Here is a 905,000-nt window from a genome sequence, read left to right on the forward strand (position 1 = left end):
TTTGAAGGTGGCGGACACAAAGAGCTGAACCCTGCCCTGAACAAAGCCCTGGGAGACCCTGCTTCACCCATAGACGTCTTTCATGGAGAGAATCACAGAGATAAATGATCTTCTTCCTTGTGACAGTGTGTATACAGCGTGTGTGTGATTGTGTCTATGTGTATTTGCAGCTGCTTTAAGGGATGGGTTGCTTGTCATCATAGAAACCACAGGATGTATTATGTCAAAATAGTTTAACACCTACTCTTTGGAAGATGAAAAGCTCTCCGCCTGGGGACACATTCAGAAGAAGGCAACAAAACTGGAGTTCCTATGTAATAATATTTCATATGTCATTTCCCAGAGTAATGATGCTGGGTGATAACACCATCAGATTTTTTTTCAGCCAATGATGACTCTACAGTATTTTAATCAATTTTCTTTCGAAAGCAGATAAACAAACACTAATATAATTATCATTTGGAGGAAGCTACATTATATTATTATCATATTTAAACGATAGGTTCATGCCCAAATGAACATTGAAACATGTTTTTCTTGCTGTAATAATTCCACCTGTTCATCGCTTACATAGTAATTTACTTTCAGTGATGCAGGATGAAACGATTGAGACATGTTATCCAGTTCGTAATGCATTTTCAATCATTTTTTACATACCATTCTTGGTTTCTTCATAGTAGAGAGAATTTACACCAACAAAGTATTGATAACTTTGTGTCACTGTGCAAAGACTATTCTGATAGTCTGGTAAAAAGTCATAAATATATAGTAAACAGTTGACAATGTGACGTAAATGCAGATATAATGTGTAAAATGCAATACAAGTTATTCTTATAAATGTTACTTTTGTGAAATTTGCTGTTGAATGATGAATTCATGGACAGACTGTTGAGTGGTTACAGTTGAAGGTTTGAGCCTGGCACAACTTCTAATATCTGATTAATGTCTATCAGTCACCCTCTCAGCTCAGCTGATAAGGTCAGTTTTAGCTGATTGTCCCTAGGTGTTGGCTACAGCATCTAAACTAAAGAGTAAATGAACCAAGAGCTCATTTATCGCTACTGTAATTAGATTGCCTGATTTGCACATTGCAGCTTCTTGTGCCTGTACTTTGTTTTTTGCACTGATGACCAACTTCCTGTGCCAAGATGCTGACTTCTTGTGTCACCTACATCTGTCTGTTGTGTCCACATGCTTCAAGTTTTCTACAGTCGCTGTGTTTTTATGATCTTGATTTTGACTTTCCCATCCGTGTTTTATTGTCTTTATATTTTTTTTAAGTTTTACTATATTGTACATCATTTGATTACTGCAAAACACAGAAATATATAAGGCATAATGATTTTACAAGCCATATATTAAGTTGAATATTTGTCCAAAATATTTCCAAGAAATACATTTTAACACAGTTTCCTTCTCTGATATAATATGGTTCCTGCTCTCTAAGTAATTTCTCAGCAACACTATCGCACAGACGATAACTGCTGATATAAATGTTAGAATTTCTCTATCTGTATCCACTGGCACTACCAAAGAAACTCATTAACAATTAATAGCATCAATGAGTTGGAGCATGCAATGCAACAGGTGCTCGTTGCACCACAGCTGCATTGTGTGTGTTTGTGTGTGATCACTCTAGGTTACGCTACAGTACATGATAATAAAGGGCTGCAGTTGCTAATAAGAGGTGACGGCTTTAGGGTGATGTATGGAAGATTAAACAAGGGGGTAGTAACTACAGTTAGCCTGTGGGGAAATTTACAGTTGGTTAAATTCAACTGAACCGCACTGATCACAGAAAAATAAAGAAAAACACTATTTATCTGTCTATCTATCTCTTGCCCTGTAACTACCCATCATATCTTCTGTTGCTGTTTTTCCTTTCTGTTTTTCCTTCCCTGTTAGCTGTTGCCTTTTATTATATCACATTTGAGGCTTTTGATTCATTTCTTGCACTGCACTGGAGCTTTTATTCTCATAATGCATGTCTTATTCTAGCTTCTAACTCTAGCCTTAACCCTAATCCTAACTCTTAATTGTATTTTAATGTCCTTCTTATAATGTGTTTCTTTTGCACTTTGTACTTTTTGTGTTTCATGGAAAGCACATTGAATTGTCTTGTTGTTGAAATGTGCTTTATAAACTTGCCTTGCCCTCTCACTTATTATTCTGTCTCTATCTGCCCATGGTGTCTTCACTCGCCACCCTCTCCCTCTCCCTCTCTCTCTCTGGGACAGCAGATGGAGACTATGGCCCAGTTCTGCCTTTTGTTCTGGGTCCCCAGAGAGAGACCCGTGGCTTTTTGGACAGCACACATCTCAGCTCCCCATATCTCATACAAAATGCAGACGCCTTTCTTTTTATTAAAAAAGGGAAGCTGTGGAATGCACATATTCTGAATATATATATTGAAATGAGCATGACTGCAGAGACTTAAAGCATGTGAGACACCAAATACTCACTCACTTCACTGAAACTTTTTTCCATGCAAAACATTTACTTTTATGCTTGACAATATATATATATATATATATATATATAAACATATATATATATAACACACACACACACACACACACACACACACACACACACACACACACACACACACACACACACAGATAGATAGATAGATAGATAGATAGATAGATAGATAGATAGATAGATAGATAGATAGATAGATGTAAAATGTAATAATATACTATGCTTGCCTTTATAAGACTGTTAACTAGAAGAAGGCAAAGCAACAAGTGGAAAATACAGGTATAGATACTCTTCTACTATAGATACTACCGATCTATTCAAGAAAAAAAAGACTGTTAACAGACAGTAGGGACACGTGACAGTAACAATAACGAGGAAAGGTTAATTTAAGAAACTAAGCAGACAGCAAAGAAGCTAAAAAAGTGGGCAGGTTAAGCCCTATATGATGAAGGATGTTTTCCCTTTTGCTCTTCTTATTTTACTCACTACAGCATCGACACACGACAGCGCGTCTCAGGTTCTCCCTAACTCCACCACTGTTGTTATTTCTCATAACGTCCGTGCATAAATAATTAATGTCCATGAAACAGTGAAACCTCAACCTGCCCGGCATCCCACCTGTTGAAGTGAGCTGTTTTTCCCTCACATTTTCTATAGGCACTCGCCACTGGTTAAAATCCCTTCTATTGTTCATATTTATATTACAATTGTTTATACCAAATGTGTTCTATCTTTCTTTTAAACTTCACTTAGCCTTTTGAAATGCAAAGTGCAATAAATATAACCTTTGTTTAGAAGTTGACCCTTTGGTTTTTGCGATGAACCATGAATTTAACGCAAATGTTATGCAAACTTATCTGACATCCCATGCAGTCAAAGTTGTGGATTTCCCGGTTCCACACACTGGAGTTTCTCTTATTTGCATAACACAATTGAATGCTTGATTTAAAAGAAAAACATTAGGTTTCAATCTAAAACGCTCATGAAAGTGCTGTCTCCTTTCTTTTCCAGAATACATGCAGACAGCTCATCCGTTATTTAATGTGATCTCGTATCAAGGACAAATATGGAAAATGTCAAAGCTTGTTTGGACAGGATTAGTAAAGATAATATATTTCAGTATTTATTGTGACTAAACTTTTAAACCTGTTTTGGCATCGTGATGACTTCTTGATTATTCTCCTAATAAGAGTAGGCTAATTTTGATGTGTGAAGTGTCCTTTTATAATGTTTACGGAAATCTGATCTCTGTTCACCGCAACACGAACTCGCTGCAGGTGGCTGTCTGATCATAACCAGATACAGCTCTACCTGCATAAATTCTGTTAATAATTTAATACAGCATCCTCATTATATTCCCCTTTATTCCCTGCCTTCAAGAGACGAGCAAAGGGGTGTGGATTGTGATTGGCTAAAAGCTGTGGGTGGGTGACAGGTAGCAAACAGGTAGTTTCATAAATAATTTCGAAGTATTTTTCTGTACCACACCCTTTTTTCCGCCGGGGTTTTGATACATTGTAGGCTTGCAAATAGGCAGTGGAAAGAGAAAGAAAAACCCAAACACACACACCAAAAAAAACACACACATACACACACAAAACAGCTCAGCCTGAGTCACGCAGCAGGTGGACAGGTTGTCAGAGCCAGTGTGAGCATGGTGCGCGTGTTTGTTTGAGTTGATGGAGGGAGAGAAGAAGAAAGAAAAAGAAAGGGGGAGGTATATCGTGTGTGTGTGTGTGTGTGTGTGTGTGTGTGTGTCTTTCTTTGGTTGAGAAAGTGTGTTCCCTCTCGAGTCAGGTCCTCGGGGACACTGTGGGGACCCGCGAGCGCTCACCAGCTGACAGCGCGTGCTTCATTGAGGCCATCCAACACCTCGGCCCACGAGCCTGCCAACAATAGCCTGAAATTAATGCACACTCCCCATTACAAAATCTGATATTCACGAAATAGACGACATGGCGACAGTTCAGGGGAAAAAAACATTTTGCACTTCCCCGAAAAGTTTGTTCTAAGAGAACAACACAGGGCTATAAATGAATGTAGCGGTTTCAAGACAAACTTGTCGAAGTCGCAGCAGTTCACTACACTCAATCACAGGGCTGCAGGCCAGGGGGCGCGTGCACCTGCAGCATATGGCGAGCGAGCGCGTGCTGGACACTTTTTACACCGCCGTTAGTTTACTCTAAATTACATAAGAGGAGATCAGATGTTGAACGTTTCTGTAATTGAATGGAAAGAAGCCTGCTGATGCGGTTTGAAGTGCAGATATTTTCCCATATCAACTTTTAGTTATTTGCAGACGGCAGGCCTACATAATTAGGCCTTATATTCATTTCTCCACGTTTTTTTTTAATATTCATGCAACTGTAGATTATGCAGCTCCTAAAATTAGGTTCACACATTCTACTATATATTTATCACCTGTATGTTTGTATGTGTAATACTACTAATAATAATGATGATAATGATGATGATGATGATGATGATGATAATAATAATAATAATAATAATAATAACAATAAATGTATTGTTATGTTCAATATAATATAGCTTAGTACCCTGGTTAGTTAATAAGATTCAGTCCTACCGACTTTATTTACTCACATAATTTAAAAAACGGTTTATGACTATTATCATTATCATTATTATTATTAGAAAGAGAAGATTAGTATAACGGTATACGAACGAATTATATTTTAAATAATGAGATAAGTAGTAAAGGTAGGCAACATGGAAACAAAGAAATGTTCGTTTGCTTTTTTATTTGCAAAATCAAATTAACATAACAATGAATGGCAAAATCATAGCCCTTTTCAGCAAATTTAACTATGAAGTTATAAAAAGCGAAACAATGAAACGGATCAGCAATAAATAGGCTACATGTCAATTAATCTCATCCAGTGAAAGCAAAAGACACACAAGTTCATCTCAAGATACAAAACAAAATACAAAAGAAGGCAGCAATGATGGCTACGTTAAATAGGCTATTTGTATGAAATTGGCAGCACTACACTAACAAACAAAGCAAAACAGTATTGTTTTATGGTTTGAAAATAAAACGCATTTCTCAAGCCTCTGGCCTGTATATTTTAAAGTGCACATTATGAACTTTTGAAGTTGCAAAGCAAAATACATTATAAAAACAAATAAAAACATTTAAATCACAACAAAAATTAAGAGAATTTTAATAACAAAAGAACAATGTATATTATTGTTAAAGGTGTGATTTTGTGGAAGACTTTTTGGTCGGAACAACGTGGGAGATACCCATGGCAGTGCTGCGCGCGACATGGCAGGGGGGGTCTTCCAACCACGTCTCCATGGAAACTGGAAAATTATAGGCTATAACCTATAATTGTATTGGCAGAATCGAATTAGGCCTATCTCACATAAAAATCTTTAGATTATGTAACAAGTTGACAAAATAGAATTATTGATAAAAACCGAAAATGACTTTGAAGAAGTGAACATTTCTGTCCTCTTAAAAATGCATTTTATCATCAACAGATGCTGCAGGTGATTGACACGGTTTACTAACAAGATATGGTTGTAGGCTAACCTGAACTTTACAATAGTCTATTTCATATTTACTTTTAATAATTTAGAAAGAAACCGTGTGGTGGTGGTGGTGGTGGTGGCTGGGTAGCTTTAGTTCTGTAAGGTCATCTTCTTCACTTGAGTGGAGCTCCATCACTATTTCATCCGAGTCACTGAAGTGTGAGTGCGGGGAAAACTCTCCGTCACTCCGGGGAGACGCTTTCCTTCCTCCTCCGATCACTGTGAGTGAATTGCCTGCCTGTGCGGACGAAGAAGGAGAGGACGAACACATGGCTTTTTCGACCATGGCGGAAAACGAACCGTCGTCAAAGGAAGAGCGGAAAGGCATCCCGCCGAGGTGAACAGGTAAGTTACCACCTGAGGCGGGCACCGACACGGCTGTCCTACAAGTTGCAGGGGACGGGGAAGCCCTGTCCTTTGATCCGTCAAAACCAACAGCGGTTGAAAGCATAACGTCAGACTTTGGCGAGTTGTTATTTTTGGGGTTGTCGTTGTTGCTGTTGTTGGAGGAGGAGACCGGACCTTGGAGCAGATCAGCCAGGGCGTTGATGTATATCTGTGCCATCTGTAAGGTTTCATATTTGGAGAGCTTCTTGTCGTTGTCAAACGCCGGGATGACGCTGCGCAGCTCGTCAAACGCGTGGTTGAGCCCGTGCATCCGCCTCCTCTCGCGCGCGTTGGCGGCCACGCGCCTCTGCTTCTGGACCCCGTTGGCCGGTTTGCTGGACGGGGCTCTCTGTCTCGTGGATGAGTCTTCCTCTGGTCCGGTGAGCGTGCCTTTCAGACGGCAGAGCTCCCTGACTTTGAGCGAAGAAGAGGAGAGACTCTTGGCAGTTTTTCTGTAGCTGGGAGGACTGGGATGGCCCGAGGACCCCGGGGAGTCACTCTCTGGAAAATGAAAACAGAACATTTATTCAACTGATCTGGATTGTCAATAAATAATCACATTATATACTCTTTTGACTGTTGATTGAACCTTAATAATCAACTGCAGGACAATGTAGCTATTGATTGTCTATAATATCTATAGGCACTGTAAACAACATTTAGAGGGCTGCATGCAGACTTATCTCTGTAAACTCAAGCTACCTGTTGCATGTGATGTTCTAAAAAGTTGTCCTAAAAGAGTTTGAAAAGCAGGCTTTCTCACCATGGTAGGAGCCAATGCTCGGGCAAGGCGAGTGCTGCAGGTAGTCGGGTGAAGTGGCGTGTGCCGTGCAGGTGCCAGAAGGCTGCACCGGAGCCAGCCAGGCGCGTGGGTCACTGCCGCTGTCCACGAGCGTCAGTCCAGGTTCGTAGCAGGACTCCTCGAGGTGCTGCTCCCCTCCACTCCCCTCCATCACTCTCGGACTGTGCTGTCGTGAGTCGAGGACCGCCACTTCTCGTGCGCCTTTGGCCCAATTTTCCACACTTAGGACATCCATGTTTCCAAAAAAACCCAACAGGTTGTTCAAGTCGAACTGAGTATCAATATTAGAAAAAAGATCTTGGAGGCACGCACTGCTAGCACTGTGTGAATATCACTACTGTCGCGTGCAGGACTCCTTCTCTGGTGTCTCAAGGCGCAGCGTCGGTTTAAAAAGCGGCACGCGTCTAGGAGCCCCCCTCCTCGCGCTGGTCGCGTGTTGACGTCCAATGAGAAGTCTCGGTAAAGCCCGAGAGAGGTGATTACTGCCCCCAGAAGCCGCACTGTTTATGATAACATTACGATTTAAGGAGTGTTTAACGCAAGGGAGGTAAGGGGAACCTCCCACTGGACGCACGTGCTTGGGGAGGTAAGGAGCGTGGACAGCGCGAGACTTGTGCAGATGGGACAAAATTGTTACCTGTCCCATGTTTGTTACATTTTAGCATGGCACAGGGAGAGAGGGAGAAGGGGGGGTGAAAAGGGTTAATGTGCCCCTTTGAAACTGTTATCCCCGGTGTTCGAGGCTTTGTTTAAGTTTATATCCCACTTAAACAAGATTAGTTCAATGTTCTTTAGCAGACCTCCCCCCAAATTTCAAGTCAACACAGACAGACCGGTGCATCACACATGTGTGTCACTATTAGGCAAATATGATTTAATAAAATGTTTCCCCCCGACAGGACTCCGTCTTAAAAAAAGCACAACTGTTTTTTCTTTTAATTTAGGAAATAATCCATCCCTTAACAGCGACACAAAAAGCAAGGATTGTGTTATAGATAGCAAAGTTAAAGGAGAAAAACTTCTCTCACACACACACACACACATACACACACAGAGTTGGGGCATATAATGCTTGACCAAAAGTCAGGTGAACAAAAAGATGCCAAAAAATGTGCAGCTCCTGTGGCTCGCGCGCTCATTGTCAATTCATTCATTCTAAGATCATCTCCAGTTTCCATTTTTCTTTTGTGGCGGGTCTAAAACCTTTTGATCCAACTCTCGGAACGCCCTGTCGGTAAAAAGGGCTTCACAGGGAACGGAAACATGAGCAGAGGTCTGGAGCTCAACACTGTTTCTGTACAGACACGAGCTGTGCTGTATGTGGTGCGCAGATACTGAAGGGTAGTAACACACACACACACACACACACACACACAGAGAGAGAGAGAGAGAGAGAGAGAGAGAGAGAGAGAGAGAGAGAGAGAGAGAGAGAGAGAGAGAAAGAAAGAGAGAGAGAGAGAGAACATTATGTAGGCTACTTACATTAAAAGTGTGCATCTCGTAAGTATATTGCTTTGATTAGTAGATTGCAGGTGGTTTACTAAACATCAATAATTTGTCCAAAGTTCTTTTTTCTGCCTTCATGCACTTTTCTTTCAGTTTATCGACACAGCGCCTATGAAATATCTGTATTGAAAAGTAAGGTTAACCTGACAAATGAACAATGGACTAATTATTCACCCAATTATGGTAAGAAGCCTGCAGCTATGTTCAATACAGTAGCCCAATGTAGCCTATATCAGGCACAGTGATCAAGAGGGAAAAGATAGACCAGGCCCACCTGTTCAGTTTGCCAAGTCCCAGCCTTTGCCGGAAACAATATATAGCACAATTCACATTAAGACCCAACCAAAACGTCATTATCGACAGTAGGCTATACCAATCCATGAAACGTCACAACTCTGACATAGCTAACTAAGAATTGGTAGAAATATGTGTTCCATAGTCTGAAAAGACGAAAAGTCAAGTATCATGAACACTTCGAAACTTGGAAAACATAATTATGAGGCAGAAATCCCATAATTTCAGAGATAAACCGACATAAATCTTTTCTGTTTTTTTATTCATGTATTCATCATGAGGACGTCTTGTGGGCTAGAGGTCTGGCGCCGAGCGTTCGCCCCCTCTTCCCACCTACAAGTGCCCCATCCAACGGGCCGGGCCGGGCTCCTGAAGCTACCGACGGGTTGGATATTGTAGCTGGCGATTATTAAAGTGTCGCAGCCACAATAGAGTGTCTATGTTCCATTGGTCACGCCTGGGGGGCTCCTCCGGGGAGAGGAGGGGGCTCCCATTCCAATGCGCGAAAGGAGTCTGCGTGCTGCCGCTTCTCATTCTCATCTCCCGGGAGACCGGGACGCGACAGGCACGAGACTGGAGCGAAGGGAGTAGGTCAGGGGTATCAAAACTTTACTACAGCTTTTCCGAAATTCACTAAATCCAGACCTGATATTGTTTTTGCTGAAATGCTCATGAAATATAAATGTATCAGAAAACTAAAATTAGTAACACTTCATGTGTCCAAACTTTCAGTTTCCCATGCAAACCTGGATAAATCATGATCATATAACTTGAATGAGTGTACTTTAGACATTGGTGGAAAGTAACTAAGTACACTTGAGAGGGAAAATATTATAAATACAAATTAATAGGTCTACTCTTTTACTCATCTGTATTGATTTGACAACTTTAGTTACAACATACAAGTAATTGAAAATGTCACATAGGCTATAAAATCAATTTAAAAAGTATGATGGATTGTAATAAATACATATGTCAAGAATAAGATCCCCTTTAAAAGGCCTTTTGCATGTTGATGCACAAGTAAACCAATTGCTTTTTTTGATACGTTAATGTAGATTTTGTCCCCAATATTGATGCACTTCTTCTACTAAAGTAAAGTAAAATTGTGGTTGCAGTACTTTTACTGGGGGATTTCTTGTTGTGTTGTTAGTTTTACTTATGTTTTAAAATATGTTTTAAAATATATGAAAATATGCTTGTTTTTCCCACAAACAATTCAGTGAACTAGTTAAAACATCTGAAGATTACATCGTCTCCTTCTCCCTCATTAAAATCATCATTAATTTATGAATATGTTAGTTTTACAAGTAAAATACTAGACACAAGATGTTTCCTATTTAACAGAAAAGTCCATTCAGTGTTTGTGCACTGGAGGCTTCAAGTTTCCACATCACACTTGTATAAGTTACATACTGAACTCTGACTGACTCCAAACTATGTCACAGATCATGCTTGTAGGTAAATTCAGATTTTTCACACACAAACTTTACCCCCTTCAGCAGATTAATGTGAAATCAGCCTTCTAGTTTTAAAGTCTGCACATACATCTATCTGCACAGTGAAGCTCAAACATCCAACTGAAGAAACAATAAGTGAACATACATTTCTGAGCGGAGAGGGACTTTAAATGAAGATCTAGATAGTTGCTCCACTAGTTAAAGTTGTCTTAGTGTCAACCTAGACTTGCTGCTGGTCCCTTGATACAAAACATTTGAAATGCCCTCCAATAAAAAAGGAGGGTAAAATGACTTTAGACATGCAGTACTCGTCAAAAGGTTGGCCACACCTTCCCATTCACCTGAGTAAGAATAATAACTGGAGGAAAAATGTGGGTAATCATGAGGCTGCATGAAGGTGGGTGATGTTGGGTTTTCTTTAACTTGGGCAGTACAATCGTAAGATTATATAGTTTCATGTCAAGTAGGCTCCTTCTCATTTGTATCCTAAGCAATTAATGCACCATGAACTTTTGACATTTTCTTGCATTATTTTACATTATTTGGTTCATGTCAACCAGTCATTCATCTTGTCATAAAGCACACAATTACTTGAAAAGCGAAGGAGGAAGGTCTAAACAGTGCCACTTGCTGGCTAAAAGAGAAACTGCAATGTATTGCTCCACTGAACTTGACATCAGAAAGTCTCAGCTATCCAGCTGTTAACAGCAGTACACAGGCCTTTGAAGTAAAGACACAAAAGCTTAGCTCCTGCTTGAACTTAAAACCTATTCTGAGCAGAAAATCAATTCAAGTCATCAACATCCTTTTGAAGAATATTGAGGAAAATATTGAGGTTGTCATTTGTATTTTCCCCTCTTCAGTTCCAGTACATTCAATAATTTGCGGTTACAAGTACGTTCACCCATAATTAAAAAGGCACCCTGCTGGCATCAACCAATTTTATTTCTGTTCTGGGCTGACTAGCGCTTTTAAATATAAAAGGTCAGAATTACATGGTGAGGTTAGTTACTGAAATATTCTTAAGAAAGGTTTTCCTTTTGAACGATCATTTTGGATTCTTCTGACATCAAATAATTAAATAATAATAGCCCTAGCCAAAGAAAAGAGACAAGAAAAGCAAAGAGAGAGTCCACATAAAAGCCCCTGAAAACTTGGTTTCAAAATCTAAAGTTTGATAAAAACAAACAACTTACCTATTAAAAGTTTAACTGTCAAAACTCACCTGTTCTTCATCAGGGCAGGGTGGGTGTGGTTGGATCAGATTTGATTGACAGTGGCCTGGCAACATAAGCAAACTACCTCACAACTGTCATCACATTTTGATATGATTCTTGCTAAACTCAGATTGATACATTGGAGTACTTTAAAACAGTAAGAAGAACACATGAAAAAAAACATGCAATAACCAAAACTATTGTAACTTTGACAAAATATAATATATATTCTTGTAAGTGGTAAGGTTGAGTAAATGTATCACATTTGTTTGTAAGATACAAGAACATTGGGCACCTTGCTTGTAAAAGGCAGATGATAAGTCTTCTGGAGCTTTATAGTCTTCTATAATCTGTTGAAGCACCTCACTAATTTTACACATAAATGTATAATCGTAGAATGACTCCTGTGGTTCTGGAAGCTTTAACCCTGAGAAGTAATCAAGGTTATCTCAGTTTAGATTTGGAGACTTCAAAAACAGAAAGCCTGAGTTACAGCCTTGGGAGAGTCGTTCTTGAAAGATGTGGGTGGGCCAGGTATCAAAGTTTTCACAAAGAAATGCTATCATGTTGCATTATGGGAAGTGTAGGATCCAGTGGTTTTGAAGATTGACCTATTGTAGGGACCAAAGAAAAGGACATCTCAGCCTCTACTGCATCAATTATGACTATTCTTGATGATAGATTTCTGTAATATTACCAAAATTCAAACTTTAAGGGGTCAAATGACTGTAATTTCATAATAAATCTGAATGAAGAAATATGTTGAAATACATCTGTAAAGTTAATTTGAACACCTTTAAAATGTAATCTTCTAGATTAGCAAAAACAACAAATACCATCCCACTGTAGAAAACCTGTTTATTAGACAAATTATACACAGAAAGCTTTGCCACTTGTAACAGAGGCCCCAGTTTGTTCAATTTTGAATAATATGCAACACATACAACAAAATAGGCCTATATTAAATACTGTACATCATAAATTTTTGAAAATTATCAAGTAAATCCTGTAGTTCTATGTATGAAATTAAAAATGTTAACAGATAGCGCAACAGCAAGTTTGTGCATGCTTTCTTTTTAATCAACTTGCCATTTTTTGTTATTTAGCCAGCAAATAATAAAATGAACTCAGGATGACATGAGAAAAGCAAAAAGTTTGTGTTCATGTGTTTATGTTGATCATGGGCAGGACAAGGGAAACCCCAAATGCAGTAATGTGACTGCTAAACTCAACACTAAAGCTCATCATGATATACTCTTTTCTTTTTGTTAAACAAAAATAGCATCAACATGTAAAATATACATTTTTTATAACGTCTCTTTCATTTATACTAAATAAAACTTTTTAAATGTCTGTGTCCTATTTGTCATTCATTAGCCATACTGTAGTCTAATATAAGAAAAGAACACCTAAGAATGCTTGCTTCAAAACACTCTGGCTCAACTTGAGTTCTCTACGCACAACATTTTGCGGATTTAGTTCTTAAAGATAACAAACTGAAAACTTGTTCTAAACAACTAACATTATCAATTATTAATACAGTGTTAGTGAAAAAAGGTTTGGTTCCATTTTACCACCCTATCCCCTAATCCACAAAATATCCCTTTAATGCTTCTTGATGTACCGTTTCCCTTCCCCACCCCAAAATGCACCTTAATGGTCTCATTTTAATTAATTGGCACTTCAAAAAAAACAAGTAATATAAACAGTACCCTTAACATTATAGATATGAAACAAATATATTTCAGACTCATCTCATAAAAGGCAGCCATTGGGTTCTCATGGCCGTTGACTCTTCATGACATTCCCATGACTCTAAAGCACAACCATTGATTTGCTGCTCTTAAATATTTCCAGTGCACTGGGACATTTTGGGTTTGACTAGAAATCGTGAGGGTACAGCTAGCTAGTTGACATATAAGGCCTGTTCTGCTGTTGCAATGGCTTCTCCTCAACACAAAGTCAGCTCCACTTGAACCTGATAAGACGTGACTAATGAACTCGAACATGACGTGACCTTACAGAATGAGCTTTTATCTTTTAAACATCTGGGCCATGGGAGCTCTGAAATTAAGCAAAACAAAGAAAAAATCCAAAGTAAAAGTTTGAATGATGAAATGATGCAAAAACAGAGACTACAGCACTCATTTTAGCAGTTTTTCAAAGTTTGCTGAGAGAAAAAAACAAGTAGACAGCTCAGAACAATGTTATTTTTTGTACTTCCTGACCAAAACACATTCCACGCAATAAAACTTTTTTTTTTCAGAAACAAAATTCAATAAAAGACATATAATAAGCTTTGAAGTCTTTCAGTTTGTCTTTTATATTTTTTTCTTTAGGTTGTTTTTTGTATCATCCCTTTTTAACTATCCCTCTGAGAGTCTGATTAGAGGATCTCACCTTGACTTGAAAAGCAGATAGCACAGTACAGGTGAGAAAAGAAATGTCAGATCTACATACAATCACTTACAGGTCTGTGGGCACTGGTGCAGTGCAGTGGGATTGACAAAGAGTCTTTAGTGTGCATCAAAGAATGGTGAAAACAGTTTCAGGCTGATGCACCAAAATGGCAGAAGTAGTTTAAGATTGACGCACCAGATGGTCGGTTCTACAGTGTCATATTGTTGCACTGTCATGGCATTTCAATTGTTTTCAGACCGATGCACCAGGAAGGTGTCATTTGTTCAGCTGCAAAGTCTTAGGTCTAGTCAGGCCACAGTGTGGACACCATCTTCGAGATGACTACACATTTAGAACCCCAGGTATTGGTGAATAAACACCAGAGAAGAGAAAACTGAATATGGACTCCGGACATAGTGAAAAGGCAGAGTAAAACTGGTGAAGTAGAGGAATCTTCCTATAATCTCTGAGATGGTGCCTTTTCAAAACTACAAGGGGCTGCTGTATGTAGGGCTACAGAGAAAACTATGTTGTATATCCCTTCATAAAATAACTGCCCCATAATTGCTTATTAGTTTAAGCCCCTTGGAGTTGTTTCATGGCTAAAGCACCACTAGTCGTCCACCAAAGGCAGCCCGGCAGCTCACGAGAAAATACAAGTGTTTCCTGTTGTCGGAGCACAGTAAAATAAACCCTCATAAGTGGGCTTTAGACAGTAACAGGAGTCAGGCCATCTCAGAACATCTCCATTACATGAGGCAGTCCTCACATCATAAAACAGAAACAATAAAAAAGATCCCATTTCACACATATCCCGAAAAATAATCCCCTAAATCCCCTAAACAATCACAAGAACAACAACAATAAAGCAAAGATTCAAGCCCCCCCCCCTTCCCTTTTTGCACCTCATCAGCATGGTTTGCAGGAGGATAAAGAATGCCCCAACAGACCTCCACCTCCTTCGTCTTCTCGACATACAAAATGGATACCTCTGGAAACACCCAAGCAGAAACTGAAAACGTAAAGATTCCTATGTACATAGATGTCTATCTTCTGACTTTTTAGCTTAGACATAATGTATTTGTTTTACCACCCCACCCTCCTTTTTCTTCTCCTCCTCTTCCTCCTAAACCAACCATATCCTTAGCAGCCCCTCATATGGAGGTGCCCCTGTCTGGGTCATTGCCATATCCAAAGTTGGGTCCAGGACCTGTGGGCTGGTAGGGGATAGAGGACATTGTTTTAATGGGGCTGCGGAAGAAGCCACCATTGGGGGCCCTCTGCCTGAAAGGGCCCACCCCGCCAGTCCGGTGGTCCTGGAGGCCGCCCCCGCCACTGCTACCGAAACCAGCGGAAAATCCAGCAGCGGCTTTGGCAGAGAGGCTGCGGCTGAGGGTCTGGATCTGCTCGGGGATGAAGGTGGTGGTGGTAATGTGGGTGTTGCGGAAATCGCTGATCTGCTCGAGTGCCTGGCGTGCGGCAGGCAGCGCATCCATGTCAAGGGGTGTTAAATCGACGGAAGAGGTGGAGAATTGCTTGTGGGGGCTTTCATCCTCGGTGCACAAGCTGTTAACCCTGCGGTGTAGGTGCTCCAGGTCGATCTCCTTATCGTCCTGCAGGTGGGGAGGGGCAAGGAAGGAGGACGGAGAACAGGAAGTGGTGATGATAAATGGTCGAAAGGAATAGAGATTAAGACAAGAAAAGAACAAACAAGTTGGAAAGAAAGAAAGGATGGGATAAGAGAAAGATTCAGGGAGAATATTTAAGGATAGGAGAAGGTGTAGAGGGAAATGAAGGAGGGAAAAGAAGGTTAAGATGTGAGGAATGAGAAAGTGGAAAGAGGGTGATGATGAAGAGGAAGATGAAAGGGGTGAAACAAGGAAAGTTGGATGAGGGAAGGAAGGGAGAGGAAGGAGGTAAAGGAAAAGGAGTGAGGGTAGTGCAAATAGAGGAGTATGCAAATGGATAGAACAGTAAAGGAAACAGCAGAGTATGTGCAGAGAATATATATTTTGAAAAGGAAGACATGGAAAAAGGAAGACAGAGATGGGGGTGTGTTTGTATTCAGCAACAGGGATGCCATCCATCCGACCAGTATATATGAATAGTAAGAACAATAGTGAGAGCAAAGAGCGTGTTAAACAATGCAGGTGAGAAAAGGACGAGGGCAATACAGCACGCATGTGACCAAACAAAAGTTTTGGCAAGTGAGATTCAAGATGAAGTAATTACAATAGTTAAGCATAAGAATGAAAGTGAGTGTGACACAAAATAACAATAATGGATATTTGGTGGCCACATGGGTGTGACAGGAATGGGGAGAGAGCAAGAAAGAGGAGGGGAGAGATGGAGGGAAGGATAGAGAAGTACACTCTGAGTTGTGGTCAGGATATTGAAAGAGAGGAACATACAAACACTTCTACACGGTCTCTATGGGAGTGCAAATAATTTGGAATACACACAGAAAACACACTGCCATCATGCTGTGTGCTTTGTGATTCCAGTGCTAGATATATTTTCAAGCAAGTGTTACCATACATATATATATATATACATATATATACTGTATATTATTACATTAATATATATTTTTTTACAATTAACTTAATCTGAGAACATTATCCTCTGGTCATGTGGCTATCATGCCAAAAATTCACATTGAGATTGACATCTCATTTTCAAGTGATTTTTTTACAGGCCACAAACAAAACTATCATTATAGCTATTATGGTTTATTTATCATTTGCATCATATAATATATATGCCATAACTTCAATCAAGCATTGTTTATTACATTAATAACAATTCCATCTAAAGACAAAGCACATACATTAACTTAAGCTCTACCTTAACTTACAATATAAGTTAAATGAAACTTACAAAGCATACTTTATGTTTCTACATTCACATATAAAAACCTTATCCACAAGTCTTAAGAATGGTAACACTGTGAGAGGTGTTACATGCTTTTACTGGATAGGGCAGGGTGAACAGTGGTGGAGGGTAGCTCGGGTAGCTCAGTTTGCAATGAATGAGGTGAGGATATAGAGAGGAGAGGGCTCAGGTGAACACATGCTTGAAGGTTGCTGCAAAGAAATGTTTTCATTTGTTCAGTGTCCATACATACACACACATGTGTCAGTGTGCGTCTCTGCCTGTTGTTTTTTTAAAGGTAAGTAAAGGTTTTCTGAAGTGTCTTGGAGGAACAGTAAGTGGTGGGTAAGTGTGGGGTGTCACATACTTTTAGGTGTCTCATGTTGATATTCATGGAAATACTGTTTGGCTAAAGACGAACAGGTTTTTGAGGAGGGGGGGTGGGGGGGTCACATTACTGGGGGTAAATACAGATTTACTGACCGTGTCCTTTGAGTCTGGGGTATCTGGAGGGGGCTCTGGCCCTACCGTATGTAGCTCATGGAGAGGGGACCAACAGTGCTGCCCCCTGGTTGCCATCTAAGGAAGGGACAGCAGCAGGAGGGAGAGGAGGGGGGCACTAACGTTTGTTGTGACACTATCATACAGACACTAAATGTTTAAAGGAGGGTATACTGAAGGGGTGTACAGAGTTGGTATCAAACGAAATGAAAGGAAGTGAAAGAGAATCACAAATGGTCAGTCTGCTGTCTGTGAAAGGAGAGTCACGGGTAACTATAAGGGGTGAGGGAAAAAGACTGAGGCAAGGAAAAGTGGAAGGTTTTTGTGGAAAGAGTGAAATGACCTGACTGCATTTGATTTAATACTTCTGTCATCATTATGCCCACAGTAACATTACAGAAAATAATCTAGTAAATAGAAAATAGTCTAATAGTTACTCTAAACTTCAGCCTAATTTTTGGCTTCATTTGTAATCTAGAAATCTCTATGATACATAAAATAAATGTTTTAATGCAAGAATTAACCTGCATGTATATCTCTAAAGAGCATGTACCTTTGACAGTCTGGTCAAAGATGATGCTCCATTTTACTTTATATAGAGAGGCAGCACCCTCTAATGGCAGGAAGGCATCAGTGCATACACATATTCAACTGGCAGCATGCCAGATATAAATTATTTTAAAAAGAGGTACATGTACTCCCAGTATTGTTATACTGTAAAAACACCAAGATTTGACCCTCTCATTGATATTCATCATCACTCTTGTTACATTATTGTTGATAAATCAATATATTTCAAATAGCCTCTATCTTCAAGCATTACTAACCAATGATATATTATCTTCTATTGTATGTATAACCTTGGGGTGGGAGGTGAGGTAGTGAAGGTGCTCATTCTCATTTTGGGGGTGAGCTCGGAGGGGTTGGTGGGTTCGTAGGAGTGCTGCACGATCAGGGCACAGGGAATGTCGCAGCATGCTGGGGGCTGGTAATGGGTAGCTGTGGGGGCAGTGGTGTTGGCAGTGTTGGGGGTCTGGTTCTGGGTCTGACCACCCAGGGCAAGAGGATGTTCGTTGGGGCTGTGAGGGCACGGATCAGCAGCTTGCCTGGCAGATGGGCCATCTGCCTGCTTCTGGTGTGAGCATGTGACATGTGTGTGGATGTGTGTGAGCAAAAGGAGGACAGTGACAGAGAAAGGGAAAACGAGTGTCGTGGAATAAACAAAAGTTTCATATAAATGTGTTTGTGTGTTTGTATGCATGCATGTTGAGTGGGAAGATTCAAACAAGCCCCCCAAAAAAGTCAAATAGACACATAGGCAGACAAACGGCAGACGGGCAAAAACAGAGAAAGGATGAGTGACAGACATGTTCAGGCAGATGGAAGGAACGTAGGGTGGAGGAGAGAGAGAAATCATTTGGAGAGACAGACGGGTGGGGGGTGAGCGAGAAGAAAGACACGGCAGTCAGTCAGCACACACAGTTAAGCAGGTCGTTCTGTGTCGTGTCCTCAGAGAGACATTCACACAGTCGTTATATACCTGGAAAGGGGAGATGTTTAAATGCCATTTTGTATTGCTCTCTCCCTCTCTCTCTCCCCCTCGCCCGCTACACCCCTCAACACAGAGTACTTATCTACAAAAACAAAACAAAAAGGCAATGTGAGAGCTTTGAGCCACAGTGACACAGATCATTCCCTAGAGTTAGGACGAGGAGATCGGCAGTTCCAATTCAAACCACAAACTTTAAAAATAAGAGGTTAAATGTTTTAGGTGTACCAAAGAACCTGATACACAAGGAAGTGCCTGCTCTTCTCATGCTAAATCGACATGGATTATATGAATATATCAGACATGGTCAAAGCCACAGATGTTATCACTATGGAAGAGTTCTGACAATGATTATATATATATATTCACTTTTTATTTAAGCAGTTTATCTCAGTTTTGAACTTTTGGAGATGAAATTGATTCCAGTGACAGAACTCTTTCATACAAACCTCTGGTTGAACATTTAAAGACCAAAAAGATAAAGCAATATAGCCACCGAATGAAATGGGCCTCAGACACTCAGTTAGAAATTGTTTATCTGAGAATAAAGATGCCAAAATTTACACTAGCATCCAGACCATTTTAAGGGGGGAAACTTGACATATACAGAATTGTCATTACAAACATCCAGACATGACCCACCGAAGCACCAACCCATGAGTTCAAATACTTCTGAGCACAGGAGGAGCAAAGGAGTTGGGAAACTGAGAATGCCTAAAAATGTAGGTGAAATGCATCATCACTTGTTACAAAATAAAAATATATTCAGGACCTCACAACACACTGTAGTGTACTGTAGTCATAATTCATTTCATTGTGTTCAACAGTATCAAAGATCCCAAAATGGGAAGGAAGACTTGCAAGGAGATTGTTAATACACAGTTACACAATCCCGCCTTGTTTTGTGTACATTTCCTTGTTAAATGTGCTCAATCAAAGATACAGTTCTCATTATTGGTGACCCACATTAGTCAACTCTGGAAGCGTGTGCATTTGTATTTATGAGTGTATAAGCCCAAAATTGTTTACACCAAGAAGCAGCCTCATACTGTAGATAACAATGTCAGCCATTCCACAACACAAAACACAGAACCATAGCACACAAACACTGACACATAGCCCACATTTAAAAGCAGTTAACACAGCATACAGTATGAATGTAAAGGCATATACAGACATGTACAATATGTGGTTATGCATGTTTTAGAATGAATAAGAATCATAGAGAGACAAACAGTTTAGTCGTAAGTTTGATAAGTCAATTTTGGGTTTCATGTATGCAGGAAGCAAGTATGTGGCAAGTCGAGGTGATGTTGGCCATACACTTAGATGGCTGAATATAGTCATGGATGATGCCAGTATTTAAGGATTTTATGTGATTCATATTAATAAGTTGTGTATGTGCCATTGAGAGTAAGATAACCTGATTCTTGGTAGCTACTGGTGAGAGAGGGAACAAACACAAACTGAAAACCACGGGGGCTTATGAAGCATGTTTAAAACAAACTGAACACATGTACATATTGCATTAATGGGTTTCATGATATGACATATCTGACACAAAGTGTGAGCATTCATTTTACTAAGACATCTGACATTATGAGGGGTTAAATGTGAGGCAGTGATAGTGTGTATGCATGCATGTGTGTGGGTGCAAGCTGTGTTGTGTGTGCTACTGTGTAAGCAGCCATTTTGAGGTAGCTGTTTGACATCTTCAAGGAGGGATCTTTTGACTTTCTGATTAGACATGATGAGCACTGTCAGTTTAGTTTCGAATACACATTGTTTGACAATTGTGTTATATGTAAATTTAGTAGATTAAAAATGTAGAGCAAGACATTTAAAAACATGGTTCTTGTGATATCCACAACCACTATGATATTTCATATAGAATAATCAGTAATGGTGGTGAAAACCATTTAAGTCAATATGACACTGGTATAAGCTGTAATCCAATATATAAATCAGTCTATATATGTTTTAGTGGGTACATTAACTCACTGTGTTGGAGGAAGCAGAATCCTCATGCCAAGTCTGCACTCCCAGTTTGTACTCTTGATCCCAGTGTATCTCACTAAGCCAAGTTTTTAAACCTATGCATAAAGGCTGGGTCACCAGGTTTTCCAATTTAATGTGAAGCTTGCAAAAATGCATAGGAAACCAGATGCTCTTGGCCCAGCATGATGGTCTCAAGTGGTGCTAACATTCACTCTGATGGCAAGACAGAGGCCAATGAGTTCCTCATTTAAACGGACAGAGAGCAAGGCGTCTAGTGTAGTTAATTACAAGCTTTATGGTTTGCTTCACTTTATTAATTTAACTTTAGGAAGTTGGATGACATTAAACACACTAGACTTACTCCACCGGCCATGACTAAGGCCAAATTGCATGCAGAGTTTTCCCAAGTCGAGAAAATGCAACATATGCAATTTATCTAATTTGTCGCTTTGAAGTTGATTTAAATTTGTCTTCTTTCCTCCACTGCGTCAAGACATGCTGCAGTGGTCCCAGCATGACTCTCTTCTGTTCTGTTCTCACTAACCATCTTTGTAGCTGGTTGTCTGTTTGAAAACATCCTGCAAATGATGATTTCCAAGTATGATTATTTATTAGGGGGAAATAGGAAATAATACCTCAGCCAACTACGAATGCCTGATTTAAGTACTAAATCTCATTTTTTAGTTGACAGTGGGCACGATAGGCAAGTGGTCAGGCTAAGGATCAGTATTTACTAATAAATACCTTGAGCTAATCAAATGGCAATCAATAGGTCAATGTTCCAGGAGGGTGAAGGCTATATGTCAAGGGTCAACTATCAAAAACAATCATGGCTGACTGGGCCAACTTCATCTTCACCATGGCAGCACTAACGGGGCCATTCTAACAATTCACTTTAATGTTAGTTTGTTCTTACATGGCACATCCCATGAAAAAGCTTTGTTTTGTTACATCTTAAATGTATGGCCAAGATGCTTTGTTTTAGGTATTCAAATAGGATCTTAACCACTCATCTTAGTGTAAAAACAAAATTAAAAAAATCCTCATATCTATATCATCTTTTTTTGTAAGCATGACATGCTGGAGTCAAGGACTTTTACATGTAAATGAACATCTGCTACATTCAAGCCCTTGCCAAACAAGTTCACATAACCCTGATTAAACCTATCATCACCATATAAATCTCTCTGTATGTCAGAGTATACAGAGTTATTAAATCTGGTGTCTTGTATGACATTCCTGCACTGCTGCACCAATAGTGATGCGTTTAAGATCAACCAGTATTGACTGGTTTCCCTTAAGAACTACTGGAGAAATTACATCATGTTTAGCATCCTGACTCATCCTGATGTCTCATCCTGTGCTCTGCCCTTAGGTAATCGTTGGACTGCAAGGCAATGTAGGACTATAAATATGTCACTGCTTGAAGTTATAATAGTTTTTCAGGCAAGAAAGTAACCATTTAGATTCTCTAATATATGATCAGTTTATCTCAATTACGCTTATTTATAAATTTGCTTCATGTTTTTGGAGCTGTGAGGAGCTGCTGGCTAGGTGGGAGCAACTGGACGACATACACCATAACAGCGTGTTGAAAGTGTTTTTATAATTACTCTCACTGCCCGAAGGGGGAGACAAAAGTTCAACACAGCAGGTTTAAGCTTGCATTTCTATACATTACTACTTGAAGTATACAGTGCACCCTATCATCCATATCTGACCTCTAAATCAATAACAGTAATTTTCGTATTTAAGTGATTGCCTTGATATGCAAAACCTTGAATAAGATCCACAAGGAGAATCAAAGACTATCACCGTTTAATATCCTGCTGTCCCTCCTGTTCACTGTTGCAACTCCACTACTGCGCTCAGTCGGGGGCTGATTCCACCGGCTGCTCTTAGGGGCTAATGAAGCCAGCGGGGGTGTGTATGTGGGTGTGTTTGTATGTGCGGCAGTTGAACCATGCTGTGCTTAACATGAGTTTGTGTTCAACCAAAGATTTGGTCTCTTTGAGGCTGCTCAGTGGTGGACATGACTACTGGTCTGAATGACAGATTAAAGCTGGTAACTGAGCAGGGGGCTGAAGGTAGGGAGGGTAAATGGTATGTGTCGGTGTACGTTGTCAAGTAAAAAATACTGTTGTTTGATCAAAAATAAGACAACATTCATAGTCAGTAGGGTGCCAATGTTGCATTTGAAACATAATATACATTATATCTAGGACCCCACATTATTGAAATTATTTCAAAAAATGAATAAATCATTGTTCAAAATGTTTCACAAAGCTACGTCTGGTAGTGGTGGGAGTAGCAATGTGATTTCTTACATCACATGGTTTTTCTTTTAGAGCAAAATGATTAAGCATTGAATCAACTGGAAGAGGTCTGATATCTGTTTCAGACATGTATGATCTCTATGTGATGGGCACATCTTGCTCTATTCTCACTGAAGCTTGTAGTCAGTTTAGCGGGACTTCATGCCATATGGCATAACATAGACTGAGCTTGGGAGGACTCTGCATGGATCTTCATAGCTCCTACTTGTGTATTCACAGAAGTGCATTCATTGTTGCATAACGCTAGAATGTCTCATCTTCAAATGATTCATTTTCTAAAGAGGAAAGAAGAATCTACATCGTGTGCAAGTAAAACTGAACAATCAATGAACAGCCCAAAGAACATGTGATAATTACAACTAATCATTTGACACTGGTGATCTGTTGCAAGCAGTTGCAGGTGATGTATTGGACTGAAAACTTGAAGTAGTTTGTCAAACAATCCTGTGTATACTGCAGTGATTATAGCTGATGAGGGACATAATTCAAGCCACAAACCACTGATTTGTAATTTGCAATAAAACACAAATTACTTGACACCAATTATTTTTTTTGTAGTATATGTTTGTATCAAGGCACATCACCACATTCACATCATTTCTATCTGTGAAAACAGTTAGATGACTACTTATAAGAGTATATAAGCAACCTTCTCCAAAAGCTAGAAATTGTAAAAATATAGTAATCAAGTAAGTTGTGATTGACTAGGAACTGCTACCTTGATTATTTGGAAGCAGTAATTCAAGAGTTTTTTTGACATTAACTTAACCTCTTAACCTTAACCTATTAACTAACCTCTAAATTAGTTTCTAGATGATTGGTGTTATTTATATATTTATATTTATTCATGAAAAGTAACCTGATCTGACACTAAATCATACTGGGTATATATTTCCATACCCACATTTTTGTATTTTTTTCTAATTTACTTATTAGCATGGCACAAGGATTAAGTAGATAAACAGGCTGCTCTGACTTGTTTCTGGTAGCAGGAGTCATGCAGAGAAGTTCTTAGGCAGTCCTAATTAGTGCTATGGTCATTTCCCCCTGTTAAAGCTCATTTTGGTAACCCTGCTTAAATATGTGTGATATTACGGCAGGCCATTATTAACACTTCTTTTCTGATTGACGTTAAGATTTGTCCATATTTCTAAGGCCTGCAAGGTGAATCATAGGTTAGGATACATTTTAACATGAATTCTCTAAAGCCATTATCCACAAGTTAACCTTAACCTGTCATTATCAAACTGCTTCCTCACAGGGGAAAAAGCAATTGTTTGAAGTTGAAGTAATTTACCTGATGGCAAAACATTTTCTGCTAAAATTAATCTGAGCTGCTTCATGCCTCAGTCTAATTTATTACCAACACATAAATAATTAACTCTAAACCAAAAGTGAAAATATTATTTCACACATAATTACATTTCTTTCAGGTCATCAGTGGCACGTTTTGCATACACACATTTGTTACACTGTGCTGCAATTTCACAGTTTTGATTCAAGTTATTTACTTTAACACTTCCTCCCTCTGTGTTTTGGCAAATTTAACATGGGAGGTGATGTGGTTGGTTGTGTATGGAGGCTGAATTGGGAGCTGGCTCAGATTTTTGCCAAATCCCATCTAATGGGATATGTGGCATGCAACAATGGCTAGTGATTATATTCTGGTTAATAAAAGGGCCTGAGCTTGTGTAATTATAATTCATCATTGGAAAACCAACTAAACATGCTCTCATATGGGCTTTTCTTTGAGGATGCTACCTTGCCTGTCCATGATGAAGTGGACAAAGCGACCACATCATGACAGACTGCAGGATTTCTATCCATGGGAAGATGTTGCCAGAGTCACTTTGATTGCCTCGAATGATATGCCTCCTGAGGTGATCAAAGCACATAGTCTGATTGCATATTTCACAGGGTGCTGCTGCTAATTTAAAAGGTGTAGTAGTTCTACTGTTTTGGGGAGAATGCTGGTATAAATATCCATGTTTGATATTGTGAGTCAGTGTTTTTGACTCGGCTCTGGTCAAGGCACACTACAGCGTTACAACAGGCCCTCAGGCTGTTTTTGTATTTCTGTTTTTTAACATTGCCAGGGTCTACTTTTCTCCAAAACATTAACATTTCAGCAAAATAAGTGGTTGATTACCCTGCTGACACTTTTGCATTTGCCTAGTTTTAAATTAGTCAACATTATCAAAATAGTATTAGTATCACATTTAAAAAATGAGATGAGATCAAGCAGGACACCAGCACTAGCAGAATATTGAATACACTGCCAGACAGGTAAATAATTAATTGTTTTTAAACAGTTGTATTGAACTGCATTGAGGATCATTACTGTAGTTGTGCATCATCAGAGTATAAAGACATAAAGGGATTTTGCGAATACCGTGTAAATATGGTCTTAGGGGACTGAATATATTACATTGAAGACATCAACTCATTCCAGGGTGTATACAGGTATAAACAAGTTAAATTTAAGACTTTTTAAGACCTTTTAATACCACTTCTAAATGAAATTTAAGACCAAACGTACGATGGAAATACAGTAATATTTCCAAGTAAACACACTGACAGTATGGTAAAATGACAAATGACGGTTGAGTTTAAGAACATCGGCTAAATGTGTGTCATGCAAAAAGATCACAAAAATGTCATTACTGTCCTAAATTAAATTACTGCGGCTGTACTAAGTGGTGGTGGTGTGACTCCTCATGTATGTTAATGGAGTGGACAAAATATTAGGAACACCTTTCAATATAATGCACCCTAATCTCTCAATAATGAACATAAAGCTGAATTTTCACCTTCTTGTCAAAAAATGTATAAACTTCATAAATGTAGAATTTATAGCAGAGCTGCTGTATTGGATTAAATTAGATTGGAAGCCAGTGAGTCTATTTTATAGTTAACTTATTCTCTGAACTATATTACAAGTTATCTAGTATTATACAGTTAAAGTAGTTATATTCAGCTTCAGTAGCGTCATGTTTTTTGTTGAATGCCTCACTCTCTCTCTTAAGGTCTGTTGAATGAGAAACCTCTGAGTGACTTAAAATTGATGTTGTGTAACATCAGCTGATAAAACGCGCAGCACCACAGCATAGTGTATAGTAACGTCACAGTTACCTGTCTGAAGATTAACGTTGTTAATGGTGACATCACATGGAGCTGTTTTCATTAGTTTTGCGGGCTCCGCTGTTTTTTTCTGAGCAGGTTCTTCCTCAGATGATGTAGATTTATTTTTTAACCAGCGGTCTGTGTTTGTTCCTTAAACTTAATATCACTGTTAGCTTGTCTGTGTTATGCTAGCGGGAGGTGCAGAGAGCTACAGGTGTGTTCAGGGTCGCAGTCAGACAGTCGGACACAGCGGTTCCGGCCCGCTGCAGACGTTGGTTGAACATTAATACATCGCTGTAAATGTGTGCGGGAATTTCCCGCATTATAAGTGTTGGATTTGCGGGAATCAATTAAATTGTGCGCAATACCCGCAATCCCGCGCTGAAATTCAGCTGCTTCATACACACTGCCAGGCACCGATCGTAACCAAGAGTATTCATTCCTGTCTAGCCATTTGTGATTGAACTTGCATTTCCCCATGTTTAAGTCGAATGGCTATCAGTGCTGAATTAGGCCCACCTGTAGATGCTTTACCCTACGCCATCAAGAGCTGCGCAATACGAGCTGCGCAGTAGACTACGCTCTGACCTAACCATAGACAACGCAGCACAACGCAGCACCGGAGAAAAAATATTCGACCTAACAAAACAGATTGCCCGCATTTTCGCGGCGACGAGACTCACATATTTAAGACCTAAGCAATCTGAATTTAAGACAATTTAATACTTTTTAAGGCCTTATTTTCATGAAAATTGATTTACGACTTTTTAAGACTTTTTAAGGACCCGCGGCCACCCTGTCATTCATACTATGTAAACTCTCCTTGTGTGTGTAAAATGTGAGGAGTATGTGTATGTTATATCATATTTAATATGTTATATGTTGTATCTGGCATCAGTATGAATTGGCAGTACGTTAGATCAAGTAATGAAGGCAGTGAAGGAATAATACCCTCTTTAATTAAGTTAAGTTAAATTTGCTGCTTAATTCAGTTTACACTCAGACTCAATCTGCTTTTGGCATAGAATATTTCTTTGGTTAATCATTTTGATAATTTGATGGTAACCTTAATTATGAAAACTATTAGAATTAATAATATGACAGCATGCTTTATAATAGTCCTATTAAAATCATCTGTGGGCGAGAAGAGAAAATGAGTACAATGTTCTTGGAGATTCTGAACACATTCAAGTCCTGTTTGACCTTTCTTTTCCTTCCCGCATTCCCAGAGTTTTATGTACACTTATATCACTGGATATCTAATATAGCACCTCCATGTTTCTTTTTGACAGAAAATCCTAGTAACAAATACAGTCCCAGGGTAGTACTGCTGATCTAGCTTGTGTGTAAATCTAGTTCATAAGAAGTGACATTGTGAGCATGGGAAGTTTTCAAAAGTTCCAGATACTGTCAGTGTCATAACTACTGTCTTGCATGTTGACTTTGAGGATTATTTTTCAACTTAGTGTCTCCAGCCACAAAGCCAAGACTTTGTAACAAGTAACTCTACATTCTTATCACCTTAGCTCTTACATGATTTATCCCATCATTAGCTGTCCATTACTCTCACTTCTCACCATTTTTCTTACTTTGGCCCCTCCCTTCCTTTTTTCTCTACCCATTCTTAAACTGCTCTAATCTAGGCCCTACATCTCTCTCTGTATCATCTCTCCTCCTTTAGGCCACCCATCCATTCCCGTACCTCCTTGGAAGGGACTCTGGATCCCTTTCTCCGTGACCACCAGCTTTCCACCATGGCAATGAGACAGGAGAGCACCACGCCGGCTGCCAGGACACAGAAGACGCCAGCAAAGCTGTGGATATCCAGGGCGTTGCCACGCTGTCGTGACTGGACTGAGCTGAAAAGGTCACAGGGGCTGTCCTTTGGCCACCACTTGAGTTTTAGTATATCCATGTCACCATTCTGCTGAAGCTCCAAGATTCTACAATGTAAACAGACAAAATGAAGAAGTATGTAAGCATATAGTCATGTATGTTCATATACTTTACACACAAGGTTTTTCCAGGATTCTGGCAAAAGGAAGTGGATATATCAACACATATTGTAATGAGAATAAGTACTGTGAATTCATATGTAGATGCATGAATGAACAATAAGCTAAAAGCAACCATCAGGAGGGTAAGATACCACTTTATAGTACAGGCACTGTCAGCGTTAAATATTATTATTAAATATTAAATACATCTTTTAGGAATGATAATTGATTTTGTCTGAGGGCCATTTTAATTATTAAGAAGTCAAAGCCATTCATACAAAACAATCATGAGTAATGAAAAATATTCATACAACACTGCAGCTTTTTCTGCAGTTGCCATAGTGCTTCTCTTCCATTTGAGGGCAGTGTTGGCCAGTTAAATCCCTCCCTGATCCCTGACAAGCATATTGGGCTGTCAAACTCATTATGCCTAACATTAATATGTTTTGCAGCACAGCGCGAGTACACTGCCACAATGTCATTATGCAGCCTAGCTTTAGTCCCGCGATTGATGGCTTCAGAGAGGATACAGCTCAGAGGTTGATAGGGTCCCTCTGTTAGCCTTCAGCTTATTATTTAACTAGGTCGTTCGTTTTGGTTTGGAGGAGAGCTGCAGACACACACAGACATGCATTCAGAGGTTCTGTTAGCGTTCGGCTGGATATTTAACAGAGGCGATCTGGCATGGAGGCGAGAGGAGCACAGGGAGAAGGAAAGACAAAAAGTAAAAAGGCAAACCAGCAGTGTATGTGTGTTTATGCATATAGCTCCTTCATAGAAACAAATACGGAAAACAAATAGATGGAAATAATCCCACATACATACTCACACAGTCACAAACTGCTTGCATGTCCAAGCAAATTTAAACAGGATTCATACATACATGTGTACATAGAGACAGATGTTTGCAATTATCTGCAGAACTTGCTGGGGGCAAATGCCTCCTGCAATTTCAATGACAGCATGCTGACATCAATGACAGTGCCCATCTCTCATCTTCATTTTTCCCTCAAATGGAATACACAAAACAGACTGAAATCAATCAAGAAATGCAAATGAGCCCTGCAGACAGTTTATATAATTAATTTCATCCACAATAGCCAGAAAACATGGCTCATTTCAATGTAAATCAGCTAAACAGGCTCAGCATGTTGCTTTATAGCCACGTCACTCTCATTTAGGGACATTCTCTTATCATTTCCTGGGCTCTACTGAGCTAGTGGGACTGAGAAACAGGGGAACTACAATGTCAAAATGCAAGTTGTGGTTGTAATTGATGGAGATAGAATAAGAAGAGAAGAGAAGAGAAGAGAAGAGAAGAGAAGAGAAGAGAAGAGAAGAGAAGAGAAGAGAAAAGAAAAGAAGACTTGAGAATTGCCTAGACAGACAGTAAGAGAATAAAAAAACTCATTAGAAGAGCAAATCCACCAACAGTCATTCTAATAACAGATCATGTGCACCAACTGCTGACTTAAGTGTGGAATTGTCTGGCTGAGATCAGTGCAGATTAGCGGCAAGATTAGATACGATTTTGTGTAGATGATATTGACTGAAAACAAATTAAATCAAACTGATCTGCACTGATTATCAGAGGCTTAATATATAGCTTGTGCTTTCAGCAGTAGTTTTACAGTATAACGGCAGCACTCGCCTTGAAGAAGAGGTGGTCAGTGTAGAAATCCCCATACCGCATATTAATCCTGCATGTGTTTGTTTTTAGTAGTGCAGTGGACCTTGCTGCTTTTTCTTTCAAACATGTTATTACATTTCTTTTGGACTGTGATATTTAATAACGCAGGACTTGTGTTTCTGACATTGCACTCCTTGCACCTTCCGAGTCCTTGTTTGCTGACTACTGGAGGAGCAATATTGTAACAGTACTTTACTTTTGCATGCAGGGCACACTGTTGGTATTTTCAAGTTGACATGGCTAAGATTAGATTTTTGAACTTCACCTGTATTTAATCAACATTTAAAGCATCCTTACTAGTTTTTTGAGAAGCTGCTGGCAGTATCACAGAAGAATCACTGTTAAAACAAGCTTTTTCTCCTTAGATAAGTGTTGTGCCTTTCATACAGTGCTGACCTTTTTAATCTGTCACATTGACAACAGATGCCTGTCACACACACACACACACACACACACACACACACACACACACACACACACACACACACACACACACACACACACACACACACACACACACACACACACACACACACACACACACACACAGGCTTACATCCTGACAGACAGCTTCAGAGAAAGATGGATTACACAGGCTAATGAGATGGAATAAGAGCGATTCCACCTATCAAATAAGCCAGGCGATGTTTTGTCAAAATATTTCATCATTTCTCGCTTGGAAATCAGCCAACTTCTAAAGATTTCTTGTCTGAGTTGATGTCTTTTCATGTCTGTCAAAAAGAGAGGCGTGCTTTATGTTTGGCGTTTCTGTCTGTTGTCTTTGCTCATGAGTTGACTGTTCTATGTGTCACAAGTGTCATGTCACACGTGTTTTTGTGTGGCACTTGAGGAGCGGCAATAAGGAACAGCTTTTTCTTGTTCCATCTCTGTTAACATCTGTGAATGGAATTACTATAGACAGATGTAAATGCCTTTTTTTTTTACAAAATGTTACAGAAGTGTTGACCTTTGAGGGAAAACAAATTAACATTTCTCTCCTTGCCAAATATCAGTGGATTGTAAATGAAATTGTCAAATATTTTACAGGAAACCCTGCATAATTTTACATATAATTTTGCTGTGTTGGTAACTGGCTGCATCTGTAAGGTAAAGATTAATGTTCAATTTGATTTTTAAAGATTAATGCAAATATCCAGATTATGCCGGCCTATTTTTATTCTAGGTAATCACACAGACGCCAAACAAAACAACGAGAATAAGTAAAAGGCTCCCTTCTGAACTTGATCAAACATCCAGCAGATCAAAACAACAACAGCAACAACAGTATATCAAAGAGAGACTTTCATCAGAGGAAATATTAGGATGTGACTAAATTGTATGTAACTTTGAGGGAGGACAGAGAAGAACAGACTTGAGATTCAGGACAGAGTGCTTTTCTCTCTCCCCATTACGACCCTGTCTGCCCATAGAGCTCATCATCTATCATTTTGCACTAATTGGCCTATCAGAGTTATGCAAAGACTGCTTCTGCGATAGGTCCTTGAATCCTATTACACTGACATGCACTCATAAGAACACACACACACACACACGCATATAATGGCTACATTTATACATAAAGTAATGTGGCTTTTGGTCCTGCTCTGGTATTGAAGTTAAAATGCCTTTACCCTGCCCATAGACTGAGATAAAGAAGGAAGAACATTTGGCAATTCTGAAAGTAATCTGAATTTGTATTTGGATTGCAAGTGGAAATAACAATGACTAACATGCTGTACCACACGCTCTCTAATACCCTTTTAATGTGACAGCAACGCAAACATGAGTGGCATATGAGCTTGCTTGGGTAATTCTAGTTCTAATGTAGTATTATGTTACTATTGATATCTTTGTTAAATTGTGTCAGTTATAGGTAAGGGATACTTAAGTTTTGAAAGAAAAAAGTGAACATGGCTCATTTTTAAACACACAAAAGCGGCTACCACTGTTCTTCATTTATCTCTATCCCATGGTTGACAGCCAGGATGAAAGGCCACCGTGAGTTGCCTGACAAAAACAAGGGTTGAGTCAAAGGTTTCCTGCAGTACACCATCTGTCTAGATTTCTAATTTGGCTGTCGCTCTCTCACCACAAGAACTACATCTTCCCTTGAAAAACACACAGGCACACACATTGGCATACAAACACACACCAATACAGATAGAAATGTGAAAACACAGTAAACTTCTATACAAACACACACAGCAATATTGGTGTGCACAGTATGTTCAGAAATAACTGACATGAAGAGAGCTGGGAGTAGCTAATGAAAGTTCATGTGTGCATGTGTCTATGTGTGTGCATTGAGGCCTTCGTGTCCTCATGAAAGATCCACTACATTATGCTGAGTTTGATGGAGTTCATGATAAAGCACAGGAGAAGAAATCTGACAACTAATTAATTTTCCCCACAGCAGTCTGCTTGTACCCCTGCACAGATATCCAACACACTTTTTGTTTTTCCAGTCATAATATTGAACTGAAGGAGTGTACAGTTAGATGTGTTTCTTTGCTTCTTTTCCTTCCTTCAGGGGCTGTTAGTATTTTTTGCTCAAGGCGTCATCAGTCAGCGCACTACTGCCTGAGGTATCAGGAAATAGATCATTTTAAGCACTAAGAATAGCTTCTACTATACATCATTGCAGTCTGAGGACGTACAGTATGGGTATTAGGGCCATGGCCTGATTTATATTAATGTCAAATGCTTGCTAACATCTTATTAAAAGTATCATTGTCGATTGCAGTTTAATGTATGTTAGCTTTCAATGTCAATGTCAGCGGCATGCATGAGGGGAGTAAAGGGTGTGTGATGGGTGAAATGTAATTACAGAACAAGTGTAAGTTGTGTTTCTATATGGCTTCTATGGCCTTTTGTGTGTGAAACAGCTGGCCTGTGATTGCACGTACAGTATGACTATATGCATAGTTCTCCTTGTAATGTAATGGTGTGTTACTAAGTATACAGTATGTGTGTGGGCATGGTGCGTGCATGGGTCTACTTGTGTTTGTGAGTGTGTGTATGAAACAGCTGGTGTTCTGTGAGACACATTAACGCTGTGTGTGTGTAATGAGTTATCACCTAGCTTTAAGATCGTTGACTTTGACTAGGGAGATCTATAATGACTTTAACACTCCCACTGGCTGTTAAAGCAAATGAGTAAGGGTTGCCCGTGTGGTGGGGGGCAACTTTTGTATGCTTGTGTGTGTGTGTGTGTGTGTGTATGGGTGTGTGTGTTTCTGCCTCCCCATTCTCTCTGCAGTGGCTGTTACTGCATGGACTAGATGTTGCCATGGCAACTCTATGGCAGCAGCCTTGATGGCAGGATGATCACACATTATTAGCTGACTCAAGTTGAAAAAAAAAGAACACCACAGTGATATGGATGAAGGAGAAAGGGACAGAAGACTTGAGGAAAGGAAGATAGGGTGGAAAGGAAAGGTGACAAAAGAGAGAGGGAGAGAGAGAGGGAGAGAGAGAGAGAGAGAGCGAGAGAGAGAGAGAGAGAGAGAGCGAGAGAGAGAGAGAGAGAGAGAGAGAGAGAGAGAGAGAGAGAGAGAGAGAGAGAGAGAGAGAGAGAGAGAGAGAGAGAGAGAGAGAGAGGGAGGGAGAGAGAGAGAGAGAGAGAGAGAGACTGATTGTTACAAGAAAAATGTCAGAGGTGCACATATGCAGCACCTATTTAATGCCTTTCCACGTTATGGGAAGCCAGGAAGACAGGAAGGACACAAGCATGAATAAACAGTGCTCTTTTTTTTAAACTCTCACTTTCTTTCGGAGAGACAAGTGTGCTCTTGTACACCAATCATTGTGAAGACCAATTTGAGATTTAGACTAGAATTAAGATAATCGTGGGGCTGTTTTAGGGTTAAGGTTGTTTTTAGACTGAAGAATATAATCAAGTTTATGTTAGCGTTCAGGATAATGGTTGGGGTTCAGCACAGCCAGACACACATTCAGACAGTAGATTCCTGAATTCAAAGTTAAAAGAGGATAATGACCAGATGCATTCTTTGGTTTATAAATCTTTGAATCATCCGACTGAAAGGTTTAATATTTAAATATCTTAAAAAGGAGCATATGTTCCCTCTTTAACCTAAACTATATTTCCCAGAAATGTGTATTTGTAACAATTTTGATCAGCAGCCCCCAAAGCTATAAATGATATCCCTACTGGAGTGAAATGGACTGTTAAGAGATTTCACAGTGTGTTGCTGTACCACTGCTGCGGTATGGGAAGTGTCTTTCTATTTAAATGGATGGCGGGGCTGTTCCAAACAGAGAGACTGCAGGCTACAAAGTGAGCTTTTAAAAAGCCTGTTATCTCAGCACCTGGCAAACTGATCGTTGAGTCATTGGTATTGATCAACTTGGCTATCAACCCCCCTCTAGATATATTATGGCCAATTTCTGCTATGGGACAATGGACTGTAACTTAATATATTGTGTTGATTCTGCAGTCTTCCCAAAGCCCATTCATAAGACCCCAATAAACACAGGTTATGTCCCATGTTGCTCTTTTCCGAGTACCAGATTTTACTGCAGCTATAGCCCGTTAAAATGCAGAGTGGTATGGGTTAGATGATCAAGCATTATGGGACACAGTTCAATGATTTTCAGAACCGGCTAGAAAGACCTCTTAACTGTTTCTGTGAGAGGTGTCATAGTGTGTCATTGTAAAGCCTACTACTGTCTGAGAACAGTACGATATGTCTGCAGCAACTACAACAGCCTTATTCTTTTATACACATTTTCTTATCCTGTCACCTCTGTAGCAAATACAATTTTAAGTTGGAGACAGCAAAAAGTGGAAGTTGCTGTGAGGTACGAGGTGGAGAGAGAATATGAAGGCAGAGGGAGAGGAGATGTGAGTCAGAGAATAAGGTAGGATGGAGAACTGAGTGAGACAATGAGAGGGGAGCAAAAAAAAAAAATCTGGCAGTGTGTTCAGTCTGGATGGATGGCTGACAAAAAAATCATACAATGAATGGAAGGAGTGTGCAGGTGACAAAGTAGGGAAACGGGGTAGGAGAAGAGAGCTGAGAAGGAGTAAAGAGAGGAGAAAAGACAATGGATTAGATGAGTGAAAAGAAGAAGAATGTGAAATGAAATGAGCGCAGAGGTGGTAGCGGGAGGGGGTAGGGGATGGGAGACAGAGGTGTTATGCTAAAATGAGTTTGCTGCTCTGAGACGACCGTTGGCTGTCAGCTCCTTAAATGAGAACAACACTGGGTTGACAGCTCAGTTACAAGCTTAACACAAAGCTGGCAAAAATCAGCAGACTCTGGCTGCCGCAATGGTGTTAGACTCACTGGAAAACATGATGGAGAATAATGTTCGTATAATGAAGTCAAAAAGTAGTTTCAACATAGTTCTGATGACTGCAGAATAGATTTTGCTGTCTCAGTAGAACCTGTCGTAGAAAAAAATATGAGATTTGTTCATGAAAGTATCTGGAAAGTGCACAAAAACAAGTTGAGTTAGACAGTCATACAGCAGGTCTCTCAAGGTTATGTGGCTGCCGGTATTTCAATTACTCTGGGAAGGTGAGAGTGACACAGTGATTAGGGAAGCCAGCCTTCAACTGAGCTGAGCTCAAGCACCCATGTCAGCAAACATCCCCCTGAAGTAACCTTAAATGCTGAATCACCACTAGGTCCAGGTTCCCTGAAGCTGATTTTGACCTGACTGTGGAGATGAGAAGTTAAATTGAAAATATTCCTAAACAAAACATCAAATTATTATCATGTTGAGTTTTGCTATGTTACCTGCTTCAATGAACAAGACTGACTTGTCAAAAATATAGAGACAAAGAAGCACAAGAACTGTTCTGGCCTGTGCTAAAGTCACTTTGTGTATTCGTCTGAATCAGTTCACTACTTTTGCTAGCAGGACAATGAATGACTATTGATCATGAGCAGAGGGACTCAACAGCATCGACCCAGTTAGCGAAGTGCACCTGCACCTGATTATTCTCCCCCTGTGTTTTAGTAAAAAAAGGCGAGAGGAGAGAGAAGCTGAGACTGAAGCACACATCAATACCCCGACGTCTGGAAAGACTGTTTATTCAACGACAGACTGCTGGAGTCTTCTCAGACAAAAATATTATTCCATATTATATTTTATACAAGCTCTGGTGGTGCATATTTGAATTTGGTTTGCTTTTGACCAGGGTTTATTTTGGTTGGAAGATGTGAAAAGAATTAATCAAAAAAGTCTCTCCACTGACCTTCCTAGTTGTAGACCGAGCATTTTCATTCTGGCCTCTATTGCAGTTACACTGTGTTCGACCTGCTCAGATATCGATGAAATATATCACACTTCCTGATAATCAAACATGTTGATTTTCGCAGCACAGGCTCTGCAATACTCTTGTAGCATAAGTATAACTGAAGGTAAATGCAAAAATATCAATGGGTGAAAGCTTAAATGGTACTGAGAGATATGGGCTATTTCCACAGACCCACATGTGTCTAAAGTGACATGTTGAAGAAACATCTCAACAGATGACCACATCTTCTGATGATGAGAGCACAGCATTGACCACATATTCCACCATGTCACTTTTCTCAGGTGTGTGAATACATGAATACAAACATGCAAAACTTAAATTTGTCTTGTTTAATAGCCACCTCATTTGTACAACTGTAGCCCTCATTATCTACACACTCCATACATTTGTCTCAACTGTTTGATTTAGGTAAATTCTTTATAAAAAATGGCATACATGTATTTAATTATCTTAAGACCTGTGTTCATGAGGCTGGTGTGGACATGAGGGGAAAGTAAGTGCAGGAAGTGTATTATCTGCCCTGCAGAAGCACCAGATACAGTCTCCACTGCCAGCCTTTGAAGCTGCACACACCTGCAGCTGCTGAGAGAGATGAGCCACTTTCAGCTGATCCTGCTGACTGGCCTTTACATATGATGGACTTACAGACATGCGACAAATAAAAGGACAAAAAAACACATGTAGATGCTTTCATATAGATTAATTTGTATGTGTATGAAAAAGATGCGAATCATGATTCACATCTCAATACAACTGAACAGCCACTGGATATTTTAACAGTGTGTTAGATAACACTTTCTACCACCATCATCAAAACAACCAACATAAGGGAATATCTTTTGGAAGAATAGTGTTCAACCCTCCAGTAACGTTCAGAGATTGGAGAATATGATAGGAATAATTCAAGCTCTTTTGCTTCTCGAGGTGGAAAAACACTTTACTGTACTAACACATTGGGTATTTCCTTTCATTTGTCACTCAACTGTATATACTAAAATATATAATAATTGTAATTAGATTTAAGTGAATAAATATTACAATAAACAAACGGCATGTTTGTGTCTTTAAAAGCTTTGCTGCACATTAGGAACAGTGACTCCACAGAAAAAAGCATGCCCAGGGTTCAAACACACTGTCCTACAGTGAGGCATCAGTGGTAATCACAGAGCCACTGTGTCACACTTTCAATTAACAGTGTGTCACTATTTGAAGTCCAAGGAATGGGGTAAGAGGGGTTATTTACCCCAGAGTCTTTGGTTCCTCAAGTAAACTTTGCTAAGCTTAATTTTTCCAATTAGCGTTCTAAGGGTTCAATGTCATACACTTTGTCAACAAAGTTTTCCATTAAGCATCATTAAGCCACACTGTGTGTGTGAACTGGAACAGATTATCAAGCTGAACTAGGAAAAACAACACAGAGAAGGCAAACGGTCATTAACCATCATTAACACATCACGAGAGTGAGAGAGAGACAGAGAATGACAGAGAGAGTCACATCCCCATCATTAATTGTGATTAATAAAGATTTAATGAATGTACTAAATGTGTGGGCTGAGTTTGACTGTGATAGATTGGTAGATGAGTGGCAGCTTTAGAGAGAGAAAGCTTAGACCAAGATGGAGCGAGAGTCAGGGAGATTAGATTGGACACTTGACATTAAATCAATTTTTTGTCACCTGGTACAATGTCATTGTAGTAAAAACATGTATACGTACACAACATACACACACACGTATTCACTCATACAGTCTCACTCTATTTCTTTGCTGGCCATCCCTTGAAAAAATGCATTGTTTTCCCCATATGGATTTGGAAACTGAAGGTTTCAGAGCCTCCGGCTAACTCAGCTCATTATGTGAATGTGTGCATGTGTGTGATAGACAGAAAGAGACAGTGAATCAGATAACTTGCTGTTTAGCTTTTGGCAACGTTAACAAGTGCCTTGATCAACCCTTCAATGTACTCCATAGACCTTTAAAAGTGGATGCAGACTTTTAACAATACATTTAGTGTTTTAAATCTAAGAACTGATTTTGATCTTTGTGTTGAATTTGTTGCTAACTTTGCTGTTAATGTGGCCTTTTCTTCTTTTCCCATGGGACAAACATTGGAAATACAGTTAATAATATTAAACAGAAAGAGAGTGTCAGAGACAAAGAAAGAGACAAAAAAAAAATCTGGCAATATACCAATCAATATGTCTGTCCCCTGCTCCATGGGGGAAGAAGAACAGCAAAGGTTGAGCTACCTTGAGTTTTGTAGGACCCTACCAAGTTCTTTTTAGTAGACTTTTTTCAGTCTTAAATTATCCTATATACTTTAGTTGTAGTATAATAAACTAATATGCAAGCAAGTTGGCATAACTCATTGCAGGAACATTCAGAAGTCTGTTATACAAATTGGGCTATTAAAGGTTGATTCAGTTATTCTGGAAAATGATTGTTCCATACACTTTTTGTCAAATTCAGCAAATAGCTCCTCTCTGCTAGCTGTCTGTTTCTATGTGTGTGCTGAAAAAAAGCTGGTGTTCATATACAGTGCTGGCTCTGTAAATGGCAATACATACACATATTGGCGATTTGTTCTCGTGGAGACCTACATGCAAACTATTTTGGTTCAGTAAATCTCTACTGTCAGTCAGCCTGGTGAAGGCAGTTTGTCTGGCTGCTGACCTCCCAGCTCCTTAGCAGCTGCAGCTAACAGACGGCTGCTGCTGAATGTAGGTTGAGTGTGAAGTGGGGCGGCTGCAAAGAGGTGGAGAGTGTGGATGGACTGTTGTGTTCACGTGAGACAGTTTTTTTTCTACTCATGATGAAGTGAGAGGAGCAGTGACTCTACATTTGATGCACCACTCTGGATTCTGCCATTTTTCTCTTTTGCTTGTTGCCTTGGCAATGGGCATCCATTAATTTGGGGGGCAGAGCTTCTGAAGGGGATGGGGTGTAGTTGTTCTGTTGTTTAGTTCAAATATCAATGATCGTTCTCCACATGGCTGACTCAATCTTTAAGCTTCACTCTATCCTGGGCAGTGAGTACTGCTCTGTTATCATTGGTTGAAGATTAGCCACCACCTCATATACCCACTACTGGTTATTACATATTATACACTTATTCACATATTGTACATTGTGCCCTTGTTGCAGAGCGTGTTTACAACCCCTCTCCTGGAACAAAAGTATAACATTTACATGGGCAAAGGCAAAGTCATTTATATGTGTTCTTCAATAATACATATACACTTATGTAGAGAAATTCTGCTATATGAATCATTTCACTTCAAGGTTTGCAATACGTTTTGCTGACAATTTTATTATTATGAGTGCTGCTGATACAAAAGCTTGCCAGAATACTGGAAGCATCACAAACAAACTGTTTAGCTTACTTTATTCACTGGGACCCACAGCATATTGATGTTGTTTTAAAAACAACTTTAAGTCAAAGACATACTTTCATATTAGTGACACATCACTGTGTTTGAATTTCAATTTACTGTCTACATAGGACATGAAATAAATGCATGAAGGAGCAGAAACTGTAGAGGGAACATAGAAGAAAGCATGCATGGATTGCCAGATTTAAGTACCCAAGATATTAAGGGAGATGGAAAGAGAAAATAATTGGTAAATAGAGTTTGTTTTGAACATATGACAATATGAAAACAAATAGATAATGTGAAACACATAAGCTGGGTTCAGGAGTGACTGTGTGTGGCTCTTAACAAAGCAAAATTGAACTTTAAGTTCTCTGTGAATTATTTTCTTGTTACTAAATGCTTCTGTTTTTGTAAAAATACCATATATTCTATGTAGAAGAATATTTGGGTTCTTAGATCAATTAGAAGAAATTGAGCCATCTAAAAGTTTGAATCCCCTTGCTATTGTCCTAAAGCCAAGCCCATTTGTCAAGCAAATCAAAGCTTATGGGTGATATTTTGAATGTGGTTTCTTTTATATGGGCCAGATCAGGAAATGACAAGCCACACTATAACAGGATAATGTCATTTCTACAGAATGAAGTCAGCCTCTGGTGCATGCTCACCACAGCAATCTAACCAATGCCCTGAAAGGTGTGCTATGTCTGTGATTGCTGCAGTGATTTGTCACTGTTATGCCATTTGGCCCCTTAGGCGTACTGTACAGCATGCAGTGACATGGTCCCCACAGAAATACATGCCATGGCTCTATATTTGACTATCAGCCCTTAGGCCATTGATGAACACTTGCCTGCAGCCAAGTAATATAACAATATAAATGTATCTTTGCTCTTAAATTCAATGTAACAAGTGATGTGACTATAATCAAATTCAAATGGTAGATGTGGGCTCTGTTTGCTCACCATATGTGTACATAAATAGAAAAATAGGTTTTCTATGAAAACAAGTATTTCATATGACTCTGACATCATACTAATAAGCATATACAGTAATTATGTTTCTTAATATTCCTACTGACATTTGCATATCATTATTTTTCTTTATATTTCTACTGACATTTATCATTTACTTTCATTAAATTTGCTGTAGTGACTACACTCAACAGACAAGATTTAAATTGTGCAGTCCTAATCATAATTAAACACAAACGCACCTCATCTATCTTGCAATCGAAATGTAACCATGTTCAATATGCACAATAAAATGTCTGGCCTGCAGCTTATCTTCATAGACTGCAGCACCCTCAAGATGTCCATCTGCTATGGATTAAATCTTCTATTTTAAATCTTCATATTAATGCCCACAGACACACACACAATATATGCCTGTGAGAGAGGGTTTATTTTTTCACAATCGTTCCCCTTCAGCACTTCAAAACAACTTGTCAGTAGCTGTCAGTTTAAATTAGTGGACTAGCCCTTAACACTACTTTTTTCTGACTCTGGTAAATCTGCAGGCTGTCTCCATCAATCACAGAACAGCAGCAACCCCCACTCACACTCAAGCACATACACACATTATTTGTTCTACAGTGCCACCAAATACACCCAGGTCCACACACACCAACACAGAAACACAGAAATGAAGTGTTGCTGCACTTGAACACTGGCAATGGCTTCTTCATAACAAACAAAGTGGTTGAAAACGATGAAGTTGTAGCAGTCTGTCTATTTCTACACTGCCCTTCCCTCCTTCTCTCCGAAGTGTCAAAGCAAATAAATTCTTTTTCATCTCTCATTTTACCTCAAGGGACCTGTAGATAGTAAACACTCTTCAAGTATGCAGAGCACACATTCACTGATACACAATCACTGGCGATTTGGATCTCTATCAATTGCTGCTATATTTGTTTATCCTCTCCCATCTCTGTGTTGACTGAGTATCTTATTTTCTCTTTTATTTCATTTTTCATTACTGAGATTGATTAATTTAGGACACTTCTTTGAGATCAAAATCTCTTTTGCAAAAGACATTGATTAAAACAATCTCAATTTCTTAAAAATATATACAATTAAGTAATAAGACACACCTTTAATGCAATACTTTTTCATTTAAAAGTGGAGTGCATCTTATACACCGGTGTGTCCTACTCACCAGTAAAATACAGAGAGGTTGGATCTGGATAAGATCATAGGTATGTAAAGGGTGTGTCGACAGCTAATGAAAATAGACCCGTTAATGCTGTATGTTGTGTGGGAAAATGATTGTGTGTTGATCAGAAGTATTTCAGGACACTAGTAGTTGTGATGTTTCAGTATTTACAGACCAAACTGATGTTGATGCGCGATGTGCAAAAGCGTGACTCGGGTGTAGCAGTCTATTTCCACACAGTGACAGCTCTGATGAAGAGTTTTTGGGACTCAGTAAGCACACAGGTAGACATTGTATTGAATATGTAAAGTTACTGTGTTCTTTTAAAAGGTTTAATTGAAACTCAGCCTAACCCGAACCCAGTCAAAGTTGATATACAGGTCCAGGTCCAGTTCAGTTCAGCAAATCATTACCGCACCATTAACCATTAACCTGGCACACTGTTTCATGTGTAATATTTGTGTTTTAATTGTGTTTCTAATAAAAGTAAATTGAGAAAGTTTTGTATAATAAAGATATGTGTTTATAAATGAACAGTTACGGCTGCATTCAAATAAAACAGTCTTTAATATAAAAATGTTTTTCCCAGCATAAGACCCCCCAAAATAGACTGCGTCTTATACACCGGTATGACTTGTACACTGTTTTTTTACGGTAAATCTGCAGGTCACTGAGAGGAATGTCTCTAACTTTAAGCTGTGTCGGCAGTGAGGTGCACAGTATCCATACATTATAAATAATATAAGACTGTATTTTTTTTTTAAAGGAAACACAGGGCTCTATTCCAGAAAAGAGTGTCATTTGATCTTTTAGTTTATGAGCTATACGTTCTATTGACTTCTATGACTATTTTAGCACAATCTGATAGCTACTCAAATTCCTATGTATTTACAGTACTGTACTTTATCAATTAGATCACTACTGAGGCTATTGATAGAAGTGGAAGGATCAACAGTTTGACCTCTTATGAAATGTGTATGTGTTGCCGCTTATTAGACCAATCGCACTCCCACCCCACCCAGACCAGCACTGATCGCAACCCCCCCAACCCCGGACCAACACCAAGTGTAACAGGAACCCCACCACCAGAACGGACCTCCCTGAAATGACTTTTGCAGGTTGGGATGTCTGGTATTATTTGAATATCTTAGTATTGAATGCACAATAACAAGGTACATTATTACATGGCACTATAGGACCCGTTTAATATAAAACACAATTTTATACAATATATATAAGAAGGGGGTCCCCGCTCCATCTCTCCAACAGTTTGGGGGTCCTTGGCCTGGAAAACGTTGAAGACCCTTGCTCTAGGGGTTTTCAGCTGGCTTTTGCCCCGTCCACCCTGCACTCTGCATTACTCCTTCAAAAATTCCCCATTAGTAAATGAGATTCATAAAGCAATCTACTGATGAGAACAAAATCCTGCCCATCTTATTTCTGTAGATTATTTCTGCAGTCTGTGTCATTGGGGAGCCTTAATAACACATAGGCCTGTATACTAGTTCCACAACATTTCCCCTTACAGCATGCTGGGCTTATTGCTGCTCACTGAAATTGCAATTGAGTGCTTGATAAATCAATGCCCCCAACTTTTTTGCTACTATCAAAGTAAGAGTTCAAAGTAAAATGTATCTCTGCTACGGGCATGTATAAGCAAGAGAAGTGGAAAGTGTTGCAGAAAAAACCTTAAGTTTGGGCCAGTTGAAACTTCGGGTTCTTCTCAACATGTATTTTCAATTAAAACCAATCAATTAAAAAAAAGAAATTCACAAGTAAAAGAGACACTGAGTTTGATGCAATATTAGATTTACTGTGTAAGTAAATCGGAATGACAACCTGCAACTTGTATTCTTTTATACCCATCTGGGGTGGAGTGTATTTGCCCTGACCGTTCTCTCACACATGACATCAACTATGGCCTTGAGTCTTGGAAGTTTTACTAGAGCTCTAATACATCCATGGCTTGAGTGTGCTTCCAAAAGATTAAGTGTTATTTGTCATGATGACCTTGACCATGCTGCAAAAAGTTAACTGTAACCTGCCATGTTAGCCTCACAGCAATGCCATTCTGTGACACCATCATTTTGTATGGTTGGGTATTTTTAATATAATAGTGAAATAATGATTATGAAGGTACCTGGTTTATTCCCATAGTGAATGGTTATATTACTTGATCAATACTATATTGATAATATCTGAACAGATGGAAAATTGCTATTTATTTAAGTTGAATGTGTTCTGCTTATAATAATAGTTTTTTGGAGTCATTGCCCCTTGTCTTCTTATCTCATCTATCTGACCTGGTCATGGAATATTTTATAGAGGCCTGTATCCAGCCTCTCCTGAAGAAATCTGGTCTAGATCCAATAATCCCCCATAACTACTCTATTCTATATCCTATAACCTATATTCAAATTACCTTTGATTTAAAAACTGTTGAAAAGGTGGTTGCTATGCAACTTTTAGGAATAACAACATAAGTGTTCATAAAACATAAAAGTTCCAATGTGGCTTTAGAAATAACCACAGTACAAAAACAGCCCTACTCAGAGTAACAAATGACATCCTATTGAGTGCAGACTCTGTATTCTCATTTTGCTAGACTTGATTGCAGCCTTCAATGCAGTTGATTACACAATTTTGCTCAACAGGAACTGAGTTGGCCTAGGTGGAACTGCTCTTGACTGGTTTTCATCTTCAAACAGAATATTCAAAGTCACTGTTGACAACTTAAGTACTTCAACTGCTTTCGGGTCATGTAGAGTTCCACAGGGCTCAGTCTTTGGCCCTATATTGTTCAGTTTGTATCTATTACCCTTTGACCATGTTACTCATCATTTCACCCCTGTGTCCTACCCTTATTACACAGATAACTCCCAGTTGTCTGTCATAACAACACAAAATTTTAACTATCTTGATTCTCGGCACTGCTGCCCTGCTGTCATTAAGTACCAGATGGCTTCTGACTTCCTGCAACTAAATACAGATACGACTCAAGTACTGGTTACTGTTCCTGATCATATTTCTTACAGGGTCACCTCCGCCTGACCCCAGTCCTGCTATCTAGAAATATATATATGTATATATTGCCAAGGGTAAACCAATGCTCCTCAGAAACATAGTTAAACAACTTATGTACACCATATTATTTCCTCCTACAATTCATAATATACTTGCCTAAACGATGCAGCAGTTGCCTGTTTACAGTTGAGGCAAAATGCAGCAGTGAGGCGTCTCACAAATCCTCAACGTAGGGAACACATCCCTCCAGTCTTGGCTGAACTACACTGGCTCCCCATCTGTTACAGAATTCAATTTAAGATTCTATTGATTACCTTTAAAACCCTACATGGTCTGGCCTCACTTTACATTTCAGAACTCTTGACCCCTTATTCGGCACAGATACCCCTCAGATCAGAAAATCAAATATTGTTGGCTTAAAACAAGAGGTGATCATGCTTTTACTGTTTTTGCTCTAAAGCTGGGGAACAAACTCCCCCTCAGTCTCAGATCAGCTGAGTCAGTGACTCAGTTAAAAAAGCTTTAAAAAACGCACCTGAACAGACTGGCATTTATATAATATATTTACAATGTCTTTTCAAATGTTTTAATTCTGTTTCTTTTTGTATTTATGTTTGTTATTGTATTTTCTTTGTATGATGTTCTTTAATTTATTTTGTGTGTGTTTGTTATTTCTCTCTGTTTTCTCATATTTTATGGTATTGTTTCTCTGTGCTTTGTGCTTTCTTGTAACGCTGGTTTTGAAAGGTATATTGAAATAAATGTTATTATCATTACTTAAAGGAAAAGTTGTATCTAATCCACTAAACAGCTGTTTCAATTTTAACAAATGGAGAGCTAACAGTCAACAAAAATCCAACTGAAGGATGCATCAATAAGTATCCAGACTTGTTATGACCAGAGCACCAACAATATTGAAACCTCAGATCACTGCTTATATAAATCCTGTTTAACATCCTCTCTGTGCTTCATTTATTTGTGTAATACAGAATCTGCAAAGAAAAATGAAACTTTTCCTCCTGATAATTTCTCTGTCTGTTGTTTGAACCATGGGGACCAGTGTTAGTAAACTGTTAGAAACTGTCTTCCCAAGAGTGTGACATTGCCCTCAAAATAATAGAAGGGAATTGAAAACATGGTCTGTCAATTAATTGCTTGTTTATTTTAATAACAGCCATGATAGGCAATATTCAGGAGCGCAACGCTTCACCAGATACAGAGCTATAAACAGACAGGCTTAGTCACTCACACTCTGAAAAGCTCATACAATTTGGCCCATGCACATAAAACATGCTTCCTTTTCTAAGCACACACACACCCACACATAAAACAACACTGACAGACTATTTTACATTGATAAATTGCGACATCTTAACGAATGTGTTAGACATTTATATTTTTCCCTCCTCTTGAAATCCATGCTCAATCACAAATAAAGCCATCATGGTTCTCTACTGGGATGTGCCTCTCACAGTAACACTTCACCTCATATGACTGAACCTGCAGTCTGAAGATGTGGTTTACATTGCAGCATAGCATTAAAAATTCATGCAGACAAACATTCAGCGTAAACGCACAGCACAGACAACAGATCAGCAGCTGAGAGGAGATGAGTCTGTGACCTTTTACAGCGTCTGCAGAAATCGACATGATTTCTAATGGCCACATCAGAAGCCATATATAGGGAATGTATGAATTAATTAATAAATAAGAATGCTGCTTTCTTTATCCATGAGATACTTTGAACAACTAAACTCCTACAGTGTTCTCCACAATAAACATTAACATGGTGAACTGCTGGAATCAGGTTGAATACATTTAGTTCTTCTGTTGACTTTGCATGAATCAATGGTTCATGCAAAGATTAAGCAACCTAGCTTCACACAAGTTGTGAAAGTGCCATTTGCCTCTTTCTCTGGAAGATAGATGTACAGTTCAATCTGCTATTTACTTGGTGTCTGACCTACAAAGCAGACTTTAAAGCACTGCAGACGGGCAAACTTTATGAGTGTGGCCATTTTTTATTTTGCTGAAATTAATTTGGAGCGGTAGTAAAATCCTACATGACCTCTCCTGAAGTAGAGAATATATGCATGAAAATGTTTGGTCCATCAATGTGCGTGTGAAACATGTGCTCTAAATAACAAATAAAATGCAATCAAGGATGGTGCTGATTGTTGTTTACTGTCATGGCTCCTACCTTTGAGAGAAAATGTCCCTGTAAGGGCTGCCGTGCTGCATGGCGATACCATAACCACGGTCTGGTGCATTGTTGCTGACAGTGTAGAAGGAGCAATCCTCATCATTATTAGCAACATACTCCAGGACCGCTGCATCCCACACAAAGCCAAACCGACCATACTTCACCTGAAATAAAACAAGACATTTACACACAGTTAACAATGTACATGGTGCATCTTTACCTCAGGCCATACAGGGGACATCCAACAACATTTTGTGACTGCATTATTGAGATTAACAGTGTGTTCAGACAGAATGCAAAGTCAAATATGGAGTTGGCGTGATAGCATATGACAAAATGTGATTCAAAGCAAATTCGCCCAAGGTTGTAAGAAGTGATATGATTGGGAAAATGAAAATGATTCAACCTTGAATGGAACAAAAAGGCTTGTAATCACTGGCATAATGGACATACTGTAATTCATAAACATAGAGATGAGTAGAAAGTAAAGATTTGAGGAATATACCAGAAAAAAAGTCATATTTCTGGTGAGTTCTGAGATCAGTCAGAGACTAAGCACACAGTTCTTAAGAGAAGAAGAAGGGCTCCTGTGCTGCCCAACAGGAAACACTTACATTCCACAAACATAACATAGCCGAGACAAATATGAACCCATTTAACTCCCACATTTGAAGTACAGTTCTGTACCTTATCCCCTGTATTTTTATTATGCTGACCTCAGCAAATAACATAAAATTATGTTATATCTCCATCATTATGGGGCATGGAGCATGTCTGGTGTGGAACTCTCCTGCCCCCTTCTTGTAATATTAATTGAAACCACTCAGTCAATCACCAGTTGACTGTTTTTAAATATGGATATCATGACAACTCCCCATCAGTGAAGCCAAAAAACATTGATCACCCCCTGGAGGTTGGCTGCAGTACAGATTTAAATCCCCCCTACATGTTAGTACAGTAGATGGAACATAAGCCAAACTAAAAAAAGATTAAAGTACGCATCAAATAAATCATTTTCAAAGTTGAATTCTGTCAATTATATAACACAAACAAGATGGCAGCTCCCAGAAAGGAGATATTTTGGTTTCATTTTAGCAGTAGATGTGTTGCCCATATTTATATACAGTTGATGGTTCCTGTTGTTTTTCCTGCTCTCAGACAGAGATTTGGTGCTGTTATTTTCGTTATTTATTGTCAATTTCCCTCCTGACATTTAGCTTGGAGGTTTGTTTGTCAGTGTGGGTTTGCCTCGTTTGGAGAACTTTGTGTCATCTGAAGGGATTTTCTTGGAGTAGTGACAGCCGGGGGTTTAAGTGCCAGAATAATCAATATGATCAATTAAAAAACCTGTCCTGTGTGAGGAGTACTGACATGGAAGTAGCCCCAACCAAACCCCTCCACACCTGTCAGAAAGAAAGCCACTTCCACTTCACATATTACCTCACAGTGGTCCTCAAGGACTAATTCACTTCAGCATGCCAATATCTTATTTATTATATATTTTTTGCCACAATAGTATTCTCTTCTTCTAAGATGGAAAACTTAATTGGCACAGCAAATTCAATATTCACCAGTCACCTTTTACTGTAGATGTACTAGTGTCCTTGGCTTGTTGGCTCATTTTCATTGCATCCAGTGAGAGACTATATATTGGATAGTTATACATGTGCATGCTGTATGTGTGACCAAATATGTGTGAGTAAGTGTAGGTGTTTGCACAGTATGTACTTGCAGCTTGCTCTTGAGAAGAACCAGTAACACAGCAACTGAAGATGAGAACTAAAGCTTGTTTCATACTCAAATTACAATACCTGTTGTTAACACGCTTCTCGTTAACGTTTAATAAATCTATATTTCACAGGAAAATTAAACGTGGAGAATAAACACCCCCTCTGACAATTCAATCAAATAGCCTAGGGTGAAAAGGACAACAAACACACACACAGAAGCATACACACTTTTTTCCTACATTTTTTTTTGACTTGGTATGTCATTAATTTTAATGGAGCCTTATGAAGTTTTTGAACCCCTTTGTCTTCACTGTGTGTGTGTGTGTGTGTGTGTGTGTGTGTATCACCTTAGTTAGCCTACGTGTGATGACTAATGTCTGAAAACCGACAAGGCCCTCTGATTGGGTAATTTCACAGTCTGTAGTCCTCTGAAGTGTGCGCGCGCGTGTTCATATATGTGTATGTATGTGTGTGCGTGTGTGTGTGTAATAATTCACTGCAGGGCATCAGAACAGTTCATTCTGCTCTTTACAACCTCAAAAAGAGTGGAAAGAGCACTTTATTACTTTGAAGAATAATTTTATGGCTTTTCATTATTGCTTTTGAATTGGAAAGATTATGGGCTTTGTACTGAGGAAATTAGTAAAAAAAAATCTGTTTCAACAGCCTAGAGTGAAAATTAGAAACACATTTCTCTTGCTAAATTTAAGTGAAAAGAGCTGAAAAGAATTATTGTACACAATATGTATGCAGTGACCTTTGCGGTCAGCCACACTAGGAACACAACTAAAGCTGTGCTAATCTCATGAACGCATACCATAATCCTTCAGCTTGTGAAGTGTTTGAATTTTAAGTGTAAAAATTCCTACAATGGAACAAAAAGTGACCCTAACATGTGCACTACTGTAACAGCTGTAAAGTTTGCTTTCCAATGGTTTGCTGTTACACCCCTTCACTTACCCCCATATTTTGCTATGTTACAGCCTTATTCCAAAATGCATTAAATTCATTTTTTTCCTCATCAATCTACACACAATACCCCATAATGACAAAGGGTTAGGGTTAAGGTTTTTTAGAATTTTTTGCAAATGTATTAAAAATAAAAAACTGAAATATTGCATGTACAAGTATCAGAATGATACTAATGTGTTTACTTCGACTCATAAGCCACTTTATAGGAAGCAGAATGAAAAGTGCAGGAACTTTTTAGATAGTATACCTTTCATCAAATAATGTGGAAAAACTACTAACCACAAAAAGGCTAAATCATGCATTGTCCATAAAAAGTGAACATGAGAGAATGAGAGACAATGAGGAGAGCACTACACAGTCTAATGAACAGAATTGACCTTAAAGTTTGACAGTAAAGGAGAATATGGGGGAGAAAAGGTTGATCTTGTTTGGTAAAGTCTTAATTTTTAAAGAAATAGTTTTCACTGGTTTCACCTTGACAAACAAAAAAGGCAAATCATGAGCTTCTTTATGCATATTTCAATGCATCTTTTCAGCCATGTGTTTGTGTAAAATGTACCAGTTTTTAAATCACCACAAGGCATCTTCAAATACAGTATCTTCTTACAGTTGAAATTCAAATAAACTCAACTCAATAAAATAATAATTACAATAATTCTAACATCATATACAGCCACATAAAAAGGAATTATCCATACACTAAAAATGATGCTGGTGCCTGCGAAAGCGCTTGCCTGCAGCTGCAGCTGCAGCTGTGTTTGTTAAACTGAGACAGTAATGTGTGAATAGGGAGCACTTGATGTGATCCAACAGAAGAAGTAATCTACATGCAAAGCATCAGTTTAACATTGCTGTTGCTGGAACTGAGCTGCAATCAGGCAGAAACCATACGTACAAAAGTGGTGAGCAGAAGGCCAGCTTGCCCCTGTTGCTACACTACCTGTGTATTTTTATAATTAATGTGATTAATTAAACAGCTCACATGGAAATCTTCACAACTTTTTAACTGCTCTGAACTTTGGATCTTAAAACACTTGAGAAAGTTAATAAAAGGCTGAACTATTCTTTTCATCTTCCCTCAACTTAGAACATGTTAAATGTACCAGTGACTTGTTTTTCCTTTCTTTTTTGGAACTGATACTTCTTCTTTTCCAACTTATCAACAACAACTACTTCTACTGCTGCTGCCTTTCAGTGTCTAGCACTTGGGAGTAGCTGATTTCCCTGAAGTGTGCCTGGGTCTGAATGATGGAAAAGGAAGACAGCAGTGGGAAGAAACTTCAAATCTACCTTCCAGCTGTCTCTATACAGAATGTAAGGTCAGTGGCATACAAAAAGGATGAGCGCTCCACTTTGGTAAAGACCCAGTGGGATTATCTCTGCAAGGCAGCTTTATATGTTTCACAAGCTGCATTTGCATGCACGGAGTAACCTGGCAATGGGCCATACTCCAATTAAGGTGTTATTCAGGTTAAACTGTGTACATGCACCTTTGATACCCTGCAACTGAATCTCCACGTTGCCACAGATAGATCACTTAAAAGAATATCCCTGTCCACCTGTGTTGTCCTGCACACAGATAAAACAGTGTGTCTGTCAAAAAAAAGAAGGAAAAATGAAATATGAAAAGATGCTGCCACCAGCTGCTTCCTGTCTCTTTGACGAAGGCTACTTAAAATACAAAGGAAAGAATCCATGATCCCAATAGCAATAATATATGCTGCTTGTTGGCATGTTTTTGTTGACAACCGAAATGCTTATTTTGACTTTGTTTCACATTGGAGTCATGGAGGCAAGACCTTATTTTTATAGCAGCTGAGTAACATCACTATGTAACAAAGAGAGACAATGAGATAAATACATTATTGGGAAATGTGCTAATGGGACACGCTATTATTAAGAAGTACAATTAGTGACACTTATATTACTGATATCACTTACTTTAGTTCAAACTAGTTTTTAGAAAGTTTCCAGATGACAGTAAAACTCAAGAGTGAAAGGAATGAGTTGTTTACAGGTCACAATAACTATTTTAATATTGGAGTACAGCATGTCCTAAATATTGTACATGTTATTTAAAGAGAGCTGAAATGTTTATGCATCAATATACATCAATACTTCATCAGGTTATTTGAGTCACAGAGTTAAGGATGGAATATCCTGAACATGTAAAAATGGTGACAGAGACTCAGCTACAGGGGAAACGACCAGACTCAGTAATCACTCCAGGGAGTTTTCTGCTAGTGCAGAATCCATAGAGGTAAACACAGCTTTAAGAGCAGAGGAGGAGGTTGAGATATTTTTGCATTTTTAAAAATTGGCAACAACAGATTACACATATGAATAGGCGTATATCTTTAGCTCAGATAATGAATAAGTGATTTTCAACTTAAAGGTCATATTTAGCTGCATTAAGAGTTGTCATTGTTTTTGCTAAAGAAAGACAACCGAATGGAGTGGAACAAGCTGACAGGTCTAGCATGAAACCATCACAGATAATTATACAGTAGTCTAATCTTGGTACAATATATGACATTTACTCGTCATTACTTGTCTTACATCTTTGCATATATGACTTAATATATATCTCATATAATATGCAGTATGTATTATTTATTGCCTCTGTTTTTTTCTTATGGGGATATAACTTTTAACACTTTTTCCCCTAAAGTGCAAGTTATTTATCTTCATGAGGCTGTTGTTTACACTTTTCATACATATTTCACTCATATAATAGAATTATTATTATTGTTTTAATTTTTATATATTATATTGCAAAATGTTCTTCTCTGTGCTATAGAAACTATTTCAATGGTTCTGGCCTGAAGTCAGAAAATGGCTCAAAGGCAGAACCTTGATCAAATCTAAAAATGGTAATTCATTCTTGGAGGAGGGGATGTTTAACAATAAAGCCTGTCTCTCACTGGAACATTGTGCTTAACCCACAAACAAAAGCCTCAATCAACAAATCCAAAAACAGTCCACATGAAAATAATGCTCCAGTGTGATGAACTCATTAAGTTTTTTTTGTAATATTTTATAATTTCAATTATTTATTTTCAATAATTGGAACCAAGAGATAAGCTATTCAACTCACTCATTATCCTTTGATAGCATCCAGAGAGCTTTTAAGCACTTTCATTTGAAGGTGGGTTTGAGTATTGCTTTTTCATTGCAAGTCATTCATTCAAATCCTGCACATATTAATATCTGTGGTTGTATTTGTTGACCTTTTCTTCCATAAACTCTTGATTAAATGTTTTCAGTGTAAGGTCTCGATTTGCTTGACAGTGTCTGTACTGTGAGATTAGGTTCACAACAGTATGTATAGAAGTAGCATTCAGTTCACTCGCACTCACTGCTGCATTTCCCTCGGATACCACACATGAAGGCACACACACACACACACACACACACACACACACACACACAGACTTTTACTTCTGTTCCATGTCCAGGGTTGTGACTCTAGTTGTGCCAAGGTAATTATCAAAAGCTCTTTTCCTCAGAAACACTGACACGGACTTTGGCAACTATCACACTTTCTCACACAGATACACGCAAACATGCGCAGTAGAGACTGAAGCATGCTTCCTTAGAGATGACAATCACACACACACACAACCAAACATCCACCTATGAATCCTAATCATTGCATTGTACCTTGTTTTTCTCTCTAATGAATTTAACATGGACAACCCAGTGAGAACCACAATCACAAAATTAAAGTCATCTCAACGTCTCTCGTCGCTTTCCTTCCTCTTTCTTCCTTTACTCGAGCAACGTTTTAATTTCCATCCCCTCCTTCACGGGGGTAATTCTGTTGCTTTTCATTGCTTATATTCTATGTGTCTTGTTTATCAGTTTTAAAACGTTTTTTTGTGATGGTGGAGCTCTAATGAAGCAATAACAACACTGAACCATGAGCCTGAGCTATTTTTGCTGCAACTGTGATTCATGTTTTTGATGGCACATGGACAGGAAATAGGAAACATGGAATAGTTAAATTAAAACTAATTATTCACCCTATTATCCACTAAAACTCTGGGCTAATATTAACAAACAGGTGGTATATCATTTGAGCTAACTGTGGTGTAACACAGATGATGTGATTAACAAAAAATGTACCACTGCAATTACACAGCAGAGAAAAGAACAGTCTTAAAATACATGAACAATTCTGATATGAGGGATATATATGGTAAGGCATGTTAAATGAACATAAAATAATTACACACAGGCAGATTTATTAGCCTGGGCTTAGTGGTCTGATCTTTTAGCCCTGGAGGAAGACATTTTGGCAACCTTCACTTTTCAGTCTAAACATTGGAACATCTAAATGGATTTTAGCCAATGCAAAAATCTATGACAAAGCTCAGTAATTAGATCAGGCCAACAGAAATTGATCCGGTCTCATATTAATTAAGGTAATTAAAGAATTTATAAATGCTAACATCTGGGAGTGAACGTGGCTGGCAATTGTTTATTACAATGCAAGGCGTCAATAACCGTGGTAAAAATGTGTGAGGTTAGGGTAAAAAGTGCATCACTTCAGCATGGGATTTGTAACCTATATCTACTCCTACTATAATAAAATGCTGAATCAAGATCTGACCTGGAGGGAAACAAAGTCCATTGTAATTTTTGATATGTGGGTAGATAGGTATGTTATGTTTTTGCTCCATTCCCAGACACAACTAATCAATGAGCAGAGTGAACATTCTCATTGGCTTTTAGTAATGCGTTTTGATTAAGGTCTTGACCTGCTCTATGTGAAAAGTGCCTTGAGATGAATTTTGTTGTGATTTGGTGTTATATATTCAGGCCAGAGAATTATAGTTGGAAAAGGCCCTCAGTTGCCTCACTTTAACTATGCTCTACTTATCATGACCTCAATGTTTCCCTGAAATAGCTAAAATTAAGATGACATTTCCCCGACATATATTATACATATTAGCCAATGTAAAGTAATAGTACAGTGTATGAACCTAATATGTAGATGTGGTTGGACCAAGATGGGCAAAGGAAACTATTTAATCCTTTCAAAAACTAAAAGGATGTGACCTCATTCATTAGCTGTAGATTAAATACCAATAAATAATTGTACCTAGAGAGTGATAAGAAGAGCTCTGGTAGTGAGAAAAAAGAACATTCAGTAGGCTAGTGTTCTCATTTAAAAAAGGTTACACAGATATCCAAGTATCCCTTCACAATTTATCACAGCAGTAAGTTCAGATCAGTGGGGTTGTTCACCAAGTCTGAATCTACCAACTGAAAAACATTTCCAAAATGAGGTCAGTCCCCCTCTCTCTTGATCAGCCAGATGAAGCAAAGTCTGTGAATAAACTAAAAGGTGAAAGTCGAAACTTTGAGGACTGTTCAACAGAAAGAAAGTTGCCTCCGCATGCCAGGTGCACCTCAGAAAGAGCTCATGCACATTCTGATTTATAAAACTGTTCCTGGACGATACTTTGAAATTATACTGCAGAACCAACTCAATGAGTGTCTAGGCAGGTTTCAAGAGGTCCTTCTAGTTTATCCGTGGTTCAAACAGTTTGGCTTCAGAGTCTAGAGATACTGAAACTTCAAAACGGCTCCACTACTCCAGGGTCCACTCCCTCTCTCTCTATCTCTCCCTCTTTCTCTCTCTCTGTCTGTCTGTCATTTTCTCTCTCCTCCACTCTCTCAGAAAGATCCCTTCAAGGGCACCCAAAATGCAAAAGGAATAGTAGATTCTTCAACTTGCTCTAAGTTTGAACTCAAATATATAAAAAACTGTCTTTTTTTACTCATCCATAAATTACATCTTAAATTACAAACACTTTCAAAGTAGCATATAATAAATCTTCCCCTAGTGTGGAGTCAGTTTCTTAAATGTTCAGTATTTAGCCTTTAAGCAATGGATGTGAAATATTTTACAAATGGGAGGTTCTATGCTTTGTTCTTTCCAGCGGGAATACACTGATGAAGTAGCTGCAAAACAGTAAAAACTTAAGATGAAAATTTATGGCCGTAATAGAAAAGGACAATTTTGAGCATTATGTCATTCATATGAATTAGTGGTGGCTTCACATCAAGTCATGAACTAAAACTGCTGGGTTAAATACAGGAACGGTTTGTGGTCATGGTAGAAACAAATTTTGACATTTTTTATACCCAACCATCAAACTCCAGTGGAATTGAGTTCAACTTTAGTGAATGTGGACAGACAGAGAGCCTATATGAAAGTAAGAAAACCTCATTAAAATCAATTGGCATTTTTATTTACATAATTAAAATACAGGTTTACTCAACAATATGTTGTATGGCACAGTGTTTGTTTAGATACGTATGGTAATCAGTAATTTTGTTCTAATATCTAATATTGTTATTTAGTACATATGCTAGTGACCCTGCTAAGTTAGCAAGCTCATTCACTTGGAGAACAGAATGACAGGAGGGAGTAATGAACACAATACAGAGACATTAGAAAGACATTCAGGGGGCTATTGTGACTGACTAGCTAGCTAGCCTATAATCCAGCAAGCAAGCATATTGGCAATTACCTTTCCAGCAACAGCAGTTACCAACTAATCCTATTGAGTAGTAACTACGTCACCAAGCTTCTAGAAACAAATAATTTGTGAAAATGCACAGATCATTTTTGCTGTGCCATTGTTCTGGTGACCAGGCCTTAAGATATTTATTTTGGTGGCAGAATGATGATATCATGATACTTCCTCCTTCTGATAGACAGTTATTTGCATATTTACATAAGGTCTTCATCAGAAAAACCTAAACATATGAAGTTCATATCTTTGACCAAAACACTATATATTTTTTGGGGGAAGACAGTCTCAACACTGTCTGCTTGTTGAATCACCCCCGCCCATGACTTTATTTCACACAATAGAAATTAATGTGGGGATTTAAATTAAATATGGAGACTTAAAGCTGTGACTCCAGTGTGGCATTTTTACTGCAGCTAAAAGATAGTTTGAATTCAAGAATTGCATCATTAACCTACGTTTTTTACTGTCAAATCTCTCTCATCTCTGCCTCTGTGCACACATAATTGCTACCAGCTCTTAACTGTCTCCCTACAGCCCACACTCACTGGATACGTCTGCATTTGTTGTCTTGCATCACTCTTCTTTGGCTTTGATTTGTTTGATTTTGAGAAATAAGAGAGAGGTTGGTGTGAGACAGACACAAAGAGAAAAAAGCCAATGCCCAAAGACAAACTCAAATATACTTCTAATATCTTGACATCTCAGGCCACAAGCGCCAAATAACTAGAGTTTCTCCCAATTTACAAACATTATACACACATACTCTCTCTTCGGACTGCACATAAACACACACTCAAACTAGACTCTCACAGATGTACCAATACTTTTGTCTATCCTTAAGTCACCTAGCTCTGTGTCTTGACTTGTTCCCTCTATCTTTTTTACTTGCATCCCATGTGCTGCCTCATTTGACAAATCAGAGAGCATTACAATGAGAGGCTGCTTCCCAGCCAAATATTCCCCCTGGTCTGCGCTAGCTGGCTTCCTCCAGATATGTGAAGATTTGAATATAGATAAGATTAGGTGCAAGCAAATCAATCAGTGCACAGAAGAGAGGGACAGCACCTCCTCTTCTATGCATCATACTGCATCAATACACGTATGAGAGGTTGTTTCAAAAGAGTTTCTTTTGAAATACACCAAAGCAATGTAAAGCAGGAGTGCTGTGATATGTTTTTTGTTTTTGTAATGATAAATCATAAAGTATGGGAGTAACAATCATATTGTTACATGTAGCTATTTTGTGAGGATACAATAAATCAGCTATTTTGTCACCACTCTAAATTTGCATTTTTTTATTAACAATATTAAATGTGGAATTCTAGCATTATTTAATGAAGTTTAAAAAGAGCACTATCTTCTGACTCAAAAGTTAAAAATCATGTTACTTGTCACTCTATCTAGATTGATAAATAATCATTTCCCACTACCAAGAAGCAAAAAAAGACTCTTGGCTAAATCTCACATGATGAAAGCACCCCATGCAGGTGGCATCAATTCCTCTTGAGGCTTTATGTCCAACTGCTTGCTCTAGTGGCAACAGTCGCCTCATTCTCCTGAGACACAACATGACAACTTCTTCACTCCCTCTCCTCTTTTTGTTTTCTCTGTTGTTTAATTACCCTCAGCTGTCATTAGTCCCCTTTGTTTCTTCAGGAAGGAGGAAAAAAATAATTAATCGCCTATTGCCACGCTATATGCAAATCTTTGCTCAGACCCCGTTAAGCCGATGAGAGATGTGATAGTGAAGGAGAGGAGTAATTGGAGACAGATGTTATAGAGACGGATCATCCGAGACGGATCAGTGAGCCAAAACTAAGATGCCACCCTTAATAGGATCTGGCAGAAAAATTATTATTTCTCTGTTTCCTTTTTATCTTCCCTTTGTTCAACTGTATTTTTCATAATGAAGTGTTACATTTGTTTTCCTCTTCAAAGTATGAATAATTTCTTTTTTTACACATTCTTGTGCACTTGTTTTCTCAATCAGCTCTCCCTCTCCCTCTCTCTCACACACACACACACACACACACACACACACACACACACACACACACACACACACACACACACACACACACACACACACACACACACACACACACACACACACACACACACGCGCACACACACACACACACGCGCACACACACACACACAGTGCATTCCACCATGGTTCATCCACTTCCGGATATCATGTCTGCCCTGTTGCCCAGTACCACAGCACCAACAGTTGGGCCTAAACAGTCTACAACAAAGACGTCAAGCAACTCAATACTTATTGCAAGTATTATGTATATTGTAATGCTTTACATAACCTGAAATACAATATTACCACAACAGCAATTAAGTAATATGAGTGGTAGGCAAAATCACATGAGCCATATTTAAATAGGTCTGCCAGGACTCAGCTCAGAGCAGGCCCTCCTGTTTTAACATATGAAATGACTGCAACCTCAGGAGGTCACTGCTTTGATTTGCAAGCTGGTGAAACGGGGTATAAATTAACGCTTAAAAGAAGCAGGTTCAATTTATCTCCAATTAGGTTTTCTAATTAACAACTAAAATCATGTAGCAGCCTCCCCTGTATTACAACTGTGTCATTTACTTTTTGAAGCTTTTTAATTGTCTTGGAAAAATCTAATTCATCTGGTATTTGATGAGATGAGGTGTTTTTATGATGTTATTTTTTAATAAAGTATTTTTATTTGTGCTTTTATTGAAAGCCTTTTTTGTGAACCAAAGTCCAGCCACAAGAAAATAATATATGAGCTGGATTTGTTCTCTGTAAAGCAGCTTATCTGATGTACACTGTTGCTGTACCCAAGGCGCATAATAAAAAGGGCATTTCAATAAAGATGGACATAATTTACTCCTTTTCTGGTTGAAAGGCTAAAAATACCCAGCTACAACTAATGACTATAAGAGTCTTGGAAGCAAATCACAGCTGGATTGAAGTTATTCAGCTGTGTGATGTGTAACCAGCATTTATTGTTCAGAGGAGGACAACTGAAGCAGAAAAGCCAGGTGGATGTCGCACTGTGAGGTTTTCCAAGACGAATGCGTTTCCAACCCGGATGCTAACAGACTGCACTGAATCAATCACACATCAAAGGGGGCTAGAGGGTCATGAACAATGTTCATGATAGTGTTTATTATACATAAAATGGAGAGAAAACAATTTAAGAATGAGTTTCTTGGCCGTTTCCAGAAGAGGTGTTGAGACATAATGCATCATTAAATGGCATACTGCTGGCACATGGGGTACAAGGGGAGGTGTTACTGTATGACTCCATAATTCAACAATTCACTTCACTGTCCTTGAAGGTGGAATGAAATCTGACACACAAAGATAAAGTCTGTCCTTTTCTTGATTTAGTGAAGAAGGGACATATAATTAACACATAAAAGTTAGGACTTTTACATTTTTCTTTTTGTCTGGAAACGAAGAGAGGAAGACGATTGAGACAGACAGCCAAATAGACACAGTCTATCTGAGAAGTGACAGGTAGTCTGAGACCTCACATTTGTTTTCAATCCAGTTCCTGTTCGTAGGTAATACAAACCAACAGAGGAACAAAACAAGAGCAAAAGTTTTTAAATACCAAGGCTAGCAAACACATGCAAAATCTATTCTGCACCTCTAAAAAACAGAAAAACAAAAGAATCAACAACATCATCTGCACAGCAGGGTGGTTGAACAGAAGAAGGCTACGGGAAACAGAAACAGACTGAAAGAGAGAGAAAGAAAAATAAGCAAAGTCTTTCCGTGATGAACACAGATGGCAACAGAGAAAGACGTGACAGTGAGTTAAATGTGAGGATAATACAAAGCATATTAAGATGAGACGAGAAAGGGACAGAGAATAGGAAGTTGGGTGCCTCTACAAAGCTTCTTTTCAGAGTCATCAATATGTCAACATACTCATTACTAACAGCTAGACAAGTCTACATTGTAACTGTAAAACATGAAACAAAAGGCTAAAGTGCTCACAGTCTCCATATAGATACTGCTACATGACTGAAGTACAGACATGAAAGTTGTCCAGAGATCTTTCCATCTCCCTCTCTCTCTGCAGTGATGATTCATTTGTGACTAAGCTTTGTTGAGCCTTTTCTCTTGTCTTCTCTGTGTTGAAAAGAGTTACTGATAGCCAACTCAAGATACTGTCAGCCACCATATTCACTCTTCACAACCATCCCTTGTATGTGAAAACCACAATTTCTCTATTTTAATGCAGTTGCAGAGGTGGAATGTTCCTATTCTAACAAAACAGTGTTAAAAATCCAGATTAATGAGTGAATTCAGAATGCCTGTCCGTCTATCAGCTTGTCAATTAATAGGTCCTATTCAAGTGGGTCTGCCTGGTATCTCCACCCACTCAATCATGCCCACTGGACAGACCAAATGTGTGAACCTTGTCTGTCACCTTGCTACTCTCAACACTGACTTCAAGGTCGTCCTGGATTACTGAGCTCCTCACCCTGTCAAAGTGAATGAGACCAGACATTCTGTGGACGAACCTCATTTGGCAGCTCTCTGGTCACTCTCAAAATGTCCTGACCATGGGTAAGTGTCAGAAATAATAATAAATAAACCACTAAATTAAAAATCTTTCCTTTGTGGCCATTTTAATTGCCACAATCAAACACATCTCAGCACCCACTGAACTTCACTTAAACCTTTTATTTCCTTGTGGAACGTAGGCCATCTTCAGTGGTAGCCACAGCACTACAAGAGAGTCAAATTTCAGAACACATCATTGCTAATGAGAAACAACAGCAAAGATACATGGAATGATTCACTTGAAGGAACAACTCAGCCCTGATTTAGAGGGTACATTTTACAAAGATGAATCGCAGCTTTAGAAGTGCTGACATTCATCCCAACTGCATCACAAACAGCAGCAAACCACTCCAGAGAACCTCAGAGATCATAGTCCAAAAAAGCTAAAAGCACAGCGCATCACTGTAGCACCACAGTGGATACTCTGCAGCACCACAGTGGATACTCTGCAGCTTTAGATTTCAGACAGGATCCTGAAAGTCTAGCTGCCAATTTAACATCTTAGCTGCCAAAGCAGTTTTGAAAAAAATAAAAGGCTGATCAAATGCAGGCTGCAGAATTCGACCCACTACTGAGATTTTGCCTGCCCTTCTATATTAATCATTACGATCATCATCAGTTTTTGTTGCCAAATGGTATAAGTACAGTGTCAGAGACCCTCCACACTACCAAGAAATAATTGCTAGGGAAAACAGTGTCACATTGTAGACGAATTGTGTGTGCATACCCCAAGGGCGCCTTTTTAAAATGAATTTCTATTGAAGCTTCAAGTTATCATATCACTGGCATACAAAAAAAGCCTTGCATATGTTAATATGGAAGCCATGTAGACTGATTTTGAGCAGTTTTAATTGGAACTGTGGGAAAAAATAGTTAGAAAGGCATACAAAAAAATGATGACTGGTGCACTATGATGCTTTTCCAGCAGCAGATTTAGGTGCTCTCACACCATCAGTCCCTGTAGCTCCATCTACTCCCAAGGGTAATTAAATAGAGTCACTTAAAAAAAAGAAAATGGTTGCTATTTAATCTAAAATAATTTGAAATTCAGCAGAAATTGTAATGATAGGTCCTGGAAATACCATGCAGCAGAACCTAACTCATGTGCCAATATTTCACAACAGTTTGGTGAATTTCAGAGATTTTGGTTTGGTTTGTTAACAACAATTTTAGTTTAAGTCCTGAACTTCCCATGTGTGTAAACTATCCACTGACTTTTATCAGAGACAAGCATTCATTAACTGACATTAAAATGTGTTAGAAAACAGAAAAGTCAGTCATGTGAGTAGACACTTTGTAAAATCTTTTCAAAAAAGTAAAAAGACACTTAAAGTCCATGTAAAGTAAGAATAAATATGTGTTCTGAGTTTGACATACCACAGAAAGGTGTGTTGTTAACCACCCTGCCAAATTTGAATGATTAAAAAAATCGCCAAATATATGAAATTAGGCTTCAAAGTTGTGTAAAACTCAGCCTTTTTCTCTGCTACCAAACGCTGTGGGAGTACCCGCCGAGTCCGCTGAAATCCTGCCCCCTACCAAGTGTCACCTGTCAATCAAAGTCATCACCTCTACCCGAAACACGGATGCTACGTTTGAGAGCTTTCTGCTGCCTTTAGAGAGGCTCAGCTCCTAATGAGAATTTCACATTCAATGCCAGTGTTTCCCACACAATTTTTAGAGACTATGGTGGGTTTATTATTTATTTTTAGGGGTGCTGAGATCAACTTTAAACCCCCGTTAAAAAAGTAACAGGGGGAGCTGCATTTTTACTTTTACTTGAGTATATTTTTAGACCTGTACTTTTACTTGTACAGTAAAATTTCATCAAAGTAGTGGTACTTTTGCCTGAGTAGAATATTTCAGTACTCTTTCGACCTCTGCTCAGCTATTAGCTCGGCGGCTAACTCGGCTGCTAGCTCGGCGGCTAACTCAACAGCTAACTGGCTAACTGTAGACTGTAGTAGTAGTAGTGTGCGCTGAATGTATTTATACCTCTACAGCAGCAGGGGCGGGATTCAGACCCGCCCACTAAATCCTGAACACAGAAATTTTGAAACACTGTGTGAAGCCTAGCTCCACAATTCAAATCTAAATGGTTGAAATGCTTTTTACACCTTTTTTAGAAATACATTTATGACTTATTTAATGTGTTTAGAAGAAAATGTCTGAATTCACTTGACACGGTCTTTAAGGACATCATGTCATAAAAAAACATATAGTTTGAGGTGTAAATATCAATGAATTAAGGTCAAATTAAAAACACATTAACACTTTTCCTTGATTGAAGAAGGTAACTTACTCTGTTCTGTGGCATGAAAGGAATCCTTAACTGTCTTAAAAAAATCCATCTAGAAAGAATAAAGTATGCTACACCGGACTGGTGTTATGACTTGTCTTCCCCCACCTTCTTAAAATGCTTGTAAAAGTAGCTGGAAGCACGTCCATGTAACATCTTATAAACAAGATTCAATTGGATATGACTTGTTCGGTCCTCCACGGAGACCACTGAAGCTGTAAGAACTGACACCTGCCAACATGACTCCTTGGATCAAGCCTGAGGATGAATCTAATCAGTTTGTTTTGGTGCTACCCCGAGTTACTGTTTGAACGCTCTTGTAAGGGGCCAGTACCATGAACTAACAGCATGGTCAAAATAACATTTGATGAGGAAGACATACAAATTCAGCCAGTTTACAGACATAGACACATATGATCCTATTGGTCCTTATGAATTTGCCCAAATTTTGAGGACTGGTGTAGTGCTGCTTGATCCCATGTAGGCTACCAGTCGACCCAGCAATGCCACCCAATTTACATGAACCTCTCACAGGCAACCAGTCACTCTTCAGCATACAAATATGTAAACAGAAACAGTGGGAATATTTTGTTTCTTACTCATTCAGTCAACACAAACACCTGTCTGGAGGAAGGGGAGGATCAGACACTAGATTACCCAGAAATCATTTAGTTGTGAGTATGGTTCACAGAAACTTGCCCTGGAGTTTAACCCGAGCTGAATGTTAACATGCTCACTGAAAATTACAGTTTCTGCCCTCTCAGGCAGACACTTAGAGATGCATGTCTTGCAGTTTGATGGACTCTGCTTTGAGACTGGGGATGAGTTTGCCATTGAAAGTCTGCACTCGTTCATTACAGATGCATTCCTACTGTATGTCCACCTGACTATAAGCAGTCTATGAGAAGAGAGAGTAGAGTGTGGAAATGATCTCTGCTGTAACTACTAGGCATGTCCTTGTCCTGTATGTGTGTGTGGTCTTTATTTCCAGGTCATGACATATGCATGTGTGACTGTGTGTGCACACTTGTATCCTTTTGATTTTCCACAAATTGAGATTTGACCTAGACACTTGAGATTATTCCACCTGCTAATCCTAAAGGGAAAACTGACAGTCTATATGGATCCTGTCTTTGTCCTTATGGAAATCAACTTTTCAAAGTAGTCTCGGTAAGAGAGAAAAAATATTTAAAAAAAACAAACAAACAAAAAAAGGAGTATATCTTTATAGCTTTGACATGCACTAGATATCATGATGTTGGATGATTAGTTAAGACAAAACAACAGAAAAAGCATACCTTTGCATATTGGAACTGCAGATGCAGAGACCATTACAGTTACAAAACTTTAAAAAACAGATTTCTCTGTCCTCTATGGATAGATAGATTTCATGTTACTGGGAATTTATGTCTGGCGGGCTTATATTTGTGCTGCCTAGGGCTGTCGCGGTGAATTAATTTCCCCTGCGGTGATGGTGGCTCAATAGCACAGTATACAGTCTATGCAGTATTAGCGTTTTTTTGCGTGGGGGGTGGGGTTGTAAAATCACAGTATGTTAGTCTGATTATGTGTTGTCTGAATGAAGCAGCAGTAGTACATGACAAACAGAAAACACTTTAAATTGTGTTGTGGCAGTCAACAACATTGGTACAGCTGAGCCCCCTTAAACCTGGAATTTATTTTACTGGGATAGTTTAACCATTTAACCATAGCACCATAGCTTGTCTACAACAAACACCATAGCTTGTCTATACCATGGCATTGCAATATTGCACTTATTGCAACTGCAACCAAGTGCTGCCACAATAGAAAGCTTTTGTGATGTGGTACAGTGTGACCTAGGCCTCGACTGAATCGTTTCACTTGACAATTTGTTTTTTTCATCAAGGCTACCCAAACAGATTTTTGTCTTGGGCACATTAACTCCAAATATTTGATTTCAGAGTGAGTTTTAAATTAATACTCACCAATATCATCATATCCCCATACATCTCTAACATATTTTAATGAGTTGCTTTCAAGTTTTTGTAAAGTAGCAGAGTTGCTACAGATACTGTATGTGGAATGTTTTTGTCACATTTTACTATGTGTATTGATAACATATAGAGTTAATCATTTTAGCTTGAGAAGGACTCAAAGATGCAGGTTCTCCATCACCTCTCATCAACCTGAGCCTGACAGGCATGTTTGATTTGAAGCACATAATTTACATACTCAGCTCTGATTGGACACTGATTTGCCTGTTGCCACTATACTGGTGCATAATGAAGTAGTTAATATCCCTAGTGTTGTTTCCACCAAAGTTATAACAGAATTGAAGCATTTCCTTAATTTAGTTTGAAGCAGTTTTTCTTCTAGTTGGAGTAGAATGTGATTGTTTTTCTTCAGGTTGTCGCTTTCTCAACCTCTTCATGTCGCACCACTGGGCAACTTTTGAGTCTTGAATTGCAGTACATGGCCCCAAGATATGATGGGAGGTTCAATGAACGACTGTCTGTTATGCCTCTAATGGCTGAATTTGTATTTCTGAACAGGGAGTAAAAAATATCCACTACAAACTTTTAGTTTTAACATTTAAAATGAGATAACTTTGCCAATAAATGTTCTGGTTAACATGAAAGAATACTTACACTGAATAAGATAGTGTTACTGAGCTTCCTCTCAGTTTACATGACAATGCTAAAGCTGGCTGACGAGGCAGAGTGGGTAAATTATGGGAAGAACTGTGCAGTGTTACATTTTCAAAGTAGTGAGAATGGGTTACAGATCTAATTATTGATTACGGCTCTCACAGGCATCAGTGCTTATTCTCCCACTCCTTCTTGTCCTTGTGTTGCTTTACAAGAACCTATGACTATGACTTTTTCTTTTACTACCACTCTTTCCCTTGTACATCTTCCTCTATCTCTCTCTGACACGAGCAACTCTTCAGCCTGATTCCAAATTATTCCTCCTTTCTCTCCATAGTTCTCCAGACTGTAATGCATGGTTGTCTGTGTTTTCCAAAAGTCCATTAGTTGCAGGCACTGGACCGCCTCCTCTCCCACAGGCAGAGATAAAGATACAGAGCATTGCTACCCAGTGAGCCGCATGAAAATGAGAGGACAGTGGAGAGAGAGAGGATGGAAGTTGACGAAGGGGAGGATGGATGTGAAAACACCTTCATATTGGCTTGGGGCCCAACAGTGAAGGGGTAGAGAAGAGGAGAAAAGAGAAGGAATAAGAAATGGGGAAGATGATGAAAACAAAGGAGGAGAAACAAAAGGGAGAACGAGTAGGACAAAAAACATTAAGAATACAAAGGAACAGAAAAAATGGACTGAAAAAGAAGGAAATGGAGGATAAAAGAGGGGAGTTAAAGAGAGATGAGAGCAAAGACTGAGAAGTAGAGGCTTTTGGTTTAGAAAGAGGGAAATGAAGACAAAGACAAAGGAAAAATATAGCAGAAGGATGGCAAGGAGGAGGGGGGAGGAAAGGATGAAAAATAGAATGGGTTCAGGGTAAGATGAGGATAAGAAAGAGGGGTCAGTTGTAACCAGATATCTCAGCACCAAAACCATTTATATCGTATTCTTTTTTCTTTGTTGAAATCCTTCCACCCCTTACTTTGTCCCTCTAATTTATCTACAATCCTATAATTGAACTAGCGGCTTCCATCCTCAAAACAAAACGCAGGGGAGTTACAGTGATTCATCCTCCATTTTTCTTTTTCATCCTCTTTTTATCATAGAAATTAAGATCTAGCCTTAGGTCATAGAGCTGGCTAAACATGATGCAGACGAGACAGATGAAAAATGTTTTTAAAACATGCTTTCTTGTTTCAGTGAGGGCATTTGGCCCTTTGATTAATACTGTTGTCCAACTTCAGCAACTTTGCTCTTTGTGTTACTATTGGTCTAATTGCTTTTGTGCTCTCTCCCATATTTCTCTAAGCCAGTCTCTGAGTGCACTTTAATCTCCTACAGGCCTATAAATGTACTAATGATGACTATCTTTGTATCTTGTATTCTTCAGTCATGGATAAAAAAAGGAATCCAAGAGAGAGAAAAAAAATACTTTAATTCTATTGCCTTAAAAAGATAACTGAAACACTTTAATTACATGACCAGCAGCTGGTCTGGAACTGAAGTGTACTTCCCAATTTATAGACTTGTCTATATCGTAAAATGTGAAACCCTGTGGTCTTTTTCAGGTGATGTGATTGCTTTAAGGTTTCTCTCTGCTTATTGTCTCTGAAGTAAGTATGTTCCTGTTTGTGTGATTATTTTCTAGCAAAAAATGAACTTTGAGCAATAAATCTCTACTAGTACTACTACCTTCTCTGGCTCATTAAGGTGAGTTGGCTTGTTATCATTATGGACCATAAATTAAAGTTCTGTGCAGCATTGGATCAAGTGAAGAATGTGAACTAGATTGGAAAGTTGACACATTTTGTCTTGTAAAGTTTTAAGCATCGCTCCACTAAACACAAGCATAATTAAATTGCAAACTGCACAATTATAGGTTCAATAATGCTGCAACCAGCTCCAGAAAGAACACTGAAATAGTCCCGACAGTCTTTCAAGCCTACTCTGATTTAGCTGACATATGATGCTCACCACTTACAGCAAGCTTTGTCGCCAGGCAAAATGAAATGAAACGGTATCAGGGCATATTGGGAACTAAGGATTATATTTGGTGAAGGCCAGTTTTCCGGAGGTAGCAATCACAATTTCGGGGGGGGGCCGGATCCAAGCATTTTAATATTAGACATATATATATATATATATATATATATATATATATCTGTTGACACCGTGTCTGATACTTTACTGGAATGAGACAGCTTCCCTGTGCACAAGTTACAACATGAAAATTAGAAAACTTGTGCCAAAGATGCTCATTATACACACTGCAGTAAAAAAAAGATATAAACATAGCAGCAGGAGATATGAAATGTTTTAATATTAATAAATAACTAAACAACTAACAGGTATAGCATACTAAATTTGGCACACCTTATTTCTCAATACTTAATTAAAATACTGAAAGTCCAGGCTGCACTAATTTCTACCAATTTTCACTCACATATGCAACAAAATTCAGGCAACACAGAGCCTGGCTGTTGTAAAAGAGTGCAGTGCTGATGTATAAAACAAAGTAGAGTGCAGTGCTGGTGTATAAAACAAAGTAGAGTGCAGTGCTGGTGTATAAAACAAAGTAGAGTACAGTGAAGAAAAGATGTGCATTTGATTGGGTTTACTTACACCAATACCAACGTATTAGTATGCCCGATATCAGTCTATAGGTTTGCTAAGGGACATCTGTAGACATTTTACATCTCCACATTTAAATCAATAGAATAATCATTAAAGTGATGCAAAATCCTCCAGACATCAAGTGTAAGTGAGGGATCAGTATCTACAGGCACTCATTATTAAATTAAGCTTGTACAGCAGAGTACAGAGGCGTACAGCAAGGTTTGGTCAAGAGCCAGTTTTTCAAGCACTGACAGTGAAGGCACCATCCTATATGTATTCTCTAAATCCCTGAACAGGTAGCTTGACAAATGTGTGTGGCTGCATTTGAATACATTTGTTCAAACCGCTTGAAACAATTTTATAAGTGGAATATATTTACTGACACATGTTTCAAAGTTCTGATCTAGCTCAGTAAGTGAACATTTCTGATTTTGACAGGGGGCAATATTTTGTTGATGGGCCAGATTCAGCTCCCAGGTCTCTCCTTGACAACTTGAATTCAAGGGCTAGGCATTGTTATTGAGAATTGATGAAATGAATACCACATATAACAGAATACTGAAGTCATATTCTAGAAATTTCTTAAGACTCTTGGTACTTTTTTAGAATAGTTATACACACTATTCATTTATATTCTTGCTAGATTCTCTTTTTGCTTGCATCTTGCTTCCTTTCTTTGAGTCTGTCTGAATAGCCATGGACCCATTTCTATAATAAATCATTAGAGCAAGTGTGACAGATACAGTAAGTCCCAGTAGTAATATTCCATCCCCCATTTTTTCCCCCGGTTTATCTCAGCGAGGCTACAGGCTAATGATAAGCAAATCCTCTACTGAGAATAACAGAATCAAAACAGAGAAAAAGTTTCTGCTGTCAGATAGGTATGCAAGCATCCCTAAGACAGACGGGCCCTCACACATTGTACAACAGGATATAAAAACGCTCTTTCAAATATAAACATACGCATATATATACACACCCTGGAGAACACACAAACACCTACACAATCATAACGAGAGCGCATTAATTGCGGTCTTCATCCTTTGACTCTCATTGATTTGCTTGTTAGCTGCTGTAATTACAACAAACACAGGATGTATAGCATACCACAAAAGGGATCTAGAGAAAAACAGACAGTGAGAGAGGCAGGAAGAGAAAGCAAGAGAGAAAAGAGAAAAAGGGAGCGGGAATGAAAGATTGTGTGGGTGCCAGATGAATTCTTGACTCTTGGCTGGCAGACGAATGAGAAACAGATAAGAAGGCAATTAGGCTTTATTATTAGATATGGGAAGAAAAGAAAGTACAGACAGAAGGAAATAGATAATAGATTTATTTCTTATGTCCTTCTTTCTCTTATTGAAGCAAACACTTATAATTCAGCTCCTTAAACTCTCTTTTTTATTTCCCTCTTCTCTCTCAGCTCCCTTGACTCTAGCCCCATTTGTCACACCTCTAGCAAACATGCCAGTTTTTAATCAATCACCACCGTTGGCAAAGGGTGATTTCTATCTATCTCTCTCTCTCTATCTCTCCATTTTCCTATCCAGCATCTATCATTCTCCTATGTCAAATGTCTCTTTCAATACTTAGCTCCCTTTTTTTAATATTGAGAGTAAATTCTCTCCTGTTTCTTCCTACTGTTTTTCTCTTTTCATCTGCTCTCCCTGAATCTGAGTCACAACACAGAAACACTGTCATCACACAGGCAAAGGATTGTAACAGCAGGAAAATATGTTTGCTGTTTGGGCTTGTTGTGTTGAATCCTAATGAGCTATCAGACTCTGCGGGAAAAGAGCTTTCCCTTTTTCCTGTCAGGGTGATTTGCACTACTAGAAAATAGAAAATGAGAGAGCCCAGCAGCCAAAAAAGACATTTTCTGGTCTTAGCAGAAGCTGGGTTATTACAGAGGATATTGCGGCAGTCATACTCAGACGCAGTGACAGATATATATCAAGCCTGTTCATGCTTCTGCAGAGATTTCCTTCAAATCCAATAAAATACATGACAAACACATAAGTATGACATTAATTTTTAAAAATCTAATGAAACTGGTCATGCCCCAACCCTTCTGTAGCTGCACCATGTCATCATACTGGAGCAGACACAAAATACCACAAGCATCACTCCTGACATTGAATGCAAAAACAACATCAGCAGAAAACAGAACCAAGAAATGAAAGGAAACTAATTAAAGGAAATGAAAAGGGGAAGCACCAGAAGGACTATGTACTTTAATGGACATGTAAGCGATACAATTCGCATAGCTTCAGGCAACCTTGAGACCTGAAAGCTTTGTTCAAGAAGAGTCAACTTCTCTCCCTCAAACAGAGACAGAGAGAGAGGAATCAGGAATACAGAGATCTGTCACCCGAACACAGCTGGGCCACCCTGCTCCGTAACCTTGGCAACTCCCTGACCAATGGCTGGCTGGCGGGAGGTCCTTAAAGAACTGTGACACTGACACAAACACCCTTGCAGTGAGACAAACAGACACACGTCCACATACACTCAGAGCACACCGCTGCCTACAGATCTCTTGTTGACTGTTATTTGAGAGGGTAAACAGGTGTTAGAGAGGCCTTTCTGAGTTGACAGCACACATGAACACACACACACACACACACACACACACACACACACACACACACACACACAGGGACTGTATGCTCTGTTTAAACATCTTTCCCCATCCACTTTGCTTCACATTGCTTAAAGACTTAAGAAGATTGCTTAAATAGGTCATAAATGTATTTCTAAAAACTGTAAAAAGCATTTCAACCATTTAGATTTGAATTGTGGAGCTAGGCTTCACAAACTGTGTTTCAAGATTTCTGTGTTCAGGATTTAGTGGGCGGGTCTGAAAATTAGCATAAACCCGCCCCTGCTGCTGTAGAGGTATAAACACATTCAGCACACACTACTACTACTACTACAGTCGGCGAGTTAGCTGAGTTAGCCGCTGAGCTAGCCGCCGAGTTTTCAGCTGAGCTAGCCGCCGAGCTAGTAGCCGAGCTAGCACCTGCATTAGCAGCAGAAAGCTCTCAGATGTAGCGTCCATGTTTCTGGCTATGGTTTCTAGTAGAGGTGGTCACTTTGATTGACAGGTGACACTTGGTACGGGGCAGGGTTTCAGCGGACTCGGCGGGCACTCCCACAGCGTTTGACAGCAGAGAAAGTGGCTGCTTTTTACACAATTTTGAAGCCTAATTTCATATATTTGGCGATTTTTTGAATCATTCAAATTTGGGAGTGCAGTGTTGAAGACACTTCTGCATGTTTTTATGTGCATGATATTCTTCATTAAGGGATGAGGACAGTGGCTAGACAACATCTGGAGGACAGAGAGAGATGGGGAAGAATGCTTTCTTCCCAAAGCTAGTCTCTCTCTCTGTTCTGTTTACCTCCTCACACCACTCCATCCATTAATGTCTCTCTCTCCACACTGAAGCCATAGCTCTCACCAGCATTTCCTATTTCTCTTCCTTCTCTGACTTGTTCCTCTATCTGCCTCCCTTTATCACCCTTACCACTTTCTGCATTAATCATTCTCCTCCTCCCAATTTCTTCTATCCATCCCCTTTTTAGCCCCCTCTTTATTTTTTCTTCTTTGTCTCTCAGTGATCCTGCCTCTCATGTTAATAAAATAATATAAGCTGCAAGTAATGAGGTTTTACAGTGAGGAAAGAGATGACCCGAGCCACTTAACGCATCATTGTCACTGAAGGAGACGCCTCATTTGTAGTCAGACAAATTCTGCCTCTCTCTCTGTCTGTCTCGCTAAATCTGCCGTAATGTTTGATAGGGTGTTTTTTTATTTGATGGTTTTAGCCCCACTGATTAATGCACCCAAGAGTCCATTAAGGGAATAGGAAAATAAAGAATTGATGCATTAGTAAAACACGGTGTTAAAATTCACCCATATTTTCTGTCTCTGTTCTTTCTCCTCAATCTGCTCTCTTCCATCTCAAATCTTCCACATTCTCATTTCCTCCATCTTCCTCTCCTACATTTCACACTCATCTAGGTCCCTGATCACCAATTCTTTCTCTATTTCTCCATCTATCCCTTCATCCTTGCCTCACCTCATTCTCCTGTCTTGCCCTCTCTCACCCATCTACAGCAGCTCCCGCAGTCTCTAGCTCTCTTTCGGTCACTCTCTCCTCCCTTATCACTCTCTTTCCACCTCCCTAAATCTCCCAATTTCCCCTTTCCTACTCCCTGAGCACCCATTCACCATCCCTATCTTCTTCCCCTCCTCCCCTCATCTCTCTTCTGTTTTGTCTCAATTGTCCTCTGGAGTGCCGTGATGGCCTCACCCAGGGCTGAAGGATCTAAACAGGTCTTGGTTGATTTACCATCAGTTCTATCTGGCAGAGGAATCAGATAATCTTTATCATTATCACAAAAGTCATTATGGTAAATTGGTGAAAGCTTATAGGCTTACATTATACAGCTCCTTACTTCCAGTCTCGAAATATATGCAGCAGAGGTGAAGAAATGATGGTAATTTTTATAATAATTTCTTGAGTCATTATGCTAAATGGGCAGATGGTGATAGGGAGACATTAAGTAATGGGAAATGGCCTTGTTACAGAATGGAGTTAAACATATGTAGGACAAGTGAGGCAATTTCCCATCATCAATAATATTATATAACATGTAAAACAGACATGGGTGTGTACAAATGCCTGCATTTTGAAGAATATGAGTGAAAAGCTGCCCAGAAAAGTTCAATCTATGTGATAAAAGTGTCATAAAATGACATTTTTGACAGTACACAAACACATCAAACACATGCCGAAGGATAAATCAGATGAATATAAGTAATAATACAACATGAATGAACTGTGTGTGCCTCTGTTGATTGGTTTGACCTCATCATATGAAAGGGTCAGATACATTTACGTATGATAAGACAAAAATTACCATGCTCCAGAAAAAAATCTAAATTCATATCGAAGAAATGTACATGACACCAGAAATGCAAAAGTGTTCTGGCTGAGGTAAAACGTCCTCCAAACTGAACATGTAGGAAGCATTTAACTTTACATTCACTGCTTCCAACACAACATCTTGCCCTCCTTTTCTTCACTTATTTCACAGCCTGACTGTTAGTTGCATGCATAGGTCAAATTCAGAATCATACATAAACTGCCAAAAGCTTAATTTCCCTGTTCAAAGCAGTTTTGTACATGGTTCAGTTGGTAAAATAGTGAATTCAGTGTTACTGTTAAAGTGTTGTGTGTCTTTGTTGAAGAACAGCCTTTAACATACTTTCTTTACCCTTTGCCTTGATTTAAGTTAATGTTACTATAACTGCTTCAATAGAAATCTCTTCTTTTTTTTAGAAGCTGCCATCAATTTGAGACCGGGGAGTAATGGTAATATGTAAAGCATATTTTCTAAAGTGGGACCTTTGCATGGTGCAGCAGAACGTCATACAGACAGAAAATCACTCAAACTGGCAATCCACTCAACTCTAAAATCACTCAGCAGTCATCAGAGATTCTTGAGACCTGACAGAGAGTAGCTGTCATATATTCACACAGGGACTCTTAGGTCTACTGAGTCAGGTGTGTATGTGTATGTGTCGAAATGTATGCGAGTAACATGCAAATGTGAATGTCTTAGAAGTGTGTGTGCTCAAGCTAAAGCCGCATATGCATATATATGTGTGCATGTGCTACACTTTCAAGATTTAAAAGCCACTCAGTGAGACACATTTCCATTTTCCATTCCTTCATATGTTTTGGTCTCTTGTGACATGAGCTGAAATTAAATGTGACAAGAAAAAAGTCATCCTATAAACACTGATTTAATATTACAAAGCACTTTAAGCTATTGAGACATAAAATGAAAATAGTATCCATTTGAACATACATACTGTACAATGCACAAAACAAACAAACAAACAAACAAAACTCATAGTACTAGATGTTGGTTGATTCTGTTTTATAGCTATGAACAGAGGGAGTTCCCATCACTGTTACTATGACCTTCCACTTTTATGACAAATATATGTTGCCTCATATTAGTAGCACATCACATTATGGTCTGTGTCAGTACTTTACAAGCTGCAGTGGAGAGGGTGCAGAGGTTAAGTAATTAAGAGAGTAAGTAATTGATAGTTAATTTCAGTTATCACATTTACAAGTCAGCTCAACAGTCAAATGCCATGCTGTCAGGAATTCAGCTAAAAAGGTATCCTGCCTAACATCGCACTGAGGCAAAAAACACACATAGTGGGGAAAAAAAGTATAAATGGAGATAGCCGCAACTGAGTAAGGCAGTGCTTTAAATAGAGACATTGTGTCAAACAGTGACATACAACACACTAGTCTTTGATATTATATGTGACATCAAGTTAATGAGATATCAAGTCTCAGTTTTAACACCTCTTAGTTTATTGAACGCGTCCATCATTGACTGAAATGGGAATGACACGTATATTACCCTGTGACAGGCTTTACCCTGGAGCGCTTGCCTGCCTTTGTGTGTGCCTGTGTGTATCCATGCATCCGTGGTGTGCATGCAAGCTTACAAATGTCTGCTTTGTAGACATGTGGAGAAAAAAAGTGTTTGTATGTGCTCTTTACACATGTACCTGCATCGCTCTCTCTCTCTCTGCATGTGTGTGTATGTGATGCTAGGGACACCGCAGACACTTACCCGCTCTGACATATAATATTATTCTGCTGCAGGGGATCGAAACTGAAAAGGGAGAAAATCCATAGTGCACAGAAGACAACGGTGACAGAGAGGAGTAAGAGGTTTATTGTCAAAGAAAAAAGGCCTGAGAGAAAGCGAGCGAGAGAGAGAGAGAGAGTGAGAGAGACAGACAGAGAGAGAAAGTTGCATCAGGAAAGAGGAGGGGGAGAAGAGGAAGACAGAGAGCATGACACTGAGGGGGGGACATATATCAAGTTCTTAACATCATAGGAATCAAATATAGCAAAGGGACTGAGCTGAAGAAGACAAACACATCCAAATATATCAAATGGAGGCAGGGAGCAAAAGATGTCCGAGTCTGGCTGACTCACGGGGTCTCTTAATAACATTACAGCCTTCTAAATACCCTCCAGCTTGAAAGTACTATTTCAGGTATTATTCACTAATTTGAGAAGAAATCACATCAGGCAGAAAGTCTCCACTTTGAAAGATTTTCTTAGGTTACTGCCTCACTTTATAAGCCATGAGGTATTTCACTTAGTTTCTCTTTTTGGAAGACCTTGTGAAAAGCAGCTGAGATCAAAAGATCGTTTAGCTTTTGACATCTCTTTTGTTCTCTGTGTGACAAGCTCCAAGGGATAATTATTATTATTATTTTTTTCTGAAAGGAAGATTAATTGCAGAGATATTAATTCACAGAGAGACCTAAATGTGAAGGAGGAGATCAATAATATTTGACTGACCAAAGTGAAGTTGAAATTACATTTAAAGTCCTTTGTTTTAGAATTATCAAATAATAGACATTTTCATTATAGAAGTTTAAAAATATACTGAGAATGGCAATCATGTCACTACAGCAGGAAAAAAAATGCTGCAAGAGGGACAAGCATTAATGTACCACTAGAGTGCACCCTGTAGCCTTTAACACAATGTAGATGAATATGAGACTGGAAGAGAGACAGCGGGAGGTACAGAAGAGAATACATTAAGAGAGTAGAGGGAAGAAAAAAAGAAAGGAAAAAAGGGAAGAAACAGAGAAGGATATGGTTAGGTTTGGGAAAATAGAGTAGTGAAATAAAATAGAAAGACAGCAAAACAGACCATTGCAATGAAGTGGTGCTGCATAGAGACAGAGCGCAATTAAATCCAGCCCATCCTAGAGGGGAAAACAATTAATCTCTCTCCTTTGACTATGTACTGAATGAAGGTTACCTCCTTGCCACTTCTGCCTGCTAGCAAACAACAGACAAATGCCTAAAAGCTTCTGTGTGGTGGAATGCACAACCAACAGGTTAAAGAACCCAGCACTTAGTTTTTATAAGCTGCCAAACCGAAAAACAGAGCCTTTAAAAAGACAAAAGTAGATAATATTACAGGGCTGTGTGCTGTGTGGTGTAAGAGACACACTCAACCTATGCTGCACAGACAGCCTACAGCTTAATAATGACATAACTGGACATGCTGCTAGTCACGGAGAGCAAGCATGGAAGTAAAAACAGAACAACTGTTGAAATGAAAGGTATGGTGTGTTTTTAATAGCTGAAATGTTAACTATAAAAAGAGCCTGGACAGAAATTATTGCAGGTAAGTGTGTTATTTTCCTGCCTATGTTTATAATCTGTATCAACTCTATCAGCTATGAATCGCAAGTCAGCTTGTGCTGTAGTTGAGTTTGCTTTACGATTGTGCCATCTCTACTGTAGATGTGATTTCAGGCCTTTGCATTCATGTATTGCATCTCAGTGTAACAGGTTTTAGCGTATGCTAAAAACTACTCTTTCCTCTATGGTAAACATAGGGTTTTTTGACATGCCCACTACAGGCATTTTGTTAGTGTTTCAGCCCTTTATTGCATTTTATGGAGCTGACTGTTTCCCCTATCGCCAGTGTGGTTTTAAGTATATGATGCATTGCACTCTGTTTCTATTGAAGAAAAGGCGGGAATGAATGAAAGAAAGAAAACATCAAATCAGGCGAGAGATAGAGACCACCAACCAGCAAGTTCACAAACAGAAGGAGCTCTTGAAATACCTTCAACTTCAAAATGAAAAATGAAACAGAGGAGATCAATAACCTACGAATAGCACAACATAAGGGTACAGAGTTTGAGAAGGAAGACAAACAGCAACAAAAGTATCTATTATACCACCAAAAAAGAGAAGATGAAGAGAAGATGGGACCAAACAACAGCAGCAACAGCAGAGAGGTAAAATACCCTGCTAACTGTAGTAGAGCTGGAGCCAGGAAAAAGAATAAAGAACCAATGCTCTTGACAAATGCAGATATGCAATAACAAAATATCAAAAAACTGCTATAACTACACATGCAAGCCTTAACTCTTCCCCAAGATGAAGGCATAAGCTGAGCAAGATCAATCAAGTAACAACAGCAGTGCTGCAGGAGGAGACACAGCATCAGGACAAGATGAGGAGGGCGAGGGCTCTAGAGGTCACAAAGCCAGACCTGAGCTAACAACCAGTCCTTCCAGCTCTGCCCCTCCAACACCTCCCAAGCTCCGCCAACAACTAATAGAGAGACTGTCCCTCTTGGAGCTGGACTTCATTAAGTTCAGCTCGCTTTGGCCAGGCTAGGTTTTTTGCAAGTTGTTCGCAAGTCACCGTAGGTCACTGTAGGTTCTCCTACACACTTGGAATGGGAGGGGGAGGAGAGGGGTTCAGTTTGATGCAGTCTGCAACCTCACCACTAGATGCCACTAAATCCTACACCATGGTCCTTTAAATAACAAAAGATATTGATATTTTCATTTTGTTAGAAACATGGTGCTGACCTGATGCCATTACTCACAGTGCCCTCAGTTAAGCTGCGCATAATGAACCATGGTGGAGACTTAAGAGGAACCCAACAAACACATGGCAATCAGAAAAAAACAAAGCAAAAACCACATTTGGCTGAAAATGAATAAACACATGTTTAAACAGGTTCAGAACCTGACATATTTTTGAACTGTCACTTCTGGCCTCTCACCCACAGCCATGAGGGACCAGTGGTGTACTGGCAATCGGGCACACCGGGACAAATCACAGTGGACCGCTACATCTGTGTTTTTACCACCCCATCCCCCCTTGGGCCGGTCCCGGTGGATACATCCAGCTGAATTTCTTTCCCAGTACACCCTTATGAGGAACAACCCTGACAAAATGATGAACAGAAATAGGAAGGAGTTATTGAATCTCTATAAAGCTTCAAGCCTGTAAATGTTAAATGGGGGGAACACAGAGAGTTTGGGGATGTTTCACCTACTGCTCAGTTCTTGGGGCATGGACTTCTCCTCGTTTAGTGCTTCCATTCACACAAACTCCCCTTTCAGACCACAGCAACTGTCAGCAAGATTCATATTTATTTGATAAAACACACCAGAGATGCTATTAAGAAACATCCCATAAGCTGTACAATCTAAACCAGTCACACAGGTAAGCTCCAAACAGTGTTGAACAGTTTGTACAAATTCTGAATTTGAATGAAATAAAACATGAAACCAACACATTCAACAATTCACACTACCAAAATAAGCCTGAATGCATTATAAATTGACAAAAGACATTAATGATATCTTCCAAAAAGGTGTGCTAAATACAAAGCTTGGAAAAACAAAGAAACTCCACCATTAAAATGATAAACAAAAATACTTGCAAAAAATGGTTTGACAATGAATGTAAAGAAATAAGAAAACACTTAAGACAGCTTTCAAGAGCTCAAACACAGACACCAACATGACCAAATGCTACTAGAGAAATACTTTGAAACTCTAAAATAGCATAAATAGACATTAGACAAAATTAATTCCACTATATCGACAAAATACTTGGTCATTTCTGGGAACTGAATAGTTTAGAAATTGCAAAGCCACAACAATTTGTAATGCAAGATGTAGACATTTGGGAAAATGATCTCGATAAAAGTGTCCCACCTGAAGATCTGAATCTAAATCAAACTGAAATTAAAACATTAGGGAACCTTGAATCAGTCATCAGGAATGAGCAAAAATCCAATCCATTAGATTATCCAATTACATAAAAAGAGCTAACAAACATATTGAAGACTCTTGATTAAAAGAAAGTGTAACATGGATTGCATCAAAAATGAAATACTGAAGAACAGTACCCCCGAGCTGTGAGATGCAGTCATTAAACTGTTCAACATAGTGCTGACTGCTGGCTGTTTTCCTTATGTCCCAATCTATAAAAATGGAAATAAATTAGACCTTAATAACTACAGAGCTGTCTGTGTCAGCAGCAACCTTGGAAAAATATTCTAGTATCCAGAATTCCAGGTTACTAGCCTTTATTCAGTAGATTTAGTAAATGTCAAATTACACACTTTGATAAACATGTCCACCAAAAGAAGGGAGGGAATATATTTGCTTGTTTTATTGAGTAAAAAAAAACTTAATTTTGCATGAAGGACTTTTCTTATGAATCCTAGTAAGTTATATCAAATGTATAAGCACAGCCAGTTAGCTTTGAAAATGAACAATTAAAGAACAGAGTTCATTACTCGAGGTTGCTATGTGAAACAAGGATGCTGTTTAAGTCCTACATTATTCACCATGTATGTAAGTGAACTTACAGACCAGTGGGACCATTCAACAGCTCCAGGCCTCACAGAGACTATATAACTGCTTTAATGCAGATGACCTTTGTAGGAGCTATTTCTATGTGAATGTGTGTCAAGGTACTAAATTGGGCCAGTAGGTGTTGGGTGTACATTTCTGTATAGGTGGGAACTTTCTGTCAGGTGTCAGGTGTTGCTAGACGGATGAGCACACAGTTTTTTGACCACTCCGGGCTCCGTCACGTTTGTTTGTTTGTTGTATATGACAATGGATACTGGCATGTTATTGAAGATCACTGAAACGGTGAGAAATAAAGATCGCATCAAATGAAGAAGCAAATCCGGAAGCTGTTGTTTCACTAGACACAAGTTATAGTCGTGCAGTAGCCAGCGCGTCAATTAGTTTTAGCCTGTCTATGCAGCCCCTCAGTGGCTTGGAGTTTTAGGCTTAGCCGCTACAACCTTATTTTGTTATCCCCAACCAGAGAGTCCAACCACCAGTCTTCAACATAATCTGACCACCCTGGAACAATATTGCCACTGGATGTAAATTTTAAAAGAAACCAAAAAATATTTTTAACAATGCCCTAATTGAACATTCATTATACTTACCTTTGTCAGAACATATCTAAACACAGAACACAATTCTATCAATATGGCAACAAATGCACTTAAAGAAGAAGCAGGAAGGGCAATGTACACATTAAAAATCAACTTATTTAACATTAACATTCTAATTAGATTCTGGACAAAAATATTTAATAACGCCATTTTTCCAATAGCTTTATATGAAAGTGAGGTCTGGTTCCCACTCAGCAGAGAAGACCTCCACACTGAAATCTGTCGAACTCTAAATGTGGAAAGGAAAACACAGAATAACACCTGCCGAGTAGAACTGGGACATTTCCCACTACTGTTAAAAATACATGAACAGACAATAACATTTTGACCACATCTTAATTCAAGTCCAAAAGACACACTTCAAAGCACTAAAATCCCAAGAGCTGAACCATGAAAACAGCCCCCTCAGTCAGCTGATGGTGAATCTAACCAACAAGCTCTCAACAGCACTGATTCAAACCAACACAACAGAATAAAACTAATTATGAGTCAGTCAAAAGATCTATATTGAGAATATTGAAGAGATGAAACAAAAAAACAGAAGGAGACTAAATTGTTATTTGATCCTAAACAGGGAATATAAATTGTCTCCATTCCGTCAGAGATCCTCTGACAGTTAAACATGTTTCTGCCTGCCACAGCCTAAGGGACTCACAATCACAATGAGACCCCCAAATTATTAGGGATTAGTATGGTATGAAGTAATTGTATAAAATTGTAATGTACTATAATAATAAACTTGGTTTGTACAGCACCTACAGAGTAAAAACAACAAACAACATAAACTGTGAAATAATAAACACAATAGCACCATCATTGAAAATTGAAAATTAAATAAAGCAATAAAACAGACAGCAGAAAACAAAACGACAAAACTTTTAAAACAATAAAACAAATGGTGTGGGAAAGTTAAGATAGAAGGATCACAGCAAGGCTAGATTACAAAATTGAAAAGATAGAAATGAAGAGATAGATTTTGCCCTCCTAATCTCCTCTGGAAGGTTATTCCAAAGTCTGGGGCCCCTGATGGCAAATGCTCTGTCACCTTTGTTTTTTAGTCTGGATTTAGGAAACACCAGGAGAGCAGCATTTAAGGACCTCAGGGCCCACGATGGCACATGGGGAGTTAAAAGGTCAGGACTATAATAGCTTGGGGCCAAACTGTTCCAGAATTTAGATGTGATACATGAAAAAAATCAACTTTAAAGTAAAAGTAAAATATCAACTCTATAACTAACAGGCAGCCAGCACAGAGATGAAAGGATAAGTGTAATGTGCTCTCGTCTTCTGGTATCTGTTAAAATCCTGGCGGCTGCATTTTGGATTCATTGTAGAGAAGAGAGAGATTTTTGCTGCAGATGGAGAAAAGTGAGCTGAAATAATCAAGATGCAATTAAATAAAAGTGTGTTTCCCCCATAGGACTTTGAGAGACTGTGTTGAATGCTGATGACACAGCAAACTATTAAAACTATTTTCTGACATTATTTTGTGTTAACTACTTATTTCTGCTAAAACAGTACAAAAATTAGAGCTGCAATGATTAATTGATTAGTCAATTGACAGAAAATCAATCAGAAAATATTTAGATGAATATTTTTTAAGGCAAAATGCCAAAGCTGTATTTTTTGCAGCTTCTCAAAAAGCTAGTTTTGCTCTTGCAGACATTGCTTTGTGTTAACTTGGTGTTGGCTAGTTTAGTATGCCTATAGGCAGTAGCAGCTGCTACTAGCTAAAGCTATCCGTATTTAAGCTGCATGTACTCCATGCAATAGTACTCCACTTCATCTCAAGTGAGTGGAAACACACCTGAGATGGCAGATGGGATTTATTATTATTATCATTAATAATTGTATTATTAAAGGTGAACCATGCAACTTTATGTTATTCAGGAAGTTTGTATCAAACAAGTTGCCCTTTGTATAACTCAGTATCGTTTAAGTAGCTCTCAGTTTCAAAAAGGTTGGTGACCCCTGCTCTAGACCATAACTGTGTACATAAGAGAAGCTAAAACAAGGAGGTAAAACCAAATCAAATCTGTACAGTAGTGATCAGAAATACAAGGATCAGAGCAAGCCAGATAACATAAGGCTATACAACTAGATCAAGAGTATGACCCTAACAATGAGTGTGCCCAGTTGGTGAGAGAGAGATAAATTAAATAATTAAGCACTTCGAGTGTTAGAGATGCAGCAAACATGAATATTCAAATCACCTAAAAAACCTGTCATTTCTGGGTTGATTCTGAGAATTAATTTAAAAAGCCAAAAGAAGATTTGGGAGTTCTTTAAACTAGAAGCACAGATACTGGGTAGACATTGGGGTGTTGGCTTTGCCAACATATTTTTGTTCGTGCCAGTAAAGGTATTGGGCAGTCAGAGGGGAAAGTCTGCCTCCCTCTCACTTTCTCTCTCATTGCTGCTGAGCATTGCTTGCTGTCACTCTGGAGGTGTCACCTCTGTCATGTAGGATTTATCCAAGAGAACCATGTCTTTTCTTTTCTCCATCCTGTTTATGACTGGCACTTTGTCCAGTTCTGTCTTCTGTCAGTCCTGCCTGCTCACACTCTATCTATCTATCTATCTATCTATCTATCTATCTATCTATCTATCTATCTATCTATCTATCTATCTATCTATCTATCTATCTATCTAAGCAATGCAGCCTAGCTTGCACCAAGCAGCAGTCCAAACTCTGACACTCCAACTCTTCAACCACAGGCAGTTTGAATGCATTTTCTGTTTAGATTATCTTCTATTTACTGTAGTGCACTAGCATGCAGTAGACAGGTACTTAAAATGTTCTCAACAGCCTACTGTCTTCTCAATGTCTCCAGCCATCAACTCATTGTAAGCAGCAAGCAGACTCACTCTGAATAGCCAGCTTCACAGCTCACAGGTGAATCTATTCACCCCTAGGTAAGATTGTTGTGTTGCAGTCACTTTTTAGCTGATCTTTGGTGGCTGGGATATAGCACTGATAAGGAAGGGTGAAACTAGATTATCCCATAACTCACTGTAGTCACTCAGTGGAAAACAACATAGAGTTTGACTTTGGTCGTGTTGGCTTTAGCGATAAGTTCCACAGTCAAATGATCATGCCCTTTTGTTTTGCTCTCCACAAATGTCCTCCAAAGATAGTAGATACCATATGAAACCACACAGCTTTCTTATCTGTTGTTATGATTTTGTATCATGGTTTCGGAGTGGACAGCCTATCCAAAAATGTCAACAAAATAACTTGTGAGGTAATGATCCTTCTGTACCACACTAGTTCATCGTAATGCACAAATAGTAAAACAAGACTGAAATTATTTTTCTATTCATCAATATTGAGCAGTCTTGCAGCAGCAATGGTGAAGCTTTTGATCTTTTTTAAAACGATATTACAAATATCCAGTGTAATCTTTAGTGGTGCTGTTACTCATGCAGCATATATGCCAAGAGATCAAAATGTCAGCATGTAACTACATATCGTCTAACATATTATAACACAGTTGGAATTTTTAAGCTACTTACTCAAGTGAATTTTATTTAAATATGTTAAATACAAAGAAAAAGGTATGAGGATCAGGACTGATGATAGCATGAAACTACTACTGTGATATGCACTACAATAATTTTACATTCCAAATCAAACTCAATCAGATATGAAGATTTATGCTTTTTACATCAAGCTGTTCATGTCAAGTCATTAATCAAGATAAAATTATACCTCTTGCTTTTACATTCACATAACTCAGATTAGCAATAAAATGCTGACTTATTCATTATTCTGAACACACTTCTAATTAGGTATACTGTACATGCTCAATAAACACTTCTGCCAAAAAACGACGCATGTGTGTTAATAGTTGTGTGCTCATACAGTATGTTGTTATGTGCCGCACTTATCTCATCATTCTAAAACCACCACCCGCCATTTTAATCACTCCTCCCAACACTTCCCATGTTGGCGCCAGTTCAAGGCTAATATATTCTAGAGGGAGGAGGGATAAAGTGAGACCCTCACTGGGAGAGAGAAGGGCGATGCAAACAGAAAGTGGGATGCGTACAAATGAGATGCAGTAGTCAGGTATTTATGATGCCGAGTAATCACCGAGGGAATTAAGTATTTAACCATGCGAACATTATCTGTGTATCATTAACATCAATCTGTAGCAGGAGCTTTATGCCAAACTGGGACTGGGGCTGAGTTGTTTACATGAAGGCTGTACTGTATGCTATATATACAGTTTGATATTCAATTCCCTATATGTATTATATATCTTATAAATTGGAGGTGGAGGTTTACAAGCAAGTGCAAAATTGTCGCAAAATGCAGAATGACAAGATGTTGACAGCATTTACTGTGCTGATGGAGTTCTATCTTACTTTTTGGGATCTAAGGACACAAATGAACAAATGTACTGAAGGCTTCTATTGAAAGAGAAGATTTTACTCTTATCCCGACAGTTATCATTACATCACAAATAATGCTTGATTCACCCCTATGTGCAAACCAACCTAACTCTTTTTACCAGCTGCCCATGTTATTCAGTATTAACAGTACACAGAGTGTGCTTTTTCTTTGTCAAATAAATTGGTTTACGATTGGTTCAGCATAATACTAGGCAGCAAGGAGCTCAAGTGAAATTGTTCTTTGGAAGAGCAAGGATGCAGGACAAAGGACATATCTAACAGTTTGATCACACCTTGAGGCTCATCTGGTTTTAAGGGCTGATGTTGCACCATGCCATGTTGTGTGTCTTATTAACAGTAAATGTAAGTAAGAATATATAATAATTCAAATTAAACTGAAACTGAAACACTACCATTGGCAAAATCAAAATAAGTCTATAAAGAAAGGATAGCCAAATAGCATAAAATTATATGCATGTTTAACAATAGTTTAAAAACAAAAACATGTGACATCTATGTTTTATAATAATTGTCATCCATGCTGACTGAAAACGGAAATCATTTGCTGCATTTGACAATCTCAGAGAGTAATGTTATGCTGTCTTTCAAGGTGGTTTTACAATAAAATCAAATTACGCTGAGGTTCCCATGCTGGAAATCTATGACCTGAATTGAATTGCTTTTGTATAAGAAATCATTGCTTTGGTGTGCCACCACAGTACTCCTTTGACTCCAATGTTTGCTTTACTATGCAGAGTAATTTTACATATGTCAAAGTACCTTTGTTTAGAAACTGAAAACGTACTGTAATTAACAATTAAAATATAAAAACCTACCTTTCGAATTCCTTCCTTTGACTCCTCAACATTGTTATCAGCACCTCCAGTGCGGTTAATCATCCGCCACATCTGGGAGTACATAGGATCTCTCTCGAAGGGGTTCATAGCCTTGGCGCGCACCTGATCATATACTGCAGAGTCCAGCACCGTACCGTAAGGCAACTCTGTCTGCTTGGACAAGTCCTGAAGAGACCTAGAGAGAGACAATGCAGGAGTAAGTTAAGACTCCCCTTAGTAGAGGCCATGGCAGTTTGGGAAAGTGATGAAATTCAACTAATTGCTGTCAGGATCTGTCCGTGCATGTCTTGTCAGCAAGGAGGTCAGAGTGTGTGTAAACGTAAGGGCCAGGGTATGCTTGAAAAGAACTAGTTTGTTCAATGTCAACAACACAATGGTTTTAGCCTCCTACTCACTTACACTATTAGATCATACTGCAAAACTCATCCACTGACAACCATTAGGAGCTTTGACAATCAAATACAGCCTGAGACAAAAATCTGACAACACCAGAAATTCAAGACCAAATTCTAAAATTTGACTGCTGCGACCCACATCAACAAACAGTTGACGATCAGAATATGACATGAAATTACAGAATACATTGGTTGGCATGACAATTCATAAGAACAGTTTTTTGATTGAGTTTTAAGTGAAAACACACATATTCTTTTTAAGACACATATGGTACACAAAAACCAAAAGGATGGAGACAAAATGAAAATCAAGTTTGTGTAACTTTGCTGCATTGTCAAAACATATGAGTGACACAGGTGGATGACACGAGCTGATGATGTGCCTCTGCTTTCACATACTTTTACAGATGTCAAGTTTGCACACGTTTTTTACACATGCAAACCTTTAGTAAATCAGGCCCTTTGAGTAGGAAACCATCATGATATAGACACTATAGTTAGGTACATACAGTCATACAAAAATATTCTCAGTGACCCAAACAATTAGTGTCAAAATAGTTTAATAATCCACTTAGTCTGATGTGTGGAACAATAATCCTAGAGCACGAGTTCAACCTGTAAGGCTTTGGCAGTGCACCACTTAGACTTAACATGCTAATAGTTGTGTGCTAGCCTATATGGAGAGCACTTTCATTCAAAACCCCACCCAAACTGCATGTTATGTATCCATCTACTAGACACCACCAACCCAGTCGACACTGCAAAGTAACCAAGCTGGACATCATGCATGGACTCAGCCAAAACCAACAAAGAAAATTAGAAATTTAAAATGACCTCAATTCAGCACTCACTCAATTCAGAGTGTTGAACAAGGTGTCCCAAGAATTAAAACTACTGTACAACTGCACTAAAAAAAGAAATATGAACAAAGAAGACAAAATAAAAAAAACAAAACAAGTCAGTCTGTTTTGCACTACTTCTTACTTCTCTCTTTCTCTCTTTCTCTCTCTCTCTCTCTCTCTCTCTCTCTCTCTCTCTCTCTCCTCTTTCTCTCTTTCTCTCTCTCTCTCTCTCTCTCTCTCTTATTATGCCTTTCTCTCTCACTGTACCCCTTACCCATAAATTGCCACCTCTGGGGGAATATACAAGCTATTGTTAATTATAATGCAACAGTGCTTGCATTGCCTCTCAAACAGTTTGGCCGCTGAGAAATGTAATGGAGAACCATTACAGGAACTAATTACTGTTTGTTTGTTAAATGGCTGCTACATACCACCCATTGATTTGAGAGACACACATTTGAGAAACAAAACATGCATGAAAAAAAAAACTCAACATGTCCTGCTTAATGAAGAACAACAAGTGTATAGTATCTCACATCATTAATCAATTTTCAATACACCTACAAAGCAGATTTAACAGTGTGCAAGAATGTAAGTTTAAGATGTAAGTTTAAGACCCCACATTGCTACCTGGTCTGTCCTCAACAAAACAGCATTAAAGTTGGCATCATGTATCTTTTTATATTCCTGATGCTTAGTGCAACCCTGGAATGAATGAACTAAATGAGCAGGGAGAGTAAATTTATCTTGTTATACTCCAGACAACTCTCAACTTCTCCAACAAGAATTCTTAAATTATATCATCAATCAGTCCACTGCACCAATGAAGATTTACCACTCAAGTGCAAGTCAACTAAATCCTTCAGCAATTATATGCTGTTAAATTACTGTTTTATTACCTCAGAGGACTCTTTCTCAAAGTTTGTAGATAATGACGGCCCTGATAAATAATTTTGTGTCAAACTAAAATTGCAATGTATAGTTATACTTTTATTGATGTTGTCTGCGCAATATATACCCACTCCCTCAGATTTCAAAAGTAGATTACGACTTGGTCTTACATGACATTTAAATGTTAGAAGACTTGTCCTTAAAACAGACATGATCAAGAATTGGGCAAATACTACACATGCTGACATGTGGTTCTATCCAAAATGTGGCTTAAATGGGTAACTGATGACTTATTATTTAATTGATGGTTATAAAGTCTGTAAAACTGAAAAGGAAGCAGAGTTGCCATGTATGTTAAATCCAAGTTCATTAGCTCTGTAACTTAACTTGAATTTAAGGTTTTGGCCATCAAAGTGCATGTATCAAAGGACTCATATCTCTGTGGTTAGCTGCTACAGATCCCCAGTCTGCTTTCAAATCAATTTCAAATATATTTGACATGAATTAAATGATTAAATGTTGAAGCCAAATCCTATAGCACAAAATGAGTCTAAAAAAATCTTGCTTGACTTAATTATAAACACTGGCATAATTTGCAATGATGTCATGTATACAAAAATCCCAAAGGTAAAACTTGGTTTCCTTTTTAAAAGCTATTTTAATAGCTTTGGAGAAAATACTTTCCTGCATGATATTTATTACAGTGATCTCAGCACTCACTCACTCAGAGCACTCAAATTCCGGATGTTAAACTGGCATTTGAATATTTTTCACTAAATGCTTCTGTCTATCTCTAATGAAACGTGTTCCCATTAAGGGGTCAGCTGTAGGGACAATCCCAGGTTTTCAGACAGTCTTCGGAGCTAATTTGTTAAAGAAATAAATCTTGGGCAAAAGCTAAATTTTCATACTCCTCTGCTGACTAGACTACATTTAGAGCCCTAAGGAACAAGTGCACCTTAATAAGGAATTCCAAATCAGAGCTTTATCTAAAGTCAGTTACAGAGAACCTAAATAACCCCTCAAAATTATGGAAATGAATTAAATCCTTGTCAGTTACTTATGTTACTTCAAGCCTCCCTGAACACATTAGAGTATTGGCTTCGATGAAATAAAAAGAAAAAAGCTGCCATGGTAAGTTAATTTAACATGCACTTTATCTGTGCTGTTTCTGTATTTGACAACTTAAATATATCTGTCTTTTGTTCTGTCACTACTGCAACTGATGGAAATCTATATTTGTTTGATTTTAAACTTAGTTTGGTTACTTGAGTCTGTAAATCTCTGAAAGACATTGAAAAGTAAGCAGGCCAAGATCTAGACCCTTAACTCTCAAAGCTGGTGGCGGGTATTATTGCTGAGCCCACTGCTCATATTTTTAATTTGAGCCTTTTGGCCAACTCAGTACCTAAAATCTGGGAAGCTGCTTATGTTCTCCCCTTACTTAAATGTGGAGACACCCTTAAAGTTGATTAACTACCGTCTCAAACTCAGTCCTGGCTAGAATCCTTGAATCCTGATTGATTAATGGTGGAGGCATATAGTTGTTTGAGTCCACTGTGTTCGAATAGCTTCTGTTCTGTTTTATTGTGAATTTTTACACATCATGTTGTATATGTTTCAGTTTAATATATTGTTATTTTGTATGGCTACTACCTTGGCAAAGTCTCTCTTGTAAAATAGATTTTTGATCTCAATGGGACATCCTGGTAAAGTAAAAGACAAATTAAATAAATAAATAAATAGATAAATAAGGAGATATTGTTTGTATTATTACAAGGATTCTCACTCCCAAAGCCATAAAACACATGCTAACACATGTACATGTTTTATGGAAGGTCACAGCTCTTGCGGTTCCTCTCTCTCTCATGCCCTCCTCAACTAACTCTCAGACCCGCTTTAAAAAACTGCTTTGAAAAATTTAATGAACTTTGGTGTTAACATGAATATTTTATTACCATCAATTAATCTTTGGCCTCGATAATCTGCCCTGCCACCCCCAACTCCCACAAGAATATGTAGTCCTGTCAGCACACTCTTTGACCAGAATTCCCCTGTGTGAACTGGTTCCACTGCAACTCTAAGCTTGTTATTTTATGGTATGTGAATGTGTGCAAGAGAGAGAAATATGGCATGTCTGGGGAATCCTTAAATTTGAGATTAGATTTCACTGACACACACAAAAAATACAGATTCAAAAGGATCTACACATTGATTATTCATTAAGCTGATGAGTAAAGAAGTTGGTTAATGATGAAACAACATACATGTCTGCTATATCCACAGTGACTGAACCTATACCATAGTTTCTGTTCAAATAAGTTTGATTTGCGTGTGTTTTAGGTAAGTCAGCTTGAAGCTCAACCTAAATATATGCTCCTAAATTTGCCAATAAAAGCAAAATCAAAAACTGAAAACATTGGGGAGTAATTACATGGTGTGTGTGTTTAATATCTCTAAAATAGGGCATTCTGCAAATGAGTTGTGCACTACTGTAGTATAATTCCTTTGTTCAAACTACTATATTTCTATGAAACTACAAAGGGATTATTTTTATTTTATTTTACAGTTTAGAAGAAGGAGAAGTGGACCGAAAGGAAGAAAGTAGACGAGGTGGATGAGACATTTTAATTTCAGTGAAAACATGGCCATATGAGATGAGACATTTATAGAGGTCCATAACTCTGATTGATTGCTTGGTGTGTGTGTTCTCTCATGGAGATAAGCATATATGAACTATAGGCTTAATTGTCTTTTTGTAAATGTTCTGTACACATTGGTGTGTGCACACACACACTCTGTCCTGTGTGTATGCTAGCTCTTTTTGCAACCAATTATATTCCCCCTAAGCAGCTCAATGGGCAAGTAAATGGATTAAACGGAAGCTGAATGTGTCCTATGACAAATAGTACATTTAAGTGTGTGTGTGTGTGTGTGTGTGTGTGAGTGGGTAAGATTTATGTGACTTTTAGGGACAAAAATCAGACTCAAGACCAGTTGATTGGAGGCAGAATGAGCAATTCAGGAGAGAAGCCATGTTCCCTACTGGTAAAACGCTGATTTTTAAGTCAATTTTTAAACAAATAAAAAATTGCCTGGTTGCTAGTTGCCTTTTCTTAAACTTACTATTATACTATAACCAGTGTTACCTGAGAGTTGGGATGTCCACCCCTCTTAGCTGACTGCTAGGATGCAACAGACATGCATTCACACATACAAAAGTGTCACCAACTGCTATGAGGCTAACACACATATGCACAAACATACACGCACATACAAACATCTGGTTGACTTCTTTGGCAATCTTTAGCAACCATAAAATATGGCATCTGCTATGTGAGATTGGGCCAAGAAGTTTTTATCCTTAAACATTCCATCCATCTTTCCATCCTCCAATCCTAACCAATTCTTCTGCTTCACCTCTTTTCTATCTTAACAGGTGCCGCCTCTTTTCACACTTTTTACCCCTCAAAAAGCCATTACTAATTCTGACTCACCGTCACGACCTAAATCCTTCCCCTCTGTCAGTTTCTCCATGCTTCTTTCACTCTCATCATCTCAGTTCCCTTCTCTAGCTCCTAACCTCTCCCTCTCTCCTCCCCTTTTTCCTCTTAATCTGCCTCATCTACTCTTCCATGTACACCCTTCTCTTTATTTCCACGTTATAATCCTCATACCGTTTTGTCTGTGTCTGTTTTCCTCTAGCTCCTTCTCTTTGCCACTATCCAATGCCATCGCTCGCTGTTCTCCTAAAGGATTCACACTAAAATTGAGGGAAAACATCCAAGCGTGAAATAGTCCAGAGAGGGTTCTGAACGCTCACTTGTTATTTCATTTCCAGGATGAAACAAGGACATTAATACTTAAAAACCCTGTCTGTCCTGATGGTTCACTGAGACACTAAGAAGAGCAGTGCCTCCATTCTTCCCCAGCCTCCTCTTCCTTTCATGCCGGTGCATTCACTTGCTTGCTTTTTTCCATACTTAACTAATTCTCTCAATCACTCACTCACAAATAGGCCACAAGGTGAACCACGAAAAGTCTTTTAGAATAGGAATTCCACCCCGCAGCCATGCATCTACACAATCTTTATTTCATAAAAAAGAGCGAGTCATGCTAAGCTACCAAAAAAAAATTCCAGTCGATTATCCTAGCATCTATGTTTTATGCAAACCTAGTTCCTTCAGAGCATAATAAGATTTTGGTCGTGAGTGGTGCTACGGTTCGACACGTGATTGTGCTACACCAATAAGGTAGCTGCTTTTTGTCAACAGAATTGCTACATGGCGGCCACCATGGTTAGATTCAATGTTACCGATACTAACTAAAATGCATTCACTGTCATTCAGTCTGTGTAATATATTAATCAAGTATTTATCAGATGAAAGTGCACACTAATCACAACATCACAGTCCCCTTTTTTCTCTGTTTTCTTTGGGTAAGTTTCCTCTCACCACTCACCCCAACACCCACCTTTGGAGGCCCAAGGCCATGTGGGTGTTGCTTTTTAGGTGGTAATTATGCCACTAATGACCTCAGAAGAGTCAACAAATTAAAGATAATGCATTAAAATTTATGGAAATCCTTAATTAGCTCAATGGATGCGGAATGAGGCGGCAAAGTAATGACAGCAAATTGAAGCCAAAAATAAATAAATAAATGAAAGAAAATGGGAGGATAGACAAAAGGAAATGAGAGAAGTAACTAACTACACATTTTCCAAGGGACTGGACAAAAGTACTTGGAATATCTAAAACATAATAAAAAAAGATGGTGTGAAGAAGAGAGGGGAGGAAAGAGTAGAGACAGAATTAAATGAAAGACAAAAGGAGGGAGGTTTGCCATAGAGAGAAAGCAGAGAAAAAAAAGAGAAAAGTAAACTGACAGAAACAAATTAAGAGACAGCTAGTGATGAGATCTTGAGAAATAAATGCTGTTTATTCCAAAGCCAAGCACAATTAACTGTGGCACTGCCGGGCATAGCGGATGCTTCGGCATGCTGATTAGTCCAGTGAGAGATGAGCGTTTCCTATTGCCACCAGGAGAGTAGCAGCAAACATATTACCACAAAGATAGATACAGAGGGCAGGGAGCTTAGGGTAGTAATGTGTGTTTGTGTGAATAAGTGTGCGTGTGTATGTGGGAAAGTAAAATGAGAGGAGAGGACTTTGCCAGTTGCCATAAGACATTCTCTGCCCCTAACCTGACAGGAACATGCAAAAACGCCTTCTCTTCTTCTCATATTCAGCCTCACTTTGCCTCATTGTATCTCTGCATTTCTCATTACCTCCTCTATCTTTATCAGTGGACACACACACATACATGCACGGCACGCACACACACATGCAAGCACGCACACACACACATACACACACACACACACACATGCAAAATGATAGATCCAAACTTGAGGCTGACATGAAATTACTATCCTGATGAGGTGAAGAAAGACGAAGGAACAAAGGATTAAGAGGAAGGAAAGGATAGTGTGTAATGAGTGTGTGTGTGTTGCCCTCTTCATTTCACCTGCCTGATTGAATGGATTTCCACAATGGGAAACAATCAAGCACAATAAAGAAGACTGCAGTGGGTCTCTGTGTGTTTGAAACAATCTGTCATGTCCGCATAACTATACAAACACTGTTTGGTGATTTATGTGAGCTACCGTGTGTGCCTTTGTGTGCATAATTGCATGCACACCTTTGTGTCATGGGACTTGCTGTGTAGATGTGGAGCACAACTTAACACTATAACTACATATCATAAAAATGGTGATACAGTATGTCGTAGTTTGAGGATTTCAAGTCTTGTATCCAAACATAAATGTCTATGTTTAGAGTAGGGATGGGCATGGTTAATCAATGATCGATAATTGATCGTTAAAAATGTTGTTGATCACATGAAATTTTTATCGATCAAATGCTGGTTTCAAATAGAAGTTGTGTCGAGTACTGTGAGTCTTGAAGCAATGCAATGAATTTCACTATGTGGCAACAATGAGACATCTTACCAACGGGGGGCGATATATCAAACGTAAACATAAAGAGGTCAAGGCGAAGTTTGCCGTGGGACCTTTTCACACGAAAATGACGGAGTTCATTGTAAACCTGTTCCTTGGCCAGGCTCCCCAGGATAGCACGACAATGACTCTGCATCCCGGCTACTCCATTGATTGATATGTGAAGAAGTTTGGCTCAGATCTTTGGGCTCAGCTGCTTTTACAAGCGTCCCGTATCATGGCATTTTTAAGATAAAAGATAATGATTAATCAATAATAGATCGATAATTTTCCCGATGATCATTCAAGAAAATGTATTCAAATGCCCATCCCTAGTTTGGAGAGTTAACCATGACCATGAGTGTCCCATTAACTTAACTATATGGTTATTATAATAGGCATCAGGACACGTCCACTAACCTTAACAAAATGCTTGCGTTAGCTTAAACTATGATCTTTTCTTAAACATAAATTGTGATATTTCAACTACACAACTAGACAACTACACCCCTCCCATTGTGCTCCTTCAGAAGCTCTGCCCCCTGGTTTTGCATTGCACAAGGCAATGAGCAAAAGAGATGTATGGCAGAATCCAGCATCAGCTGTAGAGTCAATTCTGATCCTCTGACACCTTGTCACCAGCGGGGGACAAAAAGTTATCTAGTGAACACAATTGTCCATTCACACTCTCTGTCTCTATGCAGCATTCCAACTTCTCATTCAATCTATATTCAGTGTTTCTGTCCACAGAAGCAGCCGTTTGTCAACTGCAGCTATTGCAAAGCTGACTGCAGCCTTCACTAGGCTGACTGGCAGCAAAAATTTACTGAGCCAAGATAGTTTGCATGTCAGCTCACAGGAAGAAATCAACAGTGACTGAGTTTATTGAGTCACTGATACAGCTAATTAATTAGTTAAATGCTGCACTGTGTTGTTCTAGAGTACCTGGATTAACAATGTATTTTGATGTTTAATTCAGAAACATTTTGAGAAAATAAAAAAAATAAAAGATTAAAATGTACTGGATACTTACTGTATAGAGTTCTCTATGCGTGTGATGGTAAGAAAGGCTGCTAGATTGGCAGTATATGAGGAGATGACAATAAGAGCAAACATCCACCAAACACCCATCATCATCCTTGTTGCCAGAGTGGTGTAGGGCACCTCTCCACCTAGAAAGAAAGAGAGAAATAAGTTTAACAATTATGCAGTAACACCAAAAAGATTAAAAGATGTTCACATCAACACGTACAAGCAACTCTTTGCTGAAAGAGAAAACGCTGTTGAAACCTCAAAGCACATCCTGAAAGATTATGGTTGGATTAACAGATAGGGCACAGAACTGAGAAACTGCAGAGAATTGAATTTGTGCTGTTTTAGAAAGACATTAAAAATCTTTGCTACATGACTGAGACAGTATTTTCTATGTTGAGGTAAATGTGCCATGTGCAGACTCTGTTTTTATCTCGATGTAAAATCACTCTCATAATACTTGCATGCATAACTATAGGAACACAAGTTAAAAAACATAACCTGCTATTGCGATATATTACATTGAATAATGCCTTTAAGCCTGATCAATCTGAACAAAATGTGGAAGCACTTTTCGGCCTGTATAAGAATTTAATAATGCCTGGAGGACATTACAGTGAAAAGGAGCTTGTCCACCTTCAAACATAAAACCTCTATAGCCCTGTTTTGTGTTATAAACAGCTTTTGTGGCCTTGTCCTCTAGAATCTGGTGCTATAGTAAAAGCCATATGTTTCGGCTTTCTGTTAGTTTCAGAAATGGTTGTCACCATAACTCTGGCCCTCACAAAGAGAATCTATATGTGCATTAACAAAGATGGAAAATAGCACACATTTATTTTTGGTAAAGTGAGGGCCAGCCTCACACACACACACACACACACACACACACACACACACACACACACACACACACACACACACACACACACACACACACACACACACACACACACACACACACACACACACACACACACACACACACACACACACACACACACACACACACGCATACTAGCAGTTGCACATTTACACACATCTAGGTGTGCATATCTTATATAAACATACACATACAAATGAGAAACATAGAGATGATTGATTTGCAGCCTGCAAGCTCTTCCTCATTGCCCTCATTGTATCTGTTAGAAATTAACTTCATTCACTCTTGTAGCAGGGACTCACTGCTGTTGACTCAGACCAACAGATGCTCTCCTCGCTTCCACTTCCCCCAGCCGAGACTCAAAAATACATGTGACACCCATGTAATCCTGTGTTACCTTTATCTCAATCCCCTTCTCTTTCTCCATGGTATCCTTGCTTTTCCTGTCTTCCTTTCAGGCATTTTCTGCATTGCTTAGAACATTTGATTTAATTCAAATCTGTTATCGCTGTCCCTCTCTCTCTCTCTCTCTCTCTCTCTCTGGGTTTACTGTATCTTTTTCAGGCAATACAATTGCTGTAGACATCAGGTTTTACTGCAAGCCTGAAGGTGCAATAATGTGTATGACTGTACTCTACACTCAGTTTAAATAATCCCTATGCATGTTCGTTTGCACACCTCTAGGGAGCTTTTATGTATATGCCATGTTTAGTTTTGTTATGTTATTAAACTTGTTTATTGAGTGTTTTTTCTCCACAGTTGCATGAACAGTCATAAAGAAATCTATTTCACAACCACAATCATCAGTTATTTTAGCAGTTACTCCAAAAACTGAGATCTACATCTCTCACGAAAACAGATCAGAAAATGTTGCCTAAACTGCAACCTGATCAGTAGTGTTTTAATTAAAGATTAGTTAAATATGTTCTTGAAAACTGTTTTCTTGTATTTAGTCTTTCTGAAAGCTTTATAAATACAAACAAAGTAATGAGTAATAATTCCAAATATCTTTTTTTTCTGTGAATGAAACAAATAGAACAAAGCCATATCAATTAAAATATACATATGTGTCATATCATATGTAAATAAGGTTTTTGATAAAGTTTGTGTATCAACAATACATGAGAAATTACTCTGGAATTGCCAGTGGGAAGATTAACTGAATATTTTCCAAGGATGAATGCAACCAGCAGGCACAGATGATTTTTTGTCACAATGTGGGCTGTCAAAAATGTCCAAATATATGCCAAACCGTGATTGCAGTGCCTAGGACTTCACTACCTTCTAAAACATGACTTTTGTAAATCATTCCACCCATGGAGGGTATTTTGGGATTGAGGATTTCATACTGGCAATATTCATGGAAGACCGAGTAAGTTTCCAGAGAAAACCTATTGTTGAGTCTCAGAACAATTTTCATGTTGATTTCTGGCTGCATAAGTAACTTTATAAAATATGTAATACAGCTACGAAAATGACTCTGCTAGTTCTGACATCTGAATGTCCTAAAATTTGTTTTATTTTATAGTCTTTTCTGTCCCTGGACAATGTTTAAATCAATTTTGTCTTCTGTTTGTACGTTTGTATGTGTGTGAAAGAGACAAAGTGGTGACATCCTTTTAAGATAGTTTAGCAACTGGTGGTGGGGGCAGTTGGTCTGGCTGGAGTTGATGCACTGACAGTGATTGGGTGATAAGCATCTGTCGGCAAGCTGCGGGTTTCATTCTGGGCTTTGTCTGGCACACTGCATGAAGCTCGTTAAACATACCAATCATGAGAGTAAATTGAGTTTAGTTGCATGTGGATAAGTTCTGTGTGTGATAGCAGTGGCATGCTGACTGGGACTGCAGATGTTCCTGCTCCATTCCCAGTGTCTGGGAGGTGTCTTGCCTTGGTGTAGTGGGGGGCTGATAATGGGCCGCCTTTTCCAAGAGCTTGTTTAGTGTTTGTGTATGAAGGTAGTTGGGGAAAATCAGGGGATCTGCTGTTCAGCTGCTAGTGCCGCTGCCTTGGCGTTTTATTTTTTATTTTGGTTTTGATTTTATTGTCTCCTTTTCAGTTTGTGTGATAACTTGGTCAGCACAATGGAGCACACTGCCCAGTGTATAGATTGTGAGCTTGTCTTGCAGTAGTTTATGTGCTGTTTTTCCCTGTTAATCTGATGTGGTTGTTGTAAGATAGTGTGCATGTGACTCTTCATGTATTACTTTCAGCCAATTTGCTATTTTGTGTGTAATTTTATTTTACACTTTCATAAAATAAATATTATTATTTTCAGATATATCATTGTTCCCTATACATCAGGTCAGTGAGAATAACTCAACATTGAGAAGAGGAGTGAAAAGGCCCTTAATATGGATGGATGATGTCATTTCCGAACCTCTCTACCACAGCCCGGTTTATCATTGAGTCCAGTGTTGTGATACGGACGTTTATTGACACATCCAGACGCGTATCTCCTGGCCTCACATGCCACCACGGGCTCGGAGGGGAATAGCACTAACGTATCATAACAAAATATTGGTGAAATGAACTAGTTTCGTGGTAGATAATGCGTTATATAGAGGCTGCGCTTCGGTGCCCCGTGTACTCGCATTATACGGATATACGCGGCGCTCCACTGGAGCTAATTTTGTCCGAACGACTCCAAATGACACCAAAGTTGTCTGGGTGAGTAAATGGTCGTATTTTATGCTAGAAATAAGGTCAAGGTTGTAAAAAACGGTAATTATCCTTTAAAGCATTAATATGCATTGCTTATATTTATGTTTCTACCTTGCGGACGACTTATTCACTATTGCTAGCACATTTGTTAGCACCTGTATCTATAGAACAGTGTGAAATCAACAGTAGGACTATGTATCGCATCACTAACAAGCATGCATGCATGTCCTTGTGTGTATACTCAAGACAAAATGGAAACCTGCCCATTAAAAAATGACTCTGTAGGATTACTACAAACCAGACACTCCACAGGGCACCTATAATGAACAAGGTGCGAATAATGTCAATCACATTCAGGTTAAACTGTTACATTGATGTGATATACTACAGCATTTTATAATATCTTTCCATTAAGAATGTATGATTCATAAGTGTGTAACTTGCTTTGAAATGAAAAGATCATCTAACAGCAGGAAAATGCAACAATTAAAAATATATTCCTTTTATGTAAATTACATCACTGCACACATCACTACTCTGTCAAAACCAATGTATAAACAGGGTTCTTTCAAACAATGTGTTTCATGCTGTGTGCTATCAAAACCATCGCTCATACAGTGAAATGCGCCCAGATGGATGACACTACAGAAGAACACCCAATACCAGTCAGCAAACCATTCAAGTCACTATAGTGATTGAGTCATGTATCATGCACGATTGTAAAGGATGTATGTATACGTATTAGCATTTCTTTTCAAAAGACATACTTTTTCAATACAAACTACAAAAGCACCATGAGAATGAATGGCAGCAAAGGAAAATAAGTTGTTGATGAACATGCATGTTAATTATTAGAGGTCTATGACTAAGCAGCCAAACAACCTCAATAAAGTCTGGCTGCCAGTGAGTAACATTGCCATCTTTAAAAGAACATGCGCTGACGGACATCATGCCATTGAGTAGACAGTTTAAGTGTCAACTAAATTCATCAGGTTGAATATCTCAAAACAGATAAAGCTGACTTCCTGTGAGTTGTTAATTCATTGGCCAACAGACTTAACTAAGTCTTAACTTAGCTTAACCTAACTGAATACACTATAACATAAGATACTTGTGCTTTTGTTGGGGTACAGCCAGGACAACCAAAGCTAATTATTCAGCAATTCCTCTCTGCGGGACTTCAAGTAAAGGGTCTTCTCTTTATGGCGCTTTTCAAGGCATCTTTCAAGTTCTCCAGTAGTGCCAATACTGAAAACACCTAAACATTTGAGGAGTGTGTCTGAATTTGTGTGGCATTTTCACAGTATGAACTGCCCACATGTAGCACACAACAGTTGACTGTCCGTATCAGATGTATACTCTGTTTGGTTTAGACGACGAGTGCAGGAGGCAGGGTATGATGCAAAAAGTACACTGCAACTGTCATACAGTGTTTTAAAGATTTTCAGAGATTAAAAAACCCCCAAAACTTTTATTTTATGAAAAACCACATGAAGTTCTCTCTCCAATTAGTAACAGGTTCACAGCAGAGCCTTCAAGCCCAGAAAAAAACAATGCTGCATTTATCCAGAGCCAGCAGCATGTGTAAAAAAATCAGCTATGAATTAGCAGGGGGTCGACTGCTGGAAGTCAAACACGTCATATTTAAGTTTATGTTCTGCTTGTTCCACAATTGTTTGATGAATTTCTTGTCCTGTCTCCCTTACAGCCAGATTATTTTGCACTTACTGCATCACGCAGTTATAGCCCCATCACTCTGTGATTTCTCCAGAGAACTCACTGCTTTACTCATACATGGGCTCAGACATCAGACAGTATATGGGCTTTGTACTAGGGAGCTGGCAGGGTAAAGTCTGTTTAATGTCCAGTCCAACTGATTTGGACATTTGTGTTCATACATACAGCTCCTCCGGGTAATGTCTGGAAAATGTCTGAAAAAAGTTGCATTGCATGTGTGAAAGGGGCTTGAATCTCCATTTGCATTTGTACATGTGTATGGATTTTAGAGGAGGCATATCTAGCATGAAGAGGCTTTTGTGGATGCCATTTCAACAGCTTCAAAGGCACCCCATTGTGTCCCTGAATATAGCTTTCCATTCTTACCACCTAGTCTCTCCTGCATCCTCTCTTCTTCTGTGCTGTGTTCCCTTTAGCTGAGGGCAAATGGCATTTCTCCATTTCTTCCAGCCGCACTCAAAATGGAGGATACATTTTTCTCTACTTTACAGCTTGACTTTTGATAAAAGGTGTGTATCTATCTAGCACTTTTATCTAGAGTGCCTTACAATTTTGCCTCCCATTCCCCCCATTCACAGTAACTCACACACCAACGGTGACATCTACCACACAAGGCGCTGTCAGTCTGGGAACTATGAAGCAATCAGTGCCTTGCCCAAGGACAATTCGATATGTGGCCAGGTGGAGTCAGGGTTCGAGCCGCCAACCCTGTGTTTAGTGGAAACCCACTCCTGAGCCACAGCTGCCATTTTTGCATTCATGTTGCCAGAGGTAGAAAGTAACGAATTACATTTACTCGCGTTACTGTGATTGAGTAGTTTTTTTATGTACTTGTACTTTTTAAAGTAGTTTTTAAAATCTGTACTTTTGCTTTTACTTAAATCTGTTTTGTGTTAAGTATTGTACTTCGCCACATTTTAAATCACATCCGTTACTGAGTAAAAAATGTTGGCCAATTTTTTTTTTTTTAAGCAAAGGGGATCGTACAGCATCATTAACCAGCATGAAGCAATAACGTAACATTCATAAATTATTCCAGCCTGTGACAACCTGTTATATTTCAGACTCTTTCCACCTCTGCATGTTGCTATGTTTGAAATGTTTGATATATTGTTACTAATCTTCAAGTCAACATAGCCTAATTTGCTGGCCTAATTCCTGACATCTGCCTTTTGTGACTGACTGGACTACTAGATGTCTTCCTATCTGATTGATTAGATAGATAGCTGGCTGCCTGATCCCTTTTCTGTGTGACTGCCTGACTGATTAACTTGCTACATAATTGGACTCTGAGCTGGTTGACAGACTCCTGTTTTCATTTTGTGACACATAGCGTTAATGTCTCAACTCTACCAATTTCATGGTAAGATTTGCTGATCGACTGTATAAATGGACAGTTGGCTATATACATGCAGTCTTATATTATTGGAATTTTCATGATTTCTTTTCTTTTTTCTTTGACTTAATTTTCATGTGTCCTGTTATACAATTTAGTAGTCATTAGAAGATCTGTACATGTGTATTTCTTATTCATGCAGGGAAGGGTTTTGCTTAGCCTCTATCATCTTTTTTTCAGTAAAGCTGTATCATTAATACAGTTACATAAAATCGGAGAGCTCCCAAGTACTGCAACACCACTACACAAGCTGCAGTCTCCCACTACCGGCTGCTAAGCAGCTCAGCTCAAGTAATTAGTCCTTGAACCTCTTTCTAATCCTCCCAGTTTTTATTTAAAAATTCTCTTAGACACTTCCTCTATCTCTGATTTTGTTCTCATCTATCATCCTGCCTTTTGGCTCATGTGGCTAAATTAACACAAATACAGCTGAGTGTCTCAATGTTTCATTGGCATTGTATGCCCCAAGGAAAGAAGGAAAAAGAGGGAGAGTAAAAGCTGAGTGAAAGATAATTAGGAATATGTTGAACAGATGACTAATGGACTGAAATAAAAACATGATTAGTGTACCTTCAGCTTGAATAGAATCATGTAGTGTACATGATCTGCAAGATTATGTTAAGGTTCAACATGAGTTAACTTGTTTCATATTATAAAATCCTTGTGACTGTCATTGGGCGGCTGAGGCTCAGGAGGAAGAGCAGGTCTGTCATTAATCAGAAGATCAGTGGTTCGATCCAGTCCACATGTTGAAGTGTCCTCGGGCAAGATAATGAAACCCAAATTGCTCATGAAGGCAGTGCGATTGGTGTGTGTGAATGTACATTAATTTAGATTCTGATAAGCAGGTTGGCACCTTGCATGGCAGCCTCTGCAATCATGTATGAGCCCGCAAATGTGTGGATGCTGACATGCATTGTAAAGCAGTGTGTGGTTGGAAGCCTAGAAAGCCTCCATATAAATGCAGTCCATTTGCTATTCACCACTGACTCCATAATGTTGAAATTCTGGCTGGTATAATGTTTAAAAAAGGGAGAAAGACGGAGCAGCACTTGGTTCACAGACACATCTGCTCACTTAGGATGCTGCCCAAATATCTGGCAAGGACATCAAGTGCTCAGATACATGAGAGTACAGTCCTCATCCCTCAGTTCTTAGACAAACTAATCATAGAGAAACATGATGGTGCAAAAAGCCCTTCCCACACTGTGTGTGTGTGTGTGTGTGTGTGTATGCAGCTGATCTGTTGGGGTAACTATGAGATCAAAACCTTTTATAGAGAAAGAGGTGCAAAGTGAGGTACAGGTGAAGAGGGGCAACTTCAAAGAGAATGTCCTATCAACTATTTATTATAGAATCTTCTCTTAACAAGAGAAATTAGTAGATATAACATAAATCATAAACATTATTTTGTGGTTGCTTGCTTCTATTGGAAGCATAATTCACCTTTGGATCCCTAAAAATAATTTGCTGCTGCCACCCTTCAAACATCTCTCACTTCAGGTATCACCCTGTGCTGAGCTGTGTATAAGAGTTTTTGTTAAACCTTTGTATGTCAGCAATGCATTGAGGAGCAGGAGGAAGGAGTACAGTAGTATGATGAAGAGGTACGTTTCCTGTATCAGGAAAACATCCACAATTCAGTGTCAATGAGGAGTTGGGGGTCAACTGCTAGAATGGCTGGACAAAGTGGTTTTTAAGGACTAGCTCTGTTATTGTGCATGGCCTATAGATAATGGTCTCCTGTAGGATCTCAATGTAAACAAGCACCTTTAGTCACTAGTTTATTTTGCTGAAGTGTTGACGAGAGGTGCTTGAGGCATTCACTTTCAGAATTTCATCCCACAACTGCATCAGCAACACATTTCAATTATCAATCTTGCGTTCATCCTACTATCCTTTTCACAACTTCAGACAGTGAGGAGGGTTCACAGTGTCTGTCCACAGTTCTGAACATCCACTTCTATCAAATGCACCATAATTTTTTAAAATCTACATTCCCCCTGCCAACCTTTCTGAAGCTTCTCTTCAAAGTTACAGCATCACACTCCAGTTATTCTTGGATGAAAGACGACTAGAGCAGTTCATTAGGGCTTTTAAAATGAGGAGAGAGTTGGAATATGTTCAGCTGATGTCAGCTCCCAGTTGGAATCCCTGCAATCTTGCCACAAAATGATGTAAGGTTTTTACTACACTTTGGGTATTTCATTCTTTCACAGGCACACAAATGTCTAGCTGAAGGACAAACAAGCAGGCGTGTGAAAACCAATTGCAGGTTGGTCTCTGCAAACATTAGGCAACACTGTTGGGATGTTGCACATCAAGTTAAAATGAACAGATTTGAAAGTTTTAAATGACAAAAAGAATAAATTGATTATTTCTCACAATAAAGACTCAATTTTAAAGGGTGACTCACAAAATTGTTCAAATGGATAGTCTATCAACTGTATGGTGTGCTACAGTGGGATGAAGTTGAATAGAAATTAAATTTAGAGTTATCATTACCCTCAGTGACATTCATCGTCCTATATATTTTTATCAGCTGTGTTAATCACAGTGACACTGAATAAAAACGACTCAGGACAAGAACAAGAGACCGTACTGGCTTCTCTGAGTATGAAAATGATATTGTGTTCCTAAGAGATTCAGATGGGATACAGAAATATACAGCATTAGAGATATACTGTCTCATGTGCATAATGACACTTTTCATTTTAAATGTACATTTCTTGAGATATTCAATCTCTATTTATGTTATTGAAACCTATATATTTACACATGAACATGTCATATCTCTGAAAACGTATTTATTCCAATAATTATCTCAGATCATAAGATACTATATTTGCTAATATGGACAGAGATGGAAAAGACAGCCTTCTTGTGTTCTGCCCCAGCCACTGGGAATAGTCTGCAGAGGGAAATTAAGTTTAACATTTGCCTAAATTTCCTCAACTGTGGCTGAATTCAAGGATATGACAAATTGTAATGGCTCCTTAATTGTCTATGTTTTTAACCTTCTTAGACTTTTTATTTTTTATTCTAATTTTCTATCTTATTGGCTTATTTTAGCTTTCATAACATTGTTATCAGGTTTTAGTATTGTTTTATTTGTGTGCCTGGTGTTTTACTGTCCTTTTGGAAACACTTTATGGGGCTGGCCAGGCCAAGTCAATCCAACCTCAATGGGATTTATTTGATTTTAAAGATATTGAAAATATGAAAAATAAAAATAATATGATGATAAAATGAAAATAAAATAATACAGCACATTTCAATTTTCTAACTCAATGATCCACACAAAAGCTGTTACTGATGGCCACAGAGTTTAGAGGCTAATAAAAGCAGAACAATTAAAGTATCAACAAGAAATGCCTGGAGTGGTGCAGTCCTGCTAAAAGCAGTGGTGGATAACAGATACTTGTATTGCTCTGTATTCAAAGTGTGACTCAGAAATGGCTGGGACAGTTAGGCTCTTCCAACTAGAGCATTTGAAGCAGCTGTGACAGCTACTCACGTAACTGACATTGCCAACATGGAGCGTTTTTTAATACGCAAACCTGGTGCTAACCCTCTCTTGGGCTGCCCTGTGCCTACAGAAGCCACCAAAGCTGTCATATTTTAAACCATAAAGTACCAAACGTAACAAACAGACAAAGAGGAATGTTGTTGAGATGTTGAACTGTGCATGTTGTTACCTAACATTGTGTTTATTGCTTATATTTTTGAAAAATACTCACAGTTATAATCTGTAACAGGGATTAAAACTATATGCATTATAAATTCAGCTACTCCTCTCACTTTTGGTTTGTCAAACAACCCTAACCCGCATCATTTGATAAATTGGCAGTGAAAATTATCCAAAATGCCACTGAAAATGATTTCATGAGGTCAATAAAAAAAAGCTGTTGTAAAGAAAAGTTACACAGCATCCCATATGTCTTGAATGAATCTGAAAAACCTTGCTATAAGAGAATCTCAAATTCTTATGAAAAATTTCAAAAGTTCAATTGCTGTTAATCTCACACAAAAAAACATTTTATACTTCTTCATATTTTTTCGACTAAAACACTGTAGAAATCTTTTCATGTCACAGAATTCTATAAAGATGTTTTTGCAAAGCATTAATACAGAATGATGATGTCTGTAGTCAAACTCTCATAAAGAAAAGCCAACTCTGTCTGGAATAAATTACATTTATACTTACAAACAATAACTACTACCTGCATTATGTTTTCTGACAACATAATGAGAAAGCAACAGCGTCTCATTAAAGAAATTTGATTATTACATGAAGCAGGGTATTTCATCGAAAGTCACAATGAATCATGATTGCTCACACTGTGTGATCACATGTTGTACTACTTTGTGTGGAAGGAGCAGAGAGAAAACAGAACAAATAATTAAGATGTTTGTCATATAAGTAATGAACATTTAACATGTTGAAGCACAGTTGAGGAGTGAAAATCATGTTTTCCTTTCAAATCTGGACGAAAATAGTTCATTATTTAATTATTATTTAAGTAAATATAATAATCTTCAATATCTGCAATTATAAATCATGTAATTAACAATATCCAGCATCTGCGGGCTACATAACATGCTTGAATAGGATCACGTGTTTGAGCATGGCATTATACAGATAACCAGGTTTCTGAAGACATTTGAGTTCAGGTTCCAACAAAAATAAATAGATATATATAATTATAGCTAGAGTGTTACAACATTAATATGACTTAAATACTGTATAGGGCTTGTTTTTAGAAGAATCTCAACGAGCCCTTATCATAATTGTAGGCACTACTAAAACATTTTGGGAGTATAGTCTAAATGATCTGATAATGAAAGAACTTGGGTCAGTCATAATAAGCTGTATTTTAGTTGTTACTGATTTCTTTTTGTTTGAGTCAACTAATTCAGAAGCTTCCTAAGGCAAACCTAATCAAAGGCAAACACATACACACACACACACACCCCAAAAAGCCAAATGAACATATGTTGACACACTGTAATTAATTTGTTCTGAGTGAAATAAACAGTGACAGTCAGGAACAGGGGTGAAAATTTTGTCAGATACAGGAGGTGATGCTTCCTGCAGGTTTGGCGAACAAAATTATTCCATAAGCCAACTCATCTGCATCAAACTCATTCAGTGTGTGTCTCTGCCTGCTTGCCTACCTCCCTCACTCACTCACTCACTTACTTCTTCTCCCTGCCTCTCTGCACCCCTCACCTCTCCTCTTCTCTCATCCTCTCCTCTTTCCATATCCTTGTTGACATGCTGCAGTTAAAGGTACTGTAGCTCCAGATGAGAGCAGCTTTGAAGCCAGTCGAGCGTTGGGCACATCCAGGAGGGTTTTATATATATGTGGCTTTCTTGTAAAGCTTCAAATCTCACCACTGAGCAAGCACCTTCACTGCCTCAGATTATACCCCTCTACTGGCTGATGACTTGCAGAAATCGTTATTCTTTTTTTCTTTTTCTCCTCTAGCACCTCAATCGTTCTGGACTGACGGTGTCTCAGTGATTATAAACAACTTAGGAAAGACATATTATGGTGTTGAGGCCAGGGTGACGAGGGAAAATGTGAGAGAACAGAAAAAAAGGCAGAAGGAGTATGACAGAGTGCAAGCATTCCTACTCCACCACCTATCTTGCCTTCTTCTCTTCTCTTGTCTATGTGTCCGCTCTAATACCCTTTACTATCAGAAGGAGTTTCTATGTGTCTACCAATTTTTTCAAACCATCAAGTGCCGCCATTATAAGAATACGGCATGCCAGTAATAATGTGGATTTGAGCTAAGATGCACAAGTTCAGGATTCTTATATGCACCTAATCTCCTTTCTGAGTATGTTCTCTGATTAAGAAACCGTAGACCACCATCATGATGGAATGAAATGCATCTGAAAGGCTTTCAAGGGGGGTGGTGTAAAGGCAAAATGGAGTTATTAAAACGGGACAGGAAAAGCAATGCCGCTGAGTCACGCACGCTAAGAATACATTAACACTCTAATAAACACACCAAACATCTAAGAACACAGGGAATAATCAAGATGACCTAATTATAATGCTTTTGGCTAATGTGTTCAAATTAGCTCATTTATTTATTTATTTATTTTCTCAATATTTAATAGATAAGAGTGATGAATATATTCAGCCAACCTAGAAAGACAGACTTGATTCTGTCATGAACATCCTAAACATAACACACTTGTCCAAGTATTGATTAAAGATAAAATATTATGCAGATGTAAAAGCGAGTCTTGAGCTCATGTAATTTCTGGCTAATTTCATTTATCCTTCCAACAGCATGAGGACTTTTAATAAAGTGATATTTGAATGTAATCCAAAGTTTTGATTGAGACTGGAGAAATGATTACACTTAACATAATAAATACAAATTGCAATCAGTAATTTGGCAACCAAATTTACATCACATTTCCTCAGGAAACATTTTTTTTTCTTTTTTTAATCTTAAGAGTGAATTCAATTTCATCTAGGCAACATTTTAATTTGTTGTGTGTGCACTTGTGGCTTATGTAACAAGAATAAATATATTTTAATGTCATATCATTTTGTAATTTGACAAAGACAACGCGCAATATATACAGTGCATTGCACCAGATACACTGTTGCTAAAAGCTCATTCTTCTGTGTGGGTTAGGGTTATGATGCAATGCTCAGAGGCGAGCACTTTAATTTCTCTGTGTGCTCATAAAAATCACATAAAGGGAATAAATCCATATTATTTAGTGTATAATTCATTTCCCTTTAATACTAAGTGTAACGTGCTGGAAGAGTGTTGGTATTATGGTAATTGCTTCAATAAAGTAATTAATATTCATGAATGAGATATTAATATTTCATATTGGCAATGAGTCACCTCTGATGTTGACAAATAGTCCTGGACCCTGTTGGTACTGACATATGCACTACATACAGACACCCAAACAACACACTAACACACAAAACACACATGTACACACAGACTTGTATTTGCATACTTCTAAGCAAGAGACATGTACATTCACACATACTGTATACCGACAGACTTGTGCATGAACACTTAACGACTCCTTCAAAGATGTACATCATGTGGGAGAGAAAACATTGTGTTCAATTACATGAAATAGTAAGGTTCAATATCATTGCATGTAAAATATATTCAGAATTGAAAACACATGGGAGAGTACGGAAGAGGATTAGGGCCACTGTGGGAAAAAAGTGAGCTCAGAACTAACATTAAAGTCAGAATTCTTAGAAAAAAAGTCAAAATTCTGAGAAAAAAGTCAGAACTCACTTTTTTTCCCCCACAGTGGCCCTAATCCTCTTCCGTAGGAGAGGAGGAGGGTCAGAGAGAAGTGAGGAGGCCAATTCAAAGATCATGAAAATGAATTAAATAAGGCCTGTGTGTGTTATATAAGTGCTTGATCTAGTTGTATGACGGGTAAACATGCAGCAACACTACTGCAGGACACAGATGTTATACTTTTCAAAGAACATTGGTTCAATCTGTCAGTCACCTGCTCCCTTGCCCTACTTCCAAAAAAGTAATCATCAAATATAACACACTGAATACAAACTGAACGTCTTTGCTCACTCAGGCACACACACCAACAGCATGTGCCTGCAAACTGCAACAAATCTCCATCTTTACAAGTAATTCAATCTTTCATAAGTCTTAAACGTTGCTTTTTTTTCTTTGTTAAACAAGTCTAAAAGCTGCTATGGTGAGGTGATGTCACTGATTTTAGATATACAATACTGTACAAACGCTTTAGGCATTTTAGATGTTTAGATTTTTAGCCATTATGCAGTACCATAAGGGAGGCATCTGACGGGTCCCAGATTTATAATGCAGCATGTCAATAACCCCAAACATATAGACAGAACAGAGTTGGACACTGGACTTTTTGCCATGGTCTCCCCAAGCCTGCCTCTTGCTGGGGTCAGGGGAAAAGTTAAACTGGCTGTATCATGTGTCTGCACTCTACATCTGTAGATTCATCATAGGAACCAGACATACAAAAATATTCTTTGGGGCAGTTTTGGCAAGGTGGCGAGAAAGTTAGTTTTGAGCCATTACTGTTATGCACCCTCCTATAAGTTTAACATTTGCCTAAATTTCTTCAGTCATCATCGTCTTTTCTAAATGTTTATACATTTCTCCCATCCTCACTGGCCCGGGGAAAAGTTAAACCTTCTACTGATCAATTAGATAATTAGTTATTTTATCTGTGGAGTTCCAGGCTGATCTATTTGTTTTACTGTGCCAGCGCTAGATGTAACATCACCGAGGAGAAAACCACTGTTGAGCCATAGCAGCTGAAGTATCTTTAAAAACTGTGTGCATGTATACTGAGGAAACTGATGCTGTTTTTGAGGCAGGGCATGCTCACACCAAATATTGATTTGATTTGGGTTTCTGCTGTTTACTGAACTTTGTATGAAGTTTATACATAAATAAAACTTTTTTTTAAAATCAATATCCAGATATCACTGTATTCACTGCATGGTATAAACATAAAAAACACCAAGTTAAAGATGACTTAATTGCATTCAAAAGATTTTGGACAAATATAAAGGTATGCCAATTTCTTCACTGTAGAATTTTCAGGTTTGCCCAAGCCATGCCGTTACAATAAAATATTTACTTGGTTCATTTCTAATGCATTTTGACAAAGAACTCAACTTTTTATTGCAAGAAGGTGAAAAACAGAATGTGTTGTTTTCAGATGCTCCTGTTTCTTTTCCATGTTAACCACTTCAGCACACTTTGAAAGATTCAAAGGAGGCCACAACAGACCAAGCTGTTTTTATTTTTATGATGCAGTGGCAAGGAAAATAAAGTGCTGCAGTCAATTCTGAGGAGCTTGTATCTCTATGTTGGGAATTTCAGCTCCTTGTCACACCGCAGCACAGACCAGCGCAATGTGTCTTTAACTCTGTATCTTTGCAGAGTCGACATGTTCAGAACATGACTAAAGTTGAAAACCCACAAAATTTCAATGTGTAATAGGAATATGATGTGAATTCAATGTGAGCTCAAATGGGGAAAAAAAAGATATTCAAATTGCTCAGATTCACCCTAAGGGTGGGCGTTGAAATGGGGATCTGTACTCTCTGTGGTAAGCTCGTGGAAGTCGGCTCTATTTCACAAAAAGGGAGCAAATTAAAAGATTGAAATGCAAATTATTCCCCCACTTAGCTGTGCTTCGAAGCATGCTCATCATGCAGATATCAGCTGTGTCTGCATGTGTGTGAGAGAGATACAGTTTGTGTAAGATAAGAGTGTACGCCTACATACTGTATATGTGTGCCTGTATTTAAGAGGCAAGGATAACACTACACAATATTTCAAGTCACCCTCATTGTCACTATGGATGACAAAGGAGAGCAAACAGTGTTTTGATGGTCCTATACAAACAATTGAAATTGATAGGAAAAGGCAACTTGGAAAATCAATTTTTCCTGCAGTCTGCTTTGGGTCTCTTTGTCTCTGTGTTACTTTTGTTCTTTGCCTTCTATTGCTTGCTTGTAATTAAGTTGTTTTTGGAAGGGAGATCCAAATGAAGGTCACTGGCACGAAGACAGTAACATACGGTACCTAGTCAGCCAGACTCTCATCCTCTCAGCACAACAAAGACACACACATCTTACCAGTATTTAGAGCCATGAAATAACTGATTGGCTTCATTGAAAAACACAGATTTTAGAATCCAATGTCTGACGTCACAGAAATACATCTGGTTACCTAACAAGGTGGACTATTAAAAATTCAACAGCTTTACTTGGTATGCATTTAGTCCATCTATAATCTGTGAGGGCAGCCACTAAAAAGTGTTGCATTGATTAGAGTTGTGTTTTTTACAAAAGCATTGGGTTTTGAGTTGAGTTTGTGCTTTTGGATTGTGTACAGCTTCCGGGTTTAGTTATTTTCAGTAGTTTATTAAGGAGTTGTACTCTCTTTCTCTGTCTGTACCAGTGGTCTGCATTACATGTTTACTCGGCCAGTAATAAAAATAAATAAAAGGCCACGCCTTGTCATTTTCTCATCATATAGTGTCTTGTTCTGGTAGCTGGCAGCCATTTGTGTGGTGTTCAGGCTAACGTGACATACAAATGGCTTAATGGCTCATTAGGCTAAATACATGCTATGACAAACTAGAATGTTATGCTGGTTTGTCATATACCATAAAACATGCTGTAAAGTCGCACCAGTGTATAAGAGGCAGCCTATTTTCGGGGGTCTCATGCTAGGAAAATTTTTTTTATAATACATGTTTATACCCACAAACCCATGAGATCTCCCGAATTCACGGATAATTGCGCGATATAGTGGGATGTACTTTCTATATAGATAACCACAAAACCAACACATCCATTCGGAGGAGTAGTAGGGGTGCTGACCTGTTAATCTGCCTTGTCGTTTTCAAGGTATAGTGCTGGGAAATATGATCCGCCGTGAACATGGTGTATTTTATTTTGAAAACCGGACGTTTTTATTTTGTATTTGTGCTTGACTTCCTATCCCCTACGATCCACTCGGTGCTGAATTGCTGCGCCTTGATCTGGCATCCGGCAAAAATAGAAGCTCTGCGTGTGTCCTCCAGAGGCCTCCGGACTGCCATAGCCGTGCCGCAGGTATGACGGAGCCGTTCCGCAGCCGGTGGAAGTACACACATTGACTAGAATGGCTAAGAATCAGATCTGCCGCCATGCCGGAGCGGAGACGTACCGCAGACACATCTGGTGGAATTTAGGGGTTAGGCTATGAGTTTCATTGAACCTTTTAAAAGAACGCAGTAACTTTACATAATTAATACAGTGTGTACCTGTGTGCTTACTCAAGTCCCAAAAACTCTTCATCAGAGCTGTCGCTGTGCGCAAAGATTGCACACGAGTCGCTGTAAGGATCACCAAGCATACTGTCCCCAGACTCTGTGTCAGTCCCAGAATCAAACGCAAAAAGCATCATCCTCCCTTCCATCCAGTGGAAAAACAATAAAAGACACAGCACAATAAAAGCTGGTGATCTGTGCACTTTTACACATTTCACTTCAACATCTACTGCTGTTGGTTGGGTCACTTTGGTCTGTAAATACTGTAACTGCAACTACTGTCTAAAACACAGCAACTAATGTCTGAAATACTACAACACACTGAATCACCACCTGCCGGTGAACCCGCCTGTTTTTTTTCTTCGTTCAACAACAGGTCATTAGTAGCCTATTGTCATTAGCTGCCGAAACTGCTGGAACATGCAGCACATGCTTGAGACCACTGTTTATAGGACATTATAGTTCATAAATGTGAATCCTAACAACGTTATTTTTATACTTATAGTTATTGTTCTTACCATGCGGCCTTTTCATACCTATAATCATATCCAGATACAACCTCTCTCTGTATTTTACTGGTGTAAAGGACACATTGATGTAAGACACATCCCACTTTTAGATGAAAAACAACTGCGATAAAAGTGAGTCTTTTGTACGGCCTATCATGGCCATTCCTAAATGATGTTTTATTTGTGAACGCTTTTAGGGGTGTCTGAAACAAGCATATCTTTCTCTATGAAGAAGGAACAGAAAAAATAGAAACAAATTTTGGCATGAAGACAGACTCTGGTCAGGTCTTCAGAACATGTATGTGCGTACAGGACAGGTTTAAGTCTCAGTTTCATGCCAATGCATGTATGTTGAGATTCAGGTGATAAGAACTTAAATGTGTAGACATGTGTGAACAGCCTTTATTAAAACTATACTGAAATAAAAAACAAATACAAAAATAAACAAACAAAAAAACTTGTATGTCATAGCCCTCCCTCTACCAATGTTTCCTATCTCTCTGCGCTTTCAACTATAAAATAAAGGAAAAAAAGGTTATTGTACAAAAAACAATATAGGTCAAGCTCTTCTGCAGGTTCTGAGTTTTGGGTTCAAGTCCCTTTGATTTGTGCCTTTTGGATTCCAGGTTGGACCACACTGCCTTCCAAAATATCCTGTGAAAAAAAGCATTATAAACAGTTTCACTCAATTTTCGGTCAAAGTGACTAAATATATCCTTTTGAAAAATCATCCTAAACTTCACCACATACACCCACATACACACAAGTTACTTGGGTGTGAATGCATTTGTGTGCCTGCCCTTCAGAGACACTCTGAGCGACTTGCTGCATCATTGCTTGTAAACATTCATTAAAACTGGCTGCTTTTTGGCCTTGGAGAGCTTCTTCCTATTCCCTGCAATGAATGAAGGTAGACCAGGCAGTGAAGTTCCAGACTGCATCAGGCCAAGTGTGGAGACTAGCGATAAACCCCTGGCCTTTTTCTGTGTGTTTGTGTGTGTATGTGCCAGGATATGCATGTGTGTATGGCTTAGTGTGGTAACTTCTTAAAGCCCTTCCTAAATGCTGGAGTACAAGTCACCCATTGAATGTGTGTACGAGAGTGCATGTGTGTACCATATGCAGAAAGTGCTTGACATTCGACTCATTACGGAAACACTCAATTCTCCTCTTCTCTCCTCCTTTCTTCAAGCCTCATCAGCACTTTTGCCTCCTTTCCACTTTCCACAGTTGAAAGGAACATAAATATGATGGAGTCAGCAGAAATTACTTTGAGCTTATTTACAGGCTGTGTTTCCCTGCTTGCCTCCTATATACAGATCAATACAATCTGTGTATAATGTAAGGGTTACAACAGACAACGGAGAGTCAAGGCTGTGTGTGTATGACAGTGTTTGTGTGCACGTGCATGTGTATGTGGCATTTTTGTGTATCCATCCACTTATTTCTAAAGGGCAAAAAGTAAGGCCTTGCCTTGCCGAATGAGATAAAATTTCACACACCAGTGTACAGCCAATCCATAATATCTAGAGGCTGTTTAAAAACTGGTGATAAATTGAGCTATTTATTAATATCTCACCCTAGTCTTTGGGGAATAATAGGAAACATTAGTAACAGAAGACTTTAAGGTGCATTTTCAGTTATTGCCCAATCTGTAAGGCATTTGTTCCCAAATATACTTTTTTGCCTTAAACTGGTGCTGAATTTCAAAGCATGTTTTGAAAGAATGAAGAATAAAAATACATAAAAACTGTTGTGGGTGTTTGGAGCGTACAGCAACTATGACACTTCCTGATAAAAAATCAAGCAAACAAAGAAAACAAAAAATCAACCTCAGATATTCTGCTCTAAACAAACAAAAAATAAAATACAAAGCCAGTCAGATTAGATGCAGAGCTCTCTGATCTCTCTCACCAAAAAATCACACAGTGGCACATACATATGCATCCACGCACAATCACACACACATATTTTATTCAGCTGGCAGCTACAGTGGGCTCATTATAGGTGACTGCATGCAGACTGTGTCTTATTCTATTGAACCAATAAGACTATGGTCGGGTCTGAGCGCAACTTCTGACAGATGGCTCTCTCAGCAATTTTCCCTTGACTGGGGCAATCTGTGTGTGTCTGTGTTCCTTCCTATGCACATATACAGTATACAAATATATCAGTATTTTGTGTGTATTTTTCAGCCCGTTGACTTGACAGTGATAGTGTCGCTCATATTCAGTTTTAACAATGTCATTCTCAATATTTCACAACTTGCCACCCATAGCTGCCTCTCTGTCACTCGTCTCCAAAATCCCGTCTTTCTATTCCTTCCTTTTTTCTCAAGGGCACAGTGTCCACACTCACACTGGCAATTTATAGATTTGACAGATCAGCAATGTCTGACTTTTTCTCCTTCAATTAACCATTAAGTGACACATACCATACATGGCTGATTTTGTGTATCTGCCTTGTTAGTCTCCTTGTTTTTATTTCTTTCCACAAGATGAGAAAATCTTTCTAAACGACACTTGGAGGACAGAGTCTTCCAACCTGTTTCTCCACCCTCTGCTTATGAGTTCATTTTTACTGTCTTCACAGAGGCTTTCTGTATCTCACATTCTTTTTTGCTCTTGTTGATACCTGTCTCTCCATCCTAACTTTGCTATTCCCTCAGCCATTTTGTTTCCGTTTGGCTGCCATAACACTGAGTAGTTTTGTCAGAATATGAATTATGAGCAGAGTCAAATTGGCAATTGGCTAAAAGTGAGCCTGTTTTCTTTTCTTTCTTTTTAAGTTTGAGTACATAACTGGATGGTGCTACATTTGATTAGACAGTGAATAAGGCATCATGTCTGGAGAACAGAAAAGTAATGTGAGAAAGTAATGAGTAAAGCTAGGCAACACCTCAGAGATTAGTGCTGTCTCTATCGCTCTCTCTCTTCTAGTAGTAAGAAAAAATCCTAACTGTATACTTGTAAACACTATTTTCCTCCTTCTGTTTCTCTGTTTATTCTCTCCTGGACCAATAACATGCTATTTGACTTACTTTCACCCTCTCTTTTCCTCCCCCTATTGTCATCAATAGGATATAACATCTGCAGAGCTCACATGTTCAATGAAAACAAATGCTTTTTCCACAGCCAAAGGTGAACATACAGCTGGTGAGTGCAGACCCACAAACAGCTGCAGCCATATATACACAACACAAAACTACATACACCTACACACAACTTATGTGTTTCCACTGCAGTCAAACTAAGGTTACTGGCCTTTTAATCCAATTTCATGAGCAAATGAATTAAATAAATATTAATTACATTCAAACCTTTCCCTTCAATTTCAAAGCTTTTATCTACAACAAATGATCACTGCTGCAATAAAAGAAAGAAATAATAAAGCAAATACAATTCAAAAAGTAGTATTAAATGCTGAAAAATATTTTTCAGTGCTTTTAAATTTTAAGAAGTCACATAGGAGTGACTAATGTTATTAAGATCACATTCATCTGGGATTACACACAACTCACAAAGTCATGTTCTGAGGAAAAATGTCCTTGGATTTTGAACAGATTACTATGCTGTTAATGGACTTTACACTTGCAGTGAGTAAAAAAGACAAAAAGAGTGAACTCTAATATTATTAAAACATCTACACATTGTTGTCATGTCAGCTACACAAAGTTTACATAAGGCAGCTAACTTTAAGATATAGGAGAAAAAAAAACTTTCCTCTAAGAACCAAGGCTGCATTACTGCTGCTTATGTATAATATTGTATTTACAGTAAAGAGGTAAAATTAAATGATTCATATTTCCAGTGTAAGTGTTTTTATTTTCATTTTTATAAAACATTTAGAGTTTTAATTATCCTCAAGTGGAAATATTAGTCCCACAATAATGTAGCGTACTAGTTCAGTTCAGTGACTGGCTAATGTATGAAATAATAATTGAACAAATAGAGGAACACAATAGAGATAATTCACCCAGTCCAGTGAAAATGTAATCAAATGTAGTAGTGTTACAATCTGCTGCAAAGAATAAACATACTGAAAGTCACAGCAGTAAAAAAGACAGAAACCTCTGGTTATTTTCTCAGACTTCAGTGTTTGAAGTGTGTTCCCCTGGGAACAAACAAAATATGACAGTGGCGATGTAGCTAAAATATGAGCCAGATGCTAAACTTCAGTGCACAAAGTGACAATGATAAACTATCTTAGACTAACAGATGTGTGCAATAAATACATTTCCCTGCTTCTAATTTCTTATATTACAATAATGAAACCAGCAGGTGATAACACGGGGATACATATGATGCACTGGATTCTTGATAAAACGAATATAGTCCAATCAGTCTACCAGAATATAGACACTTAATTCATCTCACTCAAGACTAAATACCAACAACTGTCCAGAGAATAGAAATCACACATTTAGAAACCCACATGTTAAACTATGTAATCACATGCAGTACCAGTCAAAATCTTGGACATGTTTTCTCATTCAAGTGAATGGGAAGGTGTGACTAGACTTTTGAGTAGCACTGTAGTTTACAAATTCATAGATTTGTAAGTAAGGAGTCAAGAAATGTGAACCCTTGTTAGCATTTAGAATACACATTGTGCTTTTAAACATCAAGCACTATGGGTGCCAAACCAAGACTGAAGTAATAAGTAGAGCAGTATGTTATCATATGTTTTCCACCTTGCAGTGCATTTATTTCCATTTAAAACACCAGCTTTCATGTTTGTTTGACCACTGTGAAAACCTATTCTGTCTTGCTTTCCAAAACTCTAGTCCAGCCTCAGCAGACACCATAATGACTAACTGAGCACTAACAAGATGCTTAACAAGGTGTGCAGTACTCAGCTCTCCCACTGTTTTATCTCTTTTGACTGGCTTATCTCCTGTTCCTCTGTTTTCTCTTTCTTCTTCCGTCTGGTTGAGGGGTTTTGGAGTTTTGTGGGCAGTGGAGAGGGGGATGCCGTGTTACCATAAATGATCATATAAATCTTGCAATTATCTGGCTTCACTGAGGGTTACTGAGAGAAACCAGATCTCCATCAGTTGCCATGGCTTTTGTTGATGAACAATAGCCACCAATGAATCTATTCTTTGTCTCTATTGTGTTTCTGACAACTGCTACTCGAAGGTTGCATCATTCTGAATGTCGTATTGACATTACAAAGAGTCTTATCCAACAAATTGAGCTACTGTGTTTTCTTATTTTCTTTTTTTAAAATAGTTTAATAGATTCATAACATAAACTAATTAAAATAATAAAAAAACAACATCAAGCAGCAATTAAATCCATTATTTGTTCCAGTTGCATTCTGCTCAAAGCCTGGCCTTTACAACACATTCACTGGAAAATAAATTGAGTTCACCATCTCTGTCAGTTAACAACAGAGCCCAAAATAAATATGCCTGTGTTACAATTAAGCTATCCTCCTCATTGCTGTCCCTGTTAGATGCAGCTTCTCTGACATCCTTGTCAAAGAATCTGGCTAGAAGACAAGACTATCTAATTTCAGTGTGCTTTGAATTTGCTTTGATATACAAAGGATCTATTGACATTACAGTCTGCACAGAAAAACACAAGTGAGGATACTTATCATACTGTAATTTTATTATAAGATCAGTTAACTCTGCAAATGTTAGTCATATATATATATTTTTTTTGTTTAATTAAATATTTAAGATGGAGAAAGAAAAAGAGAGAGAAAGTGAGAAAGGCGTTAACAGCATGTGAGAGTCAACACATACATTACACCCTGACACGTGTAACACAAGCATGCTGAGTAATATGCGACAGATATCTTAGCTGTTGGCTGCAGCCCACGTCTCTACCAGCAGGAGAGAAGCAGGATAATTAATTTTGAAGGCCAAATCTGTTGCTCTATGATGACAATTAAAACACAGACAGGAGGCACATTTCCATGTTTCAATTGCTTAGCAGGCCTCTTAGTACAAGGACTGAAACTGTTGAATATTACTTTGTTGTAGCATTTGAAATTGTAAAATGTCATATTCGCGATTATTTTAGCAAGGTATGGACACATATTTAAACACCTAGAATTTATCCTTACCCTTTATAATAATAATAGCAATAATAATAATACCCTTTGTAGACTTTGTACAAATATTTAGCCACCTAATCCACATCCACATTATGAAAGATTATTGTAACTGTACTGGACTGTGGTATAGGAAGTATTCAATAATCACTTGACTATTGTGTGAAAAGAATAACAAATAGTGATGGTGATAATGTCACCTGACTGTGCACTTCCCTCAGCTCTATGGAGATTTATAGAATCCTTTTATTCATTATTTTGTTTTTTCAGCCTGGTTATGCTTTTCCAGTTTTAAGTGAAAAAAGCTTTAGAAACCCACTGTACTCTACTTGCTTAGTGCCAAACACGAGATAGCTAAAGTTAGCAGCTAGCTGGTGTGCAAAGTGGAGCATTTAGCAGCTAATAGCTAAATGTTCTCTGAGAAGTTGGTGGAGAGCAGACCAGAGAAAAGTAGAGTGAATATTAAACTTATATTCATCAGGTGGATACAAACTTCAAATAAATGCTTATTTATGATTGAATTTACAAGCAGCCATTTGCTAACAAGTTCACCATATCAATTTGAACAGTCCTAATAAATCTTTGTTGTGTTTATAGCTGGTTTTGGCTGCCACCAAGCCCCCCCCCCTCCCCACCCAGCGCAATAAAATACAAATAACATTAAGTTTTGATAACTACCATAAATGTTGTTAATTGTCCCAGATCAGACCATCAAACTTTGAAGCTGATGTTGCACCAGAACAGTTTCTCTTCACTGATCTGTCTGTTTTCTGCTGGGGAAGAGGTGTATAATTCAGGAAACTCACCTACCTATATCATTTCCCAGTGCATTTACCTCACTGTGGTTTCCATGGCTGCTATGGTCACATATCAAGCTGCACGTTTAAAAAGTTGAGCCATCAAAAACTGCCCCCTCCCCCCCATCCAACTGCCCACTGTCTAAAAGCACCCTAAGGGCATGTTGGATATATGTTACAGTAAGAGGAGTATGCCATGTGAATCAGCTGGTGTCTCGAGTTGGGCTGCCTGAGCCAGCTCATGTGCTTTGTCACATTTGTGGCAGGTAGAAATGGCAATAATATAGTATAAAAGCACACTATCACAACTCAAAGCTCAGCATTAAGATGAAAAGAGAAAGAAGCAAAGGTAAAATACTTATCATGCAGAATGACTCCTGTCAGAATATAATATTATTATAAGCTATATTGTTGAGTTATTATTACAGATGCACTAACATGTAAGCAGTGTTTTAGTATTGTAGTTAAGTTTAACAACTGGACACAAAGTGTAGGCTGTATGGAGAGCAGAATATGAAAGCAAGTATGAAAGCTACATGGTGGAAAAACTGATAGCCAGACCTCATCCCATGTGAGCAGTAAGAAAGAAGTGGACAGAGGGAGGGCAACAGAGATCCCTGAGAATGGAGAGAAAGAGGAGGAAGGAATGGAAGCAACTATGACAGAAACAAGAGAGCAGAGAGTGGAAGAAAAAAAGCAGAGGATAGATGGATTTAATGGAACAGCTGAGATACGGTTTCTTTTCGCAGTGGCACGTCTCTGTAGTCAGAAAGAGACTGTGACAGGGACAGGAAGAAGAAAAGAGGGAGGATAGATGGAGAGATAGAGGGGCACAGTCAGGAGGCATGGGCTTCCTAAAGTTGGGTCCACTTCACAGCAGCACAACAGGGTCGTTAGAGTGGGATAATGGATTAGAGGAAGTCATAAAGACAGGAAAAGAGGGAGGAAAAGAGAAGGAGAGAGCAGGAAAATGATGATAACATTGCTTTCCCAGCAGTATGGCACAGCAGAAACAGAGATAATGATGGAGCGAAAGAGACACAGAGAGGGAGCAAGACAGGGAGAGGGGAGTGCTGAATGTGAACACTATTCACATGGCAAAAACTCAGCAGTAAGTATAGAGAGAGTTGGAGAATGAGTGAAGGAGGGATGAAATACAAAAGGATGGAGGAAGGAAACAGACACAATAGTTTTTAGTTTTTTTTTCTATATCGCTTTTCAACAAGACTAGGAAAAGAATACACACTGTTCCTCATCTCTCTTTCTCACTCTCTCTCTCTCTCTCTCTCACGCACACTGACAGATGCACAGCAGGGGACAGTGGGAAAAAAAGGAGGTGCAGACTTTGTGAAATAAAAAAAAGAGGGAACAGAGAGAGAAATGTTTGGAGCAGCAGATGGAAAGATGAAAGTGTTCATTATGGCCTATGGCCCTGACTCTGTGTGTGTGTGTGTGTGTGTGTTTGTGTGCTTTCATACAGTGAAAACAAATAATTCTAATGCATGTGTGACTGTGTATATATTTCCCACAAAGTTCACCCTAATTGAGATACAGCAACAGTCACACTGACAGTGCTGATGCATGCAAAGATGACACACTGTATACTTATACTCACCCCCCCCCCTCCCCTTTGTCTCTTGTGACAAAGAGAATGACCAGGAAAGACTTCTGAGAAGACAAATATTGAACGTGAAACTAAGGTTTTGCTTTTGACTGTTCTACTTTCCCTAAAACACTGCTGGCAAAACTTCGAAGTCATGACAGGGCAAGTGGAAGTGGGAAAATGGTGAGAGAGATAAAGGGATACAAGAGGGCATTGAAACAGGAGATGGGATGGAGGAACAGGGCTGTATGTCTCTCTTTGCTGAAAATGTTCTCTCTGCTAGTCTGGCTTGCATAACAGTGCCTCCCTCCTACACAGGTTATTCGTCAGCAGAGATGACTCCTTTGACTGTCAACTTCCGTTGCTTGTTTGTGCATTTCAATTACAACAGAGTTCACAGTCCATTTGGCCACTTGAGCTTTCTTCTCTCTCTCACTCTCTGAGAGTACTACTGAGCACCAAAAAAGACTCTAAAAAGACAAGTATCGCAGTTGTTGGAGTTTGAAAATGTAATCTGTTTCACATGCTTACCAGCTGTGAAACACACTGCCCAAGCACACCTGAGGGCACCACATACCCTGAGCTTACTGTTAAAACAAGCCCAGAAACATCATCCATACTGTAGCAAGAAGATGTCTATCCACTCCTTTCACTGCTATACTTTGGCTTCCTGGTGTTTTGTCCTCTTTTCTTTCTTCTTAGAATTATGTTTTTCACTTTGAGGTTTTCTTTCTTTTGATCAAGGTCCTTTCACTAATGTGTTGAGGACAAAGATGAACATATACATATTCATAAAGTAATAAAAACTTTTTTCCCCCTTTTTCCTTCCTCTACAATATATGTCAATCTCACAAAAGCTATTTTGCTTTAAGAACATTCTTCTGTTCGTGCTGGTTTACAGTTATCTGCAACATTGAGTGAAGTAGGTACAGTCTTATGAACACTTCTTCATAAGACTGTATGAATTTCAAACTAGGGACGCTGCCATTTTGCGGCATTTTCTCTAACTACTCGACCATCAGGGCACTCCAAGGTACTGCAACTTTTGTTCTGACCACACTCCCTACACCTCATTCAAGCTGCTGCAGGCTTCCTGAAATAAATGTGAACTAACATATATATAACTAGCAGCAGTTATAATTACACCATGTCTTAATAGAGACTAAACTCTATGACAAGGCCTATCAATTTCACCGTCCATTCTATGCCCATTATCACGAAGAGTGCATTTTTATTACTTTTTTTGCTCATCCAATCATGCCTTTTAAAAGAATGAATCATACCTGCATTATTAGGGATCCCATTTATTTTTTGGCAATGTGCCTCTGACTGGCTAGTACTTGTTGCCTTTGTTGCTTGGGTTGGTTAGCTATAGGTATGAAGGGTGAATCAATCAGAGGCAGAGTAGGGCAGGTGTTTCCAAGAAAAGCAGTGGGATCCATAATAACAAGTCATACCTAACCATGGGGTCAATCACAATACCTCACTAAGGTACAGTGTTTCTGTCCCTTCCTTGCTCGGAGTTGCTCAGAGAATTTTTGGAATAATGTATGAATCATTTATTCTCATAATGTTTGTGAATATGGTCCCTGGTGTACAAGAGAGAGAATGAGTGCAAATGCCCGACATTTAAGGCCATGGCCTGCTCAACCTCTATATACCAGCTAGTCAATACCCTGCACTCTGCTAATGTTGTCTGCTTGACTCTTCTGATAATGGGACGTGGTAATAACTCATCTGGGCCTTGACTCTCCTCTTTCCTGGCTCCACCTTAGCCACGGCCAGCACTGACCCAGCTGAAGCTCAACATTAATCTCTTTGGGAAACACATACTCTTCAAATCATATCCTCTCTCCCACATCTACCCCCCTCTACACAGATAACCTTCATACATTCTCCAGTTCTTATTTCACGTTTCTGTGATCATCCACAAACGCTTGCTTTTAGCAGAAGACAGGTGGGTGCCAAAAGATGGATATTGCTGCACTCACTGTTTTTGAGTTGAAGTAAGGTTTCACAGTTGGTATTCAACACACAGAAAGCGGCTACCTATGTGCTGCTTGTAAATGCAAAATTGTATTTTATCTTAATGATGTTTTGTACCAAGAACTATACTTGAGCTTTGCAATTCCCTCACTCAGAATGGTACAATATGGCTTTTTAATGTGCTGTCCGACCTTGTTCTGATTGAGTGTGCTATATTTACACCTCTTATATCCTGTACCTGATGGATGCTTGTAAAGTTAGTGCTGAATACTTTTATATCCAGTCATTTCAAAGACTGGAGGTTAACAGTCACAGCCTACTGCCAATATTTATGTAGACTCGCAATTAAGATAACTAATCTGAGGTTGTTATGTATGCAGATGGGATTAGTAGGCTTCATATTTATTTTTTTCTGTATTCTTGCTGTGCATCTTAAAGCTATTTTTGTGGACAGTTGTTAACTATTTTGTTCTTTTACCATTGAATAATAAAACCAAATCCCAAGATTTCTACTAGGCCTTTGATGTAGCGGTTAACAAAGTTAGTTTCAAAATAGCAGATTTTGTCAAATAAAGTCCTTCTACTTGTGTCTCTACTACTTCTTCTCTGCTTTCTCTTTCCTTCTGTCTATCTCTCTCACTCTCCTTGAGACCAATTAGACAGTTTATTGAGTATAGACATTTTTCCCACCACTGCCTCTGTTGGCCTTAGTGTGCACACGCTCTCTCTTACACACACACACACACACACACACACACACACACACACACACACACACACACACACACACACACACACACACACACACACACACACACACACACACACACACACACACACACACACACACACACACAGGTAGCTTAGTAGTTCTAATTAGCATGAGGGAAGGAGCAAAGGTGTGAGGAAAAAAGGAAGGATGACAGAGAGAAGAGGGAATGGGAGGGGTGTAAAGAAAGGGAAACATGGGGAGAAGAAAGAAGGATGAACAGAGACAAGAAGAAAAGTTGTTCGAGTAAAGGGACCAAAGGACAAAAAAGATGAAACGGAGAAAATTGAAATATAAGACAGAACAGTGGAAAGAAAGTAAAGGACAGAGGAAGAAATTACATAGTCAGAGAGTGAAGGGAGGAGGAGAAGAAAAGAGAAAGGTGGAGAGAAATCAGTGTAATCCCTCTACACCTCCCCGTTTCTCTCCAGCAGTCATAATGACACAGCCAAAAGCAAAATTATGGTGTCATGTTTGACTTTTTACTCTCATCACTCAACTTCAGCTCTCCCTGCTGTGAGTGTGTGAGTGTCTTTGCATCTGAATCAATTTTCCCTGAGGGTAAAATTTCAGGGTAAAGCACAAAGGTCTGGGACATAATAAAGGTGCTGTGAGCGTAAGAGAACAGTTGTATGAAATAGCTAGTGTGATGTATATGCTGGACATTTTTTCCACTTACTTTATAAACCTTTTGTGAACCTATATTTCAAATTATTCATCATTTGTCAATTAAAGTATAGTTGAATTTTATAATTTAATTTAATTGAATTTCTGGGTGCCTGTGGAGATGTCTTCTTTACAAAATGATTGCTGACATAAAAAGTAAATCCACATTGCAGGTGACTTTTAAAGCTAGTGAAGGTCAGCCCACTTAGCCTTGCAGCTAGACCATTCAGGCTCAGTTAATTTTGTGAGAGATATTTCTGGCAAGCCAAATCAGAAACGAATTACCCGTGACTAAAACATAGCTCCTCTCACATGAACAGGAAGAACCTGATGCAACACTCAAACATACACTTACACACACTATATATACCCAGCACAAACCATACACACCAATATATTCACACAAAAAAGGAGGACCCACTCTTGAAAAATTAGATTCTTTCTCTCTCAGTTTTTTCCCCTCTAATGATGCCATGACTAAAATGTTAATTACAGCTAAAAAGAGAAACGATTGCGAATATCAAACAGCAATTAGCATGTATCATCATCATCATTACCACCATTAGCTGCAGCACAAGATGGAGGATTATTTACCAAACAGTAGAATACTCATCAGTTGCTTATTCAGGGCCTGAAATGTTTTACAGGCAATGTTTTTAAAGAAAATCATTCCTCCCAAAATTTGCATAATTCATGTAGTTTACAAAATGAACTATTGCGAGTTCCAGAGCATGATAAGAGGAGTACACCGTACTCACTGGAAAATAGCAGTTATTTATTTATAGTACTGCAAACCACTGAATCACACACATGAGAATGCGCCTACAAGCAAATGTTCAAGTCATGTTCATGGTCTCTTTTTATTCATACTACACTTAATATATGCATGGCTACTCAAGGAACCACTCAAAAAGAACACAAGCATAATACACATACTCATTCATGTCATCTTATTTTTTCTCCTGTTTCCCTTGCCCTTTCCTTTCCCTGTCACAGTTCTATTCCTGCACTGATGAAATTTACTGTAAATCCTTCCCTAGGTGTCAATTGTCTAATCTCCACACCTGAGGACGGCCCAATGAATTGTGGAAAATCTTGGGGTAGATAACCACAATGAGGTCATTATCCTCAACACAATCCATGTGGAGCAGAACGTCTCCTCCCTTTTGTTCTCATTTGACTATTGTGCTCAAACACAAAAGCTCAATCCACACTTATGACACCCAGAGGACAGCTATTATTACATTTTTTTGACATTATATTGCTTTTGCAATCATATTTTTTATTTCAATTCCTCCCCAGCCATTATCCATCCATCTTTTATCTGTGTGAGGGACCCTGCAAGTGTAGCGTGATATATTACAAGTCCAAATCCCTAAAATGTTATTCAACAACTCTAAATATGCATCTTATGATCGCCAGTTGAGGTATAAATCATAAACTTTAAAAAGGAACAAATAATTCAGGAATCCTGGTAATTTGACTAACTGTATTAAAAGGCTGCAACAGAGAAAACAACATGTCTGCATCATCAGATTGACTCACGCCGATGTATGTGTAGACATATAGCGAATCATGTGACAATATAATATGACGATAATATACAGAATTATACTCATATGCCACCAGTTGGTTTGGCTGATACATTTTGGAAAGAACATTATTGTTGGGTGGATGTTCCTTGCCAACATTTATTTTAGTATACTAGAAGCAATGTTTCTGTAATGCACTATGAAATGCATACAGTCAGGGTGAATGGTTGGCATACAAGGTGCAGAACACCAAAGATGTGGATTCACATTATATGGCCTGGGTGTGGTTAGGTTCAGTCTGCCAGAACTTCGATTAAGGTGAGATAAGGGAATCATCATGGTTTTGGTTAAATGTATAAAATATTTGTTGATTGGGGAAGCATTTAATTTATTTCAGCATGAATATGTTGAGACAAATAATGAGTATAATTTTTACGTTTATCATGTGACACCAAAATGTTCTTGTTCACTGTCTACATGTAATGTTGCAATTCACAATTGCATATTTGTTTTTAAATCAAATACCAATTTTGAACATATCGCATGCACATTATCTACATGATGCCTTTTTTACTTACCTTGTTGTACAAAGGAGCCATACACAAACCACATGGAATTGTACAGTGTTGTCGAGGACACTGATCCCATAGGTAGCCTGGGTGGGTTGAGCCAGTTGAGCAGGTACACCAGAATGCCAACAAGGAGCACGGTGCCAGCAATGCACGCCCACAGTGACAGGTCGAAGGGCGCCAGACAGGCAAACATGTCCACAGTGCGTTCAGCCTTACGCAGCAGAACACCCACAGAATAATCCATGTAGCGTGTGGTGAAGTCCACAACGCTCTCCCGCTCAGGTGTGATGGTCAGGGCAGAAAGTCCCACATCGGCTCGCTGGAAGAGGCGGAGGGGAAGAGAAGAGTTTGAAGTATCAACACTGTGAAAATGTGTAGGTGTGCAACATGGTGGAAAAATGTGGACTTTTGAACCCAGAGATAGGTAATTGGTTTAGGTCCTGCCTCTCTTTCTTCCTACCATCTATGTGTATCTAAATGTATCATAAAAATACTAAATACAAAGACACTTAAATATTATCTGGAAACATCTGTTGTGTCGGTAGATGAAAAAAATGTTCTGAGAATATTAACAATATGTTTGTTTTTTTCTAAAGTAAATGCAAAAATATAAGCAGTGAGATCATTTTTTATCAACCTCTAGATATATGTTGTAATTGTTTATTCATGATCTTCCCAGTTCCAGTCACTTACATTTGGGTATTGATGGAAAATGATGTGAAAGCTTTACCAATGACCATACCAAGCTGGTTTTAACACCATGTGTCAAACAAGGGAGTATGAATTCACCTATATAGTTTCCACTTTCAATGAATGATTTGTCAATGTAAATGAAGTAAGGAGATATTGGGTCAGACTTTTTGATTTTAAGAATAGTACTATTATATATTCAGACAATATATTTCTTCTTGCAGAGGCTGACAGGGATATTCAGGCTATGTTATATATTTTGTGTTGTGATGGAGTAACAAATGGAGACTGAAGATTTAATCATCTGTAAACTGATACCAATCTCGTATGTGTTAAATGCAAGTCAATCTACATAAACATATACATACAGCTGTTAAAATCTGCTTTTGTGTCAGCATTCCTCCACAAGCATTTAATACCTTTATCATCACTTTGAATTCTTGGAGTTTAAGAGACCACAAATGCTGTAATTATATACATGTGAAGAATTTAACTTGGGGAAAAAAAGGTGTCAGTGAGCATGGCTGCCAAGAAAAATAGGCTGAGTTTCACTTAAACGTAGAAGCAGTGATAGCTAATTAAAATGTTTTCAGTCCCCAGTGCTTGGCTAGCAGCTGTAGACATCTGCTTGTACCATAACAAGGATTTAAGATGCTCTAGTGTGCGTGTGCCTGTGTGTTTGAAATCTATACAAGTGCGAGAGAGGACACATAATATGAACTGGTTCGATAATGAGATTTTCTTTGTTGCAAGAAACAAGTGACTGGAACAAGTTAGGTGATTTTCTAGGCGACCACTAAGCCCTAGAGCCACTGTACACACACACACACACATGGATTACACACTCACAAACACACACTTGCATGCTTATGCGCCACACACCACATCTGCACACACACACACACACACACAGACACACAAAAACAAAAAATGATAATCCACTGTAGGCAAATAAAATCTGCTAATTTCACAGTCGGGTGAGGAAACAAAATGCTTAAATGTGCAGAAATTGTCACTTACACTGCATAAGAAGAATATTAGGAGACACCCTGCAGGATGCCCGTTGGTTGAGACAACACAACGATATGCATGCAAGTGTGTGTGTGTGTGTGTGTGTGTGTGTGAGTAGAGATGAACTGCCCTGCTGACTGTTGTGGTCAGTCAACATGGAAACTTCCAGAGAGCACTCTGGGTCATAATTATGTGGTATAATTGGGTTTTTGGAGAGATAAACCTTGTTGCTGACTGATGGGGAAAACAGAATTATTTGCATGTTCAATTTATTTACAGCCTATGCTTGTCTGTGTCCACATAAATATGCATTGTGCTCAAAGCATTTCTCTACCATTTTGTGAGCTGTTTCATTGGGGGGAATACAAATGCTGAACACACACACAAGTATTCAAGGTCAAGGGAAGGAGAGCCCAGTCTTGGGGCTGACACACAGTTCAAGCCTGACACACAGCCAAAAGAAAATAATGAAGTGAATGCATTAAAAACTTCTGAGAAAACACTGCTGATGATAAAAAAGAAAAGAAAAGCATCCTTGATCTTTGGAGAATGAACAAAATGTGCAGAAGCTTAGTAAAAGTCCAGGAGGACATCAAAGGGTGCACACACACTTATAGATAGAAACTTACACTTACACAAACACACTCACACACACATAAACAGTGGGATATGCTAATTAAAGACCATCTTAGTCTTTACTATATAAAACTGTATGATAATGGCTGAACTGCTGTAAATGAGAATCAACCTCTGTTGGTCTTGGGGTTTTTTTTCCATGTAATTAATTAATGTACCCTATACTGTTTAATTAAGGGGATATTTTGTATCAACAAAATGTAGCACTGACCTCTATCAATTATATGTTACAACTCTGACTGCATGACTGACCACACTTAATATTAGAGTTCCCAAAATGCCATACTAAATACCATTTTGAAATGAGTTTAAAATAAATCGTATGTGTTCACAAGAGAAAAATGACTGGATTGATATTTCAATGAGGTGTTCATGGACACTATCCATTAGTCTCAAAGGTAACACAATGGAAGTTGGTTTCAGGGTACATGATATGTTGTCCTCCGCTATGCTGGCATAGTTAGTATATACAATTACAAAGAATACTTTACACGCTGAGGTGATTTTAGAAGCTATCATGAATTATTACTATGCTTAAAAATCTCACAGTAAATGGTGACAATGTTATATCTAATATCTTTTCTCTCCTTAGTTCTGGTGTTAAAAGGAATTTTGTGATTACTTTGAGCACATTTTATTTCAGCCTTTTTTAGGAGTCTATAAATCATTTGGGGAATAAAACAATGATGTGATTGCAAGGGACTAAGGGGAGCTCAAAGCCTACTGCTGGTGGGCCTCAACATGACAACACTCAATGTGAATGTTTTAGGGAACCAAGGCCCCAGAAAATAAAAGGTATAAGAAACAATGATAAATGCAGTAAATGTAGATGCTTTGCTTCCATGGGTTTGCTTGGTTTTATTTCTCTAACAAATACAATGTGTTGTGATCTTTCACTCTTTATGTCTTCCTCTGTTTCTTTCTGCCGTCAGCAGTCAAAGATGGATACTTGTCTTATATAACCAAAACAAAACATTTTTAAATCTTAAGTATCTTTTGATAGTAGCTACTGAAAAAGTTACACATAGGTGCATGTCATGCTATTGGACTACAGAGGTGGGGCAAACTTTAACTTGTTGGCTACGGCACCTGTTACAGTAGTTATCATACAACTGTGCAAATGTATTGCCCACATCTACCATTTTTGTCGAATCCACATTCACAACTTCACACTCTCTTGAGAAACACCATCTCTACTTTTCCACTATCACAGACGTGTCTGCCAGTACTTATGCATCAAATACTTGAAGATACTTGAAGCTAGTCAAATTAATTGAAAGATGCTGTGTTTTTTCCACTATGCAATATCACATCTACTCATCTTTGAGGTCAGTCCCTCTTTGGTCCACTTCAGAATACATTTTGCTACAGTTAAGAAATGAGAGTGTAAATCTCTACCTAATTGAAATAAGTTGAACTCAGGCCAGAGATAGCCCAATTTAAATATTTATTTCTCTCACTTCTCGCGACTGTGTACATACTGTACTTAAGCTGAAAGAGGCTAAAGTCCTACTTAGCGTAAGTGATGTCGATGGCATGTGATGACTTACATGCATGTTTCTCCTCCTTGTGTATTGGTTTAGTGTGTTGGCCTAAATAAAGTTGTTTTTTGTATTTGTTTGTATAGCATGGGTGTGTTTCTGTGTGTGCATGTGTGTAAATGTTTTTCTGCTTACCTTAAAGACTAATTCACCCATCAATCCATTCCACTGACCGTCAGGCTGCAGGCTGCCATATTTGTGGTCTGGAGCGACATAGATCTCATACTTGAAGCCCAAGTAGTTGGACAGAGCATCCAGGACATCAATGGAAAAGCCCTGGTACTTCTTCGGTTTTCCTAGAACATTCTCAGACACCATTACAAATGGCTCCTCCTAGAAGGCAAAAATCAATTAGAGTGTCAGTAAGTCAGTCAATCAGCCAATCAATACACTAGTCATTCAAGCATTAAATCTTCCAATTACTCAAGTGGCCATTATACCACCACAAACCATCATCTTAAGGGTTGAAAGCCTACAGTACACATACAAAAACAGTTATTTTCCATTTTCAACACATTGTTATTCACACTGCTGATATAATTGTAAGTTATGTGGTTATGTGTGCTGTCATGTGGAGTTTAAATTGTAAAAAAACCCATCTTGGACAGATGTCTGAATCCCCTGTAAAGCCTCTTCATGTTTTAAGAGCTAAATGTTTTACATGGGTTTGCAGTGCTTGCTAGTCATTCTCCACTTCACTAGCACATCCCTGCCTTTAAAAGCTACCTTACCACCCTTACCTCCCACTATGTATTGCTGTTCTCTGCAGTAGGGAGCAATTTAATATGTCGTTCCTCTGACATGTGAATGTCACAGCTTGGGTGAAATTGCATCCCTGTGGGTGAAATGTGCCACAGTACATGTACTCATTAAAGCATTGTTCTACAGTACTTGTAATGGACAGCAACTCCATAGACTACCCAACATGAGCAGTTACTTCACACATCAATAATGTGAAAACTGCAGGAAACTAAATGCCATAGGAGACACCAGTATGATAGAAATACAATGCTCTGACCGGAAATATTTCTGCCTTCTGTTGTTTTCGTTGTGAAGACAAACCGCACGCTGATAAATATACCAAAACAGATGCAACAACAAGCTGTACTTAAAATCTGCCCACCTGTTTATATTCATAGCTAAGCACTTTTTTTGACTGTGCATTTGGGATTCTGAGAGAACAAAAACAAGATGTACTCCTTCAATTTTTTCAATTTTGTTTTGGCAGAGCTCTTGAAGTTCCCTTTCCTTTCTTTCTTTTCCTTTTCTAGCTTTCTTCTTATTCACATAGGGGAACCATGTTCAGTCATTTAAAAAAAAACAACAACTGTATAATCAATTCATCATTTTCAAGTGCATTAAATGTTTGAAATCAATAATCACACCATGCAATTCACTAGATTTGTTTTTTATTGGTTGATATTTAAATACACTTGGGACAGTTGAACCTCTTGTTTATCAATATCTCCATGGCAGCTAAAGGGCAGCTTCCTGTTGTGGTTAAATGACATCCAGCAATTCTGACATTTCAAACGATTAAGTGAACACAGCACAAGGAAAAGCAAGATACTTTTTATCAAAGAGAGCAGCAAGCTAGTGTTGAATTTATCTTAGAGAAGAAATACAAAATGTATGTTTATATACTGTACTTGAATTGAGTGTTTCATTGAGGATTTTTTTTTGCTCATTTCTTTCACACACACCCTTTCTCCCTCACTCTTCTTTAATAAATCCCTATTGATTAGAGAAATGTTTTAGGCCAATATGTCTTGTAGATTTATGAGGGCCTGTGTGTGTTATTGACTGGATACTGGTTGCACATTAAGCACACACATACACACATATGCAGGCTATGCTACGCATTAACTTGGCGCTTTCTAATCCTTGCTAGCTGCTGCCGTTCAATAAGCTATTAGGCGGTGAATGGACATGCATGCCAAGTCCCTCTCTAACCACAAGCACCCATCAATCAAGGCCAGAACACCCACTATCACATACAGCCATACACACATACCCTCCATTCTGAATGCCCCCAAGTGCCACTGATTTCATCCCTATGCAGACATGTTATAAACAAACATGGTGCTGAAAATGTTAGCACATATAGTAGTTCAGGGGAACAATAACCCAGGCCCAGACCCTTATACTTCCAAATACATTTCTAAGGTGAATGTTCACATTGGAAGCTCATTTCTGAGGTAAATCATGCATTACATTGACATTTTTAGAAGATAATTGGTGAATGTAAACACATAGAAAATGCTTTTGCCAGCACACACAGTATATGTTACATAAAATATTATTTTAGTTCAAAGTTGTGTGGGTGTATTCAGGATTTTTTCCCTTGCAATTTCTTAATTGAATGGTATGGCAACAGGAGTGTTGTAGAATCTAATACATTATATACCTGTCAATCAAACTAGATGGTTGGTATATTCTTAGCAAGCAATAAAAGGGGACAATGATTGAAAACAAATCAGCAATAGAGGTTGGTTTGATAGTCTTGAAAAGAATGATGACTTTTATGAAGTAAAACCAAGTTTGGTTTAACTTAGCAGTATATTGATTCAAATTATAATGTAACAAATTATGGTGTTGAAAATTAAATTGAAAAACAAATTAAAAAACATGTTGAATTTATCCATCATTAGTTTTCTTCTCTCTCTCTCTCTCCATGTTTTCCCAATAATAATTCTAGTTCAATATGCCCTGTTTGCTTTTCAAGTAGGCTCTGTTAACACATTGAACAAACACACACACACACACACAAGCATGCATGCACACTCATACTGTAAACATGGATGTACTGCAGATGCATACACACATGCCCACCCACACAAGTTTCCAAGCTAACCATCTAATATACAACAAAAAGCTGCAGAAAATCAATACAAGGCAAAACACTGTGCATGTGCAACTCTGTGTAGGTGTTTGTATGTGGGGGTGGGAGTGTTTGAAAGTGCTGAAAGCATGTTTGGTATTTTATCTGATTATGGTGTACTCTAGGTAAAGGACTAAGGGAGCAGAATATATAAAAGCAGCTCATGTCTCTCTAGTATCAACCCACGATTTTAGCTTTGCTCATTATTCTGCAGCAAGGGCACAGGTTGTTTGAGACAGGTGTCATTTCGAGTTGGCTGTACAATGCATGACAGTTTCCTCCTTCACTTACAGTAGACATCAACATGAACTGTTCCTGGATGACCGGTGCACATACTGTACTGTTACTGGTCTTATATTATTTTTTAAGCCTGTAAAACATGCTGGCTGTTGGATAAAATTGCTCTGAAACTATCAAGGAAAAATAAGATTCTCAAGCAATCTGAATTCAAATAAAAAGTCCATGTATTTGTAGCAACATGCTCAATCTATAACATCTGGTTTATAGAGTTTTTCAGAGTTTTGACTTTTGAGAAGCAACGAGTCATGAAAGCATCTAAACGCTTTTACTGATTGGTATGACTTTAAGCTGCTGGGCTCAATCAATACTGAGTCGATGGTTTCCAGACTAAAATCTTGTAACGAAAAAATTACCTTGGGAGATTCTGGCTTTGTGACGCTAATCTGTATCTCTCCTCTCCCTTTTCTTTCTGTTGTTATTCTGCCATCTCTTCCTTTTCCCTGCCACTCATCACCAGCTGTGATATACACCATTTGGTATCTTTCCACACCACAATGTCTCCCTCTTTCCCTCAACATATGTCTAGGACTCTTCGTCTCTTTCCATCCATTCATCCATCGAGGCTACCATACTTCCATCTCATCATCCTTGCAATATTATCTCACATCCCTCTACATCCACCAATGCTACTCTTCCATCTCCTCTTTGTCTTTTTTCCAATATTGCCTCCATCTCTCATTCCCATCATCCCTCGTCCTCCTGTCTTTCCTCAACACTAATTCCTTTGGCACAAGTTCTTCCCCTGTGTCCTCTTGACTGGAAGTACCACATGTTGTCTCAGTGCTGTTCGGGTGTTTTTGGAGACATGATTGGGACAAGAAACAGTAATTTTCCACAAAGACTATGTAATGGCATCGGAGGAGCCGTCTGAGGGAATGCTGGGAATGACAAAGTTGTGTGGTGATCTGGAGCACAGTGAGCATTTTCAAAACACTGTGGATTTGTCTGTAAAATGTATTTTGAAAAGCCCTGCCAGTCTCTGTAGAAGATTAGATTTCATATTGTTACAAAAATGAATTTCCCCTCAGTCTCAGTTTGATAAAGATGGGGGATAGGCAGTATCACAAAACAACAGATAAGGATAAATCCTGAACTTATGATTTATGTATACTTGCCCTACAGATTTTCTCTTCACCCTTTTTCCAACATTTCCAAAAGATACACCATTTTTTTCAGCTGGAACACACTTAACCTTATCATACTGTAAGTCATAAGTCTGTGCTGTTTCCTGTGCTTCTGTTGATCAAATGGTACTTTTCCTTACACCAACAATGGCTTGAAACAAAATGGATCCAGCCAGGGACCGCTATTGCATTGCTCTTCTTTGTTTACTATCATGTCTTGATTATTGCCATATAATAAAATCATTAAATTGTATTTTTGTCAGGTCTGTACAGCTCAGCTTGAATTTCAATTGTTATTGAGAGTAAAGCCATAGTTCAGTAATCATCAAGCAGTGCAGTGCAATAACGGAGACTGTTCTCCCAAGAAATACGAGGGCAAATGCCCCAATAAAACCAAAACATGAGTTGACATTCAAGTGACAAAGCCCTCTTGCTGCCGTAGGAATTATAGCTCTTATCCGCCTAGAGCACATGAAACAGTGTGACGTTATTCTAGAGTGACAAAGTCCGCAGTACATTCTTTAACACGGGAAATTGCAGTTTGTTTCCTGTTTCCTACTGAGAGTCAACAGTGCTTCCTTTAAATCCTGACTACTATTGTTCCCTAACCATATCCATGCTCATTGTAACCATGAAAACAATGGCTCTCTAATATTAAAAAAGTGGCATGTTTAACCCAATCCACAAGGTTTCCCCAAACCTAAATTTGCTCAATATTTGTGATGCCTCACAATGCATTTTAAACACAGCCATTTTGTATTGGTGCATTTATAATTGCAAATCAATGGGTTAGAAAGCACAGTTAGTGATATCCTGAGAATGTACTGGATGTACCAGACATTTGAAAGGTCTTAAGAGAATTTTTCTTAGCTTCTCTCTGTGTTCTTCATAAACTGACACAAGACAGTCTTCTCTCTCAGTTTCATCCAAAACAGCTTTTTACCAGGAGGGAAAACTTCAAGTGTCATGTTTTTTTCTTTCTACAGGGATTTCCAAAATCAGTGTGGTGCAATGTATTTTTAATTAGAAAAGAGTTTGCTAAGAACGATATTATGTGAATAATTTTGGTTAACTTTCCACAATTACAAAAAATAAGCCCTATAAATGATTATTATTGAAAGTCATTAGTATCTTAGTATCTTTCTGAGTGTCTACAACAGCAGTTGAATGGAACCTTATCAATCACCCCCTTAAATCATTACCAATCATCACAGCATTTTTAATTGTAGTACATGTGGTTACTGTGTAGATTACTGTGTAGCTTCATCCAAAGCAAAACTTGCAAGTTCATTTAGGGAAAACACTGTGAGTGTTTTCTCAAGATCTCAAAAAATGTGAACTCAACTCTAAAAAAAGACATTCTCTGCCTTTGGCTGCATATGTGGGCTGTAGGGGCTGTATTCGCAGCTTGCTAATCATGAATGTTGAGTAAAATGTGCCCTCAAAAGAGTCTTCTGAAGAAAATCTAATTCCTGTCTAGAATATACAATAGCAATGTTTGTCTGTTTAAGGCTTCAATTCACAGCTGCAAAATATAACTTTTGGTCACAGTCATTACAGTAATGAGTACTGTAGAGAGCCATAAACACATAATTATAGTGATGTACCCACTCCTTGTTAACATCCATTTAATAATCAATACAGTGCCTGCTAATCAATAGCATTGATTTAGAGTTATTGGCCCTAATAGTGGTATGATCTCATCGCTAATTAACTAATCAATAACTATTCAGCAGTGTGGCTGATTATATAGAATGAACATATCCTTTCACAGGTCAATGTTTGTGTTTGTGTGTGTGTGTGTGTGTGTGTGTGTGTGTGTGTGTGTGTGTGTGTGCGCACATAGGAAGCAGTGTGTGCATGATGTGAAGGCTTCTAAAGGGACCTTTTGAACAGATTGCTCTGTGTTGCCTTGGGCCTTTTTTGCTCCGATATAACTATTTTCTGTCTGTAAGGTGCAATGGTCTTGTAGAGTACCATGCACAGTGTCTCTTTCCCTGTAACAAACAGAATCGAGAACACACACATGCACAGACAAATAGACAGACACAGACACACACACACACAAACACACACACATGGATGTGCCCTCTAACCATTCCCAGGACATTTCACATGATTTCTATCTATTTCTGTCCTTGTGCGGCATCAGTCATGTCAGGTAACAGACACACAGACAGACACACACACACAGCCAGAGGTATATAAATGTGCAGCCTATAGGACCCAGCCTACTGAACATGGGAATAAGAAGATATTCAAAAACCCAATCCATACAGTATTCTCTCCCTTTAAGGGTGATGAAAATAGGACTGAAAAAGAAAAAAAATTAAAGATAGAAAAAAGGGATAGCCACAAAGATATCTAGCATTATCTCTTTCTCCTCTGCTTCTCACTTCAAAGACTGGATATGAAGAATTTACAGCAGTGAATCTTTAAAGCATTCATGGGATGTACTCAAATCGATGCTGCAGGCGAGACAGGCAGAGATGGAGTCTCACTATCATCAAGACTCCAGTGGTCTATCATCTGACTGTCAAATGTCAGCAACCAAGCTAATGAAATGATGAAAGCTCGGTCCATTTGTAAGCTCACCTTTTCACCATTTTCTTTTTGTTTTGCCTTCTCTGACTGCTACCTACTGCTAAGCACTTTGTCTCAAAAATGTTTGTCTGCTATTTCAGCTCCTTCACACAAGCTCTCAGTGTGTCCCTCTATGCATGTCAGCAGAGATAGAGCTGAATGATGGGCACAAAACTAGACAACTAGACATATTTATAATAGAGCAAAAGGCTAAAGTCTAACATGCAGCACTAGTAAACAGGTCTTTTTTATGTATGTATGTTTGGAAATCACAAGATAATAAATAAAAAACATAGGCATTCACACTGGTCAGCTATACTCACCAAAACAGTGACGACTCGTAGCACCACTCCTCTCATGTTGTTTTCCAATTTCCTATCTGTCAGCGTGCCGTTCAACCCATGAACTGGGTCCCACGTTGCCAGCTGCAATACACACGCACACACACACATACACACACCAGTTAGATTAACAGACACTGTAGACATTAGGTTGGGTTTACCAAGTGATAAAAACTGTAAAAAAAAAAAAGAAAAAAAAAGAGGAGCAAATGCACTCTGTGAACTTGCACAAGATTAAACATACACTTCACTTTTTCAGGTATTGTAACCATAAAAGAAATGCCGAAAAATGCAGGGAACATTAAAGGAAAAGTTGGAATAACATAAAACAGCAACTTAACGATCTAAAAAGCACAAATATATACCCCACTGAATATTTTATCTTCCAATGTCCCATTTTCTATTATGACAACTTCCCAATGTACAGTTACATCTGATTGCTTATCAAAATATGAAATTATTGCATTTTTGTACCATCTTGTACCTGTTAAAATTGTGGTGGTTTTCTATCATTTAAATGTTCTTTGTCAATCTGACACAGACTTCAATGTCTATCAAATTGCATCATAAAGTTCCAGTCTTTTTCCCTGCACCACATTATTTAAGTCCCTAACCATATTTTCTTCATCTATGTGCAGCTTTCTGCTTTCAATAAAATATTGTTTTTAGCTTCAAAGATCAAACTAGCTTGGTTTCCCTGTAGAGAGAGAGAGGCAGTTGGAAAAAAGAGAAGTGATTTAGCTATCTGAACACAAACACAAACACACGTGCGCACACTGTGATACACACAAAGTTGCATGGCGTGATTTATGCTTAGAAGAAAACACAATCACACCAGAGAAGCAGAGGGCATGCTGCAGAGGGAAATATGGGATAATCTATTTTCTAAAGCCTGAAGTTACTGTTGAATGTGAAATTCTTTGCTAATTCTGATCAATTCTCTTATGGGACCAATACTTACAGCAAAGCTTAGCTAAAGTGTTTTCTTTTCTATGCCCTGCCATCTAATTAACATTTCATATCATGCTTGAGGTATTGTTGACCAAATAAATACAATAATTTAATTTACACCCCTGGTAGATTAACTTTCTTTAAATAGGTCAAGAGCAGGTCTTTACCTTTAAATCATGTTCACTACCACAATATGATGACATGGTTGTGGTTGACCAATAGTGGACTGAGATAGTGAAGAAGAAAACAGTCAGTGTATGCATGAGCATGAACAGACTGCTTGATTTACATCTCTCTGACCCCCCTTTTAAGTTTTGTTGAACCTATTAGGTGGGATATATTACATCTTTATAATCCTCATTAGTACAAAGAATCCAGTGACCTCACATAATTCCCAGCACAGCTTCACCCACCTTAAACATGAGCAGAGGTCTCATTCGCTAGCATCAATACACCTGTGAGGGTGTGCAGGGAGTTTAAATATAATGTACAATATTATTCTAATTACCAGCATTGCTCTAAATTCAATGACATGCTGCTTTTCTGTTTGTATTTATGTAAGTCAAACAGACCGCCAGGTAGATTGTACTGTATGTTATCCTTGTTTCAGCCTGGAGGGGGGGATGTGGAGCTAAACTGTGAATATGATTCCTCTCCCACACACAAAACCTGTGGCCCCTATTTTTGTTCTTTCTCTATTTTTAACATGCAGAAAACAGAGGCATTTGTAATCTTCTGGTTCTCTGAGGATGAGCCAACTAACCTTTATTTTATAACACAGAATAACTACTGCTGTGTTCTTATCACTACAATCCCACTGTCAATACGGCCCTTGATCATAGTGTGTGAATGTGTGTATGTACACCCGACTCTATACGCACACACTGCCTGTAACCCATCCTTGTTATCACAGATATGTGTGAATGTGTGTGTGTGCCTACAGTAGGTGAACAAACATGGGAAAGGGGGTGGAGGTGAAGCGGAAAATATAGAAAGGACTCACAAACAAGAGACAGACAGGACACACATGAGAAGGCAAAAGATAACATGAAAAAGGTAGACAGACACCAAGGGCAAGAGAAACAGAGACAGGGAGAGATGAGGAGCAGACAGCAGACAAACAAGATACCGATACGCAGTGAGAGGAGATGATGAGAGACATTGTTAAAGGTGAATTTACAGCACAGCAGCTGTTCTAAGTGCTTGTAAAAATGTGAGCGTGTATAATCAATAAAACATTAGCGGTGCAGCCAAACACCACCAAGAGAGGTTTCCACTTTACATTCTTACCATTCATAATGCCAGCAGGAGACACAAAGTCATATGCACTCATACCATATAAACACTTGACGCAGGCACATGTATCAAATAAGCCAGGAGAAGAAAAACATAAAATAGTATGTACACGCGAGAACAGTGCATAGTTCAAAAGGACAAATACAGCAGTATGTTTTAGACTGGTTAAAAATAAACTATATTTAAAAAAGGAAACATACAAACAAACACAGACAACAAATGATGTTTTGTAATTCACTTTTACAACAACTATAATCAGTAGCATCACCTGTCTTCACATGGAAATGACAAGTTAAATTACATTACATAACTGTGATTGATGTGGATGTGTTTCACAATTACAGTATCACATATATAAGCTCTCCAGGAAGCATTTACATGTAAGAGTAAATGCATATAAGCAACAATTATGACAAACATATAAATTGTGAGCACAAAATAAACAAGCCACATGGATATAAGACACACTCATATGCCTGTGTCTTGTCTGTCCTTCGGTAACATGCAAGGGATAAACATGATGGAAACTATGGTTGGCACACCCCTAGCACCAATAGAGTTCAATAAAACAAACTAAACATAAATAAATAAATAAACAAACAAACATCAATCTAATGCAATCTATTGTAAGTTCTATGACAGCAACGTTTAGTTTGGAGTTAGAGAAACAGTATACTCCATCACCAGAGTTTTTGAGTGGGAACAGGGGAATTATTTCGATTGAAAAGTGAAAAGAGGGAAGGATAAATAAAACATGACAAATGCAAATTGAAGTGGGTGTTGCAGTGCAGTTCGTGTTGTTCCCCTATCTGCCTACTGAGTTGTTTACTTCCTGAAATCTTGACCCTGTCTTTTGATAGTATGGCTTATTTATGGCACAGCCCTGGGGAAAAAGTAATGAATAGCCACATGTAAGTAAGTGAACTAGGCATGCACACCTGCCACAGCACGCTGTATTCTAAGCCGGTGTTGAGCAGTCCAGCTGTATGGCACTTAGCCTGACTCTTATACTTTAAGCACGTGTGAATGGATATGGATAAAATTGACATATAATGACATAGTTACAAAATCAAATTGCTGCAGTTTCCTTTTTAATAGATTCTGCAGTACCTCTTTAAGACACAAATTGTCAGTTTACCCTCAAGCAAGGCACTTACTTTTGACTCCTTTGCACTGCATAAATAAAACAAGAGCTCTAAAGGAATACCTGAAAACTATATTGGTCTCTATGAAACCAGCTATCAGTCAGTAAGAAAACATCTGTTTTAATTTTAGATGAAGTGATAAATCCCTACCATCAGTCAATGAGAAAACATCTGTTTTAGTTTTAGATGAGGTGATAAATCCCTTAGCTACACTGAGCAAAGTTAAGACAGCAGTTTGCAGATCTGAAAACCGAATATCAAAGAAAATTCAGCAATGAAAATCCAGGAATGGCTCATAATGAAGGTAGTTTGTGCTGTGTTTCCCAGTGTTATATGTCTATAAGATGAGGAAAAACACATCAATCAGCATCACTGAGCACTTCTGTAATCACAGGGGCCATCCATCAGGGCCAGGTTGGCTTTTTAGCAGCCATTAGGTAAACGCATGTGACTTCACTCAATGATTCACACACAGCAATGCACACTAATACACACATATTCTGCAGTAGAGACACGTCTAATTTCATTTCCTCACTCTCGCCATGGATTGGCATAATACCTTGTGAATTTTCAGTGGGATGGTTCAATGACTTAATGACTCATTGCCAGACACAGAGATAAAAGCCCAATTTCTGGAGCTGGAAATTATGGTGAATTTTGAAATGAATATGAGAAATATTACCCAAATTGCTTGCCCGTTGTAAGCATGTACTGTATTGAAGGGCATTGATGCTGTGTCACCAGCCATATTACTAGAAATATTATTCAGCATTATTACAGGCCTACATAATGCATGTTTGTAATCCATGCTTAGAAACATAATATATTCCCCTTAGAAAATAATATTTGTATCCATTATATTTCTATCCACTATAGACTCTTATAAGTTGTGCATAGAAATGGCAACATTGCTGCAATTTCTTGGTCACCTATAGTAGTTACTAAAAGCCATAGCAAACACATAATGTCCTCCTTGAACATAGGGTATCTGAATTTCCATTTTACAGACCAACTTACAAGCATGAGAGGATTTATTTTAATCATTACTATGGATGAAGAATGAAAGAGGAATGAGAGGAAAGACAGCAAAAGAGAGAGAGAGAGAAGAGATAGTAAGTCAAAATGAAATGAAATAACCTCTCTGCAATATTACAACAAAATTGGCTGTGCTACATTATCTGAATATCAATATTTCCACTCTATATTTATATTGTTTTGACTTCCATATAATAGGGAAGTGTGAAGGCAGCCTTGCAAGTGCATGTGGACATGCACATGAGTCAGGAGCTAAAATGGCAGCCTGGCTAGCAGAGTGGCCCACTGCTTCTGCTTATCTCCACAGCTCCAGATAAGGGCTCATTTCCCCCCGACAGTATGAAATAAATGTGCATTTGTGGGTGTGTGTGCGTGTGTGTGTGTGTGTGTGCATGTTAAGTGGATGACCCACTGTGTCTAGACCATTTCCATGTAGACAGAGGCTTCAAAACACTACTATTAGCTTCCCACTATGCCCTTATTCCTATGCATCTCCTTTTCCTTTCTTTATTTCCCTATGTCGTTCATTTAGTGCTCTCTGAACAGTCTTTCTGGCTTTCTTTTCTGTCTTACTGTTAACCCAACTGTGTTTTTTCTGTCTGTGTCTGAAATTCCATCCGCTCTCTAATCTTACCACTGTTTTCTCTGCAACAGTATTAGTTAATTTATTCACCTTGATCAGATTCACCCACATTTTCTTGTGTGCATGCATCCAGCGCAAATACTGTATGGATTGTACTGTACTGTATTTATACAGTAAGACTTCAATATCATCACAAATTACACAGATCACTTTTATGCTAATGTTATATTAAAATTGATTAGCAAATTAAGCTAATGCTACAGTAGTTCCAAATGCCACAACAATTGAATTATCTGCTGACAGCCTACATTTAGTTTAACTATACATAATTTAGATAAATGCCCCACACAGGTCACACCAAGTACACATAGTCTACACATTCATGGGTGATGATATAACTGAAGCAAAACCAATGCAACACAGGCCTCATTCATACTCAACTAACAGATTACAAAGAAAACAGGAACCAAAACGGCAATGGGTTGTAAACAGTCTCCTGCTAAGCTAACCCAGCTAGCATTACCTTTACAGGGAGCCTCTAGTGCTAGCTTCTTTGCCTATCAAGAAATGTCCATCAGTTACTGTATTAAAAAAGAAAACAACTCTGACTCACAGGCATTTTAATGATGGATAAAATTAAAAGAAAAAAAAACAACTCATTCAATTTTGATGTTTGTAAAGCCATTATGAAATACATGTGGGTATTAAAATGTTTTTACAGTCATCATTTGTGCTCCTTTTTGCAGTCATTAAAATCCTCACGTCTATTGTGATGGCAATAAACAGAAAAACAATCCAGCACGTTGCATTGTTAAATTGTTGCTTTAATGTTTTAGGCTATGTGGTTCTCAGGAGGAATCACTGTTGCATCTGTAAGAGTAAACAGCTATTCACGCAAACAATGTGATATAAATAAGTGTTGATTTATGCATATCATTCTCACAAGCTGCAGATGTCATTTTGCAGAAGTGATAAGTGAGATTTTGTAAGTCTCACAGCGGGGTATTATGTTTTCATCACGACTTGATGTTAGTTCACGTTGTTCATTGTCATTTGTTTTCATTAACTTTTTCTTTCCTTTTTTTGTGCAAACTTTGCAACTAATTTCCATGTTTTTTTTTCCTTTAGGGAACCAAAGGGAATGATGGTTTGTACCAGTAGATTCATTTGTCCACCTGTGTTTTGTCAACATAATACAACTTTTTTTAACTAGAATTTGTAATTAAGCAATATAGTCAATATATTTATATTTTAGTAAATAGGAGGAAAAAATTAGATCAAAACACATCACAGACACTAAAAATGTATTCATTGTCACAGTATTATTGTTCTGACTTGACAAACCGCCTACATTTTTATCACACTGAAAAAAGAGTATGTACATCAGTCATCTTCCCACCTACCCCCTGCAATGTGGCCAACTGACACTAAAAAAAAAGATAGAAAAAAGAAGCTTTATTGTCATTGCACACAAGATACAATGACATTTCGTTTGGCATCAATCCTTGTAGCAGCTACAATCAGTATAAATATAAATAAATATGTATTCAAATAAATAACAACGTATCTAAAAATATGTATAAAAATCAAGTAATAACAAGAACAAGAACAAGAACAAGTTAAAGTGCAGGTAAAATTGCAGTATGTTCATGGTTCCTGTAGCAGTCTCTTCACCACCATGGGGAAGAAGTTGTGTTTGAGTCTGTTTGTACAGGCTTGTATTATTCTGAGCCTGCCAGACGGGAGTCTGGTGAACAGAGAATGACCTGGGTGAGTGGGATCATTCTGTATCTTTTTGGCCCGTCGGAGGAGACGTCTCGAGTAGATCTCATCTAGGCGTGGGAGTGGGGAGCCAACGATCCACTGAGCTGTCTTGATGACTTTATTCAGCCGTCTCCTCTCTGCTGCAGTGCAGCTGGCGTACCACACCAGGCATCCGAAAGTAAAGACACTGTCCATTGTGCAGTGGTAGAAGTTCCTCAGCAAAGGTGGAGGGAGTTTGCTCCTCCTCAGCGTTCTTAGAAAGAAGAGACGCTGCTGGAATTTTTTGATGATGTGGGTGGTGTTCACAGTCCAGCCTAGGTCCTTCGAGATGTGCAGGCCGAGGAACTTGAAATCCGTGACACACTCCACCTCCTCCCTGTTGATGCTCAGGCCAGAGTGCAGTGTGGTCCTTGACTTCTGGAAATCAGTGATAATTTCTTCAGTCTTCCTGGTGTTGAGGTTGAGGTGGTTATCACTGCACCAGGCAACCAGCGTCTGGACCTCCTCTCTGTATGGTGCCTCATCATTGTTGCTGATCAGTCCTACAACGGTTGTGTCGTCGACATATTAGATAAGGGTGTTGGAGCCATGGATGGCGACACCGTCGTGGGTGTACAGCGTGAACAGGACTGGACTCAAGACGCAGCCCTGAGGAACACCAGTGTTGAGGACGATGGTGGAGGACGATGGTAGAGGATGTAGAGTGTTGGGGATGTGACTTGCTGGGGTCTCCTCTCTGCTCTGACTGCAGCTATGGGACTGCTGCGCAAGGCTACTGTGAACCTGACCGCCTGTGAGTGCTTTGGGACAGGGGAGGGGCTCACGACAGCACCCGCTGCTCGTTGAGGACAGTAACTGAAGTGTGATAGGTGCTTTCATGTCCAAAGCCTCCAAAACATCAGAAAACTCTCCCATAACACCAGAAAAGGTGGCTAGATTTGCCGCTAGTCGCTTTTGAGAAAAAAAGTTGCTAAAATTTTGAACCAACCTGTGACGCTGTCTGTTTTAATCGGTAGACTTGAAAAGAAACTGTGTGGTTGATTTGTTTGTGTGTTATAATAGTCCAACCGCTTTCATTTCGACATGGGGGGAATCTGCAGCATCATTCTCTGTCAGTGAATCCTTGATCTTTCGTGATTTTTTTCACCCTCTCGTCTTGTGCTTGCGCCCCCCGGGAGCTACAGTATAGCCTAAAAGGCACCTCACAATCACTAAAAGGTGCCCCAGAGGCCTCATGCATCTCTCACTTTCTGTCCTTGTGGTAAACATCAAGGCAAATTTTGCAACAAACTGTGACTTTTGACCTAAATATTATATGACTTATAGAAACCCAAAACACAATCAATATCAGGTGACATTTTGGAGCAAAGGAGCTGGGAACAGTGCTTGCAACACTGGCAGAGATTAGCAGCTGTGATAAAAATCAATACACACTGAAAATTGTAAAGAGTAAAACTATCAAAAACTATGAATAAATGTCAACAATATGTATCATATATCTACATTTCTGTTCTACACTGCCTAAAATTCCTGCTTGTAGACAAAAAAGCAACTCCTCGTGAAACAGGACCTAGGCAATTGCCTTATTAGCTGCCACACTTCCCCTCACACAACACCATCAGCTCCACCAGCGGGGGGAGAGATTCGATTTTGGGCTTTATGCAGTGCAATATTGTAGGCTACACTTACCTCCTACTGTACTGTATTTATTTTATCTCCACAAACAGCTTGGAAAATAAAAAATGATTTTCCACCCCTCAATTCATAAACTATTTCTTTTTTTTACTGTGCTAACCTTGTTTCATCTGTCAAACCCTGGTGTGTCCCTTCCATCCTCTGTAACACTCCCTCTGTCATCTCTGCCAAATGCTCATATGTCTACCATTGCAGTAAAGAGACAGTAGCCAGGCATGAACATAGACAAGCTGCTGAGCAGTTTCACTACCCCGGTTTCCCACTCCCTCCTCTGATGCCCCCCCCCCACTCACACAAACACACACACACACACACACACACACACACACACACACTCTCTCTCTTTCTCCCTTGCTGATGAGCAACATGTGTGAAAGTGCAGGCTCCAAACAGCTTGCAAACTGAGCCTTCCTTCTGTCCTCTCCCCTCTCTTCCTTTACTCCAATCCCTCTTCTAATTCTTTTTAGCCCACAGACCCTTTCTACATCCCTCCCTCTGTGTCACCATCATTTAACACAGAGGGGACAGCTTGTTGCAGCAAGCAGTCCAGGCTGCACAACTATAAGCGCTCTGCATCACCGGCTGCCTAATCTCCACCGTATGGTCTGTGTGCCCATCCACCCTGCTACTCCATGAAAAGTAGTTCCCTTCAAAGTGTTTAGCTTCTATTCTGTTCTATTCTGCGGACTGGTTTTAGAGAAACAAATTAACACAATATATATTTGAATGCATGTCTATCCTGTATCCATTTCTGTCTGTCTCACTTAATTTCACACACTATTTGCTTAATTCATGCACTTTTGACACACTCGCTTTAATAGTTTTGTTCTAACTTATTGGTATGATGAAATTATAAAGGATAAAAAAATAAGTATGCCCTATTATAATTGTGTTTTTATAATAAGACTACTACCTGGAAAGCAATTATATTTGAAAAAGTCACTCAGGTAAAGTTCTGCCCAACTGCCTGCTTTCCTAATAGAATTGGATTTCAGGAAAACAATTAGAACAGCAAAAGCAATATTGCTTGCAAATTGCTGATAAACTGTATAATATGCAAGCTATTAATATAAAAGGAAACATGGTCCAACCAGAAAGGGTTGCTGTTTTTTCTCCACCAGTGTCGCATTATCTCTTCAATACACAGAAAAAAAGCTGTACAATTTTAAAATGATTCAAAACTCCACAGAGCAACTATAAATGAATGACATTATTTCCCTTTCTCACAAAACTATACACCAAGAGGGAAAATGAGTGTACACAAATTGAGCGGATGACTGAAACCTTTAGTTCACCCATAATATAATACATAACCTAATGATAATTAGACATTCACAAAATAATGATTAAATAAAATGAAATGCAAATCTTTAGCTCCTCCATGATCTGAAGATAGATAGGAATTTGACTACAGCTTTGGGTATGAGTTAATTTTCATTCTGAACGGATTTTGCCTCCAGAAAGTCACCTCAGGTACTGTTACTGTCATTCAATCATTTAACTGCCTTTTGAGGAACTCCACAAGGTAACATCAAATGGAATAATAAATTACACTTTGATCTCAAAGAGCCTTACTTTAGACTGATCCTCACCAATTCTGACTGGATTTGCCTATGAGAAAGTGATTAAAGGTCTGATTTATACTTTTTCTTTTAAATACTTTTTTCCCCTATTGGCTAACTAGAAATCCTGTGTAGCTGACACAGCATCTGTTGCCAGCACAAATCTGTAAATAATGCTTGCAAGACAAATTCACACACTAAATCTTACCAACAAATCTCTGGTATTGTACTTGTGCCCTGTAATATTTTATGGTACCCATTTCACTGATTGGCTCTTCGTGACTGGCTGGAGATGATCTAATCAGTGAATATAGAATGAATGAAAGGAAATGCAGAATTTTGGTTCATCACCAGGTCGACAAAGCTTTAGAAAATTGCATATGACCTGCATATGAGGGATGTGGTGACAGCCTGCACATAAAACACAGTCTAGCTACTCTCTCACTCTAGGTAAGATTTTGTGGACTTAATTTCTGATTTTCAATTCCAAGTAAAACTGTCAGTTTAAAACTAAGAGGCATGTCATCACTGACAAGAAGGAATGGAAGAACAAATTCAGCAACCTTTCCAAAGCAGCATTTCAGAAATGTATTTGATTGTACATAAAAGTCATTGCAGTTCCGGATAATAAAAACAACTTATTTTATAATCAATTGTTATTTGGCGTTATCAGTCAATTAGTACATCCATTCAAAATATAGATCTCTTTTTTTATACCGGGAAATTCCTGCAGTCCTACCCAGAGCAGTGTTTTGGGTGAGTAAGGGAACAGGCATACAAATAAATTTAAGTCAGTGTTTGGATTTGGCACAGGTGCAAAACATTACTAAGTTAAAGGTTTGAATGAGGCCTTGCGTGAATATGAAAGTAGCATTTCCCTCCATGCCTTGCCTTGGTGTGCATATGTGAGCATGTAAGAGATGACCAAAAGGAGGGGGAGAATAAAACAAATACATAAGAACAGAGTGAGAGCAGGGATGTCTTAATGGAAGATGATCTGTTCAGGACCTGAATTATGAGACTGTGCAGTCAGTTGTGCTGGAGCACTCATACTGTTTCCTTCTCTCTCCCGCACACACACAAACTCACAGCAGTCTGTACTCATCATTACAATAGTGACAACAACAAGCTTGTTCTGATTTCCCACATGAGCTGCAAGTTGTTTTATTGCTCGTGTGAATTATTGGAAATATGAGTGTGTGTATGTGTATGTGTTGGGGCAGGCTTGATGATCTTTTTATCTCTATATACACACAATTTAAACTTACTTCTTTGATTCAATTTTAAATACCAAACTTCTAATGAGTAAATAACTAAATAATTAAATACTCTGTTATCATTTAATTTAATGTCTCATTTTTTAATTGAATAACAAGGAAATAATTTATCAGTCACTGCCTTACCAAATAAAAATCATGACTGCAATGGAATTTCCAGAACATCTCTTTCAAATCAATTAACCCTTGTGTTTCAATTAATCATAGGAACTGGTAAGACTCACACACACACACACACACACACACACACACACACACACACACACATGTATATATATATATATATACATACATACAAACATTAGGTATTCATATTTTTTACCAACAATACAACATTTGGAATCCCAGGAAATCAACGTTTTTTTAAAAGGCAACATTAGCTGAGCCCTAGTCATTTCAAGCAACACTGAATGCAACAATGATACATTATGCTTATATTATGCATATATAGGTTCCCAATCTGACCTTTTTTGTGTTATTATTATTATCATTATTATTATTATTAAGGCAAGAGAACACAATTTATGTCCATCAACATTATAATGAATAGGATGTAGGCTTAAGATTAGTTTGTGTCCAGCATGCTGCGTGGACTTCATTACATCTGTTGCACCGCTACAGTTATGAAATGCCAAGTTTATTGCCTGTGACTGTGATCCTCATAAGAGTGATATTTTACAAATTTTCATTACATAAGCTAACGAAATTTGTTAAAGTAAGTCATTTGGCGATTTCGAAGTCATTCAGTTTAATTAAGTCTATTCCACGGCTTTGAGCGTGACTTATCACTCAAAATCAACATAACATCTTTAATAGGGCAGGTTAGGCATATTTCTCTTGTTTTATAACAGATACTGTAGACATGATTTTGAAAGCTATTACTGTACCATACCACCAGAGGTGGGAAGTATTTGTACTTCGTTACTGTAGCTACTTAAGTAGATTTTTCAGGTATCTGTACTAGTATTTATTTTCCTGATGACTTTTTATTTTTCTTCCCTACATTTGAACACAAATATGTGGACTTTCTACTCCTTACATTGTTAAAACAGGCTCATTACTTGTTAAATGTATAGGCATCTTACTGGAAACAAAATGTGATATACAAATTAATGTCAAAATGTTTATATAATTTGTGTGTTTGTTTGTCCTGTGTGTGCTTATTACTTGTGCCTTTTCTGCTCTTTGACAGAAGAGGAGAAAGAGGCAGACAGAAAACAAGTGATAATTGGAGAGTAGACCCACTGAAAAGTAAGAGAAACACTTGAGGGGGAAAACAAGAAAGAATGTTCTCTGTCACTTCTTTCACTCTCCACATAGGAAAATGAGGTGAGCGATGTCAGACAGTGCAGTATAATGATGAGCAGATTGATGGAAGGCTGCTGAAGGGTTGACGATCCAGTGGGGAGTACAAGTTTGACCTGATACACGTTACCTGCAAAGTTCTTCTCTTCTGTACTATTAATGAGAAAAAAAGTTCTCAACTTTTTTTTCTCCTGTTGTCTCTTCACTATTCTCCTCAACCATTTCCTACATCATTTCTCCATTACCCCTTTCACACCAAAGCAGTTCCAGTGCTGGTTTGGGGCCAGTGCTTAATTTGGAACCGGTTTTTCCTGTTCACACAGACAAAGAACTGGATCTGGGCTAGAAAAACTGGTTCCAGAGTGGCACCAGTTCTTTGCTGGACTAGAAGAAAGAACTGCTTACATTAGGGGGCAGGGGGCGGGCTTATTGAGGCCAACCACAACAAATAGATAAGGAGTGAATTATCCCTGGAACATTTGACTGATGGCGAAATTCATGCGCTGTGAGTTAGCTGTGCTCTGCCGGCTAACAACCATCTCAATCCTGTTGAGCAGCACAAATACATTGTATGTGCTGTGTTTGGATGTGAGCCAGGGGCAACAGCTGTACAAACGCTAGTCTGCCATTGTTGTTGTTGTTGTTGTTGTTGTTGTTGTTGTTGCTTCGGAGTTGGCGCAAGTCTTTATGGGAAAGCAGCGAACATAACTGGCGTATGCAGTGACGTCATTACGTGGCCCCGCAAGAACCTTGAGCAGTGGGAAAGCACCAGTCCAGCACCAGCGCAAGAACTGCTTTGGTGTGAAAGGGGTACATGTATGCATGGTGTTTGGGACAGGTACAGGCAGGTGAGGCATATGGCTTTATTGAGATATTTAGGTCACTTTGAGTGCCATTTCTCTCCTGTTTCATCTGTTTTAGAAAGTATTCAAACAGATGCATTGAAGAAACAGAGATAACATGCTGTGGCGGATTTCAATATGGGTGGCATGGGCATGTGCACAGATCGCAAGCACAAAATAAAAAAAAAAAGACAATCAAACAAATGCAAGCACACAAAAAAAGCTGACATAATGATGCATGTACAGATGAAGAAGCAAATCCATAGGGACTGTTAAGTGATGTTAAGCACAGCAGGAATAATTTAAAGTAATTGAATACCACTGGGTTATAAATAATACATGCGCATACATGTGGAGTCATTATACATGCACATATATGGTAGATATCATAAAGGAATTGAATGTACATTGAGTCTTGGGTTTTAAACCATCAGAGAAACATGTTCAACATAATTGTACTCTTATCTTAATCACCCTTTTCAATCAATTTTGTGACGGGTATCTAAAAAAGTAAGCCACTAGCATGGACACGCTTTTCTTCAGAAAAAATTAGAGCATCCATCTGGATCACCACTAAAACGTTGTGAATCGCTGTCTTAGAGAAGCAGAGAGCCATAATCCTTCCAAAAGCTTTTTACAAGTTCTACATAAAGCTCACTGACAAACCTTAAGGTAGATGGATCTCTATTTTTTAAGGAGGCTGCACCAGGCTAGCTTTGCTGTGTTAATGTCTTAGCTTTCATTCTTATCTTCTTTTTTGCCTCTTTTCCCCATTGCCACTGCATCAGTTGATTGTACATTGGGAGAAAGCATGCCATAGATGGTCAAATTTACGAATACAACTACTATTAGTAACGGGCACAGTGGAATACAATTACTATTGAATGTTTAATAATTTGCTTGATCGACTATGATTTACTTGTTCAACTGTAAGACAATATTGTCTCCCACATGTTGAACAATCAATTACGCTAGATCATCAAATGCAGTACATAGAACATCAAATTGTGGTGGATTTGTTTGCGCATGTATGAACAATTGCGCTGTTTTTCAATTCAATCCTGTAGTTTTGCTAAGGCAATGGGAAATGACACCTAGCAAGCCAGTTTAAACAAGCATAGCAGCCCTATGATAGTCAGTGTGTCAGTCAGTCTGACAGGCAGTCAGTTTGCTCAGTGCAGTGGGCAACTAGTCAGCTGGCCAGTGAGCTGGTCATTCAGGCAGTAAGTGTGACGTTGTTAAAACCTTGACAGGTCTGGTAGACAGCTGACTGCTGGACGTCATGTACTGTACCTCTGAAGAACGGAACACAGCCATTCTGTGTGTGTGTGTGTGGGTGTTGTCACACACGTGGACAGTTAGAGGCTGTTTTGCAGCCACTCTGACCAAACACTTGGCACCCGTCACTTCTCAGCTGTCCAACCCTCTCTCTCTCTCTCTCTCTCTCTCTCTCTCTCTCTCTCTCTCTCTCTCTCTCTCTCTCTCTCTCTCTCTCTCTCTCTCTCTCTCTCTCTCTCTCTCTCTCTCTCTCTCTCTCTCCCCCTCTCCCCCTCTCTCTCTCTCTCTCTCTCTCTCACACACACACACACACACACACACACAGTCCTGTCACCCGTCACTCTGATTCCTGCTGTTCACTGAGGGCCTGTCTCTGAGCAGGGTTTGTTCAAAGGCAGTCGTTCTGTTGCATTAACACATCTCTTGACCTCTCTTGTAAACTGACACTGTCTAGCAGGAAAAAAACCCAAGATTGAAAGGAAGGGAGAGCGGTGGATAGACAAATGACCAGGAAAAATAAATAAATATATTCTTTTTTTACAGCAGTAAAAGTAAGATAAATGCACGTTCTGCAAGGAGTGGGGTAAGATCAGCGGACAGTCAACAAAAAAACAGGTTATAGCCACCTGCAACAGCAGCCTTAACATCATATAGAAGCTAAGAGAAGATAAAGTTGGACTAATGTGGTATAAAGAAGTAGATTCACCTTGAAGCATTATGAATTAAATTCAAGGCTCTTCTCTTTGTTCTCTTCTATTCCCTGCCTACGGCTTTCCTGCCCTGAAAAAACTAATATATTTTTACAGGTGCACTGCCCTGGGAAGGGCAACTTTTACCCATTCAGAATATCAAATGTTGAAGCAGTAAATGTTTGGGAAACATTCTCTGTGACACTGAGGGATCTTTTAAATATGAATTCAGTGTCGTCATCTATCAAAATATACAATGTAAAATAACTACTCAGTAGTAATAGTCAGAGTGATCTAACACTTTTGACCGGTAGTGTATATGATGGCCATTCCCCTGCTCAATTGTTACTAGTTGAAAATGAAAAAAACAATGGTCAAAAACCCCTCTCCAAAATGCCACAATAAGACACCAAGATCTTGATGAACACTATAGAAAAATGCATGCCATGATTTGATATAAAAACCTTTTACATTTGGAGATTTCTGTAGGAATTGCATTTTTTGGTGATTGAACAGCAATCACTTTTGTTCTGGAAATTGCTCAGAAACCCCCTTAATATCAAATACCTAAGGAAACATACATGCATTGAATGCCTGAGGTCTCTGTTTTTTGATCGTTCAGATTCATGAGACTGTGATTATCCAAGAGGACACAATGCTTTATTTTATGCAGCGAGGTTGAAGTTTCAAAAAATGGTCTCACTACAATGAAATGGCTACTGTGAGGACTAATATCATCACATATGAATACAATTGGACCCATTTAATCCACAGTCTCAGCTCTTCAGTCATACATAATTCATGCAATTGCAAGACTGTTTAGGGACCCCAGTATGCATAAATATTCAAATACATCATCTAGAATAGGTGGACATTTATACTACATGCAAAAAAATAAATAAATAACCAAATGGATGGCTTTGCCCCAGACTGCATGGTTGTTAGCATAAAGTGGGCTTGTTTAAGAAAAGGAGACTTGTGGATATACTGGGTCCATTTTAAATTCAGAAATCTTGAGGTGAGAGATCAATGGACCCCTTTGAAAATTGCCATGCCGGTTTTTCCCTCACCAGAATTCAGCCTAACTTGGATGTCTTAAGTCATCTAGTTTCATATGATTCCAGAGCTGGCTACAGCTTCTGAAAGACAGTAATGCCAGGTTAACCAAGACCACAATCTTTCTTAAAACTTAACCAAGTTATTTGAGTTCCCTAAAGAAAATACTATACAATACATAAACTAAAAAAAAAAAAAAACACTATCAAGCTTTAGCTCCTACGACCAAATATTGTATTTCAAAAGCAGATACAGTATAGGGAAAAATGAAATAGGTTGTCAGCTATGGAAAACATCAGTCAATGTTGTGAGAATGTTAATAAATGTGGAATCTTTATGGGTGTCTTTTATAACCTGTAAAGTGGAGGAAGGTAGCCAGCAAGAAAGTAAAGTAGATGGAGGGCAGTTAACAGTAGCAGTAATCAGTAGAGAAGTTAGGTAAACACACAAGAAGAGAGGGGAGCTAATCCTCTGGCGAGTTAGATGTGGTATAGCCACATGGGGCGGAAAGAACAAGTTAAGGAACTTGAGATGGAGTAGAACGGTGTCTATGTTTGTGCACAGTAATCGTGTGTGTTTATGTGTAGTGAATGTGTACTCGTACTGTTTGTGTACACAGTGTGTATGTCTGTGTGCTATGTACATAAATGTATTTTCTGTCTGTAAGGTTTATGTGAGTCCAACGCTATGTAAATATCTTGAATGTGTATGTGTAAGTTGCGTGTGGGTGGGTGTGTATTCACACACTTGTGTATTTGTGAACCACAGAGGCATGCAGTGCAAGGCAGACTCTCGCTGCTGTAATCCGAGGTTTACACGCTGTAATGCTGCTGAAAGCCTGCAGGCGTAGCTGGCAGAGAGAAAGAGATGGAGAGCAAAAAAGAGAGAGAGAGAGAGAAGGAGGGACATTATAGAGTAGACAAGAAAGATGCTATGGGAAGGGCAGTCATCAGAGAATTTGACTGATAAATGGAGGGAGATAATTCAAGTTGTCGACAGGGAAGAGGTAGGGACAGGAAGGGAGCAAGTACTGTAAGTGCTAATGGTGAAAGAGAAAGGTTGGAGATAGAAAAATACGGTTTATATCAATTTTATCAAAATGGCAAAGAATGACTAAAAACATGATTAAGAAAGAAGAAGAAAAAAAGAAACGTGAATCAGTGTCTGAAGACTCTCCCACCCAAACCATTCAAATTGTGACCATTTTCATTTTTTGATGATTAGATAAGATCTTTGTTTTGGTTTGATTTTTGTTTTGTTTGTTTTTGTTAGGTTTCAAGAGCTATTTAGTGTGCAGTCTAAACTTTTATGCCCAAACTCCAACTGGCTAAGACTGTGTTTGAACTGAAAGACTATTTTTACAAATACTGCTTGAAACCTCTGTTCTGTCAACACTGTGTTTTTTCTACATTGTAAGATACCAAACAAAATGTGTTAAAAAAGTAATGTACTCCATATTTGAGGAGTGGTACTTTCTTGGCTAAAGTGCTATTGCATGGTTATCTATAAGATATATGATGTAAGTGATCAGAGAAAGATTTGGAGGCACCAGGCAGTTGGTTTCTTAACATTACTGCTAAGCTGAAGTACTGAGTTGCGGAATTTGTCCACTTACTGAGAGAGCTTTGAAAAGCTGAATTTCAGGGATGGAAAACACTCTTGACTGAAAACAGAGAAGAGGAAGTGTTTACAAATTTATCAGCACTAGTGTGGACATAGTCTGAGGCTGGAAAATGAATACACTGACTGACAGAGCAGGCGAAGAGCATGGATAGTCACACGCAAATATAATTCAGTGAGTTTTTATCCTAAGTCAGAGAAGCCTGAACGAGAGCACAAGAGAGAGTGTGAGGGAGACACAGAATGAGATGACAGAAAAAGAGATGAGAGGTGAGGAAATGAAATGGGGGTGGGGCTGACAATAGGTGGAGGAAGAGGGAGGGATAGATGGATGGCATATCAAACTAATGCAAATCTGTTCTCCCTACTGTAATCACTTTAGTATGTGTAATCACACATACACGTGCACATACACACTGCAAATCCTTATTGCCAATTCAGATTAAGCCTATGGGAAAAATCGACTGTAGGCATGCAGTGATTCACTCAGATTATTCCATGATATGATTGTTTGGTATTCAGTGCCCTGGTACACTGAGATTGAGTGGAGGTATAACATGAACTCATGGGGTGGCATATAAATAGTACACCACTTTTAAGGACATTTTGTGCATTATGTCTACACATATTAAGCTTTTCATGTGTATTTAATACAGTTAATTAGGTTCAGGCAGACAAACCATTTGCTTAGAGTTAGGGAAAGATCATGTTTTGGGTTTAAATGATCAGTAAAATGTGGGATAAAAACGTCTGGGTTATTGGCAGCAAAACCAGTGATATGACGCTAAAATGTCTGATTCCTGGTTTCCACCACCTTATAAAAAGAGGTAAAATGATCAGAAAGGGGTTAAAATGATCAATAGAATGCAGTAAAAAAAAGCCTGACATAACGGTGAAATGGTCCAGTTAAAATTTCAGGTTCTCCAACACCACAAGAAAAGATCACAGGGGCCACAAATAAAAACACGACCAAAATAAAGACAGATTAATGCTCTTATTTTCAGAATTTAGATTAAAAAAAAAACAAATACTCATTAATGGCTTTCATTCAAAAAGGTCAGGCTTGAGGTGTCATTTCAAGGACAAGATGTTGCCGAAACTGACCGAACAAACAACACATTTTGATTAGCAAATAGCTTGCTTTCAATTCATTTACATTTCTTTATCCTTTTAAGGGCCATAGGAAGTGCAACCTTTCCCAATATACGCTGTGCTAGGAAACAAATGAGGGACAATTTCCCAGTATTTGCAGCTAATGCTCAGGGACACAATGTACCCACATCCCCTTGTGTAAGGACAGACAGGCTGCAGCTATAATGAAGATTAGATTCATGATGAGAGGTGATGATACCCTGTCCTATATTTTGAGTCATACCATTATGGAAGGTGTGAACAAAATGCTGCTTCCTTATTGAGATTTTCTTACTGAAGTGGCTCTTAGAGGGTTAACTACTGCCTGGGGAACTCTTACTATGGTAAGTGTGTATCTATGATGAAAAAACTTCATACCAAAAATGAGTTCTTAGTAATTAAAGGGGAATAATTGGCTGCTGTTCTTAATAGCTTTGGGCCAATATTTACTGATTATTCAGTGGAAGAGTGAAGAGTCCATGATTGGCCTCTAGAGGCAGGATTACACCTACTGAACTCATGCAGCTACTCTACACTCTCTTTGGTGCACTTGAGCGTCTCCAAATTCCTGTTTACTTTAAAAAACATTTTGAATTTATTACTAAATTTACAATTTTAGCATCATTAAAATATTATTTGATAAGAGTATGTGTGCCCATGGGGATAATAAAGAGGACAAGTCAGCATTTTGGGCTTAGCACCAAAAAGCTGTTAATAAATTCCGCCCTGTCTGGAAATCACAAAATATTTTGAAATTGCACTACCTATTGTGAGTGGCTGCCTTTCATGTAGAGAGAATACATGGTTTCACCAGTGAATTTGAGACTGGATCCACAGTCATACAGGATGGCGGCTGGTGACAAAAATGTTTTGGGGGGCGCAGTTTGATGGTTGGTGGTCCTCGGGTTAGTGTCAAACAAACCGTAGCACCACTTCATACCGCAGCAAAAAAATAAAAATAAGAAAGGAAAACCAATCTATAAATGACACAACACACTATAATGTCCCCTGGTTTGTCCCAGTATAGTATCTCAGGCCCACAGAGTGAGGAATAAAAAAATATAATTATTAACTATAAATTAACTAACCCTAACCCTAACCCTAACCCATTTCACTCACATCACCTAAAGATACCAACATTTGGAATCAATTTATAATGAATGCTGACAGGTGCTGAGAGACTAACAGGCACATTGTACAAGCAAATACTTAATTAATACGTAAAATGCGCCCTAACCCTTTATTTCATCATTATTTAGCATTATCTAATCAATTTATATTCAATATGTTTAAGTAGACTTTCTCTAGATATTTGGCGCCTGGGAAAAACCAGCCGCCACTGCAGGAGGCTCTTTTTTAGACAGAAGGATTATGTTCCTGGTAATATAACTGAGTTAAGGACAGGATGTCAAAGCCAGGACAGTGTGAGACAGATGCACTGATGGGTCCCATCAATTCACACAACTCTTTCATCAGTTCCATCATTGCAGCAGCCTGTGCCTCTGCTGGTGCCAGCAGAAATATTTGTCACAGAGCCAGCACAGATTTAGTTTAAGAAGATGTGGAAACTTTATGGGAAATTTGCCAATTTCATGGTTAAGTGAGGTAAAGTCAGGTAATGATATTTACTCAGAAGAGAATATATATATATGTAAATATATATAGGGCAAGGCATATACAGTACATTTATATGCCTTGTTATTTATTTTCACTGTTGCTGATCGTAATAGTGATCATTACAGTGATATGTATATGGGGAAGCTGTGGCTCAGGATGTAGAGTGGGTCATTCACTATCGGTGGTCCCTGCTCCCAGTCTGCATGTCAGGGTGTCCTTGGGAAAGGGTTAATGGTGTGTGTGTGTGTGTGTGTGTGTGTGTGTGTGTGCGCGTGTGCATGTGTGTTTGTGAATGTGTATTAGATTAGATCCTTATGAGCAGGTTGGGTGAATGTTGACATGTAGTCTAGAGCGCTTTGGGTAGTCAGACGACTAGAAAGGAGCTATAAGTGCAGTCCATTTACCATTTATGTTTAAGTCTTTGTTCGTCTTCTTGTCCTTGTGTATGTTTTTCAAGACTGTTGTGCATAGGTACATTGAGAGCCACTAGAAACTGGCACTAAATCCCTTGCAGCATAAACATACTTAGCCAAAAGGGGGATTCTGACCTTTGGAATATTAACAACTTTAAAATTACAAAGCTATGTCGGCCCATCAAAAGCGGCACTGAGATCTTCTTGTACCATTGTTGTAATTTGACCTTGGCAGCCATAATGCTTACATTTCTAATTTTTTCAGGTGGATGTGGAACACTGCCTTAAAACTGGGGTTTGGGTTGCCATCCTACATCTCCATAGGTTTTGTTTTTTGTGCCCATGTCTGTCTGTATACCAACATCATTTAAGTGCGTGTCAGCCTCTTTTGTATTCTTCAGTTGGAGTACAATTTAAATTTTGCTAGCTGGGCAAGTTTGCCCCAGACTGAGCTTTGGCCTGGTAGTGTCCTCACCTATAGAGAAACAAGATTTCATCCTTGACAAACACACTCATGATTCACCTTACTTCAGCTCTTTTTTCCCTTTTTTTCTGGCTAGATTATATTAATACACTGTGTCTCGTCCTTCTTCTATGACACATTTGTCTCTCTAGACGCTAACAATTCTGTCCTCTACCACTTTTTTTATTCACCTCACCTAATCTCTTTCTTGTTCTGTAATCCTCAATCAATCTCTCTGCAAAATCAAAGTTTCAGTTGAGGTCCCCTCTCCTCTTCTCTCTCCAGGCCAGTCATCTACCCCTGTTCACAAAGCCATGGTATGTTTAACATGAGGACACAACCTTGGTGTCAGATACCACTACTCTCTCACTTTCATTTCTTTTCCACTGATCCCTCCCTCATTTCTCTGCTACTGCCTTAGTAGTGCTATGTTTACTACCAGGTCACAAGCAATTAAGCCTCCCCCCATATCTCTCCTTCACATCCCTGCTCTTGTCAATCCGTTCATCCATCCATCAATCCATCCAGCCATCCGCTACGTAACCAAGATTAACTCAAGGACCAACAACCCATCTCATCTCCTTATTACTATTTTTACCCCCACCCTCCCACCCCCATCTCCCCACACCTCCTCTGTACTCATCTGTCCATACATCTCTCTGACCTGTCCTAAATAAAAACATTATCTTGAGGGCTCAAACATAACTGCCTCTTAATTGTTCTTCTCCTCCCTCCTTCTCAATCACTTCACACAGCACTCAGACAAGACTCTCATCTCTCTGAAACTTAAATTTTCCATTTTTTTGTATCTCTCTCTACCATAAGTATTGTTGTGCTAATAACATGACATCCAAGAGACAGAGAGACCAGGCAGTGATTTCCTTTCTTTGCTTCATCAATGTTCATACAGCGCCATCTAACTTGGTCTGAAAGTTAAAAAAAAATGAGTAGCCACTTTCAGAGAAAACACTGAATAGGTCCATAAATGCTGGAAAATTCATAAGCAAACTGTGGAATGCATGTCTGTTTTCTATCTAAAATATGCTTTCAGTAATAAAGTTTAAAAAGGGACTAGTTTCAGTGAAATGCAGACAAGGAAACCTCATATCTCATTGCAGCAGAGTGGTAAAGGTTAGTGAGAGGGGGCTGGCATCAGAGATTATAATGCTGACTTCCTCAGCACTTTTCTGTATGTTTTTTTTGTTTGTTTGTTTTTTTCAGGGTTATACAGACAATATGCTCAGTTTTCCAGAAATAGGTAAGGAGCAGAATGAGAACTTTATGCACACACACACACACACACACACACACACACACACACACACACACACACACACACACACACACACACACACACACACACACACACACACACACACACACACACACACACACACACACACACACACACACACACTAGCACTGCTATACCTTCATCCTTTTTTTCTTCATCTTTCTTTCTCTCTGAGAATCTGGGAGCTACATCAAATCCTGTTTTTTTATGATAATGTGCAGCAGTATTTTATTATTAGCATCTCTCTATACAGTAGCAGAAATTCTTAAAAATCATACTGTTGAAGCTTGTCTATGCTCACTTTCTTTATGTCACTGCATAGTATGTGTCTTGGCTGAGACTGAGAAAGGATTGACAGTGGAGCATCTGGGGAATAAAACTTCTCCTAGCTTGTCTCAACAAACAGAGAAGCAGATGAGTGGCTGGTGGGCTAGTGTTTGGTGTTACCCATACTGTTTACACAACGGGTGTTTTTGTTTGGCCCCACAATGAATTTCCCAATGGGGATTGTGTGACAGCAGGTAATAGTTAAAAATGCTCACTCCCACTCTTCTGCTTTTTCGTATTTGTTTGTTTCACTTATTTACAAGCCCTTATTTCTCCTCAACTCCCCTCTTCTTTGTGTCTGTCTTGATGTTTTTTGATATCTCTCTTCTGTCTCACACATGCAGAGACACACCGCTAACATTCACATGAGCCACTACACTTACGCTGATCCAAGGACACCAGAGGCACTTTGTCAGCTTTAATTATTGTCCAATATCCACTGTGCTGTGGTCACCCGGAATATAACTTGCTGGTCAGTGCATGTGTCTTCACTCATGATTGACACGACCTTCCAGCTAAAACAAATCGCTGGCATCAATCAAGCCACAGAAGAAGCCTGCATATACTCAAGTATTCATGAGTTCACAAGGCTAAAAGCTGTTATCACAAAGGCTGGAAACATAGCTATTTAGTACTCCTGCCCTAGACACACTTCAGAGGAGGACAGGATGAAAGATAAGACTGAGAACTGAAGGCCTGAGGGAATACTTCAGTATTCTGGGAAATATGCTTGTTTGCTGTCTTAATAGGAGTGAGATCAATATCAACTTAAATCTCTGGTCCAAGACAAAGCAGTGGGAAACAGCTAACCTTAGTTAAAAGAAAACCAATATTCTTTCAAACATGTGTTATTTACATGTTGCATCTTGCTACTGTAGCTTGCCATCTGCCAATACATCCAAGAACCACCTGCATTATATGACTTTGCACTTCAAATGTTTGCGCTAAGCTACTGTAGCCTAAGCATGTTAACACTTAATTTCTGAATGTTGATAGATTTAATTAATATTAAATCTTTTTATCTAAGTCACAAAATGTCAGGGTACTTAAAGAAGACAATTATGTAAAACAGGCTCAATCACCACATATCAAACCTTCACTGCTACCTTATCTTTATACTGGAAATTACTTTCAAAATTTTTACTCAGTTGATGAAGAGCTGGTGTTAGATAGTGTTGATAATGAAATAACACAGCGTCTCAAAAAAAAGAAGCATTCACCACAATGAAGTGGCTTCTAAGCTACATGCTGGCTCCAAAAACCCTGCTTATATTGAATTGAATGAGAAACCCTCACTATTTCCTATTAGTGGTACAAAAGCCATGTTTCCGTTCAAGCTTTATGGCCTGATTACGTAGGGTCACCTCTTCTAACAGTGGCACTAGGATCATGTTAACCTTGATCCTAGTTGAGCTGTTTTTTCCTCACCCCACTCAGACTCTACCTCGAATTTAGATTTTCTGGCTCACAACAGGATGCTGTTGAGTAACCCTAACCCTATAATCTAAGTTTTGAAGTCAAATTTTAAAAATAAGTATGTTGAGAATGACTTTTCTTTTTTTAAAATATGTGAGCAGTTAATTATTTTGATGGTGGAAAAGTTGGTAGGTCTTTCAAACTTAAGCTTATGTTGGAAATGTGTTATAATGTGTCTGTACCCGGTCTCTGTCATTTTATACCAGATCATGGCATCAGGCTAAACCTCACAAAGAAGTGAAAGAATAATGGAGAAATGGAGAAAAGTTGAAAATGTTAAATGGGGGATAGAAGGAGAAGGACACAGGGACTCTCAGAATGATATATTTGAACCAGTAGGCTAAGTGTCCCTGTGAAATGAGGTTGTGATTTGCTTTGTCTTCCTTTGGATGGCCCCCAGATTTTTAGCAACTTTTTAAACATTTGGAACTCATGAAAACACACACACACACACACACACACACACACACACACACACAGAGAGAGGGGGGTGGGTGGGGGGGGGGCTATCAGTTAAGATGACTGAGAAGAAGAGGAGTGGATAGGAGAGAATCTCTGAAGCAGAACAAATTGATGACTTTTACTCTTCCCTCACTCTCTTCTCCTCACTTGTTCCCTCCTGTTTCTTTTCCCTCTACCACCTTCCTTTTACTTCTACATGTTTTACTGCATCTCCACTTCTTCCTCTGCCCACCCCCTCCTCCACCCTTTTTGCAATTTCCCACCTGGCCTGGAGGTGCAGGGGACATGCTGAATAAAGATACATGCAAATCTACCTAATAGGACGGAAAATTGTGGGGAATTAGGGATCTTTCCCCTTGGAGATATTTTTTTCTCTGTCACTGTCTTTCCGCCCCTTCACTCTTTGCATGTACTCACCCAGATTTGCTTTCTCTCACTCTCTCTCGTTCTCTCACTCAATCTCCTATTTATTTTATTTTATTTCCTCTTTAACTTACCATCTGTGTCTCATTTTTCTGACTCACAGAATGCCCATTTTTCTTTCTGCCTTTGTTCTGCGTGATTCCCTCGGCACCTCCTCTTTAGCCTCCCTCTCATTCCTAATCATCCCGTCTATCTCTCTCTTTAAAAAATATATAATTGTAATAATCAGTTCCAGTGGTATCGCCCCTCATCTAACCTCCCTTAAAACAGCGCTGGCTAACTTGCCCTTTAGAGCTGCATCCTTGCTATTTTGTTCTATATTCAAAACGTGTTTGAAAGGCTGCTAAACACTTTCTGCACACTGTGCGTAAAAAATTGGAATTCATGTAATACTTAATTATGACTGTTGTTAGCAACCACAGCATATTTGATATGGGAAAATCTTGATCTAGCCTTTAATTTAAGTCCTATCTGGTACTTTAGGCTTAATTATTCCTCCTTTGGAACATACATGACACATACAGACTTTTTCTCTAAACGGTATCTATCTGTATATGCTTTATTAATAAAATCACTTCAACTGTACTATCACAAATTTGTTTTTATATTTTGTGTATTTGTGTTTGGTTCATATCACAGCTGAATTTTAGCCATGCCAGCTGCATGGTACAATGTCAGTTGGTTTGTCGGTCCACCACTTAAATTCAGAAAGAATATCCCAACAACTAATGGATAGATTGCCATAATACCTTGTACAGATATCCCAGAGGATGAATTCCCTTTTCTTCCAGCATGGGTGAGCATTTTAACCCACACCGTGATATTTCCCTAAATCTAATCAAGTGTTTTTTTGTGCCTAAACCTATCCACACCTTCACCACAGTGTTGTCACAGCATCATCTTTTGATAGTGATTTGTAACAGTTTTGGAAAGCCATAAATTAACATTACTCTCCTATACTCTCTTATGGGTCAATCTGAAACACTGTCTGTCCGATAGAAGGCTCTTAAAACACTCACATATGTCATTTTGAGAGTCATTCGAAATAGACCTACTGTATTCTATGTTTTTGTTATAAGGACATGTTGGTAAATTCAATATAGCTGGAACAATTTAAATGAAAGATTTAGTAGTCACAATACAAAGAAGTTTGATTCAGCTTGTGCATCCCAATCCATAGGTTAACATATGTGTTTGCAGAGAGTATCTGTTCTCTGTTATATTTTATGAAAAAGCAACAGCTTGTTGTGTCACTATAGCTTAGCCTACTGGAAGAGACTGTCAACAGTAATAAACACAGTTTGCAACTCGGTTGAAATGCCTATGTTTGATAGAAAATCTCCTCTGCGTCCATGTGTATGTGCTCAATTGAATGTAATGGAAACCCAATGTTTTGTGTATGCTATGTACTGACAATCATGCAGACTAACATCAATTGTCCTGCAAAGCCAACAGGGTTAGCTTAGCATTTCCAAACATGCCAGAAGAAAATGCAAATGAGTGTGTGTAGGTGGGTCTGCGTGTGTTCCTTAGTGAACTGTAGCTATTATCTGTGTTTCAGTTTGTGGGCACATAAGCCATCACATAAAAAAAAAAAAAAATCTTCCAATCCTTCAAAACATGTAATGGGAGGAAATGTTTCTCGTAAGATGACATGACTGTGAGGCAGCTTCCAAGGTCTCGTGACTCTATGATGTCACTTAGCGTAATTTATTACATATGTCAGAGGAGACTGGAGACGGTAATTTAAGGTGACCCCAATTTAAGAACACTGCAGTTTGCAGGCAATCGATTTTTTTTAAGGAGGCGAATATTTTTTCTGTCTCTCCTCCAAATGATGAAGAGTATGTGCTTGTGTCAGAGATAAAGAGAGCTTGAGCATGTGTGAGAGAAAGAGTGTAATGGTTGTGACTCTATTATGACCTATACTGGATCTGTCAGGAATTGATCATCTATCCGAGTTTTTGGTGTCTCTCCAACCCTGTTTCATTTTACCTTTCTCTTCATCACAGCTACCCCTCTCCTTAATTTAGCAACACATTAGGCTCTCTCCATTCACTCATAATTTCTTGTCTTATCCCCGCTTTCCCCCTGCTTAGCCACAACCCTTTTTTATTGCTCTGGTTCTCAAGTATAAATCTAATGCCATTTTTCCACTCTGAAGTCATTTCAGATGTCACAGATAGCTAATGAAGCAATTACACATGGCAGACTTGTCACCTCTATATAAGAGAGCAGTGGAGCCTGGCATGCCTGCAGATGTATAGAGGTACAGATATAGGTTCCTGTGTATAGGCCACTGAAGGTAATGGAGCAGAAAGCCAATTGTACCACAGTGTAGTGGTAATAATTATGACCAATCACAGGTGTCCACTGTTATCATTATCACTAGACAACTGTATGCATATGTGTGAAGTATGATAGGGATACACTGCATGACAAGGGGTTGAGGATTGAAAGAGGTAGAAGATGATTGGAATGAGTTGGAAGATGAAGGAAGAGAAAGAAGAAGAAAAGATTAAGAGAGAAGGGAGTTGCGGATAAATAGAGAGGCCCTCATAAGAATAACTTAATTAAGGCAAGATAGGAAAACAAAAAAAGTAGGATTGTGTGCTTGTGATTAGTGAGACTCTCAACAGGGATTAAAAAGAGGACTGAAAGAAAAGACAGAAGAGTGAGGGACAAAGAAAACAAAGCTCAGGTTAAGTGGTATTGTCAAAAGAATGTCACAATAATATCACCATTAGGGGATTGTATGTATACAGTGCTTTGTATATTTAGTTTTACCAGGCAGGAACACACAAACACTTTATATCACAGTGGTTGCAGTGGTAGAGTTGAGTTCTTGCCTGTTTTCCACAATTCAGATATATTTAATGCATATACTGGATGGCTTGCCTATATAAAGTACATGATGATGCTCCCATTATCCACATTTTTCATAGGACGCATTAATGTCATGTGAGCAGTTGGGAACAAGAAAAATACATTTCACTTCATATGGTATGAGAGCTATGCACATGGGGTAGGGATGAGGTAGGATAGCGAGAAAGAGAGAAAGAGAGAGAGAGAGAGAGAGAGAGAGAGAGAGAGAGAGAGAGAGAGAGAGAGAGAGAGAGAGAGATTATCTATAATTTATTTAGAAAAAACAACCAATGTTAATTTAATTTGGTTCAAGAGTTAGACACGTTTCTTCCAGGAAAGGTCACTGTCAAGTGAAACCTTAGTGCCCGCAACTGTTAAGGCACAAAATAACCACAGAGTAAAGGCTAAATAATAGAGCAAGGATTGCTGTAAGGAAGGTCTGCAAATGCTAAGGATAAAATATTTAGCAGATACCATATTTCCTCAAGACAGTAGTCACTTAAAAGCCAGACTCTGATAATGGCCTAAGACATGGTCAAATAAAGGCTGGCCCCAAAAACAGGGGGCGGGGAACAGGGTGGATAAACACCTGGTGCATGTTATATACTGCACATGCATAGTAGTTAGCAGGATGTAAGTCCAGTTCTATAAGTGCATGGGTAGCCCTCTAGTTGACTGCTTCAAAAAGGGGAGGGGGCCAGAGGAGACACAATATTGTTTAAATATGGGGATAATGGCGCATATTTTAATAATAATGATGGCAGCGACACTAAATGAACATAACCAGGGTAACTTGGCAAAGACGATGAGTATACATCCATGAGCATGCTCATTTAAGTGGTAGGCTACAATGCTAAAATGCTCCAGGTGGAACTCTAGTGCTAGTATAATTGTTCCACATGTCAGAGTAAGTGGAAAATTAACAGAGCAGACACAACCAGATCAGAAAACAAAGTAGCTTTGGACTAAAATATATTTATCAAACAGAGGGAATTAGAAATAAAGCTCTCTTTCTAAGCCTGCCTTCAATAAAGACCTGATACCCTCTGCAATTGAGGTAAATAAAAACCCTGGCCACTATTTGAGGAATAAGCCTTCTATCATGTTACTGTAGTGAAAGGAAAATACACACTAATAATAAGAAATTTTCTACAAAGTAAATGTATGACAAGACAAATAGAGTAGCTACCAAAACAGCTCTCCCTCCACTGTGTTTGATTGAAATGCAACAGTTCCCTCAAGAGGAATGTTGTCTTCAATCTGTAAAAAGGAAATTAAACTGTTCTTTCATTTGAAAGTTGTTTTTTGATCTGCCATTACTAACATTTCAAAAATATCCAACTGCAGTAAGAAATGTATTTGGATCTGAGAGTTCCTCTGACCAGTGAGTGGCATTAAACATATCCACTGCACTTCACCTAAGCATTTACATCATATTTTACTACACTATTGCTGCTGGTGGTTGCTTATTAATAATGATAGTATATTGATTCATCATATCACCATAATACTATTTATATAATACACCAAGATTTTTATACATATTTCATAATCTAGTTAGTATGTTGTCAGATAAGTATGAGTAACACTGAATAAGAAGTCTACACTGGTCCTACTGGGATTTTGGTTTTTGTGTTTCCTGATTTCAAAAAAAACAAAACAAACATACAAAAGAAAAAAAACAGCTACTTTGAAGATTATGAGTATACTCGATAACATTTGGGAGTTGAGCTGTCATTTTAGTCACTGAATAGATACAAATATACCATGTCCCTGGTTACTTTAAAGTTAATGTAGCAAGAAAAAAGCATTCCAATCATATTGGACTACAATATTTGGATGCATTATTGTGCCATCGCCACTGCACAGCGGTAATATGTACAATATAAACCACAGAATTTAGTATTGTTCATCATTACATAAGAAAAGATGTAAATCTGGGGTGAAGAGACATGGCAATACTTTTTTTTTTAGATTTACATCAAAGTCTTCAATGACCTTCAATCTTTCTTTTTATCTTTTCAGTCCATTAAAGACAATAAATCATGCTTCTTTGTTTCTCTCTCTCCCCTATCTCTCACTCTCCCATTGCCGATGGCCACCTACCTAGAGCCTTGTTCTTTCTGAGCTTTCTTCCCATTAAAGGGGAATTTTTCCTTGTGTGTTTGCTCATGGGGGAATGTCTGGTCTCTGTAAATTAAAAAGTATGGTCTAGACCTGCCCGATTCTGTTGAAATTTGGCGCTAATGATTTGATTTAAAAAAATAAGTCTACATATTAATCAGTTCTTCCAATCCAATCCAACTGTATTTGTTAAGCACTTTAACGCAACCAAAGTTGACCAAAGTGCTGTACAGAAGAATAAATAATGAGTCCCAAAATTACATATAAAATACAAAAATAAATTAAAAGACATAAAACATGAGTAAAAATAATAATAGCCGCACAATAAAAAACAAAGAAAATTACAACAAGGAAATAAAGTCAACATCTTACTAGGTGTCAAAGGCCAAGGAGAAGAGATGGGATTTAAGAAGTGATTTAAAAACAGACAGAGAAGAGGCCTGGTTAACATGCTGAGGCAGATCATTCCATAATTTAGGAGCCGACACAGCAAAGGCACGGTCCCCTCTTAGCTTCCGCTTAGTTGTAGGCACACTCAGGAGCAGCTGATCAGTTGACTAACCCCCACATACAGTGCATTACAGTAATCTAGCCGAGTGGTAACAAAGGCGTGGATTACCGTCTCAAAGTGCTGCCTTGACAGAATTGGCTTTATTTTGGCCAGTTCTTGTCCTTGTCCATCACAATGAAAAGGTATGACTTTGTGTTTGATACTTAAAGCCAACATTTTCTTTAACATCTTTACAGTTCCACATGCATGCATGGGAATGCAGGTAATGGAATATGAGAGCAATACGAGAGGCCAATGTATTTGCTACTGTTTCCCTAGGGCTTTAATATCCTTTTTACTTTTCACACACAGGTTCATGTTTCTCATGCTTTTCCTCTCAGTGGAGGAGTGGTCAGAATCTGGTTATTTTCACTAACCATTTCCCCAGCCTGGAATATAACTGACCTGCATTTATTGCAGGTTACATGCAGTGTATGAAAACCATTTCAGAGGGCTCCACATTAATTGAAAAGGCTTGATTCAGATACAAAAGAAAGTTAATATCCAAAAAGTCTGAGAGGAATATCAACCTCTCTTTAGTCATTTGATTCCATATATAAATGTAATTGAATCCCAACGACAGTCCAACAAATGTTCAGATTATTAAGGGAGACTGTGGCAGGGATACTGTATAACAAGTACCTTAATTCCCTCAGAAGTAATTAGGCTCTCTGATTAGGGGATTGTGCCTTAATGTAATTATGCTGTGCTTTAAATATTAATTTTGTCTGTGATGGCATGCTGCGTTATGTTGGTGCCTCACCACATTATCCATAATCACAGCTCACTATCTCAACTCTTATCTGTAAAGAGATCCTTCTGGTAAGGAGGACAGACACGGTGTGATTGTGTGTGTGTGTGTGTGTGTGTGTGTGTGTGTAATTTTTGTTCCTGCTTCTCTATGTGTACAACTGTGTGTACATTCTACACCTGTTCACACAGATGTGTCCCTGTCCAAAGTGCTTCATGAAGGATTATGTATTGCAAGTCTGGGTCTCATATATAGATTTACTCTTTTCACGCTTATATGCCACAATTCACCTAAACCAAGTAGTCAGTAACAACAGGGAAGGCTTCAGAGTTCCCAGTCCATCCAGAACATGTACAAAGTCACGAGTAAAAAGAACAATAGGTTAATAAATTGTTGGTAAGTATCCACACATGAATTTGCACAAATAGTGTAGACACACACATGCCTGTGACTACACTTTTACACGGCCATTAAAACAAACACACGTGCACACATACACACGATCAATACACAATTTCATGAATATGCGTGAGCATGCATGTGAGGGGTAAGGATGTCTTTCATGAGGCCTGTTAACATTCATTATGTATGTATCATTACCAAATACCACTTGAAAATGCTTCTAATTAATCAAATTAACACCAAGCTCTATTAAAGCGGACGTGAGCTGGGCTAATTATATATCCTACTAGTACACAGAAAAAAGAAAAAAAAAGCTTCTAAACATTGGGTAAACAAAGACAGAGACTAACTGTGAACTAAACAGATAAAATTATTTTTTTTTAAAGCTTCAACTGCCTCTGTGCATTTGTTGCCTCAAATATAGATGGTTTGGAAAAATGTAATCCTGTATAGCACAATCCAAAAGTGAAAACATAAAGGTAGCAGGGCTGTACTCTGCTACATAGGGGTGACAGCCACAAGTGAAGAAATACGTGAATAAATATGAGATGAAAATAATGTTGAGAGCAGGTGCAGTGAAATTTCACGGTAAATCCAGGAATTATGTAAATCCACTTTGCCTGTAAGAGCAGAAATTATTCCCCCTTCACTCACAGCAGCTCAGCACACAGGGGTCCTGTTTTAACTACTTACCCTACTGACTCCTCGTCCCCTGTCTTCTCCATAATTTGTTCCCAGGATTTCAAAGAAGATGTTGGGGTTAGTGCCGTTGTCTGTGAACTCCAGGAAACTGGTGAGGCCGCTCACTCCGAACTGCAGGCACAGGACAGGACAGGAGAAATGTTTTTATTTGATTACTGATTTATTTTAACATGACTGTTGTTTGGTAATATTGATCATTACATTGTGACCCACATAGCTCTTGCTGTTATGATTCTCAAGCTAAATATCAGATATGATTAATCTTGCAAGCTGTTCACAGTGAAACTTAAGACATGAATCATCTGCTTGTCCCTTGTGAATTGAATACTGGTGCTGAATAACAAACTTGCATTTGTTGTAATACACAGAAATATCTGTGACTTTGGGCCCAATTTTAACAATCTATAGCGCATGGTGTGTAGCGCGTGGCGCAAGTGCCTTTGGTGAGGGTCCAAATCCACTTTTTCTATTTTAACGGCGGAATAATGGTCACTGCACCAGGCGCATTGTCTAAAAGGGATGGTCTTAAGTCCCCTCATTAATCATAGGCGTGTTTTAGGCGTAACGTGCGGTAAACCAATAAGAGTGTCATCTCCCATTCCCTTTAATATCCAGGAGCTCTGTCACTTTGGTGGATTGCTATTATAACAGCACATTTACCCAGAAATGCGTTTCAATAATAAAACATGAGTTACTTTTGCTGAAAAGAAAGTTGGCTGATGAGCTGCTAACCTCACATTTAATTCATATAAAGGAAGAATATGGACATATAACCAACCAGTCTGATGAGTGTAGAGGTGTGCAGCAGCCTGGTGTCATCAGCTGATTTAATCAACAGTGAGTGGCTGTGCGTAATGGCACTGTGCTCTGTGCAGCATCAGAGGCTACAGACCTTCATAGGTTGTTAGGACTGTCCGTAGCTGCACTCTCCATTTTTTACAAGTAATTAAATCTGATAAATATTATGGTCCTTTTATTTGTAATGTTTTGCATGTTTGTGTGCTGCTGCGCGACTGTGTGTGTAACAAGCACAGTGTCTGCGGCTATATACCCGCCTATATAGAAGCATATTGGACTCTTGATGATGCACCCCCTTAAATAACAGTGAAATATGTGCCAGTGACTTAGCGCAAACGCTTTCCTCTGCCTCAAAATAGCAACGCGCCACCAATGCACCTGACCACACCTCATTTTGAGACCAACACGTCCATAGGCGCACAGGGTGAGAAAATGACAACTGTGCCGGGGGAAACTAACAAAGACACATGCGCCACGCGCGCCATCCACTCTCTGCCGACCGCAAGATGGGGTCCTTTGTGTTAGCACACGTGAGCATGCTTGCATGTTTGCATCTTTCTGTGTCCAAGATAAGAAAAGTTTGGGGAATATGTTTTGCCTTTAGTAAGAAACAACAATTCAGAATAGTTTCAGTGTTGTTGAAAATGGAGCAGTCAACAGTACGCAGAGATCTATGGAAGTACCGAGCTGATGAAAACAAAAGTGTGTCTTTGGCGCTATTGGGCATTTTTTGCAGTAAAAGTGTACACTGCTGTATGTGGAGAGGTACATTATCTCACAAGAACACACAAACACACAGTCCCAATGTTTGCCCTGCCTCCCGGTAGTGTGACCAGTGTAAGTGACACTGTGAGTCAGTGAAAGTGACACTGTGCCTGCTTCAGGGAAGGAGAGGTGTTATACTCCTTAATGTGACTCATTCTATGTGTTTGTTTGTGCATGTGTGTACTTGCCTGTGTGTGTAAGTTCTCACTTATGTGTGTTCGAAACAGGATTTGAGCCATTATTGAGTACACATTAGACAGTATGTCATCTTTTTCCAACCTCATGGTTTATGATTGGTCACGTTTCTTTTTAAGCATGGATTGTAAGTAAAGATGAAAGTAGTGAGGTGTGAAGTAATGCTTTGGTTTGCATTGGAACCAGTTTGAAGCCCAGAGTCTTTCTCCAACATGCACATGTATGTGCATAAATGTATATGTGTGCATATGTCTTACATATACTGTATGTATGTTATGTATACAAATAAGGGGGAGAAAATTATTGCCTGTATAAACCATCTATGATGCAGTTTAAGTGTGTACAGATGTTAATGTATTATTTAGTTTCTCAATGAATACATTTTTAGTTCCCACTCGGATACTGTTAATTGCCTTTCGAGATCATTCAGGTAATTAATGTTGGCAGCTCAGTATTGGTACAATACATTCACAACTATTATCTTTCGTTTAATTGCACTCTGTATGGTTTTGATGTTGGTGAATCCTTACAAACAGGATGAAAGCCAGCAGTATTGAGATGTAAAGCATGATGGAGAAAAGAGCTACAAAATACTTCTACAAATCTCACAAATATGGAGCAGGCAGGTGGACAACATAAACAGCCTCACAGGTGCAGTAGATTCCAGCAGCAGAGGTGATACCCAACCTGAGCCCCCTCTCCCTGACACACTACACTGCTTTCCCACCTGGCACATATACCTACCCTAAGGTACCAGCAAAACTTTATAGTCTAGGGCATATAGACACAATAAATTCAAAATATATATTTACAGTTTAACCTTACTAATCTCCCCACAAAGCACAAATAACTAATCCCTAATACAGATGAAATAACATGGATAATGAACTGAAGAAATATCTAACAAACAAACAAACAAAACCCTTTAAGCATCCTCCTTCTCTTCCTTGACTCCTTGGTTCAGCCTAACAGGTCATTGACATGTGCTGGAGTCCTATGGCTGCATTCTCACATGGGCACTCCATGGACACACCTCAAAGAGAGAGTGATTAACATGGCAAAAATTAGCTTCCTGTATAAGTCTGCTTTGTTGAACACAGTCAGTGTGCATGGGTGTGTTTTTTCCCCTTAGTGAGGGGAATGCCTTTCAGCTCCCAAGCACACCTGATGTAAAGAATATATCACTGGGCCCGAGAGCATGAGTGAAAGGCCGAGAAATGAGAAAGACCAAAGACATGACGGTGAACTGGGTTTGGATGTTTGAAAGCTTCTGGAAAGTAAGCTGAAAGGGAATGAGTCTGTTTTCACAACAACAGCACAAATAACTAGATTTAAGCTTGGACTTTGAGACTGCCTCATGGGCCCTGCCTAAGGATCTTGGGCTGCATTGCAGGACTTACTGTGCCTTAAAAATTATCAATACAAGTTTAAAAAGAATCCTTAACCTAACTGCTTGAGCCATCAAGTCTAAAGGGTGGATATATAGCAGTTTGTGGCAGGGAAGTGCAACATATGCAGTTCTCCAGCAGCAGAAGACACTTCAGACCTATGGATCAGTGAAACAGCAGTTGGTTTTTATCCCCCACTCTGAATTTGTCAACAAACACCAACAACATCAGTGGAGCTCCTCATTAACAGCTGCAAATTAGTATTTATCATTATCATAATGGCCCCACATACCAAAATGCTGATTAAACACACAGGCACACACAGTAAGTAAAGCACGCTGCTGACACACTGTAAACTGGAACGGAAGCCAGGCTGTTGAACTAAACTCTATTACTGCTTACGGCTCTTTAACGCAGCTCTGTTGAGACAGCCATCAGGGTTGGTTTAACAGCCGGGGATGGCTGATGAAAGTGTTGCCAAACCCCAGCCTGATCTCAAGGTGAAATGCAGAGATAGATATGAAAGCCATTGCGTTGCATTTATTATTGTCTGACGCTAATCCTAAATTAGCATTTCACTTGGCTTGCAAGTGCCATCCCTGGAGTATTTTTTTTACATTTTTTTTATTGATATCAAAACAGGGGGCATTGATCCAATTGGATTTAACAGTGATGAAAGAGTTGCCAAACCCAATTTAAACTCAAGGTGAATTGCAGAGATTCATAAAATCACAGCTGCAGGATGAAACCATCTATCTCCCAGAAGTCAACCATTCAGGAACTGAGGAAAACTTGACGACTGATGCATGCGTTCTTTTTAGATATGAAATCTTTTGAATTCTTGAGCACTCGGTTACTGAAGTCTAGTAAGTGCAGACAGGAACTTGGAAACTTTCAGTTGAAGTAATGAACAAAAATTGGATCTCTTTGTGATTAAAATAAAACAAAAATGTATACCTATTTAGAGCTTCCCCTGTGTCATTCTTCATCCCTGGAGGAGATTTAAGTTATACCAAGAGATGGCATTGTATAAGTGAATTTAGCAGTGACTGCATCTTAACGTTTAAACCAGAGTATCTCAGCAAAGAAACAATAGTGTTTAGTCTCTGAAAATGTGTGTAATGAGCACAATGTCTTGAAATGCAAATACATACTCCCTAAATAAAAAGTGAGAACATGTGTTTTCCTACCACTGAAAGATGAGAGAGACATAAAAATAGGAAGACATCTGAGATTGTACTTGTACACTGTATTTTGGCTAGGGGTTAGGTACATAGTTCATTTTGACAGATATATTAAGAATACATATAGAAAAAACATCATTCTTGATAGAAAAAAAAAAGATGCTTTCAAACTGGCACACACACACTTGCACACATCACAGCAGTAAGCCTCTGCAGGAGGCTCATGAAACAGATGGATGGTACACAAACTGAGATTAGAGTCAGGTGACTTTAGGTCATCATTTCAAATATAAATGGTTTGAGCTTCTTAAAACCACACAAAATGTTTACAGTACTCTATACACAATATGTGCCCAACATTGATCAAAGGACAGTTTACACTGTTATCTATTTGTATAGCTGTCCATGAATAATCTGGATCATTTTGGTGAATAATTCTCAGAACATCCCTTTCACATCAGCCTATATGTCTCAGGCATTTGGTCTGTGCTCATGTGTATTTGCCAGAGCATCCAAGTTTGTGTGTTTGCATATTTAGCTGGAACAGGGTGTGTGTGTGTGTGTGTGTGTGTGTGTGTGTGCGTGTGCGTGTGCGTGTGCGTGTGCGTGCGTTTTATTTTGCATTGTCATACCTTTTTTACAGTATCCAGCATGCTCTTGCCTCCCTGCCACGGTTTGGAGTTTTTCCTGATGCAGCTCAGGCTAGCCATGCTGTGCCACTTTCTGTCCTCCAATTTTCTGTGGAACGTATTGGCCAGCAGTAAAACAGTATCATAAATGTAGCGGTTTGTGATCTACAGAGAAACAAAGAAAGAAGCAAAAAATAAATCAATAAAAATAGACACATAGACATTCATATACACACATTTTGCTTTGGCTGAAAAGTCCTTGTTTTCTCCTGGTTATAAAGCTGTGCAAGATTGACTGGTAAAGACCTCCAGACACAAGGGAGACATAAGCTAAATATTTTCTTGCTAGAATGCTATGAATGAATGTTAAATAGTTAACTTGTAGACATATCCATCAGTACCTTGATTAAAAAATAAAAAATGTACGTCTTACTTTACTTTGCAGCTTGTTTCTGTCCCTTCTATATCTGCCTGTCTCTATCTGTTAATATGTGATATGTTCCCTAACCCTGTGGTGCAATACATAAGTAATTTCATCTCAAATATGCCACTGTTTTTTGCTAAAACTGTGCAAAGTTTCACATATATCTACAGATACTCACTCACTCACACACAAGAAAAACATTCACAGATGACATTCATTACAATGTATTGATGGGTATTTGGCACCACATAATAAGATAGTGAGGAGGGAGAGAGAGAAAGAGAGGAGTTTATTCAGTGTATGCTCGATCGTTTTATGATTTATAGAACCTCTTGTTTAAATGTTAATGATAATATATTAAATAGATTGACTACAGCAGACATATTTCAAACAGACGTGATGTATATTCTCACATTAACACACATAAGAACACAATCATGACCCTGTAAATATATTTTTAAACAGACAATAACACACCACAGGCAGTATATAAATAATCTCAGCATTTCTACCAATATATACAGTTTGAACTAGATTGGCGAACTAGATCATTTATAAATATAATTATTTTTTTCCACAGAACTGCAGCTTCATTTTACTTGAATGTGAAGGTTGAATAAGGTGTATCCTCTGCAGCCCCCAGTATCAACATGACTGCACTTGTAAACAGTTTAAAAGGACCATTAAGGAGATCATTGTCAACATGCAAAGCTGGGGAATGTCACATGATCATATCATATTTCAGGTGTTACTGATCACAATGTATCCTGCAGTGTAAACCCAGACATGATTTGGCACATTGTCTGTGGTCAACAGTCAGTTTTGTTCTTAACTGCATTAATCTCCACAATGTTCCCTTTTCCTAAGCAATCAACATAAACAAATGCCTACACATTTTTCTTCTTCTGGTGCATCTAAGGCCATGATCTGAGAAAGGGTAATCCTGCTGACAAACCTTGAAGACACTTCAGTGATTGATTTGGGCTTTTTTCATATTGTGCAGGTTACCAATCAGTCAACCCAGATACAAATGTTATACAGTACTTACAAAGCTAAAAACAAATGGTAGACTGATCAAATAAATAAATATTAACCGGCTTATTAGCAGAATCATAATATTTCACACCATGTAACCATTCTAATTAAGATATTGTCCTTTGCAAATTACTCCCAGTAAGCATGGAACAAAAGTTTAGTCTGTGATTTGGTTCATTTGGAAAATTTCCTTCCACAAAATAATTCAGGAGGAAAAAACTTTTGCACATATTTTAAAGCAAGAAAGAGTCTTTTGCCGTACATTCAACTATGCCTGAGCAATGTGGAGCTTGTTCAATCTGTCATTCTTCTTCCAACACGTTATTTTAGAATGTAAGCAACCCAAGCGGGAATATGGCTATGTCAAGGTTTTCCGCTGTATTGAAAAAATAAATAAATTAGTTATAAGACAGCAAAAAAAATGGTATGTTCGTTGTTACTTGTCAAATAGTTGAATGACAGGCAGACAGGACAAAAGACAAACTATAGTGTCAACTTTATCTGACATCTAACTTTTTCTCTCACTTCACAGTCTTGTCTTCCATTGCTATTGTTGTCCATCCACCATTCTGTCGCTCTGCCTTCGTGCCGACTGCTTTTTCTTCAAAAATTAAAGTGAAGATCTATTGCTCTATGGGGAGCTCGAATGATCAGTGGGTTCTGCACTCAAAGCAAGCATTATATGTGTGTATGTGTGTGTGTGATTGTGTGGTCAGCCTGAGTTGATGTGCTTCAGTGCAGTGTGAAATTGGGCTTCTGGGCCACTCTCTGACCGCTGAGCTCTCAGATTCAACCGCTCACCCACACACACACACACATGACATCAAATTCAACATGTACAGTGTGCTTCAACTGTGCACACTGGTGTGTCACTCTCTCTCTTTGTCAGATAAAGAAACACATTGTCTTTAAGCACATATATGTAAATAGACGTAAACAGTCAGCCCTCTACAGTAGAATCAACACAACTGGACTCTGGCCAATGTATTGTAGGGGCAGGCCCCTGTGTGTTTTCTATGATTTGGACAGTACAACTCTCAAACAACAGGACCAGCTCTCTTCACAACCCCTGGGAATGCTAGCCAACAAACCATCAGTGACATTTACAACATCCTGCAAACAGCAATGATCTAGATAAGAAGACCAATTTTTCCCCTCAACATGGCCACTGACCTAAACCATCTTTGACCCCTCAAGATCTCTGAAAGCCAACAAGATGGAAAAAAAACAAAACATGGATAAATGGACAGGAGGGGGACTGACTCTGCTCCCCCAGAAATCTGCACTGTGATTAACCAGGATGCATCTTTAGAGTGAAACTTTAAAATAATCTCTTCTCTGAGAAACAGTTTTTTGTGTTTTTATCGTTTATCTTTGTCTTCTTGTCTTTTACCATGTTGGTGGAATGTTTTTTTTCTTTTCTGGTTTGAAAATGCTATTCAGAACAATCTGGAGTCATGAGTTAAGACAAGATCAAAACTAAAAGATTTGAAAACAGGAGCTCTCTTCCCATGGCAACTTTTAAAAGCCGGACTGGCCAACTGACTCATCATTACAAAATCCAGACTCTACTGTAGTTTCTCACCCAAGCACATCAGACTCCATTCTATGTGACAGGCCACCCCAGGGAGCAAGCACATATTTCTACAAAACCTTTTTCAACTTGTTTAAACCCTGGTGCTTTCATAATTTATAACTTTAACTGGCAATTCAGCACTAAACTGTTGAACCACTGATTTGACTAGCTGCTTCTCAGGTAACAGACATCTAATGTGCTTATCAGGTCTCTCATACCAACCAGACAATAGATAACTCAAGGGTATCATTCAGTTCAGTCATTCAATGGCTTTATGTACTAGTTTCCCCTTTTACTCTTGTGTCTTGATTGTAAAATGTTGTAAATGAGTGGTTAGTATGTATAGCTGTAGTATAACCAATACATCAAATACAAAATTGAACATGTTGGTTTCTGCCTTAGGCCTTATACTCTCACAAAACCATAATTAAGATTAATAATCATAATTACAATTGACCTCTCTTGTGTGGTTCACAAAGATGACTATTTCCTTATTATTATACTAGTATGGGTTATATCGACAGATGGATAATTTCACATTTGAGTTTATGTACAAAAATAACTCATAATAATTAGCCATTAAAATCACTATTTGAGCGCACTAATTCCTTCAGAACTATGAACACACTGAAGGGGCGTGATTCAGGATATTTGCTTCTTACACCTGATAAGCACTCTATTCATCTAGCAACACATATCGTCTTATTTTATTCACTGACAACAGTAGTGCAAAAAGAAAGGCAACTGTCTTGAGACTGGAAAGGGAGACATCCACATAAACATTAAGATCACTTTTCTGTTTTCAGCATATTTCCAACTTTCATCAAATATGTTCCTCCAGGGTCCTATGCATCCATATAAATCAACAGCACATTAATTCAATTTAATATTCTTGTCTTGACACATAAATAAGAGTGTGTTCCGTTTTCTCCGCTCTATTTGATGGCAGCTTGATGATTCACATACACACAAGAAGTGATAATAATTGCATACATATTGCCACCGTAGGGGACATATTAAGGAGAAAAAAAGACACCATAAGTAAAGAAAACATGAAAGGGGAGAAAAAAACTGTTTCCATGATGGTACCAAAAGAGTAATTGTGTGGTGTATATAAACACACATAAGGTTGTGAGCCAACTTTTGCCCAAATGATTAATGATCCAGGTAAAAAGCCTCATAGCCACAAGCTGTGACAATATCAAATCAGAAAGCCTGGTGTAATAGGAACATTTTGGATCCAGAGGCATGTTGAAATGTCAAACTAAAACACTGGGTGCAGTTTTAAAAGACAGAAATGGAACATCGGAGCAGCTTTTAAATACATAAGTAGTTTGCTACTTTAAAACCCAGACGGCAGTGTTTCAATAAAATTCAATTGGAATTTGAGTGCTGTTTTCTTTTTATTGGAGGAACTGCTGCCAAACAATGCAGTTGGCTGTCGACACAGTCCATATTCCCACTCGATATCACACTTTGCTTCAAGTGGAAGCAATGACTGACCCTAATGTCATGATGTCATGTGCTCCTGTTTAGTTTATTTTCTTTTTTTGATCATCCTCAGTTAATTAAACAGTAAAGGGACACAATATCAAACAGCAGGCCAACAACAGCAACTCCCCAAAGTAGCTAAGGCGATTTCGTTAGCACTGATGTTATTCACTGAATCTTTTTGACAAAATATTTAGCAGCTTTTCAGCTCCCTCTAAGTGCACTGCAGCAGAAACGTTCTTATTATGTCTTTTGAGACAATCAAGGTGAATGGTAAAATACGTATATTTTTATCTGCCTACTGAGTGACCTACTTAGATCCCTCAGCATTCTCCAACCTTACTCCTGCTGTGGTACACATTTAAGGTCAAAATTATTTAATGTGCATACCACTATCCTATTAGCCACTACATACACAGATAATACACACATGCTCCATTACTTTCAGTGTGACACTTATACAGGTTTTGAACGTAAAACTAATATCCTGAGTGGATTTCTTGAAAATAACTGAGCAGCTTTAGGGACAAATCATCAAACCAGCTCACCTCTAGCTGCTGAGCCTTGGGGTTCTTAGGGTCACAGAGGGATGTGTTAATCCTGTGGTTGTGTTTGACACAGCGCTGAGAGGTATTCTGGGGCATAGGGAATGTCTGGCGCACCAACGTCAGCCGACCAATTGACTTCATGACCAACTCCTGCAGGTCATAGTCTGAGATCTCCTGTGGGGGTGGAAAGAGAATATTGGGAGGAGGTAGAATGAGTGAGGGAAAGATGGGGATTCAGAAAAGGAGAGTGTGGGGAATAGACAAAAAGAAAGGAGAAAATCAGTATAACCAACTCTGTTTTGTCACATTTAATTGTTGAATAACTACAATCAACACTCTTGACAAGAAAAATACAAATAACTATAACCACAAAAAAAAAACCTCCATAAAATTCCTTTAAAAAATGGAATCATTCATATTCATACGACATATTTAAAGTGGTTTAGGCTTTGTTTTATATTCTTTACTTTCTCCATTTTTGTCACATCAACAGTGAAAATCTGCTGTCATTATCTGTAAAAATAGTTATTAAATATAAGAGTTGCATGTCAGCAGATAGAAAGAGGGAGAGACGAGAGTAAATGTGTATGTGTTTGTGTGTACTTGTTGTGTGCATACATGTGTGTTTGCACGTACTCTCCATGTCCTTGCAAAACCTTGGGGGAGGAATCATTGCTAATTTTAGCCCTAGGACACAATCTCTCTCTCCCTCTCTCCATCCACGGAGCTCCATCCATCCATTGCAAGTGCAGAGGGTCATGTGGTGATGAGATGGGAACTGACGTTTATCGTCCCTGGTGGAGGTAACACTGCCACCAACCCAGACAGCCTTTGCTTTCTTTGTATATGTGTGCAGTGATTGTCTGTGTTTGTGTGTGTTTGACTGAGCCATGTGTGTGCATGCCAGATTACATGTAAATCAATGTGTGTTTGTGTGCATATGTTTCTATAAGATTGTTTTTAAGACTTCCAATCACGCAGAATCCCTTTGATTCTGTTTTACTGGAACATGACAGCCTGCTCGACAGGATGGATGGGGCTCTGCCTGCAGACCATGCACATGAATAAACAAGCCATCACTAACACTTCATATTAGTGAGGAGTAATATTATAGGTACTACTGGTTCATTGCCTAATCTCAAAGGGTTTTAATTGAATGTAATTAAGGTTCATTAAGACCTGAGTCCTCACAGGGTGTGATCATTGGTGATTAGAGGTAGAGTATGCATATTATTTTTAAATTAAATGTATGTTTAGAACATTTTTAATAAAGGATATCAGTTTTGATATTTGAAACAAATGGACATTCATAGTTTATTTCATATATTTTAACTTCCTCTGCTGTCAATTTGGATTTTCTAAAAAATATGGAAAATCAACTGAGAGTTCATGATCAACAATTGACATTAATTATTAAAAAAGACATAAAAACAGAATAAATGGATATTTACGCCTCAGAGAAGGGTTGAAATAATTTAACAGGTTTAACCTTGCATGAATGATGCCTGGTGCTCTGAAGTATCTAGTTTCTAAACAGAACTGTATTTGCTGGCTTTTGGGGGTAAAACGTGGCAAAAATCGCAAACAGTTGCCTACATAAAAAAACCCTGAAGGGGACTGAATAACAAAGCTAACAAAAAGATGTCAGACAAAGAGAAAATGCTGAAAATTGCTAAAAAAGCAGATCTGTGGGCCAAAAGAGAATTAAGATTCACAGCGGGCAGTCAAGGACGTGTAAAGAAACATTGGCAGGCAAGAATTATCCAGAGTGCCCCACTCAAAGGATCAAACTCACCAATGCATCAGCGTGCAAACACACACACAAACAGACACACTAAAACTTTAAGGGAAACATTATTTTAAGATTTTATATAGGCGTTTGTCCATCTTTCTTCATTTGTCCTTCTCTGTTTACCTCTTCATCTCTGTCTCTCTAAGGACAAACTGAGCAGACTTTACCCAGTATGACTTTCAGGGGTGGCGTGCTCTAAAAGCTGTTAGCCTTTTAACAGCTGAGACTAAATGAATGTGACACTTACATAGGCACATACACACACAGGGGGGGGGTCCTGGGAGGAAGAAGTTACTGGTGCAGGGGTGACATTCATCTCATATTATCAAAGTGCTCTTTGGTCACAAGTTTTACTTCAATAATTTCCCTTACTTAGTGTCAACCTATCATGGGCTTCTTCAATCAAACCATTATAATATAACCACATTTAATATCCTGTGCACTCTCATATAAAATCTAAACCAAATCATTGTATTCCATCTTTAAAACAATCATGAAATTGTTTGCTTGAGAACATCTATCATCACATTTTTCAAAGTGTCAAGTCTACGTAGTGTCCTGTGACTTTCACAGTCAGTCACTCTTAATTGAATTTTTCACAAAGGTAGCATGTTGCCATTGTTAATCCATTATTATCAATCCAAACTGCCTTTCAAGTTAAACAATAAATTACAAAATCTTTCATTTTTGAGGATGGTGGAGTGAGCCCCATGTGCACCAAATCCAAATATGTGGAGCCAGGAGGTGTGGGCAAGTTGTAACCCCCAGAACACCCTGCAGCTCAAGTGAATCATGAGTTGTTTACTGCATGAGCTTGAAGTTTTGGTCCCCATCAACCTCAACCCATAACCTCTTTTTCCATCCCTCTATACCCCAAGAGCACCAAATCCTAATCTTTAGAGATTTATTTGAATATGAAAGCAAAAACACATCCTTCACCCTTGATGCTTTTTGGCACCTTTTCCATAACCCTTTTAACTTTGTCCTATGCTCTTTCTCCCCCCAGCCTCTCCCACCTCTCCCTTAGAGACACCAAATCCCCTTTTCTCTAGAGGGGATACCACTGTTCTTATTTATTCTTTGACCCTTTCTGCTCTTTGACTTTCTTTGATTTGATCTGTAATTTGCTGTCTCTCATTTCTGGGTATTTTTCACATAGTGAACGGGACACAAGGAAGAGAGAGGGGAGGATCATGGGAGTTGAACAGTATGGACAACTGCAGGAGAGATGCAATCAAAGAACCTGGCTATGGTATGAGTTGTAAATGTGGTCAAAGGTGCCTTAAATTCGATATTATAACAGATGGAGAGTGTTTGATAGTGGTTGAAGAGAGATAGTAGTGAAAGAGTGTGGTAAAATGAAACTAAGTGCACTAAGTGCATGGAATGTTAAATACAAGTCAATCAAGGAGACTCTGACATGCAGTGAAACAGTATATTATGATGGAAATGGATTAGAAAGTGAGGAGAACAGGCGAAATTAAGCTCTGACTCTGATTCAGATCCAAAGACCACGCAGTAAAATCTGGATAGAAGTGTCATAGTTGCCTTAAACAAGGCAAAAAATATCCAACAGCTACAGGGGAGCCACTTAGCAACAACAGTAGACTTAGATGGCTGCAGTCATATTGGGCAACGTCAAGCTGTGCACAGACTGTGTGCAACTGTTCACTCGCTCTCCCTCTGCAAGTACTGTTGTTGCTGTTTAGTAAAAAAATGTTCTTTAAGATAACTTACCTAAGACTGCAGCCTAAAAACATGTCACAGCATTACTTTGTCAATGACTGCCATACAATTTTGAGCTTTGTAAAATAGGTTTTCAAAGGGTTTCATTAACCCACGGTTTGCAGAATGTCCATGTCCATATCCTTCAGTTATATTCAAAGCATGAAAATCCTCAAAATTTGAGTTACATAGTTTTCACGGGATATCACACTGTGATATACAGTGTTTAAGAGCCAAAATGATGATAAAGCCTAATCTCGTCTCATCTCATTACCATGCAATTGTTCTATTGCAAGACAATGAGGCAGAAATGAACTGTGAGGAAGATCAAGAATGATAGCATGAGAAGAAATAAAAGAACAAGAAGGGGGTTATGGAGTTATCCTCCAAACTTAAGAGAAAGAAAGAGAAGCCATGAGTCTCCCTCTATTATTTCTCCTCCTCCTCATCCTCATCCACTCATCCCGAGCAGAACGAAGGAGATGGGTAAAGGAAGGATGATCAATTATGAACTGTGAACTCTCCCTCAGCAGGGCTGTCTGACTGCTGGCTGTAGATAAAGCAGAGTTATGACAACCATACAGTACCCCCTCATCCATAATAAACCACAGGGAGGGAGAGCACTTCCACACATAGGAATATTAATTCTCCAAAGAACCAGTACTAGAAGACATTACTGTGACAAAATATTGTAGCCATTCATCTATTTTAAACATTCTGCTAGAGGACTACAGCTTCACTTAACCCATGGTGGGGATGCTATGTCTACATCAGAATAGTCGATGACTAAATTATGACATTGTATTTGATCTTTACATTTTTTGACATTGTCAATTTTTAGTACCGTTAAGAGTGAAAAAGATGTGAGAAGGATAGAGTGAGTGGTGTTACAGTAGCAGAAGATTCCCAAGTGCTTCCTTGTGTTTCCGCTTCCCTTTGATCTCAGTGCTTCTCTTTCCAATTCTCTCTGTGGTTATGTATTGTTTGTGCGTGTGTTGGCGTGGCGTGATTCGCCTTCCCCGTCCTCCTGGCTTCAGGCTCTGCTCATCCTGCACACGTGTCTGAAATCAGCTCATCGCCTCTCCCAGTCTGTTCACCTGCCTCTCATCAGGTCATCAGCTTGCAGTATAGCTACCCCCGGCTCTTCGCCAGATTGTTGTTTCAACCACAGTGGTAGCTAAAATTCAAGGACAACTCATTTCATATGCCTCGTGATTCAGTATCCTCATGTCTCACATGCTGACTTGTTTCTCTTGTGTCCCAGGATCATTACTCGCATGCCTGTCCTCCTGTTTGTCAACAACTTCCAGGCCTCCAAGATATCCCTGCCTGCAGCGTTGTCCCTCATACTCTTCCGCTCATGCCAGCCACACTCCTCCATTACCTTCCTTCAACCCTGTTGTCACCGGATCTCCATTCCCTGCCATCAGCTTTTCATCCAGATCCTCCCCACAATAAAAAACGTTTTTCTTTTTTTTAACCACACATCCCTCTCTGCGTCCTGCATTTAAATCCCTCCTGTGTGTTCATAAGCAATGGAACATCATCAAGTATGGCTTTCTCAGGAAAGTCTTCATTGGTAAACATATGGGGCCTGATTTACTGAGATCCCAAAAAGTGGGTACTACATTGCGTGAATCTGAACTGCTTCACTGTGTGTCTGCAGGTTTATCCCATACCATATTAATATAGTTAGGCTGCTGTATGCTGTGTATTTTATACGTGCACTACACAGCTGTCCTATGTCTGTGATTAGGTTGACATATGATGACTGGTTTTACTCTTTTCTTTTTACTTATGTACTTACTCTTACTACTGCACTACACCAAATTTCAACCAACCTTTTGAAATGGAAATAAAGTACTGAATTGTATTGAAATCAGATGCTGAACATATTAATTCAATAATGCTCTGTTCATTACCATTTTGAAAAAAAGAGAGTTAATGGAATAGTATTCTTTGAACAGTGGTCAAATAAACAGGTACATTGAGACCATCTTATTTGATCTTATTCCTGATATGCATGTTTCGTTCTTTTTTCATCATTCACATCTGCTTTTCTTATTGTCTCTTCTCCCTATAAGTGTTTCAAAGAATATAATGTTTGTATGCCTTATTATATGTATAAACATTAGCAAGAGAAGATAGAGAAAAGAACATAGTATTTCCAGTGTGCCTATGACCCAGTTTGGTCTCATCCTATCATCCTCACTTTGCTTGACTGAGTAGTGGTGTGTTTTAAATGTTGATTTAAACAGTGGCGTGAGATTAGTTTAAAGAGCAAGAGAACATTAGACATGAGACATGAACAGCTGAATTAAGTGTGAGAATGTTGGAACTGTCACGGTTATGCACGCAAGTGGACCCAAATGCAGAGACAACAGGCTGGAGATAGGAACTGAAGAAGTGATTAATTATATACCACACACTGGTAGCAGCCAAAGACAAAAACAGAAGTGGCTGACATGAGAAGCAAAAAGTAACAGCTGCAAATACCAGGATATATTGACCACAAACCGACAAAGAACAGACAGGTATACGCAACTAGACCCAGACCGATATGGGATTTTTAAAACCGACACCGCTTTTAGGGTTTCACTGATACCCAATGATTTTTTTTAAACTGGAATGATAGACCTCTATGTGGATTGTTCAGATTTTGACTGATACAAGGCTGCCTTATTAAACATGTAACAGATTATAAGGTATATTTAACAGTAAGCATTAGGGGTGTGACGAAAACGCGACGATATTTCTTGTTTAAGTGAATTTTGTCTCGCGAAGCTATAATTAAGGGCCGCACCAAAAAAAGAAAAAAAAAGAAAAGACGATCGGTTTTCTATCGCTCATTATCACGTCATGTCTTCTTTTTATAATAGCCTATCACGTGTGGATCATTAACGTTGTTGCAGCTTCTACCTGCTGAGAAGATCAGAAGTATGAGATGAGGAGAGGAGCAGTAGTAAGTTGACCTCAGGTCTCTACACTGAGAGCTTCAAGAAGGAGGAGCGGAGGAATCTAGCGCAACTATGGAAGCCTAATGATACAAAAAGTAAAATGAGTCACACTACCAAATTATAACACAATTTATATTTTGTTCTACTTGTGTATTTTGTGATACAGGATTTGTGCAATTTACTGTTATTTCTGTGTTTTTTATTAGCAATATATTATATTTTTTGATAATTGGATTCTTTATTTAATTTATATTTATATTAGAATTGTTTCTACTCTTTAGTTTACTTTTTGGTATTTGTGATTGTATCTAACCTTTGTATTTATGGTTGTTATTTCCATAAATACCAAAATGATCCATCTATAAAATATCTATATGGAGAAAGTGCTGCATACTGCATATGATAATTATATATTTAGAAAGTAGAACTAAAGTGATTCATTATAAGATGATTAGTTAAAACATTTCAATTCAATTTCCATTTTGTGAATTTCAAATAAAAGAACAGTCATTTATTTCCTCCATTGAAGTTTTCTTAAAAATATAGTTAAAATCTCGTCTCGTCTCGATCTCGTGAACCCAATATCGTGTCTCGTCTCGTCTCGTGAGTGGAGTGTATCGTTACACCCCTAGTAAGCATTTCTAGAAATTAACATTTACAAGGGTTAAACATCAGTACTGTACCAGTCAATCATTATTTAAATTGACTGAACTCCAAACACAAAATGCTTTTTTTCTTGTTAATCAATAAATGTCATTATCAATCATGGATGTATAACTTTAACTCACAAACAGCAGAGTGAAGAGATAAAGAGCCGAAACTTTCTACAGTGGGAAAACACACGTTGAAAGTTTAATTTTTGTAAATGTAATAAGACTGTAATTGTTCAATTGGAGACAAACTGAACTGTAAGTCCTGAACAAAACCGTTTGGTGAGAATACATGTTCACACATTAGCTTCTACTTAGCTGACAAGATATGAAAGTAGCTATGTGGTAAACTGGATAGCTAATGTGGCTAACGGCTAATGTCACGCATCAATTTCTGCATTATATGTTATGTAAAAAAAAGTTTTCATATCTGCGCATATTGGAAAACGTATTGCGATGCTGCTTTATTTGCGATAACATCGGGCAGGCACTGGAAAAGGAGGGAAACATAAGGATTGGTTAACAATGAAGACAATGACGGTGTGGCAGGCAGAAAACAAGACAAGGTTAATGAGGTTAAACACTGAGCAGGTGTGCACTGGAAACAGCTTGAACAGGACAGCAACACATGAGAAACACAAACTGTCAAGAATAAAATCAAAGCAAGGCAGAGATAAAATTCAAGAAAACAAGAGCCATGGAGTCAAAGGAAAAACTATACCAAACTCAAACATTAAAAAAAATTACGCAGAAAAACAAAAATAATTACCTCATAAAACAGACCAAAAAATAAATTACTCAGAAAAAAATGTTTTTTTTAAATTTTATTCAAGTGAATGCAATACGCTTCCGTAGTAATCTTAATACTTTGCTTAGGAAACTAATAAAACCATAAAGGATTTTCAAAGTCTCTTTTTGCGCATGTGATGTCTTAAAAGCCTTATATGATTTTTTTTATATATATATATATATGAAAGGTTTTAATGAAAAAAAAAAACTTCAGTTGTATATATTTAAAACAGGGGAGTTTGTGTTTGACAGAGTGTATTTCATCATTGACTCTTCATACGCAGCGGGTACAAAGTGATACCTGCTACATGCTGCTAGACATAAACGTGGGCTGCAGAATGACATGTTGAGCCTGCCAGGAAGCAAAGCAAATGGCAGGCCACTGCCAGGAAGCTTGAAAAGTGTTAGACAATACCAGATGCCTGACAGGATGCAAAGCAATATGAAGGCATACTATGAGACAGATAGATGTGAATTTGGCCTACTAGGCAGTCAAGTAATGATTACTAAGACTACTCAGTAGGCTGCTCGACATTGCCATCTGCCAAACAAAGTGGACAATGACAGTCTCTTAGGAAAGTGACGGACCACAGACCACTTCTTTTTTATTGGAGTGGCAAAGTCTCCAGTGTTACATTATGAAATGCACATTATAGTATGCCATCTATTTCAGTTAGCAGAGGAGACACGTTTAAGTGGCATAACAGTCTATCTAGCAACTAATAAAGAGTGATTGTTTTCAGCAGATTTATCACCATTTTTACCTCTGCTAAGTAAGCTATCTCCAGTAAAGTGCAAGAGCGATGCTCATTCTTTTCCCTCGCTCCTGATGTATTAGCATATGAATAAATGCAAAAACAATACTGAGAGGTTGTCTAAGGGTACTTTCAGGGATTGCGACCATGTTACTACAGCCTCTCATCCATATCAAATATGAAAGAAAAACTTACTAAGATTCTTAAAGTGAACATCAGAAAATAATTATTGGCCATCCCTGCAGCATTAATATATGGCATGGATATTAACATTTTTCTCCGACAAAAATGCATTCTCTGCATTACTGAGCAAGTAATAGGACGGCTGAGCCTTATAGCATTTAGCAGCATTTTTATGGACTATGGCTTGAAAATGGAATGAGGGAGAAAGTGAGAGAGAGAGAGAGAGAAAGAGAGACTACAGTCAACGAAAAAGATTGGAGTATCTTCTTTTGTTATACTAAATTAGGTTTTCCATTGTTCCTACAATAAATTGCTCTTTGTTCAGTACTTCCCAACTTTTGAGTGTGTATGGTTGCAGTACATGTGTGAGAAACTATGGCAGCATGCACCTCCTGCTGTGTCCTGTCAGTTCACTGTAATGCCCAAGGCGACCAACGCCCACACAGACACACACAGTCACACAGACGAACGCACGCACACACACACACACACACGTACACACACACACACACACACACACACAAGTGCACACACACACACACACAATGCAGCTGATGATCCCGCTTTTCTAAAAGGCACTTCTTATGAAGCAAGATCAAAGGCATTTACAGCTAATATTAAAGTTTAATTATGTTTTTTTTTTCTGACCAGTAGTAACTCTGATCAGTAAACATGGATGAGTAATCCAAAAAGCTCTTAATATTTAAGTAGTGATGCTGATTTTGAACTGAGAGAATACATTTTCATCTAAAGGAATTCTACCAAGGTCACTTTTGATTGTTTGTAGCTATATCTTACATAAATGGTGAGCATATCAAGTATAAAATCTTTACTGTATTGTTTCTGCCTGTTCACAACAGTGGATGCTCATTAAATAAACTAAATGGTCCTTGGTCATCAAGTTTTGTGTGCTACTGGGAGAAGTGAAGTAAAACAAAATGAGTCAACTACTTTTTAAAATCCCCTCTCTCCTTCAAAACACCCAAGACAATGAAAGTAAAGTTACACCCAGTATAGGATCAATAAATCATTTCCATGGCACCCACCTCATTGATCAGGATCCAGTGACAATCAAAGGCCACCAAGTTGGTCTCCACCACCTGCAACACAACAAAATACACCATCACATTTAGTGGAGAAAAAAATAACAGAAAGGTGTCACTGATAGAAAATAAGAAAGAAAATGAAATGGTCAAAAGAAGGGAGAAAGTATGCAAATACTCAAATAGTCTTAACATATTATAGGAAAAAAGAAGAAGAATAGTCTGAAACCCATTGTGAATCTTGGTATGAGTCATATTAGAAAACCTTCATGGAAAACATTTTCCATGAATTGTTAATGATGCAACTTAAATATTCATATGTGTCAACTTTTAACCAGTAACAAATGTTAAACATTGCAGCAAGGACACTTGGGAATGGTGCTGCCTGTACAATAGACAGAGCAAATGGACACACAAGACAATTGTCTCTGCGATGTCAGAGAGTACATTTGCACACATATTTCTGTTATAAGGTCATCCATTTCCATTTATATAAAAGCATAAGATTTTTTTTACCTCGTTCTCTATTCATTACTTTCTTGTTTATGTGGCCTTTTGCCCCATGTTGTCAGTGAACTCATCAGTGTTGATAACCGTCTCAACCATTTTCTCTCAAAAGCATAAGGAGGGCATCTCTCTACAGATGTCACTCCCAACATGAATACAGTTAATAACATACTATGAGAACAGCTACATCTTGATCTGCAGACACTCTGATCCTTCTCACAGCAGAAAAGTGGCAAAGAATGTAAAACTGAACACAAGCCATATTGATGAAATAGGACATCTCTTAAGGATTGAAAAATGATACCTTTCTAAAGAATGAATGACACAGTGCCATATTAAACTTGTAAAGAGTAAGTATACAGTAGCACAGCAGATGTTTTAGTGCCTCTTTCTTTGACTAACTCAACCAAACAGTACTGCCATTTATTATCAACTCTTTCTAACCCTAACCCTTCAGTGTCTTCATCTTGCTTCTGACTTTTCTTCTCTTTGAAACACTTGTTTCTGTCTTTTACCTCTTCTCTCTCCTTTTCTCCCTTCCAATGCCACTCAACCTTTTAATTTGGTTCTCTTATCATTGCTCCCGCCTCACCTCTCATCCCATCATCTCTGCTCTCCTTTAACTGCTCACTTCTTACTCCCTCTTCTCCTTCCCTGTTTCTCCACCCCCCCTCCGCCCTTCACTCCTGGTGTAAAAGTACAGTGCCACTCGTATATCATTAGCTATAATTGTCTAGGTGACTATAGCACCGTGTGTCATAAAACACTTTTTAGCCGTAAACAAAAGGCAACAGCTGGAGAGGGTGACGGAGCGTGGCTAATAGTGGTTTAATCTCCCACAGAGTCTCCATAAAACTTCATCATTTTAACACCGATGGCTGCCGTAAAACATTCTGTCGACTGGAAACATGGTTGCGACACAGACAAGGAGTAAGGCAGGAAGGAGAGTGATGGAGAGACTCAAAACAAGATCTTTGGCTTCATTTTTCTTTTCTGTCAGCCTCAGCAATATGTTCCTCCCTACCTCTACTACTCACTCTGATTTTACTTTATATAGGAATGCAGAAAGATTTAAAAACAAGATTTATTTAAATAGAGCTATGGTTACTGCATTACTGCGGTAACGTAATCACGCCACACCCACCACAGCCTCAAGTTGATCACTGCATTCGTTTATTTTAGGCCTTCCAATTTTTGCATTAAAAGTTCTGAAATAAATGCAATGTACATTCAGATCCTCTTGCATGGTGGCATGATAACCAATACAAATACCACTGCTTGCAATGGTTGCCAGAAAGTACATCACAATACGCACCACCCGCAATGCATCAAGCAGGTGTTCAGTGCAGCGGGGAATACTGCACTCCACTGAGGGCATCTCTCAAACCTGACAGAGTTAATATGTTGGTTTTCTTTTGAGGAAAGCTAAGTATCAATAGGAGGAGTAACTGTAAAGGCTTTCAGACAGTACAGGGGAGAGAATAAAATAAACTAAAGCAGAAACATGGCCTTTAATTTATTAGTCCTTTTTTTTTTTATCCAAGCAATTGCCGCAACAAACATGTGCTTTCAAAGTTGTATTTATTTATTAATGTTGCAATGCAAAAAAGTATCCTTACATTAATTTAAAAGCTCTGTTCATGGCATATGGTCTTGCCAAACAACATGCCTGCTGAATGCAGTCCAATACTCCTGCAAGTCAGCTTCTTAATGGTAACACTGGAGATAGACATTTAGATTACAGAGGCAACAAAGCATAGACTATTACAGGAATAAATGCATTCGATGAGTTCATTTAGGAACCAATTATTTTATAACATCTGAGGTTTAAATGATTTTTGATGGCAGTTACCGTGACTGTTTGAATGGCTTTGCAAATTTGTGTGGTAAGGAAATAGATCAATACTGCAGCAGTTCTACACTACAATACTGGAGATTATTCATCATTTTTTGTCTTTCTTGCAGTTTCTGTCTCGATTTATTGAATCATTGAATATAATTAACACATAGGGGGAAGGAGAAAGACCAAAGAGAGAGGACAGAGGTTTGGCAAGCTGTTCTTCTGCTCTCCATTTTTCTGCTTATTTGTTGTCTAACTGTCCTGACAATATTCTTTTGGGATTATAGCTAAAATGTTTTAAACATGGAAATGCAAAAATGAATGGGTGACTTGGTTTGTGATGTACTTGTGTATTTTACAGTATGTAAAATAATGCAAATCTATATGTGCTGTCGTTTGTTTGTGTGCTGGTGGGGATGAGTGTTTCTTGTTCTTCCATTATGACCTCCCTGTGGCAGCCGCCTGGACAGATGTTTCAAGCTAATTAGTGAAAGGGCAGACTCCTAACACTAGACACGACTCCTCAGAGGTTGGAGCTGTTCAATACACACATTCTCTCACACATAAAAATGCACACATCAAAACATACGCACTCATACACGAAACAAACACGGCTACAAACAACTACAGCTGCACGTGTGTAGTTCTCCACATGCACCAAAGTCTTGTTAACAACTCAGTGCCAACATGGCAGGTAGGAGTCACCCAAGCATTATTCCCTTAATGCAACCACAGAAATCCTTCTGACCTCTCTGACCAGCTCTATAAAAGCTTCATTTCTGTTTGGTTCTGTTTCTCTGAAGTCAGAAGATCACACAAACACCAGCTCTGCGGCCTGGAACAAATCCAATTACTCAGTGTCAATAAAAGTAAGCCTTTTCTCATAGTCTGAAAGCAGACAGAGAGAACTAAGACTGATAGACTGATCTGCAACATCATAACACTGTGCACCCCAGTCCTATATGTGTTTTATTGAGTGGCCATGATACAGCCAAATGCCATTTTGATCCTGTAATGACCTCCATTCACCTGTCACTCCTGAAGGAGTCCAACAAAGAGAAAAATCATTGAGTCTGTAAAAGACTGCTGCTGGCTGACATGCAGAGGCAAGGCTTGCTGCTCATGCCAAGGCCTGCCTTGATAAAACAGGTTAGATTAAACAATATTTTACACATACATTCATGAATACACACACACACACACACACACACACACACACACACACACACACACACACACACACACACACACACACACACACACACACACACACACACACACACACACACACACACACACAGATAAAATGCAATTTCTGAGACAATTCATGTGATTTTTTTCTACTGTAAACATTGTATGTGTTTTAGAGTATACAGTATATTCATGTATATCATTATTGGTGTTTCTGCGTATGAGAGGGTAAGAAATATGCAAAAGCAGATATTGCCTAAGTACATTGTGGGGGAAGCTTGAAGAGGGAAAGTGGGCGTTGCTATTGAATAAAGTGCTCTAAATTGAAAATTAGTTGTGTAATTTAATTTCATGCACTATTTGTGATTAAATCAAGCAAATAGCCCACAGCCCACCCTGCAAACTAGGCATATCCAAGCTTCACATTTAAACATGCAAGCACAAGCAGTGAAAGTATACAGACATACATAAAAAAGAGAAGTTACACAGAGAGAAACATCTAAAATACAAGCATGCACACTTGCATGGACCCATTTCTACCACTGCATTCCTATGGTTCAGTGAGTCAAGAAGTCATATGTAATAAAATTACAGTATATTTGTTACAAGATGCCATACAGTGAACGTCACTACTTCCACAATGAAAATGTACAAGCAAGGTTTCTTCTTTACTTAATTACTATAACAGAAATAAGAACCAGGATTCAAAAAGCAGAATATGCATTAGAATTCATTTGAAAGCTTTCCAATCCATTTATCAGCAGAGACAGTAGCGTCTTCACCTAGTCTCTGCTTTCTTTTAATTGCCACCAAGCAGACTTGTGCTACTGTCAATATATCTCTGCCCCTTTCAAGGCTCTTGACAACTTCATACAACACATTTTTCTTACTCAAGTACTCCCTTTAATCCATTAGTGAGCTATGTAACCGCTTTGCACCTTCCTTTTCCATTCCCTCTTTCTCCAATGATTTTCTAATCATCTAATCATGCACTTGTTTGCCCATGTCTAACTTGCGTGTCTCTACTTTGTTAGAAAATGCATCAAAACATCACCACCCCTTTACACAGTGTAAGAAGAGTAGTTTAACCTGCCATCCCCTCACTTCATTTTTAATCCACACATCTCTTCCATTCATTTTCCCTATTTCTCACTATCCTTGTTTATGAATTGATCATTTAATGCATGCTGACCAAGGCATTTTCTACCATATATATCATAACTGTGGTATGTCATCTCTGCCATTTAGGTTTAATGTCACACTCCTCACTTATGCTACCCGCACAGTGTGCTTTATGCATGTTTGATTGTGTGTCTTGATGTCAAGTGTGTGTCTGTATACTTGTGTGTTAAAACGAGACGATGTCAAGCAGGGGGCGGTGCATTATGACACTGCTTTGCTCTATGGATTTACATACTTGGCGGTGGAGCACTGAGCTCAGACTGAAGGCATGGCAACAGGCAAAACAAACTTACACACGCACATGCATAAATAAGCACTCCATTGGCATGCATTCTGTTAGCAAAGTAGCTGCTAAGCCTGCTAATCTGAAGCCTTTTTTGTTTGTCTGCGTCATATTATGAATATACAAACACAAAAATGCACCCCCATCACACACACATCATCATGAAAAATATGATGTGAGGACATAAACATGTATGTACATACATATCTGGAATATGGCAGCTATGATTGAAGCAGTGAATTGTCATGTTAGATAGTATCTTGGGAAAATGATATTCCCTTATGTGAATTGTTACTAAAGTATGTGTTTTGTGTGCATGATATGCACACACGTAGCAAGTTTTGATATTGACAGGTTTTACACAAGCAATAGAGAGGACATGCTGCCTAGCATATAGCAAAAGCACTCAGTCAAGAATAAACAATACATATTTTGTTTATTCTTCAAGACATCTGTATGTCTGTCAACAGTCTAAGTGCTTTAAATTCTAAAATTATGTTCTCAGAATAATTTTTGTCATAAAAGTCACACTGGACCTCTTATCTTGAAAAACATTCCAAATAAAAGAAAATTATAATGTTTCAGGAAACTTAAAGTGTAAATGTTATGATATACCATAGGGGCCACTCAGTGGATAAAAGGTTTGCACTTATGTTCGTGTTGAGTAATGGCATATATTTTGATGAAAGTGTTCAGCAATTGAGTTGGACAAAATGGCATATGATTAATAAATCCATTAAAACATGTTTTTAGCCCATATTAATGTAACCGTAGCCTGTGTAGTTTTTGAACACTTTTCTACCAACTGCTGAGAGTTTTATTTTTTAGCCTATAATCTTATCTTTGAGACTCATAGTATTTCACACAATGAAATGAAAATCCCACTGATTGCCACACAGTGAAAAAAGGGCAGTGATAAAATGCTCCTGCACTGACCTGAAGTTGATATGCACCTGACTGTGCTTTCTGCTACTATTTCCAATTGATTGGTATGGAGGTGTTGGTTTGACCTCATTCTGCAGTGCAACTGAGGGCAGCAGAGAAGCTTAAGTTGGAGAGGAAGACAGTAAGGGTGGGATTGTTTTTAACTGAACTAGTATAACTTTCTTAGTACAAGTGGCCACAAGTACGTATTTATTTTAGTTTGAAAAAATGTACCCTGAAACGTTCCAACTAGAATTGTCTCAAATCATGCAACTCAAGTAGGGCTACAGAAAAAGACCTCAAACTGATGCATAAATACATGTCAACTACTACATTTAAATAGAAGTTTATGGATGTTTTATGAGGTCTGCTACACAGTAAACAGTTAGTTATGTGATTTGATAAGAAACATTGCACATGAAAAAAAAGGTTTGTTTCCAGCACCCCAGGGTGCATTTAAGCTCTAAGCAAAGTCAAAGTGTAGAAAAAAACAAACGTGACTTTTATACATAGTGTCAGGGTATAGAAAGAAAAATACCTTCAGGAAAAAGAAGGGATATGTAATAAAGTTTTGGCCTTGGACGCACTGAACCCTACTATGACACGAGTCAGCAGGGTGTCAAAGGCCTGTGTGATTCTTCCCAACAACTAACGACTCTAAATCACTACTATTACTGTCTGTTTAATTAGTCCAGGCACGGTCACATGCCAGTGATCAAGGTCTATAAAAGGTTGTGTATGTACTGTATACTCAAGAGAAAGAGTCAGAGAGGAAGAGACAGAGACACTAAATAATGCAGATTGTGTGTAAGTGTGAGAGCTTAAGCGTTAATTTCTGTGTGTAAGATTGTTTTTTCCAGTGATTTCTCAAGAGCATTGTCTCTTTGCAAACCTCATTTGACAGGGTGTATTACACCATATCTCTCTCTTTCTCTCTCTCACACACACACCAACATATAGAAAGCTGTCACACTCAACAAAAGCCACCAAACCTCATCTTGACAAGGTCTTGCCCTGCTCACCAACCCACCACACACACACACACACACACACACACACACACACACACACACACACACACACACACACACAGACCACTATTGACCATTATTGATCAATCACTCACTTTCTGAGTCATTCACTTTTTTGTCCTTTCAGCAGACATTTCTCAGGAGCTATTCGTTTCTCTCGCCCTCTCTCTACTGCTCTGCCTGTCTCTTCTACTTTGCTTTCTGTCCAACATATAATATAATGCTAGGACAGCGAAAGTCTTTGATAGTATATGTTGCAGTGGCAAAGGGTAACAGGGCCAACATGCAAGACATCTATCATCCTTGAACTCTGTGTGTGTGTTGGATTCTGCATGTGTCTATGTGGCACACAAGACTTTGAGGGCATTTGTGTGCCTGTCGGCCTTTGAGTTTATTGATTAGTCCACAGATCCAAGCACTGCCAAATCCATAGAGAGAATGCGTAACACACACACACACACACAAGCATGTACATACAATTCCACACATACATCACAGCCAGCCCTACCAAATATGACAATATGCAACCTGACATTTAGATATAACAGATCAATGTCTGGAACAAATATAATAAGCTTTCTTGATAGGTCTAAGTTAAACAGCTGTGTGTATTATTGTGTACTTGTGTGTATGTTTGTGCTACTTCTTAATGTATTTGCTACCTGCTTTTTCCAATAGTAAAGGAGGATGGACACTTTTTTCATCTTACACATTTAGTGTACATATCCATTAATACAAATTAAATATCCATTTCACAGTGGGCTTATTACAAACATGCATTCTGCATATTTCTTACCACTTACACAGTGTGTCTTTTTATAATCTGTTTAAATATAGTTGCAATAATGGGATTTGACTGTATATCAAATAAAGGCATGTTACACTGCCAGGACAAAAATCATTGTAATGATTAATTGTCAAACTAAAACTAAACTCTAACATGATTACTACCAAGCACCTCACTAAAAAACAGATTTACTGTAAACATCAATGACCACATCAATGCTAGGCTTGTACTTTGAGACATTAATGATTAATGATTCAATTTCTGCTAGGTGAGAAAACCTTGTCACATACTTGTTGTGTTGCAATAAGGTCTTGGAGGATATTTCCATCATTAATGCACATTCTGTGATTTCACACATAGTTGTGCAGTTAAACATGATGATGAGAAGGAGGACTTGTTTGTATACAGGGCAATTTAGTTGACAAATGGAAGTGCTGAATACATATAGAAACTGTAAACTCTAATAAGTCCAATTTAACCAAAAGGAATGATCACTGACAATAATTATTCTTAAATATACAGTGTAATTCATTGCCATCTAACACTACACACAACCCTTCCATGAGAACACTATTTGTTCAACATTATGTACTCTGACTTAACAAAAGGTCACTGGGGTTAAAATAGTAAAAATTGAATGAGATTTCACACTTAAGATGTGTTACACATCTGAGCACAGGCCTGTAATCCCAATGCTGTTTACTCATTTCAATGTATTATCAGTATAACCTTTCATTTAGAATATGAGCCACAGATCATCTTTGCATTACAGGCTTTTATTGGCCTCTGTAAAACATCTTTACAACAACTGCAGCAAAAACAAAAAAACAAACCAAATAAAAAAAACATTAGCTTGGTAGCCCAGTTGATGGGAGGTCATGTCAGTGCAGGAAGAGAAAACAGTGTAGTGAAGAGCAGAATACAGGTGAATTTAAAGATTAACCTGTGCACTAAATGTCAGAAAATATACCAACTGAAATTGCCTATGACAAGGTCAGATGAAAAGTTCTAGAAGGTTGGCTGTGTGTGTGTGTGTGTGTTTGTATGAGAACGTGAGAGAGTTAGATGAAGAGAAAGACAGCTTGTGTACATTTGTGTGTGCCCCTGTGTGTCTTTGAAAGAGAGGAAGAATCTGTGTCTATGTGCCTGCGTGTGTTTGTCTTTTGACCAGTGTGCTGAAGTGAGCCAGCTCTGCTTCTTCCAGATTGACTAATCTTTGACCCAATATAAAATGATTCCTCTACCCCTTTTCATCTGTCTGCAGTCAGTCCAATGGTCCATCTGTCACTGTGCCCCTCTCCCAGACTGCACTATATGAGAAGTACAACACAGGCCATTTGTTCATGACACCAGATATAGCTTTATCTTCACAAGTGTCAGTCATTCACACAAACGCACACATACATACAGACAGAGAGACAGCATCTACACAAACCACTGTATGTATGTATATATTGTACAATTGTACGTTTATAATAGATTCATAAACAAGGGCTCAATCAAGCACAAAATAGACTCAGAACAACTTGCAATATATGAATATACACTATATTGCCAAAAGTATTCACTCACCCATCCAAATATTTGAAATCAAGTGTTCCAATCACTTCCATGGTTACAGGTGTATAAAATCAAGCACCATGGCATGCAGACTGTTTTTACAAACATTTGTGAAAAAATGGGTCACTCTCAGGAGCTCAGTGAATTCCAGTGTGGTACTGTGATAGGATGCCACCTGTGCAACAAGTCCAGTCGTGAAATTTCCTCGCTCCTATATATTCCACAGTCAACTGTCTTATAACAAAGTGGAAGCGATTGGAACAACAGCAACTCAGCCACAAAGTGGTAGGCCACGTAAAATGACGGAGCGGGGTCAGCAGATGCTGAGGCACATAGTGCGCAAAGGTCGCCAACTTTCTGCAGAGTCAATCACTACAGACCTCCAAACTTCATGTGGCCTTCAGATTAGCTCAAGAACAGTGCGTAGAGAGCTTCATGGAGTGGGTTTCCATGGCCGAGCAGCTGCATCCAAGCCATACATCACCAAGTGCAATGCAAAGCGTCAGATGCACTCACTATTTGGGATCTTAGTAAATCAGACCCTAAGTGTATTAACACACATAATTCTAGTTTTAAAGTCAGTGTAAGTTGTACTCTTACATAAAATGAATAAGTAAGCAGTGCTGGAGTAACAATATGAGATTAAGCAGTTACCACTGGAGAGAGCGAGAGGTCAATTTAGTGTCACAGGATGAAGGGTTGGCATATAAGTGAGTGAAGGGAATAACCAGCTGTACATGGCGAAGAGCAGCAGCTGTTATGGTCCTCAATTACACATCTGATCTGGCCTCCAGAGGTTGAAGCATATGCTTAAGTTGTCAGTTAGAGGAACTGACCCCACTTCACACTCATGTTTTACAGGTAACTCTGGAAGCTGAAGGAAGCTTGAAATCATTCAGGTTATTATAAATCCATTTAATTAAGTTTTTTTTCTTCTTAGAATGAAATGAGGAAAATGCTTTAGCATTATAAAAGCATTTAAACTGCCATCAGAAATATTGTAAGAGAATGCATCCAACTGTGAAATGTGGTTACTAATTACATATTTAAATTAATTAAACAAAACATGATTGACCACTATATATTGCTCTTTTGTTAAGATGGTTTTGATACTGTATTTCTGTGGAAATTGTGCCTTTATAGCATTACCTGCTGTAAAAGCTTTACCTGGGTGGTCGTTTTCATTGAACTATTCAAAAAGAAGAAAATCTTAACCTCATAAGCCAATTTTTAGTTTAAATGAGTGCATACTGTGTAAACTCCAGCACTGACATAGAATAAGGAAAACACAGCCAAGTACTGCACGTTAAGACACATTTGAGTTTATTTCATGCTTTATCTAAAAAACTGGATGGACACCACACCAAAATGCCAACAACAAATATATACTGCATAAGGTCATTGCTACATAAGTATTACAATGAAGATCTTTCTCCAAGATTATAATATGATTTAAAGATTTCACTTTGCTTTCCTGTCCAGAACCACCTATCAAATCATTTGATAGACACGTAGCATATTCTAGGAGCCTGGGACGTCTATAAATGTTGAGCATTTGATTTTAAATAACATACTTCTTCAAAGACAGTGGCAATGTTTCTACATACATGTGTATAAGTTCCTTACCATACACCCAATAATGCTAAGTGAAATATATAACATACCTACTGAGACAAATTAAATGATGCTATCAGAAATTTCAATTACACTCATTCACAAAGGAAAACTTGCTCTCCTCGCTGACAGCATGTGGGATGCTTCATAAATAAGTTATTAAACACATCTTTGACACAATAAGAACTCCGATAAAACAAACCCTGCCCTAAAATTAGAGCAAAGTTCAGATAATAGATCAACTGACCCTTAAGAAAGATAACATCTTCGACCCTCTCAATTATCATATAATTTTATTCCTCTATTTCCTGCTGGGCCCTGTGGGAGGGAGCCTATTTGACCCTGAGTCTCAACCCTTTCACAGAGATGAGAGAGCAAAATGGAGATAACATAATCTGCAACTAGGCAATCATGTGTTCAAGTGCTGTTATTTGTATGTTTGTGAACCTGAGAGCAAGAAAGAGAGACAGGGATAGAAAAAAATCCAGTGTTATCAACATGGGATAAAACAGTAAATGATGGGAACAATAAAGAGAAAATAAAACCACAGTGGAAGTGAATGAGGAGAATAGAGAATGGACTAGAATAAGTAAGGTGAGAAAAAAAGAATCCCCAAGGCAGCAGGAAATGAGCTGCCTGTCGATGAATTACAACCTCCCTTCCAGGCCAATCAGTAACAAATATGGCACCAGCTTTTGGTTTGGAATTGCAGCACTCCTAGAGTACCAATCAATGCAGTTTTGAAAAACTTGAAATAGTATGGTGAATATAACTGTTCAGCAAGTTAGGTCAAAACCCAGTCCAAACTGTCTCAGATACAGTGGCGTGCACAGATATTTTGGGGGGCAGGTACTCAGTGAAAAATAACAGCACTTTGCGCAGCATGTGGAAGCATGCCTTATTATAGCAGTGTGAGATTTATCTCCCACATCTTCCATGCTAGTAGATGGCCTATTGCAAGACAGCATAGAGCTGCTTCCCTGCTGTAGCTGCCTAGAATAGAATAATAATAGTTTTAATAATAGTCTATTTTTTAAGTTTTAATAATAGCCTATTGAGGTAAATACAAGATTACTGCAAGTCTTGTAACATAGAAATAACTTATGGTTGATACAAAATAATATAATTAGCTAATACAGCTTCATGCCTGATTTCGTACCGCCAAACCACTTTGTGTAGTTAAAATAAAATGTGGACAGCTTTTAAGATATTTCAATAGAATTAGAGGTACAGTTCAACTTTAAAATCTGAGCTTTAAAAGGCCCTAAACAGTTAACATGACTCTGGTCTTGACCCTGATGTTTCATCTTCATCTTCCTCCTTGGTGCTGGTGGATGCTTTTATCCAGGAGAGCAGAGAGCTGCTTCCCTGGGCTGCCTGCAGTTGCTTTCTTTGTTTCCTTTCTTACCCTCTCCTTTCAAGGCATTATGCTGCAATTAGTAAATAAAAAGAGACCAAAAGCCCTCACAGAAAATAAATACATATACCTATGCATGCACCTGTGTGTGTGTGTGTGTGTGTGCCTGTGTGCATGTTTGCCACTTTTAGTAGAAAGATCGCCTTCATAGTTACAAATAAACCAAACCCTGGTGGTATAGAACTAACACTTGGGCCGCTCAACTATGTCCTGTAGCGCGACCTCATCCCCAAATAAAATGAAAAAAACAAAAACAAAAACAGAATGCATTAACAGTGTAGATATAATATTATCCTCTTAAAGCTACTACTGTGGTTGTGCCCATTCGGCCATGTACAGTTAGTGGCTTTTGGAAAAGGAAGCCTTCTATTTTATTGTCAACTATGAGCAAAGTGCTGTACTTACTGCAACTCTGTGGCTTCTATTGAAATACCTCATGATTTTATGTGCATCCGTCATCCTGAGTTTGATGATCTCCCCATGTTTTGCCCTTCACTGCATTCCGTCTCCTTTTGCCTTCATTTTTTTTTATATATCTTCATATTCATCATATCTTCTTATGTATCTTTCAGCAAAGACAATTCCAATTTCACAACTAATAAATCTTCAATAGCATCAATCCCATTAAGAAATGAGTACAGGAATTACTAGAGGATGTAATAGCCCACAACATAATCGAAACAGGGGAAGCAGGAAGGAAAGAAAGGATGGATAGAGGGCACTTCATTATTATTTTGTTTCTCTAAAGACCACACTCCCACCATGAAGAACGTGTAGTGTTGTTATATAAGTGAGAGCATGTAAGGATTTCATATAATGATCAGTGACCTGTAAGTTTGCTCTTTTATAAGAACCATAAAGAGCAAACAAGTGGAGTGAAAACCATTTTCTGCATGTGAAGGAAAAGGCAGATAAATTGATAAAGGCAAGACGATATGATAGAGATGGAAACATGATGGTGGGAGAGGGAGCAAAAGGGTGCTTGTAAGTCGTAGAGTGCATGAGTAATGTATAAGCAAGGCAAAGTGTGTGTATTTGAATATGTGTTGAGGAAACAGCAGAAGAGAAAGAGCAAGAGGGACCGTACAAGCCATAATTCATTCTGGCCCTCTCACACACATACATTCTCCTTTCACATACATATATTTTCACTCTGACACACATACATTCTCCTTTCACATACACATAGCTACTTCTCACATAAACTTTACACCTAACTGGGTCCATGAACCCCCTAAGTTCATGAATGTGCATTTTCACGGTAACAGACGTAACCACTGCGCAAGCTGACCAACATGGCGGAGTCTGAAGCATCTGCTGCGGTAAGTTAGCTTCAGTTTGGGAAGCAGCATTTATTGCTCTGATGGTACAGTAGTGTGTGTGTTATTAACAAGTGTGATAATAAGCCTGGCAGTATTTAACAAGGTGTTGAGACCAAATACTTATTAAAGCCAAAGTCAAAGCAGAGGAGTAATTTAGTCTATGTATAAATTATGGTAGCATCGTTGCTATCGTTACTAGCTTCACAGTAACTAATCTCTATTCTTTCATCTGTGATAGATGTCATGTTAGCAGTTTATTGAGAATATTAAAATATCTAGGAAGAAAGCTTCATACAGCAGCCTACTCTGACATTATTTAGATTATTAATATCAGTTAGTTTCATCCTGTTATGATGTAAGAAGACAAAGGAGCAGATAGTTAGTTATTTAGAGGGAAATAACGTGATCAATATGAGTGAAAATATATGAATGTGTGAGTGAAAATGTATAAATATGAGAGTGAAAATATATGTATGTGTAAGGAGAATGTACGTGAGTGAAAGGGCCAGAATGAATTATAGCTTGTACGGTCCCTCATAGCTAAGCCCATTGGCTTATTTTTTGTGATGACAAACTCACATACAGACATACACACACTCACACATGCGCACACACACGTTTCCGTATCATCTCTAAAGTACTTACTGGCATCCCCATTAGTGGCTGTACTAGTGGCAGTCAATAGCTCTAACCTTTAGTGCGCGCACACACACACACACACACACACACACACACACACACACACACACACACACACACACACACACCATAATGATCTATTATCATTGTGCTTCCAGCTCCATGTGCACAGATAAAACCTTAATGTCATCACACATCACACACACAGACACACACACAAACACATAGACCCTGTTTGTTGAGATAAGAGCATAATGCCATCTCTGCCTGGTGATAAAGTTCAAGGAGAGAACTAGAGCCAAGCCCTTGAAGTGCCCTTGTAACTGTGCTGGAAAGTGAAAGGCAAATAATACTATCTGTCTCTCTGTGTCTGTTTTGTGTCAATACATTTATTCGTATACATTTCATGTGTTATGTTAACCTAATTAGGCTTGTTTTGTCATGAAAATGACCTGACCAATCAACCAATGACCATCGCGAATGAAAATCAATGTCTGGCCAGATATTCTTTTGACGTCATGACAAAAAGACAAGCATGTCAGGGCTTTTGTGCATTTTATCCTCTCGTTTGACAACTTTTACCATATGTTCTGTGATGTTGACCCTTTGGAGCACAGAGTGCTCAACTGCGCACAACTGTGAACACACTGAAGCCAAAGAGAAATGATGTTGTGTGAAAAACGCAGACAAGCCTAGTGACAATTAACTCTTTCAGCTAGGGATGCTCGATATTGACTTTTCTGCCGATATCCAATATTCCGATATTGTCCAACTCTTAATTTCCGATAACAATATCACCTGACACCGATCTATGCAGGCTTTTTACACCGAAACTGTAACAACATAACATATCTCCTATTGTGGAATTAACTTATTATGCCTAATTTTATTGTGATGCCCCACTGGATGCATACATAAATGCAACATGGCTTTCCAAATGTAAACACTGTCTGTGCAAAATAAGAGAACAACTTATGACAAGTTACTTACAACAAGTTATGGAAAAAAGTGCCAGTATGGCACTGCCATATTTATTACACTGCTTTGCAGTCATTGCAAATTGCAAATTTGCTATCCGTAGAACACACTTGGAAATAGTTCCAAACCACAGACATAAGCCCTGTTTCTGTAGGCGGGACCTTTACAGGAACGTCCTCTCACTCGGTCCTCTCAGCTGTTGTGTCTCCATAGCAGAGTAGGACCCAGATAGGACCCTCCGGACTCTGACAGTGATGTCACAGAGGCGACTCAACTAAAACATAACAGAGAAAATGACAACAAGGAGGTAAACCTTGTTTCTGGTTTGTGTGTTTGTGTACATGGCGGTGGACGCTATGAACTTTTTAGCCACGGTTAGCCCAGGCGGGGAGTTCCCGTCCTCTGAAATGAAGCCAATGCGGAAGTAACTTAGAACTGCATTCTAGCAAAAGGCCACCAGGGGGCGACCATTTTGGTGTCAAAAGGACTTCCGTCTCTGTCAATGGAGAATTCACCAACTTTTCACTTGATTTCTAACCTCAGTAAACGTTTTCAAAATGTGTTTATGGTCTCAATCGCTAGTTTAAAGCCTTCTTCAATGCAGTATGATGTTCATTTGTGACATTTTGCCCTCCCTGATTTCATATTTGACAATAAAGCAGGGTATGCATTAGGGCGTGGCTACGTCGTGATTGACAGGTTGATTGCACAATGTCCTCGAGATCCAGCCTTCACAACCATAGCAACCTCCCCTGCTTTGCCCATGGCCCCGCCTCATGCCCATATAAGTAAAATCTGTGTTTTTATTTTCCCCAGCATGCACCTGAAATTTTCAAGATGGCGCTGCCCAAACTATTGGCTTCCGAGCAGCAGTCCACAAACCACTGGGTGGCTTCACGGAAGTTACGTCCATTTCGTCTATACAGTCTATGGGTTAGCGACCCACGAGTCTAGCGTGTTGTTGTTGTTAAACGTCATCAAGCGTGCGCCGGTAAACGTCCCATGCTGCATTCATGCAGGCTCAGTAATGCTGAAGCCTACAGAACAAACATCGGTTATAAAAACCTCATACCAATACTTCCCGATATTACATTTTAGTAAATATTAGCAGATAATATCGGAGGGCCAATATTATCGGACATCCCTACTTTCAGCTGCACTTTTCAATCATAAAACCATTCGTTGTTGGTGCTGTTGGTTGAACTTTTAAGTCAGTCAGACATTCCTGAAACTCAATACGGTGTAATTAGTTGAAGTTCGAGGGTAGTCTCAAAATGCACTTATATTAAGACGAATAAAAGTTTTCACCTGCTGTCAAGCCAGCATTAATGTTAGTTTGGCATGGATTTGTTCAACATGAATGTGTGAGCATGCTTTCAATGAGTGATACATATTTAAGCTATTGATTGGTGTGTGTATGTTTGATGTCACAATCTAAATGCCACTTTACAGAAGGTAGAGCCTCTTAAATATCAAGATGCAGCACTTCACCTTGGAGGACATACTTGTTTGTGTGTGCTCATCCTGTTTCATCGATTTATGTTTTCATTTTTTGTACTCTGTGCTTCCTCTAGTCAAAAGTATTCATCTGCTTCCTTCCCACCATGTCTATTTACCTTCCCTGTTCATTCTCTTAACATTTTCAACCTTAAAAGTCTACATCATCCACTTATGTTTCGTTATCTATCCCTCTTTTCTGCTGTGCCCCTTGAAATCATTTTTCAGCTGCCCTCTATGACGGAACGAATATCAAAGTCAGAAAGGTCTGTGCCATGCATGTGAGCATTAATTGGAGATAAACTCAAAACCCGAGAGCAATCTGTATCGTAGCTGATAGGAAGTCCATTACTTTTTATTTATTTATTTATTTTTTAGAAATTTTGTAAAATAAAGAAAAGAGTCACAGCATTTATCATTTTAAATTTATCTGAAGACAATCTAATCTTCGTTAATCCCTTTCCCCTCTTTGCTTCCCACCTCATCCTGCCATTTTACTTACTTGAACTCAGGGGTGGACTGGGACAATAATTCAGGCAGGGATTTTGAAGCCATTCCAAGCCACCCTTTTCATGCAGACTTCTAATTTTGTATTCTAACCCTATTTGTTGATATACATTTGGGAGTGACCAATAAGTTTCCTATTTGAATACAGGATTTTCATTGAAAATCCTGTATTCAAATGTTATAGCAATGGGTGAACCCTAAAAACAAATCCACTGGCATATGTAGGCCTACTTTGAAATAAATTAAACAGATCTATATGCAGGCCTATTTCAGTCCTCCCTGTATATGTGGAAAATGAATAAAATGAAAAGTAAAGACTATTAATGACAGCGAACTGCAGCAGAGGCCAACGTTAGCTGTTCCTCTCCTCTCTCTCAGCGGGGGCAGAGTTGAGACCTTAATGTACAGCTGAGACACAGACAGGCAGTGGTGGAGAGTTGTCAACAACATAACTCAGTAATTTAACAACACAATCCATTTGAAAGAAGACTCCAAATGATGGCAAATACTGCCGTAAAGGATGTGATTGAATGATATAAATAAAAGCTAAAACCTTCTTGACTGACCTGGCTTCCTGTTGAACATGTCAATTATTTTACAATATTTAGCTGCATCAGTGGCAAGGGCTTTGCATGTTCTGTCCCTCTCTGCTCCACCTTTCCTTTTCTTCTGTCCCTCCATTTCTCACGACTTGAATAACAGGGCAGATTTAAGACAGCAGTGCATCACCGAGTGGCATGATTACGTAGGCCAGATAAGTGGATTTGGTTGGTCCGGGCATCTGGCAACTCATTCTTGCTTGCTATATTGTTGTGTTTGAACTGATCCCTAACCCTCTTTTTCACATCACTTTTTCCATCATATCTTTTGTTATCAGTATCCTTCTTTATCCATCCACCTTATTCCTATGTCGCTCCATCATACGCTCTCTCCCTTTCCAACATCCTTTAATTACAGCTGTCATTTGCTCATCATGCTCCATTGCTAAAGCAAATATGCCAAAGAAATGACATACAATCTATGTAATGCCAAGATAAACAAAAAATCAGTAAATCGAGGAATTTTATGAAATTACCTGCAAATCATCATACTAATAACCGTAATTTTCTACCCTTCAAATCATTGTGAGAATACCTACTCAGCCCACTGTATCTATGGCTGAGTGGTTAATGCGGTTTCATTATGCAAAAGAAAAAGAGGAACCGCAAGGGAAAACAAGAAAAGAGAGAAGACTGAATTAAACAAAACTTAACCATCATGTATTTTTCCTTGCTGGAGTTTTTCCAACTTATGTCCATTTTGAAAGACATTGACGTTTAATTAAATAGTCCTGAGATACACTGATTCTCTAAGAGTACTCAGCATAATTAACAATTATCAGTGAACCAGTTAAATCTACACAAAGTTATTAAGTTAAGATACAAAAGGTATGAAGTAAGGGGTTATCTTTTATATTGCTGACTGCAAGTTAACTTGTCTTTTTTTGTTCTTTATAATATAATATAATATAATATAAAATAATATAATATAATATAATATAATATAATATAATTCTCTTTTTTGACTGTAACTGACAGCCCACATTGCCTCCCAAAGGCATATATTTCATGGCCCTTGGGAACAAAATGAATAAGAGGCAATTCATTATAAATTGTGGAAAATTCATGCACAGAGTGTTGATGAGAAAATACATATTCATCAATGGCAGTGGAGCAGGGTAGAATCAGAACATCTGATTTAAAGCTCCATTAGCAGCAGAAGCCTGCTAATCCTGACCTCTCCGGGATGATTGCAGAGGATGAATTAAAATGTATTTTAAAAGGTGATCAGATCTGCACCAAAATTGCCTATGACCAAGGAAATTGCTCAGCATAAGGCAGATTTCACACATAAGAGAGGATATCTTTTGAATGTTGCTTCCTCACAATACCTGTAGACATGTTTGATGTTAAATTGAAGATAATACTGTCTTCTGTATAATAAGTGCATGAGCAATTTTTTAAAATGTCAAAAATGATCTGTTTCCCTATCTCCTATGTGTTGCCTTCATTGAAATAAATTGCAGGGAACAACCGCTTTTTGGCATTTGAGCAGAAATTGGCTGAACTGACAAAGAATGAATTGTACATGGAGCACAAATCTGAGACATGTAAGCAGAAATATCCTCTTATGTCTCAATGTCTCCCCATTTGGTAGCCATTAATTGATTGACTCATTCAAGGCCAACTATGAAATCTGAGTTGCTTCTTTTATCAAAGGCTTCTTGTTTGATAAAGCTCTAACAGCAAAATGTATATGTACTGTATATATGTGTATACAGTACAGCGTGTACATCAAAGAAAGGGGCGAATCAATCACAGCACAGCTACACAGCCATCCAGAATGCCAATTTCTGATATAACTCCTATCATAAACACTGCACAGATGATGGGTTAGTGGAGCTTTCTGTTTGTTTGCATATAACGTGTTAGAAGTATGAGATGTCATTCTCATCTCATCAAATAATAGAGAATATAGAACAGTGGAGGTACCTGCATATGTTTTCTGCAGGTAGTAACCCATCACCAGTGCACTATAGTTAAATATGACTTTTATTACATTAGTATTTAATATCAACTTTATTTGTATAGTATATAGTGTTTGATTATATTTTTATTCAGCATCAACTCAACATATATTTATATATATTTTGCCTAATTTTATAGAAAAAACAAACACAGAAGACAAATTAAGAAAATGGACATCATGCAGATGTAGTTTAAGTGGAATTTGTTAAGGGGTCCCTTGGTGACCCTCAGGTGTTTAACACAGAGACAAAGTCAAACCAACTCCCTGATTCTGCACAAGAAAAGGGAAAACTTCTCAGCCTTGGAACAGAACTTTTCTCAACCATGTGTCATGTGGCTCATCTCCTATGTTTAATGGATAGGATGAGAGTATTGTTGTTAATGTTTTTTTATGTCTTTAATAAACATTGTTTTCCATAAGTCCAAAGTCATCCAAAACATGTAACTTTGTCAAAATAACAAAGGTTTAAATGTCTGATAACAGCTGCTACTGGATGCCGAGCAGTAAGTCCCAGGGACATGCTTCATCTTTTTAGAAAGACAGATGAAAGAAAAGCTAAATGAGATATTGCACTGAGTTACAGAAGCTGGTGGAACAGAGACTAAGCTGACATGATGTCATGACTTCAGCTCTCTATAGCCACAAAGTTTGTTTAAAACTATTCACTTTTTTTTCTGTCCCTTAAATCTGTCCCTTTGGAGCAAATAAATAAAATACTAACTAAGGCTCACCATGTGGTCAACAATAAATGTGGTCTTTCATGAAGGCCATGTAATCACACACACACACACGCGCGCACACACACACACGCACACACAACAAATTATAAAAAGAAGTAAGGCTGCATCTTCATCTGAAATGGATCAATGAAGCATGTTTACTCATTTAAAAAACATTCTCTGGTTGTATTTGTGCAAAATCTGTTGTTTGCCAACCGTTTCTCAAATGAGCAGCTATGAGTTGAGATAATTAGCGACATAACAAAACCCCCCCCTCCCAAAAAACAAACAACTATCCCAGCCAAAGCTGCCATAAATTAAATAAATAAATCATAGACCATCATATTTGATACACAAACTTACTGTATCGCTGTGAATATCATAATGCATTGAGGAAATACAGTGCTACAAACTGTATTTCCTCAATGTATTATGATATTCACACTTTGTTTTTTTCATGTCGACGAATCCCAACCCACTGTCAAATTCAGGATCAATCAGACCTTGTGTTATGATATTACATGCCTTCAGGTGTATCATCTCCCATTCAGCCTGACTTTATTTTGCACGTCTTTTATTTCTGGGTTGTGCAACAATATCTGTCAATTTAACCACTTTTGCAGTAAAATATTTTCATACAAAAACCTATTTCATATGTGGTAGACCTGAGAATATGAAAAACATTGTTGTACCTCTCCAGTATAGGGATATCTCAAGATTTTGGATGCCCTCCTACTAGGCTAATGAGTATGAAGAATTGTTAAGGCAATTAAAATCATACAGTAATACGCATTGGAGATATGACCCACCCTACAAAAGTAGCCACATAATTTTAAATTATTACTATCAGAGCTCACATTCATTGTATTCCATCAGATATTAAGTAGTGAAGAGTTTAGATTTTGGTCAATGTCAGATTCCTGGATTCCACATAATGACAAAAATCTATTTAACAAAATTAATATAACTACAAACATCTCTGACACAAAATTATTTCTGTATATAACAGCATGCGGCATATTAAGGGTTACTGAAGTTAAGTAATCAAGTAATTATCTTACATGTTCTCCAACAATCACATTACTATTAGCAACTGAGTCATTTGTCCTTTCTGTGGAGTTTCATCCTCTGCCAGTTTTTGTGGCATCCACTTTTAACCAATGCACCTGCTATTCTGGCTCAAATATTTGTTCTCTTTGATACGGCTGTTTGTGACCTTTGTCAAAGGCAAGACATACTGCAGCTGGTGTTAAATTGTAAGTAGCTCTGATACTCTTACTTTTTTTCACTTTTTTCTAATTTTTTTCATTTGGTATTTTTGTTGCTTTGTGGGAACCTCTGTAAGGTTTAGGCAGACAGGCAAAGCTTATACCTGGTGAACACTGCAATATAAGTGAAATGGTGCGATATGGTTTGAAATAAGCTAGAGTTGGTGGGGTAAGAGGCAGAGCGAAATGAGCAGGAGAGAGAAAAAGTAGAAAAAGTACAATCCTGAAGCTTTGACAACAGCTTTTTAAAAACATAGCTCCCAGCACAGTCACCCACCCTGACTGTGACAACAAAATCCCACTAACCAAGTGAAAAAAAACACTTTTCTATTCCAGATAGAGGAGAGGAGCATAGATCACAAGGCCTTTATATACCATTTCTGTGACTTTGGGGAACTGTCAGCAAAAGAAGAACGAAACAGACCTTGAATATGATAGAGACATAAATAAAAGGAAAACAATTCATGAAGTAACTAAGTTACAACCAGAAAACAGACAGTCCAAGGTGTATTTAAATGTATATGCTGGTGATTTGACATTATGTATAATGTCTAACATACAGTACAAATAGACTATGTATACTGTTGTCTTTCCTGCATGCTATACTTTATATTATTTTTGTCCGTGTCAAACATTAATACCATCATTTGAAGGTTCTCTTCTTTTTGTCAGGAAAGACAGTGAACGGTGCAGGCTTTACTTTGGTAAAAACTTCAGCATTAGATACAGCAGTATTCTTTGAATACATTATTCAACATGTCTTACACAAAATAATTTCCTTCATGTTACATTTGCGACATATGTCATCTCTGGAATAATATTCCAACTCGTTTGATGGTAAGTAAGTCAGTTAAAGAGGAAATAGTCCCAAAATGGCATCATTTTAAAACTTTAACACATTGAGATCAAATGGCAAAATTCATATTTTCCACTTCTTCGCATATGTGTGTGTGTATGCGTTTGTGTGTGTGAGAGAGAAATACATAAATGGAGGACTAATTCTGGCTAAGTAAATTCTGCCTCATGGCAATATTGTCTAATTCCCAAGTAATATTACTTTTGTCTGTATAACACTGATTCACTCATTATTTCATACTACTTATGCCAAGAAAATGTATGATGAGTGGACAGAAAAATGGCTGCTTACTATAATTCATATTATTTTCAATTTCTAGTCTTTGTGTACTATAAGATTCATTGGTAATACTCTCCTCAAATGCTATTAGGCATTGACAGTGCAGAAATTTAGAAATGCTATTCATTGTCCTTTCCAGTACTGTACATCACTCTCATTGTCCAAACAATATATCACCTCCGCAACAGCAAGATCATAGTAACCATGTATAGGTTTAATGCATAATTCATGGTAAGAGTATGAATATGTATGACTTCATACCAATGCCACATGATTACTGTACATACTCTTTTGTATGCTTCGTGTTCCAGTAACTGAGTATCCCAACCATAAGAAAATCTCACAGCAGTAATTGAAATTATTTTCATTTTCTTAAACTCATCATGTTATTGGTCCTTTACAAGCTGAATAGGTCCAAGGGAGCCATTCATAACTCATGACAAGTAATATTTTTAATAAGACAATGATCCCAAGGTAAGAAACCCACTTTGGTCCCCTGTCTACATGAAGTGGGTGGAATAGGGAGATGTATGTACCCTTGTTGGCAGTGGCTGGTACACTCACCCACATGTACTAGACTGAAAAATAGGCATCAGAGCAAGAATGTGTTAAATAATGCAGGGAAGTTAATGAGCATGTTGGTTCTGAGTGTATATCCATGTGCTTGTGAAATACATGGATGTGCATGGCATAAGACATTGTGCTGACAATCGTATATTCCTGCTGGGCTCACATAAAAACAGGGACATAAAACCCACAAATCACAGAAAAGCAGGAACAGAGACTCACAATAAAGTCACAAAAAGGGAGAGATGAGCCAACATGCTCAGGATAACTCTTATTTGTCGTCAGGGTATGGCTTAAAACCATTCTTTCTTACATTTATAGTGTTCCTTGTGCTTTCTTTTATAGATGCAGCCATGAACTAACGTGAGTAACTCTGTTAGTCAATCTGCCAATCGAACAGGATATGACCCTTAAAAGACCAGTGTGCAGGACTGAGAGGCATTTAGTGGTGACGTTGCATATTGCAACCAACTGAATACCCCTCCCCTTCTTCCAAAAGTTTAGGAGAACCTACAGTGGACAAACAACTCACAAAATATGTGAAAGGCCCTCTGTAGAACTAGTGTTTGGTTTGCTTAGTAGAAACATGGCAGTGCAACATAGCAGGCTCTGTGAAAGATCTTGTGGATAATATATTCCATTTCTGCCAATATCTCTACCAAAAGATCCCCCAAATATTACACACCAGTCCTTTAAATTCAGCAAGCACGCCCTTGTGTGGCTATCCAAAACTGCGGGTTTAGGTCTCTCTTTTTCTCTTTTCTCCCTCCATGACTAGTAAATTTGGAACAGATTTCAGTTCACATCCAACATCAGGGCCGTGCATCTGGATGGGAGGTGCTCTCTTTGACAAATGACCTCACAAATAACTGATAGAGAAATCTCACTCTGTGTGTGTGTGTGTGTGTGTGTGTGTGTGTGTGTGTGTGTGTGTGTGTGTGTGTGTGTGTGTGAGCGTGTGCGTGTGCGTGTGTGTCTGCATATCTCTTTCCCTGCTTCCTCACCATCTTTCCAAGGAAAGAGAGAGAGATACGTGATCATCAGTCTTATCCACCAATCTTTAACATCTCCTGACACTTCATCTCAGAAATCCCTCTCCACTTGATGTCTGACTAAATTACATTAAATGACTGCTTTGTCAACCTTCCCAAGAGAGACAGAAACTCTAGAAAACTAATTTGGGTTCCAGTCACACACTAAAATGGAGGCAGACACTCAACAATTATATAATACCCAAAACAATTTTCTACATTGTTGTACAGTAGATCAGATCTCAAAGAACAAATGCATGTGTGAGGATACATTCGATAGACAATTTCTGAATGTGAGTTCTTTTTCCAGTATTTTTTCATTTCGCCAGACACCTTATTAATTTCTGTTTAAAACCAGCGGCTACTGTTTTGGGGTGGTCAGTCAGATAAATCTTGTTTAAAGGGACAAAGATAATGACCATGATATGTCTTAATTGTGCTCTGTCCATAAATTCTGATTTAAAAAAAACAACAACAAACTTTAATTATGCTTTCAAATCTGCAGTCTAAATTGAAAATCAAAGCTATTATTTTTTGCATCTGATACAGAACAGGCTTCAAGCGCAAATTATACCTGTTGAACTTGTCATACAATTAATACAAATACAAAAGATGAACTGGTGTAAATGCCAATGATGAAAACAATGCACCTGCAGGGAATTATGGATCAAGTATGATCCATGCATACTGGTGCTTATTTCTGTACTCTAATAGCTGTGCGGCTTTATCAGTTATTATAGTATTTTACTGACTTCACTAATAATGTATGGGGATGCTACAATATTGTTAAAAAGGAATCCAATAGGGCAAGTACACAAGCGGTCTGATAATCACACAGCACCCACATAACATTTATTTGAGGGAGAAAAGAGAACCAAAGCTCCTATACACTCTGTGCATTATCTCTAAACAAATACTGACTTAACTCGACAGAGAGACACAGGGAGAGCAATTTCTTTATCTTCAATGTACATTTTTATGAGTGCCTGCACTTATATCCTACTGGACTTGAACTTGGCTTTATGGCACTTGCTCACGTTGCTCCTGACTAGATCCTTGCCTGTGTTAAATTAATTCCCATGTATAAGAAGCTCTTGATAAAAGCATCAAAGCCCTAAATTAAATTTTAACATTGTAAATGCCAAGATTAAAATAATTTCTCAATCCATACTTCTTAAATGTCGATTTGATTGTGTTGACTGATTTTTTGGTTCAACTTTGACCTTTCGTACCTACTATAATGTTTAGTAGAGTGAGTTTGTTTTGGAGTCTTTCTGCTCCCTAGTGGTCAAAAATCAATTAAAAGCAGCTTTGAAAATTTTCATCGTACGTTCAAAGCATGTGAGACCTTGAAACAAATTGTCACAGTCTTGTGGCCAGCACTTCAGTGTGTTTAGTGCTATACTTCCAAGGCTAGGACTTCACATGTGCGTGCACACACACACACACACACACACACACACACACTCATACCCATAGAAGTGCAATACAAAACAAATACTGACACTGACACACTCGCAGACACACAATAACACCCCATCTTTCACCCCCTCTCTGTCACGCCTCCAACCAAATTAGATTGTGATTGCTCTTTCCGAGGTCACTTTTAATTAAACTGAGATGAGAACATGACACATGGGATTAAGCCCCATCCTACCACTTCAAATTATGAATTCATAACTAATGCTAGAGCCTATTGCTTTCAACCATGACCTCCATATCATTTATGTATAAGAGCAAGAGGAACTCCCCTAATTGTCTTCTTCCGAGATAAAGAGCAAGACTGTAGGGGGTGATGAAATGTGTGAGTATATGTGTGCTTGAGTACTTGTGTGTAAGTGTGGGCAGGGGGTAGTTGAAACTCATCACATTATATACATATCTTGTGCTCATGCCATGTTTCTCATGAATCTTGTGTGTGACTGTGCACCCTAAACAAATACTGACTTAACTCGACAGAGAGACACAGGGAGAGCAATTTCCTTATCTTCAATGTAAAATTTGCCATGCCATGTTCAAGACATCATGAATAATACTACACTGGACTTGAAAGGAACTACTGCTGCAATTTAGCTGATTTGGTTAACTGGAGGATTACTTAAGTCAGCAAAAACATCCATGAGTCTGATGGCATGATTAATACAAGTGTAGCCATTTGAGATGAAATCCCTATAAAACACACATAATAGTCTAAAATACACAACTGTCAAGTAAAACAGAGACTTTTGTGTTCTACACACTGTATCGGTAGTAAACTGAGTTCTGACAAGTGTTATATAATGCCTACATTAAAAAGGCTTTGTGTTTTTTGTAGGATTTCATATAGTTCAAATCACAGAGTGATGCATCCACAGAGTCTATCTGATGATTTAGTTTTCTTTTAACCACATATTAGTGTCTCTGGAAGAGAAGTTGCTGTGCTGATATATTATGTTAGATGATCAAGAAATCAAGCCCTATATCTTGTATATCAGTGTATTTAGTTACATAAGACATGCTATTCTCTCAACAAGAAAAAAATGTTACTGTATCTTATTTAAAGTTTAAGATTTCTGACTTGATGAAAAGCTCGCACTCCTGTGGTTTTTAAACGTAATAAATGGAAAATGTAGGACCAAAAAGCACATTCCCTACCTCAGTGATAAATGCCTTGGCAGTAGCTGGGCTCATGAACAGTACTGCTCTGCGTAGTGTATCCCTGTAGCGATGCAGTTCCTCCACTCGCATAGTTCTGAACAGACTAGTGATCATCATGTTGATGTTAGATTCCACCTTCTGAAGGGACACATCCATTCCCTGCTGAGATGTCCGATCCAGGAAATCCTCAATACCACGAATATCTAGAGTAATAGAAATGGAGGAAGAAAGGTCACAACATAGTTAACTTTAAAAGGGCCATACTGTATGTATTTCTCTGCAAGAATGATGCAGAAAAAATACTAGACACTATAGATGGTTGACAAGCAACAGACATACACTTGCACATACACACATTTTTAGAACAAATCTTAAGACCATCACTGATCATTGTACACCATAATCTATAGTTGACTGGTTATCTCCCATTCTGCATGACTAGGCTCAGTACATATTTTATTTCACGGGCCCTTACTGGCAGTGATTCCTTGCTATCAGTGCTTTTGTATTACTCAGATTTGATCCTTCTTTGTATTAATATGAGCTAAGGCTCTTTTTGTGAGTACAATCCATCTGTCAGAGCTGAATACACTTCTTTCTAGAAACTTGCATGAACAAGCCAAAAACGCAGACATGAAAACAAAAGGATGTGGTAGTGACTCACTGAAAGTGGGAGGCATGTGTTTTTGGCAGAAAAGGTCTGTTGATGCACTGTATGTGTGTGTGTGTTAACACTGAGTTCTTCTGTAAGTAGTATCCGCTGTGGGTTCCTCAAAGATCTGTCCTAGGCCCATTCCTCTCTTCCAACACATGCTTCATCTTGGTAAAAATCTTTGTCAATCTAAATATACAAGGTTTCAACATTATGCTCATGATGCTCTAATTTATCAGATATTTGTGATGTTTCAATGTTTCAGTCTGAACACTAGGTGGTAGTAACTTGAGTAGGCAAGGGATTTCCAGCATAGAAGAAGAATATGCTTGTGACCTGCAGCTACCTTGTGGCGCTATGCCGTTTGTGACTTGGAAAATAAAGTGAAGTTAAGTACCTACAAAGTGTCTTATTCAGCGACACAGCACTGCTAGACAAAAATAAAAAGGGAAAACTATAGAAACTTCATGGCCTCTAACTTCTCCATTAATAATAATAATCATAACAATAATAATGATAATAATAATAATCATAATGATGATTTGGACTGCACATTTTCTGTCTTATATGATTGCTTTATTAGGAGTTTTTTGACTCAAAATTGACTTTAGTTGGCTTTTGTTTACTTTACCTTTTTTAACTTTGAATAAACAAATGGGGGAGAGATTATTTTGTGCAATAGAAATGAAAAAGTGTCCCACTTTAGCTGAATCCACTATATATTCCTTCCGGGACAGTGAAAGAACAAATATCTCATGATATTATTAAGAGTTTTCCATTGAAGCAACAGACCACTGTAATTATCTACAGTATATTATAAATTATTCTTGCATGATAATAACACCAGGATGCTGTGGTCAGTGTTTTCACTGCTTGGACTCTTTCATTGTTAATGAGGTACATTGCAGGTCAAGGTAATCCTAATTAAGGCACTTTGGTTGAGACCACTGCTAATGATCTAAGTGTATGTTTGTGTGTGTGTGTGTGTGTGTGTGTGTGTGTGTGTGTGTGTGTGTGTGTGTGTGTGTGTGTCTGTGTGTCTGTGTAGTTATGTAAAACAAGTACCTAATGATATATTTGATGTGACACTACCGTCATTGCTAGTGTCATGGAGGAGCAGTTAACTGGATTGATGAGACTTGTTAAGGGCCAGAGGGCGATGGTGTGATTGCATTAACGCCACATTTTTGAGGTTTAACAATGTATTAAGAGGAGAGTCACCATAAAACCCCATTGATTATGAAAGAAAAAAAGACAAACAAACCAAATCCAGTACACTCAAACACTTCACTAAGAATATCATATAGATTTTAAGCTCACAAGGTCAAACTAGGGCAGCGGCAGAGATTTTGGACAGCACGTTTGTGTGTCCCCGATACAGTAAATTCTATTCCCAATACTGAGGAAATTGACAGGATATGTCTCAGCAACAGCAATATTACAGTAAAGTAACAGTTTGTGGCAGGAAGTTAAATTAGTTCTCTCTCAATTTATTTGCTTCTGCACTGTATTTGTCCTACCTATGTAAACAGTGACCCAGGCATACATTACATATGCAGTCTGCAGGATAAAAGCACTGCAGACAGTCTGTTTACAACAGAGTTAAAGCAGCAACAGACCTGTGCGTATATATAAACTAATAGGCACCTAAACATCAAATATATTCTTTCAATAGACATGTGTCACCTCTCAATTTACCTACTAACAGTGATATTGTTGTTGTGTCTTTGCATCTACAATAGGTGTTTGTATGGGATGATGATGAAGTTAGATTGGCAAACAGTGATGGAATCCTTAATGACCAAACAAAATTTCTTTAATCTTTACAGCAGCACAAAGTTATCAAGCCAGTCAAATCTAATTACTATAATTAATTAGCAGTAAGATCAATTAGTAGTAATAGTAGTAATTAGTCAATGATAACATAGTAATGACTTTGTTATCACTGACAACACAATCATTATCACCAGTGCTGTGTTTCCTAACGAGCTACATAACTCATAAATCAACAGTAATAAAACAGAGAAAGTGAGAGGCTCACATATCACTACATACATACTGTGCTGTCAGAGAAGCTAATCCAAAATGATGACAATGTGTGGTATGGGGCATATAGTTTATATAAGTCCTCATTTACCTAAAGATTGTAGGAAGAAAAATCATCACATGGCTGAAATGAAGCTCAGTTATTTAACAGAGCTTCATTTCAAACATGCTTTTTGTTCCCACAAGAAAATAAAATGCCTGTGTTTACAATGGCTCTGTCTTTCAACATAATAAAGGCAAAATCCTGTCCTCATCCATAAACACCAGAGTAAGCACAGTCAGAAAGATGCACACACACACACACACACACACACACACACACACACACAAAGAGTGCACTATAATTGTACCAGTCTAAGCAAATGCAAGCATACTTCTTAAATCTCTATATTTATCACAGCAAAGCCACTGCTGTTTATAATCAATGAACATTTAACATTGTCTGATTTATGGTCTCTCTGGTAAGAGAGCTTTGTAAATCAACAGAATCAAAGCTTTTGTCACCAGAGCAAGAAGCAATTTAATCATGTAGAGAACCCAAAGAGCACATCATTCGGTTGCATATTCCTTTTCTTGCATGTTATGCTTGATCCTGTCTTTGTTTTACATAGCAAATTAATTTGTGCCAGTCAATTTTTCACCAACACGCGCTTACCAATATGCCTGTTTGTCTGTGCTTCATGTCATGTCTACATGTATTACTGTAAAGCCCTATTTGTCACCTTGCAGCTACCTTCTTGTTATATCTGCTTGCCTGTTGATTGACTAAAGGGTTAGTCTGGCTTTATTTGCAGTCATCAATTGTTTCCCCCCCATGGCTTATACAGCAGGTTGTGTGTCATTTACCTTACTCCACTCAATAATGAGCTTAAAAAGCTGTCTCACTCTGTTTAACCTATTCAAACAGATGTAAAATATTCATATACACACATATACATACATATATGTGTATATATATATATATATATGTGTGTATATATATAGGCTGTAATCATTAAATTTTTAATTACTTTGCCAAGGAGCTCTGAAGGTAACACTTGAAGAAAGGCAAAAGCCTGAAATTCATAATCTCAATACCTCAAAATTACATTCATATTAAAAGTCACAAAATAGTAATTAATTAATTACAATAAACAACAATAGTCCTTAGAGATCTTCAGAAATGTAGATGGGTATTTAGAGGATATATGGTGATTATGGAGTGACAATGTGTGAGGAATGTTTAATGACCATCACTTCAAAAAAAACACCTTCATTGACTTTCAAATGTGAATATATCCTGGTCCAATTTTACACATTAATAGTCAAAAGTATCCTCTTTCCCTCCATCAATGTTCGGCTGAGTTCCTGCCTCCTGCTGTTCAAAGGACAAGGCTTGAGCATGTGTTCCCCACTGCTGAGCGGATCATTGACTGTCAGCTGCCTTCCATCAAGGAGCGTCAGGACACCATAGCGGATAAAAAAGTCGAGTAAAATTGCCACCGACCTTGCCTACCCAGGCAACCATCTGTTTGAGAAACATTCTTCTGGGAGACAGTACCGGTCCATTAACACCATGATCAGCCATCATCTCAACAGCTTTTTCCCCAAGTGCTGTCACCTTACTCAGCCACTCCTCCTGAGTCTGCCATGCAAAGACATACTGTGCATCCCCACAGTCCCAGGCCTCTTCATCCTCATCTAATAGAGATGACTGTATTACTGCTGCCATGCTATTCCCTGTCACCTAAGTGGTTTTTGCAACCTTTATAAAAACTTTTATAGTGTCTAAATGACCACTTCAGGTTTTGTATACTGTGTCATTTCCCATTCCTTCTTTTAGTTTACATGCTCAATGGTATATTAGGTCAAAACACAAGACACTGGGTTTTCTTCAGCTGCATTCATACTGTGTACTACTGTGTTTATTGAAAAATAAATTGTTGCAGCATTCCACTGTTACATCTGCCTTTCATGATAACAAGCATAAAAGGGAACTGAAAGATATAAGAGCCATACCTCTACGAGGATGAATAGATATTCACATTATGCATATTGATGGTCTTCTTAGAACTATCTCTCTTACCTTGTGATACACCACTGCAGACTATTGCTTTTCAAGTGTTATAGCCTACATGTGGAACTGAAAAGGTATTTTACAAAGAGAACCCAATCAGCTGGAATGGTTCCCATAATTCTTTAGAAAACAAGGTAGAGGTTTGTGCAGTTTACAGTGTGTCCTTTTTCCCCCATTAGTCAGGCTTCCTTTCTTTCTCCTCTGTCCTCCAAGTCCTTGGCTCAAAGTGAAAGCTAGAATTAATGTAGTGTAACAGCTAAAAGCATGCAGGGATTTCACCTGCATGTACCGACCAGCTCAGTGGTACTCTGTTCAGAAACTTCCATTCCTGTCTCCCTTACTTGTTTCCCCCTAACCCTCACTCTTTCCTTGGCTTTTCATCTGAAACCTCCATCAGTTTCCCATTTGTTTTCTTGTTCTCTTGGGCTGACTCTCATTGTAGGAGTGTGTAAAGTTGAAGTTGTAATGTCAGTTTGACACTAGAGACAGATCAACAGTAAATGTTGGTTCCTTTTCATGCTGAAAAGGGGGCTGGGGCACGCGCCTCATCTTCAGTTCGTATGATATCGTACGAAAAGTAGTGCACTGCCACCTGGCAATTTGACCTGTGCAGCGTGCACATCCGGGCCCACCTGCTACTCTCAGCCGTGGACATCGTCTGTGAAAAGTATGTACACGTATACTTAAAACATATTTCATGTATTTTAACACTTTTTAACATATCTGTTTCATTTATGTGATGGTGGTGAAACGACTAACATTGGTATTGACAAATCAAATTCTGACTGCTAAAGTTATATGCATGCACAAAGCTAATTTTACCTTAAACGTTAGCTGTGCAGCAATACATCAAACACATTCATACATGTAGTTCTCAGCAAGAGTCAGTATTCATAAGCATTTTTCTAAACAAAGTTTTAGTATTTCACTGATTCTTGAGAGTCGGGACAAAACATGTCCCACATAGAAAAGTCTTATTTATATCAAAAATAAAGAAAATAATAATGATTGACATGCTCACAAAGTTAGATCTAAAGGAATTATGAATACTGATGTTATGTTTTAGCATAGATAATTACTTTTTGGGGGGATATTTGATTAAATGTATGACCAGTGGTTAGACGGCCCATGTTATTTCTCTTGTCCTCAGCAAGAGGTCACAATATTCACCAGCCTACAAAAACTTTAAAAACCTCTACAATTGTGAAAACATTTATATCAAATCAAAGATAAGGGTTATAAATGTATAAAACAATGCATGCCATCAACATCTAAAAATATTTTCCATAGAAATCTGCCTATCAAAGTTGTGTCCTCTGTTTCCGTCAACTCCGTCAGATTTTTTCATAAACCTCATTAAATCAGGCAATAGCATGATCAGCTATATCCCTGATGATCCCTTTTCATTCTCCTGGCTGTGGTGAATGTATATATAGCACACATGCTCTGGTAAGTTTGACATTATTTGATATTTTAGATGAACAATGTCAATTTTCCTATGGTCACAGCTGGAGCATGTCAACACCGTATCTCCGTTATGATACTTTTTTTTAAGCCATAGTGGATTCAATGAAAGTATTTTATTGAGATTATGGAGACAGCTAGCAATAGCCAAAAAATTAGCTAGCTAGCTGCATTGGGGTTTTTTTGGAGGGAAAAAATATGCCATTTCGTCAACTCCGTCAGAGTCAACTCCGTCAGGTTTTATGTCTGACGGAGTTGACAAATCCACCAATAACCACTTAATGTGCTAATATTACACTATTATCAAACATAGTAAAGGAATAGAATGTTATTTTATGGTTTTATCTGCACATTAATGTACATATATAGCATGCAATTACATTATTTTATTAATATACTTATGATTTGTAGAGCATGGGCAGGCTGTGGTCTGCTTATTGAATAATTTTCTTTAAAAAATGTTTTTTAACCTCCAGCCTGCACCTTTACATGATTAAATAGCACATATCTTTATCTACATGAATATATAACTCTAATCAATATAGTGTAAATTTTCAAAAAAAGTTTTTCAGAAGGTGTTTTGTCCCGACTCTCAAGAATCAGTGATTTATAAGCATTGTTATATTAGGCAATGTTATATTATGGCATCAATCAGCCTCATTGCCATAGGCCAATATTAGCATCCCCACTGTCGTTTAACTATACTTATGTGACTCACACTCATTATTTGCAGTCTGCTAAGTGTTTAATTTAGGCCTAGAAGTAATTTGTAGTGATTTTTTTGTTGGTGCCATGTACAGTGTCAAACATAAATGTTATCATTTAAACATACATTTAGTTATATTTAGACTCAGACATTATTAATCAAGCCAATGTGTGATTCTTTATAGTACAATTGTTATCTTAGCAGCTGCTAACTCAGCTGTTTTTGCATATGTGTACACAACTGTTTCATATGCATATACATTTGTACTTCAACATCTACTGTTGAGAGAGATTCTAATGATATACGAGTTAAAACATAGGGTACCTAATGCTGATGTTTGTGGAAGACCCATTGTGCACTTCATGTTAATAGTGAGTGCACAATATCAACCTTGTTTTTGCTTATTTTTCCCTCAGATATATAACTCTACACTTTGCCAGTCAGAAGGTACCATAATTCCAACTGTGCTCAATGAGCCAATGTGTAACAAATAGAAAGAGTAACCTCAATAATTATTATAATGAAAGACTTTTTTTTGTCAAGATATTTTGTCCTCTTTTGATGCAAGCTAATGCTTTATTCTTTTTTCTCTTTCAGCCACAGAATGCCGGGAACAACAATGAAAGTTTGCATGTCTTGCATGCAGCATATACGTGTTGCATGCAAGACCTGCAAACTTTGTGGGGCAAAACAAGAAATGAAAAAACGACTCCAAAAAGTCAAAGAAAAGTCAAATAAGGAATGGGGGGAAAAAATGATAAAAGGGGGTAATAAGTCCAAACTGGTAGATGCGGCTAGGATTCTGGTAAGCTGTTGTTCTTTTCTATCTGAAAACCTGCCAATCTGCACATGTTTCACACTACATATCACAGCCGGTCAAATTGATATAGATAGAGATATAGAGATGCACTTAAGACCTCTCTGGTGACTGTGTATCACACAATTACATTTTTTGTATTAATTAATACAAAAGTGATTAATTCATCACTTGTTTCCCTGTCTTTCCAAGGCTGTTAAGTGTCTGCCAAATAGGGACCACATTAAAATGTCTGATTCTGATAGTTTGTAGGTTAAATTGAAAGTCCACCACATCCAATGGAATTATTGAAAAAGGCATTATATACAAGAAGTACTTTATGACTGCAGTAGTAGCAAGGAGGTATGACAATTTCACAGTAATTTTGATTCATTGTGGCACTATTTTTAAGAAATACATACTTCTGGAAAACACATAATTTCCTATTCCTCCTACGCCATTCAATGAACTGTATGTTTATCATTACCACTAATAATATCCTTAATTTGTTTGCAGTTACACAAGTTCAAGATGGCGGGTTTACACCCGCTATTTGTGTTTGGCCATAGGAAAAGAAACACAGTCTCCTGTGAAATCCTCAGTGGCATGGAGGCAGTCACAGACAAGGAAAAAGCAAGTGTACAAGTCATACACAGTCTTTATGAGAGCCTCTTGAAAGGTTAGTCCACAGAATGTACTATTTTTGCTTGTTTCTTCTTTATTATTATTATTATTATTATTTTGGTTAATTTTATAATTTAAGATCTTGCAACACCAACTGCAGGTCAGTACACCCAGTTATCGTGTCAAGGGGCCAATCTAGTATATGTATTGGATACCATTATTTCATTAATAACAATTCACTTAAGTAATATCAATGTATTTATTAATACTGTTTAAGTCAAACCTAATTTTTCCTTTGACATATGTGTGTGTGTCAATAGTGTTTCCAGTCACTTCCACACAGTAAAACATACAATTCATTAATTAATAACTGGTATTAGAATCAGAATAACACAACATTTACTTTTCAAACAGTGATAGTTGAAAGAGAGAAAAAAGCGCAACCATTCACTGTGGTCGACCCGGAGGGACAGAGGGACCCTGCAGAACCCTCTCTGAACCCGGAGGCCATGGAGGACAATGGGACATTCAGTCTTTTGTTAACACCTTGTGGTAAGAAAGACTACATTAAAAATTCTTAACCACATGACATGTTTTGCCCACCTGAGGACTAAAGCAGGATGCTCAGACTTAATGCAAAATATTAGAGGAATAAGATCAGTTAGACCTTTCCTGCTTGTGTTTATCTCTGAACTTTGGCAGTGTACCAGAATATAGATTTCATAGAAATGTAAATAGATAATTTTTTAGCACTTGCCCACCAGCACCAGGTTTGTTTCTTGGGGAGCTTTTGTACAATTGCATTTTCTATGGATGTACAGCCATCCTTCCATCCATTTATTCTCCCAAGAGAGCTGGAGTCAATCTCAGCTGACATTGGGTGGGATGGAGAGTACACCCTTCTCAGGTTACCAGTCAATCACGAGGTTAAGGGATTTGACAATAATGGGCAATGGCATGTTTTAATTAAACACCTTTTAATGTTCCGAAAAGGAAATGGAGGAATGTATAAATATACGTCACAAATAATTATAGTTCAATGAAGTAATTTTGTTTTTTTTTTTTAAAGTCATCAATACTTTTTAAAAGTATTGTATCTGATAGACATATCATACATTTGATTGTAAGGGATTATTTCATCTGAGTCAGCCTAAATAAATGAGTCTCCACAGTCTGTGGAGATTCTTAAGTCTCCAAAATGTATGATTATGATAGAATGTTAATGCAAACTCGCCACGTAGGTACTCCCTTGATAAGTACTGGCAAGTCGAGGTAACCATTTAATGATCCCACATTATTAAAAAACACTTTTTCTTTGAATTTCTGCTTCATTAAATTTCAACTGTCCTGTAATACAGTAAAGTAGCTATTTTCTTCATTGTTTATTCTATTTGCTTTTCTTTTATTATCTTCAATTCCAAATGAAAAGGTTTATTATTATTAAAAAGTGTCAGCCTTAAGCTAAAGTCTCGTATTTAACTTGTAATTGTTTGGTAGACCATGTAAACATACATCTTTTCCATATTTGGCTGTACATTAGATACTGTTCCTGCACCTCCTGCCATGGCTACCAAACCAGCTTCACCTCATGGACCAACTTCCATGCCTTCTACATCATCTCCCCCACAGTCCACTACCAAGCTGTGGTGTAAACCAAAGCTTGCGGGTAAGAGACAAATGTGTCCCACATTTGAACTTACTGTGTGGATAGTGCATCCTGACAATAGTATCTGACAATGGTACTTAACATTATCCATTTTCAATGTTTTCTTTTTACCGTTTTAAATAATGTTTTGTCATTCTTTCATAATAGCATACATTTATGAACAATTTTCTTAATTCTGTATTGCCTTTTGCCCAACTTTACACCAGACCCTGCAACTACACCTCCTGCCATGGCTACCAAACCAGCTTCACCTCATGGACCAACTTCCATGCCTTCTACATCATCTCCCCCACAGTCCACTACCAAGCTGTGGTGTAAACCAAAGCTTGCGGGTAAGAGACAAATGTGTCCCACATTTGAACTTACTGTGTGGATAGTGCATCCTGACAATAGTATCTGACAATGGTACTTAACATTATCCATTTTCAATGTTTTCTTTTTACCGTTTTAAATAATGTTTTGTCATTCTTTCATAATAGCATACATTTATGAACAATTTTCTTAATTCTGTATTGCCTTTTGCCCAACTTTACACCAGACCCTGCAACTACACCTCCTGCCATGGCTACCAAACCAGCTTCACCTCATGGACCAACTTCCATGCCTTCTACATCATCTCCCCCACAGTCCACTACCAAGCTGTGGTGTAAACCAAAGCTTGCGGGTAAGAGACAAATGTGTCCCACATTTGAACTTACTGTGTGGATAGTGCATCCTGACAATAGTATCTGACAATGGTACTTAACATTATCCATTTTCAATGTTTTCTTTTTACCGTTTTAAATAATGTTTTGTCATTCTTTCATAATAGCATACATTTATGAACAATTTTCTTAATTCTGTATTGCCTTTTGCCCAACTTTACACCAGACCCTGCAACTACACCTCCTGCCATGGCTACCAAACCAGCTTCACCTCATGGACCAACTACCACGCCTTCTACATCACCTCCCCCACAGTCCACCACCAAGCCAACCAAGCATAAAGGTAACACTAAATGAATTACATCTGCAAGAGACAAACAACTTTGCTGGTGATTTGTCTAAGACCACTGAAAGACAAAGGGACATGTGAGGGAAGTAATCCATGCATTCAAGTTGCAATCTATTCAACATTTGCATTGTAAGAACAACTCCCCACCTTTAGACAAATACACTGCGCTTTTTCCAAGGATGCGCTTGCATGTGTGGTCACCAAATTACCCAATGTTGGACACACCCATGTACACCAGTGCTCCAAGCTTCCGCCTGTGTGTGCGTATCTATTTTTACAAAAATAGGCCCCTGACTTGTTTCTGCGTCTTATCACTGAATTTTCAAAGCACTAACATTCTTGATGTTTATAATAATTTAAATTCATATTTAAGTATGTCAAGAATAACTACCATGCCTTGTTGCTCAGCTTGTTGTGCTGTAAAGTAATTCTTCATTAGCTTATAGCAATGTCAATTTTTAAAACAAAATAAGATTTGTCACTAGCCAAGGGAAATATAAAGTGAACAACAGCTGAAAAAATATTTCTTATTATAATGTGAGACATTTTAAAGGAAATTTATATCTACCTTTTTATGTTATGTCTCAACCATTTCTTCATTTTCCCTCATCTCCCCAGGTGGCTTCAAAAGTGGCAAATCACTCAGCCAAACAGGTAAAATTTAATCAGTATTCCATTGAATGTTTGATGATATCTTTAGGGTTAGGGTAAATTAATATGTCTGTCCCACTGACCAGTCATTGTTATGCAAGGTTACTTTGCCAAACCATTGTGGCATTAATACAGAGAGCAATTGACCTGACAGGTCTTATTATAGTTGTAAAGGCCACTTATGAAACAAGGAGCTTCTCAAGGGAGTTTGCTTTATATGGTTCCACTTCTTCAATTGGTCTGAAATTGTATGAGATCAATATTGAGCTCTTCTTTTTCATAAACAAAAATGCAATCATACTAATAATGGATGCAAGACCTAATGGTGCTAAAAGGACAAAAAATAGAATTTCTCACAAATATTTCACTCATTTTAATATTTTCTCTTTTTTGCTTAACTGAATTGGATTTATTCTTTTTTTCAGAATGTGAATTCCACAAGAATATGGCTAGCTTCCCTTACTCCAAAATTGTGTCACGAAGGACTCGAAATGTAAGCTGTTGTAGTGTTTCACTTTTTAAGTTGAATTTTGTACTTGTTGTTTAGCAGCATAACAAGACCTTTTACGTAGATTTGAGTATACACATTACAGAAAATTTGGTCAAATGGTGATTTTGCACATTTGCCAGACACATTTGTAAATACTAGGCTACTAGGTAATAATAGGTAGTTGTGAGTGATTATCTTTATCCTATGATGAAACAATTATATCGTTATGGGAGTGGTCTCTTCCACCCATACAGCACAAGGGACCACTGAGTGGTTTGATAGGGATGAAAATGATGTGACTCACATTTCAACAGAACTTTGCTTTCCACCACCATCAAAACACTCAATGAGAGAATATCTTTAGGAGGAATGGTGTTCATCCCTCCAGTACAGTTCAAACATGGTAGAATCAATAACAAGGATTTCTAACGCTTTTTCGGGCAGCATGTATAGCCCACCTTACTAAGACACTTTTATGTAGCCTTTTTTTTAAATGTGTCCCCAACCTACTATCTACTTCTTTGGCATACAATGGAATTATGAATTTTGTTCATAGTATGTCAGTGTAATGGTTTCTGTCAGTAGTCAGATCTCAGCTGGTAGTGTGCCATTTTATAAGGATTTCCGCTGACATTTCTCATCCTTTTGTTGATGCATTAAACATACACATTCAACATGAAATGAATGTATAGCTTCTCTAAGTATTTTCTATAAACTCCTTTTCACACATTTTCTGATTCTTTTTACAAATGTGTATGTGTTTTGACTATTGTATGCTTTTCAGGGGAAAAGAGAGGTGAAGGTTAGATGGGTGCCATGCCCACAATGGTATGTATGTAATGTCATCATACATGCAATATCACAATTTCTGTTCCTAAATTTTCCATAAAGAGTAGCCCTATTATAGGATGTTGGACTCTATTATAACAAATATAGAAATATAAGATAAATATGCTAAATTAATCCATGGAATTGTTGTTTATGAGTCTTTGATACTCAAGAGACACTAAGAAAAACATCTCTATTTTCCATCTTTTCTTTCTTTTAGCCACATGAGATGGGGAGATTCGTGGGTGCCACAAGATGACCTGAAATGAAAAGTGTGCAGATTGTGTTCAATACTTATATTTTGCATCTGCTGTTGAAGTAGTATTCATTGTTTTTGTTTATGTTGTTGTAATGCTTATATTTTCTTTAATAAATAATAAAAAAAAATGTTATATTGTTATGTCATTAGAGTTTGTAATATATGAATGTTGTTATTGGTGCTGTGACTTCTGCATGCAAAGGGCCACTGATTTCATCCAGAACAGTGGTTGGTGCACTGTATTGAGCTTTCAAATGTCTGAACTACATACAAGTATCAGCACTGATAATGCACTGTGGAAATTGTGCATACATAAGTATAGATGAAATACACAGTACATTTGAAACATTAATGTCCTCAAGAGATTAATCCACTTTCTAGTATCTGTTACATTAACAACATGCTAAACAGTAGCCTCCACTTCATTTGACTCTTTCCGTCATAATGCATAAAAAAGGTTGCCTTCAGACTGTAATATTTCAGAAATTGGGTGACTTAATGAGCACCATCATGTTTTGTTGGGAAGGAGTGGAAGAAACTACACAACAGTAGCATGATGGACTGTTCACTGGCTAGAGAAGGGTCAGCAAAGCCTTCAACAGTGATCCAGCTGCACCAACACAACCATAGCAACATTGACAAGAAAAGAAGAAGACCTCTGGACAAGAAAGCCTCATCCAAATACAACAATAATAACTCCAAACATGGAGAAAATATAAAACCGAATATAATATAAGATGAGTATCATATATTATTCAATACTGGCTACATATGTTATAGGCCTATTGTAAAATATAGTAAGAGGAAGCAGTTGTTCCATCCATTATTCACACTAGACATTGGATAATAATATTGGAACTATTTGCAATTGTTAATGGTTTTATATTTGTTTTGGCAACTTCGCTGTGGGACAATTTGCGTCATCCCTAAACATTTAATATTTTATTTTACTTTTAATTAATGTATTTTAATTTTGTAATTCCGGTGACAGACCGGAAGATCCACCGCCAAAATGTTGGTTATCGTCTTCCGTGCCATTTCTCCTTTTAATGACATCTTTAACATTTCCCAACACAAAAACATGAAATAGTTTTTAATAAATCAACAATACCGTAGGTTAATGTCAAGGCCATTAGTTAATTATATAGCTGTTTCTTTGTAGGGTTTTGATAGCGAGGGAGGAGCAGTGAGTTGTGGGCACGTTCGACTACTGTTTAGTTGTCTGATGGCTGCATTCCATTTCAACTGTCGACTGACGGCCGATCATACTCTAGTCTAAACAGCATATCTCTGATGTTTCATAGCCTCTGACTGTAAACTGTGAGGTTGCTCATTTAAATGTATATGTCAACGACAATGTGGCAGAGGATATTTAATATGAATATAATAAAAATAATATTTCATTAAAAGTGTTCTTAAATAATGTTGAATCACGCACTCAGGCTGTGGGTCCAATGTAGGCCTACATCAAAATCTTCTGCCGCGGAGGAGCAGCGCAACCCTAACCCTAACCCTAGGGTTTTACAACCCTAATGTATGCTTTCTAATATACACTAAGTTTAAGGTTTAAAGGTCAATATTGTAGAGCAACCCTAACCCTAACCCTAACCCATGTAGAGTTCTTACTGACATATGTTACTCTCCAGGCACACACATTCAGAGATTACAATACTGCTGACAATTTATAGCACCATAAGGGTAAGGGTAACCCTAACCCTAACCCTAGCCCTAACAAAGGGCTAATAAGGGTAAGGGTAACCCTAACCCTAACCCTAACCCTAGGGTTAGGGTAAGGGTAACCCTAACCCTAGGGTTAGGGCTAGGGTTAGGGCTAGGGTTAGGGTTACCCTTACCCTAACCCTAGCCCTAACAAAGGGCTAATAAGGGTAAGGGTAACCCTAACCCTAGCCCTAACCCTAGGGTTTGCTTGTGCGCTTGTACCCACGATTTTGTTCTTTCGGTCACTACCCAAAGCTCATGTACTGTCCTTATATGACTTATTTGAGGATTTTACATTTTCTAATCTGTTATCCCCTGGCAGGTTATATACACACACATAGCCTAAAACAGGACAAGAATACATAACACAATAGTATAACAAGCATTGTGCGTGATGATGTAAGGTGTGTAAGTTCATATGAACCTACAGATTTTCTACATACCTACATCTACTATATTCATACAGTGCAAATCACAGAAAGCATCTACTGACACACTAACAGGAACACATCAGTGTTGTTTTCTGGAGTCACTGGGTGTTTCGGGTCTTACAACAGACACCCTAGTTCAGGCGACCAGACCAAGGTTGATCAGACCCCGGCCTGTGTCCCAGTATTCTGCTGTCCCCACTGTTACCCCCTCTTCAGCCAGAGCCACCTGGGAGCTTTTTCTGCAGCCTCCACGTTGGGTCTCAAGTCAGACTGGGTGATGTCTGGTGGTATTCTCAGCTGCTTTTCCAGGTTGACTGACATAGTCTACATTTAACCACCAGAGTTATCTGTTGTCCCCTTGCAGGTCTCTCTCACACACACAGCCCCCAACAGACCAAAAAAAATGCAGCCTGTGAAGTAATGGGTTGCCCTTGAAGCCTAACCCTAACCCTAAATCAGGCCTTGGTACTGCTATAAATTGTCAGCAGTATTGTAATCTCTGAATGTGTGTGCCTGGAGAGTAACATATGTCAGTAAGAACTCTACATGGCTCCTGCTCTACAATATTGACCTTTAAACCTTAAACTTAGTGTATATTAGAAAGCATACATTAGGGTTGTAAAATGATATTTCCAATGAATATATAAAATATCTGGCAGAGCCAAAGTAGTAATCATACTATATATTTGATCTATGTTAATAAAAAGTATAAACGTTGCTTTATTTGTTATATTCTCTAATATCCTAGAAATGGCTTTTTTGGGATGGTAGTTTTTTGTCTTACACTGGGTTTGTAAAATAGGGTTATGTATAAGTACAGTCCAACTAGTAACTGCTCTGTATCTAGATGACCTGTTTGATTTCTAGAAATTAAATAATACTAATAATTCTAGAAATAATATTAAACATGAATTGGGCCTAAATCTTTCCAAATATAAAAATGAATGTATGAGGCAGACATCAATGTCTTTATTACACTTGGTATCTAAGAGACACAACACTAATGAAAATGGTTGAATGGTTTATATGAATTTACTGAGTTACAACAAGCCAATGAAATAATCAGACAATTATAATGTGTGCACATCTTTTCTGTTACATAGGCAGAAGGAGTCAATCAAATTCAAAATAAATAACTCAAAAACAGAATGGAAACAAGAAAAAGTATGCATGGCTTTTGGAGGATAAAATAAGAGAAAGCTGGGTGCCTATTCAGAAAACAGTAATGGAAGAAAAAGCAATGTATTGTGATATACACCATAATTAAACACAAATCATCACTGCTGTAGGCCCTGTTATACAACACACACATAGAACATATATACAGATTTAGATTTTTTTTTTAACAAAACATATAAAACCATAGAAATAACATAAAACTATATACACCATTTATTTTTACTTATTATTTTATAAGTATAAATATACCCATGTATATATGTATTCCTCCACCAAAGAATCCTAAAGTAATATTCACAGGTCACATTTCCTTATTCAAAGGGCAGATACGTTTCAGCTCTTAATGCAAAGTCAACAGTTTTTATTTTCAAAACATTTCCTTGAGTTAGGCTTCCAATGGGCTGGCTGGCTCTTTGCATGTTAACAGTTTGTGTGTGTGTTGTGTGTGTGTGAATGCATGAATGAGGCATAGGTTTGTGTTGTGCTTTTAAGTTAATTTGCATTTACATGTCAGGAATTAAAGACTTCCTTTTATGAATGCTCTTCAACTCCGGTCACCTATATGTGCAAATAAGAGAAACAGAAGATCATTAGGAATTAGTTGAATTTCTACAATACACATATATAACATTTTTATAGAATAATACAACAATGGCCTTATTTACCAGCATGTCCATGTCCTCCTCATCTGAGCTGCTCTCAAAATCGTTTTCTACAGCTTGCTCCTCAAGCTGCTCTTCTCCCTCATCCAGGTCCATTGTAGTACCATCAAGTCCTGCCCTTATCAATTGCAGGTACTTTTCCTTGACTGTGACAAGGTGAGACTGCAGCTGAGACCTTCTTTGGCTGAGCTCTGCCTGAAAACCTTGAAGGCCTTCTTCCGAGAGGCTACTGTGGCTACCTTCAGAGTCAGAAAGACTTCATGAATAAGTTGTCATTAATAAAAATAATGCTGAATATAAAAAAAACAATCTAATAGCTTACCATCAGTGCAGATGGACAGATTGCTCAAGGTCTGCTCCTTATTCTTGAGGAAGTCCCAGTGTTGCCTTACTTCAGTTGCAAGGATCAACACCTCCTCCTCTAGTCGCCTTATATGCATGACCTTGTCAAAAAATTTCTTTTTTGACAGGAAATCCACACCATCTGAAAAAACATTTATAATAATGGCTCAGAGAGGTTGAATTAAAACATAAATACACAAAAAGATTTCATCTTGTTTACCATTTCCTAAAGTCTTTCACAAAAAGTTAATGATATTAAGTTAACATGTGATCCAAGCAAACTACCAGACAAAGAATTTATTTTATACTTAGTCCATCCATCTATCCATTTTCCGGCAGCCTTCCCCACCACCTGATCCAACTCGCCACCAGTTCTGCTCCTCTCTTCACCCGAGTGTCCAGCCGCAGGTCAGATGATACCACTACAAAGCTGATTGTTGACCTTTGGCCTAAGGTGCTCTGGTACAACGTACACTTATGAACACACATATGCTCGAACATGGTGTTTGTTATGGCTATATGTTATCCATGACTAGCACTAGCCCTGGTTTCTCTTTTCCGGGAGAGGTTCCTATAGCCCTGTGTTTCTGCTTCATCTGGGATTCTTTGAATCGTTCTTTGTCTGGACCCTTACCTGGGATCAATTTGCCATGGGAGACCCTACCAGGGGCTAATGCCCCCGACAACATAGCTCCCAGGGTCATTGGGACACGCAAACCCCTCCACCACGATAAGGTGACGATTCACGGGGGGTACTTAGTGTCATTAGAAAAGCAAGTGTTAGATGTGTACAACAGACAACAGCAGCACTAATTATGCTGTGTAAATGTTTTTCTATTGGGGATACAGAAGGATATCAATAAAAAATTGGAGTTTTAGCCTGGAGAAAAGACTGCACTAACTGTGTGTGGTCTTCAATTTTGTTACTGTGTTCTTCTTTTTCCCTTTTGTTTATGTACCAACAGTCAATTTTTAACACCTTTTCCATCACTGAGCCTCAACCTGGGGTATAGTGATCTAAATCAGAAGTTTTGATAGATAACAAATAATGAAATATGGAACATACCACTGGGAGGTAACTGCCAAGGCAATATATAGCCAGCCTGAGTAGTGTTGCTGGCAGATCCAATTTGTTGGTGAATTTCGACCATCCTGTCGTGTTGAGCCACGAACATCTCCAGCTGATTTTTTTCTCTCCAAATGCGGCTACGTAACACGCTGCGGCCAGAGTTGCTGTCTGGATGACATTATAAAAGGCCCATTCCAATACATGAAAATGAAAATAATTACATGCAAAAAAGCTTTACTAAAACACCTGGTCTTTCACAAATATTGTACCTGATTGGCCATAAAGGCGTGCTCTGCGCTGTCTTAAGCCCAACGATGTCTCCTCAATTTTTCTCCTCAATTCCAGCAGAGAACCATTACTGGCTTCATGGGGTTCTTTACAATACAAAGCATCATTTGGTTTTGCAAGAACACTGTGCATCTGTAGTGCTTGGTTGTCAAGCCTGTTGTAAATGTAAAAGTGGACGTGACGATTATTACAGACACCTACCATGTTCAGCCCAGTCCTGGACATCTCTGACCCACTGCTGCACAGTGGCATCATCAGCAGACATCTCTCCTTTTAAGGATTCTAGGCTCTCCCTCTCCTTTTGAAGTGTCTGCTTTGTCTTTTGGAGAAAGAAATCTTTTGTACTTTGCCCATTTCATGCTCAAATTACAATGGGGCCCTATTAAAAAAAAAAAATGTTACCTTGTGAAATCTTGTGCACAAGGTGTTGCACATGTTGTCAATTTTTCGCCTATTCCAGTCCATGACTTGGACAGTCAGCATGTCTGTGCGAGCTGTTAAGAACAAAGGAGAAAAAAGAGAAAAATAATGCAGTCAAAAAAGAGAGAGAGAGATTTTTTGAGAGATTATTGTGTTGTATGATTATGTGCAATATGTACAATGTTTATGTCATTGCCTACAACCAACCTCCTTTGCCCATAAATTTAGTATTTATGGCTGTCCTGGAGAGGAAGGAATTTACCATTTCAACCTCCTCTCCCAAGGTTGAACCAGCTCCATCCTGATTTCCTCCTCCCCATTTTATCTGTTATTTTATAAATATACATAGAAATCCATAAGTCTAACAAGTACATAAATCACAGCTGGCAGTATTTGGCTACAAATGATTTGAAAGCAAACATTAAAGATGACTACTGCATGTATTTGTATATTAACTTTGTGCAGCTATGTATTTAGGGCTAATGTAAACATCCTCACATTAAAGCGGCACTTGAATGTCACAGTCATTGTTGCATTAAAAAGAAATGTCCTTTAGTACAGAGGCAAAATAACATAAACGGATTCTGTCTTGAATACAGGAGTGTATCATATGAAATATTAAAAGTATGTTTGAAACAAGTGATAGATAAACTTACCTCACACTTGATGCCATGTGCTTTTGCATGGAGCACAGACAAAAATGGCTTCATGGCAGTGAGGTCCTTGTACTCAGGACACACTCCCCCAATCCGGTTGACATATGGCCAGTATTTGCATATAACATCCATGCAGAAGAAGGTTGGAGCACTGACGGCTGCAACCTCCTTCTGCAGGAACATAGGATATGCAAATATCTCACCCCTGTAGGATTGCATAACAGAATTGCAGTAATTGGTGAACTGATGCCAACAATGCATAAACAATTATACAAAAGAAGAAGAAAACAAAAAAAAAACTTTAGCTAAACGTAACTTGAATATAATAATGAGTTTATCATGCCAGTAAGCTTATGTGCAGAAACAGTGAAAACTGTGGGTTGTATGGCTACATAAAGACCATTAGGGAGAGGTATATAAACCAGCATACTGCCACCTGATGTTCATAGAAATGTGTCACATTATGAGTATTTGAAATAAATAGGGCTGTATAGAAATTATAAAGAGTGTTATTAAACTTGCCTGTACATATTCAGGGCACGTAGAATAATGCCGTGACGGCATACAGCAACTTCTAGACCCTATGGAACAATTAAAAATTAAATTAAACATGATTCTGCCTTTTGCTGAAATGTCTTTCTGCATAATACAAATGTTGTCACTTGTGATAAGCTATTTGATAACTTCTACACAAGAACGGAAATTGCTAAACATATGTATATGCCTACCACCTTGTCCAAATTAGTAACAAATTGGGGGCACAATGGCACAATAGTAAGCACTTCTGCCTCCCAGCAAGAAGGTATGGGTTTAAATTATGTTTACATTACTTGTGTTTACAAAATATACTTGACAAATCAATCATTTCTTTTTTCCTACTAAAATTCCTCACAGGGGTTAGAATGCAAGCAGAGGTTGAAATGCAATGCACTAACACTAAATGTGATATCATTACAAGGGAAGGCTCTAAACCCCATACCTGCTCATCAAGGCCAGATGAGCTCTTTTGGCTGGTCTGTTTAGCAGCACTAAACTGCGACCTGCCACAAACCCCCTTTCCTGGGACCTACAAAAAAGGACAAAATAAGCTTATTGTCAGTAATATTATATTTAACTATTAACATTTGTGGATGTCAATTTTAATGCACAATACTTTTACATGCATCAAACTGGTTAATAATGGCCAATGGAACTTCTACCCTGAAAATGATATTGGACTTGATGCATAGGAAGTATAATTAGAATATACTGGATTAAAAATACACAAAAAGTCTTACATGCTTGGCTCTTCTGGCGACTTCCTCCACAAATGCGGCAACATCTGAATCTTTGCATAGAAGCACACCGTCAAAATAACCTGGATCTTCTGAGCTGCAGAATATACATGGTATATGAATTGTGAGTACAAATGCAATCATTTGAAATATCTGTTTGAATCGCTTAACAATGAACAATAGCATTGTGGTAAACAGACCGTCCTTCCTTTTTGAAGCGGTAGTGCTTCCGGTTCCCATCAACTGATGCTGCCAACATTTGTGGAGAGCAGGCTGGGCAGGTGAATGGCTGCTCTTTACAGAGTAGATCCACCTCGAAAGAGCATATGGTCCATTCCATGTAGCTCCTTCCAAATGTGTCTGAACACACTTTACCAGTCTATTGAACAATTAATCAATGGTAAAATTTTGAATTATGCAGAATTAGAAAGAGGTCATTGTAAATATTGTGTACATATATTGTAAGACAACCCACTCTGCCATGAAATTTAGTTTGGGCATCTAACATCCTCAAAAACGCCAAACGCGAGATGCCCGGAGCAGCCAACTTCATCTCCCTGAAGTTTTGTAAAACAGTGGTGTCAAACACTGTGGAAAACTGGACTGTGGCAGGCCAGTAGCCACTAAGTTGAAGATGCAAGAGGTCTGCAGTCCAATTTGAAGAGCAGCCTTCACACCTAAGTGCTGGTAGTGCCAGATCATACCGGCCTGGGAGGAAAAAAAGCATTAAAGCATATTATGTTGGCAGGTAAACCATTGAGATGATGTGTTTGTGTAGATCAAAAAAATGGAATATTCAAAAATATGGTATTAATTTTATGCTATGGAGTTACCTTTCATGTTTATTAGAACAATAGGCCTCCCTGGAATGACCACAAGTTTATGTTCAGGGCAGTGGCAAATACGGTCCGGAAGTTCCATCGGCAACATTTTCACTACAGAAAAGGCAAAGGCTTTAGTGTAATAGAGATATTTTATATGTAAAATTTCCGCACTGCAAGTTTAAAGAATCTTTAAAAATAAAATATATATGCTACCACATGATTGGTGTGAAAATCTCCCCTGGCCTTCATCCTTAATTATTACGGTTGGCGCCAGAGGCAAGTAGTAGCCATTTATGTTAGACAGGCGGTTGTGTAGGGCAAGGGTCTGATGCCTTTCTGCATCACAGTCACAGCAGTAGTGTTGCATTGGCATGCAGTCAGGACACTTCACTACTGCTGTTTTTCTGCATGTTTGCTGCTGGCATTCCTGTTCCTTAGGATAGGTTGCTCGAAGCATGTTATCCACAATATGCTTTCGAGCTTCCTTCCATTTCTCAGCAGACAGCTCATTGCGCATATTCCAGCCAGTTGCTGCTGCTGACTTGTGCACATTTGAAGTTAGCGCAAACTGGTCGCTATGCATGTGCAAAACGCTGCTGAGGTCTTTCAGAGCAGCATCTGTTTCAGGAGATAGAAAAGTTGTTGATAAATGGGTTATGAGCAAGTCATAGAAATTTGAGTAAAAACAGAATATAGCCCAGTAAAATATCCAAAAAACAGGATGTTATATTATTTGCTCAAGCCAAAATGTGTGACTCTGTGTCATTCATTTATCACAAAGCAGTTACAGCCAAGGAGCTAAATAAGAGTTGATCACTAGTTAGCCAATAATCTTTCAGACTTTTATAAGAATATAAACAAGTTTGTGCAACATTAAATTTGAATGTAGTCCCATTTGTCAATAGGTTTCAGCATCTACAAGGCAGAACAGGTAAATCACATTTCTTAATCTAGTCTTTAACCCTTTGACACTACAATATTATCTGTGTTGTTCATGCACCCAAATGAGACAAACCAGTAAAGACTAACCCAAACATGGAAAATCAGTCATTGAGTGTGCTTGTGTTTAATCTTACGTGCCAAAACTCTGTTAAAAACAAAACAAAAAACATTAATGATCACTTACCAAGACTTGCCTCCTGCTCATCTGGCATCTCAACTGATGTGTCAGGAACACTTGGAGTGGTTGATTTGGCCCGTCCAGCTGAAAAGAGAAATGTCAACATGGAGAACGCATACAGAATGTCAGTGTAGTGTCAGTGTGTATGGAAGGTTTATTCATACTGTGAGTTCCCCACTGGGTGTGAAAACCAATGGGCTCCAATAACTCAATCAATAACAATAAAAACGCTTTTTGTTCTGCTGGTACTGCCCTTGTTTGGGGATCTCTCTTACATTTAAAATTTCTCCTTCTATATAAAACTTAAAGGGCAATAAGTCTCTACACTAAACATCATTTGGAAATAGTAAATTTGGGTTAGGGTTCAAATTCACTGGCCCTTAAATATTTCACACCAAGGCAAAGTTCTGTTTGCGTCTTGGTTTTTGGATCATGGTTCTCAACAAAATGAAACATGATGTTGTAAATGTCCCTTTATAATCAGGACATTATAAACATAGTTTTATCTACATTATATTTAAACAATCCGTTGATGATTACAACAACACAAAATACTTTGTACACTATGCAAGGTTGGATATGATAAACTAACCACGTGAGTTTGATGAGGGAGACTTGATGGTTTTGGCAATAATATTGCCGTCTTCATCACGTCTTCTCCACGTTACTTGGAGAGTGTGGGAGTGGCGCTGTTTTCTTTTTTTTTTCTTCTAAGAGAGAGAGAGTGTGAGATAAAAAGCGGTTCAGTAATAACAACAGTAGTAGCAACACATGTATGATTACTGATAATAGTATATGATAACAATTATTGCAGAATGCATCAGTGTCAATTACGCATCAAATAGCATGATGTTAATGTGAGTGCTAGGCTACATACTGTAGACTACCCAGCAGCCGAGCCACTCACAATATCCTAATGCTGCCACAACATAATGTACACTACAGCTAATGTTCTCTTTTGAAGATCGCAGATATCAATTGTCTGCTAAGTTTCCCAATCCATGACACTATCCCATATTGTGATTTTGTAGATACACTAAACAGAATGTTGATATGCACAATTATGTCTGGTTTCCAAGTATAGAACAGGATTTTAAATTAATACATTACCAATGTTGAGTTCAGATACTCTGACAATTGTTGAGCTTTTAAGAGATTTTGCTCCAGATCTCGCTCTATTTCAGAGTCTCCTGATGCCATAGTACCTAAACAACAAAAATAGATGTTGAAACCCTAACCTCTGGGAAAGGGTAATAAGTCATAAGCATAAGTATTGTCATAAGTATTTTAGATGATATAACTGTGCATCTCATAATTAAATCACTATATGACAATTATATAATACTATAGCCAGTGACAATTGAATTATGATCAAACTTGATCATTAACATTACTTTTGAACATATCTGGCATGCTATACATAATGTAAACTTACCAGAAATTCCCTGACAGATAAACAAACAGATAAACAAATAGACAGATAAACAAACAGATAAACAGATAGACAGATAAACAGATAAACAAACAGATAAACATATAGATAAACAGACAGGCTGAAAGGTTGGCTCTTAAAAGAGCCGTTGGTTTATATTAAATGGGTGCTTGGGTTGAGGGGTTTGAAGGGGAACTGGTTATCTGTAAAACAGTAATAAAGGTTCAGTAAAAGCATAGTCAAGCAAGACTACTCTAGTAAGGTTAGCATAAACACGAGCCTTGCTATGTTAAAAACCCATAAAACCATACAGAAACTTAGTCAATAACGTTAAGTACTATGCAAAACGTTGCTCCATCAGTCTTATTGTTGTTAACTAGATCGATCGGTTTCATGTCAAAATAGTTATTACAATTTACAATTATAACACAATTTGGTAGTCTTACCTGGGACGAAGGAAGGCGGGGAAATGGGTTCTGAGCGGCAGGGATTGCGCATGCGTACTGACGGCGTTCATGACACTCACCATAGCAACGATAAACACTGATAACATTTCGTAATAAATAAAAACTACAGTTGGTTTATAGTTACTGAATGACATTTTTGACAGTAAATTGTACATTTATTGACATACATGTCATCAACAGGCATTGTAAAGACACAAAATGTTGCATTTTCCACATAGGAGCCATTCGGTTTCAGGGTCTAGTTTCAGGGGTTTGCGCAGGCGCAATGATCGCCCGTGTGTCTTTCTAATATCTACTACAGCTGAATTAATAAATCATTGCATATAGATGATCTGTGTTAAGAAAAAGTAACGATATTGCTTATTCCAGATATTACAGCCAAAAGAGGAGACGCAAGTTACCGGCCATAACCACCGGGTTGAGTCCTTAGCAACCACCATAGCAACGTAGTGAGACGTGAAAAAAATCAGTAGGGAATAGTTATGATATCATACCCGCTCCATGCTGTGTATAATGAATATGAGAATACTTTTTCGTGACTATCTCATTGCCTGCTGTGACCTTTTCTCAATGAAATATGAAAAAGTGGGAGGGGGCGGACGACCGGGGTTCCCTTCTGGGAGCGCATGACGTCACTGGTGATGCCCCCTGATGTAAATGCTTGTTTCACAGCCGTATTATTATCATCATAGTGTGGTATCTGAGGTGTAGAGGCTGTAGACCATATACATATATACACTGTAGACTATAAGCAGAAGATTTGAGACATGAACGTTTATTTCTCTTTTTATTCTTCACAACAAATTACGTTCGCTGAGGATCATGGGTAGGCTAAAGTAGCCACTTCCGCTAATGTCCAAAGCGGCAGAAACAAAACGTATTTCTCACAATCGAAGGTGAAATAATTGAAACCGATGGTCATAACATTCACTCAAAATTTCGCTGAGTTATCCAGGACACTTGCTTGTTTTTATGTCAAGAAATGTGGAGGATATAAATACAATCGTCAGTGAATTAGCCGGTCTTTCCAGGACGTATAAAGACACAAAAGGGGTCAAATCTCCTGGTTAAATGTTTAATAGTATAGCGTTTATATTGTTTAAGCAATATAAAATATTCGTGGATTACTTGATTTTAATCAATACATTAAATTTCGGGGCTATTTTAAGAACAGCCGTGAGACTTGGTTGCGCAGGCGCACTGATCACTTGTGTGGGTCACTGCGTGTATTCAGATTCGTATGATATCGTACGAAAAGTAGTGCACTACTTTTCGTACGATATCATACGAACTGAATATGAGGATAAGTTGAACCCAGACACTAAATTGTAATGGCTATTAAAGGGAACACCACTGTTTCTTTATACACATACATAACCAAAATATGCTGTAAAAAATATATACATTATTGTCCAAGACAATGTAAACAATTTTAAAGGAATTCCATAACATACCTTTAAGTATAGAAATAATTATGGGTAACCTAAACAAAGTACTTGTTGCTCCAGGAACACTCCTTTCGAGGGAGGAGAATACATTGATTAAAATGGACCAACAGCCCAGGAGGTGGTTTTAACACATTGAGTATTAGATGGGATTCCCCTGAGTGTGGAATACGGGAAAACATCAAACATCTGCAAATGAGATTCTGTCTATGTAGCTCTGTGGTTGTCTGTCAGAGCCTCCCTGTTCTAACTTTCACACCACCTCTGCTTGACTTGCAAATCTGCCCCATCTTCAAATAGTAGAGAAAATACTAAAGTTTGGGATTGTATACTTTCACTTGCCATCTGACTTCACAGGTTCTGGCCTTTCTCCTTCCCAACCCTCTGCTCTGTTTCAATCTTGCCCTCCCTGCCTGAAGTATTTAACATGTAACTTCACCACCATTTCTGAGCCTAACTCCAACCACTGCATAATTAAATAAAAGTGGACAAGGGGCAAGGGGACTGATGAGGTGTTATGATGGATCCCAGTGCTTTTCTTGGCAAAACTCATTCCTGACAGGGAACGCCTCTGATGGCTACTTCTTCTTGCCTTTGTTTCTTGGATTAGTTAGTTTTAGGCATGAGGAATACAGTTGGTTAGGATTAGGGTAAGAATATGAGGGTAACCCTGTCAGAGGCAGAGTAGGGTTGGTCTTGCCATGAAATGCACTGGGATCCACAATAACATGATGCAGTTTGCAAGTTATATAGATAGATAGATCTGTATTGTCATTGTTAAAACACAATGAAAGTCAGGCTGTAGCTCTTCACCAAAAATACATAAATATATACTTTTTAAAGATTTTGTTGGCATAGAAACCTTTATTTAGCAGTACACTGACAGGACACATGGGGGAGAGAGAGAGGGGGGTATGACATGCAGCAAAGGACCTCCGACCAGGATTCAAACCAAATAAATAAATAAATTCATCAATAAATAAATTGAGTCATGGGTTAGGGTTAGCAGTAGGTCACCTAACCCATGACTCCGTGCCATGGTGGCACAGTAAAAGTCTGTCAGAGGTTGTTGTGGGAGGTGGGCATGTTTCATATTCCTGAGGAAGTTAAGTCTTTGCTAGGCCTTCTTCACCTGTTGAGAGATGTGTGTGGACCACGTAAGATTTGCAGAGATGTAGACTCCTAGGAACTTGAAACACTCTACCCTTTCTACCTCCGCCCTTCTATTCAGAGGGCAGAGTGCTCCGTGTGCTGTGATTTTCTGAAGTCTACCATCATCTCTTTTGTTTTTTTAAGTGTTAAGGTCCAGGTTGTTGTGAAAGTACCACTTTGCTAGATGTTGAACCTCCTCCCTGTCTCACTGTTGTGGGTTATAAGTTCTACTATGGTGGTGTCATCAGCAAATTTGGTGATGGTTTTTGAGGAGTGAATGAAGGAGCAGTTATGTGTGAAGAGGGAGTAGAGGAGAGGACTGAGGGTTGATAAAGTACGGTGTTCCATTCTGACATGTTGGAGTCTGTTGCTAAGAAAGTCCAGTATCCATTACCACAGTGAACCATTCAAGCCAAGTTTGTGTGGGATTATGGTATTGAATGCAGAACTAAAATAAACAAACAGCATCCTTTGGTATGTGTTCTGATGATCCAGATGTGTAAGGGCTGTGTACAGGGCTGTTATAACTGCATCAACAGTTGATCTGTTTTCTGTGGTGTTTACTCTGAATACAAAAACTTGAGATGCAAAATATTGCTTGTTTATTTTATTTGCTTATTGATTACTTTTGCACTGTGTCTTAATGGTGTTATATTACAAGCCTAACAGTTCTAGTTTCATACTGCTAGTGTGATTAACAATTTTATTGGTGCATAAGGAGATAATATATAAGTGAGAGCACTTACATTTTACTTCTATTATAAAAGCACGAGTGTACAAAATTAATACTGTATTTTCAAATTATTGAAATGGTTAAAATGTGTCATAATTCAGGACTAGTGCTAAAAATAGGAGGAACACAGTTCATAAAGTTATGATGATGATGACGATGTTATCAATACAGCTAAGGTCCTTACGTTAAAATAAATTTTCTATTAGTAAAAAGTAGCATTTGGTCTCATTTATATGCATATAAATAGGAATGAAGCTTGACTGTACATTGTTCATATGATAATGAGTGTTTTGCTCCCATAGAATCTAAGTTGACATAAATTAATTTTGCTCAAGTTGCAAGGCAAGCTGGAGCAAGAGTAGAGTAGGGTATGACCTTGCATCGCTTTTCTTCCATTTAATGTGTGAGTGATTTACCTGACAATTCAGGTCGAGGCCACAGAAAATTTCATTTCAATAAATGGCAGAACAAGTACAAATATTTTATAACAGTATTTTGTTTTTTTCACTTGTAAAGGGAACTGTTTTAGAAACATGATCTAGACTTGAATTATTACTGTAGTTCATTTAATGACCAAAATACAGCATGTAAACTTCAAAAACTGCTACTGTAATGAATAGTGAATGAACAGTCCTTTTTTCATAAAGTGAGGCAGTCTCAATAGCTATTCTCTCACTTTAGTCTGATATATTAAATATTAATCATTCAATTAAATTAAAATACAACAATTGCCACATACAAAGCCATTTGGAATTCATGTTATATTATTTTAAAACACTGAATAGACATTGAACAATAGAATAAAAAGCATTTATTTTGAAAGCATTTTATTTGTAACTAAACACCATTGTCAGGTTGGTACTTTTGAGGAGGAAAATCATACAACAGAAATGTATTGGTGCATAGCTTAGTAAAGTTGATAACTGTGTTTTTCTGTGCAATTGTCTCTCATGTAATCTCCACCCAGTTTTCTTCTGTTGTTAGACCAACACCCTTATCTCTTTGTTTTCTTTTTTCCCCTTGGCCTGTTCCTCTGGCTATCCTTATCCCTGCCCCAGGCATTTCACTGTTTTATGGCTCAAAGGCAATGGTTCTTAACATATGGACTGAGCGTCAAAATTGAATGCAGGCCTATTTCCCTTAAGCCTAGGACAAGATAATGAATTTCTCAGTTGAAGTCATGGCATCTGTAAATGTTCAGGTACCCAGCCCTGGGGATCTGAACCTGAACTTTGAAAGTTTACCTCCATATTGGAAATAAAATGCTTCTTCCTGACTGCCTATCACTCTCTAAATTGTCTATTCTTCCAGAGCTAAGTCCCTATTTCCATCCACTTGCTTTATTTCCCTTATTCTCTTCCTTTCTTTCATTCTTTATTTCTCAAAGCCCCAGGCTTCACATTCCCAGAGTCTCTGCAGAGAGCTTAACCATCACTTATAAAAAAAAACCCTCCATACACACTCCATAAAAGGCTTGGCACCTTTTAGGTGTGCATCACTTTACCCATCTCTGCAAATCTTCTGTGGCTTTTAATCCCCCACACCCCACACAAATTCTCTTCACTGCCTTTCATGGATCATGGATCTTCATGGATGTCTAAACTTTGCTTTACTTACCTGGATCATTTCTTTCTTTCATTGTTTTTTTCTTTGATTAATCTATTTGATGATCAGTAGTCAGTTGGACTGAAACATTTGAGGAACAAGCAAATTCTTCTCCAAAACAAGTACTCTGGTTTCTAATTGTTAATGACCACTGGATGTGGCTGCATCATGTTTAGGCTCTGCTGGGGCTGTTGGACAAGATGCATTATTATTAGGGACCAAGCCGAAAGGCAAGAGGGCAAGGACCCTATTTTATTTGTGTTTTTTATTATTCTACCGCCTCTTTGAGCCTCAATTTGACCCCCTAAACATACATAAAAACTCACCAAATTTGACAGGCACATCAGGTCTGGGGAAAAATTCGATAAAATGGAACAACATCAAACTCTATAGTGCCACCTAGAAACACTAAAATGGCCACTACGCCTGATAGGAATGTCGTAAAAAGATCAAACCAAAACTAAATTTTATCAAGACCTACAAATCACGCGCTGACACTCCTGACTTAAATCCAACAGGAAGTGCACAATTTGCTGTTACATGTGGGATTTTCGACGATTTTTGGCCTCCTACAAACATTATCTTGTCCGAGGGCGTTCATCGTGGCAGCCTCAAACTTAAATAGCTGACTTAGCACACCCTGCTGCACAAAAGTTCTGAACAACTTTTTCATTACTCCTCCGGTTTGGATTTTAGAAGCCCTCAAAGGTCAAATGCCCAAAAACCCTCGCCAAAACGCTCCCATAGACAATGAATGGGAGGAGAGTCTAATGCCACTTTGACCCTGAATTTGACCACCTAAACATGCTTCAGAACAGACCAAATTCACCAAGCACATCAGGTCTGGCCATAAATTTGATAAAATGGAAAAATGAATACACCTGATTCTAATTATTAACTCGTTATCGCCCCCTTGACAAGTTTCAGCTGCATGATAATGAGTTAATTATTAGAATCAGGTGTGTTAGAGATATCTAAAACATGCAGGGCAGTAGCTCTCCAGGAGCAGGGTTGGAGACCGCTGCTGTAGACATTCCACCGCCAATGTCCTCTAAGGATGCAAAGGATGCAAACTTCTACTCTGGGGTTGCACATTTTGTAAAAATGTTTTACACTCTTTTAGTTGTTTTTCTATATATCTGCTTGCCTGACTGTGTCTGATCTGCCCAACCAAATCTGCTATGCCTTCAGATCTCTGTCACTATGTCCCCTCTGCTTTACTGTTTTGTTTTTTCCTTTTATATTTGCAATTTCTTTTATCTCCTTTTCTCTTTTGCTCTCTGAACAGTTTTACTCTGGAGAAGAAATAAGACATGACCTCCCTGTATAAAACTGTATCTTTGGTGTTTGGCTTATGAGGTACCTGTTTACCTCCATTCCTCTGAATCTGCCTTTATCATCAACTGTCCTATGTCTCTCTTGGCATTACTTTTATGCATTCCTGTTTTCAGTGCCTATTCCTTTGTCATTTTCATTTTTTTTCTTTCTTTTCTTCTTTCTATTGTTATTACCCTTTGCTCATTAAATGCTGCACCCCTATCTGCCCTGTCAAGTATTTTTTCTTTGTCCACCTCTACAAAGGGGCAGGCGCAACAAGGTGAGGTGACACTTTTCACTGTAACATCAGCAGACACAATGGGGTACACACTTATTCTTTGTATGAAGATTAATGGGTGACATTTTCACACCTTTCAGTGTGTGATGTGAATAAAATAGAAGGTATGACTTGATAATGAGCAAATTGTTAGCAGGAAGATTTAAGATAGGAGGGAGGGAGATTTTGTTTTAAACCATTAACCTGCTTCATTAGACAGCACACAGTGTTCAGTGCACTTTATGCAAGGTGAGAGAGTTGTTTAATGACTATGGAGATGGGTTATAACCTGAACTCCAACTCACAACACCTTTAGCACACAGCACAGAACCAGGATACTGCAGCATCTATGGAGTACATAATGACCAACAGGACCTGGTATGAGTGGTGCTGTATTCCGAGGTGACCACCAGTTTGCTTGAATTTGATTTCATATCAAATTCATAAAGATCCGCTAAAATATGTATAAGTACAGATAGCACAAAATATACACTCATCATGCAAGTAACAACAACAGGTAGATATTTTAGGGGGTTTGGTCCATTGACCACCTTAGACGATATGTGACATTATGTCATCACTGCAAGGTGAATAGTTGTATGCTTCAAAAAATGTTCAAAAAAGCCTACAGTATCTAAATAGATGAGCTGTTTTTCTCACATAATTATCATTCCATATGTCAACTTAAAGTGAAATATATACCTCTGGTTTGGTTTAAAGTCTGTGTAAAGTAAGAATAAATACGTGTTCTGAGTTTAACATACCACAGAAAAGTGTGTTGTTAACCACCATTTGAATGATTGAAAAAAATCGCCAAATATATGAAATTAGGCTTCAAAGTTGGGTTAAAATCTGCATCTTTCTCTGCTCCCAAACACTGTGGGAGTGCCCACCGAGTCTGCTGAAACCCTGCCCCCTACCAAGTGTCACCTGTCAATCAAAGTCACCACCTCTACCAGAAACATGGACATTATGTCTGAGAGCTTTCTGCTGCTCACTCAGCTGCTAGCTCGGCGGCTAACTCAGCTAACTGACTAACTGTAGACTGTAGTAGTAGTAGTGTGTGCTGAATGTATTTATACCTCGACAGCAGCAGGGGCGGGTTATGCCAATCACCGGCGGTGATTTTCAGACCCGCCCACTAAATCCTGAACACAGAAATCTTGAAACACAGTTTGTGAAGCCTAGCTCCACAATTCAAATCTAAATGGTTGAAATGATTTTTACACCTTTTTTGAAATACATTTATGACCTATTTCATTAGTTTAGAAGAAAATGTCTGAATTCATTATCACTAACTTTCAATTCTATTAAACAAAGTGCATTTGTCTGAATTATAAGTGTTGTTTGTATGAAAGACTGGCAATCCAACAGGCATTACACTTTCAGAACAGCTCTTTCGTTCAGCTATAGCTTTTACTTTTGTACCTCAGGCCCCTCTTGTCATTGGCTAATGGCTCGGTGTGGCGGAGCGCTCTGAAAAATGACGCTGTGTGCAGTGCTTTTCTCTAGTCGGCCACATATGCTCTCTCCTCATCGGGAAAACTTTAAAGGCAAAAAAAAAAAAACGCTACATGGACACTCACCCTAAGAGGAGAGAGGGAGATAATAGAGAGAAAACATGTGTTCTCGGTGTCCGGAACGCACCAGTAGAGCTGAAAATAGGGATTGGGACAGTTGCACCGGAGCTTCATTTGAGAGGACACACTCGACTGTCTGTTCTCTAAAGAACTCTCCTTGTTCAGAGGGGAGGCCTTTTGGGAACATTGCTATCATCTTAAAAGGCCATCTCTGTCTCTTTCTCCCTCACTACCTCTCTCTTTCTCTCTCTTTCTCTTGCACTCTTGCTTTCTCCCTTCTCTCCTTGAACAAGGGGTGAGACCATTGGGAACAATGGTGATATCTTTAAAGGGCCTTCTGTGGCTGAGAGAACAGCACTGCCAAAACCCAGAGGATCCATGTGCTGAATCAGTGGTCACAGAGCACAGAGGGGATAGGGGGATTTAAGTAGGGTACATACATGTGTGTGTCAGTGTGCATGTGTCTGTGGGGGTATTGTGTAGATAATGTGCATGAACTTTACCACAAAAAGTGGGGACAAAATTTTGATTCACACCAGTTGATTGAAGATTGTCTAGCTGGGTGCAAAAGGCATTCGCACTTTGGTTTCAGGCTTGATTGGGGTCAGGTTAAAGTTGGAGTAAGAGCCTTTCCGCTTGAGGCATGAATATATATATTGATAATTTGCATGAAATACACTGATTTCATGGTGTCTAATGGAAGCCTCCCGAATAAAAGAAAAAATTGGTGCAGAGGAAAAATAAATCATAGTCAACTGTTTCAGATTTTGGTTTGAGGAAAAACGTCTTCAACCAACATAATCCTTCAAATACATGTAAGCTTCAGATTCAGTCGCTCTCTGAGATTAAGGAGAGATGCTGTAAAACCCAGATTAAGCATGGTGCCTTGTTCTGACACAAATAAATGTCTTGCATGACAAGATTCCTTAGTACATTTTTAAATAAATTGATACTTGTTTGATATCCATTGTTGGTGGGGGCTTCATAGTTCAGACTGACAGTGGTGTTGTTATGACATCAATACAACAGACATACATAATAAGCTTAAAGCACTTTAAGCTCGCTTTAAATGTGTTACTGTTGTCTACCTACTGTTTAAGTGGAAATTATCATTCCAATTGTTGCTCAGGGTTGATTTAATCATGGTATTTACTGCTCTGACTTCAGAGGTGTGGGACTAGCATTTCCAGTGGGGTCACATTAACCACTACTCTATATTCATTCAAAATAAACTGGTCGGTAGAGCTCACTAGTTAGAACACACATGCATATGACATACTTAATACATTGATAAATTGCTTTAAAGTCTTGGGAGATTGAGTTTCAGCCTGGGCAAGCTTGCAAAACAATTCCATTACAGAGATCCCATTGGAGATCAATGCATACAACAATTGTGTTAATTGGCTGTAATGAGTGAAATGGAGCCCAATTATGGCTATAGGGAAAAAATCAACGACAAACCACCGAAGGCAAACAACTATTATGTGCTCTCTATGGACTGGAACTTTTAGGAGTGTGTTCATTTTGTCCAACCATCAATAAGTCATGTCACAAACAATGTTTTCCATCAGCTAGAAATGCCAAAATACCTGTTTTGACTAATTAGGGTGTAATCAGAAATGTAACATACTTTTGAGTTTCAGGCCATTGGGAGCATTGCACCAGAGCCTGTCTCCCTGTATGATTCAGGGGTAAAGTACCTTTACAAATAAAAGTGCCAGGACAAAGATGGTGGAAGCAGGACCATGAGTGCAAAATGAAGGAAAGACATTATATTATATTATATAATATAAGCTTTTCATAGTATGATGGCATGACATTACAAAGCATGTTTTTATGTGAGTTTAATCAGTTGTGCGACTCTAAGAGAGGGACAGCTGCATAAATTGCTGTAGCCAGGCATTCAGAAAGGACTCATAAACACAACATGTATAACAAAGACAAAACACATGCACACCTCCTGCATACATGTACGCATACACCTGTTAATATGTGGGTATGTACGGTCTATGCATAAGAAACAGCAAACCAATATCTCTGCAGAAGGAAGCCACAAGACTGGACAAAAAGAGTGGCACTTTATAAAATGGACATAGATGTTTCCAGTCTAATGTTAGAGTTAATGGACTGGAAAGAGAAAAGGTGAAGAAATTGCAATGGAAGGGAAAATGAGACAGCATACACACAGACAGACTGACGCGTCACTGGCACAAAGATGTATGCATATGCATGTGTGTGTCTGTTTCTAGGTCTCTGCGTAGATGCATGTCCATGTCTGCCTGTGTGTGTCTGTGTTTGTTTGAAAGAGAAAGAAAGGGAGGTAGGGAGAGCGAGAGAGCAGTTTTGAACTTAACCGTACATCCATTAGCTCTCTAATGTCCTATCATGCTGAGAAACCATTGATACTGCCACATCATATGAATTCAAAATTCACACAACACTAGTTTCATACATTAGATCTTATATAGATGTCAGCTCAAGTGAATCAGCTTCCTTACCTACTGTTGAGTTTCATTTCCTTCTATCAATGACTGAAGCAAAGGAAATAACTAAATACATCAAAGTAACACTCTCAAATTAATCTGTCCACTTAATGAAATGTTAAAACAAAAATATTTTTAAATGAATAATGCTATCACTAATAGCTTTGATGAATTGTTCCTTACCAAAATCTGAATCATAGAAGAGGATGAACTTTTGCCAGCTGTACTCAGACACCACTTGCATGATGACCTCATTGAGATAGACAGGTGGGCGGACCATTAGGGTGTAGTCATCTGTTCCAGGGATGCGACTGGTGGGCGGGCAGGCTGAACGAGGTGATCCCGCTGGGGAACGCTGGATAAAGAGATGGGGGATGTGCATGGCATCGGACAGAGTCTGAAGGCTGCCTGCCGACATGCAGCCAATTGAACTGACCAGAGCCAGAATACCACGATTCATCAGCTCACATGCTGGATGGAGGGGGAAGGAGTTCACAGAGAAAGATGGAGGAGAAAGGAGGAAAACAGAGGAGGAACATATTATTTTTCAAAGCATATGAAGGGATTTAGTGGTCAAAATATGTGTTCAAAGTTTGAGCAATGCCATTTCATGTATTTGTGGTAAGAGTACACCAAGGCAAATAATTATTATTCTACAAGTCACCACACTGCAGCACCCACTACATGATATGTGGACATTTTTAGCGAACTGCTTCTGCTTATTTCCACATACATTGCCTAAAAGTTGTTCATTTGATGACCAAAGTTGTTACAGTCATACACAACCTGCTCAGTGGTAAATAGAAACAGAGGGGCGTGCAAACAGAGAGAACTGGACGCATATTTATACATACACAGGAAAAAGGCACAGAATATGAGCATATTATGTGCTACATGTAAAAACCTAATTCCTCTTTAATTTGAAAGAGTTTTGTTTCTGCACTACACCCTTGTGAATAAATACAGGTAAACCCTGTAAGAGCATCATAATACTCTTATTCAAAGCTGTTACACCCTCCATCACCAATTTTCCATTCTGACAAAAGCTGACATCAAGTACAATTCTATTGAATCAAAGTTAAGGCCGTTGTGTTTTTGTTTATGTCGTTGTATTTTCCTTTTTGCCGTTGTGTGTTGTTTAATGTCTTTGTGTTTTCCTTTTTGTCGTTGTTGTTTGCCCTTCAGGGCCACCGTAGAAGGTGTATGAATGGCTTGGTGAGCATAAAATCGGTGTGAATTATATACTATGGCCTTCAAAGTCACCAGATCTCATCCCAATTGAACACCTATGGGAGATTTTGGACCAATATGTACCATCTCCATTGGCACATGGTAGCCAAACACCTTATTGAGACACTTTATATTAGTTTTTCTGTTAATTTGTCACCTAGCTGTATGTAGTAGAGACCTGCATGACATTGTTTTCTTAATCCTGCTCCCGTGCACTCCCACTGGATTTCTGACCATTACTACCTGCAGTGTGTGTGTTATACTCCTGCTTGCTTCCACGACATGTGTGTCCCACAACATACACCCGCAAACAATCTGATAATACACCACATTCTAGAGCATAATTACATTCATATGAGTGCATTCATTTGCAATTACAACTAACCTCTTTTGCACATGTGTCACATCTAACAAGGTCTATTTTGCTTCCTTCTTTGTTAGTAACAACTTAGAAATGTGTCCAAATCCACTTGTCTTGCTTTTGTAATGCAATTCTTCAACACTTTTACAGATACAAGCTTCAGGAAGACAATGATAGCTAAATCTTGAGACCAACAGTTTGTTTTTTGACCAAAAAAACAAACAAAGTGGGTGGGAGTGGGCAGTCAAACCACCTGCTCCTGCAACATTTATATTGGCTTACAAAGGACGGGCAGGATCTCAATGACAATGCAGTTCTCTACTATTTAGTATAAAAGACTATTAAATTAAGTGTATTCAAATTTATGCATGTTGTAAAACATGCCCCTCTTGCCAGAGAGAATATCCACAATCCCCCAGTTGTTTGTGCTCTCCTGCCTAAATGCTCCCCAATTGTAAACACTATCTGTGCTTATTTCACCTCCTTTTCCTACCTTCTACTTTTCATCCTTCCTAGGCCTCTAGTGCTGTCAGAAACACCTCTACCTCCCACAGTACCCTCTCAACCCACTTCCCTGTTATCTCCCTTGTTGTCCAAAACAGCCCCTTTGAGTGCTTACCTTTCAGCCCCAATCATTTCAAAGCTGCAGTCTTGCAGTGATTTTCATTTTAGTTGCCTCACAGCATCACTGAATGTTCTACACTGTCCTCAATTTGCAGTCAAATGCCTTGCTCGTCTACCTTCTTTCTAACATCCCTTCTTCAGCACGTTTCCCATTTCACCCACCAATCTTTTTCACCATCTTTACTCACAAGCCATTTTCTCCCTCATCTCTTGTTTACCCTTATGGCAACACAAACAGTCACCTCTCCTCTTCACTCACTTTGATTCATCACCTCTTTATTCATTTATTTTTTGCACATTTCATTGCCTCCTTCAGTCCTCTCTTCCATTCCCTTCACTCACACAGCGACCCAAATACTTTCCCTTATATGCCCTTGCCCCCATTCCATCCTTCATCCATCCTGATCTTTATTTCATCCCTCACTTCTGTGCCAATGCTGCTCTTCCCTGTGTCATTCATTGTGTGCTAAGCACCAAACCCAGTTTATTTCACTTCTAGGTGATGAAAATCCTGTTATTGAGTCACTGGGTACAAGAAAAGTGAAAAAAAGGTTTAAAGACTGTACAGTGAACACACACACAAAAAATCTACACAGATACACACATACAATTGGTGCACTAGCAATGTACAATGACAAGAAAGCACAATCTAAAACAGACACGGTCAGACCATATAATGCTGCACCATCTAATCTGTTGACCCTGCAAAAATGAATCCGGAGAAAGATAGAGAGAAGAAAAAGGTCTCCAATAAAGAGAAAAGCTTGAGGAGACAGTTTCATCATTCTGAGAAAGGCAGAATACAACATTCTGTGTGTGCATGTGTGTGTGAAATTGAGCTATACAATATGACATGTCAACCAGTTTGCACAAAAACAAATGAATTGAATTTCAAAGTGGTTGAACTCTCATATCATGACAATCCAACATGTGTGATTGTCTGTTAATGATAAAAAACATTGTGTCTGTTTGATTTTGTATGCTGTTCAATTATTACATAGTTCAATGATTACTGATTTAATTTAGATATCAAACTTCTGAGATTCTGCAAAGTCACACTTAAAGTAAATTCGTGCCAGTTTAATTGTTTTGAACATTCTGCATTTGTAAGGGAAAAAAGCTTAATGTACAACACACTATGGAGCTGTTCTACTCAACAAAGTCAACGTTTACATAGTAGATTGGTTACAGTCATCATTCAAGTCTTTAGCAGTAAAGTGACGAATCTCATTCAGAGGCAATAGCTAAAAATATATAAACACAAAACCCATTTCGTGATTAACTGGCAATGTATTGTTTGGGTCAGTTTTCCGTTTTAGCAATAGCTTAAGGGTTATTTCAGACAAGCAGTTCCTCATGCTTTGATGTAGATGATTAATGAGTGAAAGCTAAAGCAGTTTCAATCTCACTGCCCATTGTGCAAGTCCACATTTTGAGGAATTAATTAAAGTGTAACAATATGTAATTAAACTTCACTAAGTCTCAGCATACTGTTTAGTCATGGCCATTACTCGTAAAACCAATGAGCCTGGGATACTTCCTTACTATTACCTTAGTGTTTGAGCATATGCCTATGGGTTTGTGTGGGAAGATACACCTGTGGATTTATTTATGCATACATTAAGTGTGCCTGTGTATGCGTATGTATTTCTCTAACTTCAAGGCTGGCTTAATATTTGAGCTGAATAAGCCAATCTTGTATAAGCTATATTATCCAGACTCTTTTATAGCGGTCATGCTAACTAACACTTTAGCCGCATGCTGTAGTCTAGCTATAGCGCATTAGCTTAGCATCATCAAGGCTTTGGCTAATGGAAGGCTTTGCTAATCCTCTACTCATTAAGGCACTTTGGAGAATTAGTGCCCTCATCCCCTCTACATCACACACTCTTAAGTCTGCAGGGGGGTTCTAAGCACTAGGCTCATTAATGCGCTTTGCTAATGACTTAAAGGGCCCGTTGCGTTAACCCAGCCCAATGTTACATCACTCTGAAATAGGCAACAGTTAAGGAGAGTGAAAATGAGAGCTAGTAGTGCTGGCTCAGCAAAATATTTCTATAGCCACAGTTTGACAACATCTAACAGAAATGCATTTTGCCTATATTGAGAAAGGTTCAGTATGACTAAGCATGAGTTGAATGTTAAGCTGCATACATGGATATTTTGTATTCATATTTTGCCAACACTTTAACCATTGTGTATAATAAATGTACTCATGCACAAAACAGATTTGGAAAAGAGGCATGCAGGAGTGCAGGAAAAAAAAGTAGCCATTTTTTCACCTACAGTATCATTCTGAACCATAACCACCCACTAACCCAAACTTAAACATCACTACCATCATCACCAACTCACACACACCTACACCCTCCCTGTATACGAGCAGTATACTCATCCATGATAAATCAGTGAGGGATCAGTTTTGCTGACACATCTAAAACTTGTCAACCTGTCCTGCAGAGGTGTTTATTTGAGGGATGTACATGTCAGTCATACAGACAAGAATGTGCACATCCAAAATTTCAGATTATTAGCCTTCGGTATTACTGCATGACTCATCTACTTTGATAATTCATCTGCTCTCTGTTTATTTACTTTGCTGATAGGTCAGTAAGTTTCAAATTCCATCAGAATGTGTACATGATTTCTGATTTCCGAAGTGAAATGGTTGATTGATCCTACACAATCTAAAACCTCTTCCTTCTCAACAACCTCCATATTAAAATAAAATCTCATTATATAAAATTTCTCATTATGTTTCATATATTCAAAGTATACTAGATAACTAACCCAGACAGATCTTGTTTATGCGCAAACCTTTCAGATGCATATTCTGTATATCAGTGTGAACATGTGTAGTGTACATGTGTAGTGTACATCTGTTATCTGCAACAGAGCATGTTATTGAGCTCTCTCTCTAGCTTGTCGGTCTGTCAGAATAAACTGACTGCAAGCACTTCACCTGCATCCAGGTGTGACCAATTCTTCTCTCTATCTGTGCCTTTTCAAGCAGCTCTACACACACACACACACACACACACACACACACACACACACACTTTATCACTCTGATACTCAGGTTTCTGTGGCCCAGTGACTGAGAGAGGGCTACGAAGCAGAGAAATCAATACCTGAAGAAAACCAATAAAAGAGTGTCTGTATGCCTGTAGCTGTGTAACATTTCTTGAGTAAGTTAGACGCAATTAGACTTCAACAGTAATGCAGTGTTACAGTAAATAGAATAAGACAGTCTTTAGTGAAAATATAAATGCTAATGTACAGTAGTGAAGTAGTTTGTATTTTAGGCCCTAATGAGCCTATAATGTCCTTTTAGGTATTGCTGATACATTTAATGAGTTCCAAGTTCAAAAGACTGAAGTGTATGTCATTTAATAAAATAATGCAGAAACACATACATTACATATGAAGGTATCATTGAGAGCATCAGGAGTTGAAATGAGTAGAAATAGTAGTATTGAACTCACATTGAACACACAGTTTGTTAGACTTTAAAATTCCTATCTAATACAACCTTAAAATAGAGGCCAAAGATCATATAACTAGGTTTTAATAAGGATGGGTCTCCAAAGCACTAAACTAAAAAACTAAAGAGCAATTAGTGTTTGAATACATATTTTTCAGGCATCTGGTATCAGTAGGATCACACATCCTACTGAGAAGCAATCACATTGCAATAACTTCGAAAGTCGCTAAGAGGGGAAGCGAGAGAGCAAGTTTTATCCAGTACCCACAGATCTGTCATAGCCAAGGGTATTTTCATGTCTAGTACTTTGTGCATGTGTGTGTTTTGTGTGGATGACCTACTTTTGTCTCTGTGTTGTTTTTGTGTATTGTTCCAGATGTACAGTTCCAAACTGCTGCTGTGCCTTGTGCCATTCACGGCTAAGCAGTGAGTGGCAGAGAGAGATGCTTACTCACACCGCTGGCAGGCGGAAAATGTGCACTGCTCTATATATGCTTTTGTGTGTCTGTGTCTGTGTGTGTGTGGGTGTGTGTGCATGTGTGAGAACTGCTGGTTTGCTGATATACACTCCTTGAGGGAATTAGCACTTGAATTAATGTGGTGGGGAGGTAGAATGAGCAAAAGATAACATGCCCTTTTCGACTTTGTTTCTCTCAAAATGTATTACTGTAAGTTCTCTGACTCCTGGCACTTCCTGTTGCTGAAAATACCAGACCAATGATTTCTCGCAAACCCAATCTGTGCTTATTCCTGCCCCCAGTATGAATCCCCACCCTCTACCCTGTTCCCATTAACATTTAATGGACCCCCTTTGGTCCCTTCATCTTGTCACATTTAACATCATCTATTCCTAGCCAGCTCTAGTCTTTGTGCCCTGGAGATGTATACATCCTCTTTCATCCAGCCTCTTTTTTGTCTTCTCTGTCTCTGCCTCCTCTTCTCATTCCCTTCAACTGCCCCTAAATTCAGTACCCTTTACCATTACATTTATCCAGTTACTGCATTCACCGTTATCACACTGGCCAGCTGAATGCCCCCACTCTTTTTTCCAATCCCCATCTCTTCTTCTCTGTCTCTCTCTTTCTCTGTCTCTTCTTTCTTACTTTCACTCCACAACTGTTCCTACTTCCCTTCTTCTCTTTCCTCTTTTAAAAATAAGCTCCCCTTACCCCACTCATCTGTCTACCTTGTCCTCTTTTGTATCCCACACTCCCCTGCATCTATTCAACAGTATCATTTTCCTTGTTTTCAGCTCCTGTTGTTGTTGAGAATGACAGATAAAGGCTGCTTTTCCAAACCCTGCTCTTCTGCTTCTTGTCTCTTCACCACCCATCACTGATCTCTCCTTCCTTCACCTTTTGCCACCCATCCAATACATTGCTCCATTATCTGAGATTGGTACATGAACAGTAGATCATTCAGGACTAGTTCATTTTTTATCCCCCTATCCTCTTTAGCACCATCCATTTATCCATTTGTTCTTCCATCCATCAACTAAATTGTTTAAATCCGGTTAAAATCTACCTTGTGCACTTTAATTTCAATGCATATGTTTTTTTTCTCTGCAGTGACCTTTCCATCATCTATATCTCCACTCCCTTCTTCTCCTATCTTTTGCTTTAGCATTACTCCCTCCAGCTAGTCTACAAGCAAAACTCATGACAATTAGTATATAATATGTTTGTTTTGCTACTCCCCTCCCCTTATTTTTTATACAAAGGTATTTGATCAATAACCATTAAAAACACACTAAAGAGAACAATGTACTTGCCACAATGTTTGACTGGCAATTACTTCTTTATACACAATTCAAACTGAACATCCTATATATGTTCCATGTAATCTATTGTTCTCATCTCTTGAACTTCCCTTGAATATTTGCTCCACATTTTAGACCTTGACATAAGTCTAAAATATAATCTGACAGAAATAAGGGAGCAGTTTTATGTGCACATTTTACACCAATCCTGGTGGGAATTCTTAAAGAAAGAATCTGTTGCAGAAAAAAAAAAGTGAAACGTCTGAACATAGGTGACCTCCTCCTGTACACTATGAATTGGAAGAGAAACTCCATGGTCTTCATATAATTGTATTCTGTTTTTCCTCTCCTGCTGCCTACCCACCTTTTCTTTCATATAGCATTCTTTTTCTCCTGATACTGATAAGGCACACACCCACTCTCCATATTATCCAGGTTGTCAGCAGTTTTCTGCCATGCGTTTTTTTCTCAACTCTGTACCTGCTATCCTCTTTGTCATACTAAAGTTAAAGCTGTTTGTGACTATACCAGCTATGAATAAAGATTGTTTTTATTGGTCAAGCTGATTTTTATTAAGCACAAAGGAGGTACAATAAAAATATTATAATGCACAATGATTAGACTTGGCGTGAAAGGCCTCTCTGGTTGCCTTTAGTGCAACAGTTTATACTCATTTCTTGTTTGCTTGTCTTCTACAGTTATTCCTCTATCCATCCACCCTTAAACCCATTCAAGAGGGGCCTGATGTTATATATATCTCTTTGTGTCCAAGCTTTATCCATTGTCAAGTCAAGAAAATGAACGCGTCCCCTGGGAAAATCCACAGCTCTTCTGTTTACAGCCCAGGGGCTTTTAGTGCCATTACTTCACAGATGTTTGCCCTTCTCTTTCTCTCCTCCTTCACTTCTCTCACTCTGGTGGAAATGGATTAGTGGACTTAGATTAGTGGACAGGTTCTCATGTAAACAATTAAAAGCCATTTTCCAAAAAAAGCAAACACACACATGTAGCATTTTATTCTGCATTTTTACAAACCTTACTGTTGTCTACCCCCAGTCTCTCTCTCTCTATCTTTTTCATATTATCTTTGTCAGCTAGGGTAATGACCCATTTGTCAATGCTTTAATCATATTTAGAAAATGGATTGGTTGTTGTTCACTGCTAATAGCTCGTGTGTCTTTGTTTTCAGTGCTTATATACACAGCAGATGTCATATTTTCCCACTTGGTATCTCAATTGAACACAGGTGCGTGTGTGATATTGTATGTTTAATTCTGTTTTTCAACATGATTGCATGCCTTTGTATAAGTGTTACTGTCAAAAAGCGAGTGATTTAAAGATAGTTTATGGCAGTGAGCTGATTTATCGAAATTCATGAATGTTATGCGTACAATTTAACTGTTCAGCTGTTGACATTTCCCACACAGACAGGCTGGCTGATTGTCCTCCATAACGAAATTGGGAAATGACTATGGGGTAATCATTTTGTTATTCATCTCTCCATCACACATAACATTTGGTCACATTTTGACAAAACATTTGGGGGTGTTGCACCTCAATAACTCCAATCTGCCATTGTAAACACAGCAGTGATTGGTCTGAGGTGCAGGCACAGGCACATGTTTGTGTACTTATAACTGATTGATGCAATGAAGGACAGCACTATTCATGTGGAACAACACTTGCTGATTTCTGAGTGGACTGATATGGTGTTGTTGATAGAACATATCAGTGTCATATATTAAACATATTTAGAAGTGTTTACACCATTAACCAGCAAAAGATATCCCTCACTTCTATGGTGTACTGCCCTGCATCTGAGATAGAAGCATGTCGAGTGATACAACAACTTCATTAGCTACAGCTGTAAACAGATTTGAATGTAAGAGGAAAGGGATAGATCGAATGAGAAATTATGAGGAATAAGATGAGGAAAAGAGACCTTTTTTGGTCTGTAGAGAGCAAGTTGAACATTTCATTTCAAAAAGATGTGTATTGCAGTGAAGTACTCTGGAAAATGAAGGGAGGATAAAGGCCTGTAGAGACAGATGCAGACAAATGCAAATTATCGTGCAGGATAGGGAGAGGGTGAAGGCAATGAAAGGAAGGAGGGAACGAGAGATGGATGAATTATGGAGAGACTGTAGGGAACTCTATAATGATACATGACTCTATCAGAGTTACTTCAATGAGAAAGAGAATGTCTGCTCCCTTGATGACAGAGGTGGGAACAGAGTGAGAAACAATAGAGAGCAGTTGACATGCATGTAATTGAAGGTTAGAGTGATTAACCAAAATTAATTAATTGAATAATTTAAGCAGAAAAATACATTGCATTGAGATGTTGGAGAAAGAGATCACAGTTGAATTCCTCTTAATGACAGTAAACAACAGGCTTTATGTTTCATGCATTAAATAGAACCACTAGCTAATTGAAGTTGTGTTTTAACTAATTTATGGAGAACCCACATTTGAGTAACACATGATTACCTAGGTCTCAAATTATTTTGTTTTGAGCTCATTTTGGAAACATCTTTTTTAAATGTTCTAAGTTCCCTTACTCCTCAAAGTCATTAATTTAATATTGGTATAAAAAATATGCTGTCTCATTATCCAAAGTCTTGATGGCTATGACTAAATCAAAGATATGGATAAATCATCAAAGTTTGCAAACACACGCACATGCACTCATCAGGTATTCCACCCTGGGCACAAGTTGCCGCAGGACGTTCATATATGCTGCTGTTTTTAATTGAAAACGAAGGAATATAACTCTTCAGCATTCATAAGCAATGAGATGAGTCAGTCGTGATATGCACACACACACGCACACACACACACACGCACAGACAGTTCTAATGTATGCATCCAGTTGCCCATGGCTGCTTGTATCAAATTCCAAATCCTGGTCCTGGCACACAAGACTGTGAAGGGATCTGTATCCCCTTCCCTCCAGGCAACAATCCAGCACAACATGCCAGCCAGTGTCTTGTGTTCTGCCACTACAGACCTTTTTGCTCTCCTTTTCCTCTCTGTATGGTATTAACTATTCTCTCTCCTGGGTTTCTAAAGGTGCAGTGACCTTCCAAACAAGTCAGAATAGCAGGTAGTCACCATCTTCCCCATGGCAGGTGTAGTTGTCCAAATAATTGATGTTCTCGTTCCTCTACTCACTCTAATTGTTGTTAAATTATACTCCTGAGATCTTCTCTCTTTCCTACAATTTTACTCTGATTGTTATAGGCAAAACACACCTGAGCCTCTCCTGTCCTATAAATTGAATCTCAATAGGCTGTTGCATTTACTTTAGGTGTATGACCTAAATGCATAAAATGCTAAAATATAAATGTTCACAAAACATATGGGAGTAAAAAAAAAAGAAAAAAAAGAAAAATTGCAATCTAGCTGCCATACGTTTCTCTTGGAAAACATTTTGAATGGGTAAAAAAAAGTCACACTCAAAATCTAAGGGACAAGAAGAGGAGAGTGAATATTGCTTAATGCTTGCCTTGCCCCACTATCAAAGTATCATAATTTGTAACATTACAGAAGTAATTTTTAGTTCATATAGTTTATAGTTCTTCAATACATTAACATTGGTTCACTAACGTAAAGTTAAATCTCTGGCAACTTGACTCTTGCCACCAACATCAGCCTTTTCAAAACCTGTGTTTATTTTATTAGCAACTTTGGTGATCTTACTGAGCAATGCTAACATTAGCTTAGCTCAGCTAACATTAGTATGCTAACATTTGTGCGAGAGAAGTCCTAAAAGGGAACATAATGTTAACCCACATGAAAGGAACAAAATATTAATGGTTCACATATTAGCTAGTCTTATAAACATGGGCATGATTTAAGTTTTGTGACTGCAAAAATTCCACCTGATGGTTTAAAAAATGGTGGTTTGACTGGGAAACTGATTTCCTTATTTATAATGGTGTACGTAATTTAGTCTGTATGTGTGTGAGTGAGAGTTAAAGAGAGAAAAAAGAGAGTAGAAGTGGCCCACAACACTTGGTGTAATTCAGAGTCTCACATGCCAATTACTATCCAAATGATAAGCTGAACATAAGTGTGTGTGTACCAAGCTTACAGTAAGTGAAGGTGACATCATTACCAGCCACTTAGTTTGATGAGGCACAGAGATAATGTAAAGTACCATAATAACACGCCATTAATTGATTGTGACATTTATAAGGATAATTATCAGTGTTCGCAGTGTTAAGACTGCTACCAACAAAGCATTTTAATCTCATATTTCATATTGACAGGTGAAATTCTTTATTTTATAATTAAACTGTGGGAACATGGGGCTGAGGGAACATAGAAATGCTATGCTATTAATCAGTCTGTAATTTTTCACGCAAAAATACCAAACATTTACTATATTTACTGTTGCCAGCATCCCAAATAAGATAATAATAATAATAATAACGATAATAATAACGATAATAATAATAATAATTATAGGTGAGATTTATATAGCACCGTTCACAAACCCAAGGATGCTATACAAAGGATAAAACAAACAAACAAACAAACAAAACAATTTGAAGTTTTTTTCTCCCCATTATGATAGCAAACTGAGTATCTTTTGGTTTGGGATATTTTAATAAAGCACACACACACACACACACACACACACACACACACACACACACACACACACACACACACACACACACACACACACACACACACACACACACACACACACACAGACACACACACAAAGTTAAAATATAAGATATACAGTATTGGACACATTGTCTAAATTAAACTGATAGGTAAGGGTAAGGTGAGCTTGAGTTTTTGGTTTAATCTTCAGGCCCCTTTCTCACACACATTTACATGTTTGTGTGAATATGGAGTATGGAGATGTTATTATGTGTCCAAGTGGAATCAAACCTTCTTGAAACAGGCGGTATGAGTGCACTTGGAGCCACACACTGTATACTCAAGCAGTGTATATGGTATGTTCACTGTGGCACTTGAGATAAAAGCCTCCCCATTTGGCATCTTTGAAAGATCAGACAGAGAGACAAGGGCATTGCGGTGAAAAGGTTATTTGGGGTTATGACACTACTCAACCTGCACATGATGAAAGGAGAGGGGGAAATGAGAGGGCTTTGAAGTGCTAGTGCCTAGCCAAAGGCTACATTCACCTTTTATTTTACAGAACAGCCAGATGGAAAGAGAGCACAGAGGGGAAGGAAAGAAAACAGACAGAGGAGTGTGTGAGAGTGAAACATTGAGATCAGTAGAGTCTGACACATATAAAGTTAAAGGATTGCAGGATTTTATCTAAAAAAAAACAAACATGGTAAATACTCAAAAGCAATCAATCTCAATGATCACTGTTGACCCATTAGAAGTGTGTGGCAGTGTATTTATCTGCCTTCTGTATGTCATTTATTATTTTTCTCATTATTTTGCTGTGTTCGGGACACTTCGGGGCTGCAGCCTTTGGGCAGTGGGTGTGTAGCCTCCAGCCAATAACAGCATGCAGCATGTGAGGTCGAGACTCGTGGTGTATCGACCAGGTTACATTGCTGTGTTTTTATTTGATACATTGCTTCCCCTGCTTCTCGGTCTTCCTCCTCTGCTGTGTGCTGCTTCTCTGGTGTTGGTGTGTCTGACTGACACAGACACATATACACGCATACACACACAAACACACAAACACACACACACACACACACACACACATGCATAAAGTAGGCGTGTTTATTTGTGTTGTAGATTGTAACTGCTGTGAAACTATCAGAAAATAATGTTTTATTACTGTCATTCATGGCTTTGTTCTTGCCAGCAATCGCTCGCTTTCTTCATTCACTCTCTACCTCACTTGACCACATATCTCTCTCCTCCTTTCTTAATCTCTTGCTCGTTGGTTTGGGAAGGAGGGGCCAAATTTGAATGCTGTGTGTTTACAAACAATCCCTGCGTAGTATACCTTTAAGGCAGAAAGAGAGATGAACACAAAGATACGAGATACAAAGAGATTGAGAATAAAGAAGATGGGAACAGAGACAGCGGAAGAGACAACAGGGAGAAAAAAATATTAAAGAGAATCAGAGTAATGGCCGACAGGGAGAGAAAGAAAGAGATCTTTTATCTGATGCATTCCAATTGTATTTGCACTCTTTTGCAAGATTTTGGATATGACATTCATGCCAAGAAAGCATACTGAACTATACTGAACCGGCCCCACTCTGGAAGACATGTAACACTGCACCTCTCCCGGCTAATCATTGGCAGTGCTGATCCACTGCTATGAATGTGTTGTTCAAGACAGATTATGCAGATATACTGTACACATGTATGTTTGTGACTACATTATGACTACATAGGTATATGTCTGTGCCTGTGTTTGAACCATGTATTCCTGTGTGTGTTTTTCTCCGTTAAGTTCTCTAGCGACAGTGCATCAAAGCAGAAGAGAGATACTAGCAGCTCACAGGTCTTCTTCAGTGTGCCACAGTGACATTCCAAACAATAGCTGAACTGGATATCTATGGTAATACAGACACAGAAACTAGTACGCAGAGTACACACACTTTAAACACACCCAATGTCCCAGAAAACTAAATTGAGAAAAATATACAAGAGCACTGCAGCCAAACCCATGGCATCACTTTCATACTCTCTCTCCCTCTCTATTTCTCTCTCTTTCTCTCTCTCTCTACCCTGACAGTGTGCTTGAAAAACTTTTATGTTGCTGTAACAAGAATGAATGAGCTCAATGAGGAAAAAATATGTGTGTGCTTGTGTATGTTTGCACATTTCTGCTGTGCCAGTGTGTTTTCAACTGTGTGCTTGTTCCCATATCTTCCGTTTTTGTTTGTGTGTTTCACTGTTCATATACTGTATACGCTGTGTGCATGGTGTGTGACTCTGCATGTGTGCACCACATGACAGATGGCGGGCCCCCTCTGAAGACCTAGAGAGGAGAGAGGAGCAAGGGACTGATGTGTTTCAAGTTGAAAAGAGACAGCAAAATCTGTTCAAAGTACTCAGTAAAGCCCCTCTGCTGTCACTCTGTTGATCCATAATTGAATGAGCAAATGTTTATAGCCAATCACACAGCATGAAAACATTTACAAACAGACATGCTTTGTGTTTTTTGGGTCCTTCACTGAAGTTGTGTCTGATAAATATCCATTTCCATGTGTCTGATAAATATCCATTTTCATTAAAGTAGCTGTCAGCTTTGGCTTTAATGATCCCAATGTAAATCCATGATGATCCCTGTGATAGCTGTTAGCGTGTTGAAAAGCTTACACACACTCTAGTCTGTCAAGGTCTTTATCCTAGTCTGTTTCCTTCCCACTCTTTCGTCTCTGTTTCTGAGTACTGAATTGTGAATTGTTCAATGGCACACGTCATTCATTCCCACAGCAACAACTGACCCTGAACTTCAGAGGCTAATAACTGATGTGATGTGTGCATGTCTGTTTATGTGCCAGTATAAAGCAGATTGTGACTGCTGAACATAGGCAGTAATGCAATTATTTCTGTGTACAATGTGTACAACAGTGTTTTGTTTTTTTTTAAAGTTTGAGATTATGAGAATATTGTTGGAGACATATATGAATAAATGTGGTCTGTTAATGTGATTGTTACTTAGGAAAAACCTCATATCAAAAATACATTATATAACTTTTAAAACTTGTTACAGCACAGTATAACAAACTAAGATCAGTGTATTGAACATAAGTGTTCGGAAATGTACATTTGTATACAGTGTTTTCCCTAGGTTGACTACTGTGGGGTGGCATAGGGTGGGGGAAGTGTCTGAGCAAAACTGAACAGTCTGTTCTCTGTTTAAGAGCACTAAATATATATAGACACTAAAATTAGAAGAGCTGGTACATTGTAAAGGTCAGTCCAACTTAAGTGGGTATGGTCAGGTTAGGCTAACCCATTGTTGCTAATTTTTTGAGCACTTCACTTTCACTTTTTGAGCACTTCAAGAAACAATAGATGAGACTTTTCTTTGTCTTGACAAGCTGCAGCATTTATTAACTGACAGACTGTAGCCTGTACTGCACATTTGCTGCCAGTATGACAACTTACTGCTATCCTTTTCCTCTGCTCCGCTCACATGCACTGTCACTTTTCTTCCACTCACTCAACCACATAGTTGCTATGCACACACATTACACACTAAAAAACTTCCTTAAAAAGGAACTATGCTACTCATATAACAGTATCTTTCACATACTGTAGATGTTCGCTGAAGTACAAGGAGAAGCACAGTAACTTAAGTGTTGAATTGCTCACACATGAAAATCTTAGTAACCCATTGATATTAATGATCATGTGGAAATTCAGTAGCATGCTCATAATTCTGGTGGTGTGCAACTAGATGCAACTAGAATGACTATAGTGGAAACGCTATGTGTACGTGCTTGTCAGTGGCTGTGTCTGAGTGGGTTTGTGTATGTTTATGCCATGACAGCCTGTGCACAGTTAAAGAGAACATGCTAATTGCATTGAGTGAGTTTGTTTTTTGTATGAGAGAGAGTGACAGAGCAAGAAGAGCAAGAAAAGAGAGACTCATAGTCCACTGAATATATCCCCAAATACTAAATGAACTGTATTTATATAGCATGTTTACCCAAAGGGACCATGCAAGCCACTGGCCTAATTATTGGGAGCAATTTAAGATTCAGTGTCATGCTCAAGGACACGTGGACAGGAGGAGCTGAGGATCAAACTGCAAACCCTGTGATTAATTTGTCAAACTACAGATTCAGTACTAGCAATATTCAGGGATGCAAACAGGTAAGGGCTGAGTAAGGTGAGTACATGACGTGTGCGGGGTACTCACATACATACATACATACATACATATATATGTTTTTAAGTAAAATGCATAATTTTGGTGCACTCTGAGAGCAACATTAAGAGGTTATATCTATTTTTTATTAAAGTGTACGTTAGTAATATAACTACTGGTTGTATGTATGAATGATGATGACACACCCACAAAGCATAGGAAATATATTTTATCAGTTAATAAGTGTTCCAAACAAACCATAAAAAAACTAAAGTCCATATTTTAGTAATTAGTGACAGACATTGCAATTACATATCTTGAGGATAGCAAAGCTTCATTAAAAATAAAATTAATTTACCATAGTGTGTACTGAAAGACAATAACAAATGTTTTTTGTTTTGTTTTGTTTTTTTGTGGTGCTTCGTTTCTTAAAAATTAATTTGATGTGTTTACCAAAACACTGATTGCTTTAATGAGTGGCGTATTGTTGAGTGGTTGTTTGTGTGACCCTCTGACAGAAACTAATTGACTTTGAGGCTAAAACTTTGATTGGAAATGTTGTCTTGATGGAACATCCCTCTGGCAGAACTGAATTGAGAAGTTAGATTTTGGTAAGTTTACCACTGTGTCTATGTACTGTAAAACTTTTGTTGTTGTTTTCCATGAAGTGCTGGAGCAAACTGCTGTGTGGGAAAAAAAGACAATTGCTTGGGGAAAATATGAGAGGGAAATTACTTATTTTTTATCTTACTTTATTATGAATCTGTGACTAACACAAAATAATTAACAAAACCAATCACACACACATAATTGCGAAATATTGTGGCTATAAATAGTTTTAAACACTGTAAATAACTTCCTTGCCTAATTCACTCATGACTTTCTGGACAAAGGGACATTATTCAGTGGTTACTGTGTTGTTCATTGAATCAGTTTAGATTGACAATAAAGTTAAAGGACTGAAATGGACAACAGATGTGTTGTCAAACAAAGAAATAGAATATAACTATGAAAAATAACCAAGAGGACAACCAAGCTAGTCAAAAATAAATTATAAGATATAAAGGAACCTGGCTTTTAATTCAGATCAACACTAATTTAAAATGTATTTATCAATGATCTATACATTTTATTTAGTCCAACTTGCTCTGTAAATTCACTGGTATATAAGTATACATATCTAATTAAAACCCATCAAGTAGTTTGGGCATAATCCCTACCATTCTCTTAGGAAGACTTCTATCGCTGAGTCTCACTGAGTCAGTGTCTCATAGTTCTTCTGCATGCACATTTTTGTGTTTTTTGTTTGTATTTAATATTGAGTGCCTATTAATTAAAAGTCAAGTCTATTGTTTCTTCTTCCATCAGTGTTAATAACCTCATAATGTTGCAGGATGTGTTGCATCCCGCTAGATCAATGAGTGTGATTACTACATCCTCGACAACAAATAAAAGAAAGACTTTCTTAGGAGTCTTGTTTTGTGAGCACAGAAGGCTAGAGTTCAGTGAAGGACAGAGATGAAGAGCGAATGAGAAAGGCCATACGGAAAAATTGGAAAAGTACAGGTAGGAGAAAAACAGAATGACAACACTGTGACATTATAGTGAGACACATAGTGAGATGTGACAGGAGCTGAACAATACAATACTGAGAGAACAAAAAAAATATGACATAGAAACAGGCGGGGAGTTACGGTCCTCTGCAATGAGGCCAACGCGGAAGTAACTTAAGACTGCATTCTATCAAAAGGCCACCAGGGGGGAACTGTTTTGGTGTCAAAAGGACTTCCGTCTCTATACAAGTCAATGGAGAATTCACCAACTTCTCATATGATTTCTAACCTTTTATGGTCTCAATCGCTAGTTTAAAGCCTTCTTCAATGCAGTATGATGTTCATTTGTGAAATTTTGGCCTCCCTGATTTTATATTTGATGATAAAGCAGGGTATGCATTAGGGCATGGCTATGTTGTGATTGACATGTTGATTCATTCACAGGTTCAGGAGGGCGGACAGATAGACTGTATGGACACATTGACAGTTTTCTCCGGAGTTTTGTGGTTATAGTTAGTCGTAACAGCCAACTTGGTAAGCATCACCAGGTTGCTTTGGGGGCAGGGGAGGGGCTTGCGGCAGCACCCGCTGCTCGTTGAGGACAGAGTGATATGTGCTTTCATGTCAGAGTCTCTAAAACATCAGAAAACTCTCCAATAACACCAGAAAAAGCCGCTAGATTTGTCGATAGTCGCTTTTGAGAAAAAAAAGTCGCTAAGAAGAGTTGGAAAGTCGCCAGATTTAGCGAGAAAGTCAAGCCACATTGGCAAAACTACACTCAGAAGAGTCATCCTTCCCAAAGCTCAACAGCTCTGCCTGACTGTTTAGTTGGTTGTTGAGCTGTCTATAAAGGGCTTTGAGCCCTCCAAACATTTCCTCCAATCATCATACAGCAGCAGAGCGTCCGACCCGCCCTCTGCTCCATTGACCTCCAGAGATGCTCAGGGACGAGTTTGTCACATTATCCAATGAACGTCCTGGCTTTTCCCGCCCTGGCCCAAAACAGCTGTTGGGAGAAGCCTCATTGAACACCATTGAAGCTCTCAGTCTGCGGCAGACTGCCAGTGTGTGATAGGGAAATCATGTCGGAAAATAACAGCATTGGCAATAAACAGCTGGTTACAGGATGAAAGAGTTGTAAAATCGAACGCATTCAAGTGCAGATTTGATATGATGTAAATTATAATTTTAGTGTGAATTTAATATGACAGTTGTGACAATTTATTTGATGAAAGTTTAGAGGAAGGTGAGCTTCCCTTGTTGTCTCAGAGCAATCGCCCCTGGGACAGACGGATGGACAACCCAAAAACATAATGCCTCCTGCCACAGCTGTCACCAGTGCAGAGACATAAAAAGTCAAAGTCAAAGGATACCAGTGAAAAGGAATGGAAGTACAAATAAAACAGACTCAATCAAGAATAGATTACAAACTGAATAATGAATCAATTTTCTTCTAAAAAAAGAAGATTTTGAGAAAGTCTAGCCCAGCTTCTGTTTATAGAATGTTGCTTCATTCAAGATTGTCTGTTAATCTTGTATGTGTGTGCATGGTAGTGTGTGAGTACCAGCTCAGTACCGGCTGGTCAATGCGGGGCGCTGGGGTGCTGCCCCCTCCAAATATCTAGAGAAAGTCTACTTAAACATATTGAGTACTATATGAGCGATGGAGGGATGTGGAGCAGACAATAAAGACATTAACTGTGCTTCTTAGGAGACATCCTAATTTGTCACACCAATATCTTCTGCATGCAGACTATACACTTGTCTCCATAACTTAAGTCAATACAGTGCTTAAATAGTGACATATTATGGGTTTTTACAAACATAAATGAACAGAACAACATAAATGTAGCCAGGTGAACAGGGGTCACAGTGTTTTCAGCGTATCTGCTGTGATTTTTGTTAAGAATACAGTTACTTTGAGAATAGCTTGGTGGCAAATATCACAAGATCACGGAAATCCTGTGTGACGTGATGCACCAGCGAGCTGCAGTGCTGTGAAGCTAGTGACTGCTTAGGTGTGTGATTTTCACCTGTGCGTGGATAAAAACATTCTGATAAATTGTCAAACACAGAGAGAATAATTCCATAGATGATAATCTAACCGAGCTAACAGGCTAATGTTGATGACCAATGATTTTGCATTTTTGTTGATGACTGCAGATTGGTTAAGTGTGCATATTTTGCTTATGAGTTTATATTTCAGTTAATTCATGTTATATACTGCAATATAATTGTATAAACTATATGGCTGGATAAGTCCATTTATTTGTGTTTATTTTATTTTTCATATATAGGAAAGCAGCCACTGCTACTGAAGATTGAAGTTCACAAAGAGAGAGGGAAAACAGTATTTTATACTCATTTTTATTTGCCTGTGATTGTTATAACCCTCAAAATCATAAAATTAGAACTGTCTTCATTTGAGTACAGTCAGGGAATAAAAGAACCCACTAAAAAAATAATATTTCTCTATGTCCTGTCCTATCTTTTATGATCAGGCCACATATAGATTCACATTATATACCAAGAATAGAAAACGCATACAAGCAGCTACACTGCATATACACTGATACCCACACAGAAAACACAACACTATCCTTGCAGAGTTTTGGCCAAATCCACAAAGTATGGATTGCAATAGCACTGTGAAATCTGCCCCATTCACAAAAGATTTTTAATGAAATGCTGGTGTGCTGGTGCAAACACGCCCATAAAGTTTTGCAGAGTGCAATTTTCCCTTGTATTGCAAGCAAGTGGTTTGCGAGCAAGTGGTTTCCAGTGTTTGAGGTTTTTATCCACCTTTCACCACACAGATTGGCCCATAATGACAACAGCACAGAGCACAAAAGCCTCAAATTGTGTGTCTTTAATTACCAGACATGTGCACACGCAGAGTTCTCCACAATCACAAACCAACTTCAAGTATTTTGCTTTTCTAATTCTCTAGTATTTTGTATCTGCAGCATAATCTACTGAAATATCCAAATACAGCCATTAATATAATTCACCCTAACCCTGTAACATGTTCACATCAGCTGAAATGATAGGTGCTTCTCCTAACAGAGGAAAAGGCTGTGCACATATACACATGGCAAAGCAGCAATTACTTCATTAACACCAGACCGGTCAGGATCTAATGGTTATTAATATTCTAAGTTCACTCAGATTCAGGTTGATACCATGGAATTGTTGTAATAGAGCAGCCCTCATGGATTAATCCTGAGCTCCGTCAGAACTGTCAAGACATCTTTATTTTGCAGCTGAAAGTCAGAGATAAGCCAACCACCCCATTTCCACTTGATTTTGCCCTTGATATCATTCAATATCAATCCAATATCATTCAAGCCTCACACGCTTGAAGATTTGAAGACAGAGAGAGAGAGTGAGAGAGAGAGTGAAGAGTGAGTGTGCACGCATTTCACACCAACTATCCAATGTTAATAGATGTTAATAACTCCACCCCAATTGCGTGTGGCAATTAGCACTTTTTTTGCAACAAGGCTTATTTGCATAGAAAGGGGCCATTTCTGTACCGGATATATGTATATTACCTAATTTACATACACGCAAATGCGACAGGCACACCATAACACTATTTGCTTGGCTGTGCAGTTTGCAGTGGCATTTCAGCCTGTGTGGGTGCTTTGTGAATTACATGCTATCTTTATGTCTCTTTGTACAGATTTGAACCGGGGCAATACTTTTGAGGATTTGGCACCTTATGTATACAGCAACCAAGTCAAGTTAGTTTTATTTATATAGTGCCAAATCACAACAGGAGTTATCTCAGGGCAGTTTTCACATAGAGCAGGTCTAAACTGTACTCTTTAAATTACAGAGACCCAACATTCCCCCATGAGCAAGCACTTGGCAACAGCAGCAATGAAGTTCCATGACAAAATGTTCAGTGCCTGCCTGAAACTCTTACTGAGTGTGTACCAACAAATTTCCAACGGTATCACTCAGTCTCAAGGCCATACAAATAGTTTGATTTTTAAACATCAAACATTGGCAGGGTACCTAATATACATTATCAGTCGAAGTAACATCCAAATGGACTTTGTGACAATGAACAAAAGCATAACCCAATATATAATCTGAATGTATAATATATGTAAATATCATGCCTGGGAAATGAATAGGCACATTTCGGAGAATGATATTGGTTTGTTTATTCTTACGGGGAAATGGACTGACCTCACATTTTACAACACTGATTTACATTCATTCAGCTGCATTCAGGTCTCTAATGGAGCCAGTGATCATCTCGATTGGAGCAAATTTGGAAGCTATTTTTTAGAGCATATGGTAATTCTGTACATAGTTTACACATATTCCTGAAGCAAAGAATATAATTTATTCCAAGTTACTTTTTCCCCTCTTTCTCCCTTCAAGTGCTTTCAGACAGCAAGCAGTTGTCGCCGCCTTCATCGTTTTCAGCGTAAAGATGTTGGCAGCTGAGCGGCAGCAGCAAGAGAGAGGGAGGGGAGCTGCCACTCTCATGGATGTGCATAGCTATTTACCTCTGCCGTCTGAGCTGATGGTTCAGCTTTTTCCTAGCTGCCACTATGGATCATAGTATGGCCATGGTAACCATAGAAACCACAGTGAGGAAAATGTTACAGGAGTTAATTTTATTTTACTTACACTTCCAGTCAAGTGTTTGGACACACTCAACGCATTCAAGAGGAGTCACCAACCTTTTGACTGGTGCTATGTATATACTTTATTTTAGATAGTTTACTTCAAAGTTTAATTATTAGGTCTGGGTCAATAAACAATATTTGTGATATTACAGTAGTTAACAATACTTAATTATATAAATCATGTCATGTTCCCCTCCATCTCCTCTATTTTATATAACAACATTTTAGCTCTGTGGTTAGAATAGCTGAAAAGTGGCAGGCTGTGGTATATGGTAAAGGCTATTACTTGTTAGTATAAAATTGGAAGTACAGTAGCTGCTGCTGTCGATACAAAATGCAGAACATCAACGTCTCTAGGCAGCACAGAGCCTTTAGGCGAATATTTTTTAACTGCTAAGACTGCTTAATTTCAGTCTATTAAATACACTGCTGGGAACCTAACATGTGTGGGCAAGACAAAAGAATACAGCAACATATAAAGTAAATCCATCCAAGTATAACTGGAGGCAAATTTCATTACATTTTAATTAAGTTTTGTTTGAGATTTAAATTATTAGGATATAAGTAGCATTTTAAATTGTTCACTCCATGGTACTTCAGTTCTACAAAAGTACATTTAAAATGCATGACATGAACTATTGACTTTTTAAGACAGTTTTATAGAAAATTAAGAGGGGGCCTAGGGGATACAAATTAACATAATGCTTTAGATACGTATGGTTATGTATTTATAGCAGTGCTATTATTTTTTATAATTGTTGAAGCTTGAAATGTAAAAACAATAACATTGTCCTGTACATGTCATGCATATTATTCACAATATGATAGATGGATGATTTATCATTTTGTTATTGCCTCCAGCACTTTAACTTGAGAAATCAAAACAAACTACTTACTACTTATAAACTATTAATGTTCTAAATAGTATATAGTGAGTGTGTGTACTGTACTTAATTGCATATTTTTGTATATATATCAGGAGACATTATGATTGTATAGTAGATATCTTAGAATATAATAGAAAACCTTATTATTTTCACCCTTTTTTGACCTTTGTTTCTCTCTCTGTTCTTCTATCCCTACTCAATCCTTCCCTCTATCCCCCACCTACCCCTACTCAACTGTTGTACCTTTTGCTGTCTTCTCACTCCTTACCACCTGTCTGTCCCCTAACCTAAAATCTCTCTATAATCTCTCTCCCACTAACTCCCCTCTTCTGCCCCACTCTGTGCAAAAACCAGACAGATGCTACGGTTTAATGCTTTAATTTGGCTGGCTGTCAGTTCTTCAATCTCTTTGATACTTGTACACCTAGTCCCATTGAAGACACTGTGATCCAATTTTGGCATGCTGGCATCCTCTCAGACAAACAGGGATTTGTGAGACGGCACAGGTTTTTTTTTTTTTTCCTCTGTGCTGTTTGAGTGTGTTGGCATGTTTGTAAGGGAGCATGTCTTTATTTATTTCACCGCATGTATGTGTAGTTGCGTTGGAGGGCAGTCAGAGACACAGAGAGAAAAAGAGAGATTTGTCATTTGGCAGCACAAATTTCATGTAATTAATGCTGCCAGTTTAAGAAGTGCAGTGTTTGAAATGTTTACTAGAGAAGCCAGCACAACCCTGGAGCAGTACATAGCACAGTGTAATCTGGAGAAAGGGTTGGAAGAGAGTGAATATGCCTATTGTTAGTAGGAGGAATACCTTATTAGCAGGTGGACTTGGGATGTGTTCCAACACTGGCCAATCAATCAAATTGGTTCCTCAAAGTTGAAGACTCCCCACCATGATGTACTGACAGTTTATCGACCAAGAGGAGAATCCAGGCCAACTTCAAAGAGGAAGTTGATGTTTTTTTGTGGAAGAGTTTTTTTGTTCCCACAGTTCCAAGATGCTAATTTACCAATAATTTATATACAGCAACCCACATATTAATAGAAAGCAGCCCAAATATGCTCCTAATGCCCATTTTAAAGATGAATACAAAATCAGGGGACAATTAAATCACAGCCACTGAGTTTCTGATGCATGTGTGAAAGTTATTTTAGAAAAAAAAAAGATACATGTGTATTTTGATGTTCATTAAAAACAAGGACTAGGATTTGTTTTTAATATAGTAGGCCTAAATTAAATAAAAATGAGTTTATGTAATTTCAAATCAGTGAGTGCTGAGTGAGCAGTGATAATAACTCCAAGAATGCTGGTCAGCAAGTACAGGTTTAGTTTCACTCCAAAGCTGCACATGTGCACATCAATGTTCACACACAGGAATAGGCAAACAAAAATTTAAATGTAACAGTTTTTCTTGTTATTTTAAATGTTATTTTGATCTGCATTGTGCCTGATAGAATTGGCAAGAAAATGGAGCAGAGAAAAACAGAGGGGGGCTGTGTTTATGTATTTATGTCCTTTTCCTCAGGCATCACTGAAAGCTAACTTTTTATGTTCCAAACCATTTTACTTCACCAAAGTTTTCCTTTTCTTCCCATAAAAGGTGTTTTCTAAACTGACCAAAATAAGGAATTTTTAAACTTATGATTCTTTTTTTTATGTTTCTGTTCCCTGTCTGAATAAAGTTTTAAGCTTGTAGTTGCTGAGATACATTTAAGTGTTTGTGTTGTTTTTCTGAATATGACAGCAGAAAAACAAGTTTTCTCTTTTAGTTGTGGACATCAAGGCGGAAAGCTCAAGTTAATAAGACAGTCCTTGTTCAAAACATCGCAGGCAGAAGAAATGCTCCCAGCACAATAACATAAGCATGAGCTTAGTTAGACTATGTGGCATTAACTAAATTGTTAAATTATTATCCACTGACAAAGTTTCTCAATGTTTGTAACAGGGTAGGTGAAATCATGCCAAGTCCACATGTCAATGATAGACAAGCCAAACAGCAGGCAGAGAGAAAGGGAACATAAAAAGAAAAAGCATAGCTCAAACGCTTCCAAAGCAGTTTCTTTAAACTGTTCCTGAAACCCATGTGCAATGTCTTGTTGTCATAGCTGCATACTTCATTTCACCTCTCTGTAATCCACAACCCTGCAATCATCATCAATCATCAATTTGTGATGAAGGAAGACACCCAGGTACACAAAAAGAAGATGATAACATTTCCAAAACCTACTGCATGTTTTGAGTCACACTGCATATCACAAACATGACCTGCAAACAAGCTATTAAAAAGAAAAAAAAGAAAAGTAATGAACAAATGAAGTGATAACTGTGAGGTAGCTCAGGCCCCATACATTGCATACAGACATTGCAATATAGTAAGCAGACTGAAATGCAATTTAACCAGTAAATCAAATAAGTGTATTGTGCATTGTTGTTTATTTCATGTAATGTTATTGTATTATTTATAGGACTAAATTTAACTCCTGCACCAACCATAGAAAATTAAGCATTTTTGAAAACAGTGGAAAGGGCCACACTTCTCAAAATAAGGTACTAGCAACAACAATGTGGATTACAACTGCACTTAAGTGCATAAGAATATCCAGACAAATGGCTGATTCTGGGAGGCACGTGGCTGTGTGTGTGTATTTGTGTGTTTGTGTATGTTTCATCCACTCTTTTTTCCCCTGATGTCTTCTTAAAATAAAAGCTTTTAAGCCATGTAAGAAAGTAATGGTTTTCACTTGTTTTACCTTGTTTTTGCTTTTTTTTAATTGCAGAAAGATTACTCAAGTTGTAAAGGGCCTACAGTACATGAAAATGCTGTTGTGTGTCACAATACGTTAGAGTCAGAAAGAAAGACTGTAGGCTCAGAGGAGCAACCCTTGTTGAAAACAAACATCAGGCAGAAATCCATTAGGGAAATAACTAACTAAATAAATGAATATATAAATTAAAATCACATGGATGATTTCACTTTTGAGGACTGATACTGCAAAGAGCTTGCCTTTCAGGTTCATTTGCACCTCTGCAGCATGACTAACGTGTGCAAATGATATAAAGTCACATGACGTCCTTATATGAGGATATGAAAAGAGAGATAGAGATAGAAGAAGTGTAAAAAAAGAGGGAAAGAGTGAGAGCTCTGGGTTTCCATGGCAATGCCATTTTGGTTGTATGGCCTATAACAAGTGCAGTTGGAAACAAAGAACGTGAAAGTGAACTACAAAAGTAAAAAGTAAAGATATATAAAGAATAGAATGAATAGAGAAAGTAAGATGCATATAGATTAAAATAAGCAAAATAATCCAAAGCATACCATTAACTCTGTTAAAAAGTCTTCAGTGAAACAATGAAATAATCTAAATACTGGCAAAAGAATTGTGCAAAAACCCAGCTTGAACATAAAAGGAAAATGGCATAGCAGAAATTCCAATATGACACTTGCACCTTCAAAATAGTTATTTTTGAAACCTTGACACTCCATGCATTTTTATGAGGTTCAAACATGGAAAAGGTTTTCCACCATGGAAGAAGTGCCAGACAAAAAGGAAATGGCTTTTCAATGTTGAAAATTATCCCGAAGTACCATGAGGCTACAAAGCTATTCACACTGTAGTGCCAATATCTATCCATCTTCTGCTCTGTACTTCAATTCTCCTTTTCTCACTTGTCTGAGTTTGTCACTCTCAGGAATTTGAACTTGTCATCCAGGTCGATTAGTTGTATCCCCTTGTGTAGCTGAGCACAAATCAGAACCATCATTACACACTTTCGTAATTGCTCTTTGCGAAACACATTTTCTCATTTACTCTAATTGGGAGCAGTGTTTAATTCAATTAATTTTTATTTTTTTTCCCGAATAATCAATCAGCTTGTGTCAATCAATGTGTTCAAGTTCATTGCATGTATTCGCCTGTGCCCATGTTGGTGTGTCAGTGTGTCGGTGTCCATGGTGATGCTTTTACAGAGTGTGGTTGTGCTGTGTGTGCGGGAGGCATGTGGAAATGCACAAATGGGTCCATCTCTGTATCTGGGTTGAGGCCAACGAGAGTAATTACCTATTACAACAGTACCACACTGAAATTGTACCACAACCAAAAATGATAATTTGCTGTTGATTGTCAGACTCTCAGGCTTTTAATGTAGAATAAACCTTTATTCTGTAGCGGCTGTCTTTCATACCCCTGCAGCATTATCTAGTATTTACATCTAACATAGTGTGTGACTACATATTATGCATGTGTGTCCAAGAAGCACTCTTTCTCTGACAAAAGAAAGCAGGTCATACTGTAGGAATTCAACTTTTGTGTTATGATATTAGTTTTAAATGTATATTAGTACACGACTGTTATTCTTGATTTGGGTGCTGTCATGATTTTTGTAAATTAATAAGAAAATATATTATAAAGATAGATAAAAAAATAATTCACCTATGACCACCATAACAGGCAGAAGATGACAAGAACAGATGTTCTGTTTTGCCCCTTGCTTGTCCTGTCAGCCTACAGGGAAGGCTTCAAATTTCCCTGTCTGTCTTTTTCAGTAATATTTGCCTTTTCCCTCAACTTCTCAACCTTTTTTTAAATACTAATAACCTCCCCAACTCCCAAAAAACCCCGTATTTCGTCCTTTGTCTCTTTTCTGAATGCTGTAATGTGATTCTTCTTTCACTCAGAAATAGACATTTGTAAACCACACTCTGTGCTATACTTTTCTGCCTCCCTAACCCTAATCCTAACCCTAACAAGCAACAGATAATGCAGACTTCTTTTTCTTTTCCTGCTGTGAAGGAAGAAGAGAGCAAAAGCTAAGCACAGAGGAGAGGAGAGGAGAGGAGAGGAGAGGAGAGGAGAGGAGAGGAGAGGAGAGGAGAGGAGAGGAGAGGAGAGAGACAACATCTGGCAGCAAGAATATTAAGCACGGCTGGTGTGAATGGAGAGGTACAAGCTTTCATTTCTCCTCTCTAAAAATGAACGACTTTGGTGTCAGATAACCGCTGAACAGGTGTATAAAATGCTGTGTGTTTGTGAGCATGCATGCAATTGTTCATGTGCGTGTTCCCTTCTGACCTTTTCATGCCGGTGTGTAATAGGTCAATGAGACCTTTAAACCAACCGCATCTAAGAGAGCAGTCTCTTTAGCAGTCCAAGTATACACACACACACACACACACACACACACAGACACACACACACACACTCCTGCCACCCAAACATGAACAGGGAAACACGTACATCCTGAGCAGTATGTTACCCAGATGCTGCAGTGATGTTTTGAATCACACTCAGTAATGGGTGAATGGGCTTTAGAAGGCCACTGCAATTGCTCTCATTTAGTCTTTAATATCAGAGAGACGTCTAATGGTCAACATTTAACTTCCAGGACACACTGCAATTGCCACTTGCCTGATTAGACAAGAGCAGGTACTAAAAGATAGATGGCTGCAGGATGGACAGAAGTGAAAGTGCTATAAAAGGGAAGAAGCAGGAAAATTCACAGTGAGCAGAAAAAGATGATATCAACACATTATTCATGTTAGTCAAATTCAGATTCAGTAGATTTAATTTTTTGTTTTGCCTTTTCAAGCCCATGACACATTTTTTTTATGAGATCCTGTATCATATTTTAAATTCCTAAATACTTGGCTTTGGTGTTCCCTTCCCTTGTATTCTCTTGTGTCCACCACGATCAACCTCTCCTTCCACTCCATATGTTCCTTCATCCGCTTTCTTCACTATTCATGCTGAGTACATGAGCTGAATCTTAACAATGTGGAAACTATTCAATTGATGGGGCGTCTTATCAGTGAAAACACAAGAGCTATAATTAAAAACAAAAACTCATCACACATTACTGCACAGAGATGGGCAAGAAGATTGGATATAACCATATGTGTGTATGCTTGCATGTGCATATATATTTTATATGAATATGAATAATATATATAATATATAAAATATATTTACTTGTGTGTGTGCGTATGTATGTGTGTGCTGTTTACTAGTGTTTGGATGAATCCATGCATTACTTTCATCAGTAGCATTTTAATTATGATAACACTTAATTATAATTACTTTCATATCGCTATGAGCATCATTATAACTCTGTAAGTTGTCATGCATGCATTCTTCTCATCACAGCTTCCAAGCATGCAAGGTGTGTCTGTGTGTGTGTGTGTGTGTGTGTGTGTGTGTGTGTGTGTGTGTGTGTGTGTGTGTGTTTGCATGTGTGTATCTTAAAAAATGATTTTGATTTCACACACATTAGACTTGGCAATGATTCAATAATGATCTTGCTCCCTTTTCTTAAAATTCTCCACGGAGTATTCTCAAGGTGTGATTAACATGATTAAGAGGATATCATGTTTTTTTATGCATAATGGTTTTGATTTCGTTAGATCCAAACCAGTACAGATCACAGAGGAGAGGTGAGGGGATAGGGAATAATTAAGAAGAAGAGGCAGTAAAGAATGAAGGAACGACAAGGCCAAGCAGAGAAAGAAGATATTGCCCAACAGAGCTGTCTCCTTAATGAATTTAGCTTCCGTCAAAATCATCTGAACAAACAAAAACACTGTGTGCATCTAATTCTTCCTGGTACCTTTCATTTCCTTTTACTCCTTTTATTTCCTTGCATTTTATTAAGTGTATCCATCTTGCTGTCCATCTTCATTGATGCTTTAAATAGTATAGAGGAAGTATTTTTCTCTGCAAAAAGAAGCTGAGCTAAAAAAGCAGGTAATGAGTACCTGAGTACTATCTACCATGAACAGCTGCAGGGAGTCATTTAATGGAGAGACGTGAAAACAGGGATGTGATCTCTCTCTCTATTATTTTTTTTTTCTAGCTCTGACATTACGATTTATACCTTTTTTAGTGTGAATTGCAACAACCTGGTTGCTGTAAAAGCCTACATTTATGTGCAGATAATATGGACTGAGGTACAGGGAGAGAACATAATGACAGATTCCATGGTTCATGTGCAGGTGGACTCAGGTATGCTTCAAAAGGTGCATGGAGAATAGGAAATGTCTGGAGAGGTCGAAAGTCCAGCAACACTTAAAGTACATAGGGTACACAAAGAACAACTTTATTGTTGGACCAAAGCATTTTGGCTTGCTGCCTTTCTCCAGGGTCATACAACACATTATAATGGACATTTAAATGAGTTGAGTGGAGTTTTGACCTCTTCAGTCAGCAAAATAGCAGTTTCCTCAACTAAAAAAATATGTCCTAAAAAAACATACCTAAACAATACACAAACTGATTGCTACTGGCCCCCATTGAAGGTAGCTTAAATGAGTCCCAGACATACAGTATCTCTGTCTTTACAGGCCCTACTCAATTGTCATGTATATTTAGTTGACTGTTGTCAGTTCAATATTCTGGAGGAATCTAATCAAAGAAAAGCACAAAAATATGTTTTCTTACACAATTGTGCAATTAAAAATAATAATGCTGATTAGTACAAATTAGTACATGTTTAACTATGTTTTCATGCATGCTTGGCTTTTTAAGTAATGCTTTCCCCAGTTTTTACTAGTCATCAGAACATTTTGCTGGTTCAACTGGACTCTATTCACCAGGGATTCATATTAGCTGAGTCCTAATGCATAATTTCTTGGTGATTAGCAATTATTCAGTGGTTTGGGTCTGTTATACTGCACACTACTATAGTATTTAACTCATTTGTACATGAAATTCACAAACATTCCAAAACATTATTTTTCAAGTGCAACAGAGGCAGAGTACACAACAGTATGATATTAGTTGTTCATGTTAACAATACTGACGAGAGGAACACTTTAATTTTTGAAACGGGTGGAGCTTGCTTTTTTCTCTGTTGACAAAGTAGCCTCATTTTATTGCATGTTTTTGTGTTGTTTACAAGTCCTTGGGACAATTAGTCAGCTACATAGACATGAAAGTAGTCAACACATTAACAGTGTGAACATCTCAAGGACTGGCAAGTTTCATCAGAGACTTTACGTGTCTAAACAACTACCCACAATGGCACATACTGACATGCACACAGCTATATGTACAACAAGCACGTCACACACATGAATATGTAAACAAATGAGTCTTTCACATATACTTTATGTTCAACAAACATTATAATTTGAGGAATATTTCTTTATTAATGGTGGACAAGCGAAGTGCCAAAGTAATTACATTGATTTTTAAGAAAAAATGCATAATTTGTAATGCTTGCCCTGGAGAGTTTTGGTGCCAGAGGTGCAAATACATAGACAGTTTGACTCTGCCTCCTTTCCCTCCCACTTGTACCACATTGACTGCTGTGCTGTCTCTTCCTCTCACCTTGTTTCCTTCTCTAGTTCACTGAGCTCTGCTCCTTTCTCCACTTATTCTGTATCCCCCTCTCCTGCCTGTCTTTACCTCTCTTTGGCTTCCCCTAACTCCCTCTAGGCATACACACACTAGCAGCTCTTTCTCCCTACTCTCTCACTCTGATCTCACAAGGGAGCACTCCTGTCCTGCTACTATTCCTCCTCACAGTTTATTTTGCTTCAGGCCTTTCCGTCTCTCCAGCTCAGCTACCACACTTCTTCCCTCCCTTCTTTACTTCCTTCTCTTACCACTATTTCAGGAAATGCTGTCTCTCTTCGAAATCTAGTCGTTCTCCAATATGTTCCTCTTCCTGATCCATCTTTTCATAACAGCAGAAGTAACCATGACAGAGAACCTGAGATGTCTTCCTTATTGAAGTTGAAAGGTGGAATTGGTGCTGCCATTACAAATCCTTTCCCCTCTCTTTTGACTTACTCTTCTTTTTAATCTGTTTGAATCCAGACTCTTTCATTGCTTCCACCTTTTTACCCTTGTGTCTCTTAGAGTCTCTTTACAAACAAACAATTTATTTTAACTTGTTCACACTGAGAAGCCTCCATCACTATTGTTTTCAACCAGCATGTGAATTGAAGTTAGTCACTCACATCTCAGCAGCAATGGGATGGCATCTCCTCCTCTCTGACTCTCTAAAACCAGATATGGTTGATCAGCCCATGTTCTTTCTCCCTGGGTTTCATCCTGCCTTCTGTCAATTCCATTGCCCCTACATTGCTCCCTTTTTGCTCATTACAGACAGAAAACTGTCATTCCTCTCATCACTTTCACACTGAGCTATTCATGCTCCCTACTCTCCCACCTAGCTCTAAAATCTCAAATACAACAAAAGAAAGGTTGTCTTTGTCTCAGCTCAACATGCATTCTTGTCCTGTCTATCGCATCTCCTTTCTTCTCCATACTTCATTTGTCTCCAAAATAATCTTACCACTTCTCTCCAGCAATTTTCTATATCCTCTCGTGCCTCGAGGCTCATTCACACTGGGTGTGAGTTCAGCTGACTTTCTGTTTGTGCTTAGCATGAGCCACCGCTTTTTCTACCACCCTCCCTTGTCCTTTGTTCATGTTCACACTCAGCTGGTCTCTTCTCCTCCACTAGTTCCCACTTGCTGTGTCCTCTTCTGCACCTCCTGGTTATCACTCCTGCTTTACCGCCTCACCTCCTTACTTCCCTCTTTGGCTTCTTACACTCTTCCTTCACCCCCCCCCTTCCCTTCACCAGTGAGCCTAACACCTCACACTGAGCTGTTTTCTGCCCTGCATCATACTTTCCATCCTTCATTTCTTACTTTTGTCCCTCCTTCAGAGAACAGAATTACACTTCAAACAGTGCATGATAGGGGTCAGAAAAGTAGCTAAAATGCACTATTGTCCTGCTTCTGAAAAATATTTTCACTCATTCTGTCTATCTATCTATCTATCTATCTATCTATCTATCTATCTATCTATCTACTCACAAACACATCTTTCCATATCAGACCCTACATTTTCCTCCCCAGTCTTTACCTACACACACATAAACACACACACACAGACTATCAGGGGCATTTTATGCCAGCGTAGCAAACACTGCCTTAACCGCATCACCTACGCCTGGATAAAGAGTAATAACTACGCTTGCGTACAGGCATGTGCTAGGCGAGAATAGCAAATAATGAAGGGTGACGAGTGATATGTGTCATGCCACGTGCGAACACAGCGGACGCCTGTGTGCACGCTCATCTCAATGCACAAATAATTTTTTATTATGATGACAAATTTTTTGTTTAATAGTTGCTACGCTTCACAATTCAAGCAGTGCATGCATTCCCAGGATTAAATGATGAGACTGTTTAGGCTATTTCAGTCTACACGCTAACACGTTAAGGCGTCTGAAGCGTTTGCTTTAGTACAATAGTGACACACGCGTTAACGCCTATAATACAAAACTATAACAATTCTGCAGATTCCATGGTTGTTGAATATATGTTCACATTTATTAGAATTTTAATTTTGTCTCATATTTATTATTAACCTTCTAACATTATATATCCATTTCTTCTTGAATTCATTCATCCAGGGTAGGGTTCGTTGCACTGACGCCTGCAGGAGAAGACGCCATTCGTCCAAAACTCAGCAACAGAGCCTAGTAAAGTTCAAAAGTTTATATTTATTGAAAATAAACATTGATGTAATCATTTCCTAAATGAACAAAATTATCTAATTCAATCCATATTTGTTGGTGTTTAGCCTTTCTAAAACAACTTTTTCAATTCGTCATAAAAATTTTTCCTCCCACTTGCCACACACAGTAACTGTTTGTACATTGAGACGAGCGTACACACAGGCATCCGCTGCGTTCACGTGGCACGGCACGAATAACCCCTTGCTACTTAATTTCCACAAACATTACACAACGTGTGTCTGTACGCTCATGTAGAATTGTACTCAACAGTCACGGATCGTATTGATGTCACGTATTTGAGGCCCTATTCAACTGTCACGCACCCGTATGTGCACCAACGCGTGCACAGCGTCTGCGTGACGGCTACGTGACGCTCGTCTGTCCATTGAAAGTGAATGGAATGTAGATGCGCACCGCACGTTAGAGGTGTCATGTCATCATGTAGGCGCTGTGCACACAACTTAGTATAGTGTGCTGGCATACAATGCCCCTGATAAAACACACACACACACACAGACACAGACACACACACACACACTCCAACTCCAATCTCATATTCACCATCTCTCTCTCTCTCACATTCCCTCCATCTCTATCTCTGGCTCACTCCTAGCCCCATCTCAGTGGTGTGGACTGCTTGGATTATCTGTTCCATTACAACCATAACAGTGCCTCCATCTCTATCTTTCCTCCCTTCCTCTTTTTATGTCATTACACAACTTTATGTTCCATTTTTAAGAAACAAGCTGTGGCCACCTTCCCAGCATCCCTGTGCTGCTAATGGTTATATGGGGTAGCCTCCAGGTGACTGTGCATGTATGTGTGTCTGTGTGCTAGTCTTTATTTGTCCTGTTATTTGTAGTAATTAGAGTCTGTGTGTGTGTTTCCCATCCTCAAGGAACCATATATACATTTTTGTTGAGTTTTAATCAAAACAATTCCTTGTTGCTGTATATTGTTTTGTTCTTCTTTTGGGATGAAATAATTTATGAAGCTGTGATGAAAATTACAATATAAACCCTGATAGCATTTTTGGTAAAAATTCAAGAAGCTCACCATTATTACCCATTCAGAAAATTAAATCAGTTGTCTGACCTAATTGCAGACATCTATTGGCTAATATGCGACATGAAATCTACACATTAGGCAAAATTCCTAAATTACATGAACCCCTGCAGGTAATTTTGGTCCAGTGCGGATATGACTAATGTCTGTAAAGCAACTGCTATGACAGGACATCTGTAATGTTAATGACCAGTTTTAATGGGATCAGAGTTCTCTGGAATCTGTCCCCCAGTTTACAGAGAAAGGAGTGCCAGCTGTATTTATGAGCTGTTACAGGAAAAGGCTGCACATTTCACATGTAGCACCATTCCCATAACAAACAGTAATAGGAATAAAATGTTGATAGGCTAAACATGTATGTACTGCACCTTAAACTGACATAATTGCTGACCCTCAGTGCATCTATGGCTGCTATGATTGGCTTGTATCTTCTTATGCCCACATTATGGTGAAGTAAGCCCAATTACAATAATAAAATAATATCCTACAATAAACATATAATGCTCACAGAAGATTACTCATAATCCACCTCACCTTACTGTATCTCATGCAAATAGTGCATAAGCCATCCTGGTTTTGGTAAATACCTTTCAGTCACTCTCATCATAGATCAAACCACTTATTTCAACAAACTGAAATACAGTTTTACTTGGCGTTGAAGGCTTCACTCTAAGATGCTCCCTGGATTAACCAGCAGCATACTGAGCTAGAACAGGGAGTGCAATGCAAAACTCCCTATACAGAGTGGGCCAAAAGCAAGGCATGAATTGCAGATTGTCCCTTGAGCCATGATGGGACCTCAACCAGAAAAGTGGAGGCTGGGTTGATAGAGGCAAGATTTGCCAGAAGAAGCAGCATGAGCAACAGTGTTGCTGTAGGAAGAACAGTGTAGGTGGGAGTCATATTTAAATGGACCGCCTTGTTGTGAGAATGGCTGTGATTGGTGTGTGACTGATAAGGTATGTTGATTCAATCAATGGCTGTCAGCTGATTACAGCTGGGGCGTAGGACTTCTGTGTCCTGCATGAACTAATGCAATGCTTAATTTAACATAATAACATTATTTGTAAGCCTGCAGAAGACATAAAAACAAATTATTGGTTAAATCATTCAGCATCAGGTCTTGCAGTGACCAAGTGCTCTATAAGACGACACAAGTAAGTAAAATTTAACAAAGCGACTTTCACAAGGTCACAACATTCTTCCCAAGAGTAAAATTGTTAAAAACAAAGTACAGGCCTTCAGGGCAAAAATTATTCATACTAAGAGGGCTGTAGGTGATTTACTAAAGCATGTGTGCTGCTTTGTGTGCCGGCATGAGAGAAAGCATGCAGGTCTGCTTCTCTCTAAGTGTGACTGTCCAACAGAGATGCTTCATTGGTACCCTTGGACATAAAGTGAGCTGTAGCGGACCATTCACCTCATTCATAATTCACCCAACTGGCAGAAGGAAAACATGCTAACACAAGAAATATTAATTTGAACTGCACAAGTGAACAAGTGATATTTACGAGTGTCTTTGTGTCCGCATGTGTGAGGAGAATGCATATGTACAATACGCTGCCCTGTTGCCTAGCGCTGGAGTCAGTCATTGTAACCGTATTGATGGTTGAATGAGACAGAAGTCAATTTTCTCTCTAAAGAACAAGTGAGAGGAAACAAGTTTGATGGCCTGTGCAGTATTTCTCTGCCCTCATCCTTGAGGGATCATCTCTCCCAATCCCTGCTTTGGCTCTCTGGGGTCTACTCTTGCAGATTATTATTGCGGATCCATCTCTTTTTCTCCTTCCCTCCTTCTCTCTGCTTCAATCCACTGGGAACTCACACAGAAAATAATCCCTTCTCCCACAAGCAGTGACAAGAATAAAATAGTTTAACAAAGCTAATTAAAAAGTGAAGATTGATGTATATATGTAAGACTGAGTAAAGGATTGAGGTAGCAGAAAAAGAAGAGGTTGATTTGTGAGAAGACATTGTCTGAATCATAACTTCCCTGCTAGCATACACAAAAAACACACAACTGCACTAACATAACAGGAAAACAGTGTACAATGCTGTGTGTCCATACTGGTTCACACACACACACACACACACACACACACACACACACACACACACACACACACACACACACACACACACACACACACACACACACACACACACACACACACACACACACACACACACACACACACACACACACACACACACACACAGCATAAATGATGATATATCATGTAATGAAAGGGAAGGCACATGAGAGGCAACAGTGCCATCACTGCAACCATGAATGCTTTATGGCTATTTAAACAAGTCAATTTCATGCTAATGTGACCACTGCTTACCATGCCAGAAAATTATAAACAACCTTCTGGTGTGGGAGGAGGACTGTGAGCAGAAGGGTTCAAGGGGAGGAAAAGAAAGTAGATAGTGACACAGAACAAAAAAAAGACAGAATGCTCTCATTTTCCTGGTGTGTGTGTCTATATCTGTGTATGTGCACACAGTTGAAAGATAACAATCATCATGAACCACACAAACTGACTGATTAGCTCTCCCAAACACCATTTTCAAAACTGTCTCTCTCTGTATATATTTTAGTTCCACTTCAAATATGTGATCATTGATCATAAAGACACTTGGGAGAAGAAGTGCTGCCGGGTATTTGTGGTAATGGTGTACAGGTGCTCTTTGGATACTTCAGATGCACTGTGTTTCTTCAATCTTGTGAAGGGCTAATTACATGGGTAGAATGTGGTCTCAATCAAAATAAAAATAAGTGCAAAATCCAAGACACACTGCATGGTGTGTCTGTGTGTAAAAACACCTTTATTTCACATGCCAAAGTTTTAAAATGACCAACATGTTGCAACCCACACATGTCTTCATCAGGGTCATTGTGAGCACTAGTTCACACGCATACACTGTGTTGCACTAATGATGTGAGTGGGAGGATTGTTCTCTGTACAATTGCTCTCTGTAGGTGTGCAGCTCTATTGGTCAGAAATGAGGAAGTGGTGCTCAATAATATATCTTGTAGAAACACTTATAATCCACCAATAATACACCTTTTACACCAAAGCAGTTCCAGTGCTGGTGCTGGTTCGCAGTCGGTTCAACTGTGAACCAGCTGAGAACCAGTTTGCTTTCCCACTGCTCAAGGTTCTTGCGGGGCTACGTAATGTTGTGGCATCCAATCACAGCAGAGGCTACATATTGCTTCAGTCTTGTTTGCTGTGGTTGTGCTCAATAACCCCACCCCCCGTCCCTTAATGTATCCGGTTCCTTCTTCTAATCCAGCAAAGAACTGGTGCCACACTGGAACCAGTTTTTCTGGCCCGGGGCCAGTTCTTTGTCTGTGTGAACAGGAAAACTGTTTCCAAATTAAGCACTGGCCCCAAACCAACACTGGAATTGCTTTGGTGTGAAAGGGGTATAAGAGAGTACAAGATATACACCAAAGATCTATACTGTTCTGGCGATTTTCACTTCCTTTTATCATTCTCCCTCTTTCTCTCATCTAAACACACTTCACCAAAGCAATTCCTTAATTACACTCATAGAATGCTACATGCATACATGTTACTTGGACCTTCCCTTACCATTGCAGGAAAAAATTCAGCCACTGAATCAGAGAAGTAAGTGTGTGACTCGGGGGGGAGGGGGATAACATAAAAACAGCTACGGTTTCCTCAAATCATTACACAGAAGCCATTCCAGTTGGACATTTCATGAAAGCACAGAGATGGAAGAGAAGACATAGAAAAGGGGCAGAATTGAAAGAAGCATGAGAAAGATATTCCCGAGTACAGTTATGCAGATGTAAGATGTGAAACAATCAGGGATCGTTCTATTCTAGAGTGAATATTAGCAAGACAAATCAACCATAATATGCCTATCAAATCCCATTTGCTGATATTGTACTGCGTAACATAGCTCTGTGAGTAGAATACCATAAGGATTACAGGAGTTCTTCTTGTTCTTCCTCTTATTTCTCTCTCTACCTCTCCCGCTTTCACTCTCTCTCAGTCCTCTGGAGCCCTAACATTATACAGCGTAATGGAATATCGACAGAGTCGCTCCATTGTGCTTTGGACACACACAATTCAGCCAACAGATGAGCCCATATTCTATTCTAAAATGGGAACCAATGTACTTATAATGTGGAGGGCTACAAAGAGTATGGCGTGGAGAGTACTGTATCTGATGGATCGAATATTGCAATCTAAACCTTATCATTGTGAGGCACAGGGCTGAATCCTTGATGATCATAGCACACTCACTAAACACTGATTTGCTTCGTCTCTTTCATTCAGTCTCTGTATCAATGCTGAGCTCCCTCACAGACATCTTGTCACTGTTTTTCTATCTTGCCTTTTCAGTCTATTTATCCCATTTCAGTCTGTCAGTCTCTTTCTCTTGATATACGCATCTCTTTTTTGTCACTCTTCTTTCTCTCCCTGCATATCGCCATGGTAACAGGTGATGGAGGCTCAGGTTGAGACCAGAGGTCCTTTGCCAGAACTAGTATAGGGTGCTCTTAATTGGTCATTTATTCCAGAATCTGGCAATCTGATGCATGAAAGTACCATATTTGTCTTTAACTTTACTTTATTATCTTTTATGAGTTAACCTTTTAATTTTCATTGACTTTGAAGCATTAACCTGAAATATAAGAGCCAGATATAATGTATTTTGTTATACATTTCAGTTACTTGCAAAAATTCAGTGATGCAAATGTTGTGAAAGTCCATTAAAATATAATCATTTGGAACACCAAGGTTGACTTCTAAATATGGTGCATCTAAATATGGTGTACATTCCCTCTTCTTTGTCTTCTATTGTGTATTTGTATACACAGGGCAATCATTAGTATTGACAAAACTCATGCATCTAATAACTTCATTCAATATTTTTCTACAAAATTGTAATGGGATTTAAGGGTAACTGGTAATCAGAAAAAGCCAATATACATCAACAGAAAGAAACATATGTCTGAAAAGATGGCTTGAGCAAAGGAAAGAAGGGAAACATCCTATTATTACAATGATGTGTCAAACTGAGGGTAAGTTGATATGACCCTTTATATACAGGATAACTGATCCATTGTGTCTTGGTTCTCTTAGCAATTTCACAACTCACTCGGCCACAATATGATGGGCAAATTTGTGGAAGCGAGGCAGTCGATTTATATAATTGTGCTAGCTAAGTAAAGAAAGGCTAATGATGATTGGGTCAAATGGACCAGAATGGAGTGAAAAAATATTTGTAGGTTTATATGGGTCAGTCACCCTCTCCCAGATAAAAGAAATAATGAGAATAATGACTGTGGGTCGGTCACTCTATAACAGCTAAAATAGAGAAGAAATAAAACAAAAGATTAAAAAACCGAATTAGAATTGCAGTAAGTACAACAAAAAGCATCATAGTGGTAATGAACAATGCATCAAGTGCCCAGCTTTAAGTTAGAACTGGCTGGAGAGGTTTCTCAGTAATTGCATTACCCAAAATGCAGAAAAAGAGAAGAAAACAAGACCACAAGAAACAAATATATCTGTGGAAACACGAGAGGCCTAATTACATTTAACCAAGATTTGTACATGCATCCATTCCTTCATATACTCATCAATATATCAAAAATGTAATTCTCATCTGAGTTTTCATCTTTAAACTCTATTTCTACATGCTGTGCATTCATTAAATACTCACTCCATCCTTCCTCTACTCCATTACTCCTCAAGTCATTCCTCAAACTGTTTTTTTCATTCCATCTGAAGCTACGTACAGCTGTAATGACTTGTGAATCCCAAATATCCAAACCATCCATTCATTTATCTCTTCACTCATCTCTTCATCTACTTGTCTGTCTATCTATCCCCCATTTGCACATTAATCTATCCATCCATCCATCTCTTTGCCACTTTTTTCATTTACTTCTCCCTCTGACCAAGCTGACGGATGAACTGTAGGACTGGGAAATCATAAATGTGGGTGACCATGAAGGATTCATGGTCACCCACATTTATGATTTCCCTTTAACGTCACTGCCCCACCCATCCCTCCATCTGTCTGTTCGCTGTTCTCAGCTTCCTTCCATTGTCATGTTGCCACAACCTCTTCAATCATTCATTTTCATATCCTTCAGCATGTGCATGTAAGTGTCATTATGTGTGAGGGGGGGAAAAATAGAGAGGACAGCGTTGTCATAGGGATGAGAGGAGGCATAAGAGGACAAGCTGAATGATTTGGTATAAGGTGGAACATAAGGATGATTTATGGGACCTTTTTATGTGCTCTAATCAAGCGGGTAGCTCCTGGCCTGAAAACTGAAGCCAATGCAGAAGTGACCATCAGGGGGCGACTCTACTGGTTGCAAAAAGTCTGATTGTATGGAAGTCAATGAAAAAATCAACCTAATTTCCACTTGATTTATTACCCTAGTAAACAGTATCCTATTGTGTTTATTGTCTCAATCACTAGTCTCAAGTCTTCTTCAGTACAACATGGTGTTCACTTTGTAAATTGTGGTCCCATGTAGAGTAAAATAGCCAATAAAACAACATCTGCTTTAGGGTGTGGTTGCTTGCTACCATGGCAACCATGTTGAGTAGGTCACATAACCATGGTGTAACCCCAGATTCACAGAGTGTAGGTGTGACTGCTGCTATTACACACTGTGTTTTCTCAGCTCATTAAACTTAACTAACGTTTTGGTCACCTCTTGTTCAGCATTTGGTTGTGATAAAACAGTCAAGTTGTTACACTCAAAGCTTTAAAAAGGCAGTCCACAAACCAGTGGGTGATGTCATAGTGACTGTGACTATGTGTTTGGGTTCACTTTTGGGGAGCTGTCTTGATATTCATCTTTATATGCAGTCAATGGTTACAATCTTTTTTTCTTTTCTTTTTTTGGGTGCATTTTCTTGAAGTTTCTCAGTTAGTTCCTATATGCATTTTATTGAATGTACTTATACTGAAATGACTTTGCTTTGTTTGTTTTTTTCAGATGTTTTGATTTTTTCATGGCTTCGAACACAGAGGCATGAACACATACATCTTTAAAAGCAAAAAGATGACCAGCGCACCACATGTCACTCTCACGGGTGTGTATGGGTAAGTACTTTATAGAACAGTACTTTATAGAAAACAAGTTATGTTAGCTCAATTTAATGCTTGACTACTCCATAATCTTCAGTATGTCAGGGTGAGTGCAAGGGAAGTGACAGTTATTATCTGTGTGTGAGAGGCCGTAACAGTGGCTATTCAATACCAGCAGCCAAGTAGGTTAGGACCAAATATCTGTGATATGTCATCATTTCTGAACATATCTTCCACAATTGTTTGATGAAGTGTCATCTGAGCATACCAAAAATGCATGGTTATCACCAGCATTTTCAAAAATGATTATAGACGATGCTAGATTACAGTAATAATTATATAACATTATATAACATAGATACATAAAATGAGGTCATATGATGGGTCAAAGAATACAAGCGTATGTTTTGCTAGTTACATCATTAAATATTTCATGGCATATTTGATTGTGACATGAGTCTAAGTAAGCATGTACTGTATATGCAAAAACATGGTTTCATTTCAAGTTCCTCTTGGGTTACCATGTAGAATTTCCTTTTTAACCCTTTTTTCATTATTGCATTATTTATTGTTTCGCTACAATGTACTGATTACAAGTAGGGGGCAGCTATCAGTATTTTTTTCTTTGTTTCAATACATTCATGTTATATGTTCACAGTTGGTCTGTGCTCCATTCTTGTTTATCAGTTTTCTTCTTTAACATTCTTTGCAATTTAGCTTGTCACTGCAAGTTTGTAGCCTGTGTGGATAACTGATTTTCAGTTACAATAAACAACTATTGTCCTCAGTATAGTCTCGCTTGAACACATAAAAGAGGCTATGGGCACTGCCGTGGGTTGATGATGTGCTACCGTGGAAAGTGAGTTGCAACCATCAGTAAGTTTGCTGTTGTAATCACCTGTTCTGTCTGCAAAATGAAGTTTTCCACAAAATGCTCTAGGTTATGCTTCCCTGCTCACTCATTGTTGATGCATAATTTAAGCATACCACTCAATCTCTCTTGCCCCCACTGTGCATTTTGAGCTGAATCACCACTGCAACAGGGATTGTCTAGATCAGCAGACAGACTATGCACACCTGCATGATGATAAAAGTTCTAAGGTCTAAGTTCCCATATTTAGCCAAACCCAACATACACCTGCATGGTTGACTTAGCTTATTGGGTGGTTTATTAAATCAGTAATTAATCAAGGTAGATGCACCCTTTTTTAAATATGGTAAGGTACAATAATGCTGTACTTAACCGTAACCCTATATGCCATTTTTGTACTCTTCACAAACTGTTAGATCCAGGTCAGTTCTTGCTGCACCCCATTCATCCTCCAGAGCTCTGCCAGTAAATGTATACATTTAGAAAATGTGTCTTTTACAGAATGTCAGCTGACTGCCAGGTCGCTCCTTGATGGAGATTGAGCTCTGTCCTCCTTTGGCTGGCTTCCTCTCTGGCAAAGCTGATTGTTTGGCACATTTTGTTTGTTCGACTTTCATATGTTTATCATTACTTTTTCATGTGACTTGCTCTGACAACTGAATACTTGAAAAAGAATAACTGATCTTTATGAAATGAAAAAAGTACAAGTATAAAAAAAAAATAGTGAATGTAATTTGTCCTATACCCACCCCTGTTTTTCATAAAAGGACATATCATAATTTTGCTCTTCAGGTAGGGTATTCTTTCTTTATAAAGTTCTTGAGTCATACTTGCATTTTTTGAATTATGAAATTTAATTTGTTTATTACCTTCCCCCCGTGGCATTGTGATATAACTGCTCGTCAGAAATTCAATAATTAGTGTAATACTTCTTATCTAATTATTCATAAATTGCATTCTCATTCCACCATATCCCCCCATACTACTGCACCTGCCAGGTTTTACTTCTCTTCAGCTTTTTTCCTTGAACATAGTTTGAGAACTGTTATGCCAGCCTACCTATCCAAACAAAGCACACATTGCAAGGCAAAATCACTTGGACTGCTCACACCAAAGCTATGGCACCAGCCTATCAGACCGGTGGTGAGTTGTACATGTATATAATCTATATGTGTCTGTTTCTCTGGGCAACAAGCCTTCTGAGATTATTTATGTATCTGTCTCTGTCAGAGTCTCCAGGATCTTGCTGGAGGTAGAGAATAAGAGATCACAAAAGATTGAGAAAAAATACATTTTGTTTAATCACAAAATGTGTGCTTTTTCATTTTCTTAAATCTTAACTGTCTCCCTAGAGGAGAAGAGCAAATCTGTGAGACAAAAGAAGATTAATCTTAAAACTAAGTTCTCCTCTTCCTTATATCTCTGTCAAACAACCTATTGAGAAATAAGAGCATTTTTTTCTCAAACTGTATAACAACTTTGAAGTGATTTGACTGTTAGCTGGCTTTGCTTGATTCATCAGTATTACTTTCTAAGTTGTACTGTCAAGGGTTGCCTTTTCTATTGTTTGCAACTATCATAATCGGACCACTTCAAGGACAACTCACATGGAGACACACTGTCAGGCACAAGGACAATATCCAAATCCCTTTGTGTTCCGCTTCTCAAAAACTCTGCTATCCCTTGCATAGGGATTCTAAATCGGCTCTAATAGTCTTATGTTTGCTCCCAAAGGATGCTGATGTGCTATTTAAGTATCTAAAGCACCCTGCCTGGTGCTATGTTAGTACCTAAGCTTTTGAAAAACCATGGGAAAAGCCTGGTGATAAACAATATGACCTAGCCCTGGCTTCTACAGGCTTCTCCTGGCTCAGTTGTGGAAAATAAGTGTTGATGTGCTATTGAGACACCTCATACCCTTAGACACACTCAAACATGCATACACCACTTGATTCTGAAACACAGAAGTGGCTAGTGCTAGACATTTAGGCCAAGCATTTTTATTGGAGATGATCCACATTTACTGCTCATATTGATAAATTAAGGAAACAGATACTGCTTTCACAGCATTGTGACAGATTTGTGTATAAGACAGTGAGAGAGAGAGAGCCTGCAGACAACATGGTAAAGAGGAGGAAGGGAAAGGGAAAACAAGGACAACAAGGCCCACAAGCAACATGTTGCAAATGTGCTCACATACATCGGCACAGCTTTGCACACATATGTGGATCCATGCCCACGAAGCTCAATCATATTCCCTGAAGAAACATTTACACTCTCTCTTCAACACCATACATAATATACTACAGTCTATTTAGCTGTATCTTGGATCCAGTAAGCAGACAAATTTAAATAAATGACTATTTTAGTATTTACTCCCACTCCTCCTCTTGATTCCTCCTCCTCCTTTCCACTCCTCCAAACCTAAGTGAGTGGAGAGCATCTTTTACTGCAGATTAAAACACTGCAAGATTTTTTTCAAATTCTCATTTGATTTTGCAGTCTGTTTGCCAAGACAGCTTTGGTGAGGCGGCTGCCAGATTTATGATCACAGTTGCCAGGTGTTTGGATTACGTGCATTGTCTGCTGAGAAAAAGTGGATCAGTATGGGGCAAGAGACAAAGAGAATATAGTTCAGTACAACAGAGTTTCTCTTGACTTACAGTATAGGCAAGTTTTATAGAGAATCAACAATACAGGTAAACCCCTGTAAGGAGAAGATGAAGTTGAAAACAGACTAAATACATCTGCCTGGCATTCAAACAGTATTGTAAGTGCATTAGTTAGGGTTCCTGATTTAGATTGTTCAGATTTCACACACTGAACACCCATATTAACTCCATACAATTTTAAACAAAATCTGTGTGGTGTGGACACTAATGGCCTCACTAGATGTCCATGACCAGTGTCCCTAAACACATTATCCAGTAAACACACGGAAAGCTTTACTTTCAGTAAAATAAAATATAACACATGCAGAAACAGAGTTGGGCTTACTTATGTAGTCCAGTTAATTTTGAGGATATAATATCTATACATATTTGACCACTCATGGCTCTTGTGTAAAAACTTGAGTAGAATCAAACAGTTGATCTAAAATACATTCATCATTATCACCTCTTTGTAAACAAAATTCACAATGTCAATCAATATTGATATTCTCATCTTATAAACTGTAGAAAAAAGAAGCAAAGGACAATCTTAGAAAAGTCTATACATTTTAAATGATGGTATACATTTAGGTGCTCAGACTTCAGGACCCTAGTTACTCTGCATGTTGGCTTATGGTAACACTTAAAAAGAAGAGGGCCATTGTAAGTGCTTTAAGTTACATCTGTGTTTTTCCTGTAATGATCATTCTGATTGGAATTGGAAAATGCTATTATAAACATCCAGCAGGTGTCATTAATTACCAAACTAACTACAGTTCAGAACACAAACTCTTTGATGCACATTGCATATGTTGTTTTAATCTGTGAACACTTAGGTATCCCTGCTTGAATAAAAATACAAGAAATGAATATGGTTCAATATGTATGCAACAGTATGAGGGTATTTCTTCTTGAACAAAAATCAAGGATTTGTATATTGCTTGTACCACACAGACCCATCTTTATGCGGACAGATTTATGAAGAAAGGACAAAAACATAGCATCTCAGTGCTAATTTGAGAAATTGATATTTGACAATGAAACATTTGTACGTTCTCACAGCAAAAAGCTGCAGGGTGAAATCAGTGATTTGAATAGAGCTTTTCACTTTGACAGGGATTAACACTTAATAACCAATTACAGTGTTTATATCCCAGTCAAACATTGTGCATTTGATTGATGAAAAAATATATAATTGGTCACAATTATATATTGTAGAAAAAACACACTGCTACTTAGTAGGCTACATACCAATATGACAGCAATTACTTTCTAAATGCACAAAGAGTCTGCAGCTGAGAAGATGGGTGAACATGGAAATCTGTATAAGATGGGATCAAATTAAATGAGTCCTTATGCAATAAAATGAGTAAACAAGTATAACAGATTGCATTTGTTTATATTTTGCTTCATGACACCACATTAAGATGTCAATGAAAATCATCCAAACGGTAAATAAACTCTCTGTTGCTTCCACACTGATGTCACTTCAAAGCGTATGTGCTGTACATGTGCACATACATATTTATGTGAGCAACCATGTTAATGTTGCCATGCCTGTATGGCTGTGAATGGCAAAAAACAGTAAGCTAAAACCTTTTCCCAGATAAAAGGCTCAGTATTTTCATGAGTAAACATTGTCCTTTTCACTATCTTATATTACAGATTACATACAGGCAGATGGATGGCTAAGGAAGATTTTGAGCGATTTAAGTTCCTCACATAGTCTGTGAGTCTTCAAATATGCTACTCACACATGCACATACTCTCCTACTCATGGACACAGACACAACACAGTGTCAGCAGTGTTAAAAACCAAATGTGGCTCAAATCCTACCCATATGCTGTTTGGTAGTATTTGATTTTTCTGATTTCATGAGGTAATCTGTTCATATACCATCTGAAATTAGCTTTGTTTTCATAGGACTGCAGTAGCTGAAATATTTTCAACTGTACACCCATGTAATTTATCCTCTTAGAAAATGCTGTTCCACCCACGGGACGGGTCAGGGGTGGGAGGTAGCGACATGTTCTTCTGAATGTTTTAAACATCAGTCCTTAAACATACATATCCATGCCGTACATTGTTAGAAAGCTTAGATTGCCCTGATTCATTCAAGACCACTCATAAATTATATGGTTCCTCACAGCCGTAATAGTATTAGCGATTGGCTCGGCTAGCCACTCAGCTAAAGTAAGAACAGCTCTGTACATGGAATCGCTGACAGGTGCTCCAATGTTACATGTATCAGATAAAATAAAATAAAATAAGAATAAAATAAATTAAAGTAAGGAGGTAAACAAATAAATAAAATGAAAATGAAAAATAAAATCTCTCATATATATCTGTAGATGCGGTGCTGTGGTTGGTGTCAATTAGTGCAAGTGATTTCATGTATTCTTTAAACTCATGTAAGAGACTTCTAAAGTTGGGTGAAATCTTTGAGTATTTGCATTTGTGTATGTGAAATTTGCCATACAGGATAAATAGATTTGTAATGTGATTAATGTCATGTCACACCAGCCAATCAGTGCTTAGGATGAAGCAGCACATGCCTCCAAAGCCAATGAGGACATGTAACCAACGACAATGTGGGTTTGATTGACAGCTGTTCCAGCCAATGGACATTTTCAGTGAAATGAAGTTGATAACCTTTTAGCCAATAGTCTGAGGTTTCCAACAGTGTGTGACACTACGCTATCAAGTTTGGTTGTCCATAAACAAATGCCATTATTCCCTGCTTTCTGTGCGTCTGCCCCGCACACACAGGAGCGTCGACTTTTTTCAGTGGAGCAAACTTTTTTTTCATGGACTGTTGAAAAATAACTCATTTTTTGGTCTTTTGACTCCACATTTGGACTGCATGAAGCCAAGACCTGTGGCTGTGGCCTAATTGTGTCTATATCCTGCTTAGAGGTCCCTGAATGTCTGTACACATGTTATTGTATAGGCACATCTATGGGCAAGGAAACAACCCCATTATTCTGACCTCTGCCACTCTTTGTCAGTAAGTCACAGAATCACACTTTTACAAGTATACTGAGAGTGTTACCTTTCCAATGATACCAGACACATCTCTGAGTCTCAAACTATGTGGGATCTGTGCTGCTCACAACTTGGGCATGTCGTTAAGGCAAAAAACATAAAAATAGGTGCGTGTTTGTTCCTTAGCAAATAGAGTTTTGTGCCTACTGTCACTGCTATTTCATCAACAGTGAAACAAGCTCATTTCCACCAACGAATTTGACGATTCCAGCTCTAGTGTGGATATTATCCAGACTTCATTTTACTGGTGCAGGTTTTTACTGTTGTGAGGCAGAAATCTTACTTATCTAGTCTCTTCAATTATTCATACATCTAGGGAGGTGCTAACACCAACACACCACAGTGGTGCGCTTTCATGTAGTGTCGGGTGGACTGTTTTGGTAAATGGAGCAAATATATTTGAGGGGTGGATACATTTCTGCCAAATACCTAATGCAAAAAGTTACTCATGTAGTCTGTGGGATGACAGCAATTAATATATACCACACAGAATAATGGGATGATTAGTGCCTTTAAATCAAAGCCTGACTACACAGAGAATCACTGCAGAGTCAAGGTAGCATTACACCCAGGATGTTAGAGCGCATGAAAATTAATTACATGCATCTATATTGCATTTCTAATTACTTGGTTACAGCTGTATAATGATCAGACTAAATCTATTAAAAATATGGTTACTTCTGTAATGAATTCATTCACACTTACAGGAATTTAATGTCTTGGTTCAAGCTGCCCAACCAGGTATAGGTTTTTTAAGAACAAGGTGTCTTACACTTACACATGCAGCAGTTATAACCTTTGAGAGTTCATGAGGGTATTCTAGTTTGATCACTGTTGGGGATGCAGCTCAATGTTTCGTTTTAAAGAAAGCATGTTCAAAAGTTTGTTCTTACGTCTTTGGCAACATGTAACCACCTCCTTCATAAGAGCTTGCTCAGAGTGTGGGCGAGCTGATTCAAAGGCAGAAAAGTAAAGCAAACGTAGGGCTAAAATCCACAGTTTGGACTGAAAAGAAGATAAATAAGTGAAAACATGGAGCCCAACAGTATTTAGAGAAAAAACAGATCATGTTTAGAGGGTAAGCATGGACCTTGTTGCAATAATAATAATAATAATAATAATAATAATAATAATAATAATAATACATTTTATTTGATGGCGCCTTTCAAGTCACCCAATTAAAGAACAAACATTATTAAAACCAGACATCAACCTAAAAACCTAAAAACAAGTGTAGTGCACAGTGTCAGAGTGAATATGTCAGTTTGAACAGGTGTGTTTTGAGTTTGGATTTGAATGTTGTGATGGAGTCTGACTGTCTTATGTGTGGGGGGAGGGAGTTCCATAGTCTGGGTGCCGAGCAGCTGAAGACCCATGGTGCTGAGGCGTGATGTGGGGATGGTTAATAGACCAGTGGAGGTTGAGTGGAGGGTGTGGGAGGGGCTGTAATCCTGGAGGAGGTCACAGAGGTAAAAAAGGGCTAGATGGTAGAGAGCTTTGTATGTGAGGAGAAGGTTTTTGTTTTTTGTAGTGGATGTGGTATTGTACTGGGAGCCAGTGAAGTTGTATGGGAACAGGGGTGATGTGGTCAGATAATTTAGTGCGGGTGATGATCCAGGTGGCCGAGTTCTTAATAATTTGTAGTCTGTTGATGAGTTTGGCAGGGAGTCCGGTGAGGAGGGCAATGAATGAACCAGGATTTCGGTGCTGGATTAGGACAGTGATGGGCAGAGTCTGGAGATGTTTTTGAGGTGGAAAAAGGCAGTCCGGGTGATGTTTTGAATGTGAGGTGCAAATGAGAGGGTGATGTCCAGAGTGACGCTGAGGGGCTCTTGACTTGGGGGGAGAAGGGTACAGGGAATCTGTCAATGATGAGTGTGGCTGGGGTGTGTTGTGATTTTGTGAGGGTGGCTTTGAAGCTGATGAGCAGGGCCTTGGTTTTATTGCCAATCTGTTAGCTATTTCAATATTTCCAAACAGGGGCAGATTCTCAAAAGTGCACAACTGTTTAACTGGCTTGGACCCATAGTATGATATTTTCCTGTACTCTCTGAATAATCCACTGTGCTACCATTAAGACAATCAAATCTCAATTTCAATTATAGTTTGTGCCATGGCACTGAGATGTAATTCACTTTACTGAAAGTGAACAAATGAAGCTTCATATCTGCCTCTCAATTTTCAAAGAGCACCTTTAGTTGTAGTTTACCTTCAAGTGCACTTATGAGATCCTTAATGAGTATTCCCTTGATCCTTGTCCTCTCATTGTATAAAATGTGTGAGTTGATGACTACATGTCTATTTACAGCCTGGAATAATGTAAATGTGAGGCTAAATTAAACTAAGGAGTTTACAATCCTACATTTAGATTGAACACAAGTGGAACCAGAGTCCTCCTTAAAGCACAGACAGGTTGACTCACCCTAATCCCAGATCGTCTGAAAGCACAGTTCACAACCTTTATCTACCCACTCCACTACCTGTCTCTCTCAATGTTTCCTGTTTGTTGCTCTCTGCAAAGCACTCTGCAAGCCAGTGAGTCATAAGCTTGGGCACAGCAACTTTTACACATAGTCTTATGCACACACTGCCATATACACACAGAATGAAGGTTGAAAAAATTAAGATGAATAAACTCAGACAGGCACATATTTACACAGACACATGCACCAAAGCATGCAAGTTTTACACAAAAAATCCAAGCACCTCCTGTGCCACCTTAACCCAGATTAATGCTTGTTTGGCTGCGCAGCCCAGTCAACCATGCCAGGATTTTCCAACAGCCAGCACACAGGTGCATCAGGTTAGCACTTAATGCCATGTCCTGTCATGATGTACTGATGAAATGACTCAACAGTTCAGAGTGACTGGCTGGACAATCAGTGGGAAATGTAAATAAATTAATTATTCCATTAATTAATTAATGGAATACAGTCTACAAGTCAGGTTTGACTGACAGTACCGTTTACACAGTCACCCAGGACTTCCACTGGGTCCGTCAGCGGAGCGGAACGGCTGCGCCACGGTTTTGCTCCGTCCTCTGCCAGGCGTCAATCCCCACTGGGAGCATTACGGCAGCGGAGCGGAGCCTGCTCTGGGGGAGAAATCTGCCTTTTAAAATGAAGTTGCACTGTTAATACTGTAACTGCAGCATCCCAGTGCCGAACAGTGCCTTTAGGCTACCGTAATTACTGTAGTAACAGCACAACTAAATGGCCTGATTTGTTAACACATGCGAATTCAGAAACCACCTGCAAACTCAGAAAACACCTTCATGGATTTTACAACACGTGCGCTGCAAATATTCACAACACCAGCAAATAGGGAAACAAACGGCAAACTAGATGAAAACGAACTGCAAACTAGATGAAAATGGAAATGTTTCCAGGGGGACCATAATCAGTGACGGACCCACATCCTGTTTCCGAAAACAAAGAAACACAGAATTGTTTCCAAAGAGGTAAGTGTAATGTGTAATTCCAACATATTAAGTACTTAGATAATTATTATTGTCACTCTAATTGATTAGAGTGGCAGAGATCAGCTCCGGTGACTGTGGCGCAGCCGTTCTAACGGATTACATGTAACAGCGTTACATATTTAAAATACAAAATACGAGTAACAACGGAGAAATTAACCCGGCAACTATTAACCTCCTAAACACGAGAGCCCCCGCCGGCGGGGGCAACAATCCAAACAAACTACAACAACTACAAATTATATCATACCTCTGCTGTTTTTATGGTTAAAAGTTGTGTCTGGTTGCTTAATATTCTTAGTAACAGCTACTCCAATGTCTCTGGATCATTTTGAGTCGATTAAAGCCAGTTCCCATTTATTTACATGGCATGGGGGATGAATTGATAGCCTGCCTCGTCGTCGTCATTGTCTCCATCTGGATGGCTTGAACTTTCTGCTGGAGCCCAGTTTTTTCTTCATTCATCAGTATTTAAGAATAAAAAATGTAATTTAAATTTCCCTAATTTCTGAGCTGTGGAAATTAATAAAGGTAAAATAAATTGATTAAAATAATTTTTCTCAGTTGCAGGACAAAACGTACCACATTTGTGTTTTGTGTATTTGCATAACTTGTTCTCTGAAGACATGAATAAGATCGTTCTCTAAAGCAAGTGTTAACTAAAATCAGTGTCCCTAGACAATTTTGAAGTAAGCTAAAACTAATTTAAAATTATTTTTTATTACTTTACTTGAGTAATCTAAGGGAATACATTACAGATTACATTTTAGGACATGAAATCAGTAATCTGTAGGGGAATACATTTTAAAACTAACCTTCCCAACACTGGACAAGCCAGACGCTCTTGCAAGTAGTGGCACTACTGTCAGTGTTAGCCGAGGAGGAGATGAAGTGGAGAGTGACACAAGTGGCCCTTGTCATCACGAAGATGTGAGTATTAAAGCGGTTGAAATGGTAAACTATATTAAATGCTGATTAATGTTCTTATCAATTACAGTGAAAGTGTTGAGATGATTCACTTGTTAGATAATAATCCTCAAGAAAGATTTTAAGGACTTTATCTAGCTCAGGAAATAGAATTTTCTCAAATTCACACTTTTTAGTTGATTCAAAATCTTTGTTTGGTGATAAATATTATTCACTGGACACATTTTAGTGTGATAATTGTATCATGCACAGACATGACCTGAAAGAAAAACAAAAAAACAAAAACAAACAAATATGAGCTGATGGTACAAGAGGAGAGGAAAGAAAAAGTGGAAGAACACAAAAGAGAAAAAAATAGAAAGGGACAGGAAGACAGAGAAAGGGAGATGAAGAAAACATCACAAAGAAAAAATATAGGTGGAAAGAAAGACAGAAGGTACATTTGATAAAATTATACTGTTAAAATGTTTGTTCTCATAATTGACCTTGTTATATTTTGTGGTGTCTTACATACAACAATATCCAGGCTGAACCTACTTGCTGCTGCCCACATTGAAGACCTTGTGTTGAGGTGAGAATAAAACTAATGACTGGGTTTGCCTTGGGCCCCCAAATGACTAAATACACCCTCCTATATTCTAACTAATATAAATCTGTTACTATATTATATTATATCCATTTGATTCAGCTCCATTTATGTTCTTTAAAAGCAGTGTAAGCCCCATGAAGGTATACTGAATGTTTCGTGAGCAGAGAACAGTAACCTAATTTTTATAATTGCAGAAACTGACGACTTCCTATAATTATCCTTTTCAGTCACCAAAGTACTTGTTTTGATTACCCAGGCTTGATTTTGATAATATAAGTCTAAATATGAAATTGATACTTACATGGTACTTAAAACATGGTATGTGGAATCGTTGCTTGTGATTCAATATACCACATTGACCATTCAGCTAAAACATTTCAGTGATGGGGAATGGATGGGAAATGACACTGCACAGCACCGATTTATTTGTATCAACACTCCCCCTCTAAATTCGGATCAAGCAGAGACATGGCAAGTCACAAAATTATAGAGCAGGTATTTGCAGAAAGAAACCCAGGTCCTTTTGTACCAGTCGCTGCACTTGATCATTGCTAGCATGAAATCCAAGTCCATAAAGAAGCTGACTTTATCAACCTGCTTTAAAACAGATGTACACAAGATGTCTGTTTAGGTACTTTACTGTCAAACAGACTGACACAAATGAAATACTGTTTTAAGAAACGTTTTATACCTAAGTGATTCTGACTGGATTGTCACCCATGCAACTTTTCATACCCTACAGTATTTTCCCACGGTATTATTCAGCATGTCTCCAAGATCCCTCTATACTATACAGTGTGGTTTTAAGCTGCTGGAGCAACTATCTGTGTACCTATTACCAACATCCATACTAGAACAGATGCTGCACAGCACTAACGCAGTCTACTCAGCTCTCCCCTTAGAAGCAATGACTCTATGCTAAACAGTTTTACTTGGACACTGATACAATATAAATGGAAAAAATACATAAATCTCTGTTTAGCCAAAGTTAGATTTGAGTCAAGAAAAATATGTGGAAGTAGAAGACAGAGACAGAAAACCAGAAAGAAAAGGATTACAATTAATTATTGAATTATTCATAGGGTACTGCATTGATTTGTAAGCTCAGGGCTTTAACCCCATATAAGGCAATAGTCTGTTTTTGGTATTTGCTCCATAAAAATGAATATGTTTTGGGAAAAAAAGGTGTCACGTTTCCCTTGTGGCAAGTGGAGGTCAGTCTCTGTTTTACAGAGTAAAAGTATAAACGTTAATCATCTTAAGAGCAAAAGCTGAAATTTGAATAATATGCTAGTTTGTGCTTCATGTGTGTGAATATTGAATTGTATTGTTGAATTAGTTGTGAGTCCCTAATCATTAGGTAATTATTTCAGTTTCTCTACCTTACCTATAAATCAACAGACTGACTGGAATATGATGTTTCCTCACCTGCATATAGCAATTATTTTCACTAAAGAATCATAATGTGTGTGTGTGTGTGTGTGTGTGTATGTGTGTGTGTTTGTGTGTGTGTGTGAGTGTGAGTGTGAGAGAGCAAGAGAGAGAGAAAGAGAGAGAGAGGGAGAGCCAGCATGTCCCTGCAGGGTCGTGTGTTTCTTCTTCTTCTCTATCTATTATTTAAGGCTTCATACAATATTTATCTGAGGTTTGTCTCTCCAGTGCCAACCTCAGTGTGTTCCCCTGGTGCCTCTTGACAACTCTGCCAACTCATCATCATTTCAACAGGTTTTTCTCATAGCAGTGCTAGTCAAAAGGGAACAGTCTTTAGTTAATAAGCTAAAGTAAAAATGTGGTTATCATTAAATCATGAAATTCATTTCAAACTAAATAAGCTTCAGACCTAAATGCATTGCGGGCTGATACTTTCCTTAAAAGAGGAAAATAAATCTGAAAGATCCTTTTACTTAATCTTTGTCAAGTATTGAAACTAGTGCGAGACAGGAAATGACAATTGATTCAAGAAATAGATCAACTGTATTTGACCCCCATCAGTTGTTAGAGAATAAGATTAGCCCTGCTCAATAACAGAGAACAGGCCGGAACATTTCTTGTAGTGCAGTTGGTCCCTTAAGGCTTCCTAAAATGTCCCCAGTAGATGCCTTTTCCTTTCCACTTTAATACAATTATATCAAACTGTGTTCCACTTTCTTTTATGCAATGTCTTCTTTTTTGGACGTTTGCCTTTATTGGAATGTTAAAAGTTGAAAAGGGAAAAATATTTCGACGTCAACTCATCAGCCAGCCATGCACTAAGACAAAGCTTTCCCTGAGAGAGTAATACGGACACACACACACACACACACACACACACATGTTGTATGCTGTCCAGATTTGTGAAGCCTCCTTAAGGCAAATTTGTGATACTGGGCAATTACAAATACAAATAAAAATTGATTTGAGATTGATTACCTATTGAAGAATCATACGTATAACCCTTGGAGCTGTGTCACTGGATTTATGGAATAACATGTTTAGCTTTTATAATGCATCCAAGTGAGCTTCCATTTTTTTTATTCTAAACTGTTTTTAAGGGCATTTACTGTATTAACTAAGCAAAAAGACACATCCAGATGTTTAAGTAGGCAATTGTTGGCTTTAGTTTTGGTTGAGATTTCAAAGCAGTTTTCACTTCATGTTACTGCTATTCACTAAATACCAGCAATTAAAAAGTGAAAACAAGTGCTTTGTGCAGATTGTTACTACTCCAGATCTCAGTTTAGCTTTGTAAGAAAAGCATCGCAATTGATAGTAAAATTCTGTTACTTATCCCAATGCCACTTTCCTTTAAGGTAGCAAGCAGAAACCAAATAGGCATATCAATAAAAAATATTTAAAAAACAAACAAAACACATAAAATATATTCACCAGCTCATTTGCAGACCCTCCCATGAAAGACTATATGCTGAAAAGAGAACAAAGTATTTCCAAACAATTCTTCTTGGGGGTGACTGAAAGTGCAGTGCGTGGTTCAGCAAGCATATTATGAAGGATGTGTACATCTGTACAGTCAACTCTCTGAAGAAGAGCGATACACAAGAGCCACTTCTGGGAGTGCTAAACAACATTTTTTATTCCAACAAATTCTTTATTGGCTTAGCTCTTTCTTTCAACTTTGAAGTTAGGAGTGTTTGTTGTGCTTTCTTTATAATAGCTACCATTACACTGTTGAAGCATGTAATCTGGACCTAGGAGATAAATACCATGAAAAATGAGAGGAGTCTAAATGAAGAAAAGTGAGGAAAATATAACATAGGTAGTGCTACCCTGCTTCATCCTTCTGTCACATACACAGAAAGTTTCATCCTGCATATGTAAATCTGAGTGTGTGTTCATGCATATCTTTTTCCCTCCCGCCACTGGAGTACACTGGACAAACATACACACATATGCACATGGTAGTTTTCTCATTAGCTGGTGGGTTGGTCACGCCTTGTTCAAAGTGCCTGCAGCTTGCAGACTACTCAGTATGGTAAACACATTGGTCAGAGTACATTACAACACATGATTGTGTTGTGTGAGTGCCTGCATGTGTGAGCAACTAAAAAAAATTATAAGGGACATTATGACAAAAACTCAAATGGTAAGATAAAATGACCAAAAATGAGGGACTCATATTCTAAATGACATGATTTCATAACTGTGAATTAATATTCCATTTATACTACTCTTCACATTCATGCATTTTTATTGTAACCACTTCTGTGACATTGTAAAATACAGTGCGTCACTGACCTGGTTCAGTCAGTGGTTACACAAAAGGGTGTTCTGAGTACCACTACTTATCACTAAGATTGCTTCAGAGCAAGTTTACAAGATGCACAATCCTGAATGACTTTGGGGGGAATGTAAATTGCAAATCCCTCTTAAACAGTACCTGTACTTCATAGCATACTACATATCATAGCTACTGTACATCAGTGGCGGCTGCTGGTGTTTAAACAGGGGAAGCTCACTTTACGTCTTCATAAAACTTGTCATATGGAAGCGAGGCAGTTACAAATAAAAGGAGTGTTTAATTGAGGCTGTTGTATGCTTCATCTATGCCATGGAACCACAGCAACACATACCTGAAAAAGATTTTCAAAACTAGGCACTAGCCTTCCCAATGAATGAATGAACAAACTAACGAAACTTGAACAGGTTACAAACTCGAAAAATCTATGATTGTGTTTTTTTATTTACAGTGAGATATGTACAAACGTGAAGGTGAACATGTATGTGAAAATCGCCTGGAAAAGAAACGCACTTTAGCATACGACTACTGTCAACAGTAGACTGTTTAGTTGGCTGTTGAGCTGTCTATAAAGGGCTTTAAGCCCTCCAAACATTTCCTCCAATCATCATACATCAGCCGGGCGTCTGACCTGCCCACTGCTCCAGGGGACGGACGAGTCTGTCGCATTATCCAATCCTGGCCCAAAACAGCTGTTCGAAGAAGCCTCATTGAACACCGTTGAAGCTCTGAGTCTGCGGCAGACTGCCATGGAGGTGTGTGATAGGGAAATTGCGTCGGAAAATAACAGCATCGGCAATAAACAGCTGGTTACAGTATGACATAGTTGTGAAATTGCATTCAAATGCAAATTTGATGTAATGTAAATTATAATTTTAGTGTGAATTCAATATGACAATTGTGACAATTTATTTGATGAAATTTTAGTGGAAGGTGAGCATCCCTTGTTGTCTCAGAGCAATTGCCCCTGTTGTATTCAACCACTGAAGACAGTTTTCTACAGTATATGCACTACAGAACAATGTCAACATTTCTGTTGAACATGTGATTACATCACAACATCATATCACATCACTTGTTTAGGAGTGTTTATGATGATGTTACATCCTCCACCACTTTACATTTTCATTACATTTCATTACTTTTCACAAAATGTTTTACACTTTGAAATCTGTAGCATGGAATTGCTAAGACAGGATGTGTTGAAAATTATTGTTTTCATACATCTAAGTTTTAATTAACATTTGGCTTGTTAATCCATTGCGTATGACTCCAACCTTTTCCAGTTTGGTTGGAGGAAAGAGAGACAGTTTTAGTTTTATTGCTTTCATATAGTCAGCCCCCCTTAGTATCCAAAGATACTCCCTTCCACTTCTAATTTCATTACACTGTTCTCTTCTTAGTTTCTATTTCTTCCAAAGATTGAATTGTACTTCTTTTACAGAAGCCTAAACAGCTTGACGTGAATATGGATGTCCTCAGCCCACACTTTATTTGGCTTATTATATATATATATATATATATATATATATATATATATATATATAACAAAACACACACACACACACACACACACACGCACACACACACACACACACACCAAAAAAAAAAATTTTCTCCCAATAATAGTATCCAACATATTCGTCCGGCAGCATAACCCACATGGTCTGCAGGGAATCTACACACACACAAACAGAACCAATTTCTTCTTTTCTTCTGACCACAGTTTACTTCATTAATTACTGCCGATATGGCCAAAGATAAACACACACACACACATGCATGTGCGCCCGCTCACACACACTCACTCACACTCACACACACACACACACACACACACACACACACACACACACACTACAAAGAGGATACTATATTCCTGATTATGTAAAACATCTTAGTCATCTAACATCTGGTCCAACACCTAATAACAAGTCTATTGCCCGTGATCAAAGTGTACGTACACAAGCGTGTATGATTGTTATAATGACTTAAAGCCCATGAGGATCGCACTCTTTAAGCAGTGCGATTACCTGTCAGAATGCTCAGATCTCTGGAGAATTTCAAAATGACAACAGACCTCATTTGTATAACTGAATCATTTGTACATAAAGGATGGTCAATATATGTCATGGAAAACATTTTAAATGCAAATTAGACAGCCGGGAGTAATTACAGCCATTTGGCACCAATGTGCACCATGTATTTCAAATGGGATTTTGGCTAGCATTTCAGTGTCAGTATCTGCTGAAATATTGATAAATGAGTCCCAGAGATGTTTGAACTATACATCTCGAATGCCACATGGGATGAAACATGTTGTCACTTTGGGAGAAAAGTGCTAAAAATGCAGAACAAAGGTTGACCATCTTCTTACGAGTACTGAGGTTTGTGTGCATATACGCATCCGTTCAATATTCATGCTCGTGCTTGCATATCTATGCAAGATATTATGTGTGTATGTGTGTGTGTGTGTGTGTGTGTGTGTGTGTGTGCCCAGATGGTCCTATCTTTCTCCTCTCTTGAAGCAGCAGCCCAATGGCCTCATCCAGACTAATCCTAGCATAACCAAAAACCCTCTCTATTTTTAAAGGCAGACATGGCAGGATGGGAGAATAATTGGGGACAGTTGTAATCCTTAAATGAATAAATCCGGCAGATGTGTTATTCAAAGGAAAATACAAGAGTTTCTGGAACATAGCATCCCAGACTTACTCACTGGTTATTTAAAGGAATCACCAGGGAAAGACGATTTAGAAGAAGCACAGAGGAAAGGTTGCAGGATAACATTAATGGATAAAGTGGTTGCTTAAGTGTTGTTGGCACTTAAGTGCTGCTGGCAAGAGAGTGGGACAGCAGGAGTTGTGAGTTTATTAAGACATGAGCCTTTGTCAGGTCAGGCTCCCTTTTACATGTGTCTTTTAAAATAAATCCAGATAATATTTAAGCAAAGACACTAGAATTAGGGGTTAGAGTAAAATGTTACTCATGTATCAGCAAAATCTTACCTTGACAATACCCAGATGTGCTGTCAGACATGGCATGAAAAGGAATTCGAACGGTCCTTGTTTGACAAGAAAATGTACATTTATGTGATTGAACACACACCACTACAGGAGCATATTTAAATGTTGGATCTTGAAAAAAAAGTGGATGATATGTTGATATGTATGATGATATGTAATGCAGGAATCATTTTGTATGGTGGATCATTAAGTCAGTACAATATGGATCATCATTCAGAATAACAGTTTTATGATTTATCTTTGTCATTAGACAGTCTGGATGGGATTTATTTTCAGATCTTCAGATTCTGCTGTCTCCAATCTGAGCCTCTCTTATGCTTTCCTGGGTGATGCAAGAAATTTAGACATTAAAAGGTAAAGAGTGGTTTTACTGCGATTTAAATCTCATCTGAGAGTCATAATAAAGTGGGTTGACAATAACCACTAACTGTGATGAGTCCTTGACAAGCTATTAGAGACTTGCGTATACAGTCTATACACAAAAACATCACATGTGCATTTAGATGCTGGTCTATGTACACAAGCATGTGCATGCAAATCAATACCAGCCAACTGTCAAACACATGCTCACTCCCATGGTCATGCACAAGTGAATGCACAGAAGAAAGTATTTGCATTAAAACCACGCCTGTGCAAACACAACCCTTCTCACACACACACACACAGACTCATTCACTTACATACTCTGATGTCTGTACATATGTGTACATAGACAGATCTGTTTACAAATGCTACACTGTTGAAGTAATGTGTATGCAACTTACCAGATGGCATCACTGTTTTTCCTACAGCCTTGCTCCTGAGCAGTCAGCCAAATCTAACACAACTCTGACAGTAGGGAAAGCACACTGCTTCAGAAGTGTGCCTACATGCAACCGATTTACATTTGAATGCAACCAATAAATAGACAAATAACCCATGTTACCACTATATTATTAGGGGCCGAGCCAGAAGGCAAGAGGACTAGGACTCCAGAGGATTCCTGCCCTTGACTGGAGGCAAGGACCCTATTGTATTTGTGTCGTTAATTATTCTACTGCCTCTTTGAGCTTCAATTTGACCCCCTAAACCTGCTCAAAAACTCATCAAATTTTGCAGGCACATCTGAGGCCTGTACTATGAAGCTGGATTAACATACCCGGGATATCTCTCCGTTACCTGGGTTGACTTATCCAGACATTCGCAATCATGATAAGCGGTACTACGAAGCTGGTTATCAACTCGGTAATTGAACCCAGAGTTTTCTAATCTTGATCACTGCGCGCTCACATAAAGGGGTGGTGAATTCAAACACATCATCCAGGCCAAAAGCAACACTGTTGCCGCAGCAAAAGCCAGGAAGGAATGCTGGCAGGAAAAGGTGCCTCAGTTTTCTGTTTCTAGTTCTAGTTTATTAACTGTACTATTATTATGTTTTTAGATATCTGTCTGTCAACTATTTCACTGACATTGCTGTCAAAGTCTAGATCAAACATGAATTACAAGAGCATGACCTACAAACACATCTACAGGTTTCACTGGACATAAGTTCCTCTCCTGTTTGACTCAAAGTGTTGGCAGTTCATTTCAGTTGCTCAGTCTAAATGTCTACACAGACAGACAGAGGGAGAGAGAGAGCGAGAGAGAGTGTGTGTGTGTGTGTGTGTGTGTGTGTGTGTGTGTATATGTGTGTGTGTGTGTGAGAGAGAGTGTGTAATGTATATCTACTTACAGTATTGCAGTGTCTGACAAATGCCCTTGTCCCTGGAAACCTTTCCACTTCGCCAAGACCCCATAGCACAGGGGTGCAAGGTCCCACCCAACGCTGCTTGCAGCTTTAATTTATTGTTCAGCTTGTGAATTGTAATTCAACAATTAACAAAAAAAGTATATTGTGTTTGTTTGTTTTGTTGTGTTCCTTTTAAATAAACTACTCTGTACCAACCTAGTGCTTGGGGAAAGAGTGAATGTGTTCCTTTTCTTGGAAAAAGTCAGATGACATTTCTTTTACTGTATGGCATGTTGGATAATGTTTTGTTTTTGGCTTCAGGAGCCACGAGATTATAAAGCAGGAGAGATTGTATGCAGGCTGACACACATGCACGGTCAGACACACAAACACACTTCAGCACAGACTTATGCTCTGGCCTTACATTCCCTTACACCCTCCTGTGTCCTCTTCACAGTTTTGAAATAGCCTTGCAGTAGCTAGTGGATGTCGCTGCACATAAAATGACAGCAACATCTCCAAAGGCAAGAGCAGACTTTTCTATGCTGAGAGAGCTGTTTTAGTTTCTCTGATCTCCACACACACACACACACACACACACACACACACACACACACACACACACACACACACACACACATATGCATGGTGCCTGGGTCATCAATAGGGCATGTCTGTTTAAAGGATTACAAAAACATATTTGCAATAAACCAAACACAAACAGACCACATTCAAAAGCTTAAATCCTGCAAAGAAAGTATATTTTCGTGACACAATGAATTTAACTTGTGACAGGTGTCTGCATATAAGATCAGAACTAGAAGGAAACTGTTTTGTGTAGTGGTTACCTCCTTTCTAATAATGACAGCAGCCTATAATTCTCAACTAGTTACAAGGGAAATATGAGATTCATTAGCCTACATCTCTGACGTCCTCAGTCCATATTCTATATAGAGACCACTCAAGTCATCAGTTCTGTCCGTTACACATTCCCTGTTCAAATCAAAAGGAGACCTAGCTTTTCCATTGCTGCTCCCAGAGTGTGGAACAGCTTGACCCTAACTGTCAGATCTTCCCCATGTCTTATCACTTATAAATCTAAGCTAAAGACCAACCGTTATTGTTGTTGAGTCCCCTTGTTTGTTTGTTTTATAGCATATTAATGATGTTAATTTTGTGTATTACAATTTACATTTATTTATATTGTTTTGTACCTAAAGCACTTTGGTCAGCTCCTCTTGTTTTTCACTGGACCTGCCATGGACAAGCCCTATAACCCCGAATGTCTGATTGTCACTGTCTGACTGACTCACTGATTGACGAAGATACAACATTGGTCAGCCAGCCCAGTGTTGGAGTTTCTTCATTGGCCGTTGCTCTCTTAAAATGAGTTGGCGCAAACAGTTTCTATTACATTCTCGATATGGGGGCGGTAACAGCGGAACCCCGGACAAAGCTCACTCTCAGTGGGACTGGGAGCAAAGAGCAGGACCAAAGACACTGACATAGGACTGGAGTTGGTCCCCAGGTGCTGCACAGTGGCTGCTCATTGCTCTTAATATTTAGGATGGGTTAAATGTGGAGATTGAATGTCATAGTCCAACTGTATGTGTGACAAACAAAGTATCTTTACCTTTAACTTGACTTGACTATATAAGGAGAAGAAATGACACTTAATCTGTATAGTACTGAAGCTAGTCTCCCTCTCTTTCCAACCAGTCACATTTCATTGTTTGTACTGTCATTTGTAAGAGCTTCACTTGGTGTCCTGCAGTCTATATCACAATTCTGTGCTAAACCTCAGCTCTAAAATTCATAATCGAATTCAGTCACCCCAGGCTCAAAACATGCTTTCACTCCTGACATACATAGAGTGAGGACTGCAGCCCATTATTGGGTTTCTGACCAATAGTTTATTAATATTGCTCTAAATTATGTAGATAATAACTGCTGTAAAAGTGCAGAAAAAGATCCAACCACAGAGTTCCTGCTGTTCATCCATCCATCAAACTAAGTGTGGGTGTATATGAGTGTGTGTGGGCGGGTGGAGGACAGTTTTGCCAAAGAGTTCCTGCTGTCCCTTCATCCGTCAGACTAAGCAGCATTAGAGGAAGCTGTGTGTCCCATCAATTATTCTCCTCAGCACATCCATTATTGATGACTGCAACTTAAAATAAGACACTGAAGGACTGACAAGGCACTGAGCTAAGTGAAGACTCTAAGTTGAGTGTTTGCTAGTGAGTGGGTTCCTGTGAGTGTGTAGATATTTGTGTACAGGGGCACATATATGTGTGTTTACAGCTATGTGTGCCTGGAAATTCAATCTAATGCTTACAGTGTGTGAGTGACAGATAGCTGAGTTAAGTTTGACAGGAGGATCTTAGAGGGGTTAAACATGCTTACTGATTAGGTCATTTCCTGTCCCAAGGCCAGAAAGGATTCTGACATTCAAAAGAGGGAGGCAACCACACAAATTTTGTGCTCTGACCTCTGCTAATTCTAAAAATAAATGAATAAATAAATAAATCTGTGACTCTAAACATAGCCCATTTTTCAGGTGTCAGATCATATTGCATTATATTTAATATATTTAAATCATATAAATTATATATATATATATATATACACATCAGCAGTCACATCAAATCAGTCACCAAAACAGCCTTCTATCAGCTTAAGAACATATCCAGAGTGAAGGGTTTTATGTCTCAAACAGACCAGGAGAAGTTGATTCATGCTTTCATCTCCAGTAGATTCAGCTACTGTAACGGTCTTCTGGACTCCCACAAAAAAGCATTAAACAGCTGCAGCTCATTCAGAACGCTGCAGCTCGAGTTTTAACCAGAACAAAGAGATCAGAGCACATTACTCCAGTTCTTAAGTCTTTACACTGGCTCCCAGTCAGCTATAGAATAGATTTTAAAGTTCTGCTACTGGTCTACAAATCACTGAATGGTTTAGGTCCAGAATACATGAATGACATGTTAGTAGAATATAAACCCAGTAGAGCTCTGAGATCTACTGACTCAGGTCAGATAGTTGAGCCCAGAGTTCAAACTAAACATGGTGAAGCAGCTTTTAGCTGTTATGCTGCACACAACTGGAACAAACTACCAGCAGAACTGAAATCAGCCCCAACAGTGAACACTTTTAAATCCAGGTTAAAAACATTTCTCTTCTCCTGTGCTTATGATTGAGCTCTTTTAAAGCACTTTACATTTTAATCTTTCTTTTGCACTCTATGTCCTTTTAATGATTTTAAAGCTAATTTCTTTCATTTGCACTCTATGTCCTTTTAATGATTTTAAAGCTAATTTATTGTTTTATGCTGCAATCATTTTATTTATGTCTTTCTATGTTTCTGTACTTTGTTTTTATTATGGGGGGGTGGGGGTGGGGGTTAATTGTATGTTTTACATGTTTTTCTGTTTTATGTAAAGCACATTGAATTGCCATTGTGTATGAAATGTGCTATATAAATAAAACTGCCTTGCCTTGCCTTGCCTATATATATATATGAGTCACACTTTCAAATTTCCTGAATTATACATTTCCCATAATGCAATTTGATATAATCTTTCAGACCCTGTGACTGTAAGCATAGCTGAAACACAAGCAGATATGTAGTCTGTGTAGTCAGCTGTATTGACTGAACTAGGAGTGTGTCTGCTCTGACAATATGCTTGTAAGGCAGACACCCGTAAAATGCAGCAGCAGAAATGCTTTCTGTCTAGACACCATTGTAACACTTGACACATGTTGTCTCACATGACATGGAGAGCGAATCATACTTAAAGCTGGACACTTGTATCTGTCCTACATAAAGTATGCTATGCTAGATCTACCTGAAGTCCATTCATCTAGATATACATACACTATAATGCTCATCAGTCCTCCCTTTCTCTTCATTCACAAACACATCTATCTCTCTCTCTCTCTGGCAATGCCTTGTCTTTAAGTTTGCTACAGCCAGAAATTAAGCAGTCATCAGTATGCTCACATACTTTAAAAAGCAAACCCACAGTGAAAAGCTGTCTGTTTTATCCTCTTTGTAGACATCTAATGTTTTGTATGTAATAACAAGAGGGTAAGCACTGACCAACTAAAGAAAAAGAAAATATCACACATACGGTAATTTTATACATCAACATTGTCAGAATACTTCATTTAGATGCATGTAGATGTCCTCTAAACTGATCATGTTTATTGTGACAGTCCAAATTGAACACAAGTTTAAACAATTAGCTTGACTTCATTTTAAAAACATGTTCCTACATTCCTTGAGATCTTGGATCAGTGACTCTGGTAAACTACTTTGTAACAGTTATGCAACAGAAAGAGAGGAGGTGTACTTTCTTCCAAATCTGCTCTGTTTACTGTAAATTCAAATATTCCCCAGATGTGGGTCATTTCCGTTTTCTATCACTGTTTTAGAACTGTCTATGGTACCAACATACACACACGCACGCACACACACACAGTGCACACTCCTCCTCCTGCTCTCCTTTATTTCCTCTCTCCCTCTCTTCCTTCCTTTCTGTGTCTGGTCCTGTCTTGTCTCAAAGCATGCCAGTGGCCATGTCTCTCCCTGTGTGGCCAGCTGTGTCACAGGTGATCCATCACCACAGGTGGAAGCTTATTATTGGACTAACCCCATGGGCCAGCCAATCTGACAAATCAGCTGTAAATGCCAGTCCTCAGCTGAATGCTCTTATTGGTTCTGACAGGCACAGCGGGCCTCATGCCAGCTTTATGCCCCCTAGACCCCAAAAAAACCAGGTGTAGGCAGGTATGTGTGTTTGTGTGTGCCTTTTTCTACTACATTATTCAGCACCTGCTGTTGGGGGTTTATGTTTCTGGTTTATTTTCCCTTGTTCCTTTGACTCTACAGTACACTGTATAGTAGTCAGTTGAGTGTGTGTCTGTGTGGACATGCTCCTGTGTGCGTGTGCTCACGTGTCAGTGTCACCCCAGCCTTTGCGTCCACATGCACATTCAGCGCTTTTCTGCAAAAAAAATCAAAAACCAACTTTCTTATGTGACTTGGGTTTCCTCCAGAAAACTTTTTCTGCTTACCAAAAGCTTTGGGAGTTACTTCTTGCACATCCTCAGGTCAAAGTTGGTCAAATTATGTTGGTCATTACCATGCTCACACTCTCAAAGTTGCCTGGCTCTCAACTTTCATGTTGCTCAACATACAGTATGGTCCATTATTTTCCATATTACTTGACTAAGATATTTTGAAATACTGATATAATTGCATAAATATATATTTGTTTGAGAAGTGGGCATTCTCTGTAGACAAGATGTGGAAAAATGACACTTGAACATATACAGTAACATTAATTTTCTTCCATCACAGGCCTATATGTGATTCCATTCAAGTTACCCCACAGCTAATGATTCAGTCAATCAATTTCAGGCCAACCCTGTCCCCTGAAAATTAAGCTTATAGTATCAAATTGTTTTCTAAAATCCATTGTGCCACAGCAGCATATGTCAATACTGCCTGGATTTTTTTTTTAATCTCTTCATCCTTTGACCAACAGTATCCAGTGCTTATTGGTTTTCCACCTGTCTACCATGCCTTTCTACATTTTCCATACATTTTCCCTGCATTAAGCACAAAGTGGTCAGATGTCAGTATTATCTATGGAAAAGAGGATCAAAGGCATTTCAGATTCATAAAAAGGCTTTCATCTACTGCCTTATCATTACATGAAGTTAAACCAGCCCTATTTAGTGCGCCCGACATGATAGCCTCACAGAAAAAAAGGCTTTAATGCTGCTTTGAGGGCCTATGAGTCATCCATTTATGCTGACTGAAAATAAGCCTCTCTCATGCCAAGTAAGCGTCCACATAATCCAGCCCTTGACATTACAGGTTAAAGACTGTTTAACCAGGCCAAGGAGGACTGCAGTCTTAAAAAAATAATGTGAAACACTGAAATGATTTGTTTTCTTAATAATATTTACATGATGCCATATAACAAGAAGCATGTCTAGCCTGAGCTACAGGGACAGATAAACTGAAATAAGACTGAAACAACTTGTCATAGGAAAAGGTCAAACATTAACTATTGGTAGGAGACAGAAACCACAGTCTCTGGTGTCCACCTTGGCCATATACCTATGAGGTTTTGAGGCACTCTAACATTATCACACTAATTCCATCTTTGTTTCTAGAACAGTAATTATTAGCATGACGACATGATGCTGCTGTCAGGAAAATATAAGTGTTTGAAAAGTATCAGAGAAAATTATTTTAAATTTATATCAGCATGCTGAATATTCCCTGGAGAGCTAGGAGAGTACAGCCTTGAACAACCAAACCCAACTGGTCAAGGCAGATGGCCAACATAGAGTCCAGTTCTGCTAAAGGTTTTTTCCCACTAAAAGGAAGTTTTTCCTTGTTGCTGTTGCTTGCCCATGGAGGAATGTTGTTTTTTTGGAAAATAAAATGTACTGTCTAAACCTGCTCTATGTGAAAAGCACCCTGAAATAACTTCTATTGTGATTTGGCTCTACATAAATAAAATTGACTTGGCTTGGCCTGCAGTGCACCCTTTGGTGTTGCTCTACCAAGTGCTCATGTAATTTCAATAAAGTCTAACCTGGGACTGTCACTCAAGCACACTCACACATTCTTAACATGCTATGTTTGCATGTGTGGGACTGTGTGTGTGTGAGAGTCAGACATCATTCCACTCTAGCAGCAGGGGGTCCCACTCATATGTGGTGTTTAGCAGACCTCTAACAGTGATTAGTCGCTTCCAGCAATTAATTTGCCATTTTTTTCATTTTTCATGACCTCTTCCACCCACCCAAGGGCTTTAACTGAAATAACAACTTCTAAATGAACACATTTACAAGTTATCTAATGGGGAAGTACAGTTTGCCTTATGTGGGTTTAGGTGTCTATGTAAGACTGTGTGATCATTTAATGCCATCTTCTGACCAGAAGCTGTTGGTGGACAAATTACATCAAAAGCATGAGATTTTGATGGGGTTCACCAAGAATCAGTAGCCCCTTGTAAACCACAATATTGCTATAAAGAAGACCCCTCATTACATTGACCAAACAAAGCCCCCATAATGCTGCCCCTGTGTGTGATTTTAGATGGCATGCTGATGTTCCAAAATCAGAGGCGTGACTAGTAACATAACAGTATGTAGTGGTGACTGTCCTGCTGGCACTCCCTTTTACACAGATGTTGATTTGGCTTTGTGACTACTTCTGTTACCGGCTTAATGGCAGAACAACAATTCATTACATTCTGTGTTTGTACATTTTATACAGAACAACAAGGCTGAATAATGATGCTATGTTCCCTTGAATCGGCTGTATAAAAGGGGCTAATTTTTGTTTTCTTCAACCATAGTCGCTATCCTTTGTTGAAACATAGTTTTATTCTCCAAAGCATCACTTAAACCACTGGGTTAGTAGCAGTGAAAATGGTCCCATGAGATATTTTAGGACTGCTCATATAGGTTATTTCCAATTACAGTAGTTGCTGATGTATATCCATCCATATTGCAAGGGATATTATCAACTCCCCTGATAACCAATAGTCCAAAAAATGAAACATAATTAGATATTTTCCATCTTTGAGTCAATAAACTGTGTGTTATGAAGTCAAATTAAGTTACAGTCCTGTAATTCAATTCATAAACTGTTGATTTGTTTGAAATATTTAAAGGCTCATTTCAGCTTGTCATTTCATGTGTTATTTGGCTCCAACACATGACCTCAGTCACAAAAAAGAGAAAGAACATACATAAATAAATAAACACTGAACAGTGTTAATTGGTAATTTGTGTATGGGTTCTGTCACTGATTTTTCCAGCAGGTGTCTAATTTCTTCTTCTTGATTAGAGTGGAGTTTTTGAAAATCAAGCAGAGCTACTTAAAAGAACATGAAGAGGAAGAAATTGACTCTTCCTATGCTCATTATGAATAACATTATTTACTTTGATTGATTAGGACAAGAAAAAAAAGTTTTCTAAATGTGGCTATATGTTACCACAATGCTGCTATTATTTTTACCATTCAAAAGAAAGCGTCACAAAAAGAGAATCCCTTAGCACTCAGTGAACTGACCTGCACTTTCAGCCAAATTGTTCCTCTGTTCTCACTTCAAACAACAGGCACACACATACCCGTAACCCCAAGGAACAAAGGGAAAAAGACTGAGAATGAGCATAAGCGACAGAGACTACAGGTTAAAGATATAAGCAACAGATGAAGACCAGAGGGGCAGCATGAGGAAACGAAAAGGGAGTGGAGAGAAGGAGTCAAGCAAAAGCAAAAAATAATAACAGTCATACAGAGTGTGTAGTTTTGTCACTACATTGTAGCCAGCAGATTAAGGCTTTAAATTCTTCATTTCAGAATAAATCAGGATTTCATAATTCCTGATTTAGAGAGATTTAGCCTCCACTCTCAACAGAAACACATATCCACCATGACTAACAGCTATCAAACAGCGATTGTAGGGCATGGTAACTCATGTCATCTGAATGAAAACGTTTAAAATGTTTGTCCGTGTACAAAAATGAATATACATGTGTCTTATACCTATGATAAAAGTAGAAATTTCACATCATAACAACCTTTTCTCTATTGTTTAGACAGTGCAGAATTCAAGTCAAGAGATGTTTACATTTTGTCTATGAGAAATTTACTTCTAATTTTGTTGACGGTTCCTAAGCTAAAAGCCACTACCTGTCAGTGAAGATTAACTGAAGGCCTAATGAGATTATTTGTGAGTTAATTGACTAAAGGTCGCTGTCTGCACTGGTCTCATCAAACAACAACACTTAAAGTAACAGGTCATGCCAAACAATGTGGTATGCGTTGAAATAACTTGTGTAGTGTGTAGCATTATTTGCTAATATCTGTGTATCTGTGCTTAATTACGTCTGTTGTGTATTTCTGAAAATACATAAGTACATTGTATAGTGCTACATTCAGATAGTTCATCAGTGATAATTGTGCCATATTAAGTAAGGAAATAGAGCATGTCTCCAGCCAGTGAAAGAGAAGTCTGTGTGTGCGTGTGTTTGTGTATTGGATCCTTCAACCTTTCATGTGCACAGGCCAAAATCCTTCACAACGTTAAGCTAAAAATACAGCAGAGGCATAGTTCTTAGTACAGAGCCTTCTGTCCATGCTCCGCGTTCATTTCGTCCGTATTTCTGCACGTTTCCATGAAGTTTACGGATACTGATCTAACAGAGCAGTACCACCGGAAACCATGGGGGGGCAGTGTTGTTGTTACTACTCGATACGTAGCTCTAGTGAGACACAAAGAAGAAATAACAATGGCGGAACTTTTTGAGGAAAGGTTTTGCGAGTTGGTTAAAAACTTTAAACATAACTTTTATGCAAGAGGTACATTATCAATATCTCCTCCACAGTTGTTTTTGAGTTTATTGTTGTCATAGACGTTTGACTCTGTGCTGCCCCCTGGTGGATGTATTGGTTAACATCCATGCCAACGTAAAGGACGCATGGAAGTATGTGAGCAGTGACGGTAACATCGTTTGAAACTGACGTATACATTTTTGTACGTCCGTTGAGCATAAATGGGCCCTTAGTCACACATGCAAACACTGGCCTTCAGTCAATTCTTCCAAGCTAATCAGAGGAAAAGAAAACATGTCAGAACATCATAAGATTTAGCACAGCAGATGGATGACTTACTGTGTTGGAAGATCTGTGTGTATGCATCATTTTACTAATCAAAAGAAAGGGACTTTTGTCCCTGTTATTGAAGACGAAAAAATAATGAACAGATGATCAGGAATACTAGGCCCCAGTACATTGCTCACATGCTTTTTCAACCTTAAGGCTAATTTATTATTATTATATTATTATGAATACTTCAAAAATAACGGCACACAGACAATTCATCTCCCTTGTACTGCCAACTGATGTTTAAATGTTCTCAAAATGACTGGACAGCAAATCACATTTCACTCTCAAATGAAGCATTGTGTTAGTTCATGCAGGACACGGAAGTCCTTCGCCCCAGATGCAATTACCTGACAGCCATTGATTGAATCAGCATATCAGCACCTTATCAGTCACACACCAATCACAGCCATTCTCACAACAAGGCAGTCCATTTAAATATTACTCCAACCTACACTGATCTTGCTACATTCTTGCTCATGATGCTGCTGCTGGCAACTCTTGCCTCCAACACCCCAGCCTCCACCTTTCTTGTTCAGGGTGCTTTCATCAAGGGTCAATCTGAAATTCATGTCTTGGTTTTCGGGCCAATCTACAGGGGGGGTTTGCATTGCACTCCCTGTTTTTAGCTCATGCTGCTGGATAATCCAGGGAGCATGACTGAAATGTAATTATATGTGTGGTCAGATGTTCATAAGACCTATACCCTTAAATTAATAGAAGTTATACACAACAACACAGTTTGCTGAATGTTTGCTCAGTTTTAGATAAATATATTCTAAGTAAATACGTAAAAGAAGATTGATTTATATTGAATCCTTCAAATCAAGAATAACAACAAGCACATTAAGTATAACACAGCAAACAGTTATTGCAATAACATGCAAAAATATAACATATAATACACAAAGCAGGTGGAGTATAAGTGAGTCCTGAGTCTTCTTTTTCTTCAAATTCCCACTGAGTTGGATAATTTAATGGTAAGTCAGCCTCATCATCTTCATTACACTGTTCACAATGTTTAAGGGCATGTGAATAATATGTGTGAAAATACTTTTTAATAGAGTTTAGTGATGCTCACTGTATCACTGGTTAAATGCAACCACCCTATGGCTAGAAGGAAGAATCTGGATAACATGCACTTCAGGAGACCAACACCCTGTAGTCTACTGTAGTCAACCTTTTTCCCCTATTTTATCATTGTGTATACTGGCAAACCCCTCCATCCCCACCTACACAAAAAGGGGAAAAGGCAGCCTACCTCTTTTGAAATATCTTTATGGCTATTTCATAATATTCATTATATAAAAAACAGTACATAGAAATGAACTGAATAATGAATCTAAATTGTGATCTTAATACCTGCAAAAAAACTACCAATTATTATACAATGAACAGATTCGGAGGATTTTGCAAGATAGACACTACTTTTAGGAAATTTTAAGGAACATCTTTCTTTGTATTATGATTTACTTTTAATTTAACAATCATACATACATATTTAATAGGCACACAAGCAGCCTGGTATTTAATGAGAGCTTTGAGCCTGTATGCCTTGAGCCAGTGATGGGATGTCAAATGTTTTGGAGACAACCAAACAGGCATGTTGTACATCAAGATTGTAGCGTGATTATGTTTTGATGTTGACCCGAGTGCTGAAAGCAATCAATTCAGTTGAATTCAATATAATGGCATTTCATTTGTTGTCAAAGCACAATTACAATTATGAAAGACAAAGAACAAAACAAAAACAATGCAAGTGTTAATCTACTGATAATAAAATAAAGAGAAATTAATTGAACGGTTAATACAAGACAGCCATTAGTGTATAGATTACAAGATAAAAAGACAGTGGTAGTAAGTAGAATATGATAATTACAAGTACATTTACAAATGTAGATCAGTCTATGTGCTACTGTTTGTCTTTTTTGTTGTGGCAGGAAGTGATATATTAAGCAGCCAACACTGCTCATTCTTTCTTTTCCCCGAGAATGGGGAGTCATTTCTTCTTTTCAGTCAAATTTCAGAATTAAATTTTTGGTAATTTTGTTAAGTATTTTCTCACTAATATTTCTTTAGTTTTTACATTCTGTTTTTAAAAAAGTGTAATTCTGTCTCTACAGCTCCCTCATCACAGTTACAGCACAGTCCACCCCCTCTCGTAAGCCTCCTCTATTGCAAGACTATGGCCACTCAGTCTGTACATTGTTAATGTCTCTCTAAGGTTACTATCAGTTACTGTGGTTAAGTAGTCTGTCACTGTACTGTATACTCTGGGATATGTTTCTAGTTTGTGTAGTGAGCATGTGGTATAATTCCAATAAGTGATGTATTTCTCAATGTCTTTATTCACACATTAGTTAGGTCCAATCTTAGTGATAGTGTAAATGCTCTCAGGCTGGCTCATGTCATGTCTGCAGTCTCAGGACTGGTTGGCTGAGGGGGCTCCTTTCGATGTTCAACTCTTGGCAAGCAAGGTCAAGGTAATGGTAAAAGGCAAGGCCATTCTTTTTAATATGACTCCAGAATTTGATAGATGTTTTTCTTGGATACTAAGAAGTAAAGGACGTTGGTGTATTTCAGTCCTGCATTCAGAGTTTGTACCTGGAACTCTGAATGCAGGGTTTCAAATTGACTTTTGTCCCACTGCCATACAATGCAATCAATTCTACAACTGATTTAAATATTTTGAGTCATGTCCTGATTGGAATTTGGATTTGAACTGAATGCTTGATGGCATAGAAAGTGTTTTTGCCTTGCCACAGCAGAGCAGAAGTTTCCTGTGGAACTAATTTGTAAACCTAGGTGAGTATAGATATTTGTTTCATTTGCATCCCACCAAATTTAAATGTTGGGGTTATTTCTCTTGATCTTTTTTGGAAGGAATGTTGGTCTTCTTCTGTCAGGACTCAGGTCTGACAGTACTCATGGAGAATGCCCAGGCCCAGGCTATGCCCAGGCTAACACTTGATTTATGTGTCTTGAAGTGTGAGACCAGATGCCGGTGATGTTCTAATAATAACACCATCAAAAGACTTCCCCTCCTTATGCTACTTTCCATTAGTTTAAGTAATCCTTCATGACAGATGTGATACAAAGCTTTTCGGAAATGAATAAACCATCTATGAACTTTGTCTTCATTTTGATTTACATATTTATCTATTAGGGTGAAATGTGGTCAGCTGTTCTATAATTTGGAAGGAATCCAATCTGACGTTTGCTAAAACACTGTGCTCAATGAGGTAGCCTATATTTTTAGAATACTGTCAAATAATAACTCCAACAGGTCCACCTCATTGGCAGTAATGGAACTAGTGGAGGAAATGTCAACAGTGATAGACAAAGGGGATCCATTTGGGGGTTTCTATTGAATTAAAAAAGGCTTTTTGATCATATAACAAATCTAGAGAAACAGGAGAAGCTACTTTGAGAATCGGCAAAAGTATCTACAGAAAAATAGCAATGAGTCTGAACTTGGCAACGTTACGTGTGGAGTGCTTCAAGGCTCTTTACTGGGATCCACTTTATATAAATTACATCTGTGAGGTGTCCGAATTATAAGTTTGTATTATTTGCAAATTATACCAAAGTTTTACATTCATAAATTGTTATTAAATTTAGATAAAACTAAACTCATGGTGTTTGGTAATCGTGAAAGGTTCTACAACAAAATACCCAACAACGATGTTCCAATCAGTGTATGATAACAAATTCTTGGCAGTGGTAATAGATAATAGTGATAGTGATAGTGGGAAACACAACCAGCAAAAAATACATTTTCTTACAACAAAAGAAGTGAATGCAAAGACATATTGAGTATCACAAGGCTTGCAAAGTGTAGTGTGTGGAAGACCATAGGAATAGAAATGCTGCTTGCCGACAGACAGCTGCTGAGTGCTGGGGAGAGCGTCGGGAGCAGAGTCGGAGCTTCTTGAAGAATAATCTGGAGTTACATTGGATTCTGCTCTGATCCAGAGCCATTTACCAGAGGAAGGAGAGCTCAGATTTTTTTTTTTTTAACTTTTGGGATTAAAGACTAGATTTATTATCAATCTTGTCTCTCAACCTCTCTGCAGCAGCGAGCTGTGGAGGTGCCAACCTCCACTGTCGGGTGTTATATTGTAATTGGTATCTCTTCATCCATGTTGACTACTGACTGGAGGGGAAATGTACTTAAATGTACTTCATGGATGTACAAAGAGGAGAGGGGAAAAAAGAGAGACTGGAGGGAAATGACAGAAAGAACCAGAGTTCCTGTTGAGTTTCAGTCAGAGACTGAACTAAACACACACTCAGACACCCAGACACAGTTGTTGCCTGCCATTGCTCGCTAGCTGACGGCTAATGTACAGTAATGTATTCTGGCTGTTTGGGGCGAATAAACACAAATGATCCCGCAGTCAAATTCATGCAAGTAACGCCAAGAAAATGTGATGATAATAATATCCCTGTGGAGGTGATACATACTTCACAGAGGAATATCACCTCTGCTTAGTCAAATGAATGCTTTCTTGACTGTACTTGAAAATAAAAATAAAACCATCAGCCTTTTTATACAGTATAGTTCAAATGAGACAGTGTAGACATGGTTTCAGCATATTTAAAATGGTGTCAACATGGCACAAAATGTCTTCCTCTCAAGGTAATGGATAAATTAAGAGGCTCAAATCCAAGCAGAAGCAGTAATAGTCTGGTGATTACCTCAAACAGACACTATACTGTAAATGTCTGTTAATCCCCACAAAATGGGAGACATATGAAAGCACATAAGTGCTTTGATTTCTTGTCTGTTTGTGCGGTCTTAATGAAAGGCCTATTGTTGAAGGAGACAGTGCTCTTCCATTGTCATATCATGCATCTGACAAGGTGCTGACAATGTGGTGATACGGCAATAAGTGATGTATGAGACATTTGGACATAAAGCTCTTACCTTGTTGGAGGGAAAACATGAAGCGTTGGCACGAAATGGAAGATTTGGGAAGAAGGGGTGGGTTGGGGGGGGACAAGGAAAAAAAAAGTAGAATAATATTAGATTATTCTTTTCAAGTTCAACTCCCAACAGATCAATATATCAATATGAATTCATTAAACAAAATAAGTAACAAATTAACACTATTCACAATATATTGACAAAGGGTCAACATATTGGCAGAGCGATTTGCAGTAATAAACATAAACATGCAGTAAGGCTGGTCAATTGTCATATTGTATCCAGAGCCTATGATTTGTCAGGCTGCCTGAAATATGTAAATTAGTTAGTAGGAAAAACCAGATTTACAAGGAACATAAAGAAAATAATATCATAAAGTAAAGAAAATATTTCAGGAAATGGTCACACAAAGAAAAAAACTGGGCCAAAAGTCACAGTGACCGTGCAAAAATGATAATATATTCCTTTATAATTTGAATGCCCATGGCTACAGATGTGATTAGCCTGAATGGCCCTGAACATGTTGATGTTATTCTACTCATTAATGGTAAGTTATTGCTGCATGGTGGAAATTTTTATGATATGGATTGTATACAAACCAAAGGTGTAATTTATACTAATGAATTACATTGACATGGCTAGTATCCAATAAACTTATGCTAGAAACTTGGAAATAAATGCATAATGAAAACGTATTGTCATGGTGAGAAAAACAATTGATTTTATAATTATGCTGCATATACTGTACTGTACAGTCATTACAACCAAATTCTCCTAGTGTGTCATACTAAACAGCTAGTGCTCTTGGGGAGAGGCACCCAGGAGTCGTGCTTGAAAGGGACATCGACAGTAGCAGATAAGTTACAAGCAAGCATTATTCATTCATTTTCCAGGCCTGGATACTGTTCAATAGAAGGCTGATGGTTCGTGAAAGTTTCGTTTCATTCAGACAGGCTTCTCTGTGCTCACAAAGGAGAGTGCAAGATAACTACTGTACATAACCTCACTTTCCTCTGATTCATTGAATTATACCTCTGTCCCTACAGTAAGATACTTTCAAAAACATTCCCCTGCCTTTACATAGTGTGTTTCACATCATAAGTTTAAAAGGGAAAATGCAGAATTTCTCTAGCTAGAACACCTTGAGAAAAGAAATGATGCAAAGGGTTATTCATCCTCTCTCTTTTTCTTCTGTCCCAGTACACAAAGAACTAGGATTGAGGACTAATAGGCAATGTTACCATCAATAACAAAAGTAAAAGAGACTTCTATAATTCAGTCACTCAAACACTTACTGCGGCACATAGCCATGGTTAACATACGTTTATCCAGGAGGACACGTTCTTTGAAAGAGGTATTGCTTTGATGCAAGATAGGAGAAAAAAACATCAAACAATCAGGCATGCTCCTTGATGTGCGTGTCAGTGTGTGTGTGTGTCCGTGTCCAGGAGTGCTTGCATATTCACTAAATCGCTGCATCCTTTCATGTAGTCCATCAGACTACCATTACTTAAGCCCCCTGTCTCGTCATCTCGTTGACTGTAGGTTTGGTATCCAGCCTATATGTTGAGGATGAAAGACGTGGATCAATGGTTTTCATATGTGATTCACGTTCGGCACACATCACAAGTTGTGGCACAAAGCTGCTTCAAAAGTGGACGTGAGGATAAACAGAAGATAATGTTGGGCAGTATTAAGTGTAGATGTACAGTACCAGTACATGTGCTTGTATCAGGTATAGGCGGGTGGGTATGTATGAAGTGTGTAAAGGAAAGATATATAACACCTAATGTGTTTAGAGACTGCATCAGCTTTTGGGGAAAAAAGTAGAATTAACACCATCTCTTATACCATATCTATAATTGAAGCTACATGTAGGCAATCACAGCATGCTGGTCTGTAAAGGCCCCATTTCATCAGTCGTTAGTGTGAAATGTCTGATAAAGAGTACACACAGTATGTAGGTGTATAATGCATGAAATGTGTGTTGGCGTACATAAACCTCTAATGTGTGACTAAGGATGGCAAGTCAACGCTGGTTTTATGATAAAATGATACAAAATCAAAAAACTTCAGCTGTTTTTCTGAGTTAGTAGACATGAGGTCACTATGACATCAATGAAAAACTTGTATATTATTTTACCTGCCCTATTTTACCTGCCACTATTCAGCAAATCTATTTTTCTTGGTCGGTGAAGTCATCACTACATTTATTTTTATTTTTATTTTTTTAACATTTCTTAAGAAATAAAGTGAAGAAATATTCCACTCCACTGGTTTCCTCATTTGTCAACTCAGACATAATTTTGTCCTCATAATTGTCAATCTTCAAAAGAAGGGTCCATGAAATTAATTTATGGGTGATTGTGATAAATATAGACTCTATCACATAGATGGGTATTGATATGGAAATTAAATTACAATTATGCAAGCACACTAGCTCTTCCATGAACAGCTGAGCTGTCAAAATAGCAGTGCCATTTACTACAGTTCATTAATAAAAATTGTATTAAAATGCATTTAAATCGAGCAGTACACATGACAATAAAGAAGATGGTTAGAATGAGCTGTTCCAATTATGACTTGTGTAAGGAAACATATAAGGTCTGTAGATCCTGATAATGTTATAATTTCCCGATAATGTAATAACTCCCAATAATGTAATAAAAAAACTTTATAACTCAATAAAAATGTAATAATGTTATTACAATACTGGGTAATTATTACATTATTAGGTTCTGCTAAAATAAGGTTAACCCAATAATGTATTAATCTCCCGTTAATATAATAATTTATTACATCATTGGTACAGAGATTAATAAATTATTGGGAAATGCACTTTATTACATTATCAGGAAATTATTACATTATCAGATTTTATTACATTTATTCATTGAGTTATGAGGAGTTTTTATTACATTATTGGGAGTTATTACATTATCAGGATATTGCATGGATTATATCCACTAGTGTGCTGTTTTTCCTTCTTTTGCTGTTTACATGGGAATGCAGCCTTAAATTTGCATCTGTTACATGATAGGCGGAAAGGCACAGCTCACCACAAGATGCAACAGAAATCAATTTATCTCTCCAGCAAATGCATCAAGAAAAGCAATTCCTGCCAATGAAAAGTCATCAAGAGAGGGAGCAAAACAGGAAGCACAGTTATTGAAAAGTTAAATCTGGTGTGTTGATCCAATCTCACCTCCACCTTTTATCAAAACAATAAAATCACTTTAAGTATGGGCGTGTGTGTGTGTGTGCGCGTTATCTCAACAGGCCTTTTTACAAAGATAATATCCCCCAACACACACACACGCACGCGCACACACACACACACACACACACACACACACACACACACACACACACACACACACACACACACACACACACATACCTGAAAAAATACCAGAAGTTGCTACATCTTATAACTTTTAATTATAAATTGTCCTGAAGCAGGCCTTTTGGTGAGTTCACTGCTTTTTACCACTCAAAGCAATATGCTGGTGACTTGAAGAAGCGGGAATGTTGTAGGGAGAAAAATAAAAAGGAAGAAAGAAGAAAAGATGAAGGACAAGAAAGAGAGACAGTTGATAAGTTGCTCAAGCTTTTCCCAGTCCACCATCAACAAAGGGTGACAATGAGTGAAAGAGAGAAAAAATAAAGGGGATATTAGTCCTGAGCAGAGTGATAAGAGAGGGATGTAAGCGGCTTCCTCTTATCAGTCCAGACAGAAACAAACCCAGTCCATTCCAGTTCACAAATGACAGAAAAAGCCCAAAGACACACAACGATATACTATATCCATGCACACCCACATTTTCCCCTTAATCATAAAAGCATCCACAATATATCAGTTGCGGAAACAATGAGCATTTGTTTCAGCTGAGTAAGGAATCTATTTATTTTATTTTCTTAAAAATGAGCTGTTGATGTCTGACTAGGGGCTCCCCAAAAAGAAGCATGAAAACAACAAAAGTATGTTAACATCTTGTACTGTTTTGGAGAGACTGAAATACTTTGATGGCAGTTTCAGTGTGATATGAATAGCGTGTGCAGTGTGCTGTGTGGTTGTGCTATATTTGGATGTGGCTTCAGAGAAGCAGTGCCTCAAACTATCCATCACACAGACTATGTTTTCACACAGAGCGAGAAAAAGGGTGTAATGTTAGATCTGAAGGATTCAGTATTGATCATGTAAGTCTAGCAGTGCCTCAGGTGTACAGTTGAGATAAGCAGGATCGATGCACTGTAGAATTGAAATAACCAGGGATCTTTTTCAACACACACTGCTTCTCTGAGTTGAATACTCAATACACATCAAAATTACGTGTTCCAATTAATCATTGTGTCTAGATTTGACATATAGGCATAAAGGCATATAGGCATAAATAAGATTGGGTTGTTATTGTTTTGTTTTTTAATTTTTGTATTTTTTTTCGGGGGGGGGGGTCAGCAAAACAATAGGCACATTATGTCAATAGTTACAATCATGTAAGTTAATAACTGCATGACACATTTAAAAGCATCAATCTTACTGTTGCCAATTACTGTTTAAATTGCTTCACTTTTAACAGGTTGGGAAATGCTTTTCATTTGTCTGTGACCAACCTCCAATGCTTCTTACGCAAGGCTATTATTGAAAGTAATTAAGCCTCTAAAACACTGATGTGAACTTGGTCATTACAATGCCTGGATGTAGAAAATGCAGCACAGAGTAAACCCAGCAGGAATTACTGATTGGCTTATGATTGGAATCATTAAACACTAATGCTTCCTTGTATTGTAATTTGAAGAAAATCACAATTCAAAAATTGGAAACACATGATACTGCAAAAGTGGAATTTTGGTCAAGAAGTCTTGTACCAAGCTAACAAGAGATCAGCAGGACGGTGACTCAACATCAGACCACTCAAGGTAGGTTTTTAGCAGTCCATTCCCTGCTCAGTATGTTGGTCAGAACACAATTACAACATGAGGACTTAATGGAAGTAACATTTTTGAAAGTAAAATGAATTTCATGGCACAGAGGCTTGCAGGTTTTATTATTAGTTTTTTCCAAAATTTACGTTTACTGTTAGGGTAGCCAAGAAAAGTGGTGCATTAAAGTGTGACATACTAGTTTACAAGTGAGGTGCCACTGCAATAACAGTGGTTTGGTTGCTTCTACCTACAACCCAGATTTGTCAGGGACCGTCAGGGTGGGTTTGGTTTGATTGTCGTCACAGAAGCCACTGGCTATCAGAGTCTGAGTTGTAATTGCAGTGGACGGTTTTCAAGACATGGCTGCACTTTAAAATAAATAGAGCTATAAAGGCCACAATCTAGTATTGATTGCCATGGGCAAAAGTGTGTTTTCTATCCTTGCACAATTCACAACTTTCTTGCCAACAAATTCTAGTGATGATGTGTATCAAAGAGAAAATCATTGATCTGCTTTACTTCAAAATTGATTCACTGTTTTTTAAACTGACCACATAGACAATAACTAAATCATGTTGCGTACTGAGTAATTCATCTTTTTTGTTTGTTTTTGTTTTCTGGGACTGTGTAAATATTGTTCAAATCAGTGAAAAACACGAAGGCACATTTTTCATCAAACTAATCTATCATGTATCTCATCATCTAATAATGCCAGTCAACCAACAGCCAATAATCAACCAACAAAACAGGAATATGTGTATGATCCAGTATGTTTGTGTGTAGGGTGATTCTGTTAGTCTTAAAAAGAGGTTCATTTGAAAGAATCACCAATAATAACATTTATTTGTGTGTGCAACTGTGTTTGCTTTCTTAAATGAAGATGTATAAGTGTCCAGAATACGTGTGTGTTTGCATACTAATGTGCATGTGTGTGCATATTTGGAAATGGTGCAATTGGCAGCGAAGGCTAGTTGTGATTATGTGTGTTAATCTCTTTTGAGTGGGGGTTAAAAGCACAGAAGGCTGAACGATAGACCCTTCCAACATTCAGTGGTTGTTTGGCTGCAGAAGTGTATGTCTTGACCAAATCAGTGTTTCACCAGTCAAACAATGCAATGACAACTTGCTTTATCATTGCAGCTATTCTCAAATATCCAATTGTGTCATATAGAAACGTTGCAATAGTTGGGATTTGAACAAGCCAAATTAACAGTTGTTTCTGCTGTATTTGTACATTAGTTGGAGAAATAAACACTGATGTTGAGCACAAATTGTAATACTGGCATCATACGCTGATCAAATTTTTATGCAGACCACCTACTACCACCAGCTGTGTTCATGAAAGGCTAGTTCCTTACCAAATGTAATTTTCTGCTGTGCTAGGAAATCTGGATACCTACAAATTAAAAGTTGCATTTTGTCATTTGTCAGATGCTTTTATCCAAAGTGACTGCAAATTGAAACAAGACAATCAAGTAGAGGGCAGTGACTCAAAAGAGCTGTATGCAAAATCTTAAGTATCTGACTTGGCACAAGTGTAATGAGAAAGTATGCTATACAGACTTATGGATATTTTTTTGTTTAGTTTGTTTTTTGTTTGTTGGAAGTGGACAAGTTCATAGGAAATAAACATTCTACAAGTGTGATAGATAAAACAATAAAGTCTGATTTCATATCATCTTGTAAGGTTAAAGGGCCTCAAGTCCTTAGGTACTCATGTAAGAGTTTTCAGGTGTTTCTTGAGCACACCAAGGAAGTCAGCAGACCATGTGGAGCTGGTTAGATCATTCCACTATCCAGAGTCTGGCAAGTGATTGTGTACCAGGCAATGATGGTATTACTATAAGATTTTTAATTTGCAGACTGGAGCTGCTGTGAGGGGACACACAGCCTGATGAGTAACTGAATGTAGGAAGGTGCAATTCTGGACATGGAAGCCAAGCATCAAAGTTTGGACTGCCACTGAGAGCCAGTAGAAGGAGACTTGTTTAGGTTGGTTAAATGCTACTCTATAACCTTGCTCATATGAATACACTTACTAAAGTCATATACAGTATATAGTGGACAGACACTGGATTCGGTAATTACAAAATCAGTAAATATTACACATTTTCTAGGCTACCCTCTGCCAGTGTGGAACAGAAATTAGAGTATGCCCTTCGTAAGCCCCTCACCAAATGTAACTTCTTGGCTATCATATCATTCCTATTATATTGTGACATTATATCAATTCATCCAATAATAATCTGAGTTGTCAGTGAATCAGGTTTGCAAGACTGGCATCATCCGGAGAAAATCCAACTGGGAACTAAATGCATCCATCAAATAATTCCCCCTTTGACAAAAGCGAGCGATGCAGTATGAGTTAGCCAACTGCACGATTTGATTTTTGGAAGGCTGTGGGTGTTAAACATGAATAAATGTAGGTTAAAGCAGCAAGAGCAGAAAAATGTTGTCCTCTCTCTCTAAAAGGCCCTGCAAATGGGCCCTATCAATAGATCAGGGAAAATATGAAGAAAGCAAGCCGGCATGAACAGTGTCAGCCATTGCCCAGCATTTATTAACCAGCTGTGCTAGACATCCCAATCACTATAAGCAAGAAAATGATAAGTCACATGAGCCTATCAAGTCAGACTGATGTTAGGTGCTCATTAATCCCTAAGAAAAATGATATTACAGAAAATGAAAATAGTCCCCTGTGATAGCTCCTATTCATAACTTCAAAAAGCAGTGAGTGAGTAGTACTAGGCTGCCATTGTAGCAGGTTAATTAGTGGCTTGTGTTGGTTTTCATTCATATTTTGAGCCTTAACAAACTACCAACACAATGTTTCTTTTTCACTTAGATCAGTGTTTTATCACAGTTCTTCTGTCTTCCCTTTAAAATACAATGTTGTCATCTCTCAAGCTGAATTTATAGTCCACACAGGGGGTTAAGAGGGGTCTTGTCATCGATACCAGCAGCGTAGGTTTTGAATTATAGTATACTATAACTGAGCTCCAGATTTCAGTCTTTGATATCTCGTTATCACTCTTTATCACCACTGCAAAACTGGATGCATGTATTTTACATGACAAGGGTACATTGTGTTTTAATTGTATTTGTCGTGTCGAATGGGTTTAGATGATTTCATTTATTTAGTGATACATAAGGTATCATAAGGTATCATACATACATTTAGTTATGTATGTTACATCCAGGTTACTTTAATATTATTCTGCCATATGTCATTATTGAATGATGAGAGACTACAACCATGTTAATGTAGTGTTCATCCTTTTGCACAGAATGGCAAGTCCAGCAAACAGTGTCTGCAGTGTAATGGCCTTGCTAGAAGTGTAGTATTGAAAAGAAGGAGACTAATGACTTTGTGTCTTTGTTCAACCTCCTTGATGTTATATTCACTCGAAAGAATCTTCACTGGCACCAGAAACTTGTAGGGAAAAATACAAGCTGACCAATCATGGTTCTTGTGGTATAACTGCCACTGCCATAGCTCTGATGTATAATAACATTTTTGATGAGGCACACTTCAACTACTGCATAGTCTACTCCATAGTCTCAGAGCATACATAAGTATGTCATAACCCCTAAACACAGTAAGTTTAAATCTATCTTCACTATAGAGAACTCAGTAAATCTAGTTACGATTTATACCTTAATATCGAGCTTGATTAAAATAATGCAGATCATACTTGTTAAACAAATTAATATGATACAACACATTCTGACTGAATCATTGTTCCTAGTTGGTTATAGAATGGAATAAAGTTTTGATCTTGAGTTCATCTGGACATTACCTTATTTTCATAATCTACATTATTAAATCTGAAATTATTTGATATGACTTTTCATAAAGATTATTAAGTGGCAAAAACACTGTGAACTGTAAACTTATTTGACTTTAGCAGACATGATAAGCCACTACTTTTAGGTGTTTAAATGTTTTGTGTGATAATCTAGGCCTTCTTTGTAAAATCGTAACAGAGCTTCTGGGTTTACCCACTAACAAAAAGAAAAAGAGCCTTATGCTTAGTTCAGTATGTCTCAACAAACACCATTAAAGAAAGGCTGAGAAAATAAACACATTCATATACACAAAGGTGTGCATTAGAAGAGAAGCACAGCCCTACATACATATACACACTGTGTTTGTGTGTGTGTGTGTGTATGTGTGTGTGTGTGTGTGTGTGTGTGTGTGTGTCTGTGTGTGTGTGTGTACCCTTTTCTATGGTGGGTTGACAGAACTGGGACAACCAATTGTGAAGTTAAAAGACCCCATAAGGCAATGTTTACCACCCCATGTTTTGTGCCGGCAGCAGAACAAGGCCATGCTTTAAGTAATGATGGCAGCATGCTAGAATGTCTGCAGTGCAGTGGTTTGACTTCCGATACACATATTTAGATGTATACACATGCAGCATCTAGACAAAATGTTCAAGATTTAATGGGAATAGAAATCAGTGATAACCTGATACGTCAAATATACAAAATTTACACATACAAAAATGTTACCCTGCCCTATGTGTTACTGTGTTACTGCGTTGTATAAAACGTGTTCAATTTGCTTTTCCTCAATGGCTGAAAGTAGGAATTATTTGCACTTAGGGGAAGATCACAACAATTCAAGTTTAGGGGGCTCGTAGTCCTAGGGTAACTGTATAAGAGAAAAAAAAATAAACTTAATGTGATGAAGCCTTGAGAGTATGAGCCAAAGACTTTGAAGAGTTTGAAGATCGAAATAATATTTTTTGTCACTGCAAATAGAAATCATACATTGTATGAAATAAAAAAAAGAAAGACTACAGTAACACTTAATTTTCCATGTACTTTATGAGTCACTACACCAATAGACTTCATGGAGAGGCAGAACTGTGCTTTTATGAAACTGCAATTTATGTCACAGATACACAAGGTATGGACTTATTGTTAATGTATGTGATCCATCATGTGTTTAGCAGCTCTGGTTGCATTTAGACTCTGAATGGATGGAGGCTATGTCCACATTTGAGACATATGATGAGATTATGGTGAGAATATATTAATCACAGGTAGGGTTGCAGCTGGTATCAGTCTCTCACAAAGTTGTACTACACTGCTTGACCACTGTTGATGTACCCCCTCCTGTATTGCTCTTCTTCAGGCAATCAAGTTCACAGCATGTCACCAAAATAGCAAATATGTACAGATTAGAGAAAAAAAGTGCACTTTGACAATAATACACCTTCACAGGCACAGAGCTCTGTCATGCACTGTGTGCTATTACGGAGATTGCAATGTATTCACTTTGCACTTTGTAGTTAAAGGTCCCATGAAATAGCTTTGAGATTGTAATTTCCTTCTGTGGTTTGATGTGTTAGTGCATGAAACAGGGTATTGGTGGGTGGGAAAATGTCAGAAAGGAAAATGACTGCAAAATGGACACTGTTAACTCTTATTACTAATGGATGACTAGCTTTCTTTGGGTTAGGGTCTCCTCTTGGATATTTCCCAGCTCCTTGCTTGAACCAGAAGTTGCCCTGGTCTGCGATTTTGACAACCATCCCAAGTCTTAATTTCTGCTCTGAGGAACGAGGAGGTATCTCTGAGGAGCTAGCCCTAACCCTAACTTAATTTTGTAGTACATTCCTTCTTTTACTAGATGATACGTCCCCTTATTTATTGATAAACTGGTAGAGCTGATTGGACTGATCTGATAGATCACAACATCTCTACAGTTTGACACCAAAGTGGAGACAGGTCATAGATTATACTCACATGTGTAACTCCCTGGTTTTATATTTCATTTGTTTTCTGATTCACAATCTAGTCAACCGTCTAATTGTTGGTCTGATCTACAAAAGAACTAAAAACAACTTTCTTCTTTCATTATCATTTGTTCAAAAGACACCTCAACCATGTTTTGGGTTATTAAATAATCCATTCACAATTAGAATATCAATAAATACAGACAAAAATCATGAATAATATGAAATGGTAAAAACACTCTGCCAGTAGAAATGGTTCATATGTCTCTGAGCAGGACATAGTACACAGTAGGAATGCAAGTTTGGATCCATGTGCAGATGATCATCAAACAGGTAATATCATATATAATATTTCTGCAGAGAGAAAAACAGCTGCTCTGTCAGTGATAACTATGCACCTATATTAGTATTAGCACAGTGCAAGCATGTGCAGACACAAACTCCATCTAAATCCGCTGCAGCTGTTAAAGCTAGCTGACAGCTGATCCAGCTGTGATCAGCTGCTGCCGACATAGCGTCATGTGATGCCTCAGATGAAACGTCTCATGTCTCTAAAAGCATATTTCCTCATTTCCTCTCTCCTCACTTGGTTTCCTTGTGTCTCTCCATGTATCCATAGTGGAAGGGACTAAGACACAAGGAGAAGACACAAGTGAGAGAAAGGTGGATGCAATTTAAGAGACTTGGGATAAACCCTCTGTTGTGTGCAAATCCTCATTGGTCATTGTCTGCCTCAGCCATGGGCACATCTACTTGATCCTGATCCTCCATTGGAGGATCTGGGCAGAAATGCTGCCTCAGGTAGTTGTGCAGCACAGCTGTAGCAATGATCAACTTGCAGCATCTTCTTAGGTTGAAACTAAGAGTATTTTGCATGAGATGTTTCCACACTCCAAACATGCACTCAACCAACCCTCTGGTGCAAATATGAGCTTTGTTATACATTTGCTGCTCAGATGTTGTGGGATAAAGAAATTGAGTGAATAAAAAGTTACTCTGGCCATAACCACTGTCACCAAGCAGTAGTCCATTATGTTGTCCTTTCTGAAACTGAGAACACAACAGTGAGTTGAGAAAAATCCTTGAACTGTGAGTTGCACCTTTCCAATGAGCAACAATGTTTGAAAACTCCAAATTAGAAGTGTATATACCCTGAACATTGATAGAAAAACTATTCTTATGGTTCCCGCACTTCTCAGCATCAGGAGTTGATGGACGTTTGATGGGAACATAGCATCCATCTGTACAGACAATCACTCCTGGAAATTGCCCATATTCATTTGCATTTGATAGCTGGCTTGGCCTGCAGCATCAGGAAAATTGATGTAAACACTCTGACTTTCACAAATGACTCTACAGACTTTGTGAACTATTCTGCAAACAGTTGCTTCACTGGCACCAAACAAGTCACCAGTTTCATGATGAAAAATTCCAGATGCCAAAAACCTCAACGTAATCAGAACTTGGAGAGAAATGGGTGTGGGCCTTCCTCTTTGAGGAAGAGTGGAAAGTGTAGATTCAAGCATAGAAGTTGTCTCCATTGCATTTTCTTTGTACAGATACAAAATATGTCCCGAAATGTTATTACATCAAAGTAATTCAGTGGTTTAATCCTATCAACAAGGATTCATTTGGCTGTTCTCTGTATTGCATGATGGTCTTCATTTAGATAATCCAAGTAGTTCATGCTCTCTCACAAGCTTTGTTAAGCAGAAGTTAAACCTGCCTCAGATTCATTTAGGCTTCAATGTAGTCCTAGACTAGCTACTATCTTCTTTCTTGTAATTGACTTTGTTTAATGCAGGACAGGTTAAACCTTAGTCTGGTTTTAGTCTTAAACCTTGTTTGTGAAACTGGCGGATAATGTGTTTCTTGGCTTCCACAGTCATGCTCACCCAACTTTTGGCACATTTCACTGTGTATTGACAATTGTGTTCATGTAGGTAATGGAGTTTACTTTATTTGTTTAACACTATACTTAAAATTGTTCTTTTTAAGTATAGTGCTGATATAGTCAGTTCCTTCACCTTTATAGTCCATTTACATCATTAACTTTGATAAGGGAGGTGCTTGTAGTACCTCAATGGGTCATCTGAATTAATGAAAAGTGTCAAGATTAGTTTACACCATTTAAACTAACCATTTACACCATTTAAATTAATTTCATTCAGCAAAATACAGTTGTAGAAAATGAAATGAAGGTCAAGAGTAATGTAGCATGGTTGATAATGCTGCAGCACGGAAAAAGTACATTAGAAACTTTGCACAATGGAGAGGTTAAAATAAAATATTGATTCAGTATTTTCTTTCTTCTTATTCTTATTTTCTGCAGGTCTTTCTTCAAAAAAGCAAACCAAAGCTGTGCATGACACAGACACAATTGTGTGCATATGCACATCATCTATGCTGCCCGAGAAACTAAGCTGTACCTTTTGCAATATATTTTAATACCTCATCATGCACAGATTACTCCTGAATGACCCTCCACTCATATCTGTCGGTTCAGAGTCAACCTTTATCTGAGAGAAGTGGCAGGACAGTCCTTGATGATAAGGAGAGGAGAGGGAGAGAATAGTAGATACAGTGTGCCTCTTTCACTCTCTCTCTCTCTGTCTCTGTCTCTCACAAGCATGCATGCACGTGTACACACACACACAAATATTTGGAATACAGATATTGGTCCATGCCATTTCTGTCCATTGAGAGAGTTTAAACTTCATACTTATTTAAGAAATTCTATTAAAATGTCTAGACACTGCACATGCAAGTAAAAGCTACAAGAAACGACTCAAGCTGCCAGTTCACTGAGAGCACTTTGGCGTGTGAGCATCTCTTTCCACCAGAATGCTGGTGGGCATAGAGGTGGACACCATTATTTAAACAGAGTGATGGGTCAGTGAATGTCACAGAATTGGCAAAGGATTTTGTACATGTAATTATGTTTCTATATTACTACACTCATTAGTTCTTACATCACTTTATGTTCATTAACAACCTTGTGAACTAAGGCCTTTTCTGCCAATGTAGAGACACATCAATATTCCAATTGTGTGCTTTGCATCTTCTCTCTCTCTCTCTCTCTCTCTCTCTCTCTCTCTCTCTCTCTCTCTCTCTCTCTCTCACTCTCTCTCTCTCTCTCTCTCTCTCTCTCTCTCTCTCCTCTCTCTCTCTCTCTCTCTCTCTCTCTCTCTCTCTCTCTCTCTCTCTCTCTCTCTCTCTCTCTCTCTCTCTCTCTCTCTCCCTCTCTCCCTCTCTGTATTTCCCTCTCTCTATTTCTATTACACCTCTCCTCATCTGTTTCCAGCTCCTAACATCATGCAGTGAATATCGCTTCAGACAACCGAGTCAGTACAATTTGCATATAGCCTATCAAAGAGGTCTTACTATTGCATGGCTCATTCATATTCATGAGGTCATGGCCAGAATGGGTGCCCTCATTGGCCCTGTCAAGGCTCAAACCGCCTCTATGATCAGAGCTAACAGGTATTGGATGACTCTTCATTAGCAACCACGTCCCTGTTGAACCAGTTGCCAGCAGTCACGGATTCTTTTTTCTGATTGCATGTGGTGTGATTCATGGCCTAAAACTGAAGGCGGTTTTCAAACAAGGCGCTCTTGATCTAAACTGCGAAGTACTTCAGCAGTGTTATCAGTGGGCTCATCTTGTACAATATACATGAGATGTTCCTTGTTTCTGAAGCTCATTACTTTCACAGAGCCTATTAATTTTAATGCACTCTGTCCGCTTACTTATGAAATAACTTGAGTGGTTAGATCAAATGTTTAATGATTCTGTCAAAGTCATTACAACTGTCGCCTGGACTGTTTTCAACAAACGAAAGTAAAAGTGATTGAATGCACTTGAAATTACTTCAAATCCACAATTAGAATCAGAAAGCCTACATAAAAAAACTGCAATTCAGGTACAATTCCTTAGCTAATCCTACTGTAAACATGAACGACATTTGCAACTAAAATGTCATTTAAGATGGGTTAAAAGGGGCACCCTAAGCTTTTTTACAAAGTACTCATATGTTGTAGGTTTTTAACAGTCATTTGGCATTTGAGTTTATCTGCTCTTGTGAGAATGACATTATTACTGACCTCATATGCTTTCCCTCCTGATAAATGTATTCCTTTCAAGTGAAGTGCTTAGTGTTGAGTGCCCTCAGACAACAAAGTGGTTGGAGCAACATGAGAAGAAAGACATCAATTCACTAAAATGTGTTTCTGCCAATGAGAACTGCACTGAACAACTATATGTATTAATCATTTACTAAAGGCTTATGTACAATATTGTTCGTCCTATTTACGTGACACAACTAATATTTCCAACAAGTACAACACATTAAATGTTGCTGATTTTGATTTTATGGTAAAAGATGCAGATACCATATTGACTGATTTTACAGTGGAACTGACTGAATGGGTCCAAAAGAACAACATTTTTCTATTTCAGGACTAACTCTTAAAACTTCCTTATTTATTTATTTTAATTTGATGCCTTAGTATAATCCACATTTGAAGGAGAAAATAGATAGTGTCAACCCTTTTTATAAACAACTTACTTAATTTTACTCATTAATAGGAGTGCCTGAAGAATGTTTTCTTTATTATGAAAGCTTTGATTGCCCAGAATAAAGGGAGAACTCTGGGATAAAAATTATTTGACCAAAAGTTTGCATTCAACAAGCAAACCGACATGTAATCAGTGATACACTGTAATTAGAAAACAAGTAAAACAATGTTTGTAGACACTAAATTGCCAATTTAACTCAATAAATCACGGCAACTTTAGACAAAAGCAGTACCAACATTTAGTGAAATGCCTTACAAAGTTAATTTAACTGAAACACATTGGTAGCCTAAGCGTTGATGCCGTCTTTTTGTTAGCTTATTGAAGCAATTAGCACTCAGATTTCTGTTGTGACTGAAAGCTGTAATTTGTCTCTTGCTAATATAGTAATGTTTGTTTCTGTGTGCGGTTTTATTATACTGTATATGCGCTTGACTACAGTGTCATTAGCCTTGAGGAAAATCAACACAGCTCGAGAGAAGCAAATATAATGAGAAAATTAACATTTTTGCACCTGCTTGTGCTAAATTAAATGTGAAAACAGTATGTCACCACTGCCAGGAATATAATGTTTTTTGTCAGGAGGATAAAAAATGTAAAAATAACACTCTCATCACTCTCCACACAGACAGATATCAGACAGTGAAGCCTTTATATGCACATAGCTTACTGCAGCACATACTGTGGCAGAACATAATAGTATTATTGCCATAGGGGTGTACCATGTCTTGAGAATAGGCCTGTGTAATCCTGCACTATTGTTGTGCTATATGCATACAGTGTAACAAAAATGGCAAATTTCCTGTGGAGATGAAGCCATTGGGGTACTTTTTCATACTTGCTGCACAATTTCATCTTTATCCTTAGGAAGGAAATTCTACTACCTATGCCTTCCAACCACGTAATTACCACACAATGTAATATTTTCACTGACCACAATAAAGAGAGAGATTATAACATGATTTTCCTAGGCATACTGTATCTTCTGGCAATAGGGCCAGAGAAGTAATTGTGCATCATCCATTTTAGTAGCTGTAGATTCATGCTAATTAAATACTAACTGCTAAACAATGTGTAAGAAAGTGGCAAAAGAAAAAGATAGTGAAATATAAAGACACTGCAATATTCTCTTAATAATAATACTAATAATAGGTGTGATTTATATAGTATAGCGCAAATGAAAAAATGAAAAAATCAAGACTGAGCAGAAGAAGAGGAGGAGAAGTGTTCAGAATCAATAAAAAGTAAGAGTTGCACAGTATACAACTAATTAACATGAGTTTTTTCTCTATGAAAGGTTTTCTTAATGAAATAAATTCACCATGTTTTTTCTGTCATAACACACTTGATATGTATATTAATTTAATGTTTCTGGTGTTTCTACCATGTTTCTGTTAATAGCCTCTATGGTGTGTGATTGTGCTGTTTCTAATGTATCATTCTACAAACACCATAGGTTGTATCTCTGAGTTTGAAAAATGCCTGAAATGCTGTGTTCAATTTAATATCAGTAAGCCCATACATAATGTGGCTGATATCTGAGGGAAACATGGGTGCTTCATGTCATGATTATCTACCAAGACACACGCAAACTGCATGTTTGATATTTAAATGTATCCAATCTTGAGACTCTTAATTTCACAGTAAAAGCATTTAAGCCTTTTTGATAAATGTGTTTACTTTTCCTCTTTTCCATATCATAATTGATTTTCCAGCAGTGCCAGTATTACGCATTTTGCTTGCCTTGTTAGAATATGAAACAGGAACCATATCAGATGATTTTCATATTCAGAGGTTAAGATATGGACAAATAGAACATAGATCATACAGTACATTGCTTGGAATGGGACTGCAAAATGTGCAAAACTATTCTCTATCTGTTCTATTTTATTCCATTATTTTCTGTTTCATGCACCTATACAGTATTCGCATGTTTTTATGTAGTAAGTGTAAGTAAACAAGTGTACCTGTGAACGTAAGCATATGTACTTATTGATATCATAGAGGACATAAATAACACAGACAAAATGAGAGAGAAAGGCACTAGAGTTCCTGTGAGCTAGATTTGAACTCACAACGCTGCCATGTATCCCATCTAGCAATTACCTCTAACCACTGTTGAAACCACTCAAGTGTCTCTCATATAGCAAATGAGTGCTAAGGAACACTGGTGAAGAGAGACTGTGATATTCTAATGGGAAATTGTATAATGTATAATGTTTACTTTATCATGCTGTGCACTTCAGTGCAATGTTTTGTCAAAATGGCCACTCGAGGGATGAGGCAATAAACCAAGTGGAGAGAAACACTGACCATGAGATAAATGTCTTTACAAAAATAGATATTCCTTATGCTTATATATATTCTAGAAAATCCAACTGTAAGACCAGCCTCATTCTCTGTCTTTGTTCTTTATTTTCTCCCCTTTCATCTTTGTCTCTTTCATTCTTAAAGAATGCTCCATTTCATGCCAGTGCTTTTCAGTGCTCACTACAGGATTGATACCTGCAGGGAGCAGAGAGGTGATGGAGAGATAGCTAAAGGAAACAAAATATGTTGGCCTTTCAAAGTGCCTACAGCTTTAAAGTGTCTGTTCTCAGGTAAACAGATTTACCTACAGATTTCTCCACAAAGAGGTTAAAATTACTTTTTTGCCCACACATGTTCCTTATCTTACTGTCTCTATCACCTTCTCACACTTAGATTATTGTTCTGTCCTTCCCTTGCTCCTATATCCACTGTCGTCTTCACATCCTTATCTAGTTTTGTCTTTACTCTCATTTTCAATCACTGGCTGTCTATCTCCTTGCTGATTTTTCTAATTCACCCAACCTCCATACATATTTCTGCTTTCTCTCCACCTGCGTTATTTCCCATCTCCTCCTTCCCATCTATCCTCTGATGCTTGATAGAATCATGTGGCTTGCTGACTGATAAGTGGTGATTAAAGTGTTGCAATACAGTGATAGCAGAGGATAATGAATCATGTCTGTTAAAAACCAATTACTTGGTACATGTCAGACCTTTTATAGGAGACAGATGAGGCACAGAGCAGACTATACGTTCCACATTCACATAATTATCTATGCCACATAGGTTGGCTTACTGTGCTAGATTTTGTGCCACTGTTCATAGGTAAAGTAAAACATATCTACAGTTTTAAGTGTAACAGTTTTTGAGGTCTTATGTTACAGGCACTTACCAATTATTTGAACTATATTGAATTTTTTTATTTCAAACATGGTGAAAATTCTTTATTGTTTTTTTCATCGGTTTTATTAGCAGCATCTTACACCTTGATCCCACCAGGCATGGCTGCATCACATTTCGGCTATAACGCGGTTTTGTTCTGTCCTAGTTATGTCTAGTTATGACATAATATTAATGTGGTGTTTTACTTTGAAAATTGAAAGGATGTTCTATGCTATTCCTGTGTCTGACTTCCTGCCAGGCTCATCTGCTGTGTGCAGCTTGATGTGATTTTTGTCGAAAATAGACTAGGCACGTTAGTTTAGCGCAGCAGACTGGAGAACTGCCTCTGAGACACACAGTGGCACGTCCGGTGGGATCACAAGCATTGACTAGACAGGCCATTGTTGCATCGCAGCGAGAACATGATGCAGCCAAGCCATGCAGGTGGTGTTTGGTTTTTTTGGGGTTTTTTTTATCCATACATCTATCTATACAGCTTTGTTCAAGAAAGATGGTTTCTGTTACCATCACATTTTATTTTTAACCAGGTGCATTAAAAACTTGCCTGGTCAGAACAGACTGACTTCTGCATACCTAGAGAAAACAGAGCCTGTTCCCTAACTCCTCACATGCAGACTATCAAAACGTGCCTGTTCTGAATGGGCCGACTGCTTGGCCTTCGGCCGCTATTTCAACACATAAAAAATGAATACATTTGATATGAGGTGTATGATTATATACACCTACATCGTGAAATAAATTAATATTCTATGCACTGATAATGTAATACTAAATAATACTTAAAACTAATACTAATACCAAATAAATGTTTCTTTTTGTTTGTTGTTTCTCATTTCAAGTAAAATAAGGGCTGCATTTAAAAATAAAATGGTGTGCATCCAAAAATAAAGTGAGTTCACCATATTGGGCTCTTAAATCCATTCTATCTTATCTGCCTTCATTTGGGATTTGAGCAGGTATATTTGCTCCAAATATTTGTGCTTTGTCTGTAGTGGCGCTTCACTGTCTCAGAGCACATGAGACAAAATGGTTTTGAACTACTGGAAGTATTTGTTCCGTTTTAGGCGTGTAACTACAGTCATGTATTGGGCTGAGCGCTTCCTAAATGCGTGTGATCTACACTCAACAATGTATTTCTTGAATATCTGCTGTTTAAACACAATGGTTCAGTATCTGCTGATGTGCTAAATGACCTTCTCATGTTATTTTTGCTCCATAGATTTGAGCTTTTGCTTGTGGTGGTGTTCCACAATCGCCACAGTCTCGGAGCTAGGAAAAAAACTGGTTTTGAACTGCCCACAGAAAATATTTCCTTTTTTTACACACTTAACTACAGTCACTGTGTATTAGGCCCTGAGCGCTTCCACAACATGGGTAAGCCTACACTCAACAATGTATCTGAATGCCTCCTGTGTAGTCACTCGTTGCTGATCTGCTAAATAGGCTGCTTAGGCTAGGCTTTCTGTCTAGACATAAGGTAAGAGTGTCCATTCAATACTAGACTCCCCAGGGTCCCAGACAGGAGCGGAGTCGATTGGGTCAACAGTTTAAGACATATGCGAAGGACAAACATACATACAGACAGATTCTCTCCTTTATTTATTCATTCCCCATTTTCACTTCCCTCTCGTGAGGTCTACTTAATGTATGAACACATATGTTTTGTAGCTGACATTTAAGCAACATCTCATCACGCTGCCAAGTCTGATCACAGCTTCAATCCTTAATGAAACATAGTGGAAGAGCTTGGATCCCCAAACTGTCTTTCTGCTACTTTAACTACAGAGTGACATTTACTTTTACGGGTTCCACTTTGTGTTACAGCAAAAGAAAAAAAATTGCATGTGAAGACATGTGAATACATAATTTGGTTTACACCCACACTCACACATCTATGTCCACATAAAGTCACATACACAGACACACATAAACGTCATTACTATAGCTACAGAGGATATGTGATTAAATGTCATTTTTGTGCTGAGTGAGACACTCACAACACTATGCGAAATAGAAACAGCAGGTACTATAATACTAGAGGGGACTGGAGCATCACAAAAAGTTGCATTAGTCAAAATGTAGGATCTCTATTTAAGATATAAGTCAAAGTCATGCTCGTGTTCAAAACTGGCTTGCATTTAAAGTTACAGCAGCATGTGCACATTTGAATTTCTGAGTTTACTGAGTTTTTTTAGTACTGAGTCTTTATATATTGAGTATTCTCTTCACATCTGATTCTATAATACAATGTCAAAATGTATTGATCACAGAGAACACCCTCAGAAGCCAATCTGTGGCTTGAACACTGCTCAAAAATAAGAAGAGAAATGCTACGTGTAATCAATTATTTATGCTGATATCACACTGATATCAATTTAGCCCATGCTGCCAATTTAATGAAGACATTGATCAAAGAGGAAGTCAGTCAAAATGGATCATTTTGGCCTTGATAGGTTATACTGCATGAGAAAAAAGACATCCATTTATAGAATATTAATCACAGAGAAAGTATTTGCTTTAGGTCACTAAAACCTTTATGTCTGATGAAAGAAAATATGAAATTATCACAAAATTGATGTAATAATTAAAAAAAAAAAAATTAAAAATGCACCTGCAGAACCTTTAAGCATCACATAAAATGCAATAAAAATATTGGTTCAGTTCTGCTTTTATTTATTTATTTATATTTTCATTCTTTACTTTTATTTAACAATTGGCAGATACACAATTATATGCAACATGCATCCTGCATCACTGTCAGCATGTCTGACCTGTGTCTGTCTCTTTTTTTGGTTATCCATTAATGTCAGCCTTCATCCTTTTTAGTGTGTCAATCTGCATGACTATCTATTTCACATCCATCCATCTGCATAATAACAGTACACACACACACACACACACACACACACACACACACAAACACAAACACAAACACAAACACACACACACACACACACACACACACACACACACACACACACACACACACACACACACACACACACACAGTATATGAATAAAATGTATTCAACCCCATTACATGGAAGTAAAACAATCAGCTGCACACAAGAGCACCTGCAACCTCTCCATCTTTGTTGCTCACCTAGAAGCCCTCCAACTCATTTAAATATACATGAATGTCCCCCACCCATTCCTCCTCACACACACAAATACACAAACAAAGGTGTATAAATGGTAATCAGATTGTGATTATGGGTCTCAGTGAAACAATAGCAAAGGTGTGCCAATGTTTTCCCCACCATTATAGCAACTAATTTCTACCTGTATAATGCAATAACCTACTAAATAAATCAGATTTTGTGTGTGCGTCTGTAGGTGCATGTGTGTGTCTCGAGATTCTTTGTGTGTGTGTGCGTGTGTGTGTGTGTGTGTGTGTGTGTGTGTGTGTGTGTGTGTGTGTGTACATGTGTGTACCAGAGTGGTTGACATGGTCTGAATGATTAATGATCACTGTACAATAGAAAACATTAAAGGTCTAAAAGAACACACAGATACACCGAAAAAGTAATAAATGCTCAACCAGCAGGTTTTTAATATCGACTACATGTCTCAAACTTACAGCACACTGTTTTAATATGGGGTAAATCCCAAATTTCTTTACCTGCGTGTGTGTTTGTGTGTGTGTGTGTGTATAAATAATCCCTGGGAGGGCAGGTGTGAATAATAGCTTTGAACATGCGCTTCATGCAATTAACTGCGAGCCAAAGAAGATAGACTCCACAGTCAATACCTCTTCTAATGCCGGCAAGGGGAATAAATAAAAAAGAAAACCTGTTTCTTCTGTGTGTATGTCTATGTACACATGAGTGCATGTGAATGTTTACTATAGGGATCCAGCCTTGGTGATGTTAAATGGTTGAGTGTTGAGGTGGACCAGTATTTGTGTGTGTGTGTGTGTGTGTGTGTGTGTATGTGCACATCTACAGTAAATGCATTGTGTTGTTGGGTTGTGCTCGTGGTGTGTAGAATTTTGAGTTCCTGGGGGAGAATGGTCGTATAAAACAACATAAGGTCCAGTAAAACATCCAGAAGTCTGGTTGGACAATGCTGGGATTGAGGGTGTGAGCATTCAGAATAACTATACAATTAAAATAGGAGAAATAAAGGAGGGGACTAAAAATGGGACTAAATGTAACAGCCAAACAGGAAAAATAAGTAAAGTAAGTAAGTAAATAAAAAAGGAAAAGGAAGGAAGGAAGGGATGAAGGAAGGACATCACAGTGAAGAATGAGAGCAAAGATAGGAATCGAGGCAGAGAAAGACAGATAGAGAGACGACAGAACAGATAAGCTCCACTACAATAAAACACTGTACTGAAAGACAGTGGAATACACATCAGTCTCTAGCCTTGAGGGACACAACAGCAACCCCAGTTTAGCATGCACACACATACGCAATCAATGTAAGGAATAAAACAAACAGGGAGGTGTGCAAAACACTGTCTCTCATCCACACATAAACAAACAGTCTGCCCCTATTCTCCACTCTTGGCCTTGCATTGATTGTTTAGAGCTGCAGGTTCTGTATTGATTTCCCTTAATCAGTTTTAAATGAACAATTATGGCCATGTCACCAGCTGTTACTTGCAGCTACTCCAAAACACTCTGTCTATTTATCTTAACAATATACTGATATATGCAATATTATCAAAAACACAATAATCGTTGTGAGATTACTCTTCTTCCCTTTCTTGTTTTATCATTAGAAATGAGAATATGCAGTGACATGTAAGACAGATGCACAAACACTGAAATTTGGAAATATGACCCACCTTAATTGGGCAGGTATTTAAAGTGACCAACATGTCATCTGCATATAAATTCAATTTAAAATTATAGTCATGTACAAAAATTCCTAAAATATATGGGTTGGTGCGTATTGCTTGATGGACTCCACAATGTCGACTGAGTGGGTCAGATATCAGTCCATTTGTGTTAATACATGAGACCAGTGCAATATAAAGTGCCTAGAAAGGCACTATATACAGTAAATGCAATGCAATGTTAGTAGTGAGTGATACTCAGTGAAGAACACTCAAATGGCTTATCAATGTACAGTATATGTAGAATATCACCATAGTGCCTTACTATGAATACTGTGCATGCACATGCTACTGAGTCTCATGGACTTTTTCTTTGTTTTCCTCCTTTAACAAAATAATATTGACATGAGTCACCATTATCTTGCAATGAGGCTCAAATACAGGGTGTTAAGTAAAGTAGAGGATGACACATGCAGCATTTGCATTTATTGATCCATCCAGCCACCACAGATTTCACAAAATCTCAATTATCAACCTATAGTATTTTATTTATTTAGGCTTCTTTAGCTTGCCTTTATCCACACTGTGTCTGCATTCTTCTGCCTTCATGGTAGAATAATGCAAATATCCATGGCAACACATTTGCTGCTACATGACCCCGCCATATAGGTCTGCCATACTGTCAATATACAGGTCAGCTTATATACCTCTCTATCTACATCTATCAAGCTTCCAACAAGCTATTTTTTTTAAAATTCGAAATGTTTATTTATTTATTTATTTTCTGTGCCACCCTTACATTTCCCTGTATCTTGTTAGATTATCAGAATTAAAGTGTATGCCTGTTCCTGTTCGTCCCTCTTCTTGCTGCCTTGCTGAAATGATTGTCATGTTTTGGCACTATTTCTTTCTCTCTCATTAAAAACTATTTAAATGTATAAAATATGAAGAGCCAAGAAAACAGAGGAGAAACTATCAGAACTAATACCACTGGTTGCATCTGTGGGGAGGTACAGCTGAACATTACAAAGTCTGGATTACCCTACGGCTCTAATTTATAAATGCATATCCTTTTAACTGATTGAGTTGAGAGTATTATTCGTCATGTGTCATATGGGCCTATGTGTGTATAGCTGCACATTTGAGTCTCTGGGTATGTGTATATTGTGTATGGAATATGAGTGTGTGTGTTGTCTTTGGGTGAAAGAGAGAGAAATGTATCCCTCTTTCAAGGACCTTGGAGAGCAATTAGCAAATTCAGCAAATCAAAGCCAACCCAGGACCCAGGAAGTGAAATAAGGTCTGATTGTTTTTATTCTCCCTGTAGTTCTGTATTAGTGCTCACTGGTGAGAAAGAGCAACAGAACAGTTGCATGTTCTGTTCCTAGTAGCAAACCCTGGTGGCACAATTATATACCAGTTGCTGCTTAAGTGACATTGTTATATTCAGCCTTTTGTCAAACCTGTGATTAAGCAAACATTGACAGGCATCTTTTATGTACCCCCATGCCCTTGGTGTTGGTGCATTACCTGCAGGTACTCCTTGTTGGTTTGTAACTTAGTAGAATTTAGTTTAGTTTTCTATGATCAGCTCACGACTGTCAAAGCAATCCTCTTTACTAGTTACAGTATATGGAGCTAGTGATTTGGTAATGCAACTTAACAAGTTGCTGTTGAATTAAGACACTGTTTGGATAATTGTTATATATTTTACTATTTTTCTTTTACTTTTGTGGACTGTCGTGTGTGTGTGTGTGTACTGGGATCAATAAAAGGGCTGCACTTCCTATGTTAACTAAATATCGATCTTCACTTGTGATACTTTGCTTCATCTGGCCACGAACCGGAACTCATTTCACAGCTAGTCTAGTCTATTCTTTTGTAAATCCAATTTCTTTTTTTCTGCACTAATTCATTTTGGGGAAAAAACTTCCATTTGACTGTTGTTTATTGTATCTCTTTTTCTGATTTGTTATAACCATCATTGAATTTGTTGTCCAATACTCTTTTCACAGTTTTACAATTGCATCCAATAAGAACTTGAGCGGCAACCTGCTATTTTGAGCCTTAGCTAATCACACCTTCAAGTGTGATTAGCTTTCTGCATAGCTTTGAACCTACACGAATGAGGTGTGAGGGCAGAAGATTGATAGGTAAAGCGATATATGACACACCCAATCTGCTAACCTGGATATGTCATGAAGGCTTATGTTGGCTACTTCAGTTTTTTTGTTTGCTTGTTTGTTTATGAAAAAAGTCTAATGTTGAAAAAAATGCTTTAATGTTGATGCTATCATTATGGTGAAAACACTGTGAATACAGAAATATATTATTTTTACGATTTTCCGTTCATTAATCTCAGTTACTGACACTGTCACATATACATTTAGTCTTTTACAGTTACATTGTATTTTATGATTCTGTGATAATACATGTTTTTACTTTTCTTGTGAAAAAAATGTATTACTCACGAAAAACATTTATTCAGGATGAGTGTAGGACAATCTCAGTTACTAGAGAACTTTACAGGTCGACTTATTATTCAAATGCAAGGGGGAAAAAAAGAAAAAAGAAGACGGTATGTGAATCTAAATTGAAGGGAAAAATATGCCAGATGCAGAGGGAAAAGCTTTTAGTTGATGTTAGGGTTAAAACGTCTGTCAAACACAATGATAAAAGGACTGAGCAGTGGATGAGAGGAGCAAAGACAAGTGAAGGAGATGAAGATGGGAGGAGATTTAAGGAGGGGGGGAGAGGAAGGGTGAGAGTGCTGTTGGGAATCATTGTGGAGCAGGATGTGGATGGACTTAGACAATATGCACTGTGTGTGTGTGCAGGCCCAGAATGATGTGAGCAAACATAATGAAGTGAAAAAGGAAGTCATAGAGGACACAGGGACAGAACCAAGCAATCCTTGTTTGACACCCTTTCTTCCCTTCTTCAGTCTTTCCTAATTGGTCTGTCTTGACTAACTTTTCATGCCCTCTGACAAGTTTCACACCGGGGAAAACACTACCTCTCTCCTCTGTCTGTCTCCCCTAAATGTATTAACTTTTGTGTTGTGTGCTGTGACATGAATATAATTTAGTCCTTGGGGCCTGTTTCATCATCAAAACCTCTCAACGACTCAAACAGCTCAATTTAATTTTAAATAAATGGATATTTTAGTGAACTAAGCTGCAATCATCTCCAATTTTAAAAAGGTTAATATCCTAAACAGCCATTTTTCTTGCTTCATTGTAGAAAGAATTACTGTCATTAATTATAGCAATTACTATACTTACGTGTCAGCAAAATAAAATAATTTGTGGTAAATGGTGGGTTTAAAGTGAGTCAAAACATTTCCTCTGTGACCAAACTCTGTCACTAGAGCAGACATGATTAGATAATGAAGACAATACTCATGCCCTCTCTGTCTGGTTCTCTTTACTTCTTTACACACATAAAATAATAAATGTCAAGGAGCTGCCAATCAAACAACCAACAGACATTCCCTATGCAATAATGCATTGGTATAAAATCTGTCTGGCTGCGTAATTTGCTCTCTCTCTCTCTCAGACCGTGACCCCTAATAAACTCCAATACCCACAATTCCCTCTGGCCTCATGTCATGCCTTATTGGCTGCCTAATTCACAGAGAGAAAGAGAAGAAGGGAGACACAGGGATTAAAAAGACCATTAAATTGCTTAAAAGAGCTGGAAGGAGTGAGAGCTTATAGGAGAAAAATGATGCAGGACAGATAGAACGAAATTAAAGGGGATCATCAAACCGTGAAGCACTAAGGGTACCGGGTGAGCACATCTAGCCAATCAAGTGCAGACTAGCCAAAGGGGCCAGATTATGACTGGCTGGTAGAAACAAGGTTATTGTTTGCCAATTAATGCCGGGGCATGATTGTTTGGCTGGGTTTTATCCTTCTATCGTGCTCTTTCTTCCTCTCTCACAGCCACCCACATCCCTTCCTTCCATCTTGTATTTCCAGTTGGAAAGAAGATGAGACAGTGATGATTAAAGTAAGAAATGGTGCCAACGTTGCCATGGTCTAAGGCTAAAGAGAAAAGGAAAGCGGGCCAATGCCGACCGTGAGAGAGGTTGGTTTGGGGTCAGTTGTAATCCTTAGTTCCTTTCCAGTTTCAGAGGGTCATTTTGAGTCCGAAAACTTGCAAGAGTACTTCTGTTTTGGAAGGCTGCCAAGGGATTAGCTTGTTGTTTCATAGAGATACTGAGGTTTGTAATTTAGAAACATATGGGATTTTAAGTTAGGACCATGAACTGCTATTTGAAAGTAATGAGTTTCAAAGAACCACTAATGCTTTGGCAACATTGTTCACAAAACTCATGCCAAAAAAGCCTATTGAACTGAATTGAGTTGAATTGCAAACTCGCTTTTCATTATACAGGCTGCTGTTATCCAAGATCCACACATTTTTTTCAGATTTTATCTATTTTCTCACGGTTAGGTACATCCAATTTCCTCTGCACTGGAGTCCATGTCATTGCACAGACTGCTGTATGCCCATGCAGTGCAGCAGACAGACATGTGCTGCTTCTGTTACACATGTTTTGACAGCTCCATCTTTTCACCTGCCAGTGATTCATAGTGAGAGCGGAAAAATTGGGTTCTCACTCTGCCCACCAGTTGCACTACCTCATCATACATGCACCTCAACTATTCAGTAGGAGTTGGTAGTTCAGCCAGAAGGGATTATATTTCAAACTGTATCAATTACTCCACAGACATATATCCCTCGTATTCACACATAATCACATAATAACTATGTTAATCTTTTCACTATCAAGTTAATTTTCAAGATTACACATAGCAGGGACAGTCCTGTGTGTCATAGAAAAAAAATGGATTAGATGGTATACAACAGTTGTGATATATGGATTCCATTTTCTTTTTCTGAAATTGAGCTTCAAAGTGATACAGCTGCTGTAAAATACATGTGAATAATAATAAGACAATACTGTAGAAAGAAAAGGGACAATGGTTCTCCTTGTTCTTCACTGCTTTTTGGAAAAATATTGGAATTGATCCCAAATCAAAGTGCAATTCAAATGTGCGGCAGAGTAGTCAGGGAAGGTATGCACAGCTGCGCCCCTTTCAGTTGGCAGGAATTGGATGTTACACTTGTTTTGCCTTGTAAACCAATTATTTGCTTAGTGAGGGTACAGGTAGCGTGTATTAATAGTCTGCAAGGAGTTTCAGAGAGAGGGGGGAGTAAGTATGGCTTCCTCTCCCTAAAGAAAGCGGACAGCAGTGTGGAGGATGATGCCAAGTATATGCTGCATCTGGAAGCAAGAGACAAGAACTGTGGGCATTGGATGTTGAGTGGCTGCCAGCTAACAATTGTCTAGACCAGGACAGACGGAGAAGAGCCCTCCATCTACAATCTGCTGGCTTTCTGAGATTGTGAGCCGAACAGAAGAATGCTGAAGACAGATGAGGACAATGCCAAGCTCTGCTATGCCAACTGCAGGATTCAGGAGACTGTTGCATCAGCTGTGACTCAGTTCAACAATGTCTTGATAGTCTTATTGCAAATTAGAACAAGGTTGTACGATGCACATTAGTGAAAAATATAACAGTAAGTCACAACTAAATATGTCACACATTTGTTCTTTCCATAAGCAATGTTGCATCAAAGCCAAACAGATGCAACACACTGAACGATAGAAATAAATCCCTTTATAAAATGCAGACATTTGAAAAGATTTTATTTTAATTTGTAAGAACAAATATACATAAGGTAGTACTGCAACTCAGTATAGAGATTAAATAGATGTTCTGCCTTGCATATTAAACTGATATTTCATCTGTGAACTCTATCTTATCTATTGTCTTACTTCTCTTTTAGTTTTCAGTCTCTATGTTCTTGTGCCTATTTATATGTCTATTCTGGCTACCTCACCACCCCTTTTTGTCTCATTCTGTGTGTGTTTGTGTGTGTGTGTGTGTGTATGTTGCCCTCCCACTCTTCATCCTTCAATGCCTTTTCACCCAATATTGCTTTGTCTTTCATACACACTTATGCCATCTGTCCTAGCCTTCACACCTTTAATAATGTTTCCATCAGTCTCATTTTCTACCATGTTATGTATAGGGTATGGGGAATGTACCATATGAATGCATTCACAAACAGACAGACACAGACAGACCTGTCACCTATTTCAATGAAAACTAACCCTGCTGCATTAAATAGTAAGCCTTTATCAGTAACATAATCTCATTAAGGCAGATAATATTGTCCCCACAAGTACAGCGAAATATGACCACACACCAACACATTTGCATTCAGGTCTCTGGCCACTTGAGTATACCTCTCTATCAGAATGGTAAATGTCAGAGAAAGAGGGAGGAGTGAAGAAGCAGCAATGTGTGTGTCTGTGCCTGTGTCTCTGTCTGTGTGGTGTGTTTGTGTGTCAGAAGATAGAGAATGAAGTGAAGAGCTGGCAGACAGTCCATAAAGGTTAATTAATATGGAGACAACTAGCTAGCGGGGGCCTGCTATTACATGGATAGATTTTTAATATACACGCACATACTCACACACAGTCTCTCAACCAACACCTCCCCTGCTTATATCAGCAATGTTGTCCAGACAGATGCTAAAGTGTTGGTAACAACATTGCAGCAAAATGCATCATATATTTTGGTGTTTACTATCATTCTCATGCCATCAAATTAACAACACTGATGCTGCACCAGTTTGTGTGGGTCTGTGGGTGGCAAAAAAAGTCATGGGCTTTTTTACACAGACTGTCCTGGCTGTTTTGGAAAGGGGTGAGGTGGAGGCAGTTGCACAGCTGCTACTGCTGAGCTGATGACACTTGCTCTTGTTTCTGTATAACGGACTGCTAAAACGGCCCACATAGTGCTCAAGTGGCCCACATAGCCACCCTGGAATTCTCCTGATGGCCAGTCTGACTGGTGGGTGGTAGATGGAGAGTTGATTTGGAGAGTATGCGCTGTTGGGAGGTGAAGGTATATTTGCATTGGGAACCCTGATTGTTCTCTCACAGTTCATTTTCTGGTACATAAGACATGATTATGCATCACAATCTGTAGGTTGAATATGACTTTATAAGTGTTTTTAATATAGCAAGACTGGCATTTTTGCATATGACTGGATATAAGAAAAGATGAAGCTTTGTTTGAAGTACATAACCAGCATTCAAACAGATAAGTGATAAGTATGAAAACTGTGTGTCATTTTGGGAAAACTACAGTATGGGATCTTATCTCCAGTGGAAAAGCAGAGGTTCTAATACTTTAAGTGCCTTGATGTCAAACTTGAACTTGAAATCATCTATCTATCTAACTATCTATCTATGTGTATATGTATATATATATATATATATATATATATATATATATATATATATATATATATATATATATATATATTGTCTGTGACAAGGACTGCATTCTAGGTCATCTTACATGATGTACAATAACAGTGCTGCTTATTTAAAATTAAATATAGAGAAAACTAGAAAACAAATATTTTTGAAATATTTGCTTGGTTCACCTTGGTGAAATATGCCCACTTCACAATAAATTCAACAGTTCTTTAATGCTTGAATAGTATTTTGTGGCATGATGAGGAAATAATAACATTGTGGTGCAGTTGCTGTAAAAACATCCCCCCAAAAAACTGTCATATCTTATATGCACTACTTCAACATCCACACAGTTCATCAAACACTCTCTATCCATCTTTTACTGAACAGTCTTTCCTCTCCTTTGAAAACACTTGTATGTTTTCTGCTTTTGTCTCTGGTGTTCCATACACAGGAATCCACAAAGCATATTAATAAATAATTGCGTAATCAAGAACCAGCCAGGATACTTGTTTTTACTAAAACAATGAATGAACAATGAATCTAAGTTCAATATGGTCAGCCAGTCAAATGGAAAATCCTTCACAGTCTATCTCTACTAATGAAGTAGTGATATTGTTTTGTTTTTTTTCCTAACCCTGTTATTTCTCAAAGGTTTTTCTCTTACTTCGCTGTCTCTATGATAAATGGGACTGTATGTTGACAGGTGAGAGCTAGTTCTACTGCAATGTGAAACCCAATTCTTCACTATGGCAAAACTGCCAGATGTAGAAAATACACAACTAGCTATATACACTTAGTCTTTTTTTTTTTTTTTTAGTCAACGTAGATGCTAGGTTTCATCATAAATGGTTCACCCTCAAGAGATTGTGCCAGGTTGCACTTTCAAAATGTCACAAAACAGATTTTTTTTTTTCAGCTTTCAGGAGTTGATGAGTAAACCATTGAGCTGGAAAGGGGTTGGAAACATTGGTTTATTAGAGACAGTACATAGAGGGCATGGTGACACCTCTACTTGACAATTTTTACAAATTTGAAGAATTCATTTTTCCCATTTGCTGGCTTCTGTTTTCTTTACCATTCCCCTCTCGCACCTTTATTTCCACTTCCTCTTTTCTCTACCTGTAGCACCACCCTACTTTTTTGAGACAAGTGCATGTACATTTCACAGTTTCTGTTATTATTCTGCATTTTCATACAATTCACTTGTATTGAGCAGTAGGTCATTATTTCTTCATACCCCTGCAATAACCAGATGTTGGCTTGCCAGCAAGTCCATCATATAAGCTGGATGGCTGTGTTATATAACACAACTGGTTGACTCTAGCCATGTTTTCATTAACCTATTTTCAAGTGCATTTTGAAGTATTGCATTAGACAAGCTTGATGTACTGTAAACACCAAACCTCAAAAAAACGTCCTCAATTTCCCTAAAAAGGATTTTATTCAAGTTAGATGTTGGAAGAGAATTGTGCATAAAAAAGAGTTTATGTGAAAAATGGATAATGAAAATGCATTTGTTGAATAAATAATGACGTAATTAATGTTTAACTCACATGACTGATCAGCTGTTTCTGGACTCTGTCTCTGGATAGCATGAAGCATGGCCAATACTAGCTGACATGAAAGAACAATTACAACTTCCCAATTGAAACAAATTCCTTAAGACTTCTCTCCATTTTTATTTTCTTGTTGAGGCAATATTTCTATTTTCTGGTTGGCAACCTTGACTTTTCTACTCTGTTTACTGGTGGATTATTGAAGCCTATTCCACCATTTTCTGACAAAACTTTCCATTGCATAGCCTAGTTTATTCAATTCAAACCAGTTGATGGAAATGCATCTAATTCACATTTTCTTTTTTTCACTTCTGAACTAACTAACTGAGGCATGTACACACAGAAACAAGCAGAAACAAGCAGAAACAAGCTAAAGGTACTGTAAAATCAGACAGTTAATGAGTCAGACACGACTGAAACTGTAAGTATACCCATAAATCACACTGATTTATGCCTTGTAGCACGATGTAACAATAAATAGTTTGCAGAACTCTCATACACCACACTAGCCTGCCAACAAGTGCAAAAATAATCTGCTGACCATCCAACCACCACCCAAAAAAGATTAGATTAGTCACAGAGGTGCAATCAAACATCTGACTGTGAATGCATGCCTCTCACAAAGTTAGTTAGGGTCTGAAAATCAGCCAGCAAACCAGCCACTCAATAAAACATGGACAAGCCAAGCAATCAGTGAACCAGGAACTTCCCTACCCTGAGGATTGGATTAGTCATGGGGGGTATGGCTTCAGCAAAGACACTGTAATAGCTGCCCTCGAACTTGGTAATGTCAGATATTTCCTCCAGTTCAAGAGAACCTGATATTTTTTTAGTTTACTATGCTTGTGAATATTTTAGGTGGAACTAAAATATCATAGCTTTTGCTAAAAAATGTTAATCTTAACTTAATCTCAACTGAGCATCATTAGGTATTCTTTCATATTTCTGTTGCTGGAGGGGATGAGGAGGAATATAGAAAAGAAACAAAAAAAAGAGAGAAGCACAATTAGATTGTCCTATTTAATGTTTATAGGGTGGAAGCACTGTAAAGCATTTGTGTGTGTGTGTACAATACCTCAGACAATGGATGAAAGAATCCTGAGGATTAACCTTCAGCAGTTTTATCTTCATTTAACCCCCTTCTAGACCTTTATAATTGCTTGGCAATTGATAAAAGCTAAAACAAATGAAGTTGGGCTGTCACTGCATTAAATCTGTACAAAAACAAAAAACGGTCCTGTTCAGATTTTACACACATTTGCATAAAAATATTTCAGTGACAATTTGACATTTGACAAGTATGCACTTGGTGTGATTAAATAAGCATTTTGTGAGAAATAAATCTCAAATTCAACATTAAATTGGATATTTCATTGGCACAATATATTCCTACCAAAACAGGAAGCCCATTTGAATTTAAAGGTTGACACAAATGTCATTAGTCATCTCAAATTCATTTTCAGCTGATTATCTCAAAGCTGAACATCACAAAAAACACTACAAATCTCCTGCAGCCTTCATGCCACAGAAGTACAATAATCTATAATGGATTTTATACTTAATTATTATTTCGTATGCAAGAGGAAATGGATTTGATTAGCTTAACCATTTTAGAAACCAAATACCCTAAATAAGCCACTTTGAAGATTTAGTAGAGACATTTTCTTATTTTTCAGATGTTTGATTCAGTGTTCCACCTCAGACTGGTCTGGATTGTGACCCATAAAATTAAGGATAAAAGTAGCCTCCTTCCTAGGGTGACTGGGCTCATCCTTGGGGATGGGCTGAGGGGCTGAGACATCTGGAAGGAGCTCAGAATAAAACCACAGCTCCTTCATGTTGAAGGAGCCTTTTGAGGTGGTTTCAGGCATCTTATTACGATGCCTCCTTGACACTTCCCAGTGGAAGTATTCCAGGCACGTCCAACTGGGAGGAGAACCTGGAGCAGACCCAGAACATGCTGCAGGGATTACATTTCCCATCTGACTTGGAAATGGCATGGGATCCTGAGCTGAAAACACTTTTATATCCAGCAAGCCTAAGGGACCCACATTTCTATCTCAGGAGTGGAAAAAACAATGTTTCTGCTGTATCCACTAATCATAGACCAAAACCTGTCTAATTTCAGCCCTCTGATCACAACTTGATCTCAAAATCAAGCTTTAAAGCCAAACTGATTTCACCATTCGTTACTGAAATTTAACCTATTCTCAAAGATACCAAACGTGTGCTCAAAAACAGCCAATTTCAAGATATATATTACCTACAACTGAGAGTACAATCTGTGTAGCCAGAAGGCTTTTTAGAAACATGTGTACTGACTATTCATCTGTCTCCTTTAGATATCTCCCCAGCATGCTTTGCTGGCAAACATCACGCTCACTGGATTATGTATTCAACTGGTAGTCTGAATCCTGTGTTGATTTAGTTCATACCAAATTGGTACATCTAAATGAATCAAACATTTGGCACAAAGGAACCTTTTTTTTTTCTTCCTAATGTCACACCTCTGCATTATGAGTAAAGAGGGAATCACATATTTTCTCTTTCTCCATCCTTCTTCTACAGTACATGCATTTATTTTCTTCATTTTTCATCTCTCTATGACTATAAAGCTTGTTTTCAAAGGACACAATCAATCATCCAGGATAAAAAAGTGGCCATTATACACAAATAATATTTTGAGGTAATACAGATAAGCACTTTTGCCATCAGCCAAGGAGAGAATTACAAACTGAGACAACTTCTATGTAAGTGGATGACAACAAAGAGAGCTAGAAGAACAAACCAGACCATCTGTTCCCCGCCTTATAACTATCTTATGGTGTTGTAATGATGATTACAATAGAACATAAACTGAAATAGAAATAAATAAATACATAAACATAGTCAAAGCTGATTTTGGTTTGTTTTTAACAAGCATTCAGTTTGACAGTTGCCAGATGATACAACTTCACAGGAGTCATGCAAATGTTTCTCTTCAATAATGACCATATGTCTACTAATGGGGACAAACACAGAAACACCAATCAACACACAGGATATTCTCATTTTTTCCTATTTCTGTATGAAAAGGTCAAAGATATTTTTCAACAATTAAGTCTGTTTTGCCCAGTCGACACTTGCGTATTAAAACATACACAGTAGTTCAATTGACATTTTTAAAAGATTAATTGTGTCTGTTTTTTTAAACCCTGAACCTGCATATCAGTTATAGCAAGAATTGTTTTACCCTTTGTTCTCTGTGTGTGGGTTGTACACATGCATAAGTCCACACATTGGCCAGTAGTAATGTTAGCAGCACAGAGTAGTTTAGAAATTCAGGAGTCTTATATGATGCTGAAACACAATGTCAGAAACCTTTAGCGTTTTGAACTTGTGTCTGAACTCTGTGTGTAGGATGTGTTTTACATGCAGGCTTGTAGAATTCAATGAGCATAATGAAGTTGTTGCCATTATTTTAAAGTTACTGTATAACATCTCATCTGTGGATTATCATGTCACACAGGGCCAATGTTAAACACATCCACTCTCTAAAACACTTTTGATTCCAGTTTGATTGACAGGCCTCTGTTTAATACCCACAGTGATGCTCACAGTAAACAATCCTTGACCTGAGGTCTGACTCACTTCTTTCCATCACTCCATCAATGATGTCTAGACAAAGTAAGTGCTGGGATGGACAGCATGATGAACAGAGAGGAAGGGGATTGGGGACTGAGCCAGTTAGAGAGACAATGCAGGGAGAGATGCAAAGAGAGAGAGAGAGAGAGACAAGCAGCTAGAAAAAAGCAAATCAGTGGCAAAATAGAGACAAAGGGAGAGCTTGAGATACAGAGAGGGACTGAAATGGGCAAACCGACTGGGAGACGAGACAGTGATACAGATTAAATTCTGGCTGTGAAATATTTAGAACAGGACAGGATCCCATGGCTTGGGTTTTGAGCAAACTAAGAAGCCCTACAATACTCTAAAATATACAACTAAGACAATAAAGCACTTCTTAGAGACTATTAGTGTAAATTGCCATGTGTGCCTATCTGACATAAACGTTTCCCACAGAATTTTGAGAGAATATAGTGGTGAGCATGCTCCCTCAGAAGAACATTTTGTACATTTTTAAGTAAAAGGCATTATTCTGGTGCCATCTGAGAGCAAGGAGTTATGTTCTTTAGTAATTTAACTACTGATTGAACTACTGGTATGAATGTTGATGACACACCCACAAAGCACAAGAAATACATTTGACCAGTTCATTTAATGTTCCAATCACACAATAAAAAAACAATGTCCATATTTCAGCTGTGAAACAAAGGAAGCAGAAGTGATTATCTAAGTTCATCTAGTTAATTACTGAATAATTCATCTTTTTCTACATTGTGTTTCTTCAAATAACTAAACTAACTGTCTGCTAATCAATAAAAGACTCAACTTCTAGATGACTTGGAAGTGGATCAGGATCAGAGTTGATTTATTTCACAGATGGAAATAAAGAAGATCTCTCATTAATCTGAACCAATCAAACCAGCATAATGCTTTGGCTGCTGTGTTTTAAACAGCACCCTGGTGTTTCAGATTCAGAGGTTTGAAGCTGAGCTGCAGGATTGAGTGGAGGTGTGTGGGGAAGTTGAACGTAACCGCTGTGAAACAATCAGAAAATAACATTTTATTGATCTGATTCACCAGCTTTCTTACTGTCACCGCTCTCTCTCTCTCTTCATTCACTCTCTACTTTGCTCGACCACAGCTGCTAATAATAGCGTCCTGTAGACGCTTACTGACGAAGCAACTCTGTCCCCCATTCAGTGTCCAGACATTTTATACAGAACAGTGAGAAGGAATAAAGTAGTAATATTCCTGCCTTGAACAGACTCTCTGAGAGCAGAGGAGAGCAACGCGATGAGAAGTGACAGCAAACGGCAGCAGAGGCTAATGTTAGCTGCTTCTCTCTGTCTCAGTGGGGTGGAGTCGAGCCTCCGTGCAGCAGAGTCAGAAACAGTGGAAAATTGTCGCAACTTAATTCAGTCATTTAAAAATATAATCCGCACATAAGAAGATAACGTCTCGTCCTATATCTCGTTTGAAGATACGTTGGTATGTCTAATAAACTCAATATACCGCAACTTAAGGTTTTGGAGGGTACAGATGTGTTCGGCTCACTGTGAGACTGTGGTGGCACAAGTTGGACTATAGCAAGCCGCCACTCTCTATATTATTAATGGAAAACACTGGTGGATGTGCACGAATACCCAGATGAATATGCTGTTTTATGATGTGTAAGCACTTTCATTAAAACAAAACATCCTCCCCATCAGCTTTTAGAGTCACTGAGAGATGGCTAACTGACTAAAACAATAACCAGTTCAGGTCTCTCAGCTCCTATAAAAAATCATATCAACATGTGCATCATGATGGACCTTTGACTGTTTGAACTGGAAATGAGAACTGAAGCTATGTTTAAAGCAGTCATGAATACAAAGGCATCAAATAAAGCAGGCATCAGTGAGATAGACTGCAAAGCTTTGCAGGGCAGTTGAGGGCAGGGTGAGTGACTGTGACAGGCCGATTCTCCAGCTTACCATCACAATCCCACTGCTTACTCATTCACTTCCTTTTTGCAGCTGTATTCTCTCTGTCAGTCTAATGTGCTCTTTCTATCTTTCCTTTCTTTTAAAAACGCTTCACTCTCAACTGTGCTTGTTTATCTTTTTCTAATTCCACTCGTCACTCACTCTTTCTCACCAGACAGATCATTAGGATTAGGGCTCTGACACTGTCTATCCCATCAGATGCAGATCGGCCACAGTGGCAGAGTGTGGGAACCAGAAAATGAGCTCCTGACAGATAATAGGCTGCTCTGTACCTTACATCAGACAGAGGAGATTGAGAGGGAGAAACGAAGCAAGTGAGAAACAGAGAGAATAGCCTGATATTCCTTCGACACTCCCTTTTAATCTTTAAGGACATTGTTGTCCTATTGATAAATATCTGTTTAGTCCTGGAGATGGTAATGGTCTCCACCGTTCAGGGTTTTCATTCATCAGTGACAGCAAGGATGAAAAATGATTATGATAAATTGTATTCACTCCTACTCTGCATCAGGTAATTGTCAAAGGGAGATTTCTTTCTTCAGTAAAACCACTCCAGGATTTATTTGTTTGCTTCATTTTTTTGTTTCCCTTATTTGTTCAATGTTAGGAAAGCCTGCTTTAATTAATTTTAGGCTACACTTACAGTATGGGGTGTACATTTTGCTAGTCCTTTTTTTTAACTGAATAATTTTGAATAATCAGTGTTATCTAATCAGTGTATTATGTTATGTAGGCTGTTTTGTTCCAGATGCTCTAAATTTATCTTAAGTGTATCCCAGTACACCACACACACATTTAGCAAATGATCATGCTGTGAAAAAGTGACAAGGCGGACCACTGCATGTGATTGGCCACTAAATGACATTGAATTGGGCGATGTGAAGCTTTAGATGTAGACTTTTATATATATAATATATATATTTTGTATTCTTCAGAGCTTATGAAGTAGAGTTATGTAAAGGTACTTCCTGAACTACAGAACAGGTGGAGCTAAAACCAACAGCTGCACAAAAGCATTCAATATAATGGGCTTGTGTTGTTTTATAAAGTCACTCCCAAGTAGCCCAGGGTTGGAAAATATAAGATCATACAAATTTGTAACTAAAAGAGTAAAGTATTTATTGAAATTATTATTACACTTCTCCTATGCACATACTATGCTACAATTTGACTCTCCTATTCAGATCAGTGTCAAACAATATTATTGCACTATAAAAATAGAATATTATAGTTCAAATTGGTTAACTTTGTGTGTATACACTGATAAAAAAAATTGCAAACTGGTTAACATGGATACAAAATTGCATTGCAGAGATTTGCAAATGTTGTATGAGGAAGGAAACACACTTATGTTAGACCTGAAAGAAAATCACAATCTACAGACACATATCTTCAGATACCCCTAAAGTGACAGAGGCGAGACTCTGTGTGTTTGTGTGTGTGTGTGTGTGTGTCTGTGTGTGTGTGTGTGTGTGTGCTCCTATTCATTAGGGAATCCAGAGGTGTATCAGTGCAGAAAGGAAAGGTAAGCATGCTGTTCACAGCCTAAGGGCATTGTGACACACAAAAACACACACACACCCTTCCCAAAGTGCTGATGCTCTTCTTAGAACACTATCACTATCTATCAATCAAGTTATTTATGTGTCAAACTGTGTAGCATTGACACCTCTGTCCCTGTTAAAGGTAATTTGAGAAACCTGTGTAAAGTATTTCCAGACCCAAGTGGTTCACAGAACTGCTTGCATTTTTGGTCAGAGCATCGCCATCCACCTGGTATTCGTCTCACAGTAAGAATAGACACAAAAGGTGATGGTTTCACTGATAGCACTAAGCAACAACAACTAGAATGAAAAGGATCTCAGCTTGAATTATTCACATAAAAAAGAAATATACCACAACGTCCATATACCCTTCCAATCCCTCAATGCCAAGATTGGAAGCTGTATAGCAGTGTTGTGTACAGTAGTACAGCAGATATCTACTACATTACAAGTTAAGCTGCTGACCACCAAAGTTATTACAGTTTGAATTACTTTTCATATCACAAAAGAGTTCACAATTAATGAGTCTCATTATGATGTAAATTATGACCCCTATGAGACTCAAGGCACCAGCATAAAGCTCATCATTTCTATAAAGTCATTGGCATTTCCTATAATAGTGGCATGGAAAGGTATATTTGAAATTGTAAAAACTAAAACTAAAATACAATAGCACTACTACTCTCTCATTGTAGAGTAGTCATTTATTCAACAAACCATAAAAAAGTGGACTGATGTTTTTGTTATGTTTTGGGTCACAATTAATCAAGACTTTTTTTAACTGACAAGTAACGGCTAAAATGACCATGTTGGTTTGAATGGGGGCGAGGTGCAGGAAATTAATGGCTGAGCTTTAGTGATGTTGTATACAGCAGTCGTGGATAAAATGGGACTGCTAATGGCACACAGGAGAGCACAGTGTAATGAGAGGGAGCCATCGGACCTCCCAGCTGTGTCATGTCTGTTGACTAATGTAGCATCCCTCACCACGACGGTGCCTTGCTTAGTATTGCTCTTAAGAGGAAGGTCATCTGTGATTTGAGCCGTGTACAGATGAAGTCTGTTTGCAAACAGTCCTATGTACTGACTGATAGGAATTTTTACTCATAGGGAGAATATCTATGTATGTTTACATGTAAGTGTATAGTGAGTGAGAGTGTCATCAGCCTATGGATTACAGTGCACAACGAAATCCATAAATAATATGTATGTATAATCTTATATGCTCCAAATAATTAAGATATTTAATGTCATGGAATGGGATCAAAGTTGATGCTTTTGGTTCATTGATTATCATTCATGCAAAAAGCCAACCAGCTCCGCAGATATTAAATTGACTTTTTGGATAAGCAAAGTGTTTACTGTTTTTTTGCTGAATTGTCTTTATAATTGTCTACATATTATTGTCTAATATGGACTATAGCATGGGATTACAAAAAAAAACAGAGGCTAATGTAGTTTACAAGCTGTCATTTAGTGGCTTTAGCTATTAAGTGAGTAATACAGTATTTTTCTTTCAAATCATACACACACATCACAGAGAACACATAACTAAACAACTCACATTGTGGTACCTATTGTAGTTTACAAGGAAAACATTTTCTTAATGACAGGAAATAGTAAGTCATCACTTACTATTAGAACGTAGAAAAATTAGGGATTTCATACAGTACAGTGTAGCCCTTTGAAAGATAAAATATAAATCATTAACATTTTTGTTAACCTAGTTAAGTACATTATCAGCATGCTTCAACTGTAAATGGGTATAAAAGAGGAAACAGCTTCTGCAAAGTAGCAAATAATGCAACTAGTACTGTATGTCACCATGTAGTATACTATAGTTTAAGAAACTACAGTAGATGCATAAATAATTTCATGTGCTTTAATTCAGATTCTATTAATCACCATGTTCATTCCTCACAGTAGCTTGTTATGTAAAAAAAACAATACAATGCTATGTTTCCTCTGTGTGTTGACTGCTGTCTCCATGACAATGGGAAGGCAGATTACTTTATAGTTGGGAATATATCTATTTCCATGAAATAAGTGTTAATAAAACTGATTATTATTATATGATTAGGCTACTAAAATAGAGTAGAGCAGCTAAATGAAGTCACTCGTGCAATGCTGATTGACAACACACATATGTTGTGTTTATTAAACGCGAATGTAATCATGAACTTATATTACATATTTATACAGATAGTTTCATCCTGGTGTCTATATGTTGCTATGGGAGATAACTAAAAGTCATTGAGCACATCTATTCAGTTATTTATGATAAGAAGCTGCAAGCCCAATAATGTTTCCATTCACTGACAATGATCAAAGGCGCCTTGCATGGATCAACTCAAGAAATGTGAACATTAGACACAGGATTTACAATCACATAGTTCACAACATACGGCTACTTCAAACAATTTATCAACTGCAGAGGCAGCAGTGGTACTGTTACATCATTGATGTAAGATTGACACATATCAGAACATTATCACTGACTCAAACTACTCTCAGTCGATCAGCAGAGATTTCAACTGCAGCGCTGACAACTTGAAGCTGTGTATGAATACATCTACTGTATCCCTTTGTTCCGTATCATTTTTGCTTTTTGAAATTATTAACAGTACTTTTATTATAAACACCGGAAAAACCAAGTGAGCCCAAACAAAAACAATTTGTCAATGTTAAGACAGGGGGGAAAATAAATCTATCTATTAAAGCACCACAAGGTCTGAGTTGTGCCATTTAGGATTAAATATCAGATTCTTCATGACTGTTTAAATAAGGTTTAATTCCCCTGAAATTTACTTCTGTAGCGAAGTTGAATAGACTCTAAAGGATATCATCATAATAAACATATATAAGTCAAATAGACAACTTGCATCCAAACACTCACTTTCAAAAAATATAGTCAGAGATCATAATTCTGTATTAATATTTCACATGTATTGATGTTCAGTGCCTTGTCTTTTTTCTGTAATCTCATTATATGATGCAATAATGTTTCGTTATTGTGTATAATTAGTATAGAGTAACAGGCGAAATCAATCTGTTTTTACTATTTTCATCCTGATGAAGACCTTGTGAGTCTCAAAACCAACATGTGCAACATGTGACGACAACTTTTAATAAAACTTCCTATGACTCCCTTTAGACCATTTTCTTTTTTGTAGCAATACATTTTTAGTAGCATGACTGCAATAATGATGTTACCTTAAACACATGATAACTAACTTTAACCATGCCGTGCACTCATCGACCATGAATCATGAAGGAATATCCAACTGAAAAGTACTAAATGTTTTGATGGTATATTCACTATAAATGTTCTGTCTGATGAATTAATCTGTAATCCTTGATCCATTCTGTGGTGTCCTAAAACATGGCCAAACCAAATTTATCTTCATCCCCTTCAGCACTGCCTGCCTTCCCTCCTCCAGCATGCCTTTGATCTCTTTATCTTACACCATTTCAAAGTTTGAACATTACATTTATGTCCCTGTGGAATATGTGTATATATATATATATATATATATATATATATATATATATATATATATATATATATATATATATATAAAACACCATGAGGGTGTCAGTATTACATTTTGGATGTGCAGGTTTCAGTAAGGCGTTAATGTTTTGCTGTAAAGGCCAGGGGAGTGGCTTTGCCTTACTGTTTCACTTGGCTGGCTGTCTAACACACCAAAGACACATGCACGGAAATGCTAATGCTTGTGCACATACACACACATCCAAGTTCTCCTCCCAAACTGCTGATGCTCTTAAAAGTAGCTGGCTCTGGGGCACAAGCAGTGACAGTAGCTCTGCTCGAGAGGAACTTGACATGCTGCTCGTGGTGTTTGTGTGCATGTGTGTTTTTAAGCCTCTGTGAGTTTGTGTTTTGCTCACTGATGTCAAACTTCATCAAATCAAAACATTTCTCAACTCCTTAGAGCTGAATCTAGACTAAACAAACTTATACCCTTTTGTACAGGCATTTGGCCTGTTGCTTCAACTTGAAAATGTCACATAACATGTTTATTTTTTTTTATTCTCTTGGTAGGCACCTCAAAGTTGTTTGCACCATTTTCTGTTGTTTGTGTCAAGTAAGAATCACTCTACACAGAGTATTTAATAATTTAAAAGTAGGCTTTAGCTGTAACAACTTTCCTTATAAAATTATGCCTTTCACTTTCCATAAGCCCACTGTAGTGCACCAAGCGTGAGGTGTCATTCGGGAAATAACAGTCTGAAGCTTGTTAGCGGTATCCTGTGGAGACGATGGAGCTGTTTTTATGTGAGTGGGTCCCCGTTTTGTTTCTCTCGTGAGTGACACAATGCACAGTCCTGCTAAATTGTTTCACACTATTCCACTGATCGACAGGTGACTGTGATATGCCAACAAATGTACCAATATGCCAGCAATGGCAGGGAAGAAAAATATTGCAAACTGGTTAACATGGATACAAAATTGCAATGCAGAGATTTGCAAATGTTGTATGAGGAAGGAAACATACTTATGTTACACCTCAAAGACCTCAAAGAAAATCACAATCTACAGACATGTATCTTCAGATACCCCTAAAGTGACAGAGGTGAGAACTCTGTGTGCTTGTGTGCTTGTGTGTGTGTGTGTGTGTGTGTGTGTGTGTGTGTGTCTGTGTGTTTGTGTGTGTGTGTGCTCCTATTCATTAGGGAATCCAGAGGTGTATCAGTGCAGAAAGGAAAGGTAAGCATGCTGTTCACAGCCTAAGGGCATTGTGACACACAAAAACACACACACCCTTCCCAAAGTGCTGATGCTCTTCTTAGAACACTATCACTATCTATCAATCAAGTTATTTATGTGTCAAACTGTGTAGCATTGGCACCTCTGTCCCTGTTAAAGGTAATTTGAGAAACCTGTGTAAAGTATTTCCAGACCCAAGTGGTTCACAGAACTGCTTGCATTTTTGGTCAGAGCATCGCTATCCACCTCCCCATTCCCTTTGCTGTTCTTCCCAGGAGAAATGAAGGGAGTGTTTTTCTTGATAGTCTCAATTCTGTTGCTCATAAAGGCCCTTTGAGATATATAAATTGATGTAGCGCTCCAAAAATTGGTTGGAAAATGCTGAACTGTCTGTTTCACTCTTTTTGACTGTCGGTCTCATTCTCTGCTGCCTTGCCTCTCCTATTCTCTGGGTGTTTGGATAGACTGGACCAATCAGTTATTTACAACCATATGAACTACAGAGATATTCATAGATATGAAAGAAAAATGCAAAAAAAATGCAAGTAATAGTCAATAGCAGAAACTTTCTGTGGCTTAGTTCAGTGTTTAGATTTAGACCATAATTTTAACACATTTAAAAACTTCAAACCTTTTCTCGAACCTTAAATATAGAAACACATGAACATGACGTTTGTCTGGCAGAAAGAACACATGCTTTGTTATTTGCATGCATTAATAATCATCATGCTAATTAGTAGTGTGTGCATGTATCTGTCTGCATCTGGGTTAAATGGTGGATTTACAAGAATTAAATTCCTTGCTCTCCAACATGCAGGGGCCAGCTAAATTAGCATTAGTCTGCTACTGATTTAAAAAAGACAAGAAAATCATTATTTACATTATTGTATATTGGGCCTCATTCACAAATAGTGTTTATTCACCATTCAGTGCTTAAATTTCACATACAAGTGATTTAAGAACACATGTAGCATTCATCAGTTTTCTTATACTTTTCTCTTAGGTATGAACAAAATATACAAGTGGTCATATGTGCTATAATAGATCATCTCTGCCTGTCTTCACAGGGTAAAAAAAAATACATGTTTGACTTATAGTTATTAATTATTATTAATTATGTACTAATCTTGATTAACTTGGAGTTTAAATATGATACCAAGCTGTGTTTGTCTGTAGGTCTCTGTCCAGTAACATGTTGTGTTGCAGCTGACAGTATAACATTACCGACTGTAGACTACTAAACTAATATTCTCTCTTCTAATAATTCTGTGACTCTCAGGACTTAAAGTTTGGGCAGCTAAGACAGTTTCATGAATCATGTCAAGGATTTATTTATTTCCTCTTATTGCTTTGTGCAAGAACAAATATGAGAGAAAAATAAGAAAACATTAATTCATGACGGCCATTGTTCTTAGTACGATGAACTCAAATCATTTCCTTTTGCTGTGTTCAGTTTTGCTTTCCTTCCTCTTTTGTCCTCTTCTTTTTGTGATTTGTTATGTTGTAAATGTTATTGCCAGAAGTAAAAGGAAGGAGAATTTTACAACTTGAGTAGCACTTGAAGGAAGCTACTGTACCAGAGGTATTAGCTGAGCTCCATGGAATGCAAAGCTCATTCACTTCTCTACAACATCAACATTTACTCAAAGTGAACCAAAATACAAAATCACATGAAAACACCACACTATGCTGTTAGGGATAAACTCTAAGCTGAAGCCAGCCAAACACAAGTTAAATGACTAAGTGGTGACACAGAAGCTTGTAATACAATGTATCCCATCTGCATGAAGAGAAGATAGGTTGACAAAGAGAGAAATGGAGGGGGGAGGGGGGTCAGGAAAAAAGGGGAAAACAGAAAAAAGCCAGTACAAGCAGAGATTTAAATAATCTCAGAGGAAAAGCTGAATTTGAAGAAAAAAAAGAAAAAAATCTGCATGTGTCCAGACTATTACACATAACCAACACACATACAAACACACAGACACACACACACACAAACAAACACACAGCTCTCACACACACACAGCTCACACACACACACACACATATGCCGACAATATTGCGACTGGGACTTCAAAGCAATGACAATGCCCAGATCTGAGCTCAGCTAATGGCGCAGTCAATACACTGGCATGTAGGCCAACATAGTGCAGGGCAAGGGTTTGTGTCTGTGTGTGTGTGAGCTTATTGTGTGATAGAAAGTGTTTCTGTGTGTTGCTGCCACAGCAAAAAGTGGTCAAGCTGTTGGATTTACTAGATAAGCATTCTGGATGGCTGCTCATGGCTGAAGTCTTTACTTGCACACACACAGTCAAAGACGCGCACACACTAACACACACACACACAGACTTCAGAGATGATGACAGATCTGGCTATGATACACATGTGATATGAAACATGGTGTTTCAGCACAACAGAGGTTTTACTGTGTGTAGCCACTCATATCCAGATAAGAACTTATTGGATTTGTGTGTAAGTGTGTGTAAGTGTGTGTCTGTGTGCTTCACTGGCGTTTTGTTGTGACTACAACCAGATGGATATGAAGAGTTAGATGTGTGAGTACATGCAGCAATTTTACTCAATTTTATTAGTCTGAAGATTGTTTTGACATTCTATGCTCTTCTTGTACTTTTTTAAAGTTAATTTGTTTTATGACAACAAAGATTTACTTATATATATATATACAGAGTATATTCATATACAGAGAATATCTGTCAACGTAAATCAATGTCCTGCAGCAATGACACTACATACATCCTCATTGTGGCACATACTGTTAATTTATAACTTTACTACTTTGTAAGCTATATGCTATTTATATGTATGCTATTTATTCTGCATTAAAATGTCCAAAAATGGTTAAATATTTTGTTCAGTTGTGTACTTGCATCATCCCAAATGTTTCCAACAATTTTTAAACCTAGAGAAATCTGTCATTTTAATGAAGGTAACTGTCCGTTTTTCGCTGTCATAAATTTACTTTTTTTAAGTTTTAAGCCACATTTTTATGATGAACTTTTAAATTTTAAGTGTATCTTTAAAACAGCTGGAGGATTTTGGTCATTGGATGTCTGGATCTTAAATCGTTAGTGAAATAACATGAGTGCATATTAGCAGCAGCTTAGCTTATAGAGCCCCTCCCGGACATCCTCCGTCCACCGAACAGCCCTCAGAGAAACACTGATTATAAATGTGAAACTGCTTTATTCAGTGATTTTACCAGTTACAATGCCACATTTGTTTTGGAAAGGAGGAGACCTTTGTGGATAATTCGGCTCTTTGTAAAAGACCACTGAACATTTTAAATGATCACATAAACAAGCTGAGCAGACGTTAGCGGCAGCTCAGCTCGCAGCCCCTCTGGACATCCTGTGTCTGCTGAACAGCACCAGAGAAACAGACTTTTCACGTGAAACTGCTTTATTCAGTGTTTTTTTAGTGTGTTCATCTGTTCTCATTGTTCTGATTGAGAGACTCCTATGGCAGATATTACATATTATACATTTAAAGTCGATGTAAAGCAATAATAAATGTGATCTAAGTTTCCACCTTACAGAAAAATGGGTTTCGGTCTAACCCTACATTTCAGTACTCCATAGTTCACGTGTTTTTGGCAATGATTTTTTTACCTGTTTCAAAACAATTATCTAATTTTCCATTACATGGACTTGCAAAATGATAGAAAAAGTTAAAATCAAAGAAAAATATTAATTGAGATGTGGAGTGGGAACATAATTAAAATGTATTTTAATGTAAATGTCAGTCGCAGTCCAACACAATCCTTTGATCATTTTGGTTTTCAATTAAATCAAAACTGTGATATCTAAAAAAAAAGAGTTTTATCATTATTCTACTTAAATACTTACAATATACTTAAATTATAGCGCCTAGTTGATATTCAGTAATGAGGAAAACAACATTAAAGTTAGGACTAGTCCTGGAAGAAATGATCTTGTAGCACAGTAATTCACTGAGAAACACATAACATTATGTTATTTGCTTTATTTATTAAGCATTGTATGTGGGTATTTCAAAATATCAGAAGGGAAGTCATTGTTAATTACTGGACAGTCAATGCTGGTGGTTCACTTCCCAGTATCTTGAATAAGGATATAACTAGTAAAAACGGTAAATGTTACACCAAAGTGAAATATCACTTTAATTAGTTCAAAGTGTAGTGCAGAGTTCCATAAGTGCCAGGTGTCGACTGGATGGATGGACATTAAAACATTTCCATTTCCAATTTTTTATTTTTTTCCCCCCACAGTGAGCTGTTTCTCACCCTATTGATGCAATGTGCCTTGCATTAAATTGAGCAGAGCCTACATTATGAAAGCAAAAGTTAAGCTGTCAATCACTGCTGATATGTGTGTACGTGCTTGTCAGTGACACAAGGAGTAGGCAGGTCACGTAATGAGATCACACATTTGCAGGTCTGCCAATGTATGCCAAATGGTTTTCTGATTCATTCCAGCAAACTAAATATATACATGGCTTTTTTGTTATTGTGAACTTTTCACACTGATAGTATCATGCCGATTTATTGACGTGCGGTGTTGTTTAAGAACTTGTTTGTCTTGCCCATCTTTGCTTCATTGCTTTTAACACCAGTCATGTCTTTAATGTACTTATAATGTCTAAAATAAATGGCTGTTTATACTGTGAAGCAGTAACACCCCCCAACACCCGACTCCACTCCATCCCAGGTCCCCAGCTGGCTACTATTTTCACCCAGCTGGATATTGTATGCACTAGTGGAAAACCCTGGTAGTGGTAGTCCACCCGGAGGGAATACAGTGGAGAACTTCCAGGGCAGTTCGGTCTGATGATAAAAGCACTCAGCTGAGTATGTCTCCTCCTCTCAAAATCAACAGAAGACACAAACATGAACATGTATGCACTTGCACACACGCAACTTTCAAACCCTTTTCCCAGATGATGAGTACTGAGCATTTTGGCAGCTGCTTCATTCCGGCTGCAATCAGACTTTATAATGAGTCATTTGACTAAGTAACTGTGCCTTACTTTATTAATTGAGACAGTAAGTAACACTAAAGCACTAGAGAAATTAAAAGTGACTTTTAGTGAAGCTTTGATCATGGTAAATGTCTGATGTGAAGCCTGCATTTAGTTCACCCCAAAATATAACTGTATGTTAAGGGATAAATACATGTTCAGGTTTGCTAGTTTAGAAAACTAAATACTGGTAAACAAATATTGTTTTTTGAATGAACAGGGTTTCTTCATAAACACAGCTGTGCAAACAAGATGACAGGAGCACAGACACACACATATATTGCAAGCTTCATCCACATACACCAGCTGTTTCTGAATTAAGAAGAAATTAATAAAATACAACCTTGTAATGGTAGATTTGGAGAACACTCCTCGTGTCAGATTCATTTGCATCAGGATAATACATCCACATATTAAAAATCTCATTTATTTTTAGTACAAACATGAACTGATTGTTTCATTTAGACATAAATACATAGATGAGGAAATGTCAGTACTATTTAAATGGGATGTTTAATTCATCAACTGGCTATACACTGCATCTAAATCCTTAACTAATGTGTCAAAAGGCAAACTGCAGGCTCAAATCTCTCTCCATAAATATCCTATGATAGACTTCCTCTTACTATGCTGGTATCAGTGTTGGAATCTTACTTAAAAGAAAAAAAGATAACAGAAGAATCACAATTTCCTCTTGGTGTGGGAGATAATATGACTTGTTGCATAGAAATAATAATCTCCTATCAAAAAAACCCCAAACATTTTCCTGATTAGAATTTATCACATCTTATTTTTCTGATGCAATATGCCTGTCCATGTCAGATTAAAAAAAATGCTGATTGATATCTGGTTACAGGTGAGCACCTATCAGCTGTAAGGCACCATCTGATCTTCATGCTTCAAATATGTATTTATGTGTGTGCAAGGGACATCAGTGGAGTCAGTAGCAGACATGTTTGGCCCGTGATGGATCTGTTATAATACAGTTGATGGATTAACAGATTATTGCTAGCAGCACTGGCATTCTGCCCCTCTATGGGAGTGTGTATGTGCGTGCGTGTTTGTGTGTGTTTTCCAATTCAAATGATAATGCTCAGACAATCCACTCACTGACCTCCAGACAGCTTCCTTTCACATCCCCTTGTATCTCCCTCTTTCTACCTCATTTCTGTCATTCATCCTCCTGACTTCATTTGTCATTCCTCCTTTTTTTCCTCCATTCACCTTTTGCTTCCTCCATCACCTTAAATATCATAATAGGTAATTCATCACGGAAGACCACATATCTTCACCTTTTCCCAACTATGGTCGGCAATGTATAGCACTTAAAATACTAGAGGCTATTAATGAGCTTCATTAGCTGAATTACCAGAATTCACACATTTGGCATGAGATTGACTGACTTGCTAGCTGTTCATTTTCTTAATGGTGATAAAAATATCAGTAAAAGTTGAAGTAAGTGTCACTGACTGCAGGCTTCATTGTCTGGCAGGTTGCCTAACTGACTAACTGGCTAAATAACTAGCTGACAGAGGCAAGTGGAATCCAAGAAGTATGCATAAGTGTGAAAGGTGAAGTGAGAGTGATGGAGAGAAGATCTCAATGCTGATAAATAAACAGAAAAATGGACAATATCTGTTTCCTCTGCCGAACACTCGAGAGTCAGAGTCTGTCTGTGCAATGATTGTTCTCACTGTGATTAGACGTAATGAGGTGTCCATGTGTGAGTGTATGCAGTGTACTTTGTGTTGGCATATCCAAGCTTTCAAATGGGTAGCGGGGGAGAGAGATGTCCAAGTATAAATTTAACAGTTCCCCAGGCTAATTTCTCAACCATTCAACAGCTATTTCTGACTCTAGCTCTGGGGATAAATACTATACTTCCATTTAGCTCCAGCAACACCCTATTTCCAGACATGCACTCAAAATAACGTGCCTCACAACTTGGTAATGGACAAAGCTTAAGAATTTAACTGTCCATTTAATAGCTCAAATGTATAAATGTATTTCACGGAAGAAGAAATATACCACAAACATGTTTGCCCCAAGACCAACAAATATAGCTAGCTGTAAATCACATGCTGCAGATTATATTTGTGTACTTTCATGTTGTTAAATTCTTGATGGCTTTTTTTAAGCTAATGTGGATTGGGGGCTTTAAAGTATTAAGACTTTTCAAGAATTGTTACAGGAAATATGGCTTGACAAAGTATTTAAACAAACATTAAAAAAATGTTCCTATTTCAAATGCCTTGTTTGGATGGAAGTTATAAACAGTACATTTATGCTGTAAATCACCCTGAAAATTCAAAATAAATAAAATGTCACTGCAAAACAGATTCCCTCAGGGCACGTGGCCTTTCATTGGACGACAGCATCATAAACACCCTAACCGTGTGGAAAAGAACTGACATGGAACATTTTGCCATGTTATGTTTATATTTTAACTGAGTCATGTTTGATTTGGACTGTCTCATGTTCCATACAAGGCTATTTCTGTCTTGTGGCACGATTCTTAGTCCAAACTTCCCCTTGTTGTTTTATATTTACAGTGTGACGCACAAGGGGTTGATGCAGAACCATAAAAACATAAAAAACATAAAAACACAATATAATGCATTACAAAGGTGATGCTACAGGAGGTGTCATTTAAATGTATATAAATTTCCACTAGCAGTGGTTTATGACACAATATAACTGATAATTGTTCATATTATTTAGTTAATGACCTACACAGACAATACAATTACGTGAAAACCATATTGCAAACGAGTGCAGCAACACCAATACACCAATATAATGCAGCCTCATAAATTACCCTATAGTTGAATTAACACTTCTAAGACAAGCATGTGCAAAACTGAGTATCAGAAGCTTCACAAAGGTTGCATTTATCGCAGGGTTGTTGTGTTGAATTACATTAGATTCTACATGTGTTTATGATACTGTATGGTATCTACCATCTTTTATATCCAGTGTGTCTTTATAATGTATGATTCTATAGTATCTGCACATTTGGACCCTGCAACTTTGTGTCACACAAACTGTACATGTACCATGTGTGTGTGTGTGTGTTTGTGTAGAAACTACAAACAATATAGCCATGTCAAACAATATACCAAGGCGCCAATGGCTTATTTACTTCATAAATCACATAACGTGTACTTTAGGGCTGCACAATTAATCAAATTTAAAATATGATCTTGATTTTGGCTTCCCACAATCAAATTAATGTGATCAAGCGATAGTGAAAATTCAAGAACAGATCATATGCAAAGAATGCTATATGGAGCAATATGGATGTGACAGCATTTACATTTATGACAATAAATATATATTTGTCATTAAAATCAATGAATAATCGTAATATTAATCGTGATCTCAATATTGATCAAAATAATGGTGATTATCATTTTGGCCATAATTGTGCAGCACTAGTGTCCTGTGAAGTCAGAAAACCTGACAGATACTTTAGTCCCATGGTAATTACCAGTTGAACCATACTGACACTGGTTAGCCTAAACATGACTTTGATAATACACCTTAGGGAGAACCGATGGTTGAAACCACTCAACCTCCTTGCTTTCAACTGTGTTTTTCAACAGTCTTAGTGTAAAGTTGATAAATTAACTGCAGTATAAAATCTTGACACTAAGCCTGTCTCAAGAAACACATTTATCTTATTCCGATGCCCTTTGTAATATCTGACTTTTCGAAACCCAAAATTTTCCATCATGGATTACTTATTATGAATATCTTTGTATCAGTTAACCCTGGGTTTTTCTATTGAGCTGCCAGCTTGCACACATGAAAGACGTGTGGTTTGTAACAAAAGACCAATCACATGTAAGGTCAACAAATCCAGACCAGAGAATATGATTTGGCACAAGATGTAACTGTTGATCCCTGCTTGAGGGGCAGCAGTGCTCAACACAATACTGAAATACACAACCGTTCATAGAAATACTCATGCACATTCATGCCTACAGTGCTTGTGCTTCTCTTACCTTTGGTGGAGAGGAGTAACATCAACGTAGGAAGAAGGTGCAATAGAGAGAAAGAGAAAGACAAAGAAAAGGGAAAATAGATTAATTTATGTTCTGAAGTTGTATCTTTGTTCTCATCTGTAACGTAAACCTTGCACCAAGAGGAAACCTTAACACACAAAATGTTACTGACTGCACACCCAGCATGCCACCATCGCTTTTTTCAACCCTGCATAATGTAACAGGCATGCATGTGCGTACATATCCACACAAAGCTCCCAGGCATTTGAAAGATAGCCATTGATTTCTTCCTCAAACCTCTAGACAGTCAGACTAAGGGAAGGAATCAGTGGAATAATTGTTAATTTCCTGTTCCGCTCTATAGTTCAGCGATAAAGAGGAAATTCAGCAGACCGACAGGGAAACAGACATGTACAGAGAGACTAAGGGGGTGTGGACACACTGGCAAACAGGCAGACAGATGAGAGGGATACTTGTTAATTTCCTGCTGTGCATGACAGGTTGGTAGACAATGTGCTATGTGGATTATTCTTCTTATTTTTATTATTCCTTTTTTTTCCTCAAGTCAAAGGCAACCATACAAGGAAATAACAGAGGTGATTGGAATGCCACAACTGACATCTTGCAGAAATTAATGTAATACATTGTAAACCTCCAATATGAGTTCAAACAAAGCTCTCTGAAGGCTCTAGAGGCTCAACACTCCTATATAAAGCTTTTGGATTACATTTGACAGCTCTGGAACCCGGTTTTCTAATTTCATCATTCTGGTGCTGATGGGCTAGTAGTCAAGACTACATAGCCTGTGTGAGACTGCATACAGTATACACAGTATGTACAACTATGTTATGATCCCATTATAGCTGTAAACCATTTCCATCCCACCAGTGGTATTTACTGTATGAGGTAACTCTTCCTCATGTCCCCCTGTCTTTTTTATGCCTTACAGCACTCACTAAAATTAAAAAAAACCTCTCTAAACTATTTCCCAACTCATATTCCAAGGATTTCTCTCTCTTTCTCTATATGTCTCAGTGCAAAGATCTATCAATCTGTGTGCCTCTGCTCCTACTCCTCCACTCTCTCTCTCAATGCAATATACTCAGTTTGGCTTCATTGTCTGGATGCACAAACCAAGAAAGGGCAATGAGACTTATGTGGTTTATCTGGTAAAACTGAGTTAGTCATAGTCTCTCCATCGCTGTGTAATGTAGTGGAGTGGTCATTAAGCGTGCAGATAAGAGACTTCTGTTCCTAGTCCTATTTCCTGGTTTTAGCTGTACATGTAATTGCAATGACTTGTCAGAGTCTCTGCCAAATGCTAAGAGTAGAGAGGACTACTGAATGCCTGTTTGTGCATGTATGTGAGACAGTGTGCTAAGGCAGGGATACTGGCTTACTGAGTAATATACAAAGCTACAGTAAGTGTTAAAATGACACATTGACCCTACCTGCCATCTGAGGCAGAAAAATTATCGAAGTCTAAGAGTGAGAGAGAGAGTAGAGATTATGTGTCAGTCTGTATGCATCAATGGTACGACTACCTGTATTTGTGACTGTGACAATGGTGTACTGAATAAAATTTACACCAGCCAAGAAGATAATTTACTTTCATTTAAATTATATTAATTTAATATTCAAACACACCAACCCTTGACCTTTGGGAAGTAAAATAGCTTTTGATTTAGATGGGACTATTTGAAGGGAGGTAGGGCAGAAAATTGTTTTTCATCATGTTTCAAAAACAGAAGAATAAATGGTGAATATCAGTTTTTTTTTTATCACTGATGAGCTTTGAAGGGATAACAAACAATATATATGTATATATATATATATATATATTTATTTCATTTTAAAAGGAGCTTTTCAAGTGACGTACAGAAAAATGAAAATGTAAAAAAAAGAAAAGACAAAAAAAAGAATATACACTGTATTGCAAGAGGGCGGTCATTTGTTTTCCATCATCCCTCTGGGGAAATCTACAGTTGGGGACGCAGTCTGGGAGTTTAACAAATAGCATTAGCTAATAAAGCTGAGCCTGCATCTTTCACAGTGGGATCTTTTACTGTTTCAAATGCTGTATGTGTTTGTGTGTGTGTGTGCATGCAATGTGTGCTCAATATGTGTTCGGTATAAAGCTTGTGCACATATGCTGGTGTGTGTGTATTCAGTGTTTGTGGTTGCGTGTAGACATCAAACCAAGGTTGTAAAGTGCTGACATGCCTTCTAGTGTTGCTCCTATAAATCTTTTCATATACAGCACGCAATGTGACTGCAACAATAGAGTGCATATTCCCCAGTTCCCAAAGAGCAAATAGGTTCAACCAGGACAGCTTCCTGGTTGAGGTTAAAAGTTGATGTTATACATTCTCTTTGTTATCCTCTTGCTCACTTATTCACTAACATGCTTTCACATTCTCTCTCTCTCTCTCTCTCTCTCTCTCACTCTTTCTCTCGCACTCACACACACAAGTGTTGCATCCACGTAATGTTGCTTTCTCTGATCTCCAAACTGTGATAATGTTAAGGGTGCACTTAAAAATTGCTGCATACTGTATGTGCCAACACAGTCAAACCCACACTGGGATCGCCTTGAGATGATGAAACTATTTGAAACCCCTCTTTTTTTGGAACTAATGATTCTACAGAGTTCCTCCTCAAAAGCGATGGACACATACAGTCCAGATGCACACTTTGAAACATGATTTATGAACACTTTATCAGCTTTAGGGGAAGATCACATCACTTACTACTGACTGCGTCTTATTCAATCATTTTTACTCTCTTGTGTACATTTAAAACAAGCAAAGAAACTGCCAGACACACAGACAATAAAAAGAGGCTAGCAATTGATTTTAGTATTTCCAAAAGCTATTCTGTACCCTTCGACTATCAATAGTGCCTCCTTAAATGGAATCACATAACCATCGACTGTCAGTTCAACCCACTTTAAAGAATCACTGAAAATGTATTCACAATGGAGGCACTTGAGGATTTTGGAAAACCTATAATGCATAACATTACTATTGGAAGTCCAAAGTGTTGCCAACAAGGAGTCTAACATATGCTGTCAATAAAACTGCAACAATGAGATTAATAGGAAACAATCTAACTGAATACTGACATTTTTCCAGGTAATTCAAGAGTTTGATAAAATGTACTCTCTGTGGCAATGTTCACTGATTCTCCGTTTACAAGACTAAAGTGAAAATACTACAGCAAGATTATGTTTAATTAGAATATCTTTAGGAAGGAACTCAGTGTTTCCATTAATTAAGTCTGCACATCATAATTATAAGTCATTCAGTTTGACAAAGTTTGATTACTTCTCATGCTGGTTGCTACACGTTTAGTAACACATAAGAAACAAGAAATGTAGGATTCCCAAACCCAGTGCTGATGATACCTCAAAGGGCATTTCGCCCTTTACCTCTTAGCTGACTTTGCCTGCATAAGAGTGGAGGTGTTTATTTACGGTGTCAAGATCAATGTTGGCCTCGAATCAATAACTTCCTGGGAACCTGTACACTAGCCGCCTATAGATTGGGCTACATCAATCTCTCTCATCCTCCCTTTCTTCTCGTCTCTACACTTGTCCTTAGTTGAATCCATTTTTTCTCTCACTGTGAAATTGATAGTCCTTATTTTCTCTTGAGCAGTTTTAGATGCCTTATTCATCTGGCTGTCCATCTTAAGACTACTACCATTTCTTTCTATCTTTTTTTTCCTCACCCTCATTCCTTTCAAGGAAGGAGCACAATAACAAACATTTAAAAAACTACTCTACCTGTCATTTCCACAGGAGATAACATCTCTTGGACCTCATCATTTCCTGTGTGACATGGCAATAACAGTCAGTATGTCACACTAACAGCTCTGTTTGGAAGTTGTGGTTCTCTCAATCTCACAGACACTCAAATTGTCAGCAACTACAATTTTTCTTTGTATGGATTTAGAGGAATAGTCTCAAACACCGCACAGAAATCAATGAAGAGACTTTTTCTCATTTTTATGTAAGACTCCTATCTGCACCAACAATATGTTAGTGTAATAGACAGGCAACACAGGAAGTCAATGTCTCTAGAAATAGTGGGATTGAAAACCATTTGGTCAAGCAGTAGCAGTGAGATATTCTGCTACTGATATACTTTGCACTTAACTACATAATTCAAATAAACTTTTTCCTTCATCTGTGTACACTGGAGGGAAAAAAATAATTTATTGCCTGCATCTTGTTCACATTAAATGTTTGGACTCTGATCATCATGAAGCAATGACCATGCATGAAGGCTGATCCCAGCTGCCAACAATGAGATCAAAACAATGGCAAATCTGAGCAGTTCTTCCTTAAACTTCCAAGACCCTTGAGAGCACAGCATGGTCTGAGACCTGTTTGAAATGAAGCACAGGTTCTCTCATCTATCAAGGCCTTATCGACCCATGCCAATGTCTTTGAAAAATGGCCACCAGGAAGTGATTGATCAGCCAGCTGTAAGTGTAATCAATTGGTCTGCCTGCAAGGCTAACTAGCTTAGGATATGCATGATATAGATGCTACAGCTGGTCAGTCAAAACATACATGGCATGATTTAAAGCCACAGCTATTTAACATAAATACACAGTTTTAAGATCTTTACTAATTCTAGTATGGGTGCAAATGTGAAATCACATTCTCCCAGATAAGGAGAACAAGGAGATTTAAACATGCAGTGAGTTTACTATTAAATGTTAGTTAAACAATAACCTGTCTCTGATATGGTTCTTCCACAAAACATGCCACACACGTATTTGAGGATGCTATTAATTGTAAATAAAAACTTATTTCAGTAATTAGAACAAAAATTATATAGCTGGATATAATTAACATTAATAATGTCCATGTGGTATAATAAATGTAACAGATTACCAAACTGAATGAGCATTTAATAAATTGTGGCCCAATGTTAATGTTTGTAAATAGCATTTATTAACAAGCTGCATCAGCAGAATGCAGGGCTATAGAGAATAAATAAAATTGTGATCTATGATGCAGATATTAATAAATGTGTATTTGTGTATGCATTAAACAGGAGTTCATGATGTAGGCCTACCAGCCAAAAGGTTTCAATACAAAAGTAGAAACTTCTCCCACAAATTGCAAAGTTACTGTGTCATATGAAAGGACCATTTGCTGCATCTGCTGGTTTGTTGCTGATTCTCTTTGCTGGGTTGTTTTTAATGGTGTGGAAATATTGAGCTTGTAACAGGACAGTGAGTTGATGGGATAGATCCTGGTCCAGTCACCTGTTCTTTGACTCTGTGCTCCTTCCTCACAGCTGACAGGACCACAGACACAGTGGGAGCAACAAATGTTCTAGGATCACAGTTTGTCCTTACGGTATATATATTAGTTTTTATCCATTTTTATGTTGACTTACATAATAGAAGGTAATAGGTAAATAGTAGGACTTTATATGATATATGCAGTGAAATGACATATACACAATTTCATCTCTCTCTGTTCATCTCTGTCTTAAAAAAATAATCAGGTGCCCAAATGAACATTGACATTTGTTTGTTTTTTCTGCCATAATTATTCTTCCTCTTCATACTGACCATTAGATAATCCAAAGCGTCCAAACGTCTTTTCAATGCCAAAGTCCCACTTTTTGTTACTATACTTCCACCGCAAATGTGGCAGATATCCACTTGATATAACTCAGACAGTTGAAGTCTCATAAGCCCCAGATTAACTTTTAAATGTATTTTTGTACAAACTGTGTATGCACACTGTAGATTTTGTCCCCTATCACTTGCACTAAGTGCATTTGGAGGCGAATAAAACCTCTCTCAGTGTTCGTACCTGACAGTTTTAAGACATTCTTGAAAAAATGTGAATTTGTCCTTGAAGCTTATCTGAATATCATCTTATAAATATTTTAGCTACTTTACAAAGTGTTTCAATAATATCCACTTGGAACCTCCACCGCATTTGCACCACATTCTTTAGTTTATGGCATAATGATTGAAATGCTTGCTCTGTAACAATTTCCACTGCTGCATCTTTATTGTTAATGTTTTATAGTATGGACAAACTAATGGCACACAGGCATCATGACTGCATTGTCCCGGTCCAGTCATCTCCTCTATTGGACAAGGTCAATTCTAATCATATATAACATAATAATCTTAAGTGATATTCTAAACCCTCCATCTAAACAAATGATGGCAAACATTGCTGTCTCAGTCACTGTATTTCAAATGTTGTAAATGCATTTCTGATTGGTTCAACACCTGCCAATCATCTTTCTTACTGCTTAAAGCCATGAGCCACTCACTCAAGTTGTTAGTATAGTAGTAGTATCACTCCCACCAAAAAAAGAATACATCATGGAAGAAGGATGACAGCTCCATAATTGTTATTTTACAACAGATATTGATAACAGTATTAATAAAATGTCAATAGTCGTGGCAGATACTCTATATCTGCAGTGAGCAGCACTTGAAAATAAATCTCTTGCTTCCTCTAATAGTCTTTCAGGGAAGCTTGCAGTCTTTTTTTGTGGTGTGAGTGTACACATACTATACGGTAAGACGTGCGTGTAAGTGAAGGTTTTTGCCACATGTGTAATGGTGAATAGAGGGATAATCACTTGAAGGGGATGAGAGGTGATGTCCAGAGGGAGAGTCGAGGAAAACACTGTGAAATGGATGTGCTCAGGAGGAGAAATGACCTCTCCACCTCTCTCTCTCTCTCCATCCCTCTCTCACTCAGACAAAAATGTTTCCTTCTAAACTGTGCAATCTCTTTGTGTCTCTGGCTCTACATCATTGTCCCTCTAAACCACTCACCCTCCCCTGCCTCTCTTGCCTTCCAGTCCCTTGCCTGATTGCCTTTCCATTAAATCCCTGCAGCACAGCATTTCGACATTTCATACTTGTTTTAATCTTTTAAGCATCAACTGCCCTCTCCAGCCCAGAAACATTTATGAGGGTGGTCACAAAGGGCTTGGATGGCCCAAACAACTGTTCAGGGACCTGCTCTCTTATGTCAGTCCTCATAATATAACACAGGAGAAGAGAGAGAGTACGGTAGAGAGAGGAACTGGTAGCAATGAGGAAGAAGACGGAGAGGAGGGGAGGCAGAGGTAAAGACTTTATCCACACAAGCATGGTCACCCTTGTGAGTGCTTTCAATGTATATCGAGCTGTTGTAATTGTTGGGGACTATGTGTGTTTCAGGTAGTCTTTAGGGGACATGAAATATAAAATATATACTAATATAAAATTAAAATCAAATATATGTATATGTATATATTTTATTTTTATTTTATATTTTATTCTGAGCGTTTGGAATATCTTTGCATGAGATACAGTTAAACAACCTTCAGTCTGTGTCTGAAACAGGCCATTTTAGAAGGCATTACTTGTTAAGATCAATGATAATAAATACAGATTACTAATGTCATATTGCAATATTTTTGGCCTCAAACTGTTCAATAGACCTGACCCAGCAACCTTGTGCAGTCTCATGATAGCTGGGCTGCACTGAATATTTGTAAAAATGTGATCATAAATGTATTCAAATTATTTAAATAAACAATTTCCTCTTTAACAAAATTAACACAAGGTGTTGGTACTAAATAGCTTAATGAATTTAAATGTGAGACCAAAAATATGTTTAATTTGGATTATACAGAGTTTTGATTATCCAATTGGGTGTGTTATTGGGATTTTATCAATTTAATGTGCACAAATATAATTTTAGTAACCTCACAACCTCAGTAACCTCACAACAATTGTAATTAAAATGTGTAGGAGGTGTTCTTACAGCTCTGAAATGTAAAACTGGGTCAAATTTGACCCTGAACTGTATGTAAGGGTTAAGTGATTATCCTATCTTGCTTATCTAGTATAAATTTGGGTTCCCCCAAAAGACATGACATCGGTGGCACACTGCCATTAGACAATTAGTGTGTACGAGTGGCCCATTGTGTTGTCATTGGAGTAAGTGTGACTACATTCACAGATTATCCATCTTTCAAGCTACTTTGCACATGTTCTGTCTAGTCTGAGTTAGTTAATTGTTGACATGAAAATGAATTACATTAACATTTTGGGCAAGGTTTTTGAACAAACTGACCGTACACAGTATAGCAAACCTACCCCTATACAGAATGATCCATACCAATGTTTCCATCAAAGTGGTCAAAATAAGGCTAAACTGCCTCAATATGTCAAACATTTTTCAGGTGATTGTTGTCTGCTTCTTTCTTCGTTCTATCATTCAGGTGTCACGCCTTCTGGCAATCCTAATATATAGCAATAGAGAGAGTCAGCTGCTGCCTTATCCAGCTTTCTTTCTAGTCATAAATAATTTGGGTTTCAATATCAGTGATACCCATAAGAGCCTTTGACACCAGAACATGGCTTTTCCTCCTGAGCGCAGACCTCTGAGAAGACACCCACCAAGAAAAGCAAGACACGAATAGCAATTTGCCGGCCTCTTCTCACCTTTATAGTCTCTCTGTATTTCTCTCACACTTCTACAATATTCCTCTTTTTCTGCTTGTTGCTCTGTCTCTTTATCTCTTGCTCAAACGGGAGTACTGCTGTAAGGTCTGAGGTAGAAATGTTATGCAGGTACACACACTGAGGGCCTATAAAACATTGTGTTGGCTGATTAAATGTTCAGAAGGTAAAAAAACAAAAAAAACAAGACAATGATATTTATACTTGTGACGAAAATTATAACTGACACATATGCGTCACTGATGCCTTGTGTCAACACAAATATAAGTCCTTTTTTTCCTGAGTTGTTTTGTTTTGTTTTCAGAACATGGACAGTGTGGCAGTGAATTCTGGGCTAATTGCTGGGTTAAATGGGGAAGACACGAATGGTCTAAAGATTTCATGTTCCCATGTAAAGCCAGTCAATCCAGAGGCCCTGTTAAGGAGCATTCCATATTCATAACATGTTTCCCATCTGGCTGCAGGGTGCTATCCGAAATATCACACAGTTTACTATAATCGCATTACACTGCTCATAGAGCATTCACACTAGGCACTCAGTGTGAGGCTCAAGCTTTTTGATGTTCTACATTCACTGACTGCAAGGCAGGGAGCTTTCTGACTGACAGTCTGACTGAATGCACGAATGAGTGACTCAGTTTGGCAGTGCAACCACCTGAATGTTTGACTTGTAGACCAAAAGTTCAAGTAACTAACTTACTGTCTGTCCAACTCAGTGGTGTAGTCCTAACAAACTGATGTCGTGTGTACATCAATCGGACACTGAGCTCACACTTAAAAAAGATAAATGTAACAATGGAATAATTGTTAAAAGTTAAATCAAGCATTTAGAAAGTTAAATAGAGTGCAAAATTAATTAATTAATTACAGTATATGGGCAAAACTGCATTATTTTAAAAATAGTCTTACCATGTGTAAAAATGACAATACCCAGTATTGAATAAAGACGAGTATATGTTGCCTCCTATCATCCTTTGAATCCAACATGTCCTTGCCTGTCATACTGGCAACTTACACAAGACAATACAATTCAATACAATCTTCCACTCAAATATAATGGAGTACAATTAAAAAAGTCTCCCAAAATTAAAATACTGAGGAAAAGTATCAGTATTCAAATAGTAGAAGGACCGGTACTTAAAGGACCAGTGTGTAGGACTTCATAGCATCTAGTGGCAATGTTGTAGATTGCAACCAACTGAATAACCCTCTCTTTGCCCTCCACCCCCAATGTTATCCATAACATTTGCAAAAAATGTGGAAGGCCCTCTTAAGAGCCAGTGTCTGGTTTGTCTGGGCTTCTGTCAACACATGTAGGTGCAATGTGGCAGACTGTGAAATATGTTAGTGTCAGGTGATTATACACTAATTAAAACATACTATGGATATTATATGTCTGCACCACTCATCCACTAAAACTTTCAAAATAACTGTCTTTCCTTCCACCTGTTACTCTGATGTGATTTGAAATTATTTTTTAATTTTTTCATTACATTATATTTTTAGTGAATCATGGCTTTTATAGCATTTTTAAAATCACTTGTTAAATTATGTAGTATGCCTCTCACTACTGTCTGTTCATCAGCATTTACATGTGCTTTATCATTTCAATATTATATTATTACAGAATCATACCCTGCTTTGCTGCAGGACCACTGTGGTACATGACCTAAATTCATACAGGTTGAAGTTGATGGAATCCTAGCAGCCATCAGAAACTAATCAATCACAACTCTGTAGTAAATGCTAAAGGGAAATTGGCTGATTAAAATCTGCTGCGTCTCTCCAAATTATCTGACATGCCTTTTAATATCTCTTGATTTGATGAAAAGGAAAATCTGTGTACTGTAAAAGGACCTAAGTATACATATGGAGCTTTGTAAAAGAAAAGAAAAAAGTCCTTGTGTCTATAATCAGGCTAATAAATCCAACTACACTAATAGTCTGTGCATGATCAGTGGATGGAAGCTAAGAAAATGCTATAGCCATATGCATGTCTGATTTCCAGCCTCCCTTTCTGACTCTCTATGAGTACAGTATAAGTCATGACAAAAGCTCTTCATTGTCTTGAATTTAAAATAATCTTAAGTAGTATTTTAATTAATGAGTTATTTAATGACCAAGTGTGAATTTTTTCTATGCATTCAAAAGTCAAATCCCCACAGAATTGCTTGCTTAAGCGGAAATGAAAATGAAGTACAACAAAAGCTTCCTGAGCAATTAAGACACCTTATTTAGACATTTAACTATATATACAGTGCTTCACCACAGAAGCAGTGCCAATCGGTGTCAATTTCACATGATATTAACACCTCATTCATAAACAACACTCTCTCATGTATTTGTGTGTCTAAGGCTTGATGGACAAATCCCCTGTTGGATAGATCTCTACAACATAGAATTAGACTAATCCTCACATATCCTTCAGTGTAAGTGATACTGCATGTAATCCAGAATTGTGCTTTATCAGTGCCAATTGAGGTCTTGTATTCACTTTCTACCAATGCATAGTCTGCAATGAAAGGCACTTCTAATGTGAGCTGATAGTATTTCATTGTTATATTTATAGACAATTCCTCTTAAAAAGATACATGCCTTATCAAGGAGGCACACATTCTAACCATAACTAATTTAGCAATTCTCATTCATGGGAACACTTGATCTAAGAAGATGACAATGTTTTAAGGTTTGCCTGTGAATTTCTCCAAAAAACATGGAGTGGTATTTGTGCTGTTGGTGTTGCAAGCCTAGTGGCAGCTACTTGCAGCTGCTCTATGTTCTTCTTCCTGTTGTTTGTTTTCTTGGTTTGTGTTGTCATGTCAACTTTTTTTCCATGTCACTTCACTTGACTTCACTGCAGTGAAGTGAAAGTCAATATTAAGAGCCGGGAAGGAGATTTTCCTGTTTCCTCTGTTGCCCATTACAGTTTTTGGACATGGAAACCATGTCTGTGGCTATGGAAGTATAGTTTACACTCCAGTAATCATGTTGAGTGGCTGGCATTCTTAGCCAAAGCAAAGTATCATGCCCAGAGGAGCTGAAGAAGAGGCAGTACCACAGATTCATGGCATAAGCAAAATGAAGAGCAAGAAAGAGATGCAAGCTCTCCTCTACCTACACTATCATGGGAAATAAAACGTGATATACTGCTTGGACCATATGTGAGAAGTCAACGAACCGTTATCTATTACACCAAGGCATTGTTGTAGGTGAAGGGAAATCTGGGTCAACATCTATCTGGTTTTGGAGACGGCTATATATCAGTTTTAAAACTAAACAACATACAGACCAACAACTTTGTCAAAAGACTGAAACGATTTTGGCTTCATGTTAACAGAAAAACATGCAGCTTCCTTCTTGAGTTGTAGAAATATGATTGCACAATATACAATTGCAGCTTTCCTCTGAGTTATGGGTTATGAGGATATAACTCAGACATCCTACTGCTTGTATTCTAATAGGCTCTCAAATCCTGTTTACTATTTTGCTCTAAGGTTCATTACTGGTGGTAATTAAAACATTCAGCACTGCATCCTATATGACAAGGTTGGTTGATCTTTCCCAGTAAATCCCTTATCAGAAATCATACATCCTTCTTTGGAACTCTGGTACATATTAATGTTTCCCCCAGTGCCTGGCTGATGTCCCAGGTATCCATTACTAGAACTAATTTGAGAAAATACTGTATTTACAAAGACTGCACTGGTCTCATGGACTGCAGAGCCACTGAAAAATAAAAACATAAACACCTTTTGATAAAATTAAAACCATGTTTAATAATATCCCCATGCTGTTCTTGTTCAGACTCTATTTCTGAAATTCTTACTCTTTGGTGGTAAAGAGATTGCTGCTGTCAAAGAGCATGCACACTCAGCTTACCTGTACATTGTATGAATAAAGGTTCAATTAAAAAAAATGGTTATTACTTTGTCCGATTGTGCGGGCAGACAGGGATGACAGAAAGCAATGTGAAGAAAACTGGGGAGCTTGATATACTCCTGAAGAAAATATCAAATATGCTACATGTTACTGTTAGGGAGTCCTTATCCCACATTTACTCACACATGCAGTAGCTCTGTAAACAATACTACTTGCCAAGGGAATAGCTGTATATATTACTAAACCAATTTCATTATCAGGAGCATTAGCCATTCATGAGACATACTAGCTACACAATCCTGCTCCAAATGTTAAAGTGTTTTAGAAGTGACAGCCAATATGGCACCTACACAACTTGGCTTCATTCATGCTCTTATTGCTCTTACCAGTAACAGAGACAAAACACCCATGCAATGTTTTCCATTTAATCCATTGTCTGTAATCACAAAGCTTCAATCAGACTATAAATAAACCACCACACACACAAGCACACAACTTTGACACAAATGGCATGTAAACCATATAAGACTTTAGTGATAAAGGATACATGGTTATATAACAGAAGCATGCATGTATTTATATGAATAAACAAATAAATATAATTTTACGCAAATCTGTCAATAGTACTTTTAGATTGGGTTTTCAGCAGTGAAGCAAATCTATTGACAGATTGACCTGAATGACCCCAATCTGAATTGCCATGGTTACTGCGCACCACAATAATCCTCACTTAATCAACTCCCTGGGAAACTACAGTATGTGATGTGCACAGAAAACAGGCTCAGTGACACTAGCACTGCATCGTGGTGATTATAGATTTTTCCACGAAAATAAGTCTGGGTAAAGAAATAAAAGTAATAATCAAGTTGCAGTGATTAGTTGCTGATTTCTAAATGATATGCAATTACCGCAAGTTATTTAGTCATCAATGAGTCAGTGTGTAGCACTTTAAAGCAAGATATGTCCAATCAATACCTGTATGAAAAAGGAATATACAATCCCTGGAACCTGGATAACAGAGAGAACTAGAAAAAGCAGTTTTGTGTGGCTGTTGAAAGGCTGATTTTAAACTAGATTTGCAGCTTTAATTTGGATCAAGAAGCAGCTGAAGGAGTATGAATGAGTTAGAAACGTGGGAAACACATTAGTAATTCTCAATCAGCTGTGTTGGATGTTTTCTAAAGGAGTAAATGGGACTTAAAAGTTGATTAAAATTCCTAATGTATGAAAGATGTGGAATTTTTTTAAAGTTTCAAAGGACTATGAATCAATAGATGAGAGATGAAAATGTGTGAAAACGCAGCTGAAGTACTATAAATAGTTGGAAAAATAGGAAAGGGATGAAGGATACTAAATATAGAGTAAACAAATTCATTTCAAATAGCAGTTTTTGAGCAAATACTTAAGTGAGTGTACAGAAATGAAGATGAGGTCTTTGAATACAGTTAAAACATCAGCTGAAATCTTAGCCCTGACAAAAGTTGAACAATGACCCCTTTTATTTTTGAAAATCTAGGTTCTTCCTTAGTTTCCTGCTAATGTTAAAGGCCTTTACTCACTGGGGACATGAAAAATAAACATGAAAATGCAAAACACTCACATTTGAATATTTGGCATTAAAACTATTACTATCACTGCAGCAATACACATTTGCGACAGAAACACAATTTGAGGGAAATTATTTGAGGGCAGTTTGTCCAGCTGTGCTCTCAACTCCCCAAGAGCTCCAGTTGACAGCCGATATGTAGAGAGAGATACTGAATGCAGGTCGATGTGGATTGAATAAATATAACAGGAGAAGGAGGACAACATCATCATCATCACTGGATAATGCCAACATCATCTCCGACTTGTGTTTAGCGTCTCCATCCACAGAAGCAGCTGTCTGTCAGCTGCAGCTCCTGGGGAGCGGAGAGGACAGTGGTCAGACAAACTGCCTTCACCAGTCCCGCCGTGGGTCCAGCCCACACAGCTGAGACAGAAAGACCCGAAGCTGCACCAGTAGAGCAGAGCTACCCATCTGCTCGCCGGCAGCATCCTGCTACTGCAGCGCCCTCAGTGCAAAGCTATTCTTACAGTTAGGTTAAGACAGTCCTTAAGGGTCCTGCAGGGCTGCTCACAAGCTAACTGCAGTGTTGGCTATCAGATGTTCAATCAAAAAGGTAAACATAACTGCTAAATTTGAAAAAGAAAGAAATTTGGAGTCCGTTGATAAGGGTCAAATAAAATGTATTTTTAGTCATGTATTTAGAGTTTGGAATGTGCATGTTCTATTTTTTTTCTAATATCCTACTGTATGTATCTATCTATCATTTTATCTCATACAGTGATACAGGTTCTGAGATAAAATTTGAAAACTATGATTGGACCAACATGATGTCAGTGTGTCTCCTGCTCTCCTCTTACCGCTTCACACACACTGCCCTCCTTTCCTTTCTTGCCATAGAATGTCAATACTGGATTTTTTTTTTTGCTTTGCTTTTTTTGTTTGTTTTTTTTTTTTTTGGTCCCATGACTTTTTATCTGGCCTTAGAGTCTTAATATTAGAATGTATTACAAAATCAAGCCAAATCATTTAATGGGTAAGAAAAATTTATTACAAAATTAAGCCGAAATTAAAATCATTTAATGGGTATTTAATGGGTAAGAATTCCTCCACCATTGCACCATTATTTACCAAGAAAACCATGAAACAAATAGTATTATTATTCACATGGAAAATAATGAAAATGCCAGATATTCCTTCCTTGAACGTAAAAGGGGTCTTTAACAATGACAGGCCTAGTCTCATATGGAGCTGATTTATTTTGTCTGTATGCTCATAACAGTAAATAAGCGAGAACTGGCCACCTCATTGATTTTTACTACTTTGTAGAAATTACACGGCTATTTCTTTAATCAAATTTACTAACCATCTTTTACAGTCAAATGGTGGCATGCGCACTGGGCTGTAGAGGGGATTCAGTCTCCCCGCTTACACTTTAGAGAGCACTGAAGCCATTCAGCCAAATCAAGGTCAGCTTATTAACCACTGTAAGACCATGATTAAGTACTTCTTCAAACTGCTAGTATTGGTCTTCTCACTGTGTTGCTTCCACATGTTTGATGATATGAGCAAAATATATAACTAATAAGTAACAAATGGTCTGATGATTAAACTTAAAGGGAAATACATGCTTACTGTACTCTTATTATTTCAGTTCTTGCTAAATTAATGTGACCACTGTTAGTTATCTTATCTTTCATAAGCCATTTATTTAATGATGCTTTCAGTCTTCTCAAATCATATAATGGGTAACAATACAACTACAGTTGTTTAATAATTTCGAGAAAATCATAGTCATTTATTCCACAAAAAATATCACCTAAAATGCCTAAAACACCTAAAACTGCTAACAATTTTTATTTGAGGCTGAGACTGGACCTGTATGGAAACATTGCCATTTTGCAGTGGATAAACAGTCCATTCAGTGAGGATATCCCACAGACTTAAAACTAAAGAGGAGAACCACAGGCAGCAAACAAGGAAAACTACAGGCAGCACAGGCATACACAGAGTATCCAAAGAAGACAAAAACCATGGGAAACATCCTGGTGATTTACTTAAGAGGGGAAAAACGGTTCTAACTTTTTCTCTCTGCCTTTCTGCCCCACTGTCTGAACCTCAATTCAGACTTGACAACTCCCTAGGACTGATTCTGCAGTTTCTCCCCACACACACAAAACACACACAGCATTAATGTCTGTGCAATCATCCATAAGCTGGAGAAAAGAGTAACTATTTAATAATACTCCTGTGTTCCCAGGAGGTCTCTGTGTGTGTGTGTGTGTGTGTGTGTGTGTGTGTGTGTGTGTGTGTGTGTGTGTGTTTATGCATGTATTGATTCAGACTCCTCCAGTCTAACTGGGTAATTGCCTTTTAACCGTAAGTCATGACTGAGGGACACTGTGGGGACCTGTCATAAATGGCATAAATGGAGTGAGAAAAAAAGGAGACAAAAAGAGAGAAAGCAGGAGAAAAATTACAGAGATTGGTGGAGAGAGAGGTTTGCCTTCCATTCTGCCTCTGGTTTTATGTTAGCATTAAAAAAACAAGGGGAAATCATCAATGGGAGGAGGGAGGTAAAGACATTGAGGACATATTGCATATGAATTTCTCTGAAAGGCCATTTTGCTTTTCATCATTTTTATCTTCTACACACTTTTCTCCATTTTAATGATTTATTTTCATTCAAATTAACTTTCTTTTATTCAATTCATCAAGTTTGTCACTCTCTTTCACGTTATTTTCTCTCTCAGTTCCTTTTAAAAACAGTCACTTTGTGTGTGCTGGCATTAGAACAGGTCTCTGACATGTTGGACGGTTTCACTGGCCCATCAAATGTGGGAGGGTGAAAAAGCCTTTCTCTCTGAATAATAACTGACCAAATGTGCTGCCTGCCCCTGCAGTGAAAGGCCAGATGTAATGATGTATGAAGGGGGCTGGTAATTGGGCAGCAACCCAATTTTGACCTTGAAGCCTCTGCCCTCAGCAATGTCTAGATTACTCAGTGGTTGTCTGTAAACAGGAAAACCTACACTTACAAAAATGACAATGTCTGCAGATACTGACTTTATATAACATTTCACAATAATGCAACATATTCCCTTTCATGATTAGCCTCACCCTAATTCTAATTTAAACCCTAAACATAAGAAACTATGCTAAAACAGGCACTTGAGGTGACGATGATCGCAGCCATATGGGAAATGGCCATGGTAAAGTGATAGTGACAGTGCGCACCACCAGTGAACATGTGTTGCACCATGACCAATCTGCTTATAGTAAAGCAGTTGACGTGCCTCTAAAACCATAAAATCACTTTAGTTCTCTAATGCTAACACATACACAAAGGGAAAAAGGAGGATCTTATATATTATAGTAAAGGGCAATGATATGCAAACTTTGCAATATTTTTGCTGTGCATCTTGGTGAATGTATTCATCTAGTGATAACATACTACAGGACTATAGAGAGAGACATAGGAGATCAGAGTGTAGTTACCCATTCAGTATTGCACCATGTCACTAGACAATGCTGAAAAAGAGTGCACATGCTCTGTTATATGAACATAATATTATAATAATATGAGTACAAGGGGTTTTATACAACTTGAATTGGTTGAATATAATCAGGTATAGATTAAAGACATCCATGGTGGGCTTTAAATTAACAAGGTTACATTACACCATGTGAGGACAATCCAGAGAAAAAAAAAATCCAAAAATATCCACAGTGCCTATTAAAATTCTTTGTTATTCTAAAGATAAAGACTTTTTAATTGACTCTTTTGTTTGAGCTATGCGACTTTGGTTCAAAAGTAGCCTCATCCACTTATGGGGGTATCAGATAGTGGAGAAAAAAATAATTAAAAATATCTCAGCCCTTTGCAGCGGTCCAAGAAATAAATGCTGCAGCTTAGTAGTGAGAGGTGACAAGGGAGCGAGTGTGCTCAAACCTGACCCTGTGGTATCAATCCGTACAATGTTTAAGTTTCTCTGGGCTATGAAGAGTCGATGCACACTCAGTTTTGGCTGCATGCTCTCTAACCTATTTTAAAATTTTGAAAGACCAACCACAGAGGCTGCAGACTTGGCATGAATCAAGTGGTAACAGGAAAGAGGCAGTAGAAGGGGGCATGAAGAGAGCTTTGAGTTATATTACTTTAATATAACAAGTACAGCATTCTATACATTTCCTGAAGAGGGTATGAACTGATAGATATATGCTGTAACTACTACTTTTAAATTTCAATGCAAGGACTGTGAAGGTGTAAACCTGTCTCTTTTATGTCTACAAAAGTCTATAAAAGTATAAAAACACAAATCAGTACTTAACTGTAACATATTTTATGGCGGCCTTACCAACCTGTAAATACAGAAATAATTGGACACTTTATGTAAATTTGAGAAGAGTTCATTATGTTTCAGCTGAGCACAAGTCAGCAAGACACAAAACACCACTTAATTGCACAGCCCAGTATTACTGTATATCTGTCATTGGCCTTCAGCCTCTTATACGGTGAAACTTTGGACACTTCCTGGTAATTACAAGTCAGGTTCACAGTATAAAAAGGTAAAGTACCAGTTCCAAAATGTCCAAAACAGTTTTAATGAACACTAAAGTAGCATTAGGATTCTTGCTTGTTTGCTTGTATACACTGTTGCTCTACAGCAAAAACAACCAAAACAACCAAACAAACAAACAAAACAAAAAAAAAAACACACTTTGAGGTGGGTTATTTTTTTAAAGTGTTTTTTTTGTTTGTTTGTTTTTGTGTTGTTGTTGGTTTTTTGCAGTGCTCTCAATGTGTGAAGACATCTGTTTACTTTACCTTAGCAAAGTCCCTAGTCTCATTAAAATACACTAGTAGTCACATAAAGGGAATGAGCATAACCAGCCCTGATATCCATTTTGGGCCCTGAATCACAGTCAGAGAGATGCTGCACGTATGTGAAAATTATCCAATCAAGTCAAATATGCCCGCTGTCATAATAATAATCATTGTGATGATCATAATATATATATAAATGTTTACAGTCGGGAGGCCATCTATGCTTTTTTTCTTCACAGGAAGGTCAGAGCATGCACAAGGCAAACTAAAAAGCGATGCCTCTGGAGCTGTTAGAGAGTGAATGTCTCACTCAAGGACACTTTAGTGGAGCAAATGTGACAGTGCTTAGTTCCAGCGGCTGGCTTATAATTTTCTCAACCCCTGACAGAGCATGTAAACACATATTTATCAGCCTGTGTATGTATGTTTGATTGATTGAATGAATGAGACGCAGAATGATAGAGAGAGAAAAATTGGATGTAACAGTATGTTAACTTTACTGTTGACAGTATAAAGAATCTCATTGCTATTTTAAGTAAATATTCTCTCACAATTGTAGTTCCAAATGCAGTCTCTCTCATTTTCTGATTGTCAATCCCATACATTATACAACACAAAGATTAAAAAAAGCTACATAAGTCTCGTCATAGTGTATCATTGCAATCCTTTCAATTTCCATCAGTCTTTCACCGACTTTAAAAAAGCATATCCAAACATTCATACTGGAGAGTGAATGCAGTAGAATAGGGGGAAGAAAGCATTTAAACAAATAAGTTATCAACAGTAAAAACTACAATCTCCTTTATGACATAAGTGACACAACGCCATCATATTGCATGATAAAATATGATTGTGTCCATGATATAACAAAATTCCTGAGGTGCACGACATGAAATGAAAGTGTTGAGCGACTCTTAAAATACATAATCTCTATCAATAAACACTTATCAAAAGTGTCAAGCGACCTACCATAAATCAGCCTTCAGACTGTAAAGACACTAATAGAGGTGACACTAATATCATACAAGCCTGAGAAATAACCCAGGTTGCATACTGTAATGATTTATTATGCTATATTAAAAACTGTAATATGCAATCATAATGCAATAAAGTTCCCATTAGCTATAAAATTCTATGTAAGCTTCTATAATATGAATTCCATTTTCAATTTAGTGATTAATAATGTTATAAAAGTGTGACTTCAGCATATGATATTAGAAACACAATTTATCTAGATGTGTTGAAAGTCTTCCGTGATGAAAACTTTTGATCTACTGTTCTGTTATGAGTATGACTCAACTGTCAATAACTTGAATTACAACCCTTCAAATATAATAATAATGTTAATAATACATGTTTTGATGTGTTAATTATGATATTGTAGACTGTCAGGGAAAAAAATTAAGCCACAAGTCATGACAGAAACTTTTACTACAACAAAACATTCATATAATTTATTCATTACAATATTTCTAATAATATGTGCTTTTATTCTCATTCTACTATATTCATTGTGAGAGTTAAATAACATTGTGCTGATATTACAGCCGGTAGTGGAGTTACTGCTGGGCAGAGTGACTCCAATATTGGCCCATATATAAGAAGATATATCTCCCGTATCTTCTTTTCTAACATCATTTTAAATACTGTAAAACCCTCTTAAAACAAAGATGTCATTTATAATCAATGTGATATATTTCAATATCACTATATAGAGATACAGTGTTATAGATAGTGACAGAGACAGATACTGATTGAGAGAGTGTGTTCAATATCTAATAGACTTCTGTCTATTAAAATATTACATGACTTCACCTTTTCAAGTGTCTTGTCAAGACACAGACTCAAGTGCCTTGAATAAAAATCATCCCAGAAACCCCTAAAAACTAAACATTGGCTATTGTTTAATAGGGTAATTTTTTGTTTTGTCATCCTTAAGTCCACTAAAACCTCTAGGGCATCATTTGTTTTGAGAGTTTTCTGACTAAAATAACCTAGAAGATTACTCAGCCCTGGAAAACAAAAGAAATGTGTGAAGACGCCACATAACTTAAAGACTCTCATAGTGTTTGTGTGTTCATGTGTATATCCATCCTTGCGCACACATTTGTAGGTGTGTGTTTGTATGTGTGTGAATGTGTGTGTGTGTCTGTGTCTGTGTGTCAGTGCACGTGTGTGTGCCCAATGGGCATGCCACAAAATTAGATAGTTTGTAAGGGTGAATTCATGTCAGACAGTTTTTCTGTGCATTAAGGGGAACCGATGCTACACCTGTTTACCAGTGCTTGAGGTCAGAACCCAGCGAGAGCAATCATCAGACTCCTTACTTTAGAGTGCCACTATGTCATATCTATTGCTCACTTGCTCACTCCCCCCTTTTTTCCAAATTTCAACTGAAAAACACACACATCTTACCTTTCAAACCCCTGGAAATGTGACACTACTGGCTCTTATAAACATAGTGTGCCTTTTTGTTTAGGATAAATTATACTACTATCTATAAAACTTTTTGAGATATCACGTCAAAAACGTTCACAAAATGAAACATTTCCTCTTTGTACATAGCCATTGCCTTTGTGCATCATTATATTAAAGATAAAACTGCTTCACATACAAATTAATAAATTATAACAAGATGTTATCATAACCTTGAACTACAGTTCCACAGCTTCTGAATAACTCATCGCATCAATATCTAGTTAAACAGAGAGGTGTTCACAAGTATTTCCTGACAAGTTTTGAAATAGACAGGACAGAACAAAATGTATTTTACTATTAAATATTGAACAAAGTTTTACTGTCTGATTAAGAAAAGTTAGTCCACTCCTTCCAGCTCATTGTGAGTATTGGCTGTGGTATAAATAGGCGGGTGCTACTTCGAATGGGAAAGCATTTGAACTTGAAAAAAGAACAGCTTATTTATTTTTAGAAGCAATAATTACCCTGAACCAGAAAATGTACCTTTATGTTCAGAAAACCCTCTGAGTGCTCTCCCAATTATCCATGTCAATTGATACTCTGTGGAGATGTATTCTGATATAACAAAGCAAGACACATGCTTTTCCTTTCTTTTCTTGCTGCTAGGGGAAAGACGTTAAATAGACTTACTGTAACCAATGCACGCCATTAAAAATATTCAAACACAACAAACAAATGTTGTACAACAGAAAACATGTAAAACATAAATATGCTTTCTTAAAACATGTTTTTCACATATATCGACTCATGTAGAATCCAGCCAAATCCCCTAATTCCAAAATGGAAGACAGGTTGTGTTTGTTTTTGTGTATGTGTGAGTAAAAGAGAGAGAAATCAAAAAATGGGACAGTCCAGACTCAAACTCCTTAAAGTCTTATCATTTTATCTTCTCGCCTACAGTTTTCTCTCCAGCCTCTGAGGGGACCCCATCCTCTATGTCAATGCTGAGTTCCTTCGATAGGTTTATCCCATACTTCATAAATAGTGAATATACATAGTCTCTGTCGTACAAACCCTCTATGTCCTCTGGATAGCGTGCACTTGCAAATTGATGAACAAGATGTGATTTCGGAACATAAATATGACAGCAGACATACGCCATCTTCATGGGGTTTCTGAGACATTCAATTGTGATCTAAATCTTTAGTCATGGACAAAAACACAGTGGTGTTCATGATTTCATGTCTGTGTCTGTTAGTGTCTGTCTGCATATGTGTGGCTCCAAAAGTGATGTGATGTGGCCGAGATCCCATAGTCAAGGCTGCAGAGACTGTTGCCATGGTTTCAGCTTCTGAAGGCTGTTGTTTCACAACAGAGGGAGGGAAATAAACACTGTATAGAGTGACTCATCCTCAAAACAGCCCTCTTCCTGGTAAAGCCACACAGTATGACAATGTGTGTGTGCCTGTGTGCGTGTGTGTCGGTGTATGTAGCTGTGAACCTCCTCTGCGCCCAGTTATTTAAAAGTTTGACTGTGTGCGTATGTGTGTGTGTGTGTGTGTGCGTGTGTGTGCGTGTGTGTGTGTGTGTGTGTGTGTATGTGTGTGCGGGTGCACGTGTGCATGTGTGTGTGTGTGTGGGTGTGTGTTCATCTTGAATGAATGTGTTTCTACATACAGTGTATGTGTGTTTGTGTGCCCCCATGTGTGTCTGTGTCTCTGTCAGCCCACCATGTAGGCAGCTCAGATAAAAGAAGATCAGAAAGCACAAAAGACAAGAAGACAGAAATGACAGCAGTGAATAAACAGGGCAACATATGAACAATGTAGGAGAATGAGAGGGAAATAAAGGGAGATGGAGACAGAGGAAAGGGGGAGAAAAGGAAAAGAGGAAAGGAACCATGAATGCTAGAGAGAAACAGACTATGAAAGGAGACCTGGAGCACAGAACACAGGAGGAAAGCACATTGAGCCATGAAGAAGAATCAAACAAAAGAGAATAGAAGAGCTAGAGGTAAAAACTCTGTACTCACTGACCCTGTAGGGCACACAAACACACACACACTCCTCCGGACCAAACAGTGCTAAACCACTGAGTCACAGAAAGATAGCTGCCAAATCCACCAACTCTGCAGGGCATTATCTGGTAGAGAGGGCATCCTGGCACACACAGGGTGAACGATGGAGGCATTACAGAGCAAGCTGTTGATACAGAGCCAAGAAAATGCCATTTGCATTACATTGACCCGAAGAGTTGGGTCAGTGACTCAAAGTCCAATTGGCGAACCAGGTTTCCTAGCTGGTGAGCCAAGAAACTGAGCGATTATATTAATATCAGCCTCCAGTGCAAACAAGTGTGAGCTAAATAATTAAACCAAAATGTGACATTTTCATTCTAACTCAATATTTTAATTTGAGGTAAATGTGGCAAGTATTTCAGACAACATAATTATTGGTTGTTAGATGTGTGAAATCATTTTACAGAAAACACATATTTTTCCCCATTTGGCTCTTTGAAGTCCAACCCAGGTAATATAATCATGAATCCCCCCCTGTGCCTCTGCATTTCCCAAGCTGTAACCCACTGTGCTATAGGCAACTGCAGGGTAATGGAGAGTTTTGCCCTAGACAGACGATGCTGGGGTTGAACTAGGAAGAAGCTGCTAGAGAGGTACTGACACAGAGATGTGGTGATTTGGCCTGTTCCAACCTTAAGCAGAACAGGCGCCCCAGTGGGCAGGAGAATCATACAACCTCTGCCAAGAGGAGGCCAACATGTGCCAGCCTAGCATAGGGCAAGTGCAGTACTGTGGAGAGAGAGGAAAGCTGCATCTCCACATGGTATAAACAAGTTAACCTCTGCCAGCGAGGTGCCGCTGTGTGCCAAACTAACATAGGGTAAGTGCATAGAGACATGCATGGCAGGGAGGTGAAAACCTCTCTACATTTGTCTGTGGTTGACGATGCCACAGGCAGAGACAGACAGGGCACAAAACAGCTACAGCTCTGCTAGTGAGATGCCCACCAAGGTGGTGACCCTGTTTGCTTGCAGGGAGGAGACATGACGTCGCAGGACTACCGCTGAAATGATCATCTAAGCTATTTTCTGTGATATGTCACAATTTTAGTAGATATGGAAACTAATTCAAATACAATGAATATATCAATATCTGAATGTGCCTTTTTAACCATAGAACACATTTAAAAGTGAATAAATGCTTTGATGTTGCCAATGAATTATTTTATAAGATACAATTTAAGATATAAATATCTTCTACATTGTTCGGACACATTTCTGAGGTACTACGACAGACAAAACACAACAGACTTACACATTGTTTGCCTACCGTGTAACAACACTTTAGTATCACAGTTTAACAGAGAAACATTAACAAAGTAGAGAAGGGGCTCTCAGAGATTTTGCCATTCTGCTGTGAGGATCCACCAACTGCATGGATGAAGGACAATTAGGCATTACAATCGCATGATGGGTAACTCTTTCTGGAAAACTTTCAATTTAAACACTAAAATAAAGGGTCTTTTGAAAACACATTACACTTTAATGTAACTTGACTCACAGAACAATGTAAAGTGTTAATGTAAAGACAAGAGATGTTTTTAATCATAAAGTTGGATTTTTAATGTGGGCAAGATAATATAAGACACGTGTGTATATGTGCATATAAAAGCATCAACATTTTCATGCATTACTTATGGTTTCATAATTCCATGTGAACCACACTGAAAAGGCCAAACTGGCACAGGTTAAAACACAAAGAGAGAAAATGTTATTTTTCAAATACAACACCCAGGAAAATAGAGATGCCAATGACCTGGGAGGAGAGATAACAGCCCAGTGAGGAAAGATGGCAAGCAAGCTGACCTGTGACTACAACCTGGCATGAACAGGGGCACCGCGGGGCAAATGTATTGACCCGTCTGTACAAGATAAAGGGAGCTGAAAATGGGGGAGAGAGAAAGAGAGAGAGAGAGAGAGAGAGAGAGGGAGAGAGGGAGAGAGGAAGGGGAGGGGGGGGTGCGTGAATGCACCCTAAATCAATGCTAGCTTGATAATAAACACTACTCTGAGCAAAGACCAGGTGGCAAGGAAAGAATGGTTCAGCCAGGCAAGTCTTGCAGAAACACAGACCACTCAGTGTTTTCCTGTACCAACCTATCATTAATAGAATAGTCAGTGCTTCCATTTCATTTACCAGTCAATCATTAACAGAAGGATACTTAGGGTCAGATTTACAAAGCCTTTTGTGATGTCGGTCATATGCATTCTACACATAGAGATACACGTAATTTATGAAACAGGTGCAGTGGTTTGGAAGAGCAGCTTTCCTGTCATCTAAAGTGCACGCTGCGTGTAATCAGTAAAGTGTGCCTCTCTTCGTAATGCATATGTAGCCGGACATGCCCAAGTAAGTGGCTCGGAACTATCTGGTGAACAGCACGTCGCTGGATATCTACACACCCTCACCTTTCCTGCTATAAACCTAACCCAGAACTGATAACTGCAGACAGGTCCTCTTTTTCCATAAACAACAGAGACATTCCCAAGAAAATGCTAGTCTGGATGGGGCAGGATGGACTGAAGATGGATGACAGGGAGAGAAACCAGACACCCCTAAAACTAGCCCAGTATCAACAGAATAACTAATGTCCCCTTCTTTACATACCAAAGAAATCCACCCCACGGCCTCAGACCCCCATAAGATGGCCAGGAGCCTCAAATTTACAACACTACACCGACACTCCCCGCTTCAGGTCTGGGGATGTTGCATTCAAGACCTATGAGAACTGATGTGAATGTGGACTTGACATATCAAACTTATGTTGCCTTAAGTGAATAACTATATTCTGCCAGTGTTATCACCCAAGACATGTCTAATGAAATAAAAGCAATAAAAATGCATGCCATCAATATCACATTTGAGCAGATAAACTTAATCACATTGTTTTATAGAAGACGGATCAAATAAATGAATTAAATAAATTGAAGATGTATGAACTTATGAACATTAATACAATGGTTACTTTATTCATTGATAAGACAGATCCAACATTACAATAAGTACGGTCATTGTTTAATCCTATTGATTTTCATCTGATTAATGAATGACACTAACATAATATCAAGTGTTTTATTACATATTTGTTCTTTTTGCGTTAAGATGAATGGTGCGTTATACAAAATGAAATAATCAATGTGGATGATGATGTTGAATGGATTGCGTAAACCAACTAAAATAATCTGGCAAAAGTCACTCTCCTCTTTTAAAGTAATAAAAGTGAAAAAGAGAGACAGTCGAATGGGGGTCTTTGGCCAACCTCCAGTAACAAAACTGGCTCCCCTCCAGTGGCTCGCTTTCTTCTCTTCTCTTGTCTCTCTTGCCTTTCACTTTGTTTCCATTTTGATTGATCATCTGTTACTGTTACTTTCTTTACGCTTCGCAACTTTGAGAACTAAGAATCCAGCACTCAGTTTTTATAATTTTTCCAAGTCCTAAATGTTTGTTCCACCAACTCTCAAAACCACCGCATTAGTTGTGCTAGCCTGTCTACAGCCCAAAGATCAACCCATTAGACCAGCAGGTGCCATACTAAGCAGCTACCACCAGGCCAGCAGACCGGACCCGCTTCCAACAGCACTGTTTTTGGACCAGTGATGCCCATCGTGAAATCCCCTCCCGCTGAGCTACACAAAAGTTACGACATACGGACCACTGACGCTTTCCATCTCCTGACAAGTAGGCTGAAAAATCTCTCTTATATGATCGGGCTGGTGTGACATTAGCAGTTAAACTAAATTCAATTAAAGTATTCAATCATGGTTGATTTCAGTTTCAATTTACCATTCATCATCATACTTCCATTTCATTTAATTAAAGTAGCCACATCCTGATTTGCTTATTCATATTGTTTTATTCATTATTCACATTTTGCTTTTATTGAAAATTATTATTTTTAATTTCCTATAACTTTACTCAGTTGTTGTGTGTGCTGTTTTTGAAGTGGTACCGGTATATAAAAATGGTCACTGACACCGGAGTTAAAAAATGTGACTGATTTATCAAAAGTTATTGGCTTATTACATTGATTAATTAATTAATTTTAATAAGTAAAATGTTTGTCCTAGGGAGGAAAGGGCGCCCATTGATTAACAAGTGCTTATTAAAATAAACATCTAAAAATTGCTACACATGTATTCAATATAGGATCACAAAAATGAAAGGCGGAGGGTCAGTTTGGTGTAAGAAAAAAAAAAGATCTGTTTCAAAAGAGTACAAGGACATTAAAAGGGAGGTTCTGGTGAGAAAAAGAAAATGTAATTAACCCTTTTATTGAAGAAATCTCAATGACGGCAGCAAAAGGCAAGTGAGCACCACACAGCTGTATCCAAGGTAGATACACTGAATTAGATTATCTTTTGAGACACTACTTAATGCTAGAACAAAACCCGACTGTGTGCTATTGAACTTAAATTTCACATCCAATGACCTGCTACTTCACAGAAGTAATTTAATCGTTTAATCATTCTGTCTTGTTCCCTCTTTCGTGTCTTTAAAGTTTTATTAGTGGCATTACACTGAGTGGCATTATACTGAATATTATGATCCAATATTATTCAAATATTATAAGTAACAGATGCCCTTTTTTTTCTTTCTCGGATGGGGTTTGGTTTTATGTTTGGCATCACTGCATTTTGAATTGCTTCATTTACCTCATTCACAAAAAAGTTACTTGTCCAGGTGGCTGATTGTAACATGAGAAGCTGCTTTGGTAGAATTAACATAGTACGATCACCTGAAACTGTCACCTCAAAAAATGACTGTAAAACTGAATGAACACATTACTGAAACAGACTCGACAAAACTAAATTATTATAGGCTTTATACGCATAATGTCTAACCCTAACCCTAAATGCATTAACCTGCACAGCTGTTAGTGATATCCTGTCCTTCCTCTGTATGTCTTGATTTCTCCCATGGCAGTCATATTAACAACAAGAAGTGTGATGACACGGTGCTTTGAGGCATATCATCACACAGAGATGAAAGGCCTCCTTCATTAGCCTTTCACACGCAAACACACACAAAGCTGTGATCCTGCTAATGAGACACATATGGACCTCTGATAACTATGGGTGCCTGTGACATTCGTCTGCCCCAATGCTAGCAGTCACTTAACATCCCCTGAAAAGCAAGCATCTCTATGTATGATTGTCAGAGAATGTAAGAGAAAGATAGAGAAAGGCTGGGGAATATTTGTTTGTGTGTAACCATCACTGGACTAAACAGTGTAAATCTCTCAGCCAGTGCTAATCTCTGTCATGCACCACTGACCAGCTCTCATTACAAATTCTATTAAAATGACTTCAAACATGGATAAAATATTCTAACACAACATAGGGAGAGAAATAAAGCTGGTTGATTATACTGAAAGTTTGTTTTGTTTGTTGTTTGTTCAACTTCTGTGCTAATTAAATGTATTTAGTTTTAAAGGAGGGGCAACTACAAAAAGAAACAAGGAATTATCCTGTGGAATGAGGCTTAAAATGGCTGGGACTTTGGCCAGTTTGACTGTGACCATGATTGATGTCCACGGTTGAGTAAAACACTCACACAAACAAATTGTGTATAAAAGAAAAAAATTAGCATATGTTAAAGTCATTGGGTAGTAAAACGAAGTAATGTCTAGAAACATTAATGAGAGAAGGAACTAGAAAAATACACTGTGAAAGTTGAAAGGGGTCTTATTGATATTGATTTGTTTTGGAAGGGAATACGTATCAAGAGGCAGTCAAGAGGAATGGATCAGGGTAAGGAACGGTTCTCACACACACAGACACACACACAGAAAAAAAATCGAGTGTGTGACTGAAAGGTAGTTTCATTGATATTGATTTGTGAATTAGCTAATGAGTTGAATGAGAAATGGAGGATTTATTAGGGTAGGCAGAGAGAGGGGATGAGTGAGCACAGATGTCACACATCCATCAGAGCCACTCTGGAGAAACCTGGTGTTGTGTGTATCTGTATGTGTTTGCCATTAAATGTGGTTTTTGTATGTGTATGTTTGTGTGTTACTGGAAAGTTTGTGTGTGTGTGTGTGTGTGGCCTGCAAAGCCCTGTACCTTTATCAGTGGCCATTTATCCATCTGACTGTCCATCTGCCCACTTGTCTCTCTGGCAGTTGTCCAGTTCAGGGCCTTGTGCTGAGATCTAGGCTGCTCCTGAAAACCTGCTTGTGTTTGTAATAATGTGCTTGAGTTATCAAAAGACTCAATATTTCTGATAATGGTGAACTAAACATATCTCTGCACCTGTCCATATGTAGGGGAGAATGGGGTTGGTAGTCACACTTTTTACTTTACTTTGAATTCCTCATAAACCATAAACTGAATAAATTCCCTTTTAATTTGTAATGAAAGCCTAAAGTGTCAGGTAGGAATAGAGTGGTCTTACTCTGCTTCAGCTGATTCTGTTCAAAATATGTCTTGTGCACTTGTGACAACCAACACCACGATGGGGATGGTTGTCACACATGGGGTTGGTTGTCCCTGTGTTATTTTGGGAAAAAAAATAAAAAATGTATACAGTCTTAAGAAAATATTTAAAATGTTTAGTTTAATTGAAATACAACAACCATATCTCCTGCACCAAGAGAACACAAGAAAAATCAAGTGACTTTTTTGTCCTTATATGATAATATTGTTCATTTTCACCTCTCTTCCTGGTCATTTTGCTATCTTAATGAAAGAAAGAACTAGATATATGACACCATATATGTATATACCAACATGTGACAACCAACCCCGAAGAGAATGTGACAAGCATCCCCAACTGAGCTTTTTTGCTCTTTCTTCATACTTTTTAATGGTGATGATTGTTTTATTATAAACTCATTGTGTAAAAGCCACGCGGTCTCACCACGGTTTCCCCCTGACGTCCATAGACGACGTCGAGGGTACCCCATTTCGTCGCTTGACAACATAGCGGGTCATCCGATAGATTGGAATGCAAATCCCTCATCTTTGGATATTGACGAAAGGCGGTCATGCATCCAGCGGTTTGCCTGCGCTGGAAAATATGGTTTCAAGCGATCGATTTTGTGTTACAGATGTGTATGTTGCAGTAGTGTGTGGCCCATAGAGGTATATGATGTGTAGCACTAGAACCTGATCACATGTCATTTTGCGCTTGTAGCTCGTCCAAACTCTCCATTCAGACACGCAAAACCCTCATTTAAATACTGCTGTCTCCATCCTGTTGCACCTGTTTTCATTCACGCTGTTATTCTTAGTAGATCACCCGCAAAACGCACACAAATGAAACACGCAATCTATTGCACCGTGCACGCAATTTAGTACCCACTATTTGGGATCTTAGTAAATCAGGCTCCAAGAGTGCAAAAGTGGAACACTTCCTATCTCTCCAACTGTCTCAGTGTCAACACTTTTATAAATCTCTACAGCTGGGGGTAATTTTCATCTCCATATAAAGACAGACAGTAAAAGACACAAAAAACACACATGTACACAAAACAATCCTGAAATGTGCTGCTGGCTATCCAAATGCCAAACACCATACTTTGAGAAAGTCAAGTTTGGTTACATTTGATTTGATGATAAACCCCCTTGAACTAAAATGAGTGTGGCCTTATTTATAGAGTAATTTCTCAACCTGCTTCTGTATCTTTCCACTTTGTCACTATTTCTCTTCTTTGTGTTTAAACTGACGGAGCGTATTGTCACCCAGTGACTGAGGTTTAAGAAGGGTAATGATTATAAAGCAATTCTTAGCCTGTTGTGACACGCTCAAGAGCAGTCTATTTTGGTCTCTACCCACATTTTTTTGGGAAAATTACAAAGTAGAACCTTCCACTGTTTCTGTTCAGGTTACACCAGTGTAAAAACAAGTACATCACTCCGGAGGCACTCTGTCTCTGGTTTTTGCCATCTTCCTTTTTATTATCTACTTTTGAATAGCATCTCCAATTTCTATCCATTTTCTCATCTCTCTCTCTCATACATACTGGTAATCATCCACTCATGTTCTCTCTGCCTAATCTGCCTAAAATGGGATTCCCTGAGATAATCAACATACATTTTAACAACCTGTTAATAATTTGGCTGTAGAATCCAAGCTGGAAACGCTACCAAACAATCATATCATGACTAATGTTATTAGTGGTTGGTGTGTTCTGTATGTGTCTATGCATATATAAAATATATATTCTATTTCTATTACAATAATATAGAATTATGTAAAATGTTTCACCAAAATATTTGTCTACTTTAAAATGAACACAAGAAAGGCAGGAACGCCCTGTTCAAAATTAAAATATTATCTTTTTGTTTTTTTAAATATATGTAATACTATGTAATAATATGTAATATTGGTATTATAAATAACTGTAACAAACATTGTCACACCATTTTATGTTTTTGTAAATCACAGTTTAATCAACTTTAATATTTGTGAGTATTTTTGAAGCTATGTGACGAATACTAATGTATAGTGTATTAGTATGTCATACGATCCTATTACAGCATGCAGTAGTTTAGTCAAAGACATATTAGATGGAAGAGGCAGGGAAGTGCAACACAATGACCTGCTGGTTACACATGTATGGTTTGAGTGATTCTCTTAGGTTTCCACAGATGTGTGATTCTGTGTACATTAAACCCTCCCAGAAAAATTTACTAAAAAAAGTTGCAAGTGACACTTCATGTATTGGTGGTTTAATAAACACTTAATGCATCAGAGAGTGGCAATCTAGACCCTCCAGAGGCCGTAGTGAAAATATCACTGACAAGGACTGCATTATAAGGGAAACTGACTGTATCAAATTGGGGGCAAAATGGAGGTAGAAAAGGGGAACATCATAAATGTACTTTTAACAATGAGTGATTGTACTCAGGTTCTTAAAACATATGTCATCTCATCACAGGTATAGTGGGACATAGATGACTCCAGCTCTCACTCTATTGTCATTTGTTGTGTATTTATCCATCTGATATACATAGGCATCACATATGCACATGTACAGTATGTGTGTCCATGGTCACTTTACAGTATGTGCAGGTCACAGCCTGAGGGTTCAACAGCAAATAAATCAACTGCACCCACTCCAATACATCTAAGTGGTATCTTGGCAACTGGAAACACAGACGCAATAATACAGTGGCTTCAGGGAATGGTTTGTAGTGGTATTTTTCAATTAGTGCCAGAGCTTTTTCTAAGGCAGCTTAAATTAATTCCAACCAAGGGAGGAGAACACACATTCACATGTACAGCATGCAAACATATGCAAACACAGCACACGTTTGGTAATTTACAAAGAAGAGTAAGGCAAGCAAGTAAATAAGGCAAAAAAAACAACAAAAAAAAACGCACATCTGTAGAGGCATACATGCTCTCACAGACTGCTAATGTGTTGGTCTTACAGGGAGACATTTTTTGATTTTTTATTAGAAGTCTAATGTTCTGCTTATGAAAATGGCTTAAGCCCCAGTTTACATGTTACAATATATAATGTAGGTGTCTGAAATGAATTAAGGAAAATTAATAAGAACGCAAAGTTGTCTTCATATCTTGTGACTTTCAAGCCACAAAATGGAGACAAAGAATTTTACAGCATGTAAGTGTCTTGTTTATTTTGGCTTTAAAAGTGCAGTATCACTGAAGCCTGCTCAAGAACCTGCAACTGGTGCACTTGTATAAACACATGCTTATGTTCATAAAAAGCAAATACACAAAAAAAGAACAAACCCTACTGAAGACTGGACAAGAAAAAGCAGCCTACAGTGTCCATGTACTCTAGTTTCAACCTCATGTGGACAGCATGATGTTGAGTGAACCCATGGTTACTCTTGTTCAGTAGGAATGATACAGTGACTCCATTCCCTCATTAAGGTCACATAATGAATATGTGGCTATCTCTGTTCAGAAATGCAGTGTAAAATTGGCGTCAGGGGGCCACACATTACAAGATCTTTCACCAGGAGGAATCCAAGAGGAGTCTGTCTGATCTCTTAAATACATTTTGCCATGAAAAAATGTGAGAAATGACAGGAGAAATGTTTCCCCTCACCCCATGTGTTGCGCTCTCACTGGCTGCAGCTGGTTGCTGCCCTTGTTGGCTCTTCCTCATTTCCAACACTTTTTCACACAACAAGATTTGGACTTCCCGACAGGTTCAGATATTTAGGTTCCTTGATATATTTTGGGTGTCTGCAATGCATTGGGGAGTCTGCATTGACAAGTGTGCATTGGATCTCATCTTTGAACTGTTCACACATAGCAGTTGAGTATCAATCAAGCGCAGAGCAGACAATGATTTGCCTGTGATGTGGGACCTTTGTCGACAATCTCCCAAAAACTCTGGGTAAATGGAAAAGTGGGGCAATAACTGTCAAGTGTGAACTAAGTATTCACTTTTATTAAAACTGGAAAACATTGCCAAATGTATGGGGTACTGAGTGTTGTTTTCTTGCCATTTATCTGGCATTAAGACACTTTCTTTGATTATTCATGAAATAAGATCAAAGAGATTCAAAAGGAGGGTCGCATAACTCAACTGTAAAGACAATTAAGTGAAGGCAAATTACTCACTATTAGAACTAGATGACATGGACATAATATATACAAACCACATCAATTTGATTAAGCAAACTAGGGCTGCAAAATGAACTGATAACATTTATAAAAATTGATTATTATTGTTGGCAGCTAATTTTATTATCTATTTGTTGTGTCGCACGATAATTACTTCACTCATTAGGTCATGGAGCTATTTACTTCACCTGCAGACAGAGTAGAACGGAGTGTGGTGGAGGTAGAGTGGAGACAGTATTTTCAAAGGAAATGAAACAAGTGAAACATGGCAGAGGCGGAGAAAACAGTGCAACCGAAATCTTCTAAAGTGTGGCAGCATTTCACACTACATACAAATAGTGTGTGTGGCATCTTACTGGAGCACAAAAAAACTAACAAAACAACAAAAAAAACATTGTTTTTCTATTTGCAAGTCACTGTGTGGGTCAGTTAACCTTGTTGGAGAGGGTGCCCTACTTCTAGTTTGCTAACTAGCACGCTTCTTCTCACAGTCAAAAGTACAATCAGTTACACTAAAAACAAATAAACCACAATTCATACTGTGAATATGTAGTGTCAGACACATTGTTACATTTTTTCTGGGTTGTGTGTAAAATCATTCAGAGTAATATAAAATCAGTCTGCACTCTGCACACCACCAAGGTGAACTGGTTTAGACTTGACTTTTGGTTGACACATCCTGAGGGATGAGTGATATTGATGTGTGTATTTGTGTGATATAGGGTTTTTATTACCAATGCAATATAATTTGTGATAAATAATAACTTTATTTTATTTATATTTATATACTAGAATTGTGGACCGGTGCAACATCAGCAGTGATGCAGGTATTACACCCGACTGTCTTGGTGAAGAAGGAGCTGAGCCTGAATTTACCGATAAATCTACGTCCCAACCCTCACCTATGGTCATGAGCTTTGAGTAGTGACCGAAAGAATGATATGATGAATACAAGTGGCCAAAATGAGTTAACTCTGGAGAGTGCCTGGACTCAACCTTAGAGATAGGGTTAGGAGTTCAGACATCCAGGGGAGGCTAGGACTAGAGCCACTGCTCCTCTGCATCGAAAGGAGCCAGCTGAGGTGGTTTGGCATCTGGTCAGAATGCCTCCTGGACATCTCCCTTTAGAGGTGTTCCAGGCATGTCCGACTGAGAGGAGACCCCGTGGTAATCCCAGAATATGCTGGGGGGATTATATATCTCTACTGGCCTGGGAACACCTCAGGATCCCCCAGGAGGAGCTGACGAGCATTGCTGGAGAGAGGGATGTATGGGTTACATTGCTTAGCCTAATGTCACCGTGACCAGGCCCCGGATAAGCGGCAGACAATGGATGGATGGATGGAGAATTTTTGTATACTGTATACGTACATACATATGGGGGGCGCTGAAGGGGAGTTCACAAAGGAGTTTGCATACAAGCTAGAACCAGCACTGAATGTTGAAACAAATCCTATGAACAGTTTTGTGATTTTCATTTTTCTTTATTATTTATCATTTATTTATTGTTCTGATAGCTCAGGTCCCAGTTTAGACAATAGAAAATACCTATTTTTGTGCTCTTAATTGAAAAAAGGAGCCTATATATTTTGCTAGATGTGTATGGCATACATTTGTATGTTTTTTGTGTTGGTCCATGACCTGTTTTAGAGCTATTTGACATCAATATTTAGCAGTTTTTTTAGATCATTATTTATAATTTAATATTACTTTAACAGCTCAGGGATGTTCAAGCAACAAAGTGTTGTTTATGCACTTTTTTGCATTATCAATATGAAATAATGTTCTGTTTTTGAATAAAGAGGAGGAAATTAAAAATGTATTTTTTAAAAATCTGATTCATCAATAAATCAATTATTAAAAACAATTGGTAATTGCAGCCCTGAAGCAAACCATTTGGCCATGACTACAAAACATACAACCTAACAGCCTAAGTGTAATATCATTTGTGGTTGTGGTTTCTTTCTTTATGTCTGTATCCACAGAAGGGTGATGAAGCACATACGCATCCCCCGGATTCTCAGTTTCTAAAGGAATAAGCTGAATTTAAAGAGGCTATTGTCAAGTCAGCATTGTTAGTCTCTCCTCTGTTGACATTTATCACTCCCTCAGTATGTTTCAGTGTTTGGTCTTAAATTTCAAAAGTGCAGCTCAATCATTAACCATGTATTTCTCTCTCTACACACACACACACTCACAGAGTCTAGCCATGATAACAGTGATGGGACAATTTATCATCTGCTGACAGCGGATATTAATGACTGAGTGATTGAAATAGATGAGGAAATGGATGGATGTTAGGAGATAAAAACAAAAAACAGAGAACACCCACTGGGTTCATTTAGCCTGCCATCAGGACCTCTAATAATTCTCACAACCATGTCCTCTTCTCACAGGAGAGAGGGGGAAGTGTGAGAGAGCAAAAGAAAAAGACAAAAAGACAGAGTGAGCAACAGATGATAGAAAACAAGTACAGTTAGAATGAATCGTGTCTGCAAAAAGAGGCAAGAGAAGTGGGAAATGTTAGTAAGTGAAACTAAAGACAAATTGGAAGAGGAAGAAGGGAGAGGCAAGTTAGGAACAACAAAAAAGGTAGTACAGAAAACAAAGAGACAGGGACAACAAGGAAGTAAAACTGTTAGCAAGTCAAACAGAACCAAAAACATGTAGGCAAGAGAAATAAGGCACATACAGACAAAGTGGAAGACATAGGCAGGAAAACAAGACAATACTCAGTGTGGGGAACCACCTGTGTCTGTGCCACCACTGATTCATGGAGATAATCTAGAGAAATGCAGTACCACTCATACTGTTACATTGTTCAACTGTGATTTTTACTGCTGAGTGACAGCTCCTTTATAGGGAGCGAGGTGTGTGCATTTGTGTGAGAGTGGCGGATCGATCGGGGTGTCTTCATCTGAATTTACCCTCTGACTTCATCTGGCTCCCAAGACAAAAATATCACAGGAGAAGAGGGAGAGAGCAAGAGACAGGGATAGAAGTAAACTGATAGTGACAGAAAGGATTATTACCTGCGTTTTAAAAGCAATAGGCTAACAAAAAGGGGCCTTCTTTGGCCATTACTCATAAGTTGCAAACACCATACAGCAAATTGCAAATGCGTTACCACACTGGCATCATTATTAGTTTCAACACAAAAGCGAAAGAAAGAATGAAAGATTTCAAAACAGAGGAACAAATCTTAAAATAAGATATATTCTGTCATATCTTCATTGGGAGATAATAACAGATTTTGTTTGGAAAAAAGTGTTGATTCATACTAATGTAGTTCAGTCTCTTGATTATTAAATATTACACAATGGTCTACAGAAACACTAGAGAGGCGTTGATCTACAGAGACACATTGCAGGCAGTCTTGTGTTTACTGCACTGAGGGGCACAATGCATTTTTGTGGTGGTGATAAAAAAAAATTTTAAAAAGCTGCACTGCTGAAAACTGACCAAATGTAATATTTAAGGGGTATCTGTTCAAGTGCTCAAAATATGGGAGGAGAGAAAGTTTATTAAAAATAAGCTCAGCATTTGATTTATCACTGCTGACTGGCCACTGTGAAAGAGGAAATTATGAAATTTAATGTCTGGGAAAAATTGTTTTAGCAGACAGCTGTGGTCTACAGTCAGGTCATAGAAGTTTGTGTGTCAGTGTGTGTGTGAGAGAGACAGAGATACAAATCAAAAGATGCATATAAAGTTAGTTTGAAAAGGTCAAAACTCCAGCAACACTATCCTTCACATTCATAATCACTCATCTGTTCTCAGTTATGCAGCTTTATCATGACAACCTCAGGTATAACGCATTGTTAGTGTACTGTGTGAACTGTAGCAAAACTAGTAAGTGAATTCTTCAGGTTCCAGTGTTAAAGGTAACTACAGTTAACACCATAAACATACGTCAAAATGGATTTTTGTTTTTGAAAACAAGCATATCGCAGGGTTTTACCCAAACTAACTGAGCAATGGCATTTCGTATGAGTGATATGACAGTTGTATTGTTGTCTTTGTATACACCTTAGGTTGATACATGCATCATAGTAAACTCCAAAATATCCTAAACAAGCAGTTTTTCAAAAAATTCATAAATCCGAACTAAAAACAAAATCATAGACTAAAAACACATAGCGTATTCACTGTGACCCAGTTGCTTTAATTCTTCATTGTGATTATCAAAATGCAAACAGCTGTCTCAATTACCCCTTTTCCATCGAGCTGGTGCTGTGATCTAATGTGTCAATGTTAAAACTGCACCAACCAGAGCTTGGGACCAGAAAGCTCACCACGCTGCAATCAGATCAACATTAGTGCTGCTTTTTAGAGACCACACTAAAAAGCGTTGTGTGTAAACATCAATTTTATAGGAGCTACAAATCCAATTATTTTCAATCTTGCCATCATTTTCCTGTCTTTTAAGAATAATGTTTATCTGTACCAATCAGAATTTCATCATGCCCTGTCAACACAATAACATGCATTTCAGTGAGATCTGCTTACATTTGATTTTCTAATTATCTGAAAACTTGAATAGGTCTACATAATGCCTAGGATCACATACAATAACTATATTTATTCATTTTAAACTTGAGTATTCTTTACTAGTGGCAAAGATCACTCATCAACTCCAAAGCAGAGATTTTGGAAGAAGACACTCTGCTAGGCACAGCTTTACAAGGGTGTCCATTAGCTCATGCAACATGAGCCTCATCCTGTCACTGCAACAGTGACATAAATCCTCTAGAGCAGTGCTTACTGCGAACATGACTTTCCACTCTGTACTACACAGGTCTCTTCAGTAGGTTGTCTTGCAGAACATGTTACCTTTCCACATATTCCTCCAGTCTCAGTCCCTCTGTCCTAATTCATTTGATTTAGCTCTTCACTTTGTATTCCAGTTCAAACAGATATGGGAGACCATGACAGTAAGTTCACTCACAAATGTCTTTGAGTGTGTAATTCTGCTGTATAATCTCATTGCTTTTTATTTATTGGCAAAAATGTACACAGTGCACTAATAAGCTTTCTTTTGTCTTCTATGTATTTGACAGAATACTTAGGTGGAATTCCTTAACAAAGGCGCATCAGAATAGTAACCTTTTCAGTTAAAAGAAACCCATCCATTTGAGACAATGTGCCTCATTGTTTATGTTTTTTGAAGTTTGTTATCTACAAAAGAGCTCAGTGAACATCTTCTCCTCACAAATAGTACACACACATACACACACAACATTTTAATTCCCATAAGGACGTATTGAATCATCTATTTGAGATAATGTAGCAAGGCATCAGGCAACAGTGGCAGATCAAACAGCATTGATGATGAAAACTGCCCAGATAAAATATGCCCCTTATTTTTGTCTTTATAGTAAATTAGACTTTTGAACAAACAACAACAACAAAACTATTCTATTTACTCTTTAGGTTAAAAATGAGAAAGCCAAGCTGCCAGTCTTGCCGCACTTCTAATATGTTGCTGTTTCTAGCTGGATTTAGGGGGTCTCTTTGCCTCTCCTCTGCTCTCAGCACTGCAAGCTGGCACATTGCTTTCCTGAGATCAAAGAAATGCCACACTGCAGACATTTTTTTCCTCTTGCTGGAAAAAAGTATTTCATTGTCTGTATCACACAGCTTCACTGATCCCAATGCAAGCACTTGGAGAGAGGTCTCTTTGATATTGCGGGTGCAGCAGACCTCCAGTAGACCTATGACCCAATTATGCTAAGATGAACACCAAATTTCATTCTCAAGCCAAAAGCGCATATAACAAAGTGGTGTCATCGTCACAGTAATCATCTATTCATAACTTGTTTCTATTGGTTGCGAAAGCCCTGCCAGGCATGTTTAAAGGATGAGATTTATGAGTTTAGTCATGTTTTTCAAATTACTATTGGTTGCTGCCAGAGGTCATTAAAGGTCATCAGTTACTGCATGCCCTTTAAATGGGACACACAGCAATAATGTGATTTTGTGACAAGATATTGAAAGGACAAGACTGCCTTCTGCTGTGTGCATTTATATTCTTCATGCATGTCACTGGCAAAATAGTAAATGTAACACAGATGTGTCTAGGAGGAGGACAAAAATGATCTGAAGAAATCAGCTTTTTTATATTCATGTTTTCTGTGACTCTTGGGGTATTTGCTTGTTTCTTTCCTGTGGTGATGTGAATTCCACTTTACAGTCTGGTTTGTTGTGTTGTGCTGTGTGCTGGGTTTGAGCCATGCCCTGTCTTTTCTTCTTTTTCTTTTTTAAAGGTGTAAGGATTGAAAGGTATAGAGACAGTGTCTAGAAATTGAAATTCATGCTTACTAATCCTCCAGAATTTGAATACACAGGAGAGGGTATGAAGCCACACACTCACACACATGTAGCTACCTAACAAAAACAAAACAGGAAGGAGTCACAGAAAAAATATACAAAAAGAGACCAAGACATGCACTGAGGAGAAGAATGCAAACATATGCAACCACACACAGACACGCACACATTAAGGCACACCATTTGATTTTAGGGGGAGCACTTTGACAGCCAACAACAAAATATACATAATATATATAGTTCAAAACACATTCACCGCATATTAATCTGACATGTAAGAAAAGGGAGGGTGTTTTCAACATGGCAGCTGTGTTACAAACAATCTCATTTTACAGCTAAACAGCACACTGACCCATGTTTTCAAAAAACATTTGAAGCGAGAAAAAGGTAATCTACTACTGAAATCTTGATTCATATTTGATTATCTCTGCCTAGTTTGATAAGTTTGATCTGAGTTTGTGAGCTGACCACGTCGCTCTGGACCTCATTTGCATAAATCGAGGTTGAGTCATGATTATGCAGTTTCAGATACAGTGGTTGGTATGTCAACTCGCTGTATCCACTGCATTGCCTGATCCCCTGCCCTCTCTAGAAAATGAATGGGATTAACTTGACATCCTTCAACTGTTTTGGTGTGTCTGCACCATAAACGTTTGGGTTAGCTGGTGAAGCAGAATTGATAAGTGGAAGGAAGAGAGAGAGGGAGGAAGGATGGATGACAGTAGGAGGTACAGGGACGGGGGAGTGGGGGCACATAGAGGGGAGAGAGAGCCACAGGGCCACAGACAGAGAATGAATGAGAAATCAAGAGTGAGAATGAAATACAAGGCAAGAGGAAGAGAAATATTGGCTTTCAGTCACACACACACACACACATACACACACACACACACACACACACACACACACACACACACACACACACAGAGGCCTTATTGTGTTTTAATGCAATTTAATGGGGCCCATTCTCCAGGCTTGGGGGAGTGTGACCAATTCATTACTATGCTGTACACACCATCTTTCAGAGCTGAGGCAAAGAATTGAGAGAGAGACAGCAAGTGCAAAGGAGAGAGAGAGAGAAAGGAGATTCAGTGCATCAGTTCCCTCTCCCAACCTTGACTTATATGGGCTCTTTCTCTCGCTTGGCCTTTATCACTTAGCCAAGACTCCTTGTGCCTTAGCTTGAAGGGTCATACTGGTGTTTTTGCATGTTTTATCCTCCATACTATCAATGATGTATGCTATACATTAATGCAGATCAATTCTATTGGGGCTCTTTAGGTTACATGATTCATCTTTGCATGTCTAAGCTAATACATTGGATACTGGTGCTTAATGGCTAAACATTGTACTTGAGTGACCAGTATGATAACAATGACAGCCAAGGATGGCTTCGTCAAGCTTCACCTGCGTCTGCCTCCATTGTCCCTGCCTAATCACCACCAGCCTTGGCACTGAGCATGCTGCTGTCAGCATAGTAAATCCATCTGCACACCTGGACAGCTCTTCCAGCCATTCAAGGGTAAAAGCTGGTGGGAGCTCTTTGGATGCTCTCACAGTGTTTCACTTGGACCATGGCAGCAGTAAACAGTATGGTGACCATACACTTGACTGTTACCTCTCCTGTTGTTCCATGCCCGTCCATAGAGGACTAGGGTACAATTGATCAGACTCCAGTTGTGGCAGTATGCCCTTTTCTTTTAACAAACAAAGAAGGGCAGTGCCTGGACAGCAGCATAGTGTAGCGAAATCCCAAGTGTAGCAATGGTATCCTTTGATTTCAAGTGGTAGACAGCTCTGTGCGAAAATATACCTGCAATGTCAAAGCCTGCATTTTTTTACTGCGTCTACACTTTGTATCTCTACTAACTAAGATCAATAGAGGTGCCCAAAGTCCAATCCAGAAATTGGGTAGAGACTATCACAGTAAAACTCTGCAATATCTTCCTTCTCTCCATTTCTAGGTAGGGGTTTCTGGGAGGGAAACCAGTCACTGTGCTTGGCAGAGCATTATTTGATGATTATCCAACCCTCTCAACATAGTGGGGTGGAGGTATGTTGCAGGGTGAAGTCTCCAGTCTCATCATGTAAATGTTTTATTAATTATGTTACTGAAACAGTTCACCTATATGAAATAAAGCAGTCCAACATTTCTAGGTTGATCTGTGTTTCCCTAACATTGCCATCTCTCTTGAAAGTGTCATGGACAGATTTACTGCTGGGAGACACTGGGCTATTGACGACTAAATGGTATTCATTAGTAATCATGCAAGACTGGCTCTTTGCCAGGACCAGCGAGAATGAAAACAGAAGGTTTTAGAAAACTTGCGAGGTATACACATTATTTTGTCAATGTGGTCAAAATGCCAATATTTCACTGCATGTAATCATAGTTATTCCTGTAAAATAAAATATTAGAAATATTAATTATTTATTTATTTTTAGCCATTTTTACTTGCATAAAATTCACATTACAAAACTTTTTTTATGGTTGCTCCCCCAAAAAAAATCCAGACAAGTAGATTATATTATATCAATATTATATATTAAGTCAAACCAACATGGAACCACATAAGGAAAGAAATCATCAAACACTATAGTTTATAGCTTTTGAAGATACTTGTCGATTATTGAAGTTGAACTGTTCAAGGTCACAGAAATGATGTGCAAACTGAATTTCACTGGGTGGATTTTCTGTATGAGTAACCTACCCTGGGGATTAATTTATCCACTCACTCTACAAAACTATAATGTTTGCCAGTTGAGATTAGTTTACTGAAAAGCCACCATGAATTGGACAATCCATTAAAATGGTCATTTTTTATTCAGGAGGAATTTAATTGATGCCTTGCAGTGGTTCCCCAAAGTGGGAGTTTGGACTCCCACATGTGTCAAAATCATAAAAATGATTAACCTGAGCTTGAATCAAATAGCACGTGAAATAAAATAAATAAATACAAAGTAATGATAATAATAATAATAATAATAATAATGCCTAAGGAGTTAAGGAAAATATTTTTATATATATGTATATATATATGTGTGTGTGTGTGAGTAAAGCCTCAAGTCTTTTCAGTGAAAAAAATCAAGAAACAGAAACAGTTTGTTGGTACAGATTTAAGAGGCAGGTGCACAATGAGCATACACTCCTGTTACACACACGGCACACAAATCACTCATTAGACTGGTCAGTTATAATTTCATATTCTTCCTTTTTATGAATGAAATGTTGGGTTAGCAGCTCATCAGCGAACTGTCTTTTCAGCAAAAGTTTTATTCTTGAAACACATTGGGCCTGATTTACTAAGATCCCAAATAGTGGGTATTAAATTGCATGTGCAGTACAATAGTTGCGTGTTTCGTTTGCATGCGTTTTGCGGGTGATCTACTAAGAATAATTGCATAAATGAAAACAGGTGCAACAGGGTGGAGACAGCAGTACTTAAATGAGGGTTTTGGGTGTCTTAATGGAGAGTTTGGACGAGCAGAAAGCTGCAAGCGCAAAATGAAATGTGATCAGGTTCTAATGCAAGAGTGCATTGCCTTGTATAGAGACAAAAGTCCTTTTGATGCCAAAACAGTCGCCACCTGGTGGCCTTTTGATAGAATTACTAAGTTACTTCCATGGTGGCATCATTGCAGAGGACCGGAACTCCTGAACTAATACCTGCTAGAGGTAAGATCTTAAGCCCGAGCCAGAGTCCGAGCCCGACCCGGCCCGAATTTTGGGCCGGGTCGGGCCCAAAATGTCAATTATTACGTTCGGGTCGGGTCGGGCAGGGCTTCTCTCTCGCCTTCAGTAACGAAGACTATAGTGAACCTGCTGCGCTCTGGAGGCTTTACCCCGTGTATCTCAGATGCCCTTCCTTGTGATCTACAATGAAGCCCAGAGACCAGCTCCTGCTGCTGTTCCTCTCCTTGTCAGAGAATATGCATCTTACAGTCTTGTTTAACTGGGAGAAATCGTTACAAAAGACAGGCTTTAATTTGTTATCATTATGCACAGGCATCGTCACAAATGGGATCACACAAATCGCAACCAGTCCCTTTTCCCGGAGCAGTGCTCTGTCCGGCTCTGACTGACGCATCCCCTGCCTTTCCTCCTCCTCCTGAGTCCTCACAAATAAAATATAAAATTTCGGGTTTTTTCGGGCTCGGGCCTGCAAATCAAGTTAATTGATCGGGCTTGGGCCGGGTCGGGCTTTAATACCCGCGGGCCTGGGTCGGGTCGGGCTGGATTTTTTAGGCCCGATCTTACCTCTAATACCTGCCCTTCAAAGGTATTATTTATAGACGCAGTTAGCATCAGAAAAATCACACTGCATGTGCTAAATACCATATTTGCATTTTCTCCTCCCTGTATTTTGCACACTGGAGTTGAAACGCCCCATATTACATATTCATTATGACAAACGTACTAAATGGACAGCACGTACGATCTTGCACATTTGAAAGACGCAAACCTCAGTGCGCCACGTTAGTAGATCAGCTTGCATATTTTTTGCGGGTGATGTCAAGTTTGCACACGTTTTTACACAAGCAGACCTTTAGTAAATCAGACCCATTGTGTGGCAAATGCGCTCCTAGCTTTTAAAGGGAATGGGAAATGACACTCTGATTGGTTTACCGCGTGTTATGCCCAAAACACACCCATGATTAATGAGGGGACTTAAGTCCAACCCTTTTGGACCATGTGCCCTGGCACATTGTCCATTTTTTTTCCTTTAAAATAGCAAAAGTGGATTTGGACATGCCCTCAAAGCACTTGGGCTATAGATCGTTAAAATAGGGCTCAGTGTATTCCAATATTCTAAATTTGTGCAGTGGGGTTGAGGCACAAATTTATATTTATTTTTCTTATATATTTAAAATTTTAACAATAGATTACCAAATGTATTCACTTATAACCTGATGCAAGCTGTGCACAATTTCGTGTTACAATCATGGCAGACATTGATTTGTCTGGAGAGTGTAAGCATTATATGTTTATTTTAAATCTATGTCAGCAAATCAATCCTTTAATTAATGCACACACCACAGTCTGTGTGGTGCCGTGCATATTACAAATGTGTGCTCTGTGCACAGAAGCTATGCGTATTATTGCCTCAGGGATAACACACACACACACACACTCACACATGGTCTCTCATCTCTTATGTCTCTCTTGCTGACTCGATCTTCCTTTGACTTACACACTGCACAAAACAGTTTACTGGGTATAATTCAGTGAAGCTATACAGAGTGTGGGAGCTGGTTGGTGGTTCATCTTAATCTTAAAACAAGGGCTTCCTTTTGGCAAAACTCAGACAGCTGTATGCCCCTACCCCCTACTCAGACCCAAATCACAATGTTATGATGGCAGAGGCTCAGTGGTCAATGAATGTCTGCCATCAGCGATGAACGATGGCCCAAACCTACTATACACTGTAATTTCCTTGAAACTAAGCACTTTTGGGTCTAGACATAGATTTTCAGTTGTGGCAGATGTCAAGTCACCAGGGTAGGCAGATGTCCATAGAGTCATCACAATTTTTGTGAATTCCTATTTGTCAGTAAAGAACATTGTTTCTTCATAATATTCAACAGTGAACATATAGTAAAATGTTAAGAGCACATTCAAGGTAGTCGTGAACTCAGGTCTTCATCAATAGCATCCTTTTGGTCACACAGGTTCTCCTGATGAATAATAATCAAAGCTCAACTGACAACAATTATGTTGCCTCTCTGTAAAAACTACATTCAACATAATTTATGTGAGTGTCTAACAATAGATCTAAGCAGATGTTTAGGTGCTCGGGGTAAAGCCAAAATAAATATAAAATATAAAATGTCTAAAAACAGGGACATAACATAACAAGCACAGCTGCCACAATAGCTGACTAAATGGTCTTTGTCTGTGGATTTTCAAATACTTATAAATAAATTAAAATCCTATGAAGCACAGTGAGACCAGGGATGATGTGGAGAGACTGGACTGTGGCATCAGCAGGAGTAGTCATCTCCTAAGAACTAAGATGAAGAAAGGCATCATGATAAAAGATACATGCACTACTTTCGAAAACAAATTTTTAATGAAACAATTACTTTTTAATTCCTGTCCTTTTGTCACAAAATTATTTGTCAGTATTGTGTACATACTTTCTACATCCAGCTGGGTAGAGTTGGACAAAGAAGATTAAATATAAGAATTAAAACAAAAACATATCAGAGCACAGTAATTTCAGTTTGATAGAAGACTATCAGACCTTCTTCTACCTAGTCTTTCTATTTTTTTTATCACACATAATGTTAGAGTAATTAATAGGTTACAGCCGTGAGAAAATGAAGGTGATGTTTTCACATTGACTTGGTATACACAGTGCTGAGTTAGCCTGAGGGTGACACACATTGCAGTGCTCTCACGTACCATTGAATAGATAAGATACAAAGCTAACATCTGCAACATTAAGGCCTGTTGAAGTTAGATTTCAAACATGAAGCTGCTTCTGTTTAACACAGGTTAATTGCAGATTTCTGTTAGCTAACAGACCACTAGCTAATGAAATAATGTTAGCACAACTAATAATGAAACACAAGAGATAAAAAAAACTACAAAAACTAGTTATCAGGAAAGGACAAATATTCTTAGTGATCAGCTGGTGATGTTGGTGACTCCTGCTGCTATTGCTCCAGACCTATGGCTAAAGTTACTCCTCACTCACACGCTGCAAAAAACCAAACTGTTGAACAGACATCTTTCAAGTTCTTGGGGAGTTGTGGTCTTCCATATCTTCCAGTGCAGGTACAAATATTTCAAGTTAGTTACATCCTTCCTTTCAGAGTAATGTGAAGTCAAATGTTACTGTTGTAACTAGTACAGTTAATATGCTGTAAAATGTCAGAAAGTCCTGGTTATCAATCTGACAACTTTACACTGAGCACAAACAGACAAGAACACAAGTCCCCTTAAAAAGGAAATAATTTCAGGTATTAAAAAAACAAAACAGACTGACCCTATCCAAATTTGAGATCACACAATGCATTTCTTCAGATCAACCAATCAGCTCACAACTTCTCTGATTAATTATTATAATAATAAAGAAACTATGTCTAGGTAAATATAAGTCAACTCTACCTGCCATAGAATGTAGAAAATACATTGAAAATATTAATTCAGTCATGTCCCCTCAGTCTCCCCACATCAAGTTAGAGGTTTCTGGCCTGATAACTAACAGTCAGATGTCAATGTCAGACAACTTTATCATACTTTAGCAGTTACGAAATATGACATATCAATTGCTAATGTGTCCGCAAAAACACATAACTCTAGCTACACAAGATAAAAAGGGTCATATGTCAACAGTCTTTTTGTCACAATATAATCCATAAAGATAAACTGTATTTCCATATCACCTTTACATTTAGTCACCACCACTCACTATCTGCCTCTGTTGCTTAGCTGCAGTATTTTAGTTAGAGAACACTGAGGGAATGAGAGGAGAACTGCTTTAAAAGATGAAGATTGTAAGTGCTGGTTGATGGATCAGAGACACACTGAATTAAACACTGACTCATAACTGTTAAATCACCATCAATCGTGTGTGTGTGTGATGGTATTTGAGGATATCTGCAACCATTACCAGTAACTACCCAGTTTGCTGCTTCCTGCTTGGCGCTGGTGAGAGATCACCTACAATCTAATAATATTAAACATGGTTGATTTTCTACATCACGACAAGAAAAAAACATTTTATGACCACTTTACATCAAACAATGTCAGTGAAATTACTTGAAAAGTTATTTGGTGTAAGGCCAGTGATGCACTGTTATTGGTGACCCATCATATTCTGTGGTCTACAATGTTAGTTAGGTTGGTTAGGTTTACATATGAGAACTGAGATGGTTAGGGTTAGGGTAAGAATATCAGGGCAGGTCTCAGAATCTGATTATCAAATACAGTGTAACACCATCATTAGGAGCCTGAAGGGACATGACTCAACAGGACATGATTGAAGTGGGATCAAATTAATCTTTTCAATGTTTCTTGTGTCCCTTTAGGCATATTGACACCTGACATAGTGTCCAGATGTGCTGATTTGACGTATAGTGGTGTCTGCCTTGTATAATTTGTGAACATGAACAGTCTGTGATGTCAGCTTGATGTTAAATTTGCAGGTGCTCAAATGCAAAATGAGTTAGGACAGCTGGCAAAGGTGACTGACATCCTCTGAGGACATGACATTTTGTGGATGGAAAAATCCCTCTCCCATTAACTGCTTGTGGTCTCTGCAGGACAGTGATAAAATATGAATGAATTGCTAGATACACAGGGTTATTTCACACAAAATGGATCGCAGATTGTCTTTTAAGAAGGCACAATTCTCCCAAAGGAAATATGTGATACAATCAAAGCGTGATGGATGCCAAGAACATGAAAGCCATTAGTGTTTAACAGACAACACATCAGAATGCTCTTTCCACTAGGATCCCATGATAATACGTCTCAACACTCGTCCATCCTCTTTTTCTTATCTTCACCTCTCCAGAGTCCCTCTTATCTCCATCCACAAATTTTCCACCTTCATCATCCACTCCTCTCTGCCTCTCCACTTGTGTGCTCCTTTGTCCACCCAGTCATTTCTTATGGTACAGTACTTCTCACTCTCATGTGTGTGGACATCCCTCTTCTCTTGGTTATTCTGCCTAGTCCCTTCTTTCATCCTCAAAGCTCCTACAACACCCTCCCAGACCTCTGTTAGCAAGAAAACAACTAAAGTAGGTGTCACTGTCCAACTATTTGAGCATCTATCTCTCCTATTTTCTTTATTTCCATTTTCTCCTCTGCTTGCATCTCCAAACCATCCTACCAAAAAACAAATTTTCCTCTCCTCACTCCCCTTTTTACAGTTGCCATTTTCTAACTATCTTACTATGACTTTAAATTCTACTGTTTCTCGTTTCCTCTCACTTGCTTGTATCTTCTCTTCTGTTCTTAGCCTTTTAAATATTATTGTACTATATGTCAACATTGAGCGAGTTTTCAAAGCCATCTTTCCTCTCCTCCATCCTCCTGACCTAGTAAACCCTCTTGTGTCAATATTCCAGTCACTGAGATGATAGGATAAGATGCCCCTTTCCCATTATTCATGAGGCAATACTCATGAATCTGAAAACCAACTTGTAGTACGTGTCAACTTAGCCCTCCCCTTCCCTGTCCTTACTTCACCTTACTTGTTGTTTCCTTTCCTCGTGCCTTTCCATGTTTGCACTCCCCTTTGCTTCCTTATTTTCTTTTCTCTATTTGACTCATCTGCTCCTCTTCTTTTGCTTTGTCTCCTCTTTTCTCATCTCAGGAATGTAGCGTCCACTTCTCCCTTTTGCTCTCACCACTCACCTTCTACTGTATAACCTCTCAACATTCTGTGACTCTCTCTTGAACTAAGTGCTTTCTCCTGTCTACAAACAATGTCCTTTATGCTTGTGTGGCTTTGGGCCTGGCTTGCTTTGGCAGAGTAAAAAGGGAGATGTCTGCAAAGATGTATCCATTGTTCAATCGGTTTGTCTCAAATTTGCTTGTACATTCCCACCCTGGCACCCTCAAGTGAAAAAATGGCAGCGGACTTGAGGATAGAACAATAAAGAGGGGGCAGTGAGACAAGAAACAGGCTTTTGTCATCTAGGGATGATGGGACAACACCAAACATTTTCGCACATCGTAAGCAGAGCAGCCATAGAAAAGACTTAGTTTAATTGAATGGATTAAAATCGCCAAATGACATACTTAAACACATTTTATTAGTTTATATAATGAAGATTTGGAAAATATCACTTTTATGAGGGTCACAGACAATAAACTTGGCATTTCATAGTTCTAGTAGAAGCGCTGCAGCAGATGTAATGAAGTTCACGCAGCACGTTGGATGCAACCTACGCTTAAGCCTTTAGCCTATTCATTATAATGTTAATGGTATTAATTGTGTTCTTTTGACTTAATAATGATAAAAAATAGTACACAAAAAAGGTCAGCTCTGGGATCGGGAACCCATATATGCATAATATATGCAAAATGTCTCCTTGCATTTAGTGTTGCTTGAAATTACCAGGGCTTAGCTAATGTTATACCTTTCTTAAAAAAATGTGTATTTCCCTGGAATCGTGGAAGAATAGGTTTCCCAGGAAATAAAATGTCTTATTTTCAGGAAAAATATTAATCCCTACCAGAGATTGGCACTGTGCAACCAATGCAGTAATAATGATATAACTGATTAGAGGAGATCTCAGTGGTAATTTTATAATTTCCTGAGGACTTTGGGGCACTAGATTTACGCTTAAAGAGTAGGGCTATGAAATATATTCAGCAACAATAAATACAGAATAAAGGTATCAAAGTCTTTTCTTCCATTTTTTTTCAAGTAAATGGATTCTCCTGAGGTCTGCTTCAGGCATACTGGAGGCTTGGACCTTGAATTGAAGGACTTTAAGTGCTATAAAAGAATCAAGGAAAATAAATCGAGGCAGAGACATCTTAGGAACAAACGGTGTGTTTGTAATAGCGGGAGACTTTAATCAAGCAAATCTGAAGACTGTTCTCCCCAAGTTTTATCAGCACGTCCACTGTCCCACAAGAGGAGGAAATATGCTTGACTATGTATATAGTAACATAAAGCGTGGCTTCAAAGCAGCTCCTCTTCCCCATCTGGGCCAGTCGGACCACATTTTACTGTTTTTATATCCAGCATACAGACCACTCATCAACTCAGTGAAACCAGTTACTAGAGAGATTCGAGTGTGGCCAGAAGAAGCGACTGAACAGCTTGAAGACTGCTTTGACCGCAATGACTGGTCCTTATTTAAGGATGATGACAATGACCACCCACAAACAACCAGGCACTTGCTCTGCAGCCATATGAGGTGAGACGCGCATTCAGCCGTATCAACACACGGAAAGCAGCTGGCTCAGACGGTGTCCCGGGACGTGTCCTTAAAGACTGTGCCGGGGAGCTGGCTGTGGTGTTCAACAACATATTCAACATATCTCTGTCGCAGTGCTTTGTCCCTACCTGTCTTAAAACCTCCACTATTGTGCCACTACCCAAACAGACTAAAGTGACAGGCCTCAATGACTACCGGCCACTGACTTTAACACCCATTGTCATGAAGTGCCTGGAGAGATTGGTGCTGTAAAACATCAAGGCTGCTCTCCCAAACACTCTATCTATCTATCTATCTATCTATCTATCTATCTATCTATGTATCTATGTATCTATGTATCTATGTATCTATCTATCTCTGTCTGTCTGTCTGTCTGTCTGTCTGTCTGTCTGTCTGTCTGTCTATCTATCTAACAGTCTTAACAAGGAGGACTGGACCTGTTCATGAAACAGGTAATGTAATACAAGGCAGAACTGAAATGGTACATACAACACTGTGAATAGCAAAAACAAGACAACAATTTCTGATACCTACATCTTTGGAATTAACATATAAATACAAAAGGTCAGAGGGCTTTGAATTTCTTCACTTTTTGAAGACAGTTGTTGACTTAAGGGTGTTGTTCATGTGCTCAAGGACATTTCAGTATTGGATCAATATATCTGCAGTCAAAATGACTGTAATGTGTACATTTTTTGTAGTTATCAATACCTCTGATGTTATTTAGCTGAAATGCTCAGCACAGATTTCAGTGTTATAAAAGTTAAATTCTGAAATGTGTGGGGTTAACAAATATGTGAAAAATATGTGACATTTTAATCATCATGCTATTCACCCAGAGAACTCCGGAGTTCAGCAAAAGGTAACAATATAACAGTCAAACAGCTAATTTCCCCCAGCCACAGAACCTATTCATGCTTCCCTCTCACCCAGTCCTCTTTCCCTATACTACAGAGGATGAGACTTATCTGTTATTTTCTTCCTCTTCTTCTTTTGACATCTCATCCACTCACATTTCATTCCTGTGTCTCTTTCCTTATCTATCTCTTTATGTGCTTGACTAGAGCTGGTGCCAGTCCATTGTCTCCTCCAAAGCATTTCAGCAAAGTGCTTCTTATAGGGTCCAGACTAAGAACGATTCAAAGAAACCTAGATGAAGCAGCAGCACAGGGGTACCGGAACCTCGCCCGGAATAGGGAAACCGGGGCACCTTCCTGGAGCCAGGCCTGGGAAGGGAACTCGCCAGCGAGCACCTGGCATAGCCCAGGGAAACAATGTGAAGCTGCTGCCCTGTGGATCCACCACCTGCAAGGATGAAGTCTGGGGTTGGGTGCAATGCCAATCAGACGTTGGGAAAAGGCGTGGGCCTAGGCGTGCGGATCCTCAGTGGCGCTAGTTGGCTCTTGGAACGTGGAACATCACCTCGCTGGCGGGGAAGGAGCCGGAGCTAGAGCAGGAGGTGGAGTGGTACTGGCTAGATATAGTTGAATTGACCTCTACGCACAGCACCAGGTCTGGAACCAAACTCCTGGAGAGGGGCTGGGCAGGTGTGGATACTCATGAGTCCCCGGCTGAGTGCCTTTGTGTTGTGTCTGTGACTTTGCGTTGCTGGGGGAAAGGCTCTGACTATTGTTTGTGCATATGCTCTGAATGGCAATTCAGGCCTTCTTGTACTCATTGGGAGGTGCAGCCCAGTGAGTCCATAGTTCTGCTGGGAGACTTCAATATAAACATGAGCAATAATGGAGAAACCTGGAAGGGGGTGATTGGGAAGAACGGCCTGCCTGATCTCAACCTGAGCGGTGAGTTGTTGTTGGCCTTCTGTGCTAGCCATGCATTGACCCTAACAAACACCATGTTCGAATGGTGGTGAGTTGGATCAGATGGCGGACAGACTGGCGGACAGATCTGGGAAGCCTAAACAAGTAGTGAGGGTGACCTGGGAACGTGTGCTGGAGGCCCCCGTAAGTGAGGTCTTCAACTCCCACCTTCTGGCCTGGGAACGCCTTGGAATCCCCCAGGAGGAGCTGACGAATGTTGCTGGGGAGATGGTCTCATCATGCTTTGTCCCTGGGCACTTTTGGGGACTTCACTTATATGTGTGTTTGTGTGTGTGTACATGTGTGTATATGTGTACATATTTATCCAGATAGATACAACTCCATGCATAGACATGAAGACACTGGCAGGTAAACCAGGGATAAAATCTACCAATGTGTTGATTATCTGTAGTTGATTTCAGTAGCACACTCTTGCCAAAAGAATCTTGAATTCAATTGCACTAAATAGAAGCAGTGAGACCACAAGAGAGCACTTTATATCCAAAAAGCATCAAATCAAATTAGGAAGAACTTTTTTGGCTGTTTCTTGCCTGTTTAATTCATGACTAATAAAAACACAAACACAAGAGTGGCTTTTACTAGCACTGTGTGTCTAAGTGTCCTCATATAACTGTGTTGTAGCTGGGAAGAGGATCACATTGCTACAATGGTTAAAAAAATGACAGACTGTCAAGATAAATCAAGTACCACTTCAGAACATGGAATACCCCTTCACAGACCTGAGATGAGTATTCAGTTGTAATAGGGTTTGCCGCACAGTAGGCACAACAACACTAAGCAGTTATCTTTTAAGAAAGTCATTGATCTGGTGTAAATGCATTCAAAAGGAAAACAAAAAAGGGACACTTAATCAAATTGTGGAATTTATTCCACAATTTGGAATGTATTTTCAGCAACTATGCATGTAAAATTGCCATCAGGTAGCGTATTTCACAGCTTGATCGTGCTGCTTTAAAAAGAAGCAATAATGCACAGACAGGTTTCAATGTGATATATGCAACACAACCATGAACAGCTACTGAAATAAAAGCAGTGCTGCCAAACAGTGGTATAAAAAGCCAACTTCATTTGTGTGCAACACTGTAATACAGTGACATCTAACAGAAATGCCAGGGACTGCCGTTGCTTCATCAGTGAATGTAGAAGTATAAGGTCATCGCTACTCTTTTTTGGCATCATTCAAATCCATGTCACAGTACTATATGTCTGTCAATATTATCTCACGCTACTTCACTGTCAAAGCTCTACTGTGGGAAAGACGGTAATGTCAGCCCAGGAGGCCTGTGTGTGCTTCCTCAACTGGCCCATACATTTCTGAATGTGAATTTGAAATAGGTATTTAATGTGGAGTGTTAAGGACAAAAAACAAAACAAAACAAAAAACATTCTAAAAAAAGAGAAATGTAGTTGTAATCTGAATGACAGAACTGATTTAAAAAAGAAGCCACAACAAAAATAATTTCATGGTGATCTTTTTCCATCTGCAGAGAAGGACTGTCTTTGTGTACTTAGAGAGGGGAAGCTGTCAAGCAGCCATACAGACAGACACAAAGAGAGAGACAGAAAGAGCGAGAGAGGCATTGGTCAATGCTCAGTAGGGGCAGGAAGGAAACCTTTCAATAGAGATGCACTTCTATTCAAATGACACTTTCTATCTATGAACCAATCAACAAGCCCTCCACACACACACGCACACATATACACACACACACACACTCAAAAAGTCTGGTTGGATCTGGTTTGGACCCAGCTGTCAGCTGCTGGACTTCATCACACACACATGCATACACACAAAAAATAGCATCATATTGCCTCTATAAATTGCCAGTGTTGCCATGGACCACCTCCACCCCACCACCACCCTCTTGCCCCACAACTAACATCCTCTCTCTATTAGAAAGTTACAGAGAAGGTAAATTGCAGTGAATGAAGACAGATTGAGAAAAAAAAAAGATTAAGCGGGAAAGAGAGACAAGGAAAAACAATGGATGAAAATGTAAAAAGCTGAAAGAACGGAGACATTATAGGATCTTTCCAATTTATCCATGACTACTGCAGACAGGAGGAAGGATAAATCTAAAGAGGGATGAGCAGAGGAATGCCAATGCATCAAGAAGGCCAGCGTGTGTTCAGTATTAACGCATTTGTGTGTGCATGCATGCGTGTGTGCATACAGTTGTTTGTTAGGCCGTTAGATAAATGGACAAATGAAGAGAAGATGGCAGCAGGAGGAGGGCTTCCAGGCTCTGAGTGATGGAGCGGCCTTAGAAAATGAGATGTCTTTGGTCTCTATGGCAGCTAACGAGACTGCTCTGTGCATTCACGAGATAATCTAGACACAAAGATGCAGAGGACGGACAGAAACATGTTAGGGGGAGGCAAGGAAGGTGAACGGGGCGTATGACTAAATGATATTGGTCCTGGTTTCCATGGGAGATAATTTCAGTGTAAACCTGCTTTGTATGTATCAAATCGTAGTGTGGGGAAACAGAAAGTGAGGAGGATGAAGAAGCAGTGATGAAGATGAGCTCGATGACCTAAAAGTTAATTGTAGCTTTTTTTAGAAATAACATGAGGTGAGTTTACACATGCATGTGAAATGCTCAGAGAATCTTGAGGTATGATGAGGAATGTAAGACTGATTTCATACTTGCAGTTATAAGTGTAATATCGACAAATGAAGGCTAGTATGAAAAGAGAAATAAACAAACTGGTTTACAGTAATGAGTGACATTACTGGAGATGTTTTGGTGATTGAACATAAAATTTAGCCTAATTTTAAAGTGCTGTACAGATGAAGATTTAAATATGCTGTTAAAATAAAGTAACAGTCTACTTCTTTAATTCACCACACATTTGTTTAAATTCTATTTTTAGAGGCTGAACTGTGCAAACCTGATCATTTTGCCATATCACTGTCACCACTGTCAACCAATTGCTTTCTTGAAAAACAAGGACAGTCTCATTTGTACATTTGAAGACAAGTGCACTCATGAATTTGATTAAATAGTTATGTGCTGTCAGGTAAACACAAAAACATGTGCATACACAGTTTCGACAAATAAAGCAAAATAAATTAATGAGCCAAAAAACACTAAATCGAGCTTTGCTCAAGTGAAGAGGATGTGCTGAAAAACATGTTGGACTCTTTTGCCAATTTTTCTTTCAACTTTATGGACTTTATTCTTTCCTCATATACATAATTCAAACCAATAAGCATTCCAGCACAATTTCATTTTTTCCGAGTGAACAAGTTAAAATATGTATTTTGAGTCACGTAATTAGAGGACACTGAATCCTTGTTGTGTTAATTAAAAGTAAATTAAATAGTGCTGATGAAACAGTCATGACAGTTTCATACACAGATTTATGGGGTAGTTGGTTGGAAATGCTGCATTTTTCAAATAAGGATTAGTAGTTCCTGTCAAAGCCAAGCATCATGACTAATCAAATCAGCCCTTTTCTTCTTTTCCCATAGGAGACGTATACATATATTGTTGTTGAATGTATCATCATACAATCTAATTTAAGTAAATTGCAACCTGCATTAAGTAATAGTTAATGCAGTTAATAATCAAATAATAATAATCATGTAGTACCACTGTGTGTCAACAAGCACTCTATTGGACTTTCTGCACGACTTATGGCACAAAAAGGTGTGATTTAGCTTAATAGTCATGTTTTAGTAGCATGCAGCAGTGAAAAAGGGAAGAGATTTGTACAGATTGGTTTTCAAACCAAATATCCGTATATTGTCAAACTATCAACAAACCCTTAAGAGAAAGAAAAAAAGAAAGAAAAACCTTGGATCACAAGACTTAAGTCTTACATTCATTTTCATTATAAATTAATATTTTTCTGACAGACTGAGATATAGAGGGAGTGATAATAAAACACAGTGGGTAGATTAAGACAATTTGTGGCCATGAGTAAATGTTACATTAAAAGTTTTAAGAGTGCTGCCCTTTTAGTATGTTTTTTTTCTTATTACTCTTTACACTATCAAAGTGCACTCATCAACATGACAAAGTCTGATTTAGTTATTCTCATCACACTCGTGCAGTCAAGTATTTCTCACACCCTGAAGGCATTTGCTTCTTGCTGAGTTTAGCACTATACCACATCGTTCCTGTGAATCATGACTTCCACTGTCAGACTAGATAAATTGAAAAGACACCAAATCCTCTAAATATATATTTCAGTCTCTTTAATCCATTGAATCCATTTTTATACACAATCCACTTTGCATTAGCGGCCCTGATAATTGAGTTTCACCACCTTTGAAGCATTTTTACCACAATCTGTTTTATCAGATTAATATGTGAAGAATTTATACAATACATGCCTAAATCTCAGCACAGATCCTGTGTGAGTTGACCAAATTAGTATGATTATAATTATATATAATTTATTCAAACTAGAAACAAAGACACATGTAGTCCAGTGCAGCAGCTTTGGTGGAGTGTTTTTCACTGAGCAGTTATTTCCTTGAAACTGTTCAAGTTGGCAAATGAAAAGGGATGTTTCAGAAAGGCTATTTTATCTAACCATTCACTGTAACATTTTTTTCCTAACATCTTAGGTGAGGTTCTATGATTCTGTATGGCTTTTTGTTGCTGTCCATGGTGCTGAACTTTCTCAGCAGCCATTTAAAGATCATGCACACATCTTGCATTTAAAGGAGGTACAAACCAAAATGACATGCAGAGAAATGAAAATGGGCTTTGCAGTATGGATCCAATTAATTATTACTTCAATGATTGATTAATTAGATGGTTCTTTTTAGCCTGTAAACTGTCAGAAACAGTATAAAACACAAAGTATACTCAAGTAACAATGAATACTAAAACACGGAGGCTGGATCAACATTTGGACATTTTCGGTTGATAAATGACACTGTTCTCAAAATTGCTGGTTATTCATTGTATTTTGGTCCACTAATCATTTCAGCACTACTATTTTGCAGGTTAGTATTTGGCACACACAGTCATGGAGGTTCGTTAGAAACAATTTTGTACCTGGGAACAACATCAGGAAAGATTTTTGTTCCTGATTTAGTACTGATTTTTGCAATTGTCTACTCTGCACACTCCCAGTATGAGTCATTAAGGGGATGAATCATATGCTTAGATTAGTCATTCGGATGAGTTTATCTCTTTTAGTGCATTAAATAATAGTCATTTTAAATTACTCCTCATTTCATTTTGATAGGGACTCCACACTCTACTATGAGAGACAAAGTATAGAAACAATATACTAAAAGGGTTATTGTTAGGGTCATCCATGCAAGGAGGCTCTATGCAGTTTTTGGTCTACACAACTTCTTGCTAAAGTAGAGACTTTTTTGTTTTTGTTTTTTTTATCTGTGTGTCTCAGTGTGTGCATAAACGTAGATGTGTGCTCTATGTGTCAAGACTAAGCTGAGATGAAAAATAAGCTGAGACAACTATTGAGTTCTCTCCCTCCTGTGGTCTCCTCCTGCTCTCCATTTCCTCGCCCCCCACCTTTCCATTGACTGTTATCCAATTAGGTGATTCTCATTGCTTTAATCAATGGAGACATGAACGGGCACACACTGACATGCATACACACACACAGTGCACACAACTCCACCCTTTCCCTAAGTAATGTCTAGCCCCGTTACTATGGAGATGGGTGATAGGGAGTGAAATGTGAATATAAGTGACATGAGCAGATCTACAATTAAGTGCAATGCTAGAGGAAGGTGGTGGTGGTGTGTGTGGGGGGGGGGGGGGTTATTTAATCTAAGCTCCTTTATGCATGCACTCCTGAGACAACCCTGTACACACACAAATACATACACAGTCAGTTGGTCACTCACTCACTCACTCACTCACTCACTCACTCACTCACTCACTCACTCACTCACTCACTCACTCACTCACTCACTCACTCACTCACTCACTCACTCACTCACTCACTCACTCACTCACTCACTCACTCACTCACTCACTCACTCACTCACTCACTCAGTCAATTTGGATAAAGAATTTAAACAAATCACTCCTTTGAATTAAATTCTCATTGGATCACTCAGTTGTTATATAGTCTGCATTATTACACATATAGTTACTGTGAAGTGCAATATTTTATTACTCACTTCTGTATAATGGTTCTATTATTTCATGGACAAAATGGGGTTTTTAAGAAAAAGTGTTGTTGTGCTTGTTAAATGTGAAGCTTGTTTCAACTAATTTAAGTTCATTGATGTGAACATGATGTTCAATAAACATGCAAGCACTACATAATAATTGCACTCTGTTAATAACATATTATATTCTAGTCAGACACCAGCCAAATTAACACCATCCCTACTCTCTTCGCTTCCTGAGACACTCTGCTCTAAGCTTCTGGGTGGACTTGTTGCTCTCTCTCTCTCACTTGTCCCTGCAATGGTTGTAAAAGCTTCATACTGTATACTGTATATGTTTTTTAGAGGTTACATTCTCATAAATCATGTAAGTTAGTAGTCAGTATTTGTATGCAACACCAGAACATTATTATTTATTCTATGAGCCTGGTCATCTCAGATTGATCCGAGCATTGAACTTTACTTTGCCCACTATTGAGTTTGATTTACACAGAACGTGTCAAAGCAGTCCCAAGTGCTGGTTCTGTAATGCAGTACTACCTCTATAGATGTTAATTACACACAGATTGCGAGCACAAACTGAATGAAGGTCACAGCACAGATTTCACCTGTGCTTTCATGTATCTAACTCTTACAGGACATATGATTCCTGCTGCCTTTAATGCCGCCACTGACCACGTGGCTGCTTAGCTTGGCCGTCTAATTGTTAAGATATTCATGGGTGTTTTTTTGCTACCTTCAATGTTTATGCTGACTGTAATATACAGTACAGTACATGGCTCTGGTCTTAGCTGAATCAAAATTAGTGAAAGGTGACTCTTACAAAAGGTATAACTACTTACTTTCAACAAACACTAGCAAGTCATTTTTAGGTTCAAAGGGTATCAGTCATTCTCTGTCAATATAGTCAGTCAACATATAAAAACAGTTTAATATGTACAATTCAAATATTTTTAATTCATATGACGTACCTCTTGTTTCTTCTTAAAAGGACACCAAGCAAAGTGACAGAACCCACAGACATACTGAGACAAAGACAATTGATTTGCTGGCCAGGTTGCCAGTTAGCCAGACAAATATACTGATAGACAGGCAGATAGGGAGACAGGCAATCAATTTATCAGCCACCTAACTACACAAGCAGACGGGCAAATACAAAGACCAGCAGGCAGACTTGGTGGGTGGGAGGGTGAGTCAGGCGGTCTGTTCAGCACCAGGAAGAAGGAAGACAGGGAAGCATTCATTGTGCCACCAACAAATTTGGACAGATCAGTCAACAGACTGAGGGAGTTGGAGGCCTGCAGGAGTCTAATCAGTCATGAGGATGCAAAAATGAGAATCAAAGCCAGTTTGCCATTGAGAACTTTGAAATACCAAGCACAAAACAACAAAACAATCAATTTAATCTGTTCTTGGTAAAATCTGTACTACAAATATGCTCATAAGAAAACAATCAAAGTTTCAGTTTCTTTTTCTAAGCAGCCAACAGTTTCTAGACAGTGGTGTACCTGGCAGCTCAAGTTGTAATTATGTCTATATTTATGAATGTGATGTATGAGGTTGCAGAAAAAGAAAATGCACAATTAGCAAAAAATTTAAAAAAGAAGAAGAAGTTTGAGAAAAAAGAAGTTAGAGAACAAATCTGGCTCATAGGGCATCTTCAAGTACACAATGTAAGGACCATACAAATACAGTAAACAACATATACTGCAGGATTCAGGCAACATGCATTGGCTCAGTCTGTTCAGTCAAAGAGCAAGCGGAGCGGGAGCAGCCTCCTGCTGTGCTGTTTTTATTATACACAATGCTGATATTATAAATAAGACACTTGAGATGCAGGCTGCCCACTGTCCTCAAAATAAATAAGAAATAAACACATGTATGTGCACACAGAGCCCAGATAATAGAACTACTCAGGTTGGGACTTCAAAGACTTACATCCTGACCGTTAAACAACACTGCAGAGCCCTTAAATCAAAGCAATAGCCATAACAAGGCTCTTAGATATGTAGACATACATGTACAGTCCAAGGTCCTCTGAGATTATTCCCTGACAACAAGATACACTTATATTTTGTAGCATTCAGCCTGCATGTTTGACTGAGATGCAAACAGACTCATGAATGTGTCCTCTCTACTTTTTCCTGCAGTCTGTCAACCAAGCATAATATAATGTTTCTTTGTATGTGTGTGTGTGTTTGTTTATTTGTTTCAGAGCATGCATGCTGTTGATACCGAGTCCTTTGTGTTTGATTATCAGTTAATTAAATCTTTGAAGGGACACTAAGTTCTGGAATTGTTCATGTTGCCTCTTTAAATCCACTGATTTTAGTTTAACTGAAGTCAATAAAACAATTTCGCTAAGAGCACATAATGATATATTATAAGGTTTATCAGGACCCTTACTTATAATACTGGATAAACAGCTGTTTTAGTCACATTACTTATTATTAGTTAACAATGTGTGATGGTGAATCATTTTCTGTCTGGTTCCTTACTTGTATGCCTTAATGGCAACTTCAGTGAGATGTTGTGTGCTGAAGAAAAATCTGTACATGCTGCCATGCTGCAACCATACGCAATTCTGTGCCTTAGAACTTCAAAACTTGTACTTAAAATTAATCAAAAGCTACTCACTAACAAGTGTGCTTATCTGGTCTGTTGAATGTGGTTCCAAATTATGCTTTATTGTTGTATACAAGAAAGGGTCTTCTCTATAGTTCAGAAGAAAAGCTTAAGACATTTACAGTAAGTCACAGTCAAGAAAAGATTAATAGAAAATATTTTAAAATCAATACAGGCTGCTCTTTGAGGGTATCTGTAGTTTTTGATGTTACTTCTCTTTAAAATTGCCTCCTTTTGGATAAAGCAAGAGCTCCACAGGAAGAAAATTAAAAACGAAGAACACGAACAATGTGCTGCTGTATCTCACCATAAACAAGTGCTGATTTTGCCTCTGTGCATGCCTTCTGTATTTAGTAAATCCTGCTTTATTCTGAATTAATTAACTTGATGATTGCTAAAGGCGGCCAGTCATAAAAGGCTTACACTGACATGGATCTTTGGGCAATGAGCATTCTGCTCCTTTTTAACTTTGTGCAAACATACTAGTTGCTCTATGAGAGGCTAGAACTCAATGCAGCATGTTTACAGGCCCTTATGGACTGCAGTTGTATTTATCTACTGTATCCAAGATAGCCTGATTGTCAGTTCACTCCTACTTGTAACAGTGCTTCTTGTATAATTTCTTTAAAGGTACTGTGATTGGCTGTGTTCTTTAGAAAATATTTCTTTCTACGCTGAAAAAATTTGCAAGTATGAGTCAACACTGTCATTTCAAAGGAAAAACCAATATCATTTTTTGCAAAGCTTCCTGGAAGCAGATATGTGGGGGCTTTCTTTTACCTACTTCACAAAGGCACTTGAATGACTATCAAAGACAAAAACAATTCCATAATAAAGCTGCAAGCGGCATTTAGATCCTTCAGACCCGGTTATTATCGGACACTGCAATAAGTAGATATACCTCTCTCTCTCTATCTCTCTCTCTCTCTCTCTCTCTCTCTCTCTCTATCTCATCTCTCTCTCTCTCTCTCTCTCTCTCTCTCTCTCTCGTCTCTCTCTCTCTCTACTCTCTCTCTCTCCTCTCTCTCTCTCTCTCTCTCTCTCTCTCTCTATCTCTCTCTCTCTCTCTCTCTCTCTCTCTCTGTGTAGACATTTAATGTAGACTGAGCAACTGAAATGACTGCCAACACTTTGAGTCAAACAGGGAGAGGAACTTATGTCCAGTGAAACCTGTCGATATGTTTGTAGGTCATGCTCTTGTAATTTATGTTTGATCTAGACTTATAGCTGACAGACTGCACAGATATCTAAAAACATAATACAGTCAATAAATTTGAACTACAAACAGAAAACCGAGACCCCTTTTTTCTTATCAGGTATCATGAATCATTACACGTTTTCTCCACTGGGTTGGCACACTAAGACCACAATGAATCTGGATGACTGCAGAGCACAAATGAGCCAGCTGTACACACACACACACACACACACACACACCACACACACACACACACACACACACACACACACACACACACACACACACACACACACACACACACACACACACACAATTCACACACACGTTGCCATGTAGTTAACGACTGGACAGCATGAGGACAGAGCATGCACAGACATGGAGATTTAGGATTGAATGGGAGAGGAACAAGGTGCACATGTGGGTCCGCAAATCAAAAGTATAAACATAGCCAGACCAAATTACACACATCTATAGATGAGACTTGTGCTACATTCTGACGTTTTAATGGAGTCTGTAGCTGAAAATATGTATATATTTTGAAATGCCTGAAAAATCGTCAAAAATCATACATTTAAAAAGGCAAAATGTGCACTTCCTGTTGGATTTAGATCAGGGGTGTCAGCACATGATTTGTAGGTCTCGATAAGTCTCGATTTTAGTGTTTCTAGGTGGCTCTAGAGAGCAAATTTTGGCACTTTTGGGATTAAGTTTTCCATTTTATCAAATTTATGGCCAGGCCTGATGTGCTTGATGAATTTGGTCTGTCCTGGAGTATGTTTAGGTGGTAAAATTTAGGGTCAAAGTGGCATTAGACTCTTCTCCCATTCATTGTCTATGGGAGAGTTTTGGTGAGGGTTTTTGGGCACTTGACCTTTGAGGGCTTCTAAAATTCAAACCAGCCCTCGGACAAGATAACGTTTGTAGGAGGCCAAAAATCATCGAAAATCCCACATGTAACAGCAAATTGGATTGGATTTAGGTCAGGGGTGTCAGCGTGTGATTTGTAGGTCTTGACAAGACAAAAAATTGAGTGTTTCTAGGTGGCGCTAGAGAGCTTGACGTTGTTTGTTTTTCCATTTTATCTAATTTTTGGCCATACCTGATGTGCCTGCCAAATTTGGTGTGTTTTTTAGCATGCACAGAGACAAAAGTGAAGGTGCCACTGAAAGCTCAGGATTTATTGTTTCCTGTTTTGGAATATGTGAAAGAAGTGAGTACTCACACTGTCCACTGATCAATTGACTTATTATGTTATCATCTTTGATCAAAAAGCACTACACTAAAATTATGCCCTGCCTTAAGTTTATAATGCCTTCAAGTTGTGAAAAATAGACTCCATAAAGATTATTCCAACATTCATTTTGAAATGGTATATTTGACAAATAATTTTTGAACAACTATTGCTCTTCAAGTCATTCTCTACATGACTGTGTGTTATTGTGTTGCGAGAAGAAGGGGAAATAGGAACTTATTTTGTGTATGGCTGCATGTTGCATTATGTATGATATTAAAACTGCTGTGGGTTTTTGCACCAGATCACTGTTAAATATGTGGTATCCTTTTCAATAGATGTTTCAAAATGTCCTTCTTTGAGATCTATTTGTCTTTATCCTGTGGCACAATAACTCATCAACAGAAACTTGCATCAAAACAAAACAGTATGAATTGTATTCTCAGCACGTATTTATTACATTTGCTTTATGTGAATATGGGCAGATGCAGTGCAAACACACTCTAAACCTGGTAAAATTTGATAAATGTACTGGGCAATTATGTTTACCCAGTACATGTCAATAAAAACAAGGGCTAAAATAGCACAATACTCCTGCAGTCCTCAAATGCACTGCTGACCTCATTCATTAAAAACAAAACTGTTTCTTGTGTGTAATGTCTAATGCTGCACTTCTACACCTAAGGAGTTTTTGATAAAGTAGTCAGATTAGTATATCAATTGAAAATGATTTGTTGTACTAGAGCACCACAAGAAGGTTACTGACCTCATAAAAAGTTCTTAAAAATTACAGTGTAGCATCAGTGTAGAGACAAGACTATTGGATGCGGTTGTAAATCAGCAACTATATTATACAACTCTTTGACAGGCATGCTTTTGCATATCCAAACATATGTACACAAGAGTGAAAATTAGCTTTCTAGACAAGAGTATCCACTATTTGACTTGCATGCATTAACATTACAGAGTAAATTTATAAATCAAACTGTATTTTTGTTAAATAAACTGGCTGTCAACCAACTTATCTGCTGACAAAAAGTAAACAAAGATAAGAAAGAGTGAACAAAAAAAACCCCAAATTCCCATACTCAGCTGACTGTGTGATGCATGGCAATAAGCCGTGCAGAAAAACCTCAACATCAAATTGGTCTGGAATCAGCGCATTCTCTATTGTGCCTTGACATGGAATTGTTCATGACTGTGAGAGACTATTATCCTACTGAGAAGTTTTATACTAAATTTTAGTACAATATGTATAAAATCATAATAATAATTATAAAATGTATAAATTTATGTTTGTAATGTCAGTTTAAACTTCATTAGAAATGTGCACACTCTAAGCTTGCTACACTTTTACCATTTTCAACAAAAGAAAGAAATCTATTCATGCTATTGTAAAATGGGTAATTTGCATGTATTCAGTTTTGATTAAGAATGCCATTTGGAAGTACTCAGGGTAAATGCACATTTCAAAAACTGTTGAAATGGCTGACAAACCACAGAGCTGAGCTAAAAAAGGGTTGAAAAAAAATCTCAATTGTTGCATGTTTCATCAAAAGGGTAATTTGGAAACTGAAGGGATGAAGGTTGCAAAAGGTTCTTTTCATTTCAGTCAGTCTAAACCATGCCCAGGCAAACTGATTTCCTCTTTTATTTATGTCAACACAAAATAAATTTGAAAAGATTTGGACTTTGAAACTAATACACATGTTGGGCCCTGTTGCTTCCAGGCACAAATGTGTAACTCCAAAGACATGTCATATCATTATCCTACCTTCTTGCACAGCTTGGAAGGGATTGTTCCCATCAACGAACTCTACAGAGATGGTGATCTTCTCTGTCTCCAAGATCTCATTGTTCAAGTTGAGATCTGCAACTGCAAGGCGAAACACCTCATCATCTTTCCGTGCTGACTCGTCAAAGATGGCGCCTATCGAAAAGGAGGAAGCAGAAAGGAAAAGAGGAAACTTTTACTCATACGTCATAAGGGACGTGTGGAATACGTTTTAAAAAAACAACTGAAATACAGTTAACATTATGAGGCTAGATCCTTGAAAAGAAAGAAAAAGAAACATTTTGCTCCATGCTTGCCTTATCATCAAGAAGTCGACAACAACAACTGACAATGTATACAAAATGTGAACTGGTAAGGTTTCATGTTACACCCCTACAACATTTATCTAAAATGTATTACTAACATATTCCAGTTGATAATATGAATGATTATCCATCATTTACATACTGCAGATGTCTTCTCATCGGTCTAGTTCATGTGATATATGTACTGATTGCCATCTGAACACAAACATTGTATTTCTGGACTTTACAGGTGAATGTGCTTTGACCAATTATTATTCCTTCAAACAACAGATCATACATATACACACCTATATATACATATGCATTTATATGTTTACATATACAAACATATATGAGGACTGCAAAGCTGCAACAGTTGTGCTTTTGAAACTTGTGGGAAAAAAGCAATTTTTATAATATGTGGAAGAACCTTTCTTCTCTTACGGTGTGCTCAGTTAAGAACTGTGGGCTTAAAGGATCTGGCCCCTCTGTTTGGACCCAGCATGAGAAAGACGGGAGAAGTGAGGGTGAAATGGGTTGACATCGCTGTTCATTCTAAGGTCAAATGCTGCCAAAGGGCGCACTGACTCAGCCAAAACAGTAGCAGCACAAAGAGCAGTGGAAAAAGAAAAAAACCTGACAAGTGCCAATGTCTGTAGTGGTAGATACAGTTCCCACTGGTCAGTACTGAGTTGATCATTAAAATGAATGTCAACCTGCAGTGTTTAAGAGACAGAGGAAAGGCAATGTGGGGTATTGACTGGCTGGTAGAGATTTGGTCTGTTACACACAATTAACTATGTGTTATCTTTCTCTTCCTTTCTTCCCTTTTAGCCTCTCATTTCAACCCAGTTCATCCCCTGAATCCATTGGGCTACTAATTGTCTAAGCCAGTGCAGTGAAGCACTACTAACTGTATTTCACTGACCAGAAAATAAGCCTCATATTGTGTGGGGTGTGTGTGTGTGTGTGTGTGTGTGTGTGTGTGTGTGTGTGTGTGTGTGTGTGTGTGTGTGTGTGTGTGTGTGTGTGTGTGTGTGTGTGCAAGACACAGGTTGCAAATTTCATTAATAACCAGGATGGCTACATTGGCTGAGGGCTGTTTTGTACCACATTTAGGAGACTGTTGCTGTAATTGGTCTTGTATAGTTCAATGAGTATAGTCTGCTGCTAATACCGCAAAGGTTATGGTCTGAATTCCCAGAGAGACTAAACTTACTGAAAAAGAAATCCTGTCTTGGTAGTGTAACGTGCAGTACTTAAGAAAAATGAATCTTGAAAAAAAAATCAGATAAAGATAGGTATTCTCATTCCAAGGATGTACCTGATCCACTATTCTGCTTATTTAATTAGAAAAGTGTCAGGTATGCCCTTTGCAAGTAATCGTAACACAAACAGCCTAAAACAGTAAATGTAACTAAATCATAACAAAATGAGGAGAAACCTGATTCGTATTGTGTTGAACTGTCAATATGTAAACTTCTGAGGGACAATTATTTTTAACACATATTTGTAAGACACCCTCCAAAAAACTTCTTCTTCTTCTTCTTCTTCTTCTTCTTCTTCTTCTTCTTCTTCTTCTTCTTCTTCGAAATCAAAACCAACTGCTCTCTGAATGCAACTAGGAATGGTACACTAACTGCCTCTTCATTAAAAAGTCTCATGAAATATGCATCCTTCAATAATTTGATTCATCAGCAATTGGCAACTGTAAATACCCTCCCACTGATTGAGTCTTGGTTGTTTTATAATCATACAGTTTAGATGAGGTGAGACAAATGGACCAGGACAAAGTGATAAAGTGTGAAACACAAAGACTTATTAACTATTCCATTAGCGATAAATTATGAATGGGGTTCCAATCAGCTTGAAGATGACACTGCTGGAGAACGATTTGTACATATTTTAAATTAGCTCTGTGTCACAAGAAGACAATGTTGGCTTGTGTGGAAGGACAGCAGAGAGGAGAGGAGAGGAGAGGAGAGGAGAGGAGAGGAGAGGAGAGGAGAGGAGAGGAGAGGAGAGGAGGCGAGAGGAGAGGACAGGAGAGGAGAGGAGAGGAGAGGAGAGGAGAGGAGAAAAAAGAAAGGAGAGGAGAGGAGAAAAAAGAAAGGAGAGGAGCTAATGCTTTGGAGAGGAAATCAGACAAAAGGTGGAGACATTTATAACTTGTGTCAGAGCACTTGAGATTTGTGTATTTTACACTCTGGTCTGAAATACATTAACATTGGTGAAAAGAATGTATTCAAAAAATCAAAGAATAGCAGAAAAAACTATAATGACTCTTTTAATCTGAGCTTCACAGTGGGGTTGCCATAGTAACCTCAGTCATGCTTCCAGACATGTTAAAAGCTGCATACTGTAGATAGAGAGTACCAATCACCAATCTCATTGTATAGGATATGTTGTGTTTTGTTCTTATTTTTGAGGTCTGGTGACAACAACCACCATGACAGGATGTAAAAATGTCATATTGCCTTGATATAGCTATTTTTCAGTAATCTTTTTTCCTCTTCTCTCATCCATGATCTCTTAACCCCATACTCTTCCTTTTCTATCTTTCTGTTAGATAACTCTTGCATCTGTGCAGTGATTTATCAGCCACCTGTATGTGATTAAAAATCATACTCTTTCATCGTAATCATAAACAGACAGAGAATCAGAGGTATGAAAAAACTGCAGATGACAGAAATTGATGTGTCTATGAAACTGATTTAAATCATCCTAAAAAAACATCCTTCAATGGCTCAAGGTATGGATAAAAGATCTTAACTCTTATGAAACATGGGGGAACTTTCATCCTCATTTATGAACTTTGGCAATGTTGAATGTGTGTATCACAAACATATGCTGGAAAAGTTGCCATGCACCAAATTTTCTCATATGTATTTAGTTATTCTTATATAATGGAAAAAAAGGAAATCCATATATACTGAATGTCTGCGACAGGAAGAAAGTGAAGAAAGGAAGGAGAAAGAAGAATGAGTGACTGTTCCCTGCCTTTTTAGAACAACAACACTGCATACTGATTTACAACAGTCACACACAGATGTACATGTACGTGCACAACACAAAATGTGACAGTGAACGCAAAGGCAAATGTCACAACATAAATCAACCAGAAAATAAAAGCACAGGATCTTGCTTTACACAGACGCCCCAAGGGCGGGCACACATACACACACATGCACAAATAGACCCTGACACACACACGCACACAGTGTGTGGGCAGCAACACTAAATCAGAGACCTATTTCCAAACCATCCCTTTCATGACAACACCATCATCAACAACCTTCATCAATTTGAATGGATGCAGCATCCAAAAGAGATCCCAAATTCTTTGGCTGAGAGGTATTGATAGAATGTCTGCCAATGGTCAAGTGTTTGGTATTAATTACCTAGTTCGTTTGCATTGATAAAGAGGCAATAAATATCTTGTTTCACTACTTACTGCCAAACAACCCCTGGGGATGGATTGAGGACGCTAAAGTTAAACACTAAAGAAAAACGAGGAGCCTGAAGTCACTAAGATGCACAAATAACTGACTAATATGTCAGGAGAATTTTCTTCTACAATCTGTCATTGTACTCATAGAAATATCAGTTCAGCATATCAGTAATGTTAGTTTTTATATATTATTTTATTATTTTTATGAATGGTATTTCATTTTCATTTCTGTAAAGAAGAAAAGAGCTGCACTTACATCAAATATTTCTAGCTTTTTCCCCTTGTAATTTTAAAATTGTCAAAAGCATTACCTTCAGTCGTGCAATCATCATCATATTCTCTTTGCCATTTAATTATCATGCAAGGGATCAAAGTATCTAAACATTATTAAGCAGTTTCCAAATCAGGCAACAAAAAAAACATGCAATAATGCAATAATGCGTATGCAATATGTGACCAAGCTGGGCTTCCTGGTTCTTATGAATTAGCTGTATTTCTGCCATGGTACACTGAGCCATGTACTTTCTTACTTAATATTCTGATTTCCATTAGTTTAAGAAGAAGTTTTTTTTGGTTGTTGTTTTTTTTTTTGGTTTGAGGTTTTTTACATTTTATATGATATATCATGCATATATAATATGCAGACACAACTGTTAGAGTCCAGACCTTAACCCCATTGAGAATATTTGAGATATGCATGCCGTAATCAAAGCTAAAGGCAGTCCAACGAAAAATTAGTGTGTGACCTTTTTTTTTGATGGCAACTTTTGTTGTGGCCAGGCAGTGTATCATAATCATATAATCACTGCTTTCTAATATGAAGATATTATATTGTTTTTATAAGCTTTTATCCAGTTGGCCTGGAAATGAAAACAATGGCATTCAGGCAGACAAAGGCACATTGTTGAACACACCAAACACAGCTCAATTTCCTTATCAAATGAACAAATTAAGATGGAAAAAAAATAAGATGGTACATCATCCAATGCAGAGTTATTATGTACCCAGTAGTAGACCCAGTAATTAAGCCAGCTCCTTCTCAGCATAATCATTCAGCATGAGGGAGGGAATGATTATTAAAAATTATTTCATGGTAAAAGAGGAGGGCAACACGGACAGAGGAGGTCATGAAAATGACAAATGTTAAACACTTAAAACAGAATTAGTTTCTTGACACTCAATCTCATAGACTGACAGTTCTGAGGCTGCCACCTGTTTCCTTTTTTTAAAAGTGAAACAGCTATGAGCTCCGCAAAATCCCTCTCCATCTGACTGTGAGTACACATGCCTCCTGCCCTTTTATTTTTATTCACTCAAACTCTTCTCTATTGTTAAAATCCCCCCCTCTCTATTTACTTTTTCCCATCTTCACATATATCCAGCTGCCTCTCTCTTTCAAAGAGACAACTCTAAACAGGGCACTGACAATTTCGGAAAAAAACTACCAGGAATCATTCCTCTGTCTCTCAAACAAACTCAAACACGTGTTGTTGAAGTTGCAGCTGATGGCAGCAATGTGACATGACCACTGACAGACTGATAAGGATAATTACTATGGAGGAAGGAGGAATTCTCACACACACACACACACACACACACACACACACACACACACACACACACACACGTGATATATGGCTGATTTTGACAAGGCTGGACCAAAGTGTTGCCGTCTCAGTGTGATGATGAAAGCAAGGTAGCAGTGGCGCTGAGTGATGATGGTGATGAACAGGGGAGGTTATCGTCCCACGGCGTTAAATGTCCTCGAACAAACATTCACACACACATAGATGGGATAACAGACAAACAGACTGTTATTTACATCAGTGAGAGCTACAAGGGAGTATGTTTTGACACTTTGGAGGACAGTTTAAAATTAATGTGTATGTTGTGTGTGTGTGTGTGCATGTTTGTTTGTGCGTGTGTGTGAGGGAGAGAGAGGGAGGATGAAGAGTAGAGCAAGCCAGTGGCTTACAGATCTAATATTATACATTATATTATATTATATATTTTACAGTCTTGACTGTTGATACAGCAGTGGGTATACTCAAAATACTGAATCATCCCTGACAAGCATTGTCCATATGATTTTCTGTGCTGAATTTGTAGCCCCACCGATTTTACCGTTATCAGTCTATTGAATGGGTGTTATCATCACACATCTGTCATGAATATATGGGCTAGTAGGAAGCTACTGGCCAACTAGTAGGTGCAGGAGGCTGTTATCACCCATTTATTTCAGTGAGCTAATGTTCAGGGAGCCCAATAGGTCTGTTATCAGGCATGTGCTTTCATGTGACTGTCATGCTTCTTTCTGCGTAAACAAAGACTAACTATGGCTGTCATTCTCTTATTGTCATAAGAAAATGCAATATTTTACGATAGTTAGATATCACTGAAACATATATATTTTGTTGAGTAACTTCACATTTTACAGTCATATCCTTTTAGATGCCTTTTCTTAGCAGAGATAGTGAATATGGATTCAAGTTGCAGTGGACTGGCAGCAATTTCAAATGAAATGGAGCAGCAGACAATCCAAAACAGTAGTTGAGCATGCCCACAACAAAATGCTCTTCTGTAGCCTTATGCTATGAAAAATGGACAAAACATTTTTTTCTCAGAAACTGATAGCCTTCACATTCACGGCAGAAATCAAGTTGTAGAAATCTCAGAATTCTGACTTTAAACTCAGAATTCTGAGAAAAATGTCAGAACTCCCTTTTTTTTCTCCACAATGGCCATAATTCTCTTCAGTACACATTAACCTATCATATTGCTGAGTTATCAAGAACACTTTCATGTGTCAAGAGATCATTAAAATTTAACTTTAACAACGTGAGGAAAATAGGCCACTTCCAGTCAGAGGCTGATCCAGTCTGCCCACTGGACTGCACCAGAATCATAAAATTAAAACAAAGGAATAAAAGCAAGGATAAAATCTTGTGATTAAATGTTATGTGATGCAGCAGTTATAGTTAAAAAAATGAATAACAGACAATAAAAAACAATAGCTGCTGTGCTCCGGAGTCCCACCTGACTTGGTGCATGAAATAGTCCAAGTGAAATACATGACGATTTCAAAGTCATGCAGACTTTGAAATTGTGTTGAGAAATCAATGGAAAATTTGTGTCCATATATGTGATGTATAGATCAGGGTTGGCCATCCATAGCTGCCACCATAGCAACAACAGAAAGTCCTGAAAGAATCTCCATAATAATTGTCACAAAACATCATAAATTCAATGAACAAAGATAAATAAATAAATAAAATGCACATTTCTCACTACAAATGTTATCAAAATGCATTTTTAATGTCAAAACTATATTTCCCTTTTCCACTGAGAGTAAAAGGGAACCCAGCCATCAGCAGCACCCCAGTCCTTTGTCACATTGTCACACAAAGCTTTGTCAAGGTCATCGTTATCTCTGCCATGTCTCTTTCCCTGTCATACCTCTTCCCCTCGACTTATGTAGATAGCCTGACTCTTTGTAGCGACCTACTGTAGATATCCAGGGCTTTGCTTCCTCCCACACAAATAATCATTCTTTGAGTAGGTGGAGGATTTGTTTTGTGTCTCCATTCATTAGTGAGCAAGCTGAACACAATTTGGAAATAACCAATTAATCTAAGGCACGTTAAGATTCAGTCCCTGAGTGCACATGTAGCAAAGTAAAGGGCGGACAATTGACAGCACCATTTTTTTCTTTTTAATTTTTTCTGTTCCTCTTGTCAGCTCTTGGCCTGTTTTGGCAAGGTCCAGCTCGTTTGCAAACCACAGCTGACTCAGCTCCAGGCCAGCCAGGGTTGCAGAAGATCTTAAAACAGCAGAGCTGATGGCAGGGAGCCAGATGTTAGAGTATGTCTCAGTCCTAGCCAAGGTATAAGTAAATAATAATTGGGCTGATAGAGATGTACCTTCTCAATGAACAAGTTTCTATGTAACCGTGTATAGCCTTGACAGTACAATGATTACTGCATTTGTTACCCTGCTGTATTATCCTTTAGATTACGCCATTAACTTCTTGCTTTGCAGCTCTGAATAATCAAGAAATACCTCTTTTTTCAACTTCCTTCATCCCTCATTCTCATTCCCTCTACATTTCAGCCTGCCTCTTACTTTTAACCTTTTTCTTTTTCCATCTGTCTCTTCTTTTCTTCCTTTTAATAAAACAACCTCACCTCATATTCTTTGTTCTGCTGTTCTGCTTCATAGTTCTCTTCTACCTAGTCATTGTGCTCCTCCTCTGCATTGCTCCTTTGCCATGCCCTCATTCCCCTTCAACCCATTTTCCTTTTCTCTCCTCATATATCTCAACTTCCCTCACTTATACTCCCCAATTCTCTCCATCTCCTTGCTTACCTCCCTCTCTTATTTCCTACTTCTCTCTCTTCAGGCTGCTATCTACTTAAGCATCACTTAACTCATTCATCCTGCTCAATGCCCTCATCCTCTCCAACTCTGTCCTTCCTGGTTCAATGTGACACCCTGGCTGTGACATTTAATCCAAGTAAATTTGCCCTGGCTTGGAGGGCCTTGACATGCTTGAAGGCATGCTGTGTGTGTGTGTGTGTGTGTGTGTGTGTGCGTGTGTGTGTGTGCGTGTGTGTGTGCATGTGCATGTGCATGTGTGCATGCACGTGTGTGTGTGACAGAGACAGGGGCAACGGATGTGAGCATTTGTGTAAATGATCCAACATTTTCTTTTAGAACCAGACAGCTGCTTTTATAACATTATGAAAATCAACGAGAAAAGATCTATAATCCATCACAACAAGTGTGTATTCATCTATACTTTCTTTGAAAGATATGTTGTAATTGTGCGCCAATGCAGTTAAAAAGTCTTAGTACTTTGAGGGCAGTTCCCTGCTGGTACATTTATGTGCTGATGGAAAGTTTCAACTTCTGAGGGTCAGGCGCTGAAAATGATTGGTGTAGCATGAACTATACTGTCTGGAGAATAAAACCTGAAGGGCAGGCAGCCAGCATCAAACATTATTGATATGAATAAGAGTGAAGTGGAACAGGATTTTCAAAAAAATTAGAGATTTGCTACATTACCATGCAATGATGTTGCCACTGGCAACAAGACGAAAAAAATAAAATAAAAGCCAAGTAATTGTACAATGTGGATTACCTCTCTCAACCAAGATCCATATGTGCAAGTGGTGTTTTGTTTTCATATTGAACTGTAATCAATGGAGAACATGTGGAATTCAGAACTATCTAAACTTCAGAATCTAAAGTTGAGCATAAGAGTGCAGTAAAGTTAAATATGTGCTATTGACAGTAGGTGGGGTGTTGCTCTTTCATTTTGTTAAATGTGAATCAAACCATATAAGAACTGCACCCTCAAATCTGGTTTTAAAGCAAGAAGCCAGTCGTTTTTAAGCACCTTGAATCTTTAAGCTCAGTGTCCTGATTAATGCTGAACATTTGGGAGGATTTTGCCTGAAGTGCTGGTAAGAGGCTCTAGATTTGTACACATCATGAATGTCATATTATATTTCAGTAGGGAAGGATTTTGTAGGATCTCCCCTCTCATGCCCTCATGTTCCCTGCAAACTGCGTGTCTTCAGCATCTTTAGACTTGTATATTCCTTCCGTGGCCCTATTCAATCCTCTGCAATCAAATCCTATCCTCTTCTCAATTCACTATATTTATAACTCAAAAACTTCTGAACTCTCCTCCTCTTTGTCTCTTTCCATCCCTAGCTTTCTCCTCCATCACACTGCTCTCCTTCATATTTTTCTGTAATTCCATCTCACAGACCTTCTTCTCCTCTCTCCCCTTGTCATCTTTATCCTTTCATCACAGTATTGTCCTTTACCCCCTTCACACATACACAAGCACTTTTTTTCTCTCCTCCAACCTCACCTACTATCCTCTCATCCCATATCTGCCTGGCATTCCTTTCACTCCCGCCCACCTTTCTCTGATGTCTTCCTTCATCTCATCTCATCCCTTTCGTCTCCTTGCCCATAGCTCTTTTTCACCCCAGTTTGCTCTTCTCTCCTGTCTTCCTTGGCCTCTACACCCATCACAGATTCTGGAAGGTGTTTTATTCATCATCACTGAAGCAATTCGGTAGTTAAATAGTCCTCTTTGCTGTCCTTGGTGATACTGCAGCACCCGTGCTCCTCTGCTGCAGCTGGGTAAAGCAGCATATTCCCTCGCACATCTACAGTAATACATGGCACACACAAGTGGACACAGACTATGCACAAGCACACTGTTGGATATATCAACAGAAATGTGTGCAGGCACACATGCCCCAACACACAGGCACAAGGGTATATTTCTTTCATTAACAAGCCTGATACAGTTCTAAATAACCACTAACAGATGACCCCTGATCAATTTAGCAATACTAATGCATCATTGCTAATGCACTGAGTGTGTCTTATCTACTTCTTTCTCTTTCATTAACTGTCTTACTAATTTGCTCCTTTTTCTTTTTTTATTATCAAACTATCTGCCCATACACAGTAAAACAGAGTTAGTACCACTCCTGTTGTCCTCATTTTACCTCAATCACTTCTTCTCTCTCCTTCTCTCTCACTCTCTCTCTCTCTCTCTCTCTCTCAGTGTGTGTGTGTGTGTGTGTGTATCAGTGTTTTTCACCCTCTGTACTGTATATCTTGAGCCCTCTAGTCCCCTTTAGGCCTCTCCTCAGTACTCTACTCCCATCACAGAATACCTTCTGTTCCAAACCTGCACCCACTTCACTCATATTCATTACTAATACACATACACTATGTTCATTACCAGCAGTGAGCAGTGAGTCAGTTAAAAAGTCATAAAGAGCATACTAAAGCTCCTCCATCTGCAAACCTATTAGCAACGGGCAATCCTAGGGGTCACATAAGCAAGCCCGAATGGGTGTTCACACATGCACAGATACTGTTCACGCAAAAAGAAAAAAACATGGGAGGTCAGGTGTAATAACGGGGTTCTAATGAATGCCAGTGTTACATTAGTAGATATCAAAGAAGAGCCATCAGTCTCAGTAAAAACATGATGGATGAATAGCAAAGAGGTGCTGTGTGTTGTGAGTGAGCATATACAAGGATATAATTAATAATTTATCATAATCGAGAATTCCTTCCATTCCTTTGAGCAGTGCAAATTTGCTAGTGATTGGGTATTAAAACGATGAGGAAAAAATGTAGTACCAGTTATCTTTTTTGGGCTCTCATGTGGGATGACTATGGCAATTGATTTTTGTTGCCACTTATAACAGGTGTTATGGCCACATCCTCTTACAATTGTACAGCAGATGAAGAACTAATCAGATCTTTTACTTACTGTAACATAAAAATAGTATTATCATCGTATAACACTAGAAGCCAAGCATTAAAAATGTTACATAACTAAAAGCACATGTACACAGCACTTTGTTGCAGCTGGTCAAATTTTAACCATGTTATATACTGCTGGGTGGTGTAATCTCTAATGATGAGAATTTTTATGAGTGTGAAATATTAATCAAGGTATCTAGAATCATTGCAATTATAATTGATACACAATATATGATTCACAGTTCAATAGAATATATATTTTTATCAAGGTTGTCTTAAACAAAGGTGTGCAAAATATTCCCTATTCATTCCTCCATAAAATGTCCTAAGAAGTGTTAACCAATTTTGCTTATAGATTTAAGTATAACATGCGATAAAAACTTAAATCTTAATGCATATTGTAAATACATAACCCAGGATCAAATCTAAATTACTTGAAGTAAATGTTCAGTTAAACAGCAAATGTCTGAATTTGTTTGGACCAACACCTTTGTTGGTCACTGACACAAAGTTGCAAAGTAAATGTAGAGGCATAACAGAATGACAAGGACTGACTTTGGAATGAGTACAGTATTTGAGAAGAATTGATCTGAAAAATGTATATCACAAAGTTTTATTCAGAGAGTAAGATTTAATATCAATGCTGAGTCAATAAGCTCATGACAATGCTCCAGATAATCAAACATCAAATGTTTTGTTGCAGAATTTCTGCTCTGGGCTCCTTAGAATTGCAGGATTGCAGTTCATGAAAATCCAAACTTAAAATATCTTCAAAATTATAATTGCATAAGTAGTAATATCCCTTCTCATTTGTGATAGCAAATCGGGGTAGACCAGAATATTAGAAGATGCTGATGTTGAATGGTTTATCTTTGTCTATAACACAGGAGACTACAGGCATGAGAGAGACACATTATATCAAGTTGGAGAGTCTAGCTTTCTCGTAAGAGCGATCACTCTCTGCAGCAGCGACTTCTTTCCAGGTTTTTTTTTTCAGGTTATCATGTATTCAAGCAGACACGATTGCAAGCAGAGGCGCTCACATCAGCCAGGGCCAGAAGCTGCCATACTGCCAGCCAAATAACCAGCCAGAGGAGTTCATTTAAAAGCCAGCACGTCAGCAGAACCTCTCCACACACACGCACACACAGCTCCAAGTGGCTGTTGTTTTATTCATCACTGCAGTAAGGTGGGTGGCCCTCAGAATCTAACACCCACAGAGTGGCATACATGAGCTATAGGTGGCTGGGTGCATTTTTGAGCGTGCATGTATTTAGTTAAGTCTATTTGCTGTTTATTTACTGTGTGTATGAGTGAGTAACTCAAAATAAACATAATTTCCTGGCATATGATAAAAGATGTGGGTGGATGGGTGATGTACAGTCTGTGCATGAGGATACTGTTTCCATACATTTACATAGCCCTGGTATAGTGCTACCTGTGGGTTTAACTAGAGTCTAAACGTAAGGTACTTGATCGTCATAATTACACTCAGTGGAAGCTGTCAGTAGATGAGTGGTGAGTGGGTGATTAGACATAAATTGTATGTATGTATGCACCCATGGAGACCCAAACACAAAATATTTAAACATGGCTTTAAGACAGACTTACATTATCTAGCAATGTCCAAAGAAAGTGCGTTTCCAAAGGCATTGGGAGACAAACATACTAGACAGCCTTACCAGCCTTATAAAGGAACAATATGCAGAATGCATTGACATTTTGAGCCCTACAAGAAAACAACATGTGTAGCAACAGTAAATCAAGGAGAGGCCCTTGAGAATAAGTGCCTCAATAGTCAGTTCCACCTGACACAAGCAGGCACATCAAGCAACATGAGAGCATGGGATATATATTAGGTGAGTAAGTACTCTTGGAAGAGGTAGTGATTTTCAAAAACAGAAAGGTATTCTCCTGATCGAATTGAGTTTGGAAACGCATTCTTCAACCAAGGGAAAACATAGTAGAGGAGTATGGATTGAGATTTCCTGCCTTGAGGTGATGATAGGACTGGTCCTCGTTCATTTTGCAGGGAGTGAGATGGTACACAAACTGGAATGAGGACGTTCAGGCAGTTGGGTGTTGTGCTAGTGGCCACTCTCTAGGTGAGTATTAGTGACTCGAACTCAATGCAAGCAACAACAGCAAGCCAGTGAATAATAATAAAAAGTGGAGTGACATGAGCCCTTTCTGGCTGGTTGAAGACCAGACGTGCTGCTGCATTTTGGAGCATTTGCAGAGGTTTTGCTGTGCATGCTGGCAGCCCTGCCACAAAGGCATTAACAAGAAACATGGTGGAATCTAGTTGTCTACAGGGTGTTGTATATACCTACAAAACAAAAAAAATTGCACTGATATGCAGAGTAAATATGCTTCATCTGGATTGAGGTTATGACATTATCATTATCATCAATTGTAGCTGTATTCAAAACAGCTTTCTTGCCCATTCAGGAAGCCATCTCATCGGAACAAAAGCAAAACCTTCAAAGGGGACTAGACTGAAAAGAACCAGATGTAACACTATTGTTCAACATCTGTTCACATATGATAACATACAACAATGACAAATGCATGTTCAAATGCTTAGTGTAACATGGAAATAGTAATAATTGATCAGGATTAACCTCAAAACGGCAGTTAATAGTAGCAAAAGCTGTCAGTAACAGCAAGCAGTTAGCATAAAATATATTCACAAATTGAATACAGCAATGTGAGCTTATGCTCTTATGTTTTATTGTCTCAAGATTATGTGCACTGTCTTCTCTTAAGCCTATACTGTCTTACAGCTAAGTGCATAATGTAATACTCTGTCTTCTCTGTCTCTTGTGTGAGCATGTTCCACTGCCAGTGCCCGACAGGTGTGGATAAGTTAACAAAAGCGAGCTGTGGGATTCGGCCTTCAACTTTTACTTCTTAGTAGACAGAGGTAGAGAAGGAAACCCTCTAGGGAAGAACAAAAGATAAAACTATGAGTGGATAGACGGAACATTGTGCATTGTTAAAAAGACACCTGTTACAATGGCAAATATGGGATGTTCTGTAATGAACGCCTTTATGTACAAATACCTTTACAGAACTTAATGACAGTACCTTTCAGCCTCAAGCTGTCTGATCCATTTGCAAAGGCTGTTGTTGATACTGCATAAACAGAAAGCAAGCTGTTTGTGAATTCTCCTCTATTTAAAAAAAAAAAATTCTCAATCTGTCGATGAGGATGGGAATAAGTAACAGATTATGAGGAAAAAGCTCTACACAGGTAGTCTATTTGGGATTAGCTCACAAACTCCTACTTCCACAGATTTGGACCCAAAAGTGGAGACATAGGCCTTAAGAAGAAAGACAAAAAAGAAAAGTGTAGGTAAGAAATTGCGAAGAAACAATAAGAGAAAGATGTGCAGAGGAAAGCAGAGAAAAAGAAACTGATGGCTCATCCAATATAAGCTATGGAAGATGAATCCAGAAAAGCAAAGTTGTCTGTATGCATATGGAAGATTAAGTACGGCAAGTGCCTGTCTGGTGGATATGTGTCTGTGCATGGTGTAGTGTTCATGCACATTTCAAATACAAGGCAAGGCAAGCAGTTAAATGTGCTTTACTAAAACATTAAATGGCAATAAGTACAAAAGAAACACATTATGTGAGGACATTTAAATACAATTAAGATATATTAAAGAGTTAAGAGAAAATGATGAAAAAGTTAAAGTAGAATAAGACAGATAAAATACATGAATAAAAGTTACAGTGCAAGTCTGCCTTGAGTTAAGTTGCAAGAAGACCTATGAGCGAGCAGCACAGAGAGTGCAGTAATTGAATGTGTTTAAATCATAATACACATTATATAGTCATGATATAATTGTGAAGTGACATATATTGTGACAGGGGTAACTATGAGAGTAAGATAGTAAGAAAAAGGTCTAACCATGGCCATAGTGAATTTGAATTTTGAGTAAAAAGTTTGGTTTTCTGTCAGATGGGGCTTTGGACCGAGATGGGAGACAAGAGAAAAGAGACTATCTGATGTTTGTGTCGTGTCAGATAGATGAATGCGGTGCTGATTCAGTCTGTTTGCAGTGTTTGCCAGATGTTTGCTTTCCCTCATAAGTGTGTCTCTCTTCGTACCAGAAGTTGAAATGGCTGGTTTAGATGAAAGCCAGACACTCAGGGGGTGGAGCTGTAGGACACATGCACACACACCTAGTGACATATAGCAGAGTGGTAGAATAGACTTTTCTCAGGTTTAGTTTTATACTGAAATTAATTAAGACACCTTTCTTTTATGATTGATGTATGATTTTCAACAGTATATGATAGCATCATTGATTGTGATTTTAATAATAGACAGTCTCATTGAGATTCAGATATATTTTCCAAAAAGAGACTTGAGATCAAGAAACATTCATACAACAGGAACAGACATGAAGATTGACTGCATCATAGCGTTACATTTGGATGAAGACAGACATCCTTTAATTCAGTCAAATGTTAAACATTAATCTTAAGTGATAGTCCACTATCAAGCCAAATTCCTAAGTGTTTGTATGACTCAGCAAGAGTAATATGGGTGCCATTTAAAGGAACTGTTGTAGTTTTATGACAATGTATTAATGCCAAACCATTTGTCTAAAGCTTTCATTTCTCTTTTGATTACTTGCTAAGGTTGTTACTCATTTACCCAGAACAAAACATATTGGATTGAAAAGGTGTAGTAGTAAAATAGACTCTAAAACATTTATGTGGATGTGGAAAACTGAGGCAGACACAAAACACAGACAGTGAAGTGGACAACAAGGGGATGCAAAGAGGGAGGAGGGAAAGACTACACACAGTCTTCAGCGCTCACTTTCACAGAGAGAACTGGATCTCCTCCCTGACTCAGCTGTATGTCAGAGACGCAACTCTTGAAACCTGGTACCTGTGTTGACACTGATCTCTGTCACTGCCCAAGCCCAGAGATCCACAAGTGGAGATGGCTGCAGTGGATGTGCTTCTCCACCTCCATATCATTGGCGCTGACAGTCATAAATATATATGGAGAAACTCTGTGACAGTCTAAAAGCAACTTTCCCAGTCACCATGGGATGGGGAACAACATATGACTGCAAACAACAGACTGGTCAAACAGTGGCTGATTATCTGGCTAGACCGAAAGAAGACTTTTAGGAGAACAGTGGTTTGACGCCACCAGCTAAAGCAGGAGAAGAATCTGTATATGAGCAACAATGAGGAACTTTTTCCTGAAAGGCACTGAGGAGCGAACAAGTCACCAGGTACATTCCTGTGTTGGCTGGGACCATGCTTTCAATGCTGAGCAGAAAGTGAGAAAGTCATAGGGAAAAGAACAACAGAGCTAAACCCAAAGTAAGTATTGAAATGTTTTTACATGTAGCCTACAAATTATCTGCATAGATAAGAGAGTGACAGTTAGCTAATTGATAGGTTTAGGTTATGCTATACAACTTGCGAAATATGAATACAGAACAGTTATGACAGAGGTAGACAAATGAAGCAAGCACACAACAACATATATATATATAAAAATATGAAGTGCTCAAGATGACAAAGTGATTGTTAAGTTTGACACCTGAATTGACTCTGCCAGGCCAGTATTTCTGTTATAAAGTAGGCTTAATTTCCACAACCACCAAAATTGAGTGGTGGGTACATTCATGCTGTGATAGCAATGAGAGGCGCAGCTTTAAAAAATAAATAAATCATACACCACACAAATGTCTGTAATCACCGAAGATTGAGCGAGAGGAAAAAAGGGGGCTGAGTCACCAGCCGGATCCCAGAGTATCATGCTTACCAGGTCAATACATCCAATTTGGGAGTGGCACACCACTGTACATGCACTGATGTGCCCTGCAGCCCTCGGGGCCAAAGTCAGATAACCTCAGAACTGCTTAAGTACAAAACACACAAACACACCAGCAAAAATAGGAAGTGCAAGCCATAAAGCAGACAAACTCACACTGAAATTACATTTCTTATGATCAGGATGAGAAATTAGAGCTAGAGTGGTTCGGCAAAGACTACTTCAAATTGAATACGAGGTTGTATAGGACAGATAAAATGTATGAAGCTGAAACAGGAAGTGTCAGAAGGACTAAGACAATTTTTTTTCTTTTGTTTTCTACAAATATATGACTCAGCACTACAAAAAAAGATCAGAACAAAGCAGTAGGACCATGGATGAAGTTAATATTGAAGGACAGCAATAACAAAACACATAGGCTTTTTATTACATCTGAATGTCTATAGCATACAAAACAGTGTGCAGTATAGTAAGAGAGGTATACCACCTGCAATTACAAAACAGGCATGCAAAAAAAAATACAGTGGTATTTAAAATAACAGCTGAATCTCCAGAGCTAATGGACACCAACAGCCCTCTGGGTAAAAAGCAAATATGATGTTAAACATGTTCAGTTAATTGAAATTGTTCCAAAATGAGATGACAGACCATGTAAAGATAAATATCCACTAAAACCAAAGGCTGTAGAGGGTATAACACCAGCTTTTTGACTCACTCTTGAAAGCAGGAATTATTGCAACATGTGAAACCATACCAGTCAGAACAACCATTTAAGCCTGTGCACCTAATGTTCCAAATCCACATACTATTACAGGTTCAATCAGACAGTAAGTTGTTTTCTGTTGTTGCTTTGGCACATTTTTCAATATTCGTGTGCACACAGATTTCCAGTTCTGGTTTTGCCTCCCCCTTTAAAGAAAATATGTATACCTGGACTAGGTTAGCCCAGGGGTATTGTGAAAGTCTGGCAATATTCTCTGCAGTATTGAAAGAAACCCTGGCAGGGTTAAGTCTGCCAGAGGGGAGTGCTGTCTAATAATGTGATTGATGACTTAATGATGTACTAACCAACAGAAGAGGCCTGTAGAAATAATACAAGAAAACTGTTGCAACATATAATATAATATATAATATCAGTGTTTCCCCAATATTGATTGTGCAGATGTGGAACACTACTATTATTATAAGCGCCACCACAAAAGATTCACACAATCATTAATATCGATGGGTTAATAATGATTCTCACACACTGTGTGAGGACGATCACACCATATGTTACTGTGGAATTGTTTTGAGTCATCATCCCGCTCTTTATTCTTCAAAGCACATCACATGAAAGGTACTGTTATAAGAGTAGTCTAGCTCCTTTAAGGATTAAGCGGGGCAGAGGCACTAAGTTGTCACTCTGGCAGTAAATGTATAGTATAGGCTACAGTGTGTCAATCAATAAATACAGCAACTACTCAAGACCACTCAAGTATCATGTATTGTTTCCCCAATGGCTGAAAAAGTGCAATGCAACATTGGGTTAGCCTAACCTGACCAGGGTCACTTAACTTAGACTAACCTCAAAAGTGGACAAGATATTCTCATTTTGGTGTCAATCTCAGCTGCTCTCAAACATTGAATGGAAAAATGTCCGGCTGCTGAGTCTCTTTGCTCAGCCCGCTCCATTCACAAACGAGGAAGAGAACTAGACAAAAGTAAGGGCCACTATCTCTTGGCTATCTCACAGTGTTAACTCACTGTCGTTTCCAAACCTGCAGGGAGTCAATGGAAGCCACACTCAGTAAAGTGACTTCTCACATGCAGTACAGCAGCTGAAGTTACTTCACTCAGTTGAGCACCTGACAATAAAGGTCCTTGTGTCCCTTACATGTCCCATAAAATGATCATACATGCACCTCAGAGCCTGATAATTGAACAGAGAGAGAGGCCCCGAGCTCTAAGAGAATGCATGTTTAATCGCAATACTGTGATGCTACAGAATTCGAAGACTTGAAAATAATTTATTCGGATTGTTCCTTGTGTGAAACTTGGACGTGACACATACAAATTAAATATATACTCACCCACAGGGGAAAAAATCATTGTACACACCCTCTCACAAACACAATGGTTTGTGAAAAGTGAGCATTGATCGTTTAGATAAATCTCAAGCACTCACTTGTTTTGATGAACAACCATGCACAGGTGTCAGTAACTAAGTTTAAAATGGGGTATTTTACTATTTGAGTTGCTATCACAGCTACTAGAAGTCATTAAATTGGAGGATGATTGGCAACTGACAATATTTATTTTACAGTTTAACAAACACAAAAGACAGTAAAGGCAATAGTTTCTTGTGAAACTGGCGGTTACTTAACACTTTTACCAGGAACAAGGACAATTTAACTCTGCACTCAGAACTTAAAGGACTATTTCTGCTGAGCAGGGTTAATTTGGAACATGCCACAGTTGAGAAAAAGAGCCCACGTTTGGTCCATGTGAGCCCACAGGATGGATGGTTGATAATTGAAGGTCTAGAGTTAGTATGGACTGCTAAAAGGGGGAAACAATGGTCTTATGTTTTATTGTCTTAAGATTATGTGAACTGTCTTATATTAAGCCTATACTCTCTAAGTGTAAAATAAAATATTCTTCCTTCTCTGTCTCTTGTGTGAGCATGTTCCACTGTCAGTTCCTGTCAGGTGTGGATAAGTTAACAAAAGCGAGCTGTGAGATTTGGCCTTCAACTTTTATTTCTCAGTAGACAGAGGCAGAGAAGGAAATCCCCTAGGGAAGGATGATAGATAAAACTATGAGTGGATAGATGGAACATTGTGCATTGTTAAAAAGACACCTGTTAGGATGGCAAATATGGGATGTTTTATGATGCACGCCTGTATGTACATATACCTTTACAGAACTTAATGACAGTACCTTTCAGCCTCAAGCTGTCTGATCCATTTGCAAAGGTTGTTGTTGATAGTGCAATAAACACTCTTTGTGAATTCATATGCTATTACCAAGACAATCCCATGACAGACTGAGGTAGTGCATTTCCCCATGCATTTCTTATACTCAATAAATATTGTTTATACTTCATTCTGTTGTGTATACTGTAGGTCTACTTATTCTTAAAATGAGAGATGGTGCAAACTGTTTTAAAAGAGGGAGGATTGTAGCGGGAACACTGGTGTAATAGGTGTGATTATGTGTCAAATGACATAAATTTACATGACAGCTGGCTCATGGGTCAGGGCCCCTTAGAAGAATTTTGCTTAGGGCCCCAGGGAGGCCAGGACCGGCACTGGGTGGAATGAGATGAGCTGATTGCAGGTAGTGTAAATGACTTCATGCTTGGGCCTATAAGCACTACTAGTGGGATATTTTCTAATATATTTTATTATTACATGCCTTGGCAAATGATCCCCCATTATGCAGTTAAGGAAATGAGTCAAGTTCATGCCAGTTATCTGTGCTGCGACTACTATTGAAACACAAAAACATGCTAGGTAGAGAGCTTGTCCAACAGAGTGGAAATACAGTAACGAAAAAGAGAAGAGAGAGATGTGGAAAAGGGAGGTTACCGAAAGACAAGAAATTAAACTAAATGAAATGAAAAAACAGACAGAATATAAGTATGCGGCAGAGGAATAATATGGCCTAATCCTAAAATGCTCCATTTCATAATTTAGAAGATAATCATGTGATACACATTGGTCTTTCTGCAACTCAGCCCCATGAATAAAAATAGCCTCTGAAAGCGGTACAGAAAAAAAGCACCCTGTTTCTGCAACAATCGACAGACAGAATTATGTTAGAGGCATATTCATTTTGAAATGAGTGTATTTCTAAAGCAATCTGCTATGCACCACATGCAAATTAGTCCAGGAGGTTGGCTTTTAAAATTCCAATCTGCCAATCTGTTTCGAGTCTTAAGTCTTCCATCACATTCAGATTCAGTCCTTTTGGAGGGCTTTGATAAACTCCTTGACACATTACCCAGAAAGAATACACATTTAGTGCTAATGATACCCCTTGAACTTGCTTTGCAGAGATACAGGCAAGCTTGGCAAACATGGCTGGAAGAGTTTGACTTTCTAATAGGAAAATGTGGCATTTCTTTACCTTCTATCCAACAAAAACATAATGCACTGTGCAGAAAAGCAGCAGGAGTGATGGGACTCTGAGCCAATAACCTGCAGGTCCACAATTAAATTTTAGTTGGCATGTTTTTACATATTATTAACTGGGTAAAGCTTGACATAGGTGGGACCAAGCAGTGTCCAGTACAATCACAGTCATGTAATGCGGACCACTGAAATATCTTAGAATTCCATGCGATACTGCTGATATTATTGAGATTTTCCCCACTGATTTGGTTTTAAGCAACGACTGTCTGGTCTTACGACTTTTAATTTAACCTTTCGGCAAGAGATAGCCCATATCTTATGTTTTCAATTCCAACGAGTCCTAAAGCATCCAATCATGGTTCTTTTGCAACAAGACGTAAGATAAGCCAAGTTTCCTAAAGCAATTTCATCAAGAATAACACATTCATTCGATGTCTGCGAGACCTGCAGTTTTACTTGTATCTAATTTTGACCCATAGGAGAATGTCGTAACAGGAGTACACCAAGTGGTTGGTTTGAATGTAACATGAAAATTTGTTTGTATGTTTACAGACAACAATAAAATTTAGCCCGGTTCACTGGAGGTTCACTCCACAATTGCTTTGAAGAGTACAGGTGAAAAGGTTCCTGCAAAAGAGATTGAATAAACACTGGCAACAGCCATCAGCTGTCTATGAACACCAGACCAAAAGTTAATAACCAGGAATCAGTAGTCAAAGGAAGATCAAAAGCCATTCATATCTGATGAATGAATACAAGGGTTGTAATCTTTCAATATTCAACTGTGTCTTCTCGCATCACCAAGGCTCAACAATTAGTGAAAATGGTGTCACCTAAAGGTCATTTTATGGGAATGTATCAGTATCAGACCAGTAAAACATACTTAAATGATCTCCAATTTTTTTGATAAAGGAAGTTATAATACAATACAATGCACTCTTCTTGTGAAATACATTTGTTGTGTTCTTGTGGTTGTTCGACAAAATTTGATTGAACTCTCACTCTCCCCAATTTTTCCTTTCTTATCCATGTCTACAGAACAGTGAATTTGACCTTATTTCATAAGAAAAACTGTGTTAAAGAAAGTATCAAAACAACATGCAAACCACATGTAACGTTGACCAGTTGAGAGACTTTCAGGTTCTCTAATTCCACCTCATGCACATCTTTCACCCAATTTATAGGCTTAATTTCACTAATTTGAACAAACAAGAAGATATTTTGGAGACAGCTTTGTTTGGGTTGGGTTCACAAGACTGAACAACAGGTGCAACAAAAACAATGATAATTGCAGAAAATCAATTCCTGCCCCTGAAAGAATGTGCTTCCCGATGAAGTGTAATTCCACTTGGCAACTAATTAAGGCAGATTAGAAAACTAAGGCATCAGTATCAAATATTTAATTAACAAACTGCAACGGACAAAGTGCACAAGTCTATCTACTTTATTACTATCTCCACGGACAATAAAGAGAATGAAACATGATTCCATTTCTTTGTGGTTAAATTTCAACAGAATAGTAGGTACCAGTTATTGCATGGATTCACAAATGTACTATGGGTACTCTAATTCCTACTCAAATATCAACTTTCCTATTGCTTAAATACAGGGCACAGATTTACCCACGTGAGAAGAAAAAACTTCACTGACGCTGATATTCCTGCCCTGAAACAGTGCTAACAGCTTGACAGATGCCTTTTGGTGCTTTCTTTGGTGACCAAATGATTGCAGATTACCTTTAAATATTGCAGGGAGAAATGGTAAAAGAAGAAAGAGCAGCTACTGATTAGGTAAAGAGGTACAAGAAACAGGCGCTTCCCGCACAGGCGAACATCACACCTCCAACAGGTCACCAAGGTAAAGTGACGCCTTTTCTTTCGTGTGTGTATACATTACACAAGTGTGCTGACACATGCACAACAATAACCCACTGGGTATAAGGTAGGACAGAATTAATTAATAAGCAGCATGTGAATTACTAATTTCTATTTTTTATCAATTTGGAGCAGGTTCAGATGTAGAATCAATTCTCAATATTAAATTCTTCTTCTCTCTTGTCTAACCTCTATTTTTGTCTGCCTCTCTCTTATTTCCGTATTTCTTTTCTGCCAATAAAAGATTAGTTTTGTTTCTTAGAGGCCGAGAGTCTAGCTCTTTGAACTTGCTCCATAATGCATGATGGCCAGAAAGCACTGGCTGACATGGGGGGAGCAGATAGGGAAGGAGATATGGAGTGGGAGAAGCTGAGTGGAGATCAAATGAAAGAGAGAAAAAGAAGTGAAAGACGAGGATACTGCCTGAGAGATGTATGTGTCTGTTGGTCTCCTGAAGGACAACGAACTGCAACTCATGATTCAGGAAACGCATGACACAGCCAAGCAACACAGTGCATAGTTGATTTTCTTCCCTTCTCTGTCCACAGTCTCTGTCAATTCTGTGTTTCCTTCTCGCTATACCTTCTCTCCTGCAATCCAACTCTCAACAGGCACCAACAGAAGCACATAAGTAAAGAGGAAAGAAAGTATACAGAAGAGCGGCAAGGAAAGATGGGAGAATAGATTATTAAAAACAGAGGAGGAAAGTTAAAAAGCACTGGGAACATGGAGGGGAGACATGAAGAGGAAGAAATAATAAAAAATAAAAGAAATGTAGAGAGATTAAACCAGAGTAAGGGAAACTGGCAGACAGTAACTGGATGAAGCAAGAGCCTGGAGAAAAAGAGTAAACGGGAAAATTTCTTCAGCACACACTTGAGTGTACATTTGTTGGAGGGAAAATGAGCAGGGAATGGATCCGTGTATTTTCTCTTTAGGTGTCACGCAATCCACTTCTGCCTCCTCCTCCACCTAGCCTGCAGCCACTTTCTATCTCTCTGCCCCTCCTTATGAGTCTGTGTAAGCAACCCATTCTCATTCCCAGGGCGTCAAATACTGATGCTTTATCACGCCCCTCAGTGTCTGATACAGATGCACAAGGCACCCCTTAGCATCTGCATGAGACGCAATGGGCTTTAAGCTAACTCCAATGCACACACATACACGTCATTATTAGACGCTCAGAGCAACTACTGCGGCCATCCACTCCACACACTGCCAGTCTGCTGCAACTCGAATCCAAGTATCACGATCGCTGCTAAGAAAAGGCACTTTATGACCTGTGGATGGTGAAGTTGCTCATCTTATTTTCTATGTGAGAGAATATATGGCTTTTACCTTTGTCTATTTGTATTCCATCATCTTGCATTTTTTGGAAGCAAATTCGAAGACACATTAACCTGTCATATTGTTGAGTTATCAAGGTGTTTGGTGTTGAGAAATGTTGAAGATATCATTAAAAGAAAACCTCAAAATGTGAATTTGCAGTGTGCATCCATCAACTCAATAATGGTCCTTTGGGTTAATATTGGGCCGAATGGATGGCTGAAGCAGTTGCTCTAAGCATATAATAATGATGGGGATATGTTTACATTGGAGTTAGTTGGAAGCCCGGTGCATCTCATACAGACACTGAAGAGTGCATTGTGCAGCGGTATAAGACACAGAGGGGCAGTAAAGTGCCAGTATTTGACGCCATGGGAATGAGAATGAGTTGCTGTTGAGTGTGTGTGTGTGTGTGTGTGTGTGTGTGTGTGTGTGTCTAATTGCAGAAATGTAGAGAGGTGTGCAGGAGTCAGGCAACCAGCTGCCACTCATCATGATTAGCCCTGCCATAAATACCTGGTTCAGACTCCACCACATTGCCAGAACATAGAGTCTGTTCACAAAATTAGTCAAGCTTCCAGCCTCCTTTGATTGTTGTTACTATTCTATCATTATTTTGTCTCAGACTAATATCTGTTTCTCTGTGCCTGCAGACTCCGGACTCTGTCTCCAGATCTCCTGCCTCATCTGTCTCCCTCATCAGCTCAGCTCAACCCGTTCTACCCGACTCCCCTCAGCATTCCCCCTGCCCTGCCTTGTCCAGTTTCCTGCCCAAGCCTTAGCCGTAGTTTCTCAGCCCTACCTTACCAGCCCTACAAAACACTGTCTTTTATATCTTACTCACTGATTCCTGTCTCAGCCTGTCCCTTTCAGGAGCCAGGCTTGAAGCGGATGGCCCAGGATCGGCGGCGCCTGTATTGCACCTGCCTACTGCGACAGTGCCCCTCAGAATTGGGGAATGGGCCATGGTTTAGCCACCACTATTGGGGTCAACTTTGCATACCACGGAGCCGACCGCCGGTCGGGAGCCACCGGAGTGACCCTCATCCACTCCACTCTCACTGTCTCAAGTAGCTGGGGGATGAGGCGGAGGGGCAGAAGGCGTAAAGCAGCCCTCTTGGCACGTGCGCAAACACGTCTACCACCAAGGGTGGACGGTCCTGCGGCCTCAGGGAGAACCAGCGCGGGCAGTGGGTGTTCGACCTGCTGGCAAACAGGTCAACCGTGGCTTTCCTGAATCCCCTCCAGATCTGCTGCACTACTTCCGGTTGCAGCCTCCACTCGTCCTCCAGGGGGCCGCCCCTCGACATGAGGTTGGCAAACCATCTCTGCAGGTGACGCATGTGCAGCAGTCCCAGTGGAACCACCGGGTGACCGCTGCCATGTTTCCCAGTGCCTGCATAACCGTCAAGGCTGTAACACGTGGGCCCCATTGCAGCTTGAGAATCTCCTGCTGTAGGGCCGTCCGTCTGGACTCCGACAGAATGGCCCTCAGGCTGACAAAGTTGAGCATAATCCCCAAGTACTTGGCCCACTGGCTTGGTTCGGGCATGCTCTTCTTTCAGTTAAATGCGAATCCCAACTTGGTAAGGTGAAGTATCAACTGAGCTATGTGAAAAATGGCCCATTGTTTGGACCTGGCCATCACATTGAGGTTGTCTAAATAAAAGAAGACCCTCATCCCATGGCTGCGCAGCGGTTGTAGCGGTGCGTCAACACACTTGCTAAACGTACGGGGGACCAGGAAATAGCCAAATGGGAGCCTGTTGTAATCGTAGGCTTTTCCCTGGAAGGCGAAACACAGGAACTTCCTGTGTTTCGGCCCCACCTTGACATGAATATAAGCGTCCTTCAGGTAGATGGTTGTAAATCAGTCGCCCGGTCGGACAAGTTCCAGCAGCCTCCCTACGGTTAGCATGCGGAACGTTTTGCAACCAATTCAAAACGTTTTTTTTTTTTCACTATTTATGTTTAGAAACCGAAAGTGATTACCCAAGCATTAATCTGTGCAAAGTCTAATATCACATTTTTGTTCCGATTTTTGGGTATGCGTATTGATGTTTCCATGTCATCTAATCCTTTCATGGGTGACAAAGGGAGATATTATTTGTTATTTTCAAGCAGTTATTAACAGTAAAAAAAAAGAATAAAAATGATTTCCTTTCTATCACAAAAGTAATAACCGCATTCCCAACAGATATGTTCCCTCATCACAATGATCCCCTGTACAACAAACCTGGCAGATATGGACTCATTTAGCATTACCTGCTGTGGAGCTTTAAACCTTCAAAATGTATTTATGAAGATTTTCATTTCTTTTTGATAATGCTAAACATGCCCAATTACTGTGAATGGTGTATGTTTACCTACCAAGGCATGGAGTATCAAGGCAATCTGTTTAACAGGGCCACATACTGTACACATTTTTCATGTTTATAGTATTTATTAAGACAGTGGTAAAATACAAAGGGTTTGGGAGAAGCTAGGGATAGCTCTGATGAATCAATTTAAACTTACATGACTTCAGACACACAGGCCATTCAACTCATTTACCTCTATATAAAAACATTTGCTTCTGTAAAGGTCATATTTGGCTCCAACAAAGTCTTTCAGACAGGTAAAAACCACCAATCATACACAGAATTACAAAAACACACAAAACCAAGAACACAAGTCATCTCATCATTAACAGTTTGGAAGAAATACAAACATGCCATGTCCAGTACATACAGAGGGTCCAACTAGCTACTGTATCGCACCACAGCTCTGTAAAGATTATATTTATTTTGGTGTTGATTTAGCCTGCAGCAGAGGCCCTTAATTGACACTTCAGTTCAGACAGAAAATTAACAGTAGAGCTAGAAGTCTATTTAAAATATCTGTACTACAAATACTGCCTCACGGTTGTATGCCTCCATCAATCAGTCAAGTTGCAATTTACATCCATGTCTATCCAGACTGATATATTTGTAGTAAAGAATTTAATGAAAGGGAACAACTATACATTTTTTCAGAAACTCTCATATTCTAACATGTGTTTCCAGTGGACATTTGTGCCAGAGGTAATGAAATACACTTTCACATATTCCTGAGATATCATAAGTCATAGTGACCTCGACTTTTGACCACAAAAATCTAATCAGTTCATCCTTGAGTCCAACTGAATGTTTGTGCCAATTTTGAGTGGAGTGGATGGACAGATAGACGAACAACCTGAAAACACAATGCCACCAGCATAAAAAATATACTGTATATCTTTCGGGATTGAAGGAGGATGGCTATATTTTCATACCTTACATGTGGTTCTGTCAGTTATTAATGAGATGTCTTGAATAACAAATCATACATGCTGTGTTCCTTTGCAATTAGTGATTTAAAAATCTACTACGGAGCTATACAAGCCTATACTCGAACCACTACATGTTTTGTATTGCAATCACAACTTTCTGTTGTGAACAGAATCAAGTGAGAAACTTGTGTTAAGTATCCCTGGAACAAGCTCAACTTACATTAATTTTCATCCTCTGTTTCCAGAACAGTTGAGCTGTATGCATGTGTGTGAGAGCTGCTATATGGTCATGAGTGTGAATTAGCAAGCATATTTATATGATGAGGGAGGTGGCAGGTGTGAGAGGCATGTGAAAGGAGACAGTGGTCTCATTACACAGGGGCTTTAAGGCTCAGCAGGGGTACAAGCATTCATGCTTTGTCAGGAAAACTGGCACATCCACCCACGCATCATGTCCCTTCTTTGAAACAAGAACACTTGTATCACAGTCTTTTACTTCAAAACCCAAGAAACATGCAACGTGTTCACTATAAAGGTCTTTGTGATGAATTGGCTCAACAGCAGCACCCTTCACACAAGGTCAGATCGTGTAACTGCAGTCTTTTGGATTGGATGCTCAACCCTGAACAAGCATGTGCTATCTGGTGCTTAAAAATCACAGTGGATTGAGAAACACAAGAAGAAGAGTCACAATTATTATTACCAACAAAACTTACACTTCCAGCCCAATTCTGATGGTTCTTGTGTGAATCACCTACAATACTGTTACAAATGAAAAGTTGATATTATTCTATGAAAAAAGAAATAATCACAAATGCATGGAATTTTGTTTTCCCCTTTTTTGTTTTGTGTTTTCCCTCCAAGTCTCCCATTTTTATTAAGGTCTATTATTACTGTGTACAACAATATCCTAAATTATTTTATATCATATCATGACCACCACTTATTTGAATTTGGTTTCTGAGAAATCATGATTTGTCTATGATTTGTCTATTTGCCATAGCTGGCAGCTAAGAATACTACTACCCATGAGCCTCATGCTGTTGCTATAGAGAAGAAGCCAGTCAGAGGCACACATCGGAATTTTCTCAAAAGTGACCCAGAATTTAAAACTGAAACAACTTGTGCTGCAAACTGTAATCTTTAGTTTCTGTCCACCACTTGCAACACTGAATTTTAAGATCTGCGATACTGGGAAAGGGATTTGGAGTTAACTTCTATTTCTAATTTTTGAATGTCCAGTCTCTACTTTACTAAAGAACCAGGTATTTTCTAATGCAATTGTTTATCTTTGTACTGGATATATCACCAGAGAGTTTCATGTCGATCCAAGCTGCAGAGGTCAAACTGTAACGTAACATTGTCTGTGTGAGAATGAATGGGATTTTCTGTTAGAGCTCCTCCCAGTTTGCAACTCTATGGTTGCAGGTGAATGCTTAATGATCTACAAGAGCTAGTGCTAATATTTGGAACAGCGTTTAAGTATATCACCTTGACTAGTGTTGGGGAGGTTTAACAATTCATTGTTAAATAACTGTATCAAGATCTCTGATTTTCCAAAATAATATGAGCTTCTCATAACCCTTTTGCTCTCTTTCACTTCATCCCTCCATCCTCGTGAGTTATTTATTTTCTCATCAGCCCTGATTTTATCCCTTTCTGAGTCATACAGTCTGACTTCCTGCCAGTTTCCACCTTTCAATCTCTTTGGTTCTTCCCCTCTGTGTCTAGTTTGCTGCCTTCTCTCACTGTCCTCCACCATCTCGTTTTCAACACAGAACAGAACTGAGCGGAGATGTAGGTCGGAGTGAATTCTTAATTCATATAAGGACTTCTGTTCCGATTTGCATCACCGAGACACAGGAAAGGTTAAAAGAAACCAGACCTGTGTGACACAAGCAGACAGATTCATGTCAGACACTTACTCTGCTCTCTGCCTCACTCTCTTTTTTAAACAATCTTTGACATTCTTTCACTCTCACTCTCATTCTCATTCACTTCACTCTCTCTTCAGCTCACCGTATCTCCCCCTTTCCCTTGTCGCTTCATATGCCAACATTTGTCAATGTGGGATTTAATACCTGACTGTACTGTAAGCCATTGTTTAATGTGTTTTCTTTAAATAGAATTCCAAGTAAATCTACAGAAGTGCACATACATAAACAAGATTCATATATAATCTATGCATAATCCTCAACTCCAATATAAAAAAAGCAATTTTCCATGGTATAATGAAAACACTTCTTATCACTGTCATACTGTGCTAGCAATATCTCATTGTTCATTTCTCTTTCTCTCTCCTCCAACTCCCCAGACCTGTGATCCTAAAGCTGTCCACCAGATGCCCTCAAACTTTCCATCCTTTCCCATCCACACACCTGTTCCCACTTCTCATTATTCCTGCAGTTACCCAGCCTACTCTGCCCACTCACCTCCAATTAATTCCCTCATCAGGCACTTACTACTTATAGCTGTCCACTTCCATTGATCTCTGCTAAATGTTGTGTTGACATACATGCATTTTTCTACCTCTGGTCTATAATCTTACCTCTTACCTCTGGCCTTCCTGATTTGAACTTCTGCCTGAATAATGGACTTTAGATTGTTGACTTCTTTCATTTGGATGCCTTTGTCTGTCTCACTTAAGCCTATGCACTTCAAGTTTTGTCATGAAAGCATTGAACTGTATCAGTCTGCCTCTGTCATCTGCATTAAGGTCCACCTCCCTGTATTCCTGTTGCCCTACTTGCACCAGCCATGGCAGGAAATAGTACATCCCTATACCTACTGTGTTTCATAATTTACACACCACAGATATAGTGACTATATGTGTGTTCCCTGCCGCCATGATCACATGTACTGTATCACCTACTTCTGCTTTCTAATTCCCCCTCACAATGACCTTTTTTCTACTTCTGAGTGGAGACATGTATAAAAATGCTATTCTAGCATGGTCACTGACAGATTGACTGTGACCTTGTGCATGCAAGTATTAAGAAGAGTGTATTTGGATACAACAAGAGGAAAGATGAAAGAAGCAAGAAAAGATCGAAAGGAATGGACACAGAAATGGAGTGCACTGGACATACAGAAGGCTTGATGAGGGTCAGGGGTATGTTTAAGAGGTGCACAGCTTAAATGAATGTTGAGTGATATGCAAGGCTGGACTGAACCAAGAGAGTGTGGGCTCAGGGAGATAGTGGTTAGATTTTGAGCGGGGTATAGCATAAATGCTTGACGCAAGAGATCCTAAAAGCAGTAGTAGTGTAGTAGTGTAGATACTGAGAATCAAAAAGAGAGAGTGTCTAAGTAAGAGAAGGATGGAAATCAGTGGGGCAGGTTGAAGGACCAGTGTGCTATCCATCTCGTAAAGTGTCCAGCCTTATGAGTCAGCTTCCAGCTGCACACTGGATCTCCCTGTCGCTATGGCCCACAGAGCTATTTTTAGTATCACACATCCACCCTCAAGCACACACACACACACACACATATGCATACTCACACACAGAGTTAAACACATGCAATCAGGCACCAGAGATTTCCGCTACCGACAGATTCAAGTCACAGATTGCCAGACCCACGCACACACACAAAAAAAGGGACTGAGAGAGACACTGAGATTGACAGAAAACTAGACAGAAAGTGAAACAAAGAAAGAGATGAAAAGCTAAAATGTAAAGACAGATGCAGACAAAACAGAGTCTGACTCAGGAGGGGATAACCCAAATTTAGGAAATCCTTCTGGGATTATGCGACAGTTGTGACTTCATACTGTGACTGTTCATATAAAGACAGAACAAGGTGAAGCAGGGTGCTATAATTAGTCAGTGTGCTTAACTGCACTGGAAAGCAAAGAGGAAAGGGAGTCAGGGAGAGGGCAAGACCAGCTCATTTAGCGACAGACTGAGATAAAACAGATTTCTAATTAGCTGGTGTAATGCACAAGGACAAGACTGGTTAAATAAATCTTTTTAACCAAGACTGTGAGTCCTTCAAAATTTGAACGCCAAACTTGGGTCAAATTGTGAAATTAGGTTTAAATTAAAAAATGCCTGAAAAAGGTCAGAATACTAAAACCATGTTGGACTGTAGCCATGAGAGGCATATAGAAATCATATTCGACCTTTAACATCTAAAACAAAACATTTCGGCACAATGCCATGGTTCAGCTCTTTGCTGTCATACTCCCATGTGCAGTTTTAAAGTGGTGGCCAGGGTGGCCAGTTTGACTCCAACAGTCACCCACAATTACTGTTTGACCAGCACATTAGTTTCTACCGAGACACTTGGCCGTATGGTACTTGAAGGGGTCCCTGCTTGCGGACTCACAATGAGACATTGTTATTTGCATTGACTAACATTACACAAAATAGAGATGAATCATCTGTGTGGAAGTGAAGAATAAAGAGGAGGAAAAGAAAAAGACAGCAGGACAGTATTAATTAGAGTAGATGATGAATGATCATAAATGATTATTGATGATAGTAAATGGTAAGCCAAAAACTTTCTTAGCATAGACACATGATGTCATGTAACATATAGCCTGGCTAACATTTTAGGAATTGACATTTATATATTTTATTGTAAAAAGCTAGCTATTTTCCTCAAACCTCCAGGAGCAGCACCTGACTTTGAAGCCAATTTGACATACCGGCCAAACTGTAAATCAGCAGATCAAATGTTTTGAGTGTCACAGCACTGACAAAATGATCCGTTTCATTATCACAGTTTGATCTATTCATTCTGATCACATTTCAAAAGTGAGAGAAAGAGCTGCACTATTCAATCATTTCATCACCATCCAAGTAAACCTGAGGGCTTAACTAGAAGTTAGCTATCTCTAATTTCTTTACTGTGGGCATCCCTGAAAAAGGAATGAACAGGGCCCAGCCTCCGACGGTGTATCGAGTTATCTTACATACATCCATGATTTACCTTGAGGTTATGTGACACTGATTAAAATGTAATTTAAACTAAATAAATAATTTTACCTTTGGTAAGGTTTTATAAACCAGGCTGTGAAAGTGATTAAAGTTAAGTAAATCAAATGGAATACATTTAAAAACAAGATGATAGGATAATATAAATTAATAAGGTCTGAATATATTCTGAATATACTTTGTGAATATGTTATTACTGCTTAGTATCATAGAGTAGCTATGTTTTATCTCTCCGTAGGAATATGGGTGAAGTTCCCATCAACAAAAAAAGGTGTTAAGCCTAGAGAAAAAACTTTTTAAGGAGTTAATTTTTAATTAATCTGCATTTGTTATATATACTTTTTAGTTCATACTTTGTATAAGTTGTTTATAATGATCTTATTCAATTTATCTTATTTAATATTAAATTGTGTTTTCAATTACTTCATTACATTTGTTTTTTGATGTTGATATAAAATAAGTGTCAAAATAAAAATAATTTGATTCTGATAATTTAATAGATATTGTGGGGAACATAATGAAAGTCAGATAGGCCCCATGGGATTTCCTGCCTGGGGCCACATCAGATTATAGATTTGCCTCTGGATGTCTGTTGCCCAAGTCTACATCCCTCCTCTCACAGTCTAAAAATTCTGGAGTATAATTATCACAACTGCTGGTGATATGAACATGCTACTGGTTTAATCCATTACTATCTATCCAAATAAACATTTATATCAAGTAAGATCAATACATTTTTATCCAATTTGAACTCGAACAGGATAAATGTGTAACTAACCAAAATCAATGCACGCTCAGTAACTGCTTACTCAGTTATAATAAGCCCAACTGGTTACATCTCCCTGCAGTTTTTGAGTTAATAGGCAAAATCTCTCAACCAAATCAGAGTTCAAAGAAGTTCTCAATTCCCCCTCCTTCTCATTCAAAATGGGACTACATGAAGAATCAGTCAAAACTTTATTTCAGTATGTGTGTACAGTGTCTATGAGTGTGTGCTTGTGAGACCTCAGGCAAAATATCCCAGATGATGTTTCAGAAACCCTAAGAACCATTTAAAAGTAGAAGGCAGCTCATTTTCTTCCTTACTGCACCGCAGAGAGAGAGGGAGAAAGAGAGGGAGAAGAAGAGTGAGAAAGAGAGTGACCCAGTTAGAGAAAATTTAAATAGGGATTCCATTTAGAGGGCCACATTAATTGGAGCAGATGCCTTCTCAATTATTAAGAGGCCTCCAAGGGTGTTAGCACGAGCTAAATTTATCCCGTACGGCTTTGACTGGGCTTGTCCAATCTCACACAGCATCTGCAGACAGAGGGAAGAAACATGCATGATGTTTCATACACCAGTGTACACACGTCACAGGCACTGAAGCTCATAAACATACACACATACACACACACACACACACACACACACACACAAAGAAGATCCAACTGGAAATGATGAGGCCATGCTTTTTGCCCAGTGCTTCTACTGATAGACTTTTTTTTTTTAAAGAAAGCAAAATGTGTGAATGGAGAATATGATCGACTCTATCCAAACACGCGTGCACAAACTCACAAACTGCCCTCAAACTATTCCCTAGAGAGGAGACACAGTCTAAAATAATTTTCCAGTGAGTCAATGGCCCATCTCCCTGGCTCCATCTCCAGCCATTTGAGCCATAATAGTTCCTAGTTTCCACCAACCTGCGCTGTAATGAACCAGCAGCCAGAAACTAGTCCCGTGAGGGCAACACTAGAGCCCTGATAGAGCAATGGACAAAATGGGAGAGAAGGGAGAGAGCGAGGGAGAGAAGCAGTGAGAGATAGTTCTGCACCATTTCATACATTTATTAATAACCTCTCTCTTCTCCTGTGTCATGAAAAAAGAAAATCTAAAGAGATTCAGAAAATGACAGGCTCAACTCTGACATGAAGATGATATGGGATTTTTTTTTTCTGAGTGAAGATGAGAACAGGAGTCAGTCTGTGATTAATTCATTGTCTCAATGACGTAAGCTGGTGACCTCAAGCTGGTAAAAGGAGCTGTGTATAGCACTTCTCAATAAGAAGCAACCTAAGCAAATTAGAGGCATCACTCCAAAGAAAATGAATTGAGGAACACTAATGAAACTGTTTTGTTTTCCACTCTCTTTGGCCCATTTTTCACAACCACTTTGCACAAATGCCTGCATTTTAAACAGCCAGGCCAGCATTTGTATGTATATCTTCTACACAAAAACTGTTAAGATGAATGGCTGCAACCTGATAATGTGACCTGACCTGCAAACCTGAAAGTAAACAACATTTTTCCAAAATAGTTGTTGTCATTCAACCTCTGTTCATTCTGTGAAGTGACCTTTGATTTGTTTGTCCATCCTAATATGAAATATTTTTCATGCAAACCTGCCAACATCTAGGTGTCAAGACACATGGAGCTTTGTTTTGTTTTCAGCGGGGCTGGGTGAGCGGCAAATAAATGAAAATATAAATTACCAGATTTATTTATATTTTGATTTATATTTATCACTTTATCAAAGAAACACTGAAGTTTACTTAAATTTGCTGGTGCATATGGATTGTTTAGGTAGAATTCCGTCCTGTCTGATATTTTGACAATAAGTAAGTTAGCTGGCCCGCCTGCCTGCGCAGAGAGCAGCTGCGCACACATCCCTGAATTGGGTTGTGGCTTGCCAGGTTGCAGTGACAGATGGGTTGAAAGTATATGTAGTGAGTGGATTGTGTGAGTAGATTGTGTTTCATAGATGATCTGGCAACTTGGGTTAACGTTGCATCAAATTTACGGAACCATGTATTATTCATAATAAAGTTTGAGGGCCATGCAGATTATGCAAGTTTCCCGGGAGAAACAATAGAAAGGGAGGGTGTTTGGGAGATGGCCTTGAAATACTGGAGAAACCAGGAGTGTTGGCAGGTCTGGCTATGTGCCAAATATAGCAGTGAGCCAGGCCATCACTGTTTGGTACTCAGCATCAAAGAGAGGCATTGGGGTTACAGCAGACTAGTGTCAATTTTCATTAAACTGAATGAGAGCCGTGTAATAATAATAATAATAATAATAATGCTTTTTATTTAAAGGCGCCTTTCAAAGCACTCAAGGACACCTTACAAGGCAGATATAACACAACAACAGTACACCAAACAATATAAATCAGGTAACATTTAGTGCAAAGATAAAGAATAAATATGAATGTGACTACAAAGTGCATTAGTACAATAAATAAACAAGAATGTGATTGCATTTGGGGAGAGCACACATACATTCTTCTGAAAGGTCATATCAACTATTAAGAAGTCTATATCTGACAAGAACCTATGGATGGATAAATAAATGCATAAAAAATAATACACTTTTGGCAAGGCACCTTCCACAATAATCCATAATATTAAATGTTTAACAGCATTAAGGTCATGTAACATGGGAAATCTAAGGACTTCATTAGATCACTTCTTTTATAATCGAATCAGTATATTGCATATCTATAGAAAACACACAAACACACACACACACACACACACACACACACACACACACACACACACACACACACACACACACACACACACACACACACACACAATACATAATTAAGTAATTGTACATCCTTAGTACACTTATAGAAAAGCATCATGAAAGCCAAGACAGAATATCTAGAAAAACAGCAGACAATCTAACGGCAGAAATGTTTGACTTGCATGTCAATGACTAAACCGTGTTCTTTGCTAATAACACACCATGGGGAGTTCAGTCAAGGTTGTTAGAAGTCCTTTGTTATTAAAGAAATGAGAGGAATTAGAATTTTTTTCCAAAACGAGATGAAACATCTGTGCCTCATGCTGTTCTTATTCAGAAAATGAGGTGAACTGCCATACACTAAGACCCAGAGCATGATGTGCAATTTAATGCTAATTTTCCGCCTATTCACTCCACGCTGCTCATTACATAGACAACTGGTACTCCACCTAGATTTATAGAAGCCAATTAATCTGTGTCAGGGAGGTGAACACAAAGACAGTGAGAGAGAGACGGGAGAGCATGTGCACTCACACACGATAACGCAAACACACACAAAGTTTGTCTACATGAGAGATTGAGTGAGTGCTGCTGATAATGAGGCCAATGTGAGTCAATGTCTGAGTCTGAGACACAAAGTTTTCTAGGTTCTCTCTGGTAGCTGTTAAAGGTACAGACAGAAATAAATTAAAGTCTCATGTCTGTCTTTAATCTAGCACACTCTTATTTTACTTTTTTTTCCCCGTAGCCATTTTTAGTATCTCACACTTGTCTTAATCCACTTTCTCCCTCTTGTTCATCATCTTCTTTCTCTCTGTCTCCTCCAGTCCCTCCTTTCCTCCTGTCATCTAAGAGGCGTCCCGCAGAGTGGGGAATGAGGACGAGGTCAGCGAAATATCTGGGCCATTCACTACCTCTACTTTAACATCCACTGTCCATTTTCTCTCTCAACTCCTCCTCTCCTCCTCTGGACCTTGACCCATTCCCCTCTGTCAGATTCTGCCCCCCCTACTCCCTCCTCTTCCCTTCACTCCACCTCTCCTACTTCCCATTTTGGAATGATTGATGATCATGATGCTTTGCTCTTGGGCAGTTTATTAACTTCATGGAGCGGGGCTAGATAGGCACTCTGTCTCGCACTTTTTTTTTTCTCTCCTCCTATACTTTCTGCTTCATCGTTGTCCCCCTTTCAATCCCTCAGACCTCCTACTCCCTCTCCTCCTTCGTCCATCAACCTCATCTCTGTAACCTTTTGCTGTTCTCCTTCATTTTTTCTCTTATACTATAACTTTCTCTGTTCCAATTCATCCCTCTTAGATGCTAGACAAAAAAACAGCTGCAGACGATCAATGTTTAGCGTGGTGAGACACAGTATATCTTAGCACATCTGTGTGTACTCGTGTGTATGCGCTCCCCATTCCCATGTGAGTGGCATGGCTGTAAATTTGCTTTATGTTGTCATTACTTACTAGGGAGCAGCAGAAACACTTCATGGGAAGCGCCAGTTGCGTTCAGGGCATTTGAGTTACAGCTGGGCGTAAGTTCACATTTGCTGACATGTAAATGCTGCATATACCATGAATATATCTACATGCCCTGACATTTACACAGAGCAACATGCAACCAACGCAAGCCTAAAGTGCATGTGGTCAGATACACACACCATTGGTCATGTAATGCCATGTTAAGGGAGACAGAGGACAGTTTGACAGGCTGTACTGTAAGTAAATGGTATTAGTTATTGTATCCATTACTGTTTGTCCTTGAAACTACCAACCCATTTTATTGTGTGTGTGTGTGTGTGTGTGTGTGTGTGTGTGTGTGTGTGTGTGTGTGTGTGTGTGTGTGTGTGTGTGTGTAAAGTATTTAAACAAGCATTTTATATATTTAGCCAACAATTTGCTGCAGATCATATTATTAAAAACAAAACCTAATTTGTAATTTGCACATCGTGTCATCCTGGCACAAGGGCAGCTGTGGCTTTGAGCAGCTGTGGCTCAAGAGGTAGAGTGGGTTGGTCACCAATCAAAAGAGCAGTGGTTAGATTCCCCCAGTCCACATGTCTACGTGTCTTTGGGAAAGATACTGAACCCTTACTTGTTCCTTGAGGCTGTGCCATTGGCATGTGAGTGTGAATCAGCGTTAGACCACCTGATGAGGAAATTGGCACCTTGCTTGCAGCCTCTGCCATAGGTGTATGAATGTGTATGTAAATGGGAAAGTCAGCATGTACTATAAAGCACTTTGAGTGGTTGGAAGACTAGAAAGGCACTATATAAATGTAGCCCATATAGCATTACCCAGCAGCCCAGTCTGACAGCACCAAGGGGTTCAATATTAGTAGCTGTTATAATGTTCATAGTAGCTATAGTAGGAATAATGGTTATGGTAATGGAGATTTTCACAGGATATGGTCAGACTGAAAAACTACTATGCTACATATTACACCTCAGGTTAGAATGTGAGAGATAGAAAAGATAGCAGAAAAATTGTTTGAGAGACAAAGTCTGAACAGATTTATGCCTTGGTAAAAAATAGTTGAGTCAGAAGCCTGAAAGAAATCTGAGTTATAAAAATAAAAAGATAGATTCAAGCAATAGATAACAAAGAACAGTATAAAGACATAGAAGCAGAGTAAATGAATAAGTCTGTAAGCCCAATATAAGCACCAAAAGCCTAATGTAGCACTTGACAAGTATCTGTTCTACTTAATAATCTCCTTGTTACTATTGTGCACATAACACAAGGAGATATTAGAAGAAATTCCAACGCATACTGCAGTACATTTTTCTTTCTGTGTTCTGATCAGACGACAATTAAAGTCACTTTCTTTACACATCTACAGTACCTCTGGATCACTTAATCTAATCTTCAGACTAAAGGTAACTAAAATCTGGTTATTCCAGGTTTTTTTCATTTTTAGCATACAGTACATACGTATACAATCTGTTATCTGTTACAGAGATACAGGGTGGTTATTATGCTGAGTCCACAGACATATGAATGCAAGTTATTGTTTTTCCGTAGCAAATCCAAATTATTCTGTGTGTATGTACATGAGCCTTACTTGCTCTTTTTTTCCCTGAAGAGAGCCTGGTGTATCACATTGGGTTCTGTAGATAAAAGCTTTTGTCAAATAGTATATATAATTGTAATACATTAGAGAGATGGCAGGATTGCAAGACAGACTTGCGTTTTATGTCCAATCCCCAGACAGAGGTAAAAGGGTCTATTGAAAAGAAAGAACATCTCTAAGGCTTCTTTTTTCTTTGCTTGGTCTGCAGGGGAAGCGAGAAAATAGAAAGAGAGCCAAAAAAAAAAGATTGGGGGAGGGAGTGGGTGATTGAGACCAATATGTCTTTCAACACAGAGTCCATGACAAGGCCCCCTGCTGGAGATCTCATACACCCCCTGCCTCCCTCTTTCCTGCCTCCCTGATTTGTTCAGACTTCATCTCTTCATTCAGTCCATACATCAGCACTTCATCACTTTGCTTTCACTTGACACATAATAACTTATTTCCCCTTTTTGTTTGTTTGTTCCTTCCAAATTTTTTTCGCTTTCAATTCTCCTTCCAAATCCGTCACTCACTCTCTCCCTCTGTTTTACTACTTGCCTTCCAATCCTATGTTTTCTTTGTCTCTATCCTCTGTGTCTCTGTGTATTATGGAAAGCTGTTATTTTTCTGTACCTCTTATTCTCTCTGTTGTCTTGCTCTCTTTGCTGAAGACCTAGTTTTGTCCTCCCACTCCTCTGATGCTGTTATTTTCTGACTCAACCTTGAACCGTTCCCTTCCCTCTACACACACACACACACACACACACACACACACACACACACACACACACACACACACACACACACACACACACACACACACACACACACACACACACACACACACACACACACACACACACACACACACACACACACACAAAAACTATTGCTATTATTTTTTCTGCCTAATTAAATCAATTGAAATATGTATGGAGTTGTCTAATTTATACAATGCTTACATCCCAAATCCTCCAATTAAAGCAAACACGATGCCAAAGGATGTGCTTCCATATTTACATTGTGTTTTTAAAACTGTCTTTAAAAATATCACAACAACATAATAACATCTTTTCTTATGCCTGAACACTCTGGCCTCTAATTTTTGTTTTCTCTGTAGTGCCTGTTTGGACCCTGTGGCTCCAGATGAATCAACTTGTGCTGAGGTGGGTGGAATGATGCAGCTGAAGGTGTATTTAAGCAGACCAGGTGGTACAATTGTGGTGCTTGTTCTGGCGTGAGATTGTACATGTTTTTTGCCCGCAAACAACCTCTTATCACAAACACAAGCACCAAGAGCAATTTCGTGGTTTTAGCTGGCTAACATACACATGTAGCACATACCTATCCAAAATCACTGAAAACCTTGGAAAGCATGGTTTCCCTGTTTCATTTGCTGCCAAGGTGTGATATCACCATTGCCATGGCCATGTTCAGGAGGGAACTTAAATTCATTTGCATTTAAATATAAGTAGCTGCAGTTGGTGTGTGCATCAACAAACACCAGGTTTGGAAACTTACTCTGTGCGACAAAGGAGGGTATTGGTTACTATTTACTGAAACTGGAAATGGTTTTATGTTAACCAAAGCCTGTTTACTTCATGAATAATACAAATCGGTGGGTTGCACACCAGTGTCGGAAAACCATATTAACCTTATTGTCTCCCAATTTACTGAGAGAGATGTGGAAAGACCGTGCAGCTATACAGTCAGCATAGTCCCCTGACAGACCCTCTGCAGGATATACTGTACTATTGAAATAGTATAATGTCATTCTCTGTCTAGATTCTAAAAATATTTCTTGTGAGTCAGCCATGGTATAGACTGCAATCTTCCCCTTATGTTACAGTTTCAGCTGTTTGTCAATGATTTTCACACCTGCTCAAGCATTATTAACATACCTAAACTAAGCTTAATTTTAGTTGAGGGAAAGACTGTGGTCAATGTTAAACATTTGTCATGTATTACATAGGGTGTGTACACAATTTGCCAGTGTGGCACAAGCCAGTGTTGGGCACATTACTTTAAAAAAGTAATTAATTATAGCTACTCATTACTCATCCCAAAAAGTAGCTGAGTTAGTAACTGAGTTACAATAATGTCAAAGTAATTAATTGCCAGAAAAAGTAACTATTACCTAACTTTTTATTTATTTTTTTCAAATTACTTGGCTGCCCCAACAACTGGTCCAAAACACTTTCAAAATGAAATTATGCTTAAGAAATGCACTAAAAAGGAAGTAAATAATAAAATTGTACATGTAGCAGATGTGCAGCAATTGAATTTTATTCCTCAAAAAGCAATAACAATATAAACAATATAAATTGTACTGGAAATGAATAAAAAGGTCCGGTGGGGACTAATCCTAACCCTAATCCCAACCCTAACCCTAACCCCTAACCCTCTGGGATCCATTCTGGGAAAAAATGAACAGGGATTCTACTTATATGGGCATGAGGCGGAGTCATGAACGGACGTATGGGCGGGACCAACGGCGGAGCGTTGAGGCTGCGATTGGTTGCGAGGGCTGGATCTCAAGGACATTGGTCAATCAACCTGTCAATCACAACGTAGCCATGTAGCCTGCTTTATCGTCAAATATAAAATCAGGGAGGCCAAAATTTCACAAATGAGCATCATACTGCATTGAAGAAGGCTTTAAACTGGCGATTGAGACCATAAACACATTTTGAAAACGTTTACTGAGGTTAGAAATCAAGTGAGAAGTTGGTGAATTCTCCATTGACTTGTATAGAGCCGGAAGTCTTTTTGAACACATAACGATCGCCCCCTGGTGGCCTTTTGATAGAATGCAGCTCTAAGTTACTTCCGCATTGGCTTCTTTTCAGAGGACAGGAACTCCCCGCCTGGTTCGGACGCAAACCGCTTCAGTGAGGTCTGAAGCATTTTTTTTTTTGGCAGTAACGGTAACAGCATTGTAACGGGGGAAACAGTAATTAATTTGATTACTCCTTACTGGAAAAAGTAACGCGGTTAGTAACAGCTTTTATTTATAACGTTGTTATTCCCATCACTGGGCACTACACACCTTCAGACTGAACACTGTGAGCACAGGCGCTGTTGTTTGGGGTTTTTTCACACACACACACACACACACACACACACACACACACACACACAATGTACACTGTCTTTTAGAGTTTTATTCTATTAGAATATATTTCATTTTATATTAAATTGAATTAGGAACAAATTTCAAGATAAAGATTTTTCATTCAAATAATGCTGTTATTTCTATCTATATTTCGCTTTTGGGTGAAGGAAACACTCTCCTCATTTCACCCTTGTGCTCTCTTGTATGTTCTGTATTATCTTGATTCCATCTTCTGCTTCTTCATTTTTTACTTTTCTTTTGCCTCCAAACTATTTTGCCAGACCTCCTTTTGCTTCTTGTCCTACCTCTCCATTTCCGCTCTTTTTAATTTCCTGCTTTATGCCATTGGGCAGCTGTCCTATATTTCCATTCATCCTTTCCTTACACATTCCTTTGAGTCTAAGGATAGAGACACAATCTGCAGAACACAGACATATGCACACTTAAAACTACACACCATGTGAAGCTAAATATAAACTGGAGTCAAAGAGCCTATCATGTTGCACAACATATCCAGTTTACCTTACTTCCCGTGCAGTTAGGCTAAATTCTTAATATCCAGACTTGAGTACAAGCAAAATGCAGAAAGCAATGTCACAATAAAGCAAGCCAATGCAAATAACAAAACAAAGCTATTCAATTTTGTGAATTAGTTTTGTTTCTTAATTTATCTTCTGCAGTTGATTATTATGAACAACTCAAATATTTGGGTCATGTCAGTCAGGGACACAATGATTGAGGTCTAAACATACTGGGGACAAACTACATGTTGGTCTCTCTACAGTCAGTGGTATTTACAGCTGAAAAACAATGAAAAACCAACCTCACAGCGACAGCGGCTTCACCTGAGGTGATTACAGAGGAAATAAGTGTGGAGCAGAAAGCTGAATTGAATTTGGCTTCATCGTAGAATGATCATGCATTCTTTACTAGGCTATTCCTACCTGACCTATTTCTGGTAAAATCATGCAAAGTATGACTGCCTGCTTGAGCTGTGTTTTCTTTTTCTTTCATCTCACTCTGTTTCCATTCCCATGCAGGAATTCATACAGTCCAATGTAAAATTGTTAATGTTTTTCTTGATTAATAAAACCATTGTTCACCATAAGACTGTACTGTATGTATAATATATGTGAGCCAAGCAGGCTCACCTCTAGTTAGACCTGCTTTATTCTCCATTCCCTTTGCACATGAATGCATGCTTTCCCCATGTGTATGTTAATGCACATGCTTCATAGCCCCAGTGATGGGTTTTGACAGTCCCATTTGCAGTCACTGTGGAGCAGTTTGTATAAAGAAACAATTAACACTCAAGTTGACACCGGTAAGTGAAATAAAACCTGACCCTCTCAACGAAGCATACAGCAAACTGATATGTTTTTTTCAGCAGTCTACACTTTATTTATTCATCTCCAAATGTTTCATTGAGCAAACTGATCTTGTGCAGCAGTGCTATCTTTAAGGTCAGTTGCAGTTACACAAATTCAAACTTGGTATTAACCCACGGTCTTCTATTGTGGCCCACTGGGATGCTCCACCAGAGCCACTGAGGGTCAAGTGCCTTTCTTCCTCAAGGGCACAGCTGCGGCAGAAGAGAGCATGATTCATTCAATTTCCCCACCCAAGAGTTTTCTCTTAGAGGTCTAAGGTTTTGATACGGAATCCTTCAAATTAGAAGTGTGAGGATGAGACAGGGGGAGGGTGGATATAATTTGACGCTCCAAATAATGTCACAAACATCATTCGTTTCCTGAAACTGTAAATCACAGTAAGTCATTTTGAAATGAGAATTAAAAGAAGTAGGGCTTAGGGCTTAACTATAGGATACTTTTTTTCAAGACTAAATCATATTCTTGACAAATAATATTTTGAGAATGTCATCTGTCAAATATTATCTTTACATGCCTATGAGGGTTGACAGATCTAATGTCAACATGTTATCCTACAACCATACCCCCCACCAGCGTCTACAGTGCTTCTAAACACTGTTGCTGTTAGAAATACTACCGTGCTCTAGTTCTCTGAAGCAAAGGCCCTGATGAGTAATGAGGTTTGAAATTGTGATGAAAGAAAACCAAGTCAGGTGCATTTACTTGTGAAAGATTTAAAATGTCTGCCTCCTGGTAGTAATTTATTAAAAAGATACACTGCATTTACAAAGTTTATTTCCTACACTCACTGGTTATAAACTGGCAATAATACAGGCATTTAAATGTTTCATATAGCAGGGAAGAATGCCTTGCAGAATGTCCTTATTGCCGCTTTCCAAGTTTGTTATTTCTCCAAACCACAAAGTGATAAAGGTTTTATTCAAACTTTTTTGTTTTGGTTGAGAAATTTGACTTTGCTTTGAGACCAAGGCCAAGTATAGCTTTTGAACAATGCTGGGAATGTACCACTGTGTTGAGTATATTTTCAACCAAAATATCTTGCTATGTCAACAAGAGCAAGGTTTGAAAACTTAAAGAGGTTCAGAAATATCAATTTAAATTATCCAAGTCCATCCACACCTTCAAAGCAGATTAAGGGCCTAAAACCTAAAGGTTTGCCAATATAAGGGATTAGGAGAGAGGGAGGGACAATGAAAATGAGAGGACAAACTGAATACCAAAAATGTATGGATATGCATTTTATTCGATAGTTTTAATTCTAGTTTCAGTCAGACTTATTGACCTGGTTTGTTGACATGTTAAGAGTCATTTTAAGATAAAGTTCCCAGCACATAAATACACACTGTAGTCCCAGAACTATTCAGCCTATCTGCCTGTCCATCAGACAATCCTCAGAGGCACCTATAAAACTTTTATAAGCCTTAATTTATTTGAAGTGGAAAATTGTCCTGTTGATGGCTTTATATAATCCTCTAATTCACTTGTTTGCTGTTCAATGAATGTCTCTCTCTTAATCTCTGTGTATCTCACCACCACAAACACATAAACAAACGTGTCAACACACAGACACACACACACACACACACACACACACACACACACACACACACACACACACACACACACACACACACAGTATATTTAATAAAACGTGTCCTTTTCCCAAGTTTTTACCTCCACACCGATGCCTTCTGCTCTGTCCACTTTGACCATTTGTTTTGTTTTTCTCACATGATATTGCTTGGTCAACCTGATCTTATAAAAGATTTACCGACCGTTTACATGCACCAAATCACATTGCATGCATTATGCAGTGCAACTATGGATGTAGCTCTCCCAGCCCTTCCCCCTCTGCTCTTTGCTTCTCTTCCTTCCTCTTTCTCCTTTTTTTCCTACCCCTCATAACTTAAAATAGTTAAATTTCTCTGCCACTTACCATCCTTTACTATTTCTGCCATTGAAAACTTTGTTCATTCTCCCTTTATGTTTTTGATCCCTCTTTTCATACAGTTCCTCTTCCAGTGAGGCACCCCTCACCCCACCCCCTCTAATTTCCTCCCTACTTTCCTTTCTTCCTACTGCTAGAGGTGAAAAATATGACTCTTGATACTGCATCATGAAAAGCTGCTTGCACAGTCAGACCACCCTCTGAGCCCATCTGAAATTCTGTTTTCTCTATTTCACTCACTCTGTTGATCTCCCTTCAGATCCTAAATCTCTTTCTTATCTCTTTTCTGTTTCCCTCTTTCACCATTTCCATCTGTGTGTGTCAGTGAGTTCTCTTAGTTCTCAGTAGCTTATATATTATTTTCATGATTTGTGAATTGTTCATCTCATCTCAATGTAAAATATGTCAGTCAAAGCCAAAACACCAAATGGAACTGAGGCCTGTACACACTATAGTGTTAGTTAGTCATGTTAGTGTCATGGAAACCCTTGCTTTTCCTTTCAGCGTCCACGTTAACAGGTTAGAGCAGCCACACAGCCCGTGTGAGATGCACAGTTACAGTGACGCCTCATCTAGTAATTCAGTGTCTTGCCTATTTTTCTGCATGAGGAGCAGAACAGACAGCAAAGATGATCTGTTTATAGTCACATTGACATAATACCAGCAACATTACACCTTTATAGTTTCAGTGTTATACCTTTATAGTTTCAAATTTCTAGAATACATCACCGACATGAAAAAAAACACTGTCTCAGGTCAAACTGTGCAGTGCACGTCGGGGCAGGCATCCTTTCTGGTTGGGAACTCCTGCTCGTTTTACCTGCTTCCAGATGGAGATTTGGTTTTGTTATTTTACCTTATTTGTTATCAGTTTTCCTCCTGACAGTTAGTTTGGAGGTTTGTTTGTCAAAGTGTGCTTGGCTTGTTTGGGGAACTTGGTGGAGTCATGGACTTTTTCTTCACTTGGAGCAGTAAATTTCAATATAAATTAATTTCAGTTTGGCTTGGTGGTGGTATCATTTTTAAAATGTGCCGATGTAGAAAAGAATGGGATATTGTTGTGATGATTTTAGCATATAATTATTAGAAATGCTGAAGGAAAACAACATGGAAAATCATCACAAATATACCTAGAGACTCAATGTGGAGAGCATGCTGGGATTTGCTGTGAACAACTGTTGCTAGCAATGTGACTTTATTATATATGAAATTTTGAAGATTGGGATCTACATTTTTTTGGTGTGTATGTTTGTATTTCGATAAAGGAAATAAGAAAAAAAATCTTCTGGGCCATTTGAGTATAGCTTTCTGAGTTTACAAGGAGCACTTAATGCACCGTGAAGTCACTTGTTTTTACAGTCTATGGTCAGCGCTTTACAAAATGCTGTACATGCACAATCGATCTTTAAGTGTTTAAGTTTATAAGTGGAGACAGCACAACCGTGCCTCTCAAGTGTAGATGACATGACATGACTGCAGGGTAAAAGCTCAGAGAGAGAGCTCAGAGGAGGCTGACTGTGTGCAGCGGGTTAGGGAGAGAGAGAGAGAGAGAGAGAGAGAGAGAGAGAGAGAGAGAGAGAGAGAGAGAGAGAGAGAGAGAGAGAGAGAGAGAGAGAGAGAGAGAGAGAGAGAGAGAGAGAGAGAGAGAGAGAGAGAGAGAGAGAGAGAGAGAGAGAGAGAGAGAGAGAGAGAGAGAGAGAGAGAGAGAGAGAGAGAGAGCTATAGTGGAGTATGCAGCTCCAAGAATAGAAAAACAACTTGTGGCAGGAAAAGTTTTATAAATAAATCAATGTATGGGAAACACTGAATTTATTATGCAATACTATTATTATATTATTATAGATGGCCATTATCAAAGTCGAACACTATGTAGAAAGACAGTGCTGGCAGTAGCAGCACCACAGCAGCAACGCCTGCGAGCAACACACACACGCTGCCCAGGACTCAGAAAACTATTCAGTGCAACAATAATCCTACTTATGCTGAAAAATGCTCACCTTCTTTTTTCAAAAAACACATATTTCATTCAGGTATCTTTGGAGGCACATAAACTATTACACTATCCACCAGACAGGAGTAAACACAAATTGCGCTCCCCACTGTCTCTGCTTCAATTCCTTTCTCCCCATCAATGAAAGAAGCTTGTAATGAAAACTGCAGCAATCATTACACTGGCCTCAACTGACCCACCCAGACATTGAGACTGAGATTTACAAGTGACACATCAGATATTCTCCCTCCATCTGATCTTGGAGTGTGGCCTTTTTCTCATGTTATACATAAGTGAGTTCAGTCATTAAAATGCATATGTATACAAATATGCACAAACATGCCTGATAACGTGTTCCCACGCATACACATTCATACTTTGTCCTTGGTGTGAAACACATTATATAAAGCTTTCACTGGGAAGTCCGAGCAGACCTAGACTCACACACATACACACACAGACACAGCCCTAGATATCAGATTAGGTCATGGAAGCCCCAGATAAACGCAAACTGCTAATCAGGCCAACCAAAATAGAGCTCATCATCTCAACCTCATATAAATGAGGTTGAGACTGAGGTTATCTTTGGCTGTCCGCTGAGCAATCACGGAAAAATCCATTTGCACCGGAGAAGCATTGATGCTGTCAGTTTGTAATAACTTATATGTGCTGTGGAACATAATTACATGATCTGTATCAAACTGACATTACTGCACAAGCCCTCAGGTGGTTAACTTGTACACCTTGGGAAAATGGCTGAATTGCTTGAAATTGACAAACTGAGCCAATAAGCTTGAAAACTGTGAATACAGCAAAAAAAAATTAAAAAAATTGATTTCTTAGCATAAAATTGTGCAGATGAGAAATTGTTTATAATGTGTTTAAATACCTTAGCTTTACTGTACAATTCCATAACACTTTCACTTTGTTTTGATTACATCACATCTTAACATGCTTCCTTTTTGTGCTTTACGAAAAAATTTTAAATTACACTATTCAAAAAGATGACATATTACTGGTTACATAAATAAACTGCTGAGTTTACTTTGTGTCTTTATGGTCTCGTCACACAAAGATTTCAGAAAGGTCATTTTTGGATTAGCTGCCACTGGAGTAACTACACGTGCTGTACATGTTGATCCAAATACTTAAAAATATTTTGGGATGTTTAGTATTCTGTATGATTATGTCAGCAGAAGGGGTTTGTAAATAACTATTGCTTTGATTTGTAGCTGATGTATGCCACAAATCAAGAGAAAAGTTAGGGAACTTTCTTAGCCTTTTGTGTCCTGTTGAACATACACTCAGGGCCTGATTCACTAAGATCCCAAATGAAGGGTACTAAATTGCGTGCACAGTGCAATAGATTGCATATGTGTTTTTGTGATCTACTAAGAATAACTGCGTAAATGAAAACAGGTGCAACAGGGTGGAGACAGCAGTATTTAAATGAGGGTTGTGCGTGTCTGAATGGAGTAGAAACACCTCTCCTATATACCCAAACACAATCCAACAGCACCACAAACTGCAGTCTCCAAAATAGATATTAAATTGCATCGACACCTCAGTAAAACAGGTCCAGCAAAAACTTTACATTATGATAGTAGGCTGTTATTATTACAAGGCTGTTTTATTAGACTGCATTAGTTTTAGCTAAGTGTACCTAATAAACTGTTAACTGAGTGTAGTGCTGCTGGGATATACAAAAATGGCTCTACTTCAGTTTTTTAAATGATTAGAGACAAGCCAGAAAAGGGCAGAAATGTCATGAGTGTAACCAACAGGCTATTTATCACTATTGTGTAATGTAATCTGCAGAAAAACTTTTTTTCTTTCAAAGTAATTACGCTGGTAAGAAAAGGGAAAAGAAAACATAATTTGTCAATGTACTCCAGGAGTCAACAAAAAGGCTGATGTTCAAAATGCACAGCATATATATTATGTGTCCTATTTCATACAATACAAATTTAAACATAAAAATATATGACCTTTGATTTGACAGAAAATCTCAAAGTCCTTAAAAACAGTGACTATAGACAAAATCAATGAATGAATGAAATGGATTGTCTCCTCACACATATTTCCACTCATATTGTATATATTCTACTTATCTGAAATGAAAGAGGTCATAATGTATACAGTTTGTTTCTTGCCTAAAAAAAACATCATCCTATCTTCTGTATTGTTTTTTTGGCATGCTATGAAGGCTGTTCCATGTATTTTTTTAAAACAAACAGATTACATTAATACCCTAAAGATTACGCTGGTGACGGGGGAGGATGATGAGTGAGCCTCACTAAAACCATTTAAAGGATTTGGCTGGTAATCGTCTATATGTTTTCTTATGGTCAAAAAATCTTGTGCAGAGTCAAACCAACAATGATCTCATCCTACTTACAAATATTGTGTTTCTATCCTAAGCTTGAGAGATCGTGCCGTACAAGACGTACACCTCTATTGTTATCCAAGAACTATTAAAAACACATCAGTGAGTCACACTGCATCATATAAAAAAAGGCATGTCATTGACTAAATATAAGGGGCGTGGGTGGTTAGTGGTCACTCCTACTGCTGTTTGAGCAACTACTGTCCATTTAGAAATCTCCAGATTTTGTAGGCAGAGATCACCGACTGTCTGATATAGTGAGACTAAATAACAGCCATTATATTTTCAGTCTCAGGAGAGAAGTTCCTTGTACGACAGACGCCACAAAGAATGCATGCATGTGCTGTGCCATCTGCTATACAGGAAACACTGTACTGTGATCGTTGTTATTACTCTTTAGAGCTGTTTCTGAAAAAAGTAATGTGCCTTCACTCTTCTGTGATAAAATAACATGTCAGTCATTGCTGCAGTGTGGCTTAATATTGTGGTTTTACTAGTTTTTGGACAACAACAGAGGTCTACAGCACAGAGAAATATGACATGTAAGGCTTTGAATGTAGGATTACTTTGTTGACAATAAGAGAAATATAGAAAATTGCCAACCGAATCCTTTAAATGGTTTTAGTGAGGCTCTCGCATTATCCTTCCATATTGAACTCATATTCCAGGTCAGCACAACGTCTAAATCCTAATGAGGTCAAATGACTGGTATTCCCTTGTGTATTTAAACACTTACATAACCCATCAGGGTTGATTCTGCCAGACAATATACAACTTTAAATACAAAGCTTTGCAAACATCACGCTACAAGGTCTACACAACAAGGATTCTGATACATGCTTAAAGCAGTCCAGTCCATTTGTATGTATATGAATCAACCCTGAATCCACACTGTGGTCTCCTCTTGGTCTCATCTCCTTTCAGAGAAGATTGGGTTGGTGTGATTTACAACAGGGTTGTACATCTTCTTTATGAGCTCTCTATAAGGAGAAATGTCTGGAAACGACGTATGTAAATGAAGGATAGGAGGTTGATGGAGAAGAATGGAGGAACGGAGGGGGGGAACAAGCGGAGGAAGGACAAGAAAGAGGCAGAGATAAAAAAGGAAGGAGATGCACTTCATAATAGGGAACTCTGCAGTGAGGAGTCAACACTCAACCACCAACACTCTCAAAAACACCCTTGGGACTTGCTCCAAAACCTCCTGTGTCAAATAACATGTGTTCAAAGCTCATGCACTCTTTGCTGCACTCACACTTTGTCTCTCTTTCAGTCTCCTTTACTCTCTTTGTCATCCTCTCTCTCTCTCTCTGAACCATTGTTTTTTCCTCTTCATCAATTAAGACTATTGATCAAAAAATCAGAGAGGAACAAGGAGAACAAGAGAAAAGGAGGAAGAGAGAAAGAGTTGAAACTTGCAACCAAAAGCCTACTAATCTCCCAGAGAGATGCACAGACAACTTCTTCCAGTGCCTGTCTTGAACTTATGGGAAGAAAATATTTCTAACATCTCAGAGTAATAGAGACCCAACTTGAAAACAAAATATGTAATTGTGTATTTTCTCTCAAATAAAACAGACACAAAGGTACATTTGATATACATGCTCAAGTTTTGCTTCATCATTTTCATCATTCTTTTTTTTCTTATGTTTTAAACTAATATTTCTTACAAGTGCAGTAGCTAATGCACATCAATGGTGATTGAATTCCATGGAGTGTCCAGGAAATACTGACAATGTCAAAAAGAAAAGAAAAACTAATCTCCACAACATTTTGTGTACAGTCTTTGTGCGTGTGTAGACGTGTTTGTTTTGTGCTATAAAGAAATACAACACCAACCGGGGACATGTGCAGACAATATATATCCCAGTTTGACTGAGCGATAAACCTTTCAACAGGCTGCCGTGAATAATCCATTCCATTAATGTTCCCTCTCTGAGGCGAACAATGGGCCTCCTCAACTATGACCAATAGAACTTCATTACTTCCTATTGTGGTAGAGCCAGGCTTCCTATAACATTACTGCAGCGTGACCTTGACATCTTGTTAGAGCTAACATTAAACTTTATGAGCACTGCCTATGGTGTTTAACTATGTCTGAGATATATATGGAGTCTGCTCATATGGATATGGATGGAAAGGGGGAAGGATGGGGGGGGGGGGGGGGGGGGGGGAGTTGCGAGATTACAGATGGGCTATTTGGTTTAGCTGGTGCAAAAGGCTGAAGAAGTGAATAGCTGTGTGAACAGAAATCCAATTTTTTTAAAGGCTTATGAACCACTGAGACGCTGTGAATTAAAAACTGCCCCAATAACCTGTCGACTTGTACAAAGTGATTGCTCTCATCTGGAGCCACTCACCACCTATTAGCCATATTGTGTTGTTAAAGTAAAGGTGTAAAATTGTTCTAGTGAATAAAAATTGGAGATACTTTACAAGATTTACAGATTGTAAAGCTTTATGAGACAAACTTTTGGGGCTAAATAAACAAACACGATAAGGCTATAAACTCTATGTTCTATATGTACACCAGAGTCCATAGAATGTAAACCGTGGAGTTATAATTATATCTCATTTACTGTCACATTTAATTGCATCTAGATTGTAAAATCATCAGTCTTATGCCACATTATGTAACATAGAGTAAACACAAGCCTTTATTATTCTCTGTGCCTCAGACCTACTTTTTCACAGTAATCACAGTGAAATGTTGGCCTGTGATTAGGGACTTGCACTTGGCGAATTAGAATGCCAGCATTGCAAACCAGTAAGAAGTCTCTCCTATCGTTAAGTCGACAGGCAGTGCTTTATTTAATTTATATCGCAATGGGAAATAGTTTATGATTAGATTGATGCTGTCACAGAGAGAGAGAAACCTGATTGCACTTTTACAATTTATGTGGATTAGATTTGAAAAACCACCTGCAGAAATCAAAGCATATGAGTTGCAGGTGGTGTGTGCTTGAATACTGTCATTAGCTACAATATGATACTGAAGCAATTAAGACTCTAATCAAGCCACAATCACAAAGGGAACAAAGCTAAGATAACATCATTTGAGATGTAGTACAGTTGCAGACACCACTTCAGCAAGTTAATCAATATTTCAGTGAATCCAAGAGCAAAACTTACCTAGCGTCTGTGTATTTAAATATATAGAAATAAGAAAAAACACTGAGCTATACCCAAGTGAAACTGTGATCAAAGCCCGCAGGGCAGCATGTTAGCAGGAGAGCAAATGTCAAGAAATGTCACAATCTTATTAAACATACAGAACATTTCTGTTTAGGGACATCCTGTGCCATTTTATCAGTGTTAAGAGTAGCTTAATAAGCATATTTTCAGAAGCAGGACCACGCCACAACTGCCACCCTCTGGCCATTCCTATAAATACCACCTAGACCCCACCCCCCCCTTTTTTTCTCTTCCCTTTTCTTCCTGTCCTCCATGGGGTCCTGGGGGGTCCTCGCTGCCCGGGTGCTGTGGCAGACCTTCTACGAGCCTACCCACAACACAGTCGGCAACAGAAGAACTATGCTCATCAATCGTTTTCTTAATAAATCGTTCAAGCGTTATTGTGGATGTGGTCCTTGCTAGTGAAAATAAATTTAAGGAACTCATTCTTTTCTATTTGCATGAATATAATGTGTACTGTGAAATCTGTGCAATTTGATGTTCATTATAATTATTTTCATGATTATACAGGATCCTGGTTTTACTTCTAAAGTACACTATGCACTTCACTAACCCCAACATTGGTATACAATTGTTTGTGGGAAAAGAACAAGGTTTTCTTCTTTTCCTCTATTTGTGTGTCTATCCCTCTCTGTCTTTTATAAACCATGTCTCATGGCTAAGAGAAAACCCCTGAAGGACACTAAAAAACTGCATACATTGCAGTGCCTAAAAAGGAAAAAATGCAAAGCATTAGCATCACAAAAGAAGGAATAGCAGCATTGTACTCAGTGGAGAGAGTCAAAGAGGAATACTCCCAGTGAGTGGGTGTAAATGAGTGAAAAAATACTGCATGTAAAGAAACTGGGTGATAATTAAAAATGGAGAGAGGAAAAAAAAAACTGGTCAATGGGATGAGCGTGTGAGTTTCAGTCCCTTTCAGCATGACCCCGCTCCAATCATCTCTCTCTAAATATGAACGCTTGTACTCCCAAACCTGCTTGCTAGTCTGACAATGCATGGCTAATAATACACACCCATAGTCACACACAACACATACACAAACACAGCCCATTGCTATGGATGGCACGCGTCTCTCAAAGAGCCCAAAGTCTTATTCAATTAGATTAAAGAGGAACACAAGTTTTGACATATTTGGATTTAGCTATGACAAAAAAGTGCACACTCTGTGGCATTCTACACATTCAAATAAAGCATGGAGACCCAGAGAAAAATTGGGAACTGAATCCTCTAAATAAATTTCAAAGGACAGAGAAAAGGGGCTTGCTGTCTTCATAGGTTTTGAATTCCAGTCATTCATGTTTAGACTCTCCAACTGCGTAATCTGGGACTGGCAAAAAGAGATGGGAGATTCTCTGCTGTTCGAGCACTTTGAAGAGGAGATTTGATGAATTGCCTCATAATTCTTTTAAATGACTTGTTTATACAGAAATGAATTCCACTTGACTTGATGATTCTAAATACTTTTGATTGGTAGGTTTGGTATAAACAGTTTGCTTAGTAGAAAAAAAAAATCCTCCCTTGAATAAGCAGGAACATACTATAAAGTCCGTCTTTTCAATGAATGACTTCCAATCTTTAAAGTTGTGTATTTCCTGTAAGGGAAGCTGTAGTCCAAATGCTTAAACCCTTTCTGAATAACTGAAGCCTCATATTTCTTGTCGGTACAGTATTTCCCTTCTTACTACCACAGAGCAAAAGGTAAATCAAGAAACTATTTAGGTTTTTCAGTGAGTGCAATATGTAATGGGTAACATTGTTCTCTAGCCTCATTTTATCCTGGTGGCAATTTTGAAGATTTGTGTTCAAGGGCATTGCCTGACACTGTGGCTCAGGAGGTTGAGCGGTCGTCCACCAATTGGAAGAATGGCGGTTCGATTCCCGGCTCCTCCAGCCCACCTGGGCAAGATACTTGCTCCCAAATTGCCTCCATTGCTGCGCCAAAGGTGTATGAATGGTCAATTTCCTCACCCTGTGTGGTAGCTCCTGCCATCAGTGAGACATGTTGTGTAAAGCACTTTGAGTTGTCATAAAGACTAAAAAGAGCTATAAGTACAGTCCAATTATAATGTATTCAGTGCTCCTTAATGATAATATTTCAACTTTATAATAAAAACCATAGTGACAGAGATACATTTTAAACTGCTTTATTGTACAATAATATAAGTGTATATCAGCATACTGTACAGCTGTATTGACAGACTTGAGGGAATTAAAGCACCTCATTGTTTCGAATGAAGATGCTATTGAACGCTTGATGATTATATTATACCAGTTAGGGGAAATGGTTGGCATGGTTTTCTCCAAAGGGAATAAGCTGTAGCTGTGTTCCAGGAAATAAGTACTTTATATTTTAATAAGACTTCCCATTGTAATACAAATTCAGAGAAGGCTTTTTGTTCACTTGAGTACTCACTTGATACACCCATTTTATTGGAGTATGTGCCAACTACAGAAAACAATCTTCAGCATACAAGGCTTTCACCGTGTTGACCATGTGACCTCTATTTGCTTTAAGCTTATTTTCTGGAGCATGTGGGAATATGTGTGTGTGTGTGCACGTGCTTGCGTGTGTGTGTGTGTGTGTGTGTGTGTGTGTTGTCATAAGTGCAAAAGTGCAAACCCATTTGGTGACAATTAATATTGATTTACTGTGTATTGTTTCTTTGTTATTACATTAACTCTTGAGAAGAGACATAGACTGGATATGTACTTACTTTTTTAACAATATATTTGTGTAGACAACTGGCTGCATTGTAAACATAACTGTTCACACACTTGTCTATGTACTTTGCAAATACTGAAGGACTCCATTAGAGGGCACAGCGAACTAAGGATATACAGTAAATAGAACTTCCATCATTTGCTGATGCATGATGTAAAATCTTCCGAAAAACAGAAAAAAGTAGAAAAAGAAGAAGCGTGTTGAAATAATGGTGACATTTGAAGAGGCTATTACTTTGTTAATTCAAGCAGATTTGTCACTGTGCAGTGCCAATGACACATCATACAGATGTGGGTAATTGCAGAGTTGGTGTATTAACATGTCTTGTCGTCAAAGCTTTCCACCATTATTGTCACTGCTTTCATGCCTACTGACCCATGACCCTGTCACATGCCTCTGCAACGCCCCTACTATTCATGTGCTTATTGCATATTGCCGTAATGTTACATCAATTTCTGAGAACGTGCACAACTAACGCTCCAAACGGAAGCAGGATGTTAAAAGAAGCCATCAGTCGTAATGTACATCTCCATAATGTACATCTCTGGCCACACACAATCACAAATGCCTTTCCACAACAATACAACAGCTTTATTTACTCTTTAGCCTGATATTTATTAACATTTCTACATGGCAAATTTCTAACGTATCTTCCCAGTTATTGTTGAAATGTCTGAATGCAATTATAATATAATTAATATAAATAATAAAAAAGCAAATGAGACATCTACTTTTTGTTATAAGTCTACTGACAGTGTCACTTTTATTTCCTATTTTGCCTCTTCTGGCTTTAATTGAAGTAAAGGAGAAACACACTAAAAATACAGTAGCCTAACGCTTTATCCACAAACATTTGTTCATCTGTAGTGGATGAACACACAGTCTATGACCTCTGACCACAACGCATAAAAGATGTCAAGCAGAACATTAACAGAACTAAAGAGCCAGCATTTCCCACCAGCTATGAGAGGAAAGGGACCACTTTGGAACAAACAAAATCTTTTTTCCAGATACAAACATACTGCATCAACCTGGAGTTCCCCTAACCTCTACATATGAATTAATGAATCATTCTCCCTTCATCTTCTTGCTCACACTATCTTATACACTTATAGATAACCCCACATTCCTTTGAACATCTCTCTCTCTCTCTCTCTCTCTCTCTCTCTCTCTCTCTCTCTCTCTCTCTCTCTCTCTCTCTCTCTCTCTCTCTCTCTCTCTCTCTCTCTCTCTCTCTCTCTCTCTCTCTCTCTCTCTCTCTCTCTCTCTCTCTGTCTCTGTCTCTGTCTCTGTCTCTGTCTTTCATTTTCAGAAAAGCCCTCTGAAATGTGTAAATATACAGTATATCTTGACCTTTCAACCCATTGTTAACCTGTATTGTTTTCAAGCTCAAGCCTCGTTGTTTCATAGTTAATTAGAGTTGCTTCCTCAAAGACCACAAAGATTGTACACAAGACTTTTCCAGGAGTGTTTTTTTGGTTAGCATTCCAGCATCAAACCCACAACTGAACACGTCAAGACTAACACTCCTGCTTTGTGTTTACTATGTGGCCTCAGCTAGTCTGAGCCTATCCAGTGTTAGATTCCCTCTCCTAAAGAAGCACTGAACCAGAATGCTTCACTTAACCAACTGTACAACGGTTCTCATCAGACTGTCACCTTGGCAACCTGAGGATCACTGGATCACAGGATCTCTGCCTCATTATGCTCTGCAGTCTTCAGGAGGTTTGCCTTATCATCAGCCCTTAATCATGATGGAAACAGTGGGAAATTAGCCATTTACCATGCATTCTGTCTGAGAGTTGATGCAAAACAAGTAGTTTTTTTTCTTTCTTTGTTCAAACTATGTACCCCATTATTGTGATTTTTACTCATTTTTGATAATAATCAATATCATTAATTCATTAATGTTGGCAATAACTTGTTCATCTAATCCTCCCATTTGTTCATTAATTCATTATATTTCTATATATATGTACCTATCTGCTCATTTGTTAAATTGTATTTGTTAAAATATTACACAAGACTCAACATGGGTACTTGGCCTATTTCTGGACCTGGAATCCATGGTGGCACCACATAAACAATCCCAAGACAGGACTCATGATATAAACTGTATAAAGAGAGTAGAATGAATGGGAAGACTGTCAAAGTAATGAATAAGGTCTTAATCTGATTGTTTTTCATGTGCTCTAGATGAAAGAGGAAAGACAGAATGATATTGTGGCTGCTAGTCTGTCAGCAGCCTGTAACAGTCACTGCCAATCTGTCTTGGACTCATGTTGCTGATCTGACCAGCTCCATCTCTCTTTCAGCTTTCACTCCGGGAGTGAACATGTTGCTGGGCAGCAACTCTCATGTCTTTGGAAACGTGTATGATTAAGCTGTGGTTGTCATGAATACAGTGCCTCTACTGACAACACTGCCAGGAGGATTACATGTCACTTAACTCTACACAAGAAGATGTATAAGTCTTAGCTAAAGATGCACTGATGCTGCTTCAAAAATGTAAACTCATATTTGATTCAGTGTAAATATGATCTCACATATGTTTTTACTGCTTCAGTTTGTCTTCTTTGTTTGAGGAACTGAGCACTTTGTACACATTTGCTGTCATCTGGATAAAATATGTTGCTTGTATTAGCTGAGGATTGTTTTTGTGCATGTGTTTTTTGTTAACTACTGAATATCATGTAGGTTTTAACATCACCATCTCTGGAGAGTCAGATGAAGTCAGAGGGAAATATGTAATGTTCCTCGACCATCTACTGTACATGATTTTGCATATTTTAATTAGTATAACAGGCTGTCACTGAATCAGTTTTGCACCCTTATTGCTGTTGATCCAAAAGGGTTTGCAAAGGTTTCTTATGTAACAAGTCATGCCTAACGACACAAATCAAGTAACACAATCTGTCCATTTCTGTTAAATTGAGTTTTGGTTAAGCAAAATGTACAACTGCATTGCCATTAAGCATTTTTTTTTCATGTACTCTCTGGTTGGCAGAGGTTTAAATTCCTTTTAATGACTTTTGAATTATTAACATTTTCAATTGCAGGCCAACTTGGTGTCAGGCTGAAAAGAGCTAACTGTGATGCTTGATTTTGCTGGCAGGTTACCACAGACTCATGTGGAGTATAAATCAGTTTTGATTTTGTATTGTGTCAATGTTCATTTTTGTTTAATCAATGACTGAATAACACTGATTGGAATAACTTTGAACATTGATGGTGAATCAATATTACTTCTGAGTGAGAAATGGATGTTAAATAGAAGTGATGATGCACTCACACAGATTCTGCCTTCTTGTTGATTACATGTTAGTCTGCTATTTTTGCAAAGGGAATAGACAGCCCACTTATTCAAGTGTCTGAGCTGAAATGCAATCTTAATTAAAGGCAACTGCTACTGTGCAAGAGGCATGGGCAAAATGTAGGCATGCCATTGCTTCTGTTTTTATTTAACGAAGCAAACAGTTTTTGGTGAAGAAAGCTGAATGCATGATTCAAAGTATACTTTCTTTGACTATCAAAGTGTACTCTTTCCCCATAGCAATATTGATTGCTGTGTTGTGGACCAGGTTAGATGTGAAGTTACTGTCAATATCCTGTCATGGGTCAGATGTGGATATCAAATACAATCATACTTTGCATCTACATTTGCACAGACATAGCATATGCATATGAGGCTGCAGCCAGTGGTACAAATTTTAAGTTTATGTCTATGTTTGCATAGTCAAGATAAAACCTTTCACCACTCATTGTACAGATGTTTTTGGCAATGTTTTATGTCTATGAGTTCACAAATCTAGAGAAGACACACTGACTCTAGATCTGTGTCAATAGGCAACTTTATCCTTGATCCCAAACATAACTACTGTGAAGAGTGGAAAATGGTTAAAAAATTACCTTTAGTCAGTCAAAATTTCAAACAGCAAAACACATCGACAGGATACAGGCTTTTCTTCCATAAGGGCCTTACAACATTGTACACATTTGGACATTGATATGTAAGCAGATATGCATACTGTGTGTCTGGTGCAGCCTTGTTCTAGTACAACAGTGTCTAGTGCAGCTTCAGTTTTCAACATAATTTATTCCTTCTCAGCCAGATCTGAGTAGAGCTATCATGATATCAGTTTTTCACTACGCAATTATTGTGACTGAAATAATTCAAAATAACCATATTTTCATGGTATATATGAAAAATTTGAATTAAAAAGTTGATTACGGTAAATCATCATCTAACATTGTTTATTGCGTGTTTTGTGTCAAAACACAAGTGTATGGAGGTGGAGAGAGCATCTGTAATTATAACTGCACAAAAGCTAAATAAAGAACAATTACACTTAATTGATAGAGAAAAGACAGCCGGATGAACTGATAAACAGAAGATCCGCAAGTGTGTGTGTGTGTGTGTGATGTGAATGAAAGAATGTAAAGAAACAATCATTTAAGAGGCGATGGGTTATTTACATAATGTTATGTGTGTATTATCAACATGATATCCATATTTAATTTAACCCTCCTGTTGTCCTCGAGTCAAGGAAGGAAGGGGGGAAGAAGGAAGGAAGGAAGGGAGGAAGGAAGGAAGGAAGGAAGGAAGGAAGGAAGGAAGGAAGGGAGGGAGGGAGGGAGGGAGGGAGGATGGAAGGGAGGGAGGAAGGAAGGATGGAAGAGAGGAGGGAAGGAGGGAAGGAAGGAAGGAAAGGAGGGAAGAAGGAAGGAGGGAAGAAAAGGAGGGAGGAAGGAAGGAGGGAAGGAAAGGAAGGAAGGAAAGGAGGAAGGAAGGAAAGGAGGGAAGAAGGAAGGAAGAAAAGGAGGGAGGAAAGGAGGAAGGAAGGAAGGAAGGAAGGAAGGAAGGAAGGAAGGAAGGAAGGAAGGAAGGAAGGGAGGGAGGAAAGGAAGAAGGAAAGGAGGAAAGAAGGAACAGTCAAAACAGGCAGGGTCAATTTGACCCGGCAGGACAACACAAAGGTTAAAAATAAAACGATTACTATCAATACTAGCATATCATGACACCCCCAGTTCTGAGTTAGTAAAGTTTTTAGTTGAGTAAAAAAGGTAAGAAACGGTGTATAAGACACACCTTTAACACAATTTTTTTCATTCAAAAGTGAGGTGCGTCTTATACACCGGTATGTCCTATACAGCAGTAAAATACAGAGAAGTCGGCTCTGGATGTGATTCTAGGTATGTAAAAGGCTGTCCACACTAAGAATGATAACTATAACAATAACTATAACTATAAAAATAATGATGTGAGCATCCACACTGATGAACTATAACGTCCTATAAACAGCTGTGTAAAGCAGGGTACTCCAGATGTGCCGGCAGCTACTGAAAATAGATGGACTATTGATGAGCTGTTAATGCTGTATGTTGTACAGAAAAATAAAAAAATAAAACCAAGCGGGTTCACCGGCTGATTCAGTATGTTGATCAGAAGTATTTCAGACACTAGTTCGGGACATCAGCAGATGCTGAAGCACGATGCGCAAAAGTGCACAGATGAGCAGCTTTTATTGAGCTGTGGCAGCGACACACAGTATGAGCACAGATCTGAACAGATCACTAACTTTGTTGTTTTTCCACTGGATGAAACAGAGGATGATGCTTTGTTTCACTCTGGGACTGACACAGAGTCTGGGGACGGTGTGCTTGGTGAGCCTTACAGTGACTCGAGTGCAATATGTGCACTATACACAGTATGAAATATGTAAAGTTACTGTCTTAAAAGGTTTGATTGAAACTCATTACCTAACCCGAACCCGGTCTGAGTTAATATACCGGTCCAGTTCTGTTAAGCAAATAATTACCGCACCATTAACCATTAACCTGACACACTGTTTCAGGTGTAATAAGTATGTTTGATTGTGTTTCATTAAGTGCAAAGGTTTTGAAGTATAAACATGTGTGATTATAAAACAGCTACCGGTGCATTCAAATAAACCAGTCTTTAATAGAAACATGATTTTACCAGCATGAGACCAACCAAAATAGACTTAGCTCAGAAGAAATGTTGACTTTTTTCTTTGCAATTGAAATGTTTGTGCACATATATTCTAAATAAGTGTGGTGTGGTTACACAATGAGCTTACATTTAATTAAAATCAAAAGGATATTAAGGAAGTTTGTTCCTCTGACTATTTTTGCAATGTTTCCTCTCTGAACTGTTTTGTTAAAATCTAATCTATGTTTATTTACTCCCACGTCATCCTTCATTCCCCTTTGTCAACTCTGAGTTGTTTACAGCATTTTACTCACAAATTAACACAAAAAGTCGACTTAATAATATCCTGACTCTGATTTTGCATCTCACGTTGCACTGTTGTGGAGTTGAACTGCTGTGGCTCCTTTGGGAAGTACCAGGGAATAATTTTGCACATCTGAGCCCATCATAAGATAGTTTCACAGAACTGTCAGGCAACTTATGTTCAAAGAGGGTTCACTTTTATGTGGTGTATGCTCTCAGCAAATCCTTTAACAGTGAAGGGCCAGTCAATATAAGGAGACCACACACACACAAACACAGGTAAAAAGAATCTGTTGCACTAAAGAAACATGTCAGCCAATATCTTCTGACAGGCAACTTTTTTTGACTCTACACCACTATGGCTGTTGCTGCCTTATTTCATTTACAGTATGCTTGTTTCTGTCATGTATCCTGACCTCAGTCATTTTCTTCTACCTTTCTCATTACATTCTGTCTATTTTCTGTACAGTTTCCCCATTGAATTGTATCTTACTTTGTTTACCGATGTCTTTATTTTTCAATCCCTGCTTTGACCAATCTATCCTCCTTTTTTTATTATCATCAAATGTCCCTCCATCCATCCTGTATCATGTGAATCCCTCTGGTTTCTTCAAGTCTATCATCCACCCCTGACTCTCTGATCTGTGGTTTTATCTGCCTATCTTTAGCTCATCTTCATGCTGTCTATCCTGCCTGGTGTTATCTACATCAGAATGCAGAGACCCGCACTGGCAAGTATGGCTCTTTCTTTGTATCAATCTTCTTTTCTTTTCTGTCGCTTGCTGTCTTGTCTCCAGTTGTTTTAGGATTTCTCTTTGGTTCTGATCTTTCTTTTGAGAGTGTTCTAGTTCAGTCTACCTCTTCATGTTCTCTGCTTTTTATCTCCTCTTTGTCCTTCTGTGATCGCCCCGCTTAAATTCTGTCTTCTCATGTTCGCTTTGTTCCATTTAGTTTCTCAGTGGTTTGTTTGTTTCAAACATTTAATTAAATACAATATTGTGTGCAACAGCAGTCTTACTGTAATTAAAGCTCTGTCCCTTTATATTTACCAATTTAACATTTGCCGTTTTACCAATTATCCAGCTGTACATGCCTACTTTTATTTTTCCTCTCAGTCTGCCCATCATCTAAAGTTATGTTTTATTACATTAAAACTGATATTCTAATTTATTACACATTGGGTCTTGTTTTTATTTATAGTTTTAGTAGTTATTACATTCGGTAATAATAACATTACACTCTACTTTTGGCTTTGCAATGAGGCTGCTGTGTTTCTACTCTCGAAAGTACAGTGATATCAAAACCAATATAAATAATGGCCGTAACTGCACAAATATGAGCCAAATGGTAAAAACTGGACTCATCTGGACTCACTGGATTACAGATTAAGTTCATGTCTACATCTCTGTGTGTAGTTATGCATGTATATACATAAACACTTAATTTTCAAGCAGATGAAAAGCCAATTTAGACAGCTCTACAGCATCTGTCTGGTTGAGGCCTGATTATGTATGTCATGAAATCAAGGCTTCACCTGTTTTCCTTTTTTACAGAAAATGAAACTATCCTATTCACCAACAATTTGGACACATACAAATTTCAATTACATAGAGTTGAGAGAGTTGAAACTGCCCACTACATGGATAAATATCTGTTCAAAGTGGGTGTCTGAAGTGTGTGAAGGAAAGAGTGGGTTTAGCTGTATCTGTGTTGTAAATGTGACCTGGAAAGGAGGGCATTCCCTCTTTCAAACGCACACAAACTAAACAGCTAGACTTCAGCAAAGAGATAGAGGCAGACTGAGATGTTTAGTCAAACTGTTTTGTCATTTAGCCGACAGCCACATTACATGCACTCTCTCTTTCATCGCCTTGCACGTTTCCTTGCATCTCCTGTCCCATTTGGCTTTTGTAGTGAAATCAAAAGCCCTGTAATAAGATGGAGATGCTGCCAAATCTTGTCATCCCTCTGGCTCTGATAAGCAGAGAGACAGGCCGGCATGCACCCAGGAAATCACGCACGCACACGCATGTCTACACAACGCCACTGAATGTGCAAAAGAACCAGCAGAAAAATATTTCAGCACCATAAAAAATGTCAATATGTTAAAATAAAAATTATTTCTTGCCCACATAGTTTAAACTTTTATAAAAATCTCACTTACTTTATGTGTCGGTAGAAGAGGACCAAGTTCTATTTTTGATATCATAAATCTTAACCAACTCTGCCTGCACTTTAAAAAAGTCATTACTTTAGTTTTAAATGTTTTAGCCATTAACTACCTTGTAAACATGACATAACTACCTTTTAGATTGATTTACTTCCTTTCAGGTGTAGCCAAAAGCAAGGACTTATTTGCGTCACATTGGTGATTTATCACCAAGAACAATTAAGAGACCTCTATCCATCCATCAATCTGTCTAAGCAAGTAAGAAATGATTACAAGAAAACACATAATGCATGATAAGAACAGAGGCCTGCTCCACCAGATTTGCAACATGTAAGCTGTGAATGCAAGGCGATCATTCCCTCTTTCACTCTCCTCGGTTCACTGATTAAAACAAATACCATACTTGTGTTATAATGCATAACCTTGCAAAAGCCCTGCAACACGTGCAAATGTGTGTACACAATTTGCACGTAACAATCATTTGTGAAATGTGACTACCACCATTTTGATGGAACTTGCCTGAAACTGTGTACTTTGTATCAATTCATTTGCATCAGTTGAATTTTTTCTATAGTATTGGAAACAAAAGATATATTGAGATCAATGAATATGTGATCTTGACATACAAACAAAACAACTAAAACTCATTTATACACACATGTCTACAAAAAAAGAACACATAGACACAGAATGGCAGTTCAATAGCCCAGCTGATGAGCAATGTTCCTCCTCTGATCTCAAGTTGGTAATATCTTAATGTGACAGTTTCAGTAAACAGTCAGTCCTGTTGGGATATATGGGGATGCACACAGCATAGTCTGAGATAGGTTTGGTCTATCATCGTTAAATGACTTCAGATAAATAAATACAGTTCAAACAAAGTCACACATGCAAACACACACACACAGAGATACAAGCACATTCACAGGAGGCTCAGTCCACCCATAAATCATTTTAATGTTGTAACAATATCTCACTCTGACTTGGTGATCTTTGTCAAATTCTCACCATAAACTAATGAAGCCATATTTCTTGTATGTGTGTGTGCATGAGTGTGTATGTACATATGCATGGTACCTTAGTTTGTGTCTAATGATGATGATGTGTGTCTTATGTTGTGACTATGTATGTGTATGCCTGTGCATTATACTACTGTATGTGTTTGAGTGTATGTGCATTACTCTCAAACTTCAGCGATGCTGCAGTCGAAACTTGTGAGCCATGAACTCTGATCGGACTTTGAAGACAGATGCAATGACAGTCATGATTGCCAACTTGAAATACAAAGCAGCACACTCCAACTGTCACAAGTGATGGACAGGCTGTCACTGAAAGATGTCAATAAAAGAGGTGAGTAAAATATAACAGAGCAAGCCATCATTTAACAAAAAAAAAACAACAACTGGGCAACACTGAGACATTGGACTGATATTAGTTGGGTTGAAGGAACAGAACACGTATACGTTGTCTCTTCTGAAACTTGTTGTTCCCTGGTGAGCACAAATGAATGGCACTATTTGATGGACTTGACCTTGTCAGACAGCATGCTGTTCAGGGACAGATCTTAGATGGATGGCTACAGACATAAACTTCATAATAAATATCTAGAGACAAGATTTAATAATAACAATGCTGACATTGATTGAATTGGGGGGAAAAAAACAAATACTTGGTGGACGCGGCACTTTTTTAAAATTTAAATCACACCTCCCTTTATACAAAAATACAGTTTCTACTGACAAATACTTGGGACTGCACTCAGATTCCTTATTCTCTACTAACAACTGTGACCTAAATATGTCGCTACCTATTCTCAGATTGCTACAATGCTAGCCACCAATTGATGAGGTGCTTTCTGAGGCAAGCTCAAATCATACTGTGGATGCTGCTACAAGTGCTGCTCTAAGTGATTCTGCACTGCAGTTTTATTTTTAATAATCAACTTACTTGATATCCCACAAAGGCCATTCTGAGGACACACTGGTTACCATAGCTTACTTACTGTACCTAGCATCAAAATAATTCAGTCATGTAGCTTTAAAGTCAAAATCTTGATCTTTTACACCTATATTAAGTGTTGCATGTGTTGGACACAAACCTTAGAAACAGCTGATTGAATGGACAGCAACTCTGTCACCAAAAAATTACATTTATAAGTATTTCTGCTAATTATGTTTTTCAGTAAACATAATTACTTCATAGATTAAGTTTGGTGGGAAAGTTTTGTCATGGATACAAAGTGCATTCAGTACATTCTTATACAGAAGTAGTAGGGTGGTCAGGTGCATAATTGGTATACAAAGCCAGGACTTTGACACGAGAGAGCAGGTTTGGGTTTAGGCAAGAATAGTACATTGGTTAAGATTTGGGAAAGATCATGGTTTTGGTTAAACGTTTCAACTCACTGTTCACTTTTTCAGTATTTAGCCTACCTCAAGATCTTTCCCTAAGTAAGTTACCCGAACATATGTTTGATCGTTATTTAGTCCCTATGAAACAATACTGTGCTACAAGAGCAGATATTGTAGGAAAACCAATTAAATAAGTCAGTAAACATTTTACTAATATGTTAAGTATCACCGTTTTGCAATTTACTTGCTTAGTTTACTTTCCTCATTATACTAGAAAATAACATCATTTAACCAGCATCACATCTTTTTATTAATTGCAAATTCATATTATATGAGCTTTTTCTAATTTCTAGGAGACAGATTTCTTAGAGCAGAAGGGTGCTGGGTATAAAAGTTGTCTGCCTCGTCGTCCAATTAACAGTGGACTTGCATGTGCATGTTTATACAGGTTTCCTCCCATAGCTGACCTTAAGACTTTAAGATGGTCTAGGTATGAGTGTGAATGTTTCACAACACTGATGAACCAATTAATTATATTCTACAGATCCTAATCTTCCATCCTGGAATAAAGCCCAGGCCCTCATGACCCTGGCTGCAGGAAATGGTGGCATACCTTATACCCAGGTGCAAAGATTAACTGTCAAAAAACTGAAGATAAATTAGAAATAAGGTTAATCGCTATGGGAGAATGTTTAAAGGCATCAAAGCCCAACAAGGTCCATCCAGAGGGGAACTTAGAGATTGATAAATTGAAAAATGTGGTGAAGTGACAGTGTGTGAATATTGATGGGATATGATGTAGTTTCAAGCCAGACCAGCTAGTGTTCTTCGTGTTTGTGTGTGAAAGGTGTCTATTGGATGACTATATTTAGTCAACCCCCCCCCCCCACTCCCAAAGCTGTGACAAAGTTTGATTCATCTGTGCTTCTTTTTAAGCGGACTCTTCTAACAGAATTATCTGCTGTCACTACAATTCTCTATGGACACTGAAGACCGTATAAAACCCTTCATCCCCCATGCAGGCCTGTACACTGAGAATCACACACAGTTGAGATGGTCACACACACATACGCTACTTCATTTGCACACACAAGACTCTGCACACTAACCTACATATTGTGAGTGACTTCACCTGCTCTCACAAATTCATAACCCACAGTAACAAATAACAACAACATTCAAAATAAGATTGTGTGCTTTGTACTGCAAAAAGTAATTGCAGTGGGAAATAAACCACTTGAGACTCTCAGTAGCTCTTCAGGAGATGGAAACAGTTAATGTAAACAACTTGTAGCAATGCATTGGGCTGGCAATATACACCACAATGATAGAAACTTCAGACAGGTCTCTTTTATAGTGCAGCATATCCAGCTCTGCACTCCTATACCAATTTTCTCATCCACCACTGCACTGTTGCGATAAACGTTAAATCAATCTCTTCTGTTTTCTGTTGTTTGTTATGACACTTTCTCTCAGCTCACACCCAGCTTGCATGGACCTCTGACACCTCACAAATAGAATTTTACTGAGAAAGCTGAACGGGTGAAAGGGAGAAAGACACAGAGATAGTAAAGAAAAAAGAAAACGCGACAGCGAACAAGAAGAAATACAGTGGTTGAGGGAAGAGAGATGATAGAGAAAATGAGAAAATAAGGCAGAGAGATAGAGAAGGATGAGGATGGAGGAAGTAAAAAAAATAAAAATAAAAACAAAACAAAACAAAAACAAAGAAAAGAAAGAAAACAAATAGCTGATGTTGTGCTTACATTTCCTTCTCTCCATTTATCAACCCCTGGCATTCTCCCACAGTGATTAACTTTGTTCTCAAATGCTTTGTAGTTCTTCCTGTCAAAGCATTCCCCTTTTCACATACAGGGAAAAAAGAATTTAAAAAAAAGAAAGAAACAAAAGGTGATTTTGATGTTGCTTTCCATTGCTGTTTGCCCCAAGCTGGCGACCTTGGCTTTGAAAATAATGCAGTTGAAAATCTTTGGAAAGTAAACAAGAGAGACTAACAGAGGAAGGGACATGACAGAGGTGCTGAATTTGGCTTGGGGAAACAAAACATTGACATGTTGAATATGCAGCAAGCGCAAGGTTGATCTTTTATAAGTGGGAAAGACTGTTCCACATGGATACACATACATATATATGTGTGTATATATATATCAACTTAAACCCCCCAAAGACAAGCACAGACACCACAAAGATAACAAAAAGTACCTCAAATTTAAAAATAAAATCTCTCTGCCATCAATATTAATCACTCTGTTCTAAACCAAGACAGGCGTTTGCACACACACATGCATAAACAGAGCAGATATAACTGGTTCTTGAGGAGAAAGGAACCCTGTACAAAGACTGAGAAGAGAATTACAGCACCTAGTTGGTGGATTGCCAGGGACAGCAAGTGAGAGAGGAAAAGGGGGACAGAGGAGGAATTTAGATTAAAAACAGAGGGAGATAAGCACATTTACATGCAGGTTGTTTAGAAAAAGCAGGTTAAGGCAGGCTAAATGACATGCAATGTAATAACCTGGCAAGTGTAAAACCAGTTTACATGCAACTAGTCAATAATCAGTCGTTTTTATTCCTACTCACTACAAAGATTTTTGAACCAAAGCTGGCATAGTTTAAATGTATTTGTGAAATACTGCAAAGCTACAGCATAAAGAGCTTTTCTTTTCTTTTCACTTGGTAAAACCACACCAACTGATTGCAAAGCACATGGGTTTATCTTCATCCCTTATCCCCACAAGGCACCTACATTACTGTTGGAAGCCAATAATAACCAAGTGTCTTAACTGCATATAAACAAGCAGAGGGAGAGAGCCAAAGAAAAGAGAAATACAGACAAAGACCGTGATGGAGATGGAGAGCAATGTGTATTGATATTCAAGTGACAAAGCACATTATTGGCGCAAAGAGGAAATTAGGGGACATTATGGCAGAGCAAGCATGTCCAAACTATTCCATAAAGGGCAGTATGCCTGCAGGTTGTTGTTTTAACCAATCAGGAGCACATGATTGGACCAATCAGCTGTCTGTAGATTTCAGTTGATTAAATGAGTCAAGCCTGGTGTGCTCCTGCTTGGTTGGAATGGAAACCTGCAGGTACACTGACCTTTATGGAATAGTTTGGACACCTCTACTGTATAAGAACAAAGTTGTAGGGAGGAGGTTGGTGTGGATGGACAGGTAAACAAAACATCAAACTTTAAAATAGGAGGCATCTGTTTGTTTCCCATTGCCAACTGCAAGTAAACATTGGATTTCTTAAATAGTGATCATAAATGTCCTCTAACCTAAAACATGTGGTTATTATTGTAACCAAGACAACTAAGATCAAAATGTCATCATCATTATCATACACACAAAGGGACTTGTTGATACAACTTGTAGCTGAGGAGTTTGGTCATTCCTTCCCATCAAATGGATCATTATTCCAAATCTGTATTGTTGCAAGATATAACTCAAAGGGTTATACATCAGCACATTTAAATTGATGTTAAAATGTCAATGTTGATCAGTGTGCATCATCTTGCATATATAAGGAAAACAATGATGTTATTTTCTGTTATTTAAAACTGATCTAGAAAACAAAAACAAAAGGATCTTTCAAATGAAGACAGCAGAGGCCACAAATGCTTAAAGGCCCTGCACACACACAGGTGTTTTCACTTATTCTGGCTAATTAGACTTCTGCTCAGGTTGAAGTAAGCTTGATCTATACTGTAATTACATGTCACTAAAGTTCATGAACCAATCAAATTGATGAAGGTGTAACACAAAATTAATAGGATGTCAGAGAGTTGTCAATCATGCCCCATACTCTTCTGCACAGTCCTCAGATTAGGTCTAATCAGGCAAAATAAGTGAAAACACCTGTGTGGGTAGATAATGGATCAGCACAAAGATACTTACAGCTAGGTGTCTTAGATAGAAGCCTTTAGTAAATGCCATGTGTACATTATCACATTATCACAAAATTCAATGTTTACCCAACTGGCAATAACTGAAGTTTCATTTCATATTACAGTGAAGAACTGTCCTGACAGCCAAGCAAAGCTAACAGGGAGTGGTTATTTATTCTGTATAAGTCCAGAGCTCCATTTGAACCATTTCCTTATCTTCCTATCACATTTTCCCTCATAAGGCATTTAAATCGTTGCAGTACTGCCTGCTTATATCAGTTATCTTATTTGCATTTATATATTCTTGAATATATTCATGAATGAAAGCTTGTGAAAAACCCATATCAACATTGCCAAACACACATTCATTAGTGCACATTTTATATTATGACACATGTAAATAGTTATGTGCAGCACATGGGAAACCGTTCATCACCTCAACATAGGAGATTGTGTGTGCAGTCTGAAATCCCAGTCAAAAATAAATAAATAAATAAAGAATTCTACATTTCCATCATTTTCGTCTGAGAACTAATTGACCAGTTTGCTGAAAGTCATTTACAATTGAGCACATTAACTATCTGACTCTTATATGTAGTCCACTATAGCAATGGCCTCATTCAAAGTGTACATAACAGTACAATATAATGTACCCACACACACTCACAGAAATACATATACAAGAACAACAAAAGAGCAAGAGGCTGAGAAACACTGCATCAATAAATAATAGAATATTCAGGCTGAACTAACCACTCTGAACCGTCCAAAAATTGTGGGAGGGGTAAAGGGCAAACATCACCGAGGGGTATGTGCTTGGTGATTCTAAATATCTAGAAATGCCAGCTTAAAACAGCAACAAAGGCCATTCTAGTAGGTAAGACTACAAATGGGCATGTCACTAACTTAGTACTGACAGTTCGGAAACTGGAGCCAGCTGTTGGTTTTAACAGCCTTGTGGGACAGACATTTTGATAAAGACTGTGCTCACCAACATACTAAGATTCAAGTTATGTGAGCAAATATTCACGGAAAAAGAAACCTTAATATGGTTTCTGTGATGTCCTGAAATTAGCCATGAAAAAAATCCCCAAACCTCTCATTTTGTTTTTGTTTGTCTGCATATTTAATTAATGCATCATATTCAATATTCATAATGTTCCATTTATGTATATATGGATGAAAGATTTTTTATTTTTTTTATTTTTTAGGGATAAAGGCACAGCTTAACCTGGATATGACATTCACTCAAAGCTTTTATCCAAAATGGTTTTTACATGTACACATATTCATCTAAGATTTGTTTTACAACACAGAGGTTGACCTAAATAGGGCCATTTGTGGAGCACCGCCACATTTATTACAGGTCTTACAAATATACAAATGGCAAATGTAAAAGGCTTTTCATAATACTAGAAACTTACTTTCAATTAAACTCCATTAAGGGTCATTTGATACACAGGTATAATATGATGAGTTCTATAACAGCCACAACAATGATGTTAGTCATTAGCTACATTTACCATTTTGTTGGTCCTCCAACTACTAAGAAAAAATCTCTGGGTTGTTTACTTTAGCTCCTGACTGCTTGTTTGTTTTTTATAGGGCTTTTTTTTTTTTTTACTCCACAGTTTGTAATGCTTGTTTCCCATGTACGAGGTCCTGGCCTCAGTTACCTAACACTGTCACCAGTTGCTTAATTTAAAAAGCCTTGCACATCTGCACAGGGGATTCCACTTGTTGTGGCTGATGTAATTTCCTCTCAGGTCTGTGTGGGCGTCTCCGGACTGAGCTTGACATCTCTCTCCTGTAGCTTTGTTGCAGCTGTTGTTGGAGAGATGACACCTTTATCATTTTTAATGGCGGGTGGAGTCTGGTGACTGAACCTGATTCCCTGCTTAACTCCAGCCATATTGTTACACTGTGTTGTCCGTGTTTATAGTTGCTCGAATGTTTTCACTCAAAGGCAGAGTGAAAAGCTGACTGTCATAGAGAAAGGAGGGGGGGTGGGGGAGGTGCGATATAATGGTGCATATTTTCAGACAGCTTCTCCTGGAAGACATTCATACAGTTGCACTCGGTTGTTCACATTAAAAGTGACAGAACTTGTTGCCTTGAATGGAAAGGAGAGCTAAAGAGATAAGTTTAAACCCAGATTCCTCTCTCACCTCCACTCAGCTGGCCAAACACTCCATAAAGTAGATGTGAATGTCAGCTTGATGTTTTTTTGAGAGTTACAGAAATGCCTGTGTGCAGTCCCCCTTATCCACAATTGGAAAGGTTATGATTATGATGTAAGCAAGCATCATCATTCAAACGTCCAACAAGCACGTTTAAAAGAGAATACGGCCACCTGGATTGAAAACATCACAGTAGCAGTTCTAGGAACTCAGACCTGAGCAGGTGCAGGCAATTATAGTGTTGATGTGGTTGGTGTTAATAGCCTACTGCGATAACTGAGCCAAATGGACACAGGAAATATCTAACATCTAATGAATTTGTTGTGAGCAGTTACAGATTTGGTGTTATTAGCAGTTGCTTCATTTTACAGCCATGACTGGAGGCATTATGCTCGTTCGTCCGTCCCACACACGATATCTCAGTAACACCTTGAGGGAATTTCTTCAAATTTTGTTCACTTGGGCTTTAGGTTGAACCAATTTAATTTTGGTGGTCAAAGGTGAACCTAACTGTCATCTCACAAAACACGTTTTTGTGTTTCACACATATCCAAAAGGTCAAAGGTTAACTTCACTCTGACATCTTAAACTTCTGCAAAAACACCTTTCTGCTTATTTTTCAATGCCAAATCAGGAACAGAGGAACATATTTCACATTTGGTCAATTATTGAATTGGTGACACTAATCTTGGCTGCCCACCTGGAAACTGTGGTGATGATATTTATCGTTTGTACTGTCAGGTTGAAGATGTGTGTGAAACATCCAATAAAAAATAAATACATTTTATTAAATTCCTTCATAGTGTTCCATTCAAATATTATGAGTCTGGACAGACATGAGGTAAACTGCAACTTTCTGGTTCTTTCTAGAAATCAGTTTTTAGTTACATATCAGCCTATATTTAACTCATGTTTACTTAACTACAGTCTTGCTTATGACTCCTGAAAATCCCATGTTTAATCTGATCTCAAGTGGCAGAAAATAATCCCTCCGAAACAGTCAGTCACAAATTACATGACTGATAAATCCAGCAAAATTTAAAAAGCTCCTACTATTCGCCCAATCTTCTTTTAAATGTATTTGTGACAAGGAGGGAGACACACAGACTTAAACCTGGTGTGCCTATTCAATACATGAACCACACATGTTGCATCTGGTCCAGTCATCTGGGTTTGCTGCTGCCAATACAAGACAACCACAAACAAAGAAGCAGATAAAATATAGAGTTGAGTACTGTTTCTCAGCAGGTTCAGGGCTTCAGGTAGTCTTTTTGATCTTACAGGAAGTATTCAATATTCATATAAAAACATCCTTCACTGGACTTTAAACACCTCTACAGTATGTGTAGGATTTAAAAATGCCTTACTTTGGCATTCCCTCTGTCTATTACTGCTCTGTTTTATGTTTTATTTTAAGAAACTTGCAATTCATGCCTGCTCACGACCTGTAGTAATCATTTCATCTGGTGCTGACTCCATTAAACAACAGACCAGGGTTACAGTGAGTGTACTGATAGTTTGCTCGCTGCAGCATCAACGGAAGTCTGAGAAAACATCAAATTCAATTTCGTCTGATTTATGTTGGCTGGCTAAGTTATTTTGGGTTACATCTTCACTATGACACCCTATCTTTCTCAACTAATTTGCGCTCTACAGGAATCCAAAACATTCGGAATACTAAGTCTCCATGTATATATACTTGTTTATGTCACTGTTTCCTTCCCTGTCTCATCCATATTTTCTTACTTCTTCTATATATTTGGTCGATAACTATTTGCATGCTGCAGTCATATAATCTGCTGGTATGGCTGATATACTGTGAAAATGATTTGATGGGATAAATCTAATCTAACCAGCTCCTTCACAGTTCAGCTTTTTTCAAAAGATTTTCTCACTTGTGCACATAGATGATCTGCAGAAACCCTCTGGCTTGTTCCTTTTTTCTGTTTTGTGAAATGATAGAGCAGACTGACACAATATATTCATATATCTTTAATTTTAATATTAATTCATGCATTTTAATATTAATCTGTGAATGACTTATTAATTCTAATTGCTCTCAGTTCTCTTCAGATCTTTTTAACTTTCCTTTTTCATTTTCTCATTTCTCATTCAAAATCTCTCTCCATGTCTTAACTCCTCCTTCAAACTCCTCATATTCCTAACTCCATCTCACTTCTGTTTTCTCATCCTCATCTGTCCCTGCTCTCATTTAATTGATTTTTCTTCCTCGTTTCTTTTTCTCTTGCTCCTTCTACAACTCCTGAGACTTCTGTCACACAACAATTGAAAAGCCCCCAGAAAACACTTTAATTTGCCACTCTCTAGGCTCTCATTTAGCCTGTCATGTCAGAGGGTAGTACAATAGACACTGTTCAACTTAATAGCACAGTTTTTCTCAAGACACATATTGATGTTGAGGGTTAGTGAATAATTAATAATAATATAAATAATTATATATATATTTATATATATGCATAAAAGAGGAAATTATATCAGTTTGCATCTTACTCCATATCACTACCCGACATCTTCACAACTCCAATTCCAAGATATTCCCATCTCCATCAATATAATTACTGCTTAAGCCTTTTCTATCCTCTATTATCCTCTTTCCTTTTCACCTCCTCTATTCCTCTGCCATTCCCCTTCTCTCCAAGTAATTTCAAGCATTACTCTAGTTTCTTAGATGCTTATGAGAAAAACCAGATTGAGGAATCATTTGTAGCATCTAATTGGAACTACTGGAAAACAATTAAAAATCTTACATCTGGTGACATAAGGAGTTAGATTAACCACATTTAACATAATGTCTATAGATTTACTTAGTTTCAAAGTGCATCCGTATTTACCCTGCTTTCAGAGTCTCTCACAGGTTCATCACATAGTAAGAATGATTAGGGGCATGGGCTGAAAAAACTGTGCATCAAATGTAAGATGCAACGGTGAATATCTGCGAGGAGTTGAAAATTACTTGGTGAGGGTCTCCAATGAGTCACATTACAATTTCCATTTCCTTGTGCAGTTCTCCACAGAGCACTTTCCCTTCAACATACCTTCAACACAGTATGAAGATGCCAACAAGTAGCTGTGTACCTCTACGGTTGGACGACATTCAGTTTTCAAGTTTAATACTTACAATATTTCTCTCTGGTAAAGTTCATTAAAGAGTATTGAATGTATCCAACTGATCTATCTCGCTCTGCCCTGTAGCGCTGTTCACTCCATGAGCTACGTCAGTGGAGCATGTTTTCAGTCTGTGACACTCCTTTTGAGAAATGATGTATCATGATGGACTCATGTGCTATCAAATATGACAGTTCATCTTATCTGCATGATATGTCCAACATCAGCAAAGTCCCAATCTCTCTCTCTATCTCTGCTATTCTCTTTTATGTTCTCTCTCCGTTGTGGTTTTATTTTCCTTCTTCAATTCCTTGCTGAGTTTTATTGCTTTATTTATTAATGCAACCACAGAAATCTTCTGTGCTGTGTGGGTATTACGGAGCACATACAAAAAGTTTTCAATTAAAAAAATGAAATAAGAGAAGTTTTCAAAGATGAAAACTAAAACTCTCATTGTCTCTCTTTATTTGAAGAGCTGAGCTCATAAATGTATTATGAGCATCTTCCTTATCTCAGCAAGACCAGAAAAGGAACTGAAGGAGCTGGAAAATTATATCTGATGTCTTCATGAGAAAAAGACAGGCCATGTAGCTGTATGAAGCAAATTAAGGCTGTGTATTGTCAAGAATGTCACAACACTGTTCCATTGCAGTACAGTGGGTCACTTATAATTACATTTGTTTTGGTATTGCTATAATGTGTGCAGTATGGTTTGCATGACTGAATTTTCCTTTAGACTGATACAAACTATTTGATTTTAATGCATCATGTTATATTACTGTCTATTACTTGCATTTTGATGGACAAATTTCGAAATGCACATATGTATGTGTTGATCAATGAACAGTGAAAAACATTTCTTCTTCCTACGTAATCCAGTTAAAACAGTGGCATCCACATTACATCTGGAAGCTTATTATTTTATGACATTGTGTCACATGTAGCACAATGCAGCTCGTGCCTGGGCTCTTTGCCATTAGAGTGGCATTTACATTGAGCACTCATGGGTAATTTGTGCCCATGCCCTTGTTCTACTTTGGTGACTCACTGTAAAAGCGACTGCACCTACAGTAAATGACAAAAGCAGTGCAGCATAGTGTGTGTCAGTCGTACTCATGCAGTGCATAGTGGAGTATTGGTATCAAGGATTACCTGGCTTTGTACTTTCTTCCCTTGCTGCTTAAACAATGTAAAAAAAAAAATGGTGCAATGTGCCGTCATAGTCTGTGCTATTTCAGTGGCTCTAATCAATGGAGCCACTGAAATGGTGTCGTGTGTGGTGCCTAATGGAAGATATATTGTCCGATCAGTTTTTTCTAAGGACAAGCATTCTATGGTGGATCTGCACTGGATTTTTTTCTCCATTTAGTTGTGCTTCACAGAGCTATGAAGCAAAAACAAATGTTTTTACTGGCCTCCTCCTAAACCCAACCCTTTCAAGAAATTGCCCAAGTGTCTTTGAGCTAAAATTGAAAAAAACAAAACCACAACCTGTGTACCCCCACAGTGCCATATATTATACACTGCTGGTTCATCAAAATTCACAAAATGATCATGTGATGTACAATCTCTCTGCTCAGTATGCTGCCCCAGACATATTATACTAGCTTGATAAAGGTAATACAAACAGCTGTATTTTCTATATCTAAGCCATGATACAATGAAGTGTGCATCATTGTGTGTCATTCATTTTTTTCTTTCTCTGTAAGAACTTACAACAAAGACTTGTTTCATCACGAAGTCTGATGGGAAGAAAGGAGAGAAAACAGACAGGGAACATGATAGATGCTAGAAAGAGATAGGAAGAAGTAACTGGCACACAGGTTATTGCATTCTTAGCCATGTTGTTCTGTGACCTCAGATGACCCCATCAAAGGTTCTATCAAACATAAAGATATAATGAAGCAAACAGCAGGGGAGAGATCTGAAAAACTACCAACTTTGTTCCTCTTTTTCCCTTTTTATTCCTCTCCTCTTTTAACCTGTTTCCCTTTCATTGTAGCTCCTGTTTCATCCTCTTTTTTCCATCTCCTTCATAATTGAGAAAGAGGAAAAATATGCTATTGTAGTTTTATTCAGTCAAAATACTTCAACTTCACAAAACTGCTTTGGTCTGAAATACATGGAGGGTAAAATAAAAGTCCCCTGTTTGACTTTCTGCTTAGTTAGTATTTTAGGTCAGTGTGAGAGGAAGGGCAGAACCAAGAGATGGACGAAAAGAGAAAGTAATGGTTTCTATTTTTCCTTGTTCCTGAGAACTGAGAACCTTTAAGTTTAAGTTTCCCTATACTGTAATAAAGACGTGTTTGAGTTTGTTCTAATTTCTTCTTATTTGACTGTCTTTTTTCATCCATGCAGTATTCCAAAAATCAGGCACACCCTGTCTCAAAAGATGCAGAAAACTAGTCCACGTATTTGTTGCTTCTAAGCTGGATTATTACAATTCCTTATTATCAGGCTGCCCTAACAAGTCTCTAAAGACTCTCCAGCTGGTCCACAATGCAGCTACACATGTACTGACAAAAACTGGGAAAAGAGATCATATTTCTCCCATCTTAGCTTCTCTGCAATAGCTCCCTGTGCTATTTATAATCCTTCTCCTCACCTACAAACCCCCTTAACAGTCAGGCACCATCATATCTTAAAGAGCTCAGAGTACTATTACCCCAATAGAACACTGTGCTCCCAAAATACAGACTTGCTTGTGGTTCCCAGAGTCTCTAAGTAGAATGGGAGACAGAGCCTGCAGTTATCAGTTTTGGTCTGGAAGGCAGATACCCTCTCTACATTTAAGAGTAGGCTTAAAACTTTCGTTTTTGATAAAGTGTATAGTTAGGGCTTTCCTTTAACCAGTCCCTAGTTATGCTGCTATAGGCCTAGACTGCTGATGCACTGAGCTCCTCTCTCCTCCTCACCCTCTCCACCTGTACACTTCCATGTATCATCAATGCATTATACTAACTTGGCATCAATGATGCTCAATGTCATTTAATGTCATTTACAAAAACATAAATATTTCTCTAAAGAAACATCACTTTGGAGTGCCCTGGTGGTTGACTGGTTAGTGTGCGTGCTAAGTAATCCCAGCGTCCCTGGTTCAAATCAAGCCAGGGACCTTTGCTGCATGTCATTCCCCTCTTTTTCTCTCTGATTCCCATCGGCCTCTCTGCCAGTTACTGACTAAAATAAAGGCAAAAATTAAAACATTGAAAAAAATGTTAAACTATGAACAAGGGAAAAAATATCATTATCTTAGACTGAAAATGATGAATCAGTCCTGGGATGCTTGTACCATTTATTAGCAATAGTCCAGTAAGGCATATCAAGCTGGTTTGTTTCGTGGGCATCACACTTGATGCCAATGACAAGCGCCAGTAGCGCCAGCAGCACCTAGCCTGTATGTTGGCAAAGCTGGTATCACACAACCACCTCATTGGGTCACATTAATGTCCTGCCAACACAGATGAAGAGAGAGATTTACCAGTCTCATGGAATTCCTGTCATTGACATTGGTGATAGTATTGATGGTTACATTCACTGAACAGCTTCCAGAGGTTCGTTAGAATGACACATCCAGGAAAATATTATTATTACTGTTTTTTTATAGTTGTCAAAAAATGTATGTCATGATCAACCTGTTACCTTTGTTATTTTTCTGCTGTCCAATACCTTAATAGTAATACCTTATAATACCTAATAATAATAAATACATTTGATAAGGAAAAATACTCTTACTTCCAAATGTATGGCTGCTTTTATAAAGCTGTAAAATACAAATAAAATAAGTACCTAGTGGGATTCATTGAGACAAGGGGCTTCATCATCCGGTGAGGTGATTACCTGTTTGCTTACATCATAATCATAAAAAATGGTTTGAAAAAAACATCTCTGCACACGTAAATATGTGACAGGTGCGTCGGTGGAAGATGCAACTTGAAAACAATAAGAAGAACTCCTGCACACTGTCTTGTTTACTGCTGAAAATGAGCAATAAGTGCAGCACTAAGTGAGGCGTGAGTGTACCGGCGTTCTTCTCATTGTTTACATCATAGTCACAAAATCTACAGCTTAGCTGACTGTGTGCTGAGTAATTAAATAAGATGCTCTGGTATGGTTTAAAAAGTATCTCACTGCATGTTCCTGCTAGCCATGCCTACGTAAAACTGATGTATTTACATTTAAAAGCATTTGAAATGAAATCACATAAAGAATCCCATTCAAAGCCTGGGGGATGAGGTGTCATACTCAACATTTGATTTCACAACGTTTTTTCCTAGTATCTCCGGGAAGAAGAACAGCTGTTCATTAGGCTGACACCTCTATTGAGCTTTTTTTTTTCCTTTACGTCTTTGTTCTGTTCTTTCCTGTTTATTTTTGTGGCTACTTCTGCCTTTTTATGCAACATCTTCACTAAAATGTTATGGCAACTTACACATGATGCAATTATGCTAGTTAAAAAAAATATAAACACAAGTAATTGCCTAATATGTATAAAAACATTCAGCCTAGGCAGCCCCTATGGTGACTCTCACTATAATTGAATGGTTATATTGACAGTATATCAGTAAATAATATGGCAAACCCTACATGCATGACATTGATACAAAATCACAGTTGAACCAAAACATTTCAGCATGGCTGTAAAGCAGAACCTGACAACCATTGCCATTACATTACATGAAAGAGGGACTGCATGTTGTTGCCATGTTCAGGCTTTCCACCCAAGGACTACAATCACTATCTATTGCATAACAGCCCAAAAGAACACAATACAGAAACAGCCAAACATATGTTTTAAGGCCACAGCACAAACACACTCTTGTTTCTTGAAACAAAGTGCATATCATTGTGACGGTCCCATGGCCCATCTCTAGTTTTCTCTGTCTTTCAGCAGCTCATTCTTATTTGTTTTTGCGCAGCAGGTACCTGGAGCGGGAGACCTTTAACACTGTAGTTGGAAGCACCTGCTGCCAGCCTATAAAGACGTTGCCTTCCTGGTCATCTCTCTCTCTGCTCCACAGCGTATTTGTCATTTTGTGTTCATTCGCATAGCATCTTCATTTTACACACACTCTACACTCATGCACAGACATGCACTCAGCACTGATTTAACTGATGCTCACACCTCATGGTGTTTCTTAGTTCATTTTGTGTTAACTAAACTGTTTACTTTGAATAAATCACTGCATTTCCCTCTTTGTTTGTCACAGCATGAGCTGGGTCATGACCATCCTTTACAGATTTTTGGCTGGGGAGGACAACATCTTTCCCATCTGTCTTCCACTGCACACTGACTACTAAATCAACCAAATCCACTCAGTATCTTTTGCTGTAAGATGACAGCTAGTGCTATGTGCAGTACAGCATGAGTCCAGAAAATCACTTTGCAGTGCACTAGCTCTTTTTCTTACTTCCTTTTTTTACTAAAATGTGCTGACTTATATGTGTTTCCCACTATAATGTACAGTGAAATGATTAGCTACCTTCAATTATTGCTCTCAGCTTGTTTTTAAGTCTGCTTTTTGTTGCCACATAAATTTGCTGAAACCCACAAAGAAGTAGTACTGTGATGACAGGACCAATACAGACATAGTACATACCACTCAGCCCCAGAGGCTGATGACTTATAATCCAAAAATGTACAGATATTTCACCCAAGAAAGCATAATTTTAGGTACATTGTTATGACACTCACAAATAGACATGCATTTATGTGATATTTGATTGTTTTCACAGTTAACCTCTTAACGCACGCTGTTCCGTCTACGGGACGGGACGGATGTTAGGAGGTAGCCACACGTTCTTCTTAATGTTTTAAACACCAACCCTTAAACATATATATTCATGCCGTACATTGTTGGAAAGCTTAGATTGTCCTGATTCATTCAAGACCACTCACGAATTATATGGTTGCTCACAGCCGTAATAGTATTAGCGATTAGCTCGGCTAGCCACTGAGCTAAGTGACAAAAGCTATAATGCCTACATACCTTCAAAGTCTTCCCTTTATCCACAACGATCATCTTATGACTCAGGACTTTCTGTACAGCTCGCCAAATATCCATTCTTGTGAAATATGAAATCCGTTTTCATAAAACCGGAATACTTTCCTCAATATGTCCATGTATTTAGTCCAACACGTAACGTAATAACAGAAAATAACAAACCATATACGGTCCCTTTTACGTCATTTCCTGACCTGCGCGTCCATCTCAGACTACACGTGACTAGATGTTTACGACCGTGAGCCTCTTCTGCTTCTGACGACACCACACACAAGCCAATCGGTGCTTAGGATTAGGCAGTACATGTCTCCAAAGCCAATGAGGACATGCATGTGACCGACGACAATGACGACATGGCTTTGATTGACAGCTGTTCCAGCCTATGGAAATATTCGGTGAAAAGTTGATAACCTTTTAGCCAATAGTCAGAGGTTTCCAGCGGTGTATGACACTAAGGCTGTGTCCCAATTTGGTCCAAATTGCGAGGCTGCATCCTCGAAGTGCGCATTTCGAGGCCGATTACGTCACAACGCCGCGCGAAGGCTGTCCCAATTCGAAGAGTCCTTCAAATGCAGCCTTGAAATGCGGCCTTCTTTTCCCTCTTTTTCGAGGATGCATCGCTACTATCCTTCGCGGCCTCCCAAATCCCAAGATCCTTTGCGCGGCGCTGTTCAGTGCCGCGAAAACACAACAATGGCGACACCAACAGGTGAAGACTTTTCATTCAAGTGTATGTATTGGTTTGTTTTATTTAATTATTTGTACTTATTACTACTAATACTTTTATACTTTTACTAATTACTTATATTTTATTACTTGACTTATATCTTTATTTATATATATATAAATGGACTAAGATGAACTAATTTAGATTTTAATAAAGAGCTACGTTTGGGATTATCACTATTATATGTTATACTTCATTATTATCATTATTATGATAATTTTTTGCTATATTAGAACCCTTTTGTCTGTTGACATAGTAAAAAAAAACATGTTTTACATTACATTTTGTTTTATTTTTGTTTTAGGGAGCAAGGAGCAAACCGAGCTCCTGATTAAACAAAGAGGGGAAAATGACCATCTATTCACGGGGGGCAAAAACTCCGCCACGGCGGGATGGAGGCAAGGCTGATGTCCATTTTTGTACATCTTTGCATCCCTGTGTTGATGTGATCTTGTGTTTACCTTTTCTCTTGCTTCCCTCTGTGTTTAGAGCAATACTGGGAAAGACTGGGCTGGAGGGGAAGGTCCAGCCCTACCAGGCCAAAAAAAAATGGGACAATTTAAAAATATATATATAAAGTAGGTAGCCTACAGGTTTGGATTAGTTTTACTGTTACTAAATACTTTTGCTGAAAATTGCTGACATGATTGATTTCCACTGCCTTAGGATTGCAAATATCCAGGGACAGGGGAGGAGGCCAGCGGCAAGCCCACTGCTGGCACTTGGCCGTGGTTTGTCCTCATGGATGAGGTACTGGGGCAGAGGCCATCTATTGCCCCCCCTGTCCTCATTGCCTCCATCCGTGAGGACACACCAGGGCCAAGTGCCGCAGTGGGTGAGCAGGAGAGTGAAGAGGAGGAGGAGGAGGAGGAGGAGGACCAGCCAGGGCCCAGGAGGAAGAGGAGGAGGGAGGATGACCTCCTTGACCTCATAAAGGAGGACATGAGAAGGCAAAATGAGGCAGAGGGGAGGAGGGAGCAGGAGGGGAAAGACAGGATGAAGAGGCTCTTCTCTCTCCTGGAAAAGTAATAGAAAAATAAATATACATCTATATAGATGTGTTTAATTTGATTTTATTTATGAACTGTGTTTATTTATGATTTTTCTTTATTTTTTATTTGATTGTGAAGATTTTGATGTTTTATGTTGTTATTAAATAAAAAATATTGTTCATTGTTACACGTCTATTCCATTTAGTATTTACAACTTCAGTACAATTTATAACAGAGTTGCATAAAGTGCTACTGTTCAGGAAGAACAAGGGATTAAATATTTTCTTTTATTATCAAGTGATGAAACATTTCACTATTTACAAAAATTACATCAGAAATAACTATTTACAGATTATTATTATTTTATTATTCTTTCTCTTGTGTGTTTTCCTTCTTTCTTCTCCTTTCCTTTATTCTTCTCCTTTCTTCTCTCTTATAATTTTGTCAGCTTTTTCACCGTCTTTTCGGTCGAGACGTCTTTCTCGTCTTATGGGCGGGAACAGCTGGTGACGCAACCAGGAAATGCCTCGAAGGCTAGACCGTCTCATTTCACAACGGTTGATGCGTCCTTCGGAGGTTCCTCAAGGATGCATCCTTCGAAGGCCGCAAAGGCCGCGTCCTTCGAGGATGCAGCCTCGCAGTTGGGTCCAAATTGAGACACAGCCTAAGCTATCAGTTTGGCTGTCCATAAACAAACTCCAAGCGTAACCGGCGTGCGCCCTGTGCGTAAAAGAGTTGAACCATATATCATTACGCACTCGGCATTTTGGTACACGGTTGGTTCTTCTTCGACTTGACATATGACTTATAGCAAAATAAACAGATAGATAGATAGATAGATAGATAGATAGATAGATAGATAGATAGATAGATAGATAGATAGATGGACAGTTAGTTAGTTAGTCAGTCAGTCAGATAGATAGATAGATAGATAGATAGATAGATATGGCCAAACAAAAAAAAAGGTTATATATAATAATATAATATATCATAATAATAATAATAATAATAATAAGATATACACTTGTATAATAGAGACCAAGATTTTGATTGTAGGCAAAGGGGTTGTGAAGTTATAGGTGTTTGATTGTGGTTATACAGCTTTGATAACCAAGTGTCCATTTGGAGTCTCCAAAAAGGACCTAGGGAAAACGCATGGACATACCTGTTGAAAAATAACTCCAAAAAATTAATCTTTTGGTCTTCTGACTCCAAATTTGGACTGCATGAAGCCAAGACCTGTGGCTGTGGCCTCATTGTGTCTATATCCTGCTGAGAGGTCCCTGAATGTCTGTACACATGTCATTGAATAGGCACATCTATGGGCGAGTAAACAACCCCATCATTGTAACCTCTGCCACTCTTTGTCAGTAAGTCACAGAATCACACTTTTACAAGAATCCTGAGAGTGTTTCCTTTCCAATGATACCAGACACATCTCTGAGTCTCTAACTATGTGGGATCTGTGCTGCTCACAACTTGGGTATGTCGTTTAGGCTAACAACATAAAAAATAGGGGCGTGTATTAAGTGGTTAAGCAGTAAAATATAAATATAAACATATACATCTATGTGATGGAGTAAAACAACAGCAGCACATTTACCTGGCGGATGTTACAGACAAATGAATGGGTCGTATTTGTCCTAGCTGACAAAGCTAATAGAGGCTATTCAACCCCCAACACCAAACTCCATTAAAACATTGGCAAAGTACTATAGCATCAACTGGGAGAGGTCATTACCACAACTGACTGTTAATTCTTGTCAAAATGTTTGTCCAGTTCAAATCGCTGCATCAATACTGTTCTGACACCCTGAAATGAAATGGGAGTATGAGCAAATCAAATAAATCTGTGGGGATTAGCAGAGTTTTTAAACAGTATTTCAAAAGCTGACTACCTAATAAGCTGCTGTATGGCCACTTCCCACTGGAATGCATAATGTTGGCTCACTTTTCACATTTGGTGTAAATTCTTGTTACTACTGTTCCTCTTCAGTAAGTAGTATTTCAGGAGTGCTGTAATTTTTTTCTCTTGGGAAACTAAGGCCCATTACGCCTTACACACACACCCCCGCATACTGTATTTAGTCACAGGCATAGGCTCTATCTGCACACACACACACTTACACTGACTTACACTGTACACATTTTCATAATGGTACACACACATGCATGCACATTCATACACATTGTACAGAGCATTGTGCACTGAGGTGATCCTTATAGTACTCTCACATACAGTGTGAGAGCATGCACAAATGCCTGATTTGGTTTGACTGCACAGTAATGTGCTGGGGTTAGATGGCTGTCCAGTGTGTGCATAACCCTCGGCAACTACATGGAGATGGAAAAATAAGACTGTCTGTTCTCATATTCTGTTTCTCTGCTAAGCTGTATAGCCAGACAGGACGGCATGTGATAGGAGTGGAGTGTTTGTGTGTGTCCGCTACATTAACAGATGACTGCCAAAATCTACCATTTCTAGTGTGCACTGTACATCTGCTATGTATTTTTTTCCACACTGACAGACACACACAGAACATTTGCACTAATGCTATTTTATCTATTAATCTGCTGATTCATATTTCAATTAATTTGGTCTATACAATGTCAGCATCATAGAGCATCATAATTCACTAAAACCCAAGAACCCAAGGTGGCCTCAACAAATTACTAGTCAAAAACAGCCAGCAACCTAAAGATACTTTGTTTCGGTTTCATAGGACAAAGTAAAGCGACACATCAGCTCATGTATGAAACTAAAACTAGGAAAAGTTTTACATTTTTGCTTTAAAAATGACTAAAATTAGTAATTAACAACACAGTTTCTGAAACTGACCATGTGTTTCCGTCCTTATCAAAATAAGACATTTGTCTTATTACTTTTATCACATTTTCATTCACTCAAATGTAAATATCTGACAAAGAATGGAAGCGGGACACTTAGGACAAATGCAAGATTACATTTTTCCATTATAGCCATAGTAAGCCTTGTTATAATGCTCCAGTCTATATTGTGCTACCTAGATTTTATACTAAACCATGTAACATAGCAATCCTCTTGAAGACAGACATTTATGTAACTGCATATAAACACAACACAGGTGGTCATGCATTTATGTCACAGCTCTATTTTTTGGTAAAAAATCAATTATATTTTAGGGATGTAGGCTGACTTTGGACTCTTGCTGCCGTGAAACCACCATAGATAATAATTCACTCGTGGTCTCCCTCTTACCACTAAACCTTTCCTGAATTGCAGCATTGTCCTATTGTGCATGTCCTGTTCTAAGCTCTGCTAACTCCCTTAAATGTGTGTATATGTCTCTGTGTGAGTTTTTCGTGTGTGTGTGTGTTACTGTGCACTATAGTTTCTGGATAATGACAGATGATTTGGGAATACAACACAAATCAGAGTGACCTTTCCCTACAAACATTCATATGCAGAATACACCAAAAACGCCCACTCATACTTTCTCTCTCTCTATGTCTCTCTCCCACACACACATACACACAGGTCACCGGAAATCAGTGGAATTAATAGGACCAAAAACAACAATATCCTGACGATTAGAGCTGGGACCTTCTGACTAAAGAGGATTTGCAGCTTAACTTTTTAAGATTTAGCTAGGCTACAAGACTTATGCTCAGGACCACAGTGTAATTGAATAAGACATTTGCATAAGGATTACCAGTACCCAGCTCTAATTCTTTTTATTCAGTACAGCAAAGAGATATTTTCAGTCAAGTGAATAATGGTTAAAAATAACAAAGGTAAAGCAAGCAAGCAGAAACACTCTCGCCTCATCACTACAATGTGCTTTGAAGGGTGAAGAGAGTAAGCAAAATGAAGAGATACAAATTACACTTAATTTCATGACATCGCCTTATGACTTACATTATGCTGTCCTAAATACAGATATATTAGTGGGGATTTTACTTGGTGCATATAGTGTAAACGTATTAAGGGTCCCATCTCCTCTTAAATGAGGACAACACGTTGCCTGAAGTATGAATCATTCCCTGAAGCTATAAACACAAAGGCAAAGCTACACTGCACGCAACAGTATCCTATAACTTCTCTTTTTATTGCAACTATATGCACCAACAAAGATGGGCCAGAAAATAATTGTATAAAGGGGGCAGTACAAATAATTAAATGCATCCACATTAGTTTGGATATAGATTTTGAAGAGAAACATGAAAGGAAAGAACAATTGACCTAACCCATGTTCAATCAGAAACAATCTGTAGTTACCCTTCAAGAAGCTGAAGCAATAAATAATGCAATACTTGTAAACAGTATTTCAAAAGACCTTTATTCTTTCCCCTACCCATTAAGATGTTCTTTATTGTTTGTCGAGTCCATCCTCTCTGCGTCTGGATGCTACATTAAACAGAAAGCCTGAGTCAGCTGCAGACTGGCTCCACAGTGACAGAGATAAAGGGACTGGTCAGTCTGCATTTCATGTCAGCTGAGAGAGGGAACAACTCTCACCAAAATTCACCCACAGTCTTTTCAATAAACATTAACAGAGATGTCATGAACTAAGACCAAATTTAAAAGAGATGTATGTTATTTAATGCAGCCAGACATTCATGAAAATGTTTTTGTTGACAGATATTATTGGTGACAGACCCACTTACTTCTTACAGATACAGCCTGGATAAACTATTTCCCTAAAACCGAAGCTGGTGTCAAGTGGACATTCGCTTCAAAATGTAAATGCCAGCCAGCAGAATTTATGGTAAACAAATCAATATTCTGAGAAAACAAATGCATTAAACAAGGAACAATTATGAAGCATTAGTACAAAACATAATTTAAAAAATAGTACTACAGTACCATACAAATTCTCTTTCCAAGCAGGAATAGAAGAAATGTAATGAATCAATTTGATAATGGCAACTTCCTTTCCAAGGGTCACAGTATCATGGATAATGGATTCCTGGGACACTTAAATAAATATGAGCCAGCATTAACGTCATTAGGTCCACCTGGACTTTTTCTGCTTTGACAAGTCCAAATATCTGCTGTGAACAAGTGTATTAAATTTTCTAACAGCACAAAAATTATCATCATTATGATGATGACTATGGCAAATATGGATACATTTTACTTATTATTTATCTTCGAATTTGAATCCATTTAAGTTCTCAGAAGAATTTTGTAGATCACTCAATCAGCCACTCCTTTTTTTCTTTTTTCTTTTTGTGTGGAAACATTAAACATTTTAGAGACTTATTCTGGCTGATAGCAGAAACAAGGCAAGTGGACTGAGAGAACAAGTTAAAGCAATTTAATTGGCAGATCGAACCAGAAGAGAGACGAGTCCAAGGAGCCTAAACTTTTCATAGTTTTTTTTTTTTTTAAGCTGGCATCAATAGTAGTAAGTGCACACCAAAATCTCTCTTTGCAGTACATGTCTTTGAGTTTCGGGCAACATGTCCTAGTTTGGCCTCCTTCTAGGTGAACTACAAAAAATATTGTATGTGACAGCACTTCTAAAGCAGTATAATATTAGCATTAGTGATGCTGTAGTGTTTTACATAATAACATAATAAAGGAAGATTCAGAAAAGGCAGTGACTCAGACTCTACTCACAGAGTACATCTATGAAATGTTCTGTCTGAGGGTTTCCAACACTATGCATTATGAATAAGATAACTAAAACGTACTTAAGATATTCACTGAGAACAACAAAAAAGAACAAGAACCCCAAAAAACAAAAGAGGAGCAGAATATGAGCTTGATATGGAGGAAAAATTTAGACTTTAATAGATTTCCTTTTATTGTAGGTCAGCAGACGGTTAAAAAGCCTCGAGTGAAGAAAGTGCATGTGTGGGCAGGAGGGGGCTGCAGACCTAAGAGGGTGAGACAGTAAAGTAAGGGAAAAACAATTGAAAAGCAATGTGGAGTGAGAAAAAGAGCCCAGAGTGCTGTCCACAGCCAGACAGGTTCTAATGAGTCTGTCTCAGATTCCAGTGTACTGTATAAGTAGTGCTGGTTGTGTTTGAGTTTACTTTGAGGTAAAATTTTTGTTTAGAGGTTTCCTAGGTTGAAGTCAAAAGGCAAACATTGCTTTGTGATGCTGATTTTTTTATTTTTTTATTTTTTTTGGTGGTGGGGGGGGGGCACAATATACGGAAAATATGTAGTTTAAAGCAAATTAAATGTCATTAAAAAATACATTTTCTCCATCATTGTGAAGCTTGCATTGGAATCTTATATACATGTTTGCATTGAGTTTGAATGTTGGATGGTTTAGCTGTGTATTCTTGCACTCATGTAAGACACTGAGCAAAAGTTTGGGCAATATATAGATATTATATCCTTATCTTGATATGAGACTAGATATCGCCTTAGATTTTGAATATCATGATATGGCATAAATGTTGTCTTTTCACAGTTTAAAAGGCTGCATTACATAACACATGCAACAACCAATGCACATTTCCCAGGAGCTACCTGCAGCAGCCAACATTCAACCCATTTAATCTGGATGCTGTAACTATTACAGTGACTGTGTAATCAGCACAAAAAAATGCAGCCATAATCAATATGTTAGCCTCCTTGCTACCATTGCCTGTGGCATTCATTGCTGTAAATAACAATGACGTTTATATTCGACCTGCTTTAGGATACAAATTTGTAAGCTATTAAAAAGCTGTGAATTATGTCACATTGGAGGGCAGCTGAGAGACAAGGACTTGTATTTTTATTAAAGGCTACGCACAAGAGCTATACATATACACATAATAGCATGTAGCCTACTGTATATGGGGAAATACTTTACTACATTTATATTATGCTAATAATGTAGCTGTAAAGTTTTGAGTTATGTCACTGTACAAATATGGGACAGTGAAAAACAAACAACATAAACTACTAAAGGCATGTCTGAGACTCCACCAGTATTACTGTTAGACCCATTCTCATCACGTAGTGCTGTTTGAATGGCCAGCTCAAGTCGCCTGCTGTTACTGTATGTCCAACATATTTATTATTACCTAATGTTCTTCGCAAATGCATTCAGTGTTGGCATAAATCATTTTCACACTGCATCTTTTAGCCTCAGGATCTGTGCTGCTGCAACCTACTGCATACTGCTCTGCATGGATGCACATAGAGGTAGTTTGACAATAGTAAACACGCAGAACAATATGTAGCCCACTCACCAGGAGGGTACGTGCTTAGCTTGTATAACCCTGAGATAGGATACAATACTGTGAAATAAATAAAGAGGATACACTCTATTCATTTGGAATGTATTTGGAATGCATTGTTAGACACCTTTAGAGCAATGAATGGATGAGTAGGTATAGTTTTTATCAGCTGTTCTAACTGCACGTGTGCAGGGCAACGTGTGCACAAGGATAACACAATGCATATTTTCATTGTTTCTGTGCATGTTTCACCTTGGTTAGCAATTAAGGATACTCGCAATGAATGAACTAAACCATGTTTGTTAAGGGTAAGAACTCCATGGAAACACGCACCTATTTTTATGTTTTTTGCCAAAACGACATGCCCAAGTTGTGAGAAGCACAGATCTCACATAGTTTGAGACTCAGAGATGTGTCTGGTATCATTGGAAAGGTAACACTCTCGGGATTCTTGTAAAAGTGTGATTCTGTGACTTACTGACAAAGAGTGGCAGAGGTCAGAATAATGAGGTTGTTTCCTTGCCCATAGATGTGCCTATACAATGACATGGGTACAGACATTCAGGGACCTCTAAGCATATACAGTAGACACAATTAGGCCACATGCACAGGTCTTGGCTTCATGCAGTCCAAATTTGGAGTCAAAAGACCAAAAAATGAGTTATTTTTCAACAGGTATGCCCATGAAAAAAAAAAAGTTTGCTCCACTGAAAAAAACCTGCACACCTGTGTGTGCGGGTGGACGCACAGAAACTAGAGCAAGCAGGGAATAATGGCATTTGAAAACAGTCATGTGTCCCACAGATGAACGTGCAGGTCAGGAAAAGACGTAAAAGGGACAGTATATGGTTTGTTCCATTACGTGTTGGACCAAATACATGGACATATTGAGGAAAGTATTTCGGTTAGAAGGAAACAGATCATATATCTCAAGAATGGATACTTGGCGAGCTGTACAAAAAGTCCTGTGTCATAAAATGATCATTGTGGATAAAGTGAAGACTTTGAAGTTATGTAGAAATTATAGCTGTTCTTACTTTAGCTGAGTGGCTAGCCGAGCCAATCGCTAATACTATTACGGCTGTGAGCAACCATATAATTTGTGAGTGGTCTTGAATGAATCAGGGCAATCTAAGCTTTCTAACAATGTACGGCATGAATATATATGTTTAAGGGTTGCTGTTTAAAACATTCAGAAGAACTTGTCACTACCTCCCAACCTCCGACCCGTCCAGTAGCTGGAACAGCGTGTTCTAAGAGGTTAAAAGAAGGTCTTAATCGCAACAAAAAAAGTGTGAATGTGTTTCACATATTCAGGACTACACCTTGGCTGCAGTGGGTCATGTAATGAGGGTTACAGCTGCAGAGGGAGGCTGCAGTCTGTGAGTCAGGCTAGCCATGACTAATGGCAATTGGTTTGGTTGAACCTGATACTGTGGTACAATGCATTACATCAACAGAACAGAACGAGTCAGCTCGAGCTCTCACCTTCAGTCTCATTTCTGATTCAAGAAGTTGAATCATAGTTTATTCAGGTTAATATAAGTGACTAACAACAGTAATCTAATATTGTGGGCATGTTCCTTTGAATGTGCAAACCCAGGAGAGGATTTTCAGAATACAAAAATGCAAACAATATGCTAATGTCTGCCCTTACTGATCTCTTCCACTCAATTTCTTGATATTCTTTTTTTCAGACCCTAAAGGAGCACTCAGTTGAAAGCTACAATCCAGATGGGCACATGCAAGCAGCTTTGTGACGTGTTGCCAAGTGTGTCAGACAAACAAACAGCACATTACGATTCCACGACAGTGATTAGCAAAGTGTTTAACACCTCTCAGTTCCGATGCCTGTTTCTGTAATCACTGACAGCATATTAAACATCAAGGGGAGGTGGAGACAAGGGGGAGAGAAAAGAGTGATCATGGGAGGGAAAGCAGGGAGAGGGAAGAGGAGGGCCAAAAAACAAGTTGAGACAGGTACAGATAAAAGAGGGCAGAATTCACAGAATAAAATAAAAGGGTGAGGCTGAGAGAGAGAGAGAGAGAGAGAGAGAGAGAGAGAGAGAGAGAGAGAGAGAGAGAGAGAGAGAGAGAGAGAGAAAATAAATGAGGAAATGGAACAGATAGGGTGAGAGGAGGAGTTGGATAGAAGATAAATAAGAGTAGATATAAAACAGAGTGAGAAGGAGAATAAAAATCAAAACCATGGACTAGATAATGCAGCATAAGAGTTCCATGAAAGCATGGAAGAAAAGTAAGCATGACCACTTGGGACTGTGAGGAGAAGAAATTAACTAGTACTCAAAGGGAACAAAAGCACATGCACACAGACACACACATTCATTTGCAATAACATATGTGACTGCAGACAGTTCAAGCAAAGTTCAACAAAAAAAATACAAGGCATCCACAACTGTGCCATACATCTGGGTTTATGCCACATCTGAATTTAGTATTCACTTACAACAGTTTGGGTTATCTTTTTCTGTGTGTGTGTATTCCCTTCTGAGAAAACAGCTGTTTTGTCCCATGCAAGTGTTGCAGTGGCTCCATTAAGTGTTTACTCAGTTATTTGGTATTCTGGATACTCTAGGATTCTTTATGTAACATCAACAGCAAACATCTAAACTGTCACACTCAAGAATAACATGAGATTGGGTGTAATCTCTATAAACATATCTGCATATGAATCAACGGGACAAAATTTTGATACTGAAAGCCTTCTGGTTGTAATCTGGTAGTGGTCTGAGTAGTATTGACCAATCACTTTTGAGCAGACTTAGGTTGCATGCAGGTACACAGTCCATGTGGAGAACAAAAGAAGCAGAAATTCATTCTCAAAATTCATCAGATATCGACAACAGATTAGCTTTTTAAAAATATATTGGTAATTCATACAGTACCACACACTTTCTCATTGATTTGAATGGGAAAGTGTGTCCAAACATTTGTCTGGTACTGCATATCTTTATAAATATTTGCCAAAACGTCGTCTGCAAATAAGAGGACCACTTAGGGTCTGGGAAACTTGGATGGTTATTTTTCACTCTCTGCTGATGTTTTACATACCAAATGATTAGTTGAGAAAATAATTGGCATTCTAATCAATAATGAAAATATTTTCTTAATTGCAGCCATAAAGAAAACTGAATCCTGTTCATTTTTGGCATCTTTGCGACTCCGTGGGAGTATTGTGAAAATTGGCAGAAGAGGTGTGATAAAATTAGGGATTTAAAACCCTGTATTTAGTACTAATAAACTGTACCAATTAACAGGCATGATCTTCTTTGATGTGACAAATTAATTAAGACAGTAAATCTGCCAATGTTGATAGGCAGAGGCTGTGCTGTACGTTGCAATGCATTAGAAAATACTGTACCAATATTCAAAACACAAACCATAAGAAACTTCTACATAGATTTCTGTAGGTGTTACGTTTCTCAGAAACCTTGGGCAATTAGTCATAAATTGTCAATAATTGCATTTCTTGTTAGGTTGTAGTTTTACTGACCTACACAACACTTGGCTTTACATTTCTACTATTTGAAAATATTATTTAAGCTCATATGTTCATTGTGATAGTAGAGGATTTCATTGATTTCTGTGTGTGTTAGTGGGTGGAGGTCGGCGTTCTTGAAGCCAAAGTGAAGCAAAATTTAGTATCAAGGAATCTCAAGACACATGTTTACTCATATTTGAAAGGCTGCAGTACAATGATGTTCACGGCCAACCATCTCCATGTTTTACTGTTCAATAAATCATTTAAGAATGACTGGAGGAAGGAAGGACGTGGCTTTAAAAGTGCTGTATATGTGCATAAGTGTGCAGATTTTTTAATGTGTGTGTGACTCTGTGTGTTTTTTTTTTTTGTCTGTACCTTTGTGTGTGTGGAAGTATGCATGAGTATGTGCCTCCATGTACACTGTAGAAGAACTAGCCAATGCCATGCTTTCTGTGTTTTATAGTCCTATGAAAAGCAGTCTGCCCATGACTGGTTGTAAAGAAAATATCTCAGAGGTAAAGAGGCACTTTCAGCAAGCTGACATTGACATACACGCACATGCATGAAGACCCATAACTGCACACCCACACTAGCAGGCGTGTGCCCATACACACATCAGTCAGGAGACTCACAAACAAGCACTTTGAAAATGCATGCAAGTGCAGGCAGTACGCACACTGCTTAATGCCTACACAGGCTTACGCACATGCAAGCCTGAGATGTTCCACACAAATACAGCATATACATTAAACACATTTTATGCACATCTAGGGCACCCTCTACCCCAGTGAGACACAGCGCAGATTGTTGCAAGACTAAAACAGCATTCGTGTCAGCAAAATAATGAAAATGAAAAAAGAAACAGCAGTGGTAAATATTCACTCTACTGTGAGAAGTAAGAATGTAGGCAATAAAAAATGGAGGAACACCAGGCAAGGACATTTACACCTACCTAGAGAACATGTGCATACAATATATGCCATAGAAATATGTACATATGCAGACATACACACACACATACACACACACAGATAAAACTGACAGTCACACTAGTCCTTTATCCTTTGAAGTTTCTCTCGTCATTAGCATGATCACATAGACCTAGTATTCTTCCCTGAATAAGCTCACAGCATACAAATGATATTACTCTACTGCCACTGTTTGTTTAACATATTTGTATTTTTTTCATCTCTGAATAATAATGTATTAAAAATAGTGTGATTAATTCCACGGTGTGAAGCAGTGAGAATGGTTATGACGCTGCGCACGGGGGGGAATGTCTCCACTCTGATCTCAAAATAGTTTTAAATACAGCTAATCATGCGTGTGCGCCTCATATATAATATATTATGGTGCAAAATTGTGTTGATTGACCTTGTTCGGAAGCATATAAGTCTATTCTATTCCAGAATTTACTCAATTATTTTATCCAATAAACACATTTTACTGGATAAAATAATTCATAATATTCAGTAAACTCAGTCTATATACTAAACCAGGCCTCTGAAGTGGTTGCCGTTTGTGTGAAAAATAAACTTCCAGCCACTGCAGCAAGTGTTTTTCTGCAAGCAAAGGAAAAGGAAACATTGGCCATAAAAAGAAAATGTGTGCACAATGTAAAGAGTATAAAGCAAGAGATCTTACATTTTTACAGTGTTACATTGCTGGTGCCTGTGCTCTATATGCATGCAGTTATGCTCACAGGCACCGTTTTAGTCAACTTTTACAAAAAGCAAGTTGACAGTTGTTCTGGTGAACAACACAGGTTCTTGTCCTGAAATGACATTAGGCGTGTGTGACTCTGTATGTGTCGACTGGATAAACACAAACACACAATATAATCATCCAGGAACAGGGGCCTGTGTTGTACAAGTCCTTCCCAGGCCATCTGGTCTGTTCTACCTGCATCGCTGACTGCTGCGGTGAGATGAAGCACCTTCGGCTGGTCTGTGCTGTCTCTCCTCACCTACATCTGCAGTCAAACTCAGACAACTAATCGTACTTCTTCTCACAGCTACCTGTCAGTCTATCTCAGCCTCAGAAACGCACAAACATATTGTCTCTCTGTCTCTGTGGCCTGGTTAAGGGTTCTGCCTCAGTGACCAGGTAGAGACGTCAGAACTGCTGTCTGTCTCTCACCTTCACAAGAGGATGTAAACCAGTCTCAAATATCACAAACATACAGAAACGAGACACACAGTTTGCTCCACTGTGAATCATCGTCACACCCGCACGCACACAAAAAACCAGTGTACATTCACACAGAAATATGAGGTGCTAAATCTCTCCAGTCATAGATAGCATGGGCCAGCACATCTGTCAGCATTCATTGATAGATAACTCAAAAGATATGAAGCATTTAATACACATTCCCTAGCCCCCACTCTTCTGAATCAGTGCATAACTGCAGATTAAGATACACATTTGCACACACACAAACAGAAGTTGGTAGTTCAAAAGAAGAAGCAGTGTTGACAGCTGTGAAACTCGTAGATAAAACCAGGCAGGAACAGCCATTCACACACACTGAGATGTTTAGAAATCCTTCTCCATGGAAAAGACAAAAATAGCCCAAGTGAAAGAAAAATTAGGCCATGCTAGGACAAGTCTCCCTCTCTGCCTCTCTGTCTTTCTCCCCACTACCACCTCCCCCAAAAAATAATCGAAACCCTTCATTCTGTCTTTCAACTTCAATCTAAATGACACAAATCCTTCCCTCCACTCTCCTCTCTCCACTGTTTAGTGACAGAAACCCCCACACACGTCCACACATTGCATAGATTCAATAATCTCCTTGCCCATCCTTCATTTTTTCCATGGCACCTTAACTGAACTGAGCTTCTTCTCACTGTTCTCTCTCCTGTGTTTTGCAGACCATCAAGCATTAAAGGTTTTGTGAAAGTTAATCTTTAACACAGAACCATCTGAGAAGTTGTGAATGGAAACTGTTAGGGAATGGGCAGACACTTTCAAAAAGATACTTGGCAAGTGATTGGATGAACCATCTATCTATCACTGTCTATAAGCATCTTACTTTGCGAGGCAGCTGGATTCATAACACTGATTGGTCCAAACCACCAGTGATTTGGACACAAGCACATACAGTAACTTGGAGTCTGACTAGATGGATTCCAGTGATCTTGCAAATCCAGCTGCCTTGCAATGTCAGAATGAAGTGTCTACAATGTAAGAAATGACTGCAGAGATAACACAACCTGTTCAACTGAATCCCTCATAGAATCCGCCTCTCTGTGTTTCCACCTTTGATCAGTTTCCCTCTCAGTATTCCTACATCGTCACAGCACAGGAAGTTTTTCACAGCTGCTTTTTTCAAAATGGGATGACAGCAATGAATCTAATTTATCAATGATTCAACAAAAATCTGGACCAGACATTATTTAGTAGTAACAAATGGTAAAAACTGATTGACATAGTATGAGGCGTTCTCTAATGCATTTATTTACAGCGTGTCCCATACAAATTTCCCAGCATACTGCAACATAAATTAAGCCAACTGAGTCTTTTGCAATGACTTCAGGTATAATGGATAGAGCCTGCAAGCAGATCAGATTGTTACAGGCTACACTGCAAAGGAATGGAAGTGAAAATTGTGAAAATTGGCTCTCTCAAGAATTAACACACTCCCCTCCATTATTAATTGCTCAATTTTTATAGTCTTAAAAATGCTGACTGAATCAAAGACAAAATAAATCTAGTCATCCATCTTTTCCTCTTCATCCATTCAATTGCTATATTGCTTTGATCTAGCCAGCAGCAAAATCGTGAGGCAAAAAACATAACAATAGAGGCATCTGTAATATGTGGCTGTGGTGAATAAAGACATAACGCCACATGTAGCCATTTCATATTCATTTGAATATTCCATGCCCTTGGCATTTGAAATGTGTGAACAGCTATGAATGATATTAATCTGTTGGCTCAGACCAAGCTTTAAAACTCATGAAGTACAGCCTGGACAAATCCAATATACTGTATCTAAGTGATTGGTATGTGTGTGCCTGAGAGAGAGAGAGAGAGAGAGAGAGAGAGAGAGAGAGAGAGAGAGAAAGAAAGAGAGAGTGGGCCAAACATGACTTGAATCAGGCTTTCTCACTGGCTTCTCTCACTCATCTCTGATGCATGGTGAGGCAGTGGATGCACTCTGACACACTGCATGGCTAAAAACCAGTGTGACTCCGAAGTGAGGACTTAATCTGGCTGCATAAATCACAGTGACTTTTTGAGTGTAACTAATCAAGAGCACAGAGAACACATACTGCCATGCTCTCTGTCTATCTGTATATCTCTCTTTAATACACACACACACACACACACACACAAACGTGCAGAATCCATACGAGCGACCCTCATAAAGCAGAGACCCATTGCCATGCAGCACACGATGCCGAGAGGGCTAACAGGCAAGCGGACTCCCCCATTCCTTCTGCATGCTGATCGTTAGTGAGAGAAAGAGGGATAGAAACAGAGAAAGAGAGGGACAGAGACAGGGATGAGGCAGTGGTGCCAGCTCCTCAGCAGCTCAAAGAACATTTAATGCCTGGACAGTGGAAGATGAAAACGTCTGTTAATATCACAGTAATATTGGTAGCTACATAATAGATGGTACAGATTGTTGGTATGCTTTTACGTTCTGTCTTCCCTCCTCTTTGATGACCTGCAGAGTTCCACAGGGGTTCATTTTGGGACCTCTCTTGTTTAGTGTCTATATGCTTCCTTCAGGCCAAATCATACAAAATAATTAGGTAGCCTATAGGGGTGTGACAAATAAACAATTTGAATCAGAAAATCAATTTTGATTTGAAAGATATGAGTGCATTGGATGGATCGGTCTAAATGTAGCATGAACAGGCCAATGGCCTAATTACAAAGTTATGAATCGGTTTAATGTAGCTGCTGAAATCTCCGGCTGATATAAGAAAAGCCCAGACTCAACCACGTTTAAGTCAAAGCTAAAAACGTTCCTATTTTACACTGCCTACCCTACCGTGTAATGGCTAAAACTTGTCTTTGTCTTGTATTAAGATTCACATGCCATCAGGATTTTACTTTAAGTTATGAAGTGCAAACATTTATTTATTTTCATTGTATTTTTGTATTAAAACATTGGTTTTGAACAGTACTTCAAGAGTGGCACTTTTGTGAGACTATAGTTGGTGCTTAATTATTGTCAATAAATGTCTTATAATAACACATGATTACATTGATTATTACAGTCATTTTTTCAAATGTCCAGTCAACTTTTAAGATTGATTTAATGCAACATAGTATGTAATCACACCCTCTAAATTCTACTACGTCATGAATTTGTTACCTATAGGACACTGCTATCAGTCAGTTGCTGGCCTGTGTCAGGCCCCTGTCACAAAAAAAAAAACATACTTTGGCGCCAGTGGGCTGCCCTTCCAACCTACCACCAGGCTTAGCAAGTTTTCTGGGGGAAACCCTGTAATGCTTACAAGCACAAGAGTAAACAGTGTGTGTGTGTGTGTGTGTGTGTGTGTGTGTGTGTGTGTGTGTGTGTGTGTGTGTGTGTGTGTGTGTTTGGGGGGTCTGTCTTAGGCAGTGAAATCCCACATAAATATCAGATCAAGAGTAGAATCAGTAAGGAGAGAGGATACAGCTCACAATGTACCTCTAAAATGGGTGATTTGAGTATTTTTTGCTCTTGTATCTTTACTCTTTCACTTTATTTGAACTGCAGTAGTTTATTTTTCAAGTATTTTATCGCTTCATGTCTGTAGTTTTGCAGTTTTTAATTGTACATATTTTACCTCTACTGTATTTTATTAGTCTGTACAGCACTATGAATTGCCCCAGTGTATGACATGTTCTATACAAATAAAGCTGCCTTGCCCTGCCTTGATATACATCTCTCTTTGCCTGTCTCTCTCTCTCTCTCCTCTCTCTCTCTCTCTCTCTCTCTCTCTCTCTCTCTCTCTCTCTCTCTCTCTCTCTCTCTCTCTCTCTCTCTCTCTCTCTCTCTCTCTCTCTCTCTCTCTCTCTCTCTCTCTCTCTCTCTCTCTCTCTCTCTCTCTCTCTTCCCCATTCCATCTTTAACAGCAACAAAGAGATTAAAGAGGGATTACTTCTGGCAATGTGATGTGCCTACTGGGTATAGTACTTTTTTTCCTTTCTCATGCAGTCCTAAATCAATATTATGCACACACAAAAGCACACATAGACAGGTCAGTATTGAATAAGTAAGAGAAAATATGGAGCGGAAAAACCCCCCACTGAGAGTCTATACGGATATAAATGATACCTTGCAAAATGTTCAATTCTGACATGCAGATACCACAATATTGTACATGACTTCTACTTCTCCAACTAAAATAAAGATTTATAATGCCTCTTCCTATACTTGTTTCGACTATATCCATAGACTAATTAATCTGCCATTCTCCAGTTCCACTAAGGAAGTGAGGATAGAGATGATCGGTAAGGGACAGAGTGAGATAGAAAGGCAGAATGAGAAAAGAGAAGTATTGTTATTGGGGTGATAGCATTTTATTGTGATTAAAAGTACTTGCGGCTAGCAGGGAAATGAACTATTGATTGGAAATAAGGTGGAGAGGAGAGAGAGAAGGCACAAGGACTGAAATCACATCAACCAACCACCCAAACTTATCGTTTGTCCTCTTAACACACGCAAACACAGATGCTCACATACACTTGCACTTGTTTGTTGAGATGTGAGTAACCAGGAATAAATTAAGCCAACCAATAGACTACACACTGCCTTCACTGTCTTTTCTACTAATTGGAAAACACTCACTGGCCTGCCACTACAGGGTCAAGGAGGTATAGCTGGGTTTTCTCATTATTCATGTCACTAAATTTGCTCCTTAACATATATCTGGGATTTGTATGGATTATGATGCAAACTGGAGGTGATTTGAGAGCTTCTACTTCTGTAAATCCCATGTCTGTACAGCCTAATTTTATCCACTGACTAGTCTAACACAATTCTTCACAATATACATCTATCCACCTTTATTCTTTTTTTCCCCCTCTGTGTATAAATATAGACAGACTGACAAACACATAAGCGCTGAATAGGATTAAAGGGCTGTTTGTTGTTGAGTATGCTGTCTCTGTTTGTATTTTCTGGGCACTGATCAGTTGCTTTTGGCTAAACTGTTGCAGAGACTGACTAAATATAAACATGTTTTAAATATTCTTATGTATAATTTAGTCTTTATTCATTGTCTCTCCACTGGCCAAGATCATCAGTCAGAATACATGTTATTGCCGTCTAGAATCTGCATTATAGTCCCAGTTAGCCATAGATAGAAAGAGCATAGACCAGGAAGTATGCATATAGAGAACCTTGACCTAGTTTCAGTAGCTGACAAGAACTTCAGTGCAGTGGACCTACATAGCGGATGGTCTCTGTCTTATTCTTGGTGAGAAAAATGTCTCATAAGCAAAAAGTCACATCTCTAACGTTGTTATCTAAAGCAACTTACAGTCAGTGAGCAGGGTACGGTTTCAGTGTCTTACTGTGAGAGACACTTGTAGAACAGTTAGCTGCTGCTGGGATCAAACCATCCAGTCACAGGGGTGATCTGTCTAACCAGTGGATTATACTGCAGCCCCCCTCAGTGCCAAAACCACAGCATACAGCTCTATATGTAGGATGAGGCTTCTGCACACTAGTAACTTGACAAGTACTCCTCAAGTCTACAGTAGCTGCTGCACTAACGTATGCTATTAATATCTTCCCATAAAAACATGAACAATTTGGAAACCAGTCAAACTACAAGTTCATCACTGGTATTATTTGTAATATTTGGTTTGATTGGCATGCCACCATTTTCCATTGCCTGCAAATTAGATGATTCACATTCACGCCACAGTCAACTTGACCTGTGTAAATCCCATTCATTTGGCCAAGCTGCTGTTGTAAGTCTGATATGAAGCACCCCCTTGGTCTGCAGCCCAGAGAAAACCTCAGACTGATCCAGCTCCTGGCAGACTATGTCCAGATAGCTGCTAAATTGGCCTGGGGTCTGCTCTGTAAATCAGCTGGCCAGGGTCTAAATGGATCAAACTGGCCAGTCCTACCCCACTGCCAGCATAATGCAGTAGGTTAGATTGGTGGGTTGTAATGTGTTACATGTGTGTTTGAGTGTGCATGAGTGTTAAAATATGGATCTGGTCTTTGCCATGTGCATAATGCGGTCACAAACAGTTCAACGTGGACAGGTGCTTATCTTTCTGCTTGTGTGTATCTCTGTGTGTGTGTGTGTGTGTGTGTGTGTGTGTGTGTGTGAGAGAGAGAGAGAGAGAGAGAGAGAGAGAGAGAGAGAGAGAGAGAGATTGGACGTCATTCTCGAGCACAGACCTACACACTGCTCTCTATTGCCCATTCGAGGCCACCGAGTTGTGCAACGATCATGTGTGCCCACCACCACCTCGCGTCCTCATCTCATCCTGCAAGGCACGCTCTCCACCGTCATCATTCTCTCTCTCTCTCTCTCTCTCTCTCTCTCTCTCTCTCTCTCTCTCTCTCTCTCTCTCTCTCTCTCTCTCTCTCTCTCTCTCTCCCTCCTTCTCTCCCTCTCTCTTCCAATCTATAGCTGGAGCCAGAGGCGCTATTACACACCGCCTGCAAGAATACGCTCCCTGATGTCGAAATCACACTCAACACAACAGTGCCACACTTTGCCGGTGGTGGTGGAAGGCAGAAAAGACGTTAGGACATAAATGTCTTTTTTTTCTCCCTGGCACTGCAGTAGCTTACGATGGAAGGTAGTAATGCCATTGTGCTTCAGGAAAATGTAAGTAGAAAATCTGCTGCAACCCCGGATAATCCCTCTGCCATGCAGGGCAACATCACGCCATCCCAAACCACCTGTTTTTCACACAGCCATTATATATGAAATTTTGGAGATGCGTGGCACTCAGCTAGTGCAGATCCTTTAGTTTGTATTCCCTGCCTTCATCCATCAATTAATGTGTCTATTAATTGTAACCATCGGAAGTAAACGACTACAAAGCCATTATCAGGGGCATATGTATTTAATTAATGCTCAATAATCTTCCAACTCAACTGCAAACTTAATTTGCAATGGTTATGCACAATGACGCATGACATAGACTATAGGCACATACAAGTTCGTTATTATCTTCGAAGATAAAGTGGATGTGTCAAAATGTGTCTATTTAAAGTGTGGTGATTCTGTCGTGAATGCAATCATCAACATTCATAGAAAATCCTCACTAAATGGCAGAGGGCGTCAAAGAGATCGTCAGCAATGCTGTGATTCAAGCAGCGCAGCGCATATCAAAGCTGAAACCTCCAATCTGTTTCCTGAGAGACGCACAGAGAGCCTTATTGTGGCCGAGAATCAGATGAGAAAAAGAGCAGGAACTCACCGATGTGGATGATTGAATCAGAGAGCGTCGACTTCCACTCCTGGCTCCAAAAAATGGCAATGAGCAACATAGCCGAAATAACTTTCATGTTGTCCAGAGATATTCCCCCCTCAAAACCAAAACCAGAGCTCTCTGAGTGAGAGCGAACAGAGTTCAAATCCCGAAAACCGAAGCTTCTTATTTAGTCCATCTGTAAGGCGGTCAAGGAAATTCCCTGTATTCTCTGCCTTGATATGTTCTTCTCTTGACGTTGTAGTGTGATGCTTGTCTATAGAGGAAAAAATAAGTAGGAGATTCCCGGGTAGTCACGGAGTGATGCCCTGTTGAAATTCCTCCCAACGTTAAATCATAGTCTGGGCGAGCAGAGGGGCGCTGAGCCGCAGAGAAAACCAACCGCATCCAAACGCCGACGCGTTAAGACGAATTGAGGAGCTGGGTGATGTGGACGTTCATTTAAAGGAATAATCTGTAACTATTCGACAACAAAAGGGAAAACCTAGTTATCTTGAGATGCAGGTCTTGTTATAATGACCCGTGATTCCTAGCCTTTCAGACCTGGCGACGCAGTTCCCCCCCCCCTGCACCAATCACCAAACCACCAGCAGCAGCAGTCTCAGCGGACCAAGCCAACGGCCAAAACTTCCATTTTTCCCAGGGGCTTTTTATTTTTCCTTCACTGAGCCCGCCTTTAGATATCACCAACGCCAGAATACAAAGAGGAACCAAGCGACTTTTGTTGGAAGGGAAACAAATGCCAAATGACGAAAAGCCTTGTCACATGGCATTAAAACGGAGAGGTACCATATTCCGAAATAGTCTCTAGTTTCCTGTAGAAAGACAGGGATGGAGAGGGTTCTTACACATACAATGAAAGAGAGCTCCAAAGCCACTCTTCTTTTCTGCGCCAGGAAGGGAAAATGCAGGATAGGCTGTTTGGATAAAAATTAACAGAGGATGCGCGCAACGACACTCCACGATCCGCACTCCGCACTCCGTATGCGGGTACTCGCGTTAGCCCCTGCACGCACGGTGGCTGGTGAAGAGGAGGTATGCCGCGTCCGTGTGGGAGAGAGAGAGAGAGTGAGAGAGAGAGAGAGAGAGAGAGAGAGAGAGAGAGAGAGAGAGAGAGAGAGAGAAAGGAAGGGAGGGAGAAAGAGAGAGAGTGAGGGAGGAGACCCAGGAAAGAGAAAGAGGCAGCAACTATGAGCAGCAGGGGCGCGCATCTACTGTCTGGCATTACTTTGGAGAAAGAGAGCGACGAGATGTGCCTGTCAGGGCGGGCGGGGGGATGCAGAGGGAAGTCTAACGGTGAGACAGACAGAGGGGAAATCTGCCAACCTTACCTCTGCCATGATCAGCTCAGGCAAACATCCACCAGCTATCCACTCATTTCAACTGCAGTAATGGAGGTGTTTGTTGGTTATCACTCATGATATATACAGTGATCTGGCTCATCACTTGAGGACTGATTTAACAGTTTTACCAACTACTCTATGACAATGACCCTCTCTGATGCTGTGTGATTTGATGGGAATCCTGCATCATCATCCCATTAATCAGTGCTATTATTCAGTTTACTCACATTTTACCCTATCCCTCCATCTTATCTCCATTTCTTTAAAAATGATTTTTCCTTTCCAATCATCATTCTGTCTGTCTATCCACACCCTCCACTCATCCATTTATCCATCCCTGCCTCCCTGAAGGGCGACAGTACCCAGGGTTCCTCTTAATCTGCCCCAGACCTTGGATTAGGGATTAGGAGGGCTGGGAGCCTCAGGCTACCATTGGACTGATTGTTGTGTATGCATTCAAGGAATAAGAGATTAAACTGACAGTGATACTGATGCTGTGAAAGCTGCCCTCACTTCTGCTTTTTTGAAGATATTGATTATTAAATGTTTATATAAGCACTCACGTTGAAGGGGAACATCTTTTGTTCGGTGAGTGAGCTGTAGCTGAAAAAACTGGAGATAAGAAAAAAGGAAGATAATGTGGGGAACAAATGGAAGATGAAAACAAGATAAAATACTTAAAGGGTACAAAATCCAATGTTCGTGATTGCATCAAAATAGAATGAAAGATGTAGTCTGGATATCAGTGATATTAAAGAAATGACGGCTGGACCCTGGGAGAAGCCAGCCATAAGGCATTGATTTTTCACTTTTTGCAGATTAAAGATGTTTTTATTGTACCTATGAAACATTTTTAAACAAGTTAAAAGACATTTGATTAATATGCATGACTTTTACATATTTCATTACACACACACACACACACACACACACACACACACACAGAGAATGTACACACTGACACACACACTACTTGAATTTATGGCACTCAGAAATCCATACTCAAACACTCTCACATTAACTTTCTATCAGAAATAAAACTTGCATCATTTGATATGACTAATTCATGAAAGCCACCGATAGAGAAGGCTCAATCTTCTGTTACATTTATCAGAATTTAGTGTACTGGTGTGAATTAACCAGTAACATACTGGATTCTTCTGTTCTTTGTGAAGCCTCCAATAAAGTAAGACCTTGAAGAATGTCTGACATGTTGGAAAATATTTGAACTGCTGTTGAGCAAAGAGACTGACAAAGTGTTACTATGATCGACACTCAGACAATTGCATCCCTGCACAGCATAGTCCATCTATTTCTGGAAATCTCCTATTTCGACCTGATGGATGCTGGACACTCAGACCTCCATATCTGTCCCCTGTGTTGACTGAGGGTTTATCCTTCACTGTAATCCCTCTATCAGTGGTGCACTAGGAGCTGAGGACAGTATGGATACTGATGAATAGGAATATATGCTGTGAGACTGCGATAAATACACATACACACACATTGGACATCAATAAATAGACTTATATTGTACATATGTGGAGGTTATTACTGGAAGATTACAACTTCTGATTTTCAAAATGCCCTGTTAAGATACAGACAGCAAAAGTCACTGATGTACTTTAGACTATATAAACCTTAGAATCCAGTGGGAATGTGGTTTTTTACATTATATCAGCAGTATTGTATACTTGATATGCTCATCCTCTTGATTATTTCCCTTTCTGTTTACCCAACTAAACTAAAAAGCCATTTTACTTTCTAGATAATTTGATCTTGTTTCAATGAAAACATTATAGGACTAGTCCTTATTGTAAGACCATTTGGGCAATATAACTTTTACATTGTATTAAGGCCTTACAGAAATATTTTATTTTTATATATAAAATATATTTTATATTTTACACTGTCTAGTATACTCAGTCCTCTGCATCCATTGTCACCACTAGCCTTTAACTGTTGATAACTCTAAACAATTAAAATGGCAAAATTGCTGCCTAAAAAGTAGGGTCATGGACACAGAATTAACACAGGTAACCACTTTGTCACACACACACACAAACACAAATGTACAAAGTCTGCATTTGCATCATACATACCCGTACACAAAGGAGAAAGTGTCTCATACGTCCAGTTGTTTCTCTTAAGCAAAATTAACGACTAGGCTTTTCATCAATCTCAATAATAATAATAGTCATTAATCATAGTCAAAAATATAAAAAATACAAATTCCTATGTCAGTGTGCTAGTGATCTTTAAGGTGCTCAGATTGTCTGACCAACAGTCAATTGTGGGACTAAGACTAACAAAGCAAGTTGACTGAATGTCTTTCCACATACAACATTTGTTCGTGTTTGTGGTCTTCTTCATTTCCAATGCAACATGTGATACAAATAACAGAGAACCCACACATGCAATTTTGCTCTACAGCTCCCTTAGTGTCCAAACACTCCACACTGTACCTTTGATGGGGTAGGTACTTTTGACAAATAATCAAGTGAATAAAAATAATATAATATAATATAATATGATATAACATAATAAGTGCACATTACCTAAAGAAGAAAGTTCTAGTATCCACTTCAATATAGTTTCTCATTTCCCATCTCAAATGCATCTTCAGCTTGCCAAAAAAGAAGCTGTGAGTGAAGAAAGCATACATATGTTAAGTTGTTTAATAGGTCAACAGAGACTTGTTTGTAAAGGTTGATATGAAAACACATTGTAAGAATGAGTTAATAACATATCAACTCTTTGACACAGTTACACATACAGACATAATGTATTTTGCACAGCGAACCATTTTCTTATTAGCAGCAGTTTCTATGGCCATGAAATAAATCTCTTGTCAAACACATTACAAAATGTCATGATCCAATTTACACTGAGAATTTGTCTTTCAGTAAAATGACAGAAAAGAGCCTGGAGACTATTTTTTTTTTTTACAATTTGAGATAAACATTTATAAACACAAATACTGTAGAAGTTTACAAATATTGAATGAGGTGTCATTTTTCATAGCAGAAGTATATACAACCTTGATAGGATGCACAAATGCTATTTGATGTGTTATCAATCAAAATGGGAATAAAGTGTAGGCTAGTAGTAGAACAGAAAAAAGCTTGCAAGTACAGCAGAGCTTTATAAAGGTGGTTTTCACTGTTATTGTTAGTGGAAACCATCCTTTTGACTGATTAATTAAGCACTTAATTATTTTTGCACTGTTAGGGTTGCTATGTACTTTACCAAACCACATATTTGATTTTAATTCCCAAACAATATGGCACACTTTCCCTTCGCCCATCCATTTTTAATATTATAACTTTAATTACAATGGTAATAAACCAAAAAAATATTTAATAATAAGATTAAACGCATTTCTGTAAAGCAAATCTGTAAGCTCCTACTTTGTTCTGAAATGACTGCTGCCAATCATTTGTGTAAGCTGGCAGAGTCACCTTGGTGAGTGTTTAGGGCCTAAATAAGATTTTATCTGGGTGCTATAGAGGATATGTGTAAAAGCATTTCAATGAGCTTACAAACCTAAAGGTGTATATACATACTTGTAATGAAAAGAGACAGACAGACATGCACATAACCCTTAAAGAGAGACAACGAGTAATTCAGGTGTAAGCTGGGTGGCTTGTTAGTATGCATGCTCGCTACTGTCACCAGTTCCCAAGGACATTGTCTGTCTTGTGGGGTAAAAGTAGATGGAGGTCTGTATCTGTATATTCATGTCGACACAGATGTGTTTACGTGAGTTAATGTCACATATTTTTCCCATTGTGAAAAGCAACTATGCCTCTCTGTTTCTATTTTTCCGCTGAAGCCATTAAGTGGTAGGGCAGTAAAAGCCAACATTACTGTGTCGGAAGCAAACCTGCTGTGTGTCCTCTGTGTGTGTCTGTGTATACATGTATGTGTGTTAGCTTGTACGTGCTTCTGAACAAAAGACCAGACAGCAATTATTAAGCTTGAGTACCATCAGACACTTTCAAATGGCCACTAACAACCCACAGAGATGATTTATTCTCACACAGAAAACAAACAGAGCAAAGATCAGCACAAGCTGACATTTGTACATCCATAAACAAAACCAAAGTTGCATTTTTTCTTTGGTTTTAACTGTTAACATAGACCAAAGTTGATAAATGTCAAATTCAACAGTCAACAAATTACCATCCGTTTTCCTTATGTGTGACAATGCAAACAATACTTACACTGAGTAGTTGTTTGATACTTGCAAACCCAGTTTCCTTTGCAGTAAAAGTGGTATTAGTTGTATCCTTGTGAAACTTAATTTAGTCCTTGCATAGTTTAGAGTCAGGCCACACACACGAAAGCCAAAAACGCTGGGCTATCTATCACCACCTTTGCCAGGAAAGCAATGAATTACTGCTGTTCTTCTAATAATTGGATGCCCCTTCTTATTTATTTATATTTTATGTTTATCTAGCAATATTTTAGAGGTGCTTCAACGGTCCACCTACCCTTGGCTTCTGCCTGTTAATGGCTGCCTAATGCAGCAGAGAGGGGTGTGTTTTGGGGCATCAAAGGGACCAATCTAATCCCAAGCACATCCAAACAACATGGCATTATCTCCCAAAGACAGCCTGATTCCAAGCCACCATAAATCTAACCGTGGCAATGTACACACACTGCACAGAAACATCATTTCCTTTTTCCTCACAAACACACACACACACACACACACACACACACACACACAAGCTAGATCTAAACTCATTTTAAGTGAATAATTAATACACTCATAGAGTTTTCCTTATCTGAAAATGGAGAGACTAGACGAAAGGGCAGCAAGTGGAGACAAGCGAGAAAGGAGAACAAAGGGTGAGGTGAAAAGAACAGAACAGAGTGAAGAGTTGGTCTTTATCTTTCTTTAACTATGTGGGGTTTTAGGACATTTCTCTAGGGGCAAGAAAAGGTGTGTGCTGTGTAAAGATAAGACTTGTGATCAAGGCTTTGACCTGCATGTTGTCTGTGTGTCCAGTGTCATTCTGTACGCACTGTCTCTGCAATATTTGCATATAGCAGCTGACTAGAATCTGGATCCCCCACCATTTCAATTGTCTTTAATTAGTGATATATTCACAATCTCTATCAAATGTCTGGACTCAAGTGAAGCCTTGTGAAGTGAGCCATAAAATGAAATCCCTTTATACCCTTTATTCCCTTTAACCCAGGAGGATAAAGAAAAGAGGTAGGGTGGGGGAAACCAAGGGGTGGGTTGGTGGTTGAGATGGGATGGGTACTGGCAGGCAGAGATTGAGAGATTGAGGAAACATGAGAAAGACTGAGAGAAAGAGGTAGATCCTAGCCTGGGGCCAGGTATTGAACTAACTCAGGGTGCTGAGAGGAGATTCTCAGGGGTAATTATAGGAACACACCTTTTTTCCCCCTTTCGTTCTCTCCCTCCATCTCTCTCTCCCTCGTTCCCCTGTCTCTTTGTATATCTAATGGTTAAGACTGTCAAGTGCAAATGAAGAAAGACATATTTTCCCATGGCAATAAGGTAATGGTGGAAATTTTACTCAAACAAGATGTCACATATTTTTAATGCAAACTTTAAACTGACTACTCCAGTATTCTCCCCTCCTTGTTGTTCCCTTTTCTTGTTATTGAGCTAAGAAGGGTGTTTTCACTAAGCATTCAAGCTGCAAAGAACAAAAAAACAAAATAATTACTGCAACCTTAACCCCTGTTACAACAAGGTTCTTGTCAGAAAGTAACAGAGGCATTTCGGGGAGCTGTCCCCAATTGAGGGTGCTGAAAGTCTCTTTCCAGTACAGTGGAGCAAAACTTACATTGTGTAAAGCACTGGAGCTGTCCAGACTCATGGTGCTGAAATTAAATTCAAGCAAACCAAGAACAATTTTCATGATGGCTTAAAATAACTAGTTTTTTCCAATATAGTATGATATACTTTAGTACAGTGTAGTATATAGTGTCTTGCATATTTAATTCAAATCTATATTTAATATTAACATCATGGCTATAAAATGAATTTATTACAATATGCACAAAAAATGCATATGACTCTAAGTGGCTAACTTACTTTGGCTATCTCATAATGAATTTAACAGTCACAAAGACAGAAAATGAGTCTGCATGCTGAACTATAGCCTCAGTTTGTGTTAATTGATGAGATATTGTCTCTAGTTATGAGTTGAACAGCAAACATCATCCGATCAGTTACTGAGTTCTCTTTTCCAAAATGTCTGTTGTGACACTGGTTATTAAACTGGATGCCCATGATCTACTTAGTTGAATCATCTGGTACTGACAGTTAATAGCTATGTGGGAAACCCTGTATTTTATATATGTGTTATGGTGACAGGTGACAGCAGGTGATATAGGTCTTTTATTGTTCTTGGTCACTGTCTCAAATAACTTTGATGTTTAAAGCCTCAATTTTGCAGGAAATCAAAAATTGATTTAAGTTGAAAACTGACGTCAAGCTTGAAAAAATTAGGTTAATTTTTTTGGCCATATCGCCCAGCCCTACTTCAATCCTTTTCTGGAATTGTCCTATTCATTTGACCTCCTTAGTGGGGAGAAGTGATAGAAGTGTGGTGCAAGTGTGCATTGGTGCAGACAGATCATACTCCAGTACCCCCACACAAGGGCACACATCCCAGGGGATGACCATGCATTCAAACTTTTAAATGTGGATTTAGACTAAGTCACAACTTGTAGTGAAGTTCTGAAAAATCGCTTTACTTGTACCACTGTTAATGGTTAATGCCGATACTGATTTTAGAGAGTAAAAACTTCTGATACTGAAATATAATCTTATATATACAGAATATATACATAAACAAAAAAATGTGCAATGATTCCTCAAATGTGGTAATCAAACACAATGAAATGTAATGGAGTGTAACAACAAACTTTATTGTATAAAATGACATCAGTGCACTCAATTTGATCATTATAACTATAAATAAAGTAGACAGAACAAAAATAATATGTATGTATATATTAAACTTGATCAACTATACATAAAATGAGAGAGAGGCAATCAAGGTGTCCATGGTGGCATTTATGCTAGTGTTTTCTATACAACCAGACAGGAAAAGAAAGTTCCTGACAAACTGCTAACTTGCCATAATTTAAAAAACATGTACCAAATTATAACATGTTTTATCGTATCAAGCACTGAAATTCTATTTTACACACAGAAATAACACAATTTTAGAAACTCTCAATACAGTAAGCTAGCAATGTTAGCTAACGTGCACAGAAATTGATAAACCCATTTCATGCTCAGCTTTGGGATATAAGACTGTCATACACAATATAGATTCTTTCTCTGTATGACAACATCTCTGCTATAAGCCTATTATTAGGCTCCAGCAGTTAACAGCATGGGACATACCCAATATAGTGTTAAAACTGAGAAGTATTCACTCTGCAGTGTTGAAAAGTGGGACTTTTTTATCAGCCTCTAACAGCCCACAGCATTGGAACTTTCTACTATGAACGCAGTTGAAGTCAAAAGCGTTTAATTTCATGATTTCAATCCATTTAAAGCAACTTACAACATCATAAGTGCATGTATTCTACAAATGATGCCCAGTGGGACTGAAAACATACACTGAACAGCATACGTGACTTTGTGCCTGTGGGCTTCCTACCACATGAAGCTTGTCTGCATGCTTCCGATCGAACAAAATGTCCATCAGGCATTGCTGGCCGGAACTTTACAGTGCTCACTATGTACAATGTCAGAGAAAGAAAGTCCGACTACTTACATTCAGTATTCACTGAACTGATCAGCTTCTATTATACCGTGTAATGGAGAATTTGGCAAGAGGGAGCATTTGCAGAAAACATCTCAGTAGCTGTCCACCGTGAGTGCAAATTCACAACCACAGTCAGAAAACCGCATAGGGAGCTGTGCACTATCAGTGGAGCTAAAATATGGTAATATAGGCTATTAACATATGATATTTGGTGGATGCTTTTATGCTAAGCGGCTTATAGTTTCATGAGTATGAATCTTTTTTAGCATGAGTGACCCCAGTGGGAGAAGAACCCCTGAAACTAGCAATGCTACCCTTCAAGATACACAAGACCACAGATCTTCGTGTCTGCTGTTGCTCTGCACAACCAAACAAAACTCAATTAAAATGTTTTTCTTGTTTTTTTGTTATTGCAGTGCTGTAGTCAATTAAAATGCTAATCACCTGATACTTATTAAAAATCAGTTTTGATCATTCACTTCAATTAATTTAGTTAATGACTAAGTAAAATTAAGTATTTCAGGCTGTCTCTGTGGATTTGCTAGTTCACTACAGTATCACTGTGTAAAATCAATACCTCAAATATCAAAAACCCCATTTATTGAGTATTTATATATCATTATCCCTCTGTTTTCTCTTCCTCTTCAAAGTATATATTACGTATATTTGTGATGACTCATCTTCAAATCAGCGACTTGTGATGGATCAATGTAATAGGGAAACTAGCTAACCCTGCCCTTTGCATAGAACTGTATCTTCAGTTTGTGTCGTAGTAGGGTGATATACATGCGTCAGAAGTGTCGCTTTCAATGTCATTCAACAAAAAACAGTTTACATTCCAAAAACAGTGTGGTTGTGTTCTAATCCATTAATTTCTTTATCATCCCCACAGCTCACTGGTAACTGTTATGTTTTCTTGTGGGCTGACAAAGCGCTGCCACAAAACCTATTTGAACCATGCATGGCTGTTGCTGTTTTTAAAACTGATCCTAAGCCTGCATGCATAAACTACTCAGTCTTCAAACACGAGTAACACAATGGTTTGCAGGTTTGGTAAATAGACATGCTGTCTGATAAGCGATTTTATATCAGTACTACTCCAAAGCATTAAAAACCCTTCCCTGTTGCTCTCTAGCATAGCTCTATTGCAGTCCTTGGTTTTTTTTTGGATAATACTCTGCGATCTTAAGGCCATTATTACATTAAACCAGCTTACTGCACAGACAGAACCTATGAGGATAAAATACACTCTATCGGAAATCTCAGTACATGCTCTGTTGGAATAACTAGTATTTTACTGTAACTGTGTAGGGCGGCATGGAATAAACTGAAAATCCACATTTTATTATGCAAAACAATACTGACACAACCTTGTTTTACCCTCTCTCTTATCATATCACATTATTGGAGTTATTTGTTATGCTAACCTCCTGCAGTTAGCATTTTTCCACTGCCCACCCTGTTGAATATGGAAAGTAGCATGGTATTCTGGCACTGTGACTACTTGGGCATTTTCATTGAGTAAGCCAAGAGATCAGCAGGTACTGCATGATGTAGTGTGATATTTAAATGCTCGTAACAGATGTGGGCCTTAATTCATACAAGTATCACATAATAATTGCTTACCCATTGTGTAATGCGGGTGTTAAATATCTTGATGGATATTGGTGTCCAACAACACCAAAAGCACCACTTTCTGCCAGTAAATAGCATTAGAGCCACCCACTGTGGCTAGTGCTGAAGAACAGATTGCCCTGGTCTGTTCTGGTTTACTGTATGGGATGAACTGAAGTGCAGGGCAGTCTCTCTGTAAGCATTTATCTTACTGTAATCACTTTTCCTTTGTGGATTTCCACAATATATGAGCTATCTGCTAAAGTAGCTTAACCAAGTTGATTTACCTTACAAAAAGAATTAAGCAAAAATAATTGTTTATTATACTAATGATGCTGATGATTAAGTGTTAACTGTTTGGCACTTAGACTCTACAGGGAGATTTTGAATTGAGGGACATCCAGTCCTGAGCAGCAGCAAGATAAATCCCCCCATGGAGTCCAGACACTGGTGGTGGTGGCGGCTGATGACTCTGCTGAGACATAGATAAGGCTGATGAGGTGATGCACTGATGAATCTGCAAAGACTGGTTGGTTGGATGGGGAGGTGGTCGGAGATGCAAAACAGCACCATGAAAGCACTGAGGCAGAGAGGGAGAAAACATATTTTAAAAGACAGCCGCAGTATGATAGGCTAACAATGAAAGTGTGTCACCATGCTATTGGTTAGATGTGAACAGCTGAAGTCTTAATTGAAGCCCAGAGGAATGACAGCAAGGAAATTATGAGTGAGCATGCATGAAGTATGGAAATGAGATGGTTTGAAAAATAAAACTACAGACCTGAGCATGCAAGAGTCTTCCAGAATGAACTTTCACTGAGCTCCATTTCTATTTAATTGTATCCACGTGTCCATTCTATACATTATATTTCTGACCAAAAATAACTTCTTAAACCTCACTGAAATAGAACCAAAGCCCCACAGTGGTCATCAGCACATTTCACAGGGGCTCTGTGAGCTGAAGTATGCTGCTGAATATTGGATCTTTCTCTCACTCTGCTGTCTCAGCTTAACTCTAACACCTCCCTCTACAAAATGTGCCAGTGAAAAGTTGTTCAGACTCCCTGTGGTGCAGAAATGTCATTTTAGCTGTCCACTGTGTTTGTAAATAACAAGATCACTTTTATAAGTGGTGACAATGCAAAAGTTTTCCTGGTAGGAGCTTTTTCTTATCATCTTTCACCTCAATTATGATAAAAAAGGCCACTTTCTCTATTTGTAATAGTCACATAAAAGCAGGGACGATTCACCATGATTACTGCTGTTCTAACCTGCTGATCTTTCTACATTTGAAATATTTATATGTATTTTTCTGTACTTTGTTTTTATTATGGGGGGGTGGGGGGATGGGAGGGTTAATTGAATGTTTTAATGTTTCTCAAATTACATGTTTTTCTGTTTTATGTAAACCACATTGAGTTGCCATTGCGTATGAAATGCGGTATATAAATAAAACTGCCTTGCCTTGCCTTGCCTATTTCTATATTTATCACATAAACAGAGTAGCTACATTGTTTAAACATATGCCAGAAAGAAAATACATTTAACAGGCATGAATAACCTTTCTCAACATTACTGGATCAGGTATGATCACTTATATAAGGACATCCATATTCAAAAGACCTTCTGACCAAAGTTCAGCAAACTTTGACAGCATACTGATTAGTGCATATTGATTTATTATTTCACCTTTCTGCTTGGGCACTTACTCTGTTCTACTAACATTCATTTCACTGTTTCATGTAAACTCAGCTGGAAACAGTCATCTGTGATACTGATGAAAAATGTGATCATCCAGTTTTAGAAACTAGCTGTACATATAGCTGTAAAATACATGTATTATCCCCTCCCAAAAAAAACAAAACAATAGTAAATGTGTTGTTCAGTGTGTCTGTGATGCTGAAAAACATTTTCTTTTTGTGTGTATAATACTGTCACAGCAGGGAAACTGTTCTGGTATGACTAATGCCTCAATTTGGAAGTAAACTTCAGTTAAGCAGCCACAAAAACAAAACAGTAAAAGGGTGATTTTCTGACTCAAAACGCAAAACTGAATACAAAAACTAAATTGATCTTGGAATATCTTGCCATCATACACACAATGTGACTCACATAGAACTGGGTGATGCTACTCAAACATGCTTTATATGGTCATTAGTACAGCATGTGAAATTGTTATTCTTAGGTGGTTTGGACATCTTGGATGTTTTTTTAAATAATCCATATCACCTATATGTGAACATTATCTATGAACCTATTACAGGATTTCTACTTCTATGTAACATTTAATGTGCTACTGGAAATGATTTCATAATTTACCCAGCTTGAGACCAGCACTCCAGTACAAATCCTGAAAAATGTTCTAAGCTTGCTTGAGGCACCACCTTGGCTAGAGCTGGCATTGACAATGTGTCATCAAAACTGCTTTCATGATGGGATATAACTCCATGATGGTAATACTTTTAACATTTGTGAAAATAACAACACTCTGTGCTGTGCAGAAAATAAACTTTATATTCGTCTACCTCAATTACCAGGTTTGAGTTACTAGTTCCTTGTCAAAAATGCTTTCAGATGCAAATATAAATAAATAATAAAATAAATAATAATAAATAAACATGTACATTATTTTCTTGATTGATTGTTTAGTTACGTGGGTCTATAAAATGTCAGAAAATGGTGAAACATGTTGATCACAGCCCATGATGACATCCTCTAATGTCGTCTTTTGTCCTGGCCCACAACCAAGAAGACTTAGGAAACTGGAAAATATGTACACTGAGAAGCATCAATCAGAGAATTTGGACTTTTTTACTTTAAAAATTAGTCAAAATGTGTAATTGATTATTAAAATAGTTGGCTATTACTTCAGTGGTAGACAACTTAATGATTAATCACCTAATCATTGCAGCTTTAAAGTAAGCTTTCTCTGTGCTCACTCATTATAAATGTCAATAAAGCCAATCTCTCTAATTATGAACAGGAAAAACTTGTTTTGCTGTATACGTGTTATGTCAGCAACACATTCATTTGATACTTAAAAAAACATTTTCAATCCATTGTCAATATTTATGTATAGTCTGTGAGTTTCACACTTCAGAGATTCATGGTATAGTAAAAACAGACCTAGAGCATAAAGATAGCAGAGTGGGGAAAGTAGCCAGAGTCACGCATGGCTCATGGACCCAGGAGACACACAGATACAGACAAACACGCGAGCAGCGGCAGTGGATCGTTTCTGGCAGCCAAAACAGAGCCAGAACATAACACAGCCGGATTTTGTGGACATTTGTGCTCTGAGCAAAGCTTTAGTGAGCAGGCATATGGAGAATGGTGATGCTGGGTTATATCAGATTGCAAAGAACTTGTCAGGATTGGCCAATGGAAAAGCAATTCCAAAGGGTTTTTTTTTTGTTGTTGTTGTTTTTTTAATCAAGAGCAGAGTCCCTTGTGCTGTTCAACAGTGATCAGACATACCAGAAAAATATCCTGCAAATGCACAGTAGGGAGAAATATGTTTGATTTTATTTTATTTTATAATTTAGTTCCTTAATATCAGCAGGGGGAAAAACAATGAACCATCAACCCCTGAATCGCTGATGGTTGATCTGATTGTCGATTGGCACAAGCCTGGTGTGTTGGGAATGATGAAAACAGGTTGGCACAGACGGTGAAGCACACTTTACAGTCCCTGCTCGACACTGTTGTGCACTGTTAATAGCAGGCTGCTCCAGCTTTAGCCCAGCTGCGGCTCACTTTCACTTCCACGTTGCTGAGCCACAGTCCTGCACCTTCTCTACTCCTCCTCCATTTCTCCCCATCTCTAAACCCTCCACTCTACCTCTCCTTCTGCTCTGGCCAGAGGGCCATTAGTTGATCTCATGATGGTTGAGACGAGGTGGTTAGAATGAGCTACAGAAGAAAAAGAGCTACTGCATTGGAAATAAAAACTGATATGATGACATTTAGGAGACACAAGAACACAGATTGTGATTGAAAAATGCGTAACTATCAACTGGAACAAATCTTGCTTTACACATTTTGTAGCATTACAAATGGCCAGGACTGAACTTGCTGATGTGATATTGACCCCCACAAATGGAAATAATGACTGATGGTGGGATCTTTGTGACTACAGACCTGGGCATGCAAGAAGAAAACTGAACATTAAATATGAGATGATAAATTATTCTCCCTTTATTCTTGCTGATGTCAGCACAGAGAATGCTGATATTTAGCTGAAAACTATTTTGGAGCAGCCTGCTGTTGAAAAAGACATTTTTTTAAAACCTCAAATGTCATTATTTGTTTGAGTGAGGCTGAGAATATAAATAAATAATTCATTATAATATGCAAAAAATGTTAATGCAAATATGCCCCATGTTGCAACCTTTTAGACTGAGGTGAAAAACAGACGGAGAAACGAGTAAAAACAGCTCACTGACTCATTGTGTTCTATCACAGCTGCCAAGGAAAGCGGTAGGAGGGAAGGAATAAATGATCAAAGACCCTGTGTATTCACCTGCATTCAGAGCACAATTTGTTCAAATTTAACTACATGAAGTGGTGGGATGGTGTTGAAGATGTATTCACAGTTTTTTTTTTCTTTCAACAAAGAGATGGACATGTCTACTGTCAGCACAGATGATATCAAAGCCATAAACATGAGTGATATATCTGTATGTGTAAGTACAGATTTGCTTGAGATTTGCTTTACACATATAATAATAATTTGTTAATAATAATGTTATTATATAACATAATTTGTTATATATGAATGTAATTCATAAACTTTAAATCAAAAGGCAAATGGAACAATTAAATGGTAGATTCACCTGTGAGAATGTGGAGGTGTGACAGGTGAAAGCTTTCGACAGTTGTTGTTCATTGCAAACCCTGATGCTGTTTGCAAACCTTCAGCAGGGATTGATCATTATTTCTTAGAAGTTCAGTGAATGAAAAAGCAGTAAATTGTTTATTAAGATGTATTCATAATGTCCACAGGCCTGTTCTTAAAGAATAAACCTTTGGGAGCACATTGTTGTCCCACTGCTTTGGTGGTTCTCTCTCCATCTGTCTCAGAGTCTCTCTGTCTATGCGATGCTGGGATTTATCTCAATCCTCTGACATAGATACATTTCTTTATCATTTTCACTATCCCATTTTATCTTGAGCTGTCTAAACTGATTGACAACAGATTGATTGGGGACTCTTTGTATGTTAAGTCATTGCTCAATCTTGACTGCTCACACTTAATCCCACTATGTCTAGCAATTATCCTTATCTGACTGTAGAGGTACATTGTGAGAAATCCATACTAGAAGTTGAATCAATGTACCGTTTGACACCTAATCGTATTGATCTTCACATAATCATAATCTTGACTCCAGCATGACTGAGTTTTCCAGAGGCACCTACAGTACTGTTAAGATGATGTCTTATTTCTTTACCAATGTCTTTCTCCTGGGTCCACTTTCTATCACCAGAAATGGCCATTTTCAATTTGCATTATATCAGTTGCAGCATCAGTTATATCCAATATACAAAAGGGATTTAAAAAAAAAAGAGAACATACATTTAAGGTGTCAATGGTGTGATGCTTGTTGGATTGTCACATCTTGAATTATATGGTATGTATCAACATGTAGTACTTTCAGCCAACAGCAGAGGACTCTGTCCCTGTTATGTCTCTGACTCATATTCTTGGCTCTGGTTATAAACACTATTTTAGAGTTGATGTATGGAGATGAAGAGGGGGTGTAAAACCTCTGAAACATCAGTGAAGAACAATTCTTAAAGCTTTCACCTTAACACAACAAAGAGATTATGTATTTTTGTCTTTACTGCATACCTTGAAAGACCTTCTGCAGGAAAGACTATGTACTTTATTACTGCACCATTTGTTAAAACTGAACAAATTACCTACTAAAAAATAACATTTATGGGAGCAGAGTTTAGAGCCAAAGATAACAAAAAACCCTCAATTTTCTCATCACAAAAGTAGTAAATAGAGGCCATGTGATACTATCTAAACCTTTGGCCTGTTTGTAAGCACTTCAGATGAATATAGCTGACAAAAGAGTGTAACAAATGGCATACCCTTAGGAGAGCAGAAAGTGTTAAGCCTCTTCACAGCCAATATAAAGCCTATGTGACAGTATTGTGCCCTACATCCTTTCTTTGTTTGGGTTTGTGAGGATTAGAAACATCTAAAGAGATTTTTCCAAAGGCCAGTAATGCTCAACTTTCAGTTTACAAAACCTGCATGCAGACAATTATAACAAGAATAGTAAAGATCAGGTATTATAGATAGAAATAAAACCTTATTTGACACAAACAGAATGCTGTTTACTAAAGGCTTTGTTTGATAACTCATTACTTCTGCAGTTGTAAAACCTTGCTCACCTTCTGATAAGCACCACATTTGTAGTAAACCTATAAATATACGCAATTTAAATTGAGTGCCTTGATCCTCAAGTTTAATAGAATCTAGCAATGAAAACATTAAATCATGTTTGTTAAATATTTCTCTTACTGCCTAAAAAGCTGATTTATAAAGATATAAATGTTCATCTAACCGCACAAATATGCTAAATATAGAAAATGGTGAGTCTACAGTACATGGGCAATATGTATTTACTGTATATAAGATTCATTGTTTTCTTTTTCCTTTGTTTGGTCCACAGTGAGCTAGATGATTGCCAAATAATCAGTGCAATCTGTGACAGTGCCTGACTTTTATATGACAGCATAATATATGGGCTCCAACATCTTGGCTATGAAAGCAAAGGTAGTGTGATGTCACAGTCATTTTGAACAGATAATAGATGTGAGTCCTGGTTTTGTGCACCTCTTCATTTACTCCACCTGTTAGAAAACTAGTGAACAGTGTAGGTTTTCCGTGTGTGAAGCCTTAGCCTGACGCTCTAGCAATTCCCCTTCAGTATCCAAATCCAACTAAATCCACAGGACCACTTGATAAATTTAAAAGTTTTATTGAAACAAAAAAAATGACACAGAGCAATGTTATTACGGATACAAAAAGTAACAAAAATATTTAAAAGGAAAAAAGAAAAATAGAGAGAGGTCAAAAAACTGTGTGGCTCCACTTTCCACATCCCTGGCAATCCACTGACTAACCACACCCCCTCCTTCCGTAATCCTCACTACTTTATTGTTATTTTAACAAATGTTACAAATTTTCCATATACATTTTAACTCATCAAAATTCTTACCTTTATGCAAATATGAACTTAAATTATTACTAATAAGTCAAACACAAATAAACGGCATTTAGGCTACAGTTAGTTGGATTTGTGTCATTGTTGGTATCCCAGCAGTAGAAAAAGTGACTTTGATTTGATACTTAAATCTGTTATTATTTTTGACTGTATACCATTTTAGCAGTAAGACCACATGATGTGTGGTTGCAGCTGTACGGTAACTGTAATTACTCACTATAACTGAATTGATCCAGTGTACAGTGAGGACACTAAGCTGCATGGGGAACCCTCGGCTTGCATTTGGCTAAGTGTGTTGGGGATGCACTATATCTTAAATTCTCTAGACTATTCAGATATTTCAAATTAAGGTGGGAAATAAATTCCATCAACAGTTGTAAGACTTACAGTTTCATTAGATGGTTAGGAGTCCAATAATGTTGAGGTTTTACAGAAAGTGTTGAGCAAGCTGGATAAGCAAAAGCTTTTGGGAGGAAGCTTTAGAGGAGAGGGTTGGGCCTCATCTTAGTGAATTGATGCCAAGCTGAAAGGTTTGTTAACAGATGGTTGCCTGGATGGGTGATATTAGTGTAAACATTTTCTGGCTAGCACTAACAAAAACTGAAGCCCAAGATGGATTCTTGGTCAGAGATTGATAGCTTCCTTCCTATTTTGGGGTAAAGAAGTTTTTGCAGCCCTTTTTTTTAATGAAACAACACAATACATTCTAAGTAGAGAGTGGGCATATATCAAGGGGTAGATGTGTTTCATTCCTATTTAGTCTGAACATCATGCTTTTGTTGGAAAATACAAGAAACAGATGACTACATGATTAGTATTGAGACAGTATTAAGACTCCCTTCACCAACATTTCTCTATCTGTAGGCAAAAGCAAAATGTTGCTGTCATTTATTGATTAAGTGTAGTGTCACACTTAAGGCTGATTTATGCTTCTACGTAACTTCCACGCCGTAACTACGCCGGTGCCCCGATGCCATCGTGCATCTTTCGAAGTTCTGCGTCTCTCCATTGTGTTGTGTTTTGTCGCAGTGCAATTAACCTGAATGGTTATCGGTGTCTCTAGTCCCTTCCCAGGTATGACAAAGACAATTTCACACTTTATCTTCTGTGTTATGTGCACTTCTTATTTTTTCCTATATCAAGTATTTAAAAACAACTTGCTCCACAGCAGATTGAGCTACTTATTTCAAGTGAAAATGTGCTTGAAACAAGTGAAAGTTGTTTAAAAACAAGTTACTTTTTTGGTGATGAGTCTTATTTTAAAGTGTAATGGGATTTATTTTGACTAGAAGATTTTGAGTTTCTGTTTTGTTGTAATGCACATGATTGTCACACAACATTGTTTTATTTATTAATTATTACTCTGTATATTTTTTGCTACCAAGCAAACCAATAACAGCCCTTACGGTCTGCGTTGCCTCGACGCATAGTTACATTTCTGGGGAGGTGCACGTCAGGGGGCGGCGTCAGGGTTCACAGTGACGTAGAGAGCTCTAGGTACGCTGTCGGCTTAACGTCGACCCAACGTAGAAGCATAAATCAGCCTTAACAGGGTTGCGTAAGAATTCTATTTACTTACTCTTAACTGTCCCTTGTTGTCACACACATATTCTTCATATATGAGCATCAAGATCAGAATAATGAGACACACAGCTACTAATGCTGCTACCCTCTATCCTTAGTAAGTATAAGAATATTTAGATTATAGAATAAATATTTTACTGCCATTAATAATACACTGAAAAAAGTTCTGCACAACATAACACTTTCAACCTGTTCATACTCTAACCTTCCTTCATGTCAAAGCTAGCTCTAAACTTATGATTTATTGCTCCTATGATTATGCTCACCTTCACAAAAACATGTCAAAACCACATTACTCAGTAATACATGTTTATTCATTTTAATTTTCTAACCTTGTCAGCAATTTTAACATTTTGGAAACTGCTTACTCCATGTTTTACTGTCTCTATGTGTGCAGTTATGTTTTTTGGGGTGACTTCTATACTGTATGACTCCCATATCAAGATACAAGGGCTGGCCCTGTATGACTAGTGGAAGTAGTGCGCATGTGTGTGTGTGCGTGTGTGTGTGTGTGTGTGTGTGTGTGCGTGTGTGTGTGTGTGTGTGTGTGCATATGTGAGTGTGCGTGTTTGTCTAATAAAAGTGCTGAGCCATAAAGGGATGGAGTCATACAGGCCTTGAAGGACTTAAGTGATATTGTACTCTGCATTTCACCACTTCTAGCTCTACTCCATGTAATGCACATACTCTAACTATTTTCGTGACAAAAAATTCAGTTAAAAAAAAAGAAATTTGCCTTCACAGTATTTTCTGTTACTCTCTCATCTGTGCATCACTCTAACCTCCTCCAGCTCACACTACAATTTCACATCAGGAGGGGCATCTGTCACACCAGCATGGTGCTGTTGAAGCAGATTTTGCGTTGGGAATAGGTATGATGTGAGCTAGGTGCAAGTGTAGGTTAAAATTATGTATAGGTAGAGTTTAAAAGACAATACAATAGTACTAAGAGGACAATGGTTGTTTGTGGGAGGACAAAGCTAAGTGTTGAGACTTTGGGATGTGTAAATAGTTTGATGGTTATATTAATATCCAAGCTACTTTAACTGTATTTCTCATCATAAAAGAGGACTCTAGACTATGACGAATCAAAAAATATGACAGGTAACTGTTGGCATGGAAATGAATCCAGTGTTTTGTAGGCCTGAGCTTACAAACAGTTATCTTGGTAGCGATTGTTTATATGAAGTTATAATTCAATGTTAAACAAGAAATATGTAATTTTCTGCCTTTGTTGGTCTCTCCAGCTCTAAGACATAAATAATAATGTTAAAGACGAAAAATGTTGGGACGCAGCACCAAGCAGCAAAGGGTTAATGCGCTTAAACCTCTGGAAACATTTTCAAATGCATAAATTAGATCCTAAAATGGTTCAAATTTAGCATGCTATTATTTCAAAGGCATACACATTTAGGATAGTGGTCCTGAGTTTGTAAGTGCTGATATATCTGAGGCTATCTCTCAAAGGAGTTCACTTTCCAGCAACATGCATGCAGGCAAACACACTCAATCATTGTCACAAACGCAATTGTCTGACGAAGCCAGGGGAAGGAACCTACTTCCTATTTAACGTGTTTCTATGCTCTCTGTCTCCTCATTGGCTCTGCATGATTAATGAGGCCTCTCTGCCACACAATCACTCAGGTGACTGTGGAGGGACTGTGTGTCTACTTTCTTTCTTGTACGTATGTGTGATGTTCTTCTAAGCACAGAGACTCTCCAGAATTAATCAGTACAGTAAGAGAAACAAATATTAAGACAGAGAGAAGAGAAACATAAAAAGCAATTGAGATTTTAATCATCTACACGTCTCTCAATCCTCTTTTTTCTCTGCTCACTTTTGTGATATAATACTGATTTGACAGTGATGTAGAGTAACATTAGCAAGTTTTCTTTCTTCAGGTATAAAATCTTTGAGGCCTCTGAGATCTTTGCTTTCTTAATGTCCTTGTAACTGCAGACCATTAACTTTGTTTTCCTTTTCTAGCCTGTTCTACTGATAACTGTGCTCATGGGGGAGTTTCTTGTTATTCTCTTTTTGTTCTCCTCTTTCTGTTTCCCTCCTTGCCCCCCAACACCTCCTTTTTTTTCTTGCCTCAGGTCAAAGAGGTGGCTTTGGTATTTGGCCCACCTTATGGATTGCAGGGAGGAAATGCAAGCCATCCAAAACAAACTGCATCACCAGCTACTGGCAGGAGGGAAGAAACTGTGTACCCTTAATTTGCTTATGGTTTGCAAATTAAGGGGCTGAATTTGCTCCTAGCTCTATTCTGCATCTGTCTCTTCCTTTCTTTTCCCCTATCGCCTCCTGCCCCTCCAACCCGTTCTCCCTCTCTTCCTCTGTTTTTGAGAATACTTGCAAGGAAAGTAGGCTATTAAATCCTTGGATATATGAGGCAGAGAGGGTATAAAGCGCTCATGTAAATTATCCCAATATTTGCATCTGAGTTTCATTGCAAAAAAAGGTCCCACTTCTACAACCCAATTCCAATTTCATCTAGCGGATAATTGTCAATCCAACCAGGAGTGTAAATTCTATCAATACCCCCCATCAATCCTCACTCTCACATACGCTCATATTCTCGCCGTAGTTTGTTTGCCTGAACGACTTGTTTCGGAGAGAAGGAGGAGAGGTGATCCATTTTCAAAATTTACTATTCTCCTTGCTGCCCCTGCTATTGTTATTTCTCCTTACTTACAATTGAGATGAGCTTTGCTTTTCTGAGCTGATGGCTGAGGAGAGGAGTTTAATAGGGAAAGGGAGGGATATTATTTGTGCTGGTGCTTAAGTGTGTGTGTGTGTATAAACCAACACTATACAGCAGTATCCAAAGGGCATGCAGCATATTAATATTTTCACCATCAGGCTTTTCATCTCTCCCTGTCCCTCTCCTCTCCTCTGGTCCCCATTGTAAAAAGAAAAAAAAAACTACATGCTTACAGGCTTACAGATAGTGATGGTTCAAGATCTGCTCTATTACAAGACTATGGAGCTCTGAAAGTAATATCCCCTGGCACCCTTGCTCTGGCACAAATGGTCACATTGACAATGATACATACACACCCACACATGCATATGTATACAGGGCCGGTGCCCCTCAGGTGATAGAACGACGGCCTAATTGTCTGTCTAGCCAGCTGACCCTGAAAGCTATAAAGAAAGTGAGGGAGGAGTGGCAGAAGGAGGAGTGGGTGAGCAGAGGGAGATAAAATGAAGTCAACTGTCTGGTCTATTGGGCCTCTGTCACATGGACACTGTAATACACAGAAGTCACAGAGGACTCAGTGACACACACTAGATTCACACCCACTGATAAGGGCTACGTCTGTACTGTAGAGGTAGCTAGAGATGCTGTGGCTTAAGATAAGGATGGAAGCGGCACTATACTCTGTGGGTTCTACAAATATATTAGAGTATTGACTGCAAAAGGAAATTTCTTTTTCATATAATAATCAACCTCTACAGGAGGTGAGGCTCAGCTACAAAAAAATGCCCCATGCAGGAGCTAAAACGGATTGAATGCTTCGCTCATGGACCCTTTTGTACATTTCTGGCATGAGGTCTTGAATTTTCAATGCTGTGTGCACTGAGGTGATAGTGGGGGGTAAACAAAGGCATATCAAGGCTATTTTTCAGAGTGTTTTTTTTCAAAAAGAGATGCTTGTACTCCCAATTGTATTTTGTAATTAAAAACCCTCTGGAAGTGTATGGTTTTATATGATTACAACATGTGAAAAACTGCTACAGTATCATGATACAAACATTTAGGTGAACGTTAAAAATAATATTTGCATCGCAAAGACTGTGATTCAACATATTATTTTAATATTGTCTTTCTGTGTCAGGAAGATCTGAGCTGTCAATGTTGTAAGATAAGCTTGTCTACAGTATACTGTGGGAATCAGTTTCCTCTAACCACACTGGACTGACACATATTCAGATATAACCAATATTGTAATTTGATTCAAAGTCAAGTGCTGTATGCATTTCTAATGGTGTTAAAACCATGCATCTTGAAGAGTTCAGCCATCCATGTCAGAGAAATAAGAGAGAAAGAGGAAGAGGGAGATAGAATGAAGGGACTGGGATAAAGTTTCACAAGTAGAAAGTAAAGAAATAGATGATACACCTCAAACAATCTCTATCAGAACTGGTCATGGAGTTACATTGTGTGATGTCAGAAGCCCAATAAGAGCAGTGCACAGGGCAGAAATCATTGTCAATAATTAAATGATCTTCACGTGGAACATTTGTTAGCAAAAATCTGTTAAATCTTTTCACAAGTCATTATGCTTTCAGTCTTCTGAATGAGTGCTCCATTTATCCAGTCTGACTAATGCACTAATGGTTAAGTCCTTTTATTCCACTGTCTGGTACATTTTCTTTTTTTTTTACTTGTCTACACATTATGCAGATAATGGAGATAATATGGGTAAATGAAGGGGGGTGGATTGTCAGTCTTTTAATGTGACACTATGTAACTTTTGAAAGAAAAAAAAAACATGTCCTGCTTTTACAAAAGAAAAAGTTAGATTCAAACATCACAGTTGCTGCATGTAATACACTTTAAGGTTCTCTGAAAACAGAAATGTGCAGTAAGATACTTGGACTGATAACTACAGACATTACTGAGTCAGTTTGCTGACTTGATGACTATTTTCTACTAGCAATTATGCATTAACTATAATCCAGTAATTACCACTTAAGACTATATTAGCCTCTATCCATCAAATGTTACTGGCTTTAATTTAAAGTCATTCACCGACTGGCTGCCCCCATTTTGAATCTGATAAACCAGAATCTATTGGCACCACCACAGACACCAACAGGCGAGAGCAGCTTCATATTCAAAAAATAATAATCAGTAGAAACACAAACAACTCACTGTGATCTTTCCAGGGACTGTTGGGCAGGACAACCTCAATCAAATATCACAACACTATGGTATATCAATTAATGCTGTTCTATAGTAAATTTACATAAGAAGACACAATTATAGGAGGAAAATTAGTGACATAAAGGTGATGACTAAGCAGACACACTGCACACGATGTATTACCAATATTATTACCAGCTCTAGACAGAATATCATTTACCAAGGATATGCATGAATTTTCTACCAATTATTATTGTTTTTTGTTGTTGTTGTTTTAAAGTTTTTTTTAGACATGCTAGAGACAGCTGGTCCATCTGTTGATAAAAAGTTTTGGTCCATTTAACAGTAGCATGACATGCTAGTCTAAATGTTGGCTAAATAAAACTAATTAAGTTAAATAAACACACAAGATGCACAGTGTCACAAATTAGTGAATGTACGGATAAACAATGAAACCTTTTGATTTAAACAATAACATGCACTTCTTCCTGGAACCACCTTGAGGACAAATCTCTCTTGATTTATACACAGTGTACATACATTGACTAATCAATCAAAACATGGAGAGAACAGATGGTGAAAAAAAAGAGAGAATAAACAGAGGAAACAATAACAGTTGCATCATTAGGCTAACGCAGGGACTGGTTACAGGTGGGGGAGCTGGTTGTTTAAGATATACAATGTACAAATGGGGTTATTTGCATAGGTTTAAGAACAGTCAAGCTGTCTCTCCATTTTTTATCCATCATTCTCCTTTTATCTTTTTTTTGTGTGTGATTAATGATAATTAGAAAACATTAACACTGGGCTGGTTACAGACTTTAAAACTTGTACCTGAACTTAGTGATCAGACCACAAGAAATAAGATATAAGCCAATGGTTTGTTTTGTGGGGTGAGTGAAGTAGAACAACTTTAAAAGAACAGTTTAACAAACCTGCAAGGTCCTAATACATCAGCAGCAGGGCCTCACAAACACACAGAGACACACACAAAAGCACATGGGGAGATACACAAACACTAGTTCAGTTACTCACACAGAAACACATCAGATTAGTGGAGCCACAGGCTCTAAAGCCACAAACAGCAGGAACTTAATTGAAGCAGGCAGGAAACAAAGAATGTCCTGAGCGTGTCAAACGCCTTCCCTCGCCACTGAGATTGCGACACATACTTCTGAACCAATGGGTCATCATTATCAAATAGATACATTCCCTTACGCTCTCTTTCTCTATGACTCTCTCCATACCTCTTTCCCTTTGCTTCCTCTTTCTTTCATTATCAATGAAACACATGACTGCTCACAGTTGCAATGCATCTGGGGAGCCATAAAACAGGTCAAAATAAATATTCTCCAGACACACACTTTACACTCTGAATAGGATAGGCTCTGATGGACTAAGGAGAGAAAGAGGTGAAGCAGGAGACACTAATTGTGTTTATGTGTGTGTGGGTGTGTGCTCATCAGGGAGTTCGTGCTCCAATTTCTACTCCTGAGAGTTTTTCTACAATTTCATCTTTGCTGTTTTCTACATTTTCATTATTACTGTTTAAGTTGTTGACTTAGAGGTACAAATGTGAACAAACACAAATCATCATAACCACTGAATGCAGTGGGAAATTGGTCCATGAGTATTTTGCCAGCTCACTCTGCCAAGGTGAATACAAAGTACACGTGGCAGGGTGTTCAGGTCTTGGCTGATGTTGTACTGTCACATCTCTGTCTTCACACTGTGATCACTCTGTCATTGTACTGTTGCAGATTCATTTGGTTCAATAGAGAAAAAACCCTGGAAAATCTGGGGACCCATCACTGAAATCATCAATGAAAAATATTAATATATAACATTTAAAAATGTACATTAAGCAAATAACCATTGTAGATATACATATGCATTTCCAAATTATGTATTGATTATGTTGTTTATTGTCATCGGATTACATTATTGATATTTTATTTTACATACTGTAACATACAGTAAATTGTAAGGTTAAAGAACTGTTGAAAACAATAGCTCCATAGCCACTACCACTCACAATGGTACAGGCTACCCACTTCTCCTGTGTCTTGGCCAGATTTCTTCTTATGTCCCCATTAATTTCTCTCCAATGCCTGCATATTGTGATCAACACATATACATGTACATATATATACATTACCAGTCAAAAGTTTTAAAACACCCCAATTGTTCCAGTTTTTTATTGAAATTCAATCAGTTCAAGTCCAATGAATAGCTTGAAATGGTACAAAGGTAAGAGGTGAACTGCCAGAGGGTTAGGGTTAGCGTTAGGGTTTGTGAAGAAAGTCATCATGTATTCAACAATCAGTTATGTTGTGTGGACACTTTTTGCTAGAAATATTCTGAAACAATATTTGAACATCAATCATTGTTAAGTTACATGTGAAGGTAGGCTAGGACCATGCTAGCAAACAACTACTGATACTGATACTAATATTGGCCAAGTGGCAACTACCATGACCAGATAGTGATCTAAAATATTTACTGCCATCTAGACATGGTTCTTTCTTACAAATACTGAACAAGCATAATTTTTGATAAACTACCAGTAGATGGGATCTACAAAAGCAAAACAAGCTTAACCGTTTACTTGTTTTGGCTCCTTTGGCTTGGTATGTGGTCTTGAAAATGACTGCATTTATTAAAAAATGCCAATTCTGGGTACGCAGGTGGTTGAGTGGTTAAGAGGGCATGCCATGAACACAGCGGACCCCGGTTCGAGTCCCGGCCAGCGGACCATTCTGCATGTCACACCCCCCTCGCTCTCCTGTAATTTCCTGTCTCTCTACTTTCAAATAAAGGCATGCATCTATGCCAGAGAAATTTCAATTCTGCCTATGGTTCGTTTTGGATGGCTATCCCAGAAGGAAAACAAACACTTCTTTCTCTGCCCGCTAACCACATGAGATTTCTGACCAGTGAATGGAGTGACAGCTCCCACATGGCTTTTGTTCAAATCTTGCCATGTGAAACCAAACCAAACCAAAGGAAAAATGCAACCAAGTAGCAACTCATCCACTGACTCGGACCAAACCAAACAAACTTGAAGTTTGAAAATGCCCTTAGAAAGAAGATTACTTCAGATCAATGTGAAACACTCAAGCTTAATAACAGGGAGCAATCAAAATGCTGGGCTTGGCACACACACAGGGAAGGCAGAATAACAAGCACAAACTTTCACCATTTGTGCACAGCTGGAGAGCCTACAGACAACGACATTCAAAACATCATGCATACCAATAAGACAGAGGATCTATGAGTACCGGCCACAATCTGGGGGAGGAGAAGTGGAAGATACAGAAAGAAAATGCTACATTGAGGATATGACTAAAGGTCACACCAATTTCTTTGCGAGACACTCTGGTCTTGTTGTTCACCCAGACCACTTACATCTTGGTGCATCAACTGATGGGATTTTGAGCTGTTTATATTTTGGGAGCAGAACACTTGAGATTAAGTGCAGTACTAGATCCCTTTATTAGTTTATAAAGCTCTTAATGGTCTTGGTCCTACCTATTTATCAGATTTGCTTTTAGCCTATGAACCCTGTAGAACCCCCAGGTCTTCTGGTAGTGGCCTCTTAATTATCTCTCAAGTCAGAAGAAAAAAAAAAAACAGTGAGGCATCCTTTCATTACTTTGCTCCATGTCTCTGCAACAGCTTTCCTGAAGATCTGAGGGCAGCAGAGACTGTTGATATTTCTAAAAGCAAACTCAATATCTGTCTTTTCAGTCTAGGTCTTAATTGAACTTCACTTATTGGTCTATTTATGTATTCTAGTTTGTTTTACTTCTTGGTATATCCTTTTTTTCTGGATTGTTTTCCTTTTAATAACCTACATTTTACTCACTTCAATACGTCTCCTCTCTTAGTATTGTATTATTTTTTTCCTTGAACTTGAACTTTTCATTTACATTTTTGTATCTACTGTTTTTTTAAATCTTATTATTATTATGTTGTGTTTATTCATTATTTCGCTCCATACAAACATCACCATACACCTTTTTTGCTATTTAAAGTTTTTATCTGTTTCTAATCCTGCCTCTGGTATTTCCTTGTTGCAAATGTATGAGATTTATGATAGTTTCCTCAGTTTCTGTTTTTATTTAGTGCTGTTTTTGTTGTGTGCTTTATTAATTACAAAGTATTTCTTATTTTATTTTATTCTATTTTTTATTTTATAGTGTGACTTACTTGGTGTTGAATTGTGTTTATATGAAAAGTGCTATACAAATATTTATTTTTAAATCATTTTGGTATTTACCTAATAACAACCATCCAGGTTGGCCATTGGATGATTGGTTTTAATGTCTATTATTATAAGCAAATTCCTGAAAATATTGGCGATAGTAGTATCTGTTAAGTTAAATTAAATCATTAAATCTAAAGGCAATGTCCAAGCATGGTTTCATTAACACAACTAACAGGTGATCCTGCATCACTACTACACCGTCTTTCATTTCTGATAGCAACCACTCAAAATGATAGCCAGACCTGTAAAGAAAGGAACTGTTGAGCCTTGTTTCTGATTGACATGAAATAAAATCCCCTGCTGCCAAGTTCCTCCTCTTCTTTGAGAGCACGTTGACACACACTGTCAGAAGCTGGTTATGCTGGACTTTGAGTTCACAGTAGATGGCTTGAGGGATATGAAATCTTCTCTATCTAAGAAAAAACGATGATAGTATGTGTGATGAGAAAACTTTGTACCTTTGCCAAAAAGGGTTCACCGTGCTACTGGTATTAATGAATAATTTACAGCATTTTGACACACAGTTCTTCATCCAGTGCAATATCGATCATTTAAATGTACAGAGGTGGATAAATGTTGGACCAGTGGACTGCACCTACATACTTGGACGAATTAAGGGTTGGTGTCTGACTCGCATGTTTTTGAAAGGGCCAGACTGCACAACACCAAACTCAAAACATTTTAGTGATCAGGAAGAATAAATATGTAAATGCAATGTCCTCCCAAACAAGTACCAAATGAGACAAACCAGATTTCTGGACAAAAATGCATTTTTTCCCCTTATTTCGGGGATCTCGCCCGTTTCTCTCCACTTGTTGCCACTGTTTTACTCTCAACAAAATGTGTGTGCAACTGCAATGACGCAACTCTGATGTCCACCTCAAATTGGTCTATTATACTGCAAGCAATTACTAATTTGAAAGCCACAGAAAAGCCCTGCATCACACTTTACCAAGCAAGTTATTGCTTGCAAGTCATTATACGAAGCTGGAAATACTGAAACAAATTGAGGATAAGCCGCAAAGTAAACTTCAGAGGCTCTAAAGTTTGTCCCTGAACAATATTATTGAATGTAATTCCAGTTTATTTCTGCATTTAAATTGCAAAGAATTCAAATGAATGCACATTTCCATCCACTTCCAGTACGCAAATATTTGGAGTTGAAACTTCAAGGTAAACAGCCAGTTGTGCTAATTTTTATAATAATAATAATTACATAATTAAAGACACATGCTCAGTTACGCTTGAGAATATTTTTGTGACCTGTGGCACATCAATTCTTGGGCACTGAACAGGAACAGTTGATGGCGCCGTTTTCTGCCCTTCCAACTGACCCACGAGTCACATAAACTGACCCATATGTGTCTCTGGAGGTGAGCAAGAGAAAATAAAAATAAAAATCAATCTTGCAGGGCCGACACACCTTCAGTTCTTAATCCAAAAGGCAGCTCACATCACAATGAAAATGAAAATGAATAACCATAAGTCTGTAACCACACTCATAAGCTACTCCACACAGACAAGGGATGAACTACATACTTTATGAATAAAAGATTATACTTTGTGTTGCAGATGAGTATGCAAATAGGTAAGGTTACCAAAACTGATAAATTAGACATTTAAAGTTGTTGTTTTTTTTCAGTGTTGTTACACAGGGTTCAGTGGGATATGGAATCAAAGATTCATGTTGTATCTCCAAAACATAAGGACTCAGGCCAAATCCTTCCCAGGACTTCCCAGCACACAACAGCAAATAAAATGACGTCAGTGTTTGAGTGTTATTTAACTGTTCTCATTTAACTGTTGTGGGACATTGTTAAACGTGCATGTCATGGACACATAGTAGTGATTATGTCTATGATTACAGGGCAGCATTGCTATAATACTGCTATATTGCACAGCTTGAGGTAAACTGACCTGTCACCTCGGCAAAAGGTTATAGGTCAAAATGAATGCAGCATTGTCCAATCAAGCCAACTCACAGGTCAATATTTATTATTTTCCTTGTGATCAAACCACGTCACACATCTGTGTCATCGACCTTCTGTCAAATGAAACTGTCTGCCAGGTCAGTATTCTTGCCCTTCTCCCAGATAAAACCACAACATGAGGAAGGTCAATAATGCTTGTCTATAGGTCAGTTTCAGTGGGAGGAAGGTCAATAATACTCAACTATAAGACAGTTTGACTGAGAGCAAGGTCTTATGGCCCATATTTGCCTACGTGGGAGGTCAGTTTGCTTCAAGCTTTGGCGTATATGACAACTATTCTTAGTTTGAATAGATGTAGATAGTCAGAGACTGTAACTGTGCTGCAATGTTTGTTTTGTGTTTTTGTTTTGTTTTTTATGAACGTGTATGCTGAGACAATGTCTTAACAAATATATGTTTTTTCATCTTGTAGTGAAACTGAAGGCAAGTTTCCACACTGTGGACAGTAACGTTTTCATATTTGTAGATATAACCACCCACTATGGGCCCATGTTTAACAATGTCTAATAACAGTAAAAAGAGATAAACCAGTTAAATAACATTTAGAAACATGAACTGATTGTTCTTGCTGTTGCATGCTGGGAAATCTTGAGGAGGGTCAATCCCGCACTCTACACTATCATTTGTAATAAATGTCATAATAAATGAGTCAATACGTTTTGGATATACAAGATTAATCATTACTCTGTCAGAATGTGGCTTTTTTTCTGATAACATATCCCTGTGGCACTATATTGGATATTAAGAAAAAAGAAAAGAAAACATTTCTATAACCTTCTGGTAATCTTTTTGTTTCTATGCTTGTTTGCAACACAGAATGTTCTTTTATTCATGAAGTATATACAGTATATCCCTATTCTGGGTGGAGTAGCTCATGAGTTTGGGTACAGGCTTATACTGTAGTTAATAATCTTCATTGTTGTGTTGATTAGGTGGCCTTTTAGATTAAGTAATGTAGGTATGTCGGCCCTTTCAGAGTTAGTTTATTTCTACTCTTGTCAAGCACAAAACACTCATGTAGGTCAGTTTCTGTGACTCGTGGGTCAGTTGGAAGGGAAGAAAACAGCTCAATTTACATTCTGCTACAGGTCAAAATATAGTCCCTAGTCCCTCTCTATATGCATGCTTCATGTAGGTCATGGAATTATGTTTCCATTGCACTTTGTTACATATTGTTTTTATTTGTACAAAAACTTTTCCATCTCATTTCTCTAAAATGTTCTGTTTCCACTTCATGGGAATCATGAATTATCATGAGGACTCGGCAATATGATCTTATATCCCACCATAGGTCATTTTATATCCTGATAATGATACCTATCATAAAATAGCACATTTTACTTCAGTGAATAAATATTTGGTCGGTTTGCCCCTCAGTCACCCATTAAATTAAATTACTCTTCTAGGGTTTTTACTTCGAAAGCTTTTATTGCACTTACAGTAACGTAATGAGTAAAGTACTTTACCTGGTTCACTGTCTCTCTTGTGTGTACAACACACACACAGAGGGCTCAGCTCTGCCCACAGTGTAACAGAGAGTAGAGGAGAGCAGCGTGAACATAACACCAAAACGCATCAGAGGCTCTGACACTGAGCTGAAATGAAATGAGTGTACATACATTTAGTAAATAACATAAATAAAGACAGTCTCTACAGCATTTTGCTGTCATTTAGTCGCCATCTCACTGCTGATCTCATCTTCTCTTTCTCAGCTGTGGTGGGGCTGTTTGCAGCAGTAGAGAGACAGACAGCAGTGGAGAGCTGGACAAACAACTAAACTCATTACGTTACTGTAAGTGGAAAATAAGCACTGTAAAAAGCCAAGAATAATTCATCAATTGTGCAAAAGATGGACAGACTCCAAACAACGCAACATTTTGCCATGAAAAGTGTGGTTTGCATCACAATGAAATAAACTATGATATGAAACGATGGATATTTTAGTCTCATTATACGATATATCATCATATTACACAGCCCCATGACAGAGTACATATCATGCTTTCTTTTTTTAAAATAGAGGTTTATGCAATGAAGTGATTTGGACAGAGGCACCTGCACACAAACACTCACTCTCATCATTTGGTAGCAAGTGAACCTTCATTAGCAGTAGTAAGAGTTTAAGGTTGTTAGAAAAGTGCCAGGTACGTGTCCATTTCACAGCTCCCTAAAATTACACTGCTGATTGCAGCCAGTGCCAGTGTGGTAGATGCAGCAAATGGAAGGTGGTGGGGATCATTTTTTAAAAGGGCCACACATAGTGGCTACTAAATATTCAAAAACCGAGTGAATGTTTGTGTTAGTTAAAGGAAGTTAGGCTACGTTCACACCACAGTTAAAAGTGACCTGAATCAGATTGGTTCACTCAAATGTGACCCATATCTGATTCGTTTCTGACAATGTAAACAGCATAAGTCACATTGAATCTGACATTTCCAAATCATGATTCACGTGAAGCAGATCTAGTGCATAAAGTCAATAAATAATACAGGTGTTGTTGTTTTGTACCAGAAGCTGTTAACTTTGACAAAAAAGAAACAGGAGAAGTAGAAATAATGAATGTCCACATTTCAACCACGGAGATGATTAGTCTGATTTACTCTGCTGCTGTGAGACCCTTTGGCTAGCTCTATTGTAGGTGTTCTGAGCTGAGTAAATGAAAATAAACCACCAGACAAGTAATAGTAGTTTAATACTAAATAGAAGATAAATAAATAGAAGATGAATAGAAGATAAATAAATAGAAGACAGTAAAGATAATATCATTAAGTGCTCTACATAAAGTCAACAATCATTAAAACATTACAGGTATAGTGAGTGGTGACCTGGGATGTAAACAGGTTTAACTTGTAGCTGTGTAATTTAAATATTTCATCTTTTGTGTAATATGTTTTTTAGTTAAAGAACCAAGGACATGATGCAAGGACACTGCAGTGTGTGCCCAAGCTCCAGTCTGTCTGCATCTCTGTCTCTGGGACCATTTGATTGTACCCAAGTCCCCAAACCTCTCACTCACCTCACTGAAAGCAGCTCAATCATGCGATGGGCGAAGCGCACTTGACAAGGTCAAGACTCCTCCACACACTCACTATTCAGAAGTGACAATGGGGAAATTGTCAATCAGGTGTACAGACACATACAGACACAGACAAAAACAAAACCAGGTTTACATTTTAACTGTGGACAGGACAAAAACCTGCCCAGTTCACAGAGACAGACATGCTGTAATTAATCACTTAGATGATTAACACAAACTTATTTGACAACTTTGATTTAGTCATTTTTTTTAAGCAAAACTGGCCCAGTACTTGCTACATTTAGCTTTTCAAATAAGATAGTGTAATGACAGTAAACTGAATTAAACCTGCAAATATATAATATTTTCATTATTGATTAATCTGTTGGCTATTTTCTGGATGAATCATTTACTTGTTTGGTCCGTAAAAAACCCAAAGATAATCAGTTGTCTCACATAGAAGAATAAATAACCAGAAAATACTCACATTTAAGAAGCTGGAAGCAGAGGATATTAACATTTTATTCTTAAATAAAGACTCAATAATCAAAATGACTTGAAAGTTGGCAATTAATTGATTAATCATTGCAACTCAAAATTGAATATAGCTTTTGGACTGTTGAGACAACAGTCAGCTTTAACTCTGGGATCTTGTAAATGGGCATTTTGACCATTGTTTTGACCATTTAAACAAAGTGATTAATTGGGAAAATAATCAGCAGGTTAATCTTTAATGAAAAAAATCGTTAGTTGCTGCCAAAGAGAGAACATATGAACAGTATTTGTGCCGTTATTGTGATGAATTATGTACATCAGTATTGGCAGACATCAGCCAATAAATGACTACAAGAAACTGAAGAAGAGAAATTCTAATGATACATTTAGAAACAGATTCACCACACTGTAGTTTGTCAAACAGAAAGTAGTGACAAGTTCATTGTTCAAAACTGTCCTGTCCAGTGGTTTTCTTGGTTAGAGTTGTAACAAAAATGAAGTTAAGAAAACCTTATCTTTAATGTTTTTAATGTTATAGCTTATGGTAAAAAAAAGTATTTGCCAATCTAATTATTAGACTTTTTTTAACTCTCAAATATCAATATCAATATCAGTATTAGCCTCAATAATCCCATATTTGCCAGGGAAAAGGCTCTATTGTGATAAGAGGATTTAGTTAAAGACAGAAATATGTGTTCTCCTGAACAGTTTTTACTCAGTTATGTAACAATTTGGCTTCTAAAATCGAGATGAGTGGGAAGCCACACATGAGATTGCTGTATCGTGCCAACAGTTCAGCCTCACAAGGCTGCATATTACTCAGCTTGAATTTATCTTCAGCAACTGTAGCCATGCATAGAATAAGCTGTAATGGTATTTTATAATCTTCATCTTGACATGCAAACAATCCACTTCTCACATTCATAAATGGTAACAGCAGGATGTGTGCTATATGTGTGTGTGTGTGATATTTTGTGCTGTGGTACAGTAGATTAGTGTGTGTGTGTGTGTGTGTGTGTGTGTGTGTGTGTGTGTGTGTGTGTGTGTGTGTGTGTGTGTGTGTGTGTGTGTGTGTGTGCGCGTGTCTGCTTGGATCATCTTGCCTACAGCACCAACAGTTCACGGACCAGAACATTGGAGGTGGTACAGGTGGTGCTGTGTTTGAGCTGTGTGGTGTTTTCTCTTCTTGCTCACTTTTTGGCACTTGAGGCTTGTCTGTTGAGATTGATCTTGTGCCTTATCATTTCTTTAGTTTGTTTTGTATTGTTGTTCTTTTCTTACTACTAGTTTCAGACTTACAGTACATGTATTTTAAATGTTTCTGATCATGTGTTATAATTTTTATTTATAATAAAAATATATATAATGGCCAAAAACAGACAGACTTTTGGAGGTCTTATTTTGAGTATTATTTCCTTTCTTCTATTCCAGGAGGAGGTGTACATGAGTGCGTTAGTTTCTCTCTTTTCTACTCTGTCGCACACTGGAAATACAACACTTTGGCGCATACCATGATTCACATAAAGACCCACAATCATTGAAAATCACAGATATATGAACCTATGTCAGACTATGTTCAGTCATAATTTAGCAGTCAAGCACATGCCTCATCTAAACCTATTCACTTGCTTGATTTCCCTTGTCGTGCAGCCAGGAGACCAAGGCTGGTAGCCAGATTGGTAGGTTGTCACAGTCTGTGTTTTCTAAATCTGGGGCACAGTATAAAAAAGATACATGGTGATCCACAAATTGTGTCAAATCAACCATGATACATGTCTTGTTAAGGCAGATATGAATTGGACATTGGTGCAATTAAATAAAGTACTCTAATAAGGTTAGACCCATCAAATTCAATTAGTGAGTTATTTTCAGCTTCACTAGATATTCAGACTTGACCACTAAAACAGCACTATAACAGAGAGACTATGATATGTACAGCACTCCCACGCACAAAGCCAGAGCCTCTTGTAAGAGGTCCAGCTTCAACACAGGTAACCACAAAGCCAATGTTTCTATGGGACATAAATTTGCTTCTAGTGACCCTCAAAAGTATTTTGTACTCCCTGCTCATCCAGGAGAGAAACAGAAAGCCTGACAGTAACTGCTCATGGCTGGTTAGCACTAACTAATGGCACTGTGGCCCCCGTGTGTCACTATCCATGCTCCGCTGAGTGATTATGGTCAGTCAGTGTCCTCTCAACCCCCACAGTATCACACAGTATGTAGCCACAAGGCCACACTTCACACAGAGGTTTACACCCTCAAGTCCTCTGGTGCAGTTTTGAAAATGTGCTAGAAGGGAGGGTTCTGGCTGAATTTAAGAAAGGTGACCAAATTCTATTTATTCAATCGTTTTTAACAACATCATATTACTGTACATCACAAACCATGAACGATCAGATAATCCTCACTGACAAAGTCATGGAATCCAAAATCAGTAAGTTGTTTATAAGGCATCTTCTCATAAACTCAATTTACAGAGTATACTGAGACATATAAGACATATTTTTGTTGTGTGCTGAGAAGCCAGCATCCACAGATAAGAGGTAATATGTTGCAACACACTATTTTTCTGTGAGAATGGGAACATGATGAGCAAAGACTTTCATTTCCTTTAAAGCAGTTCAGTCCTGCCGTCTTTGCTTTGATGATACATTTAGTTCAGAGAAGCTTTTGTCATACAAGGGTCTATTATCTGATTCATGTGGCGATCTGAAATTAAATCAAATACAATTATAATACAATAGTTATATCAATATTACCATAAAACGATATTTATGAAAATATTTGGTGTTCTTTCTCATAACATGTATTCCTGGTGAATAATGAAAGTGAAAATCAAAAAATAGGGCTCTAGCTGGCACAATGTTATTATGTGTGAGAAAAAGCTGTGATTGTGTTAGACTTTGGAACAAATAGAGCGATAAAGAGACAGAAAATGAGAGAAACTGCTTCACATGTAGGGTCATTGTTTTCCCATCAGTATAGAGTGTGGAAAACTGCAATAAGAAGCTATCTGCATAAAAATTTCAAGTTCACATTTTAATATGTAAAACAGTAAAGCTTCCAGTTTGTAATATCTATGAGATAATGGATTAGGATCACTTCAGTATATCTAAAGTGAGGATGAGTGTTTATATTTCTCTGGACATGATAAGTCTTCAATCATGCATACTATGTTTTGTTTGTTTGTTTTATGTTGCTGCAACTGTGGGTGTCATAAAATAAGAAATAAAATGAAATAAAAGAAAGATTATCTTGGACTTGGGAAGCCTAACCACAGCCTTAATATCACTACATCAAAAGAACACAAGACTACACAACCATATACACACACACACCACACGCATGTATGCACACAAGCACCACTCTGTTTTCACACACATCAAAGCACAAGTACGAGAGCCTGCAGTTGCACTCTTCTGAAGTTTGGTGCATCAATGTGCATATGTATGTGCAGGAGTGTATGTTTTGTGTGTGTGTGTGCAATAGTTTTGAGCAGGTGTGGGGAGGATTTTCTCTTCTCATCTTAAAAAACTGTGGGTAGCTTTAGGAATTTAAAGGATTTTCCTCAGCTGCCAGAGGATATGGTCGTATGCATCGTCATCTATTACAATAGGGATGGCAATGTAATAAGTTAGACTGAACACCAAGGCTCATATTTGGGAATAAAAGTGCTGGATCCATCTTTTTTCAAATTCAGAAATACAATTTTTACTTTTAATTAACTACTCAACACTTTTAACAAGGCCTTGCAGTACTGAACTCTTTTGCACAGATAAGTGTTGCATCAACGATTCTCAAATCCATCTGACAATAAATCACAACATTTTCCCAACTTAATTATCTCAACTGAGTGCAACAGTGTCCCCCTTTGACTTTGCAGCAAAGCTATGTGAACTTTCCAATCCATTAATCCATAATGGATTAGCATGGCAGTAGCGCTGATATCATTACTCTCAATTGAAAGCAGGTCGTTCTACTCAAACTCTTGTGCTGATCTGTCAGTCAGCTCCTCTGTCTGCTCCATTTCGATCTATGTTTGACTCATACTATCATCATTATCTACAAATTCGCCGAACATCTGAGGATGGGTTGATGGAGAGCAGAAGCTGTGACGGGCAGTTACTTAAAACGTCACCAAAACTGACATTATGACAACCTAACCACCCTAATTTCAGTTATATTAATATAGGCCATGTCTTAAATTTCATGATCCACACATTTAGCCTAACCCTTGAAAGAACAATAACAAATCTAAACCTAAAGGTACACAACACTCAGAGTTTGCTGTGTGTGTTTATTTCATAAATTGAGTTGACATTGTTCAGCCTGCAGTTCAAAGTGATGCAGCTGACAAATGACTCAAGTTCTGACAAAATGCAGTTGAGGGCAGATGCAGATGAGAACCAGCTGGTGCAGAATAATGATGATCATGATAAATAAGATGTTTTGTTGTTTGTTTGAATAAGCTTCGGCTTCAGTCAACACAATACAAAACTAAACAAAGCAAATACAGGTGTAAAAAAAAAAAAGATTGGTAGTAAAGGTTAACAGTCAATGTTCAATATGAGCTAAAGTTTGTTAAAAAATAAAAGCTAAAATGAATATTTCTTCAACAATCAGGAAAAGTTCTCTAGTTTTGTTTATGAGCAGCTGTGTGTATTGCTGTTATTGGTCCTGAATCTGTTGAGCAGTCTCCTCTGTATTGGGGATGGTTGTTTCAGTCTGTTACACCGCCGTTTGTTAAAGTACTGTCACTCTACTCCAGCTGATGAAATAATGTGAATAAAAGTATTATTCAAATATATAATAGTGCTTATTTTGAAAGGTGCAAGATATGTTACACATAGCAATATTTTACTTTGACTTTCCTCTGTCAGGAAAAAACGTCCTGATAAATAAATATTACTCATTGTTGTAAAGATTCACTATTTTCTTTATTTATTCCACTTCCTTTCCCTTACTTCACTTCCTGTTTTCTCCTTTCCTTCTCACTGATTGGTTGGTTGGATCACGCTTGATTATCTTAATTGAATTCACCTGTACACTCAAGCCTTATTTAAAGTCAGCCCTCTTTTCCACTCATTCTCTTTCACCTTCACACGGGGCGGCATATCTGGTAAGAGGTTGCAGTTAGGCCACATTTTGGCCTATGTACATTTAGTTTAATGTGTGTCTTTGTTTTCCCCTTTCATTCACAGCCACAATCCATTAATTACTGAAATAAATCTCTTGAGAGTGAAGACAAGTCTCATGGTCTTATTTCCATGCATCCTGACCGATGCCCATCATGATAGTATAGCTCCTCTGAACCCCCTATTTTACACTCATAATCAATAATTTTCTGTTATTTTTACAAATGATAAGAGCTCCACTCTATGTACTAAGAATGTTGTGCACAGGGGAATTTAATAAGACATAGTTTAATTCTTACCGGCCTTGATGATATTGTACTAAAGGACAGATACATATTATTTTATTAATCTTGAATGTGTTGCCCAAATCACAAAGTGCTGGACTGTTAGTACTGCTTAACATGTCTTTCTTTTTTTCCTTCATGTGGCCTCGGGCTCGATCTGACTTTGTATTATAATGACTATATACACACATATACTGTACACACACACACACACACAGATTTTGAACTAGCAGAAGCCATATGGCTGGTTACTGGCCTGCATAATTGGCTTAAACAAGAAACTGTCTGTGTGTGTTTGTGTCATTGAAAGTGTGCGAGTGTGTACGTAGGCAGCCTTTCCTCTCAGTCGCAACAACCCAGTCGATAATCATGCAGCAAATGAGCCTGCTGTCACTGCTGTGGTCCCTTGACAGAGCTGCTGCAGCCGCAGAGCACCTCACACACACACACACACACACACACACACACACACACACACACACACACACACACACACACACACACAGAGAGAGAGACATACACCATAGACTACTGTACACAGACAACACACACCACTGACAAGAAACTGTACTGCAATACATGCACACACACAATATTCTGACAGATCTCACAAACATCTCTCTATAAGTGGATTTGTAATCAAACAGCAACCTGTTTTCAGATCTTAATGTAACACATTTTCCCTTGAGGGTATTTACACGGGTTTGTAGTGTTGATTTTCCTTCTCAAATGTCCGTCTCATCTGTTCCTCTGATGCTTGTTTTGTTTTTGAATTCCACAGGACATATCCTTTCTTTTTCTTTTCCCACAAAGAGACAAGGTGGGTGTTGTTCTGGAATCGTCCCTTTCATCTCTCACAGTCTCACATTGGGGGTGACAGCTGATGCTGGCCAGTGCATTCAAACTCTCTGAGAGAAGATGGCCTGACAATGTAACAAATTAACAACATGCAAAGATGTCAAAATGACTGCTGAACACAGAGACTGCTGAACACAGAGACTGAATACAAACTACACCTACAGGCTCAATCAGGAAATCTGGCAATTCTGGAAATGCCAGATGGGAAAGTCCATCTTGTGGCCACACCATATTTTTCCTTGAAAACAAAGACATTTAGGGGTTGTGGAGGGAACGCCTTCTCTACACCCAAAACTCTGCCTGTTTTGTCTAGTAGATGCCAAAAAAAGTCCCTCAGGCTCTCATCTCTGCCTCACCAAGTCACCCAGCACTGCTTCAGTTACTTAAATTTCATTTTTCCAGACGTCATCTTATATTTTAGAACCCAGGAGGCAGACAGGCCTGCCACACAAGCAGACTCAGCATGACAACAACTTTGGATTCAGCTGAATAGGTCTGATCTCTACACAACACTTTAATAAGTAGATATAACCCACAGCTGTCTGTGATTACAAGTTGATGTCAAATTTATTCCATCTTAGAGAAGTCAATTATTTTCTCAAGCATTCTGCCGTTTTATTATAACTCTGACTCACATACTTGACTTCACTTTCACCCACTGACTTAAGGTTTTACTCACCTTTTAAAGATTTTTTATTCCTTACTTACTTAATACTTACCCTATTACTACTTCATTTATTCAGTTATTGGTAGACATTTAGATATAAATAAATGTCCTCATTTATTAGCAAGAAGTTCTCTGTGTGTTCAGAGCACTCTATCGTAAAGAATTAACCTTAACCCTAACCCTTATTTGTTGTGTCAAAGATTAATTTAACAATATTTATTTTCCTCTTAATGGAGGAGGTGCCCAAAATTTCTTAATCCATGCAAAGTAGTGATACCGCTCTCCACTAAGTAATCTGTCAGTGTCACCTTCACCACCATCATCTCTCAGACTCTTCTTGATCAATTCTCACACCATCGTTTTCTTTGGGATTTCACCCCAGGGCCCCATTAGAAAAGATGTGCCATGCAACAGTTGGTAATATGAGTGAAACGCATCACAATATTTACACAATGTTATTTCTCATCTGAGGATAAGATAAGCTCCTGAAGGCAAATTCAACTTTATTACAATGCTCGATGTGTAGCATGTAAAAAGTATGCTATACCAACGGGCAATAAATGCTTAATTTGATTTAATGTGCTAAATAAATGTGTGTACATTTCATTGGCAATGATAAATGTTTTTAAATGTCCTGTTCAGCATCAACTACCCATGTTTTGGATCTTGTGATGGATTTGGTAAGAAGAATCATTCAGGTGCTATTCCAATTACTGATTTGGAGATCCTAAATTAGTTTTGAACATCAAACTTACTTTTGGTTGGACATATAGACAGTGCAGTAATTGTTATTTTTCATGGCTGTTTTTTGTTATTTTACAAATCCTAAGACAGAAAGTAAACTTTGTAGCAGGATCATTCTGTCTCAGATCAGATTCTGTTCAAAAGCTACATATTCAAATTTTTCCAGCCCTTGATATTATTTTATTTTTATAGCCTCAAAAACATCATATCTGGGAAGCTATGTTTGGGCGTTAATATTTTGACAAGTATAGATTGTAGCCTAACCAAACTTTGTGGGATGGAAGACAAAAAACATTAAAAGCATGTACTGCATACCATTTCAGTTTTACAAAACCTTGGATTTGGAAAAAGGTGCAAAATTCCTAAACAAGAGTGATATTGAAGGTAGTACTAACCCACATTTTGCACTAAGGATACAAATCATTTTTGTGCCAGTATTTGAGATCTTTACGGCCAATGGACATGCAATACTATGAATAAAACAAGGTGCAGTAGTAGCATATTTTGGTCATTTTCATAGGGCCAAAATAATATGTAGGGTGGCCACTTTCCTTCCATTTTTCTCATATAAAAATAAACATAGATTTGAGTGATATGTTACCTATGGCAGAGAAGCGTTATAAGAATAGTAAGAAATAAATTATAAACATGTTTTCAGTATGTTCACTGGTGTAGAGTGCATGTGAGATGGGAATTGTCTTGGATATTGAAAATAAGCCAAATATTTTGATGGTATAAGGAGGAATAAGTGGTATCCTAAATCGCCCTCCCAGGCATTTCCACATAAATGCTTGGATGTGTTTATACTGTACATGTAATTTTACAGTGTGCATGTTAGAAAGCTATATGCCCTGACAGTAAAGAATAGAACTTGCATTAATGACCTCTGGTATAATGAGCCAAAAGAAAACATGTATTTCTTTACACCAATCAATATTTCAGAGGCTGGAACAGATAATAAGGGAAGACCCTGCTTCTTCCTTATGGACTTTTTTTCCTTGAGTTAAAACAGTACCCTCAACTATGTGTATTTATTTATGAAGGGAAAGACATTGGCATTTTGTACATTAAGTTGACTAATGACCGTACAATAAGCTATTTCCACATACATTTTCGTGTTCTTACGATCTATCCCACATACCATTGTGGTATACAGATGTTAAAAATGTCATGGAAGACATTTTTAACATCTGACTGTTTCAGGCCACTGTTCCAGGCCACTGTTCCAAACATGCCTCAAGACATCTACCATTGTCCCTGTGCCAAAGGCCTCCACAGTGTCTTGTCTCAATGACTATCGTCCAATTGCTCTCACCCCTATTGTGATGAAGTGTTTTGAGAGGCTGGTTATGGCGAGCATTAAAAAGTCCATCAATATAACAACTGACTCCCACCAGTACGCCTACAGGCCAAACCGCTCTGCAGCTGACGCCATCGCTGCTGTCACACACACACATCACTCACACACCTGGAGAAGAACTCATATAGTATGTGAGGCTACTGTTCTTAAATTTCACCTGTGCCTTCAACACCATCATACCACAGACACTGGTGAATAAACTGTCAACACTCGGACTAGGCCCATCACTCTGCAACTGGGTTTTGGACTTCCTGACAAATAGACCCCAGTCTGTAAGGATTAATAACACCATATCCTCCTCAACACTGGCTTATCACCAACGGAGATGAGTCAGCATACAAGCAGGAGGTGGATGGACTGGGACTGTGGTGCAAGGAGAACAACCTCACTCTCAACAACAACAAAACAAAGGAGATGATAGTTGACTTCCGGAAAACCAGCACTGCCCCTTCTCCTCCTCTTCACATTAACGGCACAGCTGTGGAGGTGGTCCCCAGCATTAAGTACCTTGGTGTACACCTCTCCAACACCCTCACTTGGCATGAAAACACTATGAGCCTTGTCAAAAAGGCTCATCAGTGCCTATATTTTCTGAGGAAGCTGAAGGGGGCGGGGCTGAACCTAAACATTGTCAGCTCCTTTTAGAGGTGTGTGGTGGAGAGTGTACTGACCTCCTGCATCACAGTCTGGTACTGCAGCTGCACCGAGGCAGAGAAGAAGGCACTGCAGAGGACGGTTAAGAGATATGGAACATGACCTTCTGTTGCAGTTGCACAGCAAATGTACAGCTGCATTGCCAACATGGAAAATATTTCATATCCATCATTTAAACATTTAAAAACAACAGTAAATATCGTATGCATAGAGAAAATATGTATTGTAGATGCCAGAAAGAAACAATAACTCCACGTGCATCGTGTTAGTTCTATACCACAACCAATGTTTCCTTTTCTTATCAAATACAAACAAACACAAATAAAGACGCAAGATGTTCTCCACATTGTGCAGTGACTCAGCAGCAAATGCAACTTGAACTTGAAAGGACCTGGGAGGGTTCAATTTATAATTACATTATGATAGCTACACAGTATAGGGGTAGTCTGTTTTGTCTTGCAGGAATGTCCTGCAAAGAAAATCCTTTTGAATGGAGGCCGTAATATGCTGTGTAACATCAAAGGATTATATAGGCAAATGATCATTTACAATAATATGAGATATACAAAATGCAAACCAGGTGGCTCTTTTTCAAGTGTACTATCCCGCTGTGCTCCATCTAAGTAAAGATGGAAATACAAGATTCTTACAAGAAATAATGTAAAATCTTAAATAAAACCTCTTTATCTATTAACTCATGTATTCATTCATTTTTACATAGAGACAAAGAGGTCTGGATATAGCTAATAATCTCAAGATATGATTCTGATTCTTGGTGTCTGACTCGATTAAACAGTGATTCTTGATTCAAAATCAATTCTCAATTTAAATAATAGAAAAGGGGCCAATATTTTCAGTCTCTTACTCCAGAAGACTGTGTGCCAAACCATTCAATGGTGTCCTAAGTCCACTGAAATACATTATGAAACATGACTGGTAGTTAAGATAAATGGTACACAGCCTTTTCATTTTAAAAATGTAACTGCATTATTTAATGAATAAATGAAATTGAAAGCATCTTACAGGCTCCTGCCTGTATGAGAATAACTAAAATGAGTGTCATTAGCATTATGTGTCTAGCAGTGGAGAGCAGCCTCTCCGCTGCACCGTTAGCTGTGGGGAAAGTAATTTTCATTTTGCACGACACTGAGCAGGTGCAGGCTTTCTGAGGTAAAACACACATCGCACCAAGTTTTCTTCATCTCACTAGAGTTGGTTGAAGTTGTTTAATGCTTTAGTGTGTGTTGGTCAGCTGGTCAGATGACGTACAAAGTATTCACAATATACTCCACATTGGTCTCACAAACCTAATTATTTAGTCATTAAGTTAATATCACATTATTTTCTAACATTTAGAAAATAGAGTGACACTTTTGAATCGAATCCAGAATCAAAATATAAGAATTGTGATATTTATGTGAATTTATTTTTTCACCCAACCATAGGCAATAAGTACAGTAATTATAGGCTTACAGTTACCGCCATTCACACATTAAATCACATGTTCATAATATTAAGTTGTTGGTTCATTCTAATTTATTTCTGGCTTTTTTTAACATCATTTCTTTTGTCGATGGTTACAACTCTGATCCTCAAGAGCCCTTGGCACAAGTTTTTGTTGTATCCAGAAACTAAAACCTGATCAACAGTCTCTTGATCAGTTGACTCAGGTTCATTTCAGCAGTTCGGTGAGCTCGATGACAGGAGTGGTTAACAAGTGTCATGAGTAAATTAGTCTGTTCTCAACATTGAAAGCCTGACATGCTGAAATCTTAAAAACATTCTCCTTGGCAATGAGAGCAGAGAACTTATGACTGAAAATGATATAGCCTCACCATTAATGTTTTTTTTCTTGAATCAAAAGAAAGTCTCTGCAGATTTTTATTGTAAAGGGTCCAAAAGGTCTGTCATGCATTAGTAGTTTCAGACTACAGAAACAGGAGGAGCAAGAGAGAACTAGAGAAGTTGAAGGAGGAGAGGAGAAAATGAAAAGAGAATAGCAGCAAAATTAAACTATTCAGTGTGCCAATTACATTCTTACAAGCCAAAAATGGCCCATTATGTTTAATATTTTGAGTCTCAGTGGAGGAGGAAAAGAGCAGAGATGCTGAGTGGGCTGACTGGAAGAGTCATCAGTGGCTAACAGTATTGTCAACATAATACCCGACCATCTGCTTCCTGTAAAAGCCCAGGCTAAATTTGTCCTGTGTTGTGCACATGGTTGTCCAGTAGCAAAGAGCAGCGAGACACTGAGTGGGCAACGAGAGCACCATAGAGTACGTTCACATAAAACTATGCCAACTGTTACGCCAACTCCCGAGTTCAAACACAGAAATTCTAAAAATGTTGGGTTAGGGTTACGAGTTCCTCTGTATTCAGAAAGACAGCGGAGCAGTGGAGATGATGTCCTTATGTTAAGAAGCTGACCCATATCAGGGAAATCTCTAGTTTCACATGCAGCACCACACAGGAAGAGTGGAAGTGGAAGCTGACGGGGCCAACAAATGTGAGTCACGATAAAGATAGTGATGCAAAACAGGCTGAATCCTGAACAGAGGGCTCAGGGTAGTGGATTGGTGAGGAAGCTTCACTGCTGGTTAGTGATTTTGAGCAAGGCATAAAGCCTCCTCTAGGATCATATTTGTGGAAGCCAGTGTGCAAACAAATCTACCATAAATATTATTGTAGCTGTATGACTGATTTTGCAGATGTGGTTATTAACATCATGCTAAGATCTATAAAATATCTCTGTGGGCGAGTCAGGCGGCCCAGGAACAGACACTTGCCCACCATGAACAATTTCCAGCAGCTGCACCTCCAGCTCGGGTGTGTGTTCCAATAAACAAAAGCTGGCAGTGTTAGAGGGTGAGGAAGTCAATGAGGGCTCTTGTCTTTGCCTCTGCACTTGTGACTCCCACTGTGTGGTTTGGGGGTCCTGTGCAAATGGGGGATGTGAGAGGGATGGCATGAACCTCAGCAGGCATCAGCCCCTCTCAGTGAAGATCCCCGCTGGCAGGTGAAAAGAGCGGCTGGTGACTCCATGTGTCATCCTCCCAAAGCCAATCAGGGTACGGCGAGCCATTTTAATGTTTGACAGCTAGATTTTGGATTTTGCAGATATCTGTAATTCAATTCTTCCTCGTCAAAATAAACCTTTCAGACATCTACAATGACATTCTTCCAAAGACAAATGACGTCACTTTTGCCATTCATGTGTATTTGGCTTCAATTATAGATATCCACAATTACAGTTGGATATATGAAATGTTCATTTTGACAGAAGAAGGAAGATTTGAATTACAGATATAATATATCCAATATGGCTATGTCTATGTATGTCAAAAAGGCCACTTGTACTGTTAAAAAGATTTTTAGATATTTTTTGGTTTATTTTTGACCAGTACAATCAAGATTGTAGATATCTTGAAATACAATTTCTATTAATCAGAAGGTTATTGTGGATATCATAATTTACCATTCTGTGCGACAATACATTTTAAGTAAGAAAAATGCTATTTTATGGATATCTAAAATTTCATTACACTTAGATGTGTGGTTTAATTAAATGTTAAAACAGCCTGCCTTCACAGAGGGGTTAGATGATGTGAAATTGGGGAAAAAAGGGAGAAACTTTCCAAAAAGTCCTTATGATCTGAGCAAGTGGATACAATTAAGTACACCGAAAATTATTAATCCGTCACTTTATGGATAAAGTTGGTCTGGAAAAAAACAAACAAAACCTAACTGCAGAGAATATCTAGTGGTCCACTGCAGAATACAAACTAAAATTATGTTTAGCAAAGTCCATTGTCATTCAGATTCAAATAAATCTTTTACATAACATCAAGTCAAAAGCAAAAGAAATAATTTGAAAATCCAGTGCAGCTGGATAGACATCTCTCTGGCAACAACATGCAGAGAATCAAACATGTTGAGACAGAAAACTCTGTTAATGTGAGAAAGTCCACTTAGCTCCATGGTGGAAATCAGCTTTATATATACTATTAGTAAACTGTAACTGGAAATGTTACAGTCCTGAAACTGTAAATGATGTCATCTCACATGTCTCAGACCCTCATTATTCATCATCCTGCCAGATATAACTGACTCACTATAAAGTGGAATGTGGTCCCTTTTAATTAATATATAAATATACTCAACATGAGGACATGAGATGAAAGTTATTGTCTGGGAACAAAAGATATGCATATATTTACCAACTATCTAGGTCAATGAGGACTTTCCAAACTTTTTAAAGAGGACTAGTCTTACTGGGCTTCACAAATGTTCAAGCTGTGTGTATTGTATTGTAATGTAAAGTAAGATGCAAACTTTACTTGCACGCCACAGCCAATTCTTACATCATGTAGCCCGCAGAGATATGTTGTATTGTTTCTAATGTGCACTGAGTGATACTCTGTTTGAGACCTGTCCACATTTATTAAGTAATATGAGAGCCAAATACTCAGAAGTCAGCAAGTGTTCTGGTCACTCTGAAGCCAAAGATGGTATATGAGAGTTATATGAGAAGCATTCCTCAGTTAAAAACATGATCTATTGCTTAAATAAATTATCTAACAACTATAAAAGGCCCATTTGTGCTCAACATACAAACTAAAATGTATACGTCCTTTTCAAAACGATGTTACTGTCACTGCACACATACTTCCCTGCGTCCTTTACGTTGGCGTGGATGTTAACCAATACATCCACCAGGGGGCAGCCCAGAGTCAAAAATTTCTGACAACAACAAACTCAAAAACAAACATGGCGACTGTAGAGGAGATATTGATAATGTACCTCTTGCATAAAAGACAAAAACGATATGTTTAAAGTTTCTAACCAACTTGCACAACGTTTCCTCAAAAAGTTCCGCCATTGTTATTTCTTCTTCGTGTCTCACTAGAGCTACATATCGAGTAGTGACAGCAACACTGCCCCCCATGGTTTCCGGTGGTACTGCTCTGTTTGGTCCGTATCCGTAAGCTTTATGAAAATCTTTCTCATAGAGAGATAGCATAGCAAGAACCAAAAGCTTCCACATGAAGCGAGTATGAGGACAAGAACCAATTAGCTAACATAGGCTGTTAACCACTTAACGCACGCTGTTCCTCCTACGGGACGGGACGGAAGTTAGGAGGTAGCCACACATTCTTCTGAATGTTTTAAACACCAACCCTTAAACATATATATTCATGCCGTACATTGTTGGAAAGCTTAGATTCTCCTGATTCATTCAAGACCACTCACGACTTATATGGTTGCTCACAGCCGTAATAGTATTAGCGATTAGCTCGGCTAGCCCCTGAGCTAAGTAAGAAAAGCTATAATGCCTACATACCTTCAAAGTCTTCCCTTTATCCACAACGATCATCTTATGACTCAGGACTTTCTGTACAGCTCGCCAAGTATCCATTCTTGTGAAATATGAAATCCGTTTCCATAAAACCGAAATATTTTCCTCAATATGTCCATGTATTTAGTCCAACACGTAACGTAATAACACAAATAACAAACCATATGCGGTCCGTTTACGTCATTTCCTGACCTGCACGTCCATCTCAGAGTACACGTGACTAGATGTTTACGACCGTGAGCTCCTCCTGCTTCTGACGACACCACACACAAGCCAATCGGTGTTTAGGATTAGGCAGTACATGTCTCCAAAGCCAATGAGGACATGTGACCGACAACAATGACGACATGGCTTTGATTGACAGCTGTTCCAGCCTATGGAAATATTCGGTGAAATGAAGTTGATAACCTTTTAGCCAATAGTCTGAGGTTTCCAACGGTGTATGACACTAAGCTATCAGGTTTGGCTGTCCATAAACAAACTCCAAGCGTAACCGGCGTGCGCCCTGTGCGTAAAAGAGTTGAACCATATATCATTACGCACACGGCATTTTGGTACACGGTTGGTTCTTCTTCGACTTAACATATGACTTATAGCAAAATAAACAGATAGATAGATAGATAGATATGGCCAAACAAAAAATATATGGTTATATGTAATAATAATAATAATAATAATGATATTAATAATAATAATAATATGGCGTCAGCTTTCATTAGAGACCAAGATTTTGATTGTAGGCAAAGGGGATGTGACGTTATAGGTGTTTGATTGTGGTTATACAGCTTTGGTAACCAAGTGTCCATTTGGAGTCTCCAAAAAGGACCTGAGGAAAACGCATGGACATACCTGTTGAAAAATAATTCTGAAAAATTCATCTTTTGGTCTTTTGACTCCAAATTTGGACTGCATGAAGCCAAGACATGTGGCTGTGGCCTCATTGTGTCTATATCCTGCTGAGAGGTCCCTGAATGTCTGTACACATGTCATTGTAAAGGCAAACCTATGGGCGAGTAAACAACCCCATCATTGTAACCTCTGCCACTCTTTGTCAGTAAGTCACAGAATCACACAGACACTTTTACAAGAATCCTGAGAGTGTTTCCTTTCCAATGATACCAGACACATCTCTGAGTCTCAAACTATGTGGGATCTGTGCTGCTCACAACTTGGGCATGTCGTTTAGGCTAACAGCATAAAAAACAGGGGCGTGTGTTAAGTGGTTAAACTCCACTTATATTTAATGCAGACAAATTCATTTCTATGACCACACTGAATAAATACTATTTACAGTAAAACTCTAAAAAAGTTTTTTTTAAATCTGTCTGCTTGTCTTATAGCTTCTGATGCATGTCCTGCTGGATTCTCATGTGGCTGTCAGTGGCTCCACATCAGTAAATCTGTCTAATAAAATTGGTGAGGAGAATTTTAATTGGAATCTGTCCCAACTACAAAAGACCTATAATGTGAAAAAAAAGAAAAGATAAATAGTTTCTATTTAAGCAATGCAATTTTCTTGGAAGCTGAAAGTGAAACGGTTCCAATAATCACTTGTATATTTAGACCACTGTCATCAATGAATCATATGACATGTACATCAGTGAGATCTTGGCTCAGTAAGGCGTGTTTTTATCTGTCTTGATGGAATGCTTTGGGGTTACATGTATAAAAACAGCCAAGATTACTCATGTGGACTGCAATCATCTCCCCATCTACAATAGCCACAGCAGCCGCAGGGTAAAACTATCACTCCCACTTCTATTCACATTTCTTTGCAACGCAGGGAAAACAAATTTTGCCAAGAGCTCACAGATGGGCATCTTTCCCTGTCAGTGAGTGACAGAAATTAGACAGTTCTCTAAAACCCAAAGCCAAATGTGAGGTGAATAAAATTGAAGTAAGGTTGAAATGTCCACAAATCTCCCAAACAATCTAAACTGTTTTATCAACCATGAAAACTCACCAAAAAGCATCAAATCAATTTTCAAATAATATCATTCTTACTTTCAAGAGAAATATAAACTTAATGTTTCATGGAGGATTATTTCAATGAATGGTGTTATTCTAGTGCTACTGTAATAAATTTAACTTCAAAGACTGAACTTCATTATGAAAGAGTTTATACCATATCTTTAATAACCTGCGTTCGACCCTATCAGAACAATGTTACACCAAGAGCAGAAGCTAAGTTACATAGACAGGTCGGCTGCAGAAGGGTAGGCTATTTACACTGAGGGAAAACTCTGGTTTTTCACAGGTCCTTGCTTTGATCTAAAACAGGCATCAGTAATCCACCTTCTCAGCAGTTTGCCACCTCCTCTGCAGCATACCTACAGTATGTTCTTAACTACCACACCATCACAGCTCATCAGTGTCACCACATGCCATAAAGTCTGCTCACAATTCTCTCACTGACACATTCAGCCACAGTCAAATGCTCCTCAGCTTTTTCCCTCAAGGGAGGGAAAAATACTTGCACATGTACGAAGCTAGCTTTCCATTCATACCATCTGGTTCAGGGTTAAGGGGAAATTTAAGGGAAACATAAATAATGATATTTAGCAGCTGCTTCTCTGTTTTTTCACCATTTACACAAGAAATTGTCCATATGGTGTTAAAACCCACTTTTAGATTTGTAAAGCAAAATTTTATTTGTGAAAACACAAACAAAAAGGGCGGTTTCACTAATATTTCTCCATCAAAACCACATTAGACCAGACCTAAATAAAAAAACACTATAATTAAGATTTATATTTAAAATTAGTTTCAGATTTGTGAAAAATGAAGAAAGGGAGATTTCACAGCTTTATTCCCCCAATCACTTACACTTTTTCATTTAAGTGGTAAGTGGTGTATCAACTATTAAATATCATAATGTATTTTTCCCTCAAAGAGACGCAGTGAATCACAAGTTAAGTCCAGCGTTGTTGCACCATATTGTGTTTCACTCAAGTGTTTTTGCTTCTTTTAACAGATTTAGTGGGCTGTTCAGCACCTCCTTGGGTTGGGTCTGGTTATAGCTCCTACTTTGTGAGTATGTGTGTGTGTGTGTGTGTGTGTGTGTGTGTGTGTGTGTGTGTGTGTGTGTGTGTGTGTACATGGTTGTGACTGTGTACCAGACGTGACTGGCTGCATGCTGCGCTGAGTGCATCTGTCTGTCTGCCTTTTCCGCAAAGTGAGCAATGTAATAGCCTTTTGGCAATGCAATACAATAATAAGGTTTGCTTTGGACAGTTAGAAGGGAAAACAAGAGTGATTTTCTCAAAGAGACAAAGAGAGAGAGAGAGAGCGAGAGGGAGGGACAATAACAGAGAAACAAATATGAATGGAGGAAGAACAGAAGAGTGATCGAGAGATAGATGGGGGACAAAGCTTAATGGATCCAAAACATCCAGACTGATTTTGACAAATGGCACAGTGACAGAGAAAGCTGACTGTAGTACACACACATACACACAAATAGACACACACACACACTCCCCCTCACAAAGCCTATGACACGAGAGGCATCAATGATCGGGTGTCAGAGTGACAAAAACAGTTTGAATCCAAAGTTAAGTTCAGCCGGAATAGTAAAGCAGATTCAAGTGGCAAATAATTGAGAGCAGTTTGACACACACACACACACACACACACACACACACACACACACACAAACCTCCTTCACCCCTTTACTCCAGGCTTGCACACATAAGGGAAACATGCCTGTCACAGCACACTAAGCCAACAGCTAGAAGCGACAGCCTGACTGAGTGGTCTAGCAGCGCTTCAAAAACTGTTATTGATCTGTCTAGAAGTTCAGTTGTAGTGAGAAAAGTACAACTCTCTAGTTAATATGACATGCTACTGCTGAGCTTACACTGCTTCTGTTAAGCTAGTATTACTACTGCCAAATTCACAACAATTTTTTCAGACACCACTGCTTTGTTGACTACTTTTTGTCACTCATTCACTGCCCACAGATTAGCAGTTGGAAGGGCCTGTGAAAAACCAATGCATTAAGATAGACAGGAACTCTAGTGACATCCATACTGTTTTAGATTTCAAATATTGTCAGGAAAACCACATTAACCTCTTTTTTTTCCAACCGTGGGATGACCTTTAGATTTAGACTACAGACTTACAGTATGTTCAAACATAGATGAGACAATGCACATATCATAGATATATTTGCTAACCCAACCACCTATACAAAATGAACCACACAACAGTCAGTGATAGATTATAAAGTTTAACTGTAAACGTGTAAATGCATGCTTCAAATACATAACTTGAGATACTGAAATAGCCTACATACAGAGTTTCACTACTATTAAATAATTGTTTAAGTCCATCTCCAGTCAAAAAAAAAAGTTGTTTTCTCCTTGTTCTTACAGTTTGGTTATTGAGCTTCACTTTGCAAAATGATGTATGTGCAGAGTTTGACACCAGAAGGCTGTTTTCACATTCATTTGCAGAAATTGGAAAGATTTTAAGTGGTGAGCCTACGAGCAGGATTTGTAAAAATACTTATAATAAAATCACAAATAGTTTGGAAGCTAATCCTGGTCTAACATTCCACTTAGTCAAGTGTGCTGTGGAAACTTGAAGCCAGTGCATACACACTGACAACTGACTTTAGAGTGAAGTAGGAGACAACTTGTGTCCAGCAGTTAAACTTCTGAAATGAAAAATATTTGCATATATGGATTCTGGATTTTTTTAATGAGGGAGAAGGAGTATATGTAATTCTAAGGATTTTTAGATAATTGATCTTTTTTTTGTGGGGAAAAACCATCTTTAAACATGTCTGGAGGGGACCATTTAGTTACATATTAAAGCAAATTACTCAACACAACTTCAGAGCAAAGCATGGGTGGAAAATACCAACAACCAGACCACAAACACATCAAACATCACAGAAATACCATTCACATGAACTAGTGTAATACATCGGCACAATGCATGCTCACACATGTGAGTGTAGGATTAATTACTCTTGAGACAGTTCTTCAGATGTGTTTTGAATATGGCATATGTATCACATTCCCTTATAGTTAGTGGTGAACTATTCCAAATGTTACCGCTTCCTTAGCCTTCCTTAGCAATCACCATAGGACAATATATTGTACATTTATCGACATAAATGTCATCAACAGACATTGTAAAGACTCAAAATGTTGCATTTTCCACAGTATGGAGCCGTACAGCTTGAGGGTCTAGTTTCAGGGGTTTGCGCAGGCTCACTGATCGCTCTATCTAATATCTACTACAGCTGAATTAATAAATGCATTGCATATAGATGATCTGTGTTAAGAAAAAGTAAAGATGTTGCTTTATTCCAGATATTAAAGCCAAAAGAGGAGATGCGTTACCGGCCATAACGATACCGGGTTGAGTCCTTAGCAACCACCATAGTAACTTAGTGAGACGTGAAAAAATCAGTAGGGACTAATTGTAAAATCATACCTGCTCCATGCTGTGTATAATGAATATGAGAATACTTTTTCGTGACTATCTCACCACCTGCTGTGAGGCCGGATGACCTTTTCTCAATGAAATATAAAAAGGTATGATAGAAAAACATCATTTCATTGCTTCCCACTCTGCGGTGGTCATGTCGCTTCTTGAGCTGGATAATTGATAGTGGTTAAGATCCTCACTCTTGCTTCAATGTTGCATGTCAAAGAAGAACTGCCCTCACACCACTGTACAGTAAATGCGCATACACCTGCCTCCACTAGCGCTAACATCCAGGCTAAACGGGCAAGACTCTGTCCGCACACCGAGCGTCAGACGAGACTCCATTTCTCGGCGCTCTGCTCAGCATCCAGTCCTTCCTACTTGAGGTGGATGTCCACCACCAACTTCAAAAAAAAAAACGGAACGCTCCCGACTGACGTCACGCCCCAAAGAACCCTGGGACCTTTCGAGCAGAGAGGCAGTAAGAAGTAGTTTCCTACTGTCTCTCTGTTAACCTAATATTGTTGTTGTTTTTTTGTTTTTTGTTTTTGTACAAGAACGTACATTTGATAATATATGAATCATCATCACTCACACATCGAAAAAAGTAATTAATTACTTTTTTAAGTTAATTGCTCTTGGGGGCCCCCTAGTGGCCACAGACCATAAGCAGCTGCTTAGTTTGTTTATGCCTTGGGCCGGCCCTGCTCCACAGCACTGAAACAGCCCTAGTGAAAATCACCAATGACCTCCTGATGGCATCCGACTCTGGTCTACTCTCCATTCTGGTTCTCCTCGACCTGAGCGCAGCTTTCGACACTGTTTCTCATGGCATCCTCCTGGACAGGTTAGCCTCCATTGGAATCACGCAAGCTCTGACGCATACCCTTATCATGTAATTTAAATTAAATGGGACCTGATTTACAACATGACATGATTTACAAAATGAATATCACTAAAGAAGATCTGAAACTAGCAATATAAACACATTAGGAAAAACTTTACTGAGGTAATAAATCAAGTGAGAAGTTGGGTCATTTTCTCATAGACCCTCATACAATCAGATTTCTTTCTTGAGCCAGTGAGGTCTTGCCTGTTGGCTATTAGATAAAATGCAGATTTAACTAATTTCCACATTGGCTTCTCATTCAGACCTGGAGCCATCTGGATGGACATTACATATGTCCAAGTCCAGTGTTTTCCTCCCAACAACAGTCCAAAACCCCAGGAGATTATTTACAAAAACATGAAATAAAGAAATGAAGGATAAGTTGGACTGGCATGTGAGTGGCATTTTTGTCTGATAAAAGATTTGAACAAATAATCAATTGTCAACAGCTTGATTTCTGCCAACCAACTAATTAATGAATCCTTTCAGCTTAGACTTTTTTGGACTATGTTACACACCAAACACCAGAAATGCCAATTTTCCAGCCTGCTGAGGATCCACCATTCGACAGCAAAAATAATTTGCTGTCTGTTACTTGATCTCTTTGGACTTCAAAGCTCTGTTAATCACTAGTGTGTTTACTGATGTACTGACCTTCTGTCATGTCAATTACAGCAAGTTAGGATCAAAAATGATGTCTTTTAATCCAGTCTGTGTGTGTATGTGTGTGTGTGTGTGCGTGCACGTCTGCTAGTCAGCCCGTCATAACATCATCAACATTAATTGAGTGAGTCCAGAAATGAGAAGCGTACACAGGTCCTCCCTAAGGGGTAAACAGTCAAACTCTACATCCCACACACAAACACACACTCATTGTTATGTAATTGATTTTCTAAACACGCAAATACTTTATATGGTCACTGCCAAATGAAAACTCACTCAAAGAGGTTGGAGGCTAATGTCAAATGAGGTAGAATTACTTACTCTTTCTTACTCTGTCTGCACATGTACAACCTTTTACAGTAAATGTTTTTCTCTATCAATCTTTAAGAAAGATGGCCCATAAGATTCTTTCTTCATTGCTTTGTTGTATGTTCCACTTTCTCGCTTTGATTTTATTCATTCTTTTCTTTAGAGATTTGCCCAGTGAATTTATCCAGCCAGAGAGATGAAGCCTTGGTCCAAAAGATTCACTGCTTTATTGCAGCGCTCATATTGTAGTAGCAGAATCCATCTTTCATTTTCATTGCTTCAGTACATCACAGTCATTCTTATAGAAACACACCTCATTTTATTATCTGAAGTCTAAAGTTGGGGTAGGATAAGGCAAATAATGAAATCACAATCTCAAAAAAGTGTTTAATTAATTTAATTGTATTAAATATTAACAATAATAACAATAAGGAGACAGTTGACAAAAATCATTTCATAAAACTTTAACAAACAAGTGTGAGAATGATAAAAATATGTTGGACACAAAATGTGAAGATAAATATTTTGGGTAAACACACGCTATGTTTTTTTGACCATATGTAAGCTCATCAAAAGTTCAATATTTGCTCAGGAGAGGCATGTCAAGTGAAAAGTCTCATTTAAAGAAGGATGTTTTATATTATGTATAGGTTGATTACCTCAACACATTTCCGGGTAAACTCTGGTCAAAGGCTCAAACTGTAGCATGTGCAACCCAATAAGTTTTATATACCTAGGCCCACAATTCAATTTGAAAAAAGCAGCTTAAATTGATTATAATCAACCCACTTTTCAGAGAAAGTTAAGCAAAGATAGATTAGTCTTTCAAGTAATCTCAAACCATTAGGTATGAAATATTCATAGTGCAAAGGCATCATTACAGAGAAGAAAACGCCAATGAGTGAGTCAGCTGGCCTTTACATGTAAAATTCACCATTGGGCATTAATTAACACAGAAATTATTACATTTGTCAGATTTATTCGGGTGTGTAAAATATAGCCTGAAATACTTTGGTATTAGCTAAGAACTCCACTACAATTAACATTATGTCTATGAAACCAAACCTTTAATTTTTTTTTTGTTTGTTTTAATCTCGTGTGCCAACAAAAAAAAAACATGTCATTCAGTGTCATTTACAAGAGCGCAGATTGTTTGTGTTCAAGAATTTAACATCAACAGTTTTATTAATTTATATACAATTATACAGCTCAATGTCATTGTTACAGCAATTAAAAACAACAACAACAAAAAACATAATTACAGTTTGCACATTAAAAAGCTAAGACAGTATATTATCTGTGATTTATCAAAATGATCATGATTATCATTGTGGTCATTTCCATCATGATTATTATCATGACTTCTATCTTTATTCGTTAGTGCTGACACATTTTTAGGAGACTGGTTCTATGGCAATACAAATAAATAAGGCATAAAGCAATAAATAACTTCCCAACAAATAAAATGTAGTGTCCAAAATACACAACAAGCTGCTAGGTAGTGAAGAAAATTCATTATCAGTTCATTCTTACAAACTGACAGAAAAATTGTTTGTTTAAGACCTCAGTGCCACATTTGAACTGCCAGCCCAGAAGTGGTCTCTTCATTTCATTTCTTGGCCAGCAGCTTGCTTTTGTGTTCTCATATACACTTTTCACAGCAGACGTGGTGTAAAAAATAGAATTATTGTTGGTATGCATAACACCAAAGCTCTGGAGCAGGCTCACCTAAATGGAATGAAGCCATAATTAAACCTGCAGTGCTCAACTTTTATCATAAATGAATGTCCGTTACTTTGGCGCCCTCGGCAAATGAGTTTACACAATGCTGATTAAGCCTGTGACTGCCAGGTAAATCTCTCACAGTTTTTGTCAGTATACAGAACTTTCAAAGCTGGTGTCCATGGCAACTTCCCTGCGCTGGCTGGACGAATGTATGCTATGGGCAGAGCATGCACACCAGATAATTTTGCTGGACAAGTGGCTAACTTCCAGTTAGCCCTCTGCTCATTTGAGTGGGTACAAAATACTTTAATTTTGTGGCTTAATTTTTAGACTTTCCAAACTTTATCAGCTCGAATGGATCAAATTCTGATTCTTAAATGAGTCATTTTGTGGCAGTTGTGTGATGCGCAATGCAAGTTATCCACTGTTTTACAGTTGCAATGTAGTACAGTCCTGCTAAGTCAATGTCATCAGCAGGAGGAGGAGATAAAAGTACCCCACTCCAGCTTTAAAGTTATTAATCCCACCTGTGCTTTTACTGCTTTGACAAGTCAAACGTCTGCTGTGAAAAGGGTCTCTCTGAACATGGCTGTTTAAAATATGGTGAGAAATAAAATCTGAGTGGGCAGTGCAAACACAGCCAAATACTCTCTTATGACATTACACATTAGGGTGCATACTTTGACGAGGGATGTAAAAAGCATTTCTTCAGAGGTCAGCCAGTGACAAAGCATTGTTACCCTCCACCTGTAAAAAAAAAAAGCCGAGCAGGGAATGTTTTGATCACATTACAGCTGCAGCTCTCAGACCAGGACCTCAGGAGTCACATTACTGCCAGCCCTATATCCAACCAGGTAGTTAATTGCATTCACCAGGTGTAAAATGACTCCCCGATTAGACAGCTAGAATGAAAATCGGCAGCACTGCAGGTCCCAATTCCCAGGACTGAGAACCACTGCAACAGAGTCTGTTATAGATATGCTATATGACAATACAAGCTCAGGGTAAGTAGACTAAGTGTGGGGGGAGGGGTTGGGGGGAAGGAGAGACCTGGGACATGATAGAAGTGGGAAGAAGATAACGCATTGACAAAGAGTAGAGAAAGAAAGGGAGCTACTGTGTTTGCATGCAGTAGAGACAGGTGCTAGGGGGAAATGGCGAGGGAAGTGTATAGAAAGAGAGAGAAGGGGAATACGGAGTGTGTATAAACTGGAAGGGAGATAGTAGGAAAAAAGAAATGAAGATGAGGAAAAAAATGGGGATGCAAATAGAGGAAAATAGTCTGAGTGAAACGGACCAAAGGGAGAGAGGTGGCTTCCACCAGTGGGAACAAGGTTTTCTTCCTTCAGGTTTCTCTTCACCTTTGCCAAGTCACTGCCTCATGAGGTGCGCATACTCACTCACATACACACACAGTTTATACTATTTCCCTACAGCCTGGCACCATTTAGAAACAGACAAGGTCAACAACTTCTCCACAATGTGACATTTTCTGCAGATTCTGGGAGATGTGAACTCGTGGCCCGTACTCAACAGCAGGGCAGGCTCCCACCTCCCAGCTGACATTATAAGATTTGTTTACCCCTAAGCTTACGGGAAAGAAAAGGTTGTTCGACAGTCGGTTCAACAAAGCAAATGTATTCAACAGTGGCAGACTGAAGAGGGTGTTGCGTAGTCCAGTTGTTCGCAGATAGAAAATTGTGGGTTTTCTCACTTATTAAATTGTGACACGTTTTGTTCTCAAAGTGTGAATAATGTTGTACGACTCAGCGGGTCATGGCAGTAGTTACGGTACATGTAAATTTTGCTCAAAAGGTATGTTTCCTACTGTCCAAAACAACATAATTGCTATCCTTATTATACCAAATATCATTCCATAAAGTGTGTTTGTTTTTTTAAAAGATGACCAACACAGATCAGGAAGATAAAAAGACAAAATTGATGCTTTTACAAATGTGTTCATAAAATCTTGTTTTTCAGTTTGTTTCTTTTCATTATTTGAAGTAAACAATTTTTGTTCTGTCATGAACAGAGTAAAGACTGCACTCAATTTATTCCCCTGGTAAAATTGCCATAGAAAAAGCGACTGCGTCAGCTGTAATGCCATTATTTGAAACATTTTACTGTTTGAATCTAAAAAAAAATGGATATCGACACAAACCATTTCGCAAAGCACCAGAAGGAATACCCAGCCCAAAAATTAGTTGAGGGGCTTCATTCCAAACCCTGACATTATATTTTTCATTTTGGATCAAATGATTTAATGCAGTCTGTGCCAAATGTAAAAACTGTTTTCTGCTCTATCTCATTGTCAAGTATTTTGTGAGCTGTAAGTACTACTTAAGTGCAATTTTGTCATTGTAGGTGTCAGAAGTGTTCATATAACAGATATCTCATTTGGAATTAAACTCTTCATCTCTGTATAGTGTACTACAATAACATTGCAGATAGACATTGATTCTTGAATATAATACGGGTAATATTGTAACATTGTATTTCTACAAAAACAGTGGGCCAGTAGTGAGCCAAGAGTACATCTAATGCCTCATTTGTGTGGCCAGGACAGACATGTATTTCTCAAACAGGCTCAGGTTGTGTTTTATTCCCTTATTGAAACACTGAGGTGAGAGTTCATACTCAAACATTATTAAATTATTATTTAAAAGTCATCCCAATCCTGTTTGTGTTGCAGTACAAAATGCTCACCTGTATTTTCCTTATCGTTTAAAAAGCATGCAGTAAAAGGATCAAGGGTTTGGATGTTCATCTTAATCTGGACTCCTGTAAGAGGACATCAAGGAATGCGGAGTTGAACTGATGTTGATTTTGGCAATGTGAGAATATGTCCTTGCAAACACAAATTATGGTCAATCCCATAGTTCCTTAAGCAGCAAATGGTTTTCACTGGTAAAAACGATTAAACAAACTGATCAGAAATCAATCTTTTCCAATGCAAACACACAATTCCATCTCTTTGTTCTGGTTTTATCACCCTGTTATTTGTACAGATTGTGAAGCAGAGATATCACGTGTGTGTGTGTGTGTGTGTGTGTGTGTGTGTGTGTGTGTATGTGTGTGTGTGTGTGATGCAATCTGAATAAGTGCATGGATGTGAGATTGTGAGTCTGTGTGCACTTTGTGTGTCTGTGGGCGTAAGCACATCTAAACTGTCAGCATGACACAACGTGGGAGTTCTGATAGATGGGTGAGTGCCTTTTTCATACTCACAGCCTGGTACGTGTGTGTGTGTGTGTGTGTGTGTGTGTGTGCGTGTGTGTTTAAGTGAACAAATCTATGAACAAAATGTGAGAGAATGATTGGTCTAAATTATAAAGGGAAACAAGTGTGATAGTATGCGTGTGTGGTTGAGGATGCCGTGGGAAATCAGGGCGTAGTAACATGAGCAACTTGTACCAAAGGAGTAGCAGCTTTTCTACAAAGTCACATATTTTGTCACTTAAGTCAGTGGTATGGCTGCTTATGATTGGGATGGCAGAACTGTTTGTGCCCTCAACTGTCTCTCTGAGTCAGAGCTTGCAATTCAGCAGTATGAATGGAATGCTGGAGGAAGACATTTTTACGGCTGTAACTATGCAGTGACAGAGGGCCTCGAGGTGGTTGTCCTAAACGACCTGTAAACGTGGAGGATGAGGAGGAGGAAGAAGAGGCTGAGGAAGGAGTAGGAGGTGGGGGAGAGGCTTGGTCTGACAATGAAAAGCTCGGAGAGGGGCTCCCTCTGCTTGCAACACTGTGGAGGCTTGAGGAGACACTGGCCCCGACTGCACGGGGGATATGGCTGGGGGGGTGATGCTCTCCTCCACCTCTCCTCACCCCTCCTCCTCCTAGAGTCAAGGACTCAGACGAGGAGGACACCCCCTCTGGCTGCCTGGAGGATAGGGATGGAATTGCGGTGTGATTAGCAGGCGCCGAACCGAAGCCGGGGCATTGATTTGAACTCGGGCCTGGGTGTGAAACTTGAATCTGGGCTGGAGTACTCTGTGAGGCTTGAGCTGTCACTGCAGAGGTGGTTGAGGACAGGTTGGAGAAGACAGGAGCCAGATTTGGAGCAGGGTTACGGGCTGAGGACTGTGCCAAGACTCCTTGGCAGTGGCGCTCCTCCCTGGCAGTGTGCCGGTCAGAAGCGAGAGACCGGTTGTGCAGAGGTGGATAGTGGTGGGGGAAGTGCTGGTTAGAGAGGTCCCCTCCGAGTGCTGCCCCCACTCCCCGCATTACCCTTCGGTCCCTTGGAGGGAGGTTGATGCTGCTGCTGCCTAGTCCTGACCACCGTCCTGGATGGTTGGTCTGAGACAAAGGAAAACAGAAAGAGGAAAAAAAGACAGATGTTAAAGAGGCTATCATTAACTCTGCCTTCTGTCAGTGAGTGTATGATGTGTATCTGGTGCCTTTCAAGTATAATTCACTGAACATGTCTCTGGGGAACAGGAGTGAGAGAGGAAGACACAGACAGGCAGAGACAAACAGTGTGAGAGAGAGAGGTCTGTTGTGTATTCGGTATAGATTGTTAATTGGGTGACATTTGGAGAACGATCTCTCTGGGCTCCTGCAGCTTGTTCTAATTGTTTCTAAACCAACCGGAACCCCGCTCAGTAAAGAACAGACACGCATGCAGAGACACACACATTAACAGTGAAATAGGACAATGTAACATGTGCATGTATGGAGATATGTGCCCAAGGTATACACAAATCCCCATGCACAAAGCAATGGGATCTCACTCTCTCTTTCTTACACACACACACACACAGACACAGACACACACACACACACACACACACACACACACACACACACACACACACACAAGCACACTGGGGAAGATGGCACATAAAGCTAGATGGCAGAAACGGGAGCCACCTGTTCTCTTTCACACTCTGCTGCACCCCCTTATGCAACCTATCTCATCACTGCCCCCCTTCACTGTCTCTCTTTTTCGTCTCCCTCTCACTCTTTAATATTCTCTCTCTCACACAGACACAGAACCAAAATCACACCAGAACCAAGTTTGTGATGTTCACTTAAGTAACACACGATCTAACCCGACACTGAACCTCATGGGAGAGTAAGGTGAGTTGACAATTGCTAACACAATGGCGGTGTGTTTTCCTGTGCCAAGTGTGCAATACATGAGCATGTGTCTGTGTAAATGTATACCTGTGTATATGTGTGCGCAACACATGTGTTTGTGGGCACACCCGTGCATTTATCTGTACGCCAGCTAACCGTTGTGTGTATGAATGGGAATTATGTTTCTGTACGCTTGTGCACACAAATTGATATAACAAGTAATGTAATTACGCTATCCGGGCTGTCAACAGAAATTTGGTGTGAGTGAAAGAAATGTAATTAGCCAGAACACATCTAATTGAATAAGTACAGTACACTGTAACAGTGGCAATACTACTACAGTACTGTTTTTTTCATGAGCAAACAATCTGAGATCAAATTGAAGAAAGGAGTAGAGAGAACGAGCAGATGCTTATCATGCTTATTGGACAGTGAAATGTTAGCTATGGTGTATAATTGGCCAGTGTCACAAGCAACTCAACATAACTCATATTAGTCAGTTTCTTTTTTTCTTTTTAAATATATTTTAATACTCAACTATACGATCATCCCACTTCCTTAGACATGTGTTGTTACAGCGTAAAGGGAAACAAAAATCCAGTGGAATATAATGTGCACTGAACCCAGACAGCAGTTTGCCTCATTGTATCATTGCAGGCTACCACATGTCAACACATTAACATTAACAAATTTTATGTACACACATTTGCTATTAAGATATGAAAATAATGGTAGCCACCATGACGTCACCCATTGCTCTCCCCTCGCCCTTTTGAAGCCTCCAGTTTGTCATTTTGACCATCACCATCTTGGTTATTTGGAGCCAGAAGTGATGAGAACTGACCATATTTGGACATGAGTGTGGAGCTTGGGAGGAGCTCCCCAGGGTCCAAATACTGAACCTCACACACTGCTGTGGTAGCAACTTGACAATCACAAGGTAGTCATGCCCTAAAGCATACCCTGCTTTATCATCTATTTTACTCTAAATGGGGCCATAATGTACAAAATGAACATCATGCTGTACTGAACAAGACTTGAAACTATAGCAATTGAGACTATACACTCATTAGGAAAGTGTTTATTGAGGTAATAAATCAAGTAGAAGTAATTTTCCCATACACTTTTATGATTCGACTTCTTTCTTGTCTTTTAGTCAATACTCCAGAAAATGACTTTTATCCCATTTGCTCCCCAAATCGGCACATTTTGGCTCCTGCAGTTTGACTACTTGTTCTGTCTTTGTGACACATCCTGTAAACTGTAATTTTTTTAAAACAGTGTCTCCAGATTTTATGTGGTGTCTTATTGTGTTTTGTGATGCACAGTGGTCCCATAATGGTGATCTGACTCAGTAGTTTTTATAGTACTGGATTATAAAGGACAAATGGGGCTTTAATTTCAGTACATGGTGGGTCAACAGATAAAAAATGTAAAATCCTTTTTGTACATGTACATTATACACCTTTAATTAGTAATTGGACAGATATATTATATTCAATGAAGTGGTGCTTTTCATGCTGGAAAAAGAATGTACTAATTATACTATGTGGTTGGGAAATTCTGTCAGTGCAATGGCTTATGAAAGTTTCTAGCCCCTGAACACCACCAGACTTTTAATATCTTACTGTGAGGTGCTATTTCTAGCTTTTTTTTTTTTTTTGCATTTCAAAGTATGAAAGGATTCTTTGAGGATTTAGCTGTGACTGTGCTTGGCTTTAATTTAGTCTGAGGCAGTATGGAGCATAGGGTGGGGTAAATATGATGACTAAACAAGGTCCTGAGAAAAGTAAAGAAGAACGAGTGATCAGGGTCAAGCATGCTTTGAGCTTCGCTGTTCTTGGTAGGTTGTTATGGCAAAGAAATGCTCTACTTTCTTTAATGATAAAGTAAAATAATTCCCAGATTTTCTTTTTTCAATGTCTTACACAACTATGCTCTCAATTTCTTTGCATCAGAAAGAGAAAGTTATTATACTTAATATACATCTAGCCTGGTTGTGTTTTTGGAATTGGTCAACATTTCTTACATTTGTTAATGCTATCTTAATCTTTTCATGCTGTATGTGTCTGATGCTCCACCTGCAGTATCCTGTCCCTGATGTGTTTATGAAATATGGCTTTTGAAAAGATTGAATAGACCAAACAATTGGCACTTTAGAAGCTCATTCTCTTTGTCCTTTCATGTCCAACTGTTAAAGAACAAGAAAATACCCACTACAGCACTCTGCCAAAACATCAAACAGCATGTCGTTGTCTATACAGCTTATTTAAAGAGCTCAGGGAGTGTGTCTCTGCTTTCTAATAGGGTCTAATGGGTGGGTAAACAGTACAAGACTTCTTGCAGATTTTGTGATCTAATTAAGAGGAGTGAAAATTTCCATTCCAGCCAAATTTTCTACATAGGGGTGCTGTGAAAAAAACATTAGGGAATTGCCACAGTGTTGAATATCCATGGTGGTGCAGGTTTATGTGGGATGGCTTAATTAGGGCTAAATTGCTAATCTTAAACAAAAAATCGGTAGGGTTTTTCATCCCACAGACTACTGAGAAAACACCAGAAGGTAAGGCGAGAACAGTGAGATACAAATTGGCTGCACACTTTGAAAGAAATAATTATCAGGCATGGTACAAAGAGTTGGTGGTGGAGACATATGCTCTGTATCAAAGCAACATTTCTGATCCAAGTTAGGAAGAAAAAAACCTGATGAATGAAATACAATACATCAAATGCAACTAAAAACTGAGAGAAAGCTGGGATGGTGTCTGTTTGACTGTGCAAGAAGGACTAATAGAGAGAAAGAAAAGGGTCAGGGGCAAACAAAAGAGGTGAAAAGATGGAGGGGGATGATGAGAGACTGGAGAGAAGGTGATTAAAACAGAGTTAAAGAAAAATGAGAGCAACAGAAGAACAGACAGCAAGGCACAGAGAGAGACAGAGAGCAGGACTGATTTACAAACTCAGGTGTCCTTTCTCAAGTACACACTCTGCGGCAAGTAGGCTGCCTTTTCAGTGCTGACAATACAGCCTGGGTGCGTGCAAAAACTCTGGAGAGTCTCTTACACACACAGTCCTATAAATAAATGCATCCACACACACGCATGCTCACAAACACACACACAAACACACACATATACTGTACAGGTAAATCAGAGTGATTTAAGGGGACCTTCTCCTGCAGCCTTAGTTTTTATTGGGCAGTGAAGAACACAGCAATGTGGTAATGGCCAAGTTTTCATAAAAGAGCTCTTTAATACCCTAAATGTCCCCATACAACATGTGCTGCTGCCTGTCTTTGTAATTTTTATACTGAAAAAAAAATGGGGGGTGGGAGATTTATTTTGTGTCTCTCAAACAAACTAAAACTATATAATTACAGAAAACTGAACAGACTGCAGGTATGTGTAACACAGGCCCAATGTAAGCTGACTGCTCCTGCCATCAATCATGGCTCAGTATCCCTGCACCCATTCACCTAATTCTAATGAAGGCCATGAGGCTACAATGCATTGGACCCCAAAAAGTTTGGAACTCTTCACAGTGCGATTAGCGTGGTAAAAGTTTCCTTATATTCTGTGACACCCACATACTTCATGAACAAAGTAATCCTATGGTTCATTGAAAGTATGAAACGCTGGGGTGTTCAGTACAGATACAATTACAGTGCAGTACACCCACATGGATGGTACTCTAAATCCTGTTTAGACTATAACCAAATACATTTTCCAACTGTGATGCGTGAGTTCAAAACATCCCACCTCACCCTGTCTACCTTTATCTCAACAGTCTTCGTCTCAGACCACTTTCCTATTCACTTCAATAGGAAAGTAATCTCAGACTTTTGGACTCCCACTCTATGTGTTTGCAGAGTTCTGTCCAGTGACGGAAAAACACAGTTGAGAATTGGCCTAAAAATAATTGACATGTATTTTTTTATACCTTCATACCTTCCTGACATTTCGCTGGGGTATATTGTATATAACGTTATTTAAAAAAAAAAAAAAAAGAAGAAGCTGAGCTGCTGTTGATAGAAGTCATTGTAGCATGTGACATCGTCATAACAATCACAATGCTGTGTGTCTAATACGCAATTAGCCTACTTACACAAGTCTTACTGGGTTTAAATACTTATGGCCCATAGAGTAATAGATAGGAAATAAGCGCCCTTCCTCCACATATTCTTGCTGGAGGACCCAATGACACTCATTGCCGACACATCAGTGAGCTGAACTTAGATCATGTGCAGGTGGTGGTGGCAGACTGGCAGTTGAATAAAATCATGTGGCTAATAAACTGCTTTTGTAGTTGGAGGAAGTCATCTCAAGATACATTTATATGTGGCAATCTCTTTTAATATTCCACATAAGGCTATCGTGGTGAAGGAATTTCCCCTGCAGGGCGGCTCAACAGCATGGCATGCAGTATTTGCAAAATGTTTTGTTCTTTTTTAGTGGAAATGAAGTTATGTTAGTCTGGAGCAACAGAACCTGATGAACACAGAAAATATTTTAAATCATGTTGTAGCCTACAGCCAAGTCTTCTTCAACCAGGGTTTTATTAATTAATTAACTTCTGGATGGACACAACTTGACGCAGATTGTATGACTGGTGGAAAACTAATGTACCTCAAAGGTTAAATGGCAGCCTACTCAGCTGGCTGAGAGTTTAAAACATGTAACCGAGACAAAATATTCATAAAGGTGTGTTTTTAACTAATGAGCACCAGCACTAACCCCCCTGGTCAGTTCACCCCGAGGTCAGCTCTGTTTGAGAACTGGGTACCAGGTTAGCTTGTTGGCCTGGATGCTATCTGCGGGACTCTTGTGTGAGGCTCTTTGGAGTGAGAACACAGCGTGCAAAACACATCGAATGAAAAACAAGAAGCCTCCTAGCCTCATGAAAAAAAGTGCACATAGTGGTGGAGTGTTGCTTGTGTGGTACTGCAATATTGTGGTTATCCCAACAGTCCTAATTACACACCACTCACTGTCAATATCTTTCTAAGATCAGCTGCCTGTTCCACCAGTAGATTGACCTCTGGTAGTGCCTGCTGTGTACTACAATACATCACCTCAAAACAGCATTTTCATATCAGTTAAATAGAAAGTCTGTATTTTTGATGGTACAGAAATTCATACCTTCAGGATTTCTAAATAACTTGGTGTACCATAATACCTCGATACCACCCAAACCTAGTTGGCAAGGTGTAAAAACCCAGCACTTAAACTACAAATCTCATTTTATCTTTGGACTGTTGCATCATTAAATCCTACTGATACTGTGGGTTTTTTCCAGTCCCGATACACATCTGAAGAGAAGAGGCAAAGGATTTTACATAACAGTTAACTTTACAAGGCTGAAAGCAAAACTGTTCTAATATGCTAGCTGTGCTGTACCATCGGTGTACTTTATTTCCTGAAACTGATTGAGAAGTGTGACAGAAAGAGGTTAAATTAGAAAAAAATTGATGTCAACACTAAGTAATCACATTTCATATTCATTTGATATTCACAAACATGGTAAACAGCTGAGTATCCAACATCAACTAAAGGCACTTTGCTGGATAAATTTGCTACAAACAATCCAACAAGGGCCAAAAGTAATCCTAGGCCTGGTGTCACCTTTACTTTGAACATTCTGGTTTACATCAATACACAGCCACCTTAGGAAGAGAGTCTTTTGTACTGCCTGTAGCACTATCCTTGCTTTCCCTTCCCTCTCTTCATCTATGGAACTCTCTGGAGTTTGTATTTGTACTTTGTTCCCTTTTCGTCTCCCTTTTATTCTCTGGCTCTCTTCATCATTCCCCTGTACAGCTCTCTGAATTTCCAACCAGTCTCTCACTCTCCACCTGACCTGTCTTGTATTTTTATTGGAAATTGAACTTACACTACTGTATATGATGCAGGGAACACATTAAAAAAGCGGGAAACACTATAAAAGTAAATCTGCAACAGATCAGGATACGAGAACACCCCCAAGATAAGGACAGGTCAGGACAAAACAAGTAAACAAAATTAATTCTGTGAATTGCTAGACTGGACAGTAGTGCTGGAAAGGGCACAAAAACAGGACTGAGATATAATAACAGTATTGCATATTATTGTGTTTTTTAGAGTTGTGGTGAGTTGCTTTGTGTGGAGTTACAGTAAATTGTTAGAATTGAATTATAAAAGCTCTGAAGGGACTGAAAAAATGGTAAATTGAGTTACATGTTTAGCATTTTTTTGTGTTCATTTAGCCAACATGTTTAGTCCTTACAATTCAGTTTTTTTATTTCCTTTTAGTGTATGCTAATGCTACCAAGGTAAATGCTTTGAATTCTGGAAGTCACCTGTGTGACAACAGGTCGATCTCTGACAGATTGTTCCATACTGAAACTATACAGAATGTGTTGACAAGCCCTGGAAACATGAAGTCAGTCACTCAGACTGCTCTCTTTCCCTCTGTTGCTCTTTGTTTGCTCCCCCCTTTGTTCGCTCTTTGTTTGCTTTTAAAGTGCCAGACCCCCCCACCCAGCACCCCCTCTTGACCTCCTCTCTTCATTCATCTCTCACCTTCTCCACCACTCTGCCCTTCCTTTTGTCCCTCCTCTCTTTCTTCGTTATGTAACTTGGTGCTTAAGAATGCCAACAGCAAGCAGGGCTGAATAGACCCTGACAGCCGGAGGATTGATGGTACACTACTGCAGTCTGGAGACCACACAGAGAGAAAGAAGCGGAGGGAAGGATGGACTTTTTTTTTTCTTCAGCAGTTGGGGCGGGTTTGGGGCTGAGATGATGAAGAAAGATGGAGAACAAGAGAGGAGTGAAGTTGAGCTTATGTCGCTCTAGCTGTCATTTCATCCCACGCTCCCAGCAAACTGCCAACCAGCTGGCTGGATAGCACACGCTGGACTTTCCTGCCGGAGGCACACACGAAGAGGCAGGACAGTAATGTGATGCACTGCACAGCTAATTCGCTCACAATGCTACCAATCTTCAGTCCTGTCACTGTACTACTGCAAAATTATGTACATTAGGTTTATGTTGAGTAACGGTAGCTAAACACAGTAACCTGCTGCAATCCACCAGTATCAAACAGGATTAAGTGTCTAAACGTGATAAATATTTAAATTTACAATAGGTCAACAGCTCCACTGCATATCAATGTGGCTGAAGGCCTGAATATATTTAAGTGTCTGAGACTGCAGTCCTCTTGCTTATTTCACTACAAAGAAAATTGGAGCCAAAAACAAACTTATTTACAGCAACAGCCTGGGGGTGAGGGTCTCAATCCTTATATACTGTATGTATACAGTGAATAAAAAAAAATCACATGCTCACACACGCATGTATAAACATCTTGGAGTGTCATGGTGGCTCGACATGAACCTCTGAAGGTTAAGTACCTTGCTGAAAGGCACATTAACCACTGCTGCTAACTTGATGACTGTGAAATCTAACCATTGGGAAAAATGCACACGCACGTACTTGCTAGTCTCCTGTCTGATCCACAGCGCTCAGATTCACAGGACTTGACACACACAGCGTAGCCCCATTCTCTGCTAAGCACCTGGGGAGAGCAGGAGCGGTGTGGCAAGTACTGTATATTCACAATGCAAATGAGTCCATAATGTCCTCTGTTGACTTCTAGGGAAGTTTTGAAGAGGGCCAGTCACCATTTTCATTTAAAATAATTAGAAACATTGACACCAACAGTACTGAGAGATCACTTGAAGTGTTTTACTATGACATGCTTTTTTAATTAAAGTGGACCAGAAGACTTGAACTGGACTTGCACTTAAACTATGGTCATGAGCAGTTCTTGTGGTAATTCTTATTTAATATCACAGACAATTTATACTGCCAACACACAAGTGATTGACAGCTGGTCATGTGTTGCCACCACGTACTGATAAATCACGTCAGTGGGATTGGGATCACACCTGCAGTGGAGAAGACCATCACGGTTGAGGTTTTTAGGCATCTAGTGTGATCACCTACAAAGACTGGAATTACTGAACTGGGGTCTGATCAGTGATTCTAAGTCACTTCTTATGATTGTCAGTGCTGAGAAATGTGTAGCCCCAGGACTTCAACGTCCTCCCAGAGTGAAGAAGGCAGGCTGGCAAGTACTGAAGCCAGTGCCATGCTGTGGCCAGGAGGCCTAATGAGGTTTCTTGAGCAGCTCTGATGGGCATGGATGCTGAGAGTTTGGCATTGCTCATCAACCACCATCTCCAACAGGTCTGTGTGTGCATGCACAAATGCATGTGTATGTGTGTGCGTGTGTGTAATCATGGCGAAACTCATTGACCACCAGCCTGTGCCAATATGCTTTGTGCACATTGCCCAGAACAAGCAGCCAGAGGAGTGGGATGGCAAAAGGAAAGTGAGTGAAAGAAGGAAGATGAGGGAAGGAAATGAGCAAGCGTGAAGGGAGGGAGAGATAAGAGGCAGAGATTGAGGTGGAATAAAGAAGAAGCATGGAGGTAGTGGAGGAAAACAAGGAGAGAGATGTAAGAGGAGGAGAGGGTGATAAAAGCCAGACAGAAGAAGACAAATAACATAAAGAGGACAGGGGAACAAGGTCAAAGAAACAACAGGAGGGGGTGTACCACAGGTAATAGTGAGGTAAAACAACAAAGGAAGAAAGCAAAGGGGGTAGAGGAAAGCAAGAGGGTAGATAGTCAGATAGAGAAGAGGAACAACAGGGGACAAAGTGGGAGCAAAAGGTGAGAGCACAGACACAAAGTTACAGAAGATGAAAGTAAGAGATAATTAGAAACATAGAGGAGGCGATGAAGAGAAAAACAGGGAGATGGTAAATGTAAGAGAGGTAGCATCAATAAAAGGTAAGGAAAAGAAAGTGTTGGGTTTCAGTTCGATGGAAAGATATACTGTGGAGAGCGAGGGACTAAATACTGCAGGAGCTACCGATGAAAACATCAATATCAAGAGTCCCATTTGGTATCTAAAGTGTAGGGTTAGTTTGCCAATTAAATCCTGTAGAAATATCACTCATGAACAAGGATATTTCATTTTGTCTACCATCCAGGTTTTCTATTTTTCTCAATTGAGAAAAAGCTTGTTATTAAAATAGATGAAAAAGGAAAAATAAGGCTGAGATTATACAGATATTTAAACAAATCTTAGTTTCCATAATTTTCAGTTCTCTGGTCAAGTCATGTTTATTTTGTCTAATCTGCTGAACTTGTCCAAAGACACGCAGTCCAGAATTGGAGACTCTACATGGCCTGCAGGTGACAATGTGGTTATCAGTCAATGTGTATTAGCTAGCTCGGTGATCGACTGGCACCTGCTCAGGGCGGATGCCACCTCTAACCCGGTGTGTGCTGGGATAGTATCCAGTCCCCTCCAACTCTAAACAGGAGAGGCAGTTTAGACAGTTTAGATAATAAATGCAAACAAAGTTTTCACATGTGTAAAACTATGCTCAAATCCAAGTTAACCGTTATTATTTGTTTTGTTATATTTTACATTTTTCATTTACCGACGAGCTGAGTCCACCTGACAGTGGCTCCAGATAAGCACTACTCCATCCTTCCTGTTCTATCTAGATTGATTGCTGCACCTGCTTGCTCCCCCCATGTTTCAACATGGTACCCACTGGCACTATCTAATTATTGCAGAAGCTGTGATCTATGCTCAGCATTATTCTCGACCTAATATGCTCCTGTAAGCTGTCACTATTGCTCACTATCTGCACACAACACGTCCAACCATTCCTCTGGATTATTACATACTGCTCCATAAGTGCTAACCTACCAATCACATACCAGATTTCAGGAAAGGCCACCAAATCACATAATGAAATAACCAAAACTGACTCTATTACCTCATGTTGGTCCTCAAATTGCAGTGTTAACAGCCTCTTTACAAAGGGTTACCCTCACAATAAGAAACCCTGGCCACACCTAGAGTTGGACTCTTGTCAGTGTCCACTTCCTTGGCTTGACTTTCTCTGTCCACTGAGACCTGGCAGAAAACCTGTGATTATTCCACCTTAATCAGGGTACCACATTTGGCTTCTACTTCCACCAGTCTCACCCTCCTGGCTGTGTGGGCAGGAAACCAGTACAGTCCTACTCTGCGCTCAAGGCCTCCACTGTAACTCTTCAACTTCTTGCATACATTTCCATTAATCACCATCTTAAGCCCACCAAAACATTTACTACACTTCTCTGAGAGTTCTTTAACATTTCAACTCTGGTGCCACCATGTTGCCACAACTGTCTCCCATCTCTCATTCGTTTCAGCTCTCTGTCAAGCCATGATGATTTTTTATTTTATCTTATCTGGACTCACTGTCACCAATCAACAATGCAGCATCCTTCCAGTCCTTCATAAGACACATCTCAAGGACTGCAAGGGTTTATATCCTGAAAATGTCTTCTGGATGGAATATATAATGGCATCCTCTCTGAACACCTGGCAAAAGAAACGTCAAACTCATCCACAACTTTGAAATCTGTATTTTCACTTATGAAAACATAATGCACCTTGAATCCATAATCATTATCATTAAATTCCATTCGCTGCAGATTCGCTGCAATTTCAACAATGCAGCTGAACTATATACCTATTTTGCAAGGTTGACACAAAACATACTTTCTGTCCTCCAATTAGTTAGGTGTCATTATATTGTTTGTAGATTAATATACAAATCATATTGTATTGTAGAAACAGACATTCAAATACAATATCCCCATATGTTTCAATAAAATATTGATGGATGAGAAATGTCATTGTTGAAGCACAAAACAACACGCCAAATAATTTATTACCCTTTTTAAAAGGTATTCGATACAGTTTACATGATATAGGCCAAGTGTTCAGACATACAGTTGCTGTCATGTTCCCAAAAATACTTTCACAACATGCTCTTCGGAGGTGCTGATAGTTGAGAAAAGAAGTAAAGCAGATTGGAAGTGTGACCAGTCAGCTGTAAAGAGAAACAGTTGTCGGATTTTAAGGCTATAAATTGACAGTGTCCTCTCAGTGTGTGCTGTTTGCAGCAACAGAATACTTAGTAATTTTCATGTGATCAGCAGCATGGTGTTGTACATCTGTATGAATCACATAAACAGCAGTGAAGTATTGGTGCTTGACAGGTTGAGTGTGATAGGATAGACTCACAGTCGGAGTAACAATAAAGATTGCAGCTATGACAGTGTGGTAAAGACTGTCAGAGTGATACATCATGTGGGAGAGAACAGGAACTGTAGCAGTGGTGGTGCCTGTGTATAAGTTCTGTGAATGTACACAGTTGTGTACATTCACATATACAGTCTGTGTGTGTGTGTGTCTTTACTGTATGTATCTATATACTGTATGTCAGTGTGTGAGAGAGCAGTGAGGCCTGTAACACAATGGTGAGCACTGATGAAGCATGAAACTGATGCCAGAACTCTTTTTCTGTCTGTACATATCTATGAATCCCCCAGATGCAGCAGAACACACACGCATGCACTGCTTGATTACAAATTGCTCATACACACACACGCAATTATACTACACACACAGAAGTATGCACCAAGCCTTGTTACCAATATACAGTCCCACAAACACACACACAGCTACCCTCCTGTCAGTTGGCACTGCGGATAAGCTGCTTTCCCAGTTTCTCATCTTGTTCTGAATGACAGCCCAGGAGAGCTGAAACAATACAGGAAATCTGTAAGGTGGTGATGAGGGAGAAAAAGAGAGATTGAAAAATGAGTTATTGCGATTAGAGAAGAGAAGAAAAGAGAGGAGAGGAGAGGAGAGGAGAGGAGAGGAGAGGAGAGGAGAGGAGAGGAGAGGAGAAGAGAAGAGAAGAGAAGAGAAGAGAAGAAAAGAGAAGAGAAGAGAAGAGAAGAGAAGAGAAGAGAAGAGAAGAGAAGAGAAGAGAAGAGAAAATAAGTAGTTTTCAATCAGATGTGTATGAAGCCTGATGATAATGCTGCAGTTGCCACCTGTGTCATCGCACTGAAAAACACTGACTGCCCTGCTGCACCCAAACTGCACTCAACAAGACTGAGAGCACAGACTACAGATAGAGAGTTCTCCAATGATACATTAAAGTAAGAAATGTAATCCCAGCCGCTATGGAAGCAGCACTTCGTAGCCATGAATTCAACACTACAGTGACACTAGCAGGTAGAGATTAGCATTTTGCTACCACGCAATTTTTCTTGACATATGAATCAGTGGCTGTCAGGGTCTATTAATATGGAATCAGATTTGTGTCAGAATGATCAAGCAAAACTTTTTAAACATCGACATTTATCCTGAAGTGTGGTAATTTCCTCCGGTCGGCGTGCGCCAAAATGCTAAAACCTGCCCATGAACCCGCTGCACTGAACAGCAACATCCAGGATCATGTACTGAGTGAGCCATCACTCAAAAACTCATTAGCCAATGGAGGCGCAGCCTTAAAGAAACGGCCCACGCGAGAGGTTTGTGTTAGAACTGTAAGCAAAAAATCAGGGAGTGCAAAGGAGAGAGCTGGGAGCGCAACCGCAAATCCGTCAGTGAGAAAGAAAAAGAGAGAACTGTAAACAAAAGGACATGTTATGAAAATAGCAAAACACCATTAGTTTACATGATTACACAGATCATTTGTTTGCAAGTTATTAGTTTTATTTTTGAGATTACTTTTTTTTTGCTTGGATGATTTTTGTTCTCAGATTCTTTTTTTTTTTATGTGTAAAAAGTTTTGCTTGATCATTCTGACACAAATCTGATTCCATATATTAAAGGTATTAGAACTGGATATGAATGAAGGGAACTGTTCATTTCTTTCTAGCCAGTTTTTTGTCTTTTTGACCTTCTGGACAAAACAAATACCTTTTGGGTGAGTTTGGCCTAGATTTTCAGCTCCATTATGCATCTGTCAGTGTGCCATGACAGGGAACACACTGCTTTCAAAGAAAATAAGATTTACTGATTTGATTGGCTGTGACTGTTGCCATCTCCTTACACACCTACAATTTATTCTCCATAATTTAACCCATTGCACATCTGCACCCCCACTGCGCCTGTGCTGCATCAGCACCTCGGGTCATGAAATTACCTAGTACCTCTTTGTCACAGTTAAGTGAGCCCGCCCTGTGAGCTTAAATCGTGGGCTTGTGTGACAGCAGGGGCCTGCATCGCAAACAAGCCCATTTGGTCAGGCGCTGTGGAAAAGGTAGCTCCGGACAAATGACCATTTGTAGACAATTAACTTGAAAGATGCTGTCTACAGTTTTTACAGCGACTTTTCCTTCTTTTTCTTGGCTACAAAGTAGTGCCAATTCAAACTGTTCTCTGTGAGAGATGTGGATTATCCAGGATAATAGGGACTTTATTTCTCTTAAGACACAATGTTTCATTATATGTACTTTTTCATCACAGTGAGGACTGAATAGAAAATCCTATTCACCTCCATTGTATGGACATCTTGGCAACAGGAGAAAATTAAACCAAAAAATATCCCCATAAATATTACTGGGATAAAATTCCCAGATGTTTGGATAGAGAAATAAGAGATAAAATAATTAGCAAAATCCTAAAAAGAAAGATAACATTCAGTGATTTACTGTAGTCAGTACAAATTGCTTAAGAATTGTGTCCATTGAGTTCCTACTAATGTATACTACATGCAGTGACTGTGGAGCTGTCATCAGTTCAGACATTGCTTGACTGGGAGAGATATCTCATTTCAGAAAATAAGTGTTTACTCAGTTTGTCTTTACTTACAGACTTCACTTTAGTGCACAGAGAAGGTGAAGATTAAAATTTTATGCAACAAAAACAAACGCACATGCACATACAGGTATATACAGTACCAGTCAAAAGTTTGGACACACTTTCTCATTGATGTGAATGGGAAAGTGAGTCGAAACGTTTGACTGATACTGTATATGTACTTGTTGGTTACTCTTTAGTTGTTTAAGAAATCAGCTACAGAGTGATATGCTGAGTATCTGGTGCAGCCCAGCTTGCACTCTCACTAAACCAAAAATCAATTTGTTGAGGAAAGAAAGAATGCAACCGCACCATCATGTACATAAATCACTAAATCCAACCATCTTTTTGAGCAAATATTCATGCTAGAATTTTGTGTCTATAAACATTAACTCTGCTAGGATAAGCTGAACACAATTGCAGAGCTCCTGGAAAGAATCCAGAAAGACATAATTTTTCCAAATGAGCTACATTTTCCAAATGAGGTTGGACAAGGAAAATGAGTTTGCGTAAGTTATTTTGTTCTAATTATGTTTTAATGAACTATTTTTGTTCTGAATAATTGAATCTTTTCTCATATAACAGCCACAGAGATCATTAGCCTACATCCTACATTTGTATTGTCATTGTTTCTGCGCTGTGTCCCATTTTTAGCCTCGTTATCGGCAGATGCATTAAAAGGCAGTATTTAAATCACTGCCCAATGAGTAGCAGTTAGGGTGGCCACAGACCAGCCAACCTCACTGGGAAGATTATCTACAGGGAGTCACAGTACAGCAGCTGCAAATACAAATCTGAGTGAAACAACAGCTGAATAATTTCCAAACACAAATTGTACTCCATTCACCCAAATGTAAAAATAGCAAGTGAAAATGAGACTGGGAATGGGTCGTCTCAAAATGAACCAGTGGGATCATATCTAGTTCAAAAATGTAACACAAGCATATTAAAGCAGAAATCAGAATATTATACATATTCTAATATGTAAAATAAATCACTACTTATGTATGATATTTTATGCACAAACAACACTATAGTTACGCTGACAGGAAGAGGCAGGGAGGAGACTGAGGAGGATGAAGGAGAGCTCTGCAACTTATGGTCCTTTGGAATAAATCTGACAACTGTCACTCCTGATGCTGAATGCTGCATGTATGTTAATCTTTGTGTGTATACTTTATGTACATATATGCATGTATGCACCAGTGTGTGGTCATATTATCCACTTGCAAATGTCATGCCTCACATCTCTGGGTACCTGAGGGCCTTGAAAGTCCAACATAGACTATCTGTCTAAATTCTAACAAGAGGATAAACAGCAGCCATGAGAAGACAGAAAGAGCAAAGAGGAAGAGGGACAACACAAAGAGAGGACAATAAAGGACATGAAAGAGAATGTGTTCATATGCATACACCAGTACTGATGTAAAGAAAAGGAAAGACAAGGATAGAAGGATAGAAAGAAACATTTAATTCTAAGATTAATTATCTTCATTGTGTCCTAGAAAAGCAGTGAGGAAAGAGTACTCTAGAATCCGGAGGAACACACAAAGACACTTACACACATACATAATAAAGCAGAGCCATATTACTTTACGAAGGCTTGAGCAGCAGTATTTCTGAAAGTTCTTTCCCCCGTGAAGTTTGGAGGACGGAGACAGAATAACTGAAAAATCACAGCAAACATTTTAATTAAGGTCAACTGCCTCTCAGTTTATGAGGTTATTAAATACACACGGTGTGTAAACACTTTTAATTTGCTCTGTCTGAGTTTGTTGTTTGTCATGAAAACAAATTAGAACCACATTTGATTTTTGATGGGACTACCCCGGAGTTTTAAAATTACTTTAAAATGTTGGTATGTGAAGGAAGAAATTGCCCCTAGCAGTGAAAGTGCTTGAACTATCAGTGCCCATCAAGTGACTGGTGTTGGAAATTAGTTTCGGCTATATACAGTGCACAGTTCATCAGACACTGCTTCTGCAAATGTCGACGTGCTCTGTACTTGTCCTATACAAATAACAAATAAACAAAAGATAATTTCCCTCACTCACTACCTCTCAAAAATAGAAATACACAGACACAGAAAACTCAGACACACATGCATGCTCCTCTAACTGATTATGGGAACATCTCTCTGCCTTACCATTGTGAGTGATACCAAGTTAGCTGAAAACTGATCTATTCCCATTTTAAAAGTTTATTTAAATATCAACAATGTTACCTAACTTAAAACACTGGGCTGTCCTGGGTAATGTAAGAATCATGTGTTTTGTCCATAACTATAGTATGGAGGACAGGTCTAAATACTGTGTTACCCATGAGCCTCAGCTACTGCTATTATGCTGTTATGGAGAAGACGCTAGGTCAGAGGTGCCAATCTGTGTGGTAGCAAACTCAGAATGCTTCTCTATTGAATTTGTAAAATTGAGGGCTGTAGATGATGATTGTAAAATAAACTCTCTCAACACTACAGACGTTATGTTCTACCTGTGCATGTAACAGCGATGATTCAACTGAGAGAGTTTCATGCAGATCTAAGCTTTCTGTGTCTACAAGTATTTTTCAGTTGACAGTGTCATGTGCGTCTGACAGAACAGTTCGCTTCTACGTTTATCAATACAGCTTTCCACAGAGCTCACATGTCAAGCGTATTTTTAGGCTTCAAGTCTATTTTCCTCCATTTTACTGTCAGTGAGTATTGAGCTTGGAGTGCTTCCAAAACTCAGGTGACCTATGCTAATAACTGTACCTGAACACCTCCGGTGTAGACACAGATGGAGCACTCTCACTCACAAACATACGAACACAAACAAATTCTTATTAGCTGGTCACATGAGGGCAAAAGCGTTATTAAATAACTTCTGAACATAGACACACACACACACACACACACTCCATGAGACATGTCAGCTCTTACCAGCAAGACAAACACACAGAGAAGGAACATTAATGCTCAGAGTTATCCACAAATCTCCATGAATATGATTCTGCAGTGAATACAAGTCCTTCCCCTTGCTGGGGGCCACATGTAATCAACACTAAGAAACAAACACCTCAAAAAAAGTGTGTGAATGTGTGTGTGTGTGTGTGTGTATGTGTGTGTGTGTAAGGGCCTTGCTCAGAGGGAGAAAACATGAGAAACCCTAAAAATGTTGGATTTTGTGTTAGCACTGAATATTCATTTGCAATATTTGTCAGTGAAATATTCTGTGTTTTTGTGCGTGTTTGTGTGTGTGTGAGTGTGTGTGTGTGTCTTACTATTTTGCCTCTGGGCCATCCGGAATGTGCAGATTCCAAAAGAATAGCTCATCAATATTCATGTGAGTTTATGCTTTCATTATTGTTGCAGCAAATTGTCTCAGATCAAACTCACAGCTTGTATCTGTGTCCACACGAGTGTATCTCACAGACAGCGAGAGAAAGTGAGAGAGAAAGAGAGAGAGAGGGAGAAACAGATATCAGAGGGGGATGGAGATGGTGAGAACAAAGAGAGCGCTAGAACTGCTACAGATGGCCCTATGTTTCCAGCAGATGAAAAGGAAACTTTGAAAAAAGAAGGGAAAAGATCATACAGATGAGAAGGAGGAGAGGGGGTAAAAGGAGGAGGTCAAGAGATGAAAAACAGAAGAGGATAAAAGAAAAGAGAAGAGAAGAGAGGAGAGGAGGAGAGGAGAGGAGAGGAGAGGAGAGGAGAGGAGAGGAGAGGAGAGGAGAGGACAGGAGAGGAGAGGAGAGGAGAGGAGAGGAGAGGAGAGGAGAGGAGAGGAGAGGAGAGGAGAGGAGAGGAGAGAAGAGAAGAGAAGAGAAGAGAAGAGAAGAGAAGAGAAGAGAAGAGAAGAGAAGAGAAGAGAAGAGAAGAAGTTCTAAAGGTGTCTGCCCCACTTTGGTTTGACTAATGAACCCAAAGTGTCCTGAATCTGTCCTGAACCACCGGAGGCCCAGTTAGACCACCCTGTGCTGAGTGCGTGTCTGTGTTTCCTCTGGCATGTGTGTAAGTGTGCGACACGTCTTGATGTGTGCCCGAGTGAGTGTTATACTGGATGCGTGCTTGATTTAATATGCTCTCTACTGTATACTGAAGTTGTGTGTATGTGATCTCGATGCCTTGAGTGTGTTTAATGAACCACTGTCCCTTCTAGTTATCTGGCTTCATACCAGCACACACACACACATCGCAGGACCACCTATCATTTGACATCATATTGTCGCGTGACCTACAAGCAAAGCAAAGGGTAAATTTATGCCTGTGGTGCCACACACCATGCATGTCCCTAACAGCAGAATCATCTGACTTCCAGAAATTGACGACACTGAAGACACTGAATACAAACACAGTGGAAGGAAGGAGCAATGGATCTTTTTGTTAAATAGCAGTCATATGCACCACAGCTACCATCTTCTAAATCAAACTCTCATATCCTTTAAGTAAACAACCCCCAGTGCCTTGACATGTTTCTGTTCATGCCTCCTAATCTCTATCCTCTTGGCACTCCATGCATGGTTAGCCATCTTCAAAGGAGATGTCCATGAGTTAATGAGAGTCATGTAATTGGCTTTCGTGTGCTAGATGGGGTTAGGCAGCTCCAGAAAGAATAGTCTATTGCATTTCATGTTTAAAACTATGGACATCAATGGATGTCTCAGCTGGGCTTGAAATAACTTCTTAAGCACTACTGTAGACTGAAAATGGCCCACAAGTAACAGCAGGTTATTTGTGAATCCCAGTTGTCTCCAGTGAAAGTTTGTGAAACTACCCAAGTTACTAGTTATTTCAAACCCAGCTGAAGCAGTTAACAGGTAGAGTCTGTGTTCAGAACCATGTTCAGAACCAGCTGTCAGCTTTTGAACTGGGAGGTGCCGGGCATCACTGCACCAAAAAGCACAGTGTGAGACTCCTCTGCTCTAAGGGTAACAACCAAAATGATGCCACCAGCAGAGTCTTCAGAAGATATATTTTATTTTTAAAATATCAACCATGTCTCTTGTGTATTGTGTATTTTGTATTATTTATTGGCTATTCAGGAGGAAGCGTCAAATGTGGGGCTAACGATTTTGTATGTGCAGGTTTAACATATGATGTAGCTGTAAACTTGGGATTCACATATACATATTTGTGCAAATCTTTTTCATTCGTTCATAAAATGTCAGGCACAGCTAAATATCTATTTATGGATTCAAATATAAATCTATATGTGCATATATTTTTTACACATTCAAAAACACTGAATTCATTTGATCAAAACGTATGGTGACACACAGCTATAATACTTAAGACTCTAATGTTACTCCACATAAAACAGGATGCCAAACTAAAATCAGTAGAATAAATAAATGCTACTGGCCTGCTTTACAATATAGTGTATTAAAAAAAAATACACATCTTTCACTAGATTTATCTCTGTTTTGTTTGAGCTCTGTGTTCTATTAGGAGAAAAGGTCAATTTTTTTAAGTGTTGAGTGCTGACTGTGAGTTTGACTGCAGACAAATAAAAGCAAAATGAACCAGGTGTGGCTATGTACTGCTACATCTGCTTTACACAAATTAATTCTTACCTGTTTAATGAAGACAGTGTTCATAAGATAATGGAACTAAAATTACTTCAGGGCAGGATCCATGGCTACCCATATTAAAAATGTGTGATTTAAAATGGATTTCACTTTGTACCCTGCACAGTTTTAGCTGTACCCACATAAAAGGTAGAGGTGGATAAGCAGATGAACAAAGAACATTCTTTGTATTTTTCCTGATAAACATAAATTAACAAGTAATCTCAGTTAATTAAACTTACTGATACATTTCTGAGTGTGACCATCATCTCAACTTTCTATCTCACCCAATCTTAAGAATGTCCCCAAGAAAATGAATCAGTTGTTTCAGCAAATATAATGTAATATAATTGAATGACTCCTGTACATCAGGAGCAAAGGAGGAAGGAAGGAAGAACATTATTACAGAGCAACAAAGTCTCACATAGGCTGCATAGATGGGTAGGTCAACAAAATGCACATCACACTAAAAATGCTTTTTGAGTTTTGGTGTTGCTCTTAAAAGACAGTTACAAGGCTACTTATTTTGTTGATAAATGTGGAAGACTTGTTGCAATCTTTGACGTAGCCATCTCAAAAGGAAGAAATGAACAGAGCATCCAGCAGTGAATAAAACCACTTTTTGATTTTCATTGAAAGGCCGGAGGGAAACTGGTTTAAGCTGGTTTAAGCAATAATAGGCAATTTTTCATCTTCCATGTCTGAGTGCTATATTTTTCATGTGAATTAAATATATGTCTTGCATCTCGTGTGTTCCCTCTGCTGGCACCCCACCAGTTCTTCCCACCAACTCAAGCACACCTGTTTGGCGCAACACGTCTCTTTCTGCACACACAGAACAGTATAAACACATTCATTCAAACGCATAAAGTCATTTGAATTAATGTGTATACGCTGTATGAAGTCTATGGTATACTGTCGCCTCTCTCCTTTGCCCCTCCTCCATACTTCCTGTTCTCGGGGTAATAACTCCCATGGCCTTTTCTTTTATTCTCACAGATGAAACTCAAACTAATTGCTTTTTTAATAGCTAGGAACATGGTTTATTGTGTTTGAGTGTGTGTCCCCATGTGTATTTTACTGTATTTGTGTGCATGTGTGCAGCTGTACTGTGATTTGATTACTTTAAAGTGTGTAAGAAGCTGTAGGAGCAGAATGTTTTCTCATTTTGTGTTCACAGCAAACATGCTATTTGATGTTGCTCTAAAGCCTCATTGTGATATTTGCTAGATTTATTTAGGAGCTTTCAACAGAGAGAAGTAGGAACATATACTTTTTATACTGTAACCCACTTCTAATGTTTTCAAACTTACTGAAATGCAATTCTCAGGTATGTCTGTGTAGTGAGGTGGGATGAGGAGGATTTAATATGAATAGTTTTTCTGTTTCTTATAAATCTTCAAGGCAATATGAAAACTATTACTTGATTTAATGGACCCGCATGCAGTTTTCAAAACATAAATAGGAAAAATGAGAATACTCAGTCAAACTGTCGCATCGACATGTCAGAATGAACGCAGTATTGATGTGTCTCATCAAGGGAAAATGGTGAACGTGACAGAGACATGTGGCAAGACAATGAAACACAACCTCAGATCTTTCCAAAAAAAGAAAAAAAAGTAATAAATAAAATAAAACCAAGTTCCAAAATTCATTTTTTTAAATTACAAAAAAAGGACTGTGGTCTCAAGCAGTATGCAGAGCAGTGTAGAGCTCTGATATGGGCCTCTCTTCAAAGGCAAATGGCCTTTCATCTCCGCCTGCAGAATCTCACATGCAGTTGTACTCATGCACACACACACACACACACACACACACACACACACACACACACACACACACAGTGACTAAAAAAAGTACTCATCCCCTTCAGACTTTTTTGTGTGTTATTGTTTACAAAACTGAATCACATTAGCTGTAATTAGGCTCTTCTTGACATTAATAAACAAAAGACGATTTCATGTAAAAGTAAAACAAATCTATACAAATTAAATCTAAATTAAGAACGAATATAAAACACAAAATGATTCATCGCAGTTTGTGCATGCCGACACAGACCTGAGAGGACGTCTAATCAGCCAAAATAACAGCAATCACACGTGTGGGTGTATCACTGGTGTTCAGGACCTTGAAATATGCTTTTAAAACCTCCATTAACATGATGACAGACTCAATTTTGCTGCATCCCACAACTTGTGTCAGTCATCACTCTCGCTGTCTTTCTATCACAGGAACACACACACCATCCTTTCACTTGCTGCCTACCAGTTTCTACACACTTTTCTCTTTCTTTCATCCATCCATCCATCAATCCATCATGTGGCTTACACTCAGAGAAGCACACTCGTACTACTGTCAAATTCAGACTCTCAAATTTACATAAGCGTATCACTGTACAGCATGCTGATACAGTATAGCCTCCATTATTATCTGCAAAAAATAGCGCCTTCCAGTGCTTGCTGGAGGAAGTATTACTAAGGGCCTTCAGGTTAAACTCCCTGGAGAATGTTACACACAGTTTGTGCTTACACGAAAGTGACTCCAGCTTCCTTTCCGTTGGTGCCCAACTCCGGAAATTTTCTGTCTAGGTCCCAATTCTCCAGCTCCCTCTATGTGTCCTAAATTCTCTTCCTTCCTGACAAAGTGTGTGTCCTAAATTACCTACAGTAGCCACTCTGATTTTATTTCTAATAATTGCACTCTTGTGCAACTCTTTTTGCCAGACACTTAGTAAATGTGCCTGGCAGGTATAACCACTTCACAGGCTCATGTCTTCTTGAGCTTTTAAAAAAAACTGTGAATAAAGAGTAAACACATGAAATCTATTGCAAAGGATTAGGGGGATGACATTTAATCAGTTGTCTGCTTTGGCCAATAGATTGTCTTTAAAATTGCCAAGATTGTTTTAATTCTACCTACATATAATCCTTATTTGGGATATTCTTTTTTATTTATACTGACAGGAAGAAAAAGGTAATGACTTCATCTTCCATGACGTCCATACTCTATAAAGAGAGTCATTTCTGAATGAGGGTTAAAAAGGCTGATTGATGCCTGGAAGCAATAAAATATAGACTATCTCTGACTTGCTATTACCCAGAGAAAAGTGTGAGAAGGTAATTATCTCCGCCAGGCGCAAGCCTGGAGGGGATTGTGCGTTTGGTAGTGTGTGTATCAGTCTGCAGCTAATACATACTACGTGTTTGTTATCTTCGCTGCCATCTTGACTGTACACACCAGAGATCCACACTCTACTGAGTTCACTCTTATAGTTATTTTCTGAATTCAGTCTATTTTACTCTACTTTTACTTATTTTACTACTCATACACACATAACCTTTTCAACTTTATATCTCTTTTACAAATCTTTTCTAAAAAAATGGTGGTTAGAGCCTTTTTCTATTCAAACATGGGCCACGGTCTCATGTCTAAAAGTTGAAGACCTTATCATAATGAGCCTTATTTAACATGCACAGTACATACATGACTGTATAATGAAGAGTTTACTATCAATGTCTCATCTTAAAAAATAATCAAAAATTAAATAATCTCTCTAATGTGTGTTTTCTGTATCCATATTTAACATAGGAAAAAGTAATCTTTCATGACATCAAAGTGAACATTTCTTTAGAGTTTTTTTTTTTTTAGGTTGGTTATTAATTAAGGCGTAGAATGATGTATACGTTTTACAAGGGCAGTCATCCGGGAGTCATGATTATTTTTTACTGAGAATAACAATGATGATTTGACCTTTTGCATAATTTTTCATCCATTATAGAACAATGAAAAACTCATTAAAGCTGTTGAGGCCCATTTAGTAGAGAGTTTAATGAGCTTGTCTAAAAGAACTACAGCAGCAGATGCAAACCAAGAAGGACTGCACTGACTCACTTAAGTATACATTCTGACTTAGAGTCAAATGAAACAACAGACTAGAGAAATGTAAAATTAAAAATGATGTTAAGTGTGGAGGGATAAATATTTTGTTGGACTACTAACAACTGTCAGTCTCTAGAGCATTCACAAGACTGATCCAGTGATGTATTTCCATTTAACTGTAACACAAGATGGAGATGGATTAACGCTGCTATAGGCAAGATTTATGTGCCACTTCTCATATCTTCCTCAATTGTTAACACAAAAGTGTGTCATCCAATTGATTTAAGGCTTAGCTGTAGATTTACCTTCATTTCCCAAACAAAACTCAGTGTCATGTATGGTCACTGGCCAGAAATCATCTCAAAACACAAAACCTGGTCCCAGATAATCTCCCTTTTGATAAAAAGCAGTTGTCAGCAGATTTTAAATCTTCGGTCTCTCTTGTTGCTTTCTTACATCCATACATCAAAGAAAAAGAACTCCCAGATTACAAAGGGCAGTCAAGGTCACAGCTGGCAGAATTTTCTTGAGAAATCTTGGAGATGATTCAAATGGATCGACGTGCCTGTTAGTGAGCTCACTGAGGGCCCAGCTGCTTGGACAGTTCAGTGCATAGCCACCTAATTGAAAAAAAGTCTAAAGATACAAAAACCTAAAGCCTCCCCCTCAAACCGACAGAGAGAACAAGTTCAAAAGGAGTGAGACAGAATTATTAACCAACCTTGTGTTGCATTTTCAGAAAGCGATGCAAAGCCAATTGACATCAATTCTTTCTGAAAATGGATCAAATGTCTGTTTCAGGACCTGTGCAAGACTCTGCTTTTTACCTCCTTCTTAAACTTGGACACAAAGGACACAAATAAGAAATCTCTGTCTCTATAGTCATAAATCATCTGTATGCATGTTACAGTAAGACTGCAATATATTGTATCAACTGTGTGCTAAAACTATGCCATCAGTTCCTACAGTACTTGTGACATTTCAGCGGCTCTGGGACACCCGTGTCATATACACTTTTAATGTTCTATCTGGCCTTTACATATTGTAATATACATATGCCTGTACGCATGTCCTCAAATAATGGTCAGCTGGTGCACTCTGCTGCACCTGCTTTTTATTAAATGACATATATAATCTTGCGTAAAAAAATGACATCTCTTACTTCCTTCCATGTCTTGCACTCTATTTCACAATTCTTTCTATTCTCCTATTTCTTCTCTGTCACAGGCTTTCACTCACATGTCAAACTCTTTCATGTACTTTGCTTCTAAGACCTTTAATTCCATATGAAGTGACTGTGTGGGCGAGTGAATGGTAGAGTGAGTGGGTGAGAAGGTGCCCAACTTAATCAGTGGTTGAGTCGACAGGCTTGGAGGATAGAGATTGACTAGAGGGTGCTTGCCAAAATTGTCAACATTAATAAAAATACAGTATTAATGATTTATCAAAATGGCATTAACTGAAAACAATGTGTATACTAAAAATTATACAAAACTACATGTGAAATATATACTATATGTATAGTATACATATGATTATTTGTAGTTCTGTAGTACTGCAACAAATAATTATGTTCAATTTCCTTTAATTTGATGAAGTTGACGTCTTCCTGAAAATATTCACATAAATATCTTAAAATGGAAAAGAAGAGAAGCTGGACCCAGAGAATGACCGCCGTTTATAAACAATCGATTATTAAAACTGTTAATTGGTTGGAACATGGTTTTTAAGTCCACGCTAATAGACTTAATTCACGAGATTTTTTTAAGACTCACTTTGACCCATTTCAGCTTAATGGGATATGACTAATGTGAGTATGGGCAGAGGATGCAAAAAGTAATTTATCAATTCAAAGACACCAGAAAAGAAAAATAGCAGTATTTGAGGTCTGTGGTACTAGAATATTAAACCTTACTCAATCTATCTTCAATAAGTTAAGTGCCAGTGGAATTAAAGCATATATTAGATTCGATATGCTACGTTTCATCCCCAGACAGGTTAACACATGCAGTGTTTTTGAATGAGCATGTTAAAGCCTGAAGTTGAACCGGGGCCAAAACAAAAACACCTGGAGCTATAACACACAACAGGCTGTTGACGATTGACAGATCAAAGGTGTCTGATAGCTAACCTGTCTGGGTCTCCCATCAACACCTCTATCCCTCATCTACCCATGATCCTATTCATAAAAGCTGCCAGTCTATTTGACTCTCTCTACTACTCTCACACTTATCCATCCATCATTCCCCTTTGCCATACCCTAATTAATACCCTTCTTCTACCTGCTTAGCTCTCACTTTCATGCATCCATCCATCCGTCACCCTTGCTGGCCTGCCCAGGTCATTACCCACTGCGCTGATGGTTTTGTTGCTCTAATTAGCCTAATTATGGTTGTCAGTTATAACATGGTCCTCTGCAGGGATCTTGTGATCATACCGTGACTCTATGTGACCTTGGCCACTGAGTGTGTGCATGTGTGTGTGTGATACCTCTCTGTCCATGGCTGGCCGAAACACTATGCAGCACCTGTACTGTTCCACTTTCCACTTCAGTATTACTTTCTTTGTCTTTTGTTTTATTTTATTATAGTTCCACCTTGTTTTCTCTTCTAACCACTGCTGCTCTTTTTAATGGCTCCTTTCTGTGTTGTTTCCTGTTCTCACCATGACCTTATGTCACCCATTTGTGTTTAAAAAAGTGCTATTAAAATATATTATTTCACAACTATTCCATTTAGTTCTTCCTTCTTCTATGTTGATGTTTCACATGTGATATGCTCTCTACCCTAACCAGATGAATGACATTTTATTCTTATTTTATTTTTATTTTTCTTTATGACTCTTATATCTCACTTCATTGTGTATCCTTATATTATTGTAAATGCCACAATCATTTTCTTATTTCCGTAATGTAACACACACACACACACATACACCCGCCACCACAGTGGAGGCCATCAGCTCTTGAAAAACAACAGGCGTGAACATCTTTTTTGCACTTTTACATGTACAAATTGGCTGTCTCCGTCAAGTTCAAGGGATGTACGCAATCTTTTCCTCATTAAATTGTTCTCTTCCTGTTGTTCACATGTCTGTTTTGGACATATAAAAATAAATCAGTAAATGTGTAACATTGGCTGAACATAGCCTGATTCTTTTTAGCCTCATGACCCAGAGAGTTGCACTGTTCTTTGCGATTGTGCCCTTACAATAGAGACAAAGACTTACATATTTGTATACTATGGCTCTAACTTCTGCACAGGCAATTATAAACTGTGGCTGCTAAGAAATGTGTGACACACCTGAAATCACTCCATCCTATTCTATTCTATTCTATTCTATTGTGTTTGCTATGAAATTGGTTCTTGCTAGCAGTATTTTCACTAATCCTCCCTGCTACACTCCATAATTATGATTAATGAAGTGCTTTAGGTCTTCATACTGGCTCAGTGTGGCGTAAGCTCGTGAGGGAAATTATCTCTGTGGTCGCTTCTTTATGAAGAAATATGTGATGTGTACATATGATTCCTGTATAAATGTCACTTTTTCTTCTGCTCCCTTTCATTATTTTTTTTTCACCCTACCTTAACACTCATGCCCCCACCCACCCATCTCTCCAAGTCTGGCCCTCCCTCATTCTTGCTCCCTGTGTGTCCTCCTCTTTAGACCCCCTCCATCTCTCTCACTCCCAGGCATCTTTCTGCTTTAATGAAACAGATGTCCCTTCATTAATAAAGACCTGCTCTAACACAGTAATGAAGGAATGAAAAGGCGTGCACAAAAGAGAGAGGGGGGGGGAGAGAAAGATTTCAGAGAGACAATATTTACGTGCCTGTTACACTACCAATTAGAACAAACTGCACCACATGACACTCTACTTATTTTATTCTCTGCGTAAGCAAACACATCATCATCATGCAGACACACTTACGTTGTCTAGTTAGATACAAATCAGTTAATAATTTAGTGTTTTAGCTGTCTGAATGTTGAATGTTACCACAACATTCAGAGTGCAGTATAGCATAAACCACTGATTAGGCTAAAATGAGCAGATTTTGGTATATTATGCTAAGAATGTCAAATGAAATGCTGCCCAGCTAAACTAGCATGTCCAGAACTGCAATAAATAACCAGCTATAGTGAGTACCTGAGGCTGAGGCACAGCATGAATTCCTCAAACCCAGAAAAGTGTATTGTAGCTAAAGGAAGTGCTTGGTTAGTTTCAAGGAGACTTTAAGCAGCTTCCTGTTGTGCTCTAAGGATAATCGTATGTCTTTTCCCCTTGAGATTCCCACACACTGAGACACACCAGCTGTTCTCCTACTTTCACACTCCCAAATTCTAAAATTTGGACACCATTAGACACACAAACATATCTCCACACCAGCAAATACATACATACATAGTACCACAAGCACGAACAGATGCATTAGTATGACACACAGGTACACCTTTCAATATCCACTCATGAAATGATCTGTTTAAAGTCCCTTGTGTTTAAGCAATTAATCCTTCCATTTTTATTTTCTCAAAACAGTCTGACTGAACTGATATATCCTCATATGACCACAACAAATCAATCAACCGGTGAATTTGGTAGTGGCAGCAGGTGGACATGGAGAGATAGGGGAATCTATGGGCTTTGAGGGCTACAGCACTCTTAACATAACATGGTGTGCCCTCAGTTTTTATCTCCCTCTGATCCACTCTAATTGTCAAGGACGGAACCGAATGCCCCTGCTCTGAGTTCAGAGAACAACTAACTGGCTTTATTGTTGTCTGAAAGCTGACCACCATCATATAAGCATCTGGTGCTTAATATTGTTGTATTGTCTTTTGCATTTGTCTCAAAAACTATCCTATAATAGCTTCCATCATGCCAAACACATATATAGAAATATTGAGTGGCAGGTTCTTCTTCTTTTAGGCGTTAATGTTTTCATTATGGAGACACCCATCTGAGGCAGACTGATGCAGCTCTAAACCAATTAAGATAACAATCCTCTATGCTTTCTCCTCATTAGATGATTTGCCCAGCATTGTTCTGTGTCCCGACTGGCCAATTTAAAAACAAAATCAGACTCACTCGGACAATTTCCTCCAATATAAGGTAATGTTAAAAGAGGAAGATGTCATCTGCCTAAGCATATTTTCAAACACAGTCTCGCTCAGCTGAGGAAATCATCAAAATTGGCTAAAAAAATCTGCCAGAAGGCCAACTTTAGTGAAATACTGATCTAAAGGTGCTATTTAGTGAGCTGACATTGAGAGATTGTTACCTCAAACACAAGCCACAGAATGACCTTTACATTGTTCCTCTGTAAACAGTGTGACATTCATTGCAAACACAGTATAATCAGCTCAAAATAACATTAACAAGATGGCACAAAAGATGTGTCACACTGAAAGGGGAAAACAGTGATATCATAGAACAGTATGTCCACGTCTCCAGGAACAAAACGTAATTATTTTGATTAATAAATCCATTCAGGTACATTGATAAATTGAGCATGATGTGTGGAGTTCAGTTCAACAGAAGATTTAGATTTAGACATATTAAACTAATTTGACTTAAGATGAGATATGACACTCAACTGTGCCACAATGTAATCACAGCTATGCAAATCATCTCCCATCAGTAAAAATGGTAAACAGGTAGTTATGGCATGCAAATCACTGCTGAGTCAAGAAGGTTGATTTTTGGAAATAAAAGAGAATCATGAATGGAGGACAACAAATAAATGCTGATTAGAAATGAACAGTAATGAGTTAAATGTATCTGGAAATATTTAAAGCTAAAAAAAAGAGATATGTATCAATTGAAATGTATTAGTGTGGGTTAGATAGAACATTATATGTTTTTTTTCTGTTTTTCTGATTTTTTTTTCTTCTTTTACTGGTAGAAACTACCAACTGAAATCATTGCCTAAGTAGTGTCTCAACATTCTTAAATGGCTGCAGTGCTATAATCCATCAATGTTGTCTTCCGCCTCTTTTTCTACAGTCTACCACATGCTGGATTGTACAGCTGGAATTTGATTTCCATATTTGAGACAAAGGAGAGGAGAAGAGAGGAGACGCGAGGAAAAAAGAGGAGAAAAGATCAGTGGAGAGGAGAGACTTGGCAGCGATGAGAGAGCCACTTGAGAGCACTGAGACCTACAAAGAATTAGATTGCTTTGGAATACACCCATGAGGTCACATTTACCATAACGAAGGTAAATCAAATGTTCAGCTGTCTTGATTGGAGAGAGAAAGGCTAAGCAATGAGTGTTTAGATAAATGATAGATGGATAGATGGCAGATGGCACAAACAAACCTGGGCCAGTTGTGAGCTTATCCCTGCCTAGAGGGCGAATAAACCATTACCTAGTCTACAGCCTGCAAGACTAGATCAATCAATTACAAAAAATAATGGAATGCTAAAAAATAACAATATGGGTTTTTTTATCTTGTTTCTATGACAGTGGTCTTTACAACAAAACTGATATAAGATAAAACATATAGCTGTATAGAATCAAAACAAATACGATTGGGAGATAGCACCAATTTCAGACCCAGGTTTGCAGTGTAACCCAACCCAGACACCCATACCTGTTTAATTCTTCCGTCATATCATGCTGCTTACTGCTTCCAGACAAATGGAGGGAGACATGTATGGATGGAAAAAACATAAGAGAAGACACAAGAGAGATGGTGCAGTGAGATGAGTGATGTGAAACATGAGCTTGAAACACTTAAATGAATACAAGCACATGAATGAACACAAAGGTATGTAAAGGTAGTCTGAGTACAACAACAGGACACAAATCTACACACAAGTATACACACAATAATCCCATATGTGGACTCCAAGAACAGCACATTTTAGAAACTAAAAAGAGAACAAGTAAAAAAAAAAGAGGATAGGTTTGTGGTGAACTATTTGAGTTGTGACTTGTGGATAATGAGTTTTTGAAAATGTGTATTGACAATGAACGTTTGCATAAGAGAAGACGTGAGAGCTGTTTTGGTGGATAATCATTTCTCTCCAATATATGATCCAAGAAAGACACTTGAAAGTGCATAATAATGCCCGTAAAAGACACAGTTCAAGGATAAAATCAGCTGTAGATATTTTACCATTTAGAAAACATCACAGACACACAGGCTGCAGAAAGACAATAGTCACATATAAAGAGGCAAGTTTACCATCACCGCTGCATGAAGTCAAAGTAGAGTGCAAGAGGATAAGCGTCCTTGAACTCACTCATGATGTACAGAGCCAATACCATGAGGAGATTACATGTGACAGTAAAAGAGCCATTAGAGATTGTTGGACGGCCTACATGTGCTTGTGTGTGTGCCACATATAAAAAAAAGTAAATATATTCACAAAGAAAAGGGCCAGTGCTGTACACACAAACAGTGTCTTAAGACCGCATTCGCTGTACAACACTACAATCTATCTCAGAAAGAGAATCATACCCTCAAACACACAATACAAAAAACACACATCCAAACAGACACACATGCAGGCTTATAATAAATTCACACACCACGCTCACAGAAATAAATGTATTAGTAGAATATTAGCACAGGCGATAGGACAGGAAACTGGAGAGCATCCCATGGCGAGGGCGCCAAGACAGTAGGAGGTCTGGAAAAGGGACAGGGAATGGAGGCAGATGAGAGGAGGATCAAAGACCAGTACAACAGGATGAAGGGTGGAGATGCCAGTTCAATTTAGGATTTCTGAAAATGGTCTCATACCCTATCTATATGTTATGAGACATACTCAGTATTTTTGAATCTCTTGAGGGCAAAATCATAGAAATGGCTAGAATAGAAATATAACACCAGAACATGTAGCAAATTATGATGTCTTAAATAGGTGAAAACTTTACAGATACAATTGTCCACCTGTTCTCAACAAGCATTAAACTGTGTGCTTAAGTTGGTAAGCAACAATAAGATAAACCATGCACCACCTCAGTGATAAAGGCTGTCAATGTAGGCCTATGTTAATGAACTTATGAAAATACAGCAGAGTGGATTGTACTGCAGGAATGATTTGAAAAGTTTATATGGACATTTTGATATCTTTTGTTGCTGTGAATTTTGTTGCCGTGAAATTGGGTCGCACCGGAATCTGTTTAACCTGTTGTGAATCCAACCACAAAGCAGTAAGCTACAATCTTTTTTACAGAAATATTTCATATTTGAAGGTATTCAATGTTTGAAAGTCAAAACAGGTTTCCTATAGATGAGATTAAATCCTATGACATTTGAAAGGAAGTAAATCTCATTTGCGACACCATCTTACTTATCAGCTTGTTATCTTCAGTACATGTTTGAACAAACTGTCTTGATTTTTTTTGGGAGAGAAGTTAAATTGAATAGATTGTAAATAGATAAAACAGAACTTAAACAGAATACCATGCTGTGTAACCATAGTTTTGACAATGCTGATGCAAAAAAAAACAAAACAATTTGCCCATTGCCATGTACTGATTATCTACTTCTATCAAAGAAGTAGTAGTGCATGGCTAATGTAAAGAATAGAATATTTAGAGGAACACTCCCATTAGAAAGAATATCCACTGCAAGTGTGAGCATTTTAGAGATGCACCTTTGATAGGGTTAGAGCTGCAGAATATCCAATGAGAATCGGAGCGCTTATGAATTAATTATTCAAGGTGAAAGCAAGGAAGGTTGTGCACAAGGCACCACAGTAAAGAGAAAATATGGCATACATACATTTAACTTGCAATTTAGTGTTACTACATCATCAAACAGGGAGGGGACTATAGAGGAGCGAAACATGACTTGTGTGGCAAAAAAAGGGGGGAAAAAGAAAAAGAGCAAGGAATGAGGAAGTGAGGGAAAGAGAGGGAGATATGTCTCTTGACGCCTGAGTTAAAATGTTAATCTGGTCTCGACCTTTGAGTACATATCTAAAGGGGCAGAGAGCCAGCAGGCGTGGACACACACACAGACACACACAAACGTCTGCTGCAGTCAAATTCTGGGCCCCTAATTATGTTAACCCACTCTCAAAAAAAGTATGTGACCACAGATATGGTGTTTTGTACTGAAAGCTGTGAAGCAGGAGGGAGAGAGAAAATGATAGGGAGAAAAAAAAAAAGAAATAGAAGCAAGTGGCGGCAGAAAAAAGATGGTCAGAGGGAAAGACTGAGAGTTTGATAAGGAGAGAAGAAGAAGCCAAGAGGCAGAGAGGACATCTCTTCACTCATCACTGATAAGAGCAGTTATAGGTCAGCAATGTGACACACACGTTGGATTACTTGCATGCTGTGGTGCAAACCCTACGCATACACTTGGAGGCAAGAAACACACAGGCAGTGGATTTGAACTTAAATCACTGAACGGTATTGCTTTCATCTGCCTTTCACCTTCCCTCTTCATGTTCAGTGTCTGACTTCCCTCTTTTCTCTGCTGTCATGTTTTCCACTACCCCCCCCCCACACCCCTTCATCTTTACCCCCTTTCCAACTGTATCTTAGTGAATTTATAGCTGTCACTTTGTCTTTTTTTCTCAACTTGAACCCTTCCCTCTGCTCTGCTCCTTACCTTCCATTTCCTGTCATACTTTCCTTTTGATCTCAACACTATGTTTCCCACCGTAACCCAGCCCGATCATTTTATCTCCTTTATAAGAGCTCCAGGCGTAAAACAAAAGCAGATTGTGCCTTTGAGGTTGTAGCCCCTGACCTCTGATAATTCCTACCACTGGACATTAGACCCATCTGTGGACACTTAAAAGCAGCTCAACACCCACTGGTTTAGTCTATAGTTTGTTTTATCATTCCTCTATTGTGTCCGTAATGTCAACAGCTGAGGTTCCCATTTGCTTTATTCTTCCCCACAGCCCCCTTTGTATTTTTTTATCTGTCCCTCATTCCTTTGTCCTTGACTTGACTTCTTCTCCTAACTTTCTTTTCTTCCTCTCTGCTCTCACCTCCTCCCCCCATCCCATCCTCCCATCTTGTCCTATTCCTTTACCCTCTATGTCACTCTTTCTCCTGGCCTTCTCAAATTCTGTCCTCATCTTTCCACTTCCCTCATGTCCTCCCTTCATGGTCTCCTTCTCCCCTCTTGTCCTTCTGTCCCCATCCCGCCCACTCCAGTGTCATTGTTCAGATAATTATTTATTAACGTGTTTATGTCGCCACCATCCCCGTCTGTCTGCCGGTACCATCTGTGCCCAGTTAGGTGCCCGCTTCCCTGTGCCGTTATGCCCTGCCCGAGGGAGAGAGAGGCATTCATGGGGGCACAGATCAGAGACTCCCATACAAGCACATGCACTTTCTCTCCTTCTCTTTTCTTATTTCTTAAACACACAAACCTACGCACACACGCACACACATATACACACACACACATACACACACACCTTCTGCTGACAGCCCCCTCCCCCCTCTGTGCTGCCCCAGGGGCTAGGTGGGGTTAGCTGGGATGAGAGGCGCACAGCAGTAGCCACCACAGTCCCTTCTGTCCTGTTCTGTTCTGTTTGCTTTGCTCAGACGGTGGTAGACAGGAGTGGTCTTACTTGATAAAGTTATTTAGAGGACACAGGAAGAAGGAACAGTTAAAGCACACCTAACACCTTATTATGGAGACAGTTTGCCTGGGAATGTTTCATCCAGCTTTGGGGGACATATATTGCAAGTTAAATGGATTGTATTGTTGTCACTTCCACCTCAGTTTACTTTTTTGCATACATGAAAAAAAAATCCCTGGGTGCCAAACAGATTTATTGAAAAAAAGGTGTGCTAGGCAGCTGTAAATAACTTGTTAATGCATGGACTTAACAAATCCAGATTTGGGCTTAAAGCAGTAAGTCATTCAGTGTTGTGTGAAAGGATATTTTTTATCAAAAACAACATATTGCACAGTGATGTGTAACATGTTAATGCATCCTAAAACCCAATCCTGAAGGATTTAAGCATTTGACTGGGTGCCATCCTCACCCTGTTGTAATATGACAGGGGGGGGGGGGCAAAGACAGAGGAAAGGAAACACAGAGAGAGATATAAAGGAGGAAACAAGGAGAGGGAGGCAGAGAGAAAAATAGAGGGAGTCAGAGAAAGCCTGTGGGACTGCGGGAGGACTGTGATCATGCATCCTGGATCTCAATAAGTAAACAGAACAAATATTCTCCATCTCTTCTCCTCCTTCTCTGCTCTTCTCACAAGCCATTCCAAGTCCCCTGCCGTCCATTCCCTCATCCTGATCTCTATCTGTTGGCTTCTTCACTTCTTGGCAGTCCGTCTGTCTCATCTCCCTCCACTCCCCACGGCAGCTTTCTTTCATCCCCTCTTTTTTAGCTCCATTTCTCACTGCATTTCTTAGGCTCTCACACTTCTCTCAGCATCAGGTTTTTTTCTTTGCACTCAAAACTTCTAACTAATCTTCCCTCCCTTAGTCGTTGTGCCTGTCTGTCTGTATATGCATGAGCACAACTTTCTCTCTCTGGCTGTCTTACTAGAAAACTAGAGGGGAGGCTGGAAGAGAGGGTGGTCCTGGTGGCCTCTATCAAGTAGCCATGAGGAGCGTGGTTACTTCCTTGGGGAGAGTGCCTCATTAGTGTGAATGGTACACAGGAGAGCATGTTGAGACTGTGTGTATATGTGTCTGTTTGAGTGCCTCTGTCTATAATTAGGAGTCACAGCAAGTAGCGCTGTGGATCAGAGTTAGATAAGTGCTCTGGCAGCTAGCCAGCATTGGAGCTAGCCTCATGAATGCATACACACTGAAAACTCCCACCACCGTGGATCTTGTGTGGCAGTGCAGCGTGGTTGTTGAGGATGATGGTGAGTCCACATCCACGCAACAGTAACACTTGCAGATGGCAGGGGCCAGATAGATGTATCCAGTTTTACCTCGACAGCATCTATCTCGAGCTGGAAACCACATCCACAGATGCACACACCCACACACCTGTACTTTCTCATCTGCCTGTCTGAGGCAGGCAACAAGGGAACCACAATGGGAACCAAAAATAGAGGATCAAAGACGTGATACTGAAACCCTCAAAATAAGGTATCATCCTTGCCCTCATTCAACCCTAGGAGGGACAACTTACACACATGTGCACAACTCTCACTCTCACTCACACACACACACACACACACACACACACACACACACACACACACCTACTTCTGGCATGCGACCTCCACCTGGGTATAAGAATCTTTCATCTCGGCATGACTGCCAATGGGCAGGCTTGAATACCCATGCTCACAAACTCTCTCAGTCTCTATCTTTCTCCACCTGCTACTCATTCCCACAAACATATACACACTAGGTTGATATAAGTGGCTCACTTCTACAACACACACAAAGACACAAACACAAGTACTCAATTTGCTTGGCAACCAACAAATGCAATCGCATGTTTACAAGGCACTTAATCACAAAAACTTGATGTATTTACAATTCAAATTAATGCACAAAAGTTCAGACAGCTCTGGACCACCTGGAGCTGTCTCCGTGAGGCCTTTATGGGGCACTGCAAACCACTATACCCCGAAGTAACCGTTTATGACTTTGGTCAAGAGTTTTATGACTGTACAATAACAAAGATGTAGTGTCCATGACATCATCTGTAGCTCTATAAAATGACTTTTAGGTGCCTAGGGTTTGAGTTTACCGCTCACTGCCACATTGCCATTTGTTTGGAGGATGAAAATCCAAATTTGATGGAGCATGAGTGGGGCTCAGCTTCAGTGAACAAGCAGAAACCACCAGAGACTGTTACAGACTAATAGACTTGTCAATCAATGCCTGCAAACCCACACCTCTTTAACCCTAATGACTTCTTTATGGAGCTATAATTTACAATTGCCACCAAGACACACATAAGAAGGGGTGTAATTAGGCACTGCTGTTAAAAAACATACTGTCCTTGAATTTCAAGGTGAAGAGAAGTCAGGGTCTTTTCCTTAACTTATACACTCTGTGTGTTTTTGGCACAAGCATCTAGTGGACACAACAAAAAATACATGATGAGGCTGGCCTGGCTTCAGCAGTCATCACATGGTTGACACTTTGTTTCACCTTGCTGCTGAATAAATGAGGTTTGGCTCATTAATGTTGTTTGCCCTGCAACAGGTCCAAAAGTGACTAATAATTCAACAGCACAGCTATACTATCAGTCCTTGAGGATTTTAATGAGCAAAAAGAATCACCAATGCGCACACACACAACAAAATGATGAGCGATTTCTTGCAGCAAATCTGGATGTTTGTGTAAAAATATAACTCAACTACACACACACACACACACACACACACACACACACACACACACACAAACACACACACACAAAGACAACATACACATTTACACAGGCACGGAAGTGTGTAAGTGCCCTTGCCCAAATGAAGCAAACAAATGAACCAGTAATGGCTCTTACTGTCTCTTTATGCTTTAACCTTAAAATGCGAGGGTTATTTCCTTAAAAGCACATGTGCACACACACAAAACGGGGCAAACCACAAAAACAGGTCCATTGTAATTTAGTTAACATTGGATGTGCACTTAGTTAGTGTGTGCATGTGTGTGTGGAGTCGTGTCTTTTTTGTACATGTACTGTATGAATGCCCATGTCTATGCATGTGTAATGTAATTTGAGTGTGGTTGAGTGGAGGGTGAAGGGGGGGTTCAAGATTAGGTCAAAGGTCACATGGGGTCAATAAAAGGTTATATATGCTGTGGCAGCTGGGGTTACAGTTCATAGTGCACTGACAGGCAGGGTGAAAGTTCATACATGAACAGGAAGAGGAAGGCCAGGGAACTGCATTCACACGTTGGTGCTCTGGATCCTAAAGCATGCTCAACGTCAGTACAATCTAGTACAGTGCGGGTAGGTAGGCAGGTAGGCAGGGAATAGACATGAGAAAAAAGTACACTTTGTTTAGCTTTCCTCCCCGGAGGTATTTTCACTTAGGGAAATTCCTGAACTCCTGAGCATCACAATATTTTTTGTGTTATGCTTCATGATACAGTATTTAAAAAGCAAACTTTTAATGCAGTCTGCAGACTGAAATCATGAGCTTTCTTTTATTGTCATAAAATGACAACAAGTGGCAGTTAAAAAAAAGCCAGGTAGTTGATAAATTTCCATAACTGAAAACATTTCAGGAAAAGGAGTGAAAAATAAAGTGCACCTTTAAATCCATGGTGACCACATACTATACTTTGTTAATCCCTGATTGGTTGGTTAGTTGTCAGGATGCCATGTATCATTCTTCTTTATGGCATCATCTAAAGACAGGGTAGTATACTGGGGAAATATAGATTTTGGTCTTTTCAAATCAACTAAAATCAAGATACACTTGATTTTGCAGGTTAAGTACTTGATTGCCTTTCTTAGTTCAGATAATATGCAGATCGGAGTGTACTTCTCATCATTCAATATTCTTGTCATTTGTCAAGATCACTGACTTATAGCAGGAATTACCTGCACCATCAATTTGCAATTTGAATTGTACCACTGGCTTATGCTCGAACAGAGACTTTTCCCCCCACTGACTTACAACACAGAAAATATTACTTTGGCTGTTCTGCTTTGATTAAACCAGAAAAGAGATGTTCTTCATATCAAGATCCCTTTGGGTCACCATCCCTTGGGGTACAAATAGTTAAGATAGATACAATAGGCAGCATTCTTGTCTACATTACAGGACAAGGCAGTGCGGGAGACATTCCTCACTCAGAGGGTCTCTAAACCAGGGCTTGATTTATACATAAACTGGCAAACAATTGTATCCATCCACCATTGTTTTACTTCACACAACCTGCAGTGGATTCTGTGAAACTATCTGTTTTTAATGGAAGTCTGTCATATATGTCCTGGAGTGTTCAATGCATAAGGTAATTGTATATTTTGGATTTGTCACCTTTAAGATATTTGTTAATTATTTTACATCAGCAAATACTTTTGTAGAGCATTCTACTTAAGATAGTTGTTAATTGATGTTGAACTCAATTGTATAAAACCAAATTAAAACTATACTAAAGGTCTCAAAACTAAGCACTGTATTAGCAGATTTGTGAAGTAAAACAACTGCAGATCAGAGTTTAATCAGCCTGTAGAGCCGAGCAGTTTAATCAAGCCTCAGAACAAAGACCCCCTGTTTTCCCATCTAGTACATTAAGGTAGACCACTACAAGACACAGTCACGTCCAGTCAGGTGATATCAGAACAGAGACACTCACTCAGTTGTCTCCTTGACGACAAAGTGGCGCTCCCATGCGCCTTGATGCCCTGGAAACAGAAGACATGTTGACACAAAGAATAACCAATGAAAAAAAAAAGAGAGAGAGGGGACGGAGACAAAGAGGGATTGTTGTTAGATGAGAAGAGAAAGCAATATTTTACTCTAGAATATTTCACAGCTATCATGAATCAACCAAATCACTGCCCACTGCCTAAATGTGCATTTATCCATGGCAGGCTGTAATTTCTCATTATGAGTAAATAACTGCAAACAGATCTTTCCAAACTGAACAAATATACATGGTGTCATTGATGCAAAGCAGCTCACAAAGTTGAATGCTGGTTCTTTCTGTCATCTATAGACACCGCTTATTAAAAGACCTCACAATGTGACTACACACTGAACAAAGATGCATTCGTCTCCTTTTGTAATTCTGACCAACTGTGTGAGGTGCTTTGTGTCAATGACACCTGTTTTGATGAACAGAAGAAAAAAATAAACCTACTGGGTGACACCACAGAAAAGTACAGGATTTAAAAATACTGGTGGTTTGTTCTTCGTGTTCCCACACAGGGTTTTTCTTCATGTACCCACACACGGATATGCTTGCCAAGAACTACAAATGTTTCAATTCAACAACAATGTGCTTAGAAGCCATGAGACAAGGACACATCTTTCAGGCAACTGTACAAACATGAAGGCCCAACTAACAGCATTTTCATGGTACTTTCCTCTACATAGTCTGCTATGTTTTCCATATTAATGTTGTCCCAGCTGGCAATGCTCTATTCCTGTGACTAATTATATTGAATTCTCTGAAACTCTGAAACAAACTGCATGAACAAGTATGATTACTAAACACTGCATCCTCTTCTAAGATACTACAGAATATGTATTTGGTCTAGAAACCTGCATTCAAATGATGATTTATTATCATACTGCTGTAATATAAATTTATTTTAAGGAGTCCAATATGGTTTCTGCATTTGGCTGGGAGTATTTTTCATCCTTAAGCCTCAATATGAATGTCTACTCAGGAGCTGCTTAGTTTTAAGTGGACTTTCATACCTATTGTATTATTACTCTTTCAAGCTTAATGCATGGTTGCTTTATTATGGTAATATTAAAGGCCGAGCAATCAGTGTGCAGAACACACAGGCACATCTTTCATGTTTGGGTGCAGAGACTAAAAATTGTAAATATTGTGTTCCCTTAAAGACTTGTAACACTGTAAACTGCTCCCTTTATTACATTTACAAAGAGTACAACGTTTCAAGCCCAGATTGGCTCTTTGTCAGATACAGAGACATTACAGTGCTGTGAGTCCTTAACAAACTAATAATATTTAGGGCTGCTCTGTAAATGTCAATGGTGCGAATCACCAGTCAAGAAGCCCCCCCCCCCCCCCCCCCCCCAAAGTTCTCATTTTGTCAGTTAAATTAATGCACTTTTTTTGCTGCATCATTCGTACACTGAACAATACAGGATAACTGCATGGCAGGTTATTAACTTTTACAAACTGAGTCTTGTCTCAGATACAAAACTTACTGCAGTGGAAATAGAGAAGGGTGATGGAAATGGAGGACAGCATGGCTCACTTTTGTTCACTGCTTACAGCGCTCAGTGTTCGTAAAGTTGTCAAAACTACTTTTGTACCAGGCGCTGGCTCAACCTCCTCTGCTGCCATCCAGTGTGACTGCCTCTTCTGCTTCTGCCATGCAGGAGACACTCCATTACATTACTGTGCTATGATCAGGACATACACTTTTTATTTCTTTAACTGAGTGGAAAACAGATATTTTAACATCACAGGTGCTGAACAAAGGCATTAAAACAAGCTTTTTTGAATCTAAAACATGATTGATATAAGTTGTTATAGAAGGTAATAGTGGGGCAGCTGCTCTGCTGGTGCACTAGACTGTAGTGTGAACTGGGCGGAGACCGTGAATAATATATTTCTAATAAATCATGATAAATGGTACGTATAAAAGTATAAGAACCTTCCTGCCACTGTTTCATGGGAAAAGGAGAGGCTGCACATACTGAAATCTGCAAATCCAAAGATACTCTTCATTAACGGTCTGATACCAATGATACACTAAAGAGTATTTATGACACTTTACTTAACAGCAAGTTACCTTCCTGTAATAATAAGAAATAAACAGGCAAACTTTGCCCAGAAAACACAAGATATATTGATACATTGGATGGCTATTTGCAAAATTTATAGTATAGATCACCAGAAACTATTACACAACATATATGATGGCGCAACAATTTAATATTTGCAGTTCGTAAATTTGGAAAATAAATAAAGAGTAAGGGAAAGGATAAGCTGAATAGTAGCTGATACTAGTATAGACTAACTCATAAGTGGTTTAAAAAAGTAAAGTATATGATAAAATCATCGAACAACTATCCAGTACATGTTAACAGGACTGATAACAATAACTGATGAGAAAATAATCTAATATTGTCCAACGTTCCCTTACCATGCTGATCCTCTTCCACTTACATTACGACTATAAGTAAAACTCCTATAGCAGGCAGAACAGTAAAAGTTGATGATCACATAAAACATGCTATTGCTCTGAACACAGCCGTAACATAATTTTCATTTATCTACTGAATCTATGTAAGACATCTGTACCACCTGTATTCTGTGTCTTATTTAGGCAGTTGCTCTGAATCTGAGTTTTGGCTACATGTTTGTACAAGAAACGAGGAGAGGAAAGTGTTAATAAGAGTTAGAGAGAAAGTGTAATGGAGGATGAGCAGTGACAGGGAGGGGCATCGAAGGGTGAAAGACTAACAGTAATAAAGGAGATGAGGGAGAAGAGGGAAGGAAGGAATGTGAATGGAGTGGTACACAGGTGAAAGGCTGACCATAAAGATAAGAATGGAAACACGCAGAGTGAAAGGATAGCAAGGAACAAATGAGAAACATGGCAAGGAAAAAAAAAAATGAGGAAGAGAAATAGCAAAAGAAAGCGAAAGGTAAATGTTAGGAAGAAAGAAACACAGCTGAAGACCATGAAGGACGATACAATGGTGAGAGATCAGACCGAAGAAAATAGATAAATATTTGAAAAACGTGACAAAGGAAAAGCAAGGGCGTTTTTTATTGAAGGATACAAAAAAAGAGAGATTAAAGCAATCATAACATTTAGAGTGGAAAGGGAGGAAAGATGGAGGGACAGGAAGACTGACAGACATAAAATAAAGAATGTATAAAAACTCTAAGTAGGGCAGAAAACTGCCTCTCCCGTGCTCAGCCCCCATCTCCTCCTCTCTTTTTCTTTCTTATTTCTATCCCTAGCAGCACCATTACTCAGTAAGGACTACGGCTGTACAAAATGATCTAGTTTACAGGAATAGGAGCTGGAGACCTACATAGTCACAATCAGCACTGGACCGTCCATCCTACTGCTTAAATTGGCACAGACGTGGAGAGCGCTGATGACGCAGGTTCATATGATCTATGTCATCATACATATTGATTCAGGGTTCCCTGACCTCAGGGAGACGCGTAACGACCATCCTGGGGCCTTCATTTGATGTGCTCTCTCAACATGGCGTCTACTGAACATGATCCGTGTCACTGTTGTACACACAGAAATAGTAGGTGGACATAAGCAAAGGCAAGCCAAACCAAAACCTTCTTTTTCCCCTGACTCTATGAATCAATAACTGTGAACAAAAACATCCCCAGAACAAAGGCATAGAAAAAAGAATCAATGTCTCTTCTGCTTTAGTTTGTACAAGTGTTAGGACTGTCATTTTCACCTGGCTGAAAAGTGACACAGGTTAGCAGGTGAAATTACCACCACTGGACGGGGAAAACTTTAGTTAGTGGTTAACTGTAGCAAGGGAAAACTTAGATTATCCACTCTTTGAAGTATATACCACACTAAGTACAGTATGATCAAAGTGGTGCTTACTGATTTACAACAAACCTTAATACTTCTTTACACATTACACTTCTTGTCCCCACTGATTTCTATTGGCACTGCATAATGGACGAATTTCCTGTTTCGGTGTGATCTCCAGCTGAGTCCAACTGACTCAGTTCAGAGTTCATCGTTGTTCAACTTGACCGAGCAGATGTCCACAATCTGCCAATAGAAACATGATGCACTGTGTTGTAGCAGTCATTATTTTATCACCTAAGCCCTGTTTCACAGATTCTGCTACTTGATTTATTCACCTCCTCGCTGGGATGCCGACAAACAAAATCTAACTTTTTAATGTTAACAAATGACACACGTCCACCTGACATCCTAATATCATCACTAGAGTACTTTCTTTCTTTAAGCATGAAGCAGTACACAAGATGTAGTTTCAGGAGTGTCTGTGTTAGACAAAGAAGCAATGGTCAGCCCTCTAAACACCACTGTGTAAGTTCCTGAACCACTGGAGCAGGGACTTTTTATACACCTTAAAGTATTGATCAGGAACTAAATTTAGTCACTTGTTTCTCTGGTCGCAACACTGGTTTAGTTTTTGAGTTCCCCAAAAGGTACTTGGCGCCCCTGTAGTGAAAACACTACAGGGGCGCCGAGGTACAAGGCTAAAAAGCTTTAACAACAAATAAAAAATGAACAGCTTTGTTTTGACCCAGTTAGCACACAGTCGATTTCAAACAGTCGATTTCAAACAGCAAGGTTGCTTCTCTGTGCTGGCTTTCTTCATAAATTTGTTTTGTCCAAGACAATGTTCAAGGAGCATCCTTCACAGGCCTGAGATGACAGCAGGCTAAACTTGTCCTTTATCTTAACCACATCTTGCTTTGTGTAGGGTCACATATTTATCCTCCACAGCTGTGAGCAGTTATGTTAGATCATGGTGTCTGGTCTAAAATCCTACAAAGGGTATAGTTGGTTATATCAATTGTATTGTATTTCAAGTCATTGTTGATTCACTTGTCACTTTTCTTATAAAATACTGTAGCAACAGCAAAAAATAAGTAATTTTCTTTTCACCTATATCAACAATTTGGTGGCCCATCCATCCTTTTCAGGTCTTGTATATGAGTTATAGGGACAAACTGCCCAGACATACATTTTCCCACTCCTACACAAATGAATGAAGACTGCTCTGACTTTCTTCTGTCACTCTTTATATGAAATAAAGTAACCAGCCAAATATAGATAATTCTCCTGCACATAGAAAAGGTACTCCATCCCGAAGTGAAGAAGAAAGGGGAAAACAGAATGAGAGACAAAGAGGAACAAATCTGCCTGATCCATTCTCCATTCAAATGTAATAGCCCACAAACAGACGGTAAATGATCCACAACTATCCCTCTGCTCCTCTCATTCTTTTCAGAAGCTACTAAGGAGAAAGGGGGTGGATAAGAGGGTTGGGAATGCAGCAAGGGGAGAAAGAGGGAGAAAAAAAGAGAGGAGGAAAAGTAAAGTTGCACAAATCTAGAGAGAATAGAAGAAGACGGAGCAAGAGATTGAGAAAGACAGCGAGAAAGGCAACAAGAATGAGCTAACCATCGAGAGCTTTTGATTCCCCCCATAAAACGTTCCTTTTAAGAATGCCCATGAAATTAGCTTGCTGAAAGAAAGCAATCTCAATCGATTCAATCCCCTCTAAAAAACTTTCAAACAGCCACCATACCTCCAGCTCTTAAGAGTCTCTGCGGGACATAAAATAGCTTCTCGCCTTTTCTCACTATACTCAGCCAACCCCCCCCAACCCCACGTCTTTCTCTCTCTGTCTTACTCTTTCTCAGTTTCCCTTTCACCTTACCTGCCATTTCTGCATTGGCACACTGACAGAAAGAGTAGAAATCTTTAAGTGCAGAATAGAGAAATTGGGGTCAGTCCAAACTTTTCAATTTATGTTTGGCTCTCTCATTATACAGCCACGTCAGCTTCAGATGCAGCACTCCTGACGAGGTCCCTAAATATTATATGTAGTGTCTCACACTGCTTTTTAGTAACTGCTCATACAGGTCAAAATTAATGACAACCTAAATAATATTTAGGTGTTTACTACAGTATGTGTACTACATTCCCTCTTCACTAACTGAAATAAATACTTAATAAATAAATAAGAAAAAATAGTGATGACAAAATATGTTTGTAGATCAAATTCCAATAAACAGTCGGCATGTGATATACAAAATGGTGAGTTTTTCATGATAGCAAGTAGATTTCAGTTTCCATTTAACAATGGCTGTGAAACCGGAACAACATGTATGGACCTGAACGCAAAACAAGCCAAACACTCATTTGAGAGCACAAAAGTGTACCAAATACTCAAGCAATTGAATGACATTTCATTTTCTTGCTGTTCCTAGTACTTAGCAAGACACACAGTAGCCCTGTTAAAGTAGAATAACAGAGGAACTTTGAAATAAGTTGGCCCAAACTTGTTTTTTTGTGGGACAGAGTGTGGTGGAGAGTGTCCGACAAGAGGGGAAACCAGGGCAAGAGAATCCCTGATGGATTCCTGGAGCCCTGGAAATCTAAACCTAAGTGGTGGAGAGGACAGGCGAGTGGTGGAGTGGAGTTGCTAGGAGAGGAGAGAAGAGGAGAGGATCTGATAGTAGAGGGGAGGGAAGGGAAGGAGAGGAGAGGAGAGGAGAGGAGAGGAGAGAGGAAATGAGAGAAATGTCTGAAATGTGTAAACTGATTGGTAAACAGAAACAGGTGAAATAAAAAGGAGGAAAAGCAGGAGGACGTTCCAGAAAAGAAGGAGAGTGAGGAATAGGGAGAGATGATGAGGGAGATGGTCGACCTCTTGAAGTGGCAGAAGCAGTAGAAAATAGCTGCCCCACTTGTAGACACACTTTCTGTTGCTAACCGACTGTCCTCGATGCACTGGGGTAGCTAACCTATATAGGCCTGCTCCATGCCGCAGCGTGTGCCACACACTCTTAGACACACAGGAACACACATTCTTGCTGTCTCTCTCACTCAAACACACAGGCATGCACATATGGGGAGGAGAAGGGGGGCTAAAATCAGGCCGCACATGCTGTAAGCTATTGCTGAGTTGAGTCACCTGTGCTGCTAGCCTAGCTTGCTAGCGGGCAGCCAGCTGCTCCTCTAATTAAGAGCCCATCTACTCAAGGGGCCTGAGCATATGGAGGACTCTATAGCTAGGTACTGGTCTTATAATAGATAGCGAAGCCATACAGTTGAGGACTGGCCAGACTTCCTAAAGTTGGACACACTGTTTAAGGAAGCTAAGCTCACTCTGCACCTGCCAAGACACCAGTGAACAGGTTTGGGAGATACTTTAATACCTAATAATTTTAGAGAGTGATGGCTCCCAGTCAATAGATGGTTTATTCTGTTTGAAAGGAGCTATTTACTGTTGACATTTATTACTGCTATTTACTGCTGACATTACTAATATGTTTATCCACCTGTTGAAGAGATGAGACACTTAGTGGCACTACTTGAATTTAAATGATTTACCAGCTAATTAAGCACTCCACCTGAGAGGTGATACAACTGAGTGGATATTCTAAAATTAAAATATCTGAAATTCTTTTTCACAGTAGGAGCAAAATCAGAGCATCTTTCTCAGCGCCCACCTGGTGAGGCAAATCAAGGTGATTGTCTGAAATTTGTTTTAATGAAATTAATCAAAATGAATCACGATAGCTAAGGGTATCAAGCAATTTATGAATCTGTAACCTCTATACAGTTAGATAATCGAGACTCTTTGTCCAAAATGTCTAGACAAACACTTCAACTAAATATATGCTCTGTTATTTGCATCACCACACTAATGTGTGAATTATGTGGCAACATATAAAAGCATACAAACAATGTCAATAAACAGTGAATTATATTGTCTGGGGCATGAATGTAATATTGCTGACTGAAGTTACACTGACGCTTTCAACAGCACTTTTATTGACTTCGCTGTATATAGCCAGGACTAATAGTTGCTTTTCAGAACAATTACACACACACTTGCAGACAGACAAGCAATGACAAACACATGGGCATATGAATTTGCACACAAACATAATGCACACACAAACCCACACCTTTATTTGTTCAGGCCTCCAGAATCAACAAGCACACAATTATCTGAGGCCAATTCAGGTTGCATTATGAAAATTGTACTGATGATTGATGGCTCCTTTTCAATTTGTCAAAAAAACTTTTTCCTCCCACTTGCCACACACAGTAACTGTTTGTACATTGAGACGAGCGTACACACAGGCATCCGCTGCGTTCACGTGGCACGAATAACCCCTTGCTACTTAATTTCCACAAACATTACACAGCATGTGCCTGTACGCTCATGTAGAATTGTACTTAACAGTCACACGTCGTATTCATGTCACATATTTGAGGCGCTATTCAACCGTCACTCACACGTATGCGCAACAACGCGTGCACAGCGTCTGCGCGACGGCTACGTGATGCTCGTCAGTCCATTGAAAGTGAATGGAATTTATACATGCACATTAGAGGTTTGATGTCATCGTGTAGGCGCTGTGCACGTTTTAGTATAGTGTGCTGGCATGAAATGCCCCTGATAGTGTGTGTGTGTGTGTGTGTGTGCGTGTGTGTGTGTGTGTGTGTGTGTGTGTGTGTGTGTGTGTGTGTGTGTGCGTGAGGGAGTAAGAACAAGAGAGAAGAGAGTAAGAAACTTAAAGTGCAGAAAAAGAGAAAAGAATGATAAAAGAAGGGCTATGACAGTTATGGTAAAATTATAGGATTCAGTTCTGTAACTTCATGCGAACACAGCAAGGAAAGTGGCATTTTTCTGATGCATAGTGAGATGTTTTCCTCGCCTGCACCTGTTTTGGTGACTTGCTGTGAACAGCAGAAAAAAACACAGGCATAGTACAGGGAGTGTCACTCGCAATCCAGCGGTGCACTGCAATTGTACTGTCAGGATGTACTATGTTTTTTGCCATGTGCAATTCGTCTGTGAGGATCCACTCAATAGTTCTCTGTGGAAAGTGCACCCCAGATCTGTGCTGTTTCTATAATTTTCATTGGTGGAAGCACAACCTACACAGAAGTGTCAAAATTCAATACTGTATATATGGTTTACTTATTCTTCACTTATTTTTGTCTGACCAGTAGACACGTCTACTGTCTAGTTCTCATCACCATCTTTAATCCACAACAGCTTGCATGTAAGAAAGCTTGTCCATTCAGTCGATTAACTCCCTTTACTGCCATCTGAGGGCGGCATGTATGTGTACCATCTGCAGTCTCTAATTTAAGTGTTGTGCATTGTGAAGCAGTAAATACACACACCAGATCCGCTTTGAATACAGCAATCATATCTTGCTCCACCACTAGCTCCAGGTTGTTGCAAAATAACCAGAAAAATTGTACATATGAAATTAGTCGGTCATGGTTTGGTATTCTGTACAGCCTGCCAGACGAGAAATCATGACAGGCTTTGGAGGTGTTGATATTGTCAAGATGAGCTGTAATAGCAAGATTTATTTAGTTCCATGAAAAATATGGAAACAATTATATTTTCTCTTATCTCGCTAAGTCAGAGAACACGCTCATGACCATCGGCCATCTTTTTGTTTTAAGTGGGTTGGGCCAATATAACACCTGAAGCTCCATACTGTTATTGGCAATAGACCAAAATCACAGCAGTGTAATTGTAGTTATTGTAGCAATCTCCATAACATCCATTGATAATGTATGGACATTATTGGTTTGCCGTGCCCCTCTCAATACAGAATACCAAAAGCCCACCACTCTGTCCTCTGCACATTGTTCACTTGACTGCACTTTGCACCCCAAGCCTTGATTCACTAGACTAGTATTTCTCTCTCTCAAAGACTATTATGTGCCATAATTACAGTAGAATTTGAATAACCAAACAATTTATAAGTGATAGGCTTGTAATTGTACTATAATTTTAGAGAACCAGTGCAGGCAGAGATGCACTGCAGCTCATGCAGACATTTACATCAGGTTGCCATCACTGTAAAACAGGATATCAGGATCCTCACATTAATCATTTTTGTACTAAAAAGCAAATTACATTCTGTGTTCAAATCTTTGATTCTGAGATAATGATACACTATCTGCATCAGGCCATAACTGAAAACTAACAGAGGGAACGTTCCTGTAATGTGCAAATAATATATATTTCTGAACTTGACACTGCATGAGTAAAGTCAAATATTATCTGTTGTTTGTATATGTATGTGTGTGTAGGTCAGTGTGTGTTAGTGTTTGTATTGTGCACCCACTCGCTCACACAATGACACAGCTTTCCCCCTTTAACAATGTTTCCTGCCAACTTTATACGCAGCAGGATTAAAGGTAGAACATAAGTTTTTGAGTAGAAGAGAAGATGAAAAATGTGCTTTAAAGGAAAGCAAAAGAAAAACAAAGAAACAGACCCAAAAACTCTGTTCCTGATTTCATTACATGTAGCCATTTTTAGACGGTCATCCATTAAGTCTATTGCGCTCCCATACTGTCAGCCCCTAGTGAAGCCAAAGAGGCCATGTCAACTGAGGGCATTGGCGTAGGAAGCAGCACAGCACCCTCCCTGAGTACTGTGGGGATTGGATGAAGGAAAGGAGGGGCAGGTAGTGGACTATAATATGAATGTCACTGCAGTACAACATCTTTAGAAAGAGTAAGATGGATTAGAGCTTTAGCTCAACGTGAAAAGATGCTCTTAAAGAGATGGGGAAAGAAAAGAAGGAAGGAAGGAAGGGAAGGAAAATTGGCTGCTGTGGCTAAGCATAAAATGCATTGTCACAGATAGGATGACAAAGTAGCAGGATAGAGAGGGAAGGGGCTTGCAGTGAAAGCTTTAGTCAAAACTGAGCCTCATTTAGTGACGTGTTATCTCACCTCTGGCCCCATGTTTTCTGTCTGTGTTGTGCGGTCAGTCATTTGGCAGTCTTTCATCTTCAGAGCAGCTTTGGCACTCTCCTGCATACAAAAAACAAAACACACACCCATCAGCCATGTCCAAAAATAGAAAAAGGAACATCAAATAAATCAGCAGTTTTGCCTCCACTCGCAACATGTATAGTATTGTCAGCTTTCGTATGTATTCTCAGTTAGCTATTAAAAGACACGACTTCAACAAACATCCTTCATCCTTTTTTCCTCGTCTGCTCCCTCTCTTGGAAATCCAAGAGGTCATAAAACTGGCCTGAATGGCTGGAGAAATTTTCTACGGGCAAATATTAGAGCAGGGAGCCTCCACAAAGTGCACCAGTGGAGAAGAATTCATAAAAAGTGACAGCTACTGCTGGCCAGCCCTCTAGAAGGTCCTTCTAGGAGATAATTAATAGGTTTCCACTGGCAGATTTACAGACGGAGGTGTAGAGAGAAAAGAGTTGGCCCTTTCCTTCAAAATACACCACTTTTACCTTGACCGAGAACCTGAGGACTCGTGCGTTGGCACTATGGGATTATTTTGAAAACGGAGGTTGCAAGTCCTCTGAATGAGAAGCACCCGGCAAGCTATTTCCACCAGGAGCATTTTATTACGATGTCACTAATCATTTTGACATGCTTGCCGCACACTGCTCATGGGTAAGGGAAAAGAATGAGTTGAAAGTTGCAGTGGATATGAAATATTGAGGAATTCATTAACCTTGATTAAAATTAATCAACCAAATTAGGACATGGTGTAAGGACGGGTTTACTGTAAGGAGAAATGAAAAGAATGAAAGACAGATAATTTATGATATAGCTTTAAACCCAAATACATATTGTACTGTTTAAATCCAAAGTGAGCTGACAGACTGAGTTAAAAAATCAGTTTTCATTAGTCATGCCCATGCCTACATGAAAAGCGCGGGAGGATTTCTGCATGCTAAATGTTGTGGTTGGAGCACGGTCATTGGACAAAATGCATCAGCAGAGAGAGGAAAACTCATAAAAAGTGACAGCGATGGCCAGCGAGCTAGCAAGCCCTTCTAGGAGATAATTAATAGGTTTTCACTGGCAGATTTACAGACGGAGGCAGAGCGAGGAGAGCATTGGCTATCAGCTGCCCTTTCCTTCAAAATGCTGTACTTTAACTAATATGCGGTGGGCAAGGTTACGTTTTTAGACTTTCTCTTATCTATACAGACATGTAAACACCCTGACCAATGCCCACGAGCACAACATATTACCAAAACGCACAACTTCATCAATCGAAGCAATGACACAATTACTTTTGTTTCAAGGGCATTTGGTGTCGATAAAAATAAGGTTAGGCTTTGGCTGCAGCTCAGCAAGGATACAGCCAAGTATCAGTTCACACAAATAGATACATGCAGAGTTTAGCTCATAAAAACACACATGCAGTATTTGTCTGCAAATCAAGTCTAGCTAGTGGCAGGAGCCAGAACATTGCTGTCAGAGAAAAGTGCCAAACAGATGAACACACACACACACACACACACACACACACACACACACACACACATTCAAGGCTGATCAGCATCTATGTGTGGTTTTGCATGCACAAGTAACTGCATGCCCTAAAGACTGACTGATGGATCTGTGTTTAATGCAGGGAAAGAAAAACAAACAGTAATTTGATGGCTTCATCATGTCACCATGTGAGAGAAAGAGAGACAGAAGAAGAAACAGTGTACAAATAAGAACGAAAAGGAGAAGTGAAAAGAATAAGAGAGGGATACATACTAAACAGAGAAGGGTGATCAAACTGTATCCAGACTTAGAGACTTAAAGATTACATTTGGTGAAATTCTGTATTTTTCCTATTATCAACAAATCCTGAAAAGCACAAAACCAACCCGGACATCCTTTCCATCATAGACCTCCGTTGTTGTCCACAAACTATTAAACACATTAATAAGTCGCACCATTGCAGACAGGATGACATGATACTTTCTGAGTCAGTCCCACACCACATCTGAAAATAGTTCCAAACAAATGTGCCATTTACACCAGAGTAATGTTCGCTGAACACTACAGAGCATAGCTGTCTCAGGAAACTTTTTATTCTTGTTTTACTCTTGAGTGATTGTATGTGTGCACCCGTATAGTGCAAAGATACATTTGACAGTCGTTAATCAGACTAATATAGAAGTATCATTAGTTTCAGTCATTCTGTGCATAAACCCAAGCACATATCAGAGTTGCTGGCACAGTTAGGTGAAATTAATTCCCATTAATAACGATCACAACACTATCAGATTCTGATCATCTAAAATCTTTTTCACATCTAAAAATATCAGATCTAGCAGCCTCCAGACAAATCAATCAACCTGAGGCTCTGAAAACTTCCACAGTTAAATACCAGCATGTATTTAAAAAAGAGTCACACTTCTTCTATGACTCTACATTAACTTATTGTCATCAACTTGTGTTTCATTTAATTAACTCCATTTAAAACTCCATTTTAAGAAATTAAATAATGCCTACTGAAAAATACATTATAGATAATTATAGAGTGCTACATGAGATGTATTTATTAAATAAAATTAAAACTAACTACAAGAAATGGTTCAATGCAATTAAAATGTTGTTTTAAATATATGTCACTTTTTTACAAAAACTGTTAATTTAACTTTGCATTAAGTGCACTTACTGCTGCATACAGCACACAGGAAGAAGAGAGAGAAATAGAGCTGCTTCTGACAGGGAGGGAGACTGCTCTCACACTCAAAAAAGAGCAAAAGAGGGGAGAGTGAGAAAAGACAGGTGCAAGCGCCAGAAAGTGATCAAAAAGACAGATGCCAAATGAGACTCAAGTCAGTGGATTGGACTGGCACAATACCACCATAACACTGGCACATTATCCTGCTAAGGCCTGGCATCATGTCCGCATTACATTGCTTTGATGGAACAGGTGACAAATTACAGACGTGAAGATGACAAACGATAAACAATGTTGCCGTATGGACCAATTTTGCAACAACTGAGTTTCCAAATGGGTGAAAAAAAACACAGACAGCACTATACACGCATTTTGCATTTAAATCTCTGTATTTCATGAGTATAATTGGGTTTCTCCCCATATACAAACATGGGGATGGCTCCATGCTTCCCCTCTCGGTCTAGAGAGGCAATTTTAAATAACATTATACTTTGTACTTGGCTGGACTGGACCCCCAGTAATTCTGTCATTACATTAAGCTGGCGGAAAAAGCAGTTTACATTAACAAAGATGGAAAAGATGGGCTTCCTGGTGCCACGCCATGTGATATTGATGGTGTGATTTCCAGCCAACTCTAAACTATTCTCACATTCATTTTCTCAGTATTAGTGTGGTCAGCCTGTCCTGTCACTACGCCCTCTGCTGTGTGTGGTCTCATGAAAAGAAAACTGACAGCACTGCTTTGATAATTCACTAACAAAAGTTAAGTTTCTGCTTCTTTGAGATATTTTTTTAACCTTTCTAAAAAAGAAAGAATTTGTGTGCTTAAAAGGGAATGAAAAGAGTCATGCTTCAAAGGCGGCTAGTCTTTAATTCATATGCATTAAAACAAATAATTTAAAAATATCCAAGCTGATTTAATTATTCATTTCAAAGTTTAGAAGAACTGAGACCAAGAAAGAGATAAAGAAATTGTATAAAGAAAAAATAAAGAAAGAAATTGTGACAGAGCTAAAGTTAGATGAGCAAATCTTTTGTGTGAGACAACATCTTGCTTCTTTTACTTGTTACAAAGACTTCCCAATACTCTGGAAAACATTTTGGTTTACTGGATTCATCTGTTATTGCCTGTACAAAAAATCGTCATAATCAGAACAGTCAATTGCCTCACAGACAGCTGTAGCAGCATCAACCATTTTTAAAGCATGTTAGACAGCTGACTAGTATTTGTGCAAAAATCCTTTGAGAGATCCTCAAAAGTAATTTCCTTATAATGTTCGCAGAACTAAACTATTGTGCCACAACTGAAAACTGATGATTCCACAATATGATGATAATAATAAATAACATGATACATTTAGATATTTTGTGCAGCCTTCCTAGTTCTACAAAATGAACTACACCCACATAATCCATGTCAGTGCGAGAGGACATTTTGACTGTTCATTGTTCACTTTTAATATTTAACCATCATTTTAGAATCTATCAACCTGAAAAAAGGGGGTTTTGGTTGTTTAGAAGAATCAAAATGATCCTGCAAACAGAGCGTCAGGCATCAAGAAAAATGCAGATCTTTTTTTTATATGACAATTATACAAGATCCCAAGCCTGCCTGTTATTATCTCTGTTAATTAAACTTGATCTTACCAGTTCACTCTGGAGTCTGAGAATCAGCTCGTCTTTTTCTCTCAGTTGTTGTAGCAAGGCCTCCTCTCTCCCAGGATCCTAAATACAAGAAACAAGACACCATGTTACACATTACTCAGGTCATTGCAGGCAGCAGTGATTTATCTAAGGGACCATATTCCTGCAAAAGCAATAGTTAGAGCCAAACAGAATGACAACACACAAAAGTGTTAGTGTGTGCGTATTCATCTGGCTGTTTCCTTAAATGTGTGTGTGTGTTTGCAAGTGTTTTATGTGCATTTATGAGCATGCTTGTTGCTGGTCTTGCTGGTGTGTGCGTTTGCGTAATGAATGTGTCATGTGGTGTATGCTGCAGGACTGTGATCTCTCCTCCACTCTCTACGTCTCTGTGATAAACTTGGCGTGTCCTATGGTGGCACCCCAGAGCATATAGCACTTTAATTTGACCTTGTGCTGTCAGGGGACATTACTGTGGGGAAGAAGGAGAGAAGCAACAGAGACATAAGACAGAAGAAGGAGGAGAATAATGATACCAATAAAAATGACTTTATTTATATGGCACCTTCCAAAACAACTGATACAAAGTGCTGAACGATTATGAACGATAGCAAGAGTGGCTGTCATTAAAATGTGTTTGATGTATTCATCTGTATGATAGTCTTGCTGGGATCATTATTCAGCTTGTTTGTCTTATTTGTCCACTGCACAAATTGCTATCAAGTTCCTCTGTTCAAGTTCCTCTAATAAAATACATTGAGATGAATTATGTTTAAAATTTTTGGAATTGAAAAAAAGCCACCTGATTAAGTCTGCCAACCTGATTTTCACTGTGTGGGTTTTCTAAGACCTTGGCTAGATGGTTAAACAGACAAGAGGGAGCTACCAGACAATTTCAAACTGCATATTGGCTCATGGGGAGGTCAAAAATAAGAAATGAGGCTGGACTCCAGACCTAGCTGTTATCGTTAAAATATTAACTCAATTCCCAAAAGGACACGTCTCTACAGTAAAATCTGAACAGAGAGTGAGACAATGAGAGGAATAGAAGAAGGGAGATAATAAGTGGAAAGGAATAAGTGAGGTAGACTAGAGAGATAAGATGGGGGGAAACTAAATGACAGAGAGACTATCATTACCTCTTCAAGGACATTAAAACAGAGGAAAGGTGCATGTGGAAGGAAAAAAGAGGGGCAAATGAGGGAGGGAGAAAAATTAGGAGGGGGGATATGAGGAAAGGGGGACAGGAAAAGAGGAGAGATAGAGACAAGGAAAGGACAGAGAGGGCCTGAGGCTGAACATGATGGTCTGAAACCATGGGGAGCTAAAGGACAGACAGAGTAGACCACATGAAACCATATAGATACAACGTCGCCCTCTAAATCACCCTTATAATACACACACTGTGACAGCCTTAGAGTTTTTGTCCATTCACATCAAATTTCAGAAAAGTAAAAATTTAAACTATACATGATCAGTGTTGGAAGTAATTCCACTACTTTTGGCAGTAACTAGAAATGAACTAACCACTTTTTCAAATTAAATAACACAATTATAATTACTGGAATTTAAATCCGACTTGTCACTCATTACTTATGTCATACTAAAAAATAATGGACAACTGCAGATGATAGCAGATGAATGCTGCTCATCCCCGGATATTTCATCTTATGATTTAATGTCACCCAACCTCAATCAATCCATCAGCATTAGACTCATTTAGCCCATACAACGGTCGGCAGTTCAGGCAATGTGAGCTTGCTGCACTGGAAATATGGACATTACTTTTCCCTCCTCAAGATCAAGGACAAAAATAGACTTGTGAGTTGTAGTCTATGTGCAAGAGGCCTATCTATTAGTCCTATGATAAGAGATTACTGTCAAAAGTCTGATATTCAGAGTTATTTTACACTGCCAAAAGAATATTAAAACTGACTAGTGTGCCAGTGCTTGAGGCTACAATAAATGTGACTAGCAAAACATATTTTATATCATATATCGTTCCACTACTTACAGTACTTACTTTGGGGTAGTGCAGTACTAGCAGTGATTGGTAAAGTAACTCAATTACTTTTGAAATAAGTAACTAATAACTGTAAGTAATTACACATTTTCAGTAGCAAACACTATACATGAGTGTTACATCATGACTGTAATGAAGATATTAAACACTCAAATTTCTTAAAGGAAGCATGCAAAATGTTATACTGCCTGCATGATAAAGTCACTTGTTGAGTGTGGAGGGAGATTAATTTATAACACAGTGAAGTGGAGTGTGAAAAGCTGAGAGCAAGTACATTATCAAGGACAATGGGAAGATGCTGGTAGCACTAAGACACATTATGCAATACTTTCATACATTTTTTCATAATGCATGCAACATGATTTGATGGTTAATAGTAAAAGTTTTTTTTAAGAAAGTGTGATGTCATTGCCTCATAATTATGCCAATAACCATTTTCCATACAGCAACAGAGAGGAGTGCCATGTTTTTTATTTCAGGGAATTTTAATATCTAATACACCCAAAATATTTCTGCAAAGTGTCTCATAAATGTTTTGATGGCTTTTAGTCGTCGTCATAGTCAGTTTACAGGTGTAATTAATGTTGAGGTCTGTGTATGGGCTTTATTTAGGCAAATGATTATGGTCAATGAGGACAAAAGTAACAGCTTGTCTATTTGCCTCCGTGGTGATAAAACCTGCAACAGAATACCTTTCCTCGTAGGAAATAGAAAAACAATTAACAAAAACAAAACCCAGCAGGGTTGAATCAGACTGGACTATTTACCTGGCTTTATAGGGTAGTTACCGGTATTTATAGATAATAAGGACATTTCTTCTGCACACACACACAAACACAGTACAAAAATGACTGCCATGAGATTTGGATGAGACTGAAAAATCACTAACATGCTGTGACAATTACTACATTAGTCAGGCTCTAAAATTAATCTCACCCGAATAGGACTGAAGGCTGTACATAGTGTGTATCTTTCTGTGCCCTGTGTCACCACATATGTTTGATAGGTTGGGGTTTTTTTTCAGAACAGACTAAATCCATGTAGACTTTATTAATGTGTATGGTTTGTTTACAGGTCTGACCAAACCGAAAGTGTATAAACAGGGAAAAAAGATACAGAGATGGGTGTAAGCCACGAGAGAAAAACAAAAGGTTAAGAGAAAAAAAAAGTGATTTTGAATTAAATGGACTCAAGACCATGATTACATGTTATGAAGTACAACCAAAACACACAATACAATTATAGCAGAACAACGGCACCCAGAGGGAATGAAGTACAATATAAATTACTCAAACAAAGGTTGACATTTTTCAAAAAGGCAGCTAATCTACAAATAAATTTTGGCTGATATGACTGTAATAACAAAATTAATTCAAACATGGATGGATGGTTCAAATTGTACATTGGCAAATGCTTTCCTCTATAATTATTTTTCCTTTTTAGCAGTCAAACAAAATGTAATACTCATCTACCAGACGCTTCATTGCAAAGTTTACAGATCCTTTGATTTATTTTCAACCCTTTACATATGACTTTGGGATTTATAGTGTTATTTAACCTACTTCCTACTACTTTGGGTTTTTGTACAATGGGTACTCTTCCAAAGAGAGAGATCATAGTGTACTCAATCTAGGCCACACACCGTTCAATGCCAAGTGATCGGACATGCTTATATGACCTCAATGCTGCTGACAGCTAAATGAACACAGGCCAGGCATTGTAAACCCGAGAGCCTTAATGTGATATTTATTCATTATTTATTTCTATTATTGTTATTCTACTGCTAGCTCCGGTTGCCCATGCCAACCTGTGATACTGACAGAGCTGATGCTGTATGTGTTGTTTTTTTGTTTGTTTTTTTATCTTGTGGTCTTTTTGTTGCTGTTTCTATGTGACTTGTGGCTGCAAACTGAATTGCCCTGCAAGGATAAATAAATTGTTTGATTAATTGATTGATTGATTGATTGATTGATTGATTGATTAATTGATTAATTGATGTGATGACCTATAATAAAAAATATGTTGCCTAATGTGTAACCAATTCATTTCTGAGCAGCCCTACTACAGTATGTACTAAAACTAAAGGAAAACATTAAGAAACTTAAACCTTAAATCAGAAATCAGAGATCGGTTTGGTAGAAGAAGCAGCGCAGCATGCATGAAGTCACGCATCAGGTGGTATTCCAACCAATTTTTCAAGGCTGAATTGAATGGAAAAGGCAGTGGAAGAAAAGTGGGGCATGCGAATTTATTTCTAATGTGATTGAAATGGCCTCAGTGGGGATAAATCTGATCAGAATCATTGGAGTGCATCCACTTTATGTGATTTTGTATTGAGGTGGAGGCCACTCTATGTTTGCAATCAGCCGCCAGTTGAAGAGGGTATGGAGTTGAATTACATTCCCCTTTTAGCAAAAATTATTAAATTTGTTAAGTTTTTCAAGGTACCCACTTTTAAGAAAACAGCATAAAATAACTGCATAATTAAAAGCATCCTCCTTTTTATGTTTATACCAACATCTATCCACAGCACTGTACCTCGCAGACCACAAATGCTTGTGACTTGAATGAGTTGAGAGGGATGCCATTGTTGCCAGGAAGACTGTAACAGAGCGGAACAATCAGCTGATGTTACCACTAATTAATGTAAATAAAAGTATATGTCCCTGACTACACATTCCTGGACTGCTACTACATCTTAGGCTACCAGCATACCTAGCATTTCTCCATAGTAATGCTTCCCCAAAAACTTCACTCCTGTTCCTAAAATTGATTAAAAAAAAGAGAAATCTGAAAAATATGAGTTTGAAGGTGCCATTATAAAATGTCTATAGTATTCAATAAGTATTGTGGGCAACCATATCAAATGATTTTCACTTTCACATTTTTTAGATGATTTAAGAGAAAACCCATTCTACTAGAGACCAAGTAAATCACAACTGTAGGCAGGGGTCTGACCATGCAGAGCTCAATGTGTGATCCCAAGGACAATAAATTGAATTGTAAATCAGATGGGAAGCTATAAGAAATCCAAGGTAGGTGTGATATGAGTTCTACAATTGGATCAAGACTATGGCGGAATCCTAAATGTCTAAACTGCACATTATTGTATATTGGACTTCTGACCATGTATTGAATATTTAATATAGTCACAATGGAAAGTATTATACTTAAAATGGCAGCAATATAAATTTGGTAGCTTTCTGTGTATTTTACTGACTTGTTTTATTAGAAAACTTGTGTTAATTTTCCAGATCCAAACTTTTACTAACATCCTTCTACACACACTTTTATTTTACATCTTGTTAGAACAACATGCTAAAGTACATTCATTTATAGTATACTACAGTAACTGCCAAAGGAATACAGTCGCATCATTAGTACATAGTGTACACTTAAGTAAAAATACCTTGTATGGAACTGGAAAACAATAATTTAATACAAAAAGTGCCACCATGATGGGATTCTACAGCAAAATGTTAGAAAAATGGTGATATGAAATTCATTACATGGAGCCTTGGTGCTGTGTTAATAAGCTCTCAACAATGTACAGTTAAAAACCACACAAACCAGCACACTCTGACTTGGTGTAGGTAAGTGTGGTTCATTACCTCTGATATGAATTATCTCTCCATGTCTCCTGTCTGCCTGCTGTCTATGTTAAGTTTATTCCTGCCTGGCTTTTTATTCACAGCACATCATAATCAAACTTTAATAACAAACTATTTATGCGTACTGACAGAAGACGGTGAGAGAGGCTTCTTAAGTGTAAAAAAAGGAGAGGAGGTGAGGAAAAATATGTCACATACATATAGATATAGTATCATGTCCTCAAGAATGTATGACAGAGAACTGTGACCTTTATTAATATGAGGAGCAGGGTATCATTACCTTCCCACATTGTTAGGATACAGCAGCTTCCACAGTACTGATCAAATGTGTGCATCTAGATACATACATAAAAAGCTGTGACAATTTGAGCCTCCTGTATAAAACTGGGGGGGCTGTTGTGTCTGATAAACAGTAGCAGTCATGTGCTCAGTCTCAAGCACCTCAAAAAGCAGTAAAGCTGACACCTCACACAGAAACTGTTAGGTAACCTGTCAAAGCCGTTGTGTAATATTTATGCAGTATGAAATAAAGGAAAGACGTCACATGCCCTGCCTCCTAAAATGTAACAGGAGTCACTGAGCTGCCTCTTGTCTGGAACTACCACTGACATTTATTTAAAGAATAGTAGAAGTGGTCATAAAAATAACAACAATTAAATACAGTGAAATACAATATTTCCACTATATTTCAAGTTGCAGAAACAGGGACCCACAAGTGACAAAGTAAAAAATGAAGTGAGTGGTTACACAAAGACAAACCATGGATTAGATCTAATACACAGTCAGACTATAATTCAATCTTGACTATTTTAAGAGGGATTACCTGTCCATGTCATTTGAGTGAATTAAGACTCTTTTGAAACTAAAAAAGCACAGTTTGACCCAACAGTTTAAACTGCTCAACTTCATTCACATCAGCAGAAACTCTACAGTATGTCTCCTGGAAGCATTTTAATACTTACAAGGACATTTGACTGTGAATAATCAGTGATGAGTGCTGCGGTAGCAGAAATAATATATCCAAGGTGTTAATGCTTTCTAAAAGTTATTTTCCCTGTCAGTGCTCATTCCCCGACAGTCGGCTTGTTTTACACGTATCAGCAGGAGTCAAGGATTGTTATTATAGAAACACAGCTGTAGAGTTCAGAGATGGCCTGGGGTTAGGGGGTTAGGCTAGCTAACTTTTTAGGCTTAAAACCATTTAGTCATCATCTTTGTGCAACCCGCCTCAGACTTAACTGGCTTTCTAAGATGTTAGTGTAATAAATAATTTAAAATGTAAAAGGCCTAATTCAAATTTTGTAATTATGAGTTTTGATTTTACTGTAAGATATCAGACTGATATGAAGGAACAGAAATGTTTATAGATAATATGGACAGTGATTTATGAGAATTATTTTGATCATCTCGCCCTCTCTCTTTCTCTCTCTCTCTCTCTTTCTCTCTCACACAGACATTAACACACTTCACAAAGAAAAGACAGAGACACTGTTAGGGGAAAAGGTTACTTGTAAAGAGCAAGTCAGAAAAAGAAGACAAAGATGGAGAGAGACAGAGTTCAGGCAGGCAGTTTGTTTTGTGTTTCTGCTTTTTCATAAATGACATTTTATATACATTCACATGTGGGTTCTTGTTTGTCAGGACATGTACACATGAAACTTTGTGTGTTTTCTTCACTCGTTTATCCTTTTACCCTCCCATACTGCGACCTTCTCCATACTGCTGGTGGCAAAGATTCTACAATTATAAATTCACATTCATTGTAATAAATTATTAATTCCTAATTTTATAACATCTGACACAATGATAAATATTTCACTATAAAAAGAAGTCCCTCCTGCCCGCTCTATCAAAGGTGAGTGTACACAAAACATCAGTTAATTAGGTAAAAATGTCTGAATACACCTCTGGCAGTAGTGTGAGCGTTTGACTTCATCTCTACATCTTCTAAAATACAGTAGATCGCTTTAACTGGGACAAAATCTGGTAAAAATCATGTCATATGCATTGGGTCTAAATTAAACTAGGGCACACTGTGACACTGCAGCCTCTCAGGTGGCTACCGTAAATTATTTTTACACCCACAGAGTCGTTTTCTGGAGTGCCAGGACAAATTCTCTTCTTCTCGCCCCTCCCTCAATGCCTTTTTTTCTTCTTGCCCTCCCTTCCCACTTTCTCTACCACCCTCCTCCTCATGCTATTTCCTCATTTTTTGCTCTCTCTCACCTACATCTCTTGCACTCCTGTATTCATTTTCTCCTCTTTTTACTCAGTTATCTAACTTCATGCCATTGAACTGAATGTATTCCTTGCATATGCGCTTCAACTGAAGCTTCCTCGCTTTCTTCCTCATCGCTTTTCTCCTCAATCTATCACAGCCATGTTGAACAATGTCCTATTCTCAGCATTTCAACTATTTTCTCATGCAATGTCTTCTACATCTTTGTGTTATTTCTTTGCTTTTCTCTACTTGCTCTGTCAAAAGGTTACACTTTACCTCCCACCTTGTTACTGATTCTCCCACACACACAAAACGACTTTCTCTACCTTTTTCCATCTAAGGCCTAACCTGAACTCATTCAACTCTTGCTGCTTTCTCTCTCTCTTATTTTACTCTCGACACCAATGCCTCTCCTTTAGCCTCTCGCTCTCTCTCCACTCCAGGGTAGGAAAGAGGAGGTTCAGGATATTTATGATAAATGCTTCATAGATGATCAATACTTCTGAAAAAACAACAACTTTATGAACAATTGAATTGTCTGGAGCATAGGTTTTCTTATTAACTAAGAAATAAGGCAGATATCTATAATTGTCTACCTCTCTAATTGTTCTTCCACCCCAACCCAGTTGCAGGCCTGCTAGCGAAAAATGGTTACAGCACATACCAAATAACTGCAACATCTCTGGTTCAATTCCAGCTAGGAACCCTTAATTCCCATGTCTCTATCTTGTTTCCTGTCTGCCTCTTCACTGTCCACTGTCCACTGTCCAATTAAGGCAAAAATGCAAAAAAAAAAATCCGAAATATATAAACATTATACTGTATTTATACATAAATACACATATACAAGCATTTCCTCAGTAAATATCATTCATAGATTATCAGGAATTCAGCTACAAACACATTTAAAACCAGTATAGTTTTTATATGAGTGATATACACTGTAGCACAAGATTATCAACCCACAATAACTGGGATGAATGCTTTATCCACAGACTGATCAGGTCTTGCAGTATGTGGTTTGGCTTGTTTTATCGAATATTTTCCTCTCTCTTTTTCCTCACAGAACTACCTCTCCCACATCAACCTTCGCTGTCTGTCCATCTGAACACTGTCCTCCACCAGAGAGTTTGAGCCGTGGCCTGTGTCCTCATGCTGTGTCCCACCCTACATTTTTAATTTTTCCTTATCATCCAGCTGCCACGATATTCCATGTAGGTCAATAAAGAGGGCACATACTCGCACACACACACGCACACGCACACACACACACACACACACACACACACTGTCATTCACACAGACACAAATGAATCTACACTAACTAAGCCACTGTGACAAATTGCACCAACAGAAATGACTGTATGCGGGTCTACACAAGTACACTGATGGAAACACATGCACACACTTACATACATACATACACAAACTACAGTAGAACACTAAATAAAAAGCCATGCCCAATATTTGCTGGCACGTTGTCAAATACTGAGGCCGTGGTTTGTGGTTGAGTTTTACAGGACTATTTTATAAAGTGCTGCTACCGACCGGAGGAAGCCAAAATATTAACCTCTTTTTCTGACATGTACCCCATTATGTTAAACTGATGCCTATTAAACATGTTGGTCTAATGTCTAAATAAGAACCCCGGTCACATTAACATAAATAGTCACAATGCAATCTCAATAGGGCGGACCTAGTGTTTCACAGGGCACAAGTTTTAATTGAATGCTGTTGGATTAACATAAAAGCTTCTGCAGAGGAAGGTAAAACATGCACAGAGAGAAATGTGGGTCTTGTTTCACTTTCTGCTATTACAGTAATAAATGTAACATCTCGATCTCATATATCTCATCTCCTATGTGCAAAATCAATTTAATAAATCAGCAGGAGATTCATCTTTTCAATTCACATCGGTGAGAGAGATAACTTGACATTCTGTCTTTTGATGATTGCCCATAATTGCTCCGTAAAACAACTACCTAAATTTACTCTCTAATACTGTTAAATGATGATGATGGAAGTAGAGGTTAGATTCACTGAAACAGGCGAGAGCACCTTGCACTCATGCTGGCCATTCATTAAAGCTTCAACAGTAAAATAAGTTTTAAAACCCATCAGTGATGCGGCTTGTGAATGAAGAAGAAATAACCCAAATATACCGCGAGCATCATCTCTTTCCATAAATGTCCTCTCATGTCTGGAGGTAGGGACATTATTGTAAAAGCCATCCACGTCCAAATGACGAAGTAGCAATATGACGTATTCCACGTCTGGAAAGTGCTTTAGACGCAACTTTCAGTATGACACAGTTCTATAAAACACCACCACAGGCCTTATAAAGTACCACAGAGTTGAAGAGTATCATTCCTTCTCCTCCTCTTGCCTCAATCTAACAAGAACTCTGCTGCCACCCAAATAAATCCCAGAGAAAAGCTTGACGAAAGCCCTTCCTTGGTAAGCCTAAACCCAGCACAGACACACACAAGCACATACTTGAGCACTCACTCTCTCTCTCTCTCTCTCACACACACACACACACACACACAGACACACACACACACACTCCCTGCAGAGATGAATAAATCTCATCTAGATCGCACAGCTCTGATGTCCTAGGTTGACAGAGGGGGTCTGAGACCTGTCAAGCCAAGCAAGGCACTTTGCCCGTCTCTCGTTCAGTTTATCCCCACCTCTCTCCCTTTTTATCACTCTTTTTGTTGCTGTCTTTCTTTATTGTTCCCCCTCACTTCCACCTCCATCCATCCATTGCCTTTCTACTCCTCTTTTCCCTGCTTGATCTCTCTACGACTCATTAGGAGCTGATGTGGATAAAAGGGCTGTTTATTGTTCTCAAATGAGCAAAACTGAAGGGGGCACGTGGATTAAAAAAAAGATTCAGTTGATTACAGACAAACTGTTGTGTCGTTTTAATTGATCTGGCTGGCTCAGTGTAGTCGAGGTTTGTGGGATGAAATGTTGCCCAGTGTATAGTTTTATTAAGAACAACAACAGACCATGGCAAAAATACTGCAGTTGTTTACAACAGCAGTGTACTATGTAAGCTTTTAATACTTCATTTGAGTTTCCCTGTACTTAAAGAGAGTGTGTGTTTGTGTTAACCAGATTAGAGCAAAAACAAGTAATTTATCATGCACTTAACTATTATTTTTTCACACTAATGCTTAAGTCTGTTAATACTGTAATGCAAATATTCATACAGTAGGGCTCTTTTACGTGTGTTTTACCTTTATCGTCATTTAAAATCCGATTATATCCACTACGAAGAAAAAAAATTACAAGAAAACACATTAAAATTATTTCTCTCTCGTACACCAGCACATTCATACTTCATTTTAGCACACTTCCACATACATAACATTGTACCAATCCATAAAACTACATAAAATGGTCTACTTTATGGTTACCTTAAATGGGAGGGACTTTTCACTGCAAGGGCTAATGGGTAGAGACTGTAGGCTGCTGGCAGGACTTGTCTCTGCGCTCTGTAGAAGACAAAAAGCATAAACATTAAGATAACATGATCAAGATGAGGTTGGTGATACGCATTGCAAGTGTTGCTGGTAAACTAGTGTTGTGCACAGAATCTTTATTTCCAGGAGTCTGTTTGTAACAGAATTAAAGCATATGAAATGAAATCTAATTTTGTTAAGCAGTACTGGAATTACAGCTCACCTGAACGTCTGGTAACTAATTCAATCAGAAAATAGAAGAAGTATGACAGACGTGTTCTATTAAGGCAGATGTTCATTCAGGCTGCAGTATCGTAAAGCTTTTTATGTAGTAATTGTTTTGGCAGAATGTCAGCAGAGTCATTTAGTCTTGTTTCTGTAGATTTCAGGCATCTCTGGTTCATGACATGTCAGGAAATCTGTGAACAGCTGTGTAAATACAATTTCATGCTGTAACTTGTATTTTGTCACCTGGTTTCTTATATAATCTCTGTTTTCTAATGCCAGCTGTGATCAGACACATTTTGGCTCTGCTCCTTGACACAGGTGTCTACTGGGCAGAGAGCAAGGGCTGTGAGGGGGTTCCAAAACACACACACACACACACGCACACACACACACACGCACACACACACACGCACACACACACGCACGCACGCACGCACACAAAAGCAAGCTGAATACAGTACATACTGTACATTCATGTGACAATGGGTGCACGTTCTGTCACATGCACATGCAGACACACACACACACACACACACACACACACACACGCACACGCACACGCACACGCACACGCACACACACACACACACACACACACACACAAGACAGAGCAAAGGATGGTCTAAATGTCACTTGTGAGGGCTCATGATAGGACAGATGGGAGAGCGGGAGAAGATAAAGTCATGTCTTAAGCCAGGACTGCAGATAGTGATGTAATGTGGCATGGTAAGGACATGACAGCACACACAGGGAGGATATGACAAGATACATGACAAATCTGTGACAACGGACACGGAGATCAAAAGAGAAGTAAAGTAAAGTGAAGTATGAGCATAGTCCATGCTCCACACACTCGACTTTCTAGTAAGGTCTTCTTGCCATCTGCTGCCCTCTTGGAGATTAATATGCAAGACATCCTCTTTGTTGTTTGAGGTTGAGGACCATATTTGTAATCAACACACCCTAAAAAGATGCAAATTAAGCTAAAACACTGATACTTCAGTCACATTTTTGGCCTACTTTCAAGTTTGAAGGTAGCTCTGCGAAACCCCAAATCTTTGCACACCACAAATTAGGTAGTTTATTAGTTTGGCCGACCTTTTAAAGAAGCGTACCTCCCTATCAGAATTATAGGTGTGCTATTGCGTCAGGCCCTCAATGTGTCATCGGTGATCAATGCCTTTCTCCATGTATAGAGACAGGCGCACACTCACTGATATACACACACACACACATACACACTCTCTCTCTCTCTCTCTCTCTCTCTCTCTCTCTCTCTCTCTCTCTCTCTCTATCTCTCTATCTCTCTGTCTAGCTTTCTCTCTTTCTCACACATACACATTCTCTTTAAGGTCACCCCTGTCCCACAGGCCTTAACACACAACTGTCCCTACAATTAGCTGCGGCTCAGTAAAAAGCCTTTCAGATTTAAGAATGGGGGAAGCTGCCTGGGAGCTCTGGATTTAATGACTTGCACTTCCCAGAAGCAAAATGTCTAAAGATGATGAATGGCCTGAGAAAGGAAAGCAGGTTTGGTAGTTTGATACACCCCTTTAATCACATCCACACATCAGTTAAATCAAGAAACAAAAAACCTTTAAATAACTCAAGGCGCATTCAAGCCCACTCTCTTTCATTGACATTTGGCTTTTTATCAGAAGGCAGCACCATGAACAACATACTGTCATGCAATTTAGTGAGTTCTTTGAAAAACACAGGGTGAATGCTTTGAATTGGAAAGACTGACTGTGTGGGTAAGAGTTGTGTTTGTTTGTTTATTAAGCCTGGGCCTCAGGAGTTCTGCTGTTAAACTAAAATTGTTTGGAACTGACTCTGTGTAGGAAATAGCTCAACACACCCTCCCAATATATATAAATTGTAAGAGTTCACCCAAGTTTTTACTCATGTTGATGACTTATTATCCAGCTACTACACCTGGTGAATTCTGCTTCTTGTCAAAACCTGGTGAAATGATGGCCGCAATGATGAATCCCACTGTGTAAAACGCACTGTGCAACAGCATTTTCAACTACATTTTTATCATTATCCACAGCTAACCTTGTAACAACTACATTGCTGAAAAGATTTGGTCGAGGCAGCAAGAGTAAGCTGCTGCCACAAGTCAAGCAGCTGCCTCAGGGGTACAAGTAGCTGCGATGGATAGAGGGGCTGCAGAGCTAACAGGGCCTGGCGGTGTGTGTGTTGATATTGCACAACCATGCCCACAAAGACTAAGAGTAGATGGTGTACAAAATGGGACTGTCACAGTTTTGCTTGAATCCATAGCTGACATTGACAAATAGGGATCATTGTGTTAGGCAACATTAATGCACACATGGACAGTGGCGTTTTAAAAATGCTCCTCTGTACAAGCAACAGAAAGAGAAATAAATCAAGGGTAGATCTCTACAGCTGGCTAAAATATGCAATGTTCTGAAATATGATACACTAGATATAATCAGCTGTTATGCATTATCTGGCCTGTTGGTTATTTGTCAATTTTTTGTCACTTTTTGACAGCAGCCATGATTTAACTGGCATGTTTTATTACTTTTTATTGTTTTAATCGCTGTACATTATCCAGGTTTCCTGGTTACTTCAGCAACATTCGGTCACTTTATAAATGAAGTCGTCTAACATAACTGAACTTAGCATATGCATTTAAGCATAGAAAATGTTTTTTCATTTGCTGTCTCAGTTGGTCACATTGCTCTTTAAAAATGAGCCACATCCTGTAATGGGAAAAACTACAGTACTCACTGTAGCTTAACGCATGTAGTATGTGAGTAATGTAAGACCCTGGCTCATTTTTTCTCAGCAACATTTTTGTAAAACACACCTGACTGTTTATTGAATAAAGTTAGTGTACCCATGTAAAACCAAAAAGCTGAAGAGAGTGCCCGTATCTCTTCCTAGTTATCATGTAAAATGTAACATCTTTCAACCAATGTATTTTTCACTATATTAGTGGCTCTATTGTACTGTACTTTTAAACCATCTTTTAAGAGGGTCTTTGAAAGCCCAACAGCATTTGCTACTGTTGCTGACTGCTGGCACAGAGTAGAACAGATTCAGAAAAAACTAGAAGATAATGAGATAAATATTGGATTTAAGGACTTGATCGCCTGGCTTAAAAACTGTTAGATTACGCTGTATGAGTCATTTATGGTAATTGTTGCCTCTTTGAAAGATTTCCTGGTCTTTCCAGTTGTTTTGAAGATACCTGATACAGGGCAGTGCTATGTTTAGTATTAGCGACAGAAGGAGAGGAGAGGAGAGGAGAGGAGAGGAGAGGAGAGGAGAGGAGAGGAGAGGAGAGGAGAGGAGAGGAGTTAGGACCTATAAGTTAAGGTAAACAAAAGAAAAGAACAGAGGATTAGGGCTCAATAACAGAAGGTCAAGCAAATAAAATGCTAAGCATACAGACATGCCGAGTCACCCTCCCCTTGGTGCAGAATGGATTACATCCGCTGATGGAAGGTAACAAAATTTGCAAGTTAATGACACAACAGAGCAAGCAAAGAGGGCAAAGTATCTCCTCTTTCATATTCATGTTCTGCTGCTCTCTCTCTTGCACTCCCTTTAGTAGTCTCTCCATCACTACTTCACTCTCTGTCTCTCTGTACTAATTATTATTTTAACATTTTTATGCCTCATGTCTCTCTGACTGTGGTCCTGGGAGAGAAAAAAAACAGAGATGATCAGTAGAGAGAGAGATGATCAGTAGAGAGAGAGGGAGAGAGGGAGAGAGAGAGAGAGAGAGAGAGAGAGAGAGAGAGAGAGAGGAGAGAGAGAGAGAGAGAGAGAGAGAGAGAGAGAGAGAGAGAGAGAGAGAGAGAGAGAGAGAGAGAGAGAGAGAGAGAAGCATACAATACATATGCCTCTGTGGACTGTAATTCACAGATAGGTCCTCACAGTTAGCTTTGATCTTAGTTTAGAGATACTAATGGTGGGCTGTTAGGGAAGGCCCTGTCAGCCTTTAATAATGTCTTTCTGTGTATTTGTATTTGTGAGTATGTGTCTGTATAATATTGTTGTGTTCGGTAGGGGTCAGTAACCCACATGTAGACGACAAGAAAACAACAGCCAGACAGTGCTACTGTAATGGGTGTTCTGTCAGCTCAACTTCCTGAGCATCTCTTTGGTATGTAAATGTGTCACACACTTTCAAAATACAGTGACAAAAGAATATTAGCAAAGATATGAGAACTTTCCAAAGCAAAACCTATACAACACAATGTATTAAATGGCCACAAAAACCAGCCTCCAAATTACTTCTTCAATTGTGGCTGTTTTTATGAAGCTTTAAAAAATGTAACAACTACACTTAACTGAAACTGCAATGTTAATTTGGTGGTTGTGCACATTTTAACTTTGTGGCTGGATATTTTGTCACAGGTCAAGCTCTCTGGAAATTGTAATTACCCCAAATATAGCATACAATCAAATTTGCAACAAATGTATTTCTTCAAGAAATGTTTAAAAGCAAGAATACTTTTACCATCCATTTACATTGTGGTGTAAAGCAGTACGACAGTTAAAGAGACTGCATGACTACACATTGTGATTCACAATATGGTTCCCTGGTTTTTACAGTTTGGCAGTTAAACCTTGTGCAGCTTTTGCAACGTGTCAGTGCTTTACTAAGTGACCATTACAGCTAATCACTGCTATAATGGTGTGGATGTAATTTTACTGGTTTTCCCAACATTCACACTGAGATGGTCTCATGGCCTGAGGTAAAACATTTGCTTTAAGCAGGCTTAAGCATTTAAAGAGCACAGTGATACTCTGAAACAGGGGGATTAATGTGTGAGTGTGTGAATATAAAGAATATGATGGCAGATGCTCAAGTATGCATCCCTGTTTTCTACCCCAAATGTAAAATCTGATTAAATTAACAAAATAAAAGGATTACAGAGACCTTTGAAAGGCGGAAAAGCATCCACTTTGGAGATGATTTCATGGATAAAAACAAGGGAGTCAAGAATTTGTCAGTGAACACTGTACTGTTTTGGCTCCAGATGCAGTTGCTACATATTATTACCCCTTACCCTTCCTGGATTAAAACAATTTGATGCATTCATAACATGAGAAGACTTGAGAAGGATCATTCAGTGTGATATAAGAGGAATGACAATGAACCAGTCATATAATAGTATGCTGTGATATAATCTTCCTTGCCTTCATTTCAGTATAAACCAATGTATGTTTGTGTGTATCTGTGTGTATCCCACCTCCTGCAGTGTCCGCCTCAGTCTTAAAAGCAGGGTTTTGACAGCAGTGCAGTCCTGCTGCATCAATCTGAGTGGCAGGGTCTCTAGCCCTACAGGTAAAGGCTCATCTTCCCTCCCCAAACCCAGTCCTGAGCTCCAGTCAGCAGGCAGCAGGCTGGTCGGACGGCTGGGCTCCCTGGAGGAGAGGTAGAGCGAAGGGAAAGAGGGAGAAATGAAGAGATTTAATGTGAGCATGAGTCAGTGTGAAAACTTTATCATTGACCTGTCTTCACTTCTCCCTGCTGCTCTCCACAGGCAACCAGAGGAATTTCATCCTGGCATTAGCCTGTTACTGATAGTGGAGATGATACATACAGTAATGTCCAGATATCTAAATATCCCAACAGAAGGCAAGACGAGGGAGTTCTAGAGAGAGGAAAAGAGAGTTCATGTTGGGGTGAAGACCAGGTCTGGCTATATTCACCATGCACAGCAGCTGCTACACAGCACCCCCACAGGACTCCATTTTAATGAGCGCCCATTTCTATAATAAATCTGTAAGACCTAAAGATCATTTAAAAATGACAACATGAGGTGATAAGATCCTCTAACACAAATAAACACAAGAGAAGACATAGAAATGCCTGCATATGTAAACACACATACACACACTAATGCATGCACAGATCAAAGAGGACAAAGCACACACATTTTCTAATCCTGCATCTCACCATCATTATCAACTCAAAGGGATACTTCATCGTCAAGAGCTTTGATTCTTTATCGCTCATTACAGCTGAGCAATCCTTTCTGTGTGTCCTTAGATTTTTTGAAGATTTATAATTTAGTGTTTTGTATTATTGCATGTCCACAATTATTCTACAGCAGAAACAACACTGTGTGTAAATGATCAGTTGGAGTGCTGCACCATTTTTAATTAACAAAGCTTTCAACTTGAAGAGGAGCAGACCTCCTGGCCTTTTGTCAGATAAAAGAGATGAAGTCACTCCATATAAGAAAAGTTTGTAAGTCACTAATTTAAGGCCTGATTCCCAATAAGCCTCCAAATCAGTGTAATCCTGTGTACCGCCACGCAGCTTCTGTGGAGTTGGATCCAGACACGCATGAACACAAACAACTGAAGGAGATCATCCAAATCAGTTGTAATCAACTGTCCCATTTGGGAACACAGTCCATTAAACAGTTAACAGGCCCCTGAAGCAGCACGTCTTCGATCTTTGGTCCATGACCTCTGTTCTTTGTCTCACTGTCAACACTTAATTACAGTAATATAGAGGATAGATACTGAGAGGAACTTTCAACAGGAGTGAGGGGGCTGCTCAATGTCACATCATTCGCCTCTGTCTCTTCTGCCTGTCTTTGGCCAACATTCAATAATCTTATCTATAAAAACTATATCTTCATAGCCTTCATTGCTGAGAGCTCGTTCTCACTTGTTCCGGCAGTTTAAGAGTTTTAATTTCACCAGAAGCACATTTTTATCATGACCTTCCTTCTAATGATGGAAGACTATTTTATATTCAACCAGGCATGAGAACAGTCTTAAAACAAAGATCAAGCTGAATTCTGAATGATGTGGTCAATGTTTCTATTTGGTCTGCAACACTTTACCTGGACACCCACCCATACATACAAAATAAACACATAAAGCAATTCTAATGCTTAACAGATAACTTTATAGTAGTAGTAGATATTTGTGTGTAGTCATGATTATAATTGCATGGTTGGGTTAGGGTTAGGGTTAGGGTTTATAATTTTGATATTTACTATGTGATTATTATGTGGGAGTAAATATATATTCTGAATAGCATCAGTTTAGTATTAACATTCACCAAAGGTCAATAACTGTCCATGGAAGAGTCTGGCACTTTTTTTCACACAATAATACATGTACAATTAATGTACAAAGCCAAAACCTCTAAGATGTAGAATTATACTTCTGGTCTGGGTGAGGCCTTTACACTAAACATTTATTTTAGAGACAAAAGTGAGCCCATGATCATTGTTAGCAAAGGATTACAATATAGAACATCTTAATGAATCAGCACCAAAATCAAGAGCATAAATGGTGCAGAGAGAAAATGGTAAACAGCATTTGACTCATTCTTTGTAAAAGCCTCAACTATGACTTCTGCAAATGCTGAAAAGGTAGCCCTGTAAAAACCAGAATGCGTCATTTTTCCAAGGATAACAATTAAAAAGCAATTACAGTCACTTTTCAATCAATATAAAATGTGGAGGTGACCCTTATTTGGCCCAGAGAGATTTTCCAAAACCAGGGACATTACAAAAGACTTCAGCTTCAAGGCCAGTGTGCACTGGCTCTTCAAAATGAATAAAAACATGTTACTTTTTCTCAAACACACAATGTTTTGTCACATTGATTCTGAATTAGTTGTGAAACCATCCCCAATGTTACAGAAGTAAAGTAGAATGATATAAACTCAATATACCAACTAATAAATTGAGCAAACAGTATACTGTAGTAGAGCAATTCTTTCACTTACTAATCAGAGTGATACAATAATGATGTAATGCGTATTTTAAAAAAGTATTTTTCCATGTAATATGTAGCAAAATAGCGTATAGCCTCATTTATTGTTAATTCATCCTATGAAAAAAAACTTTCATCATTCCTTGTCATGAACAGCTATTTCAGGAAGTCAAAAAGACTGCCATCAAGAAAATGGAAAAGCAAGTAAATTGTCAATTTAAGTTTTAGTTTAATCTAATGCTTTTTGAACTACCTGAATTCCAGCACACTATATTTCTCTGCCAGGAGATGATATTTTGACAGAAGTGCATAAAGTGGGACTGTGTATCTCACCTTTCTTTATGACATTTTCGAAAGGAGCACTGAGAAATACCAACCTTCTGTCTGAAAAAACACAAAGACAACCAGCGAGTTCACAGTCTGCATATCAAGAATAGGATGGAGGGAGGGAGGTATGGCAGTAATGAGAGGCAGACATAGACGCAGAAACGAGGAGCTCTTTATCATCGATAGACCGTGTTCACTTTGACTGATAGCCATTTACAGGGGAGGTGAGAGGAAATTAGATGCATTTTGTCCCATTCTAACAGAAAAATCACCACGTAAACAGTAGCGAGGAGCATTAACTCAGACAGCCGATTCTCCAGGAAAAATGTTCTTGAGCAAAACAAGACCATATCACTAAAATATCAATCAACATAAGCCCCTCCAAAGGCTCATCACTGAAACAGTCGGACTGAATTGCTCCCTCGTTTGACCTCATACGTTCTTTCTCACTGGTTCACAATCCCACCCCTCACTCTTCTTTTCACTACTATCCACTCACATTATTTCTCACCTCTCCCTCCCCTTCTCCATTCATCATTCTTCAGCCTTCTTCTGCTCTCTCCAAGCTCCCCTCTCTTTCACTTCTCTTTGTTCACCTGCCCTTCCCTCATCCCCACCCATCCTACCCTTCACCCGAGCCCCTGTCTTCCTTCTACAGCTCTCCATTTGCCCCAGTGTCTCTTTTTTCCCCATCATGCTGACAACCACATCACTAAACTGAGGCAGTATCAAAGCCTAAGGTGTCCCCCCAGGGATTCTGCCGAGCAGTTCAGACAAATGTCGATGGAGCCTGCTGTCTTTTGAGGACAGGTGAGCTCTGTCTGTCAGACAGCCCTGGGTGCTTTTTTCTCCTTAAACTGTATTCTTTGTAGCTTTTGTTCCTGCCTGGCATCTCAGGTTGGAGTGAACTTCCTCCATTTATTTCTCTGTTGCTCCTTCCTGCTAGCTAGGCGGGATGAATTGAGCGTAAATAAATGACATATGATCAATCATACATTCTTCTTTCTGACAGCTTGTGTCAAGTGGCACACTGTAATGCCACAAGAAAGTTTTTTTCACTTCAAGTTGTTTTGTGTTTTTTGTGTCTTTATTTTCTACATATGTGTGTTGCTCTGCATCGGATACTCTTGCCCTTCCTTTAGCTTAGACTGGGGTTTCAGGTTTGGATTCCTCTGTTTCCTCTAACATCAAATCCACAGCACAATAGGAACATGAGTGGGAGAAGGGTTCAACAATCTCCTCCACCGAAAAAAATAATCATAGAGGTGCCTTATGCAAGGCATTTACTGTTTCAGAGGACTATAAGTGGATTCTGCAATAAGCAGAGTTTATAGGAAATAAATGAATTGAAAAACTTTGGAGATATGTTTAATGGGAGCATTTCTGTGACACAAATGCAATCATACTGTATTTTGCTGATGAAAAAATAGTGTGTGTGTGTGTGTGTGTTACATGCAGTGGTACCCGTGTATGTGTGCCAGCCCGTCCTCACAAGAAAAATGACAACATGCATGTCAAATTCTGCTGGTAAAAATGACTTTTAGTTACATTTATGTCACCTAGCAACTGTAGTAATAATGACCCAGGGAAATGACACAGTTCAGATGAAGTCAAGGTCACAATTTGCCTTGTTAGAAGGGGGCAGGTTGGGTGTATGGTTAGATGGTTAGCGGGCAAAAAATGTACTTAAAAGTGGACATAGCCAGATGTTTTTTCTTGTTTCCAACCTTAAGTGTCATGTTTCGAACTGCGGCTTGGAACATTTTTTATTTTTTGAGACGGCAACAACTGTTGTGGTGTTTGCTGTTGCCATGACAACTTGCATACGTAGAAACCACATTTCAAGTGATTGTTAATGATTTTGGAAAGGAGCGTATTATGTTCCTATGGGTCGTTCTGGAGCAAGAGTACAATCAACATATATGATTGTTTCATTATGACGATGCAAGAGTATACTTTTTTTTTTTTGTTGTTGCGCTTACAGGGTTGACAAAGTCATTTTCCAGCAAAGCACAACTCTTATCTTCAGGCAATTAGCCCACACGTACATGCAAGAGCACACACACACACACACACACACACACCTGGAAGTGAACAACACAGTTGAAGGGTAGTCTGTTCAGTGATGATAGATGTAATACAGGCAGGGAGGCCGTTCCTCTACTCTGGGTCATCTGTCTTTTTACTGTCATGAGCTGATATCCTGACATTCTCCCTCTCTTTCTCTTTTTTTTTACAGCTCTCTCCCTCTCACACACACACACACTTGATTCACCTCTGAACAGATTATGCATACTGTATGTGGGTAGTGGTACAGAGAATATGGCTCTACAATAGGAGTCAATTAGAAAATTACAATAGTAGACACGTCCTAATTTTAATGTAAAAAGATGTAGTATTACACCAGCTTGTGGCTGAAACTAGTACTACATGACCGATTCACTGTGGGGCTAATTACAACTGAATACATGGATTAAAGTGCAATTAAATGTTTTCACAGAGATTTGTCTCTCTACAGTCTTTCTAGACTAATTACACAGAGGAAAAACATAAACAGGGAGAGTGTGAAAGATGCTCCCCTTGCTTTCCATCATCTTCTTGTTTTTCTTTTGCTGATTCTGTCCTTGCAATATTTTCACCTCTATTCTCCTTCTTTTCTCTTCTTTTAATTACATATTCCCTTGCTCACCTTCTCTCTTACCCCATTTTCTTCTCTCCTTTAAATATATGTTTTTTCATTTTTGTCTTTCTCTCCATCCTTCTGACTTACCCATCTCCTTTCAGAAGCCATTTCTCAACAGCAGCATTACAAGTGATCCATTTCACCAACCTGAAAAAGCCAATTATCTGCCTTTTTATGACTTTCATTATTTTACCACTCACGGAGTGTTTTATTACTGGGTGGCTGGCTTCCTGCAATGACACATACCTGCACACACAAGGTAATAAACACATGCGTACAAGCATCCACACAAGCTATAAACGACATCGAAAATAGATAAATATCTCTATATGCACACTAAGATGTTTGGGTTTATGTAATGTTGAGTTGGTATGTGAAGGGAAGAATAATGACTGCCCATGTCAGATAAATTATGTGTGATTGAAGATGTGTTAGCAGCAGTGAAGAGGAGTGGGCTGCACCCTTGTCAATCAGCAACATAAAAACTGCATTGTTTCAAAAATAATAACAGTAAAGGACACTTAGTCCCCTATGCCAATTTTTCCTTCATTAAATTTTTACTGACAACAAGGAGCATATTTATGGGGACAATGCAACACATGTATGTCTGTGTACGTGTGTAAGGCTGACAGCTGTGTGTCATCTATGAGCTTGTATGCAGTAGTATAACAGTACAGCATAGCTACTGGAGAATGATCACTGTCATTTGTCACTCCTTCTTTCAACCTGACAGTCACAGTGCACTCATCTGCATTCAGCACCTGAGGCTATGGATGTTTAATGCTGCCATTAAACTCATCTCTGACATAAAGTGCATCTGTGACTTAAGAGTGAGCACAAGCTGAGCTCCAGGCAGTGAATCTAATGGTGAATTCAAGTATTCAGACAAAGAAAGGGAGAGAATATAAAATTAATGTAATATGGCAGGGATAACTTTTTGATTAATCAAATCGTCCTTTCTGCTCCCTTTGCAATCTGCACTCTGAATCTGCACTCATTTTGCAACAAATCAGTGGTGTCTGTGTATAACCTTCTGAGACTGTCCACTCATCTATTGTCTTTGTATATAATGTGAATACTTTGCACAATAAAAAAAGAGAATCACCACACCAGCTTTGTGTGTGTATGTATGTGTGTGTGTGTGTGTGTGTGTGTATTATTTAAATATAACAGTGTTTCTTCAATTTATTTTGAAATAACTTTGCCCTTTTGTAATTGTCAGTCATGACAGTTGCATGAAAAGCCTCAATGCCAAAGGTGATGACAGCAGCCGCTGGTTTAGGAACTGAGCTTTTTATTTATGACCTCAAAAAATGCTAATTCCCCACCCAAGAGAATTATTATTTCGAGGACACATTCATGTTCATGTTGATCTATTGTATTCATTTCTTAAGGACATGATGATTTTGTGCTATTTATTCTAATGCCATGATAATAAAAAGACCAGAATTTCAATTACTTTGCAATGTGTTTCATTATGATTGTGTTTATTCAAAAAAAATTCAACCTTGTTATCTTTCATCTGGCCCTGCAGTTTATAGAACCTAAAGGTGCAAAAGCTCAGGTGAGACTTGCTTAAAAAATATAACAGTAAAACCATGAAAATCTATACGGTGAGCACATAATAATATAGTTGTGGCTGAAGCTGGTAATATGCATCACAGTCTGGAGTAAGTAAGATTATACTGTCAATGCAACGGCGCAGTCTGACAGGCTGAAAATAACAACACTCACATTGTTACAAAAATGCATAACAAATATAGGTTTTCTGTCGTAAACAATAAGGAGAAAACCTGGGGGTGAACCTGTAGACTTAGGATGCGAAGTCTTGGTTTACAGCTTCAGTAACAGCACAAACACAGCATGTAGCCAATGTTATATGATCATAGTCTGTAAATAAATTAAAATGTTGACTCTCTCCTTTTTATCTCATTTTCTGCCAGGTTGCCTAATTTCCTATCTGAAAGCCAATTGTATTGTTTAAGATGAGTCATAATTCAATGTTGTCCCTGCCATCACAAATAATAGCACCAATAAACAAAAGCCGACATACTGAGTCATTTCAAAGTATTAACACATTTACATGACAGAGATCCTATATGTACGCCTTGAAAATCTTCCTGAAAGCAATTCCTGATGAATGGTTACCAATATCCTTATAAACTCTGAATTCAGTCTATTTTTGTGCATGTATAATAAACACAACATAACATTATTTCCACAACATAATTTCCTGGTTATCATCAGCTGCATGATCCTATCCTGATACATTAAATGATAATATGCAAAGATACCAGGAATGAACATTTATAATCAATAATACTAAACACATATGCTCTTCATCCCAGTGTTTTAAAAAGCTGTATCTATGATAACACTGAAATATACTTTATATTTATGTACTGTACACAGGATTAGTGAGTAGGATACGGAGACACTAATTAATTGCTTATTTAAAAAACACTATGAGTTGCCTAATTAAGTATTATTCATGTAGAAAGCCAGTGTAGTGCCCTGATTGTATGTATGACATCTGTATATGAAGAACAGTTTACCAGTGCAGTTAAGAGCCTGGCTGTGTCGAAGTTCAACGATATGCCTAATGACACATCTAAAGCAAAACTCACTAATTAACACATTTTGTAGTATCTCTTTGTTTAATCCGCGCACAAGCAGAAATGGAAAAACTACATTTGGTTTTAAGTGAAGCTAGATACTATGATGTAATATAAATCATATAAGTCTCAATAACAACAGACAAAAAAAAGAGTGTATCCATCCCCTCAGCACTTCTGTGTAGCATCTCCAGCTACAGCATGGGTTGCCAGATATAGTTGATGAATGCAGGGTTTAGTTTTGGTCTCTGAAAAGACACAATTGCACCAAACATCACTGCATCCAGCTATTAGTTGCTAAAAAAAATAGTTACAGCATGCATCTCCCTGTAGAAAGAAAAATGTTTTCACATTTGTGGTGGGAGCACAGCAGGCCCAAGGGTGGTGAAGTCTGCCTTGTGTAATCCCAGAGATACTAAAACTCTCTCCAGCCTCTTCTGCTCCTGTATCTAATGCCGCCCACTCTGCCTTACCCAGGGGTTCACTTTGGTCGTCATCTCTGCTGTGTGCATACCACCAAAGGCAGATGCCAACACAGTATTATCGGCGCTGGACCAAATATCCGGACACTGCCCTTCAAGTAAGTATTTTTGGCAAGGCAAACCTAAGAAAAGTTCTGCCGAATAGTCGGATGGACCACTTCTCCCCCACTATCTGGTCGAACTGGATACAGATCAATTCAGCTCTGACAACATCAGTTGGTTTGCGGAAGTAGTAACGAGCTCCAGAGCAACACTGGCCAACAATATCATCCCTCTTGTGACTGTGGGGTCATTTCCAAACCAGAAACCATGGGCTGATGGAGCCATCTGCACTGCTTTGGAAGGACATCCTGCTGCTTTCAGCTCATTACTCACTGTTGGAGATGTGGAGGAATATAAGACAGCATCCTACAGGCTGAGAACTGTAGTCAAAATTGTTAAGTGGACTCTAATTATTATTATTATTATTATTATTATCATTATTATTATCATTATTATTATTGCACACAAACCTTTTAACACAACCCTAAAGTATGCCATGCGTATATGTGTGACAGATCAATCATGTAGTTCTAAGGAATAAAGAGTTTTTTTCTGTTTCAAGTCTTTATTCTGAACTTGGTTGAATACTACCTACTGAAGGCACATATATGAGATCCATCTCATTCTCGGAAATAAAGTAAATAAGCCTACTTCCCTGTTCCTTTGAGCTTAACCTGTAGTGACAAGTGTGGGCAGTTACAAGCCTCAAACCAGAAAAAGTCAATGTATCAAGATAACTGCTTTAAAGGGACTCTCTTCCAGTCCTTCATTTGTAATAATGTTGATGCTTACTGCCACTGAATGCTGCTAAGCCCAAACATGAATAAGAGCAACATATTCAGTATTTAGTATATGATATTTTTTTTTGTTAATAGCAGAAGGCATGTGTTTAAGAAAGTAACAAATACAGTGGGGAAACTTCTCAATTTATCACTGCAGAATGAAAATGTTAGCATTTTGCTGTACCCTTTTTAAAAACCATACTCAGCAAATAATATCAGCATTCTGAGTCGCAAAAAAGACAAGATGAACAGCCCAAAAAAAAAGATCCTCCCTGTCTTTGTTGTTCAGATATCGTCCATATGCTACAAAACAACATTAAAGTTCTGGAAAACAAATGCCCATGTCAGATGTTTAACAATCTGCCAATGAAAGAGTAACAGTGAATAGCATTTTAATAATTCCTTTCATTTCTGGAACAAACCCCTTGAAAAAAAAGTAATGGAAAGCAAAGGAACGACTTATTCATTGCCAACGTAATGTTTTTCTCTCCGTTACAAATCAGAACCACAAGTTCCCACTCAAAGCAGGTGGGAAAAAACTCAAAGACCACATTAATTAGTCTCCGTGTTTTGAACATTTAATAAACTTAATTAAGTGGTATAAATTAAAAGCTAAACAACAGCAATACACAAAGGAAATAGATATGTTTATAGATACACACCACAGGATTTTCAACATGTTTAGCCTATTAGTCTGGCCGTAAAATAAAAAATGTCAGAATAGTTCGACTCAGCTTTTCCTTTGAGGCTTCTGAAGAGAGTGATGCTTAGCTAGTAAGAGAAACCTGTGGGCATGGACAGTGAGAGCAATACAACTATCTCCTTACAAAGAATGTGGCAGGAATATTGATATGGAATGAAAAGCAGTCCAAAAACCAAAGATTCATACAAGATATGACAGCCAGTTTTATTATCACTTGTTGGATTAACTAATTTTGGAGGATTGTAAACCAGAAAATTGAACAGAAAAGGAGAAAAATCCACTCAACTTTCACTGTATGCCCTGTATGTCTATGTGTCTGAAAATCATGCTGCAGTTCACTTCATCTGTCCCCAGCTCCACTCCGAGGCTCAGCTGGATTCTTTATGCTTGTCTATTTTTATAAATGTGCACACGAGTGAATATTTGTAAGAACGACTTACTGAAAGAGGAGATATGTGTGTGGTGTGTGTGTGGGTGTGTGGGTGTGTATGTTACATTTGCTGACTATACTTAATCAGGTAGAATTGGACAAGTTGGCAGATACACTGAATGAATCATATTAACATTAAATGAATTTGTTCCTCTGTGTTTGTGCTAATTCTATCTAATCACAGATTATGTGTCTCTGTGGGAGACGACGGGCCAACTGAGAGACTATCACTATGTACCATATCTACACAGAGAGGAGAGTTTCTTTTTGAATCTCAAGGTGTCTTCTCAATGTTGCTCGTTACTGCTCTGTGCTGTATAAATACCCAACTGACTCAAGACTCTATAAGTATACTGTATTTGATACTGTGCTAAGTTTAACTGACAAGACCCAGCTAATTCCCTCTCACTTACATTTACAGTAGATAGACACTGAATGAGTCAACACTGGGAAAAGACATGAAAACCCACTATTATGACAAATGCGTTAAAGTACAGGTAATGCTGAAATGACTCTGTATGACTTGATGACATGATATGGGGAGGATATGATATCCGTGACATTCCCGGTTGTGGGTAATATACTCAGGGTGTTAATGAAAAGTCTCAACAGCATGATATAGAGAGGACATAAACCATAAACAAGCAGCAACAAAATATTAACTAAACTCATGTATAATTGAGTTGTCACTTGTGGGTGGGAGGATGGGGGGGGGGGTTGACATTTTTCTAATAAGTCTTACTATGCCATCCCAGCAGCAAGTGAATGCTTTAGATGCGTATTAATCCCCTAATCAGAAATGGAAATGAGGGAATTGAGACCTTCATGAGTGTCCACTGCATACTGACAGAGAAGCAGTGTTTGTGTGTCTCCTTGGACTACCTGTCTTTTGCATAATAATCAACAGCAATAAAAAGAGATAAAGGGAGAAAAAAAGGAAGTGGGGAAGGGGAAAACTTAACAGGCAGGCTGCTGTAACCATAGCAACAGGTAAGCTATATCCCAACTGTCAAAATGTAATTTCATTTGTCTTTTTCTATAGGAGAAACAAGGGAGGGGTTTATGTCTTCACTGAAGACTGATATTAAGATGCAACACACAAACAAATATTCTGTATGCAGCAGTCTAATGCGCCCCCTGACACCTTCTTCTACCAACCAACAAGCACTGAAGCACACTCACTACTGTCAGTGAAGATGGCAATTATTTTCTACGGCAACACATTGCAACAGTCAAAAGTACAAAACACAATAAAGAAGGCTTTATGGAACAAAGCTCATGGAGCTAAATACATATAATTGTTTCCAAAAATGTTGGTCAGTCTACATTAGAGCAATATTTTGCCCTGCACAGTATGAATGCAGAATTTAAATCTAAATGGGGAGCATGGCACAAGGGACCTGTAAATGAAGCTGCTGTGTTAAAAGCTCATAGGAGAGAAACATTACACTACTCCCTGCTAAAATAGATATGGTCCAAATATGATTCATTTTAAAAATCATTCTAAAACATTTTACAATATATAAAAAAAGGACAAAATGACTCCTGCATTTCTTTGTCCTATAGTGAAATGAATACACTTCAGACTCTTCCTTTCCCACTCCACTATTCTTCAATATCCCAGTGTGTCTCTCTCTCTGTATCTCTCTAAACATTTATGCAACCACTTAAAACTGGAAAATAATATTTTGCACATGGCTGTTTACTGCCATAGCTTTGTTACTGTGGTATTAATGTTTACAAAGTCATAAACACAGACATTTAAATGCCTGCCACCAAAATCATCCAACTGTCATACATCAAAGAAGAGATATGCATGTTAGTATGTGTGTGTGTGTGTGTGTGTGTGTGTGTGTGTGTGTGTGTACAGCAGATGTTCTGTGCAGCCTGTCTGACAACAAGCAGTATCCTGCAGCTGAAACTCTCTCTGGACAAGCTGACTGACTGACAGGTAGGTGTGTGTGTGTGTGTGTGTGTGTGTGTGTGTGTGTGCATCCTTGTGTCAGTGTGTGTTTGTGTTTTCCTGTGTGTGAACAGACGGGAGCTTGCTTTGCCTCCAGCAAATCAATGTCCCCTTGAGGGAATGTGGAACCTGAGACAAAAAAGAGAGAGACTGAGAGAGGAAGAAAGGCTGTGAAAGAGCTAAAGCAAGCCCTGGGCAAACACACTTTGCTCTCTTTCCCCTCTCCAATCTCAGCTCCCTCACTCTTCTTTACACATTTTACACATTTCCCAGTAAAATCTGTGTGAAAACATTTGGTATGAAAATATCAGTGAAGATGTTTAACAGCACAGTGAGAAATTAACACCTGCCTGGAGCTACATGTTTAGGATAAGAAACGTAGAGCTGATTCCATTATGTAACCTACTAATGTTTCTACAGATCAAAAAATGTTTGCTGTACCCATCACCGGTATGGAATTCAATTTCAATGCTTCTTTAAATTAAACAAATGTTTCATGCCAATGCCTAAATAGTGTGATTTGTCTCCTTTATCCAAGTGTAGCCACACTTCCCATCCAGACTTTATAAAAAATGTTTATTGAGCCTACTTTCCTGCTCTGCTACAGAATCTGCATCCCTGCTGTGTAGAATTTAACACATACTGCTCCCTGAGCCCCATATATCATACCACTGACTAACTGTCAGCAGCACACACACTGTTAAATGGTGTGATGTGTCTACAGTTTTTAGGGCTGGAGTCACTGGTGTTTAAGACTTCAATGAGTGTTGAGTTGTTAGAAAGGTGGTATATTAAATGGGAACTAATTATGTCATCACTCGGGCACACCATGATTTAAATGAGAATTAACTGCATGCCTTTGGCAATTTGTGTTTTAAGTGAAATGTCTCAACACACATTGAATGGATTAAAATTTAATTTGTCAACATGGTGCTCAAAGAATGAATCCCAATGATTTTAGTGATCCCTTGATTTTTCAAATAGCGCCCGAAGCACTAGTTGATAAAAGGTCAACATCTACAACAATAGTTGGATTGTGACAAAATCTTGTACATATATTTGTGGTTTTCAGACAATGTATCTTAATGTTCCTGATGTTCCCCTGACGTTTCCTCTAGCACCTTCAAATTTAGAGGAATCCTTTGGTAATATCATGTCTGAGATTGGAATGAATGGGATGACGCAATATATTCATATTATGTCCTGAACTGCCATGCTACAATCCAGACAAACTCAATCACAAAGAAGAAAACTGGTTTAACTGTTTTAGCCTTGACCCCGTGTAAAGACAGCAATAATGCAAGTATTTGTTTGTGTGGACATGAATACTTCTCCAGTACTTTTAAATAGGTGAGGAACAAAAGAAATAGTACTAAAATATCACTATTTTTTAATTGCAGTACATTGTAGATATACTGCTGCCAACTGTTCTGGAAAGGCTGAATAGGCTGGTGATGGTCAGATGGCAATTGTAGGTGTCAATGAACAAAGAAATGCGAGGAAAATAAACAGACATGAGCAGTTGCTGTCAGAATCTCCAGAAACAGAGTCCACTGGACAACTAGAAGCACATTTATGGCCCTTTATAAAAGTTTGTGTGGTACCTGAGTTGGAGCAGAGCTACAGTAGTTCTTCTGAGAGAGGCTCTCCAGTGTCTGTGGGAGAGTGTCAGTATGTAGCCATAACCCTGCTGTTTATCATGTTAATGTTACTGAAATATCTCTTAAAGTTCTGAATGTAGCACAGTTAGTAATCAGTTGTGTTTACTGCCACAGAACAGGAATACGTCTTTGATTTATTAGCACGATGTTGCCTCTCTATTGTCTCTTATCAGACTTGCTAATGCTACCAGCAGCTCTGTGTGAGAGGCACGAACTGAAGCTACAGTTATCAGTGTTGTGATATTTATTTATTTATAGCTGCATTTATTTTCTGTGAAACTAAAATACTGTTATAATAAACATTTGTACATTATCTGAGTATTTCCTGCATGTTTAATTTTTTTTTCCTTTTTTACAGATATCATGTATCATAGATTATTTCTTTGTGATATATTGTGTATCACAGAGTCACCTTTGTTGTGTTATATCGTTATAAAAAGGGGAAAATATTGTGATAGCATCCTATTGTAAGTTCACCTGTGATCCCTACAACTACTATCAAAGACAAGTGCAGAAGTGGGGCTGCAGTATAGATGAAACAACCAATGAACTATCTGACAAAAACCTTGGATGGGTTTAAAAGGTTGACTCCCCACTCGCATGATTCACTGACACTGTCTACAGAAAATGTCTCTCTATTCAGCAAAACATTAAAAGAGTGTTTGAGGTGTGATAAAAACCCTACTCAGAAAAAAAGAAGCCAAGGCTAAGTCCAATGTCTCAATGGTGTAGTATAAATCCTTCAACCTCTACTTCAAAACCACTCACACAAGTTTGACCTGCATGGTCTCTGCAAACAAAGAAGATCATAGCCAGTTTGTTCAGGGGAAAACATGGATTGACAGCTACATTTACTCAATGGGTGTGAACAAAAATAAAATAAATTCAACCCAGGAGTGGAGAGAGGAGCACTGAAAGCTAAAGTAATAATCATCTGCTGGCTTGTCAGACACACCACCAGACGATACTTTTGGTGATACAAGCCATTTATTACCCACTGGCTCCATAAAACCAAATAAGCCCTATCCATAGAGCTGCTGTGTGTGTGTGTGTGTGCCCAGTATAAGCTATCCTGATTTGTGTGCGTGGAGAAGGAACAAGTGGACAAATCAAATCAGATATGGAACCATCCTTGGCATCGGTGCTCACATGTTAAACACAGAAACTCGGAATGTTCTGTTTCAGCCTTCGGCTACCGTGAGAAAGAGAAGAACAGAAAGATTGCTTGCATATTCATTTGAAGAGAATTGTTTAATTTTTTTATTTACCCTCCGTCTTTCTGTGCTAGAGCCTTGTCTCATCTCCAAGAACGGGAAAGACATAAAACATGTTGTGCATTGACAGGGAACGAAGATAAGCAATTTCTAGAATAGACCCCCTCGTCCCCCCCATACCTCCCTCTCAATCTCTCTAGTGGCAATAGAGTACTGTATGTGGTGTAAGAATAAAAGCAGCACAGAGAATAAATGCCCCTGTGGCCAAGTGGGTAAGTGCATCAAAACAGATCCTCGAGCCAGCCATGTGATTGCATGTGATTGAATGCAGTTTTGGGACAGCCAATGCCGGCCCAATGCCATAGCCCAATTTTCTGTCTTTTCTGTCCATGATTGTTGTTCTAGTTTGTCCAGCCCATATGCACACAAATACTCACAAGCAAGACCATTTTTAACCATTTGTCTTCATTTGCTTTATTATAGCACAAGACGACTCTGCTCTACATAATTACGCTGACGACACCATTGCTTTATTTTCTTCCCTGTGCAGAATGTGAACGCACACACAGTATATTCATACAAAATATACATGTTTACCTCTGGCTGTTGTCTTTCCCCGGGATGCGATCTCCTGGTGGTTCCATGGGGGAGGGAAGCAGGTTGAGACAGGAAGCTAGGGATTGGCTGGAGTCTTCTCTGGACACTGTGTACACAAATAAGTCATTTTATCATATTGGTTTCCTAATCTCACCTGACACTTGTATCTAAACTACAGCATATTTTTGTCCTCAAAAACAATAAATCTCTCTTTACCCTCTCCTCCCAAATTAATGAATTAGAGCCATAAAATACCATTATTGTCACAAAGCACCTTATTAAAATTCAGTAGTGCTAGGTTGGAATAATTGAAACACTATAAATTGTTTAAAAAATGACATGCCTACGTTCAAAGGCACACTTGACTGAGAAGTGTGTAAAAGTCTGGAATAAAAGTTGAGGTGATGAAGCCAAGATTTGTCATTTCTTCATGTCTTTTTAAAGGTCCCTCTGTTTCTCCCTCTGTCATTGTCTGATTGCACAGGGCGTGAGTCACAGTCGGAATAGGAACACAGAGCCCCGCAGCTGAATACTGTTGGCCATAAATTGCTGTAAAACTGCTTGCTTTTTAATAAAGGCTCCAACAAGCCACCTGAGGGAAGTAAAAATGAGGAGTGCCGATGAGAGTGTGTGGTGATATGGGGTTGGTGTGTGTCCAGTAGTCCTCTTTCTCTGTGTGTATATAATCTATGTATGTGTGCCCATACCTGAGACTGTCTGCTTTTAGTGTACCTAAATGTGTGTGCATGTGTGTGTGTGTGTGTTTTTTAAATGAGTCTCTTTAATTGGAGTGTGTGGAAGAATCTTACTCCTCCATCGCCAGCACCAAGTCTTAGTCCCTTGATTTTATGAGAACAATCGATCAAACCTTTTAATTTCATGCTACAGTCTGCAAACCATTAGGTCTAATGACTAAGCATACACACGTGTGTGTTAGTGTGTGTATTGATGATAGTGCCTTCTTTTGTTCTGTATCAGCCAGTGCCTTTAGAGATGTTTTAAATCTGTGTATGTTTGTGTATGCATGTTCAAACCCAGTCTTCCTCCAAACACTCATAAACACAGGAAATTCAGTTTATTAGGACTAAATCTCCTGTTGTAGTTTTCATTCCACAGTGCTGCTGAACATTTTATTTTATTTGACTGCAACTGTAATATTCACTGAGTCCATCTGGGACTTAGCCTAGAGATAGTTGAATCCAGCCTCATATTTATATATCATTTGACTCAGAGATCTGCTAGATAAGAGTCAGAGCTAGAAATGTTCACACACGCGAAAGAGTCAAGCTGAGGGTAAATGTACCCTGTCGCTATATTTACAGTCAAACATGTAGTCCCTGCATCCCAGATATGAAAGTTGATCACATTTCAAGCTCTTGTTTACCCTATATCACGCTGAGTCGTTTAATACACGTGTTTTCCTCAGCCAAGCACCAACTGCCCAAGTGGATGTGTACATTTTGTGTTTAATGTATATTAATATGGAGCAAACATCTGCAATTTGAGATCGCCACAACCACAGACATAAGTGATACTCATCTATTTTGAAAGAGCTTGCAATTTTTCCCCATTTAACACAAAGTTCAGGCAAGGAATCACTAAATCTCACTTGCAATGTTACCCAGTCATTTAATATCTCTACATTCATCTACCAACTACAGTGAAATAGTAAACTCTCACATGAATCTGCTGAGAAGCATTTTACTAATCAAGCCCTTTAACACCTTTACATATGGTGTGTTTATAGCCACCTTGAAAACTCATGCGTTGGTTGGGGTTACTGTGTTTTGCACTGCATGCAGCGCTGTGGCAGAACACAAGCAATAATTCTACACTAACAATCATTTTTCAACCATGAGGCATGTCAGGAAGTGTGGGACTGTAATGCCAAAACAACAAAGGAGATAAATCGCTTTAAATGAGGCAGCTAGATCAAAGTTGTGGCACATGCTGAAAGAACCAGTGAGAGTGCTGGTTTCATGTTTTAAGTTGATAGAACAGAGGTGGCTTACGCAGGGAACAGAGAGACAGCAAGTGAGAGAGAAATGAAGTAAAAGACAGCAAAGAGGATGTAAAAAGAAGAAAGAAAAGAGAAAAAAGAATCACTGATGAGGAGAGAATACGACCAGACATTTACTTGAATTGTAGCAGGGAGGAATGATGGTAGGAGTCTGTGCATTTTTTTCTTGATTTCAACAGTTATAAAAGCTGATTCATGGTAGGTCGCTCAACACTTGTGATAACTGTCGCTCAACAGAAATTAGAGAGTTGGCCGATGTTTTCAATTAATTCTTTTGCGAAAGCTTTCAGTCATCTCCATGGTACCCATGCGCTTTTCTGCAGCTATATTGTTTTGTTACATTATATCATCCCAACCTGGACTAATTAAATCAGCATGTTACAAGTTATCTAAAGTTACAGACCGAAATATCAAGAAGGAAGTTCAGTGAAAACTACAATCTCCATGGCGACATTAGTAACACTACCCAGTCACATTGTGCAACAAAATATGTTCCTGGTGTAACATGAAATGAAGAGTTTTGCTGAAAATACATTTCTGTTGAGTGACAATTATCAAAAATGTCAAGCAATCTACCATAAATCAGCCTTGAGAGCTTTTAGCTTCTTTCCCATCATCCTTGTGCTACTGGTTGTAAGACACTATGTCCTTGAATGGATATTTTCTTTTTGTTTCAGAAGATAAGCTTGTTTCATACAGTAAGTTTGAAAAAGAAAGTGAGTTGGTCTATCATCTCTATTTTCTCATAGTATATTCTTCTATGCTTCACCGAGGCACCTTCCATAGACCTGCCAAGACGTATGTGCTGAGATGTGGATGTTATACCATTACAAAAATTACCATGTCGATGTCGCTGATCATCAGAGAGGTCCAGGTCTAACATGAGATCATCTTCATCCAGCTCAGAGGAGCCCAGATTGTTTAGGACATCCTGAAGAGAAAAAGCACAACCACATAAATTGAAACAACGTTATATAAAGATGTACATCTGACAAAATAACAATGATTAATTACCATTTACAGAATAATATGATTAATTTAGGTTTTTCCACCATTTCCTCACAGGAAGCAATACTTTATGGAGTACATTTTTTGGTCAAAACAAGACATTATGATGAACAGTTTTAATACAATTTGGTCTAGACACTCATTAATCCTACAGGTTCTGCAAACCCTGAGGAGGAAAACAAATAATAGTAATTAAAATGGAAGATAAAATAGGAGAAGATATGACACACTTTCGAAAAAATGATCAAATGATTTTCATCAAAGTCCATATGGCATATAACAATTAGACAGATATTTTTCCAACCAGAAAAACACAACATTTTATCAACATTAGCAATGAAAACAATATTATTTTTGATTAGGCAATGGGGGGTTTGTACCTTTCCTGCACTAAATTAGATATTTAGTCCTTCAGGATTGTATTAGAGTTCATGAAAACATATTGCTTCTCCTGTTACGTGGGGATCATTAAGGTTCAGTTTGAAAAAGCAGTGACTGTTGCAAATGAGGCCGACGTTTTGAGTAACATCTGTTAGCATTCTCTGTGCTTCACCAGCAAAAAATAGCTGCTGAACAAACCAGAAAAACTACAGTGATGCAGTATTTATAAACAGAAGCAGCTCCATTACTTTTTTCAGTTTGTTTTTCACAATTCAAACATTGAAAAAGATTTCTCACAATCTTTGCTTCATTTTGTGGGTTCTAATAAATGAATCTCAAAAAATGCCATCTTATCATTAACAGCTCATGGCTTTGTATTCTATCTATCATATTCTATAAGCCTTGCAGTCACGGTGTTTTCACCAATACAACAAATCAGTTGTGACAGTCAGACACTTAAAGTACTGCTTGACCAACAGTTTGAGTTTTTTTTTTTAAGACAATAACTCTAACTGTTCTCATATTACTAAACGATTTACAGTGGTACCTGTTTCTCCAATAAACACAATTACATTTAGAGCAGGGCATTTCCTTACCAATATGATGGAGTCAGTCTAGAATAACTACATTTACAGGCAAATTCCAGCTGTACTACAGCCACAGGACTGAGCTTCACCACTTAAAGCACGCCATCAAATCTTCATTGCTCATCTTTTACAAAGTGCTCCCATATTCTTAGTATTATTATGACGTTATAAGGATGCAGTAAGCTGATTCTCCACTTTGACTAGTTATATTCCAAAAGTCAATGCTGCCATCTAATGGTCACCAAAGGGAAACCTACTGCAGAAAAATAAACTTGGCAATTAACTGATTCAAATTGTACAGTCCTGCATTGGAAAAAGTGAGATAAAAGGCAACTTAACAGTACTCATGGCAACAACAAAAAAATCCAGGAATAAAACTCAGCATTAAATCAAACTCAGCCCAGATAAGTAGCAGGGAACTAAGCTTAACAACACATTATATGGTGATAATATATGGAGGATGACCGGTAGGGCTTAGTGTTCATGTTTGTTATCAACCTTACTCTTTTTCTTTGGATGAACATGTTTATTTGATCACACAAATTATAAACTTTCAGGTACCATCATGGGCTTTCTAAGGAACCTGCTACAAACAGCCAGCATGCTCCTTCCATATTATTCTGGATACAAAAGGATATGACAGTAAAAAGCTAAAATATATGAAAGTTATATCAAAAATCAATAAATTCAGCATGACTTATACAGCATACCATGTAGAGGGACTGCAACACCTAAAACTAATATTAATGAGTACCACAAGTGAAAGGTTGTGTTTGCTTGTTTTTATCTCATCTACTGAACTGTCCTAATACTGCAAATCTGCCCTGTCTGATAACACCACAAGGCCAAAAAAAACTAATTACTCACCATCAATAGTACTTTGACCTGGTTCTGAGTAAACTTCATTGTCTGAAACAACCTTTGAGACAAGATTTCCCAAATAAAAATAAATGGATGATGATTCCTACAACTTTTCATAACATTAATACTGGTGGAAAGCCCTTGCCTGAACTTTTGTTCTCTAAAAAAATTCAATCTTGAAGCAAAGTGAAATATAAAAAGCCAAATACAACAATGGGCCAGTCTCATGGAGAATCTGCAGATGCATATAGATCCAAAAATCCAATAACCAACTCTGTTCAGTTCTCATCAATGTTGTTTGGACATAAACAACATCACAGGCACACTTGTGATCGATCTCCTCCCATCTGAGTACAAGAGCCTCGATGCTTAGTAGTGACATGTCTGACTGTTTAACAACACCTCTGCCCATGTGTGTGTGTGTGTGTTTGTGTGAGTGTGTGGTTTCCAAGGCCATACATGTAAAGCTATTGTAGTCTGTGTATGAACATGTAACATCATCTAGCTGCTTTTCTTTTTGCAGTAAACATCAGAAAAAGACCAGAATGCATTTCAGTGTAATACAATTGAACAGAAGACATTTCAGACATTAAAGCTAATAGCTAAAGGATATTGGAAAAGAAATGAAGACCCATACAGTGTGATACTACTGCATACAGACTTTATTTGAAGCTAAATTACACGTTTTAATGTGCCCCTCTAACCACAGAAATGTGTTAATATGATTTTACAACCCAGAGATGTCACCTTTTTACCTCTGTGAAGTGATTTGAGTGAGTATAATCCTTGAGTTAATAGAGATAATATCAGAATCGGGTCTCATTAAAAGATGGCTCCATCTCTTAACTGCCAAGCAGAATGACATCCACAACAGGAATAAGAGGAAGCAAGAGATTCTCTCCATCCATTAAAGAACCACTGCTTTCTGTTCACACTGTGGAAATCACACATAGCGTCTATGAAAATTACATTTATTCAGCGCTTTAGGGTAGTAAATTGCATTACGATCAAGGGAGAGAGATTTGGCAGCTAGGTATTATGGCTTCTAGCAAGGGGAAGTATATGGACTAACAAATTACTTTCATTCTGTCAGAGCAGACACTTCACAGCCAGTTGTGTTTACAATGTGCCTGAGGGAATAAAGGATTGAATGTCTAGTCAAATCCAAAATACATTACTTGAATGAAACCTACAAGAAAATAAACTTTTTTTTTTACCCATACTGTCTCACTTATATCACCTGAGATGTGTTATCTTTTTACTACAACCTGCTTCTATCAATACAGAATAATCACTCATCCAAGTGCAAAGCAAGAGAGACAAATATTTAATCCCAGTGCTTTATACTGCCAACTGTGTTACAACAGAACCATATTTTTACTGTGCCCATAAATTTGAGGTTCATATTTTCTACACAGGATTCCTAGCACATATCGTAAGGTCGACAATTTCATTAGAATATGTCGTGAGTGAGGCTGCTAAGGCAGAAAATATTACTTTGACTTCATAATTTTGACTTTGTGCAGAATCAATCTAAATGACCTTTGACCATGTAGCTCTCCACTGTACAACCAGTTTTACAGAGGAGACAGGCAAACAGACAGACAGACAGACAGATAGACAGATAGATAGATAGATAGATAGATAGATAGATAGACAGATAGACAGATAGATAGATAGATAGATAGATAGATAGATAGATAGATAGATAGATAGATAGATAGATAGATAGATGTGCTCCCTCAGTTCATGTTTACAACCATATCCATGCTATTTCCTGACCAGTCTGCTTTTGCCACACCATGTAAATAAACATTCCCTGAAGAAAAATCTGTATGAAAGCTCCTTCACTGAGACATACCATAATTTGTTACTTGTTATGAGTTGGGCCTATGCTTTTTCTGCAATGACAAGTCCAACATATCTGCCTTTATTGCCTAGGGTAGTCAAAAAGGTGGTGTGTAGATATAATAAATCCTGAGCATCATAAGTAAATTTAACAAGGTATTAAATTAAGTTATCACTGCACATTAAATTAAACTTGAGGAATGTCATTTAATTTTCATGAGCTAGCTAGTTGGTTAATTAGCATACTCTTCATCTCAAAACAGTGTAAGACAAAGAAAAAAACTCCCTGGAAGCAGCAACAGTGAAGTTTAACTGAAAACGGAGGTAAATCAGTGAGCAATCTCAGTTTTTCCCTTGTAGATATGCTGGTTATTGTTTGTGAGAATGTACAGTACAGACAGTTAGAAACCACCATGATTACACAATTTACTGCGTGCTTCATTTAATCATTGCTAACAATTTGTCTGAAATCAACCACAAACCACTGTGTAATTCTTTTGTGAAAGACCACTTTCAGTGCTCTACTGTGTGACCAGTTGGCATTAGGACTTCTAGCCTCAGAGGAAAGGATTTGATTTGAAATATGATTTGATTTTATGCTTGTATGATTACTGGAACTGCTTTCATATGATATCTTTGGCCATAACGAGCATTCAGTACCCACATTTGCAAACAACATCCTCATTGTTTTTCATTTTAAAATTCAACTGTCTGGTGGTGGTTATTATAAATTCTGTCTGGCACAGGAAGTGAGTGCTTATCTGTTTTATGATTAATACAAGTGTCACTTTTGATATCTAGTCTTTACAAGGCAGCTATCTGGCTGGAGGATATAAAAACATGGGGCACTCTGCAGTATAACACCATCTAGCAAGCAAGCTGTCAAGCAACTGGTGATATGTATAAGTAACGCAGTCAAAATAAAGTGGATTGCAGTTAAACTAATCTGCCATATGTCACTGAAACCACAAAAGTGCATGTTCAAAGTTGTCCAGCTTGTATCTAGATAGATGGATAAGATTTATAAGAAATACTTTTTGAGAACATCTTATGTAATCCTTTTTTGTCAAACATGAATGAATGTAATCTGTGTCAGTCTGCCATGGTACACTCCAGCTGTCACTGAGAAACACATGAGCAAGGAATACTGAATATGCTGGTTAAATAAATATTTCACAGATGTCCAAAGGGACATCAAATAACAATAACAACTGGAAAGAGATCATCAAACCACTCAAGCAAACACAGCCTGCCTTCGCCTTACAGGGGCACCTTACAGTTTATCTTGTGAATTCCACAAATAATTCATGTTCATCATTGCAAACAAATCTTTACTTGCTGTATGATAATCAAATTATGGGCTGTAATGACAAAGCAACAATAAAGCATAATTACCTAGCATACTTTATGGTTCTACTTGAGCTGTGGTTCTTTATTTTACTCTTCACAGGTGTAGAGTCCCAGAGGCCTCCTTAACACTTGAACACACCACAGTCTGCCACATTGTATATGCATAAACAATGAGCCATAGCAGACTATTAAACCAGTTTTCTTCACACAATAACTAGCTGTAGTCATGCACTTACTTAGAATATATGATGGTTTGTATACTGTGGGATGGTGCATGCTGTAAATAAAGTCAGACGCATGCATAATAGAAAAGGTGTCTCAATTCAGACTTTTCTCATTAGCTGCAACTAACAAATGTATGTAGCAAAGGAAAGAGGAGGACTGGTGAGGCATAATTTAAAAACACATTCCCAGCTTTTACCTTTCTTCTACAACTTAGAAGAAAAGTGACGGATGACTCCATGTTTAGTGAAGGCAATGAAGAAGCAGATGCAGTACAGAGCAGGGAGTTGTGTATATTCCTGTCCTTTTTAATCGCTCAGTAGGAGCCTTTAGTCCCTGTTAAAATAAATGGGATTGACTTAAACTAGCTTTCCTCTCACTGAGCTTCCAACCTATACACTATTGTAGCTACAGCCTATCCCCTGAAACAAATGTGGATATAGCTACAGCATGCATCAACAAAGACTGGTGCAATGTTTGTTAGACAACCTAAGCAACAAACAAACTGGATATAATGCTTGAATCCTACAGATGACTGAAGAAGTTTTTCAAAGCACTTTATCCATCCGCACTGAACTCACTTTTGCAGCTTTGCCTTAAATAGCTTTAAATGTAAGAAGCCAGGTCCTTTTCTTCGCAGTTTTTTCAAGTTCACGTTTCAACTGAAATGACCTATTTAAAGATTTGAATGTTTATCTCAAGCTGTGGTTTATCTCTGCTGAGTGACACAATAAGACTTGAGGTCCCATTACTTTATTATGGCTACTGTTGAGCACCATTAAATATGTGGCATTTCAATGTGTGGCTTAGCTCCCTTTACATTCCTTTAAATAACTTGTGCATCTCAAATCAAGATATAGGTTTAAGATAAGTCAGCTTCAGTAATTACCACGATTTTCAATCACCAACAACATACCAGCTTTTTCCTTAACTCTAAATGTAAACCACACAACTACATTGACAAGACACTACAAGACTGAGCCCTTTAAGTGAATATTAGGAAATATTTAAAATGTTTTAGTTATTTAGATCAAATTAAGATCAGTAAAGTACAATAAAGTGCATGGGTGGTGTTACTGAGTGAGATTAGTCAGGATCCCTTATCTCACAGTATAGTTCAAGAGGGTGGTTTGGCACATGGATACAATTGTAGCCAATTACATCCACTCTTTTTATAGTGTTTAATTAATTTAATGATGCGATGCCAATTTGGTAATCCGGTGGTGAGATTTACTAAAACGTTACCACTTTTCTTGTCCTCAATATGCAGACTTATGGCCGAGTACAACATCACAAATAAGTTGCTACAGGCAGATGATTCATGTTTGAGGGCATATTATTAAATACGTAACTTATTTGGAATGACAACGATCCACTCAGTTTTCACATCTGTACTTAATGTATACTGCAGATATCACTGCAATTAATCTCTTCTTTTTCCCATGTGTGGTGAGTGTGAACGTGCAAGACCTAAAGAGTGTTCATGCTATTTCAACACGTGAACAGTTTGTCGCTGAAATGTCCAGCATCAGTGTGGCACAATTTTTTATTTATTTATTTTAACTAAGCCATTTTAGGATTAAGAATCTTGTGACAAATAAATTAACAGTGTGGGATGAACAATATTTGATTTTCCAGAGGACTGAGTTGCCTTAAATATTTTAGCTGCTAAAGAAGGTAACTGAATTACGGCAGGTGAAGCTATTGGTTAAGGCTGGCACCTCTTATTTCCGTTATTCAATTTCCAATATTAAACTGCACATAAAGTGTATTCCTTGTCAGTATCAAACTGATTTTATGTTACGCTTCATTGTGTTTAAACCTTATATAAAAGCACATGCTCTGCCGTGCCTTACTGTGAGGATGTCCAACAGGAAGTACACAAGAGGAAGAAACACATACTCAAGTGTTTAGTCACACTGATTGTACTGCGTGTGTGTGTCTACGTTTAGACAAAACATTTGTGTCTCCTAAGTATGATATATCAATAATTGGGCATACCTTTGATTTGGAAAATAAAGCATAGTTATGTAATTAACTTCAAAGGCAAAGTAATCTGATATAATCTTGTGCCTCCACACACACACACACACACACACACACACACACACACACACAGACACACAGCTCTGGACCTACCAGACTTCCTAGTTTAGATGATGATGAGTTGTTCCTGTGTTTTAGCAGACCACATCCCTCCATGCCTGGGGCATCTCTGTGGTTTCCATGGATACGAGGACCACCAGCCCCCTCAGACGAGGACCGCAGACGCCTTTCCAACCGCATCACCTCATGGTATGGGCTAACACTGCTACACACAGAGGCTGGAGGAAAGAAAGAACATTTTAAAAAGACAGACAGACAAGAATGAATTGAGGTGAAACTCTTTTACAAGCAGACACATAATCATCTTTTATCATATTTCTAATCAGAAGCAGTCAGTACTTATTGTGTTGTTTGTTTGTTCTTTTTAATTAATCACAAAGCAGTTCTTCATATTTCTGCATTTAAATGCAGTTCAACCTTCCCTTTCTGAAGCCCTCCGTCTTACTGTTTCACTAAAGTCAGTGAAGTGGTAATAATGTTTGTTTTGTAATAATCATGTTTGGTCCAAACGCCTGCACCAAGATTGTTGTGTAACAATAAAACCAATTTCAGAATGAATGAGAGGTTTCAGTGGCAATACTCTGCAGGCAGACAAACACAGATGATTGCTATAATTGCAACTGGACAAAGAGAGCTCCTTTTTGAACTACTAAGAGATAAATGTGAAACCTTGTTATCTCTCTGACAGACAGGTTCTAAAATGATTTTAAAAAACAGCACTTTTGGCCAAAAACTTTCTCCACCCCTGTCTTACACTCACACACACTACTATATGCTTGCAAACACACCTTCAACACTGTTTCTCTTATGTGAGTATCTGCTTTCTTTGTCCTCAAACTGTAAAAATTGTTACATTTGCAGCTTGTTGAACAACACGCACTTAGCAACAAGTCACTGAAGAAGCCCTACAATCACAATTCGTCTCCTTGTGCCTCCAACCAATGTACTACAGGTTGAGAACAGAGAGGAAAATCAGATCTACAGTACAGTACTGGGACTCACTCACCACAGGGTTGTTACTATTTTTATGATTATAGTAAAGAATATGATATGAGTATAAAATGAAAATACCAAAAATTGTAACAGTGGAGCCCAACAGACGAGCTCCCCGTTATTCCTGCAGTCTGTCAATATTCATGTACTTCCCTGCAAGTATATTTTTTTCACAATCCCATAATAGGCCACTAATCCTGCACTAGCAGTACAGCACAATCAGTCACTCCTACACTCTGTACTGACAATCAAGTCACAGTTACAGTATGGTTCTTTTAGAGTTTCTAATCAAACAGAAGAAAGTTGATAGTATGTTGAGGTGAACTTGCCCACTGTAATTCAAATATTTCTTACAGTAGCCTCAGTGTTTGAGTGTGTATGACATGCATACTAATAGATCAAATTGTAATCCTAATTATAATTGTCCACGTCTTGTATTAATGCCTTATAATGTCAACTAAAAGCAGAGCATAAATAAAGTGATTAACCTCTGACTCGGAATAACACATAACACATTTGTCCTTCTGCAACCCTAAAATGTGGTAATACTCCTTCTGAGTTTCACTTATTTTCTTTTAAAAAGGGAAATACAGTCAGCCATAATTTCTTATCAGCATCTGGCAGAAGGAAAAAAGTTAGTAGAACATTTAAAATGGGCCTGAAGCGAGAACGACAGTGACAAATCTGCTCTGGTTGAAGAAAACATTTTCAGTTTTGCCACACACTGTTTCACTAAAGTCAAGCAACAACTGGCACTGATTTATTAGACAGTTTTGTAGTTGTACAATGTCAATTTTATCTGAATTAGTTCAGAATTTGGAAGTTGGAAAAATATTATGTTGCCCAACACTACCCATCTGGAGTTTTCCAGCCCAGTTTGTACCACCCTTTACAAGGGCTTGATAAAGTTCTGTTCAAGTTTTTTATTGGCTAAGTGGCAAGAGTATGGCATCACTTCACTTTAACCACCAAATAAATATTCAACATCAAGCTTATTTTGTTAGAAATTATTGTGAATTATTGTCTCAGTTGTCATGCATTAACCAGGGCCCACAACTCCCACTGTAAACTTGTGTATGACATCGGTGTGTAGCTGCAGCTGTTCCTGTAAATCTGTGATTTACCTGCTAGTGTTTACATGAGTTTCATACCTGCGTGTGGCTTCCTCAAGTGAGAGGACCTGGGTTCATGGCGACCGCAGAAGTTTCCTCTTTCTTGAACAGAAAGCGTCTTTCTCGTCTTCCTCTCCGATTGCTCTGGGTTAGAGTGACAACCCTCGCTGCGCACCACACACGCCTCGCTCTCACTTGTGGTCTCCGTGTTGTAACCTGCCTTCCTCTCTTCCACCAACTCCTTCTTCTCCTCTGCGGATACCTCTTCCCTTACTTCCTTTCTCTCCTCCTCCCTCTCCTTCCTCTCTTCCAGTGATTGTTCCTGTAAGGGTACGCAGGGTACAGCTGTCTCCGGCTCTGAGAGGGAAATGGCAGTCTCATAATCTGTGTTGTTGGCTGTGCTGGTGTCGGGGAGTAATGGTTTTTCAGCACTGGACTCGGCTGGAGTGAAGAAAACCTGAAGAGATGGCATTTCATTGAGTAAATACACAACATTTGGCATTTCAAAATATCATCTCTGAATAAAGATCTATGAATTCCAATAAGGCAAAAAACTAACCAAAAGGAGAGCTCACATTGTTATCATTATTATTATTATGGTGGATATGCATGTCCTTGGTCAGCATGTTTAGATATTTACTCTTCAATAGCTTCCGTACAGAGCTTTGTCTTACTATACTGTGTAAGTGGTTTCCTTTTTGGAGTTCTCTGGAGAAATAAAATAGAACAAATTCCTTGAGAAATGGAAAGTGGTGAGCACAGGGGTGTGAAATGTGAAGGGCCGTTTGCAGACATGCATAGGGTTTGTTTTTCATGCCTTAGCTCTTTAAATAAAAGGACTTTTCATGCCCGGTGCTCAATTTTTATGCCACATTTCACACATTCCACACATTCACCACTCTGGTAATAAATATTCCTCCTTTATGGTTTTTGTTCCGGACATCCAAGGGCACCTGTGGTTGTATTCTTGTGTCCTAAAGCACTCACCATCTTTCTCAAAATAAATTCCTGTTTGTGTGTTTACAAGTACAAATACTTGCAATTCAGAACATTAACAGGCTCAAAATGTTTAATTTTTATCAACATGAAACATATTGTATTTCTATAAAGAACATTTGATTCCAGCAAGACATAGTACAGAATGTAAAATGAGTGCACTACCTGCGAGGTAGAGACAGCCACGCTGAAGTTCTCTGGGGCAGGTGGAAGTTCAGGGGAAGCTGTGTCTGTAGCTGGCCCAGCTACTAAGGCAGTCTCTGGGGCTAAACCAGATCCAGGGCTGGGAGCTGGCAGAGCATCCACCTCAGATACAGAATCTTCTGTGATGGCGATGAACTCTGAAGGGGTGATGGCTGTGGTTCGGTCCTCTGATATCATAGGGGACTGGAGTGAACTCTCACCAGCAGCTCCAAGCAGCTCCCCTGGCAATGACCCCGGGGTGAGCCCTCCTGCCCCTAGTGTAGTGGTGGTGGAGCTTGGAGGTTCCAAATTCACTTCTGGAGGTCTGTGGTGATCAGAGGTCTTGGAGAAGCGGTGGTGAGCTGAGAGAGATTTAGGTAGCAGCTGCTTCTTCTGGCGTGATGACTGTTTGTTGTTGTTACTCCCACCACTGTAGTCTTCGAGGAACCCAGAATCGTCACCCTCATTGGCCGCTGAGCTGCTGATGCAGTTGATGAACACATTTCGATTGGCTGTGGAAGAGGAAGAGGACGCTTTGTCAAAATCCTCTGTCTGAGAACGTGTAATTTTCTTGTGCTTGTGGCTTCCAAACCCAAACGAGTGGCGTGACTTGGGACGTCCGCCACCTTCACTGAACCCTGTTGAAAATGACGTCGTTATTGTCTGCTGGTTGTTTCCGTTTGCATCTGTGCTCTGTGACAAAGGAGGCGTGAGGTTTAGGTTGATAGGCTGGACACGTGGATGACTGTTTCGCTTAGCTGTGAAACTAAGCGATGGAGTGCGGAAAAGGCTCCGGCGTTTTCCGGTACTGCCTGAACTGGAGTTGGTGCTGGAGGGCGATGAGGTGTGAACGCCATTTCCCACACCACCTGAAGAAGGAGAGGAGGGGAGAGACTCCTGCCTCTTACTGCTGCTACGGCGAAAGATTGGTAGGCGGGAAACCAGTGTTGAGCGACGTGAGCCTGATTCACCCATCGAGAAGCTGAGGCAGTGGGGCCGTCTGAGGGGCAAAACAAACACAAAAACCATTTAACAGAAAAAAAAACAGCTTCAGATTTACATACAAAGATAATTCGAATGAAACACAACACACTCAAACCCTTGTTTTCCTCTCATACATCTATAAACGCCTTTTGCCCCTCTGTACTTATTTGTTTTCCGATTCCAATCTGCCAGTCACCTCATATTCAATAAACAATTACATCTCAGTTGATAGTGTGGTCCTTGCTTATTAAATCTCTGAATGACAAAAAATATTGAAAATCTATTGCCAGTAAAATTAAATGATGAGATGCTTTCACTATTTTCTCTATTATGGGAGGTTAAAAAAAAATCAGATAACTGTGTGATTGTGGACAGTCACTTCCCATCCAGTTAGACCATAAAACAACTGATGGAGGAGCACACACCATTCAAAATTGAAAGAGGAAATTCAATAAGGGGGAGCTACAGTGTGCAGGTTGACATAAGAAATCTAAATTTTCCTTTGCTGAATGAGTCAAAAAGCATCTTCACCCTGCAGACGCTTGTGTTGCAAACATTAGTATGACATGATGGACTTTTACTGGTCAGGTATACACGTACACAAAAACAACGTTGGTTACCCTGCTGCTAGCTGGATGTTAAGTATGTGTGATGAAAACAGTCTGTCTGAAAATGTTTAAGTAGTTATTATCATCTCCGAAAATACCCAGCATACTACAGATGCCTTGTTGAGGTGCAGTTCTGCTTCTGATCTATCCTACTCAGGCACTGATAAGACACCACCTGTGATGCCTTGTTATGCCTTAGTATAATGGGCTGATTCTCAGAGCAGGGTGGGATGAGCGAACAGAGATTATAACTTTATTTTTTTTAGTTAGACAGTTAGTTCTCTGTGCAATACCTTGTGTGTGCTGTATACTAAACTCCATAACATAAGAAAAAAGATAGGACTGTAAGGGATGTGAAAGGTCACAGAATGAGAGACTTGTCACTCTGTCAACATGCATTTTTTATCTCTTAACTATCCTGCAATCTGTCATGTCCTATTAAAAAAGTCATGAATGTTATATTTTTCTTGTTTTGTGCAGGTAAAGCAGTGAGATCTGCACCAGACCATTCAAAAAATGAAAAATGACATTCATAATTCAGTGAAGCACACAGAGCTGATGTCCTGATGATAAGCTGTTCCAGTTCATTCTGAATCTGATATGAACAACATCTGTGTATGCATGTGGGAAGAATAGGAGTGATTTAACATATTACAATCATCATTTTTCTACCAGCAGCTAAATCCTAGAGTATGCTCCACATGTTGAGTCACAGAGTAACATTTTGGTAAATACTCATATTTCCATTATTTTTTCCCATGAATTAGCCCGACATTGACTGTATAGTCCTCGTAATGTTGAAGAAGTAGCCTCTGTGAGAGCTACTGAAGAGTTTTGTTTTCGATCTCTGTAATAAGCTTACATTAACACCCTTTACTGAAGTAGCTTAACAGCGTGTCACATCCTTGAAAGTAAATATGATCAAGCACTAAATAAACAGTGATGTCATTTTCTATTTTCACATCAGGTTAACTCAGTTTAATATATTAAGAGGTCCATAAATATTGTTAGAGACAGAGGGGAACAATAACATTTACAGTAATGACCAGTTAAACAATTAACAATAAAAAAATGCCATTGCTCTTTGCTTTGCTCGGCCCTGGGTTTACTCGAAGCTGTCTATGTCTGAGCAGCTTCATCACAAACTTTAACATCATCTGAGGAGCAAACAGTCCATCCATGTGAGGTTGTTTTTCACACCACGACATAACCATCGGACCTGGTCACTGCACTCTGACCTGGCCCGTTAAGACAAGATAAAACATCCTCTAACGAATTAGATATTAAAACAGAGTGAGAGCTTATGTTATTTTCCTGGGCAGTAAACAGTGAAATTATGGAATGCCTCCAGGTATTAGACCTAACTGACCGACCATTATCGGGTCTGCTGTATTTTGGTGTGGTGCACACCAGACAATCAATGAGTGACTGAGGGCAGATGAGTTCACATGAAGTTTGCTGAGGGTAAAGCTCACTAAAAACAGCTTAAGAAAGAAAATAAAAAGGTTAGTGCTGGTCTGTAGCAGGTTCTAATTTCAGTTCTCCCTGGCCACAACACAAGAAGTGAGACAACCTGAATTACAGAAGTTAGAATGATCAAAATAATCTCAGTTCTTCTTTCTATTGCTTGGTACCGTTAGCGTCAGTGCTACCATACTGAATAACAAAGTGCAGCCAAAACACAATTTGATCTGCTTTGACTTTTCCAGACTTCTTTTTGAATGTGCTCACCAAAGGAATGCTGCTAATATCAATAAGTAAACAACATAATGCCAGTCAAAACCAATCAGGTGTAAAATCTCTATAATTACACCAAAATTCCCCCTAATAGGTTTCAGCTCCGTACCAGCTCAGACAGGGTTGTTTTCGATGTTATAAGCTATTGCTAACAGCCACCAGGATATAACTAATTACTGCCACAGTTCTCAAAGTGCAGATATGACACATATAAGAACCAGGAAACTTTTTTTTTAATTATCACTGACAGCTTCAAATCGCTTAAAGGAACATGTTGATCTATTCACTATCAGTTTATGTTCTATTAAAAACCATGTACTTTATATTCTCAAAGCATAAACAACACAAACTATGTTGGTTTGAATCAGCAGCTCGAGGAGTTCAAGAGAGCCTCTTCCACGCTCCTAATGATCACACCATAAACCAGATTACCCTGAAGTCCTTATTCTTGTTGTGTACTTTAGTTTGCACTGTCTTACCAACACGCTCTACAGCCTGGCACAGTGATAATAAATCTAACGTACGGGACCAAACTCCTCCCCAGTACAAGATTATCTACCTGTTTGTGAGGAGGTGTATAAGGTGTGTGTGTGGGGTGTGAGTAACTGGGTGTTTCCTATGTAACAAGTTCTTGATATGGGATCTCTTACATAACAGTAACCACATATTACACCGTATACCACAAAGGACTGCTGCACTTAACACTGACTGAATGCAGAGAGCTATGTATTATATAAGTGCTCATAGTTTCCTGGTTAGGAAGCGCCTATGTCGAAGTAGGAGGTCATAATGGAGCCATATAGCTTCAGTTGTTTCAGAGAATATCAACACTCAAATTTTGAGAGGAAAAAAAGTCATTTGTAACGTTGATATGATGACCAAACAATATCAGATACCTAAATGAATTGAAAGATGGGTTCACAAGTTTTCAGGTCTGTCTTAAAACAACAATCAGTTGCTTAAATGAACACTGAAAGAGGCTTTCCTCGCTGTAATCATTCCTCATGTTCATGCTGTAAAAAAAAATACCCTTCAAATGTGCTATCAATGTAAGTGATGGGGACAAAAGCCAGTGTGCCCACAAAAGAGGGACTTGAAAGGACTAACGTTGAAAGATATCTACTTGATTTGACTCATTTGGACAGCTGAAGCTTCACATTAGCTTCAGACGAACTTTTACATAATTATTTGCACAAAAGGAGGACTCCGGCCCCCACCACTTCCATGGCACATTAAGTGCATTATGAAGGGATCTTCTAATGGCCAGAACAGGAGGAATGATTATCGCTAGAAAAACCTATTTCAATGTTCATTTGAGCATCTGATTATTGTTTAAGACAGACTAAAAAATACAAACATGAGCAGATGGTATAAGTTGTAATAGCAGGTTATAACTCCTATTAGAAAAGGCACATTTCTCCTGATAACTACTCTATTATTACTTAATCAATGTTATATTCATAATGCAGCTCGTTTCCCCTTTTGTAAATAAACGTAAGGAAATGGATACAACAAAACTACACACTTCTTTCATAAAAGCCAGGACATGTGGTCAAAACAACCAGGGTCTCAAATAACAAACACCTCTGAATAATCTCACACCTTTCACCCAACAAAATCACTAAACACATGACAACATCCTGATTTTGGATCACTAGAGGAACAAGAACCTGAAGACAAGAACCTGAAAACATGCTACAAATGACACACACGATACACAATGACACACACAGATACAGAAATGCTGAAATCATAATAACAGCAATTATTACAACCAGAAATACAACAATGCTGCAGTTATAGTTCAGGACAATAATACTGAACTAAACAGTCTTATGGCACACCCTAAAATAACGACTTCTCTATCTGCAAATATTAGAGTTAAGTATTTCTATTGGTTGACTGTGCACATCCGTATCATCCTTGTTAAACAAAGGTGAACTCTGATCTGTAAGTTTGGTCAGGAAATACACCAAAACAGGAAATACATTCTTATGAACACGATGTGGGATTCAACTGAAGTGTACAGTAGGTGGATACAGTCTACTAAAACTCCTGACTGGTCACGGAGTCATTTTCTCAGACTTCAGACAGTTTCTCTAGAGCCACAGAAAGACAGTTTTCACAGGGTGGGTGATATTCTTCCTCCTTTTTGTGTAAAATCAGTGGAGTGTTATATCTTGTCTTCTATATGTTGTGTAGCTTTCTGATAACAACATGCTATTTAACCAATGTATTTAAACTAAACAGCAAGTTGAATGGTGGGAAGGCTAACTTCAACATCACCCCATAATCACCTGCAGCATCTATTACCTTAGTACCAACATCAATATCATAAGAGTGACATTCATGATCATCACCTCAGTAAACACATTCATTGTTGCTGAATATCACATTTTGGGGGTTTTGCTGAAAACACAGTTGTTATAAGGCTGCAACATTATTGTTTAATCTGCTGATCATTTTCTTTATGAAGTGTTTCATCTATAAAAAAAAAACTTTAAAAAAATGCCCATTACAGCCTAAGGTGGTGTCTTCAAATGTATTTTGTCCAAAACCAAAAGATATTCATTCAGATTACTTTCATGTAGGATACAGTTCCCAGTCCTCAGATTTGAGAAGCTGTAACCACCAAATGTTTGGCATCTTTCCTTCAAAAAAAAACAAGACTAAAGACTATTCCATGACCAAAATAGTTGCAGATTAATTTTCTGACTACTATAGAGTTAGTTGCCATCTATTAAATCAATCACCAGATATTGTGATAATTGATTCATGTATTGATTCATTTTCTTAAGAAAAACAAAAGTCCAAACTCTTTGATTCCAACTTGTCAAATGTTAATATTTCCATATTCCTTTGGTGCTCTCTGACAGTAAACGTGAGGACATCTCCTTTGGCTGTGATTGATTCACCATTATCTGATCAAACAACTAATCGATTAATTGAGAAAATCATTGATTACTCATTAATGAAACTACTAGTTAGTTGCAGCCCTGGACTAATTTTTTTTAATTCTGTATTATATTTAAAGCTGATATATGACTCTTTAATGATTCCTAGTAGTTGTGGAGGCTAGTCTGTGTTTTACAGCATGTCTACAGCATCACAACAACGAATGGGCCAGAGCGTCTATGTTACCAACATTTCTTACAAGCATTTAACAGGCCGGATTGCTGCTTTTTTATTCTCTCTATGAATTTGTGGTTGCCATCATATTGTAGGCTACAGTTTGCATGAATGAAAGATGCAGAGGTATAAATGTGTGTAAGCAGCAGCAGCACCAGCAGCAGCAGCGGGAGACCAGCAGCTGTCAAACCAGAAACGTCAACAAGGCTCGTCAAACCTTAAATCCAGCCTTAGCTTAGCTCACTGAACCGCGGCGCGTAAACAGCGACGTTAATAACCATTGCGACATTGCATGAATAAAATGTATAGTATCTCCGCCTTCAAACTACAGAGGTCACCGGTGCTGAGAGGAAATAGCAAGCAAGGCTCTGTCCGGTGGAGGCTGAGCCGGGGCGGCGGACAAACACACAAGCGTCCTCCTACCTTACCTTCAGCGGATTCCCAGAGTCTCCACCGAGGCCTCTCCGTGCAAACACAGCTCAGTATATCTTCGCTTTAAGCACATGCGAATAATTATCACCTTAATGAGGATATCTGGATTTGTACAGTGGCACTGAAAGGTAGCACCTTGTGTAGCACTGACGCCAGTATTACACCTCCGTGACGTGGAGGCTCTTTTTCCTCCTTCGTCTCTTCCGTGTTGCGACGACAGCAGCGAACAGGCGACCAGCGTGCTCAACGTGACGTCCCTCCTCCTCCTCCTCCTGCACCTCCTCCTTCTCATCCTCATCCTCATCCCCTCTCCATCCTCCTGCAGCAGGTGGATGGATGGATGGCAGTCAAATATCATCAGGGTTGGGAATGTTACAGATTACTAGATACCCTATTTAAAATAAGAAATAATGTAACTATTTAAATTACTTAAAAGAAATGTAACTTTTTTACATTTAATTACTTTTTGATTACTTTTCTAATTTCCTAACGAATGTCTTCAACTGGTCTACAGGGTAAGTGTAACTATTAAGCACCAAAATCTGATACTGACATGATTTATAAGGGAGATAATTTCTTATAAAGCAAGATTTATCTCTCATTTGAAAATGTATTCATTAGTTTGTAGATTTTAGAATATAAAATAAAGATATTTTGTGAAAAAAAGTCAAAAGTCTGGCTTAATTGGTACTGTAACGCCATTTTTATTTTATTTTTTTCAACTAATTAAAAACAGCAGTGTATGTATTCAGTAATATGTTTAATATTTTAAAAAAAATGAGGGGAAAACTCTCCTCCTGTGTAAAATCTTAAAGGTCTGACTTTAGATATAACCTCCTTTTTTTCAGTAACTGTAACAGATTACAATTGCATTTGTAATTAAATTAAGTAATGCCATACATGTAACTAGTTACTCCCCAACACTGAATATCACTGAGGTGTGCCATTAAAATAGAATCTTCTTATACAGCTGTAGGTAGGTGATTAAAATGTACTTACTATTCTGCCTTAGAATGTTTGATTTTATATAGGCCTATATTATGTGTTGTGTTGTGTTATGATAAATGTTTAATCATTATGGCAATTGAGCATTGACCAAAAAGAGTTTCAGGATCTGTCGTAAATCATTCCATAAAGATATTGCATTAGCACAGATTAAACTGCACACAGCCCCAAGACCTCTTAGCCTATATGATAATGCAAGAATTCAATATGATAGCCTAGATAATAATATAACTGACGGAGCCCTTTCAGATACAGAATGAGTACTTAACTTTCAAAACTTGAAGTACATTTTGCTGATAAAACTATTGCATCTTTACTTAACACAACACCACTGGGTGCGGTGGGTTTTGTCCCCCCCCCCATTTCTCAGTGTGGTTGCATTCTGACAGAATGAAATAAATTTATGGATTACTTATTTCTGCAGATTCTGCAGAAGTCACATTACAGCTTATTTGCTTTATTTGCTGACAAATATACTGTAAATGTGGAGTGTGCAAAGTTTCAAGCAAACTTCTCATCTAGTTAGTTTTTAGTTAGCATTTAGTTGTTTTTTTCAGGTGATACTGAACTGTGATAGATTTATAAAAGAGAAATTCTGCAACCTTCGACTCCCTCAGTGCGTTGTGTTTCATGTAATTGAAAAAACATACCTCTACATTTTAACTGCTTAATAAAGTATAGACTAAATATTTGAACAGCTCATAATCAGAGAAAAGCAAAATAAATAAATAAATGTGGTTAGATCTCAAACATGCATTGCATTCCTATACTATGAATACAGGCAGGTGACAAATTGAAGGAAATAGCAGTACAGGTCTGAACGTTGAGGGGATCTGATGGTTCTGTTACACTGTGAGGGGCATTATGCTGGCATGGTTTGGGTCCACTTGTCCCGTTAGAGGGAAGAGTCACTGCAAATCAATACAAAGTTGTTCCGAGTGAACATCTTTATCCAATGATGAAACATTTCTATCCTGATGGGAGTGGTCTCTTCAAGGATTACAAGGGGTCACTGAATGGTTTGAGGAGCATGAAAATAATGTGAATCATATGCAATGATCTTCACAGTCACCACTCTCAACCTCAAATTGAACATCTTTTGGACCATTAAAATACTAAATGAGGGAACATCATGAGGTTTATAGTGTGTGTTGAAGTCGTTCTGGTGGCACATGGTGGTCCAACACCTCACTAAGACACTTTTTGTTGCTTTTTCCTTTAATTTGTCACCCGTTTGAGGTAGAAAGTTTGAAAGTTTAGGAAAAAAATCTTAAAGGCTGTTAACTTCTAATCAGTTAACACCTCATTTTTTAACAATATTAAAGAGACAAAATAGATTTAAAAACACACTAGTTTTATTTGATGAAATCCCCACACAGCAAATTAAAAAGTGTAGCATTTCCAGGAATCAGAGCAAACACCAATATTTTCACATCTTTACATACGTCACATACAGAAACCCTCCACTTACACACCACATCCAAATCCTCTGGAGAAACACACAAAGACAAATGCACTGCCACTAATTTAGAGTTTGAACCCTTTTTACTGCAGGAAACATTTGGAAAATCAAGCAGGATTTTATATCAAGGAACCCCTCTTTTTAAACCACAAAAGTAAAACTATAAAATATTAACAGTGCAAATTGTCTTAATGTCTACCTAAACTGCTTTTTTCTTTGTTCTACAGCCTGTTTAATAGTATTGCACACATATTTATTATACACACCTGCAGAGCCAAACCGATGCTGACATGCTACAGATCTTTAAAGTGCTAGCTTGGAATTAGATTGAGAGCCAGCCTGCAACATATTTGGTTCTAAATTCACTACTGTAAAGCAAACTAGGATGATATTGAGATTATAAGACTTTCACCAAATTTCTATATAACTACATACAATGATGCTGTGGCCCCTACCAATAGAAAAAAGCCACCTTATAAACAACTAAAAAAGAACATTCAGCTGCTCAGTAATTAACAGGAATACATTCCGTGATGACAATAAAACCGTGAACCTGCCCTGCGATTTGATAAATGCATAGACATGTTTTAATGATGTTTAAACAGTCGATTTTTAAAAGACAGGAGGCAGGGTTCAGGTTTGTGACCTCTGAGGTTTGCAGTGAAAATAACTGACAGCAACACTAATGAGACAAAAAAATGCACACTGTCAAGGATAAATATTTCATTTCGAGACTGCAGAAAGTTTATGTCCAGCTAAATGTAAGAGCTAGATTTTATTAAAATGTTATGAATCAAAAAAAAAAAAAAAAAAAAAATCACGTGCTCCATACTTGATAAAGTCTATAGCCAAACATTTAAATTTGACCAATTAAACCAACACCACAAAAAAGAGGAAGAAGAGGTTGTTAGTACCATTTTTAAAAACACTCCTTTGACAAAAGCAGTTGAACAATGAGTATCTGCTTACATTAATATCCACCACACCTGTTTCAAGTCCATGAGCAAACACCAACTAATAACATGAATTTTTAAGATGTATTTTATTTCACTGAAAATAATGTCTCTGGATTAATATGTACATGGAAGTTAAAATCAAACATTTTGAGAGACCAGCTTATTACCTGACATTAAAAGGCGGAGATATTGAACTGACTGTTTATGAACAAAGCTGTAAATCAAACCAAACTTGTTTCTGTTAGGAATGGTACAGTAGTTAAGGTTTTCCAGGCCTGACAGATAGAGGTAGGTAGCATTGGGCCCCAGTCAGGGCCAGAAACCTGAGAAAACACACACACACCGATTACCATAACCCTCCAGAAATTAAAATATACATAAATGTACAAAACAAACTCACGTGCAGCTACAAACTAACCTATGTGCAAACGTGTTCTTTCCAGTGAAGTGTCTCCCTGGTGTGCTTTCTTAAGACGCAAATATCTGAGCTGATTTACACAAAGCCAATCAACCACTTAGATGTCTGTCTGGTAGCTGGTAACTCAATGACACACTAATATGCTACACCTTATGTGTCTGCAAGTAAACGGTGGATTTGATATTAATAAAAAAAATGTACTAAACAGCATGTTTTGTGATAGCACTTTTTTATAAGAACCTGAAACTGTGTTTTTAAACTGTGTTTAAAAGGCTGTTCGGCTACAGAGCAGTGTGTTGCACTTTGAGTCAGCACCAGAACCAACACGCTTTGGCTATTTGTAAAAACTGCAGCTGTCAAACTGATCTTGACTGCAAGTACACGGTGGTCTGGTACTTGTATAATGTTATGATGTTTAAAGTCACATTCAGTGCTGTGCAACAAACGTGAGAGTGCAAACAATGAGAGGCTTGAAGGAACTATTCCAGGATTAACGTTAAGAGTGTGACAGACATTGTGAGACATCGACGTGTTGATTAAGTTTAACATTTAAAGTGAAGAAGCAAACTAGGTAGTGATCAAATTCTGATGATTGTTAACATGTGCGAGGCGTCATTCATCTTATTGTGCAAAAACAGCTGACTGTAACTGTGACAAAGACGAAAAGTAGTGTTTTCTGTGATAGTCAAGAGTAAATATGTAAATAACGAGCCACACTTAACACCATTAACTGTTATAATCCTGACACCAGTGTTTGTGATAGAACTACAATAAAAACACACACCGTATTTAAGCTGATACGTTTTTTCTACAATACTTGTGCAATGACACACCAACATCTGCTTGCTAGTGCAAACAAAGTGACCCATTCCTAAAAAAGAAAAGAAAAAAAAAGGCACAAAGGCGCTAGCTTCAAAAGTAGCTACAAGGCTACAAGGCTCTCAGGTCCACTAAGATTACAACAGAACCTGCTACATAGAGACAAACAGTTACAGCCAAAAGAAACAAAGACCACCCAATAATGTGATTACTTATTACACATATCTATAAACATAAACCTGGCAAAAGAGGAAGTTTCAGTGTAAGCTCAAAGGCGTTTCATGTTAAAACAATAAGGATTCAATGTGGCTGCAGTCTAGCTTTGCAGCCAAATTCACAACATTAACAGCAGATTACAGCTGGCAATTAAAACCAAGTAAATACAACTACCAGACACAGAGACTTTGGTATAGACGTGACAGGTCTTCTCTACATACCAACCTGTCAACACCTCTGTATGTAGACACTAATATTCAGTGTCATACTCATACATTATACATACCAGCTCTAAATACGCCAGGCTCTGGCAGAGATCCCATTATCACATTAAGGACCAACAGCTTTGACCACATTTGCCTCATCTGACCTTCAGAAATATGGATAATTAAAGAGATGCAGGTCCCAATGTATCGACGACCTCCATCCCTCCTCAAAAGGTCAGTCTCTTGGCAGTGATGAACTCTTCCAGTTGAATCTTGCCGCCACCCATGAGGCCAAAAGCTGGATACATTGTTCCCGAACAATCCACCTGCCTCTCATAAAGGCACCTCATGGTGTCGGCATCATAAAAATACACCCGGCATGCCTCATAATCGAGGCATACCCCCATGCGTTGTGGCATAGGAAGTATGCGGTTTCCAGGGTCACCGGCCGGTGCAGCTGCTGTGGAAACAGAGGAGGATGACGAAGCCTTGGGGATGAAGAGTTTGCCCATACCCACTGTGAGGAGGGTGAAGGGCTGGGAGAGCTCGTAGCATGCGTCTTCGCTGCCACTGTCATGCCCACTATCATGATCGTACCTGGTAAAAGGGATGAAAAGGGAGATTTTTTAACAACTTGCATCAAAAGATTTAAGTCAAAGTTATAAATTGTGTACAATTTAAGGCAGCATGAGAGTCAGCTCCATTTACTTAAGTTACATAGAGTTTTATCCACTTACTGTTGAACTTTTAAAAAGAGTTCAAGTAAATATTAAATTGTTGAAAGCTTTAGTTGCTTAGGAATTGGCAGAACTACTTTACTTTTCGTATTACTCTGTAAATAACAGAAAACATCTGACATCATAATGATGTAGAAAAAACGATTTGTTTTACAGTCTCAGATGGAAAAAATTCATATACATGTTTAAGTAAATGCCGTAGTGTCACCTTGTGTGCATTATGTAATTGCCATAGAATTTAAATGTATTTGTGTAAATACTATGTTCCTTTACATGAGCTGATCAAGTGAGAAAGGCAAGCTTTGTCTTTGAATAAGCTCTTTACGAGTTTATACTGGTTCTCTTACATCACAGGATTAGGTATGACTCAACACACTTCTCACTGTACTGAGACAGTGTTAGTCTGTGGGTGCTACAGTCAGGTATACGAAAAAGGTAAATATATACAGAATTTGTACAGTTTAGTCTCAGTTTCACCACATGACCACTGATTATAGACACCGACACATGCTCACTCACCTTGGACTGCTGGTATCTCTAGGATTGTGAAACCATTCGAGCAGCTTCGAGTCAGAGGCCACTCCAACTTTAACCATATAGGACTGCGGTTCCACCTTGAAGGCCCAATAGTGTCTAGAAAACAAGCAAATCAATTCTGATTTTTACTGCAGAAAGGGACATTTTCCATTTTTACTCATATTCTGATTTGGCTAGGTGTATAAAATGGTCACATTGATCAACAAAGTGATTAGAGTTGGAAAAAATGATTCAACAAGTCCCTTCTGTGCTTCCTCTTCACTATAAAAGCAAGACAGTAATTTGCTGTGTAGAAGATCAAACATGCTGCTGGGCACAACTTCTTTGTGAGGCAGCACAGTGCTGTCAGTTTTTGGCATACCTTCCCTGAGAGATGCCTGTGTCCCCAATTATGTAGTCTAGCCCGATGTAGCTGCCCGTCTGCACGCGCTCTGCTGCAAGGAGGAAGGCAATGCCTGCTACACTCTCCACGGTGTCCCGTCGTTTGTTTAGAATCAGGCGCTCTGTGCTGAATCCACACTTGTCGCTGAACAGGAAACCAAAAGCTGTATGTGTAGAGATATGGGTAGATTGAGCCAAAGGATAGAGGAGGACAGAAAAGTGGACAATACAAGGGAAGAGGGGGTGGAAGTGAAAGGGATAATGAAGTCAGAAATTAAATGGTAAGAGAAAAAAAAAATCGAGTTAAGAGGAAAACAGATATTTATTTTTTTTGTAAATCACACACAAATGATGTGAAAGGCAACTTATTCCCTTTGTTATATGTTCAGGACTCTGTAAGTAACAACAGCCCACACATGGGGGCACTATAACACAATCTTAATAAATCCACAAAGACCAACGCTGCCTCCCATCAGGACCACAGAGAATAACAGCCTAGTGAAACAATCCTCACTTCTCACGTGCAGCATTCATATTTCTCATCTGGATGCAATTGAATGCATTCTATAAATAGTTTATGGGCCAAAGGCCGTGATTACCATAATCTAGGATACATGTAGGCTGACATAATTATGCTTGTTCACTCAACCATCCCATATAATCTGAGAACTACACTGGGGAAGACCAGTTAATTTGCATGTGTCTAGGGAAGTCCTTATTTTAACTAGGGCATGATAATGATAATAGTATAAGCCTGCCTTCAGGGTAAACAGACAGCAATGCATCAGTTATATGCGGTTATGTAGCAGGGAAAGTGATTTTGTTAATATCAATCTTAAATGGAAGCTTGAATTCCGATACCAAAAGCAGTGTATAAAAAGTGACCGGACTAAAAGCCAACTGGCTTTATTGTCTGCATTTTGGGAAAACACAAGCTTGTATTTCTGTGATGATGGGAAATTTTAATCACGTTTGTTTGTTTCTTTAAATATTTGAAATATTTTTGACAAATCTGACCAGTAGCCATGGACACAAGCAGCACATTATAAGCTGCTGAAGGTGCCATACAGGTAGTGAAGGACCTCCTCACAGAAAGCCTTTATGAACATTGAGAAGCAAAAGTTCTAAGCTCTTCCATGTTGCAATGTCTTTACAGTGAGGGTTTGGATGAAAAAAAGTTTCAACCTCCAATTGTGTCCACTCATGCTCTGTTATGTGGCAGTGTGTGTATGTTTGTGTGTGAGCACGTGCATGTTTTGTACTCTGTTCTTCACCCTGGTCTGAAATTCCACCTCATTACTGACGCACAGTGAATCCATCCGCTCAGTCTTACACGAACCACAGAGCACAGGAATGTGGAAGCTCCAATCACAACACAAATGACAATCCTTGCACAGGACACATATCAAACACAGCTATATCAAATCGGGGAGTGACGCATCACATTTGCATTACTGATTATGATGCAAACTCCTGCCAAGGGCAAGAGAAAATGTGCTTTCTGAGAATAGGCCGTGTCAAAATGTTACACTGCCACAGAAAACAGCTCCACAAACCCCAGATTCTTCACATCTGTATAAACTAGTGTGATGATTGCCAAGCAGTAATGGTTCATTAATGCAGTCCCTTACAGGAAGGAAGAGATATGAATTCAAATTTAGCAGATGGTGGTGATGATTGTTTTCAATGAATTGCAGCTTAAAATATCAGCGACAGGTGCCACTGCAGGTTTCCTCTTCAAGCTCTCAAAAGTGTACAAGACACACACACACACACACACACACACACACACACACACACACACACACACACACACACACACACACACACACACACACACACACACACACACACACACACACACACACACACACACACACACACACACACACACACACACACACACACACACACACACACACACACACACACACACACACACACACACACACACACACACACACACACACACAAAATTGGGTTCAGTCATCTGAAACACAAAAGCCATCACTCCATGGTGATCAACCAAACACCATTGTGCTTCATTACCTCTATCATGCATGCTACAACAGAATTCAGAATTTAAACAGTGAGGCATCTGTTATCTGATAATCTTCCTAAAATCCAACACAATGCAAGATCTAGACATGCTCTAGAAGTAAAGGGGATAAGGGAGCTTAGTCATTGCTTTGGCCAAAAGGGGCAGAAAAAACATGGGCGGGTTCTCCAATAGTCAGGAGCTTAATCCTGTGCAAAACATTTTATGGATTTATTAATGTGCTTAATTAATGCACCAACAACAATTAACAGTTTAAATTGATAAAGTGCTTGAGAAAATCTGAAATATTTTGCTGCATTTCTAAAAAACTTACTCGGTGCAGGAGGTGTATGGAAGGTGACCTCAGGGCTGTAGGGGCTGAACATGGAGTTTCTGCAGCTTCGGACCCTGAAAGAGTACAAGCTGTCAGGCTCCAGGTCACACACTACAGTGCTGGGACCATACACCCGGTCTGTGGTTCTCCAGACCCCACTGTCCTCACCGTCCTCCTGAGCTGGAGACTTGCTCGGTCCACCAAGTCTAGAGGGAAAAAAAACATGGTCAGATAATTTAGATTTTTCAACCTCATTTATAGATCTACACAATAATCCTCCATTCTTACAGTTATTGCTTCTTATGTTTGCACCCACCTGCGGTATTCAAGCATGTGGTGATCTGTAGGTAGATGGTCATCAGACAGCCTCCAGCAGATTGCAGCCTCATTGTAGACTTTGCTTTGGGACAGGTCAATCAGCGGGGGGTCTGGGACTTTAGTAGGGAGGAGAGGGAAAAGAAAAGACGTGTATGAAAAACCAGAAAGAGAATGATCAATGATAAATCAAGAAAATCAGTCAGTAAAAAGTACACCAGATGGCAAGAGTCAACTCAGGACATCCTCCAACAAATGAATATGTAAATGTATATTCTAGACAAGATACAGGAAAAAATTATTGTAGGCATTAGCCAGATGTGACAGATCTGATGCATACATTGTGCACTACTTGTGCAAAGGAACTCCAGTAAAGTCCTTTTGTGTCTTAATCATGTTAAATACTGTACTTTAGCTCAATAACTAGGATTTAAGCAAATGAAGCAGTTTAAGCGTGGCAAAGATTAGATTTGCTGGGAACAGGTCTATCCACTCGCAACAATGGACAACGAGACTGTCTTGCATAATGGAGCCTGTTAAGAGGTTTTCGCATATAGACTTAATTGCCAGGAAATGCACTTGGTAAAAAGCACCACCAATACCCTCCCACTTTACTTCTCCCACTTCTTGGTGCTTCCGACCACTTTACACCACTTTCCCCTAATTCATTCCTGGTTGTATATAACTCATTTTAAATTCATCTACATACCAAAACCACACTTTCCATCCATCCTCGCATGCTATGTGATGATTTCTTTTACCTTACAACTTACAGTCTTCTCAGCCTGAAGCTCCTTTTTGTCCACAGAAACAGAATCATATTATTTTAACCTTGTGGGTCACTGTCTTTGACTGTAAGATCAAAGCATGCTCTACACACTTCTATCCCTCCCTCTGTGAATCCCCATTCTCATCTATCACTCCACTTTCTAGTTTCTCCATCTTTCCTAATCCCTTGCCTAAATCCATTTACCCGAACAGACAGATTCCCCTCTCTGACCAGTATCACCAATGCCATTTAGCTTTCTGATCCTCCAAAGTCATTCCACTAATCCTCACTCTCCAACGTCTGTCTCTCCCTGGCGCTGCTCTCCTTCATGAGCTTGTGTCCTTATTGCATGTGCAACTACACACTGATGTATCTGCAATACAGTATATTAGCAGCATCACAGAGATTGTAAATAAATGTATTAGATTTCCCTATTTCTATTGCTATGCATGAAGTAGTCAAATAAGAGCTGCAGAAATTAGCTGATTAAGTGATTAGTCAATATAAAGAAATCAACTATTTTGATAAATTTGGAATAATTTTAGATTCAAAGCATCTGAATGATCTGATTGCAGCTTCTCATTTTAGTATTTTCTGGTTTATTTAGTCTTTGGGAAACACTGATTGACATTTTTCACATTTTATAGACCCAACTACTAACTGAGAAAATAATCAGATGAATCAATATTCTCTATAATTAAAATAATAGTTAGTTGCAGCCTTATATAAAATGGACATGGAATTAGACATCTACTCCAACCCTCATTATGGATGTAGATACCTTATTGATACTTTGTGATGATCAACTGTTAGTCTTTTCTTCTTTTTTTTGTGTTAATAAAAAAATCCCATCACAACCACCTTTCTATTTGTCATCTAAACATCCACTCCTTACTCAGTTTGGATGGATGGTAACCAAGAAAAATAATTAGTATCCATGACAAATGTGATTTACTGTTTTAACACATCTTAATAAACCAACAAGCAGCTACACTAACAAATAAGGCTTCATGTTTTTTTGGCTGTTTCCAACAGATGGACCAACAGGCAAAGACAAAATGGGCAGTCAGCCATCCAACACGGCAGGCAGCAGGCAGCAGGTCCCCGAGTTCAGCGACTCAGAAAAACAACAGAAAAAACAACACTATTGATCACTATACAGTTCAGGGTGCTGCCAGACAGACTGACACTGTGGCCAAGTTAAACTGCAGGGAGCAGCTTCCTCCCGAGTCCATTTTCATTCCACAGTTCCCTCTACAAATGTGAGGCGGCTAGACTGCCGTCTTAGCATCTGCTCACTACTCTTTATCCTATACTCATATCTATATAGATAGATAGATACCTTTATTGTCATTGTATAGAATATAATGAAATTCAAAACCCAAGGCAGAGAACAGAGCTCAATTAAAAAAATAATAAATAGTAAAATAATAGGGCAAGATAAAATACATCTATACTACAAACGTGACCATACACATACATACTCAGTCATACAAAAGGGAACTCGGTCATACAAAAGTGACAACTTTGATACATTTCACATTCACAGTATTATAACATAAGTTGATTAATTGCACTTTTGTGTTTGTGAGGTTTATGTGTTGTTAGGTATGAGTTTGGGTTTGTAAGCTTGTGTTCAATGTGGTGAATAGAAGCTGTTTAACAGTTTGGTGGTTTGGGTTTTAACTGCCCGGTAACGCCTGTCTGAGGGCAGGAGTTCAAATAGAAGGGCTGGTTGGGATGGGTCCTGCAGAATGTTGGTGGCTTTCTGAAGACAGTGGGAGTTGAAAATGTCTTTCAGGGTGGGTAGTTGTGTTTTCATTATTTTTTGTGCTGCTCTGCAGGGCCTTTTTATATCAGCTGCAGAGCTGCTGCCATACCACACAAGGAGCCCATAGGTCTGAACACTCTCCACCGAACAGTGGTAGAAGGACAGCAGCAGGTGTTGTGGGAGGTTGAGATTCCTGAGAGCCCTCAGGAAGTATAGTCACTGCTGTGCTTTGCCGATCAGGCAGTGAGTATTTTGTGTCCATGTAAAGATCCTCAGAAAGGTATGTGCCCAGGAACTTAAAAGTAGCCACCTTCTCCAGCCACTTAGCCCATTTATCTCCACCATCAGCTGCTGATGATCATTTATTTTCCTCCTGAAATCAACAAAGATTTCTTTTGCTTTCTTAGTGTTCAAAACCTGGTTGTTTACTGAACACCACTCAGTCAGCCTCCGGACCTCCTCCCTGTAAGCTGACTCATCACCTTCACTGATCAGGCCCACCACTGTTGTGTCATCTGCGAATTTAATGATGACATTGATGTTGTGGGTGGATGTGCAGTCATGTGTGTTGTGGGTGGGTGTGCAGTCATGTGTGTAAAGTGAGTACAGACATGAGTGAGTTGAGAAGTTTACAATTTTCAGTTAGTGTTTTAATTCGGAAAAGAGGGGCTTTGTTCTCATCCTGACATTTTGAGGAAACTCCAATTTGAAATGGACATTTGCACTAAACAACACATTCTTTCACAGCCTTATGAGGAGCGGAGCATGGGGTTAAAATCCACAGCACCGCCACAGCTGGGTCAGGATGGAGGAGCACAAACATGGCGTTGTGTGTGTTCTTGAGTCATCTCTTCATCTCTTTGAGAAGCAATATGCAAAGAGCAAAATCCAATACATACAGGGAGGACACTCTCTCATATTCAGGACCTGATAGTGGGACATTAATTTATGTTTTTCTATGATGTTTAAGTAGAGTAAAAGACTTCTTGAGGATCTATAAATTACATATGATAGAAACATCTTTACAATCAGCTGAGACGCAGATTTAAATAAGCCTTGCTCAGGATGGGTTTTAATCCCCAAATACCTTAATAGCTAAACATAAATTTCCAGTTTTCAGCTGTATGATGGATAGGAACTCAGTTGTACACTGTAAAAAGGGCTTAGGGGCACTATCCACCGACGCTGGAATGATTTTTCACTGCTGCATCATCTGCCAAGACTTCAATTAAATGACTGCAGCATATTAATGCCCCTGCAGCTTCTTTTTTTCTCCAAGCTCAGGCTAAGAGCATCATTAACTCCCGCAGGCAACTTAGATTAAAGACACACATCAATATGACCGCCACCTAACTGCTGCATGCAGCACTTTCCCCAAAAGGATGCAGCAGTGATTCAATTAGGATACATTCTTATAGGAAGGATGCATTTTCCACAGTACAGGTATTATATGGAAATTGATGTCTAAATAAGCATTATGCACACTTTAGAGTGACAGCCTAAGATGGAGCATGAATAAATTATTGCTTCTGTTCTCTTCAAAACCTGCAGACAAACACCATCACAGTCATGGAGACAGCAGCATCAATTATTCAGTTTCCTATAAAAAGGTGAAACCAGATTACTTTCCTCTAATCCTCTTCCACAACTTTCAGTAAATTGCTCAGTTTTCTGGATGTTTTGTACAATGCACAGTCATCCTTGCACAATGTAATCTAGTGATGCTTAGTAACATTCCTTATTTTCGCTTTCGTTCTTATGAATGTCCTTCTTCTCTTTGGTTTATCCCAATAATTGCTGCTCCAATTAACAAATTTGGCCAGAGGGGTCTTCAAAAGCAATTGTTCACCCATCTGTAAAACTGGACTTCACTTAAAGGCTGGAAAATAAGTTTTATCCATTTGTAAGTATCCATCATTCTTGACCAAAACTGCCTTCAAATCAGTTCTTTACCTGTATTACATTTCATTTTTTGATCATTAACCAGCTCCATTTGATAAGCGGCCGAATTCTTTTCCACCGGTTCGTTAGTCTAGACGGAGCCGGGATAAATCTCACATCACTGATTTTAAACAAGCTAACACGGTTGCTGTCCACTGTAGCAACAAAAGCCCCAAGCCACAAACTCGTGTCACTCCCAGCTTTGTTTGTCACCAACGGTCACTCAGACAACTGTCTGTTGTTTAGTTGCAACCACTTGAGGGATAATAGCTCTGCACCAAAGAGACCTCAGCTGTGTTTGCAATGTCAGCGATGTTTAATCCCTCCATTTTATTTATTTTTTAATGTTAATGTCCGGAAGCACAGCTGCTACTCAAGACGAAAACGGTTTTGCTTTTCACTGACACTGACCAGCTTGTCATTTTACAAAGGGGCTGCTCTCACTTTTCAGGAAGCCCCCTAAACACCAGCTAGTTGCCATTGGCTAACTGTTAGTGAAAGAACTGTCACAACTAACAATGATATTCAGTCAGTGACACACATTATGTTGTCAGGTTAGACACAAGTCAGACCACAGGCATTTAAAACAAGCCTCAACCAAATGTCAGCAACTGTCACTCAATGATGTGCTCAGTCTCTTATATGTCGTACACACTAACACTCCAATTATTATGCAATTAGGGCGGGAATGTGAATACTTTAATATAATAGAATAATTTAGGCCAACATAAACAACACATTCTGGTTAATTTAATGCAAAAATGTCTATTTGAGGTAATTGGAATATTTTCATCTTTAGCCTTATACAAGTAGTGCTAATCTCAGTTTTGACCAAATTTCTGCTTTAGAATACATGTCCCAAAGATATCAGCTTGTAAAGCACTGATGAAGTTATTTCATTGACCCTCTGATATCTTCCTTATTTAGATATTTTGTGAGGCTGCTTAGTCATCAGCAGAGATTTAACCTTTGCTCTTCTTTATAGACGTTTTTATTGATAATTTGTTTTCTTTGTTATTGATGTGTCTGATAACATTCTTAAACCACCAAGTACTTCAGTGTTTAATGGATGTTTGAGATTCTTGAAATAAATTAAAGACTGATTCTGGAAAAAAAAACAAAAGTTTGAATTACAAAAATGATTGTGCATGCACTCTTACAGTTGAAGGTTAAGCTGGTATAATCAGGTACATGTATATTCAAGGCCAAGTTGCAAAGTCTACTATAACTTATTTCTTCTGCCTTCCCCTCTCTGCCTCTTAACACGGAGTACATCTAAAATAGTGTAGAATAATCATCCTTATTTTTTGACTTCAGTAAGAATCGGCTGTATATCAGTGCAGTCAGGTGTGTTCCTACTGCTGGGAAACCACTTCCTGAACAGTCCGTTAAAGAATAAGCGTTCGTAAATCAGCAGACCAGAAAAAAAACTTCAAAAAGCAGTAAAATCCACTGCAAGCGTATCCAGGGTTATACCTGTTTATCTAATTTAGCTGTGCACAGATGAACTCTGACCTCTTAGCACAGCCCAGTTCTCAGGATTGTGCATGTGATGACAAACAGCTTATTCTGACCATTCTGCTTCTTTTTTTAAAGAATAAACCTATTTGGTTAGCTTACTTTTTAAACTGGAAATGTTCTGTGCTGTCTGGCCAAGCTTTGCCATGGTCTAGAGGACACATGAACAAAGACTGTCTTCATCCTCCGATATGAATAGAAGCAGAAAACGTCACCATATTTCCCTGACATGAACTAATGGTCGCTTTCCAGTCAGAGTCACAGTTGCAGATTGTCCTTCAATACAGTGGATCTTCAACAAAGCGCATGTTAGTTTTCATCTCACACCATTTAAATTAAATAAATTTGGTTGTACCTCCACCAAAGCACATCTCTTTCAACAGAGTCTCTTCTCTGGATGTGTTCAGCACAAACTCATCAAAGCAGGGGTCAGCTGAAGGGTGGAAAGTCCTCAGAGACTCTGTGGCCTTCTGGATTCTGAAAACATACATGTAAGAAATATGAAATTATGAAATATGAAATAGCATTTGGTTAATGGCAGCATAAACTTTTGAGATCTCATTAAAAATTAAGGGAGCAGAAATGTACTATCGTAGCTGACATGTTCAAAACATAATTTCAAACCTTTGAACATTTTGACCGAATAATATGAGCTTTTCATTTTTACTTCAGTACTGAAAAATATCTTATATGTGGGCAGAGATTCAGAGGTCTAGGTCAGACACAGAATACAAAAAAAAATTAAGAATTAAGAGGAGTTATTATCTTATTGCTGCCCTAAAATTGTGTTTCTTCAATTATGAGGCATAGTCCACTATATTTCTCATTAACCTTGTACTCTGGGGTCTTCTCAGGTTTTGGTGTCTATATTTATATTGTGCTGCAAAAGTAAAAATAAAAACGGGATTAAAAAATCAAGATCTTATCAACAGGAAAGTTCCCTGATTATTCAAAGCTGCTCATGGAGATCAATTAGTCAGCTTAGAGCAGAAGAAACTCCATCGGACAGTGTTCACTGGACATTGCTGCTCGTGTCTTACCTTAACTGCCCTTGAGTGTGATAAGCTCTGTGCACGTGGCTTTGTATGTTTTAAACACCTGACACACTCTCGTTAACCGCACACATAATCAGATTGATGCTCTCAACGCTAAAATAAAACAGAGTGACTGCCACTTGTAAAATCCACCAGGAACCAGGAAGCAATGCTAATGAAGTGCTGTGTGTCTGGACAACACAAATGAGTCATAACAGACTTCAGTCTTGAGCTTGTGAAATAATCAGGTTTAGCTTCTAAACTTAATTATTAATTTGACAGTTTACTGCAGTTTACGTTCAGGATTTTAGAGGGTGATAGCTGTGAATAAGCATTACTGTGAGGCCTGGCTCAGATTCCTGTTAATATATTCAAAACACCAGAGATATACAGCTGCACTGCACAGACTATTACGAGGCACAGGGTTTATCTCTAAATTTATCTGTGGTTAATGTTATTGGTGACTTCAGACACTCCTCTTAACTAACAAGTAGCTTTGAGTATGTAGAAAACCTATTTTAATCTACATAAATCATTGTATTTTGTACTGTGCAGTTTTGTTTTTTATTGTTTTGTCACAAATTTGTATTAGTCTGAAAAATTAGGCAGTTTATGATATGCGAGCTACGATACATATCTTTTGATTTTGCTTGTCATTGTCATTTCGTTTAAATATTTTTTTCCAAGGTCTTAAATACATGATGTAATTTTCTGAACTTTTCAGTCTGTTCCTGCTGAATAAATAGACAACCTGCTTGGTCGTCTTATCGACATTAATAATTATGGCTGTCAAAATTTCTTTTGTTTGATTTATTTAAATAACAAAAGTCATCTTCAAAATATCATTACATTAGTATTGGTCAATGTTTTGAGTCAAAATATAATTAATGGTTCTGTCTCAGATGTACCTGACATGCAGCTGCTTCGCGGTCTGTACAAAGCAGGACTGATCCGTCTCTTTAAGCACCTCCTGAGCGTAGCCCACCAGACCACTGTTCTCCAGCATGCCCTGGTACTCCTCCACCTAAGAAGTATTTTTTTAAAAGATATTACATTTCAGCATTTTGTTATTTCAAATCATTAAACCAGACGCTTTATACTGAACAGCATTTTCAAAAATAAAACATGAAAAAGCTAACAGTATGGTAAATAATGCAAAACAGAAGACCGCCATTAAATTAAATTCAGTGCTTTCACTGTACTTATATTACCTGGGTCTTGAGTTGGTCCAGGCGTCGGTTACGGGACTGTTCAATTGATCTCAGCATCTCTGTTTTCCTCTCCTGCAGAGTCTCGAACAGACGCTCAAAGTGCTCATTGGCTTGACGTTCTGCTAGCTGGCCGTTTTCCTTTAAGAAGGGACAGAATTTGTTTTCAATGTGTAGAAGACCAAGTAAAATATTTCCCTCCATCACACCCTCCCTAAATGGAGATATAAAGTGTACTATACAAAATTAGTTTTTCAGCAACAGCGCATTATTATTAGACTAATGTTAACTATATGATGATAGGTGGTGATGTTTTCCACGCTTATAAAAAGAGGGAAGTCTGGGCTTCCCTGCTTAGGTTGCTACCCCCGCGACCTGACCCCGGATAAGCGGCAAGAAAACGAGACGAGATAAAAATGTTTAGTACAGAGCAACAGACCAGTAACTTTTTTAACAACAATAATTTAATCAACAATATGATCGCGATTTTGTTGTATTCAGCTTGTGGTTTAACACAGGCTGGAGCTAAATGATCACAGTTAATTGTTTTTGGATCAATATCACCTCCATCTTTAAGGACTATTAATTGACATAGGTGCTTAAAAGTTATACGATAAAAAATGTCTTAAAAACAAGGGATAATCACAAACATAGCAACAGCCTCCATCAATCACACACACACGATAGTAAAACAGGAGTATGTATGATGCAGTATTTGTATTCTTGTATTTCCATTCTCTACACTACATTGTAGTTCTTGTCCCATTACTTGCCCCTTGTGGCTTTTTTTAAAGCGTAAAACCCCTTTGGGAGTGGTCTGCTGCAAACATGTGCTGAATCAGGTCATTGCCTTGATGTTAACACCTCAACCATGACACATCAACGACACGTCAGCTATAATATTCTAATAAAATGTGCCGCTCTACAGTCATTGTTTGCTTTTATGTTCCAGCTTTTCCACTGAAAGAGGAACAAGCTCAGAGGCTGAAACCCGTACGTGTTCAAGAGAAACCAGCAGGAAAATACTGTGTTTCCCTGTTTGTGTGGTTTGCATATTGTTTGTTTAATGGCCTGCCTTCTGCACAGAGTATGAAATTGTTCCTCAACTTAACAGACTGGTTTTACAATGATACTATACCGACACTTAAGAAATACCCATATACAGACATAACTGAAAGATTTTAAAGATACTGTAATACAATTAATATAATTCTTCTTAGTGTGGTGTTTGTGTGTGTTTGTGTGTTTGTGTGTGTGTGCGTGCGCGTGCGTGTGCGTGTGCGTGTGCGTGTGTGGTTGAAATGGGAACCTCAAAGAGACTAGAGGATCAAAGTGGTAAAAGAAAATATATGATACTTAGCACCTAAAACCCTTAACAAGTGGTTATGATAAACAATTTTGCTTGATATGTAACTTTGAACTGGACAGTAAAAATTACTTTCATACTCAGGGACTAAAATAAAAAAATACATGGGAAAAAGGCAACACTTTTTTTTTTTTATATTTGATGCGCTTTGGAGTAGAATGAAAAAGGATGTTGGAGTTGCAGCAGCATGATTCAGCTCTCTCACCTCCGTCTGACTGATGAGCAGATCAAGTTCAGTAATCTGAGTCCTGACTTGGTCTTCTTTGCTGATGAGGTAATGGATACTTTTGGCCAGCTTCTCCTGGTGAGAGAGAAGATCAGCAGCACATGCAGTGAGGTTCAAAAGGTCTTAAAACACTGACGCACGTACACATACAGCAGTAAGACGACAAAACCATCTCTGAGGGGAAATCATTAAATGTATAAGAATTACAGGTCAGAGATCAATTAGTGGGTGTGCATTAATTCCCCAACCATAAGCTTCAGGTCTCACATGAGTCATCAATTTCCTCTCATCTCACAGCATTTACAACTGCAGCTGCAACCTAAAGCATTTCCTGATGAAAACATCTGTGTGTCCTGTGTGACACAATGTGTGAGAGCCTGTTTCAGTATGTACAGGATGTCCAGCAGCATTCAATATACTAACAATGTCCGGCATTATAATATAACATTGCATTACTGCTCATCACAGCAACTGAAACCTGAACTATCACTTCCTGGCTGACGACAGGCTCCAGGGCTACTGAGGGCATTTGATATGCTTTCCTACAATTTGAGAATACAATGTACATGAAATCACATGGAACAAATGGTTTCATTAAGCACCTCACTGTTAACACACCCACAGTCCAGCCGATCGCATTTCACACAGATTCTGCCTCGACGTGCTGAGGAACCTGCCACAGTGTTCATGCCCACAAGATCAAATTACTATTCGATACAGTATTTCACAACCTATTCTGTTCAAAGTTGAATGTTATATTGTGCTACCTAGCACTAAAACACAATCCCCTGACATTTTTTTCTTCATATTAGTGAAAACAAACAAACTGATTCACATTAATCCCCCCGAGTGGCAAAAATCTGATGACCACACGCAAGGCCAATTAGTTTGAAGCACATTAGGCAGCCTGAGTTTCAATTTCCAAACAAACAGAGATTGATATCCGTTGTCGGGTGCATGCCAGCACAGGTACGGGTCACAAATTAATATTACAGGAGGAGGAGAGTCAAAACAACAATAGACCAGCTTTTAAATGTTTTTTATTACACTTTAGCTATGATCCAACACTAATCCCATTTAAGAGGAAGATATTACTCATCAAAAGGCTTTGAGGCTATTATATGTAGATCTGTAAATCTAGTCACCAGGTTGAACTACTGAGATTGAATGAGCCTTGAAGAGCTCCACATGCAGCCCAAAAACTTCAAAAGAGAGATTTAGCATCATATGATGGTTATAATACACTTTCTAGCAGCTGTAATTTGCTCTATAAAACTTAATTGGGAAAGTAAAAAGCCTTGCAAAGTAAAGTTTAAAACCCTCCCAATATCTCCACAAAAATTGTAGTTAGTAAATTAGTAAATTTAGTATAAGATATAACTGTGGGCCCCTTTGCTTGGTCTCAACTCCATTTCAAGCCTTTGTTAAGTTTGCTATTGTGTGCAGGCTCAGTTTAATCCTTGTTATCATAAGTCAGTATTGTGTAAGGCTCCAAATACTCATTTGTCGCTGCAGATAACACCAAAGCAAATTCCAGTGTATTCAACTGACAAACTCCAATGCAGGGGGCATGCACACACAAGTAGCCATATCATCTTCTCTGAAACAGTAACGGTGTGTGAATTTGGTACCTTGAGGATCTTGTAGGCACTGCTCATGGAGGTGACTTTGTGGTTGGCGTGGGATCCTCCCAGCTTGCAGAGGTGACACACGGGCCGTTTGCAGACTTCACAGTACATGTTCACCTTCTCCATCTCATGCTCTGGACACATGAGCACCTGGGATATTTAACAGAGCAACATTTAGCTGTTAAAAAGAATCATAAACTGCACAGATTACTGCATGTTGGTTCAGTGATTTAAAAAAAACTAGCTGAAGTGAGACAGGAACCTGACCTATACTTGAGAAAAAACCTCTAGACAGCTCTGTTAGCCATTTCCTGAAGTGTCTTAAAATAGAAGTTAAATTCTGGTCACTTTTACAGCCAAGATCCCCATCAGTATTTATCTAAGACAGCAGTGAGCTGTTTGATAAACAAAGAAAGGAAGGCAAAAGCAATATATTGACAAAGCTTAATACCAAATATTAACATTTAAAAAGGTTTTTAAAATGTGTTTCAGTGATCTTATTTCAAGTGGACAACCGAGCCACACTGCCGTTCACACCTGTGTCTATCGTGTGTCTCTCAGTTGCCCAGCTGATCACTTGTGATTTTGTTGTTGCTTACACCGCTTCTGCTCGAAGTCAAAAGGCCCCGCACACAGTTACTACATCAGTGTGTCGGACTATAAATCCTATGTGGTCTTTACACTTGTATTTAGCTATGAACAGTTATGATCTGATTGTCCAAGATGCATTTTAAAACCAAGTGTACACAGGGCCTTTAAGGTCAGTTGGAGGGTTAACTTCATTATCTCACAATCAGTGAGTCACCAGATAGTCAAGATGGCTAATTTCCAATCATCAGCCACAAGAGAAGGTGCAGCGAAGATCAATACATTAAACTGAAATGCTTATGTATATGATTGAATGTTCATAGCTTATTTTCATAACATGATGGAAATATTTAGTCAGATGTCTCTAATTTGATTAATTAGTGGGCCAATATCCATGAATGAGAGGCATTCATGACCATCAATTCATGATCAACAAAGACTAAGGAGACTCAGAAAGTGACAGACTTTCAAGATTGATTTGATTCACGTTCAAACATTTCCCATAAATTCAGCCTTTTTAAGACTGACCAATGATCAATCCATACAGACTACTGTTGTTAAGTCATGCAACAACTTATCTCCTGAGTGGTGATCACAGTCCAACTGATAAACTATTTTGTTTGGGTTTGTTTTGGAAATTACAGATAAATAGAGAAAAGAAAATACATTGTTCTACTGGGAGTGACTGTACTTGCCTTGGGCCTAAAGTTTGTGGTGGGGCCGACGTACTCATGCTGGGCTTTAGGTGTGCCCCAGGGGTGGTGGAGTTTGAAGCATTCGTTACAGTAGCTAGCCTTGCAGTCCATACAGCTCTTGGTAGCCTCCTGCTGCTGCGGAGGCTTACAGATGTTACACATGATGGCGATGGCTGCGCGGGCTGCCTGGCGGTAGCGCTCCACGATGCTCTCCAGGGTAAAGTTGCGGAAGAGCATACTGATGCCGCGCTCACCAAGGTCAATGTCATGCTGGCAGCCCGGGCATGCGATCGTAGTGACACGAGGGGTCACAGATCCTCTGCGCCACCCCGGGGATGAGATGGAGCCTGGAGGAGGGGTGAGGCAGACAAGCTACAGTGAGAAAAGATGGGCTCATAGCCTTAGGTCACCCAGTTTGAATTGCTGTCTGAGGCTCTACATGTGAACAAACCATGTCTTATCTTCCAATTACACTGAATGAATAGTTTCCAAGAGAATCACAGAACTAGGAAAAATGTGTAGCTCCATTTGTGTTCAAAAGACTTTCACAAATGTCGCATTACATCATTTTCACTTACTTGCCAAGTACGATCTTACAGGCAAAATGCCTTTGATAAAACTACTTGAAATTTTGATAAGAAATCTGACAAATCAAGCCTTCACAAATAGGGCCTCAGTGTGTCTCTTCCTTTTGTGCTTTATTTCCAAGATGACCACTTCTAGACATGGATGTATGTAGCCAAACCACAATACAAGCAATTCATCAAGCAGCTGTCATTCAGGGGGGGAAAAAAATCGAGGAGAGAGAGAGAGAGACCATCCAACAGCACTGGGGCAGATTGCGGGAGTGATGAGAGAGAGTCATGGGGGAGATGACATCCTTAAAGCTTATGGAGAACACACTGTATGAGAAAACCATTCAAAGTCATTCAACATTTACGAGAGGAGTGAAGAGCATTAACAAGTGCTGACAATGATCTGGACAAAGGAAACAATTCAATTTTCTAATGACGATGGATTGAGAGGAAAACAAAAAAAAACAAAAAAATGAAGGAATGGCACCGCAGCATTTTTACATCAAATAGTGTAAAAGAACTACACTGTGTGAAGTACAACTTTAAAAAAAGGTTTTAAATTAAAATTTCAAGCAATTGAGCTTGAATATTACATGTCCAGTTCAACGAATCAACACTTATTTCCACATAACAAGCCTCTTAAAGCAACACTGCTTTCAAGAGTTTCTCACAACACTGTGCTTGTTATTAATGCAGCAGCATAATAACAAGTCTGCAACACAGTAACATGAGGTGGAAACAAGGGGAACTGTTACACAAAGTCACATCACAGACGCAAGCAGTGGAGACTGCAAAACACTGTCACCACACACTTAAATAAAGCCAGCAAGTCACTACAAGGCAAAATGATGGACAAGAATATTGGTTCACGTTTTTGGGGGACGGGGGAAGTGAGGAGTGCTGGATTTATCTCGGATTGCAAGCCAGTATTTCCGCTTCGTTTCCGAGGACCTGAAAATTAAATCAAACACTCCTCAGGTAAGCCAATTACGGGGAAACCACTTCAAAAACAACACTTTGCAAAAAAAAAAGTAGCAGCTGAGGGAGAAGCAGTGGCAGAACAGCAAACATATAAAACATGTATGTGATATGTGTGGCCATGTGCATGCCGTGTGATTGAGTGATGTGAGCAGAACTGCAGACTGAGAGTGCAGGTACAGTTTATTAGCTAGAGGTCAAATCTGTCTATAATCTGACTACAACTGAACTACTGGACTTCGGCAGCTAGTCCTCTGAATTCATAAATTAACATTGTGATGTGACGAAGAACTGAGTGTGACGATGGTGATGAAGGTGACATGGTTTTGTTAGGATAAATAAATTAATGGCATGAAACGAGAGATCTGGCATAAAGTTTCGATGCTGAAATTAATGGATGACACATAGGACCAACCCTGCAGATGCAGTGCGTGCATGTAAGCTTTCTTTGTGTATCATGTTGGGACATAACACATTGGCCAGCATTTTTTTGGTCAGTGGGTGTGCACCGACGAGAAGCAGACCGAAGATGCCTGCAGCATCAGAGTGTACGTTTGTGTCGATGTTGCAGATCTGCTGAGGGAAGCAGAGTTGAAAGCAGAAACTGACGAGTCACTGCAGAGCTGCTGCGCTCCAGTTGTGCAAAAAGGGGCTCGTTTTCTCCTCCAAAACAAATATGCGGTTACAGTTTGATGTTTGAACTGATTAACTGATTTAGAATGTCAATGTTTCAGTCAGTGAATGACAGAGGGATTTGTATGACTGTTTGAAATCTAAGAATTAAAAAGGGAATCCAGGAAATATTGTCTAATTTCTTATGCAAATAAACAATGTGAATAAAATGTTAATATATTCTCAGTAAGGCTGAAAATCACTACATTAAAATTAACCTTCTAGTTTTAAAAAAGGGATTTTATCAATGATCTATAGTGATGATAATGACACCACAAATTTCAAGGTCGCTCCCATTTTTGTCTCCTCTTTGACGAAGTTAGTATAGAGGCTAATAATATTTCTGTTCACTGCTTAAAACCCAGAAGAGACACTGTTCTTAAAAACATCCACTGAGCATGTCAAATATCTGAATTAGTTGGACTAATCTGACAAAAAGAAAAAGCAGTTATCAGCCTTGTTTTGCTTGGCTGACAATATGACATTTCTTCATCATGAACAAAATGATTAGTGGCTGGGCTGAAACAGGTCTGTGTTGTTAGTACAGATAAACTGTTTCTCAAATCTTGATGATTATCAAGTGAAGCAGCACACACTCCCCTAAAGGCACATAGATATCAATCAAAAAAGGCGAGTTCAGAATCTCCGCAAGCCCAAACATATTGTAGGCTTTCCCGCAGCGCATGTGTGCGTACGTGTTTCTAGGGGTTTTTTAAAGCTGAGAACGACAGAGCCCTACAGTTCTCCATCTCAAGAAAGTTGCTTTACTTGCCACCGTGTATAACGAAAAGGAAAGCAAAGCTTAGCAAGTGTGCAGACACACTCAACAAACCAGAGTGTTTGGGGTGCACACACACATTCCAGCTCCTCTCTAACTCCTAGGAAACATCCTCACCCCTTTCCAACCAATTTTGGCTCTTTTGAATTTCTTTTTGTCCCTTGCCAGCCTCCCCGTCGAGGTCTCTACCTTCTAATAAATTGAATCTCTCTTACTTTGCTCCATGTCGCTTCTTTTATTTTGCCTCCTTGTGCACTGACTCATCTTCACTTCCAGCTTTTCTCTGTTCCCTTTCCTTTAAATTTCCCTGTTTTTTTCCTTAACCTACTTACAAAATGAAACACCAGAGTTTGCAAGATAAGAAAGACATTTTGGAGAATAATAACAACCTGAAGCATTTTTTCCTCTTTCTAAGAATCAAGCTTCTTTAATCTGGATTCATTTTATGCTCAGTGGACATTTTTAAGTGGCCTTTTGAGATCAATTTCTATATTCCAGCTGCAGTAAGTGTCTAAAAAAGATAAAGTAAGTGACGTTCTTTACGAATATAAACTGCAGGGACTATAGTAGTGTGAGTTTATATGGTAGTGTTGACCAAGCTAAAATAGATTAAGTAGAGGAAGAGTAGAACCAAACTAGGGTTTCACAGGGGATCTAGTATTACTGTACTCACTACTACAGCTACTCAAAACACGGAGGCCTCGTCTACCTCGACTTCCAAACGACCTTCGCACTGTGGCTGCAAGCAATGAACAAAGAAGTGAGGTGAGACCAACAAGTAAAATGAAACAATGCAAAAGGTGGAGTGTTTAAACATCATGACATTGGAGAAACAAAGCCAAATCAACAGTAAACTGAAGGAAAACTTGTAGTTAAAATAAAGAAATTAAAGAAAATCTGGTAATGCAGTTCAGAGTGAAATACAAAACAGAGCGTTTAAAAACATACATACAGGATGTGAACAGTAATTTAAGTACAATTAACTCTTGATTTAGGCACTTATTGACATACATCATCCTTGTGAACAAATCCATGCAAATTAAAAAGAACATGTCTTATCAGGACCAGGCAAATGCTTTGGAAAAACCACCAAACATTTTCTATCAGGTTGTGGTTTACCATTTGCATGAAAAGGAGTAGTTTGACATTTAGGGAATTGTGTTTATTGAAACTAATCTCATGTCTGTAGCTAGCTAAATATCTTTAAGTTACAGGCAGCAGCCAGTTAACTTAGTACAAAACATGGAGGTAAAACAGCTAGTCTGGATCTGTCTAAAAGTTAAAAGGAAAAAAAAAAAGAAAAGAATGAAAAAGTGTAACTCTAAAGTTTTACTAATTAACAAGTTATATCTTGTTTGCCTTTTTTTAAGCCTAAGCATAAAAATGACAAGTTGAAGTTTATTAAGGGGCAGGATCGTACTGGAATCTCCATTGGGTGCCAGGTACACTTTTGACCACAAAACCTCTGGGAAACTTGTCATTTTAACGGTTGGTTTTTGTGTAGAACTGGATTTTATTACCATTGGACAGAGCCAGGCCAACAGTTTCCAGTCTTAATGCTAAGCTAAGCTAACCAGCTGCTGGCTGAATGCTTCATATGTAGCATGCAGACATGGGACCGTTTCAAGAAAACAAACATATTTCTCAAAATGTTGAACTATTTCTTTAAGATAACTTGAACCCTAACTTCATAATGCATGTGTCAAGAGTAAAAAAAAACAGTGTTTAAGATATACATAAGGGATGTGAACAGTAATTTAAATACAATGAACTCTTGATTTGTGCACTAATTAACAAACATGGTCTTGAGAACAAATCCATGCAAATTAAACAGAACATGTCTTATCAGGACCAGAAAAATACTTTGGAAAAACCACCTAACATCTATCAGGTTGTGGTTTACCATTTGCATGAAAGGAGTAGTTTGGCATTTAAGGAATTATGCTTAGCCTACTCATGTCTTTGCTGAGAGTTAGATGAGAAGATTGAAACTGCGCTCATGCCTGTAGCTTAATATCTTTAAGTTACAGGCAGCAGCCAAATAGCTTAGCTTAGTACAAAGCCTGGAAGTAAGGGGAACAAAAAACTAGTCTGGTTCTGTCTAATGTTAAAGATTACAATAAATACCAGAAAAACCTCTCAAACTCACTAATTAACAAGTTATATCTTGATTGCATTAAAAAAACCTAAAGTATAAAAATGACGAGTTCTAGTTTATCAAGGTGCAGAAACTTACTAGGATCTGCACTGGTTGACTGGTACACTTATGACCAGAAGACCTCAGGGCAACTTGTCATTTTAACACTTGGTTTTTGTTCAGATAAAAACTAACTAGATACAAAATATTAATTTCTGAGCTTCACAGGCACTGATATGTGATTTTTATTACCAGTGGACAAAGCTAAGCTAACAGTTTCCCCCTGTTTCCTGTCTTTATGCTAAGCTAAGCTAACCAGCTGCTGGCTGAAGCTTTAGCATGCAGACATGAGATTGTTAACATAACTCATAACTCTTGGAAATAAAACAAACATATTTCTCAATATGTTCAACTATCCCTTTAAGTTCACTTATATTCCAACTATATAATGCACTTGACAAGAGTTCGCTGTGTAACATACTGTAAATGCATCATGCTGTTCGAGCCCCAGTGACATAAAAAGAAGATGAGGATTAAAAACAGTGCTAATTAAGTTTTAGTATACTCTGTCCCAGCACAGCAAGGCCTGTCCAAGCTGCGCCCTGATAAATATAGCCAAGTCTTTTCTTTCTCTCCCTTCACCTAATCCCTCATTCATTCCTTACAGGCCGGTTGCGTCACCATGACTATCAATGATCTGATCTCCCCCCGTGTTGAAGGCGGTCTGCAGAATTAGTTGGTTGTTCTGTTTGAGGGGCAATGTGCTCATAACGTCCTTCGAGGTTTTCTTAATATTCTTAAAACACACAGAATTTGTGCTTTGTAATCTGGTGATTAAATGCACTTAACACAGGAACAACCTAACTGAATAATCCCTTTAAGAATTCCAGTTGTATACGACCTGTGAATACTTCATATTAACAAGTTAATGAGTTTACAGTTTCCTAATATACAACACTCCTGAATTATGTAAAAATCACACTTTATAATCATTTAACATATTGTACATGAACTCATTTGTCAGAGAATATACAGTGAGAGAAGAGTTGACCGGTTTTCAACATGCAGTGAGATTTGTTTACTCAAAAGTAGGATTTGGTTATTTCCTGCATAACAGATGCAGTACTGGCCATGAAGAATAAGCTCATTCAAGTTGAAGGGGGGAGTCTGAATAACAGATACTGTGTCTGAGAGTCCAGTCTCAGCGGTTTTGAACCACAGCTGAATAGCGTTCCCCAAAAAAAGTTGTTAACCTCGCTGTGCCCCTGGGATCGTTTCAGATCTGGTGCTCTGTTAAGGCTCTCTGTGCTGCTCTGAGAGTACTCGTCATCTTAGCTGAATGGACACCACTTAACACCAGCTGTCAATCAGTTTCATACAGTATGGGACATTAGCTAAACATACTTACTAGTTTACATCATTCTGACTAACAAGGAAATCACTTATTGTGTCCCCATTCCATACTAAATATTAAGTATGGCATTATGTACTATACAATAGCCTTTTATGGTCCTCCATTGTATTCAGTTATTATAAAAGAAAAACATACTTAATCATTTACCAACAAATAATTACACAATACTCGCACTGCTGGATGTCAATCAAGTTGCCAATTAAATGTCACAAAGACGAAATGAAATGTTTCCAAAAAGTTAAACAGCTATTTTGTGGTATTGATGGAGCTGTGCCAGCATCACCCACAATTAGTTAACTTTTAAGCCGTGAGCAGCTTCGCCATTGTCGTTATGCGTTAGTGCATGTCAACAGTGCAACTAACTGATTTGATTATTCTTTATTTTGTAATTTTTCCCGTGTGAACACACCACATACTCAAAGCCTGCTGAGAATTGCTCTCTAATGAATGTGTAGTATGGGATTGGGACACAGTTACTGAAAAAGTGTTTACCTTCAGCAGTAAGCCTAAAACAAACATGTAAAATCAAAAGTAAAAACTTCTAATGCCAGTGATATAGCTTTTTTCAAAGATTTAATACTTTTTCAAATTGGAAAAAGTAAGAAGAGGGTTGTTTCCTGCATTAACAAGTCACAACATTGAATTAGTATGTAGACACAGCGCTAGTTCTGTTTAAGAAGAGTGGACAATTGTACAAATGAGGCGACACCTTTATGGCAGTGGTGTGTAGCCCAGAGCTTTCAGGAGTTAGAAAGGCATCTTTGTGCCCCTCCGTGCTGTTTTCAAGGCTTAGACATCAGCCTGCTCCAGCTTTGACTTCAAAATGTTGTGACAGGGTAATATACCTACCTGCAGTGTCGTTTTAGTCAAAGGAGTGCATTGATGGGAGAGCTGCAGTGAATAAGTGAAAACTTGCAACACTCAGTAAGTTTAAAAAATATGACTAACTTACTGTACAAATATGAAAATTGATTATCATAAAGAAACACTGGCAGAGAAGGACAGGGTGCAGGATATCCAAGCTATTTTTGTTTTTTATTGTTTGCTTTTTGATGTTACGGGTAGGCATTAAAAACTGTAGCTTCAGCCTACACCTTTTTCGGAACACAGATATTTTGTGTTATTGTGTTTTTTCAACTGCGGTATTTAAGTATCTGCCTCTTTTTATCTATGTATGTACATGTGTATAGGAATTTGTTTAATTATACACATGGCCTAGATATTTCTTTTACTGATTGTAGAACCAAAATAAATTTTAATTTCAAGAACACCTTAAAAAGGAGCTTACAGATGTGCTTTGCTCAGTCAAGCCTATATATCCAATAAATGGTTGAGTGAAAATGATAGCTACTTTTCTCTCTGTTCCTACAACAATTTCAAATGAATACATGAGCCCTTGCATGATTGAAGGGGATGTTTGGTGCCCCAGGGCCATTAGAAACAGTGAGGACAATTAGGGCTTGAGAGCTTGTCAACATGTCTTTTCTTGTGATAGACAAAACTACAGCTTGTCAAGTTCCTCTGCTGTCTCTTTAATTAGGCCTGAAAAAGCAGACAGCATTAAAAAGATGAAGTGATGACTGACAATGTTACAGCAGAGCAAGATAATTATTAAATCATTTTTATGTTTGTTGTAGTAAATCTTGGACAAGAGGAGGGGCAACGCCTGCACCACACGAAAACCCACATATACAATAAGGCTTGGCCCATTTTTTGTCTTGTCATGGTTTCCATAGGCTTAAATCTCTTTCTCCATGGCTTCAAGAAATCCTCTTTTGATAGTCAGGACAGAGAATATGGCCTTTAGTGCACATATTTCCTTTCTTTTTAAGTTTTGAGTCCTTTTCTATAGGGGCGGATCACCGGCTGCAGCCATTGAAACCTGTTGAATGCAGTCACTTAGATGACAGCAGAAGTAAAAGTGAAGCTAAGTCAATCTGGAGGGAGGTAATGTAACAGGAAGTTGGCATTACTGATAGAAAACTCATATCGCCTTTCTTGGAAGCAATCACAAATGGACCAAGATAGATGCACTCGATACTCGCATTTCCTGCACTACCAGTGGCTGCTTATAAGCTTCCATCAGCTCACATAACAATTCGCATCATCACCAAGCTGCTCTACTACAGCCTGAGCAGCATGAGCCTTAATACGCTGCTGCTTAATGATTTTAACCTCAGAGTTATGCATCCCAGAGATCTACTATTCTGCATTCATTAAAGTCTGCCTGTAAGCAACACACACACATATCTTGGTGTTCATTATAGCTACAGAAAACAAGTACTTATGGTTCCTTACCGCGAGACCCACCTGATCGCACAAGCCTGTCTAGCCGCTCCATGGAGGGGGAGGGCACCCTGGACCTGGGGCTGCCCGGCAGGGAGCACTCGGAGCCGGCATCAAAAGAGTCCTCATGGTTCAGCATCAGCAGCTCTCTGACACACTTGTGGCAGACACTGTGCTGGCATGGCAGGATCAGAGGATGGGTGAACAGCTCCTTGCAGATCGGACAGATCAGCTCCCTCTCAATGTTTTTGATCGGGACCTGGACATGGAGACATGGAGACATACTTAAAAACAACCTCGAGACGGGAGATGAGGAGGACTTTTAGGTCTGCAATATCTTTGGCAGCAGGATACACTGAACAATAACCTGTTATTAGGATATTTTAGGTGCAGCTAAAATGGGTTTATTGTCTTCCCTTTAAGCTGTGAAAACAACATTTTGCAGTGGGGTGGGAATACTTATATATAATTAGATTTTTTTAGGTGGGTACATTCAATGAAAATGGCAATGTATTTCTGTATAGGCTATACCTTCTACTGTTAGCTAACCAGGTATGGATAGATGGCTACTTTTTCATTACATTTATATACATTTCATCATTTTTATGGAAATTATTTTTAGAAGTACATAGTTATCCTTTCTGTAGTTGCACTGCTGTTAATTTAAATAGACAGATAGAGGACTACTGATAGCTGATTGTTGATTTGATGATGTATGAAAAACACAACAAATCCACACTGCTGTGACAGTGACAATAACAACCAGGCACGGGTTCTTTACCATGTTTCTGTTGCATTACATAAGACAGGATTAGACCCAGCTAAATATAGACACTGAAATACGCGTTTCCACGTTTTAACATACACACATACACACATATACATCTAGAAACTGTTTATTCAAGCTCCAGCCTGAAAACCCTTTCATATATCAAAAAGGCTTGATGAGCTGATTTAATTCAGGTGGTGTGATTAAACTCTACCTAGTCCTCCTCTTGCTGTTCAAACGCATTCAATTGAGGGAAAAACGCCTCTGCACGCGTTAAAGGGAAGATAAAGATAGAGGAAGTTTAAACAAGAGAGCAAATGAAGCTTGTTGGACGCGAGTTGTTTCATTAAACTTTGACCAACTGAATCAATAATGAATGAGACAGCTGTTCTAATTGTTAAGTTTCCTTCTATGTCCGGTCTCCACACACATGCACAGCGGAGGAGCAACAGGCAGTTTAAACAATGACTGCTCCACATCGACACACAAAACGTATTTAATCATCTTCCCAACACTAAACCCGATCCTGTCCCGCACTTACCAACGCTGAGCTGCTGCGCCGCATCTCTGCAGACATGATGAAGCAGAAAGTGTCTCCTCTCTCTCTGAGCGAGTTAAAAACACCTTTTGAATTTTGTTCAGGGTAAAAACAACTTAGTCGGACACGAACAGGAGATGCCGGTGGAGTGAATTTAAATAGAGTGACGCTACTGTGAATCAGCAGCCAATTCACTGCTGCAGTGTATGCAGGCGGAGACAGACACAAGGGGGGGCGGAGAGAGAGGGAGAGGGAGAGGGGTGGGGGTGGAAGGGGGGGAGAGAGAGAGCAAGGGAGAGGAGGGGGGGATGGAAGGGGAGAGAGAGAGAGAGAGGAGGAGGAGGAGGAGGAGGAGGGGGAGGAGGAGGGGTCTCCATAGGAACTGTTGCCTGTATGTGCTTCTTCTTTGTTGACTTCTGGAGGCATTTGGCATCCAAACTGTTGCATTACCGCCTTCTACTGGATTGGAAATAACTCCATTCTCCTATTTAATCTAAAGTATTATACATTAATTAAATAAATAAATAAAGTCCTTCTCAGCCCCTCATCCCATCCTCAAATATAACTTCTTAGTCTAGGCTCTGAACGGGCTTGAAAGCCTCTCTGAAGTCTCGCAATACCAGACAATCAAAGATCTCTGCCTATAGAGATTATGCACAGTAGTTGACTTAAAAGCTTTGAGAATGACCACTAACAAATCTATGCCCTTTACAGTTTTTTAAGGGCACTCCTTACCAGATATCATGCCCCCCACCAATATTTTTCTCTGAACTGCATGTCACTTCCCCAATATGAAGGTCTGTCCAAAAGGCTTTGGATCAAAATGTTCTAATTCAACACAGTTTTAACACTAAAAAATGAGATAGTGTCCTCAGTCTCTATGAGAGAAGTGTTTAGAGACTGACATGTGAGTCTAACTCTCAACAGCCCCTGCACTTCCTCTCCAGCAAGTCATGCCTCATGACTCCCCCCACACTGATGACACTTCGGGTTTTTTCTCTAGTGTTTCTGCCGTGGCACTTCTCATCTCCACATTTACCACATATCCCCAAATTCTGTCTCCACACAAGCAAGTGTCTGTGTTTGTGTCCAAGTTTCTGCACTGAATGGGTTTGGGAACAAAAGGTCTTTCTGGGTAACTTTGTCAGGCAGGATTTCTGATTCAAAATGCAACATAACAGACCTTGCTGCACACCTTTCTCCGTCAGTTATCCTGATGACTGACAACAACTCTATTACATTCTTTAAATCTACATGCATCAACCACATATGGTACTCCATCACCTTCATGTGCTCCTCCTATTAATTTATCAGGGTGGGCAATATGTAAAGGTGATCTTTATCGACCAAATGCAGGAAAATAAGTTGTCATTGCAGTTAAATGCCACTGTCAGAATGCTATGTTTGCTTAGCTATTATATTGTTTAACATGTTAGCCATCTTAGTTCAGAGTGTTAGCTTTAAAGGATAGGTTCACCATTTTACAGTTGTGTCTTAACAAAACAGTCAGGGTTTCCTTGCTGTAATCACTCCTCATGTTCATACTGGCTATTAAAAGATCCCCTTCAAATGTGATTATGTGTAATACAAGGTGATGGGGGGCAAATCCCAGTGTGTCCAGTCATTTTGTGCAAAAATGTATTTAAAAGTTGATCTGAAGATTATATGATGTTTCAGCAGTCATATAAGATAAGAGTTAATCATATCAATAGGAACGCTGCCACATTTTCAGTCTTTTTAGCATCAAATCTTATTGTGTTTCCTCAGACAGTGTTTTCCCATTAAGCTGCTGTGGAAGTATAGTAACAATTAGAGAGACTTTGGCATTTAAAAGACTGTAACGTTGAAAGATATCTATGTGATTTGACTCATTGGACAGTTGAAGCTTCATGTTAGCTTCAGATAAACTTTTAAAGACATATTTGCACAGAGGGCGGCCTGTGAATTTTGGCCACCATCACTTATATTTGAAATGCTTTGTGAAGAGATCTTCTAATGGCCAGTATGAACAGGAGGAATGATTACTGCAAGAAAAAAAATGTCTCAAAAAAGTCTAACGGAAGTCTATAACGGAAAAAGTTAAAGCTGTGTCATCAAAGTGTTAGGATTCATTCTCTTTCATTCTCTGAGATTATTTCATGCTGATCCATCCAGACACCTTTTATCTACTGGTGATGCTTGCAGAAAAGTCAGGCAATTACCAAAATCATTAGGATTCACCCTCTGGGCACCATGAATGTTTGTACAAAATGTCATAGCAATCCATCCACTGGTTGTTGAGATATTTCAGTCTGGACCATTTGGTGAATTGACAAACCAGGAGATGACATTTCTATCCCTGTAGCTATGCAAGCATGGCTACAAACCAGAGTAGGTCTAAAATATAGGCTTCCTTATCCATATATCATTAACAAAGTGAAGTGAATATACCATAACATAAACACCATGTATCGTGTTATTGAGACAAAAAAGGTCAAATAGGCAGCAAAACAATGTAAAGCAGGTGTCTGAAAATAGAGTTGGCAGTGTGACTGCCTTTTTGTCGATTCATTGTTTCAGTCTACTGAGAACAATGGTGACAATGTGTGTCCTCATGTCATTAATCAAAATCTCACAAGTTCCACACACTATCTTCCTTAGTATTTATATAAAATAACCAAAGGGACTGGTCTGAAAGTCAGCTACTGTTGCTCACATAATGTTTCTATAATTCATACAACCGGCTAAGGTTAATGATCCATTAAAGCAGCTCATATAAGCTACAGCTTCTGTTCACTTTAAAGGATCTGCTAATGTGCAGGATTTATGATATGCTAATTGTTTGCTGCAGTGCCTAGTGGATGTCTATAGTTCACTACACAGGGCTCACCATCAGGTCAGCCCAACAATGTTTTAGTGTAAGAACAACAGGGACCATAATAACCTTTGGTAGTGTTGGGGGGGTCCAAAGTGTAGTCACTGCTGGCCAAATTGGGACTGTTGAGTCATTCACTTTTAGTGAACTCATAATTCAAACCTTTCCAGCAGCATTTGTTGGCAGCAGACAATGCAGCCAGTTTCAGAGAGGACCTTGAACTCCTTACTTTAGATGATTATGATCATCCATGTCTACATTTGAAATATACTTCCTGTCATATATTTGCAACAGTAAACTGCTTTCACTGGAATAATCTGTGGGTGCAGCCTGCAGGGACCCAAAGGACCCATGAGGACTGTGAAAAACATCCAGATGGTTGCATGAAATTACACATCATTTTGGAACAACACTTTCAACAACACTTTAATTTTTCCTCCTGAAAATCTCAGTATTGCTATTTTCTAGCCACAAAACAAGACATCATGAAGTGGGGCTGTAGATTTTGCTTGGAGGTTTGAATTTGAATGTGTATTGATTTTTTTTTTTAAAAGAACAGCATTTCACACTGCCACTAGAAATTTAGGCTGTTAAGTCACTGTGTAGAACAATTAGTATCTGTTCACAGTGTGACCAAAATGGATACTTTACAGCACATAATGTCTGCACTGTCTCTTCTTCTGTATTTTTGTATCATGAAACGTGCTGTAGCCTTCACAGAGCTACTCACCCAGGACCAAATTTCCTTTACATTTGTTTCCATATAATTTCTCTTTTAAGCTTGGTGATTTTTCAGATATGAGTGAATTTGGCAAGATAGGTCTGATTTAATTTTAAAACATTGCTGAATAATGGTAGCAAGCCGGTAAGTCAACCATGCTTCATACAATCTGTGTGTGTCTCTATTCCATCACATAAAATACACACGCAAGCACTGCATGCATGGTTGAGTGTCAGAGACTAACACCCCACTCCACCCCCCCTTCTCTATGCCGACACACCTCAGTAACCTGGTGCCCTGTCTCACCACACAGCTGCTGCCAAGTGTCCCACATATACTGTGCCCTGCCTGCAGCACCACCTAACTGCAACACATTCAGTGACTGAAGCCTCTAATTAACCTCTTTATGTTCACGTTTTCCTTTCTCTAAGAATAGAGTAGAAACCCTGAAGCCACAAAGCCTTGGCACAGAATAGACGAAAAGAAGAGTGCAAGAATATGAGTGCCTATCTATATGCTCCTCAATTAATACAACAGAAGAAGGCCTTTTAATACATCAAACATGTTTCAGAAATAAAATCAATTAGAATAGAACAGATTATGTCTGGGTGTACTTATGGGCTATTCAGTTAACAAATGAGGGTCTATTAATAGTTTTGATATTAGAGATATATGGCAGCCCATCAGTACTTAATATGTATGATAAAAAATATCATATATAATATAATATGTAACATAATAATATGTAACATGTAACAGATCAATAAAAAGAACATATACATAGCTTACCTATCATTAAAGAGAATATAGAATCTGAATGGATCATATTGTGGGCGTGTATCACCATGTCTATAATACAATAGTCTATCAATGTTTAAAAGAATAGAATTTAATTAAACTGAACAGCGGGGGTGTGATCAGAATCAGCAGACATGCAGCTGAAATCATGTTACGGAAATAGAAATTTAATAGAAAATATGTTAATAGACAATGGTCTGGGTCTGTCAGTATCTCCATCCTCTGATAGCCCTGCAGGCCGGCTCGGGCTGCTGTTGCTGCAGCCGGAGTATGATGACAGACAGACCACTGCTGTCAGGAGGACCGTAAATCATGCGGATGAGACTCACCTCGCCCCGCTCGATCCGCTCAACGATGCTGGCGAACTCCGTCATGTCCTCAGAGTCCGACATGACTACGGATGATGATGATGATAGTGATGGTGAAGGATATGCTCGGCGGGCAGCCAGGGTGCACAGGAATATTAAAATATTATATATAGAAAAAGGGGGAAAAAACACAAGCACAAACAGCAGCTGTACTCAACGAAACAGCATCAAACAGCTTCACAGGGGAGGTGAGATAACGTCAAGAGAGAAGAGCCGCTCCTCCGACCACATCCCCATCACCATCCTCTCCCTCCCTCTCCGTACAGGCTTATGAGTGTCCGCGCAGTCTACCGTACATGCGCCGGCTGCAAGAAGCCAATTTTATTTTAGTTTGCCTCATCTTGGAGGGAAACCCCGCCTTCTCCTCTCCTATACTGTACCATCTCCATGCTTCTCCCTACATCATCCCTCAGCGGCGATGTCTCGCCTGACAGAGTCCTTTGTATCCTGCTTGACATTTATCAACCCGCACAGGATGACTGCTGGTTTTTTTTTTAAAACATCAATCACTACAAAATAATCATTGTAATCTGGAGATTAAAGAGGGGGAGTGGGGGGTCTTAAATCTGTTGTCAAGTTGGGCATTTACGCATGGTTTGCAGCGCGCTCATGTGTGAGCATATGTTGCTTTATATGCGCTGATTTCTGCTCATTGCGACCCAAATATGACTGCAGCTTTCTGGTCTTTTAGTGTGTGTCTCTCTTTTAGGGAGGAGTTGCCCCAACACCTCATGAATGTGACAGAATCAAATAGAAACCTGTTTCATGCATGATCCGGAATGTGAGGCCACTCTTAGGCCGGATTAAGTTTGCGCTTTAAATTTTTCTGGCAATGCCACTTGTTCCGCGTCACCAGATGGCCTCATGGCTTCATGCAACATATTCCACCCCATTGAGCATGTGGTGGGGGGACAAACGGGCAGACTGCCCTGACGAAGCAAACTGGCCATGAAAAAACTAATAGGCCAACTCACCAACTGACCAGTGTTTCCAAAACCTATCCAATACTGAGATGAGCAGTATGTGGGTTACAACATGGTTTCACTGCCATCGTGTTTTCATATCTGTGCTGAGAAGTCTCAAAATATATATTTTATTAACTTGAAATTGAGATAGAATTTGACAGTACCAGCATACTCTACATTTAAAGTAATGGCTTCATAAAAGGTGAATTTCCTATGGCTTTATAGATTATTAGTAGCCTAGTATTATATTATATAAGTATCTTCTCATAAACTAAAGTATTGGGCAATATCTCCATCAAATTTCACAGCATTCAAAGATGTCAGACCTTTCACTGCAAATTTCAATTCAAATTTCAAATTGGATTTTGTTTCAGTCTCTGAAGCTCTTTTCCAGAAGTCGTTGATCTGCTCACTCTCATGGTTTTCCAGGTGTATTAAAGACAACGCACATGTCAAACTGGCAAAATGGCCTATAACTGATCTATAAAGCATTAGTAAATAGACTATTAACCCTTTACAAAGTCATTAGTTACAACTTATAACCCCTTTATGCAGGTTGCCTCATTAGCGGTACCATTTTGACTCATAGAGCAAATGGAGCATCTACAGTAGTCATTTACAGCCTTTTATGACCAGTTTAATAGACTCCTGGGAAGGAGATGAGCCCTCAACTGTATCATCTGTGGCAATGACACTTGACTGACCAATGAATAAAAACCACAGAACTGAATCCCAGTGCTATTGACTTGACTGAATAATCAATAGAACACATTGATTAGTGTGTGTATAATTGATTAAAGTTAAATAACTACAGATAACGCTGCTGTTGTTTAAGCACATATAAGTTCACCCAAGGGCCAGTTCGTCATCAGAAATGAGTCATTCATATCACGAGAGAAACATGCTGTGTTTGTATATTTGTATGGTATCAACAGCACTTTACAAGAGACAATAAAAACAATATTGAGATTAGTTTGGCAATGACAGTAGTTTCAGATCTTCTGTAACGGAGAGCAGAAAATTGGAGTCAAAGTTGCTTTTGTGTTTTTTTTCTAACCCTAACCCCTAACCAAGATTTTAACTTGAGATGGTATTTCTGAATTCATTAATCACATATCTCTCACTCAGCCTCTTCTACTTGCAGTGTAGAGATATAGGGTTACATGTCTCATAAAGATGTCTGTTGAATAGGGGATCATCTAACCACACCCAGACTACAGCTGCAGCTGGCTGTCAAGGGAACATCTCACAGACAATTCAAATCTGTTGGGTTATATTCACTGGGGAAGAAAAAAAGGTCAAACTTGTGTGTTTTCCTTTTTTCACCCTTTTCATTATTTGTCAAATGTGATAAATGTGATAAAGTAAGACATATCTGATCTAAGTATCTTCTACATCCAGATTGCATAACTAAGTGCCACTTGGCCACATTTGTCTGGGTCATATTACTCTCTCTTCAGTGCCAACAGTGATGTCTAACTGTGCTGCGTTGGTCTCTGTGTGTATGCAGTGAAACTCCCCTTCCCCCAAGGCTTTTAATTATGTCTTAGTCACTGACCTAGCAAAGAATAGATTTAAAGAAAAAGCATCATGTTACTGTAAAGCACAACTCATCCACGCTCTGGCAATATGAAATACAATTGAGGCAAATGGGTAAAAATTTTCACCAGCTGTCATCTTGGAAGTCAAAAAACAGATCAACAGTAAATCAAATGAATCACTGAACCACAAGTATAGGCTGCTAGGTGAGGGGGAAAAGCCTCCTATAGATGAATTGTAGCACTATACATGCAACCGTGCCAAAAACAGGCAAAGCCGGGATGAACATGAAATTTAGCTTGATTTACTATTCAAATCTTAATTGCAGGATACATGACAGGAGAATCCTTTCAAACATCTGAAAGATTCATGATTTTGATGTATGATTTTAAGTATGCCTGTATCTTTAGCTCCTTCATTATTATGTACTCACAAAATTATTGGCTTGATTTCCATCAAATTGGCAGGGAATCTCAGTTTTCTTGCAACTCTCTGACCATTCCTGTGGATCATTTCCTGTGCATCAAGACACATTTAGGGCTTTAGAAATAGAAGAATTATTACATGGTTTGCTCTCAAATGACTGAACTCACTCTTGCTCTTCAGAGACAAAGCCTTTCCTTTTAGTACACAAAATAAATTGCTCACTATTTACTATTAAAATCTAACAGGTGGATGAAATTCGAGGGGCACATTCATGTTCTCAAGGGTAGATATATATTATGATATTATTTTTACATTAATTTGATAATGGACAGTATAGTGGTAGACACACAGGGGGTTAAATTGGAGTATAACATGAAGCATACAAAGCAACAAAGACCAAAACCATTGCAACAGATTGCATGTGTGTTTATTTACCTTAAATACAGTATGCACTGCCAAGCTACAATCAACATTACTGTCCTCAAATTCAAAGCTGAAGTACTAAATCAACATTAACATTTGCATAACCAATTCCTCTAATTGTCTTATTGATGTTGCTGCTGTAAACATTTTTTCCATCTCCAGCACCTGCACAATACAAGTCACATATTTATAGACATTTACATAATTATCTACACTCAATATGTCTACATAGCATAGAAAAAATAAATTCCATTACATTTATTGGTACATTATTTATCATTACATTATGACACAGCGAGGGTTTGTGATTGACTGACTGCCTGTCACATTCTGGCAGCACTTGAGATCACTCTCATTTCAAATCCCTGGACCGTCCAAACACAACAGCTCTTTAAAAAGGTGCTATATGTAAGAATTGGCCACGTGTCAAGTTCATCCTCAACAGTCAACTGTCACCTCTTGAGGTACAAAGTGGTATTACCAGACAGATCGGGCCGGTGCTAGCTGGTTAGCATGCTAACTTCAGTAAATATCTGCAACACAATACATCAACGTCTTTAACATTAAATGACAAATCTGTTATTTCTTCACGCTCTATTGATCATTTTAGTTTATTTGTGAATGGTTTGAATTCTTACATATGGTTCCTTTAAAGCACAAAGCCGTGGAGCCTTCTTTTTATGTTGTGGGAGCATCGACTGCAGTGGGATATGGCAAAAAAACTTGCAATAAACTGTTTATAGATGCAGCTTTCATCTGCAGTAGTCTTAACCTTTAATCCTTTTAAGTAAGCATTTACGGGTTCTGTCTCATGAATTCTTCTCTCCTTCTGGAAATGCATTATCGATCAGACTTTAACAACTGAACTGTACAACTATGGGGGCAGGAAAGAGGTTTACAGTGTAGATGTACCAATGCTTCTAAGGATTTAGGATGCACCCTTCCTCCATCTTTTCTGGATAACACTCATCTTCAGTGCATTTCTTGATGAAAACAGTTCAAACCTTGCTATAGGCTCAATTTAAGCACAGTGAAAGGAGTGAGCATTCAGAGAACAGTGACCCAGAAAAATGCTACGTGAGGCACATTTCATCTGATCAGAGTCAAGTTTGAGTGAGCAGTCTTGCCATGTGACTTGTCCTATGTACAATGAGGATAGAAACTCAACCTAAGGGGCTCCAATAAGGAGAAAATGCTCAGGCTTCAGAAGATGCATGAGACAAGATCACTCGATTTCAATTGATCTGGCTCTATCACAGTGCTGCAGCGGTACAGACGCTGTTTTCCTCAAGTGCATTTTAAAGTCAGGACCACTGCGGTTAAGGACAATTCATAACAAAAAAAAAAGAGGGATGTTTATAATATTAAATTGGATACTCTGATTATTAAAAGGCCATGTTTGTTTGGATTATCACATCATTTGTGATAAAAGTTAAATTAAGAAGAATATTGTGGTGAGAAAATAAGAAAACTAACTAAAAAGGTGTGAGTCTCCATCAAAAGATAAGCTAGGAATTACCTGTTAAATAAAAAAAACAAAGATGTCTGAATATCAGAAACTGTAGCAAACCTCAACATTTTATGCAAAACAGTATGTGAATGATATAGGACGTACTTATCTAAAATACTATTGTTCTTGCACCAAAACAAAGGTATAACACTGGGAGTTTGGCAGGGTTTGAGCAGAGAGGAGATTCCAGCCTCTGACAGTTTACTTTTAATAATAGATGGATCAAATCATTTATTTATTCACTTCTCCTCCCCTCTTCTCTCCTTTCATCCGTCTGCCTGGTCTGGTTTCTAAAGAAAGCAACTTGGCGGGAAGAGAGACGAGGCCAGGTATGGCGTCACCAACGTCAGATCACAGTTGACCCCTGCAGGTAACACGCTGCTGACAGGCCACTGTATCTACAGTACTGCTCGTGTCCTGCTGTGACTTTGTTTCCTCCAAACTTGTCCTCTCAGGGAGCAGGTGTTTGCTGTGACAGCGATCTTAAAATAAAAGGGCGTGGCTTCAGCAGGGAGCAGGAGGAATCAGTGAGGCTGGAATTGTGGATTTGGAGCATAGTTGTGATGAGGAAGCACGAGAGGCTGGTTGAGCTCTGTGCCTATGCATCACTATGTTAGGGATCGTATTAAGATTTAAAAATATAGATCTTCCGACTGTAGCTCAACTAAAGGGAAGCAAGGCTGGTCACTTTTGTATGAGCTGAGCATTGAAATATCAAGTGGCTTGAACTGTCTGTGAGCCTCTGTGCAGATGGTGAGTCGTGCACTACAGACAGATGGTAGGATTACAAGGCCTGGGTGAAGAAATGTTCAGGACAGTCAACATTTCAGACATCAAATATTTGACCAACACATCAGACAACAGCTGTGTCTCTGAACACTGTGCTCATTGTTCCTCGTTTTTTTATACCTGCCTCCTTTTTGTTCTGAAAATAACACGCAGATTCCCAATGCTACTCTGAAGAATACATGTCCTCAAGAGTTACTGTTGCTACTGTCTCATCTTTATCTTATTGATTTCAAGCTGGTTAGTGCCTTGCAGGGAATATGGAAGCTGGTAGAGTTCAGTAGTTCATCTGGTTGTCAGGAAAGGATCAGCTGCCACAACAGACAGCTACTGCCTGGCAGGGAACATAGATTTTCCCCTTCTTACCAAATTCTCTCATGTGGCTTTTTTCTGTTAGCCTCAGGAAAATTGTGAACAATACATTAGGTTTAAAGATAAGGCCTGTAGCTAAGTTCATTTGTTGTTTTTCCAACAAGTTTTTGAATTATCTTCAAATAATAATAGATTTTTCCCTTAAGGTGATTGTTAGCTCTTAGTTGCTGTCTGTTTATTGTGACCCAGTAGTTCAATTACCATTTAAATCTCTCTTGATCTCTAAACAAAGCCAGTGGTGAAAGTGGAGGGAGCTGAATGGTGAGGCTCAGGAGAGTGAACCTGCCAGGCTGGTATCACCTTTGGAACTGGAAAGCTCAAAGCTTTGAAGAGGTTCAGCTGCAGCGTAAAGGAGATGATGAGGGCAGAGAAGCAAAAAGTGCATACTGTTGGGAGGAACCTGCATGGAGGTGTTTTTGTCTGAAAATGAAGAAATGTTGATTTAAAAGAATATTTGTCTCAGCAGTTTTGAAGTATCCTCCACAAATTACCACTGTCCCCATAAAGGTTTGTGAACAAAAGTGAAAAATCAATGTTTATTTATTTGTCATATATTTGACATTATTTAGCACAACACAAAATTAGACAAGCTGGCTCAAAAACCTTCTGCTGGTAAAGCTACCAGCAGCTCCAGAACTTATAACTTACTTAGAATTTAAAGACGTCCCCATCAAACTGTAAATAAAGAGGTCTTGGGGATGTGTCTTATGCTCATGTGAAGCAAGTCAGGAGTGTTCAATGTTGGCTAGGAGGTTTTACAACAGAGGTGTTGACTATGAAGAAGAAGCTAAAGGTTCATCTACACAGGAGGCATTTCAGCTGCATCGACTCGTCTGTATGAAGGAACAGATAGGCTTCAGTTTTTAGCAGTACTACAATAACATAGCAGCCCCAGTTTCACTTGCACTATATTCTTATAATTCAAAGCATATTTTTACAGTTAAGTCCATTTTCTTTTATTTTGCAAACACTGATTATGTGATGTGCCTGAACACATCATGCGTAGTCACCGACGGTGCTGCTCTGCTAAAGTGCTGCTTATGCTTCACAGCCTGTAGATACTGCTTCCTAAATATCATTATCTAAAAAGGATGTAAAATTCAGGCATCTGAAATGTCTTCAAGTCTCCAGTGATTCAAATTTAACTTTCTGGCACATAGTTTTATTCTCAAAAACCACAATGTACATTTGTATTTACTTCTGTCTACTAATAAAAAGGCAGCAAAACAAGTGTGGCTTATATTGCTTAACAAAAATGTTGCTTTAGATGGACTGAAAATTAGCTCCCCGAAGCTAATGCTATGTAACTGGAGTCTTACAAAAACTTTCCTGATTCCTGAAATGAGAAGGCCTCTCAGATGAGTGACCTTACGTCTTCCAGAAAAACAAGTCCAGTTGCCTCTGACTGACATCTATTAGATGTTCCTGATTACTGAACCTGTTCAGAGGCAGAGCTGTGGATCGTCCTGCTGTCAGTGCTGTCTGTTACAGCTGCCAGTGTTGTCCCTCCATGTCTGCTGCAGCTGCTGGAGGTGCTGAAAGGCTCTCTGGGTGATGTTAAGAGCTGGGTGGACCTTCCTCAGATTGGGCTCTCCAATCAGAGACAGACCACACAGTCCTAAGTAGGCATGGAGAGGGTCTAGCAGAGGGGAGATAGAATAAGAAAGGACAAGAGAGGAAGGAATAGGATGGAGGTGAAAGAGTGAGAAAAGGAGGGGGAAAGGGTGAAGCTAGGTCAAATATGGTTAACGTCAGCACAGACACACCTGCATGTGACAGGTCTGTAGACTTCAGAGTGATCAGAACTACAACAATGATGATGGTTGTCACCTCATGTCACTACTGAATCAATAAAACAATAATCTCATTTCCCAGAATACATCTTTTTGTTGTACTGCTCCTTTAAGTAGACATAAATAATTCACCAAAGGGTAGCCCACTGGCCCCTCTGGGATCAGGGTAAAAGCTGCACAGGCCAGTAAATGGAAGCTAATTTAATTATAATGAAATGACAGATCATTGGACGTGGACATCGAAATCAATCGAAGCACCATTAGCTACATCAATCAGGATTCTAAGTGACTGAAACACAAGGCCAAACACAAGGTACAGACACGATGTACAGATTAGTCCAAAGCAGGGATGTAACTATCATTTAGGCTATAAACAACAACATTTTGAAAAATGTATGTTATAATTTCCTCCAATTCTTTAATTGTGTAAAATCAGAAAGATACTTAATTTACAGCTATACACAAACATAAAACCGTCAAGTCGTCACATTAGAGAAACTTCAATGAGAGAATATTTATGCTTTATCAAAGAAAATGATCAAAATGAATAAGATAAAAACCATCTTGATACTGTTCCCCTGAAAGACAGTAAACTATGGGCTAATGCTCAATTATCACCCATCCAGTACTGGCTATGTTATCTTACGGTGTCCATTAAGATACACCATCTCACACAACTGATATCTTCATAGTGTCAATATTAGCCCCCATTGGTTTTCAACTCAGAAGTCTTTAATACAAGTGAAAACACAACTCTCTACAAGATAAAGGCCTACAGCAAACTCTACTAACATTTGACATTTGGTCCATCGTTATGAAATTATTCAGCCATTTCAATAACCATGAATCCAGGAAAATCAATCCAGTAACTTCAGTAAACCTGGTTTGAAATTTTGGCCACCTTTGCTCCATGTAAACCCAACTATTCCTACTATGAACACAGAGATGGCCAGAACGTCTCAGCAACAGTGAGACATAACCTGGTTGTGTCAAATGTTCAAAGTACATTTGGCTAAATATAAATAATATATACCAGATCTGTTTGACAAATACGTGGCACCTTCTTTGGTTCCTTTTAGCACTGTTATTGTTAGCTTCCTATCTTCCCAGACCAGTTCCTGTATAGCTGAAGGTCTACAAGACAGCACTCCAATGCTATCTGTGCCTATACATAAAGGAACCCTTTCATTTCCTAAATCTCTCTTTTGTTCAGTAATATTTACGAGGCTTTGTCAACGCAGTGCCTGTTTTTCCTCATTGTTTCTTCCCTGCCTTCTTTCTGTAACATGAGCTCGATCTCCTGTATCCTTGGGCTACCTAAGAACAATCAACTCATCAATTACACATTACAAGAGCACACTGACAAATACACACACAAGCATGTACATCATTGAAGTTTAGAGTTACAAGAGTTTTTCCATTGATCTCAGGTAAAACCTGACCTGTCCACACCTGTGGAGGGCAGGGTAGAAACTGGCCAACCAGAGGAGAGAAAGACACAAAAAAAGACTTTGAAATGGTTTAGTTTCACTTTTTTGTCCTTGAGGCGAGCTACAGAAAATAAATAGCAACAATAAGAAAGAACAGCAACCTCTATACATGTACTCAGTCCATGTATCTGTTATTACACTTAATTTGCACCATATGGACAATCAGCATGCCATTTAATCCTGCTGCCCTCCTGTGGCCTTTACCGTAGTGTAAAATGTATGCAATTTGAATCACTTTTACGTTGACACAAATCGCACTGCAGTCACACAAAACTCAAGATCCACAAACATTAAGGCAGCATTCTGTTATTTGCTTTTCTTTAGTGTTTTTTTATTCATAGTTTATAGAAAGAAGTTCCTATAAAAGCCAAAGCTTTGAGTTCAAATGGTTTACCTGGATGGCTGTCTGGCCACTTTGCAAAGCCTCCCACCAACCGATCCTGTGTGGACAGGATGAAGCTCCTGTTCCTGTCAAAGTTCGTATACTGGAACACATTTAACAACTGGGACAGAAGAGATGGTGTGGGAAGAGAATTGGAGAAAAGGAAGGGAATAAGAGAGAAATGAAACCATGAAATTTGGGAGTAAACATGAAAATAAACAAATTATTGAATATCAATTAGAGAAATATTGATTGTTGTCAGCTGGGTATTTAAGCAGTTTACAATACATTTTTCAAACCCAAAGATATGCTAAGCATCTTGTGTTTAGAGAGATAATGTTGAGTTCATTTCATTCCATTTCACAAAGGTGGGTTACTGCAATCAATTTCACACCAAATATCTGATATTCAAGCTATTTCCACTATTTATCTATACACATATTATAAGGAGAAAACCTGAACATGTATTTTACTGCACTTTGCAATATACAAACATTTTCTGTGTGCACATTTGCATGCATTTGAGTGCGTGTCTGTGTCCCTTGCTTCCTCACATCTGTTCCTAGTTTAGCTCAGTTTTCTAGATCATATGTGCTCATCTATGTGGCCCATAATTATGAAACACATGCCAAAAGGTTTTGGGTTGTTTGGGAAAGTGTGAGTATGTATAATACAATTTAAAAAAAAATAACAACCTTGTATTATTTTATGCATTCTGGTACTTTAAAAATGCCAGTGTCATCTCTCTCAAAATGGTGCATAACGCATAAGTGTAGAAAATCAAGGAGAATACTTGAATTAATACTTTAACTCAACATGTTAACACGTGCCGAGGGTGATTGTGAATGTGTGTTATATCAGTCTGTACCTCTAGCGTAGCTCCCACCCAAAAGGAGTAACATGTGTCTACAGGTTTGTTGGGGCGCCCGTGGAAGCCGCTCTGCTGCCTCATGATGCACCAGCGTCGAATTCTGTCCAGCTCCCGCTGACTCAGCGCCTCCTCCAGTCGTCCCATCAGACACAGAGAGGCTATGGCACAGTACGTCCAGCCACCTAGACACACACAGACAGGCAGGCACATGAGACAGATCAAGTGGATATGGACAATTTATAACAAATTAATCTAAATTAAACTAGAAGACTGATTTCTGACAATATCATTCAAATGGAAAGCAAACATTTCAGCAGTGACATGTTCTGATGACAGAAAACTACATGATTGCAGGGCAGAGCTGTAAAAACAGAGGGTGTGTCTGTGTGTGGGCCCTTTTCTTGCCAAATATTTGATAGCATGCTGCTATTCTCAATTTCCACCTTTCCTTGGAAGTTATCACAACATGGAGCTACCTTATGGTTTTTTTTCTCATGAAGACGCAGCTTTGTGTGTGTGTGTGTGTGTGTGTGTGTGTGTGTGTGTGTGTGTTTGTAAGGAAAGAAACTGTTATGACTGTATTCATGCACTTTAATATCAAAGGAATGAGGAGTGTTAACTGGAACAACAGAACATTTTTGCAGCCCCATAGACCTTTGAGCAGGATTTGTTTTATCACAATATTAGGCTTAAAACAAAGTACTCAATGCAGCAATCAGTGTCTTCGTCAGTAAAGTCATATAAACGTGAGTGTGCTTCTTGATTGATGATAGGTTGTTATCAGTACAGTCACGAGGAGCAACTATCCATCACCTTCTACAACCCGACTGTCAACTGCTTTTATTATCACGCTGCCTTAAACACATTACCACCATATGTGGCTGCTTATCTGTGTTTGTGCGTGTTCACATGTGAGGGAGACAAGGTGGGGTGAAGTGTGTGGGCCAAGAGTGTAAATCTGCCAACATGTCACGTCTACCTGTAATCAACTATGTCTATCTCGATATCTGCTAGAGGCATCTTAAGATCAGACAGCTCTGGGAAATCCAAAACCATTTACTCTAATAGTAGGTTTGGGGCAATCACATGTTTCATGAAGTAAACTGAAATACAATTTTAAATGTAAAAAAAGAATAAAACCAAATGTGCACATAATACTTGTAATCCAGTGATACTGTTTTCAATTCTATCTGACATTAGCCTCACTCTTTACTGTTCACTCCTACAGTATCAGAACTGTGTTACATTATCGCTCATGCAAACTGAATGTTCATACTAACACTGCTTCACATTGAAAGCATTAAATTGGTGAAACACAGGGTGGCAAACACAGGACATGCAATGTATTTGTCACTGAGGTTAGTGCTTATTACAATCATTCATTAAAAATGCATCTACAGAACATGATTTTTTTTCAGCACTTTTTAATCAGCTGGTTATTTTTGTTACAGACTGACATCTTCATTACAACAATGCAAGTTTTTTTGGCTGCAGTGGAAATAGATGCAGCAGTTGCTCTTCTGTTGTATTCCTGACAAAGCAGCTGCTCAACAAGCATTTGCTGCACCAAGAGCTCTGGGACTTGTAGTGTTAAACTACACTTGCAGTTACTACGAGTAACCACAAGTGTCGCCAAATCAACCAGGACTGAAATTTTACAAATCATGACCTTAAAATCACATTTTTAAGAATGCCCCTCCTTTCATTGATTCGATATAGTCACATCTAAGTATGACTGTTTTCACCCATGAGCTGCTGTTTGTTAGTCATGGCACCCTACAATTGGGAATTTTTCAGGTGATGGAAAAAGAACCGTGCCGTCTTATGAAAAACAACAATAATACACAGCCTGAAGCAGAAGAAAATATTAGAGGAAGTAGTATGTTAAAAGGCAACACAATGTATACACATAAATATATTTAATTTATAATCTTGGCACATAGTTTCTGTGCTCCATGTATTAGACTGTGCTCCATATGTTAGACTACACAGTAGCTCAAAAACAAACATTTACACACAATGCAGTGTGAGTGTGTGCACATTTAAAGCGCAGTGTGGGAGGTCTTGTGCTGAACAAATATACACTTCACAGGTCGCTGGTAATGGGTAATCTACTGTATGTCTACTGATGTGTACTGATGTGTACTCAGCCTTCAAACTGACAATCGGCTGGCGCACACAACTTATCGGAGTCTCAATGAAGCCTGTAATCATAAACTGAATTTATCTCAAGAGAGGAAAGTACCTAGATGCACCAGGAGATGCTCATTTATAGTAGTTTTAATTTTAGAGGTGTAATCCATATATTCACTGTCTGTTACAGGAAATTATTGTGTCAAAAAGGTGACTATGGATATGTTCCAAGCTGTGTTTGAACTGAAGTGTGTGTACAGGATGAAGGCTTTTGTGTCAGAAGAATTAAGTTTAATTTGAGCGGGGGAGGGATAAATGAGGACAATGTATCTACAGAGATGGATTTCAAGGGCTAATCCTTTAAACCAGTTACTCCCATCATCCACGTTCATGCCCCTCACTACAAACACACCCACAAACGTTTTGATCCAATATGAACCTTTTCATTTATAAATGAATGTGATATTCAAATGTCAGACTTCTGACAGGTGTTGAAATTTGGGCTTCCAAATGTGTACATTTCTTTTCCTTCAGTGTGCATAAAACTTTCAAATTCAGCTTACCAATGTCTGTAACTATATGACATAATATAAACCATTAGAAGATGATTGTACTCACCATGTGATTCCCGCCCAGCTCCCTGGCCAAACCCGTTATCGTATGACTGTGTAGAGAACAGAGAAAATGCCATTCAATTACAGGCAATTTATCATTAAGCAAGAAAGACTAATGTTCCCCAGAACACTGAACCGCATTCACTTATTGCATGTAGATATATACTGAACTAATTTTCAAAATGAAAAATATTTGTGGGCTATAATTTTAGATGCCAAATCAGTTACAGATCTCAAATGTGATGAATCACTTCTGAAGTTAATCTTTAGGTTTCCTATTTATTCACTGCAGGATGTATCATCAGCTGGTGTGATTTTTTTCCCCTTCTTTCTTGCATTTATTGTGTTTCTATTGGAGTGTTGAAAAATTCAATCATCAGTCATTTTGTTACAGTACACTATTATTTGAAATTATTTGGGATTACCTTGTTTTTTAAGTACAAATGGAGACCTGGTATTTCTCTGGATACATTACAAAGTTGCTTTAAAAAAAAAAACATTATTTATCCTAAACCGTGACATATTTTGAAGCTATTTTATTAAAAACAACTACCTATTATAAGCTGTGGTTCCTTTGAAAAATTCACAAGCTATACAAAAAACGGCAGTCACTTGGGAGAAACTAACAAGGTTGACTCCTTGTCTGTCAGTGTGTCTGGTCAGATCATGACAAGGTCAATTTGATGTATTGGACTCACATTTGATAGAAAAACAAACAATGAGGCTAAAGAAAGGTCCGAGTCAAACGTCTGTAAACAAAGTAACAAAAATATCGCTCAGGTGCCACATCATAAACTCGAAATAATTTTTTTCCTGCTGGCGGGGTGGAAAAACCTCTGCTAAAGCTTTAGACCATGATGCACCGCTCAACCCCCTCCATTTATTATAAATGAAGTATTTCTAGGCAGAGTGCCACCTTTGGAAGGTGGGTGGCCTCATTCAAGCGCCGAGGCAGAAACAGAGGCTGTATAATGGCCTGGAATATAGCTCTCACTGTTTTATTGATGGGAGGTACACCAAAAAAATCTGCCTCAGTCTAGGTTTTTAATATACACCCACCAAACTTCCTCTGATGTAGTCAATGGCCTTCTGGATGTCCATGCCTGACCAGTCATCCAGCATGTAACAGATACTGGCTGCACAGTAGATAAACCGTATATCATTTTCACTTCCCTCTGGCACTGCGTAGAAACTGGAAGCAGGAAGGTGCACAGACACAGAAAGCCATAAACACAGGACAGTTACAAACTGGCTAAATAAGCATGTATTATATGAAGATATACCATGTCAGCTGCTATGAAAATGACTATCAAGTGTTTAATCAGTATTATTTCTGTTTGAAGATGGTGTTACTGCTCTACATAATTTACACAAAGCAAATACTGCTGCAGGACCAAACGTGAGTTAATGTCAGTTCACTTTAAGACTGCTAGTTTTCAAATAACCTAAGGTGTATTTGAGTCAGAGCGAAAGTGCCAGTGTAAATCAGAGTGTAAGTGAAAATGTGTGTGTGTGTGTGTGTGTGTGTGTGTGTGTGTGTCCTGACCTGCCGTCCTCTAGCTGCAGTGCTCTGAGACCAGCCAGACAGGCCTGTTTGTTAACTCGGCTCAGGTCATCTCCCAGTATCAGCAGCGAACACATCCCTGTGTAGGTCATGGCTACATGGCCACTGTCGTACGGATGGGGCACTCCGGGACCCTGAATGAAAGATAATATTCATACTACTGCAGTGGAAAGGCAAAAAAACAAGAACATTACAATAGATGTACCAGCTAAAATAGACCTCATGGGGAGTCAATCAGTTATGCAAAATGTATATCTAGTACACTGGCTGCTAATATTACAGCTGCTAGGAAGAGGTTAATAACTAAAAATTGGACCCCCTGATGTGAAGAAGCAGGTTTGTACAATAATTTAAACAGCATCATATCAATAAGTAAATTGACCCGAAATATAAGTTAGTCTGCTACAGATGTGGACATTTAGTACAGATTATATACAGGTAGGGGTTTGTAGATAAGTCTGAAAACAGTGCAGGATGTAGAGTAATAAAGTACCTTGGTGCCATAAGGAATACCAATATGTGACGATCCTCGAAATCCACAGCGACTTAGGTTGGATTCTGGAAAAGATGAACAGGGCAGGGCATTGTGTACACGGTAAATATTAAGCCAACTGGGACGAGAAAGCACTATTCTGTTTTACTGTCTCACAAACAAGGTCTCATTTTGTTTGTACTGACCTTCAACAGGGTGCAGCAAAAATACACAATGAGGTGACCCACTAGTGATAAATACAGTGTGCTGTTGCCATCTAGTGGCCATGAGAGGAACATTATATATAGCAGAACCCAATACACAAAATGTTATGATGTTGCAAAGAGTGAACAAAATGTTACAGAACAGAAGATTTAAGTTACTACTTCTTGAGTTTGTACTTTATACATTTGCATTTAGTCAAAATAGAAAGTTTTGATTTAAAATTCAGATTTAAAAAAAACATACTTGACAAAAAAGAAAAAAAGCCTGCCAAGCTGTATTTTCACATCGAATGACAAGAAACCAGCCAGACAGCAAACATATGGCAGCAGCAAAAAATCAGTCCAATCAAGCACGGCTATCCTGACATGATTTGTGTTGATGTGTTGAATAATTAACTAACTGGGCATCTAAACAGATGGCACAGAGTGGCTTGTTAGCAACGGGAGAAAATAAGTCATTAAATATTTACAGTCAAACTTTCCTTAATGAACAGAGCTACAATTAGAGCAGATAGGTGAGGAGGGCAGCTGGATGCCGATGTCTGTTTCAAAATACCGAAAGTGTGAAAATATTTCTGAATTTGAAGTTTGAATACTCTAAAGTTGTGAACCTGATCAGGCTTTCCTGAAACAGGCTGTAAGAAAATCTGGCCGTAACGTAAACTTGCCCTGAGCCAGCAGTGCCTCAGTTCCCCTCGCTCTCACCCGACCCGATGAAACCATTGAAACGTCTGACCTGAAAACATAGTCTTCTGTCCCCTTATATTGTTATTTCTGATAGATAAGAGTATTTCATTAATAACAAAGGGACAATGCAGTCAGTAAGTGATTTCTGCATGTGAGTCTCTGTTTCCATGTAGATGCTATATAAATGTGCTGTATATATTGAATTGACAACTATAAATCTCTCTTGAGTTCTGCTGAGAGAATAATTCTTCTCACCACAATACAAATACCAGTTAAAACTCAGTGATGTGAAAAGACCTTCTAAGGGCATTATGTCCTCTTTTTAACTGATTGTCACTTCACGCTCCCAGTTAAAATTCAGAGGTGATTGTTCTGATTCTATGTCTGAGTGTCTGTAAAGCACTTTGGTCAACTCTTGGTGGTTTTAAATGAGCTCTATAATTAAAACTAAGACCTCACTTGACCTTTTTTGTGAGTGATGAAAATCGGGTTGTGTTGTAAAACTTACGATCCTCTGTTGGTAGGACCTGTAATGAGTAGATCCACTCAATCATGATGTTCCTATCAATTACATCCAGGGCATCCAGCACATCCAGACCAGACAGGGCAAAAAATACGATAGTCAACCTGAAAAAGGAGGCACAGAGCAATCTTTTAGATTTCAATTTATAATACTGATAAACACATATAAAACAGATCTCAACATAAGTACAATGTTAGAGATATGCAGCAAGTCAAAGGTAATGTAAGCTATGACTGTAAAGGGTTACATGAAATACCTGGATGATAAAACCCAATTCAAAAAAGTTCATTAAAGTCAGCTAAGGATACTTGAGCCAACTAGTGAAATATTTGTTTTGTATTAAGTAATTAAAACCCTAAGCAATATAACAGTCTACTATACTTATATAAAGTATACTAATATAATATATATATATATAAACATCTACTACTCTGAGGTTCATATTCAAGTTTATAATAAATGCGTTTAATTTGTACTGCACTTTTCATTCGTAGTGAATCTCCGAGTGCATCAGCATTAAAAACATACAACACAAACACAAAGAGTAAATATGAAAAAGCCTTCCTGAACAAAAAGGTTTTTAACCCTTTTCCAAAAGAGTTGCTGTGATAATATAACCCTCTAATGTGGACTGATAAGTTGAGTGTAGGTTGACTTATAGTCGCTCAGAGCTTTGCAGCAAGTTTTCTTGTTAGTTTGCAGCCAACCTGTCATAACTTCACTAGATCATGTTAGCGAGCAAGCTAAGCTAAGTAGCATTAGCCTCCATTCAAAACCATTGATAACGGCTAGCTCGGCTGCTGGTCAAGTTCTTCAATAAAACAGATAAACCAGAGCGGCGTTTTTCAATTCAGTCAGCTCACCTGGTTGTTTCCAGGGAGGCGTATCTCTCAGGTAACACCTGAAGAGTTCTCTGGAAGAACCGTACATGTCTATCTCTTAAAAAGTCTATTTGCTCAAATTCTTCAAACTGGCTCTCCTCTTCCGCCATCTTTGCATCCGCACCTATGAGGAATCTTTTCCGGTACTTATATATTTCAAAATAAAAGCTCTAGAGTAATGAGCATTGTGCATAAAGAGAAATCTGATGCGCTGAAGCAAAGAAACAACTTATACACAGTCACACCTGTGCAATCTAATTCAATACAATATGTCTTCCATAAATTTTTCATTTTCAGTTTTTGTTGACATTGTTATTTTATGTTTATTACTAAGGTTGTACTAAGTGGTGGTGGGCTACTGGGGTGCATTATATTGATTGATGCTATTAATATTTTGCCTCCCTGATGTATATTAATGGAGTGGACAAACTTTTAGGAATACCATTCAATATAATGCACCCTAGTACACCACCATCACCCATTATGACCTCAATAATAAACATGAAGCAGAACGATCACCGATAATGTCAACAAAAACTGAAAACGTATAAACTTCATAAATGTAGAATTAATAGCAAAACTAGTGAGTGTATAGAGTAACATGCAGGTTTTCTTTGTGGACACTATCATGCTTCATGAAGTAACCTGGTAGTAGGTACTGTATCTTCCTTGAGAGCTGTGAGTATCCATTAACACTGACTGTGAGCAACCCATCATAACCAACCACCACCAGAGATAAGTTATGAAAGTTAAGCAAAACTGTAATGATGGTCTTTTATTTAAGAGAAAAATTCCATAAAAGTACATAAATTAAAGACCGTACATCAGCACACAGTAGATTCAAATAAAGGCACAATCTGTTGTTGAGGTCTCAGTGTGTCTCAGCAAGAAACACAGAAATCTGAGTTAGATTCAGGACTGTTCAGTCAGCTTCTATTGTTGTATATCACAGGCCTTGTCTCCAACTGGGAACAGCTCTGCAAAAAACACACACAAAAATTAATTCGTCAGTAAGTTAGTTTCAGATTAAAAAATATGCAATTAGGATGGATAAAATTAGTTGTACACTGACTAAACACCTTTCTGTCATAGACTCAGCGAAAATATATGCTAAGATCAATGTTTCCTGTCATTTTGTCCACACGGTACTTTGTGAATCAATTAATACTAAAGCTGCAAAACATACAACAAAGGACGAAATACGAAGCTACATTTAACAACCATGTCTTTAAGTGATTAAAAAGAAGTCACATGTAATGCCTGTTGTGTGCAGTAATAAGTGTAGGCAATCTCACTTGTGAAACATCTGTAGCACGGGTCCTCCTCCTGAAGGTCCAATGTTTTTCATTCGCTCCTGCCATCCCTTAGTGGGACGGCTGAGCCTGGTCGGGTCTCTGGTGACGTGACCATCCACCTACATGAAGAACAAATAAAAATCAACCATATCCTGAAACCACAAATCTGTTTATTTTAGGGTTGAGCTATAAACATCAGTGTCTTTTATTCTGAGGCTTTTCATATCTAGATTATAAAGATAATGAATGATCAAATCCTTAGTGTTAGTCCTACTTTCTCCTTTAATTTTGCAGTGATTCTCTGATGTCTTTCTTCTTCTTCTTTTTCCTTCAGCTGTTTCTCCTGAAGCTTTGCCTCCACCTTGTGAAGATCCTGTGGAAAGGCAGAAACAGCATCAGTAATGCAGTAAAACTTGTGCTGGAGCTTTATATTTTACACAGACATATTTCTTTTATCTACTAACATTACCCTTTGCATTTACTTCAAAAATTCAAAAACAGGTAAACCCTCATATCCCATAATAATGTTACATAACCAAAAAGTGCCCTGACACATGAATCCAGTGGCAGCACACACACAGAGCTGTTGTTAAAAATCCAGTGTGGTAAACTGATAACAGGTCTTGGGTTTCTGCAATTCAGACTTCGTACCCTTTCACTGAAGCGCTTGATGCCCTTCACTGCCTCCCTTTTCCTCTCATCCAACTCCCTCTGTTCCTCCTCTCTTCTCATCCTCGTCTGTTCCTCCTCCTCCTCTCTCTTCAATCGTAGCTGCTCCTCAATGGTCATTTTCACTTCGAGCTGACGACGACGCTCTTCCTGATAAAACAGAGATTATTTTGCCTGCTAAATATGTAAAGTGCTCTGCCTTCTTCAAGAGTTGTTTTCCATGATTAATAACCAAAACTACGACCTGAATTACTTTTCATACATATGCATGCGCAGACGTACTTTTGCCCGTCTCCTTTTTTGTATCTCCTCAAAAAGTCTCTGTTCCTCTTCCTGTTCGTCTTTCCTTCTCTTCTCTTCCCTCCACTCCTCCAGTCGCCGTGCAGCCTCCCTCTTCTCCTCCTCAGCCCTAAAATAGAAGAGGACATAACAAGCTAAAACAGATAGCACCAAAGTGACAATAATTCAGATTATAGCCAAATTAATCTTCAAACATTAGCCTTATTTAGGATGACAAATCAAACACAGATCTGGAGGTGCATTTCACTGCTTTAGCCATGAAATCAATGCCTACTCCACTTCATCAATCAGTTTTGATTTTTTATTGTACTCTACTTTAGACTCACCTGTGTTGTTCAGCCTGGCTCTTGGCTTCTCTCTCCCTCCTTTCTGCTTCCTCCACCTCCCTCTGGCTCTGTATCCTGGTTTGGCGGTGCTGTTGCTTGCTGGCCTTCCACCTCTGGATAGCCTGGGGATGAAAATACAGACGTTATTCTTGAGCAACATACAGTTAATGCTCCGCATAAAGACATTGTTAGAGTATTAATTATCTTTCTCCTCTTCCTCCTTTTTAACATCACCCGCTCACAAATTTGCCGGCTGCCACCACACACTGTTTTTAACATTAGACCATAAATGTCACTTCAGGAGGCCACATTTAAAAGTGTAATATGAACAGCCAAATAAATCGGAATTGAGCATTAAGGCCTGCGGTGTGAACGTAGCCTTATTGAATTCACATGTGTTTTGTCACAGTTCTCTACCTCTCTCTTCCTGTCCTGTAGATAAATCAGTTCCTGGTACCAGTCCTCATGTTGCTCTATCTCCTCCAGCATTTTACCAGGCAGGTACAGTTTGGCCTCTTTCCTGTAGGTTGTTTGCCCACTGTGCTTCGTCCAGACCTGTAAATTGAACAGATTAGAGTATTTCAGATAAAAATCTCATGGAAAAGTGTCCAAATGATAAGGACTTCCAATCAGCCCTTAGCTTAGCATACAGTATATTTAAGTTGCCTTGAGCAAAGCATTTGAAATTCTTTTTTTAAAGACTTATTTTGGGCTTTATCTAGATAGTATCTGGCAGAGAAGCCGAAAGGAAACAGGGAGAGAGAGGGGAATGACCTGCAGCATAGGTCCCTGGCTGGTTTTGAACCAAGGACAATGCTCTAACCACTCGACCACCAGGGTGCGCCAGCATTTTAACTTCTTACCTTGAGAAAGGTTTGGTGGTCATACTGGTCCCAGCCACCATGAGGGCCTCCTGTCTTCTGAAGGAAGGATTCAAGTGCTCTGACCTCTGCAGGGAGATCTCTGTCCAGGGGTTTGGTCTTTTCAAAAAGACAATAAATAAAAAATAACTTGCACGGATCAGACGACTAGATGTGCATTAACAAAGTTTCAGCAGGTGCAGGATAGACATTTTTCGCTTCTCGCTTCTTAAAACTATGTGACGAATTATATAGATTTTCTCATGATATCAGAGACAAAATTGCATGCAGAAATGTATGTTTTGTGTCATCTTCCAAGCTCTCTCTGAGGTCAAAAGCAGAAATATAATATTTATATATCACACTGCAATTCTAAGATTCTGTAATCAAAAACAAACTCAGGACTCAATGTCTTCATTGCATGAATGACAGCTGAGAAAATACAGAAACGAGGGGAGGTGAGGAGACGCAGACCTTAACAGTGGGAGCTGGGGGTAGTTTGGGGTCTGATTTGACCACAAGGCTCCAGTTTTCAATTTTCTTCTCATAAGCAGTGATCTCCTGTCTACACGTCCTCTCCTCCTTCAAAAGCTCCTCAAAGCTGACAGAAGCAGAGGGACAACTATTCACAATATTTTCATTATAGTACATATATTCATTCTCAAAGCACAGCACTGCCATAAACACTGATAAATGGTGTTTGGATCTTCTTGGCTGTATGTCACCTTTGCCTTTTGATTACTTTGTGTAACAGTACTGTTCTAAGTATCTATTTGCAGAATATTAAAAATAAGAAGTTACACAATTTTAACAATAACAATTATGAAACAATGAAGTAATATTTATTTCATATTTATTTATGTCAGATTTGACTACAAAATTCCATAAGTATTTACACAATACAAACTTTTCGGGAACATTTATTTATAACATTGTGCTCTCCCTGGAATATCAGTAAAACTGCTCTCACAGTGTCTCAACTCAAATGTAACACTACACATGAGTTAAATGTGGAATTGATTAAAGGGATATTATATTGAAACATATTACATTATAGTGGTTTTGTATTTCTCTGGTCACTGAGTCTAATGTGGTCCTTTGTTGTTTGGTGTAGGCTTTTACCATGAGCGCTCCTCCTCTTTCAGGGTGTTGATTGAAATTTCCACCTCTGACATGATTTCCTTTAGTCTTTCAATCACTAAAAACCCAATAAGAAATGCAAAACACATTATTAATCTGTGCTAAAACAGTCTAATGAAACTGTTTATATTACATAGTACACTACTTTACAACAGCTCCTGGAATACAACAGAATGGCACAAATATTGATATACTGATCAAGATGGCTGAATGAAAGGTTTAACAAAATACGGTGGTGCACAATTATTATTTTACTGTGGCTGCTTAGCTGAAATTACTTACACTCAGGAGTTGGTTTCACATCTATCAGCTGTCTCTGAAACTTTCTCACCCCATTATGAATCTTCACCAGGTGCTTTTGAAGATTCATCTCTAAAGGAAGAAAAATGTACAGGAAATGTGTAAATCACAGAGTTAAAGTGTTGGCTCCACTTGTAGGGTATAGTGAGTGAGGATCACACAGCTGAGAGTAACTGGATGTAAGTGGATGTAAGACCCACTCTCTGCCTTTCTTTCTCTCTCCAGCACTTTCTCGCACTCTTCCAGTTCTCCAGACACATCTGTCCAGCCATTCTTCCTGCACTGAACACTCAGCGTCTTCTCTTTCTCCAATTTTTCAATCCTGAGAAGAGGGAGAGAAAAAGCTAAATGGATGTATTACATTGCTGACCAGTAAGGACAGACTTCAATAGGGTTGCAACGATTCACAAAGTTCAATGGCAGATTTGATGTTACTGTTGTTTTAATAACAATAATAATACTAATAATGCATTTTATTAAAAGGCGCTCAAAGTCACTCAAAGTCACCTTACAAGGCACATATAACACAACAACAGTACATCAAACAATATAAATCAGGTGACATTTAGTGCAAAGATAAAGAATAAATATGAATGTGACTACAAAGTGCATTAGTAGAAGAAGGTGATTGCATAGTTAGTGAGAGACAGAGTATGCCACTCTGAATAGGTGCGTTTTCAGGCAGGATTTAAAGGTGGAGACAGAGTCAGAAGTGCGAATGTCTGGTGGGAGAGAGTTCCATAGGCGGGGGGCACATCGGCTAAAGGCTTTATGAATGCAGTAGTAACAACATGCAAATATAAATATACAAATACTCAAGTAGAAAAAGGGAAAATACATTGTTCACATGACAAGTTTAAAAGTATCTGTTTTATCAGTTATTGCAAATGTCAAACCTTCTTTAAATGACAGACCTATCTTCTTTATATTAAAGACACGTGTGAAATAACCAAAAATTACACATAAAAGAAAGACGGGTTTGGGCAAAACTAAAATAATACTTTTAATATATTCACCATGCATTAATACTACCGTTGCAAAGCTTATAAATAATGTTAACTTTTTGTTGAGACTTTGTAACAGATTTAGTTTATGTTGAGGATGTAGTTGTGTACTTGGATTTCTTTCCATTATATGATGTTCCTGTGATTTGGTTTGCACACTATCTCTGCGGTGAAGCTGAAATGTAAGAAATGACTCACTGTCTCCTGATTCTCTCGGCTTCCCTGAGAAACTGTGAAGCTTTCTGTGCATCCTGCCTCTGATCATCACTGCAAACCGGGGAGGATGATGAGCATGACTGCTGGACACAGTCTCCTTCCCCCTCCTCATCCATTCAGTAAAGACAAAGGGCAAAAGCGGATCAGTGTTAACACAAGACAACCACTGCAGTTATAAATCAGCTTGGCAAGATTATGAACGGTTTCCATAATAGGATAATCTTATTGGCAACAAAACAAAGTGATGTACGAGGTGTACGTTGTCGGACAAGGGTAACTTATCAACTAATGAAATACCACACAAACACATGAAAAAAGGACACAACTTTATAATATGTGTGCATGCTAGTAGTAGTGGCTTAATGTAAAATAAAAACGTCAGCAAGTTTCCCTCAAGGACATATTTCTACAATATATATGTCATAAGTCTACTAGCATTAGCTAACCTTATAGTCTGTCGTCAGTGGTTCAACAGTCACGTTACTCAGCATCTCCTGCCTTCCCGACAAATGTTACATATTTGAAATACTGTCAAAAGACTGCTAACCCTAATCCTAACTCTAACCCTATACTTTCACTTTTCAACATAGACAGTAAAGTAGCTCTGTGATAATTACCGAGCAATGTTTATCAGCGCAATGGTTGGTTGCTAGGGAAGCCATGTTCAACTGACTCTGTAAACAAAACCAACTTTATTTAAAAAGGCGTCTTGCTTGACTTTATTATTCCTGTTTGAAACCAGCAGAGGGCGCTGCTTGTACAGTGTGTATCACTTCAGAACCTTACCTTGGTGTGTATCTTATTTATTTATCCATTTGTCTAGACTCTAGAGGGCTTCATCAAGTGAGACAAACCTAATGGAAGCAGGAGACTATAACCATGACAACAGCCTTATCCTCTATCATTTGTTTACAGTACCTGACAGTACCACAATCTTCCCCTAATCTTAACCAAACCAAGTATCACATAACCCTTACATACTGTTTGGGGTCAAATTTGAACTATTTTTACATGTAAGAGCTGTGAACACCTTATACACAGTTCTTTTAGCCAGACTTTTCCTAATGTGACCCCAAATATACACAAATCCCATCATTTTTTAACTTTTGTGAAGCCGATACACATTGTTAAATATGCAAATGTGCAAGTTTGACCTGTGTTTATTAAAAAAAATAAAATAAAAAAAAAAGATTAAAAATCAGCATTCAAACATGTTGTCATATTCTTCATATTCTATACAATGTTCTCAGGGGACCATACAATTGTGAATATGAATGTATTTTTTCCCATATTAATCAAACATTTATTAATTACTGACGGTAAATTTATGAATGTGGGTTAAGCTTATGTGTCTACATGTTGCTTCCAATAGTTTTATAGGAGATGGGGGAGACCAGGGATGGTTGTAACATTGTTGACATTTCTGTCAGTAGCTCAGAGCTCTTTTAATATAGTGCATTCAAAATTGTTAAAATCACATAAAAGTGATCAATTTTTTTGAATTTGCTGTAAAAATCTTTAAAATACCATGTATAAATTCCATCTAGGTTACTAAACCATTAAGAAAATACTGAGCAGGGCCATACCATTGAAGACACAGAGGGCATGTCCTCAATATTCAGAGATGAAGGCAAGTTTTCATTCTACTATAAGGCACATTGCTTCTTTAGTGGAGTTGCTCTGGTGATTTATGACCTAAAATCTACAACTACTGCAGCTCTGATGAAAAGATGACCTCAGTTTTCTTCTTAATGGTTGCTACTGTTTTATAAAAGAAAAAGATCATTGCCTTGACTTATGGGTGTTCAAGACATCAATTTTGTCCTGCATAAAATGTAGTTATATAGCTTGTTAAATGGGTTTATCATAACTGTGAAAATGTCATATTATTTAAGGCTAAAATGTGCATCCTTTTTAAGTTTCCTAATCAAAAAAGAAAATCTAAAATACATAAATATCCTTGTAGCTCAGTTTGTGAGGCACAGAAACATCTGTCTGTCCTCTGCTACAACTATGGTTAGAGTTACCTACGCACTTGCTCAACTAACTGCCGATGTTGTCTACCGAGGCCTCGGTTATTTCTGTAACAGCCTTTTTATGATGGCCAGCAGCTATAATTATTATGAGAACTGGCCAAGTGACAGTCGGAGAGAAAGAGGGAGAGTGAAAGAGAGAGCAAGTGAGTGAGAGGGAGTATAAATAGAAGTCTGAATCCATTATTGAGTGAAGATATCAGGGATGGTCTCTCCCATGGGTGCAGAGGCAGAGTTGTCATCGCAACATAAATAGCAACCACCCTCCTTAATGAAGAGTGTTACAATTTCCTGTCTTCATCCTCAGCCAAAAAGTATGAAGGACAAAAAATGACATAACAATAAATAAATGTAGAAATAAATAAATACACATATAAATATATAAATGCATAGATAAATGAATAAATACATACATATTTTTTATTTTTTGTGTATTTTTTTATGTATTAATTCATTTATTTATTTATTTCTACATTTATTTATTTATTTATTTGTTTATTTATTTCTGTCTCCAATGAGGTGGGCGGTTCTAACATTAGTCTTAAGCACGATTGGTTTGAATGGTGTGTGTGATACTATGTGCTACTACTGCCCGGACTGAAGTGATAGCTACACAAAACTTTTCACTGTAGACCTTAGGCCAGCCATGGAAACTGTTATGAGAGCCATCGCCAATGATTTGGGGTCATATTTCGTCAAGTATTTCATTGTTCAAAAGATGTTGAAGTCCCAAAAAGATTCAATCAGAAATGACCAGGAGTCGTCCAGCTGAATGCAGTTAGAATTTTATTGTCGACAGCAAAACCTGGAATCATTATACACAGACAGAATCCATGCAAAAATGACACAAAGAACTAAAGATCAGGGTCTCTTTTATACTTCTAATATAAAAAGAAGTACCCACTGTGGAGTGAATTTCAACCAATCAGCTTTCTTTCCAAAGAACATGATCTCATTTTTTTGGCACCTATTACTATGGTGCCCACTTCTTCACTCTTTGTGGCTGCTTCATCCAATTCTTGGTTTGTAGGTACTTCTGATGGTCATGAGATTTCAGCTTACATCATCAGTTTTAAAACGCCTCCTTTTTCAAACAGAGTTTACTCAAAGGTCACTCAGTTACTCTTCAGTTTTTTCTATTGGGATTTTCCCACAGCTCATTCAGCTGCTGCTCAGTTACTATATTCACTACAGGCCATATCACTTTGAATACTATTCAATTACTTTTCTTACTCTGTTCTCTTTTTAAAAATAGTAATAATAAAAGTGTGGTATATTTAATCACATACATTTAAGTTTATATTTATCAGATCATCAAACATGCTTATTCACTCAGTAAGTGCAGAATCACATACACCTCTTCTTTTAACAAAATGCCCTCAGATTTGATTATCTTTTTCAAATAAAAGTCAACAATCAAGTACCCTTTTATCAGATACAACATTGTTCATTGTTAGTAATTATCACCACAATTTTACACTACAGTAGTAAACGTAGTCTTGAAGGGGGCAAAATGTCATCCATTGTCAGAAATTAGTATGATAGCATCAGGCCTTTTCATGACAAATGTCTGTTTTTACTGCCTTGGAATAACTAATGTTTTGTTTTGAAAACTGGAAGTTTTCTCGCTCCGTATCAGTGGACTACGTGGATTTGCCATATATTTTAGAATACAGGCATACTTCAAATGTTGGTGCGGCTGGTTTGACCACGAAAAGACGAACGACGGCTCACTTGCCTGCAGTATAAACTATAACACGCCCCAGACCAAACTGGAGGTAGTCAGTGGGTTCATGGTTGTCTACATCACTCGCCAATAACCTCAAATCATTGGCGATGGGTCTCACAACAACACTTTCCATGGCTGGCCTTTAGGTCTACAGCGAAAAGTTTCATGTAGCTATCATACCAGTCCATGCAGTAGTAGTAGATAGTGTCACACACACCATTCAAACCAATCATGCCATATATGCTGTGAAAACAGCAGCATCAAATGAGCAAACTCCATCTCCTAAGGAAGACCTCAAGAAACAGTATAAAACTCTACAAAGAACTGGTAATTGGTCACTGAGTTAAGATTTATTTGTCAAATTTTTTTTTACCATTCAAACTGTTTCTCTCACAAAGGAAGAAAAAAAATCTCCTTTTATGCTGGGTTTTGTCCTTTCAAATTTTCATATCACAATCTGAGCACCATCTATGTATCCTAGTCCGATTTAATACAGCAAATAAGAAAGCAAGCAAGAAAGAAAGTAGGTAAGAAAGAAATGACCTATGACCTCTTAGGCTATGTGCTAATAAGCTATTTGGAAATGTTATGAGACATGATCCCTGTAAACTGAGAGGTCAGTTTTGCATTCATGGATGGACATTGGAGCTCTGAAATTCTCTTCTGCTGGTTCTGTGAATCAACATACTTATTTATGATCCATGTGTGTGTGTGTGTGTGTGTGTGTGTGTGTTTGTGTGTGTGTGTGTGTGTGTGTGTGTGTGTGTGTGTGTGTGTGTGTGTGTGTGTGTGTGTGTGTGTGTGAGTGGTGGGAGTTGGGTTTGCTCTCTTACACCACAGGTGAGTGTTTTGATCCTTCTGTGGCCCTGGCTGTTGCTAAAGAGGAGTGTTTTCAGTCAACATGCCTACTTTAATAAGGGTTAACTATGTTGACAAACACAAACACACATAAATAACACCCACAGACAAAAATGCACATGTGCACACACGTGCACACAAACGCGCACAACTGCACACACACACATACAATTTGTTCTGACACCTGACTAGTGCTGTAATTGTATATGGTGCTAAAATGCAATATGATCAGGCTGCGTCCTGCACATGTTGGGCACGTTAGACTCAGACATTATGGGCACATGTATTCATCTGTGCGTGCGTGTGTGTGTGTGTGTGTACATGTGTGTGAAGTGTGTACATATCAGTAAAGTATGTCAGCTCTGTATAGTAAGGACTTTGGGAAGGCACGGGGAAAGTGATCAGTGTAATTGCTTTTCCTGCTGTGCCTCACTCTCTCTCTCTCTCTCTCTCTCTCTCTCTCTCTCTCTCTCTCTCTCTCTCTCTCTCTCTCCCTTTCTCTGTGATGTCAATACATGAATATTTATCTGAGTGAGCCTTTTGATCTAACTGAACATGTCTCCTGCAACACACACTTTTAACTAATCAAATATTTCTGGTTGTGAATTTAGTCCATTATATCATTATAGTCCTACACAGTCATTTTGACCCCATTAATCCCCTGCAACCTGGTCTTGTAGCAAATGCTACATTGCTATTTTTGGCCAACAGAGAAATAACTCATCAAACCTTGGACAGATTGACATACATTGTTTGCACATGAAGTGGATTCATCTTTGTTTCAAGACTGACCTTTCATCTATAATTTCCACTTGTCTAACCAGAAAAGTGTAAAACTGATGTAGTTTCAGTATTAATATACATTGTAACTATTTGTACAGTTTAACTTTACTTACTAAAATATTGATTTATTTGTTGTTTAAATCTCTTCTATTTGTATATCAAAACATCATATGAACATGTGATCATTATAATATGATTTATTGGTCTTGAAAATCCAGCTGCAAAAAAGCATGTTCAGCAAATGACAGATGCAAATTAAGTAATGCTAAATAATGAGAAATGAATCAATGTATATAAAAATAAAAAATGGAAAATAAATAATGTAATGTAACAGAAAATAAATAAAATAGAATTAAAAAATACAGATACAAAAACTGAAATGTCTCATTCAAAATTACAACTTAGTAATTAGAACAATGGTAGTTACCTCACTGACACTTTAGGCCTATTTGCTAAAAAAAGACAAGTATACAGTATAGCCTCAATCAGTGAGCCACTCGGTATGACAGCCGCCCCCTTTTGACTGTTGTTTCACTGATTACTTTTACTGACTGAAAATTACTTTCATTGCTTATAAACTTTCTTCAAGGTGCAAGTTCAGAGATCAGACTATATCAGTGCTTCCAGGAAGGAAACGTTGAATTACTAGAAGATTGAGAGTGTTAACAACCTTGTCACACTTGTATGAGTGGGCTAAACTGAGACCTGCTCACTCCTCCATTCAGATGACATTTATTTGGTTGATTTGATCAGTGAGGCTATACTGTACATTCTGCTTAAGCCACTCGGTATGACAGCCGCCCCCTTTTGACTGTTGTTTCACTGGTTTTATGAGCCATTAAAGTGATGCTCTTATCCACAGTGCCTCTCACATATCCACTGTGACATAAGTCCTTACCTCTCCTACACACTCCACTTGGTGATGTACAGTGGAGGCCTCTCACTGTTATCCTCATGTCATGTGACCCGGTGAGACAGAACCACAGCATTACTGTAAGCAGTGAATCTTCACTCCTGTGGGAGACATTTAAACATGCATTTGCTTAAAATCAGAATATGTATTAAACTTTTTAATTTATGCATAAACCTACACAATTATAATCTGCATTTTAAGGGCTAATTACTGCCTGCCTTCTTCTGTATTAACACAAATAGTTAAATGATTTAATAATTAAAGTAACTTTTTAATAAGCAGAGGCTGTATTCTATGGAAGTCACTGTAGACTATGTAAATGTTGGGCAGGGTGAAGTGTCATCATTTCTTATCCTGATGATCAACATATTACATTGGCGTGTATGAGTCTTGTTTTTGTCTTTTGTATTAAGACATACTTGTAACTGCACAGGTAAAACGTGATCTCTCTTGCTTGCAAGTATAATAAAATCTAATCTTAGGGTAAAAAGCGATCCAAGTCTTGTTGTCTCATGTTGTTTATTGATATATTCAGTGGTGATCTTACAGATTTCCAGGACACTTACTGCTCATATAGAGGGATGAAGCATGAGATCTTGCGATATAAATGCTTTACAAGTAGAAAATGTTGAGGTTTGCAGTTCATTTGATGTTGGAAACAGCAGTTTAGAAAACAATCTCATGGCAAGGTCCATTTAGTAGCTGTTTCACAGCTTTTATATGACATGAGCTACCTCAGCAGGTGGGGCTGAATTGTGTGTTCAAATTTCCATTTTTTGAGCACTTTGAAGACTTTTAAGCCAACTTGGACAACTGTCTTTAAAAATGAATCTGAAGATCAACAATTACATGACAACTGGGTCAACTTATCACATGATGAATATCAACAGATGAAGAGATGAAGATCATGTGATATGATTGACAACTCTAGAACAGCTAATAATTAGACTTTAGGATGAGATTATCTCAACTAAAAATGCTTCCTTCTTTCTTTCCATCTTTGCTTAAATTTTTTAATGAGCAGTGACAAGGGGCAGATGAAACAATTTGTTTCTTCAGACTGATTAATAGTACTAATATGCATATTGTAAGTATCCAGATGTTTTATGTTTTATATTCAGTGAGTCAGTTCTGTTCTAAGAAAACATATCTTTAAAATCCACTTAAAATAATTTTACACAGTCGGTCCAAGATCCCATTACTGTTAATTTGGTCTTAATAATACCATGATTTCATTCCTTTTACGGTTATAATTTAATAAGACACAGACAAGAATAAACTTAATGCAAGTGGGTCATGCTTCCTGTCACAGATGTGTGTCTGATCCAGCTCCGACTGAAGTGATACACAGAATCACCTACGGTTACAGGATGCACACAGTCTGGTTGCACGCAGCAGCACAGTTAAGCATGACAGAATTACTTCATATAAAGATGGAGCACAGAGTGATTCTGAATTGTAATGCATGTGCTAAATAAGTTTGTTTCTGAGCTGCTGCTTATGTTCAAACAACACAAAAATAAATCAGTTTTGAGTGAGTGAAGAAGAAGCTTCTGAAATATGGGCAGCCAATGATGGTTAATGATAACATGTCTCTCTCTGCTGCTTCTCATTGCAAACGGTGCCATATAATAAGTCAGGGTAATATTTTGGTATCTTGTCAAGCATCAAAATGTGGAGTAATCCAATAGGATGTAAATTTGTCTTGTATGCCATCTTTTAGGCTGCTGTAAATATATATTGTTTTTTCAAGTTAGTGTAATACTGTATAGACTTGTGTAATACTGTAAAGGAAAACTGGTACTCCGTTGCTAACTCACCTCAGCATATTGTGAAGAAATGCTGATGTAGGATTTTTAACTTGAGGTGAATCAATTTATTTCTTCCATTACAGTATGTTGCTGTAACCACAGGACTACAACTGGACTGTAAAATGGTGATGGTGAAGCAATGTCATGTGAAAGTGTTTGTCATCCCAGAATATCTCTGTTATACGCACAGTACATCATCTTAACTGACTGCTAGTTAGCATACTAAATCATATTACAGTAAAACATCACGGCTTCTGTTAAATCATGAGCTGCAGCTGTGGCCTGGGTTGGGTCTGTAGGTTCTCTACAAGTTGATTGAACATTAACCAGAGGAAAGTGGATGAAAGCTCACATGCAGGTTGTTAGAGAGAGAGACAGAGAGAGAGAGAGAGAGAGAGAGAGAGAGAGAGAGAGAGAGAGAGAGAGGTGATAAAGTTACAGAGATGACCTGTGGAGGCTATGAGAGGAGTTAATGGCAGACGTGCCTCTCAGGGCTCACAGAGTAACAAAGCAATCTCAGTTGTGGGGAGAAGAGCAAGTGCCTTTTCACAGAGAGAAGCTCTTAAAGACAATTCTTGACAGTAGGAAAAAAGAATAGGAATTTTTGATTGTTTATTTTTCACTTTAATGCACTTTTAATGCACCCCCCCCCCCCCCCCCCCCCCGTCTCTGCTGTACATGTGTGTTATTTTTTTTGTACATTTCCATTTTGAACCTGATGGATTTTCCTGATTGGGATTTCTGAGTTGCCTACACGTCACAGACAGTAAATGTTCAGTAGGAGATTTGTGCATCGCTCTGATTGGCAGGATCTTTGATTGACAAATGGGGAATTCTGTTTTCATTGTGGCATGTGGACAGATCAGATCTTGTTTCTTCCCCTCCCTTTGCCACGCCCATGACTTTCTCTCTGACTTTCTGTGATACATGTGGGAACAACAGAAAACAAAGACAAGCACACGTACATACCAGACAATGACTGTCATGCCTGTAATTTAGTGTGCCGCCCTTTTGATTATTGTGAAGGAAACCTCTCAGACACTCCCTGTGTGGGACGCCACGTCAAAAACTAAAGTCTGGGCGTAGAAGATCGGGTGCCTTGAGAAGTAAACCTGCCATCTTTCCTCTCTCTCTGCGGTCCAGCTTGAGTCCAAGTTCTCATTAGACTCAAACCTGTACACCTGACATTGTTTGAACTTTTTTTTTTGTTTTTCAAATGTAAGTTGTTTATTCTAACAATTATTGTCACATTTTACAGAGCTTCGACTTGTAATTTTTTGCAGACAAAGGAACAGAAAGCTAAGGCAGGAAAGGAGTGGACAAAGAGAGAGAGAGAGATGTAAAGGTTTAATGTGTGGTATCAGCTGTATCGGTGTGATCACGAGTAATGGACACCAGCAGGTCGGAGTATTATTCTCTGGACACTGGATCTTTTGCTGTCCATCCCTGGCAGCTTGAGACCAGAACTAACACTGTCATGTCATTACTCTTTGTGTGAATTATCAACTGCTGATAGGTGACAGAATGGAGAGAATCTGAGTATACGTGTTCACACATAAATCATCATGATAAATCATTACGTGTCTGCCTACTGGAGGTAAGGCATGATTGCGAAAAAGGGCAAACTAGACAACACCAGACAATGCATAGGAACAGAAGATAATACAAAAATTTTCAAAATGATCAAATTAGGATGAGCTTTGACAAAAACCTGTGTTTTCTATTCATACATTTGAATCAAGGCTGTGGTTCTGGCTGTGACTGCTCTTTTATCTGCAACATTTTGCGCCCACATACTCAGGTCTGTGTTAGATTCAGCAATGCAGAGCCACAGTGAAATACTGGGGAAGGTGCAGTACATGGTGATTAGACAGAAAAGGAGGTACCTTGTGGAAATCATGGATTCTCAAAAGAGTGTAGGCGGGCCTGATGAGTCAGTATTGCTTCGTGGCAGATGGTTTGGCACTGGCAACAAATGAATGTGGGCACAGCCAAACATTTAGTCTCATCACGAGGAATTGTTACTGTACAAGGTGTGTTCTAAAAAAAAAATGAAACTAAAAGCATTTTTTGCCAGGTCATGCATTCCTTTTGATAAGCTATCACGTTTAGACAACAAGCCAACACTTAATGATTTACTTTTTACTCACGTTTCTGCCTTGTCATGCTGATTCATGGGATATTCCCTGGACCTAGTCTGCCAGGCTAAATTGACTGAAGTTCTTGTCGATGTAAGACTATGAATTACCAACATCTAATTTATGTTTTAGGCATGTACAAAATCTATATGAAATTTTGGGTAAAACTTATCTGTCATCACAGGTTAGGGACATAAGTTTCTTCATGTGGAAGACAGTTGTTAAAGTTTGAAATATGTCACTGAAATGCAAGCTTCACGATGTCTCGTGCAATCCTGAAAGGTCTTAGAGGACTCAGAGGTCAGTCTCATAACATGTCTGTTTTATGGAATACATAAAACCTCGTCTTTCACAGCCATGATGGATATTAACACGTGTGAGAGTGAAAAGCGAGAGACACAGATACTGGTAATAAAGTTAGCTCAGGGTTTCCATAAATTATGCTTCTCAGTATTCAAGTCCTGAGCGTCACACACTGTGGATGAGCAGCGCCTATGTTTCTGCATTGTGAAGCACCAAATTCCTGATTAGTCTGTGTTTGAAAAGGCAACTGGGTGCTCAGCGTCACTGCTGCCAACTGTCTCTGACTTCAAACAGGTTTGTTCGTGCCTGGACCGCCACCAATGTCAGCTGCCTACGTTACCTCAGATGCCCCATGAAGCTGAAGAGCATAGGAACAAGACAGAGAGACCAATCTCCATATTTATTATCTTCTGAGCTGACAGAAGTATGTTTACTAGAGAAGTGGTGACACGTGTTTGATCTACCTCCATCAGTATGAAAGCTATCTTGGAACACAGAAGTTGAAATGAAGCAACAGAGGTGTTAACAGTTGTGCTCTTTGTTTATTGGTTGGTTAATGTTCTGCGGCCATAAAAGTTTGGGCACACTTTCCCATTCACTTGAATGAATTATATATATACTGAAAATATGTACACAGTCCAGATGGTAATACTGTACTGTATCTACAGAGTTTGACTGGTCATAGGATCATACCACTGGGAAAGAAAAAAGGCATATTGTATTGAAATGAATCAGGAGTTATGTTTAGGCAATTTAGCAAACTCAACGATTTCACTGACATTTAACTGAGGGGACAGATTAAAAAAAGACCTTGAAGGGGTTGTCCTGGTTAAGATACGTACCACATGGATTCAGACCGTAGTTGCATGTGTGTATGTGTTTAATTTGTGTATCTGTTGTTATAATTACTGCCATGCCAGCTAATTCTCCCTCTATTTATATGTGTAATGTTTTGACAGCTGACTCAAAGTGGAAAGTCTTGTTGCTTGTGTGCTCGGAAAGCTGCAATCACTCGTCCCCCCCCCCCCCCCCCCCGACCCATCTCTCTCTCTCTCTTACTCTCTCTCAGTCTGTCAGTTTCACACACACACACACACACACACACACACACACACACACAATAGATAATATGCTGTTAATCACACAATTAACAGTGTCTCTGGTCCAATCAGTATATGTGTATATGTGTGTGTGTGTGTGTGTGTGTGTGTGTGTGTGTGTGTGTGTGTGTGTGTGAGGGACAGAAAAATAGAGTGAGTGAGAGAGAGCGGCAGAGACCCTGGAGTCCAGTCCAGACCAGTATCAGATTCAGTCCAGTGATCCCCATGTTAATACCCTTCCTATCTATTTTAGCTGCAGGGGCTCTTATGTAATCGGTCACGTTTTCTCAACACCACTCTCTCAGTCACCACCTTCTTATTTTACATTCAGCAGGTGCTCCGATCGTGCACAGTGATGAACAAAGTGCGGCACTCTGGTGAATCCGTGCAGCAGACAGATCTACTTCCACTTAAACTCACTTTCAGGACGATGGAGATAGATTTACTCTTACAGGGCTGGAGGGATTCATGCCCAAATCAAAGTTCGTTGAGGCCATTACTTTAACATGTGCTCACTTGAAGGAATGTTTTTAAGTGGAACATACTGGCCCTCAGATCTGGGGTGGCACTAAATAACTGCAGTGAGAAGCCTCTGGTGGATCTGCGTCTTCTTTCAAGTCAAACTGAAGTGGCAGTGTAGTTTGTTAGTAATAGGGACAACATCTAAAGTACAGTAAACAGCACCAAAACATCACATTTCAAGGGTGTAAAGAGGCAGATGTTGGCAGCCAGCTAGTTACTAATGCTTTAAAAGTGCAGTATACTGAAAGTAAAAGTCAGTATCTGTGCTCTTATTAAACAGTTAGTCTTTATGAGTTAATTTTGTTTATTATAAGTTGTTCTTATTGATGTTTACTTGCAAAATCAGTGGATTAACATTAGCAAAACAACTTGTACAAGCACTTGTGTTTCAATGATACAATTTTTAACAGGTTACATCTCACAGGCACACAGTCTTCTTTGGTATTTAATTCTTTTTAATAAGGCATTTTCCATATTATCTTTTAATATATGTAATTTTTTGTTGTATCTACCATTTTAAGAGTTAACTTGAAAAAAAACCCATTACAACTGTACAGTCATTGAGCTACTTGTGGGTCTATTTAATGTAAATTTTAACAACAAGGTTAGAAACTGGATTTTAACAGACTATGAGATAAACTAGTCTGCTGCACTGATAAAACTGCTGCTCTAATTAGTCTGAATCAGCTTGATTGTCATTGTTCAAGAAATTTCAGCCCATTTTATTTTGTACACTTGTTTTCCAGTATATTTAAAGGTTCATCCCTCCACAAATGCAGCCATAAAGACAAGCAATAATGTAAGTCATAGAACCAACAGCAGCCATTCCTGCTGCTGTGGTGACTAATGACAATGAGAGAGAGGATGAGGAAGATGGAGAAAAGCAGAAAAATAGGTACAGAGTGAGGAAGTGGGTTAAGACAGACTGAGAGACTCAGAGACAATGGCAGAGACATATAAAAGTAAAAACAGGAAAAAGACAAAGTAATGAAAACATTAAAAGAGACATTAATTACCGTAAATGTTTGTGATTGGGGATTTGCTCCAGCATTATTCTACCTGTCTGTCATCCTGGGAAAGCCTTGCTGAACTGACGTGAAATGCAGTGAGTGGCACATGCAGACAGGGGCAACACAGGGAAAGGAAAGGTGTCTGGTGACTGAGCAGAGTTCACCTGCAGGTATTTAGAGATGGAGGAGCGAGCTTGATGTAGGGCAGCTTTCCAACAGGGCATTATTCTGCCCTAAATATAGACAGGACAGAAGTAGGCTGAGCTGACAGCGCTGTAAAAAGGCCACAAAAATAAGCCATAATGTGAAACCTTGTGTACAGTGACTTAGGACTATGTCAGATATGTTTTGGAGGTGACTTGGATTTAAAATGGGCACTCATGAATTTAACTCTTGTGTTTTAACTTCCTGGCTGTCCCCCTGATCATATTCTTCATATATGAAAATCTATTTAATCAGGTTTATCAGCTGCTGTCTATGAGACTCCAAACAGAAGTATGTGTAACTTTCTCTAACATACTTCTGAAACATGTCATCTGTCTTTACAATAATGTTTATAAGTGATTATTATGGAATTAGGAAAAGCCTTTGTGTATTAAGGTGATTAAAAGCATATATCTGTATGTTTGCACCCCTAAAACATGGGTTAAGGGATGTCAGGGAGTCTCTGTGTTGCTCAAAAACACTTCAGCAGGGTAGTCTTTCCTTCACCTTCAAAGCTGGGACTTCATGGGCAAACCCTCTGACTCACTACACCCTCACACTACTGTTGTTATGCTGCCAAAAGCCCAAAGAAGGACTATTCCAGAAAATCTACCTTTGATCCACACAATCTGCAAACACACATCTTCCTCCAGCGGCACAGAGCTAATTTCAGCTATCCTCCTTCGTCTCTCTCTCTGCACCCTCTCTTCCTCTCTCCCTCGTTATACTGTATCAACATCCAGTTCGCCTCCGCTGTTAACCTCCAGCGCCAGTTTAAGTGGGACTACGCCACATGAACACTCACACTTTTTGCACTGAGCTGTGACAAGCCTCAACTTGTTCCGGGCAATGAGACCCAGAAACACCTACACTACATACTTCACAATTACCATCAATGGGGACTTTTCATATTCCTGCTGAAGGAAATCTAGGTTAACTAATCTAGGAAATAACGGATGATTGACTGATATAATTCCCAGTTGTATGTTACTTCTCGGATTGAAAATCAAACACAAGGTAAAAATAATGAGCTGTGAGTAAATAAACCTGTGACCTCTTTCAAATTTTAATCTCTGCTCTATTTTTAGCCAGGTATCATGGGTGTGGTCATGATCAAGCAAAACAGCACAGGTCAGTGACACTCCTCAGGGAGGCACTGACTGCCAGCGAAGCCAAAATATACCTTGCCTCTTTTTCTTTTTCAACTGTTTTCAAATCAGCTAAGATCTTGATCCAAAAAGACCCCTAAACTGACAAATTAGACCATACAACTCTATTTGTTAAGATTTTAGATTTATTACAGAAAGTGTATGAAACCCATGGCCATAACAGTCATACATTGTTTTATTGTTACTTATGGATGGACTTAAAGTGAAAATAAATGATTAACCATTCTGCTGGGGAGCCCAGTCAAGCACTTTGAGAAGCACTGGTACACAGTATGGTTTCGAATTGCTGTTTTAGCTTTAAGAAATCCCCAGAGATTACACACTTCTTGTTTACAGATTAGGAAATAGACTAAGTAAAAAAAAATGTACCCAAACCTGCTCTGTTGAGCCTCCACTGACCTGTAAACACACACACACACGCACACACACACACACACACACACACACACACACACACACACACACACACACACACACACAGAGAGACACACACAGACACACTGTACTGTGCTGGAGATGCTGGCAGTCACTCAGCACAGAACATTTAGGACAGGTGTGACATTCAGGGACTGACTGTTGCTGTATGTGTGGAGGAAACAGGTGGTGAGATCCTCACTGCGAGAGGGAAGGGAACAAGAAAACATTCAGTCAACATTTCGCTTAAAAGTGAGGAAGAGTGTTTATCTTTTACATTATAAAAATTGTTGTGACAAGTGATTATTTGTTAAAGACACAGTTCCATTGCGACTTTTATGTAATGTTATAATATATGTGATCATCTTTTCTTATCCTTTAACAATCTGTAAGTGAAATAATGGTTAGCATCACATTGAAAGTGAATAAATAAGGACACGTGTCTCTCAACAACAGAGAAGTGGTCTTATTTCATACTTCTCTACTGAACAATGTATGTCTGTTTCTCAGGAACATTTTCCAACTTCCCTGTCTGTGGCTCTCAGTCCCAAAAACACCTGTTTCCAGTAAAGATGAAGTGTTTAGTTTCATTTTTAAATAAAGAAAGTGATTTCATAAAAGTAAGGTAGTTTTCAACACTCAACTAGTTTATAGTAAGGAGGGAACATGTCACCCAGTGCAACAGTGTAGCTTGTTGATGTGGTTTTTACAGTTTTTAGACAATGATGGAGCTCAATGGCCCAGAGGAATAACACTTCAACACTTATCTTTACATTAAACCTTTAACTGTCTTTAGTATCAGTAAACTACAGAATTGTATGTTTATTTATAATATTTTATTTCAGTGCTCAGTGGTGACTTTTCAGGACTTTTCATATTTTTCAATCCAAGCATTCGTTCATATTATTCTGGTCAGTCTGAACATCTTCATTTTCCAATATGATGTGGTCAAATTTTCATTGGGACACAGAGGCGCTGCTCTGTGCAATTCACATTTCCATATTGTCCATCATTCATTATCTTACTTACTTTATATACTTTTGACATCTTAAACAACCATTGTTTTTTTCTATTTTTTTATTCTTTATTTAGTCTGCCCACTCCTAATTGTTCTGAAATAACGTTGGTTTACCACAGGGCTCTGTGTTGGGGGTCTTTCCTTTTAACCATCTACATGGTACTTCATGGTGAAATCTTCTGCAGCTATGGTATCAATTTTCATGGTTATGCTGGCAATACTCAAATTTACAGACCAACTACATCTGATGATTGTTTACATATTGCAAATCTTGAATTATGCCCAATCGCTTCTACAAATTGGATGTCCCAAAACTGAGATGTTAATTGTTGGCCCAAAAACCTAATTGCCTCTTCTGATAGACCATTGGGCATTGTGTAATTACCCAGAGCTCCACTGTTAAAAATCTTGGCATTATTTTTGACTCAGCTCTTTCATTCAATGCTCACATTAGGGAAACCACTAAGATTCACTGTCACAATAGCTTGAAAATATGCACACTTTTGTTCGTTCAAGATTAGATTACTGTAATGTCTTATTCTCTGGCCTACCTAGCTGCAGTGTTAAATGCTGCCACCAGAATACTAGAACTAGAACTAGAAAATCTGATTATATTACTCCAATATTAATCTCCATTCACTGACTGGCAATTCAGGAAAGATCAGACTTTATGGTGCATCTCTTATTTATAAATCATTACACTGGCTTGCACCATTATACCTGTCTGATATTATCACCCTTTCCATTTCCACGCATACTCCGATGGCATGATGCTGCCTATCATACTGTTCCCAGAATCAAGAGAAAAAAACATTTGATAGTTGAGAGTTCTCCTACCAAGCTCCATATCTATTGAACCTGCTACCTCTTACAATCAAGTTACTACAGTTACCATTGATATTCATTTGATAACATGTCCCATGATTCACTACTGTCACATGGTATTCTGTGTATTGGATCTTTAAATGTTCTATCATTTATTTTTTGGGGGGGTTTTGTTTCATTAACTTTTCTTTAGTCTCTTCTTGATTCTTTTAATATTGTTGTTTTTGCTGTAAGTGCATTGAGACACCCTTGTGTGGTTTTGCAATTTAAATAAACATTTATTCAACTCAAGTCGTTAAATTCTATGCATGTCCTATGTTCAAATCCATTTTTTCTGATAGAAAATGTTTATTTTTAATGTGGAAATGAATACAATTTACATTTAATGTTTGGGATAATTTAACATGAATATACTGATTATGTATGAGCTGCTGTACCATATAAACTGTTTTTATTTTCTGTGCTGAACAAGAAAAGCTGGAAAAAAACCCCAAAAACACACATTAAGAAATAGTTTAAGATTCCCTCGGAGTACTTAGCAAACCCACTTCTTTTAATGCTCTAAGCGATGAGCATTGAACAAACAACCCATAAATCACATTGTTTTTATTTGGGACTTTTCTTGGAACCAACTGGATGTTCAACATGAGCAACCCCTCCTGCAATGTCAAAGGTTTGTCTGGCCACATTTCAAAGGAGTCTCTCCCTGCACCCCCACTCCCAGCTCAAATATCTAGAACAAGTCGAGTGCTCGGTAAGTGCAGCAGAAGCAGGCACTGAAATAATATGGAAGTTAATAGGAAAATATAAAGGTTTAATTGGGAGAAAAACTGCAAGATTACCATACCTTTGCAATTCACCGATGACCATTTTACTCCACACTGTTAGATGATTTAGATCAGGATTAAAAATGAGCCTTTTTTCTTGTTTAATTCAGTTTTCCTGTAGGGAGGGTTTTATCTACTTTGATTGCATTTCAGCCTAATTAGGCAACGTGAAAACACACTAATTAATAGTCATAGACACCAAACCTACATGATAGTCATCATTCAAGTGGCTCAGCAACAAACGGAAAAGGAAATGAAGACATTTGGACAAGAAGACAAGTGCAAGATGGGTTTATTGTCAAACTGGTTATTAAGACATGAACTTGACTAATGTCATATCAAATCTTAAACTTCGCTGTAGTAAAGTGCAGATTCAAATCAAGTTGCCCTGGGAGTTGTCATACATTTTCTATGTCTGGTTTTGAACTGTCAGGTTAAATAGACTGCAATATGAAATCCTACGAATTATGAAAAGCCCTTTTTTTCAACCCACACATCTAAAGCTAATGTGCAAACAAGATAATTCACAAAGCTTTACTATTCTGTACGTCGAGGCGCCCTCTTACTCATCGGTGTCCTCAAGTTCTCATACAATTGGACGATGAGTTGTACAAAATGAGCATCCTAGCTGTAGTCTAGGAGTTCTCATGAAAGGTTTTCTGCAGTGATTGGTTGGTTGATATGCTGCCGCTGCACATGCACAGTGGGCCAAAGATGTTTGACCTACCCCAGACTTTTCTTTAAATCAAGATTATTAAAAGACCAGCAACATTTTAAAGGTCGGCCATGTACGAGCGTTAAGAGGTCACTTCTGTGTACAAGCCTGCACACTCCAGCGGTTGTAAGTCGGTTAGTTTGGCCGCTGCGGTTTCTAGTGGCAGTCATGTGCATTATGGAATCTCACATGTGTGCCACTCCAAACTCTTATCCTCTATTTGTGTAAGCTCAAAAAAAAAAAAAAAAAAAAAGAAGAAAAATCACAAACACACACATCCTGTGGCACTCACACATACACACTCACTCCAGTTCATTCACCCTTCTTACAACAATCAGTACAATGGTTTTGCATTCCCCCCCAACCCTCCACTCTCCCCTTGAGTAGGGAAGGGGGATACTGAAGGGAACGGCAGCAATGAGGTAAACACAAAAACTCATGAGAGATATTGCACAGACAAGTGCCGGCACAGAATACAACAGTCTCTCTTTCCAACAGCCTAGCCTGTGCATAGGAAGAATAAAGCACTTATGGTGTTCGCAGACATTTAACCCCTTCTCGTAAAGCTTTGTTATACACTAAAGTGGGAACGACAAATGTAATAGAATCTGCGCCAATTGGCAGATCCAGATTCGCACGACAATAACTAAATGTATTGTAAAAAGTACAAAAATAAAATAAAAATAAGGTAACCTAATGATGACTGAGAAAGGGCCCGTGACTGTTGGCAACAGTGATGGGACAAACAAAAAAAAAAAACAAAAAAAACCTGAAGTCCCAGCATATGTAGAAATGCCTCAATCATTGCTTTGACAAGAGAGAAGCAGGCAAAGTTTGAGGCTGGGTTGGAGCCAGCATGGAGAAAAATCTCTCACGTTTCATTCAATAAATAGCATCGTGGAATATGCAAAAAAAAAAATCTATTTTTTCTAAAGCAAAAAATATGTGAACCCCTTGCTCAGTTCATCCATGTTTGTCCATGTTACCGTCCATTCTTAATACATCCCCACAGATAGAGCTGTGACTCCATGAAGTAATGAACAGAGGAAGAAAATGGTCACTCATCCCTCCATTTAATCCACTCATCATTCAGTCCATCCTGGTAGAATTAGGACATTTTTGTGCACACAAATCTTCAAGTTCATACTCTCCAAATGGTTTCAATTTGCAAACCAAACCCACAAAAACGTGTCCTTCAGTTCTTCAAACACCTTGTGGGTCAGGTGTTGAACCATCATGTTCTCCAGTCCACACCTGGAATCACCCCCTTCTCCCCCTTTCCATCCGTCCATTCACCCCCAAATGTCTTCACGATCATTATCTGTGGAGCAAGACGAAGGCCTCTAGTTTTTCGGGGATGTTTCCCCTGTAGTCGAGGCTGTGCTTGATGATGGCCCTGGCGGCGAGGCACTGCAGCGTGGTGTGGTTTATGGGTTGGATGACATTCCTGGCCAGCTCCTTCTCGTCTAGGAGGTCGCAGGCCGTTTGCTGGAAGGCGTTGGTGCTGTCGAAGTGAGTCCCGCATGAAATCAACAGGTTCATGATGTCAGCGTGACCATTGGATGCAGCTATATGAAGGGGGCTGGTGGGTAGAAAGAGAGAGCGGATTATAGACAGGTCCATGATATTGGCGTAACTAGTGGCTGGAGCACTATGATGCGACTGAAGAGCTTAAAAATCCTAAAAATGCTTCATTTAGAGCTGAAACAAGAGAAGACGAGAAATACAAACTACACAAACATACCTGTTGTCATCTTCATCCCGGCTGTTAACATCTGCTCCACACTCAAGAAGAATAGAGGCGACAGTGAAGGAAGGGAACTTGCAGACGGGGTAACGGCCCACACAGGTGGTGTTACGGTCGACTGCCAGGTGTAGTGGACTGTAGCCATTCTTACCACACGGCTGGAGCTTCAGGAATCTGTAGAGATGTGGAAGGAGAAACTTTTCATTAAAAGAAATCACAATAAAGTGACAACAAGCTGCAAACACCATGGTGACAGCAAGGCATGGGCCGGTTACCAGTTTCAAGGTATACCCCAGTATGAAAAAGTCACAATTTCAAAACCACTAAAATTTTCCGTCATACCGTTCCTGCGGCATGAGCGGGTTTTTTTTAAATTTTTTATTTTTAAAAAGGTGGAGGCCCCTCAGGTCGTGTGCAGCTGCAGTGTAAAGTACCCCTTCCCCTCCTCCTGCGCACCTCCGGTTGCTGTCACAAGCAGGTAGCTCTGCAGGCTGTATGATGGCTGAAGGAGGCGAGCCCCCCCCCGACCTTTTCCCCCCGTCTAAAAGGACCAAGTCAGCTGTATGGGAATACTTCGACTACCGTAAAAAGACAGACGGCTGCAGCTTGGAGGAAGAAGGTCCCTACGTGCAAAACGTGCTTGTGGACAGTGGCAGCGCGAGGAGGCAATACATCCAATATGATAGTGAGCAAGTCTCCAAAAACTGTTGAGATTCAGTTTTAAGCTCCTGCCTGCATTTACTTATTTATATTTATCTTAGAAGTGTTTTTACTTTTTCAATTATTTATGTTCTGATATTGAGCCACAGGTTAAGTGATTTATTTGCATTTAGTGTTGTTTTTTTCTCCACTACAAATAATTAATTTATGTCGTGACTTCAGTTGCAGGTTAAGCCTCAGTTAAAAGGACTGCATTAAGGACTGCACTTATTTTCTATTATTATTATTTTTTTTAGAAAGAATTCAGTTATTTTTTATTATATATTTTAAATACATATTTACTAATGTTCCATCATGTTCTATACATGTTTAAAAATAAAAGACTGTTCAATGGAAAAGTTTTTTTTTTTTTAGTTTTTAAATACAGACATACAACACATTTTAGAGCTGTAATCATAATACCGTGAAACCGCTATATTTTTGCCTAAGGTTATCATACCGTCAGAATCTCATACCGACCCATGCCTAGTGACAGCACTGCACAAGTACAGGACAATTTCCTAGATGACAATGAGGACTTTAGGTTTGATTGTGAATCATGACACGGGCAATCTATTTCATACACAATACATCTTGTGTACGTGATTCATTCACAGAAATTAACAAGACGCCTGAGACAGTAGTGAAATGTATGACATTTGACTGAGTGTAAATTCACAAACAAATACAAGAAATACATAGAAATGGATGAAAAGTGAAGAGAACTCAAAACGAAACCTTTCCCTCAGAACCATCATATTTTATATGTTTGACACACAGCAGTAATTTCCACACACACACACACACACACACACACACACAACACACCTATAGATGGTTTCCTTCTTGTAGTGGTCCTGCTCCGCAGTACATGGCACCTTCTCCAATAGACAAATGAGGTGCAGGATGATTGACAGAGCCTTGCTGAGCTGGGCAGGGTCAGGAGGCATCGGCCCACATTGTTTGACCGCCCGCTCTATCTCCAACACGCTCTTGGAAAGGATCCCCATCAAGTCCTCAAATGACACCGATGTCCCCAGAAGCCCTTTGGCCCTGTCCTGCAGCATGAAGGAGAAGAGCTCGGCGAACGACAGCAGACTGGAGGCTGTCATGGGGCTCAGGGGGTCCAGGTTGCTCTGTTGCATGTCCAGCGCGTACTTCCACAGATTGATACAGCGCTCAAAGTTCCCAGAGTCAGCATAGACAGCACCGCGGTAACGGATGTAGTAAGATGTGTCTGGATGCTGCGGACCGAGGATTCTCTCACGGATGAGCAGAGCCTGCATGCGCATCTCATCCGGGTCAGATATCAAACCATCCAGCTCTTCTCCATTTGTTACCTAGGAAAAGGACAGCAAGGTTAAGATGACGACAGGGTGCAGACGTTTAAGTAGGTTCAAGGTGTCCATGTACATGCAAACAAGTCAGCCAAAGCAAACAAATCAAAGACCTGACATCAGACTGCTGCAGTATGCACTTGTGTTGTGCTGACCACACATTTTTAATTCTTTCTTTTCATTTTTGGTGATACAAACATGGTCTTAAATGTTTTCCTTATTCTATGTCTTCACAGCATATGCTCTAAACTGCAGCCTGTGTCTCAAATACTAAAGACTAGAATGCTAATTTCTTGCATAGTAAATTCAAAAGAAGTCACCTTGTCCATGCTGCATTTACAAAACTTGACCGTGTCAGCAATAATAACACTTTAAATGAAAAAAACTGCAGTGAAAAGACTTAGACTAAAACTCACCTCTCTGGCGTAGTCGTAAGCCATGATGAGTTGTTTGGGTTCCGCTTTATGGACAACGTTGTTGCTATCCGTGTACCTGAGATCCATGGCTCTCTTCCAGTATTTTAAAGCTCCGAGCAGGTCTCTTTTTTTATCCACAAATGTGGCTCCCAAGAGCTCCAGGGCATCGATGCGTTCCGTGTGGCTTGTCTGCAGAGAGGTGAAATTGTTATTTTTCATATTTCTCTTAAATACTGAATCATTTAAAAACATCATCTACGAGGACAAACCCTCCATTCTAAGCAACAGAGACCCTGACCTGCTGATGCGTTGTCAGGTAATCTACAATGTTCGTGTGGCCTGTGACGCTGGCAGAGAGCAGGGGTGTCATGCCGTAGCCGTCCTGCTCCATGGATGCTCCGTACTGCAGCAACATCCGCATTATCTCCAGACTGCCTGACTCCGCACAGTCATGGAGTGCTGTGTTACCTATGGACAGAGGGGACACATGTCTTACAATAAGATACAGATTATGTTATTTATACCACACAGACGCTTAGCTGGAGTACAGGAGCATGTGTGTTCATACAATACGTCTTTTTAGTGTTACTTTTAAGTTAACATTCGTGGACTCTTCACAATCTTTCTGCTACAGTCATCAGCATAAACAAATGGATAACATGTAAAGAAAGCGCTCCAAGACCTGCTGATACATTTAATTGAAACGTGTGAATCCATGCAGTCAGGAGGTAGTAGCTGGCTTTGTTGTCAAACAACACTGGAAAACCCCCCGGCTGAACCTCAGCATTTTATTTTGATAAAGCAGAAATGGTTTTTAGTTGTACTGTCTTGTGGCAGAAAACTGGAAGTACTCCAAAGAGCACACTACAAATTATTACAAACTAAGGAATTAAAAAATACTATTCAAGAGTTTACATTTAAAAAAAATTGTAGTTCCCAAAATGTAGTTTCTACATTCCACCAGTACTAGAAATACAACTAATAAACCCTGCAGCACTGTCCTTTCACCTGGACTATATTCAACAAGGCGTCAGTTCAGCTGATCAGATTATTATGGATGCTGCCACTGAGCTATGTGTCTGTTACACGTTCACCTCCTCCAAACCATCTGATGTGTAACGTTAACGCCGCTCTCTCAAACAGAAAGTCGCAGGTCACACTGCTTCTACTTCATGTCTTACTTTAAAGGGTAAACCTGCTCAACTCAACCACTGTAAACAAGGTAATGTGTAGTTTAAAAAGGTTTTGTAACAATGTCTCTTGTCCCCTCACATATACTATTGATCCAGATCAAGCACAATAAGTTATATATATTCACCATCTATGGCTTAATGGTGGTGGTCACAGTGCTTATGAAACTATGATGTGGTTAGAGGAGTATTTGTTACTTGGATACTAAAAGTCTGGAGGCCTTTAAAGTCTCAGTCTGTAGTGTATCATTTTGTCCTGCAAACCTTTCTTCCAAATAAGTCAGTTCAGTCCAAAAAAAAAAAATCAGCATCAATTTTCTATAAAAAACATTTTAGGTGCGCAGGTGGTCGAGTGGTTAGAGTGTGAATCACGATTGGAGGTCCTTTGCTGCATGTCAAAACCCCCTCTCTCTCTCTCTCATGTTTCCTGTCAGTCTACTCATAAATAAAGATGTCTATGCTAACAAAATCTTAAAAAAAAAAAAGAAATAATAATAAAAAAAAAAAGGTTTCCACTGCTAGTTTTTCCTGGAGCTTAACATGGGACATACCGAGTAGAGCACTTACTGATTCCATTAAGTTAAAAGCCAAAAAAAATCCTACAAATGAATTCAGCCACTTATTTAACACTTCTTCACATGCATTCATAACACTTCATATTCATGTAATGGTGCTTTACTTTCGCTCGCCTCTGCCATGATCCCCCTCAGTACACGGAGGCTAATCCATATTCAAGTAGACGAGACCAAACAGGGTTAGTCAGGGATTAACCATTACCTAGGGCTCAAACGATTACTCAAATTATTCGATTACAAAAAATGAGCGAGGCAATTTTTCTTGAATCGAAGCTTCATTTAATCCATTTCACTGGCACTATATGACATGCTCTGCTTGTGGTTAACACAAATGGTTATTACTGACGCACATCGCCTCACTCGCTAGTTGTGGAGCAATTTACTAAAAGAGTGAACACTAGAATGGGGCATGCGCACACACACACACACACACACACACACACACACACCAAAAAACAATCAGTTTGCTATCGTTTATTTTCACATCACGTCTTCTTTTTCTAACGTCACCGTGTGGATCATTAACCCTGTTGTTCTAGTTTATGAACTAGTAGCTTCTACCTGCTGAGATCTCACAGTCAGAGGTAGGAGATGAGGAGGAAAGGAGCAGGGGAGGGTTGATCTCAGGTGTCTACACTGAAAGCCTGGAGGTAGGAGGAGCGGGGGAATCTAGTGCACTTAATTTGTAGGGTAGCCTAATGATACAAACATTAAAATCAGTCACACTAAAAGTAGTTCATGTATTTGTTTCAGAAGGCACTGAAGTTAAATGCACTAAATACAATAAATGGGTTTAGTTTTGATTAAAACAATTGAATATTCAGTCCAAATATCATTTGTCTAAGTTATAACTCTTGAATATGCCTTGTTTCAGAGTCATTTGACTTAACTATATTATTTTAATGTATTGGTTTCAGAAGGCACTGAAGTTAAATGCACTACATGGGTATAGTTTTGATTTTAAAAAGGAATGTCCAGGAATAAGACCCAATTGTACATTTTCAGAGACGTCTCATTTTTAGTATTGCTATTTAATAAGGAAAAAGAATTTATTCGATCACTCAATTAATCGATGAAATAATCGATAGCTGCAGCGCTGCTTATACCCTTTAGTTTCTGCCAAAGAAGTAAAACTGGTTACTACAAAAATGAACCACAATTTATACTGTAAATATAGTTTCACAGTCAAATTGTTGTATTTTTTCTGAGCTGTGTGCGTAAATCATTAAGAATAATATAAAACCAGTCTGTACACCACCAAGATGAACTGGTTTACACTTTATTTTTGGTTGACACTGCTGGAGGGTAATACTGATTTATAAGTGTGCTCTATTTGTGTGACATAGGTTTTTTATTACCAATTTGTTCTAGTTTGCGATAAATAATATAACTGAACCGCCATTGAATGTCCTTTATTATTTATCTTTTATTTATTGTTCCAAGAACTCAGGTTGATTGAACAACAGAAAATATCTCATTTTGTGTAGCATACATGTGTAAGTTATTTTGTTGAAGCAATCAGACATTAACATTTAGTTGTTTTGTTTAAATTATCATTCATCGAAAAAATAATCGACCGATTAATTGATTATCAAAATAATCCTTAGTTGCAGCCATAATTACAACAGTAGCGTTAAGTGTTATTAGATGACGGGTTGTTCTCAAATAGATGGGTAACTGTTCACAGTCAATAATTATGTTTGTTTGTATGATCTGAAAATTGCCACGATCGGAACAAATAAATAAATAAATCAATAATTAATAAATGTACAAAGCAAAGTGCCTCTTTTTGCTGCCCCCTCCAAGACAACTTCTCTCTTTTCTACGGTAACATGTTGAATATGATATACCACGGAATAAATCAATAAGCTGGCAACTAATTGATTAACCGTTGCAGCTCTAGTTTAGCTGTTGATCGAGCTGTTACGCAGTCATTGATAAGAAGTGTTCAGTAAAGTTATGTCTCAGTTATATCAGTATTGTTACGTGATTTCTGGGAAGAAAGATTTATGGACTCGACTCTTCTATAGTCCACTGAGAATCAGATAAGAAGCAGCAACAGAACAGCTGGATTAACTAATAAAAACATGTGGGCAGTAAACTAATGTAAAGTGCTGACTTTGTGACGCTATTAAAAAGGAAATGAGTCAGTTCCAGGTTTAAATATTCAGATTTGAGGAGCTGGAATCAAACAACTTTGAATTTTTTTCTTCAAAAAGTGACTTAAAAAGAGATCCAGTATGTAAGATTCTGAAATATATATCACAAGGACTGCCCATCCCTTCATCTTCCTCTTCCAAGTGTGTAGGGGAACTTATGGTGGCTACGAAACTCAAAGTCCCTCTCTAGAGCCAGTGTTTGGTTTGTCCATTCTGGGCTACAGTAAAAGATGAAGACCCACTCCCTAATTGGACTTGTTATAAAAGTTAACAAAAACACAACAGGTCTTAGTTTCCGGTGATTAGACACCAATTAAAACATACTTATGTATATCATATTTCATTTCTGCGTCTTTTCTGCTTGATGCCACTAAAGTTACACACTGCACCTTTAACGATACGAATCGACTCATCGTTGCAGCAGCCTCAAAATACTCAGGACAAAAAAAAATTTAAAAACGCATGACAAAAATTGGACTACAATGTCAATAATACTACACTAAAACTGACAAAAATCAAACATTTATAATTTGACTAAAACTAAATTTACATTTTTGCTAAATCAAAATCAGATACTGAAATTAACACTGACACTAACAAAACAAGTTAATCCAGAAACTTCGAAATCCTTCCCAAATCCGGGGATTAGTCTGAATACTCATTCTGGGCCTCCAAACAGGATTTATAGTACATTAATCCAGAGTGAGGACGGCAGTTCACAAACAGGTGAACTGAACTGAAGGAATTTCATAACCTGAGAGGAGGTGGTTTGTCTGCGGAGGGAGAGAGCGCTGAGCACAGATTTTTTAATCAGCTGTGATTGTAGTGCCCAGACCTTTTTTACCCTCCCCAGCACTTCTACTATCAGGACATTTGTTTTGGAAATGTTTTGGTTATTTCACATATACTCCTTTCTGCTGGTCCAGCTGTTCCACCCTAATTATCACACGTCATCATCGAGCTCACTTTGCAGCCACATGCACAACGGAGCATCTGTATCCTGCTGTTCCACACGGGGGTGGGGAGGGTTTTGAATGTCTATGAACTGAGTGCTAATCCCAATGACGGTCTGTTTGTCAGGGAAGCCGAGGATGAGCGACAACCGAGTGGTTCAGAGGAATGGACATGTTTATTGTGGGCGCCCCAAACGTGTGCAAACTGACCAATGAGCCTGCTATCAAGCCTAACAGTACTGAGAAAAAGACTGAAAAACTAAAAGGCATTTGTATTTTCATATTTAAAAAATGTGATTATTTGAAACATGGTCAGCAGATAAACTAAAGCTGTAAAGATTACACTGAAAATTAGCTATTAAAGTAATCTTTTATGCAGTTTAGTGGTGTTACCAATTCTTCAGTTTTAATATTTTGTTTTTTCTTTACTCCTCTATGATAGCAACTAAATATATTTGTGTTGTAACCTGTTTGTCAGGACCAAACAAAACATCTTAGGTTACATCTTTGGGAAAACAGTGACTGTAATTTTCAGACATTTTATGGATCAAATAAAAATGAATCAAGGTCAGCAGAGAAGAGGGCTATGGTGTAGGAGTAGTTTGAAATTTTTAACAATTTGATATATATTTGGCCATAAGAGCCATTAAACCCACTGACACGAATGTGCAGTCGTTGTGCTCAAAGAAAGGTCACATGTGCGGTCTCCTCTGAAGTCTACAGTGGTCCAGTGTTCCATACACATGTGATTTTATCCTGGATATCACTGTTGATGCTTTTCTTTTTGAGCTCTCTCAATGTCTTTTTATTTCAGAAAAGCCAATAGCTTCACAGGCACAATAGTTATTTCAATATCAAATCAATCAAAATATGTACTAAATACAATCAGAGTAGAAAAGTTATCTTAGTCACACCCACAAAAAAATGTGTTAAAATGATGTAGTCAGCGTCATAGTTTTCCATTGCGAAACCAGGCATTCGTGGTATTCTGTTGAGTCATTTTCAGAACGAAAATATGCAAAATGTATATCTATCACACATTATTGTTTTTCTCTACTATCAGGTGTACATTTAGACCATCATATGTCATCTCCTGTGGTGTACGGACATACATTACCTTTTTACTGTGCAATCCTTCTTGTTATTCTTCACATTTCTTAAAACAACTTGCTCTGAGATCAGTAAAACCTTCATTACTCAGAGTGTTTTTGGCTTTTGGGCTGTTAACACGCTCACCTTTCACACTTTTCCTGTTGACATCTGCTCCTTTCTCCAGCAGGTACTGAGCTATTTCCTTGTGTCCCTTGTAGCAGGAGATCATCAGACACGTGTGTCCGTGTCTGTTGGCCACCTCCAGGTCAGCTTTGTGCTCCACCAGGTATTTCACAATGTCCAGGTGACCGTCGAAGCACGCTGCCCTCAGGGGGGTCGAGTTGGTCAGGGTGGTGCTGTTGACAGACGCTCCGTGCCCCAGCAGGGACTGGACCACCTTTAGATGACCGGCTGCCGACGCTGCCCACAGGGGGGGCGCTCCCTCAATGGTTTCCCCATCAAAGTTCACAGACCCACCGACCTCAACAGGAGCACTGCAGCACTCCAGCAGGTACTCCACCAGGTCCAGGTGTCCGTACCGTGAGGCCATCAGCAGCGGGGTGGCCCCGTTGGTCTTCTCGCCCATCAGCTGGGTCACCTCGTGCCCATCTTTGTTCTCCAGCAGTTTTTGTAGCAGCCGGAGCTTTCCGTCTCTAGCTGCGTTGAATACTGCCGTCTTTAAATCCATCTCTGAGATTTCCTTCAGTGCTATTCAATTTGTTTTGTTTTAGATAAAAGGCAGCTGTGTTGGTGAAACAGGCAGCTGAGGACTGGGGGAGCTCGGGACTCTTTGTTTACAACAAGCTCAGACTTTGTAGCTAACGTTGAATCAGCTAACTGAGCTAGCGTTTAATTAACCTAAAAGGTCCACTAACACGTCATGAACTCCAACTTTTTAAAACAATGTCATAGCCGGATGTCGTGTGTATGTGTGTGTCTAAACTATTTTAATAACCGTGCCGTTTGAGCCGACCCTTGGTCCGGTAACACATCTGTCGCCGTGTGAGCGAGGTGTGCTAGCCAACTTCCTTGATCAGTTTTAGCTTCACCCACTAGCGTCGCTTAGCTAACACTTCTTTATTAACCGATACTCATCCACGGACATTTCTTTCTCCTCCTCCATTAGACCTGCTTCCTCTGCTTGAGACACAACATACTCCCGAGACGCTAATTTTACTCGTTTTTTCCGAGGGCCGAAAAAAAACAGAAATCCACCCCCACCCGAGCTGCTGTTAGCTTAGCTGGGGATAACTCGACGGTAACCGAGCCGCTTTTCTTCCTCACACAGGTCGAGTAACCCCCACCCCCCCTAAAAACTGCAAATAATAGTCGTCCGGGAAGCCTCTCCGCCAACTGGCACGACGATAATCTCAGCGCAGGGTTTGGGTAATTAGGGAAGGCTATCCACCCACGGCTCGACCGGATGATCACGACTCCGTTTCTGTCAAATCGCGAACCCGACGCAGTCTTTTCTCTCCGTCACGGCGTACGATTGACGTGCGAAGCGTCCAATCACAGAGCAGCTAGATTCTGACGTAGACATTAAAAACACACAACAACAAAGAGCAGATCCGCGACCCGGCTTTGTGTAAACCTGGAAGTTTTCTTTGTAAATAAATTGAGATTACAATCGTCAAAAGGAAAACTTGACCCGTCTGTGTCTGCCAGTTTAAATATATAATGTATGGCTGCAGAGATTATTGGGATAGCTTTGATTATGTCACTCCCTACAGGATAAAAGATGCATCACTAGAAGATGTATCCAGAAACCTCACCCCTCACTGTTTATCTGGAGTGATCGAGTTGTTTTATACCTACACATTTTAATAGAAAGTTTATTCAGACATCCTAATAACTTCATTATTTGAGTCCAAAATCCACCTGTTGGTGTTCAAACAGAGAGTTAAATGCCAACAATGCATCACTCACAAAAAACTGACAGACAGTGGTGGAAGTACTCAGATCCTTTACTAAATAATAAAAGTACAAGTACAGCAATATAAAAATAATCCATTACAAGTAAACGTTCTGCAAAATGTACTTAAGGTATTTAAGTAAAAGTATTCATTTTGTCACTCTGTCTTAAAGATTGTTATATATGACATCCTTTAATTTTTAATACTGAAGCATCAGTGTGTCAGCAGCATGTTACTGTCGTAGCTGCTGGAGGTGGAGGTAGTTTCAGCTACTTTATATAAAGTTTGTAAATAAAGCTTGTTCACTGGTTCCCAATCTAGGGGTGGGACCTCTCCAAAGGGTCACCAGATAAATCTGAGGGGTCATGTGACGATTAATGGGAGAGGAAAGAAGAAAAAACAAAGTTCTGCTACACAAATGTGTTTTCAGTTTTTGGACTTTTTCCTCATATCTTTGATTTTTGGTAAAATATTGGAACCAGGTGAGAAGTTTAGAAGGAACAATCACTTATTGGTGGAGCTGTTTACAACTCATAAATCTGAAATGTAACACTGACTACACACTGCTTTTTGCAAGTCATCAAAAGCCAAACAGGTTATAAACCACGTGTCTTATCTTTAACAATGTGTTGTATTTTAAAAGCTTGTTATATTATCCATTGTGTCAAGTAATTACAGCTGGTGAATAAATGTAGTGTAAGTATAGATTATAAAGTAGCACAAAATGGAAGCTCAAGTAGGCCTACCTCAAAACTTTTCTTTAGTTTATAATTTTATTGTTGTGTGTATATTATATATATGTGTGTGTGTGTGTGTATACACATATATATGTGTGTGTATATACACATATATACATATGTGTATATATATATATGTAATAATTGCATTTTAGGGTCCTTTTATTTAGTTTATTATAGTTTATATTGTTGTGTGTGTATATATACATGTATGTGTGAGTATGTATATATATATGTGATTGCATTTTAGGGTTTTATTTAGTTTTTAATTGTTTTGTTGTATACATGTGTTTTTTTCTATATCACTATTCTTGAGCTGCTGTAGCAATGAATTGTCCCCACTGTGGGATCAATACATTTATCTGAAGTACAGTAGTTGAGAAAATGTTACTTTCCACCACTGCTGACAGAAAACATACTGTGAATCAGGGAAATAATAACACAGGAAGCAAAGCAAAACAGAGGTAATTAATGGCTATATATGTGAATGAACTTTTTGTGTGAAGTTTCAGTCAATTGTGACCATGTTCCAGTTCAAAAAGGCCAAAGTATAGCTAAAAACATGAAGGCTTGCTGAGTCTTTCTCATTGTATTTATGGTTAAATTCAGGTGTGAACTCTGTGAGGTCTTCTAGATCATAGGTTACCTAATGTCAAATGACCTTAATTGATGTCATGGATGAACAACAAACTGGTTACATTGTTGTCTGGTATTTAATGTTTCATTCATGCTTATGTCTTAAGAACCAAAATGTGCCGTCAGATTTAATAGTGAGAACAAGAAACACTGATTTTCACATGATTCCTAGCTGAAAGCCTCCCTACTTGGACTGAGCTTGCAATTACTGGTTGTAGTGCTTCTTGAAGGCTCAAATGTAATGTGAAAGTCTCAAGAATAAACATTTAGGATTTTCTTACAGTATAAAAATTTGAATCAGATGATTAAAAACTGAACAATCACTGTGGAAAAAGTCAGAGCCACTAAATGTTAGAGCTGCAATGATGGAATCATGTTTTGATTACAAATGTCCAAATTCTCTTATTTCAGCTCTTTATGTGAATATTTTCAGTGTTTTTTAGTCCTCTGTAACAGTAAACTGAGTATCTTTGGGTTGTAAACTGCTGGTCGGGACAAAACAAGACAATTGAAACAGACTTTTTTTAAAAACCATCTTCTTACCACCAGCTTCAAACAACTAATCCATTATTCCCGAAAATAATCATCAGATTAATCCATAATGAAAAAAATCATAATGAAAGAAATCATAACAAAAATTGAAGACAAGCTATAACATCTTTCTGAAAAGGAATTTTTGTTGAGTGACCAATGAGGGGGATCAGCTCAAAAATAACAACTACAACTCAAAATGACCAGAATAGTCTTATATTCAAGCAGTATTTTGAAAACAAATTTTACAACAGTGCTGTATAAAATCAATATTAGCCCACAACATAAATAAGTTGTTACAATTTAAACAGCAAAGGCAGACCTAGATATAACAATGCATGGGACCAGTGAAAGTTTTTTTTTTTTTTTATAACAAGTCAATGTGCTTAAAACTGTTGTCATTGCCACATAACACGTTTTCAATCACAATAACTTTCAGATATTTCTTTTCGTCTCCCATGGTGAGTCACATAGACGTAATAGAAAAGATCTGAGGTGTAACTTTAAAATTTTAAGGAGATATTTACCTAATAAAGTTAAGCACGACTTTGATCAGACATGTAATCCCAACAAATGGAATATAAAATACATGAACTGACATTATTTATTTTAAGGAACAGAGCCCTTCCACATCTCTAATTTCTAGTCCTTCAACCCAAATACAAACTTGGTACAACTGTTTTTGAGCCAATATTAGATTTAAGGATGGCTTACTCTCTGTACAGCAAACGCCCATCTCCTCTCACTACTCGTCTAAAATGACAAAGCTGATAAAAGCAAACACAATATCTACTCTTTCTCACTCTATACAGTGAGGTTTAATAACAAAGAAAAAATGCAACAGATTTTTCACAATCAAATGCAACCAACATGGGGAAAAACCTCGGCTGGCCAATGTAGATTGTAGTGACCCAAATGCTCTGCGGATAAGGAAAGAGATTTCTCAACTTTCTTGCATTGTGAGTATGTTTAGTTACAACTCCCCATTTCCTGGTTATTTCAGTGCACAGTCTGGGCTGAAAAGTGGACAATAGATCAGAAGTTATGAGATGACGGGGGTAGAACTGCAAAAAAAGGACACAATTAAAAAAAGGAACAGAATTAGAAATTATTTCAAATATTTGAAGGACTTGAGGTTTGCTTAAACTACATGTTTAAGCTGCTTCAACACCTCCAATACAGATAGTTTTAAGCAACACAATGAAGCCTTTCTTTAGGTCATTTCTTTTACCCCTCAAAAACTTTTCAAAACACATACAACCTTTATACCCAAGATGCATTTGCATAAAGTCTCTGAGAACAGCAGTGCTGAATGACGCCACAGATTGTACAACCTGGCATAATCAAATATCTGATCAGCACTGCTTTTCTCATTGACTCTATACATATGAGCCAGGTATGAATAAACAAAGTGATTAATCAGATCCCAGGGCTCAGAGACTGTTACGATCCAACACGTGTTGTAGTGGTCTTCCTGTCAGAGAAGAAGCTTCTCAGCAGGACAACCTGGCTGATGCTGACCACCAGAAGGATAATGGCCTCTCCGATGGACCAGAATGCCACGCGGGTGTTGAGGTCCTCCGCCCTGCTGCGTCCCTGGGCCTCACGGAGGCGGAAGTGTGTCTGATAGTCGATGACAGACTTCAGGGCCTCATGGATGGACACGCAGGCTGATTCCATCTGGAAATGTTTGGAAAACAGAAACCAGCATATTGAATTTGTGGCTGAAAAATAAATAATTGTCCAACTAATAGGATCATTTTAAAAATTACTTTCATTCAAACTTGTGAAACGAAGTCAGAATTTCCCTGAATTGGGCTCTGAAAAAGGGTGTGATGTAACATTTCTGATGTAGCTAATAAATATTGACATATTGTTAACAGTATATAAGATGATTTGACAGTGTGTAGACTGGACTTGATGAAACATTCAAATGATAACTTGATTTTGAGAACACAAATGTCTGTAAACATATGATCAAGGACCTTTTATTAAAACTGAAGAGAGCAACATGTTTCACTCAGTGCTCAGGCTCATGAAAAAGTAAAAGCTTTATTTTTTATTTTTTGGACTGAATATAAATCTTGTACAGTAGTTGCCAGCTCCTCTATCACAACAGTACATGCTGTATACACCAGTTATTTTCATTCAGAAAAACAAAGTCCTGTGAAAACATAATGGGAATAATAAAATATTATTGATTGTGTTAACAGTATTTAGAAACACAAACACACACAGACCAAATGCAGGTACTAACCTAATAACATATGTGGAGTTGGGGCATAAGACTTTGCTAAATTAAAAAAAATATGTCTATCCTGTTTACAGCTCTAGATGCTCTTGTGCACACCCACACAGATGTTTCAGTCATTACGACGGGAAAGCTCTTTTCAGGCTCCAATTGGGTGGAGCCTCTCTAGGAATTTGCAAAGGTCACAAAACTACATGTACTAATTTGACCCACAGAGATGTAAGTTGGCCCGCCCCAACAGGTGCAGTGAAACGATCAGCAGAGTGAGTGTGCAAAAGTGCATCATCTCATGTTGTTTCATGTGCTGCATGAAAATGGGACTGTAGCTTGTTAGTTCAAAATCAAAAACACATTTAGGTGTGCAGTGTTACACAAAGCAAATACTATGTGTGCAAATATATTCTACTTTACACAAACACACTAAAAACACACTCACCTGGGTGAGAGCAGTGACTCTGTTCTCATTGGGGAAGAGTGGAGGGTCATCGCCGACCTGGAAGTCAAAGTAAACCGTCTTATGGGTGAAGGTTGAGAACTCGTTACTGAAGCAGAACTTGTAGGTGCCGTTCTTGGCTGCTGTGAAGGTAAAGCTATCATATTGCTTCTTCATCTCCTTGTAGAGTGTAGTGCCTTCTGGGTCCTCCAAACGACAGTCCACATCATAATGGCCGCCTGTCACCACCTAGAAGGACATAAAGACAGAAGTAATCAATCAATCATTAATGACCACACAACAGTGTCAGTGGAATTCAGGGATTAGAAATAGGAAAGATTTGTAAGCTTGAAAAGTTATCGAGAGTGAAATGTGTACAATGTCTGAAATCAGGTACGGTGCCTGAAACATTTTACTCTTGAGAATTTGCTTTCAGTGCATCATGGAGGGTAAGCCTAACTCAATAGTGTCAATAATATCAAACATAGACAGATATCAGCATCACATAAATTAATAGCACAACAGACAATAACAGATGCCAGACTATGGCGGTACTGGGCAGATTCCAGCTATGAATGTGTAACAGTGTGAGTGTGATCAGGGCTTTCTTGAAAAAGAGAGCATTGCTCTGTGAAAAGCTTCCCTGAATAAATAAACGTTAAAACAAACCTGGAAAAAACACAGATTACCACAAGACAGAAATTACAGGCAATATTTACAGATTGACAAAGAGGTTTTAAGCACAGGTGCGTCTGTCAACTTTAGTGAGTGGAGTTCAGAGTCCTAATTACAGTAGGGAAAAAAACGTTTTTGAAACGGGAAGATTTGGTTGGCAGGGACCTGTAGCGCCTCCTAGAGGGCATAAGCTAGAAGAGGTGCTGAGCAGGATGAGAGGGGTCAGAGATGACCTTTTTTGCTCTTTTGATTGAGCATTTGTGACATAGAGATTCAACAGCTTGGGTAGGACCAATAATCTTGGATGATTTTTTGACTACATGCTGCAGTTTTTTTTTGCCTGTGTGACTGTCTGTGCTGTTGTACCAGATCATTAGGGATGAATATGCTCTTAATGATAGCCGTGCAAAACTGAAGGAGGAGTAAAGCACTGGCGTCCTATCTTTATTCCATTATACCCTGTGCCAAGTAGTACAGTGAGAAAGAAGAAGAGTGGATCATGTGGACAAAATTAATTTCGTATGCCAGTCGCGTCCAATTCAGTCAAGTTTGATCTTTTTTTTTTTTAACTGGAAAAAAGTCCCATGACCTTCTAAAAATAAATGTTCTGGAGTATTTCATTTTTCATGCTTTGTCAGACTTGAAAACTACAAACCACAAAATACCTGCTACTTTCTAGTTTCAGATAATTCAGCTAAAAGGTGAGACAAAATACTGCTCTCTCTAAATGTGAACATACACTGAGACTGTTGTAATATTTGCCTTGAAAGGACTGTTTGGTGAATTCAACAGAAAAGCAAAAAACCCTGAAGAAAACTGGAAAACTGCAAGATCACCGGTATTGTGTAAAGGCTGCAACAAAACAAAGAGGCCACATACTCTTTCACTTGTGTACAATAAATAATAATTAACATGTAGAGCTGCAACAATTTGTCAGTTAATCCATAAGTTTGTCAACTATTACATTTAATTATCTGACAAATCGATTAATCATTTTGAATATTTTTTTAGGAGCAAAATTATCCCAATTTTTTGGTTCTAGCTTCTTAAATATGAGTATTTTCTGGTGTCTTTAGTCCTCTGATATCAAACAGAATATATCTTTGGGTTGTGGATTGTTGTTGAGACAAAACAAGACAATTGAGGATGTCGCTGATTTATGCTTCAGCGTCTGCTTTTAGAAACAGTGATCAACGTGTTTCACCATTTTATCAACCAATTCATTAATCAAGACAGTAATCAACGGATTGATCTATAATGAAAATAATCATTTGTTGCAGCCCTATTCATAATTATTTATGCTACAATTAATAACTGGGAAAGATTCAGACCATTTTATAATTCCTAGAGATTGACCGTTTTATTATAAAGACAAGATCTGCCAATTTACACTCACAGTATTGAGCATCAGTACTACATTAAAGGATGCGTTAACAATTTTTTCAAGTCTGTCTTGTCTATCTGTCTCTGTCACTGAAAGAGGTTTTCCTCGCTGTAATAACTTCTTCTGTTCATACTGGCTGTTACAAGATCCCCTTCAGTGTTGGGAGCCAAAATCCACAGTGTCTCCACATAATCATCATGCACGGAAATGCATTTAAAAGTTTAGATGAAGCTTATATGAGGCTTCAGCAATCGGAATCAGTCATATCAAGTGGATATCTGCCATATTTACAGTCAATTATACAAATACTGAAAGATATCTACCTGGTTTAACTAATTCTGGATAGCTGAAATGTTGTATTAGCTTCAGGTAAACTTCGACTACAATATACTTTTGCACAGGGGGAGTCTTGTTGGTTTTGCCCCCCATTATTTACATTGTAAGTGCATTATGGAGGGATCTTCTAATGGTCAGTGAGAACAGGAAGAATGAATATGGCAACAAAAAGAAATTCAAATGTTATGGTATTTAGACACCCGACTGTTGTTTGAAAATAATAAGACCTGAAGAACTGTTAACCTGTCTTAACACATAGTAGTACTGATGCTCAGTGCTTGAAGTGTAAAGTAGTTAAGTCCTGTGATTGTTTCTAAACCTACAATGCTGATAATGGATAATGAAAAGGGACCCTAATTAACTATTTTAAAATGACATTTTCCTATAATAACAAGACTTAAATCACACGTACCTGGAACTCCAGCGTACACTTGGTGCCAATGATAATGTCCTCATAGAAACACTGCTTGGCGTTGTCTGGCAGCTCAAAGGTGAGCTCGGAGCCCAGCACCCACCCACAGAGCAGCTGGGCCCATAGCACCTGCAACAGCACCCGAAAGGATCCGTACATCCTCAAGACTGAGAGCCAAAACCTTCAACGGAGAAAATCTGAGTGAACCTGTACAAAAAAACACGAACAGACATCACATTAAAATCCATACAGAGGGAGTTAAAAAAAGAAAGAAAGAGACAAAAATGGTGACAAAGCAAACCCGGACATTGATATTAGCGACAAGTTGTTAGCTTAAAGCTAACTAGCTAGATGCCTGGCCTTAATATTATAGAGCCAGGAAACCACTTGGGATTTATAACATGTCTCTGTGGTCAGTGTATTATGTGCATAGTCGTTATCATTTAAGTATAAGTAAATTGAAACGTTATAATTTCTGAATTATTTGTTTTGTCTCAGTCAGCTTTAGCTACTCACCTCAAACGCTCACCCGGATGCGACTAATGCCGAATGACGTGTCCCGACACAGCAAGCCATTGGCTGTCGTTTCTAAAGCGACGTCCTTTCACTCTCTCCCATTGGTCATAGAAGAAGGGGCGGGACTATATAAAGATCACGTGGGCCAGGTCCTTAGACGTGTAATGCAATAGACTGTAATGCGCATCTTCCTTTTTTCAATACATTCCAACGTGGCTGCTGATATTTATCTGAACATTGGATCTTAAACTGCGGAAATAACGAAAGCGTACCTGAATCCTACATTCAACATGTAAAAAATGGATACGTCATATTTTAGCCTAGTTTGTAAGAAATCTTCAAATCTGATTTACTACAAATTAGGCTAAATGTAGGCTATTATTATGATAACGATTAACATTTACAGTAGGCTATGTAAAAAATAAATACCCGTTTTCAAACTCCAACCCACTGCAACCTATTTTCATTCTTTTTAAAGAATTAGTATTATTTTAGACTACCTCTAGTAATGACACAATTATGTAATTTCCTGGCAGTGCCTCTGGTTATGTAAAGGCCTCTGACATCTTTTTAGAGTATAGGTTTAATTTTTTCCCCCGAAGTGTGTCTTGAAACAACAGTCAGGTGCCCATATGAACGCTGAAAGAGATTTTCCTCACTGAAATGATTCCTCCTGTTCATACTGGCTAGTAAAACACCACCTTCAAATGTGCTTTCTATGTCTGTGATGGGGGGCCAAACCCCACATTGTGCCCACACAGTCATTTTGTGCAAAAATGCTTTTAAAGGTTTATCTGAAGCTATATTGGACTTTAGCAATCACAGTTCAAGAGAGTATCAAATAGCTGCTACATTCATAGTGTTTTTGCGTCTCTGTGTTTTCTTGGAAAATGTTTCCCTGCTGAGCTTTGGTAATAGGATACTTTTTTTTAAAGTGGTTGAAGCTTTATATTAGCATCAGATAAACTTTTAAATACATTTTTGCACAGAAGGAGGATTTTGGATTTTGGCCCTCACCTCTGATTATGGCAAGAAAACCCTATTTCAGTGTTCATTTGAGCATCTGAATATTATATTAGGACAGATTTGGAAAAACTGTGAACATTGTCCTTGAAAGGACAGAGCTTCTTTTGAATATATTTGGTAATATTTTTATTAGACCTACTGTATGTATGTGAATATTGAGATGTGGGATTAAATTGAAGTAAGTCCTTTGAATTTAGAAGAAATTACCATTTCCATATCCACTTACTGGATGCTCTCTGGTGTATTCCGGAATGCTTTGACCTCTGACAGTCAGTTAGGCAATGTTTTTTCCTAATGAGACTGCAGCCCTATACAGAGTTGTCTTTAAACCAACATTTAATGGCAAGTAGAGGTACAATTTATGACACCACCTGTGGCCTAAATACACAACCATGGGGTCAAAGTCACATTGGCCTATTGAATGCTTCTGCATAGGTTTGTTTACCACTGTACTTGGGTAAATGTACTTACTGTTTTTAATAAAATAATACTGATTTTAATATAGTATAATATGATATTCTAACTGTCCCAGAGAGATGCGCATTGACTGCGTCTACATGACAAGTGTGAATACTCGTTTGACCCCAAAACAAATGCTCGCGAGAAGCAGTGCTGCAAGATTACAGCGTAGGGAGGGCTGCATGGCGAGCTGGCAGACAAAACAAAAGCTCCACATTTCAACCAACAGGCGCTGGTCGCTTTTTTATTTTTTGTACACAAAAAAATAAATTTGATTCATCGGTCGTTTCGTTGACCGTTTAACGGCACCATTATAAAACTTTTGCACCATGCCGAGTAGCACATCTCTGCTGGAGGCCGACGAGGGAGAGTCCGAGGTCCCACCGCCGCTAGTGCACGCTTTCGCCGGTATGGGCCTCGAAGAGCACCACGGCACCCACAGCCAGACCCCCGAACAACCCGATGAGAGCGTCTCCTTCCATCACCATCACCACCAGCTCCTCCCGGCTCATTTCAACCTACTCGGTACGGTGTTAGACTTGAAGCCGCTTCATCGGCCGCCCTCGGGAGACGAAGTGAGCATGACGGCAGCGCCCGAAGACGAGGAGCCAGAAGTTGTAGCCACCTCCGGCTGCACCGGTAGCTCGTTGCTAGCGCAGGCCCACCGCCACCAGCTACTCCCGCCGGGGCCGGGTGGCTCCGTGCTGCCGCCCGGGATGGAGCCGTCTCAGGTGGAGACGGTCTTATTATACAACGGAGACGAGCGGGATGATGCTGGAGTCGGTGGCAGCGCCCTGCTACCGCCGACCAGCAGCATGGCGATGCTACCGCCCGGCGTGTACGGAGAGCCGGGCTACGAGGCCGAAGCGGCGTTGTTGTCTCGGCGGAAGAGCGTGAACACTACCGAGTGTGTGGCCGTGCCGAGCTCCGAGCACGTCGCGGAGATCGTGGGCAGGCAGGGTGAGTTTGGGACGGATTGAGCTGCTATAGCTAACAGGCTGGTGGGAGTTCAGATCAAACTTTGTAGGGGAAAATAGACCAGTCAAAAACAAAACACGATACTAACCTGTAACCATGTTACATAATTATAGATTGTTTACATTACATTTTTTAAAACATGGATCAGGTTAAATTCTCCACTTTTTGCTTCTTGATCTGTGCCGTTAGCTTAGCACTCCTCCACAGTGCTAACTGGGTCAACGCCGCCCCAACAGCCTCCAACACGCAACAAAAGTTTACATCACAAGTTTTATCAGCCAGCAGCTCCGTGTGTGACAGCTCCTGTGTATGTGTTATGAATGTTTTTATCTGTGCTCGGCGTCGTGCTTCATAAACGTGGGGCTCGGCTTTGTCTTAGTGTGTTGATGGTGGTCTCCATTGCTTTGCCACATCAGCTGGAGGTTACACTCAGCTCCATGACATAACCGAGACTACCGAGCTCAGCGGAACACGACAGGCTTAAAAAAAATAAAAAAATAAAAATAAAATAAAAAATAAACACATATATATATTCAACGCATTAGTTTGGCCTAATGTTGGGTTTTGGAGGTTGTTTTTGTGACGTGTTTTGAGCCCAGTTGGGGGAGGGTGCACAGACTGCAGTGTTGACAACAACAGGAAATGGCTCTCTGGTAATTATGTTGGACTTTCAACCACAGCAGAAAGGAATATTGAATTTATAAGCTACGTAACTCTTAAATGGCGAAGTAGTGATTGTTAAAAAAGTGTTTAAAGGTTTAGCAATTATGAAATCAAATCAAACAGATATGTTTCAGTGTCTTGTCTTTTTAGCACTAATTTCTATACTTCTACTATAGCTCAACACTATAAGGGAACTGGATGCTAAAAAGAGTGTAAATGTGGAAGATATCAATTTGATATGACTAACTAACAGACTGCCTAACCTAATGTTAGATTAGATTCACTTTCAAATACATTTTTGCACAAAATGACTGTATGAACACACTGTGGATTTTGGCCCCTACCACTTACCGTACATTGAAAGTATATTTGAAGTGGATCTTTTAATAGCCAGTAGGAACAGGAGTGACTCTTTCAGTTTTCATGTAGCTGACTTGTTTTAATACAGAAAAAATGTGAACCTATCCTTTTTAACTACAAGTGGCTTGTTTGTGAAATTTGAGTATCAAACTTTAATTTAATGTTTTAAAACATTTTGTAATAACCCAACTTATTGGCATTTGATTTAATAGCTTCTCCTGCTCTAAATTCAAGTTATAAATTTAGAGGGTGGCTTACATTGTACATAATTTAAAGCCGTTTGAGGATAATTTGTGATTTTCGACTAAACAGATCAAGTTGATGTGACTAACCATCTATTTCCTGTTCTCTCTTGAACTTGTCTCCAAAAGGCTGTAAGATTAAGGCCCTTCGAGCTAAGACAAACACCTACATAAAGACACCGGTTAGGGGTGAGCAGCCTGTCTTTGTTGTAACGGGACGCAAGGAAGATGTGGCCATGGCCAAGAGGGAGATCCTGTCTGCAGCTGAGCACTTCTCACTCATCAGAGCCTCAAGAAACAAAGCAGGCCCACTGGCCACAGCGTCCGGTCCAGGGACCCCTGCTCTACCTGGACAGACGACTATTCAGGTCTGAAAGCATGTGATTATGAGTCATTATGAGTCATTATGAGTCGTTTAGAGGTTAAAGATATGAAGCTGACATTATTCTGCAGTGAACCACATTAAGTGCTGTCATTATAATATCTCAGGTTTTGGTGTGTTGCCATCTCAAAGTGTTATGTTTTTACTATATAAATAATGTATTATCTTTTCAACCATATAGGTGCGGGTGCCATATCGTGTTGTCGGGCTGGTTGTGGGTCCCAAAGGTGGGTTCTTAATTCATTCTGTTTTCAGATTAACCTTTTTTTTTCACTCGATTCAGGGGAAGAGTGTTCACAAGACATCAGGTTTGTCATTTGTTTTCACAGTGACTGTAGGTGTGAACAGAAAAGACAGACAGGTGTGCATCAACATACACTATCAAGGCCAGAACATGATTTAAGACTATCGACATGTTTCGTAACAGCAGAGCGAGTCTCACTTCCTTGTCAGGCTGATAAAAGGACTTGTGAGAGTAAAACTGTCATTTGGCAATCAGGTTTGGAGCAGGTTTTTCTAGATCGTTTAGATTATTTAGATTTTATGTAAACAATGGTAGAAACGGTCTGAGTGTTCATTCACAAAAGGCTAAAATCCCTGAAATATGTTCTAAGTAGTTGGGAATAAAAACTGTCATCAGGTTATTTTCTTCATATTTCATTTTTTACTTTGCATTTAATGTTTTGGACTACAATGTAGTTGACATAAATAGTTGCATATATTTTACATGAGATGAACAAACTAACCACATTGCTGTGATAGCCCATACAACAGATTACTTTTCAGATCATAAGGGAAATTGTGAAATGTTTAACTGATTATATTTTGTTGCCAACAGCCTCAGAATGAGTTTTTTAATATTTTCAGCTTCACTCCAGAAGTTGCATTTTGCTCTCGTCGAGTCATTAACCTCTTGCCCTGTTGACATTGCCACCCCAGTGTCAGAAAGCCCTGGGGTTGATTTGTAAATTGCATTGCAGCAGTTTGCAGCCATGTGTCATTTAGGCTAGAGAGGGTGAGGTAACAAGCTGAAGCAATGGCACATACACATATTCAAGAGGCAGTGTGATATTGTAATATTCAGTACTTGCCGTCTATAAGCGTTAAAATGGGAAGTGTCAGGTTCATTTATTGAGTGTACCACAGGACTTAAGTATTTTTTTTTTTTTTTACATAGAGTACATCTTGTTAAAACTTGAAAAAGTACAGTAAACCTACAGTGTCATGGTTAAGTAGGGCATGTTTCACCAGGTGACCAAGATTTCAGTGTTAGAAAAACAAGTGTAATAACTGAAAACATGTACTGGGGGACTTTTCATGGGCTGTATAGTCAAGTTGACACTAGACTCACAGGTCCGTTTCTAAACACTTCACTCACAGGAAGGAAGGTCACAGGAGGGCAGTCTCTCTGCTTTCATGGTTAAAACTGGGGGGAAACAATTTTAGAGTTTAAAAATGTGCATTGCAGAACCAATCTAGTGTCTTCTTTAACATCCTATGTCATCCTATGTCACACTAAGTTCGATGGTGAACTCTTGGCATTCACTTAGCTGTGTAACCAGAGCACTTATTTAAACTTTGTGTTAAACTTGCACTTAAGTCAAAACATTTTGGGTCATCATGTCTTTCAGGGGCAACCATCAAGCGCATTCAACAACAGACCCACACCTACATTGTAACTCCGAGCCGTGACAAAGAGCCAGTGTTCGAGGTCACCGGGATGCCTGAGAACGTGGACCGGGCGAGAGAGGAGATAGAAGCGCACATTGCTATCCGCACTGGAACCTGCGGAGGCATTGAGGTTCCAGGTGTAGACAACAATGACTTTCAATTTAATGGGACAGATGTCAGCTTTGAGAACTCTGCAGCAGCAGCAGCGGCGGCGGCAGCGGCGGCAGCAGCAGCAGCAGCAGCGGCGGCAGCAGGGTTGGGGGAGGCTGGGTGGCTCCATGCGGGTGTATCATCATCGGGTGGTGTTGGCGTGCTGCCAATGAGCATCAACGGTACTCAGCGAATCAATAGCAATATTAACAGTGGTGTCAGGATGTCTTCCACCTACCGTAATGACAGCTCCAGCTCCCTTGGCAGCGGCTCCAGCTCAGCTGATTCCTTCCCCGGCAGTGGAAATGGTAACCGGATGGCAGATTTCAGCCCGAACTGCACATTTAATGCCAATTCCAACAACAACAACAACAACAACAACAACAGTAGTAATGGCAGTGGTACAAGTTTCTGGTTTGGCGAGAGTGTCCTTCCTGTGGGGTCTGAGGAGCTGGTCGGCATAGGAGGTGGAAGCTCCTCCTCAGGATTTGACCCATTAACCATCTCCACTGCCCAAGCCTCGCACCCTGCTGCACAGCCCCACATCTGGAGCCCCTTCGTGGACCACCAAACCCTTCAGGCCTTCGATGCTCGTCAAACTCAGGTGGATAAAATTAATCTTTATGGTTTTGAAACTATGTATGTGTTCAGGGCCAGGCATGGAGCAGCTTTAAATTCATATATTACACTTAATTCTATACATTGTACACATTTCCTCTTAGACAACTTCAGGCTCAGAAATCTTTTCTTGCTTTAATCCCTGTGTATTAGTTCCAAAAAAAAAAGAAGGATATTTATATTACAGTTACAACATAAATTGGGTAGATAAGGCGATAAAACATTTAATTTCCAACAAAGATGTTCGGCTTGTAGCAGTTTTAGTTATTTCTAACCTTGAAAATGGCTCAGTTGCCTCTGACCCCTCATATTCCCAGTATCACGTCATCAGATTTCTTGTTTTGTTGTTTCAACAATCAAAATGCAAACATTTTTAGTTGATGAAATAACAATTATCCAAATAATTTGTGGAATCTAATTGTTAAATTATTTCATCACAAGTTTAAATATACATTACTTAGATGAAGAAGTGTTATTTTTCTCTGTTTTCTCTGTTTGGGAAGTAAACTTAATCATCACTGTTGTCCCTCATGTCTGCAGACCAGTCAACCTGGGACGCCCCGGCTCTCCCCAACCTTCTCTGGGACAGAGGCCTTGGAGCACCCTCAGGCCCAGCGGGTTCACCGAGGGCCTTTTGGTTCGGCCGGAGCCATTGAGGCTCACAGGCTCCCCTCCTACTGCTCGGCTTTCTCCTCTTCCAGTGAAAGCACCGCTTCCTCCTCCTCCCCTCCGGAATCCTCCCTTTCCTTTCGACCTGGGTTCGGATCAGCAGGGAGAGGACAGGAGATATGTATCCACTGTATGGATAGCCAGGTGATCGCTGCCTTGGTTCCCTGTGGCCATAACCTCTTCTGTCTAGATTGTGCCACCCAAATATGCCAGGGTCCAGATGCGGTGTGCCCTGCGTGCCTGTCCCCGGTTACACAGGCCATTCAGCTCCGCAACATGTGATTTTTAAATGTATTCACCTTGATGGCTGATGAGGGATCAGCCTTCCCAACACTTCCAATTCATAACGTGTGTAGGGAAAATTTGAAATCTGACCCCGAATCAGTGTTTAGGTGCATCTTCAACTTGGTTTTAGTTGACAAAGGTGAAGAAGAGTAGCTGAATAAGGAATGATCTGTATTTAGGGCATGGGTGAGGGTGTTCAACCCATTCATGTGCCTGCTATTGTGAAGTCTTCTTCCTAGATTGATTGATTGATTGATTGATCAATGGGAGGGTTGGAAGCCCTCTATGTAGCATTGGGTGGGGTGGGGTGGGTCTTCTTTGTTGTTTTTGTTTTGTTTTTTTTGCTCATCATGATTTTTTTGATTCACATTTTGTTCCCCTGAAACATCTACTTATCATTTTCTGCCAACTTATATTTCCAAATTATTTTTTTAAACAAACGTTGAATTCTGTTTGGGTCAAAGTTTTTTTTTTTTTCTTTTTTTGTCTACATCTCAAAAGTTTTAGCCTTTTTAAATTTTGCTGCTGCAGTCGTTTTTATGTGCTGAAATTGTTGCCCTGTCCCCTTTTGCCCTTTGTCTTGTTTATTGTGCTCACAGCAAGAAAATCAAGGAGGAAAAATAGGAGGGAGCAAGTAAATGAGCATGTTTACATATAGTGAGACCCAAAAATGAATATGTATAAATTAAAATGAATAGCAGTATGCTCATGATACCATAGAATTTGAATGCCTACAGTAAACTGGATATATATATATATGTGTATACATGCTACATTACCATGGCAAATGCCACTCTATTCCAGATACTATTTATAATTATCAGGCTAGTGAAGTCTATCCGTGCTTCTTCAAACAAGATATGTTTACATGCTCCAAAACACAAGTTAGAATTTTTGATTATCTGCAATTTGCATGCAAACACACCCATTGAGTTTTTTTAAACTAATGGGTCAAACACGCAACTGTAAAAGTTGTCACACTCCAAATGGCAACTTCCTGTTACCTCAGTGGCGTCACTTTTTCTTTATTTCCCAAATTAGAACTAACAAGTGGGTAACTCCTTTTTTTTTTTTTTTTTTTTTTGTAGAGTACCAGGATGTTAGACCGCACCAGTATCGCCACGTTGCTTTCCATTTCTACTGTTTACGATAAACTTGTGCCTAATTCCGTTCTGAGTAAACAAAAAGAAAACAACAGGTTGAGTGGACGCAGTGTTGCTTTTGTTGTCTTAAAAAACAAACAAACTTGTGGCCTTTTTGGAAAGCCTGTAATTACTAACAACATTATCTACAAATCCAGATCCTGGCTCGAAAGAACACAAGCTGACAGACAGGAAGTCTTAATGTATTTGTCCAAGTTCAGTCTCTTAAATGCATCTTGGTGGAACAAAGGTGATATCACAGGGATGTTTTTATACTTTATGCTTCCTATTTGTTTGAGAGCCCTTTTTCAAGTATTTACTACCTATTTTGTTTTATTCTTTTGACACCGAACACTCCCGCTTAGTTTATTTGATTCATATTTTTTCCTTCTCTATTTTTTTTTCTCTTTTTTTTTTACCTTGATTGCATCCTTGTTTGGGAAACCATGTTGCTGGTTTTCAGCCAGAAAGATATGCACAGCTCGTACCTTTTTGGTAACATTCCTCCTCCCCTGTATTGCAGTCACTTCTGTAGATGGTATTAAGTATGCTTAATTATTAGTACTTAAACCTCACCTGGGATCCAAAACAGCTGATATTCTGTGAAACTCAAATGCGAAGGCGGCTGTTATCTGGAACAATTCCCTGTACTGTACAGTCAGGCTTCTGACTTCTCAGCCATCTCAATAATATCCTTTTTTCTTTCACTTGAATGTTCTGCGCGACCCTGTGGCTGTCTCGTCACATTTTGTGTCAGTTTGTTGGTTAGCGGCCAGCAGAATAATTCCACCGGGATGCAAAATTAGCGATGAAGGCCAGCCGATCGCTTCGCTTCGTCTTCATTTAGCACTGAGTCTCGTCTACCAGGCCTATGCAAAAATCGTCTCAGTATGTTAACAGCTCAAGGAAGCACTAGATAGATTAAACTCATCGGGTTCTTGTTATAGAGCTCAAACAATATTGGGCTTTAACTTGTAGACAGACACATCTCTTATGTTTTATTTGCAGCGTTCTGCTACATTTCAGTCGGGGGTTAACCTTCTAAGTCTGCTCTAATGCATCGATGCTTTGTTTTAATGGTACACACTTAACTTCTTGTGTTTCATCAGCTCATGTTCCTGTGCCCTACAAAGCACAGTCTTCCCCATATCTGCACACTATTGACTAGCTGGGACTCAAAAAACAACCCCCCACCCTCCTCCTCCTCCCCCCTCCCCTTCACTGTGTTAATTCTTCCGTTCCTCTGCCTGAAAAGTGAAGGAAAGGTACAATTTGGTGGAAATCATCTCAAATCTTTTAGCTTTATACACCAGTGTCCCCAGACTTTGTTTTCCAGGATTGAATGTGTAACGGACATTTTGAAGGGGAAGCAGCTGGAATGATTTAATCGTGGACCATGCCGACACTACATGAGGTCAATACTGTTGCTTTACTGTGTGGATGTTGGACTACAATCCCTCCAGCATTCCAGCTCTTAACAGTATTTGGGAGTCATTTCATTGCTGAGCTCTGTTTCTTAAATATTGTCTCTCGGGCGGATGATCGAGCTTACTTGAGGAAATGGAACCAAACGAGTCCCAAAGGTGCAAAAAAAAAAAACACCCCATCTGCTTCTGCCCCCCCCCCCCCCCCCCCCCTCGGGTCTTCTATCCGTCCTTTTTTTGTTTGGCTTTTTCTCTCCAAAGGGTCGATCTCTTTTTGCTCTCTTTCTCTCTCGGAGGGAACGCAATACACTGTCGGCCCTCAGATTATTGACATGAATCTATTGACATTTTTTTGTGTATGTATTATATAATATTACTGTTAATGACTGATAAATATATAGAACTTATTTTTATTTTGTTACATTTCATAAATATATACATATATCTATATTAAAATGTTTACAATAAGATTTAATTTTTTTTTCTTTTTTTTTTTTTTTAACTTTTCTGTAAGCGATTAAGTGAATGAAGAGCTGGAAACCCAGAAACGTTGCAGGAGGGTGTCAATGCTATCTGCTTGTAGATTAGTTATTAGTTTACAGTATTGATGATGATGATGATGATAATAGTATTGATAGCTGCCGTTTAACTTAGTGGAAATGGAATATGCATCACGAGCATGTCTTCATAATGTACCGCCAATGTAAAAACATCACACTGCAACTGTACAAAGGCCAAGGATTCAAGCTGCCTGTCTCGTCTGTATGCCACCAAATTAAGAAAGGTATACTGTAAAATGTATTAGATTATCTATATATAAATACATATATTGTTAAGCTGTACCAACAGTTCAAAATATTTGCTAATTTTACTACACTTTTGTTATGTATATGTAGGGGGAGTCTTATGGCATATAAATTCTTCAAATTGAGTCAGGAGTTTAAAAGCAGACTATATTTTATAACGGCCTTTTAAGTTATTGCGGCCAAAGCACTGATATTATATATTTGCTGTAAAGAGAATTTAAGAGTTTTATTTTTCTGATATTAAAGTTACTTAATAAAGACGGTTTCATTTAAAGCCACGTCGGACTACTGTGATTCATTTATTGTGGAGAAATTGTGTTGTAATGTTTGTTGTCAGGAAGCTGAGGTTTCACCAAATCTGTGCAACAGGACATAACGTATTAGATCCTGTAGGTCTTGCTAAATATGTCTGCAATTTGCAAATGAGTCATTTTTTATGTGTTTGTAATCAGTGCTTGCAAATTGCTTTAGTGAAAAAAGGCTGAGGTTACAGATTTTATCTCAAGACCAAGTCCCTACAAGAACTCAACTGGCTGCAAATACTTTGGTTTATGTTTGAAGTACACAAGTGTTGAAAAGAACAATATGTGATGCAGCACCAGGGTTATTATAGTTAATGAAAACAGACTAAAACTAAAACTAGCAATGAGAAAATAATTTAGTTAACTGAAATCAAAATAAAAACTACAATAAAAAAAAAGAAAACTAAATGAAAATTACAATGAACAATGTAAAACTAAGTTAGTTAGTAACTAAAACTAAACTGAACTGAATTGCAGATAAATTCAGCTTCGTTTTCGTTGTCGTTTTTTCTTCCTCTATTACTTCCTGTCCTGCAGCAGCCGTGGTTAAAGAATGAAATTAAAAAGGACTTGATGATAAACCATATTTGGTGTCACTCATTCTTTCATCCTTTCCAGCTTCTACAAGTCACGGCTTTCTCTTAATACCTGAAAAACTAAGACTAATACTAAAACTAAATAAAAACTGAACTGAAACTAGTCAATTCCTCAAAATAAAAACTAAACTAAAACTACTAAATCACTTGATGAACCAACTAAAACTAAACTGAAATAAAAAAGCAAACTGAAAAACTAAATAAAAATAAAAACTAAAGAAAATTTCTAAACTATAATAACCTTGTGCAGCACCCTTCATGTTTTGGTTCTATATGTGTTCATTATTAGTTGTGATAAGAGCTATAGAAGAGCACTGATATAGAGCTGCTAGTGGAAATATTAACATGACAGGTTGACCTCAACTCATATCTGCATGAAAACAGGATTTAAATCCATTTGCTTGTGTCAACTAATGATAAAGACTGAGTGTGATATTACAGATCACCATCAGTAGTCAGGGCACGCTAGCTTGCAGTGAGGGGTTAGGATTGAGTCCATCAAAAACATTAGATTAGATTTTTGCTGCTGGAATCTGAACAGATGATAGTCTAGTTGGAAAATTGATTTGATGATAGATGATTGATAGACAATGTGACTGTATTTTTGCAAAAGTCAGAGTTGCTTTTTCAGTTACGGTTGAATAGACTTTAACTTGTTACATGTTTGTGGAGTTACAACAGAATGGGTCTTTTGATAGGTCATAGTGCGGGGTGGCTGTGGCTCAGGAGGTAGAGCGGTTGTCCTCCAATTGGAAAATTGATGGTTTGATTCCTGGCTCCTCCGGTCCACATGTCGATGTATCCTTGGGCAACATGAGCAGGTTGGCACCCTGCGTGGTAGCTCCTGCCAGTGTATGAATGTGTGTAAATGGGTAAATGGGTGTTAAGTACTTTGAGTGGTTGCAAAGACTAGAAAGGTGCTATATAAGTACAGACCATTTAGTGCTTCAGTTTTAGGCTCCTGGTCCTGTGCATGCTGGCTCACTGTTTCTGGACACCGGAAAAGAACGGAGCCATCATTAATGTGCATTTCCTACTACTACTACAAGCAACTGTGTGTGAAAAAGTTTATTACATGAGGTGACTGACCTCATAGTACTAATAAAGATAAAGGTGTAATATGCCCGCCCACACAGGTGCAACAATGCTAACAGGAAACTGAGGTAAATGTCAATCAAGCGCACACACACACTCCCAATGAAAGGTCTAATCAGCCAAAATAATTAAAATCACCTGTGTGTTTTACTATGAGCATGACAGGCATTTAAATGGCTGATTGTTCAAGATTAGCCATAGAAATGCACTGAAAGTATCTTGGTAGTATCAAGCCATGGTGATCTGTATATGTATGTGAAAAAAAAATTTTTTTACAGGCAGTCAGTTCTCTTTTGTTTATGGTTTAAATAAATTGTCTGACCCTCACACAAATTGCATTTATCCAAGTGTGATTCTTTTAAAGCCACAGAAAGCTTTTGGTCAATCTAATGGTTTGAGGTCCCTGCTTACCCAGCTCCAACCACGCAGGTGTTTTCAATTTGTTGCCCAATTAGACATCATCTGTGATTCATTGACATCTGGCTCACTTTCACCTGTTGAGTAAGGACAGCTTTGACGTGGCCTTACTTCCACCTGATCAGCGATAGTAAGTGAAAACACCTGTGTAGACATGCAATCAACTACAGCAGCCTTTAAATTCTACTCATTTTCTCCTCATTAACATATTACCTTTTTGAGGAAATGAAGAGGTCACCAGTTTGAGAATATCAGGCCATATTTAATTATAGACTCTTACATAAGAAATACAGGTAAAATTGATATCTGCAATCTGTCATAGTAGTCAACATCAGCCCATTTGAGCTGTGTCTTTAGGCTCCTATTATAACTGCAAGTATTATAAAATCATCTGTCCACCTTAAAGCACAACAGAATAGAACAGGTTAATTCTCCTAACAAATTCAGCATCACTTCTTTCAGTGACATAATAATCAGAAAATATTCTGTTTCCTGCCATTTGATCAGATGCATAATTGTGTGAATAAATCCTAAAGATATACTTGTTAAAACTCAACCCGTTTTTTTTAAACAACACTGTTCAAAGTGAAATGGTCAAAGAAAGGCAGAAAGAGGCCATTGCTTCAATTTGCTTTAAAATAACAAAACTTTCAACTGAATATCAGAGAGAACAAAAAGAAAAAAAAACAGATATCTGAGATTTTCAGCAAAACCTTGAACAAATCCAATTAATCCTTTTCTATTTCACCTGTTACAAGACAGCACCGTTCAAAAAGATACACACCTGTTTAGGGATATAGTTAGTTAAAAAACAACTTTTTATATAGCTATGTTAACAGACAACCAGAAAAAATACTGTATGGCAGCTCAGTGTGGAGAAGCATGAGCAGATGTTTGTGGGACACAACTGAAGGGAGTAAAGCAACAACTCATTCCTAATCAATTTGTGAAATCTATTACCAATAACTTTAAAAAACAGTGCAACTGATGATCACATGCAGCTCGGGCAGAGGGGAGGTGGGGAGATGTGATGTGATTAAATTATTTCACTCATCCGTTTCACCACCTGTGAGAGGGAGTTTGTTTCAAGGAGAAGCTGCACATTAACTGATGAAGCTACTGAATTTCTATAAAATTTAAGTTTTGGCAGACACACATGCAGCTTTGAAGTGTGGCTGCTACAAAGTTGAGTTTATACAAATGATCCTCATCACTGATACCAATTATGACTGTGTGGCTTCCCTCTGCATGCTTTTAGATGCTGGTGGTTTTGTAATCCAGCAAAATAACTAATAGTTCCTGCTTTGTGCTCTCCTGTGATAGATCAGTTCAGTGTGTAATGCAGGAGAAGTGAGGGGGGAGTCGTTTTTAAAAGGAGGGCAGGAATGGAGGGGTCTATCTCCCATTTACATTCATGCAAACATTGACATGCATTTCAAAAACAAAGTTATTTACATGGATTAAAAAGACAGCAAATCCAACAGAAAAGAGCCAAAATAAACCCTACACATGTGTAAATGCTTATAGAGTAAAAAGGGCAAAAAAAAAAAACTTTTTTTTTTCCTTTCTTTTTTCCTTAAGGTGGCTTATTAGTGTTACATGTGTTATCAATACAAATGCATCACAATGTTGCCTCTGCTCACAACTCTAAATAAAATATAAACCAACCTATTCACTTCTTTATCGCAGGACAACCACTTCAAAAATTATGGTTATTGAGTTAAAACAAGAAACAAGAAAAAAAATGTAAAGTGCTAAAAATATAATACAAATCACTTAATAAAAGTAAAAAAAATAAAACCAAGAAAATATATCAATATTGCTGGGAAACTGTCTTAGATTCTCATCTGTCAGTATATACACAAGAGACCTGGATCAAGTAGTATATAAGTGGGCTGCAAGTCATAAGATATTTAAGATGGTGAGGAGAGACGGTCTGGTATTCTTTGAGATTTTGATTAAAAATACCTTAAAAATCCAATTCAACAAGTCCAGCAGCTAACTGGATATCTGACCTCATGATCAGACTGGACTTACAGTATGTTTCTGAGCATTCAATACTTTGCTTTGCCTCAAGAGCAAAACATCAATAAACCCTGTTCTTCGTACTGACATCGGTCTCCTCCTCTCCACTGTCTTACTTCAATCTTGTTAAACCAAAAGCTTTTCAGCTGTTTTTGCTCTCTGTGAACTTGAGAAAAGGCAACGAGCTCACAGAAGGCGTTTGAGATTTTTCTGGCAGCATAAAAGAGGGCGTTTTCCAAAACAGTAACTATACCTGAAACAGATGGAGGCGACTAATGGTGAAAGACCACTTTAAAGAGTATCTTGTGTGTTTTTTTTGTTTTTTTTTTTGGAGTGAGTGATATGAACCAAAAACATGATCATAGAAAGCCAGTAAGGATAGATAAACTGTTAATAGGTTATTTTGATTTTAATGTATGTTGCATCCAAGAAAACAAAACAAAAAAAAACAACCCTGCATAAGTGGAGAAATTGTCATCTGCTCTAAAACCTCCACGAAGAGCTCCATAATCTTGTTTAATAGAGAAGAGGAAAAAGATTTGTCATTGGACACCCACCAGGCACAGACCTGCAGCTATCTTTTAAACACACAAGTGTGTAGTTTTAGACTAGACCTTGTTTCAGTACAGAGCCTCATGCTCTGTAGGCATGGTGCGTGTCATTTTATTCTCACAGGACACTGATCCAGCTGGGTTGTCCCCAGTCCCATTCAGTGGCTGAAAGCCAGCTGACAGCGTGATGTTGAGCAATGATCCTTATGGTCAGAGTGCTGCTGGTTTTCTATTCAGCCAGACTGAACTCATCTGTCGTCTCAGGTGTATAACAGTCTGTAACAGCTTCAATGAAAACTGACCCAACAGAAAACCAGCAGCACTCTGGTGCACTGGATTTAAAGGACCTCTGTGAACAGCATCTCATCCCACAGCTGTAAAGCACTCAGGCATCATTGTCTAGTTCAGTAAATCTAACACCTGTCAGTAGTTGATGGTTGTGGACTCCAAGGACGCAGAGTAGTCGGCGTACATTCCAGTTTGATGGGATCTGCAGGTTGTCTGTGTGCGTGTGTTGGTGTTTTATAACTGTAGTTATCTTTGTCAAGTCCTACAGTTCAGATTCCAGTCATCACACATCTAAACCATCTATCAAAAATATAGCTGAGGATATCTTTGATATATAGTTTTGGCTCTTTTTAGTGTCACAAATCGGGGCCACAGTGCACGAAAGTGCGGCAAACACACTTGAAAGCTGTTTTTTTTCACAGGGAAAAGCTTCAGTGTCACAGCTTCACGGCTGCTTCACAGGCTTATCCATCCAGAACCGTTTCACTGAGGAAGACTTTCTGTTTTCACTGCATGTTGCAATGTGGTGCCGCAGTCCAAAAGAGCTCAGTCCAGAGGTTGTGGGTCTGCTATAGGCATGGTGTGCAGAACCTCATCCAGTAACTGTAGAGCTCTGTGCAGGTGGATCTCAATCCAGCAGGGTGTCTCCTTGATGCTCTGGCGGGGGTAGTCGGGCCCCCAACCTTTAACGAAACTCATCCTGAGAATACACAGCCTCCGTAGGTCGTCAACTCCGATACCGGCTGCTGCTGACAGACCTGAAAGGAGAGGGAGTTGCAGTCAGATAGATGTTATGCTGCACGTGTGAGACTCTAACAGGTGTGTTTCTGAACTTGGTTTAATATCATTAGCTTGATAATTCTTTACAATCATGAGTCAAAAATCAAATTGATTGTGATTCCAAGTGGTTCCTAATAACTAGAATTAAGAAAGATGCACCAAAAAGTGTCAAAAATTAGTTAGCAAACATTTTTGATTAGTCATTAATAGCTGAAGTTTTTTTCTTGGGGCTTTCATTGATCATTTTAAGTTTTTATTCCATTAATTAGTCTTCATCAGTCTAAACATTTCTTTGTTTTCTTTATATATAAATACCCAGGTCGTACTCATTGCTCACTGGCAGTGAAATTTACATCAACCACTACTTGTTCGTCTACTTGTTCTCATTGCCTGTGTGTTTGAATGTGTATGTGGATCTGCAGCTACTGGTTCTTACTAATAGCTGGGGCTATCCCTCCCACTGAGCCAGGTCCAGGTATATTTCCAGCCACAGCGGCTGCTTGGGCTGCTGCTGCTGCTTGAGCTGTAGCAGCCTGCTGCTGCATCTGTCTGTGGCACTGACGGAGGTCAAACACCTAGCAGGAGAAAAGATGGTTCAAACACTGTTCAAACACCTGTACAGGAGAAATGTGAACACCACCATAGGCTGCCCGAGAGAACCTCAGTAAGAGTTGAGCTGTGTGAGGATGTATGTACATGATTGAGAGATATGAGTGGAAAAGATGGAAAACTGTGGCAGCATGAGTAACATTTGTGGGCAGCTGTGGCTCAGGAGGTAGAGTGGGTTGTCCACTAATCAGAAGATAGGTGGTTCGAGTTTCAGCTCCTCCGGTCTGTATGTTGAAGGGTCCTTGTGCAAGATACTGAACCCCAAATTGCTCCCAACAGCTGTGCCAACAATGTATGTTAGTTTCCCCTGATGTGCAGTTTGGCACCCTGCATGGCAGTTCCTGCCATCGGTGTATGAATGTGTGTGTGAATGTGACATGTAGAGTAAAAGCACTTTGGGTGGTCGAAGGACTAGAATAGTGCTGAAAGTACAGTCCATTTACCATGAAATACACACAGCCACTGTATGAAACTGATGTCTGTGAGGGACAAAATGCCTGAAGAGATGACGTGGAAATGGATGCCTGTAACTTCCACTCAGCAGTTTCCCGAGAGACAAGAGAACATTTTCTGAAATGTCAACCCTGAGTGATGTCCTCTTTTTAAAGTGCATGAGGTCATAGCAGTGGTATAATCATATCGCAGAGTGAAACCCATCTTCTTACCTTGATGTAAGCGCTGGGGTAGATTTTATGAACAGCGTCTCCGGGGGCTCTGCCTGCCTCTCTGTCCAGGTAGTAACTCTGGACAAACACTGCATGGTCGCTGAGGCATCGCACCCATACGTCTCCCTCACCTTTGCACTCCAGCTGGACCCCTTTTCCAATGTGAAGCCTGGAGGAAAGAGAGAAAAGTCATGAGGAATAAAGGAAACAGAGAGGGAGGAACAGCTAATCAAGTAATAAAGATACCCTATAAAAAGGTTTTAATGGTAAGCAAACTTTTGTTTTGTTTAAAGATTAAAGCCAATCATTATCTATATATTTATTATTTTCAACAAATCTCAGAGGTGCATTCCCCTCGCATGCAACGTCTCTCCTGAGATTGAAACTATTAGTGCTATTATTAGTCTTTGGAGCCATTTCGAAACGAATGATGCTAATCATTGTCTTTTGTCTTAGGGGCGAAGTAACATGTCAAGTGAGTCAGACAGTGCAGCAGTGTGACTCACTGACATGTTTTTGAACAACAGTGGAGGAATGCAAAATATCAGACTCTGGACACACACACACACAATACTTTTAGCATCACATTCTCCCTGTACTCGCTTCATGAATCCTTGTGCACATGCTGGTAGAATAAGACAAAGAAACAATATGGAGGCCCATTACTCTACATTGGCACTATAGTGGTTAAAATTCACAGGGTTCTTTCAAATAAACAGGAAGGGAAAAAAAGGAACAACGTGTATCATGAGGGTGTTGTTGTGTAATTTCTTTCTGCTGACGAGCTGATGGGTCTGATATTGTGCTAATGTGTAGTCTAATCTGTGTAGAATATATTGATGTGGACATGTATTTTCATTCAATGTAAAAAGAAATTTGCTGTAATTTTTTCCCTACAATGTTTCAGAAAGTACATAAGCAGCAAGATTGAATCTTCTCGCTATAAATATTGTGGGTATCTGGGTCACCTACCTCGCTCTCTCGATAGCCTCGGTGCGATGTACGTTACTGAGTTGGCCCAGACAGAAGCGGTCTCCTCCCGAGGGGTCCACATAACCGTCCACAGTCACAATGGGGCAAGAAGAGGGCACCTTAAATGTTTCCCCCACTTGGACATCCATCTCAAAATAGGCGATGGAGCACCAGTAGTCAGGGGCTGAAACAAAGGCAGAAGCTGATGTTGGTGGTTGCATGGTGTAATTGGAAATGAACAGCAGTGCTGCCCCTCGCTCATCAACTCAGCTCATTTAACTTTTCTGACTTTTGGTTTTAAGTTACAGATAACAAATTATGAAAAACAAGCAACACTTCACATTATGAAAGTGCAATTACAAACCATTAATCAGCAATCATAATTGGAATCACTTCCATCAATATCAACGCAATCAATACTGTGATAAAAGGAAATCTGCTGTTATGCCAATAAAAAGTTAACATGGAGGCAATCGCGCTTGGGACCTATTAAACATGAGCAATTTATAAAAGCTGCTGAAAAGGAGCAACTTGCTAGAAAGATACTCTTCGTCTAATCTATTGACCTGTTTAACATATTTTTTCTTTGGTTTATGTTCGTGTGTGTTTTCTCACCTGGATGGTTGGATATGGGAGGCTGAAAGGCGAGCTCATTATGAACTGGCCCTGAGAGAAAGAGTGAGTCACAGTAAGTTATCACCTACTTTGCAAAAAATATGAAATAACTTAAAGTACTGTAGTAACAGTGTGTACTTACAGTAGTGTGTTGGGTGTGGCACGGGAGGGTGGTGCTGTAGATGACCGTTGGTGTGGTGGGGTATGCTGGGGGTGAAGCTGCTGTTCCTAGACCAGGTTGTGCTGGCACCTGAGAAAAAAAAAAAAAGAGATCGGGAGTCAGATGGACTCATCATTTTTTTGTACTTCCTAGCAACAATAGTAATTAACATGAGCGGCCTAAAATAGATAAATTGATTAACCAATGAAAGATTATCAATTTATTTTAGTTAATTGAAGTTTTTGCTAAAATCTTCACTTGTCCATTCTGAGTAAATGAGCCTCCACACTACTGAAGCTAGAAGAAGCGACAGTGTTTGCTACAGGTCTGATGGTGCTGACTGAGACATTAAACAGCTTAAATATATATTGTCTCTTGACACTTTACAACCAACATGTGGTAGGCAAGAGGAAATTAAGATTTTTTATGTAGATAAAATTCAAGACTTTTGTAAACATAATGCTTTTTTTTTTAGACTTTTTAAGACTTGCAAATACCCTGAAATGATTTCTAGTGCATTAACTCAAACCCATTCTCATCAAAACTCAAAATTACCTTTTAAAAAGGACTGTATACAATCTGTAAGTAGCAATCAAAGATACATACTTCAGGTATTAATGTACACACATAGTAAAAACATAATTCCATAGTTCCTGGTAAATTACTGGGATCATCTTTCAGGCACTGCTAGTGATTTTCAGCAGATGGCTATAATGCAACTCAACAGAAGAAGAAGATGAGGCACAAAGATGTCTCTATTTCCAGAAACATGGCAGGCAAGGAGCTGTTTTTGTTCAGTGCCAATGTTCTTGTAATGTATTTAATATTCAACAAGTTTACAAGACAAATCACCCATGTAAGAATTGGCAGGATCAACTGTAAATGTGTTGCAGTTACAAATACGTCTTCAGCGAAGTCTTGTGACTGGTTCGCTCGCTCTAAGTGAAAGCGCCTTTCGTCAGATGGACATGACCCGTTACATGCTTTTCCCTGTAATGTTACTGCTTTCATTCACAACACAGCTGCAGTGAAATGTTGAGGTGGGAACCTGGTGGTACAGATTTCCCTGAATATTGATTCCATGACCCCGTGCAGGAAATGTTCCTCATTATTTCAGAGAGATTGCATGTGTGAAAGGAGCTAAAAACAACCAGAATGACAGAAAGATACACAGATAGAAAAAAAGAATGAACTGTATCTTACTGCCTGATCCAGCAGCGATGGCAGGGAAAGACGATGTCGAGGCAGACGTGGAAGCCTCGGCAGGGGGGAGCAGGTTCGGGGTGGCAAATGACTCAGAGGGGGCTGGGCGACTGCTGGATGGGGGGTGCTGAATGGTCTGGATGGAGTGCCCTCCGTCGATAGAGGGGAGACTCTGCGGTCCGTCAAAATCATACTCATCCTTAACCATCAGTGCTGAGCTGGGCCCAGAGCTGGTCAGTGTCAGTCCAGATAAATCTATGGACCAAGAAAAGAAATGACATTCCACTGTGAGTTCACATTAAGCTCAGTTTAAGCCATAATAAAATCAATTGTTAAAGATTATATAACAAGTATACTAAGATAGAACTGTAGGGTTAGGGTTAGAAACTGTGTGTACTTTACATTAATGCTGCATATTTTCTAAAGAGAACTGAAAACACTAAGGATGCACGATATTGGATTATTTTGCCTGAAGGACCTGCTGCTGCTTCTTCCCACTTTTAACCTTTTTAATAAACTGGGGCTCAGTGCTCCGCTTGGATCCACAAGGGAAGTTGGGGCTAGCTGGGTCACTAGCAGAGCCTCAGCTCTTTGTGTGGATCAAACCAGGGCATCTATCCCTGGTTTGTTATTCAGGTTAAAGTAAGAGGAAGCAGCAGGTCTATCGGGCAGCTGAGTGAAGTGGAACCTGTGGAGGAACCAATGGGACCATCAGGGTGAAACAGTCCGCAGTGGAAAGCACAGCCAGGTGTGAGAGGAGAAGGCAACCAATTGGCCTGTCATATCAACAGCAATGTTCCTTTTTTTTTCATTAAAACATTTTCATTTTGAAGCTTATATTGGCTGATAACGATGATGTGCCAATATGATCATGCATCCCTAGAAAACACTGACACAGAAAGTTTCTTATAACATATACACAATATCCTAAACATTTCAAAGGAAAACTTCCCTGTTACTCACCTATGCCAGGAGACACCACTCTCTCATAGTGATAGGGGTTGACGCACACACTGTCACACTTGAGGTCGAAGGCAAACTGGCAGTATTTGACGTGCTTCAGTTCATTCTTATGCAGGTCTGGCCACCGCCACAATCTGGCGTAGATGACATGCGGGAAACCTTTACGTCCAGCCACCTGGGAACAACGTGTGGTAAAGGATGAAGCTAAATAAATGTGTCAACTCACCTACTTGACAGCTGAGGTCACTGCTAGCATTAAGTCAATTATTGGAATTGAATTGAACAAACACGCAAAATATAACATTTTTATAAATTCATTTAATTTGAATAAATAGCATGTTTCTTTTCTTCGCTGTTCAATGTTACGATTGATAAGAATCTAATTCTGCGGTGTGCTTTGTTTACTTTGGATAGAGCAGACTCAAAAAAATCTAATTTAACAGATATATTATTTATCTGAACTCAGCAAAACTCATTTGTTTACATGTATGTTGGCAACCACCATCATGTTTTTGTTCTAGAGAATCTAAAATGTATTCAGATAATAGTGTCGTCCCACCTGCAGTCGTCCGTCAAGTGTCCTCTGAATGGTTACACACTTGCTGGGATGAGCCCCGTTGGTGGTGATAGCTGTGATGAGCGAGTCCAGCTCATCTTTTTTCTCCTTCAACTTTTTCACCAGGCTCTCGATGGCCCGCTTGGCAAAGGTCTCGCTCTCGCCACCCTGCCTGTGACACATCAGGCTGTGCACGATGCTCAGGCATGCATCGTTGCTGGTAGGCGTGTTGGTGATGGACATCTTGACTTCACGTCTGGACTTGCTGAGAAGGACAATGAGGGTGTTGTTTGGACCCAGGAGAAGTATGTGCGTTGTTTACACCATGAAACACACCATCAGGAATTCACGGCGAAGAGGATAATCATGGAGATGACAACAAGCGATTCAGTTGTGCTTGACACAGATCTGTGATGGTGAACCTCTCAGCATCAGGAGGAAAGGATCTGAGAAGAGAAGTACACATGCACGTTTTAGGAGAGGTGTTGATTTAATTTTTATGGTAATTCTGAAGTGGTTCTGTGATTTAATGATATTGTATTATACAAGGGATGTGGCTATAATGTATCAATAATCAATCAATTAGTTACTTGATTAATCATTTGGTCTATAAAATGGTGATGAATGTTGCAGATTGATGACATCTTTAATTGTCTTCTTTTGTTCCAACCAACAGTCCCTGACACAAAGATATTTACTTTATGGTTATAGAAGACTAAATACACCAGAAAAAGTTCACATTGGATAAAAAAGTAGTGATAAATATTCTCTTGACTGACTTATCGCTGCAGCTCTGTCCGCTTCAGTTAATAGACATAAGTAGTGAGACCTCTCAGTACAGAGCAATGCCATTCAAAAGTATCAAACTACAGCCTCCAAAATGACCAGAAAGTTGGGACAGTTACTGCTGAGAGCTTCAGTAAATCCGAAAAAAAACACACATTTCTGTTTTGATTTGGGGCAGAAAACATGAACTGTACCGTTATAAAGTCTAAAAGCTGCTGTTGTTGTTATAATATTAACGCTAGCTTATCAATCACACAACAACATGATGTAGTTCCATTTTTTGCACATGCACCTGAATTGATAAAAACCCGGTTCTGTAAATTGAGAGGTAAAAATAAACTTTGAGCTCGTTTTTTCTCGGCTAACGCAGCCTAGCGGCGCCAGTCTGGCTGCCGTTACGTCACCGCGTCAAGTTACTGCAAACTGACTCAACTCAACGGAAGTGAGCACGTGTGTGCTTCAAAATAAAGGGTGAAACTTTTGAAGCGCGAAATAGATATTAAAAATATCATCCCGTCACAAGTTTGGACTTGGAAAACGTGATTTAGACGAATATTTAAGTTAATTATATCAAGCCAAAGCTCAAAAAAATAAACAGTGATTCAAAGAAGGTTTCTATTAATTAGAATGACAATAAAGTGTCAATGAACTGTTTAGAGGATTGATCAAAAATTAAATAGCAGCCATTTTTATAAGTGATTGATTTTTTCGGCACTACAAGTGCATCAGAGATCTACTTGCCCAAAGCCAATTACAATACAAATTGTTCTAGTTATTGTATTTGTCATTGTTATCAAAACAACAAAGATAAGTGGTAATTGTCATGTTTTATCTTCTTTAAAGCAACAATACACCACGTCCTGAATTTTACATATGTAAATATTTACTAAGTTTCTTAGGCTTCATTGATAGTAATCTAACTGCATTTAGGTTTTGGCCTTCTGGTAAGTCAAAACAAACATTTTGACATACAGTACCATTCAAATATTTGGACACACTTTGTCATTTAAGAAATTTGGTAGGTGTGTTCAAACCTTTGACTGATACTGTATATCAAATTTAGGGTTTTTGGGGGGCTTTTTAATAATTTCCTGACATTTAAAAAAAAACAATTATTCTATTAAATAAGAAAATGATAGGCAGATTAATTGATCTACACCTAACCACTTGAATTAAATGAAATATAGAGATAGGCTTTGCTTTTGGAACAATGATGTTAAGAAATATTTACCAAACAAAACAAATCAATATAATTTTGTTCTTTCAAAAATGTCATTTTAAGTGCAGTAGAAGAAAGTAGCAGGGCAATTATGATTATGTGACTAAATTAGTTGTAAGAGTCGAAGGCTGTGTTCTTCAGATAATACTGCCTATGCTCTACCCTAACCACAAAACCACTTGTGACTAAATTCATTATTTTTCAAAAATGATTTTAGTCTGTGACAGCAAATTCATACGATAATAAAACACCATCTAACTATAAATACGTGAAACACATGCTCGTAACATGTGTATTAAGTATAATTCCCTGTAACTGATATATTCAATGTTTAATGCTGTCATGTCTTTGAAGTTAATGTAAACCTTTCAAGGCTTTATTTTGAAGAGCCTAACCGGATATACTGTGCTCGCTTTCTTCCTGCTGCTAAAAACATCAGCTAGCACCGATGTGATAGCGGCTAACGTAGCATGCTACTATGTTTATTCTTGCCAGTTCCGCAGCACAATCATTTATTAACCATTTTGTTTGATAGCCAGAAACAGAAGACATTCGCGTGGCTGTGAAAACATTATTACATGTAGGAGACCGTTTATTTTACAGACTAATTAAAGCGATGTAAACAGCTGAAGCTAACTCACCTGGAGTTAGCTGGTGTGGCAGCTACAGTTACCGTGCAGATCCTGTGTGCCTCCTCGATTATCTGCATGAATTTCATCTGCTGTTTATAAAAGACATGGTCAACACGTCCCTGTCCTCAAGGTGTATCCTCACATCCGCCGGACCAGAGCGCAGTGACACAGATTTCGTGTGCAGTCTTGACCCACTTCACTCACTTCTCACTAGTTTCCTTCAAAGGCGCGTTGCGCATGCGTAAAAAGGGGGTGAAAAAGAGACGGGTGTATGTCAGATGTGTTCACACAGTTAAGTAATTAATTAGATATTTTTAATTTGACATTCACTGGAGACTAAAGATGTACAGGCCTACAAGTACTCATGCATTACAGGTACTAAACTAATGAACTCAGTCACAGTGCAATAAAATAAGATTAGGGCTGGCTGGGTACTCAATTCGACTGAAATAAATCGATACCAACTGATATCGAAACGTCTACCATCAAACATTAGCTGCAATCACTTTAGCACCCAGAGCTAGAAAATATGACTATTTATATGAACTTGCTCGCAGCAAATCAATGCAAGAGTTATTTGATTAATAAATATTAATAATTTGAAGACTTTCTAAATGCATTTGTGTAAAAAGAGTGTTGGCAATTTATGCAATTTAATGCTTCTATTCACATGATGGGTATTGAATGAAGTACTCAATTGGTATTGGTATCACTTTAAGGGGACTTGGATTGGTACTGGTATTGTAATTTTTAAAAAAGATACCCAGCCCTAGACAAAAAAATCTCTGTGTAAATAAATCTGCAATAGCCTACGCAGAAGTTCCTGAGATTATATACATGTATGCAATACTCCTGGGATTTACATAGTAACGACAGTCTTTTTTAGTGGGAGTGGGAGGTACTGGGAGCTGTGGTATAACAATATACTGTAATGCTGCTTCTATTTTTTGGTGTTCTTTCTGTAGCTCCTGTGCTCCAAGCTGCCAGTTTCTCTGCCACCTCCATACTGAGCCGATTCTCCAGAGCTTCGTATATTGTTCTCAACTCTGAATCATTCCTCTTGATGGCCAGCTTGGCAAAATGCCTCAGCCTTCTTTTCCTCTCTGATGATGCCTGTCAGATTAGTCTTTTCCAGGGTGATATAGTGCACCTTACTCTCCAGGTCCTCCTGCTGAGTTTTTAGGTCAATGGCGATCTCCTCCTGATGAAGAAGCCGGCCTTCCCACTCTGCATTCAATTCAATTACTTTCTGGTTAAAGGAAGGTTTCAGCACTGTTCTTCTCCTCACAGGCTTTTAAGATGTTGTCATTTTTACTTCTTCCAGTCTTGCTTTTGGAGGTCTAAAGTTTTCTTAATGGAATTATTCCTCCTTTTCTTTTACTTTTAGCTCCCAGCTTAGCTCTTTGCTGGCCAGCTGCTCCTTCAGAGCCAGCGGCTGGTTTTTTGCTTTGGAGTCCCACAGGGCTTGTCACAGGGACTGCAGGACTGTACCGGGAGTGCGTGAACCCTTCACCATTCCAGTTGGGCTTTTATGGTCCTGACCAAGTTGGTGGGAAGAGTTCTCATTTTTTGCATGTGGCTGAAAGACAGAAATGTACATGCAGGAAAATATACTACCCCATCCTAACTTTGGATACACAGGAGGCTTTCTCACCTTTATACTTATTTATACAGTTGAATGTCCTGTGGCCATTAAAACAAATCTGTACATACATAAATAAAAGTATAGAAGTATTACCAGACACATTTACTCAGTAGTAAGTACTAAGTACGAAAACTACTATTAAAACTACTTGTTTTACAGAATATTGGGCTGAGACTGATAAATTAAATAACTTTAACAAAGTGCATTATTATTACTGATGAGTCAGTGCATAAACAGAGAAGATAGATTGTGTAGGAAAGAAGAAAAAACAAAGCACTTTTTAAGACATATTTCCTAGTTTTTATATGGTATATCATGACTTTTTAACATATCTGATACGTAATGGATGTATTTTTATATTGTTGTGTTTTCTATTTTCATCAACGTCTTATGTTATTGGGAGGATTCATGGAATAAGAATTTCGTTGTACTGTGTGACAGACATCTCTAGTACATATGACAATAAAGTCTGAATTGGAATTTGATGGCATGAAATGAAAGTACTCAAATAAAGTACAAATACCATAAAACTTCTTTACGTCTTTAAATACACCTGAGTAAATGCATTTTACTTCAAAACAGAGGGCATGTGGCTTTTTTTCCCTTAAATCTGCAAACATTTTAAATATTTACTTTACATCGCTCTTTCAGATTCTTTTTTCTTAGTTTTATTTTACAAAATAAACTTAAAATGATGGCATTTAATCCAAAAACAGTTCATGTTTGCTTGTCAGATTGTCTCTTAAAGTTGTTAGACCCTATTACACACACATTTGTACCCTGGAGTCCTTTGGAGGAGAGTTTCTGTTCAACGAAGGGTCCACTAGTTTATGAATTGTTACACATCTGTGCTTGGTATTATTGTGTGAATAAGACTCGGATGGCGCAGTAGAACTACAGTCAACATTTGATACCCTTTCTATTGAGAATCTATTCATTTACACAGCTAATGATGTTTGCTGATTATTTTCTCCTCTCTGGTTAACGAGGTGCTAATTAGTAAAGTGAAATCAGGCTCTGTGATGTTTAGTGGGAATAGTGTTTATCCTTGATGGCACTTTTATTTTACCTGCTGAATACAAAAACATCCATACACACACACACACACACACACACACACACACACACACACACACACACACACACACACACACACACACACACACACACACACACACACACACACACACACACATGTTCCACTGGTTGCTAATTTGTCCCAGTTACAGATGTGAATATTACCCGGTGACAAGCAGCTAAATGATGATTAATTGTCAGCTTTGGTAGCTAATGTACTTGGCATGCTTTGATAATTTGACTTTAATTGTCTATCATCTCTCTTTCTCTTTGATTCCCTTTCATATCTCCACCCTTTTTCATGTTTGATTCTTCTCTCTTTCTTCATCTCAAATCTCAAGTCTCTCAAACTGTCTTCATGACTGAAGTAACAACTTATTGTGTGTTCTCGTTCTTCTTCCGTTTCATCTAGTTTGTGAAAGACGGAGTACCGCAGAGAGAGAAAGGGAGATGGAAAACATAGCACACAGGTAGTCTGAATATTTTTTGCAGGTATATATCAATGAAAGACATTGTGGGATGAGAGGAACAACAATACTACCCAAAATACTCACCCACTGTACTACATCCACGTGTAGTGCAATTCCCTATAATGACCAGCAGAGTGCAGTAATGACCAGAGTATAAATTCTGCACGGATCGTTGATCTCCTCTTAACAGTGTAATGTTATACCCATTTGGTTTCATGCAATTTATGTTAATGTTGAAGGTTACTAAAGTGATCACTGATAAAATGTTATGTGAACAAAAGGAAAACAAGTAAACACGTAGTCCTGAATCCACACAATATGTGTCAAAATTAGACATAACCCTAAAAAAAATAGACATGCAACAATGTTGTGTTGTGCATTGATGATTAAAAATATGAGCTAAGTCAAAATGTTATATATACTTATGTGCTGTGATCTTATGTCATCCTTGTTGTCAAGCAGTTAAACTCCATCTTATCTTGAAGATCATGATAAAATGAACAATAAAATATAAAATTCTCAACTTAATTCTGGGACTGAATGGAAGCATCCAGTTTGCATTGAATAAAACTGTCTGTAAACAATAAATCTTTGCTGAACATTTATGGCATATTAGCATCAGCAGCACATATTGAAACTGCAGAAGCTGGTGTTTTACAGTCTTTCATCCAAACGAATACACTTCCATAATGATACTCAGATATACAGTAACTCTATAACCTTGACATTATGTATGTAAAACTGTAATGAATGGCTCCACCTTTGGGTAATAGCCCTAGAAATTAAATTTAACTCATTTTTAGCCTCCAGCATGTTGCTGCTGAAATGTATTTAGTGGCGCTGATCATGAAGCCAAATGTGTCTGTTTGTCCTCATGACTGCTATTCATTCTGCGTTATATGTAGTAGATGTAATTCTGCAGGTATTTGTCTGGCAGTAACCGAAGCGTTCAATGCCATTCATGCCATCTGAGTATGACATAAAAAAGTAGAGAAATACTCTTTGAATGTGAAGATTGTTTCATATCTTTTTACAGCTGACAGAAATTACCAAGTAAATATCAGCTGTTGCCAAGTCATTCTGCCACTTTCCAAGCTGTTTACGTTCGCATCAGTCATAGTGAAGTTTCACAGTTGTGGAGCATCTGGCGGCTAATTGATTATTTTGTTGCCTACAACAGCACATATTAAAAACCAAAAATAACAGCGTAACACTTGTGCACAGGCAGCACAACAATCAGGATGCTGTAAGGTGCTGTGATTGGTTGAAATGGATTCTCTTCAGGGTCTGCAGGATGACCACCATATATCACCTTGACAACCATCCCTCAGAGGCGAGACACATGACTGCTCTGCATGTGTGTCTGTGTTAATGTGTGTGGACCTCTCACTGTACAGGCATCAACAGAGTTCTAAACGTAAATACAAAAGGACAAGCACGAGAGGAGCGTAAGTGATGTGATGTGACTATTTCTCTGTCACGCTGAAAAAAAGAAAACACGATAAAGTGACAGCAGCTTTTCAACTTAACACACTGGGTCATTCACTCCTGACCTTCTCACTACTCTGTCTTACACTACATTCATCCTGCTGTTTACTATTTCCTCCACCTTTTCACCTCTTCCCCACCCTTCTTCTCCCTCCATCTCCTCTCTTCCATGTCTGTTTCCTCCTATTTGCCCTACCTTTCATCAGTCCTCTCCTTCAACTAATAGTAGTCGTGAATTCAGAATGAAATTGTTGGTTAGCTTGTTTCTTTGCTTTCTGTTCCTGCAGAGCACATATCCATTTTACAATGGCGGATTTACTACTGACTCATTTTAAAATGAGAATCCTGTGAAAGGGTTTTTAAATGTGAACGATACATTTACATGCATGATGTCATGACTGGGGGTAAAGCTGTATGTACCATACATCATACAGCTTGTTGGTCCTAATTACGAATTGAAAAAAGTGTAATCAGGCTGTTATTTTGTTCTAACATAACCTTTTTTTTACCTTACATACCTGTGTGTGTTTTTAGTCATGCTAGCAGTATGGCACTATAATCATTTCAGTTTGTCAATCAGGCCATGTCTTTGGTCTAGAATATCTCAACAACTGTTAGGATGGACTGACATGAAAAGGCAGGGAGGGAGAGGGCAGCAGACCTGCCAAAAAGTAGAGGGTCCATGTCCCCCAGAAGTTTTTGATGAAATATCAAGAACAGTGGCCATGCTTCCGACCCTCTAAAGTCCCATATCATGCATTTTGCACAGTGTGCAATTATGATGTGGACATAAGCCAGGGAGCTGCAGGTAATATATAAATTAGCCCTGGTGATGTGTGCTTATGTGCTGTAAGCCAATTTAATTATTACATTCTTGAAAATAAAAACACCTATTGCAATATACAAAATAAATTATTACCATTTTAATTAAATACATATTAAAATAATTTGTATTGAAATAATTCAATGCCGTTAACTTTTGGCTAAGGCACTGTGTGCAAAGCAATGGAGTTGCAAAAGTCTGGTATCATGCCACAACATGTAAAGGTGGAGACACACTGGATCCGCTGACATTTGTCAAGTCATCAGCAAGCTGACAGGCTGCCTGTTGTATCTGAATTTGCATAATCAGCACTCAAGCTCAACTTTCTACAAATGATTCCGTCCAGCATCACGGCTCACGAAACTCAGCTCTAACTGCCAAACAAAGCAGTGCAATTCAAATATGAATCAAGATGTTCAGAAACATACTTTACATACATACATACATACTTTTTGTACTGTTTAGGCGTTCTATGAGAACATGTTTGACCAGGCTGCCATTTTGAAAACGGACTAGCCAAAACCAGCTCGCAATATTTCACCAATCAGCCGGGTTGTTTAGTGGTCTGGTGCATCAAGTTACATCCTCTTTGGAGGTGGTCTGTCTGCACCTTAAAACACACAAAGTCAAGCAGTTCAAAATATATTGTTTAAAGATATTAACAACACATTGACATGTTGTTAATGTTAAAAATCACACTGCTAGGCTTGCCATACTGGTGTGAAGAGCAGCCACACAACCCCTATAAGCAGTGCAGCTTTATCTTTTTATTCCGCTGTCTTTCTACATACAATTTCATCATAAATGATCAGTTTTATTTATAATGAAATGAAACTGTATGTAGAAAGACAGCTGGCAGTAGCAACAAAGCTGTCTGTGTGGACATCACATGCATGTGAGCCGTAGCAGTTCAGCCAGGTAGTGATCATATCAGAGGAGAGTTTTATAATATGATGCCTCTATCAGTAGTAATCAGCATGACAGCCTAATTTGTCTGTGCTTTCTAAAAACGTTACAAAACACTATTTTGTCTGGTTATGTTTAGGCACAAAAAAACACTGAAATGATCACTTGAAACTGGGCTGCCCCCTCACCCCTTACCTCTTCCTCTGAAGCCCGAGTACATCATATGAGTGGGGGATGTATTAAATCTGAAATCTTTCCACTTCAGTGGGATTCAGGAAATTGTCTACCCCGCGGGAAGTAAATACAGATGGAGGGATGGATAGATGGAAGCGGGGAAAGAGATGGATAGAGTAAAATAGATGGAAGGAGAGATGGATTTAGGAAGGAGAGTTTAGATTGAGAGAGGCAGGGTATTTGGAAGACGGATGGATTGGTGGTGAGCATGAGAGAGACGGAGCAGGAGGAGAGTTACGGATGGAGAAAAAAAGAGGAGAGAGATGGAGGTGTGTGAGAGGAGATGGGTGAGCTGTCTGTTTGAAGATAAATCAGGGAAGCAGTGTAGTGAGGAGGTCTATATCCATAAACACACACACACATAAACAGATGTGTGTGTGCACGCTCACGCTTGAACTCACACACATGCAAACACACACGAAAACACGAATACACTCACTTACTCACCCGCACACGCTCTGCCCCACGGCGAGGTGGTAAAAGGCCACGGCTGATTGGGTGCTGCAGGCTGATTTCGCCCCGAGTGGCAGAGCGGTGCATGTTGGGATGTTTGGATACAAATGCAATCATCCGTGAAGACATGAGGTAGGTCACCCTCTCCTCTCTTCTCTCTCTCAACCCTCCTTTTTAACATCTCCTCTTTCTTCACTCCCTTACATCATCCTTTACTCATTTGCTTCTCCATCTCTGTTGTTTCTCCAAAACCTGGCAACATACTTTCCCCACAGGGTTTTTCTCCAATACCCTTCCAAAATCCGCCCTTCTGTCTGTGCCTATCAATCCATATTTCATACAGGAAGTGTATTCTCTCTGGGTATTAACAGTAGCTCTCAGTTCAGTTCTCTCTTTTCCTCTGTTGTCTGGCTTGATTCATTTCCATCTGTCTCTCATCTCTCTCTTTATCTTTTTCTAGCTTTTCACTCCCTCCATCATTCCCTGCCCGCAGCCTATTTGCTAACAAACACACACACACACACACACACATACACACACGCAAAGTATCCCTACAGTGTAGTGTGCTAACAGAATAATTAGTCGTGCTTGAAGTCTCTGACAGTTCTAATCCTTCTAAATGGCCACCACATGCCTCCCCTCATCAGCCGAGGGCTAGACACACGCACACAAACCATACACACACACACGCACACACACACACACACACACACACACACACACTTGCATCGACTGCAAATACGCATAGTCAGAAATTAGACACTTGTATCTGTGTTTGGCACAGTTTTATAAACACCCAAACAGTACAACAAATAGATGACACCACAGATACAGGAAGCTTACATTCTCAGAGTTGGAAAGATGGTTAAAATGATGAAACCTTTGTGTCCATTTGAAATGATAAAGTTTTATCTGATGGTTCATTAGTAATAAAGTAATAGATATGCAAATAAAAGTAATTTATTGTTTCTGAATGATGTTTATAATTGTATTTAATTTTAATTTTAAGGCTCTAATGGACCATGTGCACTTTGTACACTGAGATAAACCTCTGATATATTTGCTTTAACTATAAGCCTGAGTGCATGATAGCTACCATACATATCCTATGTTCCTCCCATGGTTATTTAGTTGTATGCTTCCTCAGAAATTAAAGCAATGTGTATGCAGGTGCAGTTAAGCATCAAACTCTGAACAAATGACAACAAAGGCAGGAGAGAGACTACTGTACGATGGTGCTGCTAACCTTTTTGCCATTTTTAGTATGTTGTGCAAAGTCTGATTTCCTCAACCAAGTGCCATTGCTCTGATTCAACACAGCACTGCTCTTAAAAGATATACTGTGGTAATCTTCCAGGTACACAAAAAGTAGGCAAGCATGTATTTGAACAATGTCCATTGTGTCTTAGGTACTTGTCAATGCATACGCTTTAGAAAGAAAAAACAAATACTGTATATAACAAGCAGACTGCAACTCTTTCCTATTAATTTACCACAATAAAACACTCATGCCTTCAGAATAATTTAAGAATCTGTAAATTATTCTACAGCCATGAAAGAGGTGTTGAATCACCTCCATCCATCCATCCATCCATCCATTGGCATTAGACTAAGATGAGAATAAGGAAAGCCAGACATCGGTCTCTGGTCTTGAAGGGACTTTAGGTTTATTTATTCAATTTCCCATATCTATTTTGTGTCGGTACCAGGGCCCATTATTGTCTAATTTTTATTTAATTCTTTAGTTTAAAAAAAGTATTTCAGTTTAGTTTTAATTTTGAGGAATTGACTAGTTTTAGTTTAGTTTTTATTTAGTTTTAGTCTTAGTTTTACTTTTTCAGGTATTAGGAGGAAAGCCTTGATTTGTTGAAGGTGACAAGAATGAAATAATGCCTGACACTTTGACACTTTAAGGTTTGCTGTGTTTGTGGTGCAGCTGTCTGACTGTGAGCTTACGTTAGCTGTCTCCTGTTTCTCTGTGACAGTTTCAAAGATGGACTTTCATATTAGTGGGATTTTCCCTTTTAGCTGTATCCCACAAATGTGCCCAACACTCTTCATCACCACACTTAAACTTTTATCTACTGCGGGCTCGTAGTCAAAATATTCCCACATTGGGGCTGTGACGTTTTTTGCCTGGAATATGTCTTCTTCTTTCAAGAAAATTGTAACTAACATATCAAGCATCTTCTTCTTGTGTGTATACGGTAGCTGTCATCCGCTCAACTTCTGGAACCAGGCCATTATCTCAAGAAGTCAAACTGAACATGACACAGTAAAAATCTAGGGAGAAATGATAACGAAAACAAAGCTGAATTTCATTTGCAATTCAGTTTAGTTCTAGTTAGTTTTGTGTTCATTGTTGTTTTTATTTAGTTTTTTATTTTTATTTCAGATAACTAAAAAAAATGTTCACTGTTAGTTTTAGTTTTAGTGTCACTAGTTAACTATAATAACCCTGGTCTGTACCTCTGAGTATGTTTTTTCACATCAATATATGTATATGACTGTGTATACATGATCATGTGTGTAGGCATGCGTATGCGTGTGTGTGTGTAAGTGCTAATCATACCCAACTGAACATGACAAGCATCATTACAGAGTTGCACACATTCAACATGGAATAAATACAAACAGATAGATGTGTTCTCTCTGTTTCGCTCCATTGAACACCCACACACAGACACACACATGCGTGTACACACACACAACCACACAACCATGCTGTTATGATGCAAGCCTTTGATACAATGTGTGTATCTAAGTCTTTGTTTGTGTTCATGCATGTTTGCATGGCTGTGTACTATGTGTGGTGAATCCTGTAGGGCCATGATAGGAAACAGAGACAGTCATGTGGGGGGTTACGGCTTTGTACTGCTCCCCTGTCAGATTTCCCCTGAGAATCATTTCTGTTGTGCCTGTGCACTTTATCTGTTTTCACCGTGGGATAGTGAGAAACGTCTTCTCGATTCCTTTGTATGTCTGGTACATGTGATTGAATTGACAATAAAGCTGACTTTGACTTTGACTTTGAGAATAGACTATCAGCACAAGAGAACCACCGGTGAGAAACAGAGAGAAAACATGAGAAGGTGGAGAGAGCGAAAGAGGGAGCAGGAGTGAGTATCTCAGGAGAGAGAGAGAGAGAGAGAGAGAGAGAGAGAGAGAGAGAGAGAGAGAGAGAGAGAGAGAGAGAGAGGAAAAGCTGCAAGAAGTGGTGGGATGGTGGAGGGATTAGCTAAAAAAAAAAGGAAAAGTGAGTTAGAGAAAACTAAAAGCAACATACAGAAAGTTCAAGGAATGTGATGAAGGTCTTCAAAGAACATTTTCTCCTATTTGCTTTATTTCCCAATAGGATGAGACAGACATCAGCCTTATGTTTTGTACCTTAAGTATTGGAATCAGGATGTGTGTATTTGACCTTATTTTAGCTTTAGCATAGAGACTGGAGGCAAGGGGAATCATACAAGGGGGAAAAAAATCACCTACAAACAATTTTATTTAGGTCACAAACTGACCACCAAGAAAAACACAATTGTCTTTTGTTTCTGTTGAAGAGATTTGTCCTAATGCATAAGGAAAATACTGAAAGTAGTAGTACTAGTTTTCCTATTTTTTTGGAAACTAGCAGAAGGAAGAAAATAGCAGTTTTAGCATAGTACACATGCTACAGTAAGTACTGCTAAAGAGTTTACAAGACAAACATTCCCATGGCTAAACATACACTAACAGGCATCTTCAAACAACCGTGGTTCATTTAGCATGCACAGACACAGTCACATGTCTGCAGGCTGAATGTGCTGCACAGCTGAATTTCTCTGTGGTCTGTAGAAACTTGATGTTTGGTGATTATTTGGACTCAAATTCAGCTTTATGTCACAGATTCAAAGGTTTACTAACACCAGGGCAACAGAATATAGTTGCATGGTAATTATTTAATTTTTAATGAAAGCCTAGTGGGTGTATTTTACTCTTACCTCCCTTTCTATCCAGAAATGCATGTTTTTAAAACTTGTGCATGTACTGTATGCTGAGACACAGGTAAAAATGAAACACATGTTTCGTTTTTGGTTTTACTTATAACAACATCACTCATGAGTGAAGCACATTTCAACAGCCAATTCTCAAAGGTTGGATGTTTGGATATCTGAACCTCAATGCACAAAACCAGAAAACGTTTCAAATCAATCTGTGTTTTTAAGCGCACGGCCATACGATGACAATGAAACTTTGGCCAAAACCTAAGGCAACAACCTTCTCCAGCAAACCAAGGAAAGGGTCAAATCCTAACCAATACACATGTAATACTGTATAAAAAAATGCAGACTTTAGGACAATAGAGACCATATTGCAGCCAGTCTAAATATTTCATTTTATTCAATTACAGTGAACTTTTAACCTACAGTAATGTGCTAGATGATTTGTTACACAGAACCATCTGAGAAGTTGTCCATAGAAACTGTTCGGAAAAAAGGGCACGCACTTTCAAAAGAAAACTTGGCTGGTAATTGGATGACCCATTTGTATATCAATGTCTTACCTCACCAGGCAGCTGGATTTGATGGGCTGATTGGTCAGAACCACAGGTGGAAGCAGATGATGTTTTGTTTTGCTGTTAAGTGGGACTGTTGTGACTCTGAAACACTAATGCAAACACACATAAGAAGATTGTTAAGACTTAGCCTGCGTTCAGACTGCAAGCCAAAATCCGATTTTTAGCCAATCTAGATTTGAACCAGGTGGCTCTTATGAAGTCTGAACAGTCATAAATCCCATGAAATCTGATTTTTGCAAACCAGATCGAAACCACCTTTGGGAGGTAGTTTCAAATCGCATTTGGACAGATGTGTCTGAGTCTGAACAGCTCCAAACACACATCGGTTTTGACTGTCAGTGACGTCTCTCTACGTCTCTCTACTGTCAGATTTGAATCAGATTTGCCTGCAGTCTGAACGCAGCCTTATTTTCATAAAAACACCTCTGGTGTGTCAAGTACAATTAAGAGGAAACACTTTGTAATTGGAGGATTTTGAACACAGTTACTCTGAAAAGTAAATTATACAGTACATTATTTATGAATGAGCTAAAAGTTGCAAAAACACTGAGATGATCCCATGAATACAATCCATGTTTCCATGTTATGAATTCAACTGCAGGTAAACGTTCCTAGATTGGTTGTTACGTAGTGCGTTGTTCAAAGACATGTCACTTGCAGTACTTTGTGTGAGTGTGTGTGTGTATGCGTGTGTGCGCGTGTGTGTATGAGTGAGTGTGACCATTAACCCATCACATGTGCAAAGTGAACGTGTGACCACACACACCGTGAGCCTCTGTGACTCAGAGAGCTTGCAGAGATCAAACACTGGTGCCATCATATGGTTTGAATTAGGGTCAGTCTTCATGTTTCATCATAAAACTTCAATAAAGCAAGACTCACACACACACACACACACACACACACACACACACACACACACACACACACACATCTCAGGCTGTTTGGTTTATGTGAGCAGTGTTTGTTATGATGTGTGTCACATGATCTGGGTGTTTTTTCTGTGTGTGTGTGTGTGTGTGTGTGTCTATATGTATAGTTTGGCACAATTCTGTGGTTATGTGTGTTGTGGTAAGTCAGTGTGTGTGTGTGTGTGTGTGTGTGTGTGTCTTTGTATGTGGTTGTGGTTCGGAACATTTTTTCCTAAACCACTGACCCATAAGCTATGAGAGGTTGTGGGCTAATGGGCCCACCCACAATCAGGAAACACACGTATGCACACACACACACACACACACACACACACACACACACACACACACACACACACACATATAAACACACACACACACCTGCATGAACATACACATTTGATGATGTTTTAGAAAGCTCACAAAGGGACGTTATTTAGTAAGTAATGGATGGACAAGCTGTAAGAATCTTCTTCATGGGTTTTTTTTGTTTCTTTACAGCTTTGCTTTAAAGTTTAATAAGATATTAAACATGTTAAAAACAGGGTGTGAGATAAGCACTCCTGCATACTTGGCGTACATTTAAATACAAACAGGCACTGAGTTGACTCATTGCAAAACCTGCCTCTTATCTCTTCCCTCTCATCAAACCCTTCCTCTCAGTCACACTTTGGATATGTGGCTTACATAAGTGCCAACATCTGCTAAACTAGAATATGTCTGTTTGCTTTGGTTCCTCTTACGAAATAAAAGGGTGCCTTCATATAATTTAGCTTAGTACAAATAGGGAGCAGATCTCAAGTTATAAAGATGTATGTCACTACATAAAAGTTTTGCTAGCTGGGTTGTCAAAATGTTGATACTCAGTACTCAGAAGAACCATATAATTTTAAGCTCACAATTTGTCAGTGTTAGAACGATGATCGCTGTCATGCTTGGATATTCGGTTGTCTGAGCAACAACTTTCTACTTGGAGCGCTTTTTTGGTCGTGGAAAAGCAATTTCACTGATGTGGGGCTTAAACTCGGTACCACTGGTGTCACATGCATCATTGCTAACCATTCGACCATCCAACCCTTCTAAAGTGCTTTCAGCTATCAGATTGTGGGCAGAGAATTGTGGGTTTCATCAGGGGTTTTTTTATAAAACAAGAGTTGCTTCTTATTTTCCCTTTGTGCTGTGCATCTGTTCTTGCGAGTTAAGGGTAAAGTTTTTTTTTAAATCTGCGTTTTAAGGGCAGCAAATGTCATTAGCACATTGTCACGCTACCCCACAGTCTGCTTGGGACTTTAGTCTGTCTGCCTTTCATTAGGCCCTAATTCCCCCAGGACTATTTAACACACACACACACACACACACACACACACACACACACACGCACACGCACATACAGAGCCCCACTTAATGTGTCAGCAGTGTTTGCTGCCGTTCTTGCAGCCACTGTACTGCTTTGTTCTCAACACGGAAAATCTCCTTTTAACTACCACAAGTGCAATAGTCACACACACACACACACACACACACACACACACACACACTAAAGACTGTACAGCCACTGCTCCAGCTGCTGCTCCAGTGAATGACTAGGCAGGAGCAAGGCACAGATAATAAGGCTGCAAAAAACAAAAGTATGATATACACATTTGCAGCCATCATTCACGTCAGCACACATGCGTTTTATTACACTTGGTAAGAGACTGAGTTCGCTTGCATTAATTCCCCAACCAGTAACTCTGACCAACAAAGGCCTGTCCCTAACTGTTACCTTAGCTCTAACTGTAACCAGCCCTTCTTCAAAGCTGAAACTAATGTTCTATAAATTTCTATAATATGAGGATGTCTCGCCCTCAAAAGGAACTACTTTTCATCACTTTCTATCACACATACAGTGCTCGAATAAGGTTTATAAGTCCTTGATTAATGCCAGAGACGCACTGGAGGGTTCATCATTGCAAACAAAAAGTGGGCAGTCAAGTATTGTTTTAAAAAACGGCGTGCCATTTCCAGCTGGCAACTTTTCATCAGCTGAGATGATGACTGTGTTTACATTTAAGAAACAAAAATCTCTAGTGTCCATGGTAATGATGGGAGGAGGTTGTGTGATGGTGAAAGTCCTCTGTGGTGAGGGTGGATGGATGGGCAACAAAAGGTCATAACAGCCTCTTACAGACCTCCTATTTTTGTGCACAAGCCCAAAAATAATGTACCAAAAATAAAAATGTTACTGTTTATAACTGCGGCCACGTATGAAAGGCAGCTCTTTCAATTTTAGAACTGAAAAGTAAGAATAAGTAATCCTGGACCAATGTTACAGAGACTAAATGGTCCCATGGGAGAGTATCATTTTAACAGGTTAACACTGGAGAGTGGCGACCACAGCTTGCTTCCCCTTCCCAAAGAGATATGTTAACCATATAATAATCGTATCCCACGCCATGATCTTACCCTAACCAAGTCACTTTTGTCCCTTAACCGAACCTTAACCATAGCATTGTCAGATTATCCAATGATTTTATCTTTGAAACTTGATCTATAATAGCTATGGAAGATACAGGCATCAGAATTAAAAAAGCTAATATGTGTTGTTCTGTTGATCTCACGACTCCTTTTACATTACACACAGTCATTTGATTCACTGTGGGTTTAAAAAATGAATGCTTCTGCATTGTCTGCATTCCAGGAAATGAGGTATTTACTATTAAAGTGGATTTTGAATGTTTGATTCAATGGTCTGTACAAATGCACTTGATTACACTAAAATCATGAATAATTCTTGATCTTAGAATGTAAGAAACAGAGATCGTACATGGTTGCTTTCTTTACATTTTTTTTTTGTAACACTTCAACACAAGACTTGATGGAGGACTCAGAGATCACTTCATAGATCCTTGTGTTTCCTTAGAAAAGACTGTCTGTTGACCCTCAGAAATAAAACCTGACTTATGATCCTAAAGCCGAATCAAACTGCTTTGACACACCACTTAACAGCAGTACTTTGCCCTAAGCCAATAAGAAGAATGGCTGTGTTTGTTGGTGCTAGCATCTGATGCTCTTCTACCTCCATGACCTTGGAAATGGGTGTTCACAGTATTAATGGCAGCAGATAATAGTCATCAGTAACTGATCAGTAAAGCAGACATAGTGAGACACTTTGTGTTCTTGTAATGTCACGCTGATAACACAGTGTGGATAATCCCTGTTAGGCATTAATAATCATCCTTTTCCGCTTCCACAAGTGCTTTCCCTATCCTATTTTTTCCATCATAGTGTTTCCATGTAGCTTTCAAATGACAACATGCATGATAAACATCAGGTCAGGAGGAGGATGCAGGGGGTGAAGCAGGACTTGTTGCAACTAAAGGAATGCATGTTTATTAGATTTAAAACTATAGCTGAGCCCTGCATATTGGTGGCTGCTAATAATGAATCATATGAAGCTTAAAGTTACTAATTAGAAGGTTTTAAACGTTAAAATGATCTGGCAAAGTTCAGGTTTCGAGGGAACAAGTGAATCTCTGTCCTCCTCAACGTGCCGTGTCCCAACTGTCTCTGTTGTATTGTGTGTATTCCTCAAAGCTTGGTCACACTTCAGGATTTCTACACAGATTATTAGCTTGATGTGACCATTTCAGCCAGTTAATTAGATTATGTAAAGTGAAACAGCTCAACACTTGATAGATTTCCCCTTCATGACTTCATGCCTACTTAAGTCTTAAAGAGTATTTGGGGTTGACACTAAACATTGCAATTTGGGGTTCAGTGACATTTTGACATGTGGACAAGAGGAGATCCTGTCTAGACATGTTTGAAAAAGATATAAAATACTGACTTCTAACCCCCCCCCCAGCAGATGAATGTGTGAAAGCAGCCTTTTATTATCAAACTGCACTTACGTACATTATTCTGCACAGTGAAGCTCAAACATCCACATGAAAGCACTCGAAGAAACTTTGAAAGGAGGGAGGGCTTTTATAAAAGTGACACTACATCCTTGTTTACAAGGATCAGTGACCACTTTCATGTGACGAACTAAAATACTCCCAGGATGTGTATGGGATGTGTAAACTCTTAAGAAACCCTCTTTTTCCTCTCCACAAACACTCGCTGTTGCTGTTAGTGTAAATACAAATGTGCTGTCATTTAACTGCTTTGGTTAAAAAAGGGCTGAAAATCTCTTTTCTTTCCCTCTACTCTTGTGTCTTCTCTCTCAACCATCTCCTGTTACTCCACATTAAAGACACGCTGCTAATTCATAAAAGGTTTGTCTTCTGCTTCTGAGATGTACAGCTCGAAGTCTCTATAGACCGTTTTAGCTACAAGGAGACGAGCAAATTGTGTGTGTTTATGAGGGTGGAAAGAAAAATCAGTCTGATCTTGTTTTGATCATCTATTTGTCACCCCCTCGACCTACATGCTATGTTTATTGTCTAGCCATTTTCACTCCACTCACTTCCTTTGTGGCTTACATCACCCACAACTCAATGACACTAATACAAAACACTGAGGTGAGATCCTACCAGTGGATACAAGAAGGAGAAAAGCATCAATCGGGGAATAATATTATCGCTCATGCATGTATGAGCTCCCCAAGATTCACAAAAAATGAGCCCATTATCAGCAGAATCAATTCAGTTACATACACCATTGCAAAACATATATCTACCACCCTAGCCCCCTTGGTTGGTAATGCTTCCCATCATATTCAAAACTCCATTGATTTGGTTAACAAGGTTCAAGGATTGAAACTGGATCCAGATGAAGCCTTGGTGTCCTATGATGTCACTTCATTGTTTAAATTCATCCCAACAATGGAAGCAGTGGAAATCGCAAGGAAACAACTGCTACAAGACAACACCCTTTACAATAGAACCAACTTCAGTCCAGACCACATTTGCGAACTTCTGGATCTCTGTCTGAACACAACCTATTTCCAGTGCCACAAGGGGGGGGGGGGTTTACAGACAAAAACATTGCTGTGCCATGGACTCACCAATATTTTCCATTGTGGCCAACTTCTACATGAAAGAAGTAGAAAACAGAGACCTAAATTCTTTCAGGTGGGCAATAATGAGCCCCTAATTTAGATTATGTTGCAAACCCATGGGTCAAAATTAAAACTCAGGAAGTGCAAGCCTTCACAGGACACATTAACTCAGTGGACAGTAACATGAAAAGAGGACATCAGGAACTACAGCTTGGCCTTCTTTGACTGTGCCACACTGAAGAGAACAGGAAGCCTCAGAGTATACAGGAAACCCACACACATAGATCAATACTCACTTTATGACTATCACCACCCAGTGGTGTATAAGCGAGGACCCTCCTTATCAGAACCCTGCACCATGCCAACAAGTGCCCAAGCACAAGAGAAGGAGAACAAACACCCGAAGGATGTACTTAAAGCTTGTGGATACCCCAACTGGATCTTTGTGACAACAGCCACAGGAAGAACACCAACCCTGCAGGTGGTGAAGAAAAGAAGAATACACACATCAACTCAGGAGGATTTTCAACAATCATTGCATCCCTGTGTTTTTCAAACCCAGCAATACACTAGCACAGACCAAAACTGGCCCACCTGAAAGACGTTTAATCAGAGAAACCATCTCTCACCTAAGGAGGAGGTCAACAATACTACATAACACTCATCTATAAGCCTGTCCTTTCACCCCCAGGACATTTAACAATCAGTCACATTTAGTGTAGTACATTTCCAACAACTGTCTTGTACACTTTGTCTCAGGTGACTCCAGCGACTCTAAAGACAGGCGTTGGAGCCACAGATGGTAAATACCAGGGATTTCCCATCAGTCAGTTAGAACTGAAGAAGTCCCTGGATATGAGGTGAAACCTCCTCAAGTATTTATCTAGTCCAGTTGTCCTAGATCCGGCCTTCCCTGGATGACCTTGTTAAAGCTACCCAGGTTTTATAATGGCCTTTAGTGCAGCCCATGGTGGGTCTAATGCCAATATTGGCATTAGCACTAGTCTGTATTTACACCTGGGATCCCAATGGATACAGGGCTAGCCTTTACACACTGCCTTAATGCTAAGCTGTTCTAATAGAATTAGCATTGAGCTGCACGCCTGTAAAGCGGTTAGCGAGGTTCATAAAAGGTCAAGAGAAGAACTGCGCCTATAGCTGGTTATATGAGACCATCATGGTGTTACTAAATATGGCCTCATCTCGTTGTACAGTGTTATTATTGTCTTAAAACTCAATTTACAGATTTTTTGGCCACTTGGGGGTAGTGGAAACAAGTTGTGAACACAACATTACATATCACATTTTTAGTTGACTTATTGCTTCATACTTGTGTACTAGCCAACAGCTCGTTATTTACGCATTCAGCAATTACAGAGTGACATAATTGTTTCTGTCCACCTGATGAATGTAAGACAAATATTTAGTCTCTAAGCTCTGTTTTTGGTATCTGGTCATATCTGGGTAATTTGCTGCTAAATGCTCCATTATGTTCACCAGCTAGTTGCTAACTATTTCTGCTTGCCGTTTGATGCTGAAGAAGTATTACACAGCTTTTTCTGCCAAAAACGTCACTATGAAAGCTGTGATAGTGAACCAAAGAGTGAAGTTACAGGCTAGACAGCTAAACATTGAGCTGAAACTATAAAGCTATAAGCTGCAGAATTGCTGGTAATTCTCTGTACTTCATCATCATGAGTGACGCCTCTCACATTACAGACTGTCATTTGACACACTGTTAATATAAAAATGTCTATATCTATTGTAGCCACTTTAATACTAATGAAGACAGGTAGACAAGCTGTCTAATCACTTACTGTTTCTCAAAAGAACTCAATTTATGTCCATTGACATTATAATGAATAGGCTATAGGCTTAATATTAGTTTGCCTCCAGCGTTGACTTCATTACATATGCTGCACCACTGCTACCACAATTATGAAATGGTAAGTTTATTGTCTGTGACTGTGACCCTCATAAAAGTAATATTTTACAAATCTGCATTATATAAACCAACAAAATTCATTAAAGTAAGTCATTTGGCGACTTCTAAGTTATTCAGTTAGACTAAGTCTTACTTTTACTGGCGTAAAGAATTGAATCAGTACGTCTGCATTTACTTCTACTAGTCTTTTTTACAGAAGTATCTGTAGTACTGCATACTACACAGGCATGACTCAGAAGAACAAGCTTGCACTTTTAAATCATAGTGTGTTGTGTTAATTGATTGGCTGTGTTGTGTTTTACCGGCACACAGCACGCAAACACACATCTATACATGTTTTATGAGAGTGAACTGTCTATATGTTTTTGCGCAATGTATGTGTCGGAGTCAACCGTGCTTGAGTACACTTGGGTTTGAGGTAATGTGAGTGCGGGCCAGCGGGGGACTGGGGAGAGGGGATACCAGCACGGTACGGAACAACTGGCCCTAGTGTGAGTGCGCCTTAAAAATGCCCATGTCATGAATACACTCCACATTAGCAAGCAGAAACCTCCTCCACATTAATGTTAGCTGTGTTTTTTAATGATAATAATAATAATGATAATAATAATATAAATAGTGATGAGTGATGAGTTGATAATGACAGTGTGACTGTCTGAGTATGTCTGCATGAATAATCAGTATGTTTGTGATACCTTTAGTTGCAGTCTGACTATTGATTTGTATACTTGGTGTTACGGCTGTAGTGTGTGTGTGTGTGTGTGTGCGTTTTTTTTGTTCGCACCTGTATTTCTTCCCAGGGACCACCCTCCCCCTTCTTACTGTTGTGTGATTGACTGAGCACACCTGTGCCCTATTGTTTATTAGGACCGGGTGGATAAAGTCCCAAAGAGATGAGCAGACTGTGCCAGTGTGTTGGTTGTAAAAGTAAAACCTTTTCAATACTCGACTTGTGGTATACTAGGGGTCGGTAAACCTAACTATTTTTTTTTCTTTGTTTAAGTAGTTCATCTTTCTTCTTTTATAGAAAAGTAGATTTCAGTTATTGTTTAGTGGTCCTTTGTACATTTTATTTATGTTATCTATATACTCTTGATTTTGTTAATGTTCTTCTATTTCCTTGTTTCTTTTTTCCCAGTTTCTTTTTTATATTTTACATTCATCCCCCTGGATTCATTTTGGAGATTTTAGGTCAGGAAATTGATTTATTGTTTTTAATTGTTATACACTACCAATCAAAAGTTTTAGAACACCCTAATTTTTACAGTTTTTTTAATTGAAATTCAAACAGTTCAAATCCAATAATTAGCTTGAAATGGTACAAATGTAAGTGAACTGCCAGAGGTTTTTAAAAAAAGGTAAGGTTACCCAAAACTGAAAATTATACAAAAACATTTAAATTGTAGGTCTTTCGTACAGAGAAATTGCGAAGAAAGTCAAGGTGTCAGTGAGTACAGTTTCCTTCACCATCAAAAAGCATTCAGAAACTGGGGGAAACTCTGAAAGGAAGAGGTGTGGCAGAACAAAAGCCACAATAGAGTCAGAAGACAAGTTTCTGAGAGTCAACAGTTTGCGTGATAGGTGGTTCACAGGACAACAGCTTCAAGAACAGCTTCATAGTGGTCATAGTAAGCAAGTCTCAGTTTCAACTGTGAAGAAAATACTTCAAGTTGCAGGTTTGACAGGTCGAGTTGCAGCAAGAAAGCCATTGCTAAGACGTCAGAATAAGAAGAAGAGGCTTGCATGGGCCATGAAACACCACCAATGGACTACTGAAGACTAGAAGAAGGTGTTATGGACTGATGAATCAAAATTTAAAATATTTTGTTCATCACGCAGGAGTTTTGTACGCCGCCGAGTAGGTGAAAGGATGGTTCCTCAGTGTGTACTTTAACTGTCAAATAAGGAGGAGGAAGCATGATGGTCTGGGGCTGTTTTTCTGGATCCAGGGTCGGCTAACACAGCATTCTGCAGCGCCATGCAGTACCCTCTGGTATGCACGTAGCTGGTCAGGGGTTCATCCTACAGCAAGATAATGACCCAAAACATAAGCCCAAGCTATGCCAGAACTACCTTAGGAAAAATGACCAAGATGGTAAGCTTGAAAACATTTTTTCAATAAAAAACTGGAAAAATCAGGGTGTTCTAAAATTTTTGACTGGTAATGTAGGCCAGAGTTTTTTATGTACTGTCTCCAGTTGCTGCTGCGGTGAGTATTGCTGTCTTGCTGGATGAGAACCTCCCTTAGAGATAGGGTGAGAAGCTCAGTCATCCGGGAGGAGCTCGGAGTAGACCCGCTGCTCCTCCGCGTTGAGAGGAGCCAGATGAGGAGGCATCTAGTTAGGATGCCTCCCGGGCGCCTCCCTGGTGAGGTGTTCAGGGCACGTCCCACCGGTAGGAGACCCCGGGGAAGACCCAGGACACACTGGAGAGACTATGTCTCTCGGCTGGCCTGGCAACGCCTTGGGATCCCCCAGGAAGAGCTGGACGAAGTGGCTGGGGAGAGGGAAGTCTGGGCTTCCCTGCTTAGGCTGCTGCGGGCCGCAAACCAACCCCGGATAAGTGGAAGAAGACAGTACGGTACAGTCTCTGGCCTTCACTCAGCCTTATAATAGCTTCCTCATTTAGATATGTGGGTGTCCACCTGGGTTATATCAGTCTTTCTTTCGAGAAGTCCTATGCTATTTTGCCTTTCTTATTTTTGGAGTAAACCCTGGGTGGGGATAACGTTCCCTGGTATTCCACTTAGTATGTGTCAGTACTATCTAAGTCAGTGTGTGTGTGTGTGTATACATGTGCGTGTACATGTGCGTGTACCTTGACCTAGACTCATGAAATTAGGTCCGTGGGACAGGTCCTTAGTTCAGTCTGATTCACACTGATCCCATTTGTAGTTATGCAAACACCAGGCTGCAGCACACACAGAGGATAAGTCTACAAGAGGACAGAGAGATAATGACATATAAGCATGTGTGTGTACATAGACGACAGTGTGTGTGTGTGTGTGTGTGTGTGTGTGTGTGTATCTGGGGGTTGTTGTGTAGGTGGGAGTGGTGCTGGTATCATAAGTCTCTTTAACATCAGTATTGAATAACTCAGCTACACTAAATCTTCTTGGTCTACCTCATTCACTCACAGCCTCCTCATTTTTCTCCTCTCTCACACCCTCCATCTCTCATTCATCTCTATGTTGTCACTAAAATCCTTTCCCTTCCCTTCACCCTTTCAGTGTTTCACCAATATAAACAAAGACTCATAAATCTGCACCTACGTATGAACAATATATGCACACACATGCACTTTTACAACAAAACCGTAAGAATCTTAGCTCTTTTATAATAAAAAAGAATTGAATTTGAAGTTAAATATCATCCTGTTGAGTTTCAGAGACAACATAGAGAAATACGAATAAGGGTAGGACAAAGAAGTCACTTTTAAAGGACCAGTGTGTAAAATTTAGTTGCAACTAGCGGTTAGGTTGGAGATTGCAACCAGCTGAATACCCCTTCCCCTCATCCTCCATTTCCAATTGTGTAGGAGAACCCACAATTGGCTGTGAAACTTGTGGGCCCTCTCTGGAGCCAGCCCTCTCTGGAGCCAGTGCTTGGTTTGTCCATTCTGGGCTACTGTAGCAACATGGCAGCCTTCGTGGAAGTATCTACAATCCTTATTTTCATGGGATTATACACTAATTAAAACATATGTGTGAATATTATATTCCATTTCTGCCAATTGATCCCCCTAAGTCTTGCACACTGGTCCTGTAATTCTGTCAATATTGGATGTGGATTTTGTTTGGGATGAGAGGATTATAGTGCTCACTTGGCATAGAACCACTGTAATGAATACTTTAGTTTTAAGCAGTTCAGTTGACATTTTAACATGAATTGATTTAAAGTTTTCTTCACCCATGCACTAGCTGCTGTGGTGGTATTAGCATTATGTCAGGTATCTATCAAGTTATATAATTATTCACTTATTTGATGCCTGTGTCATAAGGGCTTAGACCCCTCTTTGTTCTTACTGAACCACTTGATTGGCCTTTTGATATATAGATGTCCTTTAAGTACACTTCTTCAAAACCACTACCACCACAACCTCTTGCATAAGTTGAAAAGGGCTTATTAGAGGTTTATACAATATAATATGTGAGTATATTTATTATATGTGCTCATGCGTGTTTGTGTTGGTATGTATGTGTGTGTGTGGGTGGGTGCACACACTGAAGCTACTTCTATCTTTATCTGCTCTCTCAATGTGTGTAAGAGCTCAGTGGTGGTTTAACGGTATTAGTGCTTGCTTAAAGGGTCGCAAGAGTGTCTAAGCCTGTCTCCTGGATTAGCACGACAGCAGAGGGAAGCCAACACACACACGCACACATGTATGCTTCTCTATTTGCATTTCTTTTAATACACAGATCATTGTCATACAAAATGTGTGCAAATGACTGAAACAGCAAACTTGAATGTTGAAGTATTTTATAGAATGAATAAATTACATAAATCATAGAAATGTGTGTGTACTGGTTATACAACCGCACACACACACACACACACACACACACACACACACACACACACTCTCTCTCTCTCTCTCTCTCTCTCTCTCTCTCTCTCTCTCTCTCTCTCTCTCTCTCTCTCTCTCTCTCTCACTCACACACACACACACACACACACACACACACAAGCATAATGATACACCACACACAGACACACACACACACACACGCATATGCACACTACTATTTGCATTCCCATGACCATAACAAGCCTTTGATTATCACTCGTGGTGGGTATTTCCCCAAAGCCTGTTTGCATGGCTGTTAAACAAACTGGGTGTTGGTGTATCTAGAGGGGCATCTTTGTTCCTTTTTTACACAAAGGGCCAGCCATGAATAGCTCACATCCACAAATAATTGTCTGATGGGGCTCAGTAAGAAAACACTGACACCTGATGATCATGAATAAACTCCTGACACATCCTTTCTTAAACACAAGCATGCAGCCAAACAGTCAAACAAATCACACACGCAAATATACAGAGGACACACTCAATAGCAACTGAGATAATAAAACATAAAAATGCTTATACGTGCATGTGCATGTGTATGCATGTGGCCATGCAGACATACAAACACACACAAAACAACAACAAAGAGAATGCATTTAAACAGGCAATGTTGTCTCAAATTCAGAGGCTGCAGAAGTAGACCAACTTCATCTTTCATTCCACACTTGACATAAAAGACTTTGTGTTTTCGTGGCTGAGCGACGTGGCAGCTACAATTCTGCTTTCTGTTTTATCCTTGTTAAAATTGTGGAAGAAAACTAGAGGAGAGTGCTTCAAAAAGAATAGACACATCAAACATACAGATCAAAAAGACACATCAAAAATACCCCCAGTGGTATAAAGTTTGACTCTCTTTTTCTGCTTTAGACTTTGAACATTCCTATAGCTGCTATAAAATCATGAGATACTATATGGAATTACATTAAGTGAACATAGACCCAACAAAGCAGCGAGAGAACATTTCAAGACAAAAGAAAAGCCTCTGCTTTTATTCTAGAGATATTGCACAATGTGGGGCACTTGGTGGATTTCAAGTGCTTAACACAACAATGAATGTACAAATTATAATTGTGTTCCAGTGTGATTCACAGCCTTAATACTGAACTACACAAGAGGATACATTGGCTGCATAGTTGTCCAAAAGATGAGTTATTTGGAAATGTCTGCATTAATAAGATGTTTGGTGAAGAGAGATTACTTTAGAGTCATACAATTTTGCTGTGATTTGATACGCCAGACTAGATTATGGACCCATCATAGCTTTCCATCTTTCAGGACATGCTTGACATATGCCAGTGATTAGAGTGGATACCACTGTTACAACAAGGTGAGAAAAAGCAAAAACCTTCTGACATGACTTCACAGCATGATGAGTCTTTCTCTCAGGATGTGATGATGAGTTATCTCAGGTGCTGCTTTGGTTGTCTTCTACTGCAATGGTTGCGCTCAACGCTAATTTTCTTTCCTGACACCTCACACTCACAGATTCAACCATTATCAGGCTGACACTGTGTAGTCTGGTACAGGTATGACAAAGTATTACTGCTTTATACATATACAGTCAGATACAGACATATCTCTCTGATCAAGCCATATATATATGGATGTATGCATGTATATAAAAAAACAAGTGAAAAAATCAATAAATCAGTTTTTGAATTTTTGACTTCATCTTTTTTTTCTCTTTATTTTCACCAACTGTTGCTTTAAGCTGAGCTGCTTTGGGTCTCAACATCAGATGTGCCACATTTGAGGTGATGAGAGGACATACAGTAGCACGTCAGTCAGTATCCAAAAGCAAACATACCTTACATAATTTCATTCAGTCACCCTTTTTATTTGCAGAGAGAACATAATGAAGAACAAGAAGCCTCCTTCACAAGTGTGCCGAGTTTGCACCACAAACACGATTCAATTTCAAATCATAATCTTGAGACAAATCATGCTTCAACTCAGAAAATCCCCCGATTCACTGTTTTGTTACGGCAGCACAATTATGTCACCATTACAAATGAGGATATATTTATATTTTTTAACTGTAAGCAAACATGACATGCATTCATACAAATTTTCATGCTAATGATAACTCTGAGTCTCTCCTTTCTTCAAAATCGAGCAATAAGAATGTGGTTTGTGCTAATCTCTGTATAATGTCTACAGTGATGTCATGATGTCTTCATTGGGATAATTTTTCAGCATTTAAAGTGATTTGTTATGTTTTATCCGGTGTGATATATAACATAAGCCATGCTCTGCCCACACAACTCTTTGAACGTGTGTGTCTTGATTAGTCGGCCTTTTGCTCAACCATCTGCTGTAGATCATGGCTCCGACTGCAGCTACACATGTTAGGACACACAGAGTGACCGCCGAAACCTCTTAAAAAAACACCCACACGATCCACAGTTCTGCTCTCTTTATTCTCTGCCGCCAATATCTAGTCCTGGTCCGGCTTGTTGTCTTTGTGATCAGAGGACGTCCTGGTGGCTCCCAGCCAACATACACAACACACACACACACACACACACACACACATTGTGGGTTTTTACCCGGCTCATCACTTTTGTTACATGTCATTCCTGTTTGACTTCACTAAAACAGGAAAGCCATGAAATAAAATAAAGGGGACAGAGCAGAGGAGAAAAGATCAGTCAGAAGCAGCAAAGAAGAGGCTAGACTAGAGCAATATATAATGTAACAAAACGGGATAAAACAGAGTAAAGGCAAGCAGGTCTGTCTGACAGACTGAAAACCATCTGGACCTGATCTTCTCCATAGCACCGCAGCTCTGCTTCACATGCTGCCTTTGATACGACTCAGCTCACAGCTGGACTTGATAAAACTGGAGGTTTTGTGGGTACGTAGGTTAATGTATGTGTGTGTGTGTGTGTGTGTCTGCGTGCACACACACTTGTCTGCTCTCTGTGTATGTGTGTTTATATATGTGTTTGCAAGTTTTTTAAGTGTGCATTTTAGCCTCACACTGTGTCACTTCCACATTGACTCGTTGCAACCCCCCTTTTTGCCCCCCCCAAAAACACACAAATGTACACACACACGCACACACTCACACACAGACGCACATGTTTTCCATTTAGGTTTTAATTTCCCTCCTTCTCCCCTTTTCCTTTCGTCTGTTTAAACAGCCGGCAAGCTGCCTATAAAAGCCCTGATCTGTTTACATGACAGGCTGCCTGGTGCTGCGGCTTCAACAAATGCCAAAAACCTGTTTCACATAGCTTGAATCTGGGAAACCCTCAAAGTATAGAATAAGTAGATTCTTGGTTATCATTTTTCCACTGATAACAGGACAAGTTTTATAGCCCAAGTGAAGTAAAAATCCTCCATATATCGTAAATCAATTAGCCAATTATAATGGATTATATTCTTCTGATGTAAAGCACATTCCTTTTACTTCCTGGAAAATCTTGTCTGAGCTCACTTCACAACATTTGAGTCATTGTAGATAAAGTACTACCATTGCAGATTTTATGTTGGTCAATGAATCACTTTCTATGAACGTTATCAGCTCTTTGACCCACAATCGAAATGCATATTCCTTGTTACTTTATCTTGACCTTTTCACAGAATTTTCCTCCCAGGGTAAATTAGCGTGGGGTCACTCCGGTCCTATAGAGATAAGATGAAGCATGGCTATTCAAAAGGAAAAAGCCCTCACTGTGAATAAATTGTTGTCATTAAGAGATGTTGTGTATTCCTGAGTATTCTGACATACAGTAGAAGAAATATGCAATTAAAATACTTTCCTGCAGTTAACAGAACAATGTTCTATTTGCTTTCAATAAAAACAGGTTGTTTTTTTCTATTTTGACAAGGTACCCGTAAAAATGTATACAGTGTTTGCATGAAAAAACTGATTGCCCTAGAGCGATGAGTGAAAGTCACACCTTAAACCATGTTCACATACTATGTTATCTCTATCACCTGCGAAGATTCAGTTCTGCTCAGTGATAAAAACATTTCTGTTTAAAGGCTTGAAACCAGAGATTGTGTAGATAATGTCATCTGTACACTCACACTGAAACTCTGTGGATGTGTGACAGTGTGCTTTAGTAGCGGGATGTGTTGGAAATGGTTCATATCTGTCGGAAATACAGTTAAATCTAACAGGTTTGCAGCAAGTTCACAGACGCTCAAGTTTCACTCTACATGCATTCTCATGAGGCATGCGTGCGTCATGTCTAAACGGAAAAAGGAGATTGGTGGTGACACTTATGGTAGAGCATAAAAGGTTAGTTGTTATGCACATGAGCAGTGTGGACGTTTGCGCCAAACACGTTTGTGAGAAAATTTGAATCGCGTGCCCTGATAAGCTCAAGTGGCAAAAAAGCAACATTAGCTGTATATCAGCAGTACCGTCATATTCAAATACCTTAGATAGCTATGCGATAACAGAAAGATTAGATTTCCTATCAATAAATGGGGTTATATTTGAGCATGAAAAAAATACATAACTGGTGAACTTGACCCAAGGACACAACAGAACTGAAGTTTGGATAAAGAAAAGCAGGGAAGGGAATAAAGTATGTTTGCATCATCAGTGCTAACTGGTGTTGGCACTGCAGATTAGCAGCACGTTTGTCTCCTGGTTTTGATCTTTAGGTGAAAGCTTATGCTGCCAAATATTGAAATGTGGAGTGTGTTATTTCATGTACGGATAACAGCATGAATGACATCAGCCTGAAGACAACACCCACATACCAACTGGTGAAATTCATATTAAATCCTTTTCTCTCCTCTTCTCGTGTAAAACTTCAATTCAAATTGGGCACAAAGAGACTTCATTTCTTCCAAACGCCCCCAGCTCCCTAAACCAAAATATAGAGAAAGTGTCAGACAGGCGGGGCTGGTGGCATTCAAATGATGTCCTTGGTTGTCCATTAAAAACTGAAGAGTCAAAACAAAACAAAAGGACTCCACGGGACAGCTCGGCCAGAACCCTCACGCAAATCATTTGCTGTTGACACACGCACACCACCTCATGACCATGAATACACTCTTTAACACCCGATCCTAATATACACACACATACACACACACACACACACACACACACACACACACACAGGCTAACCAAACTAACCAAATGCGCATACACACACATTCAAATAGCAAACAACCCAACAACACACGTGTTTGCATATAAGCTCTCTCTCACACACAGACCCATACACACACACACACACACACACACACACACACAGACACACACACATACATCTCACACACACACACACACACACACATCACACCAACGCTCTTCTTGTGGTAAGTGGGACGAGAGTGGGATCACTCCATTTGTCGTCCCACACAAAGCTGCTTGTTCAGTCATTATCTGGGAGAGCCTCTTCTCTTCTCTACAGGCGAGATGACCGGGTCACAGCTAAAATAGCCACTTTTCCCTCGTGTGGCTCCTCTCACTCTCTCAACTGCTCCCTCCCCCCCACCACCCTCTTTAAAAACAAAGCTCAGCCATTTGTTTTAACCACTAAATTCAGAAAGAAATGGGACATTTGCAAACCAAATGAGGCTTACATGGCAGGTTCTTGTACACTGTAAAATAAGTAAAAGAATGGTACGTCTGGCTGGCAACAAAGTTTCCAGATCGATACAGTCAAATTACAGTAATTACCTAACACAAAATTACATGTAATAAACTGTAAAAATACAGAGCAAGTCAAAATTAATGAAATTACAGAATATTGTTGTTGATGTATGTACATTAAACCACAAAATACATGACAAACAGTTACCTTTCAGGTTAATCCCTATAAATTAAGGGGTTTTATTAGCTAATTTATGAAACAACCCAATCTAGCTATAGTAGTATCCTATTAAAATATTATTTTTTAAATATGTAATAACTAAGAATGGTTGTATAAAAACACAATACACTGTATGCACATACAATTAAGGACACATATCTGTACATTTACAGTATTAATCAGCCATTTTAGAGAACTATTACAGAAAAAGGTCACTGGACAGTTGAATAAAAAGCAGTACATCATATATAGCTACATTTAAGGTCAAAATACATGAACAATAGCTATATTTAAACAATCACTTTAAATTCAATGTATTTCACAATTCTGTTATATCTGCAGTAACTCCATATTAAAATACAAGTTTAATTATGTTCAAAACAAGGAAACAATGTATAAATCTGTAATATGCCTTCAATGAAACAGAAAGATCTGTACATTTGTGGCATTAAATGAATTAAATGGTCAAATATTTATTGTTAAAAATGTTCATTTGACAGTTTTAAGGCTATTTATGGTATTCAGCAGATATTTTATACAATTGTTGACATCATCAGTGATGCAACAGGTTAAATTAAGCAGAGCCGTTGATACATATATATATGGCTCTGAAATTAAGTATGAAAAGAGGAAGGGGGACGATTATTGTGGGTGAAATGTTTTGTTGATTATAATTCATATATTTGTGATATCTTGGCAAGTTGGAGAGGCTTATTTAAAGTCATGTTTGTACAGATGTGAGGTAATGTGTATATTGCCTCACATTTTATGTAAAATTACATTTGAATCTGTACAAATACAATACATTACCATTAAAAAACATACTATTCACGTAATCTTAAATCATGGTTAATTACCTCTAATTCTGCAAAATAACACAGAACATTTGCTGTAAAATTTCTTTTTTAACATTTTTTTTTACAGTGTACCCCATCCAAAGCAGGGGCTAATGCGTGCTTCTCCACTCTAAACAAATGACTGGATGACAGGGAGAGTAAGGGACTTCTGAAATGAATGAGGGGATGGGCTATTTGTTAAGTAAATCAGGAGGCCAGTGAACTCATGGACAATTACCTAGTTGCCGGGTGACTGTCTTCGTTTGATCAGTAAAGCAGAAAGCATCACTGAGGATGCTCAGCAGCACAGAGTATCTTCAGGTGTAGACGTGTGTTGCACACCATCAACACACACACTTTATATGCCGAGACATTCTGAAACACTTTCCTTAAAAGAACCTATATTCTCTAACTTTCTCTAACCTTGAAGTCTTAATCCTATAATCTTAATCGTATTGTATTTACAGCACAGGCTGCAGGCCAAATGTCTGAGTTAACAAAATGTGCTGCCAGCCCTGCTTGACTTTCACAATGCTCTAAGCTACATAACATTGCAACCAGAAACATCTTGTGACTCTGATTTAGATGCATTTTTCTTTTTCTGTCCAGTTGACTGAAGGTCCTTTACATGCTGTTGACTTTGCTGAATCTTGTATGTAATATACTATAATATTATCACTATCATTATGGGCTCAATTTAAAACTACAGCTTTCACTACAGCTCCAAATTTGGTACAAAAGTCTGAGACTGACACTTCTCCATTCACTTGAATAAGACTTCTGGACTCCACTATATATACACATACTTTTAAGTACAATGTTTCTGCAGTGATGTGAACCAAAACTGAGAACAGCATACTCAGCTCCTTGGAAGGAAGCAGCTTAGTAGTTGAATTAAAATATCTCTTGAAATGTTAAATCAGCCTTTCCATTGTCTAATCTTACACTGATGGTGTCATAGATAAGAATGATGATAAAACTACATAAGGCTGAATGTCTATTTCCGTTACATAAGCAAAACATGAGAGCATTCGCTGCTGTGTTATAATCTTGTTGTCAAAAGTCGTGATGTCCTTATCACATTTGCTCCTGATATGAATCCTTATATTGTATATCGGCCAGTAATGTCTCTATCACAATCAAATTGTTTGGCAGCAGATGCTTTAGGATAACCTCCATCACAGCTAGTTTTGTATCATTTTGTGTGTAATGTCCTTTAGTTTGAGTCATACTGTAAGTGTATCTGCTGTGACAGGAAACTCTGGTGAAGGTATGTTTAGACAGCCTATCTTCATCTACAGCATCAACCAAATACTTCAGTGTAGGTGCAGTGTGTAACAGTTATTGTTCACCTGTAAAGCGAAAATGATGATTGCGAGCGACACAGTTTTGTCCGTGACATGAGGTTGATGGTGAGCATTTTATATTTGGCAATTAAAGTCTGTGTATATTTTATATATTTCTTGAGGCAACGATGTACCAAATAAGAGAGATAGTTGAAATAATCACCCTACCTTCTAACAAATGTCTTTGTCATAGCCTGCAGGGGTTTTTTGACTGTAGTTTGTTAAGTTTATTCATGTGAGAAAGTTATTTATGTTAAAATGTTTTACCTGTCTTAAATTTGTAGGTTACAATAAACTATATTTTCTGAAAAACGGTATTCTATGTGTCCAGTTGAACATAATGTAAGCATTTTTTAAATACAAAAAGTGACTGACACACAAATAGTGAACAAATTACAATAGTGTGCCTGTTATCATTTGTAACTTATTGGGGAGAGTGTAAATTCAGCTAACTAGACAGACGTCATGGACCACAATGCTCCAGACAACACAACACAGAACAGGATTGCTCTTTCTGACCGGTTTAGGCTCCAAATAAAGCAAATCACTAAATGTTGTGATTGGCTTATATTACAAACTAATCTGACCGGTTCAGCTCAGGCAGAAAGGTTCGACAGAGGAGGAAGGTCAAGACAAGTGTTAATGAACACCAAGCATGACAAAGTGGGATCAAAGACACACATACACACACACACACTAATGTGTAGTTGCACATGCACATCACTGTCAATAACAGTACCACCCACTGAATAGCACCTGCATGTATGTGTGTGTGAGTGTGAGTGTTCGTGAGAGCAAGGAAAAAAAGGTCACGACTGGTCACAGTCAGGAGTCTCTCATATGGACTGGATCAGCCGCTGCAGAGGTCAGAGGTCAGAGGGTCAAGGGTTGAGCTCTCTAAGCCAATCACAAGTCAGTGTGGGGCTGAGGGGCTTTCCATGTGTGACTGGCGGATAGACGGGATAAGTGGAACATAGCAAACGGTGAGCCTGGTTTACGACCCACTTTGAGCCACCTCAGCAATCAAAATGTGGTCACTTTATCACATCTGCTGTTTGTCTGTGTGTCAGTCACCCAATTTTTCATCAGTTAATTGGCTGCTCAGGTTTGTCAGTTCATTGTAGTTTAACAAAAAATAAATGAATACAAGGCCAGGTAGAGCAGGTTATAATTATTCTGGATGTAGCTGTGACCTACACATGCTCATTAGTTACAGTGAAATAAAATGAGTAATCATTGTTATGTGTTTTAGGGGCTATTTGGGGTTCCACCTATTTTAGCAGATAGAGACAACATATTGTCACTCAGTAGTGTTTAGGGGACCAGAATTCATCCAGTCTACACTGCAAATGGTGAAAGATGGAATTTTTCTTCTTTTCCTCTAAGTCATGATCTTACAAGCTTAAGCTTTTTTATCAAAATATCTGCTTTATTGTTAAAAGTTAAAGTTGAAAGTTAAAGCAGAAAAATCCCTCGCTCATCGCTCACATGGATAGTAACTTTAAATATAGTAAATAGCCTACTTTAAGATATAACTTATCAACTAAATGAACTAGTGTGTAAAAGAAAAAAACAAATAAATCCTGCATTCACAATATGACTTACATAAAGGTACAGAAGTACTAACAGCAAAATGTACAAATTGTAAAAGGACTCATTATGCAAAATGGTCTCTGTGAGTGCTACATTATCAGATATTTTAATGTTTTTGCTGGCTCAGTTGCAGCAATACTGTTATGTGTAGTTTATATTACATGATACGGTTTGTATGTAAGTACAATATTGGCCTCTGAAGTGTATTTAAATATGAGCATAACTTACAGAAATGCTCAAAATTGTAAGTAAGAACCTTTTAAATAAGATGTTAAAGTACCTGAGTACAGTAAATTTATTAAGTTACTTTCCACTGTTAAATGTTCCCAGCTGAAGAAGTTGGTCTGTGTGTAGGTAATGACACACCACCCTCCAAACTTTATTACTACAAATCAGGGTTTCCCCTGGCAGGTTTCTTTCACTTTGTGTGGAGGTGGTTTTCACGCTAAAACCAATATACATTTAGAAGCAACATATAACTTGTGCCAGGCACTCACAAAATTCCTTTAAGTTTGGTTTTTGGGTCCGTCCCCAGACTATTATACCAGTGATAATGGAAACATGAGGGAAGCTGAGCTGTCTCTGTGGCTCACCCCATAGGCAGGATGTAGATAAAAACAGCAATAAACTGCCTGCAGCTCAACATTTCTTGTTTGAAAATATAGTGAGCAACAGATCAGGGCAGCGTAATTAGATTTCTTTCTTTAAGAGAAGTGTAACACATAAGTGAGTCCAAGCACTACTAAATAAATGCACACACTGTATATTATTACATGGACAGATAGGAGAGGAAGAAAGATTTGAGTTGATTTGCCATGACACTTGTTAGGAAGGTTCACAGCAGCTACCAAGAAAGCCAGTGTTTGTGTCGCTGTGTATGTGTGTGTGTGTGCGTGCGTGTGTGTGTGTGTGTGTACGCGCATCTTCGACCCTGCTTCAGCTGAACCCACGTTACTTTGATTGACAGGTGAGACTTGCCTTCACACACCGCACTGCCCGCCCTGCGCGCCTCCGGAATGGCAACCCCGTGCTGCGCTCTTATTGGTCAGAATGTGCGTAGCTCAACCAGGTCAACAGACTCGGGGCACTTTCCAGGACAGCTATTGGTCATGTGTATAATCTACATCATTATCCCCACGTGGAGCGGCGGCTCTGATTGGTCCGCAGCCGCTTTGTGGGCCGGCCTCCAGTTTCGGTTAGCTGGGAGCGTGAAACCGCGTGAGAAAGTTGCCATTGAGGTAAAGCAGAGCTACACGGTGGACTGCTGCCGCCGCGGTGGGAGTTGTTGTTATCAAAACTAACAACACCGTTCCTCTTTTGTGGTGAAACCTTTTTTTGGACGCAGGTTTGCATCCAAACTCATTTGGGGGAAGTAAATATTTCTGTTTTTGCTGACTATTCAATCGCCAACTAGCAACCGCGGGGAGTCAAGTGGGAACTCTTCACTGCAATTAACTTGTGTGGATTTGTTTCTGATGCTGTGACCGAGAGCCGGCTGTCTAGCGAGGGGTCTGCCGCGCTGCTTTTTGTCTTGTTTGTTTGTTTGCTCGTCTCTCTACTCGGAATACGTCGGATCCTACACAAAACAAACGCTGTGAGTGATTGAGGTGGCTCCAGCCGTCTCATTTCTCACCTGGTTCATACCCTCCTCCTCCCCCACTCTTAGCTGCCTCCAGCTAATGAGCCGTTTCCCGTGTTTTTCCGGTTGATTTACGGCTGCACTGCCGGTGGAGCGGAGGAGAGACAGCCACCGAAAGAAAAGCGAGAGACAGCGGGGGAGCAGGGATTCACATTAAGCGGTCGGTGAACTCGGACTGAGCGGCGGGGAGGTCTCGGTTTTGTTTGAGATTAACGACGCTTGGTCCTCGTAACGACGGCGGATGGGTACCTCTCCGTGATCCGGAGCACCTCGTAGCCTCACTGCACCCCTTGTTTGATCCCTTGAGAAGGAAACGGGCGCATCCTCTCGGAGATAACAATGTTCCCCCAGGGGCGACACCCGGTAAGACTTTTCCTTTTTTAAAAAAAGTGTTGTTCACCTAGCTGTTACCGTATTTACACACTCAGCGTGAGAGATAACATCACCTCTTTGTCTGACCCGCGACTCTTGTTAGATTTAACAGCCTTCAGGATAAGTACATGTTGATATCCTTCTCTTTCTTCTTGTTAATTGGTCTCATGCCCTGAGCAGCAGAGTGAGGTTGATAATATTGTTTGTTTAATGACGTCTAATAATTAAAAGTTGTTGACGTTGACATTACATGTGAGCCCGGAGAGGATCAGATGCATATTGTAGGCTGCATAATGAGGCACTATGGTGTTGATAATCCTGTGTGTGTGTCTCAGGCGCCCCACCAGGCTCCAGGCCAACCCTTCAAGTTCACCATCCCAGAGTCACTGGACCGCATCAAGGAGGAGTTCCAGTTTCTTCAGGCGCAGTACCACAGGTGGATAACACAAACACATTCACATGATGGAAAGCTGTTCTGTCTCTATATGGGCTGCGTGATGGCCAATTTTCTCATTCTCATTCACCCTTTAACAGTAAACCTCACCCTAACCACAGTCGTCCCGTTGCCATAATGAACAAGACCCCAACTCTGGCCTCAGACTAACCCATAAACCTGGATTAGGTTCACACACACAAACACACACAAGCGCACAAATGCAGCAGACCCAGGCATCAGTGTTAGTGCGTACACTGCGGTAGGTCTAAGTCGTGGTGATGGGTGAGAGCCAGAGGGTGGCGTGTGGGCTCAGGGTTTCATAAATCACTCCTTATTTTCCCCTCTGTGTAAGTGTGTGTAGTTGTGTGTTGGGAAAAAGACTGAATAGGTGTGCAGTTGTGTTTTTCTTTACTTTGCGTGTATGTACTTATTTTGGGGGGGGAGTGCGGGGGTGCGACAGGTGAAAACCACTTATCTACTAACTACAACCAATTTTGTCTCTAATTCACATTTTGACTCACATACATATAAACGAGAAGAATTAAATCAAACAAACACCCTACAGACTAATTCAACAGGAATAATCATCTACTCCATTTCACTCATTTTCTTGAAAACAAGTCCTGTGCCTAGCACTGTTTAGGTTTGTCTTTGCATTTGTGGGTGCTTTAATCAGCGAATAAAGGGAAAAGGGGGATTAGAGGGGAATGCAAACCCTCTACCAATTTGTATGCTTTACCAACATTCATTATCTAGTGTAGGAAAACAGCTAGAGGATCAGCACATTTTTTGTTCAACATTCTTGCTGTTTTATTCTTGGATTGTTTAGGATTTTTAGGCAAAAAGAGCTGCGTTAACATCTGTTAATAGTCAAAACACTAGCTGATGAAACTTGTGTGTACTGTAAAACCAGGGTCACAACAGCAAAGTAACCACCCATAAAAGGTAAGGGTGTATATATATAAGTCTGAGTCTGTGGGAAACTGAGGTGGTGGTTGACACTGACAAACATGGGCTGAAGTCTGCTCTATTTGAGAAGTTTCTGTGAAAATAAATTGTGACTTGTTGTGTTTTTCAGTCTCAAGCTGGAGTGTGAGAAGCTGGCCAGTGAAAAGACTGAGATGCAGAGACACTATGTCATGGTGAGATCCACGTGTCACAGTTTTTGCCCTCCAACATCACACATCACATAGTGAGACTTCTGCCCCGCTCAAGTGTCCTTGAGGAAGATGATTCGTTCTTATAGGCTCCATGTGCTCTGAAGCTGACTGTGATCTTTCATCTTTTTAAAGACTGAGGAGTGGAAAAACCTTCTTTGAGTATTAAGTAAATACTACATTGCCTGAACCAAAGGAGGATGCATATTAGGAAAAATAATTAAATCAAGATGGAAGCAACACCTGGGTTTTTTTTATGCCCATGTGGAGATTGGAGTTTTACAGTATGTGATCAGATAGATTTGTCATTTTGATTAGTCTGTGTTCTCGTATTTTGGCAATTCAGCATTTCACGGAGTTGATGAAATTCTGCATTTAACTCTTTTTTTTCTTTTTTTCTTCTAAAGTCAAAAAATCCTCAATCCTGAATCCTTAAATGAACTGTTAAAATCACTCAAGTGTATTTATGGCTTAGAGAATATATACAACATAATGCGATACACAGTTAAACATTACAAACATGCACTCACAGTTGCCCGCAGTCAAATGCAAAGTTGCGAACGTTAACATCTACTTTGCCTCTATCATGATTGTGACACTCCTGCACTGGTCAAAAGCATTTGAGTGAGGAAAAAACACTGGCAAAAACTGTGGCTTATAAAAGTAGTTTGATTCCTCTGTTAAAGCAAGCAGGGGTGACGCTTTTCCCAACAAAATCCTCTCTGTAAGGTTGCACGCCATTTAAAGTTATTTGAGGTTTTTGTGTCAGACTTCCTCACACATATCTAACCATCTGACTTCCTGTCTTCCTCAGTACTACGAGATGTCTTATGGCCTCAACATCGAAATGCACAAACAGGTATGGATGGTTATGTCTATTCCTGCGTCTGCCTGTTTCTCTCTCTCTCTCTCTCTCTCTCTCTCTCTCTCTCTCTCTCTCTCACTCTCACTCTCACTCTCACTCTCTCACTCTCTCTCTCACACACTCTCTCTCTCTCTCGTGGCAGGGTTTTGATGTATTTGGTGTGTGTTCCTGTTGACGTGTCCTTGTGTGTGCACAAATGCATACGTGCATTCAGTCATTTGTGTGTGTGTGTGTGTGTGTGTGTGTTTTTTTTTTTTTTACTGTATCCTTGTGTGTGTGTGTGTATGTGCGTGCGTTCATTCGTGATCGATGGGGCTCTGTCTCCATTTCCCCAGTTAGGGCCGGCCGGCTGAGCCCAGAGGCAGGATGAATGGCTCTGTAGATTGATTTGTGCTGTCTAGGGGAGCGGCCTGCTTTATTACATTAGAGGGGCAGGGCTGGGGAGGGCAGAGGAATCGATCATGGTGAGGCCGGGAGAGGAGAGACAGCAGAGCTCCCCCTTTCTAGAAGCGGGGAGTCAGTAACGCAAGTTTGCAAACATGAAATACAGAACAACAAGGACACTTACCTATTGTAATGTGGACACACATACATAACAGCAAGGGCACTTTATGAACAGCCACAAGTGATAAATACAAACACAAGAGGACAAATTAACACATACACAGTAATGTACACACAAACAAAGTGAAACATGTTGATGCATGAGTACATAAAGACACACAATAAGGATAACACGCTCACATGGTTGAATATGTAGACACATGGATGAGGAGGGAGAACTCTCATGCACACAAACACACATTCCCCCACAGGTGTTTTGCAGGGCTCAGAGGGTTTACCAGTAATTACCACAGCTATTGACCAGTCAGACCATAGGAAATTGGAGGTGGATTGGCCTGGTTGCTTCACTGTGGAGTAGGGATGCATCTCTGCCTCTCTCACACTCCCTCCCATTACTTTCTTTTCCTCTCATGTTATCCCTCTCCCCCTCTTGTGTTTTTCTCCAGTTTTATACCCTGAGTTCTCTCCTTTTCTTTCTTCCTCACTTTCAATTTACAATTATGGTATCTCTTTTTCCTTGTGCTACAGCCCCCACCCTTTTTTCTTGGCTCCTCTTTCATTTTATGTCCATGTGAAGCTACTGTTCTTTCATTGTGAAGGAGATGCATCTCTTCCTATTGTCCACACACACTCACACACACAGACACTCACACACACTAAAGCTCCAGGGGAGGTCATTAGCTTGGGGCTGCAGTTGTCAGAGCAACAAGCTTCTGTAGGTGGGGGGTGTGGGTATACAGACTAACAACCCACCCCCTGCTGGGGATGTACATGTTTGTGTGTTTGTGTGTGTGTGTGTATTGTAGCAATAATGCTCCAATTATATGTGTAACAGGAAGCCTGTTCTCTGTTTGCACCTTGTGTGCACATTTGCATCTTTGCTCTGTCCTTAAAGCGATGGTTTGGCGTAATTTCGACCTAGCGTCATATTCACCATGAGGTCTATCTAATCAGCGCCTCAGCCGTTTATTTTCATTTGGCCGGAAAATAGTGAAGTTAGAGCCATCAGCCGAATGGCTTAGTACAGGTGCTAATGGGACCACCAGTGTATCTCGTAAATTACACCACTTATAAGGCCTGGATTGTTATCAAACTTCAACAGTAGTACAAATAGGGTCTTTACTCATAAATCGATGAATTGAAAAGTTTGTAAGTACACCAAGAGTTTATTAAAATAGGTCGAAATTACACCGAACCGTCGCTTTAACTTTTGTGTACTCACTTTCTCAATTAGATGATTATCATCATGTGGTCGGTGCACCAAAGAAGTTCTCCAACATTTTTATTCAGTAGCTGAAATAGTTATTTGTGCTAAGACACTCGTCCAAATATTCTTGAGTCACTATTTGCAATGAATAGTGACTCAAGTCACTTAGGGATTGTAGCTTTGAGTATTTGTGGCCTGGTCTGTTTGATCCTTGTTAATTGTATCGTTTAGCTTAGATTAACGAAAATGACCTGATAGTAGCTCTTCAGACTATTCTCAGACAGCTTAATCAGCAAGTCTTTATACATGGCAAATTGTTTCTGAGAATGGAAGTGCAGGTATAGTCTGCCAAATATAGCTCTTTTAGAGCTTTCCAGGCATGGCCTAAGTTAGGCATAATGAGATTGAGTTCAGTTTTGTGGAGGTCAGCAACTCATGAGCTGGCTAAGGTACAGGTTCCTACAGGGTTGAAAGTATGTTGATAAGGTCTGTCACTCTAATGCATTGTAGAGAGGCTGCCGTGATAGGGACATCAGGTGCATATGAGCAAAGAGATGTGCTAAGAATAATGGCAAGGCATTTCACATAAACACTCCTCAGCCTGGTATTTGAGCCCTGCAGGGCAATTAAACAGAAACAACCAACGAACCAAATGTCTGTATACAGCTGCCAGTGTAAGGCAAATGTGCACTTATGCACTTTTAGCTCTTCACATTGTACAGATAGTATAGTCCACAGTTTTCCAACATGTGTAAATGAGCATTTTTACCTTTTCACAATCATCAAATCGTTGTAGGTAGTGTTACATTAATTGAAAATACATGTATGATGGATGGATGTTAGCGGTGTTACATTATGTGTCATGTATGCTGACATGTGCAGTCTGGCAGATAAAGGTGACCAACTGAAGTACAACTGCTCTGACAGTTTAGACCTCCTTTTATTTTTTGTTGTCTTTTGATTCTGGATTAAGAGTCAATTATTTATAACTAACTGTTAACTGTTCACAGGGTGAAGTTTTTCTCATATTTACTTTACTTACTACGTTTGTATTTATTGTTCCCATCTTCACTTGCTGTTACTTAGCATATTGACTTAACTACCCTGTTTACATTCTTCTGGGTGAGATGATTTTGTAATGTTTCCAAGTAAAATGTTATTTTTAGCTGCAGGTATAGTCCAATTTGTATTGTAGGTTAAGCAGCTACATGTTTAGTTGAAGGCTCATTCAGAATAGGACACTTTATTTAGCTCATCCAAGTACATAATTGGCTGAACTGGGCTGAACTGTCACCTGGTGCGCTGATAAGTGTGTCTGTGTGTGTCTGAGTGACATCGTTTTCTAAAGTCAAACAGGGTTTCCACAATGTCAGCTTTTCAGGACTATCAGAACCCACAAAGTAATATAAAAGTGTTTTACCTTTCAATGACAAAAAATGCATAAATATTCGTATGTCTGGAAGGAAATGGACATGATATCAGTCATATTGTCAGAATTTAGGAACCTGCAGCAATGTATTCTGTTAATATCTCTTGGAAAGAGGAAGCGCTGTATTAAATTGTGTAGAATAGGCACGGAAATTAATTTTAACACCAGGTGAAGTGAATGCTGGGTCACTGGTTTGGATGAGTACAGGCCAATTCATGCTTTCCACAGTCTGCATCCACAGACAGCTGGGGTCTCGCAGACACACATGCGATTCCATTCATACTTATTTTGGAGGTCCGCAGACTCAGACACGGTCAACACATGCACGCTGGTAAACGGGTTTGTAGTGTGATAACTTTCCAGAGCATTTAAATGCAATTATCTATTACTCCAACCTCATGTATTTTATTGTCTCACCAGCACTTTAAACATCACATCCACACCAACACAACTCTGTATTATTTTACGCTGGGTTGTTTTTAGCCTGAAGCTGAGGAGTTCCTATATGTTGCTAAATAAGGATACTGTAGGAATACACTACAAAAAAAAGTAGACGAGACTCTTTGCTTTTCTTGCATGTGCACAGTTGATGCCATTGCTATGCATACAGTCTGTGCATGTGAACATATCGCACGACAACATTTAGGTCACGCAGACCAGCAGGGACCCTCACAGCCATGCAGATAGTGTGAATCGGCCTTCATCATGTCAAACCCCACGGATGAATATCTTCTAAATGTCTTCTTCTCTGTCTCTGACTGTTTTTGTGCATGCGTTGACTGAATTTTGGAAACTTTACAAGAGCCAAAAGGTCATAGAGTATTTCATCATATAATAATCTAACCTTTTTGTTAGTTTTTTCTTGTAACGGCAGTACACAGGTGCTTTCAAGCTTTCACATTTAGTGTCTGTGTATCTATTTATGTGTGTCTGATGAGCCATTACTACATTTCATGGCTCCTCCAATTCCCTCTTCACCTCGGCCTTCTTCGTATCAATTTGATTGGATGATATGTAATATGAGTCCGCTTATCTGATTTGGTGCCACTGTGGGGGTATCTGGTTTCAGCCAATTGTAGCCACCTCCGGGGATTGGGGGGCAGGCGGATGTGTTGGCATGGATACTCGGGGAGAGCAAATGAAGTTAGTAGCTGATGAGATTATGGTGAAGTGCTGATGGGAAAAGGGACAAGAGCAGAGGGTAAAAAGAAGGGAAAGAAAAAAAGAAATACAACAGGCGAGAGAGAAACTTGAGCTCACACTGATAATTAGGAAGGAAAATCTCATCATTCTGTGTGTGTGTGTCTGTGTGTGTGTGATGGCTTGTTGTGGAGGTGGCCATTTCCAGTGTGTTCGTGTGCACTTGTATGACTTTATTGGTGTCGCTGAACAGCTGTCTTTTCTAAATGAATGTAATTATGTTATTAACAATTAAGTTCCTTTCTGTCTGTGTGTCTCTTCCTCCCTCAGACTGAGATTGCCAAGAGACTAAACACCATCTGTGCACAAGTCATCCCCTTCCTCTCACAGGAGGTAGGCATGTGTGACTTTGAGCTGTTTCTGTACGGCATTTACTCACTCTGGTTCACTATGGCAGCTCTACTGATAAGTCTGTCATTTACTCGGCGTCCTCAGCAACGTTGTGTTGTCTCTGTGTGTTTTGCAGCATCAGCAGCAGGTGGTCCAAGCTGTGGAGCGGGCCAAACAGGTGACCATGGCAGAGCTTAATGCTGTCATCGGGGTACGTGGACTGCCAGGTCTTCCACCTACAGTGTGTATTCCTCTACTTCTTCTTTTAAACTTACATTGACTGTGTATATATGTCTGTGTGTACGCTTCCAAAAAAGTGTTTTCAAAAAGGTCCAGAATGGAAAACTTCTACCTCTGTGCAGCACTGATAGCCACTGATTTACACCTTTGATTAACTACAAAACTGACTGACTGACATACTGGTGTTGCAAATCCTACACCTGCACAAATATAGGCTAACAGTCATGTTACATTGTAGGTGTGTATTGTAGCTGACACTATCATTTAAAGGAGATGCAATGAATTAAACTCCTCAATCACCAGATGAATCGTATGGTAAACTGCTTGGACAGAAACATGTGACAGACATCTGAAAGATTTGTTAAGAAATTAAATTAAATGCACAGACATAGATTGTTTCCCATTTTATTGGCGTTTGAATTTAAATGTTTCAATTGATTGATAGAACTGATCTTTGTGACAGTGAGCGAGTTGAGGGTTATGGCACGTGATTCAGAGGTGTTTATTGAAAAGATGTCGTCAGCTCAAGATGACGGATGGGGCTTGAGTTCAAATGTGATTGGCAGCGTGAGAGTGACAAAAAGTTACAAAAACCAGAAGCTCTTTGGCTGTGATGTTTAGCTAAAAGGAGAGCCACAGTCAAACTGTTGGACAGATCAGGGTTTTTGCAAGGACTGGTCGCAGGAGAGGCCATGGAGTTGAGTTTAAAGTGGGGGGGTGGGTCTTCATCCACTTTAGCTTAGTGAAGAGTGGGCAGTTGGCTTGGAGAGTTAGATGTGAGGTGGACTTGTTAGTTGGCTTGGACTGATGGGGGTCTGTGTGTGTGACTGGGGGGAGAGGTGGATTTGGCAGTTGCTGTTTGAGTCTTAATTGCAGGATTTCAGTGTTTGTAAAAGGGGGGGGTCATGCCGTTGCCCTTACACTCCCCTTTTCCCCTCTCCTCCCGTCTCCCACGCCAGGCTGTCATTCACCCCGTTTGTGAGTTAAATGAGTGTAATGAAGCATGTTGCCCCTACCGCTACACACACACACACACACACACACACACACACACACACACACACACACCAGCACGCACACAGACCAGCTCACACTAACATCCCATGATAAACTAGTCTACCCTTGCCACCAGGGGTCCTGTTTGTGTGTATGTGTGTGTGTTTTTGCATCTGTTTGTGTGTGCGTCTGTGTGTAGCAGAGCATGCGTTTCTGTTCTCCCCGGAAAACAACAGGCAGGGGTAGGATGGTTGTGTGTGTGTGTGTGTGTGTGTGTATGCCTGCTTTGTTTATCTAGACTCTGTGTATACATGTTAGTGTGATCAAGTGTGACGTGTGGGTGTGTTTATGTTTGATTGTTTGGCAGGCGAGCCAACTCTGAAACTGTGTGTGTGTGTATGAGCAGGCATGGGGGTTGAGGCTAAAAGACTACTTTGTTGTTTTGCTTTCATTCATTGGGGCAGGACGCAGAGAACGAAGGATGGATAGAGCGGAAAAGAGAAGGTGGGGGCTCAGGAGCGGGGGAGTAGGTTAGTCAATTAGGTGAGATAAAAGTCGGTTTGACCTTCAGCACTCCTTCCACCCCTGTGGAGTCGCCTCCTGTGCCCACCCCTCCTCCTCGACTCTCCCTCCTTCCTCCTCCCCTCCCTGCGGCGAATCAGCGAGCTTGGATTCTCGCGGCTACTGTCTGAGGAGGCAATAATGATGTTTTGGAACACAAAGGCATTTCACGCTCAGACGAGCGCCTGATTTGGTGTGAAAGAGAGAGCAGGGCTGCCAGCCAAACTCTCTCTCCCTCTCTCTCTCTGACCCTCTTCTCTCCCTCTCTCCTCAGCCGCCTCCCTCCCTCACAAGACCTGACAGTGCAGGCAGCAGCTGGGGCTCACGGCTCTCTCTCCCCCCACTCCTCTGTCATTCCTCCTTTTCCTCCCTGTGCCGCCCCCCCTCCCCTCCCCCTTCTCCCACCACATCCTCGGGCTCTGGGCTGTGATCCCAGCTGTCAGTATTGTTCAGTGTTTGACCCCAGAGGGAGGTGTGTGTGTGTGTGTGTGAGAGAGATGTGTTCACCTCCTTGTAGACTGCAGCAGCTTGTTGAGATGGTGTAAACCTAGACACAGAAGAAGCTGTCCCATCTGTTGGAGACTTCAATAGGGCCAGAAATCTCTATTGATCAGGTTCCTGATTTTTACCTATTGATGGCTCAGTTTCATTCACTGACACTTGAGTGTTTGGGGTCAGGAATCACGTGTTTTGGACATCAAAGGCAGCTATAACATAGCATTTTGGCTTTATCTCAACAGAGAGCTTGGTACTATCTTTACAGTCAGTGTCATCACTTTGCACTGCATCACAAGTGTGATGAGTTGGGCCAGTAATGCACGCCAAACAAAACTAACTGGTGTGTTTTGAAAAGCTGAAGTACTGGTGAAAATGACTATTACTCATGAACCTGTGAACACTGTGGGGATTGAATAAAAAGTGGCTTGTCACAAAAATGTTTCCTATGGGGTATATTGATTTTTTTTTTAGTCCCATCACACCACAAGAAGGCTCAACTGGGTATTGCAGTATCTCTTAATCATGCCAGTCTTTTCTCTCAAGTGATGTAACCACTCCTTTCTCTCTGTCTCCTCTCTTCTTTCCCTGTTTTTATAGCAGCAGCATCTGTCCCACCATGGCGGTGGTGCCCCTGTGCCCCTTACTCCCCACCCTGCAGGCCTCCACCCCTCTCAGCTAGGTGGTTCAGCCGGTCTTCTGGCCCTCTCAGGAGCACTTGGTGCAATTCCTCCTCATCTTATGGGAAAAGATGGTGGTGATAAAAAGCCCCACCTGTCTGGACCAGACTCTCACCCTGCAGGACCTGAGCACCTGAGAGGTGAACTCACACACCCTCCAACTCAGAGACACCACTTCAAATAGACACGGAAATTGTATTCCTCGTCTTGCCCAGAAGTTTATAATCAACAAAGTTATCAAATACAATTCAGTTTTAAACCAACATCCCTGTCATTCAATATGTAAACTGTATTTCTGAAATATTTTTGCTGTATACATTTTTTTTTATTTTGGTGAGTAAATGGTTTGGGTTGCTTCTGAGTCTGTTTACTCTGTGAACTTTTAGTTATAAACATAATTAAAACTTACTAAACTTCACATTTCTAACTCATTCTTCTTTCTTTCTTGTTTTTTGTATTTTCTGCTCTGCTGAACACACTCTATGACCTCAACCTCATGTGCACATTTCCAATGGCAATAGACCGAGAGCCCGGCACAGTAAGTACTTCCTCTTTCTGCAACAGTGTTTACTGTTCTGACAAACCGTAATTTCTTGTCTTTCTTAAAAGGATAGTTTGGTTTTGGGGCATTTAACTGTTCTTGGATCCAGTTAATTTCTTGTCTTTCTTGAAGGATAGTTTGGTTTGGGGGCATTTTACGGTTCTTGGATCTGGTTTGCATGCCGTTTGACTCAACAGTGAGATTTGAGCTTTACTCAAACTCAAGGAAAAACAATATTTAAGCTGGCTGCTGTAGATATAATTTTATATATAGCAATTCCAAGTAATGACCTAACCGTTTGGTTTTATTGTTATTAATAATCTGCTTCTGGTTAAATAGGTAAAACCTGATCCAGAAAATCCAGAGTATTCCCTCAATCTCTGCTCTTAATATGCAAGGTTGTTTTTTAGTCCAACCAAACAATTATCTCACGATTTATTCAAAAACAGTAGCTTAAAAAGTCACAGCACATTTATCTTGGAGCATATGAAAACTAAGACTTGGGACTTGAAACGTATTTTCCAAGTAAACTGCACCTGTTGCTGCTGCACACCACATTTTTCACTTTATGGTGTTGCTTTTGTTATCCATCTCACCATGTCATTATGCATAAAAGCACCTTGCAGTTTTTTTTACCATTCTTTGACACCCAAATAGTTTTTGTCGTAATGTTGTATACTTTTGACTGTGTGTGTGTGTGTGTGTGTGTGTGTGTCTCTCTCTCTCTTGGGGAGAGCTTTGGCCTGCCTGTTTAGTTCTGCCCTAGATCTGCTCTGAACTGTTAGGTTTCCTTTCTCCTCCAAATGAGCTTTTTAGCATGGTCACATGCGCACACATATACACACACACACACACACTCACACACATGCACGCACACACTCCTCCAGCCTAGCCTGCATTGTTGTGCCTATTTAACACCTCAGTGAGCAGATTACCCCCTTCTCCCCCCTCCCACCGCCCCTGATCCCGCGCTTAAAGACTCTCATTGTGTTTAATATCACCACCACTGAGAGGGGAGGGCTTGTGAAAGGGTGGAGGGGGGTGTATGTGTGGGAGCAGCAGTCATATGACACTGAGCTTGTGTGTGTATGAGAGAGAGAGAGAGACCATGCTAAAAGCGAGCAGGGGGACGGAGGGGGGAAATTGCTTATGTTTTGCGGGTCAGTGCTCCTGTGCTCAGCTCACTAAAACCTTTCAATAAAGGGGGAGGAGGTGAGAGGGAGGGAGGAAGAGGGGAGGGTGTGAAGGAAGGGGCCTTTGGCAGCATACAGAATTTCAACCCCCCTCACCCTTCTCTTTCCTTCCCTCGTTCCTTGTCACCCTTTCTTCTCCTCCACACACTCACACCCTTCCTCTCTCCTCTAATCTCATCCCCTCCCTTTCCCCTTTTTTCTCACCCTCCCCCTCCTCCCCCTTCTCTCTTAGCTATTCCTCCTTCATTTACCCTTTCCCCCCTCAAAGCCCTAGCGCTCATTCAGTAGATGTGCACGCGCATGTGTGTTTGTGTATGTTGGATGCACATTTCATTGACAGACTGAGACTATAATGGACTCAACATGAAGCTTTAATCCATTAACAATAGGATCCGTTGGTCAGGAGGCCGGAGGGGGGCAGCTCTCTCTCTCTGTCTCTCTGTCTGTGTGTGTGTGTGTGTGTGTGTGTGTGTGTGTGTCTCTGTCTTGGGACACAGGGACACAAGAGTGTTATGCAAGTAACACACACACACACACACACACACACACACACACAGTCTGTTACACACTTGACCATACACACAGGCTTTCATAGTCAATTACACATTGTGCATGTGCGCACACATAAACACACAAAAACACTCACACAGACACAGACACACTCACATACACTGCAGCTTGTCAGAGCCAGAAGAGGGAGCACTGATAGATTTTGAGAGCCACTTAATGTAATCATCAACTTCAGAGGTGTGTGTTTGTGTGTGGCAGTGACTGGCTTTGGTCAAGTGAGAGAAGAGGTTGCTGTTTAAGTGTTACTGCTGCTTAATTCATGCTTCTGCGAACTATTAACCTATTTGCTAGTAAGTAGTCTGTTTTTCTAACCTACTCCACACATAGCTGAGTAGCTGTTGTAATTAGTGGTAGGTGGATCAGACGGTGTAATAAGCTCATACAAAATACATATACAACAAAGCACAACCTGAACTGTAAAGGGAAAGACTGTCTTACCTCTAATTTTTTCTTCTTTTTGTCCTCCCTTTCTCTTTTTTCTATTCTCTTTCTTTAATCTTTCTGCTCCACTGTCACACTCTGTTCTGTCCTTCCACTCCTCCTTTCTACTTTCATCTGCAGAGTAACTCATTGCTGCCAGAAAGTCTTAGGAACTCAGATAAGCGACGCAATGGACCTGATTTTTCAAATGACACCAAAAAACGCAAAGTGGAGGACAAGGACTCTAGCCACTATGTAAGAAATGGTGCTACTGTTAGTGTTACCACTTAAAATGAGGAATAATGATGCCTGTGCTCACTTGAACTCCTTTATTATTCACATGCATCTTAATTGTATGTAGATGCACCAGATGTTAAGAGTAATTTTTCACTTATTTAATTTTTATTATTATTATTATCATTATCATTATCATTATTATTATTATTCACTAATTTATTTCCATTTAAATATTCAGTGGTTAATTGTAACAGACTGTGGGACAATTTTCTGTTTGAGAATTATCACACCGAAGTGCAAAATATTTAATTGTGTGCTAATTGATTTTCTGCCTTTGCAGGATAGCGACGGGGAGAAAAGTGATGATAATTTAGTGGTGGATGTCTCAAATGAGGTCAGTATGTGTTCATAATTTATACTGCTTGTTAGTAGTTGTGATATTTGTGGCCAGCATCACAATGGTCTGTGAGGGATGGTCTCTCTTTAAATGATCTTCATCATGTTCACAGGGGACTGAGATTTTCTATTTTAAAAAAAAGCCATCAGTTTTGTTCTCCTTCTTTAACTGACTCCATGTCCCTCCACCAGGACCCAGCCTCCCCTCGAGGCACGCCCCTACCCTCCCCTAGAGAGAATGGCCTGGATAAAGCACGTCTCCTCAAGAAGGATCCCTGCAGTCCAGCATCTACTGCATCATCAGCGAGCTCCTCCTCCCTCAAGTCCAAAGAGATGGCAATGGTACGGTTTCTTGGACATATTGTTGGATAGACGATCTAGAGTGATTCATGGGTAAAAAGTCAGCAGTTACATCTTATTGTTGTATTTTTTTATTCATTTGATGGTTCTTTCTCTTCCTCCCTCTCTCTCCATGGCAGCGAGACAAAGCAGGTACACCTGGACTAAAGTCAAGCACACCCACACCTAGAGGTGATTCGACTCCTGGTCCAAGCTCAACACCTGGTATCCGGCCCAGTCTATCGAAACCCCCCTCCGTGGAGATACCACATCCAGCCAGTGAGTCCAATATTATCATTTATAAATGACAAATATAAGTTGAGTTTCTTAGATTCATTATTTAATTGATGTAATTTGCTTACCCTTACTGCACATGATGTGTATGTTTTGTTTGTTTTCTCTTAAATCATTTGCAAAGCTTTATTTTTACATTTTGACCTGCATTGTTTACATTCATGTTTACTTTGTAGTAGTTTTCCTCTTCCTTGGGGCGAATCTATAAGTTAAAGGTAACCTGGGGAGTTTTCTTGTAAACAAACAAAAGTTAAGTTAACAGTGACTCACCAAAACACTTTGTGCATATCCTTGGGGTAAAACATGAATGATGAATTTATTTCCTTCCTCATGAAACATTTGCAAAGTGGATTTTATTTTAAATCCTGCATTGTTTACATCCATGTTAACTAGATTGGAGCCTTCTTCTTCCCTACCTTTTGTTAGCTTATTGTTGTGTTTCTTGGCTCATCACAGCCTTCAGTAGTAGGTCATTGGTAGGACTGTAAATCACATCCCCTGCACAAGGATGCACAAACAAAAAGGGAGCAAACAAAACAGGAATCCATCCATTAAAAACTGCTACATAGCACTACTGGAGGGCAAAACCTCCACAGGGGACCTTTAAATTAATTTAAACCTACTGTGTGGAAGTTGTACATGTAAATGAACATCAATTCAGGCTCTTGCCAAATGAGATCACACTATGCTGCTCTCTGTATTTCTCTCTGTATACCAAGGTTTTTAATCTGGTTTAGGGTTTGACATTCATAGTGCACATGCTCTATAGGCAGGCTACAGAGCAGCTAACTTCTTGTTATCTCTCTGCTAACTTGAATGGGGATAACATCACAGCCATAAAAATGAATAAAAACTGTTACTATGAATGTCAGATGATTTTACTGTAATCAGTTTATTCTACAATGCCCCAGGTCTGAAATCAGGACTTTTATTTACTTAAAAGCTGTTCTTAGTAGTGTCCAGTTTTTTTTATTTGTTTTTGCTCTCTGTCCTTCTCTCCACCTCAGCTGCAGGTCTGCGGACTCCTCTAGCTGTGCCAGGCCCATATCCGGGTGCGTTTGGTATGTTGCCCCATGCAGCAGGCATGAACGGGGAGCTCGCTGGAGCAGCTGGGGCTGCAGCCTATGCTGCTGGACTACACAACATGTCACCTCAGATGAGTGCTGCTGCAGCAGCCGCTGTGGCTGCATATGGCCGTTCACCTATGGTGAGTGGAAATGACTTCAAGCTTTGAGAAAATTACAACAGATTCACTTACACAGATATGAAATGTAAGCCAAAAATAAAAACACTGCACCATGTCAAATCAGTATTAATAAGTGTAGTTATTCATGTTTTATAATTTATGTGTCTTAATGTTGATTATACAAAGTCCATGAAGCAGTAACAACCTTTGACCTGTTTCTGCATGCTGCAGTATTGAGTGATAGTGGATGTAACTGGACATTTTGAACAATGATTAATCAAAGTGAAAACAAATGTCTGAGTTAAGAAAAAATATGAAAATATAAAACACAAAAGATGAATATTATCTTGTGAGTATTGATTACATTATAATATACGTTATTAATCCTCTTCAAGTCAGTTGACTCTATTTGGATGACTGTTCCTCCCCTTTGTTTTTTGCAAGCTCCGTCACTTGTTAGGCTCAGATTTACACACAGGTGATCTCCATCTAAATGATTATGCAACTTCCAAAGTTTCTGCAACAATCATCAAGCAAATTATTCTATATTTAACGTATTTTTGATTTTTGATCTTCTGATTGGTATTAAGACTCAATTACATCTACTGTAATTAAATGTTAAAACTCCAAAAGTTGTGAATACTATCAATAAGCACTGAATGTTTTACACAGAAAAGTGTCAATAGTTGCACAGCTGTATTTTTTTTTCTGTGATAGTATTTATACAGTAGGTCTTCTGGTGTGCATTATATTGAATCATCTCATCACTCTTAGCTGTATTTGCATAGTGTTGATTACACTGTTTAAATAGGTTTAGTAGACTCGCAGCTGTGTCTGTGTCTCGGCAACACTTGATAGAAACTCAGGTTGTGTGCTAACCAGCTGTGTGTTTGTGTGTGTGTGGGGTGGGGGTGTGGGGGGGGTGCAAGTACTAACAGCTCTGCCTCTGTGTTTGCTGACTCTTATACTTGCCATTTAGATGGGGAGGGTGTGTGTTCTTTAGAGTGTCTGTTTGCTTTGTGCTCATGAGTGTTTGTGCTCTGTTTCACAGGTTAGTATTGACCTGAGTGCATTTTGCCAATGCCCATGGGTGTGTCTTTGCGCTGTGCTCATAAAACGTCTGTGTTCTCTCCTGAAGGTTGGTTTTGATCCTCATCCTCACATGCGAGTTCCTGGAATGCCTCCCAGTCTGACAGGAATCCCTGGCGGTAAACCGTAAGTGTGTTTTGTGGGTGCTTCTATGTTTGAGAACTGATGATTGCCCTGTGGGACAACTGACAAACAACTCCTCAGAAAGTAATGATGACAGTCTTTTTCATCTACTTCCAAACCTCTTTCTTTCCTTTTATGTATTCTCTTGTATTGTCCTCCTCCTCTTACATTTTCTCCTCTCCTCCTTCTTTGTAACATCAGTGCCTACTCCTTCCATGTGGCGGCTGATGGACAGATGCAGCCAGTTCCGTTCCCACCTGATGCTCTAGTGGGCCCAGGGATCCCTCGCCACGCCCGTCAGATCAACACACTGAACCACGGAGAGGTGGTGTGCGCCGTTACCATCAGTAACCCCACCCGACATGTCTACACAGGCGGGAAGGGTTGCGTCAAGGTCTGGGACATTAGTCATCCAGGCAACAAGAGCCCTGTGTCGCAGCTCGATTGTTTGGTGAGTGGGATGAAGATGCACTACAAAATGTACTCTATGTACACTTATGTGTTTGATTATTTGTTTGTCAAAAGTGTTCAAAGCAGAAATTCTTTTGACAGAAAATAGTAAATAACAAATGTGTGTACTATAAAATGATAGAAATATACCACTATGTATATGAAAAATATTAAGACACAACTATGTTTTGTGTTTACCACATCAGAACAGAGACAACTACATTCGCTCCTGTCGTCTCCTCCCTGATGGTCGTACACTGATTGTGGGAGGTGAGGCCAGCACGTTGTCAATCTGGGATTTGGCCACACCTACGCCCAGGATTAAGGCAGAGTTAACTTCATCAGCACCAGCATGCTACGCTCTGGCCATCAGCCCGGACTCCAAGGTCTGCTTCTCTTGTTGCAGCGATGGAAACATCGCCGTCTGGGATTTACACAACCAGACACTGGTCAGGTAAGAGAGAGCCTGTTATGATTTTACAAAGACGCAAACATGGGAACCTTGATCATTTTCAGTCTCATTCTTTGAAGATTAGTACAAATAAATAAAAGGCTGTGGTGAATTTTATGGGCATCTACAATTACTGACTGACTTTCTAACCACCACTCACCCACAGTATAGACTTTGCTTAATTAGCGGTCTCTCAGTCGTGGCTGATTGTACCACACCTAGATTACATGTTGCAGCTCCAATAAGAAGAATATTTAGCTATAGTACTTAAAGGGTGGATGCTCCTGAGAAATCTATGGTGCATTGTAACTTCTTGCCAACCTGATGCCCCAGTGTGTATTTAGATTTTTTTTTTTCTGTGTATTTAACCAAGAATGTGTGTGTTTGTGTGTACCCTGCAGGCAGTTCCAGGGCCACACAGATGGAGCCAGCTGTATTGACATTTCCAATGATGGCACCAAGCTGTGGACCGGAGGCCTGGATAACACTGTCCGCTCCTGGGATCTGAGAGAGGGACGGCAGCTGCAACAGCACGACTTTACATCACAGGTACACACTCGTATCAGCAAAAAGTGTGCCATCCACTAACTATGAAAAAGTGCATGGTTTTTCAACTGAACTGAATAAACGCTTGTACAAAACTAGTAACATTTCCTGTTTCTGCCCTCCAGATCTTCTCTCTTGGCTACTGTCCAACAGGAGAGTGGCTTGCTGTGGGAATGGAGAGCAGCAATGTTGAAGTCCTTCATGTCACCAAGCCCGACAAATACCAGCTTCATCTTCATGAAAGCTGCGTACTCTCTCTGCAGTTTGCTTACTGTGGTAAGCAACTGGCTGTCTTGATCTTGGCATATCAAATGTTCCTGTCATGCATGCTGTACTAGTTGCCTTATAGTCTATGTAGAAATCATTCTCTACAACATGATTGATTTAAATTTGCCATGGCAACTCAGGGACTTAAATCTATCTCAGTAGTTTTACCTTTTTAAATTATTACATTTACTCTGGGAAGCTTATTGCTTTTTCACTGTTTCAATGTTCTGAGGTTTCTTATTGTTTGTCTCTTCACCCAGGCAAATGGTTTGTGAGCACCGGAAAGGATAACTTACTAAATGCATGGAGGACACCCTATGGAGCCAGCATATTCCAGGTTGGGACAACAGACCACTCCATTCAGTCTATAAAATATAACATGGAAAGGATCCAATATGGCTGCCTCTGAAGTGACTGCATTTCATCAGTGCAAAGAATAACACTGTCCTCAAAAATAGTTTTTCTTGTGTGAATTGACTTTAATTTAAAACTTGTGAAAGTTGTAAAGTTCAACACTCCTGCTGCAGTTAAAAATAGTAGTAACATTTAACTCCTGTCTCATATCTCTGTAACAACATTATAAAACATTTCATGACAGCTACTGTATCTTAATAACTACTCAGCAGGATTGATTGGAATTAGAGCTCCATATACATACAGTATATTCTAGGAGGGCAGAAAATTGACATTTTTTTGCTCTTATTTATGTGTTTGTGCTTGACCTTTCTTTGTTTTTCTCTCTCTCTACAGTCTAAAGAATCGTCCTCAGTTCTAAGCTGCGACATATCTGTGGATGACAAGTACATCGTCACTGGTTCAGGGGACAAAAAGGCAACCGTTTATGAGGTCATCTACTAAAATAATGGAAAGAAAGCAAGGACATTTGTTCTTTTCAACATAACCAATACCTTTCCAGACATTTTCGTGTGGACCTAGAAATGACAGACAACAGCAATCTTGATGGCACATTCCTTTTTCTGTTACATCTACTGAGGAGTCACAGAAAGAAGTACATGCACACATCCATTGTGCCTGTATACATTGTTCCATTTGGAGTTGGAGATTAATTGGAGCAGTGGGATGTTAATGGGAGCAGAAGAAGTGGATGTGAATGGGGTTTTTTTTGTTTTTTTTTTTTACTGCTTTCTGCAAAGAACTGCACTTGGACGGGGACCAGACAATGACTGAACCAAAGGGCCTCTGCGTTTATTAAACTGGGACCAGCTTTTCTGGAGAACATCGTACTGAACATCAGATATTAACACACACAGTGTTCTGTGTCACAATCTTGGGCGGTGACCCTAAAATGAACATTGAAACCCGAGGGGTAAACAAATGGCAAACGTCAAGAGCAAAACTTGGACAGAAGTGAATAATGGAGAGACGGCGCAGCAGAGGCAGCTCTAGATGGACAGATGGATGAACATTTTAAAGACAGCGAATGCGAAACATGTTGGTTTATATTTTGTTCCAGACAGACATCGCTCAGATCCTGTTGATCTCTCTGAGTCTTTGACCTTAGAACCTCAGCTTGCTGCTCTGATACGCCTACACTGTCTGAATCATGCTAAGTACCTTTGCTGTCTTAACAGTAAGTCCAATCCTCATTAACTGCACTGTAGTGGTAGCTGCCCACCTACACACTCAGTACACACACTACTTATGATAAAGAATATCCTTAACATGACGGTAAACACAATAGATACAGACCATACTGAAGATGGGCTAGTTTGAATCTCCTGAGGCACAGTAAAAAATAACTTACCAAACCAAAATAAGTTTCCAAAACATGATAATATATTCAAAATAATTTTACAGACAGTCTTGACTTTATTTAAGGGTGGAGTTTCTGAAACACAAACTTCTTTTCTCCTTTTTCCCCCTCCTTTCTCTTATTCCTATGATCCTGGTTAAAAGAACTAATGAAATCCTGAAAGGAAACAGGTCTCTGAGAAAATCCATTTTTCCTTTTCTAGTGTTTCTTTTTTAACCAATTACTATTTTTCTGGACAAACCTGGTCTCAACAAGATTTGGAATCTTCAGGATATTTAAAGAAATGCTGATAGAAAGCTACATTTGAAAGTAAGAGGAGAAGAGTTGGACAGCAACATTTGCCTTCATGCTGTCATTCTTTGTTAAATTCATATCCCTTCCATGCTGGTTAAACCTTTGCAGCAGAGGTGTGTCATCAACTACAAATGTTGTTGTTTACATTAGTAGAGCTAGCACCAACCTTACTAAATACCTCTCTGATTTGAACTGAAAACATTTCCGTAACTGATATTGTCACCACTATTGATAATCAGTCAGCTGGTACAACTTCAGATAAACAAGTAAGTGTTTTGATATGAGATCTGTTGAAGCTGATTTAAATTCAGTGCAAATGATTGGCTTGTGGTTTCTTCCCAATATCCTCATTGGTCAAGGCCACGATGATTCAGATAAATGGTCATGAATTTTAAATAATTCCCTTTGATTGCTTTATTTACTGTTGTAAACTCACCCCAGCCATGCCTTTATCACTCTTTAAAACACATGATGTCTTACCGTATGGTCAATCATAAACAGACAGAGCCTTCACTGCTAAAAAGATCATCTTGACAAGATAACTGTTTGTCTGAAAATCCTTTTAATCATATTCCCAAACCATATTGCCTTTTTATTATTGTCATGTCATTCTCAGCTAAATTCTTCAAACTGGGACTTTGTCTTTACTTCTCTTTACAGGACTACAAGTAAGATTAAATAATTAGGTTAGGATGGTCTTTTACTTATAAAGGAAGTTTGCAAAGGTGCCGTTGTATTTCAGCTTCAGGAAGGACTCAGTCAGTTTCAGCCATTTTTAACTCAATAATTTCTTGACCATGTGCTTAGTTTTTTTTTTTTTTTTTTAAATCTATTTTTGCCTGTTGAATGTTTGTAAAAATGTATATATTTCTTCTTTTCTTACAGGACATGCTTTAGAAATAACAAACTTTTTTTGTACGTCTTTTACATGTAAAAAGAAACGTCATAAGATATACTAAATGGTCTTAATGCTAGCTAATCTAAAATGATTGAAAAGTCTAGATAATAAATGTGTTTTTTTGTAACCTGAGTGGTCTTTGACTTTCTGGGTTGGTACAGGAGCACATGAGGACATGACTGATAATATATTTTGGATCCCTACAGATAATTGTGATAGTGGCTCACAGTTTAGATATTCGGCCTGTATAAACAAAATTTTAATTCTAGACTTACAAATAAAATGGAGAATTGACTATTCCATCCTCAGGGTTCCCTTTTACAAACTTT

At 38.7% G+C, this 905,000-nt stretch overlaps 11 protein-coding genes across 12 annotated transcripts; 2 read left to right on the top strand and 9 right to left on the bottom strand.

The window, feature by feature from the left end:
- Positions 1-6,085: 6,085 nt before the first annotated feature.
- atoh1a (atonal bHLH transcription factor 1a) lies at positions 6,086-7,466 on the bottom strand. The gene is made up of 2 exons (XM_053325838.1): positions 7,193-7,466; positions 6,086-6,930 (listed from the first exon to the last, which is right to left on the bottom strand). The coding sequence occupies exons 1-2, from the start codon at positions 7,464-7,466 to the stop codon at positions 6,086-6,088; spliced, it is 1,119 nt and encodes a 372-aa protein (XP_053181813.1).
- Positions 7,467-15,262: 7,796 nt separating this feature from the next.
- grid2 (glutamate receptor, ionotropic, delta 2) lies at positions 15,263-553,107 on the bottom strand. The gene is made up of 16 exons (XM_053326218.1): positions 553,020-553,107; positions 449,481-449,636; positions 254,096-254,383; positions 218,204-218,409; positions 191,006-191,059; positions 181,109-181,282; positions 176,038-176,199; positions 171,067-171,186; positions 137,960-138,061; positions 130,884-131,081; positions 126,877-127,189; positions 94,852-94,990; positions 85,672-85,867; positions 47,214-47,380; positions 28,192-28,432; positions 15,263-15,721 (listed from the first exon to the last, which is right to left on the bottom strand). Exons 1-16 carry the CDS (start codon positions 553,105-553,107, stop codon positions 15,263-15,265), a joined length of 3,063 nt encoding a protein of 1,020 aa, XP_053182193.1.
- Positions 553,108-614,667: 61,560 nt separating this feature from the next.
- ccser1 (coiled-coil serine-rich protein 1) lies at positions 614,668-723,396 on the bottom strand. Its single transcript, XM_053326217.1, has 11 exons — positions 723,311-723,396; positions 716,407-717,424; positions 715,285-715,702; positions 713,174-713,358; positions 705,618-705,708; positions 702,758-702,863; positions 686,765-686,939; positions 681,255-681,332; positions 669,975-670,052; positions 665,612-665,692; positions 614,668-615,625 (listed from the first exon to the last, which is right to left on the bottom strand). The coding sequence occupies exons 2-11, from the start codon at positions 717,397-717,399 to the stop codon at positions 614,834-614,836; spliced, it is 2,997 nt and encodes a 998-aa protein (XP_053182192.1). The 5' UTR covers positions 717,400-717,424; positions 723,311-723,396; the 3' UTR covers positions 614,668-614,833.
- Positions 723,397-728,464: 5,068 nt separating this feature from the next.
- trim36 (tripartite motif containing 36) lies at positions 728,465-760,394 on the bottom strand. Its single transcript, XM_053326219.1, has 13 exons — positions 760,332-760,394; positions 754,347-754,581; positions 745,483-745,829; positions 744,203-744,349; positions 742,551-742,646; positions 740,983-741,120; positions 740,680-740,795; positions 739,093-739,214; positions 732,736-732,851; positions 732,424-732,595; positions 730,032-730,215; positions 729,653-729,766; positions 728,465-728,993 (listed from the first exon to the last, which is right to left on the bottom strand). Exons 1-13 carry the CDS (start codon positions 760,392-760,394, stop codon positions 728,624-728,626), a joined length of 2,220 nt encoding a protein of 739 aa, XP_053182194.1. The 3' UTR covers positions 728,465-728,623.
- A 4,999-nt stretch (positions 760,395-765,393) lies between these two features.
- pggt1b (protein geranylgeranyltransferase type I, beta subunit) lies at positions 765,394-778,135 on the bottom strand. The gene is made up of 9 exons (XM_053326221.1): positions 778,008-778,135; positions 777,130-777,248; positions 775,732-775,796; positions 775,221-775,372; positions 774,734-774,866; positions 773,679-773,724; positions 770,925-771,109; positions 770,069-770,177; positions 765,394-768,030 (listed from the first exon to the last, which is right to left on the bottom strand). The coding sequence occupies exons 1-9, from the start codon at positions 778,133-778,135 to the stop codon at positions 767,864-767,866; spliced, it is 1,104 nt and encodes a 367-aa protein (XP_053182196.1). The 3' UTR covers positions 765,394-767,863.
- An 815-nt stretch (positions 778,136-778,950) lies between these two features.
- LOC128364912 (coiled-coil domain-containing protein 112) lies at positions 778,951-784,251 on the bottom strand. The gene is made up of 13 exons (XM_053325532.1): positions 784,118-784,251; positions 783,116-783,237; positions 782,898-782,987; positions 782,598-782,673; positions 781,950-782,076; positions 781,479-781,595; positions 781,033-781,170; positions 780,616-780,737; positions 780,272-780,398; positions 779,972-780,139; positions 779,595-779,693; positions 779,321-779,439; positions 778,951-779,002 (listed from the first exon to the last, which is right to left on the bottom strand). Exons 1-13 carry the CDS (start codon positions 784,249-784,251, stop codon positions 778,972-778,974), a joined length of 1,470 nt encoding a protein of 489 aa, XP_053181507.1. The 3' UTR covers positions 778,951-778,971.
- Positions 784,252-802,067: 17,816 nt separating this feature from the next.
- Positions 802,068-814,068, bottom strand: fem1c (fem-1 homolog c). Its single transcript, XM_053326220.1, has 6 exons — positions 812,820-814,068; positions 807,005-807,174; positions 806,707-806,895; positions 805,782-806,293; positions 804,252-804,428; positions 802,068-804,089 (listed from the first exon to the last, which is right to left on the bottom strand). Exons 1-6 carry the CDS (start codon positions 813,361-813,363, stop codon positions 803,825-803,827), a joined length of 1,857 nt encoding a protein of 618 aa, XP_053182195.1. The 5' UTR covers positions 813,364-814,068; the 3' UTR covers positions 802,068-803,824.
- Positions 814,069-816,575: 2,507 nt separating this feature from the next.
- On the bottom strand, positions 816,576-822,541 carry tmed7 (transmembrane p24 trafficking protein 7). The gene is made up of 4 exons (XM_053325324.1): positions 822,503-822,541; positions 821,987-822,193; positions 819,183-819,428; positions 816,576-818,175 (listed from the first exon to the last, which is right to left on the bottom strand). Exons 2-4 carry the CDS (start codon positions 822,143-822,145, stop codon positions 817,939-817,941), a joined length of 642 nt encoding a protein of 213 aa, XP_053181299.1. The 5' UTR covers positions 822,146-822,193; positions 822,503-822,541; the 3' UTR covers positions 816,576-817,938.
- Positions 822,542-824,196: 1,655 nt separating this feature from the next.
- Positions 824,197-830,197, top strand: LOC128364676 (RNA-binding protein MEX3B-like). The gene is made up of 5 exons (XM_053325266.1): positions 824,197-824,947; positions 826,360-826,598; positions 826,794-826,839; positions 828,244-829,037; positions 829,592-830,197. Exons 1-5 carry the CDS (start codon positions 824,317-824,319, stop codon positions 830,000-830,002), a joined length of 2,121 nt encoding a protein of 706 aa, XP_053181241.1. The 5' UTR covers positions 824,197-824,316; the 3' UTR covers positions 830,003-830,197.
- Positions 830,198-836,925: 6,728 nt separating this feature from the next.
- On the bottom strand, positions 836,926-847,992 carry LOC128364810 (mothers against decapentaplegic homolog 4). 2 transcript variants are annotated; one of them, XM_053325426.1, is made up of 10 exons: positions 847,821-847,992; positions 845,178-845,620; positions 844,619-844,793; positions 843,656-843,910; positions 842,435-842,542; positions 842,293-842,343; positions 841,678-841,861; positions 840,706-840,874; positions 839,868-840,006; positions 836,926-839,409 (listed from the first exon to the last, which is right to left on the bottom strand). In XM_053325426.1, the coding sequence occupies exons 2-10, from the start codon at positions 845,415-845,417 to the stop codon at positions 839,198-839,200; spliced, it is 1,533 nt and encodes a 510-aa protein (XP_053181401.1). In that variant the 5' UTR covers positions 845,418-845,620; positions 847,821-847,992; the 3' UTR covers positions 836,926-839,197. The 2 variants fall into 2 exon arrangements, with proteins under 2 accessions (XP_053181401.1, XP_053181402.1); XM_053325427.1 differs by lacking the exon at positions 847,821-847,992 and adding an exon at positions 846,155-846,342.
- Positions 847,993-883,112: 35,120 nt separating this feature from the next.
- On the top strand, positions 883,113-903,802 carry LOC128365370 (transducin-like enhancer protein 1). Its single transcript, XM_053326077.1, has 20 exons — positions 883,113-883,434; positions 883,779-883,879; positions 884,958-885,021; positions 885,851-885,895; positions 890,572-890,634; positions 890,768-890,872; positions 893,524-893,743; positions 894,125-894,141; positions 896,469-896,582; positions 896,905-896,958; positions 897,153-897,302; positions 897,440-897,578; positions 898,607-898,800; positions 899,918-899,994; positions 900,193-900,442; positions 900,648-900,895; positions 901,294-901,441; positions 901,564-901,714; positions 901,966-902,042; positions 902,456-903,802. The coding sequence occupies exons 1-20, from the start codon at positions 883,411-883,413 to the stop codon at positions 902,561-902,563; spliced, it is 2,349 nt and encodes a 782-aa protein (XP_053182052.1). The 5' UTR covers positions 883,113-883,410; the 3' UTR covers positions 902,564-903,802.
- Positions 903,803-905,000: the final 1,198 nt, after the last annotated feature.

The sequence above is a fragment of the Scomber japonicus genome, chromosome 9, assembly GCF_027409825.1.
Source record: "Scomber japonicus isolate fScoJap1 chromosome 9, fScoJap1.pri, whole genome shotgun sequence".
In the NCBI taxonomy this organism is placed as follows: Eukaryota; Metazoa; Chordata; class Actinopteri; order Scombriformes; family Scombridae; genus Scomber; species Scomber japonicus.

What these genes read in the sequence shown, in the direction of transcription:
- LOC128364676 (XM_053325266.1), top strand. Translation starts at nt 824,317, where the DNA reads ATGCCGAGTAGCACATCTCTGCTGGAGGCCGACGAGGGAGAGTCCGAG. An exon ending in CTGGACAGACGACTATTCAG is followed by an intron (nt 826,599 to 826,793) that starts GTCTGAAAGCAT and finishes TCAACCATATAG; the next exon opens with GTGCGGGTGCCATATCGTGT. An exon ending in TCGATGCTCGTCAAACTCAG is followed by an intron (nt 829,038 to 829,591) that starts GTGGATAAAATT and finishes TCATGTCTGCAG; the next exon opens with ACCAGTCAACCTGGGACGCC.
- ccser1 (XM_053326217.1), bottom strand. Translation starts at nt 717,399, where the DNA reads ATGGGTGAATCAGGCTCACGTCGCTCAACACTGGTTTCCCGCCTACCA. An exon ending in TGAGGCGGACACTGCAGGAG is followed by an intron (nt 681,333 to 686,764) that starts GTGGGATACACA and finishes TGTCTTCTACAG; the next exon opens with AGCGCAGAGACAAGTCCTGC. An exon ending in CAGAAAACATGGGGCCAGAG is followed by an intron (nt 615,626 to 665,611) that starts GTGAGATAACAC and finishes CCTTTGTCTCAG; the next exon opens with ACCAACCATCCAGGACGGTG.
- LOC128364810 (XM_053325426.1), bottom strand. Translation starts at nt 845,417, where the DNA reads ATGTCCATCACCAACACGCCTACCAGCAACGATGCATGCCTGAGCATC. An exon ending in AGTGGTGTCTCCTGGCATAG is followed by an intron (nt 843,911 to 844,618) that starts GTGAGTAACAGG and finishes CTTGGTCCATAG; the next exon opens with ATTTATCTGGACTGACACTG. An exon ending in ACCCCAGCGCTTACATCAAG is followed by an intron (nt 840,007 to 840,705) that starts GTAAGAAGATGG and finishes TTCTCCTGCTAG; the next exon opens with GTGTTTGACCTCCGTCAGTG.
- pggt1b (XM_053326221.1), bottom strand. Translation starts at nt 778,135, where the DNA reads ATGGCGGAAGAGGAGAGCCAGTTTGAAGAATTTGAGCAAATAGACTTT. An exon ending in GGTCCTACCAACAGAGGATC is followed by an intron (nt 775,797 to 777,129) that starts GTAAGTTTTACA and finishes CATCTTTTCCAG; the next exon opens with AATCCAACCTAAGTCGCTGT. An exon ending in GTGGCCAGACAGCCATCCAG is followed by an intron (nt 768,031 to 770,068) that starts GTAAACCATTTG and finishes CCCCTCTGCTAG; the next exon opens with ACCCTCTCCATGCCTACTTA.
- trim36 (XM_053326219.1), bottom strand. Translation starts at nt 760,394, where the DNA reads ATGTCGGACTCTGAGGACATGACGGAGTTCGCCAGCATCGTTGAGCGG. An exon ending in ACAGGCATCTCTCAGGGAAG is followed by an intron (nt 729,767 to 730,031) that starts GTATGCCAAAAA and finishes CTTGTTTTCTAG; the next exon opens with ACACTATTGGGCCTTCAAGG. An exon ending in AGAGATACCAGCAGTCCAAG is followed by an intron (nt 728,994 to 729,652) that starts GTGAGTGAGCAT and finishes CCCTTTTACCAG; the next exon opens with GTACGATCATGATAGTGGGC.
- atoh1a (XM_053325838.1), bottom strand. Translation starts at nt 7,466, where the DNA reads ATGGATGTCCTAAGTGTGGAAAATTGGGCCAAAGGCGCACGAGAAGTG. An exon ending in GAGCATTGGCTCCTACCATG is followed by an intron (nt 6,931 to 7,192) that starts GTGAGAAAGCCT and finishes TTCATTTTCCAG; the next exon opens with AGAGTGACTCCCCGGGGTCC.
- LOC128365370 (XM_053326077.1), top strand. Translation starts at nt 883,411, where the DNA reads ATGTTCCCCCAGGGGCGACACCCG. An exon ending in CATATGGCCGTTCACCTATG is followed by an intron (nt 898,801 to 899,917) that starts GTGAGTGGAAAT and finishes TCTCTCCTGAAG; the next exon opens with GTTGGTTTTGATCCTCATCC. An exon ending in TGTCGCAGCTCGATTGTTTG is followed by an intron (nt 900,443 to 900,647) that starts GTGAGTGGGATG and finishes TTACCACATCAG; the next exon opens with AACAGAGACAACTACATTCG.
- LOC128364912 (XM_053325532.1), bottom strand. Translation starts at nt 784,251, where the DNA reads ATGGATGAGGAGGGGGAAGGAGACTGTGTCCAGCAGTCATGCTCATCA. An exon ending in TGTGAAACCAACTCCTGAGT is followed by an intron (nt 782,674 to 782,897) that starts GTAAGTAATTTC and finishes TTGGGTTTTTAG; the next exon opens with TGATTGAAAGACTAAAGGAA. An exon ending in AAAGAGGAGGAGCGCTCATG is followed by an intron (nt 782,077 to 782,597) that starts GTAAAAGCCTAC and finishes TGCTTCTGTCAG; the next exon opens with CTTTGAGGAGCTTTTGAAGG.
- fem1c (XM_053326220.1), bottom strand. Translation starts at nt 813,363, where the DNA reads ATGGATTTAAAGACGGCAGTATTCAACGCAGCTAGAGACGGAAAGCTC. An exon ending in ACCTGACAACGCATCAGCAG is followed by an intron (nt 806,896 to 807,004) that starts GTCAGGGTCTCT and finishes ACCTCTCTGCAG; the next exon opens with ACAAGCCACACGGAACGCAT. An exon ending in CTTACGACTACGCCAGAGAG is followed by an intron (nt 806,294 to 806,706) that starts GTGAGTTTTAGT and finishes TCCTTTTCCTAG; the next exon opens with GTAACAAATGGAGAAGAGCT.
- tmed7 (XM_053325324.1), bottom strand. Translation starts at nt 822,145, where the DNA reads ATGTACGGATCCTTTCGGGTGCTGTTGCAGGTGCTATGGGCCCAGCTG. An exon ending in AGTGTACGCTGGAGTTCCAG is followed by an intron (nt 819,429 to 821,986) that starts GTACGTGTGATT and finishes ATGTCCTTCTAG; the next exon opens with GTGGTGACAGGCGGCCATTA. An exon ending in GAGTCACTGCTCTCACCCAG is followed by an intron (nt 818,176 to 819,182) that starts GTGAGTGTGTTT and finishes AAACATTTCCAG; the next exon opens with ATGGAATCAGCCTGCGTGTC.
- grid2 (XM_053326218.1), bottom strand. Translation starts at nt 553,107, where the DNA reads ATGAAAGTTATTTCGGCTATGTTGCTCATTGCCATTTTTTGGAGCCAG. An exon ending in TGATTCAATCATCCACATCG is followed by an intron (nt 449,637 to 553,019) that starts GTGAGTTCCTGC and finishes CCTTTTCGATAG; the next exon opens with GCGCCATCTTTGACGAGTCA. An exon ending in ACTGGATCCTGATCAATGAG is followed by an intron (nt 181,283 to 191,005) that starts GTGGGTGCCATG and finishes CCACCCCCACAG; the next exon opens with GAGATCTCAGACTATGACCT.